Source organism: Ambystoma mexicanum, chromosome 7p (genome assembly GCF_040938575.1).
Source record: "Ambystoma mexicanum isolate Mex_15411 chromosome 7p, UKY_AmexF1_1, whole genome shotgun sequence".
NCBI lineage: Eukaryota > Metazoa > Chordata > Amphibia > Caudata > Ambystomatidae > Ambystoma > Ambystoma mexicanum.
Window position 1 is genome coordinate 588,692,529 of NC_090939.1, and position 1,153,433 is coordinate 589,845,961.

At 44.4% G+C, this 1,153,433-nt stretch overlaps 1 protein-coding gene across 1 annotated transcript; it reads left to right on the forward strand.

The window, feature by feature from the left end:
* Positions 1 to 90,144: 90,144 nt before the first annotated feature.
* LOC138525961 (gamma-aminobutyric acid receptor subunit gamma-3-like) lies at positions 90,145 to 895,670 on the forward strand. The gene is made up of 4 exons (XM_069636262.1): positions 90,145 to 91,244; positions 510,724 to 510,872; positions 755,889 to 755,956; positions 895,503 to 895,670. The coding sequence occupies exons 1-4, from the start codon at positions 91,189 to 91,191 to the stop codon at positions 895,668 to 895,670; spliced, it is 441 nt and encodes a 146-aa protein (XP_069492363.1). The 5' UTR covers positions 90,145 to 91,188.
* The last annotated feature ends 257,763 nt before the right edge of the window (positions 895,671 to 1,153,433 follow it).

Genomic DNA, 1,153,433 nt, shown 5'->3' on the forward strand with positions numbered 1-1,153,433 from the left:
CAGTTAATCTTGAGCCATATTTCAAGAACTGTTCCACACAGAAGCACTAGGTTCCTCTGATGTTATCTGTTGCACCATCCTGATCTTCACATAGCACCAAAATGTCTGGTTTGGTGCTTCTGGGCCATCAAGAACTTCAAAGAGGTACTATCGACCACTGCCACTGTGGTCCATTTCTGGGTCATAAGGACTAAATAGGACATTCTAATCCTTTTTGCATTCTCAAGAAATATCCTTTTTGAAAATGTTGATCTTTTAATTGCCTTTCCTCCCGCTGTATCATTACCCAGAGTGCTGCATTTGCTATATTTTCATATTTTGTGTTCTTTCGTCAGGATTCGGTTTTGTGTAGTGTTTTCTCGTTCATTATTATCATACATGGTGTGTTTAATTAAAGTATATATATATACAGGAGTGTGGCGAAACGCGTCAGGTAGCCTCCTCTTGCTACTGGGAAGCCGTCTTTTTTACTGCAAATAAATCTTTGAATTAAAGTTTGAAACCTTTTTAAAGCTAATTTTTTGCTATGCAGTGGTTTGCTTTCCTATTTACTGGACATTTTCGCCGAGCACTTGCTGCTGGACATTAATGGATTTCACTAATTGGAGGCAGTGCAGCTTCTAAAGGAACTCGACCTTGCGGTCCGTGTTTACTTTTCTACTATATATATATATATATATATATATATATATATATATATATATATATATATATATATTCAGTAAAAAAACTTTGTTAAAGGGATGTTATGGTTAAGTTGTGCTACCAAAAACCTATGAAATTCAGTGAAAAAACTTTGTTAAAGGAACGTTATGGTTCCAAGTAAAACCGAAAAACCCTTGAAATTATCCAGTTATGGTAAGCTAAGCAACCATAACTCGCGCCACCACCGTGCACTGCTAAGACTAACACCCAGGACATCAAAGATGGCATCACAAATGTCATTGATGACATCACTGATGACATCACATGTGCATTTATCTTTCATGAAAAGTCTGTACAGGGGTTTCTTATTGTAATGTTAATAAAAAAAGTGTCAAGGATCATTGGAATAAATATCAAGTGCTAATTCGTCCATCCAGTATACTAAGGTGCTCATGTAGAAACATAGGCATTGTGTGCAGCATACATGATGGAGGTGCAATATTCATAAACTTGCCATGTTGAATAGTGAAATGATAACTGTTTTCTTATTAGACGTTTGCATACTGTGAAACATGTGATAAGTAGATAATAAAACCCACTTACTACATAATTGCATTATTATAGACAAAACACAAAGAGACAACACCACATACAAATATGAGTATATACAAGGAAATTGAAGTAAGAAAAAAAACAGCAGTAGTAGCAAAAAGTGTTCATAACCTAACTGATTACCTTTATGCAGAGAAATGATTGCTCTGTTTCAAACCTGCTACTTACCCTATGTATATATATATATATATATATATATATATATATATATATATATATATATATATATATATATATATATATATATATCACATGATGTGCCTGGACTCTAAGGAAAGAAGTGTGAATACAAGATATGAAAATAGGAACATATACAGGGAAAGTACAGTAATAAAAAACAACAGAACTATCAGAAAGTGCTGACAACTCTACTGATTATTTCAATACACAGAAAGGATTGCTGTCTTTCAAGCTTGTGTCTTGGTATAAAATGGAATATACCAAGAGAAGATAAATAGGCTTCCAACATAATTACATCACAGACACTCCACAACTAAGACCAAGACCAGACCTACAGAGTACTCAGAACATATCTTACCTGAAATAGTAAGTGTACATCATTTTACTCATATCTTTATAAACTTTCTGTATTAGATTTAAAAAAAAAAGATTATATCTTTTTTTTTCTCACAGAAATGTCTAGTACTCTGGAATGGCTAGAGGAGCACTTCCCACATGACGAAATGTCCGAAAATAGTGAAGATAATGGTTCACACTTTACAATATAAACCATTTAATTGTTATTGTTTTATATATATTTAACATATATATTTCTTTTTGTACAGAGCATACCAAAATAGAAAATATGTCTGAAGAAACTGTTATGGAAAACACGCTTGACAGCTTAAAAGAAAACATGGATTTATTATTGAGCAATTTTAATAATTTGAAAACTTTTGTTGAGGATCATTTTAAAACAAAAACCTCATACCATTGCCCCACATGTACTTGTCCCCCCTCACCATATCCCAGTCAATTATCCCCAAACCCTCTCCATAATCCATAACGTTTTGATGAGACTTCCATCCCTTCTTCACCTGATACCAATCATGTTGAAACCCCTAATTCTCCTGTTTTTGTTTCTGTTTCTGCCTCACCTTCTCTGTCATAAATTATTAATATATGTGAAATAAAGTTACATTTTTATATTGTGTTGTAATTACTTCCCATTTTTTATTTTTTAAAAAACAATGTAGATGTCCGCGGACAGCGCGGGTGTTCTGAAATGTTCGTAATTAAACGAAAATGGAGGTGTCCTAAAGAACACTATACCTGTCCGTACTGTTCACTAGCAAGTTGAAACTGTTCTAAGAACACAAGCGTTGTCCTGAAATGTTCGTAATTAAACGAAAATGGAGGTGTCCTAAAGAACACTATACCTGTCTGTACTGTTCGCTAGCAAGTTCAAACTGTTCTAAGAACCCAATTGGTGTCCTGAAATGTTCGTAATTAAACGAAAATGGAGGTGTCCTAAAGAACACTATACCTGTCTGTAATGTTCGCTAGCAAGTTAAACTGTTCTAAGAACACAATTGATGTCCTGAAAAGTTCGTAATCAAACAAAAATAGAAGTGTCCTAAAGAACACCATATCTGTCCGTAGTGTTCGCTAGCAAGTTTAAACTGTCCTAGAACACACGCGATGTCCAGAAATGTTCGTTTGATGTGTGACACACTTTTAATTAATTCAGGACCCGAACACTGTCCGTAGAACATCAACGCGCATGCGCAAACCAATGTCCGTGCATTTGGTGTCCTGCGGACAGGAGCTTCCTTCGCGGACATGTTCGCGAAGGGATCATGTGACCGCGCCCATGTTGATCGTGTGTTCTGAATGCGGACACTGTTCGTGTCCCCGAACAATTTAAAAGTACATTTTCGAGAAATCCACAATATTTTTCCATAAAAACTCATCATGGCACAAGTCCCACATAGTAATCCTGAGTTTCTACATATCTTTTGAAACTTTTTGAACCCTTTTTTGTGTTCGATCTGTCCGCGGACAGCGCGCATGTCTGCAAACCGCGTACAAGCACCCCTATAAAAGACCACGCCCTAGAGCTTATTCTCATTGTGTTTCTGGCTATTCTTCAGAGCACAGCTATTTCTCCAGCAACTTGCTGATTACACCATCGAGATGGCATCCCTGGCTGCAGAACTGCCACCTGGTGCTGCACCTGCTTCAGCACCACCCCCACCCCCTCCACCACCACTACCTTCCCAAGGGCCTGAAGAGGGGAACAGGAGTGAGGATGCAGAGGAGGAAGAAGAGGATGACGAGAATGAGGTAGAGGAAATCCCTACTACCCACACTAGACGCGAGTCTTGGGTGTGGCGGTTATTTTCCATTTAGGGGAATTATCCTAAGGCTCGTGCGAACCGTGTTATCTGCAATGAGTGCAAAATGATACTCAGTTGCGGGAAGCACGGTTCGTACAGCTTTGGGACCATGACCATGAAGCGACACCTGAGGTCATTTCACTCTGGGGCTATTCGCAAGGTTGTACCTTGCGAAGAACGTAGTAGGTTGATTTCCTCTACTTCATCCTCTGTTTCTGATCCTGTCACCACACGGACCACCTCTGTGGGACAGCGTCTTCCTCAAGCTGCCTCACAGGCCATACAGAATTCTGATGACCCTTACCTTTCGAGGGTCACAGTTGTATGTATGTACTGTGACACAGTACTCTTCAGGGGGAGCGACTTCGGAGTGCTTTTGAGACTATCGTCTCAGAGCACGAGAAGACCTGCTCACTACCCAAATAAAACCCACTCTATATCGTCCTCTCTCAGCTCGCCCTTTCTTATTCCTGTGGTTGGTGTCCCCCCCTTTACCCTCCTTTCCCCTCCTCTCCTAGTGTGTCGTGTCTAAAAAACAAAACAAAAATACAAAAATTACAAAAATCAAAAAAAATAAGGTTCTTTTCAGAGCCACCTTTGACAGTTAAAAAATAGAAGTGAAGATAAATAAAGCAGGGCCCCTTGTATTTCTTAAAAGTCCGCAGACAGTTCGCGAACATTAAAAAAATGGGGGTGCTACCCTATTGTAACCATTGCATTTTTCTCTGGAAGGAAGTGGTGGCTCTGAAAAGAGCCTTTGGGAGGTGTTTGTATGTCAATAATTATAAATACTTAACATCTACTTCAAAATGGATGCTGTATTTCTAAAAAAGGTCGCAATGCATTTTGTACATTTCTCAGAAAAATCTGATTGCCAGCATAAGTAAGATGGACTCCATCTCTGCGAAAAATGTATGTACTACGAAACATAATATTTTCATTGTGAAAAGAGGACATGCCAAAATCTCTTAGAAAAGCACAAACAGCCTTATTAACATTGCGCCTTGCTTTTTCCATTTGTGGACCAAATGAAGAAGAACGAAGCCACATTTGTCTCTGCGCAATCCGTGAAATATTACTTGAGAATTAGGAAACATGTCCATGACTTTCCCAAGTCCTTCTTTCATAGCAAATTGCAAAGAAATTCCAGAAACATGTCCTAACCTGTTCCCTCGACAATGATGTACAATTATGTCTGGATGTTGCTTTGTTTCCAAAGTAGCACAGAGAGGTAGCAAGTTCAACCACTTCATTCCACGTACTCCATGCCAGTGTACTTCCACATGTGGAAATCCAAGATCTACAGCTACTCCACAGCTTTCTGCATGCACCTTCAACCAATGTATCCAAGAATCAACCAAAATCCAAACAATCTGTTTTCTGAAACACACAGCCACAGCTATCTGTTGTTCTCTCAGAAAAAGGAGTATCTGAGAAACTCTCTCCTGGCAAAACACACCCACTAAACTTTCCTGACCAATCCCTTTCAGTGCTCATTCTCATTTGCATGACTTCTGAACCCAAAAATCCCCGGATGTAACTCCCGATGTCCGCGAACTACCGCCATGTCCGCGGACATATCGTAACATGAACAGCCCTTCTACCATTTCCACTTCACTCTCTGTGCCATTCCCTCATTGGATGTAGCTAAGAAATCACATGACCATGCACCAATCACATTCAAGACCTCTACATCTAACTGCATCATCATAGATCAGCACTGCAAATGTACTGTGAATCTCTCTGAGTACAAGTGTCATATCGTTGGCAAGCACCATCTACAAGAAATACTGTACAAGTCTCCACAATTTCTACTTGCAGCTCCATGCATATCAATATGCATGAACACAAACTACCGGTATGCATATTTTCTGTACAGTACATGAACACATTTTCAAACTGACTTTTAGCTTGTGTAATCTGTAAAATGAATCTACTGTCTTTTTTCCAATTTCCTAAAATCAACTATCACTTATAAACCATTATACTATTTACTTTCTTTATACACACACTATCAAATCATGTTAAACTAACATTTTTTTAATGAAATTTATAGACTACATATATTCAAACAAAATTGCATGCATGCACACTCTATGTTCAAATCTCAAAAAATAATACTTATACAATTACATTTATTTATTTATTTATTTGATTACTTTAATTTAAGCATGACATTAAGGCACTATTACCTAGAACAGCTTAGTTACAGAAATAGTGGTATTCAGTGGTACATTATGAATTTCACAAGACATACTAAAGATATTTTGTTTGTTACAGTTACTCATTGCAATACAATTTGTTCATTAAGAACATATCATATGTATTGAACTGGTGCGACGTATCTTATGTGAATAAGATAGTTTTAATGGTTTTAAGGAAGGCGCTGAGGATTCCAATCAAAAAAATCAATATCTAAATTAAAAACAATGCTATATACAAACAAAATTACTAATTTGTTTCTTTTACAATTACAGTGAAGACCATTCTCCTGAAAAGAAGCAGCCGAATTTGAAGAACAAAGAAGAACTAAGAATTAAACTGTTCATTTTAGAAAAAAAGTAAGTAGAGTATCACCATAATATTTGAATTATTGCTCAAACATAAGGTAAAGTTAATTCATGCTATTTCTGTGCCTAAAAATAGAGATTGTGCACCATTCTGTCCAAAAATCCCCATGTCTTAAACAGCGATTTACAGCCAGAATGGTGCACAAATTCCTACTTTTGGACACACAAATTACCCAACTCAACCGCTAGAATTTTCATATTATAGAACAAACAACTGCTTTAATTGTATACATTAGATTTACTATGTGTACTTCTCCACACCACTAGCTTATTTTTTTCTGTCATCTGAACCTGAGTTTAGTAACATATTAATTGAAGAATACACATCCCTACTAGTTGTACTTCCCAATGCACAATCAGACACCATTACATACATCATCTTACTCAAACACTCATGAACACAGCACACATACATTGCAGAACACCCCAACCCATACCTTCTTTATTTTTTTCAACAGACCCTAAAGAATGCCTACCAAAAGTCAAATCCGTAGAAAGCAACACAGAAGTAGAGCAAATGAAAATAAAAGTGTCCAACATAAGCATCCATCTCTAGCAGAATTTGTAAAAAAAAGTTGAAACAAAACAGCTAATACAGTCATTTAGTGAAACACAAGAAGTTTCAAGTACAAAAACTTTCGTAGGAAATTAATCTTAGAAGCGTTGATAGATAGTGCAATTCTTCTCAAAAGAAAGTTATTTATTTTAGTGTTAAAATGGAACCACTAACAAAACTAATAACTAAATTACAAAAAAGACTTCTCAATAAACAAAATGTCAACAGAAAGAACTTCTTAAGTATCTGCGGAGGTGAATGGAGTCACACTACGAGCACAGAATCATACTTTAATGAAGAAGCGTACAAACAAAAGCAAACAAATACAAATGCCATACATAGCAGTGGCCGAGGTTATGAAAAAGTTAATAATACCATAATGGAATAAGAAGTACTCCTTACAAAAATATGCCCTGAAAACTTAGAATTACCCCTCCATTCAACTGAATCAGAACGTCTAGTGTACAAATGGCCATGCACGTCAACATGTAACATTCCCAAACAATTTTTCAAGTCTTTAAGCCAATTCCTCAATCAATATGTAAAAAGCAAAGACAAAATCAAAATTAAACTACTGCAAAATATGGATACCTGTCCAGTGCGCAAATACACAGGACTACAAGGACATTCATTGGCCTGCATTACAGGACCTACTTGTAAAACCACCTTCCATGATATCAAAAGAATATCAACACATCATTCAACTATAAGAAATCTAGTCTATAAACTGTACTATGCTAAAAGTCCTGCTTTAGCACTAGCAAATTTAAATAACATTCTTCTACACGGTACAGCGAAAGAACTACTTCAAGAAATTGACTATATCTAGAAAAAATATTTTGGAAGTGAAAGTCATTTACAGAATGAAATACCTTTAAACCAAATTAGCAACAATTCCACACATGGCAACCTTTTGCTAAACACATACAAAAAGAAATACTAAAATTTAAAAGTACATCAGCTGAAGTACCAAACCATGTATGTGTATGTTGCCGCAGAACTTTTTATAAAAGTAACACAAAAACTGTAGACCTATCATATAAAATAGAAGACAATGAAGATTCTAAATGGTTTGAATTAGCTCTCTACATTGTAGCAGAAAACAAATACGAAATAAGTGACCCCTTAATACTTTGCAGTTACTGCACTACAAAACTTGACAACAAACAAACTCCTTCACGTGCTATCACAAATAATATGGAATTATACCCACTACCAAAACCCCTACAACAACTTAATTTATATGAGGGCATCATAATTCAAACAGTACACCCACTTCAAGCAATAATACGCCTTCAACCAAAAACAGCAAAATTACCTCCCTCTGAATTGATAAAAGGCATTCGTGGAAAAGTAGTTTATTTACCATTAGATCTAAAAGAAAATGTGCATACTCTAGGAGTGCAACGTCCAATGCAGCAATCTTTAATTATCTTAGTAAATGGAGTACCTACAAAAGACAAAAAAATATGGCAACAGCTTGTAGATTTACATAAAGTTAGACAAGCCTTGCAATATTTTAAAGAGAATAATGAATATTACAAAGAAGTTAATATTGAAGAAAACTTGAAAGATACAACTGAAATAATTCAATAAACACAAGAAGCTGGTCAATTTGAGCTACTACATCCAGCTACAATATCAAATACCTTAGACCATTATACAATTCATCCTTTGCACTCTAATGACACCATAGAAGATGCACTGCAAACATACCAAAAGCATCAAACAAAAGGATTACCAATCAGCATATGGGAAAAAAGTATAGAAGCACGCGCTTTTCCTCTACTCTTTCCTACTGGCAAAGGAGGAAGGTATGATGATAGACCCATTCAAATATCAGCTTCAGAATACCGCTCATTACGGATGTATTCTGAAGATCCCAGATTTAGACAAAATGTGTAATACATATTCCACCTACTCTTTGAAAGTGAACTAGCAACTTATGTTACGGAGTTGCACACATATTAAAATCAGGATCAGACTTTCAAAATATGACAGCTACACAATTATTACAAAAAGTGCAACAAAAGGATGAGGTTTTACAATCAAATATTACAAATCTATTAGCAAATATGCGTGGTACTAAAGAGTACTGGTTTCGACGTCATGGTGATGTACGTTGTATGATCAGAAACCTTGGCCCACCCACTTGGTTTGTTACATTTAGGGGCCAATTCATAGAATTCGGCGCAAAAGTGGCGCACGCGGCTGGCGCACAGTGTGCGCGTGCGGTAGTCTGCGCCAGCCGCGTGCGCTGAAACACATTCAGGCGCAGAGCGTATTCATGGATTCCAACATCCACAACCAGCCGTGGCGCAGAGTGGCGCAGCGACCCTGCAGCAGCGTCAGTTACGCCCCCAAGAACGCCCCTCGCGCAGGGAAAAGCCATCAAAATCCCCAATCCAGCGCAAAGGGCAGCAGCAAACGCAGAGCGGGGAGCGTGTATTTCAGGGGTGTGCGGGTGTCCCCACACGCGATAGGCCTGGGTACGTGTATTACAGGGGTGCGCGAGAAAATCTACCCGCGATTGGCCTGGGTACGTGGATTTCTGGGGTGCGCGAGAAATTCTACACGCGATTGGCCTGGGTACGTGGATTACAGGGGTGCGCGAGAAATTCTACACGCGATTGGCCTGGGTACGTGTATTACAGGGGTGCGCGAGAAAATCTACACGCGATTGGCCTGGGTACGTGGATTTCAGGGGTGCGCGAGAAAATCTACACGCGATTGGCCTGGGTACGTGTAGTACAGGGGTGCGCGAGAAAATCTACACGCGATTGGCCTGGGTACGTGGATTTCAGGGGTGCGCGAGAAATTCTACACGCGATTGGCCTGGGTACGTGTATTACAGGGGTGCGCGAGAAAATCTACACGCGATTGGGCTGGGTACGTGGATTTCAGGGTACGCGAGAAATTCTACACGCGATTGGCCTGGGTACGTGGATTTCAGGGGTGCGCGAGAAATTCTACACGCGATTGGCCTGGGTACGTGGATTTCAGGGGTGCGCGAGAAATTCTACACGCGATTGGCCTGGGTACGTGGATTTCAGGGGTGCGCGAGAAAATCTACACGCGATTGGGCTGGGTACGTGGATTTCAGGGGTGCGCGAGAAATTCTACACGCGATTGGCCTGGGTACGTGGATTTCAGGGGTGCGCGAGAAATTCTACACGCGATTGGCCTGGGTACGTGTATTACAGGGGTGCGCGAGAAATCCTACACGCGATTGGGCCTGTGCGAGTGGGGCAGTGTATTACGTGGGTGTGCGGGAAGTTGAAGAGGTGAATTGCCAGTGTGGGTCCTCCCAGGTCTCCCCTCTACCCCCTCCACTACCTCTGCAGGCAGCCCACACCACAGGGGACTACCCTGCACCCCTGGTCATGTCCCGCAGGCAGCCCATCCACCATGGGCATGCCCCCCAGCCAAGCCACATGTCCCCTTGCACCCCCACCCCCCAGCACCGTGGGGCACCTGCCAGCAGGCCCCCAACCATGTCCCACTCATGTCCCCAAGCACCCCCACCCCCCAGTCACCAGGGGTAGCCTCCACCAGGCCCCCACCCATGTCTCCCACCACCCCCACCCCTCCAGTCACCATGGGGGAACATCCACAAGGCCCCCACCCATGTCTCACACCACCCCCACCCCTCCAGTCACCAGGGGCAGCCTCCACCAGGCCCCCCCATGTCTCCCACCACCCCCACCCCTCCAGTCACCAGGGGCAGCCTCCACCAGGCCCCCACCCATGTCTCCCACCACCCCCACCCCTCCAGTCACCAGGGGCAGCCTCCACCAGGCCCCCACCCATGTCTCCCACCACCCCCACCCCTCCAGTCACCAGGGGCAGCCTCCACCAGGCCCCCACCCATGTCTCCCACCACCCCCACCCCTCCAGTCACCAGGGGCAGCCTCCACCAGGCCCCCATCCATGTCTCCCACCACCCCCACCCCTCCAGTCACCAGGGGCAGCCTCCACAAGGCCCCCACCCATGTCTCCCACCACCCCCACCCCCCAGTCACCAGGGGCAGCCTCCACAAGGCCCCCACCCATGTCTCACACCACCCCCACCCCCCAGTCACCAGGGGCAGCCTCCACCAGGCCCCCACCCATGTCTCACACCACCCCCACCCCTCCAGTCACCAGGGGCAGCCTCCACCAGGCCCCCACCCATGTCTCCCACCACCCCCACCCCTCCAGTCACCAGGGGCAGCCTCCACCAGGCCCCCACCCATGTCTCCCACCACCCCCACCCCTCCAGTCACCAGGGGCAGCCTCCACCAGGCCCCCACCCATGTCTCCCACCACCCCCACCCCTCCAGTCACCAGGGGCAGCCTCCACCAGGCCCCCACCCATGTCTCCCACCGACCCCACCCCTCCAGTCACCAGGGGCAGCCTCCACAAGGCCCCCACCCATGTCTCCCACCGCCCCCACCACCCAGTCACCAGGGGCAGCCTCCAAAAGGCCCCCACCCATGTCTCCCACCGCCCCCACCCCTCCAGTCACCAGGGGCAGCCTCCACCAGGCCCCCACCCATGTCTCCCACCACCCACACCCCTCCAGTCACCAGGGGCAGCCTCCACCAGGCCCCCACCCATGTCTCCCACCACCCCCACCTCTCCAGTCACCAGGGGCAGCCTCCACAAGGCCCCCACCCATGTCTCCCACCATCCCCACCCCTCCAGTCACCAGGGGCAGCCTCCACAAGGCCCCCGCCCATGTCTCCCACCACCCCCACCCCTCCAGTCACCAGGGGCAGCCTCCACAAGGCCCCCGCCCATGTCTCCCACCACCCCCACCACCCAGTCACCAGGGGCAGCCTCCACAAGGCCCCCGCCCATGTCTCACACCACCCCCACCCCTCCAGTCACCAGGGGCAGCCTCCACCAGGCCCCCGCCCATGTCTCCCACCACCCCCACCCCTCCAGTCACCAGGGGCAGCCTCCACCAGGCTCCCACCCATGTCTCCCACCACCCCCACCCCTCCAGTCACCAGGGGCAGCCTCCACAAGGCCCCCACCCATGTCTCCCACCACCCCCACCACCCAGTCACCAGGGGCAGCCTCCACAAGGCCCCCAACCATGTCTCCCACCACCCCCACCCCTCCAGTCACCAGGGGCAGCCTCCACAAGGCCCCCACCCATGTCTCCCACCACCCAGTCACCAGGGGCAGCCTCCACAAGGCCCCCACCCAGGTCTCCCACCACCCCCACCCCTCCAGTCACCAGGGGCAGCCTCCACAAGGCCCCCACCCATGTCTCCCACCACCCCCACCCCTCCAGTCACCAGGGGCAGCCTCCACCAGGCCCCCACCCATGTCTCCCACCACCCCCACCCCTCCAGTCACCAGGGGCAGCCTCCACCAGGCCCCCACCCATGTCTCCCACCACCCCCACCCCTCCAGTCACCAGGGGCAGCCTCCACCAGGCCCCCACCCATGTCTCCCACCACCCCCACCCCTCCAGTCACCAGGGGCAGCCTCCACAAGGCCCCCACCCATGTCTCCCACCACCCCCACCACCCAGTCACCAGGGGCAGCCTCCACAAGGCCCCCACCCATGTCTCCCACCACCCCCACCACCCAGTCACCAGGGGCAGCCTCCACAAGGCCCCCACCCATGTCTCCCATCACCCCCCCCCTCCAGTCACCAGGGGCAGCCTCCACCAGGCCCCCAGCCATGTCTCCCACCACCCCCACCCCTCCAGTCAACAGGGGCAGCTTCCACAAGGCCCCCACCCATGTCTCCCACCACCCCCACCACCCAGTCACCAGGGGCAGCCTCCGCAAGGCCCCCACCCATGTCTCCCACCACCCCCACCCCTCCAGTCACCAGGGGCAGCCTCCGCAAGGCCCCCACCCATGTCTCCCACCACCCCCACCCCTCCAGTCACCAGGGGCAGCCTCCACCAGGCCCCCACCCATGTCTCCCACCACCCCCACCCCTCCAGTCACCAGGGGCAGCCTCCACCAGGCCCCCACCCATGTCTCCCACCACCCCCACCCCTCCAGTCACCAGGGGCAGCCTCCACAAGGCCCCCACCCATGTCTCCCACCACCCCCACCCCTCCAGTCACCAGGGGCAGCCTCCACAAGGCCCCCACCCATGTCTCCCACCACCCCCACCCCCAGTCACCAGGGGCAGCCTCCACAAGGCCCCCACCCATGTCTCACACCACCCCCACCCCTCCAGTCACCAGGGGCAGCCTCCACCAGGACCCCACCCATGTCTCCCACCACCCCCACCCCTCCAGTCACCAGGGGCAGCCTCCACCAGGCCCCCACCCATGTCTCCCACTACCCCCACCCCTCCAGTCACCAGGGGCAGCCTCCACAAGGCCCCCACCCATGTCTCCCACCACCCCCACCACCCAGTCACCAGGGGCAGCCTCCACAAGGCCCACACCCATGTCTCCCACCACCCCCACCCCTCCAGTCACCAGGGGCAGCCTCCACCAGGCCCCCACCCATGTCTCCCACCACCCCCACCCCCAGCAGGCCCCCACTCATGTCCCCTTGCACCCCCACCCCCCAGCAGGCCCCCACTCATGTCCCCTTGCACCCCCACCCCCCAGCACTGTGGGGCACCTGCCAACAGGCCCCCAACCATGTCCCCTTGCACCCCCACCCCCCAGCAGGCCCCCACTCATGTCACCTTGCACCCCCACCCCCCAGCAGGCCCCCACTCATGTCCCCTTGCACCCCCACCCCCCAGCACTGTGGGGCACCTGCCAGCAGGCCCCCAACCATGTCCCCTTGCACCCCCACCCCCCAGCAGGCCCCCACTCATGTCCCCTTGCACCCCCACCCCCCAGCAGGCCCCCACTCATGTCCCCCTGCACCCCCACCCCCCAGCACTGTGGGGCACCTGCCACCAGGCCCCCAACCATGTCTCCCAACACCCCCACCCCCCAGCAGGCCCCCACTCATGTCCCCTTGCACCCCCACCCCCTGCAGGCCCCCACTCATGTCCCCCTGCCCCCAGGTCCTGACGAAACGCAATCATGGCAGTAATGGGCAGCATACCCAGCACAAACACCCAGCCAAGGATTGCATCCACCCACATAGTAGATGCAATTACATGATACAACCCCAATGGCAAGTATGTAAATGAACACATGTCCGTCACACACACATACACAATGGGTGCAAGTGAATGTCAAAACCCATATCATGACATGCATGAAACCAATGAGAAAATACCACAAATGTAAGTAATAAATATATGTATTAAAGATGAAAATGAAGTAAAGAAATAAAACACACAACAATGGGGATGACAAAACAAATGGTCCATGTCCGAGAACTAATAGAAAAAATCAAAAAACAAAGGAATCCAAAAACTAATGTAGTCCAAAGCAAAATAATGGGGGGAAAAAATAAGGAAAAACCATTGCCTCATGGTGAACACAAATATAAATCCAACAAATGTTTTCCAAACATCAAACTATGTACAAGAATAACCCAGGGTCCATGAGCCCAACACCATAAATGAAACCTTCTACTACTAACTAATAAAATATATATATAACGAAAAGTGGTCATTGTCCGAGCGGTCCAAAAAAAACTTAAAAAATAAAGGAAACCTAACACTAACTAACTAAAGAACTATATACAATGGCAGCGGGCAAGTCCTGCGGCTCACTCTGTGATGTTGCCGGCCAGGGCATCATCGAACTCCATGTAGATGTCCCGGAGGCGGGACTCTGTCCTGGCCCCGAGGTCTCGCAGGGACAACCCCGTGTCCACCTCAAACTCCCTGCGAGCTTCCTCGAGGCACTCAGCCCGCCTCAACGCCCGACGCATGGAGAACTCCGCCCTGACCATGGTGAGCCGCTCCTCTTCCGCCCGCTGCCGCTCCGCACCTATCCGCTGGACCAACTGCTCCCACACGGAAGACACTGCCATCCCAGGGTTCTCCTGCCCTCCGGCCGATGCCTGCCCCTCTGATCTTGATGGCCCCGAGCCATGATGCCTCCCACGTCGAGCCTGCTGCTGCCTCCGACGCCACTGCCTCTGCCAGCACGACGGCATCCAGGCTGATGGAATCCACCGATGCCGTCGTGCACGTGCCCTGCCAGATGATGCCGGCACATCCTCCATCTGCAGGGGGACAGTTGCTGGTGTGTCCACCCCTGCTGGACCTTCGACTCCCGACTGTGGCAGGGATGGGGTCCCCACCGAGCTGGCTGCGTTGGTCGGGGCAGGTCCACAGGGGGCCCTGGTGGCATCTGGGCCGGAAGACGGCATGGAGCACGACTGGCGCATAGCCTCCACAGAGGAGGAGAGGGTCGCCAGAAGGCCACACACATGTAGGAAACCCCCGACCATGGCGGCTCCCAAATGGTTCACGTACGCACGGTGCTCTTCGTGATGATGTGCATGCTCCTCCCGGGAAGCATGCACCTCATCACGAATGCCAGCCGTGCGCAACGCGACACCAATCAGGACCCTCTCCACACGGCCAGGGGTCCCCTCGTCCGCAGGTAGAGGAGTGTCAGATGACATGGACATCTCCCCTACCTGCGGACGGGCCTGGGATGGGGCATCCCTGCTGGTGCATGGTGGTGCAGTCACAGTGTCAGGGACAGTGACATGCACAGGCACCTCCACGGCGACCTATGCTGCCTCCTGCCCCTGGCCCTGGACTGCACCACTTGCACCAGCGGGGATGCCCCCACCAGGCCCCATGTGTGGCTCAGTAGCGGCCTCCTCCCCCTCTGTGGAAACCACCAACCTGGATGTCTCCACGCCGTCTTCCGCCAGTGCAAGCCCCTGTGGGGGCTCACCCACCCCTTCCGCTGCAGCCGTGGCGGCATCCCCGCAGCTCTGCTCCACAGCGCCTTCTCCGCCCTCTTCTTCACTTGCCACTGTGTAGAGGGAGACATAGAACACAAGCATCAGGGTACTGTACAATGGTCCCCTAGACAGGAAGCAACAGTAGATGAGTGGCACTGTCATACATCACTTCCATCATGTCCCTCCACAACACATGGGTCAGTGCAGGCAAAACACATACAGTAACAGGCATGGCGCATGCCATGGACATTGGCATACATGACCAAGGGACTCATGATTCATGCAATGTTGGTTTTAAACTCACATGCATCATGGGTCTTGCCATCACATGCACACACCTCACCGTAGTTCCATCCATCTGGCCTCGTACACCACAGACGCAGTGGATACAAGGATGACAAGGCTGCATCAGTGAATCTGAACATTGTCACAGACATGTGTCATGCATCCATGGCAGTTACAAGTCACAGACACGCAGGTCAGACACACACACATGGACACCATACGTGTACATGGGACCAGCACCCATCCCTCACCCCCACCCATGTCCAGGAACAGAGACTGCCATGCTTCCATGTGTCCATTCCGCACAGAGCCCCCCATGTTGCAATAGAACACATGCACCAACCATCTGGCTCACACATCACTGTACTCACATGCCTGACCATGATGTCCCTGCACACACACATACGTACATGGCCTATGTCACACATACAGGCAGGTATCAGACAACCAGCACACTGCAACATGCCCTGTCTCACACAGTAATGCTTGGCCACTTACCGGCCAACTCCAGATGGGTCTGCCTCCGAAGGATCTGGGCGTGGAGCGCTGGGTCTACGCGTTCCAGGACCCTCATCTGGATGTCACTCAGGCGTGCCCGGCCCCCCTCCGCGAGGCGCCGGGCCTTATTGAGGGTCCTGGACCTCAAGTCCTCCCAGCGCTTCTTGATGTGCTTGATGTCGCGGGTTGCCACCCACTCCGCGTTGATGGCAACCACTACATCGTCCCAGATCCTCTCCCGTCCTTCCTTGTTGGCGCGTGGTCTTCCAAAGAGGGCATCATAATGCCCCAGGACATGCTCCACCAGGACACCAACTTCCTTCTCACTGAAGCTGGTGGCCCTCTGCCTCTCTGGCTGGGGGTCGCCACTGGTCTCAGATGGTGCTTGCCCCGACATGGCGACCCCCGAGGCAGGCGTGGGTGGGCAACTGGGTCCTGGGGCTGGGCTGTGGAGCGATGGTATCCCAGTCGGGAGTCTACTGTTCCAGCAGGGGTGGACACAGCAACTGGACCCCTGCAGATGGCTGATGTGCAGGCACCAAATGGCAGGGCACGGTGGCAGCAGGCAGGCAGGCAGGCAGGCAGGCAGCAGCAGATGGCACGTGGGAGGCTGCTCGGGGCACTGGGGGGCAGTGATTCAGCCTTCTGGGCAGGAGCGTGGTCTTCCGTGTGTATTCGCGTGGCCAGCTTGATACGGAGTGATTTGGCACGTCAAAAATCTGCACGTCAGCGTGTAATTCGAGGAAAGGCCCTTAGCGCGTAAGCGCGTCTGCACGCATACGCATTTTCATTGGACCAAAGGCCCTCAGCGCGTGAGCGCGTCTGTGACGTGTCGTGCGAGGGTGTATCCCTCATTGCACGTGATGACAGAACACACGTGGATTTCAACCAATCGCATGTGAAAGTTCACGGCACCCCGGAACACACGCACCCAGGCCAATCGCGTGTAGATTTTCTCGCGCACCCTTGAAATCCACGTACCCAGGCCAATCGTGTGTAGCATTTCTCGCGCACCCCTGTAATACACGTACCCAGGCCAATCGCATGTAGATTTTCTCGCGCACCCCTGTAATACACGTACCCAGGCCAATCGCGTGTGGAACTACCCGCGCACCCGGAAACACACGTACCCAGGCCAATCGCGTGTACGCTCGCTCCCCTCCGATCACACGCGATGACACCCGAATACGGGAAACACGTGCACGGCAAAAGACGTGCACAGGCGTCAACGAGTCCGCCCGCACGGAGCGCGGACAGCATAAAAGTGTGCGCAAACAACAAACGCGTATATACAGCGACGATGAATGCCCCATTTGTTGCTGCACTGATCGTGGGACACCGCAGGAGGAGGAGAATAGCCAGGGCACGCATTTTTCACCACGGACAAGCCTTTTTGGGATGCCTGACGACCAGGTCTACGGCAGGTATAGGTTTCCACCCCATATCATCCTAGACCTGGTCAGGGAGTGTGAAGATGACCTCACATCCCCCACCCTTTGCTCCCAAGCATTGAGCCCCTTGGAGAAGCTGCTCAATGTCTTGCATTTTTTGGCCACTGGGTCGTTTCAGCGGACCACTGCCATAGTGGGGGGGGTCTCACAGGCCACGCAGTCACGCTGCCTACACCAGGTACTGGCAATCATGACAGCGCGCCCCTCAGTCCGCAGGCACATATACATGCCCAGAACACCCGCAGAAAGGCAGGCCGTTGTCCTGGATTTTTTCAGGGTGGCACACTTCCCCAAAGTGCTCGGTGCCATAGATTGCACCCATGTGGCCCTACGTCCACCTAGGGCCACTGAGCACATCTACCGAAACCGCAAGCACTGGCATTCCATCAATGTACAGGTGGTATGCGATGCAAAGGGAATCATCACCTCTGTCTATGCAAACTACCCTGGCTCCACCCATGACAGTTTCATATACAGAATGTCCGCCCTGAGCCGGGCCCTGGAAGCTGGGCAGCATGGCGACACATGGCTCCTAGGTCAGTACAAATGTCCTAGGTCAGTACAAATGCCCTTGCACATGCATGCAAGTCACACACAGACAAACATCCCAACCCTAATAATCTCAATTATTATCGCCTCCCCAGGGGACTGCCTACCCTCTGAGCAACCACATGATGACGCCAATCCGGAACCCCACCACACCACCCCAGGTAAGATACAACGCCGCCCATATTGCAACCAGGGGCATAGTGGAGCGCACATTCGGAGTGCTCAAGTCACGTTTCCGCTCCCTTGACCGCTCTGGTGGGCAACTACTCTATGCACCACCAGTAGTGTGCAGGATCATTGTGGCAGCATGTGTCCTGCACAATGTTGCAACACGGCAGGGCGTCCCGGTGGACATGGTGGTGCCCCCACATCCCCAACCACAGGCACAGGCGCTGCCCATGGGAGGGGACAGGGCACGTGGCGAGGAAGCCCGGACCCAGCTTGTGGCCACATTTTTCACCTAAACTCCCACCCCTGCGGAGTGCACACAGGCCTGGCACATACCAGGTGACAATCGATAATGACAAAGTGACAGTCAACTGTCACAACCCTACCACCCTGAGATAGTTGCCATGGAAGTGCCACATCGTCTGCATCCCTAGCTACTTAAACACAAGCTATCCTGTGCAACCAAAATGCACACATATGACATGTGACATGACATGGGCCATACACAAGTATTCCAAGGCGAAATGAGGCGGGGGGGGGATAAGGGAACACAGAGAACGGTACTACTAGGCCAGGTGTCATTGAGATTGTGCAAGTGCAGGGGTAGGGGGAAGGGAAAAGGGGAAGGGTGGGGGGAGTCCAGTACAGGGGAAGTAGGCCAAAAGAATAATACATAGGTCGCCTGGTGGCAACTGCAAAGGTAAGTGCAGACAAGTGCTGGGAAGGGAGGGCTGTAGGGATAGAGAGACAGTACTGCAGTGCAGGGGTTGCCAGGGTGGCAGTGCAAGTGGACAGTGGCTGGGCCAGGGACCGAGGTTGGTGAGAGTGTCCCAGTAGCAGCTCCTGTGCAGTTCCAGTGAAGAATTCTGCAAGGGAGAGGCAGAGAGTAAGCAGAAGCAAAGAGGAAGGTCTTGAGGTGCTTCCAGAACTGGAGATGGTTCCCCTCAAGTTCAAGTCAGGCAGGAAGTCTGTTCCAGGGGGAGGGCCCTGCTGCGGAGAGAAACCTACCCCCAGCTAGTTGCTCGGAGAAGCGGATGACCTGGACATGCAAGGTGTGCATCACACACATCTGCAAAACAGGCCATGGCCATCACTGTCATGTCAGTCAAACCCTCCCAAACATCAACATGACATGGCAAGCAATACCCATACACTGACGCAGTAACAATAAGGTACACATTGCCATGTCCTAAATGTACAGTGGCATCGGACAATGATGCCTGACCCGGAATCAGATGAAATGACAGACCAACAAAATGTCCCACCCAAAATAAGTCGTTTCCAAATGCATTGCAACAGTCGTAGACGTAACATCACAATGAATGCCTGTCTATATGCACATTATGCATTGCAAAATCAACACTGCAGCTCATGTGTGCAGTGTCCCACTCCTGCATCACACTGCTCAGCGCACAGCACAGTGAACAGCCATTGCGTGTGATGCACACCCTGAGCATCACATATAAGTGACAGACTACATCAAACATCAAATTTGGCATGTACTGGAACCATAATCGGTCACAGAACATGTTCTGCCGGGACACAGTGGGCACCAGAAGGCAAACAGTGTACACGTGGATATGCAAGGGTGGGAGTACATGGAGTGCATCCGAGTGCAAGTGTGTGGCTCTGCAGGGACATGCACTCCACATATGCATGTGCACTCAAGTGACCATTAGTGTTCCCTACACATCACATGTGAACATCCACCATGTGTACACCCCAGCATGTCAAACCACAACTATCCCCTCGCACTTGAAAGGAAAACACAACACATGAACAGGCATTGATCAGCAGAACACAACATGTACATAGGACAACAACATTACAATGTCAGAGTTCCCATCACACTGCAGGGCAATGCAACTATCAACAACAACCCCTCCTCCCACGCAAATGACCATGACCCACTGAACACCTGCACCTGGGTCATGGAGCCTCCAACCCTCATTTCCACCTGGCCACAGGATCACCTTTACCCTTTGTGTCCATCTCCAACCTTGTGTGTAAAAAGATGCCTGAACCCTCAGAATCCACACTCATTTCCAAAATCACAAAATCCAAGGCATGAAAACGAACCCAAACACCCTCCAATAGATGACTTGACGTAGCAGTACCTCACAAACGCCAAGTACTACCACAATGATGCAACAACCAAGGTAGCACAGCAGAACAATGTCACGCCAGGATGTGAGACATGTGTGGTACATGACATAGGATGATGCACCATGAATGGATGTGTACTGTCACAGGTCCCCTGTACAGGAGCGGGAGTCTCATGAAACAACCACCCACACCATGTCCCGGGTGCCTGCAAGGTCAAACTCACACAGGCCCCTGAGATCATGGTGGGGAATGAGGTTCAGGGATATGCAGTCGGGACAGGTGTAGACACACTGGATGACTGGAATGAGTGGCAGGTGAGGGGAGGAGGAATGACACATGAAACTAGGGAATGCACGAAAATGTACAACCTGCATGAACACATACACAATCCAAACAAACTTGGACATCATTGTCATGGCCTTCTGTAGTCCAGGCTCAGGAGTGGTACGAACCAACCACCCCCTCTAGGGTTTTGCCGCCTGCAAGTTCGGGGCTTACACAGGCATCCGCAACCCCAGTGGGGAAAGAGGGTCAGGGAACGTTGCTTGGATAGGCACGGGAAGCAGGAACACCGGGTAGAGGGTACAGGTTTCATAATTGCATAGGATCACGGGTGATTAGGGAAAAAAACATACCAAATAGGACCACACATACATCCATGCATCAGTACACTCCCCAGCAAGCCTATGCAGGGCAGTTTGTAAGGAAAACAACAAGACACTTAGCTCTGGTTTTGAGTGCTGGCCTCCTGCCTGCGCACTCTCAGGGCCGGTTACAGGAGCACTCCAATGCTGCAAAGAGAGACACAGTCAACAACCTGTATGTGCCAATTACACGAAAACACAACACAAAACATGCCCCATAGCAACAAACTACTCTACAAACAGACAATCAGTGCTCGATGCTTCGTACCCATATATAACATCACCCCTGTGACGGGTCATACACAGTCAATGCAGTAAGTCAGGCGCTGGTGGGTGCGTGGCAAATGGAACACCAATGTGTCACAATTCACACAACATGCAATGTTCCCTGGGTAAGCAGACAGACCCATATGGCAAGCCATGACTACAGAGCAAGTTGCGTACCACCATGACCAAAACAAAGTTGGCAGTGCATTTATCATGAAGTACGTGGAATAGACATGCACTGCACCCAAGTATGTCCCTTGCTGTATGTCCCTGTGAGCTGCCCCTTTCCATGTCTCGGAAGGCTACATGGTTGATACAAGTGCCTCAATGAACCTTGGTGTACCACAGGGTATGTGCCACTGCCCCTGCATGTGTCCCAGACAACCCTACTATCAACAGCCATCAGTCCACAAACACACCTGAGCTGCATTGTGTGCTTCAACACCAATATTCGTCTAAGCTCACCCTCAGTGCTGTGACTAAGCCTGCATGTGCAACTCGCCTGGTGCAAGCTTTGCTGTGTCGTGGCCCCCCTGTGATGCTCACCTTGCCTGGAGTTCCTTGGAACATGTCAGCAGTTCTAGGATGTGGGTCTGCAATCACTGTGGCTCTGCTCGTGCACACATGTGCATGTGGGCACCAACAAACGGGTCAGGAATTCCGTCGTCCAATGGGCCATGTCTGCTGGCAAAGGTGCTCTGGTGCTTCATCCCCCTGCAGAAAGTGCATGAAACAAATGATTAATGCATCAAAGTGATCTGTGTGTGTCTCATCAGGCATCTCATTACTTGACCATGTCAGAGAGTCACATCACAAATCACACCATCAGTCCGTCTTTGACTTCCAAAGTGTGGAACACTATCTACAGCATGAATTGCAACAGGCACGTGTACAGGAAAGAAATGAGACATAATACACAATGCATAGCAATCAATGTCCACATTAATCATGACACACCCCATCTAGCAAAAGCTGAACAGTGGACAATTACACCTAAATCATCCCCACTAGGGGTGTCAACACAAGTCACAAAGCACCAGACATGCCACAGATATGACAGTCCAAAGCCCTTGTGTAAAATTCTGTAACACCGAACCATCCTTGCGAGCCCATGGATAAGGGAGGCAGGAGTGGCATATGTGAGTCAAGGAACCCAAGCAGCAAACACATACACAAGACAACCATGAAGGGCCCAGCTGGAACAGACAGTGGATGCCTTCAAAAACCACAAGGCACCGCACTGTCACATGAAAGCACAATAGACTACAAATTTTAAACTAACTCAACTATTAACTAATTACACTAACTATGGAAAACCTACATTACCTATTTAAACTAACTATCAAACAGAAACTTAACTAACTAAACTAAACGAAAAATCAAAAATCAAAAATGGGGAGGGGAGGCACCCAGGAGGGGGGAGGTACAGGGTGCTGCTCAACATCCACATGCGATGATGCTGAGCCAAAAAAAAATACCTCCATGGGCTCAACGCCTGCACAGCACGACCTATGTGGGAGATAGATGGTCGTCCGAGTCTGGCTCATCCCGGAAAGGAGGACGTGGCACAGTAGCCTGGCCACGCCTAGCCGCAGCTTGCCCCTCGTCGGCAGCAAGTCTGCCAGACAGGTGAGCCTGGTTCTGTGTGGCGATGTTACATAGGTCTGCATGCAGAACCTCACGTGATACACGTGCTTCCTCTTGCAAGGTAGCACGTGTAACACGGAGTTCCTCCTGCAAGGCCTGGCTGGACAACCGCTGCACCTCCCGGCAAGCCTGTAGCTCAGCCGAGATGGTGCGCTCAAGCTGTGCAAACCTCTCCTCTGCCTGCTGCCTCTGGGACATCATAAGGACACCCAGAGTGGATCTGAGGGAGGCATACTCCTCCCTCAGGGCATCCATGTGCGCCTCTGCGTGAGCAGCAATTGCTTGACGCAGAGATGACATTTCAGCCTGGCGTGCCCTGTCTGAGGCCGCCATGCCCAGCCTGAGCGAGCGGGCCGTGGACCGTGCCGCCTGCTGCTGGAGAAGCACCTGCCTAGCAGGGGGGAGCACAGATCGGGCCACACGCTCCATGCTGTCAGCGATGTTCTCCATTGCTGCCCCCTGCCGTTCGGAATTGGCAGTCATGTCTTGCTCCCACTCAGTATACAGCGGTTGCGCGCGGCGACCGCGTTGCCGGGCTTGACCCCTGCGGGACCCAAGGACCGGAGGTCCTCGCTGTGTTGGCACCGCCTGCGGCTGCACGACTACATGCCCCCGTCGACGTGATGTCCCAGGCACATCAGTGACTGGTGTGGAGGGTGACCCTGCGTCCCGATCCACCACGGGCGGAGGAACCAAGACTGTCTGATCCCTCAGTGCAGGTGTCGCAGACAGAGGAGTGTCCACATCAGAATCACTCACCCCTGACACATGGACTTGATGCTCATCCAACTCAACATGGACGTCAGAGTCGTCATCAAGGCTGGACTCATAGGCAGCCAGAGACAGGATGGACTGCAGCACTTGGGGGTTTTCGTGGCCTACCACCCCACGACCCCCACTAGTGCCGGGTTGATGTGGTGTTACCAACCCTGTGTCTGGCATGACAACACCATCCTCTGCATCCATTGCGTCATCACCTGAAAAATAGAGAGGAAAAGGTCACTACACATGTCAGAAGCACACAACACACACACACACCGACAGCAAAGGCATCCGGCAGACATGTGACACACAACATATGACCTGGCATGCATGCTGGGTCTACTTTGAATAGCTACTGTGATCAGACCTGTTGAAAGGTGGCAGTTTGCATGGAAGTGGGTCTATGCAGTGCTGAAAATGTGTACGCCACTCACTACCTACATATACAAGCACTCCATGGTGTGTGCCAGGAAATGTAAAGGCAGTGCAATGTCAAATTCAGACATCACGTGCATTGTATATTCAATGTGTACCATGTCTAGCAGCCAAGCACCCCTCCACCCCAGTACCAAAGCAGGGATGCCTAGCATGGTATCAAAAGGCTGCCCATACACCTGTGTATTGACAAGCAGTGTTGACTGGCATCAACAGCTTAATGTGATTCAAATTACAACACTGCAAATGATGCTGGGACAGTGGGCAGGACACATGATGGAAGATCCGGAGGCCAGCCACGTGTGAAGAAGACACGACAAGAGTTGGACAGAGTCATTGGCCATTGAACAGGCTGAGGCCTGTGAGCCACACAGATTGTCAGAGCCTAAACATGTGTGCAACGCAGGACTGAGCCACAGTTGACATGGGGAGGCCGATAATATGGCAGGCAATGTATGTAACCAAGGACTCATATTACAGTGATCATCCAGTCAAGGACACATAGGGGCATGCGTGCAATGCACATGGAGCATGAATGGGCACTCATGTCCCTGCGGGACATCTGACCCATGCACAGTACAAGTGGGATACCCTGCATCGAGTACTAAGGCTGTACCACACGGCATATGTCTGGCAGTTTCTAAGCTGGAAGTTAGCATCTACACAGGACACATGAACAAGAAACTACACATTGGCAAGAATGTAGCAGACCAGTGCAAAGGTGGAACTGGGGTGCAGAGTGGTGGAGGAGGGGCAAGGGAGCATGCCCACATGGAGTCCCACATGCAGGCAGAGGAGACATGCATGACAGTAGCATTGCATTACTTACACATCAGAACCATGTACACGTCACATGTAGCAGCAATCATGCACAACACATCCCACAAGTGAAACACACACGTCCTCAACAAGTACGCATCAACACTCACTGGACTGGGCATCAAAGTCCAGCATCTCTCCCACACCTTCGACCAATTCTAGTGGTATGAACTCCGCAACGAGAGCCTCATGCGGAGTGAGTTCTTCCTCCTCTGGTGCAGGCCCACCGCCAGTCACCAGAGTCAAGTTGTAAATTGAGGCACGCTTAGCATTAGTGCTGCGCTTGATGTCATTCCAGCGCTTTTTGCACTCCTGCGCCGTGCGCACCTCATGGCCGAATGAACTGACATGTTCCGCAACATGCTTCCAGTGGGTGTCACGTTGGGCAGCCGTAGTCTGACTATTGGCACCCACTAGCATGTCACGGCTGTGTCCCCGCACGTAGTCCACGAGGAAGTCCAGTTCCTGCTTACAGAAAGGCTTCTTCCTCGACGTGCAGGAGGTCGTGGCTGTGTGTGGGGTCCCAGCCTGTGCTGCAGGTGCAACCTTCCTCCTCTTGGACTGTGGCGCAGACCCTGGCTGGCTAATGCCGCCCTGACCAGTATGGCCAGTGGGTTCGGTGGATTGAGCCGAGGGAGTGGCAGGTGGAGGGATGACCAAAGGCCTGACTTGTGTCAGTGGCAGCTGGGTGCCCACTAATGGACCCTGCGCAGCAACATCAGCTGTGGCAGGGTCATTGACCGCAACGGTCCTGGTTGGCAGACTCACAACCGGGGTGCTGTTGGGTGCATCTGCCCCTGCACTTGCCAACACCCGGCTGTTCGGGGCAGCAGATGACATGACTGCCCCAGGGACACGTGTCTTGGTCTGAGCAGCCCGGCGTGCCCCTATGGTTTCCCCCCTGGCCTGTTGGAGATCTACCAAGGGCTCTTCAAGTGCCAACGCAGCCTGCGCTGGCAGACCCTGAGCCTGGGTAGCGGTGTCCACAGCTGCACCTGCAGCTACCGCTACCCTTGGGCCCGTGGCAGTCGATGGAACGGACTGCCGGGTCATACGGGTGCCAGTGCCAGATGCAGGAGCTGCATCCCCCGGAACCACAGTGGCATTGTGCTCAAGTGGCGCACCCCTGCCTCTTCCCCCTCTGTGGCTGCCCTGGACACCCTGGAGTCCCCCTACTCCCTGGTCACCACGGCCACATCCCCGACCACGCCCGCCACGAGGAGTACGCCCAGCTGAGGCGCCCCTCACCTTTGGTGGCCTCCCAACCATGGCACAGATGTAATAGTGCTGGCACAGATGGAGTGGTGCCAATGGGAGGTGTACAGCACAATTGACCTGGGCAATTGAGGTGAAGGGGGTGGGAAGCAAGATGTTAACAGCCCCCCTGCACCTGCAAGGTTGTATGTGACCCCGGTGATGTGGTGACGGGTCACGCAACGCTCAGGCACCCCAAAACTGCAGTAAAACCGTGCACGCAACCCTGCAGCCTACGTGCGTGGATTTAACCTCCCGCAGTACGCGGTGGCACCCAGTAACACGAATAACGCATACACGTGGGACACGCAGGCTACGATGACATCGAAAATGGGTGCAATACACAGGGGCACCCGCAGTGGGAAAAGGAGCGTTTGCGACTCACCGTCTGACTAGCGCGATGCAGAAAAACACGCGTAGCCAATACCCCCGCCAAAAGAAGAGATACGTCCTTGAGAGCTGTGAAGTAGATGGCGCGCGAAACAACTGGAAGCAGCAACACACGTCGGTCTCCACGGAAGGCACGTACAGCGAACTGCTGGGCCCGCTCACCTTTAACCCGTGCTGAGGGAAACGCACGCGCGCGTCACGTCACATGCGGACGTGCAGTTTTTCACGCTCGATTACGCGCATTACACGCGGACGTGCAGTTTTTCACGCGCGATTACGCGCATTACACGCGGACGTGCAGTTTTCCACACGCGATTAGCCTGGGTACGTGTGTTTCCGGGTGCGCGGGTAGTTCCACACGCGATTGGCCTGGGTACGTGTATTACAGGGGTGCGCGAGAAAATCTACACGCGATTGGCCTGGGTACGTGTGTTCCGGGGTGCCGTGAACTTTCACACGCGATTGGTTGAAATCCACGTGTGTTCTGTCATCACGTGCAATGAGGGATACACCCTCGCACGACACGTCACAGACGCGCTCACGCGCTGAGGGCCTTTGGTCCAATGAAAATGCGTATGCGTGCAGACGCGCTTACGCGCTAAGGGCCTTTCCTCGAATTACACGCTGACGTGCAGATTTTTCACGTGCCAAATCACTCCGTATCAAGCTGGCCACGCGAATACACACGGAAGACCATGCTCCTGCCCAGAAGGCCGAATCACTGCCCCCCAGTGCCCCGAGCAGCCTCCCACGTGCCATCTGCTGCTGCCTGCCTGCCTGCCTGCCTGCTGCCACCGTGCCCTGCCATTTGGTGCCTGCACATCAGCCATCTGCAGGGGTCCAGTTGCTGTGTCCACCCCTGCTGGAACAGTAGACTCCCGACTGGGATACCATCGCTCCACAGCCCAGCCCCAGGACCCAGTTGCCCACCCACGCCTACCTCGGGGGTCGCCATGTCAGGGCAAGCACCATCTGAGACCAGTGGCGACCCCCAGCCAGAGAGGCAGAGGGCCACCAGCTTCAGTGAGAAGGAAGTTGGTGTCCTGGTGGAGCATGTCCTGGGGCATTATGATGCCCTCTTCGGAAGACCACGCGCCAACAAGGAAGGACGGGAGAGGATCTGGGACGATGTAGTGGTTGCTATCAACGCGGAGGGGGTGGCAACCCGCGACATCAAGCACATCAAGAAGCGCTGGGAGGACTTGAGGTCCAGGACCCTCAATAAGGCCCGGCGCCTCGCGGAGGGGGGCCGGGCACGCCTGAGTGACATCCAGATGAGGGTCCTGGAACGCGTAGACCCAGCGCTCCACGCCCAGATCCTTCGGAGGCAGACCCATCTGGAGTTGGCCTGTAAGTGGCCAAGCATTACTGTGTGAGACAGGGCATGTTGCAGTGTGCTGGTTGTCTGATACCTGCCTGTATGTGTGACATAGGCCATGTACGTATGTGTGTGTGCAGGGACATCATGGTCAGGCATGCGAGTACAGTGATGTGTGAACCACATGGTTGGTGCATGTGTTCTATTGCAACATGGGGGGCTCTGTGCGGAATGGACACATGGAAGCATGGCAGTCTCTGTTCCTGGACATGGGTGGGGGTGAGGGATGGGTGCTGGTCCCATGTACACATATGGTGTCCATGTGTGTGTGTCTGACCTGCGTGTCTGTGACTTGTATCTGCCATGGATGCATGACACATGTCTGTGACAATGTTCAGATTCACTGATGCAGCCTAGTCATCCTTGTATCCACTGCGTCTGTGGTGTACGAGGCCAGATGGATGGAACTACTGTGAGGTGTGTGCATGTGATGGCAAGACCCATGATGCATGTGAGTTTAAAACCAACATTGCATGAATCATGGGTCCCTTGGTCATGTATGCCAATGTCCATGGCATGCGCCATGCCTGTTACTGTATGTGTTTTGCCTGCACTGACCCATGTGTTGTGGAGGGACATGATGGAAGTGATGTATGACAGTGCCACTCATCTACTGTTGCTTCCTGTCTAGGGGACCATTGTACAGTACCCTGATGCTTGTGTTCTATGTCTCCCTCTACACAGTGGCAAGTGAAGAAGAGGGCGGAGAAGGCGCTGTGGAGCAGAGCGGCGGGGATGCTGCCACGGCTGCAGCGGAAGGGGTGGGTGAGCCCCCACAGGGGCTTGCACCGGCGGAAGACGGCGTGGAGACATCCAGGTTGGTGGTTTCCACAGAGGGGGAGGAGGCCGCTACTGAGCCACACATGGGGCCTGGTGGGGGCATCCCCGCTGGTGCAAGTGGTGCAGTCCAGGGCCAGGGGCAGGAGGCAGCACAGGTCGCCGTGGAGGTGCCTGTGCATGTCACTGTCCCTGACACTGTGACTGCACCACCATGCACCAGCAGGGATGCCCCATCCCAGGCCCGTCCGCAGGTAGGGGAGATGTCCATGTCATCTGACACTCCTCTACCTGCAGACGAGGGGACCCCTGGCCGTGTGGAGAGGGTCCTGATTGGTGTGGCGTTGCGCACGGCTGGCATTCGTGATGAGGTGCATGCTTCCCGGGAGGAGCATGCACATCATCACGAAGAGCACCGTGCGTACGTGAACCATTTGGGAGCCGCCATGGTCGGGGGTTTCCTACATGTGTGTGGCCTTCTGGCGACCCTCTCCTCCTCTGTGGAGGCTATGCGCCAGTCGTGCTCCATGCCGTCTTCCGGCCCAGATGCCACCAGGGTCCCCTGTGGACCTGCCCCGACCAACGCAGCCAGCTCGGTGGGGACCCCATCCCTGCCACAGTCGGGAGTCGAAGGTCCAGCAGGGGTGGACACACCAGCAACTGTCCCCCTGCAGATGGAGGATGTGCCGGCATCATCTGGCAGGGCACGTGCACGACGGCATCGGTGGATTCCATCAGCCTGGATGCCGTCGTGCTGGCAGAGGCAGTGGCGTCGGAGGCAGCAGCAGGCTCGACGTGGGAGGCATCATGGCTCGGGGCCATCAAGATCAGAGGGGCAGGCATCGGCCGGAGGGCAGGAGAACCCTGGGATGGCAGTGTCTTCCGTGTGGGAGCAGTTGGTCCAGCGGATAGGTGCGGAGCGGCAGCGGGCGGAAGAGGAGCGGCTCACCATGGTCAGGGCGGAGTTCTCCATGCGTCGGGCGTTGAGGCGGGCTGAGTGCCTCGAGGAAGCTCGCAGGGAGTTTGAGGTGGACACGGGGTTGTCCCTGCGAGACCTCGGGGCCAGGACAGAGTCCCGCCTCCGGGACATCGACATGGAGTTCGATGATGCCCTGGCCGGCAACATCACAGAGTGAGCCGCAGGACTTGCCCGCTGCCATTGTATATAGTTCTTTAGTTAGTTAGTGTTAGGTTTCCTTTATTTTTTAAGTTTTGTTTGGACCGCTCGGACAATGGCCACTTTTCTGTATATATATTTTTTATTAGTTAGTAGTAGTAGGTTTCATTTATGGTGTTGGGCTCATGGACCCTGGGATATTCTTGTACATAGTTTGATGTTTGGAAAACATTTGTTGGATTTATATTTGTGTTCACCATGAGGCAATGGTTTTTCCTTATTTTTTCCCCCCATTATTTTGCTTTGGACTACATTAGTTTTTGGATTCCTTTGTTTTTTGATTTTTTCTATTAGTTCTCGGACATGGACCATTTGTTTTGTCATCCCCATTGTTGTGTGTTTTATTTCTTTACTTCATTTTCATCTTTAATACATATATTTATTACTTACATTTGTGGTATTTTCTCATTGGTTTCATGCATGTCATGATATGGGTTTTGACATTCACTTGCACCCATTGTGTATGTGTGTGTGACGGACATGTGTTCATTTACATACTTGCCATTGGGGTTGTATCATGTAATTGCATCTACTATGTGGGTGGATGCAATCCTTGGCTGGGTGTTTGTGCTGGGTATGCTGCCCATTACTGCCATGATTGCGTTTCGTCAGGACCTGGGGGCAGGGGGACATGAGTGGGGGCCTGCAGGGGGGTGGGGGTGCAAGGGGACATGAGTGGGGGCCTGCTGGCAGGTGCCCCACAGTGCTGGGGGGTGGGGGTGCAAGGGGACATGGTTGGGGGCCTGCTGAGGGGTGGGGGTGCAAGGGGACATGGTTGGGGGCCTGCTGGCAGGTGCCCCACAGTGCTGGGGGTTGGGGTGCAGGGGGACATGAGTGGGGGCCTGCTGGGGGGTGGGGGTGCAAGGGGACATGGTTGGGGGCCTGCTGGCAGGTGCCCCACAGTGCTGGGGGGTGGGGGTGCAGGGGGACATGAGTGGGGGCCTGCTGGGGGGTGGGGGTGCAAGGGGACATGGTTGGGGGCCTGCTGGCAGGTGCCCCACAGTGCTGGGGGGGTGGGGGTGCAAGGGGACATGAGTGGGACATGGTTGGGGGCCTGCTGGCAGGTGCCCCACAGTGCTGGGGGGTGGGGGTGCAAGGGGACATGAGTGGGGGCCTGCTGGGGGGTGGGGGTGCAAGGGGACATGAGTGGGACATGGTTGGGGGCCTGCTGGCAGGTGCCCCACAGTGCTGGGGGGTGGGGGTGCAAGGGGACATGAGTGGGGGCCTGCTGGGGGGTGGGGGTGCAAGGGGACATGAGTGGGGGCCTGCTGGGGGGTGGGGGTGGTGGGAGACATGCTTGGGGGCCTGGTGGAGGCTGCCCCTGGTGACTGGAGGGGTGGGGGTGGTGGGAGACATGGGTGGGGGCCTGGTGGAGGCTGCCCCTGGTGACTGGAGGGGTGGGGGTGGTGGGAGACATGGTTGGGGGCCTGCTGGCAGGTGCTCCACAGTGCTGGGTGGTGGGGGTGCATGGGGACATGAGTGGGGGCCTGTTGGGGGGTGGGGGTGCAAGGGGACATGGTTGGGGGCCTGCTGGCAGGTGCCCCACAGTGCTGGGGGTGGGGGTGCAGGGGGACATGAGTGGGGGCCTGGTGGAGGCTGCCCCTGGTGACTGGAGGGGTGGGGGTGGTGGGAGACATGGGTGGGGGCCTGGTGGAGGCTGCCCCTGGTGACTGGAGGGGTGGGGGTGGTGGGAGACATGGTTGGGGGCCTGGTGGAGGCTGCCCCTGGTGACTGGGTGGTGGGGGTGGTGGGAGACATGGGTGGGGGCCTTGTGGAGGCTGCCCCTGGTAACTGGAGGGGTGGGGGTGGTGGGAGACATGGGTGGGGGCCTGGTGGAGGCTGCCCCTGGTGACTGGAGGGGTGGGGGTGGTGTGAGACATGGGTGGGGGCCTTGTGGAGGCTGCCCCTGGTGACTGGGGGGTGGGGGTGGTGGGAGACTTGGGTGGGGGCCTTGTGGAGGCTGCCCCTGGTGACTGGAGGGGTGGGGGTGGTGGGAGACATGGGTGGGGGCCTGGTGGAGGCTGCCCCTGGTGACTGGGGGTGGGGGTGCAAGGGGACATGAGTGGGGGCCTGCTGGGGGGTGGGGGTGGTGGGAGACATGGTTGGGGGCCTGGTGGAGGCTGCCCCTGGTGACTGGAGGGGTGGGGATGGTGGGAGACATGGTTGGGGGCCTGGTGGAGGCTGCCCCTGGTGACTGGGTGGTGGGGGTGGTGGGAGACATGGGTGGGGGCCTTGTGGAGGCTGCCCCTGGTGACTGGAGGGGTGGGGGTGGTGGGAGACATGGGTGGGGGCCTGGTGGAGGCTGCCCCTGGTGACTGGAGGGGTGGGGGTGGTGTGAGACATGGGTGGGGGCCTTGTGGAGGCTGCCCCTGGTGACTGGGGGGTGGGGGTGGTGGGAGACATGGGTGGGGGCCTTGTGGAGGCTGCCCCTGGTGACTGGAGGGGTGGGGGTGGTGGGAGACATGGTTGGGGGCCTGCTGGGGGGTGGGGGTGCAAGGGGACATGGTTGGGGGCCTGCTGGGGGGTGTGGGTGCAAGGGGACATGGTTGGGGGCCTGCTGGCAGGTGCCCCACAGTGCTGGGGGGTGGGGGTGCAGGGGGACATGAGTGGGGGCCTGCTGCGGGGTGGGGGTGCAAGGGGACATGGTTGGGGGCCTGCTGGCAGGTGCCCCACAGTGCTGGGGGGTGGGGGTGCAGGGGGACATGAGTGGGGGCCTGCTGGGGGGTGGGAGTTCAAGGGGACATGGTTGGGGGCCTGCTGGCAGGTGCCCCACAGTGCTGGGGGGTGGGGGTGCAAGGGGACATGAGTGGGACATGGTTGGGGGCCTGCTGGCAGGTGCCCCACAGTGCTGGGGGGTGGGGGTGCAAGGGGACATGAGTGGGGGCCTGCTGGGGGGTGGGGGTGCAAGGGGACATGAGTGGGACATGGTTGGGGGCCTGCTGGCAGGTGCCCCACAGTGCTGGGGGGTGGGGGTGCAAGGGGACATGAGTGGGGGCCTGCTGGGGGGTGGGGGTGCAAGGGGACATGAGTGGGGGCCTGCTGGGGGGTGGGGGTGGTGGGAGACATGGTTGGGGGCCTGGTGGAGGCTGCCCCTGGTGACTGGAGGGGTGGGGGTGGTGGGAGACATGGGTGGGGGCCTGGTGGAGGCTGCCCCTGGTGACTGGAGGGTGGGGGTGGTGGGAGACATGGTTGGGGGCCTGCTGGCAGGTGCCCCACAGTGCTGGGGGGTGGGGGTGCAGGGGGACATGAGTGGGGGGCTGCTGGGGGGTGGGGGTGCAAGGGGACATGGTTGGGGGCCTGCTGGCAGGTGCCCCACAGTGCTGGGGGGTGGGGGTGCAGGGGGACAAGAGTGGGGGCCTGGTGGAGGCTGCCCCTGGTGACTGGAGGGGTGGGGGTGGTGGGAGACATGGGTTGGGGCCTGGTGGAGGCTGCCCCTGGTGACTGGAGGGGTGGGGGTGGTGGGAGACATGGTTGGGGGCCTGGTGGAGGCTGCCCCTGGTGACTGGGTGGTGGGGGTGGTGGGAAAAATGGGTGGGGGCCTTGTGGAGGCTGCCCCTGGTGACTGGAGGGGTGGGGGTGGTGGGAGACATGGGTGGGGGCCTGGTGGAGGCTGCCCCTGGTGACTGGAGGGATGGGGGTGGTGTGAGACATGGGTGGGGGCCTTGTGGAGGCTGCCCCTGGTGACTGGAGGGGTGGGGGTGGTGGGAGACATGGTTGGGGGCCTGCTGGCAGGTGCCCCACAGTGCTGGGGGGTGGGGGTGCAGGGGGACATGAGTGGGGGCCTGCTGGGGGGTGGGGGTGCAAGGGGACATGGTTGGGGGCCTGCTGGCAGGTGCCCCACAGTGCTGGGGGGTGGGGGTGCAGGGGGACATGAGTGGGGGCCTGGTGGAGGCTGCCCCTGGTGACTGGAGGGGTGGGGGTGGTGGGAGACATGGGTGGGGGCCTGGTGGAGGCTGCCCCTGGTGACTGGGGGGTGGGGGTGCAAGGGGACATGAGTGGGACATGGTTGGGGGCCTGCTGGCAGGTGCCCCACGGTGCTGGGGGGTGGGGGTGCAAGGGGACATGTGGCTTTGCTGGGGGGCATGCCCATGGTGGATGGGCTGCCTGCGGGACATGACCAGGGGTGCAGGGTAGTCCCCTGTGGTGTGGGCTGTCTGCAGAGGTCGTGGAGGGGGTAGAGGGGAGACCTGGGAGGACCCACACTGGCAATTCACCTCTTCAACTTCCCGCACACCCACGTAATACACTGCCCCACTCGCACAGGCCCAATCGCGTGTAGGATTTCTCGCGCACCCCTGTAAAACACGTACCCAGGCCAATCGCGTGTAGATTTTCTCGCGCACCCCTGAAATCCACGTACCCAGGCCAATCGCGTGTAGCATTTCTCGCGCACCCCTGAAATCCACGTACCCAGGCCAATCGCGTGTAGATTTTCTCACGCATCCCTGTAATACACGTACCCAGGCCAATCGCGTGTAGATTTTCTCGCGCACCCCTGAAATCCACGTACCCAGGCCAATCGCGTGTAGATTTTCTCGCGCACCCCTGAAATCCACGTACCCAGGCCAATCGCGTGTAGATTTTCTCGCGCACCCCTGTAATACACGTACCCAGGCCAATCGCGTGTAGAATTTCTCGCGCACCCCTGAAATCCACGTACCCCGCTCAATCGCGTATTTAACTTCCTGCGCGCCACTTTTTTGATGCGCTGGGACTCTACCGCCTGCCTTCGTGTGGCGGCCGTGTTTCAGCTTGTGCGTGTCTTTGGCTGTGCGTGGCTTTGCCCTATTCGATTCCATGAATACGTGTGGTTCGAGTGCGTGTGGGCGTTCCGTCTGCTTCCCTGCAGTACATCCCCAGTTACGCCCTTATTTTCGCATGTTGTTCCCCATTCCGCGCGTTACGCCCCATGTCCCGCCCACTTTCTGGTGTGTGCGCTGAGGTTGTGCGCTTTCACTGTGCGCGTCGCGCACGCCTTTCGCGATGTTGCAGTGACGTGTGCGCCATGAACGGGTTTGGCGCACATCCCGAGGAAGACACACGCAGGGACTTCCATGAATCGCACGCGTGCGCGTGCGCCTCTTTTTTTCCGCTTGCGCCTGCTTGCGCCTGCTTGCGCCGGCTTGCGCGTAGATTTTCGGCGCATGTTTGTTCCATGAATCGGCCCCTAAGTTGTGCAGAATATGCATGGCAAGATTTACATGATTTCCTACGCATATCAAATAAAAACAAAACAAACATAGATATACTAACACCAGGAGAACTTTGTTCTTTGAATCCTGTTAATGTTTCAAGATATTTTCACCATCGCTTCATTGCTATGCTACATTTTATTTGTAATAAAACTGTTCCTCCCCTTGGAGAAGTGCAACACTTCTTTTGGAGAAAAGAATACCAAGCCAGAGGAGCACCACATATCCACATGCTTTTATGGATTAAAGATGCTACTAAATTTGGTCAAGACAGTGATGCCACTGTTTTACAGTTTATTGAAAAATATGTCACTTGTGAAATTCCATCAGAATCCACAAATAGTGATCTTCATGCACAAATTTTACAATTTCAAAGACATAAATGTGGCAAATATTGTCGTCGCAAATACAAAAACAAAGGGAAATACTACACCAAATGCCGATTTGGTTTCCCTAGACCAGTTACAAATACAGGTCAAGTGAACAACCTCATGTCTTCAGTTAGACATAGTGTTAAAGGTAAGTCACCTAAAAATACATATTACATACAAAGAAAAGAAGAAGAAAAATATATCAATGATTATAAAGCAATCATTGCCCACTTATGGAATGCAAACATAGATGTGCAGTACATTGCAGACAATTCTACTGCATTTTCACGATCTGTCACAGCATACTTAACCAAAGCAGAAAAGACAGAGCTCCAAGACCTCTGGAATGACCTGTCATCAGATAAAACAGTGTCTCAGAAATTATACAGCTTGGGCATAAAAATGCTCTCCCATAGAGAATGTGGATCATATGAGGCAGCTGATCGTTTAACTGGTACTGCATTGTATGGTAAATAAGAAAATATAGTATAGCTAAGTCTTGGTCCAGCTAAATCTAGAAAAAAAGTTCTAAAAACATACGAAGTTATAGAAACAATAGCCAAACATGATCCCAACAGCCAAGACATTTTAAAAAACAATTTATTGGACACATACTACCCAAACAGAAGTAATACTTTGGAAACCATGTGTCTATACCACATAGCCCAAAACTACACATACAAAAATAATATGAAACCTGATGAAAAAAAAGATAAATACAGAGTGACAAACTGTGAAGGCAGCTTAGTTAAACTCACTAATCCAAATTTAATTAATCATATCAAATTGTCATTGAAGACTCCTCAACATAAAGAAATATATTACATGTCCCTGCTACAACTCTCTAAACCATGGAGAAAAGAAGAAGAAATACTAGAAAACTATGACTCATATGAAGATGCTTTCACAGCAAATGAAAGCACTATAACTGATGTAAACTTTACACAATACAAAACAATGTTGCACAATGAACAGCAACACGAAGAAGAACTCCAGGCCCAACTAGATAAAGACACTCCTGACAGTAGTCAACCTTCTGTAACAGGAAGCCAAGAACCACTTGGAGAACCACTAATAATAAATGAGGCAGAATTAGCTATGATAGAAGTAGAAAACACCATGTGTCAGTATGAAGATAAACAAGACTTAACTATACTACAATCAAAACTAAACGACGAACAACGTAGCATTTTTGAAGAAGTAACAAAACAAATTGCACATGGTGTACAACATGAAAATAAAGAATGCTCCTGCCAGAATTATAAACCTATACTACTGTACCTCAGTGGTGAAGCTGGTTCTGGCAAAACATTCCTAATCAAAATCATCAGTAAATTCCTTCAACAATTGACAAACAACAAACTGTCAGCTGTTGTGACTGCACCCACAGATTTAGCTGCCTACAACATAGGTGGTGTCACTTTAAACCGATTAGTACTATTGCCAGTAGAACACTAGAACAAATTAGACTATTACAAACTTTCTGAGAAGCTGCAATGGAACTACGCAGAGTATTGAAACAAATGAAAATGCTACTAATAGATGAAGTGAGCATGGTCTCCAACCTAATGTTGGCTTTCATTTACCTCAGATTACAAGAAGTACTCAAAACCAACTATGAAGAGCTCTTTGCAGGAAAACACATTATTGTTTTCGGAGATCTTCTTCAATTGACACCAGTAAAAGGTGAGCCTATTTTTAAAACATTAGGACACAAACTCTGCCGTAAAACTGTTGGCAGCATTGGAAATGTCAACCTTTGGCAACATTTCCCATACAGAGAATTAACAGAAAACATGCGGCAATCTGCAAATCTCACTAATGCCAACATCTTAAAAAGTATCAGAGTTGGTATACTCTCTAAAGAAGCAGAAACAATATTCAAAACCCGGCAAATGAATGCACTTTATGGCGATAATGCATGTGCTACAGATGTTATGGAACAATTATCCCACAAAAATGTCAATTGTATGGCCTTAATGCCAACTCTTGCAAGCTGTTTCAAATTCAATGAAATAATGTTAAGTAAAGAAATGCAACCAATAATGGAAATTAGCGCCGCAGACAAACTAGATGTACATGGTACGACACTACCTATGTGTGACCAAGCCACAACAAGACTAAATAGTTTAGAAAAATCAATCTGAAACACAGCAGGCTTAGAAAAGATATTAAAATTATCCTTAAATTGCAGAGTAATGCTTAAACGTAACCTTGACGTGTACCAAGGAATAGTTAATGGAGCAATGGGTACAGTTGTTGGCTTTCAAACATACCCACGTGACAACAAAATTCAGTTTGTCAATTTACTCTTTGACAAACTTTCAGAAGTTAAAAGGATAGGACGCTCAACAGCTCGATTCCTTCTCTTCAAAGACATGTATGTACGCAGAGAACAATTTTCTCTAACTCTTGCATACACAGTCATGATTCATAAATCACAAGGTGTTACCCTAGACAAAGCAATGATAGATATTGGTAACACAGTCTTTAAAGAAGGCATGAGCTACGTAGCACTATCACGCTTACATACACTTGATGGTCTATTTCTAATCAACTTTGATGCAAGTAAAATAAACGCTGATATTCCTTGCATTTTAGAATACAATAGACTTCGCTCACTATACACTCCCCATCTAAACACATATTCTGTTCCACAAAAAGTAAAACGTTATAAAAGAAAAATAAATCAAACAGAAAAGCAACAGGATGTCACTGCAAATCCTCCAAAGAGAGTAAAAGAAAGTTAATACTTAATCAAGTACCACAAGCAAAAAAAGAATCAATTAGGGAAAGTAAACCAGGTACTTCTTCAAAGAAGGAAGACAAACTCCAAAAAAAGCAGTCATATACATAACTACCTGGTCCATTTAAACTCACAAATATAGTTGGTGTAAGTTGCTATGCAAATGTAGCAATGAATATTCTATTTCAATTACCATCAATTGTTGACAACATTTACTCACACAATACAGACCCATTGTGTATGCAAATGTTAGTACTTCACAGAAATGCAGCAAACAATCCTGACAAGACGTATAGTGTTTATGGAATAAGACAACAATTGGACTACTGTGCTGGAATGGTGAAATTCACTATAAACTCACAGGAAGATCCACAAGAATTTCTATTGTACTTACTACAAGTACTGGAAAACAAAAACATACCTTTACATGAAATCTTCCAGATTTCATACATGTGGAAACATACATGCACTCTCTGCAACAATGTGACACAAGAAGAAATCCCCAATGAACGCTTCGTATATATATCAATACCTAATTGTGAATCCATTCCATTTCAGCAACTTGTACAAAATGCAAACAATGGTAGATTATGTTCTACCATTGTTTAGATAATCCACGTTAGTAATACAAACACATAGTAAATACGTAATACTAATGCTTCTACGTTACAATGCAGATGGTACCAAAAACAACTGCAAGCTGACTGGATTCACACATGGTCAAATATCACTTGGTAAGAAAACCTTCACAACAATAGGTAATTGGTATAATCTACCACGCAGGAGCCACAACCAATTCAGGGCAATTCAGGGCACTACACTGCATATATAAAAAATAAATGTGGATGGTTTGAATGTAATCATAGTACCATTACTCTAGAGCAGAGATTACCAACAAATCTTACAAACGCTTATTTAATGTTCTTAAAACCACATTTTGATAACTAAACTGTACTTAAACCTCAAGTAAACTTGTAGTAAAAAATATAAACTGTTAGAATATTCCAAAAGCTATCTAACTGCCCAGAGATTCTACAGCAATTAATCACATAAATGAATACCACTAAATTAGAGCAAAAAATACACAATTAGAATACGCCCGTTGGTATCTAACTGTCCCAAAATTTAACAATATCCAAACAGCTATATCAATACCACTAAAATATATCAAAAAATAGACAGTTAGAATACGCCAATTGGTATCTAACTGTCCCAAAATTTAACAATATCCAAACAAATAAATCAATACCACTAAAATATATTAAAAAAAAAGACAGTTAGAATAAGCCTACTGGTATCTAACTGCTCCAAAATTTCATAATATCCAAACAAATAAATAATATGTTACTGCTCCAAAAAAAATGCAACAACCCAATGTATAAAGCATTAGCCAGAAACAACAAATGAACACTGAAAACAAACAAACAAATAAACTGTAGCATAACAGAAAAAAGTTTTTTTTAATCCAACATCGATTTTTTTTTCCCACAGACCTGATGATTTTAGCAATGAACACAGAAACTGAGCAAATTGCACAGTATTCTGGTTTGTAATCTACTAAATATGAGGGTAAAAAAAAAACATGTTGATTATACAATGTAAAATGTTAAGCGGCTTCACTTCAACACTACAGCTAAGTCAATGTCTAGTCTGGGATGCTGAGGGAAACCCTTATTGATATATTTTTAGGTCCAGTTCATGTACTCTGAATGACAACCCTTATATAACACCCCTCTCTTAGAATCCCCCTGTCCCCACTGAGCCAAGAAGTAGGTTTGTTTTGCAAATTAAAAGGTTTATTTGAAAAATTAAACAATACATATATATATATCACACTTTTATAATAAATTCATATCTGATAGTACACTGAGACATATGATGTGGATCCACAATGGGTAATGTTACAGTGGTACACTTGATTACTTAGGAGTAATATAGAGGATGAGGTAGCTGAAAATGCTCTATGGTTTCAAGGAAATGCAAGGTGGAATAAAATGCAGTACAGCAAATAAACTTGATATGATTTCAACCAACAACAATGTAATCACTTTTTCTCTGGCAATTCACCCCCCCCCCCCTATGCAATGTAAGAAATGGAAGGAGATAGAAAGAGGAGCACACAGTTCTCAGGAATGCAATCAAATACAATACAAAATTCAGTTCCCCCCAGCAAGCTTAGAGAACAGGTATGCTTTTTAAAACACAGGCCCAAAATGCTTTTAAATGTGATGGCAATGGATGGGAAAATGTGCTAACTGATTTTAATTCCCTCTAGAGATTCAGGGTGAGTGAGAGATGCTTGTTGGTATTAGTTCAGGCTCACTTTAGCAATGCTCTATGAGTTATTACCAGGTTGCAAACGGATTTTTAACAAAGGAAAGAATGGAGCTGCTATTTTGACAAGTGGAGAAATTGAGCCAAAATCGCAAATCGCCGTAAATTTTGCGAGTGCGTGAATCGCGATTGCGGAAAAAGTATAGGGAGTAGGGAGTGGGTTCAAGGTTCGTTGGAAAGCCTAGAATCTAAAGGTAGATTTTTGGATTTAAAGTAAAACTCAAAATGACAGGTGACAGCTTGCAGCTTTAGAATGACAGATGACAGCTTGCAGCTTTAAAATGACAGTTGACGCGGTTTCTAGGAGGCTGTTCTAATTAGGTTAAAATAGGTTGGATTAGATTATTTTAACTAAGAGATTGGGTTCTGCACAGTTCTGGTGGATACTCACTCCTAATTTTGAAATGAATGGTCCTCGTCACGGATCTGGTCAACACGTCCAGCGGCGGTTCTCTCTGCTCGGCGAGTCAATCAGGCACTGGTTCTGCTCACAGCAATCTGGATCTCTGGTTCTGCTCACAGCGGTCTGGGTCTGGTCTGCGGTTCTGGCAAAAGTTCTTGGCAGAGAATTCAAACAGCTCGCCCGGCTGTTGAATAGTTTGGTTAGGTTTGCTGGATTCTGAAGGCCTGCTGAGAATACTTTTGCTTGCAGTGGGCCTTCTTGGTTCACATTTCTGGAGTCTCTGTTTAGCTTGGAAGTCTAAGTGTTGGATCTCTGGATGTGAAGTCGTCGGTCAGCACGCTCCGCAGCAAATGGAATTGAATGTCTCTACCTGTCCCAGCAGTCTCTTTTTATGTGTTTTGGAAGTAGGTGTGTGCGTGGCATAACTGAGCCTGCCCCTCTCTACTTGTCATTGGCCCAATTCTCCCCTCTCCCATGATTGGGGGAAGGAAATGGATTGTCATCATGGATGAGGTCCGTTTATGGGTCAGAGGATCCTCCCCTGGTCAATTTGCCCACAAATCTATATTTGATTCAAATACATATATCCCAGTTACACAATTTGTTGAAATTACATGTACACATTATATATTCCTTATGGTCCATGCTTGTCCGCCTCTGATCTTCCTGGGGGCTTGCATTCAAAAATGACAACATTTTGCGCTTTTTGACAGGTTTACCAATATCGGACATTTACCAAAAATTACACACATGTGCGCAAGGAGTATGGACATTAATTGATGAAGTGTCAGATTTTTAACATGCAGACATTTGGAGTGAGACCCTATTTTCTGCTAGCAACCCCCCAGAATATACCACAGGGTCCTAACGCCTCTTAAAACGTGCACAGAAAAATCACAAGAATAATGATATTACTTATATAATTTTGACCAGTCCGCACTCTGAGTTATCTATCTTTTTAACTTATGCCCTGGTCAAAAAGGGGTGTGGCTTCCCACATCACATGGTGGAAGAACTGGTTTATCCACTTCCCCCAAGCTCAGCTGGCTCTCACAGGCACTTCTCCTCCCACTTCTCCCAAGAGGATGCCACTTTATGGCCCCCCAATATAACATTTGCCTGAGTCCATTGTTCAGTTTCCTGCAGTCCCCAGGTAATTCAATCAGAGAGGTGTCACCTCCTTTTTGTGGGGGCAGCAGAATGCAGCCAGGCCTGGGAACACAGCTGTTGATCCAGTTTCAACTCCTGTCGGGGGTAGTTGTCAGGCAGAATCCAGTTTCATTAAGCCAGGTTTCAGCTAAATGTTACTTTTTGTTCCCAGTTTTCTACATTCAAATCAAACTGACAATTTTTTCTCATGCAGCTAGAATGCTGATTCTAAGTTCAAAACTATGACATTTCAACAGTTACAAACTATGTGACACTCAAAAGTAGGTCCCTCATTTAATTTAAACATTTCGATTTTAGTGGTTTTCAGTTCAGTTTAACTTAAGCTGCTGACCTCCACAGCTCAGCCAGTTTTCTTATGAAGATTGTTTTGGGCTCTTTTTCTTTCCAGATTTTATATGCACACAAAACTTCATTCTGCCTAATGTCTGCTGGTGTTCAGTGAGAGTTTTGAATATCCTGCAATGTTTGAAATAGGCATTTTGAGCTTGCAGTCAGAGAAACCAAGGTGATTTCAAAGGGCTTTTTAAGCTAACGGGCACTGCTGTTTTTCCTTTGGCACACATTCCACTCATGGCACCCCTGGCCCATCACACTCGCACTGGTGGGTGGAAGGTTAGGCGACCATTTTGGTGTGCACACAAACTGCGCGGTTCTCCTGGATTCTGGCGCACATGTGGGCTTTTTGGCCATTTTGGATTTTCTAAGCCCACAGCACCAAATGTTGCAGCTTAATGACTCAAACGTGGGTCAATACACCTGACAAAGCCCCCCACCTGACTGCACTTTGAATTTGAGTCGAGGGGGAGTCGGGTGCGAAGAATGTTTTGACCCACGCACTGGTATGTCCGCATCATCTTCTTCCAATTCCGCAAATGGCACAGTTCAGCATCTTTGCCTCCATCCGGTTGGATCGATCGGTTCTCCTCGCCGGTCCTGATGAGAATATTGGCCGGTACCCCGGGCCCCTTGGATCTTTGCACCCGGACTCCGGATCGTCCTCCTTGGCCAGTCTCCAGGTTTTCTTTCTCCTAGCACGACAAAGGAAAGCGGCAATAACTATTCATAGACATTTCTTCCCCACCATGGATATAGTGGGGTGGCATATACATTTTATAGTCAAAACATTTGCGTTCTTATTTTAACAAAAAACAAGATACAATTATAAGACATTTTTTTTTCCAAATCATAATATTTTAGAGACTATATGTGGGATATTTTAGGGTTTGGGATTGAATTACTCTGGAGCGGTCCCCTCTGGTATTGCAGAGGACTCCTCCAGTTGTTGCAGAGTGTGCCTGGGATGGCAACACTTTAGCTGATTTATATGGACCCACTTATCTTCCCCCTCTGCCAAACTGCCTTTGGGGATGCAGATCTTACAGGCAACAGGGGAGATCTTGTCTATAATTTCAAACGGTCCCTTCCATGTAGGCAAGAATTTTCGCTGTTTGGCCTGGTTCCTTTGGAAAATGTATAGATAGACCCGATCACCCACCTTATATTCCTTTCGGATAGTTTTTAAATCATAGTGGGTCTTCATGCTCTCGGCTGATTTTCTAGATTCCGCTGAGCATAGGCAAAAGCATGTTGAAGGTGTTTCCTTAAATTCTCCACATACTCATGAGTTGTGGAGGCATTTATCAGTGTCTGCTCTTGGGTCCTGTAGAGCAAATGCTGGGGAAGCACCATCTTGGGCCCCGTCATCAACTCAAATGGTGGCATTTTGGTTGCAGAAGAAGGGGTAGATCTGATGGCCATTAGGACCAGAGGTAGTCGGATATCCCAACTTGGTCCAGAATCTGCCACAAACTTTTTTAATGTGCTCACAATTGTCTGGTTGTAGCGTTCCACTGCACCAGAAGAAGCTGGCCTGTAAGCAATGTGTAGCTTCCTTTTCACCCCCAGTATCTCCCACATCTTTGTCATTACTTCACTGGTGAAGTGGCTACCTCTGTCTGACTCAATCCTTTGAGGTAGACCAAAACGGGAAAAGATGTGGTTAGTCATCAGGGCAGCTGCTGTTTATGCCTTGCAGTTTGGGGCCGGGAGACATTCAACCCACTTGGTAAACAAGCATGTAACGGTCAACATGTACTTGTTCCCTCTAGACGAGCGAATTACAGGGCCTACGAAGTCGATTTGCAAATCTGACCATGGCAGTGTCATCCCCCTCTTTTGGAGAGGCGCACGGTGTGTGAGGGATGCTGGCTGAAATTGTGCACACACAAGACACCCCTTCAAGTATTGGTCGAGGTCCTGCCCCATGTGTGGCCAGTATGCAACCTCTCTTAAGATTTCCAGTGTTGTGTGAAACCCCCTATGACCGGCGGTGGCCGCATCATGGGCGTGACTTAACATCAGGCTTCGGAATGAGGTAGGGACCACCCACTGATTATGGCCAGCTTGGGATTTCCTTACCAACAAACCATCTTGGATTCGGAACCTTTTTGGACATTTCATCAACACTCTTAGGTCCTCTTTCCCAATGTAATCGGTATCCGTCAGGGGAAAGTTCTCAGGGTACTCAATGTGTTGGTAAAACTTACCAATTATTGGATCCCCCTTCTGAGCTGTAATCAAATCAGCATCAGGGCTCTCCTTACTCCATTGTGCAGTTGAAAGATCATTGTTAGCATTGGTCTGGGACCTAGTGATGGCAGTGACCTGGATTTCCCCCAACAGGGACTCTGTTTCAATTAGATCCCCTTGGATGGCCCCGGTTTTGGCCAGCTGATCAGCTAAGTCATTTCCAGTTTTGTCTGGTCCCTCTACTTTGGAACGACCCTTGATCTTTTTCCAGTAGATGGTCATCCCATTCGATGTGACCAGATCATCAATATTTTGGATTAACTTCCCATGTTTCAAGGGTTTGTTATTAGCACATAACATGCCTCTGGTTTTCCAATTAACCAGGTGCTCCACGAACCCGTTCCGTACATAATCCGAATCTGTGATTTTGACCAGTTCGTGGAGTTGATGTTGGACAGCAGTGAGTATGGCCTAATGCACAGCCATCAATTCTGCCACCTGACTACTTCGGGGACCAATTTTGTATCCAGCGGAGGGTTCTGGGGACTCATTCACCCATGCATTCCCTACGCCGGCCACCAGTTCTTTCTCCCCTTTGTTGTCAACATGGTACGAGCATCCATCCACATAGACAGTGGGCATTCCCTCACACTTGTCTTCTTCAAAGACTTTGTGTGGGGAATTAAGGTATGCCTCCATGTTGTCCTTGATTTTTAGACTTTCGTCCTCAAGACAGTTTTCTCTGGCACAATCATGCAAGTCAGCCAGAACTTGCGCGAGGGGACTCTTCTTGTTTTGGCCATATCTGACCTCCACAGGAAAGCCTTGCATTGACAGAATCCAGGAAGTAATTCGGGAATTACTCACATTTCCGGCCCGGATCCTGTCACTTTGGAGATATTGCAGAGGCTGGTGTGGAGTCTCCACTGTGATGTGTTCCCCCTGGATGAACGGGCGGTAATTCTTCAATGCCCACACCATTGCCAGGAGTGCCTTCTCACAATCGTTTCATTTTTCCTCCACAGAGGATAAAGTTTTGCTCGCATAGGAGATTACTTTATTGACCTTGTCATGCTTTTGGTATAATACTGCCGTCAAGCACGTATTAGAGAACCCTGTCTCCAGGAAGAACTCCTTGTTTCTGACAGGGTAAGCTAGGCAAGGCGCTTGTGAGAGGCTTCTCTTGAGTTGTCTTAGTGCCTCGGATTGTTCTGGACCCCATTCCCACTTGACCCCCCCCTTCAAGAGATGAATGAGGGGTCTGGTGATCTCTACGTAGCCCTCAATGAACTTTCTGCTGTAATTAGTCAGTACAAGGAGGCTCCTTAGTTCCCGCAGAGTGGTGGGGTCTTTCAGTTTCTGAAGTGCTTCCACTTTCTTTTCCTGGGGACAGAGACCCTGAGGAATAATCTCATGCCCTAAGAAATTAACACGGGTTCTACACCACTGTGCTTTCTGAAAGGAACGTTTTGCTCCGGCGGCCCTCAACTGTGTCAGAACATAACGGATCTCCGCTATGTGTTCCTCCACAGATGAACTTTTGATGAGGACATCATCTACATAAGCCAGGTTACCCCTCGCACCCAGGTCGGTCATGGCCTTATGTAAGAAAATGTTGAATTCATTGCCGGAGTTGAGGTATCCAAAGGGAGTCCGGGTCCAGGTGTACTGCTGGCACCCAAAGGTAAAAGCCAGTTTGTATTGGTCCTCCCTACTGACAGGCACGGTCCAGTATCCATTGGTCAGGTCTATTGCAGTGAATACTTGTGACCCTTGAATCTGGGCCAGCCCTTGGTCAATGTATGGCAGAGGCCATCGGGAAGTATGGACCCGTTTGTTGAGCTCCCTAAGGTCGGCGCAGAGTCTCCACTGGCCGTTTGGCTTCAATATTCCCAGCACCGGATTATTGAAGGTGCTGTGTACTGGACGGATTATTCCCCGGGACTCAAGGTTCTTAATTATTTCAGTAATGGACTCCATGGATGCGAGAGGCAAACGATATTGCTCCACAAACACTGGAGTCATTCCAGGGTCCGTGGGAATTGTTGTGGTGTGGATGTCGGTGCGACCACAGTCATATGAGTCTACCGCAAAGAGATCTTGGAAATCCAAGAAAACTTGTTTCAACTTTTGCTTCTGTTCCAGAGTCACGCAGGCATCAGCTAGGCTGACCCTCTCTTTCACCATCTGCCTGAAGCCTGGAAAGACTTCTGGTTTGGCTATCTCAGCGGCCTCCTCCAGCTGGGTGGAGAAGTCCCTGGTCAGAGTGATGATTTGGACTGGAGGCTTCATGTGGGAAAGGCAATCCTCATGGACCTGGAAAATCACCTCATCCCTCCTGAAGTCACAAGTCACATCTTCCTTACCATAAGGGCAAGAAGTGTACACCAGGAAGTTCCCCCCATGCCGGGTGAAAATCCGGTCTGGTGTTGCATTGTCCTCACTGTCACTGTCAAAACAGTCCTTGGGGATCGGTCCTAACAGTTCATTTCCTAAATCAATGGAGAAATGTCGGTCATCAACCGCCATTCCAATAATGGTGCCTGCGGCTAGAGTAATACTCTTTAAGTCGCTGTTATCCACCTCTATTGGAATGGTGTCATGTTATGTTGACTAATGGTGTTGGGTTTACCCCCAACCATTGCTGTTGGAGAGAAGCATTTAGATGTATATAAGCATCAGGGTTTTTCAATTTTTGTCCTCTTTTAACTTTCACTTTCAGGGAGAATTGTCAGGTCCTTTCTGGGATGGTGACTCCTCTTTGATCTGAATTTCAACTGCATAAGGTAGCAATTGAGCTGACCTAAATGCTTTTTCTGGATCATCAAAGCCCATGGGATTATCCGCTAATCGGGACCAAGCTTTGAAGTTTATTAGGTCCAAACTAATGGCAAAGCGATTGAGAATGTCACTGCCTAAGTAAAAGACGGCAGGGACGTCTCGCACGACCCAACAATTATGGACTATGCTCTTGTTGCCAATGGAGATTTTGAGCATACACCTGCTTGGCAGGAGATGTTTTGAATTGGGTGCTTCCAGGTTCATTTCCCATTTGTCTATCAGTTTGAATGTGGGAATGGCTGGATCTTTTGGGAGTTGGCGAAACATGGCTTCGCTGATGAAGCTCTTACTGTTGTTCACACACACTCGGGCGAGAACAGAGTCCTTCCCCTCATTTAACTGAACAGGGATGAACAACTGATCTCCAATTTGCTGAATATCAGCCAGGCTCTGAGCTGATTTCACATCTTTCTGGACTATAGGAGTGGGAGTGTCTGATTGTGGATTGGTAAAGAATTTCAGAGTGTTTCCTTCCAGTGTGGAATACCACCTTAAACTGGAGGGAAGGTTGATTTTCAGAAATAGAGAGGACCCCCCCCAACACCAGTCTGTTGTCCTACTGCTATTACTGTCACATCTGGAATTTGGTTGTTCTGGAAGTGAAATTCTACTTGGTCAGATTTTTGTTCAACCATGTGGCAGGTGCCATTTAAACTAACATGGTTGACACTCTGTTTTAATTTTATTGGTTGGCTAGTCTGGCTCCAGAGGACCTTGTTTATGCAATTTATTAGGGGTGACAACCTTCTCAGGAGGTCATTCCCTAGTAAACAAGGGGTGCCCTCTGGAGTCAATACTATGACCGGGTGTTTCAACCTGTGACGCCCAATTTTAATGTCCAAATCTGCCATCCCCTCGACGGGAATTTCCTTCCCGTCAAAGTTCTGGAGTTGTCCAGGAAGAGAGGTGAGAGGAATACGATAATTCTCTCCCCTTCCTAAATTCAGTTCATCAAAGGCCCTTCTGGACAGAAGGGTAGCTTGAGATCAAGTGTCCACCAGCACTGAAATTGTACCCTGCCCCTGTACTTCTACCGGGGCATAATATCTTCCCCCCTTCTTCTCAAGGGGGCACAGATAATGCACATTTTTGGACAACTGGTGGGCCAACTTTCTGGTTTTGGGCATTGCTAGCGAAGAGATTTGGGCAGAATTCTGTGAAGAGCCTGGGGAATCTGAAAGAAAAAGTTGGCAACTGGAAATGGTTTCGGGTTCTGGGCCGCCCCCCCTTTTTGGAGGCAGTCATCAGGATGGGTTTGAACCAGGGGATTTCGGTATTTTGGGTTCTGGGATGAGATGATGGGCGGCGGTAGCTCAGTCTCCATATCTCCCCAGTCTGGATTGGAATCCCTTGGGACCCATTTTTTTTTGGGAGGAGTTCCCCATCTCTAAAGGAGAAGATCCTTTTCCCAGGATCCTCTGAGGATTCCTCTCCCTCAACCTGGAAGATCTGTACCTCCTCCACAAACTGGGCCTGTTTGGGTACTTTGTTTCTCCTACCCCCCCCTCTGCTCCTTGGGAGGCAGGTATTCAGGGGCAGGAGATTTTGTTTCCGGTTCCTGGTTTTCCAGGGGCTGTTTACAAGTTGGGAAGGAAGCTTCCTCCAAGGCTTTACACCCCCCTTCCCTTTGTGCCTCCTCCCTGGGAACCGATGGGTTATCGGGGTGCTGCTCCCGTCATTGTTCTGGAGCACCAGGTCCAGAGTTTGGGGAATTCTGCAGTGGCATGCTCATTTGAGGGTTCTGTTGAGCCCTCAGTATGTGACCCAGATCTCGTGCCATATTTTGGACCTGGCGCTCAAGTTGTGAAACCCGCTCATGCTGATACCGGGCTCTATTTTCTCACCTGGGCTGATCCCGGGAAGGGTAGCTATCCCTTCTCTGATAATACCCCGGATTGGGAAGATTTGGGTACCCCTCCACCCTTGGCCTCCTCTCTCTCGGATTAGGTTGTCTGGGCTCAGGGAATTGGGGAAAGAAGGATGGATGATTTTGGGGCTGGAAATTGGGTGGATACCTGGGGAAAAAGTTCTGCCCAGGATTTAGTGAATTTATGCCCTCCTGGGGGATGTTAGGAGGGAAGTTCCCTGGGTTAGTTGCTTGGCTGGATCCCCCCCCCCTTGGGCTGGAGGAGTCCACACAGAACCCAGGATGGGTCGGTTTCCCTTGTGGTGGGGACTTACATAATCAGGGGAGCGAGGGACCCCATTTGTGGGACTACCTCCTCGACTCCCTGTCTGTGACTGGCCCGAGGGCCTTCTGGGCTGTGAATTATTTGGCGCAGGCAGGTTTTTAGGCCCCCCCATCTCCAAATCTAAAACGGGGGTAACCTTTACCTCTGCCACCTTGGGAGCAGCAGGGGTGCTGGTTGGTTTGGGGCTTTTCTGCGCATTACTTTTGTTTTCTATGGGCTTCTGCACCTCATAGATCCGGGTGCCTTGCTCAATGACCCAGTCTAGTGACCTCTTCTCGTGAAAATCTCTCACTAGCTGGGTCATGATGTATTTGGGCAAGGCATGGAAAAAGTATTAACAAACTCTTTGCTGTCTGTGCGCACCCTTTTTGTAGTCTGTGCAAAAGCACGCTTTAACTCCTGCACAAATTCTTGTGAGGCCTGATCCTCCCCACATTGCAAATTGTAGGCTGCCTTGCGAGCCTCTTGAGGATTCCTGTGCACAGGAAAATGTTTCAAGATGGCCTCCCTGTATGTGGACCACCTTGAATGGTTTTGATCCTCCAGCCCCGCAAAGAAAATGGAGTATTCTGATGAGAAGGTCCACTTTACATATTGAATACAGCTTTGGCTGTCCTTCAAATGGAAAGTCTCCATCATTTGCTCATATAGCTCCAAGTGTTCCCAAACAGAATACTTGGCGTTCTTATGATAAGGCGTGATGACACTCCTTATTGCTTTTATTTGTTTCAATGGGTCCTTAAGCAAGGCCCTTTTTGCCTTATTGGCCTTTTTGGTTCGGGTAACCATGGTCCATTCATCCTCCGACTCAGAAGCGCTGCTCCCAGAGGTGCCCGTCTGATCTTCAAGGTTTTCCCGGATTCTGCGAGCCTGGGAATGGCTGGCAGAATGTGGGGACCTGGTCTCCTGTGTCCTGTAATGATGTATCCCTTTCCTGACTAAGAGCCTGCATCTGTGCCGCCAGGTCGTCCCTTTGCCTTTGGAAGGCATCAGCTTTCTGGCGCTCCTGATCAAACTCTGCCTGGGTATCCAGGTCCTTCAGAATCAATTTATTGCTTTCCTCTTTTTCCCTATCTAGGTGGCTTTGCAGGGTGACTACCTGCTCATCACATGCCCTATTGAAGTCTAACTGTTGCTCCAGCTTTTTCTGGCTCTGCAGTAGGGAGTCCAAACCTTCTTGGTACTCCATCTGCAAGGCCATAAATCTGGTATCCTGGTCAGCCTTTTCCTGTTGCAGCACATCCATATCCTCCTTTATTTTAGTGATGTACTGTCTGCTGTCCTTTTCTGACTCCTGGCTCCTGAGCAGCCTGTGCTCAGAAGAGTCCAGATCAGATTGGGCCTTCTCTAACGCCATCTGTTGCCTATTTGCCAGATCTTGGCCTTCAGCACATTTGTCCTGCATGGCTCCCATATATAGGTACAAATATGCCGCTATCCTGGCAATCTTATTATGTTCATCTTTGGCTTTAGGGGCCATATATAGTTCACTCAGGGCCACATGTAGGGAACCCTGATCTCTCCATCTATCTGACCCTGTTTCAGTGACCTGTTGCGCGATTGCCTGCAACCAGACCGTTTGGTCCTGATGAGTCCACTCACTTCTCACAAATAGTTTATGTAAGAAGTGCTCTCTGGCTATTTTGATGTCTACCAGTGTCGTCATTCTGGAATTTGAGTTCCGTCCTGACTTACAGAAGTTTGTATTTTATTTTTGCAAAACAGACCATTTCCTTAGAGCGAAAGAAAGAAAAATTAAATAATATATATATATCACACTTTTATAATAAATTAATATCTGATAGTACACTGAGACATATGATGTGTATCCACAATGGGTAATGTTACAGTGGTACACTTGATTACTTAGGAGTAGTATAGAGGATGAGGTAGCTGAAAATGCTTTATGGTTTTAAGGAAAAGCAAGGTGGAATAAAATGCAGTACAGCAAATAAACTTGATATGATTTCAACCAACAACAATGTAATCACTTTTTCTCTGGCAATTGCGTAAATCGCGATTGCTGAAGAAGTATAGGGAGTAGGGTGTGGGTTCTAGGTTTGTTGGAAAGCTTAGAATCACAGCTTTAAAATTAAAGTTAAATTTCGTTCCTAGCCCAAACGGTTCCAGAGAAACGGACGATTTAATAAAGGTAGATTTTCAGATTTAAAGTAAAACTCAAAATGACAGGTGACAGCTTGCAGCTTTAGAATGACAGATGACAGCTCGCAGCTTTAAAATGACAGGTGACACGGTTTCTATGAGGCTGTTCTAATTAGGTTAAAATAGTTTGGATTAGATTATTTTAACTAAGAGATTGGGTTCTGCACAGTTTTGGCGGATACTCACTCCTAATTTTGAAATGAATGGTCCTCGTCACGGATCTGGTCAACATGTCCAGCGGCGTTTCTCTCTGCTCGGCGGGTCAATCAGGCACCGGTTCTGCTCACAGCGATCCGGATCTCTGGTTCTGCTCACAGCGGTCTGGGTCTGGTCTGCGGTTCTGACAAAAGTTCTTGGCAGAGAATTCAAACAGCTCGCCCGGCTGTTGAATAGTTTGGTTAGGTTTGCTGGATTCTGAAGGCCTGCTGAGAATACTTTTGCTTGCAGTGGGCCTTCTTGGTTCAAATTTCTGGAGTCTCTGTTTAGCTTGGAAATCTAAGTGTTGGATCTCTGGATGTGAAGTCGTCGGTCAGCACGCTCCGCAGCAAATGGAATTGAATGTCTCTACCTGTCCCAGAAGTCTCTTTTTATGTGTTTTGGAAGTCGGTGTGTGCATGGCATAACTGAGCCTGCCCCTCTCTACTTGTCATTGGCCCAATTCTCCCCTCTCCCATTATTGGCGGAAGGAAATGGATTGTCATCATGATGAGGTCTGTTTATGGGTCAGAGGATCCTCCCCTGGTCAATTTGCCCACAAATCTATATTTGATTCAAATACATATTTCCCAGATACACAATATGTTGAAATTACATGTACACATTACATATTCCTTATGGTCCATGCTTATCCTCCTCTGATCTTCCTGGGGGCTTGCATTCAAAAATGACAACATTTTGCGCTTTTTGACTGATTTACCAATATCGGACATTTACCAAAAATTACACACATGTGCGCAAGGAGTATGGACATTAATTGATGAAGTGTCAGATTTTTAACATGCAGACATTTGGAGTGAGGCCCTATTTTCCGCTAGCAACCCCCCAGAATACACCACAGGGTCCTAACGCCTCTTAAAACGTGCACAGAAAAACCACAAGAATAATGATATTACTTATATAATTTTGACCAGTCCGCACTATGAGTTATCTATCTTTTTAACTTATGCCCTGGTCAAAAAGGGGTGTGGCTTCCCACATCACATGGTGGAAGAACTGGTTTATCCACTTCCCCCAAGCTCAGCTGGCTCTCACAGGCACTTCTCCTCCCACTTCTCCCAAGAGGAAGCCACTTTACGGCCCCCCCCCCCAATATAACATTTGCCTGAGTCCATTGTTCAGTTTCCTACAGTCCCCAGGTAATTCAATCAGAGAGGTGTCACCTCCTTTTTGTGGGGGCAGCAGAATGCAGCCAGGCCTGGAAACACAGCTGTTGATCCAGTTTCAACTCCTGTCGGGGGTAGTTGTCAGGCAGAATCCAGTTTCATTAAGCCAGGTTTCAGCTAAATGTCACTTTTTGTTCCCAGTTTTCTACATTCAAATCAAACTGACAATTTTTACACATGCAGCTAGAATGCTGATCCTAAGTTCAAAACTATGACATTTCAACAGTTACAAACTATGTGACACTCAAAAGTAGGTCCCTTATTTAATTTAAACATTTCGATTTTAGTGGTTTTCAGTTCAGTTTAACTTAAGCTGCTGACCTCCACAGCTCAGCCAGTTTTGTTATGAACATTGTTTTGGGCTCTTTTTCTTTCCAGATTTTGTATGCACACAAAACATCATTCTGCCAAATGTCTGCTGGTGTTCAGTGAGATTTTTGAATATCCTGCAATGTTTGAAATAGGCATTTTGAGCTTGCATTCAGAGAAACCAAGGTGATTTCAAAGGGCTTTTTAAGCTAACGTGCACTGCTGTTTTTCCTTTGGCACACATTTCACTCATGGCACCCCTGGCCCATCACGCTCGCACTGGTGGGTGGAAGGTTAGGTAACCATTTTGGTGTGCGCACAAACTGCGCGGTTCTCCTGGATTCTGGCGCACATGTGGGCTTTTTGGCCATCTTGGATTTTCTAAACCCACAGCACCAAATGTTGCAGCTTAATGACTCAAACGTGGGTCAATACACCTGACAAAAAAGTAATTACAAAATACTAATACTAACATGCTATTTTCTTTTATCACAGAAATTAACAAGAAATACATGTACTCCAGTTACTAAACCAAACAGTAAGTATATTATAGACACTATGCCCTGGCCACAACCATCGCAGCATGTCACACCCATAGTATCTTATAACTTTGTTCCTTATAAATTTGTTTTTGACCCAAAGTTATAAGCAACTATACATGTGATATGCTGCAGTGGTTGTGACCAGGGCATAGAGTGTTGGGTGCATGGCCAAATGGCCATGCACCCAACACTCTATGCCCTGGCCACAACCACCGCAGCATATCACACTCATAGAGTAAAACATTTCAACTATGGCCTATGGAAACTTTTAATGTCCGCGGACATTACCAGTGTTCTTAGAACACTTTCAATTTGCCAGCGAACAATACGGACAGCGTCTTCAGAACACCCCCTACGAACATTTCAGGACAACGCAAGAGTTCTTAGAACACTTTCAACTTGCCATCGAACAATACGGACAGGGTCCTCAAGACACCCCCTACGAACATTTCAGAATAACGTGTGTGTTCTTAGAACACACCCCCATTTTGTTTATGTGCGAACATTTCAGGACAACGCGAGAGTTCTTAGAACACTTTCAACTTGACAACTAACAATACGCACAGCGTCCTCAGAACACCCCCATTTTGTTTATTTGTGAACATTTCAGGACACCCCAAGTGTTCTTAGAACACTTTCAAGTTGCCATCAAACAATACGGACAGCGTCTTCAGGACACCCCCTGCGAACATTTCAGGACACCACGAGAGTTCTTAGAACACTTTCAACTCGACAACGAACAATACGGACAGCGTCCTCAGGACACCCCCTACAAACATTTCAGGACAACGCGTGTGTTCTTAGAACACACCCCCATTTTGTTTATTTGCGAACATTTCAGGACACCGAGACAGTTCTTAGAACCCTTTCAACTTGCCATCGAACAATACGGACAGTGTCTTCAGGACAACCCCTCCGAACATTTCAGGACAACGCGTGAGTTCTTAGAACACACCCCCATTTTGTTTATTTACGAACATTTCAGAACACAGAGACAGTTCTTAGAACACTTTCAACTTGCCATCGAACAATACGGACAGAGTCTTCAGGATACCCCCTACGAACATTTCAGGACACCGCGAGAGTTCTTAGAACACTCCAGGACAACACGCGTGTTCTTAGAACACACCCCCATTTTGTTTATGTGCGAACATTTCAGGACAACGCGAGAGTTCTTAGAACACTTCCAACTTGACAACGAACAATACGGACAGCGTCCTCAGAACACCCCCATTTTGTTTATTTGCGAACATTTCAGGACACCCCGAGTGTTCTTAAAACACTTTCAGCTTGCCATCGAAGAATATGGACAGCGTCTTCAGGACACCCCCTGCGAACATTTCAGGACACCGAGAAAGTTCTTAGAACACTTTCAACTTGCCATCAAACAATACGGACAGCGTCTTCAGGACACCCCCTACGAACATTTCAGGACAACGCGAGAGTTCTTAGAACACTTTCAACTTGACAACGAACAATACGGACAGCGCCATCAGAACACCCCCATTTTGTTTATTTCCGAACATTTCAGGACACCCCGAGTGTTCTTAGAACACATGCAACTTGCCACAGAACAATATGGACAGCATCCCCAGAACACCCCCATTTTGTTTATTTGTAAACATTTCAGGACATCGCAAGTGTTCTTAGAACAGTTTCAGCTTGCTTGCGAACAAAACGGACACATATTGAGTCCACAGAACACCCCCCATTCAGTTTATTTAGAACATTTCAGAACACCCGTGATGTCCGCAGACAAATCGAACACAAAAAGAATGTCTACCACATAAAAGCACAACATTTAATCTATCTCATACCCTCCCATCCTCCCCAAACACTTCTACACACCAACACACTATAATAAATACACATTTTGAACAAACTTTCACTGCGCTGTCCGCGGACGTCCGCAAATCCAAGATGGCGGGCCCTATCGAAAATCTGACGCGCTTCACGCGTAACACCGTCCAATCAGCGAACACGCCATATGTCCGCGGACATGACGTAATCCACTCGGCCAATCGGGACACTGTCCGCGGAGCGAACAGGGAAGTGTGTCCGCAGACCGAACACAGATATCACTAATTTTTTTACCTACTTTTTGGTCATTTAAAAAAAACTACTGGACGGATTTTCACCAAATTTGCAAAAGTACGCTTTCGGGACCAAGCCGTTGCTCCTGGTCCAAATTTGGTGAAAATCCGTCCAGCGGTTTGGGCTGTAGGCACGAGCAAAATTTATTTCCCATTCAGTCTATGGGAAAAAAAGAAATTTTGTTACCCTCCCTATAACTTTCCCCCCCCCTGCACGAATCCTCACCAAACTTTGCAAATAAATTCAGAGTGGGCCATATACTTTTTTTGAAAAGTTTGGTGTGGATTCGTCCAGGGGGAGCGAAGTTATAAGCCGCCCAGAAAGTGCTCTTCCTATGGAAACACCAATTTAACCATAACTACATGGCCACTACTGTGGCCATGTAATATATATATATTTATATATATATATATATATATATATATATGTTGTATAGAACCTTTATTGAACATTACGTTCATTTTAGACTGTTATGATTTGCTGTTTGGGTCGCTAGTGAAACACATTCATACCCCCCTTGGGGATGTAGACTTCCCTTGCCCCACATTACCAACAAATTTGAAGGAGGTATGTCTCTTAACTGAGCCTGTTTTACCCTTATGATTGTGTTGGCTCTTGGGTTGTTGATGTGCGAGGGCTGAGTAGTTGTTTTAGCCTCTACTCACCCTTGTGCTCCTGCAGGGCAGAAGCCAATTTGTCATAATATCTAACAGAGAGCAAGTAGATCACCACATTTTTTCACACAAAAATTACTGTAGTTCAGATAATAATTTAAACCATCACTTCAATTTGCATAAATAGCACCCTCTAATTCATGCGACGTTCTAGGGCTGCAATGACGAATTCTTTCTTCGAAGAAGCCTGATTCTAAGCCCCAGTTTTTTTGACCAATCAAACTTGGTTAATCTCATGTTTATAATTTTTTTACATACAATTGGCATCCTATATAAATAATTCTCTAGGAATATCTGTGCATTGGGGAAATGCCATTCGCAGATCTTTACAACAACACTGCCAGTCAGACCTTACTTTCGAGTAGAGGAAACATTATCTCCAGAAATAAGAAATACAGATGTTTCAGCAAATTTATCCTCACACCCAGGTTTTTGAGGCTGTCCACATGAGTGTATATTTATGGGTGTTGGGAAAAATTAAATAAACTCTAAACCCAGTTTGCATTTTGCACTTAGTGACTTAATCATTAACAAAGCATCCTAATAACATTTGTCAAATATAAAAACATTTTGAGGCTGTTATGTGCCAACAAATATGGCTGCCTGATGTGAGTGCTCCATAACCTACAACATCCTGCCACTGATATCCTGCGGAGTGGGGCTCACATTGAAGCGAGCAAACACAGGATTGCGACCGCTACCCCACCAGGCACCTTTGGTGTAAATTTGGGTGGAAACCAAGCCTTCTAGAACCTGTTGCGAGCCTTGTGGTGGAGGACAGCGGAAAATACAGCCCGTGCTCCGCGTGCCAAAACTGCCCGTTCCCTGCAGGCCAGATTGGTCCGCTGGCTGAGGTCAACACAAGAAGCCGATACCAAGAGGAGCTAGGATCGAGTTGAAGGGAGCCTCCCGACAGCAAACTGGTGGCCAGAGGAGGAGAGTTTTTATCAGACACAGGAACCCACTGGTGAAGAGAACGTGACCTCACCAAACATTTCTTGAGGCTCTGCCATCCTGTGAGCTGACACTGCCTGGTACGAGGCATGCCACACTTGGTGGGTTGCTGGTGGTGGCAACCAGTGGGAAATCCCAGCACCCGGGGCCTGCAGTGAGGCCGAGTCGAAGCGGGCCGCAGACAATCCTTAACGTGCTTGGCACGCCAAAACCAGCCCGAACCCCGACCCTGCACTAACTGGCGACGTGGGGTGCCGTGGATGGCCGACATCACGGCAGGCCATGGAGCGACCCAGTAAATCCATCCGGAAAGTGCCATGCGGAGCAGCGGAGGGTGAGGCTGCACTGTGGGCATGTCCCCACCGGATAAGGTATGTGAGTTTGCCAATATACAGGAGGGACCCCGTGTGCACCGGAAGTAGCAACGGCCATCTTATGAACTGTCCCAGAGCCCCAGTATATACAACGGGGCAACTGCCCAACACTGCACCTTGCCTCGCATCAATCTCCCCGCTGGGGCTGAATCAATGGCTGACCTCTCCTCGGGGCACTCGGCAGTATGCACCGCCACATGCTATCCCGACTCCCAGAAGGCATAAAATGGTAGCCTCCACCCCAGGCATATAGGGTTGCAACAGAATTTGAACAACGCGGCTCTTTTGTCCTGGCCGGACCGTGAGTACCTCTGGGGAGCTGGAGATCCTCATTGGAGAACCAGTACTGCAAATGGTGTTGGAAAGACCCAGAACCCCACACTACTGCACAGGTTAACAGCGCTTGAGCAGACTATGCCCTGAACTAGACAACTGCCCCAAGCTGGTGCCTGACCAAGTCTTAGGGGCCAACACATTTAAACAAACTGTTCAAGCTAACAGGCAGTTGCCCGGCTCACAAAGAGCAGTTAGCTGATACATCAACACACCAGTACGGGAGCAGCATTCTCCAAAACAAGATAAACAGGGCAACAGTCTTGGGCTGCAACAGGCGGGTCTCGGTGTAAGGTGATTAAAAGCCCTGGTAGACATGGGCTAAGTAGCAGTACTTAGAAGATCTCCCTTGAGCAAATACTTAGTTAAGTTACCCAGTGCAGCCCAATGCCCAGGCGGGAACCAGTCTGTTGTCCCAGGACCTCAACTCTGCACCTACTTACCTAACCCACCATAATTGCCACAATAAGAATCAACCGAGGGCAATCACACCACTGAGCCACATGTAGTACACCGTCCACTCAACGCTGGCATGACGAGGGGCACCAGGGACAATAAGGAAGGTCAGATGGATGCCTACACCAGGTCGAACAGCAACAACGTATCCCAGGGCTCCAGACACTCTCCCCCAGCTATCACCCAACCGCACACAGAACCAAGCATGGAGCCGTACATGTCTGCACTGCAGGCAGGATTTGTGGCCATCAACAACAAATTGGATGAAATTAGAAATACCATAGCCTCCATCAGGTCTGACATGCAAAAGGTGAATGCTAGGGTCTCAGAGGCAGAGGAAAGGATGAGCACCCTGGAGGATACATCGACTACACATGGTAAAACAAAAGAAGAGAGTCAAAAAAACCTAAAGGCAATTCGGGACAAGTGTGCAGATCTCGAAACCAGGTCCAGTCGCAATAATATCAGAGTTGTAGGGATGGCGGAAAGAACCATAAATGTATCAATGGAGCAATTTCTTGAGGAAGTCCTTTGTTCACTGTTTCCGGAAGCACAGTTCTCACAAGAATTTCTAGTAGAGAGGGCACATGGATCACTCGCTCCACCTCCCAAACCAGGGCATCCCCCACGCACGATAATAGCCCACCTGCTCAACTACTGGTGCCGTGATCTGATCCTTCGCCTATCACGAGAGAAAGGTTCCCTGTCCTTCGATTCCAACCGGGTACATATCTACCTGGATTTTTCCAGTGGAGTCCAAGCAGCCAGACAGACATTTGACCAGGTTAAAAAAGCCCTCAGGGAAAGGAAAATACTGTACGCGATGCTGTTTCCTTCAAAACTTTGACTACAGCATGTGGGCAGAGCCCACTTTTTTGAAGTGCCCGGATAGGCCTTGTCCTATATCGAGCAACACACCCCTGTAGCCCTGAATATTAGATGACAAATTAAAGCCAAGGTGCAGGGCCCACTGCCCAAAAACAAGTAAAACTCCTGCACCATAGCTGATTGGCGACGCACCCACTCCACTTAACTTGAGGTTATGACTCACATGAGCGGCAAGTTCTAAGGCTTTCATTAGTGGCCACAAATAGCCGCCCACTGAGTCAGACTGTTATGTTCACTGATGGTAATACATCATCCAGTTGGAGGGATGGTGAGGATGGGAAGGGTGGGGGTCAAGAGGGTTACGTTACAAGGGAAAAAGCTGACGTTTGTTTCAAGAAAGACACTCACAGGATCGACAACAGGCACAGCACCATGATACCTTTCAATAGCATATGGCGACAACAGGTTCGACGGAGAGAGTGAATCTCCTATCATGGAATTTATGAGGATTTGCAAGCCCTATAAAGGCCATGAACATTTTGGCATATGCTAGACGTCACAGGATTGACATCCTATACCTGCAGGAAACACACACAATGGCTAGGGTTGTGGAAGCCTTCGCCCATGACTGGGGTCCCCTGAGAATCAGCATAAAATACTCCTAGCTGTTCAGAGGGGTACTAACCATCATACACCGATGCACGGGTTTCCTTGCAATTAACAAAATCAACAATAGCCACTGAAGGGAGATTTGTGATCATATGGGGCACACTACAGAATCAGGATGTTTCCTAGTGAATACATATGGCCCTAACATCGACACCCCAGAGTTTTACCTGCACGTCATGTCACAAATATCACCCCAGGGAGAAGCCAGGATTACATGGGGAGGAGACTTTAATACAAAACTAGACCACCACAAAGACAGACCGCCCAGACACCCTAGACACCACTCCAAAGCTGCCAGGACAATAATCCAGGGCATGTCTGAGATACCACTGACAGATGTGTGAAGAGAACTACATCAGGCATTGAGGTATTAACATTCCATTCAACAGTGCACTCCTCCAGCTCATGGATAGACTATCTCACCAGAACTCACCCCACAGGTGAACAGATGGTCCATCCTCCCACGTATAAATTTCGGACCATTCACTGATGCAAGTGGAAATATACATGGTCATCATGCAAAAATGCAACGGACATGGTGTATGCCACCATCCCTGCTGCGAGATGAAACAATTATAGAACCACTGAGAGTAGAGATCAACAAATTCTTTGATATCAACGTGGGCTCGGTAGCCTTGCATGCCACAGTCTTGGAAGCATTTACAGGCTGGACAAGAGGACACCTATTATCCAAAACACTAGGCACATTAAAAACCATCAGAAGCAATCTAAACCAGTTGGAAGCCACCCTCCAATCATTGGAAAACGCACATGCACAAGCACCAAGCATCGAGACCCTTGAGCCACTGCCGGAACAGCTGGAGAGATTTAGAAACTTGTCAGAACATGAAATAAAATACATTTTGCAACCAACCACAGCCAGACAATATGGGGAGGGCTACAAAGCCGGGAAGATGTTGGCGAATCTGATAAAGTCGGAACAGTGATTCAAACCGATTACGTCCATCAATGTGGCAGATGGGTCAGTCCACACAATGGCGGACAAGATCAATGAAGTCTTCCTAGACATCTACTGCGAGCTGTACAAGTACACAGACCAAATGACGACACAAGAACTTGACTAATACATGTCCTCTATTCCACTTCCCATGCTAGAACAGAGGGACAGGGAAATCCTTGATACCCCCTTTACGCTGGTGGAAATTTGTAATGAAATTAAAGATCTGACGGCTGGTAAAACCCCAGACCCAGACGTCCTTCCAGTAGACTTTTACAAATGCTACTCAGTTGAGCTGGCCCACAAAATACTAGAGCTATGGGAAGAAGCCCTATCGTCCGGCATGCTCCCAGAATCCATGAGTGTAGCCACCATAACCATACCATCCTACATAAACCTCACATCGCCCCACAAAATCCCAAATCACATCGCCCCTTCTCATTAATCAATACGGCCACCAAAATAAATGCCAAGGTCACAGAATAATAGGCCTCTCCCCCACATGAACTAAGTAATGCATCCTGACCAATCATGGTTCATTCCTACTAAACCCACATCCTTAAATCTGCACAAAGACAATTCGCAATTATAGCGCAATTAGATCCTGACGCTGAGGCAGTGCGGTTACGCTTGATGCTGAAAAAGCATTTGACTCAGTGTCCTGGGGATATATGTACTGAACCGTATGGGGTTTGGCCCACACTTCCAAAGCTTTATCCGGCTTTTGTACAAAGATCCCACAGCTAAAATTCAGACTAATCATACCCTGTCCCCCGCCTTCACCCTACAGAGAGGCACACATCAGGGATGCCCCCTATCTCTCCTAATTTTTTCCCTCACGATAGAGGGTTTGGCAGCACACCTACACCACAAGCACTCAAACCGGGGCATTCATATCCGAGGTCCCCCCCCAGCTCATTTCGCTTTACGCAGATGACACCTTATTATACCTACTGAATCTAGAAATTAACCTATCACCGGTCATGCAAGACATTGCAGAGTTTGCCAAATTCTCGGGGCTACAAAATCAATCCAGCTAAATCAGAGATAATCCCTCTGACACCAAGTGCCACAAGGCCGGTTGCCATGACACAGTTCTGCTGGTCACCTAACTCAGCCCGCTACCTGGGGATAATCATAGCAACCGATTGTCACACCGTTTCGCCGTTGGCAACTACGGCGTCATTGGTCCCTGTGTGGGGTTCTGTTTCCAGGAGAAACGGGGAAAACAAGAAGAACCTGTGTCAATGGTCTAGTCATTGCAAGTTGTCATCAAGATCACGTGACTGATCATCTGACCCCTTTTAAGGAATCCGGAACTCTGTTCCGATGCGTCGCTACTACTATTAGTGGTGCTCCGTAAATTCGCTCGCGAATAGAAACTACCCAAGTCCAACTGCTTTCTCTAATTTCTGTCCTGTATTAACGTTCCCTTGTTTTGCTCCTTTCCCTTCCCTTTCTTCCAGCAGCCTCGAGAACTCCCTCGTCCCGACTAGCCGAGGCGATCGCTCTGCTCTCTGTATAGGGCAACCCGTCCGCCTTGCGGAAGTAAGTGCATTCCTAGGTTAGAACAGGTTCTCCCTTCTTCCTTCTATTCGGACTTACCATTCTTCCCTTTTCAGTCACATTCCTCTGTGTTGGACTCTTCCCCTGTAAACGGCCGGAGAAGTTACATTCCCAAGGTTGTCATGTTTCCAGACCCGACGTTAGTATCAGACTTGATACCTGCATTTCATGTACTATCTCCTCAGTCTCCTTTCTCCCACTCACCTGTGCCTCTCATAATATAGATCTCCTGTTCACGCTGCTACCTAAGGAACGAGGGACCCCAAGTTCCACCATTTCCGAAGCAAGTGATCATCCTCAGCAAGACGAAGGATTCCTGTCATCCAGGGTTTTTTTCCCCAGAGGGTTTCCCTGGGATTCGTGTTCTCCCCTACCAATTCTTATTATTTGGTACAGGGGGGAGCAGGAGTTTCGGGGGGATCCTTCCGACGACCGTTGCAGCTCCAGTCCATTGACACCCGAACAGGTTAGTGTTTTTCCACTATGGAATTCAATTTGAGATTTCCTAGGCTTCTGGCTGGCATTTCCTAACGCAGTATTTACTCTATGGGTTACACCGATAGAGATGCGCATTATAATGCCAACTATGGTCCCTACATTTCAAAGCTGGAGACCAAACTTACACTATGGAACCAACTACCCATTTCCATTTATGGCTGCATCGCCCTCCTTAAGATGGTAGTGGTACCCAAATTACGTTACCTATTTAGTAATATCCCCATATGGCCGAGCAAAGCATTTATTCGAGAAACTGCAACGATTGGCATCCAACTTTGTATGCAGTAGGGGAATGGTCAGACAGAGTTGGGCCAAACTAAGTGAGAGTATTTGATACAGGGAGACTAGCCGCACCAGACTTCTTCCTGTATTACTATGCGGCACAAGGTAACTATGCTAAATATAGGTTCCAGGGCACGGAAGCGTATGCCCATATACAAGGGGAGAAACAAGCATTTGCCCCCGTCGACATCCGATCCATGATATTCGCTACAAAGCGGTAGTTTGGCCGGTCTGGACCCAGTGTCCTGCACTACACTGGCATGGGCGGCACTGTACCACAGAGTAGGCTGCCCACATCCTCATTGGGCCCCCAACCCACTATGGCACTACACAGACATTTCTCCCACAAAACAAAAGAAATGGGACCCCGGAAAATACCTGAAACTCGGGGACCTTTTCCCTGACAGGGAATTCTTAAAACTGGATGAAGGTTATAGAAGATTTGGTCAGGGGCTCACTGTCACCCTGCAACACCATCGACTAAAGGCAGCACTACAACACAATTGGCCATCATTCCCCACAGAGCCACCACCCCACCCATTCATTTAGACATAATGGATCAAGATGGTTTCAAAAGAACCGTATTCAAGATATATTGAACTGTCCAATCCCAAACCCCCTCCCAGAACACAATGAAATCCAAATGGGAAAGGGATCTGGAAATAGTAATCGATGACACACAATGGGCCAGATACTGTCAATATACCAAATCCATATCACTAAACGCCAATTTACGACTAGTCCAATACAAAATATTAAACCATTTGCACATCACTGCGGGAAAAATCGCCAAATTTGACTGGTCTGTCCAATCCCTGTGCCCCAAATGCAGACTCCCAGAAGGCCAATGTACTGGGAATGCCCACCTAAGAAACAATTCTGGGATGAAGTGGCCTCCCACCTCAGCACCATACTTGAGATCCAAATACCGGCTACATCTCTAAAATATCTCCTGGGTGACATTGGAAAAGCCCCATCAAGTCACAAAGGCTTTTCTCAGTTGCAACTGCAGTTACCAAACGCAGCATTCTCAGACACTGGAAGGCGAGGACCGCCCCCTCAATACAAGCATGGTTTTGGGACCTGATCGATACATACGAATGGGAAGACAGCTACGCAAGAGGCATCACACCTACGTGCCGTCCTAAAGACATCTGGGCCCCCCTCAAGCGTTACCTGAGATCTGTCACCCAAGATGCTGAAACTACGGGGTAGCCAGTGATCCCAGAGCCAATCCACATTTTTCATCATGCTTTTGAAACTATTGCCTGTTATACTGTCACATGTAATGAACTGAACCACTCAATTATTGTTGTTAATGCAAAGTACCTGTCAGAGGAAAAATAAAGTTAACAAAATATATTTAAATATTGTGTTATTCTTATGTTCTAAAAATGCTCATTGGTTTAATGCAAAGCAGAAAGGAATCCTCAATGATGATATGTGTACCCTTGCTCTTTCTCATAGGGGTATGAAAGATGAGTACATTAAATGAGAAGTACTATGTTTAAGCTATTTTATCCTGACATACCAGTATTGTGGCTCCCTAAATAATTATTTATGTTTCATAGTTATAAACACTTCAATGTTAGGGTGCGTGTTGTGAATCCTTAAATTAACACCAATCAGATATGTAGTATGTACTTGTTGATTCAAGCACTCATAACTTTATAGCTATCTTTGTTACATATATAGGTCAGTGTTCATTCCTGTATGCTCAAAATGCCCTTTGATCTTATGCAAATCATTCAGGAGCCCTCACTGGTGCTTTTTGTCCCGTCCCCTTCCAAATAGGGGTAGTTCAAAAGAGTGCATTGGGAGTGTACCAGAAAATCCATCTTGAAATGACACTTTATGTTTCTATTCTAAGTGTTGATTCCATGTTTTACTCATGAAGATACGTGTATCAGTCTTATTATGAATACAATATATATAAGGAAGTGATTGTTACATTGTTACTATCAATACACAGATTCCTTTTATAATAGTTTCATTTAGTTCCATTTATCACATTTATAAAAACACTTCTGCCAAAGCACAGTACAAGTCACAAAAGGTACAATCAAACAGGTTTACTTACATTGACGATAAGATTTTTTACAAATAAAATAATAATAACGATAACACGGACAAAGGGACGGAGCAATGCAGAAATTTAAAAGCAATGGGTAAGAAAGTTTGGAAGCAAGTCTAACAAACCACCAGAAATGGGATTCTGCACAAGGAGAGCGAGGAACAGCCAAGACAAACTGACATGCAGAGCAAAGACAACATGAGAGAGAATATAAAGAGATACTTGAGGAAAGTGGGGTAAAACTATTAACTTATTTAAAGAGATACTTGAGGAAAGTGGGGTAAAACTATTAACTTATTTATACAGTATGCAGAGAAAATGACAAATAATGCAACAATACCCACTCAATCTTACTCCTCCTTTGAATGTCCCGTCTGCAATCTCTCCATCTCTTCTACCCTCACGCTACCATCTACCCACCTTCCGTTCTGAGTTGGCTGACCTCACCTCCTCTCTGCTGACCTCTTCCTCCTTCCTCTAAGCTATTCCTCCTTGGAGACTTCAATATCCATCTGGATTCTCCTGATGTGGCCACTTTACTCGTTCGCAACCTCTGCGACTTGCTCTCACTCACCATTCCTCCCTCAGTCCCCACCCACACTTCCGGGCACACCTAGGATGCTCTCATCACAGCTCATATCTCCCACTACAACCCTCTCACTACTACTCTCTCCTGGTCTGAGCATGCTCTCCTCTCCTCCCGCCTGGAGCTCTGGGACTCCCCGGCTAAACATCAGCCCACACTGCCAGTCTCTTTCTCCGTCATTCGACCAATGAAGGGAGTGTCAGTAGTTGCTTTTGTCACCTCCTTCACCCCCAATCTTATTCACCCTAATACTGACTCAGCTCTTGCTAACCTTAATTTCTCCATAACCAACACCCTTGACATCCTTGCCCCTGTCATGGGGATGCGCATAAAGCCTGCTTCCAAATGCAATTGTTGGTATGACTCTGACTTAGCCTCATTTTGATGCAAGTGCCAATTTACAGAAAGGAAGTGTCTGGCTTCTAGCACATTCTCTGACAAACTGATCTGTTGCCTGCTCCAAAGGCAATATAGACTCTCTAACCGCTCCAATAAATGGGCCCACATCCAATCCTGCATCTCTGGGGCCACAAACAACACAGCTGAACTTTCAAAATCTGCAAGGAACTTGCCAATCCTACTGCAATCTCTTCCCTCTCAGGCCCTCTGCACGGCGTTGGCCACCCATTTGGTAAACCCAACACAGGACATCCTGTCCTCTCTCTCCTCTATTCCCCCCTGCATGCATGCAGGCCTTCCACAGTCTTCTCTCTTGCTCCCCTCTATTCTCCTCTTTCCTACCCATAACACCATATGAGGTCACCAAGACAGTCTTCTCTATGAAAGGCTCCTTTCAACATGTGCTTCCCTGCTCCTCTAGAACTATCAAGGGCAACATTGCATCTCTCACCTCCTCCTTTGCTGAGTTTTGCAACCACTCTTTTGCTGCTGGCACTTTCCCTTCACCTCTCAAGCACTCCTTTGTGGACCCACTCCTAAAGAATCTGTCTGCGGACACTTCCTGCACAGCTAACTACAGCCCTATCTACACCACCACCTTCTTGGGCAATCTCCTGGAAAGGTTGACTATCTCCCAACTACTCCAACACACTGAATCTGTTAGCTGCCTTCACGACCATTAGTCTTGCTTCAGAGGAGCCAGATTCACAGAAGCTGCTCTCCTGAACACCTGCTTTCAAACCTCAACTCCATCTCTCAGTCCACCCTTATTCTCCTTTATCTGTCCTCTGCCTTTGACATGGTCAATCATTCCACCCTCATAAATTGTCTCTGTGATACCCTGAGCATCACGGACCGGACACTGGATTGGTTAACCTCTTTCCTGCCAAGCTCAATTGAGACCCTTTCTCTCCTCTACCTTACTACCGACTTGCGACATCCCTCTGGGCTCTATCTTCTCGCTGTGGCTTTTCAACATTTACCTTGCCCCTTTTGCTCATTTGATCTCCACCTTCTCTTCTCATTTTCAGTGTAATGCTGACGACACACAGCTCTCCATTAAGCTACCCAGCTCTTCCTCCTCTCCTTCCTCTCTCATTGACGACCGTCTGTCTGCTATTCAGGCATCGTGTGCTGCTAATAATCTCTGTCTTAACTCTAGTAAGACTGAGATCCTTCTCATTGGGACTCCTACAACGTCCTTCCCTCCAATACTCTGGCCGTACTGAACCCCAGGACCTGGGGCCCTTTAAGACGAGGTAGCATTACTTAGAGATGGATGGGGATGCAGAACTTACTGAAACATCAATAATCAGACTGACTCAGGAAGTTGGCAAAACACTGTACTGTTTTATTAACAATTATCTAAAACAGGGAGTTACAACGGACATCAACAGAGTTCTGCTCGATTTCTCTCAAAACATCACATGAAAAAACAGCATTCTTATACTACAAATTCGTCACTACTGACTTCATCCTTCGTGGCAAACTAAGAAAACCTACTAAGGGATGTGATAGGCTTAAAAGGAACATCTAGGTATACGTTCCGTATTGACGGTAGTTGTGATTGGGTATCTAAGATCAGGTGGACAACTAAGCCCACCCCAACTGCAAGTCATACTCTGTGTCATACTAATATATAACACTGTTGTCTTTACAAACTATAGGGCTTCTTAATACGTGGCCTCTATAATTGGTTGACACGTTTGTTCCCTTCTGGAATATTCCACTTGCTATCAGCACACGACTGGGAATCCAGGTGCTGGTGGATTTGGCCTGGTCATGCCTCCCACCCAATTAGCCCTCATCCATCATCACTCCTGTGGTCTGCCATTCAATTAAGGCTTTGAACTTGGCCTTCTAGAGGCTCACTGTGCATGAGAATAAAAGGGAGCATGGCATGGTCTTATCTTCTGGTTTTGGTGTAGCTCAACCCACAATCTATTTCCATCTGACCATGTGACTGGATACCACATTTTCAAGCTCTTCATTGCATAAAATACTATTAAATGATGAACTCTTCGCACCTTCTATGTTTTTCCATAACACCTCAACAGGAGTTTGCTTCTTTCTCAGGTTCATGTAGCTTCGTGACAGCTAACTAGGCTCACGGTGGCCCCGACTCTTGATGCTGGGCCAGCCAGTCTTTCTTGAATTCTCCTTCGCCATCAGCTGTTTTCAACTGCGCCACACTTCAAGCCCTTTCCATTCACGGGGTTAAAGTTTGCTAAAGTGCATTGTGGAACATCCAGAATCTATACAGCACTATGTAAATACCTTGATGCATCGCCACAATCTTTACTACCTAGCCAGCATCAGGATTACTTTGTCTACTTGTGCTACAGCATCTGTACTATTGTAAAATGACTTTGCACTTTCTTCAGTGTTTCTTCGGATGAGCAATCTTCATTTCAATCCTCAACTTCGGTGCTTCATCCTTAGATCCATAGAATGTTTTTATTCCTTCTTCATTTGTGTCTTTGCTGGGTGCATCAATTCTGCTTCATATGACGTCACCAGTCTTCTTTCCCATTCATTTTCACACTTCTTCCAGGACTTTTTCCATAAAACCATTATTTCTTTGTGAATGCAAATAGGGTGTTCTCAATGGACCCCTGTCTCAGGGATTATTTGCGGCATAGGTATCCTCACTGGTACTGCACATATTGCAATTTCTGGTTCCCAACATATTGGAAACTTGGGGGAAGAGCTTCTGGTAGGGGTATTTGGCTCTTCCTCTACAGTACTACTTGGGTCCACACCCCTCTCCCTAGTGTGAGGCAAAAAAACATGGGTGTCATTTTCGACTCCTCTCTCTCCTTCTCTCCTCATATCCCTGTCCTTGCCAAGAAGTCCCACTATTAGCTTTACCGCCTCAGAGGCATTTCCCTTTGCTCACTCTCCCCCAGAAACTCAATGTCTCCAGAGCTCTGGTTCTCCCAAGGCTTCATTACTGCAACTGCCTCTTCCTTAATCTGCCTCTTTCCTCACTCTGCTCTCTTCAACTAATCCAGAATAGGACTACAAGACTTATCCCTGGCCTAAAGACCATGGACTGCATCTCTTCAGCCCTAAAACCTCTCCACTGGCTGGCAGTGGTTGCAAGGATCAAATTTAAACTCTAATGTTTCATGTAAGGATTGCATATGACTGTGCTTCATATTTGTGTTTTGTACTTTTATGGATTATGGTATCTGAATACAATTTGATTACTTCCTACTACCAAATTCAAGACACTCTGCATCATCGACAAGGATTTCTGGGCCCTGGTACTATCATACATTGAACTCTCTCTCCCTAAATACCTCAAAGCTAGAGTCATTTGGTCCTCTAGCTCCAACTCTCTGCAGATTAGGCGTTTCGCCAAGCAGAGAATGGGGGTTCCTGCCTGCCCCTCTCCATCTTGAGCTGGATCTCCTTAAGTTCCAGAAGCTTCTCAAGACCTTCCTTTTCTTCTCCTCCTTCCCTCTCGCCATCCCTGCTAGTCGCCCCTGCCACCATGATTGGATGCTTATGTCCCTTTTGAATCGCTCTGGGTTAAGGCCCTCCTTCATCAGCACTTGCCCTCGGACACCCTTCCCAGACTAGTATTCCGAGTCTGGTGCTCCGCTGCCTTTGAACTAGTGACCCCTTCCCCTTATCCCCCTGGCACTTGCCCTCCTAGGCACCCCTTAGCACTTGTCCAACCCCTTGGCCCCCTCCCTCCAACACTCCCCTCTCCTTCATACTCTCCCTATCCCATCCCTTTTTCCTGACCTGCCCCCTTCCCTTGCACTTTTCGATAATGCACTTGCATGATCCGAATGCCACAAGGCCTAGTAGGACCGTAACTGTTGTTTTCTCCCCTGCTGCCCCCATCTTTTTTGTCTTGTGGCACCTGGAAACACTTTCCGCTGTATATGTGCTAAGCAAATGTTCAATACATAAAATAAATAAAATAAGCCAATTAAGGGAGGCAAGAGAAGAAGATGTAACAGATCTTGGTCAAAAGAGAATTAGAAAACACATAGAGGAATTAAACATAATATTAGAACCACAACGGTATATGCTGGGATGGCAAAAATAAGTGCAGAACAACTGTCACATTGTGAAACAATAAGGGTAGAAATAAGGAGTTGAATAGCCTGAAATGTAGGAAAATATCTTATTTCAGCAATATTGTACAGAAAAGAAATGAAGCTATGTATACCATACATGCGATGTGATGAAAGAAAGAGTGGGGTTAAAGATAACCACTAGATTTCAAGCACTCCAGACAATGGAAGGCATGAAGGAGAAATGAAAACCAAAGCAGGAGAAGAAAAAGAAGAAGGTGCAGAAGCAGGGGAAATAGAGGATTTCAGTTTTTAGATGGATAAAGATATAACGAGTGTGTCCATGTCTGGATAGCAAAATGACAGGGTGAAGGTGTAGAATGAAGTGAGTCAGTAGAAGAAGAAAAAGAGAAACACATTGAGTCATCTGCATCAGAATGACAGGACAAATAAAATGAGAAAATAATATCAGACATGGGTGCTGAAAAGAGAAAAGTGGCGGAACAAGTATTGAGCTTTGAGGAACAGCACACCGGTGAGAATAGGAAGAAGAAGATGGACCAGCCCAAGATATCAAATAAGTTCAGCTAGAGAGATCAGAAGAAAATCAATGAATAACAGCTCGACAAATCCCCAATGAGGGAGGAGAGGACACAAGAATATAGTAATTCACTGTGTCAAGAGCAGCTGAAAGATTTGATAGTACTAGTAAAGATGATTGCTTAGTGTGGCATGTAGAAAGGAGAGTGTTAGCAATGTGTAAAAGAGAACTTTCAGGAGAATGAAGAAGATACAATCCTGATTCAATAATAGTATGAAGAGAATATGAATCAAGAAAAAACAACAGTAGTGAAAAGACCACCCATTTCAAAATGTTGTGCAGAAATTAGAAAGGTAAGTGTGGTGAACCAGAAGAAGGACTCTGATTAAGATGTGCCTTGTTAAATTGGATGTTTATTTTTTTTTAACAAACTTAAAAGCATATCTAGCCCTACTGCTATGATGGAAGTTCCCTGCCTAACAAACTAAAAGTACATGAGCCCAGCAATGTTTAAAAGGAATAGCCCTTCGTCCAAATGCAATTTTCTTACTGGCCCTACGACTGGGGAAAACATTTTTGAAAAAGGCGGCCGGAGCAATAGCCTCTGCCCTTGGCTTCTGCCAGGCCCAATTACTTAGATCACTTTTCGATAGGTTTGAAATGCGTTTCTGTTTCTCGTAACACGGTTCACAACCTACCTGCAGGTTCTGTATGCCAAATCTTACTTCCATACGGTTCTCTCTTTCCAGGAAGAAAAGATACAATTCCACCATTTTTGACTTGGTTCTTGACAATGTTCATGTTGCGTACTTTAGGATTGGAACCCTCCACTTTCTCTCTCTTGCATGTTCGGATCATTATATTTCATGGCTCTTGGGCATCCCAAAGCCCTCTGGCCCACTAATAGGCTTGCTTTGGATAGCCTTTTGTAGGTTGTCTGCCAGCTTGGGTCTATCTGGCTCCTGAAACCCTTGTGATTTCCACAGCCTCGACTATTAATGTCCCTCGGTTTCTCAGGGCTCTCCAAAGCCCTCTGGTTCTCTGATATGCTTGCTTCAACTCCAGTTAGGTGGGGCGTCTGCCCACTCAGGTTTCCCACTCTCCCGTAACTCTTGTGGCTTTCGCAACCTCGAATAACACTGCTCACTCATCTCAATGGCGTTAACTCTTCTGGAGCATTTGCCTCCTTTCCGTTGCGCAGCTTGGCAGGTGATGCAATTCTCGTGCAGTGCTCAGAGATCCAGTCTCTTTTTGGCAGTCTGGTCTAGGCATCAGCTAATGGGCCCTAGGCCAACCACGTCTTCCATGTGGTTGTGTCACCAGGTGAGATGATCTCTTAACAGTCTCTGTCTTTCTCAATCTTGGCTTTCTCGTCAGTCAGGATGCCAGCCTGGATGCGGTGTCTTGCAAGTGGCTCATTTGCTCCCCACCCCACCATTGTCTCTGTGGTGTAGCAGGACAACGACGCCCGCTACAGGACGTCTTCTCATCAGAGACTCTCCTCTGCATAGGGGTCTCTCTCCTCCATTCAAAGGTCCTCATCTTTTTTATGCATGTCATCTCAAACAAAAGGGGTGTGTCATTCTTCTTTGACTGTGGTATTTAGGTGGAATCCAGTATTACCTGAAGCCAAAGAAATTGAAGAAATGTCGCTAATCAGTGAATCCAAAACAGGGTTAACAACTGTCTTTCAGATTCCCATATAGACAGATAGTGTTTTCTGGACAGGGAGTTCCTTACTGGAATGGAAGTCTTTTTTCCCAAAAGGGGAGTCACTCTCAGTGAGGACCTACTTACCCAGACACCTATTGAGGGTCTTGCTGAGCGGCTCAGCTCCCTAGCCTCAAAGGGAGTGGTTCCCCTCTGGAGAGAAGGGACTAATAGTCCAGATTCGATACAAGAGGCAGAACAAAAATAAAAGGATGGAATGATTTAAAGAGGGCTTCTATAGTATAGGAGAGCGTTTAGAAATAAGATCAGAAAGCATATACAGTTGGAATAAGAGTAAATGGGAGAGGATAAGTGGGTCCTGCATTAGCCTGGATGTGCTATACAAATGAATACATGTTGGTGTCTGATAATATTAAGAATGAAGATAGATAGGAAGGAGAACATAAGGAAGATGTCCTTTCAATAGAATTAGAGAAAGGTGGAAAATGTGCAGAAGGCCTCTATCTTATTTGGGAAATAAGTAGTAACTCAGAAGCAGAGTAGAAAAAGGAGGAGGTTCGAAATGGTTTTGGATCAGTAGTTGATTAATAATGTGAAACAAGCAGCGTGATTGAAGAGAGAGTCAAGATAAAATTAGCATAGTGCTGCTTTTAGCTAGAAAGAGAGATGGATCAAATGAAGTGAGGGGAGAAAAGAGAACCAAAATCTGCAGAGCACTATGATTTCTTCACGTCCGGCATGTCAAAGAATGGTAAAAAGAAGATGAAGAGCTGGGGTAAGCCAAGGTTCAGGGGACTTGAGAGAAGGAGAAAAGGGCACAAAGGGGTATAGAGAAAGCAATGTTGTGCCAATAGTTTAGAAAATGTAGAAGCAGCTAAATCAGCGTTAAAGGTTGCAAACATGGAGAGAGAGAGAAGGATAAGTTGCAGAAAAGGTAGTGAGAAAGGTAGAAGAAGTAAAATATGAAAGATTGCTATGATGTATTGATAGAAGAAGAATAGGAATGGATCATAGAATTTTCAGAGAGAGGAGAAAAAGGAAAACAAAATGAAGACATTTATCAGTAGGGACGATAGGACATACATTATCTATCTATCTATCTATCTATCTATCTATCTATCTATCTATCTATCTATCTATCTATCTACCTATCTATGCTCTTGTATTGCGCCACTAACCCTGAGGCCTCAGGGCGCACACAGGAGAGAAAGAAACAGACAACGAAGAACATAGAGTATAACAAAGGACAACAGGAATGGTAGGAACAAGACGGACTCTACCAAAATCAGGAGTCATGGGATGTTATGAAGCAGACACAATAAGAGTAGTGTCAATTGCAAAAGGGTAAGGGGCCTTATCCATGGCCTAGATCAAACAAGAACGTTTTCAGTTGTTTCTTGAAGACAATTACTGAACTGATATTGGCCAGATGTTTTGGCATAGAGTTCCACAGGGTGGGTGCCCAGGAATTGAAACTGGCTCCTCCAAACCTCTTCAGCGTAAACATGGGTTGGAACAAAGAAATGTTGCTGCTGGATCGTAATAAACGACCATCAGGTTTCTTTTTTAACTTGGTCTTGAGGTATGATGGGGACTTGCCATGCAAGCCCTTGTACACGATTGACAGCCCCTTGTGGTGCAGTCGTTGTTGGACGGGCAGCCAGTGCAGGCTGCGTCTTGCTATGGGAGAAATATTAAGGAATGTGAAAATGATATCAAGAGGAAGAAATCAAGATCAGAACCTGAAGAATGAGAATGAAAACCTGGAATTAATAGCTTCCTTTGCCACGAAAGCTCAAAATGTTGCCTCTCAAAATAAATGTCCTTCCTTCTTGGAAATGACTACACTCAAATTAAAAACCAAGTATCTGCTTCTCCTGTGATCACAGAGGCAACATTTAATTTTGCATTCAGGCCATTGATCAGTTGGTGTTGTTGCTTAATCTGGCTATTTGTTACAGTACGCACAAATACTACAATCAATACAAATAGAAAATAACAAATGTAGTTGTAGAAATTGCAGGTGCAGTCTCTGGTCACTTACAAGGTCAGTCATAATCCCAACACATTCTTCAGAGCATAAGCAAAGACCCTTTAACTCACCCGGTACAGACAGTGACTCACATATGATGTTCCCGGAGGACACACAAATGACAATTTATGCCTCCAGATACCAGACTGGTGCCCACTTCCGGAAATACCTCTGTCACTGCTAATCTCATTCTGCATTTAACTATAAAAATACACCTCGTAACCTTCCAGATAGCTGTTTTTCCATATGGTCATGCTGCTTTCCCAAGGCAGAGGTCTCTGCAAAGCTACACCTCACAACGTGACTAAATAGTGAGAGACAGAGACATGACGTGAGTCATAGAGTGGGAGTGCTAGATTGCTATATGATATCCCAGTACTTCTATTCTATTGTAAAACAGGAAGAAGCAGCTCCATATTGGGCACAGAGGACTCACACATATTACAAGAGTTCACTTTGTTATCATCTTGCTAACCTTAATATTGCCAAATTCATGAATATGTCTCCCCAGAGAGATATTGATACCTTTTCAAAAGCCAACCCATCCTTGCCAAGACAAAGTTGATCTGTAAGAACAAATGATGGTATTAAGTGCCCTTGCGGCTGAGTTTGGAGGGGAATGTGCATGTTTTCACATGCCACTGTGGTAAGAGTAAATATTCACAACAGCTGACCTTACGATGATGTACCAGAAATTCAACAGTTGTCCCATCGAACAGACAGGAACCCCCATTTCAAGATTGGTTGCAGCCATTCGGATACGTTTCGATAACCAAAAGGCTTAACCCCAGAAGTAGCTTAATAGGGTTTAAGCATGTGGTGAAGGAAGAAAGGCCTAATTCTGCTGTTTGCTCTTCTGTGGACAGTGGACTCTTGATATGAGCTGGCACCTCCAATGTTGGATACAAACAGAAGCCAAGATAAATAAATATTTCCACCTCCCCAATGGGATCTTTTTCAATATGTATGCTAAGACAAACTTGTTATGCTTCCTCATTTTTATTTTTTTACAACGTCATTTTGAAAGATTTTGTTTCGTTAATTTCCAATCTATAGGCATTGACCATCAGAGAAGCCCATCCTGTGTGCAAGGACGGTGAGCAATGTTTGATGGACAACCATGTTGAATGCAGCCAAGATATCCAGGTGGACTAGAAGGTACCAGTCCCCTTTTTATTATAAATACATTGAAGGGTGTTATCGATCACCAAGATGATATTTTTTTCCGTGCTGTATTTGAGGCATTTATGATTTTTTCAAATAGTTGATTAGAAACTACATTCTTCATGACTTAGGAGGATAGCTCGAGGGCAAGGTGCTCGCCTTGGAAGCAAGAGGACAGGAGCACCACAGGTCTGATATCCAGTCAGCGCTTAGAAACCTCAGGGTATTAAGAACATTATTATATCATGACTTTGCTGATAAACGGGAGGCCATTTATGTGGCAAATCATGGTGTCCCTGGACAGATTCTGTGAGATTTTGTTTGAGGTTACTACTCCTCCACGTAAAAGGTGCTGGATCCTAGCCAAACATGTTTTTTTCTAGTAGCACAAATTACGTTAAAATAAACCACATTATATAAGTACACTCTGAAAATGCCTTCCTTTACACACATTAGCCTGTGTACAGAGGCTTGCCTACTAGTTTATCCATATTTTACTATGTGCAGATACAACTTGAAATTCGTGTGTGGAGTTATCACATAGCAAATTCAACATCACAACCCAACTTCTACTTGGTTCAGGCTCAACTAAACCCACACCCAAATACAAATGCAAATACTGCAACCATAAATGGACACCTCCTGATGGTTTATGCTCGGGTGCCACATCTTATGGTTAGGTACAACCTTACTGGACAGGAAATAGATGTAATGTCATCATAGTGTGGTCTATAGTCCTCATATGGTCAGCCACAACAAGCTATTAGCATTTGCAGATTTGCATGCCAGGTTCAGCCACATCAGCTGCATACTCATATGTTCAAGTGGGGACTCAAATACCAAGTGCAGCTTTATATACTGGGTGCAGCAAAACATGAGCAGATACAGCCTTGATATGTCCAGACATAGACTCACCTAAGCATATTTTGACATCATATACTTTTGGTGTAGCCCCCTGTTCCAGCCTTAAGTGCCTTGGTACTGCTACCATATACCAAGTTCATATATTCAAAGCTAGTCACTGTTTGACCAAACAGCCTATTTTTCCAATCAATGCTATTATATGCCTTGTGCGGTCCCTGTGGTGAGTGGTATGCCTCTCACTACAGTCCATTAATCCCTCAGCACCCAACTCAGAATCAAATTACACAGTGCAGAAAAGTGAACGAAAATCCTACCTTTTTGAAAACACAAAGCAGAATAATGCAGCACAGAAACAGGAGAGATCATCTGAGATTGTGTTTTAGCAAGATTCCCAGGGTGCATGCAAATAAATACAGGTAGTGGGAGATGCTGGGGGCAGGGAAAGAGTGCAAGTAATGTGAATGTGATGTGGGCCCACCTGGCACAGTTCTTAAACACTGGCTTTGAGACTGTGCCTAATAAGGCTTTTTTATTTGCCATAACAAGGTTTACATGACATTCACTGTATTGTCGATAGTCAAAAGAAGGAAAAATGGGTGGGCACTACGTAGTTACTTTAAGGTAATCAATATTCAATATGCTATTTGGTCCTGTCGCCAGATTCCTCCCCGTTGCCAGGGGTGGTGAAGATATAATGATATAATGTTGACCGGATTAGTATTGCTGGTCTGCTGGAAGGACCTATGTGGGAAACCCACTGCATTATCTTAAAAATATCCGTGAGTTATCAAAGTATGTTGAAAAAAGTTCTTGGATTCGATGAAGTAAAATATATATGTATTTATTGTTGATACATCATCTTTGTAAGGCCGTTTGCAACTATTTTACTGTCCAATGCATTTCGGTCTATCCTAGACCTTCTTCAGGGACTGATAACAATAAAGAAAACAATAGAGAATGGTAAATAACTAAAATATTCATAAGTCTGATCATTCCAAATTATATGCATTTTATCTTGTGTATTTTCACTTTAATGCCATAACGTTTTATATACTTTTGCTTTAAAACCATGACATTATACAATATGAATAAATGTACCTGTACCATGTTGCTTAATAACTTGAGCCTTGTTTATGTTTAACTTTATTTTTGGATATATTCCAATTCCTGCTCCACCTGAGCGTTCTTGTCTGGGTTTTGCTGGTGTGAAACCTCTCAAAGTCTTCCTGTGTGTTCTGGCAATCTAAGTTGTAACAAATGTTAATATAAGGTCTAAAGGGGAATAGCTATTAAATGGATGTTAAGTCAATATTCTAACTATTAGAGCTTTGCCTCCCCGTGAGGGGATTCTTACCTGTGATTGGGCAGTATTGCAGCCACAGGGCACCTCGCTCGCATAGATACGCGTTGCTGGTAGCCCCAGCTGTTTATGTATTGAAAAAATGGCGCCGGCACGTACCGCGGTGATGTCATCAACGTGATGACATCATCGCGTGCCGGCGGCCATTTTGAAGTGGTGTTCATTTTTGCTGCGGTGTTCGTGTATTTTTGGTAATGTGTAACCTTTGTAATAATACCAAACTCATAATTCTGAGCACACCATTCGTATTTCTCAGACAATAAGTGCCCATATTACGTGGGCCAAACTACTCGCAAAGCAAAAGTGGGATGGAACGAACATCGATCCAATATCCGGACAGGCAATATGAAATGGCCTGTATCGAGACATTTCAAGGAAGCTCAACACCAAATGGCACAGATGAAATTCCAAATCCTTGACGTACTGGATGTTACCCGTGGCACTAATGTGGACATTAACAGACTGTTAAATCAGAAAGAAACTTATTGGATTGAAAAGCTCAACTCTATGCAGCCAGGTAGTCTCAATGAAGAGTGTAATTTTGCATGTTTTCTTTAATCTCTATTGTATTATTTCATGAGTTTAAAAAGCTTAAACCAAAGAGGAAAAAAAAATGTTGGTAAGTATTTGTGAAACGACTTACCATATGAATAATAGGTCGATGTTTATGAAAGAAATGCACTTAGAGTGTATTATGAGGTCCATCAGTACACAATGGAGCGTTCAACATGTCTTCATTATCTAATATGTACATTATGTAATTTTCAATGAGAGTTGTTTCATTTGTGTATGTACCTTTAACTAACAATATGAACAAGTGAAGTATCTTAGCAGAACCACCTTAGTATAAAAGATTGTATTATAATATATACAGGTTTTGTTGAACAACACGTTTTATTGAACATGAGTCATATAAGGTTGACCCAGTGTATGGGCACTTATTGTCTGAGAAATACGAATGGTGTGCTCAGAATTATGAATTATAATTTCATGTCAATGAGATAGTTTACCTCACTGAGTTTTTCCAGCATACAGTAAGGCCCAGTCAACTTGTCCTGAAGGGCACTGGGTTTGACAGGCTGCACAATCCACAGCCACTGGCCTGGAGAATAGACTGTTGCACGGTTCCATAAATCAGGGTTTGTGTCGGCAGTGCAAAGTCACTTTTCAGCAGTACAAATTCACTTTGAACCAGGTAAATATTCCATGAATTGGTCCCACTGTCTCTAGAGCTCTGGTTCTCTCCAGGCTGGTCTTTGCAACATGTATTCAAATAGGTACAAAGATTCCTATTTACACATACCACATCTTACTCCACCAATAGGAATATTGATACATATCATAAAAGAAGGATAAGATGGTAAACTTTCTCTACTTGCACCCCTCTCTCTCCCCCATCAATTAGAAACCTCTGAAAGATTACCCGGGCATTACAAGTCTTGACAACATAGACTGCGTGCAACATTACATTTTCAAAAAAACATTTTCTTGTTTTATTCAAAATATTTAAATTAAAACATAAAATACTACCCTCACCTAACACAGTGTAAATACTACCACTAAAACCTGCAAAATCTAAAAGCTAAGGTTCAAATTAAACACGTACCCAAGACACAAACAAAATCACATATCACAATACACAGAAAAAACCTAAATATGTCAATAAAACAACATATAATCCCAACATGTTTCTGTTCTTCAAAGCCCCTTTCGGGCGAACATGCTTCAGGGGAAACTTTAAAACATCCACTATTCTTCTCAACACCATGTTGAATGGGTAGTTTCAGGCAAACAGCCTTAATATGGTGAACCTTCAAAGTATGTCTGTAAATGACCGATAAGCTAATCTTTCTTCATTGAAAAACCAAAACTCTTCAACAGGCGTCCCAATCTGCCGAGATATCGTCACACCTTCACACAGGTGAAGAAACCCACAACGTGGGGCACAGGGAGGAACTCCCTTGTTAAGGCAACCGGATCCAGTCCCCAGGTGACTACAAAACTGACGCTGTGGCAATCTCTAATTTCAAAACAGCATACTTCTCGCTAATAACTCGCGATGTTTGGACCTGATATGATATGCTATGATATGATATGATTTGATATGATATATGATATGATACAATATGGCATTTATAACACGGCTGTACACAAGTGTTTCTAGGCACAACAAGGCAGGAGGAGGAACAGAGGGAGGACAAAACAACGATCTTACTAGGCCTTGTGTCCTTCAGACCACACAAGTGCGGGGAAGTGGAAGGGGAGAAGTGCTGAGGGGGGGTGAAGTGCAGGTAACACAAAAGTGCCGCCGGCGGGTGGCTCAGTGCAGGTAAATCAGATGTGCAGCCAATGGCTGGCTCATAAGTGCAGAGAGAAGGGACTGTAGAGTTGCAGATACAGACCCTTAAGTGCTGGTGAGGCTCAGAGGCAGTCCAAGGGCATCTGGACATGCAGGAGCCAAGGCCCGAGTTCAGTGGGTGGCCAGGTGACCAGTGCATGTAGCAGTCGGGACATCAGCAGGGGAGAGGAAGAGAGAAAGTGGAAGTGAAGAGGAAGGTCGTGAGTTGCTACCAGAATCGGAGGTGGTTCTGCTCAAGTTTGAGAGAGGCAGGGAGCCTATTGCAGAGGATGGTGCCAGCTGAAGATAGAGATCTGCCCCCAACAATGTGCTTGGAAAAGTGACTGACCCTCATAGAGTTGGAGGTGGATGAGCGGAAAGCTCGAGAAGGGAGATGTTTAGGAAGAGAGAGTTGGAGGTAGTGTGGTCCCAGTCCCCAGAAAGCACTGTGGACGATGCAGAGAGTCTTGAACCTGTTCCTTGCTGCCACTGGTAGCTAATGAAGAGATTTCAGAGCTGCAGAGATATGAGTCCTGGGCTTGAGGCCAAGGACAAGTCTTGCAAACCTGTTCTGGATATGTTGTAGAGGACGGAGAGTAGAGGCAGGAAGATTTAGAAAGAGGCTGTTTCAGTAGTCCAGCCTTCTGAGGACCAGAACTGTGGAAACAGTGAGTTTCTGGGGGAAAGTGAGGAAAGAAAGAATACCTCTGAGGAGGTGCAGCTGATAGTTTGACTTCTTAAAGAGGTCAGAGATGTGAGGAGAGAAGGAAAGGGTGGAGTCGAGGATGGCCCCAAGGTTCTTTGCCTCACAGGTAGGAAGTGGGCCCAGAGTGGGCAGCCAGAGAGAGAGGGAAGAAAGAAGGGAGATGCTGTTCCTGTGGGATACTTTTACCCATTCCGATATGCCCCACTGCATCACTTTACAAAAGGGGAAAGAAACAGCCAAAAATGTATGCGCTAACCCCTGTGCACGCAAAAATCTGCAAAACTGTGTGTGGGTCACAATCACAAAAGACTGCACATCCTGCCACACACAGTCAAAGTGGAGGGGGTGAAAAACAGAATTCTCACTGCAGGAGCATGCCAGTGGGTGCTGTTACATTTAACATGAAGCAAGGCAGCAGAATTGGGCTAAAACCCGAAAATGCCTTTTAAAATACAGCTCTGCAACTTTCAAAGTGCTGTTTTGGCTCTAGATCCATTTATTTTCCAGTGAATCATTGAAATTAAAAGGGTAACAGATCATCCAGGTGGCTCAGAGGAGCGAGGCCTCATTGACTGATAGCAGCTAAGAAATGTATCTCCAGCCCAGCAACATTTCTTTTCAGTTTCACAGGAAAAATGCTGCTAAAAATGGCTACATGTAACAATTTCAGCTGTGCAGAGAGAACTCCAAGCAAAGGCTGGATACATACATACAGACTGGAAACAAATCCCAGCACTTAAGGGAAGAAATGGTGTTGAATAAAATGTGTGTGCTGCAGAGGAAACTCTGATGTAAACTGTGTCATTGATATGTTTTAATGAAAGATGTAGGTAACTTAAAGTAACCCAGTTTGGAGTTAACTATTTAATTCTGATCTGACACCTATAGCCTGGGAATGGTTGACACTCCGCTGCTAGCAGGAAGGCTTAATTGCTTTGGGGAAGTTTTCACATACTCAGAACAAAGAACTCATTAGACATTCGTCTGTGGCCCAGCCAGACACAATGACAGCCTTGAACACTCATCCCTTCAGGGAAGGGGCAGGACACTTCCCTCTGGACCCCACCCTGATCAAAGGAATTTGACAGCTGTTGCCAGTTGAAAGAAGTAAATAAAATACCTGCTAAAGGACATTTGTTGTTTAAATGCCTATTTGTAATTAAGCTTTGAAAACCTTTGACTTTGCCACATGAAGGATGCCAAATCTAAAAGTTGGTAGTTGTAAATTTAATTGTACGCTCTTTTTTGAAGACGTGAGTGAACCCTGTACTCCATAAGGAACAAATGTTACACAGAAATACTAATTGTGCCAAGACTATTGACGCTGCAAATATAATATTGTATACCGTGTTCTAGGAGTGATTGCACAGATATGTACTGAATTAGGAACTGTTAGGCCAAACCGTTATGATTAGAATTGACAAAATTCCACAGAACGACAAAGCCAGCTCTAACTGAGATGGGAGTTAGAGGTAAATGTAACCCACAAAATATGTCATGCATGTGTCCGATTTTATTGGAGGGCATAATTATAGAAATGTGTATTTGTGGGAAAATTAAATTGTGGTCCAAATCATTGTGGGAGTTCCCAAGTCATATCATAAAATATGGCAGATCTTTCTGACTTCCAACCAGAAAAAGGCAAGTGCCTCTAGCCTATCACAGCCTTGGGGGTGGGGATTGTAATTCTGCCCCTACCATAAATTTAGTGATGTCACTTGGCATGATAAATAAGGGAGCTTCACCACACACACACACAGATTCCTGACTCCATCCTGATTTCCGCGTGACGCTCTGTTCCAGAATTCTTCATCTTGTTCCTGTTCCAGATTTCTTTACCAAGCCAAGGCCTCAGCATTTGCTGAACTCTTTTCAGCTAGGCCCAAATCCTGAACCATCCCAAAAAAACTTCAGGGAAATAATTCTGATCCAGTTTGGCTTGCTACAATTTGTGCGTGCCTGATGAAACTCGCCATCCCGCTAATCTACAGTGTCCAGTGGCCAGAAGGGCCAATCCAATCCAATCTGAGGTGCAGTCCAATTGACCACAACCACCCTGCTGACCATCCTGCCAAAAGTGCCCTGCTGCCTGTAGACCCGATCCGTTATGACCAGAACCTGACGGCCCAATCTTAATTTACAGTGGACTGTAAGTATAAACAGGAATCAAAGTAACTCATAGAATATTTGCCTTGTCCTACCCCAATCTCAACCTATCCCATCTTTAACTGAAGAACCTACACTAGTGTCAGAACCATTCTTGCAACCCTGTTTGTAATCCCTAGTGTTTGCGCTTATTTTTTCTCATTGGTTTTACAAGACAAATAAGCCATTAGTGATTTGGATTAAATAAAGTAATTCCCATAACGGAAAACAGAGCATCTACCACGTGAAGGGTTACAATCGACTGTGCATAACTGTGGAGATTCACGGGTGGCATTCTTCTTTTTCTTAGTCATTAATATAGTTTAAATAAAACCAATCTGTCACTTAAAACCAAATTTCTGCTTTTCTCTGTTCTATTTTTTCTTCAAAAACACCTCTCATTCAAACTGGCATAACTTCTTGAATGTTATAGCTAGAGACTTAATTTCAATTCTGAGTTAAACCTACGACCTGTAGCTACATCCACAACCAAACACCGCATCATGAAACAGTGTATTTGACATGTTTTTATTAAAAATTGCATAGTAAAATTTAGGCGGGAATTCGCAATTTTGCAAAGGTTTTACATTTGTGTTTTCCCTTTCAAAGTGTTTCTTAACTCCCATTCTGATTTAAAGTGTGTACTGTTGCTCATATTGTAGCTTATGTTTGTTAGGAACTTTTTTGTATTGCTCCCATAGGAATGTATATCAATTTAAGGATTTTTGCACACTTTTCATTGTTTCACAAAACCATTTTCAACGGTCATTTAAAAGTGTACATTTCCAAAAGTGTTTTTCTCTCTTGTTTGGGGAAGGAAGATTATATTCAAACTCTGTACACTGTTCTTTCATTCCTGAATACCTGCTGCTTACTTACATCTGTGTAGAATTGCTCATTTATGAATTAAAAACTTTTCAGGGGGAAATCTTAACCTAAGCACTATCTTTTCACAAATCAAAACTGTTCTTTTTCCTGTGTTTTCTATTCTGTATTGCTATAAGTGAATTCAATTGCCTTATTTACTTTCTGAATTGTTTTGTCACCACATTGGTGATTGCTGACCCATATATTAATTTGTGTTTGATTTGAATTTTAAATAATAAATACATATGTACCTTTACCAACCAGCCTGATTCCTGGTCCAGTGTGACCTGGGGGGTATTTTGAGAAGGGTGTGATATGAGTGGTATATCACTCAGAAATTGAACCTATAGACACACTAAATAAATATTTAATGTGTGCATTACATGCTAGGCGAGACCCGGTTGTATTGCCTGATTGAAATCCTTAACATTCCGATGAAGAGGACCTCAGTATTACTGGCATTAAAGCAGAGATCATTGGTGGCACACCATTCCTAAATTGCGGCCAGACAGTCTGGAATTATAGAAGGAGAAGAGGCAGCCAAGGGGAGCCTGAAAGAGCATCTTCCTCAATCTTCCCAACTCTACTTTTCACCCTCTTCAACTAATCTAGAAATGTATCCTTGGCCTCAGGCCCAGGGACCACATCTCTCCAGCTCTTTTACCTCTCCACTGACTCCCGGTGACTGTGAGGATCAAATTCAAGACCATCTGCAACATCCACAAGGCTTTCTGGGGACAAGATCCTCACTATACCCAACTCTCTCTTCATGAATAGTACCATCCACTCAGCTATCTCCAACTCTCTATGTGTCAAACCATTCTCCAAGCAGAGAGCGGGTGGTAGATCTCTCTCCTCACCAAGTGCCTCTCTCTGGAATTGCCTCCCTGCCACTCTCAGACTTGAGCCGGACTACCTGAAGTTCCAGAAGCTGCTCACGACCTTCCTTTTCTCCTCTTCTTTCTCTCCCTCTCCCTCTCCCCTGCTAATCATATTTGTCTGTTCACCCTGAATGGTTGCATGGTGCTCTTAGAGTCACACAGGGTACCATGCCCACCACCCTCAACCAGTCACCCTGCACTGCCTTCTGGCCTTCCCGGCACTCCCAGTCTGGGACTGCACCCGTGTTGTCCTTTACTGTCCCTGCACTTACTCAGAGCCCTGCTGCACTAACTGTTCTTCCCCTTTACCCCTTCCCTGCACTTGCCCCACATCCTCTTCCCTGCAATTCTCATTTGCACTTGCACAATCTGAATGTTAAAATCTAGTAAGATTGTTTGTCTTGTCACCCCTCTGTTCCCCTCCCATCTTATGGTGCCTAGAAGCAATTGTGTATAGGCGCAATATAAATACCAAATCATCTCATATCATAGGTATACGAGAACTAATATGGCAGAACTCTTCCCTCAGCAGAAAGAGCTCTGGACTCACTCCGTTGTGCTACAAGTTCCTTCCCATCTTCCTGTCTGCGGTGATGAAAGAGTCTTTCTGGGGAATGGGCCTCCCTGTGTGGTTCCTGATTAAAGCAGCAGATCTCCCTTGAAGATGCTGAGAGGCCAGATACTCTGGCTTCTGCAAATGCAATTCTTGAACCTATGAATGAGGTCCCCCTAGTGGGGGTAGCCTACTGCCACAATCGGCCCAGACATGTCAATTCACTGTCATTGATAATGAGGGCGAGAGCTGGCTTCAGTATGATGCAGTTAAATTACCTCTGACAAACTGGCCTGCGGCCTGCTCCAAAGGCAATACCGGCTCTCTGTTCGTACTAAGAAGAGAGCTCACATCCAAGCCTGCGTCTCTGCGACATCCAACAACACGGCTGAACTCTTTAAAATCTGCAAGAAACTGGCCCATTCTGCCACACTCTCTACCTCTCCTGTCCCTTCCCAGGCCCTCTGCACGGCACTGGCTTCTCATTTCATCTCTAAAACTCAGGACATCCTGTCCTCTCTCTCTCTCCCTCTCCCCCTTCTCCTTCTATTCCCTGCTCTTCCTCTGCCCCTTCTTCGACCACCTCTCCTCCCTCTTTCTCTGTCTTTCCCTGTTCCCCCCAGATGAGGTTCTAGACAAGTCTGATCTATGAAAGTCTCATCAAAAAAGGTTCACACCGTTCCTCCAGAACCATCAAGGACCATATTGACTCCCTGGCTTCTGCCCTGACTGATTTCTGCAACCACTCCTTCTCCGCTGGAGTCTTCCCCTCCCCCCTGAAGCACTCCCTTGTGCACCCTCTTCTTAGGAAACCCTCTGAGGACCCTTCCTGCCCAGTTAACTATCGCCCAATCTCCATCACTCCTTTCCTGGGCAAACTCCTGGAAAAGCTGTCCATCTCCGATCTTAATCTTCACACTGACTCTGTTGGTTGTCTCCATGACCATCAGTCTGGCTTCAGAGCTGCCAATAGCACAGAAACTGCTCTCCTGAACATCCGTGACGACCTGCTCTTCAACCTTGATTCCAACATCCCCTGGGTCCTCATCTTACTTGATCATTCTTCTGCCTTTGACACAGTCAACCATGCCATCCTGCTCAACCGTCTCTGTGATAACCTGGGGATCACTGATCAGGCCCTGGCGTGGCTGACTTCTTTTTTCTCCGATCGACCCTCCCAGGTTCAACTCGGGTCATTCCTCTCCTCCATCTCTATCTCTTCCTGTGGTGTTCCCCAGGGGTCTAACCTCTCTCCCTGGCTGTTCAACCAATACCTGGCACTTCATGCAACTGCATTGCCATGCTCTGCCACAACTTCCAATGATATGCGGATGACACTCGGCTCATTTTCAGGCTACCCTCAGCCACCTCTTCTCCCTCTCTCATCTCTGACTATCTGACCACCATCCAGGAGTGGTGTGCCACCAATGATCCCTGCCTTAATGCCAGCAATACCGAGATTCTCCTCATCGGCACAGCCTCCTTTCCTGTCACTCTCTGGCCGGCCTCTCTTTGCCCTCTCCCTGCTCCCACCTGTGAGGCTAAAAACCTTGGGGTCATCTTCGACTCCACACGCTCCTTCTCCCCTCACCTGATGTCTCTAAGAAGTCACACTACCAGCTGCACCTCCTCAGAGGTATTTTTCCTTTCCTCTCCTTCCCCCAGAAGCTCACTGTCTCCTTAGCCCTGGTTCTCTCTAGGCTGGACTATTGCAACAGCCTCTTTCTAAATATGCCTACTTCCACTCTCCGCCCTCTGCAACTCATCCAAAACCGGACTGCAAGACTTGTCTATGGCCTCAAGCCCAGGGATCGTATCTCTCCGGGACGGAAATCTCTGCACTGGCTCCCAGTGGCTGCGAGGATTAAGTTCAAAACCATCTGCATTGTCCACAAGGCCTTCTGGGGCCTCAATACCTTTAACTCTCTCTTCCTAAATATGTTCCTTCTCGAGCTCTTCGCTCATCCGCCTCCAATTCCCTCAGGGTCAGTCGCTTCTCCAAGCAACAAGTTAATGGTAGATCACTTTCTTTGGCTGGGGCCTCCATCTGGAACAGCCTCCCTGCCCCCCTGAAACTTGAGGAGAACCATCTCTGGTTCCGGAAGCACCTCAAAACCTTTCTCTTTGCTTCTGCTTTTTCTCCTCTGCTCCACTGCTGATTTCCTGGCTAATACTGGAACTGCACTGGTTTACCTGACCACCCTCTGATCTCGGGCCCAGGTCCCCTCCTTTGCCAGTCGCTCACCTGCACTGCCCTCCTGGCAACCCCTGAACTTGGGGACTGTTTTCTGTATCCCTACAGTCCCACTACCAGCACTTGACACCTGATGCCTCCACTTCCTTTACCCTTGCACTTGCCACCTGCTGGCCTTACCTTTCTATTGTTATTTATTCTATTATCCCATGTACTGCACTGTCCCTTCCCCCTTAACCCCCGACACTTCCCCCCTCCCCTTCCATGCACTTGCATGATCTAAATGACATCTGGCCTAGTAGGATTGTTGTCGATCTTCCATCTGTTCCCCCTCCCTTTCCTCGTCATGCCTTGAAACACTTGTGTATAGGTGCGTTATAAATGCCATGTCATATCATATTATATCATATGAAAGGTTGTTGGGTTTCCTGCCTCCTCTGTTATCCTCTGCAGTCAGACCCCATGTGAGCCTGGTTGATGTACTCCATGTTGGTATGTTAATCGCTGCCACCCTCTGCACTGCAAAGAGCAAGGCAGTTCCATGGAGTCTTTGTCAGTTAATCAGGCTGACCATGTCAGGGGGAAGCTTGTCCTCCCCTCCTTGAGATGACATTATGCCCTCTTCTGATGTCACATTCCAACTAAATCTGATAGTGTCGGACTGTGACTGTAGGGTGTGGCTATACCAGAGTACATAGGTCTATACGTTTGTTGTGATGTGAGCATAGGAAAATGTGTGTGGATTAGGCCCACACCTTTTCGTGAGGTAGGTCTACCATCATCCATTTATTTAAACATTTCAAAAAAGCCCAGGCAACCCAACACCCACCAATGCGGATGGTTGAATTCCTCACAATGGGTGTTCCCACTGCTTGTAATATCCTGGTAATACAGGTATATCAGGTTGCGGGAAAGGTAATACCGTTTACCAGTATCCCGCCGGAATTACCGGTGGGCTACCGGCACACATGTAATGAAGCACTAGATCATGTTAATCCTTTTTTGCAACCTCAAGAAATATCCTTTTTGAACAGTGTGGTCTTTTAGTTGCCTTTTCTCCCCCTGCCTCATTACCCAGAGTGCTGCATCGTTTCTATCTTTGCATGTTCTGTGCTTTTCCCCAGGGGTGGATTTAGTGTGGTGTTTTTTACTTAGTTCGTAAGTGTTTATACTTTTATAGAACATTGATTGGACATTCCCTTATTTTGAACTGTAATGCTTCGCTGTTTGGGCTGCTACTGAACCACATTCACATCCCTTCTGACAGTACAGCCTTAGCTTGGCCGACGTAACCACAAAACGCGAAGGAGGTATATCTCTTAGCTCTGCCTGTTTTACCTTTATGACTGTGTTGGCTCAGGCTTGAGAGCGCGCGTCATCCTCTACTCACACGTGTACTCCTGCAGAGTCAGTTCATCACACATACTTTACTTGGCATATTAATTCAAGATAAAGAGAATTCGTGAATGTTTAGTCGTAGAGAATTCCGCACCGTTGCGTCAAATTTCAAGCAATTGTGTCTGTGCCCTTGCCGGTCCCACTTCTGCGTTTTTAGTGTTGTTTTCTCAAAGGAGGACAATTTGATGGAAGCCCCACCAATAATTGCTAGCACCCATCTCGCATGCCCCCTGCTTCTCGCTTCCCATAACATAGCATTGATCATTCACATGTAAGAGGCAAAGGGGAGCGTGTATGGAACAGTCCAAAGTTCACCAATGAGTCAACGGATGTGAGTCGTCCAAAGATGCGGTGAACTTGAAAGAGAGCTTCCGCGGCGCTAGAGGTCCAGGCAGCCTTGAGAAGGCCACAGGGAGCCGGGCACGAGGCTGGGCACCAAATGCTGAACTGTGACTTGCAGCAATCGCAGTAGCAGCTACCGAAGGCTGGCCCAACACCAAATGCCAACTTACACAAGAAGCTGCTGAAGCGGGACCTCTGCCCTAAATGTAAACCTGCGGCGTGGCACCGGCTCAGCTGGCAGCGGCACGTCTCTGAGTCTTGGCACAGTTGCCTGCGAAACTCTCCCTGAAGCACAGGCACTAGGCGCGGGCGGCTATGACCCCGCGGCTGGACGGGCACCCAATCGCTGCAGCAACAAAATCTGGACCCCGATCTGCACGCGGCCCTGGCAAGGACACGCTGCTCCCGTGCCGCCACCATCGGAGGACCCTGAGCTAGTGCGCAGCGCGCAGGGAGCGCAGAAGGACGGGGCGCGCGTTCTGGAGCCGGCCCTCGCTCTTGCGCCTCCCTCCGCTCCTCCTGGCAGCCGCGCGGAGGAGCCCGGCTCTCCCCAGGTGCTAGGAAGATGACGGATCCGGCGCGCTGCAAGCGCACAGGTTGCCGCTGAGCGAGCTGCGGTGCCAGGAAGGGGGACCGACCGTGCCTGCGCCTCTGGCGGAAGCGCTGAGAGTGGGACACGGGGCTGCTGCTGCCGAAGGGCTCCAGCTGAGGCACGGATGCGCCGCGGATCTCCCGCCACAGCGCGACCGATGGCTTCCCGCGGGCCGGGGGGGCTCCCTAACCCCAGCGGGGGAGAGCGGCAGGGACAGCCCCTGTGTCCAATCAATTGACGGCGAGTTAGCGAAAGTAAGGGAGACACCTGCGCGACTCTGGATAGCCGCTGCTGCGCGCTTCGGCTGGGGCAAGAGCGCCTGCTTCGGATGCTGAAAAGCAGGGCTTTTACCGCACATCGGAACTGGGATTACAAGGACGGCAAAGGGGGATTTCCGACATTTCTGCCTGGTTTCGTTGGCACTGCCCGCCCTCCAACTGCTTTCCTCCGCTCCAATCATGTCAGCAAAGCTCCAGGTGGCCTGCTTCTTCTTACTGTCAGTCCTCAAAGCCTGGTAAGTCTTTCCAAAACCTGTAGGCGCCGCGTGCGACCCTCTCTGCTGGGTGTGTGGGGTTCACTCGTGCGCGCACGCACTGTCATTTCCGCGCACACGGAACACAGGTGCGCGTTTTCTTTCGTCTGCTTGCTATTATGATGAGCAACCGATGGCGCGGTATATGGTGTGTTCGTGTCATACCACCGTGTCTCTGGAGGCTATCTGACCCCGCCGGCTCCGGGCTCTCCGGCCGCTCGGTTCAGCTTCTCGGCGGCAAGGCGTGCCCAGGGTGCCCTGCTTGTGCCCCGCGGCGCATGGTGAATGGCTTGTGTATGGGTTTATCTTCCTGGTGCATTTGAAGAAAAAGACAGGTGTCCATCACGTCCTTTATTGCTCTGTGTCTCTGTTAATCAAAATAATTCACATTGTTGTTTTATATAGCTCCTCTTGCTGGAGTCTATGTGCATCTAGGAGCTAGTCGGGTTTACTTCGATCTACGGGGCAGATCACCCTAAATGGCTCAACTTGGCGTACCCCTTCATCCCTCGCGAAGGTTCCCATCTCGAATTATGGTGCTGGCTTCCCCAGTTAAGGAACTATTTACTCGCAGGAGTGATGCCATCGTACCCCCGCCCCCCTCTCCCCCTTCACCTCAAATATCTTAGTAGTTATTGGTAAAATGCGAGGAGGCCTCAGCGACGCGTTAGTCAACTTATGTGAAATTGTCTTCATAAGGCACAGCTGTGCAAGGGGCCCGGAAAGCAGCTTGGCCGATGTACGTGGCAACCTTTATTGCCCGTTTCTGAATGTCGGGCTGTGCTGTCATTTAATTGCCAATCCTTCTCGGCCGGTGGCTATTAAACCCACGCGTCTGCCCTGTGGACCACACTGTATCATTTGGAAGAATTGGGGGCTTGCGGAGCAGGACAATGTGGCGAAACTGCCCCGTGGAGTGTAACCCCTGGTGCCGTAAAACGCGGAAACTCCCCCCTCCCGCATGCGCCCGTGCCACACACACAACAAGTGTACATGGGCGCCTGGAGCCCATGCCAACGGCAGCGTTGTGCGGTACACACCCGATTAACGCAACTGATATGGCATATCACAAGGCAAAACATTCGACATCCCTTGTGTGTCTTCTTCTGTGTGTCCGTCTCCCCTGCTACACGTCTCCTCGACTTCGCCCCCCCCCCTCGCGCCACCTTATAAATTAACTGTTGCGGATCTGTGCCGTTCACAATCACCACGCATCTCCCGCGAGAACCCGGCTGCACTGCATGCCAACACCAAGCGCCGCCGTGCACCACAGCGGCGTCCGCCCTTATCACCTCGTGCCGAAGGGGATACGCACACACGTGTTGTAAACACACACAATGATACATTCGCAATAACGAGAGGGTGGGGGGCGAACATTTATCTCGGACAGATCCGCGATTTAACAGGGGAAGATCGACAGCAACAGTGCAACGTGAATGGGCGCCTTTTATCCGGTGGTGTAGCTTGTCTGGAATAACGGCAACTCACAGGCAGCACCTGTTGGTGACCCCCACACACGCAAAGGGTGAAATGACGCAGGGACACCAAGATCCTCCGCAGGTGCGCCGGTTCTTAGTCGTGCCGCGCTGCTCTTCGGGGCGTGCACGCCGTGCAGGCGCACACTTAGCAGGTGCGCATGAGTTACAGGTCACAGTCGGTAACGCCGGCTTAGAATGCTCTGGCAGGGACTAACGCCGGAGCACCGTGGGGCCAGGGAAGCCGGAGAGGGGCCCGTGCCACGAGCGAGCTGGACTGCAATGCCACCAGGGCCCCGTGGGGTGATGCGTTATACCGAGCATGTAGACCTCCGGGGGCTGTGCAATTAATAGCCGAAATCAGCCGCGCCCACGGGTCGTTTAGCACCCGCTCAGAGTAGCCGCGGATGCATCTGTTGTGACCCTCGCGACTGTCTGTTACAGGATCTGAATATCAACTTTCATCTCGGGACAGATTGGCCTATTTGTTAAGATCGGACCTCTCCGCCCCCCCCCCCCCCGTTTTCCAAATGGAACTCTGCTTGTTTGCAGGACCGACCAGGCCAACGCACGAGCTTGCTTCGGCAACTCTTCCAAACACTGGACTTGAGAACCCCCCCCCCCCGAAATCTGCGTATTGAAATCTATTTCGGCAAACCTTGTTTCCTATATGTTGTAATAAATGGTGCGCACCTTTTACTCTGTAACACCCTTAAGACACAGGAATCGCCCTATCAGAGAACACATCTGAGTTCAGTTCAGGCTTCAGTCATTTGGATGGCCCTGTAGGCTATAAGCACGGGAATTATTTGTATCTGGGCTTCGCACTCTTTGCTGTACCTAGAATTGGAGAGGTGGTAGGCCTGGCAGCAGGGGTTTCAATATGGACATGGGCTAGCCTTTAGGGACGGATGCGGCTTGGATGTCCCGACCAGTGCGAGTCGACGATTACTTGACTATGCCATGTCTGGGGGTGATGTCACTTGGCAGAAATAAATACACTTGGCATGTCTTCACGACACGGTGAACGGCGCCGAGGAAGGGGGTATGTTTTCACTGCAACACTTTTGCAGGACAGTTTTAGACCCGCACCCCCTCTGTATTGTTTTCCGCCCATCGCGCTGGTAACCATCGCACGCAGGACGCATTTAATTTACAATTTCCGGTCTGACGCAACCTGTCGATTATTAGGACTCCTCACCAACAGGTTTCGGATGTAATCCCACAGGGGTGAACGGGGTCCTTCTCTATTTGGGTCTCAGAAGAACTAGCGGATATTATACAAGTACCTGTCACTTTTGAGGGGGGGGGGCAAGACATTAGGCTGTTTTTTGCGAGCACCGACAGTTATGGGCATTTCAGAACGGCTGCACTGTGGCCAGAGCAGTGCTTTGAGTGGCATGAGAAATTGAGGGGACTCTTACAATGGGGTGTAAGGAGTTCATCTTAATGGAGAGGCAGCTGTTTTGGGCAAAACATAACATTTTCATGGGAGGAGTGAGTATAGGCAACCCACCCGTGAGAAGAAATCGTTTATTAGTATGGTTAATATGTTGCAACAAAGCAAACATGTGCGTTATTTCCGCGACCAGGGCCGGCCCTAGAGATGGGTACTCTGCGCCGTCATCAATGTTCCAGGGCCCTGTGCTCACAGGGCCACACAGGCAGCCTCTGCATATTTTGCATTCTGGACGGGTGGAGCTGCTTACAGGCACGAGACGCGTTACCCCGCCTTTACTTTGCAAGGATGCGCTGTCCCCACCAAGTACCCCCACCCCTCCATCTCTCCAGCAGCCCGGCAGGAGCTGGACAACAAGTCCCTCTGCAGTCTGACAACACCTTGCTGCCTAACGCTCTCTTTGTTACCGCCGAACATACCAGCGACTGCTCATTTGAGTAACGATTGTTTTCCACAAGAAGTCAAGGGCCCGATTTACAAATATGTTTGAACATGGCCAAGTCCCTCTGAAAACACGTGTGTTACTCGGGTCTCAAGTTTCAATGCATATATGATAAGAGCTGCAAAAGGCACATTTGCATTCTCAAAGCACACAGTTCAGCGACCCACATCTAGGCCTTCTTTCAAGACAATTAACATATCTCACACAAAAAACGTTTATAATGTTTCCCTTATTTTCTTTCATGTGTGCTGGTCTAACATACCAAAACGTTTTATTTATTGTTTTTATTTATTTTTACAAGCCATACTTTTCTCTATGAAGCATGCTTGTATCAAACAATGAACACACATCCAGGCAACCATGTCACACAATGACTTTTTTTTGTGAATTTTTAAGTAAACTTGCAACACCCATAATCCTAGACTGACAGAGATTTGCATTCTGGGATTTGTAGTCTTCCATTCACAATGAAGGGACATCTAATGATGCAATCAGACTCTTCGCTCAACATGTTTCTATACCTTTTGCATTTTTTTCTATATACTTCATTAGGAATTGCGTACTTTTCAAGTCATGCCTATATAACTGAGTATTTCTGAGAGCCAGGCATGAGGGCTCTGGAGGGAAAGGCGGGGAGGGAAAGTGAGTAGCAATGATCTGATAGGGGAGTCCAAGTGAGGGTCTGGCCCTGAGGCTGGAGAAATTGTTTTCCGTGGCCCCGACCCAGTGCTGACTTTATTACCATTTGAAGACCTGTGAAATTGCCAACTCAAGCTCTCCTTTGAGCGCAGTGTAAGGCCATCCCGCTGAAGAGGCACCTGCCCTGCCGGCCCCAGGCCCAGTCTCTGCCATAACATCCTTTCATCCTGCGGTCTCAGCAGGAGATGCGTGTTGGGTGTGTAGCATTCCTTCTGTTTCCAATATAATGAAAGCACTGCTTAGACAGGCATTTCTTTTGACAGTCAAAGCAATAATCCGCATCTGCAGCTTCTGAATGAAAAGCATGTTGTTATTTTTAGCAGTATGGCTCAATAGAAACAGAATATTAATAAAAGCAATCAATACATCACCGCAAAAATAAGTTTGTACTTCAGTTAGCAAAACACAATCACTTTTTATGTGCACAGCATCGCAAAGTCAGAAGGTGTTTTCAGACCAAATTTGCAAGCTCCCCGTTTGCAGACTGGGCTCATATCCCGGCTCCACCCCTAAACCAAATTGTGTGATCGCAGGCAACTCATTTGAATCATTTTGCCCTATCTGACAAAATGAGAAGTGGATAGAAGTGACTACGACCATACTGTCTGCTACTCCAAAAAAGCCAGGGGTGGACTGGCCTATAGGGCACGCTCTGGAGATTTCCCGGTAGGCCTTTGCACCCTGGGCCTCTTTTGTGTGGTATATCCAAATGTTCTCACAGGAAGAGTGTTGGGCTTGCTGAAAATGTGTAATGTGGGGCCACTTTATTTCCCACGAATTATTTCCAGGGCCTATTTTGGTTCCCTGTCCACCCCTGAAAAAAGCCTTAAGCATGATATTGCCCCACTTGTGAATACCAGCCACCGCTCGTATATCCAACATAATGTTATTTACCTCGTAGCTATTTTCTAGCAACGTCATTTAATGTAACTTTCCATGATCCCCTTGAGTACTGAAGACCCATTTTGTGATTGCCGATGTCACTACATTCCCACACATGTTCTCCTGGCCAGGGCTCTCCAGATCCCAGGGCCAGTAATGTTCACGATGCACAGGCCATAATAATTGGCTTTGTCAGTGCAACACCACAGTTTACTAAACCACGAGTGAGAGCTTTTTAGAATACCAGGCACTCTGAGGTAAATCATTTCATGTGACCCATCATTTTGGAAGAAAAGTCACACTGGCATTACTTGATTTGTCAAGGATCACAGACTGCTGTTAAGTGGCAAAGCCAGGATTTGAGCTCTGTCTTCACTTTAGGCACTTGACAATACATCTCCTAAGCTCTGTTTGGTTCAGCTATGTGTTAACATTTTATCTGCCAGGGCAAATATATGTGTGCAACAACTACTCCACCGAAGGGTCATCCAACTAACAATTCCAATGGCCCACTAAATGCTGTGTCTTCAAACTCTAGTCTACGTTTTAAATGTTCTGCTGATACCACAGAGGTGTCCTGGCTCTTCCTAGGAAACCCAATCCCTCGAAACAGATGGTCAAAGGCAGAGTTCACCAAGCACAGGCTGGGAACAGTCCACCAGATGACCTATGCCCCGTCATGCCATCCAACCTAGAAACAGGCCTTGCTGGGAGGAGTGAAGGGTTGGTCTGCAAGAAACAGTGGATGTGTATGTGCCGTGCCTCACACTATGCTTTTGCTAATCCTCCGATAGCATGGGAGCTGGATGTGCATGCATATGCCGGGATCAGGGGCCACACAAATATCTGCAGGCATCTGATTGAATCCCTTTAGATCTGACTCTGCCTTTCATTCCTTCAAGGTCGAAAACATGAGTAACATTGAAAGATGAGAGCGTCTATTGACAGCTCAGCTTGTGCCCAATAGACGTCATTATTAACAATGGGCAGCAAGTGTCACTGAGTTAGCATCATTGTTGAAACACAGCCAGGACTGTCTGGCGTGCACAGCAGCATTAGCGACAGGGGGATTGCCAGATAACTGTACCAACATGTCCCGGATTACCTGACTTTCAGCGTCAGCTCTGCAGCACAACACCGGGCCTGGGAGACAGTGGCAGGCACATTGGTTCAGCTGGGGTCAGATCATAGTTGGTATGGCTCAGATAAAACCAACATTTTGGAGACGAAGACCCCAATTCATGGAATTTTGAGATCGGTGCAAAGTGACTTTGCACTGCCAACAAATACCCTGATTTACTTAGGGCCCGATTCATGGAATTTTTGCACAGTTCGAAGTGTCTTGGCATTGCTGAAAAGTGACTTTGCACTGCCGACACAAACCCTGATTGATGGAACTGTGCAAAGTGTATTTTTGCAGTGCACTGCAAAAATACACTTTGCACAGTTCCATGAATCAGGGTTTGTGTCGGCAGTGCAAAGTCACTTTTCACCAATGACAAGTCACTTTTAATCGTGCAAAAACTCCATGAATTGAGCCTAAAGTGTATTTTTGCAGTGCAAAGTGACTTTATGCCACTTTTGCACCAGTGCAAAGTCACTTTATTTATTTATTTATTATTTTTATTTATTTATGTGTAATGCGCCCAACAGACCGCAGGCATCGGGGCACAGACATTTACACGAAGGCCAACATAAGCACAGGACAAAAGACGACAGAAATACACTTAGCACTGCTCTGTGAATCAGGGTGTTTGTTGGCAGTGCAAAGTGACTTTGCACCACACTTAAAGTTCCACGAATTAGGTCCCTATGCTGTAAAAGATCTGGGGGATTTAAGTGGGGATTTAGGGCAGACACTTGTTTGCAGAAGAGTTCATTTTAATACAATGGCGTTCATTTTGCCACATTAACTAAATCTTAATTATCAATGTGTTAATTGTGCCAACAAACATGTATATGGAACAATACATCTCAGGATGTATAGCATTTGCCTAAGATCACAAGGCTGCACTCAAGTGGGTGGGCTACTACTGATTGCTTCTCCCTCACACACCCCTGGAAGCCTTCACAACATTAACACACGGCCCTACCTAGCCAAGGCAAAGTGTTCAGTAGCTGGTGATTATTTCTCTAAAGGGTTATACATATTTCCCATTAAAGAGTGCAAGTGACTAGAGTACCAGCCAATCAAGGGCTGTCCATGGAGGAGGTAGGGGCTTCTCCTGAGAACATTTTAAACATGCTCGAAATTGTACATTTTATGCACGACTTTTTGAGAACAATTAGATAGGAAGTTATACAGTTTATACTCAGTTATATAGGCTGTTAGGGAGAATTCTCCAGAATGGCTAATTTCCCTTACCTACTTAGTCCCTTAGCAGCTGTGCTGCATTTCTAGGATTTATTTTTTTCACCTGGTAAGAGTGTGAGCCTTTTTTCCCACTCTTACATATGTTGTGCTGCATGTGTTTAACATTTGCTTGTGTTCATAGACTGTGGAGCCTAACATAGTCCACAGTCATCATCGTTTTACTGTGTGTTACACAGCACCTTCAGTGCAGTGACACAGGGGTGTCTTTTTGACTCCCCAACTCCTACTCCATTTTCTGGGGCTGACTACTGTCTCCCAGAACTTGTAAAGTTGCCATTTACTTGATTAGTCTCTTTTAAAACTCAGAGCCAGTACAAACTATCTTAAATAGAGTTCTGGAAAGGGTTAATACTTATCCCTTTTTGTCTGTTTCTCTTGGAGCATTGTTTCCCTCTCTTTTCATTAAATTTGGTGGCAGTGGTAACTACCCTATTTTTCCTACCGTGGTTATCTTAAATAGCCCTGGTATTGTTTTAGGCTATCTTGGTAGCCTTGAACTTAAACCCCCTAGACTATGTACGTTTTTATATGGTTCTGGCTAGGTTTATTCGCCATTTCTTTTTGTAAAGGTCTTTCTCGTGTTTTACTCTGCACGCCAAACAAGGCTTGGTTCCTTTGTTCACCGTCCTTTTGCGGGCTTCTACACAGAAGCCCTCCTTAGGTGCCTGTATGTCTGGGGTGGGGGCAGGATGTGAGGGAGGGGTTTAGGACTCCCTGCACAGGGTTTCCTTGGAGACCCATGTCGCACACTGATCTGATTGGCTGTGGTGACTGTCCCGGCGGGACAGCCACCCTGCTGTGTAATTGACAACCAGGCTGTGTGAATGGGGCAAAACTGCATAAAAAGCAGTTCTCTGGGGCTGGAAAGGCAGAGTCACCACTGGAATGTGCGAACCGGAGAGGAGCTGACAGAAGAGGACCCCTCCCATGACTGAACCGCCCAGTGAAGCCCTGCTGCAGGTCCAAATCTTCATACTCCAACGACAGGGAAGCTCTGCAAGGAATCTTCTGCCCTTGAGCTGGTGGGAACAACCAGTTCACCAAACTGCTCGCCACGCCTCCCTTCTCTGGTCGAATCTGCTGTACAGAGCTACAGTGAACCGGATAGCCAGGAGGAACTGACCCTGCTTGCGTTTTAAGGAGCACATCTTTTATTTGTTGCTTGGCTCTGCTGCTGGTTTCTTCCCTGGGTAGTGCAGGACCCTCCAGTCTTCCTACTTCATGCCAGTCTGACAGTCGCTTTAGGAACCGTGAGACTGCAGGACCTACCAGGAACATTCACCTCAGCTACACCCTTCTTGTCCATTTAAGGTACTGTTCAAATCCGGTTGTTCGTTTCGTCCAGCCGCGGTGAAAGCATGTGAAACCTTTTCCCTATCGGAGGGCTTTTCCTCCTCCATTCTTTAAGCTAACTTTTCTGCTGACCAACTTCGTCCTGAAATCTTGGCAAAGAATTAACTGTGAACTACCCTGAACTGTGTGATCTTGAGCAAAGACTTTGGTCCCTTGACTTTGGGCCAGGCCCCTTGAATTTGATTTTCACACTGTACTTCCTTTTTTCTAGATTGCCCTGCTTACTTACTTGTTGTAACTGCTCATTTCTTGTCTAACTTTGTTTTTCCCTACTGTGGGATGTATTGACCCACTCTGCTATACTATGCGGATCACTCTGCTATCTAAGGTGCGAGAAACAGTAAAATGGTGGCAAAACCCTTGTGCGTGCCAAAACCTCTAAAACCATGTTTTTCAACACACAAAAAGATGGCTGCAGAACCTGCCACCCATGGTGCATGTGTGGTGGAACAGAGCACACACTGCAGAAAAAGTGCCAGTGGGTTCCATGACAAGTAAACATAGATTGCAGAGGAAGAAACAGCGCTTTGCAAGTGAAACTCCCAAATTTGCCTGTAAATGACATGTATTTTGCTGCTGAAACTTCAAAATGCCTGTACATAACACTTTCCAACACTCAAAATCTTGCTTGGCACTAAAATCAGGTAATCTAATGAAGCACTGTGAATTTACAAGGTCCTGAAATGTTCAGAGCAATACACCTTCTCAGCAAAACTGGATTGCCTGTGAATGACAATTCCTGTCAAAAATCTGTGTGCAGCCACACAGGGCTACCTGTGAGTGACAGCTCCTGTCAAATGGGCTTTCCTGATTAAACTTGAAAGTTGTCTAAAACTAAAGATCTGTTGGATTAGCTAATAAAAAAGGACTGTTGCTGAAAGGAACTTGGATCTCAGTTGTTTTGATCCCACAGGTTTAAATCTAAGAATGTAATTTATCTATGTCATCGGATGTAACCAGTTTGTTTTATGCTGGATTTCCAGTCAAGAAATTAAGAATTAACTTAGGCTGGCTGGGCCTGCAAGAGGTTGAAAAACAGCTTTCCACCCAAGGGCAGGGTGTTGATCTCAGCAGATGCTCACTGACACATGATAATTGTGGGGTAGGCCAGACTTTTGTCTGCTACCAAGGACTGAACAATGGCAGATTCTCCAGGCGAGGAAATGGACATGTGAAGAAGTCGTAAACTAGGCATGCAGAAGGAAATCCCAAAGGTGGGGGCTGCTCCTTGAAAGAAATCCAAAAGGTGGGGGCTGCTCCTTGCCTCCAGAGACAGACAAAACGCTGACCATTTGCTGCTAAGAATATGTAATGAACATTTTATAGAGACTCATAACTCGCTATCAGAAGTGGTGAAAAATATAAAAAGGCAGATGTGTTGATCTAATTTTTGGCCCTACATTTCAAAACGTGGTGGAACTGTGTAGCATATTCTGAACTGGAATGGCAATATATGTGGTTTTATGGGAGCCGTATTTATGCTAGAATTGTTAACCTTTGCACACACATTCCTATGGTAAACATGCACATTTGTGGAAATTTGGAGAAAGTTTGGAAAATGTTTTCATGACGAAATGGACAAAATGCTGCCAAAAGGCGAAACAAGGTCTCACAGATGTGGGATTTAGATGAACAGATAATCCATAAAATATGTAATCCTTGTATGCGATTTTCGTTGAGGTTACAAATTTATAAATATGTATTTAGGACAAAATTTGATTTTGATACTACTGGCTAGGGGAGGTTTCTAAGGATTATAAACACCAAACCATAAACGTGACATCATCTGGCTTTGATCCAATCAATCAGGTGCAAGGCAGAGATGAGGCTCTGATCCAAACCCAGTTCACAGGGGCAAGTTTAGTTAAGCCGGCCCATACACACATGTTTGTGATGTCATTTGAAAGGATAAATAGTGACATCTGAAAGCACATAGGGACTCTCTCTTCTGATTCCAGCGAAGCACTTTGTTCCAGCATTCAACATCCAGCCTTTAACATCATTCCGGATCCAGATGCCAATGACCAGGCCAAGCAGTAGCTGTACCATTTTCAGTTAAGACTCAATCCTCAATTAATCCTCAACTAATCCTTACAACCCAGTGGAGCTCTGTGGTGTGAGGAAGCATTCTGAAACTATCTGGCTGGCTACCTTAATGCTTGCCTGATGAGCTTGCCAGCTCGCTGATCTGAAATATCCAGAAACAAGAAGGGCAGAACCCGTGCAGTTCTGGTGACCAGCCTAGCTGTTCCTAGCTGATGTGCTGTCCTTCCCTGATAGACCCGATCCACTGACCAGAATCTTGTTGGGCCAAAAATCTTGGATTGCAAGTATTAACAAGACGCTAGAGAACTATTGCATACCTTGCCTTATCTTGTTCCACCCTAATCTCTGAACTATCCTTACTTTCATAAACAGTAACAGTGCAAAAATCTTGAGTGCTATCCTACCCTGTCTGTTTGCTAAAGCGTCATTTCCATAGTCATTTTTATTTGTGTAACTCTGATCCAAAAATCCCACTTTGAGTGTTTGGCCTGGTTCCGCCGGGAAGGTGCTGGGGATCTGTTACTGAAGTCATGAATCAGTCTCAGAGCTTACTTCATCCAAACCTGGTTGTCTAGCCTGCATGCTCTTGCCTTCAGTAAAAGCATAATCCATATTTTCTGGTTTTAAACTGAAGTTCCTGTCCAAATTTGTGTCTTCATTTTCGAAAAAACACCTCCCACTAAAACCTTCATAACTCCCTCGGTTTTAAAGATAGAAACGAAATTTCAACTCTCACCGATACCTAACATAATTAGCTACACCCACAACTGTGTATTTGACCTATTTTCATTAAATCATAAATCGCATAGTAAAAGTTTGCTGCAAATTTACATTTTGCAAAAGTTATACACATGTGAATTGTCTTTAAATTATTTCCCACTTTGCCTTTGAGATTCCAATTGTTTTCTTTTGATTAAATCATTTCTTTTGATTGCTTGCATCTGTTCAAAGCAGCTACCATAGACATTTATAATAATTTAAGCATTTTTGAACACTTTTAGGGCCTGATTCACAGAAGCGTTTTATAATGGGGCAATCCCATAGGAAAATGTTCTGTGAATCAGGCCCTTAGTGTTTTTGCTCAGCCAGTTTCAAAGCCATTCTACAGTTGAAAAGTAAAATCCGTTTTCCCTTGTGTTTAAGAGGGGAAGGTGGGAGTGACATTCTGTTTGGTCTGTATTATTCCTGAGTACCTGCTCTCTCCTCACATCTTGCCTATTGGTGGGTTGAGGGGTGTTGCAGGGGGAACCTCTAACGACAGTGCTATCTGTTCCAAACAAACCCAAACATATTCTTCTCTTTGCTGCATTCGTTTGTGTTCATTACCTGATTCCCAGTGCATTAAAGATATCATTCATTGTTCCTGTCACCCCATTGGTGATTGTTGTTACCTATTAAAAATATATTGTGATTTTAAATTCTTAATTCATAAATAAATATTTGCTGTTGCAAACTAGGCTGATTCCTGGTTCAGTGTGACCGGGGGCGGGGAGATTTGGACAAGGGTGTGATATGAGTAGTATATCATTCAGAATATTAAACTTATAGACAAAAATAAATAAGGGTTTCATTTGCGCACTACATACTAGCCAAGACGTGGGTGTGTGCCTGATTGAAATTCCTTACACTCCCTTTTAAATTGCTGGAGTTCCATTTTGCTCACATTTCATTTTGAGCCTAACTTGTCCAGAACCTATTGGGTACGGTGTAGTGTATTAAGAGTGTGATTTTTCAACTACTTTACTTTAGTGAAATGTTTTACAACTGTTGTGTAAATAAATGTATATTCTTGTACTCAGAAACCTTGAGTCAGTGTTTGTTTGAATCATAGTAATTGCTGTACTTTGTGTAACTATTGATACTGTTCACTTACTCTTGAGATAAGTCTGGCTGCTCAGCCATCGCTAACACTTTACTGTGTAGTACAGGCTTGTACCAAAGGTGAATTTGTACTTTCACTTGTAGTCCTAATTGTGTGCGGTGTTCCAAAGGGGTACTGCATATAATTCTGCCTAAAATAGGCTCCTGTACATTTCCACGATGCTGTTACTAGATGTCAGCATTGTCACTGTACAACATACTTCATGATACACAATAATACAAACAGCGCATAATCTTTATAAGGACGCATTTTAGCGATCTGAATTAGTACTCACTATCAGTGGAGTATACCTAAAAGGAATGATGCCAGAAGATGTGGTTTGGGGAAGTGTGAAATGTGCATAAATAACAAGTAGTCTGAATTATTTAATGAATGTCAATTTTCTCTAAACTGGGCAGGCAAAGCATATTCTCTTTGGGAATTTGGTGCGGAGGTGGGAATCAAAAGCCATATTCACTCAAAATGTCACGTGGAGATGTGAATTATACAAATACATAAAAACCTTTAGATTGACTTATCATTTACCAACTTCTTAAATGCACCTCCCCTACCCCCCCCCCCCTCGTTGTGGCCATTTCATATTCATTATTGCATATACTTAATGCTCCTAAGGCCTATTAGTTTAGTGGCAAACAGCTGACTTCATTGGTAAAGTACCAAGTCTTGGGGATCAACAAGTCTCACACTACCACTATTCTTTACATAATGTGCCGGGTGACTTTTACATGTTGCATAACCTCTTGTATATGTTCATGTTGCATGACTTATCTGTACACTGGTCTCCTTTGCCTGCCTGTTAGGAAAGCATCCTTTATATGTTGTATTTTCACTTACATCGTGCATTTGGCATATGGTAGTGGACTTGATTTTACACGGTGGTTAAAGGATGGGAATTCATCAGCGTCACCACTCCCACAGTTCACATCAGTGAATATGCCTTTATGTAAAATAAATAATCTCAAGGCTCTTGTAGAGTTGTTTCTGCTTTCTTCCATGTTCCCTTCCCTATTCCCTTTCTCCCAATGCAGTTCCCCACACTCACCTTTTTACATGACCTATTCTGGCTCAGTCCCTTCTCACAGCTGTCTTGGCATTCCCTGATCCTTGGCTACCTGTTATTTGTAGCAGGTGCCTATAACGGATCCATCACAATTGTGGCCTCCAAACTCCAAGGGCTTAATGAGCATATCTCATGGCCACCACAACACTTGCATCAACTATTGTTCGTATTTCTAACATTGTACCACAACACACCATCATTGGGAAAAGTTTGGTACCATGAGTTTTCTTATTTTGCCACTTTCTAAATCAGCATTCAGTCCGATCCACTGCCTACAATCACACACATACCCACTCCTACTTCTAGAACCATATTCCATATAACACAAAATACATATGCAGTCCCCACAATGTATTCCAGCATGTTGCCACTGTACAAAGACATTTTAATGCTGGTTGTGAAATTATATACATCAGTATGCTACTGTAAGAACACTCATGTTTGCTGTGCCCAAACATGTCTGTTTTGCCATTATAAGAACACATTCATGTTGGCTGTGCTAAATAACTCCAGAATTGCCCCTATAAAAGAAAATTCCATGCATATAATGCTAAGATATAATAACATTAATTTTGTTCTTATACAACACTTCATGCCAGATTCTTCCCACTTATAAGTGCTGTAATACGAGTTGTCATTATTACCCCATTTTATGACCCTCAGTATTTAAATCTCAGAGGGATGAAATGCTCAGTTTGGCCCTGTCAAAGAATGTGAACTTACGAAGTGAAAGCTAGTCCAATGTCAAAGACAAGAGCATGCGGGTATTTCCACACCAAGAATACAAGCAGCATGTTGTCTGTGCTAAAATGATCGCAGTATTGTCACTTTAAGAACACACGCATGCTGTCCCTGTCAATCTACCATCTATTTTCACTTTAACAAACACACTTGTGGCGACTCTGCCTAGTAATGACAGTAAAAGAGCATACTCATGGTGGCCATGCCTAACAATGCTAGTATTGCTAAAATACGTACATACTTATGATGGTTATGCAGAAAAATGCCAGTATTGCCAGTTTAAGAATAGACTTATGGTGGTAGGGCCTGACAATGTCAGTATTGCCACAATAGCTACACATGAGTTTTGCCTGTGCCTAATAAAATTCGTTTTTTAATTTATTTTATTTTAATGAGCATTTGTAAGGTGCTTCAGAATTGTGTTTCAAAGCACCACACGGCTAACACCCTGATTCATGGAATTATTTGCGCTAAAAACGCACATTTGCTCACCATTCTGCCCGAAAATCCCTGTTTGAGGTATGTGGATTTTCGGGAAGTATGGCGCAGAAATGTGCATTTTACGCACAAAAAATTCCATGAATCAGGTTGCATATGGGAAGGGAACAGGGGAAATAATAATAGTGGCAAAAATAAACAGTAATATATATACAGTTCTGGTCCTACTAGACCTTTTGTCATTCGGCCATGCACGTGCATTGAAGAGAAGTGCAGGGGAGGGGGATACAAAGGGGAGCATAGGAGTGGACAAGTACTGGAGGAGATCACAGGAGGGAAGTGCTAAGGGGAACCAGGAGGAGAGCCTCAGGCTAAGTGCTAGTACAGGCAACTCTCAAGGGTGGTATGCGGCACTGCCAGGCAGCGACCCACAAGGCAGTGCAGTGGGGGGTGAGGGGTGCTGAAATTGACTGGGAGGAAGGGCCTGAGATCCTGTGAGGTTCACAAGGATCAGTCCACTGGTCACAGCGACAGTGGGGTGATTAGCAAGGGAGGGAAATAGGTAAAGAAGCAGAGTTGTGAGCAGTTTCCGGAACGTAAAGCGGTTAGTCTCAAATCTGAGAGGAGCAAGGAGGCTGTTCCAAAGGGAGGCACCAGCCAAGGAGAGGGACCTACACCCCACTCTTTGCTTGGAGAAGCGTTTGACAGTCAAAGAGTTGGCATTAGAGGAGCGTAGGGCTCTAGCAGGAGAGTATTTAGGGAGGGAAATTTGTAGATAGCCTGGTCCCAGGCTCCAGAAGGCCCTGTGGATGATTCAGAGTTTCTTGAATTTGATCCTTGCAGCCAACCGGAGCCAGTGGAAAGATTTTAGGGCTGCAGAGATACAGTCTCTGGGTTTGAGGCCAATGATAAGTCTTGCAGCCCTATTCTGGATTAGCTGGAGGGGGCAAAGGGAGGAGAGAGGAAGATTGAAAATGAGGCTTTTGTAGTAGTCCAGCCTGGAGAGGATCAGAACGCTGGATACATTGAGCTTCTGGCGGAAGGTGATAAAAGGAAGAATGTCTCTGAGGGGCTGGATCTGGAAGTGTAGCAAGCTTCCTTGGCGGGAAGTGCGAGAGAGTCTCTGAACCAAACCAAGGGCAAGGCCGTTTCGTGCAATACTTTCCTCAGCTTTGGGCCATCCGCCTTAAAGGACGATAAGAAGCCCAGTGACGAAGCTAGGAGGAATTGTTGTCTCAGTACTTGTTGAAGCACTGTTGGAGGCGTCTTGGATGGCGTTAGCAACTGCAGTGTAACAACAGTCAGCGGTGCAGTCAGCTGCAGCTCCAGGGGCTCGACTGGCTTGAAAATGTAATTTTAAGCAGACGTGGGTAGATGCTTGTCAATGCACTTCTCCTAGCTTCTTCGCTGGGGTCATGCCATCCTTTAAGGTGGATGGCCCAAAGCTGAGAACAGTGTTGCAGGCAGCTGCCTTGCCCTTGGTTTGGTTCAGAGACTCTCTGGCACTTCCCATCTAGGAAGCTAGCTGCAGAGCCAAGCAGGGCACACTGTGTGCTGGCTGAGTACCAGTTCTGGATTTTGCTGGAGGGTCCTCTGGATTCGGTATCTCCCTTTGTTCCCCAGGAGATGTTTAGGGGAGGGATATTGCTTCCCTCTTGAAGGTCCTGGCCTCCCTTCACTGGTGGAAGATGTAAGGCAGACAGTACCTTCAGCCAGGATCCAATGCTGAGTTCTTATTTCTCCTTCTGGTGAAGCTTTCAGATGATCTACCCAAAAGAGGGGCTAAACCCTCTTTTAAAACCAAATGGGCCACAGTGATTGGTGTAGGCTAAGCCTACGTCACTGAACATATCCTGGGTCCCCACCAACAATCTCCTGTGTGCATGAGGTCATAACCAGAGTGATTTGAAAGGAAAAGGGTAAAGGGGTGAAAACATGTAATACTGAGTTCCACCCATCTTCCTGTCTGTTGTGGATCAACAGGTCTCTCTGGTTAATTGAGCTCTCTGTGGTTCCTGATTAAAGCAACACGTCTCCCTTGAAGCAGCAGCGTGACCAGCATTTCTGCATTCTTTAAAACACATTCTTGTACCTTTAGAATGGGGTCCCCCTGTGGGGATGACTACTGTAAACAGCTGTCCCAGACATGACATTTCACTGCCCTTGATACTTAGATTGTTGAGGTTTCCTGTTAACCTCTGCAGACAGACCCCACACACGTGGGCCTGTTTGAAGTACACTTGATTTCTATGTTAATGATGTTAATTGCTGACACCATCTGTAGAGGTAAACAAATGGACAGGGTGATCCATGGAGCGTTTGTTAGTTAATTAGGATGACCATGGAAGAGGGAAGGTTTTGCCCTCCCCCTTCTGAGATGGCATGGTGTAATCCTGGCTGTCATATGGCAACTAAATATGACAGGGGGACTGCACCTGTAGGCTGTGTTCACTCAGAGTACATGGTCTATGTGGATGTCATGCAGTGAGCACAGGAAAATATGTGTGGATTAGCCCCACATATTTTCCAGAGGCTGATCTACCATCCTTCAATTTCTTTTAAAATTACCAAAAAAAACAGGTGAGCGCACGCCCATTTTGTGGATGGTCGAATTCCTCACAGGCGGCAGCTGAATATTTTTAGTGAAGGGGCCTTAAAATATCCCATTAACTCGCATGTGCAACTGAGAGTAGCAAGGGAGCCTTAGAGAGGTAGGGGAGCTCATGAGCTTCTCACCTGAAAACATGTTTTAATGCTGTGTTGAAATGATGTATTTTACAGCAAACTGATTAAGAAAAATTGGTGTAAAAGACACAATTTATATTTGGTTCTCTAGGATAATACATTAACAAATCTAGTATATGCCATGTCACCAATACTACATAGGAGTAGTTTACAAGATTTTCATGATGTCAGTATCCACAACTTATGCCAGCATTGTCATTGTAAGTAGCTTTAATGCAGGTGTGCCCATAGCATGGGCCAGCATTGACACTGTACACCACTTCATGAAGCTCCAGCCACAAAGTAGAGGCCACAATCTATTCAACTTTGGTGAGTTTAACTCACTTTCAGAAGTTCAGGCTACAATCTATGCCAGAACTGTCAGTGCAAAACACTTTAATTAAGCTGTAGCCACAATCTATACCAGCATGCTCACAAACTGGAGGATGAAAGATGCAAAATCATAGATTACAAACATGGTCAGTCAAATTGAATACATCTGAGGATCAACAGACATCCTTACAAAGAGTGACTAAGATTCACAAAACAAAATACCACTTCATTAAAATGTATTTCACAACATCAAATTCAACTCATGGTGCTCTGGAAAATATAGGTCTGACAGAAAAGTGTGCAGCAAAGGCATAACCTCCTAGAACTGAACTACAGAATATCATTTATCCCCAGGACAATTTGAGGAAAGCAATCTGCACGAAAAGGAGGTAGAGTTTAGTTTTGTGATCATGGGCAAACAGTGTATTACTTTTAGAGCGTGTGTTCCAAGGTGAGGCAATCAATCAGCTCTTGCAGACAAAGGAATGTATTGTAATACACCCTTTGGTCTTGGGCAAACAGCTGTAATGGCTGGTAAACTTAGCAATTGTAAAAACTAGCTAAAATGTACTGTACTGAGCAAGTGAGCAAGCATAATGACAAGCCTGTGCCTCTCCAGTGGGTTTTAGAGCAGAGCGGGAAAATCTCACCACAAGACATTGAGGACCAAAACATGGGTCCACATAATTCATTATAAAGCTGGAGTTTCCAACAAAATAGGCCAAATGTAACATTCTTTTTTTCAATGTGACAAATATTTTGTACCATACAAGTACTACTTCTCCTCTGGCTCTGTGTGCCCTTCTGGGAAAAGTGTACACAATAAACCAATTTCCAAGGCAAATAAAACTAGATTTAAATGTTGTGGGCCTCATCACGAGTTGGGCAGTAGCCCTTAAATGCAGGGGTAATGGGGTAACTGCAATATTTAAGGTTCTGACCAATCATGAGTATGGCGTGTTTATCCCCAGCTCAGCGCTGGAGGTAAACACGCCAGAAAAATGCAGATTTTCGGCGCAATTACTGCGTGGTGATACCGCCTGCAGTAATTGCGCCGAAAATTCCCTATTGGGTCCAATGGACCGAATGGAGAATGGTGAATAACGTTTACCATCCAACCCGTTATCCAGCGGTAATATCGCCGGATGAGTGGGCAGTAACGCAAATAAAGTTAGGCAGTATCCCATATGGGATACCGCTCAACCTCGTGATGAGGCCCTGTGCCAAGAGATAAACTGCCCATCATTTTTTCTCTTCAAACGAAAAGGCCATCATGTTTGCAGTATGGTGCAATAAGAACCGTCAACATGCTGCTATACAATTGCAGAGCACTGTTCCCATATCACAAGAGGCTGCCCTGCTGTGCCAAGGTGCTTCACTCAGTATCACTCAGATATGTCGGGATAATGCTAATAGCATCTAGGTGCTACTCATGTATCTTAGGATGGTGTGCATATTCAGATTCAATATGCCAACCAGTGGGTATGCTTGTGCATTTCCGTGTACAGCCCAAACAAAACAAGGGAGTCGCTCAAAAAAGGCCCTAATGCTGCCCATTGTCACAGCCTGTTTGTCATACTGATTGAATGACTAGGCCATGATTGCTCAAATATGCCTGGGCTGGTAAAATGTAACAGAGGTGCCACTTACTGTGATGGGGTTGGAGGAGGGCACAGATTGCTCCCAGACTTCACAGATCTTTATGGGTGAAACATTAACCAGTATATAAAGCCTTTACTTATTCTGCAGATTGTCATGACTCACAGCTGCCCGAGTTCACATAGACACAACGTTCAGATCAGAGACTGTAAAGTTACCACAATCAGTGGTCGCAGTTTACACAAAGAAGTAGTGAAACTATGTTCCCTGCTGGCCTGCCCCTGCTCGCCACAAACCCCATCGGCACGCCCCCTCCCACGTGCAATCCAAATCCCCAAACACACACATGCTATTCAAGGGAATGTTCAGTGAAGTGCACTGAGGAGCAAGTTTCAACTTCTTCCTACACTTTTATTTTAAAACTAAACCATATTGGAACAGTTTCTTTTTCAAATGAAAGTTTCGGAACAGCACATTTTATTTTTAAAAGTAGGGGAACACTGCTCTCAACCTCTCCCGCCCACTTCAACCACTGTTCACAATGTAACACTGGTACTGTTCGTCTGAGCCTCATACAGCAGAGCTATCTCTCTGGTTGCACATATTGTATATGCTCAGGCATTTGAGGCAGAAGAGCTGTCCCCCAGCCAAAACATGCTCAGGCAGCAGAGCAATGCCACAGGTTACACAGATTTTGCTGGCTCAGGCGTTAAACTGTAGAGTATGCCATGCGTTTAACATATTAAAAGTACCCGGTGCGCCGATGCTACGGGAAACACTGAATGTGGATCGGTTCAATGGCAAGCCTTACCACAGTGTAATCTCTTTTACGCATTGGTGTGCATCTTGTGCCGGGTCTCCTACCTTGCTCACTCGCCGTCATCCACCGCCATTTGCTGCCAAGAACCCACATAACCTACAAGGCCGGCCCAATGCGCTGAAGCTTCCAAAATTGCCTGTGCTCAGTCCCGAACGTGATCCAGCCCTTTTCTCACATAGTCCGCTTACATAAATATATCACGGCCTCTAGCTACATTATCTCCCAATTCAGTACTACAGATCAACTTGGCCCAAAATGGCACCCTGTTGATCCATAGTAATGAAGCAGTATGCACGTTCTAGTCTTTCCAGACCTGACACATACTGCAGCGGCTGCCTTTCCAACGGCACATACAAATGCAGAATAAAATAAAAAACAACACCATTAGTATTGCTGGGCTTTAAACCCCGGAATACTAATGGCAATAAGCCTCTCACCGGCGGGCCATTACCTCCTGATGTATGGACCCCAGGGGCATTTCCATAGGCAGTAATGGCCCGCCGGCGATGGGTTTATTGCCAAATGAATGCACAGGTCTCAAATAGCAGTTATCTCGTGTTACGCAGATTATGCAGTCTTATTACACCAGAGCTATGTCTACAAGGCATTCTGATATTAGAGGCTGAGTTTGCTGTATTCTGGTACACTTCTATGGGAGCCTCCGGCTACAGAAAGTAAAGTTTTAAGCACGTTACACTGTACGTACAGACCAACATCCCTGCAGCACCCTAGCATTCTTCCCTCACCCTGCAAGTCCTGTGGCTAGCAGTTTCACACGAGAAGTGTGCAGGATGAGAGGGCTTAACAGATTGGCAGCAATCATTGATGAACACCCTTCCTCAGGCAGCCCCCTCTGCCAACAGCATATCACAGGAGTGCGGAACTGTGCACACTAGCACAACTACTTGTGAATTGAAATGGACAAGTTCGGGCATTTTAACATAAGTGTTTGAGCAGCAGAATCAACCTGGAAAGACACGCGTTTTGATCTGTGTATCCACTCTGAAGAAGACCACTTTCTAAACTATTGAAATGGACGGAGCAGAAGCTTTTAAAAACCCTCTACAACTTCTCAAATATGTAAGCTTGTTATATTTTCAAACTGCAGCCTAACAGATATGTGTCTGCACAAGTTTCTTTCATGCTACTGTGCAACCCCATGAAAACAAACACGTTGAACAAAGCTCCTATGCTTGGCACTGTGTTATGCTGTTATATCACGTCATATTAGCAGAACCAGTAGGGTAGCACACAACTCCAGTCCCAGCCAAAGGATCTTACCTGCTGCTCGGGTCCTGTTGCTTACTTTCTGTTTTTCCACCCCCTACTCCTGGGCGCCAGATTTTACACTTCCTTCCTTTGATCGCTCCCCAGTCGACCCTTTTCCAACTGTTCAGAGCTAATTCAGCAGCCACCAACATGGTATTTCAGTGGGAGCTCTAATTAACACACATGTGTTTCTGGCTCCAATGCTGCATCATTCAAGATTTCTGCTCAAATAAGTTATGCTACTCACTTAGCCAAAGCATGATAATTTATTTATTTATTTGTTCATTTGTAAAGTGCACCTAACCCAAAGGTATCTGGACGCATTCCTTGATAATTACAGCATTGTTACAGTAGGTTCATTACACTAGAAGCATTACAGAAGTGAGCAACTTAACCTATCTGCGCCGGTCTAACGAAGTTACATTATTTTCTTTTCCAAAGCATTGCTTTGATTTAGCGAGTAACGCAATTTCCAAAGACAGTATTTACAAATCCATAACTTTGTCCTCATCAGGTGCCCACCCCGCCCCCCTCAATGATTGGGCTGCGGGGTCCCTGCTACGCCAGTGTGTACTATATGGACTCGAAACCAGTTTATTTTCAGAAGACTGACTTTGGACAATTAGAAGGGAGAATTTGGCCGAAGACTCAGAACTTGCCTAACTGCATCACTGTAGTGTTCATAAGGCATGAACTTGGGTTATTGTCAATGTATACCATGATCCTCTGGAAAGCCATGTCCCTTTATAGAAAAATAATCATGAGGAATGGAAACACTTTGGCCCTGGTTCATAAAATGTTTAGCGCAGTGCAAAGTGACTTTGGACAACAAACACCCTGATTCACAGAGTGGGGCAAAGTGTATTTTTGTAGTGCAGAGTCACTTTGCACTGCAAAAGGACTGCACTAAACTGGTATAATTCACGTTGCAAAGAGTACTTTTGCAGTCCAAAGTGACTGTGCATTGCAAAAATACACTTTGCACCGCTCTGTGAATCAGGGTGTTTGTTGGCAGTGCATAGTCACTTTGCCTCGCAAAAGCACTCTTTGCACCGCACTAAACAGGTCTAATTCACAATGCAAATAGTGCATATACACTTTGCACCACTCTGTGAATCAGGGTGTTTCTTGGCAGTGCATAGTCACTTTGCCTCGCAAAAGCACTCTTTGCACCGCACTAAACAGGTCTAATTCACAGTGCAAATAGTGCATATACACTTTGCACCACTCTGTGAATCAGGGTGTTTGTTGGCAGTGCATAGTCACTTTGCCTCGCAAAAGCACTCTTTGCACCGCACTAAACAGGTCTAATTCACAGTGCAAATAGTGCTTATACACTTTGCACCACTCTGTGAATCAGGGTGTTTGTTGGCAGTGCATAGTCACTTTGCCCTGCAAAAGCACTCTTTGCACCACAATAAACGGGTCTAATTCACAGTGCAAATAGTGCTTATACACTTTGCACCACTCTGTGAATCAGAGTGTTTGTTGGCAGTGCATATTCACTTTGCCTCGCAAAAGCATTCTTTGCACCACACTAAACAGGTCTAAATCACAGTGCAAATAGTGCATATACACTTTGCACCACTCTGTGAATCAGGGTGTTTGTTGGCAGTGCATAGTCACTTTGCCTCGCAAAAGCACTCTTTGCACCGCACTAAACAGGTCTAATTCACAGTGCAAATAGTGCTTATACACTTTGCACCACTCTGTGAATCAGGGTGTTTGTTGGCAGTGCACAGTCACTTTGCTCTGCAAAAGCACTCTTTGCACCGCACTAAACAGGTCTAATTCACAGTGCAAATAGTCCTTATACACTTTGCACCACTCTGTGAATCAGGGTGTTTGTTGCCAGTGCAAAGTCACTTTGCACCGCGCTTGATATTCCATGAATCAGGCCCTTGCCTCATGTGCTACATACTCTGATTGGCATGAGTAACCTGGGCTGTTGAAGCAGTTTTAAGTGTAAATGTATTAATACGCTGGTTAGGTTCAATATAATTAATGAGTTCCTTGTCGCTAACCCAGAGGAACTTAAAGAGAAAATGTATGAAAATGATTGGATCAAAGAATGTCTATCTAGGGGTTCTTATAAACTGTTTCATGACATCAGGATGGAGAATAAGAGCATGGGCTCTGCTCCCCTGTTGGTGAGCCAATGCCCCGATGGTCGCCTCTTAAGAACTCTCCTTAGACTCGGGTTTAATTTACAAGTGTTCATAACAAGTGCAGATTTGGTCACCAATCAGTGGAATCACTGAAGCACATTTGTATCCAATGCCCCGAGGTGCAGGTTCTAAGAATAAAGGCCTTCCTAAAGTGCCTTCATGACGCTGCTTATATTAAGGGGGGTGCCTTTTGGTACAGGATTTTCTGTGGTCAGCGGCTGGCCCACTTCACTTTTAATGGCTGTGTCCTTTTTAAAAACTTCAAGTTAATTGACGAATTTTAATAATTGTACTGTGTTTTATATTGACTGTGTGTTTGTCTGTATCTATGCTGGTTATTTTTAATTTGGCTGAATACCTCAATGATATCTTTTTGAAGTGAAGTGAATAGTTACTTATATAGGTTTATGAGGTATTTTTAATGTGGAAACGTGTTCATTGAATGTCTTTATTGTAACTTTGCAGTTTTGTATTTTTTTCTTTTGTATAAAGTTTTTATAAACTAATCAATAAAAAAAAATATACTAATACTATAATAAGCTAATTTGCTTGCATTGAGGTTCCAAACTTGGCAGGGTTGCCATACAACATCTGCCAGCACAGACTGAAAACCCCTGATAACCTCCCACTTCTCTTTCGCAACTTTGCCCTCTCACTCATCTCCACTGACATTTACCTCCCATCTCAAGCCCTGGCCCAGCACCCCCACACACAGACACACACACATTCAAACGCAATCTTTTTATTTTAAAGTTACCCGTTGCCTGCTCGGCTCCTGCCCACCACAGAACACCACACCACATCTACAGCTCCCTCCCAAAGCAGGTTCAGGAAGAGCCCATTTCTTTCTGGTATGCAGTAGGAAGGGTGCTGAGGTGTATGTGAACACGTCATCCTGCGTTCTGTGTGTGTACCGGTAGCCTAAAGCCAATGCCCATTGGAGTCCTCTATTACAGGGATTCCTAGGAGTGGGTTCCCCATTAAAGTGGCATGCAGTACCCCATTGAACACGCCCAGTGGGCATTGCAAGGCCGAGGAAGCAGCATGCCCCAGCATTAAAGAACCACTTGAATATGTGCAGGCTGTGGTAATCCCTGGACTGGCCCACTGCAGACACACCACTGGCTGAGCCCAATCCAACATCCGTCCCATTTAACTGGGACTACCCTGCGCTGCCTGGCTACGATATCATTGGCAGCAGGGAAGCACCCTGGTTTCCATTATGTATCAGCCACCCCTGGCGACGAGGAACTAAAACGAAATATAACGTGCACTTTTTGATTTAGTTGTGCACTGACGTGACTTTCACCACCTCGTGCCCCAAGATTTGCATTACTGGGGCCAGGGCTCGGCCAAGATTCAAATTGGTTTGCTTTGGTGGCAAAAGCTTCAAAGTCCAAGCTCCACTTCTTTGGAACTCTCTTCCTGCTTCCATACTCCTTATGGACAACTATGCTTCCTTTAAAAAGGCCATTAAGACTCATCTCTTCAATCCCAGCCCTGATTAAGTTCTCTGCTCCCTGGTTAACTGATCTGATCTTAATTGCTTGTCTGTACGTCTCGTTTAGTTTTATGTGTGCCCTGAGACCTACGGGCATGTGGGCGCGGTACAAACATTTAAATAAATAAATAACGAGTGGCTGTATGCACACTTTTGGGATCTCATTTCAAACCAGAATGGGCCTCAAAAATATAAAACTAGGAAAACAACAGAATATCATTACACGATTGTCCCTTTGCATTGATTTATAATGATCAAATTCTTCCAGATCAAAAAAGGGATCATTAAAAATCAAGTCAACAGGGCACAAGGAAAACTTTGCAAGGATCTAATTGTAAGTGTAATGCATTGCACGAGTAACCGAGTGGACGGATTACCCCAAGTGATGCAATTGGCATACGAGTAATTGCATTTTCAAGTGAAGTTCCTGGTATCTGTACCTCAAACAGGAAGACTGCTATCGTAGTCACAAACAACCCTCCCACTCATATTGCACTACACGATAACGAGGCACAGTCTGGTGGTGATGAGGAGGGAAGCCACTCCCATTGGTAGGTTCATGGAGATCAAGCACAGGTGGATGCTTGTCCACACACAAGAGAGGAGGCAAAGGGTGTGGTGAACTGATCAAAAGAAAGGCACACTTTGCAGGTACACCATTCTGTGTATCTGATTAAGTAATTCATGAACAAAACACTTTATTCAATTTGTGTGATTTGTTTATTTATATAGTGCGTACGCCTAAACGCTGTACACAGAACATATTTACATACATCATACCTATGTTGGAAAATGGTGGCTGGCGCCAATAAGTAAGTTGACAAAAGGATTGAAAAATATATCTTCAGTTTCTAAGTTACAGATCTGTTTTCAATCACAATCGGAATAAATACAATTTTGTGAAAACAGATCTGTAACTTAGAAACTGAAGATATATTTTTCAATCCTTTTGTCAACTTACTTATTGGCAGTGCGCGAGTCACCATTTTCCAACCTAATTGGATTTCATTACAATATCAAGGCCCCGTTTGGGTGGGTTTTGTAGAAGGGTGAACGCTGCATGCCATCACTCCAACTTCTCTAAAGGTGGCTAACTAAGCGCACAGGAATACTTGTCGAGCCCTCTAGCCAAATAACTCTATCATACCAACCAAGGTTGGTATTCATTTATGGTCCTTGGAAGGATGAAAGACTGAGTTGGCCTTGCCGGGATTTTCAATCTGCAGATCACCCATAGATCGCAGCAACGAGCGCTCAACACGCTGAGTTATTTTACGAGCCTGCCATTGGAATTGGGAAGGCAGTAGTGGAGGGAAAGTGGTTATCCATAGTGAATGTTTTTCATGGAAATCTGAGCAAGCGCGCATGTCAGCTTGGATCTAGACCGCTGGCCCCCACTGCCGCATACAAGCATTGCTTCTTGACTGTGGTTGCGTTCACATTTTTTGTTTTGCTGCCAGGGGCGCTGTGGCCTCTAAGGCCGGCCGTGTGTTACATATAATGATTCTGTGCATAGGGGCACACAACTTCACAGAGGTCGATTGATGTGTTCCCTCCCTCACGTAGAACTCATCTTAACTTATGATGCATCACTCTGTGGTGACCAACGCCTGCAGCAAAGCGTTTCCCTTTCCAGCACCCAAAGCAGACAATGCGCACACTGGAATGACAGAAATTAAGGGCCTGATTCATGTTTTTTTGCACGGTTCGAAGTGACTTTGCACTGCTGAAAAGTGACTTTCCTCTGCCGACACAAACCTTGATTCAGGAAACTGGGCAAAGTGTATTTTTGCAGTGCAAAGCCGGTGCAAATTCCATTTTGTACTGCAAACATGACTTTGCACTAACTTTCCTCTGCAAACATATACTTTGCACGTTTCCATGACTCGGGGTTTGTGTCGGCAGTGCAAAGTCACTTTTCAGCAGTGCAAAGTCACTTCGAACCTTGCCAAAAAATCCATGAATAGGGCCAAGTATAGATTCGTTTTTATGCAGACATAATGATGGTGTCTGCTGTGTCTCTAACATATTCGTTCTTTCCAATGCATTTCGAATAGAATTTCAAAATGCATAAGCATCCCTTGCTTGAGGAACCTCATTACTATTGTGAATGTTTGAGAGCTATGAGACCTTGCTGCTATCATACGAAGTGGAAACTTTACATATATTCTCATCAAGGCATTTACCATATTTCTTTATCTACAGTCATCATTTGTAATTGTTATTGTGCAGTGTTTGAGTGCATACACTCTCCTTGGAATGGTACTGCCCCACTCATCTATCAGAGTTATTTTGCATCTCACATCACACAGAATTCTTGTTGCCTTTTTTGAGAAAACCAAAAAAACAAACAAACATGTAAGCCAAAGCTGTGTTTGGGAAAAAAGCAAGTTAGAAGAAATAATCAGCAGTACAAAAACTGCATGCCTCCACCAATTCCTATTTAATGATAAAGTGCTTCAACTGGGCTCTTGTTGGTTCTCTGCCCTTTTTATTTGCACCACGGATATTAGACTATCAGAAAGTGCTTCAACTGGGCTCTTGTTGTTTCCCTGCCTTGTATATTTGCACCACAGATATCAGGCCATGAGAAAGTGCTCGAACTGGACTCTTGCTGTTCCCCTGCCCTCTTTGTTTGTACAAAGGATATCAGGCTATGTGAAAGTGCTTCAACAGGGCTCTCGTTGTTTATCTGCCCTCTATGCACCACAGATATCGGGCCATGAGAAAGGGCGTCAACTGGGCTCTTGTTGTTTCCCTGCCCTTTTTATTTGCACCACAGATATCAAGCCATGAGAAAGTGCTCAAACTGGACCCTTGTTGTTCCCCTGCCCTCTTTATTTGCACCACGGATATCAGACTATGAGAAAGTGCTTCAACTGGACTCTTGATGTTCCCCTGCCCTCTATATGTATGCCACATATATCGGGCTGTGAGAAAGTGCTGCAACTGGGCTCTTGTTGTTTCCCTGCCCTCTGTGTTTGTGCAAAGGATATCAGGCTATGTGAAAGTGCTTCAACAGGGCTCTCGTTGTTTACCTGCCCTCTATGCACCACAGATATCGGGCCATGAGAAAGGGCGTCAACTGGGCTCTTGTTGTTTCCCTGCCTTTGATGTGTGCGCCAAAGATATTGCGGTATGAGAAAGTGCTTCAACTGGGCTCTTGTTGATTCCCTGCCCTCTATGTGTGTGCCTAAAATATTAGGCTGTGAGAAAGTGCTTCAGCTGAGCTCTTGATATCAGGCTGTGAGAAAATGCTTTAACTGGGCTCTTGTACTTTCCTTGCCCTTATGTGTGCGCCAGCGATGCCGGGCTCTTCTAAGTATTTTGCTTTATTTATTTTCAAGATGCCCAGCAAAGCAAGCTCTTCAGAAAGACCAATACAAGTGTATATGTGGATTAATCAGTCTCTGATTCTGCCTCGTGGCCTGCATATTTGAAACTTCAAAAAGGGGACTGACATGCAAATCATGGGTCAGCGGGGAGCTCAGTGGAGGTAGAGATAGGAACTTCCCAGAACAGCACGTTGATTCTTTCATTTGGAGTGTATTTTCTGTGGTTATGACAAGGAAGTTAAAAATACACTGGGCCTCTCACCTGGCGCCATTTTGTGTTGCTCCAAAGGAGTGCCGATAATGAATTAAGTGCAGAGTGCGATGGAAACATGGTTTAGGATTTCTGCGAGCTGTTCTCTATGTTTGAGGATATCTCTGAAAGTAGAAGGGCAAGACTACATGCATGCTTAATATGCTCGACCCGAAATCCGACAGCACCAAAGATGGTGGCACTAATGACCTCTCAGGCGAACCAACACTTTTTGTTGGAACATTGACCCGCCATTGAGGAACTTGCATGAGTTGATGAACTGTCCCACAAACCATGAACATAATGCAAAATAGTCACACAGTAAAGAAAACATGGGGCACAGACAAACATAGTGCATTTGTATTAGTAGAAACCCACACGGAACCAAGTATTGGGGATGGAACTGGGAGCGAGCAGGAAAAAATATCAATGATAATCTATTGTGTATTATGCATTCATCCCTATAAAAGGTTTATTCAAATGCCCTATTAACGTCTGAGATTGCTAAAAATCTTAAAGAAATTTGAGTACCAGGGGCATTTTTTAAATAATCTAAATTGAATGCAGGGTTCCACCAGCATTTAGTGCTCAGGTGTTGTAAGTGAAATTTTAAAGGTTCCCAAGTTGCAGTGGAAAAGGATAGACCGTGGACACGCCATCTCAGGGGAAGGGGGGCCCCGGGGGGAACGCGAAGCGTTTCCCCCGGGGAGTTTTTGGCGCTGCACACGGCCAGCGAGTGGCCGTGGGGGCAGAGCGCCTCCCGGGGGGTATTTAAGGGCTCAGGGAAGGTTTGGGAGGCAGTCGACGGTTAGGACTTGATGATTGTATCAGCCCTGTCGCCCGCTCCCGAGCCTTCCCTGAAGCTAGCTGGGCCTTTGGTGCAGAATAGAGTAGGTGAGGAGGGTTAGTTAGTATTTTGGGGGTGGCGCAGGCAGTTAGGAGTTATTTAGAAGTTAAAAAAAAAAAATAAAACTTTGTTTTGGCGAATTTCGCTCAGTGGGGAGTAGCGTAAATAAGCTACCCACCCTCCGTACCTGAGCTACCGCTGGAGTCCGTGCACGGTGGGGCGGCGGGATCGTGGGGGCGGGTTTGTTTTCAGTTGCGCAGTCTTCGGTTTTCTGGGGAACGGGGTCTTGTTGAGGGAGAGGGGATTTTCTCCTCTTCAGGCCCATTTAGGGCTTCTTCCTCCGTCGCGCGGGTGGGGGAGGAGTGCAGGCCTGGCGGGGGCTGCACATCAGGTGTTTCTGTTGGGGAGCCGCGGACACTTTCCATTTCTCTCTCCCCACGGCGCCGGGTTTTCCCTGCCCGGATCCTCTTGGTTGCGGGGGTGTGTTTAGCAGAGCCCAGGCTGCCCTGTCTTGTGGGGAATATACGGCGCAGTGACAGCCTCCTGTCAGAGGGGGCAGGGCAGGCGCCTTAAAGGGGCCGCGCAGTATTTGCTGGACTGCCAGTAGTGCGGTGCAGCTAGTGGGCCACCAGGGGGCAGGGTGGGCGGTGCTATAGTGGGCTGTTACCTGTTTTGGAGGGTTTTGTTTAAAATAAAAAAAAAAAAAGGTAAAAGTTTAAGGGAATTAGGTGTGATTAGCAGCAGCAGTAGCTGGGGGCTCCTGGGTGGTGGGCATTTAGCAGGGGAAGACGGAGAGGTAGGAGACGGGGGGTTTTCTTTGGGAGAGGGGTATTTTTTAGGTGGGGGGGCAAATAAAAAAAAAAAAAAAAGAGAAATTTCTATTTTGGGGTTATTTAACCCCTTTGTGTTATTAGGGTTATAGAGCATTTTCTGCTGGTTTTTTCCCTCGTCTAGTAGTAATTTTCCACGGGTAGGTAACGGCTCTGGGGCATATTGAGCTAGTGAGCGGCAGGGTGAAGTTTGAGTGCGCTCTCTGAGTAGTGGTGCACGATGGTGGGCCAAGGGGTTAGCAAGAAGGGGCTGGTCGATGCTAGGGCTCTTAGGGAGGCCCTGGAAATCATCAGCAGGGCATCGAAGGCCCAGTTGGAGGGGGCGGTGGGGGAGGTCACGGGTGAGGGGGAGATAAGGGGCGGTAGACCGCAGCGTAGAGCGGCAGCTGATGGGGCGCTTGGGCAGTGTTGGCTTGCACCCCTACGGCGGGGAGGGGGGAGGTTTGGGAATCCAGGGGCAGGAAAATGAGGAGGGAGATAGACAGAAGGGCGGACGAGGGAGTAAGGATGTCGGGTGGGCAGCCAGGGAGGGAGGAAGGGAATAATAGCCCGAGGGAAGAGGGGAATGCTCAAGAGGGAGGGGCTCAAGGGAATGACAGGGGGGGCAGTGATGGGGCACAAAAGGGGGTGTCAAGGCAGAGGGGAAGAGGGGGTAAATACCTGCAGAAGAGTGCAGGGGGGAGAAGGAGGGAGAGGTCCCCTTCAATTGAGGAGGGTAGGGTGGGGCGCGGAACGGTCCCCCTGGGTAGGAGGACTGAGGGCGGAGGGCGCTGCGCAGCCCCCGCTGTTCAGGTGGAGGTTGAGGGTTTCAGTACGGCCCTTCCTCGGTCAACGCGAGGAGAGCCTAGAGGGCGCAGCACAGCCCCTAGCAATGAGGATTACAGGGTGGAGGTCGGAACGCCTCGCCCGAGAGAAGAGGACCAGGCAGGGGTTCCCACAACCCCGCCGAGAAGACGTCAAAGGAGTGGCGGGGCGGACGCCCCGGGCTCGCAAGAAGATCATCAACTCATCTCGGGCATGAGCGCGCATCCACAATGGTATTTAAGGGGTGATGAAGTTGGTTGGGAGGAATATGTGGGGCAATGGGAATTGGAAGATTACAGGGCGGAAAGGGAAAGGGGGGAGGAGAGGGGAAGTCCAAGGTGGGATAGGGAAAGGGAAGTGCAGGGTGGTTGGGTGAAAGGGGTCAAGGGAACTATTGGCTGGGTGAGTGTGCTGACATGTTTTGTCCCCGCAGTAGGAGCCCTCTAAGAATGGAGAGGAGGAGCACCGGTGTGGACGGCAGGCCGCAGGTGGCAGGTGTGGAAAGAGGTGAGCGGGAAAGGGAATGGTCATCTGCATGGCAGAGAGGGGTTACAAATAGGTGGACAGGGGAGGAACGGGCTGGTTTTCAAGGTGTAAGGAAGGAAGTTGGTGTGCAGGCCATTGGAGCCGAGGGGGTTGAAAAGAGCATTTGCTCGGTGGAGGTCCAAACGGACAAGGTGGTGGAGCCATTGGTGCTCGAAGTGCAAGCCGGAAAAGATAAGGAGTGTGAAGTGAAAAGAAAGGAGAGAAAATGGCCATACATGGGGATAACAAAACCATTGGGGGCGCACTTGATGGCAGCGACCAGGGAGAAGATTCAGGCAGGGGAATTTGTGGATGTCTTTAAATTGCTCCATAGGGAAGTGAGAGCAAATGAGGGGTCTAAGGAGGAAGAGAGGGAACTGGCTTCACGCCCAAGGGTCCCGGTGACTATTGAGAATTGGACGTCGGCGTTTATCATTTATGCCAGTGTGTACTGTGAAAAATTCCCGGAGCGTTGCTTGGCCCTGCTTAAATATATGGACGTAATTAGGAAGGCTTTCACGAGTTTTGGGGGTTTTGCCTGGGTACGCTATGATGAGGAATTCAGAGCGAGAATGGCGGAGGACAGTCAGGCGGTCTGGGGGGAGATAGACATGGATCTTTGGCTGCAATGGATGGCTCCAACGAGGCCTGCCCCGACATTGCACACAGCAAGTGGGCTGCCTGTGCCTTACCGGCCCTTTCTTGGTCGCCCCGCCCATGAGGGGGCGGGGAGAGGAGGCGGAGGACAGCCCTCGACTGCATGTTGGGCGTTCAATAAAGAAGGCTGCACGAGGTGGATGTGCAAATTTAAACACGAGTGCAGCAGGTGTGCGGGTCGGCAACCGGTTACAGATTGTTTTCAGGCAGGGGACAGTGGGTCAGGGCAAGGAGCGGGGCAAGGAAGTGGGGGGGAAGGACCGCATGCCAGGTAAATTGGGGTGTGCTGGTAGGTCGGGCTCAGTTTAACGTAAAAGGAGGGGGGGCACAAGGTTTGATGAAAGGTTTTTGGGGGCGACTTAAAGGGGGTAGGAGAAGGGTGAGGAGGAAGAAGCGTAGGTAGAGGAGGGCCGCAGGGGGGATGTAACTGTGGAAATTGTTAAGGGGTGGTGGCCGTCGTTTGGGGGGCATGGACGACGGTGGCGAAGCCCTCACTCTTGCCGCACGACAAGGTGAGTAAGCTTCAGGCTGAATGGACGGAGGTGCACGGAGATGCGTGAGCGCCTCTGGTGCAGCAAGGGGAAGTGATGAGCTGGGTCTGCATGGACGGGGGTCCACTAGGGCCCCTGGTGCAGCTGGGGGAAAGAAGTGGAGCAACGAAGCAAGGTGCTGGAAGAGGAATTTATGTGGAATGGACTGCATGGACGGGGGCACAGGTTTGGCCCCTGGTGCAGCGGTGGAGAGGAGTAAGGCAGAAAAGGGGCCTGCATGGACGGGGGTGCACTAGGGCCCCTGGTGCAGGTGGGAAACAGGTGGTAATGGACGCAAGGATCTTGAAAATTAGTTATAAGAAAGGGACTGCATGGACGGGGGTGCAGGTTTGGCCCCTGGTGCAGTGGCGAGATGAGCAATAAAGTAAAGGGCCTGCATGGACGGGGTTGCACGTGGGCCCCCGGTGCAGGAGGGGGCAACGCAGGGCCAATACTGATAAGGTGATGGAAGGTGGGGGGGGGCGAGGGGGAGCAGGGGGTAATAGTTTAGAGGAAAAAGGGGGTCTAAGTGGGTTTAGGTGTATTGTTTAAAGGTTAGGTGAAAGGGGCGAAATATAGGGGGACGGTAGGAGAAGACCGGAGAGGGTTAAGGAGATGGCCAGAAAGGATAGGGTACTGAGGAGGTGTTACTAGGGGTGTGGGAAAGGTTAGGAGGTTGGGAACTCATTCATTTAGGAGGGGTGCAGCATCTGAAAGTAGCAGGCTGGGCTATTAAGAGGCGTAGGTGAAAAGGTTGGGACGCTGGGAGTAAGGGAAATACAAAGGGTATGTCAGGGACCGGGGCAAACGGAATGTCTTTATAGAATTTTTTCAGTAGGTAGCAGGAGTGTTGAATTTATTAGGATGTTGGTGCTTTGTAAGTGATTTTGTAATTTATTTTTCAGATGCTGCTAGGAGGTCTGGTCAGATGTCAAAAATCTGGTTTTTGGGACATTCTAGGGTTAAGTGGGCGGGGAAAGAAGTTGGGGAAAGGGTTGTGGGCAGGCAACTGGGGTGCAACTATAAAGATGTTGTGGTAAGATGTCCGGGTTTGGGGGGCTGGGATGTGATTAGTGGTTTCCTATGTTGGCTGGGGTGAGGGAAAGCTATGGGCCCCCAGATGGGGGGATTAGTCTTTCTGGGGAAAATGATCTGGTAAGGGATACGGGTGTGGCTCTTCGTAGGTTCGGGGCTGGGAGACTGGGTAAATAGTTTGGGGTAGAAAAGTTTGGGGGGGTGGGGCAGAAAGAACTCCTCGGGGGAGGGTTTTTCTGGTGCCGGGGGCATGGCCCCTTTTGATGTGGGGGGAGGGAAGCACAATGGGGGAATGGCACGGGAAAGGATGGGGTGGCGCTGTTTGCACAAGCAGGTCACCCCGGGGGAACAGGTATTGAGCCTGGAGGGTCATGGCCCCTGGGAGAAAGCGGGACGCCTGGAAAAGGGGCAAGGAGAAGGTAGGATCCAAGGGATCATTAGGGAGGAATTGGGTTATTTAATTATTTAATTGTTGGGGGAAAATGAAAATGAAAATGTTTAATTTATTTAATTGGTTGTTAAAATATTTCTTTAGTTTGTTAGGCCATGGAGCCAGTTAAGCGTTTGAGTGTAAGGTTTGGCCTGTCACATTAAAGCCACCTTTTCCACTTTTAAATGAGTCTGGGTTTTTGTGCAGTAAGCCAAAAAGTAAACACTGCCTGCAAACACGCTTTGCAGGCAGTTTTTACTAACGTTGTCTGCCCGCATAGAAATCTGATGCAGAAGTACAATGACACGCGCTGACAAGATGGAGAAGGAACACACACAGCAGAGAGCTTATCGCCAATCCCTGCCCCTCCTCTGCCTAACCACTGCTCAAAAATAGGGCAGCAAGGTAAATCAAGGAGTCACAGCATTACACCTTGCTTTCACACCCTGATTTACCATCCTGCCCCGTTTAAATAGAGGGCGTGAGTTTATGTATTGGTCTGTTTTGTGTGACTTGGATGAGGTGTCGGACCGGGACATTTGAGCAGAATGATTAGGGCTAGGGTAAAAAGAGGGCCCACTGAGAAAAGTAACATAACTTTGGAAATAGTCGTTTTTTGTAGCTGGTATAACACAAGTGGGAGCAGGTCACAGGTGAGATCTGAAGAGGTTTCCACTATCAGATTGTCTAAATGGATTGTAGATATTTTAAAGAGGCAAAAAAGCCACTTGCATTAAAACCACAGTTGAAGTCCAAGGGGCCTCATTATGAGTGTGGCGGTCTGGAATATGGGTGCCGGTCGCACCGTACCGGCACCCATTTCTGGACCACCACGCTACAACCATATGGGCTGGGGCCGTTACATCCAGTAGGTCAGACCTGCCGGGCGCGACGACACCTGCCCGCAGGATTTTCACAGAAGCACTGTTAGCAACGGTGCTGGTGCTTCCGTCTCTGTCTCTCCACTCCCATGGAGTCAGGACTCCATGGGAATGGGGATTCACATTTGCCGGGGCCAGACCACCAGATCCGCCGGGACTTGTAATGTCCCGGTGGCACCGAGAAGTCAGGCGCCAGTAAAGTATTGCAAGTCCAGCAGCAACCCGCCGGAAGCACTGTCAGCGTTACCGCCAGACTCAAAATGAGTAATAATAATGAATCCGAAGTATATAATTTACATCAATAAAGCCTCAGGAATCCTCTTCTATAAACATTCTCCAGTTCTATGGTGGATCTATATTGTTATGATGAAGTGGGAAGCTAATCAAGAAATTGTTCAATCCTGCAAAATAGTTCCCATTACTATGTGCATCCATGCTAGTTGAACATCTCCAGGTATACCACAACCTAAAACAAGTGGCACATGCTTTTAATACCTACACAAGTAAAAATTGTTGGCTTTGCCAATGCCTGTTTTTGTAATCGGACTTCTGTGAAGCCAAGGGTTGACCAAGGAAGAATGTTGCATAAAATGAGCAAGGCCATACACTCTGTAAGGGAAAGGGCACATACACCCATGCCCATCACAGCAATGTGTTTTTCACCACATAATGTGTGTTGCAAAAAAGAAAGCCAGCATGCATATTCTGTGAGCACTGTCCCGCTCCATCATACGCCACACAATGACAGTGGAGCAGTGTTATTGCGTGGCAGTAGGAACGCTCTATACTTGCTTGGAAGTCACAGTGCCCTTTACATGGGAGGGTGTTTTGCAGGATTGCTCCGCTCTTAAATTTCCTTTAAACAGGCCTACGTCACCCAATTGGCAGGGAATTGTAGACCCCCATGCAGAGGGATGCGATTCTAAATGTCCCTGAGCACGCCATCGCCCTTAGGCATGTACCTTCTATACTACCCTCGGGTAGGACTACTGACAGTAGGAGGAATTATTCCCTAGGTACACGCACTGCCATGAGCTTAGGGTAGTGACGATTATGTGGCTTGATGACCCTCTCTATCCAAAACGTGATGGTTATCGAAGAGGTACATGAATGTATTTGCATAGGACGGAGCCATGGCTGAGCCCATCCACTAGCCTGATGCACGCTGTATCTAAAGTAGTTATTAAACCAGATACTCTGCCGGAGTTCAGTGATGAAGTACTCACTGGCTCTTCCAAGCTCGGAGTCCAGAAGTAACCACTCTACAGTCTTGCTCCCTTCATTGTGAGGAATGGATGCGTATAAACTACATGCAGTACAACCCACTGTGTTTTCTTATCGGTTAGTGTTTTGGCTGATGAATGGGCATTGGCAGCAGTGGAGTTGAGTTATTCAGACTTGGGACATATTTTCAAAGTTCTGGATTTCGGGTTTTGTACTCGGCAGATACAGCTATCGTGTGTGAATTTATGGATTTACAGGGTGAGCATAATTATTCCTGAATAATCGCCAGATTCGGTTCAGACTAGGCGACAGTTGTCTTTAAAAAAATGCATTTCTGTGTTTTTCTTTACATTTACCGAAGCAGTTGAACTATTTGGGGTCCAGTTACTGCAATAAGGGGTTTAGGACCTGACTGGAAGATCCCGTGAAGGTATGCTTGGTGATTGGTTGTCTGTAGACAAGGACCTGGGATCCTATGTGAGTGCTGCTTTACAATGCTTTGAGTTTTTCTGGATAGGTGACACTGCAGCTTTTTATTATATTACTTTGGATACATTCTTTTTTACTTTTGAGCTATGTGACTTTCTTGCAATTAATTGGGTGGATGGCCCTTTTTACCACTTTCCTGCGATTTCATATTCGGTTATCATTTCTTCCCTACAGGGGTGTTTGTTTTTTGATGAACGCACTGATGACACTGTTTTGTCTATTCAAGGGGAGCGATGCCTATTCACTTTCTGTATGGGATGTACACTGATGCCATCTCTATTTGGTATTTCTTATTGTTTGCATAGGTTTCACTGTGTGCACATTGGGAAATTGTTCACCCTTGATTGTGGACATTGGCCAATTGGGTCGCATTTGGCTCCAACTATTGGATAACATGATATTTTTTCTGTGTGCAGATTAGTTTGTTCCATTGGAAAGCATTTTCTTCCTTATTATTAATTGAATTATTAGCCATTGTAATAGGGTGACCAGACGTCCCGGCTCTCCCGGGACAGTCCGGGGAAATCGCCCTCCGTCTCGGGGTCCTGATAGTTTTTTTATTTTGCAAACCCCATCCGGCGTTTGCAATGGTGGGTGCCGACGGTCACTGTTTGTGCCGGGAACCGATTTCGAAAATCCCGAAATCGGGTCCCGGTGCAACTCTAGTTGCGCGAATGGGGGCGTGAAAAGCATTTTACGCCCCCATTTCCTCCCCCTTCCCATCCCCGGCCACTTTCCTCCAATGAGAGGGGTGTGCATGTAGGCACACCCCCTCCGAGCCCCCGCAACAGGCCATAGACATAGAAGTAGGACTGTATTTTTTATTTATTTATGTTAGTCCTACTTTTATGTCTATGGCCTGTCCGGGTTTTTTGTGTGAAAAATCTGGTCACCCTACATTGTAATTACAGCTTTTCTCCTGAAGAAGGGGGTTTTCCCCCGAAATACATTGGGCTCTGTTCTGCATATGTAAAAGAAGCGTGTACACTTCCTGAAGACTACAGTGTGAATTATTCTACTTTGTCTCTGTTTAACTGGCATCTGTAATTTGCTAGATAATTATTGGCTGTATTTACAGCGCAAAGAGGTGCACAGGACAGGGGAGTCCTAACATTAGGACAATTTTTACTGTAGTGTCAACAAACAATTCCAGGGTCCCATCTATGCCAGCACTCTCAGAGCAGTGGGAGTGGCATTGACCACATTTGACAAGACCAGGGCTTTAGGTGGGACTGGGCTAGCTGGGCTCTACTTTTGTTATTTAATAATGGCACCAATCACCACCAGGCACCCCTTTAACTAAAGAGATGGAGGGATCATCACACTCTTTCCCAGGACCTTTGGTGAGAGGGGATGATCCCTGCATCTCTTTATTTAAAGGGATGCTTGGCTGCGGTCAGGGTCCCAATTAACAGCCCGATTCATGGAAAAAGGCACGTTTACCCCGCAAAACCTGTGTGCTGAAAAATAATTTGCATTGCGTAAAAAAAGAAAATCTGCATGCTGTGCGTATTCACAGAATTTCCCAAGCAAAAAAACCCTATGCACAAGGAACAGCTGGAACACCCACGACACACCCCCACGCAAACCACACAACAACCTTAGTGCCTACCTCTGCCCAACCATCCAGCACCCCGGAGAAACTGCGTGCGATCACTCCCTAACTTGTGTGCATCCCGAAAGTTACAAGTGCCTCCTAACTTGTACGTTACAATCATCACCTTGCAAATTACAAGCTACGCGCATCACCTCGTAATTTACAATTTACAAGCATCACCTTGTAACTTGTAAATTACGAGGTGATGCTCGTAACTTGGGTGTGCCCTGGTGATTGTAACCATATGATAGGCATTTTGCACGCTCATTGTTTCCTATGGACCTTTGAATGTTACGCCTGCTATCATGTGGTGTACGGGTCCTGGAATTTGCATGTGCTTTTTCGCGGCCCGATGTTCCGAGTTCAAATCCATGAATACAGTTATATTTGTGCGGCTATGGGCGTGCAATCGCTTGGGCATGTACCATCCCTCAACACGTCCACATTTTCACAAGTTCTTCCTCATTCTACATGTTCTGCCCATTATTTTGGTCGATGTGTAGGCCCAGCCCACACTCTGCATGGTGTATCGCGCAAGGCGCTCGTCGACTTGCAGAGACGTGCCGAGCCTGCGCAAACTCCACACAAGTCCCAGGAAAGTCCTGCGCAGTTGGTTCCATGAATCGACAAACAGGGATTTGTGTGCAGAATGGCACACAAATTCTCAATTTTCCACCCAAACATTTCCATGAATCGCCCCCTTAGTAACAACAAAGAGGCCGTAGGTGGCCTTTACCTAAGCCACATACCACCCCACTAGGCCATGCAGACTTTTCTGTGCCCCCTTTGATTTTTCATACCAATTAAAGAACTTGGCATCGCTTCATGCATCCCGCCATCGAGGGAGGCTGAGAATTCTGTTAAGGGGCTTGTCACTATCTGCAACTCTAGTAAGGGACATGCCAACATCTGCACACAGTCACAGAGTGCCGTGTTCACCCACCTCACTCACAATGTCTGCTTCACATTCCTCCATGTCTGCATATGGGAACAAGCATTTCTTTGTCAAATATTGTGTATGGACAATGGCTGGGCTTGGCTCTTCTGGTGTGTGTGTTAGCACAGACACACCGGCCTGTGCATCCTCTTTGATAATAGGGCAAGGTGCACTTGCCTGTGTTGTTCCAAGCTTTGCACGCCTGCTCACTTTATGTAAGATCCCCCTGAAGTGGGGTGAGCATTATGAGAGAGTCTCTGATTTAAAAGAGACCTCATTTATGCAGTGCAGCATTTCCTTACCTTCACATTAAACATGCACAGGCTTCTGACCTGAGATCAAATTTAAGGGCTGCAGAAGGCCTCCTTTCAATACCGAAGCCATGAGCATGATTGCATTGCAATCCTCGTGGCCTTGTCTACTGATAATGCAATAATTATAATGTAGCTCTGTACAGCAAATAGCTCAACACAGACAGAACGTTCATTTATTTTCCTTTCATCTTTTTTATTATTATAACTGCGAGGTTTTAAGCATTTGTTTATTTGTGAATTTTCCTTTAAATTGTACTAAACACATAATGTCAGTGAACCCAGTGGCATGAGTGGCCGTGCCATCGGTAATATTTCAAGACTTCTAGATGTACGGTAGAATAATTTACTTGAACACGTAGGCCTCAAGCTAGTCAGAGCATGCACAACATGGCGGATTCCATATCACAGAGCACCATGTTAACAGAGCACCAGTTCTAGTTTAGTAGGCCACCCATGCCACACCACGTGATCGTTCAGCCAATCATTGAGTGCTGCTCTGTGAGTGGCGAATTTTCATTTCACGCTGCCGGCTTCTGTGTTGCCTCCTTTCGTTTTGGTGAGCCATATTGCCCTTGTCTCCCGCTCCGAAGCAGGTGACCTGTTGATGATCAGGCTTTCCCTTACCACCCATCTCCTCCGTCCACCACCCTGCAACACACTTTGCTATTTACCCCATCTTGCCCAAAACACCTGTGCCAAAATGGTGCATGTACAGACTCCTCTTGATGGGGCGAGGCCTCGTCCACAGAGCAGCATGTGCTGTGCACTGCATCACGAACGCACACCGAGGACATGGAATGAAGCGCCACTTCTCATTCATAGCTGCACCAAGGAAGGAGATTTAAGAGACTGTAAAGCCTAGTAGTTGACAGGTCACTATAGTAGCACAGTTGTCCAGTGGCTGCATTGTTAGTGTGACAATAAGGCGTTTCTAGATGGCTGCATAATTCTCTCCCATAAGCAAGTTGCAAGCTGTACTGTGGTTCGAACAGAAACATCAGTGCTGACCCAATTGTTAGAAAAGGAGGGAGTGAATATTGTCCTTAACGAACCTGGTTAAGGGAAAACATCCTTGCAACGGGCCTCAGACCTTTTTTTCCTTTTTGTTTGTTTTTTTGTTTCCTTTTCTCTGTCTCCTAGTTCAAGCATCATCAGATGTAAGGAAGTGCTTGAGTGCTCTGACAATAGCAAGCACACGCGTGAGCACAATTCCATATACACAAAACAACAGTAGCAATGGGAGGCCGTGTAGATCAAGTGACAAAGACAGGCCAGGACCTAAATCCACAAAGGTATTTTGCAAGCTAAAAATCAATCAAATCAACAAGCAAGCATTCTGCTGGATCAATGCTTGTGTCCACCTTTCACACCCTGTTAGTTCTTCCCTTTCACTCCTCAGCGATTTAAATCTTAGGGGTACAACGCAGGTGTGGATTTGTAAAGACGAGGTCCATTTTCGGCTGATAAACCAATAATGTTAAGAGGTGCTGTGGGGACGATAAGCCATAATAAACACGAGATCAGGAAATCAAATCTGTCAAAGAAATAAAAATACTTAGAAGCATAACATCTAGTTAGTACAATACATTGAACTTTTCTAAAACACCCTCAGGAGGCTAAATTAATTAAAACTTGCAGAACTTAATTATTCTAAGACAAATGAATTGTGAGGAGACCAGAGGCTGAAGATCAAATCAATTGAAGTTCAGCAGGTGAAATTAATTAACTTTGCATGGCGTGATTAAGCTAAAACATATCTGGCGGAGGAAATATGTTCAGCGCTGGAATCTAGGAATGAAAATCCATCATCAGAATTGATTGGACTATTAATCAGGAGACAATTTAGAAAGGATGTGCCTTGTAAAACGAAGTGCATTGTTTTGACACAAGAAGGGACACTGTCTTCCTGCCCATATGACATGATTGTGAGTTGATGACATAATGATTAATCTCATTCAAGGCAGAAACGTGGACAACTCTGTTGGCTTTCCCCTGAATGGTATCCATCATCTTGACATGGTTCTGCGTTGTAACACGTTAGCAGTGAGTCATAGCTAGGTGACTGGACTAGCCTCTACGATGAAGGCCTACAGGTTTTCAGTGTTCATATCCTGGTGTCCAAAGCTGTCCTTTACTCCAAGCCCAGGGATCGTATCTCTCCGTTGGCACCCGATGGCTGCAAGGATCAAGTTCAAGACCATCTGCATTGTCCACAAAGATTTGTGGGGCCGGCGCCTGCACTACATTCAACTCTCTCTTCCTAAACACCACCCTTCTCGAGACCTTTGCTCAGTGACCACCCACTCTCTGACGGTCAGATGCTTCTCCAGGCAGAGAGTGGGTGGTAGATCTCTCTCCTATGCATGTGCCTCCATCTGGAATGGCCTCCCTGACTCTCTCAAACTTGAGCCGGACCACCTGAGGTTCCGGAAGCAGCTCTAGACCTTCCTTTTTGCTTTTGTTTTCTCTCTATCTCTCTCGTGCTGACTTACCTGTCTGCTGCGGTGACTAGTTGCCTGGCTACCCTCAGAATATCAATGGGCACCAGGCGCGTCCACTAAGAGTAGCCTTTGCACTGCCTCCAGGCCTACCGTGCATTTGGGGCTGTATCTGTAACCCTACAATCCCCTGCCTCCTTGCACTTACCCAGAGCTGCACTGCCCTAGCTGCACTTACGTAGCGCAATACTGCCCTGATTGCACTTCCCCTTCTCTCCCTGACACTTCCCCTCTCGCCCCTGCAATTGCACAATCTGAATGACACAATGCCTAGTAAGATTATTTGTTTTGTCCTCCCGCTTTCTTCTCTACATTTTCTTGTTGCACCTAAACACTTGTGTACAGGCACATTATAAATGACTCATCATATCATATCATGATGTACAGGAGGCTTCTTGTCCTCGCCAATTTGATTGAAGTTTACACAATGATGGCTACTGTTTTTGACTGAATCCAACCTCTTGAAGTCATTCAAGTGACCTCCTCAAAGAGCATATGTAGAGTTCAGCTAGTCTGGATGGTTCTGGCATACAGGGAATGTGTCAGTGAAGTATTTGGGTGACGTTAGGCCTCAAAGCAGGATGTCGAACCCACTATTGGATTCTTCTTCCCAAATCCCTCAATTGGATGTTGTGCCTGGGCCCAGAATATACATATACATCACATCCTGGGTGGTGCACATTTCGCGGCTCCCCACTGTGGTGGTACTGCTTAAGCACATGATCCTTTATGGGTGCATGCACTGACCCCAGCGAAGGGCATCTGCTTCGTATATAGAACATCCCCATACAAAATAGATTGTGTTCCACTGTGAATGAGTGCTGCTGGAACCTTGACAGCATGCTAACAATTAAACAAGTGTCCACAAGGCCCTGTTGTGTAATAGTGATCCACATTCTCTGTACTACCTACAGCAAAGGGTTTATAGTCATTTTTTCGAATACAAAAATGTCGAAAGTCATTTTTTCGAAAAAATAATGTTGAAAAAAAAAAGACACATTTTTTTTAATTACGTTTTTTATTCGATCGAAATGGGGGGGTTCTCCCCAAACCCCATTTTTGTATTTATTTTTTTGTTTTACCCATTTTTTTTTATTCCCGGACCCCAAAGAAATATATAATTAAAAAAAAAGAAATTGACTTTTTTTTTTTTCGACATTATTTTTTCAACATTATTGATATTCGACATTTTCTTTTCGAAAAAATGACCGACCACCACAGCAAAGTTCTAAAACCAGCAACTCTACCGATGTTTTAGGGTATGACTCCCTTGTTTCCTACCATTGACTATGCTAGCTAGGGCTGATTGGAGATGTAGTCCAAAACATGTGCAGGGCCAAAAGTTGCAGGTTTCTGCCACACAGCCTTAACTGCAGTTTTCGTGCTAGGCCTGGCACTTGGAGTTTGGTTAGAAAGGGGCTTCTAAAGGACATGTCAAAAATGCAACAATAAAGGCCCATCACCACCAGATCCTTTATTATATTGCATTGCATCATCTGGACAAACACTGATTGCACCCAGCCCAGGCCTATATGACATCCCATAACATGACAAACCACTACATACTGCACCACCACACAAATAATCTGTGAGACTGCCAATCAACAAACCTGAAAAATGTGTGAGTTATTGTTCTAGCTTGTTAAAATTGTTCCCTGGTATTCAGTAACAAAACCATACATTTAGATCGTTATGGCACTTTCTCCCTCTGTTAACTTCTACCCAAGCCTGCCTTCTTGCCCCCAACGCTCACTCACTATGAGGTGACTATTGTAACAGTTTATTGAGGGGCCACTGTCAACACAGGGAGTTTCTTCCCTCCCCAATCTAGGTGTCACACAATAAACGGTTTCATGTCAATTCTTTATTTAGCTCTATTTCTGATGAATATCATACATACCCCTTGGATCCCTCTCCCTGAGCTACCAATGAGCCAAGAACCAGGACGGTGTACAGGAAATATATGTGTATTTATTTGGATGATAGGTAATAGACACTCACAATAAAATGTCAGATACCACTTTATTTGTGGTACAACAGAATAAACATCTCTCTACATAAATAACTCACACAATCTGGTTGGGAAAACTCAAATCACCATATTTTGCTTCATACAAATATCAAAACAAATGTTCATCAATACAGGTACCTAATAAAATTCACTTTTCATTTGCAAGTCTACAATTTCGGTTTTGTGGTACTTAAATGTTAGCAGTAAATAAACACAGGGTGATTTACCAGTGGGATTTTCAGACCCCTACCTTGGTGTGTGTTGGGGCAAATTGGACAGGAAAACTATAATGATTTTAGAATTTTGGATTTCAGACCCCCTCCACTTAAAGCCCTGTTTTTGGGAAGGTGGATAGTATACATTGGGATGATTTGAGAATTTTGGGTTTCAGACCTCCCACCTCTTAGAGGCCTGCGTTGGGGAAGCTGACAGTTTAGGGATTTTTTTTCTCTCATTTAGGTACAAAGACACCCCTATTCCTAACAGAAATTGGGGTTAACAGGCAAAACAGGATTACCCAATCATATTATGGTCTACAGTTCCTGAATTTTATTGTGTTCTATTAAGGGGAATTAATTAAATAATATGTTTAGTTAAATAGTCTAAGGAGCTACACTGTGTTTGCCCCCCACCCACTATAAAGGGAAATGATTTAAGGCCAACAGATTCCCCCACCTTTTGGTTGCAAAGGGTTTAATTGTTCTTACATAGACGACCTCTGTTTAACGTTCAGCAGAGCCAGCTGCAAGTCAGGACCCTCTGGAAGGACAGGGCAGGGGTCTAGTCATTCCACTTTCAAGGATGGCCCGCAGCTCTCCACAATAGGACCCAGTCAGCTTTTAATGCTTCCCAACAAAAGACAGCTGCACCCAGATGCAATCTCAGCCAAATCTCCTTTTGGTGTTTCCATCTGACTATCATATGCTAAGTTTTAGCAGCTCTCTTGATGGTAGTTTCACCAGCTATTTACTTTTCCATTGGTGCATACACTGTATATACTGGTGATGACACCATCAAGTTTCCAACATTGGCCAGTTCTCTACAAGAGTTCTCGCAACAAGGATTGGAGGGTTACCCTTATCTCACCTCCAAATCTAGCCTCTCTCTATGGATTGATTTAAGAGTCTGGAACAGATATATGGCAACTTCAAGTTTGAAATCACCTTTTGTTTTTATTTCAGTTTTTTGACAAAACTTAGTTTTGTAGCAAAACTTCATAATTTGCTAGTAACCACCATAATATACAAATATTCACCATCAGTTACTCATGGGTAATTTAACAAAATGACAGCCATTTTCGTATCATGTTGCATGGCTGTGTGTCAAATTTCCACTGTTTATACAAAAAGCATAACCATTATGAACATGTAATTTAGTCTCAAAATACCTAATTTTACCCCCCACCAGTTTGACAACCCTTACATCCGGGACATGTTCATAGCAGCCAGGAACACTTTTTAGCTCACCATTACAATTCCCTAAGTCCCAGGTGGATGCATTTTATTTCAACACACTTTTCTAGAAATTACCTAAGAAATGCCACATCATTCAAGGAAGTATAACTTATGGGTGCTGAAAAAAGTGCCCAAGTGATAATTGGCATTTTAAATTAGCAAAGAGATCTTTAGGTTATGCAAATTTGAGCACTCATGTCCCCAGCACCTTTTGTTTCTATGGGCTAGCCTGTGATGAGAAATTCTTTTTTAAATAGTTTCTTTGTGGTTTGAAGTTGGTAGCTGCCAGTCGTAAACACTTGGGAGGCCTTGGCAACACAGGGATTCCCCCTCCCCACATTCCAGTCATGCAACAGCTAGATCAATTTGCTCTGCATGGAACTGAGGTTTCAGAGACATCAAGTATAGGAAAAGTCTGTTTTCAACACCTCTTTGCAGCCACACTTTATTGCAGTTTTAAACAGCTGGAATGCCAGCAAGGCTTTCAGTTGGGGTATCCCCTGTGAAGTATGTCACACAGCAAGCAAAAGGGTCTGCCTCAGGACTTCAGGAGCGTTTTCATTGAAACACAGTGGGCTTTTCTTTTCAAATGTTTGCCAGTGTTTTGCATGTGAAGCATAATATACATTACTTTTTGTCAACATGCACCATGTCTTTTCCATGACATTTTTATGTTAGCAGGGGTACATTTTTCCCATGTCTTGCTTTATACTGCAAACAGAAATGTAAAGCTGTTTTGGTGTCAGTGTTTAAAAATTCTGTTTTTCATGTGAAAGGTACATTTGGATTTCTTTTGCCACTGTGGATTAAATAGGCTGCTTTTCCCTTTGCAATGGCAGGCAAGCCTTTTCACATAGTGCATCCTTGTGTTATGTGCAGTAACCCCCAATGTCTGGTTTCGGTGTGAAGGTTTTTCTTTCTTTGATGAAAGCTGGCAGGCCATGCTTACCGTGGCCCTTCAGTTTTTTTATTTGGAAGCTTTGATTAATCCTCACACTATCACTCACTATGAAGTGACTATCTGTATGCTGTAAATGCATGCCACTTGCTATAAAAACAGACGAAATAAATATAATTTACACACGTCACCCATGTGATAGCAGTTCCAAACCTGTACAACCATACATTTGTCAGTATGGCAAGGACACTCCATTGGCAACAATCATGTGCCCCATCAAGTGGCTATCTATGGTGCATCAAGACACCTACCACACCTGTCTCTCACAACATCCTACAAAATGTCACAATAAACACCAGATTGAAATTCTGATCATCTAACATGTATCTGGTCACCAGTCCACCAGAAAGCCAGCTCAATAGAGTGAGCCTCCTTCCCATGATAAAATCTTTGTAGCTCTACCCCTGAAGCTTGTATATTTTGGGTCAGATTATCCAAGTTGCGCCAACATGGTGTTTTTGAAAGGAATTACTTGCAAAGTTGTCAATGCGTTCAAAACAAAGTTTTATTCAAATATTCTTCAATTAAAAGATTCATGACTTTTTGGTGTAAACTTGCATTGTAGAAATTGCTATGTTGTTGTTCCTTTATACATAAAGTCTTGTGTTGTCATGGTGTAGAAAGGGAATCTTTTTTGAGAAAATAAATCTCTTTTTTAAGAAAAAAACACTTTTTGAGAAAAACCACAATGCGGATGCAAAATGAGCCTTTGGACAATCGTATCCAATTCAATTCCAGACATAATGCACTTATATCTGCAATGAAGAGAACCGATTGTCAAGCAATTGAAGAGCCACACGCCTGCCCAAATTAGCAGGATAAAACATTCATGAAAATGTATGATTAACCATCCTGATGAACCACTGAGAATCAAGTGGGGAAACATGTGTCGAGGCTTTTCTCAAAAATTGTTTTTTCTCAAGAAAAGAGATTTATTTCGAAAAATAGTCCTTTTCCACACCATGCCAACACAAGACTTTATTTATAAAGGAACAACAACATAGCAATTTGTACAATGTAAGTTTACAACAAAAAGTGATGAATCTATCAATTGAAGAATATTTTATTAAAACTTTATGTTTTATAGATTTATGCTGCAGTGAAGATGTTTAAACCAGGTCCGATAGCGGGCGCACTACTTAGTCATGGGCACATTCGGCACTGGCAAGCTGCCAAATGGTAACTAAAGGATTGACTGCCTGCCCCGAGTGCTACATTGTGGGGAGGTAGAGCACACCACAGTGTGCATGCTGAAAGCAATTCAGAAAAACATGTCATTTTACCTTCATTGCAACCCAAGCTCTACCAGTTTCGTTGAAAGCCTGGTCTGCTTCTGAGGAAAGGACCTCCACCCATTAGGAGGACACATTCAACTTCAAAAACACTGAGGGATTAATGTAATTGGAAGTTCCCCATTATGTGATTTTTAACAGAGCACACAAGTTGACAAATTGTGATGTCGGCAAAGGGAATAGTTGGAGAATTCGTTCTGCATAGAATGAACAACTTTCAGAATTCTGAATTGCCTGTGATCCTAAATGAAACAAAAGTGGACACATTACAATATCAACTAAAAGGTTTAATGATGGAGAATAATGATGGAGAAGTCAATCCCGCAAAATCGAAAAATCTTCAAGTACTCCTCACCAGAAAGTTCTGTGACATAACACTGTACAATCCAAGGATAATCACAACATCTAATAGATGGGAAGATTGTTAACATGATGTCAGATGTAGACTTACCATATACCATGATTCATATTAAAATGTACCAGTAACAGAAGAGAAGAGCAATACGTAATTTGATCAAAATAAAAATTAACCTCAAATACAAAAAGGGGCCAATTCATATCTTAGGCTACTAGTGACTAACACTAAAATGCAGGTTCCAAACATCAGAGATTTTTAAATACGGGTGCCGACCGGTTGTGCACAAGATTAGACCTGGTCACATGGGACTGAGTAGGGAACTCTAAAAGAAACTGGAGTAATTTTGCAAAGACAAGATTATCAAACCCATCAAGAAGTCTGAGTGGCTAGCATTCATAGCGCTAATTAAAAAAAAGAACTAACAACTGTGCCGACCCTCTACCCACGATCAACAACCTGCCTCCATTTTTACTTCCTGGTATCTGTCATAAGATGCTATCAAACAGATTTGTGTGAACAATAAATACCACCTTAACTCATTTGTGATGCCTTTGGGGGCATATAGGTACTGGCATGTTGTGACAAATTGCCATTTGGTAAGGTTGTAGGAGCCCTGACTTTTTGATTTTTTATTAAATTAATACAATTATGTGGGTTATTCCATTTCTGAAAGGAAAGTCTGCTGACCAGATTCCCCTTTCATAAGCTCCATGCCAAAATCATAGTTTGTACCTGTGTCCTGCTGCATCAGTACCCTTATTTGCATTGCCTACTCTGCTAGTGGCACAGAACAGGGTCAGAGGTCACAGTAGCCCCTTTGACAGCTGTAGAGACAGCCAAGTCTCTGCAGCGCAGGGACTGCATTCAAGATATGCTCTCTGTTCTAAAACCCTACAATTATGGGTCTACCTCCTGGTGACTGAATAATCTTTAAATACAAGTAGGGTTTCCTGTTTTCAATGTTTATTTTGTTTGACTTCAGTGGTATTTTTCAAGTGTTTTCATTTCCAGAGTCTGTGTTTTTCAGTGTTTTCCCGGTTGCCCTTTTCAAAAAATCACAGACAACTGTTTTTTTCCAGTGTAAATGCACACATAATAATGTATTGTTTCATTGCATGCATACGAAGGGTAATATCTCTCAGAGCAAGATGCTATGAACACTTTCCAGCATATACATATGAATGGGCATCATTACACGGATGCCGGTAAAATACCGGCACCGCCTTGGTGGAAAGGGGAATTACCGCCCTATTCCAAGGTTGGCGGGGCGGTAATTCCCCCTTCCACCATTGCCCTTCCCCATTCCCATTTTTGCCCCATTCCTCAACCCGCAAAGGGACCTCGTAGTAAGGCGGTAAGGATTTACCGGTACCGGTAACATACCGGTACCGGTAAACCCTTACCGCCATCCGTGTAATGAGGGCCTGTTAATCCTGTAATATCTAACATTTCAACAAGTCAAAATTATTGTAGTAAATCATGCAATACTTTGTCAGGGACTCTTTGACCATCTTTGCCCTTTCTTTTCTTCCCATGAAGACTTTCATTTGTGAAAATGACCTTTCCACATTGTGGAGACTTCTAATTTAACAGATAAGACATAGGGGGTCATTCCGAGTTTGTAGGTAAGTAACTGTCCTTACCGGCATGGCGCAAATAGCGTTTCCGGGTAGTCAAGAGCCTGCTAATAGAGGGCTATTATGACTTCGCAGGAACGAGCTTTGCGCCATGCCGGCAAGGGCATTACCGCCATGCTGTTAAAGGCACGAAAAATGCCCTTAGCGGCATCATGCATAGCGCCGATTGCACTACCGGCATGAACCAATGCGGCATTAGCGGCCACCGCTAATAGTGGTCACTGCTATTAGCGGTGACCGCTAATAACGGTCACCGTAAATAAGCAGAACCGGAAGTAGCGTCATCGCACAGGAACAGGAAGGAGCACGGGAGCCATCTTTAAAAACACAATCCATTGCCATACTCAGCACGCAGGACCTGTGGGACACTGCTGTTCGTGGAAAGTCATCCTCCAACACACCACAATGCCAAAGGCTATTAAGAAGGGTGCCTCCTGCCAACGCAAGGAGCGCTTCAATGAAGACAAGTTGGAGATGCTAGCTGGGACCCTGCAGGACCCTGCAGGAACATGCTGACATCGTGCATAAAGAAGAAGGCCATCATTCACAAAAAATAGATCTGGACACTTGTGGCACAGAAAGTGTGCGCAGTCGGGAACACCCCACGCACCATAAAAGACTGCAGGAAGCAGTGGGACGACTTGCGGCTGCGAGTATGGAACACACTCTCTGACAACAGGAGCCAGGCAATGGCAACAGGCGGAGGAGCCAGCTTCCCCATCAAGCTGTCCCGATGGGAGGACATCTGTGCCAGCCTGATTGGCATTGAGGGCATAGAAGATGTCCGAGATATGGAGTGTGGCGCCACAACATCGGCGGATGGAGGTGAGTGTCCTAAGAAAACACTGTAATCCAGAGTCTGATGAAAGTCAACCAATATGTCTGTCCAAAGAAGCAAGCCATGGCCCAACACACACACTCCAAGCAAAGTTGTCGGACGCATCACAGACACATGCAGATGCCTGCAGCAAGGCAATGCCGTATCTGACACATACCACACAAAATGTAAGTGCCATAAGTCACACTGCATGCAGGCCCCAACAAATATGCATGTCACATACCATAGGTCTTGCCCAACATGAGTGACCCCGACATATGCCTGCATCACCCACCCATGTATCAAACAACGTGATCATCCAAACTCAAATGCCTATTAGCCCCGATTGTGTGGGTGATCAATTGTACAAATGTATGTATGATGCCTATCAAAACATCACTCATGCCGTCCCTCTCTTCGACCCCCACAGGCTCAGACCATGACAGCGATGCCCAGGACTCAACCCCACAGCAAACCACACCCCGGAAGAGGGCCTGAGATGAGGCCAACCGGCCTTCAATCTCGAAGGGCCAACCAAAGGCCACCATTGAAAACACCTCAGGTTGCCAGGGCACCGGTGCTGCCAAGGGCCCTTGAGGCGAAAGCGCCAACACCTGTTGCACAGCCACAGGAAACAGCTGAGGCTCCACACTCGGCAGAGTCCAGTCTGGCTGGGGAGGTGGCAGCCACAGCAGCCCAAGCTGAGGAGGAGGCACAGGAAGAGGTATGGGTGCCCGTGGAGGACAGTTCCTCAGAACTGCCCTGCACGCCCAGTCCACTGCCATCTCCCCAAATCACATCTCTTGAGTCAGACCACGGCACCACCCCGGAGCAGTCTGGGGGGGAGTTAATTTAAGGGGTCATTAGTCCCATAGTGGAGAGCAGTGAGGCTGAGCATGACACCCAGGCACCGTTCACCCCCACAGGTGCGCCCGCAGGGCCGCAGCATTCTGAGCAGCTGACTGCCCTTGTGCGGCAGTTTGTGGAGGACAACGCCCAGGCAAGGCAGGAGTGGCGTGAGAACATCGCCTCTCTAGGCAAGACAATCACAGACAGCACCGCCTCCATGGGCAAGATATTTGCGGAGAATACTAGCCGCCTGTGCGAGGAGGTGTCCGCCCTGCGGCAGGTACTCAGCCGCATAGCTGATGCCATGGGGTCACAACGTCAGGCAAACCAATTTTAGCAGGCAGCCACACCATCCTCAACAAGCTCGACCCAGACCAGCCCACTCCGCCGGTCGTCGCGCACCCTGAGCCGGCCAGACATAGCACCACCAGGTCCAGGGAGTGCTAAAAAATAGTCTGGCCAGCCTGATGAAGGCATTAGAGACTTGTTGGGACATGTGTGGGGGAGTTGTGGGGGGAGGGGGAAGGGGTGAGGGTGTGTGGGGGAGTTGTGGGGGGAGGGGGATGGGGGTGAGGGTTCCATTGTTAATTTCAATACACCCGTTGTGTCAAAAGCAAGACCCGACTGGATATTCATCATTGCGCATGTGTCATTTATTCATATACAGTGCATAGTGTGCATGTACCCTCACACCCAGTGCCCTCTGTCAAATTATCATGTCACCCTCTGCAGCCATGTGTGTCAGTAATATTGTGCAATGACTGACTGACCCACAGCACGTCCCTCCTTTGCATCGGCACCGCAATGATGTGCAGCCACTTCTTCTTCCCCTTCATCATCACCAGGTGGTTGCAGTTCAATGTCAGGGGGCAGGGGCACGTTGTGTCGGATACACATGCCGCCAGATTATTGTTGGCCACATGCACATGTCCCTGGTTGTATGCACACCATTTTTATGCCCTCAATGTGTCCTGTGCCATGGAATAATGATGTGGGTTGCATCTTCAAGTTGATACACGGTGTGCTCTGGCGTCTTGTTGCTCATGCATTGTGTACGCATACAGCTGTGTCCATTTAGTGATGTGTAGCATTCTGTGGGATTTTCTGATGGGCAGCGTTGGCAGTAGGCTCTGCAATGTTAGGCATTCTCCACTGATTTCTCCCATGGTGACATGCAGCATTCCTGTGGTTGATCCAGGATATCAGGCACAACAATGTGTGATGATCTTGCTGGCATCGCATACCATCTGCACCTTGTTGGAGTGGTATTGCTTGCGATTGCGGTAAACCACCTCCATGGCACGTGGGCCCACCAACTCCATGTGGGTGCAGTCAAGGGCACCAATACAATTTGGCATGCCTGCCAGTGCATGGAGGCCACCTTTTGTTTCATGATTCTCCTGGGGATTCAGTGGTAGTTATATATATTCCGTTGTGTGCTTGAGGAGGGCATCCAGCACTTGCTTCAGGATGCAAGTGAATAAGGGTGGTGATATGCCATGCATGTGCACCACTATGTGCTGGTAGGTGGCTGTGGAAAGGAAGTGGAGCACTGACACTACCTTCAGTAGAGGGGGGATGGCGGTGCATATTTCAATGAGGCTGACAATCGTGTATCATGTCCACGATGGTGTTAAGGGTGTCTCGGTGCAGACGGTACAGGGTGTGGTTCTGCTCCGGGCTTGGGTTGGAAAGACTGGCTCTGATGTTTGGGATTGGGGGCTGCATGTGTGGTTATGCTGGCTGCACTGGTGGGGCATGCTGGGCCTGTCTCACCCTCCTTCTCCTGCTGCGTCTCCTCTGTGGTGCCTGCTTTTGCTGTTGGTGCAGTTGCTGGTATTGCAATGCAAGCATGTCTTCCAGCTGAAGTATTGATGCTACTATTGGATTTATCTTGGTGTGGAAAGGGGTGTGGTGTGTGGGTGTGCTCCTTTTGTACAGGCTCAGACTCCATTGCCTCCACCTGTGCTGATGGTGTGCACCTGTGGCAGTTGGGAACACTGCACATGGCATTTTACGGTTGGTCCATGATGCCGGTATTTACGGCATGCCGGTATCCACTTTTAGCGCCTTCATGATGCCGGTATTTGCATGTCCGCTTGACTTGTGATGTCCTCCAGTTTACGGCATGCCGCTTTTGCCGGTATGAAGGGCTGCGTGCCCGCGCCCATGGCGCTATTAGCACCACCGTTATTTACGGTGCCGCTAATAGCGGGTTGGCTGGTCGGAATAGCCCAGAGCAGTAAGCAATGCCGTAATCCTTTACCGGCATCGTTTTTCCCTTACATCCAACCTCGGAATGACCCCCATAGTATGATAAAAGGATTTGCCCGGCAACACTCACATTGGTGATATAAGGATTATTTTGACTGTCAAAAGAAATAAACTCCAAACAGATTGGAGATGGCGAGCAGGCCAAAACTGTTTGCCAAGTTCAGGAATATAAGGGGAGACTATAGCAGAATATTACAAAGGCAACTCAGCAGGTTATGTGATTTTTGCTGAGCTGTTATATGTTTATACCTTCCTGTAAATCATATGGCTTGTTTCCTATTCCTGCTGCAACATGTGCTTTAAAATGTGTTGTTTTGACTGGGAATGAAAATGGGTCTCTCGCTTCCCTCTTTGTGGGAACCTTTGCCCCCACAGCGAAAATCCAAAGCTGGCACACATGAATAGTGAACATATCTTAAAGTGAAATATACACATGTGGTTAAATTGACCTTTCCCTTACAAAAAAGTGTGCAAGACAAAAGAGCATTGGGGTTTAAAATAAGGTAATGAACAGCAGAAAAATAACCTGAGAGAGGAAATGTTTTAATAAATATGCTGTCAAAGTATAAAAGGTGCTCACCTTTTAAACCCAGCATTCTGCAGTGAAATATATCCTGGAAAATAAAATCCCAATACGAGCCAAGTGCTTTTGATCTTGTGGGTAAGGATCTGCACTGGAGATATTCCAACCTGGGTAAAATCCTGGTTGCCAAATACTCGAGCAAGCCTGCCAACCGCTAAAAAAACATAGGGGTTGTGTCTGCCATCTGAAAAAAGTAACGCTGTTCACCCACTTGTATCCTCTACTTATGCTCTGAAGAGCAGTCCCAATCAGGGAAAAATAAATGCAGTAGGGTCCAGGATTGCAACCTCTCTTGCTACATCCATTTACAAAGAAAACAATATAACATTGAATGTGTAGTGTGTCACGATATATTAGGCGGTCACTCTCAACTCGGGAAGTTAATTTCCCCGCAAGCAAGGTGGCGCGCACCCAAAGCGCTTATACAGATTCAACTTTAGTGAGGCCTCCAACCCGTCTCGCACCACCCGAACAAATACCCTCTGTACCACCAATGAGCTGGGAACCAGGCCAGTTATAGTAAGAATATATATTTATTCAATGTTTGACAAAGAAGAAGAGCAACCACAACTTCAATCACCAATGCTATGGCACTACACAATATCACAAATTCAAATGTCTAGCACCAATTAACTAACATAGATTTAAAGGACTTTCCAGTTGCTATAAAACACAGGTAAAATATTGAAGTTTGCAGTCACAATTTACATCAGCTTTCTCTCAAATTAACCAATAGGAAAAAATACAAAACACACAATGATTGCTTAGTTTGGCACAATGCTCCCCTCTCCCAGAAACCCCCACCCTTCAGGCATCAATTAGAAATGACCCCTCTGATCTGAATGCAAGGTACACGGAGTGGGAGCACAATGGAAAACCGTTCTGGGCTTTTTATTTAGGTAAAATGCAATGTTTTGGAATTCTGATCTGGGATGCAAAGGACTAAATGGGGAATTTCGTTTTGCGCAACTCCTAGAATGAAAATGCAAGGCTTTAGGATTCTGGTTTGGACTGAAAGGGAAAATTCATTTTGCACAATTTCTTTTCAAAGGGAATGCAAGGTGTTGGGATTTTTGTTTTTCAGACTATAGTACATTCAATTGTCCAGCAGGGTTACCCAATTCCATTTCAGACTAGAATCATTTACAATGCACTGGGATAATCCTTTGACAATTTCGGATTTTGACAAAAACATCACCCCATGATAAATGACCCTATTGGAATTCATTAAATTATTTTTTTAATTAATTGTGCTAAGGGTATACACACTATAACCCCCATCCTGCTAATGGAGAGCACCCACCAATGCAAAGGTAATGGTTAAACAGATTCCAACACAATTCAATATAACTGGATAGAGTGTTCATCGATAGGGAATTCATTCAGTTAACCTTTTAGTTCAATATGGACTGGGTCTACCCAGTTTTGCCCCTTTACCCACTAAGGGAAAGGTATTAAGGCAGGTAGCTCCCCACACAATGGATAGCTTTGGGATATATCTACTTGCATGCAAGATCTCTGTTCTTAGCTCAGATGCCCCGTGAGATTCTTGCACCCTCTCTCAGGAAGACAGCTCATACCTCAAGCCTCTATCCACCAGCACGGTCTCTCCACCCACAGGCCTCACTCAGTTAGGGCTCCCAGATTTCCAAGCAAAGTTGCATGGTCTCCTTCTCTCCCTCCGTCTAGGTTGACCTTGGTTTTGCTTTGTTCCCCTGGCAAAGTGGTGCCCCGATGAATTAAGCAGTTTTCCTGGTCTCTTTCCCTAGGGGTTTTCTTGCAAGTCCCCCCATAGATTGGAAGTTGCCAAGCTATAGTGCTGATGGCACTGCATTATTATCAAAATTCCCATGCTACGGATTAGCCAGCTCTCTCCCTCTCCCTTCCCCAATACACCCACTGCCTGATAATAGGACAAGGAGTTGGGGGTATGAATGATGCAGACTGAGGGAGGAGAACGATTCATCATCCCAAAATGACAACTGGGTTTAACTTCTTCAGTGTCCTTAATATCTAACAATATGGCAGCTATCCTAATTCTTCAGATAATTGCCGACAAGTATATATTTATGAGTTCTATATTTTATGGTGAGTCAAAAAATATTAATCATATCTCGGCATGCCCTTCCTGGGAGGAGATACTGTTTTTATCAGTTTACCCCTGAGTTGAAATAGTCACAAATCTGCCCCTTCCTGATTCAAACCTTACTTCCATAACATCATTCCACCAACTTTCTATTCCCTCAGAATTATAGAAATGCTGGAATGCTAATTGTCTTCATAACTGAAGTTTTATTCATCAATCAAAATTCATTTTTACATGGTACCAAAGGGCTTTTTAGCCCCTTGAATATGAGACCGGGATGAACTCACTGGGATGTACAATGTACTTTCTATTCAAGAAAATGTTTTCAATGTTACTCAATGGCAGGCATCCCATGTGTCCCTCAGTTTTACATCAGCCCCTACACATGCTTAGGTTGCATTTCTCCATCGTCACCTGACCTTAACATCTGCCTATCAGCAATCTGTTTCATACACAATGTTAGATCATCAATTAGTGTCTCTGAAGTCATTTCTTGAGGTCGAGCTAGCCATGAAAAGGTCATTTCTGTTGGCCACTAATGCAGTTAATGGGGAACCTGACCTTAAAGGTCATTTCCGCTGGCTGTGTTATCTGCAAATCCCACAATTCTGATCTAATTCTCAATATATTCTTTGTATTTATAAATAAAAACTAGGCTGCTTCTCCTGGGAGGGCCAGCCAAAGGTCTTGAGTTCAAATTTTCAAAGGCACAAACCTTTCAGTTCAGTGGGGAAAACACCAGCTGCATTCATACTTCAGAAAATACAGCTTTAAATTGACAAGATGTGATTAAATGTAACATTTTAGCATTATATTTGGGCATGTGGTTTAAAATATAATCTTTCTTTTTTTACTATATTAGAACAGAGGTAGATCCATTAGTAATCTTATTCACACAGATAGGCCCTAGTTCACATAGGAAACCAGTGTTCACTTCTACAAAAACAAAATAGACCTTTCTCTTTACATGCTGTCATTTTATATGATGGACATTAAGTCTATTTATTCCTGATGAATGCAATCTGTCACTTCCGACACAAAGAGAGGGGGAGTTGTCTAGAAAGCAGTAATGGAGAGACTAAATACTTAAATAGAACCAAGGAAGGTCCATACTGCTGAAAATTCAATTGGAAAGGTACTTAAATGGTAAGTTATTCGGTTTGTGTACCAGCAAGGTATCACTGAATTATAGGCTACTGTAAACTCAAAAAGCAATCGAGGTAGTTTCCAGTTAAAAAACATTAAACATGTTTATTTTGCAAGAAAGTATTGCACAAGGTGCATAAGTAATTAGAGAAGTATTTCATATATATATATATATATATATATATATATATATATATATATATATATAGTATTTTATCTAATGGTATGCTCAAATGAAGAATACACATGAAAAGAGGCACAAAAGCAATAATCATAATTCAAAAATTGTGAAAAACAAACAAGAAATTAGTAAAACTGATTGCTGACCACAACTTAAGCCAACACTCTCCATTTTGACTTGGATTCAGCCATAAAGTTTTAAGGTTGACAAATTCCTTTAACTGACAGGTCTGCCTACGTGTATGTGTAAAAAAAAAAAGGTCATGAAAACTGAAACTCAAACAGACATCTTAAACAAGTTTCGGCAAAAGAGCCACCTGTCTGGCACGTAATTCCATAGACATGATTAGGGTTTTCTTCCTCAGGGCGAAATAGAACACAACAACTGGACCCTGTGGGGAAGCAGACATAGATAGAAATGTGTGATGAAAAAGAGAGAGTCTACCAGGATTGCTCAGATGAACAGTTAAAAGCCAAGGGGCACAAAAATTACCTAATGCAGGAGACTGTGGATGAGTAGAAATAACCAGGCGCTGTACTGGCCAAGGACCGGTGCAAAGCGTCTTGGTAAATGGGCCCGGGGTGACCCTCAAAAGTGCAGCATTATCGAGAGAGGGGAATGCGTAAGGAAAAACACTCTCTAAAAAAAGGAACATTCAAAGAATAAATATTTGATAGCTGTTGTTTCAGGAAATGGTTTATCAAGGAGAAATTGCTGTAGAGTAGAACAGCTACCTGTGAGTCATAGTCGCTTGAAAGATGTGGTGTGTTGGTCTAACATATTTCAACGTGTTCGGGAAAGGATCTGGTGTTCACAGGATTTAACAGAAAAGTGAAAAATCTGCAAATAGTTGGAAACGTGTAAGAGTGCTAACACTGAATGTTTGAAGCACTAATATACTTATTAAAACAGTGTTCAGTGGCTCATAACGAGCACTTACCTTGGAAAATGATTTTGGGAGCGGCTGGTGATCTGAGCTGTTGCCTGGAACAAAAGTCTGCAGAGTCTTGTCTTTTGGGAACACGAAGTCAAAGGAGTCCAATGAAGGCTGATTCTGGAGTGCAAAAGACGGAAAAGAAAAACGCACGATTGAAGGTTTAGTGGAATAATGGAGTGTGGAGCAGACAGAAGGCTGTGGGTCTCCTTACCGCCAGCTCACGAGTAACTGGAGCGATCTATCCCGCCGTGCTGCTCAGAAGAGAATGCAGACAGATTGAATGCAGACAAACGCATAGCTGAGTGAAAGAGAGGCGGTGACTGAAAGGCGCCTCCTATTGGGCCACGTCACTAAGCAGCCACGATAGGTTGACGTGTGACGTGCCTCCTCTTGTTGCAAAACAGATTGGTTAAAGGAATTTGTCAACCTTAAAACTTTATGGCTGAATCCAAGTCAAAATGGAGAGTGGTGGCTTAAGTTGTGGTCAGCAATCAGTTTTACTAATTTCCTGTTTGTTTTTCACAATTTTTGAATTATGATTATTGCTTTTGTGCCTCTTTTCATGTGTATTCTTCATTTGAGCATACCCTTATATAAAATACAAAATATAAATATAAGAAATACTTCTCTAATTACTTATGCACCTTGTGTTTATAATACTTTCTTGCAAAATAAACATGTTTAATGTTTTTTAACTGGAGACTACCTCGATTGCTTTTTGAGTTTACAGTAGCCTATAATTCAGTGATACCTTGCTGGTACATGAACCGAATAACTTATCATTTAAGTACCTTTGCAATTGAATTTTCAGCAGTATGGACCGTCCTTGGTTCTGTTTATGCAATCCGTCACTTGACTTCATTTCCTAAACATCAGGCATCATTCCTCCTTGGTATGTTTCACAGGCCTCTCCTTTCAAAGTATATTTTCACATGTGTACTGCTGGAGTTTTGAATCTGTCAAAAGGTGCCTTTTCCCAGTTTACATGAAATCAGCATCTGCAGCACCAAAGGTTATTACCCAATTATTGGGCAAATCCATCAGTTTTAAGCTCTCAGGTAGATTCCCCTTCACTTGTTCACCTGTTCTTTTTAGTTGATTTGACTAGGCCCATTTATTTCCATTTCACTAGGCTTCATGTTGAAAATCACTGTTTTGTACAGGCTTTCATATTTCAATGGAACTCCCCATTAGCCAGCTTCACTCTCACCACATGGGCCTAGCATGGCCTCTCCATCTTTGTCACTCTGGGGCTGCCTTTTAACCCTACAAGTCCCCCCCAGGGTCTTTCACTCGGTTAATCCATAAAAAAGAGCAAGGGAGAGTGGGATTTTAGTCTTCACTTTGCTTTGGCTTATTCCATGAATTCCTTCATTGGAGCCCGTACATTCTTTTCCAGCCCTGAGGGAGTGGCACTCTGGTCTGCACACCACTCTTTTCAGATGTTGGGATTTGGTCCTGGAACCCCTCCCTTTTTGGAACCTCCTAAACCCAGGAATGTAAGTAGTTATTAAGTCTGCAGAGAGTAAAAGAGAGGTTACATATATTATACAGTACTTCTTTCCCCAGTAAATAGGTATACAATTTGGAAAACAACACAATATAACATAACACATTGACATTTATTTCCCTTACATGAACATTTCTACACTTATTATTATTATTATTATTATTATTATTATTATCATTATTATTATTATTATTATTATATTATTATTGTTATTTTCATTATTATTATTATTATTTTTGTTGATTTTATACGTTCTTTGTGAGTATACATTCCTTTACTCCCTGTAATTGTGCAATATTCTCCATCCATGTTTCTGTTTTTTCCTTTCATTCTTTAGATAGTTGCCATGCTCTACCCTCACTGGGCTCTTCAATCAGTTGTACAGTCTGTCTGGGGTGACAGCTCTTCAACTGATTGATATGAACCCATTACTCTTTCGTATGTTCTCCTTTAGGGATGCAGATTTTATAGGCGACAGGTGAGATTTTATTGACAATTTCAAAGGCACCGCACCAAGAGGGGAGGAAATTTTGCTCCTTGGTCTGGTTCCTTTGGAAAGTGTACAGGTAGACCCTGTCTTCAACCTCATATTCCTTATTGTTGGTTTCTAAATTGTAGTAGGCTTTCATTCCTTCTGACTACTTTTCTAAATTTCTCTGAGCGTAAGCAAAAGCGTGCTTAAGGTGTTTTAGTAAATTCTAGATGTACTTATGGGTAGTGAACAAATTGATCCATGTCTGCTCTTGAGTTCTGTAGATCAGATGCTGAGGTAGCACAATGTTCTGTCCCGTTATGAGCGCAAATGGAGACATTTTGGTGGCAGAAGATGGCGTGGACCTAATGGCCATCAGGACAAGCGGTAATCGGATGTCCCAACTAGGTCCAGAGTCTGCCACAAACTTCTTCAAGATGACCAATATTGTTTTATTGTACCTCTTAACGCTCTCGCTCAAGGCTGGCTGGTAGGCAATGTGGAGATTTCTCTTTACCCTCAGTATCTCCCACATCTTGTTCATCACCTCACTGGTAAGATGACTTCCTCACTCCAACTCAATCCTTTCGGGTGGGCTGAAATGAGAGAAGATGTGATTGATCTTTAGTGTGGCAGCTGTCACCGTCTTACAATTCAGGGTCAGAAGACAGTCTCCCCACTTGGTACATAAGCATGTTATGGGCAACATGTGCTTGTTTCCTCTAGTGGAGCGAATCAATGGCCCAATGAAATCGACTTGCAAATCCGACCATGGCAGTGTCATTCCCCTTTTCTGTAAGGGAGCTGTGTGTGTGAGAGAACTCGGCTGAAACTGAGCACACACTAGGCACTCCTTTAGGTAGATTTTGAACTCCTGGCCCATGTTTGGCCAATATGCGACCTCGCACCCGATTACTAATGTTGTATGAAACCTCCCTATGACTGGATATGGCCGCGTCATGAGTAAGACTTTACAACAGGCTTCATAATGAGATAGGTCCTCCCACTGGTCACATCCAGATATGGATCTCTGTACCAACAATCCATCTTGGATTCGGAACATTTTGGAGAACTTCATCAACACCTGGGGATCCTCCTTCCTAGTATACTTAAATTCTGTCCAAGGAAAATTCACAGCGTCTTCAATATGCTGATAAAATTTCCAGTGATATAATATGATAAGATATGATATGGCATTTGTAACAAGTCTATACACAATAGATGGTCATCTCATTAGAGGTTACCAGATCGTCAATTCATTGTATTAATTTCCCATTCTTGAGCAGTTTATTGTTTGCACACAGTATGCCTTGAATTTTTGAGTTAATCACGTCTTCCACAAACCCATTGCTGACATATTCAAAGTCAGTGATTATGACCAGTTGTTTGAGTTGGTGGCATATTGCAGTGAGGGTGGCTTGATATATTGTGATCAACTTTGCCACTGGACTACTTTGGGGACCTATTCTGTACCCAGCAGATGGATCTGGGGCATCATTCACCCAGGTATTCCCAATGCCAATCACTAGTTCCTTTTCCCCATGATTATCAACATGGTAGGAGCATCCATCCACATAAACTATGGGTATCCCCTGACACGCATCTTCTTCATAGACTTTGTGCAGGGAAGTAAGGTATGCCTCCAAATTGTCGTTGGTCCTTAGACGTTCATCCTCAAGACAGTTTTCTTGAGCACAGTCATGCAAGTCAGCCTCTTCGTGTTTTGGCCATATCTGACCTCTGCAGGAAAGCCTTGCATGGACAGAATCCAGGAATTAATTCTCAATTTCCACACATTCTCTGTTCGGATTTGGTCACTCTGGAGATATTGCAAGGGTTGGTGAGGAGTTTCCACTATGATGTGCTATCCCCTGGATAAACTGGCAGTAATTTTCCAGTGCCCACACCATTGCCAGGTGTGTCTTTTTGCAATCATTGAATTTTTCCTCCACAGAGGACAAAGTCTTGCTCGCTTATGAGATTACTTTGTTGTCCTTGTCGTGCTTTAGGTATAATATTGCTGTTAAGCAAGTATCTGAGTACCATGTCTCCAAGAAGAACTCCTAGATCTTTATGTAGTAAGCCAAACAAGGGGCTTGGGAAAGGCTTCTCTTTAGTTGTTTTACTGTTTCGAATTGTTCCGGACCCCACTCCCACTTGGCCCCCGCTTTAATAAATGAACCAAGGGTCGAATGACCTCTGCGTAGTCTTCAATTAACTTTCTACTATAATTAGTGAGTCCAAGAAGGCTTCTTAGTTCTCACAGAGTAGTAGGGCTTTTCAATTTCAATAATGTTTCCACCTTTTTCACCTGGGGACAGAGACGCTCAGGGGTGATTTAGTTCCCTAACAAGTTCATGTGTGTCTTACACGAACGTGCCTTCTGAAAGTTTTTCCTCCACAGTTGAGCTCTTGATTAAGACATCATCTACATAGGCCAGGTTTCCCCTTTTGATCAAATCGGGCGTGACCTTATGTAGGAAGATGTTTAATTTGTTGCCAGGGTTTATGTATCCAAAGGGGGTTCTAGTCCATGTTTATTGCTGCCCCCCGAAGGTAAAGGTAAGCTTGTACTATTCTTCCCTAATCATGGGTACTGTCCAGTATCGTTGGTCAGGCCAATGGCGGTGTACACCTATAACCTTGGATCTGGGCCAGTCCCTGATCGATGTTGGGAATGGGCCATCTTGACACGTGGAGCTGTTTAGTTAACTACCTTAAGTCTGTGCAAAGTCTCCATTGGCTATTGGGTTTGAATATACCCAATACTGGGTTGCCCAATACAGAGGAAACCCATGATGCACTTACCGAAGCCAGGGTATTGACGGTGTGATCAACCGTCTACTCCTGGGATAAGTAATCAGTGAGACAAAGGTAGGTCTAGAGAGAACAGATGCCCGGTAGGGGTACCAAACAGGAAACAAAGTTATCAGTAATGGGAGGGCAGTTGATGGTATACGATTGTGGGGGGTGGGGCAACTTGCTTAGATGGTCCACCAGTGTATACTTCCTCTCAGGAAGATACTGCTGTCAGACCCTCCAGTTTGCCTCTGCCCATATCTCATAGGCTTTGTTTGCCAGAGTTTTGCAGTGTGACCCCCGCCCTTGTGACATTAGGTAACATTTGGTGATTTAATTCTCTGTCCAAACCAATTAGGTTTGATGCTGTAACTGATGGGGAAATGTATGAGTGCCCTTTGAATAGTATTTGAGTTGTTCACATTTTGAGGAATGACAACGCCTCTCCCCCAGGATCATCTCATCCGAGCTATCTGTGACCCTAGTCTGCAAAATCAGCAATTTTGAGCAGCAACTAAGTCAAGAAGCAGTAAACTGCCTTGAAGTCCATCACAGTCCTGAAATCTCCTAATTGTTTCTGGACTAAGAACATGGGTGAATATATTCACAGTCCGAACTCTTGATCAGGGGTTAGATAGATTGTTATTTTTTAACCATTATTTCTGAGATTACACCAAGCAGTCAGTGATACAACCCAGTGTTTCCGTTGGTCTAGCAGTTTGAGAAGAGGAAACCATGGGTGACACAGCCACACTGGACTCTCACAAGAATGCCTGGTGTCTGGATGGGTTGCACCTGAATGATGCTCAGATTTTTCACATTGGAAAAAGGGGCCACACACATTATATGGCTTGGCCATTCCTAATGATCAGTACCCCCCTGCATTTGTTTGAAGGCAAACAGACTTTCAAAAACCTGTTTTACTGCCCTTCCACATGTCTTGTGTCAACATGTACTGAACAGGCAGAATTTTGTGTGTTGAGTCTGAGTTGTGGTGGAAGAAGATTGTCATACGCTGGTGCCCCCGACTATGACCACTACCATGAAGGTGCCCCTTTCCCTTGAATCCCTGAGATGTGTAACCCGAACACTGATTTTTATTGAGAGATCCTCCATTTGTGGACAACATCATTTTCCACCATGGAATGGATGATGGAGGAGAAGTTTCTTCTGTGTGGCCTGAAACTCACAGGTCCTCATTCATGAGGGTGAGTGGCCAGTGCAGATCCTAGTGATTCTGCAAATGCACTGAGTCAATCAATAGTGATGTTGGGCAGCCACCAGCGCTGTAGTTGGTTGCTCATTATAAGTGCAGCGGGATCCCCTCCATTTGGATCATATCAGAAACATGCTTGACATCTTTCACTGTGGTCTGTGCCATATTGGTGGACTCTGTTCTCAAAGTGTAATTGTAGGCGGTATGAACCTTTTGAAGGCTACCTCAATGTTTTCTGGCAGTGACATATTTTGGTGTCCTCCAAGAGAACTGCAGTTTGGACTACCAAATTACAGGGCAGAAAGTCCACTTTAGGAACTTGTAGAGGTAACATTTAAAAACACAGCACGGGGTAGTGTATAGCCACCCAACAGGGCAGGACCGATCCAATGCTATCAAGAGGAGCATCTAAACTGCCTTTTACATGAGAATACCCTCCTGTTCACTGTAAATCTGATGATAAAATAGGTACAGCCCTTTTGGAACCAGAGTGGCAGGATCTAGGAAGTGAGGTACTTCCCTGACGTGTCGTAAGGATTGCTCCAGTTGGTCTGCTTGGTACTATCGTACTTACGTTTGTGAGGTTTCTGGAGCCTCAGCTGCAGCTCGTTTCTGAAGTGCAGCTTGGGCCTACACTGGTGTTTCTTGCTAATTAGAAGTTGATGGTGTCTCACATGCATTCATTCTCTTGAATTTGTCTACTTTCATTGTTATTATTGCTGGTTGTGGAGGAGGGTTTATGGCTAGGGGAGGGGGAGGAGTATGAATTCAGTATCAGATTTTACTTCTGAAACCAAACTAAGACCCTCATTCGATCGTGACAAAAAACACAAACAGATAAACATGATAAAAAAAAAATTAAGAGAATGCTTTTTCAAATGGAACAATAATAATTTACACAGTGGTCTCATAAATTGTGCCTAAACATACCAACTAAGCATTTCGCATAGGTTATATCAATCGTTAATGTAAGATTTGGCACTCGTGGACAATTCTAGTTTCAGCGCTAAAGACCAATGAAGGGAGGTCAGACCTCCTTGAGGACCAGCTGCGTAGGGAGGCACATCTCCCATGCAAACAATGCATATGAACAAACAAAGCGATGAAACAATCACCCCCTAAAAGAACATATCTACTGATGTATATTAATAATCATATTGCAAAAATGATTTATTTGCCATAACATCTCTTTTAATGTGGCAATCAAATGACAAATCAGTGGCCCCTCCATTTATGGTAATTTAGAGGCATATGGAGCAGGAGAACTAATGGGCCTCATTACAAGTATGGCAGTAACTCTGCTATTTTCCTGTGGCATTACCACCAAACTCCTTTCCTGTTAACACCACTTGATTCCACAATTCTGTTACAGGAAAATGAGTGGGCTAATATTGGTGTAATTCCCCATTTTTTTTGTCCATCAGACTCGGTCACACAATTGGTGAATTTATCACAGGCAGAAATGGTATCTCTCAATATCCAAACATACAGAGAAGAAGACATTTCACAATATGTAACCCAGGGCTTACTCTCAGATTCACCACTGGGGTATCTAATTAAAATGAGAAATCCTCCTTTAATGCGATTTATAGTATACCTCAGACTGACCATCCTGTCTGCAATGGAGTTTGTTGGAGCTTAGAAGGGCATACCACTGGCGCATGGACTCTGCCACATGTGCGGGTGCAGCCTAGAAACTGTTAGACACATCCTGACGGGATGCTCTGCAATGACAGTAGAATACAGCCGAGCATATTAACAGTTTTTAGATTTTGACTTGGATCAGTTTTGGTCGGCAATATATGGTGACAGAAACTAGTTATTACAGCTGTGGCATATTATATCTGGGAAAGGTTTCTGAAACAGATTAATGTATGGTCATTGTGATGATGTGACAGTATATGTGTGATCTTACTTTTGTAATGTTTGGCATGACGTTTAATTGTTGCAAATTTGATGTTTTAATTACCGTATGTGGTTTTAATGTATGTCTGTTTATATAGTGAAAAGACTTGCAAGTCAAGCCTCAAACACTTAAATAAAAAATAAAAAAAAAGTAAATAAAAAGTAATTTCACCTGTGGAAAATCCACCAGTGTTGGCATTGAATTGGAGGTTTTAACTCCAGCAGGAACATTCTCCACTTCAAGGCCAAACCTACAATTGTGTGGCAGGGTAAAAGTGGCCATAATTCAGTTACCACTAAAAGAAGTGAAAGTAACATAATTACTGCCACATTTCTTGCCATACTGCTGCACTCATGATGAGGCCAAATGTCTGTAAAAACATCACAATAAAAATGATACCTTGTGAAGCAAATCCACTATGTCATAGGGTTCAAAAGATCATTTATGAAACTCGTGTTTTAGTTTGGCTGAGAAACCAAGGGTAGGGGCTGAAAAGGTGACACAAATATATATATATATATATATATAGGTTGAAAACCCTGCACCAAGGACCAAGGTCCAGGAAAGACGGAAGGCACTCCAGGAAACAGTCTTGCTTGCAATAGTCACAGCAAAACACTGAGGCAGGAAACCAGGTAATGTCAGCCAAAAATCAATACTTTAATACATAAAATGTCCAGGACGGGAGTAACAGACACGAAAAACAACCCGTTTCGCGGTGACAGACCGCTTGTTCATATTTTTTAGCTTTAGTGTTTGCCTCTCACCATCTGTGGAATTGAGAATACGGAAACAGTGAAGTTCACCAAACGCTATCACCCCCCCCCCCCCCACCCAGGCTACATTTTTATTACAATTGTAAAGAAAGACCAACCAAGCTCTCCCTGAAGCCTCATAGTAAACGGAAAGCGAGAAGTGATTGCACTGGTTCAAAACATTTTTGGGAGACTTCTGGGGCTCTGCCCCAGCTAGCTCTGGCCCACTTAAACACCTGGAATCATAGCTTAGCTGAAGTTCTGAGTTGTGTCTGAAAGTCAAACTGCATATTCCATATTCAGTATTTCTAAGACATATGGGAATCAAATTCTACAATTAGTATTTATTAGCGGGCTGAGCAGGAACACATTTTACCTACCATGCAGGTTGTTATATATGGTGCATCCATGTTATGCATTCTTTGCGTGGCTAACTGGTTTCATGTTTGCAGAGTGTACCTGTCTTTAAGAGAGAAAGGGATCAATTGTACAGTTTCACAGTCAATACGTGTTACGTACAGTCTCCAGGTAGACATAAGTGTATATTTATGTGAAAGTAGAAATAGGACTTAAGGCAATCAAAATCGGCCTTGGTGACAGGAAAAATGGCAATCGAATAACCAACTGCCCGTACACTCACAGTGAACAAAAGGAGTCACATTTAAGTGGTTAGCTGAACAGCTGAGATGATGCTTGATTGTGGTCTCGTAGTCATATGCATTGTGATTGAACTGCAAATGCCTGCCAGCGTTCATGTTTGCTGGGATAATGGTCGCATTCAATGTGTTGTGGAAACACAGCCTGTCTTCCAATGCTTGATGATCCAATTTCAACGTGGTTTGTTCAACAAGTTCTATTACAGCATAATCATATAACAGACCATGAGCGGAGAGCCCAACAGCACCCACTGCCTGAAGAGAGGAAACATTCACTGGTCAAACCATTTAAAATGATCACAGTAAGGGTAAGTGTTGGAGTTACTCTGTGCCCTTCAATCGGAACTGCTGTCTGCTGCCTAGCTAGAACTGCAGGGACTCCGGTGTAATGTGACACTAGCAACACTGGGTTGCCTAGCAAAACCGGGCCCACAATCACGTGGAATATGGCCATAACTTCCTGCTCCTCCGCACTGGCCCTGTTCGCGTGCAGCCTTTTGGAACGTTTGCAGACAATCAACCAAGCAGGGAAGTCCAAAGGAGGGAGTCTTCGACTCCTTCGACTTCTTCATTCATGTTTAATCCCATTGAGAGCACGCAGGTAGGTACAGTCATGATACTTCACCCTCTACTAATTAACTTTCACCACGGTGCATGGCCTCCAGGTGCTGTCTTCTCACTGATAATACTGGCAACTGGGCAAGCATCTCCTAGTACTTTCGTGTCAGCCTGCACAGCAATGCTATGTGTAAGTCTTGCAGTTACCAAAGAGGAACGCACACAATAACAGTTAAATGCTAATGAGAGCCCAGAGTCACCTGCGTAGTTGGGCCCCTTGTCCCCGTACCTGCAATAACACACAGAGACAGGTCTGCTCGCTATGGAGTCCCGGCTGCAACTGGTGGCACAAGCTCCCTTTATTTCACAGCGCATGAACGGCCTTGTTACGGCACACGCATGTGCACATTACTTCGTAACATCTCTCCTTTTTCATAAAAAACAAAACAAACTCAAACAGTGAGATAACCAGAGAAATGTCAACGTGACACACACAGTGCTAGTCATTACACACAACTTGGATGAGGCCCGGCTTGGGCCGTTAACATCCCCTCTGGGCTGTTAGGTCGTTGGGTCCAGAATATAGTCCTTGAAAAGGGCCGGGCATCGTCGACCTTCCTGGCGGGGATATAGACCTTCCTCTCTGCTCACCTCCCGAGACGGCTCCACTGGTACTGGGTCCCCGGGTTCTCTTCCAGCCCAGGTGCCGTGTTGAGGGCCCAAGTGGACACCCCACTGCCACGAGGTTCGTCAGGGTTGTCTCTGATGTCAACCTTCTTGAAGAAGCAAGAGTTTCTCTTAACTGTTTCACTCCAGTCTGACACCGTCACCATGGAGCCTTTGATGTGGGTGACTGGTGTCCCCTACTTCGATGTTCACCAGCCTGTCACATTCATTGCGCTCCCTTCTTGCCAACAGGGTCTCCTGGTTATCGATGACCCCAGGGGTTCGACCTCCCACCTCTGGCAGTAGGCCACGTGGGCACCAGCTGAACAAGGCTTCAGCTGGAGCCACTCCTGTGGACTGGTTGGGTGTGGCTCAATATTAACAGAGGAACTGGTATAGATTTCTCTGCAGTTCCCCGGCTTGACCTTGGGTGATCCGAAACACCTTGTTGAGGGTCCACATGAAATGTTCCAACTCCCCGTTGGCCCACGGCCACCCAGGGGTGACATTGCGGTGGGTGATGTTGCATTCCTCCATAAATGCTGCAAACTGGCGGCCCTGGAATGGGGGACCATTGTCAGAACATAGTTCTTGCAGAAACACATGGGTGGTGAAGATTTTCTCCAGCGCCTGAATGTTGTGATCGCTGGATGTCGACTCGACCAGTTCCACCTCCGGGTAGCGGGACCACTGATCCATGATGAAAAGGAAGTGCATGCCCCTCCCGGTGGACCCAAAGTCTGCATGCACCGTCCCCCAGGGCTGGTCGCTTCTGTCCATCGACTCGATGCAGGGCTCCCTGGACACTGGAGCGGCTGCTTGACACCAGACACGGTTCATCCACCCTTCTTTCCAGGTCCGGGAACCAGACTTTGGCTTGTCAATCTTCAAATATATCTCAGGGGGGTGGTGCACTGTGTTACTGCAAAATTGCTATGCTATGGGACACACAAACAAACCAAACACTTAGAATGACATGAACATGAGATAACATAGACATGAAAGAAAACACACAAGTCGGTCTCAGATCCAACAATAAGACACTTTATTCATGCATCACACTGCATGATAAAAACACTATTAGCAAAACAAATTTGCAACCCTTACCATGGGCCTAATTACTGCAACACTACCAGCTCTTCTGGCTGTGCTATGCAAGCAGCCTAATACCATTACCCAGTCCTGCTGAGTCTAAATACAGCCTAATAGCAACAATGCTGCCTAATAATGCTAACAACAACATGCAGCAAGCTATTTGTCAGCAAGATCCATTGTCTGCCTTCCCCTTTCATCCCACACATTGGCACTCTCTAATGAGACAATCCCTGCATTATGATCTCCCCTTCTGTCAGCCCAAAACCACTGCGAGTGTCTTAACAAAACAGCTTTCTAATCAGTAGGCCTCAATCAACAATACTCCCCTCTGGATGTGAACTTCTCCCAGGCAGCCTCACTGCTCTCCCTGAATGTGTATCATCTCTGCTAGGCAGGCAGGACTGCTCCCAGCAAGATTCGAAACTGTGGCTCTTTCTCTCTACCTCAGCCAGGCCGCTCTGCTCCGTCCTTGTCCCCCACCGATCTGGTCATCTATCGGGCTGGTCTCTCATGCTGCTCCCCTGCAACTGCTCTCAAACTCTGCTCTCCCACAATCGCTCTGCACCCCCAACTGTTCTAATGACTGCTGCAAAACTCTATCTGCTCCAAACTCAATCTGCATCTCCATCTCCCGACTGCATCTACTGACTGCAAAGGTCTCACCAGTGGATATACTGTGCGATGACGTAAAGCATCACTTAGGTTACATGTCATAATACTGCATATTTCTACTAGCTAAGCATTCTCTAAAAGCAAGCGCCATGATGTCTGGTGGCGCCTGCATCTCTCTAATTTCACTGTGACATTCAAAGATCAGGATGGAACTGGCAAGTATATTGTGTCTTCTGCTTAATGCAGGAACTGTCTCTTACCGAAAAATCATAACATTTCTCCTCTGTCGAAGCTTAAGGCCTTCTACCGAAAACCTGTGCAAAGCATTCCTTCCATATCCCTCCCACCTTTCTGCTGTCTGCCCAGACAAACCAAGGCCTGCTAAGCCAGACCGTCTCATTCCCTTCTCCTCTGGCAAAAGCCACGGTCTCTCTGTCTGCCTCTGTTTACATTCTTAAACTTACAGTGTACCATAAACAGAGCTTCTCAATGTGTCTCAGAATGGCTCAGAGAGCCAGTTTAATTTCTCTAGCGCCTAGCAGCATTTTTTCAAGCACAAGCACTAGAAATGGATCAGTGTACATTCTAAATGCATACACATGCGTGTCTCTAATGCAAACATGGAAACATCATATCTAAGCAAATCCTTCATATGATAAGGCCTATTTCTCTGGCAAAATGCATGGTCAAATGTGGTTTTCAATGTGGCATAGCAATGCAGATACATGGATGAAATGTGGATCTGAAATTATACTTATGATAACTACTAACAGGGTAGCATATAATCTGGATTTACAGCTTGGTCTTGGCCGTGCCCTTGTGGCCCCTATGAGCGAGGCCCACTAACATCCGCGAAACCACAATCTGCCTTCCCCTCAATAGTTGACCTTCTTCGGATGCCGATAGTTCGTGACACACCCGCTACAGCACGTGCAGGTCACACTGTGCCTCCGTTCCTTTTCGGGACAGGTCCGCGAGGACCCTCTTCCAGTCCCCACTGTCTATGGCGGACTGAACCAGCTGGAAACACTCATCGGCTCGCGAGCCTTCTGCCACCGCCGCCAGTGTCAGCGCAATGGGTATGGCTGCCTCAACCACTTGCCGAACCACCTTGGCACAGTCCCCTTCTGACGGTCCTGTCTGTGCATCGCTGCCCCCTGGATGGCGGGAAAGATAGTCTGCTGGCTTGTTCATGCCCGGCCTGTACTGCAGCTTCACCCCATATTCCATGTGGGTCCGCATCCACCTCTCAATCCTCGGAAGCGGTTTGGATGACGCCACTGTCATGATGGGAATTAGGGGCTTGTGGTCCGTGGCAACCGAAACAGGCTTTCCCAGTATGTACAACCGAAAATGCTTGCAGCCCCACAAAATGGACAGTGCTTCTCTATCTATCTGGGAGTATGTTTCTCAGTATCTGTGAGAGCTTTGCTGGCATAGGCTATGGGTTGCATCTGCCCTTGAGGGTCCGGCTGAAGCAGGACCGCCCCCAGTCCCACCGGGCTGGCATCCACAACCAGCTCTGATTCCTTCTTGGGGTCAAAGAATGCCATCGTTTTCTCCCCAGTTAGTGCCGCTTTGATGGTGTGGAATGCCCTCTGCTCTTCCACTGTCCACGTCCAGGCAACGTCCTTCTTGGTGAAGGCCATGAGGGGCTCAGAGAGGGAGGCAAGGTTCTTGATGAACCTCCTGCAGTAGTTAACCATCCCCAGAAAACTGTGCACCTTTGACGGAGTGTCTGGGGCCCTAGCCTCCTGAATGTCCTTAACCTTTTGTGGGTCAGGTGATATCCGTTCAGCGTGAAAAATGAACCCAAATAATTCAATACTCTTCTTCAAGAATTTTCATTTCTCACAATGCAAGGTTAGTCCGAGGTCGTGAATCCTATCCAACGCTTTCTCCAGCCTGGCCAAATGCTCTCTTTCTGTGGAGGCATATACTAAGATGTCATCACTCAGGTTGATCACCCCAGCCAGTCCAGCCAAGGCACCCCTGATCACATTTTGAAATACTTCTGCAGCTGAAGAGATTCCAAAACTCAGCCTCTTGTATTGATACAGGCGTTTGTGGGTGGTAAAGGTGGTAATATACCGGGAGTCTGTATGGAGTTCGAGCTGGTGGTAGCTTGAGCGCAGGTCTATCTTTGAGAACACCTTGGCACCCTGCAGCTTACCCACCACATGGTTCAGCGTTGGCGTCAGGTGTCACTCCCTTTTGATGGCCAGGTTAGGCAACCTGTTATCCATGCAGATGCGCACGGCCACAGGCTGTTTGGGCTTAGTTGCTACCACTATGGGAGACACCCACAGGGTAGGGCCTTCCACCCTCTCAATGATGTCCAGGTCAATGAGATTCTGAATCTCTTGTTCCACCTGCGCCCTTAGATGAAAAGGAATGCGTCAGTGTTTGAGCGCCGTCAGCCTCACGGATTCATTGATGTGCAGGTGTATTGGTTCTCCTTTTTAGCTTGCCTACATCCTCAAATAGTCAAGCAAACCACTCGGTTAGGCCATGGATGTCCGATTGGTAAACGGATAGCGCAAAGTGCACTATATTCAGGGCTTCTGACGCTGTGCAGCTCAGCAGAGTTTGGATGACGTCAGTCATGAAGAACTTGGCCTTGGTGGATTGAATGGCATGCCTGACTGATGTTGTGAAAACCCCTCAGAGGGGAAGTTGATGATCTCCCACAAATGAGTATATTTTGGCTTTGGACTCGGCCAACACTGGCGGTCTTGGCAGTGCCTCATAGTGCCGCAAGGCCATCACACACACTGACGTGCCCATGTCTATGAGGACCGGGGTAAGAGTCTCACAAATTTCGACCTCACACATGGGCTGTCGGTGCTTCTTTGCAATGGCATCAATGTTCGAGATGAAAAAAACCTCTTCTTCTTCTTCCGCCTTTTCCGCAATGTCCAGCTCTTTGAGATCTTGCACAACAGCGGCCATGCTCTTCTGTTTGCGCAGGCCCCCACTGGTCATGCTACTTTGGCCCCTCGAGACAGCCACTGGGTTTTCCGCCCGGCACATTCTGGCAAAATGGCCGGCGATGCTGTATCGTTCACACACCCTTGTCTTTGCGGGGCAGTCGCAGGAAAGTGGGAGATCATAACCATACTTATGACATTGTTGGGGCACATCGCTCTTCTGCAGCGGCTTGAATTTCTTTTGAGTCCACCTTGGTCGCTGTGGCACAGAGTTTGCATTGTGCCCAACGGCAGATGCCTCCTCACTTCTTTCGGGCTTGACCGCTGCATCCATTCTAGAGCCACGACTGTCCGCCAGATCATATGGTCTCCCCATATGCAAAATCTGAGTCAGAGTGAGCCCTGGCTCATGGGACACTTGGCATTGCAGTTTGCCTGAACTGCAAACTTGAATTAGCTGATTTCTAACCATGACTTCCTCATTCTCCCACTGGAACGTGCTTGCCAGGTGTCGCAGTCTCCCGCATAAACTGTCCAATGACTCCTCCTCATGCTGCTTCTCCCCATACATCACAAAGCGGTCAAAGTCCTGGTTGGCCAGGGGAAGAAAGTATTCTTTGAGGGCCTCTTCGGCAGCCTGGTACGTGACAGCCGGAGGTTTTAGCGATTTGTATATCCGATGGACCTCGAAACTGGCAGCATTACAGTAGGGTGGCTACTTTTGCATCGTCCTCCGTCCCACCGGTGGCCCTCAAATACATCTCCAACTTCTTAACCCACAGGAGCCACTTGGGGCCAAGCTTCGATGAAGGTCCAGACATTTCAAATTCCGGCATGGGTGCCAGCGTGCCTTGTTGTCAAGGCATAGGTATTACAGGGGGCTGCGCCCCAGGAGCAGGCAGTGCTACCATTCCTTGACCATCATTGTTATCGTTCATGGCTGCAGACCACACAGGCTACTCTCATGCTTCCAGAGGCTGCAAGTCAGCTCCAGCAACGTAGTTGTCCTTCAACGGGATGCTCCATGGCAATGGCGCCAGAATAATTCACCGCCGATGAGGTCATTGAGCCATCACAGACTTGCATGCAGGTCTCCAACAGAGTTGGGCAAGGATGGGAACAATGTTCATGCCCTGATGTAGCACCAGAAAGACAGCTAAACTTCAGCCTCCCAACTGCTAGTCCAGGCTCAAAACACTCAGAAATGTCCACCCCACAGCAGGATGTTCTCAAAGATGGCTGTATAAGTGGACCAAAAACACCACAAATTGTCCAAAATGGTATAAAACCGTGACTTGAAACAGAGCCAGTAGACAATAATAGATGTGAGTGCTCCAAAAATTGCAAAACACTCAGCAGTTTCCACTCCACAGCAGGATGTTCTTGAAGATGGCTGTAGAAGTGGACAACCACAGCAAAATTGGCCAAAATATTTCAAAATTGTGAATATAAACACAGCCATTGGTAAATAAAAGCTGTGAGGGTTCCAAAAATTGAAATGTTTGGCACACGAGCACCCTGCGAGGGGCTGCTATTTTCCAGCACACAAAATGGCGGCCGCACATGCACCGCGCGGCTGACATGTCTAGTGAGCGCCGAGAAAATGTTACGGAATCGAATGATCGATCCCGAGATTTTCTCCCCACTCAGGCGTGTCCTCGTTGCCAGTGTTAAATGCTAATGAGAGCCCCGGGTCACCTCGGCTTGAAGACAGGTGGAGAAACAAGTATTGGTAAGAAAGAACCTGGTTCTTATAGATTACAAGAAAAGTGATACAACAAAAATTAAATAAACATACGAAAATGCCTAAGGCAAAAGCAAGATCTCTCTTCTATATCGGTGTTGTATGGAGATCTCTCACATCACAAAGGCAAGCACTGTGATCAGGAAGGCAGGCTGCCTGGGTGATGTAGCCTTACATGCTGGGAAGTTATTTGTTCAATCACTATAGGGGTGCCAAACATATTCTTCTGTGTAGGAGCATCAGAATCCATACAAGTGATTGAAAGCCTATTAGAAGTGAATAGATTAATTGCAAAGATCAAGAGATATGATCTCCCAATCACAAGGCAGCAGCCAGATTTGGGGTCATTTCAGGTTGGGTGGTAATGGAAAAATAGGTGCTATTTGGCAAATACAGCTGTTTATACCATCAGGCCAATTCAGGGTTGTTTAAATATCGTGGTGGTATGCCATGGGAATACAGCCAGTGTTATTTTATCTGCCCTCATGGGTGGAGGTAACATTTAATTTTAAATAAAAATCAAAACGTGTACTGTACAGAAGCCAAGCTCATGTGCTTCCGTTCAATAGAATTTTTTTTTTAAAATCATTTTTTTTTGGTTACCATGCCAGAAATACCACTAATACCGCCGATGGTAAACTCTGAATTGGTTGTTTTTTTCAAAATAACATTGGCAGGGGTAGTAATTTACTTTAACAGTATTTCATAAAATAATCTGTCCAGCTTTGGAGGACACCCTAAATGCGAGCAGTGGAATTTTTTTAATTCAGCAGAATATTGTATAAAATACAAAAGTGTTACTCTGTTTTATCAGCTTTATGTTATATTATCGACATTTGTATAGCACAGATCTGGGATCTCATGGCTTGCAGACTGAAAAAAGATACAAATCTCGGAGACCCACAGTTCCAAACCTATTTCAATGATTTTCTATACTGAAAAGGTGTTTAAAGGGTGTAAACAATGGGAACAGATACATAAAAGGGGACTAGAAAAAGGGAGGAGTGAAAAGGGGGAAGGTGTAAGGCTGAGGTCAAAGAGGGATGAGCAGCTGGCGCCCCAATTAATAAAAACATAAAAGTTGTCAATATTTCAGATTTTTTGTGGAGTAGCAAAAAAAGGCAATTCACACTTCGGACATTCACCCCTTGCAGTCCATTCTAAAAGCTAGTAGTGCCTGACTGAGTTGTCCATCTTCCAATAGTCCATGGACTAGAAACGTATATTATTATTTGTCTACAATACGGATTGGGTAAATACACAGAGCTTTTGGAAAGGTGTTAGGCGGTAACAAATACCCCCATGGCAATAGCACTGATTAGATTTCTACACTCTATCAATTTAATGATGTTAAAATAAATATGGAACCAGAATGATGGAATTGTTTGACATCTAATATCCCTGAATCCTGATTACTCAATTTTAAACATAGAGTTTAAGTGTGCTTCTGTTGCCATTATATAAGGAACATCATTTAAAAAAATGTAATAACGTTTTATTGTGGAACGCTCTCACAACGCGACAAATGTTGTTGAATGTATTTTTTAAACTGACGAATATGTATTTTGCAATTAATGTATAATGTGCAATTTGTATGGAAAGTTTCTTTGTAAACTAAGATATTTATTGGGGGCCCAATTCATGGAAGTGTGCGCATAGATCCTGCAAAGCCTACGTGCTGAGAACGAACCTGCGTGGCTCGTCATGCATACAAAAATCTGTGCGCCACACGTGTTTATGGAATAGTCCATGCAAAGTAACCTCATGTGCAAGTCGTGGCCGGAACACCCATGACATGCGCACACGTAGTGACATTCCAGCCATGGAAACAAACCTTTGCACACTCCTTGTGCGTCTAGCAATGCACTGTGGAAAAACAGCCTGCATACCCCTCAACCAGGCAAGCACCCCGGTGGGGGTGTGTAGGGTCCCCCATAACTATTACCAGCACCCCTTCCACCTGCATACCTCATATCGTAAAAATCATATTTATTCAGTACACAGGCATGTGAACCCTCATAAACGGTTCCTGCACCACGCTACACTGCTTACAAGCACCCCCAAGTGTGATCAGAAACCTGACTGCATGCACGCACCCGTATTTGTAGCACCCAATCTTACCTCTTTTGGTAGATTCCTATGTGCAATTGTCTGTACACCTGTCTTCGGATGGTGGATAGTTCAAGTGCATTGCCTGGCCATTTCCTTGATGAAAGGTTACGCAGACCAATCCATGAATACACTCGATTATATCCATTTGTGGGCGTGCGACGGACTGCCAGTGGGCTGACCCTTGTAACGTACACATTTTCCATTGTTCTTCCTCATTTTGAGTGTTTCACCCCCAACTCCGGTATACGCACAGGCCACGCTTGCAGAGTTGTAGCGAAAGCTTGGTCCCGTAAATGTGATTTTGTAAATTGGTAAATCTGTCCAGTAGTTTTTTTTAAAACGACCAAAAGGGAGGTAAAAAAAAAATAGTGATATCTGGGTTCGGTCCGCAGTCCCATTTCCCCATTTGGTCCTTGCACGGGTCTCCGATTGGCCCATATGACAACATGATGTCTGCGGACATCGGATGCACCCGCTGATTGAATGGTGGAAAGCGTGAGGTGCGTCATATTTTTGGAAATGCCCACCATGTTGGATTTATGTTGGATTCACAGACAGCCGCTTTGTCTGCAAACATCGCAGTGAAAACATGTTAAAAAACACATTTCACTTTTCAAACTATGGAACAATGTCTGGGGAGGTGAGGGGTGTTGAGGATGAGATGGGATATGGCCTCTTAAAGCCAAAAAAATGGGTGGCTCTTCATCTTGGATGTCCGTGAACAGTTCAGATGTCAGGGGCAGTCCTGTGATGTTCGGCAACATCTCAGATGTTAGGGACATCTATGCCTATTTCTGCACTACAGGGTTGGTGAAAAGCAGTTTGTGGATGGCTTATAACGTTGGCACCACTTAATGAAACTGCATGAAATTCTGGAATTGTATTCTAGAGCTGACTCCGAATGGATCTGCAAAGATTGGTGATGTTTTGTCTACAGGGAACACAATTAGAGGGGGGATCACAACATTTTAAAGGCTTATACATGTGGTGCCATTTGACAAATTTGCACAAACGTTTGCAAAATGATTTTAGAACAGGATAGGAATCTTTTTGCAAATTTTGGTGGGATTTTGTCAAGAGGGGGCACACTTAGAGAGGGGGGTCTCAACATTTTTAGATGGCTTATAACTTTGTTGCCATTTGAAGAATGTGGACACAAGTTTTCAGGAATATTATAGACCCAGCCTTGAATGGTTGTGCTAAATCTGAATGGATATTGTCAAGTTGGGGCTAAGTTATATGACTATTTTATGTACGTACATTTTAACACTTAACACAAAAAAATCATGCACAGATTTGCAGCAAACCTGTGTAAGGAGCATTGGCAAGGACCTAAAAGCATGGTTTTGCAAATGTATCTGGGTTTTATTTTTGGAAAAGTGTCATAATGTAGGTACAAAAGATAGTGAAATAGCTTTGGTGACAGAGGTATATGGCCATGGCAGTGGCCAGATTCAATCTCGCTACTGGCCATGACCACGAGGGACCAGCAATGGGGTAAAGTGGGCTTGGCCACCAGGGACCAACTATGTGGTAAAGTTTTTCGAAATTGGGATAGGTTTGAATGGGAAAACAATATCTGCTGGTCAGTAGAGGTTGAAGTGCTGGATGGGAATGCAGCAAATATGCATAAGGAGGGTCAGCAAGAACTTCAAAGGATAGTTTTGCAAATTTGTCCTGTGTTTTATTTTTTTGAAGTGTGAAAATGTAAGTACACAACATAGAGATATAACATTGGTGTCTGGGCAATGGGCCTGCCCGTCAGCAAGGATAAATGTGTATTGTAATTTGCTTATTGGGGCATGCAGCATGGCCACAGCGGTAGGTCTGAATGGGAAAAATATTGTGCTTGCGGCTACAAGTGGTGGACTTGATTACAAAAAATGTGCACAACGAGCATTAGCAAGGACCTGAAAGCATGTTTTTGGAAATATGTGTTGTGTTTTATTTTTCCAAAGTGTAAAAATGTAAGTAGAAAAACTAGTGATATACATTTGGTGTCTGGATAGTGGGCTTGATTCTCGGCAAACACAAATGGGTACTCTGATTTGCTTATTGGGGAATGCAGCATAGCTGAAGCCCATGCCCCATGGATTTGGAGATTGGTCGTGGCTGCAAGACATGAGCACTGGCCATTGGTTACATTATAAGGGTATAGTTGACACTGAGCTAGGATGCAGGGTAGGTGCAATGAATAATAGGGGTGGTTTGGTTCGGCTGGGGTCATGGTGGTGCCTTATGCCATAGGCAATTGAGCAATAATTTGCATCGCCAGCATGCGCTGCTAATAATGACAGACATAAGTATGTGTTGCAAAAAATATGTTTCTTAAAGCAGGTGTATAGTTCTTTCATATATATGAAAAGAAGAATTATTAATAACTTATTCACAGTGATGTAACATCATGAAACATTTTCTCTTATAAAATCTATGAAAACGACAGTAACAAATGGGTGGCTTTTCAACTCTGATATCCGCGAACAGTCCAGATGTCTGGAGCAGTGCTGTGATGTTCTTGAACATCTCAGATGTTTAGTTCTGGGACCTTTTCTGTTCTCTTACTGGCAATAAAATCTCAGATCTCCTCTCATTATCTCACACTCAACATTGCTAAAACTAACCGACTCTTCTTTCCTTCTATAACTATTCTTGCCCCTCTGCCTCCAGCATCCATAATATTTCCATCATCTAACCTCCGATTGCATCAACTGCTCGTAATTTGGGACTTCACTTTGACTCTGCTCTATCTTTCAAACATCACATTTCAATTCCTTCTCGTGCCTGTCGCTTTCACTTATTCAATGTTCGTAAAGTTTTCTCTTTCCTAACTTTCAATGCTACTAAAATAGTGATATCTTCTTTAATTTTTTCACGTCTCTTCTATTCTTCCACTACGCTCTTTGGTCTTCTGGTTTCTCATCTTGTTCCCCTGAAATTTGTCTTCAGTGCCTCTATTAATGTACTTTTTTGTTTGATTCCACATGATTCTATTTCCCCTGCTCTGCTCACTCTTGATTGGCCTCCTTTCCAGGTTCAATTTAAATTCAATTTCTTATGTCTTGTCTTGAAATCACTCTATGGTCTTGCCCCGGATTATCTATCCTTGCTTGTTTCATTCTGTACCCATTCTTGTTCTCTTTGTTGTGGCTCTCAATTTCGTTGTGTTGTGCCAGCTCCTCCTTGTGCCCAGTCACGTTTCCGTACATTCTCTCTTCTCCTTCTCTGCATTGGAATGCTCTTCCTCTTTCACTACAGTCTACCTCTGTCTATTCTTTGTTTTGTATATTGCTGAAAATCCATCTTATCCAGCAGGGTTGAACTTGGCTTTTCATGTAATTCCTCCCGCAATTGTACTGTTTTTATTTTTTCTTATGTAAACCGCTTTGGATTAAGGCGCTATATAAATCATAAATAAATACAAAAATACATATACAAAAAACATTGTTAAAGGGTTGTTACAGTAAAGATGCATCCCACTCTTGGGACTCCTCTGCTCCAGTAGTTAGCCAGTGGCGTCCCACCTTGGCATCCCTTGGCACTTTCCTGCTGGGTTCTCATGAGAATTTGCCCAGCCGTATCACCCCATTTATTTATTTATTTATTTATTTATTTATTTATTTGTATTGATTACTTGCAAACCTTACAAAATCATATAAAGTCATATCAAACATTAAACAACAAACATTTCTTGTATCACATTTCATAGTCATCTCAGCTCACATCATACCATATCACACTTAATAAACATGATCATACAAACAAAAAATGTACATGATAGCAATAAAAATGAAAAATGATTGTTACTTACCTAAGTGTCAATACTACAAAATAAAATTCATTCCTAATATCTATGCGTAAAATCCATAAATAAAACCTTAAAGCATCAAATTAATAGGTAATTTCATTTAATTTAATTTACCATTTTCCGTTGGCTCAAAATGAAGAGAGCAATACAGTACAGCACAGGACATCTTCTCAATTATGAGTGCACATGATATTCAAAGTCTTTGATATATCACTGCATATCTTATATAATGCTATGTGGACATATTGTAGATCAGTATTCAGAAAAAGCTCCAAAATACATCACCTTTTATGGCATCATAACTACCCACAAACCCAGCCAAGAATTCTCATGTATGTTGTTCTCATCTTAGGACATAAAGTTAGAACATGTCTTGGTGAGTCAATATTCGACGGCAGCTTACAAACACGAAAACTTCTCTGTTCCAGAGGAATGTTAGTATAAACACCTTGTAAAGCAAGAACTGGTAGTTGGTTTACTCACAGTTTCATCATAAATGTACGAACAGACGGGCATGGACATTTCAAGAGGTAGTGTTGTGTTTTGAGGTATTGGTGGCATATGTTCTATATATATTTGAAATGATGGAGTGTCTGTAGATTCAAATAATTGATAATCCAGTCCCACTGTTGAAGTTTACATTTAAAAATAGCCTTTCATACTTCATACTTTGTACCTGGTGAGAAATCAGAAATCCAGTTCATGTCCAAACAAAAATCTTTATTGAGTTTCACAAAATTATTGAATGATCTCAGATCATGATTGGTACCCGTAAATTGTAACAATGAGCATTGAGGGAAACTGCAAGATTTAATATAGAAGCAACCCCTATGTATTAATGCCTGACTCTTCAGAGAAACCAGTCCTAATTCGAGGTGTAAGTAGGCCATTGAAGTGGATGGAGACAAGTTCAGCAACTTTCTCCAGAAGGCACCTTCCACCACATTAAGCCATGTACAACCTTTCAAGGCTAATCCTTCAAGGCCATACACTATGACAGGTGTAAAGCTTTGTTTATATAGCTTAGGGATACCTTCAACCAGGTATCCTGCTGTCTAGTTTGCAAATTTGCCAATCAGACAGGTAAGCTATCTTGCCTTCCTTTTCTTACTCCCCACAATGGTCTTATACGCATCAGCCATCAACTCAACTCCTAGGTAGGGGTACCTGTCTACATACTCAAATCTTTGAGATCTAATCTGTAAATTAACTCTGGTTAGCTTACTTCCCGATACTACCATGATTTTGGTCTTATTCATGTTGATTTCCAGATCATTCTGTTCTGAAAACTCGATTAGGGCCTTACATTTATTTTTAGCTCCCCTTATTGTGCGATCTAATAGAACAAGATCATCAGCATAAAGCAGGCTCACTATGTGTCTGGAACCTAGCTTAACTGAGCATCCGTCAACAGCCAACAACTTTGTTGGGAGATCAGCCAAATATAGATTAAACAGAAGAGCAGCCAGGATGCAACCCTGTCTAACCCTCTGTTCACATCAATAGGGACAGTTATCATACCAGAACTGTCGTGTTGCACCTGAATGCTGATGTTGGTTTATAGATGGATAATGACTGACAATAACAATTAAGGGCAACCCCATGAGCGCAGCTTCGTACATAGGAAGATTGACCGAGTCAAAAGCGGTGCTAAAGTCCACCCAAATTATGTACAGAGCAGGGTCCCCTTTTTTCAGCTTTGTGGATCAATGTGTCTAACAACCTGATGTTAAGAGTGCTCGCAGATCCACGTCGAAAACATCGGTTTGGGTGTAATGCAAGATATTATTTTCTTCCACCCATAACTGGAGTGCTTGTAGTACAAAGGTGGTGAACAATTTACCAACAACATCCAAAAAGGATAAAACTCTGCAATTTGCCCGGTTTACTCTATTGCCCATTTTGTATATAGGTAGGAGGATAGCCATGCGCCATGTAGTAGGGACATTTTTTACACAGCACACTTTACTAGATAAGACATACAACGCCTTAGCGCATGCCTCCGGGTCAGACTTAAGTACAGCATTGGACAGACTGTTAGGTCTGGGTGCTCGGGAGCCTTTCATGTTTACAATAGCCATATATATTTTGCTAACACAAGGAGATAATAGCCAACATCCCTCATAATTATTTTCAACAGCTGACACTTCAATAGACGCAAATTTAGGCAGAATTTATTCTTTCCAACTATACTCCGGTATAGGGTTCACCATACTACATCGAGAATCCCCCTTGGCCTTAGGATCTAGTGTTCCCACTACACAGTACCGAGAACATCAATTGGCACTGTCCATTAGGGACAGAGTGACGCTTCCTTCATAGCCAACTTCTATGCTCTTTTTTTATTCTCCCAATTTTTGCTTCATAGTGGCAATTAGAAACTTATTTTATTTGTGTTTTTCTAATTTGATGCTGCATAGGGTGCTTAGTGTCCCTTGGAAGCAAGGCGGCATGGAGCAACAGAAGTTTTATGCTGGGTCCGCGCTTAGAAACCTCTGGGTATTAAGCGTGTTGTAAATAACCTATCATATCATGTCATATCGTACTTCTATATCAAAGGAATTTTTATGTGTACCGTCTGTAATGGCAAGTTGGTAGTGGCCTACCTTTCCTGTGTCATGATCTAGTATTTCCAAACATCCATTAATGTGTTCAACATTCCAATACTCCCACAAATTAACTTCCTCTAGGATGAGAGCATTAATATATTTAGTGGCCTTACTGAGATTTGTAGGTGTCCAGCATATTCTGTTACCCCTATGATTTACTTCAAGGTCAATAGGGGCAGTTTAGTTTGCATATTCAAAGTTAGGATCAGCATATTATGGTAAATAAAGTCATTATCTCGGGATTCTAACTCTTTCAGAGCAGTAGTTGGTACCAGAGAAATAATCTAAAGTGGATGGACTAGCACCTATGGACCATGTACACTGACCAGAGCTGTCTCCTGCAGTAAAACCATTGTACATCAGGAACCCCAACTCCCTAAGCGTATCAAAACACATCTTGCCTTATTGATTCCCTCTGGATTTTTCCATAATACTCTTAGGTTTAACACTTCCATAACTAGGTACATTATTGTAGTCTTTGCATGCTGCATTAAGGTCACCTCCTATCAATGCAAATTCATGATTATTAGTAATCAACGAAGTTGAAAGGATTGCATCAATTGTCTCAAAAAGGACATCTAGGGGGTCTACTTCAGGGGAAACATATATATTAATAAGCAATATTGGGAACAAACTACCTTCAACATTCACTGATAGTTCTATTGCAAGAATGTTATCACTACTAGCAATTGCGTGCAAGTTGGCCATAGGGACAGTGTGTCTCACTCCTACGGTCAAACCACCAATGGGGCGGCATCGATCATCTTTAGTCACAAGTTGTTGGACCAGTGTGTACCCCTCAATATGTATTTTAGTACAAAGCCAAGTTTCTTGTAACAAAAGGATGTCATTCTCAGCAAGTGAGGGGAGCGATCATTTTGGATCAAGAAAATTAGAAAACCCCCTTGTTTTCCAAATCGCAATCTTTAAGGGTTATTTTGCCTCAACCAGCTGATGAACAATAAACTTCCTAAACCCATCCCATCCAGTAGCATCATCAAAGACATCCTTATTAACTGTAGTTGCCACCTTACCCGCCATCTCTACCTTACATGATAGAGTAGCCACCGAGGGAGTTTTGACTACTAGGGGTATGTGGACATGTGAAGGACATTCAACAACATATCCTATGTTCCCAATAGATGTCTGATGGGTACAGATAAAAGAGGTCACCTCAGCAGTAGAGCAATGCAGATGATCATAATGACCACCATTAACTTTCACAGGGTTCCACAAAGCTAAAGTCTGCAGAAGACAATATGCACATAAAATGTCAGAGGGCCCTTATACAAAGTGAAGGTTTTTAATTCCCTCACTTTGGAGGGTATGGGTGGGCAGATTCAGGATGCTCAGATGGCCGCAACAACACAGCATCGTTTTAACACATATCTCCAGGGGACAAAAGGTCATGCTCGGCCAATATACATGTCAATTCTTCAGGTACTAAACAGGTTGAGGTGCAGATAATAACAACATCATAAAATGTAATCTGTGAGTCATCGACCAGCAGTCATCTAGTCAGAGTGCCAGGGGCACTCTGTCCCTTTGTCCATTTCTTTTTAGTACGCAGCTCGTTTTTTACTAACAACGTTTGCTCAAGTAGTATAGACATAGAATTAAGAGGAACAGCAGGCTTGATTTGTGTGGGCATAGCTAGCTTTCTATGCGTAGGATGTTTGCACATTCTAGCACGTTTTGACAGCCGCCTCTCTTTACGGGATTTATAGATATACAATTCTGCAACATCATCCTCACACGTGTCCAACACTAAAGGACTCAACCTTATGTCACATTCAATACATTCAGGGGCAGGGGCAATAGGGACCACTAAGTCATCTCAGGCTAAACCTTTTAGGCAAAGATGTTCACATTATGATTTTAAGTTTAATTCTTCAAGAATATCTCCTTGTGCTTTCACTTCTTCGAGAATGACGCCTCAGTTTCAGCAAGATCTTGACAGGAAATTGTAAAACACCTTCAGACGTATTTACATTGTTACTTGAGGCAGAGTCATGACTATTATGAAACCCAATCGAGAGGCTTTCTGCAACACCCATGGTATCTCTCATGGTACTTGGACATAGGTTGGGTGACTTTGACAAATGTTGTTGTGAGACCTGTGCATCATGAATATTCGCTTCCGTCTCTTAAGCCACGTTTTCAGCCTGAGTCGCAGGGCTCTTTAGGGTGTCAGCTAGAATAAGGTTATTCCCATGAAAATCAGCTTTTGTGACAGGATTGAAGCCTGCTGGTTTAACCTGCACATTAGGAACAGGCCCGGCACACCTAGCTACAGTGCCAGACAACATATAGCACATTGCCAGAAGTGAATTGTTATCTATGTCTCCATAGTCTGTGTTAGATACTTAGAAAGGCAATGTAGGTACAGCAGCTGTTTCTTGGGACTCCCCACAATTCACACATGCACTTGACGGTTGGCAAAAAGCAGTAATTTTCCCATCTTCAGACACATAATTCTGGGCATTTCGACAACTTGCTGCGACAGAGCGTGTCCGCTCGATTTCCAGACTTATTCCCACCCCCACTTTTCCGGGGCAATTTTCACACAATTTGCCATTCCAGGATTTCTGGCGCTTGGTTTTCATTGGGACTTTACTTGGCATATTTCAAGAATGGATTCATTTAAAAAATCAGAGTATAATACTATTTCGCCATGCTATCAGAAAAATGTGAAAAAGCCTCCTTTATAACTGCAGAATCTCTAGAAGAATCCCTACTTCATCACTTTGCTTTAGCACCACCCAACAGTACCTAGGCAAGCAATATACACAGTGTGGGGGGCTATGGACAACCAACCGTAGAACACACTCCAAACCCATCTGTGATTCAAGCAACTGGGAATTGTAGGGTATTTTGTGGAGATTTGGGGCCTGACGGTATTTTATTACCGCCGAAAAATAACTTAGCAATAATCACTCTTTGTATTCAGATTTGGCCATGTGCAACAATAATACAATGGACATGCATTATTTCAGCACCCAGACCTGCTTATTTGGTATACGTGGTTGGTGGTATTTTGGTGAGCATAATTCCATTGTTTTATTTGTGGCCCCAATGTCCAGAATCCCTTATCTTCGCTTAGATTTTTCGTGTGATCACTAGAGAGACCTCAGACCTGCATTCTAGGGATACCACAATTTCCAGTGATAGTGTTGGTGCGCCACCATGGGCAAACTCACTGACTTATTTACGACAGAGAGCTATATGTGGTAGTCTTGTGGTAATTTCCACTACCTTATATACGGTAGGGAGCTATGTTCAGAGAGTCTCTCTTCCCGTTGGCTCATGTACCTCCAACAAGTTATGCTACAGTTACTCACAATTATTCATACTGATTCTGACATACACACATCTGTCTTAAAATGACCATTGCACTGTTTAAAAATCTCCCCACATCATTGGCATTGTAATGGTAAATAGAAAATAAACCACCCGTCTGTTTTCAAATATTTTCTGTATTATAAAAGTTGCATTTAGACATGATCTGATTCTTTACAGCAATAAAATGGAACAATCAAAGCATTTTCTATGACACCCTGCAATTATAGTGGCGGAGAACAGAACTTAAATTGCAACATTAGCACTTGATTAAGACACGCACGGGACTTTCATTTTTCTACACTGACTGCATATTTCCGTGCACACACACAGCTCCCCCAGTTAGGTAATTACCTTATCTGTTCAGAGGCTTCTCTCTGTGAATGTGGCTCTCTTGGATTAATTCCAGCAAAAAGGAACGCTTGCCTTCTCAAGCCGGGGTCATTGCCTGGAATTCTCAGCTTTTTCAGATAGGACTGCCTCAGCCAGTGGACAGGTTTTTCTTTCTGCTCTCCCCAATGTCGACTGCAGCAGGACACCGGAATTTGCATTCAGTCAGGACCCCACAGCCAGGTCTTCTCCCCAGTAGTGCAGAAAGATGTCTCTCTGTCTTTTTCCCTGCTACTGCCCACTAAAACTTTCCTCTCAGCCCTCTTTATGACGTGTCCCAATGAAATCCATCATCTCTCATCCTCCTACTCTTCAACAATAGCTTCGCTTATACATTTGCAATTGTTGCAAATCTGACTTCCTCCTTCCTGCCGTTACTGTGCACAACAACACGGATAATCAGGCAGAGAAGAGAAGAAAAAAAAATCTGCACACTCATTTAACTGGTTTTCAGAGTATGCCTAATTCTGCAGTAGAGAACACATTTTATTAGTGGGTTATATTAAAATAAGGTTTTATTAGTCAGGTTAATGGTTAATAGGTTAGCTGTTAATTTTCAAATGTGTCTCTAGCAATATAGGCATTTCAGGTGAAAAATAGTGTGCATTTTTAAATGAACACGTGTGCTTTTAACTGCAAAAATAGATTTGCATCTTATATGTTAAAATCGTTTTTTACTGAATAGTCTGTCTTTCCTTGTTAATCTGCTAACCCATATAGCAATGCACCGCACCCTTGTGGTGGTGGTGCTGCAAAAAAAAATTGTGCTACTTGTGCAGTATTGCTGTACTGTGTACTGTAACACGCCAAATATCCTTACATATACCCTCCTTTTTTTTTTAGAACTTGGCTATAATCCAAGCCAATTCCTAAAAACAACTTGTTCTTTCTTTTTCTCTTAAAATGCATGTGTATTGGGATATCTTTCTCTTCCTGACGTAGTCAGTAAAATCAGTAACATTTTCATTTTTACTGATAGCACAATCAACCATCCACCCATGATTAGCACCAGGATAGCCAAACCCACTATTGAGCGTTCCCCCCAGGTTCCCCAATTAAATCTTTCCACTTCGATTATGCCCAGATTACTAATTGTAATATTGTTTTTTCGCAAATTCATTTTCATAACATGTCTTTCTTTATGATTCAATAAATATTCCACATCTGGATCTATTGGAAAAGTATCCCTTTGAAAAAAATCGATATTTTCCACTTGGCTTTCCCAAACATCATTTGTTACATGGAACAATGTTAATCCCCCAATTGACACAATTGCATCCTTTGGAACCTGTAAATAAAAAACATTATATTTTACCTGTTTAACCACGTATGTTCCATGGTTTAAATGTACTACCGTCATGTTCTTTAAACAGGTGCTGACCAACCATTTACCTCTGACCATCTTAGCCTGTGCCATTTCTTCACTCCCCATATTACTAATAATCACTTCACATCCCTCTGATATACTTGGGTCAGATTTCAATCCACAAATAGCATCTGTGGCATCAGGAACAAACGGTTTACCTGGACACATATAATTTTGTTCTTTAAATGTTACACATGTTTCCAGGTTTGGTATTAAATAAACTTCAGGTTCCCATGACTGAAATGCCACCACTTCTGGAGTCTTAATCTTAATGAATTTGTCCTCTTGCCAAAATCCCACGTTGTGTACCCACTTCGTTTGATAAATAAGTTCAGGGGCTACAAATGGGATGCATAGCAAAAATCCGATCTCTAGTCTTTCCAAGTCCACATATAACGGCATTGCATTCCCCATTTCGAATGCAATTTTTATCTGTATAAGGTCAATTTCCCTCCTGGTCAATCTTTCTATCATTTGACGAATGATATCCTGCGAAACAAAATACAAGGGAATATGTCCTTGAATCAATTGTGAAACTGCAGTTTGAACTTCTCTCATATAATTCGTTAATAGTCTATCAACAGGACTCATTATGTTCAATATTTCATTTAAAGTTCTGTCATGCTTAAGTATTATTTTAGTCGCCCGTTGCATCACATCCGCTTGTTCATTTAGAATGATTGCAGTTTCATTTATGAATCTTACTTGTTCATCCAGTCCCCCTCTAATTCCATCTAATGTCTTTTGTATTATTTCTAGGTCAATACTCAGTTGTTGTGCTTTAGTACTCAGTGTTCCTACCGAAATAGAATTGGCTGTTGATATTGTAGTACCTATTATTGCTCCAATTATAGACATTACCATTGATATCGCGAGCATCACCGCACCTCTCTTTCCTCTCTTCTTCTTAATGTCTGCTGAATTCACGAATGTTTTTTCCAATTGCATTAATATATCTCTTATTGACTGCTTAGTGTCCTCTTTTCTTATTTCCAGCCACTCTTTAGTCTGTTCAATCTTAATTCCGGTATTGTTCAAGTGTTTTTCAATCAAAATCTCAGGATTTAATGGAATGTATATATTTTGGAAAATCATCCTTCTATCACTCATGATGAATCCTGGTGCCTCTTCCACCGCGATACCAGATGCTGGTCCAGGTTCAATGACAACCTGTGCTTCTGAATTCTTGAAGATCCCTCCAAATATCATCATCGTTAAACATGTCATCGGTATCATCTTCAATGCTGATCGCTTTGTAGCCTTGGTCTTCACCCCTCTTTGGGGCTTTCCCGGAATCCGTCCTCGCGGGCTCCAGGACTCCATCGTCTCCCGTGGCCTCTGGTCCCAGAACCTCCGACCAAATAATGTTAATTGTCTAAATCAAAATAGAAAATAAACAGATTAAGTACATAGCACAATACTAACTTCATCCTTTTGCCAAAAATAAAACATGCTTGGTAAAAATACTTCGTTTTTTTTTTTTTCTTTTTTCTGAAATTAAACACAAGTTAAAAGAAAACAAACACATATAAAACAGCATTCAATATTTAATACACTTTCTCTCTGCACACCAACCACGAGCTTCCGTTATATGTGCATTTATTTATTTATTTATTTATTTATTTATTTATTTATTTATATTATATTATATATTTTCACATATATTACAGTGTTTATGTGCCATCATAACAATCAACTTTTTTTTAACTTCTTTGTCACTGCCTCCTGATCACACCCATTTATTTTCTCAAGGGACTCTATCCGTTTCCACATGCTCAAGCTGCCTGATCTCATGTCTGGGATGGCATGGTTTGATTTGATTTACATGGACAAACTGCTCTATTGCTGTTTCACCTTCATTTTTCAAAATTTTATACACTACAGGAGAGACTTTATCTATAATTCGAAATGGCCCCTGCCAGGCTGCCAGAAATTTAGAATTTTTCTGTTTACTTTTTCCAAAATGAAACTTGTACACCTGATCCCCTACATTGTATTCCTTTACTGATGTCTTTTTGTCATAATATGACTTATCACTGTCAGCAGCTCTTTCCAGATTTCTCTGCACAAAAGCAAATGCATGTTGCAAATGCCTCCTCAGTTCATCAATATATTCATGAACTGTGGATGCACTCACTAGAGTTTGCTCATGTGTTCTGTATAGTAGGTGTTGTGGTAACACCATTTTCCTACCTGTTAAGACCTCATGGGGGCTAACACCTGTTGCTTTGGCAGGAGTCGACCTGATTGCCATCAAAACCAATGGTAAACGCAAATCCCAGCTGGAACCTGCTTCTGCCACAAATTTCTTTAAAATATCCACAACAGACCTATTGCTTCTTTCAACTGTACCTGAAGACGCCGCCCGATATGCGATATGTAGTTTCCTTTTCACACCTAGTATTTGCCATACCTTACTCATTAGAGTACTTGTGAAATGACTTCCTCTGTCTGACTCAATTCTTTGTGGCAACCCAAACCTTGAGAACACATGGTTCACCAGCAATGTGGCTGCTGTTTGCGCACTACAATCTGGTGCGGGAATGCACTCAATCCACTTTGACATCAAACATACCACACTCAAAATATGGCGGTGTCCCCTGCTTGACCTTTTTAAAGGACCTACATAGTCTATTTGCAAATCTGACCATGGGAGAGTTAGGCCTCTTTTCATCAATGGTGCTCTATGCATTGGTGAAGCAGGTTTAAATTGGGCGCATACTAGACATCCTCTAGTATATAATTCCACATCTTGGGACATATGTGGCCAGTAAGCATAATCTTTTAGTATTTCTAATGTCTTTTGTGAACCTCTATGGCCTGCAGTTATGGCATCATGTGCATGGTGTAGCATTAGTCCTCTGAATGAAAGGGGTACTACCCACTGTATTTGTCCTGTTATGGACTCTCTAATCATGAGCCCATCCTGTAATCTAATTCGTGTTTTGTTCTTTAATAACACCCTCAACTCTTCTTTTCCCATACAATCATTTTCTGTTAAAGGATTTTGTTCAGGATCTATCAAATGATTATAATAGATTCCCAAAATTTGATCATTCTTTTGTGCCTCAATCAAATCTTGGTCTGGCGTGTCATGACTCCACTGCACCACCGGTTGATCTACCTCCTTTGGTGCTTTAGAACGTGTGACTGCATCAATTTGTATTTCACCCATTAAATAATCAATAGGTAGCAATTCTCCCATCACAGCCCCAATCTTAGCCAGATGGTCTGCCTTATCATTTCCCTCCTTATCCTCTCCTGGTGTTTTTAAATGCCCACGAATTTTTCTCCAGTATATTGTTAAATTATTTTCTGACACCAATTTGTCTATGGCTTGTATCATTTTTCCATGTTTAAGTGGCTTTTTGTTGTATGTAATCATGACTCTTGCTTTCCAACCAGGCAAATACTCCACAAAGCTATTCCGTGCATAGTCAGAATCAGTCACCAGGACAATTTCACTGAACTTTTTATCAACTGCAGTAGCAATTGCTTTATAGATGGCTGCCAATTCCGCCACCTGACTGCTCCTATCTCCAATCCTCATCCCTATACTAGGAACGCCTTCACATTTCAACCAGACATTTCCTATTCCTGCCACTAATTGTTTATTACTGTCATTTTCAATGTGAAAAGCACAACCATCCACATATACAGTTGGCAAATCCTTGCATGTTTTTTCATCAAAAGCTTTGTGTGGTGATTGTTCAAATTCCTGTAAACTAGCTTCCACATCCATTTCATTTGTTATTTGTTCAGCTGCACAGTCATGTAAGTCAGCTAACCCTTGAGCAATTGGGCTCTTTTTATTTTGTCCATATCTTACTTCTACGGGAAAACCTTGTAATGCCAGTGTCCATGAAGTGATTCTGGATTGCGCTAGATTGCCTGATCTAATTCTTTTACTCTCTAAAAATTGCAAAGGTTGATGATTTGTTTCAATAATCACCTTTTCTCCCTGAACAATGGGGCGGAAATGTTGTAGCGCCCACACAGTGGTTAATAGGGCCTTTTCGCATTCATTAAATTTCATTTCAACTTGGGAAAATGCCTTACTTGCATATGCAATGGTTTTGTGATTCAAATCGTGTTTTTGTGATAACACTGCTGACATACAATGTTCAGAAAAGCCTATTTCTATAAAGAAATCCCTGTCCTTTATGGTGTATGCTAAACATGGTGCCTTTACAAGACATTCCTTCAATCTAGCCACTGCATCAGACTGCTCTCTTTCCCATCTCCAGGGAGTATTTAGTTTAAGCAGTTTAGTCAATGGTTGAGTGATTTCTGCATAATTCTCAATGAACTTTCTGTTATAGCCTGTCATCCCTAATAAACTTTTTACTCCTTTCACATTTTTAGGATCTTTTAATCTTTGTATGGCCTCTATTTTCTTCCTTTGTGGATTTAGCCCATGTTCAGTCACTTCATGCCCTAGAAAGTTCACTTTTTTCTTGCACCATTGTGCTTTTTGCAAAGATACTTTGGCGCCTGCTTTCTGCAATTGGCCAAGCACATGTCTTATTTCATCAAAATGGCTTTTAAGGTTTTCATTTTTTATCAAGACATCATCCACATAAACTATTGTTCCTCTTTCCGCTGCATCTGGCATGGCCTTTTTCTCAAAAATATGCCAAATTCACTCCCACTATTGATGTACCCGAACGGAGCTCTAAGCCAGGCATATTGAGTCCTGTCAAATGTAAAGGAAAATAGGTGTTGTATCTCCTCTGCCAATGGCACACACCAATATCCAGATGTGAGATCTAACGTGGTAAATACATTTGAACCATGTATCTGAGCTAGGCCCTGATCAATGAATGGTAGTGGCCATCTAGATACTGGTACTCTTTTATTTAACTCTCTTAAGTCTGCACACAGCCGCCATTGACCATTTGGCTTTAACACACCTAAAATAGGCGTATTGGATGTGCTATGAATGGGCCTAATTATTCCCCGTGATTCCAAATTTTTAATAATCTCTGCCAATGATTCTAAACATGCCAGCGGTAGTCTATACTGGCGTACAAACACTGGATTTCTGCTACAACCTTCTGGTAGTGTGGCCACATGTAAATCAGTTAAACCACAATCATAAGCATCTTTTGCAAATACATCCTTAAACTCCATAAATATTTCCCTCAGATTGCGTCGATCCTCATCGCTGTCACATGCATCCGCTAAGGAGATCTGCTCTTCTACCATTCTGGAAAATTCTGGAAACTCTTCTGGTAAAGGAATCTCAGCGCTTTCCTCTAACTGTGTGGCTGTGTCTTTTTGTAGAGCTGCCACTTTCAAATATTTTGGCAGATCAGCTTCCACTTCAATGGGCTGATTTCCTGTTTCATTTTCATTTAAATTAAATATTATGCAATCCTCTTGATGGCAGCACACTGTCTCATTTGAATCATAAGGATACACAGAATGAATTTTAAATATTCCTTTGGGCTGAGAGTCCAGGTGTTCTGGCAACTCGCCCTTGGCATCTACATATTTTTCAGGAATATTCCCAATCACCATGTTATTTAAATCTGCCGTATAATGTGATTTTTGTATGGCCATTCCTAATGGGGAGTTTTCCTCTAAATGAATATCCTGACAACCTTTATTATTTACCATGATTTTTACAGATCCCTCACCAATGTCTACCAATGGAATGTATTCATAATCCAGGCCTTGCTGTTTTATGGATTCATTCAGGCATACAAATGCATCAGAGCCTTTCATCTGCTGCCCATTTTTGCATTTCAGTGTTATTGCAAACTGTTTTGTAAATGCAGGAACAATAGTATTTTTCCTCATCTGTAATTCGACTGCATAAGGAACTAGTTGTGCACAATGATAAGCCCTTCTTTTGTCTTCAAATTCAGGCGCCGGCCCACCTAGGCGTGACCATATTTTTTGATTAAGGAAATCTAACACCATACACATTCTGTGCATGATGTCATTGCCCATGTAAAATTCATTTTGTGCTCCACTCACTATCCATACATTATGGTAAATTGTTTTCTGCCCAATGCTAATTTTAAGCATGCATCTGCCTGTAATTCGGTTTTCAAAGTCTGGACTGTCCAACCCAGAAACATATTGGTTTTTAATCCTAAATTTCGGGATTTCTTCCCTCTCCATAATTTTTTGCAACAATTTCTCATTAATGAAACTCCTTTCATGTTCAAGCGCTAAAGTGGCTTTTATTGTTTTAAGATAATCATTTATACCAACGTGAACCCATGGTTGCTCATCTTCCATGTGTATCTCTGCCAGAGTGGTAATGTGTTTTTCTGAATCTGTTTTAGGAACAATATTCTGTTTGCATGTATTCTCTTTTAAGTAAAAACGTAATGTGTGCTCATCTATAGCAGTCTGCCAATCTTTCCTTGGGTCCAAGTATATTTGTACAGGTAGTTTTTCATTGTCGCTCTGATCTTTGTCTTGACACATTAATATAACAGTGACACTAGGTATGCAGCTATTCTGGAGATATACCTCCACAGCATCATTTGTTTTGGCAACGGTGTGACATTCTTTTATATTGCTGTTTTGTGATTTTAGTTTCTTAGGCCTCAATGGTTTTTTGGTTAAGGACCACAGCACTCCATTCACCCCATCTATGAGAGGAGACAATCTTTTCAGGCAATCTGTCCCCATCAGAAATGGAATTTCACAAATAGATGTGATCAATACCTCTTGTTTCATTCTGTGCTTTCCTATTTTTATATCAACCTCAGTTACACCTATGATGGGCACCTCCTCCCCATTAAAGTTATGCACTGGGCCTTGATTTGCCTTCACTGTGATCTGACTCTGTGGAGGCCTCCCTTCATTGATACTCTTTACCAGCTCCTTGGACATAATTGTGGCCTGTGCGCCAGTGTCAATCATAGCAAAGGTGTGGCATTTTTCTTCTACAGTGATGGGTGCATAATATCTGTCCTCAACTTCCTCTAATACACATAAGAAATGTGAATTCTTACTGATTTCAGGGCTCACCTTTCTCACGTCTTTTTCACTTTTGGCTAAGCACATTGGTAAATGAAAAGACATTTTTCCCTCCTTTTTACCCATTTCTGTGCGAGATATTTTATTCATTTCTCCATGTTCAGAGGTTTTTTGGAGTGTGGCCACCGTTCGCCCATCCATCTGGGTAACATCAGAGACCACATTACAACCTTCCAACTGAACATGTGTAACAACATCATTCAGCAATTTGTCATTTTTTAATTCTGTGCATTTGTGATCATTTAGTGTAATACCAGCCCTTTCAGCCTCTTCAAAAATATGTGGCTCAAAGAATTTTTCAGGTGATTGACTTGTACCCTCCTTGTGAGTATTTCCTTTTTCTGTCTGTGTTTGGTCATTGTTTTGCTTGCCCAGGGAAGGAGCTATGGCATCCCCACTTACTCCCTGTTCACTGGTATTCCCCATGCATGAGTCATTTTTCTTAAATCTGTCCCTTTGTTCTTTTGGAATTCCTAATGTTTCTTTTTCATTTGTGCAAATCTTTACTGTTTTATTTAGCTCTAAGTTAAACCGTACCTCTTTTTTAGAAGTATTTACACTTTCCATCACAATTTCATTTACTGGTACTTTCATTTTTAATCCATTAGTCATCTCAGAGTCGTTATGCAAAGTTATATCAGAGCAATCTGTCATTTTGGCACTGCAGTTATCATGAGTACTTAGTCACTTTTCGGAAGCCCCCCGGTCATTGCTATGGCCATCAGCCCCCTCTTTGGAAGGTTGTTTTTGCGCTGTATAGAGCTTTCCTATTTGCTCAGCTAACATTTTCACTTGGGCCTCAAGGCATTGGAACCTTTCCACCTCTCTAGGATCCTCTTTCTGTGGCCTAGGTCGATATTGGTTGTTTTCCCCCTGATTGGATCTATTCTGATACCTCTCAGGTGATTGATACCGGTTGGGATGGTTTCTGAACTCTTGATTCATTTGTGGAGGGGAGCGGGTTGCACCCATCCTTTGATTATAGTCCCCTGGTGGGGAATCATTGTACTGGCGTGGACTGTAGTTCACGTTTTGCCTCATGTCCTGTCTCTCAGATTGTGGGTACTGGCCCCTATGTTGATTTCCATTATCAGTAAATCGATCCACATATCGGGGCCTATCCTGATTACCATATATCATGGTGCTGGGATCAAATCTGCTCTGTGTCCCCAATGACTGGTAGGGACCATCATTTCTTTGATCTTGATTTTGTCTCTGGTTATTGTTCATACCTGCCATATCAGACCGGTATCTTACCCGGGGTCTATCTCCTAAATATCTAGGGCTGATGTAGCTCTCTCTATTACTAGGATCATGTGATTGGAACATTGGTACAGGAAATGGCGATCTTTGTTGATTACCCCTTTGTTCAGGTGTCACATTATTTTTACCTTGGCTTTGAGCAGACTCAAGGGACATTTTGGCTGACCTGATTTCCATTACTGTGGCTGAGGGTTCTTTAGATTTAGGCCTAGTATCTTTCATTTTATCACTTTCTCTACCCTGACAATAGAGTACCTCATATAGCTTGGTGCTTTGATGTACAATCCATTCAAGGGACTTGTCACGGTCAAATTCACGGACCAATTGGGATATGATGTCTTTCTGTAGCCCATAGAAGTATGCAGTTTTAAACTCATTGGAATTTGAGTCAAAAGATACATCAAAGCGAGAGAATGCTCTTTTTAAGTCTTGTAAAAATTGGCGAGGTGATGTATTAGGTCCAGCAGTAATAGTGTACGCGACTTTCTTTGCCTCCTGCAATGACTGAAAAGGAGAAAAATGACGCCTAATTTCTTTTTCAAACTCCAGCCATGTCATATTCTGCTGTTCATTTAATCCCCTTATGATGCTAGCCGTCGGGGCATCTAAAGTTAAATGAAAATATTGTCTGTACTGTTCCTTAGGTATCTGGAGCGCTTTAAAAATGTCATGCACCGCTTCTAAGTGATCCTCAATGCAGCATTCACCTCCCTTTTTAAATGGTTTGATCAGGGCTTTAATGGATTTCATTATTTTTATGGGGCTACTTGTTGCAATGCATGGAATTGCACTATTTTGTGATTCAATCCTGTTTTCAGGTGTATGAGATTGGTGGCTGCCCCCAATGGGAGTATCAAATCCCCCAAGGGCGCTGCAACCAAGTTCAGTCACCGGCCCAGTCACTGGGGCACTAGCTCTTTGGGCAGAGCTAGAATTCACCTCCACTCCATTGAATGTGGTACCCTGCCGCCTCTCCTGGGACCTGGGAATGCACATTTGCTGTTCTAAGTCCTTACACTTTTTAAGGAGTCTGTTGGCTTCATCATGCAAATAATTATTTTCATCACTCATTTTATTAATTGCCTCCTGCATATCGCACATTTGCATTTGGCATTCATTGAACTCTTTATTTCTCTTGTCTCTTTCTTGGATCATTTTAATCATTTCTTGTTCTGCACTCTGGAGATCACCTTCTTTTTCGCAATGTTCTTTTTGTAAAATCTGCATTTCTGAAACAACCTCATCTTTATCCTGCCTAATGTGATCCACTAAGGCTTTTAAGTGTGTCAATTCTTGCTCACTATCTTCAAATTGTTTCTTGCTTTTGGATAACTGAGTATCAAAGTCTCTGCATTTTAATTGCATGTCTTTTTGGCATACATCCAATTCTGCTCTCAACATTTCCTGATTTTTACTTGCCCCATCTAATTCAGTCTTTAACCTGTTAATTAGCTGAGTATCATTCTCTTGCATTCGCAGGGACTTGTTTAAAATAAACCATATTTTGCCGCATAGCCGTATTAAACAGTCTTTCTCTGCACTTTTATCGGCTGCATTCAATAATCTTGTAAGGCAGACCTGAATTATGCTGCCTTCTGCAAAAATATTGTCTAGTTTTTCTTTCTGCACCTCACCCTGAATGCGGTTACTCCATTCTAAGGTACTGTTCGAAGACCAATTCCCATGTGCAAATAACTTTGCCTCTAAATATTGCACTAGATCTGAGAATGTGGTTTCCCTTTGTGACATTCTGAAATTCGTTTTTAGTGGCACACTGCTATTATAAAATGGGTTCCCTTTAATGTGCAAATGGCAGTGTGAGACACACTTGCCACGCCCAGTAGGTACTCTGTGATCACTTTCCCGGCCTGCAACGCACCATAAATATGTAGGGTATTTTGTGGAGATTTGGGGCCTGACGGTATTTTATTACCGCCGAAAAATAACTTAGCAATAATCACTCTTTGTATTCAGATTTGGCCATGTGCAACAATAATACAATGGACATGCATTATTTCAGCACCCAGACCTGCTTATTTGGTATACGTGGTTGGTGGTATTTTGGTGAGCATAATTCCATTGTTTTATTTGTGGCCCCAATGTCCAGAATCCCTTATCTTCGCTTAGATTTTTCGTGTGATCACTAGAGAGACCTCAGACCTGCATTCTAGGGATACCACAATTTCCAGTGATAGTGTTGGTGCGCCACCATGGGCAAACTCACTGACTTATTTACGACAGAGAGCTATATGTGGTAGTCTTGTGGTAATTTCCACTACCTTATATACGGTAGGGAGCTATGTTCAGAGAGTCTCTCTTCCCGTTGGCTCATGTACCTCCAACAAGTTATGCTACAGTTACTCACAATTATTCATACTGATTCTGACATACACACATCTGTCTTAAAATGACCATTGCACTGTTTAAAAATCTCCCCACATCATTGGCATTGTAATGGTAAATAGAAAATAAACCACCCGTCTGTTTTCAAATATTTTCTGTATTATAAAAGTTGCATTTAGACATGATCTCATTCTTTACAGCAATAAAATGGAACAATCAAAGCATTTTCTATGACACCCTGCAATTATAGTGGCGGAGAACAGAACTTAAATTGCAACATTAGCACTTGATTAAGACACGCACGGGACTTTCATTTTTCTACACTGACTGCATATTTCCGTGCACACACACAGCTCCCCCAGTTAGGTAATTACCTTATCTGTTCAGAGGCTTCTCTCTGTGAATGTGGCTCTCTTGGATTAATTCCAGCAAAAAGGAACGCTTGCCTTCTCAAGCCGGGGTCATTGCCTGGAATTCTCAGCTTTTTCAGATAGGACTGCCTCAGCCAGTGGACAGGTTTTTCTTTCTGCTCTCCCCAATGTCGACTGCAGCAGGACACCGGAATTTGCATTCAGTCAGGACCCCACAGCCAGGTCTTCTCCCCAGTAGTGCAGAAAGATGTCTCTCTGTCTTTTTCCCTGCTACTGCCCACTAAAACTTTCCTCTCAGCCCTCTTTATGACGTGTCCCAATGAAATCCATCATCTCTCATCCTCCTACTCTTCAACAATAGCTTCGCTTATACATTTGCAATTGTTGCAAATCTGACTTCCTCCTTCCTGCCGTTACTGTGCACAACAACACGGATAATCAGGCAGAGAAGAGAAGAAAAAAAAATCTGCACACTCATTTAACTGGTTTTCAGAGTATGCCTAATTCTGCAGTAGAGAACACATTTTATTAGTGGGTTATATTAAAATAAGGTTTTATTAGTCAGGTTAATGGTTAATAGGTTAGCTGTTAATTTTCAAATGTGTCTCTAGCAATATAGGCATTTCAGGTGAAAAATAGTGTGCATTTTTAAATGAACACGTGTGCTTTTAACTGCAAAAATAGATTTGCATCTTATATGTTAAAATCGTTTTTTACTGAATAGTCTGTCTTTCCTTGTTAATCTGCTAACCCATATAGCAATGCACCGCACCCTTGTGGTGGTGGTGCTGCAAAAAAAAATTGTGCTACTTGTGCAGTATTGCTGTACTGTGTACTGTAACACGCCAAATATCCTTACAGAATAAAGGAGGAAGGGCTATAGACTTTACTCTAGCACTTGCACTTCTAATTCTCCCAAATGTCAAGCTGAAATGCAGGCAGAGGAGATGGAATCCAGTAGCAGCATTCAGTAAAAGAGAAGGAGATGCCTCATGCGGTCAGACATCCATTAACATCCCTCTACTAACCGAGATGTTATAAGTGGAGTCAAACGTGCCAGCAGCAGAAGCCGACCTAAAAAAGCTGTTGCATTGGCGCTGGCGTTATTGAGTCTTGCAAACTTGTATAGCTCCTTGTATCTATGCACTTCCCTCACTTCCCAAAACATATGTGCATTTATAGGAGCACTGTGTACAATTTATTTGTATAAGTAAGGGAAATGCAGGTGCAAAAGATTTTTAGAAGATTGTTAAGTGGCAGTTGGTGTGTGGAAGCTTATTATATTGATAAGGTTATAGGTACAGTTTTTGCAAGTGATTGGTGAATGGATGTGTGACTGTTTGAAAGCAGGCATTGAGGAAGTGTTACAAATATAAAATTAAAAAGGTTAGAAGGGCTGCCCTGTGTGATGGTGTGCACATGGCATCCGGGTCTTTTAATGGTCTGGAAAGGGGACTGTGGAGACTGCGGATAGTTGTAAAGGTCCATTGATTAAGGTTCTTATTGTATGCTAGAGTAAAGTATTTGGGACAGAAAATTGTTTTTGGCCTCCTATATTTTTCTCTAGTATACAATTTTCCACTATTCCCATTAGCATAACACAAAATGCTAATGGAAATGATGGAGAATCTTATTGAGTATATCTACTTTACTGAGAAATGTAAAGTAGACGGAGTCTATACGGTTATTTTTTTTCCTCTATTTTTTAACTGTGAAAGATGGTTCAAAAAGGTACCTTTTTGTTGGTGTTTTTGGATTTGTTTTATTTTTTTGCAGGAGAGTTCAGAAAGTAAGGTGGGGAGGGAAATGAGGGAAGAGGCACCAACCACAAATATGGAGGGGCAGGTGGACAGGGGAAGATGTTGCGTGTGTGTTACATCTAAGGTAGGGGGCAGTGTTTCTCATGCTCTTTGATTGCAGCTGTAAAGCACTTCAAAATTGCCCTCCCTGCAGAGTGGTGTGTTGCAGTATATACAGAGTACTGTTGTCTTAGACAAATATGGATCAACAGCCTCTTTTATAAGTTGCAAAGTAGCTGGTGGGATTTTGTGTCCCACAGAGGAAAGCAGTGTGGTTACAGTTTGAGGAAGATGAGGTGGAGGACGACAGCCTACTACTTGCTCAGAAAGGAACAGCCTTTCTGAGAGCATTGCAGTGGTTGGATTTGGTGTGGCGGAGCATGGAGGTGGTCCCATAGAAGTACGATTCCGGTAGTCTGCGACTGTTGCACTCAGTGCATTTCACTTTGGTACCTTCACCCTTTGATACATTCCCAACAGTGGTAAAGAACTGCCACACCTATGATTCTCTCCTGGTGCTAGATATAGCCACTTAGTCCTCTTCATTGTCTTTTGAAGTACTGTGCTTTTTCTGTTGTTTAGGTCCTCCAGCTCGGGGTGGTAGTGACACTTGGGAATGAGGGATAGCAATAGCTGATGCCATTTTAAAAATAACTTATAGTTTTGTTAATATTCTTCCAAGTATGTGCTGTCTGCTAGATGTCTGCTAGATGGTTAAAGGAAAATTAGTAAGAATAGGTGTGGGAGATGTGCAAGGGTACGCTTTGAGCTTCAAAGTTCCTAGGTCAGCTGGAAACGCAGTTCTGAACTGTTTACGAAGCACAAACCTGTTTGGGATGTGCAGGCGCGTTCACACGTTCTTCATGCTGCATGTGACCGTGTGGTCACCAAACACTGTTCTTTAAGTCTACGATGATGTCAGAGTTCCGCGAACACCAGCAAACACGGAAACAGTGGAAAAAGTTGCAAAAAGTGTTTATAAGTGTTACCAAATGATGCTAGAATGTGGGGAATGGCAGTGTTTTAAGGTGAAACTGTAAACTGGACAAAAATGTTGGTATATTGGGGTAAGTATGATATTAATAAACTGTAGAAAACTGGAGAGCACTGGTAAAAAACCCATGAAATTCACTGAAAAAACTTTATTAAAGGGACATTTTGGTTAAGTTGCACTAATAAAAACCGATGAAATTCACTGAAAAAATGTTGTTAAAGGAACGCTATGGTTAAGTTTAATTAATAAAAACCTATGTCATTCACTGAAAAAACTTTGTTAAAGGGACATTATGGTGATGTTGCACTAATAAAAACCTATGAAATTCAATGGAAAAACTTTGTAAAAGTGACGTCATTGTTAAGTTGCACGAATAAAACCCTATGGAAAAACCCAGAAATGTGCCCGTTAAGGTAAGCTAAGCAACCATAACTTGCACCACCAACGTGCACTGCTAATACTAACACCCAGGACATCAAAGATGATATCACATATGTCATTGATGACATCACTGATGATATCACAGATGAAATTAATTTTGATGAAAAGTCCCTATTAGAGGTTGTGTTTATAATGTTAGTAACAACATGTCAGGGGTGATCGGCAGACCTATCATGAACTACTTAATGTATTAAAGTATGTAGTCATCTAAACACAACATTATATTGGAGTGCTGTTATTAATACAGCAACCTAATTGTACATATAGATAGGCAATAGCAGCAGCATGCACCACAGAAGTACAACATTTTTAATCTGGTAATTTTGGATAGTAAAATAATGAATGCTAATTTATCAGAGTTTTGAGTAATGTTAAACATGGAATCAATAGCTAATAATTCAAGATGTACTACATACTTGTGCTAGTACAAACAATGATATGATATGATAGGTTCTTTATAACTCACTTAATACCCAGAGGTTTCTAAGCGCGCACCCGGGTATCAAACCCTTGTTGCTCCATGTGGTCTTGCTTCCAAGGCTAGCATGTTGCCCCTGAGTCATCCTCTTGACCCATACTATTCATATGAAGACCCACAATGCATACAAATCTGAGGCACATATAGGGAAAATAAAGTAAGGAAGAAAGAAACAACATCACCAGAAAATGTCAATAACATTTAAGTTCATTATTGTGTATAAAATTAATTGTGTGTTTGAGGCCTGCTTATTTCCCCATATATGTGCACAATCGGCCTCATTACGACCCAGGCGGAGGACCATGGTGCTATTAGCACAATGGTCCATGCCGGTGTCCGCCATGGCGGAATGGAGAATTACCACCCCATTCCGAGGTTGGTGGGGCGGTAATTCCCCATGCCGCCATGGCCCTTCCCCATTCCCATTTTTTGCCCCATAGGGCTCAATGGGAATGGGGAAGGCGCTAATAACGGTACCGCAAATTGCGGTACCGTTATTAGCACCAAAGTCCCTTTGCAGGTCCCTACTTTAACGGCTGGAAAAACCAGCCGTTAAGGTTGGGTCCCGCAAAGGGACCTCGTAATCAGACGTTAGGGGTTTAACGGCACTGACACCTTTTACGGTGCCATTAAACCCTTAATGCTAGGGTTGTAATGAGGCCCAATGAGCTGAGACCAAACCCTAATTAAAGTACCTTAACAACATAGCAAAAGGGTAACTTCTACATATATATCACCTTTTGTATTTTAAAATTCTCACTGTCAGTGGATAAAAACAACTGAACTAGATATGTCAGTGAAAAAAAAACAAGTGGCCCAGGTATGTGATGTCATCAGTGATGTCATCAATGACATTTGTGATGTCATCTTTAATGTCCTGGTTGTTAGTATTAGCAGTGCACATTGGTGGTGTGAGTGATGGTTGCTTAGCTTACCATAACTGGAGAATTTCAGAGGTTTTTTGGTTTTACTTGTAACTAAAACGACCCTTTAACAATGTTTTTTCAGTGAATATACATATATATATATATATATATTACATGGCCACGGTAGTGGCCATGTAGTTATGGTTAAGTTGCTGTTTCCATAGGAAGAGCACTTTTTGGGCGGCTTATAACTTCGCTCTCCCTGGACGGATCCTCACCAAACTCTGCAAAAAAAGTATTTGGGTCACTCTGAATTGTTTTGCAAAGTTTGGTGAGGATTCGTGCAGGTGGGGCAAAGTTATAGGTGGAGTCCCAAAACATTTTTTTTCCCATAGACTGAATGGGAATTTTTTTTTGCTCGCGTCTACAGCCCAAACCGCTGGACGGATTTTCACCAAATTTGGACCAGGAGCAGCGGCAGTGAAAATCCGTCCAGTATTTTTTTTAAAAATGACCAAAAAGTAGGTAAAAAAAAATTAGTGATATCTGTGTTCGGTCCGCGGACAGACTTCCTTGTTCGCTCCGTGGACAGTGTCCTGATTGGCCAATCGGCTTGCGTGATGTTCGCGGACATGCAACGTGTTCGCTGATTGGACGGCGTGAAGCGTGAAGCGCTTCAGATTTTCGGTAGCGCCTGCCATCTTGGATTCGGCGTCGTCCGCGGACAGCGCTGTGAAACTTTGTTCAAAATTTGTATTTAGTAGAGTGTGTTGGTGTGTAGGAGTGTTTGGGGAGGGTGGGAGTGTTTGAGATAGGATGAAAGTTGTGTTTTTTATGTGTTAGACGTTCTTTTTGTGTTCGATTTGTCTGCGGACATCATGGGTGTTCTGAAATGTTCTAAATAAACTGAATGGGGGGTGTTCTGAGGACTCAATATGTGTCCGTTTTGTTCGCAAGCAAACTGAAACTGTTCTAAGAACACTCGCAGTGTCCTGAAATGTTCGCAAATAAACAAAATGGGGGTGTCCTGAGGACGCTGTCCGTATTGTTCGTTTTCAAGTTGAATATGTTCTAAGAACACTCGCAGTGTCCTGAAATGTTCGCAAATAAACAAGATGGTGGTGTTCTGAAGACGCTTCTAAGAACACTTGCGGTGTCCGGGAATGTTCGTAGGGGGTGTCCTGAGGACGCTGTCCGTATTGTTCTCTGTCAAGTTGAATGTGTTCTAAGAACACTCGCGGTATCCTGAAATGTTCGCAAATAAACAAAATGGGGGTGTTCTGAAGACGTTTCTAAGAACACTCCTGGTGTCCTGGAATGTTCGTAGGGGGTGTCCTGAAGGCGTAGTCCGCATTGTTCGCTGGCAAGTTGAATGTGTTCTAAGAACACTTGCAGTGTCCTGAAATGTTCGCAAATAAACAAAATGGGGGTGTCCTGAGGACGCTGTCCGTATTGTTCTCTGTCAAGTTGAATGTGTTTTTAGAACACTCATGATGTCCTGAAATGTTCGCAAATAAACAAAATGGGGGTGTTCTGAGGACACTGTCCGTATTGTTCGTTGTCAAGTTGAATGTGTTCTAAGAACAATCGCGGTGTCCTGAAATGTTCGCAAATAAACAAGATGGTGGTGTTCTGAAGACGCTTCTAAGAACACTCGCGGTGTCTGGGGAATGTTCGTAGGGGGTGTCCTGAGGACGCTGTCCGTATTGTTCTCTGTCAAGTTGAATGTGTTCTTAGAACACTCATGGTGTCCTGAAATGTTCGCAAATAAACGAAATGGGGGTGTTCTGAGGACACTGTCCGTATTGTTCGTTGTCAAGTTGAATGTGTTCTAAGAACACTCGCGGTGTCGTGAAATGTTCGCAAATAAACAAAATGGGGGTATTCTGATGACGTTTCTAAGAACACTGGCGGTGTCCTGGAATGTTCGTAGGGGGTGTCCTGAAGGCGTAGTCCGTATTTTTCGCTGGCAAGTTGAATGTGTTCTAAGAACACTCGCAGTGTTCTGAAATGTTCGCAAATAAACAAAATGGGGGTGTCCTGAGGACACTGTCCGTATTGTTCGTTGTCAAGTTGAAAGTGTTCTAAGAACACTCATAATGTCCGCGGACATTAAGGGGGTAATTCATAGAATTCAGCGCACAAGTGGCGCACGCGGCTGGCGCACAGTGTGCGCGTGCGAATCTCTGCGCCAGCCGCGTGCGCCAAAACCCATTTCCGCGCACAGCGTATTCATGGATTCCAGCCACCAAAACCAGCCGTGGCGCATAGTGGCGCAGCGACCTTGCAGCAGCGCCAGTTACGCCCCCAAGAACACCTTCCGCGCAGGGAAAAGCCATCAAAATCCCCAATCCAGCGCAAAGGGCTGCGCTAACCCTGTACCAGCACGGCAAGCGGGCTACGTGTATTCCAGGGGTGCACGTGAAGTCACTCACGCGATCGAGCCTGGGGGAGCGTGCTACGTGTATTTCAGGGGTTCGCGTGAACTTATTCACGCGATCGGGCCTGGGGGAGCGGGCTACGTGTATTTCAGGGGTTCGCGTGAACTTCTTCACGCGATCGGGCCTGGGGGAGCGGGCTACGTGTATTTCAGGGGTTCGCGTGAACTTATTCACGCGATCGGGCCTGGGGGAGCGGGCTACGTGTATTTCAGGGGTTCGCGTGAACTTTTTCACGCGATCGGGCCTGGGGGAGCGGGCTACGTGTATTTCAGGGGTTCGCGTGAACTTATTCACGCGATCGGGCCTGGGGGAGCGGGCTACGTGTATTTCAGGGGTTCGCGTGATCTTTTTCACGCGATCGGGCCTGGGGGAGCGGGCTACGTGTATTTCAGGGGTTCGCGTGAACTTTTTCACGCGATCGGGCCTGGGGGAGCGTGCTACGTGTATTTCAGGGGTTCGCGTGAAGTTCCACACGCGAATAGCCTGGGCGCGTGTATTTCAGGGGTTCGCGTGAAGTTCCACACGCGAATAGCCTGGGCGCGTGTATTTCAGGGGTGCGCGTGAAGTTCCACACGCGAATAGCCTGGGCGCGTGTATTTCAGGGGTGCGCGAGAAATTCTACACGCGATTGGCCTGGGTACGTGGATTTCAGGGGTGCGCGAGAAAATCTACACGCGATTGGCCTGGGTACGTGGATTTCAGGGGTGCACGAGAAAATCTACACGCGATTGGCCTGGGTACATGGATTTCAGGGGTGCGCGAGAAAATCTACACGCGATTGGCCTGGGTACGTGGATTTCAGGGGTGCGCGAGAAAATCTACACGCGATTGGCCTGGGTACGTGTGTTTCCGGGTGCGCGGGTAGTTCCACACGCGATTGGGCTGGGTAGGTGTATTACAGGGGTGCGCGAGAAAATCTACACGCGATTGGCCTGGGTACGTGTGTTCCGGGGTGCCGTGAACTTTCACACGCGATTGGTTGAAATCCACGTGTGTTCTGTCATCACGTGCAAAGAGGGATACACCCTCGCACGACACGTCACAGACGCGCTCACGCGCTGAGGGCCTTTGGTCCTATGAAAATGCATATGCGTGCAGACGCGCTTACGCGCTAAGGGCCTTTCCTCGAATTACACGCTGACGTGCAGATTTTTCACGTGCCAAATCACTCCGTATCAAGCTGGCCACGCAAATACACACGGAAGACCACGCTCCTGCCCAGAAGGCCGAATCACTGCCCCCCAGTGCCCCGAGCAGCCTCCCACGTGCCATCTGCTGCTGCCTGCCTGCCTGCCTGCCTGCCTGCCTGCCTGCCTGCCTGCTGCCACCGTGCCCTGCCATTTGGTGCCTGCACATCAGCCATCTGCAGGGGTCCAGTTGCTGTGTCCACCCCTGCTGGAACAGTAGACTCCCGACTGGGATACCATCGCTCCACAGCCCAGCCCCAGGACCCAGTTGCTCACCCACGCCTGCCTCGGGGGTCGCCATGTCGGGGCAAGCACCATCTGAGACCAGTGGCGACCCCCAGCCAGAGAGGCAGAGGGCCACCAGCTTCAGTGAGAAGGAAGTTGGTGTCCTGGTGGAGCATGTCCTGGGGCATTATGATGCCCTCTTCGGAAGACCACGCGCCAACAAGGAAGGACGGGAGAGGATCTGGGACGATGTAGTGGTTGCCATCAACGCGGAGGGGGTGGCAACCCGCGACATCAAGCACATCAAGAAGCGCTGGGAGGACTTGAGGTCCAGGACCCTCAATAAGGCCCGGCGCCTCGCGGAGGGGGGCCGGGCACGCCTGAGTGACATCCAGATGAGGGTCCTGGAACGCGTAGTCCCAGCGCTCCACGCCCAGATCCTTCGGAGGCAGACCCATCTGGAGATGGCCGGTAAGTGGCCAAGCATTACTGTGTGAGACAGGGCATGTTGCAGTGTGCTGGTTGTCTGATACCTGCCTGTATGTGTGACATAGGCCATGTACGTATGTGTGTGTGCAGGGACATCATGGTCAGGCATGTGAGTACAGTGATGTGTTCTATTGCAACATGGGGGGCTCTGTGCGGAATGGACACATGGAAGCATGGCAGTCTCTGTTCCTGGACATGGGTGGGGGTGAGGGATGGGTGCTGGTCCCATGTACACGTATGATGTCCAGGTGTGTGTGTCTGACCTGCGTGTCTGTGACTTGTAACTGCCATGGATGCATGACACATGTCTGTGACAATGTTCAGATTCACTGATGCAGCCTAGTCATCCTTGTATCCACTGCGTCTGTGGTGTACGAGGCCAGATGGATGGAACTACGGTGAGGTGTGTGCATGTGATGGCAAGACCCATGATGCATGTGAGTTTAAAACCAGCATTGCATGAATCATGAGTCCCTTGGTCATGTATGCCAATGTGCATGGCATGCGCCATGCCTGTTACTGTATGTGTTTTGCCTGCACTGACCCATGTGTTGTGGAGGGACATGATGGAAGTGATGTATGACAGTGCCACTCATCTGCTGTTGCTTCCTGTCTAGGGGACCATTGTACAGTACCCTGATGCTTGTGTTCTATGTCTCCCTCTACACAGTGGCAAGTGAAGAAGAGGGCGGAGAAGGCGCTGTGGAGCAGAGCGGCGGGGATGCCGCCACGGCTGCAGCGGAAGGGGTGGGTGAGCCCCCACAGGGGCTTGCACCGGCGGAAGACGGCGTGGAGACATCCAGGTTGGTGGTTTCCACAGAGGGGGAGGAGGCCGCTACTGAGCCACACATGGGGCCTGGTGGGGGCATCCCCGCTGGTGCAAGTGGTGCAGTCCAGGGCCAGGGGCAGGAGGCAACACAGGTCGCCGTGGAGGTGCCTGTGCATGTCACTGTCCCTGACACTGTGACTGCACCACCATGCACCAGCAGGGATGCCCCATCCCAGGCCCGTCCGCAGGTAGGGGAGATGACCATGTCATCTGACACTCCTCTACCTGCGGACGGGGGGACCCCTGGCCGTGTGGAGAGGGTCCTGATTGGTGTCGCGTTGCGCACGGCTGGCATTCGTGATGAGGTGCATGCTTCCCGGGAGGAGCATGCACATCATCACGAAGAGCACCGTACGTACGTGAACCATTTGGGAGCCGCCATGGTCGGGGGTTTCCTACATGTGTGTGGCCTTCTGGCGACCCTCTCCTCCTCTGTGGGGGCTATGCGCCAGTCGTGCTCCATGCCGTCTTCCGGCCCAGATGCCACCAGGGCCCCCTGTGGACCTGCCCCGACCAACGCAGCCAGCTCGGTGGGGACCCCATCCCTGCCACAGTCGGGAGTCGAAGGTCCAGCAGGGGTGGACACACCAGCAACTGTCCCCCTGCAGATGGAGGATGTGCCGGCATCATCTGGCAGGGCACGTGCACGACGGCATCGGTGGATTCCATCAGCCTGGATGCCGTCGTGCTGGCAGAGGCAGTGGCGTCGGAGGCAGCAGCAGGCTCGACGTGGGAGGCATCATGGCTCGGGGCCATCAAGATCAGAGGGGCAGGCATCGGCCGGAGGGCAGGAGAACCCTGGGATGGCAGTGTCTTCCGTGTGGGAGCAGTTGGTCCAGGGGATAGGTGCGGAGCGGCAGCGGGCGGAAGAGGAGCGGCTCACCATGGTCAGGGCGGAGTTCTCCATGCGTCGGGCGTTGAGGCGGGCTGAGTGCCTCGAGGAAGCTCGCAGGGAGTTTGAGGTGGACACGGGGTTGTCCCTGCGAGACCTCGGGGCCAGGACAGAGTCCCGCCTCCGGGACATCGACATGGAGTTCGATGATGCCCTGGCCGGCAACATCACAGAGTGAGCCGCAGGACTTGCCCGCTGCCATTGTATATAGTTCTTGAGTTAGTTAGTGTTAGGTTTCCTTTATTTTTTAAATTTTTTTTGGACCGCTCGGACAATGGCCACTTTTCTGTATATATACTTTTTTATTAGTTAGTAGTAGTAGGTTTCATTTATGGTGTTGGGCTCATGGACCCTGGGATCTTCTTGTACATAGTTTGATGTTTTGAAAACATTTGTTGGATTTATATTTGTGTTCACCATGAGGCAATGGTTTTTCCTTATTTTTCCCCCCCATTATTTTGCTTTGGACTACATTTGTTTTTGGATTCCTTTGTTTTTTGATTTTTTCTATTAGTTCTCGGACATGGACCATTTGTTTTGTCATCCCCATTGTTGTGTGTTTTTTTTCTTTACTTCATTTTCATCTTTAATACATATATTTATTACTTACATTTGTGGTATTTTCTCATTGGTTTCATGCATGTAATGATATGGGTTTTGACATTCACTTGCACCCATTGTGTATGTGTGTGTGACGGACATGTGTTCATTTACATACTTGCCATTGGGGTTGTATCATGTAATAGCATCTACTATGTGGGTGGATGCAATCCTTGGCTGGGTGTTTGTGCTGGGTATGCTGCCATTTACTGCCATGATTGCGTTTCGTCAGGACCTGGGGGCAGGGGGACATGAGTGGGACATGGTTGGGGGCCTGCTGGCAGGTGCCCCACAGTGCTGGGGGGTGGGGGTGCAAGGGGACATGAGTGGGGGCCTGCTGGGGGTTGGGGGTGCAAGGGGACATGGGTGGGGGCCTTGTGGAGGCTGCCCCTGGTGACTGGAGGGGTGGGGGTGGTGGGAGACATGGGTGGGGGCCTGGTGGAGGCTGCCCCTGGTGACTGGAGGGGTGGGGGTGGTGGGAGACATGGGTGGGGGCCTTGTGGAGGCTGCCCCTGGTGACTGGGTGGTGGGGGTGGTGGGAGACATGGGTGGGGGCCTTGTGGAGGCTGCCCCTGGTGACTGGGTGGTGGGGGTGGTGGGAGACATGGGTGGGGGCCTTGTGGAGGCTGCCCCTGGTGACTGGGTGGTGGGGGTGGTGGGAGACATGGGTGGGGGCCTTGTGGAGGCTGCCCCTGGTGACCGGAGGGGTGGGGGTGGTGGGAGACATGGGTGGGGGCCTGGTGGAGGCTACCCCTGGTGACTGGGTGGTGGGGGTGGTGGGAGACATGGGTGGGGGCCTTGTGGAGGCTGCCCCTGGTGACTGGAGGGGTGGGGGTGGTGGGAGACATGGGTGGGGGCCTGGTGGAGGCTGCCCCTGGTGACTGGAGGGGTGGGGTGGTGTGAGACATGGGTGGGGGCCTTGTGGAGGCTGCCCCTGGTGACTGGGGGGTGGGGGTGCAAGGGGACATGAGTGGGACATGGTTGGGGGCCTGCTGGCAGGTGCCCCACGGTGCTGGGGGGTGGGGGTGCAAGGGGACATGTGGCTTGGCTGGGGGGCATGCCCATGGTGGATGGGCTGCCTGCGGGACATGACCAGGGGTGCAGGGTAGTCCCCTGTGGTGTGGGCTGCCTGCAGAGGTCGTGGAGGGGGTAGAGGGGAGACCTGGGAGGACCCACACTGGCAATTCACCTCTTCAACTTCCCGCACACCCACGTAATACACTGCCCCACTCGCACAGGCCCAATCGCGTGTAGGATTTCTCGCGCACCCCTGTAATACACGTACCCAGGCCAATCGCGTGTAGATTTTCTCGCGCACCCCTGTAATACACGTACCCAGGCCAATCGCGTGTAGCTTTTCTCGCGCACCCCTGTAATCCACGTACCCAGGCCAATCGCGTGTAGATTTTCTCGCGCACCCCTGAAATCCACGTACCCAGGCCAATTGCGTGTAGCATTTCTCGCGCACCCCTGTAATACACGTACCCAGGCCAATCGCGTGTAGATTTTCTCGCGCACCCCTGTAATACACGTACCCAGGCCAATCGCGTGTAGCATTTCTCGTGCACCCCTGAAATCCACGTACCCAGGCCAATCGCGTGTAGATTTTCTCGCGCACCCCTGAAATCCACGTACCCAGGCCAATCGCGTGTAGATTTTCTCGCGCACCCCTGTAATACACGTACCCAGGACAATCGCGTGTAGCATTTCTCGCGCACCCCTGAAATCCACGTACCAAGGCCAATCGCGTGTAGATTTTCTCGCGCACCCCTGAAATCCACGTACCCAGGCCAATCGCGTGTAGATTTTCTCGCGCACCCCTGTAATACACGTACCCAGGCCAATCGCGTGTAGAATTTCTCGCGCACCCCTGAAATCCACGTACCCCGCTCAATCGCGTATTTAACTTCCCGCGCACCACTTTTTTGATGCGCTGGGACTCTACCGCCTGCCTTCGTGTGGCGGCCGTGTTTCAGCTTGTGCGTGTCTTTGGCTGTGCGTGGCTTTGCCCTATTCGATTCCATGAATACGTGTGGTTCGAGTGCGTGTGGGCGTTCCGTCTGCTTCCCTGCAGTACATCCCCAGTTACGCCCTTATTTTCGCGTGTTGTTCCCCATTCCGCGCGTTACGCCCCATGTCCCGCCCACTTTCTGGTGTGTGCGCTGAGGTTGTGCGCTTTCACTGTGCGCGTCGCGCACGCCTTTCGCGATGTTGCAGTGACTTGTGCGCCATGCACCGGTTTAGCGCACATCCCGCGGTGAACACGCGCAGGGACTTCCATGAATCGCACGCGTGCGCGTGCGCCTGTTTTTTTCCGCTTGCGCATGCTTGCGCATGCTTGCGCGAAGATTTTCGGCGCACGTTTGTTCCATGAATCGGCCCCTAAAAGTTTCCATAGACCATAGTTGAAATGTTTGACTCTATGGATGTGTTATGCTGCGATGGTTGTTGCCAGGGCATAGAGTCTTGGGTGCATGGCCATTATTTTCATGTTTTACACCATGTGCAATTTGTTTTATTACTTCTTGAAAAATGCTACTTTGCTCATTGTTTAGTTTTGATTGTAGTATAGTTAAGTCTTCCTTATCTTCATACTGACACATGGTGTTTTCTACTTCTATCATAGCTAATTCTGCCTCATTTATTATTAGTGGTTCTCCCAGTGGTTCTTGGCTTCCTGTTACAGAAGGTTGACTACTGTCAGGAGTGTCCTTATCTAGTTGGGCTTGGAGTTCTTCTTCGTGTTGCTGTTCATTGTGCAACATTGTTTTGTATTGTGTACAGTTTACATCAGTTATAGTGCTTTTATTTGCTTTGAAAGCATCCTCATATGAGTCATAGTTATCTAGTAATTGTTCTTCTTTTCTCCATGGTTTGAAGAGTTGTAGCAGGGACATGTAATATACTTCTTTATGTTGAGGAGTCTTTAATGACAATTTGATATGATTAATTGAATTTGGTTTAGTGAGTTTAACTAAGCTGCCTTCACAGTTTGTTACTCTATATTTACCTTTATTTTCATCAGGTTTCATATTAAATTTGTATGTGTAGTTTTGGGCTATGTGGTATAGACACATGTTTTCCAAAGTATTACTTCTGTTTGGGTAGTATGTGTCCAATAAATTGTTTTTTAAAATGTCCTGGCTGTTGGGATCATGTTTGGCTATTGTTTCTATATCTTCATATGATTTTAGAACTCTTTTTCTAGATTTAGCTGGACCAAGACTTAGCCATACTATATTTTCAGATTTACCATACAATGCAGTACTAGTTAAACGATCAGCTGCTTCATATGATCCACATTCTCTATGGGTGAGCATTTTTATGCCCAAGCTGTATAATTTCTGAGATACTGTTTTATCTGATGACAGGTCATTCCAGAGGTCTTGGAGCTCTGTCTTTTCTGCTTTAGTTAAGTATGCTGTGACATATCGTGCAACTGCAGTAGAATTGTCTGCAATGTACTGCACATTTATGTTTGCATTCCATAAGTGGGCAATGTTTGCATTATAATCATTGATATATTTTTCTTCTTCTTTTCTTTTTATGTTATATGTATTTTTAGGTGACTTACCTTTAACACTATGTCTAACTGAAGACATGAGGTTGTTCACTTGACCTGCATTTGTAACTGGTATAGGGAAACCAAATCGGCATTTGGTGTAGTATTTCCCTTTGTTTTTGTATTTGTGACGACAATATTTTCCACATTTGTGTCTTTGAAATTGTAAAATTTGTGCATGAAGATCACTATTTGTGGCTTCTGATGGAATTTCACAAGTGACATATTTTTCAATAAACTGTAAAACAGTGGCATCACTGTCTTGACCAAATTTAGGAGCATCTTTAATCCATAAAAGCATGTGGATATGTGGTGCTCCTCTGGCTTGGTATTCTTTTCTCCAAAAGAAGTGTTGCACTTCGCCAAGGGGAGGAACAGTTTTATTACAAATAAAATGTAGCATAGCAATGAAGCGATGGTGAAAATATCTTGAAACATTAACAGGATCCAAAGAACAAAGTTCTCCAGGTGTTAGTATATCTATGTTTGTTTTGTTTTTATTTGATATGCGTAGGAAATCATGTAAATCTTGCCATGCATATTCTGCACAACTTAATGTAACAAACCAAGTGGGTGGGCCAAGGTTTCTGATCATACAACGTACATCTCCATGACGTCGAAACCAGTACTCTTTAGTACCACGCATATTTGCTAATAGATTTGTAATATTTGATTATAAAACCTCATCCTTTTTTTGCACTTTTTCTAATAATTGTGTAGCTGTCATATTTTGAAAGTGTGATCCTGATTTTAATAAGTGTGCAACTCTGTAACATAAAGTTGCTAGTTCACTTTCAAAGAGTAGGTGGAATATGTATTCCACATTTTGTCTAAATCTGGTATCTTCAGAATACATCCGTAATGAGGGGTATTCTGAAGCTGATATTTGAATAGGTCTATCATCATACCTTCCTCCTTTGCCAGTAGGAAAGCGTAGAGGAGAAGCACATGCTTGTATACTTTTTTCCCATATGCTGATTGGCGATCCTTTTGTTTGACGCATTTGGTACGTTTCCAGTGCATCTTCTACGATGTCATTACAGTGCAAAGGATGAATTGTATAATGGTCTAAAGTATTTGATATTGTAGCAGGATCTAGTAGCTCAAATTGACCAGCTTCTTGTGTTTCTTGAATTATTTCAGTTGTATCTTTCAAGTTTTCTTCAATATTAATTTCTTAGTGATATTCATTATTCTCTTTAAGATATTGGAAGGCTTGTCTAACTTTATATAAATCTACCAGATGTTGCCATATTTTTTTGTCTTTTGTAGGTACTCCATTTACTAAGATAATTAAAGATTGGTGCATTGGACGTTGCACTCCTAGAGTATGCACATTTTCTTTTAGATCTAATGGTAAATAAACTACTTTTCCACAAATGCCTTTTACCAATTCAGAAGGAGGTAATTTTGCTGTTTTTGGTTGACAGCGTATTATTGCTTGAAATGGGTGTACTGTTTGAATTATGATGCTCTCATATAAATTAAGTTGTTGTCAGGGTTTTGGTACTGGGCATAATTCCAAATTATTTGTGATAGCACGTGAAGGAGTTTGGTTGTTGTCAAGTTTTGTAGTGCAGTAACTGCAAAGTATTAAGGGCTCAGTTATTTCGTATTTGTTTTCTACTACAAGGTAGAGAGCTAATTCATACCATTTAGAATCTTCATTGTCTTCTATTTTGTATGATAGGTCTACAGTGTTTGTGTTACTTTTATAAAATGTTCTACGGCAACATACACATACATGGTTTGGTACTTCAGCTGATGTACTTTTAAATTTTAGTATTTCTTTTTTGTATGTGTTTAGCAAAAAGTTGCCATGTGTAGAATTGTTGCTTAATTGGTTTAAAGCTATTTAATTCTGTAAATGGCTTTCACTTCCAAAGTATTTTTTCTGGATATAGTGAATTTCTTCAAGTAGGTCTTTTGCTGTACCATGTAGAAGGATGTTATTTAACTTTGCTAGTGCTAAAGCAGGACTTTTAGCATAGTACAGTTTATAGACTAGATTTCTTATAGTTGAATGATGTGTTGATATCCTTTTGATATCATGGAAAGTGTTTTTACAAGTAGGTCCTGTAATGCAGGCCAACGATTGTCCTTGTAGTCCTGTGTACTTGCGCACTGGACAGGTATCTAAATTTTGCAGTAATTTAATTTTGATTTTGTCTTTGCTTTTTACATACTTATTGAGGAATTGGCATAAAGATTTGAAACATTGTTTGGGAATTTTACACATTGACGTACATGTCCATTTGTACACTAAACTTTCTGATTCAGTTGAATGGAGGGCTAACTCTAAGTTTTCAGGGCATATTTTTGTAAGGAGTACTTCTTGTTCCATTATGGTAATATTCACTTTTTCATAACCTCGACCACTGATATGTATGGCAATTGTATTTGTTTGCTTTTGTTTGTACGCTTCTTCATTAAAATATGGTTCTGTGCTCGTAGTGTGATTCCATTCACCCCCGCAGATACTTAAGAAGTTCTTTCTGTTGACATTTCGCTTATTGAGAAGTCTTTTTTGTAATTTAGTTATTAGTTTTGTTAGTGGTTTCATTTTGTTTAACAGTAAAATAAATAACTTTCTTTTCAGAAGAATTGCACTTTCCATCAACGATTCTAAGATTAATTTCCTACGATAGGTTTTAAGCATTGAACCTGATTTCTCTCCTGTTTTTATAAGATTTTGAAGGACCTTGTGACGGTACATTTTGGCTAAAATACTTTTCTTGGTAAGCTTACTTTGCACTATATTAAAATTTGAAGAAGTAGTTTTATCTGTAGTGATAGCTGATTTTCTATTAATTGTTTTTTGGTTTGTTTTACATTTTGATAGAGTAGGCAAAGTTTTTGTACTTGAAACTTCTTGTGTTTCACTAAATGACTGTAGTAGCTGTTTTGTTTCAACTTTTTTAACAAATTCTGCTAGAGATGAATGCTTATGTCGGACATTTTTATTTTCATTTGCTCTACTTTTGCGTTGCTTTCTACGGACTTGACTTTTGGTAGGCATTCTTTAGGGTTTGTTGAAAAAAATAAAGAAGATATGGGTTGGGGTGTTCTGGAATGTATGTGTGCTGTGTGCATGAGTGTTTGAGTAAGATGATAAAGATGTATGTAATGGTGTGTGATTGTGCATTGGGAACTACAACTAGTAGGGATAGGTATTCTTGAATTTATGTGTTACTAAACTGGGGTTCAGATGACAAAAAAAAGTAAGCTAGTGGTGTGGAAAAGTACAAATAGTAAATCTAATGTATACAATAAAACAGTTGTTTGTTCTATAATATGAAAATTGTAGCATTTTAGTTGGGTAATTTGTGTGTCCAAAAATAGAAATTTGTGGGCCATTCTGGCTGTAAATCGCTGTTTAAGACATGGTGATTTTTGGACAAAATGGTACACAATCTCTATTTTTAGGCACCAAAATAGCTTGTATTAATGTTATAGTATGTTTGATTAATAATACAAATATTATGGTGATATTCTACTTACTTTTCTTAAATTAACAGGTAACTTCTTAGTTCTTCTTTGTTCTTCGAATTCGGCTGCTTCTTTTCAGTAGACTGGTCTTCACTGCAATTATAAAAGCTTCAAATTAGTAACTTTGTTTGTATATAGCGCTGTTTTTAATTTAGATATTGATTTTTTTAATTGAAATCCTCAGTGCCTTCTTTAAAACCATTAAACTAATTTATTTACATAAGATACATTGCATCAGTTCATTACATATGATATGTTCTTAATGAACAAATTGTATTGAATGACTAACTGTAGCAAAAAAATATGTTTACTATGTTTTGTGAAATTTATAATATACGAGTGAATACTACTATTTCTGTAAGTAAGCTGTTCTAGGTAATAGCGCCTCAATGTCATGTCTAAATTAAAGTAATTAAGTAAATAAATAAATAAAAACAAAAAATATGAAATTGTATAAGTATTTTTTTAAAGATTTAAACATAGATTGTGCTTGCATGCAATTTTGTTTGAATATATGTAGTCGATATATTTCATTTAAAAAATGTTAGTTTAACATGATTTGAGTGTGTGTGTATAAAGAAAGTAAATAGTATAAAGGTTTATAAGTGATAGTTGATTTTAGGATATTGAAAAAAATACTGTAAATTCATTTTACAGATTACACAAGCTAAAAGTATGTTTGAAAATGTGTTCATCTACTGTACAGAAAATATGCATACCTGAAGTTTGTATTCATGCATGTGGATATGCATGGAGCTGCAAGTAGAAATCTTGGAGACTTGTACAGTATTTCTGGTAGATGGTGCTTGCCAATGATATGATACTTGTACCCATAGAGATTCACAGTACATTTGCAGTGCTGATCTATGATGATGCAGTTAGATCTAGAGGTCTTGAATGTGATTGGTGCATGGTCATGTGATTTGTTAGCTACATCCAAAGAGGGAATGGCAGAGAGAGTGAAGTGGAAATGGTAGAAGGGCTGTTCCTATTACGATATGTCCGCGGACATGGCGGTAGTTCGCGGACATCGGGAGTTACATCCGAGGATTTTTGGGTTCAGAAGTCATGCAAATGAGAATAAGCACTGAAAGGGATTGGTCAGGAAAGTTTAGTGGGTGTGTTGTACCAGGAGAGAGTTTTTCAGATACTCTTTTTGCTGAGAGAACAAAAGATAGCTATGGCTGTGTGTTTCAGAAAACAGATTGTTTGGATTTTGGGAGATTCGTGGATACATTGGTTGAAGGTGCATGCAGAAATCTGTGGAGTAGCTGTAGATCTTGGATTCCCACATGTGGAAGTACACTGGCATGAAGTGGTTGGACTTGCTACCTCTCTGTGCTACTTTGGAGACAGAGCAACATCCAGACATAATTGTAATTCATTGTGGAGGGAACAGTTTAGGACATGTGACTGGAATTTTATTGCAATTTGCTATGTAAGAAGGACTTGGGAAGGTTATGGACATGTTTCCTAATTCTCAAGTGATATTTTCACGGATTGCGCAGAGACAAATGTGGCTTCGTTCTTCTTCATTTAGTCCACAAATGAAAAAAGCAAGGCACAATGTTAATAAGGCTGTTTGTGCCTTTCTAAGAGATTTTGGCATGTCCTCTTTTTACAATGAAAATATTATGTTTCGTAGTACATACATTTTTCGCAGAGATGGAGTCCATCTTAATTATGCTGGCAATCAGATTTTTCTGAGAAATGTACAAAATGCATTGCAACCTTTTTTGGAATTGCAACAATTATTTTGAAGTAGGTGTTAAGCATTTATAATTTTTGACTTACAAACACCACCCAAAGGCTCTTTTCATAGCCACCACTTCTTCCCAGAGAAAATTGCAATGTTTGTGATGGGGTAGCAACCCAATTTTTTAAATGTTCGCGAACTGTCCGCGGACTTCTAAAAAATACAAAGGGCCCTGCTTCATTTATTTTCAATTCTATTTTTTAACTGTGAAAAGCGGCTCTGAAAAGAGCCTTATTTTTTTTTTTATTTTTGATATTTTGTATTTTTTTTTGTTTTTTTATACACGGCACACTAGGAGAGGAGGGGAAAGGAAGGTAAAGGGGGGGACACCAACAACAGGGATAAGAAAGGGTGAGCTGAGAGAGGAAGATGGAGAGTGGGTTTTATTTGGGTAGTGAGCAGATCTTCTCCTGCTCTGAGACGATAGTCTCAAAAGAACTACGAAGTCGCTCCACCCTGCAGAGTACTGTGTCACAGTACATTCATACAACTGTGACCCTCGAAAGGTAAGGTTCATCAGCATTCTGTATGGCCTGTGAGGCAGCTTGAGCAAGACGCTGTCCCACAGAGGTGGTCCTTGTGGTGACAGGATCAGAAACAGAGGATGAAGTAGAGGAAATCAACCTGCTACGTTCTTCGCAAGGTACAACCCTGCGAATAGCCCCAGAGTGAAATGACCTCAGGTGTCGCTTCATAGTAGTGGTCCCAAAGCTGTACTTACCGTGCTTCCCACGACTGAGTATCATTTTGCACTCATTGCAGGTAACACGGTTTGCACGAGCCTTAGGAACATTACCATGAATGGTAAATAACCGCCACACCCAAGACTCACGCCTAGTGCGGGTAGTAGGGTTTTCCTCTACCTCATTCTCATCATCCTCTTCTTCCTCCTCCGCATCCTAACTCCTGTTCCCCTCTTCAGGCCCTTGGGGAGGTGGTGGTGGTGGAGGGGGTGGGGGTGGTGCTGAAGCAGGTGCAGCACCAGGTGACAGTTCTGCAGCCAGGGATGCCATCTCGATGGTGTAATTAGCAAGTTGCTGGAGAAGTAGCTGTGCTCTGAAGAATAGCCAGAAACACAATGAGAATAAGCTCTAGGGCGTGGTCTTTTATAGGGGTGCTTGTGCGCGGTTCGCGGACATGCGCGCTGTCCACGGACAGATCGAACACAAAAAAAAGTTTGAATAGTTTCAAAAGGTATGTAGAAATTCAGGATTACTATGTGGGACTTGTGCCATGGTGAGATTTTATTGAAAAATATGGATTAATTGAAAATGTACTTTTAATTTGTTCGGGGACCCAAACAGTGTCCTCATTCAGAACACGTGATCAGCATGGGCGCGGTCATATGATCCGTTCGCAAACAAGTCCGCGAAGGAAGCGCATGTCCGCAGGACACCAAATGCACGGAGATTGGTTAGCTCATGTGCGTTGATGTTCTACGGACACTGTTTGGGTCCTGAACTAATTAAAATTGCGTCACACGTGAAACGAACATTTCAGGACAATGCGTGTGTTCTTAGAACAGTTTAAATTTGCTAGCGAACAGTAAGGACAGATATACTGTTCTTCAAGAAACGTTAAATTTCGTTTATGTACGAACATTTCAGGACACCAATTGTGTTCTTAGAACATTTTCAAGTTGCTAGCGAACAGTACGGACAGGTATAGTGTTCTTTAAGACACCTCCATTTTCATTTAATTATGAACAATTCAGGACACCGCGTGTGTTCTAAGAACAGTTTCATCTTGCTAGCGAACAGTACGAACAGGTATAGTGTTCTTCAGGACACCTCCATTTTTATTTATTTACGAACATTTCAGGACACCGCCTGTGTTCTTAGAACAGTTTCAACTTGGTAGTGCACAGTACGGACAGGTATAGTGTTCTTCAGAACACCTCCATTTTTGTTTATTTACGAACATTTTAGAACACCTGCACTGTCCGCGGACACCTACATTGTTTTTTTTAAAAAAAATGAAACTTTTTACAATACAATATAAAATGTAAACTTTATTTAACATATATTAATAATTTATGACAGAAGGTGAGGCAGAAACAGAAACAAAAACAGGAGAATTAGGGGTTTCATTATGATTGTTATTAGGTGAATAAGGGATGGAAGTCTCATCAAAAGGTTTGGGTTATGGAGAGGTTTTGGGGATAATTGACTGGGATATGGTGAGGGGGGACAAGTACATGTGGGGCAATGGTATGATGTTTTTGTTTTAAAATGATCTTCAACAAAAGTTTTCAAATTATTAAAATTGGTCAACAATAAATCAATTTTTTCTTTTATGCTGTCAAGTGTGTTTTCCATAACAGCTTTTTCAGAGGTAGTTTCTATTTTGTTATGCTCTGTACAAAAAATATATATATAGGTTAAATGTATACAAAATAATAATAATTAAATGGTTTATATTATAAAGTGTTTACCATTAGTTTCACTATCTTGTGACATTTCTTCATGTGGGGAATGTTCCTCTAGCCATTCCAGAGTACTAGACATTTCTGTGAGAGAAAAAAAAAAAGATAAGATATTTTTTTATCTAATACAGAAAGTTTATAAATATATGAATAAAATTAAGTACACTTACTATTTCAGGTAAGATATGTCCTATGTACTCAGTGGGTCTGCTCTTGTTCTCAGTTCTGTTGTGTTTGTGAGGTAATTATGTTGGAAGCCAATTTATTTTCTTGTGGTATATTCCATTTTAGAACATAGTGCATTTAAATGAATGGTTAGTGTGTTGTATATATGGGTTACATTTCTTATGTAATAGTACATATAATGTGTTTGTGTGCTTTTTTTGAATTTGTTAAATGTTCCTATGTTATGATATAACAATCAAACATACCCCCCCCAGAGTTTTTTAGGTAGTGGTACTGTTCTTCGAACATGTCCGCGAACATTAAATGATGTCATGCCCGCGCCGCTGGCACACGCATCGGCAACCATCATGGACTACTTGGTACTCATTTATCCTCCTAATACTCCTTGAAGAACTCCTTTTCACGCCTTGGTCTTTTATTTCCATTTGCTCAACTTTGGTTCTTTCTTATTGTATTCAATTAACTACATTTACCATAATGCACCTGGCTACAGTCCTCAATTCCTGGCTATTCTCATTCATCGCTATTGGGACCACAATCCCCAGAAGCCCTAGCGGCCAGTGCTGCTTCCACCTGCTCAGGACCAGAGAGGGAGGAGGCAGATTGTCATCAGGTGTGCTGCCCCAGGTGCTGTCAATTAGCCTGCCTCAGGACAGGGCAGGGCTGTATACAAGCAGCTGCCTGCAGGAGCACAGTGTCTTGCATCTTGAGATCTCCCCACTCCTGTTTGCCTTGACCCGCTACTTTGTATGCTGTTCCTGTTGCTGCATTATCCTGTTTTGATCCAGTGCCCTTTCCGGGCTCCCTGCCTTGCAGCCGATCACGCTCCGCTGCCTTCTACCTACAGCCCTTGTCCTCTGGGCTTCCTGCCTTGCAGCCTACTACAGTCCTCTGCAGCCCTCTACAGCCAGCAGCCCTGCTCCTCTGGGCTCACTCCTTGCTGCCCTGCTCTTCTGGGCCCCTTGCCTTGCAGCCTGCCTCACTCTGGCTGCCTGCAGTCCTTGTCCTCTGGGCTCCCTGCCCTACAGCCTGCCTCACTCCGGCTGCCTACAGTCCGTGTCCTCTGGGCTCCCTGCCCTACAGCCTGCAACCCTCTGCTGTCTCCAAGCCCTTGTCCTCTGGGCTTCCTGCCCTGCAGCCTGCCTCACTCCTGCTGCCTACAGTCCTTGTCCTCTGGGCTCCCTGCCCTACAGCCCGCAACCCTCTGCTGTCTCCAAGCCCTTGTGCTCTGGGCTCCCTACCTTGCAGCCTGCTCCCTCCGCTGCCTACAGCCCGTGTCCTCTGGACTCCCTGCTTTGCGGCTTGCTATACTCCTCTGCAGTACAGCCTGTTTTAACTTAGCCCCCTACAGCCCTGCTCCCCTGGGCTCCCTACCTCGCGGCCCTATTCTTTTGGGCTCTCTGTCTGTCGCCTCCTACTAATCTCTCTCTGTCCTGTTCTTCTGGACTCCCTGCCTTGCAGCCTACTACAGTCCTCCGCAGTCCACTACAGTTTGCCTGCATCTAGTCCCACTCTTGACTGCAGACCTGCTTCCTACTTTGCAGCCCTTCTGTTTTCCTGACTGCTGCTCCCTTGTTCTCTTCCTTGAGTCCTCTGTACTCCACCTTATGTTATCTACTTCAGTCTAACTGCCTTTCCTTCATTTCCTTCTGCTAGATTGCTCATTGACTTCCTTTTCGCTGGATATATCTGTTCTTGTCTTCTCATGTGTCTTATGTAATCCCTTTGTACAGAGCTTGCCTGTTGATTTCCGGCAGGCAACCTCTGCCCCTTCCCTTGTCGCGTTTTCAGTGTTACAGACACCCACTGCTGTTGTTCCCAGCCATGAGCATACAGCGTGGGCCTCTGTTATACCAATCTGTGCAGAAGGCTGGAGTTTCCTAAGGTTCGTGGAACACTCTTTCCCATTTCAGCATACACCCCAAGAGGGAATCCAGTTTGTTTGTACCTTTGTATCTTTTGGCCCTTTTAGCTCACATCTACAGTTTCCTACTCTTCTTTCTTGTTTAACTCCCTGCTGTGTGTGCTTATCTGCTACCTTACTTCGGCACAGCCACCCAAAATCTACCTGGGTACCCTGTGCCACTCTTGACAGAGTCCCAGTCCTGACAAATGAGTTCGCGGACATCAAGTACAGTAGAGGAGATTCAGTCAGTTCCATATGATATGTATATAAAGTGAAAGTCATTATTGTTAAGTTGCACTACTAAAAACCTACAAAATTCAATGAAAAAACTTTGTTAAAGGGACGTTATGGTTAAGTTGCGCTACTAAAAACCTATGAAATTCAGTGACAAAACGTTTTTAAAGGGACGTTATGGTTAAGTTGCTCTACTAAAAACCTATGAAATTCAGTGAAAAAACTTTGTCAAAGGGACGTTATGGTTCCAAGTAAAACCGAAAACCCTTGAAATTCACCAGTTATGGTAAGCTAAGCAACCATAACTCGCGCCACCACCGTGCACTGCTAAGACTAACATCCAGGACATCAAAGATGACATCACAAATGTCATTGATGACATCACTGATGACATCACATGTCTGGCTCACTCTTTTCTTTTGCTGACATATCTAGGCCACATGGTTTTCTTCAGTAACAGTCAGAAACTAAAAATTTTATTTTATTTGTAGACGTATCCTTCAAGTAGGTTCTTACAGTAATTCCCTTAGAGTCCAGTCACATCATATGAAACATATACATACGGGAAGACACAAGCTTGAAAGAGAGCAATCCTTTTTGTGCATAAAGATAATCAATAGACTTATCAGCACTTTCTGATAGTTCTGTTGTTTTTTTATGGCTGTACTTTCCCTGTATATGGTCATATTTGTATACATTGTACTCACACTACTTTCCTTAGGGTCCAATCACATCAAGTGATACATATACCTAGGGTAAATAGCAGCTTTGAAACAGAGCAATAATTTATTTGCATGAAAATAATCAGTTAAATTACAAATTGTTTCTGCTACTACTTGTGCTTTTTTGCTAACTTCACTTTCCCTGTATATACCCATATTGGTATGTGTTCTTGTGTGTTTGTGTTTTGTCTATAGTAATGCAATTATGTAATACATGTGTTTTATTAGCTACTTATTACATATTTCACAGTACACAAAAATCTATTAAGAAAACAATTATCATTTCATTATTCAACATATTAACATTACGAATATTATACCTTCATCTTGTACACTACACACAATGTTATGTTTCTCTATGAGTAGCTTAGTATACTAGATAGAACCCCATAATAGAATGCTATTTATAACAATGCATCGGTCAATGCACTAATTAGGGTATGATATTTATTGCAATGATCCTTGACACTTTTTTCGCAACATTATAATAAGAATCCCTTGTACACATATTTCATGAAAAGTACATACACATGTGATGTCATCAGTGATGTCATCAATGACATTTGTGATGTCATCTTTGATGTCCTGGGTGTTATTCTTAGCAGTGCACGGTGGTGGCGCGAGTTATGGTTGCTTAGCTTACCATAACTGGCGAATTTCAAGGGGTTTTCGGTTTTACTTGGAACCATAACGTCCCTTTGACAAAGTTTTTTCACCGAATATATATATATATATATCAAAAAGAAAGGAGGAGCGGATGAATCACACTCCCGCGGGCCAGAGGCAAATTCCAAACTCCAAAGTCAATAATGAAAAAACCCACCATGTAAGTAGTACAAAGGGGGTATTTTATTAAATAAACAAAAACGAAGCTGTGCAAAAAAAGAAATGCACAGGGGGCAGCAAAATACAGACAGACAGAGGCAGGACGCCATGGGGCACGACCTGCAAACAACGCGTTTCACACTCGACTGAGCGCTTGATCACGTAAGGGAGAGGAGGGAGGACAAGCATACATATCCCGCATGGAGAACGGTCCTTCCACTCTGTTAGTTGGCTCAGTAAGGACCAGACAATGCAGTGATAACACTGGTGGCCATGATGGAATGGACTAGGAAGCATGTAAATAAATGTGGACCAAATAAATTACAAAAAGCCATGTACATGGATGCATAGTGCAATAATGCTGGTGCCGATAAATGACAATACGGCAAAAGCAAGAAAAGTAAAGCCGTCTGATATACAATACATCAAATATATGTCAAAATGACAAAAGCACATGGCACATGCACAATCAGCAATAATAATGAGCACAAAGGCACCGCATGGGGAAAATGGTCCTCAAATTGAAATTAGATCATACATGCGATTAAATGATAAAATGACAGATATTAGGAAAATAGTCAAATACACAGACAATACAATGTTAAAGTATTAAAACCAAACAGTAGTAGGCAGTAAATAAAATGACCAACAAGAGGTGTGCATACAGGTGACATAAATGTTAAAATCCCATACCAGAACAGACAGCGGTGGTGGTTGGCAGGCTGTTAAAACCTTGAGTAAGACAATGACTAAAGTGCTAGTGCAGGAGTGGAGAAAAAAGAAAAACATACATTTTCTTTTTCCTCACCACCAATAGAAGTGAGATATAATGATATCTCACAATAACAAGTCACATGGTAAAAAGCCAAAACCAAACCGGACCAAACGGCATAGTAATTATGCGTGGTCCTGTATGATGTAGGGCACAACCCTACCGAATTAGAAGCACATAGGGTTTAAAAAAACAATATGTAAGAGCACCCCTCAATATAAAATGTACAACAATGTTATTCCACCATGGATGCCAATTGCGGCTGCTAATAAGTGAACTGGTCAGTCGTATAGTCATGAATAGGGGCAGAATATTTAAACACATATGAATATGGACAGTTCGGGCATAAAGTGCATAGGTAGCAAATAGCTAAGAGGATAAATCTCCATGCTAAAGTGCAAGTGCAAAAAGAAAGATTGAACAGTCCGGGCAGTCAAAAACAACAATGGCAATTGAGCAGAGCATATGTACAAAAAAAGGGCCCAGAGGAAAAACCCTCAAATCAAAAATGAAATTCATGAACTCAAATAAATAGGACCAACCACCTATACGCAGAAAGACAGAAATAAAACAGAGAGGAAAGGACCAAGAAAAAAAATTCCTCTTAGGGTGTACAAGACGGAGCACTCCCCACAGATTGCAAAAGTGAGCAGCCAGTTGTAGGCAAAAATAAAGAGTCTAAATGGATAAGATAAAACTGATCAAATCCGGGGCTAAAAAAAAGTCCTGCAGGAACAACAGTGAAGATTCATAACAGCATAATCATGGAAGAAAAGAGGAGAGGCAAAGAAGAGCAAAATAAAGAAGAATACACAATAAAGAGAGAAATTAGGTCCCCAAAAAAGTATATAACTCCTCATCCACATTGTGACCCTTAGGTGACTTGGTGTCAAAGTACAAAATGAATCTTGTCTCAAGTTGTCTGAGTTTTAGGACACAATCCCCGCCTCTGGGATGTATGGTTACATGTGCCACTGCAAAGAAGGTTAACAAGTTAAAGTAATTCCCATGTTCCTGTTTAAAGTGTTTGGCCATTGGGTATGCCGGGTCCGAGTTCTTAATGGCTCTAAAATGTTGCAGAATACAGAGCTTGAGTTTGCAAGTTGTACTCCCAATGTACCATCTCATGCATGGGCAAGACAGGACATACACCACAAAAGTAGTGTCGCAATTTATAGAATATTTGATCTTAAAAGGAATTGCGGTTACTGGACGTACGAATGACTTCAACACAGTGGCATGTGCGCAGGCTTTACATTTCATGCATTTGGAAAATCCCATAGAGGAGACGGGTAGCCAGGTCATACTAGGTACATTCTTTTCGACGGGGGGCAAAAAACTGGACACCAATTTATCTTTTAGCGATGGCACACATTTAAAGGTCATAGTAGGACGTTTGGACAGTACAGAACTGAGATCATTGTCTAGAGTTAAGACACACCATTTATTTTCAACGATTTTACATATGTCATTGGAGGCAGTGTCAAAAGAGATGATCAATCTAGGGTCATCATTGGTACTAGATTTGACAAGTTTATTATCGTACAAGAGTTTGTCTCTAGACATGCCACGTGCCTTGGTGTATGCCATCTCAATAGTTCTTTTGTCATATCCTTGTTTCTGAAATGCAGCCGCCGCCAAAGCACAATGATGGTCAAACCAGACAATGTTCGTACAGTTCCATCGAAAACGGATACATTCACCGTAGGGAATTGATTTTTTGCATGCTGGAGGATGGCAACTATTGGCATGGAGGGGTAGGCCAGTATTGGAAGGTTTTTTGTGTAATGCCGTGTGAATGCCAGTGCTGTCCAGCATAACAATGACATCCAAATAAACAAACTCGGAGCGGCTATGACATTCAGTGAAGGTGAGATTAACCTTGTTAGTGTTGATGTCCTTAACAAAAGATAGCCAGTCATTCTCCATGCCCTTCCAAATAATAAACACATTATCTATGTACCGCCACCAAGAAACAATTTGTGTCGGAAAACAAGATGAGAGTAAATCAGACAAAAAGTGGCCTCCCACCACCCCATCGTAAGGTTGGCATAAGTAGGGGCGAATGTGCTGCCCATACCAGTCCCCCTAACTTGGCGAAAGAAAGACCCCTCAAACAAAAAAACATTGTGTTCAAGACAGAAAAGAAGCATCTCCAAAATTATAGAACTGTGTCCAAGATAGTTAAGAGAACGAGTGTCCAAATAATATTTGCATGCATTAATACCAACAGTGTGTTCAATAGAGGTATAGAGAGAGACCACATCCAGTGTGGCCAAAATCAAACTTTCTTCCCAAGGTATGTTAGTCACGTGTTGTAAGAAATCCTTAGTATCCCTAAGGTAGGATTGCAATACCAATACAAACGGTAAGAGGGTTTCATCAATGAATTGTGCCAGATGTTCTAATAAAGAGCCACATAAAGTGACAATAGGTCTGCCACGGGGATGTCTAAGTGATTTGTGAGTTTTAGGAAGAAAATAAATGGTGGGAACAGTATGACATGCAGGGATGAGGAATTTAATCATATCATCCTCTAATAGATCTTCACTCGCCCACTTGGTACAGAGAACAGTAAGTTCAGTTCTTATTTCAGCAAAAGGGTCTTTAGGAAGTTTGGTATAGCACAAACGGTCGTACAGTTGCCGATTGGCTTCAGCCACATACTTAATTCTGTCTTGTATGACAATATTTGAACCTTTGTCAGCAGGTTTAATGACAATACTGGAAAGCTGTTGTAATTCACCAATGGCCAAAAACTGAGCACAGGAGAGGTTCTACTTATTGGACCTGGTTCTTTGCCGTAGTTTTATCAGATCACTGACACAGAGATCGTAAAATGCCTCAATGCAGCCCCCCACCGGGAACTGTGGATTAAATCTAGATTTGCTCTTCAATTTAGTACATGTATCCCAATTAGGGTTAATATCGAAGTCAAATAGGTCAAAGTTGGCCACATCAAAATTGTCATCATCAAGGCAAGTTAGATCTATAAGGGAAGGCATATCTGTGATAAGTAGATCAGTACCACCGGTACGTTGTGTTGAGCGCTTGACAGGTGTGGGATTAGCAACAAAAAACTCTTTTAGCTTAATTTTGCGCAGGAACTTATCCAGGTCAATACGTGTTTGTACATAATCAAAGTTCATGGTGGGACAAAAGTTTAGACCAAGAGACAAAAGCGATTTCTGTGATGCGATGAGGACGTGGGACGATAAATTAATTATTTGGCAACACTTCATGGTATCCGTTGTTAATTTTTGATCCCAGAGCGCATTGATCTGCCCTGTATATATATATTATAAAGTGGCAACCATCGCCCTATAGTTAAGGTGAGCTGGACTCCCATAGGAACTTCAATAGATTCTATTGTTAATAACTTTTGACAAGTGTGGCGTATTTGGCTGAAACCTTTAAGTTGGTTAGGGATGCGTAGGCCACTCCAGTTTCATAAAGATTTGTTTTAAAAATTAAAAAGTTATTAAGGAGAAAAAAGAAAGAAAAAAATAAACAAAAAAAGTTTCAGCCTGCTGCCCATCAATTTTCCCAAATACAAACAAGGTCAACTTTTGCCGGGCCGCACAATCCAAACCGCTGGACGGATTTGGACCAACACTGAACAACTCGGGCATGAAGCATTTAAAAGAGGCCTTTTTGTCATTTGAGGTTATTTCATGAAGTCGTTTTTTAGTTTTTTAGTTTTTTAAATATTTGACAGAGAAGGGAGTGACCCCATCTCAAATATAGATAGCAATATCTTGGTAAATTGCCACAACAGTTTTCTTTTAAAATGAAACAGCCGCAATCTTTTTTTTTTTCTCAATGCGAGAGATAGCCAACACTATAACCTGGGATATTGGAAAATGAGAAATAGGGAAAAAGCTATTTACTAGTAAAAATAAAACATGCAAATGCCCTTAGTCTAGAGGTGGGGTTGGCTAGAGGGCACCAAGTGAAATTTGGGGCTTGGAGCGGGGTGTGAGGACTGAGTTTGCAACAAAAAGCTTTTCTGTAACCTCAGCTATATCCTCGAATAGCCAACATCTCAAAGCAAACTGCGTCACAGAAACAGCATGTGCTGTGGGGGAATAGGGGGAGGGCAGGGGGGTGAGAAGGCCATTTGGTGAGTTGGTGATCTGGCACAGATGATGGGGACCTTGGTGGGGGTATCAGGGGCAAGAAAGCATTTTTTTCCAGACATTTTTCTAATATTTGGGACTATAAAAACCTCAGATCTGTAGTCCATACATACAATGACTACAGATAGCCAAGGTTATCTGTAGTTCTTTATCCACGGCTATAGAAAAAGATGTTTTCTTTAACGGAAATGATATTTTTACAGTTCCAGTGATTACAGGGTTGACAAAACCCTTGCCATGGCTGGTGATAGAATATGCATCTGGGACTTTTAGGAATTTTGTCAGAGAACTACTACATAATCTTGTGATATTTTCTTATGGTGGTATAGTGGCATTGCATTATTCTGATGATGCCCTCTATTATGTGACAAGACTTTCCTCTGGTACCTGTATTCTATTTGGGTTCAACTCTATATACAGACTTCTGAACCTAATACACTTGAAAAGTTAACAGAGCTAACTGTCTCTCCAGAAGCTTATTTACGAGGCTGGACTACTGTCTTTGACAGATCTGCTCAGCTGTAAGCATGCACAGCCAAAGCACTGCACTCACACAATCAGTCTATCTATAAAACCCATACTAAAACAACCCGAGCACCAGGAAGAATGTATCAAGATACGCTGTAACTTTTAAATTGTGCATTTATAAATGAATTTACAGATTGTAAAACAGCAACATTGAATAGCAATACAACTACTCATGGGGATGTAATTCATTAATAATAAGCAGCAAGAGAGAAATGTCAACATGAGTTCAGTTCAATGACACAATCTGAGTTTCACCCACTTTGACCTTTGGTTATGAATATTTGGCAAGAACCACGCTTAGTACAAATATGCAATTTCTCCAAATAACATTTCAAAGATGCTGAATTCTTTTACATAAAAAGACAACTTCCCTGGCTGTCTCAGAATACATTCGCACAGGTGTGCCTCACTTATCACAGATATACTCACATTAAATATAAGCAAGGTTTCTGTGCTGTTATCATGGGGGATCCCTTTGAACTGGATTATCAGCATGCAGGAGTAGCACCGATTCTGCAAAGCCCAACCACCCACAAAGGCCGCAGCTTCCTGGAAACTCTTGCCTCTCTGCACTGCACGATCCCAGCCAGTCACTCGCTCATCTCTTGGCAGAACTCCCCACACCCCTTCTGTCTCCTGAATTTATATGCTATCCCTGTCAATCTCACCAAAACCTGCCTTTTTCCTGACGTATATACATCATCCGAGCTGGTTTCTCTGGAAGCATAGCTTTATGAAAAGATGTGTAACAATCATTTCCTCTGGTACAATCGTGCTTTCACCAGAGTGCATATTTTCCTTCACAGTTTGTGCAATGAAATCACAGCCAGCAAACTGCACGTTTAAACTCCAATGCAAAATAGCACATTCATTTTGACATGTCATCTGAAGCATTTTGTACTGCTTTGTTAAAGATTAATGGGAAGAGGTATTAGTTGGTTAGTTTGGGTTAATATATAGTGCAAACTGGACAGATGACCTATCCACCCTGAAGTGGATCATTTTAAAATGTGCTTTCTACAAGAATGTGCCCTTCCATTTGTAATGTAAGCAACTAGTGTAGGCCAGCTATTTGTTGTCTGTATTCTGTTTACTGCCTCCTCTGAATATAATGTCATGGCCCACTTACTGCCCCTCACCTACAGTATCCCTACCTCTAGAGCATCTCTCCTACTCTCTCCTACATCTTCCTTATTTGTCTCCTGCTTGGAATGCCTGGGGTATCACTGCAGGAGAAACAAACAATCTGCAAAATGTGTACACTGCAGGACATTTTTCTTTTCCCATCAGAATCAGAATCAACATCCTCATTTTAATGTTGAGGACAATCAGCCATTCCACGATCAAAATGATTGGAATCACCAGAATCACCAAACCTCTTTCTTCCCAGGCCCCCCAACTAAACGTATTTCCTTCCATCAAACCCAGGCTGCTCACAGTGATATTATCTTTTTCTAAATTCACCCTAATGGTATGCACATTTTAATGATTCAATAAAAATTCTACCTCTGGATCAATGGGGAATGCATTTTTCTGGTGGAACTCAATATTCTCCACCTTCTTTCCCATAGACTAATCATCAACATGAAACAAAGTCAATCCCCCTATTGACACCACTGTATCCTTTGGAACAGATATGTAGAACACACTATGTTTCAATTGCTTCACAATAAAGCACCCTTGGTTAAGATGAGTGACCATATCATTTTTCATAAAGTTGCTCACCAACCATTTATCCTTAATTAATTTAGCTTGGGCTAGTTCCTCAATCCCGGGATTACTAATGACCACTTCACATCCCCAGATATGCTAGGATCTGGTTTCAACCCAAAAATAGCATCTGCCGCATCAGGAACAAATGCTTGAATCTTACACAGGTATCCAAATTTGGAATCAGATAACATCAGGTTCCCAGGATTGAAACGCTATCATCTCTGGGGTTTTGATTTTAATACATTTATCATCCTGCCAAAACCCCACGTTGTGCAGCAATTTGGTATGGTATATTAATCCGGGAGCAATGTATGGGATGATTAACAAGAATCCTATTTCCAATCTTTCCATATTAATATATAGAGGCATGGCACTCCCCACCTCAGAAGCAACCTTCACCTGCACCATTTCCACTTCCCTTTGTGTGAGCCGTGCTAACATTTGATGGATGACATTGGATGAGACAAAGTACAAAGGTATATGCCCTTGAATTAATTGAGGACCTCATATGCTGTGGCATCCACCAGGGGTCCAGCGCTCCACAGATCCGGCTCTGCCGGGGCAAGGAAATAGTCATATAAAGTAAAAAAAAAAAGAAATTAAGAATCTAGCACAACACAATTTTCTATCCCTCTTCTGCTGCTGCAATGTCTGAAAATACAATTGAGTAGTCATAATGGTGGCTCCACGAATATTAATTTGCCACTCTGGGACACATGAAAAACAATTTATCTTTATATAATTCAAAACATACATCCCACATCATGTAACCAAAATAATTTAAAAAATGCACACCTCCTCATGTTAAATCTCTTCATACCAGAACCCCTTAGTATTTCCCATTAATTTCACTGAAAGACAGGTGTGTCTATCTTGATTCCCCTGTTAGCTCAATGTTTACGCTGCACTCCTTATTTTCATTCAACTAGCCTCAATTTGCTCCATCCTTCTCACCTCATGTTTCAGGTGGAAAGGCTTTATTTGATTTATATGGACAAACTGTTTCACTGCCACTTCACACTCCTTTTTAATTATTATGTACACAACAGGGGACACCTTGTGTATTATTCTAAATGGTCCTTGCCACGCTGCAACCAACCTAGAGTTGTTATGCTTACTCTTCCCAAAGTTAAATTTGTAGATCTGATCCCCCACCTTGTATTCCCTTATAGATGTCTTCCTATCATACTATGTTTTTGCACTATCAGGAGCCCTCTCCAGATTCTGCTGCACAAATGCATGTTGTAAGTGCTTCCTCAACTCTTCCACATATTCGTGAATTGTGGAGGCATTTACAAGTGTTTGCTCATGAGTCCTGTAAAATAAATGTTGTGGCAACACCATCTTCCTCCTTGTCAGTATTTCATGAGGACTGAGGTTTGTTGATTTAGCGGGGGTCGATCTAATGGCCATCAATACTAAAGGCAGCTGAAGATCCCAACTAGAACCTGCCTCAGCCACACATTTCTTTAATATGTCCACAATAGACCTATTGTTCCTTTCCTTTCCACCCCACCTAAAGAAGAACCCTGATATGAGATGTGTAATTTCCTTTTCACACCCAATATTTGCCAAACTTTGGTTATCAAAGCACTAGTGAAATGACTTCCCCGGTACGACTCTATCCTTTGGGGTAACCAAAATCTTGAAAAAATATGATTTACCAGTAGCGTGGCTGCTATTTATGAACTGCAATCTGGTGCGGGAATGCATCCCACCCACTTGGACATTTTATTTCCCCTGGCTGATCTCTTTACAGGCCCAACATAGTCGATTTGCAAATCAGACTATGGGAGGGTCACACCTCTTTTCATTAATGGAGCTCTATGCGAAGGTGAAACAGGCTGAAATTGTGCACATAATAGACACCCTCTGTTGTATAGTTGAACATCTTGTGGACATATGTGGGCAATAGACACAATCTTTTAAAATGTCTTTTAGAATGGCTTTTTTTCCATTCTGCAAAAGCAGCTGTTCTCGGACCATACCGAACGTTTGGAAGTGACGTTTGGACCACAGCACTGCGAGTCAGCACGGACTCTTGCTGTGTGATTTTCGTTCCCTGGAGGGGGCGGAGCCAACTGGTGGACACGTGACTCATCACCTGACCAGAAGTTCCTTTAAAACGCGCCCATATTCACCCTTGCGGCGTTAAGCCCGGCAGTGACAAGGCCGCTAACTGTGCTGTTGTGCGGCTGTTTGGTGCTGAGGCGTAAGTGCTGGATTCGGTAAAAATCGAGTCTGTCAGAGAAGATCCTAATTAACTCAATACGGACTGCTGTCATTTAGTAAGTCTGTCTTTGGACTCATGGAATTAGTGTAATAAGTCATTTAAGGAATTCTGGTTTTAGCGCATTTGCGCCTGTTTCTGAAATTATTATTTGGTTGTAGTTTTTTTTTGTATATATCAGTAATTACAGGTGGCAGGATTATGCAGGCAAGATTTCCTACGTTGACAATGGGGATGCCTCCAGTTATGCATCTTGGATGTCATAAGGGTCCTCTTAATTCCTTGTTATCTAAACCCAAACATCATGAAAATAATAAAATCGTCCCTTTTCGCTGTTCCACTCCGGTCAGTGCCCGCAGTCGGAACAGCACGAAAGCTGGTCCTAGAAGGCTGCCATTACCGGACATTAGGGTTTTCTGTAAAGACAAACATGCAATCTCTGCTCCTATTGATATGAGAGCTTCTGCCATTTCACAAGTGTGCTCTACTCCTGGTCCTGACTTAAAGGGTGTGCTTTGCCCGCCTTCTTCAAAAAAAGTGACCTCCATAGATGGTGTTCACTCAGTGCACACCAGTATCACACCTTGTGAAAACTCCTCATCTCGAGTATCCTTATCCGATAGTATGATACTTCATAACTTACCACTGACAGCTCCCGTTGGAGCAAAGGCTGATATGCCTACTTGTGTGACCAATGATGCTGTAGTGGTTACTCTAGACATGGATCCCTCGAGCCTCTCTCAACAATTGCTACCCGAGAGAGCCATGTTGAACTTGTCACAGTCTCCTGTTATGTTCTCTGATCATAATTCCGAGTGTTCGGAAATTGAAGACTCATATCATGCACCGACTCCACGTCGAATTCTTATGCCTGCAGTGGCAACTGGTAAAGTGGAGGCGATAGTGGATCCGGGAAACTTGGTGGCACTTACACTATCGGCAATGCATGTCTCCCTTCAATCCTTGTCTAGACTCTTTGATTCAGTAATCTCAAAGATGGGTGATCATTCGTGTAAATTGGATCAAATTCTAACATGGCAGGAGAATGTTTCCATGCATTTTCAGCAAAAGGAAAAAAACTCATCCTTTGCTTCAACTGACACTAGTGATAAGCCGGTTGTCACTAAAGTATCTTTAGGTTCTCAAACTTCTTTTGAAGCATTTTCAGGACCCGGGGTAAACAATGGTGCCACGTCTGTGGCAAATTTACCTATATCGTCAGCAGTGCCTTGTATTGCAGGTATTATTGTGGATTCCATGGTTCAGGCAAATTTGAGTCCAGCTAATCCAATGGTCTCCAAACCCTGTACCAGTGCTAAAGGTGACCCAAGTGTGCCTTATACCATCTTTACCCCTAAAATACTCATGACTGGTGCAAAATCGATTCAGACTCCCCAATGTAAAAAATCCAAAAACCTTCCAGCCGTTAAGAAAAATGGTACAGCCCAAACAAAGAGCTTTCTCCGCCGTGTCGCACTACCTAAAAAAAATGCACTCATTGCATCATCGGCAGTTGCAAAAAAATACCATCAAATGGCCTTGATACGCACTCCCGTTTCCACTCTACAAGAACTCAATACTATACCTGCGTACGCCCCACTTGATGCATTGGCTGAACTAGCAGAAGACATGGACTGTCAAGCAAAGACTGCCACTTCCATGCCTACATCTATGCCTAGAGCTGATGATGCCTCAAGTGGTCTAGCTGCGAGCCTGCCTTTGGATTTCCATCGACAGGAGATTCGTCGTGCTGTTGATGCATATATGTCTGGCCAGATTGGTATGGCAAAAAAAATCGCCACTCAATCTGAGGCTCTGTCATCTAAGAATCACTTAAGTGCAATCAATCCATCCTTACCTAATACTGGTGTGAGTTTAACTAAAGTAGTTACCCCCACATTATGCCCACTGGTACCAGGTGCAAAATCGATGGCGCAAACTGATCTACAGGGTACGACTAGTGCTGAAGGACGGTCACTCCTGGCTGAAATTGCCCCCGAACTTTTTGAATTGTTACAGCTGCTTGCCAAAAAGAGTCTAAGTCCAGGGTAGTGCCTGCAATGGCTCTAAGAAACAGAGGCTCAGAGCCTGTGGCCTATAAACCTGCAACCAAGCCTATGGCCAAGCGTCCTGCTAATTTTAGTTTATTGCTCAGTTGTAGGCCACACCCGAGTCCTCAATACGTCCTAAATCGTAACTCTATTCTGAGCATTTTTTCTGATGTGCCATCTCTAGAAGATATTAGCTCGTATGACTTGGCTTTGGTTGACTTTTGTAACATTTCGAAAACGAATGTTGTGCGAATTTGGATGGACTCACGTATCGTCCAGAACGCTATTTGGGTGGCACAAAAACAATTGCATGATCTAGGATTTGAGGTATCATTGGAAGCTACTGACCTAGGTGCTCCAAATCAGCAGCAATTAGTTCCCCATGTCAACCACAAAAATCCTGCTTATGAGCCGCAAGGTGAAAAACTTTGTCAGTTTCCCTTAAATCAGCATTAGCTAGGTCAAGCTGCTGAGCTACGTAATTTTTCTATTATCAGTTGGAATACGAGGGGTCATTCTAAGCTCGTGAATAATGATCTTAGTTCTCTAGCTAACTACAAGCTAGTTTTACTTCAGGAAACTTGGTTGACTACTGATCCCATTTGGGATGCTCATGATGTGATCTCTCTAGCGGCCAATAAAGGTTTGAGTGGCAGACCATGTGGTGGGCTCCTAACTGCAATACAGGCAGATAATAACGCTAGTATTTATTCGTGGGCCTCACCTAATGCCTTTATTCAAATGACAAGACTTAAATTATCCACAACATTATATGCCATTATTAACCTTTATTGGAATCCAGCGGGGATTACGGTTGAATGCTTCTTGAAGGCCTTACATGATATGTTAATCGTAATCGGTTCAAAAACTTTTTATTGCAGGAGACTTTAATTTGGATTGCATTAATTCAACTAAACAAAGCAATTCCATTCGTATAAAACAATGGGAACAATTTAGTAAACATCATAACCTCACAAGGCTGAACGGAGCTTTCTATTACGACATCCCTCCATCTTCAACATGGTCCCGGGGCGCTTCAGCATCTATTATTGACTATATGTATACGAATGTGTCCCTGTTCCATGATGTTGTGGATTTCAAAATTGTGCATTCGGAGCTGAGTGACCATAAACAACTTACAGCTGTCTGGCAGTATAGTAGCAGTTGCAATATGCATAGAGACAGAATGTTGCAAAGTCAATTTTGTGTGAACAATGCTGGTAATAGACTGCGATGGACTGAGAAGTCAGTTGAGGCCTTTCATTTTTACTTGATACAGGCAGTCGCTGCTACATCCCTTACTGCTGACTCCCCAAATGTCTGCTACTCTGATATGCTACAAGTGTTTCGGTCCCAAGTCCCTAGTTTCTCATCAAAACATTCTATCTGTGCTCAATTTTCGCACGTCTTTGACTTAGAAATTAGAGATTACAAGCGTCTGTTCAGACAACAGAAGAGAAATGCATTGAATCTTCCAGCTAATATCCGTCATAAACATCTCTCCAATCTTAAAACAAAGTATAGAAATTGGGTGAAGGCAAGGCGTGCAAAACTTTATCACACTGATAGTCAGCTACTTTTGGCTGCTCTCCAAGGTAAGAATATCTCTAAAACCTGGTCTTATCTTAATCAAGTGACCTCGGGCTTCCAAACAATAATTCAAGCAAATGAAGTGCCAGAGCATGCCTGGATTGCGTATTTTTCTAATCTTTATAAATTACCTGTTAAGGATGTATGTCTAGATAGCTCTCATTCTTTTCCTAGATTTCATCTAGATTTTGATCTGGAAGATATTCTTTTATATATCAAGAAAGCGAGCAATTCAGGCGCATGCGGTCCAGATGGCTTGTCCAACAAGATGTTCAAAGCCTATCCACAAGTGTGGAGTCGTATTTTGTTTACCATCTTTAATCTGATCTTGAAGTCTCAAAAATTACCGTCGTCCTGGACTCATTCTATCATTGTCCCTATTTATAAGAAAGGAGATAGGAAAGAGCCGTGCAGTTATCGACCTATTGCACTTCTAGATGCGCCAGGAAAAATCTTTTCTTGACTGATTTTAAGAGACTTCAAAAAATGGATTTCGCAGGTTCAACTTAATGACCCATTTCAATCAGGCTTTGTGACTGGCTTAGGTACCATCCCTAACATCATTACGCTACAAATGCTCCTTTCTGATTACGCAGCCCAAAGGCAGACTTTGTATCTAGCCTTTGTTGACTTCCAGGTTGCGTTTGACTCAATTGATCGATCACTTCTACAGCATAAGTTGATTAAGCATAATTGTCCTTCCTCTCTATTATCTTTAATCAATCTACTACACTCCAATACTACCATGCAGGTTCGACTTAATTTGAGTGGTGATTTGACTTCAACATTTCGAACATTTAGAGGGCTAAAACAAGGTTGCATTTTGGCGTCATCCATTTTTAACTTTTTCATTTACGACTTGGGTGTAACTTTGAGTCAAATTGTGAGTGACTCACCTCAATTAGGCCGGCATAATGTTCCTTATTTATTCTATGCCGATGACTTGATTCTTTTCTCAAAAACCCATACAGGTCTGCAGAAACTTTTGCATAGCCTTGAATTATATGTAGACACGAACCATTTGACAATTAATACTAAGAAAACCCAAATAATGGTTTGTAAGAGGCATGAAAAGTGTAAAGTTAAATCTTTTTGTTGGCGATTACACAATGTTCCATTAGAACAGGTAGCCAACTATAAGTATTTGGGCACCTATATAGTGGATACCTTACCAAGTATTGACCCTGACATAGAGATCCTGGGCAAATTACGGTCCTTAATTGCGCAAGCAAAGATACTTATGGCCAAATTTGGCAAATTCACGTGTAAACATGTTCTCACCTTCTTTCTTCAGAAGGTGACGCCAATCTTGACCTATGGGTCTGAGGCTCGTAGTCCTAAATCTGTGGAGTGGTGGGATAGAATTGAATCCTTGTTCTGGAAACAAGTACTACATCTGCCCGCTTGCACACCTTTACCATTGATTCGATTTGAATTGGGATCTCTTTCAATGTTTTCATTTGTAATTTGGAAATATTGTGCCTTTTTCCGTAAATGTCTATTGTCCTTAGAGCGATCAGACATTTTGGGAAAGGTGGCCTGTCATCTTTTAGAACAAAATCAGGCCTTTTCAAAACAATGGTGTGCTTTTACTATGAACGCAATGTCTGATGCCTCAGTTGATTTGGAGCTACTTTTGAACAATGAAGCTCGTGCCAAAATGAAAGTTCAGCAACACGATTGGATTCTGACCCAAAATAAATGCCTCAACTACAAGGATTTTGATAGAGCGCTATTTGGGCACAAGCAATGTAGAACAATGTCTGACTATTTGGCCAAATTTCCTTGCTCAAAGACTCGTCAGAAGTTTCTCCGTTTTCGGTTGAACCTTTGGCCGACATTAGATGTTCAGGCACGAAGAAATCAAATTATGCAATCAGAAAATGTATGTCGCTTTTGTAAGGTTATTGACAAAAGAGAAACGCTGGAGCATTGTTTAGTGTTTTGTACAAACTTAGCCACTATTCGACAAAAATGCTTTGGAAACTTCTTTGAAGACCAAAATGCACATATTAATAAGAACCTATGGCATTGTATCTTTTCAGCAACTGCCCTAAGGACCAAAATAGCAATTGTGCGATTTTTGGATGAAATATTTAGCGTACACCCATAGTTAGCGTAATTGTGAGGCACTAAATTCTGAATTTTAACTGTAGTGAATGAACAAACTGTAAATCTTTTATGAATTGTAGTGTTTTGATATTGTGATACTTTTTGATATTTGAAAGGTTGATTTTATTAACCATATAAATAAAATAAAAAAATAAAAAAAATAAAAATGTCCAAAGTTTTTTTTTGAACACTTTTGTCCTGCAGCTACTGCATCATGTGCATGATGTAACATCAGTCCCAGAAATGACAAAGGCACCCCCCATTGGATTTGACCTGCTACAGATTCTCTAATCATCAATCCATCTTGTAACCTAATTCTCTTTTTGTTCTTTAATAGTACCCCCAACTCTTATTTCCCTTTACAATCATTTTCAGGCAGAGATGTAGTTCTGCATCTATTAAGTGATCATAGAATATGGCCGTAATTGGGTCTTCTTTTTCTGCTTTGATCAGGTCCTGATCTATGGTATCATGAATCCATTACACTACAGGCTATTCAACTGCTTTTGGAGATTTTGAGTGTGTGATCACATCTACCTGCATTTCACCAAGTAGGTTTTCAATGGGAAACAACTCTCCCATTACAGCTCAAATTTTGGCTAACTAATCTGCTTTGTCATTCCCCTCTTTGTCCTCATGTGGCACTTTTAAATGGCCTCATATTTGTCTCCAGTATATTATTAAATCATTTTCTGACACAAGTTTGTCTGTGGATTGGATCATCTTGCCATGTTTAAGGTTTTTTTGTTGTTATACGTGAGCATACCTTTCGCTTTCCAGCCAGGTAAATATTCCACAAAATAGTTCTGCGCATAATCAGAATCAGTCAATAAAACTATCTTTTTGAATTTATTTTCAACTGCGGAAGCAATTGCCTTGCAAATGGCAGCTAACTCTGCTACTTGGCTACTCCTAGCTCCAATCCTCATACTTACTCTTGGAATGTTGTCAAATTTAAACCAGATATTTCCTATTCCTCCTACAAGTTCTTTTCCCGTTTGATTTTCCACATGATATGCACAACCATCTACATACACTTTTGGTAAATCCCTACATGTATCCTCATTAAAAGCTTTATGGGAAGATTGTTCAAATTCATTCAAAGTGGATTCTAGTTCTGCTTCATCATGTATACATTTAGCTGTGCAATCATGCAGATCCACCAGCCGTTGGGCAACTGGGCTCTTTTTATTCAGTCAATTTTTTACTTCAACAAGGAACCCCTGTAATGCCCACGTCCAGGAAGTAATTCTGGACAGTGCCAAATTGCCTGACCTAATTCTTTTACTTTGCATAAACTGTAGTGGTTGGTGATGTGTTTCAATAATTACTCTTTCCCCTTGAATGATGATATGGAAATGCTGCAATTCCCAGACAGTGGTTAGGAGTGCTTTTTCATATTCACTGAATTTAATTTCAACCTGAGATAATGCCTTGCTCGCATAAGCAATAGTTTTGTTATTTAAATCATGCCACTGAGATAATACAGCTGACATACACTGATCAGTGAACCCTATTTCTCCAAAGAAATCCTGGTTCTTTATGGGATACGCCAAACATGGTGCCTTCATGAGGCATTCTTTTAGCCTAGACACCGCTTCGCACTGCTCCTTTTCCCACTTCCAGGGCATACCCTGCTTTAGTAATCTGGTTAAAGGTTGTGTAACTTCTGCATAATTTTCAACACATTTCCTGTTGTATCCTGTCATCCCTAATAAACTCTTCAATCCTTTCAAGTTAGTAGGATCTTTCAACTTCTGTATTGCCTCCACCTTTTTCTTTTGTGGATTTAACCCATTCTCAGGCACCTCGTGACCTAAGAAGTTCACTTTCTTTTTACACTATTGTCCTTTCTGCAAAGATACTTTGGCTCCGCCTTCCGTAACTAACCATGTACATGTCTAATCTCATTAAAATTAATTTTAAGATTCTCATTTTTAATTAGTGCATCATCTACATAAACTATTGTCCCCCTCTCTGCTTCATATGGGAGCGCCTTCCTCAAAAATATTCCAAATTCACTCCCACTATGGACATACCCGAAAGGTGTTCGGGACCATGCATATTGGAATTTGTCAAGAGAACATTCAAACAAATGTTGTATGTCTTCAGCCAGTGGCACACACCAGTATCCAGCTGTAAGATCTAATGTGGTAAATACCTTTGGCCTGTGTACCTATGCAAGACCCTGATCAATAAATGCGAGTGGCCACCTGGAAACAGGCACTCTCTTGTTTAAATCTCATAGGTCTGCAAACCAACGCCATTGACCATTAGGTTTCAACACACCCAAAATAGGAGTATTTGATGTGCTATGAATGGGCCTAATAATCCCTCTAGACTCCAGATTCTTGATTATCTCAGCTAATGATTCCAAACACGCCAGGGGCAACGGATATTCATGCACAAATACCTGTTCCCTACCATGTCCCTCTGACAATGTGGCAACATGCAGATCAGTTAGGCCGCAGTCATACGCATTTTTGGCAAAAACTTCTTTAAACTCCAGAAATATTTTTCTCAACTGATCTCTCTCATCTTCATGTGTGCATGCATCTGCAGCCTGAACCTGCTATTCTACCATCTCTATGCAGCGTTGATACCTTCAAATATTTTGGAATATCGACTTTTTCTGTTTGATTTTTGTTTAAATCAAATAAGATGGAATTATCTTGATGATAGCATACTGTCTCACTTGATTCATAAGGATACACAGACTGAATTTTGAATATTCCTTTAGGTTGAGAATCCAAAAACTCTGGCTACTCACCATGCACATCTGCATATCTTTCAGGGATATTCCCAATTACTGAATTATTGAAATGTGCAGTATAATGAGATGTTTGTTTTGCCATTCCTAATGATGAATTCTCTTCTAAATGAATATCCTGGCAGCCTTTATTGTCCACCAGGATTTTAATGGGTCCATTCCCAATCTCTACCAATGGCGTATAGTCACATTCTAGCCCTTGCTGCCTCATGCATTCATTTAGGCACACAAATGCATCAGAACCCCTTATCGGTTGCCCCTTTCTGTGGTTTAGCGTTATTGTAACTTGCCTGGTAAATGCAGGAATGGTAACTTCCTTTTTCACCTGTAATTCAATTGCATGTGGTACCATCTGTGCACAATGATAAGCTTGTCTTTTATCTTCAAATTCAGGTGCAGGACCCCCCCCAATCTGGACCACACTTTGTGAATAAGGAAGTCTATCACCATACACATCCTGTGCATGATGTCATTTCCCAAAAAAAAGTTATTTAGTGCCCCACTCACTATCCACACGTTGTGACAGACAGTTTTCGAGCCAATGGTGATTTTTAACATGCATCTTCCTATCACTCTTTTCCCTGAGTCCGGATCATCCAACCCAAAAATGTTTTGGTTTTTTATTCTGAATTTCGGGATCTCCTCTCTGTCAATTATCCACTGGAGCATATTCTCATTAATGAAACTGTTTTCCTGATCAAGTGCTAAAGTGGCTTCTATCATTTCAGAATGACCATTTACACGGATAGGGATCCATGGCTGCCCATCTCCCATTTTGTATTACAGAGAGAGTTAAAATGTGTTTTTCTGTGTTCATCTCTGGATCGACAGGTGGCTTGCATTTTTCTTCTTTTAAATAAAAACGCAATGTGTTTTCATCTATTTTTGTTTGCCAGTTTTTCTTAGGGTCCAAATACATCTCTAGAGATTGCTTCTCTTCCTCCTCACATTTCACCCTAACACATTACAATAACAGTGACACTAGGGGCCTCATTACACGGACGGCGGTGGACCAAGGTGCTATTGGTAAAATACCGGCACCGCCTTGTTGGAAAGGGGAATTACCGCCCTATTCCAAGGTTGGTGGGGCGGTAATTCCCCCTTCCCCCATTGACCTTCCCCATTCCCATTTTTGCCCCATAGGGCATAATGGGAATGGGGAAGGTGCTAATTACGGCACCGCAAATTGCGGTACCGTAATTAGCTCCCTGTTCCCTTTGCGGGTTGGTTTTTAACACCTGCAAAAAGCAGGCGTTAAATTCTCCAACCCGCAAAGGGACCTCCTACTAAGGCAGTAAGGGTTAATGGTCACCGGTACCATTAACAGTGACCGTTAACCCTTACCACCGTCCGTGTAAGGATACACTTCCACCACATCATCTGACTTAGGAACTGTATGGCTTTCTTTTATCCTGTTGTTCTGTGACCTCACCTTTTTAGGTCTCAATGGCTTTTTGGCTAGGGACCATAAGATGTACTCCATCAATAAGGGGCCACAACCTCTTCAGGCAATCTATCCCCATGCGTATTTCACTGATGGATGTAATCAATACTTCCTGCCTCATCCAGTGTTTCCCTTTTTTCATGTCAACCTCAGTGATACGTTCAATAGGTATCTCCTACCATTAAAAATGTGTACTGGGCCTTCATTTTGTCTCACTTTGTTATGATTTTGTGGGGATCTACATTCATTGATACTTTTCACCAACTCTTTGGACATAATTGTGGCCTGTGCACCCGTGTCAATCATTGCAAATCCATTGCATTTATCTTGTACAATGATAGGAGCATACTACCTGTCCTCAACTTCTTCCAGCACACAAAAAAAGTTTGAATTTCTGCTGATTTCAGGACTCACCTTTCTCAGTCCCTTTTCACTTTTTTCCAAAGACATGGGCAAGTGAAATGACATTTTTCCCTCTTTTCTGTCCATTTCATTTTGGGAAACTTTGTGTTATTTCCCATGTTCAGAACTCATTTGGAGTGTAGCCACTGTCCGTCCCTCTGACCTGGGACCATCAGTGTTTACACTGCAGTTTTTTGACTGAACATTCTCACAAATGTTACGTGGTAGCTTGTCAATTTCTGGCTCAGAACCCCTATTTGCATGTCGCATAGTATCTGTCTTTTCTGTCTCTTGAAATATGTGGGGCTCAAAATACTCCTCAGGTGACTGGCCTGCACCCTCCTTTTTAGCAATCACGTTTCCTGTCTGGACTTCATCAGTATTCTGACTATCAAGGGAGGACATTTTAACAACTAATCCTACCTCTTCATTAAGTGTTTTATCTTCACATAAAATGTCCTTTTTAAATCTGTCTCTCTGTATTTTTAGGATATTCATGTTCATTTTTTTCTTTTGGCTTTTCATCTGTACATACATTAATAGTCTGGTTCAACTCTAAATTGAACCACACTCCCTTTTTATGTGTGTGAGTACCACTTGTTTCACTTTCACTGGTGGGCATTTTCATTATTGAATCATCAAGCAATTTCAGACCGTTACACAAAACTGGTTCATTGGATTTTGTATTTTCATCATTGTAAGGTTTAATAAATAGTCACTTGTCAGAATGCACAAGATCACTCCTATGACATCCTACACCTTCACTTGGCTGTTGTTTTTTGACTGCACAGAGTTTTCCTATTTGTTCAGACAACATTTTAACTTGAGCCTTCAGACAGTGAAATCTGTCCATGTCCCTGATCTCCTTACTTTGCAGCCTAGGCCAATATTGGTTAAATTCACCCTTATTAGACCTTTTTTGGTACCTCTCAGGAGATTGATATCTATTTGAGGTAATTCTGAACTCTTGCTTCATAGGAGGTTGAGAACGCGGTGTGAACATTTTTTGATTGTGGTCGATTGTTGGTGGTGACTGATTACATTGGCGGGGTACATAATTCATATTTTGTCTTTCATTTGGTGGCAACTGTCCCCTATGCTGATTTCCATTTTTAATTAACATATCCACATACCGGGGTCTTTCTTGATGGCCATATACCATGGTATTAGGGTCAAATCAGCTCTGTGTCCCCAGTGTCTGGTATGGCCAATTGTTCCTTTGATTTTGCTTGTTATTCATCCCTGACATATTGGAGCGAAATCCTACCCTAGGGTTGTCTCCTAAATATCTAGGACTAAAGTGATTCTCTCTATTGCTCGAGTCATGTGATTGAAATGCAGGGTTTTGGGGTGGCGTCCTCTGTAGCAGCGTCCCCCTCTGATCAGGTATTATATTATTCCCTGCCTGAGTTCAGACTGATTCAAGTGGCAGTTTTGCAGATTTTATCTCCATTACCATTGATGTGTAATCTTTCGATTTTACTTCCCTTGTCTTAGATCCTTCCTCTCTTTGACAATAGGTTACCTCATACAGTTTAGTCCCCTGCTCAACAATCAACTCTAAGGATTTTTTTTGGTAAAATTCACAAATCCACTGTGATATAATGTCTTTGTGAAGACCACACAAGTATGCAGCTTAAATTCTGTAGAATTGGGGCTAAAGGATACATCAAAACGGGAAAAGGCTCTTTTTAATTCCTGGAGAAATTGGCTAGGCAACATATCTGGCTTTGCTGTCATGGTATATGTTGCTTTCTTAGCGTCTTGCATCGATTGGTAAGGTGACAAATGATGCCTAACCTCCCTCTCAAAATCAACCCACAAAAGGTTTTCTTGTTCATTAGGGCCTTAAATGACACTAGCAGTTGCAGAATCAAGTGTTAGGTGAAGGTATTGCCTATACTATTCCCTGGGCATCTGAAGAGCTATAAATATTTCATGTACTGTTTCTAAATGGTCTTGTATACAAGAATTGCCTCCCTTTTTGAATGGTTTAATCACAGTTTTGATGAATTTCATTATTTTGATGGGGCTACTTGGTGCAATATTTGGGGGTACATTATTTGGTCGCTTATTTCTTTTCTCAGATGGGCAGGATTGATAATAACCACCGGTGAGTGAATCAAACCCCCCAAATGGGCTACAATCAGGCCTAGCCATTGGTACGTTGTTCCCTCAAGCAGAGCTGGGGCTAATCTCAATTCCATTAAACATAGTGCCTTGCTGTTTTTTCTTGAGATTTAAAACTAAATACTTGCTATTCCAAATCTTTGAACCTTTTATGAAGTCGTTCTGCCTCCTGACAAAGGTTAGAGTTCTCATCACTAATCCTATTAATCACGGCTTGCATTTCATTTATTTGCATTTGGCACTGATTAAATTATCTGTCCTTCTTGTCATTTTCTTCTAACATTTTACTCATTTCTATCTCTATAGCATGAAATACGTTCTTTCTCTCCATGGTATTCATTTGAAGTGTTTACATCTCCAAAAGGGTGTCATCCTTGTCTTGCCTGATTGCGTGTATGACCCCTTTCACCTGCATTAGTTCCTGCTCACTCTCCTCAAACTGCCTTTTTTCTGAGACAGCTGTTTGTCCAACTTGCTGCTTTTAGACTACATCTCAGTATTAGATGACTCTCATTCCAATTTTAAACACTTTACCTGCTCACTTGCTGCCTCCAAACAGATATGTAATTTACTAATCACTTCAGAATCATTCTCCTGCAGTCTTAAAGACCAATTTAAGAGAAACCAAAGCTTTGAACATAACCTTTTTATGCAATCTTTCTCTGGATTTTTGTCTGAAGCCCTGAAAAGTCTTAATAGGCAGACCTGTAAAATGCTGCCCTCTTCAAAAATGTCATGCAAATACTCTTTTGGACCCCCGATCTTGCCATAAGACAGCATTTTCTGATGACCACACCCCATGGGCAAATAGCTTTGCCTCCAGGTAGTTCACCAGCTCAGAAGAATTTGCTTCAAATTGGCACATATTAACACTGCACGCAGCACCACACTATCACCTCACAGAATTAGTTCCCTTTTAAGTGCACCAAATGGCTGTGCTGAACACACTTGCCACGCCCAGTAACTGCTTTAAAGTTTGTTCCCACAGGCCAACACACCAAAATATGTGTCATGGCCATTGGCCTGGAACCCCAGATCCCGCACCATCAGGGAAGGTGAGCATGGGGTAACACTACCTTTTATTGTCCCTTGGGGACAATACAGCATGGAGGGCCCAGCTGGACTCAGTCCTGGCACCTTTGGTGCCAGGCCCATGATTAAATGTGCACTAGCACATTTTTATTTGGTGGAAGTACTTTGTTATCCCTGCAGGGGCCTCCACGTGCATTTGGTCGGTCGTGGCTGCTTGGTAGAGTCAGACTGCACTTGTAAGCATCCCTTACATGAGTGGCAGGGTGGGGCCGGTGAGTCAAGGCTAATTGGTGTGCCCAGAGCTAGGCTACATAAGCCTGTTCAGCCCTCATGCACGTGTTTCACGTTATTCTGCTATTGCAGTGTAACGCTCACCGCAGCCTAAGCGCCTCTTACCTTGTTTCCAGCTACAGCCTGAGTGCATCCTACCTTATTTCCAGCTACAGCCTGAGCGCATCTTACATTGCTACCAGATACTAGCCTGAGCGCATCTTAACGTGTTTCCAGCTACCAGCTGCAGCACTTACCATGGAATCTGTTTTATTCGGCATGCATCATTGTTGACTCTGGCATTCATCATCCATCTCCAGACCTCTGGAAAGCAGCGCTCCAGCCCGACGTCGTGACACCAAGAGCAATTCATCTGAAAACAGTGCCTGCAAGAGAAAAAGCGAAAGACAAGCTTAGAATTTGGTAAGACATTACATTTAAGGTCGCTCTTTGACAAATCCTCACGCTTAACCTTAAACTAACACCCACCTTCTGTCAGAGCATCGTGGACTCCATTTTCCTCCCATTTGACCTCACTTCATGCACCACAACTACTGCTCGGCCGCATATCATCTGTTGGGAGAAAGCGAAGGAAAGACATTATTAAAAGATACGGACTATAATCAAGAACCAACATCACAATATTTTAAAAGCCATAAGACAATTACCTTCAGGAGTGGTTCAGACACAGCTGGACTGGGCTGCCACGCACATGGGCCAGTGAAGGAACTCGGTCCATCAAAAGTGCCCCTGCATTGAGAAGCAGGACAGAGAGCTCGTCATCATCAATCAACAGGTGAGACTATATGGGTTGGCGCAGGCTCATCACATTCTGGGAAGCAGGGTTCGAGAGAGACAGCAGTCATATAGCTGCATTCTCACAATCTCTCATATCCATGCAGGAGCAGTGTCAACAATCAATGCAGCCCACAGCATATGAGCAAGGGAAGAGGCCTGACAAGGGGAATCCACTTCAGGGAGGGCTGCAGCCATGCCCCAACGTCCCCGCAGAGACCAGGTGAGCGTAACAATATGTTAGGGATTTGGTCAGAGAGCTATTACATAATCTTGTGATATTTTCTTATGGTGGTATAGTGGTGTTGCATTATTCTGAAGATGCCCTCTATGATGTGACAAGACTTCCCTCTGATACCTGCATTCTATTTGGGTTCAACTCTAAATACAGACCTCTGGACCTAACACACTTGAAAGGTTGACAGAGCTAACTCTCCAGCAACATGTTTACAAGGCTGGTCTACTGTCTTTGACAGATCTACTTAGCTGTAAACATGCACATCCGAAACACCACACTCAAACAATCTGTCTATCTTTAAAACCCACAGTAAAACAAATGACGCAACCCGACCGCCATGAAGAATGTATCAAGACATGCAGTAACTATTAAAATGTGCTTTTATAAATGAATTTACTGATTGTAAAACAGCCACATTGAATAGCGATACAAATACTCATGGGAATGTAATTCATTAAAAATAAGCAGCAAGAAAGAAATATCAACATGAGCTCAGCTCAATGACACAATCTGAGTTTCACCCACTTCGACCTTGGGTTATGATTACTTGGCAAGAACCACGCTTAGTACAAAGATGCAATTCCTCCAACTAGCATTTTAAAGGTGCTGAATTCTTTTACATGAAAATGAAACTTCCATGGCTGTCTCAGAATACATTTGCACAGGTGTGCCTCACTTATCACAGATATACTCACATTAAATATGAGCGAGGTTTCTGCGCTGTTATCATGGGAGTCCCCTCTGAACTGGATTATCATCACACAGGAATATCACAGATTCTGCAAAGCCCAGCCACCCACGAAGGCCTCAGCTTCCTGGAAACTCTTGCCTCTCTTCACTGCATGATCCCAGCCAGTCACTCGCTCATCTGTCTGCAGAACTCCCCATACCTCTTCTGTCTCCTGAATTCATATGCTATCCCTGTAAATCTCACTGAAACCTGCCTTTTTCCTGACATATATACATCATCCAAGCTGGTTTCTCTGGAAGCATAGCTTTATGAAAAAATGTGTAACAATCAATTCCTCTGGTACAATAGCACTTTCACCAGAGTGCATTTTTTCCTTCACAGTTTGTGCAATGAAATTACAGTCAGCAAACTGCTTGCACATTTAAACTCCACTGCAAAATAGCACATTACTTTTGACAGGTCATCTGAAGCATTTTGCACTGCTTTGTTAAAGATTAATGGGAAGAGGTGTTAGTTGATTAGTTTGGGTTAATATTAAGTGCAAACTGGACAGATGATCTATCCACCCTGAAGTGGATCATTTTATAACATGCTTGCTACAAGAATGTCCAATTCGATTTGTAAAGTAAGCAACTAGTCTAGTCCAGCTTTTTGTTGTCTGTATTCGGTTTACTGCCTTCTCTGAATATAATGTCATGGCCCACTTACTGCCCCTCATCTACAGTATCCCTACCGCATCTCTCCTACTATCTCCTATAGGAATCCCTTCCATGCAGTAACTGAGACTGACCCAGTTTAGCTTCAAAGAAAGATATCAGCTTGAACCCTCAGGCCATGTTGCCTAATAAATGAGCATAAGTTAAAAGATCCCTTAGAGCAAAATGGCCTGAGGGGGCAGACACCTCCTTGTTTTGAAGCTAAGCAGGGTCGCTCCTGATTACTTCATGGATGGGAGACAGTCCACAGTCCCGTATGCTGTGTGTTTTCTTAGTTTTAAATATCCCATAACAGACTAAGAAAACACACAGCATCCGCATAATTGTCTTGTAAACATGCTAATGTCAGTCCTTGAAAGTATTTCACTTAGAGACCATTTTTATGGCTTTTACTGAATTGCATTCTGGTATTTGTAGTTTCCCAGTCAAGAAGGGAAGAATAATGCCACAATTGCACACTTTTGTTTAACATAGGGCCTCGTTACAAGGCTGGCAGTAGACGTGCCCTTATTGAGGGCACGGCTGCCGCAGGTAATGATTTTTTTACCAGGCCCATGGAATGGACAATTACTGGGTCATGCCGACCTTGGCAGACCCGGTAATTACCCATTCCATGGACCCAGTAAAAGTTGATCCCCATTCCTATTTGAGCCCCATAAGGCTCAAATGGGAATGGAAGGGAGCTAACAAGGGGCCCGTTAATAACGGGCCCCTTGTTAGCTCCCTGGTCTCCTTGCGGGACCCTGAAAGGACGTCTGGTCTGACCAAGATCTCTGGTCTGACCAGACGTCCTTTCCGAGTCCCGCGAGGGAACCTCATAATAGGGCAGAGTGGTTTTGCCATTACCGGTGCCGTTAACCCATTCCACCCACCTCATAATGGGCCCATAGTTTGATAAGGTTTTATATATTTGAGTGAAAATATGGTAAGTTTACTTTTCAAGTTGTCTTTATGAAGCAGAGTATTGTTGAAGGCCAGACATATGGGTTAGGAGGTGAAATGATGACAGGGCAAGTAAGCCATGAGTATTTGCCTATCATGTGGCAAGAGAGTTTGCAATCCTGGACACTGGTGCAGTTATTTTCCCATGATGGTGGCTGCTTTTCACAGCACAGGTAAAGGACACATGGGTGGACAGTATACATTTTTTTCAGAGGGCGGACACAAACCCTTGCGGTTTTTTGAAGTTGGAATACTTGCTCACGTATTTCGCTACCAGCATTTTCACTCAGGTTGTCATGTTGCCAGTGCAGATAGTTACCCACAAGACAAAAAACATTTGTTTCATATTGGGGTTTTGTCTTCCAGAGACAATTTCACAACAGATTGCTGAGTTTAAAAGGTGAGCACTTTTAATACTTTGCCCGCATATTTATTGGAACATTTCCTCTCTCATGTTACTTTTCTGGTGTCCATTATTTTTTTTTAAGTCCAATGCTATTTTGTTTCACATGCTTTCTTCTATGTGGAAGGTCAATTGAACTACATTTGTTTTTTTCAATTTAAGATATATGTTCACTTACTGTATATTCATGGGTGTCAGTTTTCATTTTCGCTATGGGGCAAGAGTAACTGTACATATGTTATTCTTGCAGCCAGTCATTTTTCCCCCATTTCTGTCCTGCTTAAATGCTGTTAGTTTGGGTCATGCAATGCGTCCGAACTGTCACCAAGAGGCCTGCCATAAAACAAGAGGCTTGTAGCACGCTGCTTAACCAAACTGTCTGATCCATGGCAAATAATTTTATCTCACTGCGCATTGTCTAAAACTCAAAGCCTGCAATCTTTGATACATAACAATACCACTGTCAAAAAAGGTCAAAATCAGTTTGTGATTAATGAACATCTTTGAGTGAATGGTTGCAAGTGTTTTAAAATATACAGTGGCCATGCTCACCGGCCATGGCCAGATGCCATGGCTAGTGGTCTTGTAGTGTTCTAAAATTAATGAAATAACAAGATCCTTGAAATTCAAGGAACACAATGTAGTGATGTCAGCAGTGATGATTATTGTGATCATAGGCTGTGCAACAGGGGGTTTGAAGTTGAGGTTGCTGTAACTTAATTTCAGGGGTTTTGTTGCTTTAAGTTCTCACCTTAACATCCCTGCACCTAATGTTTTTTCCTTGATTTTCAAAGGTTTTGTTACAATCTATTGCTCACCTTAACGTCCTTCAACTAACGTGTTTTCCTTAATTATATATATATATATATGTATATATATATATATATATATATATATATATATATATATATATATATATATATATATATACACATTATGGTGGTGTATCCTAAATTGGGTATGACGGTGTGGTGCAGATGATCATCAAGGGACCATGGGCCACATCAGTGCGCAGAGCTGCTGAAGCATATGCCTGCACTTAACATAACTGAATGTTTGTTACAGCAACAGACCCCTTGGAAAGCAACCATTGTCTCTATGTGTGATTGCAATGGTGCTTGAGCGCAGAGTGTAGAATGATGGAAAATATCAGGTTAAATGTGTGATGGCCCGCCACATTCCAGTGACCATTAAGCTGCATACTTTATTCCTGAACATAGTCTGTGCACATGTAACTGTAAGTGACTTCAATCCAGCATTCCAACTAAGTCAATGCCTAGTCTAGGATGCCCAATGGAAATCCTTATTTATATATTTTTTACGTCAAAGTTCTTTAAATCTGGATGATGAACCCTTATATAACACCCCTCTCTTTGAATCTCCCCGACCTCACTGAGCCTAGAAGTAGGTTTGTTTTGTAAATTAAAAGGTTTATTTGAAGAATTGAACAATATATACATTACACTTTTATGAATAGAATAATATCTGAATAGCACACTTATGAATATAAACAGTGATCAGTAAGGGTAATATTACAATATCAACAATCTCTTTACTCACTTAGGAGTAGGAGTAGGAAGGATAAGGTAGCAGAGAATACTTGATATGGATTCAAGGAAATGCAATAATAGGAAAGAATGCAACACAGAAATAAAACTTGATATGAATTCAATTAAAAGACAATATGATCACTCTTTCCCCCTGTTATTACTCACTCCCCCCACTATGCAATATGAAGAGATGGAAATGAGGGCACACAGGTTTCAGGAATATTAATCAACAATGCAGTTCAATCCCAGTTCCCCCAGCAAGCTTAGAGAAAACAGGTATGATTTTAAAACAGGCAAAAATACTTTTGAATGTGATTGCAATGAAAGGGAAAATATGCTAAAATGATTTTAATTCACTAAAGGAGATTCAGGATAAGTGAGAGTTACTTTGGATTGGTTCAGGTCAACACTAGCAATGATTCATGAATGAGTATCAGATTGAAAACGAATTTAAGCAGCAGAAAACAAGAAACAGCTATTTTGACTTGTGGTGAAATGGAGCTAAATTGCAATTCACGGCAATTTGCGGCAACTTTTCTGCGTCTGGGAAAAACTATAAGGAATTGGGTTGGCTCAGTTCTAAGACGTGCGGTTCAAAAGTTACAGAGGTTTTTGTGGAGGTAGATTTTTCAGAAACAAGGTCAAGATTTCAAAAATGACAGATGCGCTTTAAAGATTAGAAACAAAGATGTTTTAACACTAAAGAGTCTATGGAGCCGCAAACTACACGACAGCCCAGCCACCTATCCAGAGGCGCCTCCGGATGGTTTCTGTCTGAACGAGAGGATTGCCTTTCTCTTGAAAATATATATTAGCGCCAAGTTGATTATCACTACAATTATCAAGGATTATGTGGAGGAGAGAAGAATTTAGGATAGACAACAGAGGTTCTGTAATGCAGTTCTGGACATATTGAAATGGACGGAATAGTATTACTCTAAAGTAAGAGATTGGTTATGTACAGTTCTAAACTAGATACTCACTTCTATGGCTTTGGAATGGAGTAGGCCCCATCAAAGATCTGGTCAAGGGTTTGGCTGGAATTCTCTCGCCACCGGACAGGTTCTGGTCTCAACACTGCACTGCGGTCTGCGCGGTCTCTTGGACTGGATCTGACGGGTTCTGAATACAGCTCTGCTTTCTGGGTCTGGATCTTGGTTCTAGCACAGGGTTCCTGGCTAGAATAGCAAAACAGCACAGCCTGGCTGTTGAATGTGAGAGCCCCTTGGAAGTTTAGGGGTTAGAATCAGGTTGCAAAAGATTGTGAAGGCCTGCTGAGAAGGGTTCAGCTTTTGGGTTAGGCCTCTCTGCTTCAAAGTTCGAGAGTTGGTCCTAGAGCTTGGTTTCTGGATCTATGTCTGGAGTTTTGTCTGGAGTCTGGATCTTCTTGCAGGGTGCTTCGCCAAGAAATCAGTTGAGTAGTGGAAAAGTGTGTGTCGTCTCTGTCCTCAGCAGTCCCTATTTATGTATTTCCAAAGTGGGTGGGGAGGTTCATTCTCTATGCCCAACCCTCTAAGGATCTGATAGGTCAGGGAATTTCCTATCCCCTGATTGGAGAAAGGATCAGCGTGTCATCCTGTGTCATGTTTATGGCTTAGGGAAAAAAACTCCCCTTTTCTCTGTACAGTATATCTTATTTTTCATAAAACACATATTTACAATATACACAACTTGTTAATACTACATAAATTACATGACAGATTACCTAAGGTACATTTCTGTTCAACTCTCATCTTCTGAAGAGCTGTGGTTCAGAAATGACCACTTTTTCGCGCTTTTGGTGGGTTTCTCAATATTATTTCTGCACCAGTTTTTAGACATGCATGCACCCCCCATCTGGGCACATTTCTGTAATTTGTCAGGTTGCTGGCATAAACACAGTAGCTACAATATGAATAATTCCGGGGTTTGATCTCAGAACATCGCACGGAGTCCAGATTAGTCTTCAACTGTGAGCACATTTTTCATTTTAACAATCTCAAAGTTTCACATTTTTGTCAGTTCGGTACACTATTTTATAAGCATTTTTCTAAAACATACATTTGCTGTGCTTTCTGAATCCACACAATGGTTTGTCTCCGCCTCCAAGGTCTGGGCTGACTCAGAGGTCACATGTCTCTCCTTCCTGCCAGTAGTTTGTTGTCAGTCACACCCGAATTAGCATTTTCTATTCAGCCCAAGGATTCCTTTGTCTGCACCGAGAGCAACAGGCCAGGGTGCCCCTCCTAGTTCCTAGTCACAACAGCCTGTCAATCTCTTAGCAAAGGGCAGGGGGATGTCTCCTTTGTCCAAGGAGAAGGTGTGGAATTCATTTGAACGCAGTGTGGGAAACTTTAACTCTTAACCCAATGTCTAAACATTGTCTTTTCTTATAATATAACTCACATTTTTAACACATACATTAAACAATTTCTTGCTTCAAGCCTTTTCAGAATATGGTTTTAAATTGTATCCACCTCTTAGGCTTCTGATAGCAAGTCTTTCTTTGGTATAGTTTGAGTTCCATGTTCAACTTTACCCAAAATGGTTTTAAAACACTGGCTTCTGGTAGAGGTGAGTAACGGTATTACACCCATTTTTGACAGATTTCTTCCAGCAAGCAATCGTCAAAAGTATACTTTGTTCAGATATAGATACACTTCTGTGGACCTTATATTTATGTAGATTTCAGAAGGAGAATGATGTTGACCACCCAACAAGGAGGTTGGATCTTTATGGGTGGTTTGTAAGCCATGATTTCTACAAATTTGACACCAAATAAAAACAGATTCTTGAAACCAGCTCTGTTTCTTTTGCCATGATTTTGCTCTGCGCACTTTCTGGTGATTTCTGGCGAGCAGCATGCTTTCCGGCGGCCATTATGATCTTTCTGCTGCCATCAATGCACAGTGATGCTGCAGGGCTTGGATTAGTGGGTTAAGACATCCCACATAACATAGGTAAATGCTTGTCACAGCAGATATGCTTGACATTCTCATTAGTAGATATTTATAGGTCTATTCTCGCACCGCAACATACTCGTAACTAAAGACAGGTACAATATTGTAAGTTGCAGGGAATGTGCTAAGTTCATTTATTTGAAGATTTTAGACCTTAATAGTAATCAGCCCTTTTCCTCCTCTGCTGGTTTTACGTACAAACAAACCCTTGGGCTTCCACAGATAAAATGGTACTGTAAAGAAGGGAAAATCCAGGAATACATGAGGACAAAAGGTACTGCAACACTGTGATTTTCTTTTAGTGTCCAGTTTAAAGGGTTTTCCTCGTGGCAACTAAAAGAAGTTCCCGCAAGCACAACCTCAAGAAGTCTGGTACAAACACATGGTGCATAATTGTAGCACTTTTGCTGAATTATGCTACTAGTGACCCATACAAGATCCAGAGAACGCATAATAGGTTATGACGCTCCGATAAAGAGCTCCACAATTACTTACAATGTGTTAGTCTCTGCCTGGTTATGAATATTGATACAGCGGTTGATGGTTATATGCGTTGGTTCAGTGCGGACCGATTTCCATTTGTAGACGTTTCACAATGACATAGATCTTCATTCGGCTCTATATATCGGTATACTCTATTAAAATTATGTCATGTCTTTGCTTCTATTGAAAAAGCGATGTGAACAATGAGTAAGCACCAGTCTTGTATTTCAATTAGTTGTTGATATGTTGCTTTTTGTAAGGGCTACCCTCAGCTCTAGTGCTCATTGACAACATGTGCACGTTTTCCACCTCCAGCTTTAATTGGAGAGTGAACATGTTAAAATGTTTCACATACAACTTGACTTCTGATTGGTGTAGCCCCTCTGGTTATCATGGGGTGAGCTGCTTTGGTCATTGGTGGCCAATAGAATTGTGAGGTGTGAACAGCATGGCAAGATAAATAATTATTTTGCATCCTTTCCCATGAGAGCTAAAAGGTTTGTACCAACTGACCGTTCTCAACCTTCTGACTGCTGAACTGGCAGTCAATGTTGTGACTTCTTGTTAGAAACATGATTCCCTTCTATTTTCTTTCTCATGTTGTGTTCTACATGACTTCTTGACCTCTTGCTCTGATACCATGTCCACAACTATAATGTGTGTGCAATGAATGTGTGGGTGCTCGTAGTTTGTATATCTAAATGCGGCTGTACTTTAGTAAGTTCCTGGATACTCTACTTGTTATATTCCTACATTACTTGATGTATCTATTGGTTTCAACAACCTTAATTAACTACCTCTGTATGTTCCTGGTAAGAAGTGCTTATGCCACCTAATGTGTTTGCTTGACTCTTACGTTAATGTTTTCCTACAGGAGGTAGGGTGTGTCTGCTGTCTGAGTGACTTTGGGCCTCATTACGAGGAGGGCGGTAAGGGGTTAACGGCGCTGGTAAAGGTGCTGGAGCCGATAACCCCTTACCACCCTACTACGAGGTCCCGCAAGCAGCCCAGCATGTAAACAATGGGCCTGTTATTAATGGGCCCGTTGTTAGCATGCTCCCCATCCCCATTGATTGCTATGGGGGCTCGAATGGGAATGGGGATGTACCAGTTCCAGGTTCCTTGAATGAGGAATTACCGGGCCCTCCAAGGTTGGAATGGCCCGGTAATTCCTCATTTAAGGAACCCGGACCCGGTACCCGGTAAGGGGGTAGCCATGCCGCCAATAGCGGCATGGCTACCTCCTAACTCGTGATTAACCCCTTTGTCTTTAACAGCCCTTACCTTGATGAGGATCTACAAACCGCAGCAATTGGCTATACTTTCAATTGTCGATTGTTGTCTTACAAAGAGGAAAGACATGTTTAGTTGCCAAACCTGCTACAAAAGTGTTAGCAGAGTGCATATTGGAGTGAACCTTCCTGCTCACACCACATTCATGTGTGCTTGATTTTCTAGAAAAAAAGCTATTCTAAATTGAGGAATGGCCTTCTTTGAAATTAAGTGAGAATCTCTATGATATTAAACAAGCAGGCTTGAATTGTTAAAGTTAATCTCATGATTATGTTGGAAGGGCAACTGTCCCTTTTAAACTGATGGACAGTGCTGAAGTAAAGATATAACCATACGTTATTAAAATAGTTACTTGTTTGAATTCTCACTGCTACTTTCCTCCACTATCCTCCTTCAGTCTACTGTCATCATCCTTCATTCTTTATGACATACTTTGGATGTCAGCTGGCATTTTATTCCTTTCTAACCCATCCCTCGCACCTCGCTTCCATGTTCCACAAACTATGCTTCTTCTCTTCAGATTTGCAGTTTTCTAACAGTATTGGGGTAAGTCCCTTCACTCAAAGAATTCTACTAGAGTATCTGCGTTCATCAATATCCCTGGTCATCAATATCCCTGGTCATTCCCTCTATCTGTTTTTTCTGTTTCCGTGTTTCTTCCTGTTCCAAATGTTAATTGCTTACAATCCTGCACCACTCCTTTTTGTACTCCAGCTTCTCCCTCTCTTCCACATCATTATGGCATAGATTGTTGCACATAATCTAGTGGACTCTTAACTCTCATTTGAATTGTGTACTTTGGTATTGTATTGTTTTTTCTATACCCTAAAGGTCTACTGCTTTCATTTTTTTAAATGGACATACCCTACTTGTTTGTTACCTCTTCTGTGAATTGGTGTATCTACCATTGCAGTGATCCGATGGTCTTTGAGCCCTGTACCACACTTTATAAAACGATGCAATAAATGCATAAATACATAGTATTTTGAGATGGATAGAACATGTGCTTTATTGTCACTGTAGGTCATTTTTCAAATCCTCTGAGGTCAAATGTCGGTGCTAAAGAGAGGCCTAAAGACAGTTATGCCTATATTAACACCTTTATTTATGCGAGCACGTATGGGGCACGTAACAGGAGTTACATTTTTGTATCCCTTTTCCCATCTGCCTCCAAAAACCACTTGGTCTTATGCCAGCATGACATTTACATGCTGGTGTAAAATCGCTGCATTCCTATGGAATACACCTGCTTTTTACACCAGGAAATGTTGGGCAGATTCTGTAGGAGCCCCTATTAAACACTGCCTGCCATGCATAAATGGCAGGCAGTGTTTGCTCAGTTTGCACTGCATAGTGCAAAAGGAAGGCATACAGGTGATTCTGGCAGAATTGTACACCCCCATTTTGCACTTTGCAGTTCAAAAGATGAAAATTGCATGGAGTGGACCTGTTTTCATGTAATTATAAATGTGACGGATCCCATCCATGAAATGTACAGATCGGATGAAAATACGCTTCAGGGTCTTCAACAAGTCATACACAGGAGCACGTTCAACTTTAGATCACACAATTCCTTCTCTGCAAAAGCTATGAAGGCTGAAAGCACATAACAGAAGTCAGCCAGAGACTCAATGTGACTTCATCAGTGTGACAGTTACATTTCTCAGTGGGATACACCTTTTTCACACATCTTTAATGTCCCTCATGACCGGGTGTGCTCCTGAGTCTTGGCTTAACAAAGTCTTTCATATTCAAGCAGTGGATGGACTTTTTTACAGGAGTAATTCTGAGAAATTCACATGCCACTTTATTCACAAAGGTAACCTGCACATATCAAGGGGGCTGTATGCCAGCTAACATGTTGTGCTATCCAACCCCCGCGCATACATTAATGTCTTGACACTAATGTATATTTGACCCCCAGAACCCACAAGGGTACTGGGAGCACATTTAACAATGATTGGTCCTTAAAGCGATTGTCATTTTGAAATGCTATAAAAAGAAGAAAAAGAAACATTTCAATGCCTGTATCCCTGTTTAGAAATTCAAGTGGGGCAGCCCCGGTTGTAAACCTGCAGCATGGCCGGAAGGATTCAGCTTTGAGCTTGGCCAAGCTACCAAAGAGAGAGCTAAGTGTACCTTACAGAACCTTTGACTCATATTACTCAACCACGGTACTAAAAATGTGTGTGTTATAAAAACCTGTGCTTGCCTAATAAAGCCTTGGTCTTCTCTTATATCGCATTTGGCTAATAGCTTTCTCAAATTGACTCTATGGGCCTCATTACAAGTATGATGGTCCAGAAACAAGTCCACTATAAATAACACAATCCCACCAGTATTAGGGGTGGTCCCTCAATCAACCCCTCAGATCACTACACGTAATGCATAGGCAAGTTTTTTTGAAAAATGTATTTATTTTTCTTTATTTAATTAGAAACATTAAAATGATTATTAAATAGATCAGAACTACTAAGGTGACATGCGAAATAAACCACAAATACGTAAAACAGTATCGTGAGCATGGCGCCTTAAACCAGGTAGTTTCGATGGAAAACACATCTAGCTGGATTACAGATGATGTCCATCTTCGTCAGGACGTAGCATTCCCATATAAACATTCATGAAGATTCATCTGTGTCTTGAAATTACCTACACAAATGTTATAAATTAAAAAGAGACACTAAAAATGTATGTTCTCCAAACAGTGAAATAAAGAAAAAGAAACGAGAAAATAGTAATGCTAACATCAAAGCAGCCTTTCATATAGGCCGCACAATCATTCATACATAATGACCATAAAAACAAGTGATCTGAGGATCCCGATGAAGTACCCGGTCCCCAACACTGGGTTGGGGCGTGTATAGTGGCTAGTAGGGGAGAAAATCTAATTACCATGATCTCAGACCCTTTGGGGGTGGGCCCAGACGCCTGACAAAAAAGTCCAGGAAATAGCGATCCGGCCACACCAAAACAAATCACAATTGAATTAGATCTGAAAAAAATGAGAGGAAAGAAGGCCACAAATTGGTCATAAATTTCTCTGGTTAACAGATTCGAGCAAGATACAAGCAGCCAAAGAGAAAACCAGAAGTAGAAAAATAGATAAATGTAACTCTAATGAAATAAACATACAACAACAAAAATTCATATGTATAAAAAAGAGGAGCCCAAGTATGGGACTGCCCATATGTAAAAGATAAATTGAAAGAAATTGAGAATTAAAGTGAAAGAAACAAATAAGTGATGCAGTGGTATCCATAAAAATAAATATAGGAAGATCCTGCACCCAAAGAAGAAGGATAAAACCAACATCATAGTTGTCATTATGCTCACCATTGATCAAGCCCAGATCTGTCAATCAAGAACCATCAACAGATGGTTCCTTAATGTGTAGAACGACCTCAAATACATGTACAGAATCGGATGTCGAAAGGTTCCCCAGAAAGGTGAATCTCCAAATGTCATTAAAGGATAAGCGAAGTCTGTGGGGCAATAGAACGTACAACAAACTAGTAAGACATCTGTAATATCCCATACATAGAATGCCACACTGCGCTATATGGAATCAAGACATGAAGCGTAATCTGAAAGTTCGTGAAAAAACTGAACTTACATCAGTCCAAACAGGATCTGTGTGTCTGTTGTATACTACAAGGCAGTACTACAAGGTCCCAACATATAGGTAAATCTATATAGATCTTTGACAATGAGAAATAAAGCAAAGCCAAAAGCGTGAGCGATTCCGCCTAGCTACCCGTTCAAAGTTACTTACCTCAGCGGCAAAGGCCATAGACACCAAACCAGGAAGTCGGTAACCAAACTTCCTGTGTTGGCATTTGTCCGGGGTTAAATACGTCCATGGGCGTATCAGGACTGACGTCTACAACGTCTCTAGTGCACGTGACTATTGGCACAGAAAGGCACGTATAATATCGGGCCGCGTACCGTGCAATGGAAGGGAGCCGGATGGATGTAACCACGCCCCCTGAAGGTGTACTGGCGGCCCAGCGTTACCCGTTCCACGGCCCAAGTGTATTGGGCGCGCCTGAAGATACCCCCCGCCCGACAGCACGCAAGTAATCGCGCCGCAAGGCCAAGGAGCCAATAGAGATCATTCCCGTGACTAACCACATGGTTCAATATTGTAGTACTATATTGTATATTACATATTGTATATTACATACTATACTGTACTATACTGTACAGTAAGTACACTATACACACTATACACTTTATTCTGTACATTAGTACACTATATACATAATACACAGTATACTATAATATAAAAATGCAATATTGTGCTATTTATCGTTCTTTTATATTATATACCGTATTGTAGCACTATACTTGTCCTACCTCGTTGAGGGTGATTACTAAAAAGGGGGACATTAAGCGAAATGATATAGAAACTGACCTTCCCAAGGCTGTGTCTCATTGCAAAATTGCTTATATGTTGGCAATGCCTGCAGTAGGTTTGGCTACTGGCGTGGAACTTGAGTTTCCCCCAAGCAATATAGTATCAAAGGCACAACAGAACCCTTAATGGCTCGGATACAACATCTAACCAAGCTTTACATTAGGCAATTGCATAATTCATCTGGTCAACTGCACAGCAAGGACTGGGCTAAGGTAAATACATGATCAGTGAATTGTTCTCCAGAGACAATTATCCAGGATCATAATGACTTGAAATGTGTACACTGGACCATTGCTGTGGCGAACAGTAGGACTAATAATAACTGTTCCCTAGCCTATTTTAGACAGATTATTGTGATTATATTTGCAGGAGATATGGCCACTGATGACATAGCTACGCAGTGTTTTTGCATTCACCATTATTCTCACATACACCTACTGTGTCACTTTTCAGGTGTGATGCTGATTTTGATAAATCTCAAAGCAGACTTGACTAATACACGTTATATTGACATTTCAAGTAGCCTAAAGAGGTGATGCCTGGGAGGTTTAGAATGTATCTTAACCTTTGGCATTGTTCTTGGCCACTCTCCAGGCCATTGTTCTTCACCTACCAAACCATTACAAATGGGGAAAGACCATTCTCAAATCAGACTTGGTCACATCCATTTTGCACAAGACCACAAGCGTCCCCAAACAAACATGTTTCGGCCTTGTTGGGCTTCATCGGAGAGGAGTAGCTTGGGTCTCCAGGCCCAGCAGGCACAGGACCCACGTCGGGCATACACGTCCCACTCAGTTGAGATAGCGATCTGGCTGCGTACTGAGTAAAAGATGGCTAGGGTTTCTTTTTCATTATTAATGGTAACTGGAATATTATATGTATGTCAACTGTTTTGGCTAAAATATAGGGAGGTTCCCTTATTCCCTTTTCTTTTTTCTGGTATTTCTTCAAGTAGGTGTCAGGTATCAATCGTGGAAGGTTGTACCAGACCAATTTCCATCACTTCTTCTTGTATATGTGTAGAACATTGCCTAGAGCTAGGACCAGGATTACCATACAAGAAGCTTATCAGAGGATCCAAATGAAATCAGATATTTTGTTTTGTTGATTGAGAAGAGAGAAGGAGGGTAGGCATTCTGGGCCAGATTCCGCTCTTAAATTCCATTCAAAAACATTAATGGCTCTGGGCAGGTTTGGGGAACTTTGGCCTTAAGTGGAATCAATGGTGATTCCTTCCTTCTAGGTTCTGGGTTCTCCCTATGAGGTACAGAATAATTCAAATGTGTCAGGATCTGCCAATTGGGTTCCGGTCTTGGTGTTGGAACAGGAGAGGAGAATCCAGGCAGGTGAATGCCCCCCGCCCCATACTGCAATCCTCCAAGTGATATAACTGAGGAAGCACAGGACTCAGTGAAAGAACTGAAGTTGAACCAGAAGGTTTCTGCAGAATGTGAGAACAGAGAAAAAGGGGACTAGATCAGGTACAGTAGATAGTGAACCCCCTAGTTCCCATACACATACCTGACTCTCCATGGAGGAATCAAGGAAAGGCAAACAAGACAAGATGCAGGCCAGGTATAGTAATCCAGGGACAAAGTACGAGGTAAGTAGTTCCAAGGGAGAAGTCAAGGCAATCCAAAAAGCAATCCAGGAGTCAGTGTTGTAGGTAAGCAGTTGCAAAGGAAAAGGCAAGGCAATCCAAATGGCAATACGTGGGTTGAAGTACCAGACACACAGTTTAAAGGAGAAGGCAAGACAATCCAAAAGGCAATCCAGTGGTCAGTGTTCCAGGTAAGCAGTTCCAAGGAGCGATAAAAAACAGAGACACAAGAAAGCAACACAGCTGTCAGTGCTTCTTGGGAAGCAAGGCAGTCTGGAATCTGATGCTCTTTATATCCAGATTTGCGTCCAACATGTGCATGCCTGCACGTGACATGGTATGTCAGTGTGCACCCTGCAAGGCCTGACGGGAGACATAGTCCACTGGCTGCTGTCCTGGCAGAGCCACCACAGCAATTGCCATTGCTGGTGCAGCATACAGCCAGGATTCCATATCCAGTGGCAGGTCATGAGAAAATGGTACTGTTTCTGGTGGATAGCTTGTCACCTAAAGCTGTCCTAATAGCTTGCTGTAAAGATGGTGGAGATAGTTGCCTTACAGGCTGCTAAATATAGGGAATTAGGAACAAAACAAACAGTTCTAATGTTAATCGTTTGAAAGTCTGCTAAATGTTCTTTGTCCCTAATCACTTCTTGACAAAATCTTCTATTCTATAGGCTAGTTCTCCTCGTGGTGACTGTGAATTTTAATTGGGTCTCTTTCATTTTCCTTCTGAAACACTCATCATTATGCCCGGTTCTCTCAAGTAGTGCCTTTTTGAACAGATTTGGAGTTTGAACCATCTTGATTTACCATTAGGTAGGTGACCTACAGATTTCCATGTAGTAACATCCCACATAGCATGCCTTCAATGCTTGAGTCCACAGCCAGGATTCAGCAAATCACTCAGTTAGTTAGAAAGGCTGACTAATTCTCCCCTTCACAGTATGGTTGTAATAATGTGGGTGGTAAATAAGACCCCCAATTCCTGCTAAAAGCACTATTCAGTACGCTTAAGGATTCTACATGACTTCTGTCTGCAGCTGCTTGAATTGCTATGATTTTAGTAAGAATGCTCTCTTAAATGAGCGGATTCATTGCGTTTGTAATTGGTCAAGTTTTGTAGCTCCCCTGTTGCTTCCTTTTGCGGTTTGCAAAGTCTGACACTTTAAAGAATAGATTACCCTCCTTGACCCCGGACTTCAAACACTGACATTACAAGCCCCTTTTATAATGCTGGCCCTGTGACTGTCTCTCCAAATTGTGTAACAATATATTAGGAGACCACGCTTAACATAGGGAGTCCCTTGCCCCCACTTAAGAGAGCCCACACCACACCATTGATTGGGATTCAACACGTCCTATCTATGACTCATATGGAGCCACGTAGACCCTAGCCCTGTGCTAACAATGAGCCAAGAACCAGGCAGGTGTATGCACAGAATGTATATTTATTTATCATTTATGTTCAATAGATCTTTACTGGTAACACATGTCACCTTCTCTGTGACACCAAACAAAGTCAACCATAAACAATAAACAGGTAAATACTGAGCAATAACATGTACAGCTGTGTGACCCTCCTCATATACCATTTCTTCCTGTCTGTGCCCTAATGCAATAGTTTTGAACTATAGGTGGTGTAATAGACTGAACTAAAAAGAAGAAACACACCAAAAAAAAAATGATGGAGTGCAAAATGCTAACTGGTTCAACCCACAGTTTCAATTGTGGTTTGAGTATATTCCTTACAGGAAGACAGCCTTATCGTCAAGGGCAAAGAAGAAAACAAAGGACAGTGAGCTGTTGGGTGCCTACTGCTCCCTTCCTAGAGTGATTATGCCACTTTGTAAGCTTTCCTACCAGACTTCTAATCCCACCTATTCACTCAGAATATGCAACCAATACAAATCCGGGTGGGTGGGATTAAGAGCCGATCTCAGAGGACTACAGAGTTGAAAACAGTGGACATTATTCAGTGCCCTCCTTTGAGACAAATGCTTTAGAGGACATTTAATATGGAGAGTTACATTTTTCACTTCTGGTATATTGCAATCTGGTCTGTGTTGTCCTGTTTGGTGTTCTGCACGTGGCTACTTATTCCAATTAGCACATAATTCTCCAGTAAGGTAGTGTGCATTCAGGTGTTTTCAGTGGGTGAAGAGAAGTCATTCTGGCATTTGGGAGATACACTGCTCCAGCCTACACGCAAGCTTGATTCATATCCTACATGCAAGCTTCACAAACATATCTGCTTTGCCATGCATAATGATCGAATTATCTTTTCATTTGCAATATACCAGTCTATCATCTCTCTCCCCATACCAAAACCTACTCTTACCCCCACTCTCTACTTCATGTAACCTTTAAAAAGGTCTTGCCTCCTGAGCACTATATGAATAATTGCTCCACATAAGCAGTTTAAATGTCCAAATCATTAATAATACATGTGCGGTTGTATCTCGCAAACGAGGTTAATTCTGGCATTTGATGACTATACCTACACATATAAATAGCACCTGGGCCAGGTTTCCACTTAAGGCAGTCAGATGTTATATCACTGTGCACAGTTAACCCCACTTACCCAGGTCCTGTTACATAAACCATTCAGCAGCACAGTATGTGGCATCAGTGCGAGTGTTGTACTCCTTCTCCAGTTCATATGAAAGATGTGGATGAGCATATACGTCTTTATATGACATATAATGGTATGTGATGGCTGCTGGATATATGAGGGTGCAAATGGCATCTAGTAGCGTCAGATTGTCAGTATTTCTTTTTACGTGTACACTTGGACAGTTATATGTACACATGCTTAAATTAATTAACAAATAGCATATTAGATGTGCATAATGAAAGTAAGCAATAGGCGTGTGTGTGTGTCTTTGTGCAGACCAAGATAACATTCCAAACATGTGTATCCAGGCCAGGAAGGGACAGGCCAGCTGTGGTTCCCTGCATTTGTCCATCTCTATTCAGACAGGGACACAATGAGTCTCTGCCATCTTTCAATTTTGAACTAGTTTACAACTGGAAAACTATATCCAGGCCAACATACATTTGAAAGTCACACAAAGGTAATCACAGCCCGGTGGGCCTTACTGTCCCACAATATTGCATTCAATATGCAAAGAATTAGAGCCGCTCGGATTCAAATAATGTATTTTCAGAGGGGAGTAGAAAGGATTACATCACCTCTACATTGGATTTACTGGTTGGGCCATTCAACTGAAGACCATCTGGGGCATGCAGGAATGACGCCATGAAACAGCAGGCCTCCTTTCCCAATCACGTGGGTGTTGGAAACAAAGGAGTGTATGGGTATTTGGAGCAGGAGTCTGCAAAATCTGGCTCTGCTGACGTTTTGGACTACAGCTCCCATCAGCCACAGCCAGCATAGTTAATGGTGAGGGAACATGGAAGCCGTAGCTCAAAGGGTCTGGGGAGCCGCAGACTGCAGGCACCTGAATTTGAGTGTTTCTCATCCTTTCATTTCCTGAGAGGGTAAGGAAATACAGTTGTTTGATTGCCTTCCAACGAAGTCCAGATGCTCACCGGACCTGCGTGTCGTGTGCCTAGCGCACTGCAGATGTGTCTTCTGTTTTAAATACGAAGCTATTATTATAGGCTTTGGGTCAGACTTTTATTGTGTTGCTATTTTGTCAAAGTAAGAAAAAGAACAGCACTTCAAGATTCATATCCTAATTCTAACGTTTTTGCTGGACTCTATGTTACGAGATTTTTAATCATGCACAGTACAATGCAAAACCAAATTACTCTTTTAAAAATATTGTGTATATAATTCAGTGCCTGTGGTACATGCAAACCAGCATCATGTGTCAAACTTAGGGGTCAGAAATGTTTGTCTCACCAGATTGTTTAGATTACAATTCCAACTAGATCACAGAAGAGGCAAAATCTAGCAAGACAGCATTGGTCGATTCACACAGTCTATGCAACACTGTGGAGCTGAAGTATTGTGCCAGGGTCCACTCTGGAGAGACGTCTGTGTGCACATGAACACAGGGATTCATTAGAAGGTTTTATGTCTTCATGTGGAGTAATAGCCAGATACATCAACTCTATTTGTTGGTCTGCGTGCTTTGGCTATGATCTTTAAAGAAGAATAAATACATACATTGCAAAGGGACTCATGTTGTCACTGAATAGCATTTTCTAGAGTGGTGCGGTGCTCAGGAAGACTGGGATGTGACAAGTGGTCCACCTTTATGAACTCTCAAAACATGTTGACATCCGATACATAATTGTCATACCTAATTGTGTTATTTGATAGGACCCAAAAATAGATTGTGAGGAATTCACACCCCAGTGAAAGGATGAAGGTTTGTGATGAGATGGAAACCTCCCCATTCTTATATATGAAGGAGCTGAGCCCCAGGAGGTTAGATAGGTCCAGCCAGAACCCAATATGCATTCCAGTGAGCAGATTGTTCACGATTGCTTGGACTAACCGTCCCCACAGAAATGCATTTTTCTCCTTAGAGCCTAAGGATCTGTCTTTGCCTGATTACTTGGTTGGGAACTACAAGCCTCAGCATGCCCTAGAATAGCTATATTATATCAATGCTGAAGATGTGCAATGTCAATAAATTCTAAAGCCTAAAACTGACTTAATACCAGAGGCTTTGAATACGGAGAACAGTTATTGTAAAGAGGGCTCTCATCATGTCCCTTTTATACAGTGGAATACAGGCAGAGAGGCAAACCATGGGAGTGCATGGAATGTCGAGCGTGGTAGGTCATTTCTCCACAAGAATACTGAGAATACACTGCACCTTACAAGCGCAGTGCAGACAGCTCACAGATTGCCAAAACATCAAGTCCTACTCATCCTGGGAGCTACAAGGACCATGGAACCCCACAGGTCTGCTTCGGCTTACATATTCCACTCCAAAATGATGCACATGGCTTGTCCCTCATTTAAAGATTTGGTGCCGGACATTAAACAAACTCTATTGGAATCAAAATCTTACCAGTCCCTAAAGAGAAGACTGAGCAGTATTCATATTACACTTCAAATGAAAAATCACAAAATGTCAAATCAATCCAAAAACATGAAACAATCCACTGAAGGAAAGAACCAATTATGGGGTTTAATCTCATCCCCAACAGATCTAGGCATATACCTTACTCCAAAATGCATTGTTCTTAGGACTAGGCCCACTGGTGAATTAAAACCCTCCCTTAATACTTCAATACTGTTTGTTAAATGTGCCTAGCAAATATAAATACAGGTATTTCTGCAGTTCACACAAGAAACATTGTGACATGGCATGATTTGTTCCAGAGCAGCGCATAAGAAATGTAGAATAGCCGAATATCTGGACATTGTTTTGGCTGTTAATACATACAAAAAATCTCGTCTACATTGGTGACATTTCTAAATCTAAGCATAGGTACCATGGTCCAACTTCAAATAAGTTTGTACTTCAGACAAAAAATGAAGCATGCATCAGTGTATAGACTTCAGATGAACAAAATGGACAAGTATAATCACAAAGAATATTATGAACCCATACACCAATATGAATATTAATAAGAAGACAATTTCATGTTAAAAGTTCCTGGCTTAAAAAGCGTGTCTATTTGAGATAGGTTTGTACGCAGTTGGAAGAGGTTATTATGCCATGCAGTACATCATCAGGTTTGGCAATTTTATAAAGTTCTATGTCCAATAGATTTGCTGTAATAAAGCTCATTTTACTGTTAGTACTAATGTGAGTGCAACTTTTCACAGCTCCTGGGGAATATATGTAAGGCATGGAATTGAATAGCATCTTTCACTATTCAAGACCTGCAGAAAACATGTTTGGGTAAGTGTGGCCCTAGGGTTAGTCCATAAACCAACAGAAGCAATGTAGGATTGATTTTCCACTGACCATCTAGATATTGCATGACTAGTTTATTCTAAATTGCCTACATGGGAACAGATGGAGGGTACCCCACTGGACTTCTGGAAAAGCTATTTTTATCTCTTTGTAGCATTTCTGACATAGTGAATCCCTAAATGCCCGATCCATATAGTGCCACAGATATTTCAATTTTTACCACGCACAATCTGGACATGATGATGCTTAGAAAACATTCCCCCAAAAGCTTTGGGTATCCTTAGTGCCTGTTTCTGTGCGTATTTCTACCCTGTTAAATTTCAAGTAAACCTTGCACCAAGTTAATCCTCAAATGAAACTTTCTCAATCACATATCCTTTAATTGTAAACTGAAAAGTGATATGTCTTTTCTGGTGGCAACAATCAATACCAACTATTTTTTAGAATTACATTTCAAATCGAGAGAATTCATAAAATCAGTATACAATGTAAATAATTTTTAAATCACCCAGAGCGCCAACCCAGCAAAACTGTATCATCTGCATAAGCAAGATTCAGAACAGAATCAATATTCTGGCATGACTCTCAACTGGATCCACATGAGTCAGGTGTAGTTGGATCAGTAAGAAAAACATTCTTTCACATTCTGGGACTTGTAGTTTAATAGTAAAATGCAAAACTACAACTGTGAGAATTCAAAGAATAATGACAGGCTTCATGGGCTACATCCACATGGAATTTGCCAAGCTGAGAGCTCTAATCATGATGCTTAACATTTTGCTCCTGCTTATATATCAGAGATGACAATTATAGAATGTAAAAACACATGCTGATGGTTTCAGAACAACCCCAATAATCAATTTTGATTCAGACAACTACATTCTGCCCGGTGTACCTTAGAAATAAAGGGAGTTATGCCTTTTGGGTCAGTTTGACACCTTGCCAGATTATCCCTGCAAGAGATTCCCAGCTAATTGTTTCCCTATTAATACTCATTCTACTTCACTTGAGACTTTGGTGAACCCAGCCCTTCCGACCTGACTGCAGTCTGGGCTCTACTCAGCAGCAGCCCCCACCTTCCTTGCAGCTGACAGGATCCCAGGAAACGGCACTGCTCAGAATTTTGTTGCGCTGCCAGCTACCCAGATATTGACAGCCCAAAGTCGGCTCCCTGCAAGTTTCAAAGCAGTTTAAGGCCCCAGTCTTGTGCTCGTCCCAAGAACAGCACACAGAATGAACCAGCTCAGTTTTCTCACTCGATGTTAACAGAGGTGGCAGAAGATTATTCACTCCCTCCAAAGCCCTCAGAGTTCTTGTTCTGATAAGCCCATGATCTCTTTAAAAATTCAGCAACCAACAGCCCCAGACCTTGCTAGAAATTGGAGTTCATTAAAGTTCAGCACTGTTTTTAAAGTGTCAGAAAGCCAAAGACCAGCCACAGACTCTGCCACAGCCCAAAGAAGGAACAGCCCAAAAGAATACCTCCTTCCAGCTGACAGCCCATTATAAACCCTTCTCCAGAACTATCCCTTTCTCCTATATCACATGTAGAAACTGAACTTTTTTCCCCACGTATCTGATGAAGTTAGCTGTTACCTGCTTCAAACCTCAGCCCCTTTCTTGGTCAATCCTAACTTCAATACATGGCAGAGTCTTTCACTAATCCCCAAATAAAACATCTTCAATCACTTATCCTTTAGTTGTAAACTGAAAAGTGATATGTCTTTTCTGATGGCAACAATCAATACCAATTGTTTTTTAGAATACATTTTCAAATCTAGTGAATTAATAAAATCAGTATACAATGTAATTCGTTTTTGAAATCACCATGAGCACCAATCCAGCAAAACTATCATTGGCATCAAAAGGGAGTCAATATTCTGGCATGTCTCTCAACTGGATCCATGTGAGTAAGGAGTGGATGGGTCAGTCCTGTTTTTTCTTTTGCATTCTGGGACTTATGGTTCTGGAATTATAATGGTACAATTCAAAACTACAACTATTTATTTATTTATTTATTAGCATTTATAAAGTGCGAAACAGCCCTAATGCATTATGGCGCTGTTAGAGAGGTACTTGCTGGTTGCAAGGAGTACAACCTAAGGTTACAAAGAATGCATAGAAACTTAATTACATGGTGTAGTGATAGAAGGAGTGAGGGGGGACAAACAGGGTGGAGAGGCAGGAGGCTGGGAGAGAGGGGAAGCTGCTGAGACTATCTGAAAAGACTGGTTTTGAGGGTTTTGCGGAAGGTGGACAAAGATGGTTCTGCTCTGAATGTGTTGTGTAGGGCATTCCTGAGTGTAGGTGCAATATAGGGAAAACCTATGCCTCCCGCATCAGCTCTTTTGATGCGGGGAACTCTGAGTTGGTTATTTCTTTTTGGGCATGTAGAGATGTCTCTAGTAATGGTGTCTGATAGGTATCAAGGGGCCGAGAGACTGATGCATTTGTGCATAAGGGTGAGGGTCTTGAAATGGACTCAATCCTTGACAGGGAACCAATTGGTGGCACGCCTAGCCTGTGTGATGTGGTCTCTTCTGAGGGTAGTGAGGGCTGCGCGTAGTATATTGTTTTGTACTATTTGCAGTTTGTGTAGATTTTTTTCTGAGGTGCCTGCAAGGAGAGCATTACAGTAGTCCAATTTCGCTCCTATAGTGGCATGGGCGATGGTAAGGCAGTTTTGGGTGGTTAAGAAAGTTTTTATGGCATTTATGAGTTTAGTGGTGTGGGCAGAGGCAGAGGCGATGGCGCTGACCTGTCGCGTGATAGTGAGGGTCGAGTCTAGGTAGACTCCAAGAGTTTTTACTGAGGTGGAGACAGGTATGCTAGTGTTGTCGATGGTAAAGTTGTCATATTTTTGGTTAAGTTTAGGCAGTATTTCCTTGGGACCTAGGAGGATGATCTTGGTTTTGTCTCCATTCAAGCAGAGAGCATTGGCTGCCATCCAAGTTTGGATGGCAGTGTAAATTTGAAGGAGGGCTGTTGCGTCTTGGTCGTAGGAGCCAGTGAGAGAGAGGAGTACTTGTGTATCGTCGACAAAGTTTGTGTAAGCTATGCCGAGCGAATCAAGTTTATCGAAAAGAGGCTTCGTAAATTGGTTGTTTGTTTGTTTATTTATTTATTTGGTAATACATGTGTAGAGGGTAGTTGCAGTACATGATCCTTATGGCACTCCGCAGTGGATGGTGGTGGGAACTATGAGAACTCAATGAATAAAAACAGGACTTCATGGGCTGCATCCACATGGCATTTGCCTAGCTGAGAGCTGTAATCCAAATGCTTTAAGATTTGCTCCTGCTATATCAGAGAAGACAATTACAGAATGCAGAAACACATGCTGGTGGTGCCCCTTACATCTGACTTAGGGAAAATTGAGGTCTCTGAGCATGGCTTAGAATCTATACAAGACTGCAGAAACTGTCCTTTCACAGGGATGCGATATTCATTAATTTATTTCTTTTTATCACGTTTCATATTGCGTTCTGCGACTACAGAGTCCTATAATGATAATTTGAAAAGTATATCTGCAAATACCAGACTTAAAAACTGACACTTTCACTGCGACAATTGGACATATTTATCCCAATTCTAGAAAGTTCCTGCATAAATCAATAGAGAAAGCAAATACATCTGTAAGACTCCACTTGAAATCAAATACCTATAAACTTACACTGCTTAACTCATTTTTATAAAACGTAGACATAACTAGTGGTTAGTTCTAACTTGCTACACTTTGAAGATAGACATGTTTGCTGCATTTTGAAATAGAAAAACATATGCACTTTTCATTTATACATTTACTATTTCTGAAGGTTAACTTAGATAAGCCAAATAGATTTGCTTACCAAGCTATTAAAATTAAACTACCTTACTGCATCATCAGGTTTCATAGCATGCAATCACCACCGCTGCTCTTTGGAACTTCTTTCCTTCATCTATTCAGATCATCTGTGTTTTTAAAACGCTTTGAAAACATTTCTGTTTAGTCCCTGCACTTGGGGTGGGTGCTCACTCTATGTTTTCTTTACTCTGCTCTTCTTGTTATCTGTTGTCAGGCTCTCCTCCTGAGAGCGTTAAGCGGCAGGATACAGTTGCGCTTCACAAATTCCATATCATAAAATGAGGAATTCTGGCATTTAAACAAGAATACATGATGACTGTTCTCCTGCTAAAGGGCTGTTTTCTATCTCAGAGTTCTCCGAACTGGTGAACAGAGGCCTTGATGTAATCCTGACAGGTTGTTCTAATTACACATTTATGACAGAACCAGACAATCAATATAGGATATTATTTAAAAAAAAGTGTTGCTGTGGAAAGCAAACTGTTAAATAATAAATATAAGGCAGCCCGTTAGATTTTGAAATGAGTTATATCTTTCTAAGCAGCATACTGTACATTCCCTTAGTTATGATTTGCTTGTTTGAACCTGTGCTGAGGGTTTATTATATCTGTTGGTGCAATTTACAGGAGCAGATCTCTCATGAGTTCCTATGTCAGGTGTGAGTTGCTTGTAAAGGACTGTTTTTATTTGCATTCTGGTACTTTCACTTTTGCTTATCCTATTATATGCAATTGACTAAAAAAAGAATAGCAGCTCTGGGTGAGATACACATTTTTAAAATGAGACAACTTGAGAGCCTTCCTGATTTTTGTTCCCCTTTCAATCCAACATCGATCCTGCACGTACCACTTACTAGATAAAAAAAATTAGTACTTGTGCATTTACTAGAATCTAAGTACACAATAACTACATATTAAAGAGATCAAAAGGAACCAGAAGTAATTATATATGTCTTGCTAGGTTCCATGTCATTTCATCGCCGGATGTTTTTTCGCAGGTTTTTTTTACTGCAGATTTTTTTATGAAAAAGCTCATCGCTTTTTTTTTATGGGGGGGTTACCCCCAATTTCCCATCCCCTTTAATGTTTTATATATTCCAGAACACCCACAGCCAATTTATATATCTTTTAAACCCCCCCATAAAATTCGATGAGTTTTTTCACCCAAAAATTTGCAGTAAAAAACCCTGGAAAAAAAAATCCCACGATGAAAGGACGTCATAGCGTCTCGCTATGGCATCGAAATACATAATTTCTGGACAACAAAATGAAATTGGCTTACTGCACAGGGAAGCAAAATTGCTTTTTTTTAAAGAAATGCAGATGTGGGCATTGAGATCTCTGAATACTTCTTGCCTTGATTCAAATTTGGCTGCCAGCCTTGAAAATACAATATCAGCTTTTAATACCATTTTAGAAGGCACACTCCTGCAAAACAAACTGGATTCCAAAGAGGGCAGATCCTCAAGCACTTTCACAAAAACGAGAATAAGGCACACTCACTCTTAACTGCTTTGATAAGGAATCTAAGGGACAAATGCTAGAGAGCAGTAATGAAGTACACTGTTGAAGGTGGGCAGCTCAAATTTAGCAAATATTTGATGAGCTGACAGCACTGGGTAGGATTTTCCTTGATCTATTTCATCCTAATTCTGGAAAACTAATGGGACTGTCTGGTATTCAATATCACATTGTCATGAAAGTTCTGAGCTGTATTTATTTTCTTTCTTTATTTATTAAACATTTGTATGGTGCCTATACAGCATAAAGTGTTTCCAGGTGCCACAAGACAAAAAGATGCGTGGGGGGAGAGGAGAAATGCAGCAATAACAGTCCTACTAGGCCTTGTGACATTCATATCATGCAAGTGCAGTAAAAAGTGCAGGGGATAGGGGGAAGTCAGGGGGTAGGGATGGGATAGGGGAAAGGTGGAGGAGGGAGAGGAGCTTGAGGGAACAGCCCAGGGCTGGGTAAGTGCTAAAAGGTGCCAGGGAGGACAAGTGCCAGGGGGAAAGCCAGGAGATAGGGACAAGTGTGAGGACAAGGGTGGGTACGGTCTCAGAAGACTAGTCATGGAAGGGTACCTCAGGGCAAGTGCTGGTAGGATGGCGAAGACTGGACGAAGGAGGGCCTGACCCCAGTAAGACTCATAAGGGACACACAGACAACCAGTCACAGCATTAGGGGGAGACTAGCCGGGGAAGGAGCGAGGGAAGGAGGAGGCAAAAAGGAAGGTCGTGAGAAGCTTCCATAACTTAAGGAGATCCAGCCAAGTCAGAGGGGGCAGGGAGGCCATTCCAAAGGGAAGATCCTGATGAAGAGAGAGATCCACCCCCCCATTCCCTGCTTGGAGAAATGACTGATATGCAGAGAGTTGGAGCTAGAGGACCAACAGACACTAGCAGGGAGGTATTTAGGAAGAGAGATATGGATGTATCGAGGACCAAGGCACCAGAAAGCCTTGTGGATTATGCAAAGGGTCTTAAATGTGATCCTTGTGACCACCGTGAGCCAGAAATTGTAGGCTGGAGAAATCTGGTCTCTGGACTTGAGGCCATGGATACGTCTTGTGGTCCTATTCTGGTTTAGTTGAAGAGAGCAAAGGGAGGAGAGAGGGAGATTGAGGGCAAGGCTGTTACAGTTAAGGATAAGGGGAAGAAAGGGGAAATGCCTATAGGGAGATGAAGCTGTTAGAGGGCCTTCTTGGCAAGGTCCGCAATGTGAGGAGAGAAGGAGATGGAGGAGTCCAAGACGACACCCATGTTTTTAGCCTCACACAGGGGTCAGGGGAGGGGGCCCATGGAGGGCAGCCAGAGTGTAGGAGGGGATAGGAGTCCCAATGAGAAAGAGATCATTAGCAGCACACCATGCCCGAATAGCAGTCAGACAGTCGGGAATGAGAGAGGAAGGAGAAGAGGAAAGGAAGGAAACTTAAAGGAGAGGTGTGTGTCATCAGCATAACACTGGAAGTGAGGGGAGAAGGAGGAGATCAAATGGGCCTAGGGGGCAAGGTAAATGTTGAAAAGCTACATCGGGAGGATAGAGCCCTGATGGAAACCACAAGTCACGAGTGAGGTAGATGAGAAAAAAAGACCCAGTTGCACTTGAGAAGGCCAATTTCAGAGGAAAGAGGTCAACCAGTCCAGTCCCCTGTCCATAATACCCAAGGTATCACAGAGCCAATTTATGAGGATGGAATGATTGACCGTGTCAAGGAGGATAAGGGCAGAGGGAGTGCTGGAATCAAGGTTAGAGAGCAAGTCATCACAGGTATTTAGGACAACAGTTTCCGCACCTCTGGATGCTCTGAAGCCAGACTGGTGGTCATGGAGTCAGCCGACTGATTAGATGTGATGCAATAGTTGAGAGATGACCAACTTCTCAAGGAGTTTACCCAAGAGGGTGGTAGTTAGCCAGACAGGAAGGCTCCACAGATGGCATTTTTATCAGGAGGTGCACAAGGGCGTACTTGAGGAGTAAAGGGAAGGAGACAGTGGCAAATGAGTGGTTACATAACTCAGCCAAGGAGGGAGGGAGAGAGGCAATATTGTCCTTGATAGTTCTAGAGAAGCTGCGTTGCACCTGTTTGGAGGAGACCATCATAGAGCAGACTGTCTTGGTAAGTTTCAGAGTTTCTAGCGCATGTTGTGCTGAAAAGCGTGATTTCCTGCTGAATTACTTTACAGAGACTGACATTGAGCACAGAGGCTGGGTGTAATGCTGAAAAGTACATATTCTACTTCTAGCTCTTCCTTTAGACAAGTAAAGGGCACTTTAATAATGGGTGATCCATTATTGAAGAAACAGATTCTGGTTGTAGGACTTGGAGAGTTGTATTCATGTTGGGCACACCGGATTATATATATTATTGCTAAAACCTTTGGGAGAAATTAACATGAATGTAATGTCTCAACTGCAGTACCCTCTGCTAACCATGGACACCAACCCTGAATACCTGCCTACTTATAGGAGAATTATCTCTGCCTTCTTTATCAGACTTAACCACATGGCTACATATCCTATAATGCACCTGGCTCAGACGGGACAATATTTAACCACAGAGGAAACTGTGAATCTTTCACTCCTACTTATAAGTTGACCCACCCAGCTAAACACTCAGTTTACCAATGCTTGAGGAACAGTGGGAAAGTTTAGGCTCATGGATGGTCCGGTCTCACAGTAGCAGACTCTTTTAAAAAAGACAGGAAGAGATGGCCCACTACTGGGGAGGAATGTGGTTGGCTTTTTCATTCAGCTGTTGAGAGAGACCGATGAATGGGTCATCCATGAAAAAAACTGGTATATCCACATACTCCTGTCTGTTTTTGATAGTTTAGTACCAAACTAAACATCAGAATTAAGCACTATTCTAAAGGAGAACATTTATATGTTACTGCTCTTGTTTGGTAGTCTCTGGAAGCCACCATATGGAAATCTGCACTGCAAAATACAATGGGGAGAATGTTATTACTGTTTCAGTTTCCCACACTTTACACAGTCCCAACCTTTTCATTCGATTCTGGAATACTCAGTCAGTAATAAACTTTATATGCACATTGACATGATTTGTCCAAGAGCAGCACATAAGAAATTCATAAGAGTCTAATATCTGGATATTGTATTGGCCATTAATAAATATGCAAACTCTGGTCTACACTGGTGGCAATTCTAAATCTAAGTATAGGTACTATAGTCCAACTACAAAAAATAAAGCATGCATCAGTGTATCGACTTCAGATGGACAAAAGGGACAAGCACACTCATAAAGAATATTAACTGCCCATACACCAATCAATAAATTAATATGAAGACAATTTAAACACATTTTCATAATAAAATGTGGCTGGCTTAGAAATCGGGTCTATTTAAGATAACGCAGTTGGAAGACACTACTGTGTCATGAACTACATCATCAGTGCTAATGTGAGTGCCAACCTTTGACAGTTCCAGGGGAACATATTTAAGGCATGGAATTGAATAGAAACTTTCACTATTCAAGACCTACAAAACATATTTTGGGTAAGTGTGGCCAAAGGGTTAGTCCTGTTAAATATATTCCCTGTCACTTTCCTTTTTCCATAATTTTTACCACAGGCTAGGCTAGACACCAGTTGGCTTTGTACTGCACCAGACACACACCATGATCATAAAAGGTGTGGATTTTACATTGGACATTGGACAGGCTGCACAATAAAACCAGACACAATAATAGCCACCACAGTTTTCACCTTTCTGCACTTAGGCATTTTTATGTTCAGTCATCAGTGAGAAATGTACATGTAAAAATACTGAAACAGCAGTGAGCATAAAAACCTTGGAAACAAACATTGGCAATGAACACATGAAAAGAAAAGGAAAACATTTTGAACTTTTGTTCAACACAGCCCTTAGTCCCCAGCTAGTACTTTTCCATTTTCATTTATCCCTTTACCTTTAGTTAATAATTGTTTTAATAATTGTTCTGTTATAATGTGATTACTACCAGAGACTAGTTTCTAAGCACGAGACAGGGATTTGAACCTGTGTTGCTATGCATTGTCTTGCTTCCAAGACAAACACGTTGTACCTGAGCTATCCTCCCAGCCCCCTAGCCAAGGTCCGATTAATATGGGATTAGATGTATGGACTCTCCTGTATAGCAGAACCACCCCAATAACCAATTCATGCTACTACCTTTATCCCTGGGTACCTTAGAATAAAGTGAGTTATGCCTTTTGGTTCAGTTTAACACCTTGCCAGATTATCCCTGCAAGAGATTCCCAGCTAATTTCATCCCTATTAATATCTACTCTACGTCACTTGAAACTTTGGTGAACCCAGCCCTTCTGGCCTCTCTGTAGTCTGGGCTCCACTCTGCAGCTGCCCCCACCTTCTTTGCAGTTGACAGGATACTATGACACAGTGCTGCTCAGAACTTTGTTGGACTGCCAGCTACCCAGATATTGTCAGCTCAAAGACGGCTCACAGCAAGTTTCAAGTCAGTTTTAAGGCCTGCGTCTTTCGGTCGTGCTCAAAACAGCACACCGAAGGAACCAGCCTGGTTTTCTCACTCGATGTAAACAGGTGTGGTAGAAGCTCATTGCCTTCCTCCAAAGCACCCAGTGTTCTTTTTCTGATAAGCCGCTAATCTCTTTTACAATTCATCAACCAACAGCCCAATGCTTTGATAGAAATCATAGTTCGTTAAAGCTCAGCACAGATTTAAAATTTTAATATTTAAATTAAAAATGTTCAGCAAGCCAGAGACCAGTAACAGACTCTGTCACAGCCCAATGAAGGAACAGCCCCCCAAAAAAACCTCCTTCCAGCTGACAGCCCATTATAAACCCTTGGTGGACACTCATTATACACACTTGATGGAAGCTACACCATTAGGGATGGCAATGCAAGAATCATTCTACACTGCAGATTTAAACAATTGTGTTTTTGGGAATATTTGTGAAAGTTATGTAACTTCCCAGGGTGAACTGCCTGAGTCTTTAGAATCTAAACCAAAGAGGATCTTCAGAATTCAGTCAGTCTACCCTTATGAACCAAAAGATGTGATTTGTCATCATCAGAATGATTGCATCATATTTCAGGTGGATGGAAATGAGACAGAGGAAAACAAGCAAATTGAGGTGGAGGCTGATATACCAAGGCAAAGAGATACTACCACACAGTTAGAAGAAAGCACAGAAATTCTTACTTTAGACTATTTCTCTGAATTTTCTGAAAATGGTAGAGGAATAAATCCAGGCTGCAGATGCATGCACAAATAAAGAGGACAAAGACCAATTAAGAAAAATATTAATAGAATTCAGGGAGGTATTTGCTAAGGATGCATATGATTGTGGGTGTACTCACCTGCATATTGCGACACTGCTAGAAGGCTATGGTAGTGAAGCTGTGTTTGAGTGACAGTATAGGTTGCACTTGGCCAGTTTAGAGACTTTGGCAGACATAAGTAAGAACTTGGAGTCCACAAGAATAATTAGACCCATTCAAAGTAGATTAAACACACCTATATTAGGTGTGTTGAAGCCCAATGGTCAATGGTGGTTGTGTGCAGACTTAAGAGAACTCAATAGGAAGGTACCAGTGTCAAGGTGGCCCCTCCCATTAATCAACCAAGGCCTTGCACACATCCAAGGGTCAAAGATGTTTACTACCTTAGATATAATAGCAGGTTATTGGTGTGTACCTTTATTAAAGAGTGCAGTAGCACCTGGAGTGTATCAATTGCTGAATGGGAATACCACAATAACTGATTTCAGGCCCAAATAACCAGACAGACTCAAAGCATATGGCAGAGTTATACTTTATCATCAATTCAATAAAGTTGGGAAATCTGGAAAGCATAACAAATTACAGATCACACACTCTTGAATACTTTCAGCTACATAAAGGCTTTACACCTCAATATATGTCAGCTTTGACCTCATCTTATGTGGAAAATAGTAAAAACCTATCAGTTGGAGGGATAGGTTAAGGGAACAAATATACCAATAGCTTATTTAGGTGTTAGTAACATCATTGGTGCCTGTGAATCATGATATTGCCACACTTACTGTGCCTGTGAATGCCAATCCTAATACTGCCGCACTTGTTGTGCCTGTGAATGCTAACCCTGGTACTGCCACACCTGCTATGCTGGTAAATCGTGATATGGACACACTTGTTGTGCCTGTGAATGCCAATCCTGACACTGCCTCACTTGCTATACATCATGACTTTACCACACTTGCTGTGCCTGTGAATCTTTATACTGCCATACCTGTTTTGCCTGTGAACGCTTACCCTGATACTGCCACATTTGCCATGCTAGTGGATCCTGATAATGTCACACTTGTTGTGCCTGTAAATGCTAGTCCTGATACTTCCATACTTGTTGTCCCCATGTTACAGCCCATTGTTGCTACCAGTGTGCACGTAATTTCCAATAATGATACTGCCATACTACGTACCCCTAGCATATCCACAGTAGCCATTGAATCCAGAACCCCCTCTTCATTCACCCCTCCTCCCCAATCCTGGCACATCCTACCCCCCTACTCAGCTATGCCCTCATCAATGCCCTCTCTCTCCCAGCTCATGCCTTGGACATTCATGACCTAATCACCAGTTATTACCTTTATCTATTGATAATTAGTGAAACCTGGCTAAACAAAGTGTCTGGCACAGCCCTTGCCCTTGCCACCCCATCCGTTTACACTATCTTTAGGCAAGACCGCCCACTCCAGAAAAGTGGAGGGGTAGCCTTCATGGCCAAAGAGACTATTCTGATTAGAAGGATGGAAGGGGATCTAGGCTATAAAATGACTATCTTCTTAATGTCAACTCCTCCCCTAACTATACCATTGCCCTCCATGTTGTCTATCGACCACCAAGGCCTGTCTCAGACTTTCAAGAAGCCCTTATCCATACCCTTTCTAACAACCTAAAAACATCCACCAAATCCATCCCCTTGGGAGATCTCAACTCAGGCCTTAACGACCCTAATGACTCACAAGCAGCCTCCATTAATAAAGCCTTATCTATCCTAGGGTTCAGACAGGCCATTACAGAGCCTGCTCACATCAAAGGATGCAGCGTTGACTGGGTTGCCCACCATAACAGCACTCTCACTGTCACAGACATCTCCCCCATTCCATGGTCTGATCATCACTTCATTAGATTTGATCTCAACATTACTAAGGGGTCCCCCAAGCTAGAGACTCCCCTCCCACCGGCACTCACCAGAAGCTCTCGCCAGCACACTATGGAAAAACTCACATCATACCTCCTGGTGTCTGCCCTTCAGGCCAACTTCTCCAACAACCCGGAAACCCTTGCTATTGCTTTCAAAGCCATTGGGCCTCATTACGACCTAGGCGGAGGACAATGGTGCTATTAGCACCATGGTCCATGCCGGTGTCCGCCATGGCGGAATGGGGAATTACCACCACATTCCAAGGTTGGCGGGGCGGTAATTCCCCATGCCGCCATGGCCCTTCCCCATTCCCATTTTTGCCCCATAGGGCTCAATGGGAATGGGGAAAGCGCTAAGTACGGTGCCGCAAATTGCGGCACCGTACTTAGCACCAAGGTCCCTTTGCGGGTCCCTACTTTAACGGCTGGTAAAACCAGCCGTTAAGGTCGGGTCCCGCAAAGGGACCTCGTAATTAGGCGCTAATAGGTTAACGGCGCCGCAGCCTTTTATGGCGCCGTTAACCCATTAGCGCCTGGGTCGTAATGAGGCCCATTATCTCCCAAGCGGTTGAAGCAATAGACCCACTCACCCTAGGGAAAGCTAAGCGTACTAAGCACACAAATGCTTGGTTCTCCCAAGAGCTTCTAGAGCAGAGGTCTTCAAACTGTGGGGCGCGCCCCCCCAGGAGGGAGCAGCCACATCCCAGGGGGGGTGCCAGAGCCCAGCATGAAATGTTTAAAAAAAAAACGTTTTTTTTTTTTTAGATTGGAGGAAATGGGAAGGGGCAGCTAACATAGTCAGACTGGGCCATAAAACGGTCTTAGGCACCAATGAAAAAATGGCCAGCAGTTGCAAATGGATATTCAGTGTTTATTCACAGACTGTTTGAATAGTACCCAAGGGGTTGTTTTTTGTTGAAATGTAAACAAATGGTGATATTTAAAGAATATTTATTTAGCAACAATGGTCAAAACTACTAGCTGCATAGTGAAGTAACTCCTGAAACTGGCCCACATTGGCCAAAAAAGTGGCCGATTTTTACGGGCCTACACTGGAAGTTTGCATTTTTGGTACGGTCATCTCCCTATTGCCCTATAGGCCAGTCCAAGCCTGCCGGCTCATCCATAATGGGTGAGAGGGCGTCCACCCACTGGACACCTCACCCATTATGGAGGAGCCGAGGAGCCAACCCAGTGAAACACTGAGCACTCCCTCAGCTGCTTTTTCCAGCTGATGGAGTGCTACTGGGCTGGCTGAACTGTCAAAGGGAAACTCTGTTTGCCTTTGACAGTGTATTTCCCCAGCCGCACATGATCACTGAGCCATGCCACGCTAGGGGTGTTTTGATTCGCCAGCCTTACAAAGCTCATTGGAAATGCTGGCTGGGGCACTGCATGTATGTATGTGCAAGGGGGTGCTCCTGTGCCTCCTCACACATACGGGCAGAGCAACCTGGAGCAGGGCATTTTAGCAACCAGGCGACGTACGTTTATGGCGATTTATTTTTTATTTAAATGTGTATGGATGTGTGTATGCTTGTGTTATGGGACTGTGGTGGGAGCAGGATGGGCGGCAGCACTGGGATAGTGGTGGGAGAAGGGTGGGGAGAGCCCAAGGTCTGTACTGGGAGTAGGGTGCGGTGACGGCACGCAAATGTTCATTGCGATTTCTACATACTGTCCATCTGGCACTTTTGGGGGGGGGCGGTGTGCCCAAACTTTGCTCAGGGGGGACCCAGGCCAAAAAAGTTTGAAGACCACTGTTCTAGAGTTACGTTGAAGGTAAAGGGCTCTCGTATTGGAAAACTAACCCTAATGACTCCTCCAAACTAGGTTTTAAGACTATCTCCAAAGAATATAAAGCCGCCATAATCAAAGCAAAAGCCACCTCGTTCAACACGAAGATTGCAAATGCTAAATCAGGGACCAAAGACAATTTTTCCATCTTTAGAGAGTTGCAAACACCCACCACCCCTCCGCCGACCCTCCATAAAGACGAAGACGGGTGTAATAGTATCCAATCTGCTATGCTGGACAAACTCAACACTCTTCAAAATAAAATCTTTGCCCATCAACAGGCACTCAGCCATCAAATAGCTAACCTCCATAGTAGCACTCAGAGTGACTTACCCCCCTTCACCTTCAAGGAAATGAGCAAACAAGAAGTCATCGCCCTCCTCAAATCCATCAAACCATCCTATTTCAAAAGGAACGCCTGCCTAGCTAAACTTATCAAAGATTGTGCACCCAACCTTACCCTCTTCCTTACAGCCTTCATCAATGCCTCCTTCACAACAGGCCATGTCCCGACTGGCCTTAAGGAAGCATGGGTATGCCCTCTCCTTAAGTAAACCCACTTGTGACCCAACTGTCCCATGGAACTACAGACCTATCACCACAGTCCCGTTTCTATTAAAAATCCTTGACAAGGCAGCTTATCTGCAAGTCCAAAAATTCCTTGAGGCTAACAACCTTCTTGGCTTCTGGCAGTCAGGTTTCTGTCATGGACACGGGCCTGAAACTTGCACTTTTAGATTTCAAAAAACCGAATGGACGATTTCAGAGGCGTGGGCAAACCAGCTCTCCTTTTGCTTCTCGACCTGTCCGCAGCTTTTGACTTGCTGGACAACAATATTCTCTGCCACCATCTCTCTTCCGCTGCCAACTTCTCCCCTGCGGCCGTAACTTGGATAACCTCATTTCTCCAGGAAAGGGCCATGAAAGTCTTCTTTGACTCTGCCTGTGCCCTCCCGAGTGACATAAAATGTGGAGTCTCACAGGGCTCTTGCATCTCACTGACCGTTTTCAACTTGTTCACAAGGCCACTGTATTTTGGACACACTTGGCATCACATATACCGATTATGCTGATGACACGCAGGTCCTCATCCCCTCACCGGAGACTATGAGTCTGACATGAAAACCCTTAACTCCATCTACTCCACCATCCGAACTTGGAAGGCAGAAAACTGGTTGTGTCTCAACAGTGAAAAACCCAAACTTCTGTTAATTGGATCACCTGCAACCTTGAAAAAACTGGACAGTCGATACAGCTCCTTCAAGATTGTCAACATATCAATCTCTATGTCTCAAGCTGTGAATACATTGGGTGTCTACTTAGACTCTAACCTCACAATGAGCAGGCAGCTCAATGCCATTACATCTTCAGAAGCGTATCATTCTAAACTGCTCAATGCAGCTAGACCTTATCTGTCAGAACAGAATTGTCTCAATATAGCGAGAGCAATAATTGGGTCTCGGTTGGACTATTGCAATTCCCTCCTAGCAGGGACGTACGCTAAAAACAAAAATTCTGTCCAAAATACTGCTCTCAGTGCCATTGCTGGCATCTCCACGAGGGACCATATTTCAGAGACCAGGATGAAGGTTCACTGGTTCCCCATCAAACAGCGGATAGTCTATAAAACTCTTGTCCTTACGCACACATGCGTCCATAACACAGCCCTCCTGTGCCTTTCTCAAAGAATAGCCAAACCTATCACAGCCAGACCCACAAGAACGACTTACACCAACTGAATCGTCATTCCTAAGACCCAGAGGATTCACGCAGGAGTTGCTAGTTTCCCTGTCATAGCCGCGGCCCATTGGAACACGCTACCACCTTACATTAGAAGTATTGAGTCGCATTTAGCCTTCCGGAAAGCAATAAAAACAATGCTTTTTGTATGAACTGAGCCCTATTGGTCCCATGGATTCCACCTAGGCTGCATTTTTCCACTTTCTATGTGATGTAATCTCCATCGCTACTGTTTGATATAATAACCTGTAATCACCTATGTATTTAACCTTCTAAAATTGCGCTACACGCTCACTGTAACCAGGAGCAAAGTAATCTTACTGTAACTAAGACACTCTCCTGCAACAGCGCCCCGATGTCCATGGGCTGTTAGTGTGGTTTACAAATCCAAAAAATAAAATAACATAAATAAAATGGCAGTCCCGTATCAAAGAGGCATGCCTGGAACAACTTCTAACTATGTATAATACAGATAATAGTAGAATAAAAGCAGTGGATTGGCTTCTGCAACAATGTATAGTCCATCATCACAAATGCCATCCTAATTGGTTAGCACCCTCTTCCAATCTTGGACATTTGGCCTGTTAGCAGCACGTAGGCAAAATGAAACCCAGGTGTGGAGAACAACGTCGGACAACTGCCCACTTACCCAATTAGTTTACCATCTCTCATCAGGTAGGCCCTAAGCCAAGGCATCTTCTTTGTAGTTGACCTTGCTGACTGTTCTCTTCCTCTGTATTTTAAAGGGAGTGACGGTACATTGCTATCTTCGTCTGGAGCATTATGAATAAGCATTGCTTTCTAGTCTTGCACCATGTGTGAGGAGACCATGGCCCCCATTACGACTCCGGCGTTAACCAATGGCACTAATAGCGCCTTGGTTAACGCCGGTAACTTACCGATTCCACCAATGGTAAATGGGGAATTACCACCCCATTCCAAGGTTGGCGGGGCGGTAATTCCCCATTTACCATTGGCCCTTCCCCATTCCCATTTTTACCACATAGGGCTCAATGGGACTGGTGAAGGCGGTAATTACGGTACTGCAAATTGCGGTACCATAATTACCTCAAAAGTCCCTTTGCGGGTCCCTACTTTAACGGCTGGTCCAGACCAGCCGTCAAGGTCGGGCGCCGCAAAGGGACCTCATAATCAGGCATTAAGGGTTTAACGGCGCCGACACCTTTTATGGCGCCGTTGACCCCTTAACGCCAGGGTCGTAATGAGGGCCCATGATTTGTCCATTCTGTCCTCCTTTTTAGTGCTATTGAGTCAATTTTATTGGGTGCACTTACTCTCTTTGGCCTCTGGAGACTTGATTGCTACATCTTGTACATGCTTTCTGCATCTTTTATTGTCCAATACTTGGCATTCACAGATGTTTACTACTTTGCTTAATCTAAGATAAATATGTCCTATGTACATGGCTTATAATCTTCGACTCCTTTTGTAACTTATAGTTGCTTCTTGCTGCGGGATCCTTGCTTCTAAGCCAAACAAATATTCTTTGTTCTTGCACACATTTGTATTCCAGTGCCTGTCAGCTCTGCAGCCCTGGTCTCTCTCCTTGGGGATTTTAGCTTACTATTATACATAGTCGACGTCCATTTTGTCATCATGGCTGCTTTACCTGTGTTATATTTTCTACTGCAGCAAGCGTCTACATATCTTACCTACCTTGCGTTTCTGCATATATACATGTACTCTACTGCATCTCTTCTCACTTATCTTCTCAGTGTATATGATTTATTCGTATGCACATGTTCGTTTACTTTGTAACATCAGTCACATCTTCATTCTTTAAGTACTTGTATATCATTTCAGTGCGCCATCATATCTTCTCCTCATGACATCACTTTAGACCTGTCAGACTTTACTTATACTTCTTCTATGTCCCTTGGTGTCTGCATGCTTCCTTCTACCACTTCAATTTGAGTGTACATTCGCTACGGTTGACTGAGCGCATTACGTCTTTCATATCTCTGATGCAGTATTGTGATGATACCAGGTGTCATGCACAGTGCTTTCTTGCTGTTCTTCCAATATGATGGAGGTGAGGGGGTGGGCTCCATGAGTGGCATGTACATCTGCTTCTCTAAAAAGGATATACAAAACCTATTTAGCTTCACCTTGCAAGGGACCCAGTACACCTGGAATCATATTCCTTGTGGCTTAATCAATAGTGAAAGTGAGTTTGGAATCTTTCCGAACAAAGCACTCACAAATTCAGCCAAAAGGGTAACTGTGGTTTATGTGGATGATATCCTGATTAAAAATGTTGATATAAAAATCTATTTCAGTGAAATTAGACATGTACTCAGCCAATTGCAAAAGACTGGGGCAAAAGTATCATTGCAGAGGGCGCAGTGGTTCAGAAAAAGGGTACATTTCTTTGGACATAAAGTTGCAGGGTAGGGATTGAACCCACAAAGGCAAAAGGTTGAAGCCATCCAAAAGTTAAAAGATTCCACAAATTTAAAGTGCTTAAGCAGCTTGTTAGGGATGACAAGTTACAATAGAAAATCCATTGCCGAATACACAGAAATCACACAACCATTGACTAAATTACTGAAACAGGGAGTGCACTGGACATTTGGACAGGAACAATGTGAGGTGGTAGCCACATTGAAATATTGTCTAATAAAGGCCCCATGTTTGGCTTATCCAAACAAGAATCAAGATTGCTTTCTAGAGATAGGGTTCACAGACTTATGCATGTCAGCAGTCTTGTAGCAAAGCATTATTCGTATCACAATACCATTGCAGAAGTGACATATGGGCAGAATAAAAAAGGTCCAGCAGCTCAAGGGCTGGCAGCCTTGCATGACTATGCAGCTGTAGATGCTATAAATGGTGCAGAATTAAAAACACATTTGACTGAATTTGAACAATCACCACCCAAGTTCTTTGATGAAGAAGAGTGTAGAAATATGCCAACTGTATATGTGGATTAATGTGCATACCACGTGGGTGGTGAACCTGAAAAAGAATTACTGGCAGGCAGGAGGGCATCCCATTGGTGAGCAGTAGATAGGTCCGAGGAGTAGTCAGGTGGCAGAATTGGCTGTGATTTACAAAGCAATATCCACAGTGGTACAAAACAAATGAAAATAAATGGAAATATTTAATAAATATGCTTATTGGACACATAAGTCCCAAGATGTGTAGTTGTATAACCAAGGGTGTTTGCTGTGTGTGCCAGTTCCAGTCCTCCTGCCAAACACATAGAGCACCATTGATGAAGAGGGTTTGACAATTCCTTGTTCAGATTTGCAAATAGATTTCATTGGTCCAGTACAAAGGTCATCACAGGGAAACAAACATATGCTAACTGTTACTTGTCTGATGTCAAAGGGGTTGGAATGCATACTGCTCCTGACTGTAGTGGTGCACAGACAGCAACTACATTGTTAGTGAACCAGCTATCTTCTAGGTTTGGTTTGCCTCAGATAATATAATCAGACCAAGCATGACATTTTACCAGAGCAGTAATTACCAAGATGTTGCAGATTCTGGGAGTAAAAAGGAAGCTACATCTCTCCTGTTGGCAATCTTCTAGTGGTGGAGTAAAATGGTGCAATTGATCAATAATTGACATTCTAAAAATGTTTGTAGCTGAAGCAGGGTCTAGTTGGGATTTAAAACTCCCTTTGGCATTGATGACAATTATGGAGACACCATCAAAGTCTACAAATGTCAGTCCAAATGAAATTATCACAGGGAGGAAGGTGGAATTTCTCAAACATTTGTTGTGCAGAACCAATAAACAGATCTTGGTTAATGCTTCCACAATTCATGAGTAGGTGGAAGAGTTGAGATAGCATTTGCAGTATGCATTTCCATTTGCACAGCACAATCTGGAAAGGGCAGCTGAGGTTGCCAAATCATACAATGATAGAAAATCATATGTTAGGGAGTATGAAATAGGTGATGAGGTGTATAAATTCAACTTCACGAAAGGCAAGAGTAGGAATGTCAAATGTATGGCATCATGGTATGGCCCACTCAAAATTGTAAACACGGTTTTGCATATAGTGTATAGAATAATGATAAAGGAAGGGGATCTGGCTGTGGAACAGTTATCCAAGTGAAGTAAATAAAGCAAATAAAATAATTACACCCGGACCATGAAATAAAGAGGATGGACCAAGCTGAAGAAACTAGTAGGGAGTGAGAGGTGTAATAGTCACATTAGCAATGAGGTAAGTCAGTAAGGTAAGTAGCTCATGGAAGGAGTAAAAGGGGTAATTAGAGCAGGTAAGTAGGTGAAATTGGTGTGGTGTGTCTGAAGGAATGAATGAGAAGTAAGGATTCATACTAATATCAAAAAAGTATATAAAACATTTAAGGTTTGTGCTAGGGAGTTGGAAACAAAAGGGGAAATCCTAAAGGAAAATGGAATATTGCTTAGTACTCAAAGGCTCTATCATGTGATGAAGTTTGGATTGACCCAAGAAAGGATCTGGAGTTTGAAGGAGGTAACAGCTGACATCATCAGATAAGTGGGGAAAAAAGTTCAAATTCCATACATGATATAGGAGAAATCGATGTTTCTGGAGAAGGGTTTATCGACATTTTGGGTTTGGAATTCACCTGCCTCTTGTACTATGCCTGTCAATTATTTCCTCTTGGAAAATCTGTGGCTCAAATTATTCATCTGGGAATGCACCTGCAAGTGTACTTCGGGAAGTTTCCATCTCTGTGGAGATATGAACACGATTAGAATGATCAGGTAATGAAAGTCGATCACCTGTCTTTATACTTTTTCTAATTTCACCTATCAATTAACTCAGTTTTGTTTCATTTATTTCTTATGTATTTAATGGGCCATTAACCATGCAATGGTCCACTTGCTCACTGGCTATTGACTGTTCATCCTTTTCATGTGCCATGTTCTTTTTAGATCGTCTTTTAACCTATTGCTGTTTGGGTCATCCTGCATATTTTCCTTTCTTTTTCCTGATCTTCACACACCTGAATGGAGCCAATAGTTTGTTTTTTACTATGGATTAAACCACACTTCTTTCTTGTGTGTGTTTCTATTTCCTATGTCATCATAGTTTGGTTTTATGAATTTTATATCACTATGCAGCTCAGTGTGTTTGGTCAATGGTGGATCACTCGTGCCTTTAGTGCAAGAAGTCTGCCTGATTAGTCATTTGTTAATGCCCTTTGCAATGCCAGTCTTATGTTCTGCATGATCACTTTGCCATTGCTTTTGCCCCATGCACAGCCTTCCTATTTGATCAGCTAACATTTTCACTTGTGCTTCTAAGCATTGGAATCTTTCCTGATCCCCAAAATCATCGATCTGTGCTTTAGGCCAGTACTGGTTGGATTCATATTAGTTTGTCCGATTTTGGTTTGTTTCAGGAGACTGACTCCTGTTAGTGTTTCCCCTGAACTCCTGGGACAGTGGAGGTGGGGAGAGTGGTGCTGTCTTCTGTCTATTATCTCCTTGTGAGGAGGCCTGAACATAGGAGGTAGGGCTGTATGGCACAATATGTCTCTCATTTGAATAATACTACTGCCTTTGTTGATTTCCATTTTCAATGCCTCTGTCTACACATGTCTGGACTGTTTGATTGCCATATATCATTGCAGCAGGGTTAAATTTACTCTGTGATCCCAAGGCCTGGTATGGCGCGTTATGTAGTTGACTTTGGGTGTTATTAAATCCTGCCATATCACACTGAAACGCCACTCTTGGTGATTTGCCAAGTTACCAGGGACTGATGTAAGTGTCCCTTTGACAAGGATCTTGACTAGGATCTGTAGATTGGAACACAGTTGAGTGGGGTGCTGCCTTTCCCTGCATGGCCACATCCTTCTGATTCTGAAGTGTATCATTTCTTGTCTGAGCTGTTTCTAATGCATGTTTTCCCTGATCTGATTTCTAAAACCACAGGGACTATCTCTATGTCATTCTGCTCCCACTCCTTGCTTCTATTCTAATTTTATGGCATTACATCTTATATCTTTGTGGATTGATCTTAGATCCAATGCAAACATTTGTCACTATTAAATTGATGGCTAACTAAGCCACAATTTATTTTTGTAATCCATGAAAGAACCGGCTTTTGAATTCTACATCACATCTCAATTCACATATTGGCCTCATTACGAGTTTGCCGGTACAGGAACTACAGTACCGGTAAGCTTGCCGGTACTGTAGTTCCCTGACCGGAAAACTATGAGTCATGGTCACGGGTGCCTTTCTGCCTGCCAATTCTGACCTGGCGGCCAGATCATCACCCGCGAGCACAGCATGTCGTTAATAACGGTGCCGGTTTATCTGTCCTCCCCATTTCCATTGAGCATTATGGGGCTCAAATGGGAATGGGGAGTGAAGAGTACCGGCACACAGCAATGGGGACGGACCGGGTCCGCCGGAGTCAGAATGCCCCCGTACTTCCCCATTGCTGGGTGCCGTTAATATTACGAGTTTGGCGGCAGGCGTGCTGTTTTTACTGGCATGGCTACCGCCAAACTTGTAATGAGGCCCATATCTCCAAAATGCTTTTCTCAATGTTTGTAAGAAGTGTCTTGAAGAATTATCAGGCCCTGCCAATAAACTACGGGCTACCCTTCCTGCTGATAATCATCCCACACCAGATTCTCTGGCTCATTAACACTACGCATGAACTGGGTCAATTGTCAAGTGAAAATATTGAACAAATTGTTATTTCAGAATGTTAAAAGTGCTATTTATTTCAAAAACACATTCCAAATGTTCCTCAGTTGTCACATTTGAATATTTTATGAAAGGTTTAACTAAACTCTTTAGCGATTTCATAATTTTAAGTGTATTGAAATGAGCTTTGTCTCAACTAATTTCTCTCTGTTCAGTAGAAGAGGGCACAGCTTGATTCTCCCTTTCCTACAATGGAACTTGGCCAGTCCCGTAAGTATGCTTCAGTTGGCAGAGTTCCCAGACTGTAACTTGGCACAGCCTCAGTGACAGCCATGCTTTGCAGCTCATTGTGCTTTGAGCACAGCACTTGATATCTGAAATCTAAATTCTGCCATTTTATCTCCCTAAATTGGGCATATAAGTCTTGGACCAATTTATAAAACATGGAACTCTCCTTTCTGAGCGTGATTATTACATAATTTATTTCCGTGACCTGCTCTTTATAGTCAGCACTAGTTTTCAGTCTTTTATAATCTTCCTACATCAAACAAAATAATTTGCTTTCCAATGATTGTATATCCTAGCATATTGACTATTGTATCTGTGCAGTAATTGTATCTATGACAAAGCGACATCTCTGTCTGTCCGGATCCCTTCTCATACCCCTTTTGAATTACTAATCTCCCAAAGCATCTCGTCCATCTTTTTCTCCTTACATTTTATCTCAATCTGCAAAGCTTCAAAACGCTGTAGACTTTTTGTCTGTGACAGCTGAGTTGACAGTTCCTCACACTTAGCTTGCAACCGTGAAATACCACACCCTCATCCTCTATTTGAATCAGCTTTTCACGTATCTCTGTCAGTTCACTTTGTAACTCTGCAATGACCTCATCATTTTTCTTTTTCATATTAATTATCTATGGAGAATGAACCATGTTTAGCACCTACATGGACAATGCAATCCTGCTCTGTCTTTCTGTCACCAGAGTCAAAAAGCCTAGAAAAACAGGAATGTAAAACTGTGCCTTCCTTAAACAGCTAATCTGCAGGCTCCTTAGCAATTTCTGATAACAACCGTTCTCTCCAGACACTAATAGACTCTGACATCCAGGAAGCCAGAGCAAAGAATTTAGCTTCAGCATAGTCCCACAATTCTGTCACCTTAACTTTTGCCATATCTGCTTGCATACTGCACTGTGAGCTAACACTATTTAATGCGCAGCACTATTCATCAAAACAATTCAAAGTGTGCCCAGCACAGCACACTATGGCAGTTATAAGGTGCCACACCTAAGTAATGCACCTAGCCAAAGCTATTCCCGGCCCACTCACCAAATTTGTCATATATATTCCTTGCCACTTTCCTTTTTCCACAATTTTTACCACAGGTTAGGCTAGACACCAGTGGGCCTTGTACTGGGCAAGACGCAACCATGTCCTGCAAAATTACTCATTATGCATTGGACAGGCTGTACAACAAAGCCAGGCACAATAATAGTCACTTCATCATTTGAAATTTCTGCACTTAGGCATTTTAATGCTCATACATCAGAGGAAAATCCAAATGTAGAAAATCAAACAATCTCAAAACTGATACAGTGGTGGGCATAGAAACCTTGGAAACAAATGCTGGCAATGGACACATGAACAGAAAAGGAAAACACGTTGTTCGACACAGCCCTGAACCCCCAGCTAGTACTTTGACTATGAAATCAAATGCATTATAGATACAGCTTCAGTTTTCATTTACCCCTTGCCCTTTAGCGAAGGTCGTATTAGTATCGGATTAGATTGATGGACTCTCCTGCATACCAGAACAACCCCAATAGCTGATTTATCCATGGGCACCTTAGAAATAAAGGGAGGTATGCCTTTTGGGTCAGTTTGACAACTTGACAGATTATCCCTGCAAGCGATTCCAAGTGAATGTTGTCCCTATTAATATTCACTCTACTTCACGTGAGACTTTGGTTTACCCAGCCTTATGGCCTGTCTGCAGTGCAGTTGGGGCTGCACTCAGCAGCTGACACCACCTTCCTTACAGCTGACAGGATCCCAGGACATCGCACAGCTTGGAACTTTCTCGCGCTGCCAGCTACCCAGATATTCTCAGCTCAAAGACGGCTCCCATCAAGTTTCAATCCAGTTTCAAGGCTTCAGTCTTTTGATCATGCTCGGATAAGCATACTGAATTAACCAGATCACTTTTCTCACTCTAGCAGCGCAGACCCTGAGGTTCAATTCTTTCTCACTCAATGTAAACAGAGGTGGCAGAGCTCAACGCCTCCCTCCAAAGTTCTCAGAATTATTTTACTGATAAGCCCCTGATCTTTTTCAAAATGTGGCAACTGACAGCCCCAGGCCTTGCCAGAAGTCGGATTTTGTTAAAGCTCAGCGCAGTTTTGATTGTTTCAGCAAACAAAGCCACAGACTACGTCACAGCCCAAAGCACGAACACCCCAATCAAAAACCCTCTTCAGCTGACATCCCATCATAAACCCTCCACCAGAGCCATCTCTTTCTCCTATATCACACATGTATTCAGAACATATTTACCCACGTATCTGATGATCTCAGCTGTTACCTCCTTCAAGCTCCAGTCCTTTCTTGTGTCAATCCTAACTTCAACACAAGACAGAGCCTTTGAGAATCATCCAGACCTTTCTGCACCCATCTAATTTCCAGCCCAACACTAAGTGACTTTTGGACAGCATTTGGCACATTCCCCGATAATGTAACCTGCTCCTTCCTTCCTCTTTTCGGCTCAGAACAATGAGGATTTATCCTCAAGGCTCCTTCTCTGCAGCCTCACAGCACAAGCTCTGAATCTCGCCTGCAAATGCAATTTTCAGTCTGTACTTTCTTCTCTGAAATTGGCAAACCACAGCCAGTCATGCGCCTTCCACAATGTTAGTATGTTAAGGACTTTAGCCCCCGAATCTACCCCTACATCAGCTGTTTGGTTCAAAATCACCCCCATTTCAGTTCCTAATGCTACAATCACCCCCTTGTTAGTGATCCATGTTGGTAATTCATGTTAGTGACCCATGTATTGCACTACATAGCACATAGCATGTGCTGCACGTATTGTTTAGCACATAGCTCCTTACAGTCCATAAACAAACAGAAGCAACGCAGGAATGGTTTTCCACTGATTTTGTAGATATTGCCTTCCTAGTTCAACCTTAATTGTTTACATGGGAACAGATGGAGCGTGCCTCTCTTTGGAGCATTTCTCCACTTGCTCAATCCATATAGTGCTGCAGATATTACCATTTTTACAACCCACAATCTGGACATGATGATGCTTAGAAAACATCAACATCCCCCCAACATCTTGGCATATCATTAGTGCCTGTCTCTCAGTGTGTTTCTGCCCTGTTAAATTTCAAGGAAACCTTGCACAGAATCAAAAATGAAATGAAACTTTCTCAAGCACTTATACTTTAGTTTCGAACTGAAAAGTGATATGTCTTTTACGATGGCAACAATCAAAACAAATTATTTTTTTAGAATTAATTTTCAAATCTAGAGAATTCAAAAAATCAGTATAAGATGTAATTAATATTTGAAGTCACTTACAGCTCCAACCCAGCAAAGCTCATCTGAATACGCAAGCAACAGAACAGAGTCAATATTTTAGCATGCCTCTCGACTGGATCCATGTGAGTCAGGTGTAGTTGAGTGAGTCCTGTTTTTTCTTTCACTTTCTGGCACTTGCAGTTCTGCTTTTATAATGGTAAAATGCAAACCTACAACTATAAGAACTCAAAGAATGAAAATAGGACTTCATGGCCTACAGCCACATAGCATTTGCCTAGCTGACAGCTCTAATCCTGATGCTTAAAGTGTTGCTCCTGGTTATAGAGATGACAATTAGAGAGTGCAGACACACATGTTTTTGGAGCCCCTTGCAGCTTACAAGGGGAAATGGAGATCTCTGAGCTTGGCTTAGAATCTATACAAAACTGCAGAAATTGTCCTTTCATGGGGATGAGTCATTCATTCAGTTGTTTCTTTTTATCACACATCATATTGCGTTCTGCGACCACAGAGTCCTATAATGATTATTTGAAAAGTTAATCTGCAAATACCAGACTTAAAAACTGACACCTTCACTGCGACAACTTGACATAATTACCCTTCTGGAAGGTTCCTGCATAAATCAATAGAGAACGCAAATACAGCTGTAAGACTCCACCTGAAATAAAATACATATACATTCAGTTCACTGAACTCATTTGTATAAAACCTAGAAATAACTAGCGTTTAGTTCTAACTTGCTACACTTTAAAGAAAGAAGAGTTTGCTACTTTTTGAAATAGAAATGCATATGCACATTTTATTATTACTTGTACTATTTGTGAAGGATAACTTAGATAAGTCAAATGGATTTGCTTATCAAGCTATTGAAATGTAGCAACTTGCCTGTGTCGTCAGGCTACATAGCATGCAATCGCCGCCGCTGCTCTTTGGCACTTCCTTCCTTTGTCTATACATTGCTGATCATCTGTGTTTTCAAATTTTTTTAAAACGTTTCTGTTAAATCCCTGAACTTTGGGTGGGTGCTCACTCTTTGCTCTTCTTGTTATCGGTTGTCAGGCTCTCCTCTTGAGAGCCTGTCGTGACAAGATATCTTTTGGTCGCTGTTGCGCTTTACAAATTCCATAACATAACATGCAGAATTGTGACATTTAAAGAAGAAAGAATAATGACTGTTCTCCTGCTAACGGGATGTTTTCTATCTCAAAGGAATCCAAACTGGTGAATAGAGGCCTTGATGTAATGCTGCAGGTTGTTCTAATGAGGAAATCAAGACAGAACCAGACAAGGACATTATGTACACACAAAAGAAAAAATGTTGTCTTGCGGAAAGCAAACTGTTAAATAATAAATATAAGACAGCGAGTTAGATATTGAAATGAGTCACATCTTTCTAAGCAGCATTCTGTTCATTCTTTTAGCCATGATTCGCCTCTTAGGATCTGTGCTCAGGGTTTATTCTATCTTTTGGTGCAATTTGCAGGAGTAGATCTCTCAAGAGGTCCTATGTCAGGTGTGAGTTGCTTGTAAAGGACTGCTTTTATTTATTTGAGTTCTGGTACTTTACACGTTTGCTTATCCGATTATATGCAATGGACTAACAAAAGAATATCAGTTGTGGGTGAAATACACATATTTAAAGTGACACAAGTTACGAGCCTTCCTGATTGTTGTTCCCCTTTCAACCTAACATCAATCCTGCACGTACCACTTACTAGATTAACAATTCGATTTTTAATTTCCAGCATTGTCATATCTGATCAGTTGTCATGTGAGTCTCCTGCAAGTACTGGTCTTGCATTTACCATAATCTAAGTACACAATGAATAAGTATGCAAGAGATCATAAGGAACCAGAGGCATTATATAGGGATCGCTATGGCATCGAAATACACCATTTCTGGACAGCAAAAATGAAACTGGCTTACTGCACTTGTGAGCAAAATTGCTTTTGTGTATCTGTTAGCCTTGAGATCTCAGACTACTTCTTGCCTTGATACAAATGTAGCTTACAGCCTTGAAAATATGATATCAGCTTTTAAAACCATTTTAGTAGGCACACTCCTGAACAAAACTGACTTCCAAAGAGAGCAGACCCTCAAGCACTTTCTCAAAACCGAGAATAAGGCACACTCAATCTTAACTGCTTTGGTGAGTAATTTAAGGCACAGGTAACTGATGGAAAACAGTGAAGAATCACACTGTTGCAGGTGGGCAGCTCTATTTGAGCAGATATTTGATAGGGTGAGAGCATGGGGCATGATGTTCCTGGATCTATTTCATCCTAGGTCTGGAAACCTCTGGACATGCATCATCAGTCTCCATGATTCTCACTAGCTCAGAAGGAGGCCTAATGGGACTGCCTGGCAGAGGCGTCGCTAAAGTGGGACTGAGGGGGCTATAGCCCCGGGTATTTTACAGACCTAGCAACACCCCTGCTGCATCACATTGTCATGAAGGTTCTGAGCTGTATTTTCCAATTCCAAGCCTTGTTGTGAATCAGCTTCAGGGTTTCTAGGTGATGCTATGCTGAAAAGTGTGATTTCCTGCTTAATGACTTTAAGGAGACTGACATTGAGCACAGAGACTGGATGTAATGCTGACAAGTATAGATGCACGTTCTAGCTCTTGCTTTAGTCAAGTAAAGTGCACTCTGGGGTGATCCATTACTGAAGATACGCATTCTGGCTCTAGGACTTGGAGAGTTGTATTCATGTTGGGCCCGCCAGATTATACAAATTATTGATACAAGTTTTGGGGAGATATTAACATGAATTTGAAGCCTCAACAGCAGAACTATTGCACCCTCTAATAACCAAGGACACCGACCCTCAATACCTACCTACTTATACCAAGTGAAGTTAATTTTCTGATCAATTCCAAATTTGATAGCTCTTAACACTCCATGATTTCACTGTCACAAGAACAGTGTTAAGAAGAACATCACTAAATATACCACTCTTGATCTTAATAACTCGCATTAATTATTCAAATTCTGCATTGTCTTCCTGTGAATTTCATCGACTGCCACATGGTGTACATTTTCGGTGGTGTTTATGGGCAGTGTCTATATGCAACGCAGTTTTAGCCTTTTTAAGGTTCAATATATATATTGTTTTGCCTAATTCATATGAGTCCATGCTGTGCTGGTTGAACTCCTTGAAGGATATGATCTAAGTATGAATCTCTCATCCAGGTGTGGCTTTGATTTCACTCAGGCCAAAGGCTTTCTTTGTTATGGTCTTTACTTAACTATATGGTTTCATATGTGTACTTTTATTTGTGAATGTATCATGCTGTATATTCAATGGGTATATAATGTGTATATTAATAGCAACACTTCATCAGGCTACCTATGATACTTTCAAAGTAAAACAAACTAGTATTGTAATCAGAGTAAGCACCATAAAAAGTAGGTATATATCCCAATGGCCTTATGTCTAATCAAGTCTCATATATACATTCATGATTTGTCTTTTGTATGTTTGTTGAATTAAGAAAGGAAACGATACAGTTTTGCAAGTTATCACTCACATCTGTGCTACTCTCCAGTGCTGTGTGAATGCCCCAAAATTAACCTGGAAATATTTGTTAGCCACGATGGGATAGTCTTAAGTGCCTGTGAGGTGCATGAGTGGCCTACCCTAGCTCGCAGGGTTTTCACTGGTGACCATTCACTGACCTGCAAAGGTTTCTGAATGCTTTTCCAATAAGTTCCCAGGATATTGAAGTAGTACATTGGGCCTCATTACAACCCCGGTGGTAGACGTGCCGGTAAAAACGGCACAGCTGCTGCCGGAGTCGTGTCTTTTTCTGGGGCCTGGTAATTCCCCAAAGCCAGGCGCCGGAAAAAGGAACTCCCCATTCCCATTTAGTCATGTGGGATGTTTTTACCCATGAATCCGAGCCCTACCACAAAAACTGTGGAGTACTGGCATTGAAAACATCATGATGGCCAGAGCTTCCCAGAAAATGCCCAGGGAAATGCATGAAGAATAGGCTGCCACCCATTTTTGCCGATGTTATGGGCACAGAAGGGCACTGCCTACAACCACCATTGGACTACCCACACAGTAGCCTGAAACCATTGGGAATGGCAATGCTGATTGCCAAAAGCAACCTAGAACTGTGGGGAATTAATTTTCTTAAATCTCCAAAATGGTTGCATTACCAGTAGTCACCACTATCAGAAAGCCGGCGTTTTAAAACCACCAGACTTTTGTGTAAAACTGAATAAATGAACCCAAAGCAGGCCAAATAAAGACTTACTAAGAGGTGGATACAATGTAAAGTTATATGCTGAAGTGACTTGAATGTTCATAACAAGACTGGCTGAGCTCTGCAGGTCTGCAGCAGCCTAACTGAAACTGGATTTAAAACTACCAAAAATCGAAAATGTTTAAATTAACTGAGTGACCTACTTTTGAGTGTCACATAGTTTGTCACTCTTGAAATGTCATAGTTTTGAACTTAGAATCAGCATTCTAGCTGCATATGTAAAAATTGTCTTGACTTAAACTGGGGAACAAAAAGTGACATTTTATCTGAAACCTGGCATAATGAAACTGAATTCTGCCCACCAGCTACCCCCAACAGGAGTTGAGACTTGCACAACAGCTGTGTTCCCAGGCCTACCTGCCTTTTGCTGTTCCCACCAAAAGGGATATGACACTTCTCTGATTGAATTACCTGGGCTCTGCAGGAAATTGAACAAAGCCCTGTCCTGACTCAGGCAAATGTTTTATTATGGGGGTCGTAAAAGTGGCTTCCTCCTGGAAGGAAAGGGGAGGAGCACTGCCTGTGAGAGCAAGCTGGCTTGGCAGAACTGGAAAAACCAGAAATTCAACCTTGTGCTGGGGGAAACCACACCCCTTTGGGGCCAGAACATAAATCTAAAAAGATGGATCATTCATAGAGCGGACTTGTGAAAATTTCATAAGTGATATCATTATTCTTGTGATTTTTCTGTGCACATTTGAAGACGTGGTAGGACCCGCTGGTATGTTCAGGGGGGTTTTAGTGGAAAAGAGGATATTACTCTAAATGTATGTATGTTAAAAATCTGACACTCCACCACCTAATGCCCACACACCATGGGCACATCTGTGTAAATGCGGGGAAAAATCCAATATTGGTAACCCGACTAAAAAGTGAAATATGTTGCCATTTTTTAACCCAAGCTCCTAGGAAGAGCAGATTTGGGACAGAGACTACCTCATGTGATAGGTAATTTGTACATACAATGACAAACCACTATGTATTTGAGAAATGTGCATTTTGAATCAAATATAGATTTGTGGGCAAACTGACCAGGGGAGGATCCTCTGACCCATAAAACCTACAGCATCACTCTGACTCACAGTTCCTTCCCCAATCATGGGAGAGGGGAGAATTGGGCCAATGACAAGTTGAAAGAGGGGCTTGCTAGTGATGCTGCACACACACCCACTTTCAAAACACAAAAAAGCAGACAGTCAGGACAGATAGAGACATTCAATTCCATTTGCTGCGGAGCATGCTGATCGACGACTTCACATTCAGAGATCCAGACTTCAAATCTATCAATCTCCAGAACCTGTAGCAGTACCTAGAAAGCAGAGCAGTATCCAGAATCCAGAGAGGCTAGACCAGCAGAGCAGAGCTGACCCAGACCGCTGTTAGCAGAACCAGAGAGCTGACCCAGATCACTGTGAAGAGACCCAGACCAGACCGGAGTCCAGTCCGAAAACATGTCCAGATCCGTGGCGAGGCCTATTTCTAAATATATTGTGAGTACCTAGCAGAACTGTGCAGAACCAATCTCTTAGTTAAAATAATATAATTAAATCTATTTTAATCTAACCAGAACTGCCTCCTAACTGTCACCTGTCATTTGCAAAGCTGTCACCTGTCATTTTCTATCTGCAAGCTGTGACCTGTCGCTTTGAACTTTTAAAATTTCAAATCCGAAAAACTACCTTTATTTAATCGTCCGTATCTCTGGAACCGTTTAACTTTCCTCTGAAAGCTTAGAATCTCACCTTTTCAACGAGCTTAGAACCGACTTGCTACTCCTCATACTTCTGCTGTAATCACGATTCTCGCACTCGCGAATTTTACCGTGATTTGCAATTTGGTTAAAAATCCAGCCACGTGTGAAAACAGCAGCTTCATTGCTTTCCTTGCTAAAAATTTGTTTGCCTCTTAAGAACCATCCCTGAATCATTGCTAGAGTGAGCCTGGACTAATATTAACTAGATACCACTCACCCTGAACCTCTAGAGGGAATTAAAAGCATTTTAGCATATTTTTCACTTCATTGCCAGCACATATAAAAGCATTTTGGGCCTGTGTTTCAAACTTCTGTAGTCTAAGCTTGCTGGGGTGAACTGAATTACATTTGATTAAATTTCTGAGAACTGTGTGCTTTGCTTCCATTTCCTTGCATTGCATAAAGGGGGGAGTGGGTTGCCAGAGAAAAGTGATTACATTGTTTTGTTGAAATCATATCAAGTTATTTTCTGTACTGCATTTCATTCCACATTGCATCCATTTGAAACCATAAAAGTGTTGTTGCTATCTTATCCATCCTATAACCACTGATCATTGATTATAAAGAAGTGTGCTAGTGCCGGACTATCCATTATTGATTACTGCTCAGATTAAGTGTGATATTCAATTATTAATTTATTATAAAGTGTGATATATATATATATATATATATATATATTGTTTAAATTATCAAATAAACCTTTTAAACTTGCAAAACAGAACTACTTCTTGGCTCAGTGGGGTCAGGGGGATTCCAAGAGAGGGGTGTTATATAGGGGTAGTCATCCAGAACGCATGAATTGGACGTAAAGATATATCAATAAGGGTTTCCATTCAGTATCCCAGACTAGGCATTGACTTAGATGTAGTGTTGAATTGAATCCTCTTATAAATTGGGGGCTCGTCCGGGATATTCTGGTTTTAGATTTACCATTTGTGCAGATTAATACAGCGTGCCTGCTGACCAGATACACATATCCGGTCGGATCACCACGCTGTGTTACGCTGTAAAGCACTCCTCAAAGGAACGCTCCAAGGAAAAGGTCTGTTTTGCAAAAATAAAATACAAACTTCTGTAAGTCAGGACAGAGACCAATCTCTAGAATGACGACCTTGGTAGATATGAAAATAGCCAGAGAAAACTTCTTACATAAGCTATTTGTGAAACGGTCTGGTTGCAGGCAATCGCGCAACAGGTCACTGAAACAGGGTCAGATAAATGGGGAGATCAGGGTCCCCTACATGTGGCCCTGAGCGAACTATACATGGCCCCGAAGGCCAAGGATGAGCACCACAAGATTCCCAGGGTAGCGGCATATTTATATTTACATATGGGAGCCATGCAGGACAAATGTGCTGAAGGCCAAGATCTGGCGAGTAGGCAACTGCTGGCACTACAGAAGGTCCAATCTGACCTGGTCTCTTCTGAGCAGAGGCTGCAGGGGAGCCAGGAGTCAGAAAATGATAGTAGGCAGTATATCATTAAAATAAAAGAGGACATGGATATACTGCAACAGGAAAAGACAGACCAGGATACCAGAATTCTGGCTTTGCAGAAGGAACGCCAAGACAGTTTGGACTCCCTACTGCAGAGCCAGAAAAAGCTGGAGCAACAGATCAATTTCAACAGGGCATGCACAGAGCAGGTAGCCACCCTGCAAATCGAACTAGACAGAGAGAAAGAGGAGAGCAATAAACTGATCCTGAAAGACCTGGATACCCAGGCAGAGTTTGATCAGGAGCGCCAGAAAGCTGGTGCCTTCCAAAGGCAAAGGGACGACCTGGCGTCACAAATTCAAGCTCTTGGTCAGGAAAGGGACACCTTAGGCCAGGAAGTCTGCCACTTAAGAAGAAAAATGGAAGAAAATCACCTGGCCCACCAGGGACTGGGTGACCTCCAAAAAGAAAACCAGGACTTGCTAGAGCACACCAGGAGGGTGGAGGAGGCTCTGGCAAGACAGGAGCAGGCCAATAGGGACACAGCTCAGGAGGTAACCCTCCTGCAGCAAAGATTGGCCCAGTGCTCCAGGACCAATCAAGAAACGCAGAGAGAGAATGAGGCTCTCTGCCAGCACAACGATAGGTTCCAACAACAGGTAGCGATGCAGGAGAGACTGATAGAGTCTAGTAAGGCCTTAACTGAGGAACTGAAGGCGCAGGCTCTTGCATTGCAACAGGGAGCAGGGGCGGATAGAGACCAGGTTCGCTGGGAAAGGGAAACTCCTGAGCATAACCTCAGGAGCCCTAGTACCAGAGGCCTTTATCTCTCTCAGTCCCTGGACTCTGCCACCCCCATGTCCCCTGGCGCGCATGAGCACCGGGCCACAGGGATGGCAGATTACTATCCAGCCAGAAGCATGGGGCTCATAGGCCAGTACCTCCCAGGAATGGATGGGCGGGCATCCGGGTATGGGCACCCAAGCACAGTGAAATTTAGTGGGGAACCCCAGGAGAATAGGCCCATTAAGGGCATCCTGAAAACTTCTGCCCAGTTAGGTCAGTGGGGGGGGTACCCATCAAATCCTGGCAGCAAAGAGGAATATGAAGACTCCTCTGAACGGCGCAGGACACAGGAGACCAGGTCCCCACATTCTGCCAGCCATTCCCAGGCTCGCAGAATCCGGGAAAACCTGGAAGATCAGACAGGAACCTCTGGGAGCAATGCCTCTGAGTCAGAGGATGAATGGACCAGGGTTACCCGAACCAAAAAGGCCAATAAGGCAAAAAGGGCCTTGCTTAAAGGATAGTTCCGGGACTTTTTTTTTATTGTCCCTACGGGTCGGCCATGTGCTTGTAAGCATAAATCGGTAGATCGTAGGAAACTTTCCTATGGACCTTACCCGACTTTTCGCCCATTATCGCACTCGAAATCAGCCTCCATTTTGTGATAATCCTATCATTTCGCCCCATCGACCTGGCTCACCTGCCTTTGCGGCACTAAATCAAATCCCCCGCCCCTGAAACAGAATTTATCAAAACATTCATATTCCCCGCCTCTATCCGTGACGTGACTGAGCTGCGTAGGCAAACGCGCCCAGGCGTCTTCTACGCGACTCCACACAGACCCCGGAAATCAACACAGATCAGCTCACAATACAGCGCACCACAATTCGGAATATGAAACTGTACTTTGAAATCAAACCGCAAGATTGTAAATGTGGTAAAGTACATTTATTTGACATCAAATGTTTAGAGAATATTCAGCGATTTGCATTTTTATTTGCTCATGTTCCAAAAAGTTCGTATTGAGGAACGCGATGGTCCTTTGCTGTACACAGGGTCTTAGAGCATCTCACAATACAGCGCCACAATTCGGAATGTGAAACCGTGGTTTAAAAGCAAACGGCAAGATTGTACATTTGGCAAAGTACATTTATTGGACATCAAATGTTTAGAGAATATTCAGCGATTTGCATTTTTCTTTGCTCTCGATCCAAATTAGTTCGTCTTGAGGGAAGCGATGTTCGTGTGCAGTACAAAGGGTGTTGGTTTACGATAAAAATAAGCTCTTCGGTCGCACTGATAATCGCATGGCTGTTCCAACAACGAGGCACTAGGCCACCACAACGGTAGGTATGTTGCATCTAACCGTTAGTACCGCGTAAGGGCATACTTGTACTTGTCGATCGTCCCATAAAATGGTCAGGGTGGTAACGTTGTTCACGCGGAGAAGCAACTGGCGGCTGTAGAAGCCGTCCGCCGGTGTCTGGTACTCGTGACACAGACAGTAGTGAATGATGTACCTAAAAACATAAAAAATGAAATTAGTCTCACCATCAGATCCTTATTAAAATCATAGCGAGGACAGCGCTACTGGGTGTACACAAGTGTTTAAAGGCGTGGCGAGGCAGGGAGGGGGGGGGAGTGGAGTACAAGGTAAGTAGCATAAAATAATAAATAAATAGGGCCAGCTGGTGGCAAGTGCAAGGTAAGTGCAGAACAAGTGCTGGGAAGGGGGGGTTGTAGGATACTGAGACAGTCCCCCAGTGCAGGGGTTGACAGGGAGGCAGTGCAGGTGGAGAGTGGAAGGGCCCAGGACCGAGGTCGCAGACAGTGGACCAGTTGTAGCAGGGGAGAGGGAGAGAGAAAGCAGAAGCAAAGAGGAAGGTTTTGAGGTGCTTCAGTAAAAGCAGATGTTTCTCCTCAAGATAGTGCGCGGTAGAAAACAATATGCCACATAGAACGAACAAGTACAACTGAACCCGTCTTTAAAGCCACTGTATAGTAATGAAATTGCGGTATAAACTCATCAAAAGTTACTTACATTATATTTGCATTTTCCATTGTGTCTCTGTGTAGGGCAGACCCGAAACACCACTCCTTCTTTGCCGACGTTACTTCTTCTAATGAACGTGGCTCATCGTTTCGTTTCTGAAATTTTATTCATTATCTTTTCTTAGTCTTTCAGGATGGTCCCGGCCTGTCAAGGTCAAATCACAATAGAACCTTATACTGGGTCGTGGGCCGTTCCGCCACCCGAGCAAAACATCAAAGCAGCTGACCTTCACTTTGAGCGAGCACACATTTCTAGTTAGCTGCAGTTAGTGTAAGGGCATCTTGTCTGCGTGCCTTTTTTTTTATTGTCCCTATGGGTCGGCCATGTGTTTGTAATACGGAAACATTCTATAATTTTTGTAAAAATGATTTATATTACTGTTTGGTTTAATTTAATGCGCAAATGAACAAGGTTCGAGAGACACATTGCATTTACACTGAGCAATCACTTTTATTTACACAATACATAGCTACACATATGCAATGGGCCTGCAACATGAGGAGACTCGAGAGAACAGACAATCAAATTACAATCATTTAAACCGTGATGTGTATTTCTCAATGAGCTCTGCTTTAGGTGGACATGGAACAGAGGCAATGTTGGGTGGCAATGCAGTTGTCCCCTGCATAGGTTCGTTCACCACTCCATGTATGTGCCTATCGAGGACATCTACGATAAGTCTCTCAATAAACTCATATTGCATATCCTCAAACACTGGTTTGATCACCCATTGTTTACTTCTTTTAGTGAAGGCCTTATTGTAGCGAAGCGTCCCTAAAGTTCCGGTCGTCCTACTTTGTTGACGGCCAACATTATGGTTATGTGCCAAGACCGCTAGAAGAGTCCGATTTATCATGCCTTCCATGCCAAAATGCAATCTTTTGGGCCTGTACTTTAGGCACATATTGTGGAACACCTCCAAATCTCCTGTGTGGCAGAATTCTGTGAGTCCCCTCAAATCTCTTGTTATAGTTTTATCAAATACAATCTTTTCAATGGCCTTGTGAGTGGGTGATGAAGGAATCAACCACTTCTTCTTCCGTGCCTCCTCTGTGGACAAATGGCCATGTTCACATTTGTGGAAATGCTCATTTGTCGACCATCGATGTACGTTGCTACAGTGCAACATTACTGACCGCCATTTTTCCAGTAGAATTTCCAACGACCCTTCACATGTTTTTGAGCTCCACCAAAGATGGTTGCTGATTGACTTGGACCACTGTGAAATACCTTGCATATCTTTTTTTTTTCCTGCAGCCGACAATTTTTTATTGATTGTTTTTGCAAGATGCCATACGTCAAATTGGTGATTTATATTTTTGTACTCTTCTCTCATTGTCTTGGCAATTGAAACGTGTCTGTCCGTGGCTATCAGGTCGATCACCATTCCCCGCGATTGTAGTTCTTGCAATGATGCTACAAAGCCAACTTTCTCCATGGCCACTGAGGATGTACTTTGTGACACCTGCACGACCACCGAACTCACAATTTTCTTACTTTCCATGTCCTGAAAGTGGTAGGTGCAGTACTTGGCTGAAAATCCTGGGCTGTCGCACTGTCCATCACCGGCTAGCCTGAAGCGTTTGCCCGCGAATGTACTTTCCATTGACATTTTTTCCATTCTCCAAGCTTCGCTGATGGCTGGAAATAGATAATCGGTTTGGTATTTGTAGAACTGACTTTTCGCAATGAAATGGATTCCCACAAACTGAAAGAAATACTGTAACTTTTTAAAACTTGAACCACTAAAAAGTGCGGCCGCTGCACAAAGTAGATTGCCTGCTGGCAGTTGCCCCAGCATGGGTTGTGCAGACCATGCGAACGGATGATATTGTGTACAGGTGGCATGTATTTTAAGGTTAGTGCCTCGAATTGCACGAGTCACATTAATCAATGGCTCCCCACATACTTCCCCACCAACCCAATGCCCACATTTCATCATCATAATAATATCCATCAAACAGCTATCGAATACAATGAATTTGGCCTCTTTCCTTATACTGTCACTCTGCATCCCAGCTGGTTCGGCCTGTAACATTGAGGACATGTCACTCGCATGAAAGGTACAATCTCTGATATCGTCTTCCGCTATGCTGAGTGATATTGATGGTGTTTCATTGTCGTCCACTTCATTCTCTTCCATTGCAACATCTGTTCCTTGTCCGGAGATGGGAGAAAAAAATCAATGTCTTCAACTTTCGCGCGCTCTTATTTTTTGCGGGTGTGGATTCTGTGAATTGATCTCCGACTGCATCCAAACTACCAGGAGGACATTCACTATCAATGGCTGGTGGTGGTATAGCTCCGTTGTCAATCACTTCATATTCTTCCCATTGGCACGATGCATCTCCAGTCTCAAGTCCCTGCCAAAAGGTTTGACAAGCAACATCTCTCGTTCGCTTCACTGTCTGTGTAGATCTAGTTCTTACACCCACTCGCAACTAGAGGACAGATTAGAAAAGGGATGTTCAGTTTAAACACAACTTACAGTATTGAACTATTGACAGTGAAAGACAACATAATATAGTGAACAGGACACTAACCTTCTTTTGCTTTCTTTTCTTTGAAACTTTCTTGCCTCGAACTTCAACATCTGGACGCTGTTGCTCCGACTCGTGTGTGCATGTCTCCACTTCCTCTCGCGCTGCAACGACTATATTTTCATGATAAGCACATCCATCACTCACTGAGGCTCCATCGACTCCCTGAAACATAGAACTTTCATTAGTATGTATAATAATATTGAAAACACAAAATGTACTTGGGGACCAATACCCATACGTACATCTCAATAGCAAAACACGAATGAACGCATTGTGTAGAACATTCAAACGACAATAGTTCACGCATTGTTGATCTAGTTAGATTGAACTGTCAAGATCCATACCTCGGGCTCCGCATAGACTTCCATTGATGATATTATTGAAGATGACGCTTCAGCAACTCCCTGAAACACAGTAATTGCATTAGTATGGTTTTCTATTTTGTTTAAAAGAACATAAACTTTCTGCAGGCGTCAACGGCTCATCTAAATAGACCTGCACAAATGATCAGTTGTCTAAAATAAATAATGGATATCTAAATATGATTCGATTTGCTCCATCGTTGGAAGTCGTTGGAAGTGTCACCACCCAGAGATCTGCATCAACTACTAGGGGTGATGTTCTTGTTGAAGAAGCTCCGTCAGCTCCCTGAAACATAGTACTTGCGTTAATAAAGAAGGAAGTATAGCGGATGTAATCACGTCATTTGATCTCGCATGATTGATCTGTCAGTATCCATACCTCGAAATGCATAAGAACATCAAGGGACGCTGTAACTGCGGTGCACACTTCTGCAAGCTGTTGCGCCGACCCGTAACTGCATGCTCCCCCTTCTTCTTGGACTAATGCTCCATCGACTCCCTGAAACATAGGACTTTCATTAGTAATGAACACAATATTGAAAAAAGAAGACACATAGGAGGGCGACGACAGAAGGACATACCAATGGCTAAAAACGAAAGAAACATTGTGTGTAACAATCACACTACAAGAATGCAAGATCTGATGATCTCCATCGATGGAACTGTCCGGAAACGTACCTCGAGCATCTGAGTGACATCTACGGTTGTCGTCAATGCGTTGGACTCCTCAGCATCTCCCTGAAAGACAGTACTTGCATTATTTTGGATAACAATAATTATAACTGAAAACAAAGACTAGAGGACGAGTACTGTGGTGTACCATTAGGTAAAATAATTACACGATCAATTAAAACTATTGATTTACATGCCTAAAACAAGTCAGTGTCAGAATAGCTAAGTAAGATTACCCGATAGGCGCTTGAAGTGGCTGATGACTGCAATAACGACACGGATGGAGAATCTTCCGCCTTCATATTGAGTGGATACATAAATGGGGAAATTATTGTTAGCTAATGCTACACACTACCGCAATGCCGAGAGATAAATACGTAAACTTGACTCACCAGTGGAGCGATGTGGACGAATAGAGTGGGAATAGCGGTTGAGAGCAATTTTCGCCTCGCTCGCGGTGTTTTCTTCTTTATTAGCAATGATGTGGAGTACATGTCTGGGCTAAAGTGCCTGCTGCAGATGCGGTATCGATCACCCCTCTTGTCCGCAAAGACTTCTAGGACTCTACTTTCTAGCTCAGAGGCTGGATATCCGCAATATCGGACCCATTCTCTTATCTGATCTATTGTCTTAGGGAAAACATGCATTATAGTACCTTCAGATTTGTTATGGGTCTTCGAAGGGCAACCGCCAATGGAACAGGCAGGCATTATGGAAAGTTCTGAAAAGTAAAGATCAACAATTCTCTATGAATACCAATGTGTTAAAACATTAAATGACACATAAAAGGTTCAATGCAAGGTCCGTTTTGGTTCTTGGAACTATACACGTTATTCACATGCGGATAAGTATTTCAATAACTTTCAAAAAATAGAAAAAGTAATTTGACTAAACTCAGAACATGTGACTAGTTCCTTGCATGTACTGTCGTGAACGAAAAGAAAACATGGATGCAATTTGATGACTACTAGCAAATAGATATAAATTAAAAAATTGGACGCAAAATGATTATGGTACATGGACTTACCTTGACGAACAAACAGTTAGATGCAGGGATCAGAGTAGTTTCTTGTCGTAGAACAGGGAGCAGTTCACAGGTTGCAAACTGACGAGTTTGCTCAAAGTGGTCACGGAAGTTCACAGAGACGAAGAGCAGATAACCAGCACCTTCACGGGTTGACTAGCAAAGCGCAAAGAAGTTCTCATTAGAAATATGAAGTGGGTTATAAAGAATTCGAAACAGGGGTGTGTTTGTGAATGAATGACGTGTATATGTCGTGGCATTATGCGGATTGCAGGGGGGCGTCCAGCGTGAGGGGGGATGCTTGGCAGGAGACACGGGGTCTGGAGGTAGACATGGGAACAACAACCCATGCTCTATAGACCACTTTGAAGTGTACATGGTCTTTGGCACCTCTTGGCCTTTATCGCTCCCTGACAGCTCCACTTGCCAGCAGCGCAAGTACCCTGGTGCGAACTGCCTTTGATAGGGCGGGGGGGGTGGATCGGGGCGGTGGTCGTGCAGACAAGACACAGGAAGACTCGTGAATGGAGACACACTTATGTGGATTGCAGGGGGGCGTCCAGCGTGAGGGGGGATGCTTGGCAGGAGACACGGGGTCTGGAGGTAGACATGGGAACAACAACCCATGCTCTATAGACCACTTTGAAGTGTACATGGTCTTTGGCACCTCTTGGCCTTTATCGCTCCCTGACAGCTCCACTTGCCAGCAGCGCAAGTACCCTGGTGCGAACTGCCTTTGATAGGGCGGGGGGTGGATCGGGGCGGTGGTCGTGCAGACAAGACACAGGAAGACTCGTGAATGGAGACACACTTATGTGGATTGCAGGGGGGCGTCCAGCGTGAGGGGGGATGCTTGGCAGGAGACACGGGGTCTGGAGGTAGACATGGGAAGAACAACCCATGCTCTATAGACCACTTTGAAGTGTACATGGTCTTTGGCACCTCTTGGCCTTTATCGCTCCCTGACAGCTCCACTTGCCAGCAGCGCAAGTACCCTGGTGCGAACTGCCTTTGATAGGGCGGGGGGTGGATCGGGGCGGTGGTCGTGCAGACAAGACCCGTTTGCCGCAGGGCCTCACCAAGGAGAGGCCATCTAACTGAATGTAAGAGGATGGCTGCAGGATCTACTACATGGAAGGCAGGGGGGTGAGTTTATAAATACCTCACCCTCCCAGGAGAATATACACTAGATTCATTTAAAAAATCAAAACAACCATTGTTAAAATATATGTTGGGCTTTATTTTAGATTTTAATTAAACATAAATAATAAACATTACACATTGTAAAGTTGAGGTTGCAGCACATCGAGGGAAAATCTGCGGTATTGTCCACTGTCACTGGGGAAATGTTGTCTAATGGCAAGTACCGCACAGGCAGGTATTACTCTCCGAACGCGGTGTCCGAGCCTCCCGTGAAGCCACCAAGTGAAGCAACGATAGGCCACCAGCCTGTACCACCTGTGAAAAAAAAAGATGCAAACTGTATTAAACTGACCAAACTTTCTTATCAATGTCGATTCAGGTAACACATGTCATTTTTCTTAGAAAAAAATTATATCTAGAAAATGCACTATATGGAACCAATTTACATGCGTTCGAATGATATGTAAATGTAATTTTATATGTGGGAGACGACCATGAAATAGTGGTGGCATCACTGACATCACAAACAGAGTATACTTACTCGTTACTCGGATTACGCGGACGAACAGTGCCACGAAGTTCGTGCATAAGCACCATCATCATCCTCAACACTGTCCGTGAGAGGCAGGCTTCCCTGAACTCTGGCAGCTCGGTGATGCATTGCGGACTTTGCTCGCCTTCCTGCAGACTTTGCTCGCTTTCCGAAATGTAGGCCAAGCACCCGGAATTTTCACGGCAGCAGCAGTTCTCCTCCTCAGTTGGCATTAGCTCGCACCGATTGCACTTGCACCAGGTGGAGACGCCGTCCATGCGACATGGTCCAGGCTCTTCATCCGTTGACTGGTCCTCCCAACTGCCGTCCGAATCCCCATCGTTTTCGCGTGCTTGCCTTTCCAGTAGTTCCTCCTCGGTGTACTCGGGCTCGTACATATACGGCATTATTGTGGCCATTGTGCGGTAAAGATAGTAAAATAATTTACAGAGATGGTACAGGTGTTCACACGGGCTACAAGCGGCGAAGGTAGCTGACCAGAGCACTGAAACGAGTCACAGAATACTCAAAGTAACACAGAGAGAGGAATGGAATCGAAAATCTGCTGCTGTATGTTGTGAAACGGTCTGTTTATACTTATTGGGGAAAGAGGCGTCCTGCCATTTCCATGGCAACACGTCAATAGCTGAGGCGCAGCGATTGTTGACACGAGACGTGCTTGAAATGGGCAGTACGCGTCTGCTGATGTCAGGCTCAGGGGCGGGGGATTTGATTTAGTGCCGCAAAGGCAGGTGAGCCAGGTCGATGGGGCGAAATGATAGGATTATCACAAAATGGAGGCTGATTTCGAGTGCGATAATGGGCGAAAAGTCGGGTAAGGTCCATAGGAAAGTTTCCTACGATCTACCGATTTATGCTTACAAGCACATGGCCGACCCGTAGGGACAATAAAAAAAAAAAAGTCCCGGAACTATCGGACCCATTGAAGCAAATAAAGGCAATAAGGAGTCTTATCACGCCTTATCATAAGAGCGCCAAGTATTCCGTATGGGAACACTTGGAGCTCTATGAGCAAATGATGGAGACTTTCCATTTGAAGGACAGCGGTAGCTGCATCCAGTACGTCAAATGGACATTCTCACCAGAATACTCCAGTTTCTTTGCGGGGCTGGAGGACCAAAATCATTTGAGATGGTCCATCTATAAGGCAGCCATCTTGAAACAATTTTCTGTTCACAGAAATCCTCAAGAGGCTCGCAAGGCAGCCTACAATTTGCAATGTGGGGAGGATCAGGCCCCACAAGAATTCGTGCAAGAACTGAAACGTGCCTTTGCGCAGACCACCAGAAGGGTGCGCACAGACAGCAGAGAATTTGTTAATACTTTTTTCCATGCCTTGCCCAAATACATAATGACCCAGCTTGTGAGAGATTTTCATGAGAAAAGATCTTTAGAATGGGTCATTGAACAAGCCACCCGCATCTACGAGGTGCAGAAACCGGTGGAAAACAAAAACCAGCCCAAAAACGCCAAAACCAACAGCACTCCTGCTGCTGCCAACGTGGCAGAGGTAAAGGTTGCCCCCGTTTTGGATTTGGAGATGGGGGGGCCTAAAAACCTACCTGCACCTAATAATGCTAGGCCCAGAAGGTCCTCGGGCCAGTCACAGACAGGGAGCCAAGGAGGCAGCCCCACAAATGGGGTCCCTCGCTCTCCTGATTATGTAAGTCCCCGTTACAAGGGAAATCGACCCATCCTGGGTTATGTGTGGACTCCTCCAGCCCAAGGGGGGGGATCCAGCCAATCACCTAACCCAGGGAACTTCCCTCCTAACTTCCCACCGGAGGGCAGAAATTCTCCAAATCCTGGGCAGAACTTTTTCCCCAGGTATCCACCCCACTTCCAGCCCCAAAATCATCCATCCTTCTTTCCCCAATTCCCTGAGCCCAGACAACCTAATCCGGGAGAGGGGAGGCCAAGGGTGGAGGGGTACCAAAATCTTCCCAACCCGGGGTACTACCAGAGAAGGGATAGCTACCCTTCCCGGGATCAGCCCAGGGGAGAAAATAGAGCCCCGTATCAGCCTGAGCGGGTTTCCCAGTTAGAGCGCCAGGTCCGAAATATGGCACGGGATCTGGATCACATACTGAGGGCTCAACAGAACCCTCAGATGAGCGTGCCACCGCAGAATGCCCCAAACTCTGGACCTGGTACTCCAGAACAATGACGGGGGCAGCACCCCGATAACACACCGGTTCCTAGGGAGGAGGCACAAGGTAAAGGGGGGTGTAAAGCCTTGGAGGAAGCTTCCTTCCCAACTTGTAAACAGCCCCTGGAAAACCAGGAACCGGAAACAAAATCTCCTGCCCCTGAAAGCCTGCCTCCCAAGGAGCAGAGGGGGGATAGGAGAAACAAAGGACCCAAACAGATCCACTTTGTGGAGTAGGTACAGGTCTTCCAATTTGAGGGAGAGGGATCCTCAGAGGGTCCTGGGGAAAGGACCTTCTCCTTCAGAGATGGGGGAACTCCTCCCAAGGAAAAATGGGTCCCAAGGGATGCCAATTCAGACTGGGGAGATATGGAGACTGAGCTACCGCCGCCCATCATCTCATCCCAGAACCCACAATACCAAAATCCCCTGGTTCAAACCCATCCTGATGACTGCCTCCAAAAAGGGGGGGCGGCCCAGAACCGGAACCCGGGGAACCCACAATGGCTCTGATCTCCAGTTGCCAACTTTTTCTTTCAGATTCCCAAGGCTTCCACAGAATTCTGCCCACATTTCTTCTCTTGCAATGTCCAAAACCAGAAAGTTAGCCCAGTAGTTGTCCAAAAATGTGCATTATCTGTGCCCCCTTGAGGAGAAGGAGGGAACATATTATGCCCCGGTACAAGTACAGGGGCAGGGTACGATTTCAGCGCTGGTGGACACGGGATCTCAAGCTACCCTTCTGTCCAGAAGGGCCTTTGATGAACTGAATGCAGGAAGGGGAGGGGAATTACCAAATTCCTCTCACCTCACTTCCTGGACAACTCCAGAACTTTGACGGGAAGGAAATTCCCATCGAGGGGACGGCAGATTTGGACATTAAAATTGGGCGACACAAGTTGAAACACCCGGTCATAGTTGTGACTCCAGAGGGCACCCCTTGTTTACTAGGGAATGACCTCCTGAGATGGTTGTCACCCCTAATAGATTGCGTAAACAAGGTCCTCTGGACCCAGACTAGCCGACCCATAAAATTAAAACAGAGTGTCAACCATGTTAGTTTAAACGGCACATGCCACATGGTTGAACAAAAATCTGACCAAGTAGAATTCCACTTCCAGAATAACCAAATTCCAGACGTGACAGTAATAGCAGTAGGACAACAGACTGGTAATGGGGGGTCCTCTCTATTTCTGAAAATCAACCTTCCTTCCAGTCTAAAGTGGTATTCCACGCTGGAAGGAAACACTCTGAAATTCTATACTAATCCACAATCAGAAACTCCTCCTCCTATAGTCCAGAAAGATGTGAAATCAGCTCAGAGCCTGGCTGATACTCAGCAAATTGGAGAGCAGTTGTTCATCCCTGTTCAGTTAAATGATGTGAAGGACTCTGTTCTCGCTCGAGTGTGTGTGAACAACGGTAAGAGCTTCATCAGCGAAGCCATGTTCCGCCAACTCCCAAAAGATCCAGCCATTCCCAGATTCAAACTGATAGACAAATGGGAAATGGACCTGGAAGCACCCAATTCCAAACATCTCCTGCCAAGCAGGTGTATGCTCAAAATCTCCATTGGCAACAAGAGCATAGTCCACAATTGTTGGGTCGTGCGAGACGTCACTACCGCTTTTTACTTAGGCAGTGACATTCTCAATCGCTTTGCCATTAGTTTGGACCTAATAAACTTCAAAGCTTGGTCCCGATTAGCGGATAATCCCATGGGCTTTGATGATCCAGAAAAAGCATTTAGGTCAGCTCAATTGCTACCTTATGCAGTTGAAATTCAGATCAAAGAGGAAGTCACCATTCCAGAAAGGACCCGACAATTCTCCCTGGAAGTGAAAGCTAAAAGAGGACAACATTTGAAAAACCCTGATGCTTACATACATCTAAACGCTTCTCTCCAACAGCAAGGGTTGGGGGTAAACCCAACTCCATTAGTCAACATAGAACATGACACCATTCTAATAGAGTTGGATAACAGCGACTTGAAGAGTATTACTCTAGCCGCAGGCACCATTATTGGAATGGCGGTTGATGACCAACATTTTTCCATTGATTTAGGTAATGAACTGTTAGGACCAATCCCCAAGGACTGTTTTGACAGTGACAGTGAGGACAATATAAAACCAGACAGGATTTTTACCCGGCATGGGGGGAACTTCCTGGTGTACACTTCCTGCCCCTATGGTAAGGAAGATGTGACTTGTGACTTCAGGAGGGATGAGGTGATTTTCCAGGTCCATGAGGGTTGCCTTTCCCACCTGAATCCTCCAGTCCAAATCAGCACTCTGACCAGGGACTTCTCCACCCAGCTGGAGGAGGCCGCTGAGATAGCCAAACCAGAAGTCTTTCCAGGCTTCAGGCAGATGGTGGAAGAGAGAGCCAACCTAGCTGATGCCTGTGTGACTCTGGAACAAAAGCAAAAGTTGAAACAAGTTTTCTTGGATTTCCAAGATCTCTTTGCGGTAGACTCATATGACTGTGGCCGCACCGACATCCACACAACAACAATCCCCACGGACCCTGGCATGACTCCAGTGTTTGTGAAGCAATATTGTTTGCCTCTCGCATCCATGGAGTCCCTTACTGAAATAATTAAGAACCTTGAGTCCCGGGGAATAATCCGTCCAGTTCACAGCACCTTCAATAATCCGGTGCTGGGAATATTAAATCCAAACGGCCAGTGGAGACTCTGCGCTGACCTTAAGGAGCTCAACAAACGGGTCCATACTTCCCGATGGCCTCTGCCCTACATTGACCAAGGGCTGGCCCAGATCCAGGGGTCACAGGTATTCACAGCAATAGACCTGACCAATGGATACTGGACCGTGCCTGTCAGTAGGGAGGACCAATACAAGCTGGCTTTTACCTTTGAGGGCCAGCAGTACTCATGGACCCGGACTCCCTTTGGATACCTCAACTCCGGCAATGAATTCAACATTTTCCTACACAAGGCCATGCCCGACCTGGGTGCAAGGGTTAACCTGGCTTATGTAGATGATGTCCTCATCAAAAGTTCATCTGTGAAGGAACACATAGCGGAGATCCGTTATGTTCTGACGCAGTTGAGGGCCGCCGGAGCAAAACTTTCCTTTCAGAAAGCACAGTGGTGTAGAACCCGTGTTAATTTCTTGGGGCATGAGATTACTCCTCAGGGTCTCTGTCCCCAGGAAAAGAAGGTGGAAGCACTCCAAAAACTGAAAGACCCCACAACTCTGCGGGAACTAAGGAGCCTCCTGGGACTGACTAATTACAGCAGAAAGTTCATTGAGGGCTACGCAGAGATCACCAGACCCCTGATTCATCTCCTGAAGGGGGGGGTCAAGTGGGAATGGGGTCCAGAACAAGCCGAGGCGGTAAAACAACTCAAAAGAAGCCTCTCACAAGCGCCTTGCCTAGCTTACCCTGTCAGGAACAAGGAGTTCTTCCTGGAGTCGGGGTTCTCTAATACGTGCTTGACAGCAGTATTATACCAAAAGCATGACAAGGTCAATAAAGTAATCTCCTATGCGAGCAAAACTTTATCCTCTGTGGAGGAAAAATTCAACGATTGTGAGAAGGCACCCCTGGCAACGGTGTGGGCATTGAAGAATTACCGCCCGTTTATCCATGGGGAACACATCATAGTGGAGACTCCACACCAGCCTCTGCAATATCTCCCAAGTGACAGAATCCGGGCCGGAAATGTGAATAATTCCCGAATTACTTCCTGGATTCTGACAATGCAAGGCTTTCCTGTGGAGGTCAGAAATTGGCCAAAACAAGAAGAGTCCCCTCGCGCAAGGTCTGGCTGACTTGCATGATTGTGCCAGAGAAAACTGTCTCGAGGATGAAAGTCTAAAGATCAAGGACAACACAGAGGCATACCTTAATTCCCCACACAAAGTCTTTGAAGAAGACAAGTGTGAGGGAATGCCCACTGTCTATGTGGATGGATGCTCTTACCATGTTGACAACGACGGGGAGAAAGAACTGGTGGCTGGCGTAGGGAATGCATGGGTGAAGGAGTTTCCAGAACCCTCCGCTGGATACAAAATTGGTCCCCGAAGTAGTCAGGTGGCAGAATTGATGACTGTGCATCAAGCCATCCTCACTGCTGTCCAACATCAACTCCACGAACTGGTCATAATCACAGATTCTGATTATGTACGGAACGGGTTCGTGGAGCACCTGGTTAATTGGAAAACCAGAGGCATGTTATGTGCTAACAACAAACCCTTGAAACATGGGAAGTTGATCCAAAACATTGACGATCTGGTCACCTCGAATGAGATGACCATCTATTGGAAAAAGATCAAGGGTCATTCCAAAGTAGAGGGACCAGACAAAACTGGAAATGACTTAGCTGATCGGCTGGCCAAAACCGGGGCCATCCAAGGTGATCTAATTGAGATTGAGTCCCTGTTGGGGGAAATCCAGGTCACTGCTATCAGTGCTAGCAGTATCCAGAATCCAGAGATGCTAGACCAGCAGGGCAGAGCTGACCCAGACCGCTGTTAGCAGAACCAGCGAGCTGACCCAGATCACTGTGAAGAGACCCAGACCAGACCGGAGTCCAGTCCGAAAACCTGACCAGATCCGTGGCAAGGCCTATTTCTAAATATATTGTGAGTACCTAGCAGAACTGTGCAGAACCAATCTCTTAGTTGAAATAATATAATTCAATCTATTTTAACCTAACCAGAACTGCCTCCTAACTGTCACCTGTCATTTGCAAAGCTGTCACCTGTCATTTTCTATCTGCAAGCTGTAACCTGTCGCTTTGAACTTTTAAAATTTCAAATCCGAAAAACGACCTTTATTTAATCGTCCGTATCTCTAGAACCGTTTAGGCTAGGAACTTGGTTTAACTTTCCTCTGAAAGCTTAGAAGCGACTTGCTACTCCTCATACTTCTGCCGTAATCACGATTCTCGTACTCGCGAATTTTACCGCGATTTGCAATTTGGTTAAAAATCCAGCCACGTGTGAAAACAGCAGCTTCATTGCTTTCCTTGCTAAAAATTCGTTTGCCTCTTAAGAACCATCCCTGAATCATTGCTAGAGTGAGCCTGGACTAATATTAACTAGATACCACTCACCCTGAACCTCTAGAGGGAATTAAAAGCATTTTAGCATATTTTTCACTTCATTGCCAGCACATATAAAAGCATTTTGGGCCTGTGTTTCAAACTTCTGTAGTCTAAGCTTGCTGGGGTGAACTGAATTACATTTGATTGCATTTCTGAGAACTGTGTGCTTTCCTTCCATTTCCTTGCATTGCATAAAGGGGGGAGTGGATTGCCAGAGAATAGTGATTACATTGTTTTGTTGAAATCATATCAAGTTATTTTCTGTACTGCATTTCATTCCACATTGCATCCATTTGAAACCATAAAAGTATTGTTGCTATCTTATCCATCCTATAACCACTCATCATTGATTGTAAAGAAGTGTGCTAGTGCCGGACTATCCATTATTGATTACTGCTCAGATTAAGTGTGATATTCAATTATTAATTTATTATAAAGTGTGATATATATATATATATATATATTGTTTAAATTATCAAATAAACCTTTTAAACTTGCAATACAGAACTACTTCTTGGCTCAGTGGGGTCAGGGGGATTCCAAGAGAGGGGTGTTATATAGGGGTAGTCATCCAGAACGCATGAACTGGACGTAAAGATATATCAATAAGGGTTTCCATTCAGTATCCCAGACTAGGCATTGACTTAGCTGTAGTGTTGAATTGAATCCTCTTACAGTCACATAGGACTAAATGGGAATGGGGAGGATGGTAGCACCGGCACCAGTAGTATAGTGGTGCCAATACTACCCTCAAAGTCTGCGAGCGGGTGCCGTTCTGCCCGCAGGTCAGCCCTGGCAGGCGAGACGGCAGCCGCCCACAGAACTCGGAGTGTGCCGGTCTGGTAACAACAGTGCCGGTAGTTTACCGGCACAGCACCGTTGTTACCACGACTAGCACACTAATAATGAGGCCCATTGATCCACCTGAAATGTGGATGCTTCGAGATACTCACCAAACTAGATCTTCTGGGCCGATTTGCTCTTACCCTGCAGGAACAATGAGAAATTTCACAACTAATTTCACAGGTGCCTGGTTTGACACATTCACCGGATCCTTATCTGTCGCCACACATGATGGATGTGGATAAGTGGGCAACCGCATACATGCATTGATGGGTGTGTAAACTGAGGATGTTAATGTTTTGTGCACACTTAGCCACATTCATGAAACATTTTGAGGAGTTCTTGCACCACAGGGCTCTGCAATGACAGTAGTCATTGTAAAAGCATCTGGTGCCATCCACGCCATAGATTTGCAGTGATGGTGCTTGCACAAGAAAAACAATACAATCTCTGCAAATCACTCCGTTCTGGGACCAAAAGCCATGTGCAAGAATCCAGCGCCAGCTCAGGAAATACCCAGCGGCATTCTGGTGAGGATAGGAATGGACTAGATGTTAAAAATTGGGGAAAACCGTTAGACCTTATATTTCTTTTTTTTTCTTTTTTCTTTTTTTTTTCTTTTTTTTTCTTTTTTTTTCTTTTTTCTCCAGACCTTATATTTCTGAGTGTTACCACCTCTTTTAAAACATGTTATGTACATGTATTTTTTAATATTGTATTCTATACATGCGCAATTTATGACTGATCTAGAGGATTCTAGTAGAAGACTATGATCTGCTCCTTTAAAGACTGATAATATAAAGAAAACACTGATGGGAAATATCCCCAGTGTCATTGAACCAGAGGATGAAGCCTCCATACACACCGACCCCCCCTCAGTATGTCCGGAGGGTGCTGTAGTCTCCAAGTTTCAGGTATGCCCAGAGCTCAGTTTAGAAAAGCGAAAGCCACTCCTTAGATTTGGCATCTCTCTTGTCATGTAATCCGGTTCCACAAAATGATACATGCTATTACTACAGTTGCAACGTATGAAGAAGAGTTAAGAAGCTGTCGACCCCGGGTCGGTTCACAGGCACTATGCCCGCAGTCACCGCCCACAGCAATAGAGCAAAAACGTTATTTCACTTCTGAAACATCGAATCAGACATCAAGTAGGCGACTCCCTGATGATTTAAAGCTCAGCTTTGTGTAAACACTTGCGCACACTTTGCTTCCACTGGCTGGGGGAGGGCTTCTTGTAGGGTATTTCCTTAAAGCTGTATCACCATTTAACACAGGAGAGCAGAGCAGAAACGTTCAGTCTGCAGTACTAGCCAAACAAGTAAATATCACACTCCAAACACGTGCGCACACTTCGCTTCCGCTTCGATGGGGGAGGGCTTCTTGTAGGGTATTTCCTTAAAGCTGTATCACCATAAAACACAGGAAAGCAGAGCAGAAACTTTCATAGTCTGCAGTACGAGCCAAAAAAGTAAAGTCACACTCCAAACACGTGCGCACTCTTCGCTCTATATGACCTTTGTAAGCATCATTTGTTTGACAACGTCCGAATTAGATATACCAAATCTCTCCTTAAGTCATCAACCTCAATACAACTACCGTACACAATGTGCATTCTCCAGTTATTAGGCATACACGGTTTATAATATTGGTTCCCAAAAAATTCCAGGAATATTTGGGTACATATTGAAAGTATTCGTGAACATCACCATATCCCTCGCTACTGCTACCACAGAGAATAATGGCAACAAGTAGACACCTATCTTTGACATTTGATTTAAAGGTAATCAAATGGATATGTCTTAATGATTCCAAAACAGTCTGAAGGTCCCCTTTCCTTCTGATATAATGTGAAAAGCAGCCATACAAATACAGATCGCATGCAAAGCCATTGTGTAAACTGCAGGCTACAGGAAAACAATTCGCAACATGAAGTGTGGAAAGAATTCTTGAAGGCAATTCTTTTCTGTTTTGACTCCTTCCTTTTAAATTTCATGGCACAATGATAAAAATAGCACCAAATGTGCATGTGATCACTTAGGGACAAACTTAACAGGCAACTTCTGTGCAGTTTACAACATTTTAGGAAATGGCCTCTATTGTCGTCTTTCAGCAATGTATTTTCCCCAAACTAAAGCAAATTGGGATGGATCAAAATTTTTATCGATGGCATTTATATACTGCATTGTATCGGGCAAAGGTCCTTTGTCACGTGAGTTGCAGTTTGAATGTAGGGCTCATGCAGAATTGTTATTGTACAAATCCAGGGTATTACAGTAAAACATTTCTCAAATTATCGACAAAGATCAATACAGGCAATGCTAACACTGAATGGAACAGAATTACACACACATATCTTTATGGTTAGATTAAGCATCCTTCTAAATTTGAAAAGGACTCTCTCATATTCTTTCTCAAGTGTGTTCTAAAATAACTACTGCCTAGGTCCTATAGAGAGATGGTATGCCTGTAGTGTTTGGGGCCTAAACGGCTGAAGTACTATTGCATGGGGAATCTACCACTGTGTTCCTGCATCAGCAGCATGTAAAGCTACATATTCTTCTATTATTTTACTCTGGGAAGTGACCCGAACAATGATCATTTTGAAATCACGTGATCATTTTACACTGACAACTTTCATATAGTGTTTTGTAACACTATACATATCCCTAGTTGCAGTTACCCCATTCGAACAATATTCATTCACAGTGCTGATTCTAAAATAAGGCAACCTCAGGTACTAGCCTAAAGGGCCTATGAGGGGTTTTATACTGGTTCTACCATTATTGAGTTAGGTTCCAATATAAGGGAGAGTGGGGGAGGGAACATTATAACTAACCCGAAGATGCAAACATCGCTTCACTGGTCTTGAAACTTTATTTGCACCAGGGAAAGGGCGCTCAGCCAATCAAGTGGTTGCAAAAGCACACAAGAATACACAACCCCTGCCTGCTCTTCCAGCTGTCCGAGGCCCTTCCCCAGGTTGTGCTTTTTTTCTTTTTTTTATAATGTGGGGAGGCTCTCTTCTCCTTCCCCACACCCCAACTTGCTTGCGGGACCAGGGCCTTGTGCTCCAGTCCCCGATGCTCCTCTCATCTGGCTGCCACCATCGAAATAGAAAAGGGAGTAGGTCCCTTTTTGGATGACAGCGGCCATTTTGAAACATGGTTTTAATGGTTGCCGTCATCTGAAAAAAAGGCCCTAGTACCTTTTCCATTTCAATGGTGGCAGCTATTTATTTCACATTTTTCTTTTCTCCAATGGGAGATGGGCTCACACCGAGCTGATCTCCCGTCGGATGAAAAAAAAACTAAAAACACTATCTGCAGCCCGGTAAATCCTGTTGTGCAAATAGCTTCACACCCTGGCAGGGGGCATACATGGGCTTTAATGGCCCACAGCCTGAGTTGAGGTCCTTGCTTTGCCCGGGCCTACCAAAGCTCAGCCTGGCGGGCCATTAAAGCCCATGTATGCCCCCCACCAGGGCTTGAAAGCTATATTCAACATTGGAAGGATAAACCAAGAAGTCAACCCATGGGTATTCAGTCCTATGAACTGCAAGATGCACACAGAGACATATAAGTCATTGAAATCAGTTTCTGACTATAGGGTTGTCTAAAACCCAATCTTTGGCTATGTTAGGTGTCAAAAACAACAGTATTTTTTGATGTTTTCCTTTGAGTACAGATTGTACTTGTGTCATGGGCATAGCAGCACCATGGTCATGATGAGGGGCATGAATCACCAAGTGCCATGCAGTAACATGATTGGCTGACAGCAATCAGCAAGCCCATAGGGCTGTATGGCTTTGATGTTAGTGTCGTGTTAGTAGGCTAAGCAGAAATGTACAGAGCCAGCATGGTATTCTTAAAGGTTGGAGAATGTTTTGTTAGGAAATTCCTTATTAATGTAACCAATTCAATGTATCTTGTTGGTTCTCTGTATGACTCTCAGTGTTTAAAACCCTATATAAATCCCCAGAATTCTTCGTTACTGTACAGCTGTACAGCTGTTTGGTTTCCCTCATTGGACTTTTTGTTTCCAAAATGAGTATTGAAACACTGTGCCTGTATAAAGGAGAGGTAAGAGCCCTTATTGAAGCCTGTAAGGGATTTTTGAGTCTGGGCCGCATCTGAAGGTTTCTGTCTCTCTCTGGGCTGCGTGAAAGCTATTCAAAGTGGCAGCAGGGAATACTCAATGGGGAGAAATTGGGAACATTTGATTGGAAAGGGGACAACAATGTAACACAATGTAAGAGAAAACAAAGGAAAGCAAATGAACAGACGAGAGGGAATGGACAGAAGGAATCTGAGGGCAGAGAACAAAGGTGGGAGGGAGACAAAAGGGTGATGCCAAGGTTGCTTGGAAAATACTCAAACATGAAAGAATGTAACTGAAAAGAAGCGGGCACTGGAGAAAAACTTGACTTTTAACTATATGGGGTGTTTTTTGGATGTGTATTGCAAATGTGTTAGAATGGAACCCCAATGTTATATCCCTGTTAGAGACCTCTAGCAAATAAAGTAAATAAAAAGAAGAGAGAAGCAGAATACAGAGAATCAATAGGAAAACATCATGTTTGATGATGTGCAGATTTCAGAAACAGTACAGTTCTAATAGGGTCTAAAGCTTTACAATACATAATGAAATGTTCAGAATGTACATGTTCATTTGTCATTTTCATTTTTTAATTTGGGAGCAATAATCTCTATAATTTCCACTAATTCCAAACTGGCTTTCACAATCCAGTTTCTCCGCCTGAAACTGATTTTGCAAAAAGAATGGTTTCTGATTTAGGTATTCCAGAGATAATATTTTCTGAGATAGCACATACAAGTTCTTCCACCAATCCGAAAGTCTAGCCTTTCTTCTAAATCCTTACATTGTGATCGCTCTCATTGACTCTCAATTCAATCTCTTTTAAGAACTGCTCATTAGTCTCTCTGAATGTACTCAATTCCAAATTGTTATCTTGACTAATTACAATTTTTAACGGTTCATTGATGGAGTCTTTTTGTTATGAATGCCACGTGCCGCACATGTCAATTACGTTGGACCTTACTGCCAAAAACCACAACTCCAAGGAGCTTCTGCACCTGGTGTGCCGCATCCTGATGTATGTAGGCATGTACGCTCGGTCACGGGACGTGGTACCACCAGGAGCGCCGGATTACTCTCTGCACACCATAAAAGTCAGCATGAGCAAGTATCTGGTGCTTCACAGCTGACCTGAAATGCTGTCGTGCTGTTGCAGCTCCTCATTTTCCTTTAAGTATTATTTGGTGACCTTGACACGGCTTGACCATTCTTGGATTACTGCTCTGGATTAGTTTGCTTGGATACTGTTATGAACTTGGCATTGCTTGATCATTCTTTGGATTACTGTTTGGATTTTTCTGCCTGGATGAACTGCACTTCTGTGTTTGTGGATTGAGACATTGGGTTTGGTATTGAGGCATTGGGTTTTTTGTTCTTTTGATTTTTGTCCTTACCCTTCTCTTGTTGAGGTGTTCTGAGATTTTTCTTACTACTTTGAAACTGGGAATACAGGATATTTTCTGGATTGTTGTTAGTGTTTGGTGTCTCGTCACGTCCCATATGCAACCCTCGTGCCATTCGGGACAGTTCTGTTTCCTAGCCCTTATTCCTATTGCATTCTTAGATACCTGCCTGCCCCCTTTCTGATATTCAAGTCCACTGCTCTTCCAAATCTCGACTGGAACATTACCAGGTATGTAAGGGTATACTGCAGGGTTACTGGGTCAATATTATTGGATACATACTAATCGTGTCTTTTGTATCCTTTCAGCTCCTGTAAGGAGGTGCCTTGCATATTTCTTTTGGCCTTTTTCTCAATGATCCTTTCGGGGGTTGAATAAGAAACCTCGATGAGGCTATTGAGTTGAAGGAAGTTGTCAACCTGCCGGAGAGACCCTTTTAAAGTCAGTAAGCCATTAATTACACTTTTTCAGCATTCTTGATTTTCAAGTGCCAACTGCCCCTCCTAATTTTAATAATAACATCAAGGGCCACGTCACCTAATTTGCATTGTAATAATTCAAAATAAATAAACTCCAATCTTAGCCTTCTAATTTGCTTAATCTGTTCCCAGTTCAGAAGTTAAGATTTCTAAGCCATGTGCAATTGCTGGCACTAACAATTGGTTATAAAAAGTGATTATAGGTCACATAGGAATATCTCTCATGTCTCCTGTCCAAACCCCTAAAGATAGCACTCCTGAAAGCACACTTTTCGACTTGTTTATGCTGTGTCTCTAAATCACTGGCTGGTGTGCTGACTTCCATGGCCAAATATTTGAACTCAGGTACTTCCTCTAAGGGGGACATACCTAATTTTCAATCAAATGTTTGCCTTTTTTTCCTGACTAGCAGAAAGAATTATGCTATTCTACTAGTGAATCCAAAAGGATGTGGGCCTCTCTCAGTGTGATTGAATAATACAAGATAATCTGCATATGAATTATATGAAGTATTAGTTTTGCTTAACTTTGGAGGATCTGATATAACATTTGCTAAGGCAGTTTCCGTATCAGCTTTGTGCAGAAAAAAAAGGAAAGGAGCTCAAATACGTCCATGCTCCAGACGTTTGTTTATTCCAACTGCAACATTTCCTTCTCATGCCTTCCTGAGCATCTTGTCTCCCCCCCTTATCCCAACTATAAGCACCACCTTTGTTCCTTCCTACCAGTGCTGCATGGTCTATCATGCTCCCCCTTTGTCTCTCTGACAGGCAAAGTACTTGGACACCATAACTTGTGGCAAGAGGCCTGTGCAAATGCAAGATTACATAACAGATACTATGATAAAGTAGACTTTTTAGCGAAATCTATTTTTTTAACCAGGGTATTCTCACACAATTGACTAACCAGATATATCAGATTTGAGCCAAACCCCCAACTCATCATCTTTCTCAACAACCTCGACAAACTGTGTAGATCTAGAGAAAACATCAATAAATGCGGCAAAAAGCAGTGGGCTTTCTTTATTCATGGCATCTTTAGTTAGGCAGCTGCTTATCTATATATTTGGTATGGTGAAACAATTTTGTTGAAAGCTTATTTGTTCTTTGCCAGGACCTTATTTTCCACTGCCCAGTTTTTAAAATTTTGTAGTAGAATGTTGGCAAAGTTTTGCTTGTTGCCTGAAATTGTGCTATTACCATGTAATCACATGCATTCTGTCTATTGCCTCTTTGAATCACTTCCCCTTATGAGCTAGGAATCATTCCTGTCTCAGCAATACTTTTTTTTACAAGTTTTTCTAAAAACTTTTCCGGTTACTCAGGTTGCCTACAAACTGCAAATGTTGGCTAATCCATCTGGACCACGTGCATGTGAATTCTTTGTTTTCAATCATATAAAGAATGACTTCATAGTTGAAGGTTTCATGTACCCCCTCTTTTTCTTTATTATACCACTTTATGTGCAGAGAAAGACTTTGGCCACTTGTTAGACCAGTTTTAGAATCGAACAAAATCCAAGTTTTGACACCTTTTATTGGACTTACTGAAAATATGCAGAGATGGTAGTTTCGTTAGCTTTTGAGGCCCAAGAGACTTCTTCATCGAATGGTGGTCATACCATAAATTAGCAACATAGAAAATTAGACACAGAGCTGGACATAGATTTTACATAGAAAGACAAAAAAGTGAAGGGTGTCTACCACTTCAAACTCAATTGGCTGAAAGAAGCAGTATGCAAGGAATTCAGTCCTGCATGGGCCCTTTATCTAAAGGCTCATTAAAATAGAAAGAAACAGACACATACTAAAAAACTGAGAAGCAGTTCTGATTTCTCATGAATAACATTTCAACTATAGCCAGGTTATTCACCCACTATTTTGGATGTAATGCAGCGATTGTCTAAACACGGACGACATGTCTAATAAGTGGAACCCAGTATGATTTAAACAATTACGCTACAGTTGAAAAATTGCAAAATGTTTCAAATGCACACAGTTTGAGACAGAAAAGACATACATTTGACGCCTTCCCTGCACAGTCCATGGTTGTTCACATGTACAGTGGTCCTAAATTTACAATATTTCACCCAGTGTCACGTTTTTCCAAATACAATGCATAGCCATCTTCCTGGAAGCCACAGCTAAATAATTGGTTCCAGCGATTGTAATGTCTAAGAAAAGCCCCCTGCACCAGAGTGTTGGGACTAGACACTGGATATATGAGGTTTTATTGGCGTTTATTGGCCTAATTACATTTTGCTGAATTTCTTTTACAGTTTGTGCTGGGATTTTGTTACAGCAAAAGGGAGGGGAATCCACCAGCACCCCATCACCTACCCCCTAACTTCCCCTTCTATTTACCTAACCCAAACCCACCATTTATCTATTTTGAAGTGAGAAAAGCGGTAAACATGTGGCAAAATGTAATTGTAGGATTTTAAAGTTTTAAAATAAATGACAGATGGTGCTATCAGTTTTGCACTGGCATGATTTTAAATTAAGGGATGCTAGTTTTTAGAAAATACATGGGCCTCATTCCGAGTATGGCGGTAAGGGATAGCGGCCACCGCTAACGAGAGCGGTGGCGGTAATCCCTTACCGCCATACTCCGAGTTCCCTTAGCGCCATGGTGCTTTTAACACCTGCTTTTAGCAGGCGTTAAATACCATGGCGCTAAGGGACCTTGATGTTAATTACGCCACCGTAATTTACGGTGGCGTAATTGACGCCTTCCCCACTCCCATTATGCCCTATGGGGCAAGAATGGGAATGGGGAAGGGTAAATGGGGATTGGGGAATTACCGCCCCGCCAACCTTGGAATGGGGCGGTAATTCCGCCAACCACCAAGGCGCTGCCGGTCCGGGTACGGCGTCAACCAAGGCGTTAATAGCGCCATTGGTTAGCGCCGTACTCGGAATGAGGCCCCATGTGTTTTTTCGTTTTGTTAAGCCTGAAATTCCATTTGTTTTTTAAAGTAATTGTGAAGAACCTTGAAAGTTGTTGGAGATGGGCTTGCAATTCACTTTTATCTTTAAAAGTGAACCAGGTATTCTCATCTCCGGGATGCTATAACTAATTATACAAATCCCTTTACTCATATATATGAAACAGTGGTATTAAATAATAGCAAACAACAATCTATTTGGATAAAACTATCCACCTATCCATCACCACTCTCAAAATAAAGATTTCGATTATGTTCTATCATCTGGGAGGAGCCGTTAAAGTCATAGTTCGGTCACCAGCGCTTTCCCGCCATCGAAGCACCAGTGAAGCACAGTTGCCACAGTGGAGGCTGTGAATGGAGGGCATGCCCTTTAACCTGCTCAAGCAGTATGTATGGGAGGAGCCGTGAAGTTCAAAAATCAGTCCTCAGCACCTTTGTGCCAGCAAAGCACCATGTAATGACAGTTACTAGGGTTGTATGAGAGAGAGGCTGAAGCTCAGACGTAAATTGCTTCTGTTTATCGCCTGTATTTTACAGTGGCAGATTGCAACGATTCTCTCTCTCTTTCTCTCTCTCTCTCTCTCTCTTTCTCTCTCTCTCACCTGCAACATCCCTAGACCTCCTGCAATGGGACTAAAATCATAAGTAGCAGGGAGTGTTTACTTGTTGAATTGGAGATCAGGCGGGGGCTCTTTTATTGCCATCTGCTCCCTTTGGCAACAATATGGCATAACATACTACCCTATATTTACCATTACCTGAATGTAGACGGTGGAGCCAGGTGGGGCTGCATAATAGATTTTGGTTCCCACTGCTACCTTTACCTTGGTCAATAATAGAGCATGCATTCCTATGCTGCAGTTACCATTGTTGTAGGTGGTGGTGAACTGGTCTACAATTCCTTTGTGGTGTCCCCTAGTGTGTAAGAACTGGGATCTTCAACTTCCCTTATGTGTAAAATGTGTTCTATAATTTGTATTTTCACAAAGCAAAACCTCATCTATAATATTTAGTCTAATGATTTTCAAAGGGGAGCTTTTGAGACGGCCTTAAACCCGTCAAAAATTACTGAATTTGAACGTACTTACCGTAAACGTTGTCAACTTTGCCCCTAGAGTAGTTAAGGATTTGTTTTTGTTTTTTTTACTTTGGTGCTGCCTTATAATTACATGGTATATGCTATTATATGTATAATACTTTTCTTCTCTTGACTGTTAATCTAAAGCAGGTTTCTGCAACCTTTGACTTACCAGATGTTTTGGACTACAACTCCCAATCAGACCTAAACCGCATAGTCCATAACCTACCTACCCACACACAGGGTAACTCTTTGGTTCTCTTATTCATCTCCATCTCTCGCTCTGCCACTAACACTACTGTCGCACCATCAATATCTGATCATCAGTTATTTCCACCACCATCTCATTTTCACCCTCTGACTTTTCCTCACCTCTTGTTTCACCTATTACTAAAAGGAAATGTAAACCTTCCTGCTTCCCCCTTTCTCCCTGACCTAAAGTTCTCACTCTCCTCCTTCACACCCGATACCTCTTCCACCAACACTGCTGAGCTTATGGCTCTTGGAACATGCATCTGTGATGGGATCCATAACACCAGAATATTTCTGAGTCCAAATAACCGACAAACTCAAGAAGATGGCAGGTTACTGTTTTATTAACAATTCTTTAAAACAGGGAGGTTACAACGAACATCAACAGACGGACACTCAGTCTCTCAATGATTTCTACAAAAAATACAATGCATATACTTCGTTATGTGTCAGAGTGACGTCATACTATGTGGCAATAATGAAACAACTATAAAGGGTCAGGATTGGTTAAGGGAGACATCTAGATATACAATCATATAGGAGCTAGGAATGTTATTGGCTGTCTGATATCAGGTGGACAATTTATGCCTGCCTCTTTATGAGTGCCATTTAAGAAAAACTAGTTAGACCATTTCTCATTGGTGTCTCAAGCTATTAGGTCCTTGGTTATACAGACTAATGCAATTGGCTGACATGCTTCTGCCAAGACCCAAGTGCAGGGAGATAGGACATGAAGTTACCTCACTACCCAATAAGCCCAACATCTCTCATCAACCATGCCTTCTGTCTTGAAATTGTCTTTGTACTTGGCCTTGCAGAGTATTCTTGTCCTGGGAATGCACAGGAGTGAGGGTACTCGCTATTGTATCTGGAACTCCAAGTTCAAACTCTATTTTCATCCTTGACGCACATGACAAGAGACCACAATTTGCTTCATTCTGCAGCTTTTAAATGCTTTACATTAATAAAAACTTGGCATCCTTTGTGTTCTTTCTTCCACCTTAACATGAGAGAATTCATCCTCCGCCCACTCGTTCTTCTTCAGAGTAGATAGCTGACCTTGATTTCTAGGATCTTGACTTCAGGCCAGACAGCATCTCCACGCAGCTGCAGCAACCTGTTATTCTACTGCGACACAGTTTTTCATTCCTTTTTTAGGGGTTTTGGCTTATTTATTTCATGATACTAATGTCCAGTTTCTATACAATGGCGGCTTTGCCTGCATTCTATTCAATAATTATATCTAGCCTCTATGATGACTTGATCTATTTTGCATTTCAGTGTCTGTCTATTCTTCAGGATTCTGATTTCTGCAGAGTTTTTTATCGTGTAATCTTCTTCCTTTACACCATAAGGTTCATGTGATTCTTTACTTTATCTTTTCTCCTCTAGGATCCATACATCATCTTCATTCAGTATCTCGGGACATTGTGAACACATTCTTGTGACATCATCAGTCTATCTTCTTCGTTCATTCTCATATTTCTTCAGGGTATCTCTTCCTGCAGGCTGTCATCACCTCGTGGGTACATTCAATACGGTTGCCTCAATGGATATCTCCTTCCAAATACTTACTGCGATATTGGTACGATAGCTGATGTCAGTGGAGGCACGGTCTCATGTCTCCAATACAAAGGAGGTAGGGGGCGGGATCTCCCGCAGATGTATACATGTGCTCCTCTACATAGCCTTCTCCAGCTTCCAGTCCCTACGATATGACTCATTCTCCTCTCACTTCCTACTGCTTACTTTCACCCCTAATTCCCAGTATCCTCAAACATGGGTCACCACATTCATATGCTCTCTCCACACAGACATTTGTTAGCTGCTTCACAAATGGAGGCGTACCCACTCACAAGGGGACCTGCAACTCTACTCTCTGCCCTGAACTCTCTAAGGTCCATTCTTGATAGAGAAAAAAGGGAATTCGACCTAACCCTCATTGACTCATACTCCAACCATCCTCGCCAGCTACAGGGCACCTTAAACTCACTCCTCACTCCCCCTAAGTCTATGACTACCAACTCCACTCTAACAGCTACTGACCTAACTGAATACTTTGCTGCAAAAACGATCAAAATTCAATACTTTCTCGTGACCCTACTCACACTTCCTCCTGCTCTCATGAATGTGTCCAATTCCATCACCTCTGCTAGGCACTCACATCTATCCTCTATCCCAATTCTCCTTGAGCTGTATGCTGCCTTTGACACTTTCAATCACTCTGATCTCCTTAATACAGTCTTTCTTCTTGGGATTCACAATTAAGTCCTTGCCTGGATTGAATCCTACCCTGGACCTCACCAATTCTCTGCCTGCTGGAGCAACAACACCTCTCAACTCCCTCCTCTAACTGTTGGTGTTACACAAGGCTCTGTCTTGGGTCCTCTCCTTTTTACACTCTACACTTCTGCTCTTGGGGCACCAATCTTCTTTTTTGGGTTCTCTTACCAACTCTTTGTGGATGACACCCACATCTTCCCTTGTCCTGAACGTTCCTCTGATCTCTCCATCAACATTTCCCTCTCTGCAATTAAATATTGGATGGCTTCCCACTCTCTGATGTTAAACTCTACCAAAACAGAGGTACTCTTCTTCGCTGCCAAAGGTTCTCTATCGTCTGTTCCTCTGCCTATCGAGTTCCCACCTGAAACTCTCCACTACTCTTCTTCAGCTAGAAACTTCAGCTCCATCTATGACCCTTCTCATACCTTCACTACTTTCATCTCTAAAACTGGAACAGCAGTCGCCTCAACCTCCGAAATATTAGGAAATTCAGGAACCTCCTTCCTTTCAAAACCACCAAGCATCTCTTAACCACTATTGTCTACTGTAAACTGGACTAATATGCCAGTATCCTCTTTGGTCTCCCCAACTATGCTTTCTGTCCTCTCAACAAGATCATTAACTACATTTACAGGATTCTCTTTGAACTCCCTCACTTCACACCTACTTCCTCATACCGTCACCAGGCTGGATGGCCGATGATGCAAAATAGGGCCAGATTTACATTTCTTGTCCTGGTTCACAAATCTATCCACAGTAAGGCACCACTTTACCTATCCTCCTTTATCCAAATCTATAGGCCTTCTCATAATCTTTGCTATGCCTCCTTGACTACCCTTGTGGCTCCTCTCCCTCCCTGTGCTTCCTCTTGCTTCCGCTCTTTCTCTCTGCTTGCTCCAGCTGTACGGAATTCTCTTCCCCCGGACATTTGAGAAACAGTCCACACAGATTTGTTCAAAAGCAAACTAAAAGCCTACATCCTCACCTCTGAGTTACCCTCTGTACATACCTCTAATTTTCCCGCTAGCTTACATTTCTCCAGCATGGGGTCTGGTATGGATTCACATGCTCATGAATATTCCCCATCGTCAGGCTGGGAATCCTCGGTAAAGAAAAAATCAGTATCGGTTTCGTTTCTGATCTGTCTTTCTTAGCAGTAACCAATCACTGGTCTCTGGGTCATACTGCCCCCAGCCAATGACTGCCCTCTCCCTAAGCCCCGCCCCTGGCAGCCATCCTCAGATTTTTACTGCACGTTCAAGTGTTGGGAGTCCTTGTGCTATAGCACTCGAGCTTTTACTGCGTTTTGCGCTTTTTCAAAGAGATTTATCTCATTTTTTTGGTTAATCGAGCCTCAGGCTCCACCGTTTCCACTTCTGATCAACGGTACCCGTTTCGGATTTTTCTACGCCCCTCAAGGGTGAGGTTTTTGTCGAGCTACGCTTCTTGGAGGATTCCAGATGTTTTCTGAGGCCTACCTCCCAGACGACAAGAACTTAGCCCAGGAGAAGGGAAGCTCGACTCCCGGCAAACTGTTCAGGATCTGCCCTGGATGCAACCTACAGAATGTGTTCAAGGAGGACGAGCATTCGAAATGCCTTTACTGCCTCCACGAGGACAAAATGCGCATGGAGAAGGACTGTGCGTTTTGCAGGAACATGTCGGATCGGAATATAAGGGATTGTCAGATCCGTCTCTCCAACTGGCTGGAAGGCAAGAGCCTAGCAGGTGAGAAGAAGAAGAAGTCCTGTGAGGGCGCCTTGGCTACGGGGGCCCAACAGAAGGCAAAGCACTGCGAGTCTGCGGGCACAGGGAGCACCGAATGGTTGGGCTCCTCGGCTGCCAGGCAGGGCGCACCTTCACCGACACCATCAACCACGAGCCAACGCTTTGGCTCCGGAAGAGAAAATCCGAGAACCCGGCTAAGCTTGTGGAGAGGCCCCGGTCGATCTCGAAGGAACCGGCCGAAGGGGAGCGAGGTGGTGGCCCTCCCCCTAAGGTGAAGGCCTCAAGCACACCCAAGGTGGTGAAGGCCTTGATCCCGGCCAAGGCCTCGATTGAGGGAGTCGCAGCGGCCCTGGCGAAGCCTGTGGAGGCTACCCCAGTGGAAGTGACCTCGGGGCCCACAGTTTCCCTGCCTCCGCGGAGGGAATCCTCTTTTAAGCCCATCGAGAAGACCCCTGTGAAGACCCTGGTGGAAATAAGGGGGGGGCGGTAGCCGTTACGGACACGGACACATCCTCTGACCCAACAAGAATTTGGAAGAGGCCCGGTCCCACGGGAGGAATCCCGACGAGGGGGACGACGAGAGAGAGGGTGGCGACGACGAGGTTCCCGTGGAGGAGGAGAAACCGTCGCACCCGTCACTCCCGTTGCAGCCTGAGCTGCAGGACAACTCGGCAGCCATTTTGACGGCAATCCAAGCCTAATGCACGGAGATAAGGACGAGACTGCCCCTATCCCCGACGGAGGACCCAGCTTAACCGGGTCTGTCGGGAGGCCCTCCAAACAAGAGGAGGAGAATTCATCCAGCGCCTTTTCAGCCCTCACAGCCTTCTCAGCCTTTGTCGCCTTCCCCGGTCCCGAGGGATGACACGGGAACAGACACGGCCATGACGGGGACGGATGACGACGGCGGTGATGACGGGACTGACCTCCCGTCTCCGATTCCTCGGGCGTCCCCGCCCGACAAAATTGGCTCCTTCCACGCCATGATTGCCAGGACGTCCGAGCTTTTTCAACTCTGCCCCGAAGAGAAGAAGAAGGAAGGCTTCCTCTACCAACGGCGCGAGGCCAAGAGGAAGACGGTCCTCGCAGTGCTGTTGCTGGATGACATCTGGGACGAGGGACTTGCCCTCCTGACGAACCCCTCCACAACGCCTGCCAAGAGGCACCGGTGCGAGAAGAAGTACCGGGTCCCCGACGCCGCCCCGTTGTGCCTTAGGGCACAGCCGACCCCGGATTCGGTCATCTCAGCAGTGGCCAAGAAGAAAGCGGGGGGACATCGGCTTCAACTTCAACTTCCCCGCCGGACGGCGAAGGAAAGAAACTGGATGCCATGGGATGACGAGTCATCTATTCGGTGGTGACGACGATTAAGGCTGCCAACGCCCTAGCAATTGTGGCCCGCTACGACAGGGAGTTGTGGTACAAGATTGCTCCCCTGTTGGACTTCCTCCTGGACGACAAGAGGGCAGAGGCACTGGCGATCCTGCAGGAAGGTGAGTTGGCATCGGACCATGCCATAACGGTGGCCACAGACATTGCCGACACCAGTCTCCGCCAGTTGGACAACAGTGTTTGCCTTCGACGGCGGGGGTGGCTCAAGGTGACAGACTTCCGCCAAGACGTACAGGCAAAAGATTTGGACATGCCCTTCGACGGGAACAATCTGTTTGGGAAGACAGTGGATGAGTCACTCCAGGCTATCAAAACCGACACGGAGACGGCTCAGGTTCTGGGAGTTCTGCAGCAATGATGGCCGCCCTTTTGGAACTCTGGAGGCAAGCAAGGTGCCTCCAAACGATTTGGCGACGGCTCCTCGACGTACCGTCAGGTAGCTCGTTCCTCGTCGCAAGAAGCTTACAGGGGACGAGGCAAGTCAGGTGGATCCCGCCGTCATCGCCAGGGAGGTTAATGCGGCAAGGCCGCGTCCAAGCAAGACTGAACCGGCCGTTGCGTCGGGCCCCAACCGAAGCACCCCGGTGGGAGGCCAGCTGACGAAGTTCGCCAGCGTGTGGGAGTCCATCTCCACCGACCGTTGGGTGCCCTGGCCCACGGGCACACTCTGGAATTTCTAAAGAAGTGCCCCCAAATTCCTCCCATGGCCAGGAAGGAAAACCACGTCCCTCAACTGTTGTTAGAGGTAAGGGCGATGCTCAAGAAAGGGGCCATCAAGCTCGTCCCAAAGAGGCTCCGGGGCTCCGGAGTATACTCAAGATACTTCCTGATCAGAAAGAAGACAGGAGGATGGCGTCCCATCCTGGACCTGCGTCGACTAAACAGATACATCAAGTATCAGAAGTTCTGGATGGTCACCCTCCAGCACGTGCTGGGCCAGCTGGAGGAGGGCGACTTCCTATCATCTTTGGATTTGGAGGATGCGTACTTTCACATCAAAGGACACCGAAAGTTTCTCAGGTTTGTGGTCCAAGGACGGCACTACCAGTTCAAGGCCCTCCCATTCGGATTGAAGTCGGTGCCCTGGGTATTCACCAAGTTTCTAGCGCCAGTGGCGGCGCGGCTACGCCAGCAGGGGATCCACGTCTACCCCTACCTGGACGATTGGCTCATCTGAGCAAGAGCAAGGGAACTTGCCGTCGATCACACAGCGAAGACTGTCCGGCTGCTCACGGACCTGGGATTCTCCATCAACTTCCCCAAATCCCACCTGGTTCCGTCGCAGGTCGCACTGTTTCCGGGAGCCAGGCTCGATACAGTGGCGTGATTGGCCTCGCCGTCGGAGGAAAGGACGAAGGCCATCCCGGGCAAGGTACAGCGTCTGCTGGCCACGGAGGTGGCCAGGCTGAGGTCCATCAAGTCCCTCCTTGGGATGATGTCTTCATGAATCTACCTGGTGCGCCTGTGCAGGCTCCGGATGCGCCATGTACAGGAGTTCCTCGACGCCCATTGGATGCAAGCGATGGGCAGCTTCGAGGACAAGATCTCGCTCAACAAGGTATTCCGCCAAGCAATTCGGTGGTGGGGCACCCGCGCGCATCTCGTGGCTGGCACGGACTTTCAGACCTCAGCACACCAGGTGACGGTGATGACGGATGCCTCCCTGGAAGGTTGGGGAGCACACACCCGAGATATTCACGCGAGAGGCCTCTCGCTCCCAGAGGAGAAGACACTCCACATCAACATACTGGAGCTCCGAGCAGTGTGCTAGGCCCTCAGGTCGTTTCTCCCGTCCCTCAAGGGCAAGGTGGTGAGGATCTTCACCGACAACACCACCAGGATGTTCTACATCCGGAAGCAGGGAGGAACAAGATCCCCAGCCCTGTCCAAGGAAGCCCAGGATCTGTGGTACTGGGCCATTGCCCAGGGGATGTTTCTGGTACCCTTTCATCTGGCAGGGATAAAAAACACCATAGCCTACTCGTTCAGCAGGGAGCTGCGCTCGTGCCACGAGTGGGAACTGCATCAGGATCAAGTGGATCGACTCTTTCAAAGATGGTGCAAACCCCAGATTGACCTGTTCGCGACGGCTACGAACTCCAAGTGGCAGAGGTTTGCCAGCAGGTTTCCCCAGCCGAGGAGCATGGCCGATGCTTTCTCGTTCCCCTGCGACAGCCTGTTCCTGTATGCGTTCCCTCCACTGCTGTTGTTGCTGCGACTTGTCAACCAGCTCAAGAGGTCCCGGTGCAGGATGATCCTCGTTGCACCGGCGTGGCCAAGGCAGATCTGGTTCCCAGACCTTCTGGATTTGTCAGCGTCCCCACCAGTCAAACTGTCGAAGGACGCAGATCTTCTCCCCAGAGAAGGGGGCGCCAGCCTTCATCACGACCCGGAGTCGCTGAACTTGCAGGCCTGGCTCCTGCAGCACTAGAGTTTGGAGGGTACGATATCCCGGCGGACTGCAAGGAGGTCCTTGCAAAGGCCAGGGCATCCTCAACTCTCAAGTGCTACGGACACAAGTAGAAGAGGTTCTCTGTATGGTGCCGTGCACAGAAGATTAACCCTCTACGGATTACTGCCCCTCAAGTGCTATCGTACTTATTGTCGCTGGCCAAAGCTGGACTAGCTCATGCCTCCATCAAGATACATCTGGCAGTGATTTCCTGATACACCAGAATTACAGGACTGTCATCCCTGTGGTCTCATCGCCTGGTGAAGGAGTTTATGAAAGGACTGTTCCGATCGTTCCCACCGGTGAAGGCTCCAGCCCAGGCATGGGAGCTCAACATGGTGCTGACCAGGCTCATGGGGCCGTCATTCGAGCCTTTGCATTTTGCTCCATTGAAGTTCCTGCCGTGGAAGACAGCGTTCCTTGTGGCCATCACCTCCGCACGACGCGTGGGAGAGATTCAGGCCCTATCCTGCAAGCCTCCATACTTGACTTTTCACGATATGAGGGTAGTGCTGAGGATGCACCCCTCCTTCATGCCCAAGGTTCCGTTGGACTTCCATCTGAACGAGCCCTTGGTGTTACCAGTTTTCTTCCCGTCGCCTCAGTCACCGGCCGAGAGGACTTTGCACTCGCTGGATGTAGCTAGAGCGCTGAAGTTCTACGTGGACCACACAAAGAGTTTTCGGAAGACGTCACAGCTGTTTGAACTTTGGACCTGTGAACCAAGGGAAGGCTATCTCGAAGGCTTCCATTTCCAGATGGCTCTCTGGCTGCATCATGCACTGTCACCGGTTGGCAAAAAGACGTTGCCAGGCCGTCCAAGAGCCCATTCGACCAGAGCGATCGCTGCTACCACAGCGTTCTTGTCTGGTGTGTCCCTGCTGGACATCTGCAGGGCTGCTAAGTGGAGGTCGATGCACACCATCACAAGATTCTACTGCATCGACTGGGATTCCAGGGAGGAGTCCAGAGTTGGCCAAGCAGTGCTGCGCAACCTGTTCGCCTGAAGGTGGGCCTGGTGAGGAGGTAAGAGTTGCTTAATGTTGAGTTTATGTGATGCTTAATATTGAACCTTTGCCACCTCCCGTGGTTGTGCATGTGTGTACTGCTATGTATTCTTATATTCATGAGCATGTGAATCCATGCCAGACCCCATGCTGGAGAAGGAACAAGTTACTTACCTGTAACTGTTGTTCTCCAGCATGGGTATGGCATGGATTCACATGCAAACCCTCCCTCCTACCCCTCTGCGGCTCTTCACTTGGTCATACTGCCAGTTTACATGCTACCAAATCTGAGGATGGCTGCCAGGGGCGGGGCTTAGGGAGAGGGCAGTCATTGGCTCGGGGCAGTATGACCCAGAGACCAGTGATTGGTTACTACTAGGAAAGACAGATCAGAAACGAAACTGATACTGATTTTTTCTTTACCAAGGATTCCCAGCCTGACGATGGGGAATATTCATGAGCATGTGAATGAATGCCAGACCAATGATGGAGAACAACAGTTAAAGGTAAGTAACTTGTTCCTTTTCCCTCACCTCCAACCTGCCTCTCTCTCCATTCTAGCACTTCTCTCATCATGATCATGTCCAGAGAACAGCTGGCTGAACCAACTACCTGAATTTACAAATGTCCAATATTGGTTGTCCTTACTCTATGTATGTGCACTTATGTATTGTCCCCAGCGACTGTTCCATTTACTCCCCTCCACAACCTGGTCAGAATGTCCCTTAAACTCACCCCATTGTAAGAAGCTTGTGGCTTCCCGTCAGATCTTATTTCTTAACTATTGTAGGTTCTTTTGTGATCAAAAGAGCATTGTTCCTCCTGTACATAAATACATAAATAAATAAATACATAGTTCACACATCTGGAAAGGCAAAGGTTGCGGACCCCGGATCTAAAGTGAGGTGGTTGAATCCTATTCATCAAAATTCTGTGTGGATATATATGGTAATAATGGTATTTTTAGAAGCGGTTTAATTTGATGAAACCTGTTTTTGTACTTTTGTGTGGAACTATATTACCTTTACCTTTATTTGAGCTATATTTTGTACCAAGCCAATCTCCTCCAGAGTCTAAGTCTTATGTCTTTGCCACTCTACCCCTGAGAGTTTGTTTAGACTTTAGTGGCAATCTTGTCGGACAAATAAGTTGGCTTCTTAGAACCTCTAAACAGAGTAGGTTCTAAAAACGCTCTTAATAGTCACTCAGTCAGGCAAATTGACAGTGAACTTGAATCTGCATTGAACATCCAGACACAACCTCCTACAATGCAGAGAGAGCGGATACCAGAAAGAATACTCTTGGTGGTCACTTATCATTCAGTAATAACAAGGCTGAATAGGATCTACAACCAATATTCAGCAGAGTTGATGAACTTTGAGACATTTTTGAGAGGACTTCCTTAAACGCATACAAGCAAATGAGAAATATTACCTGTCCCTGTCCAGAAGTCCCTGACCAGAAGTGCATTTCCACTAGACCAAGAACAAATATGAACTAGAAAATATTCATGCATTGAACCTGGAATAACCTGCTAACAAATATCTGACGAGTCTGCCATAACAACCCAAAGTAACAAAATATTACAGATACAAGGGACATATGACTGCAGAATACACAATGATGTATGTTTCATCCGATTCAAGAAATGTCTGCAAGGGAAGTATGTGTGAACAATTTAATCAACATAGACACAACATCTTAAACCATAATACAGAAATTCTGGCGTGCCACCATTACACAAAGGATGGACACAAATTGCAGGAACTATCAGTGTTGGTCTTTAAAGGTGTTCTCTCCAATAACACACACAAAAGAACACCATAGCTCAAGTACTTTAAGATGCTAAACTCAAACGCAAAGGTCTGAAATTCTGTTTAGGATTCATGGCATGCAATGCCAAACTTTGAGCCCAGGGCTATCATTACTATCACACCAACAGCTCTAGAAGTGAACCGAGAATACCCCCTCCCAACAACGTATGTGGGGCACTGCAAACGAGACACTGATAAGGGAAATCATGTGTCCCTATGCTCAGATTGTTGACACCCATTATCGAGAATTGGGTACCATTGTATGCAATCCAGTAATTCAATATCAAGAGACACACTGGGGTTATTATAATGGACATTCGGAATATGTTTTGTAATGGTCACATTGTATGTAGCCAGTAAGTTTATGGGACTGTATTGAATTCACTGTATGGTCCTGGCACTGCAACAAGGCTGCAGAACACATGCTTTGCCCTGGCTTTATTCCTTAGCATGCACAATGTTGCAAGGAGCTATTTGTAAGTGGGATTTGACAGACACTGCAGGTGATTGTATCAGTGTGTCAGCCATGAAGTTGCAGCTGTAGGTTCTGATTAGCAGAACTGAAGGTTGACTGCAACAATGACATTTTAAACATGACTGTCAACATCTTTAGACTCTCTGGTGGGTGAAATTAAAGCAACATGTTGTGATTTCAAATTGTGTGTTTTAATCCCTCATTTTAATGTGTTTCTAGGGTATGTAGTTGTCCCTTTGCTGAATTTTTTCTGTTGTATCAAACAGGTTGAAGTAGCTTTCCTATTGGGGTTGGCATAGATTACCTTGCCAATGGCAGCATCACTTTATATTGACGAAGGTTTTCCTATCAATACTATTTTCGCAATCATAAGATTCATTTGTCTTGTAGTCATGTTTATGCTTCAGACCAAATCAAACTTACATACAGAACATGTTTAAGAGCAAAGCCCTTTCTATCATTCCAAGTTTAAATCCCATGGATATGGCTTGCTTCTGAGTGTTACCAAAAGGGGTTTAGCTAACTTGGAGCGAAATGTTCTGTGTGTGAAATGTTGATGTACATTGTCTTCAGAGCAAATCTAGGCCTACGGTTTATGAGGGTTCATGGTTCTATGAATCTTAAACATGTACAATACACTCAATGTTCAAGCTTCTATTTAAATGTGCCAGTCACACAGGTACTAGCAGTGTCTTCTCTACTGGCAGGCTTAACAATATCCTCCCAGTTACCATCAGAAAACTTAAAGAAACACATGTCTATTGTCTCATTTATTCCTAATGGCTTCAATGTTGATAGACTCCTTATCAAAGGCACATCTTGTTGTATCAGACAGGGTGTCACCAGCCTCTCATCTCAATTGGTTCATGGTGTGGCCCTGTGGTGTGAAGTGTCAGGCAACTGAAGGTGTCTTGTTAAGATTGCTGACGTCTGACTGACCCATCAGTAGCAATACAACCCAACATTTATTCTTCGGGTTCAAAATGTAGTGAGCTATGCTCTTGTCGTTTCCATTACTGCAACATGGGGAGCGTGTAAATATAAGCTTTGCAAACAGTGAGAACTATGACTATTGTTTCCAACGTGCTTGTATATGTTGCACATGTTCAATGAAGTCTCAAGTGTCCTTGAAGTGATTTTTTTGGCAATTGTCTGATAAAGGCTTTAAAAAAGTATCAGTAGATAAATGGACAGCTAGTCAAATGTGCTCTCGTTGTACGCCAACATGTGTCTGTTTTAGGGCGACTGGATTATGTATGGTTCTCTGTTAGACATTATAGGATGGGAGCCATCAGGTGTTTAATCAGCAGGAACTCAAATGTTGTCGATCTACCAGGTTCTAAGAGCTATTTCCCAATCAGGGAGTGCACTTCAGTTGTTGAAATATGAACCAATGCATAATAAATACCAATATCATGTCCTTGTCTACTGTTTTCTTCTCTTGTGATTTCTTCATCAGCCTCTAATGACGCTGAAGACTTCCATTCTCAATTTGAAATGTGTTTTTCCTCCATTGTTCACTACCCCTAATATTGCGTTTGCAGACTTCCTGTGACACCAGATTCAAAAACACATTGGAGTGGGGGTGGAGGGGTGTTGTTTGGTTTGAAGTTGCTTCACATTGGTTCATCTGAAATGGGACCTTGTTGCTGTGCAAAAAAAGTATTAATTGAAGTTAATGCCATTTTCGAAATGTTCTAATTCTGTTGTGAACAGTTTGTTTATCTGTATTAGGGTGAAACATTGACCTTTGTTGAATGACATACAGGTTAAACACATATTTACCAGGTATAGTTATCTCGACATTTATTTCGGACATGATCATGTCTTTACTGAGCTTCCTGTGCCATCCACATTTCTTTTTGGTCAACTCCCCCAAAAATGTGCCTTTGCCAGTTCTGCTGTGCAACTGCCTGAATGGGGGATTTCCATGTAACTGTTTAAGATGATAGTTTCAGGCTCAGGTGCAGATCTTATGGTACTGCTGTCAGTGGATGAAATTGATGAAAACACTCAAGTTTAATTAAAACTTTGTCGGTATTGAACGTAATTTAAATAACTGACATTTCTTTTAAGAGGTAACAATTACAGAATCAAAAGAAAGAAAATGATCAATGACTAATTTTCACACGTGGTGAGAAACGTTGACTGACACTGTGGAAATCAGAGAAGGGACCCACACAAAGACAAAATGAGAACAGGAGAAGGCATGACACAAAAAGATGGGTTGATTAGATTAAGACACAGGGGGCCTCATTACAAGTTTGGAGGTAGCCATGCCTGTAATACATCATAAGTACAAAGTTGGTATAAATATTCATGGATGCTTCTGCCAACATTACCTAAATATTTATGGTTGTTGCCATTTTCTCACTATCAATTTCAGTTTAATGATACAACACTAGATAACGTTGTGTGGATCTGGTGTTTATATCTAGATGCCTACATAGTATCACATTTTCCGTGTTTCAGATATACAGTTCCTGACTTTTTTTCTGTAGAAGCTGACCAAACAGAGTTCACAGGGAAGGTAGTGTTCCATTCTGCCAATTCGTCTGCATTGCAAAAAGGCAACCGGCAGTCTCTGTAGCTGTGCGCTCCTGCTTTCATCTTCCTTCCAAGGACAATGGTTTAGTTGGCCACAAGTGTGTTAGGATTTTCGCAAGTGCATGAAAACATATGGAGAAAAAAGCAGCACCGCTCCAGCAGTCCCTCATGAACTTGATTGGCAAATGTGTGGGTTTTCACGATTGGCAGATGGTGCAGTTTGTTCTGGTGGGGTCACAGGCTCACATGGGCTACAACTCCACTTCTCAAAGAAAGAATTCTGGAATAACATTTTGGTATAGGTGTGCATTGAAATAATGGTGTTCCCTCTTTACATTTGGCTGTGTGCTAATTATAAATGAAGATGTTCTCACTATTGAATCATGTGCATAGTCAATGTGACGTGGGTAAACACACTTTCTGAGGTAGTGAACTTTCAGTGTGCATCTCCAGGGTCTTCTTCACGTGAAACCAAGAAGGGGGCTACCATGTTGTTGCAGTCATAGACATCATTTTTATGAACCCTAATATGGGGGCTGAGGTGCTCTGGTCTCATTGTAAAGGAATAGTCTGCACCAAAGCAATACAACTGCCAGTGTGCATGTGAGCAGTTGCCATCTGGCAACGGTGCAAAGTCCTGCCTTTTTTTGATTTGTATTAGCAAATAGAACAATGAGTTTAATTTCCTCTCCAAAAGGGGTAATCTGCCAACAATATTCCCTGTTTCCATCGGTTCCATGCCAAAGGCATAATGCAATCGTGCCCTGTAACATCAGCAGACTGATCCACGGCTCCTGCTCTACTCGAGGCACAGAGCAGTGTCAAAGGTCATAAGATACCCACTTGACAGCAGCAGAAACAGCCACGTCTGTGTGGAGCAGAGGCAGCATTTAAGATATGCCCCACTGTACTCAAAACTATGATGGTCATAACTCACCCATGCTGGTGGCAGGGTAAATAAAAGCGCATGGTGCTATTTATGATCACGACCACCACATTCCAATTGATAACGCACATGTCAGCTCCTGTGAGTCAGCTCCTAGGTGGAAGGTGATGTGTATTCTGGACAACTAGCCGTAACATGCCTAGGGGCAGGACAAGAACCTGGGGGGACAGGCCTCCTCTTGGATCTCTTTGTGAAGGCAGGTAACACCCTCCGCCTGAGACAGCTGCACAGCAGGCAGCTGTCCTCGGGCCGGCCATCAAGGGAGCACAACCTTTCAAAAGGAGTAGCCTCACACCAGGGTGCTGTATGTAGAAAGGCCTTTGTTCTTAGTGAGAAGGGAAGATGGCAAGATCATGATAGGCAGGAGGGCTCCATTCAAGGGAAGGAGGCTTCCACCATCTAGATGTTCACTGCCCCTCTCTCTCTTTAAAGCCCCCTCCACTTCCTCTGGATCACTTTGGATGTGACATCAGAAGGGCAATAGTACCAGATCAGCCAAAGCTCCCTGTTCACCGAACCGGTCACTCTGTGTTCACCACACCTCGAATAAGAGGGACGTTGCCAGGGCTGGTTGCTGTGCTCCTCCAACAGCCAAACATTTTCTTGCACCTTTGACCAGCTCGACATAGCATCATGTCCGAGCCATAGCTTGTCAACTGGTAGGCCACAAGCGATTGCTCAATGCCGAGACCAAAACCAAATAACTGGAGAGTCACTCGCCAATTCTAACCATGGGTTACTACCACAACTCACGCCAGCTAGCCCTTCAACTGCAGCTTCATTGATCATACATCGAGGCACTCAAGAACATGACTTCTACTACCACCGCCCAATGACTCAAACCGATAGCGCGGCACTCATTGACCTTTTCCAGCGGCTAAAGTCTGACTCGGCCTGGCCAACCGTGAATCATTCCCCGGTACTGCCCTGTTCTGCATCCTTGAAGAGTCACCATTCTACCACACAGAGCACCCACATTCACCCATAAATGATGACTGCTTGCTACCAGGGCCTCCACGATCCTACATGTCCAAACTGAGAATCACCAAACAGTGTCATCATTCGACTCCGGTTTTGACTATGCCTGCCGACCAAGAAGTGAATCCAGGTACTTTGGTCTCTGAACTGCCCCCTCGGTCCACTTCGACTCTAGAGACTGGTTAAGTCACAATCACTCCTGTTTTCTACAAGATATCCTTACCTATCAGTACTGGAAGTACGCTCACAGTGCTTCTTTCTCCCGTCTGTCACATCTTCTCTGTTGTTTCTTTGAAGGGTGGGGGGGGTTTGTACGTGGTTTCTATTTGTTCTACGGGCAGATGGTGGATTAGATTAAAGTGTTTATATTATTTTAGAACCTTGGTTGGATATTCCCTTCATTTTGGACTGTGATATTGTGTTGTTTGAGTCACTACTGGTTCCCCTTCACCCCTCTCTTAAGAGCATAGTCTTCCCTTGGCCCACGTTACCACAAAAGGCAAAGCAGGTTTATATCTTAATGTTAATTGTTTTACCTTTATGATTGTGTTGTGTTTTGGTTTGTAGAAGTTGGAGGGCTGAGTGGGCCATTGTACCCCGACTCACACTTGTACTCCTGCAAGCCAGAATGCAATTCGTCACAGTGCATCATAAGCCATGCTGACTGTAATCGCACAAGCACATCTCCTACACACACTGAAAGACTTGCATGTTTACTCTCTTCTCTGCTGCACCTTCTCATGCTTGTATTTTGCTAAAAGGGAGCCTGGCAGATGTATGTGAATATAATGGCATTCAGGATCTTTGAATTTGTTTTTAATCTGGTTGCAAGTGTTCGGTAAAATTGCGTCAATGCCCTGTCTTTGCCTGCACATGTGCCTCATGGGTACCAAAAGGCAATTCACGTAAAACAACACAGGATTGTTGCTGGAACTGAAAATCATCACTAAAGGGATTTAGATACATGTGCTGAAAAACATGTTTTCATTCCCCTTTTAACTCATGTCTGTCATTCTGTGCTTTTGGGCTTGCACTGTACATGTATAACATGGGTGATATTACAGAAACTTTGCACAGGTACAAGTACAATTAGCACTAGGGCAATCTGTGACCTAGTCCTAGTCCTTTGTCTGAGTGCAATACATTGCTGAAATAATAGTATTGGTCTCATCACGAGTTGGGTGGTGCAGTTAAAATGCAGTGGTAAGAGTGTTACTGCCACTTTACCGCGCCATCCAACTTTGAATTCGCGTGGAAAGTTGGAGGATTTACTTCCATCTTTGAGCTGGAGGTAAATCTGCTGACTTTCCGCCCATTTTCTGTGCAATTAGCGCAGTGGAATTTAGAGGTGCAGTAATTACGCTGGAAATACCCCATTGAGTCCAACGGACTCAAAATAATGGGGACTTACACTACCACTGCCACTTGTAATCCAGCAGTAATACCGCTGAACCAAGTGGCAGTAACAGTAATTGCATTGGGTGGTATTCCAGCAGATTTACGACCAGGATACATGTTAGGGAGATTTCTCACACAACTGCTAAATTCCCTCTCCATTAGAGCCCTCCAGCTCTTTTGCTATATTTTGGGCTTTGCACTTTTAATTTTCAATGTGTTTTATTTTTTGTGTTCATGGATATGGGGTCTCACCAACTCCATAGGCATTATCTTTTTACTGTGTGTCACACAGCACCTTTAGTGCAGTGACACAAGGTTGTCTTTTCAGACTTCCCACCTTAAACTAGATTTTCTGGGACTGACTACAGTCTCCCAGAACATGTAAAGTTGCCATTGACTTTATTAGTCTTTTTAATTTTACAGACCCAGCACACACTATCCTACAATAGAGTGCTGGAGGGGTTAATACTTATCCCCTTTTGTCTGATTTTCACGTAACATTTTTATGTTACCCTTTCTCTAAGATTCTACGGCAGACTATGAAAATAGTCTTTGGTAGCATTAGAGGCTATGGCAGTAGCCTCAAACTAAACCTGGTAATTTTATTTTAATTTGGTTCCGGTCGGATTTATTCGCCATTTCTTTTTGTAAAGGTATTTCTCGTGTTTTACTCTGCACACCAAACCAGGTTTGGTTCCTTTGTTGGAGACCCAAGTCACACTCTAGTTTGATTGGCTAGGTGGCTGTCCTACCAGGACAGACACCCTGCTGTGTGATTGACAGCCAGGCTGTGTGAATGTGTGAATGGGGGATTTGGTGCATAAAACGCCAGTCTCTGGAACTGGAAGGCAGAGTCACCACTGGGTTGAGAGAACCGAAGAGAAGTTGAAGGAAGACGACTGCTGCAACTATTGGACATCCCGGTGAAGCCCTGCTGCAGGTCAGAATCGGCCAAAACATCGATGACAGAGAAAATCTGCAAGGAATCTTCTTCCCTTGAGCTTGGTGGGACCAACCAGCTCGCCTAACACCAAATTCCGGCTCCCTCTCCTTGTCGAATTTGCTGTGCATCGCTGCAGTTAACCGGATAGCCAGTGGGAACGGGACCTGTTTGGGTTTTAAGGAGCGTACCTTTTATTCAATGTTTTGCTCCACTGCTGGCCTCTTCCCTGGGCAGTGCAGGACCCTCCAGACATCCCCCTTCTCATCACCACGACTGAAGCTTCAAGAACCGTGAGCCTGCAGGAACTGCCAGGAACTGCCAGGAAGAACTGCCTCAGCTACAGCATTCTTCTCCATTTAAGCTACTGTGCAAATCCGGTCGTTCGTTCCGTCTGACCGCAGTGGAAGTGCTTGAAATCTTTCGCCTCTCTGAAGGCTTGTCCTTCTCTTCTCCTTTGAATAACTTTTCCTCCGACCAACTTCGTTTTGAACTCTTGGCAAATACTTAACAGTGAACTACTCTGAACTGTGTGGTGCTCTGCGAAGACTCTGAACCATTAACATTGGCCCAGGCCTATTGACTTAAATCCTAGTTGTAGCAGCCTTTTCTAGATTGCCCACCCTATAACTTGTTGGTGTTGTTGATTTTGAATCACCTTGTCTTTTCTCCCTTTTAAATTGCTGAAGTGCCATTTTGCTCACACTTCATTTTGAGCCTAACTTGTCCAGAATTGATTGGGGGTTGTTGTAGTATATTAAGATTGTGACTTTCTGCTGCTTTATGATAGGAACTGTTTTATAACTGATGGTGTAAATACATTTATATTCTTTTACTCAGAAACCTTAAATCAGTGTTTGTTTGAACCATAGTAATTGTTGTCCTTTGTGCAACCTCTTGTACTGCTCACTTTACTCTTGAGCTAAGTCTGGCTGCTCAGCCATCGCTAGCTCTTTACTGTGTAGTACAGGCTTGTACCAAAGGTGAAATTGTACTTACACTTGTGGTCTTAATTGTGTGTGGTGTTCCCAAAGGGTACTGCATATGATTCTGCCTAACAATACCACCCAACTCATGATGACTTTTACACAAAATGTCTACCCTAGTGCTAATTGCACTTGCAATGATGCAAAGTGGATGGACTTTGACCCATATTATGTTCAGGTTTGCGTTCTAGAGAAGGATTTGTGGTCTGTGGCCAAGTGTTATCTTGAATGTCACTTTCCACCTGCACCGAGGGAGGTGCTCTTTTAAAGAAGGAAAACATATAATTTCAGAGCATTTGCTTGGAAAAACATCACATGTCTGTACTTTCCTACCATATACCAAAATGGAGTTCTTGAGAACCACTTTTTAAAAATGTGCATAATTCTATATATTCTAATGTATATTTTATTAATTAAATTTGTGAATGTTCGTATGCAATTTTTATGATAATAGATTTTAAAGGATTGGTAATCTGATATCATTATTAGTGACAATGTTATTTAATAAATGATTGTGTTTGAGAAATGTCGAATTAATTTGACTATATCGCAATAAAAAACAATTAAAAAAAACAATGCATTGATGCGTTGTCAGTTGTTTCTCTGGCTATTATACTAGTGCACAGTTCCCATTTTAAATATCAAATCTGATTTTATTTTTTATGAAGGATTCCCTTTCATTGTGCCTTCCATACGTTTCCAGTGGTATAGTTTTATGCTCATTAAATTTGGATTGAAAAGGGTAACAAAACATATATTTTTTAAAACAGAGAGGGCCGAGTGATACTTCCAGATACCACATCATAAAAAAGGTAGGATAGCTATTAGAATCCCTTGTCGAAGGGACCCATTCTTATGGGAATAGACAATTTCACACTGTATCTGATATGCTCTATGATAATGAATGCATTGCCCTGCTATGCGATATGTAGTCTTGCATGCTTACTAAGGAGGCTTGAAGAAACATTGATAAGGACAAAGAGATGACAAAAATGCATGTGCCTATAACAGCATTCAGTATAATCTGCAAATTAATTATTGATGCTATATATTTTGCTTTTAGTCAGCGAATTGGAAATAGACATTGATATGGAACATCATGTGGCAGTAGAGTGCTTCTTAAGCAACTACAGTAATAGGCCTGATGAATATGTAAGCACCACCTATGCCCCTACTCAAGTACCAATTCCTGCCCCTCCTCATCATCATTACTGTACAGGTGTGAAACTATACCTGCTGAGGCAGCCCTGCCACCCCATGTGTCTAGGGGTGAGAGTTGAGACAACAAAAGGCAGATTCCAAAAAAACAATACTTTAGACAGTCAATGTACATGCCTCTGCCATAAGGAATTAGGTAGGTTGTGCGACACTATTAGGGATTAGAGTTAGACAGCAGAAAGCACAAGTAGTGTGTTGTATATAGCATAGAAGCAATGGGGATTCCGGAATACCAAGAAAGGGACTCAATACAATGATAGGGCAAATTGAATTATAGGCAGGTTAGATGCAGCAGACAGGGACAGGGAAACCAACGTATGGCAGATGCACAAGGTGAATGTAACTTGAACAGACATTAATGTAGATCGCTGACACGTAGGCGAGAAGCACAAAAGTATTGCCATTTTCTTAGCACAGAGACTGCAGCAGGCCTATGAGTTAGCAAGGCCTCAGATGAGATGCTGAATTCATAAAAACACATTTATTTTTAGAAGCTTTGAAGCTGCTCAGAAAGAAGTTTATAGCAAGCGGCAATGTGAGATGCATGGAAGGGATTAATGAATGTGCAGATTGCAGGGACGAGACATTTCCCAGGACGAGAATCAGTATATTCCCAAGTTAATTAAGTTACAATAAGAGCACAAACAGCCATTGATGTCCAGATGCATGAGATCAGCATGCCAAAACAATCTATAGCGGGTAAATGAAGGGTGGCTCAAGTGGTCACAAAGAATACAACATGTACGTTAGAATTAGCTAAAATCCCAGTAAGTAGGAAGCAATTAATGCTCCAACATCATCCCCTAACACGTAATCAAGACATGAGGATCACTGGCAATTCATTATGAGCCAAGTACAGATAAGAGACCTGCAGAACTCCCTAGCTCACACACCAACATGAGAAGATATACAAGGCCAAATTCAAAGGAACAGATAGACCACATGGCCTGGGAATGGTGGGGGGTACTTTTAATTGGAATTAGTTTAGACCATGGACTTGTCTCTCGCCTTACCCTATGTATCTCCCCTATTTTGACAAATTATCTAAGTTTACAAGGTTGGTGAGTAAAGTGACAATCAACAGAAATCCCTCCTACCACACCGCCCATGATGAATAACGTCAGCCAATTAGTGGTCAATATAATGATGTAAACTATTATATATGATGGGTTGGGCTTAGAAGGAGCCATCAGAGATGTTTAAGCTGATGAGGAAATTAACACTTATGTATTCTATATATATCTTAAGATATCAACAAATCCTAACCACTTATATGTTTTGTAACTGATATTGTATTATGACGTCATTGCCTACATATTTTTTTTACAAACTCTGCTCACACTCATTGTAATGTTGAGAGCTGCTTGTATGCTGTCCTGGCTGAGATTCTGTGTTTTGAGTACTCCATTATTGAGTATTGATTTTACTAAAGGCCTCATCACATGTCTGGCGGTATCGCAGCAATAATAGCGCCCGTATACCACCAGCACAAATAGCGTTACTGCTACTCGGTCTGGCAAATATGCGCCAGATCCCGAGTAGCAGTAAGGCGGTAAGTTCTCATTCCCCATTAGGTCCATTGGACCCAATGGGGTTGGGGGCGTATTAGTGCCGGCACAATTAGGGCAGTGCTAAAAGTGCTGAAAAAAGGGCGGAAAGGTGGATTTTCACCTCCAGTAAAAAGCTGTAGGTAAAACTCCAAACTTTCTACCCAACTTATAATAGGGCCAGCCCTTAAATGCGGTGCTAATAGCATTACTGCAGCATTCAAGGGCTACCGCCCAACCTGTGATGAGGCCCACATTTTTCTAAGATAAGCAGTGATATGATATGATATGATATGTTTTTTGTATCATGCTCATACACATGTGTTTCAGAGCATGACAAGGCAAGGGAGGATGAAACAGTGATCTTACTAGGCCCCGTGACATTGAGAACGCCCAAGTGCAGGGGAGAGGAAACGGGGAGAAGTGCGAAGGAGAGGGGAGAGGTGAAAAGTTCTGAGCATGGGATACAAACAACAACTAGTGGTAATGCAGCCAGCAAGGTAGCAAGAGCGAGGTTTAAGGTGCAGACAGGGGCGTGTCTGAAAAGTGCAGGTAAGGAGACTGTAGGGTTACAGATACAGACCAAAGTCTGGGGGTTGCCAGGAGACAGTGCGGTTCAGTGTCTGTGTGTGCAGGGACCTGGGCCTGAAATCACAGGGTGGCTAGGTGCAAGGAGCCAAAGCAGACAGTTCAGCAGGGAAGAGGAAGAGAAGGCAGAAGCAAAGAGGAAGGTCTTGGGGTACTTTCGGAACTGGAGATGGTTCGCCTCAAGTTTCAGAGTGGCAGCGAGGCTGTTACAGAGGGAGGCCCCAGCCGAGGAAAGAGATCTACCCCCAACTCGTTGCTTGGAGAAGCGACTGATCCTGACGGAGTTGGAGGTGGAGGAGCGAAGAGCACGAGTAGGAAGGTATTTCGGAGGGAGAGTTGAAGGTATTTTTGACCCAGGTCCCAGACAGCTTTTTGGACAATGCAGAGGCTCTTGATTCTAACCATTGCAGCCCCTGGGAGCCAATTAAGAGATTTCAGGTCTGGAGAGACGATCCCAGGGCTTGAGGCCAAGGATAAATCTCACAGTCCTGCTCTGGATGAGTTGCAGAGGGCAGAGAGTAGAAGCATGCACATTTAGAAAGAGGCTGTGGCAGTAGTCTAGCTTAGAGAGAACCAGAGCTCTAGAGACAGTAACCTTCTGGGGGAAGGAGAGGAAAGGAAGAATACCTCTGAGGAGGTGCAGTTGGAGGTTTGATTTCTTAGAGACATCAGAGATGTGAAGAGAGAAGGAGAGTGTGGAGTCAAAAATAACCCTGAGGTTCTTAACCGTACAGGTGGGAGCAGGAAGAGGGCCAAGGGGAGGCCGGCCAGAGAGTGGCAGGAAAGGAGGGTGCAGGTGTGCCAATGAGGAGAATCTCCGTCTTACTGGCATTAAGACAGAGATCATTGGAGGCACACCACTCCTGGATAGCAGACAGTCAGAGATGATGGAGGGAGAAGAGGTGTCAGAGGGAAGCCTGAAATTCAGCTGAGTTTCATCCGCTTAGCACTGAAAGTTGGAGCAGAGAGTGGGAATGCGGTGGGCAAGGGGTGCCAGGTATTGTTTGAAAGGCCAGGGAGAGAGGTTAGACCCCTGGAGAACACCGCAAGTTGAGAGTGAAACAGAGGAAAGGAAGTACCCAAGTGTGTCCTGGGAGGGTCGATAAGAGAGGAAAGAGGTCAGCCAGGCCAGGGCCTGATCGGTGATAGCCAGGTTATCATGGAGACGGTTGAGGAGGAAGGCATGGTTGACTGTGTCAAAGGCAGTGGAGAGATCGAGTAGGATGAGCACAGAAGAGATGTTTGAGTCAAGGTTGGAGAGCAGGTCTTCATGGATGTCCTGGAGAGCAGTTTCTGTGCTTCTGGCAGCTCTGAAGCCAGACTGATGTCCATGGAGACAACCAATAGAGTCAGTGTGAAAATTAAGCTAGGAAATGGCCAGCTTTTCCAGGACTTTGCCCAGGAAAGGAGTGATAGAAATCAAGCGATAGTTAGCCAGGCAAGAGGGGTCGGCTGTGGGTTTTTTGAGAAGAGGGTACATAAGAGAGTGCTTCATGGGAGAGGGAAGGCTCCAGAGGTAAAGGAATTTTTACAGAAGTTGGCCAGATCTGGAGCAAGGGTGTCAATGTGGTCCTTGATGGTTTTAGACGAACAGGGAGGAACCTGTTTTGGCAAAGCTTTCATAGATCAGACTTATCTGGAAAATTTGTTGGGGGAGAATAGAGGAAAAGATGAGAAGGAGGAAGGATAGAAGGCTGCATGGAGGGCAGAAATATCAGCGAGGGAAGGGGGAGGAGGAGGAGAGGATGAGAGGGTGGACATGATGTCCAGGGTTTTAGAGATGAATTGAGAGGCCAGAGTCGCAAAGGGCCTGGGAGGCGTCAGGAGAGGTAGAGGCTGCAGCAGGGCTGGCCAGCTCCTTGCAGATTCTAAAGAATTCAGCCAAGTTGTCAGATGCGCAAAGATGCAGGCTTGGATACGGGCTCTATTCTTATAATGGACAAGGAACAGGTATTGCCTTTGGAGCAGGCGGCAAGCTAGTTTGTCAGAGGATTCACAAGAAGCCTGCCATTTCCTCTCAGCCCCCCTACACTTGCATTTAAGGGTAATTATGTCAGAGTCATACCAAGAGCTGCACTTGGCTTTGGGCTTCAAGCGGATCCTCATGACAGCGGCAAGAACATCAAGAGTATCAGAGATAGAGGAGTAGAGCTTAGAAAGGGCTGTGTCAGGATGTGAGTCAGGAGGTGGTGGAGGAGGAGAGTGGTAGTGAAGGCCTCAACTGACACACGCATCATGGGTCAGATGACCGAGAGGGTAGGTGGAAGCATTGGAATTGGCTTAGCATGAGGGGCAGCGAGGGAGAGATGGGAGCAAAGTAGAGAGTGTTCACTCCAGGAGAGGGGAGTGGTCACAGGATAGAGAGGGGGAGGTCTGATGAGATCAGAGCAACCAGAGTATGCCCTGCAGAATGAGTCTGGCCAGAAGGGAGAATAGAAAGAGACAGAGAGTCACAGAGGACACAAAAGAGTCCAGATGAGGGACAGGAAGTATTCAGATGGATGTTGAAGTCTCCAAGAAGGAGGAGTTGAATGGTCGAGGACAGGAGAGAGGAGGAGAGGTCCGCTCACTCAGAGAGAAAGGAGGAGATCTGATCAGGTGTCCGATAGATAGTAGCCACAGTAAGAGAGTGGCCAGGAAAGAGAGAAAGCATGCAGACAAGGCATTCAAAAGAGGAGGAGGCCTGAAAAGGAATGACAGAGGCAGGAATCCACTCAGGGAAGATCGAGGCTACCCCACCTCTGGAATGGTTGGATCTAGACACAGAGATGATCTTGTAGCCATCAGGGAGGAGAGTGTCAAAACTTGTGACAATGCTGGCCATGAAACATGTCTCAGTGAGACCGAGGACATCGAGTCAAGTTCTTCCAGGAGGCGGCAGATGTTAGAGGAGTGTTTGACAGCTGAGCAAGAATTGAGAGTGGCAATATGGAGAAGGTTGCCACCCTTGGAGGATTTTTGGGGAAGGATACAAATCAGAGATATGCCCTGCAGAGGTGTAGAAGGAGCCCGCGGGCGGGCAGAAGAGGAAGCTGGAGAGTGCAAGGTAGCCAAGGAGGAGGCATAGAGGGAGGCAAGGAAGCTTAAGAAGAGACAGACGGGACAGCAGGAGAAGAAAGGAAATTGATGAGGTGTGGGAAGCGTCTGTTAAAGAGGAGAAGGTTGGCCTGAGGACCTTGGACCATGATGGTGCCATTACGGTAGACACTAATAATTACCTTGGAGGAGTGTAAGGGGTCCAGGAGTGCCTCCCAATGTGTGCCACCATTAATGGGTGAGGAAGAGAAAGGAGAGAGCACAGAGACCATATGAGGAGTCCAAAGGTCTGGTGATGGAACGACAAATAGGATGTCAGCGAGGGTCTGTCTAGAGGAAGTGCTGGAGTAAGTGTCAGCAATAGGGAGACCAGGGTTAGAGGCCAGGATATCCTTTTTGAACTTCTTCTTGCCAGACGTAGTGAGAAGGGTAGGATAGTCAATGGAGAAACAGTTAGAAAAAATGGGAGGGACAGAGAATGCCATAGGTGTTGTGGAGGAGGGGGAAGAAAGGAGAGGGTAGCGGAAGGGGGTAGACAGGATGGGGAAAAAGCAGGGAGCAAAGGGTAGCACTGGTTAGTCACTGGGCACAGCTAAATTCAAAACAGCAGCAAATGGTACAAACAGCTAAATCCAAGATAGCAGCAATGTTACTAACAGCTAAATCCAAGAAATCAGAACATCTTACTGACAGCTAAATGCAAGATAGCTGCAAATGTTACTAACACATACATTCAAGATAGCAGCAATATTACTAACAGCTAAATTCAAGATAGCAGCAATGGTACTAACAGCTAAATCCAAGAAAGCAGCAAAGGTTACTAACAGCTAAATTCAAGATAGCAGCAATGTTACTAACAGCTAAATCTAAGATAACAGCAATGTTACTAACATCAAAATCCAAGAAACCAGCCAATGTTACTAACAGCTAAGTTCAAAATAGCAGCAATGTTACTAACAGATACATTCAGGATAGCAGCAATGTTACTAACAGCTAAATTCAATATAGCAGCAATGTTATTAACAGTTAAATCCAAGATACCTGTAATGTTACTAACAGCTAAATCCTGGAAAACAGCTGTGTTACTAACAGCTAAATTCAAGATAGCAGCAATGTTACTAACAGCTAAATCCAAGATAGCAGCAGATGTTACTAAACACAGTCCAGTCACAAGCCATAAGCGTGGAGAAAAGGGTGAGATGGGGTGAAGGTGGAAAAAGTCACTGGTGTAGAATGATGATATAGGGGTGAGTAACCCATGGTTGCAGGGGTGATAGGGTCAAGGGGCATAAGAAGGGTCCAGGGTGACCTCACCTACCGAACCGGGAGCAGACAGGGAGCAGACAGTGCCCTTAGAGGCAGGCCTTTGGGAGCCTGCTGGTCCCCATTAGGCCAATTAGGTAGTTCAGAGGCCAATCGGAATCCAGTAGGTGGGAGGGTAGGGTGAACAAGCCTCCACCTAGCTCACTCTGTACACAATGGCCATGGTTGAAAGACCACAAGGTCAGGATCGAAAAGGCCACAAACAGGAAAAAAGCCTTTTAAATAGGGACGCTGCACCCACAAAGAAGCAAAGGGCGAGCACAATGCAGTGTGGAAGTCACAGCGGATGTAACAGCAAAGAATGCAGATTAACGGTAACTTTTGTGGATCATGAAACAGTGCTTGAAATGGGTTGGCCTTCCAGACCCTCAGTACCTGTAAGTCTTATTTTTGAAAAAAATAGTATCTGCATTTGTCAAGGACAAAAAGACAGTACTGGTACTCAACTACATGGCAAGTTGAAAATGAAAACATTTCATTTACCTGGATCGCAATGAAGGACTAAGCTCCTACAGACTTTGCCATTGAAAGCTGCACTATCTCCCTCTACTATCCACCACCTGCAGTGTCCATAATGTCTCCTTCGGAACACACTCTGCATACCAAAAGGAGGGATAAACATGCAGCCCCAGAACGTCCAGCACACCAAGTGAGGAAGACCATTTCACTAACTGGGCTTTCTTTACCCATTAATCAAAGGGGCCCTTGAGAGTTTTCATGTGGCACACAGATTGATTTGGAAAGCCTGGGCAATTACATTTTTTGTTTAACAGTTTTCTTCATTTTTAGCACTGCGTTGTTTTATGGTTACGTTGTTTGTTGATATTTAGGTCACTGAATAGAAGAATTTGTGATATGTCTAAAATGAGCATGGAGAATCAGCAGTAGCAGTTATTGGGAATGTGACCGGGTTAAGGACTAGACAATGGCAGCGATGCTCACAAACTATGGGATGCTGTTTTCCGTTAAACAATACATGTAACTAGTGATGAATGAACAATACCATTACTGGCCGGAACTGGTTTTGTATGAAAATGTTTACATGCAAATTGTTTGCATGAAAATTCAGTACCAATTATGATCACCCAAAAAACACACAGTTATTGTTTTTTTCTGAACTGAAGCTACCAACAGCACATCAAAGCTCTCTTGCACTTTACCCTCTCAACTCTGTTAACTAACCCATCCCAACCCCCTAACTTTCAGAGCCGCCAGGATGCCAGGACTATATGAAAATGGCAGCCGTGCACGGTGTAAATCACAATGAAAGAGAGCAATAATTAAAGCTTTGAAGCTTTGTTGACTTCTATGCACAAAATGCATAAGAATGGACTTGACGTTTGTGTGAAAGAATTCCAAATTCACTGTTAAGCTAGAGTGTGTGATCCTTTGAAAATAATTGAATTTCACTGTGCATTCATTACCTGCAAATATTGGGAAGCCTGCCATCTTTTGTACATCATGATACAGGTGTCAGAGCAGGACAAAACCAGACTGCAATTGATTGAGCGTCTTTAAGAGATGGTTGCATTAGACTGACAGAATAAAATGTAAAGTTAATGGCCTTCATTGTTTGGTGGTTGCCCACCGGTAAAACTGGCGGGATACTGCCAAATGGAATTATAGTTACTGGCACTTGGTCTGCCAGATTTACCGGCAGATTACAAGTGCCGCTAAGGATAGTTACTCCTCATTCCACGCAGTCCTATTGGGCTCCATGGGGGATGTAGCCGGTATTACAGGCACCATTAATACTCGTGCCACTAATACTGGCTATTTTTGCTTGCTGAGGGTACGGGGGTGGCAGAATTACATTCAGCTCTTGGCTGGAGGTAATTCCAGCCACCCCACCAACAAACTTGGAGTTTGCCGGTGTGGAAATGTGCCAGTAAACAGCCAGCAAACTCCTAATGAGGCCCAATGACTTAACCGTAAACCATTATACTGGGATTTTCGTTGGAATCACTGATATGTTCCAGAGGTCAGGCTCAGAAAAAATACAGATGTACAGAGACAGTTGAAGAGGGTGTGAAAAAACAACTGAAGTAGGATCATGGGGAGAGAGACACATAGCAATGGACACAGAGAATGATATAAAAAGAGCAAAACACACAGAGAAAACAAATGGAGAACTGTAAAAATCAAGTGTGGAAGGAACAATGTGAGATGTACTGTAATGGGGTCAATGAACTGAGTCCGGGCACACTTAAAGTCCAGATTGGTGAGTACCTGCACTTCTTATTTCCATTATAAAGGACTGCAGATAAGGGGAAAGGACTGAGGCCTGCCATAGCATGCCAGACTCTTCTTCTCATTCACCACCCCTATTGCTCTGCCCCTCAAACACCATGACCAGGCGAGAGCTTAACATTGACCCAGTTTCGGCCACCCAATACACTCTGCATCCCAAATGGAATCATACCCTCCCAGGACATGGCAGATCCCTTCGCTGAAGCCATCTCAGTAATCTGCACACTTACCTTGGTTTCACCAGTTGCTGCCTTGCTGGGGAGCTCACTTGAATAAGCCATAGTTCTCAAGGACCTAGAACGCTCATTAATCATCTTTCTCTGGAAAACCTTTACTAGATCGATCTCAGTCAACAGCTATCTCCTCGCTGCTGGCTTTCCCTGAAACTCCAACATCCTTGATGAGGTCACCATAATCCAATTCAGCATCTCAATATTAATGTATGACCGGCTCCCAGCACACCCGTGGGTGCTGATAGTGCATTTCACAGTAATGGGACTTTAAATGCTTGAGGGATACCAATGGAAGTGGGGCAATAGTGGCTAATCATTCTGCTATACCACCTAAAAAAAAACCTTTTTCAAATAGGTGCAAGAGAACGTGTTTGATTTCTGTGCATTTTAAAGGACATCATATTTATGAATTCGGGATGTGCTTTTAAATGCATAGAAATGCGCCCTATATCAAGCCTGGAAAAGCTTTTTTTGGTGCAAGTGATGGGAGGGGATAGACCTGCACATCCCATTATTTGTGCCCAGAAAAATGGTTTAAGAATTGGGTCATATGAGTTCTGAGCCCTGCCCCCCTATTTATTCAGAAGAAAAATCCCTATGAAGACAACTCATGCCGGGTGCTGTTCTCAAATTCAACACTTGGGTGCGGGCAGTGACCACATGCTTCCATACCGAGCAAAGCTGCTCTAATGCACCTGCACTTCATTCCTCCTGCACTTGGTAGGCACGCTGGTCAACTCCACTTGATGATAGCATTGTCCTCTGTGTATGGCTGCTAGCAAATTAGTCAAGAAATTGCCAAAATTCCACAATGCAGCCGACAGGCTCCTATCCACCCTTAAAAAAAGTGCTCACGTATATACACCCTGAACAAGACACAGCAGTGGACACACCTAGAGGAAGCAGAAATTGAGCTAGCGTGTGCATTATTAACTAGAACATGTTAATTTTTCTTTTTTATGATGCGCTAACACATAATAACAGCGAGTGGTTTCTAAGCGCAGGATCAGGATTCAAACCTGTGTTGCCTTCTTTATCTTGCATCCAAGACAAACATGGTGCCCTGAGCTATCCTTACTCCGGCAAATTAAATACTGTGTTTTAAAGTAGGCATGAAGCAGAACCCACAGAAGAGAGTTGGATATCCATATAGAGCAAGAATGGCAACGGAATGAAAACAGCAGTGTCCCTTGCAAATATACAATACCTCTTTCTGTGGTGATGACATGAAGAAATATCTCGATGCCTGTCTGACTGCAGCTACTTCCGTATGCCAGACAGCTACAACATGTAGTTTATTTGTGAATGCTTGAACCTTATTTGAACTAGGTAAGCAATGCATTGATGGTGTTGTTGGTCTTAATGTGTGAATGTAGCTTCTTTATAGTGCCATTAGCTATGTTTGTGTTGATGATGATTTTGTAGGGAGTTTTTGCAATTTCCACAGAACCTCCTTTGATTTATCATGCTAATGAACAAGGGGGGTCATTACGAGTATGGCGGTAGGGGCTTAACGGCATTGTTAAGGATGGCGGTGCCGTTAAGCCCCTACCTCTATATTCCGAGGTCCCTTAGCGGGTCCCAGCAGGAACGGCTGGTCTGACCAGCTGTTCTTTGCAGGACCCGTTGAGGGACATTGGAGCTAATAACGGGGCCGCAATTTGCAGGCCCGTTATTAGCGCCTTCCCCATTCCCATTGAGCCCTATGGGGGCTCGAATGGGGAATGGTTTACTGAATGGGGACTTACCGGGTCTGCAAAGGTCGGAATGTCCCGGTAAATCCCCATTCAGTGACACCGGACCCGGACCCGTGTTTGGAGGTAGCCATGGCGCTCTTAGCGCCATGGCTACCTCCAAACTCGTAAGGACCCCCAAGGTCTCTTTGTGTGTCCCAAACACTAAGGGCCTCATTACGACCCAGGCGGTAAGTTACCGCCTGGGTCGTACCTTTACCACCATGGCGTAAACTATGTTTACGCCATGGTGGTTGGCGGACTTACCGCCCCATTCCGAGGTTGGCGGGGCGGTAAGTCCCCAATCCCCATTTACCCTTCCCCATTCCCATTTTTGCCCCATAGGGCATAATGGGAGTGGGGAAGGCGTTAATTACGCCACCGTAAATTACGGTGGCGTAATTAACATCAAGGTCGCTTAGTGCCATGGATTTTAACACCTGCTAAATAGGTGCAAGAGAACGTGTTTGATTTCTGTGAATTTTAAAGGACATCATATTTATGAATTCGGGATGTGCTTTTAAATGCATAGAAATGCGCCCTATATCAAGCCTGGAAAAGCTTTTTTTGGTGCAAGTGATGGGAGGGGATAGACCTGCACATCCCATTATTTGTGCCCAGAAAAATGGTTTAAGAATTGGGTCATATGAGTTCTGAGCCCTGCCCCCCTATTTATTCAGAAGAAAAATCCCTATGAAGACAACTCATGCCGGGTGCTGTTCTCAAATTCAACACTTGGGTGCGGGCAGTGACCACATGCTTCCATACCGAGCAAAGCTGCTCTAATGCACCTGCACTTCATTCCTCCTGCACTTGGTAGGCACACTGGTCAACTCCACTTGATGATAGCATTGTCCTCTGTGTATGGCTGCTAGCAAATTAGTCAAGAAATTGCCAAAATTCCACAATGCAGCCGACAGGCTCCTATCCACCCTTAAAAAAAGTGCTCACGTATATACACCCTGAACAAGACACAGCAGTGGACACACCTAGAGGAAGCAGAAATTGAGCTAGCGTGTGCATTATTAACTAGAACATGTTAATTTTTCTTTTTTATGACGCGCTAACACATAATAACAGCGAGTGGTTTCTAAGCGCAGGATCAGGATTCAAACCTGTGTTGCCTTCTTTATCTTGCATCCAAGACAAACATGGTGCCCTGAGCTATCCTTACTCCGGCAAATTAAATACTGTGTTTTAAAGTAGGCATGAAGCAGAACCCACAGAAGAGAGTTGGATATCCATATAGAGCAAGAATGGCAACGGAATGAAAACATCAGTGTCCCTTGCAAATATACAGTACCTCTTTCTGTGGTGATGACATGAAGAAATATCTCGATGCCTGTCTGACTGCAGCTACTTCCGTATGCCAGACAGCTACAACATGTAGTTTATTTGTGAATGCTTGAACCTTATTTGAACTAGGTAAGCAATGCATTGATGGTGTTGTTGGTCTTAATGTGTGAATGTAGCTTCTTTATAGTGCCATTAGCTATGCTTGTGTTGATGATGATTTTGTAGGGAGTTTTTGCAATTTCCACAGAACCTCCTTTGATTTATCATGCTAATGAACAAGGGGGGTCATTACGAGTATGGCGGTAGGGGCTTAACGGCACTGTTAAGGATGGCGGTGCCGTTAAGCCCCTACCTCTATATTCCGAGGTCCCTTAGCGGGTCCCAGCAGGAACGGCTGGTCTGACCAGCTGTTCTTTGCAGGACCCGTTGAGGGACATTGGAGCTAATAACGGGCCCGCAATTTGCAGGCCCGTTATTAGCGCCTTCCCCATTCCCATTGAGCCCTATGGGGGCTCGAATGGGGAATGGTTTACTGAATGGGGACTTACCGGGTCTGCAAAGGTCGGAATGTCCCGGTAAATCCCCATTCAGTGACACCGGACCCGGACCCGTGTTTGGAGGTAGCCATGGCGCTCTTAGCGCCATGGCTACCTCCAAACTCGTAAGGACCCCCAAGGTCTCTTTGTGTGTCCCAAACACTAAGGGCCTCATTACGACCCAGGCGGTAAGTTACCGCCTGGGTCGTACCTTTACCACCATGGGGTAAACTACGTTTACGCCATGGTGGTTGGCGGACTTACCGCCCCATTCCGAGGTTGGCGGGGCGGTAAGTCCCCAATCCCCATTTACCCTTCCCCATTCCCATTTTTGCCCCATAGGGCATAATGGGAGTGGGGAAGGCGTTAATTACGCCACCGTAAATTACGGTGGCGTAATTAACATCAAGGTCCCTTAGTGCCATGATTTTAACACCTGCTAAAAGCAGGTGTTAAAACCTCCATGGCGCTAAAGGACCTCGGAATCAGGCGGTAAGGGTCGGCGCTGTTTACGCCGCCGTAAACCCCTTACCGCCTGAGTCGTAATGAGGCCCTAAGTACATTTAATTCTACTCCCTACATCTTTTTTCTTTTGGTGAAGGTTTCTGCAAGGTGTCTGAATGTCTTTTGACTTATCCAAAGCTTGTACCTCTACCATGTTAACAATTGCAACATATAAGTTCCTTTCATGTTGAACTTTGGTAATTGCTGCAGTTTGTTATGCTGATCCTTTGTGGTGCAGATGGAACCGACTGCATCACATTAAAGAGTGATTGTAAGACAGTAGAGAATTCATGATGTAAATGCACTTGATACTGTGATCAGCATATAACAAGTAATGACAATGATGTCTTATTTCGAAAGCGCTTTACATAGAACATGTTTACATACAATATCACGCAACAGAAGTTGGTACTCATTTATCAACCATAAGAAGGATAAACGGCTGAGTTGGCCATGCCGGGATTTGAAACTGCAACCTGCCCATCACACACAGGTCAGAGCAGCGAGCACTAAACCTGCTGATCTATCTTATCGAGCAGTGGGACAAATAGTGATCTGTCTGCTCTTAAAATTGTAGCATTACCAGCCACTTGTATTTCTGTTTTTCATGGTGACTGAACACAGATTTTGCATATTCTTCTTATTTCAATCCCATAGATTAATTGTGCTAGTTTCAGAGATTGGTCCCTATGTTTTGGACTCATCATACAATTTAATGCCAAGAGCACTGAGCAATGCTCTCACTAAACTGCTTTGGCTGCAATGTGTTGACAAGTTGAGGTCCATTATATGAACATGGATTTCCAATATATTAAAGTTCAATAAGCAATTTGTTTAATGCAATATTCTTCCTGTTTCCTTCTACTTAAGAGTCATAATGATGTTTGTGTGATGCGATTTGCTCTGTTAACTCTGTCACGCCCGATATCTGTACAGATATATGGTCAAGTATTAAGCTGTTAGAACATAGCATGCACATGTTTGTCGGTGTTCTGTTATGCCTACTGACCTCCAGTAACCTTCAATATTTGTGTTGATGTGCAAGTGTTTCATCATCTCCAAGACCACAGAATGGAATGTTAGTTATCCTCACAGCTCCGTTTTGGTTTTCAACCACTTCACCTATTGCAGTATTTATTTTCAAATACCAATTTCTGCAAAAAAGTATGCCATTATCATCGAGTAGTAATACAGGTTTAATCAAAGAATCACTGAATTAATTCTTCCACTGACAAAATGTGTGCATTGCACTCATAAGAAGCACACACTGGGTCAAATAGTAACCTAACACTCCATATCAATGGACATAGTCCACCAAAGAGAGCAGTATTTTCACACAGAGGAGCCAGTGTGTAGTGCTCTGGTAGTGTTCTAAAATGTACAGTGGGACCAGACAAAGGCCATGGCTAGTGATCTGCTACTGTTCTAAAATGGACAGCGGCCCGGCCAAAGGCTGGCCCCACTGGCCATGTCCAAAGGCCATGACTAGTGGTCTGGCAGTTTTCTAAAATATACAATGGCCACGGACGAAGGCAGTGAATAGTGGTCTGGTAGTGTTCTAAAATAAAGAGTGCCGATGGCTAGTGGTGTGGTAAACACAATGGTATAACACACCCTTGGAAATTCAAGGAAAACACTTTAGGTGCAGGGTTGTTAAGGTAAGAACTCAATGCAACAAAACCCCAATTTAGCGTAAGCCACCTTAACTTTGTACCCCCTGTTGCGCAGCCTATAACGACAATGATGACATCACAAATTACTTCACTGATAACTTCACTGATGCCATCACTGGTTACATCACTAATACAATCATGCATGACTTATTTATTTATTTATCATGCGCCAAAGCCTGCAGGCATCAGGGTGCACATTCACACAAAAGACATCACAAACAGGACATATGGAATACCAAAAACATAGTCTACTCGAATTCACTGTAATGTAATGGAATATAATAACATTTATAAAGTGCAAACTATGGCCCAAGGGCATGTAGGCAGTAGGAACAACATACGATAAAAGATTACTCTACAAACCAAAGAGTTGAAGACAGAACTAAAAAAAGATATTTTTTCAGGGCTTTCCAAAAGCCCAAATGATCATGTTCTCTTCAAAATCAGGGAACTGTCAGACTGCACTGATAACAGCACTGGTGGCATCACTGATGACATCAATGATGCCATCACTAATAACATCATATATGACAACGATGATTATTTAACTTATGGCATAAGACATAAGGTCACTCTAGTTTCTTGCACATATTTAGACCATCCTTACATTTCTACATATGTGATTTGTACATTTCCGAATAGTTCATAACATTGTGAGAAATAGTCACCAGCTACACAAACATCATACCACTACTTGTGAAGGGTTCATTTGTAGTAGTTTGGTAAAAGATAATATATGAATTATAAGAATGAAGGAGTTAATGGAGTCCCACTGCCCCCAGAAGTCGTATCCTACCATGTAGGGTGAGATTAAAGGGAGTAAAAGAGTTAAATGGCAATAGACAACAAACTGAGTCCCAAAGCAGGGACAGAAGCAGGGTGCAGTGGCATCATGGAGAGAAGCATAGAATCCAGCAAAGAGACAGCACTGGAAGTCCAAGGACCGGGTCTGCGATTGAAGACTATCCATAAACTAGAAGAAAACTGTGTCCATGTGCAGAGGTTCTACTCTGGTGATGCCATCATTGATGTCGTCAGTGAAGTCATCTGTGATTTCATCATTGTGGTCACATGCTGCACAACAGGGGCGTGAAGTTAAGGTGACTTTAGTTGAATTCCATGTTTTTTGTGCATTAAATTCTTACCTTAACCTCTCTACAACTAAAGTGTTTTTCCTTTATAGAACCTAGATTGGACATTCCATTATTTTGGACAGTTGTACAATTGCTGATTTGGATGCTACTATCTCGAATGCACACCCATCTTTAAAGTATAGCTGGCTTTTGGTCCACAGTGCCACAACAAGTGAAGGAATTATGGACCTGATTCATGGAAGTGTTTTATAATGGTGTAATGCCATAAGAAAATGTTCTGTGAATCAGGCCCTAAATCTCTTATATGAGCCTGTTTCACCATTATGATTGGGATCAGTGTTGATTTGAAGAAGTGTGTGGCTTAGTAGGTGGTTTAGTCTCTACTTATCCTTACACTGCTGTGGAGCAGTAGTCATTACCTACAAGCTATCAAACATTCTTCTTCGACCATTTTCAAACAGGATAACTCTTCTTCTGCTATTGCTTTTATCACCTTTGTCCTTCACATTAAAACCTGTGAATTCCCTCTTCTCCAGTGCTCCTCTGCTAGGATGGTTTTTGTAGTAATTAAGCAGTCTGATACGGAGCCTTCAGATTCGAATGTATCTTGGCACTTGATTCTGCGCGTGAAAGCACAGCATCATAAACTAATTTCAAAGAAATGCTTAGTGATTGGTTCTTGAAGACAGGAATGCTGATTACTACTTCATTTTCAATACGTGTTTTCAGGGATTTTCTCTATAGCATATCTCCCATTTTAACATCTTTTGAGAAACAGATTTCCATTTAGTCTTGCTCAGCATCGGCTTTTGTGGCAACCTTGCCTTCCAGAAGGGGGTCTAAAAAAACAAGTCAATGATGTGTACCTGACTTGTAATTCTGGCACATAAGGTGGTGTTTTGGGAGGTTTTCCTTCACTTTACAAGACAGGCCTCATTACGTGTTTGGAGGTATTTCAGAGGAAAATTCTCTGAAAAACCACCAAACGGATTTACCGTTTGTCGGGGGGAAATTCTGCCGTGGTCGGCTGGGCTGTCCGCGGACCTCCGGGCAGGGAGGCCCCAACTCCTCCCGCGTATCACAAAAATGAGTATGAGGCACACACAAGAAGCAAGGTGGTTCTGCTGTTTATTATACAAACGGCAGGGATGGGTCAAGGATCCTACGCGTCCGTCCTGACACACACACAATCGTGGGGCTCGCAGGCCCTTTTTACCTTGGTATGACGCGCTACTTGCGTCACCTCGAAAAGTTAGCAAAAAACCTATCTCCACTCTGGATTGGTTACTTGAGTGGTAGGGTTAGTATAGCATACATATAGAGAAGGGTATTAGTGGCTGAGGGTCAGTCAGGTGGTATACCTGGGTTGTCCCTGCAATTAGATACATGAGAATTGTTACATGAAGACCCCTGAGGATTGGGGAATGTTAATGGCGTCAGTGATAAGAGCCCCATGTTCTGATTGGTGCGCTCGCGAGCCTCCCAGCCTGGGACCATCGCCGTTCCCAGCTCGCGGTGTACCTGTCATTTGCAACAATGTTTCACTATGGGTACGTGTAGACAATGCGAGGATTTATTCATAGGCTGGAAGGCCGACTACTCCCACTGTCGCAGATGTCCATTGAGTCTTTTATTTGTATCTGCCTGTGTCTTGTAAGGCGGGATCCAGGCGCCTCCGTTCTCCTAGCCTTGGCATCCTTTCAGGTTTGGCTTGGTCACGTGAGGCGGATTCTGCACAATTAATATTGTTTTTCCCACTGTGTGCCTTGTTTAATTTGCAGGTGCGACCTTGACGTTGGTGTGAGGCGTGCGAGATTGCAACATTGTGGCTTGGCTGTCTGCTTTTCGCCGAGCTCATTCTGCAGGATCAGCAACCGGACTCTTGTTCCTTTTAATGTTCATGGAAACTCTTGCTTGCGGCCTACTTGAATCAGGTGCATAAATGGAGCCGTTGAGTGCACAGGCGCTTTAGGTTATAGGGTTTATGTGAAGCGTAAGCAAGCCATTTAGATAAGTTCAGCGTGCATCTTGCGTTTCTGCATCTTAAAAGCCTATGTGAAAAATAATAAAGATGTACGTCCGTGGATGTGTTCGTCACCTACGTCATATCGTTGAGTATATTCTTCGTGTAGGTTGGTGTAGGAAGTTCCAGTGTGCATGGTCGTACAGGTGTGACCGTTGGCTAGGTCGTCATGGCATCTCTAACGATGTGTTGGTTTAGTCGAGTTGATCCATGTTGCAGGTGTCGGCCTGGGTAGGGCGAGCTGCTGGGCAGTTAGGGCAGGTAGGTGGGCACATCCGTAGGTTCCTGTACCAAGGTATTTGGTCGTCTGGTAGATGGGCAAACTCATCTCGTGGCGGGTGCCTAGGCCGTGATCTTCTAGGCCAAGCGCGAGAGGGGATTGGTGGGAGCCTGTTGTTCCATTCTCCCACTTCAGTCCCCCCTCTGGTCGACTTGTCGACCACAAACATATCCTTTTCTTTATCTCCTCTTACTCTCCATATTTTAGTTATTCCTCCCAAATGTCCATAGTGGTTAACATGGTCCTCAAATGACCAATACATGTATTCACAGGTTCCTCCAGGAGTGCAGTATACCCATTTCCCTATGTAGCTCCTTGGGTTTTCGAGCTTCACAGATGGTGGGTCCAGGTGGTTGGTGGTGATCTGATTGCGCAACCTCTCTCTCTCTTGTATTATCATTCCTGTGTGTTGGGCGTCATCTGCTGGCATCAAGGGGTGCATACCGGCCATTTCAATCATTTCGTCTGTGGTGCGTGCCTTCCGGGCTTTCCAAAATCTTATTATGATCAGTGTAGCTCCAGCCAAAATAGTACATCCAACTATAACCTTCAGTCCATCTGACAGCCATGATGGCAACCATGACCATAATATTGAAAACCAGCTTCCATCCTTTGTTACACCTTTACTTTCATCCATCATTTTAGAGTGCATCTGGGCCAATTGTGAAACTGCTTCTGTCAGTGTACCGTTGTCAGCATCATTGGCAGGGATGAATGTACAGCATGATTGTCCTATCTTTGTGCAAATTCCTCCTTCCATTGCTGTGAGGAGGTCCAGTACATATCTGTTCTGAAGTGCCACCATCCTCACTGCGCGCAGTTCCTCTTTTATTGCGTTGAATCCATTCACTGTAGAATTGATGGTCATCATTAGTTCCCATCTAGTTATCTGGAGCCATTTTGCAATTGCGTAAGCCTGTAATCCCGGATGTATTATTGAGGAGAAGAACATTGCTGCTCTGCTAAATAGTCTGTGTTCTGGCGGAATTGAGGTGAGTGCTGTTTCTGATCTACCCCATAGGTAATTTCCTGTCAGAGGTTCTCCTTGTCTTTTCTTTCTATTCAGGACAGTATTATTGCTGTTGGTTTTGTTCTCTGGCCCCTTCTGAGGTTGTACAGATCTCTTCTTCCTCTCGTTCCCTTCATCCATTTTGGGGAAGTTGGCCATATTCACGTGTTTCTGGGGTACCACTAGTGATGGTACATTAACGTGCACTATTGTGCATATACCATTCCACAGGGGGGGCAGCGTGTGGTATGCCTTTTCTCCGCAGGCCCAGTAATGGTCCATTATCACTGCTGTTCCTGCTCCCCCCTCAGGTAGCTCCATCACGCTTGCACAGTTGGTGTTATATCCTACGTCCACCTCTCCTTTATGTTGGTAGCATACCTTAGGCGCAGTTAGCGGCAGTATTATTATTGGGTCTTCATCCTTCTTTATCCACGTGAGCATGGGTACGTACTTGATCCAAGTCGTCCAACATCTGTGGTTGTGTCCATCGATAGTTGAAATGGTTTCTTTTGTTATCATGTTGCTGCCAACCACTCCTATCTCCCATTTGTTGTCCAAGTACACCTTCCCTGTTATCGTCACCAGTGGCCTCTCCCAACATCCTGTTTTACCAGGAACTTCAGTGGCATACCAATCACATGGTAGGTACTGTAGTGTTACCTTCTTTGTTTCTCCTTTTTCAGGACCACTTGTCATGTATCTGAAGGCTTCAGTATGTAAACTTTTCTTGTGGTAACTTAAATAAGTCTTGAGGAAGTTGTTTTCATATGGATATGTGTCTCGTGTTTTCCATACCAATTGCACCCCTGTCCCTTGAAATCTTCCTTTCGTTTGGAACAGTGCCAGGTATATTATGCATCGTGCTGTCTTTTCATCTATTTCTGTAGCAACGAATGTTCGAGAAGCGCTCATGGCATATGGAATTAATGAGCAAACGTAGCAGCTGTCTTCTGTTGTCTGCTTACCTATTTGGGTCATGTGTTGATACCACATGTTGTTTGAGATGTGTGCTGAATCTTGTATGTAGTTGTCAATACCTTTATTATCTGAGTATGTGCTGCGTTTAACTCTATTTTCTTTGTGTGGGATTATACTAATACCACCTGACGTAACACCTGTTGCAGCTGCGGGTGGGGGTATATTAGGTTTGGGTACAGCAACAATATTCATAGCATAGCTGTACTGCCATACAGTGGCAGCCAAGAACCCGGTGATCATCAAAATCCCTATCAATTTTATTACAAATGCTAATTTCACCGGCATTTTGCTCTTACCTTGCTGCAGTCCGGCAGCTTATTCTTGCAATGTTAAAGTTGCCCGCCTGAAAATTCTCAATATGCTTGTTATTAAGGTCAGTGGTTGTTTTAAGCCCTCCCTATCAGATAGTCATTCAGTGCCCAGGCGAAGAGCTGTTCCCACGCCACTCTAAGTGATCTATCTCTTAGGGCAGGCAAGTATGGGTGGAGGTGGGGCATTGAATATTCTATGGCCAAGAGGAATGCTGTGTAGTAGACACGTACCCTCCTTTTGTTCAGGTACGTTGGCCTTCTTACTTCATATACAAATTGGTGTGACAATTCTTCTGGGTAGTTATCATCTGAGAGTACCATCTACTCCTAGGCGGTGAATTTGTTAGTTATCTACTTTCTTAACAGTACAATAATACGCAGTACCTGCATGTGCGAGAGAAAAGAAAAAGAGAACATTCAAGTGTTTACGTGTGTATATGTGCAAAACAATGTCCTTCAGTTTGGTCGTTACTGCAGTGGGTAGCGGGTCAATGGGCAGAGGGTTTGGGGCTTAGCTGGCGGAAGTCTCTTTACTCTTTGATCGTGTGACCATGGGGTGGGTGGGTCCAATAGTTGTCTCTGGGGGATCTGGAGGTGGGGGTTGACAGGGTATGGGGACACTTAAGCCGTCAGCAATGGCAGAAGTCTCTTCCTCCGTTGGTGACGCTGTTGTTGTTCTTCCGATGGCCCTGTCGGTGGCGCTGGGGTGGGTCTGGAGTTTGTAGATCTTTACGTCATGTAGGTGATTCCAGGCACGTTTGTCCTGTAGCTTTACTGCTCTCGTTGATATCTCCTCTACCAGATGGGGGCGAGTGAAGCGTGGGTTGTTCCACTTCCTGTTGAAATTGCGCAGTAGCACGTGGTCACCTTTAGCAATTTTACACAGTCTTTCCTTTCCCAATTCTTTATCTGCGTCTTCTTGTTGATCACTGTTAGACCCGCCCCGTGTGCGCTCGAGCTGTTGAGACACAAACACTACACTAGTAATCAAAGAAGACACATATTGGTACATTTCATCACCAAAAACAGTGGCAGTACTATCGTGGTCTGTGAATGCTCTTGATGTTGGTGTCAGAGGAAGGCGCATTTGACGTCCGGTAACCACCTCGTGAGGGGTGAGGTGGTGGTCGGAACCTGGTCTATTCCTTAGCTCAGATAGGGCTAGCGGAAGGCAATACAACCAACTCTTTTTTGTTGTTTGCTGTATTTTTGCAATTGCCTCTTTTAGTAGGCCGTTCAGGCGTTCGCATACTCCGTTGGCCTGTGGGTGGTATGCACATGCAAATTTATGCTTTATGCTCAATAAGGACGTGATGTGCTGGAACATTTCGTTTGCGAAATGTGGGCCATTATCTGACCGCAGTACCTCGCACACCCCCCACCTGGGGAAGACCTCCCTCACTAGGAATTTAGCTGCTCTGAATGCATCTGGGTGTGAACATGGCCCTGCTTCAATCCACCTCGAAAATGGGCATACTACTACAATCATATACCTGTTTCCTTGACATACGTTGATCATATCAATATAGTCAATATGGAGATGTCGGAAGGGTCCCTCTGGCCAGGGTATAGTACCTTTTATCACCTTCAGAGTGTGACCGGCCGTAAACTGTTGACATGTGAGACAGTTACTTATAAAATGTGACACATGAGAATTTAACTCGGGGCAAAACCAGTCTTCCCTAATTCGTGCTGCAATTACTTCCTTGCCTGTATGGGCTGGGTGGTGTAGTTGGCTCAGGGCGGTATTCAATAGTGCCAGTGGTATTACAATTTTTCCAGTGTAACCCTGGCGCCATAGTGCGTCAGTTGGTGACATTGTGCATCCTCTTTTTACCCATATTTCTTTTTCTGCCATTGGTGCAGCCGCTTATAGCTCCATTATCTGTGTGGCTGGGAGATGGGTGTACCCTTCTCTTATCAACATCTCCTTAGCCATTCCCCTCCCTCTCCCTCTGTCTGACTCTGGGGGGTTCCATATCTCACCAAAGTATGCAGCATACTTCGCATGTGCGTCTGCCGCTGCATTCCCTCTTGAGACATGATCTTCTCCATTGGTGTGTGCGGTACACTTGACCAAGGCTAATTCCTGGGGATTGTTTATTACTTCAATTAGTTCCGCCAATAAAAGAGCATGTTGCACTGGAGTGCCGTCAGCTCTTCTAAACCCTCTTCTTCTCCATTTTGACAGCCCTGAGTGGACAGTGGACTTAACATATGCGCTGTCAGAATATATGGTCGTTTATTAAAGCTTTCCTTCAACGCCAAGATCAGAGCAATTAGCTCTGCCGCTTGAGCAGAGTAATGCTGTGGTAATTGCACACATTTCATTGCCACACACACCGGTACCTCCATCATTTTCACCACCGCTGCCCCAGTCCTCCTTATCCCATCTATTTGGTCAATTGTTGATGACCCATCAATGAACAGGAGCTCACCTCCCTCTAGTGCATTTTCTTCAACTTTTCTAGCACATGAGTACATTTCAGTGGTTTGCGTACAATCGTGTGCATAATCTCCTTCCTCAATTACTTCTGCTAAAAACCTTGCAGGGTTGACCGTGCTACATCTAACAATTGATAGTTCAGCTCTAGATAAGATGATCTCATAACCTGATGCCCTCTGCGTGGTTAGGGTGGACTTGGGTTTATTCAATATTGCAAATAGTGCATGTTCCACAAATAGTGTGGTTGGGCACCCCATGGTGATTGCTGACGCTTTTTCTACCGCAAAAGCAGCTGCGACGAGACCTTGTTCGTAAGGGAAATGACCCAACATTACAGGATCTAAGTGGCCACTGTAAAACGCTACTGGTTTGTAGCCCATGCTTGTTTTTTGAGCCAACACTGCTTTCATTACTGCTGAGTCGCAATGTGAAAGTATGAAAAATTGTCGCTCATAATCTGGGGTGGCCAGTACTGGAGCAGTTGATATCGCATCTTTCAGTTCATCAAAAGCCTCTTTCATTTCCATTGTCCACCCCAACTGTTTCTCCCCTTTGTTAGCTTCTTTTAACCCCTCAAGCAGGGGTCCTATGTATGAGCTGTAATCAAATACCCATGCTCTACAGTAGTTGCATAGACCTAGGAACTGCTGCAGTTCCCTCACTGTTTGTGGCAATGGCGTTTTTGAAATGGCCTGTGCTCTTTGTGGTGCAATCTTTCTTCCATGTTGGGATATGAGCTGACCAATGTAAAGTACCTGTTCCTGACAGTACTGTAACTTTTCCATGTCTACCTTGTAACCTTTTTCAGCCAATATTGTCAGCATCTTTAATGAGTCCTCTCTGCATCTTTTTTCGTTTGTGCTGCAAATTATTATGTCGTCTACATACTGTAACACTGTGCTTCCTACTTCAATGTTACCCAAATCCATCTGTATTACTCTGTTGAATATTGAGGGTGACTCGCAGTATCCTTGTGGCAATCTAGTGTGTTTCCACTTTGTGTTTCTGTACGTGAAGCTTGTCAAATCTTGTGAGTCTGGGTGCAATGGTATTGAGAAAAAAGCATTTTTAAGGTCGATCACTGTAAATCGTGATGCTTCTGCTGGAATGCCACACAATATTGTGGCCGGGTTTGCTGCTATGGGGTACTCTGCTTCCACTATGTTGTTCAAGGGCCTGAGGTCCTGTATGAAGCGCCAAGATCCCCCTTTAGCCTTGCGCACTGGGTATACAGCTGTGTTACATGGTGATTCTGATGGGACCAGTATGCCATTATTTATGAGGGCCATTATGGTTTCATATATGCCCTCATCTGCCTCTTTTGATAGTGGGTACTGTTTTACTCTGGGGAGTATTGCACCTTTTTTCAATTTTATCCTTACACCCCCTATACTTTTTATACATCCTACGTCATAGGGGCTAGTAGTCCATAGCGATGTGGGTACCTTTGTCATATCGTCCTCAAAGAAAGGAACTGGGGTGGATGCGGGTGCCTCAAGTGCCATTGCAATTTTTTGTGCCACTTGTTTATACGCCACTCTTAGCCATATCTCCACACTCATCATAAACACCATTTCACCTTCCTCCTTTTCTTCTGAGAAGAGCTCCACGTCTGACACCTGGGTGAGTCTACATCCCTCTGCTAGTGCTATTACTGATCTCCATGCTCTTCCTTCGCTGTCTTGGGCATGCACTGCAATGTAATCAGCTGTTGCTATGATGCTCTCTATGTTCACTGAAATCACCTTTCCTTCTGGTTCATTGGCTGGAGTTTCTGATCTGAACAAATAGGCTGCTGGCCTCCTCCAGATCTTTCCTTCTATCCCTGGCATCCAGGCAATTGCCATGTCTGTCCCGTACTGGAATAGTTCACCATCAACTGGCTCAGCCCTAATCGCTGTCTGTCCGCAGTATGCTTGCATGATTTGTCGTGCTGTGAGCATGTTGATCCCTGCAGTAGAGCAAATTATGCCATTTTCCGTAAAGGAGATCGTCATATTCAACCTGTTCATGATGTCTCTCCCCAGTATATTTACTGGTGAGGCCCTATAATATAAAAGTGGGACTGACATGTCATAATCCCCTATTGATAAGGGAACGTTATCAGTAAAGGGAACCAACCCCCTAGCCCCAGAGAATCCTTGGGTGTTCATGGCTTCGCCTGAGATCTTAAACTTACCTTCCCTTATGCAAGACCGGGTCGCCCCGGTATCAACAAGGAATGATAACTTTTTGTAACCTATCGTTACCTCTATGCGTGGTTCCTCCGCACTATTAGGGGTTACTGACAGGATGGGACACACCGAGGCTGTCTGTGGGCTGTCCTATTGAGGGTACAACGATTGACCGTTTCCTGTGTAGGGGTTGTGTCCTAGTACTGTCACCCTACCCAGTTGTGTTTGTTGTGCTTGGGGTTGTTGTATTGTCGCTACCTGTTGTTGTGGCATTGAGAATGCCTGTGGCTGTTGTTGTGTTACTAGTTGTTGCTGGTCATTTCCCTGTTGCAACGTCTGCTGTTGCTGTATCCCCTGCTGTTCCTGTGTGGGCCTTAGTTGTCCCTGCTCGCCCCATGATGGTGTTCCTGGTCTTACTCTACACGTGCGTGACATGTGCCCTACTAATCCACAAATCCAACACAGTGGTGGTTCCCTACTCTGACATGGAAAGCTTCCTGTGTTGTCCTGGTATACTGGTTGACCGGTGGGGTATGAATTTCTAAGTCCTCCCACCTGTTGTTGTGTGTTATATCCGTATCCTCTCCCTCTCATTATTCCTCCTCTTCCCCTATTGTAATTATAATACCCAGCTCCTGGCATTGAGTATCCTCCTCCCAGGTTGGTCGTGTATGGTTGGAGTGGCGGCATCTGTTGTGTTATAGTCTGGGAGGGTTGTATTTGGGAGGGGTCTTGTGCAGCCACTAATTGTGTGGGGCTTTGGGTCATTGTTGCAGGTGTAGTTATTAGTGCCCCTTCCATTGTGTATTTAGTAAGTTTTTTCTGTACAAGTTTAGCCTCTTCCGTTTTCCTGTCCTCTTCCTTTTGTTTCATTTTACCTTGCCATGTCCTACAATGATGTACTATTGTCAGTTGTATTTCTGGCCATGCTTTTGCTTCCATTCCCACCACTTTCTTCAGTTGTTTCTGAACTCCTTCTGGGAGCCCTTGTACCAGTATATGATAGAATATTGCTGGTGTTTTGTCCCATTGTTCTCTAGTTTCCATGCGCCACTTCTCTTGAATTTCCTGGATATAATCAACAGGATCTTCGTTCTCACACATCTTGCGTGAGGTAATTGCTCCTATGTCTGATGTGTCTGGGTACTGTACCCTTAATGCCTGCCATAATGCATGTCTGCAGTTTGCGAATGGTGCCCCATCGTGTGATGTGTTGGTTATTGTTACCCCAGTGAATCCCGCTCTTTTCCAAATGTCATCCGCTGCATCCCCTAATATGGATATTAGAAGGCCCTTTACATCCCCCACTGCCAGTTTCTGTCCTGCGGTGTGTTTTTCCATTTCATATATCCATTTACCTGCACCTCCACTTAATGATGGGAGCCTCCACTTTATATTTTCTTTGTCTACATGCTTCCAAGGGACGTATTGTGGTCTCACCCCTCCCCTCTCCAGAAGTGGCATTAAGTTGTGTCTCGTTATCTCCCTTGGGTTCCATAAAATTGAGTCCCCACACCCCTCCTCTTCTTCCCTCTCTCTTATATCATCGATTCCGTCCGTAGTTCCCCTGCTCGTAACTCTTTCTTCTCCATCTTTCCCCCTTCTTTCATCATCTCCTGTATTTAATGTGGGCGTGTGTATTCGTCCTTCCTGCCTACGTCTAGGGAGGTCTCTAAGCCTACCTACATAAGGTGTCATTTCGTTTGTGAAAGGCGCGAGTTTAGTTGTACGTAGTGAGCGTGGGGTGGTTGACTGAGGGTAGGATGGTGAGGGTGTGGCTTCATGTATCTGTCTTTTCGCTATCCCTCGCTCTTCCTCCTCACTTTTCTCCAGTTCATCCTTTCTCATACATATCCATGGTGAGTCTGTATTGGTCCAAGTGGTGTATAGTTTATCTAGGCTTTCCCTGTCACTATTTCTTCCTTCCTTCTCCATTCCTTCTTCTTCCTCACTACAAAAGTCATCTGTATGTGGCTGCCCCCACTCTGTCTTTCTCCCCTTGATAGTTACTGTTTTTAAGTCTATTAGGTCTGTCTCTCCCCTTTCTCCTTTACCACCCGCTCCCCTTTGTGCTGATGTTGTTGCTACTTCTGTATCTCTATATACATACCTTCTTTCTTCAATCTCTCCTCTCCTATCTTCTCTTTCCCCTCCATTTCTCTCCTCCATCTCTCTACCAATTTCCTCCCTTTTCCTTTTTAATTCCTCCATTACTTCACTACTCATCTTTCCCAATACTCTTTCATCCTCTTCCTTCCTTTCCCGTCTCACCCTCGCCCGTTCTAATATACTCTCTATCACCCTCCCTTCTTTATATTTCCTGGTCGTTTCTGATAGTAATCTCTTCTTCCACATTCCCATTTCTTTTTCTTTCTCTTCTTCTTCCTTTTTCCTCTCTCGTAGTACTGCTCTTGATACCCTTTCTGCTGCTGCTTTTACCCTTTCGGCTTCTCTCCTTTGCTCCTCATTTCGTTCCCTTATTCTTTCCAACTCGTTCCTACCTTCTTTCCTTTCCCTTGCTCTCTCTCTTTCCTCCCTCTCGAGCTGTTTGATTAGTTCATTCTGCTCATTCCTTAGCTCTGCTAGCCGTTCCTCCAAAACCTCTTCCTTTTGTCTTATCAGCTCTTCTCCCCTTATTTCACTCTCCCTGGTATTATCCTCGTCCATCTTCCTCACTACCTCCCTCTCTTCTCCTGTTAATGTACCTCGTAATTTTAATAGTATCTGTGCAGCTACCCACTCGTCATGTCCTATTTCCTCAGTTTGCTCTTCTCCAGTCCTCCCCTCCCCCTCTGGCATCTTCCTATAGGCTGATCCCGTCGTACTAGTCCGCTCCCCTCCCTTGTGTACACCTGTCACTGCATATGGTGGCGGGCTGTATGTCGGGTTCGAGTACCCCTCAGCCGCCCTTAGTTGTTCTCTTCCTATTTCTCCTAGTTCTCTTAAAGGGTACAACCCCCCTCCCTCTGTTTTCACTACCTTTGCTAGGGTTATATCGTCGCTCTGTTCTTTTTTTAGTTCATTTTCTTTTGGGTTGTTATTCTTTTCTCCTCCCTCTTGTCCGTTCCTCGTGTTCTTTGGGCCTTCACTCTCCTTCTCCCCATTCTCTCCTTCCTCCTTAATCTCTTTTTCTTCCGGTGTTTCCCCCACAGTGAACATTCCTTTGGTCCTGGTCGGGACCCTTGGAACATCCGCCATAAGTTAAACACCTCCACATGGTGTGTCAACTTCTTCCCCTTGTATGTATTATGCAGATGGTTTAATAGTGAATGTTGGGTATATGAATCGAAGCTACCATTAGGCGGCCATGGTGTTGTCATTTTGTTGTCCGTCCCCTGTGTCCATTCAATGCTATACTTTATCAATTTCTCCCGATGGGGTGACAGTGTTTTGCATATGTGCTGTAGTGGGGTAGTGAGGGTGTTCCCCCACCCTCCCGATCCTGCTCCGTGTGACATAGCAGCGCTCCACTTGCTATCCTTCCCCTATTTGGTAGCTGTTATTTTACTAACACCTACAATACACAACCTTTTACCTTTACCTGGCCCCGTAAGTTTGGGGACTTGCGATAGTCTGCTAAGGAAAATTATTAAAATATAGTATTTACATTTGTATATTCTTTTCTTTCTTGTCTTCCTTTGCAGAACACCCTTACGGCCCCCTGCGGCCGAGGCGCACGTATCCCCCTACGGCTGCGTACCCCTTGTGACGTTCTTATACAGTCGTCCTATTTTTATTTGCTCCTCCTCCCTCTTCTGTACTTGCCCGTTTTGCCTTTTCCCCGATCAACTTGTTACCGTTTATCTCCGTTTCCACTCCCTTACCACAACTCTCTTCCCCACCACCCTCCGAAAGAGAGATGCCTTGTGCTCGGGATATCCTATGAAAGCCCTACTGGTGACGTCACCGATCTCTTCAAACTATTAGCCAGTTCTTAATACACTTGCACTCTACCCCCGTTAACCCCACAGCTGTCTTCCTGTCACGCCTGGAACAAGGTAATCAACAATATATAATCGGACTGCGCACGCTGCGTCGCCTCGCGTGTGATACGCCCCTCGACAGGAGGGCTTAACCAGCCAATTATCTTCCATATTGGGCAACCAACTAGCTACCGCCTACAGGGAAACGTCATCTACCTATCGAGTTTCTTGCTCGATCAATAGGGATCCTCATCTACTCATTGATCAATAATCACCAAATCCTAGGAAACCGCACACACACACACCCGTACACGTAGTCGCGACCTAGGCCAATCAGTGTCTACGAGCGGCCGCACGTGATGTTTTCGTGCTCCGCCCCCCTCTTTCGCGTAGCGTAGCCGACTGCTCTCGCACTCGTTCGGCTACTATTCATTTCATAGCCAACACTAAATTGTCAAACCTTCGCCGCGCACCTGTGCAACACCTCCCACCTCCCGTATTTAATTCCTCCCCCCTCCCTCACAATTTCACATTGCTTGTTGTGCGTGGCATGCTCACCAAGTTCTCTTGATGCGGGGCCGCTCGACTGCGTGCACCCCTCCAAGCGGCTCGCCACCTCCCCTAGTCTGGACCACCTCTGGACACTCGCCAACCGCGGGCGGGATACTTCTCAACCGGCTCCCGAAGGCCAATATCCGGATTGCGCTGTCCGGTATTCTCGCAGTTCCGCGATGGTCCTGTAGTCCTCAGAAGGGGGCAGCGGCAGAGGGGGCCGCGACACCGGGCCTCCTCGCAACGGGAGCACCTGGAAAAAATAAAAATAAAAAGCAAATCTTAAACAGATCTCAGCAGTGCCTCCAACTTGTCGGGGGGAAATTCTGCCGGGGTCGGCTGGGCCGTCCGCGGACCTCCGGGCAGGGAGGCCCCAACTCCTCCCGCGTATCACAAAAATGAGTATGAGGCACACACAAGAAGCAAGGTGGTTCTGCTGTTTATTATACAAACGGCAGGGATGGGTCAAGGATCGTACGCGTCCGTCCTGACACACACACAATCGTGGGGCTCGCAGGCCCTTTTTACCTTGGTATGACGCGCTACTTGCGTCACCTCGAAAAGTTAGCAAAAAACCTATCTCCACTCTGGATTGGTTACTTGAGTGGTAGGGTTAGTATAGCATACATATAGAGAAGGGTATTAGTGGCTGAGGGTCAGTCAGGTGGTATACCTGGGTTGTCCCTGCAATTAGATACATGAGAATTGTTACATGAAGACCCCTGAGGATTGGTCAATGTTAATGGCGTCAGTGATAAGAGCCCCATGTTCTGATTGGTGCGCTCGCGAGCCTCCCAGCCTGGGACCATCGCCGTTCCCAGCTCGCGGTGTACCTGTCATTTGCAACAATGTTTCACTATGGGTACGTGTAGACAATGCGAGGATTTATTCATAGGCTGGAAGGCTGACTACTCCCACTGTCGCAGATGTCCATTGAGTCTTTTATTTGTATCTGCCTGTGTCTTGTAACGCGGGATCCAGGCGCCTCCGTTCTCCTAGCCTTGGCATCCTTTCAAGTTTGGCTTGGTCACGTGAGGCGGGACTGTGTTTGAGGCCGGATTCTGCACAATTAATATTGTTTTTCCCACAGTGTGCCTTGTTTAATTTGCAGGTGCGACCTTGACGTTGGTGTGCGGCGTGCGAGATTGCAACATTGTGGCTTGGCTGTCTGCTTTTCGCCGAGCTCATTCTGCAGGATCAGCAACCGGACTCTTGTTCCTTTTAATGTTAATGGAAACTCTTGCTTGCGGCCTACTTGAATCAGGTGCATAAATGGAGCCGTTGAGTGCACAGGCGCTTTAGGTTATAGGGTTTATGTGAAGCGTAAGCAAGCCATTTAGATAAGTTCATCGTGCGTCTTGCATTTCTGCATCTTAAAATCCTATGTGAAAAATAATAAAGATGCACGTCCGTGGATGTGTTCGTCACCTACGTCATAGCGTTGAGTATATTCTTCGTGTAGGTTGGTGTAGGAGTGTCCAGTGTGCATGGTCGTACAGGTGTGACCGTTGGCTAGGTCGTCATGGCATCTCTAACGATGTGTTGGTTTAGTCGAGTTGATCCATGTTGCAGGTGTCAGCCTGGGTAGGGCGAGCTGCTGGGCAGGTAGGGCAGGTAGGTGGGCACATCCGTAGGTTCCTGTACCAAGGTATTTGGTCGTCTGGTAGATGGGCAAACTCATCTCGTGGCGGGTGCCTAGGCCGTGATCCTCTAGGCCAAGCGCGAGAGGGGGTTGGTGGGAGCCTGTTGTTCCATTCTCCCACTTCACGTTACTGCCATTTGGTCAGGCAGAATTTCCGCCTGATTACAAGTGGTGGTAGTGGCGTAAATACCCAATTATTTTGGGTCCATTGGACCAAATGAGGCTTCTTTAGCGGAATTACTGGTAATTCCGCAAATTCTGCAATATTTTGGCATTGAGTGGCAAGATTTATCTCCAGCATTTTGGTGGAGGTAAATCTTCCACTCAAAGCCAAAACTCATAATTTGGCATAGTGGTAAAATTGGAGATAACTCAGTAACCTCCAATTTTACTACTTACCGCCATACTCGTAATGAGGCCTGACGATAACGTGGCAGTAGATCCACAGAAATACCAGCAAACTCAGTTAACTTTACAGCCATTCACTCCAGTGGCATTCCCACAGGACTAAGAGTGCAGGTAAGGTGGTGTAAATCCAATTTTTTGGAGCCCATAACTCCACAGGGATTTTTTGTGGATTTACTAAGAGCGGCATTACCGAATAGGAAAGCTACTGAGTTTTGGAGGTAAAGTGGAGCATATTCCTTGAGGAAAATGCTGGTGGTACATTATCAGCTTTACCTCCAAAAGTGTAATACGGCAATGGGGTATTGCACCGGTAAAGTGTGAGTAACAGAATTATGACACGTTAGCATCATTTTTACCATACCACTGTACTTTTTATGAAGCCCATAGCTTACTTTTTCTGGGTAGAATTCTTTCTGATATTCTATGCATTATGCATGAGAATCTGTTTGATTGATACACCTATGCAAGTTCAGTTTCCATTGGCAAATTTTACTCAACTGAACACCATCATAAATCTTCTGACCTTCATCTTTAACACAAACAATGTGTAATTGATGCCTTTTAGGTTCAGGGCTATCACCAAAGAAGCATTTTTCTTTTTTTTTTGCTATTTCAGTATTCCTTGAAATATTGGAGAAAAAAATGCTGAATGTGCATTAAGTGCACATTTGATATTGACGAACATTCCGAATCCTATAATGCCGATGAAGGGGAGCGGAGGTTGCAGGGTTGTCCCCCACTCCTGTTTTTTTACATTATAGGTTCGGGAATTGAGGGGGTGTCCCCCGCTTCCATTACACGGAAAGAGGGGGACAATTGTCAGTTGATTGAACTTACTTGCAGGAAATCCATTTTTTTTTTTTTAAAAAAAAACCAAGGCATGTCAGAACGATTCCCTAGTCCCGATCTCGCGAGATTATATGCAGGATTTCGTGCATCCCAAAAAACTACACTGATCGACAACGAAAAAATAAATATACAAGCTTCATACTCCCTGTCTTTTACCTTCTCTGGTTTTGTTTGTAAAAGTATTAATACATGCGTGTTTCAACGTGCGCTTCACTTTCCGTGCTTTTTTGTGTAAACGTTATCCGCCCAAGGTCCACCCGATGCCGAAAACAGAAAGTTGATATTTTTGCAATGCAAATCTTTCATGTTCGCCGTACAATGCCGCGTTGTGCTCAGCTTCATTATTTCGACATAGAACCGGTATTTCATACCAGTACTTTGGGATCATGTACACTACAGGGAAGCGTCTTCCCTGCTCACTGAGTTCTCACCAGTCTCCATGTCCTGCCACTTTTTTTTGCATACGGCATGCAGTCTATCAAGGTTACCTTTGTGTGCCACCTAGCTTTACATTGTTTTATTTCTTCTACTTTTACATTTTCAAAATGGTGTGCAAATGTTGTATTATCATTGTTTTAGCACACATTTCAAATTCTTGCAGCATCATGTACATTTCCAGTAGATAATGAAGCTTATTTTAATCAGGGACTTAATGTTAATGACAGAGGTAAAACATTGCATGTGGCTTTTACGCCTTCCATGAACCCCCTGTCCCCTTTTCAACCATTTGTATAGGACAGAACGCAACTTGCATTTCTGCCACCTCCCTGCCTCTCCACCATACAAATGCCCCAGCATTTGACCCGGCATGGATTTTCGTGCTGGCAAAAATGCTAGGGATCCCTATGGAGCCTGTTGGCTTTATGTGACAGCATAAACCAGGAAGACTCCATAGGGATCCCTATGGAGCCTGTTGGCTTTATGTGACAGCATAAAGCAGGAAGACTCCATAGGGACCCATTGTCCAATGAATCACTCACAGTCCCTTTTGTCCTGCAAAATTGCAGCCTGTCAGTAAAATGACCCAAATTTGGCAGCGGGGAGCCTCCTACATGTATGTCTACACACAATTCAATATTCCCATAGTTCTATTCAAGGCTGCCTGCCGCATACATCAAGCTTTCCTTGGTCTGGGATCTGAGTATCTGCAGGCCAAGTTTCACCAATCTGTCCCAGGATGGGTCCTGTGTTCTGCAGAGGCCTGCCTTCGGGAAGTCTCTAGGGTCAGGCTCCGTCGGATTGGGGGTTGTGCCTTTTTTCGGTGGTGGATGCCGTTCTTTGGTGGAACTCTCCATCTCGCGCCATGCATTCCTTTCTCAACCATCTGGCATCACGCTGTTCTCTAAAAACGTATCTATTATAAATCAATTTTTTTCTTCATGTCTTGCAGTAGGGTAGCACCATCATACCCATGATCATAACATGTGCTTTATAAGCTAAATTAACATGGTACCCAGTCAATTTACCAAAAGCATTTCAGAGTGGTACATTTCATTGTGAACAATAACACCAAAAAACACCCAACATATTAAATAAATATATAAAGGGTAGTGCGGCAAGGGATTGAAATGGGTCGGAATTGGGGTTGGGGTGCGGTATAAGGATAAAAAAACAGGGGAATTGGGGGGACCACAAACATTTAAAATAAAAGTTCATTCTGTGTTTTTCTGTATTTTTGTCACAATGAAATGTACCACTCTGAATTTTCCATCTGTAAAATCACATACATATATAAAATCACATATAACCAAATAACATAACATAATGGTTCCCCACCCAAAGTATGCCCTAGATAAAAATGAACTCCTATGTGTTTGAACTAAAGTCTCCTTTTGTTTACACTGACACACTAAACACAAGTGAAAGTCTACAACACTCACGTGGTTGTGTTTGGAAGATGATGGTTCATCTGCCTGCATTACACCTTCCATAACTTCAGGCAATACATGGAACAGATAATAAACATTCATCTTTGAAAAATATGAAGAACTGAACATATTACACCTGTGCTCTAATTGCATATCTGTATTACAAAACATGGATACATATGAGACAAATTGATTTCAAAATAAATGTTGTTAGGAATACTGTTTCAGACCTGAACATACGTTTAAAATTAGACCGTAGAAATTAAAATGTGTATATTAATAATAGAGCTATTTTAGGAAATGTAAGACTTTCTGTACTTTGTTGGCAGCCATCTTACATCATCAATACACCATGCATCACAAAGTGTCACCGTGAAAATAAGTCATGCATAGATAGAATCTCCCGACAAAAGAACAAGTCCCTCTCAACATGTCCCCATTGAAACTGCCACTAAGGGCCTCATTACACGGTAGGCAGTAAACCATGGTGCTATTAGCACCATGGTTGCCGCCGGTACCATACCGGTACCACCATGGAGGAAAGGGGAATTACCACCCCATTCCAAGGTTGGCGGGGCAGTAATTCCCCCTTTCTCCATGGCCCTTCCCCATTCCCATTTTTACCCCATAGGGCATAATGGGAATGGGGAAGGAGCTAATTACGATACCGCAAATTGCGGTACCGTAATTAACACCAAGGTCCCTTTGCGGGTCCCAACTTTAACGGCTGGTCTATACCAGCCGTTAAGGTCGGGTCCCGCAAAGGGACCTCGTAGTAAGGCAGTAAGGGTTAACCGTCACCGGTACCCTTACCGGTGACGGTTAACCCTTACCGCCTTCCGTGTAATGAGGCCCTAAGTATGTGTTTTTTTTCAGTATTTCATCCTGCACTCGTTTTTTGAATTGAATTGAATTGATATTTTATTTATATTGCACTCACACACAGGTGTTTCAGAGCGTGACAAGGCAAGGAAGGGGAACAGGGGAGAACCAAAAAAAATAAATAATAAAAACAACGATCTTACAATGCCCAGTGACATTGAGAACACGTGTATGGGAGAGAGGGAGGGGAAAAGTGCATGAAAGGGGGGAGAAGTGGAAAGTGTGGAGCAAAGGAGAAACTGAATAAATATTAATAAAATAAATAAATAAGAGGCAACAATGGTAGTGCAGCTAGAAAGTGGCAAGTGCTAGGTTTAAGGCAGCAGAAAGGGTAAGTCTGATAAGTGCAGAAAGAACAAAGGGGGAATGTATGGGTACAGATACAGACCCTAGTGCAAGGGGTGGCCCGTGCAGGAGGGTGGCAGGGTATGCAGGTACCTGGGTCTGGAGTACAGAGGGTGGCCAGGTGCACAGTGCCAAGAGAGAAAAAATCAGCAGGAAAGAGGGGGAGCAAAGGCAGAAGCAAAGAGGATGGCCACTGGTTCATTCTACTCTTGGGATATAGACATTGAACCCCACCTTCCCAAGATAATTGTTGCCTTTTACAGAGGGGGGATCTTATGAGGGACTGGCCGAGGAACAACCTGGAGTAGCTGCAGCCATGCTTTGCAGATAAACGAGAAACTTCCCACAAACCTATTTGAATAATTGAAAGAATACCACAGAAGTGCCCTGTTATTCTGTTTTTTCAAATAAAAAAATATAATAATCTCTATGAACATGCTAATCATATTGTTAAAATCTACAATATTTTTACTGAGTGTTTAAATACTCATTAGGTGTTTTTCCATAAGCAATCATTATATAATTGCGCTGCTGATATCACTATTATATCTTGTAATTGCTCAGGGACTAGTAATTACACAGGTATACCTTTGCAATTGAGAACAATTAAAGAAGAAGTGTTATGATGGGACAAGATCTTGAAGAATCTCTGCACGCAGAGGCCCTGAGTCTTAATTTGGCGCAGTGAATGTGCTAAAGAGCACGATTCACTGCGCCAAATCAGGACACCCAGGCTCCGCCACTATTCTGAAGTGGGCCTGGGAGACCTCGTAGTGCACAACAGTGCACAGTCAGCATTGCGCCTGTTTATTTGCAGAATGGCCGCAATAGTGAAATCCCAGTAGTATTTTTGTAAAATAACAACATATTCGTTATTTTACAGAACTGCTGCTGAGAACATGGGTGTTAATGAACACTTTCATATACCCCAAGGTAAGCAGCTTCAACGCTGCAGGATACAACATTGAAGCTGCTTACTTTGGTGTATATGATAGTGTTCATATACACCCGTGTGGTGCATATGAACACTTTCATATACACCAAAGTAAGTAGCTTCAACGTTGCAGGATGCATGAAAGCTGCGTACTTTGGTGTATATGAAAGTGTTCATATACACTGCATATGAACACTTTCATATACACCAAAGTAAGTAGCTTTAACGTTGCAGGCTGCATGAAAGCTGCGTACTTTGGTGTATATGAAAGTGTTCATATACACCCTGCACTGCAACAAGGCTTCTTGGGGCAATCCTCCACAGTACTGGCATTGAAATGTGACTGTAATGGTACTTTAGCGCACATTTAAAAGTGGAGGAGTGCCACAAGAATAGCTGTCTTAAGTGGCAGGTTACAAATGTGGCGGTTGCTAGGTTGGTTTCCCACCCATCCTAGCAACTGCACATATATTCCGAAAGTGGCCCATTCATACTGACTTCGGAAGAATGTGCCACCTTCAGAATATGTTTTACGTACCGAAAAGGACGTTAACGCTTTTAACAACCTTTTCGGTACCTAAGACCCATTTGAGAATCGGGCCCAGAGTGTCAGGTGCATCTGTGTGTGCACAGACTGCTAGTGGCAAAACCCAGCTTCTTAAAGGGTCTTTTTTAACTTGATGTAGGGGCTGGATATGGACACAATGCGCCTGCAGCCACCCCACTGAATGAGTGGCTGTCACTAATATATGTATTTGTTGTGGTAAGCCACATAGTTGGAGGGCTGGTATCAGGCCTCCACTTTCATGATAGTAACAACCACATTCATAGTGACACCTCAAAGTGCCTGTCAATGTAAAATTATTTTTTACCTTCCAAGCTCGGTTTGGGTGCTTAGGAGGGAAACATGACTATAAACAATCATGTCAGCATTAAAATGCTTATTTTTACAGGGGAATGATGTTGGCATTATATAGAACCCTGCCAGCATTGGTATTTCCCTCGCACCTGCAATCTAAGCAGGGAATACAGGTGCAGGGCAGGAAAGAGGTGCATGACTAGGGCACTTCAAAGCACATTCCTACTAAAAATCTAGATGCACAAATATGATCAAGATGTGCACATATGCCTGCCACCCCGCCCCCGGAACCGCGGCCATGACTCACAAACGTATTACCAGGAGTAAGTGTGACTTACCCGTGATTTACACCTGCAGAGGACTACTTAGATTTACAAAAGAAGTTACTCTGAGTAACTCTGAATTACGCCTGACTCAATCTTGGAGTCCACAACTGCAAAGCGGTGAGTCACATGCAATTGTGAAAGTCATTTCTCGAAATCAGGGCAATGCACTCTGCATCTATGTGCAATTCTGCATGTGTGCATTAAACAAGAAGATGCAAAGAACAGTTTTGAGAATGTGGCCCCAGATCTTTTTTGCTCATGAGATGATTTTGTGGCATATTATACAGGCAAGCGCCTTATATCTGCCTACCATACTCGAAATATCTTCTCAATTAGTACTTTAATACTAATGTGGTTCTTATATGACACTTCAGGTCAGATTCCTCTAGCTCCTAGGCAATGCCACAGGATTTGAGCATGAGGGGTGCATACTACCCTCATGTTAGAGACTAGCACTTAACTTGTGAGCTATCCACTCAGATGTCTCCTTCACAATCATTGCTGTCAAAGTGGGTCAGACGTCTCAGTTTTCTGTCTTGCCTCTGAATACCTGTGCATGTTTACCGTTTTGTTGCCCCAGGGTAGATGCGAACACCCGTTTTTATGTTGGGAGGATAAAAGCCCATGTATATGCATGTTATGAGCTGGCCGGGTGAGAGGGCTGCTTACAGGGCGGGTCACACCCGTAAAAAGTGTGTAAGTTGAGAGGTATGTTACGTCCAGTGCCAGTTAGGTTCCATTTGATAATGTCGCCTGGAAAAAGTCGACAGGTAGGTGTCTTTTTTTTCCTGACCACTAAAATACTTTCGCCAAATATTCTAGGAGGGTATAATTTTATGTCATTATCCCTCATTACGACCCAGGCGGTAAGGGGTTTACGGCAGCGTAAACAGCGCCGACCCTTACCGCCTGAGTACGAGGTCCCTTAGCGCCATGGAGCTTTTAACACCTGCTTTTAGCAGGTGTTAAAATCCATGGCGCTAAGGGACCATGGAGTTAATTACGCCACCGTAATTTACGGTGGCGTAATTAACGCTTTCCCCACTCCCATTATGCCCTATGGGGCAAAAATGGGAATGGGGAAGGGTAAATGGGGATTGGGGACTTACCGCCCCGCCGACCTCGGAATGGGGCGGTAAGTCCGCCTACCACCATGGCGTAAACGCAGTTTACGCCATGGTGGTAAAGTCACGGCCCAGGCGGTAACTTACCGCCTGGGTCGTAATGAGGCCCATTGTAAAGAAGGGAGGGGGTATCTGTACTTCTGACCCTATATGGTAGGGTAAATGCGCAGAACAATTCCCAGCCAGGCTTAAGCTTTCAGGAGGTGATTCAGGAAGGTTCTTAAGTACAGTGTTTCCCCAAAGCCCCCCACAAAGAAATGTCCACACGCTATGTTAGGCGATAACACAGCGTCTTTATATAAAATAAGGTTTGCTGCCTATACCAACAGTATACCTATAAATAATAACACTGTACAATGAAAGACTTATTCAAAGAATGGTAAATATATACAGTCTATATGGTACCACACACTACTTTAATTAAGTAAGAACCTGCACGAACTACAGACAGTTTTAAATGGCAGCTGAATTGTTAAATAAGGTTTAACCAACATAGAATCAGAAAGAAAGGCAGGTTAGTTATGAACAGTGGCAGAATGTTTCTTTTAGACTGGACAAGTATTCTGAGTGTAATAGAAAGGTTAGGGAGTAACTTATGTTGTTTTTTACAGCCCAGTCCAATATTGTGCAATAAATAACGTGCTTTCTTTTAAAAGGTTCCACCACCCCAAAGTACCTGAGAGGCCACAGGAGAACATGATCCAGGACAACTCTGGGGCCCCTGGACGACTCCAGAGGCTAGAAGATGCTCTTCCTCGTCACAGTACCTTTGTTGCCTTGACAGAGGTTGTCAGCTTTACTCGGCATTCCATCTGAGGATGGACCCCCTTTGGAGGAAGGAGCCACTGGGAAGCTGAGTCCAAGAATAAAAAGGAATCAAAGTCTTTCAGAATGGAATCAGTTTGGCTCTTCGCGGTGCTCTCCTTTGGTCGACGATTTCTCTGACTGTAGAAGTCCTGTGAAGAAGAAACTTGTTGTGGTCTCCTTAAAGGCTGAAGATGAAGATAAGACCCCTGGAACCCTTCAGTGACTTTTGGCGGTGAAAGTTGCATAGGTCAATTTTGGTTTCGGGTTTTGGAATATCACGGTTTTCCAACTTTTAATTCTTTGGTTCTGCAGTCACAGCACAGAACTCTGGGTGGCTTTCTGGTGACCTGGACTTTACCTCTGGAGTAGACCTTGGACTCTCACCAAGTCTGAACCCTCTGGATGACTTCAATAGCTTCTAGGTGAGGGAAATAAACTGGCAGACCTTCCATGACAATCAACGAATCTGGGCGCTCTCTGGTGGGAAGAAGTGGTCAGTGGTGGCTGCAGGGATGTCCTTTCAAATGTTCTTAGGCAGTTAGGAACTTTCGCAGCTCCGGGTGTTCAGAAGCACTATGCCAGGGTACCCCCTCATCTGGCCGATAGACAGCAATGGCTTCCAGTGGTCACGAAACACACCTCCTGACCCTGGGCTACATCAATGGACATCTCTAGCTCGAGATATCCAGCACTCCTCTTTTGGATACTTTGATGAAGAGTAGCAGCTTTGCGTGATGGTTCCCCGTAGCCAGGGGAGAGGTCTCCTTTGCATGTCCTCTATGGATCGGTCCTTGGGAGACACAATAGCTTTCGTATTGTTGAAGAAATGCAGCAGCAGACTTCTCTTTTAGCTGGGCTTCAAGGAGCAGCTTGTTCTTGCTAAGCTTCAACTTCAGATACTGAACACATTGGCAAGTGAAAGGTCTCCACATCTACACATTTGTCCCCTATTCATTCTGCCTGAGCCAGGCTCAGTCAGCCAATCACACAGTAGGGCATTCATGCAGGCAGGCAGCCAATCAGGCTCACAGGCATTCAGGCCATTCACTCCACCCGGACATTCCTAACAAAAGATGTGGATTGGTGCAAGTACCCAACCTTTCAGCACACTAAACTGCATTCATGTCAGTTTCAGGCATTCATTGTGTCACACACACAGAAACCAGACACCCACACAGATATTGTGAGTTCACTTCAAACTCCATTCACCCTGGTCCCACCCCTAGGGTGTACCCATGACACACAACACCTGGGACGGCTCCAGTCAGTCTGACAGGAGGCAGAATCAGAGCCATTTATGGTATTTCCATCCAATAGCCAATCGGGGGGAAAGGGAACAACAGAGACTTATATGGTGTTTCCACTCAGCAGACATTCAGGAGGAAGGGACAGAGTCAAAGCTTCCCAGGACGTTGCCTTCTGTCTGGAATCCACTGATTTCTATGGCAGAGACTGGGTATCCCAAAATGGAGAATACTCAGAGACAGTGCCAAGTCAGCACGTAGCTGCCACCAGCCAATACCCTGCTCTGTGGGCAACACACAGGTGTCCAAAAACACACATAAGGGGTACAAGGATGTACCCCCACCCTTGGGTACCACAAGGGTATCCCATGGGCGATGTTCACCAAAAGATAAGAATGAAGAGCTGCACTGCCAGAGGTCCAGGCTGGAAGCAAACATAGAGAAAACACACACACAGAAGTGGTAGGGCAAGGACAGGAGGACCTGTCCCTCCATACGGCATTGCCAGCATCACAATTATAAACTCCAATCCTGGAATATTTGGGAAAGTGTTTGCATTTATTTGGAAACTTTCACCTCATTGCGACGAATTCCCAGGCCACATTATCACTGGACACTGCCAGTTATGGGTATTTGCAAAGAATAAAATCAGTCGGTTGGGTCTGTAGGTCTGTAGGAGGCACACAGTTCCCTTGCTTGCTTTTATCATATGCTCTAACATCAAAAAGTCATCTCTTGATAATGCTTCTCTTCTCTACTTAGGGGAACCATAAGCTCTGTCTCTCGTGCTACCAGGGACTGTGATATGTACATCAATTGTACCTGGATATCTGTCCACCATGATCCAGTGATTCTGGAGCCTTATCTGGTGTAATGAAGCCTGATTGCTTGATTTATTGCTCGGCTTTATATGAAGAGAGAAGAGGTTCGCCTTCAGTGAGGCAAATCTGAAGATTGATGGGCAATGTAGCATCTGTCAGTCTCTGGGCCTAATTGGGTGTGATAAGAGGCACAGTTAACTACAGGGCTTCTTGGAGTGCCTGGGGTTATGCAGTCCCTCCTGCAATTATTGCTCCTAATCATTCTCATTTAAGGGGTGGAGGCAAACACTGGACAGGGGGCCCGGCTAAATGCCACCTTGCCCACATGCTAAAGACTGCTGTTGCTGCGACCAGCTCATTGCATGGACACGAATACACAAGACAAACACTTCCCCAAATTTCTTTCAAGCGTAAAACGCTTCAAAATATTTTTATTTATTTCCAGAATTGAAGCAGCAGTCATTGTGATAGTGTGAGGAGCACACTTTCCCGCACAGCCTTGATTTTCTTTGCATTCCAGTGTCTATATTTCTGTGATAAACTTGCATTCTGGGCTTGTTCACTGCAACCAGAATTCTATGTATTTCTCTTAACAGGACTAAATGGTGTCAATTGTTCATGGATTGGTAATCAAAGACGAGCCCCCTGAAAGCTGCCCACTCCTAAAACAGGATGGCACATGGAAGAATTCCTTCAGCATTGTCTGTTCTGACACATGCAGCCAAGTGATGTCTGCTCTTGCTTGCTGATCGAGTTGAATAATGCCACGCAGAAAAAACGTGTCCTAATGTAAATCATTAATCCAACTATGCATGTAACTAAGCTAATGTAACATTCAGAATTATGATAACGGCCCAATTCTAATTTTAACTATTATTACACATTTTTCACTATGAAGGTTGGCTGTTTCCCTAGCACATGCTAAGACAGTCCCCTGCCTTGATTTATCTGGATGAGGATTGTGTTTATGGCACCACGAGAAACCTCAAGGAGGCCTGTTGAGCAATGGGAATTCTTCGTATTATTTGGAAGTGGTCACATCAGAATTCTAAATTACCGGAGCAAACACCCCACAAATTCTCTGCCTAACTTCCTGTGACAGGCCTGACAATAGCCATTGATTCTAATGATATGCGGTGCACATTGGTGTAGTAGAAATCAACAGATACAGTAAAGATAGCCAGGTTCTCCAACCGCCAACGCCTTTCCAAGTGCTTAGTAGACAAAAAAATCAATAGAATTACTTAATTTCCCTTTTGCTCACAGTGTAGCCTTATAGACTGAGGGATGGGTCGTTACAGTGCGATAATGACCCACCACCAAGTTATGGCCCAGGGCGAAGCCGAATGCCATAAGTTGGGAAAGTATCCTTATTGATGCAATAATGACCGCCCCACCTGCCCGCTCAGTGTGTTAAATAGCATGTTGGAGCAAAAACATGTCCTGGCAGAGAGAGAGAGAGAGAGTGTCTTGTTTAAACACAATCTTCCCTGGAAATTGCATTGTTGTTTCCCTGCCTGCTTCTAAATGCAGACTGGTGAGAAAGGAGTCAATATCAATAGTAATTGACTGCACTCTAAACATTCTGATTGGCTGAGAGGAGGTCAGTAACGATTTCCATGTGCTAATTAGATTTCTTTCACCACAGGAGGTCTGAGATTAGCTATTTTTGAGGTATAACCTGAGCAAAATGTACCACATAATGTGGGTGCCCCACTCTGAGCCATGCTGAGGGCCCCCCTTCTAGCTCAGCAACAAAACACGGGCTGCACTACATTTGGGGCATGCCTGCACCACCATGCATGTACAATGTGCATGATGATCATGCTCCTGGAAGGAAACACTGCACTAGGCGGAAGATGTAAGTGTGTGTTTTAATCTAACCTTTCATCTTTCACCTACCTTAGAAACAAGGGGGTTAAGCCTGACTCCTGAGTCCTGACACCCAAATGTACTGGCCAACTCTGTGTGTGGCCAGTAATATTGGGCCCAGTTATGATATCATAAGAAAACATGTTCATGCTGGCACTGCCAGTAACCCTATGTATGAGCATTCTCTTTTTGGCTTTACCCTTAATGACAGTAAAACTCTCCTGCCACAAGAAGAAAACATGTTAATTATGCTGCACAAATTACTTGCCCAACTTCCACACCACCAGTTAAGAATACTCATGTTGACTTTGCCCTCAATGCCAGTAAAACGTGTAATGCTACAGTAAGGAGCCATTTGCTTGTTTGGAGATGTAAGAACACATTATGTTGACCTTGCCCCTTATGTGAGTAATAAATGCCATGCTAAAGAAAGAAGATGTCCAGTCTGCCTGCCCTATTGTGCTATAAACTACCGCCCCTCCTCCATGTAATAACATAATTGTTTGCATTGCCCAATAATACCAGTATAATATGTAAGAAAACATCAATGATACAATGCCCCTTGCCTGGGCTCCAGCCTTGCATGCACACATTTATACCCATTCACTCACCAGCTGCTCACTCATTGGCAGCTGAAGATTAAGTTAACTGGAGGGGAGTAAACATTTCCCACAAATATGCCAGAGCATGTGAGCATAGCGAGGGAGTCCAACCCAACCAAAAGTCAGTTCTGGGTGGGGAAGGGTCCCTCTGTCCTGAGAAATACATGTAAATACTTGGTTGAAACGGCGTGTTACATAGCAGACCTACTGTGGAAAACTGCTTAAAAAGCCATAAAAATGTGCAATTGGTTTATGTTCTGGTGAGGTGTTTCCTCACTCCCTCTCTCTAAAAACCCGAACACTCATTACATTTAGAGATTGAAGTGTAATATAAATCGTTGGTACACCATATCACTCGTTCTTTTAATTTTCACAGAGTGCACCTTTAGTTCAAAGGTTCAAGAAGTGCGTCCTTGACTCTTTTTCTTTTGAAAAAAATATTTTTCAAATATGTCAAGCACTGCCAGTTTTCCAAGTCACAGCTAAGCAGACAGACACACAGGGTCCATGGCTCTGCAGCTCGTTAGGGTGCTCAGGCTGCAAACATATTTATTTTACCACTGGCATAGCCTTTCACATGCATGATGGAACATTTACAACTGAAAGACACCACAAAGCACCATTTACCTGAGATAGTTAAAGTGAGCAGCACAAAGCGCCTATTTAAAGATTTGTCTTGACATGCCAAAAATATTAAATTGTCACTAATTGAATGTTTTCAACCTCATGAATAACAACGTGCTGGAAGTTTGTGACAATTAATCTTATATTTTCCGACACAAATCAGCATCATACCATCTTCATATTGAAATGATCAAAGAATTTCTTCTTTGTGCTCTGTAAAATAATGTGTTTCTTTTTAATGATACATATTATCAACAACTGATTGGCATTGCAATGGGAGCCAGTTTTGCTCCTTCTGTAGCGAATATATTCATGCACCAATTTGAAGAACAATATGTGTTTCATGATAATGTCTTTTCACCGTCAATATATCTTTGGAAAAGATATATTGATGACGTTTTTATGATTTGGACTGGCAATGTGGCTGAACTAAATGAATTTGTCAAATTTTTAAATGCCAATAATTGGGGTTTGCAATTCGTACATCATGTTTCAAATGATTCTGTGGATTTTCTTGACCTGAACATTTCTAAGTCCCCTATGGGTTTTATTACTAAAACTTTCCGTAAACCTACCTCGGTCAATGCAGTTTTACATTCATCTAGTTCTCACATACGCTCTGTTATTAACAACATTCCGAAAGGTGAATATATTAGAGCCAAACGCAATTGCTCTCTGGATGCTGATTTTGATGCGGAAAAACTGTTTATTCGCGATCAATTTGTACAACGGGGTTATCAACCAAACCTTCTTACTAAGGTTGAACGCGAAGTGTCCAGTATGAAGAGGGCTGATTTACTTAAACCTAAAACTAGAACGAACTCAGCTAATACGCGCTTTAATAAAATTAGGCTGATCACTAGATACACCAGTGATAGTAATGAGGTGTATGCTATACTAAAACGTCATTGGCACTTACTCCATTTAGACAAGGATCTCACCAAATTATTGGAACCTAATCCATCGATAGTTTTTAGTAGAGCTCCTACTCTTAAAAATCTTCTATGCCCCTCTTTCATGGCACCAGCACCTACTGTTAGAACATGGTTAGAACTGGGTCGTGCGAATGGGTTTCACAAATGTGGGAGTTGCAACATGTGTTCACATGTATTTGAATCTGAGGCATTTGATTTTGGTACAACAGGTAAACATGTTATCAATTCATTCATTAATTGTAACACAAAATTTGTGGTGTATTGCATTATATGTGTCTGTGGCTTATTTTATGTCGGGAGCACTATTAGGCCACTCAAAATGCGTATTCGGGAGCATTTGGCTTCTTTGCACAAACAGGATGCCAAATATCCACTGGCATCACATTGGCAGACTTTACATCAACTCGATGACTTCAAGGCTTTGAAATTTATTGGGCTGTCTCAAATACGTCCATTAAAAAGAGGGGGCAATATGGAACTTAGACTTAGACAATTAGAGGCTAGACTTATTTGTAAACACAGATTAGTAAATTTTGGACTTAATTCCGATCATGAATTTCATGTGTTCTTATGATTTAATTTTATATTTAGAGTTGGTTTGGTGTCATTGATACTTAGGTAGCTACACCTGAACTACCGTGCTTCATATTATTTAATTTCGGTTCTGAATACCTAATTGTTTGTATATTTTCTTGATGTATTAATGGATGTGTGCGGCTGAATACACAACCTGTGATAACATATTCTTATACATTACCAAGATTAATCTTTTCATCATCAGCTTAACAAGTGCGCTCTATGTATTGCTCACCTTTAATTTTATTTTCGACTAAATTATGATGCTCAGGTGTATAGCACCGATAGATTGTGTGCTTTATACATAACTTGGCCTTATTGATCTAATCAATAACCGGCTCTTTCCCTCACCTAACATGGCCGCCGCGGTATGCCTTGTGCTGTTGCTGCCTATGCGATCTATTTCTCTTTTTAACTACTACGAGATGCATTGCGCGCGCGCACTCTCTCTTTGTACATTGTTGTTGCCGGAAGGCTGGTAAGAAACTTTTGTGCTCTTTCGATATGATCCCTATGTTGTAATTAATTAATTTTATTTAACTAAGAGCCGGTTTCCTCTCTTTTTCTTTTGGTAAATTGTCCAATTTAATATTGGTATTGGATACGTGACTCGTCCGGAATTGGTTGGTTGGTGTTATCTACGCGCAACTTTTCCTTTTTGGCTGTGGACTTTTTGCAGTAATTAATTAATGGTTATTGCAACCGCAAGTAATATTAAGGTAATTATACCTAAATTTTATATCTACTGTGGGATAATTGTTGGCGGTTGAATGCACATGACATTAGATAATCCTTGTTAATTTATCTTTTTTGCCGTATAGTTTCCTTTGGACAAGGTTCAACGGTAATTATCTAGTCAGTCGTCCTTGAGTTGATTTACAAATTATGTTATCTATGGTTGATTTTCCACCGCACACACCTAATCTCTTATTATCTTATTATGTTATGTTTCTTTTTCTTCTTTTTTTGGGTTTGTAATCGGATGGATCATCTGCTTAAACGGTAAATGTTGTATGTAAAATGACTTATATTATACTATGTTCCTTTTAATTTAATGCCATGATGTCCTGATTTCTTCTGGCCATCTCCCTTGCTACCCCTTGATGTTTGCCCAATTGACATGATGTATATCACTAATGAATGGGTTACTGGTTGTATAATTGTTACTATGCACAGCCTTTGAAAAAGAGCTTTGCTCGAAACACGTGTCAGGCTGTGGAATGGAATTAAAAACATAATTCAATTATTATTGTATTATTGTCAATTGGCGCAGTTCACTGCTTATATCTAATTTACTTCTTATCGAGGGTCCTTGGTCCGGGTTCCCTCACACTCTCATGTTGAACGCTGCCTTTTTAAACTTCTAACTCTTGTGCAGTTGCGCTGGTCGTTCACATAGGCCTTTGGACCATCTTGTTTACTGACAATTAATCTGCATAGCTATCTTTGTTTATCACACACATTATTTTATTACATGTCTTAAATCACTGAAAGTAGAGTGGGGTTAACTAGATTTTTCAGGTTGCCATTATCTTGCATTCTGGGACTAATATAGTTTACAATTCAGGATGTGAAAATGAAAGCCACAATGATATTTTATTTTTGGCTTAACATGTTGCTATCAGGATTTACATTTTGTTATGTGGCTTTAATATGCAATTTGTGGTGTTTGTTTGTAAGTAAACTCTATAAAACATTATTACGTACACCTTGAAATCCAACTATTTGAGCCAAAGCTGTGATCCTGGCACTCTCCCACCCCAACCGCTCCATTTGGCTGCCCATCCCACTCCCTCCTTTTTGGAGGCAGCCTGAGTACTTGTTCTTTCACTTACACCACCAGTTCAGTTACACGCATGCACAGAGCCAGCATACACTCACTCACATACATTGCATAATTCACGGCTTACATGCACACATACATACATACATTCAAACATCCATCATACACATGAAAACACCCTCGCTCGAATGCTACACGCAGGCACTCAGATACACTTCAAAAAAAGCATTTTCTTTTCTTACCTGCTGCTGCCGTGAGGGACTCTCTTCTCTCGGCAGGCATCTGGCTGAGCTCCCTGAGCACCACCATGCTGACAGGAACAAGGAAGCAGGGAGAGCCCCCCTACTTCCTTGTTCTTGCCATGCGCAGAGGGGGCACCTTCATTGCAATGAAACGTTCGGGTTGCACCGCGGAACAGTACTTCATCCCGTGTTGCAACTAGAGCTTTTCTTTCTGAAAGAAATCATTTCCTTCAGAATTTGAGCTCCGACTTCTGAACAAGACTATTTCTTTCAGAAGATTTTGGTGGCTGGAACTGCATGGCAGGGTTCCCGCATAGCAGGGGCTGCAGGAGCCCCCGCTATGCCAGTGCTAATGGTTTGGAACACTGCACCAACATTTTCTGGAGGTCTCATGTCAATTTCTTGGATTCCTTTTTCTTCTGGAACTTTTACCACACGAATCAGTGACACATCAAAGTACAAACAATCATCTACTTAAGAGCTTTGAGAGCTGACTAAGAGCACCCTGTGGAGCCCACTCTGGGTCACTGTGACCCCCATAACAGATGCAATACTACTTCACAACAAAGAAAGCACTGGGCCAAAAAAGGTTGAAGGCAGTTGGGTAGGAGATCCTAAGTAGAACTGGGCACGTGCCTCAGCTAGACTATTGGAGCAGCATATAGTAAAAGACCAGTCAAGTTGAGCCTGGGAAACCACTTTTCTTCTTGCAGGAGGTTGCAGGGTATCAGGACACCTAAACTTTCTATCAAATGGATGTCAGAGGTGATGTCCTTTGAGTGTATCATTTTTTGCCTTTGATGGTTCCTTATTTTTAAAGCTGCATGAAACCATCATATTTACACTTTGAAATTCTTCAATTCATCATCATTGAGGAATTGCTTGACATTATGGGTCAGTAACATACTTTTGACTTACTGCACAAAAACCCAGGCTCGTTTAGAGTGGAAAAGGTTGCTTTTATGTGACAGGTCAAAGCTTACAAATAACTGCTTACCTGGCTTCCGGGCCTTACAAACTAACAAACTATTTTAAACAAATCAATTAACAATTAACACTTTCATTTCCCCAACAATTAAATAATTAAATAAATAAATCCACTTCCTCCCTAAACATCACTTGGTCCCTACCGTCTCCTTACCACTTCTCAAGGTGTCCCGTTTTTTCTCTGGGGCCATGCCCCCGCCAACCAGACAACTTCCCAGGCCCATAACAAACTCCCCTCTACACCAAGCTCCTCTTTCCTATGACCTGCAGCCAGTCTGACCTGCCACATCAGCAACAGATACACATCACAACTTCAAAACTAGTGCCCCAACTTGTCACACAAAACTACCGAAACAATACAACCTGGAACAGGGACTCAAAACCCCAGGAATATTTAAAAGAAAATTAACCCCTAAGAAACCAATTTAAAAAGGGGGCACCCCCCACAGAAAATTAAAACAAGGTACCTGGAACAACCCAAAAAAGGGGGTGGGCGGGCGGGTCAATCTAAAGTCCCCAACCGTCGCCTGCTTCCCGAACCTTCTCTGACCCTTAAATACCCCAAGGGGTGACGCTCTACGAGCAGGCCACTTCGCTGGCCTGTGCAGCGTCAAAATAACCCCAGGGGAAACGCTTTGCGTTCCCCCCGGTGCCCCTTTTTTGACTTACTGCACAAAAACCCAGACTCGTTTAGAGTGGAAAAGGTTGCTTTAATGTGACAGGTCAAAGCTTACAAATAACCGCTTACCTGGCTTCTGGGCCTTACAAACTAACAAACTATTTTAAACAAATCAATTAACAATTAACACTTTCATTTCCCCAACAATTAAATAATTAAATAAATAAATCCACTTCCTCCCTAAACATCACTTGGTCCCTACCGTCTCCTTACCACTTCTCAAGGTGTCCCGTTTTTTCTCTGGGGCCATGCCCCCGCCAACCAGACAACTTCCCAGGCCCATAACAAACTCCCCTCTACACCAAGCTCCTCTTTCCTATGACCTGCAGCCAGTCTGACCTGCCACATCAGCAACAGATACACATCACAACTTCAAAACTAGTGCCCCAACTTGTCACACAAAACTACCGAAACAATACAACCTGGAACAGGGACTCAAAACCCCAGGAATATTTAAAAGAAAATTAACCCCTAAGAAACCAATTTAAAAAGGGGGCACCCCCCACAGAAAATTAAAACAAGGTACCTGGAACAACCCAAAAAAGGGGGTGGGCGGGCGGGTCAATCTAAAGTCCCCAACCGTCGCCTGCTTCCCGAACCTTCTCTGACCCTTAAATACCCCAAGGGGTGACGCTCTACGAGCAGGCCACTTCGCTGGCCTGTGCAGCGTCAAAATAACCCCAGGGGAAACGCTTTGCGTTCCCCCCGGTGCCCCTTTTTTGACTTACTGCACAAAAACCCAGACTCGTTTAGAGTGGAAAAGGTTGCTTTAATGTGACAGGTCAAAGCTTACAAATAACCGCTTACCTGGCTTCTGGGCCTTACAAACTAACAAACTATTTTAAACAAATCAATTAACAATTAACACTTTCATTTCCCCAACAATTAAATAATTAAATAAATAAATCCACTTCCTCCCTAAACATCACTTGGTCCCTACCGTCTCCTTACCACTTCTCAAGGTGTCCCGTTTTTTCTCTGGGGCCATGCCCCCGCCAACCAGACAACTTCCCAGGCCCATAACAAACTCCCCCTCTACACCAAGCTCCTCTTTCCTATGACCTGCAGCCAGTCTGACCTGCCACATCAGCAACAGATACACATCACAACTTCAAAACTAGTGCCCCAACCTGTCAGACAAAACTACCGAAACAATACAACCTGGAACAGGGACTCAAAACCCCAGGAATATTTAAAAGAAAATTAACCCCTAAGAAACCAATTTAAAAAGGGGGCACCCCCCACAGAAAATTAAAACCAGGTACCTCGAACAACCCAAAAAAGGGGGTGGGCGGGCGGGTCAATCTAAAGTCCCCAACCGTCGCCTGCTTCCCGAACCTTCTCTGACCCTTAAATACCCCAAGGGGTGACGCTCTACGAGCAGGCCACTTCGCTGGCCTGTGCAGCGTCAAAATAACCCCAGGGGAAACGCTTTGCGTTCCCCCCGGTGCCCCCTTTTTGACTTACTGCACAAAAACCCAGACTCGTTTAGAGTGGAAAAGGTCGCTTTAATGTGACAGGTCAAAGCTTGCAAATAACCGCTCACCTGGCTTCCTGGCCTTACAAACTAACAAACTATTTTAAACAAACCAATTAACAATTAACACTTTCATTTCCCCAACAATCAAATAATTAAATAAATAAATAAATCCACTTCCTCCCTAAACATCCCTTGGTCCCTACCGTCTCCTTACCACTTCTCAAGGTGTCCTGTTTTTTTCCCTGGGGCCATGCCCCTCCAGGCTCAATACCTGTACACCCGGGGTAGCCCGTTTGTGCAAACAGCACCACCCCCATCCTTTCCCGCGCCATTCCCCCATTGTGCTTCCCTCCCCCCACATCTAAAGGGGCCATGCCCCCGCCAACAGAAAAAACCCTCCCCTGAGGTGTTCTTTCTGCCGCACCCCCCCATTCCTTTCTACTCCCAACTCTGTAACATATCTCCCACCATCCAGATTAATTCCGACAGATAATAAATATTACCAATCACTGACAAATGGACACCATCCTCTCTAAATATCATGAATCCTTCATAACTATGTCTATGTGGTCCAAAACCTGTACCACTGTCGAGACACAAAATGTTACCATCTTTCTGTTATTCCCTTCCGAGCCCGCTCTATCGCTCCTTCACTTCTCGTCCCACTCCAAACTCTCTGCGGCAACAACTTAGTTCCAACTACAGATGCCTTAGGCCACATTTCTCAGACCTATAACAAATCCCTTTTCATTTTTCTAAGAAGAGCCACCCCAGTATCTCTTACCAGGTCATTTTCCCCAGCATGAATAATCACCCCCTCTGGAGACCCATGGCGTTCCCTCAACCCAGCCAACAAAGGGAGTAACTGATCCCAGCGAAACCCCCCTAGACCTGCCCATTTTACCAAAACATCTTTATAGCTGCAACCCAATTGCCTGCCAAAAACCCTTTCCTCAGCTTCTTTCCCCGCCCACTTAACAATAGAATGTCCCACAATCCAAATTTAAGACATCTGCCCCGGCCTCCGAGCAGCATCTGAAAAAGTAATTACAAAATCACTTACAAATCAACAACATCCTACTAAATGCAACACTCCTGCTGACTTCTGAAAAGTATTTTCAAACATCCCATTTGCCCAAGTCCCTGACATACCCTTTGTATCTCCCTGACTTCCAGTGCCCCAAACCTTTCACCTTCTCCTCTGAATAGCCCAGCCTGCTACCTTCAGATGCTGCACCCATATTAAATGAATGAGTTCCAAACTCCTAACCTTTCCCACACCACTAGTAACACCTTCCTCATGAACCTATCCTTCCTGGCCATCTCCTTATCCCTCTACGGAAACACCCCCGGTCCTCTCCTACCTGTCCCCCTTTATTTTGCACCTTTCACACCTATCCTTTAAACAATACACCTAATCCCACATAGACCCCCTTTCTCGTCTATCCTATTACCCTCATGCTCACCCTTGCCCCCCACCATCCGTCACCTTCCTCCTATGGCCCTGTGTTGCGCACCCTGCACCGGGGGCCCACGTGCACCCCCGTCCACGCAGGCCTTTTTCTTTACTACTCCTCTTCGTCACTGCACCAGGGGCCAAAATTTGCGCCCCGTCCATGCAGTCCATTCCATATAACTTAATCTTCCAGCTCCTTGCGTCCATTACCCCATATTTCCCACCTGCACCAGGGACCCTAGTGCACCCCCGTCCATGCAGGCCCCTTTTCTTCTTTACACCTTTCCACCGCTGCACCAGGAGCCAAACCTGCACCCCGTCTATGCAGTCCAATCCATATAACATACTCTTCGAGCACCTTGCTTTGTTACTCCATTTCCCCCCCAGCTGCACCAGGGGCCGTAGGGCACCCCCGTCCATGCAGTCCCATCTCATCACTTCGCCCTGCTGCACCAGAGGTGCTTCCGCATTCCCGTCCATGCAGTCTCTTCCTTCACCCCAGCTGCATCAAAGCTCCAAAGAGCCAAGTTCCTCCTGATATGTGCATACTCAATTCCCGCCCTATCCTGTGCCCTATCTCCTGCGAACCAGGGTTACTACCGCATGCTCGAAGTTGCGATATCTTCTTAACCTCCGTCAGGCTCTCTGTATTTACTCTGTGCCGCCGTCCCCTTACAGCTTACTCACCTTGTCGTGCGGCAAGCGTGAGGGCTTCGCCACCGTCATCCATGCCCTCCAAACGACGGCCACCACCCCTTAACATTTTCCCAGTTACCTCCTCCCTGCGGCCCTCCCCCGCCCTACCTAAGCGACTTCCTCCTCGCCCCTCTCCTACCACCTTGGGATCGCCCCCAAAACCTCTCATCAAACCTTGTGCCCCCCTCTCCTTTTCGATAAATTGAGCCCGACCTACAAGAACATCCCAATTTAACTGGAATGCGGTCCTTCCCCCCACCTCCTTGCCCCGTTCCTCACCCTGTCCTACTGTCCCCTGCCTGAAAACAATATGTAACCGGATGCCGACCCGCACACCTGCTGCCCTCGTGTTTAAATTTGCACATCAACCTCGTGCAGCCTTCTTTATTGAAAGCCCAACTTGCTGCCGAGGGCCGACCCCTGCCTCCTACCCCCGCCCCGATGGGGTGCATGTCACTACTGCCGCGAGAGCCCCATCTGCCGCTGCTCTACACTGCGGCCTACCCCCTCCCCCGTGACATCGGCCACTGCCCCTTCCAGTTGTATCTTAGATGCCCTGCTAATAATTTCAAAGGCCTCCCTCAGAACCATGGCATCCACCACACCCTTCTTACTGGCTCCCTGACCCACCATGGCCCTGTGTTGTGCACCCTGCACTGGGGCCCACGTGCACCCCCGTCCTGCAGGCCCTTTTCTTTATTACTCCTCTTCGCCACTGCACCAGGGGCCAAAACTTGCACCCCCGTCCATGCAGTCCATTCCATATAACTTAACCTTCCAGCTCCTTACGTCCATTACCCCATATTTCCCACCTGCACCAGGCACCCTAGTGCACCCCCGACCATGCAGGCCCCTTTTCTTCTTTACTCGTTTCGACCACTGCACCAGGAGCCAAACCTGCACCCCCGTCTATTAAGTCCAATCCATATAACTTACTCTTCCATCACCTTGCTTTGTTACTCCATTTTTCCCCCCAGCTGCACCAGCGGCCCTAGGGCACCCCTGTCCATGCAGTCCCATATCATCACTGCCCCCTGCTGCACCAGAGCTGCTTCCGCATTCCGTCCATGCAGTCCCTTCTCTTCCTTCACCCCATCGGCACCTTCAATGAAGACCTTAACGCCATATTAGCTAGCAATCTTAAAAGTTCATCTCAAGTCCTTACCTTGGGGGACTTTAACATAGGATATAACGACCCAACAGACCTAACATCTAGCACCATAGTCGCCACTCTGGCTGAACTAGACTTTGTGCAAAGAAGCATGGTACCCACCCACTCGAAAGGTAGAATACTTGATTGGGTAGCCGACCACAATTGCCTAGCGAACATCACCAATATCTCACCACTAATCTGGACGGACCATCACCTAGTTTCATTCTGGTTATCCACTGACAGACCAACACCACCGCCCATCACAACTGCCCCCCCTTCACCAGAAACAAGAAGAACATTACACCAGAAAGACTCATCCCAAACTTATTCCCAAAACTTGATACACTATTGGACAACTTGGATCCAGAAATCCTAGTTGAAGAATATAACAAGGCAATGGCTACAGCACTGGACCTCATCGCCCCACTTAAACTCAGACCGAGTAAACCGAAAACGCACCTTAACAAATGGTACACACCATTCCTCAAAAACGTAAGGCAACAAAAGAGAAACAGCGAAGCTACCTGGAAAAAGGTTCCTTCAGCTGCAAACAAACTCAAACTATCCAAAATAACCGCACTCTATAAAAAAGAAATGTATATGGCCAAACGAAACTCCTTTGACTCTCGCATATCCTCAGCTAAATCCAACATGAAAGAACTCTTCTCTATTCTTAAAGATGTCGAAACCCCTATACTACCCCCTGATACTTGCACCAAAGATAAAAATTGGTGCTCAGAAATACAAAATGCCCTGGCCAACAAGATCAAGACCCTTCAAAACAAAATCTCCAGTAAAAGAGCTGCCTTAAAAGACACGCTCCCATCGAAAAGTCTGGATAAGTGTATGACCACAGATCCCCCCCGCTTCAAGTTCGCCAAAGTCAACACTCTTGAAGTGGAAAAAATCATCCTGTCTTTGAAACCCTCCAACTGCCAGGGAGACCTATGTCCAGCTCAGCTTATCAAAGATGCCGTCCGTGATCTGTCACCTTTCATCACTAAACTGATCAATGCCTCATTTACCACTGGCTCTATCCCCACTAATCTGAAACAATCCTGGGTACTGCCTTTACTAAAAGAAAACACCCTTGATCCAGCCATACCTACAAATTACTGACCCATAACCACCGTTCCTTTCTTACTAAAAATCCTAGACAAGGTTGCCTATGTACAGATACAGCAGCACCTAGAAGAACACCACCTCTTAGGATCCAGACAATCAGGGTTCCGCCCGCAACACGGGACCGAAACTGCCCTCATTGATTTGAAAGCTCAAATTGATACACTCAGGGATAAAGGGCAAGTTGCCCTACTCCTCCTCCTCGACCTATCTGCAGCCTTCGACTTGGTCGACCACTCTGTCCTATGCTCTCACCTCCACACAGCAGCACACTTCTCCTCTGAGGCATCACATGGATTACCTCCTTTCTTAAAGGAAGAACTATGAGGGTCTTCTCTCCCCCTGCAGCAGCAGACCCGATACCCATTACCTGCGGTGTCCCACAAGGCTCCTGTGTCTCCCCGACACTTTACAACATATTTACCAAGCCCCTCCTCGATGATTTGGATCATCTCGGTATCACCTACACAAACTACGCAGATGATACCCAGATCCTCCTTCCGCTTTCAGGAGATTATGAAAAGGATTTGGCCTTGCTAAATAGGGTGTACACCATCATCCAGGCATGGATGGCCACTCATTGACTATGCCTGGATGATGAGAAAACGGAACTTATTATTTTGGGTACTACGCCCAGCCTAAAGAAACTTAGCCCGGCCTACAACTCATTCATGATAGATGGGAACGATATTAAAGTTGAACATGAGGTCAAAACTCTGGGATTCTACCTGGATTCCAACCTCTCCTTCAAAAGACAACTGAGCTCCCTGGCATCATCATCGGCTTACACTTGCAAATTGATCCGCTCAGCCAAACCATTTCTCTCAGACACGAGCTGCGTTACACTCGCTAGAGCTCTTATACTTTCCCGCCTTGACTACTGTAACGCCCTATACCTTGGAACCTCCAAGGCTACTACCAACAAGTTACAAACCCTCCAAAATAATGCCCTGAGAGCAGCCTTAGGCATCCCCAGAAGAGAACACATCTCAGGATTCAGCCAACAGAACAACTGGCTTTCGACCAGAAACAAAATACTCTTAAAAACAGCATCACTTATCCATAAATCTCTCAACAATGCAGCCCCGATTTACCTGACTAACAGATTCAATAGACAAGTCTCCTTGAGACCCCTTAGAACTGCGTACAAAGACTGCCTCACCGTCCCACACTTTAAACTTGCTACCATAGGAGGTAACAGCTTCCCGGTAAAAGCAGCCAAACTATGGAACTCCTTACCTCCCAACTTGAGAGTTGACATGCCCTACCTGCTCTTCCGCGCCAAGGTAACATCATGGTTGAAACTGAACCACCAAGATAGCTACATGTTATGGCTTCCGTTATGCTATCCGCACACCGTGTAACCTTGTGTGCCCACCCTTGTAATTTTGTTGTTACTGCTTACATTGTCTACCCTCCCTATTATGCTTATATATACTTCCTACTGCCATTGTGTACCTCTAAACCTGTAACTAAGCTTCGCATATTCTTATAAACTGCTCCGCCCTGATGCCCTTGGGCATAACTGCGCATTATAAATAAAGAAACAAACAAACAAACAAACAAAGCTCCAATGAGCCAAGATCCTCCTGATATGTGCATACTCAATTCCCGCCCTATCCTGTGCCCTGTCTCCTGCGAACCAGGGTTACTACCGCACGCTCGAAGTTGCGATATCTTCTTAACCTCCGTCAGTCTCTCCGTATTTACTCTGTGCCGCCGTCCCCTTACAGCTTACTTACCTTGTCGTGCAGCAAGCGTGAGGGCTTCGCCACCATCATCCATGCCCTCCAAACGACGGCCACTACCCCTTAAAATGTTCCCAGTTACTTCCCCCCTGCGGCCCTCCCCACCCTACCTAAGCGTCTTCTTCCTCACCCCTCTCCTAACACCTTGGGATCGCCCCCAAAACCTCTCATCAAACGTTGTGCCCCCCTCTCCTTTTCGACAAATTGAGCCCGACCTACAAGAACATCCCAATTTAACTGCCATGCGGTTGTTCCCCCCACCTCCTTGCCCCATTCCTCACCCTGTCCTACTGTCCCCTGCCTGAAAACAATATGTAACCGGATGCCGACCCGCACACCTGCTGCCCTCGTGTTTAAATTTGCACATCAACCTTGTGCAGCCTTCTTTATTGAAAGCCCAACATGCTGCCGAGGGCTGACCCCTGCCTCCTACCCCCGCCCTTCTGGGGCGGGGCGACCATGAAAGGGCCGGTAAGGCACGGGTAAGCTGCTTGCCGTGTGCAACGTTGGAGCTGGCCTCGTCGGCGCCATCCATTGCAACCAGAGATCCATATCTATCTCCCCCCAATCCGCCTGACTGTCCTCCGCCAACCTTGCTCTGAACTCCTCATCATAACGCACCTAAGTGAAGCCCCTAAAACTTGTAAATGCCTTCCTAATCACATCCATGTATTTTAGGCGGGCCACACATCGCTCAGGAAATTTCTCGCAATAAACACTGGCGTAAATAATAAACACCAACGTCCAGTTTTCAATTGTCACCGGTACTCTTGGGCGCGATGCCAACTCTCTCTCCTCTTCCTTAGAACCCTCCTTTGCTCTCACTTCCCTATGAAGCAGTTTAAACACGTCCACAAATTCCCCAGACTGAATTGCCATCAAGTGCGCCCCAAAGGTTTCGTGATACCCTTGTAAGGTAGCTTTTTCTCCTTTCCCTTCACTTCAACTTCTTTCTCCTTTGAAACCTGTACCTCGAGCGCCAATGGCTCAACCACTTTGTCCGTTTGTACCTCCACTGAGCAATTTCCCTTGTCACTCACCATGGCTCCAATAGCCTGTACACCAATCACTCTCCTTGCCCCTTGCAGACAAAACCCTTAATTTCCTGCCCCCATTCTCATATCCCCCTCTGCCATGCCGTTGACCAGTCCCTTTCCCACTCACCTCTTTCCGTCCTGCCATCGCCTGTCTGTGGTCTGACCTCCACTCCAATGCTAATCATCTCTTTTCTTACTGGGCTCCTACTGCGGGGACAAAACATGTCAGCAGTCTCACCCAGCCAATTGTTCCCCCGACCTCTTGCCCCCCAAACCCTTTGCTCCCGTATTTCCCAATCCAACATAAAACCCCTCCTCTCATTCCCCCTCCTCCCTAATGCCCTAGAACCTTCATCCTCCCACTGCCCTACATATTCCTCAATACCAACTTCATCATCCCTGAAATACCGTTGCTGATGCGAGCTCATGCTTGGCTTTAGTAGCTCCTCTTCTTGAGAGCCCGGGGCATCCGCCCCGCCACTCCTTTGTCATCTTCTCAGTGGGGCTGCGGAATCCCCTTCCTGGTCCTCTTCTCTCGGGCAAGGTGTGCTCTCCTCCATCCTGTGGTCTTCGTCGCTAGGGCCGTGCTGCGCCCTCTAGAATGTCCTTGCAGAGACAGAGGTGGGGCCGTTCCTAAACCCGCTCCAACCTCATCCTTAATAAAAGCAGGGGCCGTGCAGCGCCGTCCACCTGACCTCCTTTTAGCCGGGGGGCCGTTCCGCGCCCCTCCCTAACCTCGCTAATTGATTGGGACCTTTCTCTCCTTCTCCCACATGCACTCTTCCGCAGGTATTTTCCCCCTTTTCCCTTCTGGCCTGATGCCCCACATTGCACCCCGTCACCCCCACCATCCTGGCCCCCTTGTCTTACCCCTTTTTGGACACTCCTGACATCCCCCACCTCCTCCTGGACATTATGCACCCCCACCCTATCTCCATCCCCACCCACACACATTTCTCCCCTGGATGCTCTGTTGTCAATCTCCCTCCTCAACTCTCTTCCTGCCTCTGGACTCCCAGACTTCCCTACTACAAAGCCGATGGGGTGCACGCCACTACTGCCGCGAGAGCCCCATCTGCCGCTGCTCTACGCTGCAGCCTACCCCCAACTATCTCCCCTTCTCTCGTGACCTCGGCCACCGGCCCTTCCAGTTGTATCTTAGATGCCCTGCTAATAATTTCAAGGGCCTCCCTCAGAGCCATGGCATCCACCACACCCTTCTTACTGGCTCCCTGACCCACCATGATGCACTGAAATACTATGGCAGTGCACTAATATATGTCCCGTGTATAATCATTACTGAAAAAATGCTCCTGAGCCAGAAACTACCCGGGGGGAACTAAAATAAGATTAAACGCACTAAAGACATGGGAAACACCCAACAATATAGCCCTGAAAGGAGAAATAAACACCTAGTACCTACTAATAAGATTTAATGAAAATTCTTTAACATATTATTAGGAAATGTTTTTTTTTTTTGTATTGCCCTACCAGATGAACCCTACTAGACACCCCAATAGACGCACACAATATCCAATATATAAAACACACTTCTTTCACAAAAAGGGGGAGGCCAGAAAGACAAAAACCACACTGCAACAAGCTACGCTGTGAAAACAATGAGCTACTCAAATATATACTGCAAATAACAGTGTGGTGCCTTTAAGAGATCTGCGCTGCCAACTGTGCCGAGTGCACGCTATCACGCTGAAAAGCTGCGAGCAGGCCCACGCCCCAGAAGCTAAATGCAACCGGACGGGAATGGAGCTGCACAGGGCGGCTTCACCATTTATTAGCAACAACCTTTTACCCAGAGAGAGGAGGACAAACGGCCCCTTCCTTACGAGGCGCTAACTAAGAACAGCTGTAGCTGGACACCGCGGAACCGCCGACACCTCTCTAACCACAGCTACCCTGACAAAATGAAATGACTGGCGAATAAAGGCACACCCGCCACAGAGATCCCACCCTCCATATAAAATGAAGCGGGAAAACCTGTCGAACCTAGAGCACCTGCAGTAAGTGGAGGTCCCTTATTTACGGTACCTCCGTATAAACTTTTCTTGTATTTTAATTTTTTTTTTTGTTGGCAGAGGCATATAGCAAACACGTACATCAGAGTGAGCAATACATTCAAACCATACATGAATCAAGTGGTAATAAAACAATAATGGAACAGCAGGTGGGAAGTAGAAGCTTCAAAGTATATCAAGATGGTTCAATGCATCAATGTGAGGTTTGGGAGGATTCCTCCCCTGCGGAGGTCTCCTCTAGGCCATCGAGGTAACTGTTTAAAGCAGTCCAAATATTCTTGGGGCGGGATCATGCTGGGATCATATTAAACTCTTCCTCACAGTTGCGGGACCAGGTAAGTAGGTTTAGCCATTTCTGGAATGAGGGGGGAGAGGGGCTCTTCCAGTTCTGTAAAATACATATTTTAATATCTAACGCTAACTGCCTAAACAATTAAACTTATCCTAACCCTATCCTCACCTCACAAATAAACCCTTACCAGGCCCAAAACCAGGGAAGGCTCGGGAGCAGGCGACAGGACTTCTCAATCTAAAGTGCCCAACCGTCGCCTGCTTCCCGAACCTTCCCTGACCCTTAAATACCCCAAAGGGTGACGCTCTACACTCAGGCCACCTCACTGGCCTATGCAGCGTCAAAATAACCCCGGGGGGAAATGCTTTGCGTCCCCCCCCCCCGGTACCACGCTTCAGCACATGATAATGGATAACTTGAATCATGCAATACAGAGACTGTATGGGAGGGCAAAAGGGGCACTTGCCCCCATGCCTGCACCTTGGAGGGGGGTCCCAGAAGGCAGCCTGATTAAAAGAAGTCTGTTCCCATTAGTCACCAAAATGAAATGTCATGTGTCTGCATTTTTTATGGCATGCTGTTGAGGCGCTAATCCTATTGCCTGTCTGTTGTTGACAAGGACATTCTGCTCTGATCTTTTCATCCTGTAATGCTTTCTATGTTCACTGTGGTACACATATTTTGTTCAGAACAACACCTGTAGCATTCCCACCTTTCTGTGGTGATTATATTGATAATGTGCAAAAGCCAAAGTTGAAATTGATATTAATACATATGAGGGTTGTGATCGTTCAGAGGATAGCTCAGTGGTTTAAGCACTCATTTCAGAGAGCTGCTTTCACATGGAACATTACAATACCAAATTCCAGCAAGGCAGACTCTGCCTTTCAAATGTAGGAAGTTGATAAGCCTGCATGTATGTGTACTTTGATTTTTAACACAAAAGCTGTTATCATCACCAATGTACCTGCATCAGACTGCAGTTGCTATAGAAACAGTATTATGGGGAAGGTCTAGAAATTGATTTGTTCAAATAGGGATTTGCAAAACCTAGACAGGCATCTCTAATGACAAAACTAAAGTGTTAGTCCAGAGATGCGATTATGTATCCAAATTCCCGACTGTGGAGCCAAAGCGGTAATGCTTGGATCCTGGCTTTGCCAGAAGCTGATACTGTGATTCTGGGCAAACATGATGTCACCGACAGTACTGTGCTGTCTTCTATGAAAAGGTTTATCTTCTAACATACTGGTGGCCTTGTTTAGCCAATTACCTGATCTTTCCAATTATGTAAGCCATTTTAGTGGGAGGTGTCTTAGATAAGAGAGCAGACCAGATATTGCAGGCTTCTGGCAAGCATATTTTAAAGTCAAAGGGCACGTTAAATACCATTGCACAAGCCTATTTTTGATGTGCAATTAAAGGTTTAAAATACAAAAAAAACATACATGAAGTCTTTTAGGATCAAAACAAATAGTATGCTGGTACTTCTATACTTCCCTTGATGATGGAGTCAATGAAGCTAGAATTATTGCAATTTTGCATACTTTGTTTAAAAAAATGTCTGTTGGGTTATGTGATTTGCATATTTTCCAAGTCAGTTCTGTAAAATGGGATTTTTTTAGTTCAGGGTAAGAACTAGAAAAGAAAGTGGTAAAGTGCAGAAATTGCAGAGTGGGTGCTAATCCCAGCTTCTCCTCCTCTTAACCTTATTGTAATCCTGGGCATCTAATGTAATCATGTAATGCTTCACCTGTCAAAATTGACAGTCCCTAAACCTTTCAAAATGGTTAGCCTTTCAGAGTGATTTTGTTCTCAGGGTATGATCATTAAAAAAGACTCAGTCATAGTTTCACTGTCTATGTATAGTGTTGCTTCCTCTATAATAATAGTGAGCAAACTGAGCATTGATATATTGTAACTTGTTTATTTGCTCTGGAATGGCAACACTACTTGAAAACCATGTCCCTCTTCTAACCTCGGTCTGTCTGGATACGACACCTTCCTAGTATCTTCAAACAGATTTCTGCTCTCTATGGTATGCGTAGCTTGCTCCTTTCTTCTTCCTTCCCATGGTTGCCTGTGTCCATGCTTGAGCACTTTAGCATTCTGTGAGGCAGCTATTCTGAGTTGTCTGCCTATTCTCGATTATGTGCACCTTTGTCACACGATCTGTGGCCTGCAATCATACTATGGGCCTCATCACGAGTTGGGAATTCCTCATTTGCCATTGGGCCCAATGGGGAAAATTCCATTAAGGTGGGTCAAGTTTTCCCATTAGCAAACGCCTCAGCCAAGGCCTCCACACAAATAGTCACATTTAGCCCCTTCTCCTTTCTTAGGTTCTCCCAGTACCAGATTGCTCTGCTCATGAGAGCACCAGACTGGACATATCCTATGGTCCGCATCTCTTCAGTATAGTGAGGACAGACCCATCTACGGCCATTCCTCGAGGTACGGTACAGAGTCTCTTCCGTCCAGCCCCCCACTCCCCGACCCCTTTCTTTATCTTCACAATAGCACAGCGTATGCAGTCTAGAAGTACCCACACTTATGTCATTACAGATTTACGCAGAACAACATCGAATGAAGTACATTTTCACAGATTAGTTGAGTCGACAGTTGAGTACTTGGATGATCCACCCAGAGGGACAGATGTAAACTGTAAGTTATCAGGATTCAGACATTGGTCAGTACAAGGTAGTTACGAGCCAGATAGATACTATGGAATAAGTAAATGTCCATTTCTATTTTTCCACACTGAGGCCATATGCGGTCCTGAAGAAGGCAGAGACTTAATACAAACTGCTGAAACTTCGAACCAGCCGGGTGGCAGATAGAGCAATAGTTGCACACATTTTGTCACCATCGACGTAGACCCTGAATTCACAGGAGACGTAGGAGTAGTAGTTACAGGCCCGACAGGATTCTTAGGCAATCCTGAAATCCTTCAGCACACACACCTTATATTGCGCTGATTACGTTTGAGCACGTCTTCCCTTTAGACAGAGACATGTATCTAGGTTGGTAGGATGCCGATTTTTACTGTTTTTCATTATTATTTATTTACTATTAACATTTTTTTCTTAAGGAAAATGACTATGCGTAATGAATGAGGTATTATGTGTAAATAAAAATAGAACAAATACAACGCAATATGCTATAAATGAACAGAGCATATTGGAGCATTACTGCCTTGAAAGTATATATTGCATCCAATGCCAGTGCATGATTTGCATCATGGATTTCGTCATAGGTTTGTAAGGAACACCTTTTGTGTTATATTACCACAGGTCTGAGCCATTCAGCAGTAGGATGTGAAGGGGAAATGTAAGAGGGTGTGTGTAGTCCGGTAGACATGACATCCATATTTTCAGGTACCATTATGCAGTGCGCTATGCTCAACAGGGTAAATGTGCCCAACCATTTGCAAAATGCTTTTTTATTTGCAGGTACTGCTGAGCATGACCCGAGTCACACACATTCCCCTCCTCACCATCATCTTAAATGCTGCCTCTTGCATGACATGTACAGGACGGTGATGCTTTCAAGAAGCTACAATAATGCCACTTCCTTCTAATGATGTGCTCTATGTTTATGAAGCGTGGCAGGTGTCCACCCTTTGTGTTCAGCAAGAACGACCTGATCGTTCTATCATTTTCGACCACACACAATCGGAGGTCGCAGGTGCCTATTCCCCATCCAAACAGTCATGGTGTCCAAGGAGGACGTCATGCCTCAAATGGAAGAGCTGCCAAACAGCCCAAGAGAGTGGTGCAAAGATTGTGCTGAAGCATTGGCAACAGGCCTCCAGTATGCCAGGAATGTTTTGATCAAGTCACTGCGCCTTTAGCTTAGATGGGGACTAAATAATTAGGGACAGAAAGAAAAAAGTCCAGCCCATGTTGGGGTACCAACATTGCTGACCCCCTCTTACTTTGGTAGGACAGACATGACTTTGGGCCATTGAGGGAATGGGTCTCTAGATTTCGTTGACATCATGATTGCATTGTGATGGTGAAGCCATGAGGGTACATGATATTGTCAAATGCAGGAGTCCTATATGGGTGAGGTGGAGAACATGTTCAATTCATTACATGGTTGACATATGTAGTTTGATCGACATGTCACACTGACTGAGGAAGTGGTATAGCAGGCTAGGGCAGGGCTATCAAGGTCCCATCAACAGATCAGGGACATAATGGCCCAGAATTGGCAGACAATGAGAACAAAAGAATGGTCAAGTCCTGTCTCTTGTCAGTAAAGAGAAAACGTATGTGTCTGTGTTGAAAGATGTGAGGAACGTATTGCATGAATGGCATCCCCCACCCAACACTGATGCCCAGTTGCATATGACATCTTGTAAGTAGAGAATAAGAGCTAACAATGTGTAGCCGGAAAGTATAGCACTCATTGTGTCAAACATGTTAGGGACATCGCAGTCATCAACAAGAAAAATAGACTTTGAAAGCAGCACTGCGAGGCGCCGGGCTGTGCAGGAAAAAAATAAATACACCATTAGCACCCATGTAGGGAACTACTCAGGTACTAATGCCAATATGCCTATCCGCTGCATGCCGATCCTTTCGGTAAATGTATGGCCACCCTTGTTCAGAGGCCCTTAAATTAGGCAGCAGACCGTTACCTACGGGGTTGGCTCGCCGCCTTTGGGCATATCACCTCACTATGCATCTGCACTGGTACACATAGGTATAGATGTGCCCGTAGAAGTGCCAGCCACGGACTAGCCATGGGAGTCATCAGGGCTCACACTTTTCCATGTAGTCATGTTGTGGAAAATAGGTGCACATGGCTAAATGGTGACCTGTGACCTGTGCAATTATCCAGTTTCATAATAGCATAGAACAGTGATAAATGTAATTTCTCCTGGCATGGCATGTGGGGTTCTCTTTTTGGATCTGATGTGGGCCTCTTTCATGTGCTTATGGTTTTAAAGAAGGCTCTTAATGAGCCATTGGGCCTCATTACGACCCTGGCGGTAAGGGGTTTACGCCAGCGTTAGCTGCGCCGACCCCTTACCGCCAATTACGAGGTCCCCTAGCGCCATGGTGCTTTTAACACTTGCTTTTAGCAGGTGTTAAAATCCATGGCGCTAAGGTACCATGGAGTTAATTACGCCACCGTAATTTACGGTGGCGTAATTAACGCCTTCCCCACTCCCATTATGCCCTATGGGGCAAAAATGGGAATGGGGAAGGGTAAATGGGGATTGGGGACTTACCGCCCCGCCAAGGTCGGAATGGGGCGGTAAGTCCGCCAACCACCATGGCGTAAACATAGTTTACGCCATGGTGGTAAAGTCACGGCCCAGGCGGTAACTTACCGCCTGGGTCGTAATGAGGCCCATTATCTTTGTATGCTTTGACGGACAGTGTAGCAGGCCAGTATTCTGACTCTCAGGGCCTGTGTGCCCTCCTTTTTGGATAATGTCCAATCCTGCCTCTACAACCTCGGCCTCTTGTCTATCTGCAAAGCTTGTGACACTGACTGTTCTGAGAGTCAGTATGGTGGCACCACATCCTCAGTTGTTAGTGGAAGTATGAGGCGCGTCAATTTACCACTGAACAAGGTGAACAGGGATAACAGTTGAGTGTAGGAAAATGGACATGGTCAATGCTACTTCTTAATGTCCCTCATGTATTTCAGTTAATATTAAGCTTTTTGTGTGTTCTGCATTTTCCTTCTGTTAATCCAAGATCTGAATTGTTTAATCAACTAAGCAGTATATTTCCTTTTATGGCAGCATTGGTTAATTTATGTATTTTTCTCTGTTAAAGGATGTGTTATTTTGATTTCCAATGTGTTGTGTTCATTGAGTAAATTCTGTGTTGGTATCTGCATACTAGGTGTTTGTGTCTCAGATTGTTCACTTGTTAAACATGATATGAGCTTGCAGAAAGAGTTGTCCCCTGGTTATCTTGCTTAGGTAGTTCAAGGAATGGTTCTAACACAGTGGTACTTGCGATACAATTCTCGCTTTTATTCGTACTGGTGCTTAGTTGCTTCATCATTCAGTTGGTTATGCATTTGGTACATATTAGGGATAACTGTGTCCCTGGTTTGTCAGCGGACACTTGTTTCGACCTGTGGGTCTTTATCAAGGCTATTGTGTACAGTCTGTAGCCCCCTGTGGGGTCCTTGTCCGTGCTGATGGGTAGCTGTCCTGTTGAGACAGTGGCTCCTGTTGGCCCTGTTGGGCTGCTTGAAGTTCGCGTGCAGTCTGAGAGGCAGCGCCACAGTTTCAGTCAGTATCCAAGATGATCTAGCAAATAAACAAATATGTTGAGGCTATTAGCAGGCTGTTATGTTAGCTTTGCAAAGACACTTGTGCCTGCATTCTCTATGCATACGTAAACAAACTGCATTGGCTGATGTCTGGATTAGTATATCTGCTGATTTAGTTCTAAAACATTCTCGTCTTCTCTTCATTTTTATTGTGAGCTGCACATCATGTGTCTACCTTGTTTGTGTTTACATTGTCAAATATTTCCTTCTCAAGTGAGTTTCATTCATGCCAGATCTTTGTTATGCAATAGTGTTGTCCGTTCACATTGAGTTATTTTACTTTAATATTGCACAATACCATTCTGGCTGCATGTTATCAATGAGGCCAATGACTGATAGCATGCAATCCCGGTATCTAGTCTGTGGATTGTTGCTTCACCTCTATGGTTAGGTGGTCCTTATCTTTTTAGAGGATTTGTCATTAGTAGAGATAGTTATTAATTACCATATTTTGCATACCACCTGTTTTCCAACTTCATGTCTGTTTCAGTGATTCTTCCCTTATTGAGTTTGATTTCAATTATATGGTTCCTGTGTCATTAATCAGGGTTGTTTTAGTTAAATTAATCTCTGGGCTTTACCCACTCTGTGAGTTCCCAGCAATTCTCCCATTTTATGTGTACACATTTTGCCCAAATTAATACACCATTTCTCTCTTTGCCATGTTAAGCATACTCTGGTTATCGAGACTAGCTTTGTTCCATTCATTGGATTTTGGGTCATTCTGCCATTACGGATGACTTGGTTGTATTTCCGCACTATATGCCTCTTTTGCTGCAGCGCGCTGACATCTGGCCCTCTCCACTTGAGGTGCTGATGTGTAAACGTGGGTGAGTACCCCGGATAGGCTATCCCTCCTCCTCAATCGACCTTCCACCTCCTCTTTTGCTTCTTACATCATGGAGTTGTTATTCCTGTCTGTTGATAAACCTACTTATGGGTGCACCCATTTTGCCTGGTTCCTATAAGAACAAATGCTCTTCCATTAATCCTGATTATGCTTATTTATTCCAATGTCTCTACACAGTGGTCGCCCCCGAAACCAGGATTTTGTCACTAGGGTCTGAATTATGTCCGTGCTTCATTTTCCTACTGTGTCCCTATGCAAGAGACACACCCTCCTCCCCTGTAACCAGCATAATGTTTTGCTGGGGAACAATGCTGTGATTAGGCCATGGTCAGTTGTCCAGTCATTGCTTAGTGATGCCTTCTTATTCTTCCTCCTCTTCCACTGTCTTTGTCGATTGCTCTTCTGCATTAATGAACCCTTTCACTGCCTTTTGGATGTAACGATTAAAGACCCAACAGTAAACGGTTAAATAAACACCATAGACATTTCTTATTTCCCTTTGCCTACGTACCTGATCACATGGCCAAATATTATTTACTCTTTTCCGTAATCTCCCCAAAGAACTCTTTGGTTATATATACTGTATTTCTTTTATGAAGTGTCAGGCATTTTAAAAGACATCAAGTACATCAAAACTGAACTCTCCATAACAAACATAAAAACCTTAGAATTCATCCATAACAAAAATCATCAATATTTATCAACTCAACCAATACATGTGCATAAGTAATCAGTGTAGAGGAGAAGTACAATTAAAATACAATTAAAACATGCTCATAAATTATTGCATTAAAAATAATTTATAAAATAAGGCTTCACAGTACAGACTGTCCCAAAACCAACAACGGATGTGACTATAAAAGTTGTACGTTCAGCCAAACAGTTCTTCCAAAAATCAAGTCCCCAGTTGAAATAATGATGTCGGCCCACCAAACATTTCTGAAAGAAACAGAACCTTTCCCTTTCTAACAATGGACAAAAAATCAAATGTCTAAGATTTTCCAAAGGGCTCCTTGGGCCACAAAAACAATAGAACAAATTGTCACTAGAAATGTTTTACCGCTGATGAAGCACCTCTTTTGTCAAAAACAGGTTTCATTTAAACTTCAGAAAATATCCCCTGTAGTGGTGATTTGGATGTCTCAAAAGGTAAGGAGCAACTTCAGCTAATTCTTTGTGATCCTCAATTAAGTGCAACAAGGAATTATAGGAATGGAAATCGTCAATATAGCCAGACCAATCATGTCTATACAATATTTTTTTACACGCCCTGGGTTCTGAATCAGATCATTTTAAGACAAATCTATTTTATACAGGACTTCTGAACAACCATTCTCCAAATCCGTTAGATACGGGATGTTCATTGTAGTCCTAATTTGACTCAAATCACAAAATAATCAGTCATTTGGAGGGTCAAGAATCTTTCTGTAAAAAAGATAGAAGTCTCCATTGTGCCTTGTCTTTCAGGGAATTCAGAACGCTGTTGACAAATGGATTAAAAGATTCAACAGTACAAATGCTAGCAATCCAGTCTTCAGCCACTAATTTGCACCATTCTTCAAAAACCGTGTTGGCCTCAGAACTTTAGGCAGATTGCAGAAAACACGATTACAAGAGCCCCTAAAATCAATTCCCTGCGGACAACCCCCTAGGAATTCGTCCTATGTCAAGTCAATATCTATGCTCAACAGACAATGATCACTAAGAATTGTTTCGGTGATTAACAAGGGGGAGCATTTCTCTGTTGGCCCTTCATCCATGAATATATAATCTATAGTGGAGCACGCAGATCCACTATGGCACATATAGTGGCTTCCAGGGGCAGCAGGATTAACCCAATTTAATATGTTCAAACACGCCTTCCAAAACAACAAGCCAACAAGCTAACTCCATCCTATGCCATACCTATCTTCTTTAACAGGAGGATGTCTCTTGTTGGTTTAGTCCAGACTAACACTCAGACATGGCATATTTAAATCACTCACATACTTAACAAAACCCTTTGGGTATAATTATCGCCAGACATTTATTCCGGAAGCAACAGTCTTTAACATTTCATCTGCAGGACATATCCCCCTTGCCAATATACATTCAACAAAAACAAATTCTCCACCTTTTCTCTCAATGTCAATTGGACGTGGACACACAAAATGCCTTTAGTCTGAATGTCCGAGGAAATTATTCTCATGCCTGACTCAATTTTTAGGTGGATTAAGAGACCACCTATAGGACAACCCAAACCCTGAGAAACAGCCAGCTGCAAAATTGAGGCAGACATACATACACACACAATCATTATAATTAATCCAAAGTTATTTCAATCAATTCCGTAATTACTTGATAAAACATACACAGGCCCTCATTAGGACCCTGGCGGTAAGGGGTTTACGCTAGCGTTAGCTGCGCCGACCCCTTACCGCCAATTCCGAGTTCCCAGAGCGCCATGGTCATTTTTCCGCCCGCTTTTTGCGGGCGTAAAAATCCATGGCGCTATGGGACCTCGGTGTTAATTACGCCACCGTAGTGTACGGTGGCGTAATTAACACCTTCCCCACTCCCATTGAGCCCTATGGGGCCGAAATGGGAATGGGGAAGGGTAAATGGGTCAATGGGGACTTACCGCCCCGCCGACCTCGGAATGGGGCGGTAAGTCCGCCATCCGCCATGGCGTAAAGGGACTTTGCGCCATGGCGGAAAAGTCCGCCGATGGCGGAATAAATCCGCCAGGGTCGTAATGAGGGCCACAGTCTTAAAACAGTCATTAAAACTTTAAACGAATATTTATATATATATTTTTTTTTCTATTCATCTTTCAACATTTCATCATCTGTACATTTTAGAGATTTTCTTTCAAACATGTTTTGTAATATGGAGCCATATTTGATACATAGTGATATGTACTGAAGCAGAGTAGGTGTTAAGATAGTATGTTCAGAATTCCTGATGTAAAATGACTTCATACCTATGAACCAGATGCCTGGGATAAATCTTATGCAATGGACCCAGCCCTGGACATTCTGTAAAGATATGTTTAACCCTTTCTTTATTCCCAGGGATATTACAATATCTACAGTCCTCTTCCGGTTTCAGCCGTGCACCTGTTCAGCACATATGTTATAAATGCAATCTGCCACAATGGGAGAAACAACCGAAACAAGGGCCCAATTAGTAGGGCGATACACAGTTGGACGCTCATGTCTTTCAATGTCCTCTGATGTAATAATGCGTAAATCAGGTATGAAGTGTAAAAGTTCAAGAAGCCAGGGTTGATTTAAAAAAGGGCTGGCCGCTGTATGATTGGTCTCTATTGCTTTGCCATGTTTAGAACCAATGTGTCTGTAGATGGAACAGGATTAACATGCAAAGAATCTGCTCATGCTAACCATTTGTACCTACTATGGGCCTCATTACGACCCAGGCGGTAAGTTACCGCCTGGGCCGTGACTTTACCACCATGGCGTAAACTACGTTTACGCCATGGTGGTTGGCGGACTTACCGCCCCATTCCGACCTAGGCGGGGCGGTAAGTCCCCAATCCCCATTTACCCTTCCCCATTCCCATTTTTGCCCCATAGGGCATAATGGGAGTGGGGAAGGCGTTAATTACGCCACCGTAAATTACGGTGGCGTAATTAACTCCATGGTCCCTTAGCGCCATGGATTTTAACACCCGCTAAAAGCAGGTGTTAAAAGCACCATGGCGCTAGGGGACCTCGTAATTGGCGGTAAGGGGTCGGCGCAGCTAACGCTGGCGTTAACCCCTTACCGCCAGGGTCGTAATGAGGCCCTATGACTTGTCACTTCCTCCCTCGAGGAAGATGTAGACAGAGGATTAGCAGGATAATTCGATTGTCTATTCGGAGCAGCCGATTGAGCTGATGAGATCTGTGAGTCGCTCGATGGTCCCAAAATAGCACTAGACAACGAGTGTACATTATCAGCAATATTTTGCGATGATGCCAATGATTATTAAAATTGTCATTGACAGAAGTTGAGTCAGTTTGAGCCAGGGAGGTGGGAGATGTAGAGGTGACACTAGCTACAACACAGTGATATGGTTGTGTAAATAATCCACCAGCAGACTCCGAAGCTGTACCATTAAGCAAAATACTGTATTCAGTCGGAGTCATTGTAGAAGCCATTTTTATGTTGCCTAAGACGGACGGGAGAATCCATCTGTGCAGCTGGCCCTGTAATAGCACCTATCTGGTGGACCCATCACTCAAGTCATGGGAGATAATATACTGACCAGAAGTAGATGGAATTACATTGGGAGCAAAATTATTCTGAGCAGCTGTTATTGAAGGTTAATTTAAAAACTCGACAGGTTTATTATGCCGACTCACTTGAATGAGTTGCTGTTGCTATTTCAGCTTCTTTTTAACTGTTTTAGCAGATGTATTAAGAAGTGACTGTTCAATAGTTAAAGCTTCAAGAGCATGCTCCTCTGTGCCTGCCATGCCCTTCACAGAGTCCTATTGTAGGACCACTACTTCTAAAGGTAAGGAGTTATTGACGTTAATAAAAACACTGCCGGCCAGCTGGCACAGTAGTAGTCATGGGGTCTGGAATAGGGATTGTGTCACCTTTTGGCACAGATGACTGTAATAGGGGAGCAGTTGTCATATCTGGAGCTATTCTAGTCGTTCTGCAAGAAGCAGAGCTGGAGTCAATACGATGTTTACCGCCAAAGCAAGTATACGTTTCACTTCAGACTCGTCCTCCGCCAGTTTCGCACAGACAAGAAATAAAGCATCAATATTTGAAATAATGTTGTTTGCTATGGAGGACAAATGAGGCATTTCAGTATTAGACCCTGAGAAAGAGTTATTACTTTAGGTAGTGACCTCCTCTATACTTTCACTTTTGAAAAATGAATACTCCAAGGCTGAGACTAGCGTCTCAAGATGTTTGTAGAAAGATTGGAGTCTATAATGTTATTATAGCTTGTGTTGATCGGCCCCAGAGAATTACACTGTACATTTAGACATAAATTAATAAGTGAGCCATTGTTTTCAGTTGAAGGAAAACAGTGAGGGGCTCTTGCAATCTGTTTGCTATTATTTCCATTATGAGGAGGACCATCACTTATGAGTTTCCCCTGACAAGTTTCTTTGGTCTGCAGAGACTGCACCTTTTTGTTAAGATAGCCAGTAATATTCAATTGTGAGGCAGTTGAGGTTCTAGTTTTGTCCATTTTGCTTTTTTTATACGAGGAATATATTAGGGGCCATGAGCGCCTCGCGTTGGACTGTGGGCATGTTTTACTGAAAGAGAGTCAATACTATGAAGGCCATACCTGCTTATTATTTTTACGGAAGCCATGAGGGATTTAGGCAGGTTGCAGAATAGCGTGTCAGTGTAGGCTGCATGGAGGCAGCTCCTCGACCGTGTGCATGTGGGTGGGGAAAGCAAATGCAGGCCTTCAATAGCAAGCTCTATGATTGTAAATTAGTCCACACCCAACAACACAAGTAGGGTTCAACTCACCGTACTTGTTTAAGTGAGATTAATATAACATAGACTCATTACAGTGCGCCAAGCTCAAAGAGTCCACATCTATCTCAAAATCACTGTACATCATTATCTTTGAGAGTGCAATACACAACTTTATATGAGCACAGTAACACATTGCACACTATTACGTGCTATGAAAGTTCACTGCCAGTACTGGCTCACCTCCTTGCCAAAAGACCCAATGTCTGTGCCACGCCGCAGGGAAATTTGAATTACAATTTCAATTTCTGTGTTCCAATTCTAGGAGTAACTCCACCACCCAGACTCAATGGCACAGTGAACTCATGGAGGGGGGTTCCAACCCCAGACACACTGGCTCGCTGGCTCACTGTACTCACGGAGCTGGGTCTGATCAGGAGGTTCGGGGGACTTGCTTTGCTCCGCTCTGATGAAATAAGAAACAGAGCTCTCCTTGAAGTTTCAGATCTCACGGCTCTCAATGCAATCCTAGCTCTGCAGTTAGAGGAGAGGACCTTGCAATATCCTACCAAAATGAGCTCTCACTTATCAAGCCGCACCGGACAAGGGTTCATAGATGCACACTGGCTGCTTCCGACAATATACCTAGAAACACCCCTGCATCAGGCATTTTATTGGCCGTCTATCTGATTTTTCTCACTCGTTTATGGCATATAAAGAAAGGGATTATTGTATGGGTCTGTCTTTGTATTTGGTGTGTCCTGCCATTAATGTGTAGGCTGCCTGTATTTCTATTGGTGCCTCGACTCTCTGCCTCTGTATGTTGGTCAGCCAATGTTCCCCGAAAGCTATTGCATCTTTCCTTCTTCTTTTCTGTGGTATTCTTTCCAACCTTACATAGTGTCCACCTTGTGTGTGTTACAGTTATACATGTTACTTCTTCAGTGGGTCTAGTTGCTATTTTTAGTTGGTGTAGGGCTGAAACTTCCTGCACCACTCCCATCCTCCTTTTCTATTGTGTCTAATTTGCATGTATGACCTCGGGCGCCATCACTCATAATTTGTTTCTGTTTCTCTGCTTCGTTTTTCGGATAGCTTTCTTTATTGGCTTTGTTAAAGACTAACACTCAGACATAATTCTCTTGCAGCCAGCTATACTGTCAACACATACTTCTTGTGTGAGAAAGGGATACATCAGTCGGATCTGAGATTGAATTCATTTATTCACTCATCTCCATAGTCAAAAAAGGAACATCTCACACTTACCATGCATGCATCATGGGTTTATACACTGAATATGGATGGTGCAATCATTTATGCTAATCTGTACCTTTATATTTTAATACATTTTAATTGGCCTTTCTACGAAGAGGTCAAACTACCATTTACTCTTCATTGGACAAAAACACTTCCTGTTTAGGATGACTTGCTATTTCCCAATTTTCCCTCGATGAGCAATTTTAAAAACTTGAAAATGGCAATTCTGAAACACATGAATCCTTGTGCAAATTAGCAAATCTAGGTAGCTTCCCAAATGTTACCTGTGCAATATGTTGCAATTCTTACACTGAATCAAAACAAGGTTCTCATAATTATGTATTTGTTCCAGATTTATTTAGCTCACAATGTTCAGGACATAGCTAAGCTGCCTGGCGTTCTAGTAGCTAATTTGTGAAGGCTGTTGTGCCGTGTTTCACTTGCAAAACAGCACTGTGAAAATTCTGTATATTCTCTCATTTGATGCTAAATCACCTCATACTGGCTTCTGTTCAAATACACCCCCATTTCTGCACACAACACTTCATTTCTGTGTTCTCCGTTTTTTTTTCTAAACATCAGATAGATCACTTTTGTCCACCTGCTCTGGCCTGCAATCCTCAAAACCGCACCCACCAACCCCCACTTACCTTTACTGTGGTGCACTTTTGTGTTTACCGTTGACATCCTTGTACCTCTGTGGCATCAGTTCCTCCCATTTACGTGGGGTGGTGCTGACACTGCAAGATCCTTTTTGTCAATGTTATCCACCACTTACCATAATGGTAAGCGGGGACACCCCCGCAAGCCCTGACTCCTGTTACTGCATCCAAGGAGAGTGGGGGACACCCCTACAACCCACGCTCTGCTTGGACGCAGTCATGGATGTCGGGATTTTTGTACCACACTCAGGAGAAGTGTTAGTAATGTTGCCACATCGTGGTGACATTTTGGTATGATTCCCTTTATAGCCCCTTAAGTGCTAATGTTGGATATGTTTGTCCCAAATTTCAATAAGGAGACATTGTAGGCTCTGCCCAATTTTGCAGTTGTGAAGCATTTTGTTCCATTGAGTGGTAGGCCAGCTTGCGCTACTGTTGCCCAGGTGTACATCATCTAATGCTAGATCTTCTTTTGTATAAAACCCACAAATGGCTGTGTGCACTAACCCTTCAAATTACATTTGATTTTAGTCAATTTTAGCTAGAAACTCTATACTGAGAGGCACTGAATTGTGGAACCATTTTTGGCATATATATGTGAAAACTCTTGTCTTGCCCAAGAAGCTAGTTTTAACCCCTAAAACTATGTTTTTGCAAGAAGGCAAAATGTACACTGTATCACCCACATAGTGATAAATGGTTATAATGAGTATTTTTTTAAGATGTACAACAGCACATTGTGTTCATTGCATATGAACCCTAGATTAAATAATATGTCTTTGATATATTGGTGCTGTAATTGGATATATAAGACTGTAATATTTATTTAATTCAATAAGAGATCAGTGGATGATGTAGGCCGAGTTTTGCTGATTGTTTTTGGTTTAGGTTTAGAAGCAAAACTGATCATCTTTTTGATTATTTGGGATCATTTAGGAATGGATGCTAATGACTTCACTTGACAAGAAAACATTTGGCCAATTCGTTGCATTTCTTCCCAATAAATAGGTTTGAAAGCATGATATATTGTTTTGGCATTCTCCATGTCATGTATTAGAAAAATGGATCAGAAAGTTCAAAATAATTATTTATCCCAACACTCATTATCAAATTTTTAAAATAATTCAAATGAGACTTGAAGGTCATACCAGTCCATTTTAGAAGGGGGAATAGAGTGTCTCAGTCCCACACAAAGCTTTCTCTATTAATGATCTGAAAATAAATGTTATGGTCATGGGTACCCAGAGGCCCAACAACCTAAAATGATGGTGGGTCCAATAGCCCTGGGGGTAGCACCTTTATATGACACTTTAAGTTATTGTTTTGCAGCCTCGGATGCCTGAACTTCCCACATTTACAAACATTATAATAGAATGAAGCCAGTGGCAGGGAGAAAGTGTAGGTTTAATCAAAGGTCAGCGCCCATTTTATGAAAGCACTGATAGATGCCTGTAAAGTAAAAGCAGTTGTGGATATAGCTTATGGCATGACATTTGGTGACATGGATATGTGGGTCCAAAGGTAGTAGAGCCAAATAAGTTCCATGAAGCTCTATTCCTGCTCCTTGCCAGTACACTTACAATCCTGCTTCATGAGGAGATGGGGCTAAGGAATATTAACGCTAAGGCTGTGCTTTGACCAACACATCTTTCCCCTGGAAATGGGTTAAACTAAGCCACCCCGATTGTAAGTAACTGCTCTCCTGAAAATCCATGAAGACCTGCTCTCAAACTTTGAAACTAAGCATCCTTCTGTCCTCATCCTCCTCAATCTCTCTTCTGCTTTTGATACTGTCAACCATGCCATCCTGCTCAACCAGCTCTGTGATAACTTGGGTATCACTGATCTGGCCCTGGCCTGGCTGACCTCCTTTATCTCTGACTGAACCTCCCAGGTTCAACTTGAGTCCTTCCACTCCTCTATCTCTCTCTCTACCTTTGGTGTTCCCCAGGGGTCTAATCTTGTTCAGCCAATACCTGGCACCTCTCGCCCACTGCATGGCTGCTCTCTGCTCCAACTTTCAGTGCTATGCGGATGACACTCAGCCGCCTCTTCTCCCTCTCTCATCCCGGATTGTCTGTCTGCAATCCAGGAGTGCTGTGCCACCAGTGAGCTTTGCCTTGATGCCAGTAAGGTAGAGATACTCCTCATCTGCTCACCAGCACCTTTATTTCCTGCCACTCTCTGGCAGCCCACTTTGGGCCCTCTTCATACTCCTACCAGTGAAGAACCTTGGGGTCATTTTCGAATCCACACTCTCCTTATCTCCTCACATCTCTGACATATCTAAGAAGTCAAACAACCAGCTGGACCTCCTCAGAGGTATTGTTCCTTTCCACACTTTCCCCCAGTTGCTCACTGTGTCCAGAGCTCTGGTTCTCTCTAGGCTGGACTACTGCAAGAGCCTCTGTCTAAATCTACCTGCCTCTACTATCAGTCCTCCACAACTCATCCAGAACAGAACTGCAAGACTTGTCCTTAGCCTCAAGCCCAGGGATCATATCTGTCCAGCACTGACATCTCTTCATTGGCTCCCAATGGTGGGAAGGATCCAGTTCAAGACCGTCTGTATTGTGCACCAGACTTTCTGGTGCCCGTGATCGAAATACTTCCAACTCTCTTTACTGAAATATCTCCTACTCAAGCTCTTTGCTCCTCCACCTCCAACTCCTTGAGGGTCTGTTGCTTCTCCAAGCAACGAGTTGAGGGCAGATCTCTTTCTTCAGCTAGTGCCTCCCTCTGGAACAGCCTTCCTGCCTCTCTGAAACGTGAGCAGAACCATCTCTGGTTCTGGAATCACCTCAAGACCTTCCTCTTTGCTTCAGCCTTTACTCTTCCTCTCCCCTGCTGATCTCCTTTCTGATACATGCATGGCTGCACTACTTGTTGTTTCCTGATTCCTTGTCCTGCACTTGTCTATCCTCCCACCCACGACCCCTGCACTTCTCCCCTCGCCGCTCCCCTGCACTTGTTAAGCAGAATCACCTGCAGTACCCTTTGGGAACACTACAGGCAATTAGGACTACACATATAAGCACAATTTCACCTTTGGTACAAGCCTGTACTACACAGAAAATTGGTAACGATGGCTGAGCATCCAGACTTATCTCAAGGGTTTAAGCGAGCAGTAGAACAAGTTACACAAAGGTCCAACTAATACAGTGATTCAAGTAAACACTTACTCAAGGTTTCTTGGAAAAAGAATATACATGTATTTACTCAGTCAGTTAGAAAACATTACACTATCATAAACAGCTCAATATCACACACTAATAAACCACAAAAATACAACCGGTAAGTAAATGAACAAGTTTAGCTCCAAATGGAGTGGGAGTAAAATGGTACTTCAGATACTTAATAAAGGGGTAAAAAGACAAGTTTATAAGAATAGGCAGCCCAAATACGTTCATAGGCAGGGCAAAGGGTTTCAGTTAAGTACAACCAGCAATTCTTCTCAATAGGCCTGGGCCAAAGTCAAAGGTTCAGATTCTTTTGTATAGGATAGCACAGTTCTAGTAAGTAACGGTAAAGTCTTTGCCACGGACATTAGAAGAATTTGGCTAGGCGAAAGGTTTGACAAATGTTAAGGGAAGGACAAGCCTTCGTAGTTAAGGAAAGTTTCATGCACTTTCTCAATGTTTGAAAAGATTTCTGGACCGCATTTGCACAGTACCTTGTCTATGAAAAAAGCTGGAGCTGAGGCAGTTGTTCCTGGCAGTTCGAGCAGATCTTGCTGTTCCTGAGCTTCAGTCATGGGGACAAGAAGGAGGACATCGAGAGGTTCAAAGCTGTAGCAAGATGTTGGTTTAAGGTGTGAGTGCCTTAAAGTCACAAGCTGGTTTCCTTCCCTCTGGCTATCTGGTTTTCAACAATAAAAATTCGACCAGATGTGGACACTGTCCAGGTTGTTTGCGAGTTGGTTGTTCCCACCAAACTCAAGTGAAGAAGTTAACCTTGAAGTGCTTCTCTATCAATGGAGTTTCAGGCAATTTGGACCTGCAACAGGGCTTCACCGGTCGGCCAGAATTTGCAGCAGTGCTCTTCCTTCAGATCATCTTCGGTTCTTTTGTTCCAGTGGTCGACTCTGTTTTCCAAATCCCAGACACCTGCTTTTAAACAGTTTTCCCCCATTCATTCCAGCCTGGCTGTCACTTACACAGCAGCATGGCTGTCCTTGCCGGACAGCCAGCCGGCCAATCACGCCAGAGTGCATTCAGGTCTCCTAGGAGACTAAGTACAGGGAGTTTCGGGCACCTCCCTCACATCCTTTTCACTCCAGGCACTCAGGCGTCAGAGGAGGGCTTCAGCACTGAAGCCTGCCAAAGGCCAACAAACAAATGCACCAAACCTGCTTTGGCGTGCAGAGACAAACACAAGAAGGACCTTTCCTAAAAGAAATGGCAAAAAAGATGACCGCAGTCGGTTTTTACAGATAGGTCTTGGGCACCATATTGAAAAACATGGTTGACCCGATTTTTAGCTACCGTTGTTAGCGGTCGGGAAAAATCATGGTAGTTTGATCTAAACCACTCCCTCCAGCCATTTAAAGTAGGAAAGGGTAACATTTTACTGTTACATGAGTGTTTTGACTCAGGGGAAGCTAAGCAACCCCTCCAGCACTCTATAGGAAGATAGGGTGTGCTGGGTCAGTAAATTTAAAGAGAATAGTAAAGTCACTTTAACTTTACATGCTCTGGGAGACGGTAGTCAGTCTCAGAGAAGGTATTTAAACCTTGGGAAATCTGAAAGACAACCCTGTGCCACTGCACTGAGGGTGATGGCTGACACACAGGCAAAGATGATTCCTGTGGAGTTGTTTTAAAACTCCATAACCAAAGAACACAAAAGTAAAACACATACACAAAATGAATGGAAGAGTGGGAAAAAAAGGCTCACACTCTTCCCAGGTAGACAAACCAAATCCTAGAAATCCACCAAAGTTGCTGGGGGTCTCAAGAGGTAAGGGAAATTAGCACATATTGAGAATTCTGCCTAACAGAGCGATCTGAATGTCACTAGGCCTAGTAAGATCGTTGTTTTTGTCCTTCCTCTGTTTCCCCTCCCTTGCCTTGTCATGCCTTGAAACACTTGTGTATAGGCTCATTATAAATGCCATTTCATGTCATATCGGAAAGTTTAGGACATTAATTTAATTGAATATTGAGGTTACCCTGCTCTCAGCATGTTGGTGATTTTCCTTGTTGGGGTCCAGGTCAACCACCTATGGGAAAGGCCTGATTCATAACATGCCTGGATGTATAGACGGTTAAAGATGTCTATTGGGAATATGAGGAATACTGGCTTTTGTCTTGGAATTCTTTTGATACTGGATTAAACCCTATTTTGGTTTAAAAACTGTAACATTATTGGAGTCTTATCTGGATCAGATGGCAAATCCAAAAATTAGGTTGTTGTATGTCTGAAATCAGGTTTGTACTTGCTTGTGCCAAGGTGTCTTGCAAGTAGAAACACTCATTTGGAACTATATCAACCCTCCTCGCAGGCAGGCAAAGAGCTTTCAGTCACTTGCATAATCTTCTGGCTGTTCTCCTGCCTACTTCTTCCCTCCCTAAGCACCGTGATACCCATGTGCCCGCTAGCACAAAACAAGTTGCCAGTCCACCAATCAATCACACAATATTGGCATATACAGTTTGAACCTGTGCAAATCAGCAGTGTGTGGGTTTGCTGGATGTCGAAAGATACGGAGTGCACATTTCCTATTCTCAGAGGGCTGTACTCCTGTGCGATTGCCGCCTGTGCCCTGTGCACTATGTCTGGTCTCCTGTGTCACAGCCAAGCTGCAGGGGGATTTGCAAAACAATCAGAGATCTTTACTGAACGCAATGTGCTTTGCCATGCCCAGAATAAAAACCCTACGGTGCTGTATGAGAATTGATATTCCCTTTTTGCTGTTCCACCCCTGAATGATAGCTAGACTTGCACAATGATTAATTGAAATCATAAGACTGCAAGTACCCTACATCAAATCAATAAAGATTCTCGTATTGTCCTCTTTTCCGAGGACATCTTAATGATAATTGTGTCATGTGTCACTGTCAACATCTTCATTTATCAGCCTTAGGAAGTCATCAAAATCCAGGGTACAAATGCCAGCACTGGTACTGTTTTCATTACCATTTCCACAGAGCTTGAATGTAGCTGGAATGCCGCTCTTCCTGCGCGTTTATAAGCATGATTTTGTTACTTCTGGTGATACTGTGTTACCATCACCGCCACAAAAGGTGGCCTCATGCATAGTTATACATTCGAAGATGTCCCACTTTAGGGAAGTCATATTCAGTCAGCTCTGGTGTGTGTCATCAAATTGGGATCACACAAGCTCTGAAAATGTGCATACAATAGAGTATAGAAGATTAGCACACCACAGATATATGGGTGAGTAAAATAAGCCTGCGTGCATCACCTCTAAAAGGTTAGCATACAAAAGCCACAACACCAACACACAATGCCCCTGGTTTAGTGCCATCTTATGGTCTATTGAACTTCGAAATGTAAATCATCCCTTTCCTCACTCACATACACACTCACTCAATCACTCACTCATTCACTCTTTCCATTAGAATGAATCATAACACATGTCTGCTATGGTTGAAAAGCAGCAGTCTGTTGTGAGGGAATGAATGAGTGAGCGAGTGGGATCAGTAGAGCACTCTAAAGAACACAGATGGTTAGGTTATATTGATAATGATAATGATGATGATGTGTTATTTATCTAGCGCCTTAATCCAAAGCACCTTAATCCAAAACGCTTTACAAAGCACATATTTACATACAATATCACCCAACCGAAATTGACACTCTCAAAGAGAGATGGAGTGGAGACTCTGCCGTTTTGGGTGCCAAACCAAATACAAAGCTCATCCTGAGTGGATCAATCGGCACTACATATTACACGAATCTGAACATTTCCGGGGTCAGTATCAATGTAAACAAGTTCTTCAGTAACACAGGGCAGAGCCCCAGAGATATTGGTGTACAAGAGAAAGGATTTTAAAGGTGACCCTGCCTTTCACCTTCAGCCTTTGGAGCGAACATTTCACGGCCGGGCATGCATGTGGGGCTTGAGCCCAGCTGCTAGATGGACAGCAGCACTCTCAAAGGATAGACAAGGTTGCAATACTCCAGATGGGAGTTCAGAAAAGCACCTACCGCTATAGTAAAATCTCTGACCAAGAGGTTGGCTGATATTTGTCTGATTAATTTAAAGTTGGGAGTACCAACATGTTTTTACATGTACTACATAAACATTTTGCTACATGGGTAGTACAGCTCAGTGGCAACGCGCTTGTCGTCGAAGCAAGACAACGCAGAGCAACACAGGTTTGAATCCTGGTCCGTGCTTAGAAACCTCTTCGGTATTATGTGTGTTATAAACAAAATAGAAAATTATAATAATTTTAAATTGGGACTCCACTGACATTTTGGAGTTGATTAATACTCCCAGGCTACATGCATTATTCGAACAAATACATATATACCTGGATCAGAGCAGGAAGCTGGATAGAAGGAGCAAATACGTTGATTTTAGAAGGGGGAAAAGTAACTGGGTTTCTGATTTTTCTTCATTTAACTGGAACCAGTTCATCCTCATCCATGCTCTGCGGTCAGTGGATTCTTTGACTTTTATAATGAGTTTAGAGTGTTAGCTTAAGAGTGGTATGCAGTGTTCAAGTGTTGGAAGAGGGGAACAAAGTGTCTGATATAAAGGCTAAAAATTGAAGGGAGATAGTGGAATCTTGCAGGACACCACACATGATCTTTGAGGGCACAAGGCAGAAGGATACGAAGATGATCTGTTGGGATCACTCCTTAAGAAATGAAAAGATCCAGTTTATATGGGCTGTGGCAAAAAAACAGTAGAGTATTTCAACCAAGATTCCCTGCCCAAGGGTATCTAATTCAGCTGGTAAGTCAAGAAAACATGGTGGACAAGTAGCTTTCCCCACCACATATGCCTATTTTGATGTGCTTTTATAATTTGATTGTAGCACTCGGGGAGGTGGGTGGATCTCCATGACTTTAACATCCCACCAGCATTCTGTGAGGAGATGCTGGAATCACAGTTCTCTTTTGGGTTTATGGCAGGCTGCACATTTTCATATTGACATATTGTGGCACCCATAGTAATTTACAGGGTGGCATGAACAGTATGCCTGTCCCATATTTCCATGCGACCCTCCACTTCAATAAACACTGCATTGATAAATAACTGACAGACAGTACAGTACCTTCAAAGCACGGTATTTGCACTTGCAACGGCAATGGGAAGTTTTGAGGTGACATATATATCACTGATATCTCGTGTATGTGATATGTAATGCAAGATAAAATGGTCTTCTATATAGCAGCCTTATGCCATATTTATTAACCTGATTGCTTGGATCTGTCTGAAAAAATGGAGCGGGTCTTCATAGGGTAGCGGGAGAGGCACATGTAAAACCGGTGTTTAGAAGTACACAAGCCCCGAGTGCTGTTCGAATAGGTTCAGTTCAGCATAGACACTTTTGAGTATGTTCTCCTAAGGGAAGAGACCAATGTCTGATAGACTACAATGTTCTGGGCCTGATACTCTGCTGATGTCAGGAAGTGTGATAGGGCAAAGCAGAGCGTTGTCGAAGGCTGATTGATACTCATGTGGCAATATCTATGCCTGCAGTAGCCGAATGTGGATGATTTGTGAGTGTAGTGCAAGGTAGTAAGGTATTTTGGGCCTCATCAGGTGTTGGGCGCAGCAGCAAAAATGAGGCGGTATTGCTATTTCTGCCACATTACCACTCCACCCAATCCCAAGTTTGGGCGAAAAGCTGGAGATATACCTCCAGCTTTGAGTTGGAGGTACATTTCCAGTTTTCCACACATTTTTGGCACAATTACTGCCAGCGGTAATAGTGCCTAAAAGCCCTATAGAGTCCAACAGACTCTAAATTGGGAATTACAGCACCACCACAACCCGGGATTTGGTGCAAATTGCACTGGACCAAGTTGTGGTAACGCTAATTGCGTTGGCAGTATCCTGGCACAAGTACTGCACAGGTACCGCCAAGGGCCTGATGAGACACTTTATTAGTATGCAGTGAGGGCCAATCAGATTGTTTCAAATGATCTGATTGGCCCTCGCCGGGTTATTACCTGCCTGACAAGGCTCCGTTTACCGCCGTGGGCCCTGGGTTCCTTCCGCGAGTGGCCGCCATGTAAAGAGAGTAGGGATTACATGTAGTCCATTCTCTGCTTTCCATGGCAGAAATGTTCTTTTAAAAAAAAAAAAAAATTCAATGGCCACCCTGGAAAAGAAGAAGGGACTACATGTAGTCCTTCTCCCTTTTCCGTGGCTGCCTTTTATTCATTTATTTCTTCCTTTTTTCAGTTGCAAAACGCTGACACCGTCTCACAACTGGAAAAAAGTCTATTAGTGCTACAGTCTTATGGGCGGGAGTCCAAATAGCAATAAGCCCCGATCGGGGGGGGGGGGGCATTACCACTTCAGGTGATGCCCCGGGCCTTTGTTAAGGCCTTCGCTTCACTCGGGCTTGTAACTATGGGCCCTGAGGCATTACCTGAAGCAGTAATTCTGTCCCTGCTCGGGGCTTATTGCTTAAGTGGGGCATGAGTTAGTTGAATAAAACCGAGGAGAGGCAACACATCAGGGGTAAAAGAGTTTGGGCCAAAGAAAATGTGGGCTGCCATCCACTAGTGGGATAGTTCGTGTCATTGAAAAATATAATGAGGACAGTCTGCTGGAAATTTTATGGCAGAATTTGCTTAAATCCTTATTGGTTCTGTGGAATCTGAATCGAGTGGCTTCATACTACAATTGCCTTTGTTAGCAGGTTGGCTGTCGATGTCTGGTGATTTCCTATCTATAATATGCATATGTTATATGAATAAATGATATGTTGTCAAATATACAAATTATAATTATACATTAAAATGGCTTTGTGCATGACGTGTAAGTGATATAACCTGATGCGAAAACTCAAATGTAGAATTTATATGTGGCTTGTGTGAAAGCAGCAAATGTCAGTGAAATATTCTGTCAAGAACTATGATGTAATTGTGGTGTGTTGTGCCTGAAACAGGTACAGCAGAAATCTACTCCCTTTTTTCCCCTCATCACTCCAAGGACTGTAAGAACTAGATGGCCATCTGCTGTTACTGAAGCGCTGAATTGCAGAAATAGAGAACAATACCCAACATTGTATCTTCTGTAGGACATAACATTTTGGTTTGTATTCCATGAGTAGCTTGCCCACAATACATAGTGATCAACATCCCCTGAATAACTGTATAGTTAGCGCTAATATCCATGATGGCCTCTTTTTGTAAATCTCAATCCATTCAGAAGCAGTGAGTGAGTAAACTCACGCCTTTAAGTGAGACTTTGGGCCTGATTCAAGGAATAGTTAGCACGGTGCAAAGTACAAACACCCTGAGTCACAGAGCGGTGCAAAGTGAATGTTTGCAGTGCAAAGTGACTTTGCACCAGTGAAAAGTCAATGCAAAGTCACTTTACACTGCAAAAATATATGTTGCACCGCTCTGTGAATCAGGGTGTTTGTTGGCAGTGCAAAGTCACTTTGCACAGCAGTAAAACGTCCATAAATCAAGCCTTTTGTTGGTTATATACCTAGCAGATGATCTAAAACTAGTGCACAGTCCTTTGGTCATTAGAAAAGGAGATGTTATATCGCAAAAACAGAACTGCAACCGTTTTTGCTGGGATCATGCCACTCGTGTTCTTTATTGATGTGTGGCTGACCATCATGACTTTCAATTTTTGGTTGCACTTAGAGAAGAACAGCAAAGAAAATTACCATGGTGGAAGACCTTTATACCAGCGGACACGTCTTTAAAATGTTGGTTGGTCCTGTTAACTGCTTTGCAAGGTATGCCTGAGAGGGAGGCGTTTAGAAACTGCATTTGGTGAGCAGGTGCAAGTGGATCTAGGTCACTTGGCCTAAACCCAACACCCACCTTCTTAGCCCTACCTCTTCCTTTCTGCTCTTAACTCTTAGACCAGTGGTCTTCAAACTTTTTTGGCCAGGGCCCCCCTGAGCAAAATTTGGGCAGGTCGGGACCCCCCAGAAATGCCAAATGGACAGTATATATTGCGCGCCGTCACCTGCTCCCATCACAGTCGCTGGGCTCCCTCATCCCACTCCTACCCAGTCGCTGGTCTTTCCCCACCCCATCACACACCCTGGGCTCTCCCCACTCTGCTCCCACCACTATCCCATGGTTCCCGCCCATTGTGCTCCCACCATAATCCCTGGGTTCCCCCATCCCGTTCCCAACAGTCTGAGGGCAAGTGGCGGCTGGTGATTTTTTTTTTTTTTTTTTTTAAGAGGAGGGCATAACTATTTCTGCCAAAAATGCAATACCGACCGAGCATAGTGAGGGAGCTCGAACCAATAAGGGGAGGTTAGGGGGGGTTTCCCCCTGTGAATTTTTTTAAATAATGGGTTAAAATGTTGCATTGTAGAGCATACTTTGAACAGAAAATGGGTAAATAGCCAAACAGTTTGCAATTGGCGCTGGGAGTCCAGGGGGCAGGCATTGATATTGATATTTATATTTTATTTCTATCGCGCTCGTACACAAGTGTTTCAGAGCACAAGGCAAGGGAGGGGAACAGAGGAGAAGAAAACAGCCATCTTACTAGGCCCAGTAACATTGAGAACGCACAAGTGCGAGGGGGAGGGGAAAAGTGCATTGAAGGGGGGAGAAGTGGAAAGTGCGAAGCAGAGGAGAAACAGATAAATAACAATAAATAAATAAATAATAAAGGCAACAAACAGTGGTAGTGCAGCCAGCAATTTGCAAGTGCTACGTTTAAGGCAGCAGACATGGTAGGTCTGAGAAGTGCAGGAAGAAAGATGGTTCTCCTCAAGTTTTAGAGTGGCAGGGCGCTGTTCCAGAGGGAGGCCCCAGCCGAAGACAGCGATCTACCCCCAGCTTGTTTCTTTGATAAACGACTGACCCTGAGGGAGTTGGAGGTAGAGGAGTGAAGAGCTCGAGAGGGGAGGTATTTGCGGAGGGATAGCTGAAGGTATTTTAGACCCAGGCCCCAGAAAGCCTTGTGGACAATGCAGAGGGTTTTGAATGATAGATGTCCAGTAAAAAGATACCATCGGTGTCCACTGGGCCCCACTGGTCCTAACGCAATCAACATGATTATGTGTGTATGCAAGGCGCTGCACATTCATACTGCAATAACTCTATCATTCACATGAGCATCCTTCACCATACACTCACTCATAACATAAGCATACACGCATCCATACACATGTTTAAATAAAAACAATGAAAATAAGCGTACCTTCTGCATTGGCCTGCGTGTGGGTGCTGAAACGGCCTGCTCTGGCTGCTCTGTCCGTATGTGCAAGGAGGCGCAGGAGCTCCCCCTCAGACATACAGACATGCAGTGCCCCAGCCAGCATTTCCAATGAGCTATGCAATGCTGGCGAAGCAAAACGCCCCAACACTTGCATGGCTCAGTGAGCATGTGCGGCTGGGGAACTAAACTAAACTGTCAAAGGGAAACTGTTTCCCTTTGACAGTTCAGCCAGCCCAGGAGCACTCCATTAGCTAGATAAAACAGTTGAGGGAGTGCTCACTGTTTCACTGGGCTGGCTCCTTAGCTCCTCCATAATGGGTGAGGGGCCACTGGGTGGGCGCCCCCTCGCCATTATGGATGAGCCGCCAGGCTCGGACAGGCCTATAGGGCAATGCCTGTATCAAAAATGTAAAATGCTAGTGTGGGCCAGTCAAAATGGGCCACCATTTTGGCCAATGTGGACCAGTTTGATGAGTTACTTAACTATGCAGTTAGTAATGTTGACCGTTGTTGCTGAATATATCACAATTTACTTACATTTTAACACAAAGCACCCCCTTGGGTACTATTGAAACAGTGGGCTTCATTAGAACTCTGGCGGTAGCTGTGCTGGTAAAACCGGCACGGCTGCCGCTGGAGTTGCATCCGCGTCCGGCACCCGCGAATGGGCAATTACCAGGTCATGCCGAGTTAGGCGGACATAATTGACCTTTCGTGGGTGCCGGTACCGGTAGATCCCCATTCCCATTGAGCCCTATAGGGCTCAATGGGAATGGGGGGCTCGGATGCACCGGCAACGTTCGTAACGGTGTCGGTGCAGCCAACGAACTGTGCTCGCGGGTGCCGCACGGCCTACCAGGTCAGACCTGGTGGGCTGGCAGGCACACGCAAGCACAACTCTTACTATGGCGGTACGGTAGCAACGGTGCCAGTAGCTTACCGGCACCGTTGTTACCATACAGCCATAGTTGTAATGATGCCCAGTCTGTGACTAAAGGAATGAATATCCATTTACAACTGTGGGTCACTTTTTCATTGTTGCCTGAGACAGTTTCATGCTTCAGCCCGACCATGTGAGCCACCCCTATCATTTCTACGAATCTAAAAAAAAGAATTTTTTTTTTTTTTTTTTTAAATTCATGATGAGATCTCAGGGCCCCCCAGGGATGCACCCGCGGACCCCTAGGGGGTCGCGACCCACAGTTTGAATACCGCTGTCTTAGACCAAGAGGGTCTCTCGCCCGGGTATCCAAAATGAAGGGCAGATGAAGAAAAGGGCCATTCCTGTTTGGACCTGTTGAGAATAGGAGGAACAAGGGACCAAACCACTGCTTAGACAGCAGGTAAACATGCGCCGACATGTATTTCTCCCTCCTTCATCACAGGCCAATGCCACTATCACAAGCCAATGCCAACAGCAACAACATTGTCCCTCCTCTAAGACATGGACTCGGCAATGCAGCAACCTAACCCACATCACCCTCAAGCCCATCAACATTCCCTCACTGCCCATAATATAGAGGTCGATGCTCGCCAACATCCGCTTAGTTATCACCTATGCAGCAGACATTGCTGACCTCATCACTACACATGACATTGATGCCATCTACATCTCCGAGAACTGGCTGACACCCACCTCCAACCACATCTTAGACGTCCTTGTCCCCGACGGCTACAGCATCCAACACAGAGACCAGCCGAAGAAGACACTCGGAGGCCTCTCAGTCAACACAAGACCTTGTAGCCCTGCACCAGAATTGATGTGGACAACATTGGCTCCTTCATACTCCTCTCCAGCCACTTCCTGCTCTTCCTGATGGACATAGTAGCCAGTCATCTCATATACAGACCACCCAAACCCAACACCGCCTTTATCAGAGACTTTACAAACCTGGCCACCACTATGTCCCTCATACATGGAAACAACATCGACCTAGGCGACTTCACCCTCCCTGGCAACAAGGCCAGCAAACCGATGAAGGCAGCTCTCCTCAGCCTTCTTGAAATCCTTAGCCTCACACAGCACACAAAACACAGAACACACAAGGCAGGTAACATCCTAAACTTAATCATCACTGCACTGTCTTCCCTCCACTACAGCTCCCTCCCCTGCTTGACTGGTCTGACCACCTAGCCGTGCCTTTCAACATCCTGCACACCACCCCAGACATGCACTCCCAGCAGAAACCCAGGAGACAAACCTTCAGATGCTTCAAATATTTCCGAGTTGAAGCCCTCACAGAAGACCTTGCCAAACCTAAAGCGTACATGGACCATACCCCCCAACAGTACTGCAACTGTCTACTGGAAGCACTCCACGCCACCGTCTCAGTCTCCATCGACTGACACATGCCTCTTAAACCATACACCAGCAAACCGAACCCATCAGCACTCTGGTACATGCAAGAACTCAACCTCATCAAAAGATGCATCAGGAAACAAGGAAAAACATGGCACAGCTCCAGGTTTGCATCCGACCTGGCACTCCTCAAGGAGCAATGAGCAACTTGTCAACAACCAATCAACACGGCCAAGGCCTCCTACTATCAGAATACCATAGCAGAAGCCGATAACAAAAGCAGAGCCCTCTTCAAAGCAATCAAGCAGTGCATCAACCTGCTAGTCAACCCTGCCATACCTCATTGCATCAAAAAATCCACCGCCATCAACACAATATTCTTCGATAAAATCGCCAGCACATAAACACCAGCTCCACATCCAATGACCTACCTCACGTCCCACCACGCGAAATCGCCACACTCTGGACAACATTCAAGACACTCTGAACAGAGGACCTGTTAGAAACCCTGGCTGTCCTCAAAGTCACATCGTATACAGACGACATCCTCCCAGCATCCATCCTCAAGGCCCTCCAAGCAGAAGCTCGCCTTCGCTACCTGGAGATCCTCAACAACTCCCTAACTCAACTCACCTTCCAATCAACCTTAAAAACAGGACAAATCCTCCCTCTACTAAAGAAACCCATTCTGGTTACCAACAACCTAGGTAACTATCACCCCATCACCCATTTTCCCCTCCTAGGTAAGATCATCAAGAAAGCGGTAGCCACACAAATGCAGCAATACATGAACACCAGCAACCTCCTCCAAACCCACCTATCAGGATTTAGACTCAGATGCAGCACAGAGACAGCAACCATACTGGTGGTCGACGACACCCTCAACATCTTTGACGACGGCCACCCCTGCCACCTGGTTCTACTCTTGTCTGCTTTGGATACAGTAGACCACCTGGTGCTCACGGACATCCTAAATCAGTGCACAGGGCTCAGCAACATTGTCCTAAACTGGTTAAAGTCATACCTCGCCAACTGCAAGCAGTTGTTCAGATGGACTCCTCTAGATTGCCAATGCTACCCATCACCTGTGGAGTGCCTCAGGGTTCCATCCTCTCCCCACTGATCGTCAATCTATACATGGAGCCGTTTAGAGCCCTCCTAGATACACAACATCCACATCCACCAATACGCCAATGACACATAGTTATACCTCTAGATCAACTCCATCAAGGATATCCATAAGATCAAGTTTTGGATGTCCAGTGCATATTTGAAGCTCAATCTCTCCAAAACCGAATTCCTACTCCTCACCACAACGGAACAACCAGACACACAGACCTGGCTATCACCCATGAACCTTGAGGGCTACACATTCAAACTCACCTCCTGCGCCAAGTCACTTGGGTTCCACATCGATAAACACCTCTTTTTCAAGAGACACATAGCTATGGAAACTCTGACAGCTTGGCATTAGCTCTCCCTCCTGTGGAAAATCAAGTATTTCCTCCCTCCGGACATGTTTAGATCCACCGTTCAAGCACTGGGCCCATCCCACCTGGATGGGTCCAATGCACTCCTGGATGGCCTCACGTCATCCTCCCTTTTTCCCCTCAGCAGTATCCTACATGTGGCAGCATGCTTCAGAAAGGGGCTACACAGATACAGCCACCTCACCCCGGCCCTCATCGACCTTCACTGACTCCCACTGCACTCATGAATCACCTTCAAGTCTTGCAGCATCATCTATAAGGCATTCGCCCTAAAGTCACACAGCTACCTCATGAAGTGACACAGCATATCCTGTGCACAACTCACCACGAGAAGCCAGGGCACATGCAGACTTGAAATCCACTGCTGCAAAAAGGAAAGGACCAGAAAACAAGCCTTCTCTACCTATGCCCCAAGACTGTGAAATCTCCTCACCCATCAGCATCAGACTTGCCTTCACGCTCCTAGATTTCAGAAAAGAACTAAAGACATACCTCTTCAAGGAGTATCTCCTCCTAAACACCTAGGCTATTATGTCACCCCTTGCACCACTTAACTCACTAGGCGCCATCCACCCCTCTCCTCCCCACCTTCCGGTACAGTTGTATGCTTCCTCTGTGCCCCCCGTATCCTACCCCCTGCTGTATATCTGTTTTATTGTTACCTCTGAAATGCGCTCCATCATGCATCTCTAATCTTGTACACCTCTGTAAAGCACTCTGTTATGTATCTGTATTGTTCTCTACCTCTGTAAAAGGTTCTATGTTACAAAACAGAATACGAAAAGCTTGAGTAAGAAATTTGCAAAGCCCACTTGTTCACATTTTGTGAATCGCGCTTTTTGTATTTTGGTTTTTTGTCCCCTGCTTTCCTTTCAATGTAAGAGGGGGACACCCCCGCAACCCTGAAGCCCATAATGCCGAACTAGGGGAGTGGAGGACACCCCCACAATCCCTGCTCACCTAGTTCAGCATTTTGGAATTCAGCATTTTGTATCATGCCGAATGCGCTATAAAAAATCATTCAGCATGATATTTTGGGTATTTTGGGGTCAACCCCTGTAAAACGCTCTGTTGCTTCTCGAATGCTAGGTCTGCATTCAATAAATACCATAATAATAATCCAAATAATAAAGACTCATTGATCATATTGAGATGGTGTTTGTCAGCAAAGGCATGAATGACTTTCTGCTTTCTTGGCTGTGTTCTAGGGTGGAGTGAAAGGGCAGCAGGTTCAGGAATCAAGATATATTATGGCTGGAAAGAAAGAGGTAACACTGGCACGCCCTATCCTTTTGTTGAATAAGTGTTAAGGATTTTCTATTAGATTTCTACATTTTGACAGGTGACAGCATCAGTTCCTCATTGTAGAGTGGATCTACTGCTTTTAGGAGGGTGGAAATATAAGTGAAGTACATAGGCAGCTCTAGTTTGAGTGAGCTTGGCATATCCAGTTGCCCACAAGTCTTCGTCCAATCAGAAACGGTCTTTAGCCCTGTCAGTGTCAATTATTCATCAGAGCGACTGTTTTATTCGGTTACCCTCCAACCTGGGAATATGACTTACTCAAGATGAAGAAACACCTCCATACACATCGAGAAGTCTCCCGGCGGAGGCAAGCAATAGTGCAGTCATCATCAGCGAGGACATAGTTCTCGTCCATCTCATGGTGGTGATGACCTCTACAAGCCCTACACACAATGTTCTCCTGCCAGCCGGGTTCGTCGGAAACAGAATACATCAGGGCCTGCCCTTTAAAGATGAGGAATTTACACACAACCGTAGATCAAGCGGTGCAAAATCTAAACATAGCACCTCCCGAAGAAAAATGTCACTTTATAGCAGATGCAGAAGTGACCTTTTTCTTTGCATAACGGTGCCCTCACCAAGACTTTCCCACTATTTCTAGGGAAACGAATGAATATGATATCCAGTCTAGAACGTCAGCACCTGGTTACCACTCGGAAATCTAATTACACAACCCAGATTTCAAAATGATATTAGCGTGAACTCCAGGACTACTGAGGGTATCCGACATGACAGGGGTCATGATGGCACCTGTGTGTCATTCAAATGCTACCGTTGTTGTCAATGCCTTGTATTCTTTAAATCAAGGGCCATCTCATGGAAAATGTGCATTAGTGTAAGTGCAGTTTATACTGGGACAAACCTTATTTTTTCAATGCATTTTCGCACCGGGACAAAGACTACTGGGACAAAGACCAACATTGCTCTATTGAAAACATGTAGCGAAACAATATGCTGTTTGTACTAGAGCATGTTCTGCCCTCTCTAGTTCTAATTGCATGTGCACTCGTGCAAGGTTTCTTTAACACCCCACAAAGTGTTTCTTTTAACAGTGTTTCTTTTATAGCAAAGCTGACAGCATTCATGAAATACAATAATGACATATGCATTATGTTTAACTATTAGAAGCAGATCAAATAGTCTGTATTACTAAAGCCAAGAGGATACATAATTGAAATCACATTGCTGGAAAGTGTGTGGTGTATTTGCTTCTCCTTGACTCCATCCACATTTTTCTGTGAGACCTCTGGTGAAGCAGGATGACGATGGCCAGGGTTTGGTCAAAGTGAGGGAAGGGGAAGGGTTCTACAGTTGGAAAAGATAGGGTTTTGGGGGCTACCACTTGGGACAGGGAGGCAGGGGTGGACTGGCCTATCAGGAACTCTGGAGATTTCCCAGTAGGCCTCTGCACCCTGGGCCTCTTTTGTGTGTTAATATATTTTATTTCCACATGTTCTCATAGGAAAAGGGTTGTGCCACTTTGAACATTATTTCCTGGGCCTCTTTTGGTTCCCAGTCCACCCCTGCAGAGAGGGCCACTGTCTGGATGCACAGGTGAGGTTCTCTGGATGTGGGTGCCTGCACAAGCCCACAGAACATGCTTCATCTTGTAATAGTTAAGGCCAATGTAACACAACGTATTTCAGCAAAATGTATTGACTTCGGAATCTAATCAGGTAACTTCTTTTTCTCTCAAATTCAAAAATGTTTAAACCAAATCACAACATCGGAACGTAGGTTGATTCACAAAAATATCACAACTATAATGTTCTTTTAATCCTGCGTTTGCACTGATAATGTAAGTCTTCTAATCTCAGAAGAACAAACCTTCATTGTATTTATGTTGTGGTATGTTAAGTTATGCTATATTATTTTATCCTGTGCAGCATTTCTTAAAGTGAACATCTCCGTGAACCTCCTGTAACAGGTGGCTGTCTAGTAAGAAGAGGGTCTGTGGGTCTCTACAGTGAGGGTTCTGTGGAAGAGAGCAACTCTTGTGATCTTGCCCGGCACTCCCGAACATGTAGCAAGTGCCTCAATGTCATTTGAGAGTTGTCAGAGGTAGTTATAGATCAGCAAGGAATATCAAGGCTTAGTACCACGAAAAATGGAATCTGCCAGCCACGAAGTCAAAGTTATGAATATAACTTTATTCTGTACAGACTAAAATATCAAAACAGGTAGCTATCTGGCTCCCAAGTGCCTCACAGTGTGTACCAGTAGACACTGTGAGGGGAGTGAGTACTGGTCATCACAAGACATGCAGTATTTATACACAGTCCTTGTCATAGCCCAGCCTTTCTCCAAACTAATAAGTTACAAATTTGGGTTCCCGCCCAGTTCACATACCAAAAATAACAATATTAGTATACACTTTCGACATGTTGTCCTATCCTTGAAGATTCAATGGTGATGTTGGTTCTCCAGTTTAGGTTGATCTAGTTTCAAGAAACACATTCAATAGCTTATTGCTAAGGCACATAGTTTTAGTTTGTCTACCATTCAGTTCTGATATTTGTATATGGCTGATGCTATTGATTCAGACAACACTTTGAATTGAAGTTCACTGTGGCTCCAAAGTTCCTTAAACATACTGGAAAACTTTGTTGTATTCAGCTGTATAGATCTTTCCTCATTTTTTCAGCTTTATGATAATTCCTGTTCCAAGAGATGCACAAAGGACTACTTCCAAACATTCACAGCAGTAGTTACTTTGCATTGTATGTCACTGTTTGAGGGAGGATGAGTCTGAAGACATAGATAACACTATGAACGAGAGTTCATTCTGATTACAAGGTCTCTTTGCACAGAACAGATAGTCTGTCTTCGCAGCTCTAATGTTGACATAGAATCAACCAAAAGCCTAGCTAGCCCCCAGTCCCGACAGTTCCAACATTAGCGTAGCCCCGGGTCTTTTCCAGACCTAGCAACACCCCTGAGTGCGACCCTGGAGATAATGACTTCAAAGATCTGTGCACAGGCGGGAGGGAGGGGTCATTTATATACAGAGGATAGGGCTGTCACTTAAAGGTTGCCATTTTAAACTTAATTTTATGTGTGTGTGTATTTGTGTCTGTGTGCGCAGGCACATGTGCAAGGTAATACGCATACGTATAATTCCATACTTGCCAATATGGCCCATTCCAATCTGTCGGTGTTTTTCAAGTCCTGTTTTTTTTTTCTTTGCATTCTGGGACTTATAGTTCCACTTTACCCAATATAACTCTCGGACTATAAGTCCAAGAATGCAAAGAAAAAACCAGGACTGGATAATCACCTACAAATTGGAATGGGTCATGATGGCAACTTTGCAATTCTGTCAATGGTTATGCTATGTCAGTTTTTTTTTTCAAAATGCATTCTTTGTTTGCTGATGCATCCACGTTTTCTCCAGACCTCTAGGTTTCGAAGGGCAGCTGACTGTTTGAACAACTTAGCATTCATTTCAATGGCAGAAGTGAACTGTAATGACACACACGTTTCTTTGCATCACTAAGATTGTATACACGCTTCTGGACTTAAACTACCAACTGCGGTGCTGCACATAAGATGGCAGTATTTGGGCATTTGAAATTGCACTTGCTATGTGATGTCAGTGCCTAAAATGATGAATCCAAAACTGAGCTTCGGACGGCAGAACTTGTATCCATAATATGATACTTTGCATAAGATATTTACAACAGACTCCTAAGGCTTTGCCTGGCATAAGACAGTACTTCAAGGGACGTCATTTCACCAAAATGCCAGGGGTAGCAGAAGTGACATCACATGACCTTTGGCCTCTGATGAGATCACAGGAAGTGATGTCATGTGACCCCACCCCAAAGTGATTTCACGGAAAGCGATGGAACACGACCTTTCACCCCTTGACTAAACAGGACGTGGCATCACATAGCATGGTTCCTAAGTACACTATGAAACATATGGATACGATATCACTATAATGTGATGTACATTTCGTACAAGAATGGATCGCCATATGTATCGTTAGGATCAGTGTGTATGGAGCCATATTACCAAATTACTGTGCATGCAAGCAGACGTCCATGGCCAAATGATAATGATGTGTTATTATACAGCACTTACGCGTAAGTGCTTTATAGAGAAAAAATATACACCCAATATCACCCAACCTGTGCTGGTACTCATTTATCGACCTAAGAAGTTTGAAAGGCTGAGTTGAGGTGTTTAAGAACAGACGAAACCAGTGACTCACCCCTGAAGTGTGCCTTAAATAAATATTTAAAGAGTCTAGCAATTATTGTATAGAATTCCAGAAAGACACATTATTTGGTATTCCTATTCTTTCTTATTTAGGGTCAGTGATGAAAGTATTAGACTTGTGGCACCCCTGTTCTTTTTTTTAGGATGCTTGAACAAGAAAGCCAGCCACTTCAGAAGTAAAGAGCCACATGATGCTGGCCACAGCCTAGAAGCTTACATTACAAAAAAAAAGAAAAAAGAAAAAAACTTTTTTTCCCTTTTTTTTAGGGGTAGCAAGGGAGACCTCAGAGGTCGCAGTTGCGACCTCTGGCGAGCCCTAAATGACATCCCTGAGTACTTCCACATTTTATTTTGAATCTGACATATGATAGCAGTAACTTGATATACACGGCTGTACCATCTATAACTGAATAATGAGGATTTACTTTGGATAAGATGAGAGCATTTAGCCATTTGAGTCTTCATTTGACATGATATGGTAGAACGCGAGCAGCTGAGGCTGTATGTTGCATGTGATGGCTATACTTGCGTTATGAGGCTTGGCAGTAAAAGTCCATGGCAAACTGTACTGGCATAAGGCACCAGTGCCCATGGCCTTTGATGTCTCTGATGTGGTCATGCCAGACAAATGATTGAATCCAGCGCCCCTCCCTCCTCCTCCCCGCCCCTAAAACCTCAAAGCATCAACCGTAACGGAATAAAGGTACTAATTCAAATTACCTTTTGTCTGCCCTAAAAACCTTTTTATTGTATTCATTTGATAAAAATCACAATTTTTGTTTACATTAATTAAGTCCCTTCATGAAATGCCATTGGCAACAAACGTCATGTTACATGACTCTCTGAGATGTTGGCCATCGACAGGTCCTGTGGAGCCACTTCTTCGGATGGCATCGGGTTCATAATGTCACCTTTCCTCCCTCTGGAACTTTGTTGAACGTATGACGCTGAGGAAGTGTGGTCAAGTGTTCAGCTTCAGAAGAAATATGTTATGAGAGTGATATGAGAGATGGACTTGACTGCTGGAGGATGGGATTTTAAACGTGCAGTGTGTTAAACTGAGAAAAAATGTAGATTAGCAGCGCGTGGGGTCTGGTAGGTCTGGAATAGTCCCATACATCGGGCCTCATTCCGCGATTGGAGGTAGTCATGGTGTAATTTGCACCATGACTGACTCCAATAACGGGTCCGGCACCGATATGGTTCAATGGGGACTTACCGGTGTAGTCTGAACTTTGCGGGACCGGTAAGTCCCCATTGAAAAAGCCATTCTCCATTCCCATTTGAGCCCCCACAGGGCTCAATGGGAATGGGGAAGGCGCTAATAACGGTACCGCAAATTGCGGTACCGTTATTGGCTCTGAATTGCCTTAACGGGTCCCGTCCTTAAAGGATGGACCCGCTAAGGGATTACCGGCACATGCAACATGTAGGCTTGAATTGTCCCATTTGTGTTAATGATGTAACCACCAACAGAATTATGCTGCATCAATAATAGGCTTTAGTAATGTGTAGGGCCTTCCCCTCTGTGGCACTTCATGTAGTGGCTTGTGCTAGTTGGTGTTAACTTTCAGGAATGCGTGTATGTGCATGTTGTGTGTAGGGGGCACCTGATTTCAACAGGGATGTTTTTATTTGAAATGCCCCAATGTCCTTTTTTTGAATATTGTTTTGAGAGTTCCTCTAAAAACTCTGCAACATCTAGTGTGCAGATTTTTACTGCACCAGGTGGGTATCCTTTGGTGAAGCTGTTAGAATGTTACATGTAGTCTGCCTGGTGTTGTTTACAGATCTGTTTTGTGGAATGGTGGAGTTGTGTGTTCTTTGTGAGGTAGTGAGATGTAAGCACTACCTAAAGCATGCTTTGTACTGGTGATGTGGGCAGTGTTGGCTATGGGTCCAGTTAATATAGTTGGACAGGGCTTTAATTGGTGGTTGCATGATACCTTTGGGCAAAGCTCTCCCCATTGCACTTGGCAATCACTTGTTGAGTGAGTGGCAGTGTTTGGGAGAAGGGTGAGTTAGGCAAGTTGGGTATTTTGCGCCCATCGACTACATAAAGGGTTAAATCACCATGTGAGTGGGATGTGAGTGGGTGATGGCAAAGATGGGGTCACTGAATGGGGGAAGTCAATGATGGGTGAACAGAAGACATGAGCTTGAGGTTTTCCTGCAAATGACCTGTGCAAATGTAGACACTTTTATTTATATCAGGTGTGGTAGGGTACTTTCATGGAGGGCACCAGGAAGATGATTGGGTTTGAGCTGGACTCAATTTGTTCTTTTAAGGGGCCTTCGATGACTGAGACCGAGTTACAATTTTTCATATGCAGGTTATTGGGTTGCAGGGAACAGTTATGGGGAACCCTGTGCAGGGTCCCTAAGATGCAGGTCTGCTCGTGGGGGGTCCCACAAACTGTTTGAAGGGTGAGTGTATTCGCAGTAAGGCTCCGGCACCGTTCATACCGTCCTGCTGCATTAGGTGTCTGCTCGCGGGTTCCTGACAGCCCGCCAGGTCTTACGGCACCCGTGAGCAGAACTTGTGGTTGCACCAGCACCATTATGCAACCATGCTCCCCACCCCTATTCTGCCCTAATGGGGATCGGGAGCCCGGCAATACCGCCACCCACGAATGGGCAATTACCGGCCCATTCATCTTGTAATGGGACGGTTATTGCCCAATGGCGGGTGGCAGGGCCGGTAGCGAGCATGGCGGTAGCCGTACCTGCCATACAGGCACGACTACTGCCATGCTCGTAATGAGGCCCAATGTTATAGAGGCAGAAAGTATCCCTGTGAAGTGATATGTGCATTCTCACATATCACAATGAAGGATGGAGTCCCCCTGCACTGATATCCATAGGGACTGATCAGAGTCTTCAAAACAAATGAGCAAAGCCACCTGGCTGTACCAAAGTCAGGCCAGGTTAAAAAGAAAACAGAAAACAGTTGGAGGGCTCCTTAGATTTCTCTGGAGGAAAAGCAGCAATAAGAAAATCTTCCCTAACAGTCATGCTAAGTTCCTTGAGTTGACCTCCCCAGCTACTACGGTATAGTTCTGGTTGGAAAGAGGGAAAACCCGTCAAGCATCTCTACATATTCCGCTGCAGCAGCAAGTGTGTGCTGCTGTCATCAGCTAGCTTATTCAAGATGGGGCATAGAACCTCTCAGTTGATGTTTTTAAATGGATGGATGCATTGTGCGATTTAAGTCAGCTGTATTTGTCTGCTCCCTGTGGGGTCTGAAGCTAATGTAGTTGGGCGCTGCTGGGTGGGCAATTACAGATTTTGGGTGGGCCTTACCTGCTTAGGCCTTACCCTGTGTACGCCTCAGTGGAGCCTCACAGTCCATCCACTTGTTCTTTTAGCAAACTACGATGAAGCAGGATACAGAGGGTCAGGAGTTTGTAAAAGTTAGGGAAGAGTGGGTGCTCTATGGCTGGGAAAGATAAGGGTTTAGGGGCTAGTTTTGGGGACTGCGAGGGCCACTCGAGGGTGGCTGTCTGGATGCACAGAGGGTGCTTTCTGGATTTGTGTAACTACCTGGTCCAGAAAAAAGAAAGAGCTTCATCCATGACGAGGTGGCTATTGCTGGTGGGCAGGTTTGCTCTGGTGTAAGAGCCCAAAATGTCCCCTACTTTTGAAGTGTACGTTCACCTCTGTCATTAACCCTTACATTGAGTGCAGGGCAATAACACTGTTACTGCCTGCCATTGCACATTGTAACAGATTGTCGCGTACCGCCTTAGCCTATGGCAGAGCAAATTCAATCTGGCGGAATCTTTTCACCTCAAGAGTTCTTCACGTGACACATGATGAAAATGTATCAACAACAGTCTGTGGAACTGTGCTCTGCTGGAAATACAGCAGGCATGCACCATATGGTGACATGTAATCTTATAATTAAACATTTGTATTATGCAATACACAGTCATGGTTTTGTAGGTGCTCTCACATAGCGGGCGCTTTGCTTGGAAGCAGTGAAGCACTGCATCAAGGTGAGTACCCTTTTTGAAAGACTATTTATTTGCAGTTTCCTAGGATGAGGGGAGCCAAGCACAGATGTAGTCACTTAATAATCCTTGGAACTTGTTCCTCTAATACATCTTTATTGTAGTACCCGAATATACATTCCCTATTCAGCTCGTATGTGACTTCTTTGATCTTTCAAGGGATTCTTTTTAATACATTTTTGTATGTTATAACATCTTATTCGTCTGGACTGTAAGTACTTTGGGCCTCAGTGCCAGTTAGGCAGTAAGTGGTAACATTGGCGATAAGTGAGTTACTGCCAATTTTACCACCACGCCAAATTATGAGTTTTGGTTTTGAGTGGAGGATTTACCTCCATCATAACCCTGGAGGTAAATCTTTCAACTCAACAACAAAATATCGTCAGCATTGGCGGAATTACTGCGGCGGTAATTCCACAGTGGTAATTCTGCAAAAAAAAGCCCCATTGGGTCCTATGAACCCATATTAATGGGGAATTACACTGCCACCACCACTTATTATCATGCGGAAATTCAACCTGACCTAGTGGCGGTAACAGTAATTCGTCAGGGCAATTTTTGGGAGGATTTACCTCAGAATTTGCTCCTCACTCGTAATTAGGACCTTTATCTCTTTACTGTAAGAGATGAAATCAAATATTTTAAAACTCAGTATTTTTCACTTTTAATTCCCACCTTTTCACCTCGGTTTTTCAGATTGAGCAACACTGATGTCAAAGTCCAATGAGGTTCATATCTTCACATGCACAGGGGAAGGGTATCAACATAAGACAGAAAGCCATACAGGCAACATCACTAACTTCTGGCCCAAAAGCCTTCTCCAAACAAATTGCATTGACATTTCTGATGAAAGCACGGTTGCAAAGTACCACTACTGGTACAGCTTCCATTTCAGTGAAGCCAACATGCTTTTCGATAGCCTGCAAATGCAATTTCAAGCCAGCTCCCTCCTTATGTAGTGGACTGAGTAGACTTTTCTTTGCTCTTACAGACTCCACGGGACATAAATTGCAGCATATTCGGAAAGCTGTATGTAGCACAAGGATTGCTGGATCAAACCGAGGTGGTCCATATAAAACAAAATAATGCTTAGAGAGAAATACTTATGAGCAATACGACCACATGCACAGACTTTGCAACATCTTCATCTTGCAAAGACCTGACTGAGAGCACATTGCCGATTCTATTAAGATACACCAAAAACCGATGGGATTTTTCCCTGACTGGTGACTCCTTCAAGGCTCTGCTTTTTCCCTGAAAGAATAGTCTGAGAGTAAAGGCAGCATTGTTAAATGGCCCTTGCCTTTTGCTTAGAGCACTGGCTGTGCCTTCCACTGCTCCAGTCTTGAATCATATCTCACTATGTATGTATGTATGTATGTATGTATGTATGTATGTATGTATGTATTTATTTGCATAGATACAGGGAAACAACAATTATTTGCCACAAGAAAACATACAAAAAGTAACATAGCAAATAAACGTGAGGCAGAGAGCCTCTTATAATGGAGAAGGTTTGTGTAGCATTATGACTGGGTTTGAGTAAGGGTATATTGGATATATGCAAGGAACAATATAGTGGACTAATTTAGGAGATATACATGTCAGCGGGTAAGCCGTACAGCCAGCTAAGCATGAGCTGGGACCTCAAACTATTAGGTGCTAGTCTGGTGGGGAAAAGTGAGGTAAGAGTCCAGCTAGCAGTGAGGGAAGGTGTAAGTAGTGAGGCTGGAGAGGTGACTCAAGAGAATAGTTCAGAAGTGAGGAGTTGGGCTTTCAAGATGCTTTTGAAGACATGATGTGGACCGTGTTTCAAATTGCAGAGAGGAGTGAAAGAGGGGAAGTGAGAGGAACCAGTGGGTGGATGAGGTGCCACAAATGTGTTGGAGGAGGAAGAGTGAACGCTAAAAGATGGCTTGTAGCGGTTGATAGATATGGCAGATTTGTGTGCTAGAAGGAAAACTTTGATTTTGGCCCTGTTTTGCATAGTTATACCACCCAGCCTGCTGGAGATGAGAAGAAGCAGGGTGAAGTGACAACGTTCAAAGAGAGTACTTGTAAGTTTATAATCTTGTCAAGAGGACAGAATTAATAGTTTGGAAGACCAAAGGGCATACTGGCACAGTATCCCAGTTTAGAGAAGCCAAGAGTGGTTAGGAGATGTTTGGCAGTATTGAAGGGAAGGAGGTGCCTGATATTGAGGAGGTTGAGGTGCTTTGCAGTTTTAGAGATGCAGGCATATAATGTGTGTGAGGGGTCGTAGATGACCCCAATGGTTTCTAGATGAAGAGGTGTATGGAAGAGTGTAACGTGGGAGCTGGATAGGTAGAGGAGGAATAAGAGAGAGGATTTGGCAAGAAAGAAAAGCAACTCTTTTTTCAACACGAGTGATAGGCCATCCAGTAGTTAAGGTTATATGTTATTTTGGTGAGTTTTACTGAGGAGAAAAATACTGAAAAAATACCAAAAATATATTGTTTTTTAATTTGGGGGGTCACCATCCCCCAAGCTGTCAGGTGTCTTGAACCACGTTTGAATTATTATGCTACAACATTTGGTTCTGTGGGCTTAGAAAATCCAAGATGGCCGAAAAGCCCACATTTGCGCCAGAATCAAGGAAAACCGCACAGTTTTTGTGCACACCAAAATGGTCGCCTGACCTGCCACCCACCAGTGCGAGCGTGATGGGCCAGAAGCGCCATGAGTGAAACGTGGTGCCAAAGGAAAAACAGCAGTGCCTGTTAGCTCAAAAAGCACTTTGAAATCACCTTTGTTTCTCTGAATGCAAGCTCAAAATGCCTGTTTGAAACATTGCAAGATATTCAAAAATCTTACTGAACACCAGCAGACGTCTGGTAGAATAAAGTCTTGTGTGCATACCAAATCTGGAAAGATGAAGAGCCTAAAATGATGTTCATAACAAAACTGGCTGAGCTGTGGATGTCAGCAGCTTAAGTGAAATGGGATTTAAAGCCACTAAAATAGAAATGTTTAAAATAAATGAGTGACCTACTTTTGAGTGTCACATAGGTTGCAACTGCTTAAATGTCATGGTTTTGAACTTAGAATCAGCGTTCTAGCTGCTTGTGTCAAAATTGTAAGTTTGATTTGAATGAAGAAAAATGGGAACAAAAGTGACCTTTGGCTGAAGCCTGGCTGAAAGGGACTGAATTCTGCCCGGCAACTACCCCCGACAGGAGTTGAAACTTGCCCAGCAACTGCATTCACAGGCCTTGCCTGCCTTCTGCTGCCCCACCAAAAGGAGATTACACCGCTCTGATTGAATCAGGGGAGGGGTACCTGGGACTGCAGTGAAACAGAACAATGAACTTCCCTTTGCTCCAAGCAATTGCTAAATCAGGGGGTCATAAATGGCTTCCTCTTGGAAGGAAATGGGAGGGGCGCTGCCTTTGTGAGCCAGCTGAGCTTGGAGGAAGTGGACAAACCAGAAATTCCCCCATGTGCTTTGGGAAACCACACCCCTCTGGGCCAGAGCATAATTTTAGAAGGATGGATAATTCATAGTACATAATTGTCAAAATTATATCAATAATATCATTATTCCTGTGATTTTTCTGTGCACATTTTAAGAGGTGTTAGGACTCTGTGGTATGTTCTGGGGGGTAGTGGCAGAAAATAGGGCATTACTCCAAATGTCTGTATGTTAAAAATCTGACACTTTATCATCTGATGCCCATATTCCTTGCGCACATTTGTGTAAATCCTGGAAAAGTTTAGAGATTGTGTTCTGGATGAAAAGGGCAGAATTCTGTCAGAAGTGAACACAACATCTTACAAAGACAGGGATCGGATGGTTTGGCGCTACAGAAAATATGTTAACTGGACATATAATATTAGAAAAATTGTACATAGATAAATATGCATTTAAGTCAAAAATAGATTTGTGTGCAAAGTGACAAGGGGAGTGTTCTTTCTGTATGCCATAAAAATGATGTCTCATGACACGGGATCACTCACAATTCAGTTCCCCAGTCGGGCGACAGAGAATCCTATAGCCTATCAGGATCCTCAGAGGGTTGGGCATAGAAAGTCAGCCTTCCCACCCATTTTCAAAAGACATAAAAAGAACCACTGAAAGCCAGATAGGGACTGCTCTTTCCACTTTCTTGCGAAGCACTTTGCCGGACCAGACAATATCCAGAAGGACCATATCCAGAACTTAGACTCCAGATAGATTCCAGAACTTTGAAGCAGAAGGCCTACTGCAAGCTAAAAGTATTCTCAGCTGGCCTTACAATTTTGCAAACTGATTTACCCCAGACTTCCAAAGGGCATATCAGAATAAAACAGCCGGGCTGTGCTGTTTGATTCTAGCCAAGAACTTTTCCAGAACCAGACCCAGAGAGCAGTGCTGTATCCTGAGACCAGACCAGACCGCTGTGTAGTGCCAAGAACTTTTGCCAGAACCATAGATCCAGACCAGCAGAGCAAAGCTGACCCAGATAGCTGTGACTTCAGAACCACCCGCTAGAAGTCCAGTATAAACCTGTTGACCAGATCTTGATGACCTATTTCAAATTTATAGTGTGAGTATCCAGCCAGAACTGTGCAGAACCAATCTCTTAGTCTAAAATAATCTCATCCCATCCACTTCAACCTATTTAGAACTGCATAGAAATCCTGTGTCCCTTCTGTGATTTCAAACCTGTGAAAGTGTAATTTGGCATTTGAATCTTACTTTATTTTGGAGAATCTACCTCCACTAAATCATCCGTATCTTTTGAACCGCGTGTCCTAGCAGCGAGATTTAACTTTCAATTTAAAGCTAAGAATCTAAGCCTTCCTACAAGCCTAACTCCTTATAGTTTTTCCGTAATCGCGATCAACGCACTCAGAAAAAGTGCCGCGAATTGCAACTAGTTCAATTTCATCACTGGTAAAAAAAATAGCTGCTTCTTGCTTTCCATTGCTAAAATTCGTTTTTAACCTGATAATCATTCCTGAATAATTGCTAGTGTTGACCTGAACTAATTCAAAGTAGCTGTCACATACCCTGAATCTCCTCTAGGGAATTAAAATCATTTTTATCATATTTTGCACTTCATTGCAAATCACATATAAAAGTATTTTTGACTGTTTAAAAGCATACCGGTTGCTCTAAGCTTGCTAGGGGGGAACTGGAAACTAGAATTTGTATTGCATTTGATTATATTCCTGAAAATTGTGTGCTCTCTTTCTATCTCTTTATATTGCATAGGGGGGGGGAGTGAATTGTCAAATGAAAAAGTGATCATATTATCTCTTGTTGAAACCATATCATTTAATTTCTGTGCAGCATTCTTTCCATCATTGCTTTCCTTGAAACCATAAAAGTATTCTCTGCTGCCTTATCATTTCTATACCAACTCCTAAGTAATTCAAAAAGTGTGCTAGTGTAATATTATCCATTGTTGATCACTGTCATATTCATAAGTGTGCTATCAAATATTAATTTATTTATAAAAGTGTGATATATATCTTGTTTAATTTTTCAATAAATCTTTTAATTTGCAAAACGACCCTACTTCTTGGCTCAGTGAGGACAGGGGGATTCAAAGAGAGGGGCGTTATACAAGGGTTTATCATCCAGATCTATGAACTTGTCATAAAATTATATAAATAAGGGCTTCCCTTGGGCATCCCAGACTAGGCATTGACTTAGTTGGAGCGCTGAATTGAAGTCACTTAACAAAGCCCTCCATCTTCTGACCCTTTTCTCCCCATCCCCACCCATTTTAACCCCTTACCGCATTACCATATGTATATTTATTTAAAGCTTTCTGTTTTCTTTTGGTATTTCTTACTTCGGTAAAACATACCACTCTGAATGTACTTAGCTAAAATGACTGGATACTGTATTTAATAGCAGAGAGTAGACAGCATTTTGGCAGATAGGTCAGTGGAGAGTTTGTGAAGGGGAAACACATTTGGGTATCATCTACAAAGAGTTGGTACCAGAACCCAAAGCAGGAGATGAGTGCCCAAAGAGCAAAAGTGCACAGAGTGAACAGATAGGGACTCAAGACAGATCCTTGTGGAACACTAACAATAAGAGGAGTGAGTAGAGAGGTTTTTATGTTCCAGGAAACAGAGAATTGATGAGTTGCCAGGTAAGATTCGTTCCAGGCAAGTGCTTCATCACAAATCCCAATCCGAAGGAGAGTATTGAGGAGATCAGAACGATCAGTGGTATCAAAGGCAGCAGATATGTCGAGGAGAATTAGGATAAAGGATATGTTGGAATATTTTCTACAGGCAATAAAGTTGTAGACATTCATGAGAGCAGTTTCAGAGGAGTGGCTGGCAGGAGTGGAAACCAGCTTAGAGGTGGTCACAAAGGTCTGTGTGATGAAACAACTTCTGGGATACCAGTCATCCAGGGATGAATATTAGTTTCTAAACCATCAATCAGCCCCACACCTCTAACTCACCAGAAGGGACCCGAACAGATTGCAATAAGAAGCAAATTATAAACCTCTTTGTCCAATTTTGGTAGTGTGAATGGAACAGCAGGCTTATCTCTGAAAGGTCATGGATCATTGATTAGTTGACACACAGCAAAAATGCAATTATTACCCAATGATAAAAGGGACTGTCCAGTCAAAGTTGTATCAAAGATATTTACTTTATTCATATCACAACAGAGAGTTCCAGCAATACTACAAAATATGACCCCCCCAGTAAAGGAATGCAGAGGACAGACAGTTTCAAAGAAGGAAAAGTGATGCACTCTGGATACTGATAGGATGGTAGTTGGTATGATAAATAACCACAACAGTTTAAGGTATCTTGGATACAGCAAAATGGGAGAAATGGGTCTTAAAATGTCTCTAGGGGCCTTCTGGGAATTACCAGGGGATAGAACCACATTGTAGCGTTGGTTGTACATGTTCTTGGTGCTCGACTGGGTCGAGTCAACTTCAGGGCACATGGCAGGCTTCTGTGAGAGAGTTCAAGATGATAGTCAGCTGAGGGTATCAGGAGGCAGGACGGTTAGGTGAAGGAAGCTGGACAAACGGCTGCAGGCTGGCCTACATGGCGGCTCTGAGTCAGGAATCATTGTCTCAGTGCTGAACGGTGGTTCTGAAGTACTGGTCAAGATGTCTTTAAGTGACTGTGACTTGAAAACGTTCAGTGTTGAAGTCGGCTGCAGCTCAAGGAGCTTGACCGGCTCAAAAATGTCCTTTATGGCAGATATCGCTAGATGCTCATCGAGGCACTTCTCCCAGCTTCTTCAATGGGCTCATGTCATCCATTAAGGCAGATGGCCCACAGCTGTGGAGTGTGTTGCAGGCAGCTGCCCTGTCCCTGGTTGTAGGTTCAGAGATCTTCTGGCACTTCCTATCCAGGAAGCTTGCTGCAGAGCCTAGAAAGGTATGCTGTGTTCTGACTAGGTATCAGTTCTGGAGTGGTGGGAGGGTGCTCTGAGTTTTGTATCTCACTCTGTTCCTTGGCAGATGTTTAGGGGAGGGAGCTTGCTTCCCTCTTTGCAAATCCTGGCATTCCTTCACTGGCAGAAGATGTAAGGCAGACTGTACGCTCGGCCAGGGTCCAAGGATGAATTCTACTTTCTTCTTCTGGTGAAGCCTACAGGATTGGTTCATTAAGGTATGCTTAGCCTACACCAATCACTATAGCTCACTTGGCTTTAAAAGAGGGCTAGATAACCCCGTAAATAGACACTGAATGTTTCTTGCAGGTCCCCTGAACTCTGCAGTCAGCATCGGACAGCGGGAAAGAGCTGTGCCTATGGTGGTGTTGCTGCGAGGTTGATGATGTTCTCTTCCTAGTTAAAACCCCATAATAAGAGTTATTCATCTATTTAGCTGTTTCCTGGGCGAATCATAACCTCAATTAGCTTTGATGGGGTACCAAAACATTTTAGGATGCACATGTTTTCCATTTGATTGCTAAAACGTTTTTCTTTTCATGGTTGAAATAATTTGTTTTTTTAACACTTTAATATTTCAAAGATTTTTAATGAGTGCAGTCATAACATTTCAATTATCAGATATCATTAAATGTCCTTACTTTTAATCAAAAGCTTCAACTGCTCTGTTAATTTCAAATTAAATCTATTTTTACTTTGTTTTCAGAACTGCTATTTCTTGTCCTAGTAATGTGTTCACTTTCCTTACTAGCAATATATGAATTACACCATTAATTATACAGTTCTCCTCATTATGTCCACTTACAATGCCAAGTCTGTCATTGCAGTCTCAAGTTGAACTTAAGGACACCCGGATGCTGGCTGTCCTATTTGCAATAGTGCTATATCACTCAGGAACTACCTGCAAAAGTCATTTGCCTTCATAAACAGTACACATTGGTAATTTGGCATCTACAGCAAATGCCGAACAGGATGAGTATGTTTAATGGAGCCAAAAAAAAAAAAGCTCTGCCATGAATGTCAGACTCTGGATGTGAACACCACTCCTATGTTGCTTTGCCGAAATCCATCTGAATGCTGATTTTGGTTCTTTGAAATCATCTCTACAATTATAAGCAACACGGTTACCTTCCACTTTTCTCTAGTGATATTTGAGCTGAATGATCAGACTGTTTTACTCTCGAGGTGCAGATGTCCATTTGTCTACTTATCTGTCTGGCAATCTGCCAGAAGATGATTGACTCATCTTCGATGATATGCCAAGAGGGGATACCTGAAATCCAAGTTTACTGAAAACAGAAGCGTTTTTTGAAGTCTGACCAATGAGGACTTGATTGTACACTGTTTTGGTGTAGGATAAGGTACTTTTGTACGAACTCTGAATATGAACCTACATGTATTTACCCTCATCTTGCAACCTTGCACTTTTTTAAACTTTAGTAGTACTCTTCTTTGCTATTTAGGGCACTGCTTTCATCAAATAAATGATAGTGGGTGTGGGTGATGGAATACACACTGCAGGGGTATTAAGAAAATGGAGTCACTCAAATGATTAAAACATGTTAAATCTGTGGAAGGACATTATTATATGTATATATTATGGAGTTACAGGGCCTCATTACACGGTAGGCGGTGTGCCATGGCCCTATTAGCGCCATGGCTCATGCCGGTAAAATACCAGCAACGCCTTGGTGGAAAGGGGATTTACTGCTCCATTCCAAGCTTGGAGGGGTGGTAAATCCCCCTTCCACCATTGCCCTTCCCCTTCCCATTTCTGCCCCATAGGGCTCTATGGGAATGGGGAAGGCGCTAATTACGGCACCGCAATTTTGCGGTGCCGTAATTAGCTACGAGGTCCCTTTGCGGGTTGGATTTTAACGCCTGCAAAAAGCAGGCGTTAAATCCCCCAACCCGCAAAGGGACTTCGTAGTAAGGCGGTAAGGATTTACCGGTACCGGTATTTTACCGGTACCGGTAAATCCTTACCGCCATCCGTGTAATGAGGCCCACAGTCGGGAGTTTATAGTTAAGGTTACACTACACATTAAATCATGCATTGAAAAAAAGATCTTCCTCTTTGATCTTTGTTCTTGTTGTGAAAAATTGACTTCTGTCCTGCAGGAGTACAAGGATGATTAGAGGCTAAAGTGCCCACTCATTCCTCACACTTCTACAAACCTACAGCCAACACAACCATAGAGGTAAAACAGGAACATTTAAGAGATATACCTCTTTTGCCTTTTGTGGCCGAGGGGAGGCTATGCTTTCAAGCATGTTGTGAATGTGGTTTAATAGGAACCTAAAGATCGAAGTATACAGTCCAAAATATAGTCATGTCCAATCAAAGTTCTACACAAATATATACTTTAATTGAACACCGCATGTACAATAATACCTAACTAGAAAACACTGTAAAAACCCACCCCTTGCAGAAGGAACACAGACTATGCAAATGTAGAATAGATGCAGCACTATGGGTAATGAGACAGGGGAGAAAAGGCAATAAAATACCACCATGTTCAAAGGATATGTTCTTGAATTGCAAAAAGGGATTCAAATGACCTATTCAGTTTCTAGGGCCCATAGTTGAACTGGCATCGTTCAAAAGATTTCTTCAGTTCTAGGATGTGTCAGTCACAATGGTCCAGCAGCAAGGTGGCATTGAGTTGGGGGTCAAACGGCAAATAGCTGTGTTCTCGAAGTGCTTACTTGAGGCAAGTTGATTGGGGCTAACCAGGTTCTGTTGGCAGTCAAGGTTTGACCAGGATGCACATACAAGTAGGTGCAATGCGTAGGCTCATAAATCGCTGTTGGGGACACCACGGTTGGGTAGATTGACTTACAGGAATGGGGGATGAAGAAGCTGGTGCTATGAATGGTCTCTCAAACAATTCAAGGTAGCGCTACTTCATTGGTTTGATCCGAGGCAAAAATGCCCTTTGGTTGCCGTGGTGTGCTGGAAAACAGAGATGAACAGCACATGGAATTTTGGAGCACAATGAACTCCAAAGGCAACTTCAAAGATTCCTGAAAGTTTATTCAACAAGAAACATGGTTGAATCACGGCTTACAGCTGGTCGGCATCGGAAATACAGGGATCCTTGCTCTTTGGGATGTCAGTAGCTGTGAGTTCCACTCCAGGGTTCACAAGGCAAGGTTAGTCCTGTTTGCGGGCTCCCAAATATGGAGGAGGCTGGTACACCCATTCAGGGGTCCTGTAACATGGTGGGCTCCGAGGCAACCGAGAGCCTGGCAGAGATGCAGTCATAGTCCAGCAACATAGTTAACCCCCAATGGTCCTTGGGGATGGTTAGGAGACAGAGCTTGCCTCTGCCTTGAAATACTTCCCTTCACAACTGGATAACTCAAAGAAGTGGTTTGAGAATGCTTCCTTTCAAGGTGAGTGCCCACAGGTGATTGGACTAAAACTAGCCTGCTTTAGGGGTCCAATCCCTGCTCGTGAAATCAGTTGACTTTGCCCTCCTGAGATCACAGGGGGCAGGAAAAAGAGAGATGGGCAGAGCGAAACACGATTGCAGAATCTTCCCTAAACTATACAGAATTCTCCATGGTTACACTAACCTCATCCTGTTCCTTTCTCAAAATAATCCAAAGCCTTTAGAAATGCAGCACCCTAGTGTGAGGACCATCCCTTTTTGACTGGGTGTGCCCTTTTATTCCCATTCCCAGGCCAGCTTAATCTGGAGTGGCTGTCGCTGGGGAGAGGGTGCGCTTAAAAAGGTAACCCTTGAGTAAACTCCCATGCCAGCTGACCAGCACTAAACACATCCTGTTCTGGCAAGGAGGAATATTCAAAAAAAGAAGAAGAAAAAAAAAAGTCGGTGACCATGTTTTCTCCAAATAAAATTATGCAAACAAATGCATTAAATGTTTTGTTAAGCAGCACCATACATGGGAACGATTCCATGGATTATTATCAAAAAAGGCACCTAGCAATTATGGGCAAGCTGAACTGTAAGGGCCTGATTCGCAGAATGTTAAGCACAGTGAACATTAATTTTGCACTGCTGCAAATTCACATTGCACCACGCTAAAAATTCCATGAATCAGGCCCCAAGTCTTCTTAGTGTCCTCTGTCTTTTGGTTACAGCCCATTTATGAAAAGTCCATCTTTGAGACATAAGAAGAACTATGGTTGGGACTTATCAGGCCTCACGCCAATGTTTGGAAGCTTTTGCACACCCTATGCACAACTGAGCAGACTCAGTCCTATTGAATGTTTGTGGCAGGCACACTACAAACAGAAGGCATTGACCCTCCCAAAAACAAGATATACTTCCCCTCTTCAGTTGTGTGTAGAGTAAGGGCCACACATTGTCAACATGTTCCCAATGTCGCACTGAGGTAACTGCAAAAATGGGATTACTGTGTACGGGCAGCATACAACTAATGGTTGCAAGCTGCCATCATGCACTTGGTGTCAGCCTGAGCACCCTGCAGAGCCGCCATCAAGCACTTGGTGGCAGTCTGAACATCCTGCGAGCTGCCATCATGCACTTGGTGACAGCCTGAGCATATTGCAAATCGCCATCATGCATTTGGTGTCAGCCTGAGCATCCTGCGAGTCCCCATCATGCCCTTAGTGTCAGTCCGAACACTCTGAATGCCATCATGCACTTGGTATCAGCCTGAGCATCCTGCTAACTGCCATAATGCACTTGGTGGTAGCCTGAGCATCTTGTGAGCTGATATCATGCACTTGGTGTCAGCCTGAGCATCCTGCAAGCTGGCATCATGCAATTGGTGTCAGTCCGAGCACCTTGCGAGCCGCCATCATGCACTTGGTATCAGCCTGAGCATCCTGCAAACTGCTATCATGCACTTGGTGTCAGCATGAGCCATCATGCACTTGGTGGAAGCCTGAGCATTCTGCGAGCTGTCCTCAGGCACTTGGTGTCAGCATGAGAATCCAGCGAGCCGCCATCATGCCTTTGGTGTGAGCCTGAGCACTCTGCGAGCCGCCATCATGCACTTGGTGTCAGCCTGAGCATCCTGCGAACTGCCATCATGCACTTGATAGTAGCCCAAGCATCCTGTGAGCTGCTGTCATGCACTTGGTGTCAGCCTGAGCCATCATGCACTTGGTGGTAGCCTGAGCATCCTGTGAGCTGCTATCATGCACTTGGTGTCAGCCTGAGCATCCTGCGAGCCCCCATCATGCCCTTAGTGTCAGTCCGCACACCCTGTGAGCTGCCATCATGCACTTGGTATCAGCCTGAGCATTCTGCTAACTGCCATCATGCACTTGGTGGTAGCCTGAGAATCCTGTGAGCTGCTATCATGCACTTGGTGTCAGCCTGAGCATCCTGCAAGCTGGCATCATGCACTTGGTGTCAGCATGAGCCATCATGCACTTGGTGGAAGCCTGAGCATTCTGCGAGCTGTCCTCAGGCACTTGGTGTCAGCCTGAGCATCCAGCGAGCCGCCATCATGCCTTTGGTGTCAGCCTGAGCACTCTGCGGGCCGCCATCATGCACTTGGTGTCAGCCTGAGCATCCTGCGAACAGCCATCATGCACTTGATAGTAGCCTAACCATCCTGTGAGCTGCTATCATGCACTTGGTGTCAGCCTGAGCCATCATGTACTTGGTGGTAGCCTGAGCATCCTGTGAGCTGCTATCATGCACTTGGTTTCAGCCTGATTATCCATCGAGTCGCCATCATGCCTTTGGTGTCAGCCTGAGCATCCTGCGAACCGCCATCATGCCTTTAGTGTCAGCCTGAGCATCCTGCGAACCGCCATCATGCCTTTAGTGTCAGCCTGAGCATCCTGCGAACTGCCATCATGCCTTTGGTGTCAGCCTGAGCATCCTGCGAACTGCCATCATGTACTTGCTGTCAGATTGTGCAGATGCATCTGCTGTGATTGCTGCATGCGCATTGCACATTTATGTGCAAGAGAAATCTCAAACGTTATCATCATTTTATACATGAAAATGAAACTAATTATCAGGAAAGGAAACCTTTGTCTGGGGTAATACGTTTGCCTTTACTTTCCAGTGGGTATATGAAGTATGGTATTACCCTCGAAGGGTTCGTGTCTGTACGAAAAGCTGCCAGCAGCAAATAATAATGTAAACATATTGTGCCTCTTAAATACACTTAATGCCAACATATCTGAAACTGTTGTGCAAATCATTTAACATCAGATTCATCTGCAAGCGTATCCGGTCCCTGTGGGTCTAAACATATTTTGTATTGCGTGGTCGCGTTTCTAAAGGCAGCCTTTTGTGTTGGCCCCCACACACACCTTGGGGATTTGATTCCAAGAAGCAATGCTAGCAAGCTGTGAGACATGTTATTTCTGTTCCTGCATATGGAGATTTGTAACAGCGTTTCGTGAGCAACCAGTATATGTAGCTTTGTAATCCTTGTAGGCACTACGGAGAGATGACGCATTCCACCCCAACGTAGGTGACATAAAATGCATTAGACTGAGTAATCATATGGATGGCTACGGTCAATTTGCAACCGCTTTTTCTCGCGTGTTGCAAGGCTGGATCATAGGATGTCATTAATTCATGCATTGAACATCCGTTCACCAGACCTACCAAGACCATCCATGTATTTGGCTTTCCTGGGATAAAGTAATTTGCCATTTTATCAATGCACATATTTAAACATTCAATGGTTGCACTATGATATATATGTGTGTGCGTTTTATTTGTATTGTTTGACAAAATGTCTGCTGCCATGCAGGAGTACAAGGGTGAGAAGTAGATAAACAGCCTACTTGGCCCTCACACTGCAACAAACCAACAGTGATCCCAGTCATAAAGACAGAACACGTACGGACAAGAGTTATGCCTCCTTTGCCCTTTATGGTACTGTGGGCCGAGGGCAGGGTATATTCTATAGAGAGGTGCGCATGTGAGATGGTAGCAACCCAAACATACACAGTACAACAATAAAAAAAGGAATGATCATTAAAACTTCTGTAAATATAAACTTCTATTAAATACACCAGTATGCCATAAAAACTCTACTGGACAATACTAATCAGAACCAGCCGCTGCATAGTAAGACAGAATGTAAGAATGACACTACTCTGGACAGCATGGAGGAAAAGGCAGTACATCAATACAATGTTGCCAAAAAGTATATGTCTTTGGTGGAAAAAAGGGTGGGGTATCAGTCTATAGGGCACCAAAAGTGGCCTTCCAAAGGATGGGGTCTCCCAAAAGTACTTTGATCAGTGCTTCATCATTCAACAGCATCATGCCAGGCTTCCTAACACTGTGTCAGTGGATTAAACCAGGCTTAACTCTTAACTGCAGCATGTCGTGGTGATCCAGACGATGTCCAGGCATTGAGTTGGGTTTGAGATGAAGCTCTCAGCTGTTTCAAGAAGCCTTTGATGGATGCAGGCTGATGATGCTAGCAGGGTCAGTTTGACATTCAAGCTTGGGTTTCAGACGAAGATGTTGGTTGTTTGTGGCACTGGTCGTGACATGGCAGTTTGAATTTCAACAACAGCGACAAGCTTCTTGTTTGAGCTGGGGCAATCCATGCACTCAGTTTGTACGGTGCAGCAGCACATTAGTTTTAGGAGCAGCAACATCAATTCAAATATGTTCAAAGATATGCCAAAGGTAGCAACATGATTCCCAGTGGTTTGAAGATGTTTGAACGTGGTAAACAATGGTTGATGTGGTTTGATGATGTAGAATGCAAGAGACCAGTTGCTTTGTTTCTTTGGTTGCTGTGAGTCGCAATCCAGGGTTCAGGGACAAGATGAGCAAGATAAGTTTTTGTTCCCCCAACCACAGAGAGGCTGACTCACACCTGCAAGAGTTGTGCACCAGTGTTGCCGGCTTGTGAAGGATTGTGGAAAGGTCAGCTCTACTAAAAAAAGGCTGAAATTAAATTCTTCTTGAAGTCCAGGAATGAATCAAAGAAAGAGAGGGGACTCCCCTTCCTCATAAAGGCAACAAGTCACAGCGAATCGGTTTAAAGCATTGCCTCTCATTGCTAATCAGAGCTCACAGGATTAACTCTGATATCAAGCAAATCAGATGTGGCTTTGAATAATTATGTTAACCATCAGCCACCATAACTAAACCTAGGTATGACTTATATTTCCAGATTATCCTGCCACCAGGCAAAGGGTTATCATAGTTACGACGGTTTTAGATCAGAGGTGTAGCTTTAAATGCAACATCTGTCTACAGTGAATTTCTTGTCAGCTGCAGCTGTCAGACAGGGCACCTGTGATGATCTTCGAAAATGCTCTGTGCCACTGGAGAGCAGGAGCTTCAGATCAGGAGACACTTGCAACAGGGCACAGCTGTGCATTATGATTTTGGCATGAAGGTTAAAGAAGTGGGAGCGGTCTGGTTGGCAGACCCACCCTTTCTGAGAGAGATTAGCCACTTCATTTTATTACCTAGATAAATAAAAATGTAAATGTTTGTTTGTTCAAAATCTTAAGTTTCCGAAAGTTCTTCACTGATTGCTTTGAAATTTTGACACAACATTGCATTCGAATAAGCACGTGTTTTTATATGCCTATTATACATAGATGTCATACCTGTGACAGGTAAAAACATACTTTTTCTGAAAAACAGCGCCATCTGTTGGACGTAAAAGCAACACACGCTATACTAAGGGGGTAATTCATAGAATTCTACGCACAAGTGGCGCACGCGGCTGGCGCACAGTGTGCGCGTGCGAATCCCTGCACCAGCCGCGTGCGCAAGAATCCATTTCCGCGCACAGCGTATTCATGGATTCCACCCACCAAAACCAGCCGTGGCGCACAGTGGCGCAGCGACCCTGCAGCAGCGCCAGTTACGCCCCCAAGAACGCCTCTCGTGCAGGGAAAAGCCATCAATATACCCAATCCAGCGCAAAGGGCTGCGCTAACCCTGTACCAGCACAGCAAGCGGGCTACGTGTATCACTGGGGTGCACGGGAAGTACCTCACGCGATTGGCCCCGTGCGAGCAGGGTACGCATATTTCAGGGGTGCGCGGGAATTTCCACACGCGATTGGGCCCGTGCGAGCACGGTACGTGTATCTCAGGGGTGCGCGGGAAGTTCCACACGCGATTCCATCAGGATACGTGTATTTCGGGGTGCGCGTGAAGTTCCACACGCGATTCCATCAGGGTACGTGTATTTCGGGGTGCGCGTGAATTTCCACACGCGATATCAGCAGGGTACGTGTATTACAGGGTGCAGGGGAAGTTACACACGCGATTCCAGCAGGGTACGTGTATTTCAGGGGTGCGCGGGAATTTCCACACGCGATTGGGCCCGTGCGAGCAGGGTACGCGTATCTCAGGGGTGCGCGGGAAGTTCCACATGCGATTCCTTCAGGGTACGTGTATTTCGGGGTGCGCGTGAAGTTCCACACGCGATTCCATCAGGGTACGTGTATTTCGGGGTGCGCGTGAAGTTCCACACGCGATATCAGCAGGGTACGTGTATTCCAGGGATGCGCGGGAAGTACCACACGCGATTCCATCAGGGTACGTGTATTTCAGGGTGCAGGTAGAGTTAGACACGCGATTTCATCATGGTACGTGTATTTCAGGGGTGCGTGGGAATTTTCACACGCGATTGGGCCCGTGCGAGCAGGGTACGCATATCTCAGGGGTGCGCGGGAAGTTCCACACGCGATTCCATCAGGGTACGTGTATTTCGGGGTGCACATGAAGTTCCACACGCGATATCAGCAGGGTACGTGTATTTCAGGGTGCAGGGGAAGTTACACACGCGATTCCAGCAGGGTACGTGTATTTCAGGGGTGCGCGGGAATTTCCACACGCGATTGGGCCCGTGCGAGCAGGGTACGCGTATCTCAGGGGTGCGCGGGAAGTTCCACACGCGATTCCATCAGGGTACGTGTATTTCAGGGTGCAGGGGAAGTTGCACACGCGATTTCAGCAGGGTACGTGTATTCCAGGGGTGCGCGGGAAGTTCCACACGCGATTCCATCAGGGTACGTGTATTTCAGGGTGCAGGGGAAGTTCCACACGCAATTTCAGCAGGGTACGTGTATTCCAGGGGTGCGCGGGAAATTCCACACGCGATTCCATCAGGGTACGTGTATTTCAGGGTGCAGGGGAAGTTCCACACGCGATTTCAGCAGGGTACGTGTATTCCAGGGGTGCGCGGGAAGTTCCACATGTGATTCCATCAGGGTACGTGTATTTCAGGGTGCAGGGGAAGTTCCACACGCGATTTCAGCAGGGTACGTGTATTTCAGGGGTGCGCGTGAAGTTACACACGCGATATCAGAAGGGTACGTGTATTTCAGGCTGCAGGGGAAGTTCCACACGCGATTTCAGCAGGGTACGTGTATTCCAGGGGTGCGCGGGAAGATCCACACGCGATTCCATCAGGGTACGTGTATTTCAGGGTGCAGGGGAAGTTCCAGATGCAATTTCAGTAGGGTACGTGTATTTCGGGGTGCGGGGGAAGTTCGACACGTGATTCCATCAGGGTACATGTATTACAGGGGTGCGCGGGGAGCACCACACGTGAATTGCACGTGTGGGCCCTCCCAGGTGTTCCCTCTACACCCTCCACAGCACCTGCAGGTGGCTCACACCACAGGGGCCTACCCTCCACATGTCCTGCAGGCACCCCATCCACCATGGCCATGCCCCCCAGCCAACCCACATGTCAACTTGCACTACTGCCCACCAACGCATGTCCCCCTGCACCCACAGCCACCAGGGGCACCAACCACCAGGCCCCCACCCATGTCTCCCACCACCCCCACCCCCCCAGTCACCAGGGGCAGCCTCCACCAGGCCCCCACCCATGTCTCCCACCACCCCCACCCCGCAGCCTACCAGGGGCAGCCTCCACCAGGCCCCCACCCATGTCTCCCAGCACCCACACCCCCCAGCAGTTCAGGGGCACCCACCACCAGGCCCCCACCCATGTCTCCAAGCACCCCCACCCCCCAGCCACCAGGGGCAGCCTCCACCAGGCCCCCACCCATGTCTATCAGCACCCCCACCCCCAGCACTGTGGGGCACCTGCCAGCAGGCCCCCACCCATGTGCAACTCATGTACCCCTGCACCCCCACCCCCCAGCACTGTGGGGCACCTGCCAGCAGGCCCCACCCATGTCTCCCACCACCCCAACCCCCCAGCAGTGCAGGGGCAGCCTCCACCAGGCCAGGCCCCCACTCATGTCTCCAATCACCCCACCCCCCAGCCACCAGGGGCAGCCTCCACCAGGCCCCCACCCATGTCTTCCAGCACCCCCACCCCCCAGCACTGTGGGGCACCTGCCAGCAGGCCCCCACCCATGTCCAACTCATGTTCCCCACCCCCCCACCCCCCAGCACTGTGGGGCACCTGCCAGCAGGCCCCCACCCATGTCCAACTCATGTTCCCCACCCCCCCACCCCTCAGCACTGTGGGGCACCTGCCAGCAGGCCCCCACCCATGTCCAACTCATGTTCCCCACCCCCCCACCCCCCAGCACTGTGGGGCACCTGCCAGCAGGCCCCCACCCATGTCTCCCACCACCCCCACCCCCCCAGTCACCAGGGGAAGCCTCCACCAGGCCCCCACTCATGTCCCCCTGCACCCAGATCCTCACAATCCCCAATCATGTGCGTTATGGTCAGCCTCCACAGCCAAAAGGCCCTACCAAGTAACCCATTCATCCACATGGAAATGGAAATTACATGTTACACCCCCAATGCTCATAAAGCAAATTAACCCATGTCCGTCACACACAATGGTTGCAAATGAATGGGAAAACACCCAACATGACATGCATGAAACCAATGAGATGATACCACACAGTGAAGTATGAAAACAAAATTGTATTAAAAAAAAATTGAATGCAAATGAAATGAAAAAAACTACAATGGCAATGAAAAAAAGATAAGCTGCATGTCCGCCCAAAAAAATCAAAACTACAAATCCAAATCCAAAAAAAAGTTGTTCAAAGTCACATTAAAAATAAAATCAATCCAATGAAGAACTATGTACAAAACATCCAAGGGTCCATGAGCCCAACTGAACAAAGGAAACCTACAAAAAACCCTAACTAAAATGCAACTATATACAAAAAGTGGAGCTGTGTCCGTCGACTCCAAATCATAAGAAGAAACAAATGAAACCTAAAACTAAAGAACTATATACAAAGGCGGCGGGGAAGTCCAGCGGCTCACTCTGTGGTGTTCTGGGCCAGGGCATCATCAAACTCCTCGTCTATGTCCCGGAGGCGGTCCTGTTCCATGGCCCGAGGGTCCGCAGGGACAATGCCATCTGCTCCTCCAACCCCCTGCGGATTGCCTCGAGGCACTCGGCCCGCCTCAGGGCCCTCCGCATGGAGTTCTCCGCCCTGACTATTGTGAGCCGCGCATCTTCCGCCCGCCGCCGCTCCGCACCTATATGCTGGCCCAACCGCTGCCACACGGAAGACACTTCCCGTCCTGGGTCCTCCTGCCCTCCGGCCGATGCCTGCCCCTCCGATGTTGATGGCCCCGAGCCATGATGCCTCCCACGTTGACTCCGCTGCTGCCTCCGACGCCACTGCCTCTGCCAGCACGACAGCATCCAGGCTGATGGAATCCACCGACGCCGTCATGCACGTGCCCTGCCTGATGATGCCGGCACATCCTCCATCTGCTGGGGTACAGTTGCTGTGGTGTCCACCCCTGCTGGACCTCTGACTCCCGACTGTGGCAGGGATGGGATCCCCACCGAGCTGGCTGCATTGGTCAGGGCAGGTCCACAGGGGGCCCTGGTGGCATCTGGGCCGGAAGACGGCAAGGAGAACGACTGGCGTATAGTCTCCACAGAGGAGGAGAGGGCCGCCAGATTGGCCGACACATGCAGGAAACCCCCGAACATGGACGATCCCAATTGGGCCACGTCGGCACGGTGCTCTTCGTGATGACGTGCGTGCTCCTCCTGGGAAGCACGCACGACATGACGAATCACAGCCGTGCACATCGCGACCCCAATCAGGACCTTCTCCATACGGCCAGGGGTCCCCTCGTCCGCAGGTGGAGGGGAGTCAGATGACATGGACATCCCCTCTACCCGCGGATGGGCCTGTGACGGGGCATCCCTGCTGGTGCATGGTGGTGCACCCACAGGGTCAGGGACAGCGACATGCACAGGCCCCTCCACGGTGACCTGTGCTGCCTCCTGCCCCTGCCCCTGGACTGCACCACTTGCACCAGCAGGGATGCCCCCACCAGGCCCCATGTGCGCCTCAGTGGCGGCCTCCTCCTCCTCTGTGGAAACCACCAACCTGGATGGCTCCTCACCGTCTTCCGCCGTAGCAGGCCCCTGTGGGGGCTCACCCTCCACTTCCGCTGCAGCCGTGGGGGCATCCCCGCCGCCTTGCTCCACAGCGCCGTCTCTGCCCTCTTCTTCACTAGCTGCTGCGTAGAGGGAGACATAGAACACAAGCATCAGGGTACTGTACAATGGTCCCCTAGACAGGAAGCAATAGCAGATGAGTGCCACTGTCAAAGTACACTTCCATCATGTCCCTCCACAACACATGTGTCAGTCCAGGCAAAACACACACAGTGACAGTCATGGTGCATGCAATGGACATTTCCATACATGTCCAATGGACTCTCGAAACATACAATGTAATGGAACTCACAAGCATCATGGTTCATGCCTATCACATGCACACACTTCACCTCAGTCACATCCATCTGGCCCCGTACACCCCAACCACAGTGGATACAAGGATGACTAGGCTGCATCAGTGAATCTGTACATTGTCACAGACATGTGTCATGCATCCATGGCATCCACAAGTCACAGACACGCAGGTCAGGCACACAGACATGGACACCATATATGTACCTGGCATCAGCACCCATCCCTCACCCCCACCCATGTCCCGGAACAGAGACTGCCATGCTCTCATGTGTACAATCTGCATAGGGCTCCCCATGTCGCATTTAAACACATGCAACAACCCTGCTCTTCACACATTACTGGTCGCACATGCATTACCATGATGTCCCTGCACACATACATGCATACATGGCCTATGTCACACATACAGGCAAGTATCAGACAACCAGCACACTGCAACATGCCCTGTCTCACACAGCAATGCTTGGCCACTTACCGCTCAACTCCAGACGGGTCTCCCTCTCAAGGACCTGGGCATGGAGCGCTGGGTGTACGCGTTCCAGGACCCCCATCTGGATGGAACTCATGCGGCCCCGGCCCCCCTCCACGAGGCGCCGGGCCTTCATGAGGGTCCTGGACCTCATGTCTTCCCAGCGCTTCTTGACCTTCTGGATGGTGCGGGTTGCCACCCCCTCCGCGTTGATGGCAACCACACAGTCGGCCCAGATCCTCTCCCGTCCTTCCTTGTTGGCGCGGGACGATCCGAAGAGGGCATCATACTGCCCCAGGACTTGCTCCACCAGGACACCAACTTCGGTGGCAGTGAAGCTGGTGCCCCTCTGCCCCTCTGGCCGGGGGTTGCCACTGGTGCCAGATGTGGATGTGCCCGACATGGCAACCCCAGGGGCAGGAGTGGGTGGGCAACTGGGTCCTGGGGCTGGGCTGTGGAGCGATGTTATCTGAGTCGGGAGTCTTCTGTTCCAGCAGGGGTGGACACAGCAACTGGACCCCTGCAGATGGCTGATGTGCAGGCACCAAATGGCAGGGCACGGTGGCAGCAGGCAGGCAGGCAGGCAGCAGCAGATGGCACGTGGGAGGCTGCTCGGGGCACTGGGGGGCAGTAATTTGGCCTTCTGGGCAGGAGCGTGGTCTTCTGTGTGTTTTCGCATGGCCAGCTTGATACGGAGTGATTTGGCACGTGAAAATCCTGCACGTCAGCGTGAAAATCGAGGAAAGGCCCTTAGCGCGTAAGCGCGTCAGCACGCGTACGCGATTTCATTGGACCAAAGGCGTTTTGCGCACGGGCGTTGCCCTGGCAGGGCTTGGAGATCCCGCGTGCCTTTACACTGTTCTGTACGTGCTTTTCGTGCGGTGCGTGTGTTTTCCATCCATTGGGGTTTACACACTATTACTTCACAGCGGGTGTTGGCTACGCGTTCTTCTACACGCAAGGCAGACGGTGAGTGGTACCCCGCTCCCCCAGGCCCGATCGCGTGAGAAACTTCACGCAAACCCCTGAAATACATGTAGCCCGCTCCCCCAGGCCCGATCGCGTGAGAAACTTCACGCGAACCCCTGATGTACACGTAGCCCGATCGCGTGAGAAACTTCACGCGAACCCCTGATGTACACGTAGCCCGCTCCCCCAGGCCCGATCGCGTGAGAAACTTCACGCGAACCCCTGATGTACACGTAGCCCGCTCCCCCAGGCCCGATCGCGTGAAAAAGTTCACGCGAACCCCTGAAATACACGTAGCCCGCTCCCCCAGGCCCGATCGCGTGAAAAAGTTCACGCGAACCCCTGAAATACACGTAGCCCGCTCCCCCAGGCCCGATCGCGTGAAAAAGTTCACGCGAACCCCTGAAATACACGTAGCCCGCTCCCCCAGGCCCGATTGCGTGAAAATGTTCACGCGAACCCCTGAAATACACATAGCCCGCTCCCCCAGGCCAGATCGCGTGTGTGACTTCCCGCGAACCCCTGGAATACACGTAGCCCGCTCAATCGCGTGTGTAACTTCCCGCACAACCCCGAAATACACGTGCCCCGCTCGCACAATTGCTGTATGTTGCCACTTTTGTAATGCGCAGGGACGCTACCGCCTGCCTTCGTGTGGCGGACGTGTATCGGCTTGTGCGTGTCTTTCGCTGTGCGTGGCTTTGCCCTATTCGATTCCATGAATACGTGTGGTTCGGGTGCGTGTGGGTGTTCCGTCTGCTTCCCTGCAGTACATCCCCAGTTACGCCCTTGTTTTCGCAAGTTGTTCCCCATTCCGCCCGTTACGCCCCGTGTTCCGCCCACTTTCTAGTGTATGCGCCGAGGTAGTGCGCTTTCACTGTGCGCGTCGCGCACATCTTTCGGGATGTTGCAGTGACGTGTGCGCCATGCACGGGTTTGGCGCACATCCCGAGGTAAACACGCGCAGGGACTTCCATGAATCGCACGCGTGCGCGTGCGCCTGTTTTTTTCCGCTTGCGCCTGCTTGCGCGAAGATTTTCGGCGCACGTTTGTTCCATGAATCGGCCCCTAAATATTTAACGATTCCATTTCAATGTTTCTGTGGTTCAAATCGTGCCGAGTTAGCAGTAGAGTGACGGGCTGCCAAATTTCAGGATGCACGATGCGAGCACAGCGATCGCGTTCTGCAGCTTCAGATCTGCTTCGTTCTCAACGGAATGAACGTGACAGGCAAAGAGTGGCTGAAAGACGTCAACGAGACATAGCAAATCAGTGTCACACACAAATCTGTGCTCAGAAAATCATGCAATGACAATCTCCTTGCATTCCGGTACAACCCAGCTGATGATTATACTTTGAGCCGGCATGTTCTCATAGGCACCATGACTGAAGGGTGTCCTTATTGCAAGGCTCTGAAATTTAATGTAGAAACGAAAAGAATATGTTGCGCCGTTGGGAAAATTAAACTACCTCAACTTGGAGAACCGCCAGAGCCATTTTGAAATTAAACATATTAGAAACATGCGCTTTTTCTTTTCTTTCTTTTCCATTTAACCAGCAACGCGTGGCCGGGGACAGCTAGTTATGAATGAAAAATTCTATTGAAAGGAAACATCTTTGAAAAAGGTAGTACCAAATATATGCCTTCTGCTTGACGTTGCATTGCTAACTTTTGCTCTGGCTTCATTTAACGCAGTAAATACGATTGACAAAATATCTGAATTTTGATAATGTGTTTTGGTTAATTGTTTTGCCGATTTCCTTCCCCGCTGAATCTTCTGTGTATGTCATGTCCTGTTTCCCATTTCCGCACTGCATACTGTCTCACCAGCCCTTCCTTTCCCACTTAAGCACAACCCCGCCATTTCACTTTTCCTTAACTAACCTGATTTTCTTTTGCCCTCCTCTCCTTTTAAGGACCATTCTCGTCTTTGTTTTTGTTGGTTATAACATCTGTTCCCCTTTTCTGTTTTGTTTTTGTGATGTCATCTTTGGTGTCCTGTGTGTTAGTCTCAGCATTGCACGGTGGTGGCACGAGTTATGGTTGCTTAGCTTACCATAACTGGTGAATTTCTAAAGTTTTTTGGTTTTACTTATAACCGTAGCGTCCCTTCAACAGTTTTTATTAGTGCAACTTAACCATAATTTCTCTTTAACAAAGTTTTTTCATTGAATTTCGTAGGTTTTTATTAGTGCAACTTAACCATAACAGGAAGAGGACCAAGAAGAGAGATAGAGGAAGTGCCTACCTCTAGCAACCAGAGAGAATCATGGGTGTGGCAGTTTTTACCACGGTTGGAAATGTACCAAAGGCTAAAGCTACAAAAGTGAAATGCACTGATTGCAACTTTGTACTCAGTCGCGGACTACTTGGACATTCCTCCTACGGGACCACCTCCATTCGCCACCACACGAAATCCATAACCCCAATCAGAAATAGTGTTCCTTTCTTAGCAAGTAGTAGGCTGTCTTCCTCCACATCATCTTCCTCAACTAATACTATAACAACACAGCCTACTTCTGAGGGACACAACATTCCACCAGCTACCTTGCAAACAATAAAAGAGGCTGTTGATCCATATCTTTGGAAGACAACAGTCCTCTGTATATACTGCAAGACACCAATCTGCAGGGGGAAGCAATTATCAAGTGCTTTTGAAACTGTAATCAAGGAGCATGAGACATACTGTCCACTACCTTAGGAGTAACACATGTGCAACATCTTCCCCTGTCCACCCGCCCGTCCATATTAGTGCTTGGTGCCTCTTCACTCATTTCCCTCCTCACCTTACGTTCTAACCTATCCTGCAAACATTTTTTTTTAAAACAACAAAAGAAAGGTTCCTTTAGGAACCACCTTTCACAGTTAAAAAATAGAACTACAAGAAAATCTTATAGACTCCATCTACTTTACATGTCTCAGTAAAGTACATAGATTCAATACGTTTTCCAACATTTCTATCAGCATTTTGTGTTATGCTAATGGGATTAATGTGACGTTCATCCCCCGTTCCATGTACTGGAAAGGGGGATAACAGCCCGGCAGCCCAAGTTATCGGCCCAAGCGAAGTGTGTCTGTGTGCGCCCTGATGCCTGTAGGCTTCGGCGCATTATAAATAAATAATGAGGGCTCCAGACCATTATCCTCCATTGCAGTCCCTGCACAGAGGGATAAAGGCCATTAGCACCCCTGGTTCCCAAAGAGAGAACCCGGGGTGCTAAAAAAAATAGATTTTCCCGGTGTAGGAAGGAAAATCCTTTTCCAAGATGGCCACCATAGAAAAGGAAGGTGGGGCTCCGTACAGAGCCCCTCTTCCTTTTCCATAGCAGCCTGCAGAAGGCGAAGACATAATCCTATGACCATGTTACCACAAGCACATTTTTTTCCCTTTAAAACCTATCCCACTTTCGAATAACTTTACCACGTAGCTGGTCCCAGGTGGACATCGCCACTTTAACCCCATTTTTCATCCCTCACGGTCATGGCCAGTAGCCAGATTGTCTGGGTCATGACCTTATACCATGAACCAGACAATCTGGCCAATGCCCATGGCCACAGCCTAAATCTCAGTCACCAAAGGTATATCACAATTGTTTGTACCTACATTATGACACTTGTCAAACAATAAAACACAGGCACATTTGCAAAACCATGCTTTAAGATCCTTGCCAATGCTCCTTACATGAGTTTGCTTGAAATGCGCCCATGTTTTATTTTTCCAAAAGTGTCAAAATGTATGTACATACAATTATCATATAACTTAGCCTCTACATGACAAAATCCATTCAGTCTTTACACATTGAAGGTTGGGTCTATAATAATTTTCTGAAAACTTTTGTCCACATTCGTCAAACGACAAAGAAGGTTTAAGCCATCTAAAAATGTTGCGACCCACCCTCTAATTGAGTTCCCTCTCAAGAAAATCCCACCAACCATTACAAAAACATGTATATCTAGATTTATAATCGTTTTGCAAATGTTTGTGCACATTCATCAAATGGCACCACATTTATTAGCATCTACAATATTTTGGGACCACCCTCTAAATGTGTTCACTCTTGACAAAACAGCTCCACGCTTTCCAAAACCATTCAGAATCAAGTCTAGAATACAATTTCAAAATTTCATGCAGTTTCATTGAGTGGTGCCAAAGTTATAAGCCATCAAAGAACTGCTTTTCACCAACCCTGCAATGCAGAAATAGGCACAGATGTCCCCAAACATCTGAAGTGTCACCGAACAACACAGCACTGCCCTCCAAACATCCGGACTGTTTGCGTACTTTCGGTTTGAAAAACACCTGTTTTCTGGCTTCTTGTGGCCATATCCCATCACATCATCATCACTCCTCACCTCCCCGGATTAGTTTGATAAGTTTGACAAGTGCAATGTTGTGTTTTTTAAGATTTGTTTCTACAGTGCTGTCCGCGAACACCGGCGGATATCTGCGAATCCAAAATGGCATGAGTTTCCAAAAATCTGATGCACTTCACACATTTTACCATCCAATCAGCCGAGTGCCCAATATCCGCGGCCCTCACGTCACTCTCTGGACCAATCGAGACCTGTGCACGGACTGAACAGGGAAATGGGACCGCAAACTGAGCCAGATATCACTATTGTTTTAGCTTACTTTTTTGTCATTATAAAAAGAACTACTGGACGGATTTTTACCAAATTTACAAAAGCACGCTTTTGGGATGAAGCCACCGCTCCTGCCGCAAATTTGGTGAAAATCTGTCCAGTGGTTTGGGCTGCAGGCATGAGCAATTTTTAGGGACAAGCAATTTTTTGGGACCCTCCTATAACTTTGCCCCCCACCCTTGACGAAACCTCACCATTCAGAGCGGGCCATATAACTTTTTTGCAAAGTTTGGCGCAAATTCATCCAGGGGGAGCAAAGTTATAAGCTGCGAAAAAATGCTGTTCCTATGAGTTGAGCAACTTAACCATAAATATACAGCCGCTACCGCAGGCCGTGTAATATAGTTGTTCTTACGCAACAGAAGCACTTGTAAGAGTCTGTGCATGGGCAATTCCCTCACACCGTGAGTATCACCAAAGCATGCGGCCACAGAAAGGGCATCATAAAACCTGCTGTTTGTGTCACACCTATCCCTGACACAGGTCTTAGATGATTAGACATTTTAAGTAGAGTGAGTTATTAATGTGTTTTTTCCCATCTAAGTAAGGCCACGCCTTCTTCTACAGCTGTCTAGTGGCATGTAAATTGCTCAAAGTATTAGAGGAAGCGCTCCTTCCAGGGGTATAGTTTTCAATGTTTGCAATATTACACAGCACTTTTGTAAAATGACCCAGACTCTTTAAAATGTTTTAGGGAATGTGGTAAATATTTATAATGTTCATAGGCTTCCATGATATGTACATTATTTGGACTGTGCAGGCTGGGATGATCATGATCATGACACTGATGAATGTCACACAGAAATTAGTGAATTGTCTTTATTTCAATTCATTGTTTTGGACATCAATGATTATATGTGATCTCGTAATCATTTTGCGTGTGGGCACTAACCAATGGTACCTATCAAACTTTGCCTGTCTCTTTCCTGACTTAACACCACTTTGTCTGTGTGCACAACATAATTTTGTAACTAGCGCCCTGATACTTATGGGTTTGGTGCAGTTTATAAATGCATAAAATAAAATAAATAAATAAATAAATACACATTGCAAAGGAATACATCCATTGCCACTGCCTGCTTGTTTATCACACCCTTCTGCCCCTCAGTGCTTTATTCTAGAGTCATTCCATTCTTCACTCTAGTTCCCTTGTTTTTTTTTTATTCTGTTCATTCTCTTGCACCCATAGCGGCTCATGCTTCCTCATCTGTCTTTTATTTATTAATGTATTAACTAGTGCAAAAACCTGAGTACACGGGCTAGGGTTGTGTTGGATGGAGGTTTCCCATAATTGTTTTTGATACATTTCCTTTGAGTGGCTTAAGGAAATTAATTTCTGTTCATATGTTTTTTTTTTATTTGATTTTTTTTAGTGTATGTATTCGTGGTTGAAAATCGGCATTGATAAAGAATAAAAAACACTCTGGCATGTGCCAACATGCTAGAACTGAAAAGTCTGACATTCTTTAGCCCTAAAAGGTTGCAATGGTCATCCAATGGGGTTCGAGGGAATTAAACCTATAATGTGCAATACAAGCCTGCGTTCCCGAATAGCATCTACTGCTACCTCACGCTGCTCCTCATGTAAAATCTTTTCTGGATCGATTTGACACCATCTCCAGCCACCTTTCTTCTGTCTCCATCTTGACCATCTCTACATTGTCCTTCCAAAATTTCCTTGACATTCTCTAGTTCAGCAATTTTCAAGCTTCTTGATGTAAATACCCCCTTGAGAATCATGTTTTGAAGTCACCTTGCCTAGTCTTTGAAGTTCCTGGGAAATGTCCTGGGGTAGGGGAGCAGGCATCACATCTCACCAGCAACATCAAAGTTGGCAGATGGGAGTAGGTCGCCTGCCAAGAGGCCAACTGGCCAACCTGTAGAGGAGCAGCAAAATGCCTCTACAGGAAGTCCTGCCCCTATTCTGCCTATGTTTTGTAAACCAGAAATTACGACATGCGGATCGCCAGTAATAGTACCTACACAACATAGAGCCTTTGAGATAAAGTATCCACTGAGAAAACCCTACATGATGTATCCCCAAAGAAATGCCGGTCTCCTGAGGGAGATCCCCGAAAAAGAGTGAAGATGTGAAAAGGAGAGGCTGGTGACGTCACAAGAGATGAGAGTTACTCACTGAGAAGGATGAGAAAGGAAGATAATGCACAGACAATATAGAATCTGATGACGAAGTAAACAATCAAGAAGACTTTCATGTGTGAAATGAAGATTGCATCTGTGAAGAAGCACTGTAGAAAGTCATTTTATAACTGTACAGATGCCGTAACTCAAGTAGGCTAAGTAATCATAAGGCTGGCTATACATGGTGAATAGATTGCAGGTGGTGCCGCCAATATATATATATATATATCACACAGCCACAGTAGTGTAGTTAAGTTAGTTATGGTTAAGTTGCTAATCCCATAGGAAGAGCACTTTTTGGGTGGCTTATAACTTCACTCTCGCTGGACGAATCCTCACCAAACTTGCATAAAATGTATATGGCCCACTCTGAATTCTTTTGCAAGGTTTGGTCCAGGGGGGGCAAAGTTATAGGGGGGGTCCCAAAATCTATTTTTTTCACACAGACTGAATGGGGAAAAAACTTTGCTCACGCCTACAGCCCAAACCGCTGGATGGATTTTCACCAAATTTCTGTCAGGCGCGGCGGCTTGATCCTGAAAGCGTGCTTTTTGGTGAAAATCCATCCAGTAGTTTTTTTTTAAAAAAGACCAAAAAGTAGGTCACAAAAAATTAGTCATATCTATGTCCACTTTGCGGATAGGACACTGATTGGCTAATCTGCTTGCGTCATGTCCGCGGACATGCAACGTCTTCGCTGATTGGCGGGAATGAAGCGTGAGGTGCGTCGTATTGTTTTGATGTGCTCGTCATCTAGGATCCGTGGACATCCGCGGACAGTGCGGCGACGAACGGGGGAGAAATACAACTTTGGCAGTGTGTTGGTGTCTAAGAGTGCTTGGGAGGATGGGGGAATAAGAGATGGGTCAAATGCTGTATTTGTTTTGGTGGCAGGCACCCCTGATGTGTTCGTCATGTCCGTGGTCACCGCGGCTGTCCGCGGACATAAAAAATGCAATGCAGTAGCCCAGCCAGTTAAGATGTTTGATTCTATGAGTGTGATCTATGGGTGTGATATGCTGCGGTAGTTGTGGCCAGGGTCTAGAGTCTTGGGTGCATGGCCGAAGGCCGTAGCTTTATCGAGATACTTCACTTTCCATGGCACAACCTACGAAAACTGTGAAATCTATGACTTTGGCCGAATTCCACCTCTGTCCAGTAACCCCTGGTCCAACCGCTCCAATTTGTGCTGCGCATGCGCCACCCGCTGTATTTAGCCCATTGTATCAGCGCTTTATTTCCTTCCTGCCCGTAATCACATAGTGAAATTATGTATGTTACCTTGTATCTAGTAATTTTCTTCAGCACTACCGGCCCGATCGTTTGATTGCTCCCCCCACGGCAGTACTGAGAGCCTTTAGCACTCTCTGCCTGATGTGACTTGGTTTTAGCCTCACTTGATAGACGTGACCTTTTGCTGCTATGTTTGCTACATCGGAACTACTGGAAACTTCTTTCCTACATGTACACCCACCACCTGTAATCTATTGTCAACTACCCAGCTTAACCGCCCTCGATCTCCTTATGTTGTGCACCCTATCCGTGCTTTTTGCTCAGCATTGACTTCCGAACAGTGCCCATTCCATCCATCATTCCAACCGACATGTTGCCCCTGCTACCACTATACTTTGCACAACCACCCACCTATTTGGTCCTGTTTGCAATGCGGATTACCATGCCTATTGTCTAGATGATTTCATTTGCTCCATTGTGCCCCTATTTTGTCTGCAATGACCCTCGCTGTTATGCTCTGATCCTCATACTATGCCTCCTTGCTGCCATTGCGACTGCTTCTAGCCTACTGCTCCCCTGACAATGCATTAGCGCTGCCTCTACCTTTAGCCCTTTGCATCGTCGATACTACATCTAGCCTCTGCCACTGTATTTGCCCTTTGTGCCTGATACTGCATCTAGCCTCTGCCACTGTATTCGCCCTTGTTCCTGATACTGCATCTAGCCTCTGCCACTGTATTTGCCCTTGTGCCTGATACTGCATCTAGCCTCTGCCACTGTATTTGCCCTTTGTGCCTGATACTGCATCTAGCCTCTGCCACTGTATTCGCCCTTGTTCCTGATACTGCATCTAGCCTCTGGCACTGTATTTGGCCTTTGTGCCTGATACTGCATCTAGCCTCTGCCACTGTATTCGCCCTTGTTCCTGATACTGCATCTAGCCTCTGCCACTGTATTTGCCCTTTGTGTCTGATACTGCATCTAGCCTCTGCCACTGTATTTGCCCTTTGTGTCTGATACTGCATCTAGCTTCTGCCACTGTATTTGCCCTTTGTGCCTGATACTGCATCTAGCCTCTGCCACTGTATTTGCCCTTTGTTGCCTGATACTGCATCTAGCTCTGCCACTGTATTTGCCATTGTGCCTGATACTGCATATAGCCTCTGTCACTGTATTTGCCCTTGTGCCTGATACTGCATATAGCCTCTGCCACTGTATTTGCCTTTTGTGCCTGATACTGCATCTAGCCTCTGCCACTGTATTAGCCCTTGTGCCTGATACTGCATATAGCTGCTGCCACTGTATTTGCCACTGTATTTGCCCTTTGCGCTTGATACTGCATCTAGCCTCTTCCACTGTATTTGTTCTTTGTGCTTGATACTACATTTAGCATTTGACACTGTGTTCACCCTTTGTGCCTGATACTGCATTTAGCCTACGGGCACAGAGTGTTAAATGTTGCTAACCCTATGCTCATCCTGCATACTGCATTGGTCTCACCGGTTGCAGCCCACCCACTGGCCATCACGGTATATTAGATTGTCTGCTTTATTTTCTAGTCTTGTTTCTATAAATAAAAGTTTATAAGTGAGTAACCTAGGCCAACCTATGCTGCGAGAAACACAAAGCCCCGACCTAGTACATTAGTACTAGCTTAGGTGCAGCTGTCAGACTGCTCAGACTGCTAACCCAAAACCAACAACAGCTATGACAACCTGGACTATGCTCATCATGTTTCCCTTCTGCCTGGTACCGCTCGACCTACCCTGCACAGGATTGCACTTCCTCTCCAACCCTAACGGTCTTAGCAGGCCAGTATGTCCAAGACACCATTCTATCCCATGTCCCACCCCATTCCTACCCAACATAAACCCATTCCAGCCCACCCTCACTGTGTCTCACTCCACGGCAGACACTTGCGGTATCCAAAAAGCAATGCGTGTCACTATCCCCCACATTCCTACTCCAAAGATCAATACCATCAGGAATTCCTATCCCTGCATAGGCACAATGAGACACGACCACCTCAGATCCAGGACACACACCACCTCGATTCCTCCTAGCATAGGCTGAAGCAGGCTCAAGCAAAACTAAACCCAAACCAGCCACTCGCATCACACACACAACAGTATCTCCCGACCAGTTCACTCCCCCTTCTAATGCCTCCTCCCCCGTACACTCAACAGAAAACCACATCAAGCTACCACCGAAACAAGCAAAGGCGCACTCATCAACACTAGATCATTAGTCGCCCATGCCCTAGACATAGCCGACATCATCTCTCTCAACGATCTAGACTTCATAGCTATTACCGAGACCTGGCTCCACCTAGCCTCAGGCCCCTCCCTAGCGCTAGCCACCCCAAATGACTACACCATATACTGCGCAGACTGACAAACAACTAAAGGCAGCGGGGTGGCCATTATTGCAAGAAGATCCCTTAACATAAGACACATACAAAACCAATCACTCCCATCTGCTGAACTACTCACCATCAAACTATCCACAACTAACACAAGCACAATCACCACCCATCTTATCTACACGCCACCGGGCCCCATATCCTCATTCAACGATGATAAAGCTCTCCTGCTCTCTAACAACACCAAACCCAATTCACGGTTACTTATTTTAGGTGACTTCAACCTGCGGTACGATGGCGAGAAAGATGACAAAGCAAGCACAGTCGCTAATACTATCTCAGAATTAGGACCACCCACCACATCTCTCAACCCACACACAATAAAGGCTGCATCCTCGACTGGATAGCAGACCTCAACTGCAACACCACAATCCTCTCCAACACACCTTGTGTCTGGACTGACCATCACCTCATCACTTTCACCATCAACAAAGACAAACAAACACCTGCGTCCCATCCCAACACTCCATCCACACTCACAAGAAACAGCAAAAATATCACAGTCGAGAAACTCATCCCCCTACTCCAACGCATCATGAACTTCACACCTACCATTACCAACCCCGTCAGAATTAGTATACCTCTATAACACAACCATTCTCAAAGCCATAAATACTGTAGCACCACTCAAATGATGGAAAGCCAAACCAATCATGCATCTCAACTCCTGGTTCACCCCTGAACTAAAAACTCTCTGCAAAAACAAAAGACAAGCTGAATCAGCATGGAAACAGTCTCCTTCCGAAAATAATAAAACCTCCTACTCCCTAGCCTCCAATATCTACAAGTCAGCAATAATCCAAAAAAAAAAATGTACAACGAGAAAATTTGTAATGCCAAATCCAACACCATAGAGCTCTTTAACATCTTGAGAGACCTTGAGTCCCCATTTCCCATCCCAGACACATGCACCAAGGACATCTCTTGGTGTACCAACCTACAAGAAGCATTCCTTGGCAAAATTGCTATGTTACAAGCCAAAATTGAGTCAAAGAAAGACAGTCTCACATTTGCAGACAATCCCACCTCGCCCACCCACACCTCACAAATGAATGATGACAACCTATTCAAATTTTCCACCATTACTACCAAAGAGGTTGAAGACATAATTAACTCTCTGAAACCTTCCAAATGCCAAGGTGACATCTGCCCTGCTCCAGTTATCAAAGACGCGGCCAAACATCTTGCCCCTTTCATCACATCTCTTATAAACTCATCCTTCACATCCAGCATATTACCTAACAACCTAAAGGATTCCTGGGTTTTACCTCTACTCAAGAAACCCACGCTAGACCCCAGTTTCCCCACGAATTACAGACCTATTACTTCTGTGCCCTTCCTTCTAAAAATCCTTGACAGAGCTGCCTACCTGCAGATCCCGAACCACCTTGAGAAAAATAACTTGCTAGGACTAAGACAATCAGGCTTCTGCCCCAAACACGGCACAGAGACAGTTTTGATCGATCTAAAGACACAAATGGACAACCTCAAAGACAACAGCACACTAGCCCTTCTTCTCCTCGACCTGTCGGCCGCCTTTGACTTGGTAAATCATGATATTCTCTGCAAACATCTAGCCTCAGCAGCTAAATTCTCCAACAAGGCCAATGCCTGGATTCAGTCCTTTCTGAATAATAAATCCATGAGGGTCTTTGCTACCACAGCCTCTGCTGAACCAGCCCCCGTTACATGTGGCATCCCCCAGGGCTCCTGTGTTTCCCCCACACTATACAATGTGTTTACGAAACCTCTCTTTGACATACTGGACCATTTGGGTGTCATCTACACGAATTACGCAGAAGACACTCAAATACTCATCCCACTAACAGGCAATTATTCCACCAACAACACAGTACTCAACAACATTTATTACATTATGCAAGAATGGATGGCCAGGCATGGCCTCTGCCTCAACAACGACAAGACCGAGCTTCTTCTCCTAGGCTCACAATCCAGACTCAATAAACTCGACAAACATTATCAGACATTCACCCTTGACAGCAACAACATTTCTGTCTCCAACAGCGTCAAAACTCTTGGGATTTATCTTGACTCCTCCCTCACAATGACAGGACAAATCAACGCCATCTCATCCGCCAGCGCTTACACATGTAAGCTCATCAATGCCAGTTGATCTTACCTCTCGACCTCCAACTGCACTACCTTAGCCCGAGCACTAGTATTCTCTAAAGTCGACTATTGCAACGCTCTCTACCTGGGTACCAGCCAAAAGAATATCAACAAGCTTCAGGTTATCCAAAATAACACTCTAAGAGCAGCTATGAACATTCTCAAACATGAGCACATCTCTAACGCCAGACGCTCCTGTCAATGGCTATCTATACCCCAGATAATCGAATATAAAACACATAAATGCTTATCCAACCAAGCACCTAGATACCTTTCGGACAACTTCACACACCACACCCCTCTCGCCCAACTAGATCAACCCAATCACATTACTTAAATATCCCAAAATGTAAGCTCCAAAAAGCAGGCGGCACAAGCTTTCCTGTGCTTGCCGCTAAAGTCTGGAACTCACTACCAGCCGATCTCAGATCTGAACCATCCTTTCACCGATTCAGACACAGTGCCAAAACTTGGCTACTGGCCAAAGAAGCCTAAAACGCCAACTTATTATCACACAAATGTACATACTGCCTATATAATCTGCACAACTACAAACCTTGTAAATACGTTATAATGTGTATACTATCAGTAACTGTTCTAAAATGTCTATATTACCTGTAATGCTTATCTACTGACCATGGTTGTAATATTTTGGCTACGTGGTAACCATGCCAAGCTCCTGGATGCCACAGAGCCAGACAGCGCTATATAAATAATAAACTAAACTAAACTAATTAATTAAGTTTTGTTTGGTAAGTTTCACTAAGCTGCCTTCACAATTTGTCACCCTGTATCTACCTTTATTTTCATCAGGTTTTATAATATTTTTGTATGTGAAGTTTTGGGCTATGTGGTGTAGGCACATGGTTTCCAAAGTGGTACTCCTCTTTGGGTAATATGTGTCTAGTAAATTGTTTTTCAAAATGTCTTGGCTTTTGGGATCATGTGTTCCTATGTCATCGTATGATTTGAGAACTCTTTTTCTAGATTTAGCAGGACCAAGACTTAGCCATACTATATTTTCAGATTTTCCATACAAAGCAGTACCAGTTAAACGATCTGCAGCTTCATAGCAGCCACATTCTCTATGTGAGAGCATTTTTATGCCTAAGCTGTACAATTTCTGAGACAGTGTTTTGTCCGATGATAGGTCATTCCAGCGACCTTGAAGCTCTGTTTTTTCAGCTTTGGTTAAGCAGGTTGTAACATATCGTGCAACTGCAGTGGAATTGTCTGTAATGTACTGCACATCTATGTTTGCATTCCATAAGAGGGCAATGATTGCATTGTAATCATTGATATAGTTTGCTTCTTCTGTTCTTTTTATTTAATATGTGTTCTTAGGTGATTTACCTTTAACACTATGTCTAACTGAAGACATGAAGTTGTTCACTTCACATGTTTCTGTAACTGGTCTAGGAAAACCAAAGCGGCATTTGGTGTAGTATTTCCCTTTGTTTTTGTATTTGCGACAACAATATTTCCCACATTTGTGTCTTTGAAATTGTACAATTTGTGCATGAAGATCACTATTTGTTGGTTCTGATGGAATTTCACAAGTGACATATTTTTCGATAAACTGTAAAACAGTGGTATCACTGTCTTGACCAAATTTAGGAGCATCTTTAATCCATAAAGGCATGAGGATATGTGGTGCTCCTCTGGCTTGGTATTCTTTTCTCCAAAAGAAGTGTTGCACTTCTCAGAGGAGAGGAACAGTTTTATTATAAATAAAGTGTAGCATAGCAATGAAGCGATGATGGAAATATCTTGAAACATTAACAGGATCTAGAGAGCAAAGTTCTCCAGGTGTTAGTGTATCTATGTTTGTTTTGTTTTTGTTTGATATGAGTAGGAAATCATGTAAATCTTCCTATGCATATGCTGCACAACTTAATGTAACAAACCAAGTGGGTTTCTCATCATACAAAGTACATCTCTGTGATGTCGGAACCAGTACTCTTTAGTACCACGAATGTCTGCTAACAGATTTGTAATGCTTGATTGTAAAACCTCATCTTTTTCTTGCACTTTTTGTAGTAATTGCATAGCTGACATATTTTGAAAGTGGGTACCTGATTTCAATGTGTGTGCAACTCTGTAACATAGAGTTGCTAGTTTACTTTCAAAGAGTAGGTGGAATATGTATTCCACATTTTGTCTAAATCTGCGATTTTCAGAATACATTCATAACGAGCGGTATTCTGATGCTGTTATCTAAATGGGTCCATCATCGTACCTTCCTCCTTTCCCAGTAAGAAAAGAGTAGGGCACATGCTTCTATACTTTTTTCCCATATGCTGATGGTGATCCTTTGGTTTGTCGCATTTGGTACGTTTCTAGTGTATCATCTATGGTGTCATTAGAGTGTAATGGATGAATTGTATTATGGTCTAAAATATTGGATACTGTAGCAGGATCTAGAAGTTCAAAATGGCCAGTTTTTGGTGACTCTTGAATTATTTCAGTGGTTTCCCTCAAGTTTTCTTCAATATTAATTTCTTTGTAGTATTCATTATTGTGTTTTAGATATTGCAAGGCTTGTCTAACTTTATGTAAGTCTATGAGTTGTTGCCACGCTATTTTGTCTTTTGTAGGTACACCATTTACTAAGACAATTAAAGATTGCTCTATTGGACGTTTCACTCGTAGAGTGTGTACATTTTCTTTCAGGTCTAATGGTAAATAAACTACTTTGCCACAAATGCCTTTCACTCATTCTGAGGGAGGTAATTTTGCTGTTTTTGGTTGAAGGCGTATTATTTCTTGAAATGGGTGCACTGTTTGAATTATGATGCTCTCATATAAATTGAGTTGTTGCAGGGCTTTTGGTAGTGAGAATAATTCCAAGTTATTTTTGATAGACCGTGAAGGAGTTTGGTTGTTGTCAAGTTTTGTAGTGCAGTAACTGCAAAGTATTAAGGGGTAAGTTATTTTATATTTGTTTTCTGCTATAAGGTAGAGAGCTAATTCAAACCATTTGGAATCTTCATTGTCTTCTATTTTGTATGTTACGTCTACAGTTTTTGTGTTACTTTTATAAAAAGTTCTGCAGCAACACACACACACATGGTTTGTTACTTCAGCGGATGCACTTTTAAATTTGAGTATTTCTTTTTTGTATGTGTGTAGTCGAAAGGTGCCATCTGTACAATTGTTGCTAGTCTGTTGTAAAGCTATTGCATTTTGTAAGTGGCTTTCACATCCAAAATATTTTCTCTGGATATGCTCCATTTATTCGAGTAGGTATTTAGATGTACCATATAGAAGATTGTTATTTAAATTGGCTAGTTCTAAAGCAGGACTTTTAGCATAGTACAGTTTATAGACTAGATTTCTTATAGTTGAATGATGTGTTGATATCATTATGATATGATGGAAGGTGCTTTTGCAAATAGGTCCTGAAATGCAGGCTAATGAATGTCCTTGTAGTCATGTGTATTTGCGCACTGGACAGGTATCCATATTTTGTAGTAGTTTCATTTTGATTTTGTCTTTGCCTTTCACATACTGATTGAGGAACTGGCGTAAAGATTTGAAAGATTTTTTGGTAATGTTACACTTTGACGTGCATGGCCATTTGTATACTGGACGTTCTGGTTCAGTCGAATGGAGAGGTGATACTGAGTTTTCTGGGAATATTTTTGTAAGCAGTATTTCTTGTTGCATTATGGTATTATTAAGTTTTTCATACCCTTGCCCACTGCTATGTATGGCAATTGCGTTTGTTTGCTTTTGTTTGTATGCTTCTTCATTGAAATATGGTTTTGTGCTCGTGGTGTGACTCCATTCACCTCCACAGATATTTAAGAATTTATTTTTGTTGACATTCTGTTTATTGAGAAGTCTTTTTTTGTAATTTAGTAGTTAGTTTTGTTAGTGGTTTCATTCTGTTTAACACTAAAATACATAACTTCCTTTTAAGAAGGATTGCACTGTCTATCAAAGCTTCTAAGATTAATTTTCTACGGTAGGTTTTAGATTCATGGGTAGAATGGTGCACAAATCTCAGTTTCTTGGTGCACAAATTCCATGAATCAACCCCACAGTGTGTTTGAGTAACAGTAAGAATATTATGGTAGTATTGTACTTACACGTTTTGTGTGGAATGAGCAGGTTTCTTCTGAGGTGTTTTTTGTACTTCAAATGCTGCTACTTTTCAGGAGAGTGGTCTTCACTGCAATTGTAAAAGAAAGAAGTTAGTAATTGTGTGTGTTTATAGCACTGATGTTAATTTAGATGTTGATTTGTATGTTCTTGTAGTAGTATTCTTATTTGATATCCGAACATAGTGTGTGCATGCAGTTTCCTTTGACTATGTGAAGCCTTTATATGTTACCTACAATATGTTGGTTCAACATGCTTTGTAAATGAGTAGATTACTTAGTGTATGAAACTCACTTGATTTCTTAAGGCTCTGTTATTGAATGTTAGGAGAAAGAAGAAATAATGGTATACTTATTTTGCAATTTTTATAAGGTAATTGGCTGAAACTGTATAGAAAAGCATGGAATCTATGCATTTGTGAAGGTGTGGGTAATAAAGCAGAAGGATGTGATTTACAGGCTGTAAGTGATTTCAACCCGGGACTCCACCTAAGTCAATGCCTAGTGTGTGATGCACAGTTGGAACCCTTAATTATGTATTTTTATAGGAATTATTTCAAACAGGTCAAATGCTTTTGAATGTGGTTTGTAATGAATGAGAAAAACACCAAAAATGGATTTAATCACTAAATTGGATTCAAACCTAGTGGAAGCTGCTTTGGATAGTTCCAGGTAAACAAGAGAAATGAGGATTGAATAACTAGCAGATTGAAAACTGAATTCTGAGGTCCAATACAAAGAATAGCTTTTTAACATGTGATGAAATTGAGCCAAATGCGAATTTGCTGCAAATTTTTCAGCGCGTGAGAAATGCAATCACAGAAAAACTACAAGGAGTTGGAATGTTTTAGGTTTGTTTGAAAGCTGAGGATATTAGCTTCAATATATTTGACACTTAAATTTCGTTTCTAGCATGTACGGTATGGACGTTATGAAGGGTTTAGTAGAGGTCGATTTTTCTCAAAAAGAGTCAAGAATTTTAAATGAAAGTGCGCTTTTGAATTACAAACAAGAATTTTCTGTACACTAGGGAGGCTATGAAGATGCAAGATACCCAACGGACAGCCACCAGAACGGCGGCACCTCTGCTCTGACTTTTGCCCGCCAAGACACTTGTCTTTCTTCAGCAAATATATTAGTGCAAAGATGAATTCATCACTACAATTAACAAAGGACTATATGGATGAGGGAAAGATTCCGAAAAACAAGAAAGAGATTCTACAATGCAATTCTGGATATGATAGAAGGGGTTGGATAGGATTACTTAAGGATAATATTTTGGCTATGGACACTTCTATGCTAGATACAACTATGGTTTGGACTAGGCCTGTCAAAGATCTGGTCAAAGGATTTGGACTGGAATCTGCTAGCCCACCGGACAGGATTCAGGTACCCGGTTCTGCACTCAGCACGGCACTCTGGTCTCTGCACGGCCTCTGAAGTGGATCTGACGGGTTGGTTCTGGGTTATAGATATCAGGTTACAGCTCTGCTCTACTGGTTTGGATCTCTGGGTTCTGGCAAGAGTTCTTGGCAAGAAGCAGAAACAGCACAGCCAGGCTGTTCAATTTTTGGTGTGCCTCTTGGAAGTCTGGGGTTAAAATCAGGTTTCAAGATTTAAAGGCCAGCTGAGAAGGGTTCAGCTTTGGAATTGGGCCTTCTGCTTTCAGAGTTCTGGAGTCTTGGATTTGGGTTCTCCTGCAGAGTGCTTCGCTGACAATCATTTGATGGGTGAATGTGTGTGTCCCTAGGTCCTAAGCAGTCTCTAATTATGCATTTCCCAAAGGGGTGGGTAGGCTGAATTATACTAAGCACACCCTCTAAGATTCCTATTGGTTAAAGTATTTCCCCTCTCCTGATTTGAGAAGGAAATCTAGTGTCATAGTGATGCTGTATTTTACATCCCAGGGAGTACCTCCCCCTGGTTTCTGTAAAGTAAATCTATTTTCCACATAAATCATATTTACAATATCACCAACTTGCTAATAATACATATTCACATTACAGATTTAGTAGGGCACGTATCCGTCCGAGTTCCATTTTAGTGAGAGCTTTGGTTCAAAATTGACAGTTTTTTGCGCTTTTGGTTGGGTACCCAGTGTCAGATCTGTCCACATGTTTCTCCCTACATGCGCATGACATCTGTGCATAATCCTGTAAACCTTCATATTCCTAGCATTATCACAATTGCTACAACATCCAAATTTTGGTAGTCCTGTCTCTGAACGTCCAGAATAGTTTCAAACGGTGAGCAGCCTTTTCATATTAACAACCTCTAATTTACAAATGTTTCCACATTTTTTACAGTTTTCTATGAGTCATTTTCAAAAAGATATTTTCATGTAATCTAAGATACACACATCTGTTTGGGCCCGCCCCTAGAGTTTGATTGGCCCAGAGCAGTCCAGGGCTCTCTTCCAGCTGGCAGTTGGTTTCTGTTGACATCTGAATTTGCATTTCCTTTCAGTCCAGGAAGCCTATTGTCTCTCTCCCAGAGAAGCAGAGCAACACCCCCTCTTCCTTTCATTAGCATTTAAATGATAGTTCCTGGGCAGAGAGCAAAAGGAAGGCACCCATTGTTGGACAAACTGTGGAATGTGCCTTTGAAGTCCAGTGTGGCTGGCCTCAGTTCACTGTAAAACACTTTGTTCAAACGTGTCTTTTGCTAAACTAAATCTTACATTTTCAACAAATATACCCACAAATCTCTTCATTCTAGTGTTTTTAATGAAATTGAATTGTAGCAACCTATATTGCTTTTGATGGCAAGTCTCTCTTCTTTTCCACAATTTGATTTTAAGACACAAGTTTTAAACTGCCAGTATAAGTAAATGGCAGCTTTGACACAGGCAGGCTGCGGTATTGCGCCCATATTCTGACATATTGTTCCAGGCAAGCACCTTTTTGAATGGGGATATTTTTGTGATGAAATGCGCTTCTCCTGACAGTGGATTCTTTAAATAAAGTGATGTTTAACACCCATCAATGATTTTTGATCTGTCCTGATGTTTGGGAACCATGATTTTGCACTTTCAGCAGCCAAGGAAAACGGATTTTAAAGCCCTTCTGGGTTTTCCTGGCAATGCAGCCTGCCTTTTCAAGTAGTTTCATTTCACTCTGCGGGCAGCCCAATGACAGGTTTTGGCAGTGTGGTCTCCTGTTTTACCACTGACACAGGCAAACTGGATTAGTGGCCTATTTTTCAGGTTTCCCTGTGCACTTCTCAGAAATGGTTAGCGCACATAAGGCTTTTCGGCGTCCATTCTGTTGTTTCAATGATAGTGTCTACCTGTGTGAGTGTATGCTGATGCATGACCTTATCCTGACTGTGTGTAATTTTATAATACACTACTAAGTGCTTTTCTACAATTATACTGTTATTATTCCCATCTTCTAATATTATAATTTTTTTAGATAGCTGTGTGTGCAAAAACAAATTAGATAGCAGACAGGTTTGGAAGTGACATTTGAGTATAGCAGATGGGAAAAATGACTTTAAGTTCATTTTATGGGTTATACAGGTTAAGTGGCAGTTACTCTGTTTATAAGCATTCATAAGAGTTGAACATGTGCTGTGCAGAAAATACGCATACCTGTAGTTTGTATTCATGCAGGTGGATATGCATGCAGCTGTAAGTAGAAATCTTGGAGACTTGTACAGTAGTTTTTGTAGTAGGTGCTTTCCAATGATATGAGACGTGTCCTTGGAGTGATCAACAGTACATTTGAAGTGCTGAACTCTGATGATGGAGTTAGATGTAGAGGTCTTGGATGTGATTGGTCGATGGTTGTGTGACTGCTTAGCTTTATCCAATGAGGGAATGGAACAAAGAGTGAAGTGGAAAGGGTAGAAGGGCTTTCTAAGAGTTACGTAGTCCACAGACACCACAGCTGTACGTGGACAGGGCGTGCCACATCTGGCGTTTCTAGCAAATCCAGCATGGAAAGGGGACTGTAGGGATCAGCCAAACAGATGTTGAGGTTGTGGATTTGTGTTGAAAGAGACTGTGTGTAGTGAAGATGGCGGAGGTGGAGAAAGTCAGGGTGTTGGTGCTTGGAGATATGTTTGTGCATGGTTTACAGCAGTATTCTCAATGAAGGCATGTGGCAAACAATTTTGATGTTAAAGGAGTGGAAGTGGTGTGAGATATGGGCAGGAAGAACAGTCCCCATGTGGTAGTTTTGCACTATGGTGCTTTCCATTTGGGCTATGTCAGTGCCCCTACTTTGTTGGCAGATTTGGAACACTTGGTTCAAGCAGTAATGAACATCCTTTCAAATGCCAAAGTAATTTTTGCTGGATTAGTACCTAGAGCAATATTGGACAATAGTTCTGTTTGTTGTCCTCAGCAAAACATTGCTAGGTGTGCAATCAATTGAGGCATATGTGCTTTCATGCTTAGAGCTGGTATGTTCTTCACTAATAATGGGAATATTGATTTCATTAATGCTGTTTATTTTAAAGAAGATGGCATTTACTTATCTTTTATGGGAAATGCCATTCTGTTTTGGAATGTAAGGGTTGCTATGAAGAAGGTTATGTGGAGATTTTAGGAGTAAAGTAAGAAAAAAAAAGAAAAAAAATACTAAACAACAGATGTCTGTCAAGCATCTGCAAACCCCCTCCCCCAAAAACGTCTCTTTTCAGAGCCAACCTCAAAGGGGTAATGGGGCACAATATTTAGATTTACATCACTACGCTGAGATTTTCGATATGTCCGCGGACATGGTGGTAGTCCACGGACAGCGTGTATTACATATGGGGATTTTGGGGTGGAGAGGCATGCAAATGAGAATGAGCAGAGCAAGGGATTGGTCAGTAAAGTGTACTGGGTGTGTTGTGTAAGGAGAGAGTTTGTCAGAAAGTCTTTTTCCTGAGAGAAGAACAGATAGATATGGCTGTGTGTTTCAGAAAACAGATTATATGGATTTTGGGAGAATCATGGATACATTGGTTGGAGTGCATGAAGAACGCTGTGGAGTAGCTGCAGATCTTGGATTCCCTCATGTGGAAGTGCACTGGCATGGAGTGCGTGGAATGAAGTAGCTGGACTTGGTACCTCTCTGTGCTAGTTTGGAGACACAGCATCATCCAGACATAATTATAATTCATTGTGGAGGGAACAGTTTAGGACATGTGTCTGGAATTTCTTTGCAATTTATAATGAAAGAAGCACTTGGGAAGGTCATGAACATGTTTCCAAATTCCCAAGTAATTTTATCTCGTATTGGGCAGAGACAAATGTGGCTGCGTTCTTCTTCATTTGGTCCACAAATGGAGAAAGTGAGGTGCAATGCCAATAAGGCTGTTTGTGCTTTTCAAAGAGATGTTGGCATGTCCTCTTTTCTCAATGAAAATATTATGTTTCGTAGCACATACATTTTTCTCAGAGATGGAGTCCATCTTACTTATGCTGACAAATAGATTTTTCTGAGAAATGTACAAAATGCATTGAAACCTTTTTTGGAATTACAGCCATCCATTTTGCAGTAGGTGATGACCATTTCAAGTTTTTCAAACACAAAATAACACCACCAAAAGGCTCTTTTCAGAGCCACCACTTCCTCCCAGAGAGAGGTGCAATGGTTTTGATAGGGCAGCACCCCATGTCCGTGGACTTCTAAAAATGCACATTGCCCTGCTCCATTTATTTGCCACTTCTATTTTTAAACTGTGAAAGGCGGTTCTGAAAAGAGCCTTTTATTTGGGGGGATTTTTGTTGTTTTATATATATATTTTTTTTTACACACGGCACACTAGGAGAGGAGGGGAAAGGAGGGTAAGGAAGGGACACCAACCACGGGGATAAGAAAGGGCAGGTGGAGAGAGGAAGATGTAGGGTGGGCCTTATTTAGGTAGGTAGCAGACCTTCTGGTGCTCCTTGACCGCAGTCTCGAAAGCACTTTGAATATTCTCCCCCCTGCAGAGTACTGCGTCACAGTACATACACAATATTGTGACCCTCGAAAGGTAAGGGTCAACAGCAATGTGAATGACCTGTGAGGCAGCTGGAGGGATGCGCTGTCCCACAGGTGTGTCTCTTGTGGTGACAGGTGCGGAAACAGAGGATGTGGTAGAGGAACTCAACCTTCTATGTTGATCACAAGGTACAACCTTGCGAATGGCCTCACCGTGGAACGACCTTTGGTGTCGCTTCATGGATGTCGTACCAAAGCTGTACGAACCAGGCCTCCCACGACTCAGCACCATTTTGCACTGGCTGCAGGTGATCTTGTTCACACGTGATTTTGGTACGTCACCATGAATGGTAAACAACCGCCACACCCAAGACTCATGGCGAGTGCTGGTAATACTTCCACTACCTCATCCTCGTCATCCTCTTCATCCTCCTCCTCTACATCCTCACGCCTGTTCCCCTCTGCAGACCCATGAGGAGTTGGTGTTGGTGGAGGGGTTGGGGGTGGTGCTGAGGCAGATGTAGCAACAGCAGCCAAGGATGCCATCAGGGTTGATGAGAAAATCTCAGTAAGAGCAGCAAAGGCAGCAAAAGTCATTCTGCAATAGCCAGAAGCACAATGAAGATGAGCTCTGGAGTGTGGCCTTTTATAGGAGTGCTGGTGCATGCTCTGCAGACAGCCGCGCTGTCCACGGACAGATCAAACACCCCAAAAAGGCTCAAAAAGTTCCAAAAAGTATGTAGAAAGCCAGGGTCATTGTCTGGAACATGCGCAATGGTGATTTCTTACTGTAAAATACTTTGGATTGTCTGAAAAAGTATGTTTAAAATGTTCGGGGACCCGGACAGTGTCCACAAATCAGGACACATGCTCAGTGTGGGTGTGGTCACATGATGATGTCGCGAACACGTCCGCCAAGGGAACGGGTGTCCGCAGGACACCAAATGCACAGGAACGGTCGTGCGCGTGCATGCAGGTGTTCTACGGACAGTGTTTGGGTCCTCAAACTAATTAAAAGTGCGAGACAAGTGAGATGGACAGTTACGGACAGGCGCGATGTTCGTAGGACTTATGGGTGTGGTGCGCATGTGCATAGATGTTCTACAGACAGTATGGACTGGTATAGTCGGTTAATTGTGAACATTCCGGACACCAGGTGTGTTCTAAGAACAGTTCCATGTTGCTTGCACACAGTACGGACAGGTGTAGTGTCTGTAGGACACCTCCATTTTGGTTAATTACGGACATTCCCGACACCAAACGTGTTCTAAGAACAGTTCCATCCTGCTTGCGGATAGTACGGACAGGTATAGTGTCCTTAGGACACCTCGAATTTGGTTAATTGCAAACATTCCGGACACCTGGTGTGTTCGAAGAACAGTTCCATCTTGCTTGTGAACAGTACGGACAGGCATAGTGTCCTTAGTACACCTTCGATTTGGTTAATTACGGACATCCCGGACACCAAATGTGTTCTAAGAACAGTTCCCTCTTGCTTGCGGATAGTATGGACAGGTATGGCATCCTTAGGACACCTCCATTTTGGTTTATTGCGGACATTCCGGACACCTGGTGTGTTCTAAGAACAGTTCCATCTTGCTTGCAGACAGTACGGAGAGGTATAGTGTCCTTAGGACACCTCCATTTTGGTTAATTACGGACATCACGGACACCGAATGTGTTCTAAGAACAGTTCCCTCTTGCTTGCGGATAGTACGGACAGGTATAGCATCCTTGGACACCTCCATTTTGGTTAATTGCTGACATTCCGGGCACCTGGTGTGTTCGTGTCCTAAGAACAGTTCCATCTTGCTTGCGGACAGTACAGACAGGTATAGTGTCCTCAGGACACCTCCATTGTGGTTAATTACGGACATCACAGAGTCCCATAGAGCATAGGGGCTTCCCACCAGACTGCATCAAAAAACCAGTTAACAGAGATGGACATTACAGCATAGTGTGGCCATAGGCTGTCTCACACTATTATCTTGGGAATTTTGTTTTAAATTGCTTGTTTATCACACCCTTCTGCCCCTCAGTGCTTTATTCTAGAGTCATTCCATTCTTCTCTCTAGTTTTCCTGTTTTTCTCTTTTTTTTATTCCGTTCATTCTCTTGCACCTGTACTGGCTCATTCTTCCTCATCTGTCTTTTATTAATTAATGTATTAACTAGGGCAACAACCTGAGTACACAGGTTAAAGTTGTGTTGGGTGGAAGGCTCCCTTAATTATTTTTGTAAAATTTCCGTTGATTGGCTCAATGAAATTAATTTATGTTTCTATGTTTAAAAATAAAATAGTGTATGCAACTTGAAGTATGCTGTTAAAGTGGTATCCCTGTCTTGGGCCTTTTCTGCAACTAATTGTATGCTATCATTGATGGATTTGTTGAAATAATTCTCCACATGCTTTTTCTTTATTTGTTACATGTTTGTCTTGTGGGTACCCTGTACATTGTAATTCTATTGTTGTGTTTTGGAAAACATATGCATATGATTATGAATTAAACTTGGTGGAAATATTTATATATTCATGACTTGATCCCTAAAGGATATTTATGTGTTGATGATTGCTATAATCAGACAAAACCCTGATGAAGGACACGCAGTACGAAATGCATTGGCCACATATGCGCATTTGCTAAAGAGAAGGTTTTTTGATAAATGACAATTTTACTTTGAATTAATTGAAGAAAAATTGTGCTAATTTATTACCAAAAGGATTGAAGGAATAAAACTAACCCTGAGTGGGTAAGAGGTTGTGCGGCCCATACTGAGAGCTAATAAGCCTTGGTCTTTTTTCTCACATACATTTATTGTGCCTGACACGGTGGCACACATTGGTGGTCTGCACCAAACGTTAAAGAAAAATGTTTTGTTTGAACTACAAGTAATATTTGAGATTAACAAATCAAACAGAAAAGCGGTGCCCACTCAGTGATTAATCAGAGAAGCTGTAAATCTTGGTCATTTACAAACTTGTTCCTCCAGAGCTACAATAGGTTTTTTAGTTCTTTCAGAATTTTAAACAACTCTCTAGTGTAAGAACTAATGTTGGGAACATGTTCATCATGGTAATCCTTTTTCACTTGAATGATAGTTTTTTTGTGCTGAATAATGGCTTGTTTATATGCATCTTTGCTTGCTGCCATATGCGTCTTCTGCCAATGTCTATAGGCCTTGTTTTAGTAGCCCTCAGCACTCATAATTCCTGGTTAAACCATGCCTCAGCAGGGAACCCGTGCTATTAAGTTTACACAATCTCATTGGGGTAATAGTATCAATTGTAGCAGTTAGGCATTGAGAATAAAGATAGCAAAGGCATTGGTCAGGGTCTGAGAGGGTAAGTTCAACAAGGGAACTAGAAAAGGTGCGATTACCATAGATGTTATTTTACATATGCTGCGTTTTGCCAACAGTACTCTAGAGGGATAAGTACAGGGCTGTAGTTCCGGAACCAGAATGGCAAAGTATACAAAAAAGGGATCTGACCATGCACATATCCTGATCTCAGGCTTGTCTAACAATATACCAACTGAGCATAACCAATAAAGGATATGGCCATCTTTATGAGTAGGGTCCTGAGCAACTTGCTCAAATCCTAGGCCATCTAGTACCTGATTGGTCAAGAACACTAAGCAATCCTGAAGGTAATTGAGTAACGGGCTAAAATCTCCCAGAATAATACACTTAGTGGCTGGTTTAAAAAAAGAAAAAAGATTAAAGAAGAACCAACAACTGTTCTTCAAAGAGATGCAAAGCATGAGGTGGCGTGTGTAGCAAAATAAAATTGTCATGCAGGGTTTAACCAGATATTTAACGGCAAGCACTACAACCCCTACTGGTTCTTCCAAATCTATTTGGTGGGGTTTCAATTGAGATCTAAAGATAATGGCTACTCTGCCTCCTTTGCTGCCAGACTGATTTTTGCATACAATATAGTACTCCTTTGGGCACACCAGTGCTAAATCTGGGCCTGAAGTTTCAGAGAGCCACCTCTCTGTAAAAAGGCGATATAAAAAATTCCATCTGTAGTAGGATCTGCCACTTCAATTGCGTGTCTCGGCTGTGAGTGAGTGTTAAGATACACACATTTCAGAATTTGCTGTGATGCCAAGGAACAGGAATCATCTTGAGGACCGTTACTCACATAATATTCCTTTTTTCTTCAGCACTATTAACAGCTTTTTCAGAAGCAGCGCAAACTGAGATATTGTAATTGTAATGGGTTATTTATAACACGCTCAATACCGAGAGGATTCTAAGCCAGAACCTGGGATCGAACTTGTGTTGCTCTGCGTTGTCTTGCTTTCAAGACGAGCGCATTGCCTCTGAGCTATCCTACTGAGACAAGACCCCCGTGTTTATCTGAAAAGACATGGGCACGGGGCTAGCAGACATACATTGTATAAGAGGAAGCCTGTGTTTGCTTGATCCAGAATCTGCAATAGCAAACAATGCATCATCAGTAGCCTCCATATTAGTAATGTTGCTAAGCAATTCAAACGTGGACAGCATAGGATTATTAACAGTGAGTTCATTTGCATTTAACATTCTAACATTGCTTTCTGCAGAATGTAACAATGACATATCCAAATATTTCACCAAGAAACGTTTATGTCATGTGCTCCGAGAGGTGATCAGCTGTTCCGTAATCACAAACAGTATGAAGATGCAAAGTTATAGGTAAGGAAATATAAGATATACAAGAAAAGCCCAACGTACTTGGCAGAACACAGCACACACCAGCTGCCGCCTAGATGACGCACCGGGGCTGATGCATTGATGGCCAATTAAGTATCAGGTCAAACTACAGAAATTATGCAGCACTGTCATGTACTGTTGTGGGCTGACGCTTGGTACTTGTGATGCAGTCATGGAGATAAAGGTGTTGCGCTAGGTTGTCCACGGTTTCTAGAACTAACAGGCTTGTGGCTAAGAAATAGCCAGAAAGACCGCCCAATCTCCTCTCACATGAAATAAACCCATAGAGAATCCCACACATTCTCCCTGAACCACAAGATGATGCCTTGGTGAGATGTGGTACAGGAATAGTGCAAGCACTGAAACACGGGGCAGTGAGCTGTCTAGCGGTCTGAGAATGGCAAAGACCAGAAACAGCAGAAGGCAAAACCTGAGGGATAATCAAGGAAAGGCAGAGCGAGGAAGCAACAGAGAAGGCACAGAGAAGCAAAGCCATGGAGACAGGAAGGAGGCAAGGGAACAGAACTCCAGAAGGAGACAGAGAAAAGAAGAAGCAAAAAAGGAGTAAAGCATAACCTGAGAAGTTGAGAAGCGAGGAGCATTGTGAAGAGAAGGGCGCAATGTCCTCTCTGGGCCTCTGACACCCCTGGACCGAGGGCCAAAGGCTGGACACCAAGCAGGGAGGCAGACAGCAGACACTGAGGCTGGATTTCAAAGACATCTTTTATTGCTTCTCAGGATAACATGAATCAAAACAGCAGACAACATAACACCAGCAACACTGAGCTATCTCTTTAACATTAGTTCCTTTTATACAGTTTTGCACCTGCAGTAATTTTACTTTATTATGCAATACACACTGATTGTCTCTTTATAATTAAAGACAAGCCCTTTCTAGACCAGGATTGGTAGTCTGGACTGCCATACATCAGGTCCCTATGTCATAACTATGCATGTAAACCAATTACATTTGCATGAGATGCTCTTGACCTTTAATATGAATCATTTGATGCCTTGAGAAACAACATCCTTGACATCATCCCCGAGGTAATTTTGGCAGGTGATAGCATGCTTTCTTTCCAAGAAATCTAAATATGGGCATCAGCTGCATGGACTGCTCATGAATGTTGCTTATTTGTACAGCTGTCTGTTCGAATTGCAACCTTCCTTGAACACTACCTGGCTGCCCCCAGCTCATCAATGACAAAATTGCTGCCAGGAAATTTGAACCAAATGTTGCAGACATGTCCTCCTTCAATGAACCTTTACTGACCTGCTATGAGAACATGATTTAATTATATAATCATGACTGTGAAATGCGACAGTTTTGTATTCTCATCAACCATCTTAGAATCTGCCTGACCTTGTCTCGGCCAAAATGGCAGAGCAATCTGTTTTTAATAAGAACTAATATACTGTTCATTTTTTAGCCTACATTTTTGGTATCTATGATAAATGGGTGTTACCTCTGATGCCCTCCGCTGCGTAAGGCAGTATGACCCTAAAATATATATGTCGCTCTTATATGTACTTTTTGACCTACAAGGCACTACATTTCTGATTTTCGCATCACTAAAACTATTGATCATCCTGGCAAGCTATCTGCATTCAGTTTGTGGGGGGTCTAGCACCTTCTCTACATTCCCCCCTCAGGTCTGTATTAGACACCTATTCAATACATACCACTACACCCGATGTCCACCCTCCTCCATATTCAGTGTACCTATACATCTCAGTCCTAATCACCCTCCCCTGTGAGGTGCTTTTTTTCAATAAGGGAAGTATCCTAAAAACATTTCTACAAAGTCAGTACTAACATATTATATTCTCATAGTCTAAACATGTACGTATCCCTAAAGAACACTTTTGTTGGATTTTATCTGAGTCCCACCTCTATTACCCAGTTCATTTTATACTAACTATATACTTCAGATGATTACAGCCAGTATGAGAATTGAGAGAAAAATATTTTTGGGAGGAATCCCACCAGCCAATTTGTATAAACATTTAATATGTGATTTTACTGCACACCTTTTCCTAACTCCCATGCCACAATATTTCCTGGTTCCCCATTTTCTTCCCCATGGATATTTTCCAATGTTCATTTTCATTTCTTTGGTGCATCTTCCACTGACATGTCTTCCACCCAATTCGTCTCGGTTAAGCATCGTTCATGTCCACAGACCTTCTTCCTGATCTGGTCATTTTGTATTTTTGGCATTTGGGCTGCCTTGCACCAAGTCTCCCAGGCCCTTTTTAACCCAAGGCCAGTCCTTTTGCATTTTAGTGTCTCTTTCATCACAGAGCACTCAAACTCTTAGTTATTGTTCCATAGTTCAAAAGTCTATACAAGGGGGAATTTTAGCAAGGGAACACAAGGATGGGGAGTTTTTTTCAGAAAAATGTTTGCCGAAATGTCTGTACACGGGCATCTGTCTGGGTCTCTTGATCATTTCTCTCTGCTCATAGGGTCAGATGCCGTCAATCTCTTGATGTATATAGGTCTCTCCTGTCTACCTGTAATAGAAAACTAAATGAGTTTTCTTTGAAAAATAAATATGTCTTTATCATCCATGCTTTCTTCTCAAACCCCAACCCTTACAAAAATCCTTCTGTGGCTCTTTCAAACATTCCTGCCTCCTAAACAATCTCCAACATAATTATTTTGGTTTCCAAAATAACATAACAACTGCTTCTCCCCTTCTCCGCATACATTTTTTGCCTTTTCTCAATTTCATGCTGCCTGGTGCCGGGACTGGGTTTATATGTAATAAAAAACATTCACCTGTGTCTAACATTGCCCTTATTTTTTCATGGGCTCTCCTTTCATATCAAAAACTGTATGTCCTTTAGAGGACACATTTTTCCCTTAAGTCGGCATTCTTAGAGCAGGGAATCAAAAAATAACAAACAACAAACAAACAACATGCCAAATTCAGAAAAACATTTAAAAAAGGAGTCTTCTTCCATTGTATCTCTCCTTCTGTCTTTTTGGTGCATCCGTAGCTGAGGAAGATCATGTTGGTGTGCCTTCTTGATTTCTGTAGAAAACCAAAATGGAGGCAAAAGTGATTTGGAGACTGGCAAGGGAGTCAGGGTTCTCCCTAACATAAGCCCTTGCTACCTTCTGCTAACAAAAAGAGGTGTACTAAGATCATCTCTTGATCCGTCCAGTCCATCTAACCATAGGCTTGTTCCTTTTGGGTCTTTGGTGCGCATTTTTTTAAATATTTTATTAACATATCACTAAGGCCTGTAGTTGGCTTCTTCCTGCATAGCCGAATGTTCTTCTTTATGTCTTTGGAAGTCTTCACTTTGTTCACGTAGGACCGCGGTCACCTCCTTTCTCTGTGCGTTGATCCTATTAAGACATAATAAACACAGTTCGATGCACGCTGCTTATCGCTTAATGTTTGCCGCTCACTGGTCGCCCTACACTAATCTAGCCTAACATTGTAATTTGGAATTCAGCACTGTTCCTACTAAGTGCCTACACATGTTGACATAAGGCACACATTTGTTTGCCTATTCTAAACATTTCCCTAAATGTTCTGCCATATCTACCCTTTTGGCATCTTGCCAATTGTCAGAATTTTAAAAAGGTTACTCCACCTTTTATTTGATGTCTTCCTTGTCCTGCGCTGTCAGAGGAGGCCATGATTGTATCTATGTGATATTATATGCTCACACCTGTGTGCACCTATCTTGGGACAACACTACACAATTGAAAACACTGTATCCCTTACTGCCTTTTTTTCTGTACTCACCGGGGTCCTATTACTGCTAATAATGATGAAGAATGTGTCCACACACTGCTGTGTGAACCAGTATTCACCTCCTTCTTCACTCCCTATTCACTAATACTTACCTTTATCGTAGCATAATGTCTCTTTCCTTGCTAAGGCTATATAGACATTCCTCTCATGTTCAAGAAAGGTGGTCAATGATCTTCATCTATAAAATATAAACCAACACCATTATATACATTCAAATACTATTGTTTTAATTACTCTTATATGCTCTTTGAATCAGTTCTATAATAACTTCTATTGTATAATTAAATCAATCTTGGTCAACCATACCCCTTTGGTCCTTCATTAATCTCATCGTCTTTTTTATTGAAATACACAACATTTTTCAGTTATGGCCAATAATCCTCAAGGGTGCTCTTTATTTGTCCAAATCTGAATTCTTTAATTATTTATGTTTCTTGCTGCTTTAATATCCAATCACTCATTCATCCAATCATTTATTCATTCATTCATGGTTTTATTTTTCTATTTATTTATTTGTATTGGGCTCCTTGATTTTTTCATCAAACTTTCCATTTCTCGGGTTTCCTCTCCCTGTGCTGTTTAAGGTCAATTATTTATTTTCATCTTCCCTTTATTCATTTTATTGGACCCATGCCATGAGAACCCGTAGTCCATAGGTCACTTGGAATTCTCTCCAAGCCTTCCTGAAATTATGCTAAAGACTGCTACATTATTGTCATATGCTATATAATTTCTCCCTTTTCTCTTTTTCAGTGTTTGATGCTCCTAGAGAAACATCACTTCATCCTTTGTTAAGCCCTATCTAGATATGTCCTCATCAGTCACGTCAATCAACCTAGACCCTTCCATGAGAACCATTACTGTCCTCCATGGTCCGCCCTTATTGTCCATTCCCTTGAACATTGCCATTTTCTTTTGCACCATGGCTGCTTATAATGTCATGGGGGTTATCTATCCCCCCTCTTTATCCATAGGTATCCGTTGTCAGAAACTAAATTAATCAAATATTCTCTCCACTTTTCTCCACTAGGTCACATAGCCATGTATAACACTATACTGACCTCAGTAAACAGAAACCTCTGGTTTTACCAGAAACACCTCACAGAGCCACTTGCCCTTTACAAACCAATATGAATTAATCTGTGCTCACATGGTTCATTCCAAAAGTGGAACACACTATCCATTGATCCACTAAACAAAATCATCACTCTAAGCTTTGTCATCCAATCCCTTCTCAAAGCATTAACAAGTGCCTGTCACAACTATTACAAAAATCTGATACAACACAATCTTCTTCAGAGACTGATAATTCATCAATAAACAAGAAAACTCAATTAATAGCTTCAAAAGAACCCTCAATCTTCTGGAACTTACCAACATTCAACACCTTTTCATCTTTGCTCATGAATGTGCAATCTCAGGGTCTACAAATAGACCAAAGATATTTCCTCCCCCAGTCATATCAATTCTTGACATCTTTTGAGGCCGAGCATCATTTAATAATTGTGAACATCAAAACAGCCTGTGAACTGTCCTACTGTGGGTGCATGCAGACCCCTGTTCCTGTGAAAAGATTTTTTCTTAACATAAAGGCACCTTCTATCAGGGATGTCACTATCTATTCTGTGTTCACACATCACTAAATCTGCATGAGGCTCACTACAAACCCCTGCAGTGAATCTGTTTCGTGATTTTTCTAGCATGCTGTACCTGTTGCACTCTCAGTGCTCATGTCTGATGCAATGTAGATCATGGGCAAACCCTTCTTTAACTTGTGAGCTATATATTAGGGGCATGCTGTCCCCCTCTTACTAAAAGATCGCCTTTTAGGTCAATCTGGCCATGCCAGGGGCTCTGGTGTCTTCGGTTTATGTAGGTCCAGATCTGACTGTCTCACTTTTTGGTCTGTCTAAGAACACCCCTCGCGACCACATGCACTAGCACCCTGCTCCCCTTGAAAGGATTCCCCTTCTTGTTCTGACATATCTTGTCCGCAACTAGTGTGGTTATCACCTTTCTAGTCTCTGTTTAAAGTCAGCCTGTCCAAAGACAAGGCTCTATGCTCAAGGCTGATTAGGCCCCCTGAGATTTGTTAATCCTACATCCTGAAACCTGCCTTGGTTATTTTTTTTTTTAAATGCTCTTCCTCCATCGGGCTTTCTCTTATTTTGTAGCATTAATTAATTCCTTCATTGGCCCATCTGGTACTAATTATTTACTTATCGTGAATCATTGCTTATGATTGCCATATTCCCAACGTTCCTTCACTTGTCAGCACTGCCCTTCCTATGGCATAAATTTGAATACTTTCTCTTTGAACTGGCTTGGCTTCTGCAAGCTTTTTTTTATTTTTCTCCGCTTCCAACAGCCTGAAAAAAATGGCTGGTAGTCACTGTTCTTTTCTCATGACCTTGCTTTCCACCCCCACTTGCTTCCCAAGTGCCTCCATGTTTACTTCAAACAGTCTCTGCTATAAACTGTGGTGAAATATAATTACTGTTTTCACTCTCGCTTTTCATACTGCAAGAATCTACGGGCTCCTAAATATAAATACGCAAATCGCTATCCTTTGAATTTCTTCAAAAAGGACCAACTATCATAGATTCTGTGTCATCTAGCATTCTAGAAGTAAAACAAAAAGCAGTGTGTGTGTGTGTGTGTGTGTGTGTGTGTGTGCTTGTGTGAGTGTGTGTGTGTGTGTGTGCTTGTGTGGGTGTGTGTGTGTGTGTGTGTGTGGATACAAGCTTACCGGCACTGTTGTTTCCGGACCAGCATACTACGGGTTTGCCTGCCAGAGCCGCTGTGCCTGACAGGGCAGACCCTGCCGGACACAGCGGCCATGGTAGGCAAACCGTCACAGAAGCACCGGCACCGTTACTAACGGTGCCGGTGCTTCTGTGGTCCCCACTCCCATGGAATCCTATAGGACTCCATAGGAAAGGGGATGAACAGGATTACCTGCGCCTGACTTTGCGGCCGCCAGGGTTGTAATACCCTAGTGTTACCGTGAAGTTACACGGCAGACCCTGCCGGACACAGCGGCCATGGTAGGCAAACCTTCAAGGAAGCACCGGCACCGTTATTAACAGTGCCAGTGCTTCTGTGGTCCCCACTCCCATGGAATCCTATAGGACTCCATGGGAAAGGGGATGAACAGGATTACCTGCGCCTGACTTTGCGGCCGCCAGGATTGTAATACCCCAGTGTTACCGTGAAGTCAGGCGTCGATAATTCTTTACGGGTCCAGCAGCAACCTGCCAGTATCATCAGCAGGGTTACCGTCAGAGCCGTAATGAGGCCCACTGTCTCTGTGGGGGCTTGAGTATAGTCCTAATCACACACCACCTCTATGGGGATCTTAACATCATTGTAATCACACAACATCTCTGTGGGGACCTCAACATGATTGCAAGTACACACTGTCTATGTGGGGTCCGTTTCATGATTCTGTGGAAAATCTAACTTTTCCATAATCAAACATGACCCCTATAGGAAAGTTAACTCCACTCTAATTATACACATTCCAAAAGAAGAAAGCAACATAATTTCCATTAAACCATTTCTAAAGAACAGATATGAGTTAGCAGGGAAGATGATTCCTGTGAAAGAATGAAATCTGAATTTGAATTATTTATTCCTTTTTGGCCATAGTGTGTCAGCCTGGGTCAATCAAGTCATCTCCTGTGTTGCAGTTATCTTTTCTGGAAAATTTTGAGTGTTTAAAATAGTGTTTAATGCCAGAAACTAAGTTCCTTTTTATGTTTCGCATACAAATTAATCATCTTGTGGGAAATGTCAAACCCTCAAAATACGTCTGTTGTGATAGCCATAATGCAGGCAGATATTCGCATGTATAAATAAAATTGTATAATGTATATTGAGTACTATAAAGTAAGCATTTTTCCATTTTCTTATGGTGCAATCCATCCTAAATAAGAATAATAAAGTAAGTCCCCACAAAGATGGTAACACGCGTCCAGGTCCCCGCAAAGATGGTACCGGACACGCGATTAAAAATAAGCATTTTTGCAAATATGAAGTTGGATCCTGTATTATGAAATTTTTCTGAACATAGTTCTGCTATTAGCCCATTTCTAATACATTGGGAAGGGCTAGTCCCCACAAGGCTGGTTTCCACACATAGTCCCCACAAGGTAGGTAAAACGTGTGTGTGTGTGTGTGTGTGTGTATACATGTGTGCATGAGTGTGTGTGTTTTTAAATGCATTGTTTATATAGTTCATTGATCGCTTATACTTCCATAAAATGTGTACCTGCATGCATGTCATAATAGAGAGTCTAACCTTAACCATCTGTATTTATTTCTCCAATAATTGTGCCAAGCGTCCTTGTGAGTACCTCAGCTTAGTTGCACTTTTTTTGTACGTTTCTATTTAAACATCTTTACAAAATTCTTTAAACAATGTCTTTTACTCGTTGTGCATGTGCTTTTAGCTTCACCCTGTTCCATCTTTGCTCACTGCTTCTTTAAACTAAATACAAAAAAAACATTTTTTACATGCATTTAAAACATGTTTTCAAAAAGATGTTTTGTTTTATCTATCCTTGACATCCCCCATAGATATTCACTGTGCCTAGTTTTAAAACAACCACTAATACACTGGCCTGCTTTTTAATGCAATTTGCACACAAAACTACATTTTAAATCTCTGTGACACTTGTGACCCTGCACACATTTACATTCAATTTTTCTCTAAATGCCTCCATACTTTACAGACATGATGTACAGTGAGGGAAACATATTTTTTTCTGTTTTGCACCTCTCTATGGTACTCCAAATATTTTAGTTCAAATTATTTAAATTTGCATGCATTGCACCTCATACTCCCTTCTCCGATGCTATCCCTCTATTCCCAACTCCCAGCATTTTCATCTTACTAGTTACTTAAACCACCCTCCTGTGTTTTCAATTGGCAATCTGTCTTTCATCCTTTTTTCATACCGCGCCGAAGACTATTTTAACAATGGAATAAATGCTTCATTCCCTTCTCAATAAGGGACGGCTATTTGCCACACATGAAATCAACAATTTAGTGGCACCTCTTAATGTGTGCTCACACATAAAACTTCCATCATTATTTCTTCAAATGACTAGCAAGCCTCCCTACAATGAGAAACAGCTTATGCAATCCTTAAACAATGTCTCCCTGGTGCACACTCATATAAAACTGGGCATCACCTCTAGCACAAAGCAAATGGGGGTCATTCCGACCCTGGCAGTAAGGGGTTAACGGCACCAGTAAAGGTGCCGGAGCCGTCAACCCCTTACTGCCTCATTACGAGTTCTGCTCCCGGGACCCGCTAAGGGCACCTGGTTTTACCAGGCGGCCTTAGCGGGTCCCGGGAGCAGTCTAGCATGCTAACAACGGTCCCGTTATTAACGGGCCCACTGTTAGCATGCTCCCCATCCCCATTGAGCCCTATGGGGCTTGAATGGAAATGGGGATGTACAGGGTCTGGATTCCTTGAATGAGGAATTACCGGGCCATCCACGGTCGGAATGGCCTGGTAATTCCTCATTCAAGGAACCTAGACATGGTACCTGGTAAGGGGGTAGCCATGCCGCTAATAGCGGCATGGTTACCTCCTACCTCGTAATGGCCCCCAATGTATTTTCAGCAAGGTTTAACTATACATCACTTTTCTAACATAAAAATAAATATTTCAAAATATGCATCTTGCTTGGTTAGGTGACTAGGGTTTATGTCGCATTGCAACATATCAAACTAAAACCAGCGCTTTTCCTCAGATTCTGATTTTTAACAACCATACATTAATGTCCTGGACAAAAAATGCTGTTTTCTCAACATGAATACTAAGTACTTCTGCACAAGCTTCCTTAGTTGCATTAACTGAAATAACTATTCATCCCTACGTCTTTCTTGTGCAACAGCCTTGCATTCTTTTGAAATCCTAAATAACTCCTTGTTAGCTCTGCCAAATAATCTCTCATTCCTTTGAACAAACACTGTAACTGTTTTCAGTGGCATGCTGACATAATCTACTGCATGTCCCTGCACTGGCTGGCTACCAATGCTACCTACATTACTTCAAGAAAATATCTCTATTTCTGCAAAGATTTTCTTTCTAGACATATACTGCATCTCATTAATTCCACTCTTCTAAGAAAGACAGGAATGTGAACGCAGGTTTGTTTCATCTTGATCTACAACTCGCTAAATTTTTTTCTCTGTAACTGCGTAGAAGGCTTGCTTTAAAGCCACACTAACATTTTATTTTCCATTTCTGTCATACGTTATGTCTGCTTCGTTTGTGTGAAAGAAAGTGCAGATTTCTGTCATTGAACATTTTCTAAGTTTCTAAAGATGTTAATTATACCAATACAAGAGATTAACCTTGTTGCTCCCAGCGTCTATCTGCTACAGAGGTTCGAAATGACTGCACACGTTTAAAACATGATTACATTTTCTCCCAAACCATACTTTCTGTGCTCTTTGTTGCTGTAAAGCGGAATGCAAATGTCTATTGTTCAACATTCCTTGACTAGCCAAGAATGTGTACTATGTAGGAACACATGTATCTACCACGGTCTGGCTGCTACAAGGGTTCAAAAGGGACAACATTTTCTGGCTATTTACTCATTATTTGGCCTAATATTTATTTTTATCCCAATTTAAAACATGCACATGAGTGTATTTTCATCACTAGGTTACTCCTACCTATTGTTCCTTCATTTATTCCTCACTTTATTTTTGGGATTTGCGCTAATTTATTTCCTTAAATAAATAATGTATTTTCTTAGCCTGTTCTAATTATTTACACCTGACTTTTACTCCTCTATACATAAAAATACATAAAATACATACATATAAATTGGCCGACCCACAAATAGCTTCTCTAACACTCATCGCTACTTGTCTCTGTGTTAACTCTCCTAGTGGCTTCATTGCCCCTAAATAATACTCATTATGGGGAGTTTAAACAGTTTGCTTAAACAAAATCTATTGTGTTTGTCACCTAAGTATCTTTTTGGATTTTAAAACAGTTTCTCCTACAGGTAGCTTGACATAGGTTCTCTGGACTAACCTAACTGTGATGCTCCTCATCTCACAGTCTCACATCATTAATTAATTATTTAATTAAACACTAAGACAACCCTCCCATTACTCTTCTGAAATGAATACAATTTACCCCTAAAGAAATGCACATTTTTATTTTCTTCCTCCATACCACCTCCCTACCTCAGCCTCTCATATACATAACCCAATCTATAGGTGTCAAAGTGCCCTTCCATGCTGTCAGTTCTAGCAGCCCCTTTGAAAGAATAAAAGAAATATTGAGGCTTAATACCACCAAAAATTAAATATGCCAGTCACAAGTTCAAAAGTACATGTACAGTTTATTGGTCAGATAGCTATCTGGCTCCCAACACCTCGCAGTGTGTACCAGCAGACACTGTGAAGGGAGAGAGTGCTGGACATCTCAAAAACATCAGTTTTTATATATTTTCTCATAATCCTGGACACATTCACTAGGGTTTGTAGCCAGTTCACATAACTAATACAGGTTTACACAACTATATATTGTTCAATGTTTTCCTCTAACACTAGACATGTTTTTTTGCACATACAATACAATGGTAAAAATCTTTGCTTTAGTTGGTCATGTTGGTTTTTCGTTTGTTCTCGAGCTTAAAGTTAATCCAGTTTCAAGGAACGTACACACAGATTTCTGCAAAGGCACACAGTTTCAGCGATTCAACATTTTGTTCTACTGTTTGAACAAGGATGACGCTATTGATACAGACAACATGTAAATTACTGTTCATTTCATCTCTAGTTTAGCTCCAAGGTTTCTTAGTGCAGGACAAACAATCCACATTCAGCAGCCTTAACATGTTTATCTACGTTGACACAGAATGTGATTAGGCCAATGTTCATTTCTAGGCGGTATTATGTGAAATATACTTTAACACCCTCCCAGCACGATGTGTGGGCATACAGCAGCTTACTCCACCCTCCATCCTTACCAGGTCTCATCCCCTAGTCCTGTCAGCATGTACATATGTCTGGATTCATGACCCTGGAAAGTCAAGGTCCCCTTTGTGGTCAGCCATGTGAAGAGAATGACCTAATGCCTTCTCTGGTCCTCTGACACCCCTAGTGGCAAAGGCTGGACACCAAGCAGGGAGGCAGACAGCAGACACTCAGGCTGGATTTCAGCAATCAAAACAGCAGACATCATAACACCAGCAACACTGAGCTCTCTCTTTAACATCAGTTCCTTTTATACAGTTTTACAGCTAAGGTAATTTTACTTGATTACGCAATGCACACGGATTGGCTCTTTATATTCGTAGGTCATAATTATGCATGCAAACTAATTCAATGTGTGTGAGATGCTCTTGACCTTTAATATGAATCCTTTGATACCTTGAGAAAGAACATCCTTGACATCATGCTCAAGGTAACTCAATACAATTGTTGCTTATTTGAACAGCAGTCTGTTCTAATTGCAACATTCCTTGAACACTACTTGGCTGCCCTCAGATCATCAATGAGAAAATTGCTGCCAGAAAGTTTGAAGCAAATGTTCCAGACATTTCCTAATTCAATGAACCTTTAATGACCTGCTATGGGAGAATGATTTAATTATATCATCATGACTTTGTGAAATTCAAACATTTTGTATTCTCAACAACCATCTTAGAATCTTCCTGACCTTGTCTCAGCCAAAATAGCTGACCAATCTGTTTTTAATCAGAACTCATTTACTGCTCAATTTTCAGCCTAGATTTTTGGTATCTATGATAAATGTGTGCTACCTGTGATGCCCTCTGTTGCGTAAAGCATTCTGCCCTAAAAAATATATGTTGCTTTATATGTGCTTTTTGGCCTGCATGGCACTACGTTTCTGGTTTTTCCAACACTAAAACTATCAATCAGCCTGACAAGCAATCTGAATGAAGTTTGAGGGGGGGAGTGGTCTAGCACCTTTAGCACCTTCTCTACAATGGGCTCAACACAACCTAAACAGGTTGAACACTGGACCAAGATGTCCCGTTGTTGGTGGTCAAGCAACCTCACCAGTGGTAGAATGCACAAGTGTGGAATAGGGCCAGGGGTCTCCACGCATGTGTACTTGAATGAAGATGGCTGCGTCCAGTCACCGAGTCTGGCATTGGCTGCGCAACAGAGACCATTTGTGCATGTTGACACTGCTCCTGTAGCCTCAGCACTGACGTGGATACAATCTCCACCTGCACAATCTCCACCTGCCCAGTACAAGTCAGGGGCAATTCAGGCCATGATATTCGTATGTTGTGTGTGACGGGTGCATGGCAAGCACACACCAGCGGGTACCTAGATGACACCCTTCTTCTCCTCCTCCTCCTTCACACTTTCTCCTGTTCCCATAACTTCCAACTTGCACTCTCTTCTTTCTCATCCTCTCAAAGCCTGTATTTTCATTCTCTGTGTTACACTGGTACATTCTGTCTCTCCTTGCTTCCTCCTGACATGCGTATCTCTTTTTCTGTTCTGTCCTTTACCTCATGTTGTTTCTCCTCCCTATCCCCAGCATTATGTCTCTTGTCTCTTTACCATTCTGTCTCATATTGTCTTTTTTGTGCCTACTTCTCTATTCTGTCTCTTGGCCCTCTTCAACCCTCAATCCATCATTTGGCTATCTATCACTCTTAATCCGTCTCTATTCTTTCTCTCCCTCTTGTTGTCTGTCTTTATTCTCCTTCCCCTTCTTTCTTTTTTCCCCTTTAGTTCTTTAGTTTATGTTCTCACACATTCTGCCTGTTTCTTCTTTTAGTATTTCCTCTGTAGCTCTTACACCCTGTTTCACCTCTCCTTTTTATCATTCATAATGTCCTCCTCTCTCAGTTGTGTGTCTTTTTTCACCACTGCTGTGACCTTTCTCCTCATCATGTCTCTCTCTGCATTTCCTTCTTATATTGTGTCCACCCTCCTCTCCTTTTCTGATAGTCTCCCCCTTCATTCTCACTTGCGCTGTGTCTCTCCCTCTTCTCACCCCCGTTTCATCCCATTCTGTCTTTTCTTCACCATTTTAGTTCCTCCTTCACATTCTTTCTCGTCTTTTCTGCTCTACCTCATCCTCTTCTCTATGTCTGTGATCTTGTACCATCATTTCTTCCTCTTTTCCACTTTCTTCTCCTACCCTCCCCCAATCTTGGGGCTCTCTCCCGTCCCACTCTTTCACATCCACACATATTTTCCTCCTTTTCTCACAACATTCCTCTGAAGGCTGGCGACTGCACGCATTCCTTTGCTTGCCCCTCTCTCCCATCTCAGAACATGCTCTGACACCCCTGGGCCACAAGGTGCACTCTACACTCACTCTTACTTGCTGAGCAGCTGTTAATTGTCCTCAGGCTGTGGGATTCGTGGCCAACTAGGAATGTCTCTGATTTCCACCATGGGCACACCGTACGGTTTGAAGAATACTGTTTTAGTGAGTTTTTTGCCATCCCATGTGATGCTTCACCAAATGCATATAAAACACTGCAGCCATAGTCCTTTCTCTATGTTGCTGACCTTACAGCGTACTCCTCTCTCTGGCTTCCTGATAGCCTTTGCTTTTTTACATAGTTTTGTCTACGTTAATAGGTGTGGTTGACAAATAATAACCCACAGCATGGCCTATCCTAACTGGTAAAGTCACTGAAAGAACTTTGTTGGGGGCTCATGATGTGCATGGGTGGCAGGCTGTTACTGTCTGGAATGGCCTGCTCTGTGTGTGAGTTTTCACCAACAGTACTTAGGCTAGCTTTACTTTTTCTGTGTGTTCAACCTTGATGGGTCTTAGACTGGAGCTTTGCATTATTTGCCAGATGCGCAAAATATTCAAATTGAAAAAATCCAGTCAAAAACGAACACTGATAGATAATCTAAACAGCCAACAGCTGATGTGTTTGTGTGTGATGGACAGATTCTTTGGCCAATGACATTTATGTATTTCACTGTTTCAATTGGTTCTCTTTTATACAAGTAGGATTTTACAGCATATGTTCAGATGAGATTAGGAGAATTGCTACTGCTACTGCCATTGTCAGTCTATCGTGTTTGCTCCATTCCTTTTGCTCTCTGCAATGGGATAGTAGGTGATGATAGTTGTGGATGCAAGACACGTGTCTGTCAGTGGGAAGTTGGTTACTTGGAAAAAGGCAAAACTTTAATTGTCTGGTCAATTTGTAGAATTTCTTGAATCAACATTGATATGCATGTGGCCAGTAAATGCTTCGAACAGAAATCTCATTGGTTATATCCACGCATAGCATCATATCAGACCTCAATCTGGCCTCAGCCCTTTTTCAGCTTCATCAATGTTCAAGTAGCCCTTGATAGACATCCCGAAATCCATGCTTTTTGTGGATTTAGCAAGCATAATAATAATCGTTGTATTGATCGTTACTTGTTACAAAATATATACCTAAACAATGATATACGTTTTCTTATTTGCAGCTCAAGAAAGATCGAAGATGATGAATATGAAGATTTAACAATTAACCAAAAATGGGTATTGGCTCCAAAAACCCAAGACACTGATGCAACTTTAATATTAAACAAGCTACTGAGGGAATATGACAAGAAGCTGCGGCCAGACATTGGAAGTGAGTCCTTCTATGTACTATTGGCAAACCTCCCTCAGTGATGGTGGAACCGGACAGTGCAGTGCAGGTCACATGTTCAAGTTGTCTTGTTGAAACCAGAGTCTAAATATTATTTATGATGCATTAATTTATATCGATCCTAACATATACTCAGTCTCAAGCTATACATTTCTTATTTAAATAAAGTAATTGCATTGTAATTGGTTATTTATACATACCCAGAGGTTTCTAAGCGTGGACTAAGGGATTGAACCTGTGTTGCTTTGCATCATCTTGCTTCCAAGGCGAGTGCATTGCCCCTGAGCTATCCTTAGGGCCATACACCCCATATATAGAAAAGGGCTGTTGGGATTCTTATATTCCGTTTTAGGGCTCCCTGGTCAGACCTGTGCACGATTAAGTTCCAATAAGTTTGTACGTGTATTTCAAAATCTATATATGCGCACATGTTCAACGTGCAATACATTGCAATTAACAATAATTGGATATTTTGTTAACTATTATGAAAATGCAGGACATCGTTGTGTTCTTTGCTCTGTCGACACAAACAAACAAATAGTATTTTTTTTCATTCCAAGGACGCTTTTTTAAGGTATACAAACATTTCAAATACAACAGATAGGTAGGTCTATTCAATAGTAAATGCACTACCATCAGGAAAACAGTACAAATTATATAGATTATTCATAATAAGCTGACAATATCGATGCACTTAAGTAAAAAGTATCCCTGTCCACCTACTATTATGAGAGCAAAACCCAACACATAGTACAATCCATCGATTGGAAAAGTAGGATGACACACATTGATAAGGTTATACACAAAAGCTGTTTTGCCTTCAAAGATTGATGGTATCAGTCTGGAAATGATGGCATTCTGAAATGCAGACTTGTATAGATGACGTTTCACATTTTCCTGCCAGTATACTGGTTTTGGTAATTTCACATTTAATTGACCATTGAATGATTGATTGTAGTGACCAATGATCGTAGAGGGCCCTTACACAAATCCCAAAGGACATTGAAACACAAAAGATGTCTTCATATTCTATTGCTGCATATTCTAGTATGTATTTGTATTTGTATTTGTATTTATTTATTTATATTGCGCACCTAACCCGGGGGTAGCAAGGTGCAGAGACATCAAGAGGATTGCGAAGCTTGTTACATACAGAAGGATGAAGTTCAGCTGAGGTTACATTACTGGAGCATCAAAGACAATGAAAGCCGGTGAGGCATAAGTTACAAAAAGAATATACAGATACAAAATGCAGGTTATATCCTGAATTGTATCTACGCAGATCAGTTGAGCACCAATGTGTACAAGTTTACAGTCATAGTAGTGTGGTGCAGCAGGCAGGTGTTATATATCATGGTCCTTGAGCCACTGAATGGTCTTTGATCTGAATTGGCGGTAAGGGAGGTCTTCCCTGCAAGTAGGAGGTAGGGAATTCCAAAATTGTGCTGCTTTTACAGGAAAGCTATTCCCTCCCGACATTGTACGTTTAAATCTGGGCACATGGAGGAGATTGGAGTTAACCAATCTAGTGGGGCGGGAAGAAGCTGGTCTGGTGAATTTAGTTATAAGGTATTGAGGGCTGCTTGGCGGAGGCATTTGTGAGTCAAAGAGACACATTTGAGGAAGATTTTGTCTTTCATAGATAGCTAATTGACAGATCTTCTAGTCTCAGAAATGTAGGCTTTCTTGGGATGCTAAGGGCCGCTCTTAAGGCGTTATTCTGTAGGATTTGTATTTTTTTTGTGATATATTTGTTGCAACCTACATATAGCGCATTGCAATAGTCCAGTTTGGACAGGATCAGCGCCCTGGCTAGGGTGATACAATTAGAAGGTGAGAGGAATGGTTTGGCTGCTCTGATAAGTTTGCAAGTGTAGGATGTGGTGGACGCCATAGCATTAACTTGCTTTTTGAAGGTGAGAGTGGAATCTAAGTAGAAACCAAGGGTTTTGACTTCCTCGGCTACAGTGATCTTATTATTATCAATTAGGAGAGAGGAGTAGTTTAGGTCTAGTTTGTTGAGGTTATGTGAGGACCCTAGAATGAGGAGTTCTGTTTTGTCATCATTCAGGCATAGACCATGTAAGGCCATCCATGCCTGGATGATGAGGTAGTCTTTATTGACGAAGGCCAAATCCTTGTCATAATCCCTCGTCAACGGATGAGGATCTGGGTATCATCGGCATAGTTAGTGTAGGTGATAACCAGACCATCTAGATCATCAAAAAGGGGCTTCGTGAAAATATTGTACAGGGTCGGGGAGATGCAAGATCCCTGGGGTACACCACAGGTGATAGGCGATGGGTCGGCTGCTGCTAATGGGGAGAAGACTCTCATCATGCGGTTGTTTAGAAAGGATTGGATCCAGCCGGTTGCCTCTTGAGAGAAATGGGCTGCTTTTTGTAGGTGGTTGCATAGGATCTCATGGTCAACCAGGTCGAAAGCGGCTGAGAGATCAAGGAGTAGCAATATTGCAGTCTTACCCTCATCTCTCAGCTCATCTATTTGTGCCTTGAGATCTATGAGTGCGGTTTCAGTGCTGTGTAGAGGACTGAAGCCTGATTGTCGGACTCCAAGGAGATGGAAGTGTTCAAGGTAATGTTGGATTTGTTGATTTGCTATTTTATCGAGGATTTTAAGTAAGAACTGTACTGTAGTGATGGGGCGATAGTTAATAGGAGTAGCGGGGTCTAGATTAGGTTTTTTGAGAAGGGGGAGGACCCAGGATTGTTTCAGGTTGTTAGGTACGGTGCCTGATGTGAATGACACATTTATTAGTTTGGTAATAAATGGTGCGAGATCACAAGCCGCATCCTTTATCAATTGTGCAGGGCATAGGTCTCCATTGCAATTCGAGGGTTTGAGGGTAAGAATGACGTTTTCAACCTCTTTAGTAGATACTTTATCGAAGTTAAAGTGGGGATTGGGCGGCACAGGGGTGTGCGACCGAGTGGGGTGTGTCGTTTTAGGGATCAGGATATTAGATTTAGTGGAAGCGATAAGGGAGTCTTTTTTAATGCTTATCTTCGTCTTGAGAGTGGTGATTTTGTTAGCTAAAGTGTTTTGAATACCCGTGCACCAGTTCTTGTCCTTGAGGCATAAGTCGGGTGCTTGGATAGGTGATTCAACCTCTTTTAGTATTGTGAAGAGCTCTCTAGTGTTGGATTTCGCTTGCGAAATTCGAGTACTGTAGGACATTTGTTTGGCCAGGATAATTTCTTTTTTATATTGGGCGGCTAGTACACTCAGGTTTTTCTTATTGATTTCTGAGGGATGTGATCTCCAGGTTTTTTCACAGCGTCGCTTTTCCTGTCTGAGGGCTTTAAGGTGAGGAGAGAACCAAGTGTTGATATGCTTTCGAGGTTTGCTCTTTCTCAATTTCAGGGGAGCTATGTCATCAAGGGATGAAAGCATGACTTTGTTATATAGGTCTACCATCATAAAGGGATCTGTGTGATCCGGAATGGCATTCAGAGTCGGTAAAATCAGCGGGAGCAGGTTTTCAGGGGTGATGTGTTTTTTGTTTCTGGTCTGGACAGCTGGAGCTATACTGTCTGTTTGCACTGGTGTCGCCTCTAGAGTGAACAAGATTAGGTAGTGGTCTGTCCAAGGATGCGGAAGTATAGATGAGACCAGGACTGGGCAGTTATGCCCAACTAACCAGTCCATAGTTCTACCTTTAGTATGGGTGGGCTCTGTGATCTTCTGGGTGAATCCTAGTTCCTCTAGGGTATTATTAATTAATGTGGCATTAGCATCTGAGGGGTCACTAAGACCAAGGTTAAAATCTCCTAATAGGATGCTGTGTGAGGAGTTCTTAAGGTTATTTGATAGGATGTTTGTAAGGTCTTCTTCAAATGAACCTAGAGGGCCGGGTGATCGGTAAATGAGATGAATGGAAATGGACTGTGTATTAGCTAGGGTAAGCTTAGCGATTAGGGATTCGCATCATCCTGTGTTGGAGGGTGGCAAGAGTATCAGTGAAAGTTTAGTTTTGGCTCTAATGGCAAGACCTCCGCCTCGAGAGGTAGTATGATCGAGTCTTAGTAGGGTGTAGTCATCTGGTATGGCTAACATGATTGCGGGACCTGCTGCTGGATGGAGCCACGATTCAGTGATCGCTAAGAAATCAGGATCTTCATTAACTAGTAGGTCAGCAATGTCTGTTGCATGGGCTACCATAGAGCGGGCATTTATAAGTGTGCCCTTGGTCCCAGGTTGTGCTGGTTTCAAAGGTAGTGGCAAGCTTTTGGGAGTTCCATTCTTGGCGCGGATAGGCTCACGGAAGAATCTACTGTTCAATTGAAGAGGATGCTGAGAGAGGTTGCTAGTATTAGCCTTACTGTGGGATGTTTTGAGTAACGGGTCATAAAACCTAGGGAGTCTGGCCCGTAATTTGAGGTTCCTCTGAAGAACAGTGCAGGGTGAGGTGATCATATCGGTTAGTTTGAGGGGATTGGGGGTTGACTCAATTTTAGCACTAGGGCCTGAGACACAGCAGTTCAAATGCATAAATAAAAACACACCTAGATTCAATTTTAGTAGTAGGGCCTGTGACACAGCAGTTCAAATGTATATATTATAAAATCACCTGGGTGCAATGGTAGCACAGTTGCACATATAGAGGCGCAGGCCAAACAGAACAATGCAGTGCAGCACACAATGCTGGCATAGGACAGTGTCAAGTGGCAGCCTTGGACCGTGGGCAGAGCGAGACCTTAGAGTGCCCAGTGGGTTGCCTAGTAGATTAGCACGCGTGTAGCGTTTAACGGCTCATATCATTATTGACTCAGTTTGCGCAGCATACATGAGATAAGGGTATAAGGTCGTCCAAACAGTTTATGGAGGGTTTAAAGTCTATGTTGTCGGTAGTTGCTATTGGGCCGCGTTAGGTGTAGGGAGGGCAGCTGGGGGATCGCCTCTGTGCGTGTGAGCCTAACGGAGTTACATGATAGGCTAAACGCAATATAGGCACTGTACTGGTCTTATATAGCTCTAAACCAACTCTGAAGCAGCTGAACTCTGTACGACAATGTGATATAGTAATAAGTCATACAACATAATTAAAAAGGCTACGCTGAGGGTTACAAGTAAGTGATATAGGTTAGATAAGGAAAGGAGTGCCCACTTGGGTCCAGAAGGTTCTGCCTCCTGTCCCAGCATCTAGTTATGATGCCTTGAAAAAGCACGCAGACACCATGGAGATGTATATGGATTCTGGCCACCATGTGTACACATGGTGGACATCATTGCCGCTACTTTTCTGGTCGGTATGGAAAAAAGGAACAGAAAACTGGGATCATCTGGATTCCAGTGCTTTAATAATGTCACCACCAGAAACGTATCCATATTTCCTGCAGAGGGCTGGAAATGCCTATTTTCTGGGGTGGTAACACCATACTTAAAATGTGTATGTCACCTGTTTGTGGTCTACTGTAAGCCATGCTGTGGTGGCTCCTTCTCGGGCACCCAGGCTCAGGCATTAGGTTGAATAGATTTAGGGAGAGATTGCTCCTTCATATTAGGAAATTTGACTAGCTGGGTATATTCAGAAGGCAACACGACGTTGGCACATTCCTCAATGATATGGCCATTCCGGACATGTCCTTTTAGACATTCGTTTCTCAATTATATTAGACAACACCTGCTGGATATCATCAACGGAAATAATGTGGTTTACAAAAAATGGGGCCCCACCACTATTCTTTTATTCAAAAAATGGAAATTGCACAGAGCTGAATGGGGACTAGAAAATGGACCACCCCCAATGTTTCATTGTGTATCATCACTCAGCAAGTTATTTTGATCTCACAAACCTACTTAAATGTGGGAAGAATTAATATAGTCTACTTTGTAATCTCGTTTTAAAAATGAAAGAATTGTAGGGCAGATGGCCATCAATATAGTGATCAGGGAGCTGGCACAAGTCTTCAAAAAGGTGATACAAGGTCCTTTCATCGCCAGTTGTTATTTTGATGGGTTTTTTAACAAATATTTTTCAATGAAAAACTCATCAAAATATATAGGTGGTGTTGGGAAACTACATATAAGGGTTCGGGGGTCAGGAATAGTTAAAAACAATCGGTTACCAAAACATCCATTTTGGATGAGTTTTTGCTGAGTTTTTTTCGTTAAAAAATATTTGTTAAAGAACCCATGGAAATATCGACTGTTAGACAGGGCATTTTGGACACTAGTGCACCATTGTTTGTTCTTTACGCATGTATCTGGGATTAAGACAGGTGTTTCCAATTCTTTAATGATGGTGAATAATGATTTAGTACTTGACTTGGCTGGTGTTATTCGCTGGTTGTAGGACTCTTGTTTGGCAGCTATGATTTCTTTGTTGTCTTTTTTGTAGGTGGATGTTATTTTATTGAGTATCAACTTGTTGTCTGTAGGAGATTGTCTCCAGGCTTGTTCCTTTTTGTGTTTCTCAAGTCTAAGGGCTTTAAGGTTTAAGGTGCGAGGAGAACCAGGAGTTCAGGTGTTTTTTCAACTTACATTTTCTAAGTTTTAACGGTGCAATAGAGTCAAGGGATGAGCTCATGATTTGGTTGTAGCCTTCTACACTATTCTGGTGATAGGGCTTGTGGCTTTGAGGGCAAAGGAGATGAGATGGTGGTCAGACCAAGGTTGAGGGGAGTTAGCTGAGACGGATGCCACACAGTTTTGGTTTGCTACCCAGTCGCGGGTTCTCCCTTTGTTGTGGGTAGGGGTGAACACTCTTTGGGTAAAGCCTGATTCTGACATTGTATTGTTGATGAGGGTAGCCTGGTGGTCTTTGGGGTCTTTAAGGACTAGGTTGAAGTCCCCTAGTAGGAGGCACTGAGAGGTGTTTTTTAGATTATTGGTAAGGATGGTAGTGAGGTCTTCCTCGAAAGGACCAGGAGGTCTGTAGAGTAAGTGAATGGTTATGGTTTGGGAGTTAGCGGTAGGCAGCTTAGCTGTGAGTGATTCACAGGATGGGAGGTGGTTCGAGGAGTTTAGTCTAATGTTGAGGCGTGTTTTGGCAATTATAGTCAGGCCACCACCTCTAGATTCTGTTCTGTCCGCACGGATGATGGTGTAGTCGTCAGGAATGGCTAGCGAAAGGGCTCGACCTGCGGCTACATGGAGCCAGGACTCGGTAATGGCTATGAAGTCTAGATCTTCTGCTAGAATGAGGTATGCTAGGTCTGTGACATGGGCTACTATAGAGCGCGCATTGATTAGGGTGCCTCTTATGGGCGAGACAGTGCTTTTGGTGTTAGTGGAATTAGAGTCTATGTTATGCACATTATGCTTGGTCGTGGTGTTAGTTGGGTTATGCTTGGGTCTTTCCAGCGGAGAGTTGGTGAGAGTAGTCGTATGCGTAGTTAGGGAATGGTTAGTCAGTCTAGACTGGGTGGCGTCTCTAGCTCGGGCTTGTATAATTTAGGAAGTCTAGCGTGTAGACTGGTATTTCTTGCAGGGTGGCTACATGGTTTGGATGAGTAGGGCAGAGTGGTTATGAGGTGTGGCATATTGGAAGGTATTGGAATGGTGCCTATGTGGGCCACGCTAGGGGTAAACCTTAGTACGGTGGAGGAATTGATAAGGTGGAGAATGACTTGTTCTCCACCTCTTTTTCTTGTTGGAAATAGGTATTTCAGTCTTGAAAAGGGGCCAAGATACTTCTGAGCATTAAGAATTAACAAATTGGTGTTCCCGAAGATTGTAGACCCGTCTCCCTAATTGATGCTGCTCCCAAGCTGCATGGGAAGGTGACACCTAAAAGGGCAGCTGATTGGCTGGACAGTCTAGAATTCATCTGCCAGATGCAAGCTGATTTTAGGGACCAGTAACTATGGTTCACCCTTATTGTTAACATGAAACATGCTGAACTGATGACGGAGGCTTTCTATGGCCCCTTTACTAATGTAAGAGATGCACCCATTTTGGGAAGCTGAGCCAAATGTTACGAGGGATAATTATTAATAAAGTTATGAACTTATGTTTATGCCTATTTTTTCCTTACATCAAAACTGATTTTTCTTTTACTACTATTGATTGCGTATCTGTGTATGCAAAGAAATATCTTTGGTATTAGGTAATAATGTCCCCATACATAATGTCAACGGGAAAAGCCATTGGCAACATTATATATGGTAACATTATGTATGGGGACGGGTTGCGGGATTTCCCCTGCTCCTCTTGTAAAAAATAAAAAAAAAACAATAAATCAATGTAATAATGTCTCTGCAAAAACGGCAACTGTTTTGTTAGGAGCCATTTTTTTGGGGACATTACATTATTACATGGAACCATATCTTTAATACCAAATCACTTCAGTAACAATATCAGTAGACCTTATCACTGCAGGTCCAACTGATGATCATCTGGAAATGCCTGAATGCATTGGGCACATCTCTTCAGCAGATGGGTTTATTAGCAGATACATCCTTATATGAAGAAGCTGCTGTGTGCATGGAGATGGTGCTGGGACAACAAATATAGAACAGTAACACTTGTAAGGTTTGCGTTTCTGTTGTGCGGCACATTTGTTTGTGGGGATTCAATACAGGTCTGGCTGAGCAATGGGTAGCCCCAGGCTGCAATTCATAGTAATACACAATCCCCTTTGCTTGGGCAGAAGGGAAGGACTGATTGATACATGGAAGAGGATATTGTAATCAATAGCGCTGTTAAGCAAGGCAATCTTCACTTTCTACTGTTGACAGTGTTGCCACACATTCACCATGAGCAAGAATGTGAATTTTCACAAAGCACAATATAGAATCTTATGTGAAAGAAGGTGCAGAACCACAATAGCCCCACCAGAGTTATCCTCCCATATATCCTCTTTAAATGTATGATCGCCTATTGGGACCCTGTGAATCTCCTTTCAATAAATCTCAACAGCTCTGATTCAATGCCCCCTATTTCAATACTAGAATGTAGCTCCTGAGTATGCTACTGTTGCAATGTGTACATGAAATAGCAAGCATCGCCGAAGACAAATAAAGACATCAGCCATAGGCGTTCTCCTTGAAGAGGCAGGGATGGTCCTTACATACTCTAGGCACTCTACATTGGAGGGTCCCTCCGCAGCTTAAATCTGCTTTTTCGAAGCCCAGTGCTATCCGTTTCAAATTAGAATGTGCTTTGCTAATCTGGGGATCTCAAAACAAATATGACCTAAAAATGCACATCTGTTTGCTAATGCAGAAGGCATGGGGCGCATCCCATTCTCTTACACACTACCTTAGGAACACTAACTAGTTGGAGAGAAGCCTGGATCTGATGACTTCCTTCCTGTAGGTTGGTGGGGTTCCTATTGCCCTCTTCCTTGCTCCTGAGTTTTATGGCACATTTGCATCCCTGCGGACGTCTGAGAACCTCTACAGAGCACACAAAAAAGGACAAGGATTGGAAGTCTAAACCTAAATGATTTGGCAAGAAATTCAAAAGCACCAACTTGCAAGATGTTATTATTTGTATCTACTATCTATAATGTCCCCTCACCTCTTACACAGGGTGAAGGGCATCTAGAAATCCCTTTCTAGGAACCATTACCGTAACCATGAAATGTAGTTTTGATAGATGGGAACCAACATTAGACGTTAATCCAGCTCAAGCTACCTAAAAATACTCATGACATTTCTAAGTGTTCAGGGATAATCAAATGTGTAATTAAAAGCACTCAATGAATACTGACCCTTCCATCCCATGCTCCCCACCAGTACATTTTAAGATTGCCTTTCAAGTTTTACTGAGTGAAAAACTCTTGCCACTGGATATGGATTCAACCAGAATGTTCCCCCTTGTCTTGCAACTGGTCATGCACATCTCTACAGATATTTTAGAGCATCTGGTTCTGACATCTTATCTAATGGTCCAACATTTTCCCTGCTCCTTCCAATTATTCGCCAACTTCTATGCAAAGGAAGCATGCTTTGAGATTACTAGAAAACTGCTTCAGAAGTCAACGAGAATTAGATCAAACATACTTAAAGAAAAACAGTTATAAAGTTAATATGCTTTTCTTAACAGGATTTTCCTCTTATATCGTTTACATATCTTTTGACTGATTCTGATTTTGTTTGTGGCTTTCTTGGTATCCAGTAACACTAGAGAATACAATTACAGAGAATGCTATAACAGACAAGCAAAAACATAGGAAAAACCATCAAACTTTAAAAAAAAAATAGATATGAGGCACTGTAAGGGGGTAAAACGGGTGGGCATGGGGTTTTGGTTGGTTTAAGCACATAGAGAAATGAGGGTCTTGGGGGTTCAGGGGAGGTGACCCCCGAAAAAAGACACAACATGTTGATGTTTTTTCACTGTTATTGTTTTCGCTGAAAAAGCATTCTCTGTTATGTATTCTCTGTAATAACACAGAACCATCTTTCTTTTCTGTTCTCATGTACTGGCGGTAGCCCCAACACCCTACTTTCAGAGAGAAAGCCTTTGTCCTCTCATTGTCAATACTCTCAAAACCAGCTTTGAAAACAAATTGATTCTGTGCAGCTCACCATCAAGATAACCCATGAATACATTTGCTAATGATATACTGCTAATGATTAATGCTGAACATGGTCTGATCTCTTCCCCTAAGTGAGCTGAGCACTGAAGTCAAGCAATGTAAAAATAGTGTGAGGTGTTCTAAAATTATTCTTGGAGGTATAAGAAATTTTGAGTGGAAACGATGAGGGCGTGTTCAACAGTTTGTATGTTTGGGTTGCAATTTTTTTATAGGTAGGGAACTTAAAGTCCCAGGAGAACAACATAAAACATCATCGTGTTTACTTAACAATGCGCGGGATCTCAAAGTGTAGTACAAAATGTAGTGAGAATTCCATGTGGGCCCCAAATGAACCCGCAGAGTCAATGCCAGCCGCCTTCTGCACAGTCTGCTCCCTTGTTAACAGTTGGATCATGCAAACCTCAGTTCACACTGAAACCCGGCACATTCATGTTTCCTAGTGAAGGAAATAAGAACAGGACGTGTGGCGGAGCAAGAAGTCTTAAAACCACTTTCCGTGTGGAAGCAGAATTGTTCGGTATCCTGTTGATCGCGTCTTTGTTTCCTTTGTGAGAGCCTCACATACAGGGGCTTGATGGCGCTTTGCCGGATTACTGAATCTCCAGGGTCAGCTTGACCTTACGGTTTCCGCGTTCTAATCACATTTCTATCTTGCAGCTCTTAGGTGATAACTGCATATGGAGGGCTTGAAGTTCTCAGTAGGTTTTAGCGTTTATGGAAATATTTCAACATTTCTCATATGGAGGGCAGGACGCTCTCATCAGGTTTTGACAAATATTTGAACACTTTCGTATCAATCAGGGGTGTTTCTGTTTTCCTTCCTACTTTGCCATGCATTGAATTGTGTGTTTGCTTAATGAGCTGTGTTAGTTGGTTGTCTGTTTAACTTTCCTTGTGGTGGCTCAGCGAGGTACATATACATCCATCCAACTGGATAATATGAAAGGAGTATAACTAGGATACGCAAGCATGTTTTTAATCTTCTTTTAAACAGATTTTCTATTAAAGATTTGCAGTAATTACAGAGTGGGTTTTCTAGAAAGTCGAACATATAAAAGGTAGTTTGCTGCTTGATCATCTTATTCAGTTTAAACATGTTATTTCAGTACCTCTTTCTATTACCTATACTCACGGAAACTTGAATGGCTTAAAATACATGTGTTTAAGGGTTGCCCCTTCAAGTGTCCCACGTGTAAACCCATCTAAGAGTGCTCATTACGTTTAAATAGGAAAGGAAATGTGTAGCAGGTATACACATGTTCACTCCTCTGCTTTCTGCTCTTCTTCGCTGCCGCCATAGCTCAAGGGCACATTGATTAAGGATGTTATTCCATTTCACTTCTTTGCAAAAATAGTTCTATTGACATGCTTACAATCATGAAAGCAGTTTGTAAAAAAATAAAATAATAATAACTCTGTACTGAACAGTCATACAGCATAACAACAATAATTTTATTGACTCAATAGATCAAAATAAACACATTTAAAAGAAAGGAAAAAATGAAAGCAGCTTCAAATGAACCAGCCAGCAATACATAATACATCAGGTCGTGACTTGTATGTCGAAACACATTTACCTAATTACTGACACTGCAGTAAGGACTTTTGCAATAAGAAGCTATGGTTCTTGTTGTTTATTTTATTTCTCGAACGCCTACTCCTAAGCGCTTTGCAATAAATTAATGTAATGGTACAATTTAAGAAATGAGGATAACATACAACTTAGGAAAGAAAAGACTGAGAAAGAACAAAGTAGGCCAAACAGACAAAAAATGCAACAGTGTTTCAGAATCACAGAATAGTGAAAGTCCACAAACCTGCAGGTTGCAGGACAAAAAAAAGCCATCACACCCCTCAATATGCAAAACAGAGCATTGGTGGGAGGCAAAGTCTAAACATGTTTTGAAAATTCACAATGCACAGTGCTCTTAAAATACAACCTTCCGAAACGCACAAGGTGCGATGGAATGGGAGTGCATATCTCCAGCAAAATCCTAAAAAGATGTTGAAACCATCTCCTACACCTCTGCTCATAACACCACCCACACTGCGAACGATCTTCAAAGGCCATCACCGTACTCATCTCCAATCATCAAACAGTCTGATGCTCACACTGCATGAAAGGTGAAGCAGCACACGGTCGGGTCAAGTTGAGTGCCCCAATTCCAGACAGCCACAGGAGACCGGGCATGATGGCAAGGAACCCAGGGACCGCCCTAAACGGCTGGAGCCCCAAGGCAACCTCCCATTGCCGGGCTGCAGAAATATTTGGCACAGAGCCAAGGTCCCTGGCAGCTGATGACAGGCAGTGCTGGTCCCCCTAACTGTGGCTACATATTCTATGGGCCATCTGAGCCAACAATCCAAAAGGGTGATCCAAGAACATGGACTAGACAATAGAAAGGACGTGCAGCAGTCATGGACTTCCATGGACACTCAATAAAGATATTTAAGTAGTTTCCAAATTAAATACAATCCCGATCCTACAAATCACAATATATGAGTGTCTACCGTTAAATATTAACAGGCCGATTCATGGAATAAATGTGCGCCGAAAATCCCGGCGCAGAGGGGCCAATACGTGCGCTGCGCCGAAAATTAGCGAAAAGCGCAGGGAAACCAGCGCACGTCGATTCATGGAAGTCCGTGTGCAAGAAAAGCAGAGGACGTGCGCTGAAAAAGCGCGCGGCGCAGGCCGGCGCACAGGTCAACCAACGTTGTGCGCCACGGCCACTGCGCTATCACTCCGAGCGCAGCGCACAGCTCTAAAGTAGGCGGAACACAGGACGGGACACCCGGAATGGGGAATAAAATGGGGCACAACACTCGGAATGGGGAAGAATGTGGGCGGCACGGGGAAAGTTTAGGAGGCAAGTGCGCGGAACGCCCACACGCTCACATACAACACGTATTCATGGAATAGAATAGGCCAAAAAAGCGCACGCTCAAAGCAGCGCACAGGCACAAACAGGCACAAACACGACCGCCACAAGAAAGCAGGCGGTAGCGTCTCTGCGCCTGCAAGAAATGTGCGCTAAAAGGTGCGCCAACAAATAGCACCTATATACAGACATGATCAATGTCCAATACTGTGGCCCCCCAGGACAAATGACGTACAAAGGGGTACCCACAAACACAGACACGCGCTGAGAGAAAAAATAAACGTGTGCGTGTATACCGGGGTGCGCGGGAAGTTGCACACGCGATATGGCCGGGTACGTGGATTTCAGGGGTGCGCGGGAAGTTCCACACGCGATTAGTCAGGGTACGTGGATTGCAGGGGTGCGCGGGAAGTTGCACACGCGATATGTCCGGGTACGTGGATTTCAGGGGTGCGCGGGAAGTTCCACACGCGATTAGTCAGGGTACGTGGATTGCAGGGGTGCGCGGGAAGTTCCACACGCGATATGGCCGGGTACGTGGATTTCAGGGGTGCGCGGGAAGTTCCACACGCGATTAGTCAGGGTACGTGGATTGCAGGGGTGCGCGGGAAGTTCCACACGCGATATGGCCGGGTACGTGGATTTCAGGGGTGCGCGGGAAGTTCCACACGCGATATGGCCGGCTACGTGGATTTCAGGGGTGCGCGGGAAGTTCCACACGCGATATGGCCGGCTACGTGGATTTCAGGGGTGCGCGGGAAGTTCCACACGCGATATGGCAGGGTACGTGGATTTCAGGGGTGCGCGGGAAGTTCCACACGCGATATGGCCGGCTACGTGGATTTCAGGGGTGCGCGGGAAGTTCCACACGCGATATGGCCGGCTACGTGGATTTCAGGGGTGCGCGGGAAGTTCCACACGCGATATGGCCGGCTACGTGGATTTCAGGGGTGCACGGGAAGTTCCACACGCGATATGGCAGGGTACGTGGATTTCAGGGGTGCGCGGGAAGTTCCACACGCGATATGGCCGGCTACGTGGATTTCAGGGGTGCGCGGGAAGTTCCACACGCGATATGGCAGGGTACGTGGATTTCAGGGGTGCGCGGGAAGTTCCACACGCGATATGGCCGGCTACGTGGATTTCAGGGGTGCGCGGGAAGTTGCACACGCGATATGTCCGGGTACGTGGATTTCAGGGGTGCGCGGGAAGTTCCACACGCGATTAGTCAGGGTACGTGGATTGCAGGGGTGCGCGGGAAGTTCCACACGCGATATGGCCGGGTACGTGTATTTCAGGGGTGCGCGGGAAGTTCCACACGCGATTAGTCAGGGTACGTGGATTGCAGGGGTGCGCGGGAAGTTCCACACGCGATATGGCCGGGTATGTGGATTTCAGGGGTGCGCGGGAAGTTCCACACGCGATATGGCCGGCTACGTGGATTTCAGGGGTGCGCGGGAAGTTGCACACGCGATATGGCCGGGTACGTGGATTTCAGGGGTGCGCGGGAAGTTCCACACGCGATTAGTCAGGGTACGTGGATTGCAGGGGTGCGCGGGAAGTTGCACACGCGATATGTCCGGGTACGTGGATTTCAGGGGTGCGCAGGAAGTTCCACACGCGATTAGTCAGGGTACGTGGATTGCAGGGGTGCGCGGGAAGTTCCACACGCGATATGGCCGGGTACGTGGATTTCAGGGGTGCGCGGGAAGTTCCACACGCGATTAGTCAGGGTACGTGGATTGCAGGGGTGCGCGGGAAGTTCCACACGCGATATGGCCGGGTACGTGGATTTCAGGGGTGCGCGGGAAGTTCCACACGCGATATGGCCGGCTACGTGGATTTCAGGGGTGCGCGGGAAGTTCCACACGCGATATGGCCAGCTACGTGGATTTCAGGGGTGCGTGGGAAGTTCCACACGCGATATGGCAGGGTACGTGGATTTCAGGGGTGCGCGTGAAGTTCCACACGCGATATGGCCGGCTACGTGGATTTCAGGGGTGCGCGGGAAGTTCCACACGCGATATGGCCGGCTACGTGGATTTCAGGGGTGCGCGGGAAGTTCCACACGCGATATGGCCGGCTACGTGGATTTCAGGGGTGCGCGGGAAGTTCCACACGCGATATGGCAGGGTACGTGGATTTCAGGGGTGCGCGGGAAGTTCCACACGCGATATGGCCGGCTACGTGGATTTCAGGGGTGCGCGGGAAGTTCCACACGCGATATGGCAGGGTACGTGGATTTCAGGGGTGCGCGGGAAGTTCCACACGCGATATTGCCGGCTACGTGGATTTCAGGGGTGCGCGGGAAGTTGCACACGCGATATGTCCGGGTACGTGGATTTCAGGGGTGCGCGGGAAGTTCCACACGCGATTAGTCAGGGTACGTGGATTGCAGGGGTGCGCGGGAAGTTCCACACGCGATATGGCCGGGTACGTGGATTTCAGGGGTGCGCGGGAAGTTCCACACGCGATTAGTCTGGGTACGTGGATTGCAGGGGTGCGCGGGAAGTTCCACACGCGATATGGCCGGGTACGTGGATTTCAGGGGTGCGCGGGAAGTTCCACACGCGATATGGCCGGCTACGTGGATTTCAGGGGTGCGCGGGAAGTTGCACACGCGATATGTCCGGGTACGTGGATTTCAGGGGTGCGCGGGAAGTTCCACACGCGATTAGTCAGGGTACGTGGATTGCAGGGGTGCGCGGGAAGTTCCACACGCGATATGGCCGGGTACGTGGATTTCAGGGGTGCGCGGGAAGTTCCACACGCGATATGGCCGGCTACGTGGATTTCAGGGGTGCGCGGGAAGTTCCACACGCGATATGGCCGGCTACGTGGATTTCAGGGGTGCGCGGGAAGTTCCACACGCGATATGGCAGGGTACGTGGATTTCAGGGGTGCCCGGGAAGTTCCACACGCGATATGGCCGGCTACGTGGATTTCAGGGGTGCGCGGGAAGTTCCACACGCGATTAGTCAGGGTACGTGGATTGCAGGGGTGCGCGGGAAGTTCCACACGCGATATGGCCGGGTACGTGCATTTCAGGGGTGCGCGGGAAGTTCCACACGCGATATGGCCGGCTACGTGGATTTCAGGGGTGCGCGGGAAGTTCCACACGCGATATGGCCGGCTACGTGGATTTCAGGGGTGCGCGGGAAGTTCCACACGCGATATGGCAGGGTACGTGGATTTCAGGGGTGCGCGGGAAGTTCCACACGCGATATGGCCGGCTACGTGGATTTCAGGGGTGCGCGGGAAGTTCCACACGCGATATGGCCGGGTACGTGGATTTCAGGGGTGCGCGGGAAGTTCCACACGCGAATTGGCTGTGTGCTCCCAGGCATTACCTGTACACCCTCCACGGCCCCTGCAGGCAGCACACACCACAGGGAACTACCCTGCACACCTGCTCATGTCTCCCACCACCCCCACCCCCCATCCACCAGGGACACCCTCCACCAGGCCCCCACCCATGTCTCCCACCACCCCCACCCCCAGCACTGTGGGGAACCTGCCAGCAGGCCCCCACCCATGTCCAACCCATGTCTCCCACCACCCCCACCCCCCATCCACCAGGGACACCCTCCACCAGGCCCCCACCCATGTCTCCCACCACCCCCACCCCCCATCCACCAGGGACACCCTCCACCAGGCCCCCACCCATGTCTCCCACCACCCCCACCCCCAGCACTGTGGGGAACCTGTCAGCAGGCCCCCACCCATGTCCAACCCATGTCTCCCACCACCCCCACCCCCCATCCACCAGGGACACCCTCCACCAGGCCCCCACACATGTCACCCCCCACCCCCCAGGGACACCCTCCACCAGGCCCCCACCCATGTCTCCCACCACCCCCACCCCCCATCCACCAGGGACACCCTCCACCAGGCCCCCACCCATGTCTCCCACCACCCCCACCCCCCACCCCCCAGGGACACCCTCCACCAGGCCCCCACCCATGTCTCCCACCACCCCCACCCCCCACCCCCCAGGGACACCCTCCACCAGGCCCCCACCCATGTCTCCCACCACCCCCACCCCCCATCCACCAGGGACACCCTCCACCAGGCCCCCACCCATGTCTCCCACCACCCCCACCCCCCACCCCCCAGGGACACCCTCCACCAGGCCCCCACCCATGTCTCCCACCACCCCCACCCCCCATCCACCAGGGACACCCTCCACCAGGCCCCCACCCATGTCTCCCACCACCCCCAGCACTGTGGGGAACCTGCCAGCAGGCCCCCACCCATGTCCCCCTGGCCCCAGGTCCTGACGATACACAATCATGGCAGTAATGGCCAGCATACCCAGCACAAACACCCAGGCAAGGATTGCATGCACCCACATAGTGAATGCAATCACATGACACAACCCCAAAGGCAAGTATGCAAAAGAACACATGTCCGTCACACACACATACACAATGGGTGCAAGTGAATGTCAAAACCCATATCATGACATGTAAGAAACCAAAGAGAAAATAACACAAGTGTAAGATAATATAAAAATGTATTAAAAACAAAAATTAAGTAAACCAATAAAACATACAACTATGTGGCAAAGTAAATAAAAGGTCCATGTCCGAGAACAAAAATGATAAACCAAAAAACAAAGGATTAAAAAAACAATAGAATTTGTCCAAAGCAAAACCATGTAGTAGGAAATCAAAGAAAAACCATTACGGCATGGTGTAAACAATAAGAAAATAAAAAAATGTATCTCCCAAAAAATAACAATATATACAGGAATGTTCCAGGGTCCATGAGCCCAACACCACAAATGAAACCTAATACTAACTAATAAAAAAAATATGTACGAAAAAGTGGCCATTGTCCGAGCGGTCCAAAATAATAAAAATAAATAAAGGAAACCTAGCACTAACTAACTAAAAAACTATATACAAAGGCAGCGGGCTAGTCCTGAGGCTCACTTGGTGATGCTGGCCAGGGCATCCTCGAACTCCATGTCAATGTCCTGGAGGCGGGACTCTGTCCTGGCCCCGAGGTCTCGCAGGGACAACCCCATGTGCTCACCAAAATCCCTGCGAGCCTCCTCGAGGCACTCAGCCCGCCTCAATGCCCGACGCATGGAGATCTCCGCCCTGGCCATGGCGAGCCGCTCCTCTTCCGCCCGCTGCCGCTCCGCACCTATCCGCTGGCCAAACTTCTCCCACACGGAACACACCGCCATGCCAGGGTTGCCCTGCCCTCCGGCCGATGCCTGCCCCTCTGATCTTGATGGCCCTGAGCCATGATGCCTCCCACGTCGAGCCCGCTGCTGCCTCCGACGCCACTGCCTCTGCCAGCACGACGGCATCCAGGCTGATGGTAACCACCGACGCCGTCGTGCACGTGCCCTGCCCGATGATGCCGGCACATCTTCCATCTGCTGGGGTCCACTTGCTGTGTTGTCCACCCCTGCTGGACCTCCGACTCCCAACTGTGGCAGGGATGGGATCCCCACCGAGCTGGCTGCATTGATCGGGGCAGGTCCACAGGGGGCCATGGTGGCATCTGGGCCGGAAGACGGCAAGGAGAACGACCGGTGGATAGCCTGCACAGAGGAGGAGAGGGCCGTCAGATTGGCCAACACATGCAGGAACCCCCCGAACATGGCCGATCCCAATTGGGCCACGTCGGCACGGTGCACTTCGTGATGACGTGCGTGCTCCTCCCGGGAAGCACGCACGGCATCACGAATCACAGCCGTGCGCATCGCGACCCCAATCAGGACCTGCTCCACGCGTCCAGGGGTTCCCACGGCCGCAGGTGGAGGGGAGTCAGTTGACATGGACATCCCCTCTACCTGCGGACGGGCCTGGGACGGGGCATCCCTGCTGGTGCATGGTGGTGCACTCACAGGGTCAGGGACAGCGACATGCACAGGCACCTCCACGGTGACCTGTGCTGCCTCCTGCCCCTGGCCCTGGACTGCACCACTTGCACCAGCAGGGATGCTCCCACCAGGCCCCATGTGTGCACCAGTGTCGGCCTCCTCCTCCTCTGTGCAAACCACCAACCTGGATGGCTCCTCACCGTCTTCCGCCGTAGCAGGCCCCTGTGGGGGCTCACCCACCCCTTCCGCTGCAGCCGTGGGGGCATCCCCGCCGCCTTGCTCCACAGCGCCGTCTCCGCCCTCTTCTTCACTAGCCGCTGCGTAGAGGGAGACAAAGGACACAAGCATCAGGCTACTGTAAAATGGTCCCCTAGACAGGAAGCAATAGCAGATGAGCACCCCTGTCAAAGTACACTTCCATCATGTCCCTCCACAACACATGGGTCAGTCCAGGCAAAACACACACAGTAACAGGCATGGTGCATGCCATGCACATTTCCATGCATGTCCAATTGACTCTTGAAACATTCAATGATATGTAACTCACATGCATCATGGCTCATGCATATCACATGCACACACTTCACCTCAGTTACATCCATCTGGCCCCAAACACTACGAACACAGGCGAAACAAGGGTAAGTTGGGTGCGTCACTGAATCTGTGCATTGTCACACACATGTGTCATGCATCCATGGCATGCACAAGTCACAGACACGCAGGTCAGGCACACAGACATGGCTACCATATATGTACCTGGCATCAGCACCCATCCTTCACCCCCATCCATGTCCAGGTACAGAGACTGGCATGCTCTCATGTCCTAAATCTGCATAGGGCTCCCCATGCCGCATTTCAACACATGCAACAACCATGTGGGTCACACATCACTGGTCGCACATGCATTACCATGATGTCCCTGCACACATACATGCATACATGGCCCATGGCACACATACAGGCAAGTATCATAGAACCAGCACACCGCAACATGCCCTGTCTCACACAGTAATGCTTGCACACTTACCGCTCAACTCCAGACGGGCCTCCCTCTCAAGGACCTGGGCGTGGAGCGCTGGGCGTACGCGTTCCAGGACCCTCTTCTGGATGGAACTCATGCGGCCCCGGCCCCCCTCCACGAGGCGCCGGGCCTTCACAAGGGTCCTGGACCTCAAGTCCTCCCAGCGCTTCTTGATCTTCTGGACGTTGCGGGTTGCCACCCCCTCCGCGTTGATGGCAACCACACAGTCGGCCCAGATCCTCTCCCGTCCTTCCTTGCTGGCGCGGGACGATCCAAAGAGGGCATCATACTGCCCCAGGACATGCTCCACCAGGACACCAACTTCGGTGGCAGTGAAGCTGGTGCCCCTCTGCCCCTCTGGCCTGGGGTTGCCACTGGTGCCAGATGTGGAAGTGCCCGACATGGCAACCCCAGAGGCAGGTGTGGGTGGGCAACTGGGTCCTGGGGCTGGGCTGTGGAGCAATGTAATCCCAGTTGGGAGTCTTCAGTTCCAGCAGGGGTGGACACAGCAACTGGACCCCTGCAGATGGCTGATGTGCAGGCACCAAATGGCAGGGCAAGGTGGCAGCAGGCAGGCAGGCAGGCAGCAGCAGATAGCACGTGGGAGGCTGCTCAGGGCACTGGGGGGGCAGTAACTCGGCCTTCTGGGCAGGAGCGTGGTGTTCCGTGTGTTTTCGGGTGGCCAGCTTGATACGGAGTGATTTGGCACGTGAAATTCCTGCACGTCAGCGTGAAATCCGAGGAAAGGCCCTTAGCGCGTAAGTGCGTCAGCACGCATACGTGATTCTATTGGACCAGAGTCCCTCACCGCGTAAGCGCGTCTGACGTGATCCGCATGGGCGTTCCCCACTCAGCACGTGATGACGGAGCACACGTGGAAATACTGCACGTCAGAGTGTCATCGCGTGTAATTGGCCAAAAGTGCGCGTACACGCGATTGGCCTATGTACGTGTATTACATCGCGTGTAATTGGCCAAAAGTGCGCGTACACGCGATTGGCCTATGTACGTGTATTTCATCGCGTGTAATTGGCCGAAAGTGCGCGTACACGCCATTGGCCTATGTACGTGTATTTCAGGGGTGCGCGGGCACTTACACACACAAGTACGTCAGCGCACCTGTATGCCTGCTGCGTGGGAATTTCCACACGCTATTGGAGTGGGAACTAGATTCCAGGGGTGCGAGGGTCACACGCTCGCCTAGAACACGCGCAAGTCATTAATTTGCGCACTTATCAATAAACAAGCCAGATGCCAGGATGAACATACCGTTCCTAGCAGCAGTGGCAGTGGGCTACCAAAGGAGGAGGAGGAGGAGAGTCAGGGCCAGAATATTCACACCCAGAACCAGCCTATTCGGGATGCCTGATGACCAGGTGTATGGGAGGTACAGGTTTCCAGCACACATCATACTGGACCTGGTCAGTGAGTGGGAGGATGACCTCACATCACCCACCCTGTGCTCCCAAGCACTCAGCCCCCTGCAGAAGGTCCTGAATGTACTGCACTTCTTGGCCACTGGATCCTTTCAGCGGACAAGTGCCATAGTGGGTGGTGTGTCACAAACCACGCAGTCACGCTGCCTACACCAGGTCTTGAACATCATCACTGCACGGCCATCAGTCCGCAGGCACATATATCTCCCCAGGACTCATGCAGGAAGGCGGACGTGCATCCAGGAATTCTATGGTGTGGCTCAATTCCCCAAAGTACTTGGTGCAATTGACTGCACACATGTGGCTCTACGTCCACCCAGGGCAACAGAGCACATCTATAGAAACCGCAAGCACTGGCATTCCATCAACGTGCAAGTTGTATGCAATGCCAAGGGAATAATCACATCAGTATATGCCAACTATCCCGGGTCCACCCACGACAGCTTCATCTACAGAATGTCTACCCTATGCCGGGACCTAGAGGCTGGCCAGCATGGAGATACATGGCTGCTTGGTGAGCATGAATGCCACTGCACATGCATGCATGTCAGATACTGGGTCATGACACAACACCACTAATGATACCCATCACCACCTCCGCAGGGGACAGTGCCTACCCTATCAGCCCCCACATGATGACCCCAATCCGGAACCCCACCACGCCACCCGAGCTAAGGTACAACACAGCCCACATTGCAACACGGGGCATAGTGGAGCGCACATTCGGAGTGCTGAAGTCACGCTTTCGCTCCCTTGACCGTTCTGGCGGGCAGCTGTTATATGCTCCCCGAATAGTGTGCAGGATCATAGTGGCAGCATGTGTCCTGCACAACGTTGCAACACGCCGGGGCCTGCCCGTGGACATGGTGGTGCCCCCACATCCACAACCACATGCACGCCCGCTGCGCATGGGAGGGGAAAGGGCACGGGGGGAGGCAGCCCGTACGCAACTGGTGGCCAACTTCTTCACCTAGGAATCACAGTGCTGGCTAGTGCACGCTGCTCTGGCACATACCATCTGACAATCAATGATGACACTACCTGACAATGTCACAAAATTACTTGACATTAAACTGTCAGATACACATCAGCCTGAGATTGTTAACATGGAAGTGTCACTATGTGTGCACCCCTACCTACACATACACCAGCAATGCATCACAACGAAAAGACACAACTCCATCAATCAAATATGCATTGCCACAGGCGATTCACTACATGACAACATTGCCATGTCACCCATTCCCTTCACAGTCCCGCCACTGAGGACACCATGTCATGGTATGTGAGAGCAAACAAACTGGCCATCACAACATGACACCGGTGTCACAAATAGCAGTGCCCCAAATGGTACATAGCCGCACTTGAACAGCTAACCGCGCTGGAGCCACTACTACACACCTGTGTAAGAGTAATTTCAATCAAATTACACACCAACCCACCCTGTAGCCCACCCAAACAAGACACAATGCATGTAATCAATGGTAGTCTCATTACCTGATTCTGCTGGTATGTCCTCACCGTCCAGATGTACAGTGATGGCGCCACGCAAAAGTGTCAGTGCACATCTACCGACATGTAGTCTGACTCCAGAGAGTATGCCCGTGTGAAGAACTGTGTGAAATACCTGCAAAACATGAGCAACATATGTAAGTAGAGGCACATATCAAACCATCATGCATAGTTAGGTGCAACAACAATGTACACTATGAATGTCTACACAATATTGACTATGGACTGGCCAACAGCTCATGGGAGTCCAATGTCACCGTGTAATTTGCTGTCACTTGGGCACACCCTTTGCAAGCCCATGGAAACGGAAGCAGGAGGGGTGTGGATGTCTGCTACCCAAGCATCGAAACCAAACTCAGGACAAGCCTGCATGTGCCCAGCCACAATACAGTGTATGCCCAGGTACCCACACAAGGCAACACTCTTGGAAAAGAAAAAAAAATATTGAGAAAAAATGGCCATGAAAGGGCCGGCGGGGGGGGGGGGGCACCTATGAGGTCCGAGGACAGGATGCACGCCACAATCCACCTGTGTGGATCATGGGAAACTAAAACACCCCATAGGCTCGTGGCCCACACGGCTACTCTGTTGTGGGAGATGAGTCGCTATCGCTCTGGCCAGACCCTGCAGCTGACTCAGGAGGTGGGGGAGCTGCCTCAGAAGATGGTGTGACAATGGGAGGCAGCCCACGCAAAGCACGAGTTTGCTCCTCCATGGCTGCAAGCAGGCGGGTCTGGTAGTTCTGGTTCTGGGTTGTAATCATGCGGAGGTCCCCATGCAGTAACTTTCGGGATGACCTGACCTCCGCACGAGTTGCCTGCATCTCGGCCGAGAGCGTCCGTGTCAGACGCTCCAGCTGCTCCTCTGTCCTTCTATGGGATGAAGCCTCAAGCTCTAACAGGGTCGACCTGAGGTGATGGAATTCTTCCCTCAGGCCTTCCCTGTGGCGCTGGGACTCCATGGAAAGTGATTCCCGCAGAGTCGCCAGTGCCGCCCGCCTGTCCATGTTGGACGCCAACATATCCTCCCTGTGTGCCTGGCAGATGGACTCTGTAGCCTGCTCCAGTCGGTCCATCAGCCTTTCTGGGGGGACAATGGAAGTGGCCACCCTATCCATGGCCTGTGCAATCATCTCGGATGATGCGGCCTGTTGGTTGGCCATACCGTAGATGGATTGCTCCCAAGCGGTATTGCCAGGTGGCATACCGCCACCACATTGACGGGCACCACACCTGCCTGGGGCAAGGCGGACTGCGCCTTGCTGTGCCGGCAAGGCCTCAGGCTGCAGGACTGCATTCCCTCTCTGATCTGCAGCCCCAGGAACAGGATCAGAGATTGTGTGGTGTGGCCCTGCATCCGTAACCACCGGAGGCTGAGCTGCCGACACTGACATCCCCATTGAGGGCAATGGCCCGGCTGCAGGTGGGTCGGACAGAGGAGATTCTCTCCCAAGAACACTCACCTGCGACTGCACATAGGTGTCATCCTCCGAGTCTACACCTGAATACTGCTCGGGGGAGGAACCCCCAGAGACACCCCTCGACAGCACGACCTGCAGCACTTGTGGGTTTTCACCCACAAACACACCACGTCCCTCACTTGTGGAAGGTCGGCCCGGGTTGCCCTCCTGGGACGGCTCAACCACCACATCCCCAGCATCAACAAGTGCTTCGTCCCCTGCAAAGACATGAAAGAGAAAAATGGAAACAGGCATTAGCACCATGGCATGCAACAAGGGCTGATGAACAACAGAGGCAGTAGTTCTACGACACATGTCCCACATGACTGGGAGACCTCCTATGCATTCACCAACACTGGGTCTGTAGGGGAGGCTCAGGGCATACAATGTACAGATTGGAGAGCAACGCCTGCTCACCATGCTGCCTAGCACTGCCATCACACATTGGCCGGTGATTGCCATGTCAAAGGCACATGCCATCACACACATGGCATGTGACATAGCCACCAAGTGAAGAGGGAGAGGAGGGCAACTTTTTTGGATTTCAACCACTCTGGTCCTGACATTGCATCATCACATCAATAAGTTAACATGTTGTACATGGATCTGCTAGTCCAAATTGGCCACGATGCACAGTGCCTTGTCTACATCAACAAAATGCAGTAAACAATGAGATTCCACCTCCCCATCACCTGTAAAGGAATCATATAGCATTCGTGAAGCACCGGTCCAGAAATGTATGAAGGTACAGCGGAGCACTGAGGGGTGGTGGGGCAGAAGGGGATGCCAGTCAACAATCCTACTGGTGCTGGTGTCATTCATGTCACGCAAGTGCAGGGGTGGGTGGCACAATGAAGTGCAAGGGGAAGTGGCGGCTGGAAGTGCTGTACAAGGTAAGTAGGACTTAACGTCAAGGGCAGATGGTGTTAGGCGCAGACAAGTGCTGGGGGGGTGGCCTATAGGGGTACAGAGACAATCATGCAGTGCTGTGGGCTCGGAGGGGACAGGGGAGGTACACACTGCATCTGGCTCGGCAAGGTCCTTGCAGATTTCTATGTGTCCTGCAGAGTTGTCACATGCCGCAGATATGTGCCCTTGGATTGGGGATCTCATCTTGGTGAAAAGGGTGAGGCGCTATTGCCTTTGGAGCATGTGGCAGGCCAGTTTGCCAGAGGATGAGCATGATGCAGGACATTCCCTCTCTGCCACCCGGCACCTGTGGTCTGGGTTCACAAGATCCGAGTCATGCCAGGACTCTGCATTGGCATGGGGCTTCAGACAGGTGGTCATGACCGTGGCAAAGACATCCAGTGTACCTGACATAGAGTGGAGCATGGAGTGGGCCCTGTCAGGATGGGAGTGAGCCTAAGGGGGAGCTGGATGGGGGGGAGATCTTGGCAGCATGAGCCTCGACTGACACACACTTCATGGGTTGGAATACCAAGAAGGTGTGTGACAGTGGTGAGGGTGGATTTGCCTGTGGGGTGGTGAGGGTGAGCTGGGAGGAGAGGAGAATGTGATCACTCCAGGAGAGAGGAGTGCAGAGATGGACGGAGAGGGGGAAGTCAGATGAGATCAGAGCATCAAGAGTGTGCCCTGCAGAATGAGTAGGGACAGACGGGAGTCTAGAGGGTGAGAGGGAGTTGCTGAGGTCACAGAAAGGTCACGTGGGGGGGTCAACAAGCATGCAGGTGGATGCGTACAGCACCAAGGAAGAGGATTTCTGTGTCTGGGGACATGAGTGAGGAGGAGAGGTGAGGACACTCAGAAAGGAAGTAGTACATTTGACCAGTTTTCCAAGACACAGTACGCACAGTTTGTGAATGTCAAGGTGTGGTAGAGAGAGACGTCACACAAGCCATTCCAGAGTGGAGTAGGTCTAAGTAGGACTGACAGTGGCAGGAATACCCTCAGGGAAGCCAAGGGCACACCCCCCCTGCACAGTAGTGGCGGGCCAGGGAGAGGGTCTCCTGAACATCAGGTAGGAGTGTGTGAAGGATGCAGACAGAGCTGGCCGTCAGACATGTTTCCATGAGACCAAGGATGTCAAGGTGCATAACCTCATGTAAGTGACAGATATCGGAGGAATGCCTGATGCAGCCGCAGTGAAAGGAGTGTAATTGTGGAGGAGGTTGACAGCCTTGGAGGACTTACGGGGAGTGCTAGAGATCAGAGGTGCAGCATGTGTAGGAGTTGGAGTGGGAGGCGGAGAAGGATCATGGGAGGGTGCAGGGAGGCAGTGCAGGATTGATGAGGAGAGAGGAGGGGGGACAGCAGGAGAGGAAAGGCAGTTGATGAGATGTGGGTAGCATTTCTCAAGGAGTATGAGGTTGGCCTAAGGGCCTTGGACTGAGATGCTCCCATTACCATGCACATCAATTGTGGCCTCTGAGGATTGGAAGGATGCCAGGAGTACACCCCAACGGGTCCCACCATTGATGGTGGAAGAGGAGCAAGGAGAGAGGACAGGGACCATGTGAAGGGTCTATGGGACAGGCAAAGGCATGTATGAGCAGATGTCAGTGAGAGTTAGCTTTGAGTAGGCTCAGATGCACTTGTCAGCAATTGGGTGGGTCGCATTGGAGGGCAGGGTGCCCTCATTTGACTGTTAGCAAGCAGGTGTCGTGAGTAGGGCACGATGGTCTGAACTGTAGAAGTCAGGGAAGATAGACCATGAAGAGCAGCATGGAGTGTGAGGGAATGGGGCTCGAAACCAGACGGTACCAAAGCACACAGGTAGGAAGTGGATGTCAAGGCAACATCCACAGTATGACAGCATGTTGGTTGGCATTTATATACAGAGGACGCATTAGCATGTGGTATCATTGCATGTCAGGCATGTGAAGATGAAACTTGATTGGCTGGGGGAAAGTATAGGAATGGTATGTAAGACATCAGATGAATAGACAGGGGAGTATGAGCAACAATGTAGTGACAAAATGACAATTCAAGGGCAACTTCCATGGTGTAGGGCCATCTGTGCACTGTTGCCAGTTGGGATAGTGCTGTGGGCAGATGGTGTTGCACTGAACATACTGGATGAGGCACATGGGTGCCACTATCAACTCTGCCACACACCCCCTTGACAGGCACCCAACATGAATGCTTCACACACACACCATGCACATGGATAATACACACATGCATGTGCACTCACCGGATGATGCCTCGTAATCAGGGAGATCTCCCACACCTTGGAGTTGTCCCTCGGTGACGTAGGATCCAGCTACGGACTCGTGTGGTGTGAGTTCTATTTCCTGTGCTGGGGACCCACCTCCAGTCACCAAGGTTGCGGCATGACTTGAGGCCAGCTTATCCTTTGCCCTGCGCTTAAGGTCATTCCAGCGCTTCTGGCAATCACTAGCTGTGCGCCTCACTACTCCAAGGGCACTTATTCTGTCAGCAATGGTCTGCCAGTGTGCCTGGCGTCTGGCATGTGTGGTCTTGGACCCTGCAACGATGACCATTTCCCTATCATGATCTGACACATACTGAACAAGTGCATTCAGTTCGGCGTCTGTGAAGCTTGGCTTCCTTGATGGGCCGGACTGTGCAGCCGTGCCTGGGGCATCAGCCTGTGCCGGACGTGCACTCTTCCTCTTGCGCTTGGAAGGGGGTGGGGATCCAGAGTGTCCTACGCCGCTGTGGACACTAGGGGCAGGAGCCGTGGTGGACTCAGTACTGGGTGTGTGGGATTGCACACTCAGCATGGGAGTGGGTGCAGGCATTGGGGGTAGTGGGATGGGGTCAGGCCTGATCTGAGGTGCATGAACTAGGACCGACACAGTCTTGGCAGGGTGTATGAGAGGTGGGGTGGATGGAGCCACACCCTGGCTACGGGGGCCAGCAGATGACCTATCTGGCATAGATGCGCGTGCCCTGATGACACCAATGTGCACCGGTGCACGTGCAGTGGACCTGCTGACCTGGATGTCAGCGATGGGATCACCCTCGGACAGGTCTGGTGCCACAATGGGCTGGTCCGACAAGGGCTGATCAGGGTTGGTATCAGCCACATGACCCTCAACTGGGGGGGGGGGCATGGGTGTCCCTGACTGGTCCTCCAGACTGGGGGGGACAGGGGCACCCTGCAAGTCACAACCACGTCCCCTAGTGGATCCTCCACGGCCACCACGTGTGGCTCGGCCACCTTTGCCACCCTTACGGCTTGCACGCCTCCCAACCATGGCACTGATGTTATTGTGCGTATGGGAGTCGGTGTGCACAATTGTCCTGGGCAATTGGGTGTCAAAGGGGTTGGGTACCAGATGGTATTCGTACCCTAGTGCAGTGGCAAGGCTATATGACACCCCTGGGGAAAGATGACGGGTCACGCAACGCACAGGCACCCCAGAAAAGTTAAGGAACGTGCACAATACCCCTCCTAGACCACGTGTGCTGATGGAAAACCCTGCACTACGCTGTGGCATCCAGTAACACAATGAACGTATGCGTGTCACACGCAGCCTAGAATGACCTCTGAAGGGGTAGGCTACACACGGGGCAAGCACAGAAGTTAGATACGTGCGTGACTCACCGTCTGCCAGGTAAAAGAGCGTGAAAAATGAGCGCGTTTGGTTGGCAACACCCCCGCCAAAAGAAGATGTGTACGCTGTCTGAGGAGACAGGACAACAGTAGAAGGGGACACTGTTTGAGGGAACAGGCCCAGGTAAACCAGTACAAGAGGAAAAAGAGAAAAAGCTGTCAGAGGTAACAGGGAGTACGAACTGGAAACGCCGTGAAGTAAATCGCGTGTGAAACGACAAGAAGTACAGAATTCACCCACTCGCTCTCCACGAAAAGCACGTACAGGGAAATGGTGTTCTACACTACCTTATATACAGGCCCACACGTACAGCGTCACTTACGGCGTGTACGTGCTTGGCCCATGTTCACCAATCACACGCTTTGTCACTTCTGCGTGTGGATCCTTTTTCACCAATCACACGCTTTGACACTCCTGCGTGTAGCTCACTTTTCACCAATCACACGCTTTGTCACTCCTGCGTGTAGATCCATTTTCACCAATCACACGCTTTGTCACTCCTGCGTGTAGATCCATTTTCACCAATCACACGCTTTGACACTGCCCGTGCAGGTAACTATAGACGCACATATGCTGGTGACGGGTTTTCGCGCGATTCGCTGAGTGTGGGGTTTTCACGTGCAAAATCACTCCCTATCAGGCTGTCCACGCGTTCAAACACGAAAGACCACGCTCCTGGCCAGGAGGCCAAATTACAGTCCCCCAGAGCCCTGAGCACGCTCCCACCTGCCATCTGCTGCTGCCTGACTGCCTGCTGGCCACGTGCCCCACAGTGCTGGTGGGTGGGGGTGGTGGGAGACATGGGTGGGGGCCTGGTGGAGGGTGCCCTTGGTGGATGGGGGGTGGGGGTGGTGGGAGACATGGGTGGGGGCCTGCTGGCAGGTGCCCCTGCACTGCTGGGGGGTGGGGGTGGTGGGAGACATGGGTGGGGGCCTGGTGGAGGGTGCCCCTGGTGGATGGGGGTGCAGGGGGACATGATCAGGTGTGCAGGGTAGTCCCCTGTTTTGTGGGCTGCCTGCAGGGGCCGTGGAGGGTGTACAGGGTACACCTGTGAGGGCCCACCCAGCCTATTCGCGTGTGATAATTCCCACGCACCCCTGTAATACACGTACCCTGGCCAATCGCGTGTTGAACTTCCCGCTACCCCTGTAATACACGCACCCTGGCTGTTCGCGTGTGATAATTCCCGCGTACCCCTGTGATACACGTTCCCTGGCCTATCGCGTGTTCTACTTCACGCGTACCCCTGTAATACACGTTCCCTGGCCAATCGCGTGTTGAACTTCCCGCTACCCCTGTAATACACGCACCCTGGCTGTTCGCGTGTGATGATTCCCGCGTACCCCTGTAATACACGTTCCCTGGCCTATCGCGTGTTCTACTTCACGCGTACCCCTGTAATACACGTACCCTGGCCAATCGCGTGTTGAACTTCCCGCTACCCCTGTAATACACGCACCCTGGCTGTTCGCGTGTGATAATTCCCGCGTACCCCTGTAATACACGTTCCCTGGCCTATCGCGTGTTCTACTTCACGCGTACCCCTGTAATACACGTTCCCTGGCCTATCGCGTGTTCTACTTCACGCGTACCCCTGTAATACGCGTTCCCTGGCTGTTCGCGTGTGATAATTCCCGCGTACCCCTGTAATTCACGTTCCCTGCCTAGTCGCGTGTAGAACTTCCCGCGTACTCCTGATTTGAAGATTGCCCGCTTTGCTTTCCTTGTTTGCCTGCCCTGTGAAGTGGTCCAGGGTTAGCGCAGCCCTTAGCGATGATTTAGCGATTTTGATGGCTTTTCCTTGCGCGAGGGCGTTCTTGGGGGCGTTACTGGCGCTGCTGCAGGCTCGCTGCGATTCTCTGCACCACGGCTGGTTTGGGAGCATGAAATCCATGAATACGCTGTGCGCGGAAATCAGTTTTAGCGCACGTGCCTGGCGCAGACTATCGCAGGCGCACGCTGTGCGCCAGCCGCGTGCGCTACTTGTGCGCTGGATTCTATGAATTACCCTGTAAATGTATAGCACCTTGGCGATAGTGCTATATAAAAAATACATCATAATTTTATGGGCAGCGGTTTCATGCCTTTTGTGGCCTGTTTATGTGACATAAAACGTCCTATAAATAAACAACATCTACAAGTAATGGCCGGATTAGTTGCTGGTCATTGTCACGTCTCCGAGGGACACGATTCTTACCAGCCCTAAATATAGAAGGTGCATTTTCATAGAAGAGCACTTATGTATCCCAACCACCTTACTCAGGTGAGGTAACTAAAAAATGAACTGCCCTAGAAACAATATCATGGGATCCTCACTCAAAAAAGTATACTGCACGTGAACCAAGTAGCCTGGTAACCAACCATCTCAGTGAACAACGTTTAGCCCGTGGTGTGGACTGTGTCTTTTTCAGCTTATATCTCGAGGTATTGAATTCCGTTGTGTTTTGTTTGCTATTGATGATCTGTAACGAATATTAGAGGGTGTTACATGAATGCAAGGATTGGGATGAGGAAGATGCAAAAATAGTCAATTTACTTCCAGGTAATCTCATTTAGTGGGGGAACTAAACATCCTTATTAAATACCCTACCCGACCCCTTGCTGGCCTTCTGAACAGTGGGTCTGGATCCAAATAGGCTGCTGCTTCTGGTCAAGTGACCACTTAATTTGCTTCATTTGGAACCATAAGAGAGAGGATGTTTCTAAAAAAAGAATTATATTCTTAGGTGGTCAAAAGGGTGCTGAATCGCTTCATTTATTTAAGGACTGTGAGATGAAAGATGGACGGCGTAAAGAAAATTCCTTGGTTTATAACAAACATGTTCAATTTAGATGGTAAAGTAAAAAGGGTGACATTTTTGTTTCTGAAGTTAGATAATGCATCCATCTGATACATTCTAACATGATCTCGTCTTGATCGTCTCGGCCTTTGACCTGTGCACCTGAACTGGTGAGTGTGAATCCTTTGTGCCGCTCTGAGGGCCTTTTGTGTAACTCTTCTGTATTTTGAACACCCTCCCCGCACCCACGTAGCCTGATTCCCCTCCCAACCCTTGCATTACCCATTTCCTGGTGCCTTTCCTCCCTCCCGCCTCCCGACCCACCCACCCACCCTGATTGATTACTTGGATCGTGTTCCCTGGGTCTAGCGACCCGCTAGAAGTGTGCTGCCGAGGCGCCTTTGACCGGTGCGCCTGAACTGGTGAGTGTGAATCCTTTGTGCCGCTCTGAGGGCCTTTTGTGTAACCCTTCTGTATTCTGAACACCCTCCCCGCACCCACGTAGCCTGATTCCCCTCCCAACCCTCGCATTACCCATTTCCTGGTGCCTTTCCTCCCTCCCGCCTCCCGACCCGCCCACCCGCCCTGATTGGTTACTTGGATCGTGTTCCCAAGCCATCAGGGACCCTCCCAGGGCAGCCATCTGCCCGGCAGCCCCCACCGGCTAAGGACCCCGAGGGAAAGGACGGCTCCAACAAGACGGATCCAAGGCGTATCTGCAGGTCTCCGCAGGAGAAGCAAGAAGCCGCCAACAAGTAAGTGTGGCAAGGGCAGGGACAGAAGCAATTACTTCTCACCATACTACCCTACCACTCTACCTTCAACACTTCAACATTTAGAATTGTTCCCAATAGCCTTGCTGTGAAAATTGCATTTAGAAGTCTGCCCAATAGCAACTCTGTGAAGGTTGCATTTAGAATTGTTCCCAATAGCCTCTCTGTGAAAGCATTTAGAAGTGTGCCCAATAGCCCCTCTGTGAAAGTTGCATTTAGAAGTGTGCCCAATAGCCTCTCTGTGGAAGTTGCACTTAGAAGTCTGCCCAATAGCCGCTCTGTGAAAGCATTTAGAATTGTTCCCAATAGCCTCTCTGTGAATTTAGAAGTGTGCCCAATAGCCTCTCTGTGAAAGTTGCATTGAGAATTGTTCCAATAGCCTCTCTGCTAATTTAGAAGTGTGCCCAATAGCCTCTCTGTGAAAGTTGCATTTAGAAATGCTCCTTATAACCTCTCTGCGAATCTAGAAGTGTGCCCAATAGTCTCTCTGTGAAAGTTACATTTAGAAATGTGCCCAATAGCCTCTCTGCTAATTTAGAAGTGTGCCCAATAGCCTCTCTGTGAAAGTTGCATTTAGAATTGTTCCCAATAGCCTCTCTGCGAATCTAGAAGTGTGCCCAATAGCCTCTCTGTGAAAGTTGCATTTAGAAGTTGCGCCCAATAGTCTCTCTGAGAAAAGGTGAATTTAGAAATGGCCCCATTTGCATTTAGAAGTTGTGCCCAATAATCTCTCTGAGAAAAGTTGAATTTAGAAGTGTCCCCAATTGCATTAGAAGTGTGCCCAACTGCATTTAGAAGTGTCGCCAATTGCAATTAGAAGTTGTGCCCAATAGTCTCTCTGAGAAAAGTTGAATCTAGAAGTGTCCCCAATTGCATTTAGAAGTGTGCCCAACTGCATTTAGAAGTGTACCCAATTGCATTTAGAAGTTGTGACCAATAACCTCTCTGAGAAAGTTGCATTTAGATTTGTGCCCAATTATATTTAGAAATATCCCCAATTGCATTCAGAAGTTGTGCCCAATAGTCTCTCTGAGAAAAGTTGCATTTAGAAGTGTGCCCAATTGCATTTAGAAGTGTACCCAATCGCATTTAGAAGTTGTGCCCCATAGCCTCTCTGAGAAAAGTTGCATTTAGAAGTTTGTGCCCAATAGTCTCTCTGAGAAAAGTTGCATTTAGAAGTTGTGCCCAACAGCCTCTCTGAGAAAAGTTGCATTTAGAAATTGTGCCCAATAGCCTCTCTGTGAAAGTTGCATTGAGAATTTTTCCCAATCGCCTCTCTGCTAATTTAGAAGTGTGCCCAATAGCCTCTCTGTGAAAGTTGCATTTAGAAATGCTCCCAATAACCTCTCTGCGAATCTAGAAGTGTGCCCAATAGCCTCTCTGTGAAAGTTGCATTTAGAAACATGCCCAATAGCCTCTATGCTAATTTAGAAGTGTGCCCAATAGCCTCTCTGTGAAAGTTGCATTTAGAATTGTTCCCAATAGCCTCTCTGCAAATCAAGAAGTGTGCCCAATAGCCTCTCTGTGAAAGTTGCATTTAGAAGTTGCGCTCATAAGTCTCTCCGAGAAAAGGTGAATTTAGAAATGGCCCCATTTGCATTTAGAAGTTGTGCCCAATAATCTCTCTGAGAAAAGTTGAATTTAGAAGTGTCCCCAATTGCTTTAGAAGTGTGCCCAACTGCATTTAGTAGTCTCCCCAATTGCATTTAGAAGTTGTGCCCAATAGTCTCTCTGAGAAAAGTTGAATTTAGAAGTGTCCCCAATTGCATTAGAAGTGTGCCCACCTGCATTTAGAAGTGTCCCCAATTGCATTTAGAAGTTGTGCCCAATAGTCTCTCTGAGAAAAGTTGAATCTAGAAGTGTCCCCAATTTCATTTAGAAGTGTGCCCAATTGCATTTAGAAGTGTACCCAATCGCATTTAGAAGTTGTGCCCAATAGCCTCTCTGAGAAAAGTTGCATTTAGAAGTTTGTGCCCAATAGTCTCTCTGAGAAAAGTTGCATTTAGAAGTTGTGCCCAACAGCCTCTCTGAGAAAAGTTGCATTTAGAAATTGTGCCCAATAGCCTCTCTGTGAAAGTTGCATTGAGAATTTTTCCCAATCGCCTCTCTGCTAATTTAGAAGTGTGCCCAATAGCCTCTCTGTGAAAGTTGCATTTAGAATTGCTCCCAATAACCTCTCTGCGAATCTAGAAGTGTGCCCAATAGCCTCTCTGTGAAAGTTGCATTTAGAAACGTGCCCAATAGCCTCTATGCTAATTTAGAAGTGTGCCCAATAGCCTCTCTGTGAAAGTTGCATTTAGAATTGTTCCCAATAGCCTCTCTGCAAATCTAGAAGTGTGCCCAATAGCCTCTCTGTGAAAGTTGCATTTAGAAGTTGCGCTCAATAGTCTCTCCGAGAAAAGGTGAATTTAGAAATGGCCCCATTTGCATTTAGAAGTTGTGCCCAATAATCTCTATGAGAAAAGTTGAATTTAGAAGTGTCTCCAATTGCTTTAGAAGTGTGCCCAACTGCATTTAGTAGTCTCCCCAATTGCATTTAGAAGTTGTGCCCAATAGTCTCTCTGAGAAAAGTTGAATCTAGAAGTGTCCCCAATTGCATTTAGAAGTGTGCCCAACTGCATTTAGAAGTGTACCCAATTGCATTTAGAAGTTGTGACCAATAGCCTCTCTGAGAAAGTTGCATTTAGAAGTGTGCCCAATTACATTTAGAAATATCCCCAATTGCATTCAGAAGTTGTGCCCAATAGTCTCTCTGAGAAAAGTTGCATTTAGAAGTGTGCCCAATTGCATTTAGAAGTGTACCCAATCGCATTTAGAAGTTGTGCCCAATAGCCTCTCTGAGAAAAGTTGCATTTAGAAGTTTGTGCCCAATAGTCTCTCTGAGAAAAGTTGCATTTAGAAGTTGTGCCCAACAGCCTCTCTGAGAAAAGTTGCATTTAGAAATTGTGTCCAATAGCCTCTCTGTGAAAGTTGCATTGAGAATTTTTCCCAATCGCCTCTCTGCTAATTTAGAAGTGTGCCCAATAGCCTCCCTGTGAAAGTTGCATTTAGAAATGCTCCCAATAACCTCTCTGCGAATCTAGAAGTGTGCCCAATAGCCTCTCTGTGAAAGTTGCATTTAGAAACGTGCCCAATAGCCTCTATGCTAATTTAGAAGTGTGCCCAATAGCCTCTCTGTGAAAGTTGCATTTAGAATTGTTCCCAATAGCCTCTCTGCAAATCTAGAAGTGTGCCCAATAGCCTCTCTGTGAAAGTTGCATTTAGAAGTTGCGCTCAATAGTCTCTCCGAGAAAAGGTGAATTTAGAAATGGCCCCATTTGCATTTAGAAGTTGTGCCCAATAATCTCTATGAGAAAAGTTGAATTTAGAAGTGTCCCCAATTGCTTTAGAAGTGTGCCCAACTGCATTTAGTAGTCTCCCCAATTGCATTTAGAAGTTGTGCCCAATAGTCTCTCTGAGAAAAGTTGAATCTAGAAGTGTCCCCAATTGCATTTAGAAGTGTGCCCAACTGCATTTAGAAGTGTACCCAATTGCATTTAGAAGTTGTGACCAATAGCCTCTCTGAGAAAGTTGCATTTAGAAGTGTGCCCAATTACATTTAGAAATATCCCCAATTGCATTCAGAAGTTGTGCCCAATAGTCTCTCTGAGAAAAGTTGCATTTAGAAGTGTGCCCAATTGCATTTAGAAGTGTACCCAATCGCATTTAGAAGTTGTGCCCAACAGCCTCTCTGAGAAAAGTTGCATTTAGAAATTGTGCCCAATAGCCTCTCTGTGAAAGTTGCATTGAGAATTTTTCCCAATCGCCTCTCTGCTAATTTAGAAGTGTGCCCAATAGCCTCTCTGTGAAAGTTGCATTTAGAAATGCTCCCAATAACCTCTCTGCGAATCTAGAAGTGTGCCCAATAGCCTCTCTGTGAAAGTTGCATTTGGAAACATGCCCAATAGCCTCTATGCTAATTTAGAAGTGTGCCCAATAGCCTCTCTGTGAAAGTTGCATTTAGAATTGTTCCCAATAGCCTCTCTGCAAATCAAGAAGTGTGCCCAATAGCCTCTCTGTGAAAGTTGCATTTAGAAGTTGCGCTCAATAGTCTCTCCGAGAAAAGGTGAATTTAGAAATGGCCCCATTTGCATTTAGAAGTTGTGCCCAATAATCTCTCTGGGAAAAGTTGAATTTAGAAGTGTCCCCAATTGCTTTAGAAGTGTGCCCAACTGCTTTTAGTAGTCTCCCCAATTGCATTTAGAAGTTGTGCCCAATAGTCTCTCTGAGAAAGGTTGAATTTAGAAGTGTCCCCAATTGCATTAGAAGTGTGCCCACCTGCATTTAGAAGTGTCCCCAATTGCATTTAGAAGTTGTGCCCAATAGTCTCTCTGAGAAAAGTTGAATCTAGAAGTGTCCCCAATTTCATTTAGAAGTGTGCCCAATTGCATTTAGAAGTGTACCCAATCGCATTTAGAAGTTGTGCCCAATAGCCTCTCTGAGAAAAGTTGCATTTAGAAGTTTGTGCCCAATAGTCTCTCTGAGAAAAGTTGCATTTAGAAGTTGTGCCCAACAGCCTCTCTGAGAAAAGTTGCATTTAGAAATTGTGCCCAATAGCCTCTCTGTGAAAGTTGCATTGAGAATTTTTCCCAATCGCCTCTCTGCTAATTTAGAAGTGTGCCCAATAGCCTCTCTGTGAAAGTTGCATTTAGAAATGCTCCCAATAACCTCTCTGCGAATCTAGAAGTGTGCCCAATAGCCTCTCTGTGAAAGTTGCATTTAGAAACGTGCCCAATAGCCTCTATGCTAATTTAGAAGTGTGCCCAATAGCCTCTCTGTGAAAGTTGCATTTAGAATTGTTCCCAATAGCCTCTCTGCAAATCTAGAAGTGTGCCCAATAGCCTCTCTGTGAAAGTTGCATTTAGAAGTTGCGCTCAATAGTCTCTCCGAGAAAAGGTGAATTTAGAAATGGCCCCATTTGCATTTAGAAGTTGTGCCCAATAATCTCTATGAGAAAAGTTGAATTTAGAAGTGTCTCCAATTGCTTTAGAAGTGTGCCCAACTGCATTTAGTAGTCTCCCCAATTGCATTTAGAAGTTGTGCCCAATAGTCTCTCTGAGAAAAAATGAATCTAGAAGTGTCCCCAATTGCAATTAGAAGTGTGCCCAACTGCATTTAGAAGTGTACCCAATTGCATTTAGAAGTTGTGACCAATAGCCTCTCTGAGAAAGTTGCATTTAGAAGTGTGCCCAATTACATTTAGAAATATCCCCAATTGCATTCAGAAGTTGTGCCCAATAGTCTCTCTGAGAAAAGTTGCATTTAGAAGTGTGCCCAATTGCATTTAGAAGTGTACCCAATCGCATTTGGAAGTTGTACCCAATAGCCTCTCTGAGAAAAGTTTCATTTAGAATTTTGTGCCCAATAGTCTCTCTGAGAAAAGTTGCATTTAGAAGTTGTGCCCAACAGCCTCTCTGAGAAAAGTTGCATTTAGAAATTGTGTCCAATAGCCTCTCTGTGAAAGTTGCATTGAGAATTTTTCCCAATCGCCTCTCTGCTAATTTAGAAGTGTGCCCAATAGCCTCTCTGTGAAAGTTGCATTTAGAAATGCTCCCAATAACCTCTCTGCGAATCTAGAAGTGTGCCCAATAGCCTCTCTGTGAAAGTTGCATTTAGAAACGTGCCCAATAGCCTCTATGCTAATTTAGAAGTGTGCCCAATAGCCTCTCTGTGAAAGTTGCATTTAGAATTGTTCCCAATAGCCTCTCTGCAAATCTAGAAGTGTGCCCAATAGCCTCTCTGTGAAAGTTGCATTTAGAAGTTGCGCTCAATAGTCTCTCCGAGAAAAGGTGAATTTAGAAATGGCCCCATTTGCATTTAGAAGTTGTGCCCAATAATCTCTATGAGAAAAGTTGAATTTAGAAGTGTCCCCAATTGCTTTAGAAGTGTGCCCAACTGCATTTAGAAGTCTCCCCAATTGCATTTAGAAGTTGTGCCCAATAGTCTCTCTGAGAAAAGTTGAATCTAGAAGTGTGCCCAACTGCATTTAGAAGTGTACCCAATTGCATTTAGAAGTTGTGACCAATAGCCTCTCTGAGAAAGTTGCATTTAGAAGTGTGCCCAATTACATTTAGAAATATCCCCAATTGCATTCAGAAGTTGTGCCCAATAGTCTCTCTGAGAAAAGTTGCATTTAGAAGTGTGCCCAATTGCATTTAGAAGTGTACCCAATTGCATTTAGAAGTTGTGCCCAATAGCCTCTCTGAGAAAAGTTGCATTTAGAAGTTTGTGCCCAATAGTCTCTCTGAGAAAAGTTGCATTTAGAAGTTGTGCCCAACAGCCTCTCTGAGAAAAGTTGCATTTAGAAATTGTGCCCAATAGCCTCTCTGTGAAAGTTGCATTGAGAATTTTTCCCAATCGCCTCTCTCCTAATTTAGAAGTGTGCCCAATAGCCTCTCTGTGAAAGTTGCATTTAGAAATGCTCCCAATAACCTCTCTGCGAATCTAGAAGTGTGCCCAATAGCCTCTCTGTGAAAGTTGCATTTAGAAACGTGCCCAATAGCCTCTATGCTAATTTAGAAGTGTGCCCAATAGCCTCTCTCTGAAAGTTGCATTTAGAATTGTTCCCAATAGCCTCTCTGCAAATCTAGAAGTGTGCCCAATAGCCTCTCTGTGAAAGTTGCATGTAGAAGTTGCGCTCAATAGTCTCTCCGAGAAAAGGTGAATTTAGAAATGGCCCCATTTGCATTTAGAAGTTGTGCCCAATAATCTCTCTGAGAAAAGTTGAATTTAGAAGTGTCCCCAATTGCTTTAGAAGTGTGCCCAACTGCATTTAGTAGTCTCCCCAATTGCATTTAGAAGTTGTGCCCAATAGTCTCTCTGAGAAAAGTTGAATCTAGAAGTGTCCCCAATTGCATTTAGAAGTGTGCCCAACTGCATTTAGAAGTGTACCCAATTGCATTTAGAAGTTGTGACCAATAGCCTCTCTGAGAAAAGTTGCATTTAGAAGTGTGCCCAATTGCATTTAGAAGTGTACACAATCGCATTTAGAAGTTGTGCCCAATAGCCTCTCTAAGAAAAGTTGCATTTAGAAGTTTGTGTCCAATAGTCTCTCTGAGAAAAGTTGCATTTAGAAGTTGTGCCCAACAGCCTCTCTGAGAAAAGTTGCATTTAGAAATTGTGCCCAATAGCCTCTCTGAGAAAAGATGCATTTAGAAGTTGTGCCCAATAGTCTCTCTGAGAAAAGCTGAATTTAGAAATATCCCCAATTGCATTCAGAAGTTGTGCCCAATAGTCTCTCTGAGAAAAGTTGCATTTAGAAATGTGCCCAATTGCATTTAGAAGTGTACCCAATCACATTTAGAAGTTGTGCCCAATAGCCTCTCTGAGAAAAATTGCATTCAGAAGTGTGCCCAATTGCATTTAGAAGTGTACCCAACCACATTTAGAAGTTGTGCCCAACAGCCTCTCCAAGAAAAGCTGCATCTAGAAGTGTGCCCAATTGCATTTAGAAGTGTACCCAATCACATTTAGAAGTTGTGCCCAATAGCATCTATGAGGAAAGTTGCAGTTAGAAGTGTGCCCAATTGCATTTAGAAGTGTACCCAATTGCATTTAGAAGTTGTGCCCAATAGCCTCTCTGAGAAAAGTTGCAGTTAGAAGTGTGCCCAATTGCATTTAGAAGAGTACCCAATTGCATTTAGAAGTTGTGCCCAATAGTCTATCTGAGGAAAGTTGAATTTAGAACTGTCCCCAATTGCATTCAGAAGTTGTGCCCAATAGTCTCTCTGAGAAAAGTTGCATTTAGAAATGTGCCCAATTGCATTTAGAAGTGTACCCAATCACATTTAGAAGTTGTGCCCAATAGCCTCTCTGAGAAAAATTGCATTTAGAAGTTGTGCCCAATAGTCTCTCTGAGAAAAGCTGAATTTAGAAATATCCCCAATTGCATTCAGAAGTTGTGCCCAATAGTCTCTCTGAGAAAAGTTGCATTTAGAAATGTGCCCAATTGCATTTAGAAGTGTACCCAATCACATTTAGAAGTTGTGCCCAATAGCCTCTCTGAGAAAAATTGCATTCAGAAGTGTGCCCAATTGCATTTAGAAGTGTACCCAACCACATTTAGAAGTTGTGCCCAGCAGCCTCTCCAAGAAAAGCTGCATCTAGAAGTGTGCCCAATTGCATTTAGAAGTGTACCCAATCACATTTAGAAGTTGTGCCCAATAGCATCTATGAGGAAAGTTGCAGTTAGAAGTGTGCCCAATTGCATTTAGAAGTGTACCCAATTGCATTTAGAAGTTGTGCCCAATAGCCTCTCTGAGAAAAGTTGCAGTTAGAAGTGTGCCCAATTGCATTTAGAAGAGTACCCAATTGCATTTAGAAGTTGTGCCCAATAGTCTATCTGAGGAAAGTTGAATTTAGAACTGTCCCCAATTGCATTTAGAAGTTGTGACCAATAGCCTCTCTGAAGAAAGTTGCATTTAGAAATGTGCCCAATTGCATTTAGAAGTGTACCCAATAGCACTTAGAAGTTCTGCCCAATAGCCTCTCTGTGAATTTAGAAGTGCGCCCAATAGCCGTTTATGGAAAGTTGAATTTGAAGTGTGCCCAATAACCACTCTGTGAATTTAGAAGTGTCCCCAATAGCCCCTCATTGAAAGCTGAATTTAGAAGCATGCCCAATAGCCGCTCATTGAAAATTGAATTTAGAAGTATGCCCAATAGCCTCTCAAAGCTGTATTTAGAAGTGTGCCCAATAGCCTCCTGTGAAAATTGTATTTAGAAGCGTACCCAATAGCCGCTCATGGAAAGTTGAATTTAGAAGTGTGCCCAATAGCCTCTCTGTGAAAGTTGAATTTAGATGTGTGCCCAACAGCCTCTCTGTGAAAATTGTATTTAGAAGCGTACCCAATAGCCTCTCTGTGAAAGCTGTATTTAGAAGTATGCCCAATAGCCTCCTGTGAAAATTGTATTTACCCAATAGCTTCTAGGTGGAAGTTGAATCTAGAAGTGTTCCCAATAGCCTCTCTGTGAAAGCTGAATTTAGAAACGCATTTAGAAGTCGAATTTAGAAGTGTACCCAATAGCATCTCTGTGAAAGTTGAATCGAAAAGTGTTCCCAACAGCTTTTATGTGAAAGTTGAATTTAGAAGTGCATTTAGAAGTTGAATTTAGAAGTATGCCCAATTGCCTCTCTGCGAAAGTTGAATTTAGAAGTGCATTTAGAAGTTGAATTTAGAAGTGTGCCCAATAGCCTCTCTGTGAAAAGTGCATTTAGAAGTGTGCCCAATAGCCTCGCTGTGAAAAGTGCATTTAGAAGTGCACCCAATAGCCTCTCTGAAAGTTGAATTTAGAAGTGTACCCAATAGTCTCTCTGTGGAAAGTCCATTCAGAAGTGTGCCCAATAGCCTCTCTGTGAAAGTTGAATTTAGAAGTGCATTTAGAAGCTGAATCCAAAAGTGTGCCCAATAGTCTCTCTGTGAAAAGTTGAATTTAGAAGTGTGCCCAATAGCCTCGCTGTGAAAGTTGAACTTAGAAGTGTGCCCAATAGCCTCTCTGTGAAAAGTTGAATTTAGTAATGTGCCCAATAGCCTCTCAGTGAAAGTAGAATTTAGAAGTGCATTTAGAAGTTGCATTTAGAAGTGTGCCCAACAGCCTCTCTGTGAAAGTTGAATTTAGAAGTGCATTTAGAAGTTGAATTTAGAAGTGTGCCCAATAGCCTCGCTGTGTAAAGTGCATTTAGAAGTGAGCCCAATAGCCTCTCTGTGAAAGTTGAATTTAGAAGTGCATTTAGAAGTTGAATTTAGAAGTTTGCCCAATAGCCTCTCTATGGAAAGTGCAGTTAGAAGTGTACCCAATAGCCGCTCTGTGATAAGGGCATTTAAAAGTATGCCCAATAGCTTCTCTGTGAAAGCTGAATTTAGAAGTGCATTTAGAAGTTGAATTAAAGTGTGCCCAATAGCCTCTCTATGAAATGTTTAATTTAGAAGTGTACCCAATAGCCTCTCTGTGAAAAGTCCACTTAGAAGTGTGCCCAATAGCATCTCTGTGAAAGTCCATTTAGAAGTGTGCCCAATAGCCTCTCTGTGAAAAGTCCATTTAGAAGTGTGCCCAATAGCCTCTCTGTGTGGAAGGGATGAGTGTGCGGAAGGGATGAATGCGTGGAAGGGATGAGTGCGTGGAGGGGATGAGTACGTGGAAGGGATGAGTGCGTAGAGGGGATGACTATGTGGAAGGGATGACTGCGTGGAAGGGATGAATACGTGGAAGGGATGACTGCGTGGAAGGGATGAGTACATGGAAGGGATGAGTGCGTGGAGGGGATGAGTGCGTGGAGGGTATTAGGGCGTGGAGGGGATGAGTGCGTAGAGGGGATGAGTGCGTAGAGGGGGTGAGTGTGTAGAGGGGGTGAGTGTGTAGAGGGGGTGAGTGCATAGAGAGGGTGAGTGCCTAGAGGGGGTGAGTGCGTAGAGGGGGTGAGTGAGCAGAGGGGGTGAGTGAGCAGAGGGGGTGAATGCATAGTGCGTGTGAGGACATAAAACGGACGAGTGCGTAGAGCGGGTGAGTGAGCAAAACAGATGAATGCATGAGGCGTGACATACATAGTATGGTTTGGAATGCAGGGAACGTTTTGAAAGAGCATATAACCCATAATACTATGAATGCATAGAGCGTTTGAGGACATAAAACAGACGAGTGCGTAGAGCGGGTGAGTGAGCAAAACAGATGAATGCATGATGCGTGACGTACATAGTATGGTTTGGAATGCAGGGAACGTTTGAAAGAGCATATAACCCATCATATCTCACCACCATGCTTACTCTCTTCTCTACACCACCACTCAAGAAGATCACAGAGATATTATGACACCATTCGGTATAACTGTTCTCATAGCAACATCCGCCGCTCACTCCACATCATTCTAAGTAAACACTGCTGGTTACACCCCCCCCAGCCAAGCGTTCTCCTCAGGCCTGACGCAGCCACATTCGGTCTGGATAAATCCTGCCAGAACGAACACATACTACTGATCTCTCAACCACCACACCTACCGCTAAAAAGCAGCTATTACATGAATACCGCACCAGCTGCACACATACCCGGTGCTCACAGGCACCTTGACTCTCTCTACTGACCTGAACTTCGGTTCCCAACGGCGTTCAACCTACCAGCGCCTTCAGACCATACCAATGGTATATAAGGCGCTATATAAATGCAAAATAACATAACATAACATACCATAACATACGAATGCCCACTGCAAGCTGAAGTGGCCATTTCCATTCTCTCATTGAAGAAACAAGATGGCCAACAACTGTGAATTTTCAGGAACATTATTTGCCTTTGGGCCCCCAGTGCTCTTACCATTCTTCTGCACTGTTCCACATTTTTTTTCTAGAAAAAGAAATCGGTAGGTTACAATAAATAACATCACCATCTATGCTTAAGGATTTCACGTTTGCCACATTCACAAAATATTGCTGTTCCCTGTGTTCAAGTCACATGCACGTGGATACACATGTAGTGATTGCCCTCCCCCACACCCCCCCGCACCCTTCAGCCACATGTTTCTTTTGACTGTTTGATTAGGGTGACCAGACGTCTGGATTTTCCCGGGACAGTCCGGGGAAATCACCCGACGTCCCCGGGTCCCTGGAGTTTTTTTTAATTTTATAAACCCTGTCGGGGGTTTCGCCTACGGTCCTTTTTTTGCCAGGACCCGATTTTGAAATTCCGAAATCGGGTCCCGGCGCAACTTTTCTTGTGCGAATGGGGGCGTGAAATGCTTTTCACACCCCCATTTCCTCCCTTTCCCCTCCCCACCTCTCTCCTCCAATGAGAAGAGTGTGCCTGTTAGCACACCTCCTCCCGGGACCCCCCCACTCCCCAACAACAGCCCAGTGACATAAAAGTAGGACTAAAATTGTATGTGTATTTACTTTAGTCCTACTTCTATTTCCATGGCCCGTCACGTTTTTGTTTGTTTAATCTGGTCACCCTATGTTTGATAGGACGCCAGAATTGCATTTCACTCATTATCTATTGTGCAAGAACAGAAGTCCTCATCAGTGGTACACAAATAATCCCTGAAATACAGTGGAAGCAGATGTTTTATAATCAAACAATCCACCATCCTACGATTGACTTCCACAGTAGACGTTTCTTTCGCTAAGATACGTACACTTCCCGGAATAGGTGAACACAAGGAGCACGGCCTCTCCAGCCAATCAAGAGGCAAGAATCCTCTGTGTGCTCTGACTGGCTGAAATTTCATCCACACAAAGTGCACGAGACATTACAGCCTCCCAATTTGCCAAAATAGGTGAACACCTAGCATCACACACAGCTAACGGTGGGCTCCCACTCTGGTGGATTTCACCAGATGGAAGTCTTGGCTTGTTTTCCTTCATGTGTGAATCCAGCCAGGGTGGACAAACAAAAATATCAGGCGTTCAATAACTTGTTGCACACCCACACCATCTGAAGACCCCAATGATCCAGCTACTGACCTCGTTCCAGTGTGTCTTGACAGCGGGACAATAGCATGAGACTCACGCAGCACACTTCTTTCTGAAGCCATCCAAGGTCAATTCCTGGCGTTTTTCTATTTTATAAAAGGCACTATGTAACCATGTCAGGAATAGGGGTGTCACGGTATTAGTTTTATGACGGTATGATAACCTTCTTGCCAAATGACGGTATATCATGGTTATCGCGGTATAGCAGGTGATGTTAACTAATCTTAACAAATATTTTCTAAAAGGTCATAAATTGGCAGATTTATCATCACAAACAAAATCAGGCACCCAGGGCCAGAATTTGGCTTTTCAACATACTTTCCACTGAAATGCCACCCCTTGCTTCCACCAAACACACGTGTGGAGAGGAGGAGGGGGGGGGCCTGCTGCGACTAGCAAAGCAAACTGAATAGTTTTTCTTAAGTGGTCATTTAGGCTTTTAGCTCCCCCAATGGCTACTGGTGAAGATGAACATGTTGCCATCTTGATAACCTGCATGCCACAGATCAATGGAGTCTGATGGTAGTATTTGCTTGTGCGCACACACACACACACACACACACACACACACACTTTACGTTACAGCCTTTAGTTTACTTGCGGGCCAAAAGGTGTTCAGTAATCACGGACATGTTACCCTTTGGTATGGCAGCAGGGAATACCCACAGAGATGAGTACATTTTACAGTGTAACTTATTATATGCAAATTCAATGATAGAACCAGGGAAATCCCCCATTGTCATATGTTTAGCAAACATTACACATTATAAATATATAAACCCCAAAGCCGCCATCCCAAAGTAAACCCTTTTCCTTCTTAGCACTGTATTTATTCTTGCTATTGCTAACTTATTGATTTTATGTCAGGCACGTGTGATTTATGGAATGGCATTAAAAACTGCTCCAACTGTAACTACTTGGCAGATGGCACATCCAACAGTGCAAGACCAAGACTGTGCAGCACTTGCTTACTGCAGCCTTTCCAAATCAGATTGAAAAGCACACTTAACGGTATAAACGGTATACCGGTATAAACAATGTTAATGGTTATTATTATTCAATTAAGTGGTCCACGGTATCTTTAACGGTATACCGTTATACCGTTACATCCCTAGTCAGGAAGTATGGCTTTTTAGAAACCGTAAGAAATGGGTTAGTGCGCGTTGCAATCTAACTGCAAAGGTAGCCTTTGAAATCCAATAAAGGAAGACAATGGATACAAAATACCCACTTTTAAGGTAATTGACCCTTATGGGGCTTTGGAAAGAATAACATGACAGGATAATTGGTATGCAAATGTCTATATTAACCCAGTGTCTCCTACACTACAGACTATTATTGCTTTTCCGAACTTCCATTTACTGACTTGTGCAACTGCTTTGTTTTTAGCCAGACGACGCATATGCTGTGGTAAAATGATGGTAAACCGCTGTGTAAACCAGCCAGTTATAAAAAAAATATGTGTAATTGTTTAATATGTTGATAATCACGTTAAGGGTGGGCATTTATAGATTGGTAATGGCCTGTCTTTCTGAAGTAATGGGCTACGTGAAGAAATACCCCTGTGAGAAAGGGGATTGTATATAATTCACTAACGAGGGCTCATGGGTAATTTGCATTACACCAAAGAGCATTTTAGGAACATAATAATAAACAGGTAGCTTTATATTTGACAAACATATCTGTTGTAAAAAAAAATATATATATTTGAATCACTGAGTACCTAATAAACAATGGGACTAATACTCATTTCTTTAAAAACATGTTTTTTTTTAAATGACCAACTTTCAAATATTTGTAACAAGGAATCATAATCCTAATTTGGACAGTCTCAGAATTTGGATGTAAATGTAAAACGTCTGCAACTTCATTCACTCCATTGTAGTTTTATTTTGCTCGTGTTTGCTAAGCATGCCCCGATGTTCTAAGGACAAGGCTCTCAAAACGATGCTGCTCTTACCATACACAATAACAGGGACACCAGGTATGTAGTTGGCTGCAGCCTTGAGAAATGTCTGTCTTGGATTGATACAACTAGGCATAAAATAGCACTGCTCTGTAAGTCAAGGAAACCATTTTGTGCCCACAATTTATTACTAATGTTTCTGTGAACTGGAGTTGAAGTTCCAGCGATGGTTACTAGGTAGCACTGTGGTATCTATGACTTGGCTCAAATGGATTATTCTACTATTGTAATATATATAGTGGTGGGGTTTACGCACTATAGTTAAGGTCTGTACCTAGTTCCATAGGAGACCCAAAAATTGAATTGCTAATAACTTTTGACTTGCAGGATGGATTTGGAAGATATTTTGCAAACAAAAACAGGAAGATCGGTAGGGCTTAGTATCACATGTTTTCAGCCCTTTACCTTTCCTGTTGCAAATAACTCTAGTTATGACATCCACATGCAGTAGATTTTTGGTGGGGATACCAGGATTGGTTCATTAAGGTTGTCATAGCCTACACCCAGTCAATGTGGCCCATTTGGCCTTAAAAAAGTGCTGAGTCCCTCTTTTGGCAGATCATCTGAAAGCATCACAAGAAGCAGAATGAAGAACTAATCCTTCGGCCCTGGCTGAAGGTACAGTCTGCCTTACATCTTTCGCCAGTGAAGGAAGGCCAGGATTTCCAACGCAGGAAGCACAATCCCGCCCCTAAACATTTTAGAGGCAACAGGGGGAGATCCAGAAATCAGAGGACCCTTCTAGCCTTTCCAGAATTGGTACCAAGCCAGCAAGCAGCATGCCCTGCTAGGCTCTGCAGCATGCTTCTTGGATAGGGAGTGCCAGAAGGTCTCTGATCCAACAACAGAGGACAAGGTTGCTGCCGACAACACACTGCTCAGCTGTGGGCCATCTGCCTTAAAGGATATGATATGATATGGCATTCATAATGCGCCTATACACAAGTGTTTCAAGATGTGACAAGGCAAGGGAGGGGGGAACAAAAGGGAAGGCAGAGACAACGATCTTACTAAGCCAGGTGACATTGCGATTGCGCAAGTGCAGGCAAGGGGAAGGGGAAAAGTGCAAGGGGAAAGGGAAGGGGGCAGTACAGTACATGGGAGCACACAGTAAAAACAAGAAAATTGCAGGCAACTGGTGGCAAGTGCAAGGGTAAGTGCAGACATCAAGTGTCCAAGTGCTGGTAGTGGGGACTGTAGGGGCACAGAAACAGACCCCAAGTGCAAGGGATGCCAGGGGGGCAGTGCAGTTGTGCAACTTGTGGCGAGGGGCCTGGGTCTGAGATCAGAGAGTAGCCAGGTGACCAGTGCAGTTTCAGTTTCAGCCAGGAGTTTTAGCAGGGGAGAGGAAGGGCAAAAGCAGAAGCAAAGAGGAAGGTCTTGAGGTGCTTCCGGAACCAGAGATGGTTCTCCTCAATTTCAGAGAGGTCGGGAGGCTCTTCCAGAGGGAGGCCCTGGCCGAAGAAAGAGATCTACCACCAACTCATTGCTTGGAGAAGCGACTGACCCTGAGGGAGTTGGAGGCAGAGAAGCGAAGAGATCGAGAAGGAAGATATTTTCAAAGAGAGTTGAAGGTATTGAGGCCCCAGAAGGCCTTGTGGACAATGCACAGGGTTTTGATCTCAATCCTCACAGCCACTGGTAGCCAGTGCAGAGATTTCAGTACTGGAGAGATACGATCCCTGGTCTTGAGGCCAAGGACAAGTCTTGCAGTCCTGTTTTGGATGAGTTGCAGAGGGTGCAGAGTAGAAGCAGGCAGATTTAGCCTAGAGAGAACCAGATCTCTGGAGACAGTGAGCTTCTGGGAGAAGGAGAGGAAAGGAAGAATGCCCGTGAGGCGGTGCAGTTGGTAGTGTGATTTCTTAGAGACGTCACAGATGTGAGGAGAGAAGGAGAGTGTGGAGTTGAAGATGACCCAAGGTTTTTAGCCTCACAGGTGTGAGCAGGAAGAGGGCCAAGAGAGGTCAGCCAGAGAGTGACAGGAAAGGAGGGAGCAGGTCTGCAGATGAGGAGAATCTCAGTCTTACTGGCATTAAGGAAGAGATCTTTGGCGGCACACCACTTCTGGATAGCAGACAGACAGTCAGAGAAGAGGTGGCAGAAGGGAGCCTGAACATGAGCTGAGTGTCATCCGCACAGCACTGAAAGTTGGGGCAGAGAACAGCAATGTGGTGGGCAAGAAATGCCAGGTATTAGTTGAACAGCCAGGGAGAGAGGTTTGACCCCTGGGGAACACCATAGGTAGAGAGAGAGATAGAGGAGAGGAAGGACCCTAGTTGGACCTGGAGCATCAATCGGAGAGGGAAGAGGTCAGCCAAGCCAAAGCCTGATCGGTGATACCCAGGTCATCACGGAAATGGTTGAGCAGGATGGCATGGTTGACTGTGTCAAAGGCAGAGATCAAGTAAGATGAGGACACAGGGGGTTTTAGAATTGAATGATACAAGACCATTGAAGAAGCTGGAAGAAGTGCCTCGACAAGCATCTATCAGGCTCTGCCTTAAAAGACATTTTTCGAGTAAGTCGAGTTCCTCTAGCTCTAACTGACTGCAATGCTGACCATTGTCAAGCCACAATCACTTATAGACATCCCTGATGTCTTTGCCAGTGTTTCAGAACTGCTAATCAGCACTGACACAAGGATTCCTGACCCTGATCTGCTGAATAGACCAGCCTGCAGCTGTTAGTCCAGCTTCACTCGCCGAACCATCTTGGCTTCTGATACCCGCTGCTGATGCACATCTTGTACTCTGTCAGAGAAGTCTGCGAAGTGCCCTGAAGTGGACTCGACCCTGTCGAGCACCAAGAACACCTATAGCACAAGGTACAGTGTGCTTCTGTCCTCTTGGTCCTTCCCAGAAGGCCTTGAGAGACTAATTAAGACACATTGCTCCCTTTGTGCTGAAGCCTAGTAACCTTAAACTGTTGTGGTTTTTAACCATACCCACTACCCTCATGTCAGTATCCAGAGTGCATCACTTTTCCTTATTTGAAACTGTCAGTCCTCGGCATTCCTTTATAGGGTGGGTTGCATTTCATAGTGTTGCTAGAAATGTCTGTTGTAAAATAAATAAAGTAGTTATATTTGATAAATCCTTGACTGGACAGTCCCTTTTATCATTGGGTAATAATTGTATTTTCGCTTTGTTACAACTAATGATCCACAACCTTTCGAGATAAGCCTGCCATTACGAGGAGGTATATAACTGGCTTATTATTGCAATATTTATGTATCCCTTCTGGTGTATCAGAGTTGTGGGGCTGAATGATGATTTAGAAACCAGTATTCACCCCTGGACCACTGGTTCCTTGAAATTTGATTTGTCACACCCTTCTCCCAAAAACATATCTCCTAAGGTGCTTTGCAGCAGAGAGGTTGATAGGCTTTACAGAAAAGAAAAAGCAACCATATTTTCCAAATATTTAATTGCTAATAACTTTTGACTTTTCTGGATGGATTTGGATGACATTTTCCAATTAAAATGTTTGTTAAGGTCCACCTGAACTGCACATTTTGTGAACTACACATTATAAAATGAAACAGGTATTAAGAAAACAATGCACCACAGTTTTCAGCCCATTCTTTTTCCATTAGAGAAAAAGTGCAATTCATGAACAGCCGTAGTGCGAAAACCTCTGGGCAGATTTGGAACAAATGAGAAACAACTTGGGCAGAAAGCATTGACTTAATTTCTTTGATTGACTTGGGGTAAACCCATCCATCAGTTTTTCAAATATTTGACAGAAGAGGGTGAAACCTGCTCCTTAAAAACGATATATCTGGCTTGGTGCTTTGCAGCAGTGAGGCTGAGCGAGGCTAATAACATTTGAATTGCTGGACTGATTTGGATGACATTTTCCAAACACAAAGGTTGTCAAGAGTCCCCCCAATGTGGAGATTTTGAGAACAATGTCTTTAAAAATCATTAAAACACAGTTTTCAAAAGAGACAAGGAGAGAGCCAGGCAGATGGACGATTATGAAAATAGGGAGAGAAGGAACAATCTAAGATTTTTTGGGATTCCGGAGACGGAGGGGGAGACAGAAAGAGACTTGACCCGAGTTGTGAGAGACATGATTACCCTTCTATTTGTGGAGGAGATGACCACAGAACCAACATTCGACCGTGTGCACAGAGCAGGAGGTAAGGCGGGGAGTCCCCGGTCTGTCCTTGCCTGGTTTCACTACTACAAGGAAAAGGCCAAGGTCCTGGATGAAGCGAGGAAGGCGGGGGTGATAACCTACAACAACGCTCAGATCACCATTTTCCAAGACCTCTCAGCTTACACCCTGGGAAAGCGCAGAATATGCCGCCCCCTAATGCAGCTACTCAAGGAGAAGGGGGTGCGCTACAGGTGGGGGTATCCTTTCTCCCTGACTTTCGAATATATGGGCCAACGGACAATGCTGGTTACCGAAGAGGATATAAGAGGGGCAATACGGGATTATGTGGTGGATCCCATCCATCGGAGGGGCCAATCGGCCCAGAAGCAATGGACAGGGGGGGCCCAAGTCAGTCGGGCGCCAGGAGAAGGAGAACCGCCCCGCGGAAATACAAAAAACTGAATACTCCACCTCTGGCACAGGAAGGAGAGCATGTGGACTCGGAGGGCTGACGGCGGGGGAATCCCGACTAGCTGAGGGGCAGGACTGGAGATTTATGATGTCCCAGCGAGGACAGTCTCCCGCTGAATAGCAAGTATAGTGTGGGCACCTGACGGGACGAAGCCGGGGGGGAAAGAGGGGCTCAAGGAGATGAGCATTGTACTGTGTGCCTGGCCAAGGGGGACAGGCTGGTGGTCCGGCCAAATGCCAGCAATGGCGGAACTAACTGGCTGGATGCCGGGTAAGGGGGAGGGGGGAAGTTCCAAGTTGGTTGGGGTTGGGTCTTTAGGGAGAGGGGAGGGGGCATTGGGGGTCAGTTTTAGGGCCCCCCAGGAGGGCGTAAGGTGGTATCCAAGTAATCAAAATGTGGGACTAAAGAAGCAAGATGGGAGATTTGACAGGATGTGGGTGACCGAACGGGAGAGTTGCACAGACTATGGCTGATGGTCTGCCGGCCCTAGGGGTGGGTACCCTGAATGTGCGAGGTCTGAACACACCCACAAAGAGATCCCTATTTAGTAGAGAGTTCAGAAGGGCCAAAGTAGACCTGCTTTTCCTACAGGAGACACACTGGGCTTGGGGGAAGGAACCCAAGATGAGGGGAGGAGGAATAGGCAAGATGCTCTGTGCATTGCACAGATCTAAGAAGAGGGGAGTGGCTATCTTACTAGCGAGGGGCATAGGCTTTGAGCAGGAGGCAACACTGAGGGACCACGAAGGCCGCTACTTGCTGGTGAGGGGTTCCCTACAAGGCACCCCCTTAACTCTTGCAGTCGTATATGGCCCCAACGAGGGTCAAGCTCAGTTCTGGGAGGAAGTAAGGGACAGGCTTAAACTCTTTGTGCGAGGCAAGGTAGTGGTGGGGGGAGACTTTAATATGGTTCTAGACCCGTTCTCTGATAGAAAGCGCATGGGCCCTCCAATCATTAGGCCTGCGGACGAGGCCATGGAGTGCAACTTCCAGAGGGTTAACGCAGAGCTGGGCCTGGTAGACACAATCCCCCCCAGGCCTGATGCCCCCTCGTACACATATTACTCGCCCATACACACCTCATTCTCTAGAATCGATTATATCGTGGTGGACAAGACACTTCGCCCATACACCTCGGGCTATAGAATTGACTCGGTCCCGTGGACGGACCACGATATGGCCCGGATTACTGTTGCAGGGGGTTGGCAAACAGAGCGCAGAGGACGTTGGAAATGTAATGACGCCCTACTGAAAGACGAGGTCCTCTCGAAGGAAGTGCTAGATGCCACAACAGAGTTCTTTGAGCTGAATGATAATGGGGAGGTGGGCATACACACACTGTGGGACGCCTTCAAGGCGACCCTGCAAGGGGTTCTCATCAAAATAGGGGCCCAGAAGAAAAGGGAGAGGGAGGTCCGGGAGAAGACCCTAAGGGAAAAGATAGCCCAACTCCAACCATGTAGCGCTCCAGATCAGCCGCTCGAGCGCGAACGGGTCACTGCCCTGGAGGACTATAGAATCCAACTGAGGGACCTCCTCCTGCACAAAACGGAGAGAAACCTCCAGATGGTGAAACAAAAATATTACAACAAGGGGGATAAGGCAGACAGCATCCTAGCCTGGAAGTTGAGGGAGGTCCAACGTAGCAGAATGGTGAAGGCGGTGAAAGACGCTCAGGGTACAATAGGTTACGACTCTCCCCATATAGGGGAGGCCTTCCGCCATTATTATGAAAATTTGTACACTTCAGCATATGATGAGGGAGATACTCTAATAGAGGACTTCCTGGGTTCCATTCAAGTTCTGGACCTTACGAGAGAGATGTCGGAGGGGTTGGAGGGCCCGGTCACCGAGGAGGAGATAGACAAGGTAATTAGCGGGATGAAGGTGGGGACCTCCCCGGGGGAGGACGGTTTTACTGTGTACTTCTACAAGAGGTTCCACTCCACCCTGGCTCTGCACCTAGCGAGGGTTTTCAATTCTGTGCAGGAGGGGGGCATTCTCCCCGAATCCATGATGGGGGCCATTATAACAGTGCTGCCCAAGGAGGGTAAGGACCCCGCGGAGTGCTCCTCCTACCGCCCGATATTGTTATTTAATACGGATGTGAAAATCTTGGCCAAGGTGGTGGGGAGGCGATTGGAGGGGATAATGCTGAGGCTGGTCCACGGGGACCAAGTAGGCTTTATAAGAGGGAGGCAGGGGTCGGACAATATCCGCAAAACGATAGACCTGTTCCACTTTGTGCAGGCATCGGAATTGGATGCATGTGTCCTCTCCCTAGACTCAGAAAAAGCTTTCGACAGGGTCGAGTGGAGATACATGGAGCTCCTTCTCCAAGAAATGGGCTTCAGGTCGCACATTAGGAGCTGGGTATCCGCACTCTATAGGGCCCCCACGGCAAGGGTCCAAGTGAACGGGGTGTTGTCCAGGTCCTTCCCTCTCTCATGGGGGACCAGGCAGAGCTTCCCCCTCTTCCCTTTGATATACGTCCTCACGATGGAACCACTAGCCATAGCGATCAGGGCAAATCCGGGTATCAGGGGGATCAGCAGAGGCAAAATGGAATTCAAACTATCCCTATTCGCAGATGATATTTTGGCCTATATGGTGAGTCCAGGAACCTTGCTACCCCCCTTCTTATCCCTGGTGGCCACGTTTGGCTGCTTCTCCGGGCTAAAAATCAACACAACAAAATCAGTCCTGCTCCCAATGAAAGAACGAGACCCCGAGTTAGACCCGTTGGATAGGCTTGAAGGGATTGCAGTGGGAAAGGCCTCAATACGATACCTGGGAGTCCTGCTAACCAGGGACCTGTCTAAACTAGCCCCCACCAACTATGACTCGATAATGGCAGGAATCACATCAGACCTGCAGAGATGGGGCAAGATGATCCTGTTGTGGTATGGCCGGATGACAGCGGTCAAGATGAATGTCTTACCAAGGCTTCTGTACCTGTGCACAGCGCTCCCCACCATTGTCCCTGAGCAGACCTTCAGGGACCTACAGCACACAGTCCGAGAATTCATATGTCTGGGGAAGACCCTGAGGACGGGGAGGGCGACTCTGACACTGCTGAGGGAGGAGGGGGGGTTCGGGCTTCCTGATTTCCACCTTTACTTCCGAGCTGCTCAGCTGAGGGTCCTTTTAGAACACACGAAAGAAGGGATGAGGACGTACTGGTCATACCTAGAGGACATGGACGCTCACCCCCTGAGGGTTAGAGATCTCCTGTGGGCCCCGCGCAAATCTATCCCGGGAAAATTAAGAGCCCACCCGACCCTGGGAGTTCTCTGGGAAATCTGGAAGGAGGGCCCACAGACAGCTTATCTCACTTCATGGCCGTCCCCGATGTCCTCCCTTTGGGGTCTTCCCCTCAACCTGGGCAATAGAGGGTTCCGGAACTCGCAGATTTGGTCAGACTTGGGGATGGAATGGGCAGGGCAGATGTCCAGGGAGGGAGAATTCATAGCCTATGACGATCTGAGAGGCACTCTTGGCCAAGGGTCCCTTACCATTTTTGAATACCTCCGTCTCAAAGGCATATTGTGTGACCAAGCATGGGGCCAGAATTTGAGGAGGCAGTTGACTCCCTTTGAAAAGTTTCTAGATATGGCGACCTCGAGAAAGGGCGCAGTATCGAGCATATACAAAATTTTAAACACCATTAACCTCCGCGGGAGACTTAGTTTCTGCTCTTTTTGGGATGATTTGGCAGGGGAAGTCATTTCGGAAGACACCTGGGCAAGGATTTTCAAAATCGCCTTCCATGGGAATTTATTCACCGCTGACATGGAGCATAATTTCAAGATACTACAGGGGTGGATTAGGGACCCAGTGAGACTGTCCAAAATGTTCCTGGGCGTATCTCCAATGTGCCCGAGGGGGTGTGGCCAGAAGGGATCCAGGAAACATATGTGGTGGCTTTGTCCAAAAGTCCAGGACTTCTGGGGAAGGGTTCGAGCCTGGATTGCAGAGGTTTCAGATGAGCCCCTTCCCCAGGATCCTTTGTCAATGCTGTTGGGTCTTCCCCCGGAGGACATGGAAATACACAGATATCCAAGAATGATGGAGACAATGTTGTGGGCGGGGAGGGTGGCCCTGGCTCAGAAGTGGAAGAGCCTGGAAACCCCCTCCAAGGAGGAATGGTTGAAAAAGGTTAAGAACATGTTCTTGATGGACAAACTCACAGCAACGGTGAACAACGATTTGGGCTCTTTCCTGGCAAACTGGAGTGGAGTGCAGCAGTCCTGGGGATGGGACGTCCACTGAGGCAGAATACTCCCCCATGCTCGGGGAGAGGGGGATCGGAGCTAAGTGGGTCCTGTACTGAATGCCCGCGACCCGGGGGACGAGAACCTTCACTCAGCCGGCAATAAATTGGTCACCTACACATCATCTCCTAAGCGCAGGATTCGAAGAGAGCAATTAATATCTCACAAGACTGAAGTTTTTTGCAGGATTGGGGGGTGGGCAAGTGTTGGGGAGGGGGGTAGAGGGACGGGGCGGGACAAGGGGTTGAACGGGCCAGTCAATTGCATTACATGTATTATTGTTCTTTTTTTGCCCGTCATGTTACAATAAGAAAATGCTAATAAAACCAAAGTTAAAAAAAAGACAGTTTTCAGCCTACTCTCAATATTTTTCCACAGAGAAAAAATGCAGCATTTGAACAGCCACAGCACAAAAACTGCTTGGCAATTTTAGCTGAAATATGACTCAATTTGGGCATTTTGGACATTGACTTAATATCCTTCACAGGTTAGGGGTAAATCCATACAGTCATTTTTAAAATATTCAATAGAAAATGAGAGCCCCCCTGCTCCTTAAAACCTTAAAATATATCGGCCTTGGTGCTTTTCATTTTCAGAAATGACATTCGCCATTTCTTATTTGCTCAGTGTAAGTGATTGTTACTATATTACTGGAAGAAACCACACATGAAACTCTATTTGAAGGAGGGAAATGCATTCAATCAAACTTTGGAATTAACTAACCACAACCTTACAGAGTCTAATAACATTCTTGACTTCAGAAAGAGATTCAAAACTCTTCTATTTATGCAGTCACTCCTAGGGAAACACTGACCCTCATTACGGGGTTGCCGGTAAAGCCTGCGGTAGGTGGTGGGTTATGGGCAACTCCCATAGCACTGTCTCCTCCACCTTACTTCCAGGTGCCACCGGGATATTATGGCATTTGGCAGAAGTTGTAAATCCCAATTTCCAATTCCAGTCTTTCCCACCCTTGTATACCAATTTTCTTAAAATCATCTTACATTGTTAAATCTTTCTACCTCTCTGTCGGTTTGGGGGTGGTAAACTGAGGTTCTTACGGTAGAAATATGGAGCAATTCCTTGACTTCAACCATGAGTTTACTCATAAAATTCGATCCCTAATCCATTAGATTTTCATTGGGGAAACCAACTGTGAAAAAATATGGCAATAGATGTTTTACAACGTGTTAGGTTGTGTTGCCCCGCATGGGGATGCCTCTGGATATCGGGTAGTATAATCAATGATTACAAGGACATATTTGTTACCCAGTCTAGAGGTTTCCAATGATTCAATCATTTCCATCCCAATTCAGGGGAAAGGGACTTCTATTTTTGGTAAAGGGTTCAGAGGTGCAGGCAAGGGAATATGTACACTGGTTTTCTGACATATTTTACAGGTCTGAATGAAGTTCTTTATATCAGCATGGATACCTGGCCAGTAAAACTTCCCACTGATGTTTGCCTCGGTCTTACACTGGTTTAAGTGTCCCCTTGTCAAATGAGAATGAGTAATATCTAGCACGATCTTCCGATGGGTTTTGGGGATTACTAACTGAGTTTTACTTAGGCTTTCTCTGTTGGTTTCCTTTCTATACAGTAATCCTTGTCATAGGAAGAAAAAGGGACTTCCTTTCTCTAACCCTTCCCCTTCTGGAATCACCTGCAAGAAAGCCTATGTGAGTGCTGGATCATTTTGCTGGATTCTAGAATGGGAAGAATGGTAGGTTGTCATTCCCTCTTTGCCTGAGTGGTATATGGTTCATCAGCTTCTCCACAGCCTAAGGTACCTCTCTCAGTTTCTCTGGTGCACTCTCTATAAAAGGGGGAAATAGAGCCCTTCCCCACAATGTACTTCAAATGGAGTTTTGCCATGGTTCTGTAGGAGAACCTTTATATCTCCCCGGAAGTCTGGATATCTGAGGCCTGCTAAGACATCCAGAATGAACTTCCAGGCCAGGACAGATTTTGGAGCCAATCTTATATAACACCCAGGACAAAGTCTTTGGAAAATATTTCCCCTTCTCCCTGGATGGATAGTAGCTTCTTTGCTGCTACAGATGTCAAAGCCTGAGGATTCTTTCATGTTGATAGAGGGCTCTGAGGCTCTATGACTAAGCATCTGGAATGTTAGGGTTCCCCAATATGTCTCAATTGAGTTGCATCCCACAGCTGACACCATATATAAGGAAGACAGACACAAGTAATTACAGTTCAAGGGTGTTTAATGAAGTTCAATTGGGTTTTAAAAATGCCTATCTAATCCTAAATCTAAAAATGGGAGCAAGCTACGACCATCAAATAATAATAATGCACTCCTAGTTGAATCTTTCAACATTAAAGGGAATATACTACTAAACCTATTGTGAATACTTACTTTTAAATACTAATAGTGTGGGAAAGGTTTTCAGCATGGGACAAGGCAGCACACTCGAGGTTAGCACACTCTCTGTCTTCTCTAGCACGAGGATGCAGTTCAAAACCTCAACATCAGCACTTCTTTGCCAAAGTCTCTTTGCAATTCAAAGTCTCTTGTTTCAGAGGGCCTTATGCAACATGACAAGCATTAAAGTTCCTTTTGCCTTAGTATTTCACATGAAGAACTTCTTGGATGATTTCATGTTCAGCCTGGGCCCCCCTCCACCATGCTGAGACAACTTTGACACAACATCTTCAATTGGTCTCGCTCTGCCGGGGTCGGACCAAATATTTCACATATACAACTTCTCGTGTGATTTACTGTTCACCCTGGGTCACCCTCTGCCAGGCTTAAACCCATTTTAAAACAAAATCTTCAATTGGTCTCCCTCGACCAGGCTTGAACCAAGTATCTCTACTTCACCAAAACCGAAGACTTTTGACTGTGCACAGGATGTTACTTGACCCATCGCAGGACCACTTCGATTCATGATTTCTTGTCCTCTTATTAACATAACCTTTTTCTCTGGATACCTTTCAGAGACCTTCGGTTGAGCATCCACGCAGTGCCGGACCACTCTGTTAAAGGTATTATATCTTGCTTTTAAAACTAAATCCCTCATCATCAGTTCAACTTTACTTTGATATCGTATAACACGTATTTTAACAATTCCAACAATTTCCAGCGCTCACCATACAATGTTGCTGCTTGCAACATTGGCTTCAACACACACCAGTCTTGAATCAGTCTCCCAAACTCAACGGCTGTGTTGTTTTCACTGATGCTGCTTCGTTCTTGGAGCCAAGGACAGTACTACAATGGCTGGTGATTCTCCCCATCTTGATTATTGATGCCGGAGGGCCCTGGGTATCTACGACACACAATGCAGGATTCTTCAGCCTGCTTTCCTGGTCATACGCTTTCTATTCTCAAGATCTCTGGAAAGTAACAGTTCCTTGTCGAAAAGGTCAAGGGAACTTCCCTCCTGCGATCCCCTTCTGTTTTGCTGTGTTTCTTCTCTCATTCAGCTGCCGTCTCGATACTGCTGTTTCCTCATGTTCTTTGCCTTGCTCATAGTGTGCTCTTGTGCTCCACCTTTTATCCATGTGGGCAAGTTTAATGGAAATCAGGTGTGTGTATTGGTCAGTAATTGCCTGACCCTTGAATTGGGACACCTCAGGTATATGGTTCAGGTTTTAGTCTGTTTTCTCTCATAGCAGGCTCTCTGTGTAAAAGTGTTCCGGTTGTAAAAGTGGGGGGAGGGATAGAGTTCCGAAATATCCTACATGGAATAAAGCAGAGAGTAGGAAGCAGGAGGAGAAAAAGTTAGTTCAGAAAAAACTGTCTAAAATAGCCATAGAGCGAGCAGTATTGGAGAGTAATGAAGGTGGAGATACACAGGAGATGCAATCAGTGCAAGAGAATAACGTGTATCCCACAGATCAGAATGGGTACAATATTTGGCCAGGAGGAAGAGGGAACAGGCCTAGATGAGGAGGGTGTGAGGGATTCCAAAATCCTCAAGGAGGCGCAGGATTTAATGGCACACAGCAGCAACAATGTTGAAATTGTGGAAGAATAGGACACAAAGCCAGAACATGTAGAAGCAGAGGAGGAATGCAGCGAAATTGACAAGCACAAAGAGGGGGCATGAGCTATGTTCTGCAAAATAATACAGAACCACAAGGGTATTATACCAAAGATCATAAGCAGGCTCTGACATATTCGCTGAAACCACAGCATATGCTGAAAGTGCAATTACAAATGCAATCACCACAAGGGCAATCACAGCAAGGACGCATAAGAGCACAGGAGGTACAAACTCAGTAAGCACAGACAAAGCCGTCTATGGTACCACAACAGATTATAACTAAGTAGCCCAGCAAGCACCTGCACCAAAATCAGGCAGTGTGGACATGTAGGAGGAAATCCTTTCCCAGGTACCGGCATTAATTCATATCCACAATAGGAGAGCCCACAGAGAGACCTGCTGTGTTCAGTACTATCTGTGGCACCAGACCCCCAAGAGGAACCAATGGTCAAGGTGGCGATAGTAGGCAAGACATTTTCCTTTCTTGTAGACACTGGAGCAACTTGTTCCTGTGTCTGTGAGGGAAACTATCCAATGTCAGGTACTGCCATTAATGTGCAGAGATTCTCTGGTGTGTTGAGTTTAGCTCCTTTTACAGACGAATTACCAGTCTCTATAGGAGAACATCACATGCCAATGCCATCATTATAAATTAGGCAGGTGGCAGTTAACATATTAGGTCATGACTTGATGATGAAACCTAACATGACAATGGGCCTCATTACGACCCTGGCGCTAAGTGGTTAGCGGCGCTGTAAAAGGCTGTGGCGCCATTAACCCCTTAGCACCTAATTACGAGGTCCCTTTGCGGCTCCTGACCTTAATGGCTGGTCTGGACCAGCCGTTAAATTAGGGACCCGCAAAGGGACCTTGAAGGTAATTACGGTACCGCAATTACCGCCTTCCCCATTGCCATTGAGCTCTATGGGGCAAAAATGGGAATGGGGAAGGGCCAATGGTGCATGGGGAATTACCGCCCCACCAACCTTGGAATGGGGTGGTAATTCCCCATTGCACCATGGCAGACTCGTTACAATACCGGCAGCAACGATGGTGCTAATAACGCCATTGGTTACCGCCGGTGTTGTAATGAGGGCCAATAACTTTTAGTGATGAATGAATAGTGTGTTTCACCCAAGGGATACATTATATATATGTGAGAGGGTTTATATTGGCTTTTAAAGGCCAGAAAGCCTTACGAGGAGTTCCTTTAGACAAAGAAGTATTTGTGTATGGAGTGACTGTTTTATTATCATGGTTGCCCAGATTGATATGTAAACTATTAATACCTGATAAGTTTTAGTTTAGAGCAGAAATCCCTATGGATGATGAAGAAGGGCAGATTATTTCCTTAGGGTAAGAAGCAGCAGTGGTCAGAGAGGAAAGGGTGGTTCTTCATGGGACAGATGATAAGGGAAGAGGATGGAGAACAGTGATAGGGATACAGGTGATAGATTTGACAGATGGGAAGTTGTTTAAGAATGAGTACTCAGATGATGAATTAGTATTTTTCATGAGTCTCCCTTATTGGATTAAAGTAGAGAATAGATAAATACCGCAGAGAATGATGCTGGTAAAAAATAAACTGTTATTTTAACAGGCATATTTGGAGGCGTGCCAGACATTTCCATATGACGTGGGTCTATTAAAAGCAGTAGGAACAACTAAAATCAAGCTTAAACCAGGAGACCTTTTTCCACGTGCAAAGAAATCCCCAATGTCCAGAGAAGTTGATGAAGGTATACATGAGACCATTTGCACTTTAACAAAGCAAGGAAAATTGGTCCAATCTGATTCTCCATGTAACACACCGGTGTACCCAGTGATAAAATCAACAGGGGGGTCATGGAGATATATACAGGACATTCACCCCTAAATAATATAGTGTGAGTTTCCTTTAGTTCCAAATTCTGTGACAATATTGTGCAACATCCCACCAAATATTTTACAGTCAGATTTAAAAAAAAACAAGTTATTTTCATTTGTCCTTCATGAAGACTCACAGGACATGACTTTCTTTTCGTATAGAAATATTTGCCTGAAACATACTTGTTTGCCACACGGGTATTGTGAGTCTACTTCAATCTTTAACTGGGTCCTTCAGATGGACTTAGGCAGAGATCAGCTTGAAAACTCAACAGTCAAATATGTGGATGGCACTTTGGTGTGTAGTGAGACAGAAGAAAGATGCAGAGAAGATTCAGTTAAGCTTATGACTAAAACCTCTGAATGACTAAAATCTGAGAGAAAGTATATGAAGTAGACAAAGATGAGTTACAAAACTGCCGGCAAGAGGTCTTGTACATAGGACCGTTAATTTCTCATGATTAGAGAAAAGTGACATGTGAGAGAGCAGAGGCTGGTATGAATACTTCCTGGGGTTTCAATTACAGTACATGTACTCAACCACTTTTAAAAGGGCTTAAAGAACCACAGTTGGGCAAGAGCAAAATAACAGATGAAATGACTTAAGGATTTGAAGAATTAAAAAAGGTAATAAGTACAGCTCCCGTGTACGGAATTCCAGATTATCATTCAAATTGAGAAGTCATGACAGCAGTCCTTACACAGAAAAAGACATTAAGACATAATCCATTATCTTATTATTGTGGGATTTTAGATTGTGATCATTCTTTAGCTGCTGCTGCATTCACAATTTAAAAAGCTTCAAGTATAACACTGGGGTGTTCAGTAACACTATTTGCAGAACATGCATTATTTGTGATTTTGGAGAACCTAAAAGTACATTGACCACACAGAGAGCATCAGCATATGAGGTACGTATATCACATCCTATGAAAATTGTCAAATGTAAGACAGTGATCCCAGCAACATTTGTAGCAGAACCAGTAGGGGAGGATGATTATGTACATGATTGCACAACTTATATCAAATGTTATGATAAAATTCCCCAAATAAGAGAAAATGCTATCGGGTGGGGGAAGTTCTTTTTATTGATGGTTCTTCAAAAATTGACCAAATGACTGGAAAAGGCATACTGGATCAGTGGTAGTGAAGATGAAACAAGAGAGTGAAATTGAGGTAGTGACAAGCGCGAGATTGACTTTGCATTTTTCAGCACAGGCGGCAGAATGTTTGGCACTTATCTCTGCTCTTCAGAGATTCGAAGATGAAGAATTGACAGTGTATTCTGACTCCACCTATGTGGCGTCTACCATACACGCTGGTCTATCACGCTGGAAAAGGAGGGGCTTTGTCTGTGCAGACGGTCTTCTAGTGTAACATACTGCACTATTGGATAAAGTTACTGGAGCACTAGCACGCCCATTGACACTAGCAGTTGTAAAATGTGCAATAGAAGATGCAATTTCCCTCAGAAACAAAGCTGCAGACTTAAAAGCCAAAAAGGCAGCCGAAAAGGATTTATGGGAAAGACGGGGTGTTCTTTGTCCCCCACTGAGGTTTTTTTGGAGACAGGATACCACTGGAATGACAGTTATGCCTCTACCATTATTGAGGGTAGAGATGGGACAGGTCCACTAACCTTGCATGTGACTCGAGACAGTCTTGCGGCTATATTTGCAGAAGTGTGGTTCTTGACAAATCTGTTAGAACATGTGGCACAGTTTATTGTAACTTGCATCATGTGCCAGAAATGTACTGCAGGGCACAATTTGCGAACAGTGAGAGGAGCAATTCCCAGACCCGATGGCCCATTTCAGGACCTACATATAGTTTATGTGGACATGCTGCAGACATGCAATGCCTACAGATATATGCTGTTTGTGGTATGTCCTTTTTCTAGATGGATAGAGGCAGGTCAATGCACCAGCCCTGATGCCATGTGCGCTGCCAGGCTCCTTGAGCATGATGTGTTCCAAAATGTTGGGGTGTGTGCGTACCTTTGCAGTCTGACATAGGGCTGCATTTTGTAAATGAACTGTTTGAACAAATAGTTATTCTATTAGGCGTTAAGCATAGGTTTTCTTCCACATATCACCCCCAGGCAAATGGCATCTGTGAATGATGAAATGGATTACTGAAGGAGAGGATGGCAAAGATAAAATTGACTTGAAAGACGGGGTGGCTACACTGCCTACCCATTGCCTTAAACGCCCTAAGAAACCAGCTTGGCTCTGATCACCATCTAACTCCTCATGAATTGGTGACTGGACGCCGTATGATAAACACTCTTGCTCCTCCAACTAGGTTATGAAAATGATGCCCATAGTATAGCAAAGGTTCTAGGTGATGAGATGCAAGATTACGTAACAACAATGGCTGCAAATGTTTCTTTCATGTCTCAACAAGTCAAAAAATGAAGTGAGATGTCAAAATGAAGCGACAACGATGATAAACCAATTGAAGCAGAAGATTTGTTAAAACAACCCAGACTGTACCCAGGGGAACAGGTGCTGGTACGTATGTGTGTACGCACTTGGAGTACTCCCCACTTCGAAGGACCATATAAGGTGGAAGAAGTTACCCCCACAGCTGCCACGTTAAGATGAGGTAGAGCTTGGCTGCATATGCACAACATCACACCATATAAAGGAGAAATTCTGACCTGTCCTGCAAATACCCACTGTGAAGCAAGAGAAGAAGTTCCTCACATGCAGAATCATTCCATGGTCAAGAGCAAAGATAAGGAAAATGAAGAGCACAGCACCACTTTGAACTGAGGATTAATATCTTTCAACATTGGATAAGATATGAATACACTTGCATGTATCCTGCAACCTTATTTTTAGATATGTTAAAGGAAAAATGCTTTGAATTAGCAGAGCTGGAAAGAAGAGAAGCACATTTCATTTTTATGTTACCCATTGTGTGTTGTTTTTACATACATATTATTCACGTATCCTGCTTTAGTAAGAAGACACGTACATATCATGACATTTATTGGCAATCCCAAAAACACTTACATCATTTTCAGAATAATCATAGCAATCATCTTGCAATTCTTAATATAAGGTGATTACAGAGATTTACAGAATTAAATTTTAAAAGTCTAAGCAAACATGAGGAGGTTTCACAATATAAGAGGTTCATTGCCATTAAAGAAAATTGATGAAATTCATAGTGTAATAATTATGATATCAATCTTTGTTATGATTTATGTTATCCTCCTGATGTTTATGACATTTAGACAAGTTATAAGCAATGATACAGACATGGACAGGGGAACAATGAAACAGTTATTACTGACCCTGATGAAAGCAGGAACTGTATTGTTTATAATATTACTAGGCATCCATTTCAATTTAAAAGGGATGTTGGGGAAGACCGTGAAGACATAAATACATAGCTTGATAATTCGGCTCATTTAAAAAATAACCTATGATAACAGCAAACGAATTAGGTGGGAGATAGAATGTCAGATGAGGGCTGCTTTGTCTGTTCCTTAATACTATATGGAAAGAATGAAGCAGGACATGTCTTGCCAAAGAGACGCCTACACATGATGCAATATGTCTCAGTCATCTAGCAGAGTGCACAACCAGAAGGGCATTCAAAGGGAATTTGGAAACTTTATGACAGCGACCAAGAGGAACATTTTCATATGAATATACTTATCTGAAGACAAAAGGATGGAAAGTGGAATGGGTGGACAAGCAAAAAATGTATGTATCCATCCCAGATTGGAGAACAAATAAAAACTGTTGAGATGAAGAGAATGGACTGCTCAGATATGACTGGAAGAGCAGGAGAACCTGAATGCTGGGAGAGATCTCTGCTATTGGTGTATGGATGGGTTACCACCAGTAATATATGGGAAGATGGACTATTATCTTGTCCTGCACACTCATTAAAGCAAGAACAAGTAAGCAGAGTGCAAATGGTGAATGCAGATGCCAAGAATCACAGGTCAAGTATTCCAAGTTACTAACATGGGTCGGCAATGAAGCAGGATCATTAAAGAATGCAACAACATGCTTCAAGAATGGAGGCTCATTTCTGGTTGGAGAGAACAAAGGCTCTGGACAAATACTCAAGGTCCCAGGAATGATTGGAGGAACTGACATACAGATGGACTTATATTTTGCCTGTGGATCCAGAGCGTATATGCAGTTGCGTAAGAATTGGGGAGGAATATGCTCTATTGTAATGATACATGTTCCAGCATTAGTGAGTCCTCAAAGCGATCTCAACATTGTTGGATTACCAAAGATGAATGAACATCAGAGAACTAAGAGGTCGCTCAACTTCCGCCGGCTGAAGAGGGAGAATCATTTCTCATCAAAATCAATAAAGGCCTATTAAGACATTCCAGATGATCATACATTGTTTAGCAAAATGGCAATGATAATCACATGTATAATCCAGACTGCAGTGAATGCTAAATGGCTGCAGATTACCAGATGGAAGCTGCTGCAGACAATTAATGCAACAATTAAATGATTCAATGCGATCAGAGAAGAGTTGAGAGGCTGATGACTCTCCATAGCAGGTATGTCCTGGACTAATTACAGCAGTGGAACAAGGTGATTGTGCCAAGGTTGTGCCTTTTTGCTGTACATTCATGCCATCCCATGATGGAGATAATGGGACACTGACAGAAGCAATAACTATGCTGACAACCATGCATACAAAGGTAAAGTTGAACTGCTGATGAATGATTGAAATTTAAAAGCAAGACACAATACCTTTGACAGAGTGGTCTAGCACAGTGTTTGTGCTCATCCCAAGGTCTCTGTAAGGTATACAGAGAAAAAGGTTATATCAAGAAGAGAACGAGTAATTGTGAATCAAAGTAGTCCCGCAATTGGTCAAGTAAAATCACCCGCACAGTTGAAAGTCTTCGATTTTGATGAAGTAGAGAAATTTGATCCGAGCTCGGTGGAGGGAGAACAATTGAATATGTTGTGTTAAAGTGGGTCTGAGCCCAGCATAGGGGGCCACAGGGTGAACAGTAAATCACCCAAGAAGTTGTGTATGTGAAATCCTACGAAGAAGGAACTTTTATGTTTGTCGTGTTGCATAAAGCCTTCTGAAAGAACAGACTTTGATTGGCAAAGAGACTTTGGCAATGAAGGCCCTAATGTTGAGGATTTGAGCTGCATCCTCATGCTAGAGAAACCAGAGAGTGTGCTAAACGCGTGTGTGCCACCTTGTCCCAAGCTGAAATCACGGGGATGGGAATCCAGCGGTTTGAATATCCTGACATATCACTTCTTGAACACTTTCCTTTTGTATTACATTGTTTCTTATACTATTTGTATTTAGAAGTAAGGATTGGCAATAGGTTTATTAGTATAGGCCCTTTTATTTTGACAGACTCGGCTAGGACAGCATTATTATGATTTGATGGCCGTATCTTGCTCTCATATTTAGATTTAAAATATTAGATAGGCATTTTTCAAACCCAATTAAAGTTCAATAAACACCCTTGAACTGTGATCACTTGTGTCTGCCTGTTTGATATCATGCCTTCCTTACATTTTTGACTGGCTTGGGCAGCCCCGATACAAAATATGATAAAATAATGCCACTATTTTATCCAACGTTTCACGTGTCTTAATGCACCATTTCTCTTGAATGTCTTTAATATGAATGGCAGGGTCTTCATCCTCCCCCATTTTCCTAGTCATTATCGCACACATATCTGATGCATCGGGGTATTCTGCTCTATATCTGTTCTGCAATTACTAAATGGGGCTTATTCGTGTTTTGTGCAGTCACACCTCCATTCCGTGCTCACTTCCAAATGTCATCAGCTTTCTCCCCTATAATGGTTGCTAGCAAGCCTTTTATGTCACCTATAGCTAACGTCATTCTTTAATTCATAAATCCATTTTCCCGCACTGGAAGTTGCATTTGGTCATTTACATCTTAAATTTTCTTTATGCATCTGTGGCCATGGTATATATTGCGGTCGTGCTCCCCCTTTCTCTAATAATGGGAACTGCGAAAATCCTGGTCCACAATCATACCTGCCTACCATCCTTTTTTTCCATGTGGGGCTAATCTCGACGGCTTGTCCTGGTAGTGGCCTTAGTCTCCTTACATAAGGTGGGAATACATGCCCTGCATTATGCAATTGTACTTGTGATCGATTAGCATATAGTGTTGATTCTGGTGTTCTCTCCTTGGGGTCCTCTGAATTTTCCAATTTTACCCTGTTTTCTTTGCTTGATTCTTTTGAAAATCTGCATGCACTCTCCCTTCGTGCGCTCTCATTGTCTTCCCTTTATTCGTCTGACATTTTTATGCCCCAGCTTCTATGGCTATTATCCTTTTCTGCTTCATCAAGATCTATTCCACCTAAAGACAGCGTTCTATGCTCATCTGTTATGGTGTCATCTGACCTCCCTACAGTTTCCCTTGATAGAGATGTTTTTATATTCTCTTGGGTTATGTATCCTTCTTTATCCCTCATTTGCCTATATAAATTCCCAATTATTTGCCCTACGTCTTCTGAATAACACTCTTCAGCCTATGATGGTATTCCTGGTATTCCTTGCAACTCACTGCAGGGTTGTTGTGACTCTCTCACTTCCTCAAATAGTTCTTGTGCTTAGATAGGCACTATGCTTCTATGACATAGATACTCTCTCTCATCATCTTTTAGCCCTGTACTTCTGTTCATGTCTTCTTCTCCTCATCTTCCTCAATTCATCTTCCTCTCGTCTTCTTTTCAACCTATGTGCTTTCAATCTTTGCACTTCTTCCTCCTCTCATCTCTTCTCTTCTAGTCTCTCCTTTTCTTTCCTTGCCTCATACCTTCTTCATTCTTCCCTTTGCTTGCATTCTCTTTCTTTCTTTCTTTCTTTCTTTCTTTCTTTCTTTCTTTCTTTCTTTCTTTCTTTCTTTCTTTCTTTCTTTCTTTCTTTCTTTCTTTCTTTTCTTTCTTTCTTTCTTTCTTTCTTTCTTTCTTTCTTTCTTCTTTCTTTCTTTCTTTCTTTCTCTGCTCTCTCCTCTTTCTTTTCTTTATTTTCTCACTCCTCTCTCTATTCTTTCATGAACCCCATCAATGCCCTTATCGTCCAGCTTGAGTAATATTTGTCCTCTCATCCATTCATTCATTCTGTACTATTGTTCCACATCCAAGCCCGTATCTCTGCAGCATCTAAAAACTCGGCCAAACTATTTAAAATCTGCAAGGAGCTGACCAATCCTGCTGTAGTCTCTACCTCTCCTGTCGCCTCCCTGGCCGTCTGTTCGGCCCTTGCCTCTCACTTCATCTCTAAATCCCAGGACATCCTGTCCACTCTCTCGTCCCCTCCCCCTCTCTTCCCCTCTCCTTCTGTAAACTCTGGGCCTTCTACAGCCACCCCCACACCCACTTTTTCGTCCTTTCCTCTCTTTTCCTCTGACAAAGTCTTTAGACAAGTCCGATCTATGAAAGTCTTGTCAAAACAGGTTCTTCCCATTTCCTCCAAAACCATCAAGGACCACATAGACACGCTTGCTCCTGCTCTGGCTGATTTCTACAACCACTCCTTTGCCTCTGTAGCCTCCCCCTCCCCTCTGAAGCACACTCTTATGCACCCTCTTCTAAAGAAACACACAGCTGACCCTTCTTCCCTCGCTAACTATCGCCCAATCTCCATCACTTCTTTTCAGGGCAAACTTCTGGAAAAGCTAGCCATCTCACAGCTTAACCTTCACTATGACTCTGTTGATCTCTGCCTGAATGCTAGCAAGACAGAGATCCTCCTTATCGGCAAACCTGCATCCTCCTTTCCTGTCACTCTTTGTCCAACCTCCCTTGGCCCTCCTCCTACCCCTACTTGTGATGATAAGAACCTCAGGGTCATCTTTGACTCCACGCTTTCCTTCTCTGCCCACATCTGAAAAGTTTCAAAAAAATCAAACTTCCTACTGCACCTCCTCAGAGGTAGTGTACCTTTCCTCTCCTTCCCCCAGAAGCTCCCTGTATCTCGTTCCCTGGTTCTCTCTAGGTTGAACTATTGCAACAGCCTCTTTCTAAATCTACTTGCTTCTACTCTACGCCCTTTGCAACTGATCCAAAACAGGATTGCAAGACTTGTCCTATGCCTCAAGCCCTGAGATTGTATCTCGCCATCCCTGAAATCTCTCCATTGGCTCCCAGTGGCTGCAAGGATTAACCTCAATACCCTCTGCATTGTCCACAAGGCTTTCTGGGGCCTGGGCCCAAAAAACCTTCCCTCCAGAGCCCTTTTCTCCTCCTCCTCTAACTCCCTCATGGTCAGTGGTTTTTCTAAGAAACTAGTTGGGGTAGATCTCTGTCTTCGCTTGGAGCCTCCCTCTGCAACAGCCTTCCTCCCTCTCTTAAACTTGAGGAGAACCACCTCTGGTTCCGGAATCACCTCAAGACCTTCCTCTTTGCTTCTGCCTTCTCTGCTCATCTCCCCTGCTTATCTGTTCTGTCTCGGCATCATGCACCTGGTCACCCTCTGATTTTTCGGGGCCAGGTACCTACTCACCCTGCCACCCACCCGCACTTCCTCCTGGCCATGCCTTGCACTCTGGTCTGTATATGTAACCCTACAGTCCCTCCCACCGGCTTTTTCTGCACTTATCTGGCACACCCTGTCTGCTGCTGTATACCTAGCACTTGCCGCTTATGGCTGCACTACCACTGTTTGTTGCTTTTTTAAAAATGTATTTATTTATTTATTTATTTCATGCATTTTCTCCTTGCTCAGCACTTTTCCTCCTTCCCTGTAACGCTCACCTGGTATCCACGGGGACGTCACTCAGCCTGTTCTGACCTCTTACGAACTCAAATCCTTCCCTGGAGTCTACTCGACTGGAGACTGGGCCTTGTTTTCTTGGAAAGTGTGCTCTCCATCCTGCTTTCAGCGCAGGGGCACGTTGATTGATGCGGGCTCGTTGCTGCCTAGTTACTTCACTGGCAAGAGTCTGACAGGTAAGTATAATGAGTCTTTTGAACAGTTCTCCAACTTCGTTCCTTTCCTTCCTTAGATGATGGCCGGCGTCCGGGAATGGCGACGTGCTGCTGAGATGAGTAGGGCTGAAGGTGAGTGAGAGCACAATGCGCGATGCGACCCTTTCGTATTTGTATTGAACTGAGTTATTTTTCTGTGTTTTTTAGGTGCCGCGACATTTTCAGTGTGGATGCCGGTTATGAAGAAGAAATGCAGTGAGTAAGCGATGTATGCGGCGCCTCTAGATGTTTCCACGCTAACCTGGAGTGTCTTTTCCCTCTTGCAGATGGATGAGAAGTTCCGGAGACAGAGTTCCCCCAGAGCGGCTGGGATTCAGGTAAGCGTTTGAAGCTCGTACAGTCTTTAAAAATAAGTGAAGATTTGCTGAATGCTTACTAATGCCTTTTTTCTGTTCTTTTCCCTTTTCCTTAGGAAGCGGCGTGCCGGTATGGGAACGACACTGCCGAAGATGCCCGCAGAACAGAAGAAGCGATGAATGATGGGCAGAAGGGCCGCAAGGTAAGGCTGTTCCTAACGGTGTTCTTGTTCTTGTAGGAGCTGAGCGCAGAAGAAAGATGCAGGCCTACTGGAGGCCGATCCGAACACAGTGAGTGTCACGCTGCAGGTGTAGAAAACACAAAGCATGTTTCTCAGCCCGGGCGTGGCTTAAATAGTCTCTGGGTATCCCAGGTGTCTCTGGGCTGAACCACACCCAAAAGACTAGACTGCACATGCAGTTCTGGGAACCGAAATATGTGGGGGCATCCATCTTGTCCCCATCAATGCACTACAAGTCCAATCCCCAATGTTATCCTATGGGAGTGAGTGAGTCTGGTGCCACAAGCGCCAAGTCTGACTCCAAGTGGGTCTTTGGAGGGATGGAGAGGCCCTTGAGGGCCATGTAGGTGATTGTGGCCTGGCTCCAGCCTGACATCTTGGAGGGCTGGGGACATGAGGGGCAGGAATCATGCCATTCCCCCTGCACTTTCTCCTCCTCCTCTCCCATGCGCTTGCACATTCTCAATGTCACTGGGCCTAGTAAGATCATTGTTTTTGTTCTCCCTTGTTCCCCTCCCTTGCCTTGTCACACTACAAATACAAAATATCAATATCAATATCAATTGGTATTCCCTTAGCATTGTCTTTTATTTATTTTTGCTTCCTTCCTATTAACTCTTTCTCCATTTGTCTATTTTGTCTATCCTTTCTTTCATCACACTGTTTACTTTCATCGCATGTCGAGATATATTTGCATTCTCTACTTTTGCTATCATCTGTGTTATCCTCACTATTATAAGCAAGGGGACCCATATGTCGGTTTAACGTACCCTGCCGCTGCTTTCAATTCCTTTAAAGGCTAAAATCCCTTCTCTGTATTTATGCTCTTATTTCCAGGAAAGGAAAGGGGAGCCAAAGGCGTTACATCCTCCCATTTATGCTGATTAAGCATCCACTCCTCAGCTAGATATTCTTTCTCACTCTGATACATTTTCCACAACTCTAGAACAGCCAATCGTTTCTGTAACTTATTTCCCTTATATATAGCATGCACATATGTTGTTATATGGTGCAATATTGTTTTTGACAATTAACACTCTTGAGGCCATGGCATGATTGTCTCATTAGTCATGCCTCAAACCCACTCCAAATTATATTTCATTATATTAGCTGTGTATCTTGGTAATGTTCTGCATAAGTATTGAAGAGGGGTGTCCTCATAATGACAGTCTGCCTCGACTGTCAATACTTACCTGACCTTGTATTCTTTTCTTTATTTTATCCTATATACCACGCTGATCAATTTGAGCGGGCACCATCAATTGCTGCTTATTTATCCAAAAAAACAACTATGTATATATTTGCATGCATTTTAACCACTTTTAAATTCTATGTAACAATGTTCTTTTTGTTCCTTCATTTACACTTTCTATCAACCTTTAGTATCTCGTCGTTTTACCATTGATATTTTAAGAGTCTCTTTATTTATTTATTAGTTTCCATTGATTTTTAACCTTCTGATTGAGGTTAATCTCTTGATTAAATCTAATAATCACCTTTAAATGTTTTACTTTCATTTTATATTTATTAGTTTAAACACTACAAAAGCTTTATACTGATAAATGTATAACCCCACACATGTGCACTTTTTAAAATGTTTCAGCCTACGCCTTCCTTTACTATCTTTAGTAAATGTATCTCATCTAGTTTTTGCTCCATTTTGGAGCTTGATACACACTCTTCTTGTTGGCCTTGCCTCAGGAATCCTTAACACCCCTATATGGAGTCTTTTTAGTGCGTAACCTTCAGTCCCCTTGGAACCAGGAATCAAGGTGTCTATTTCTCTTTGTTATAATCCCCCAAAATCCTGTTACTTTATATATATATATCAAAACAAAAAGAGAGGAAAGGGGAACCGCACTCTCCGAGGACAGAATAAAGGTGCACAAATAAGCAAAAAATAGAGCAGCTCACAACAAAGGAATGGTCATCAGTTAAATTTAATGGGTAATACAAAAATAAGTTAAAAACACGGCCGGAAAGGCAGCAGCAAGAACAGAGACAGGACGCCTAGAGGCACGACCCTCACACAACGCGTTTCACGCTCAACTGAGTGCTTGATAACGTAAAGGAAAGAAGGACCAGAGCACTCTCATAGCTGAAAAGTGTAGTCCTATTGCTATGTCAATGAAACTGTGAACGTGCCCGGAGGGATGGAAATAGTGGCAGCCATGTTTGAACGGAGGGCAGGAATGGCCAACAAACAGAGCAAAGGTATGTACCAATGTAAAGGGACCGAAAATAGGATGGTCTGATACAGTGCAAAGTGCACAGCAGGGACAAAAAAAACATGGGAATGGTAAGGGACCCGAAATAATGAGGTCGGTACCACAGGTCCACACCAGGCACACCCACAGTTCCACTATGAATCAAATATAGTTTACAAGTTCAACCAGTAAAACCCTCATAATCATAATCTGGTATAAATGAAGAAAGTGCATCGATTGCAAGGATAAAAAATACATAAATGACAATAGATAAAAACATAAGGTGACCATTTCCCAACCCCTCATGCAAGTGACTAGAAGCTGGTCATGAATATGACAATGTAGCCCAGGCAATGGTTGAGGTAAAGTGCAAGTGCAGACAAGAAATAGCAACAAAGAAATGTGCAAATGAGCATTAACATGATAGCAGCATCTATGTGTGCAAAGTTGCAAAATACAGCAGTGGCTCCGAAGGAGCATCGCAACATCAATATGTGCAGATAGGGAAAGCTAAAAATAGCAGCATAAACATGTGCAAATAGGCATAACATGATAGCAGCATCGATGTGTGCAAAATTGCAAAATACAGCACTGGTTCCAAGGGAGCATCGCAACTTCAATATGTGCAAAAATGCAAAGCTGGAATGGCAGCATAAACATGTGCAAAGTTGCAAAGTACATTCTAAACCATCAAATTCTTAAAATCCATGCACAGTAGTTAGAAATAACACAAGCCATGATACTGATACACGCTGGGGGAAGATAGAATGCAAATAAAGAGAGAAATGGCTTCCTCTAACTGACCAAGTATGCAAAAAAAAAATTTTTTTTTAAATAAAAATTAACAGAACCAGAAAGCAGCAGGGGAGCAAACTAAGAATAAGAGAGCAAAGGACTACAGAGACATAATCAAAAAGAATAATTATATAAAGAGAGGCTCATTTCCCACAAAATCGTGACTGCAGCAGCATGGAATTTAGACAAAATAAGTCTAAAAAGGAAAGAAAGGAAGAGACAATATCACTGATAAATTAAAGTGAAAAATAGAATTAGTCCAAACAGGCCAAGGATATAATAATTGGAGATGGAAACCCAGAGGAAACAGCTGAGCCAGAGGAAACTCAAGAAGTGTCAGAGAAAAAGAAGGCAACAGTAATGTATGTAAGTCCAACTTAGGTGCCCAGAAACGTATACAGCTCCTCATCTAGATTGTGCCCATTGGTATTACCATTGATATTTTAAGAGTCTCTTTATTTATTTATTAGTTTCCTTTGATTTTTATCCTTCTGATTGAGGTTAATCTCTTGATTAAATCTAATAATCACCTTTAAATTTTTTACTTTAATTTTATATTTACACATGTTTAGCTCCAATAAAAGGTTATAAATCCAACAAAAGGGTCTTCATGAATAATATTCGCAGTTCCAGCAAATAACTCTCCTTCCCAGGTTTCTCTTCTGTCCAATGAAAGAAAATAAGAAAGTTCCAACAAAGAATAACCTCCTCCTGGTGCATTCACAGTTCCAGGGAACAACTCCCTTGGCAGATTCATTTTTCTATGCAAAACAATTCACAATCTCAAAGGAATAACTCTTCCTTGTTTTTCTTTTCTACTACCTGAAGTTTGGGTGCAGGTCCGAGACTTGCAGTTTACCTGGACTACTCCCCTGCCAGATGTTTCTGTCACTTTAAGAAACAACTCACAATTTCAAGGGCATGGGTCCTCCTTGGGATTTCACTGTTGTTCATCACACACCTTTTCACTTTGTTTGGTGTAGTGTACTGCCAGTTCTTGAATACTGTCTTTCAAAAACTTGATAAAGTTGTTCATACATGTAAGCTTTCCTGGTGCACTCTCCTGCCAGGTCTTGTATAACACGTTTCAATCACTTGCTGTACAGTCTCTTTCATTTGCTTTACTTTTCCTGGTACACTCTTCTGCAAGGACTAACATTTAGTTTTCTCTCTTCTACCCAAAAATAAATATTTGCCCATGGTTGGCTTCTTACTGTCATAAAGATTGTTTCCACATTCGTATATTTCCTCCTTTCAAATATAGGTCCAGTGACATGTTCATGGTATCGTTCAAAATCACTTTAAAGCATTCACATGTTTCATTGAGCGTTCTTTCTGTTACTTTCATGGAGAGGCATGCATTCTCAGGCACCCCAGTAAACTGTTTCTCTTCCCTGGGATTACATCCCTCATGCCTCTGTGTTGCTTCTCTGGGCTCCCGGCTGGCTCAGCGTGCATCATATTAGCCACTGTAGCTTTGCCCTGTTTGGATTCCCTCTGCGTGACTCCTATTGCCTCTCCAAAACAGGAGGTGGGTCCTCTGCCTTTCGACTTTCGCTAAGGTTTCTCTTTACCTGGCCATAGCTTGCTGTCTGGTCTTCTCGTGGCTCCATTCATTTTACGTGGGTGTCTCTCATGCTGCTGTCAGTTGTCTGGAATTTAAACTTTGTGGCAAAGTAGCTTTCAAAGACTAGACCACTTAATTAGCTTTTTCGGCTCCAGTCATCTTTATGGCTATGTTCATCTTTCTCATCTCAGTGGTAGTTACAATGTGATGATGAGGAAGCTGACAATGAATCTCACTGGGAGTAATCAGTACTGATCTCTGCCTCTTCCTTGTCTCAGTTATAAACACATCACTCCCTGTTGGATATTGGGGACTGTATGAAGCAGCCATAACAGGGGCTTGAGGCAGAGGGTTACAATATACCATTAAGACATGAGGAAAAGAAGGAGTATCCCTGAAAGGAAAAGGGGGATTTGTGTCTACTTCCAAGTATTTCTCGTCATGCCCCTGAGGGTCGCCACCCCTCATGCAGTCCTCCATCATATAGCCGCCCACAGGGCCAGGATCAGGTAGCGGCTGCCGTCCCTTGGCCACATGGGAAGAAGTCACCCCAGGGAAAGAAGTGATGACATTGCTTGATCACACCTTTTCTGCTTGTCAGACATCCTTCCAAAGCTTAATGGATGGCCTGTTAAGAGAGCTAGATCTCAGGATCCTGGACTATGAGCAAGAATTCATCATGCATACAGAAGTCTTCACATTTCAAATGGTGCAGTGCCAGCACATCAAAACTGATGGGGTAGAACAATCTGGTGTATACGTTAGTAGGCCCTTGACAAAGAAAGACCACAGCTGGGCCACAAATTAGAATGTTTTTGCTGTGGTGTGTGTGGTATGCATGCTGCACACCCTACAGTTTTGGGTCACACTTCTCTTCCAGTCAGACCACAGACCTCTTAGGTGGCTTAAGTCCATGCAGAGAGGGAATCTCAAGTTATTGGTTGGGTCATATGATTGCAGGATTAGGACATAGACTTCCAACACAAACCTGGGTCAAAACACTCGAGTGCAGATGGCCTCAGTAGGTATTCTCACCAGGAGAATCCACACTATTAAACGGGTGAGTCTCAACCATTTTGGTTAGGGGGCATGTGATGGATTGGCATATGGCAAGGTTCTAGAAGTGCTGACATTTTTGATTTTTCTTTAAAGATAAAATGATGCAGCTAATTCTCTCTCAGAGCGGGGGGCAACTCACCAGTGCCTCCTCTCTATAAAACTCCATGGCAAACACATAATACCCACCTATGCCTGATATGCATCCCCTGCTCTCCCATGGCATAGAACAGATCAGAGCACAGTTGCCCTCCTAACATCTGCAGTGACAGCCCAAGTCAATACAGCAAAGGGGCTGCATTTAAGGTATGCACCTCTGTCCCAAAACACCATCATTGTGAGTTTACTGTTCTGGTGGCGCGTTAAACTTTAAGAATAAGCCATGCTTCAGGATGAGTATGGTGGATGTTATTTGTCATAATTATTGTAGGCAAATCCAATTGATATCACAAATGTGGCAGCCCTGTGAACAAGCTCAGATGTGTAAAGGTTATGAGCATACCCCCAGGCCAGCCCGCCCTAGCTGCTGCCAGAAAGACTATAGCCTTGGGGGTTGCCTCTTCTTGTTTCTTTAGGAGGGCAGGTAACACCTGCCCCAGAGAGACAATCACTCAGCAGAAAGCCTTGGGAACAGGAGTCAAAAGGAACAACCATTTATAAAAGCAGTATTCTCATACCATGTTGCTGCTTACCAAAAGGACCTGTCATTCTATTGTGAAGGGATGGGGTTAGTGTTGACAGTGGGAGCTCCTTACAGCTCGAGGAAGATTCCAACATTTTTTTCTCTCTCCCTCTATCTTTTCTTCCAGCCCTCCCCTCTTCCTGTAGCAAAAAACACTTTGGGTGTGATGTCAAGAGGCAAGGTCCACTTGATCCATGTACAGGAATTTGACTGCTAATGCAAGCTATCTTTATCTTTTATCTATATTTATAAGCTATATTTGCAAGCTATATTTGCAAGCTATCTTTATCTTTTATCTATATTTATAAGCTATATTTGCAAGCTATATTTATCTTTTTCCCATCATATCTCTCATCTCTCGTGCCTGTCACTTCCACCTCTTTAATATTCGCAAAGTCCGCCCCTCTCTCACTTTCCATGCTACAAAACTTTTAATCTCCTCCCTTATCTTCTCTCGCCTCTTCTACTGCTCCTCCTTACTCTTTGGACTTCCTACTTCTCATCTCGCCCCCCTTAAATCTATCTACCACTCTGCCGTCCGTACCCTCTGTCTCCTCTCCTCCTGTGACTCCATCTCTGCTTCCCTTTCCTCCCTTGGCTGGCTTTCCTTTCACTCCCAACTTAAATTTAATTTTCTCTGCCTAGTCTTTAAATCTCTCCACAGACTTGCTCCCCCTTATATCTCCTCCCTCCTCTCTTTCTACACTCCCTGCTGCTCCCTTCGCTCTGCTGACCACTTCCTTCTCACTGTTACTCTATCCCCTTGTACCCCATCCCGTTTCCGCTCCTACCAACTCCTAGCCCTCCTGCACTGGAACTCCTTACCTCTCTCACTCCGCTCTATTTCTACCTTTTCCTTATTCCGCACATCCCTTAAATCTCTCCTTGTCTATTCACCACCATGAAACCCCTCCCCCTTCTTGCCCCCCTTCCCCCTTGCCTCATCACTTTGATCATCTCCCTCCCTTCACCCCTCCCCCATTCTCACCCTTTACCTCATCCGTTTCCCTCCTCCTCCTCTTCCCCACCCCTCCCTCTCCTTCTCAGTTCTACTACACTAATCTCCTCTTCCCTTCAGTTTAATTGCTCTACTTACTGTTTTGTTGGTCTGATACACAATTGTAAATTGCTTCTACTGTTACTGTTATAATGATAATTTTTTTATGTATCCTGTTGTTAAAATGTGCAGTGCTTTGGTGTAAAGCGCTATATAAACTAAATAAATACAAAATACAAATCAATCTTTAGTCCAATCGCCTGTGGGCATTTGCCTTTAACAGAAGGGACCTCCAACACCTTCTCAGATTCACTTTATAAAAAACACATGAGAAAGAATCCTTTGAAACCTTGTTCAAAGTGTTGGCTTTTCAGAGCCCTTGAAGTGAAGACAGTTTCCAAGGCAGGTGCAAGCTCTGTTCACTCTACACTCCCAGTGTACATTGGGAGTAACTCTTGCTGCTGCAACAAGATCTGCATCTCTGCCAGCCCAATATCTGCCGAAGGATCTCATCATGGTGAAGGACTCCTGGCTGTGTGCGCTAGCCTCCCTGCAAGACTGAACTTGTCCCTGAGACCCGAATGGAGCTCAAAGCATCCCAAGAACCAAGAAAGCCAGCATACCTGCTTTTCATTACATTTAACTGGTTCAACAGATTTCAAACCAGGTTCAACACATCTCAAACTCAAGGACTTTGGCACTCAATCAAACCTTCGAACCCTTGTGCTTGCAATCTCGAAGCAGCTCAAATCAACTGCTCATCACCGGACCCAACTTGAACTGCTGGAGTGCCACACAGTGATGTGAAACAGCCATTACTGAACAGCTTGACCCTGTATGATCTTGAACTGCCACCTCGCAAAACTGCACATCAGAGCAAAATAATCACTGTTTGAAACCATTGCTGTTCTTCGCCTCGAACCTCTGGACCATCTTGCATCGATGATACCTAGCAGTTACCACATCTCTCATCATCTCTCACCAGCTCAACTTTAAAAAGGTTGTGGTAAGTGCTTCAGCTTGCATTGCTGAATGCTGCCTTCAAACCGCTCTGAAGTATGCATCAGACCCGGTTCAATGCCCACTTGCTGTTTGGGCCAAAGAAAAGCACTGTACCTGGAACTGAACTCAATCCGCTTGCACTACTGCTCTAAGCCTTGTTCGGCACTGTTGAGCCACCAAGAAGGAACTATATATCCATAACTGCTGCTTTGTCCATTTTGGGCTTTGGATACTGGTGAGGTCACTTGTGCACTCTTTTACCTAAAGACATTATACTTTTCAAAGAACATTGTGATAGTTGAATTCCCTTTCACCACTGTATTCATGCCCAGAGTGCTGCATTCTCTCTATCACGCTATTTCATCTGCTCCAATTTTTCAACAGGTCTGGCATTTATTAACGTTTGTTTGTTTAGTTTTCTTGAAGATGGAGTTTTTAATTAAAGTTTATATATTTTTATAGCACCTTCAATGATGATTTCCTTTATTTTGGACTGTGATACTGTGTTGTTTGGTTCACTGCTGGTTCACCATCACACCTGTCTTAAAAGCAAAGCCTCCCCTTGGCCTATATTACCACAAAAGGATATATATCTCTTAACTGCATGTTTTACCTTTATAATTGCGATGATCACTGTTGGTTTATAGACATGTGAGGCCTGAGTACGTGATTTTACTGCTACTCACCCGTGTACTCATGCAGACCTGAAGTAATTTTGTCAAAGGAGGTATGATGGGTGTTTCGGATGCTGTAGTGCATGGATGACTTCTCTGGTGTCTTTGCCCTGCTAGTCCTCCATGCACACTGTTAGAAATGTAGTCACTGTGAGTGACAGCTCAGGAAATGTTGTATGATGGATGATGTGTGAATGATCTGTGACTGTTGATTTGGCCTATGTTGAGTGTGGATGGGCTAGTAGCTGTTATCTCTACAGCAGCAGTAACTGGTGGCTGTACCTAACCACAATAAAGCTACACGTTTTTTAAAAAAATACCTGGATCTGCAGCCTCTGTACCAGCCGTGTCACCTTTTTCTTCTTTACATCCTAGTTACTGGTAGTAATTCTGACTTACTCTTGACCTACTCCTGGAGAGGGACAATTTGATTCACAAACGAGTTACCAAGTTTAAATATGGCAATCTCGTAAATTATTAATAGGTGTTGCATAGAGAAACATGTGTTGGTAGAAATGTGATACATTTGACTATCATTTCCTATTGGTCTTACTCTACGTCCATGAAAAAATAATATCTAGAGATTTGATATCACTTTGGGACATTTTTCCAGGAAGGTTTCACAATCTCTTTTAGATTCTGGCCAAGCCACCAACTCTCATTTTTCTCCTGCCATAGTTTTGTGTGGGTAAACAAATGCTGTGACACGACATCTCATCACATACATCTGTCCCTTATGGAACAGAAGAATGTAATAGTGACAGCCAAAACTGTCTGACTCTACTTAGGCAATTTACTTAATAACATATACCTCTGTCCTAGCAGATATGCCCAGTGGAATGGCTTGATGTAGATTTGTCTAGACCGGTTGAGCTGCAGATGGCAACCTCTCTTTTTTTCCACTCCATTCTCTTTTGCTTGAGCAGTTAACCATAATCTGGATGCCTTCTTAAAGCTGACAGCACAATTACAATGTGATGCTCACTGCACCAGCGGATTATTGTCTGTGGGATCACCTCAAAATTGTCTCAATGAACTGCCAACTTCTGTAAAAATAAAAAAAAGAAAATGCCGGCTGACACGTCATGTGCATGCAGTCTTCTGCCACAACCTGTCAGGGAGGCGCGATTTGCTCTTTGAGAACGCTCTGCAGAACATGCATACCTAGTGTGGTTCGAATTAAAAGGCCATGCACGCACATTGACCAGTAATCAGGCATACACTACACTGTACATTCAGCAAGGCAGAGCGTATATCTAGCAGGCTCAAACATGTCAATGGAACTGAACTGTGCAGGATAATGGATCGGTATAATCATTGCATATTTTACTATTTTACGCTACAATAAATACAGTAACCGAATCATAATATCTGGATACATCTCGCAGAGGTGCAATCGTTGTCGTTGATGGGGGTAATGGGCCTAATGCCTAGGACCCATTTCAACCATTTTATTTTCATTCACATTTTTACAATGCTCGGGTGCACATTGCACCTACCTTGTGCTTGGAACAAATTTGCCCTTGCAAAACAGCGGAAGCAAAACTGCCTTAGCAAGAATGGATTTTAACAAAATTCATCATTAGTAATATTTGGGTTGGTTTATTTTTAATTATATGCTTTTGAAAACAACAATTTCAGAACTAAGAAACCACGAAATGATAAGAAAAAAACTATAAAGGCTCAAAATAATGAAATAAAACAACCCCCTTAGCCACAAAATGCTACACATCTGCTGCTCCTCACCTCCATGAAAAAAGCAGCACTGGAATGTAGCGGCGCGCCTGGAACATGTGGAGGTGAAATCCAGGAATCCTGGAACATCCAGTGTTGTCAAGTCCACTGAAAAACATGCATGGTCAGCACTCTGGCTATCTGCAATGAGTTCTAAAAGCAACCTTCATTGATAATGTATGGTGTGGGTGCTAACAGAGAGTTGATACGTTTCGTCCAGTTTTCAGAACTTTTTCAGAGAACAGAGGGAACCCCCACCCCCCTCTTTCTGACTTTTGACAAAGCTCCTGAATTACACAGAAAGGGAGCAAAGTGCATCACTTCTCCCCATCTCCATCATAAGGAGAAGGTATTTCATCCCTGTTTACGATACGCACACATATATATATATATATATATATATATATATATATATATATATATATATATATATATATATATATATATATATATATGGACAGAATATTTGCTCACATTTAATTGGAAAATGGAAAAACTCTAAATCACTATATCAAATATAATGTTAGTACATCCATAATACATGATAAAGGATGTACTACAGCGTGTACCGCCAGGTGTATAAGGCATCACTGATGTATGTTTATATATTCACATTAGTTATACAGCTCACAGCATTTGCTTTGAGTTATATTTCTGTAGCTACATCTCCTGCTCCTTTGAGTGCCAGCAGCATCTTAGTTCTCCAATTCTTAACTGATTCACAGAGCGTTTCCCTATGGGATTGCTCCATTATAACATGCTTCTGTGAATCAGGCCCATAGTCATTGCCATTCCTCTGCGCCCCTTTGTGAAGTCATCCTGGAGGCTGTGCAAAGCTCCAATGCTCAGAGGACATTGCCCACGATTCAAATGCACCTATTATTTCCTTACACAAATACATGTAGGCACAAGTCTTCAGAGCTTCCTCTCAGTATGCATTGCGTTTAGTGCCAACGACGAGTATGCTCGTCCTTTTTGCATAGACTTCAATATTAGCCTTGCACTTAATTAATGATTTAAAAGGTGGTACTTGGACTGACGTCAAAGAAGGATATCTCTCCTGGATGTGGGGTGTGGGGTGGCAGTGTCTATGTGGGGTGGTCCTTTGTTATTATCCACAGTTTGCCTTTTGAGGTGGTAAGAGCAGTTGTACGACCAGTAGTAGTGCAGAAGTTTTATGTGAGGAGGGGGGTTGGTTCGTTTACAGGTGGAGTAACTCTCAGGAATTATGAGATATTTGTAACCTTAAGAAACATGATAATACAAATGAACTTCAAAAAATATATGATTAAAAGTAACCAGTGGCATACTCTGATTCTCGAAAAGCAGAAGTGTGTACAGCGTGCATTTTAAAACTATAGATGCTTTTTATTGAGATTAATGTCATCTGTTTGAAACACACAGATACCGTCATTGGTATTGAAACAACTCTGTATGCCGATGTATAAGATTTTCATACATTATTAAACATAAAGTCAGCAATTTCCAAAGTTGGGCACTATTCTCTTGCGCCGAAAACAACTTTTCTCTTCCCTGCGTGCCAAGGATTATCTGTGTGCTATGTATATTCCTGGAATTCTGACTGCAAAGTAACCCTATGCGCAAGTGGTGGCTGGAATGCCCATGATACGCCCCCACGCTAAGCAAATCCATCCACATATACCAACCTTTGCGCCCACCGCACCCGCAAAGTCATACAGCCCAGCAATACCGCGGGCCATCCCTCCGCGATCAAGGTAGCACCCTGGTGACACTGCGTATGGTCTCCCATAACTCCTAACTTGAACAGAAAAAAATGCATTACATGTCACATAACTCAAGTTGGCCCCCGGTAAATCTATGTGCGAACCCCCGTAAATGACAGCTGAACCCTGCTAGTCTGCATACATGCACCCCTAACTTGAACCAGCACCACAGCTACGTACCATAAACCTTAAATTGCTACATGATCCCTACCTCTGCGCGTTGAATCGTATACACACAGGGCTCTCCACCTCCTATCATGTGGCAGTGAGTCCACAAGGTTTGAATGTAACTTTTCCTGATGTAAGGTTGTGTGTTCAGTTCCATGAATTCGGTTTAGTCTGTGCTTGACTTGGCGTGCGATTACACTACATGGACCGTCCCTCAACACGCCCATGGTCTTCCTCATTTTGTTGGGTAAATGGGGAATATGCATGTCCCGCTCCTTATTTTATTTCTCTGCGTAGGCCCGTCACACACTCTGCATGGAGTGTTGCAAAGCGCTCGACTGCCTGCATAGCCGTGACAAGGTCCCAGATAGGCACGCAAAGTCTGTTCCATGAAAGGGGTTTTGCCCGCTGAACAGTGCGCAAAGTCACTATGCAGCATGCAAAACATTCAATGTATCAGGCACTTTATATATTACAACGAAGCTTTGATAGAGACGAGTGACATACATTTAGGGATGGTTAGCAAAGGTTTGCACAAGAGCAAATGCGATGAACAGATATTCACGTGCTACCTTATACCAGATTCACAAAACTTAAACTGGAGTAAATTGGGAGATATTGGCAACATCTGTGAGTTGCCCTTGATCAAATCTTTGTAAATCATATTTTCATTTATGTTTCCCAAAGATGATACAGCTGTCTCAAAATGAGCTCTTGTTTTAGCCTTTGATTATCTTCTATAGGATTGTAAGGATATTTGGCGTGTTACAGCACAGAGCACAGCACTACTGCACAGGTAGCAATTTTTTTTTTTGATGCAGCACCACCACATGGGTGTGGTGCATTGCTATATGTGTTGCCAGAGTAACATGGACATATAAGTAAAGACAGGCTATTCAGTCAAAAACGATTTTTACATATAAGATGCAAATCTATTTTTACAGTTAAAAGCACACGTGCACATTCAAAAATGCACACTATTTTTCACCTGAAATGCCTATGGTGCAAGAGACACATTTGAAAATTAATAACTAACCTTATTAATAACTAACCTGACTAATAAAACTGCATTTAACATAACCCACTGATAAAAATGTGTCTCCACTGCAGAATTAGGCCTACTCTGAAAGTGAACATTTTTTTTTCTCTGCTGCTCTGTCCACATAACTACAGGAAGCAAAGAGCTCGAAGGAACAGGAAATCAGTTGGTTACAAATTTTTACTGTAGAAATGAGCCATTGTGTAGTGAGGGAGGAGATGACATGATTGATTCTGATTGGAGCAGCGTCATAGCAAGTATCATGCTAGAGGATGTGATTAGAGTTTTGCTGGGGAAGCTTGAGGAGAGGGGGAGGACAATCGAGATCTTGCAGAGCTGGGAGAAGGACCTGTTTCCTGGCTGAAGCATTCCTGCTGCAAAAGCTGAGAATTCCAGACAATAACCCCGGTTTGAGAACGACAGACGCTTGTTTTCACTGGGGTTAATCTTCAAGGGAGCCAAATTCAGAAAGAGAATAGCCGGAGAAAACTCATGCTGAACAGATAAGGTAATTACAGAAGTGTGGGAGCTGTGCGAAAGTGTGCGAAACTGTTCAGTCAGTGTATTCGAGGGAGTCCCAGTCCCTTATCAGCATATGCAATGTTACCAATTGAATATATTCTCGCAGTTCTCTGTTCATTTTATCACAAATAATGTTGTACCATTTGATTTATTTCTGTAAAAAAGGGTTAAACTGTGTTTAAAGGAAATTTCTATAATACAAAAATATCTGAAAACAGATAGCTAGTGTGTATTATTTCTCTCTTTCATTTTGCATGGGAAAAGGTTTAAACGTGGGTAGATTTTTAAACAGTGTAATTGTCATTTTAAAACAGATGTGTGCATGATTATATTCAGTATGGACAGTTGTGAGTGACTGTTTGTAGCATAGCTTGTTGGAGGTACATGAGCCAACGGGAAGAGAGACCCTCTGGACATAGTTCCATACCGTATATAAGGTAGTGGAAATTACCACAAAAATACCACAATAGCCCATGGTGGCACACAACACTAACACTGAAAATGTGGTATCCCTAAAATGTAGGCCTGAGGTCTCTCTAGTGATCAAGAACAATCTAGATAAAAAACAAGGGATGTTGGATATTGGGGCCACAAATAAACCAACCACGCAAATTATCGCGCACATTATCTAAATAGGTCTGAATTCTGAAATAATGCAATGTATTATTGTTATGTGTGATCCAATATGAATACAGAGAGTGATTATTGCTAAAGGTATTTTGGCGGTAAGAAAATACCGCAAAGCCCCAAATATCCACAAAATACCCAACATATTTATGGTGCGTTGCAGGCCGGGAAAGTGATCATAGAGTACCTACTGGGCGTGGCAAGCGTGTCTCACAATGCCATTTGCACATTAAAGGGAACCCATTTTATAATAGCAGTGTGCCACTAAAAACGAATTTCAGAATGTCACAAAGGGAAACCACATTTTCAGACCTAGTGCAATATTTAGAGGCAAAGTTGTTTGCACATGGGACGTGGTCGTCGAACGGCACCTTAGAATGGCGTGACCGCATTCAGGGTGAGGTGCAGAAAGAAAAACTAGACAATATTTTTGCAGAAGGCAGCATAATTCAGGTATGCCTTACAAGATTATTGAATGCAGCCGATAAAAGTGCAGAGAAAGACTGTTTAATACGGCTATGCGGCAAAATATGGTTTATTTTGAATAAGTGCCTGCGAATGCAGGAGAATGATACCCAGCTAATTAACAGGTTAAAGACTGAATTAGATGGAGCAAGTAAAAATCAGGAAATGTTAAGAGCAGAATTGGATGTATGCCAAAAAGACATGCAATTAAAATGCAGAGACTTTGATGCTCAGTTATCCAAAAGCAAGAAACAATTTGAGGATAGTGAGCAAGAATTGGTACACTTAAAAGCCTTAGTGGACCACATTAGACAGGATAAAGATGAGGATGTTTCAGAAATGCACATTTTACAAAAAGAACATTGTGAAAAAGAATGTGATCTTCAGAGTGCAGAACAAGAAATGATTAAAATGATTCAAGAAAGAGACAAGAGAAATAAAGAGCTCAATGAATGCCAAATGCAAATGTGCGACATGCAGGAGGTGATTAATAAGATGAGTGATGAAAACAACTATTTGCAAAATGAAGCAAACATACTCCTTAAAAAGTGTAAGGACTTAGAACAGCAAATGTGCATTCCCAGGTCCCAGGAGAGGCGGCAGGGTACCACATTCAATGGAGTGGAGGTGAATTCTAGCTCTGCCCAAAGAGCTAGTGCTCCAGTGACTGGGCCGGTGACTGAACTTGGTTGCAGCGCCCTTGGGGGATTTGATACTCCCATTGGGGGCAGCCACCAATCTCATACACCTGAAAACAGGATTGAATCACAAAATAGTGCAATTCCATGCATTGCAACAAGTAGCCCCATAAAAATAATGAAATCCATTAAAGCCCTGATCAAACCATTTAAAAAGGGAGGTGAATGCTGCATTGAGGATCACTTAGAAGCGGTGCATGGCATTTTTAAAGCACTCCAGATACCTAAGGAACAGTACAGACAATATTTTCATTTATCTTTAGATGCCCCGACGGCCAGCATCATAAGGGGATTAAATGAACAGCAGAATATGACCTGGTTGGAGTTTGAAAAAGAAATTAGGCGTCATTTTTCTCCTTTTCAGTCATTGCAGGAGGCAAAGAAAGTCGCTTACACAATTACTGCTGGACCTATTACATCCCCTCGCCAATTTTTACAAGACTTAAAAAGAGCATTTTCTCGCTTTGATGTATCTTTTGACTCAAATTCCAATGAGTTTAAAACTGCATACTTCTATGGGCTACAGAATGACATCATATCCCAATTGGTTCGTGAATTTGACCGTGACAAGTCCCTTGAATGGATTGTACATCAAAGCACAAAACTATATGAGGTACTCTATTGTCAGGGTAGAGAAAGTGATAAAATGAAAGATACTAGACCTAAATCTAAAGAACCCTCAGCCACAGTAATAGAAATAAGGTCAGCCAAAATGTCCCTTGAGTCTGCTCAAAGCCAAGGTAAAAATAATGTGACACCTGAACAAAGGGGTAATCAACAAAGATCGCCATTTCCTGTACCAATGTTCCAATCACATGATCCTAGTAATAGAGAGAGCTACATCAGCCCTAGGTATTTAGGGGACAGACCCCGGGTAGGATATCGGCCTGATATGGCAGGTATGAACAATAACCAGAGACAAAATCAAGATCAAAGAAATGATGATCCCTACCAGTCATTGGGGACACAGAGCAGATTTGATCCCAACACCATGATATATGGTAATCAGGATAGACCCCGATATGTGGATCTATTTACTGATAATGGAAATCAACATAGGGGCCAGTACCCACAATCTGAGAGACAGGACATGAGGCAAAACGTGAACTACAATCCACGTCAGTACAATGATTCCCCACCAGGGGACTATAATCAAAGGATGGGTGCAACCCGCTCCCCTCCACAAATGAATCAAGAGTTCGGAAACCATCCCAACCGACATCAATCACCTGAGAGGTATCAGAATAGATCCAATCAGGGGGAAAACAACCAATATCGACCTAGGCCACAGAAAGAGGATCCTAGAGAGATGGAAAGGTCCCAGTGCCTTGAGGCCCAAGTGAAAATGTTAGCTGAGCAAATAGGAAAGCTTTATACAGCGCAAAAACCACCTTCCAAAGAGGGGGCTGATGGCCATAGCAATGACCGAGGGGCTTCCGAAAAGTGACTAAGTACTCATGATAACTGCAGTGCCAAAATGACAGATTGCTCTGATATAATTTTGCATAACGACTCTGAGATGCCTAATGGATTAAAAATGAAAGTGCCAGTAAATGAACTTGTGTCAGAAAGTGCAAATACTTCTAAAAAAGAGGTACGGTTTAACCTAGAGCTAAATAAAACAGTAAAGATTTGTACAAATGAAAAAGAAACATTAGGAATTCCAAAAGAACAAAGGGACAGATTTAAGAAAAATGACTCATGCATGGGGAATACCAGTGAACAGGGAGTAAGTGGGGATGCTATAGCTCCTTCCCTGGGCAAGCAAAACAATGACCAAACACAGACAGAAAAAGGAAACACTCAAAAGGAGGGTACAAGTCAATCACCTGAAGAATTCTTTGAGCCACATATTTTTGAAGAGGCTGAAAGGGCTGGTATCACACTAAATGATCACAAATGCACAGAATTAAAAAATGACAAATTGCTGAATGATGTTGTTACACATGTTCAGTTGGAAGGTTGTAATGTGGTGTCTGATGTTACCCAGATGGATGGGCGAACAGTGGCCACACTCCAAAAAACCTCTGATCATGGAGAAATGAATAAAGTCTCTTGCGCAGAAATGGGTAAAAAGGAGGGAAAAATGTCTTTCCATTTACCAATGTGTTTAGCCAAAAGTGAAAAAGACCTGAGAAAGGTGAGCCCTGAAATCAGTAAGAATTCACACTTCTTATGTGTATTAGAGGAAGTTGAGGACAGATATTATGCACCCATCACTGTAGAAGAAAAATGCCACACCTTTGCTATGATTGACTCTGGCGCACAGGCCACAATTATGTCCAAGGAGCTGGTAAAGAGTATCAATGAAGGGAGACCCCCACAGAGTCAGATCACAGTGAAGGAAAATCAAGGCCCAGTGCATAACTTTAATGGGGAGGAGGTGCCCATCATAGGTGTAACTGAGGTTGACACAAAAATAGGAAAGCACAGAATGAAACAAGAGGTATTGATCACATCTATTTGTGAAATTCCATTTCTGATGGGGACAGATTGCCTGAAAAGATTGTCTCCTCTCATAGATGGGGTGAATGGAGTGCTGTGGTCCTTAACCAAAAAACCATTGAGGCCTAAGAAACTAAAATCACAAAACAGCAATATAAATGAATGTCACACCGTTGCCAAAACAAATGATGCCGTGGAGGTATATCTCCAGAATAGCTGCATACCTAGTGTCACTGTTATATTAATGTGTCAAGACAAAATGCAGAGCGACAATGAAAAACTACCTGTACAAATATACTTGGACCCAAGGAAAAATTGGCAGACTGCCATAGATGAGCACCCATTACGTTTTTATTTAAAAGAGAAAACATGCAAACAGAATATTGCTCCTAAAACAGATTCAGAAAAACACATTACCACTCTGGCAGAAATACACGTGGAAGATGAGCAACCATGGGTTCATGTTGGTATAAATGACTATTTTAAAACAATAAAAGCCACTTTAGCACTTGGACATGAAAGGAGTTTCATTAATGAGAAATTGTTGCAAAAAATAATGGAGAGGGAAGAAATCCCGAAATTTAGGATTAAAAACCAATATGTTTCTGGGTTGGACAGTCCAGACTTTGAAAACCGAATTGCAGGCAGATGCATGCTTAAAATTAGCATTGGGCAGAAAACAATTTACCATAATGTATGGATAGTGAGTGGAGCACAAAATGAATTTTACATGGGCAATGACATCATGCACAGAATGTGTATGGTGTTAGATTTCCTTAATCAAAAAATATGGTCACGCCTAGGTGATCCGGCACCTGAATTTGAAGACAAAAGAAGGGCTTATCATTGTGCACAACTGGTTCCTTATGCAATCGAATTACAAATGAGGAAAGATACTATTATTCCTGCATTTACAAAACAGTTTGCAATAACACTGAAATGCAAAAATGGACAGCAGATGAAAGGCTCTGATGCATTTGTATGCCTGAATGAATCCATAAAACAGCAAGGCCTGTATTATGAATACATTCCATTGGTAGACATTGGTGAAGGATCTGTAAAAATTATGGTAAATAATAAAGGTTGTCAGGATATTCATTTAGAGGAAAACTCCCCATTAGGAATGGCCATACAAAAATCACATTATACGGCAGATTTAAATAACATGGTGATTGGAAATATCCCTGAAAAGTATGTAGATGCCAAGGGTGAGTTGACAGAACACCTGGACTCTCAGCCCAAAGGAATATTAAAAATTCATTCTGTGTATCCTTATGATTCAAATGAGACAGTGTGCTGCCATCAAGAGGATTGCATAATATTTAATTTAAATGAAAATGAAACAGAAAATCAGCCCATTGAAGTGGAAGCTGATATGCCAAAATATTTAAATGTGGCAGCTTTACAAAAAGACACAGCCACACAGTTAGAGGAAAGCGCCGAGATTCCCTTACCAGAAGATTTTCCAGAATTTTCCAAAATGGTAGAAGAGCAGATCTCCTTAGCGGATGCGTGTGAAAGCAATGAGGATAGGGACAATCTGAGGGAGATATTTATGGAGTTTAAGGATGTATTTGCAAAAGATGCTTATGATTGTGGTTTAACTGATTTACATGTGGCCACACTACCAGAAGGGTGTAGCAGAAATCCAGTGTTTGTACGCCAGTATAGACTACCGCTGGCATGTTTAGAATCATTGGCAGAGATTATTAAAAATTTGGAATCGCGGGGAATCATCAGGCCCATTCATAGCACATCCAATACACCTATTTTAGGTGTGTTAAAGCCAAATGGTCAATGGCGGCTATGTGCAGACTTGAGAGAGTTAAATAAAAGAGTACCAGTATCTAGATGGCCACTGCCATTCATTGATCAGGGCCTAGCTCAGGTACATGGTTCAAATGTATTTACCACATTAGATCTCACCTCTGGATATTGGTGCGTGCCATTGGCAGAGGAGATACAACATTTATTTTCCTTTACATTTGACAGGACTCAATATGCCTGGCTTAGAGCTCCGTTCGGGTACATCAATAGTGGGAGTGAATTTGGCATATTTTTGAGAAAGGCCATGCCGGATGCAGCGGAAAGAGGAACAATAGTTTATGTGGACGATGTCCTGATAAAAAATGAAAGCCTGAAAAGCCATTTTGATGAAATAAGACATGTACTTGGCCAATTGCAGAAAGCAGGCGCCAAAGTATCTTTGCAAAAAGCACAATGGTGCAAGAAAAAAGTGAACTTTCTAGGGCATGAAGTGAATGAACATGGGCTAAATCCACAAAAGAAGAAAATAGAGGCCATACAAAGGTTAAAAGATCCTAAAAATGTGAAAGGAGTAAAAAGTTTATTAGGGATGACAGGCTATAACAGAGAGTTCATTGAAAATTATGCAGAAATCACTCAACCATTGACTAAACTGCTTAAACTGAATAAGGCATTTTCCCAAGTTGAAATGAAATTTAATGAATGTGAAAAGTCCCTATTAACCACTGTGTGGGCGCTACAACATTTCCGCCCCATTGTTCAGGGAGAGAAGGTGATTATTGAAACAAATCATCAATCTTTGCAATTTTTAGAGAGTAAAAGAATTAGATCAGGTAATCTAGCGCAGTCCAGAATCACTTCATGGACGCTGGCATTACAAGGTTTTCCCGTAGAAGTGAGATATGGACAAAATAAAAAGAACCCAATTGCTCAAGGCTTAGCTGACTTACATGACTGCGCAGCTGAACAAATACCAAATGAAATGGAAGTGGAAACTAGTTTGCAGGAATTTGAACAATCACCACACAAAGCTTTTGATGAAAAAACATGCAAGCATTTGCCAACTGTATATGTGGATGGTTGTGCTTTTCACATTGAAAATGACAGTAATAAACAATTAGTGGCAGGAATAGGAAATGTCTGGTTGAAATGTGAAGGCGCCCCCAGTATAGGGATGAGGATTGGAGATAGGAGCAGTCAGGTTGCGGAATTGGCAGCCATTTATAAAGCAATTGCTACTGCAGTTGATAAAAAGTTCAGTGGAATTGTCCTGGTGACTGATTCTGACTATGCACGGAATAGCTTTGTGGAGTATTTGCCTGGTTGGAAAGCAAGAGGCATGGTTACATACAACAAAAAGCCACTTAAACATGGAAAAATGATACAAGCCATAGACAAATTGGTGTCAGAGAATAATTTAACAATATACTGGAGAAAAATTTGTGGGCATTTAAAAACACCAGGCGAGGATAAGGAGGGAAATGATAAGGCAGACCACCTGGCTAAGATTGGGGCTGTGATGGGAGAATTGCTACCTATTGATTATTTAATGGGTGAAATACAAATTGATGCAGTGACACGTTCTAAAGCACCAAAGGAGGTAGATCAACCAGTGGTGCAGTGGAGTCATGACACACCAGACCAAGATTTGATTGAGGCACAAAAGAATGATCGAATTTTGGGAATCTATTATAATCATCTGATAGATCCTGAACAAAATTCTTTAACAGAAAATGATTGTATGGGAAAAGAAGAGTTGAGGGTGCTATTAAAGAACAAAACACGAATTAGATTACAGGATGGACTCATGATTTGAGAGTCCATAACAGGACAAATACAGTGGGTAGTACCCCTTTCATTCAGAGGGCTAATGCTACACCATGCACATGATGCCATAACTGCAGGCCATAGAGGTTCACAAAAAACATTAGAAATACTAAAAGATTATGCTTACTGGCCACATATGTCCCAAGATGTGGAATTATATACTAGAGGATGTCTAGTATGCGCCCAATTTAAACCTGCTTCACCAATGCATAGAGCACCATTGATGAAAAGAGGCCTAACTCTCCCATGGTCAGATTTGCAAATAGACTATGTAGGTCCTTTAAAAAGGTCGAGCAGGGGAAACCGTTATATTTTAAGTGTGGTATGTTTGATGTCGAAGTGGATTGCATGCATTCCTGCACCAGATTGTAGTGCGCAAACAGCAGCCACATTGCTGGTGAACCATGTGTTCTCAAGGTTTGGGTTGCCACAAAGAATTGAGTCAGACAGAGGAAGTCATTTCACAAGTACTCTAATGAGTAAGGTATGGCAAATACTAGGTGTGAAAAGGAAACTACATATCACATATCGGGCAGCGTCTTCAGGTACAGTTGAAAGAAGCAATAGGTCTGTTGTGGATATTTTAAAGAAATTTGTGGCAGAAGCAGGTTCCAGCTGGGGTTTACGTTTACCGTTGGTTTTGATGGCAATCAGATCAACTCCTGCCAAAGCAAAAGGTGTTAGCCCCCATGAGGTCTTGACAGGTAGGAAAATGGTGTTACCACAACACCTACTATACAGAACACATGAGCAGACACTTGTGAGTGCATCCACAATTCATGAATATATTGATGAACTGAGGAGGCATTTGCAACATGCATTTTCTTTTGTGCAGAGAAATCTGGAAAGTGCTGTTGACAGTGCAAAGTCTTATTATGACAAAAAGACATCAGTAAAGGAATACAGTGTAGGGGATCAGGTGTACAAGTTTCATTTTGGAAAAAGTAAACAGAAAAATTCTAAATTTCTAGCAGCCTGGCAGGGGCCATTTCGAATTATAGATAAGGTCTCTCCTGTAGTTTATAAAATTTTGAAAAATGAAGGTGAAACGGCAATAGAGCAGTTCGTCCATGTAAATCAAATCAAACCATGCCATCCCAGACATGAGATCAGGCAGCTTGAGCATGTAGAAACAGATAAAGTCCCTTGAACACAAAAAGAGAAAATAAATGGGTACAATCAGGAGGCAGTGACAAAGAAGTTAAAAAGTTGATTGTTATAATGGCACATAAACACTGTAATATATGTAAAAAAAATATAATATAAAATAAATAAATAAATAAATATATATAATGGAAGCTCATGGTTGGTGTGCAGAGAGAACATGTATTAAATATTGAATGCTGTTTTATATGTGCTTGTTTTCTTTTTAACTTGTGTTTAATTTCAGAAGAAAACAAAAAAAAAAAAAAAACGAAATGTTTTTACCAAGCATGTTTTATTTTTGGAAAAAGGGTGAAGTTAGTATTGTGCTATGTACTTAATTTGTTTCTTTTCTATTTGATTTAGAAAATTAACATTATTTGGTCGGAGGTTCCGAGATCAGAGCCCACGGGAGACGATGGAGTCCCGGAGCCCACGTGGACGGATTCCGGGAAAGCCCCAAAGAGGGGTGAAGACCAAGGCTGCAAAGCGATCAGCATTGAAGATGATACCGATGATATGGTTAATGATGATGATATTTGGAGAGATCTTCAAGAATTCAGAAGCACAGGTTGTCATTGAACCTGGACCAGCATCTGGTATCGCGGTGGAAGAGGCACCAGGATTCATCATGAGTGATAGAAGGATGATTTTCCAAAATATATACATACCATTGAATCCTGAGATTTTGATTGAAAAACATTTGAACAATACCGGAATTAAGATTGAACAGACTAAAGAGTGGCTGGAAATAAGAAAAGAGGACACTAAGCAGTCAATAAGAGATATATTAATGCAGTTGGAAAAAACATTAGTGAATTCAGCAGACATTAAGAAGAGGAGAGGAAAGAGAGGTGCGGTGATGCTCGCTATATCATTGGTAATGTCTATAGTTGGAGCCATAATAGGTACCACAATATCAACAGCCAATTCTATTTTGGTAGGAACACTGAGTACTAAAGCGCAACAACTGAGTATTGACCTAGAAATAATACAAAAAACATTAGATAGAATTAGAGGGGGACTGGATGAACAAGTAAGATTCATAAATGAAACTGCAATCATTCTAAATGAACAAGCGGATGTAATGCAGCGGGCGACTAAAATAATACTTAAGCATGACAGAACTTTAAATGAAATATTGAACATAATGAGTCCTGTTGATAGACTATTAACGAATTATATGAGAGAAGTTCAAACTGCAGTTTCACAATTGATTCAAGGACAAATCCCCTTGTATTTTGTTTCGCAGGATATTATTCGTCAAATGATAGAAAGATTGACCAGGAGGGAAATTGATATAATACAGGTAAAAATTGCATTCGAAATGGGTAATGCAATGCCGTTATATGTGGACTTGGAAAGAGTAGAGATCGGATTTTTGCTATGCATCCCATATGTAGCCCCTGAACTTATTTATCAAACAAAGTGGGTACACAATGTGGGATTTTGGCAAGAGAACAAATTTATTAAGATTAAGACTCCAGAAGTGGTGGCATTTCAGTCATGGGAACCTGAAGTTTATTTAATACCAAACCTGGAAACATGTGTCAAATTTAAAGAACAAAATTATATGTGTCCAGGTAAACCATTTGTTCCTGATGCCACAGATGCTATTTGTGGTTTGAAATCTGACCAAAGTATATCAGAAGGATGTGAAGTGATTATTAGCAATATGGGGAGTGAAGAAATGGCACAGGCTAAGATGGTCAGAGGTAAATGGTTGGTCAGCACCTGTTTAAAGAACATGACGGTAGTACATTTAAACCATGGAACATACGTGGTTAAACAGGTGAAATATAATGTTTTTTATTTACAAGTTCCAAAGGATACAATTGTGTCAATTGGGGGGTTAACATTGTTTCATGTAACAAATGATGTTTGGGAAAGCCAAGTGGAAAATATCGATTTTTTTCAAAGGGATACTTTTCCAATAGATCCGGATGTGGAATATTTATTGAATCACAAAGAAAGACATGTTATAAAAATAAATTTGAGAAAAAACAATATTACAATTAGTAATCTGGGGATAATAGAAGTGGAAAGATTTAATTGGGGAACCTGGGGGGAACGCTCAATAGTGGGTTTGGCTGTCCTGGTGCTAATCATGGGTGGATGGTTGATTGTGCTATCAGTAAAAATGAAAATGTTACTGATTTTAGTAGCTACGTCAGGAAGAGAAAGATATCCCAATACACATGCATTTTAAAAGAAAAAAAGAACAAGTTGTTTTTAGGACTTGGCTTGGATCGTAGCCAAGTTCTAAAAACAAAAGGAGGGTATGTAAGGATATTTGGCGTGTTACAGCACAGAGTACAGCACTACTGCACAGGTAGCAATTTTTTTTTTTGATGCTGCACCACCACATGGGTGTGGTGCATTGCTATATGTGTTGCCAGAGTAACATGGACACATAAGTAAAGACAGGCTATACAGTCAAAAACGATTTTTACATATAAGATGCAAATCTATTTTTACAGTTAAAAGCACACGTGCACATTCAAAAATGCACACTATTTTTCACCTGAAATGCCTATGGTGCAAGAGACACATTTGAAAATTAATAACTAACCTTATTAATAACTAACCTGACTAATAAAACTGCATTTAACATAACCCACTAATAAAAATGTGTCTCCACTGCAGAATTAGGCCTACTCTGAAAGTGAACTTTTAAACGCACATTCATTTTTTTTTTCTCTGCTGCTCTGTCCACATAACTACAGGAAGCAAAGAGCTCGAAGGAACAGGAAATCAGTTGGTTACAAATTTTTACTGTAGAAATGAGCCATTGTGTAGTGAGGGAGGAGATGACATGATTGATTCTGATTGGAGCAGCGTCATAGCAAGTATCATGCTAGAGGCTGTGATTAGAGTTTTGCTGGGGAAGCTTGAGGAGAGGGGGAGGACAATCGAGATCTTGCAGAGCTGGGAGAAGGACCTGTTTCCTGGCTGAAGCATTCCTTCTGCAAAAGCTGAGAATTCCAGGCAATAACCCCGGTTTGAGAACGACAGACGCTTGTTTTCACTGGGGTTAATCTTCAAGGGAGCCAAATTCAGAAAGAGAATAGCCGGAGAAAACTCATGCTGAACAGATAAGGTAATTACAGAAGTGTGGGAGCTGTGCGAAAGTGTGCGAAACTGTTCAGTCAGTGTATTCGAGGGAGTCCCAGTCCCTTATCAGCATATGTAATGTTACCAATTGAATATATTCTCGCAGTTCTCTGTTAATTTTTATCACAAATAATGTTGTACCATTTCATTTATTTCTGTAAAAAAGGGTTAAACTGTGTTTAAAGGAAATTTCTATAATACAAAAATATCTGAAAACAGATAGCTAGTGTGTATTATTTCTCTCTTTCATTTTGCATGGGAAAAGGTTTAAACGTGGGTAGATTTTTAAACAGTGCAATTGTCATTTTAAAACAGATGTGTGCATGATTATATTCAGTATGGACAGTTGTGAGTGGCTGTTTGTAGCATAGCTTGTTGGAGGTACATGAGCCAACGGGAAGAGAGACTCTCTGGACATAGTTCCATACCGTATATAAGGTAGTGGAAATTACCACAAAAATACCACAATAGCCCATGGTGGCACACAACACTAACACTGAAAATGTGGTATCCCTAAAATGTAGGCCTGAGGTCTCTCTAGTGATCAAGAACAATCTAGATAAAAAACAAGGGATGTTGGATATTGGGGCCACAAATAAACCAAGCATGCAAATTATCGCGCACATTATCTAAATAGGTCTGAATTCTGAAATAATGCAATGTATTATTGTTATGTGTGATCCAATATGAATACAGAGAGTGATTATTGCTAAAGGTATTTTGGCGGTAAGAAAATACCGCAAAGCCCCAAATATCCACAAAATACCCAACAGGATGCAGTGATGCTCACGATCTTCACATCATTTGGTCTTGTGTCATGTCATGTGCATGCAGGGCGATTTTGTCCCATGGGATTTGTGAGTGGTCATTGAGTTGATGGCGATAAGTTTTGACAGCTCATCAAAACTTAAGGTGAGAACGACATCTATTGGTGTTCCATACGGGATGTCTCTGTAGTCTTGAAGCACTTGACACAGTCCTTGAGCCAATGATTTGTATGTGGCCGCAGATTTACATAGTTTTTTATGTTGCCAATAAACCTAACTACCCATCCATCTGCTTGAGGCCAGATGGGAGTGACTTCTGCATGTCGAATCAGAGATTATTTGCAAATGAGCTAAACTTAAAGCAGTTGAAAGGGGGATCACTGTCTGATTTTAAGACTCAGGGTATTCCATAAACTGAAAATATTTTTGCCAGCACTGGTATAATGGATAATGCAGTGGTGGATGGAAGTCCTTGGACTTTATAACTTGAGTAATCCTCAACCACTATTAGAATGTTTTGCCATGTGGACGGAGGTCAGCGAAAGACAACCGCAACTTCTTAGCATACACCATAGTGTAATGGTGACATATGGAGCAGTTCTGGCTACCTGAGGCCATACATATATTGACACATGAAACATAATTTGAGACATGATTTACGCCTGGTGTTTGATGACCGATGGAAGTAGCATGTCCCCAACTTTGAGTGAACATGAAGGACATTTCCAGCACCAGTGGGAATGAGTTTTTTGCTGTGGTTGGCATTGTTCTACAGATGACAAACAGGCTTAGCTTTCTAGATGACGACATTGATGTATTGTTCTGCAACATATGGTTTGCCTTCAGAGTTGACAAGTGGGTTTGACGAGAAGAATTCTGCAAGTTGTAGTTCCTTTCCATCCTGTGGATGGTTTTGAATTTGTACTCTTGAAACTGTAGGTCCCATCTTACAATTCTAGAGGGCATTTTTCCATAAATGGTAACAAGGGCCTTATGGTGGTTAACAACCATGAATGCTTTTCCATAGTCATATCTTATCTTATCTTAGGTATACTTGTAAAGCACATCCTTCACCCGAAGGCATCATGGCGCTACACTGAAGAGATGAGGGCCAACATACGGCGAGTACCAATTTCGGTTGGGTGAAATTATATGTAAATATGTACTCTGTAAAGAGCTTTGGATTAAGGCGCTATATAAATAACACATCATTACCATTATCATTACTAAAAGAGAAAGGTTTTCAGAGCCCATCGAAAAGGAAGGTAGGCCTCAATATCACACAGACAAAAAGGAAGAGCATTCCATGACCTTGCTGCTGCCACTGAAAAGGACCGGCCCCTACCTGAGACAGTCTGACCCTTGGGGGCTAGACAGTTTTCAGGGAGTCGGAAAGAAGATGCCTGGCGGGCTTATAAGGACAGAAATTCAATTGAAGGTATTCCGCCCCCTTTTTGCAAAAGGCTTCGTAGAACAAACACAGCGGCTTAAAATGAATGTGTTGTTCAACAGGAAGCCAATGAAGCTGGTGCAAAAACAGTGTCATATGAGTGCCAAATGGAAGACGGAGAACTGCTTTAGCTGCCATATTCTGCAACGACTACAGATGATGGAGCAGATGACGTGAGAGAGCCAAGTACAACCATTACAGTAGTCACTGTTGCTGATTACCAAAGATTAAACGACCGGAGCATGGTATTTATGAGGAATACAAGGGAGGACTTTCCGTAAGATCTGGAGTTTAAAATGGGCCTTCTGGCAGGTGGTGGAGACCTGTTCTGCTAGGGATAAAGAGAAGGAAATGTTCATCCCCAGATCCTTCACTGATGAAATCTTAAGAGGCAAGGGACCAAGGCTCACAGGCCAAAAGTCACCGGTCCAGAACAAAGAGTGGGTAGCTGTACCCACCAGCAAGACCTTAGTGTTCTACCCATTCAAGTTTGGCCAGTTCAGAGCCATCCAGTCACAAACTGCCTGCAAGCAGCTCCTCAAACAGCCTGCCATTTCAGACTGAGTAAGATCGAGAAGCACAATAATTTGCGTGTCGGCGGCGTAAGAATAGCACAAAAACCCAAACGCATGGATAATAGCAAGTAGAGCCTGAATGTACTATTGAATAGAGTGGGGGACAGTGAGGAGCCCTGAGGGACTCCACACCACAAAGGAACACGAGGAGAGTAGAATGGTGACAGGGAGACAGATTGTGAACGTCCCTCCAAAAAGGAGGAGAACCAGGCCAGCACTTGAACAGAAGGGCTGGTGGAAGACAGACAGGCGACCAGGGTGAGCTTGGCATAGTGAAACAAATGGTGATTCAAATAGGACCAGACTTTGGACAGCCTTTAATTTTCACCCTGAGAGTACAGCAGTTCAGTGTCAGTCAGTGTGTGGCTTGCATACAATATCGATTTTATTTGAGTATCCTCAACATCTTTACATTGTGCCAGCAGTGCACCTAGTCCCATGAATCCTGTATCATTGATCAGTTCAGTGCATTGGTCGGAGCTTTAGTAGGCCATACATTTAGCTAATGGATAATACTGTGTGATCAAGACATATTCGCAACCTTGCCTTGTGAGTTCCAACAACGGGGCACTTATAGATGCAAAATCATGAACGTCATATAATAGCTAGCAATTGCTAGGAAGGCTCTCAGTGATAACAGTTGAGTGAACGGAGGTGTGATGTGAGAGCTTTTAGGGTCTGGTGTCATGCCATTGCTGGAGAGAATGTGTCCATAGATCTTCAATGTGGGCCTGTTAAGTTCACACGCATCCATGGTTAGTATTAGATATGCATTCTCAAGTGCCATCCATACATTTAACAGTGTGTGATCATGTGCCTCCTTATAACACCAGGATTTCAGTGCAATTAGTTAAAGTGTCTGATTACCTTTCTCACTTCTCGGCGAAAAACTTTGGCAGCTGACGAGTTCCCAAATTCAACTTTTTGCATCTGAGAAGGTTGTGTGTGATGAAAGTCGTGATCAACTGAGATGCAAAGTCGAGCTCCATTTTATTACATAACTTTTGGCAAATACAGTTTGGAGAACACAGTGGCCACATTGAGTTGATGTATCATGCTGTTGATTCTAGATGTCACATGCCTTTCTCTCTGCATGTACTGAGTTAGCAGTCACACATGCAAATTATGTCTTCACCTCCTTCGCTTAGGTAATATGATTATGGGGGAGATCCATAGCATGCAACAAATGACTGACACCATGATGTCTTTTTGTAGGAGCAACTGAAGTTTGTCTTTGACCTGAATTCCACATTCTGAAGTACAACTCACTAGTTACACACGGCATGGATTCTGTCATGTGCAACTTGATACATCATCCACATAGTTTATCTAAACCTTGGAACAACGTTTGGAAACCTTTGGGATCTATGAAGATTTGTCTGTCTTTTTTTGACGAATGGAAAATTTGTCAAAGTTAGTTTTGCCGATGTTTCTGCTTTTTTAAGCCCCCCCCCTTTTATACCTACACCATATATCCCACCCATACTTACCATCTTTTGTGGTAAAAAGTGTTCCAAAAACTTGGCAAAAAAAATCATCAAAAATGTAATTCGGCAAAGGTGTGTAATACCAACATGTGTCCAATATATCTGTGATACCCCCACATTTGTAAATCATGAAGAGGTATATCACAGGTCTCTTGCTAATGTGCATGGTAGTCTTGAAATGGGGGTAGACTGTGGAGCACATCCTCTCTTCACCCCTGTGCCCAGTATAACAGGGACTGCAGTAGCTGCCCTGTAGTTATGGTTAAGTTGCTCAACTCATAGAAAGACATTTCTTTGGGCTGCTTAAAACTTTGCCCCCCTGGATGAATCGTCCCTAAACTCTGCAAATCCTCATGTACACAATGGAAACATGTTTTTGCTCGCACCTACAGCCCAAATTTCTGGATGTATTTTCACCAAATTTGAGCCAGGAGCGGCGGCTATGTCCCAAACGCATGCTTTTGTACATTTGGTGTAAATATGCCCAGTAGTTTTAAAAATAATTACCAAAAAGTAGGTACAAAAACATTACAGATGCAACATGCTCGCCTTGGAAGCAAAACAACACAGACACACACAGGTTCGATCCCCGGCTCCGCGCTTAGAAACCTCTGAGTATTAAGCGCGTTATAAATAACCGATCATATTATATCATATCATATTATACAGATATCTCGGTCCAGTCCGTGGACTCACTTCCTGAATCAGGGTCCGCGGACACCTCTGGACCAATCAAAGAGCATTGTAATATTCACAGACATTTTTCGTGCTCGCTGATTGGTCAGTTATAAACAGGCATATCAAAATGTTTGAAACGGACGCCATGTTGGATTTGCGAACAACGGCCCTAGTCCACGGACATCACAGTAAAAACATATTAAAAACACAACATTGTACTTGTCAAACAAATTAAACTATCTCTGGGGAGGTGAGAGGTGATGAGGATGTGATGTGGCCATAAAAAGCCAAAAATCGGGTGTTTGTTCTTCTATGAAGTCGGCGACTATCTCAGATGTTCGGCGATATCCATGAATATTTCTGCATTACAGGGTCGGTGAAAAGCAGTTATTGAATGGCTTATAACTTTGACGCCACTCAATGAAACTGTATGGAATTCTGAAGTGTCATTAAAGACCTATCCCCAAATGGTTATGCAAAGTTTACTGCTGTTTCACCAAGAGGGGGAACATTTGCGGGGGTTCCCCACATATTTGAAAGGCTTATACATTTTGTGGCTTTTGACAAATGTGCACAAAAGTTTGCAGAAAAGGTTTTAGACTCAGATTTGAATGGTTTTGCAAAGTGTGGTGGCATATTGTTAAGAGTGGGCAATATTAGAAGAGTCTCAACATTTTTAGATGGCTTATAACTTTGTTGTCGTTTAACGAATCTGCACAGACATTTTCAGAAAGATCATAGACCCAACTATGAATGTTTATGCAAAGTTTGAATGGATTTTGTGAAATAAGGGTTAAGTTATATGATATATGTACATATATTTTGACACTTTTTCAAAAAATAACATGGACGGATTTGCAGCAAACACATGCAAGTAGCATTCACAACGACCCAAAAGAATGGTTTTGCAAATGCGTCCGTGTTTTCTTTTTTGAAGAGTGTCATAATGTAGGTACAAGAAACAGTGATATACCTTTGGTGACCGAGGTATAGCCTGTGGCCATGGACAGTGGCCAGATTGTCTGGGTCATGGCCATGACCCAGACATTGTGGCTACTGCCCATTACCACAAGGGGCCGGAAATGTGGTAAAAGTGGGCATGGCCACCAGGGACCGGCTTTGTGGTAAAGTTTTTCAAAATTGGTATAGGTTTTAATGGGAATAAAAATCTGCTCATGGCTACAGCCCAAAGTGCTGCACAGGATTGCAGCAAACATTGGCAAGGAGCATCAGCAAGGACCTGAAACCATGTATTTTCAAATAATCTGTCCTGTGTTTTATTTTTTCTAAAGTGTCAAAATGTTAGTACAAAAAATTGTGATATAACTTTGCTGTCTGGGCAGAAGCCTGGTCCTCAGCAAGGGCAAATATGAACTCTGAATTGCTTATTGGGGCATGCACCATGGCTGAAGCACTAGGTTTGAATGGGGAATAATATTCTGCTTGCGGCTACAGTCTGAAGTGCTGGACTGGATTACAACAAACCTGCGCGAGGAGCATCAGCAAGGACCTGAAAGCATGCTTTTGCAAATCTGAAATCTGTCCTGTGTTTTACTTTTTTGAAAATGTCAAAATGTAAATACAAAAAATAGTGCTATAACTTTGCTGGCCTGGCAGTGAGCCGGGCCTCTACAAAGATAAATGTCTACTCTGATTTGCGTATTGCGGAATGCTGCATTGCCGAAGACCATGCCCCATGGATCGTGGCTGCATGCCATGAGGACTGGCCATTGGTCACATTATGAGGCCATAGTGGACACTGAACTAGGATGCAGGGTAGGTGCAGTGGATAATGGTGGTGGTTTGGTGGGGCTAGGGTCATGGTCGAGCCTCATGTCCTAAGCAATTCAACCATGACTTGCATCCCCAGCATGCACTTCTAATAACGACACACAGGAGTATGTGTTGCAAAAAATATGTTTCTTAAAGGAGGTTTACATTTGTTTGACATATATTAAAAGAGGAATTATAAATAACTTATATACAGTGATGTAACATTATGAAACATTTTCATTCATAAAAACCTATGAAATTCACAGAAACAATGTTGTTAAAGGGACGTTATAATTAAGTTGCATTAAAATAAAAACTATGAAATTCAGTGAAAAAACTTTGTTAAAGGGATGTTCTGGTTACAGGTAAAACCGAAAAATCCCCAGAAGTTCGCCAGTTTTGGTATGCTCAGCAACCATAACTCGTGCCACCAATGTGCACTACTAAGATTAACACCCAGGACATCAATAATTACATCACAAATGTCATTGATGACATCACATATGAAATTAATTTTGATGAAAAGTCCCTACAAGGGGCTGAGTTTATAATATTGGTAACAAGATTTCAGGGGTGTTCAGGAGACCTATGATGAACTAATTAATGCATGAAAGAATGTACTCATCCAAACAAAACATTATATTGGAGTGTTGTTAATACTGGAACCCAATCATACATACATATAGGCAATGGCTGCAGCTTGCACTATAGCAGTACAATATTCTTAATCTGGTAATTTTGGATGGTAAAATAATGAATTGACCTTATCAGAGTTTTGAGTAATGTTAAACACGAAATACATATCTAATAATTCAATGCTTACTACATACGTGTATTAGTACAAACAATGCATATGAAGACCCACAATGCATACACATCAGAGGCTTATACAGAGAAACTAAAGTAAGGAAGAAAGAAACAACATCACCAGAAAATGTCAATAACGTTAAAGTTCATCATCATGTATACACATCAATTGTGTGTTTGAGGCCTGCCTATTGCTCCCTATATCTGCACCATGAGCTGAGACCAAACCATAAGGACAGTACTTTAAGAACATACAAGAAGGTTAACATCTAGATATATAGCACGTTTTCAATTTTCATATTTGGACTATCAGTGAACAAAACCACCTATCAAAAACAAGTAGCCCAGATATGTGATGTCATCACTGATGTTGTCAGGTGTCTTGACCCACGTTTGAATCATTATGCTACAACATTTGGTGCTGTGGGCTCAGAAAATCCAAGATGGCTGAAAAGCCCACATTTGCACCAAAATCCAGGAAAACCGCGCAGTTTTGCGCACACCAAAATGGTCGCCTGACCTGCCACCCACCAGTGCGAGCGTGATGGGCCAGAAGCGCCATGAGTGAAACGTGGTGTCAAAAAAAAAACAGCAGTGCCTGTTTGCTCAAAAAGCGCCTTGAAATCACTTTTGTTTCTCTGAATGCAAGCTCAAGATGCCTATTCCCAACATTGCAAGATATTGAAAAATCTCACTGAACACCAGCAGACATTTGGCAGAATGTAGTCTTGTGTGCATACACAATCTGGAAAGATGAAGAGCCTAAAATAATGTTCATAACACAACTGGCTGAGCGGTGGATGTCAGCAGCTTAAGTGAAATTGGACTTAAAGCCACTAAAATCGAAATGTTTAAAATAAATGAGTGATTTACTTTGGAGTGTCACATAGGTTGCAACTGTTTAAATGTCATCGTTTTGAACTTAGAATCAGCATTATAGCTGCATGTGTGAAAATTGTAAGTTTGATTTGCATGAAAAAAAACTGGAACAAAAGTGACATTGGGCTGAAGCCTGGCTTGTAGAGATTGAATTCTGCCCGGCAACTACCCCCGACAGGAGTTGAAACGTGCCCAGCAACTGCATTCACAGGCCTGGCTGCCTTCTGCTGTTCCCACCAAAAGGAGATTACACCTCTCCGATTGAATTAGGGGTGGGGTACCTGGGGCTGCAGGAATCAGAATAATGAGCTTTCCTTGGCTCAGGCAAATTTTAAATTAGGGTGGTCGTAAATGGCTTCCTCTTGGAAGAAACTGGGAGGAGCAATGCTTCTGGAAGCCACCTGAGCTGGATGCAGGGACGGACAGAAATCCCCCATGTGCTTTGGAACCTAGACCACACCCATCTGGGCCAGAACATAATTTTAAAAAGATGGATAATTCATAGTACGAAATTGTCAAAATTATATAATAATATCATTTATTCTTGTGATTTTTCTGTTCACATTTTAAGAGGTGTTAGGACTCTGTGGTATGCTCTGGGGGTAGTAGCGGAAAATAAGGTATTACTCCAAATGTCTGTATGTTAAAAATCTGACACTTTATCATCTGATGCCCATATTCCTTGTGCACATGTGTGTAAATTCTGGAAAGGTTTAGAGGTTGTGTTCTGGATGAAAAGGGCAGAATTCTGTCAGAAGTGGACACGACATCTTACAAAGACAGGGATGGGATGATTTGGTGCTACAGAAAATATGGTAACTGGACATATAATATTAGAAAAATTGTACATAGATAAATATGTATTTGGATCAAAAATAGATTTGTGTGCAAATTGACAAGGGGAGGATCCTCTGACCCATAAACCTACCTCATCACGATGGCACTTCATTTTCTTCCCCAATCAGAGGACGCAGATTCTCTCACCTATCAGGATCCTCAGAGTGTTGGGCATAGAAAGTCAGCCTTCCCACCCACTTTCAAAAGACATAAAAAGAGCCACTAAGACCCAGGAAGGGACATTCACTTTTCCATTTCAAACTGATTTCTTGCAAAGCATTTTGCCGGACCAGACAATATCCAGAAGACTTCAGATCCAGAACTTAGACTCCAGACTCCAGAACTTTAAGCAGAGGGGCCTGAACTACAAGCTGAATCCTTTTCAGCAGGCCTCAAAATCTTTTGGAACCTGGCTCTTCAACAGCCGGGCTGTGCTGTTTGATTCTGGCTAGAACCCTATGCCAGAACCCAGAAAGCAGTGCTGTATCCAGACCAGACCGCTGTGCAGTGCCAAGAACTATTGCCAGAACCAGAGATCCAGACCAGCAGAGCAGAGCTGACCCAGATTGCTGTGAGCAGAACCGGTACCAGAGACCATCCGTGGCGAGAGAACCACAGCTAAAACTGTTGACCAGAACCGTGATGGAGGCCCATTCCTTCGAAGACTAGGAGTGAGTATCCCGAAAACTGTTCCAGAACCAATCTCTTAGTCTAAAATAATCTGATTCAAAACATTTTAACCTGTCCAGAACTGCATCATAGAAATCGTGTCCATTCTCTGACTTTAAACCTGTGAAAGTGTCATTTGCCATTCTGAATCACTACTTTATTTCTGAAAATCAAGCTCTACTCCTTATAGTTCTTCCGTAATCGCGCTTGACGCACTCGGAAAAAGTGCAGCGATTTGCAACTAGCTCATTTCACCACCTGTCAAAAATCGCTGTGTTTTGCTTTGCATTGCTGAAATCCGTTTTCAACCTAATAATCCCTCATGATTCACCGATAGTGTTGACCTGAACTAATTCAAAGTAGCTGCCACCTACCCTGAATCGCCTATAGGGAATTAAAATCATTTTTAGCATATTTTCACTTCTTTGCAAATCACATTTAAGTATTTTGCCTGTGTTTTAAAATCATCCCTATGTTCTAAGCTTGCCAGGGGGGAACTGAATTATATTGCATTGATTGTATTCCTGAAAATTGTGTGCTCTCCTTGCATCTTTTTATATTACATAGGGGGGGAGTAAATTGCCACAAAAGAAAAATTGATTATATTCTCTCTTGTTGAAACCATATCCGTTTATTTCTGTGCTGCATTCTTTCCATCATTGTTTTTCCTTGAAAGCATAAAAGCATTCTCAGCTACCTTACCCTTTCTATCCCAACTCCTAAGTGATTACAAAAGTGTGCTAGTGTAATATTATCCATTGTTGATCACTGTCATATTCATAAGTGTGCGATCAAATATTAAATTGTTATAAAAGTGATATATATATATATATATATATATATATATATATATATATATATATATATATTGTTCAATTTTCAAATAAATCTGTTAATTTGCAAAACAAATAGTTTTACAAAGGTAGCGGGCGCCCCTCTCTCGCAAGAACGGACATGATAACCTGTTCAGTGGTTATTAACCACTTGAGAGTTCGCAGCCACTGCTTTTACTCACTGTGCCTTTCACAGATGGGAAATATCCATTTGCATATCAGTCTTTGTCCTGCCCAGGGGCAGTCCAGCACCGAAATACAATGGCAACTCCAATCTGAACGAGAGTACCACCAGCAACCCCATACACGTGTTTCACCCTTGTAGGGGATCATCAGTGAGGTGAAGCTGATGCCTCTCTAAGCACAGTGAGAGGGAGACCACGTCTGGTTGCCCCCAGGAGACCTAGGGTTACCAATCCCAGGTTCCTTAACAAATAGTTTTACAAAGGTAGCGGGCGCCCCTCTCTCGCAGGAACAGACATGATAACCTGTTCAGTGGTTATTAACCACTTGAGAGTTTGCAGCCACTGCTTTTACTCACTGTGCCTTTCACAGATGGGAAATATCCATTTGCATATCAGTCTTTGTCCTGCCCAGGGGCAGTCCAGCACCGAAATACAATGGCAACTCCAATCTGAACGAGAGTACCACCAGCAACCCCATACACGTGTTTCACCCTTGTTGGGGATCATCAGTGAGGTGAAGCTGATGCCTCTCTAAGCACAGTGAGAGGGAGACCACGTCTGGTTGCCCCCAGGAGACCTAGGGTTACCAATCCCAGGTTCCTTAACAAATAGTTTTACAAAGGTAGCGGGCGCCCCTCTCTCGCAAGAACAGACATGATAACCTGTTCAGTGGTTATTAACCACTTGAGAGTTCGCAGCCACTGCTTTTACTCACTGTGCCTTTCACAGATGGGAAATATCCATTTGCATATCAGTCTTTGTCCTGCCCAGGGGCAGTCCAATCTGAACGAGAGTACCACCAGCAACCCCATAAACGTGTTTCACCCTTGTTGGGGATCATCAGTGGGGGCAACCAGACGTGGTCTCCCTCTCACTGTGCTTAGAGAGGCATCAGCTTCACCTCACTGATGATCCCCAACAAGGGTGAAACACGTGTATGGGGTTGCTGGTGGTACTCTCGTTCAGGTTGGAATTGCCATTGCATTTCGGTGCTGGACTGCCCCTGGGCAGGACAAAGACTGATATGCAAATGGATATTTCCCATCTGTGAAAGGCACAGTGAGTAAAAGCAGTGGCTGCGAACTCTCAAGTGGTTAATAACCACTGAACAGGTTATCAGGCCTTGTTCTGTCGAGAGAGGGGCGCCCGCTACCTTTGCAAACTAAATTTCAAGGAACCTGGGATTGGTAACCCTGGGTCTCCTGGGGGCAACCAGACGTGGTCTCCCTCTCACTGTGCTTAGAGAGGCATCAGCTTCACCTCACTGATGATACCCAACAAGGGTGAAACACGTGTATGGGGTTGCTGGTGGTACTCTCGTTCAGGTTGGAATTGCCATTGCATTTCGGTGCTGGACTGCCCCTGGGCAGGACAAAGACTGATATGCAAATGGATATTTCCCATCTGTGAAAGGCACAGTGAGTAAAAGCAGTGGCTGCGAACTCTCAAGTGGTTAATAACCACTGAACAGGTTATCAGGCCTTGTTCTGTCGAGAGAGGGGCGCCCGCTACCTTTGCAAACTAAATTTCAAGGAACCTGGGATTGGTAACCCTGGGTCTCCTGGGGGCAACCAGACGTGGTCTCCCTCTCACTGTGCTTAGAGAGGCATCAGCTTCACCTCACTGATGATCCCCAACAAGGGTGAAACACGTGTATGGGGTTGCTGGTGGTACTCTCGTTCAGGTTGGAATTGCCATTGCATTTCGGTGCTGGACTGCCCCTGGGCAGGACAAAGACTGATATGCAAATGGATATTTCCCATCTGTGAAAGGCACAGTGAGTAAAAGCAGTGGCTGCGAACTCTCAAGTGGTTAATAACCACTGAACAGGTTATCAGGCCTTGTTCTGTCGAGAGAGGGGCGCCCGCTACCTTTGCAAACTAAATTTCAAGGAACCTGGGATTGGTAACCCTGGGTCTCCTGGGGGCAACCAGACGTGGTCTCCCTCTCACTGTGCTTAGAGAGGCATCAGCTTCACCTCACTGATGATCCCCAACAAGGGTGAAACACGTGTATGGGGTTGCTGGTGGTACTCTCGTTCAGGTTGGAATTGCCATTGCATGTCGGTGCTGGACTGCCCCTGGGCAGGACAAAGACTGATATGCAAATGGATATTTCCCATCTGTGAAAGGCACAGTGAGTAAAAGCAGTGGCTGCGAACTCTCAAGTGGTTAATAACCACTGAACAGGTTATCAGGCCTTGTTCTGTCGAGAGAGGGGCGCCCGCTACCTTTGCAAACTAATTTGCAAAACAAACCTACTTCTTGGCTCAGTGAGGTCAGGGGGATTCAAAGAGAGGGGCGTTATATAAGGGTTTATCATCCAGATTATAACTTGTCATAAAAATATATAAATAAGGGCTTCCCTTGGGCATCCCAGACTCGGCATTGACTTAGTTGGAGTGCTGAATTGAAGTCCCTTAACAATGTCATCAGTGACATTTGCAAAGTCATCTTTTATGTCCTGGTTGTTAGTCTTAGCAGTGCACGGTGGTGGTGTGAGTTATCTTTGCTTAGCTTACAATAACTGGTGAATTTCTGTGGGGTTTCGGTTTTACTTGTAACCATAACGTCCCTTTAACAAAGTTTTTATTTGAATATACGTATATAATCTTAATTTGTGGTCATTGTTTTGAATGTTTGCTTTGTCTTCCTTTTCACGTCAGAAGCCTGGATACCCCATCTGGGTATATGTCAGTTAGGACTGGCTTTAATGAAGGTCTTTGAAGTAGTTTGAAGTAGGTGGCTTCTCCTTTGACATTCTTGGTGGGACTTGCCTCAATGAGGAAATCCATATCCTGTTGACTTGCGTTGTGACACCAGTTTGTAATCATCGGCATGGCTTTATCCAGCACAGAAACGTAGCCACTGGATGATTGCTCTTTTGAGGAATTCAAAGTTTCCATCTGTGAGTCATGCATGTACACATTTGGTGTGGTCTGGCGTCTATGTATTTTGGGGTACTCAGTTTGGCTGCTACGATACTGCCTTGCCGGTTGTCATAGCCTGATGTCTGGTGATCTAGGTTGGTGGACCTGCACACAGACTGCAAATGTTCAACTGTTCTACACCCACACCATCCGTGAGCCAGTGCTGGACAGTCCTTGAGATGTGGGTGAGCACTGCAATGCAAGCAGTTTCTTTCTCTTGGTTTGTTTCAGTGACGTTCTGAGCCTGTTTTGCCCAGCATATCATGGTGTTCATGTTTGATGTTCGTCCGTTCCGTGAGTTCTGCTTGAAGTTGGCCCTGATGATAATCTCACCATAGCCAGTATCTCAACTTTTGAACATCGATTTCAGAGTAGTTTCCTTGTGAACGCTGGTGATGCTCACCTCACTATCACTTGTCACTTGATTTCACCATTGTATGAGCATTGGTGGAAATCACAGTGTTTAATGTGTGTTTTTAGCCTAATGGCAACACCGTCCACTGTTTCTCCTTTCTTCTGAGTTGTGCAGTGCAATAGGCATCTTTCATCATCTCTCTTTTTCTTGAAGTAAAATATGCTGACAGGCTCCATTTTAATGTGCCCTGAGCGTTAGTTTCATAGTCATCAAATTCAGATGCAATGTTGTAGACGTCAAGGGCAATGGAGTGTGGCAGGAGGCCTTATTTTCAATCTTCATCTCTGAGCCCCAAGGATATTATAAGAATGTCAATGTCTCTCATCCAGCGTGGCCCGCGTGTCCTAGTTTGCTGGTTTCACTGATGTCAAGATGCAATGGTAATTGAAAGGAGAGAGCCGTGAGCATGAGTGGCCCTCAGTCGCCTTGTCAACAGGAGGTGCCACACATGACATGTTCTGTAGTGTACATGAGACGCCCGGTGATTGTGACAGACCAGCTGGGTCGTGCCTGCAGGGTGCTTTGTAAGAAACGGTCTGTTTCACGTTATGCAGAGCCCCAGTGTATTTATTTTGCAGGCTTCATGTGAGCCCCGGATTGTATGCGTTTTATGTGTGTTTCACACTGGTGTTGTGGAGGCACTCTTTGATGCTAATTATCAATGAGCTCTGTGCCCTTGGATCATTGTTATTTCTCTTGCCAATCTTTAGTGAGCAGCAACCGGAAGTCCCATCCAGTCATCACCAGTGTCAAGCTTAGCCAAGTAAGACACCGTTATTAAAATGAAGCTTCTTTTGTATTCACGCAGTACACACGTCTCTTACGCCTGCCACGTGATGTGCTCTGCCGCCCACTCCCATGTCCAGCGTATCCTTCCTCCCACTCCTAGTACCTAAAAGGCCCGGGCAATGTCCTAAAATTACCATTAGTAGTGACGCCACAACAGTCTGCTGATTCATTCTTTGATTGTCTGAATGTTTAATACTGTTGGGCCTGGACTGAGCCCGTGAAAGGAGGACAGACACACCGAGTGGAAGGTAACTCTTTCTTTATTCAAATACATACATGGACTGACTTGCTTCTGTCCCTTCCCCCTTTATAACGTCCCTGCTCCCGTGACGTGTTCCCACGTGGTACGGGCTTGACCTCTTAAAGGGGACGCGGTCCCTGTAGCGGTGTTGGACCGTAACATCACCCCCGGACAAAATGTCTTTGCGTCCGGCTCAACATTCCTCGACTAATCGCGCGGGCTTCTTTATGGCCCGCTGTGGTCGAGCGCTGGTACCTTCATGAGGATCTTCTTCTGGTCTCTCCGTTCTCTTGGTCCGTGGCCGGGGGAAGAACTGAGGAGGCGTCCACAACGTGTCTCGCGCATCCACCGACGACATCTCAGGATCTGTGGGTTGAGGTTCTTCAAGGCTGGTCGTTGGTGCCAGCTTGAACTTTGAGCAGTTCCTTGTCGTCTCTCTTTCTTCGTTTCCAGCGGTCACCATTGTTCCTTTCACAGCAGTGACTTGGAGCGTTTGAGGAGAGAATCGGGAGTCACTCTTTCTCGCCATTGGCTGTTGGACTAAGACTTCATCTCCTACTTGGAAGTCCTTCTGTTGAGCTCTCCGCCTTTCATTGGTTTGGGTGCAAGCTCGTTCTTTTCTCTGTGTGTCTCTCTCTATGAGTTGCATGTCGGGGTCCGGTCTGTTCATCGGGTGCTGAATGATCCTCGTGCGAACTTGGTATTTTACCATCAGTTCCGCTGGCGTCTTGTTTGTCGCTTCATGCGGCGTGTTCCTGTAGTCTCGGAGCATTCTGCACAGAGCTTGGTGGAGATCCACGTTTTCCAGCTTTGCTCTTTGTACTGTCTTTTTAATCGATGACATGAACCGCTCTGCCATTCCATTTGCTTGAGGCCAGAGGGGCGTTATTTTCTGGTGCTTAAACCCCAAATGTTTCGCCAACTTCGAGAAGTCATGACTACAGAAGGGGGGTCCATTATCAGATTTGATCATGTCCGGTATACCCCACTCGCTCACTACTTCATCGAAGATTGCCGCTACGTGTGCAAATGCTGTGGATGGTGATCTTTTGACGATGGGGAATCGTGAGTGTTCATCGATGAATAGAAGTAAATATTCTCCTGTTTCGAGGGGCCCGTAGAAATCTACTGCGAGCTTTTCCCATGGGCGCTCTGGGATATGTGTTATTTGTAGGGGTGCAGGTGCCTCTTCTCTGGCTGTGCATTGGCAGGCCATGCAATTTCTCACCCACCGGTCGACTAAGGCGTCGAGATAGGGAAACCATACGTGTCGTCGCAGTTGGCGCTTGGTGTTGTCTGCGCCCCTGTGGCCTTCATGTGCCGTCCTGATGATTTCAGATCTCAGGGCCGATGGGACTATTATTCTGCACCCTCTGAGAAGTATGGCGCCGTCGTGTACTGCTAGCTCTGAGTGGATCCTTGCAATCCTTTCTACTTCGTCTTGATTTGCTCCTGGGTGTGACGATAGTGCTCTCTTGTAGTCTTTCCATTTGTTGTGTTCAGTGAGTTCAATCGCCAGTGCCATGGATGGGTCTGCTGCTGTTGCGAGCGCTACCGTCTCGAGTGACATCGCCGGAGGTAGTGCGTTGTTAGTGACGTAGTTTATATATTCTATATCACCTTGTCTTGGCGTTGACGTCCCAGAGGGGTGTCTCGACAGATAGTCAGCTGGATTATGCTCACCCCCCGGTCGGTGAATGATGTGATAATCATACTCTTGTAGCCGGATGCCCCACCGTTCTATCCTGGGGGGCATTTTTGTCCTTGGGTTTCCGAACAGCGACAGGAGGGCCTGGTGATCTGTGATGAGGGTGAACCGTTTCCCGATGACGAAGTTATGAAAGTGTTCACATGCCCATACTGCGGCCAGACTTTCTTTTTCCGCCTGGGAATATGCTGCCTCAGGGGGCGCGAGTGCTCTGCTGGCATACGCCACGATGTGGCGCGGGTGAGCGTCCTTGCCATTGGTCTGGGCAAGAATGGCCCCGAGACCTACCGGGCTCGCGTCGACCACGATTTCTGTGTGCCATTCTGGGTCGAAATAGGCCAGTTTCCGTGCCTCGGCCAAGGACAATTTTATGGAATCAAATGCTTCCTGGCACTCGGCGGTCCAGGCGAAGATCATGTCCTTTTGGAGCAACTTCCGGAGGGGTTCCGTGATGGTGGCGTAGTGGGGGATATAGCGGGCGCAGTATCCGGCCATGCCCAGGAACGAGCGGACGTCGGCAATCTGTTTTGGAGCTTGCAGATCAAAGATGGTGGCCACTTTGTCGGGGTCCGGCGTCATCCCGTCAGCCGAGAAGATGTGACCGAAGAACTTTAACTTGCTTTTGCTGAATCTGCATTTCTCCACATTCAACGTGAGGCCTGCATCCTGAATGGCTTTGCACGTGGCTCGAAGGGCGGTGTCGTGCTCTTCTCGGGTGCGGCCAAACACTAGAATGTCATCGCTGTAGTTCAACGTGCCCTTGATTGGGCGTATGATCTGTCTGATTGTTTCGTGAAAAATTTCCGCCGCCGATGAAATGCCGAAGTTTAGGCGTCTGTATCTGAATAGGCCATCATGGGTGGCAAACGTGGTGATTCCTCTGGATTCTGGGTGAAGTACCATTTGGTGGTAGCCTTGGTTCAAATCCAATTTCGAGAAGAGGGTGGACTTATTCAGTTGCACTATCATATCTTCGATGCGTGGCCCTGGGTGTCTTTCGCGCTGAATTGCTGTATTGGCCACGCGCATGTCAACGCAGAGTCTCAGGCGCCCGCCTTCTTTAGGTACTATGACCAGTGGGGATACCCACGGGGTCGGGCCCGTGGCTGGTTCAATTATGCCATCGGTCAGGAGTTGGTTGAGTTCTGCTGACACTGCCTCCTGCAGATGGAAGCCGACCCTTCTCGGGTGTTGAGGGACCGGTCGAATCGTGGGATCAATGTGGAGTTTCACCGGCGGACCTTTCAGTTGGCCCAGACCCTTGCAGATGAGAGGAAATTCTTTTTGGATGGCAGCACTCGACATCATTTCAGGTTTGGTGAGTGCCGAGGAGAGAAACAGTATTGAGTCCCTCGTTTCTGATGCCGGGTCGGTCGAGCGTATTCTGTCCCTTTCGCCGACATGTATGTCAATGAGTCCTAGGCATGACGCCGTCCTGTAGCTAAGTAGGCATCTGCCTTTGGTGGGGCTGCGAATGACATGTATGTCTGTCGTCGTGGACTGGTTGTCACGTATGAGCCGGCGGCTGAAAAATCCAATCGACTGCAGGGGGTTTGCAGCGCCCCATTGGTAGATCTTGGAGGCCGAAGGTGTCAGGGGTGGTCTATTGGTGATCTGGTTGAACTCTTTTTCGCCCATTATGTTGACGGTGGCTCCCGAGTCTACAAGGAAACAGAACTGCTGGCCTGCTATGTCGACGGGTATTTTGGGAGCTTCACGTGCCTCGCTTTCGTCCATGATGAGATTCACGTATTCGTCGTGTGCATTCAGGTGAAATTGATCCAGTTCCTGTGGATACCCTTGTGAGTCCCCTTCATACTGTGAGAGATGATCCGGAGGTCCGTCGTACTCATCTCTGATGTGGGATACTTGCTCTTCGCCTTCATGCTCTTGCCCGTCGTCCACGGGATATGCTTCTTCGACTACTCTAACGTATCTCCGTGGGTTTTGGGCGTATGTGCGTGGTTGGTACGTCTGGAATGGGGGGTTCCTGACGGGCGCTTTGAATTGTGCGGCGATGGGGAACTTTTGCGTCGGAAACGGTCTGCCTTCTCTACAGACCGACTGGAAGTGTCCTTCCCTGCCACAGTTGCCACATCTCTGTGATATGGCGGGGCAGGCTCCTGCATGTGGGAAGGCCATGCCGCAGCGGTAACATTGGCGTTGTGTCCTCGGCGTCATGGCGTAGTTGGGATTGGCGCCTTTGTCCCCTTGTCTGGTGTGTATCGCTGCAACAATTTCTGCTCTCTCCTGTCTCGTCGACGCTGTGTTCGAGATTTGGGTTGCCTGCTTCTCCACTCTCTCTAGAATTCTGGCCATCTGGCTCACCTCTTCTATGGAGATAGGCTTTTTCAGAAGTTGCTTTTTTAGGGTTTGAGACAGACATCCTTCGATGACCCTCAGCCGGATGGCTTCGTCAAGGGAGAAGGTTTCGAATTGACAATAGGCCCCTTTTATGCGTAGTCGGGTAATGAATTCGTCGACGGTTTCATCAACTCGCTGTGTGCACAGGTTGAATATGTAACGTTCATAGTCCCTGTTCGGTTCAATGACCAACCTCTTGTTTATGGCCGCAATCAGTGCCGGAAAGTCAGCTTGCTCTGCGGGAGGAATGGTCTTGGTGAGGACTTTTATGTCGTTGCCCGCCAGATTTAGGAACATACTCCGCAGCCGAGGGGACTTGTCTTCCCCCGCTGCATCAATGAACGTGTTAAAGTCCTCTAGCCACTCAACCCACCGTGGGCCTTTGTCAGCCTGTGGCATCATCGAAAATGGGGGCGGCATGCGCCAAGCCGTCGTTGCTGTGCCGCTTGTAGGGGCGTTCGGCGGCTGTTGGGCCTGAGGCCGCTGGGCTTGCGGCGAGCTCATTTCGTGGTTGTAGGGCGCGGTCTGCGCGGCGCGGGTGCGTATTGGGCAAACCCACCTTTAAAGTCTCGCGGGCCTCGTACAGCACTCCTGCTCGGAGAGGGCGGAGGGCGGGCTCTGGATGATGTTCGGCGCCGTCTCGTGGCTGCTCGCGGTGTGGAATGTGCTGGGAGGCGTAGGCCTGGTAGCTCGCTGGAAAATCGAGCCGGTCGATGTGTAGAGGAGGAGTCGGGCCTGGGATCAGGCGCTTGCTGGACAGCGTGGCCGGATGGCCCGCTGAAAATCAAGTCGCGGACGTGCGATCGATGTGTACAGGAGGAGTCGGGCCTGGGATCAGGCACGTGCGCTGGGCCGGAAGGTGCCTGCGGCGCTGGATTAGAGCAGGAACGATGAGCCAAGGAGGAGGAGTCGGTGGTCTGGTAAGTCGCCTCGTCGCCAGATGTTGGGCCTGGACTGAGCCCGTGAAAGGAGGACAGACACACCGAGTGGAAGGTAACTCTTTCTTTATTCAAATACATACATGGACTGACTTGCTTCTGTCCCTTCCCCCTTTATAACGTCCCTGCTCCCGTGACGTGTTCCCACGTGGTACGGGCTTGACCTCTTAAAGGGGACGCGGTCCCTGTAGCGGTGTTGGACCGTAACAAATACCTCATGTTTGTGGAATTCAATATCATATCCACTGGAGAAAAGTTGAAGTACTGCAATTACATTTTGATATGCCTCTTTGTTCGTCTACCCTTTGCCAATGGAGTACACTTGATCTCAAACAATGCTTTGAAAGTTGTTCGTGCACAACGTCTAAGGTTCATAGTTGTCAGTGCTTTTCTTCATGCAGAATTTTGTTCAGGTTATTCCCAATGTATATGCTTGTTTTTATTTTATTTGGGAATTATTAAAAGCAATCCCTTACTCGAAGGCAGCAGAGTGTTGTACACAAATTAATGAAGTAAACAATGATGCGAGTTCAAGAATAAGGAATACAGTACAAATGAATACAAATAAAATCCTGAACTAAAATGGAAACATGATGCAATAACAAGTATATTCACTCATGACATGATCAAATGTGAAAAGCAGGTCTAAATATCTATATATTTTTAAATGTCCAAATCTCCACCAATGAAGAGCACAGATGTAGAGCAACAAGGAAGCCATGTCACAGTCACAGTGCTGTGGCAGAGACTGCTTGATCTTCTTAATGACCAATCTTCTGATATTGTTTCCTCATGTTGCCACAAGATGGACCACAGCAGTGGCATTCAAACCTTTTCATACCGAGCCTCCGCTTGATTAAAAATATGATTTCTGCCCCACTTAGTGGTTGGCCCAAAACATGTCCCGGAAGGTCGTTGGGGGGCAGGGTCTTAAAAAAGAGGATGAAGGTGACTACTTTTAATAGAAAATATTAGCAGTGGAAAATCTGTGCATTTTTTATATTAGGAACAGTCCTCTTATTCTCTTTCTGAAAAGAATATGCCACCCTGGCCATCATTTGGGGCCCTTTAGGGAGGCCACCCCCCCAGTTTGAAGGCCACTGCTCTACAGAGAATATCAATTTCTCCACAAGGTATACTTTCATAGCCAACTCAAGTTCCTTGAAGGTCATTCATCCTAATGTGTACTTAATATGGAAATCCAAAGGTAACCAGAGAGGTTTAAATATATCAGGAGTAATATTGCCAAATGTACAAAACACCCAACAACATCCAGATTTAAGAAGAGCAAATAAGAAGCAGGAAGACCACAAAGGTTACCATCACCACAGTCCAATTTCAAAATAGTCAATGTCTGAACCCCTCCATGGAACCTGGTCACAGTATATATTTCTGTATTCATTTCAGGAAAATTATCTGGAATAACAGACATAACCTGATTTTAGATGTGGGATGGAAAATGAGAGATGAGTCGAAAATAAAATGCAGTGAACAAACTGAGGAAAAAGGAGCAGGATATAGTTCTCGCTGACAGAGTGAAGAGATCCAATGTCAAACATTTGACACTGAAAAAGAAGTTGTGTGAATAAATAGAAATGCTGGCGAAGAAGGATATTATGAAGATAATGAGCAAACATCCAGTCTTCTATTGCCTGGAGGGAAACATCCAGACAGGGAATCTCCTCTGTGGACAACACTTTCAGATAAGATTTGTTGGCATCTGTGCACTAGGGGGTGGAGATGCCGGTCATTGAACAAGATCTCCTAATGTTTCAATGTAGACGGTAACTGACATGGGTGAGAAAATGTATGCCGGGGTAACAGCAAACAGCATAGGTATTGAGCAAGATCCTGAAGGTCCTACCTTTACAAGTTGTGAGGAACCCTCCAAAAATCATATAAACCATTTCAAGATCTGACCAACATTCCCTCTGGGGAAGGATGGAATTTCAACTCGAACCCCATGGTCGACAGCCTCAAATGCAGCTAAGAGATTGAGAAGAAATAAGAAACATGCAGCACATCTAGACAACACTGCAACATGTCATCTAACACCCACATTTAGTTATATTTGAGGCCATATCTGGGCCGGACATAAGTTTGATAGATCTTAATTAAAGTGTGTGTTGAAATGACATTTTTCAAATGCCAGACAACATGTTCCTCATGTCACTCCCCAGATAAAGGCAAGGCCATGATTGGGCCTTGGTTGGCATGGTCTCTGTAAATCATTGGTAAATGCACTTGCCAGGAAGGATACCTTGATAGGCATCAAAGGAGCAACATTGGCTGGACATTTTGTATGCCATAAAAGCTTGGCTGATGATTTGGTCAAATAATCAGAATTAGCGTCATTATGTCAACATAATAGAAAGTGAGTTTCTTAGAAGAAGGCAATTTTGGTGTGAAAAAGGAAAGCATTCTTCCCATAGCGGGACCCAATGCCCAGATGGCATGACCGACAGAGGTGAATTCTTGAGTCTGCCATCAACTGCAAAATTTTTATTATCTATTTTCAATGCAAAAAAAGTGTTAGGAAAGATTTCGTAATTGTAGGTAATTTTCCTTCCATGTGGCAACCCCTAAACTTTTTGCTGTTGTTTTTCACCTTGTTCTTGACTTTGCCAGAGAAGTGCAGCCTTCTGCCGCACTCCTCTGGGCTTTCGCTCCTTCTTACGGGGAAACTGACATGCCCTTAAGACAGTCAGTACCGGGGAACGCTGTTTCCCGTAGTTTCTTCTATCATGTTGCGGCTTTAGTGCAACATGACCCAAGAGGGCACTGTAAGCGAAGTTACAGCTCTCTTGGGTCTCTAGCCTTCTACAGGCCCTAGATACTCGTTTAGGAATGTATTTGATCGGTGCAAGTCATTCAGGGACTGGAATGGTGGCAGCGATCGTTTTTGTGTATTTTGAGCTCCTTTTGGCGTTCTAAGCGCGTTTCTCGCGCTGAACCCAAAAGGGTGGCCTGGCTCCCAAAATGGCCAGACCACGAGGCTCCTTTGTCCTGTCCACTGACCGTCTTGCTCCCTTCACCTTCCCCAGGTCGAGCGACCCGGGGCCTTCCTTATTTGGGCATGTACTTTCCCGCGAAACGTGGTTGCTTTCGCGGGCTTCTACATGTCTTTTGTGTGCCTCCAGGGTGTGGGCTGGGATGTCTGGTCCCAATACACATCCTGGGTGCCAGAGAGTCTAGGGTGGTGTGAATGCCTGGGACCACCGTGGTCCATGATTGGTCCACGTATGGTGTGTGTGTTGATGAGCGGATCTCCCATTGGCTCCCCTCCGTTTTGGCGCGAAGGGAACCGTGGATAAGAGGGGGCTGGAAACACCACTACCATGTCGATCTCCTGAGTTCTCACGAACGAAGGAATACAGGAGCCAAGTATCCTGCAACCAAGAGGCTGGACCGAGGAATCGCTGGTGACCCGCTGAAGGACTCCTCCTTTGCACTGCTGTCGTCCTTTGAAACCCTTTCCTCCTTTGATCGAACCAGAAGGCCTGTACTGGTGCTTCGACCTTTGGAATAGCAGGAACAGCTATTCCCAGCGACTTCATCATCTCCTGCCAGTAAGCCTTCGGAAGAGTCTCTGGGCCATCCAGTTGACTGACCAGCTTACAAGGGAGTCCTGCTCTGTAACCGCCGCCAGGTTGTGTTGTATTTCGAGTCCTGGTCACTCTCACACGCTTCGTACACTTGGCGTTCCCAAGTCTGAAGTGAGTAGTGTACATTTGGCTCGGATACACACGGCCGCTCCGCTGCCCTACTGTGGTGACAAAACTGTGCAGGTTTCTTCGATTCGGACGTCTTTTTTCTCTACACGACGACGAGGCATTCCCGGCTCTTCTGAACCTGCCAGCTGCTGAAACGAACGTGGAGAAGCCTGGGTCTGCTTGCATCGGGGACCGGTGAGTAGAATAGCTAGGATCTGGTCGCCCTCCTGCAGTAGCCCATTGCTTTTCCCCGCTGTGTAAAAACAGCACCCTTGTGTCCGTACTCGCGCTCTGCTTCTGCTCGCTGTGGAGGCTGCGCTTGAGTCGCGGAACCTGTTCTTCTTCTGTTGTGCACTAACCCGAACTGCCTGACCTCCTCCGAAGAGCTTCTCCTTTTGCCCGTTGGCACCAGCGTGTGCAGGTACTTTGAGCACAAGGCTCCACTCTTCGCAGGGCTCGGACTTCCATCTAGTTAGGTGCCTCTGAAGGCGAACTGAGTCTAAAGCATTATCGCACTGCCTGTTTTCCTTCCCTTGCAGGTGGACTACACATTTCGTGCCTCTAATGCTTGAGACTGTCGTATTTGTATATATATTGTGTTGATATGGTATGTGTTGGCTTAATACTGTGATATTGTGATTTTCTCGCTACGGTCATTATTTTAAAGGCCTTAAAATAAATGTGTATATATTTTTGATATAACAACTGTTTGGAGTAGTTTGTAAGCGCTCTTGCTTTGTGTGCTCATTGCGGGCTTTCAGTCACCCTCACCCCTCTTGAGACCTAGTCTTGACCGCCGCGATCGCTACCTTGATTGGTATGGCTCGTCCAGAGGTTACCCTGTTCCAAGTAATTAGGTTTGCCTTCTGAACTTCTGCGCCACCAGGACAGAGTTCAGAAATCCGTCTTAACAAATTGGTGTACAGCGGTGGGATACGACTGAAGGTATCCAGTGTTGCGCTCGAACTAAGGCATTCCAGGTTATTCCAACCAGTACACGTAGTGAATTGTTGTAGTATAACTTTAAAAAGGGCATAGTCCTATCAAACAGTATGGAAACAAGTACCTTGTCAACTTTAAATGCTTCTAAATCAGAAACACTAAAAAAGATGTGTGCGGAGAGAGGTGTTTCCTCTCAAGGCACGAAATTGGAAATGATCCAAAGAATCGTGGCGTGGCAAGAAGCGCAGCTTGACGCTATAACTTCTGAGGACAGTGCGGAAGGTGGTGGGGCTGCTCTCACTGGTAGAACCGCCGGTTCTGCCGCCGCACTGTTCCACCGCGACCACGAGGACAGGGAGGACGAGATGTCTAATGTTTCCTCTGCCAGTGCTGATGGGGAGGCTGTGCTTGAATTCAAGAAGCAAGAGCTGCGGTTTAGGCAGCAGGAGCTTGAATTCAGCATAGCCAAACTAAAAATCGAACAGGCAGAAAAACAAAAAGACAGGGATCACCAGTTGGAACTGGCCAAGCTTCAGGTTGCAAATGGGTCCAAGGGTCCTGGACATGGGTCTGGGGCTTCCTCTCATCCACAGTTTCCGAAAGATCTGCTCAGTGTGTATGAAGAAAGGAATGACATTATGGACTGGCTGAATGCGTTTGAGTATGCATGCGAAGTTCAACAAGTTGACAATGCTGATAAGATTTCATGGTTACTCAGTAGACTGCCCCATTCTGGCTGTAGTGCCATTATGGAAATGTCGAAGGCTGAGCGAGCTGATTTCGCAATGTTAAAGCAAACTCTCATTTTAAAGTTTGGGAAGACTCCGGCCCAATATTTGAAACGTTTCAGAGAGTATAAGAAAAAGGAAGGTGGTACTTGGGTATCTTATGTCACTGAATCCTTGAAAAACTTAACTGGCTGGGTCGAAGGTTATAAGGTTTCTACCTTCGAAGGCATGATAAATCTTGTCATGCTGGAACACATTTTTGCTTCTTCTTCCCCAGAGCTTAAGCAGCATTTGGCCGATTCAAAGGAGATAGATCCTAAGAAGCTGGCCATTGCAGCAGACTTATGGGTGTCACATCGAGTGTCCCATAAGGACAAAACTCATCCTGGTAAGCAGGAGGAAGGGAAAAAGTCCAAAGATATGGAGGGTGGAGAATCTGCTAAATCTTCTTCCCATAAGGGCCACAAAAAGAAAAATAAGGGTAAGACACAAGAGAACTCACAGGGTAGTGGAGGTCCGCCTCCGAAACAGAACTTTGGTTACAATAAGCCTCCCTATGTAAACAGACCCAATGGATCTTGTTTTTCTTGTGGAGCAACTGACCATGTGAAGGGGGATCCCCGTTGTAAGGTTAGACCTTTGGGGGTCCACTCCGCTAATCTGGCCTTCTCCTCCTACGAGGAAGAAGAGATTACAGGAGCATCCTTCTCCTCAGACTCATTTCCCAGCGGGATAGAGGCTGAGGTAGTTTTAGTGTCCCTGGGTTCCTGGGAGCCTAAAGTCGCAGAGGCTTATGCTAGGATTCCGGATAATACCAAGCACTACTTTAAAGACAGTGTGCTGATCAATGGAGTGGATACTCCAGCTCATAGGGATAGTGGGTGCAGTCGCACTGTAGTGGATTCTACCTTGGTAGACTCAGAGGAAGTTGCCAGAGCTACTCTGATGCCCACTAAGTTGGCTGACGGCCCTCTCCGTATGTTTCCAGTAATACCTGTTTATCTTACTTTAAATGGTACAGCAGTCAGGATTCCAGTGAGCATTCAGAGAAACGTCCCGGGAAAGGTCTTGTTAGGTAATGATCTCAGAGCTTTAGGGCTCGTAGGAGACACTGCCAAAAGACCCTACACACGGTCTCAAGCACGGGCAGCATTGGCCAAGTCCAATATGCCGCCCCAGCCGAAGGGGATACCCAAGGCGAAAGGAGTCGACAAGTCACGACGAGTGAAAGTGAATATTCCCCCGAGCTCGCCTACCACTGCGGTGGAGGAAGTTGGTCAATCGCCCGGGCCTGACGAGGAGGTGGCGATGCCTGAAGTATTCGACCCCAACGATCATCCTGAACTAAAAGACTTGTTAGTTGAAGGAGGTCCTGATAGGGACGAATTCAGTAAAGGCCAACGTGAGTGCCCATCTCTGGAAGGCCTAAGGAGACAGGCCTGCTCCCAGCTTGAGGGTGAACCTCCTGGGACGCATAGGATTTATTGGGAAGGTGGACTCCTGTATAGTGAGCCCACAGAGTCAACAGAAGAAGACCATAGGAGGTTGGTGGTTCCCCTTGCTGTTAGGCCCTTCCTCCTGCAGTTGGCGCATGAAGTTCCCCTTGCTGGTCACCTTGGTATGAAGAGGACCAAGCAAAGGTTATCCATGCACTTCTACTGGCCCACGATGGGGGTGCAAGTAGAAAGTCACTGCAGGAGTTGTGCCTCCTGCCAGTTGTCTGGTAAGGTTGGCGCAACAATCCAAGCTCCGTTGGTACCGCTCCCAGTTGTGGGGGTACCATTTGAAAGGGTAGGGATCGACATCGTTGGTCCCCTTGACCCGCAAACATCCTCGGGCAATAGGTTTATCCTGGTGCTGGTCGACCATGCAACCAGATATCCTGAGGCCATCCCATTGAAAACTGTAACTGCCAAGTCAGTTGCAAAAGCTTTACTCGGCATATTTACTAGGGTTGGCTTCCCTAAAGAAGTTGTGTCAGATCGTGGCAGCAACTTTATGTCGAAGTATATGCAGGCTATGTGGAAAGAATGTGGGGTCACCTACAAGTTCTCTTCTGCATACCACCCCCAGACCAATGGTCTGGTGGAACGTTTCAACAGAACGTTAAAGAGCATGATTGGGGCTCTGGAGGAACCTCAGAGAAGAAAATGATCTTCTGTTACCATGCTTACTGTTTGCCTACAGAGAGGTACCACAGGAGGGTGTTGGCTTCAGCCCCTTCGAACTTCTGTTCGGTCATCCCGTACGGGGACCCTTAGCCATCGTCAAAGAGGGATGGGAGATGCCCACTCCCCCTGTTACTACCAACGTAGTTGATTATGTGCTAGGGCTCAGAAAACGGATGGTACTTCTGATGGGCTTGGCTAGTGATAAATTGAAGGCAGGACAAGTGCTGGTGAAACATTGGTACGACCAGAAAGCTTCCCTCATCAACTTTACACCTGGTCAGCAAGTCCTGATCATGAATCCCATACGGCCTCGAGCTTTACAGGACAAATGGTCAGGCCCTTACACAGTGGTGGAGTCCCTGGGTGAGGTTAACTATTTAGTGGACCTTGGAAGGCCTGGACAGGCTCCAAAAGTGTTTCACGTGAATAGGCTGAAGGCTTTCGTCCCAAGAGTCGAAATCGCAGCACTGCTACTGGCTTCAGACGTTGAGGAAGAGGAGTCTGAACCTCTCCCCGACCTGTTCCAAAGCGGTCCTTCAGATAGCTCCTTTGAGGGTGTCCGAGTGGCCCCTCACCTGACTTCTGATCAGCAGGCTGAGGTGAAAAGTTTGCTTAGGCAGTTTTCCCCCCTGTTTTCACAGTCGCCTGGTTTGACACCTTTGTGCAAACATAACATTGACACAGGAGACAGTGTACCTACCAAAAGTAGGGGATACAGGATGTCAGACAAAGTACGGTCTTATATTAAGACCGAGGTCAACAAGATGTTAGACCTTGGGGTGATTGAACCCTCTAGTAGTCCTTGGTCCAGCCCAGTGGTGCTGGTTCCAAAAGCAGGCACTTCTGAATTGAGGTTCTGCGTGGATTACAGGGCTCTGAATGCTGTCACCAAGACAGATGCACACCCCTTGCCTCGAACATATGAGCTGGTGGATACTTTGGGTGCCTCCAAGTACCTCAGCACGTTTGACCTCAATGCTGGCTATTGGCAAATAGCTTTAGCAGAACATGCCAGGGAGAAGACAGCATTTTCTACTCCAGATGGCCTTTACCAATTCCGGGTAATGCCGTTCGGGTTGAAGAATGCACCTGCCACTTTCCAGAGGCTTGTGAATCATGTGTTGAATGGGTTGGATGAATTCTGTCTTGCATATCTGGACGATATAGCAGTTTTCAGTGCCACCTGGGAAGACCATGTGAAACACCTCGGGATTGTGCTCCAGGCTCTTCAGAAAGCCCACTTGACCATAAAGGCTAGTAAATGCCAGATTGGACAAGGCTCAGTGGTTTACCTTGGACATGAAGTAGGTGGAGGGAGGATACAGCCTCTACCCAGTAAAGTACAAGCAGTACAAGACTGGCCTACACCCACTACGCAAACCCAAGTGAGAGCCTTCTTAGGACTCACGGGGTATTACCGCAATTTTGTGACAGACTATGGCACCATAGCTGCTCCTCTGACTGCCCTCACAACTCCGAAGAAACCCATGAAGGGAACTTGGACCGACGAGTGTGAGAAGGCCTTCAATGGCTTAAAAGACTCCTTGTGCCAGGCCCCTGTCCTTAGGGCCCCTGATTATCAAAGACCTTTTATCGTGCAGACGGACGCCTCTGACACTGGGATAGGAGCTGTACTATCACAAGTAGATGAGAAGGGTAAGGAACACCCTATCGGTTTTATTAGTCGCCAGCTTAAGGACAGAGAGCTCATATGGTCCACGGTAGAGAAAGAATGTTTCTCTGTTGTGTGGGCCCTAAGGAAGCTGAGGCCCTACCTCTATGGGACCCACTTCACTGTGCAGACTGACCATAAGCCGTTAAAGTGGCTAATGAACATGAAGGGGGAGAATCCAAAGTTGCTTAGGTGGTCCATAAGTCTACAAGGCTTCGACTTCACTATTGAGCATAGGCCAGGTGTCCAACATAGCAATGCTGATGGGTTGTCCAGAATGTTTAACCGACCTGAACAAGAGACTCATCCAGGGGTGGATTAGTTCCCCCTGTCCATAGTCTGGGAGGGGCGAGTGTTAGGAAAGATTTCGTAATTGTAGGTAATTTTCCTTCCTTGTGGCAACCCCTAAACTTTTTGCTGTTGTTTTTCACCTTGTTCTTGACTTTGCCAGAGAAGTGCAGCCTTCTGCCGCACTCCTCTGGGCTTTCGCTCCTTCTTACGGGGAAACTGACATGCCCTTAAGACAGTCAGTACCGGGGAACGCTGTTTCCCGTAGTTTCTTCTATCATGTTGCGGCTTTAGTGCAACATGACACAAGAGGGCACTGTAAGCTAAGTTACAGCTCTCTTGGGTCTCTAGCCTTCTACAGGCCCTAGATACTCATTTAGGAATGTATTTGATCGGTACAAGTCATTCAGGGACTGGAATGGTGGCAGCGATCGTTTTTGTGTATTTTGAGCTCCTTTTGGCGTTCTAAGCGCGTTTCTCGCGCTGAACCCAAAATGGTGGCCTGGCTCCCAAAATGGCCAGACCACGAGGCTCCTTTGTCCTGTCCACTGACCGTCTTGCTCCCTTCACCTTCCCCAGGTCGAGCGACCCGGGGCCTTCCTTATTTGGGCATGTACTTTCCCGCGAAACGTGGTTGCTTTCGTGGGCTTCTACATGTCTTTTGTGTGCCTCCAGGGTGTGGGCTGGGATGTCTGGTCCCAATACACATCCTGGGTGCCAGAGAGTCTAGGGTGGCGTGAATGCCTCGGACCACCGTGGTCTGTGATTGGTCCACGTATGGTGTGTGTGTTGATGAGCGGATCTCCCATTGGCTCCCCTCCGTTTTGGCGCGAAGGGAACCGTGGATAAGAGGGGGCTGGAAACACCGCTACCATGTCGATCTCCTGAGTTCTCACGAACGAAGGAATACAGGAGCCAAGTATCCTGCAACCAAGAGGCTGGACTGAGGAATCGCTGGTGACCCGCTGAAGTAATCCTCCTTTGCACTGCTGTCGTCCTTTGAAACCCTTTCCTCCTTTGATCGAACCAGAAGGCCTGTACTGGTGCTTCGACCTTTGGAATAGCAGGAACAGCTATTCCCGGCGACTTCATCATCTCCTGCCAGTAAGCCTTCGGAAGCGTCTCTGGGCCATCCAATTGACTGACCAGCTTACAAGGGAGTCCTGCTCTGTAACCACCGCCAGGTTGTGTTGTATTTCGAGTCCTGGTCACTCTCACACGCTTCGTACACTTGGCGTTCCCAAGTCTGAAGTGAGTAGTGTACATTTGGCTCGGATACACATGGCCGCTCCGTTGCCCTGCTGTGGTGACAAAACTGTGCAGGTTTCTTCGATTCGGACGTCTTTTTTCTCTACACGACGACGAGGCATTCCCGGCTCTTCTGAACCTGCCAGCTGCTGAAACGAACGTGGAGAAGCCTGGGTCTGCTTGCATCGGGGACCGGTGAGTAGAATAGCTAGGATCTGGTCGCCCTCCTGCAGTAGCCCATTGCTTTTCCCCGCTGTGTAAAAACAGCACCCTTGTGTCCGTACTCGCGCTCTGCTTCTGCTCGCTGTGGAGGCTGCGCTTGAGTCACAGAACCTGTTCTTCTTCTGTTGTGCACTAACCCGAACTGCCTGACTTCCTCCGAAGAGCTTCTCCTTTTGCCCATTGGCACCAGCGTGTGCAGGTACTTTGAGCACAAGGCTCCACTCTTTGCAGGGCTCGGACTTCCATCTAGTTAGGTGCCTCTGAAGGCGAACTGAGTCTAAAGCATTATCGCACTGCCTGTTTTCCTTCCCTTGCAGGTGGACTATACATTTCGTGCCTCTAATGCTTGAGACTGTCGTATTTGTATATATATTGTGTTGATATGGTATGTGTTGGCTTAATACTGTGATATTGTGATTTTCTCGCTACGGTCATTATTTTAAAGGCCTTAAAATAAATGTGTATATATTTTTGATATAACAACTGTTTGGAGTAGTTTGTAAGTGCTCTTGCTTTGTGTGCTCATTGCGGGCTTTCAGTCACCCTCACCCCTCTTGAGACCTAGTCTTGACCGCCGCGATCGCTACCTTGATTGGTCTGGCTCGTCCAGAGGTTACCCTGTTCCAAGTAATTAGGTTGGCCTTCTGAACTTCTGCGCCACCAGGACAGAGTTCAGAAATCCGTCTTAACAAAAAGGCATGTCGATATTTCTACCACAGAAACAGTGTATAAAAGGCCTTTTGACTGCAACCACATATTGGAGACAGTACCCCCCAGTAGCCAGCTCTGTCACTTATAGGGCAGCACCATTTCAACACAGCTTTTTCCACCCAAGATAAATAAAGCTATATTTATAATAGCGATGCCTCATAAAGCAACAACACAATTCTGACACAAAAACTATTCTTTTGAGCGAACTGGACACACACAATGTATTGCTGAGTGGCTTAGAACAGGAGGGATGGCTACTCGGTGTACACATTGCTTATAAAATGAAAAGCTCTCTGGGATTATTTATAGAATTTTATTTTGAAATCATGAAGCTTTAACTTCCTGAATTTTAGATCTATAAATCATTTGGAGGATTTCAAAATGTTTTTAATAGTCCCATCCGTGGCAGTGGACCATTACCACTCACCTGTTCTAATGTTCATTGTTTGGACCCAGGCCCCTACAAACCCAGAGTGCAGAGGATTGGAAATTTAACTTTTAACAGATTGTGATTTGAGGGGAGCAATGTCATCAAGAATGTGTGTTGAGGTCTCATGGAAACTAATAGCTTGTTCAATTGCTCCATGTTATATTGTGAATACTTGGAAACGGACAAAAGCTTATTCGTCAACACAGTGGGTAATATTTTCTTGAAGGAGTGACCCTGATCCTTTCTATCTATTGGTTAGAGTGGTACAGCTTTCCCATCATCTTGAACTTCAAAGGAAGTCAAAATCTTGAAATTAGACTTGTATCTGTATTTATATGCTCTTCCACTGGTGGCAGTAGAATATTTTATGTGGTGTTGGCGTAAATGGTGAGACCGTCCCCTAGCCCTAAATTAGGCTTTCTTGGCGCTCACTCCCAAACAATGTTTAAAATAAGAAACAGGTGAAATACTAGAATAATTCAGATGCCCAGTAACAGACAGCACACCTGAAATTTCATCCCAGAAACTCATGTATTAGCCCACTTGAAAATCGCAAACCTGAAAGAAGCACAGAATGGTTCCATGTGTTAATATCCCCGCAAAAATATCCCCATTCAAAAATATTTTTGCAGAGATACTAAGCCATGAAACCTGTGGGGGACCCCCCCCCCCCAACACCATATTTTTTGAAGGGAGCGGGAGACACCCCCGCCACCCCAATCCCATTAACCCCATAAATTATCCCCACCAATAATATCGCCTATGGCCTTACCCCAAGACCATATATATGGCGATATTATTGGTGGAGATAATATTACCTGATACCCACAGGATGAAAAGAATCAATTATATTTGCCCTATGCCCCTATAGCCTGCCATAATGACACTTCCAGTATGTGAAAGATGGCAATCATAGATCCTAAACCAGTAGAAATAACACCATTATTCCTGGACATGTAATACATATTATTGTTGCTGACCTGCTTAATTAAATACAATTAGAATTGCCCAATCATACAGTTCAATGCAATCAGACGTTGATGTAAGGGGGCTGCCACCACCTGCCAGGTTATTTCCAACATATGTCTGAGTGCTGCTGAAATATTCTATGGTGCTGTCATGAATTTCAGGTTATTTCTCATATACTTCAATGCTTCTGCTAATAATGGGTACTCAATGTGCAAGCCCGCCTGTGGGGATGCTCAAATAAACAATTGTACTCTCAGATATGCAGGAGTTCAGCGTAAGCATTACCTTGCCAATTTCCATTTTGCCAAAAACACACGGCTTGCCCATTGCAATGGTTCCATTATAGTTTTGCCCCATCTTGGAACTTTGCTATGCCCGTATTTATATTGGACCCAAAGAAATGGAATGATAGTAAAAACCAAATGCTAAAAGAGGATTTTGCTTAGCGCATTTTCAAGCAGACACAAACAATGACATGAGCAAATTGCAATGGCAGTTTCAACAAAGTCATGACAGCCTTGCCATAGCCATGAACATTTTAAAGCTGAACCTTTCATTGCTTCCACGAAATTGTGATGCAAAACTTAACAATACCCTGGCAGTGTTGCCCCAGGTAAACACACTGACGATCTGGTTTCTACATTGCCAATGCTATCCTTACCAATATGATCCTGTTGTGGCATTAGCAGAGTGCACCGCCAAGTTGGCACCTAGAGTGTATATAAAATATCGTTTTTACGTTTACTCCCGTCTGACATTTCCAACAATGTTTGGACACAGAAGCAGTTTTGAGATCAAGCACATCACCATTTCAGGAGAAGCTGAGGACGTCACCTGGGTTGCCACGCCACACCCCCACCTGCTAGAGAGCAGCGGGATGCTAAATAAAGCAACCAGCTGGCGGTACATTCTGGTGAAGAAGCACTGATGCCTGAAGGAGGAGGAGCTCCTGTGCACCTTCTGCAATAAAGTTCTACGACTGGGGCTGTCAAATGCCCCATCCCAGAACTTGGGCACATCGGTGCTCATCCAACATCGCTATCTGTGCACTGGGACCACAAGCGGCAGACCATACTACCAGTGCCACACCCCACTGCTCCCCCTCAACATAATCGACTGCCCCCATGTCACCCCATGGACATCCACTCAAGCTGCAGTATCTTCATCCAGCAGGGCGATGACAGCTGTAAAACCAGCGACCCATCTTGCTGCCATTCACCCGTCAATAAATCTAAACTACTGCATGGTCATGTGCATCATTAGCCAGAACAAGAAAGAAATGGGAGATCCCACCTTAGATGAGTGTACAGTGGCTTTATCAAAACATCAGCCCACCTGCCGCTGGAAGGCTTATTTCTCATTTTAAGTGGCATTTTTTCCCCCTATTTAAGAAAAAAACACACACAAATTACAAAAACAGAAACACACACATTTAAAAAATAACCAAACTACAAAAAAGATCCCTTTATTAACCTCTTGCTACTGTTCCATCCATAATGTTCTCTCCATTCAAATTCCACCCTCCTCCTTACACCCCAAATGGTTCTTTTTAGAGCCACCCTCCCAGTTATAAAAATAGAAAAAAAACACAGACTGTATCAATGGATCAATAACCCTTATATTATCCATTTTATACAGCTATGCCAAAAAGGGCAATTTTGTGGTAATTTTTCGTGACAACTGTGGTTGTAGTAAAATGTACCAATATGATTTGTAACCACGGTTATTGGACAAACATTTAAAAATGTGCCTTTTCAATGTTTAGGCACATTATTTTCACCTCACCCTCTGCACACCCAAAAACACCATACCTCCTTCATTATTATGCTCCCTACAGTCCCTCTGTATCGACTGTATGTTTCGTGTGACACACTTACGTTTCGCATATTTAACGTTATGGGCATATAGCTGCAGTTATAAACGAGACTATGGTCATGGTTAGTGAAACATTTCTTCATAGCAAACTTTTAATTTCCTGCATCAAAGTCTCTGCAGTTTTACATGCTTGCCTCTTTACCCCTCCCGACCTCTAGTCTGATGTTATTTCATGCTTTTCCCTCCTCCAAGTGGCATTTTGTACACTTTCCATTTTTGGGTAGCTGCAGCTATTTCCTGTTACAGCCGCAGAACTCTCTCACAATGAACACAAAATAAACTGCAAATGTTATTTTCTGAAAACTTTTTCTCCTGCAAAGCACCATGGGAGATATCTATATTTTTGGGAGAAGGGACACCCCCTTCTCTGTAAAATCTTGTAAAAAATAATACACGCCATAAACCCCTTACCCCCTGAAAATGGAGTGAATGCTTCGTGCCCAAGTGGTTTCATACCTGGTTCAATTACATCCAGAGGTTTTCGCTGTGCTCTCCGGCAAAAAATGCCCTTTTTTCACTATGGGAAAATTAATGGGGACTAGGATGAAAGTGTGTTCTTAAAAAAAAAATAACTTTTTCATTTGTTAACAGATCATTCCCAAAATGTCCAGCCTTGGGGTGGGGTGCGGGAGGAGGGTCTGTGCGTACATTTTCGTCTGCAGAATCCCACCCAAATCTGTCATACGAGTCAAAGGTTATTATCAAATAATGTTTCGGGTTCCCTATGGTACTCAGTTGTCACCGTAACTATATTGTGACAACCTGTGCACTGTAATATCTCTGCCTATATCTGTATTACACGGCCTGCGGTAGCAGCCATGTAGCTATGGTTAAGTTGCATAACTCATTGAAAGAGCACTTTTTGAGCAGCTTTGTTCAGGGGGGGGGTAAGTTATAGGGGGTCTCAAAACTTTTGAAAGCCTCATAGACATAAAGGAAAAAAAGGAGCAGCGTATTGGTCCCAAAAGTGCGCGTTTGCAAATTTGATATAAATCCATCCGGTAATAAATGACCAAAAAGTAGATTTAAAAAAAGAGCGATATCTGGGTCCTGTCCTCTGACCCATTTCCTGATTCGTAGTTGACACCCATGGACCAATCAGGGGATGGCTTGGCGTCCGTGGACATCAAAGACACACGCTGATTGTATGTTCAAAAACCTGAGGTGCATCATACTTTTTTAAACAGTCACCATATTGGATCCACGGACCATCCCCTTTGTCCGATGACAGCACAGTGAGAAAAAAGTCTGGAATGTACATGTGGGGTTATTTTGTGGACAAAAGAGGGCCTGGAAAGTGTGAGGGGAGTAGAACAAGATGATATGGAGCTGTTTTTATAGGCAATAAAGTGCTTTGCAGGTGCCGCTGAATCTGTGGTCCATTTTACTGTTGACGGTCATCACTTGGAGGGGAATGGGTGACTCTTATTATTTGAAGATGTGTTGTACGTACATGTTATATGGTTTAATTCTATTGAGGTGGTTGTGGACAGTGGCCAGATTCTTGGACCAAACATGCTGTATTAAAGCTAGGCCCTGGAAAGAATTTTGTGAAATCAAAATGGTTTGAGCCCTGTGCACCACAGCGCGGCCCCCCACCCTTGGAGAGTTTCACTTGTCCCTGCGGCCGCAGCTCCCTGGCAGATCCGCTGAGAGCCCGTTCCCACGAACAGACAGACATGAGCTAGCGCGAGATGCAAACACTGTAACATTCACCTTCCGCAGTGTATCACTGTTCTCAGTATGACCCGGCCAGCAGGGCCGGGGTGGAAAAGAACTGTAAAATGGTCCCCCGACAAAAGCAGAGCCCCCGAATACTAATGAGAAAACTACCTGTGATGAAACTCTTCTCTCCATGACCTTTTTGACTAAAACACGTAACCTCCATGAACATGGCAGAATGTGTGTTTATATGGCATTCTGGTTGAAGTACCCACATCCCTGTAGCTATGAGCAAAGGGTAAAAGTGTCCCAGGGTTTTCATGTTATATGTTTCGCCGAGAAGAATGCACCCCAAGGTCCCATGCCATAACTGAACTAATGCTGCTAGAGTGCAAAGGAAGACAAATTCAACCCCATGGGGAGATCATGTAAATGGTGCACGAAAAGGCACAATATGTATGTATAAGCTCACCATGTGTCACTGCCATCTGTCTGTTTGGCCAGTTGTTCCTGCGTGCTCCACCAACCTTACTACTACCTCGCTTACCGTGCATGTATAGAAATGTAACAAAATGTTGTGGTTGCTAAATACTTAACATATAGGTAACGCATTTGTAATGGCCATGTAAAAGGCGCTAACAATGTAGAAAACATAAGCTTTGAAAAGACTCAATGAATATTGTATATTATATGAATGTTTATGCCTCTTCCACTTAATCTGCAATGCACGAGGAAAAAACCATTGTGGGCATATCCAAGGCCATTCCCCCTTAGGGCAGAAAGCCAAGAAAGATGTTCATCACTGACACTGGTCATGGCTGGCACAACAACACCACCCGGATGAACCCAGCTGACCTGCCCGGCCCGGCCCACATGGGTAACCAGTGACGTCCACCAACCACGGCAAACCACATCACAGCTGTACCTATAGTTAGTCATTGCCACCCAATCCCCACGGACTTGTGCCCCCTATAGTGTGTAGGTTCTTATGACGCATTTTGTAAATATATAGGCCTGTCTTTGCTATTGTCAGACAGAGCGCTCTCGGAGTTTGCAGAGTCCTTTGCATGCCCTATTTTGACTTATAAACTCCCATTAAGCTCACCCGCACTTTGTCTTAGCCTTATTCCCATCTTGGGAGAGTTCATTATTGTCTCTCATTGTGGGGAGGATCGTGCTATCTGGGGACGCTCGCCTTCAGTGGTGACCCCGACAGCGTGATAATTATTTTTCCTTAACATACATATCCCTACCGTCCCCTTTGGCACGAAAATCTCTGGTCGAAAAGGGATACGCACGGTGCGCCGGCTCCGGAAGGCTGCCCACCAACGGCAACCGGTACGCTCAGTAGTGCGCACTCAACAGAGAGAGGGTACGGGATCCCGGTTGAAAAATCCCCTTTGAGTACCGCTCGCCGGAGCCGGGGCTGACCGTTGAGCGTACGGCAACACTGTCTGGACGGACCCAGTTCGGAGACTCTCGGTTCAAGATGAGCCTGCCAGATGGAAAGCAGAGACCTGTGCTGCTCGGCTTCACCTCCCCCAATTCGGCTGGAGCCGCTTCAAACATTCACATTCCCCCGCAGCTCCCAGGGCCGCGGCCAGCCACCTGAATTATTTACAACCCAGCAGTAAACCCCGGCCATAAATGCAGGCCCGAAGGCGCCCTTTCTTAGGCTCCACGACCCACCAGCTCACCCCAGGTTAATGATCCCTGTAAAATTAGGACACCCAATATTATAGCAACACTGTAGGAACACATTCATAATGACTTCTAACGAGACATGATAACTTGGACAGCTCGTCCCTTGCCCTGAGACCCAACCTCGCGACCTATGATACCTGGTCAACAGGACGATGGTAACCATGTATTGATGTATCAACAAAAGACCACACTCTAGGTGCATTCCTCCTGTGTTGCATTAACCTGTAGAATAACCTATTAGAAGATTTACCGGGGAGGATAATATTGCAATGTTGAATGAATGCGGTGTGTGTGGCCTTAGGGCAGAAAGCGAAGAAAGACGTACATCTCTGACACTGGTCATGGCTGGCACAACAACACCACCCGGATGAACCCAGCTGACCTGCCCGGCCCGGCCCACATGGGTAACCAGTGACGTCCACCAACCACGGCAAACCACATCACAGCTGTACCTATAGTTAGTCGTCGCCACCCAATCCCCACGGACTTGTGCCCCCTATAGTGTGTAGGTTCTTATGACGCATTTTGTAAATATATACGCCTGTCTTTGCTATTGTCAGACAGAGTGCTCTCGGAGTTTGCAGAGTCCTTTGCATGCCCTATTTTGACTTATAAACTCCCATTAAGCTCACCCGCACTTTGTCTTAGCCTTATTCCCATCTTGGGAGAGTTCATTATTGTCTCTCATTGTGGGGAGGATCGTTCTATCTGGGGACGCTCGCCTTCAGTGGTGACCCCGACAGCGTGATAATTATTTTTCCTTAACATACATATCCCTACCGTCCCCTTTGGCACGAAAATCTCTGGTCGAAAAGGGATACGCACTGTGCTCCGGCTCCGGAAGGCTGCCCACCAACGGCAACAGGTACACTCAGAAGTGCGCACTCAACAGAGAGAGGGTACGGGATCCCGGTTGAAAAATCCCCTTTGAGTACCGCTCGCCGGAGCCGGGGCTAACCGTTGAGCGTACGGCAACACGGACCCAGTTCGGAGACTCTCGGTTGAAGACGGGCACATGAGTATTAAGTGCGAGCGACCATAAAGGGAGCAGGGGAGGAAAACAGGACAGGGAACGAGGTTGTTTGAAAGGGGACACTTTGGGACTACTAAGAACCACTCTAGGCTTTCTTTACTTTTTCTTTGCATATGGCCATTATGACCAAGAGGTGAAAAGAGATAAAGAGACGGGAACCTAGCTCCGCGAGGGGGTAGAAGGCGGCGCCGCATAGTGCTATCTTGACTAGTACTGGGAATATATGAAGAAGTGAAAATAAGATGAAGGTATCTGGTAAAAGGGAGACACAGTGAATACATTAATGACTGCTATTCTTTCTATTCTTCTCTCTGGGTTTATGGGGAAAAAACAGGGTTAGTACAAAAAAAAAAGGGATAATCTAAGTAGAAAAGACGAGTTTATATCAAAACCACAAGACAAATTCATATCAGATTAAGAAAGAAAGGGACAGCTAGCAAGGGAGGAAAGGGATTACAAATTGAGCTGTGAATAGAGTGTTGCCTATGGGTGTGTACGCATCATATGTGCCAGAACATATTTGTTATGATAAATGTGTAAAAGTGGTCATAAGTGCATAATTATGGTGTGCTCATGGTAAGTGCGACCAGAAGAAATTTTACAAGGAAGAGCGTAATGCAGTAGAGTGACTGGTTTTTTTGGATAAATTTGCTGAAGATATTGGTGGTGTACGAAGGGTGGTTTGCTTTTGTATGTGCCCCCTAAAAGTATACAGAATAAAGGCTGTGCGCAGCCATTCTTATATTGTTCAGGTGGCGGAAACACACGCAGGTCCCCACACGCAGTGATACACAAATACTTAGATATATCTGGTGATACATCAATATAAAGATATATATATAGATATACATCCGTATCAAGCAACCACGAACTATGGGGGCAGAAACACCATTAGCCCATATTTGTAAGAATCTACCTGGGTATGCTGAACGCATTAAGAAATATCACGATCAGTGGATTACAGAGCTAAAGGTGGAAGGGTTACCCCAAATATGGCCAGAAGGGGGATCGTTTGACAAGAGTGTCCTAGATATGGTAGCTACATGCATTTATTTAAAATGCAAGGGGAAGCAGTTACATAATAGGAGAGCAATATTAGACCTATGGAGATTGTTTGAAGACGTACCCCCACCCAAGAAAAGGGAGTTAGGTACTGATCTGCCATCTACCACTGACAATCCCTTGCTGATACCAAAAGACGACAAGGTGTTGCCAGAAGGGGAGTCACCAGTAGAAGTAACTAGGTTGTACCCAATATTAAATAAGCCAGTGCCCACAGAAGGATACAGTGACCCGACATATGTACCCCCAACAACAGTAACTACGACTCGAGGGCCAACAGCACCCCCACCGTATGAGAGTCATAGAGAGCGCGACCAGGTAAGTACATCAATAGTGAACATAGAGAAACTAACAGAAGACCTAGATTCCAGGCTCTCTGTAGCAAAAGACGAGCTCTCGAGGATAAAAAGCATATGTGAACAGACTGCGACTAATGCTGCTAGGTCAGAGCTCACATCAAGAGCACAGAGTCATGATAAAACAATTAAGGAAGGGTGGAAGAAGGGGGAGATATTGTTTAGGATACAAGAAGAACCGACCTGAATAATTGAACTGGAGGAGAGGGAGGAGCGTACTGACGATGAGATAAGAACCACAGGAGGTAGAGAGGAGCTATTGTGTGATATAGAAGAGGATTTAGAGGAGAGTGAAAGATTAAGCCTGGCAATGGGAGGAGGAAGTGAGGGGGTGGATGGCGCATGTTCAGGGAGAACTGTGGAAGAAGAGTGGACAGGACGACTAAGGAATAGGTTGGGGACAATGGCGCCACTAGGAAAGAACGGAATGAAGGTGAGTACAGAAAAGACAACGAAGGGGAAGTTACAACTCCCACTAATAAACAGGGGAGGAGGGAGGCCGAATTGCATACCCTGGGCTCAGATGGACAAGGCCAATCTGTTAAAGCTATTACCACCGCTATCAGGAGGGGATAGCAAGTGGATATATGCATTTGAGAAACACACAGCCGGGCTACCACTAGCAATAGGTGATGTGAAAAGTCTGCTAGTATCAGCAGTCGGGGATCAAGCTGACAGAGTATGGGTAAAGGCTGGCTTCCCGGGAGTAACGCTAGACTGCGATCGCCATGATGGTGCCTCTTTTAACACAGTACGTGCAAGGGTGTGGGATGCATTAAGAGAGACATTCCCAGACACCCCAGATTTGCAGTCAGTCATGCAATGTACAATGAATGATGGGGAAGATGCTATGGATTACATTTTCCGGGTCCAGGAGATGTGGAGAGCGGAAACGGGCACGCCCTGGTATCAATCAACATCGTTATTTTACTTTATAATAAAGAGAGGGCTCCCTAAAGAGGTACAAAAGGCACTTGACAAAATTGCAGGTATTGAAGCAAAAGGGTGGCCCGAAATACAGAGCATAATAGTTCACCACTGTAAACGAATAAAGGAGAGGGAAAAGGAGATAGCGCAAAAAAGATTGGCAGACGAGGCAAAGTTAGTACAAACAAAACTGGTGAAGGTCGCTGCAGCAGTAGCCGCACTCCCACACAACAGGGAGGGAGAAGAGGAGGAGGAGGGGCTGGTAGTAATACAGGGGAGGATGGCAACGAATTGGGCAGGAGCAGGGCAACGACAGTGGAACGAGCAGGAGCAGAGTGGAGGTCCGCAGTGGCAAGATTGGGCCCCTCGAGGGGGATGAGGTGGGCACAGGGGTCGCAGAGGGGGTGGACAAGGGTACGGGGGAAACAGAGGAAATGGATGGCAAGGTCCCAGAGGTGCGCAGGGAAGCTGTTGGAACTGCGGGAGGTGGGGGCACTTTTCCAGAGAGTGCATGAATAGATCAAACAATGGATTTCCGGAGATAGAACACTATGGCAACCCTCACCTGGGAAGCCCATATGGCCTTCCAATGGGACAACATCAGAGGGAACAAGAAGAGGGGTACCTAGAGCAAAGGCAAGCGCATCATTACAGAACACAGAATCACCCACAAAACAACGATACTATGCACTACACACCAGGCAACCCTTTCGCAACAAATGCCAATGGAGCGCCAGCCCCAGCCCCCTATAGTGGTGTGTCAGTAGTTTCAGGAAGCGTCTTCAGCCAGCGGGGGACAACGCAACAACCAGCATCGGACAGCCCACAAAGAACACTTGCGTGTCCCGTTCTATCTACCACCTACGATGCAGCGGAGGAACCATTGGTAGGGGCGCAGATAGGAGACAAGCAGTTCATATTCATGGTGTATTCGGGAGCCGAGAAATCATGTATCCGTGAGGGCCGGTTTCCGTTATCTAACCGGAAGTTAGAGACGCAGGGGTTCTCTGGGGCTGTAATTGAAGTTCCTTACACAGAAGATGTGGATGTGACAGTGGGGGGTAAAACGGTAAAGACACCCTTACTGTGTTATGAACAATCGCCAATAAACCTGCTCGAAAGGGACGTTCTTAGCAAGCTTAACATGACAATATAATTTACAGAAAGAGGGATAGTGTGCTCAACCCCAGGAATATGCCCATTACACGTAATGCTAGTGGTGCAGGCTCGGGCAACAGCACCGGAAATACGCGGCATGCCAGTAGACGAAAGAATGTTCATCGAAGGTTTAAAAACATTGGCCCAAGTAGTTCCCGAGCTAAAAAAGTTAGAGTGGACCCGCAGAATTTATCTTCCGCCCAATAGTACGCCCAGACATAGCACCAGGGTCAGTGGTATCCTTAGACCTGCATGCTGTACAGGTATCAGGAAAAAGGATTGCAGTAATTGGGATGGACATAGACGGGTGTGAATGGCGCACTGTACTGTGAATCAATGCTGATATTGCCCTACGAGACTTATCTGATGAGGATCTCTTTTCTGATGCGGAGAGTGATGGCGAGATAATAATGGAAATAGCAATGCCCTGTGACATTTTGATTCAGACAAGACAAGTACCCGTCCAATTGATGGCAGTGGTGGGAACGCCACCGTCCTTTTTTGATGATGACATGCGACTGGTGCCAAACAATTTGTGGACAACAGGCCCCCATGATGTAGGTTTGTTGCATGGAGTGACACCAGTGGTAATAAAACTCAAACAAGGGGCAATTGTGCCCCGAGTGAAACAATACCCATTGTCCTGCGAAGCTGAGGAAGGGATAAAAGAGACAATAAAGGCATTGCTAGCACAGGGGATAATAGTGCCCTCAAACTCCCCATGTAACACCTGTATCTACCCGATCAAAAAAGCAAAGGGAGGGGCTTGGAGGATGATCCAAGATTTACACCCCTTAAATGACGTCATACAAAAAGAATTCCCTTTGGTCCCGAATGCTGCATCCATACTGTGCAGCATCCCAAAAACGGCATCACATTTCACAGTGGTTGATTTGAAAAATGCATTCTTCTCCATCCCCTTGGCAGAAGAAAGCAGATACCTGATAGCATTCACATTAGGGGGGAAGAGATACGAGCATTGCAGGCTATCTCAGGGGTACTGTGAAAGTCCAAGCATATTCAACCGCATACTACACGAAGACCTGGGTAATTTATCAGTTGAAAGCACGATCATTCAGTACGTAGACGATTTGCTCGTCTGCGCACAGAGTGAAGAGACGTGCAGAAGAGACTCAGTAACACTCTTGACGCTGCTGGCGAATAAAGGGTACAAGGTGGACAAGGGGAAGCTACAATACAGTCAGTCAGAAGTGCTGTACCTGGGACAGCTGATATCAAAAGACGGGAAAAGAATAATACCTGACAGAGTAGAAGCAATAAGGTCAGTGAGAGAACCGACCACAGTGAAGGAGATGCAGAAATTCTTGGGAATGTGTAACTATTGTAGAGCATGGATACTAGATTATGCAGCCTACACCAGGCCATTACTGCAAGCACTCAAAGAGGCCCAGCAAGAGAACAGGAAAATAGAGTGGTCAACAGAAATGAGTGACTCGTTTGGGTCACTAAAAGAGCTGATCTCGAGTGCTCCAGTACTCGCCAATCCTGATTATGAGCTCAAATTTTACCTGTTCTCACATTGCAAGGGAACTCTTATGACAGCTGTACTGACACAAAATACTTCCCTAGGACACAAACCATTGGCTTAATATAGTGGCACATTAGATGCAGTGATGCAAGGCCACTTCGCATGCGAGCAGTCTCTCGCCGCCGCCGCGTTCGCCATTGAGAAAAGTGCCACAATAGTAATGGGGTGCCCTGTCACGTTGTTTGTGGAACACTCATTATTTGCAATACTTGAAAGATGAAAAAGCACACTGACCACACAGCGAGCAACTGGCTATGAGATAATATTGTCCAGCGCCAATATTTACGTGGTAAGGTGCAGGATAGTAAACCTGGCAACATTCATCACAGAACCATGCACACTAGAGGACATGCAAGAACACAATTGTGCAACATGCACAGGAGAAATGGGGGAGGGCACGGTGGTGTGTGAAAATGCCCTGAGCGAGGGAGAGGTGTACTTTGTGGATGGGTCAGCGTCGATTGACATGGACACAGGAGAGAAACATGTGGGACTAGCAGTAGTGAGGCTAGAAGAAGGTGAGTATGAAGTTCTAGTACAGTATCACCTTCCGTCCCATTTCTCAGCCCAAGCAGCAGAACTTATCGCCCTAATAGAAGCATTACATGCAGCTAAAGGATGTGCAGTAACAATATATACAGATTCAGCCTACATGACGACAACAGTACACGGAGGTCTAGCACGGTGGGGGCGGAGAGGGTTTCGAAGGGCAGACGGGACCCCAGTGCAACATGCTGAACTACTGAAGGAATTGATTGAGGCCCTAAAAGATCCAACAGTGGTATCAATAGTGAAGTGCCAAGCACATACGTCCAACACCGACATTGTATCTTTGGGGAATGCGGCAGCAGATGCTGCTGCCAAGGAGGCTTCGTATTTTGAAAGACATGGAACAGGCGACTACCTATTGCAGCACAAAACGAATGAAGAGCTTCCAGAAGGATACAATGCCATGCCCATATCACAAATACTAGAGCTGCAGGAAGGGGCCAGTTGTGATGAAAAGATGGTGTGGGAAAAAAGGGGGTGCAGCCAATCGGCAACAGAATTATTGTGGCGCCAAAATAACTCAGGAAAAGTAGTAATGCCCATCAAACTGTTAGAGATAGCATTTCAGCAATTACACTTTCCAGCGCATAATACTAAACAACACATTGCAGCAGAAATACAGGAAGACTGGTTCGTACCATGTCTCCAGGAACACATATCTAGATTGACAATGGAGTGCGCAACGTGCCAAATATATAACTCTGGGATGACGCTACGGACAGTGAGGGGGACAATTCCAAAACCAACAGGGCCCTTCAGAGAACGTCACGTTGATTATGCAGACAGGGGGGAGAGGTGTAATGGGGCACGCTACATGATAGTGGTTGTATGTCCATTTTCCAGGTGAGTGGAAGCGGGTCCATGTGCGCGACCAAATGCTAAGAGTGCTGCAAAGTTCCTGGTAAGGGAAGTATTCCCGCGCTGGGGAATTTGCGATGTAATTCGCTCAGACAACGGCACTCATTTTGTGAACGAGCTCTTCAAAGAAGTGACCGCGTTATTGGAAATAAAGCATAAACTATGCTTATCATCCTCAAAGTAATGGCGTTGTCGAAAAGATGAACAGTCTGTTAAAAGGGAGATTGTCTAAATTGTGTTTTTCGTTGAAGAAAAACTGGATCTACTGCTTACCCCTTGCACTGTTTGAGCTGAGGAATCAGCCGAGCAAGGATCACCATCTGTCCCCGCACGAAATTTTGACAGGGAGAATGATGCACACCGCACATTCCCCACTACGCCAACACTCAGATGCACACAGAAGCGCCACCATATTGGGAGATGAATTCACAGAATAGCTAAAGAAGCTAACTAGGGCAGCGCGTGCAATCTCAAGGCAGCTCTCACGACCATTCACAAAAGAAGAAGGGAACACAACGATGTCCCTTACGGAACCTGAAACACAGGTACAATTAGTGCCAGGAGAGTTAATTTATATCCGGAGCTTTGTGCGCCGGTGGAATGCTCCAAGGTTCCATGGGCCGTACGAAGTGGTATTTTGTACACCTACAGCTGCAAAAGTAAAGGGGCTCAGATACTGGATACATTTGACAGATGTGCGAAAGGCATATAATAGTGTACAGGAAGAGGTGGATGGGGAGGCACAGACAACAGCAAACAAAAGTAATGAAAATGATGAGTGAACGTGAACAAATGAATAGAGGAATGTAACTGATAGATAAAACTGTTAACGAACGAATTCTATTACAGGTTATTGATCGAGATGAATGAAAAAAAAAAAGAAATATGTTTAAATGAAAATAACGGTGTCAAAAATATATATTGTCTGCTCCCTTCTCTGTGCATTCCACCCCCCCCCCCCCACCACCTTACCCATCTCCCTTTTATGACCTCCTGGTACATACAGTGCCAACAAAAATGTTAACATGCACGAACTTATGGGACTTTTATATCTCAAACAGGAACTACCATGGCAACAAACGGGCAGCCTGCAACAAATAGATTGGTTAGATATAGAGAAATTTTAGCTGAAAGATGTAGATATTCGTATGAGTGTGGGTTGTCTGTATGCATTACATTATTTTTTACAATACTGTTTGGCTTGGTTACTTATTGGTTTATAGCGTTCATCTCTATCGAGATGAACGAGGGGGGAGGGAATAACGGGATTAATGTAACAAATCAAACCACAACTGTAAATACTAAAGAAGGTGATTTTTTGGTGTGGGACGGATCTAAACTTGTATGGGGATATTACACGACACCGTCCAATGTTGCTACCTTGCCAAATGAAAGACTGCGGGAAAAAATTGCGAAACAGCACAACTTCCCCATCAAAAGCATCTAATTACAATGCCCACAGTTTGAATGATCGCAACCCTTCTGTTATATCATGGCTGTACAACACCCCCACCAGCGTGCCCACCCCCACAACAGAAAACACACTGCTTGATAGTATAAAGAAAGAGAATGAAGAGATGACAGTGAGATACAAAACATTATACAATGAATGGGGAAAGGGGGGCGGAGGGGAGAAAGGGGGGCCTACACTGTTCCTCGCCCATGAAGCTGGAAGATATCTTAGAAATACTAGGAGGAAAAGGGAGGTGGGAAGGAGAAAATACGATGGCCCTCATTACGACCCTGGCGGAGATCGCGGTGCAATATGCACCATGGAGCACGGCGGAAAGCTGCCGATACCGCCATGGGGCTTGGCGGATTTACCGCCCCATGCCGACCTTGGCGGGGTGGTAAATCCCCATTCCCCATTTTACCCTTCCCCATTCCCATTTTTGCCCCATAGGGTATAATGGGAGTGGGGAAGGCGTTAATTACGCCACCGTAAAATACGGTGGCGTAATTAACAACAAGGTCCCATAGCGCCATGGATTTCTCCGCCTGGAAAAACCAGGCGGAAAACGGCTCCATGGCGCTACGGGAACTCGTAGTAGGGCGGACGGGTCCGCCGCGATTACCGCTGGCGTAAACCCACTCCGCCAGGGTCGTAATGAGGGCCGATGAGTATTACGGGTTGGGACTAGACAAGATGGAAGACCCACGACACCCCCACCAGACAAATAAATGGTATGCAGACATGAGCGCTATGTCTGCTCCCTCATTCCCCATGCTTCAGGTACACCCAAAGTATTGCTGCCAAAAGAGTTGCCTATTGTGGATGCCCAATGTCTCCTTCATCTAACGTTGTGCAGAATTAAGAACACCTTCCAGGCACACAAGGTAACTTTTAAAATGCTGCAGAATGAGAAGACCTGTTATCCGAAAGCGGAAGGAGTGATATGTTTGGAAGAACCATTCTTTATAATACAAGGGACATTATTTTCGGAAAATAAGTGGAAAATGAAGACATAATGTGCAAAGCTGAAGCGCTGCGAGGTGTGGCACCAGAGAAACTGCAGTGGATAGAGAAAACATGCACACCAGTATGGAAGGAGCACATCTCAAAATTGACTTGGGTGACGGCCATTGAAAAGCCCTTCAAGATACAGAAAGAAAAACTATGAACTGTGTTTCAAGGGAGACGGGAAAGCTATCATGGGGGTAAACAAAAATTGCAACAAGACCCTCACCATTCCGAATATGAGTAAAGGAACAGCGGCCCTCATGGACACTTATTGGGTATGTGGCAACCAGGAATACCTGCACCTCCCACAATCCTGGAGTGGCAGCTGCTCATTGGCCACCCTACATTCCGTACTAATGGTGATACCGGAAAGCCACATTGATGGGAGCAAGAAAATGCGAGAGACCCCTCAGCAGAATGAGGCCCAGCCAACTGCAGAGTCACAAGTATATGTCCTGTCCTCCGGTAATAAGGGGGAGATGCTGTTACGTAACAGACGATCATCGAACTACATATCAAAAGCATCATCAGAGCTACTGGCATAGATCCCGGACAGATATCGATTATTCAGCTCTGCAGAGACTTTCTTTGCCTCACTCATCCCTAGCATCCAGGCACGAGCAAATGCAAAATGGCTCCAAATTACACGCTGGGAGCTGATCCAGCTGGCGAACAACACTGAAGAAGGATTTAACGTAATAAAAGTGGAACTGCAAGCACTGCGACTAATGACCATGCAAAATAGGTATGTCTTGGACCTGTTAACAGCGATGGACGGAGGTGTTTGCCGAAAAATTGGAAGTGCCTCCTGCACTTTCGTACCTTCCGAAGACGCAGATAATGGTTCCTTATCACACGTGATCGAAGCCGTACATAACCTAGGAGAAAGAATGAAAATGGAAGGTGGAGCAGAAGCCAGCACATGGTTCGACAACATCTTCTCCTGGGTCCCATCATGGCTGGGAATGACTGTTAAATTTTTGATGCCGACAGTAGTTTTCCTCCTTTTTATTTTTTGTGTGTGCCAGGTGGGCCTTCGATGTTGTGCAAACGCAGTACCAAACGGTGCAATGATGATGGTGACAATGGGCAACGCTTGCGGTACGATACAACATATGCAGGAAGTAGAGGTACAAACAGGAACAGAAAACACACCAAGATTCCAGATGGTGCCCATGTACCACAGCGGAGATGTAGTAGACAGGCTGTGGCACACTACAATTAAAGAGCCCCGTGTACTTGAATGGTATGAGGAGGTGTGGGTGGATTTGGATGAGGATGAAGGTTGTATATATCTGACCTTCACCCCGGACGAGTATGCTAGAAGGGGAGAAAGCCTGTGAGGAGTGTGTAGGGCATGGATGCCCATAAAAGGCACCCCTGCATGGGATGAGGCTGTAGCAGAAGAAGAAGAACGCAAGAGGTTGAGGGAGTTACAGTATTCGTTACTTAAGTAAGGAAAGGGGGGAAATGTATGGGAGGATTGGTCCAAGAGACCCCCCTCCCCTGCAGCCTCTCCCCCTTGTGAAGTCCATGGTTCGTCTAGGGTTCCCCCTGCCACCAGGGCCCAGGTGGCGGGTGGACCACTGTCTGAAGACATTGACCAAACATGCTGTATTAAAGCTAGGCCCTGGAAACCATTTTGTGAAATCAAAATGGTTTGAGCCCTGTGCACCACAGCGCGGCCCCCCACCCTTGGAGAGTCTCACTTGTCCCTGCGGCCACAGCTCCCTGGCAAATCCGCTGAGAGCCCGTTCTCACGAACAGACGGACATGAGCTAGCGCGAGATGCAAACACTGTAACATTCACCTTCCGCAGTGTATCACTGTTCTCAGTATGACCCGGCCAGCAGGGCCGGGGTGGAAAAGAACAGTAAAATGGTCCCCCAACAAAAGCAGAGCCCCCGAATACTAATGAGCAAACTACCTGTGATGAAACTCTTCTCTCCATGACCTTTTTGACTAAAACACGTAACCTCCATGAAGATGGCAGAATGTGTGTTTATATGGCATTCTGGTTGAAGTACCCACATCCCTGTAGCTATGCGCAAATGGTAAAAGTGTCCCGGGGTTTTCATGTTATATGTTTCGCCGAGAAGAATGCACCCCAAGGTCCTATACCATAACTGAACTAATGCTGCTAGAGTGCAAACGAAGACAAATTCAACCCCATGGGGAGATCATGTAAACGGTGCACGAAAAGGCACAATATGTATGTCTAAGCTCACCATGTGTCACTGCCATCTGTCTCATTGGCCAGTTGTTCCTGCGTGCTCTACCAACCTTACTACTACCTTGCTTATCGTGCATGTATAGAAATGTAACAAAATGTTGTGGTTGCTAAATACTTAACATATAGGTAACGCATTTGAAATGGCCATGTAAAAGGCACTAACAATGTAGAAAACATAAGCTTTGAAAAGACTCAATGAATATTGTATATTATATGAATGTGTATGCCTCTTCCACTTAATGGGCAACGCACGAGGAAAATACCATTGTGGGCATATCCAAGGCCATTCCCCCTTCCTCCCCATTGAAGCCTGCCAGACGGAAAGCAGAGGCCTGTGCTGCTCGGCTTCACCTCCCCCAATTCGGCTGGAGCCGCTTCAAACATTCACGTTCCCCCGCAGCTCCCAGGGCCGCGGCCAGCCACCTGAATTATTTACAACCCAGCAGTAAACCCTGGCCATAAATGCAGGCCCGAAGGCGCCCTTTCTTAGGCTCCACGACCCACCAGCTCACCCCAGGTTAATGGCCGCAGTAAAATTAGGACACCCAATATTGTAGCAACACTGTAGCAACACATTCATAATGACTTCTAACGAGACATGATAACTTGGACAGCTCGTCCCTTGCCCTGAGACCCAACCTCGCGACCTATGATACCCGGTCAACAGGACGATGGTAACCATGTATTGATGTATCACCAAAAGACCCCACTCTAGGTGCATTCCTCCTGTGTTGCATTAACCTGTAGAATAACCTATTGGAAGATTTACCGGGGAGGATAATATTGCAATGTTGAATGAATGCGGTGTGCGTGGCCTTAGGGCAGAAAGCCAAGAAAGACGTTCATCACTGACACTGGTCACGGCTGGCACAACAACACCACCCGGATGAGCCCAGCTGACCTGCCCGGCCCACATGGGTAACCAGTGACGTCCACCAACCACGGCAAACCACATCACAGCTGTACCTATAGTTAGTCGTCACCACCCAATCCCCACAAACTTCTGCCCCCTATAGTGTGTAGGTTCTTATGACGCATTTTGTAAATATATACGCCTGTCTTTGCTATTGTCAGACAGAGCGCTCTCAGAGTTTACAGAGTCCTTTGAATGCCCTATTTTGACTTATAAACTCCCATTAAGTTCACCCGCACTTTGTCTTAGCCTTATTCCCATCTTGGGAGAGTTCATTATTGTCTCTCATTGTGGGGAGGATCGTGCTATCGGGGGACGCTCGCCTTCAGGGGTATGGCCATAGTCAATGCCCACAATAATCTGTCCACTGGCCACACACACTATACTAATATGTGTATAATAATTATAGGTAGTGTAGAGGGAGTACAGAGTATTTGTAAAATGGTAGAATTATATAATTGATGTGTATATGGTATTTATGATAGTAGTGCAATTGAGGATAGTGCTTATGGAATCTGCAGTCATTTCTTTGTGAAGAAAACAAATAGAATCATACTGAGTATGGTAACTTAGTTGCACGTGGAATTATAGCTGGAATTGCTGGTTCTTTTTCTGTGAAAAAAATAGTATAATTTGTTAAACAAGATAGTTCAAAACCGGTACATTCTATGTTTGGTACAGCATAGGTGTGTTGTACACTGTTCTTGTATTAACATGAAATAATCATTGGGTCATTGTGAGAAAAAATTCCATAGTGGATTAAAGAAAAACAAATGTATTTATATGTAGTTTGGGGCATTTACATAGTTTTAAAGAATATACATTTTACAGAATGCATTTGTGTGGTATTATGGATGTATTATGAGTGTAAGTGTGATAAGGCATTTGTTTGAAGCGTGTTGTAATTCAGGGTATGTTTAAAGTAGTTAGATACCCGTTGGTGTTTCTAACTATATTGGACTTTACAAGAAGTTTTACAGTAACAATAACTGTGATGGCATATTGGAAGTGTATTACAGTGAAAGGTATTTTTAAAGTAGTTAGATACCCGTTGGCGTATTCTAACTGTCTTGGATTTTACCAGTACTATTGTATTATTATGAATGTATTTAGATACCAGTTGACATATTCTAACTGTGTAATTTACTATACTTCAGTGAGTATATTTCGGTTGAAGGAATATTAAATAGGCATTTGTAAGATTTGCTGGTAACCTTAGTTTTGGAGTAACGGAAGTGCTGTTACATTCAAACCAACCACTTTGCAATGTAGTGGCCAGAAGTGGTTATGGCACCAGTGTGGTAGATTATGCCTTCTGTTGGGAAGGTTTTCTTGCCAATAGATGCTTGGCCGTGTGTACAGTTAGTAAGCTTACAGTTATTTTTGGTAACATCTGCATTGTACCTTAGAAGCATTAGTATGACACGTTGGCCATGTGAGTTTATGTGAATGCTGGAATGATAGTCTGAATTGCAAAAAAGGCATAATATCCCATGATTTGCATTCTACAGAAGCTGGTGAATTAGAATGGATTCATAATTTGCTATGTATACACAAACAAATTGTTCATTAAGGATGTGCTCTTTTGAAACATGGTTGCAGAGAGTGCATGTACGTTTCCGTGTGTATGAAATCTGGAAGATTTCATTTGTAGGGATGTTTTTGATTTCTAGTATTTGTAGTAAGTACATTAGGAATTCTTGTGGATCATTCTGTTTGTTTATCGTAAATTTTACCATTCCTGTACAGTAGCCCAATTTGTGCTTATTCTTGAGACACTGTAAGTGCTGTCAGGATTATTTGTGGCATTTCTATGAAGGATGAGTATTCTGCAAACACAACTTGTCTGAGCCGTTTAAGTAAATGTTGTGAAAAATGTGTGGCAATTGGAAGAGAAGGTTGATTGCTAAATTTGCATAGCAATATACTCCAGTTGTGTTCTTACATTTGAATGGACCAGAGGGTTGTGCCTCTGTATCCTATGATGGGCCTGCATTTGATTTTTGAGAAGAGACATTTGTCTTTTTGTCTTCTGATGTACGTGCAATTATTTTTGGATTAGAGCGTTTTGTAGTTGTATTATTTGATGTAGCAGCAGCTCTTCTTTGTTTTTTAGTGGCATTGCAGGGAGATATGCTGTAGGTCCTGTTACTATTAGTTTTCTTTTTAAATATTTTTTTCTGTTTTGAGGTACAGGCTACATATCTAGATGGGGGTGTAATGTGCACGTAGCATGTTGTATTCTAGGATGTTCTCCCTAGGATGCAAGTAATGTCTGCATTTACTTTGTTTGCATCAAAGTTAACTAGGAATAGACCATTGAGTGTACAGGGATGTGAAAGTGCTGCGTAAATCATACCTTCTTTGAAGACTGTGCTGGCAATATCAATGAAGTCATGATCTAGAGCTAGACCTTGTGATTTGTTAATAATGACAGCATATGTAAGGGATAGAGAGAATTATTCGCTTGGTACGTACATGTCTTTGAAAAGAAGGAAACTTGCTATTGCGAGACCTATTTTTTTACTTAAGTTTGTCAAAGTGGATGTTGACAAACTGAATGTTGTTGTCATATGGATATGTTTGGGAGCCAACAACTGTACCAATTGTTCCATTGACTAAACCCTATTTAGGTTATGTTTTAGAATTACTCTGCATTTTAGACACAGAGTTAATACCTTTTCTAATCCAGCTGTGTTGGAGATACATTTATCTAAACTATGTATTTGTACTGTTGTTTGTTGACACATAGGGAGTGTCATGCTGTGCACTTCTAATTTGTTTGTGGAGTTGATATGCATTATGGGTTGCATTTCCCTTTTCAACCTTGTATCATTGAATTAACTATAGCTTGCAAGTGTTGGCATTAAGGACATGCCTTTTATATTTTGTTCAGTTAATTGTTCTATGGCATCAGCGACATATGTGTTTTGACCATGTAGATCATGGATTATTCTAATTTTTAAGATGGACTTTGCATATTTAGGAAGCAGACCCATTCTAAGGCTTTCTAAATGTTGGCATAGGTGAGATCTGCAGACTGATGCATGATTTGAGTTAGCTCTCTGTAGCAAAAATGTTGGCAGAGATTTACATTTCAAAAGCTGCTGAGAGTGTTAGGCATTGTTTGTGTCCTAATGGTTTGAAAATAGCTTGACCTTTTACTGGTGTTAACTGTACAAGATCTCTGAAAACAATAACATATTTCCCTCCAAACAGTTCTGTGTAGTCATTTTTTAGGACTTCTTGCATTCTCATATGAATTAAAGCCAACATGAGGTGGGAAGCCATGCTTACTTCATCTATCAAGAGCACTTTCATTTGTTTCAGAATTTGGTGTACTTCAGTAGCAGCTTCTAACGATGACCTTTAGTATTCTAATTTGTGTTGGCGTTCTACTGTGAGGAACAGTAGTCAGTGTAAAGTTACACCTCCTATGTTGTAGGCAGCTAGACCTGTGCTGGCTGATACAACACCTGAAAGGTTGGTGTTTGTTAATTCTTGTAGACATTTGCTGATTATTTTATTTAAGAACATTTTTCCAGAGCCAGCTTCACCACTTACATAAGGGAGTTTTTGTTTCATGTTTAAAACCATGTTACATTTTTTCAGTGGCATCTAGATAAATGGTGCGTTGTTCATCATTTAGTTGTGATATGAGCACTGATATGTCTCTTTCAGATTGTTTAGATTGATATATGGTATTTCCTACCTCAGTCATAGATAAGTCTGCTTTTTTTAAAATGAGAGGTTCTCTAATTCTTGGCTTTCTGTAAGAGAAGGTTGACTGCCTTCAGGAGTGTCTTTATCTAGTGGAGGGGTGGTTTTATTGTAGATGAAGTGCAGCATGCCAATGAAGTGATGATGTAAGTACTTTGATACATTGACAGGGTCAACAGAACAGAGTTCCCATGGTGTTTTTAAATGTATTCCCTCTTTATTTTGGTTTGCAGTGCGTAGGAAGTAATTTAAGTCATCACAGTTCAAGACCCTCTGCATCGTTCACATGGCTTTCTGGGACTGGGGTCTGCACTAAATCCAACTCTCTCTTCCAAAATACCTACCTTCTCAAGCCCTTCGCTCAGCTACCTCCACGTCCTTGTGGGTCAGACGATTCTCTAGGCAGAGAGTAGGAGATAGATCTCTCTCCTCTAGAGGTGCCTCCCTCTGGAGTGTCCTCCCTTCGACTTTCAAACTTGAGCCAGCCAACCTGAAGTTCCAGAGCTGCTCAAGATATTCCTCTTCTCTTCTGCTTTTTCTCTTTCTCTCCCCTGCTGACTGACCTGTCTGCTACCTGTCTGCTTCACTGACTTGTTGCTTGGCTACCCCCTGAGTCGCACCCAATTCCAGGCTCCTCCATGATCAGTCTTCCCTGCACTGCCTTTGGGCCTACCACACATGTATGTATTGTAACTGTATCCTCTACAGCCCCCTGCCTCCTTGCACTTATCCAGAGCTGTGCTGCACTGGATGAGCTGCACTGTGTCAGATGTCCTGGCTGCACCGCCCTGGCTTCACTCACTCAAAGCAATGCTTCCCTGATTTCACTTTCCCATTCCCTCTTCCTGGCACGTCCCCCTCTCCCTTCCCCCTGCACTTTACAATGTCTCATTTACACAACCTGAATTTCACACGACCTATCAACATCATTTGTCCTGTCCTCATTCTGTCTTCCCCCCTTGTCTTATTGTGCCTAGAAACACTTGTGTACATTCACGTTATAAATGACATATCATATATCATCTGTATTCTGCACAACTTAAAGTAACACACCATGTGGGTGGGCATAGGTTTTTTAGCATACAACATACATCAGGGAGACGTTGGAACCAGTATTGTTTTGCACAACACATTTTTGCAAAGAGATTTGTGATACATGACTGCAAAACGTCATCTTTGTCTTTTATTTTTTTTAAGTAGTTGGGTAGCGAACATGTTTAAAGCCTTTTTTTAATATGTATGCAAATCCATAACATAGAGTTGCTAGTTCACTTTCAAACAGGAGGTGTAAAATGTATTATTCATTTTCTCTGAATCTCGGGTCTTCAGGATACATACGTAAAGAGAAATATTCTGATTTACTAATTTGTTTAGATCTTTCATCATATCTTCCTCTTTTTCTTGTAAGAAAGAGTAGAGGAAAATAACGTGCTTCTACACTTTTGTTCAATATGTTCATTGGGGAACTATCGGCTTGATGCTTTTTCAATATGTTTCTAATGCATCTTCTATGGTATCTATGGTGTCTTTGGAGTGTAGTGGGTGAATTGTGCACTGGTCTAAAATGTTGGCTGCAGTAAAAGGATTTACACATTCAAATTGGCCAGCTTGTGGTGAATCTTGAATTATTTGTGTGGTTTTCTTTCAAGTTCTCCTCTATGTTTATATCTTTGTAGTATTCATTCTTTTCTTTGAGATATTGTAGGGCAGGCCTAACTTTGTTTAAGTCCACTAGTTGTTGCCAAATTATTTTGTCTTTTGTTGGTACACCATTAATTAGTACAATCAATGATTGATCTATTGGCTGTTCTACTCCTAGAGTATCTTCATTTTCTTTAAGATCTAATGGCAAAGATACTATTTTGCCACAAATCCCTTTTAGTAACTCAAGGAAGTTTGGCTGTATTCGTCTGAAGGCATATTATAGCTTAAAATCAGTGCTCTTTTTGGATTCTAACGCTCACAAACAAGTTAAGTTGTTGGAGAGCTTTTGGAAGTGGGAAGTTTTCTAAGTTATTCGTGATAGTACATGATGGCATGTTGTTATGGGCAAGCATTGTATTGCAGTATGTGATAAATATTGAGGGGTAATTATTTTGTATTTAGTTTCTGCTGTTAGATATGAATCTAATTGGAACCATTAGGATTCCTCAATATCCTCTATTTTGTAGGTCATATCTACTATTTTTGTGCTCTTTTATAAAATGTTCTGCAACAACAGACATATACTTTTTCTGGTATTTCAGCACATGTGTTTTGAAACTTAGCTGATTCTTTTTTGTATGCGTTTGTAAGGTGGTTTGTGTTTTTGAGGTTTTCACTAATGTTTTCTAAAGTTATTGAGTTTTTCTAAGTCAACTTCAGTTCCAGAATATTTACTTTGGATGTCCTCTATTTCTTGAAGGAGTTGTTTGGCTGTTCCATGTAGGAGAATGTTATTTAAATGTTTAATTTCTAGAGCAGGACTATTTGCATAGTACAGTCTGTGCACAAGATTTCGTATAGAGGAATGGTGTGTTGCTAACATTTTGATCTCGTGGAAGGTGCTTTTCAAAGCATCTCCTGAAGTGCAGGCTAATGAATCCCCTTGCAGTCCAGTGTGGATGCGTACTCCTATGGGCAACTGTCCTCTCTTTTATCTCCTGGCTCTCGATATGGTGTACACAGGAAGTAGGGTCAGATGCGTCAAATGCCTCACTTCACAAGTCCTGCCACCTATTGTGCATCAACAGAGGACTTTGGGGAACTGGATTTACCTCCCTGAGTGTAAACTATTACTGCACCAGGCCTGAAAATCGCTGGCATCTCAAGGCTTACTATTTGCAGGCCTGAGGAGCATGTCCTTGTGATTGCAGGCAGACAGAGATTTCAAACCCCAATGTGTCGCTGGGCAAGCATTCTGAAGCTTCAGACATGGACCAATGTGCATGCAATTTGACAGCTGGAAATGTAAAATGGCAAAGTATCCCAACCAATAAGTTCAGTGTAGGTAATTTTTCCACTTTTGGTTCAAAAACCTGGACTGCAAGAGACAAGGCATGCCAGTGCTTGAAACCCTGAAACTCACGAAAGTCCAAAATTGTGAATAGACAAATTCCTGTCTATGGATTTAAGGGGTGCTCCTGATATTATGTGCTGAGAGCTCCTAGACCTTGGTGACTTTGTGGTTATGCTTCAACCTGGTGATTAAGCCTCTTAGCAGGAATTGTATGGTTTTCACTGAAGAACTCTATTTTGAACTGTATATAAAGCACATGCGAGAATTCCAGCCATTGAACATATCACGATAAACCTCTGCTTGTATCATCATTTTGGACAATGTAATTCTGTGTTTGCATGTATCAGGAACTAACCCTTTCCAGTTCTGAGACCTTGGCCTTGATTGCTCTAACACCAGCAAATGAATTATGCCTCTTTCACGACCAATAACCAACATCTACATTAGAGTGTGTAGAAAATCTAGACATCATTCTTTTTCTTTCAACTGCTTTTGGAATATGTTTTGGGCCAGTTTATGGGTCGCCCTATTAAAGGGTATAATTAGGAAAATACAAGTTTGCAGTTATGGTGTGACAGAGAATTCCAGCAAAATAAGGGAATTGCAGAGCCAAACTAAGCTGGCTGTTCAGGAACATATTGATATAAATGGTCTACTGCACGTAATGCATATACAAACAGCTTAACAATGTCTCATGCAAAAGAAGAAAGTGGAGAATAAAAGTCAAGCATATCACACTATGTTGGACTCCTTGATGGTGAAGGATAGCTGTAGGCTATGGCTTTTGGTTGCCCAACGGATCAGCTAGCAGGTCACCAATTAGTAAAACTGTGGTGTATGAGGGGAAAATGGGAAAAATACCTGAATAATCTTTATGAAAATCACTCTCTTTTACCCAGAAAAGCTGGTCATTCAGTGGTTGCCAAGTAGCCTGTGAGATAACAAGTCAATGTGTTTGCTAAAGATAGAAGAGATAGGATCAAATTCTCATGCCCAATGATCACCGATGTTTTGTTGCATAAGTTAGGCCCAGTGAAGATTGTTCCAGTATCTTTGTCTGTTGTTTTTCGAGTAATGTAGGAATCATGAAGATCTGCTATCTTAAAAGGGTGCAGGCATGTTTACTCTTCATAAAAAGGGCAATATATATCAATTTTACTCATACCATCTGATTGCATTACTGGATGTGGCACATGCATTTTTCTAGAAACCTCCTTGCCTTGGTTAGTTCAAGTAATAGGATGATTAACTTGCACTGATTCCCAACTGGCAGGTGTGTTTTTAGGGAATAATGGCAGAGGACACATGCCACATCTGCGTCCAAACTGCAGGAAGTATGCAAACAGAATCAGGTAATGTTGTCTGTTGTGTAGATGTAGACGCAGGATTGATCAGAGTGAATAAGCAACTTTATGGTGAAGCTGGAACATATGGCTTTAAATAGAAGAAATGCAGAAGAATACATGTGATACAGTAAGGTTTGGCAGATAAGACAATTGCATACGAAACAAACAAATGGAAACGCTATTGGGCTGCTTCCATTTAATATGTATTTCGTCAGCTTGTCTTTTTTAATGCATTTTCATTGTCTTCAGTATGTGCTTATCCTCCAGCTCGTTTTATATGGATGTTTCTTTAGTCTTGAATATGGTCACCTGTGGAATTTTAATGAACTGTTAGAATGTTGGCTGCAATAAATTATCTCTAATGAGATTCTGTAAATTTAACAGTTGGTAGCACAAGGTGACTTCAGAAGTATTTTAGTAATTTGGGTTTGTTTGTAACTGTAACTGCCTTAAAAGTTCCTATAATATGTTTAATTACCAAATGTCCTTAGACCCATTGGTATTCATGTAGTCATGTGTCAATATTGTTAATTTATATGTACAGAAGATGTTTATTGTATTATTGATCGCAATATTTAATACTGATAGTTAAATTGGATTAATATTGACATACTGTATTGTAAATGATATATTAAACTGGAATGTGTTGCCTTGAATTGTAAGATTCCTTGATTGTTTGTTTGTTTATTAAATTTATAAGGTGCACCAGACCCAGGTGTAGCAGGGCGCAGCAAGGATATGCAAAGCTTACAAGGTTCCAAAGTGTACAGGCAATATACAAATATTCACATTACACTAGAAGATAATACAACATACAATATACAAATCAGGTTTCGCAGAAAGGCAGAGTTATTTAAATCTTCGTATGTAGGGATATACAAAGTTTACAATCAATCAGCAAGCCGTCCTGATGTGCCAGGGTTTCACAGGAGACTAATTCTCAGTCAGATTGAGGTGAGTGATGAGGTTCTTTCTGAAGCAGATCCACTCTCAACTGATGAGACAGGGAGTTCCAAAGTTTAGCAGCCTTCACAGGGAAGCTATTGCCGCCAATTTTAGAGGATTTGAATCTGGGTACTACCAGACAATTAGTGTTGATGGTTCTAGTGGCTCTACTGGAGGTTCTTCTAGCTATTCTGTCAATAAGGTAGCTCGGTGCGACATTGTGTAGAGCTTTATGTGTCAGGGAGGCGATTTTTAATTGTATTTTGTTGTGGCTAGATAACCATTTGTGATGACGTCTGATTGCAGAGATGTGGACTCTTTTGTTGGAGTTTTTGGATAATGGTTTTATTGGCACTGCTGTAAAGGGCGTTGCAATAATCTAGACTTGAAGAATTAATGCTCTAGCCAGTATGAGGCAACTGTCATTAGAGAGGAAGGGCCTACCAGCTCTAATCAGCTTACATGTGTAAGCTGTGGTAGAGGCCAGACAATTTAGTTGTTTATTGAAGGACATTGTTGCGTCAAGGTAGAAACCAAGTGTTCTTACCTCTTTGGAGACAATGGTGTTGTTACCTTCAATGATGAAAGAAGCATATTCATGACCTAGTTTGGAAATGTTGGAGGGGGAGCCGAGGATTATCAACTCTGTCTTGTCATCATTCAGGCATAGGCCGTGAGTGGCCATCCATGCCTGAATGATGAGATAGATTCTATTCACCAATGCCAAGTCCTTGCCATGATCCCCAGAAAGAAGGAGGAGAATCTGAGTGTCATCTGCGTAATTAGTGTAGGTGACACCCAGACTGTCCAAATCATCGAACAGTGGCTTGGTGAATATGTTGTAGAGAGTGGGGGACACACAGGAGCCCTGAGGGACCCCGCACAAGATGGGGGTGGGATCAGCAGCTGCAGAGGGTGAGAATACTCAGCTAGTTCTGTCACTCAAGAATGACTCTATCCACTTACCAGCGCTTATGGAGAAATGGTCTGGTGTCTCAAGGTGCCTACAGAGGACATTATGATCTACCAGGTCGAATGCAGCTGAGAGATCCAGTAGCAACAATAATGCTGTTTTCCCTTGGTCTCTCAACTCATCGATCTGAGTCTTCAGATCTATCAGGGCAGTTTGCGTCCCGTGTAATGGTCGGAATCCTGATTGTCGGACCCCTAGGAGTTTGTACTGTTCGAGGTGTTTTAGGATTTGTAAGTATGCAATTTTATCTAAGATTTTAAGTAAAAATGGTACCGTTGTGATAGGGCAGTAGTTGGTCGCGATAAGAGGGTCTAAGGTTTGCTTCTTGAGAAGCAGGGGCACCCATGATTGTTTGAGATTGGCTGGGACTGTGCCGGAGGCAAAGGAGGCATTAATCAGTTTGGATATGAAGGGTGAGAGGTCTCTCTCGGCCTCTTTTATGATGTGGGCTGGACATATATCTCCTTTGCAATTAGACGGTTTGAGGGAAAGGATATTTTTTCTGCTTCAAGGATCGTTGTTTTAGTGAAGCAGATTGTAGTGTTTAGATCAGAGATATTTGCATTTGGTAGAGGGTAGTGAGTTGGTTTGGGTATGTTCAGAGAGTCTTTCTTGTTTTTTATTTTAGTTTGGAGAGTGTTCATTTTGTTGTTTAGTGCTAGTTGTATCTCTGAGCAGCAATTCTTATCTTTAATGCAAATATCGGGTGGAGAGATAGGGGACTCTAGTTCTTTTAGGATTGTGAATACTTCTTTCATACTTGAGTTAGTGTTGGCTATACATTTCTTGTAGGAGTTTCTTTTTGCCTGGCAGATTTCTTTTTTGTAATGTGAAGCAGTGGACGCTAGCTTCTTTTTGTTCTCATGGGAGGGGCAAAGGCGCCAGTCAGTTTCACATTTTCTTTTTAATAGTCGCAGGTCCTTTAATTGTGGGGTGAACCACTTATTAAGGTGTAGTTTAGCTTTACTGGCTCTCAATTTGAGAGGGGCGACTTTGTCCAAAGTGGAGAGCATGATCTTGTTATACTCTTGCACCAGTGTACTTGGGTCCAGGCTGTCTGACAGACAATTTAGGGTGGGTAGAATATTAGGGATCACACTATCCACTGTTATTTTCTTTTTTAACCTGGTTGGACATGTTGGCGCTACTTGGGGAGCTATGGGTCTCTGTTTGGTAGTGGAGAGTGTCAAGGACACAAGGGAATGGTCGGTCCAGGATAGGGGAGAGATAGAAGTAATATTAGCTATGCAGTTTTGATCGGCTACTCAGTCCAAGGTTCTACCCTTGATATGGGTGGGAGCGCTCACCTTTTGGGTTAATCCTAAGGCGTTGAGGGAGTTTACTATTTGCAAGGCCTGATTGTCTGAAGGAGCATTCAGGCCTAAATTAAAATCACCAAGCAACAGTGCTTGGGAGGAGGGTTTGATTGGCTGTTATGTTTATAAGACATTTTAATTTGTATTTATTTGAGGAAACATGTTTTTGGTACCATTGTAATTGATATTGTTTTTTTAAAATGTTATTACAACTTTAAGGTTTTGACCAAAAAAAGGCAAAATATATAAACAGTAAAACATCCTAAAATGCTTTATGTAATAAACATGCCTAAAGAATGGAGCTACGTCTAGAGCAGTAGTAGCAGCATGCTAACAGAGACAGAATTCTTCCAAACTTTTAGGAAGGTTTAGCAGGGAGTTGGTTGGCCAAAACGCAGGTGCTCTTATACAAGAGCAATGCTCACCACAGTGGCATTATCTACCACTCCTATAGCTCATCTGCATGGGACATTACTCACAAGAAACTACTTAGCATCCCTGGTGTCCACTACTAGACTGTGGAACAGACAGCACTGCCTCGTGTGATTGACAATATTCCCCAAAATAATTCTAACTGTGTGTTGCACCTCCATACAAGTAGAGTACATTTGGCTCTACGTACTGTGTATAAAGTCTACCTAAAACCTATGGAGCAGACTGCAACTACTATTAGATGAGCAAACTTAATATGACCACCAACAAAGATGCCAGCGGTATCCTTTTGCTATTTGATGGAGTCACTCATACAATCCAAGGGATCTGGGGCTATATTCCGAGTGGTCAGTACATTTCAGTTGGAATAACTATTTTCTTTCTTAATGCCCAAATGGTTTCCAAGGAAGTGGATGACCTGAAGAGTCAGAAAAACACACTGTCAGACACTGTTGCCAAGATGAGGTTATTGACTAGTTTGTTGCAGGGGATTGCGCCATGTATCTGACATCTAACTAATAATATTTTACAGTTGAAATGTAGGTGGTTAGGTAGTGTGTGCTTATCCTTGGTTTTAAACGAATCACACATCCAAAGATACCATTGTGCCATGTGTATTTATTAACAAAGTGCAAATATCTTGCATATTTATAGAGGTGCCAACACTATCCAATTGGGGCACATTCTCATGTTTCTCCCAGCTGTCAAACGGGAAATTATATCGTGCCTCCTATTGTAATGAATATATGTATATTGGCCTACACCAAGCTGCTTATAAGCCACTTGCGAAGAAATCCGTGTTACAAAGTCCTGACCTTAGAATCAATGTAAGCCGCCATTTTAGGTCAATCCACCATTTTAGGTTCTCTCTGTAAAGTCATCCTGTGAGTTAAAATGGTGACAATGTCATTCCGAAATACAACATGGCCGTCTTGACCTCTGTGTGCAATTAATATGTAACTTGCCTGCAGGCCACTTGTTGGGGTCGTGAACTGAGACCTTGTCCTTCCCTGACCTGTGTGTAAAGGATTACTCATGCCAATGAAACTAATCTGCGAGCATATGTTAAGAACATTGTATCCAAATACTGAACTGAGAACTTTTGTATGTTTGAGAAGACCTTTATGAGGAATCCTAAAATATACTGTTACCGTGTAGACTTGTTGGCAAATGTATTAAAGGCAAAACCCTATGCATATGGATGTGTGAACTCGGCTTGAACCCTAGATCAGTAATGTATTAGAGGAATATTAACCCGCAGTAGGGTTGGACATCATGTTCGCAAACGTATTTAAAGTGGGACTATTATAATGTACAGTCCCACTCACTGAGCACACCGAACCACACTGGAGTTTGTTGTGTTGTACTGAGGGCCGATAGCTATCCATTACTTTTGTCCTTTGAAACTGTTCAGTATAAAATAAAATATCTTTGTATGTTCCTTTGCAACCTGTGTTCGGTGTATTTCCTTTTGGGGTACTCAGCCTCGAAATCTTCACTTTGTTTTCACACAGCCATGGGCTTCATCTAGGCAGAAACCCTCTCATTCAACATTTTTCTAAGATCTTTCGATTCTCATTCAAAGGACAAAAATATAATCTATTTGTTTCACAGCAATACATTCATCAATCTTTTTGATGAATGTATTGCTGTGAAATCAATGCATGATATATTTGTCATTTGAATGAGAATAGAAAGGTTTTTTGGCATTGCTATGACAATTTTGAATGAGGAGGATGAAAAGGTTCTTTATGCCATGAAAAGCATGAGCCCTTCCAGGCGTTTGAAGACGATATCTCATCTCATTGAAGGAACACATATTTATTTTATTTGTTAGGACACAAGTATTCATAAGAAAAACCTTGTTGAGATTGAGAGATCATTTATTTTCAGAACAATAGAAGATTTTAAGTTAAATGATAAAATGCCAAAACTGACGTTGCAGGCTCCCAAAAAGGCTTAAGTGTTCACAGAAAAGGATAAAACTGAAAAAGGATAAAACTGAGAAAAATAAAATTACTATAGGAAACATGAATTGAATTGATATTTCATTTGTATCGCGCTCATATGCAAGTGTTTCAGAGCGCAACGAGGCAAGGGAGGGGAACAAGGGAGAACAAAATCAATGATCTGACGAGGCCCAGCACATAGAGAACGCACAAGTGCATGGGAGAGGGAAACGGGAAAGTGCATGGGCTAAAATAAAAATAAGTAAATAAAACATGAATAAATACATAACAAACAAAAAAAAACAACAAACAATGGCAGTGCGGCCAGCAAGTGGCAAGTGCTAGGAATAAGGTAGGGTTTGTCTGATGAGTGCAGAAAAAGACAAGTGGGGGGACTGTAGGGTTACAGACACAGACCCCAGTGAAAAGGAGTTGCCAGGAGGCAGTGCTGGTGGGTGGCAGGATGAGCAGGTACCCGGGCCCTAAAGTTATAGGGAGACCAGGTGCGCGATGCTGAGACAGAACAGATCAACAGGGGAGAGGAGGAGAGAAAGCAGAAGCAAAGGGGAAGGTCTTGAGGTACTTCCAGAACTGGGGGTGGTTCTCCTCAAGTTGCAGAGTGGTAGGGAGGCTGTTCCAGAGGGAGGTCCCAGCAGAAGACAGATATCTACCCCCAGCTCGATTCTTTGAAACAAGACTGACCCTGAGGGAGTTAGAGCTGGAGGAGTGAAGGGCTCAGGAGGGAAGGTATTTACAGAGGGGCAGCTGAAAGTATTTTGGACCCAGACCCCTGAATGCCTTGTGGACAATGCAAAGGGTTTTGAATTTAATCCTTGCAGCCGCTGGAAGCCAGTGGAGAGAGAATTCAGGGCTGGAGAGACACGATCCGAGGGCTTGATGCCAAGGACAAGTCTCGCAGTCCTGTTCTGGATAGGTTGCAAAGGGTGGAGAGTAGAAATAGGTATAGTTACAAAGAGGCTGTTGCAATAATCCAACCTAGAGAGAACCAGGGCTCAAGAGACAGTGAGCTTCAGGGAGAGGAGAGGAAAGGCAGAATACCCCTGAGGATGTGCAGTAGGAAGTTTAACTTTTTAGACTTTGGAGATGTGGGCAGAGAAGGAGAGTGTGGAATCAAAGATGACACCAAGGTTCTTGGCCTCGCAGGATTGGGTAGGAGGAGGGCCAAGGGAGGCCGGCCGGCAAGAGAGTGATAGGAAAGGAAGGTGAAAGGAAGCCGATGAGGAGGATCTCTGTCTTGTTGGCATTCAGGCAGAGATAGTTGGCGGCTCTCCAATCCTGAATGGCAGATAGGCAATCCGATATGAGAGAAGGAGAAGAGTTGGCCGAGAGAAGCCTGAAAATGAGTTGAGTGTCATTAGCATAGCACTTAAAATTGAAGCAGAACATGGCAATGCAATAGGCGAGAGTTGTCAGGTATTGGTCAAAAAGGCAGGGTGAGAGGTTACACCCCTGCAAAATACCGCAAGTAGAAAGGGAGATAGATGAAAGGAAGGACCCAAGTTGGACCTGGGAGGGTTGATAAGAGAGGAAATAATTCAGCCAGAGCCTGATCAGTGATACCCTGGTTGTCACAGAGACAGTTGAGCAGGATGGTAAGGTTGACCGTGTTGAATGCAGAAGAGAGATCGAGTAGGATGAGGATCAAGTTTGGAGAGCAGATCTTCAAGGATGTTTAGGAGAGCAGATTCTGTGGTTCTGGAAGCTCTAAAGCAAGACTGATGGTCATGGAGACAACCAGCAGAATCAGAGTGAAGGTTAAGCTGAGAGATGGCCAGCTTTTCCAGGAGTTTGCCCAGAAAAGTAGTGATGGAGATTGGGCGTTGGTTGGCCTGCGAAGAAGGGTCAGCAGTGGGTTTCTTGAGAAGAGGGTGCACTTCAGAGTTCTTCAGAGGGGAGGGGAAGGTTCCTGGGGTGAAGACTTAGTTGCAGAAATCAGCCAGGGCAGGAGCGAGGGTGTCAATGTGGTCCCTGATAAAACATGTGCTGTTTTACTTTTACTTGTGTCATGCATCATTTTCGGCATGCATCATTGAAAGGATGTTGAACTGGCTTGTCTGGGTATGCATGGAAAAAACATAGGTTTTTATTCTTCTTGCTGCTGATTGATCCTTGTCACAGACCTCATTTGGACTCTTCTCATCTCTTCTTCACCATTGTGCTCAATGTTTGCAGGCAGGGGCAGAGCGGTCTCTCCCGTAACGTTTAACGTCGCTGAGATGCAGCCAGACATGCCTTTCTTGTACTTTGACTGTATTCTGTGTAACCACCTCCACTATGAACGGTCACTCAAAACCTCACTTGGGCCACCATCTGGTAAATCTCCTGGAAACAGTACTTGTGGTTTCAATATAGCATCCTGACCAACTTGTCTATTTGCTTCCACAGTCTTCTTTAACTCCCTGCCACATTCGTACTTGTCGAGATATCCATCTAAGATATTCTGTCATAGCTGTCAAATAATCATGCATTACACTGCCTAACACAGTAGCAGCATTCGCTGCATCAGTTTGAGCTTCAGTGGGAGGAGCAAGGGGTTTGTGCATTTGGCATCCTGTCACCAGCTCATGTGGAGTCAGGTGACTTTCAGAGCCAGGCTGATTGCCTAATGCAAATAAGCTAAAGGAAGGCAATGGAGCCACATTTCTTTCAGCATCTCTTTTAGTTTGGTAATTTGCTCCTTTAGGAGGCCTTTGAGCCACTCTCAAATGTTGTTTGCTTGTGGCTGGTAATCAGACGAGAATGTATACTTTATACCCAACATGATAGGGATGTGCTCAAATACATAATTTTCAAAATGAGGTCCATTGTCAGAAATCGGAGCACTTCTTACATTGCCCACCTTATAATTACCTCACGTATGAGGAACTGTGCAGTACATGTAGTATCTTGTTGTGTGCATGGACCTACTTTGATCCATTGGGAAAAGGAACATACAACTACTAGCATGTACCTCAGCCATACAAACTTGGATATGTACATAGTCGATATGCAAATGCAAAAATGGTCTAATAGGATGGGGTATTGCAATTCTCACTGTTTGCAGAGTATGTCCAGCAGTAAATCTCTTCTATGTTAAACAGTTTGCAACAACATCAGCAACAGTTCTGCCCAATTTGGGATAAATCCCTCATCCGAAATCAGCACTGCAAGACACTCAATCAATGTGTGTGCTGGGTAATGAAATTGGTCTAGTGCTACTGCAAGCAGCCCTAGAGGCATGACTGCTTTTCCGGTGCTTTACTGCTGCCACATTGCATCTATGGGGACAATGAGCACTCCCTTATTTCCCATAACTCCTGCTCTTCTGGTAGAGCCTTTTTCCTGTAGTTCAGTAATTTGGGCTATGGGCAGTGTATTGAAATCCTTTTTCATCACAATGCTGCATGCATGTGTGCATTTCTTCAGTGCAGTAGCAATGTTAGATATTTCGGGAACATATTCTGCTCTTTTTGCTTCAAGTCAGCAGCTTTGTTGCCATGAGAAATCAAGTCTGCACCTCTAGTGTGCACTAAACTTCACCTTGGTGAATGCCGATGGGAGATGGAGTGCATCTGTGAGCCTGTCCAATAGTGGTGGATGCTGCACTGATTGCTGTTTGTATGTAGAAAACCGCATATCTTCCAATGTGTCAGAGTGCATTGTTGCAGCCTCTTCTTCATGTGCTTTGAGTGCCAAAATCAGCGCTACCAATTCTGTGCTTGTGCTCAGAAATGCGCTGGCAATCTTGCACTTGTCATGGTCTCAAAGCTGTCATTTGCTTTTGCTTTCACTACTGCTCTCCCACTGTGCTTTTTACCAGTGCTCTGGTCTATTGACAATGTGCCACCAATTAAGAAAATGAGCCCCATTCCAAGGGCATTTTCTTTGACATCTGGTAATTCATCATAATATATAGTGTACTTAGTGCAATCACGCATGTTATCTCCTGTCTTTACTGGTTCTGCTATAAATCTTGCTGGATTTACCACTCAGCACCTGGCAATTTTGATCGATGGGTTGGTTATAATTACTTCATAACTGGAGGGTCTATGTGTGGTCAATGTGCCTTTGGGATTTTCAAGTATGCAAAAAGGGCATGCTCAATATAAAATGTAACTGTGCATCCAATGGTTATACTGGCAGATTTCACAATCGCAATGGATGCAACTGCCAATGCTTGTTCACATGAGTAATGGCCTCTCATTATGGTATCTAAAATCCCACTGTAGAACCCTTAATGTGTTTGTCCTCTGCTAGTTTTTTGCATGCAAATAGCCGTCATCACCACTCCATTCGAATGGGAGAGTACAATAATTATTTGTTGCAATCAGGGATCCCTAACAAAGGAACTGTGCTAATCGCTGGCTTCAATTCATCAAAGGCATCTATCATCTATCCTGTTCAGGCTATATCACTGTTGTCTTGCTGTGCCTCTTTCAGTCCTTTTAAAATTGCCTTCACATATGCGCTGTAGTGAAAAACCCTTCAATAAAAAAAATGCCTAGAAATTGCTGTAACCCTTTCACTGTCTCTGGTTTGGGTGTCTTCACTGTTGCTTCTGCTCTTCAGGTGTCTACTTCCTTCCTTTTGATATTATCTGGTGAATATATCATACTTCTTGCTGGCAATATTTTATTTTCTCTTTGTAAATTTGTACGCTTTCTCGGCCAGTACTGTCATCACCTTTACTGTGTCTCTCCGGTACTCTTCCTCCATGTTGCAGCACACTAAAATGTAATCTACATTTTGAATTACTGTGATGTCAAGTTGTACATTTCCCAAGTCCATCTGCAACACTCGCTTAAAGACCGAGTGGGATTCAGAATTACCCTGGCTATTTTTTTGTTTAAACCTGCAGTAAGTGAACAAAGTCAAATACTGGGATTCTTCATGCAAGAGGATGGAAAGGAACGCATCATTTAAATCAATCACTGTAAAATATTTAGCTTTCAATGGGATATTACATAATATTGTTGGTGGGTTTGGAACTAATGGAAACTCTCAACAATATTGTTCAGGTGCCTGAGGCTTGAATAAATCTCCACAACCCTCCTGTCATTTTTTTCACTGCGCACACAGCCATGTTACATGGGAATTCTGAAGGCACTATTATCCTGTGTCACACTAAGCAAAGACAAGTGTCAAACATAGCCATGCATAGCCATACATAGCCTTGTCAGCTTCTATTGATAGGGATATTGTGTTACTTGAGGTAAAATAACTCCCTGATTCAATTTAATTTTGACTACCCCACTCCTTCAATAGACCAACATCATATGGACTGCTGGTTCACAACACATTTGGTACATTTGCCAAATCTTCCTGGAGAACGAAAGGTCATTGTTTGTATTATTGACATTATCTGTCGTATCTCCCTTTTTTCAATTTTTAACTGATATGCAAGACTTATATTAAACATCACTTTGTCATCTGTGTCGTCATCTGTAAACAAACTTCCATCTGTTGGGTTAGTCCGTTTCTGGCCTTCCTCAATACCTATCACTGTCCTCCAGTTTACCCCTTCCTTATCAACCCTGTGTAAAATGAATGTGTCTTTCCTCACTATTGCTGCTTCTAACTCAATTGTAATTGTCTGCCCTTCTTCCATGTCCATGGGTAATTCTGGCAAAAACAAAAACTCTGTGGGCAACCGCAGTAGTCTGTCCTGTACATCCTGCATTTTTGGAAGACATGCTAACAATATGTGTAACCCGTAAAGGAATACTTCTGGGTGCAATGGGACTCCTCTTTGTGCTTCCTGACCATAGAATGCTGTTATGAATTTGAGTGCATTCATGTAGTGAATCCTTGCCGCACAACATATTATCCCCTGGTCAGTACATTAGATTGTCATGGTTAAATTGCTCATCAAATCTCTCCCTGATATGTTAACTGGTGTCTCGTAGGAATATAATAATGGCATGGTCATGGGTTTTCCTACGTTAATAGGTAAAGTGTATGTAAAAGGAACCGTAACTGTTGTCTGAGAACATCCGTGTGCATTCATGGCAATGCCTGACATTGGGAACCTTCACTCTTTAACACAAGACTGAGTCACCCCCATATCTACTACAAAGGAAAATACTTTTTCACCTATGGTCACTCTGAATCCTGGTTCCTCTTGTGCGCCTGGTGTAATTGATAGGATGAACACATCAAGCCTTTTTGTAGGCTGTCATATTGTGGATATATATTAAGTCCTATGCCGGTGAAATAGTCCCCTCCCACTACTGCCACAACCCCTATTTTAGGTGTAGGTGCCTGTAGCAATATGTTCACGTTTCATGGTACCACTGCATTCAGTTGGGCTAGTGCCTGTATCTGCATCGATGCTTGCTGTGTTTGCATCAGTGATTGTTATGTTTGGGGTGGCATCCCCTGTTGCATCAGTTGTATTAATGGCACTTGTGCCTGATAATGCATGTGACTTTGAGCATAATATTCAGGTGGCTCTGCACTGTATGTTGGGGGTATGCTTTCCCCTCTCTTGGATCTACTGCTTGCCAGTTATGTTGCGTCCCTCCACTGTTCCTGCATACTTGTAAAATGTATCCCTTCTTCCCACATATCAAACATTGCTGTATCTGTTCCCAAAATATAGGGAAGCTTGACATCCAAACTCTCTGCCTCTGGTTGCAAACCCTCGCCCTCATGGAAAATAATGTTACTCTCCCCTTCCTGCAAAGTTCCTGTTCACTGCTGGCTGTACCTGCTGTGTCCTTTTTGCAGTGAAACCTTTCCCTCCACTTGTCAATAACTTCCAGTGTGAATTTTGTCAATTTCTTCTGAACAAACTTTGCTTCGTCAATCTTCCTGTCCTTAACTTTCTTTTTGTCTTTCTCTTGTTTTAACCGACAATGGTGAACAATTGTCAGTTATAATTCTGCACCCATGGCTCTGCTTCCATTCCTACTACCTTCCTCAATTGCCTTTGTACTTTCTCACAAAGTCTGTGACATAAAATGTGATACAATATAGTTATGTTTTTGTCCCATGGTTCTCTAGTTTCTAAACACCATTTTTCTTGGATATCCTGCATATAGGCCATCAGATATTTGTCCGCTCTCAATTTATGAGCCATAATTATGCTAATTTCTGATGAGTCTGGGTACTGAACCCTAAGTGCTCTCCATAAATCGGCTTGACAAATATTAAAAGGTGCTCTGTCATGCAAGTGATCTGTGCTGTCATCCCAGAATATCTTGCCCCCTTCCAGATATCATCGAATTCCTCCCCTAATATGGCAGTAAGCAGGCTTCTTATGTCCCCTCCTGCTAAGGCCATTCCAGCTGTCATTCTCTATAGTTCAAAGAGCCATTTGCCCACCCCTGATGTAAGCAATGGCAATTTACAAATTAATAATTTGTGTCCATTTGTGGCCAGAGGATATGCTTCAGTAGACCTCCACCTTTGTCTAATAAAGGGAACTGTGTAAATCTAGCATCCTGTCCGAGTGTAGCTGAACCCTTTGTCAATGTCCCAATGTCTGTCATACTTATTCTCTTCTATCCTGGTATATTCCTCAGTCTATTCACTTATGGTATTCTCTCTTCTAAACTGTTTCATAACGTTTCCGTGCATCTGAGATATTCAACGGGCTCTGGCCTCCTCAATGGTTCTTCCAAATATAACTACACTATCTCTTTCCCTACACCCAGGTTTGTAGAAGGGGCCGGTGTGGCCTCCTCCTCTCCACTTTACTGTCTCTCTTTAACTTCTAACATAATGTCATCATTGTCATCCCCTTCTTCATCTTCTCTGTCTGTAAAATCTAATCTCCTAAGGGGACTCATTCCATACGTTCTGTTCCGCTGATCCCCTCCTCCAATACATTCTTTCCCCCATTTTGCGGATACCCTCCACTACACCATCTCTCCTGCCCCTATAAAGATTGCCAATACTCCTTTGTATTGCCCCTTCCTCTCCTTCATCTGGAAGAGTATGTTTTTAAGTATCCAATCCACTTCTTTGCAGTATCTCTCTAAGCTCCTCTCTCTTTCTCTCTGTTCTTGTTTCCTGTCTCTCTCTCTCTCTCTCTCTCTCTCTCTGTCTGGGAGCATACGTCTATTCATAATGTCATCAACTTCTTTTCGTCACCTTTCCCTGCTTCTTTCCATATCATGTTGTCACTTTCTTTCCCTCTCTTCCTCCTTTTGCCTTTCTCTTTCCCTTTCTGCATCTCTTTGTTTCTTCCTTTCTTTTTCTTCTCATGTCTTCTCCCTATCTCTGCCTCTCAATTCTTTTCTGTCTCTCATTCTTCTTCATTCCTTCACTCTCTCCACTCTTCTGTGATCTTTCTCTCTCCTCCTGTTCCTTTTTCTCTTCTTTATCCTGCCTTTCTTTAAATTCCCTACCCCTTTCCTTTTGTTTCAAATTATCCATTTCCTTTCCATCTAATTTAAGCATTATCGGTCTGCCTAACCATTCCTTCCGTACGATTTCCATCTCATCCTTGTTGCCCTGCTTCCCTCTATCTCTCTGGAGTTCTTCCTCAGATTCTATCAGTGTTGCCGGTAAATCACAGTGCTCTTCATATTCTACATTTGTAGACAGTGTTTTTTGCTTACTTATTTTTTCTCCTCTTATAATGTCTGTACTACTGTATGCGAGGGGCGCATATGTGGGATTAGTGTAGCCCGCTGCTGCTTTGAATGCGCGTAATGAATATAATCCCTGTACATCTGAAGACGGATCACTGCTCTGGGGAGGAGGAGGTTCCACAGGGACTGTGTCCCTTTCGTCATGCTGATAAAGCATCCATTCTTTTGTGAGTTTCTCCTTGATTCACCCCCTCCCCCCATATATTTCCACAGTTCCAGAATGGCCAATCGATTGTGCAGCTGTTTTCCCTTATATGTGTTGCAGCATTGACTTCAAATGAGTGCCTTCCATTGACCATGGCATATGCATTTTGCCTGCAGTGTCCCACACCTGCTGCATTTCGTACTTAAGGGTTTTGTGCTTGTACCTGGGTAATACATTGCATAGGTGAATAATGGGAGTGTGTCCCATGGTAATACCTCACAGTTTAACTCACTGATACCGCATTTTATTTAAATTCTTACTCACCCTCTTTTACCTCCCTTTCATGCCCTTGCCCAATAATACTTCTCTTCTCTTGCACAAATTTTTTTGCACTGAAGTTGCTAGGTTCTTCTTAGGGCAACTGAAGCATAACAAACCTTCACCAATGTGTTTGCACTGAAGATGATTGGTTTTTAGTAGGCCACTGTAACCAGACCCTTCCTTTAGCATAGTTTTTTCAGTAAAGGGGATAGGTTTGTACTAGTGCAACATAACCTTAACGCCACTTTAACAATGTTTCTTGTTAGTGAATTTCATAGGTTTTTAGTAGGGCACTGTAACCGTAACGTTGTTTTAGCATAGTGTTTTCTGTAAAGATGATACCTGTTTGGTACTGCAAAGGAACCATAACGCCTCATTAACAATGGTTTGTCACTGATTCTTTGGTTGCCCTCAAGATGAACGTGTGGAAAGGTCAAATTCTCTGGTGTATGTATCCATTTGTACTACCCCTTCCTTTTCCTAAAAGTGTTGGTGTATTTTAGCAATTACAGATGTACATGGTAAGTGTTGGTGAGTGTTTCAGTGGTTTCTCTTTTTGTGTTAACATTGCATGTTGAATCTGTGCTTCACGGTACTGGCCAAGATGACTGCAGGTGAGCAACATGGACATTTCCTAGGGAGACTGCGCCTGGCCCGCCTATGCGCAATCACACTGCAAGTATTCATAGGACTCCTTTAGTGGCCGCACGGCCGCATCTTCTACTGCACTTTTAAATAGTTGTGGGAACAGATGTGTATCTGTTGTACAGCTATACGAATGTGTAGGGCATCCTCTGTGTGCTGGTAACACCGCCCCTGTCGCCAGCTCTACAGATTCATACATTAGGCTACCACATTTGAAGTACTCCTGCCGACTACGTGGGTGGCTCTGCAAACCTACCAATGTATGGCTGCAGCACTCCTGGCTGTATGAGGCTGACTGGTAAACAAGGAACAGCAACCTGCAGTGTAACATGGGCATGTTAAATGTTGCATTAATTTGATTGATGTGCTGCTTGCCTTTCTGACCCGTGAAACAAACACACCGTCTCTGCTGTGAGCACTGTGACGGAAAGTGTCAAGAGGTCGCTTGTGGGTCGTACAGTTGAAGAAAACATGTAACTGCAGGTGTGACAGTTTGTAGTAAGTCTGCAAAATGGCAAAGCTGCTGCAACTTGGTCACGCACATACTAGTGCATGTAAAGGCAAGTAAGCAAACAGCAGAATGTTCAGAGCGCAAACAATGTCAGTGGTGGTTAGAAAAGTACTGTAGCCGCATGGGTCGTACTGAATAATTATCTTCCTGCTCCACGTAATGAAAATGTATTTTGCGATGTTATAAACATTCTACTATTCCAGAATGTATGCATGAAGTGTTTGTACTGCATGTGACGACAACTGAAATGGAAGCACAAGGGACCAGTGGGCAGTCTACCGCCCTTCCAACAATGCAGTAGGGTAATTTCATGTACAGCATTTTCCACATGTGGTGCAGTCAACAACAGGGGCAATCCTGTAGGGCAGCAGAGCTCTAAAACATCCTTGCAGACCGCTTGCCGCGCTACAGACCCTTACCGAGCAGAGGGCATTATATTGTGCATGTTTTACAATATGCTACTCTACAGAGAGAAGGTACTTAGAAGTGCGTGGGAAGGGTCCGCCCGGGAGCATGACAATGACTGGCGCCTATGTAGGTGAGGGCCACCCAATATTTCCATCTCTCGGCACGTCCCCTATGGTAAGCATGCAGGTGCTGCCCCTTCTGTACTGGGCCTTGCCTGCTGTTCCTTCTGTGGTATGTGTTAGAAGTCCAAAATAAAGGGAAATTAAGTCGGAAAGGAAAAAAGGGAACTAAGGGAAGCTCCTTTCAGAGATGAACAATGGTATTGCCAATGGACAGTTGCAGGACGGGGCGCACCGTATATGCTCCACACAATGTGTGCAAAATCAAGGGAGGAGTGCCACAGTGCAAAACACTGTAGTGGAATTGGATGAAAAAGGGGTTTGCTGTAGAAAGAGGTTTCTTTACGTGTTGCAGATCATTTTGACAAGTTTACGTGCACAACACTTACTACAAAAATGTGTCCACAACTTCCAAGAAGGACAGCAAGGCAATATGGATGGGGTGTGCAGAAATTGGGTTGGCAGGAAAAGTAAGATGAACGTTATTGGTGGGGAAAACTGTTTGTGCTGTGAAACGTCATATTCCTATGTGTGAAGAACGCCATTGGCACATGTTGTAGAAAGGCACAAACAGACTTCTTCGTAATGTACCGCGCTCTCTCCATTTGCGGACCAAATTGAAAATTACGCAGCCACATCGGTGTCTGTGTAATGTGATAGAAAGTTATGCAGGAGATCGGAAACAGACACATGACCTGTTTAAGTGCCTCCTTCATCGGAAACGGCACTGAAACTTGTGTAACATGCTGTGCAATTTTCCCAATAAAATGAACAACAATAATGTTGGCATGAATGCGCATCACCAAAATGTCACTCAGACAAACCGAAATCAGTCACTTCATTGTAGGTACTCCATAGCACTACACATCCACATGTTAGAATCCAAAATGAGCAGCCACTGCGCAGTGTTTTCCATTCACTTTCAATGAATGTCTTTCAAACTCTCCCAAAACCTGCACGCTGTGGCTCATGACACACACAGCCATAACCGCACCCTCTGCATTTCTGTCGACAAATACACGTGTACCATAGTATGTGCGTACACACAACACCCAGAAACCATAATGACCAATCCTGTAACCTCTACAGATCCATTTCTATGGCCATCATCTGCAGAAGTGGCATATGTAACACGTGCCACCCTGCAACTATCGCAATGTCCGTGGACTTTTTGTGCTGTGGATGCACAGGATTGGGGGAATAACTTTCAACCGGGGTAGGGGACATTGTTACTTGTGGCGGCTCTGAAAACAGCCTTTTTTGTTTTTTTAAAAATGTGCTTCCATAGAAACACCTTTTATTGGTTTTTATAAGTGTTTTTGTGTTTTGTACATCAGCTCACATTCATACAATAGGGTCTTCAGTGCAGCCTATAGCTTGTGAAACAAAACGTCATTGCCACTGGTTGACAAAGACATGCCGTTTGCTTTGAAAAGGTTTATATATGGAGAACCAATGTTCTCATTATCACAGGAGAACATCCCAGCAGCACTCAATAAGTCACACATGCTTCTGTTGATGAGACCCCTTCCAACCTCTGACTGGTGACAGGAATCATTGAAATAGTCCCATACTATTCTCAGTGGTATACATGAGAAAAGCACATTGGCAGTGGGAAAAATACTCTTCACTGCTTTCATCACCTTCTTCAGTTGATGGTGCACATGGGAACAAGCCATGTAACCCAACTGAAATGCTCCATAGTGCACAACCACACCATGTACGCTAGCTGAAGTGGCTACTCGTTGACATACTGCATGCAAAGCACTGAAACTGCACACATCACCACAGCACCACAAAGCCTACACTCCCTCCAAATTGAAATTGCCATGAAAGCCTTCTTCGACGGCACACTGGAACAGATATTCCACAAAGGCATCACCGACTATCAAGACGTCTCGCCATCTCTGCCTGCCACCCTCACTACACAGAGTCATGAAAAAAAATATTGCCTCCTTTTCATGTGGCACACACCCTGAGAACCTGATTGGACAGTCCAATTTCCATTGGCTAGCATGGTGAGAAGCGCAGAATGTCGCACATGCACTTTCCCCAATTACCGTGAGGTATGCACCCCAGTAAAGCAGGAGGAGTCCTTCTTCATATAGCTGCCCTTTCCTGTGATGCACACCGTGAGCACGGGATTGGACAATCCCCACACTCTCCTTTCCAAGTCCGCCATCTTCAAAATCCCTGTATGTGGCTTTTGTGCTGCGTGTGGCCATGGGGGAATAACCTGCAACCGGGGAAGGGGGAGTTCTTTGTAAGGGGCGGCTCAGAAATGTTTTTATTTTTTAGATGCTTCTAGAGAAACACCTTATTTCAGTTTTTTTTAATTTTGTTTTTTCTTGTGCTCACATTGTTACAGTAAACTCTTCACTGCATCTTGTAGATGGGCAAACAAAACAGCATTACCAATGGGCTACAACAAAACATCATTTGCTTGGAAAAATTCTGCATTTCCACAACTAATGATATGATATGATATGATGTGATATGGCATTTATAACACACCCATACACAAGTGTTTCAGGGTGCGGAAATGAGGTAATTGTTGCAGAAGAACATCCCACCAGCGGCCAAAAAAGTAGACATGCTTCTGGTGATGAGACACCTTCCTGCATCTAGCTCGGAACAACATCCAGGAGCATTCTCCCATACTTTTTGTGGTGTTATGGATGAGAAAAGCACCTTTGCAGTGGGAAAAAAGCCCCTTCACTACATTTAGCAACCTCTTCAGTTGACTGAACAAACCTGAACAAGACAAGTAACCCATATGCATGCCACCGTAGTGAATGATGATAACATCAACAGAAGTTAAAGTGTCCAGCCCTCTGCAAAGTGCATGCATGTCAGCAAAACTGAGGTCATAGACAGCGCTCCACAATGCGTCCACTCCTTCCAAAATAAAATTGCCATCAAATTGTCTTTCCAGGGCATACTTGTGCAGATCTATAACAAAAGCATCACCCAAAGTCAACACAATGTGTTTCGCCATGTCAGCCAGCCTCACTATGCAGTGTAATGTACAACAGTATGACCGCCCCTTCCTGTGAACCACACCCACAGTACCTGATTGGATAATCCCCAAAGTCCCATATCCATTGGCCAGCAGGGTGAGAAGCGCAGATTGTGGCAGGTGTGTTTCCCAAAGTACTGCTAGGGCCCCACCCCAGTAAAGGAGCAACAGTCCTTCTTCCCTTTCCTCTACCTATTGTCCACCACTACCTCATTGGGTACAGGCAAACAAGCACACACGATTCCACCAATGACATCCAAGACGTTAGCACCTAACATTGGGCCTCATTACACGGTAGGCGGTAAGGGTTTACCGGTTCCGGTAAGGGCACCGGTACTGGTAAACCCTTACCGCCTTACTACGAGTTCCCATTGCGGGACCCGACCTTAACGGCTGGTTTTACCAGCCATTAAAGTAGGGTGCCACAAAGGGACCTTGGTGCTAATTACGGTACCGCAAAATGCAATTTGCAATTTGCGGTACCGTAATTAGCACCTTCCCCATTCCCATTATGCCCTCTGGGGGCAAAAATGGGAATGGGGAAGTGCCTTGGTGAATGGGGAATTACCGCCCCTGCTCACCTTGGAGTAGGGCAGTAATTCCACCATCCACCAAGGCAGACATGGTAAAATACCGGCGGCAACCATGGCGCTAATAGCGCCATAGTTACCGCCTACCGTGTAATGAGGCCCATTGTCTGTTATGCACAACACTTCATAGGTACCATTACAAATTCAGCCTGCTAGTGGCCTGTCACTGGACAGCACGTCCAGAAGAAAGTTCAGTAAAAAAATGCAAGATTTGTGCATCCACATTCATCCACATAAGCACCTGCCACCACAAAATGGAGGTATGAAAACTTTTTCTGCATTATGTTTACAACTGTGTCATAAGTTCCTCTACCACTGAGCAACCATTACGTTCTTTAAAAGCATACTGTTTTTTTTCCATCCCCTACCATCAAGTGGCACTTGAGTGATATGTGCTTGAAACGTTTTCATTTACCCATATCATACATTGCAATATCGAAACAGGAACTCTCTGCTTTCCTTCCTACAAAATGTTTTCCCCACTAACCCACCTCCTACATAAATCGTAGAAATATGCCACCAAAAGCAGCATTGCAGGTATCGTACCAACCCGAAAGCAACTTTCCAAAAGATCACTGTCTGCACAGTTGTGCTTCTGTCTAGGCTGCACTATTGCAACAAAATAAAAAAAAATCTGTCTGCTTCTACTCTCCGCCCTCTGGAGCACATTCAGAAGAGGAGTTTGCGCCTTGGGATGGTATCTCTCCTGCACTGAAATGTCTCCAATAGCGCCCAGTGGCTGCGAGGAATAAAGTGAAAAGACTCTGGATTATGCTGAAGGCCTTCTGGGCCCTGGGACCTCAATACCTTCAACTCTGACTTCCTATATACATCTGTGCACTAGTTCTTCCCTCATCCTTCTCCAACTCCCTCAGGGTCAGTTGCTTCTGCAAGAAATTAGTTGGTGGTTTTTCACCTGGGGCCTCCCCCTGCAACAGCTTTGCTGCCTCCCTGAAACTTGAGGAGAACCATTGCCGGTTCTGGAAGCACCTCAAAGCCTTTCTCTTAGTGTCTGCTGGTTCTGCTCCTCTCCCCGGCTGACTGCCTGGCATAAACAGAATCTGCACTGGTAACCTGGCGACTCTGTGATGTTGGGCCCATGTCACCTCCTCCGTCAGGCGAACCCCTGCACTGCCTTTCTAGCAAATTCTGCACTTGGGGACTGTTTTCTGTATCCCTAACATTCCCTCCTCTACCTAATGTGTGTACTTATCCGTGCACTTGTCACAATTGGACAGTATTTTTACTTACTGTCATTTGTTCTTCTTCCCATGTACTGTACCTTCCCCTCCCTCCACCCATGCACTTGGGCGATGTAAGTCACAGCTGGCTTACTAGGGTTGTTGTCTCTGTCTCCCCTCTGACCCCCTCCCTTGTTTTGTTGCGCTTTGCTAAACTTGTGATTAGGTGCATTACGAATGCCATAGCATCCAATTCCACATCATATGATATCATACAGACAAACCATTCATAACAGTAGGATGCCTGCCAGTTAGGGTGTACACTTCAATGTTTTCTTTTGTTTTCCGTAGTACCCCACCCATTTGACACTTAAAAAAAAATATCGCTCAAAAGCAGCACTGCATGTATGTTACGAACTTCAAACATGTACATACAGTTCATGAATACACCCAGGATGCCTGTCCCTTACCTTGCACACTTCCACCATAGCCTTCCGCTCTTCTTTGTAGAAAGACACCTTCTGCCATAGTGTTTGAGTACACACCAGAACCACAAACCTTATACAGCAGTGTCTCTCGCTCCACAGTTTCATTTCCATGGCTCCCATCCTGACAACGGCAGGATGTGGCACGTGTAATCATGAAAGTACAGCATAATCCACAGAGTTTTCATGCTAGGGAGGGAGGAGGGGGGTGTAAAACAGGGTAGGGGTTTGGGTCTGTAATACTGTCTCAGAAAAGATATTATTATTTTTTTGTCCTGTTTTTGTTATGTACCTGGTTGCATACAATTTTTATTTTCATCTCTTTCGATGAGTTTCTGTTTGCTTCTCCTCCTGACATTTCTACAGACTGATTGTCAATGCTTCTCTTACATTTCTCCAAGATTCTCTGCAACGCTTCATGCAGAGTGGCAAACAAAACAGCATTGCCAATGGAGGTAAAGAAAAATTACATTTCCTTGTAACCACTGCAAACCTTGCTTGTTAATTCTGCCATAGTCGATGCAGAACATCCCAGCACTGCATATAAAGTCACACATGCTTGTGTTTATGAAAATCCTCTCGACCTCTGACTCTGGACAAATTACACTGGTATGGTCCCATGCACCTCTTGGTGGTATGGATGAGAAAATCAGCTTGGCAGTGGGAAAAATCTGCATCACTGCTGTCATTATCTTCTATGGTGACGGAGCAAATGTGAGCACAACATGTACCCCAAATGTGGTGCTCCATAACACATGACCGCAACACCCACAGTACCGACAGAGGCCACACATGTACAAAGGAGAACCCTGGCACAAAAACCTCACTCATAGACTGTGCCCCACTCCAATCCTTCCAATTGAAAGTTAGTATCAATGCCTCTTTCCACGGCATACCTGTGCAGATCTTCCACAAAGGTATCCCCCACGATCAGCACTCTGCATCTTTCCATCTCTGCCAACCTCAATGCCTCGAGGTTTTGGGAAAGATATCACCGTCCCTTCCTGTGAACCACACCCTTGACACCAGATTGGATAATCCCCACAGTTCCATTTTACAAAGGGACCATGCTCAGAAGGGCAGAATGTAAAACGAGCGCCTTCCCAGCTACAGCGAGGGCACACCCCAGTAAAGCAGAGGCACGCCTTCTTCCGTTCCCAGTATTGTATTTGTAACACTCCCGCATTCGGTAGTATTAAATAGTCACACATGCATGTAGCATTCACAGCCAAGATTTTTTCAGACGTACATTTCAGTTCTTTGCAACAAAAGTACTGGTCGGATTTCCACCAAACACACAAAAGCACACTTGCTGACCCAAGCCCCTGCCGCAAATTTGGTGAATATCCGTCAAGCTGTTCGGCCTGTAGTTTTTCCCCATTCAGTCATTGAAAAAAAAAACATTTTTGGGATCCCCCTATAACTTCCCTCCCCCCTGCATGAAACCTCACCCAACGTGGTGAAAAAAAATCAGAGCCGGACATATATTTGTTTTGCAAAGTTTAGTGAGGATTTACCAAGGGGGAGCAAAGTTATAAGCCACCGAAAAAGTGGTCTTCCTATGGGTTTAGCAACTTAACCATAAATACATGGACGGATCGATACACAACATCAAATGTTAACCCCCTATTTCTGTAACTGGTTTCATTAGAATTCCATCAAAAGTGCTGAACATTAGCCAGATTAAAAGAATGCACTCTTGAAATATATTTTGGATGGATAACCCTCCTTCAGTTAGTTGCTACAGTACAGTAATAGCACTTTCCAGGCATTTTAGCAAGCAGGTTCTCAATCAAACATACATGTGGCATCTTTTAAACAGGCAACTGTGTCAAATGAAGGAATCACATTTTTGATTTGCATTCTTCTGTGTGCATTAATTGTTTCAAAACTCAATGAAATTAATACAAACTTCAAAAATAAAAAAGAACAATTCACACCTGTTAGTGAGAGGTTTTCCCGAGTTTCACTACAGAGTCAATGAACAAAAACCTGAGAGTAATATTTAGAATGCACGAAATCAGCATTTTTAATGTTAGCTACATTACTGAACAATCACTTGAATTCAATAGCAGAGGCTCCACGACACCTTTCAATGACATAGTTCATATATGAATCATCACCGCGCTTGGGGTAAAGAAACTGCCTGTATTCATAAGCAGGCTTTCTGTTCAAGAAACACTGAAAGCCAGGAGTCATACAGAGCCACACAGCTGAGAAATGGAAATAACGATTTCACATATCTCACATCTGATACTTCACCGAAAAAGTCAATTTCTAACTCTTATGAAATCCATTAGTGAGACATAAATAGAATGAACACAACAGGTCAGTGTGATAATCAAGCTGCATTCCAGATATAGAGCTCGTGTCAATTCCATGCACTTTGCAAATCTAAATGACTATAACAGGCTGTATGGCATGTTTTGTTTTGATGTGGGCCAGCACTGCTGGCACAACTTCAGTACACAGAGGGTGGGCACGTCTCAAAACCACAGTCATTGGTGGACAAACGCTGCTGAGAGTGACTTGCTGCATTTCATGTGTCACTGATACAATTGTTTGGCCAGCAGCACATTTCACAGGTCATATTTGGTGCATAGAAATGTACACCTGACCGCGAGAGTACTCCCCAACACACCCATCCCCACACAAAGCACCCCAACACTCCCCCAGCACTCCAAGCATGGCTCAAATATGTTTTCCATTTGTCAGCAAAGAATGGCTGGAAATAGCAAAAGGTTTGACGTGCAACAATGCCATGTGTGAGCTTGCTTAGGCCCAGTTGAGCAGTGGGAATGCGTTATAGGGCTATAACTGGGTTGGCATTAGGTTGCCTTTATTCACAGGCCCCTAATTAGGTATCCCTGGGTGACCTCAAACCTTTCCTGATCAGTCCCTAAAGAGGTGCCAATTAGTTGGGTTGTACACCATGCGAATTTCTTGTGGTTTGAGTTTTGCCCAAACTAGTTCACCCACTCTTACAAATGATGTAGGTGTATATATCTGAGAACATCATACACCGCTCTTCTTGCTCGTACCATTATTTATGGGTGGCAGTAGATGTTTTTAGGATACCAAGGAGCCAACACCTTAAAATGGCACGAAAAGTGCCACACACACATGAAATTCATGCAGAGAACTTTGAACAGTGTTATTGTGCAATAAGAAGACAACTGGGTCATGAAGCAGCTAAAACGAAGAATACAACTTGTCCAAGCTGGAAGTGTAGAGCTTAGTGCGCAATGACATGAATACAGTGCCCAGTTATACCTACTTGCTTATTAAGAACACAGGAACATGTTGCCGTGCTTTGCTTTTTAGCTTTCGCTCTGTTTTGTGCTTTCCCCCCAAGAGAGTTGGTTACTGGTGCTCCCGTGCAGTTCTCCCGTATGCTTTGCGTGTTCGTGCAATCTTTCATTGTGTCACCGTGTCCCCGGCCTCGGTGTTGGAGTGGTACTTGCTTTATTGTATCACTGCACTGCTTTCATGCCTGGTGAACCCATTAATAGCAGAATACATGACTAAACAAATAACAGTGGATCTCCTGGTGTGTGTTTCTAGGAATTCTACTTCAGTAATTAAGCCTCTGGGGAATTTACACTCAGTAAGAGCAGCCTAAATTCTGCATAAATAGTTTGTGAGAGGTCTCCTGCAAAGGCCATCATCACACGTGGCTCGTCCCCAGTGATATGAGCTCTTTTGGGTTCAATTTACATTCTTATACCAAAAATAGTTAAGCGGGAATCACCTGATAAAATATATGCACATGACCTGATTCATTCTAACAACGTAACTTCTACCCTCATCACTGCGATCCTCTCCCACCAAGTAAGGTGAAGAATGAGACATGTCTTTTTTTTGGCATAAAAAGCCTGCAGATTAATTTCCACAACATAATAAATTCAAAATACAGCACATCATTTTGTGAAAACAGTTCAGAAGGTGCAGCGACTGCTCCGTGTCCAAAACCTGCTTCCCCCTTTTCCCAACAAAGTCCACATTTAAGCGCAACTCCCCCAACCCTTTGTGTCTGAGCCCCGCCTGCCCTTGCAGGTGTTCCTGGGCTGGTAGAGTGCCGTTTATTCGGGGGAAGCTGAGCCCTCATTGCTATCATCAGACGCCCCCACCGCTTAGGCCCCCAAGAGACACTGGTCCCAAGAAGAGGGAAGACCCTTCCAGCTTTCCCATGGCTCATTCGGAGTTTGTCTCTTGTCACTAGTCGCCAAAACACTGCCACACCAAAGGTGTGTTACCGCCCACTGCTGCTCCCCCCTTTCCTACTTCATAATTCCAGTGGCTTTGTGCACAACTCCAGTAAAACATCCATGCCCAATGCTGACAAATGCACTCCGTATTTGGCATAGTCTACCGGGGACTACAAACCTTTATTTTTCCCCTGCTGCATAGTTTTCAGCGCCCCTCCATTCTTGCTTTGGAACGATCCTGGACCACCGGATCTAGGTTTCCCCCAACTGTGAGGTCAACTTGTTTGTCATACTTCACCCTCAATATGTTCCACTCCGCTTTTTATTAGGCCAAAACTCCCCAACCAATTTATCCTTGCACTGCCTGCCCTTGAAGGAGTTACCATGCTGACGGAGCGCTGTTCCTGACGGGTGAAGCTGAGCTTTATTCCTTTGTTAGAATTTCAAAAAACAATTTTGTCTTCCTTCCCCCTTGCATCAGTCCTCATTTTTTTATCAGGCTAAACTCGCCCCCCACAAGAATCCTTGTTCTGACGGCCCCTGTCTGAAGTCTTGTGCTGCCTGAGTGCTTATTTCCGACGTGGGAAGCTGAACTTTTAATTCCTTTAGTAAGGCTCCCTTTCGGTGTTGGGCTTTCAAAGGGAGGCTCTCCACTTCTATTCTTACTTGTCATGTATGCCCAATCTCCCCCACCCTAATCCTCTGCGTATTGCTTGCACTTGCAGGAGTTTTACCAGGCTGAGGGAGTGCCGTTCAAGACCCGGAAAATCTGAGCTTTTCCTTGTTTCCTTTAGGCCTTCCTCTGCCATCTGTCTGGCACTTATGTAGTGTCTTACTAAAACCTATACTGCTACCTACCAGATGCACCACCACTGCTACTTGTTTATCGACTCCGGGAGGATGAAAGGCTGAGTTGGCCTTGCCGACCTGTTCATCTAAAACCCCACTCTCAATGCTAATGATTAATACCTTGCTTAACACCTTATTTTAGAGAATGATGCCTTTCCCACTTTACCTTGCATCTTTGGTAATGCCTGACACGTGGACCCAGTCTTAACTTCAGAAATCTCACTATCCCCTGGATCAGCCACCACTTTAAAAGAATCCTGTTTGTCTTTAGTTGAAAGTTGGTAATATTACCACTGCTTTCTTAATCTTGTACTGACGATGCTACTTAACCCACACAGCCTGATGAGATTATTTCTACTCATGTTTCCTTTGCTCCCAACTTAACCTCCATCGATTGAAACTTATCCAACCTTTTGTTTCATACCCATGGCGTTATATTGTTCCAATTTAACCGAACTCTGTGCACAATCAATAGTACGTTGAGTTATTTCCCACTAAATTGAAATCTGGCCTTTGTGAGAGTTAACTTTTCCCAGAGTCCTCTGTGCTTCAGAGCCCCTTCCAGATCCACACTGTTAGTGAGAACTGGCGTACTTCACCCAAGTTTACACCCCAACACGTTCCCCTGTCAGTGGAGCACTTACACAATAATATCCGCAAACTCTGTTTTAATCTCCTACTGACCGCCTCTGTCCCCGTAAAGAAACAACTGACCCCTAGCGGCGTCTGATGTTGCACAGCTGCCCCTAACAGCGTCCAATGTCTAATCTGGGGTCTGAGGCCAGCGCATCACCCTGCGGAGCACCTTAGTCCTCGTTTACCACTCATTTAAAGGCATACCTCTTCCTGTTACGCTGCATTAGCAATACTAAGCGTACAGACCCTCATCGAACCTTCATAGTGACTCAGCTATGAGCAACTACCCCATTACTTCCCCAACCTAAATACCTTCCTTTAACAGCTGACTAAAGCAACACACCCATTTAGAGCGAATGACATAATGTACCAGCCCCTAATGCCTTCTTCTGCATCCCAGCGCATCTCCTTAGCCATTTCCCAAAGGACGAAGAATCCAACCAGCTATTTAAAAAATTGCTGAAAATTTGGTTATTCAACCAATTCTAAATCACCGAGACTGCATACCCTCTACCCACCCCTGCTGCTAAGACCTTACATCCCTAGGCTCTTTCTCTTCCCGTCCCTCCTGCATGTCTCCTCCTCTCACCTTATGCTGATAACGGCTAAGAATTGTATTTTTGAATTCTCTGTAACTGTTAAGAACTGTAATTTTTGAATTGTCTGCAACTACGCTGTGATACCTCAGGGTCTGGGCATATAACACACGAAATAACTGAATAATAAATAAATAATAAAAATCCCTGTCGTACATTTGGAGCACCCTAGCCCACGTCTACCAATCCTTTCGTAGCAAGAAGTTCAGGGGACCGCAGCTCTTCTTCCAGCGAGGGGAAACAAATGACTGGTGCCAAACCCAAAGAGGCTAAACATAATTAAAACCCATTTGCCCACAACGGTTCTCCTCCATCTCCGTAAAGACCCAGCTGCCACCTAGCAGCGGGCCGCATTGAAAACCGGGGTCTGCCGCCGTGTGACCTTCAGGGGCATCACACTGCCACACCAGAAAAGTGCGGGATAATAACCGAGGAGCCCACTTACACCTTCCATAACCTAACCCTAGCATGAATATAAAGCTCATTCTTGTCCCAGGCCCGGTATTAATTACCCCATAGCTCCTTCCGCAGCACACAACAAACAACCGCCAACCGCCAGTGTGCCGCAGGTATATAACCATGTGGTTACTTGCAAGAAGCCTTTAACACCTGGAAAGCAAATCTGAAAAACAAGGCTGTAGCCTTTGTATGTTTAAAGAACAATGCATTTAACCTAACGCTCTCACCAGGGGGAGCAAAATGCATCTTCCAGCCATCGATCTGGCACATAGGTCTTTATTTAGCCATTCTTTTGCACCGTCCTTCCTCCGCTACAGTGCCTGAACCATACATAGTGCAGGTACTCACAATGAACGTTCGAGGTTGACTCAGGGCTCTGGCCCACTGCCCAATTACTTCCCCCAGCATCAGCTACTTCCCTGTACGAACTGACTCTTAAACTCTTGCAACCAAGGCTGCGTTAATACGTTGCACTATATCCACAATGCAAGAACCGATCAACCTGGCCCATACCTCTTCCCGCTACTGTGCACTAACCATGTGCCTCTAGGAAGAACTTGTAGCTGCGAAATATCGGCCTGCAGTACGGCCCTCTGTCAGCTCCACGCCACCTCGGCTGCATTTAAACGCTCATTCCTGCCTAGTAGGCACTGTACGTGCTGGGTGATTACCCTAAACATGTTAACGCGGTGGGCAAAGAAATCTGCTTTCCCGCAATTCCGCTGTAGCTGCAAGGAAATGGAAGTGCAGCTGCCCCCCTCCTTTGAGTAAAAGCGTACGCCTTGAAACACTTATGCATAGGCACATTGTAAATGCCATATCCTATCAAAATGCGTGGAAAATTCACCCAACCCAGTCATGGGAACGAGTTGTTATGAAAGGGTCTTATGAAAGAAACACATGCTAATCCACGGTACAATGCGTTTGTGAAAGGCCAGTTACTTAACTGCCGTGTGCGTCCCCCTTTCTCCTTGCGCAGAAAACCAAATAGTACAACGGTCTGTGAATAAATTAATCGCATCAAAATATGGAAGGAAAACGTGTTGCGCAGAAGCCATGAATGAGCCTACTCCTAATTTACAGTCCATTCATAAATGAAGCCTACTGCAGGGTCCCGAACCCAACGGTCGCAGCCTTGCCGGTAAATCCCTGCTCTGGAAATGGTACATAATATGCTGAGAAACGTGCGGCGCAGATGCAATGACCACATACTCCTAATTTACTCTTGCTCCTGTGGCACGGAACCCGCCAAACGACCCTGAGCATACAAATGCATAATGGATGTACAGCCATAAACCAGCAAGTTACATCACAATAGAAAAGTGTGCCTTGAGACACTTGTGTATAGGCGCGTTATAAATGCCATATTGTATCATAACATGCGGCGCGAACATAAAAATCGACCTAATCATAAAGCCACTTGGCTTGTCAATTCCCTGCACATTGTTGCTCTGTGCATGGAAAACACACCCCAAAGCAAATGCATTATTTGTGTGCGCATCGCGCCATGATGTAGAACGTGATGTCAGTGGTTCCCCGAACGGCTAGCACCGGGGCAAGTTCACAACTCGCTGAGAGCAAGCTGCATTGTCTGGCTGCCTCTCCCTCGTGCCAGGACGGATGATATAACCAGATGGATGTACGTCGGAACATTCAGCAATTGCAAATGGCCGCATACCTTGCATTTACCACTTTATCACCCTTGTGGCGCACCGCACGTGGCATGGATGCCCACCCATGGAGCATCCAATATTGCCACACAACCTCCTTCATTGTACCGGCACCTTACAACTGATTCTATAAAACTAAACATTCATCCTCACCCGTATTATTGCTCTAAAGGGGTGCACCTTCCTCGAACGGAACTACCTAACCCAGGATGCAACAGCGAACTGGCCAGCATGCGCCTGATCAAGGTCCCCCCGCCCTAGCTGAAACCTCATTAATTCCATTCTACTACATCTGTCCAGACCGATACGCGCAACAAAGCCTGCTATGGTCTTCACTGTGCAGAAATACAATACCAACGTGACACTTAAACGGCATAAATTCGTAATCACCCCGCATGATGACTGCTCCGTCCTAATTAGACATTTTCGTGAACTTACTTTTTTAATACATTGCATTTGTAAATTACTAACCCACGACTGCATGGCGTTCACCTGAACCCCCGCGGGAACCTCAATGCCTTGCCACCCGTGAAGTTCTCTAAATACCGCCTTCTACACTTTACAGCAAACACTTCTATCCTTAAGACAGCCTTGCACAACGGATCACATTGAAACGCGTCTCCGAGACTGCTTCCTAATTCTCGATGGGACCATATATGAGGAAAGAAAGCCACGGATTCAAGCATACCTTGACCGTCCCGAAATAAAAATGTTGCACAATGCGGGCAAAGAAATATGCCGGATGTACCTCCCAAATCATTGTTGGTGCATTAAAATGAACAACACCATTCATTGTTTCCGACATCACCACATCCCAGTTCCCTGGAGTGCATAGCAGTACGTCACTGCAGATGCCGCCCTTTATGCACGCATCCTTAATTTCACACGTCCGCCACCCCACCTCCCCCGTGAAATTAATCTGCCTGAACCACAACACCTCCCTGCCCAGGATATTTACCTCCTTCCTTGATAAAGCTGTGCAACCTACCATTCCTTCTACCCCGAACTGGGCAACACCTTCTCTGGAACTTCCCGCACCGGACCTCTTCCTTCACTGGACAACACGAACCTCCTCGCCTGGTCACAGCAACACGAACAATAGCAGGAGCAGGAAACAAATGAAAATCTGGTTCTCAGGTGCGGCGGGCGCCCTTCTATTTGGGGCTGGGTGCTCCTGCAGCAGGACGGCCGCCGGCTTATATGGCACTGGTCACGCCACCTTCCTTTGTTGCCCTTCACGGGCTTTCCTTGCGCCTTGGCGCACTTTGCCACAACCCCCCCTTACCCAGGGGGGAGGGAAGAGGAGGACCCAGCCCACGTTATCGGGGTGCCTCCTCCATTTTTCTCCGTCGTCACCTTCACACTTGCCAGTGGACTTAGTGCTACTTTCTGTGTGCTTGCTTTTTTTAAACTGTATAATCTGAAGGCAAATGGAAGCTCTTTGATGCTTACTAATGAATATTTTAATTCATGAATACAAGTATTTACTTTCGTTCTGTGTGCACAAAGCATACATATGTATATTAATAGTTGTTTTTAATAATACCATAGAAACAATTGCAATTAAAATGTAGTTTCCAAATCTCCTATACAATGATTCCTGAAACCTCTATACCTCTGAAATCAATCCATAACCACGAATGTTCATCAATGAACACATAGGGCCTGATTTACAAAAGTGATTTTCAATGAGTAAATCTGCCATAAACAGTAATAACTTTAAACAAGGCCTATTTTGTGTTCTATTTGAGACTTTTGGCTCAGGAGTATGACTTTGGGAATGTGGGGGAGCATGAGGGGTTGACAGTTGAAGTGGAGATTGAAGTAGAAGTGGTGAAGAGTGCTGGTACTTTTGTGGAACTTCAAATCAAGTTAGAAAACTTAACTGTAGCGCCCATCTCTGAAAAGTGGCGATGAGCAGCGTGACGTAGGGGAGAGGCAATATGGCAGAGACAGCACTCATACCCCGGGCCCGCAGTGTATTTTTGGCTGGAGGACTTTGAACAAGGAAGGAGTGTCCTCAACAGCAAGCAACCAGAGTAGAGTTGGTACCCTAGACTGCGCAGAATGAATAAGAAAGTCGTTGAGTGAGATGCTAACATTCAAATAAAGACAACGGCCATATTGAAGGAAGACTAGAGCGCAATCAATTAACCTTCCAACTGGGAAGGTCGGCAGCCATCTTGGAAACAATTCAATCAGTTTAGTAAAAGTACTTTGGAAATAAACACTACAAAGTAAAAATAAAACTGTATATAAGATAAAATATTTGCAACATTAGGAAGGGAGGTTGCTAATCGTCCAGTTTAGTACAACTGCTTTGGATAAACACACCGCAAGATTAAAAGGAAATATTATACAAGGTCAAACAAAATATTTTCAAAAGTAACTCAGGTGGCTGCATCAAGTATGACACTCCCGTCATAATTTTTTTCAGAACTTGGCACACCTCCAATTTTGAGCAAATGATGGATCAAATTCTTTGATATGCACTTAATTGACAATGGCCCTCATTACGACCCTGGCGGAAATCGAAAAACGATAGCGGAAATGTAATACCGCCATCGAATACCGCTCGGTGCGATTATGACCCGACACCGTAGTGAACGCCAACGCTAACTGCACCAAGTACGCGCACGCGCGCCATGCAAAACCGTAATTACCACCATGGCGCAACGGTACGCGAATTCTGACCCCAGCGGACATTTACTTAACGCCATCAAGCATGGCGGAAAGTACCATTCCGTCATGGTGATAATTACGGCATCGTGAACCAACCGTAAATGGCCCTACTGAGTGCCTGTACACCACTCCCTGCCCACATTGCACAACTCCTCGTAGGTGCAATGAAGTTACACAATGCAACCAGTGAAATGTACAAGTCACCCATGCATGCCAACGAACAAATGAATGTAGGGGCTCCAAGTGCCTTGTGAGTGGCCATCCATATTTGGCATGTCACCATTGCCGTACTGATGCAGCACAGGCATGTGAAGGTTCAAGTACAGCAATATGAACTGAAATATGAGACAAAACAACAACAGGCCCCCATCGCTTGACACCAGTGTAAGGCAACATTCAAAGCAGTATCCTGAGGGAGACTGCACCAGCCCTGTACTCTTGCCAGTAAACAAACCAACTATCAGCATAAGCATGTACCACACAAGTTGGCAGAGTGACTGAGCAGCCAGGCTCATCTCAAGAGGGGCCAATGGGAGCTGCAGGGCACAGATGGCACGAATACAGAAGCTATCCCAATGGACATGACCTCAGTCTCCCTCCAAGAAACGCACGCAAACACAGGCACCTGTGACCAGCCATTTTCTGATAATCACATCATTCCACCAATCCACCTGGCTGACCGGCATCTGTTACACAAAAGCTAATCCTCCGCCCCTGAGCATGACATCATCAAAACAGTCATAATGGCAGCCCCTATCCCTGACCTTACTGGGCTTCGTAGGCAAACGCGGCCAGTACAGTACCACGCAACCATACTCAGAAGCTGGAACCCAATGCAGATCTACTCACAATACATCGCTCCACAAATAGGAATATGCTACATTACTTGCAAAAAATAACGCTACACGGTTAATATCAGAATAAAATTTTAATGCACATCAAATTCACCAAGCCCATACAGCTATTAGGTCATAAACCCCAAAATATTTTCATTACTGTGGGCTGCATCCGCAATAAATGACCAGCTTCTCCTTGTGTGACGCCCTGTTCCTTCATGGTACACAGGGGCTACATTCACGTTCAAAAAGGCAACATGGAAGCGCCTAGAACCGCAGGGCCGTCCCATTAGGTAGGCACTAGTCCAGCTGAAAGGTTGATATGTTGCTCCTAGCCACTAGTACTGCGTAAGGGCATGTGGCCCATTGGCGATCGTCCAATAAGATCGTAATGGTGCTCCACTGATTAACTCGAAGCAGCAGGTGTCGGGAGTAAAAGCCATCTGCAGGAGTGGCATACAGATGGCAGCGGCAAAAGGGGAGGAGATACCTGTCACCCAAATGAAATGAAAAAGAATAGTATGGGCATCAGAACTTCATTTGTATTACTCACTTCAATGATCACACTAAATCTACAGCCATATGCATGCTAGCCCACTCAAAAGGATTTTTCCACCCAAAAATCACTTGCCAATCATAACAATATAAATCGAGGTGAAAACCCTATTACAAACGAGTGTTTGTGTGCATGCGTCTGTTAAAACAGAATCCATTAGATGGGATTAGTAACGTGCATAGACACAAGTGTTGGAAGGCGCGTCGAGACAGGGAGGGTTCAACAAGGGCAGATAGACGATGGTCCCACTATGGCAGCTCTGCATCACATAGCGCAGGGGAAGGGGATAGATTCCAAAAAGCCATGTACATGGCAAACTCTCAATTAAATCATCTGTCCATGCATCCATACATCATTCCCTCATCCTGGTATAAAAACGCCTGATTATTTACTCACATAACATTTGAAATTTCCATTGAGTCTGTGTGTAATGCAGTCTGCAAAATCCACTGTGCTCCAGGCCGGAATTCTAGTGTTGTGAAGTAACATGTATTTGGGAACGTCCTGCCTTATCGTCCACTACGCTATTGCGCATCCCATACTATTCATATCAATCATTGCATTCTCGCCATGGCCCCTGTCCCAAGGACATTAAACAATTGAACGTTATATTTGCAGTCAGACCTGTGGGCGTCTCCTCGCCGCTAGCTGAAAACCGAAAGCGCTGTCCTTCGAATTCCTCATTTGCAACATCACGTCGAACAGGCATCTGTGACCGCTTGAAATCACAAATTCATCCATGTAGTGTGGCAGTGTGTGAAAATGGCAACTGGCTTCACTCACAAATGGGACGCCCCGCCCGTCGGTGAACCTCGGTACAGTGCTCGCCCAAAGGGGATTGCAGCTGGCACAGGTGGAATGAATCACCACAGGTGGAGGCTATACAGCCTGAAAACACATAAATTGCACACCCAACCCCCTCCCACAACCACACCCACTCCAAAATGCTACCGGCAGGACTAGCGATGTTGGCCCTGGGGGACCTGATAGCACTGCAAGTACTCCAACTTTAAGAAGAAGACGAACACCAACTACTACAACATCCGGCCGCACAGAGGAGACGCAGGAGGAGGAGGAGGGCAAGGCAGGGCCAGCAAGGGCCACCAGCACAGCCACTACCACCACGCAGGCAGCCCGCAATCCCACGCCTCCGAGCTCATCCGTTCAACCTCACTGCTGAGCAGATCCACACCCTCTACCGTTTGGACAGGGACACCATAACCGCCATTGTGGACATGACACACGCTGACCTTGTCAGCATGATAGATAGCCCAACCGCCATCCCACCCCTACTGAAGGTGGTGTCTGTACTCCACTTCCTGGCCACAGGCACCTACCAGCACACAGTCGGACAGTTGCTTGGCATTTCACAGCCACTGTTCTCACGGACACTATTGCAAGTGCTCGATGCCCTCCTGAAGCACGCAGACGACTACATCTCTTTACCACGCTCGGAGCAGGAGATTACAAACACAAAAGTGGGATTCCATGCACTTGCCGGCATACCGGGTTGCATTGGTGCCATCGACTGCACCCATGTGGAATTGGTTGTCCCACATGCCATGGAGGTCCAGTACCGCAACCGGAAACAATATCATTCTCTTAATGTACAAATGGTGTGTGACTCCAACAGGATCTTTACACATTGTTGTGCCCGATTTCCTGGATCAACCCATGATTCTATGGTCTTGAGGAACTCTACAATACCACGCTACATGGAGCGACATGCAGGGAACAGATCCTGGCTACTCGGTGAGTCTCATTTCATGCATGATAATGTGGGGTATGTGATGCGGCAATGACCTGGCAGGAAGGGGGGGGTGCGTACATAGCAATGTCATTCCACAAACATCCTTTATTGTCCACATACAGGTGATGCCGGGTATCCACTGAAGAGATGGCTCCTTACACCACTCCAGAACCCACAGAACCAGCATGAGGAGGACTACAACCATGCCCACTCACGTACCCGTGTAGTCATAGAACAAGCATTCGGCCTACTGAAGGCTCGTTTCCGCTGCCTCAGCAGGTCTGGCGGGGCACTCCTGTACCGCCATGAGAAGGTTCCAAAGATAGTCATGGCATGTGTCATGCTACACAACATTTGCGTACGTAGAAATGTGCCCATGCCCCCTGACGCAGAACTGCAAGCACCTGAAGATGGTCATGATGAGGCTGGGGATGTGGCAGCACATCAAGGAGTCCGCGAGGCACAGGAGGCCCGTGAAATTCGTCAGAATATCATGGATTCATGCTTCTAGCACTCACGCCTGGTGGCTGATACATGGACACGGGACTTGTGGCACTGTGTGTGTCTGGAACATGCACAATGTGGACTGTACGCCTATAAAGGCCTCGTACACAAAGATCAATGTCCACACATCTCATTGGATGATTATGTAATGTTTATAGCATATGTGAAATTATATTACACACCCCATCGACCCGCCACCCAAGTAAGCCCAACACCCCCTCTCCACCCTCCTACCTCCCCCCCGAACACCAGTGTCCAAAGATGCTCATTGTCAGTGGGCAGACGCTATTGCAAGCCCCCTCTCCGGGTATCAGGGGCACCCCTGCCTGTGGAGCGCAGGTTCCTCCCAGATGTACGTTGGGGGCTGCCCTGGACGGAACTTGCAACGGATGATGTCTCGGCCTGCTCACGTCCATGCATGTCCCTAAGGGTTTGTGAGAGCTCAGTGAGCACACGGCGCACAGCGGCAAGTTCACCACATACGTCTTTGGACGTCGCATGCAGTTCCCCCCTCAGGCTCTCGGTGCTTCTCTCCATTTGTACCCTTAGTGTCTCTGTACTTCGCTCCATTTGTGCCCTAAGTGTCTCAGTAGATGTTTCTATGGCTGCCTTAGAACCCCCACATTCATCAGCATGCTCCTTGAGGAGCGTGGCCAGTTGCTGCTGTTGCACGATCACCTGGTCGAGGGACTGTTGCCTCTGCTGGGCCATGCCCATTTGCGGTGGTGTCACAGAGGGGCTGATCACCTCATGTTGCCTTGCCACAGGGCTTGTGGGGGATGGCCAGTCGTCGTCTTGTGGGTGCCCCTGCGTGGTATCCTCATGGTGTACGGGATGAAACAAACAGGGGGATTGAGACAGGTCATGGATGGGTCCTACATCGACAGCACCGTTGTCTGTGTCGGAGCATGCTGGCATTAATGCAGTGTCACCTATGGTGCTGCTGCCATCAGAAGCAGTGCCTTCTGTGGCATCCATTGGGGGGACCTGTGGTGCTGCTGGTGTGGGCATTCTGGCTGCTGGGGTGCCTGTTGAAGTCCCCTCCTGTGTGCTGCCACTTGATTTGTGCTGCTGCCATGTCTTGATCCGTGCAGCTGAGGTGGAGGGTCTTTGGCCGTTGGTCTTGGCCCTCTTTGGAGGTGTGCTGGTAGGGGTGTCCTGAAGCTCGTCGTTTGAATCGGACCCTGTGGTGGAGTAAAGGAGGGCGAGCGTTATTTATGGGTCTGTGGAAATTGGAATGGCAATGTATCACATGCATTGGGGTGGTACCTGAGGGTGATTTGGGTCAGGGCCTTGGAGGTGGTTTCATTTTTGTGTGGATTGAGGATGCAGTTGTTTTGCAGCCTGCAGTTAGGGTGTGCATGCTGCACGTGTAGAGGGTGTTTTTAGGATTTTTGATTATTAATGTATTTAATGTGAGTTTTGAAGTGCGCTATCAGGCCAATGTATGTGGACGTTCTCCTGGACATGTGCTTCTGTTGCACTATGTGGACACATGGTACTTCACATGATTGGACATTGTGGATTTAGCATTGTTTTATTTGGCCCGCCTACCTGATTCTTCGGATGTCTGCACTCCTTTCTCCATCCCTCCGACTCCCTCTATACTCTCCATTCCAATGGTGGAGGCACAGATTTCTTCCCAGGGGGTCAACTTGATGGGTGATTCCGATCCTCCCCCGGTAGCTGTGGCAATGTTACGGTTGGCTGATACTATGCTCCGTACGCGTATCCGCAAGTCGTCCCATTGCTTTCTGCATTGCTGTGGGTTGCGGGGTGCGGTCCCCACCGCACTTACCCGCTGTGCCACCAGGGCCCATATGGCCTTCTTGTTCGCAAGTGCCGTCCTGGTCATTTGCGTCGAGAAGACGACGGCAGCATTCTCCTGGAGGGTCTCTGTGAGCACGGTGAGTTCCTCATGGGAGAAGTGGACCTGCCGCTTGCGGTCGCACGCTTTTTTAGCAACTTTTCCCATTTTGATTGTTTTAACTAGGGTGGCTAACGGGTTGGGATGTGTCTCAGGGTCGGATTTTTGATGGTTGTGTTGGGATTCTGATTTTATAGGTGTACGGCGTGCTGTTTCCCGTTCCGCCCCCATGTTTTTACTTCCGTTTCCGTATATTTACGGTCACCGTATTTTGCGATTACCGCTCATTACGGTGACCGTTATGATGGGTGGCGGAATTGCACCTAGGGCGCCGTACGACGGCGGTGAGGGGCGTTTTGGGGACATTTCCGCCATCGCGGACTTTGCACTTCCGCCATGGCGTAATGCTCGTGCCCGATGGGTCAGAATTAGCCGCACTTTACTCCATCGTGCAATGGCGGAAACGCTATTTACGCTATGGCGGTCAGGTCAGTTACTTTCCGCCAGGGTCGTAATGAGGGCCAACGTAGGAGAAAGATTCATGGCCACAAGATACCGGCAATATTGCAATGCAAATTAGGTGCAGAAGGCCATAGCATACATGATGGTCTACTGGAGTTGGAAGATGAGGAAGCAGGACATATGGTTGAATTCACTAGTCCTTTAACAAAATTACAAAAACATTTTGGATCTCAAACGAATACAGTCTTTCAAAGACATAATGGGTTTGATTTATGGAATTATCTGAATAGGGACCTTGCGTGCCATTGCGTGCCATTCAGTGCACAAAATCTGTTTCGTCAATACATGGAATCGGATTTGCAGGCCTTTTCACAACCTTGGAGGGAATCTACGCTTGTCTGTCACGTCTCTGCGTGCAGTCAAGCGCCTTGCGCGAGCCTCCATGCAAAGTTTGGCCCGGGCCTGTTCAGAGTCTTAAATAAGGGGTTGAACATGCATATTGCCATTCTCCACGCAGAATGAGGAAGAACAAGGCATTACATGGGCATGTTGAGGGACGGCCTGCGTGAGGAAATCGCACTCCCAGCACCATGCAAAACCAAGCATATTCATGGATCTGACTGTGCAATATCACATCAGGGTATTCAGCACGCAAAGCTCCCGATCAAACCGCCACGTGAAAGCAGGTGCAAGGCCCCAATCGCATAGTAATCACTGCGCAAAGGTGACGTCTGATCAGGAATTTGTGGTTATGTGGATGCAGTTAGGGTGCCGATTGCAGTTAGGGGTGCATGTATGCAGAGTAGAGGGGTGCTGACAAGGTTTGTGGGGGTTTGCAAGCAGATTTACCAGTGACTGACTACAGTTACGAAAAATGGTATGCTTAATGACGTGGTGCTGTGAATAGTTACAAGGGGTCTCATGCAGTGTCACCGGGGTGCTGCCTTGGTTGGAGTGTTTGCATGCAGTATTGCCGGGGTGCATTACTTTGCGGACGAGCAGGGCGAACAGGCTGGTGTACATGGCTGGATTTGCTTTGCATAGGGGTACGTTGTGGGCATTCCGGCCACTACTTGCGCATAGGGTTACTTTGCAGACAAAATTCCATTCCATTTTTGGCATGAGGGACGTTGCGTGACATATGCGCACCTTCCATAAATCGGGCCTAAGATCTTTCAAAAAGTGATGAAATGGAATTAACCTGTAGAAAACTGCATAGCAGCCCTCTGGAGCCTGAGTCATGAGTGTGAATTCCGTGAGTTAACTGCATCCCTACTTAGAGATCACCCAGGCAGATGCACAAACAACTCTAAAGTTAAAGAAAGTCTGTTGACCAAAGAGTCAATGGCGGAAGAGGTGGTGGCCACAGCATGAAGTATAGCTCAAGCAACTACAGATATAAAGCATTTGAACAACGACAAGGGAGTGAAATTAGACCTTTAGGCAAATGAAGAAATAAACAAAGCAGCAACCAACATTGCAAGCAAGGCAAACGAGGTTGCTCATTCTGGCAAGTGTTTCTAATGTCGCAGCTTTGAGCATTATGCCAACAATCAGATTGTTGCAGATTGGAGTACGATATGCCTCAGATGCAAGAAATAGGGGCATTTTGCTAGGCATTCTAGAGAAGCAGGAAATGGAGTGACAAGTGACAGAACTGTCCAGTCAATTGAGGAGCAAAATAAATACCACAATTATAATAGCCATCATGTGTTTGAAGTAACAGCTTTGCAGAATAACGAGGGATCCTCAGAGCTGTTTACGAAATAAATGAAGGAATTGCGTATGAAAGTTGACAATGGATCACCAAAGGGATGAAATTTCACCAAAATGCTAGGGGTAGCAGAAGTGATATCACGCACCTCTTGGCCTCTCATGACACACAGGAAGTGCTGTCATTTGACCCCCACCCACATGTGACATCATGGGAAGTGATGGCACACAACCTTTCAACCTTTGACAAAACAGGAAGTGGCATCCCATAGCATTGCTCCTCAGCACACTAAGAAAAATATGGCTACAGTATCACTGTAATATGATTTACATTTCATACAAGAATGAATCACCATGTATAGAATTAATATCAATGTGTATTGTACCATATTACCAAATTACTGCGAATGTAAGCAGACGTCCAACACAACAATCTGGACTATTGTACATCACTTGGGCAGAACTGTAAACAGACAGAGCATCTCGAAGAGACCTAAACCCCAAAGTACAGACATGACATCCAGTGTCTTCCAAGTCTCTGGCCACGGACTGGAAGCAGCAACTGAGCAACACAAGTCCAACCAGTAGACAATCAAAGTCATGCTTTTACACTTGGACAATACACATGATGTGCTTGTAAATAGTGCATGTTGAGCCACTACACAGCAACCCACTCCCGCCAGTGACTCAGAGCCTTAATATCCCCCAACCATTTTCACCATGGGCACCCCATCATCCACTGTGAGTTGCTAAGGGCCCTCCATAAACAGCATTAAAAGTCTGGCACCCACTCCCACCATCAACACCTTACACCTCCACCAACTTAAGTCTCGATCATTCTCCAACACATCAACCTCAAACAAACTAGCAAATTAAGTCTCCAGTGCTCTGCTTCAACATCCCAACTGTGTGAGTCTCAATTACCCTCCTCAAACATCATATATCTGCATTCAATGCATTTAAACTCTCGTACTACACATTATGTCTCAAAACTCTCTCCCAACATCTGTAAGTCACTAGTACAACATCTTAACTCTCCAGCACCAGCATCCATAACATTGAGCCTCAAGCACACACCTTAATCGCAGAGCTGTGCTAGTGGTTATAAATAATTTGAAACCTTCCAGCCATCACCTTACTGCTTTGCTTTTTTGGTAACTAACACACAGTTATTTGTGTTAGATGGGAAATAGAGGAACACAGTAATTGCAGTTTTTTCATTTTTTATAAAGTGTACATAGCAGCAGCAGTTCCACGACATTACCCCTAGAAAAGGCCTATTTTATTATTTTATTTGGTCCTAAATATGTTGCTTGAGGCCACTCTACTCCAGCTACTAACCAATGTAACAGGAACTGAACCCATCTTGCACTGTATCCTCTTGTTCCCAAAGCAAGTTGTGCCTCTGAGCTATCCTTCCAAATATATATATATGTTTTTGCTTGAAGAAGCAACAGGCGCAGGGCAACCTCATGTAAATTAATTATCTCACCTTGCGTCTATCTACAGTCCGCCTGTGATGCAGGTCTGGATGATCTGTGTCAGGTCACACAATGCCCAGGCAGCATTGGAGGCAGAAGCTACTGGGGCACACCCATCTCATCACAGGCCCGAAGCTCACTTGATGTGCAAAGCAGGCAACGATAAACACTGATGAGATGTGCGTTCATGCAGTGATGTCACTGAGTACTGCAGGCTGCTCCCACCTATTCCCATCTGCTTAACCTAGCCCCCATACCCTTCCTGGTCTACAGTACTGGGTAAGAGCTGCATAGACAGTCCTGCCTCTGAACCTAGCCATTCTAGCATTCTTAACTAATAGATTGCCAACCTGTTAGTGATAGCGGCTTTATGGTTTTCCCTGCATTCCTGCTACTTAACCAGCTAACGAGATCCAGATTTCAGGTGCAAAAGCTCTGACACATTTAGTTGCATTTACAACTGCCCTTTTCAGGTGAACACAGATATCTGTTCTTGGCACTGCTTCTTTGTCCAGTGGCCCAGGGGTCACAAGGACAGTCCTGGGGCATCAGAGGAGGAGCCAAGGGTAGTTTGTGCTACCCCTGGCAACCCTCAAATGACGTTCCTCAATCACCATAGACAATCATATTGCAAGAGACATAAGATGGTATTAGAGCAGAAACATAATGGAGCTCACACCACCAGACATAAATAAATATTTTTGCATACAGTGAAGTTTAGATAGATTTTATATGTAAGTTCCAAGACACCATATCATTCAAGGACAACATTTGTGATGCATGAATTTACATGGCTAAGAAGGGTTCATCCCTGCTAGGATGGGAAGAACAGAAAACATTCTGGATTCATATTGATGCATGTGCATATCTGAAGTAACAGATAACTGGACAGAACAATTCCTGGGAGTAATTTCCGGATGGATTGGGAGAACTGAAGGAGTTTGAACATCGTAGTAAGTTAAGAGAGAGAGCAGGGTCAGTCATTCACAATGTATGACCAGTTCCACCCATCCTGAGGGAGAGGTTGGAAAAAGAATTGGATAAGATGTCGAAGAGAGGGGTTATTCAAGAAATCCAAGGCGCAGATTGGTTGGCACCAGTTGTGTTAGTATCGAAGGGAAATGGCAAAATCAGGGTGCACATTGACTTAAGGGACCTCAATAGGAACATATGGGTAGACAGACATCCACTGCCAAACAAAATGGAAACATTAGCTACTTTCGACACAGCAAACATGTTTAGAGTCATAGATTTATCGTCTGTCTACCATCTGGTAAGATTAACAAAGCAATGTCAACACCTCACATTGTGCATTTTTTCATTGCTTGCTGTTAGAAAAAGCCTCAGCGGCTGCAGCCTTTCAAAAAAATCATGGAAACATTTTTAGAAATAGTTATAGACATGGTGGTGTTCCAGGATATTTTAGTTAATGCTAGAGCCGCAGAAGAGCACAATAGTACAGCCTGAGACTTTTTGAGGGGGTTAATGCGGTTGGGGCTCATGATTCAAAGGAGTAAGTGCAAGTTGGGTGTCTCTGAAGTAGATTATGTAGGGCATAATTTAACTGCAGGGGGTATTAAACCACAGAAAAGTTTAGCGAAAGCAATCAAAATGGTTCTGGCAACGACATACAAAGAACACATGGGGTCATTCTGGGCCTACTGTAATATGACCACAGATTTGTAAAGGATTTTGCAATTAAAACTTCACCCCTCAGTGGCTTTCTGAAGAAGTGGGTACAATTTAAATGGTCATACATATTTCATAAGAAATGCAAGTGCCTTAACAAGTACATTGTCAAAGCCCCTGCTTAAGGGAATTTCTGTTTGAGTCGCCACATAATCGTTACAGTTCATGCCAGAGGTTTAGGACTTGGAGCAACTTTGACACACAATTTGAAAGCAGTGGGAGAATGTCTAGTGGCGTTTGCATCTGAGCCACTAAGGGGGGCCAAAGATGACTCAATTATTAAGAGAGAACCATTGACTGTGTACTGGGCTATTCTTCATTTCATGTTCTAGCTATGGGGTGCCAGATTTGTGGTGAAATCAGACCATAAACCCTTCTGCTTGTATTTTCTAGCAAGTAATGGTAAAATGTATCTCCTAAAATATCAATATAGATGTTAGGGTTACAGTCATATAATGTGGAAGTGGTATATTTACCAGGTATAGAAAATGCTACTTATCAAGGTGACACAACACCAAGGCAGAGGAAGGGGGAGTTGTAGGGGAGAGTGAGGTAGTGGATGCAGAAGTAGGTCTTCCTCCTGTTTCTGAGTAAAGGCAGACCCAGGCAGAAAAGGGAAGATGAGAATTTGAAGTGTGCTGAAGAGTGAACCCTTAGTGGATGGCATGAGAAAATCAGTACTTAAAGAGAATTGGGGAGTTTGGTGTGAAGTCAAAGACGATTAACACATTATGGAAGTTAAACTGAGAAGGAATAATGAAATTATACACCCGACTTTACTCAGAGAATCCATTGTTCAGTCAGCCCATGAGGGCCATTTAGGATTCAATACCATCAAAAGGCGATTAATGCAATTATTCTGGTGGCTATGTATGAATCTTATGGTCAACAGAGTGGTAAGAACACTGTTAGAGTGTGCATCTAGTCATACATCTTAGAGCACTAATGAAACACCCCTCCTGCCTGTAGCTATCTCACCCCCAGGAGCCATGGGTCAAAGTGGCAGTAGATATATTAGGTGCAGTACAATGGTTAGGATATGGTGTCAAACTCATATTTGTGTTAGTGGATTACCACACAAGTGTCTAGCCTGGTGAGCTGTAAGCGAAGTCATCATAGGTGTAATTATTGTTTATTTGGAACAAGTTTTTTAGAGAAGTTTTTCTCCATGAAATAATGACAGACAATGGAGTCCAGTTTGGTTTTTAGAAAGGCTATCAATTAAGCACACCAAAACCTCTCTGTATCACCCCGTGCCGATGGGCTTAGACAAAGAGCTAGTTGTCTCATAAGAAGAAGACTTCAGTTGGCAATGAAGGGTAGTTTAACATGGAAAGAAGTTATAAGACAGATTTTCTGGGCATATTGTATCATGCCACATTCAGTGACAGGTGTTTCACCGTTTGCCTATTTGAAAGGACGAGAGCCAGGCATCTCCTTGTGTCCTAGCTGTATGGGGCTAGCAAAGTCCACGGTTCATTGTAGGAACAGAATTGCATTAGCAATAAAGCTCGTCCAGGCTATTTATAAAGAACAATCTGATAAATAACACAAGGTCTAGCCACAGTAGTTGAAGGGGTGTGGGGATGAAAATGCCACGCTGAGAAGTTCTTGGGACCAAAGAAAATAAGTGTTGTGAGTGAAGGAGTTGTAATTATTTAAGACGGGAAGTGTGATCTAAGGGACAACCAGTTAAGTGTGCCACCAATGAGCAAGTAGCAGAGGCAAGTGTGGGGGCAACGTCTCAGGAAGTTAAGAAAAGGGGGAAACATTAGGCCTGGATGCCAAGATGATGCCAAGAGTTCAAGATGATTGAAGGATTTTCTTTGTAATTAGAGTGATGCTTGATTGCTAGACAGTTAGAATCTGAAGGTCCTGCCTCAATCACAACAGCAGGAAGTGTTGTATACTTGTACTTAATTCAATTGTGCTTAGTTTGTTCTCATTGCAAGGTGGGGGAACAGCTTTGGTACAGTTACTGTTTTCTTGTATGTTGGAAGGGTGATGTGTTGAGTTCTACTGTAGTCTTCCGGGTCAGGTCTTGTATTCAGCGAATGTGGGTGTGTGTGTGAGGGTTTGACTGTTAAAATGCAGATTGAAGTGGGGGTGGTGAAGGGTGTCCCTGCAGTGTCCGTCTAAGAACAGCCTATCAAACAGACACAAAAGGCAACAATTAACATAATTCAAACCAGCCCTGGAGAAATAAGTGGAACAGGGATTACATGCACCCACCCCATAGTTTGCATGGACCTTTACAGTTTAACAAGGGGGGGTCCTGGGAGTCCCTCTACCAGACATTAGTCCTGGTTACGAGAGACTTACCCAGAGTATTTAGCTCACCATCTTTCACAGAGGAGAAATATCCCAAACATATCAGTCTTTGTCCTGCCCTGGGGCAGTCCATCACCAAAATGCTAGGCACTTCTCCTCTGAACAAGAGTACCAACAGCATCCCCAGACACGTGTTTCGGTCTGGTTGGACCTCATCAGTAGGGAGGAGCTGTGCCTCTCTAAGAATAGTGAGCAAGGGGTCCACGTCTGGATTCCCCTAGTAATTTAGGGTGAGACCCAAATTTACTTAAATATGCAAATTAACAAGGAGCTGTGCTTCTCTAAGAATAGTGAGCAAGGTGTCCACGTCTGGAGTCTCTCGTAACCAGGACCAATGTCTGGCAGAGGGACTCCCAGGACCCCCCTTGTCAATTTGGACCTTTACAGTGCATTAGAATCTTCACAATGGTATACTCTTTCAGACTCCTCAATGTATTGCATAAACACAGGTATATTTTAATACCTCTAGTGTATAATGATTGAATAGACAGCTCCTGATTTATCAGGGCTACCTTCTCTTAAACACTAGAACATTCTCCAAAATGATGCTTAAGCCTTTACCAGGAAAATATCAACAGCATGTACTTCCACATTAAAGGTTATGTCGGATACCACCTTACTCTCTACGGCTGCTTCTAGGGAGCATCAGAACAGCGCCCATTCTTACAAAATTCCCAAGAGCTACAGCAAGCAACTGCATTTTGAGTCTCGGGAGGATAGCTCAGGGGCAACGTGCTGGCCTTGAAGGTAAGACAACACAGAACAACACAGGTTCAATCCCCGGGTCTTCGCTTAGACATCTCTGGGTATTAAGTGTGTTATAAATAACCTATCATATCATGACCTGTTTTGTTACTGCAACAGTCACCATGAAATCTATTTATCAAAGAACACTCCCAGGTATGTGCATTCCCCCAGTGGTACTGTACACCCAACTTGCACACTACTTGTTTTATTCATATTTGTAAACGTAATGCCGTAGAAATTAGTGTTATCATCCTTCAGTTGTCATCCTCCAGTCTGCTCTTATTGCAGTAGTTTTCAAGTGCAAACGTTCCTCCTCTGGGTCACTATAGGAGACTGACCTCAGATGATGATGTCATCCGCATGGGCCGGTGCTTGAATGCATGCCTTGCAGAGTCTAGATGTGAAGGGCGCTGACTCTTCTAGGGATACCGTGTTGTCGGGGAGAAGCTGGATCCCCCCCCACCCCCAGGGCAGTGGGGGGCCAGCAGCCATATCCTCACCAGCTATGGGAGGCCCCAACACCTCCCATATGGCCCCCAGAAATGCAACAGAGTTCCAAGCAGGCAGCAACATGTTTCAAACTGCTTTATTTCTAAGCACAGAAAAGAGAAAAAAGCCAAAGAAAAGCATCGTGAGTTCAGGCGCCGTCTCCCCCGGGGCTGTCTTGCAAGTAAGTTTTATAATCACACTGCAGGCTGACCTCACAGAATTGGATCAGCTCCCAGAAACCTATCTCCTCCTGTTATTGGCTGCAGAGTGGTGGGTTACATATGTAGCCCTTATAGAGAGCCTGATAATTGGATATTAACCTCCTGCGTCAGTGGGTTGATTTAGCTGTGCCAGCCCCCATTACCTAATTCTAATCTTGTTGCAATGTGACTTTGTTCCCATAACTTTTTAGCTGAACAAGCAGTTCGCACCTGGCTTTGGCTTGTTACAAGTTATGTTTCAATGTTGTGCGTGTCCTTGAGAAAATGTCTTTCTTTCCCAGAAAGAAAAAAAAACACACTGGGTTGCCGTGGTTTATTCGCATTTGTGGATAATTAAAAAATGTCTGTCTGCAGAAAGCAATTTTATCTTGAATTTGCGGCCTTGGCAGGTCGGACTTCTTTTGCGAGGAATGTTGATAAGGCTCCCGCAGCCAGTGTTCAGTGTTCAGTGAGTGAAATGAACTTAGCTGTAATTTTCCTGAAACATAGCTTTACACTGTGCATTTAGACCATGTTAGTTCATATAGGCATTTGCAAGCCTTTAAACAGGGATTTTTGTGTTTGTAGGTTCTGATATTGCAGCATTGATTCTAATGTAGCATAGAAGTTGCACTGTTGGTGAAGTGGGTGTGTTTCAGCATATTTGTCACCCATGGGTGCGCTGGGGTGCTTGGGGTGCGGGGGCATGGATTTGGTCTCCATTTTCCCTCTTCAGTCCCCCCTCTGGTCGACTTTTGTCGACCACACCACCAAGCAACATTCACCTCCTTCCGGTCTGCATATCTTTGCCAATTCCTTGAAGTGTCCATAATTTTCTGCATTGTTGTTGATCAACAGTACATATAGGAGTGTTCTCCTTCTGTGTTCCACCACACTCACTTCCCTTCGTACTTCCTCTGATCACAGGGAGTGGCCACCTTTATTACTGCTGGAACCATGTTGCGCACCGCTATCTTAGTCCGGCTCTTCCTTTCACCATGTCTCTTATTTGCATTCCGATAACTTCTTCTGTTGTTCTCTTGCAATGTATCTCTATCTTGCACAATGGTGCTGTGCTCGGTACTCGTCCTTCCGTTATCACCTTCAAGCAACCAGGCAGTCATGATGTCATCCATTACCATGCAAGCACTAGCTAGTTCTTTGCTTTCTCCTTTCAGATGCATTTTTTGCTGATCATTCTTTGGTATGCTGGTACTTCACCCACTCATCCTTCTGTCTCGCTCGAGAAGTAATTCCCCCCTCTTTTTACTTCTCTGTCTGTTTCTCTTCTTCCGTTGTTTTCCATCTTTGTTAATGTGTCACTCTTCACATCTTCCTTGGTCATCACCAACAAGGGCATGCTGATGCGCACCAATGAACACTCTCCTCCCCAATTCAGTGGTAGTTTCTCTTGACCTTTGGATGCATGTGGTCAATAGTAGTCCATAAGCAGTGATGTTCCTGCTCTCATCTCGCAACTTCTCTCAACCTTCTTGCATCCAGCATTATTGTCCACTTCTTGTCACTGTTGTGCTGGTAACATAACGTTGGTACCTTAACAGTATACGTCCTTCTTCAGTGACCATCTTTGCTCTTTTCTCTCACTCTGTTAGGCACTTATCATATTTTTGTCTCTTATTATTTTATTTGTTCTTCTCTCCTTTTGTTTTTCTTTCTTCTTTTATTATTTATTTATTTTTTTTTTTCAATCTCAATGTTGCTGTTTTCCCTTGCAATCTTCTTCGCACCTTGTCATACATGGGCGTCGTGCTCTGCTGTAGTAATTTCTGTTGTAATCAATTCTCTTCCGGCATATGTTAAAGAACAGTCAGGACAGCTCTCTCCAGTGGTGTCCCTACCAATTTTGTACATGTGTGCATGTTGTTGGTCACTTCTGATATGTGTGTTATGCGTATGTTTTACTCCCCTTGTGTCTGCCCTTAACTCTCTTTACTTTAGCAGCAGCTTTTCCTTACCCACTGACGCCGTAACTCTTCCTGCTTAGGTAAGGGAATGTTAGCAGGGGATACAGCGGTAATGCTCATTATTACAAATAATTTTCAAAGTACCACCCCCATAATTTCGTTCATCATTAATAGTCCCATCGTGAAGGTAAAAGTCCTTATTTGCGTGCCCATAACCACTTACGCTGCTGGGTCCTTGCAGCTGATGAGATGATAAAGTTGCCCGCCTGAAAATCGCAAGAAAAGCGTTAATACGTTAGTACATGTTAGTAACATCAAGCTCCGCGAACTAAACAATCACTAAGGGCAAAATCAAACCTCCCCCTGGACATTTCGTGTTTTCAAAATTTCTCAATATGGGTAGGGAAAATCTTGGGCTGTTTATTCAATGGAAGCAAGGAAATATACTTCAGGGAAACATGCTCTAAGGGGTCTGAGGTTCTTGATAGGGTGGGCAATTGAGTGGGGAATGCTTCACAATGTTTTACTCAGTGGACCTCACAGTTTCTAATGGAAGATAACATTAAGGAAATTTCCTACACATTTCTAACAGCATACATACGCAACAACCTGCATGTGCGGGGAAAAGAGAAGAAACAAAACCGTGTTATAGCTGAAGGTGCAAAAAATGTAATATGAAACTCAATTAAACTTTAGAAATGCGTGTGTCAGTCCCTATTCTAGTTGCTAGTGTGCGTTGGACCATGGGATGGCCATGTTTCCCTAACTCGGGAGAGTTCGTGCTATTTTGCAGTTCATGAAAATCTCTTGCGTTGGCCCTGTTGATCGTTGCTCCCTCGTTGCCAGGGTGGCCACCGCTTTGTAGGGCTTGACGCCTTACACTTCTGACAAAGTCTGTCAGGAGGGGAAAATGTCCCACTGTAGTCCATAGCCATTGGGTGTTGGTTGTCCGTTGTCTTCAGGCCTGCCCTGGGTCCTTTGTATCTGGCGAGAAATGAAATGGAAGCGCTTGAGACCTGAGAATTTACATATTCTTCATTTTCTTGACCTAACCTCTCTGCACTACTCTCACACTATTCAGTGTCCTAGTGGGAGGAGCCAATGGTACACCTATGCACCATCCTGTCACCACCTGGTGGCGTTCAATGGCGGTCTGACTGTAAATTATTACACAATTCGGAATGTACCCAGAAAATTGGTAGGCACTTAATTTATGTGAAGATACTCATTACACACTTGGATCATATATATGCAATTTGGGTGCTAGTGTACAAATGGGCCTTTGGATCTTTATATTTACTGTGCTTTTGTTGTAAGTTATTTATAGTGCGTGCCTTTGTCCCGTGGGGCATCAGGCACTGACAAGCTAAATAGGGAAACATCAGGGTGGTAAATTTGTCATATAGGGTGGCTATGTTTCTAAATTAAGTGCACCATGTTACTTAGTTAAGATAATCGCAGGGTTTTTAAAACTTTTTTTTTTTCTATGGCTCCTCTCACACTTCTCAGGGCGTGCCTCGCAGTGAACTGCAGGCACTTTAAGCTGGTACTAATGAAATCCGCTACCAATTTACTCCCATTCTCTCTATCCCACCCCATGTCCACTTTTTAAAGCCTACCTACTCTGTTAATTACTCATTTAGTCTAGTATTTTATTACTCCACTACTGTAATTACTGTTACATTTAAACAATATATATTTCTAATTACTGTTACATTTAAACAATATAAATTTCTAATTACTGTTACATTTAAACAATATAAATTTCTCCCCCCAATATCTGCTTTCAAATTTTAATACAACCATTATGCTCCAGTTCGTGCAGCAATGACCTCTTTCCCTATGTGTGTTGGCTAATGCATTTGTGCCAGTGTTATTTTCAAAAGCGCTAGTGGCAGTACCACTTGCACTGTTATTTTGTCGCCAAATTAATTCTGTTGGGAACATGGATCATCCACCCTTTACCCCTATTTCTCTCCTCCTGTGGTGAACTGTCAATGAAATGTAGTCCTCCCCCCTCAAGTGCACCTTCTTCCACCTTGTGTGTCATTTAATTGTTCTGTGTTAATCGTGTATTCATGAGCCCAGTCTCCTCACTGAAAGATGTGTGCTCAAAATGTAGCTAAATGTACTCTCTTGTGATGCGCTATCATTATGCACCCCCCTCTGTACCGTGCACCCCCATTATTCTTAAACAATCTTCCTTACTTTCAACATGTGTATGCCTGGTGTTTAACAAGTTATGGATTTCTCTGTTAATAAGGTGGTCATATCCACATTGCTCATGATGTCACAAATGTCTCTTCCCTAATGCATGGCCTAGTCGCCCCACTGTCACCCAGAAAAGGAAATGTTTTGATACCTATCACCACCCCTATGCAATTGTCCTCTGCATTATTGAGTGTGCGTGAGTGTGTGTGTCGGCGCGCGTCTCGCCCGCTCTGTCGGTGAAGCGGAGCATGAGTGTGTGTGGCAGAGTGAGTCAAATCAAGTTTGTCTTGGGCTGTCCTATTAGCGGTATAATGTCAATCTATGTCCTTTGAAAGATTTGTTCCCCATCAGGAAGACCCCACCCAGTCATGTAACCGGTACCATTGCTATTGTGTCAGTGTTCTGTATGGGTGCTGGCTGCTGTGCAGTGCCCCTGTGTTGTTATTCTAGTCAGTCCTGGGGTAGTGGTGCTGTCATTTGTTGTGTCTGTACATGTAGTGGTGACAGTACCTGCATTGGTGCTTGTGGTGTCTGCTGAAATGATCCCATCCTGCCCCATGTATCCTCCCCACATGGGCGGTGCATATTGTGGTGATTGTTGACACTGCTATTGTGATTCTTGTGCGTGTGTGTTGAAGCTGTTTTTAACTGCCCCTCCCATCGCATGCTTGAATGATTTATTTTGTGCCTACTTGTCCTCATCTGCCTTTCTCTGCCCCTGTGTCATCAAATATTACACTCCCGGAGGTTCAGAAGGGTGAGTCCCCTCTTCCCTCTGCTCGTGTTTGTTCAACATCAGCTGACCCCTCGCATTTTCCTTTTCCTTCGTGCACACAGTTCAACTGTAGCCATGTGCTTTTAAAGCTATTCCCGTGTAAGTGCTGTGTATGTGTGTCCTTAGCGATTGCTGCACGCTTCTGGAGAAGCCGCCTATGAGCAGCCATGGTCTTTTTAATTTACCTTCAGTACTTTTGAATCTTTGCACACTATGTTTTACTGACTTATTTCAGCATGGAAGCTGTGTGCTACACAACAAGTGAAGGGGAGTCATTTCTGTATTGTGTGATACATTTTACCTCTATTCAATTCGAAAATTTCGATAGTCCGCTGTTCAGGGAGCAAAAGTTAGAAGATAATTGAACATTTTTTCAACTTCTGTGAGCCTTCTTTGCTCCGCACCTTAGCCAGTGCACTCCACGTGCAATCCATCTTCACCAAACCATTGCCTTCTCCGGCACACCCCCACAATCTTGCGCATGTGTCTTCCACACACCGCCTCTTGGTCACCTATTCTCCAAATCCAAAACCACACCACTATCTCCTCACCATCAAAACTTTGTGTCCTTATGCATCAATCTGAAGGTGACGTCACCAAACTAAAAACACAATGCAAATGAAAAGACAAATGTGCATACACAGAACAATAACCCATTTCTCCCAACCCCACAAAAATCCCAAAATAAAACCCCACAATCCCCACAGCTGTCTTCCTGTCTCAACTGGAACAAGGTAAACCACAATAAACTCTTATAATTGGACTGCACACACTGCGTCGCCTAGTGCATGATACGCTCCTCACCAGGGGACCTTAACCAGCCAACTATCTTCCGCACTCGGGAACAATCTAGCTACCTCCTGCGGGAAAACATCATCCACTCACTGAACTAAAACGCTCAATTAGCAGGGAACCTCATCTACTCATTGATCTATAACGTCAATTCATAGGAAATCCAGACCCCGTACATGAAATCACCATCCAGACCAATCAGCGCGGCACTCCTGTTCTAGACCAATCAGCGCGGCACTCCTGTTCTATGTGTAGGGAGTCACTACCCCACCCAATATGCTCAAAAACACAAGAAGGGACCACTGCCACCACCCCAGTCCCAACTACAATTCACGTGCCGATCACTACCAATGCGCTGAATTTTGCGACAATGTACAATCACCCACCACCCAATTTACAATCCCTCCCTGAAAACAAAAAAAACAAAAAAAAAAAAAAAAAAACAAAAAAAAAAAAAAACATTTCTACTTTAAACATTTCCCCCCCTCAGAGCCCATGTTGCTGGTTTACTTACATTTTCCTATGCTGCACTGGCAGTTGCACCACTGCTGGACACTCCCTCAATGCGCTTCACCGGACCCCTTCTCCTGCAGGGCTCTCACCTGCCCTCAAGCGGGGTATTTCCAAGTGGCCCCCGAAGCCTTTAGCCGGTTACGCGTTTTTCCGGTGGTCTTCAGGTGCAGGCGAGGGTCTCACAGCTTCCTTGAGTCGGCGGCAGGGAGCTCAGTCCATCGCAGAGCTTGCGCAGGCAGAGCTCAATTACCCATGTTACAATGAGCAATGAGCCTCACAGAGGGCACCAACTTGTCGGGGAGAAGCTGGATCCCCCCCCACCCCCAGGGCAGTGGGGGGCCAGCAGCCATATCCTCACCAGCTATGGGAGGCCCCAACACCTCCCATATGGCCCCCAGAAATGCAACAGAGTTCCAAGCAGGCAGCAACATGTTTCAAACTGCTTTATTTCTAAGCACAGAAAAGAGAAAAAAGCCAAAGAAAAGCATGGTGAGTTCAGGCGCCGTCTCCCCCGGGGCTGTCTTGCAAGTAAGTTTTATAATCACACTGCAGGCTGACCTCACAGAATTGGATCAGCTCCCAGAAACCTATCTCCTCCTGTTATTGGCTGCAGAGTGGTGGGTTACATATGTAGCCCTTATAGAGAGCCTGATAATTGGATATTAACCTCCTGCGTCAGTGGGTTGATTTAGCTGTGCCAGCCCCCATTACCTAATTCTAATCTTGTTGCAATGTGACTTTGTTCCCATAACTTTTTAGCTGAACAAGCAGTTCGCACCTGGCTTTGGCTTGTTACAAGTTATGTTTCAATGTTGTGCGTGTCCTTGAGAAAATGTCTTTCTTTCCCAGAAAGAAAAAAAAACACACTGGGTTGCCGTGGTTTATTCGCATTTGTGGATAATTAAAAAATGTCTGTCTGCAGAAAGCAATTTTATCTTGAATTTGCGGCCTTGGCAGGTCGGACTTCTTTTGCGAGGAATGTTGATAAGGCTCCCGCAGCCAGTGTTCAGTGTTCAGTGAGTGAAATGAACTTAGCTGTAATTTTCCTGAAACATAGCTTTACACTGTGCATTTAGACCATGTTAGTTCATATAGGCATTTGCAAGCCTTTAAACAGGGATTTTTGTGTTTGTAGGTTCTGATATTGCAGCATTGATTCTAATGTAGCATAGAAGTTGCACTGTTGGTGAAGTGGGTGTGTTTCAGCATATTTGTCACCCATGGGTGCGCTGGGGTGCTTGGGGTGCGGGGGCATGGATTTGGTCTCCATTTTCCCTCTTCAGTGTACAATATACAAAAAATGTAACAAGTTAAACAAGATACACACGTTAAACAACATAATCAAGTTGTTTTCAAAATGTGTCAGTTTTTCAAACTGCCTTTCCTTGGTATCTTGTTTCTGAAAGAGGCTGCTGGAACCAGACTTGCTAGGACCCATGTATCTTACTATAATGCTTGTATCAATTTTAATATGTGCCCACAATTCGCAACTCAACTAATTTAGACAACAGCCTTGCATGGTCAAAAGTAGTGGCAAAGTCTAAAACAGCACATATAATTAGTGGTCCTGATTAGCCCCACTCTACTGTGAACACTGCTACACAATTGCAGGTTGTAGTCATTACTTTTCCCCAATCTAGTTGTGGCCCGTGTGCAATGATAGTCCTATTATTATTGGCCTACTCATACATATGTTATGGACTCTAAAGCCTGTTTGGCTGGCAAAGCTAGCAATGCAATTAAAGGGTACCTGTTGTGACCGGTTCACTTCCCTTTTCTTACATACAGGAAACAGAATACATCCCTGCCAGGAGGGAGCAACAATTCCAGGTCTATATATGTTCTTAACGATAGGATGTAATATACCAGCTCGGCATATTGGGGAGGATTTCAGGACTTGAGTTGAGAGACCAGCAGGACCAATTGCTCTAAAATCCTTTAATGTGCAAATCGTGCGTTCACTTTTATGCAACATGAAAACCAGTATTTCATGCACACAGACACACACACGCAGACACACACAGAGTTCGCGCTCCAGTTCAGAGTTCGCCAATGTAAACTTGCAATGTACGTACCTTCTCACCCATTCTACTCCTTACTTTCTCATAATCGTGCTCGCAGAAGACTTTACATCAGTGTTTCACGACCTTCTAATTCATTTTTTCCAATATTTGGATATGGGAGGTAAATGGGCAAAAGCAGAAGTAAGGTAAACATCTGAAAAGCAAATGCTATTTGAGTAGAGAAGCCCCAAACCTGTATTAGGACATCCATTTTTGTAGCGAAAATATCACCTCTAAGCCATTTCTGTTATTTAGGTGCAACTCTTAGCAATAACAGGCGTTGGCATACCCATATGCAAACCTATGCTAATTACATGACACAAATTAATGAGCAGTATAGGTTTGGAGGCGTGTAGGTTTTTCTATGGGCCGCGTGATTTCAATAAATAAAGCCATGTATCTGGCAATGGGCACTTACGATGCAGGAATCTGGGGTTAGTCCAATCCACATCAAACTCAGCTAAAACAAGCTCCTTTTCTCTGCTCTGCATATGCATATCAACCCTAGGGCATGTTGAAATGTGAGTTTCTCAATACTCATGAAGATCAGGCTAAAAGGACAGTACATTATTACTTAGCTCTCCAAAGATGTACCGGGCATGAGGACTATTTAGCCTGTGTAACAAATCCCAGACCGAGGGCACTGCTTATGCAATGTGTTTTTTTTTTTTTTAAATGTTATAGTTTAATTTTTTTTAACTTTTTCATTTGTCTCCAGTTTTCCAAGGTTTCTTTTTAACTCGTAAGAACTGAAGTGAGTGGGCACCACTTAATGATAAATCCACGTCTCTCTGGTAATCAAAATTGTAAACAAAAGGAGACTTTTTCAAACAATTTGTAAAAGGAGCTGGCTGCGACGAGTTTGGAGACACCCAAACTCAAAATACACGTAAAGCAAAAGACCAGGTAAAATACAATGTGATTACTGCAAGCAAAAGAGACCTGTTATTGTAAATGTTAATATCCGTGGTTGAGAGTAATTAGAGGGGTGTGGAAAGTCTTACCGTGCTAGCCACGGGAGCGGAGAAGTTCTCCCGTTGCCGGCATGAACAGAACTGCGGCTGTTGCATCGAAGCGTTGCTAAGGCAACACTTCCTATAAACGACATGTGACCGCATCGCGGCCCGAATGGGCGCGCGTTCAGAAGCTATTGCTGCAATCAAGCTCACTGGCACGGTAAAACTTTCCACACCCCTCTAATTACTCTCAACCACGGATATATCCGTTTACAATAATGGGTCTCTTTTGCTTGCAGTAATCACATTGTAGGCTGTCTTTCTGCACTGATTTCCGTCAGGCAGGTACTTTTGATCACCACATGGCCTCCATTTCGCCACACTCTGCATACAACTTATAAATCACAGGTAACCTGTCTTTTCTCCATTTTATTCAACCAATGGACATCTAAATTTAACAGTAACTCCCTAGTTTTCTTTTGTTTGTTTTTTCCTTCCTTACTTTACTCAACCACTTCCACAACCGAATGGTATGTTCTCAACCTTACTATGTTGTTGTATGACACCAATTGTGTACGTATTTGAACTGTTTTTTCATTTGTGAAATTGAAAGCATTATTTTTAGACTGGCCCTGATGAAAGAAATCTATTTCCGAAATGCATTGGCAATTTTGGTCTGATTGATATAATGGATTGTGGCAAATTCTTCCTCACTAAGAAAATATTAATGACTTCTCATTTTTGAGATTATTTTTGATAAAAATTGTTTTGAAAAACAGCAAACATCTTTTCATTTTTTTGTCTTCCCTAAACTTGAAGTATTTTTTACTACCCAGTCGAACTGACAGTAACTTTGACTAACCACACACCCAGTCTGGGTATTATAGAGAGCGGCTACATGACTTGGTATTTTATCTGGTCTTTTTCTTTTTAACTCATTACAGGTTTGCCAAGACTTAAAATTTCTTGTAGAAATTGGCATATTGTGAGGATTAGTTTTTGCGATCTGCCATTAAGCATCTCCATCCATCTCTCTTCTGTCTCCATCGTCTATTTTCCGATTTTGTAGTAGCTGCCGAATCTGGATCTTTGTTCTGAGCGATCATTGCATTCCATTAGTAGGTGGAAGAGCGTTTCAGACTTTTGAGTGTCTGAACAGAAGCGGCAAAAAGGTTCTGTTGGAGCAATTTGTCTGGTTTTGACTAGATAGAAACGTGTTGGTATTGTGTTCATTCGGAATTTCAGGTATATTACTTGCATTTTGGCGTCGGGAAAGATGGTCTGGTAGGCTGGTAATTCGTTAATGGATCTGATGTCTATCTCGCATTGTAAGCTGAGGGTGTATTTTGCTTGTTCCTCGAGAGTTTTTATCCAGTCATTTTTCATTATTTTGATTTTTGCATGTTGAGGGCGCAGCGTGAGCATTTCATTTGAAATTTCTTCTGTTTTCATAAATTGCTCCAGATTGTCTTTCCACTTAGCGAGGATTGTGTTATTCATTGCTCCGTCGTGGAACTTCAAGATTTGAATTACCGGTGTTTTCTCGTCGGTGAGGAGCTTGCGGTATAGGTCTAGTTGTTTCCATAAGATAATTGAGCTGATGGACTGTACCCCTACTTCGTGTCTAATCCTGGGCATAGGGAAAGGAGATGGCAGCTGCAGGATCTTACGCCAGAAGAAGGCTTCTAGTTTTTTCCAGCCATAGTCTGTTGCGTTTATCATGGCTTCTGTTCCATAAACTATTGTTGGAATCACCTTTTGTTTATAGTATGTAGTTATGGGTTTGAATGAGTATTTGCCAAATTTGCACTGGATCACACATCCTTGTCTTGCCAGAGATTGGATCCTTTGTTCTAATTTCAGAGTCCACTCTTTTTCGGATTTGGATTGATTTATATGGATTCCCAGGTATTTGAATGTTGTTACTTCTTCAAGCTGGTTGTCATTTAGATAGATTTTTAGTTGTTTTCCATTGTTATTGATCGATCTGGTCAGTTGCATGATTTTCGTCTTTTTTGTATTGATGGTGAGTTTGTTGAGGTTCATGTAGAGGCTTAGTTGACTGAGACTGTTTTGTAGGCCTGAAGGGGTCTTGTCCAAGAGGATAATATCATCCGCATATGTCATGATTTTTACCGGTATTGAGTTGATCTTTGGGGGGTTGAGGGCATCGGAATGTAGATGAGTCTCATGTCTGCAGTAAAGAGATTGTACAGTCTAGCTGCTAGAGGGCATCCTTGTTTTAATCCGTTTTCAGCTTTTATTTTCGGTGTTGTATGGCCTTCTCGTGAGAGTCTTATTGTTACAGAGGTGTTTGAATGAAGTTGTCTGATTGGCCCCATGATGTCATTAGGGCAGTTCCATTTTTCAAGTTTGTTCCAAAGTTTTTGCCGAGTTATCCCATCAAAGGCCATGTGAAGGTTTATGAAGGCTGCGCACATTTTTGTTTTGTTGTGGATTGCTTCGTGTTTTATCAGATTTAGCAGTAGTAAGTTGATATTTGTCCCGACGTTCGGGGTGAAGCCAGTTTGTCTTATTGCAAAACGCTGTGTTTCGGTTCTCCACGGAGTGAGTTTTTTTAGAAGAATCGATGCAAATAACTTTCCTAAGGGATCCAGTAGTGCAATTGGATGGAAATTTGTCAGATCATCTCTCGAACCTTGTTTGTGAATGGGTACAATGGTTGCGGTTTTCCATGACGTAGGTATCCAGTTGAGCTTGTTTATGAGTGTCATGATGTTCCTCATGAGATTGGCCCATGAATGCGGATCTTTCTTTATCATTGCGTTCGATGACCTGTCAGGGGCTGGAGCATGGGATATATTGAGTTTTTGTATCATCTCAAAAATGTCTTGGTAGTTGCAGGATACTGTCCACTTTATGTTCTGTGTTTGTGAGTTTTTTTCGGTTTCTGATGGCTGATCTTCGTATATTTTTGTGTAGTGTTCAATCCATCTCTGTTCTGTCACATTTCTTGTCAGTTTTTGTTGGTGTGCTGCATTGTTGTTCAAGAGATTCCATAGGTCTCGGAGATTGTGTGTTTTATAAGTTTCTAGGATTACTTCTGCATCTGCTTGTAGTAGCATCATGCGAAGCATTTTAATCCAATTCTTGTAGTTTTGTTTGGCCGCTTTTATTTTAATGAACGATTCTTTGTCTTTTCTTTTCGTCAATTGCCGCACAGTGTTTCTTAGTGCCCTTTTCCTTTCGGCAAGCTCCTTGTTGTAGGAGTGTTGATGAGTCTGTGAGGTTTGCTGCTTGGTTGGTTTGTAGTGGGGTTGAAGTAGCCATTGGTAGTTTAATTTCTGGTCGTCAGGTAGAGTGGTTTGCATAAATTGGCTTGGTGGTAGGTTTGTTGCTTGTTGAGCTATGCAGAGTTTTTTCCCAGCTGTACAGACTTCTAGCGGATTAGGACGATTGGGCTGAGGTCGGCGCAGCATGTCTTGTCCATGTACGACATGTTGGTTATGGTCACTCTTCGTTGTTGTGATTATATTTGTTGTTTCTACTGCAGCTCTCAGTTCTTTCGATAGGTAGATGTAGTCGATTATGGTGGATGACTTGCCTTGGGACCCGGTGGGAAGGGGCTTGCTTGTTTCATCCGTAGGGTAGTCAATAAGTAGTAAGTTACGGATGGTGATTTCTTTAGTCCATTTTTTTGCACGGATTGTTAGTTTTTCATTAGGAATGGGTTGTCTGTCTTTTTGCCATAAATGGAGGTTTAAATCTCCGGATAAGATGAATTTGTTTCTTGCATATTTGAGAATGAGGTTGTCGATTGTTGAAAAGACACCGTCCAAGAAAGCTTCGTTGTTGATTGCAGCTGGATTCCAGTACAAGTTCATTATTGAAATGTTTCTTTCATGCTTGAGTGTCGATAAGTCAGAGTCTGGGCCTCCCTTTGTTTTTATATTTATAACTGTGTTTTGTATCCACGGGTTGATGTTTGTAGTGTGCAGTATTGACCATGTAGGGTCGATCTTGATTAGCATTAATAGACCTGATGAGGGTCTTCCTTTGGTTCTTAATGGGGCTGGTTGAGGAAGGTTAGGAAGCCGTCACAACTTGGGGTATTGGAAAGCCAAGTTTCTTTAAAAGAGATGATCTGATAAGAGTCGAATTCGAGTGATGGGTCATTAAACAAGTGGGAATTTCCCTGTGTATTCCATGAGCACAGGGTCCAAGTGTTTGTTGTGTCGATTGATGGTCATGAGACGTTGCTCAGCTCTGTGGTGTCTGAGTAGTTTAGACTGTCTTCCGATGCATACTGAAGTCTGATCGGACGATCGTGGCTATAGCTCGTCCTTGTTTCATCCCGGTTGAGTATACTGTCTTCTGGGGTACTGTTGTCTGACTTGGCGATCGTCGTTGTTGTTGATTGCGTCAGTATGCTCAGTTTTGGAATTATGGCCCGCGGTCTTCTTGGAGTGGCCGGACACAGTTGGAAGGTTGTTTGAGCTATTATGTCTCTCCTTTTGCTGGTTCCTGGGATGCTCTTGTCTGTGATTTGATGTAAAGGTGTTTCTAGGGTTTTCCTTTGTGGTGATTTCTTCGTACTTTGTTTTGATATCAGACGTGCAGCTAAAACCCAGCTTGTGTAGCGCATCTCTTGATATTAAGATTTGATCCATGATGGGGGCGTGGCTTGGAGCCGACGCGATGCAGTCGCTCCTCTAAAGCCACCCGTGGACTGCCGGCTGCTATAGCTAAAATGGGGCACTAACAGCTCAAAGATGAAAGCTGGGAGAGGGAGCACTATGTCCGTACTCGTCGCTTGAATCCCGGTCGCCCCCTCTGTCGCTCGGTGAATCCAAGATGGCGGGCGCAAGTATGATGGCGTGCGCAGTCAGGAGTTGGAGGCGATCCTCCCGTAGCACTCGAGCCGGAGGGGACGGATGAGCATCTGGATATCCAGACAAGAAGCGGGGACTGTTTCCATCGGCCAGTGAGGGCGGCCCGGCCCCCCCTGGAACCTGCGAGAAGCCCCGCATGCACTGGCCCCGTTTTGTGCACCCTCTCTCTCTTCCTCCTGGGGCGCCCCGGCCCACGCCGCCTTACAGCTACACATCCAGTGGACGGAGATCTACGCGGGCTCCGTTAGTGGCCCACCTGGGTGCCCGGTGGGGCCTACCTTCCGGCCTATGGACATATGCAACGGCCCTTGAAGCGACTCAATTCCCTGGAGCGGTGATGGGAGACCCTCCCCCCAACGGTTGGTGGCGGGGGCCCTCAGCAGGAGCCCCTTGAGAGATATAAGGTAGGCCTAGCCCGCATGCTTTTCTCCCCGAGCCCTTCCTGGGGCACCCCGGCCCACGGCCCGGCTGCCCGCGGATAAGGCCTACATCCCGCACGGGCAGCGCTTCTTAGCCTCTGGGGGCCCGCTACATCGCTCCCGGTGGCCACCGACCCGCCACTGACAACCAGCGCGATGACCAAGCAATAAAAGACCACCAAGTCTTCAGACATAGCAACTCTGTTGACAGCTTCCGACAAAGCTAAAAAATAAGATTCCTGCCCGTCTATCTCACGGGAATCCCTAGATAACAAGGGACCTTTGGCGACCAAAGAAGATATACGTGAATTAATGGCGGATATCAAATCAGAATTCCGCTCTTGTATGGCGGAACTCACAACTAAACTGGAAAGCACAAATAAAAAAGTCTCGGAGGTTGAACAAAGAGTGGGAGTTGTTGAGGATCATATCCAAGATCATGCCTCCGCGCTAACTGAGGTCCAACGCTCAATCGGACTATTGCAGGACAAGTACGACATCCTGGAATACAAGCAAGAGGACCTAAAAAATAGGGCCCGACGCAACAACCTCCGCATTCGGGGGGTTCCCACTTCGATCCCAGACAAGGGGTTGGCTGAACATGTGGGCCTCTTTTTCCAATCTCTCCTCCCTGACCTCGAAGATTCACAGCTTCTCCTAGATCGCACCCACAGGCTGAACCCCCGACGCGGCGTGGAATCGGATGGCCCCCCCCCGACGTCATCACTAGGGTGCACTTCTTTACCACGAAGGAAGCCATCTCGGCGATAAGCCGCTGCAAAGACAAAATTACATTCCAAGGGACCTTCCTCCAGATCTTTCAGGACCTTTCTCCTCTTACTCTTCAAAAGAGGCGAGCCCTTCGCCCTCTAACCATCCTTCTTCAGGCTCAAAAAATCAGATGGCTCTTTTCCACAGCTTTGCAATTTTCCTACAAGGGCTCGCTCAGGAAAATTAGCCACCTGGAAGATGCTACCGACATCCTGCGCCCAGATGCTTCCAAACCCTCGTCTTTCCTGCCCTCCGAAGCAACGGCTGACTCAAACCGGGTGGCCTCCCCTAATCTCACACAAGATTCTTGGTCGAAGGTCCCCAGATTCCGGAAGAGGAAATAGCCGGATGCGACCCTATGATGGAGCTTCCACCTCGACCCCGGCTTGCAGCCCTGCACCATGCTCCGATCAGCACCCTCAGGAACACAGATAAGCTTCATTCTTAATGCAGCAGGCATTATTCCACGGTCCATGCCAGGTTCCAAGGCACAGTCCAACTATGAGTCCTTGGAACAAACCACTAAGATTACCTATAAGGTTAGCCATGTTGGCTACACACTGTTCTATGGCCCCATTGGCCAAGGGAGGCATTAGACCCGCAAAAGGTCAGCCACCCTCAGTTAAAACTCGGCCCTCCCGTTGGCGGCCCGAGAAAAAACCCCACAGGCAGGTTGGGGAATGGCCATGCACTCCGCAACATGATGGCTGATCCCTCTACATCTCCCCCTCTCCCCCAGGACTCGTCAACCTCCCCGGAACTGGTCCCAGAACATCTAACTCTGAGGTTCGTCTGCCTGGATGTCAAGGGACTAAATTCACCTGCCAAAAGCATGTCCATCCTACAGAAGCTTCAGAACGACGGTGCTGCAGTTGCTATGCTACAAGAAACCCATCTGCTGCCGGCAGACGATAGCCGCCTGCGCTCCCGAAACTTTCCGAAGCAACTTTTCACATCTGGGAACTCCAAGAGGGGTGGCACAGCTATCCTATTTGGGAGGGGACTGAACCCTCAAATTCTAGACTCTATAAGCTGCCCGGAGGGGCGGTACATGGCAGTGAAATGCCTACTACTGGGACAACTCTATTCTATAATTTCTGTATATGCACCCAACTCAGGCCAGGCGCTGTTTTATGAATCCCTGAGTACAACTCTCTCCCCGTATCTGGAAGGCTAGATAGTGATTGGAGGGGACTTCAATGGGGTCCCGGAGCCCACGAAAGACAAGTCATTTTCTTCTGTAGGTGTTGAAGGGCTGGTGCCGGAACCGGCACCGGGAGTGTGGAGCACGCATACAGAAATCTCGGTAGTAAATTCATCTTACAGACTGTAATACGGCCCATCAGCGATATCTCTTGTGCCGCCCAGCGTCTCAAATCTGCCTCCAAGTTAGTAAATAAGGGGGGAAAATTAGCCCAATAGGTCTCGCTTAGGTTGGCCGGGATCTGAACTCCCAAGTAGCTAATTCCTTTGGTCGTCCGAAATGCTGCAGTTTATTTGGAGGGGGAAAAAGCCCAGGATCCCTAAATCCACAATGCTAGGCAACGCGAAAGTGGGTTGACATCTGGTCCCGGGCTCACACCTCCTCATCATGCATCACAAATAGAGAGTGCGCCTACAAGACCCTCCTCCGGTGGTACTACCCTCCCTTAAGACTTCACCACATGAACTCCACACTCAACCCTCAATGCTGGAGGAAATGCGGCCAAATAGGCTCCTTCTTCCACATGTGGTGGTCCTGCCCCAAGGCTCAAGCCTTTTGGAATTAATGCCTAGCGATGATAGCGGACATCACTCAGGTGCGACTGCCCTTGGCCCCCGAACCTATCCTCCTTGGAGCACCGATCCCCGGGATCTACCCAAGGTCTGGTCCCAAGGACAAACTATTATCGCAATGCCTACTTGCGGGCAGGAACGTGATATCCCGCACCTGGAAAATGACGGAAGGCCCTCTCATGCCTTTCTGGTGGATGAAAGTCTGGGACATCCTGATCGCCGAGAAGGTGACGGCTGCCGGGGCAGGCACTTTACATCGCTTTCGCAACATCTGGGGTCCGGCATTGGATTTTGACCAAAGTTTCCTGGCCCTGACTTTCAAGCCCCAACTGGCCACGAGAACTATTCAGGATGGAGATCCCCTGCGAGGACGTGAAGACGGAACTTGAGACCGAAGGGTGGGGTGGAAGGAGCATCAAATGGTATTACTGTATGCTACATGTCGCAAGTGATTAAGCTTTGTATTGCCATAACCTGCCTGTTTAAAATAAACACGTTTAAAAAAAAAAGATTTGATCCATGATTGATTTATTGTGTAGTTTTAGCAATATTTTGTCATTAGAATTTTCGTCTACAAAGATGACTAAGTCAATGTCTCTGGAGCGTAGCTGGGTCAGATTTGGGATTGCTTGAAAGAGAATTAAGATGTTCGCTCTGTTTAGAACTAGTTTGGTAGGCCTGGTGATGATATTTTCTATTTGCACAGTGTAGCTCTCTTTTGACTGAAATGGGTTCAGGAATATTGGTTGAGATGGGTCTGTATGTTCTCTCAGGTTTTGTGACCCAAAATTATCTTGTGTTGGACGAGTTGGGGAGTAGCTGGTTTCGGTGCTATTCCTTGTTTCATTGGCGAGTGAGGTTGAGGAGATTTCATCATATGTTAACTGTTTGCTTGGAGCGTAGGTTAGGTTGGTCATTGATCTGTCTGAGATTTCTTCGTACAAGATCGTGTAGCTGACAGAGTAGTTTGGTTGATATTCGTTGATGACTATTAGACTTCAGTCATTTAATTGTATTTTCGTTTTCGTTTTTTCTTGTGTAGGTGGGTCATCATGCGTTGTTAGGATAAGTAGGTCGTCTGTTTCCGGGATTTGCTCTTTATGTGTTATCGCAGTTGCAGCTACTGGTTTTTTGCTTAGATTTTGTGCTGATAGGTCCGGTTGTTTCCTTGTGGACTTCTTAGGTTGAATTTTAGGTGTTTTTTCTGTGGTCGGATTTTTAGATGTTTTTTCTGGGACCAGCTTTGGTATTGACAAGTTTCGGAGGAATGCTCATGAGCCTGTTTGCTTTTGTGTTTGCTTAGTAGGTTTCCTTGTTGGTTCTTTATCAGTTTTCTTTGTTGGACCCAAGATCCCGAAGGTATCATTGCTGATCGTGTTTCTAGGGTCGTTTATCGGTATTGTTTTCTCTTTGCACGCATTTGGTGGGTTTCTTGTTTGGGTCGGTGAAGAGGTTGAAGGTTTACTTGGTGTAAATCTATGTTGATCAAGGTTCAGTTTTTCCGGTATCATGCACGGCGGTATGTTTTCTTTTGATGTGTTCTGAGGTATGGGCACTTGTTGTTGGTGGTTTCTGAGTAGAACCATGAGTTCTTTGGTAAATTGGATGTTTTCTTCTTTATCACCTCGTGCTATCTCGAATAGTCTTTGTTGCCAAGTGCGAGACTGTTCTGCTTCAGAATTTAAACGCTTTCCAATTGTGTTTATGAAGTCTTCTATATGTATTTGCTTGGTGTGGATCATTGCCAGGAGAGTGGCTTGATCTCGTATATTGTCTTTTATTGCTTCATGAAGTTTGAGAAAAGGTACCATGGATTGGGATACAACTGCCAGCTGCATGTTCTGTAGTTCCAACATAGATGTTGGAAGTCTCTGGTTTTGATTGTCGCCGTTCGAAGAAAAGTGTTTTCCTGTATCGCCAGATATTGGGTTGGGTAGTTTGTATCATTTCCTTGCGCTGGCGTATGAAAGGATTCTTCGACGTCATACTTAAATTGGGTTGTTTTTTGTTCCTTTTTTATTTTGAGATGCAAAAGGTGTGATGATTCTCTGTGTAGGCTTTGTTTTTCGTGGAATTCGCAGTGCTGTTGGTTAGAATTTTTTGGTAGTGGCGTCGAAGTGCAGGATGGAACTTCCAAGTAGGTTGGCTCGTCGAAGATTTCTTTCCTTCTTTCTGCACTGTTCATGATGGATTCTATTTCGGTGATGTCTAAGGATAGGCGAGCTGCTTTACCTGTCGCTGTGTTCAGGGGGTGGTTGAGAGGTTATTTTAGTAATTTTTGAGCAGTATGAGTTTGTAGCCACTGTAGTTTTGCCAGTTTCGCTTTTTCTTTTTTAGTCATCCCTGCCGTCGACATTCCCGTGGTTTTCGTACGGCTTCCTCATTGTCGGTTTGGTACTGGGTAGTCGCTGATGTTTCAGCTGATGGGAGATTTGGTGTTATGTTTGGTCGTATGTCTCGAAGTGGATCATTAGCAGCGGCCGTTGCTGGATTGGGCTGGATTTTTGCGAGGGTTGGTTCTGCAGTTATCTCGCGCTGTTGTTTGTGTTTTTTATTTCGTATTGCATTTCTGATTGTTTATTAGCTTGGACGATCCCGTTTTCTTCTATGTGAGCTTTGGGGGTAGATTGGTTGGATTGGTAATTTTTCCCTATTATTGGCTGATTTTCAGTTTGATCCCAGGTGGTTGGGATTTGTAAGTCTTGGGTGCTTTGTTTCTCTTGGTTTGTTTGAATCGGGTCTTTGGTTTGTCCGCATTCTGTTTGTGGTGAGGGTTCGCTTAGACTTTCTGAAGAAGTCTGTTCCAATTCTTCAGGCTGTTTGTCTGTTTCGTTCTCTAGGATTTGTGGTTCTGAGTTGTTTTGGATTGGTCCATTTTCGGTGAGATGTTTGTTTATGTTATTCTTTTGGAATGCTTGTTCCATTGTTGTTTGTGAAGGGTCTGCATGAAGCTTTCCTCTAAGCCTTGTATTTGGCAGCATGTTTTTTTTTTTTTGCATTGTGGCAGACAGATGAGTTGCTGTCGTCTCTAGGGCTTTTGCCAGTTTTAGTGTTGGGAAAGTCCCAATTTGCATCTCAGGATGGGTGAGTCTCTTAGTGCGGCACTAGAAGGGTTGTTGCTGGTCAAGGTTTTCTTGTTCCAGCACCCGGGACAGGATCAAAGGGGTGTAGGCCCCCGCAGTCTCCTTTATTCTGGTAGGTTCGGGATAGGGTGAGCACTTTAGTTGGTACAGTGCAACACAGGGTGCTGGTCATGATCAAAGGGGATGAGGCCCCTGGAGTTTCTTGTGTTATGTGAGCTTCAGATCTTCTTGGTGCAGCACCTAAGACAGGATCAAAGGGGTGTAGACCCCCACAGTCTCCTGTATTCCGGTACGTTTGAGATCGGGTGAGCACTTTAGTTGGTACAGTGCAACTCAGGGTGCTGGGCAGGATCAAAGGGGATGAGGCCCCTGCAGTTTCTTGTGTTGTGTGAGCTTCAGATTTTCTTAGTGCAACACCTAGGACAGGTTCAAAGCGGAGCAAGCCCCTGCAGTCTCCTGTGTTCCGGTTGTTTCGGGTGGTTTCTGTAGACTGTATGATGCAGCACAGAGACCTGGACAGGATCAAAGGGGAGAGAGCCCCTGCAGTCTCCTGTGATTTGCTTGTTTCGTTGTTGTTATGATGGACTTTCAATGGTAATGTTTCTATTTGTACAGGATGGGGTAGCGCTAAGTGCTGTGCAGGATCAAAGGGGAGAAGGCCACTGCAGTCTCCTGTCTTTTCTAAGTTTCTGGAGTTCTTAGTTCGGCACCCCAGGAAGGTCTCCTGTGTTGTTGAAGTTTATGATGTTGTTGCAGCAAGAAGGTCTCCTGTGCTGTTATTATTTACAGTGTTCTTGCGGCAAAGGGGGCACTCGATTCAGAGCAGGGAGGAAATAGCCTCCTGTGGTGCCTTGTCTTGTGAAAAACTTGCGATTTTCTTGTTGTGGCGCAAGGAGGGTGGCAAGCTGCAGGATCGAGGGAGAGGAAGTGCCAGCAGTCTCTTGCTTGAGTTGAAAAGTCGCTGTTTCTTTTGTTGTGAGGCGAGTTTCCTTATGCAACACCTTGAATTTGAGAAAGGTGGGTTTTTGGGTAAGATGTACTGACAAAAATCCTTTATTGTGCGGAAATTTTGTTTTTTTTCTACTTGAGAAAGGTTTTCTTGGAACAAGATGCAGCGCAGTTTCGGTGAGCGCAGAGCAGCGTTTGGAAGTGGGATCTCAAGCTGGGGAATGTCAATGAGCTGCCACTAGGTGGAGTCCACCGTCTCGCGTGTGTGGGATGACAGGGTGTAACTTTCTGAAGGTTCTGGTAGAGAGCTGGTATGCTGGTAGGCACGTATCCAGAAGAGCTCGGTGGAGGCCGGCCGCCGCAAGCCAATCAAGGAGGACATCGCGTGGGGCTTGTGGGCGTCGGTCGTGCAGCAGCGAGGCACACAGCGACAAGGACCTCTCACTACGGTAAGGGCTGGAGGGCAGGCGCAGGTTTCCTGTGGGAGCGAAGGAAATCCGACAAAGGCTTGCAAGAAAGGAAATTCATCGCTGCTTACATCGGGGTCTGGGAGCGCTGGGAAGGAGGTAGTGAAATACAGCAGGGCAGGCTTTGTGGATCAATGAGTTGAGTTAGTTTCTGGGTGAGGAGGGGCACGGTGGGTGGCGAGGCTGTGGACGGTCAGGCAGGAGGGGGGAGGTGTTGTCATTCACCGCAGAGCAGGGGTTCGGATGATAAGTTGCTCAGAAGCAGTCGTCGGGGGTTTCTCTATACGGAAATCTCTTGTTCTTCTTTTTGGGAATAAAGCGGAGCGGTGCCACGGAGCCTGCAGAGCCTAAAGACAAAAAGACTCTGCAGCAGACTCCGTGGCCGCTCAGCGGCTTCCTGGGTATTTTGTTGGAATTGGCAAAAATAAAAAGAGGACTGGTAAGGTCTTCTGAGTAACTGGAGCAAACTGGAGCAAAAAAGCAAATATAGTCCTGCTCTGACACTGACAAAAAGACTCTGCAGCAGACTCTGCGGCCGCTCTGCGGCTTCCTGGGTATTTTGTTGGAATTGGCAAAAATAAAAAGAGGACTGGTAAGGTCTTCTGAGTAACTGGAGCAAACTGGAACAAAAAAGCAAATAGAGTCCTGCTCTGACACTGACAAAAAGACTCTGCAGGAGACTCAGTGTGTGGTTTTAACTTGCTTCTTGTGGTGTCTATTACTTGGACATGGGAGTCAATACACATCTAGAGGGAACATTTCCCTGTGATAGTTTCATCCTGGAAACCCTGATGCATTGTATATTGTTCTTCAAGTCTTATGATAACCTATGGAAAAAGTCCCTCCCCTAGAAATATTCAATGCTTTTTCTCATCCGAGTAGCACACCACATTTTTCATATACCATCATATTGAAGCAAATGTATATTTTAGGAAACTGAATACATGTGCTTGCTCACGTTCTTTGATGGGCATGCTGATCAAAGAAACAACTCCAGCACTTTTTAGAATGATTGATTAGCAATCATTAGTACCCGGCACAGCGTGAAAAATAAAAAAAGCCTCTTACATATGTGTCCTTTTTTGAGCCTTACCTGCTGGTAATCCCGCTCACAGCGCACTGCATCCCTCACACTGGTCCTCACCTTTCTTCTGTGTTTCTTCAGGCTGCTATAGAAAGGGAGAAGGGACTACACGTAATCCTGTCTCCCTGTTCCATGACGTGCATTTTATTTTGTTCACCATTTATTTACATGTCAGTCAATGGCTGCCATGGACTGGGAGAAGTGACTACCTGTATTCCCTCCTCCCTTTCCATGGTGGGCATTATCTTTGTTTACTATGGCCGCCACAGAAAAAGAAAATGGACTATGTTTTTCTGTCCATGGCCACCATTTTTTAAAAAGTTTTGTTTCCCTGCTACGGAACGTGACGCATCTCGCAGCCGGAAAAAAACCCACCATTTGTGTCATAGTCTAATGGGCTGGGGTACTAATGGCAATTAGCCCCTCGACTGCGGGCCATTACTGCATACGGTAATGCCCCCGGTGCCTTTGTTACTATGGGCCCGGATGGCATTACCTTATGTGGTAATGGCTCACAGTCTCTGGGTTTATTGCTTAATTATTGGATTATTAACACAGACTATACTACACTAATTCGTTTGTTTATGATTAATGTATTGCCAAGAAGTTAGGCGATATATGATATCTATTTATATATGCAAAATATAACATTGTTGAATGTATAATATTAAATTTCATGATAGTACTCGAACACAGATATCTCATTTGCTCTGCTCTTCCTACTACACGTATTTTAAACGTCATACATGTTATGTCCAGCACTGCTGGCAGGATTCCAAGTTTGCACAATTAAGGTTGGTGTCCTTCATGATTACACGCACAACATATTGCTGACTTTTATGAATTTTTTCGATGTATGTGTTCAGTCCAAAGTGTTCTAATTATTTATTCCGTTGCCAGAGATGAACAAAATCCTATATTGCTCCTTCAACCATTTAATAACTTTAAGCTTATCCTGGGGAAATAGAAAGTGACCTTTCTTAATATGTCTAAAGAGAGTTCATCTTTGAAAACATGAATTTCATTTGCTTAATAAGGTCAGCATCCTAGCATACCTTTGGGCGTTTGCAGATAGTCTTTTCCAGAGACCTCAAGTGGGAAATGTGTTTACCAATGATGTCTAAGACTAGTGTTTTTTGACCCACTACATGCAATTCACCATTCTCAGGGCCTTTCATCCACTAATCTAACGTTTAAATCAGGTCATCATCCAGCAATGCCTGTGCAGCTAAGGCGATTGTTCTTGTCCAGTCTCTCTTGCTCCGGGATTACTACTATTTCAGTAGGGAGTCCCTGAGTGCTGGCTACATACACAGCATTGTATGCCATAATCCTAAAGTCAGATAAATATCATTAATGATCAATGCCATATTTCGTGACTAGTAAGTAAATCTAAATGGAACATCACCTGACACAGAGATATTACACGTTTCGAGTCACTCTACCATCTAAAAGCACCCTTAGATTTTCTTTATTATTCCAAATTACAGCTTCATGTATATTTCTCCTCATCATAATTAGGGGCTTAGTTATTTTCATCTGCTATAATATTTGGGCGCCAGGGGACAGATTACAGATTATTTGAACCAGTGCAAGTGCAGTTGTGCATGGTATTGGCACCAGGGTAACGTTTTTTCCGAGTGCAAAAACCATTTGTCCTTATTAGAAAACATCTGCACTTTTACATGTTCAATGGTGTATGATAGTAGCACTAGGGTAATGTTTGGACTCAGGCACAAAACTGTTTTTTCAATCTATTTTTGCACCATTGCAACATTTGCTATGTGCATTAGTGGACGTTTGCCCTGGTGCAAGAACGCATTGGAGGTATATGTCGCTTCCACTAGGACACATTGTGCCCTAGTGCTAATACTGTGAACAAAATGCACTTGCACCAGTGCAAGGTTTCTGTAATCTGGCCCCAGCATTCAAATATCCAACTAGTATTATTTTTCCATTGATAGAGTTAGCACCAACTTATATCAAATCATTATTAAGCTTTATCATAAATTGTTCATTTGAAATTGAGTGGTGAGAAAATCTATTCACTATCGATGACATCACTGTTCACCAAAGCTTCAGCTAACCCTACAATGAATCGCTAAAGAGAATGTTTGAACTTCAGAGATAACTACTGCTAGTCCTATGTTATGCTTAGGCCTTTTCCTCTCGGCCATTGAGCAAAACGTATCATACACATTTATGTTCACAGGTTTACAATTCCTTGATCTCCTAGAGTAACAATATATCACACTCATCATAATTCTGCTGGAGAAGTAATCTCTTACAACCCACAATATTCCGAGAGACCAAAGTGTTGCTGGTCATCTCAATACCATTATAAGGGATTTTCAATCAATTTAGGCTGTAAAACAATTGATAGCCATAATGAAAACCTACCTACTCATTCAGATTCTTTAAACTATACACTATCTCTGTGCACCATTACACCATCTGCTCCTTCTTTTTCCCACTTTATTGCACTCAATATACATACAGCACTATGTGATTACCCATTAAAATGTATAATCACCATTACTTTATTTGCACAGATCACTAGAAGCAGTCTCCCTCAATATTCCTCTCCCCTACTTTAAGCCATTTGGGGGCCAAAGTCTTACCTTAAACTTTAACAACCTCACTGGAGCAAATTGTTTGATCTCCTCACTCAAACATCAATCCCAGATGTTCCTAAAAATACACATGTGGCAGAATCTCCATACAAGAAATGAGGACAATAGCAATACATCAGAATCCAGCTCATTTCTTTCCATGGAATCATGAGAAATAGTTGCCAAACCAATATCCACTGAGTAGATTAGGGTCAGCTAAGAAACAGTTTGTAAAACCCTCACAATTCATTAATGGTTCAGCAGCAAGTCTGGTTCTTTACAGAAGAGCAAAATGTAATATTAATCAAAGATCAAAATGGAGCTTCATGATCTGAGCTGCTATTAAGTTAATTGAGATGATGGATACTAGGATCTTATCTATCTCCTCTCCTGTACTGGGGTCTTATCTGCCTTAACTCCATAACCACCTTCCTTTAAGGAAATGGTAAAACACTCTCTTGACAATGTATATCAGACACATCCCAGGTGTGGAAGACCATATTCTGTCCTTTAACATTCAGTTATGTTATCCTCTGATCCTTTACCTTATCCCAAAGTCATCGTATATCCCATCCACAATAGTGGGCCCTCTATGGGCCCTTTACATTAGACTGACACACCACTTTCTTTTCCTGCTTTTCATCATTTTTTTTGCCCTACCTACCAATTAGAAATTAGAAGCCCTCATCATTAATAATAAATAGTCTAGTTGAGAAGATCATGACATTATTTCCATAACACAGAATTCTATCTTTGATTTCACGTGTTAATTCACTTACCTCAATTTACTATCCAGAAAGCTTTTTCATATTCCTTTTCTTGTCAATCTGTTTTATTCTTTTTATTGTTACCAAATTCCATTTTAGGGTGGGGGATTTGAAATGCCCCATCTGTATGTTAATTCACCATCTGCTTCTTATGCCTTAACCAGTCTTTACAAACCCTAAACAAATTGATTGCAATACGTCATACTTCTGAAGTGTCCAGTATATTATCAAAGTTGTGCACGTAAGCTGGCACTTCGATATGGGTTTGAGCTGGAAGTGGTAGAAAAGACTTGACAGTTGTGCCATAAATCCTGCTTCCAAAGCATGCATATTTAACTTTCTGTGACTGTGGGGGTTTGAAAAGTGGTATCTGTTGACAGAAGACTTGGTACTGGCGACCCCCCATGCTCAAATCAGCAAAATAATAAATTAGAAAAGGGAACCCGACTACCAGATATCAGCAGGAGTAGGATGGACAAACACAACCAAAGAGCATCCACTGCACAAAGTAATACAGAACGGCAATGCTAAATACAACATGAACCAAGAAGTGGCCATAACTATCTATGTTGAAACATGTCTTCTCTGTCTGGTCTCAGATGAGTGTCCTTGTGACAAAATAACTTTTGCCCAAGAGTACAAGGATGAGTAGTGACTAAACTGCTACACAAACCCACTGCTGTGGAAAGAACACACAATATGTGAAATAAAGATGCAATACTTTCAACCCCATTTCCAGCCAAAGGCCACAACAACACCAATCAGGAAGAAATCACATCATCCAAGCAACACCATGGACAATATCAAAGTGAACAACCGCTAATGGACTAGGTGATCAGGTGACAAGAGTGCGTGTCAGCCCTTGTGGTTTTTGGAAGGTCACTACCAGCAGCCATCTTGGATTGGTGACAACACGTCCAGTGACTATCTTAGATTGGTGACATCACTTCCTGTGGCCATCTTGGATAAGTGACTTCACTTCATGTGGCCATCTTGGATCAACCCCATCTCCAGCCCAAGGCCACCAGAGGATCATCTGGGAACACCAATCAGGAACAAATCACCTCATCCCAGCAACGCCAGGGACAATATCCAAGAGACCAATCACTGATGCACTAATTAATCAGGTAACACGAGTATGTTTCATCCTTTCTTGTTTTTGGCTTCATGTTCTGTCTGGAAGTTTACTGCTAGTGGCCATCTTGGATTGGTGACATCACTTCCAGTGACCATCTTGGATTGGTGACATCACTTCTTGTCGTCATCTTGGATCATTGACATCACTTCCTATGACCATCTTGGATCAGCCCCATCTTCAGCCGAGCAACAGCAGGGACAATATAAAAGAAACCAACCACTGATGGACTAGGTAGTCAGGTGACACAAGCATTTGCCATTCCTTCTGAACTTCCAAGGGGCGTCCGTTGAGGGGGGGGGGTCCCAATGAAGAGCGATACAGTGAAGGGTAAAGACCAGCCATTGACCAGCCTCTTTGCCTCTTAGCCTATGAGCCCTTGAGTTTGCCTTTCTCCCTTTTGCACATGTGAGTATCCCATGCTTCCTATTTACTGTACTGCCTCTCCATATTATGCCACATATTTCATTCCTGCTCCTTCTGCAGATTCTCCTACTCACCTCTTCTTGAGCTTTCTCCAATCATGCTACAACTTCCTCCTTTCCTTTTTCTATTACAGAACTCCAATTCGAAACTAAACTCCTACTACTCCATCTCTAATCCACCTCCTTCCAACAAACAAAGCTGACAAGCTAACCATACCTCCTTTAACACCTATCCTCCCTTCATTTTTTCCCTCTGAGACTCAACTTCTCTACTCTTCGTTACTTCCTCAACTGAACATTGCACTCTGGAATGCTCATTCCGTATGCAACAAGCTTCCTTTATCACTGAATACTTCCACTCCAGCTCTCCTCCCCTAGATATTATTGCTATCACTGAAACCATAATTTCTCCATCTGACACTGCTACTCTGGCCGCCCTACACAACTCCAAACCCTCCTTCATTCACTCTCCTCGACCGTCTGGCAGAGGTGGAGGTATTGGACACCTACTCTCTTCTTGTTTCAATGCCTTACAATTAGCCAATGCTATATCCTCTCTTGCCTCTTTTGAATTTGCCATCTCTACTATAGCTCTTCCTCATTTGCTTCAAATCATCTTCATCTATCACTCTCCTGGTCCGATGATCTTGGGCAACTCCTTGATTCTCTATCCATGAAACATCACCTCATTCTCTTAGGAGACTTTAACCTTGCCTCTCCAACCACTTCTCAAAAATATGAGCTTCAGTCTTTTCTTAGTGACCACACTCTCCAATCTTTATAAATAAGCTACCTACTCACACAGGGGGTAACTCTTTGGATCTCTTATTCATCTCCACCTCTCTCTCAGCCAGCCACTAATACTACTGTTACACTATCCATATCTGATATATCCATAAATTATTATTATTATTATTATCTCTCAATATTTTCCACCACCATTTCCTTTCCATCCTCTGACATATCCTCACCACTTGCTTCACCTATTACTAAAAGGAAATGTAAACCTTCTGCCATTCCCCCATGTCTCTCTGACCCACAGTTCTTGCTCTCTTTCTTCACACCCAATGTCTCTTCCACCAACACTGCCTTGTCCAGACTGCAATCAGTACTATATGACTCCTTCTCCTCTCACTTCCCACTGCTTATGTTCACCCCTAGGTCTCAGCATCCTCAGTCATGGGTCACACCATTCATACACTCTCCTGCACAGACACGTGACAGCTGCTGCACAAACTGAGGCATACCCACTAGCTTGAGGTCCTGAAACTACCTCTCAGCCTTGAACTCTCAAGTCCATTCTTGATGGAGCAAAAAGGGAATTGTACCTAACCTTTATTGATTCTCACATCAACAATCCTTGCTGGCTACAGGGTACCCTAAACTCATTCCTCAGTCCTCCTAGGTCTATGAATATCAACTCCACTCTCAAAGCTAATGACACAGCTGCATACTTTGCTGCAAAAGTTTCCAAAATTAGAGACTCTCTTCTGACCTTCCTCGCACTGCCTCCTCCTACATTTTACACTCCCTCTACTCTACCATCATCCTCTGCCTCTATCTCTTTAGTCACAGTAATACTTACAAAGAGCTTTCTCTACTAATGAATGATAACCCCCCTTCTGCCCCATTATACCCTCTTGCTCATGTGCTAATCAAGCCTATTGCCCCTTTAGTGGCCTCTCACCTCGCTGAACTATTAAACTTGTACTTCGACTACACTTGCTTTCCCTCTGTTTTCAAAACAGGCATGGTCATCTCTCTCCTAAAAAAGCAAAGGGCTAACCGTAAGCTACCAGCTAACTTTCACCATATGTCTTTCCTTCTGCACTACTCTAAAGTGCTTAAAAGTCTTGTGTTCAACCACGATACCAATTTTTTATACATCCAAAATCTTCAAGACCCCCTAAAAGCAGGTCTCTGCTCCTGTCACTCCACATAAACTGCTCTTATGATTGTATCCAACTTCATTCCCTCTACTAATCACTCCAACCTCTCTATCCTAATTCTCCATGACATCTCTGATGCCTTTGAATTTTAAAATAAAAGTATATGTTGGGGTTGGTTAAGAGATTAAAAGGGGAGTGTAAAAAGGCAGTAGAAATGGGTGGTTTGGGGGGACCCCCCAAATTAAAAAAAAAATATTTAAAATTTGACTTTTTACACTATTTAGGTGTCGTTTTTTAAGTATGTTGTTATTTTGGGTGTTGTAAAGACATGGAACCACTTTGACACTGTCGCTCTCTCAGATCCCCTTAATACTTTATTTCTTCTTGGGATTCACGATCATGCCCTTGTCTGGATTGAATCTTACCTTGCACCTTGCCAATCCAATTCTCTGTCTCCTGGAGCAAAAACACCTCTTAATTCACTCCCCTAAAGGTTGGTGTTCCACAAGGCTCTGTCTCTGGTCTGCTCCTCTTTACACTCTACAGCTTTACACTTTGGGCACTAATCTCCTCCTTTGATTTCCCATATCAACTATTTGCAGACGACATCCAAAACTTGTTCTCTTTTCCCAAACTCTGCTCTGATCTCTATCAATATTTCCAATGTCTCTCTGCCATTAAATATTGAATGGCTTCTTACACTCTGATGTTAAACTCTACCAAAACAGAGGTGTTCTTCTTCTCTGCCAGAATCTCCCTCTCACCTCTTCCTCTGCCAATTCAGATCCCACCGGACCCTTTTACCCTTTTCCCTACTCTTCTTCAGAAAAAGTACACACAGATTTGTTCAAAACCAGAATAAAGCCCACCTTCTCACCTCTGGGTTACCCTCTTAACCTAACTCTCATCTGCCTACTATCTAACATGTTTGCCTCACTTCTAACCTGCCTCTTTCCCTCGCTTCCTCTGACTACACCCATCATGGTCACATCCTAAGAACAGCTGGACATACTGCCTACCTGCACTTAAAAGAGATCAATTAAAAATTTAAAATATTCTGCATAATGAAACAGGGATGAAAGGCAATCAAATGCCACTATGTTCCTAAATGTATATGTTCGTTTATGAAAAAAGGATTGCAGGAGAACTAACCAGTATATACCATCTAAAGATGGACAAGGGTGCCAATTAGCAGTCAATAATACCTATCTGCCATTCTTGGTAGTTCGATAGTGTCAAACCAGGATTCTTGGCACTGAGTGAGTGGTTTCAACCAGTCTTAAATGAAGCAGTTATGTTGCTCTTGACAGTGAGCAAGTGTTGAGCAAGGGTCGAGCTGAAGTTCATTCTGGGTAAAAGCAGCATTTGAAGAGGTGTGGATCATGTGGTCCACCAGGGTTGGTTCGGCGGCTGACAGATCAATGAACAGAGAAGATGCTATCGACTGGAAGTGCAGTGTGTGAGAGGCAGTTCAATGCAGTGTTCAATGAGTGTTTTCAGATGAGAACACCAGAGTCAGTTTGATCATCTACTTCATCGGCTATGAAGATGATGGCAATTTGAAGGGCAACGCCATTGGGGCTATCACAGTGAAGAGGCTCGTGTTCAAGCTGGGGCAGCAATGTGCTCTACTTTCATGGAGTTGCAGCAAACTGGTTTGAAAGGGTCCTGTCTGTTCAAATGTGATTAACTGATCGAAACATGTCTGAGAGCATTTTCATAGTGAAAAACATGAATCCTGGCTGATCTAGATCTGAGGATGCTGTGAGTCCCAATACAAAGGGTAAGGGATGACACAGGTCCTTGTTTTCATTCTTCCAAACACTTAGAGGCTGGCAAACACCTGCCGGAGTCCTTCAACTCCATGAGGTCCTGGGTACCGGTGTGGCTAGCAGAGAGGCAGGTCATGCTCCAGCAGCAGATCACCCACCATTTTTCTTGGGGTTGTCAGGGAGCAGAGCTTTCCTCTGTCTGTGGAACACCTGCCTTCACCTCATAATTCAAAGACTTTGGAAAGAATTGCTCTCACAGAATTACCCAACAAAATGGTCTTGAAGTCTTGAAGTTCAAAGATGATTCAAGGTGATTCAAAGCCGTGGGTGAAAGACCCCTCTTTTTTAGGCACAAGTCCAGGGGTGATTGGACAAAAGCAAGCCTGCTTTGCAGGGTCCAATCTCTGTCCGTGAGACGAGAGATCTTTGATTTTCTAAATCATACCCAAAGAGATTTTTGCTAAATGAAGGGAAGGAGACAGGAAGGAAGGAGAAGTATAGCGAGAAACATGATGGTGGAACCCTTACCATTTTGCGTTGTTCTTTCCATCACCACAATAACCCTGCACCCTTCTCTGTCCAAAAGCATCAAAGGTTCTTTAGTAAGCTCACCCTGGTGTGAGGCTAGTCCTTTGTGAGGGTGTGCCATTTGATTTCTGTTTCCCAGGCCAGCTGCTGCTGAGGAGCTGTCTTGCTAGAGAGAGGTGATACCAGATCTCACAATGGATCGAAGGAGAGGCATAGTCTTTCAGTGAAGATTAGTCATGCATCATATTTGGATAGAATTGTGAAGAATAGCCATGCGTCACATTTAGGTAGAATTGTGAAGATTAGCCATGTGTCACATTAGAGTTGTGAAGATTAGCCATGCGTCACATATACATAGAATTATGAAGATTAGCCATGAGTCACATTTAGATAGAATTGTGAAGATTAGCAACCGAGAAAAACTTTGAGAGTACCCAATGTACAACCCCCCCCCACTCCTGATCCCCTCCTACACATGCCCCTTGTACTAAAAATGCCCATGGGCTAGTCAAACTACACACAAACCTGCACCCAACTTAACTCATACTCACAACAATAGTCCGAGGCACTGGACCATACCCCTGCAGACACGCCAGTGTGCACAACTATAACCTTAAACTCCAGCCAATGTACACATAAAACATACAAACACACTCCCAACATAACATGCATTCACATACAACAAACAACCCAGGCACTGGGCATAACCCTTATGAATACACAAGCCAGTGCGCTCAACCACAACCTTAAATACCAGCCAATTCACACATAAAACACACAAACACACAACCAACAATACAGACATGCACATACAACAAACAACCCAGGCATTGGGCCTCACCCTTACAGATACAACAAGTCAGTGCACACAAACAACCCACCTGCAACCCAAAGCGCACAAACGCCAGTTTCCCTCTAGCACTTATATTGAAACAATATGATTTGGTTCAGATCTGTCTGTCATTGTCTAACAGACAACGCCAATAAGTATTGACATACCCGACAAGAAACATGAAGGACCTTAGCTTAATAGCCCCAGACCCAAAAGAGAGATACCATCCCCTGAGTCGCACTGGCAGCTTATCAGGAACAGGGTTCCTCTCGAATCCGCACAGACACTCAAACACAACAATATGCTAACTTTTTCTTCTGTTCCAACAAACAATAGAATGCAGCTATACCCCTCAATTTATTTGGCCTAGCCGCACACATACTTGTACACTTCCATGATCACCTCAACTGTCTTTAGAACGCAGCTATACCCCATGAAAAATGGCCTAGCTGCAAACATAATCCCAGTGAAAAACTCCTCCGCCGCGTGATTGCAGCTATTCAAGTCCAATTGGCCTTGCTGCACACATTCTACTGATCTCACACAATCACTGAACCATGCCTAGCACTATAATTCTTCTACACACCACATAATCCACCCTGGCTGCACACATATCGAGTGCACCCAAGCACTTTTTACTACACTACTCTCTCCACTGACCTGGACTACAGCCCCTGAGGGCGTTCAACCTACAGCACTTTGGAATCATACCAATGGTAAAAGGCGCTATAAAATGCCAATAACATAACATAAGATAACTGTGTCTTATCCAGCTGGATGGCAAGTCCAGAGTGTCTAAGCAGAATACACACCATGCGTCGACAGCTGACCTTGGTTCACAATGTTGACACATTTATGGTATAAACCCGATGTCACTTTTTATAATGATGTAAATTACTATTCAGCATACAATAAACTCAAGTATGGCTTTATGTTTAAATATTAATATGCCACCATAATAGCAATTTGGTTTTGCATAAGAGGTGCAGACTTTAAAGGCATACTCTGTACTGAAGTGATAAGGCTGTCACAGCAGCTGTTCAAATGACACCTGTGACCTCTGAACTAGCTCTGTGCCAATGGAGAGCAGGCACTACATACCAGGAGAATGATGCAGCACGACACGTCTATGACTGTGTTTTTGGCATTAAGCTAATTAAAGGGAGATCTGGGTAGCTGATAACCTTTTCTGAGATGGAATTATCCGCATCATTTTAATAATTAATACACATTTTAAAAAGTCAGGGTTTCTACACACTTGCCAGATGGGAATTCCTCACAGTTCAGAATCTATCCAGTATCTTCCATGACCTGTGCAAGTCCCTTTGTATCCATCGGCACCTAGTTCTCAGCATATGCGGACACGGAGGTGTGGTAGTCTGGCAAAGGGAAGACTCAACCTTGACACTAACAATGGGATGTTACACAAGCCAGCTTGTCATCCCATACCGTGGCTTTTTTCAACAACTGGTTTGACACATGTTGCTGTATTTTGCTTTCCCACATCCGTAGCGAAGAAGATTGAGCAAAATCTAAAACGTAAAAAGAAAGTTAACCCAATGAAGGAACATCTCTTCACTCAGCCAGACCACTGCCACCTTTTCCACACTTCAGGGGATCGTCCCCAGCTGTCAACTGTAAAGAACAATCTACATACATAGACCCAGGAAAAAAAAAACATTCCTGTAAACAGATGCTGTGAGCATTTTACTGGGCTCACCATTCTTTCCATCTACAGAAACTTCTATAACAGCTGCCTGTGAATCGATTGTGAGTAGTTCTAGATATTTCTGATCAAAAGAAGTTAATTGTAGATGAGTTTAAATTTTAGCTTCCAAAATAGTGATGGACAACATACTATACCCTCAATTGCTCAAAAGCCTGGGTCAGTCCAAGTACTTCCGTATTAATATAATGAAACACATTATCGTGCCTAATTCAAGTGACACAGGTTTAATCTTATCCGCCAACGTTTCAATCACGGTGATAGATATCCTGAGTATGAAGCGGCAAAACAGGACCTTTTTCATGATGGCATGACAGTGGTTCACTAGGTGTACTTTGAGCATGGTTTACTTTTCAGAACCATGATTATAACTTGTTTGACTAGTATGAAGCCACAGTACAATTAGTGGAAACAACGGTAAGGGAACAGCCACCTAAAACATTACCGAGTATAAAGGAAAAAGGCCCACAGCCAGCCAAATGAAATACCTTAAATCATTTACATCGCTCAAATCTAATTCCCATCATGTCCTACTACATCCAGGAAAAGTGTATATATACCTGCTATCTAACAATAGGGGAAGGCCATAGTACTAAAAAAACAATGTACACCAATAACACTCCCACAATTAAATGCCCACAGTCACCAGATAGAGATCTGAATGCCAATTGCAAAACAAACCTTACTTTTACAGAGTCTGCGTTACTACAGGATGTACAGTGGGCTTTTAACAGACACTTAACAGGTACAAAAATTGGTCCTTTGGACAGATTATTGCTAGATCTCGGGGTTTATGTGACACGTTGATTTCTGTCATGCTGGACACAACGATGAGTAGAGAATAAAGTTCCTGCTCAGCCCTTCCACTTTGACAAAACAAGATTGAACTCAATCAAAAAGGTAAAACGGGCACAGTTAAGAGATATACCTCTTTTGCCTTGTGTAGTAATGTGGGCCAAGCGAAGACTCTACTCTGAAGAGGGATGTGAATGTGATTCAGTAGCAACCTTAACAGTCAGATACAGCTGTCCAAAATAAAGTGACTATCCAATCAAGTTTCTATAAACATGCATACTTTAATTAAACACGCCATCCTAAAGAGAAAAAGCATTACACAAAGCTCACCCCTGAGGAAAGAACACAGAATATGCAAAGATAGCATGATGCAGCACTCTTGGTAGTGAATCCGGGGTGAAAGGCAAGCAATAACCATGATGTTCTTTAAGAGGATATGTTCCTCTGTGCAAACAGGGATAAAAGTGACATAACCAGTCTCTACGACTGAATGTTTGAACAAGGTGGCAGATATTAGTCCATAATACCTTTCTGTGATTCTTGGCAGTTCAACAATGTTGAACCAGGCTTCTTGATGCTGGGCGAGCCAATCGAGCCACGTGCCGGTACACAAATTCATGTAAGCCTTTGCGGTGGGCGGACATTGAGCTTGTTTGAAACGGTGGCTTGGAGCAGTTTGAGTGCAGCTTTTGAGTGATGCAGCTTGGATGGATCGCCAAGGACGGTTCGAAGATTGGGTCTGATTCAAGATGTGGACTGCTGCTTAAGGTCAGAGCATGACACAGCAGTGGATCGAGTCAAGGTGCAGGTATGGTTAGAAACTTTGATCCTGATGATCAGAGATGGTTCAAGTCATTTGGTATCCAGCCAAACGACTTAGTCTGGTTGATGCATGATGCAATGTTATCAGCGGTTCTAGACAAGCTTCCGGCAATGAGCAGTTGGTTTGTACCAAACAGGTCACAGACTCAGCTAGAGATGTAACAATGCCTACCTGAAGTTTGCTGTGGTTCGAAGAGGTGCTTGAGGGGGTGTGGATCGTAAGGGCCACCAGGGTCCATTTGACAGTCGATTAGTCGGCAAAGATGATGGTGATTCGAAGCGCAGTTATAGATGGGCTGCTCAATGCAGGGTTCAAAGTTCTTGGTTTATTGAGGCCCCCAGGGTATGTTTGGCTGTTGATAAAGATTTGCAACAAAGATGCTAGTTGTTCTAACAGCGGTTCGAACAATGCAGGTGCCATGATGAGCTTCTTATTCGAGTCAGGGAAATGAAGCACTTGAAGGTATGATGTGACAGCAAACTGGTTGCAGGATACGAACCAGCAGTTTGATGATCAGGCGAGTGCCAAAAGCAGCACCAGAGGTTCATGCAGGCTCTCCCATGAATCACAGTTTGAAGTGCTTCAATGGTGAAAGCACAGGAATCCTGACTGCCTTGACTCTCAGGTTGATGTGAGTCCTTATACAGGGACTCAAACATAAGTTTAGTCCTTTTTCTCCGGCTCCCACTTGGCAGAGGTTGGCATACACCTGGTGGGGTCCTTCAGCAGAGTTAGGTCCGGGGTATCATTGTGGCTAGCAGTGAGCCAGGTCTTTCTCTAGCAGCAGGTCACCCTCAATGTGCCCTGGGAATGGTTAGGGAGCAGAGCTTGTCTCTGCCGTGGACACCCTTTCTTCACCTCTGGTGGAGGGCTTTGGAAAGGTCAACTCTTACAACAGTGGTCCAAAGACTTCTTCCTTCTGTGGTTGTTTCTAAGCGAATCCAGAAATAAATTGAGAGATCACTTATTTTAAAAACAAGAGTTCACATGTGATTGGACTAAAGCATGCCAGCCTAAGGCAGGGTTCAATCCCTGTTCTTGACACACGTGGTCTTTGCCTTCTAACTTCACATCCAAAGTACTTGTGTGCTTGAGAAAGGGGAGAGGCAGGAAGGAATGATAAGCATAGTGAGGAACAGGATAGTGAAGTCTCCCTCCCACTGTGTCGATCTCCCTGTCTTCACTTCCCCCCACCTCTTGTCACTAGCAACAAAGGCCTGTTTGATATGCAACACCATAGTATGAGACTAGTCCTTTTGGGGTAGGTGTGCCCTTGGTTATCTGTTTTCCAGGTGAGCTCCTTCTAGGAGGCTGGCTCACAGGAGAGGGTCTTACCAGCCCTCACAAAGAATCAAAGAGGGTCTTCCTCCAGGCCTACAGTCTTTCTGGGAACAGCAGAGACAGCCTGGCTGTGAGGAATACATTTAACCCTTTCACAGCTGATCCGGGCTCACAGTGCTGACACACATGTAATAGTCAATTGATGTGGCTTGGATAATTATGAGAGATAATAAGCACTACAGCTCAAACTAACCTATGGCTTATTTTATAAGTTTAATATGCCAGTGGGATAGCAACTCTCATAGTTATGTAATTTCTTTACCAGGGGTGCATGTCTTAAGTGCAGAGCCTGTGCTGAAGTGCCCTGGCTGTCACAGGAGCTGTCAATTGGGCACAAGTGAGCCCTGGACCTGCTCAATGGAGGGCAGGTGCTGCAGCTGAGGAAATTGATCCAGCAGCAGAGCAGAGGTGTACATTATGCATTTTACATGGAGCTTATGAAAGGGAGACCTCATTAGCAGATTTCCCTTCCTGAGATAGAGTTACCGGTATCAGTTTATTGATTAATAAATAAAAAAACAAACAAGCCATGGCTTCTAGACCCTGGCCAGATGGCAATCTTTCAAAGTTATAGTTTCAAACCCCACATCACTCCTTCTAGTCCAGAAGTACCACACTACCCAACAACACCCAGCACATATTAGAAATAAGGATTGGGACTGGCACAGGAACTGAGGCCTCACTTTCTTCTTTGCGGCTCTTCTTGCACACTGTACTGTGTAGTAATGTGTTTGGAGGCTCGTGTAGCATAATTGTGAGATTTTGCATGGTGCAGTAAAACCTCAAGCGCTCACACGTGGAACATATTAGCAGTTGCTCTTTGTGTTCACCATCCAAAATCATGTTTGTGGAGTATAAACACAAAGTGGACAAAACACAACAATTACTTTGAATGCTAATGTGTGTAATGTAAGTACTTGAAAAGTTTAATATCTGGAAAAACGTGAGAGCTTAAGTGTGGATTTTCAGAACATGGCTTTGAAGAGAAGAGAAGAGAAGCCAAAATTGTATTACATTTTCAAGCGATACCTTTCATAAAACCAACTAAGTAAAACCTTGTAAGTGAAAGAGAGTACACCAAAAGACAAGGGTTATCATTTGGGGACCCACAGTCATGTTGGTCTCTTCCCTGGTCCATTGTTGTTACAACCTATTGTCCATTAATTTTAGTGGATCACCAATGTTCTACCACACTACCGACTGTCTTTAGATTTACATCATCTCATTCTAAGTCTGTTCTCAAGAAAACTTACTTCCATCATTGCTCCAGACTCCAAATCAATACTTGTATGTGCATTATACTTGGAAGATCAAGTCCATTGGTTTATGGATTTTATGTCCTATATATGGATTTATACTGGACTTCCTTATGTTCTGCGTATATGTAGAAAAGTGCCTTCGCATGAAAAGGTCTGGATGAAAAAAAGAACATATGAAAGGAAAATAGCTTGATTCTAACACATGTTACAATGATTAGGTTGTACGATTATTGGTCTTTTGCACAGCAATTACTAAGGTATATAGAATGCGCCTCTGTTCTAATTCACTTGCATTAAAATGCATCATACTGCTCCACCGCACATGGTGTGACTGGCATACTTGATTGATGAGTTTCTTTGCTAATAATATCAAATTTGAAGTGTCTTTGTTTCAAGATTATGAAAACATGTTAGTGCATTTCTTAAAAATGATAACCCAAAAAGATTGTGTTTTAGAAAAAAAATGTGTATGATAACAGTGTTTATCTCTGCAGTGATTTTATGTGTGGCTGTGGCGATCAAGTGCAGCAGCAAGGTTATTATTGAGCCCAGATTTCAAAGGGAATTATATGTGCCATTATATTTTATATTGGATGCTTTTTTTTTTCAACGTTCTCTACAACAACAATCATTAACGTGCATCTTATGTCATGTTATGTTATGTTACTTTGCATTTATATAGCGCCTTATGTATCATTGGTATGATCTCAAAGTACTGGTAGGTTGAACGCCCTCGGGAACTGTAGTACAACTCAGTAGAGAGAGAGAGAGTGACGTAAAGTGCATGGGTGCACCGGATATGTGTGCAGCTGGTGTGGTTGTTGAATGATAGCTGCTTCTTAGCGGTAGGTGTGGTGCTGAGGAAATCAGTTGGATGTGTTAAGTCTGGAGGGTGGACACCCAGATTGAGTTCTGGCTGTGTTAGGCCTGAGGAGATGCCTAAACTAGCTGGAGTGTGCTCAGCTAGCTGTCTTTTATTAGAATGATGGGTGGCTGAGGGGTCATGGTAGTATGAGAACAGCTATACCGAATGTGTCATAGGATCGCTGTGTTCTAGTTGAATGATGGTGTATAGGAGTGAGTAAGCGTAGTAGTGTGATATGGTGGTAATCAGTAAAGTGGATGCAACCAGGCATACCCAAAGATATTGGGAATACGTTCTAGATTCTACTTTAACACAGTAACACTTTTAGGTATACTTTTAAGTTCAATTTTAACACAGTGAGGCTAATTAGGGCACACTCAATGATGTTGGGAGAACCTTCTCGATTCAATTTTAACACAGTAACGCTACTAGGTATACTTTCTGTATTCAACACTAGCACAATGACGCTATTAGGGCATGCTCAATGATGTTGGAAATGTCATCTAGCCATACAAACAAGCCATAGCTCTTGAGTCTATCAAACAGTGAAAACAATTCAATACTATAAATAAGATTCTTTCATACAAAAATGTGCATAATGTGATATCTTACGACATAGTTTAAAAATGTCTTTCTCTCTTTTTTTCCCCAGCAAAGCCTACCGTTATCGATGTCGACATATACGTAAATAGCATTGGGCCAGTGTCATCCATAAATATGGTACGTGACTGCTGATTATTACTTAAGATTCGAGCACCAACAGTTATTTTCCCAAACTGATGAATGCTGCAGGAATTGTTTCTGGGATTTGATTGGCTTTGTGGGGTTCTTTCGTTGGGTTGTTATCAGCTTTTTGATTTGATTTGTGCTCGGTTGACACCAGGATGGTGGTCTTTCATATCTGCGCTGGCAAATATAGCATAGTGACTACATGTGCTTTTTGATGTACCATCCTGGGTACATTTGGTGTAATTTTCCTGACGAGTTGCAGGGTGGCAAATGTTATCGATATTGGTTTTTATATTGGCTATCATCTATGCAACACAGCCTGTTTTTGGGCAAAAACCCAGAATTTAAAGAGACAACTCCAAAGTTATCACGGTCTGCCATTTTTGTTTTGATGCCTGAGTTTCAAATACACTGCAATACTGTGCAAACGCTTCTTTGTATTGTGTTAATGATATGAACCAATCAAGAATCTAGGGAGTAATGCTTAATGTCATGAATAACATCTGGAATATATTGATCAATGAGTAGAAGGTGTGCATATCATTCTTTACTCTGACATTTGGTGAAATGTAGACTTGTACCTGGACTCAGTGATGAAAAGATGTTCAGCAAAAGAAAAAAAAAATGTGTGCTAACCGTGCAATGGTATACATTTGTCAATGAAATGTTGTTGTTTGTTTGGTGGGTGGTGCACCAATGAAATCCATGATCTTCGATTTATGGATGAGAATGTTGATGAATTGCAAGCATGGTCCTGATTTTCATCATTATCATTGTATGTTGGAATGTGCATTGTCAGACTATTTCCAGTTTATTCTCACTTTATAAAACAAATAAAGTAATCTGTAGCTGACCTAACGATGAAAGCTAATGCTTCCAAAAAGCATGCCATACCTATTAGAAGCAGGTGCTTTTCTTGAAGCAATACACATCATGTTATGTGTATACATACCGAGGATGATTCTGAGAGTTGTTAATAGGTTCTTTATAAAAAAAGTAATGGCTTTGCAATGGGCTGTAGCTTCTCTCCCAGTGTTATTAATGCAACGTTTCTTAGGACTTTCTTGTGTGAATGAATGCCCAGTTGATTCAGTTTTTGTTTTTATTTTCAATGTTAACTAATTTCAAGACCTAAATGCATACTTTGGAAACGTTATTTCTACTGAAGTTGTAAATTGAATGTTTTGTTGTTGTTGCTTGGGCCATACAGTTTTTGTACTTCCTGCAAACAACGAATGTGTTGTTACTTCTCAAGGAAACTCAAACCCTATCGTACGTTGTCCAACATTGAGAACACATTGGGAGGTAACATGCTTAAACAAATGCCTTAGTTCATATGTCATCTTGGGTGCTTGTCTGAGAGAAAGACCCTTTTATAGAGACACGTTTTTCCTGTGGCTGCTGCGGGCATGTACATTAAGTCCCGGCGCACCACCCTCAAGTGAAATGTCAACTACAAGGAAGGGTTTAGAGAGTAATGCTCTTTCGTCTGACGTGCTCTGATTGGACGACTTGTGTCACACATCATTTTTCATGTTTTTCACCATTGAAATGCTTCTTCGATTATATCGTCTTCATCACATCGAATTAATGTACATTATGTACTCAGGTTCTGGAAGACTGACATTATTCTGACACTCATGTGTTTGCCTAAATCGTCTCGCCGTCTTCTAATCACAGAATTATGTTAAAATCATCGACACTTTTTGTGCAAAACACATTGGGCCTCATTATGAGTTTGGTGCTGTGGAAAAAAGTGGAGGTAATTCAGTTACTTCCACTTTTTCTGCACCGCCAAATTATACGTTTGGGAGGATTTACCATGGGTGGAATTACTGAGTGTTAAATCTGATGTGTTTTGCAGGAAAAGTGGAGGATGTATCTGCAGCATGATGCTGGAGGTGCATCTTCCACTTTTCCTCCAAAAACTGGAGGAATTACATCTAGGTAATTCCACCAGTAGCAATACGTCCAAAATAATCACTCAACTAAGCAATTCTTTGAGAAATTAATAAAGACAGTGAAGATACTGTACACAGCATATTTATGCCATGTGGAAAAGAATTGGCCCTGGCCCTCTGCCATCTTCAAGGGCCCATGGTGGCTCGGCGCTTACGGATCTATGTGTGGTGTATAACCCATACAGCCTATTATGATGTGGGACCGTCCTTCATCTCTGGAAGAATTGTCAACCAGGCCATAGAATCTGTTCTGCTGGGTAGGGACTGTGCCTCATCCCAGAGTACAAATACAAGAAACTGGGCCCACATTCCTAAGTACAGGCAGCCTCACTCTAAGAGCACCATCCACAGTTTCAGACGTGCAGTGGATCATCTGACCTCGAAGCCTAGTAGCAGCAGCACTAGCAATGCATCGATTGTTACTGCCTACACAAACAAACAAACACAATCTTAGGGCCTGATTTACAAATAGTTTTTAATGGGATTTTCCCATTGAAAAACAGGTCTTTGTATTTTAATTGTGGAAATGTTTCCAAATGATTCCATTCGACAAACTTATTTTAGATATCTCAATTCTTCCACATGTAATGCACATGTTGGTGTGATGTGCAATGCCTTTATTCTTTTTCGCCCAGCTGTGAGCTATCCACTTACCCAGGTGGATAGCTGATGGGTAAAGCTCCCGTCTGTGACATGAGGCCCAGCCTACACTTAGTAAGCTTGAATCCTGCGGCATGGCGACTTTGCCTCTCATCCTTTCATGTTCGATAAATCAAATACCGTAAAATGAGGTAATAATTATGCTTGGTATTGCAGCACTTTGAACTGGAAGGAATGGTTATATGTGATTTTACAGATGGTAAAATCAGAGTGGAAAATTTCAGAGTGGTCAAAATACAAAAAAAAAATACCCCAAAAAATACCGAATGTCTGCCGCAAAGCTCCCTGTTTTTCTATCCTTTTAACCCCACCCCAACCCCATCTCACCCATCCCTTACCCCACTACCATATATATATATATATATATATATATATATATATATATATATATATATATATATATATATATATATATATATATATATATATATATATATATATATATATTAATTACATTTTCCGGGTATTTTGGCATTCACTAAAACTTACCACTCTGTTTTATTTTCATTAAAATGGCTGGGTACCGAAGGAATCTGTCAGGATGTACTGTATAAGAACACCAGTTATTATCTTGAGTCTTATAGGTGTAGCCAGCACATTCTAAGAGGAGTGAAATGAACACATGGGTTGTTTTTTGGTACAGATGCATGAAAACAAAGAGTTATTATCGCTTGTGCTCTTTCCATGCAAGATCTCATCCACATGTTGGAAAGTTCCCCTACAGATTTTCTTTTGACTTATCTTTAAAACGTTTCTTGGCGCTTTTTACTATTAGGAAGTTAGTGCAAGTGGTAAGCTTGAATCCTGCGGCATGGCGACTTTGCCTACCATCCTTTCATGTTCGATAAATCAAATACTGGAAAACAAGGTAATAATTATACTTGGTATTACAGCACTTTGAAGTCGAAGGAGTGGTTATATGTGATTATGTGATTTTACTGAAGGCAAAAACAGAGTGGAACATTTCAGAGTGGTCAAAATAACGAAGAAATACCGAATTGTTTTTTTATTTTTTATTTGGGGGGTCAGCCCCCAAGCACCCTGTTTCTCTCTACCCTTTTAACCCCAAACAACCCCATCTCACCCACATTAACCCCTTACCACACTACTATATATATATATATATATATATATATATATATATATATATATATATATAATTAGCATTTTCTGGGTATTTTGACTTGCGGTTAAACTTACCACTCTGTTTTATTTTCATTAAAATGGCTGGGTACCGAAGGAATCTGCCAGGATGTACTGTATAAGAACATTGGTTATGAGTATCCTGAGTCCTGTAGGTGTACCCAGCACATTCTAGGAGGAGTGAAATAAACACATGGGTTGTTTTTGGTACAGATGCATGAAAGCAAAGGCCCTCATTCTGAGTTTGGCGCAAAGGGATACCGGGCACCGTTAAGGACATCGGTGCCGGGAATCCCTTTGCGCCCTATTCCGAGGTCCCTTAGCGGGTCCCTTCCTTAACGCCTGGTTTTTGCGGTACCGTTATTAGCACCTTCCCCCTTCCCATTGAGCCCTATGGGGGCTCAAATGGAATGGGGAATGGCTTTTTCAATGGGGATTTACCGGTCCCGCAAAGGTCGGAGTAGACCGGTAAATCCCCATTGAACCAGGGCGGACTCGGTACCGGTATTGGAGGTAGTCATGGCACAAATAGTGCCATGACTACCTCCAAACTCGGAATGAGGGCCAAAGAGTTATCGCTTGTGTTCTTCCTTTGCAAGATCCCATCCAGATGTTGGAATGTTCCCCCACAGATTTTCTTTTGACTTAGCTTTAAAACGTTTCTTGGCGCTTTTTACTATGGGAAGTTATTGCAATGTAAAGATAGGAATCCAGTCCGTTATTGTGCGTGATATGAAGGGTCTGGTTAAAGGGCGATCAGTAATGTTTAAAGAGGATGGAAGATAGGGTCAACGTTAAGTTGCGGTAAACATCAAAGTAATACACATGACGTATTTGACTTCATGATCTGGTGGCATTGGCTATCCAGCAAATGATGGACCTGGTGACATTCAGCACATGCTTTAGTGGCTAGGAGTAATGGGTGGGAAAACTGCATGTAGTACTCCTATGGAATTACTGTATGACATAAACACTGCCAGTCTCATAATTTGGTGGATAGTAAAATCAAGCAGTATTTACAAATATTGTCAGCATACCCAGTTTGAGAGCCAATAGGTGAGCCTAGATTCTGTTTTTCATAAATTTAACTTCGCTATCAATCAGAATGGCTCATTTCCAATTTCTAAACTTGGATGATCAGAACATTTGCTCAACTATGAGCACATGGAAGCGTGCATTCTCAAGATGTGCTTTGATCAAATAATGAAACTGTGTATGCTATCAGGAAGCAAACATGTGACACAATGCCCTTATTGAGAACTAACGAGTGGATGCATTTCTTACATTCGAGTTAAAGCATGATTAGCAATGAATGGCCAACTCCTTTGCTTTTGCCTTGCACAATACCGAATGAGCCGCCATTTACATTCTGATGGAGACTGTTTGCAAAGCTTGAACTGTCATAACCAAGTCACGACAGATGCCTCCGAGCCCCTACCAGTTTTTGAAAATGTACTAAGGAGTGCAACAGTGCACTGTTCATTTTCACTGAGATGCTCATTCCTGCATCTGCTACTGGGGAAACAGGCATTGACATTGTCACTGGATCGGGCTTTTGTGTAGGCATTATACAGGCATTGCTAATGAGAGGCATCCATCCACCTCCACACGACGGGGTCAGTGGACTCTAGGATGTTGTGAACCTATCTATGTGTGTCATTTTTTCACAATGCAGGACTCTGGAGAGCAGAGACGTTGTGCCCCTCTCTGGGTGCCTTCAGCACAGGCAGGGAGTGGCCTTCATGCTCTTGCCTGCACTTTCAGCCGTCCATGCCTACTTGATCATTTTACTCTGCGCTGCTTTGCATACAGAAGGCTAGGCCCACATTGTGGTTTGGTATGTAGTACAGTGATGTACCTCAGTACACTTATACACAACACATTAAACATATTCTAAAATGGACTGTGGCCACTTCCCATACGTAATACAGTTCTGACGCATGTAGCAGTGTTAGTATATTTACAGCAGTCTCTTTAAGCAACAACATTTCAGCTGTCAGAAAGGCATGTTTTCAGCCAGCATCTAGTTGCTATGACTAAACAATATCTAAGAGCACATGTCAAGGACCTTATGAAGGTCACTATGGGTCCGATTCATAGAAAAAGTGCAAATTCCCTGCAAAGCACTGCATAAAAACTAGTTTGAGCCTAACTGCACGCAAAAGCATGTTTTGCGCGTTCTGCCTATTCGTGGAATTTTAATTGCAAAGTAACCCTAGGCACAAGTAGTGCCCGCAACACCCACAACACGCCCCCACGCAAAGAAAAAACAATGACATATACCGACATATGCACCTACCTTATCTTCACCATCAAGCACCCCGGCAATACTGTGGGCCATCCCACCACAACCAAGGCAGCACCCCAGCAACACTACGTACGAGCCTGTAACCCAAAACTGCACAACGACAACGTGTGGACCATTTTGCGTAACGCAAGGCAGCAGTCAGTAAATCTGCCTGCGAACCTCTTTAATTCAAAGGTGCAACACGCTAATCTGCATTCGATCACCCCTAACTCCAAGCAGCATGTCAAATATGTGACATCACCCCTAAATTGCCATGTAAACCTTCCTTTTGCACATTTGATCATATGCCTGCTATAATGTGGCGTTGAGTCCACAAGGTTTGCCTGCAGCTTTTCTCGACGTGAAGTTGCGTGTTGGATTCCCTGAATTCGGTTAGGTTTGTGCTTGACTGAGCATGTGATTTTACTGGGTGGCCCATCCCTCCAATTGTCCACGTTCTTCCTAATTTTGCCTGGGAGAATGGGGAATATGCATGCTCCGCCCCCTATTTATTGTGCTGCGTATGCCCATCCCGCACTTTGCGTGGAGTGTTGCATAAAGTGCTCAACTGCATGCAATACCATGACGGACAATGAAATATATGCAAAGTCTGTTCCATGAATCGCTGAAATGAGTTTTGCGTGCTGAAATGTGCACAGTCACTTCTCAGCATGCAATAAAATCTGTAAATCTGGCCGGTCATCTTTTATGATGCTCACATAATACATTGTTTTACTGCAGCTTCCCAAAATAAAGCTCAGTTTAAAAATGCCAATTAAGCAGTGTGTCTGATTTAACAATGTGGATTGTGTGCTGGTTTGCTAAGAATTGTTCAGCGAAAAGCTCCTTCCAGCTCTTGAGAGCAATGCACATGGAGGCCAACAAGGTACTCTCTATGGGTGTAACAACACAGAAAAAGTAATTTCATTGGACAGGAAAAACACAGAATGGCAGGGTACCACTCTGTGAAGAAGGACTCTAGGAACCTCAAGGAACCAGGTTCATACCGGCTGAGAAGCCGCAAGTGCAGATATCCATCAAGGCCAGTGTGAAGCAAGACCTGTTCAGCCTGAGTGGCAGACTAAAAATACAATGCAGAGAGAAATTGACAAATGTAATAAATATAGTTATGCTCTTCACTGTTTACAAAGATTGTCCGAATGTAATTTAAGTTAGTTTGGCATGCACGAAAAATATTAAGTAATTTTGGCAAAACACGTTAAATAATTGTTCAAAAAAGTAGGGGCGCAACGCGCACTCCAATTCCTGGCCAATACATTACCTGAACAAGTGTCCACAAACAATCACAGGGTTAAATTCAATTATGGTGATGGATGCAGAGAATTGTCATTGTCATTCCTGTCTCCCTTTGTATTGATTGAAAGAAAAGTAATTGACATTGGTTTGTCGATACACTTCTATTTTTGACACTTTATTTTCACATGTGCTCGGTCCAGCCCCCTTTTTTCTTGATTGGGGCAGAACAAGTGATGGCTGTTGCATATGTACTGCTAGGGATTTTGTGATATTCATCTTGAATTTGCAATAATCGCTGCATATCAACAATGTATGAATTGTTACAAGTATTCTTCACCCTCAATTGTTTTTGTTTTTATCTCTGTGGTAAGAAACATGAGTTATTTCTACAGAACAAATTACACTATTTCATAAGGTGGAATCTTGAGGGTCAGGTGCACTAGTTAATAGTTAATTATACAAGATGATCAACACACACTATTTGAAAATCTGCTCCTGTAGTAAAGCCTTGAGTAAGAACTCAGCGAACGCCTGTTCATGTGGGTCTGGCTCTCACTGGACATTCTGGTCATGATGCTTGTTCGGGTTGGTCTGGTCTTCACTGGACTATCTGATCATGTTGCCTGCTCGGGTAGGTCTGGCTCTCACTGGACATTCTGATCATGATGCCTGCTCGGGTTGGTCTGGCTCTCGCTGGACATTTCTGAATCTTGACACCTGCTCGGGTTGGTCTGGCTCTCACTGGACATTCTGATCATGACACCTGTTTGGGTTGGTCTGGCTTTCAATGAACATTCTGATCATGACGTCTGCTCGGGTTGGTTTGCCTCTCAATGGACATTCTGATCATGACACCTGTTGGTCTAGCTTTCACTGGACATTTCGATCATGACGCCTGCTCCAGTTGGTCTGGCTCTCACTGGACATTCTGATCATGACGCCTGCTCGGGTAGGGCTGGCTCTCACTGGACATTCTGATCATGACGCCTGTTGGGGTGGGTCTGGCTCTCACTGGACATTCTGATCATGACGCCGGTTCGGGTGGGTCTGGCTCTCACTGGACATTCTGATCATGAAACCTGCTCGGATTGGTCTGGCTCTCACTGGACATTCTGATCACTTTCGTTGCAAATATTTGGTGAATCCAGAAGGATATTTCTAATGCGTGCATACTAACAGAAAACATCTATATTGGCAGCCACTTTTGTTGCTATAGTGTCCGTCTGCAGTTTATCAGCTGGGTTATTAATCTTACAACAGTGCTGGTAGTTGGGCAGGATTTTTCCAGAGCTGGCAAAAAAGACCTCCCTGCATCCATGTGTGCCCTTCAAGTATTTCAGTGTTTTCAATTTGCTTTAGTCGCCAACGCGGGAGTGGAACCCACATCATCAGGACCGAGGTTGAGAGACTTGCCCAATAGACCACTTGAACATCTGGTCAGGGTACTTGTGAATATGATTTTAGGGCTGTACTCTGCAAAAAAATATTTCCTTACACCACTGCATGTGTGAAAGGTGTGCACCTCTTACACTTTGCTTGCAACATTATAGGACACGCTGCTTCTATCTTGGGTAATTTTGCAGGCGTTATGCATTAAATCCTCTCCAGAAATGCAATTGTTTATTATTGGGCGGCCTGAGCTCCACCAAACCAACACCCGTGGTATCCCACAGTTAGTAATTTCCAGTGTTTTCTTTTGTAATTGGTTATTTATAACACACTTAATACCCAGAGGTTCCTAAGCGCAGACACAGGGATCGAACCTGTGTTGCTCTGCTTCGTCCTGCTTCCAAGGCGAGCGTTCTGCTTCCAAGCCTGTGTTGCTCTGCTTCGTCCTGCTTCCAAGGCGAGCGTTCTGCTTCCAAGGTGAGCATGTTGCCCCTGAGCTATCCTCTCGATACTACTTCCCAGAGAGCTGCAAATGTGAAGAACTATATAGTGCAGATTCTTAGAAAAAAAATAAGAAAAAAAGACAGTAATTACCGATTTATTCCAAATCGTGACAGGCAGGCATTAAAAGTTGTCAGTCTACCCACATGACTGGACTCAACATGCTGATGTTTGCGTTGAAACCAGTCCGCTGCACTTTAGATAGTTGTAGCACTCTCTCTCCTATGTTTTACAGACCAGCTTTGACAAACGCACTTTCTGATTCGATTCAATTTTAACATAATGTATTCTGTATAAAAATAAATAAAGAAAGAAACATGAAAATCTCACACTCAATAATAAAACAACACCCAATAATGCAATAACATTTGGCGGAATCAAGAGGGTGTCATCGGAATATTGATTAAATAATTAAATAATAGAGGGAGCGATCCATATTTATTAGCGTTCCCTTTGCGATTTAGTTCCTCACCTCCTCATCACTAAAGAAAGAGCACAGAACAATCCCAAAGCTCAATGAATAACAAGCACCTGCAGTAGCATACCAAGAATATTTCAACCTCAGCTGAGGGGCAGAGGCCTGATACAAAAGAGGAGCAAAAGCCCCTGCCAGGTCATTAAGTTAATGAAGAAAAAAAAAGGCAAGTCGGGCCAGATTACAGAAACGTTGCACTGGTGAAAGTGCAAGATTGCACGGTATTAGCACTAGGGCAAAGTTTGCCCTATTAGTAAAAACACTTGGAAATATTAGAAAACTATGGCACACTGACAAGACATGAAACTTATATATTACAATTGCATCTAAAGGACCTTCTGGCGTATATCTGGGTCCTAGTGTGCTTTGCTACTAGACAGTAATCTTTATGGGCAGCAGTATTAAGAGAATGAGGGCCTGATTTACAAAGCCAACAACACTTTGTAAATCAGTCCCTTGGGTCTTAATCTAGTGGAACCAGTGAATCCCGGTGAAGCTCCCATGGACAGGTCACAGAGTTCCTGCATTCGGCAGCGAAAGGAACGGGCAGCTGGGATCTGCTTGGTCTCCCCATCTTTCACCGCAGTGTGCAATGAATCTTGAAGGATCTTCAGTTTGCACGCACGTGCATAGCTGGTGATGATCTTTGGCATCTGTCAATGCAAGTTTGATTTATTTCAACAGACTGCGCATACTTTTTGCTGGTTCATGAAGAATGGGCAATGTCTGTTGAAATGAAGCCTCTGTGCAGGGATTGATTAATCTAGCAGGTGATCAGGAGTTCCCTAAAGATTCTTGATCCTTGCAAAGAACCTCTGGAGCAGAGGTTCCATTCAGCATTCCAGTTCCATGGGCACACTTGTTCGCATACTCGGGAGATAGCTCAGGGGCAACGCGCTTGCCTTGGAAACAGGACGACAAGGAGCACCCCAGGTTCGATTCCTGGGTCGCGCTTAGAAACCTCTGGGTATTAAGCACGTTATAAATAACATACCATATCCTCAACTGAATGTTCCCAACAATAGGCTGTTGTCTTCCATTAATAGCAGCAATGCAGCATATCAGTTGACACCCCTATTGCAGGTAAACACTAGAAAGGTTAAACTAAGCTACAGCACTGATCTAGACTATTTCTGATAAAAACTTTCAGGGTAACATACAAGACCTGACAACAGCTTGATATCCTAGCTACTTAAAAAATGTCACAATCAGAGATATTTGATTGGCTGTCTAAGAGATCTTGCTCGAAATTGAGCTTTTACATTGTCTACAAGGTTTATTAGCACCACAGAAAACGATTGAAAAGCCCTCTCCAAAGGAAGGTGACATTAGAAGAGTCAGATATAGATGGGTGTTGAAGCGTCTCCTGGGGTAGAAATATGGCTCCAAACGTGTTCACGTTGTATGGTGTTCTCTTGCCACTCGGTACACCATTTTAAGAGAATGGGCCTCATTACGACCCTGGCGCTAAGTGGTTAATGGCTACTGGTCTGGACCAGCCATTAAAGTAGGGACCCGCAAAGGGACCTCGCAGGCAATTACGGTACCGCAATTTGCGATACCGTAATTGCCACCTTCCCCATTCCCATTGAGCCCTATGGGGCAAAAATGGGAATGGGGAAGGGCCATGGGGAAATGGGGAAATACCGCCCCGCCAACCTTGGAATGGGGCGGTATATCCCCATTTCACCATGGCGGACTCGTTACAACACCGGCACCAACCATGGTGCTAATAGCACAATGGTTTAGCGCCAGTGTTGTAATGAGGGCAAAACTCTCCTTCAGTTGTAGAAATCATCTTCCGTTATGGAAAAGTTCTACTACTTCTTATTCTACATTTCCTAAGACACCTATTTCTTAGGGAAACACTCCCTCTTGCTGATTCACAAGCAAGGCCCCTCACAGAAAATGTGCATTTTTGTTTGTTTATACATTACAAAATCTGATATTTCTCCTTCGCCTATCTCCCTTAGATGGATTTTAAAAAATCATGCAAAATCATACATTTTCTCCGGGGATCATCCACATAAGGATCTTAGACATACATATAGTTTAACTACAAGGGTTTCGGCCTCCATCTGCTCATACAATATGGCGTTCATGCCCTGGCGGTGGGGGGGGCATGGCCGGTAGTGGTCATCCAGCCCAAGCAATGGAAGACCTGAGAGAAGCCAGAACCTCGATGATGGCTGTGGGCCGTTACTGGCCATGTCCGTCCCCCCACCAGTGCCTGAAAGCCATTAACACTACAGGGTTCATCCGGGGTGCGAATGACTTTCATTTTTAATTCAGACATTGGCAACAGTAAGCGACTCGAAACTCTGATGGAAAAAAAAAAGAAACCTAGATGCACTCCACCATAGGGCAATGTCCCTTTTCCATTGCTATGGTGGTGGCCGGATTGGGAAGTGTTCCAGACCAGAGCATGAAGCTCTGGTCCTGCAGGTAAGTGGGAAGGGACGGGGTGGGGTAGAGGTTTGGGTTTGGGTTGGGAGGGGTGGAAGGAGGAGGCAAAAGGGAAAGGCTACCTGTTGCGTCCGCACATACAAATAAATATGGCGCCACCTGTGAAGGGCCTCAGGTGGCTGGAACAGCAGGCAGAAATGTATATTCTTGCCCGCTGCTCCAGCCACCTGATTACCTAATGGCCCTTTCCCTGGTGTGAATAAGTGATATATTATTTTTATGTAAAGTGCGATATAGTCCATAAGCCAAGCCGTGCCTTGAAGGATAGAGCAGAGCATACATGCATCCTTCTTGGCTGAGATATCCAGTTTGGCTCCTGGTATCTTTGATACAGATGGTGCTCTTTTTTGACACATCCTACTGTAAAAGTAGCATTTGTTTTCTGATTCTTACCATAGAAGTATGCAAATGAAGAAGGCAGAGATACAATTCACTCACCATGGTGGCCCTGAGCTAAAAGGTACAATACTTTTATATTATTAAAGAGAGGGTGTGTGTTTCTGGGCAATCAAGCAAACACAACCAACAATCATGTTCCTTTATGGTAGCATACCTTGGGCCCTGTCATATTATGTGTCCCTTAGATAACCTGAAGTAGATGCACATTGTTCTTACAAAAGGGTCTGTGTAACCCTCCTGTAATACTGCATGGAAACCTGCCAATATTGCAGGTGCCACTAAACAAGGGGGGATTCCCTCATCTGCATGAGGTCATGTCCCATAAACATGATGTCATTCCTATTACACATGCCTTGTTAAAATATTCATAGAAGTTGTACATCAGAGCATACATATCGTATTTTATAAGGTAACTAATAGTAGTCCTTTTTCATGTTTGAGTAATATTTTGATTGCATTCTTATTTGCATGAAACTGAAGCCAACACTTGTTTCGACTGACAGTCTTCCTCAAGGCTTAATCAGGGGCAGATGGGAAAGATGGGAAAGATTGTTAAACATTCAGTGAACAAGTGTAATCCATGACCAATTAAAAACATATAGTAACTTGGTGAATCACACCAATCCAAATTATCAAATGGCACATTTAGAAGCATGAACCGGTGCAGGTTAAAATCCAACTGTTAATATAGCCCTATAGAACAAGGGAGGGACCATTATCATAGGATAATGACCTGCCACCAAGTTATGGGCCGAGGCGAAGCAGAGGGCCATAAGTTGGGCAATGGTTTATATCGCAAGTGATAATTACCGCTCCCGAGGTTGATAAGGCTGTTAGCAAATATTGGTAGTAGAGCTACATGTTTTGGAGTTTTGGTGATACAAAAGAATGACTTTAACAACGAGTAGAGCCAATAGACAAACTATGTTGATTTAGCTTTCTTTTTAGTGTACTATATTGGATTTTGAAGGGAAGGGGGGATAAAAAATCCCCCCAGAGAGGAAGTATTTTATTGAATGAAAGCTTGTCTGAAATTGCTTTGTTGTTTCCCTGTCTGCTTTTGAAGACATAATGTTAACAATGCAGTCAATGCCAGTAGTTATTGATTGCACTCGGAACACTCTGAACACTCTGATTGGTTTAGAGGAGGTCAGCAATTATCTCCATTTTCTAATATAGCCTTATAGACTGAGGGGGGAGGTACCTGTTGCAGGATTACTGAGCTGTCACCAAGTTATGATGCTCATAAGTTTGGAAAGGGTCATTATCCCAAGCGATAATTACTCCTCCAAATTTCTGTAAGTCTATTAGTGCAAACTGGTAGAAACAATACATGTCTTGGAGATTGTGTGCTGATGTAAAAACTTAAGTTTAATAATGAGAAAGTAATCATTTGTGATGTAATCTTTGATGTACAGGGTGGTGGTCTTAGAATGGGGCGGTGGTGCGAGTTATGGTTGCATAGATTTCTTTGGTTTTGCGTTTTTAGCTTGCAACCATAATGTCCCCTTAACAAAGTTTCTTTCAATGAATTTCGGAGGTTTCTATTAGTGCAATTTAACTATAACTTCCCTTTAACAAAGTTGTTTCAGTGAATTTCCTAGGTTTTTTATTAGTGCAACTTCACCATAATGTCCCTTGAACAAAGATGTTCATTGAATTTAATTGTTTTTTTTTATTGGTGAGCATGTTTCATGGTGTTACAGCCCTGTATATAAGTTACTAATAATTCCTCATTAACATACATGGAAGGACTGTAAACCTCTGTTAACAAGCATATCTTTTGCAGTGCATACTGGGGTGTGTCATTTACAGCAGCCCATACTGGCTCAACCATGATCTTGGCCCTATCAAACCACACTAGTTATCCACTGAATCTAGCCTGAATGATGGAACAGTGTCCACTGTACTACCAACATGTCATCAATGGCCAGTGTTCACAGCTTACAGCCACGGCCAATGTTCACAACCCATAGAGCATGTGCTTTGGCCATACTGCAGGCCCGAATTAGCAAAATAGACATTCTCTTTGCCGCGGGACAGGCCCACTTTCCAGGTACCAAATTCATATCAACATTTTTTGTACTTAAGTTTTGACAATTTGGAAAAAATCAAAAAACGCAGGGCAGAATTGCTAAATCATGCTTTTAGGTCCTTGATGGTGCTCCTTTCGCAAGTTTGCTGTAAATCTGTCCAGCACTTCGGGCTTCATCCACAAGCAATACTTTCTTTTCCCATTCAAGCCTATCGTGATTTTGAACCTTTTACCACATAGCTGGTCCCTGGTCACCATGCCCACTTTAAACGCATTGCCAGTGCCTGGTGACCATGCGCTGGAAAGTCTGGCCACTGGCTATGGCCACAGGCTATGCCTTAGTCACCAAAGTTATATGTCTATTTTTTCTACCTACATTTTGACACTTTTCAAGAAATAAAACACAGGGCAGATTTGCAAAAGCATGCTTTGAAGGACCATGCCAATTTTCCTCATTCAAGCTTGTTGTAAATCCGTACAGCACTTTGTGCTGTAGCTGCTAACAGAACTATTTTTCCCATTCAAGTTTCTCCCAATTTTGAAAATGTTGCGACTCCCTACAATTTAGCCCCCACTTAATAAACTCTCTTCAAACTTTGCACATCTATAATTGTTTTGCAAACCTGAAAACCTGGTGCAGAATTGTCAAATTGCATCAATGTAATAAGCCATCTAAAAATGTTGGGATTGTGCTTGAATTTTGCCTCCTCTCTTCAAAATCCCAACAGACTTTTTTAAAACATTCAAAGTTGTGTCTAGAATCTTTTTTGCAAATTTGTATGCAGGTTTGTCAAACAGCACCAAAGTTCTAGGCCATCCAAACATTTTGGGACCCCACCTCAATTTTGCCCCCTCTTGGTGAAACAAAAGCAAGCTTTGCAAAAACATTCAAAGTTGGGTCTACAACTTGATTGCAGAATTTCGTTTTTATTTTCATGGAATGGCGCCAAAGTTATAAGCCATCGCAAACTTCTCTTTACCCTCCCTGCAATGCAGAAATATGCATGGATGTCCTCGAACATTCGTCAAGTTCACAAACATCACAACAATGTCCCTGAACATCTGAGATGTTTGCGGACAATGGAGAAAAAAAAACACCTTATTCTTTGCTTTTTCTGAACATATCCCATCTCATCCTCATTACCCATCAGCTACCCAGAGATTGTTTCATTTGTTCGACAAGTGCAATGTTCTGTTTTTGAGTATGTGTTTACAGCAGTGTCTGCGGAATACGGGCACAGTTCGCAAATCCAAATAGCATGTGTTTCAAAGGTTTTGACACACCTCACACATTTTATTTACCAATCAGAGGCGCATACGATGTCCACGAATGTTACATGACTCCCTGACCGGCTTAGAGTCATCTGCGGACACTGAATCAGGAAGTAAGTCCATATACCGGAAGGAGATCTCACACATTTCTTTTACCTACATTTTAGGCATAGGTTTGGTGTAAATCCATCCAGCGGTTTGGGCTGGAGCCACAAGCAAACTTTGTATCCATTCATGTCTATATGGATTTCAGAAGCTTCGGGATGCCCACCTATAACTTTGGCCCCTTGATGAAATTGCTCGCAACTTCAAAAGTAGTTTGCAGTTGACTGTATACTTTTTGTCCAAAGTTGCAAGACGATTTGTGAAAAGGTGCCAAAGTTATAAGCCACCAAAAATTCTCTTTATGTGGGTTGAGCAACTTCACCATAACTACAGGGTCGCTCACCACAGACCCTGTAATATAAAAGGAAATATGTACCAAACACAGTGTGCATTAGGTATTTAGTGATTCAGTCATACAATTCACACAAACATATATGACCGATATAAAGCTCTGTGGTCATTCTTATATTCCCAAAATGCTTCTTAACATGCAAAACAGCCAGACCTCATTGGTTTTATAGGTGCCACTCCCCATTGTCACTGGAATTCTTTTTAATCAAAACACACATACAATGTGTTAAGCAATAATGTGCATGTTCAAATATACATGACATGTTCCCACAGGTGGCCACTAAAAAATGATGTTCAGAGAGAGAGAGAGAGAGAGAGAGAGAGAGAGAGAGAGAGAGAGAGAGAGAGAGAAAGGTAAAGAAGCAAGGTCAGTTTAAACAGGTGAATGGCATCACTGTTCGGTTTATCATGTGTCTTTGATGACATTCAAATGCATGCTCAGTACTACTGGAAGAACACAACTGCAAAGTAGCACAATGCATGAAAGTTACATTTATAAGTAACCTTTACATGAATTACATTTTAAACACAAGGTATGACTTATACTGTGAAACAGTACCTCCAACAACAGCAGGAACTCGATATCTGTAACCCACAAATCGTAAAATGTGCCCATGTCCAACCAACTCTAAGGAGTTAGTAAACATTTTAAATTATCACAAATACATGCTGTCAAGACCCATCAGCTAAACCACACCCACCAAGGTAATGTTGTGCTGCAACACAGTACCCATTACACAGTTTCACTCTTCAGAGTTTGGGTATTTTGGACAATATCACAAATAGCTTCATTTGTTATAAAATCTCCCTGCACTGCATGGATGCAAAGAATATTTTTGCCTCCCATCGATGAATGTTCACCCTTATCCATTACTCCACCTTGAGAATGCTTAGCCAATGGTTCCAAGAAGCTTCTCCAACTGTCATTACTTCACACAGGTGTTTATGCCCAGACAGTGTTTACAAATTTCACTTGTGATTTTGCCATCTGCTAATGGCGTTCCAGACCAAGGAATTGGAGGTACATGGGCTGCAGCAGGTGGTAACTTGCCTCGTCTCCATATTCCCCCTGCTAACACCAGAGCGGTAACTATGAGTTTTTGAGGGTTTTTTAATCAACATTTTTAAGATGCACCTTTAGAGTCTGCATTTACCATTTGACAAGACCACGTGTAGAAATGTAGGTCAGTTGCCTGAAACATTCATATTACTGACCAGTCTAGGTAATTTTTAAGGGGTGGCATCAGGCAAGAAACTAGGTATTAACATTGAAACCAACATTCCTCCTTCCAACTCTCCCTCACTTGTGTCCAATTGGCACACAGTTTATGTTCTGACCACTTCAATAAAAGATTGTTCTCTGATCTCACCCAAAGTAGGCAAATGGCCTCAACAGCTACCTGTAGTGTACCCAACTGTAGAACACATTACCTTCTCCAAATCCTTGGCAGCAGGGATCTGAAAACACTCTTCCAACTAAGAGAACATAGATGATAACAGGGTTGAATGGATAGCGTGCAAACAACAACTTTGTAATCCCCTCAGTCTTAAAAATATCTTTATATTGTTATGGAGGCAAATTGGGACAACGTGGTGGTGAAGGGGTAGAGTTTGCCAATGGCGGACAGTATGTTGCAATGGTAGAATCTGTTGAAGGTGTAGAGTCTGGGACCCTGATTCATGGATTATTTGAACAAAAAAAACGGGATTTGTGCGCCATTCTGCTAGTAAATCCCTGTTTAACAAATGGGGATTTGCGGGCAGAATGGCGCACAAATCCCATTGTTTTCGGCGCAAATAATGCATGAATCAGGGCCTGGAAGTGGTGGAGTAAAGCTTGGACAGGGGCACGTGCACTTAGTTGGACCTACGGTAGCAGAAAGACTTGGTACGCCACCAGATTTACCCTCTGGACCTTCTTCTACAGTTCAAGTCGAGCAATGACTCATGCACAATTAAGCAACTAGATTCCTCATCAGAAGAAAATGGCCGCCTGCATTTCTTTTCTTCATCATGTCTTTATTTCCTCCCCACGGACTGTGCGATAGTGCAGGTGCAACTGACAAGAAACTATGTCTACCATTCCGGATGCACCCCGTCCCATAACAAGGCAGCCTCTTTCTTTGTGGCTGCTTTTGAATCATAGGGTACTATATTTATTTATGGTTAAGAGTAGAACAGGTGCACATTTAGAGGACCTATACGAGACTTGAGCTCATTCCATTTTTATTTTAATGATTTATTTTAGCTAACATCAGTATAGATCTCCCTAGGGTTACGTTGAGACTGTTTAAATACACGGACCATTTACAAGTGCAGAGAAAAAAGAAGTTCCCCTCTATACCAAGGAAAAGCAAAGCAAAATACAAATTCTCCGTTTTTCTCCGTTTTCTGTATTTTGGTCTATGTTCTCTTTAGTTGCTCCGTTTGGCACCATGCTCCACATTTAGTGGTATTGGGCATGTATTTTAGAGTATCCTTTTGAAACGCTGGGTTGTTTTGACATGTATCTCTCCACGTGTTAAACAAGCTCTTTGTTTGATCATAGGAAAGTAATTGTTTCCAACATAGTCATTTCTGATGCCTACGGGCTCCGGCGCAAAATAAGCAAATAACCATATGCACAAACATTGTGGGCAGCTTTATGATTTTTATACACATTTCAAATCTCCTATTTAATCTTCCTGCTATTTCCATCTGGATCAATTACCGATCCAATCATGTTGTTCATCTCACACACACACACACTAGTGAGTTGGAAACATATTTAGGAATCTAAGTGATAGGTTCAGCAAACCAAAGTACACTTATTTGAACGTATAGTCATTGGTATTACCTTCAAGCATTCAAACAACAAAAAAGTGCACATTTGGCAGTCTTTTAAATGTGTTCTCAATTTCTGAAAGTTTATGAAGTAAGTTTTATATCAATTTTTGTCCCAAGTCTACTGAAGTATTGACTTTTAGATGTCCTGCTATTACAGTTGTACCACACATTTGTAATGCAAAACCACACCAGAAATCTGCCTTATTTAGATTTGAGAAATAGTCCAAAAGGCGCCAATTGTTTGCAGCATGTTAGCACACTTTTAATACCCATTCATTTGAAACACTTTTCCTGGGATATTTCTAGACAGGATTATGACGTGTGCATATTCTACATACGTGTTCTCCAACAATTAGAGGCTGGGCATGTGCCCCATACCACTAATGGCATTGGCCCTCGGTTCAGCAAAAGTGGCAACATGCATACGCTATACTCGCCTGCCACATGATCTGCTTATTTTATAACATTATAACATTACTGCACATATCTGGTATTAATGCATATTTGAATCATATCCCTCCTGTCAGTGCCTTGCGATGTCCCCAGAAGAAGTCGTATTACCTGACAGAGGCTGGGGCAGGTTTTGCAGCATCAAATATTACTTATATCTTACGTAGGTCGTCAGAGAGAGGGGGTTTATTTAAACTAGCAAATGGAATGACATAGTGTATAAAAGCCTGAGGAAGCCCGAGTCACGGGTGGAAAGGGTGGCGGTTTTGTTGCTAACTGCGGGTATCATGTATGTACTTGCCATGGTTTTAATCAGCAGACCCAAGGGGAAGATGTTTGGTCTGTTTATATTTCTGAATTCTTAAATTAGCAGCTTTTGCTGTGCTTTTTGTAACCCTTTCCCATGTGTGCACGGTCTGTTTTTCTGGTGCTTCAAGCTATGTCACAGCCTTTCATTAGATCTGGACATCCCATATATATATATATATTTATGATATAATTAATATCAAGTACTTAGCTTTCCACTCCCCCCACGCTAGCCCTTCCCCCGTCAACACTCCCTTCCCTCCCCACACCCCTACTCTTATTGCTGTCCTTCTTCAGCAGTGATGCCACCACCAGTGCCTCTCTGCTTCCCGGGCTGCCATGGAAATTGAAGAAGGGCTCTGGATCGAGCCCCACCTTCTATTCCATGGAGGTCATCTTAAGTATGTTTTTGTTTGAATGAAAGGGATGCCGTACGAGCAGTGCCAATAGCTCAAACACAATCGTAGATCTCCGCACCACGGATTAAGAACCTGGGGCACTATTAGCAATAACACCCGATCTGGCCCACTGGATCGGTTGTTATTGCTTAATTACATCTCAGTGACCCTTCATAGCTCCCTTCTGCTCACCCCGTGATGCACTGAATCATGCCACCATCATCCTGTTCAGCTCTTCGTCCTCATTTCAGTTATATATACAATATTTTGCCGTTATATTATTTCACTTTCAGACAACATGTTCACGTTCTTCGTGGAGCTTAAACAGCTTCTGTGTAATTGCAACAGTTTTCCTCCTCTTGCACATTAGTTTAAAACTGTAATGTTCCTGTAATGGATAACAAAAAAAGTGCATTGCCGAGAAATAGCAATTATCTCTTTCAAGCAAAAGGTGATGATCAGGTCTTTGAGTCTAGCACGGTCAACCTGTATAAGTCTTCACCGGCAGCAGATGGCCACTTGCTGTGTAATAAAGCCTCGTCATTGATGTATTTCTCACTTAGTAACTGTATGCAAAAGATCATAGTCTTTGTAGTCACCTCTTCGACCTTATGCCATTTCATTTCGTGCTTTCAAGCCATCTTTCTATCTGTCACTTGGCCTTGTTAGTTTATTGATTTACACCTGCTGCCGATCTGAGATAATGCATCCTAATTCCTAATTTACATAGAGGCTGGTAACATTTTACTTCAAACCCATTTGTCTCATTAATCCACGCTAGATGTCTCCTTTCTCTCAAGCTCTCACACTATTAAAGAGCTTGCAGGATACATTGCCGTTTCATGGGTCACTTCAAACCGACTGCCAACTGTTTCATGTGGCAACTCTTTCATGCCCCTGATAGCTACCACTACTGTTCACAGTTCACAGTAGGCAAGGCTTCTTTGGAACTGCACACCTCTAAACTGAAGATTTCACCGTTGCTGCTGGCAAGTCACTTTCTACACAAAGGGCCTCATCACGAGTCTGGCGGTAACCCTTAAATGTGGCGGTAGTGCTATTACTGCTGCATTTAAGGGTCCACCAGATCAAAATTGCCGATTGGGAAGTACGCCGGCAGTAATAGCGTGAATTTTACCCATTGGGCCCAATGGGGAATGAGGAATTCCCGAATGGGCCCAATGGGGAATGGGAAATAACCCTTCCGCCAAACCCGTGATCTGCCGCTAATAGCGCCGGGGGTTTGGCGGTAGAGCTATTAGCGCCGGCGCTAATAGCGCCAGCATTACAGCCCAACTAGTGATGAGGCCCTTAGTGTGTTGCAAAGCTTCAACGTTTAATATGCAGTGCATACTCTGTGGATTTGCACTTATTTGCAAAATAAAACACACTTTATTCATGGTTACAGAAATCCCAGATTGTTAATGCTCATATTTAATTAGACCTGAGAAAGATTCTGCTGGGAGTTATATTCTCACATATATGTATGCATAATAGGCATGCTGAAACCTAGGCCAAAAATGTTCCAGTGTGCATGGCTTTCTTCTTCACTCAGCATGACACCAGAAGGCCTGGGGCAAATAGTTTATATTTTTTTTATTGTTTTCATTTCACAAATACCAAATAGTGAATTACGTTGCAAAACCGGAAAAAGTGCTCTGTGGAGAGGTTTTTTTTTTTTTTTTTTTACGGTGCACTCATACTAGCAGATCAACTCTTTTTCTAATGAATCGATTTATATCAGTTAAGACTTCTATTCTGTACTGAGAACATTGATTATTTGTTGTAATGAAACGTTTCGTTAATTAAAAATATTGGATTAATTAAACATATGAACAACTGAGATTGGCAGGGGGGACAGCGAGGTCCCCCCAGCGCAAGGACCTATTAAACTTAATATGGTGTGAAAAAGCGCTGCAGGTGAGTGCTGGTGGCGGGACTTGCCAAGTCTTCCGCCAGGTAAGTAAAGCAAGAAACAGTTTTTTGCAAACACTCTGCGCACAAACATGTAAATAAAACCCTGTTGGTATATTGATTTTAATCAGCACTGTAGTAGCCTGACAAGTGTTTCAAGCACTTTCTCTTCAACTGAGGCTGCAATGAAGTTTTCTTAGGTTTGAACACCATGAATATGGTAAGCAGATGTGGTAAGAGTATCGTGGGCTCCACTGTCTTATGCAGTTGCAACAACAAATTAACTAGGCGTTTCCGCGTTGGTGCAGGGCTTAATTAAACAAATGGATTTGTGTTTTATGTAACAATACCTCCCATTTAGTGACCAAACGTGTTTAAAAAAAAATAATAAAACACTTCCTTTTTAAAGGTCAGTTAATTTAACCATTAACCATGGTAACCAGGGTTGTACTGGGAACCAAAAAAGTCACCTGGAAATAATGTTCAAAGTGCCCCCATATGACACATATTCTGCAAGCCCAATTCTTTTCCTATGAGGAAATGTGGAAACAAAATAGGTTACCACACAAAAGAGGCCCAGAGTGCAGAGGCCTACCGGGAAATCCCCTGAGTTCCCTATAGGCCAGTCCACCCCGATGGTAACAATTTAAGGTAAAAAGCAAACCCACCCTAACTGACTTGCATTTGGACAAATTAAATATGTCCTTAAGTAGTCCACCATATGTTCCTTCTGGACCACTTCACATAGCTGAAATCAGACACAACCTTCAACACATTAATTTCAGGAAACTCCTATACATTAATTTCAGGAAAGACAAAGAAAATGCACAAAACAAACAACTAATATTTAAATCATAATGTAGTGAACAAACACAAATATCTGTGTGCATGATATTTCATGCAGTGCAATGATATTCAAATAAGGTTTTAGGAACACAGTGTTATAATTCTACTAAATATATCAGTGTCCAAACAGTGTTTCCAGGGCCTGGCCTTTTACTTGGAACAATCTTGCTTCTAAGCTGGAACTTTGTATTTGCCTTTTGTGATTGGTCCATGTTGTTTCACTTTGATGTGTATGGTGGGATAGTGTACAGAGGGGATTGATACATGAGCTCTGATAGACACTTCATTAACAAAACAAAAGGTTCCCTGAAACCTCACAGGGAGCAGGGTAATCATAAATCCACAATGTTGGCATGGTTCTAGGGACTCCTCAGATGTCCAACTCTACGTGGCCAATCTTCAAAACTCCTCCTCTGCTCTCGACTTGGCCAAACGTGACTTCTATCTTTCTCATTTTGTCTCATTCCTCTCAATCTATGTGCCTCCAAAAATCTCTCAGCTCAATTTTCTCATCTTCTAAACCCTCCTCCATCTCCTCTGCTCTTTCTGCTAATGATCTAGCTCTCTACTTTGCTTAGGAAATCTTAAATATTCATAATACCCTAGCAAATTACCTTCTATCCCCCCACAGGCTCACTTTTCCCCACCACTTCTACCCTCCTCTCCTGTGACAAGGTCTTCCTTTGCATTCATTAACCCTGATGAGATGAATGACCTTAAATTCAGGGCTAATCCTTCATGTGCGCTATACTCAAACATAATGACAGTCATAGCTCCCAGTAATGGATTATATCTTACTTCCTGCTTCACATCCTCTCTTGACGGTGCTACATTTACATCATCCTACAAGTCGGCTACTTTCATCCATATCCTCATGGAACCTGGCCTAAATCCTACCTCTCCTGCCAGCTTTTGCCCTGTCTCTCTTCTACCTCACGATTGCAAAATGCTATATAGCATGTAGTGTTCAACAAACTCAGTGAGTTCCTTGACACACACAACCTGCGGGTTCCTCTTGAATTTGGCTTCCATCTTCGGCTTTGACTGATTCATCTCTCCTCAATGTGAGCAAATTGACCTCTTCTGCTCATCATGATAACCATTCATTTATTTGTATTCTTCTCAACCTCTGCTACCATCAACCATTCTAGCCTTCTCTCAACACTATGGGCCTCATTACATGGATGGCGGTGGACCAAGGTGCTATTAGCACCTTGGTCCATGCCCGTAAAATACCGGCACCGCCTTGGTGGAAAGGAGAATTACCGCCCTATTCCAAGGTTGGTGGGGCGGTAATTCCCCCTCCCCCCATTGCCCTTCCCCATTCCCATTTTTGCCCCATAGGGCATAATGGGAATGGGGAAGGTGCTAATTACGGCACTGCAAATTGCGGTACCGTAATTAGCTCCCTGGTCCCTTTGCGGGTTGGTTTTTAACGCCTGCAAAAAGCAGGCGTTAAATTCTCCAACCCGCAAAGGGACCTCGTAGTAAGGCGGTAAGGGTTTACTGGTACCGGTAAAATACCAGTACCGGTAATCCCTTACCGCCTACCGTGTAATGAGGCCCTCTCTCTCCTAGGCATGAGGAAAATGGCCCACCCTTGGTTTGGTTCAGATCTTGTACCCAGACACTTCCAGGTGTCCTGGAACAGTCTTAACTCCCCATGCATCCCCCTCACTGTTGTTCCCCAAGGGGTCAAGGGGCAGCCCTGGGTCCACTTCTCTTCACAATCTATAGCTACGCATTTGGTACCTTGATCTCCTCCAATGGCTTCTCCTATTAACTCTTAACTGATGACACTCAGATTTTTTTTTTTTTTACTTTCCCTCATTATCTGATGAGCTGCCTTGAACAATTATCTGTCTCTCTGCCAACAAATACTGGATGGCATCTCAGTCCCTCATGCTCAACTCCGCTAAGACTGAGGTTCTGTACTTCCCACCCAAACAGTCTATCTCTTCCTCTCCCCTTTTCTATTCTTCTTTCATGACTACCATCCCTACTCTGCTTCTGCTCACTACCTTGTTGTCATCTTCAATCCATCTTACTCTTCATCTCCAAACGTACTACTGCGGCCAGACTTAATCTCCTCAATTCCTGAAAAATAAAACATCTTCTTTCCTTCAACGTTACTATGTGCCTCATCTCCTCTTTAGCACTCTCTCTATCTGACTACTGTGCAGGTCTGCTCTATAGCCTTCCCAACTATGCTTTTTCATCTCTCGACAAAGTCCTCATCTTTGCTGTCTGTACACTCTTCAACCTTCCTCGCTTCAATGCCATCTCCCCACCCCATAATCAGATAGGCTGGTTATCTATGCAACAGAGGGCAAAGTATAAACTCATTCTCATCATATTGAAAACTAAACACTGACTTGTCCCACTGTACCTATCGGCCCATCTCACTCCTTACTCTCTACTATCATCCTCGGCTCACCACCTTGCCACATCTTGGGTTCCCTCTCATTTCTGCTCTCTTTCTCTCCTCACTCCCTTACTCCTGAATGCTTCTTCTCCCTCTCCACACTACTCCCATGTGATCTCTAGTTAATTCCCACCTCAGTGCTGTCTTCCTTTTCTGAAGAACCACTCACATAGCATTCTGCACCATCATGTCTCCCTCTTCTTCACCCTGTCCCATAACTTGCTCCTCATCCCTAGTTCCTGTTTCTACCACCACTGCATCATCTGACTTATATTCTCTGACCCATTGTTGAGGGCATTGGTTCTCCACTCTGTAAATGATAGGTTATTTATAACACACTTGATACCCAGAGGTTTCTGAGTACAGACCCAGGGATCAAACCTGTGTTGCTGCGTGTCATCTTGCTTCCAAGGCGAGCACATTTCCCCTGAGCTATCCTCTCAAGACAATCAATGTTAAAAAGTTGTGTACGCATGTTTGTGTCAATAATCTTTATTAAATGAATAAATTAAGCCAATTGCTTCCTGTACACAACCATTCAAAACATTTTTTGAGAAAATGTAGATGTTTTGAAAAATTGCACTGTTGCAATATGCTTGCGCTTTGTCAATGAAGTGTCTTTAAAATAATATATGCTACTTTTGGGAAGTGATTAAAATGACCGACTGAAAGGATGTCATATGGCCAGGTACTTTCTGCACCCATACGAAAATCAAAAGCAGGCGCCCATGAATATACGCACAGTATTGCTTAGCTTCAAAGTGAGGAAGCGGCCTGCCCCTCTGGCCATGTTGCTCTAAGTGGTCTTATAACTTGCCTGTGTTTGTTAGGCACCATTGCCTGAGAGTGCCTGCCTTTTCCTCATTTTGAAGCTAAGCAGGGTCAGTCCTGGTTACTGCCTGGATTGGAGACCTGGGTCACCAGCCATTTTTCAACCTCAATGTCACTGTAGCTGTACACATGTACATTTTTTATTATGTATACAATATTGCAGTCTTTGAGAAATCCAATGTTTTTAGTTAATGCCCTGCGCGATTAAATTATTTACCAAGGATCACACACTTTGCTTAAGCAGCGTGGTACCCTCCTTTTATGGCCAGTATCTTGGTGACTGTTGTGAAACATTGCATGACTCCAACTACCCACATTTAAGCAGCACAGAAAATGATAATTGCATGAATAACATATGCCCAGGTACTTTTGCCCCATAGCAAAAATCAAAACCTGCCACCCATGAATATACGCACAGTAAGAGGCTACATATTTTTAAGTCTTCTTAGAAGAAAGTGTGCAAGGCAAAATAGCATTGGACATTTAAAAAAATGAATGAACACCAGAAAAATAACCCCAGAGAGGACATCTTTCAAAAAATATGCTAGCAAAGTATAAAAGGTGCTCACCTTTTAAACCAAGCAATATGTAGTGAAATATTCCATGGAAAACAAAATTCCAATATGAAACAAGTGCTTGTGGTCTTGTGGGGTGAGTGGAGCTGCTATTGAAGGCTCCATTCCACATTCTGTTGGTTTCGCAGTGAGTGGTTTTAAGGACATTTGAGTTATCCTATCTTAATGATCTCAAGGTGGGATTTACTACTAAGAGGAAACCTTCTCAAGCTTCAAAAAAGTGCTAAAAACCTGGCTATTTAATCAGTACTAACATAGCAAATGGCGCTTAGAAGTTGTAAATAAGAATTGCAGCAGTTTTACTGTCTGCCTTCTGTAAATTGTATGTATCCTGTATCACTGTCTTTGTAAATATTACATATCCCGTAAAACTGTCTTTATTTTTGTAATGGTCTTCAACTAAAATGCCTTCATCAAGCTGTCTGTAACCTCGCCGTGGCACCTAAGGGTTTGGGCGTGTAACAAATGCAATAAATAAATAAATAAATAAATAAAATCCATTAAATAGAATGGCATATGCCCTACAATGCATTTCTGGGCAATTAATAGCAGCCTAAAGCGTACTCTGGCTTGTACAGGGAGCCATTGCAGGCTCCATCTTGCATTTGAGACATGGTCTTCGCGATTCAGTCTTTTCACTACTCTCACCACCCTATTCTGTATTACCTGAAGGCGATGGAGATAGGTTTGGGTGATGCCAGCTAAGAGACAACACCTGTAGTCTATCTTGGACCCTATGATTGCTCTTGCTAACTTTTCAGAGTTTTCTTCAGAAGTTAGTGGGCGAAGATGATGCAGCAGTTTGATGTAATAGGAGGAAGTAGAAACTATGCTTCTAATTTGAGCCTTCATGTTTAGGGTTTTATCCAGAATGACACCCAAAGTCTTAACATTATTTAAGACCTTGATGCTGCATTGATATATGTTGACTGGAGTACATCGGATCAAGTTTAGCCAATTTGGCCTCAGTACCAACAATCAGGAGCTCTGCCTTTGCACTGTTCAGGGCCAATCCATTAGTGACCAACTGTACAAAGAGAAACAAAATATCGAGGCTGAGTACCCCAAAAGGAAATACACCAAACACAGGTTTCAAAGGAACATACAAAGTACTTTTATTCTCTATCAAATACAATTACAAAACAGTGCAAAGTCAAATAGCTATCGGCCCTCAGTACAACACAACAAACTCCAGCGTGGTTCAGTGTGTTCAGTGAGACACTGTACATTAGAATGCATTCACTTTTTATGCATTTTGTGAGTGCTATGGCCAACCCCTCTTCAGGTTAATATTCTACTTTATACATCACCAATTCTAGGGTTTGTTGCCGAGTCTCAAATAACCGCATCTAACTGGTTTGTTCTTTATTTACGTGTAACAATAAGCGTATGCATTAACTGTGTATTCTAAGTTTCGTATTGCAGGTCTTCTTAAACATTATAGTAAAACAGATGTTCTTTGTCTAATGTGTAAATACATTATCATAATATATTATCATAATATATACTCGTGGATTGGTTTCATTGCGCGAGTAATCCTTTTACACATAGGTCAATGTAGGACGAGGCCTTAGTTCATGACCTCAACAAGTAGTCTGCAGGCAGATTACACATTAGCGATGTACAGAGGTCAAGACGGCCATGTTGTATTCTGCAATGACATCGTCCACCATTTTAGCTCACAGGGTGACTTTTCCACATAAATCCTAAAATGGTGGTTTGACCTAAAATGGCAGCCCTCATGGATTAAAGGTCAGGGCCTTGTAACACAGATCTCGCAAGTGGCGTAGGCCAACATTAATATATTTATTACAATAGGAGGCACAATATACTTTTTATTCCGACAAACCCTCCTTTTGGCCTATGCCAAGTGCTAAAAAACTATTTTGGGTCTCCTTACGAATAACTCCATGCATCAGTATCCATGTACCCTGAATCACTATCTGAAATATCTATAGGCATTAGGTCTTTTACTAATATATCTTTTAACACATATTCTTTGGAAGTTTTATCCGAGGCATACACCTCATGTCCTATCGAATTTATCGCTTGTGCACAACATCCTCCTAGCATCGAACACATACCAGGCAGACACTGAATGCAGCAACAAATGAACAACGGAACTCCTAAAATAGTTAATAAAACTGAAAGTACCTTCCAACCCCAAGATCGCAAGATCGCAAGAATTCCCAGAACCAAGCGCTTAGATCCCAGTTTCCCTCGGGAACATGCATTTCAGAACCAAGGACGTGCAGATTTTGTATTGCCTTAAAGATAGTTGGGGAGGAATCTGGTACGAAAACACAGCAAGCGGACCCCACTAATTTGCATATTCCACCATGCTCAGCTAGAATGACATCTAATGCCATTCGATTTTGGAGTGCTACTAATCTTATTGCTTTCTGCTGTAATGTCATATTATAGAATATATCTCTGGTCCGGTTGATGCTTCTCTCCAGTACTCTCGCTAGTCTCCTGATAGCTTCTGAATTCGCTATCTGCCCCCAAAATGGCACAACTGATTTTGCTATGTCTCCTAATACTTGTGCCGGGGTATCATCATTCTCATCCCACCGTGGACGAGCCTTCGAAACTTGGGCAACCATGGAAACGCTATATTACTGCAAACAAAATAGACAGGTTCGCCTACATACAAAGGTCTATCTTACCCAGTCAAATTTGCAACGTTGGCACAACCTTTAAAATTTCCCATTAACCGCGTGCCATTCCTCTGTATGCAAAAAGAAACTGAATCAGGGCTATGGTTAACAGTGTAGGAAGGAGGCATGGCATCCTTATTGCCTATCGGAGCCATTTTAAAGGAAATTAAAGATTGAAAAAGACGAGACAGTCTATCAGAAGGCCTAATAGAAGCAGCATTCAGTCTACTCCTATTTGCAAAAAGAGAGCATCCCAGGGGAGTCAAAACACGTTTCTCAAAACTATTCAAATTGGTGCCATCAAAGTTCCCTGAGACGCTATCATTCCATTGGCCAAAGAACAGTGCTCTAAGAGAAGCATAGCAAGCAGTTGTTAATGGTAAAGGATGAATATACCAACCTAGCCCCTTTTCCCCGTGTTGCGGTAAATGTGAACAGACCCAACAATTGGATCTATTAAAAATGGCATGCGTAGCGTTCATTATAAGTAACAGAGTGTGCTGGGAATCTCGAGGGGACAAAGTATGCGAATGCACAAAAGGTGTATGAACAGTGGGTACATTTACAGTCGGTAGCGAAAACTCTAAAGGGTAAGCTTCTTCTAAATACCAAAGGCATACAACAGTGCTTATTATAAAACCAAATATTATTACAAAAATACAGCAGTACGTTTTCGGGGCCCAGGCATTTTTTCCATTGTCCCGGTTGGTCACCCCCTTATTTATAAGTCCAATACGAGCGGCGGCGGTAGCAGGCATTGCAGTCTTCAAAACAGAAACCCCAATGTTCGTTGCTGGCGACCTCTCGGTCGTGCGATTTCTGTGTCCTTCCAAAACCCTAGCCAACAGAATCCCCTTTCTCAAATCTGGGCAAAAGTAAACCCTCGATGATTCTTTTCCTTCCTTGAAAGCACAGTCGAACCGTGCCATATGTCTATTTTCTTGGACGCAAGTGATATCTGGTTTTTCCTGGTACTTATTGATCCGGAAGCAATGTGTCGTCACTTCCCGTTGGAAGCAACGTATCCAGGACAAACGAAGGGTCTGCGTTTGAAACAGCCGTTCCCGGGTGCAAAATTGGTGGAGAGTGTGGAAACAAAATGGCAGCTTCCCCAAGCCTCTCGGGCCTAGAGATATTCTCCGACACACTCTCGGTGCTGTTTACTGCTCTAGGATCGTTGGTTGTAGTATCAGCAAGGGGTTCTGCTTCTTCTGTAATGTGTGGCACAGGGTGAGGAAGTTTCTTGATGTGTGACGCGTGGATCCATTTCTTTCGGCCAGCTACCCGCACCGCTGTTTAAGTGACCAACAAGACCTGGAATGGCCCACGCCAGCGAGGCGCGAGGCGGGAAGTGCGCTCAAATGACTTAGTGAGCACCCAGCTTCCAGGTTGTATGCTGTGGCCCGGGCCTTCGTACCGCACAGGTAAGGCCTCTCGTACCTGGTGGTAAATCAAATACAGGTTTTTAGTCAAGTGGCTACAATAATCTGAAAGTAATACATTTTCAATATCTCTTAACTTTCGACATTTTTGGCAAATTCCAGATATTGGCAGGTCTCCCCATTACCACCTTAAATGGAGAGAGCCCAGTCTTAGTTTGAGGGGTTGTCCGCATGGCTAGTAACATGATCGGTAAGGCGTCCAGCCATTTTAGTATGGTGCCGGCACAAGTCTTAGCGAGTTTGTTCTTGTTGATGCCGTTGTGTCTACTAGTCCGGCGCTCTGAGGATGTCTGGCTGAATGGAACCGTTTGTCAATTTGTAAAACTGTACATATCTGTCGGATTACAGCGGCAACAAAATATGGACCATTGTCCGACCAGATAACTCTCTGCAAACCGAACTGGGGAAAATACTCCTTTAACATAGTTTTCGCAGTGGGCATAGCTGTGGCATCTTTAACAGGGAAAGCCTCAACCCACTTACTAAAGGCACAAATGACTACCAATACATATTTTAAATTATTGCATTGCTCCATTTCAATGAAATCAAAGTGAATTACTTCAAATGGGACAGAGGGTGGCCCAAAACTTTGTTGCTGTCCCCTTTCCCACATAATGTTTTAGGCAAATCATACAATTCTGGACATAGTGCTGAGCAATTTTTGAAATGTTGTCATTTACCCACACTCTTTCTAACATTTTCGTCATTTGTTGAGCACACACATGCGTAGGACCGTGTGCCATTACAACCATCATAAGCACGTACACATCGGGGGGTAACCATTTCCCATCGACCGTGTCCACCCAACACCCATCGTCATTAAGTTTTCCCAAGCCCTCAGCCCACTTCTTGGTTTCTTCTACTGTGGCATCGGCTTGGATATCCCGTACAGACCCCACATCCTTATTCATCACATTTGCATTTTCAGTCTCCCTAGAAACATATATCTCCGTAAAGAGATCAGTGGCAGTTTGTCTAGCTATTTGATCAGCGAAAGCATTCCATTTTCCAATGTTATCTACAATCTTGCGATGTGCTGCACATTTTACAACTGCTAACTGAGTAGGGAGCGAAAGTGCTGAGAGAAGTTGCACTATTAGGGTGCCATGTTGGATCTTGGTGCCATGCAAGGTTAGGAATCCTCTTTCCAACCAAAGTCTCCCAAAGTTGTGAACCACCCCAAAGGCATACTGACTATCAGTATATATATTCACTGCAAGCCCTTCGGAAAGTTCACAAGCTCGGGTTAAGGCTATAATCTCTGCAGCCTGCGCAGAATTATGCGTAACTTTCTTAGTTTCCACAATCGTGCTCAAGGTAGTGATTGCATAAGCGGCTGTGGATGTACCATCCGGAAGTTTAAAACAGGAGCCGTCACAAAACAACTCTCCTTGCGGATTATCCAAAGGGGTATCTTTCAAATCAATCCTGCCCTTTGTTTCTTGCATGTTCATATACAAACAATCATGTGAGTCTTCATCGCCGCAAGTAATATCTTGCGGGAAAGGTAGGAGTTCAGCCGGATTGAGAACACAACACCTCTTAATTTGAATGTGAGGGGCAAACAAGATCAATTTGTATCTCGTCAACCGTGCGGAAGTGAGGTGTTGCGTTTGAGTTTGGTTCAATAGAACATCTACAGAGTGAGGCACCATCAGGAGGATAGCTTAACGGCAACGTGCACGCCTTGGAAGCAAGACGACACGAAGCAACACAGGTTCGATCCCTGGGTCCACGCTTAGAAACCTCTGGGTGTTTAAGCACATTATAAATACGCAACTAAGGGTACCAAAAACAATTATGCAACTAGAAAAACAAACAATTCCTGTAACAGCGCCTCGATGCCCGCGGGATGTGTGAGCTCTTCAAAAATGCAAATAAATAAATCAGGGTCAAATCATGGCCTAGGACCATTCCCTCACTCTGCTTTACAGACGCAGCAGCAGCAGCGACAGCGCGCAAACATCTTGGCAAAGGGCATGCTACAGGGTCAAGGGCGGAAGAATAGTAACCTCACGGCCTATTCTTCCCTCCATGCTCCTGTGTTAATCCAGCCAAAGCACATCCATCACGTTCATGCACAAACAATACGAAGGCCTTTTCATAGTTTGGTGTGCCCAAAACTGGTGCAGAGCATAGTGCAGTCTTAAGCAAGTCAACCGATTGCTGGTGTTCCGAAGTCCATGGCAACGGTGAAGAAATGCCCTTCTTTGTCAAGGCCAACATCGGTTTTATCACTAATGAGAAATGTGGGATCCACAACCTACAGTAAGAAGCCATGCCTATCAAGGCCCTAACTTCCTTCTGCGTATTTGGGACAGACATGCCAGAAATGTGTTTTATTCTTTCAGGTGTCAATCTTCTTCCCTCCTTTGACAGGAGATAGCCTAAATAGGCGACTTCCTGGCAACAATATTGAAATTTCTTAAGCGAAGCTTTGTGACCATGCTTAGCTAGATGAATAAGTAGTAACACAGTGCCCTCCTTACAGGCACTCTCAGAGTCTGCAGCCAGAAGCAAATCGTCAACATACTGAAGCAAAGTACAGGTAGAGGGCAATTCAAGGGTATCAAGTTGCTATTTCAAAGCCCTAATATAAATACTAGGACTCTCTGTGTACCCTTGAGGTGCACGAGTAAATGTAAACGAGTGTCCCCCTAAGGTGAACGCAAACAAATATCTACTATCCTTGTGTATAGGAATACTAAAGAACGCATTCTTTAGGTCCACAACACTAAAGTAAGTAGCTGTAGCTGGAATCATGGTTAGGATCGTCGTCACATTAGGCACAATTGGAAACTGCGGTGCCACAACTTTATTAATGGCACGTAAATCAATTATAAACCGAAATGGAATTACATTATCGCCTTTCTTGTACACTGGTAAAATCGGACTATTCACAAACTTCCTGAGATTTCTTCAATCACACCACGGTGCACAAAATCGGAAACAATACATTTCAAAGCTTGCTCGCCCTCAACCGAAATCTTATCCTGAGGAATGCCTGGCAGCTCAATTGCATGTTTCAAAACTATCTTTACAGGCTCAATCTGCAAAACACCGACATCATTGTCGTCAACAGCCAATAAGCTCTCTGGTACATCAATGAATTCTGGAGGCAAAGGTCTAGTCAGAAATTGCGAGGCGGAAGATTGCTGCGGTGAAATTGACAAGCGTACTCCATCAGAAGAACAATAAATCACTGCATTTGATTCTTTTAACAAGTTCAATCCCAGCAAGTTTTCCCCGCAATCCGAGATCAATAGAAAAGGACACTGGTCCGTAAAAGGACCCAAAGAAATAGGTACTGGTATAGAGACCGGACAAATAACTGGAGTACCGGAAAACCATACAGAAACATTGGTTTGCCCTGACAGTGGAACGTTTGGAACCCGTGAACCATCAATGGAACACTTCTGCGCTCCAGTGTTAATCAAAAACGGATGTTTCCTATCTCCCACTATCATTTCAACGTAGGGACCTTTCTGATTGACGGGAATAGGTGTAGGTTCCAAACCCTGCTTCGGGCAATCCTAACGAAACAGAATATTGTCAAAAGGAAGCTCTTCAGATAAATATGCAGCGGAAGGATGATCGAATATGTTCCTAGTATCCACACTCAGAGTCTCATTGTCCTGTGAAAAAGGCTGTTGAGGGTCCTGTGTAAACTGACCTCTACCAGGGCCCCCTATGCCCGGGCGACTTCTAGATCGCCTACCCATATTATTATTCGACCTCTGTTGAAGGGGGGGGCATTGTGCTCACCAATGACCCTCTCGTCAACAATAAGCACATTGATTAATATTCACAGGACCCAAGGGCACATTCCCCTGTGGGACATACTGACCTCTAACCTGATAGTTACCCCCTCTGGGGCCTCTAACAATTTGCTGCAATAGCACCTTTGTTTTTAAATCACCTTTCCGTTTTTCAATCCTATCTTTTTCATTGTTGACACGATTCTCATAATACTGAGCCATATGCAGTACTTCTGATTGCGATTTCGCCTGCCAAGCGCTCTCAGAGGACATAATCTGTGACTGGATGTCAGGCAGCAATCCACGTACAAATTTGTCCACAAATAACCTTTTCCCAGACTCTGTGCCTAAGTCTTGTCCACTGAAATCTGAAAATACCTGTTTGAACCGATTAAAGAACTCGGTAGCACCCTCAGACTTTCCTTGGACACAGGCCGTAAGCTTGTCCCATATAATTCTTTTTTCGGGAATTATGGTTTTTAATTTAGCAATGATTCTATCAGGCAAGGTTAATATCACCTGTTGTGGTCTTTCACCAGCTGGCCTTTCCCCATCAGATCTAGTTAAATTTGCCCATGTATCTCCCAACCCGGGTACATCGTCATTAGTTCTAACTTGTTTGCACAAATCTACAGGCAGGAGTACTGGAAACAACAAATCAATGTAACCCAAGGTGAACACTGAGGATTGAAAAATGGATTCCATCTCTTTATAGAACTCTGTCGGATTTTTCTAATATCAGGAATGGACTGTCTAATGGTGTTCACTTCCTGTCGTGAAAACGGGACATGAACAAACTGTGATTCATAATGTGTGGGAATGTCCACAGCGGCTATGCCTCGTGCAGCATCGGCCGCAACCTCAACCTTCGGGACAAATGTCGGAGGAACCTCTCTCATAGGCAACTGAGATGTAGGCAACTCCGAACTCTTACTAAGCAACAGAGCCAAATCGAGCGCTAAAGCAGTCGAAGAAGTGTCAAACGAAAAAGCTCTCTTATAAATATTCAATAACTCTGTGGGACAACTAATCTCCCTCTTTACACATTCATCTTGCAGGTACTCTACCATTACCTGTATCACTTTTCTCTGCATTTCCAACGTATATTGACTATATGTGTCAATTTCCTCAACTGGAGTTATGGATATGTCTGAAATCCATCTAATCGCATCTTTCTTACAAATTCGCATTTGCTCCGACATCTGTTTATGACACGGAAGGTACCGTTTCTGTACATACATACTTTCCTCTTCATCATCCTCATTCTGTATACTTTCTAACTCCTTTCTATATTCAAATAACCTTTCGACGTGCTCATTTACCTTCTCCACAGTATCTCTGGAGAGTGCTAAAGTATTTAGATCCCTTAACTTTTGCGGAACATCCGTATTATTTAATCTTCCCCACATTATACATAACAGAATCCCCAAACCTTCAATAAAAACGTTTTTCTCAGGAAAATTATCCGTATTAGAAAGTGTGGAAAAAACACTAGCCTGGTCATCCTTCTCCATACAATGATTAGCCCACGTTTCTTCTCCGGTGGAACAGCACTGCAAGTGACAATCTTCGAGCCTGCACCATGATCGATTACAAGCGGCCCAAGACCACTTGGAAGAGAGGGGATAGGCAAATTCGATGGAGGAGCTATAACTGGTGCGACAGGAAGAGGCGGAGGAGCAGGTAGAAGGACAACAGTCAAAGGAACAGGAACAACAGGTTGAGCCGGAAGAGTAGGAATAACAGCAGGAAAAGGTACAGCAGCAGGAAAAGGGACATACGGAGGTGGCGCAGAGGCACCAGACCTTCGTGCGTATAATATTTTCTCAAGAAACTCATCAGAATCTTGAAGATCTTTGGAAGGATAGATTTTCTAGATACCAAATGAGAAAGCCCTTTCAATGTTTTTAGCCGACTCAGACTGTTTATCCTGATCATATAATGATGCTTTTTCAGCAACCGTCTTATGACGGCACGCATGTTTTTCTCTACTCTTAAGCTGTTGTAACGCTTCTTTTTTCCAATTCTGTAAAACATCAAATGCTGCAGGTCTAGCCTTTTTCTTTAACAATACTGACTCCAAATATTCAATGCGAGGGATCTCGAAACTACCATTGATTGGCCACTGAAGTTTGGAGGCATGTCTGGTTTGTCTGTGCTAAATATCATTAAATACTATACTTCCAATGCCATGCTTACAGTACATAGTACATGCTGGCGTCCCCTCCTGTGGTGCCGGAAGGCTAAATTCCAAAGATTGTCTATCACTGCGGAATAATGCCCTAAAGCAGGTAGACAATTTCCCAGGCATATCTCAAATTCTCGGTGTTACCTGGTCAATAATTGTGTCTGCAGATACAATGCGCCAAAATTCAAATTGCCAGGGTTAAATTAAGAATCAGGTCACGACTCACCTGGTCAAACCTAAGGAGGACCGATCGGTACTTCTAAGAATCTTACCTAACTAATCTTACCTCGTGTATGGTGATTTCGGCAAATCTGCCCGCCTCGATAAGTGGATCCTCGTCAAGATGCCGTCTCAGACCACAGGCTAGTCGTCCAGGGATTGGATCGTGCAGCGCTGCTGAGGTGTCGCGTCTCATCCAGCGGCCCTTACTTTTGTACACCGTCCGATCCCGGTCCGATAGCAAGTGTCAACCTTCAACAATCCGGCATCAATCTTGAGGGTCCCTATTCGGGCACCAACTGTGAAAAGAGAAACAAAATATCGAGGCTGAGTACCCCAAAAGGAAATTCACCAAACACAGGTTTCAAAGGAACATACAAAGTACTTTTATTCTCTATTGAATACAATTACAAAACAGTGCAAAGTCAAATAGCTATCGGCCCTCAGTACAACACAACAAACTCCAGCGTGGTTCAGTGTGTTCAGTGAGGGACTGTACATTAGAATGCATTCGCTTTTTATACATTTTGTGAGTGCTATGGCCAACCCCTCTTCAGGTTAATATTCTACTTTATACATCACCAATTCCAGGGTTCGTTGCCGAGTCTCAAATAACCGCAACTAACTGTTTTGTTCTTTATTACGTGTAACAATAAGCGTATGCATTAACTGTGTATTCTAAGTTTCGTATTGCAGGTCTTCTTAAACATTATAGTAAAACAGATGTTTTTTGTCTAATGTGTAAATACATTGGGCCTCATCACGACTTCGGCCGTAACCCTTAAATCCGGCAGTAGCGCTATTACCGCCGGATTTAAGGGTCCGCCGAATCAGGGCTTCAGCGGATTTCAACCCAGCTCTGAGCTGGGGTGAAATCCGCCGAAAATTCGCGCTCATACCGCCGGAGGGATATCCGCTGGCGGTATGAGCGTGAAATTTCCCCATTGAGCCCAATGGGGAATGGGGCATTCCTGAATGGGCTCAATGGGGAATGGGGACTTCCAAGTCTGCCAAACTCGTGATCCCGCGCTATTAGCGCCGGGGTCTATGGCGGTCGCGCTAATAGCCCCCGTGCTAATAGCGCCGGCCCTACCGCCCAAGTCGTGATGAGGCCCATTATCATAATATATACTTGTGGATTGGTTTTATTGCGCGAGTATTCCTTTTACACATAGGTCAATGTAGGACAAGGCCTTAGTTCATGACCTCCACAAGTAGCCTGCAGGCAGATTACACATTAGCGATGTAAATAAGGTCAAGACGGCCATGTTGTATCGTCCACCATTTTAGCTCACAGGGTGACTTTTCCACATAAATCCTAAAATGGCGGTTTGACCTAAAATGCAGCCTACATGGATTAAAGGTCAGGACCTTGCAACACAGATCTCGCAAGTGACTTCCGAGCAGCTTGGCGTAGGCCAATATTAATATATTTATTACAATAGGAGGCACGATATACTTTTTATTCCGACACATCCACCTTTGTATAGCAAGATAGACTTTATTGATGTACAGTTCGTCAACCTCATGGGATCCTGTAATGGGGATAACACAGTGTGTGTCATCTGGGTAATTTGAGAAAAGGATCCCCTCTTGTACCAGCATGTGGAACAAGGGGACCATAAATATGTTGTAAAGGCATAGTGACATGCACGCTCCCTGCGGGACCCCATAGAGCAGACGCATAGGTTCAGTTTTGGCTGACTCACTTGCCACCCTCAAAAATCTGTTGCTCAGGAATGATGAGACCCAATGTATGGCTTCGGATGAGAAATGTGCGATATCCCTTAACCTGGTGGATAGGATGGAATGATCCACAAAGATTGTGTTCAAATGCAAATATTTCAAACAGAAATCCATCTGAGCCTGGGCCCTTGTGGGCTGATGTAAGTGTGATCAGATAAGAGCATAGGCCCTATCTCTTGTTGCTGGTGTGCACACTAAGAGCTCAGGGATGGAGGCATCATAAAACATGATGCAAGAGAACTGAATGGGGAAAGATGTCTTCTGCAAAAAGGCTTTTCCCCATGAAGTGGAACTGGCTGCATTTTTGCAGAAAACATCCTTCCCCATTCTGCCCGGTCTCACGCCATGCTTTAAAATGGCAGCATCCCTGATCTCTTAATGCTCACACCACCAACAGTTGCCAGGGTCCTATGTTGTCTTATCTGATCACCACCCTCAACCCCACACTCATGCCTGGAGCCACCTGTACCATTCCACATGCAGTGCAGATTTGCTTTTTCATTTCACTGCAGGTCAACACTGAGAAGACATGCTCTGCTCATTGCCCTCCATAATCTCCCCGTTTCTTTGCAATGGGTGTATGCAGTGCATGAACATATGTGAATGGCTGGACTGTGGAGATAGGCAGAACGTGTACAGTGGTCTAAAAGGATATTTGTCAAGATGAAGTACCAATTCTGCCCTTGATTTTTGTGTACATATGTATATATAAAAAAGAAAAATATTAATTTCATCAGTAACCTGGTTTGAAAAAGACACAAACCTTTCTACCCCAAATGTGAAAGTGTGAAAGTAGAATAGCATAGCCATTCCAGCTATTTAAAACAACTGACAATCCACATTGCCACCCAGTAGCTATTCCTTGGAGTTCACCTCCATTCTGAGGCTCTGAGATATAACTGTTGGTAGACAAATCTACTGAAAAGCATGCGTTTTTAATTTAAAAAAAATAAATTTGTGTAACACTTTAAGACATTGAAAGAGGAGAGAATGTAATGTTCAATTGGAATTGTTTTTTCTTTTGAGTAGAGCTTATCACATTTTTAGACTCCGAATTGTTTGCTAAATATGTCAGTGAGTTAGGAATAGGAGTCATGCCAGTGGAAGTGTTCCCACTCCCCGCCCCTCACATCTTAAGTTAGTAATAGTATTTGTACATCTGTGCATGTATTCCACTTCTTAAAATGGGGGCTACATCCCTTTCATTTCTCATAGTGCTTTGTTTGACCGCTACTGGGAGGTACTGCTATGAGGGGCAGCTGCATGTTCACAATGCATTCCTGACCCTGAGTGCCATGGCTATGAAACTGACCAAATATCCGGCAGGCCAATCGCCATGAGTACAAATGCTCCGCTTGCACAGCCTAGTACATACTAATGGGAATGACGAGCTCTGTACATTAGCAACAGGAGTGTTTTCAAAGGGCCCGGTTGTGTGTTGCACAATATGTGTGTATGTTGTAAGTGGAACAAATTCAAAGGGATTGGGTGTGGAATTTAGTTTACAGGACCAGTTGTCATGCTTCCTAACGGTATGTGATGGGAGAACTGGGGCGTAATGGCCACTCCTGTGGTGCAGGGGGCCTCCACTTTTAGAAACCAACATATTGCCCAGAGTCCTGTCTAAGTCTCTGGGCAGTAATTATCTGAGGGATTTCCCACCACTTTTGCAGGAGTCTCATTCATTTTGTGTTTAGCTGCTGTGTGAGTAATGTGGTAAATCACTGTCTATTGCCCAGGTATTTAATACTGTATCATGTCCCTTTACACCGAAAAGGAGCCAATTCTCTACTAGGTTACTGACTTACTCCTGACTTGCTAGGAGTAAGTCAGGAGTAAGTCAACATAACTCCCAGTGAATTATTTTGTCCGACGTATTGCTCTCTCTAGCAGTAAGAGAAGATTAAATCGGAATGAGGCGCAGTTATTTCATTGTGTATCGTCCCCGCAGTATGTGCCATGAATCACTACGGTTTGGTCTGATGAGAAGCTGTTAAAACTGCGGGAGGGCGTCTTGAAATGTTTGACTGTATAATGCGAGATCAAATATTCCAGAAAACATTGCATTCATTTTCCAAGGGAAAAATCAAACTTCCTCATGAATGCAAGCTTCCCTTTACATCTCCACATTTAAGTTCATTGAAAAAAAAGAGCCCTGATGGAACATGCTCAGTGCAAGCAGCGAATTTAAATTGAACTCTGAACAATTGCCGGATCTCACGCTAGGAAGATGAACACGTCTACAAGAGAAGCCTCTTTTTTCATCTGTTTTTCAAGATGACCTTGCCATTCTCTTTGAAATGTGCTTCCTCGTCTGCTACAGCGCAAGAGGTGCAGCTGAAAAAGTGGCGAGGCAGAGAGCTTGTCATGGAACTGTTAGCTGTTCCCTGTGTGAGGGTGAGACAATAGCAGGAGAAGTGAAAATGAGGTAACGCGCAGGCGACATGGATGATACAGCGGTTAATGGTAATGTGCGGCAGGTGAGAGCGGCAAGTTGTTCGGCCAGATCATTGGGAATTGAAATGCAATGCAAGGAATACTGCTGGATGCAAATGCAGGGAAAGAACTAAAGTACGCAGAAAGATAGTAACCTCTGGATAAAACCCCAAAAAGAACTATTGACATTAGAGAGTGGTAGAAGTGTACTGAAAAAAGTAGTGGAACAGTGGTGTTGGCAGGGGAAAGGGTCGGCGGAAGCATAGTGCAACATGTGACAAGGTGTTGGGGCCAGGGCATTGCAATAGTCTATGTGACTAGTAACTAAGGCTCCTATTACAACTTTACACTTGCACAGGGTCATGAACGGACAAGTCCTCTGTATAGATTGGTGAATATGGTCGTAAAAAGTAGAGGAATGGTACACAGAAAAAAATAAAAGCAGTGGAACACCGCTCACGACCTTTCCCACTCACTTCGATCGCTGACATTAGTAATATATACCAGGAAGGAGTGCAGGCATTGCTTGATAACACTTCCAAATTGGAAAGTGTGTTGGTAAGTAGGTAGAAGGCACTTCAACATTGAGAACAACTGATGCCCAGGATGCATGGTTAATTATTTATTATGTTATTATTTGGGCTGCCAAAAACATTTCAAACATTTGCACCTATTTAAAATCCTAGGAAATTGAATGAAGGATCACACTTGCAGGAGACAACGTCTAAGCTTACATAATCCAATGTTTATTCTTAGATCTTCAAAGTCATTTCAGTTCCTGGTTCTAGTGCTTCCTGCACCTCTGCGCTGATGCACCTTGCCCCCACACTGCCCTTTCTCCAACTCAGAACCATTTAGCACCTGCCGTACAATACCTCACAACACCGGGCCACATATCACCAGTGCCCACATCTCTGCTTTGGCTCGCAACTAAACAAAAAGTGACCTTAAAATGTCTGTGCTTCACACACTTAAGGCCTAATCCATGGAACTATTAGCGCGGTGCAAAGTGACTTTGCACTGCTAACAAACACCCTGATTCAGAGCGTGGTGCAATGTGTATTTTGCAGTGCAAAGTTACTTTACACCAGTGCAGTGAAAACAAGCCACTGCAAAAAAAACACTTTGCACCGTTCTGTGAATCAGGGTGTTGTTGGCTGTGCACTTTACCCCATGCTACAAGTTCCATGAATTAGGCCCTTACTGTTTAATGGGCATCGCATACTGTACTTGTCGATAGGAACACCTTACACCCCAGCCAAAATGAAGCAAGAAATCAAGGCATGGAATTGAACCACTGGTTGGCCTTGGCCAGATGTATGACATGAGCTGCCACAAGAACTGCCACTGCAGGAGGACTACTTAAAGTTCAGAAAAACAATAACATTAGGCTTGTCAAAAGTACCTTGTCTGCTATGTGAATGGATACACAACTCCAGGTAACTGTATATCTTTTCACAAAACAACCTGACTTATTGGATGTTGGGTGTGGACCAGATGAACAGGAAGCCATAATTTTGAGGTACAATACCTGATACAGCCTGGAATTTCTGCCTTGCTGCCACCATCCACACCCAATATTTCTCACCCCATCTCCATGACCAGACATTCTGAATTTGCCCCTGCCAATTCACTGTTTTCTCTCACTTGGTGCTTGGCTATCCAGATGCCTCCTCTTCAGGAACATACCCCAGCCTTGGGCCTTATGTTCATTTATCGACGGTTATGGTCATTTTTTCCGATGGGTTTTTTGACGATTTTTCTTCTCGAAACCCCAAAACCCATTCCCTCATTAATTTAATACATTTCCATACCCCCACCTCTTAGATACCCTTTCCCACGCCCCCCCAATGTTGTTCAGTGATTTTGGTAAAAAAATATAAAAAAAATGACTGTTTCCGTACCCATCCTTGACATCGGGGTGGCAGGCTTAGTGCGGTCTGCTGTTTCCTTGTTGCGTGTCTTATCTCTCCCCGCTGCACTAGCATGATGAACGGGCCCTCAGCTCATTGCCCCACCAAAGTGATACGCAACACAACACGCTTCGGCACATTCCTCCTATTTTCTTCCATACTGCACGCCAAAGTAAACCAATGGAAAGACAAGTATTAAGGTACTTGTGATGCACACACCATGCTGGAAAACCAAATGGGGCACGGTATAACACAGTTTTCCAGACAAACCGGTCAAGTATTGTGAAGACGAGCACATATGAAGGCACTGTCATGTCAAAGAGAGGTTGCGACTATTCAGCGAGGGAGATAGTTTGGAGCGGATTACGGTACAGAAGAGTGAGGTTGCAATGAGGTCAGGTAAGAGAAGAGTTTATTTTCCTTCCTGATATGGGGATGGGTAATGGAAACTCTGCTTTTGTGGGGTTACCGCAAAGGTCTTCACAGGTGGTCAGGTTGTGGACGCATCTGAAGGCCAATAGAGGGAGTTCTGCAGTTCAGTATTAAATTGGATTGACTTCGTTTTAGTAGAATTTCATTTTAGTCAATTTGTGGGCACCCAAGAGGACACAGAGATGTTTCATAAAGATGGCATGAGACGTACACGCAAAAAAAGTACTTCATGCGTCACTGAGCAGATTCTTTTAGTATAGTTTAGAAAATAAAATACAAACACAATTATGTGTTCCCTGATTTAAATTCTGAATGCGAAGAACAGGCTGTATGCACTACTTCTATAATTAAAATGTCAATCGACTGCAGTCACATTTTATATAGATTCATGTCCCGGGAGGATAGCTCAGTGGCAACGTGCTCGCTTTTGAAGCAAAACGACACGAAGCAACACAGGTTCGGGTCCGCGCTTAGAAACCTCTGGGTATTTAAGTGCGTTATAAATATGCAACTAAGACAAAAACAATTACACAACTAAAAAAACAAACAATTCCTGTAACAGCGCCTTGATGCCCGTGGGCAGTGTGAGCGCTTTAAAAAAAAAAATGCAAATTCAGTTTATTCAAAAAATAATCCTGTTAAAATGACGACTAAAATGATACAGATGCACTATTGCCTGTATAAGTAAGCACCATGGCAGGTATAGGGTGCTGGATTTGTGGTCATCATGGTTCAAAGTGCACTCTTTTTGATTGATTTACTGTTGTAGAGCAGGGGATACTACAACAAGAAGAGAGCAGTGGGCGAACAGCACCTGTAACAGTAAAGTCAATTACTACTATTTCTTTATTATTCAATCAATCTGCACATGTGCACCGAAGTAGTATTCACCTGTGATTTCCATGAATTAATAGGATCAAAGAAGAATGGATTCCAAAACGATAACATATTTTAGTGTTCAAATATTTGTACTCCTTTGTAAAGTAGCCCCATTGGCAGTGTGATTTACTGTTGTAATCCCTAAAACATAAATTGTCACTGCGAGGCTCTACTGTAAATAAGTATATATATATATATATATATATGTATATATATATACTTATATACTTATGTGTATATATATATATATATATATATATATATATATATATATATATATATATATATGTATATATATATATAAATATATATATATATATATATATATATATATATATATATATTATATATATATACATACATACATATATCAGACATGATATGTGTGAACATCTCCTCTTCCAACTATGGAAGTTGTCCATGCCAGGATTACATCATGGACCAGCATTTTGCCGATGGCATTTCATAACTAATTTGACAAAATGTCTGACAGCAATCGCTGTCTAACTGGCCCCTTAGAACTGTATCTACACCTGTATAAACTGCAGTGGGCCACCTGTCACATTGTCACCATATGAGTTTTTCTCCTCTTTAGCTTTTAACGTGGATGCCTTTAAAGTTAGCAGATTTGCAAAGGGCCCTTTTGTTGTAGCTTGTGACAGAAACTATCATTCCATGATGGATCCCAATACCTGTTGATGAGGTCAAAGTCTTTGTTTATTCTGATGCTTTAGCTATCAATACCACACATGCTTGAGATGATATCTCTGATATTCTGATATTTGGATAAAGCAAACATCAGTGGGGAAAGGAGGGCATCCTTGCTGGGTGCCCCATATTTTTGCAAAGCATCTGTGACATTGCCCATTGATGCACACACCAGGCTATTTGTAAATACATAACACAAATAGACATTATAAAGCCCTCTCCAAAATGGAGCCTCATGGCCATGGCTCAGAGAAACTGCCATCAGACATTATTAAATGCCCTTTTTGCGATCCAATGGCGTTATTGATAGATGTCTCTCCAGAGGTTGTTCAAAGTATATTAGTTTAATAGCTCTGTTCCCCTGATAAACAGAAAATATCCCAGGGACATCACCATACTTCCTGCATTGAAGGTAGATGTGCTTGTAAAAACGTTTTTAGCCTGTGCCTACTTCCTGCATTGAAGGTAGCTGTGCTTGTAAAAACGTTTTTAGCATGTGCCTACTTCCTGCATTAAAGGTAGATGTGCTTGTGAAATCGTGTTTAGCCTTAGCCTGTGTCTCCTTCCTGCATTTAAGGTAGCTGTGCTTGTAAACTCGTTTTTAGCCTGTGCCTCCTTCCTGCATTGAAGGTAGCTATGCTTGAAAATTGCTTTTAGCTTGTACCTCCTTCCTGCATTGAAAGTCCCTGTTTGTTTGAAAATCATTGTCCTCAGTGCCCCCCTTTTACCTTCTGTCCCCCAACCCCTGTGTTTTGCCTGAGCAACCCACCTCCCCAAACCCCCCAGGCCCCTCCATGTGGTATGATATTGTTTATTTATATAGCGCCTAAACACAGGCAAGTGTTTTAAAGCACCCAAGGAGAGTGGGAACACAGGGAAAAAACAATAGTCGCTCAGAGCCCTTGAAAATCTGAGACATTAATAATCTGCACAGGCAGAGTAAGTGCACAAAATACATTTAACAGTTTGGGATATAGCAAATTGGCCTGACAGCGATTCTGCAATTTTAACAGTACAATTAGGGGTGAAGACAGGGGAGAAACAGAAAGACGACCTTCTGGCGTGGTGCGTACAGATCGTGCAAGTGCACAGAGGGTCACAGGGAAGGGCGAATCAAGTGCAACCAGTTGGTTGAGACTGGGGTAAGTGCAGAGAGAGCCACTCTCTTGGGTTCATTTCTCAGTGCATTGAGTGTGGATTGTGTGTAAGGCCCTGAGGCAAGTGTGACAGAGGACTGGTGGGGGTGCCGAGGACGAGTGAGACTCTGAGGTACACCAGGTGGCCAGCCAGCATGCTGTAAAGAATAGGAGAGTGAGAGAGGGAAAGGACAGACAACTAGTTTAGCAGGGTAGTGGGAGAAAGAAGAAAGAGGAAAAGAGGAAGGTCTTGAGTTTCTGGAATTCCAGGAGATCAGTCTCAAGACGTAGAGCGGCAGGGAGGCTATTCCAGAGGGAGGCACCTGCTGAGGATAAGGATCTACCACCAAATCTCTGCTTGGAGAACCAGCTCACTTGCAGAAGGTTGGAGGTAGATTAGCGGTGATGGGGGCTTGTGAGGGACAGTATTTAGGTAGGCTCTCTCAGCACTTACTCCAGTTTCTGATTGAATGGGTGCACTTGGACTCCACCCCCACACTTGTTCTCCCTCTCTAACCCCTCTCCCCTCTCTGGTACCGTCTGTGCACTTGCACAATCTGAACACACCATGCCTTGAAGATCGTCTATCTTCCCTGTATCCCTTCCTTGCATGGTGGCACCTCAATGCATTGGAAAAACTGCAGAATCGCCATCAGACCTATTTGCTGTTATCTACACTGTTAATTATATTATATGCACTTACTCTGCCTGGCAGATTTGTATCATTCAGAAATTCAAGGACTCTGAATAACTGTTGTTTTTCCCTTGTTTCCTTCCCTTCTTGAGCACTTTGAAACATTTGCCTTGTGTATATGTGCTTTACAAATAAACATTACCATAGCATACCATACTGATAGCGAGATAGGAGGTAACCTGTAACATGAGGTATGAAAACATTTGCAAATGTGCTCTGGCACCTTGAAGCGTCTCTTGCGCTAGATGATATTACCAATACAAATCTCAGACCAAATAACTGGACAGACTCAACGAGTATGGCAAAATACTACTTTATTCTCAATTCAATAAAGCAGGGAAAACTGGCAGACATCAGACTGATGCTCTCACACTCAACCACAAACTTGATTTTACAGAGGTTGTATACCCCAATATGCATCATCTATGACATCACACAACATCGCAAACTGTAAAACCTATTGAAGGGAGGGATTAGTTAGGAGAACGTATGTACCAATGGTGTACTTCGGGGTCAATACTTAATTGGCTGCAAATTATCTGTAAGGCGCGCCTCCAACAACCTCTAAATATGTATAATACTGCTTACAGTAGAGAAAATAAATTGCAGAAGATTGGTTAATGCAACATTGTATTGCAGGTTAACCCTTAGACCCACTGATTGGTTGGCATTTGGCATTCTCACCCAAACTTCAACCTTCAGCTTGTTAACATCACAGGAGCGAAACAAAACTCAGGTGCATGAGTCACGTCAGATTACTCTCCACGTTCCTAATTGATTCATCATCTCTCATCAGTCCGGCAATAAGCCAAAGTTTCTCATCTGTAGTTGACCTTGTATCCTGCTCTCTGTTCTGGGACACTTAAGGGAGTGTAAGTACATCACTATCTTCATTCAAAGCTTAATGAACAGCCCTTTAATTATACTGAGTGTTCTTGCTCCTCTTGGCCTATAGAGACTTGCTCACTCCATCTCGTATAGACTTTATACACTTGTAATTGACCAATACTTGGCTCTTGCCTATGGTTGCTTTTTCTTTAATCTAAGGAAAATATGTCTATGTTCATGGCTTTTCCGTCTGTCTCCCCTTGTGCCTTGCAATTATTCCTTAAAATAGCGTCCTTGATCCTTGGCCAGCATAGACTCCTCTTTATTTTGCACACAAAACTGTTTCTCCAACACCTCCTGACTCTGCAACCCTGGTCTGTCTCGGAGGTAGCTGGATTGAATCTTAACACAAGCTGCCATCCATCTTCCCATTATGGCCGTCCAAGCCACATTATATTTTCATCCGTAGCAAGCTTCTTTGTGTCTCATCTATTTTGCGTTACTGCGTATCTACACTGATTGGTTAGCAAGTTCCTTTGTCTTCTTTGCATATATGATTACTTTATCATTTTGTATGTATTTCTCTTGTTGCTTCAATTACATCCTCACTCTTAAGTATTGTAATATCGTTTCAGTATGTCTTTGTGTATCTGCTTCAATACTCTGCCCTCATCAGATTTCACTCAGCGCTCCATGATGTCCAATGGTGTGTGCTGACAGTCTTCCACTCTGTCAGTGCAAGGGTACATTTGGTATGGGTGTCTGAGTGCATATCTTCTCTCATACACTCAATGCAGTATAGGGACACACATGGGGTTGCATAAGAGGCTCTTCTCCTGCTGTCAAATATGATGGCAGTGAAGGGATGCAAGCTAGGGAAAATACATCCACCTGCTCCTCTACATTCCTGCCTCTGTTTGAGGCCTGGACCATATTTTCCTCTTCAATTTCCTTCATCTTCTCTTCATACTGAAGTTTCTTTGGAATCCATATCTTTGTCACCCCCCTCAGGTGACCTGAAATCTTTATATGTTCATCTACACTCCAAGTCATATGACAGCAATCTCCTGATAGTGGACAGAACATCCAGTGTGCTACATAAGTTTATGATCCTTAGGTTAATAGAACTCCGTTCCTGGAGGTACCAGAGTGCCATTCTTTATATTCTCAAGGGTACTTTCCTCATTTTTCATTTCCTCATCAGTTCAATCATCTATATAAATCATTATCTACATCCCAATAGCTTTCTTTGCTGTCTTCTGTCACTGTCCCAAGATGATCCTTATGAAACAAAATCCTAGCAATACCAACCCTACTATTGCTCCAAGTGTTTTGTAGGAATTCAACAGCCAGGTTGGGATCCACAACAATAGAAATGAAAACCACTCATTTCCTTCTGTCTCATCAGTTTCATCACCCATCTTCGTATGCAGGGTTGTCATCATAGTTATTGCTTCTGTGGGATTCCAATTTCTCCATCATGAATGTACAGCAAGAAGGCCCGACCTTGGTGCACACATTTCCTTACATTGCTGTAAGGACATACTTGTTCTGTAGCGTCACCAGCCTGATGGCTCTCAATTCTTCTCTAATTGCCTTAAATCTTTTTATTGTTACATTGATCATCTGTAACAGCTCCCATCTTGTAATCTGCAGCCACTTTGCATTTACTGCAGTCTGGAGTACTGGCATGAATATAGGCATCATTATTATTGCTGTCTTGCTGAACAGTTTATGCTCATCTGGAATATCTTTATAGGACCTTATTGATTTTGATGAAAAATAGTTCTCTCACTTCAGCCGGTCAAGGCTGAGTGACCTTTTTCTCCTCTGGTGGTCATTCATTTTTGTAAATCCATCAATATTGAGCTTACTTTGAGGATTCACTAATGCTGGATCATCTATTACGACAATAGCAAATGCTCCTCCCAATTTCTAGGCAACTGCATGTAAGCTCTGAATCCACAGGCCCAATATTGGTCTGTCAATACTGAGGTTGTTCCATTAATTCATGAGACCCTGATTATCTGCCCACATATTTTGTTTTCTCCAACCAGAATCATTATTCATATTCTTGAAGCATGTTGTTGCATTCTTTAGTGATATTATAGATACTGTTCCTGCTTCATTGTTGACCCATGTTAGTAACTAGCTCTTGTATTTTAAAACATTATCTCTTCTCTTTGACCTATCTAACACATGTCCAGGATAACAGCAAGTCTATTTATTCGTTAGCTAATTTGAAAGATATTGGTCCTCAATTTAAAGTATTTCTGTGCTCTTCTGTGCTCTTCCATGTGTCTATCTTTGCTCTTTGCCATCAAACAAGTCTACATGCATGGAAAGTCTCCTCTTGCTTCACCGTCGGTGGTTCTCCTTTTCATGGTTTGATGTTGTGCAAATGCAGCCAGAATCGCCTTCCTTTTAATTAGGGTAGCTGTGAGGCTGACTTCTACCACCTCGTAAGTTCCTTCAAAATGGGGCGTACTCTAAGTGTGTACAAACATTTGTACCAGCAGCTAGTCCCCTGGATATAGACTGGGTTGCTTTAATAAATCTTCTGAATCAATGGGTTGACTGTCAGTGTTGCTTCTCTTTGACCCCTCCCTCTGGTGCTTGACCTGTTGAGATATGAAAGAAACACTTGCTGTCATTGTTGCTATGTAATCTTGCATCTAGTCATCTAGTGCCTTTGCTACACTATGGGCATCCGGTTTTTAACCTAGTTGGAGGAGCAAGGGGGATTCTCATGTGGCATCCAGTTACCAACTCATGAGAAGTTAGATTATGATCTGAGCCAGGTGAATTTCTTAGGGCATATAAGGTAAGGGATATGGAATATAGCCATCCCTTCTTTAAAGTAATTTTTATTTTTGCAATCCTTTCTTTTAACAATCCATTTGAACTCTCACATATGCCATTTCCCTGGGGATTGTATTCTTAGGATAACCTATGTTTAATGCTAATAGAAGAACTATTAGTTCAAATGATTCATTTACAAAATGGTTCCATTGTCAGGCAACAAAACCGTGCATACACCACATATTGGAAACACATCACACATAAGGAGCTTGGCAGTGCATGTGGAACCAGGGTGCGTGCATGGACCTGCCTTGATCCACTTAGAAAAAGGATATACCACGCCCAACATATATCTTAGCCATTGCATGTCTGCAGCATATCTAAATAATCTACATGTAGGTGCTGAAATGAGCCATTCGGTCTAGGGATTGCTCATCTCACTGTTTGTAAAGTGTGACCTGCAGTATATTTCTGGCACACAAAGCAATTTACAATAAACTGTACCACATGCTCTAGCAAATTCTGCATTTGTAGTAGAAAGAATCTTGAATCGTATGCACAGGGTATTGAAGCTGCTGTAGCGCTACCCTCAATAATGCTAGAGGGATAACTGGCTTTCCAGTGCTATCCTGCCTCCATCCCATTTCCTTCATAAATCCTGCTCTTCTTGTGGCGCTCAACCTTGTATATCAATTAACTGGACATTAGACAGCACCCTAAAGTCCTCTATTTACAAATATGCACCGTCCTGTCATCTGTTTAACACCTTTTATTTGAAAATTAGAAAAAATGTTTGGAAATAGGCTCCCTTTTGGCTTTTAAGTCCATGGCTTCATTTCAGAAAACATTACATCTTCTCTTTTAGAAGGTGCTGTGCCTTTTATGACTGTAAGGTTCAATGGGAGCCCTAGTGCTTCAATGCGCTTACTCAATAGGGCCACGTGTTGCATGTTGCAGCGTGGCAAACATGCATGTACAGTTGACGTCGCATAGCAGAGTCAGAGTACCATCACCATCCTCATCTTCAAAACTTTGAAGCACAGTGATAAGCACATCTAATTCTGCAGCCTGTACCGAGTAATGTGAAGGCACTCTCGCACTTATCAATACCCCAAATTCATCATCTCGTTGCAGCTATCCTACTGCTGATCCAGTATGCCATTCACCATTTGTTTGGTCAATTTTTGAAGAACCGCCAATAAAGAGAACTTCCCCCCTCCCGATAGCATTTTCTCTAGCTTGGGGAATATCATCATAGTGTTCAGTATATGTTGTGTAATCATGTGCATAATCATCCTCCCCCACTGGCTCTGCTATGAATGTTGCTGGGTTCACTGTCTTGCATCCAACAATTTTAATCACAGGCTTTGAAATAATGACCTCATATGCTGAGACTCTTTGTGTGGTTAACATACTTTTGGGTTTCTGTAAAAATTGCAAATGAGTGTTCCACAAATAATGTTACTGAACACCCCATTGTTATACATGGAGATTTTGGAATTGCGAATGTAGCCACAGCTAAAGTTTCCTCACAAGGGTAATTCCCTTTCGTAACTGGATCAAAACGCCACTTTAGTAAGCCAATGGTTTATGTCCATGCCCAAATGTTGTTTCTGTGTGGGGACTGCTGTTATGACTTCTCTATTTGAATTAGAAAATAAGGAACATTAATCATGATAATGTGGCATTCCTAATGCAGGATCTGTGCTGATTGCTTTTTTCACTTCTTCAAATACTTCACTCATCTCATCTGACCATATTATTTTACTCTTGCCTATCTCTGATTCTTTAAGTCATTTTAAAAGTGGTCAAAGATATGTACTGTCATCAAAAACCCATGCCCTATAATAGTTGGCCTAAAAATGTTTGCATTTGGCTCATGGTTTTGGGTTCTGAAGCATTCATAATTGCTTCTGTCACTTTGTTTCCTTCATCAGAAATCAACTGTCCTATATACAAGACCTCTTCCTGACCGTATTGTAACTTTTATTTGTCCACCTTATACCGTTTCTCTGAGACTATATTCATAAGCTTAACTGTATCTTCTCCGCATCTTTGTTCTGTCTCACTGCCACCAAAATATCATCAATGTATTTAATTATTGCACTTTCGAGCAGAACATTACCTAGGTCCATCTGGAGGAATTTATTAAAGATTGTAGGGGACCCACAGTAACCTTTGGCAAATAAGTATGTTTTAGGCATATATTTCTATATGAAATCTTGTGAGTCTTCATGAAGGGAATTTAAAAGAATGTATACTTTAAATATATATCTGCAAAATGTTGGGCCTTATATAGAATGTTACACAATATTGTCGCAAGATTGGAACTAAAGGAAACTCAACTTTGACTATATTGTTTAGGGGTGAAGACATTGTTTGAATCTCCACGACCACCCCGTCATTTTTTTCACTTCGTACCCAGCTGTATTACATGAAGAATCAGATGGCACCAACATTCCTTGGTCATTAAAGCAGAACTGGTCTCAAATATACCTCCATCTGCCTCTCTAGACATTGGGTATTGCCTTGCTCTTGGCACAAGGGCTCCCAGTTTAAGATTGATTTGAACTGCTCCTACTCCTTCCATTAGATCCACATCATTTGGACTTGTAGTCGACAAAATATTTGGCACTTTCTCTAAATCTTCCTGATGAAATTATGGTTTATTTATTACCAGCACCATTCTCTGCGGTATTTCTCTATTCTCTACTTTAATCCAATAAGTGAGACTTATGAAAAATAGTAATATCTCATCTGAATACTCATCCTTAAACAGCTACTCATCTGTCCAAACCGTCAAACTGTATCCTTCACTGAGGTCTATCACTATTTTCCATCCTTGTATCATCTGCCCCATGGAGAACCCTCCCTTTCCTCTCTGTCCACTGCTGCTTTTACTCCAAGGAGATAATCTGCCCTTCTTCATCATCCATTGGGATTTCTGGTCTAAACAAAAACGCATCTATTCTTCTTAAAAGTTTTCCTATCAGACTGAGTAACCATGATAATAAAACAGTCACTCCATACAAAAATGCTTCTGAATCTAAGTGAACTCCTTTTAGTGCTTTCTGGCCTGTGAAGTCTAATATAAACTCACATTCATATAATGTATCCCTGGGGTGAAACACACAATTCCTTCATCAGTCAAAGATATTTTCATGTTAAGTTTCATCATCAAGTCACACCCTAATATGGTAACTGCCGCCTGTCTAGAATATATTAATAGCATTGACATATCGTGTTCTCCTATAGAGTTTGGTAATTTGCCTGTAAAAGGATCCAAACTCATTGCTCCAGAGAATCTCTGCACATTCATGGCAATGCCTGACATTGGATATGATCCCTCACAAACACAGGAACCGGTTTCTCCAGTGTCTACAAGGAATTAAATTGTCTTGACTCCTATCATCACCTTGGTTCTTCTTCGGGGCCTGGTGTCACAGAAAGTACTGAACACATCAGGTCTCTCTGTGGGCTATCCTATTATGATATGATATGATATTTTATTTGTATCGCACTCGTACACACGTGTTTCAGAGCGCGACTAGGCAAGGGAGGGGAACAAGGGAGAACACAACACAACAACGATCTTACTAGGCCCAGTGACATTGAGAACACGCAAGTGCATGAGAAAGGGAAAAAGTGCATGGAAGGGGGAGAGTGGAAAGTGCAGAGCAGAGGAGAGCAGAATAAATAATAATAAATCAAAATAAATAGAACATTGAGGCAATAAACAGTTGTAGTGCAGCCAGCAAGTGGCAAGTGCTGTGTTTAAGGCAGCAGACAGGGTAAGTCTGATAAGTGCAGAAAAAGAAGAAAAAATGGAGGGGGCTGTATGGGTACAAATACAGTCCCCATGGCAAGGGGTGGCCGCAAGGCAGTGAAGGAGGGTGGCAGGGTGAGCAGGTACCTGGGCCCAGATGACAGAGGGTGGCCAGGTGCACAGTGCCAAGAGAGAGCAGATCAGCCGGGAGAGGAGGAGCAAAGCAAAAAGCAAAGAGGAAGGTCTTGAGGTGCTTCCGTAACCGGAGATGGTTCTCCTCAAATTTTAGAGTGTCAGGGAGGCTGTTCCAGAGGGAGGCCCAGTCGAAGATAGAGATCTACCCCCAGCATGTTTCTTTGAAAAACGATTGACCCAGAGGGAGTTAGAGGTAGAGGAGCAAAGAGCTCAAGAGAAAAGGTATTTGCGGAGGGATAGCTGAAGGTATTTTGGACCCAGGCCCCAGAAAGCCTTGTGGACAATGAAGAGGGTTTTGAATGTAATCCTTGCATCCAATGGGAGCCAATGGAGTGATTTCAGAGCAGGAGAGATACAATCCCAGGGCTTGAGGCCAAGGACAAGTCTCGCAGTCCTGTTCTGGATAAGTTGCAGAGGACGGAGAGTAGAGGCAGGTAGATTTAGAAAAAGGCTGTTACAATATTCCAACCTAGGGAGAACCAGAGCTTGGCAGACAGTGTACTTCCGAGGGAAAGAGAGGAAAGGCAGGGTACCTCTGAGGAGGTGCAATAGAAAGTTTTACTTTTTAGAGACTTCAAAGATATGGGCAGAGAAGGAAAGTGTGGAGTCAAAGATGACCCCGAGGTTCTTAGCCTCACGGGTAGGGCTAGGAGGAGGGCCAAGGGAGGCCTAACAGAGAGTGAGGGAAAAGGATGGAGATGGTGTGCCGATGAGGAGGATCTCTGTCTTGCTGGCATTCAGACAAAGGTCATTTGCAGCATATCTTGAATGGCTGTTAGGTAGTCAGAGATGAGAGAGGGCGAGGAGGTAGCTGAGGGCAGCCAGACAGTGAGTTGAGTGTCATCAGCGTAGCACAGGAATTTTTGAGCAGAAAATGGCAATGCAGTGGCCGAGAGTTGCCAGGTATTGGTTGAAGAGCCAGGGTGAGAGGTTAGACCCGTGGGGAACCCCACAGGTGGAGAGGAAGATAGATGATAGGAAGGACCCCCGTTGGACCTTCGAGGGACGATCAGAGAGGAAAGAGTGGATATTGTGGACATAAATTCCTCCCTGTACCTGTGAAAAGATTTCTTCCTACCACTGTCACTCTCCCTAATTTGGGTGCAGGTGATTCGATTCCTGGGCTCCTCTATTTATAATCCATTGTGGTATCATGGCTTATTGTCTCTGCGCTTGCTGAGTTTGTATTTGTTGTTTTTGCTAAGGTACTTGCTGAGGTTTCCCTTGTGGTGATTGCATTTGCTTTAGTGCTTGCTGTGTTTGCTGTGTTTGCTGTGGTTGCGACACACCTGTCTGAGCACTACGTGTGATCTTGGATGTAATACTCCTGTGGTTCTGTATTATATTGCTTAACATAGCCCATCTACATGTTCTGGCTATCTGTCCTGTTCTCCTTCAATTCTGACATTATTGTTGCTGTCTACCATTAAATCCTCCTTCTACTTTGAGGGTTTTGAAATCCACTTAATCCTCCTCAACTAGGTCCATTCCCTCTTCCCCTTGGCCAAAAACTGTACGTGCCCTGATCTGTGGGATACCCTATTTTATTTTGCTACACTGGTCGCATCTCATATGTCACCTCACCTACATTACTTGTCAGTACTGCTTGCTCTATGGCTAGTTTTGATATATTTTTCTGAACTAACTTCTCCTCCTCCTGCTTCCTACTCTCGACTTTCTTCTTATTCTTCTCCAGTAACAATGAGCATAGCTGCCCATGGTTTCTCTTCCATTCTCACCTGTTTCTTCATTTGCTGTTGCACTGGCTTGGGCAGTCCCTGACACAACATGGGGTAAAATTATGCCACCATGTTATCCCACGGTTCCCTTGTTTCAAGATACTATCGCTCTTAAATGTCTTGAATTAAGGTGACATGGTGTTCATCCACCCCCATTTTCCTAGTGATAATCTCACCCATATCTGATGTATCGGGATATTGTACTTTCAGTGCCCACCATACATTATTAAATGGTGATCCATCATGCGTCGTGTTTTGTGCATTCACACTTTTGTATCCTGATAACTTTCAAATGTTGTCAGCTCTCTCCCCTAGAATGGCTGCTAACACGCCTTTTATGTCACCTAAGGCTATGTCATTCCTGATGTCATTCTCTCTAGCTCATGAATCAATTTTACTGCACATGAAGTTAAACTCAGTAATTTACATTTTAAATTATCTTTATCCATTTGTGGCTGCAGAATATATTGTGGCCGATCTCCCCCTTTCTATAATAATGAAAATTGTGAAAATCCTGGTCCATAATCATACATACCTGCCTACACTTCTTGTTTTCCAGGCAGGGCTAGTGTCGCCCGCGTGTCTCCATCCTGGTAGTGCACTTAATCTACTTGCATAAGGGGAGGATACCTCCCCTGCGAGATCATACCTGTGGTTGCTCAGTGTACAGTGTCAATTCTGGTGTTCATTCTTTGGGGTCATCTAGATCTGACCATGTTTACCTGTTTTTCTACACTCAATTCTTTTGAAAATCTGCCTGTGCTCTTCCTTTGCTCTCTCTTGTATACTTCCCTTTACTTGTGTGACATCATTATGCCCCAACTTGTATGACTATTATCCTTTTACACATCATCAAGATCTAATCTGCTTAACGACAGCGTTCTATGCTTGTTTGTTATGACATCATCTGACCTTCCTCTCATTTCCCTCGTTAGAGATCCTTCTATATTCTCTTGGGTTTCATACCCTTCCTTATCCTTCATGTGCCTATATAAATCCCTAATTCTTCATCGACCTTCCCCATCTCTCTGAAAACATATTCCTCTCGCTTTCTTTGCAACCTATGTAGTTTCATTCTTTTTGCTTCTGTCGCCTCTTATTTCTTCTCTTCTAACCTCTCCTTTTCTTTCCTTGCCTCATACCTTCTTCGTTCTTCTCTTTGCTTGCTTTCTCTTTCCTTCTCTTCTTTGTATTCTCTTGTCTTCCTTTTCTTTCTTTACTCGCTCTTGTTTTTATTCTCTTTCTCAAACCCCATCAATGCCCTTATCATTCAGCTTATGTAATAGTTGTCCTCCCATCTATTCATTCTGTACTATTGTTACTCCCTTTGTTTCTTTATGTTTCCTTACCTCTTCCTCTATCTCCATATGTCTATCTTGCCTATCCTCCCTCTCATCACACCATTTACTTTCATTGTGTTTCAAGATAGATTTACGTTCTCTGCTTTTCCTCTCTTCCATATTGTCCTCACTGTTAAAAGCAGGGCGCTCTTATGTTGGATTAATGTACCCCATTGCTGCTTTTATTCCGTGTACGGGATAACATTGATTCTCCTCTGTATCTATGCACTCATTTTCAGAAGGGGAAAGGACAGACAAAGACGTTACACCTTCTCCTTTTTGTTGACTAAGCATCCACTCCCTCTCTGCTGGATCTTTATTCTCACTCTGATACATCTTCCATAGCTCTAAAACAGCCAACCTTTTCTGTAACTTATTTCCCTCATATGTAGCATGGAAATACATTGTCATATGTTGCAATACTGTTTTTGACAACAAACTCTCTTAAGGTCATGGCATGAGTGTCTTATTGGTCATGTCTTTAACCCACTCTGAATGATGCCTCCTTATCTTAGCTGTATATCTTGGCAATGTCCTGCATAAGTGTGGAAGAGGAGTGACAAGTCGATCTTGAATGTCTATACTTACCCAACCATTTATTTTTTTCTTTATTTGATCAAATATACCACACTGCTCAATTTGAGCAGGCACCATCAATTGCCCTCTTATTATCCAAAAATCCAAATATTTTTTAAACACTTTTAAAATCTATGCAACAATATTCTTTTCATTTCTTCGTTTACACTTTCCATCAATTTTTAGTATCGCATTGTTTTATCATTGATATTTTAAGAATCTCGTCTTTATGTATTAATTAATTTCCTTAAATTTCTATTCTCCTGATTGACATCAATCTTTTGATTAAACATCAAAATAATCATTTGCATTTTTTACTATAATTTTATATCTATTAGTCTACACACAACACAGTAGTTAGACTGACATATTATAACCCAAAACATATGTGCTTTTTAATTAATCTAATTGTTTACTCCATCTTGGAGTTTGATACACACTCATCTTTTTGGACTTGCTCAGTAATCCTTAACACCCCTATTTGGAGTATTTTTAGTGCGTACCCTTATGCCCCTCTTGTAACCACGAATCGAGGTATCTGTTTCTTTTCGTTATAATCCTGTTACTTTTATACATATTATTTACAACACACACCCTACTTTTGCCACTTTCAATGTTGTACTTACATTTGTGGCTCAACTTAAGTCCCTTGGCATCGACTCTTACCTAACTAACCATTTTGCATTCCATCCACGGGCACGCCTGCAGAGACTGGAGAGAAATTTCATCAATGGGGGACCTGTCAACTGGATCTTCTTACACTGGTTTTCGTATGCACTGTTCTCCACAGGAAGCTCTACAGTCTTCTGGCGAATGGCGGATGAAGTCGCACGTCCAGAGGTCTGGATCTGGGCTTAGGTAGATTAGACCTGAACCATCCACACTACTACCAGAAATTGACCTTGAAGGTCTCTTGTGCTAGATGGGATTACCAATAAATATCTTAGACCAAATAAACTGACAGACTCAAATAATATGGCAAAATACTTCTTTATTCTCATGATGTCATCCTGTGTGGCAAAATGTAAAACCTATTGAAGGGAGGGATTGGTTAGGAGAAAATATGTACCTATGGTAGAAATAGGGGCTAATTTATCATTGGTTGCATCTTATCTGTAAGGCAATTCACAAACTACCTTTAAATGTGTATAATACTGATTATAGCAGATAAAATGGCAGTAACTTGTTCTATGCAACATTGTTCATCAGGTTACCCCACATACCCTCTGTTTGGTTACCATTCTCACCCAAACTTGGACCTTCGGCTCGTTAGCAGCACATGAGCGAAACGAAACCCAGGTGTGCTTGAGACACGTCAGATTACCCCCCACTTTCTTAATTAATTCATCATCTCTCATCAGTCTGGCCATACGCCAAAGTTTCCCATCTGTAGTTGACCTTGTAGCCTGCTCTCTGTTCTGGGACATTTAAGGGACTGTAAGCACATCACCATCTTCCTCTGAAGCTTAATGAATTGCCCTTGTTCTGACTTCTGAATGTGAAGAGACTGCAAATGTGTCCATTTCACCTCTTATTTACTACTATTTGATTTAATTATACTGAGTGTTCTTGCTCCTCTTGGCCTCTAGAGACTTGCTCACTCCATCTTGTATAGACTTTTTGCATGTTTAATTGTCTAATACTTGGCTCTTGCAGATGTTTTCTTCTTTTTAATCTAAAATAAATATGTCTTACCTATATGGCATTTCCACCCACCACCCGCGTGCCTTGCAATTATTCCTTAAAATAGCATCCTTGATCGTAGGCCAACATAGACTCATCTTTATTTTGCACATGAAACTATTTCTCTAACATCTCCTGACTCTGCAACCCTGGTCTGTCTTTGAGGTAGCTTGATTGAATCTTACCACAAGCTGGGATCCATCTTCTCATTATGGCCTTCCTACCCATCTTATATAGCAAGCTTCCAGATGACTCATTTGTCTTGTGTTACTGCATATTTACACTTATTGGCCAGCAAGTTACTTTATCATTTCATACATATTTCTCTTGTTGCTTCAGTTACATTGTCACTCTTAAGAATGTTCATATTGTTTTAGTATGTCTTTGTATATCTGCTTAATGACATCACTCTGCCCTCATCAGATTTCACGCTCCATGATGTCCAAAGGTGCATGCTGACATCTTTCCTCTCTTTCAGTGTGAGGGTACATTCGTATGGTTGTTTGAGTGCATAGCATCTCTCGTACATTCAATGCGGTATTGTGACAACGCCAGGGATCCCATATAAGGCTCTTCATCTGCATACATGTTAGCGTGTACATTATACAGGGATTTTGGTTAATTAAAAGAAAATTCTGTTCTCAGATTTTATTATAGCCCTGATGCAACAAGTCAGGGGCCTTAGTGTCCATTTTACCCTTACCTCTCAGCCTCTTGATTTCAAGAGCAAATATTGCATTCTTCAATTCAACTATCATGAATGTAACATCTCTCTGACTAAACATAGTGCTTGGAAGACAGAGAAAATCAAGCAAGGTCAAAAACGGATGGACATCATTGACAATTTTGACATCCTCACATTGATATAGTTGCACAAACAATTGCAAAAACATCAAAATTCGCCATTCTTGCTCCTAATAATCCATTAACTCTTACTATATGCTTTGGTGCTCTTAAAATTGACAAGCCTGGAAAATGGAATTCATGTCATGGCCTTCAGTTTTTCCTTTTGAACTGCTCTAAAATGTTATTTGAACTAGACATTATCCCCTCAGTCACAACGGCAGCATGCATATCTTGTCAACAAAAATAAATATTCAATTTCACAATCTTTTCGTCGAGCTGTTGACTGCATAATGATATTGCTGGTAACACATTCACTGGCCAATGTTTTAACGTTCATCATTACAAAAGAAGCTGAAACAATGTTGATTTTCAAAAGCCCTCACTTTCTCTACCCATTAAAGAGGTAAAACCTAAATCCGAGAATGATACTCAGTAAAAAGTCAATCTCTGCAGGTCAGGTCAGATTTCCCATCATTCAGTCAAATTAGTAACAGCGGGAGAATGGCAAGAGCACCGAAAATTAGATCAATCCGTGAATATTATTAGTGCAGGCACGAGAGCAAACGTTTTTTTCTCACAAATTCCAGTGCAGTGCTCTCAAAGCATCTTGAAGTTTACAAACACTGCTGGCCCTCATTCCAAGGTGGCCGGTAAGGGATACCGGGCAATGGTAAGGAGACCGGTGCCGGTAATCCCTTGCAGCCCTACTACAAGGTCCCTTAGCAGGTCGCACCATTAATGGCTGCTCTGACCAGCCGTTGTGGACGGGACCCGTTAAGGGACCAGGGCGCAAATAATGGGCTCGCAAGTCACGAGCCCGTTGTTAGCGCCCTCCCCATTCCCATTGAGCACTGTGGGGCTCAAATGGGAATGGGGAATGGCATTTTCGGTCCCGCAAAGGTCGGACTACACCGGTAAGTCCCATTGAACTATACCGGTGCTGGACCCGTTATTGGTGGCAGTCATGGCGCAAATGGTGCCATGACTACCACCAACCTCGGAATGAGGGCCACTGACTGTAAATGAGCCAACCACTCTTTGCCTGAGCCAAAGTAGTACTTGCTACCGCCATTGTCAGCTCAAGGGTTAAACAATCCTGCAGGAAAACCGTCAGCTATCCTAAGGCCACCTGAACTTGCCAGTCTTTCTTTAACTGCATATTGTCAACTAATAAAACTTGTTGGACTTCCCCAAATATGGTGCATGGGCTCCTGCCAATCTCCAAATGAGATTTGTGAAGATTTGCAGGCACTCGTGGATATTTTTTCCAGCCTTTAAATGCTTGAATATAGCATTAACACCACGTTCCAAAGGCTGGAACGGGGGTAACAGCCCAGTACCTCAAGTTTGCTCGGCCGCATAACAAGGGCACCAGCACGCTACACCCGTGCCAGTCCTTGGAAAGGGCTGCTAATGCAATTAGCACCCTGGGTTAGCAAAGCAGTAACCCGGGGGGTTAAAAAAAAGTATTTTCATTCAAAGAATGGGATGCAATCGGCCTCCCTTTCATTGAATGAAAATACTGTGCCAAGATGAGCGCCGTGGTCATGGAAGGCAGGGCTACATACATTGCCCCTCTTCCATTTCTATGGTGGCCGCAAACCGAGACAGAGGGAAGCAGGAGGCACCACAGCCACAATCAGGTAAATGCGGCTGTGGAGGGGGGTTGGAATGAATGTAAAAAAATCAAATAAGGGGAAGCGTCAGTAGAAGATGGCTGCCAGTGGGGGAGGCAGCCTGCGGGTTCCATGAGACGTGGACTGAGATCGCCAGTTTCTTCCTACGATCCGCAGAACCTGATTGGCTGCGCCCCCTCCATGGGTGCTAATCTCGCTTATGAACCATACATCCTTAGGAAAGGGAAGTTCATGAGAGGTTCAGGCAGGAGGGAGCTGATGCAGGAGAAAAACACACGCTGATTACTTAAAAGGCATCAGAAAGGGAGAGAAAGTATAAGGGAAAGAGAGGGGGTGATTGAGAATAAGTTGGGGAGTTACCAAGAATACATTGAGGCCTGTGTATCTTTGAAGGTTATCCAAGTAAGATAGCACATTAAACTCTGCAGTAAGATATCGCAGTGGATCAATGCCAAGACCTGTTCCTAACCCACAGGCACCGTGTTTGCATCTGGGGAAGAAGGACTCAGCCTATCATCCTTCTCAAGTTGATGAAGTGTGTAAAGTTGAAGTAGGGAATGGTAAGATTGCATGCCAGACCATCAGAGTAATTTTCATGCCAGGAATGAGGGGGTCTGCTTTTCATCTTCCGCAGGTCAACACTTAGTGCAATATAAAGGTTTATAATATTACAATATAGGACATTAATTAGAGATGTGTGCCACAGAGGACCCCATAGGGCTGGGCACTAGTCAGGAAAGCATTAGTCGTGCATGACGCTTCCTCCGGCGGAGCTTGCTTTCATGACGACTACTGTGGGTGCAGGTGAATGACCCCAGAAAGGCCAGTACGTTTGAGGCAGTGAATTATATATCAAGCAACAGTGGTGTAGACTGATGTTCTTTAAAGGAATACCATTTAGTCAGTTGTGTGTTGTACCTGAGAAAACAAACTCTTTTTATTTTAAATGTATTTTTCAATACAGGTGTGGGACAAGGCAATAACAATTTCCATCCATAAACATCAGTTATACATCCTGCAGCACTTCCATTAGTTTTCAGAAATGTGCTCTATAATATCAACACAACTTCACCACCCAACCAGGAACACTGTCACTCCCGCTTCTCTGTTCATATTTAAACTATTTACATATATCTAAATGAACAGGCCAATGGGTGCAGGGATTAGCATACATGCCACCTACACTAATGTGTGTAAGGGGGCTGGCAGCCGCATCTTTCTTGCTGCAGCATAGTGCCATGTGTCTTGCCGCACACACCGTCTGCTAGTCTTTAATTATAATCACATCTAAACAGTGTCTTTATTGATGGACTATGACTGTAGTTCAAACTCTACACTTATGATTTTGAAAACGTATTCACTTGTTGATGCTGATGGCACCAGCGTGCAGGTAGAAACCCCAATGCATTAGAACCATCCGCAGACACAAGAGGAAGACAGATCCGTGGCTTAATGGACCTTCTGCAGAAATGCATTAGCTGCCTGTGGAGCACAGGTTTGAATGAGGCAGGGGACACTCAACCCCACTGATAAAGAGTACAATTCAGGTTCACAAAACCAAGACAGAATGAATACCTATAGTATTTTTCTCTATTGGATTTCACATGCAGTTCACCTGTGTCAAACATGACACTTTCAAGAGAAATGTTGAAAATACAAAACAAAACAAAATGCTCAAAATCCTGGAGAAAAAAAGAAAAAAAAAACATCAGAAAATGCTGTCGAATATTTTATGCAGAAAGCTTTAGAAAAGGATTTCTCCTTTCCCCTCAACAGCTTTGTTGAGGGAGTTCCTGCCTAATTATAGTCATTTTGTATAATAGTCTGTCAAAGGACGAGGCTTCGACATGCAGCCCTTCTGCTCGCGCAGCACTTGCCTAAGACATTGAAATGTTTTCCTTCACGCCCTTTTTGTCAACTCCCCATAAGCTAATTAGCCATGTTCCTGGCTATCAAGCAATTAAAAGCTGTTCTTATCTGCTCACTGCAACTCCAGCGAGCGTGCAGACGAATACCGAAATCTGCGAAACGACCCAGGCCCTCGTTATCAACATTCATATTCAAATGCACAAACAGCGCCTTGGTCATTGGCGCTTGTGAAGATTACTTTTCATAAGCACTGAAAAAAATTGGGGAAAGGACACGCACCATTTGCACAATCTCAATTGGTGTTTGTGCTACCACAAAACCTCTGTTGTGAAAACATAAAAATTGATATGAGGCTGGGAAGCCCAAAGGAAACACACCAACACAGGTTACAAAGGACATACAAGTGCTTTATTTAAAAGCTACAACAGTTACCAAAAGTCAATTGACAAACGGATAGCTATTCGGCTCTCAGAGTAACGTAACGAACTTCAACGAGGGTTCGATGCATTAGTAGAGAGCCCGTACATTGGAATACTTGGGCTTTTATATCCTTTATCCAGCCCTTGGCCAACCCCCTAGCGGGTTAACCGTTCTTAGGACCAGGCCTAGGGTTCCTTGCCAGGTCAATCCTATAATGTAAGCATTCTGATCAGTTCCGCTGATACAGTTGTTCATTTACACATAGGTCAGTGATAGGACAAGGTCTTAGTTCGCGACCCCGACAAGTGGCCTGCAGGCATATTAATTATTCGTGTGTGCGGAGGTCACAACGGCCAGAATCTCACTCAGAATGTCATTCGGCCTCCATTTTGATATTCAGGGTGACTTCCACTTTACAAGAGAACCTAAAATGGCGGCTACATCCAAGATGGCGACTTACATAACTTTTCGTTAAGGTCAAGACCTTGCCGCGGAGTCTATTCACATGATATTTTAGACAACTTGGCGTAGGCCAATACACATTCAAATACTGCTATAGGAGGCATAATATCATTTCATTTCCAACAGACCCTCCTTTTGGCCTATGCCAAGTGCTAATATCATTTCTAATACTTTTTCAAATAACTCCATGTATTGTCATTCACACATCCCAGATCATTGTCTGTAATATCTATAGCCATTAGGTCGTTCATCAGAACCTCTTGTAACACAAACTCTTTGGATGCTGTATCTGGGGCATATATTCCATGCCCTATTGTGCTCACTGCTTGGGCACAACATCCCCCTAGCATTCCACATATACTCGGAAGACATTGAAAACAGCAACAAAGGAATAGCAGGATCCCCAAAATAACCAGAAAAACAGAAAGCACCTTCCAACCCCAAGATCGTAAAGAATCCCAGAACCAGGTGCTAAGATTCCAATCTCCTACAGGGATATGTACTTCAGAACTAAGAGTATGCAAGTTCTGTATTGCTTTAAAAATTGTCGGCGAGGAATCTGGTACGAAAACACAGCAAGCGGACCCCACCAATTTGCATACTCCACCTCGTTCTGCCAAAATGACATCTAATGCCATCCGATTTTGGAGTGCTACCAATCGTATTGCTTTTTGTTCTAGTGTCATATTGTAGAGTATGTCCGTGGTCCGGTTGATCGTTCTCTCCAGTACCCTTGCTAATCCCCTAATGTTCACAGAGTTTGTTATTTGTCCCCAAAAGGGCACAACTGATTTTGCTATATCTCCCAATACTTGCCCAGGGGTATCTCCGTTCTTGTCCCGCCGTAGGCGAGCCTTAGAAACCTCCAATGTACTAGCTACTAATACCCCGGGTAACAGGATTCCTAAATAACAGGTTCCCTGCCAATCCTTGGGCAACCAGGGAAATGCTAAACTACCACAAACAAAATAAACAGGCCCCCCTGTTTTCTCCAGTCAAATTTACAATGTTCATACAACCTTCAAAATCTCACATTGGCCGAGTGCCATTTCTTTGTACACAAAAGGGGACCGACTCAGGGCTATGATTTATAGAGTAGGAAGGAGGCATGGCGTCCTTATTGCCTATCAGAGCCATTTTAAAGGGAATTAAAGTTTGAAAAGGAAGAGACAGTTTATCAGACGGCCTAATAGAAGCGACATTAGGTTTACTTCTATTTGCAAAAAGCGAGCATCCCAGGGGAGTTAATTCACGTTTCTCGAAATCATTCAAATTAGTTCCATCAAAGTTCCCTGAGATGCTATCATCCCAATGGCCAAAGAATAGTGCTCTAAGAGAGGCATAGCAAGCAGTTGTTAAAGGTAAAGGGTGAATATACCATCCTAGCCCCTTGTTCCCATTTTGCGGTAAATGACTGCAAATCCAACAATTACTCTTATTAAACATGGCATGCGTTGCATTCATTACTATCATTAGAGTGTTATTATGATACTTTTGTCTATGTTGGGAGTTTCTAGGGGACAGAGTTTGAAGGTGTACAGAGGGAGTCAAAGCAGTTGGTACAATCTCGGTTGGTAGTAGTGGTTTTAGAGGATACATTTCTTCAAAATACCAAAGTCCTACAGAAGTAGTTGCAAAAATAACAATTATCATTATCAAAACACAGCAGTACGTTTTCGGGGCCCAGGCACATTGTCCATTGTCCAAGTTGGTCACCCCCTTATTAACAAGTCCAGTGCGGGGAGCAGCAGTGGAGGTGGCAGGCATTGTAGTTCCTCAATCGACGACCCCAATGTTCGTTGCTGGCGACGCTACGGTCGCGCAATTTCTTAGTCCTTCCCAACCATAGCCAGCAGAATCCCTTTGTCTTCCTGTTGTTCAACAGAAACTTTCTTATACAAAAGAAAACTTTCAATCACTTCTCTTTCCCAAATGCACGGAAAGACCCGTGCCGTAGTTCTATTTTCTTCGTCGAAGGTTGTACCTGGTGATACCCAAGATTGTTTGATCCGAAAATAAGGTGTCGTCACTTCCTGAGGGAAGCGACGTATCGGAGGCGACGGAAGTCGCAGAGCTTGAAACAGTGTTTTCCGGAAGTGATTTTTCAAGAGAGTGCAGAGACGAAATGGACTGTTCCCCAAGCTCCACAGGCTCAGAGAAATTCTCCGACGCACTCACAGCACTGTTTGCTACTCCAAGATCAGAGACTGTAGCATCAACGAGGGATCTGCTTCTTCTGTAACGTGTGGCGTCGGGTGAGGAAGTTTCTTGACATGCGTCGCGTGGATCCAGTGTTTCTTCCCAGCCACCCGCACTGCTGTCCGAGTGACCAACAGCACCTGGTAGGGTCCATTCCAACGAGGAGCGAGACAGGAAGACCTTTCGTAGGCCTTCACTAGGACCCAACTTCCAGGCTGTATATCCTGTCCTGGGCCCGTGAACCGTACAGGTAAAGCTGAATGCACCTGGTGATAAATGAAATACAGGTTTTTAGTTAACTGGTTACAGTAGTCTACAAGCAATACATTTTCCACCTCTCTCAGGGCTTTAGGTTTTGGGAGGCCCCAAATGTTAGCAAGTCTCCCCATCACTACCTCAAATGGAGAAAGCCCAGTCTTAGTTTGAGGTGTGGTACGCATAGCCAATAATACAATAGGTAAGGCATCTGGCCATTTCAGTTTGGTATCGGCACATGTTTTTGCAAGCTTATTCTTTAAGATACCATTGTGTCTTTCCACCAACCCAGCACTTTGAGGATGTCTAGCTGAGTGAAATCGTTTCTCAATATGTAAAGCTCTGCATATCTGCAAAATTACTGCTGCAACAAAATGAGGACCATTGTCCGACCAAATTACCCTTGGAAGCCCAAATCGAGGAAAGAATTATTTTACCAAAATCTTTGCAGTGGTCATGGCGGTAGCATCTTTAATGGGGAAAGCCTCGACCCATTTACTGAAGGCACAAATAATTACAAGAACATATTTCAGATTGTTACACCGTTCCATCTCAATAAAATGAAAGTGAATGACCTCGAAGGGAACAGAAGGGGGCCCAAAGCCAAAGAGTTACTGTCCCCTTACCCACATTGTGCTGTAAGCAGATCATGCAATTTCGAACATGGTGTTTTGCAGTCTCCGGAATCTTATTATTCACCCAAACTTGTTCTAACATTTTCGTGATCTGTTGAGCACACACATGTGTAGGACCGTGTGCCATCGTAACCATTGCCAGTACATATGAATCAGGGAGCAACCATTTTCCTTCAGATGTATCCACCAAACACCCATCATCATCTAGTTTCCCCATTCCTTCGGCCCACCTTTTAGATTCTTCTACTGTAGCATCAGTTTGAATATCCCGCACAGACCCAATACCTTCTTCCATTACATAGGCATCTTTTGTTTCCCTTAGCGCATACATGTCTGCGCTAAGGTCTGTGGCCATTCGTCTGGCTATCAGGTCCGCAAAGGCGTTCCCTTTTCCCACATCATCTATGACCTTACGATGTGCTGCACATTTCATGATCGCTAACTGTCTAGGGAGCGAGAGTGCCGAGAGCAATTGCACTATCAAGGGGCCATGCTGAATCTTGGTCCCATGTGAGGTCAGGAACCCTCTTTCCGACCAGAGCCTCCCAAAGTTGTGAGCCACCCCAAAGGCGTACTGGCTATCAGTATATATATTTACTATACGCCCTTCGGAGAGTTCACAAGCTCGGGTCAATGCTTTAATCTCTGCGGCCTGCGCAGAGTTATGCGAAATTTTCTTAGTTTCAACAACTTTACTCAATGTAGTAACTGCGTAAGCAGCTGTAGATGTACCATCTGAAAGTTTGAAGCAGGAGCCATCACAAAACAGCTCCCCTTCTACATTGTCCAAAGGAGCATCTATAAGATCTATCCTGCCCTTCGTATCTTGTTCAGTGGTATACAGGCAGTCGTGTAATTCTTCGTCACCGCAAACAGTGTTTTGCAGGAAAGGTAAGAGTTCAGCCGGATTAAGAACACAACACCTCTTAATTTAAATGTGCGGGGCAAACAGAATTAATTCATACCTTGTTAACCGTGCAGAGGTGAGGTGTTGCGTTTGGGTTTTGTTCAATAGGATATCTACAGAGTGAAGTACCATCAAAATCAAATCATGGCCTAGGACCATTCCCTCACTCTGTTTTACAGATGCGGCAGCAGCAGCGACAGCTTGCAAACATCTTGGCAAAGCGCATGTGACAGGATCAAGGGCGGAGGAGTAGTAGCCGCACAGCCTATTCCTCCATCCGTGTTCCTGTGTTAACACAGCCAAAGCACATCCATCACATTCATGCACAAACAACACAAAGGCCTTGTTATAATTTGGAGTACCCAGAACCGGTGCAGAGCATAAAGCGGTTTTGAGAAGCTCAAATGATCGTTGATGTTCCAATTTCCATGGCAGTGGCAGAGAAATGCCCTTCTTCGTCAAAGCCACCATCGGTTTTTTCGCTAGCGAAAAGTTCGGGATCCACAACCTACAGTAAGAAGCCATATCTATTAAGGCTCTGATTTCCTTCTGTGTATGTGGAACAGACATGCCAGAAAGGTGTTTTATTCTTTCAGGTGTCAATCTTCTCCCCTCCTTTGACAGGAGGTAGCCTAAATAGGCGACCTCCTGACAACAATATTGAAATTTTTTTAGCGAAGCTTTATGACCATTTTTAGCTAGATGAACAAGCAACAGTACAGTGCCTTCTTTACAAGCACTTTCAGAGTCTGCAGCCAAAAGCTAATCATCAACATATTGAAGCAGTGTACAAGTAGGTGGCAATTCAAGGGTGTCGAGCTGCTCTTTCAAAGCTCTACTATAAATGCTTGGACTTTGAGTATACCCTTGAGGTGCCCTAGTAAATGTAAATGAGCGTCCCCCCAAGGTGAACGCAAACAAATATCTACTTTCCTTATGTATAGGGATGCTAAAGAAAGCGTTTTTTAAATCCGCAACGCTGAAGTGCTTAGCCGTAGCAGGGATCATTGTCAATATCGTCGTCACATCAGGCACGATTGGAAATTGTGGGGCGACAACTCTGTTAATAGCACGAAGATCAATTATGAACCGGTATGGGATTGCATTGTCGCCTTTCTTATATACAGGCAAGATCGGACTGTTACACAAACTACCAGTAATCTCCTCGATCACCCCACGATGCACAAAATCGGAAACAATGCATTTCAAAGCATGCTCGCCCTCAACTGATATTTTATACTGCGGAAAGCGTGGTAGTTTCACTCCATGTTTCAAAACTATTTTAACGGGCTCAATCTGTAGTACCCCGACATCATTGTCTTCAACCGCCCATAAACATTCCGGGACAATGTTAAACTCGGGAGGTAAAGGTCGAATCAGAAGCTGAGAATTAGGAAGTTGCTGTGGTGAAACCGCCAGCCGTACTCCATCAGAGGAACAATGAATTACTGCATTCAATTTCTTTAACAAATTCAACCCCAGCAAATTCTCTCCACAGTTTGAAGTCAGAAGAAAAGGGCAATGGTCCGTAAAGGGACCCAAAGAAACAGACACCGGTGAAGAAACCGGACAGACAATTGGTATGCCAGAAAACCCTACGGAAACATTTGTTTGCCCTGACAGTGGAATGTTTGGAACCCGAGAATGATCAATGGAGCACTTCTGTGCTCCAGTGTTTATCAAAAACTGGTGTTTCCTATTCCCTACTAATAATTCAATGTAGGGGCCTTTCTGATTAACGGGAATAGGTGAAGGTTACAAACCCTGCTTCGGGCAGTCCTAATGAAATAGAGTATCATCAGAAGGAAGTTCTTCAGAAAGGTAGGCAGCAGAAGGGTGATCAAATATGTTCCTCGAGTCCACACTCGAGGTCTGATTTTCCCGTGAAAAAGGTTGCTGAGGATCTTGCAAAAACTGACCTCTATCAGGGCCCCCTGCTCCAGGGCGGCCCCTAGGTCATCTACCCATACGCCCAAACGCACTGTTTGACCTTTGTCGAAGGACGGGGCACTGTGCTCACCAATGACCTTCCTGGCGGCAATAAGCACATTGATTAATATTCACAGAACCCAAAGGAGCATTTCCTTTTGGGAGATACTGACCTCTAGTCTGTGTCGTGCCTCCTCTGGGGTTTCTAACAATTTGTTGTAATAATACTTTGGTTTTCAAATCTCCTTTCCTCTTTTCTAATTTGTCCTTCTCATTATTAACACGGTTCTCATAATACTGTAAGAGGATTCAATTCAACACTACAGCTAAGTCAACACCTAGTCTAGAATACTGAATGAAAACCTTATTGATATATCTTTATGTCCAGTTCATGCGTTCTGGATGACTACCCCTGTATAACACCCCTCTCTTGGAATCCCCCTGACCCCACTGAGCCAAGAAGTAGTTCTGTTTTGCAAGTTTAAAAGGTTTATTTGATAATTTAAACAATAGATATATATATCACACTTTATAATAATTAATAATTGGATATCACACTTAATCTGAGCAGTAATCAATAATGGATAGTCTGGCACTAGCACACTTGTGAATAGGAACAGAAGAATAAGGTGGTAGAGAATACTTTATATAAGATTGCATTGTCGCCTTTCTTATATACAGGCAAGATCGGACTGTTACACAAACTACCAGTAATCTCCTCGATCACCCCACGATGCACAAAATCGGAAACAATGCATTTCAAAGCATGCTCGCCCTCAACTGATATTTTATACTGCGGAAAGCGTGGTAGTTTCACTCCATGTTTCAAAACTATTTTAACGGGCTCAATCTGTAGTACCCCGACATCATTGTCTTCAACCGCCCATAAACATTCCGGGACAATGTTAAACTCGGGAGGTAAAGGTCGAATCAGAAGCTGAGAATTAGGAAGTTGCTGTGGTGAAACCGCCAGCCGTACTCCATCAGAGGAACAATGAATTACTGCATTCAATTTCTTTAACAAATTCAACCCCAGCAAATTCTCTCCACAGTTTGAAGTCAGAAGAAAAGGGCAATGGTCCGTAAAGGGACCCAAAGAAACAGACACCGGTAAAGAAACCGGACAGACAATTGGTATGCCAGAAAACCCTACGGAAACATTTTGTTTGCCCTGACAGTGGAATGTTTGGAACCCGAGAATGATCAATGGAGCACTTCTGTGCTCCAGTGTTTATCAAAAACTGGTGTTTCCTATTCCCTACTAATAATTCAATGTAGGGGCCTTTCTGATTAACGGGAATAGGTGAAGGTTACAAACCCTGCTTCGGGCAGTCCTAATGAAATAGAGTATCATCAGAAGGAAGTTCTTCAGAAAGGTAGGCAGCAGAAGGGTGATCAAATATGTTCCTCGAGTCCACACTCGAGGTCTGATTTTCCCGTGAAAAAGGTTGCTGAGGATCTTGCAAAAACTGACCTCTATCAGGGCCCCCTGCTCCAGGGCGGCCCCTAGGTCGTCTACCCATACTCCCAAACGCACTGTTTGACCTTTGTCGAAGGACGGGGCACTGTGCTCACCAATGACCTTCCTGGCGGCAATAAGCACATTGATTAATATTCACAGAACCCAAAGGAGCATTTCCTTTTGGGAGATACTGACCTCTAGTCTGTGTCGTGCCTCCTCTGGGGTTTCTAACAATTTGTTGTAGTAATACTTTGGTTTTCAAATCTCCTTTCCTCTTTTCTAATTTGTCCTTCTCATTATTAACACGGTTCTCATAATACTGTAAGAGGATTCAATTCAACACTACAGCTAAGTCAACACCTAGTCTAGAATACTGAATGAAAACCCTTATTGATATATCTTTATGTCCAGTTCATGCGTTCTGGATGACTACCCCTGTATAACACCCCTCTCTTGGAATCCCCCTGACCCCACTGAGCCAAGAAGTAGTTCTGTTTTGCAAGTTTAAAAGGTTTATTTGATAATTTAAACAATAGATATATATATCACACTTTATAATAATTAATAATTGGATATCACACTTAATCTGAGCAGTAATCAATAATGGATAGTCTGGCACTAGCACACTTGTGAATAGGAACAGAAGAATAAGGTGGTAGAGAATACTTTATATAAGTTCAGATGGATGTAATGTTGAATGAAAATGCAATACAGAAAATACTCAATATGATTTCCACAAAACAATGTAATCACTTTCTTCTGGCAATCCCCCCCCCTTGATGCAATGCAAGGAAATGGAAGGAAAGCACACAGTTCTCAGAAATGCAATCAAATGTAATTCAGTTCACCCCAGCAAGCTTAGACTACAGAAGTTTGAAACACAGGCCCACAATGCTTTTATATGTGCTGGCAATGAAGTGAGGAATATGCTGAAAATGGTTTTAATTCACTTTAGGAGGTTCAGGGTGAGTGAAATATACTTGGGATGAGTTCAGGCTCACTTTAGCAAGGATCTAGGAGTAACTAGCAGGTTAAACGAATTTTTGGCAAATGAGAGCAAGAAAACTGCTGTTTTCACACGTGGAGAAATTCGCAAATCGCGGCAAATTCGTGAGTGCGTTTTTCGCGATTGCGGCAAAAGTGTATGGAATAGGAATGCGGTTCTAGGTTCGTTGAAAAGCCAAGATTCCCAGCTTTCAGAGGAAAGTTACTGCAAGTCTCTAAGACAAACGGTCACAGAGATATGAGCGATATGGTAAAGGTCGTTTTTAAGATTTGAAATTTTAAAGTTCAAAGTGACAAGTGACAGCTAGCAGCTAGAAAATGACAGGTGACAGCTTTTAGGCAGTTCTACTTAGATTAAAATAGATTGAATTATATTATTTTAACTAAGAGATTGGTTCTGCACAGTTCTGCTAGGTACTCACAATATATTTTTGAATTAGGCCTCGCCACGGATCTGGTCAGGTTTTGGACTGGACTCCGGTCTGGTCTGGGTCTCTTCACAGTGATGTGGGTCAGCTCTCTGGTTCTGCTAACAGCGGTCTGGGTCAGCTCTGCTCTGCTGGTCTAGCCTCTCTGGATTCTGGAGATTGATGGATTTGAAGTCTGGATCTCTGGATGTTGTATGGTCCGGCAGCATGCTCCGCAGCAAATGGAATTGAATGTCCCTATCTGTCCTGACTGTCTGCTTTTATGTGTTTTGAAAATGGGTGGAGAGGCTAGCTTCCTAGGCCCTACCCCTCTCCACTTGTCATTGGCCACTTCATTCTCTTCCCCTTGATTGGGGGAATGAAATGAAGTGTCATCATGATGAGGTCTGTTTATGGTACAGAGAACCCACCCCTGTCAAATTACACACAATCTATATTTTGACACAAAAGACATATTTGCACAGGTACACATTTGTTTAAAATTACATGCACCCATCACATATCACAGGAGGTATACCCTGTCCAAATCTGCTCTTCCTGAGAGCTTGCATTGAGAAATGGCAACATTTGCACTTTTTAACTGGTTTCGTAATATCGGACATTACCCCAAATATATACACATGTGCGCAAGGAGTATGGACATTACTTGATGAAGTGTCAGATTTTTAACATGCATACATTTTCAGTAATACCCTCTTAACTGCTAGCTTGCCCCCAGATCATGCCACCGGTTCTAAAAACCTCTTAAAATGTGGGCAGAAAAATCACAAGAATTATGGTATCATTTACATAATTATGACAACTCCGTACTATGAGTTATTCATCTTTTTCTAAAACCATATTCTGGCTACAGGGGTGTGTCTTTTCAGGTCACATGGTACAGAAACCAGTCTTTCCACTTTCTTCAAGCTCAGCCTCTGTCTCCAGTTTCTCCCCCTCCCAGTTTCTGCCAAGAGGAAGCCATTTTTATTACCCCTGTAATAAACCATCTGCCTGGGCCCTGGAAGGCCCATTGTTCAAGAGGAAGCCATTTATGGCCACTTCCATAAACCCTCTGCCTGGGTCCTATGTTTAGCCTCTAGCAGTCCCTTGGTAATCCAATCAGAGAAGTGTCATATCCCTTTTGGTGGGAGCAGCAAAAGGCAGGTAGGCCTGGGAACACAGCTGTTGTGCAAGTCTCAACTCCTGTCGGGGGTAGCTGGTGGGCAGAATTCAGTTCCTTAAGCCAACCCCCAGCTAATGTCACTTTTAGTTACCCAGTTTTCTGCATTCAAATAAAACTACCAATTTTTACATATGCAGCTAAAATGCTGATTCTAAGTTTAAACTATGACATTTAAACAATTGCAACCTATGTGACACTCAAAAGTAGGTCACTCATTTCTTTTAAACATTTAGATTTTTAGTGTCTTCCAGTCCAAATTTACTTAAACTGCTGAAATCCACAGCTCAACCAGTCTTGTTATAAACCTTCAAGTCACTTCAGAATATAACTTTACATTGGATCCACCTCTCAGTAAGTCTTTCTTTGGCATGCTTTGAGTTCATTTATTCAGTTTTACACAAAAAAAGAAAAAAAGTCTGGTGTTGTTTTAAAACGCCGGCTTTCTGATAGTGGTGAGTACTGGTAATGCAACCATTTTTGGGATTTAAGAAAATGAATTCCCCAAAATTCTAGGTTGCTTTTGGCAATCAGCATTGCCATTCCCAATGGTTTCAGACTATTGTGTGGGTAGTCCAATGGTGGTTTTAGGCAGTGCCCTTCTGTGCCCATAACATCGGCAAAAATGAGTGGCAGCCTATTCTTCTTGCATTTCCCTGTGCATTTTCTGGGAAGCTCTGGCCATCATGATGTTTTCCATGTCAGTACTGCACAGTTTTTGAGGTAGGGCTCGGATGCATGGGTAAAAACATCCCACAAGCCCCCCTCTTGCGATGGCCATTCTGTTTCAATGATGGAACTCGCAAGACCTGGGATGTTTCCTCATCTTCTTCCAATAGATGGCACAGTTCAGCATCTTTTTCTCCATCCGGTACTGATCGATCGGTTCTCCTCGCCGGTCCTGATGGGTATATTGGGCAGTACACTGGGCCCCTTGCGTCTCTGCTCCCGGTCTCCGGATCGTCCTCCTTGGCCCGTCTCCCGGTTTTCTTTCTCCTAGGACGACAAAGGAAGAGCGGCAATACCTATTCATAGACATTTTTCCCCCACCATTGATATAGTGGGGTGGCATATACATTTATAGTCAAAACATATGAACATGCACATTTCTTTTTCCCTTCAACAACAAAAACACCCACATTGAGAAACTCAGAATTTGATAGGCGATATGTAGGATATTTTAAGTTAGAACTGAATTAATCTGAGACAGCACCCTCTAGGATTCCAGAGGATTCCTCCAGTTGTTGCAGAGTGTGCCTGGGATGGCAACACTTCAACTGGTTAATGTGGACCCACTTGTCTTCCCCCTCTGCCAAACCGCCTTTGGGGATGCGGATCTTGTAGGCCACAGGGGAGATTTTGTCTATAATCTCAAAGGGTCCCTTCCATGTAGGCAAATATTTTCGCTGCTTGGCCTGGTTCCTTTGGAAATTGTATAGATAGACCCGGTCCCCCACCTGATATTCCTTCCTGGAAGTCTTCAGGTCATAGTGGGTCTTCATGCTATCAGCTGATCTTTCTAGATTCCGCTGAGCATAAGCAAAAGCATGTTGAAGGTGTTTCCTTAAATTCTCCACATACTCATGAGTTGTGGAGGCATTTATCAGTGTCTGCTCTTGGGTCCTGTAGAGCAAATGCTGAGGAAGCACCATCTTGCGCCCAGTCATCAACTCAAATGGTGACATTTTGGTTGCAAATGAAGGGGTAGATCTGATGGCCATTAGGACCAGAGGTAATCGGATATCCCAACTTGGCCCAGAATCTGCCACAAACTTTTTTAGTATGCTCACAATGGTTTGGTTATATCTCTCTACTGCCCCAGAAGAAGCTGGCCGGTAAGCAATATGCAACTTCCTTTTGACCCCCAGTATCTCCCACATCTTTGTCATTACTTCACTGGTGAAGTGGCTACCCCTGTCTGACTCAATCTTTTGAGGTAGACCGAAACGGGAAAAGATGTGGTTAATCATCAGGGCAGCTGCAGTTTCTGCCTTGCAATTTGGGGCTGGGAGACATTCCACCCACTTGGTAAACAAGCATGTCACAGTCAACATGTACTTATTCCCCCTAGCAGAGCGAATCACGGGGCCTACAAAGTCGATTTGTAAATCTGACCATGGCAGTGTCATCCCCCTCTTTTGGAGAGGCGCACGGTGCGTGAGGGATGATGGCTGAAATTGTGCACACACAAGACACCCCTTCAAGTATTGGTCGAGGTCCTGCCCCATGTGTGGCCAGTATGCAACCTCTCTTAAGATTTCCAATGTTGTGTGAAACCCCCTATGACCGGCGGTGGCCGCATCATGGGCGTGACTTAACATCAGGCTTCGGAAGGAGGTAGGAACCACCCACTGATCGTGGCCCGCTTTGGATTTCCTTACCAGCAAACCGTCTTGGATTCGGAACATTTTTGGACATTTCATCAACACTCTTAGGTCCTCCTTCCCAATGTAATCGGTATCCGTCAGGGGAAAGTTCTCAGGGTCCTCAAGGTGTTGGTAAAACTTACCAATAATTGGATCCCCCTTCTGAGCTGTAATCAAATCAGCATCAGGGGTCTCCTTACTCCATTGTGCAATTGAAAGGTCGTTGTGAGCATTTGTCTGGGACCTAGTGGATGCAGTGACCTGGATTTCCCCCAACAGGGACTCAATCTCAATTAGATCCCCTTGGATGGCCCCGGTTTTGGCCAGCTGATCAGCTAAGTCATTTCCAGTTTTGTCTGGTCCCTCTACTTTGGAATGACCCTTGATCTTTTTCCAATAGATGGTCATCTCATTCGAGGTGACTAGATCATCAATGTTTTGGATCAACTTCCCATGTTTCAAGGGTTTGTTATTAGCACATAACATGCCTCTGGTTTTCCAATTAACCAGGTGCTCCACGAACCCGTTCCGTACATAATCCGAATCTGTGATTATGACCAGTTCGTGGAGTTGATGCTGGACAGCAGTGAGGATGGCCTGATGCACAGCCATCAATTCTGCCACCTGACTACTTCGGGGACCAATTTTGTATCCAGCAGAGGGTCCTGGGGACTCATTCACCCATGCATTCCCTACGCCGGCCACCAGTTCTTTCTCCCCGTCGTTGCCAACATGGTAAGAGCATCCATCCACATAGACAGTGGGCATTCCCTCACACTTGTCCTCTTCAAAGACTTTGTGGGGGGAATTAAGGTATGCCTCCATGTTGTCCTTTATTTTTAGACTTTCGTCCTCGAGACAGTTTTCTCTGGCACAATCATGCAAGTCAGCCAGACCTTGCGCGAGGGGACTCTTCTTGTTTTGGCCATATCTGACCTCCACAGGAAAGCCTTGCATTGACAGAATCCAGGAAGTAATTCGGGAATTACTCACATTTCCGGCCCGGATTCTGTCACGTTGGAGATATTGCAGAGACTGGTGTGGAGTCTCCACTATGATGTGTTCCCCCTGGATAAACGGGCGGTAATTCTTCAATGCCCACACCGTTGCCAGGAGTGCCTTCTCACAATCGTTGAATTTTTCCTCCACAGAGGATAAAGTTTTGCTCGCATAGGAGATTACTTTATTGACCTTGTCATGCTTTTGGTATAATACTGCTGTCAAGCACGTATTAGAGAACCCCGTCTCCAGGAAGAACTCCTTGTTTCTGACAGGGTAAGCTAGGCAAGGCGCTTGTGAGAGGCTTCTTTTGAGTTGTTTTACTGCCTCGGCTTGCATTCCCACTTGACCCTCCCCTTCAGGAGATGAATCAGGGGTCTGGTGATCTCTGCGTAGCCCTCAATGAACTTTCTGCTGTAATTAGTCAGTCCAAGGAGGCTCCTTAGTTCCCGCGGAGTTGTGGGGTCTTTCAGTTTTTGAAGTGCTTCCACTTTCTTTTCCTGGGGACAGAGACCCTGAGGAGTAATCTCATGCCCCAAGAAATTAACACGGGTTCTACACCACTGTGCTTTCTGAAAGGAAAGTTTTTCTCCGGCGGCCCTCAACTGGGTCAGAACATAACGGATCTCCGCTATGTGTTCCTCCACAGATGAACTTTTGATGAGGACATCATCTACATAAGCCAGGTTACCCCTCGCACCCAAGTCGGGCATGGCCTTATGTAGGAAAATATTGAACTCATTACCGGAGTTAAGGTATCCGAAGGGAGTCCGGGTCCATGTATACTGCTGGCCCCCAAAGGTAAAAGCCAGCTTGTATTGGTCCTCCCTGCTGACAGGCACGGTCCAGTATCCATTGGTCAGGTCTATTGCAGTGAATACCTGTGACCCCTGAATCTGGGCCAGCCCTTGGTCAATGTAGGGAAGAGGCCATCGGGAAGTATGGACCCGTTTGTTGAGCTCCCTGAGGTCGGCGCAGAGTCTCCACTGGCCGTTTGGCTTTAATATTCCCAGCACCGGATTATTGAAGGTGCTGTGGATGGGACGGATTATTCCCCTGAACTCAAGGTTCTTAATTATTTCAGTAAGGGACTCCATTGATGCGAGAGGCAAGCGATATTGCTTCACAAACACTGGAGTCATGCCAGGGTCCGTGGGGATTGTTGTTGTGTGGATGTCAGTGCGACCACAGTCATATGAGTCTACCGCAAAGAGATCTTGGAAATCCAAGAAAACTTGTTTCAACTTTTGCTTTTGTTCCAGAGTCACACAGGCATCAGCTAGGTTGACTCTCTCTTCCACCATCTGCCTGAAGCCTGGAAAGACTTCTGGTTTGGCTATTTCAGCGGCCTCCTCCAGCTGGGTGGAGAGGTCCCTGGTCAGAGTGCTGATTTGGACTGGAGGCTTCAGGTGGGAAAGGCAGCCCTCATGGACCTGGAAAATCACCTCATCCCTCCTGAAGTCACAAGTCACATCTTCCTTATCATAAGGGCAAGAAGTGTACACCAGGAAGTTCCCCCCATGCCGGGTAAAAATCCTGTCTGGTGTTGTATTGTCATCACTGTCACTGTCAAAGCAGTCCTTGGGGATTGGCCCTAACAGTTCATTACCTAAATCTATGGAAAAATGTCGGTCATCAACCGCCATTCCAATAATGGTGCCTGCGGCTAGAGTAATACTCTTTAGGTCGCTGTTATCCACCTCTATTGGAATGGTGCCATGTTCTATGTTGACTATTGGAGTTGGGTTTACCCCCAACCCTTGCTGTTGGAGAGAAGCATTTAGATGTATGTAAGCATCAGGGTTTTGCAAATATTGTCCTCTTTTAGCTTTCACTTCCAGGGAGAATTGTCGGGTCCTTTCTGGGATGGTGACTTCCTCTTTGATCTGAATTTCAACTGCATAAGGTAGCAATTGAGCTGACCTAAATGCTTTTTCTGGATCATCAAAGTCCATGGGATTATACGCTAATCGGGACCAAGCTTTGAAGTTTATTAGGTCCAAACTAATGGCAAAGCGATTGAGAATGTCACTGCCTAAGTAAAAGGCGGCAGGGACGTCTCGTACGACCCAACAATTGTGGACTATGCTCTTGTTGCCAATGGAGATTTTGAGCATACACCTGCTTGGCAGGAGATGTTTGGAATTAGGTGCTTCCAGGTCTATTTCCCATATGTCTATCAGTTTGAATGTGGGAATGGCTGGATCTTTTTGGAGTTGGCGGAACATGGCTTCGCTGATGAAGCTCTTACCGTTGTTCACACACACTCGAGCGAGAACAGAGTCCTTTCCATCATTTAACTGAACAGGGATGAACAACTTCTCTCCAATTTGCTGAATATCAGCCAGGCTCTGAGCTGATTTCACATCTTTCTGGACTATAGGAGTGGGAGTTTCTGATTGTGGATTAGTATAGAATCTCAGAGTGTTTCCTTCCAGCGTGGAGTACCACTTTAAACTGGAAGGAAGGTTGATTTTCAGAAATAGAGAGGACCCTCCATCACCAGTCTGTTGTCCTACTGCTATTACTGTCACGTCAGGAATTTGGCTATTCTGGAAGATAAATTCTACTTGGTCAGATTTTTGTTCAACCATGTGGCAGGTTCCGTTTAAACTAACATGGTTGACACTCTGTTTTAATTTTATTGGTCGGCTAGTCTGGGTCCAGAGGACCTTGTTTACGCAATCTATTAAGGGTGACAACCTCCTAAGGAGGTCATTCCCCAGTAAACAAGGGTTGCCCTCTGGAGTCACTACTATGACCGGGTGTTTCACCTTGTGTCGCCCGATCTTAATGTCCAAGTCTGCAGTCCCCTCAACGGGAATTTCCTTCCCGTCAGAGTTCTGCAGTTGTCCAGGAAGAGAGGTGAGAGGAATTTGGTAATTCTCTCCCCTTCCTGCATTCAGTTCGTCAAAGGCCCTTCTGGACAGAAGGGTAGCTTGAGATCCAGTGTCCACCAGTGCTAAAATTGTACCCTGCCCCTGTACTTGTACCGGGGCATAGTATCTTCCCTCCTTCTCCTCAAGGGGGCACAGATAATGCACATTTTTGGACAACTGGTGGGCTAACTTTCTGGTTTTGGACATCGCTAGCGAAGAGATTTGGGCAGCCTTCTGTGGAGAGCCTTGGGAATCTGAAAGAAAAAGTTGGCAACTGGAGATCAGAGCCATTGTGGGTTCCCCTGGCTCCGGTTCCGGGCCGCCCCCCCCCTTTTGGGAGGCAGTCATCAGGATGGGTTTGAACCAGGGGATTTTTTTGCTGTTGGTTCTGGGATGAGATGGTGGGCGGCGGTAGCTCAGTCTCCACATCTCCCCAGTCTGGATTGGCATCCCTAGGGACCCATTTTTCTTTGGGAGGAGTTCCCCCCTCTCTGAAGGAGAAGATCCTTTTCCCAGGATCCTCTGAGGATCCCTCTCCCTCAAATTGGAAGATCTGTACCTCCTCCTCAAACTGAGTCTGTTTGGGTCTTTTGTTTCTCCTACCCCCCTCTGCTCCTTAGGAGGCAGACTTTCAGGGGCAAGAGATTTTGTTTCCGGTTCCTGGGTTTCCAGGGGCTGTTTACAAGTGAGGAAGGAAGCTTCCTCCAAGGCTTTACACCCCCCTTCCCTTTGTGCCTCCTCCCTGGGAACCGGTGAGCTATCGGGGTGCTGCCCCCGTCATTGTTCTGGGGCACCGGGTCCAGAGTTGGGTGCGTTCTGCACCGGCATGCCGATCTGAGGGTTCTGCTGAGCCCTCAGTATGTGACCCAGATCCCGTGCCATGTTTTGAACCTGGCGCTCTGACTGGGAAACCCGCTCAGGCTGATACGGGGCCCTGTTTTCTCCCCTGGGCTGATCCCGGGAAGGGTAGCTATCCCTTCTTTGGTAGTACCCCTGGTTTGGAAGATTTGGATACCCCTCCACCCTTGGCCTCCCCTCTCCCGGATTAGGTTGTCTGGGCTCAGGGAATTGGGGAAAGAAGGATGGATGAATTTGGGGCTGGAAATTGGGTGGATACCTGGGGAAAAAGTTCTGCCCAGGATTTGGAGAATTTCTGCCCTCCTGTGGGAAGTTGGGAGGGAAGTTCCCTGGGTTAGGTGCTTGGCTGGATCCCCCCCTTGGGCTGGAGGAGTCCACACATAACCCAGATGGGTCGATTTCCCTTGTAACGGGGGCTTACATAATCAGGAGAGCGAGGGACCCCATTTGTGGGGCTGCATCCTTGGATCCCTGTCTGTGACTGGCCCGAGGACCTTCTGGGCCTAGCATTATTAGGTGCAGGTAGGTTTTTAGGCCCCCCATCTCCAAATCCAAAACGGGGGTGACCTTTACCTCTGCCACCTTGGCAGCAGCAGGGGTGCTGTTGGTTTTGGGATTTTTCTGGGTATTGCTTTTATTTTCTATTGGCATCTGCACCTCGTAGATGCGAGTGGCTTGTTCAATGACCCAGTCTAAAGATCTTTTCTCGTGAAAATCCCTCACGAGCTGGGTCATTATGTATTTGGGCAAGGCATGGAAAAACGTATTAATAAATTCTCTGATATCCGTGCGCACCCTTCTGGTGGTCTGCGCAAATGCACGTTTCAGTTCTTGCACAAATTCTTGTGGGGCCTGATCCTCCCCACATTGCAAATTGTAGGCTGCCTTGCGAGCCTCTTGAGGATTTCTGTGAACAGAAAAATGTTTCAAGATGGCCGCCTTATAGGTGGACCATCTTAAATGATTTTGGTCCTCCAGCCCCACAAAGAAACTGGAGTATTCTGGGGAGAATGTCCATTTGACGTACTGGATGCAGCTACTGCTGTCCTTCAAATGGAAAGTCTCCATCATTTGCTCATAGAGCTCCAAGTGTTCCCATACGGAATACTTGGCGTTCTTATGATAAGGCGTGATGACGCTCCTGATTGCCTTAATCTGCTTTAAGGGGACCTTAAGCAAGGCCCTTTTTGTCTTATTGGACCTTTTGGTCCGGGTAACCCTGGTCCATTCATCTTCTGACTCAGAGGCACTGCTCCCAGAGGTTCCTGTCTGTTCTTCCAGGTTTTCCCGGATTCTGCGAGCCTGGGAATGGCTGGCAGAATGTGGGGACCTGGTCTCCTGTGTCCTGTACCGCTCAGAGGAGTCTTCAGATCCCTCCTTGCTGCCAGGATTTGATGGGTACCCCCCCCACTGACCTAACTGGGCAGAGGTTTTCAGGATGCCCTTAATGGGCCTACTCTCCTGGGGTTCCCCATCAAATTGCACTGTGCTTGGGTGCCCATACCTGGATGCCCGCCCCTCCATTCCTGGGTGGTACTGGCCTATGAGCCCCATGCTTCTGGCTGGATAGTAATCTGCCATCCCTGTGGCCCTGTGCTCATGTGCGCCAGGGGACATGGGGGTGGCAGAGTCCAGGGACTGAGAGATATAAAGGCCTCTGGTACTAGGGCTCCTGGGGTTATGCTCAGGAGTTTCTTTTTCCCAGCGAACCTCATCTCGATCCGCCCCTGCTCCCTGTTGCAATGCAAGAGCCTGCGCCTTCAGTTCCTCAGTTAAGGCCTTACTAGACTCTATCAGTCTCTCCTGCATCGCTACCTGTTGTTGGAGTCTATCATTGTGCTGGCAGAGAGCCTCATTCTCTCTCTGTGCCTCCTGATTGGTCCTGGAGCACTGGGCCAGTTTTTGCTGCAGGAGGGTTACCTCCTGAGCTGTGTCCCTATTGGCCTGCTCCTTTCTTGCCAGAGCATCCTCCACCTTCCTGGTGTGTTCTAAAAAGTTCTGGTGTTCTTTTTGGAGGTCACCCAGCCCCTGGAGGGCCAAGTGATTTTCTTCTGTTTTTCTTTTGAAATGGCAGACTTCCTGGCCTAAGGCGTCTCTTTCCTGACTAAGAGCCTGCATTTATGCCGCCAGGTCGTCCCTCTGCCTTTGAAAGGCACCAGCTTTCTGGCGTTCTTCATCAAACTCTGCCTGGGTATCCAGGTCTTTCAAAATTAGCTTGTTGCTCTCTGCCTTCACTCTATCTAGATGACTTTGCAGGGTGGCTACCTGCTCCGTGCATGCCCTGTTAATGTCTAATTGTTGCTCTAGCTTTTTCTGGCTCTGCAGTAGGGAGTCCAAACCTTCTTGGTACTCCTTCTGCAAGGCCAGAAATCTGGTATCCTGGTCAGCCTTTTCCTGTTGCAGGATGTCCATATCCCTCTTTATTTTAATGATGTGCTGTCTACTCTCATTTTCTGACTCCTGGCTCTCCTGCAGCCTCTGCTCAGAAGAGACCAGGTCAGATTGGACCTTCTCTAATGCCATCTGTCGCTTATTCGCCAGATCTTGGCTTTCAGTACATTTATCCTGCATGTCTCCCATATATAGGTACAGGTATGCCGCTATCCTAACCATCTTGTCTTGTTCATCCTTAGCTTTAGGAGCCATATATAGTTCACTCAGGGCCACATGTAGGGGACCCTGATCTCCCCATGTATCTGACCCTGTTTCAGTGACCTGTTGCGTGATGGCCTGCAACCAGACGATGTGGTCCTGGTGAGTCCACTCACCTCTCACAAATAACTTATGTAAGAAGTGCTCTCTGGCTATTTTCATGTCTACTAAGGTCATCATTCTAGAGATTGGTCTCTGTCCTGACTTACAGAAGCTTGTATTTTATTTTTGCAAAACAGACCTTTTCCTTAGAGCGTTCCTTTGAGGAGTGCTTTACAGCGTAACACAGCGTGTGATCCGACCGGATATGTGTATCTGGTCAGCTGGCACGCTGTATTAATCTGCACAAGTGATAGATCTAATCCAAACGTCCGGCACGAGCCCCCAATTTGTAAGAGGATTCAATTCAACACTACAGCTAAGTCAACACCTAGTCTAGAATACTGAATGAAAACCCTTTTTTATATATGTCTTTATGTCCAGTTCTGGATGACTACCCCTATATAACACCCCTCTCTTGGAATCCCCCTGACCCCACTGAGCCAAGAAGTAGTTCTGTTTTGCAAGTTTAAAAGGTTTATTTGATAATTTAAACAATAGATATATATATCACACTTTATAATAATTAATAATTGGATATCACACTTAATCTGAGCAGTAATCAATAATGGATAGTCTGGCACTAGCACACTTGTGAATAGGAATAGAAGAATAAGGTGGTAGAGAATATTTTATATAAGTTCAGATGGATGTAATGTTGAATGAAAATGCAATACAGAAAATACTCAATATGATTTCCACAAAACAATGTAATCACTTTCTTCTGGCAATCCCCTCCCCCCTTGATGCAATGCAATGAAAATGGAAGGAAAGCATACAGTTCTCAGAAATGCAATCAAATGTAATTCAGTTCACCCCAGCAAGCTTAGACTACAGAAGTTTGAAACACAGGCCCACAATGCTTTTATATGTGCTGGCAATGAAGTGAGGAATATGCTGAAAATGGTTTTAATTCACTTTAGGAGGTTCAGGGTGAGTGAAATATACTTGGGATGAGTTCAGGCTCACTTTAGCAAGGATCTAGGAGTAACTAGCAGGTTAAACGAATTTTTGGCAAATGAGAGCAAGAAAACTGCTGTTTTCACACGTGGAGAAATTCGCAAATCGCTGCAAATTCGTGAGTGCGTTTTTCGCGATTGCGGCAAAAGTGTATGGAATAGGAATGCGGTTCTAGGTTCGTTGAAAAGCCAAGATTCCCAGCTTTCAGAGGAAAGTTACTGCAAGTCTCTAAGACAAACGGTCACGGAGATATGAGCGATATGGTAAAGGTCGTTTTTCAGATTTGAAATTTTAAAGTTCAAAGTGACAAGTGACAGCTAGCAGCTAGAAAATGACAGGTGACAGCTTTTAGGCAGTTCTACTTAGATTAAAATAGATTGAATTATATTATTTTAACTAAGAGATTGGTTCTGCACAGTTCTGCTAGGTACTCACAATATATTTTTGAATTAGGCCTCGCCACGGACCTGGTCAGGTTTTGGACTGGACTCCGGTCTGGTCTGGGTCTCTTCACAGTGATCTGGGTCAGCTCTCTGGTTCTGCTAACAGCGGTCTGGGTCAGCTCTGCTCTGCTGGTCTAGCCTCTCTGGATTCTGGAGATTGATGGATTTGAAGTCTGGATCTCTGGATGTTGTATGGTCCGGCAGCATGCTCCGCAGCAAATGGAATTGAATGTCCCTATCGGTCCTGACAGTCTGCTTTTATGTGTTTTGAAAATGGGTGGAGAGGCTAGCTTCCTAGGCCCTATCCCTCTCCACTTGTCATTGGCCACTTCATTCTCTTCCCCTTTATTGGGGGAATGAAATGAAGTGTCATCATGATGAGGTCTGTTTATGGTACAGAGAACCCACCCCTGTCAAATTACACACAATCTATATTTCGACCCAAAAGACATATTTGCACAGGTACACATTTGTTTAAAATTACATGCACCCATCACATATCACAGGAGGTATACCCTGTCCAAATCTGCTCTTCCTGAGAGCTTGAATTGAGAAATGGCAACATTTGCACTTTTTAACTGGTTTCGTAATATCGGACATTACCCCAAATATATACACATGTGCGCAAGGAGTATGGGCATTACTTGATGAAGTGTCAGATTTTTAACATGCATACATTTTCAGTAATACCCTCTTAACTGCTAGCTTGCCCCCAGATCATGCCACCGGTTCTAAAAACCTCTTAAAATGTGGGCAGAAAAATCACAAGAATTATGGTATCATTTAAATAATTATGACAAGTCCGTACTATGAGTTATTCATCTTTTTCTAAAACCATATTCTGGCTACAGGGGTGTGTCTTTTCAGGTCACATGGTACAGAAACAGGTCTTTCCACTTTCTTCAAGCTCAGCCTCTGTCTCCAGTTTCTCCCCCTCCCAGTTTCTGCCAAGAGGAAGCCATTTTTATTACCCCTGCAATAAACCATCTGCCTGGGCCCTGGAAGGCCCATTGTTCAAGAGGAAGCCATTTATGGCCACTTCCATAAACCCTCTGCCTGGGTCCTATTTTTAGCCTCTAGCAGTCCCTTGGTAATCCAATCAGAGAAGTGTCATATCCCTTTTGGTGGGAGCAGCAAAAGGCAGGTAGGCCTGGGAACACAGCTGTTGTGCAAGTCTCAACTCCTGTCGGGGGTAGCTGGTGGGCAGAATTCAGTTCCTTAAGCCAACCCCCAGCTAATGTCACTTTTAGTTACCCAGTTTTCTGCATTCAAATAAAACTACCAATTTTTACATATGCAGCTAAAATGCTGATTCTAAGTTTAAACTATGACATTTAAACAATTGCAACCTATGTGACACTCAAAAGTAGGTCACTCATTTCTTTTAAACATTTAGATTTTTAGTGTCTTCCAGTCCAAATTTACTTAAACTGCTGAAATCCACAGCTCAGCTAGTCTTGTTATAAACCTTCAAGTCACTTCAGAATATAACTTTACATTGGATCCACCTCTCAGTAAGTCTTTCTTTGGCATGCTTTGGGTTCATTTATTCAGTTTTACACAAAAAAAGAAAAAAAGTCTGGTGTTGTTTTAAAACGCCGGCTTTCTGATAGTGGTGAGTACTGGTAATGAAACCATTTTTGGGATTTAAGAAAATGAATTCCCCAAAATTCTAGGTTGCTTTTGGCAATCAGCATTGCCATTCCCAATGGTTTCAAACTATTGTGTGGGTAGTCCAATGGTGGTTTTAGGCAGTGCCCTTCTGTGCCCATAACATCGGCAAAAATGAGTGGCAGCCTATTCTTCATTCATTTCCCTGTGCATTTTCTGGGAAGCTCTGGCCATCATAATGTTTTCCATGTCAGTACTGCACAGTTTTTGAGGTAGGGCTCGGATGCATGGGTAAAAACATCCCACAATACTGAGCCATGTGCAAAACCTCAGATTGAGATTTCGCCTGCCAAGCGCTCTCAGAGGACATAATCTGTGACTGGATGTCGGGCAACAATCCACATACAAATTTGTCCACAAACCACCTTTTCCCATACTCTGTACCCAAATCCTGCCCACTGAAGTCAAAAAATATCTGCTCGAATCTGTTAAAGAATTAGGTGGCGCCTTCAGTTTTCCCTTGAACACAGGCCGTAAGCTTGTCCCAAATAATTCTTTTCTCTGGAATTATAGTTTTTAATTTTGCGACAATTCTATCAGGCAAAGTAAGTATTACCTGTGGTGGTTTCTCACCTGCTGGTCTTTCCCCATCAATCCTAATCATATTAGCCCACGTATCTCCCAACCCCGGCACATCGTCTATTGTCTGAACCTGCTTCCATACATCTATGGGTAGGAGTACAGGGAATAGCAAGTCAATATCACTTAAGGGGAACACAGAGGACTGCAAGACGGACTCTATCTCTTTGTAAAACCCCGTCGGGTTTTTCCTGATATCGGGAACTGATTGTCTAATAGTGTTCACTTCCTGTCGTGAAAACGGGACATGAACGAATTGTGATACATAATGTGCAGGGATATCCACAGCGGGGGCACCAGTCCCAGCGTTGGTGGGAATCTCAGCTCTTGGGATAAAGGTCGGAGGATCCTCTCTCATAGGCAACTGAGATATAGGTACCTCCGGCCGCTTACTAAGCAACAGAGCCAGGTCGAGCGCTAAGGCAGCCGAAGAAGTGTCGGGCGAAAAAGCCCTTTTACAAATCTCCAACAATTCTATGGGGCAACTAACCTTCTTTCTTACACATTCTTCTTGCAGGTACTGTACCATTACCTGAATTACCTTTCTTTGCATTTCTACTGTATACTGACTATACGTGTCATGCACTTCATCTGGCGGAATCGATGAATCCGAGATGCATCGAATCGCATCTTTGGTACAAATTCGTACTTCCTCAGGTGCCGATATACGACACGGAAGGAACCGTTTCTGTAGATACATACTATCGTCTTCGTCATCCTCATCTCGTGACTTTTCAAAGTCCTTCCTGTACTCAAACAATTTTTTCAACATTACCATATACTTTCTGCTCTGTGTCCCTCGAAAGTGCCAAAGCATATAGATCTCTCACCCCTTGTGGAAGATCCGAATTTTGTAATCTACCCCACATCACACATAAATGAGTCCCCAAACCTTCGATAAAAACATTTTTCTCAGGAAAACTGTTCAAATTAGATAATGTGGAAAAAACATTAACTTGATCACCTTTCTCCATGCAGTGCTTAGCCCATGCAAACAATTCATGTTTCTTATCTGCAGAAACAGTATTACGAGTGACGATCTTTGATCCTGCACCTTGATCAACTTTAGTCAATACGGGGCCACTCGGGAGTGGAGGTGTAGGTAAATTTAATAAAGGTGCAACTATCGGTGCAGAAGGAAGGAGCGGTGCGATGGGTGGAGGAACAACAACTATGGGACTAGGAATAATAGGTTGTACAGGGGGAACAGGGATAACGGCAGGAACGACAGCAGGAATGGGCAGAGTGCACAAAATAGGAACATACGGAGGTGGCGCTGAGGCATCAGGCCTGCGTTCGTTTAACAATTTCTCTATAAATTCTTCAGAAACATGGAAATCTCTAGAGGGGTAAATTTTCTGGATTCCAAGTGAAAAGGCCCTATCCATATTTTTAACTGATTCTGAATGTTTCTCTTTATCATATAACAACGCCTTTTCGGCGTTTGTCTTATGACGGCGCACATGTTTGTCCCTACTTTTAAGCTGCTGTAACGCTTCTTTTTTCCAATTCTGTAAAACATCAAGGGCTGCAGGTCTAGCCTTCTTTTTTAGCAAGATTGATTCTAAGTATTCAATACGGGGATCTCAAAACTACCGTTGATTGGCCACTGAAATTCGGAGGCATGTCTGGTCTGTCTGTGCCAAATATCATTAAATACTATACTACCAATGCCATACTTACAGTACATAGTACATGCCGGCAACCCCTCCTGTGGTGCAGGGTGGCTAAATTCCAAGGATTGTCGATCGCTGCGGAACAGAGCCCTAAAGCAGCTAGACAATTTCCCAGGCATTTCACAAAGAATTGGTGTTACCTGGTCAATAAATGTGTCTGCAGATACAATACGCCAAATTCAAATTGTCAGGGTTAAATTAAGAGCCGGGTCACGACTGCACCTGACCAAACCTAAGGAGGACCGTACGGTTTATCAAAGAACTTACCTAACGAATTTTACCTTGTGTTTGGTGGTTTCGACAAATCTGCCCGCCTCAAAAATGGACCCTCGTCAAGATGCCGTGTCAGACCACACGACTATCGTCCAAGGATCGGATCGTGCAGCGCTGCCGAGGTATCGCGTCTCGATCGGTCGGGCCCACAGAATCACACCGTCCGATCCCGGTTCGATAATCTGCGTCAACCTTCAATGATCCGGCATCAATCTTGAGGGTCCCTATTCGGGCGCCAACTGTGAAAACAAAGAAATTGAAATGAGGCTGGGAAGCCCAAAGGAAACACACCAACACAGGTTACAAAGGACATACAAGTGCTTTATTTAAAAGCTACAACAGTTACCAAAAGTCAATTGACAAACGGATAGCTATTCGGCTCTCAGAGTAACGTAACGAACTTCAACGAGGGTTCGATGCATTAGTAGAGAGCCCGTACATTGGAATACTTGGGCTTTTATATCCTTTATCCAGCCCGTGGCCAACCCCCTCGCGGGTTAACCATTCTTGGGACCAGGCCTAGGGTTCCTTGCCAGGTCAATCCTATAATGTATGCATTCTGATCAGTTCCGCTGATACAGTTGTTCATTTACACATAGGTCAGTGATAGGACAAGGTCTTAGTTCGCGACCCCGACAAGTGGCCTGCAGGCATATTAATTATTCGTGTGTGCGGAGGTCACAACGGCCAGAATCTCACTCAGAATGTCATTCGGCCTCCATTTTGATGTTCAGGGTGACTTCCACTTTACAAGAGAACCTAAAATGGCGGCTACATCCAAGATGGCGACTTACATAACTTTTCGTTAAGGTCAAGACCTTGCCACGGAGTCTATTCACATGATATTTTAGACAACTTGGCGTAGGCCAATACACATTCAAATACTGCGATAGGAGGCATAATATCATTTCATTTCCAACACTGTGATGAGGGTCCGGACGCCGGCTGCCCTCACTTCCTAACTCATTACCCACTGACTTGTGAACCTGTTTCCCTCAGAAAGAGAACACTACCTAAAGGAGATCTATGCTAAGAAGACATAGCAGAAGTCCCTTTGGTAATTCTTGCAACATGAAGCGATTAGGCAAGACTACAAGAGTAAACGGCAAAGAGAGAATGGGCCTATCACAAGAAAAAATAGCAGAAGTCCCTTTGGTAATTCTTGCAACATGAAGAGATTAGGCAAAACTACAAGAGTAAAAGGCAAAGAGAGAATGGGCCTATCACAAGAGCAGGTTAGGCTTATCCACACTGAGCTATCCCTAATCAGCTATGCGGAGCAAAGAGACAGGCCCTGGAGAAAACCAACATTGTTTCATCTCCTGATGGAGTTTATTGCAAAGACCCTGGTCTGGGGTGTCTTTTATCCTTCAGTCTGGAGGACTCTCCTGGGGACAGGAGCAGAAACTGAGTTATGTTGCATCACTTTGGGCCCTTCATGAACCCTCTGATGGGACCTGCAGCACCTTAGGAGTATAGTTGCTCATCATTGACAGGAACTATACACATTCTTGGTGGAGATGCCACTCAAAGGGGATTTGCTGCAACCCAAACTCTGTTGTGTTCCTAGCACTGGTGGGGGTGAGTCCCTTTGTTTCTTCCATTAAGTCTCCAACAAAAAGGCTTTAGGTTGGCCTTTTTATATAGAGGCATTTACGTTTTATGGCGTAAAGACATTTCCCAAACTTTGCAAACCCCTTAATGGATCTTTTTAGCAGGATTGGGATCAAAGGCTATACCAGTCCATGATTGAACCCGTTTATAACCAGGTGAAGGCCTACTAAGCAACTTTACGTTAAGACTCTGAAGAATAAATTGAGGTTCTAACTTTACTTAAGCATGGGTAGTTTGTAAACATTGTTTGTGTGTTCAACAAACTCAGATTTCCGGCCAGGATAACCAGATGTGGCAGTGCAGAAGCGCATAATACACTGCAGATGAGTGAAACTGCAATGGTGGTATTTGATTTACTGCCTACCTTTAAAAATATGCTTGTGCGAATATGGTTTAGGTACCCCATTCATCACTTTTTGTGTAGCCCAATCAGTAACAATAACTTGCCATCCAAACATGTAATCAGGTAGAATTGTAAAAAATATCCATTATTAAAAAGCAGATGTTTTTACTGCTACTGCCATGGTTATTATGAGTCCCTTTGTGAAAACAAAGAAATTGATATGAGGCTGGGAAGCCCAAAGGAAACACATCAACACAGGTTACAAAGGACATACAAAGTGCTTTATTTAAAAGCTACAACAGTTACCAAAAAGTCAATTGACAAACGGATAGCTATTCGGCTCTCAGAGTAACGTAACGAACTTCAACGAAGGTTTGATGCATTAGTAGAGTGACCGTACATTGGAATATTTGTGCTTTTGTACTCTTTATCCAGCTCTGGCCAACCCCCTCGCGGGTAAACCATTCTTAAGACCAGGCCTAGGGTTCCTTGCCAGGTCAATTCCATAATGTATGCATTTTTGATCAGTTCCGCTGATACAGTTGTTCATTTACACATAGGTCAGGGATAGGACAAGGTCTCAGTTCGCGACCCCGACAAGTGGCCTGCAGGCATATTATTTATTCATGTGTGCGGAGGTCACAACGGCCAGAATCTCACTCAGAATGTCATTTGGCCTCCATTTTGATGTTCAGGGTGACTTCCATATTACAAGAGAACCTAAAATGGCGGCTAAATCCAAGATGGCGACTTACACAGTTTTCGTTAAGGTCAAGACCTTGCCGCGGAATCTAATTACACAATATTTTAGACAACTTGGCGTAGGGCAACACACATTCAAATACTGCGATAGGAGGCAAAATATTATTTCAATTCCAACAGACCCTCCTTTTGGCCTATGCCAAGTGCTAACATCATTTCTAATACTTTTGAAAATAACTCCATGTGTTGTCATCCATGGATCCCGAATCATTGTCTGTAATATCTATAGCCATTAGGTCGTTCATCAAAACCTCTTGTAACACGAATTCTTTCGATGCTGCATCTGGGGCATATATTGTATGCCCTATTGTGCTCACTGCTTGGGCACAACATCCCCCTAGCATTCCACATATACTCGGAAGACATTGAAAACAGCAACAAAGGAATAGCAGGATCCCCAAAATAAGCAGAATAACAGAAAGCACCTTCCAACCCCAAGATCGTAAGGAATCCCAGAACCAAGTGCTAAGATTCCATTCTCCTACAGAGATATGTACTTCAGAACTAAGAGTATGCAAGTTCTGTATTGCTTTAAAAATTGTTGGCGAGGAATCTGGTACGAAAACACAGCAAGCGGACCCCACTAATTTGCATACTCCACCTCGTTCTGCCAAAATGACATCTAATGCCATCCGATTTTGGAGTGCTACCAATCTTATTGCTTTTTGCTCTAAGGTCATATTGTAGAGTATGTAAGTGGTCCGGTTGATCGTTCTCTCCAGTACCCTTGCTAATCCCCTAATGTTCTCTGAGTTTGTTATTTGTCCCCAAAAGGGTACAACTGATTTCGCTATATCTCCCAATACTTGCCCAGGGGTATCTACGTTCTTGTCCCGCCTTGGGCGAGCTAAGAAACCTCCAATGTACCAGCTACAAATACCCCGGGTAATAATATTCCTAAATAACAGGTTCCCTGCCAATCCTTGGGCAACCAGGGAAATGCTAAACTACCACAAACAAAGTAAACAGGCCCCCCTACATACAGAGGCCTGTTTTCTCCAGTCAAATTTACAATGTTCTTACAACCTTCAAAATCTCCCATTGGCCGAGTGCCATTTCATTGTACACAAAAGGGAACAGAGTCAGGGCTATGATTTATAGAATAAGAAGGAGGTACAGCATCCTTATTGCCTATCGGAGCAATTTTAAAGGAAATTAGAGTTTGAAAAGGAAGAGATAGTTTATCAGACGGCCTAATAGAAGCGACATTAGGTTTACTTCTATTTGCAAAAAGCGAGCATCCCAGGGGAGTTAATTCACGTTTCTCGAAATCATTCAGATTAGTTCCATCAAAGTTCCCTGAGATGCTATCATTCCATCGGCCAAAGAATAGTGCTCTAAGAGAGGCATACCAAGCAGTCGTTAAAGGTAAAGGATGCATATACCATCCCAGTCCCTTGTTCCCATGTTGCGGTAAATGAGTACAAATCCAACAATTACTCCTATTAAAAATGGCATGAGTTGCATTCATTACTACCATTAGAGTGTTATTATAATTGCATGATACTTTTGTCTATGTTGGGAGTCTCTAGGGGACATAGTGTGAAGATGTCCAGAGGGAGTCAAAGCAGTTGGTACAATCTCGTCGGTAGTAAAGGTTTCAGAGGATAGATTTCTTCAAAATACCAAAGTCCTACAGCAGCAGTTGCAAAAATAACAATTATCATTATCAAAACACAGCAGTACATTTTCGGGGGCCCAGCCACATTGTTCATTGTCCAAGTTGGTCACCCCCTTATTCACAAGTCCAGTGCGGGGAGCAGCGGAGGTGGCAGGCATTGTAGTTCCTCAATCGACGACCCCAATGTTCGTTGCTGGCGACACTATGGTCGCGCGATTTCTTAGTCCTTCCCAACCCTAGCCAGCAGAATCCCTTTTTGTTCAACAGAACTTTCTTATACAAAAGAAAACTTCCAATCACTTCCTTTTCCCAGATGCACGAAAAACCCGTGCCGTAGTTTTATTTCCTTCGTCGAAGGTTGTACCTGGTGGTACCCAAAATTGTCTGATCCGGAAATAAGGTGTCGTCACTTCCTGAGGGAAGCGACGTATCGGAGGCGACGGAAGTCGCAGAGCTTGAAACAGTGTTTTCCGGAAGTGATTTTTCAAGAGAGTGCGGAGACGAAATGGACTGTTCCCCAAGCTCCTCGGGCTCAGAGAAATTCTCAGACGCACTCACAGCGCTGTTTGCTACTCCAAGTTCAGAGACAGTAGCATCAGCGAGGGGTTCTGCTTCTTCTGTAACGTGTGGCGTCGGGTGAGGAAGTTTCTTGACATGCGTCACGTGGATCCAGTGCTTCTTTCCAGCCACCCGCACTGCTGTCCTGGTGACCAGTAACACCTGGTAGGGTCCCCGACAGCGAGGCGCTAGACAGGAAGACCTCTCGTAGGCCTTCACTAGGACCCAACTTCCAGGCTGTATATCGTGTCCTGGGCCTCTGAACCGTACAGGTAAAACTGAGTGCCCCTGGTGATAAATGAAATACAGGTTTTTAGTTAACTGGTTACAGTAGTCTACAAGCAATACTTTTTCCACCTATCTCAGGGCTTTAGGTTTCGGGAGACCCCAAATGTTAGCAGGTCTCCCCATCACTACCTCAAATGGAGAAAGCCCGGTTTTAGTCTGAGGTGTGGTACGCATAGCTAATAATACAATAGGTAAGGCATCTGGCCATTTCAGTTTGGTATCAGCACATGTTTTTGCAAGCTTATTCTTTAAGATACCATTGTGTCTTTCCACCAACCCAGCACTTTGAGGATGTCTAGCTGAGTGAAATCGTTTTTCAATACATAAAGCTGTGCATATCTGCAAAATTACTGCTGCAATAAAGTGGGGACCATTATCCGACCAAATTACCCTCGGGAGCCCAAATCGAGGAAAGAATTCTTTTACCATAATCTTTGCAGTGGTCATGGCAGTAGCATCTTTAACGGGGAAAGCCTCGACCCATTTACTGAAGGCACAAATAATTACAAGAACATATTTCAGATTATTACATCGTTCCATCTCAATAAAATCAAAGTGAATGACCTCGAAGGGAACAGATGGGGGCCCAAAGCTTCCCCTTGGAGTTACTGTCCCCTTACCCACATTATGCTGTAAGCAGATCATACAGTTCTGGACATGCCTCTTCGCAGTCTCCAGAATCGTGTTATTCACCCAAACTTGTTCTAACATTTTCGTGATTTGCTGGGCACACACATGTGTAGGACCGTGTGCCATCGTAACCATTGCCAATGCATATGAATCAGGGAGCAACCATTTTCCTTCGGATGTATCCACCCAACACCCTTCATCATCCAATTTACCCATTCCTTCAGCCTACCTTTTAGATCCTTCTATTGTGGCATCAGTTTGAATATCTCGCACAGACCCAATACCTTCATCCATTATGTAAGCATCTCTCATTTCCCTCAAGGCATACATGTCCGTGCTAAGGTCTGTGGCCATTTGTCTGGCTATCAGTTCCGCAAAAGCGTTCCCTTTGCCCACATCATCTATGACCTTACGATGTGCTGCACATTTCATGATCGCTAACTGTTTAAGGAGCGAGAGTGCCAAGAGTAATTGCACTATCAAGGGGCCATGCTGGATCTTGGTCCCATGTGAGGTCAGGAACCCTCTTTCCGACCAGAGCCTTCCAAAGTTGTGAGCCACCCCAAATGCGTACTGACTATCAGTATATATATTTACTATACGCCCTTGGGAGAGTTCACAAGCTCGGGTCAACGCTATAATGTCTGCGGCCGGCGCGGAGTTATGCGAAATTCTCTTAGTTTCAACAACTTTGCTCAATGTAGTAACTGCATAAGCAGCTGTAGATCTACCATCCGAAAGTTTGATGCAGGAGCCATCGCAAAACAGCTCCCCTTCTGCATTATCCAAAGGAGTATCTATGAGATCTATCCTGCCCTTTGTTTCTTGTTCAGTGGTATACAGGCAGTCATGTAATTCTTCGTCACCGCAAACAGTGTTTTGCGGGAAAGGTAAGAGTTAAGCCGGATTAAGAACACAACACCTCTTAATTTGGATGTCAGGGACAAACAGAATTAATTCATACCTTGTTAACCGCGCAGAGGTGAGGTGTTGCATTTGGGTTTTGTTCAATAGAATATCAACAGAGTGAGGTACCATCAAAATCAAATCATGGCCTAGGACCATTCCCTCACTCTGTTTTACAGACGCGGCAGCAGCAGCGACAGCGCGCAAACATCTTGGCAAAGCGCATGCGACAGGATCAAGGGCGGAGGAGTAGTAACCGCACGGCCTATTCTTCCCTCCGTGTTCCTGTGTTAACACAGCCAAAGCACATCCATCACATTCATGCACAAATAACACAAAGGCCTTGTCATAATTTGGAGTACCCAGAACCGGTGCAGAGCATAATGCGGTTTTGAGAAGCTCAAATGATCGTTGATGTTCCGATTTCCATGGCGGTGGCAGAGAAATGCCCTTCTTCGTCAAAGCCAACATCGGTTTTATCACTAGCGAAAAGTTCGGGATCCACAACCTACAGTAAGAAGCCATACCTATTAAGGCTCTGACTTCCTTTTGTGTATTTGGAACAGACATGCCAGAAATGTGTTTTAGTCTTTCAGGTGTCAATCTTCTCCCCTCCTTTGACAGGAGGTAGCCTAAATAGGCGACCTCCTGACAACAATATTGAAATTTTTTAAGCAAAGCTTTATGACCATTTTTAGCTAAATGAACAAGCAACAGTACAGTGCCTTCTTTACAAGCACTCTCAGAGTCTGCAGCCAAAAGCAAATCATCAACATATTGAAGCAGCGTACAAGTAGGTGGCAATTCAAGGGTGTGAAGCTGCTCTTTCAAAGCTCTACTATAAATGCTAGGACTTTCAGTATACCCTTGAGGTGCCCTGGTAAATGTAAATGAGCGTACCCCCAAGGAGAACGCAAACAGATATCTACTTTCCTCATGTATAGGAATGCTAAAGAAAGCGTTTTTTAAATCCACAACGCTGAAGTGCGTAGCCGTAGCAGGGATCATTGTCAATATCGTCGTCACATCGGGCACAATTGGAAATTGTGGGGCGACCACTCTGTTAATAGCACGAAGATCAATTATGAACCAGTATGGAATTGCATTGTCGCCTTTCTTATATACAGGAAAGATCGGACTATTACACAAACTACCTGTAATCTCCTCGATCACCCCACGATGCACAAAATCGGAGACAATGCATTTCAAAGCACGTTCGCCCTCAACTGATATTTTATACTGCGGAATGCGTGGTAGTTTCACTCCATGTTTCAGAACTATTTTAACGGGCTCAATCTGTAATACCCCAACATCATTGACGTCTACCGCCCATAAACATTCCGGGACAATGCTAAACTCAGGAGGTAAAGGTCGAATCAAGAACTGAGAATTAGGAAGTTGCTGTGGTGAAACCGTCAGCCGTACTCCATCAGAAGAACAATGGATTACTGCGTTCAATTTCTTTAACAAATTCAACCCCAGCAAATTCTCTCCACAGTTTGAAGTGAGAAGAAAAGGGCAATGGTCTGTAAAGGGACCCAAAGAAACAGACACCGGTGCAGAAACCAAACAGACAGTTGGTATACCAGAAAACCCTACGGAAACATTGGTTTGCCCTGACAGTGGAATGTTTGGAACCCGAGAATGATCAATGGAGCACTTCTGCGCTCCAGTGTCTATCAAAAACTGGTGTTTCCTATTCACTACTAATAATTCAACGTAGGGGCCTTTCTGATTAATGGGAATAGGTGAAGGTTCCAAACCCTGCTTCGGGCAGTCCTAATGAAATAGAGTATCATCAGAAGGAAGTTCTTCAGAAAGGTAGGCAGCAGAAGGGTGATCAAATATGTTCCTCGAGTCCACACTCGAGGTCTGATTTTCCCGTGAAAAAGGTTGCTGAGGATCTTGCAAAAACTGACCTCTATCAGGGCCCCCTGCTCCAGGGTGGCCCCTAGGTCGTCTATCCATACTCCCAAACGCACTGTTTGACCTTTGTGGAAGGACGGGGCACTGTGCTCGCCAATGACCTTCCTGGTGGCAATAAGCACATTGATTAATATTCACAGAAAACAAAGGAGCATTTCCTTTTGGGAGATACTGACCTCTAGTCTGTGTCATGCCTCCTCTGGGGTTTCTAACAATTTGTTGTAATAATACTTTGGTTTTCAAATCTCCTTTCCTCTTTTCTAATTTGTCCTTCTCATTATTAACATGGTTCTCATAATACTGAGCCATGTGCAAAACCTCAGATTGAGATTTCGCCTGCCAAGCGCTCTCAGAGGACATAATCTGTGACTGGATGTAGGGCAACAATCCACGTACAAATTTGTCCACAAACAACCTTTTCCCAGACTCTGTACCCAAATCCTGTCCACTGAAGTCAGAAAATACCTGCTCGAATCTGTTAAAGAATTCGGTGGCGCCTTCAGTTTTCTCTTGAACACAGGCCGTAAGCTTGTCCCAAATAATTATTTTCTCTGGAATTATAGTTTTTAATTTTGCGACAATTCTATCAGGCAAAGTAAGTATTACCTGTGGCGGTTTCTCACCTGCTGGTCTTTCCCCATCAATCCTAATCATATTAGCCCACGTATCTCCCAACCCTGGCACATCGTCTATTGTCCGAACCTGCTTCCATACATCTATGGGTAGGAGTACAGGGAATAGCAAGTCAATATCACTTAAGGTGAACACAGAGGACTGCAAGAGGGACTCTATCTCTTTGTAAAACCGCGTCGGGTTTTTCCTGATATCGGGAACTGATTGTCTAATAGTGTTCACTTCCTGTCGTGAAAACGGGACGTGAACGAATTGTGATACATAATGTGCAGGGATATCCACAGCGGGGGCACCAGTCCCAGCATTGATGGGAATCTCAACTCTTGGGACAAAGGTCGGAGGATCCTCTCTCATAGGCAACTGAGATATAGGTACCTCCGGCCGCTTACTAAGCAACAGAGCCAGGTCGAGCGCTAAGGCAGCCGAAGAAGTGTCGGGCGAAAAAGCCCTTTTACAAATCCCCAACAATTCTATGGGGCAACTAACCTTCTTTCTTACACATTCTTCTTGCAGGTACTGTACCATTACCTGAATTACCTTTCTTTGCATTTCTACTGTATACTGACTATACGTGTCATGCACTTCATCTGGCGGAATCGATGAATCCGAGATCCATCGAATCGCATCTTTGGTACAAATTCGTACTTCCTCAGGTGCCGATCTACGACACGGAAGGAACCGTTTCTGTACATACATACTATCGTCTTCGTCATCCTCATCTCGTGACTTTTCAAAGTCCTTCCTGTACTCAAACAATTTTTTCAACATGACCATATACTTTCTGCTCTGTGTCCCTCGAAAGTGCCAAAGCATTTAGATCTCTCACCCCTTGTTAAAGATCCGAATTTTGTAATCAACCCCACATCACACATAAATGAGTCCCCAAACCTTCGATAAAAACATTTTTCTCAGGAAAACTGTTCAAATTAGATAATGTGGAAAAAACATTAACTTGATCACCTTTCTCCATACAGTGCTTAGCCCATGCAAACAATTCATGTTTCTTATCTGCAGAAACAGTATTACGAGTGACGATCTTTGATCCTGCACCTTGATCAACTTTAGTCAATACGGGACCACTCGGGAGCGGAGGTGCAGGTAAATTTAATAAAGGTGCAACTATCGGCGTAGAAGGAAGGGGCGGTGCGATAGGTGGAGGAACAACTAGAGGAATAGGAAAAATAGGTTGTACAGGGGGAGCAGGAATAACAGCAGGAACAACAGCAGGAATGGGCAGAGCGCCCAAGAAAGGATCATACGGAGGTGGCGCAGAGGCACCAGGCCTGCGTTCGTTTAACAATTTTTCAATAAATTCTTCGGAAACATGAAAATCTTTAGAGGGGTACATTTTCTGGATTCCAAGTGAAAAAGCCCTATCCATATTTTTAACTGATTCTGAATGTTTTTCTTTATCATATAACAACGCTTTTTCTGCATTTGTTTTATAATGCCGTGCATGTTTATCCCTACTTTTAAGCTGCTGTAACGCTTCTTTTTTCCAATTCTGTAAGACATCAAAGGCTCCAGGTCTAGCCTTCTTTTTTAGCAAGACTGATTCTAGGTATTCAATACGGGGGATCTCAAAACTGCCATTGATTGGCCACTGAAATTCGGAGGCATGTCTGGTCTGTCTGTGCCAAATATCATTAAATACTATACTACCAATGCCATACTTACAGTACATAGTACATGCCGGCGACCCCTCCTGTGGTGCCGGGCGGCTAAATTCCAAAGAATGTCGATCGCTGCGGAACAGAGCCCTAAAGCAGCTAGACAATTTCCCAGGCATTTCACAAAAAATTGGTGTTACCTGGTCAATAATTGTGTCTGCAGATACAATACGCCAAATTCAAATTGTCCGGGTTAAATTAAGAGCCGGGTCACAACTGCACCTGACCAAACCTAAGGAGGACCGTACGGTTTATCAAAGAACTTACCTAACGAATTTTACCTTGTGTTTGGTGGTTTCGACAAATCTGCCCGCCTCAAAAATGGACCCTCGTCAAGATGCCATGTCAGACCACACGACTATCGTCCAAGGATCGGATTGTGCAGCACTGCCGAGGTATCGCGTCTCGTTCGGTCGGGCCCGCAGAATCACACCGTCCGATCCCGGTTCGATAGTCTGCGTCAACCTTCAATGATCCGGCATCAATCTTGAGGGTCCCTGTTCGGGCGCCAACTGTGAAAACATAAAAATTGATATGAGGCTGGGAAGCCCAAAGGAAACACACCAACACAGGTTACAAAGGACATACAAGTGCTTTATTTAAAAGCTACAACAGTTACCAAAAGTCAATTGACAAACGGATAGCTATTTGGCTCTCAGAGTAACGTAACGAACTTCAACGAGGGTTCGATGCATTAGTAGAGAGCCCTACATTGGAATACTTGGGCTTTTATATCCTTTATCCAGCCCTTGGCCAACCCCCTCGCGGGTTAACCATTCTTGGGTCCAGGCCTAGGGTTCCTTGCCAGGTCAATCCTATAATGTATGCATTCTGATCAGTTCCGCTGATACAGTTGTTCATTTACACATAGGTCATTGATAGGACAAGGTCTTAGTTTGCGACCCCGACAAGTGGCCTGCTGGCATATTAATTATTCGTGTGTGCGGAGGTCACAACGGCCAGAATCTCACTAAGAATTTCATTCGGCCTCCATTTTGATGTTCAGGGTGACTTCCACTTTACAAGAGAACCTAAAATGGCGGCTACATCCAAGATGGCGATTTACATAACTTTTCGTTAAGGTCAAGACCTTGCCGCGGAGTCTATTCACATGATATTTTAGACAACTCGGCATAGGCCAATACACATTCAAATACTGCGATAGGAGGCATAATATCATTTCATTTCCAACACTGTGATGAGGGTCCGGACGCCGGCTGCCCTCACTTCCTAACTCATTACCCACTGACTTGTGAACCTGTTTCCCTCAGAAAGAGAACGCTACCTAAAGGAGATCTATGCTAAGAAGACATGGCAGAAGTCCCTTTGGTAATTCTTGCAACATGAAGTGATTAGGTAAGACTACAAGAGTAAAAGGCAAAGAGAGAATGGGCCTATCACAAGAAAAAATAGCAAAAGTCCCTTTGGTAATTCTTGCAACATGAAGAGATTAGGCAAATCTACAAGAGTAAAAGGCAAAGAGCAAGGTTAGGCTTATCCACACTGAGCTATCCTTAATCAGCTATGCGGAGCAAAGAGACAGGCCCAGAAGAAAACCAACATTGTTTCATCTCCTGATGGAGTTTATTGCAAAGACTCTGGTCTGGGGTGTCTTTTATCCTTCAGTCTGGAGGACTCTCCTGGGGGACAGGAGCAGAAACTGAGTTATGTTGCATCACTTTGGGCCCTTCATGAACCCTCTGATGGGACCTGCAGCACCTTAGGAGTATAGTTGCTCATCATTGACAGGAGCTATACACATTCTTGGTGGAGATGCCAATCAAAGGGGATTTGCTGCAACCCAAACTCTGTTGTGTTCCTAGCACTGGTGGGGGTGAGTCCCTTTGTTTCTTCCATTAAGTCTCCCACAAAAAGGTTTTAGGTTGGCCTTTTTATATAGAGGCATTTACGTTTTATGGCGTATAGACATTTCCCAAACTTTGCAAACCCCTTAAAGGATCTTTTTAGCAGGATTGGGATCAAAGGCTATACCAGTCCATGATTGAACCCGTTTATAACCAGGTGAAGGCCTACTAAGCAACTTTACGTTCAGACTCTGAAGAATAAATTGAGGATCTAACTTTACTTAAGCATGGGTAGTTTGTAAACATTGTTTGTGTGTTCCACAAACTCAGATTTCCGGCCAGGATAACCAGATGTGGCAGTGCAGAAGCGCATAATACACTGCAGATGAGTGAAACTGCAATGGTGGTATTTGATTTACTGCCTACCTTTAAAAATATGCTTGTGCGAATATGGTTTAGGTACCCCATTCATCACTCTTTGTGTAGCCCAATCAGTAACAATAACATGCCATCCAAACATGTAATCAGGTAGAATTTTAAAAAATAGCCATTATTAAAAAGCAGATGTTTTTACTGCTACTGCCATGGTTATTATGAGTCCCTTTGTGAAAACAAAGAAATTGATAAGAGGCTGGGAAGCCCAAAGGAAACACACCAACACAGGTTACAAAGGACATACAAAGTACTTTATTTAAAAGCTACAACAGTTACTAAAAAGTCAATTGACAAACGGATAGCTATTCGGCTCTCAGAGTAACATAACGAACTTCAACGAAGGTTTGATGCATTAGTAGAGAGACCGTACATTGGAATATTTGTGCTTTTATACTCTTTATCCAGCTTTGGCCAACGCCCTCGCGGGTAAACCATTCTTAAGACCAGGCCTAGGGTTCCTTGCCAGGTCAATCCCATAATGTATGCTTTTTTGATCAGTTCCGCTGATACAGTTGTTCATTTACACATAGGTCAGGGATAGGACAAGGTCTCAGTTCGCGACCCCGACAAGTGGCCTGCAGGCAGATATTTATTCATGTGTGCGGAGGTCACAAAGGCCAGAATCTCACTCAGAATGTAATTCGGCCTCCATTTTGATGTTCAGGGTGACTTCCATATTACAAGAGAACCTAAAATGGCGGCTAAATCCAAGATGGCGACTTACACAGTTTTCGTTAAGGTCAAGACCTTGCCGCGGAATCTATTTACACGATATTTTAGACAACTTGGCGTAGGCCAACACACATTCAAATACTGCAATAGGAGGCATGATATTATTTCAATTCCAACAGACCCTCCTTTTGGCCTATGCCAAGTGCTAACATCATTTCTAATACTTTTGAAAATAACTCCATATGTTGTCATCCATAGATCCCGAATCATTGTCTGTAATATCTATAGCCATTAGGTCGTTCATCAAAACCTCTTGTAACACGAATTCTTTAGATGCTGCATCTGGGGCATATATTTTATGCCCTATTGTGCTCACTGCTTGGGCACAACATCCCCCTAGCATTCCACATATACTCGGAAGACATTGAAAACAGCAACAAAGGAATAGCAGGATCCCCAAAATAACCAGAATAACAGAAAGCACCTTCCAACCCCAAGATCGTAAGGAATCCCAGAACCAAGTGCTAAGATTCCAATCTCCTACAGGGATATGTACTTCAGAACTAAGAGTATGCAAGTTCTGTATTGCTTTAAAAATTGTTGGCGAGGAATCTGGTACGAAAACACAGCAAGCGGACCCCACTAATTTGCATACTCCACCTCGTTCTGCCAAAATGACATCTAATGCCATCCGATTTTGGAGTGCTACCAATCTTATTGCTTTTTGCTCTAAGGTCATATTGTAGAGTATGTCCGTGGTCCGGTTGATCGTTCTCTCCAGTACCCTTGCTAGTCCCCTAATGTTCTCTGAGTTTGTTATTTGTCCCCAAAAGGGTACAACTGATTTCGCTATATCTCCCAATACTTGCCCAGGGGTATCTCCGTTCTTGTCCCGCATTGGGCGAGCCTTAGAAACCTCCAATGTACCAGCTACAAATACCCCGGGTAATAATATTCCTAAATAACAGGTTCCCTGCCAATCCTTGGGCAACCAGGGAAATGCTAAACTACCACAAACAAAGTAAACAGGCCCCCCTACATACAGAGGCCTGTTTTCTCCAGTCAAATTTACAATGTTCTTACAACCTTCAAAATCTCCCATTGGCCGAGTGCCATTTCATTGTACACAAAAAGGGACAGTGTCAGGGCTATGATTTATAGAATAAGAAGGAGGTATGGTGTCCTTATTGCCTATCGGAGCCATTTTAAAGGAAATTAGAGTTTGAAAAGGAAGAGATAGTTTATCAGACGGCCTAATAGAAGCAACATTAGGTTTACTTCTATTTGCAAAAAGCGAGCATCCCAGGGGAGTTAATTCAAGTTTCTCGAAATCATTCAGATTAGTTCCATCAAAATTCCCTTAGATGCTATAATTCCATCGGCCAAAGAATAGTGCTCTAAGAGAGGCATACCAAGCAGTCGTTAAAGGTAAAGGACGTATATACCATCCCAGTCCCTTGTTCCCATGTTGCGGTAAATGAGTACAAATCCAACAATTACTCCTATTAAAAATGGCATGAGTTGCATTCATTACTATCATTAGAGTGTTATTATGATACTTTTGTCTATGTTGGGAGTCTCTAGGGGACAGAGTGTGAAGGTGTCCAGAGGGAGTCAAAGCAGTTGGTAAAATCTCGGTCGGTAGTAAAGGTTTCAGAGGATAGATTTCTTCAAAATACCAAAGTCCTAAGCAGCAGTTGCAAAAATAACAATTATCATTATCAAAACACAGCAGTACGTTTTCGGGGGCCCAGGCACATTGTTCATTGTCCAAGTTGGTCACCCCCTTATTCACAAGTCCAGTGCGGGGAGCAGCAACGGAGGTAGCAGGCATTGTAGTTCCTCAATCGACGACCCCAATGTTCGTTGCTGGCGACGCTACGGTCGCGCGATTTCTTAGTCCTTCCCAACCCTAGCCAGCAGAATCCCTTTTTGTTCAACAGAACTTTCTTATACAAAAGAAAACTTCCAATCACTTCCTTTTCCCAGATGCACGAAAAACCTGTGCCGTAGTTTTATTTCCTTCGTCGAAGGTTTTACCTGGTGGTACCCAAAATTGTCTGATCCGGAAATAAGGTGTCATCACTTCCTGAGGGAAGCGACGTATCGGAGGCGACGGAAGTCGCAGAGCTCGAAACAGTGTTTTCCGGAAGTGATTTTTCAAGAGAGTGCGGAGACGAAATGGACTGTTTCCCAAGCTCCTCGGGCTCAGAGAAATTCTCCGACGCACTCACAGCGCTGTTTGCTACTCCAAGATCAGAGACTGTAGCATCAGCGAGGGGTTCTGCTTCCTCTGTAACGTGTGGCGTCGGGTGAGGAAGTTTCTTGACATGCGTCACGTGGATCCAGTGCTTCTTTCCAGCCACCCGCACTGCTGTCCTGGTGACCAGTAACACCTGGTAGGGTCCCCGCCAGCGAGGCGCGAGACAGGAAGACCTCTTGTAGGCCTTCACTAGGACCCAACTTCCAGGCTGTATATCGTGTCCTGGGCCCGTGAACTGTACAGGTAAAGCTGAGTGCACCTGGTGATAAATGAAATACAGGTTTTTAGTTAACTGGTTACAGTAGTCTACAAGCAATACTTTTTCCACCTCTCTCAGGGCTTTAGGTTTCGGGAGACCCCAAATGTTAGCAGGTCTCCCATCACTACCTCAAATGGAGAAAGCCCGGTTTTAGTCTGAGGTGTGGTACGCATAGCTAATAATACAATAGGTAAGGCATCTGGCCATTTCAGTTTGGTATCAGCACATGTTTTTGCAAGCTTATTCTTTAAGATACCATTGTGTCTTTCCACCAACCCAGCACTTTGAGGATGTCTAGCTGAGTGAAATCGTTTTTCAATACATAAAGCTGTGCATATCTGCAAAATTACTGCTGCAATAAAGTGGGGACCATTATCCGACCAAATTACCCTCGGGAGCCCAAATCGAGGAAAGAATTCTTTTACCATAATCTTTGTAGTGGTCATGGCGGTAGCATCTTTAACGGGGAAAGCCTCGACCCATTTACTGAAGGCACAAATAATTACAAGAGCATATTTCAGATTATTACATCGTTCCATCTCAATAAAATCAAAGTGAATGACCTCGAAGCGAACAGAAGGGGGCCCAAAGCTTCCCCTTGGAGTTACTGTCCCCTTACCCACATTGTGCTGTAAGCAGATCATACAGGTATGGACATGCCTCTTCGCAGTCTCCAGAATCTTGTTATTCACCCAAACTTGTTCTAACATTTTCGTGATTTGCTGGGCACACACATGTGTAGGACCGTGTGCCATCGTAACCATTGCCAATACATATGAATCAGGCAGCAACCATTTTCCTTTGGATGTATCCACCCAACACCCTTCATCATCCAATTTCCCCATTCCTTCAGCCCACCTTTTAGATCCTTCTATTGTGGCATCAGTTTGAATATCTCGCACAGACCCAATACCTTCATCCATTATGTAAGCATCTCTCATTTCCCTCAAGGCATACATGTCCGTGCTAAGGTCTGTGGCCATTTGTCTGGCTATCAGGTCTGCAAAAGTGTTCCCTTTGCCCACATCATCTATGACCTTACGATGTGCTGCACATTTCATGATCGCTAACTGTTTAGGGAGTGAGAGTGCCGAGAGTAATTGCACTATCAAGGGGCCATGCTGGATCTTGGTCCCATGTGAGGTCAGGAACCCTCTTTCCGAACAGAGCCTTCCAAAGTTGTGCGCCACCCCAAATGCGTACTGACTATCAGTATATATATTTACTATACGCCCTTAGGAGAGTTCACAAGCTCGGGTCAATGCTATAATCTCTGCGGCTGGCGCGGAGTTATGCGAAATTCTCTTAGTTTCAACAACTTTGCTCAATGTAGTAACTGCATAAGCAGCTGTAGATGTACCATCCGAAAGTTTGAAGCAGGATCCATCACAAAACAGCTCCCCTTCTGCATTATCCAAAGGAGTATCTATGAGATCTATCCTGCCCTTCGTTTCTTGCTCAGTGGTATACAGGCAGTCATGTAATTCTTCGTTACCGCAAACAGTGTTTTGCGGGAAAGGTAAGAGTTCAGCCGGATTAAGAACACAACACCTCTTAATTTGGATGTCAGGGGCAAACAGAATTAATTCATACCTTGTTACCCGCACAGAGGTGAGGTGTTGCATTTGGGTTTTGTTCAATAGAATATCAACAGAGCGAGGTACCATCAAAATCAAATCATGGCCTAGGACCATTCCCTCACTCTGTTTTACAGACGCGGCAGCATCAGCGACAGCGCGCAAACATCTTGGCAAAGCGCATGCAACAGGATCAAGGGCGGAGGAGTAGTAACCGCACGGCCTATTCTTCCCTCCGTGTTCCTGTGTTAACACAGCCAAAGCACATCCATCACATTCATGCACAAATAACACAAAGGCCTTGTCATAATTTGGAGTACCCAGAACCGGTGAGGAGCATAATGCGGTTTTGAGAAGCTCAAATGATCGTTGATGTTCCGATTTCCATGGCAGTGGCAGAGAAATGCCCTTCTTCGTCAAAGCCAACATCGGTTTTATCACTAGCGAAAAGTTCGGGATCCACAACCTACAGTAGGAAGCCATACCTATTAAGACTCTGACTTCCTTCTGTGTATTTGGAACAGACATGCCAGAAATGTGTTTTATTCTTTCAGGTGTCAATCTTCTCCCCTCCTTTGACAGGAGGTAGCCTAAATAGGCGACCTCCTGACAACAATATTGAAATTTTTTAAGCAAAGCTTTATGACCATTTTTAGCTAAATGAACAAGCAACAGTACAGTGCCTTCTTTACAAGCACTCTCAGAGTCTGCAGCCAAAAGCAAATCATCAACATATTGAAGCAGCGTACAAGTAGGTGGCAATTCAAGGGTGTTAAGCTGCTCTTTCAAAGCTCTACTATAAATGCTAGGACTTTCAGTATACCCTTGAGGTGCCCTGGTAAATGTAAATGAGCGTACCCCCAAGGAGAACGCAAACAGATATCTACTTTCCTCATGTATAGGAATGCTAAAGAAAGCGTTTTTTAAATCCACAACGCTGAAGTGCGTAGCCGTAGCAGGAATCATTGTCAATATCATCGTCACATCGGGCACAATTGGAAATTGTGGGGCGACCACTCTGTTAATAGCACGAAGATCAATTATGAACCAGTATGGAATTGCATTGTCACCTTTCTTATATACAGGCAAGATCGGACTATTACACAACACAAACTACCTGTAATCTCCTCGATCACCCCACGATGCACAAAATCGGAGACAATGCATTTCAAAGCACGTTCGCCCTTAACTGATATTTTGTACTGCGGAATGCGTGGTAGTTTCACTCCATGTTTCAGAACTATTTTAACGGGCTCAATCTGTAATACCCCGACATCATTGTCGTCTACCGCCCATAAACATTCCGGGACAATGCTAAACTCAGGAGGTAAAGGTCGAATCAAGAACTGAGAATTAGGAAGTTGCTGTGGTGAAACCGTCAGCCGTACTCCATCAGAAGAACAATGAATTACTGCGTTCAATTTCTTTAACAAATTCAACCCCAGCAAATTCTCTCCACAGTTTGAAGTGAGAAGAAAAGGGCAATGGTCCGTAAAGGGACCCAAAGAAACAGACACCGGTGCAGAAACAAGACAGACAGTTGGTATACCAGAAAACGCTACGGAAACATTGGTTTGCCCTGACAGTGGAATGTTTGGAACCCGAGAATGATCAATGGAGCACTTCTGCGCTCCAGTGTCTATCAAAAACTGGTGTTTCCTATTCCCTACTAATAATTCAACGTAGGGGCCTTTCTGATTAACGGGAATAGGTGAAGGTTCCAAACCCTGCTTCGGGCAATCCTAATGAAATTGAGTATCGTCGGAAGGAAGCTCTTCAGAAAGGTAGGCAGCAGAAGGGTGATCAAATATGTTCCTCGAGTCCACACTCGAGGTCTGATATTCCAGTGAAAAAGGTTGCTGAGGATCTTGTAAAAACTGACCTCTATCAGGGCCCCCTGCTCCAGGGCGGCCCCTAGGTCGTCTACCCATACCCCCAAATGCACTGTTTGACCTTTGGCGAAGGTCAGGGCACTGTGCTCGCCAATGACCTTCCTGACGGCAATAAACATATTGATTAATATTCACAGGACCCAAAGGAGCATTTCCTTTTGGGACATACTGACCTCTAGTCTGTGTTGTGCCTCCACTGGGGTTTCTAACAATTTGCTGTAATAATACTTTGGTTTTCAAATCTCCTTTCCTCTTTTCAATTTTGTCCTTCTCATTGTTAACACGGTTCTCATAATACTGAGCCATGTGCAAAACCTCAGATTGAGATTTTGCCTGCCAAGCGCTCTCAGAGGACATAATCTGTGACTGGATGTTAGGCAACAGTCCACGTACAAATTTGTCCACGAACAACCTTTTTCCAGACTCTGTACCTAAATCCTGTCCACTGAAGTCAGAAAATACCTGCTCGAATCTATTAAAAAATTCGGTGGCGTCTTCAGTATTTCCTTGGACACAGGCCGTAAGCTTGTACCAAATAATTCTTTTCTCTGGAATTATAGTTTTTAATTTTGCGACAATTCTATCAGGCAAAGTAAGTTTTACCTGTGGGGGTTTCTCACCAGCTGGTCTTTCCCCATCAATCCTAATCATATTAGCCCACGTATCTCCCAACCCTGGCACATCGTCTACTCTCCGAACCTGTTTCCATACATGTACGGGTAGGAGTACAGGAAATAGCAAGTCAATATCACTCAAGGTGAACACAGAAGACTGCAAGACGGACTCTATTTCTTTGTAAAACCCCGTCGGGTTTTTCCTGATATCGGGAACTGATTGTCTAATAGTGTTCACTTCCTGTCGTGAAAACGGGATGTGAACAAATTGTGATACATAATGTGCAGGGATATCCACAGCGGGGGCACCAGTCCCAGCGTTGGCGGGGATCTCAACTTTTGGGACAAAGGTCGGAGGAACCTCTCTCATAGGCAACTGAGATATGGGTACCTCCGGCCGCTTACTAAGCAATAGAGCCAGGTCGAGCGCTAAGGCAGCTGAAGAAGTATCGGGTGAAAAAGCCCTTTTACAAATCCCCAATAATTCTATGGGGCAACTAACCTTCTCTCTTACACATTCTTCTTGCAGGTACTGTACCATTACCTGAATTACCTTTCTTTGCATTTCTACTGTATACTGACTATATGTGTCATATACTTCATCTGGCGGAATCGATGAATCCGAGATCCATCGAACCGCATCTTTAGTGCAAATTCGTATTTCGTCAGGTGCCGATCTACGGCACGGAAGGAACCGTTTCTGTACATATATTCTATCGTCTTCGTCGTCCTCATCTCGTGACTTTTCAAAGTCTTTCCTAAACTCAAACAATTTTTCAACATGCCCGTATACTTTCTGTTCTGTGTCCCTCGAAAGTGCCAAAGCATTCAGATCTCTCACTCCTTGTGGAAGATCCGAATTTTGTAATCTACCCCACATCACACATAAATGAGTCCCCAAACCTTTGATAAAAACATTTTTCTCGGGAAAACTATTCAAATTAGATAATGTGGAAAAAACATTAACTTGATCACCTTTCTCCATACAATGCTTAGCCCATGCAAACAATTCCTGTTTCTTATCTGCAGAAACAGTATTACGAGTGACGATCTTCGATCCTGCACCTGGTTCAACTTCAGTCAATACGGGGCCACTCGGGAGCGGAGGTGTAGGTAAATTTAATAAAGGTGCAACTATCGGTGCAGAAGGAAGGAGCGGTGCGATGGGTGGAGGAACAACAACTATGGGACTAGGAATAATAGGTTGTACGGGGGAACAGGGATAATGGCAGGAACAACAGCAGGAATGGGCAGAGTGCACAAAATAGGAACATACGGAGGTGGCGCTGAGGCATCAGGCCTGCGTTCGTTTAACAATTTCTCTATAAATTCTTCAGAAACATGGAAATCTCTAAAGGGGTAAATTTTCTGGATTCCAATTGAAAAGGCCCTATCCATATTTTTAACTGATTCTGAATGTTTCTCTTTATCATATAACAAAACCTTTGCGGCGTTTGTCTTATGACGGCGTGCATGTTTGTCCCTACTTTTAAGCTGCTGTAACGCTTCTTTTTTCCAATTCTGTAAAACATCAAAGGCTGCAGGTCTAGCCTTCTTTTTTAGCAAGATTGATTCTAAGATTTCAATACGGGGGATCTCAAAACTACTGTTGATTGGCCACTGAAATTCGGAGGCATGTCTGGTCTGTCTGTGCCAAATATCATTAAATACTATACTACCAATGCCATACTTACAGTACATAGTACATGCCGGCGACCCCTCCTGTGGTGCAGGGCGGCTAAATTCCAAGGATTGTCGATCGCTGCGGAACAGAGCCCTAAAGCAGCTAGACAATTTCCCAGGCATTTCACAAAGAATTGGTGTTACCTGGTCAATAATTGTGTCTGCAGATACAATACGCCAAATTCAAATTGTCAGGGTTAAATTAAGAGCCGGGTCACGACTGCACCTGACCAAACCTAAGGAGGACCGTACGGTTTATCAAAGAACTTACCTAACGAATTTTACCTTGTGTTTGGTGGTTTCGACAAATCTGCCCGAATCAAAAATGGACCCTCGTCAAGATGCCGTGTCAGACCACACGACTATCGTCCAAGGATCGGATCGTGCAGCGCTGCCGAGGTATCGCGTCTCGATCGGTCGGGCCCGCAGAATCACACCGTCCGATCCCGGTTCGATAGTCTGCGTCAACCTTCAATGATCCGGCATCAATCTTGAGGGTCCCTATTCGGGCGCCAACTGTGAAAACAAAGAAATTGAAATGAGGCTGGAAAGCCCAAAGGAAACACACCAACACAGGTTACAAAGGACATACAAAGTGCTTTATTTAAAAGCTACAACAGTTACCAAAAAGTCAATTGAATAACGGATAGCTATTCGGCTCTCAGAGTAACGTAATGAACTTCAACGAAGGTTCGATGCATTAGTCGAGAGACCGTACATTGGAATATTTGTGCTTTTATACTCTTTATCCAGCTCTGGCCAACCCCCTCGCGGGTTAACCATTCTTAAGACCAGGCCTAGGTTTCCTTGCCAGGTCAATCCCATAATGTATGCATTTTTGATCAGTTCCGCTGATACAGTTGTTCATTTACACATAGGTCAGGGATAGGACAAGGTCTCAGTTTGCGACCCCGACAAGTGGCCTGCAGGCATATTATTTATTCATGTGTGCGGAGGTCACAACGGCCAGAATCTCACTCAGAATGTCATTCGGCCTCCATTTTGATGTTCAGGGTGACTTCCATATTACAAGAGAACCTAAAATGGCGGCTAAATCCAAGATGGCGACTTACACAGTTTTCGTTAAGGTCAAGACCTTGCCGCAGAATCTATTTACACAATATTTTAGACAACTTAGGCCAACACACATTCAAAATACTGCGATAGGAGGCATAATATTATTTCAATTCCAACACCTTAGTCCACTTTCCTTTTCATACATATAGGAACTTCTGATATTTGATTGAATATGACCAAATCCTGCACGCTCTTAGAATGCACTCTGCTTAATTCTACCAAATCTCAACCCTCGTCCTCTTAACACACAATACAAAATACACAAATGGTCAGGGTCTGTTTGGATAGACAACATTTTATTATCAAACTAAGGACCATGTTCACACTACTTGTTTATTCAAAAATGTCATATCGCTTTTATTATCTAAGCAGGTAGATCAGAGTCACTAAACTGATGTATTCACTTTTTGTTAAAGCATTTATAACAAACATTATTAAAAAGACACAGGAAAGAGACACAATATCTCAGTGGGTTCATCATTGTATTGCTTGTGTTAGAGATACATCATGCATCACCACTATCATCCACCTCATTGGATGTGTAGTTTTGTAGTTTCCTTAGAAATTATATTTCAAGGTATCTATCAATGCCTCAAGGCATTGTCAAAGGATGTCAACACAATGCGTTTCAGCCTCATAGAGTTACTTCTATTGAGCTTGTTTGACATTATGTGGCCTTCATCAGGACGGTAACATCATGACGTCTACAGTGAATCTACTCCTGTGTTCTTGCATTCTATAATGCAAATACAAATAAACACCCTCTCTCACTCTCTCCGGTGATTCTGTTTTTATGTATATACAACATATTTATATCTACTAACCAATATAGTGACAATTATTTAAACACATACTTGCCCTCTATTGTTGTCTCAGGTTTGTGTCAATCATAAGAGTCATGTTTTCCTATCGCGTGGCAGTAATATTATATGTTCGCCACATTCAATGAAGATTTTCACATAGGACTGCTTTCATTGTGAAAGGGCATTCTTTCAGGTTAGTCGAGAATACATTTCCTGAAAAGAAAGACAAAGGGCCTTTGTCAGCCTTCATCTATGGCCATGTTTTTTTATGTGAAATGGAGGCTAAATGCTTACCTAATTTAGTTGGGGAAAATGACTTGTCATCTGGTGTCGCCATAACATTTCACTGATTACTCTAGTATGTGTTCAACATTTGGATGTCATCAGATGGTGTGTATGAGATAAGGGCAGGGAACCCTCTTTTTTTATAAGGGGCCTTGGCTCCAGAGGGTTAGGTCAAAATTGTAAAAGGAGAATAGAGTCAAAAGATACCCTTGTCATTAACGCTCTGGTAGTCTTCTTTAATGAACAGTGGAGCTAAAGTAGCGTATGTTAGTTAGCTCTTCCAAGGAACACAAGGGAGTTAAATTGTTTAGAAACATAAAGGATATACAATTTATTGGTTTTTCAAAAACAAGTGTTTAAACCAGTGACATATGCCATCTTAGCCACAGAAGAGAGCATTGTATACAAATCTTAAGCGATTATGCATATAGGTGGATTAGTACAAATGAAGTGACTGTAGTTTCATGTGTTGCAAAAAATGAGGCAACACGTACACAATGTTGTGTTGCTACAAATGAGGCATTGTGTACGTGTTGCCTCATTTTTAAACACTTGTTTTTGAAAAACCAATAAATTGTATATCTTTTATGTTTGTAAACAATTTAACTCCCTCGTGTTCCATGGAAGAGCTAACTGACAGACGCTACTTTAGCTCCACTGTTCACTATAGAAGACTACCAGAGTGTTAATGACAAGGGTAGCTTTTGACTCTATTTTCCTTCTACAATTTTGTCATCAGATGGTGTAAGGCCACCGACTATAATTAGAACACAACCACAATAGCTGTGTATGTTGCTGCTCTATGATGAAGTGGTCATTAAGTGCTCAATTACCCAGTGAATACCACACATCCTTCCTACCACATAAGAGGATGCGAGGGTCCATTCTTTTTTTTTTCTAATCCCCTCGATCTTCAACCCTCCATCCCACAAGCCCAGTAGATACAGTCCACACAGAAATGTTCTCTCATCTGTCATACCTTTTCTGTTGAGAAAGACTAGTATATAATGTTATTCAAGAATTTCCCAATAAGCATGTACGCTCAAGAGGTCAATATGCGAAATGTCGGCTGCATCTGGCACTGCCTGATATGCAACTGACTCGCCCCATCCCTGTTGACCTAGAAGATCCAGCCTGCATGTTGGGAAATCTTCTGATTTCCAAACATCCTCCACTCCTAGCAATTTCACCAACAGATCATAGAACTTTGACTTTGTCCCATGCAGAGTCCTCACACCTATCTCTTCATCCTCCCTCTGGCAGACTGGCCCACAGGGGAACAAGAGAGATTTCCCAGCACGAAGTTCCTCAGAGACTTCCAAAGTGGGGGAACATCTGACTGCTTCATCGCTTCTCCTCTCCACCGCATGTTATGAATTCACACTTCTCTATAGGCATTTCCCAGAGAAGAAAACTATGCTCACATCTGACGACTCCTCACTGCTCCTTTTCTCCAATTCACAAACATATGTACCTTAGTCTTATATTGATTCTGAAACGCTTTCAGACAAGGTGGAATGTCATTCTGTTTCATAGTGTATACCCATATTTGGCTCTCTAAATTGTTACATTTTACTAAAATGAGAAGATACAGTATTTGGCGTGCAGCAGAATAGCAAGAAATTATTCAGATGGAGTCAAATAGGTATTTTTCACGAGGAATTCCACCAAATACATACTTGAAGCCGAATTCCGGTACACCCCAAGAAGTCAAGTTTCAAGTTCTGCATTTGGGTATATATTGTGATTACAGTAACTTAAAGGTCGCATTGAGAGTTTAGAGTTGCATTGTATAGTCCATATAAAATCTAATGTTCCCTCCCTTACACATACTTACATTCTATATGAATATGTACCAGAAGTGTTGTCTTCACATAGCATGAACCTAATTCATGGGTGGAGCCTTGACCAAAAATGTGCTTATTCTCTGCAGATCCCTCTATGTCATTATTCCTCAAAAGGAAATGGGTGAAAATAATGTTCTATCACAATAATGTGTTACTAACATTGCGCATTTTCCTTTATCTGCTCCTAACTGCACTGACATTTGTTTTGTGCCAAACTTCAAGCTTGAGATGATTCTACGAAAATAAATAGCCTATTTATAAAGAAAAAATGAAAATAAGTCAATTTAGCAACACGTGTTAATTCTTCTAGTGATAATGTAGACTGCAGTTTCATTTGGAATACTTTAAAGTATGGCGCCATCATTACATATTACGTGCAGTCATGTCAATTGCCAACAACAGTGGTAACATTTATTATATACATTTTTTTTTCGAGAAAACGAGAAAACACCTTATTAAATGGGTTATGGTCACCCTCACTGATACATACACCTCACACTAACTGTACAGCACATGTATAACTTAATTTCATAAGGCATTATATCAACACTTGTTCTCACATTCAGAAACCCACTTGTGCTTAAGTACTCTAATGCACACTGATTCACAGAAGGTTTTCCAATGGGATTGCACCATTATAAAACGCTCCTGTGAATCAGGCTCTAAAACTTCCAAAACGACGCAACATCTAAAAAAGAAAAGTACAACAAAAAATAGCATGTTTGTTGATGAACGCACCATGGCACAACTTATCCTGACAGTAAAAGGTGATAATGCACTCTTTTTTTTCCTGGAATGCAGAAAATTGACAATTTCCCTCCCACACTCAAAAATCAATACAACAAAATTGGGTTTCGCCAGGAGCGTACGATCAAATTAACAAACCACGTTAAGGAAATAGGCAATTGATTGGGAAATAAACTCATTTTCAAAGGTCTGTGTTACAATCACAATGCAAGTAACTGTGATGCAGCACTGTGCATGTTGAAATGCATGTCTTAATCGCACCTTGCCCCCCGACCACCACTACCCTCCGAAAAATGTTTTTTGAGTGACATGTGGGTCAAATGATTCCACAGATAAAACGATTAAAGGACCTGCCCCATAAGCAAGTGGATATGAGATGCTTTGCATCATTGTTCCCAAAAGCAATGCCATGGCATTTTGTATGTCTTCTTCGGTTTCCTAAAGCCCATCTTCAATCAAGGACATTTCTGCATAAATACCTTTACTGGTCCCATTGGCAAATCATTGTATCATTTTGGTTCACTGAGTCTTCAGTATCTCCAGTGAGGGACACCATCTGTTTTGCTTGACACTTTAATGTAGTACACATTCCTCTTTGAAATGCTTTAGGGTGCTAAACCTCTTTTAATATTACAATACAGAATACACCTGTAAAGAAATATATATATATATATAAGACGCTAAAGACCAATAATAAGGCACACATTTGGAGACTCCTTTAGAAAAACTCGAGACAAAGGTCATGTTTTTAAGGCTTTACTGGGTGCCATAGAGTAGTCATCTCACAATGTCAGAATATCATAGTGTCGCAAAATAATATAACAGTGTTGCAAACAGAAACAGGGTCGACATCTGATAGAATCAGAGGCTTTCAAACAGTGGGCTTTCCAACTTCCAAGCCCTTGCAGGTTACCTGAATAAATCAGTTGAGTCTAGGAAGCATGTTCACATCCAGGGATCTCAACACTTTGGCTCTCCAGATCTTTTGGACTAAAATGATCAGCCATTAGGCCACGTACCCAAAGCCTGATGCCAAAAGGTTGCGTCCCAAAGCCAACGTGCAGTACATTGGGTTTCCATGTACGCAGTCTTGAGATCGTCAGAGAAGGCTGCAAGTGCCACGGCAGGTAATTGGAATGGGCAGGTGGAAGGCTGGAAGCAAAGACATGCAGTGGGGAACACTGTGGCCAGGGCCCCAGAAAGGACCAGGATAAAGGGGAGAAAACACAAGACCAACCTTGTGGGGGACTGCATTCAGGGGCTGACTTTCGCAAAGTCGGTCTTTTGTATGGCGTTTGGACCCCCCCACGCACTAGCATGCATTGTCAATGGTGAGGATGCATTGGAGTCATAGGCCACAATATCTGCAGAGTTGTACGTTGAAGACATTTGTTGTAGAAGCATGAACCTCTTAGTTTGCCAAACAACATATTTTAATCGAAGTCCTGACACAAAGTTGGAGCAACTTAAGTAGTTTTATTTTGGGGTTCGATGATTGATATGGTCCCTGTGTAGCCCATAGGACATGGTAAGTAAGTCTCCCTGGGCTGATCCCACTGCGTGTGCGACTGATTTGTCAAGAAACACTGCATTTGATGAAGTAGAGTATCTCCCATGCTCATCGAAAGGCAACATCTATCAAGGTGCATCCCATGGTTGATCAGGTCAAAAGATGCAGAGAGTTCCAACAGCACTGTAAGACAGAGCCCTGATCTCCTTATGTCCAGCATGATGTACCATTCCTCAAGACCTCTCCAGTATGTGTCTCGATGCTGCAACGATGTTGGAAGCCAGGTTGACAAGGCGAGAAGAGATTGTGTATCAGTATAAAATTATTCAATTGTCTATTTTTTATTTATTTTCTTGAATTTATATAGAGCACAGCGGCCCTGGGGCATTGTGGCGCTGTTTGCTTAGTACAGGTTTACATAGAACTGCAATGCATACAAAATAATCATCAGTAGGGGATATGCGTGTTCTATGGTTACAGAAGAACAGCATATCAAGCCAGAGCGAGTGATACAGGTTACAGAAGAAGGCATACTTAGTTGAACAATTTGGTTTACTAGAGACCAGTAGTTCCAAAAATGGACCTTGAAAATGAAAAGAAACAAGAGGGAGGAAATAGGATAATCTGGGTTATTAGTGGACGTTTTTATCAATGTAGAAGGATGGAGTTGACCCGCATTTAAGCAGTGAAGTTATGTATTTTCTTTTGAGGATCTCATACCGTCCCTTCAATTGAATTGCTGACGTTTTCTGTCTGTGAATTTTTAAGGTTTTTGTTACAGAAGGTTAACCATAATTGAACTTTTTTATTTTGATGTTCTGTATCAAAGTGGCATGTTCTGGGGCATAGCCTTCAGTAAGCACCAGTGGAGAATCACCATCACTGGTCATCTCAAAGAGAGCCAAGGTGCCCATTGGACCTGGTCTGCTGTAATTCCCAGTGGACACTGCGGCTGGACTGTGGACTTTGTTCTTTCACGATGCACGTTAAAGCGATGCACATGGATATCTCTGGCTGGACACAGTGCCCATGGAATTGCCTCCAGCCATGCCCTGGTCTTCTAAAAGAGAGCCGATGTGCCCACTGGGCATGGCCCAAGTATTGTCTTTGGTCACACCACAGGCACCTCTTGAAACGACTCAATGCCCCACTGAGCAGTAAGCACTGTGCACGATCATGACCTTTTGCCATGCCCCATGCATAATGAACACACCCAAAGTGCCTCTCTCTTTGTGAATGTTAGGACTGTAGGTCCTGATCATTATCTGTTAAACCTATGGGGTAATCCCTCCTTTTCTGTGTTCTGAAGATATAGCCCCAAATCCGCCATTTTATTTTATTAACTAGGGGCAGATTCAACGACTCGTGGACACCCTCAAGTATGGCCATAAGGCAGCCATATGTCCTTTTTCATTTTCTTGCAGTAGGACTCCCAGAAACTAAGAGTGCATTTTCAAATTCAAGATGGTTGTTGGCTAAAAACTGATCAGTCCATCACTAACCGATCATAAATATTATCTTTCACTCAGCCAACCAATAGCTTTTTAATGCCGCACGGGTCCACGATCCTTTCAAACAGGCCCAAATCAAACAGTCATGTTCTGCAATAACTAAGACTACTTTTAGAAATGTGTGTCCCCTTTTTATTAATTTTGTTTTTTTATTATTAAAATACTCCACATTATCAACAGCCCAGGTAATGTCCACATGAGGGATGAGACAACATATTTGAATGCAGGTTTGGCGTCAATCCATCCACTTGTGTTTTTGCTGTAAGTGACAAATTAAACTTTTAAAGGCCACCCTTTAAGGTTCCTCCAGAGGAAGGAACGTCACACAACTTTCCAAAACCATGCAAAGTTGATTCTATATCACTGTTGAAAGGTTGTGTGCACATTCATTGAACAGTGCCAACGTTGTAGACATCTGAAAAGACTGCTACGCAGAGTACAACCCCACAACAACTATTGGTGACTTTGTTTTATATATATATATATATATATATACATATATATATATATATATATATATATATATATATATATATATATATATATAATTTTTTTCTGGGAATCATCTGGCTCCTGCAGAATGCATGATTGTCTTGTTTAACGCTCTTTGACTGCATATATGCTTGCAGTCCATTCGTTCTGAATTGCTTTTTTCATTAGAACCTGCACGTTTTGCTTTTGTGCTCTTATCGCTTTCTCCTTTCAGCTTCATTGTCCTCACCATTCTTTCTTATATCTGCTGTATGCTCCGCTGCTCTGCCAATGGGTTCCTTCAGTGTACAGTGTTCCGTAAAAAAAAATCTATTCTTTTCATGGCCAGCCTTTTCATGCACTGACGGACTCCTCAAAGCCTTGGTTTTATCTGCTTGGGAAACTGAATGAAAATGATCCTTGTGAAAACAGCATGGTCGTTTTAAATGTGATCTTTGCTTGTGTTACTTCTGTCTTAATATCGTCATACGGTAGTATAGACGCGTGACAGCGAATGTGCTGCCAGGAGACCTGTGACCTGCCTCTATGTAGGATGCAAGCACCTTGACAATGTGCACTTCTTAACAGAGAAAGGAAATGGAATAACAGAGATCCTGTTATAGTGCAGACACCGGCACACTACCCCTAGCTAAGAGGAGGGTTAGGTGCAACTCTTTCCATGAAAGCTTCCTGCTGATCATCTCTGCAGGCTGCTTTTGTAGCTAATATCAGAGTCTATCAGTCTTTCACAGGCAACAGATTCTGCGTCCGCAAATTCAAGAAACAATTTGAAAGTGTGACAACTAAGAGGCTGCAGGGATTAGTCATTGTGGAGAAAGCACCATTTCGGGTAGTGTGCTGTTTTGAAATTGTAAAGTGTGACATTTATACGTGTTAAATATCTGTGTTTTGTTCGATTACGAAATGTGTTCGAAACTAACTTTCGGTTTTGTCCCCCATGGACATTTCCGACAATCGGATCCCCTCCAGACCCTTACTTACCTTTGGGCGGCACACCTCTCTGGGTGGTGTCGCCTCTGCCATCTCTCTGCGACGCTGCTTCCCTTCACTTCCGTGCAGGGGAACCAGTACTGCAGGGTCCTTTAAAAAAAAAGAAAACATTATGTCAGAGGTCACGGGGGACACACACGCACCCCCGACGCGATTACAGTGAACAAGGATGCGGGGGTCACCCCTCCATTCCCCGCTCCCCTGGGTCACCGTAAACAAACAGAATGGTAGATGTATTTGACATTTTCAGCTGTACGTAATTTTCGTACAGCCGAAAATTCGAACACATCTACTATTCATAATTTTTTTTGCTGTTTTTTTAATGGATTCAGTTACATTTTATTGAAGTCGTTGCACTGTTTTAGGTTTCCGATAGAAAGTGGTGGAAGGGGAAAAAAGAAATGAGTGGTACTCTAAATGCAAAAAAGGAGAGCGGGATGTTGGCAGGGGTCGGGAAAGTGTTGGGGGATAGGGAGGGCGGGATAGAACAAGGCTTGATCTTTGGTTTGCAATCTTCAATGGTTCTTGTTGCAATGTGGCTAGACTAGACAGTGCCTGGAATAATAAAAACAAAAAAAAACGAATGGCCCTAGATTTGTCCCTGATAAAAATATCAAAACAATATATTCATAAATAGAAGTTTTTGATCCAATTGTGCATGAAAATTAAACAAGCAAGTATTGGAGTCGCCTCTTTTTAGAATATGTGTACTAGTGTGGTCTGTGAATCCTCATTTACACTATTACTAACATACTAGTCTATAGAGTGTAATTTGAAGCGCGTGCTATATATAGTAAAGGCTCTGGGGCACACTATCCTCACTCTTGCTCCCAATCTCACTGGGAAGTCTTTTTTTGAGGACATCTTCATAGAATTAAAACTGCATTCTCTTTTGGGCCTTTTGCAAAATGTGGATGTGTTAGATTAGCCCGTGGAATAACAAGTTCATCCTGGAACACACCTCTTATTTATAAAGGCATTCAGCCCCTTTTATACCGCCTGTGCCTCTTTTTTCACCCTATGGCCTGTCTTTGCACAGACCAGGCACCAGGGGAAAGCACAGCGTACATAGGTATCGTTTCAGACGCTGGTGATTTGCAGTTCACAAATTACCATCCTATACTTATTCACAGCAGGAGCCTTTCCATAGATTGTTAACATCTCCTTCCCTGTAAAACATAATTTGCAAGTGATGGATTCATTAATGTCTGACATCTCTAACTACACATCTATTGGTGTTGAGACTAGTATTCCACCCATGTTGGGTGTAGGGGTTCAAAGCAAGTCTCGTGGCCTCAATATGAGTTTGGCGGTATTAACACTGGCAATACATCCAACCTAAATTACTGTTACCACGTTAGCTAATGATGCAGTGATAGGAAGCATCCACACGAGTTAGAGTCCTGTGAAACCTGCAGTTATTATGCATTTTGGAGTCAAATTACTGTGTTACTGTGCATGTGGCAAGACTGCATGGATATATTGCACTCACTTGTATGGAAGTAATGACTGACACCAACATGCAGAGACTTGCATAGAGTTTCAGCAACATAACCTGTACAAATGCAAACTGTTTGCATTTAAAAGCTATTCAGAAGGATAGCTCAGGGGAAATGTGTTTGTGTTGGAAGTAAGACAACGCAGAGCATTACAGGTTTGAATCTGTTCATGTGCTTAGAGGCTGATCTCCAGCATGAAGCACAATGTAAGAGCTCCATTTATAATTATGATTATGATTTTTGTTTAAAAGGAAGAGAAGGGCCTACAGTAAACATCCATATGTTGCTACTCTACAAAAATAACATTAACGCGTAACCTCAGATTTTGGATCAGTGGCCCTCATTACAACTCTGGTGGTAGCCGTGTCATTAAAAATGCCACAGTTGCTGACGGAGTTGCATTTTCTCCGACACCTGTGAATGGGCAAGAACCGGATCATGGCGAGTTAGGCAGACCCGGTACTTGCCCATTTTCGGGTGCCGGAATCAAGGGCCTCCTTGGGTCTGAATGGGGATGGGGACGTCGGATGCATCGGCACAACTCTGCATGTGCCGGTGCATCTGATGTGCTCTGTTCGCGGGTGCCGTTACACCCGCCAGGAAAAACCTGGTGGGTGAAACGGTTCCCGCGAGCAGAACCCGTAGTAAGGTGGTCTGGGAAGTACAGTACCGGCCTGCTTACCGGTACCGTACTTCCCAGACCGACATGCTCGTAATGTGGGCCAGTGTGTCTTACCGTTTCCGAACATGGACTGGTGAATTAGTCGCTGTTTCAATTATAGAAAAAGAAAGAAAAACAGACATATTCATGGTCAAATGTTTCATGAAAGGCGCATACACCAGCATCTATGTGCTTCCACATCTAGAAAAGTGCGTAATCATGGAAAAATTGACACGTGTGTATCAATAGTACAATGGGAATCTCTAACGTGGAGTAATCCACATTTGATTTTTCTCCAATGAAACAAGTAAAAATAATCCCACAGTAGGGACGACACAGTGATCTTTGCCCACATTATTGAAAGAATGCATTCAGTGATACATTGACTCTGTTGCAGGAATATAGTCAGTAGTGAAATTAGGTATTACTTCAAGCTCTCTATAAAAAAATCTTATTTGTTTTTTGGTGTAGTGCACATGTTTTAGATAGTAGAGTTTGGGACATAATATTTTAGCTACATTCCACATTTTGTAAGCAGCAAAAGTGATGCTAGAGCCATTTTCCCAACTTTCAGCATCAGTGCAATTGTTATCTCATCTGGCCTGAGTAAGACATATATAAGAACTGAATTGATGTATGTAAGAAGTGTTGCCACCCAGATTTTATGATGTACACATTTTAGTTACATTACAGACTGGAAAAGAAGAGTCTATACTTAAATATCCCCTTTTGTTAATGTTGAATGTTAGGTATTGTACACAATGTATTGGTGACGGTGGCTAAGAGGGCACCTATTTACAGGCCGATTCATGTAATTCCTCCCAAAAGTGTCGCACGCGGCTGGCGCACAGCGTGCCCGTGCGAATGTCTGTGCCAGCCGCGTGCGATAAAACCAATTCCCGCGCACAGCGTATTCATGGATTCTCGCCTCCAAAAGCAGACGTGGCGCAGAGTGGCGCAGCGACCCTGCAGCAGCGCCAGTTATGCCCCCAAGAACGCCCTCGCGCAAGGAAAAGCCATCGAGATTGCAAAACCATCGCAAAGGGCTACGCCAATACTGTACCAGTTTACAGGACTGGCAAAAGCGGGGAACGCGTATTACGGGTGTCGGAAACACGCGTGCGCGAGAAGATTCACACGCGATCGGGCCAGGGGGAGCGTGTGCGTGTATTTCAGGGGTGCGCGAGAAGTCCTACACACGAATGGCCTGCGTGCGTGTATTCCAAGGGTGCGCGAGAAGTTCTACACGCGAATGGCCTGGGTGCGTGTATTCCAGGGGTGCGCGAGAAGTTCTACACGCGAATGGCCTGGGTGCGTGTATTTCAGGGGTGCGCGGGAAGTTCCACATGCGATTGCCCTGGGCGCGTGTATTTCAGGGGTGCGCAGGAAGTTCCACACGCGATTGGCCTGGGCGTGTGTATTTCAGGGGTGACCGGGAAGTTCCACACGCGATTGCCCTGGGCGAATGTATTTCAGGGGTGCGCGGGAAGTTCCACACGCGATTGGGCTGCGTGCATGTATTTCAGGGGTGTGCGGGAAGTTTCACACGCGATTGGGCTGCGTGCGTGTATTTCAGGGGTGCGCGGGAAGTTCTACACGCGAATGGCCTGGGTGAGTGTATTTCAGGGGTGCGCGGGAAGATCCACACGCGATTGCCCTGGGCGCGTGTATTTCAGGGGTGCGCGGGAAGTTTCACACGCGATTGGGCTGCGTGCGTGTATTTCAGGGGTGCGCGGGAAGTTCCACACGCGATTGCCCTGGGCGCGTGTATTACAGGGGCTCGCGGGTGGTTTCACACGCGATCGGGCCGGGGGAGCGTGTCCGTGTATTTCAGGGGTGCGCGAGAAGTTCCACACGCGATTGGCCTCAGCGCGTGTATTTCAGGGGTGCGCGGGAAGTTCCACACGCGAATGGCCTGGGTGCATGTATTTCAGGGGTGCGCGAGAAGTTCCACACGCGATTGGCCTGGGCGCGTGTATTACAGGGGCTCGCGGGTGGTTTCACACGCGATCGGGCCTGGGGGAGCGTGTGCATGTATTTCAGGGGTGCGCGAGAAGTTCCACACGCGATTGACCTGGGCGCGTGTATTTCAGGGGTGCGCGGGAAGTTCCACACGCGAATGGCCTGGGCGCGTGTATTTCAGAGTTGTGCGAGAAGTTCCACACGCGATCTGGCCTGGGGGAGCGTGTGCGTGTATACCAGGGGTGCGCGGAAAGTTTTACACGCGATTTCAGCAGGGTACGTGTATTTCAGGGGTGCCGGGGAGTCCTACATGTGATTTGCCAGTGTGGGTCCTCCCAGGTGTTCCCTGTACACCCTCCACGGCCCCTGCAGGCAGCCCACACCACAGGGGACTACCCTGCATCCCTGGTCATGTCCCGCAGGCAGCCCACCGAACATGGGCATGCCCCCTAGCAAAGGCACATGTCTCCTTGCACTAATGATCACCAACTCATGTCCCCCTGCACCCCCACCCCCAGAATTGCGGGGCACCTGCCAGCAGGCCCCCACCCATGTCCAACTCATGTTCCCCACCACCCCCACCCCCCAGCACTGTGGGGCACCTGCCAGCAGGCCCCCACCCATGTCCAACTCATGTTCCCCACCACCCCCACCCCCCAGCACTGTGAGGCACCTGCCAGCAGGCCCCCACCCATGTCCAACTCATGTTCCCCACCCCCCTACCCCCCAGCAGTGCAGGGGCACCCTCCACCCGGCCCTCGCCCATGTCCCATCCATGCCCCCCTGCACCTGGGTCCCAACAATCCCCAATCATGTCCGTAATGGCCATCCTCCCCTGCCAAAAGGCCCAACCAACTATCACATCCACCCACATATCAAAGGCAATTACATGTTACACACCAAATGTAAATAATGCAAATGAACACATGTCTGTCACACACAATGGCTGCAAGTGAATGTTAAAACACCCAACAAGACATGCATGAAAGCAATGAGATGATACGACACATTGAAGGATGAAAATAAAAATGTATTGAAAATCAACTTGAATGGAAATGAAATGAGAAAAACCGCAAAGCAAAACAACCCAAAGAAGATGAATGTCCATGAAAAAAATCCAAAAAATAAAAAAATCCATTGAAGAACTATTTACAAGATAATCCCGTGTCCATGAGCCCAACCAAATGAAACCTAACTATGACAACTAACTAAAAACTGAAATATATACAAAAATGTGGCGCATTGTCCAATCGCAACCAAATAAAAAAAAAAATTAAAGGAAACCTAACACTAACTATATAACTATATACAAAGGCAGCGGGCTAGTCCGACGGCTCACTGGTTGTTGTGATGGGCCAGGGCATCATCGAACTCCTGTTCAATGGCTTGGAGGCGGGCATGTTCCCTGGCCCCGAGGTCCCGCAGGGATAATGCAGTGTCCAGCTCTAACTCCCTGCGAAGACCCTTGAGGCACTCAGCCCGCCTCAGCGCCCTCCGCATGGAGTCCTCCGCCCTGACCTTTGTGAGCCGTTCCTCCTCTGCCCGCTGCCGCTCCGCACCTATCTGCTGGCACAACCGCTCCCACATGGAAGCCACTCTCATTCCAGGGTTCTCCTGCCCTTCGGCCGATGCCTGAACCCCTGATGTTGATGGCCCCGGGCCATGATGCCTCCCACGTTGAGCCTGGTGCTGCCTCCGACGCAACTGCCTGTGCCAGCACGACGGCATCCAGGCTGATGGAAACCACCGACGCCGTCGTGCACGTGTCCTGCCCGATGATGCGTCACATCCTCCATCTGCTGGGGTCCAGTTGCTGTGGTGTCCACCCCTGCTGGACCTCTGACTCCCGACTGTGGCAGGGATGGGATCCCCACCGAGCTGGTTGCATTGGTCAGGGCAGGTCCACAGGGGGCCCTGGTGGCATCTGGGCCGGAAGACGGCAAGGAGAACGACTGGCGTATAGTCTCCACAGAGGAGGAGAGGGCCGCCAGATTGGCCGACACATACAGGAAACCCCCGAACATGGACGATCCCAATTGGGCCACGTCGGCACGGTGCTCTTCGGATGACATGCGTGCTCCTCCTGGGAAGCACGCACGGCATCACGAATCACAGCTGTGCGCATCGCGACCCCAATCAGGACCTTCTCCATATGGCCAGGGGTCCCCTCGTCCGCAGGTGGAGGGGAGTCAGATGACATGAACATCCCCTCTACCTGCGGACGGGCCTGGGACGGGGCATCCCTGCTGGTGCATGGTGGTGCACCCACAGGGTCTGGGACAGCGACATGCACAGGCCCCTCCACGGTGACCTGTGCTGCCTCCTGCCCCTGCCCCTGGACTGCACCACTTGCACCAGCAGGGATGCCCCCACCAGGCCCCATGTGGGCCTCAGTGGCGGCCTCCTCCTCCTCTGTGGAAACCACCAACCTGGATGGCTCCTCACCGTCTACCGCCGTAGCAGGCCCCTGTGGGGGCTCACCCACCCCTTCCGCTGCAGCCGTGGGGGCATCCCCGCCGCCTTGCTCTACAGTGCCGTCTCCGCCCTCTTCTTCACTAGCCGCTGCGTAGAGGGAGACATAGAACACAAGCATCAGGGTACTGTACAGTGGTCCCCTAGACAGGAAGCAATAGCAGATGAGTGCCACTGTCAAAGTACACTTCCATCATGTCACTCCACAACACATGTGTCAGTCCAGGCAAAACACACACAGTGACAATCATGGTGCATGCCATGGACATTTCCATACATGTCCAATGGACTCTCGAAACATGCAATGTAATGGTACTCACATGCATCATGGGTCATGCCTATCACATGCACACACTTCACCTCAGTCACATCCATCTGGCACCGTACACCCCAATCACAGTGCATACAAGGATGACTAGGCTGCATCAGTGAATCTGTAAATTGTCACAGACATGTGTCATGCATCCATGGCATTCACAAGTCACAGACACGCAGGTCAGGCACACAGACATGGATACCATATATGTACCTGGCATCAGCACCCATCCCTCACCCCCACCCATGCCCAGGAACAGAGACTGCCATGCTCTCATGTGTGCAATCTGCATAGGGCTTCCCATGTCGCATTTAAACACATGCAACAACTGTGCGGTTCACACATTACTGGTCGCACATGCATTACCATGATGTCCCTGCACTCATACATGCGTACATGGCCTATGTCACACATGCAGGCAAGTATCACACAACCAGCACACTGCAACATGCCCTGTCTCACACAGCAATGCTTGGCCACTTACCGCTCAACTCCAGACGGGTCTCCCTCTCAAGGACCTGGGCGTGGAGCGCTGGGTGTACGCGTTCCAGGACCCTCATCTGGATGGAACTCATGCGGCCCGGCCCCCCTCCACGTGGCGCCGTGCCTTTATGAGGGTCCTGGACCTCAAGTCCTCCCAGCGCTTCTTGACCTTCTGGATGGTGCGGGTTGCCACCCCCTCCGCGTTGATGGCAACCACACAGTCGGCCCAGATCCTCTCCCGTCCTTCCTTGTTGGCGCGGGACGATCCGAAGAGGGCATCATACTGCCCCAGGACTTGCTCCACCAGGACACCAACTTCGGTGGCAGTGAAGCTGGTGCCCCTCTGCCCCTCTAGCCGGGGGTTGCCACTGGTGCCAGATTTTGATGTGCCCGACATGGAAACCCCAGGGGCAGGAGTGAGTGGGCAACTGGGTCCTGGGGCTGGGCTGTTGAGCGATGTTATCCGAGTCGGGAGTCTTCTGTTCCAGCAGGGGTGGACACAGCAACTGGACCCCTGCAGATGGCTGATGTGCAGGCACCAAATGGCAGGGCACGGTGGCAGCAGACAGGCAGGCAGGCAGGCAGCAGCAGATGGCACGTGGGAGGCTGCTCGGGGCACTGGGGGGCAGTGATTCGGCCTTCTGGGCAGGAGCGTGGTCTTCCGTGTGTTTTCGCGTGGCCAGCTTGATACGGAGTGATTTGGCACGTGAAAATCCTGCACGTCAGCGTGAAATTCGAGGAAAGGGCCTTAGCGCCTAAGCGTGTCAGCACGCGTACGCGATTTCATTGGACCAAAGGCCCTTACAGCGTAAGCGCGTCTGTGGCGTTTCGCGCACGGGCGTTGCCCTGGCAGGGCTTAGAGATCCTGCGTGCCTTTACACTGCTCTGTACGTGCTTTTCGTGCGGTGCGTGTGTTTACCATCCGTTGGGGTTCACACGCTATTACTTCACAGCGGGTGTTGGCTACGCGTTCTTCTACACGCAAGGCAGACGGTGAGTGGTACCCCGATCCCCCCCAGGCCCGATCGCGTGAAAGACTTCACGCGAACCCCTGGAATACACGTACCCCGCTCCCCAGGCCCGATCGCGTGTGAAAACACCCGCAAGCCCCTGAAATACCCGCACGTAGCCCAATCGCGTGTGGAACTTCACGCGCACCCCTGAAATACACGCACACGCTCCCCCAGGCCCGATCGCGTGTGTAAACACCCGCGAGCCCCTGGAATACACGTACCCCGCTCCCCCAGGCCCGATCGCGTGTAAAAACACCCGCAAGCCCCTGGAATACACGTACCCCGCTCCCCCAGGCATGATCGCATGTGAAAACACCCGTGAGCCCCTGAAATACACGCGCCCAGGCCAATCACGTGTGAAAAGCTTCTCGCGCACCCCTGAAATACACACGCCGAGGCCAATCGCGTGTGGAACTTCACGCACACCCCTGAAATACACGCACACGCTCCCCCAGGCCAGATCGCGTGTAAAACTTTGCACGCACCCCTGAAATACACGCACATGCTCCCCCAGGCCCGATCGCGTGTGTAAACACCCGCGAGCCCCTGGAATACATGTACCCCGCTCCCCCAGGCCCGATTGCGTGTAAAAACACCACCGAGCCCCTGGAATACACGTACCCCGCTCCCCCAGGCCCGATCGGGTGTGAAAACACCCGTGAGCCCCTGAAATACACGCGCCCAGGCCAATCGCATGTGAAAAGCTTCTCGCGCACCCCTGAAATACACGCGCCCAGGCCAATCGCATGTGGAACTTCACGTGCACCCCTGAAATACACGCACACGCTTCCCCAGGCCAGATCGCATGTAAAACTTCGCGCGCACCCCTGAAATACACGCACACGCTCCCCCAGGCCCGATCGCGTGTGTAAACACCCGCGAGCCCCTGGAATACACGTACCCCGCTCCCCCAGGCCCGATCACGTGTGAAAACACCCGCGAGCCCCTGAAATACACGCGCCCAGGCCAATCGCGTGTGAGAAACTTCTCACGCACCCCTGGAATACACGCGCCCAGGCCCGATCGCGTGTGGGCCTTCTCGCGCGTGTAGGACTTTGGCGCACATTTTTTTCCTGCGCAGGGACGCTACAGCCTGCTTTCGTGTGGCGGACATGTATGGGCCTGTGCGCATCTTTGGCCGTGCGCTGTTTTTCCCTATTCGAATCCATGAATACGTGTTGTAGGCGAGCGTGTGGGCGTTCTGCGCACTTGCCTCCTGTACTTCCCCCGTGACGCCCACATTTTCACGAGTTGTTCCCCATTCTGCGTGTGACGCCCAGTGTTACGCCTACTTTTGTTATGTGCGCCGCGCTATGTGCGAATTCGCTGTGGCCTTATCGCACGGCGTTCGATGACCTGTGCGCCAGCGTGCGCCGCGCATTTTTTCAGCGCACATCCCACATTTTGCGCGTGCACGGACTTCCATGAATAGATGTGCAATGTTTTCTGTGCGATAATCGCACTTGCACTGCGATAATCGCACTTGCACTGCGATTTTCGCTATTTCACTGCGAATCGCACGTTTTTGCACACGTGCGCCGTTTTTTCGGCCTGTGTATTTTGCCAAAAATGTAGATTACCTCGTTGTTAAATTGTGTGCATTTCAGCAACTGGATAAAATAGTAGTCAACTGTGAAAGCTTAACTGCGTTATAATTAGTCTCTGATGCCTCCTGCTTTCACCATTTGGGCAAAGTGACTGCACTGTCAAAACACACCCTGATTTCACAAAGCTGTGCAACGTGTAATTTTGCAGTGCAAAGTGGCCTTGCACTGACTTTGCACTGGAGCAAAGTCACTTTTCACTGCAAAAAAAAAAAAACACTTTGCACCACTCTGTGTATCAGGGTGTTTGTTGACAGTGCAAAGTCACTTTGCACCAGTGCAAACTGCAAAGTTAGTTTGCACCCCACTAGAAATTCCATGAATCAGGCCTTAATTCAGGCTGTCATGTTATAAATTCCAAAAGACTATTTCCAAATAATTTCTGCTGGATCAAGTTGCTCACAGATGGCTGCTGTGCATCTCCTCACTTTCTCTCACAAAGGTCTAGGCATGATATTATTTTATCAGATGAATTCCATTGTCAAAACTCATGTTTGTAGCTTGATTCAGTAGAAACCATGTCTTAAATGGTAGTTGGAAGTTTCACTAGCGTTAGCTACTGACAGCTGGCATAGTACCACTTGGGATGTCCCTCTCCTGAAGTTATCTCTGGATTCTTCTTGGATGGTAGCATGCACTTATGACTATTCTGGTTAAATATTTCCAAAATCATTTTTTATTGGTTTAAGTTGATGGTATATGTGTTTTGACCATCTTTGAAGTTCCAATACGAAAGCAAAAACTGTAGGCTTTGCCAATGATTGTTTAGTTTTTAATGCAGCCTTTTTCAAGGTGGTCAGTGTTTTATAGATTGCCAAGTGTCCAGATGCACAGAGACAGAGAAGCTGATATGCCTGTATCGTGCAGTTTGGTGGTAAATCCAGCTCCACTTTGCAAATGTGTATGCCTTCCCTTCAACAATTTAACACAATTATGAATTAAAACAAGACAACACTAAAAATATAATTATGTATTAAGCAAAGTTAATCAGCCCTACTTCCAAATATTTGTTATGCATTGGGTAGATATGTTTCACATACATTTGATGGTGTAACCTAGCTAATCAACACATCTGTCATGTATTTTTGTTACCTTTCAGAGACACCAGGGAATGTCCACACCCACCAAACGTTGCAGCTCACCATCATTGGTTTGATTTCTTGTGAAAGGGTTGTAAGGAGATTCATTCTCAGCCAAAATTATCTGCAGTCAGCCCTCTCTGCTAATAAATATATATTTGTGCAAGGAAGGGACATCTGGGAAGCCGGCTCAGAGTACATATGTTTTTTAATCACTGCTTCTTACAGCTGAAAAAGGAAATGACTCAACTTTGTACTACATACATCATAAGTTTATACATGGCAACAGATTACACAATGATTTTATGCTATTATGAACCTTATATTTCAATAGTTTGATTAGCCATTTTATTTAAAGGTCACACATCACTTGATTTTCATTGGACATAAATGCCTCCTGAAACACATGACTTTCTATGGTAATCAGCAAGAGTAGGGAGTTTCCCAAATTTCACGGAACCACCAGATATATGTTGCAACCCTAAAACTGCACAGAACAGTTTTAGCAAATGGTGCATTTAATTTCAAGATTTCTAGTACTTTTTGTTCACGACCATTTCACCCTGCTTATCTGCTTTTGACTGTAATCCAGTTTCGTTTTATGAGTCGCACCATTGCAAATCACATTTCCTGCTATTAAATGTTGCCAACTGATCTGCATCTGTCTTCAGCTGCTCTCAGTCAACCATGACTGTGTCTCTAGTATTTTTCTGGGGTATTCCCAGTTCTGTGTTTCAACTTGTAAATTCCTATAAGACTTAACGCCTTTATTAATTTGCAAGACAAACTAAGATAATGGACGCCTGCTGAGGTCACATTTCAGTTGTCATGGACCTACTTTACTGCATATATTTGAGTACTACCAATTTTCCAATGTCAAATGTCTATTGAGTGTGACTGGTCATGCTGGGGGTTTGGACAGAAGGCCAGCACTCCAAAGGACACATAAGGGCTCAGGCCACCAAGCACAACGATTGTGGGGTTTAGTACGGGAGGCAGAGAGGGAAAGAGGAGGAAAAGACAAAAGTCTTGAGGTGCTTGCGGAACTAGTGTTCCGGCTCAAGATAGAGAGAAAGGGGGAGGCTGTTCCAGAAGAGGGAGCCAGCTGAGGGAAGTAAACGTCATCCATTCACTGCTTAGAGAAGCGCTTGATAAGCAGAGAGTTGGAGCCAGAGGATCTGAGGGATCTGGAAGGAGAGTATTTGGAAAGAGCACAATGAAGATAGTGTGGGTTCTGGCCCCAGACAGCCTTATGGATGATGCAGAGGGATTTAAATTTGATTCTTGCAGCAACCAGAAGCTGATGGAGAGATGTTAGTGCTGGGGAGGCTTAAGGCCGAGGATAACTCTTGCAACCCTATTCTTGATTAACTGGAGGGGCAGAAGAGGAGAATAAGGAAGATTAAGGAAGAGGGTTCTACAATAGTCCAACCTGGAGAATGCCAGAGCTCTGGAGACATTAAGCTTCTGGGGAAAAGTGAGGAAAGGGAGGACATCTTTGAGGAGGTAGAGTTGGAAATGGGCATTCTTGGCAAGGACGAAGATTTGAGGAATGAAAGAGAGAGGGGAGTTAAAGATAACTCCCAGGTTTCTGGTTTCAGTGGAAGGAGAGGGTGCATAGCCCAAAGAGGGTGCCAGAGTGAAGGAAGAAAAGAGGTAACATGAGTCCCAATAGGAAGAATCTCAGTTTTGCTGGCATGGAGACAGAGATTACTGGAGGTGCACCAAGAATGGATATGCTGTAACATGGCATTAATAATACACCTGTACACAAGTGTTTCTAGGCGCAACAAGACAAGGAGGGGGAAACAAAGGGATGACAAAATAATGTTCGTACTAGCCCTTGTGTCATTCATATAGTGCAAGTGCAGGGAGGTGGGAGGGGAGAAGTGCAAGAGAGGTGTGGGGGAGTGGAGAAGTGCACAAGGGAGGGGAGAGGGAGAGGTGGAGATAACAGAGTGCAGCCAACAGGTGGCTAAGTGCCAGTAGTCAGAGGGTGCAACTAGCGGATGGCTAACAAGTGCAGAGAGTGGGTGGGTTGTAGGGTTGCAGATACAGACCACAAGTGTTAGGGGGCCAATAGAAAGTGCAGGGTGCAACTGGACAGGCAGGGACTTTGTCCAGAGTTCAGAGGTAGGCCAGGTAAACCAGGTGCAAGGAACAGATGTGACACCATCAGGGAAGAGGAAGAGAGAAAGCGTAAGCAAAAAGGAAGGTCTTGAGTTGCTTCTGGAACTGAAGATGGTTCTGCTCAAGCTTAAGAGTGGCAAGAAGGCTGATACAGAGGGAGGCACCAGCCGAAGAAAGAGATATGCCCCCTACTCTCTCCTTGGAAAATAAGCGGACCCTCAGAGAGTTGAATGTGGATGAGCGGAGGACTCGAGACGGGAGATACTTAGGAAGAGAGAATTGGAGGTAGTGCAGACCCTTTCCCCAGAAAGCCTTGTGGACAATGCAGAGGGTCTTAAACTTGATCCTTGCCGCTACTGGGAGCCAATGAAGAGATTTCTGTGCTGGAGAGATACGATTCCTGGGCTTGTGGCCAAGGACAAGTCTTGCAGTCCTATTCTGGATGAGTTGTAGAGGGCGGAAGATTTAGAAAGAGGCTGGTGCAGTAGTCAAGCCTTGAAAGCACCAGACTTCTGGAGACAGTGAGCTTATGGGGGAAGGAGAGGAAAGGAAGAACACCTCTGAGGAGGTGCATCTGGTAGTGTGACTTCTTAGAGACCCCAGAAATGTGAGGAGAGAAGTAACGTGTGGAGTCGAAGATGACCCTGAGGTTCTTAGCCTCACAGGTAGGAGAAAGGAATAGGACCCAGAGTGGGCGGCCAGAGAGTGAGAGGAAAGGAGGGAGCTGGTGTTCCGATGAGGATCCCCATCTTGCTGGCATTGAGGCATAGATCATTAGTGGCACACCACTCCTGAATTGCAGCCAGACATTCAGGAATGAAAGAAGGAGTAGAGGCGGCCGGGAGTAGCCTGAAAGAGAGCTGAGTGTCATCAGCATGACACTGAAAGTTGGCGCAGAGAACAGCTAGGCGGTGAGCGAGAGGAGCCAGGTATTGGTTGAAAAGCCAGGCACAGAGGTCAGACCCCTTGGGAACACCACAGGTAGAGAGAGCGATAGACTAGTGGAAAGATCCCAGTTCGACCTGGGAGGGTTGGTTAGTGACAAAGGAGGTCACAACCTGTTCAGTGATTGATGGCGGACAGGCAATCAGGAATGACAGAGGAAATCAAAAGAGACGCAGAAGGTTGGCTGTAGAAAAGTTGAGTGTCATCTGCATAACACTGGAAGTGCAGGGAGAATGTGGAGATACAGTGAGCTAGAGGAGTGAGATAGATGTTAAAGAGCCAAGGCGAAAGGATGGAGCCCTGGGGAACATCATGAGTAGAGATGGACGTGTGTGAGGTAAAAGAACCCAGGATAACCTGGCAAGGACGGTGAGTGAGGAAGGAGGTCAGCGAGTCCAGGGCCGATCTGAGATACCAAGGGTATCATGAAGGCGATTAAAATGAGGATGGAGTGGTTGACCATGTCAAAATCAGAGGAAATATCAATTAGAATGAGAACAATGGGTGAGCTGGAGTCATGAGATACATGCAATTCTTCATGGGTGTTCAGGAGAGCAATTTCAATGCCTATGGAGGCTAAGAATCCAGATTGATGGTTGTGCAGGCAGCCAACAAGCTCAGTATGCTCAGTCAGTTGAGGGAAAATCAACTTCTCCAGGAGACTCACAAGAAAGGGACTGATAGAGACAGGGCTGTAGTTAACCGGACACAAGGGATCAGCAGAAGGCTTTTTACAGAGGGGATGCACAATGGAGTGCTTGAGGGAAGAGGAGAAAGACCCAGTGGCAAGAGAATGATTACAGAAATCAGTGAGTGCATGGGCCAGGAGCCGATGTTAACCTTAATAGTTCTGGAAGAACAGGGGGAGACCTGTTTGGAAGAGACCTTCATAGAGACGACAACCCTAATGGCATTGTCCAATGTGATCGGATAGAAGGAAGAAAGAGTGGATGAGGGAGGAGGAGTGGCTGAGGGCAGTGGTCAAAGTGAGTGGGACTAGTCAGGAGCAGAGTTCCACTACTTTTATTTTTTACATTTTAATAGCAACCAATTTCACCATTCCGGAACGATTCTTTGTGAAGTTAAAGCACACTTCTCCACTTTACTACCCAATGGAAGTTACAGGTAAATTCTGTTTTAACTCCATATGCTGTCAATCAGCATGACTGCAACCCTTAAACAAATGTGTTGCACAGTGCTCCCGTCCTGCCTACAATGTCCACCACCTTGGTCACAGTTCCACCACTTTTTTGGTATGCTTCTACCACTGGCCGAGGGTGGTGCGGGGGGGGGAAATCTAAGGGAGTCCAGAGTTTTAGCAGTGAAGTGGGTGGCCAGTGCAGTGTAGATGGCCTGGGAGGGAAAAGTCGAGGTAGAGACTGCAGCAGGATTGGCTAGTTCCTTGCAGATTTTAAAGAGTTTAGCCATGTTGTTAGAAGCACAAGAGACGCAGGCTTAAAAGTGAGTCATCTTTTTGGAGCAAATGGAGAGACGATATTGCCGTTGGAGAAGGTGACAGGCCAGTTTATCAGAACATGTGCTTGAGTTCTGACAACTCCATTTAGCAGCCCTGCAATTGCATTTCAGGACTGCTAGTTCAGAATCGTAGTGTTATGCTTAGTGGGAGGTTTCAGATGGATCCTCATGACAGGAGCAAGAATATCGAGAGTATTAGTGATAGTGAGATGAAAGTTGTTGAGAGGAGAGTCACTAGTTGATTCGGTAGAGTGAGGAGGGGGAGATGAAAGTGGAGGCGAATGCAGCAACTGACACTTATTCATTGGACTGATGTCCGCAAACAAGGTTGGCAGAGCTGAGGGAGGTTCGGTCAGAGGGCCGAGTGGTCCCAGATGGGAGCAGAGGGTGGAGTTGTCAAAGCAGGAGAGCGGGGTGGAGAGAGGGGTAGAGGGCAAAAGATCAGTGTGGATGAAGGCATCAAGTGTGTGTCCAGCCGACTGGTATGATCAGAGGGGAGAATAGAGAGGGAGAGAGAGATGCAGAGGTCACGTAAGAGAGTGTAGGCCATGATTGAAGAATCAAGATGGATGTTGAAGTCCCCCAGTAGGAGGAGTTTAGAGGTGGCAGTCAGGAGAGAGGAGGAGAACCACGAGATATATGTTGCAAACTTAAAACTGGACAGAACAATTTCAGCAAATTACGCATTTACTTTCCAGACTTCTAATACATTCTGTTCAAGGCCAGCTCGCCCTGCTTTTCTGCTTTTAACTGTATTCCAGTTTTGTTTTATGAGTCTCACCTTTGAAAATCACATATTCTGCTATTAAATGTTGCCAAGTGAGCTGCACCTGTCTTCAGCTGCTCTCAGTCAACCTTGGCTGGGGGACAACTATTTGTCTGGGGTTTTCCGAACTCTGTGTTTCTGTGATTTCTAAAAACCTCTTAACTCCTATAAGACTAAACACCTTTATTAATTTGCAAGGCAAACTGTGGAGTCCATTGTAATATAATAGATATCTGTTGTGGTCACATTCTGTTGTCAGGGACCTACTTTCCTGCATATATTTGAGCACTACCAGTTTTCTGAAGTCTAATGTCTATTGAGTGTGAGTAACATTCTCCATGTCTAAACACAGTGTGGCCTAAAGTCTGTGTTATTCTATAATAAATACACGTTTACCTTGTCTCTTATGCAACTATATGATGCCACAGGTGGAATGACATCACTTATGTCATCCTTGGCTTCTACCCAGACACTCAAGTTGCACACAGCACCTTTTCTGTGCGTCCAGCACTTCCAAATCTTCATGGGGCTTTGAAGCCTGTAGCCAGCTGCAATACTATGGCTGTCTTTTGCTGACCTATATTCTACATCAGAACTCTATATTCTGTTTTAATTATGTTGTGAGCAATGTAAGAATATCTTTATATTTTATGTTGCCCTAAATAAGTGTGTCCAGTGTCACCTATTTCTAATGTACCTACCTATTATAAGAGCATTCTAACTACCTCAATGGACAATGCTCCTGATTTTCATAATGTTGACCGGGAGGGGTACAGACCCTAAATGCCATATGTATCTGTCTGTCATTAGAGAGAGATAGAGAGAGGGAGAGAGAGAGAGAAGGAGAGAGAGAGAGCGAAAGAGAGAGAGAGAGAGAGAGAGAGAGAGAGAGAGAGAGAGAGAGAGAGAGAGAGAGAGAGAGAGAGAGAGAGAGGATGCTCCTCTACAGGGCTGTTGATCCCAAGTATACCTGGCAAAATACAAAAAGTAATCATAGCAAGCTGTTAATGGAAATCATTCCTGATTCCCTTTTAGATGAGAAAGGAGCAGAAGCGAGAATACATAGCTCCAAAAGGCAGTGCAGTAAAAAGGTGGGTTAAACTAAACATCAGAATTTCATCTGCTTTATTCTTCCAAGTGAAATGTCACATGCAAGAAAGGGCGTATGCCATGAATAACGATCTGAGAAGTTGCCAGACCTAAGAAAAATATGCTAGCTTCCATATTGCAATAGCAGAAATGAATTAATATATCTAAAATAAAAGGATTCAACACAATTTCCCAGCTTCTGTGGGTGCACGCAGTAGTTTGTATTTGTTGCTTTATTCCATTTAATTGTTCTCCCTAGTTTGATGATTGTGAGGTTTGAATGTCCAGCAGGAGGTCCAGCATATGTATTGTCTTCAAATGAATGGGAGGGAGATTAATTATCTGCAGCCCCATGCCGCCTAGGCCTAAGGCTGGCCCTGATATCTAATTATAAATGAAAACTGTAGCAAGAATCATGCTCTATGAAAAAAATATTACCTGCCTTTTGAGGCCCTAACATCTTCCTGCATTAGTCGTACAATGTGGTGGTTGGAGATTCCTGGGGAACCGTTTGAGGGAATTTGTCCTACTAGTTCTCTTGTGTCTGTCATATTTTGAATCTGCATTGTGGTGATGATTATTGCAGCAGTTGAAGAGTTCCATCTTGAAACCTGATTGTGGGCAGGATGATTACTGCCAGAAAAAAGCCCAACCAACAGACACGCTCCACTGGCCACAGTGAAAATATGAAGAGTATCAACATGTTTGACCAGAGTCCCCAAATTTCATACTTGTTACAACACCATGCAGTAACGCCTCAAGATATCTATGCCTTGCATAAGGAACTGAGCATGTGCACAATGAAATTGCAGCTTGCCATATACCATTGTCAACCCCCTCAACCCCTTCTAAGTACTTGGTTTTAGCTGGAGTGTTGAGACAAGGCACAGTCTGCACTACTGCACAAGTTGCGCTGAAACCAGATTCTCCTTACATTACTAAATGGAGTGTTACCAAATGTGTGTGGTATATATGCACACTAGCAATAGTCCTTCATACCACAAAAGATTGTCAATGTTCATTTATATATAAATGATAGGTCCAAAAGAAAACTGCATTACGGATTTAGTCGCCTGCTCTTCGTAAGTCTCCTGAAAAACAGTTTCTTACCAACTGCTGATTTGAGCACTGGAGCCAGTGCATTAGTAACTCCATATATAAGAACAATCTTGCATTCTGACCATAGTCCTTGCACAGTTTACTTACCAAACTGCACAGATTAACACTGACAATGAAAGCTAATAATTTTTGACATGGATATCATTTCATTGGTTCAATATAGTTCTCGTTTTCTTCTCCGAATGCCCCCAACCTATAACCCTGTTTGTCAGATCATACATATTGATCAACAACACATTTACTCCTCATATTAACTCTTCACTGCATTGCATCTGACACTTTCTCTGAATGCGCCTTACTTGTTCCATGTCATCATTGATCTGCCATACCCAGCTATAATTTATTTTATCCAAGAATGATTCAACATTTAACCTCTTTAATCATTTAGGTAATCTTTAGTGCCTTGATATGATGGGTTGTAGAACCGATCCCTATTATGTTCAACGTGGATTTAAATTTTCATGCAATTTCTCCAACTTTTCACCCCTTCCTGATATCGAAGATTGCATTTGTATTTTGTGTTTGTCTTTGAGTTTTACATAGTGCAAACCAAGTTTGAGAGCACCAGAGTGCTGTACAAGAACGCAAGGATAGGAGGGAGGTTTACATTGGGTCTGCGATGGTTGTAGAACCGGAAGCCCAGTTACGCAACTCATGTCGAGGAATTCTATGAAGAGCTTGGTATTCAGTGCTTTCCTCAGCTGTAGGTGCATTGCAGGAGTCATGATTTCAACTGGGATGGTGTTCGAGTATGCCCGGGTTGGGCAGGAGACATACAGTTTCCTGGTATTTTCCCTGCAGGCTAGTTTATTTTCCACCCTCACATTGTGCTTTCTCCTAGAGGAACGTGTTTCACCTGAGGTGTTACCTTTCTCCGAAATCTAGCCATGCGTCCGGGTGGTGGTTAACATGTAGATGATACAGGTAATTTTTAAAAGGGTCATGTAAGGGTTTGAGAGCTACTGAAGATTGTGCAGAATGGCAGTGATATGGTTCAACACATTGGAACCAGTGATGACGCAGGTTGAGGCATGATGAACTGTTTGAGGTGCATTGGGTATATAGTACAGCAGAGAGCCTGGCAAGGAGGGCATTGCTCCAATAAATGTTTGACATCTTGAGAACCTGTACCATGTTCCAGAAGTCCTGGGATGGAGGAAGGGAATAAACCTGCAGAGAATTGCGATCTGGTGCTCCACGGTCTGGGCTTTCTCGTTGGACCGTTGAACCATTGCTGTCCAGGATGAGCCCAAGCGATTTGGCAGACGGGACAAGTTGGGTGATGAATCTCTTCAGGTGCATCTCATACAGCCATCCTTGAATGGTTTGCTGTTTTGAGGGGTGAATGAGGAGCACACATTCTGTTTTTGTCTGGTTGCATTTTACATTGGCATTTTTCATCCACTTTTGAATGGTGGCAAGTCATTTCCACAGGTGAGTGATGTCATTGTGTCATTGGAGCAGTCTACTTTAAGAATGTATGTATTGATGAACAGCAAAGTGTAATTTGAAAAATAAATTACCTCCAAAGAAGGCAATAACAGAGAGCTGAGGCAGTCCTAGAATAAGGTGTCTTTACTTAAGAGTATTGATTGATGTATAAACACCAGGTGGTGAAAGGGTAAGAGTGTGAACATATATCAGGGACTGGGGAATGGAGGACATAACAATATATTTACCTGTGACAATCATTACACATTTACCAATAACAGAGTGGTTCTGTGGAAATCATGCAGCATTGGATATGACACTCTTCACAACCTAAGCAGTAATTTATTTTTATCCCCAGTAGTGCATAAACACGTTTTAAAAACCGGTGTGTGAGATCTATGCTTGTTTTAACAGCAGACAAGGTAAGTAACAGGCAGACAATCAATGGTTCTACATCTTTTGGCAGAGGCAGTGGGTTGAGCCTCTGGAGTTAAGGATTTGCATGATCAATAAGCATGCATGTTTAATTCAGTTTAATCTGGGATATTGTAATAATTTCATTTTACGTTTTTACATAGGTAGGATAGCAGGAATGACTATCATGATTCAAGGTATGTTGTGGTGATGCGAAGAACCACGAGTAGCAGAGGCTAGTTTGTTCCACCCTTCAGATTTTCATTATACATCACTGTGGCCCTCATTACGACCCTGGCGGAAAGTGACTGACCGGACCGCAACAGCGTAAATAGCGTTTCCGCCATTGCACGAAGGAGCAAAGTGCGGGCCATTCCGACCCATCGGGCACGAGCACCACGGCATGGCGGAAGTGCAAAGTCCGCGATGGCGGAAATGACCCCAAAACGGCCCACACCGCCGCCGTACGGCGCCCTAGGTGCAATACCGCCACCCATCACAGCGGACACCGCAGAGTGCGCCTACCGGAAAGTACGGTGACCGGAAATATACGGAAACGGAAGTTAAAACATGGTCCCGGAACGGGAAACATCCCGCCGTACACCTATAAAACCACAAAAACCACACAACCACTAAAAACACTACCCCGAGACACACCCCAACCCGTCATCCACCCTAGCGAAACCAAGAAAAATGGGAAAAGTAGCGAAGAAAGCGTGCGACCGCAAGCGGCAGGTCCACTTCTCCCGTGAGGAACTCACCGTGCTAACAGAGACCCTCCAGGAGAATGCTGCCGTCGTCTTCTCCACGCAAATGACCAGGACGGCACTTGCGAACAAGAAGGCCATATGGGCTCTGGTGGCACAGCGGGTAAGCGCGGTGGGGACCGCACCCCGCAACCCACAGCAATGCAGAAAGCGGTGGGACGACCTGCGGATACGCGTCCGCAGCATACTCTCTGCCAACCGCAACATTGCCACAGCCACCGGGGGAGGTCCTGAATCACCCATCAAGTTGACCCCCTGGGAAGAAATCTGTGCCTCCACCATCGGAATGGAGAGCATAGAGGGAGTCGGAGGGATGGAGAAAGGAGTGCAGACATCAGAAGAATCAGGTAGGTGGGCCAGATAAAACAATGCTAAATCCACAATGTCCAATCATGTGAAGTACCATGTGTCCACATAGTGCAACAGAAACACATGTCCAGGAGAACGTCCACACACATCGCCCTGATAGCGCACTTTAAAACCACAATAAATACATAAATAATTAAAAACACCTAAAACACCCACCACACGTCCAGCAGGCACACCCTAACTGCAGGCTGCCAAACAACTGCACCCTCACCCCACACACAAATGAAAGCACCTCCAAGGCACCGACCCAAATCACCCTCATGTACCACCCCAATGCATGTGATACAATGCCATTTCAATACCCACAGACCCATTAATAACCCTCGCCCTCCTTTACTCCACCACAGGGTCCGATCCAAACGACGAGCATCAGACACCCCTACCAGCACACCTGCAAAGAGGGCCAAGACCAACGGCCAAAGACCCTTCACCTCAGCTGCACGCATCAAGACACGGCAGCAGCACAAATCAGGTGGCAGCCCAGAGGAGGGAACATCAACAGGCACCCCAGCAGCCAGCATGCCCACAACACCACCACCACAGGTCCCCCCAACGGATGCCACAGAAGGCACTGCCTCAGGTGGCAGCAGCACCATAGGTGACACCCCATTGATGGCAGCATGCTCCAACACAGAAGACGGGGATGTCGAAGTCAGATCCATCCATGACCTGTCCCATTCCCCCTGTCTGTCCCATCCCGTACAACATGAGGATACCACGCAGGGCCACCCACAAGACGACGACTGGCCATCCCCCCCAAGCCCTGTGGCAAGGCAACATGAGGTCAACAGCCCCTCTGTGACACCCCCGCAAATGGCCATGGCCCAGCAGAGGCAACAGTCCCTCGACCAGTTAATCGTGCAACAGCAGCAACTGGCCACGCTCCTCAAGGACCATGCCGATGAATGTGGGCGCACTAAGGCAGACATAGAAACATCAACTGAGACACTCAGGGCAGAAATGGAGAGAAGTACAGAGACACTAAGGGCACAAATGGAGAGTAGCACCGAGAGCCTGAGAGTCCAGATGGAGAGAAGCACCGAGAGCCTGAGGGGGGAACTGCATGCGACGTCCAAAGACGTATGTGCCGAACTTGCCGCAGTGCGCCGTGTGCTCACTGAGCTCTCACAAACCCTTAGGGACATGCATGGACGTGAGCAGGCAGACACATCATCCGTAGCAAGTTCCGTCCAGGGCAGCCCCCAACGTAGATCTGGGAGGAACCTGCGCTCCACAGGCAGGGGTGCCCCTGACACCCGCAGAGGGGGCTTGCAATAGCGACAGCCCACTGACAATGAGCATCTTTGGACACTGGTGTTCGGGGGGGAGGTAGGAGGGTGGAGGGGGTGTGTTGGGCTCACTTGGGTGGCGGGTCGATAGGGTGTTCAACATGATATCACATATGCCATAAACAGTGCACGATCAACCAATGAGATGTGTGGACAATGATCTTTGTGTACTAGGCCATCATAGGCGTACAGTCCATATTGTGCATGTACCAGACACACACAGTGCCACGAGTCCCGTGTCCATGTATCAGCCACCAGGCGTGAGTGCTAGAAGCATGCATCAATGAGATGCTGATGAATGTCACGGCCCTCCGGTGCCTCGCAGACTCCTTGAGGTGCTGCCACATCCCCACCCTCATCATGACCATCATCAGGTGCTTGCAGTTCTGCGTCAGGGGGCATGGGCACATTTCTACGTACGCACATGTTGTGGAGCATGACACATGCCATGACCATCTTTGCAACCTTCTCATGGCGGTACAGGAGTGCCCCGCCAGACCTGCTGAGGCAGCGGAAACGAGTCTTCAGTAGGCCGAATGCCTGTTCAATGACTACACGGGTACGTGAGTGGGCATGGTTGTAGTCCTCCTCATGCTGGTCCCGTGGGTTCCGGACTGGTGTGAGGAGCCATCTCTTCAGTGGATACCCAGCATCACCTGTATGTGGACGATAAACGTATGATGTGGAATGCCATTGCTACGTACGCACACCCCCCCCCCCTTCCTGCCAGTTCATTGCCGCATCACATACCCCACATCATCATGCATGAAATGAGACTCACCGAGTAGCCAGGATCTGTTCCCTGCGTGTCGCTCCATGTAGCGTGGTATAGTTGAGTTCCTCAAGACCATAGAATCATGGGTTGATCCAGGGAATCTGGCACAACAATGTGTAATGATCCTGTTGGAGTCACACACCATTTGTACATTCAGGGAATGAAATTGTTTTCGGTTGCGGTACTGGGCCTCCATGGCATGTGGGACGACCAATTCCACATGGGTGCAGTCGATGGCACCAATGCAACCCGGTATGCCGGCAAGTGCATGGAATCCCACTTTTGTGTTGGTAATTTCCTGCTCCGAGCGTGGTAGAGAGATGTAGTCGTCTGCGTGCTGCAGGAGGGCATCGAGCACTTGCAATAGTGTCCGTGAGAACAGTGGCTGAGAAATGCCATGCAACTGTCCGACTGTGTGCTGGTAGGTGCCTGTGGCCAGGAAGTGGAGTACAGACACCACCTTCAGTAGGGGTGGGATGGCGGTTGGGCTATCTATCATGCTGACAAGGTCAACGTGTGTCATGTCCACTATTGCGGCTATGGTGTCCCGGTCCAAACGGTAGAGGGTGTGGATCTGCTCATCAGTGAGGTTGAACGGATGTGCTCGGAGGCGTGGGATTGCGGGCTGTCTGCGTGGTGGTAGTGGCTGTGCTGGCGGCCCTTGCTGGCCCTGCCTTGCCCTCCTCCTCCTCCTGCGTCTCCTCCGTGCGGCCGGTTGTAGTTGGTGTCCGTCTTCTTCTTGGAGTTGGAGTACTTGCAGTGCTATCAGGTCCCCCAGGGCCAACATCGCGAGTCCTGCCGGTAGCATTTCGGAGTGGGTGTGGTTGTGGGAGGAGACTGGGTGTGCAATTTATGTGTTTTCAGGCTGTATGGCCTCCACCTGTGGTGATTCATTCCACCTGTGCAAGCTGCTCTCCCCTTTGGCCGAGCACGTCCCGCACACAACGCTGCAATTCGAGGAATGGCATCTTGCTATTGCAATCATGTATTTGTACCCGATGGCCGTGTAACATTTGTTGATATGTACATTCGGCTATGGTCCCATTGTTTCACATACAATCTTTGCAGTCGCGAACAGACTTGTGATGGGTCATTGGAACGTAGTACTCGAGTAACGGTGGGCCCTCATGCATCACTGTACCGAGTTGCACCGACGGGCGGGGCGTCCCATTAGTGGGCGATGGCAGTTGCCATTTTCACACACAGCCGCACTAGATGGATTAATTTGTGATTTCAAACGGCCACAGATGCCTTTTCGACGTGATGTTGCAAATGAGGAATTCGAAGGGCGGCGCTTTCGGTTTTCAGCTAGCGCCGGGGAGATGCCCACAGGTCTGACTGCAAATATAACGTTCTTTTGTTCGATATCCTTGAGACAGGGGCCATGGCGAGGAAGCAATTATTGATATGAATAGTTTGGGATGCGCAATAGTGACGTGGGCGATGAGGCCGGACGTTCCCAAATACATGTAACTTCACAACACTGGAATTACGGGCTGGGGCACTGTGGATTTTGCAGGCTGCATAACGCACAGACTCAATGGAAATTTCGAATGTTTTGTGAGTAAATATTCTGGCGTTTTTATAACAGGATGAGGGAATGATGAATGGATGCATGGGCAGGTGATTTGATACAGGGTTTGCCATGTACAGGGCTTCTTGGAATCTATCCGACTCCCCTGCGCTATGTGATGCAGGGCTGCCATAGTGGGACCATCGTCTATCTGGCCTTGTTGAGCCCTCCCTGTCTCGACGCGCCTTCAGACACTTGTGTCCATGCACGTTAACATTCCCATCTGATGGAATCTGTTTTGACAGACGCATGCACAGGTACACTCGTTTGTGATGGTGTTTACACCTCGATATAGATAGTTATGAGTCGCAAGTGGGTTCGGGGTGGTGATGATCCTTTCGAGTGGGCTAGCATGCATATGACTGTGGATTTAGTGTGATCATTGAAGTGAGTTGTTCGAATGTAGTTCTGATGGCCATTCTGTTCTTTTTCTTTTCTTTTGGTTGACAGGTATCTCCTCCCCTTTTGCCACTGCCATCTGTATGCCACTCCTGCAGATGGCGTTTACTCCCAACACCTGCTGCTTCGTGTTAATCAGTGGAGCAGCATTACGATCTTATGGGACGATCGCCAATGGGCCACATGCCCTTACGCAGTACTAGTGGCTCGGAGCAACATTTCGGCCTTTCAGCTGGACTAGTGCCTCCCCATTGGGACGGCCCTGCGGTTCTGTGCGCTTCCATGTTGCCTTTTCGTACGTGAATGTGGCTCTGTGTACCCTGATGGAACAGGGCGTCACACAAGTAGTAGCTGGTCATTCCTTGCGGATGCAGCCCACAATGGTGATATGTGTTTTGGAGTTCATGGACTAATGGCTGTATGGGCTTGGTGATTTAGTTGTGCATTAAATTTCTATTCTGATATGGGCCGTGTAGCGTTCTTCTTTGCGAGTGATGTGGCATATTCCTATTTGGGGAGCGATGTATTGTGAGGAGATCTGCATTGGGTTCCAGCTTCGGAGTTTAATCGCGTGGTACTGTGCTGGGCGCGTTTGCCTACGGAGCCCAGTGAGGTCAGGGATGGGGGCTGCCAATATGACTGTTTGAATGTTGTCATGCTCAGGGGCGGGGGATTGGGTTTTGTGTAACAGATGCCGGTCAGCCAGGTGGACTGGTGGAATGTTGTGATTTTCGGAATATTGCTGGTCACAGGTGCCTGTGTTTGCGTGCGTTTCTGGGGGGGGGACTGTGGTCATGTCCATTGGAATGGCTTCTGTATTCGTGCCATCTGTGCCCTGCAGCTCCCATTGGCCCCTCTTGTGATTCTTTTGTTCGTTGGCATGCATGGGTGACTTGTACATTTCACTGGTTGCATTGTGACTTCATTGCACCTACGGGGAGTTGTACTTTGTGGGCAGGGAGCGGTGTACAGGCACTCAGTGGGGCCGTTTACGGTTGATTCGCGATGCCGTACTTCTCACCATGGCGGATTGGTGCTTTCCGCCATGCTTGATGGCGTTAGGTACATGTCCGCTAGGGTCGGAATTCGCGTACCCTTGCGCCATGGTGGTATTTACGGTTTGGCATGGCGCGCGCGCGCGTACTTGGTGCAGTTAGCGTTGGCGTTCACTACGGTGTCGCTAATGGCTTCGTACTTTGCGGTGACGGGTCATAGTCGCACCGAGCGCTATTCGATGGCGGTATTGCATTTCCGCCATCGTTTTTCGGATTCCGCCAGGGTCGTAATGAGGGCCTGTGTCTTTAAAGTTTGCTGTACCTTCTGAATTTCTTTCTCTAGCTGTTGTTGTAAAATCATCAACATGGTTTACAACGGATGAGCAGTTTACAGTGTGTTTTTTCTGATGGTTAATAAGCATTGAATTTCTAGTAAATCTCCTCCCGTATTGAGTACATGCATATGGCTTCACCCCTGTATGCATTCTTTTCTGATTAATGAGAGCGATATTCAACATAAATGTTTTCCCACATTTGGTACATGCATAGGGTTTGTCTCCAGTGTGCGTTCTCTGATGGCAAGTAAGTGTTGAATTCTTGCGGAAGCGCTTTCCAAATTCACCACAAGCATATGGTTTCACCCCTGTATGTATCCTCTGATGATTGATAAGGGTGGAATTCAGCATGAAACACTTGTCACATTCACTACGAGTATACTGTTTCTCTCCAGTATGTGTTCTCTGATGATGAAAGAGTACAGAATTCCCATTGAAGCTCTTACCACATTCAGGGCATGTATATGGCTTTCCACCAGTGTGTGTTCTTTGATGGCGTATAAGTGTTAAAATTTCTACTGAATCTTCTCCTACAGTCACTGCATAGACACGGCGTTTCTTCTCTTTGAATCCGTTGATGGGCTTTAAGTAGGGAATTCTTGCTGAAGCTTTTGGAACATTCAATGCAGGTGTAAGTGTGCTTGATTCTGTGAGTCTTAGGTTTAGCTGAGTTCGGTGATTTACACATTCCTCTTTCAGAATCTGTGGGTTTATCATCCAAGCTTTCTTCAAAATGCATCTGCTTCTTGTCAATCCATTCTTCCTTTTTGCATGTTTTACCCACTTCTAAAGCAGGAGTGGTAGTTTCTTGGGCTTTTTTTGAAGATGTGTTTTCCATTGCCAATTGTTCAGTATGTTCTTGTGGTTTGCCATCCATGAATTGGCTATTGGGCACAAACTCACGTGAGGTATAGCTTTCAATTATTATATGCTGAGCTTCTGAAGGTCGCTTCTGCTCTTCAGAGAAATGGATTACGGAATCATCCATTGTTGGTGGTTCCTGATGCTGCCTGGAATCAGAACGTAAGAGTTTTGTAAAGGGTAGTGTCTAGTTCCCATCCGAGAAACGGACCATAGCAATGCTCCGCCTCCACTTAACAACTACTATAACAGGGTATGTTTATGTTTTTTGCAGTCAGACTCGGTCACTGAATTGGATTACCATTTCCACCTATGACTGCCACTATGCCTGTCAAAAACAAAAACTGTTCCAACAGCATGTTATTCTCTTGCAGGCAGAAGGAAACATTGGATTCCAATGTACTCTGCATGTTTTCAGTGCTTATTAAAAGCAATCAGGTTCCACAGAATCCAACATAAATGCCTCACACAAGCGTACTTCGCGGGAGGCAGTTACACTTCTTTGTTCTACAAAATGCAAAAAATGTGAGTCAAACCCTTGGCCTAGCACATATTTTGTGCCATTTGTAATGCAATTACAAAAAATGCACTGAGCAGACAAAAGTGCATGGAATTGCACACAGCTGCTGCTATCTTGCAAAGGTGTAAAAGCCCTAACTTCTTTGATTTTTATTTATAATAAAATGGTGTGGATAATCAAATCTCAGAAAGGATAGTTTGCTAACCGGACCACCCTTTCAGCAAACTTCATGCCAAAAGCATAGTGTACACCTGTGCCCTGGTGCATCAGTATCCTGATCCACTGCAACTGCTCTCCAGTGGTACAGAGCAGGTTCAGAGCTCACAGTTGGTCTTTAGGGAGTTGGAGTGACATCCTAGTGACATTTTAATCCTTAAACATTAGCTATACTAAGTGATCATGGTGAGGGTTCTTCAGCTACACACCATGCAGGAAACCAGGTACATTCATATATTTATTTGTGCTCAATTGTACAATATACCTCATAGTGTAGCATAGGAAAAACACTGCCCCATCCACACACCAGCTCAGGTCACTCTAACCATTCCCCTCACACATCGTCATTCAAACAACACCAACATTCCACATGACACCATCAAATTTCACTGACAGCCACCACACAGATAAGTAATGTACAACAAGAACATTACTGTACTTCTACCCCTTTCATTCATCAAACACACCATCAGAATGAACACACTAAACACATTACTACACATTTCCCCAGTTCACTCATCACAACATCACAACAATTGACACCACACGTGGCAAAACAAGCACACCAGTCCAACCTCACCTGCCAGTAAAACCACCAGTGAGAAACAGATGAAACCACATCTCAACACAACAAGTGAGAAACAGATGAAACAGCAGATGGAAAAAACCTCTCACCAGACAACCAGATCTATTCTGGCACAAAACAGCCGCATGAGCAGTACACCCACCATGGGAAAAACAAAACAATGGAATACAACACATTGGAAAACTGGGGAACCGGCACAGCACACACAGCTAACCAACCACTGCAATGTAGACAAACAATGCCGTCCACCGGGCCCAGGAGATAGCAGATGCCTAAGAGTGAAAAACTCTTAGGCACACTGTTCAATGGCACTGAACAAACCAAACACACACACCACTCACCATGACAGTGACTGGAATCAATATCCAAACTCATGACTGTAACCAACAGTCATACCTCCATCACACCACCACCACTGTAATTAACAGTGAAAACTCCTTGAACTCCAAAACACCACCACCACTGTAATCAACAGTGGAAACTTCTTCACACACCTGACTGCAACCAACAGTCAAACACTGGCTGTAACCAACAGCCTAAAACAACTCATGCAACCCCTCCAACACACCATCAACACTGTAATCAACAGTGAACACTCCTTGAACTCCAACACTCCACTACCATGCTATTCAATTATGAAAACTCCTCGACACACCCAACTGCAACCAACAGTCAAACCCTGGCTGTAACCAACAGCCTAAAACAACTCATATGACCTCCCCGACTGTAACCAACAGTAAACCCTGGCTGTAACCAACAGCCTAAAACTACTCACGCGACCACCCCCGACTGTAACCAGTGTCAGATCTCCCACTCATCTCCACAAGTGAAATCAGCCATTAAAACACACAGTGCCATACACACCACTAACAACACAAACAAATAGAGACCACACAAACATAATACAAACAACTTTAAAACCACCTTAAACATTTGCGTATAGCAAGGACAATGTCCACACAAACAGATGAGAACAAACACCCAACTCACATATCCAAAGTTGGTCCCCAAAAACACTAGTAAATTTAGTAAACATACTGCATTGAAAATAAACACAGTGTTCACAAGGTAAATACCCCAAAGCCACACGTCCAAGTTCCCCCTGGAAAAGAAACATCAGTTAATGAAACATCAGTTAAGCCATGAAAACATGAAACACTATACACTTGGCAAAATTAAAGAGCACCAAAGGAGTAACCAGGGGCCATAACATAAACACTCACCCAACACTTATAGGACCCAAACAACATAATCCCAGGACCAAACCACAATAGAACATAACCCAGAGTCCACAACACCGCCACCACAACAAGAAAATCAGCGACCTTACGCAGACTCCTAAACCAACTCAACTGCTCAGTCTTCAGAAAAATTAAGAGCCTTCAGCTGAATATGAAACCCCCATAAAGCTGGATCCAGTTCCCTCATACTGGTAGCAAGTCTGCCACACTCCACACACAACTCCTTGGAGGACTGCTCACTCACAGTGTGAAAGGGGCATCGATCCATGCCCAAAAGCACATTGGAGGGATGGCTCCTCTTTCGCTCTGGTTCATCAGCCAAAAAGACGTTGGAGGGACAACCCCTCTGTTGCTCTAATCGATGGCCACGATTGTCAAATTGAGGCCTCATGTCATCTGCCTCCTTCCATTCTGTCCCCTTACATTCCATGTTGGCAAACGTTCTGATGGCAGGGAATGAATCCTGATTGGAACGTACGGTGTGTTCCACTCCTCCAAGAGAACCCAGGCTGCCTACCATGGTAATGCTACATTCCGCCTGAGGGTGTTGCATCACTCCCTGAAAGCCTGGTGACTTCACCATAACTCTTTCAAGTGCAGACCAGGACATATCTCTGTTCCTATTGTATTCACAGCCAGAATTCATCCTATAACAGCCCAACAGCATCCTTGCAACTCTCCCCACTCTATGAATAGCACTACACCAGAATTCACACTGTTCCACTAGGCCCGGACTCTTCTCACCACCTGAGGGGCTGGAAATCATGACTCCTCCTCCCTTCTCAGCATGGCCTAACTTGCCAACCTAGACACCTGCCTATTTTGAAACTGGCACAATGCTGTTTGCCTGACTGCCCGGCCAAGGCTTGGTACTGCGCCATCTCGCCGTAGTAGTCACCTGCACCACTACGATTGCACCATCCATACTGAAGGCACAGTGCCGGTCCATGAAAACTGCCTCTATGTGGCAAGGATGCAGCTGGGTCATGTGGCCCCTGACTTACACTTGTACTGTCCGGTCACAGGACTCCAACAACTGTTTCCCCTCTGCCACCCAGCCACAGGACTCCTGTTCCACCCAGACACATGCACCTTGCTAGTCTCACTCTCCTCTCTGTTCTGAGAAATTTCAAACAGGAATCCTGTCCTAGTCTAGGGAGGACAGCTCAGGGACAACTCGCTCACCCTGGAAACAAGACGACAGCAACACATGTTTGATCCCCGGGTCGGCGCTGAGAAACCTCTGGGTGTTAAGCATGTTATAAATACCCAATTATGATTAGAAGCGGGTGGGAATGTTGTATACAGAGGGAGTTTAGCACAGTTCATTAAAGATTCCACCAACTTTTTCTCTCTGTAACTCAGCTTCCTTCCTGTCTCCTAAATTTCCTTTAGTACAAAGCACATTGGGTGTTATGCAAGTCACAAGGTCCACTTGTCACAAGGGCAGGCATTGAGCCCCTTAAAGAAGACTTGCTTTTGTCCAATCACCTATGGACTTTGCCTATAAAAGCAGAGGTTTAACCTTCTTTGATTCACTTTCGGACCTTCCAGGAATGAAGAAATAATGAATGTGTACTTATTTTCAGAGAGTTGGTCTTTCCAAAACACACAGCAATTAGGGTTAAGAAGGAGTGTTCTAAGGCAGAGGAAAGCTCTCCTACCTACCCACTCCCAGGGCACGTTTGGGGGTGACTCCTGCTGAGTACCAGGAACTGCCATTCCGTGCCAAACATTGCAAGACTGAAAGAGCAGTATTTGAGAGAACTCACCTTTTCTTAGAGCCCACACAGTGGATCTTACAGCATCTAGAGGGCCATATAAACCCTGCTCTACTGAATCAAACCAGTTTTACCCCCTTTGAGCTGTGTTCACTGTGCTTAAACTAGAGGAAACCATCAGTGTTGCTTTTAGCACTATTCTGATGTTTGACCCACTGCTACTTTGCATCCATCAAACCATCTCAATGCTGCATCGTGCCAAACTGAACATTTCACCTGTTTGGCTGAAATGACCAACTCAATGCTGAAGACAAAACCAAATCACCACCTATTCAAACCCTGCATTGGATCGCTACACTCACTTCATCGAACCAAAAGACCTTGATTTGAATTGCTAGAGCATAATGTCATTCGATGACCCAGACCAGCGGTTACCAACGTCTTGAACTGACTTGACCTGTAGAGCAACCCTTGTGAGCCATCTGAATTGCTCAACCCAAACATCATACTCATCTGGACCGACCTTCCACTTCGAACGAAATAGACACCAGCTCCCCCTTTAACCCAGTAAGACTCACCACACCCAAAACTGGTTGGCCCCCACTCGAAGTATGGTTTGATGCTTTTGAGCAACCAAACATTGGATTAAGGTCCCTTTTGCACCTTTTTCCTCTAAGAACCTATTTTTTTTAAATTCCTTTTTGCTGAAAACCTAGAATGTGACACCATTACATTCTGTATTTCTCTTTGTAAAGGATTCGAATCGGGCGTCACAAACCGGATCAGGACTCTTGCCCTTAGCCTAGGATGTAGCACTCAATCAGAATACGTTTTCTTTGTTTTCAATGGGCCTCATTACGACCCAGGCGGTAAGTTACCGCCTGGGCCGTGACTTTACCACCATGGCGTAAACTACGTTTACGCCATGGTGGTTGGCGGACTTACCGCCCCATTCCGACCTTGGCGGGCGGTAAGTCCCCAATACCCATTTACCCTTCCCCATTCCCATTTTTGCCCCATAGGAGCACTTTTTCAATTAGGAGAGATAGCACCTGAGTAAAGGTCTTCCCCTGCAATGGTCCCTGAAAGCCCAGTTAATCAGATTCTGGATGGAAAGAAGCAGCAGGGAGTCAGGGATTTGAGGCAGGAAACATAATCAAAATCGGACCTTCCCTCACAACCTAAGAGGCAAAAACCCCTTGCAATTGCATAAAATGACACTCGGAATTTGACAAATAATTAATTATATGTCTGGTTAAGCAATGAGATACATATTTTTTTATCACAGTATCAGGGATGATATATCACTAGCAACTACAAGACAAGGTATCAGCAAAGGGTATACAGTTTAAAAAGCAACTTAAAATGAAAACACAGTGCAGCCAAATTCACAGGTTGAAAAGTTGCAATTTACACTTTCTTGCAGTTTTAAATGTCTAAATATTTTTTTTTTAACAGGTGAATTATACAGAATCAGAATGCGGTCTTTAGGCTGGGTGATAGATGCACATCACAGGGACAATAAAGATGTGAACAAGTGACTATAGCTGAATAATTAGATGACATTTTCAAGGTGAAAGAAATTCGGTTTTGGTAAAATAAACGCAGTTCAGTTGAGACAATCGGTTTGGAAAGAAGAGATAAGTTTTACTTAAACTAGATTTAATGGCTAGAACAGAGGAACACCACCCGTGAATGTAAAAGTTATGCTGCAGTTGTAACCCTTCACACAGTGTACCCCTTTCCTTAGGGAAAATTAATGTATTTAATCAAAATGTTGCTAAGTAGTTAGAAGATGGGGTGAAGGAAAGGATGCCGCTAACACTAGGAAATCAGGGTCAGGATGCACAGCAAATTCTAACAGTCATAAAGAAGTTATCACGGTATGAATAGGATTACTTAGAAAATGGGACAAAGACAAAGGGTCTTGATGGGATAGGCTATGTTTTGCTTTAGGGTGGGGAAATACAAACAGCTCTGGAGTTTGGAGTTTGGGGCAGCCAACCGGGTTTCTGGGCTCAAGGCTCTGGTCACCGCACAGCAGACTCTCCTGGCAAAAGACAGCTTGGCAAGTCTGGTCACTGGATGACAAGGGTACAGCTGGCATGCAGGTAGTGGGCCAAACGCTGGTCTGGTCACAGAATGCTCCCAAAAGTGTACCACAGTTTTCCCTCATGTTATTGGGATTTTTTGGGGTTTCTGGATCAATGACCTTGCTGGAATAGGGTCAGCTATGCTTTGGCCTGGCAGTAGAGTCTGGAATCTTGCAAAGGTGGATCTGGAATGTCTGGATACGCAGGCGCTGGAAATTCAGGAGAGAGTGTGTCCTGTCCCAGTGAGCTCCCACACCTTATATAAAAGTGGATGACATCACCAGGTCTATTGTTGGGCTTAACTAAGCTAGACCTACCCCCAAGAACTGGATAGGTCAGCCTAAATTGGTCGCCTCCTCCAGGAGGGGACTCAGTTTGTGGGTTGTGTTTTATGAGGTGAATAGCCATCCCACAGTCCTATTTGCCAAAAATCAATCTTAACATAAATCCCACATTTGTACAGTTGTGGCATTTTGGCACATTACATAGGCAGATTACATATTTCACACAGAGCATGGCAGTCCAACGCTCCAGTTTGTAGGACTTTGTTTCGTCCATCTAATAGTTTTCATCATTTTCATTGAAATTACTTCACCTAAAATTCTATAACTTTATAAACGTGTATATATTATCATATAGCATGTGACTATTGAATTTCAAAGTGGCATCATATACACTTTCCTCAGAATATCCAATTCTCTGCACTTTCTGTCCACAATATGCCAGTAAAGGCTACCACATCTTCGTTAAAAGTCACAAAAATGATATTTAAACTGTTAAGCTTTTACATTCCTCCGAAGTCCTGTTGCAGAGATAAACATCTTAACAGTTTATTAATAAAATAGTCTTTTCAGACAGAGGGCCAGTATTATCTACCAAATAAGGGCATAGCTTACAAGGCTTCTCTGGAGTTGGCTTTGTAGCTCCCCAGTAGAGGTTTCAGTGAGGTATTACTTGAGTTTCTACATGTAGGCGTCCCAGAATCTATTGTGTCAACCTGGAGCACAGACAGAAGTCTGGTGAGCATGTGATATTCTGCCTTCTGGTCCATTCAAAGTTTCAAGGGGCATAATTAACACAGAGGTGTCGCTAAATCTACTGTGGCTTCTCTTGGGGGTAGGGCACTCCTTTTGTCAGCACCCAACTGTCCCTTGAGCCATGGCAGAAAAACCTGTTTGGGCTGATTTCCCAGGACAGCCAATATATTTATTTCATTATTTTCTTTGATTTTGTTCTGAATCAGAAGCAAACACATGTATGTCTCCCAGCAAAACCCCCTTTACATTGCTAGGCCAGGACAGGGCATTATTTGACATTCCACTTTTAAAACAAGTATTTTTCTTATTTGCAAAAGCATATTTTGACACATGGTGAAGTCTGCTGGGATGTCCCTTTCAAATTTGTTTTTTCTCTTCCATCTGAATTCCCAATATTGTTTTGCAGCCCTAGTCAATTTCTCTCACACAGCACTATGTTCAAGGCAAAGGTCCACTGAAATTGACCTATGCAAGAGAGCTAGGATTTGTTTTTAAGGGTTTATTTTGACATTTTGCAGCAAAAAATCAAGCGTTTTCCGGTGCGGCTTAAATTAAAGCTTCTGTTGATTTCGCAGATCTGGTCTGACACAGCCTGTCATTCAGGGATAATTCTCTCTTCTGCTGGAACACAATCTGAATATGGATGGGCATGGCAGGGTCTCACTGATAAAAGCAGTGTGATGTTAAACAGATGAAAAAAGTGTCAGGACATCATTGTTTTAAATGAAAAAGATTCCCTTTTCAATGGGAACGTTTTTATCAAGCAGCAGCGAAGCTCTGCTTTTCACTTCGCTTCTTTAGTGCACACAAGAAAACACACTGGCAGCCTTTCTCGGTGTGCTCCCAGTTCCAACTTGCCCACTAGGTGCTTGGCAAGACCGGGCAGCCATCATTTTGTAGCTGCAAAACGGAGCTTTGATGCAAGACAGGGGTGCTCAAAGGAGCCAGTGCAGCCATTTTGTTGTTAACCTCTGAAGTGCAGCTTGGTTATGGATGGAAATTCTGCTGAGTGAATCAATGTATCCCACATATGTCTCCTTTAACGGGGTGAGTTTTTTGAATATTTGTATAGTTATTTGTACATTGATGTGTTTAATTAAAGTATATATACTTTTATAAAACACTGACTGAACATTACCTTTAATTTGGACTCTTGTACTTTGCTGCTTGGGTCGCTACTGGATCAAATTCACACTGCTTTTGAGAGTATAGCCTTCCCTCGCCCATGTTACTTCAAAGGGTGATTGAGGTATAACTCTAAGCTGTGCCTGTTTCACCTTTATCATTGGGATCCCTGTTGGTGTGTAGATATGTGGGGGCTGAATAATTGGTATAACCACTACTCACCCATATACTTACGTAGAGAAGCATTTATTTCATTGTATCCCTCCATGCAATTTACACTTTCATAAAATTGATCCCCTATGATCTATGCAAATCCCCACTTTGATGGGGTATATTGCTATACTAAGAACACTTAGAAGGTTTCTTAAATATGTTGTTTCTTGGGAAGGAATCATTTCACGCTTTCTTCAATATGTTGTTTGTTGGGGAGGAAACATTTGATTGACATTGATAATGTATTGCAGTCAATATCACCAAGCTGATTTTAGGAGAACACAAAATAACTCAGCTTAGTACCCGGCGAGAGTCAAGCAGAATGCAACATGCATTCTGATTGGCTCTCACCGGGTCGATACCTGGCCGAGAATTCCTTGATTCTCGGCTGGGATTCCAGCCTCCTTGTCCACAGCGGGGCGTGGCACGCCCTCAGCCAATGAGGAGGCTCAAAAACAGGGTCATCCCCACTCCAAGCCTCCCCTCGGCTGAGGGGCTGCCTCACCCCGTCCCACCGGGGACTCAAGTACGTTTTTTTTTCTTCTTTCCCTCCCCTTTCCTCCCTCCTCCCCGCCCTCCCCACCCCACTTACCTTCTTGCTCCTTTGTCCCTGATGGGGGACGATGGCAGCCTCCAACAATGTGGAGACTCGGAGCAGCTGCTCCACGACTCCACATGGCTGGAGGCTTCCATCGTCGCCTGCCGGGGAAGCAGGTCGTTTTTTTTTATTTTTATATTATTTTTCCTCCCTCCCATTCGCCCTCCCAACCCCACTTACCTTCTTCCCCTTTTTTTTCGGGAGCGGACATGCTGGAAACAATTCTGTTTCCAGTGCGTCGGTTCCCAATGGCCACCATCGAAAGGGAAAACAGACTCTGTTTTCCCTTTCCCGGCATCCATTTTCTTGGTTGTTTTTTAATTTGTTTTGTCCCGCGTTTTGGGACAGACAATATACTTTTAGTGCCCCGTTCATGAAGATCTTGCGGGCCGGGTTACTAAAGGCAATATGACCCGAGCGGCTGGGGCATTACCGACTCAGGTTTTGCCCCAGGGCCTTCGCTAAGGCCCTCACTTCGCTTGGTCCTATAACTATGGGCCCCGGGGCATTACCTGAGTAAGTAATGCCCCTGTTGCTTGGGTCATATTGCTTAAATAACATTTATCTTGCTTGACACTGATTGTGTCTGTGGTATTGACCATGAGGACCATTCGTACAAATTAGACTCAGTTAACAGTTAACCAGCCCCAGGCTCAAAAACACATTCTTACCAATTATTTTATTCAAGCCCAAACATGTCTAATGTGTCCTTAATGTTGGCGCTGAGCTCTTGACCAGATCCCCATCTCCTGCTATGTAACTCCTTCAGTAATTGGACTCATCTGAATATCACACATTGCTCACGTGCACTGAGTGTACGGTTGATGCTTTTATTGAACTGCGTTTGCTGAATTTACTGTTATTTGCTTTTGACATGTGACAATTAAATGTGCAACTGTAATTGGACTCATCAGGTTCATTCAAACGTTTTCATATAAGGTTGTCCAGGTTTTCAGTAGGTCGTGATTTTTCTCGATTTAGAGCGGGTTCTGTTTTCTTTTCATGGTTGTTTCTCTTCAACCTTTTGTCGCAGTGTGACAGTTGCTGTTTGGCAGCCATTTTTAACAGCTGTGCATACAGAATAGGCAGCTGATAGGAAAATGACCCATTTCTTTTTGTAGTTTGAACATTAGCAATGAAGGTAGGTTTGTAACGCCCAGGGGTAGGCCAGTTAATACAGGAAGTTATCTTCAGCTTTAGAGATGCTCCTGTGCATGGAGTGGTCCATTCTGGGTTCATCTAGCTCAATTACTTTTCCTGTTGACCCTATATCATCTGGTGTCTGGTCAAGGTATTTTATTCTGCAGAAACAGAGAACATGTATGTCAACAGATGTTCACAGTAGCGCGTTACATCTATGCATCAGAGCCTTGCACAATGAAACAGTGTGATAAACAAGAGCAATTCGCCTCCAAGCCGTGATGAAATATTATGTGATTAGCTCCATTCGAGGTAAATGCAACGTTCTATCGGTTTATATCTAGTGTCCTTTCTTTATGTTTCTGCCAATGGTGATGTATCTTGTGACTAACATTCTGTTGGTATATTTTATATGCAGGGTCTTACGCCCTATGCCCCGGTACTCTGATTCACGAGATGTTGGCATGAATACGAATGCTGGGTGGTAAACCCAAGAATTGTTCTTGCAGCGCAGCCGATTGCCGCCAGACAGTGTCCATGTGTCAGACACTTAGATAAGCAGTGGCCGCTTGCACCCAAGAAGGTGGATGATTTGGGGTTGTGCTGATACGATGTGGCCTCGGGCATCCACTGCAATGGGCACTGGGGTGTTGCTAGGTCTGGAAAATATCTGGGGCTACGCTATTGTCGGGACTGGCTGTACTCGGGGCTAGCTAGCCATTTTGGTTGTAACCCCTGAGCTTCTATCCGAAGCTACAACCAAAAGACCTGGGGCTATAGCCCCCTGATCCCACCTAGCAATGCCTCTGGGCACTGGCAAGCACCTTTCGGATGGTAAGAGTTAAATGGCCAATTTACATTTACACTAAATTAGCATGGCTGTGAATGCAAAAGAGAATACAGGTAGGTTGCGAGCTTATAGGTGCGACGGACCCCAGCGCTATGGTTATATCCACTTGGGTGTTTAGTTGTATCCTGCAGGCCGGCACAAGGTTTACTTGGGAAATAACTCTGCAAATCTCAAAGGAGAAGTACAAGTGAGTGGGTGGGCAAACCTTGTTGTTGTGGCACTGGACTAAATGACCACCCTGATAGGGTTAATTGGCTAAGAAGGTCAGTACACCTTGTCTTCCTTAACAAGTTAATGTTCCATTTTGGATTCAAGTGATGGTTGCCCTAGCACGTATATTGCTAGTACATTTGAGAAGAGACAACACGTAGTCTTTATCAAGGCAGAGATGCAATTTGGTGCGACACCTTGGATAAGGAAGTGGTAGGCCTGAGTAGGGGATGCTGTGTAGCAACTGAAGTGCCGGGTTTCCTTGTATCTCTGCACAGCTACGTCAACCATCACTTGAATCAAAAATGAAACATTAGCCTGTTAACGAAAAAAAGGTGTACTGACTTATTACCAATCGAAAACAGATTAAAAGAAACAACTGAAAAATGGACCAGCCTTCACTGGTCCACTGTACACTATGGACCCAGTTGACAAAGGAATTCTCCTAAGTTAAATTGTTACGCAACTTGGAAACATGAATGGATTTTGCATTTGGGGTGTTTCTAAAAGGTTAGTGCTTGCGCAAATCACTGTATGCACGCACATTCCCTTGACTGCAAAAGCACCTTACAGATATGTACCTGGGAGGCTCTTCATACATTCAAGAGCATATCTCATATGCACAAACTAATGCTCAACCTCACTAAATGAGCCACCACTCATGCTTTCAAATGGGTAACATCCCTTACAGCCAATTGCTGCCTTCATGGCACAACTGCACAAATCAGAACTGTTTTCATCAGGTCCATAACATGCAACACCTACTGATATAAAGGGATTACCCCCAAAAGATTGGGGCAATGGGAAGGATGATAACGCTATGATTTCACACATGAGACTCTATTACAGAAGGTGTGCACTGGTGCACGAGCAATTAGCAGTAGGGCACACATGGCTCTGGTGCCAACACATGTTCTTTCAATGCAAAAGGGACATGCATATCCTAGCTCCTTCGTTGTGATGCAAAACTGCATTGAAAGAATAGCTTTGTTTTGCACTAGGCCAATTGTTCACCTACAGCTATTACACTTGCACATGTTCATTTTTTTATTTTTTTTAATGAAGATGTAATGAGCAGTTCGGAATATATAGCACAGGGATGTGAACACAGTATTAATGCATTATGTGTTAGTTGTGCTGAAAAAGAAAGTACTTGAGAAACTGTTATATTTGAATCTGTCGCAAAATCAGAGTGTTTTGTTTTGGCTGCAATTTTCTGAGCTGCGTTTCAAGAGAATATATTGTGAAGAACTTTAACAAAATGTGTTGCTGGGTATTATCATGTCAACGAATGTTGCGGCATGTGCCTTCCAAGTGTGGATGCATAATTACAAGCAGGATGCTGTAACTTTCTTGGAAATAACAAAATGTATCTTCATTATTATCACTGCACTGTGTTCCATAATCCTCTGGAGTGTGAAACGGTATTTATGTAAATACGTCTGATTATCTCTAAGCCATCTGGTTGGCTGGGCTGAAGATAGGAGCTCAAGCCAAGATAAAGCGAACGGGAAGCAGCGTTGATTAGCATGCAAAAGAGAAACAGAGAGGAAAGACACCCAGGGATTCCCATCATCTGACACCAGACCCCATTGAAATGCAAAAGAGTGGATTAAGGTGCATTGTCTAGCGGTTGCTCTTATCTGGAGCTCACCACAGAGACCTGTACCCACAGGACACAGAGAGCCCTGAGCATCCGTGTACTCATTGCCGTTCCCCGGTCACACTCTGAATCTCTGTGGTAGTACTTGTGACAACATGACTCCTGCTCTGCAGGCGTACCAGGGTGAGTAGTAGTGAAACCACTTACTCAGCCCCCACACTTCTACAAACCATCATGTATTCCAGGCATAAAGGTAGAGCAGACAAAGTTACAAATAATACCTCCTTCATCTTTAGTAGTAAAGAGGGCGGTGGGAAGGCTATACTCTCAGGAGGGGTGTGTATTTGACTCAATAGCAACCCAAACAGCAAAGTACAACAGTCCAACATAAAGGTGCTGTCCAATCAAGGTTCCATAAACCTATACACTTTACTAAAACACTTCATCTACAAGATTAACCAGATGGAAAAACACTGTAGAATCCCCACTGCTGTGGAAGAACAGAGTATGCAAAGAAAACGAGATGCAGCACTCTGAGCAGAATACGGTGCTGAAAGGCACTTTAACAACCACAATGTTCTTTAAAAAAGGATAAGTCTGAGAAGAAAAAGGTGCACAAGAGTCCTTACCAGTCTCTAGGCGCCAAAATGAACCAGGGGGGCAGTTATGGGTTAATAGTACCTTTTTGACGGTTTGGTAGCATCAGACCAGGCTTCGAGATGTTGTGCGAGTTAATTGAACCCCAATCGGGTGCATCAAGTTGTGTTGTTCCAAGTAGCAAACTTGAATTGATTCAGTTTGAATGTGGTTGCTCAAATGCAGGCTGGACTGCTCAGGAGGATCAGTTCAGAGATGAGGCAGTTTGAGACGTGTGCTAACCGCTGGGTAGTGTCCAGGCATGACAATGCAGCAGTTCGAGTCAAAGGTTGGAGATGGTTCAAAGCGGTGACACTGATGATCCTGTGTGCCGCTTGACAAAGAAGAAATTTGAATTCAAGCGGAGTCAAGTTTTTCGTTAAATGCTTGTTCGAATTAATGAGTGACACTTGAGTGCTCCGAGCTGGTTCGAGCAATGAGTGGTAGATTTGGACCTAGCAAATGACGGGTTCTGTGAGGACACAATGTGGTGTTAAGCTAGTTTGAAGTTTCAAGCACATCGGTTTGAAGGTTTGATTGAGTGCCAAAAGCAGCACCAGCAGGTCCTGAGTGGTGCATCTGTGAATGTTGGTGACTACGTAATATAGCACCAACTCTGTAGTTGCTGCAAAGATCAAAGTTTAACCTGCAGGTAAAATGTGCGATTTCAAGTACAAACTACCCATTTATTTTATCCTTTAGAAGTCAGTAAAATGAGTAAAGGTGAAGAGGGTAATTGTGGAATTTCATGGCAGACTTGCACCTGCAACCTTTGGACAGATAACTGATTTTAAAAAAAGATGTTCACACATGTGTAAGCCTCCCATTCCATTTTTTCTCACTAAAGGTCTTTCTGTTGTGTTTAAATTCTCTCATGTTTTGACCAATGTCACTGGTTCATTGTTTTTTAAATTGAACCATTTGATCCTAATTTGCCTCTAGTTTTAGTTTTCCCCAAACAGTCCTTGGGAGAGGAACATGAACGTGTCATCCTACCCCTGCGTTCATAGTGCAACATCGAATGTATTTAGATTTACATTATTTGTATACTGGATTTGATCTACGGATATTATTATAATGAATCATAATTGTACACCAATAAGTAATAAGTCAATATGAGTGTTTTCAGATGTTATTATTCTCTTGTGAAATAATGCATCATTGACTGTTATGAGTCTATATCATTTAACAACTGCTTTAGCTTAATACTTCGTCCAATGAGAGCAAACGTTTGTGTACAGTAGTGAAAGGGTGATGCATTCTTGTGTTTGGCTGGATGATGGGAGGGCTACTAGTTGGCTGAATAATGAAAGCTATTTAGAATAATTGCAGTGTATGCAAACTCTTCAAATGTGCTATATTCAGACATTTGTTATAGAGTGTAGTTTCAGCTTCCCCAAAGTAATTTGCTTTGGCCAAACTGGTATTTATTCAAGAAAGCCATCAAGTTAATTATTTTGTTGGAATGCTTGGACATTATAGTTGTGTTTTCAATTTCAAATCTATGACTTCAAATCCCAGAATTTCCAGAAACAAATGGGATTGAGTGTCTTTCTGAAGTATGAAACTGGGAGAGTTTTGGAAATTGTGGCTGCAGCTACACGAAAATGGTTTCAAGTGCCCATTGACGCACAGATTGTGGCTGCAGCTACACGAAAATGGTTTCAAGTGCCCATTGACGCACAGATTGTGGCTGCAGCTTTGTGAAAGCTATTTTCCATGATTGTACTGGAATAGATTGTGCTGGCTGCTTCATAAAAATGATTTACATTATTCATAGTACCAGAATATACTCTGCCCATCACTTCATGAAAGGGATTTAAAGAGACAATACTTGTATAGTCGATCCTAATTTTCAAGAACGTGATTTACAGTGGCCATACCATCATAGATTCTGACGACAGCTTCAAGGAAGGAATCTACAGTGACCAAACTGTCATACATTTGTGAAAGTGATTCATAAAGGTGAATTTCAGTAAAGATGCCAGTATAGATTGTGGCCACAACATCAAAGTGATTTAGACTGGGACTGCTGGCATATATCATGGGTGAAGCTTTCTTACATGATTTATAGTGACATATATCGTGGGTGCAGCTGCATGAAGGTGATTTACATGGCAATGCTGACATATGTTGTGGACAGAGGCACCATGAAAATGTTGTAAAATAATCCTGTGTTATTTTAGGTGACTTGACATCTACATTTTCATGTAATACCCTGTATAACCAATTGTAAATTGTATGTCATTTTACTCAATTGTTCTTTCTGCTGTAAAATGTAGAATTTAAGTACATTATACTTAAAAACTATTTTTGGGGAGAAAGTTATCTAGGGCTTCCTCACTAAGCTTGGCCACTGATGCTAATTCAATGGAGATGTTAATTCCCTCCAACAAAAATATGCACAAACTGCTACTGATCTTGAATTTTTTCAAATACCAGTGTACTTTCAAGAGCTGCCCCTGCACTAAAAGCTGTTTCATCAGCACCATGCACATAATAATGTTACTATCCATGTCCACTGGCAACTGGTATTTATGAGCACCACCTCTGTGTTCTTATGGTAAGTGAAAGCCCTCCTAGCCACACACAACATGAACACATTCACCAATACACTGACGAGACACCTCAGAAACGAATCCATTAAGGACATCCACAGTCCCGAAACCTGCTTCTCGCTGATCCAGTCTTGGATGTCAAGTGCATACATGGTTTACGGCTTTGTTAACAGGCACCATCTCACAAAAATCCTCTGGAAAAGTTATTTCACCTGATGCAGCAAAAATTTGGAAACTTTTGGAATGCTACCTGCCTTCACCTTCACCTCTCGGTCCATTAATAATAAGTTTTTTGTTTTTTTCCTGGTGAACATGGTTTACGACTTCATCGGCAGGCCAAAAAACCCAAAACAAATGTGTACTTTTGCTGAAATCTGGGGAAAAGGGTGAGGAGCCCAAATGTCATTTAGCCTGTAATGCCCGAAGGGTCCCAATAGGTAACTATGCAAAGTTTGGTGCAGATTGGTGAAATGGTGTGGAACTGTGTAAGGAACAACACTTTGCCAAGCCACACACTCACAAACAAATGTCAGCTTTTGGTGAAATCTAGGGAAAGGGGTGGAGTGTCCAAATGTCATGTAGCCACTACTGTCTGTAGTGTCCTAACAGGTAAGTATACACAATTTTATGCAGATTGGTGAACCAGTGTGTGATTGTATAAGGAACAACGCTTTGTCAAACCACAAACCCACCAACACATTTTGACTTGTGTTGAAATACGGGGAACTGGGTGGGTTTCAAATGCCATGTTTCCAGTATTGTCTGGTTGGTCCTAACAGATAAAAATGCAAAATGTAGTGCAGATTGGGGAAATAGTGTGGAATTGTATAAGGAACAACGCTATGCCAAGCCACAAACCTACAAATCCATAAATCCTGCCCAAACCCACTGAACATTTTTGACTTATATATATATATATATATATATATATATATTCTGCATATATATATATATATATATATATATATATATATATATATATATATATCACTGAAAAAACTTTGTTAAAGGGACGTTATGGTTAAATTGCGCTACTAAAAACCTATGAAATTCAGTGAAAAGACTTTGTTAAAGGGACGTTATGGTTCAAAGTAAAACCGAAAAACCCCTGAAATTCGGCAGTTATGGTAAGATAAGCAACCATAACTCGCGCCACCGTGCACTGCTAACACTAACACCCAGGACATCAAAGATGACATCACAAATGTCATTGATGACATCACTGATGACATCACATGGCTGGCTCTCCCTTTTTTTCCTTTACTGACATATCTAAGCCACATAGTTTTCTTCAGTAACAGTCAGCAAGTAAAAATTGAAAAGGTACTATATTTGTTAGGGTCAAGTCATATCATATGAAACATAAATATAGCGGAAGACACAGGCTTGAAAGAGAGCAATCCTTTCTGTGCATGAAGATAATCATTAGAGTTATGAGCACTTTCTCATAGTTTTATTTTCATTACTATACCTTCCCTGTATATGCTCATATTTGTATACTTTGTACTCACACTCCTTTACTTAGGGTTCACTGACATCCCTTTAACAAAGTTTTTTCACTGAATTTCATAGGTTTTTAGTAGCACAACTTAACCATAATATCCCTGACATGTAACATAGAACATACTAACCCCCTCGTAGTGATTTTCATGTCCGCGGACTACCGCCATGTCCGCGGACACATCGAAAATCTGAGCGTGGTGAATTTAAATTTAAATAGTGTGCCCCATTTCCCCTTTGAAGCTGGCTCTGAAAAGAGCCGTTTTTTTTTTACAGATGCTTGACAGACACCTGTTATTCTATATTTTTTTCTTGTTTTTTTCTTCTTACTTTACTCCTAAAATCTTCACATAACCTTCTCCAAAGCAACCCTTACATTCCAAAATAGAAATGCATTTCCGGTAAAAGATAAAGAAATGCCATCTTCTTTAAAATTAACAGCATTACTGGCATCAATATTCTCATTGTTACAGAAGAACATACCAGCTCTAAGCATGAAGGCACACATGCCTCGGTTGATGACACACCTAGCAATGTTTTGCTGAGGACAAAAAACTGAACTATTGTTCCATATTGCCCTAGGTAGTAATCCAGAAAAAATTACTTTCGCATTTGGAAGGATCTTCATTACGGCTTGAACCAAGCGTTCCAAATCAGCCAACAAAGTAGGGGCACTGACGTTGCCCAAATGGAAAGCACCATAGTGCAAAACTACCACATGCGGACTGTTCATCGTGGCCATATCCGCACAAACTTGTACAATTCCCTGTACATTGCAATCAGGCACAGTGCTCCACACCACCTCCACTGCTTTCACATCAAAGTTCTTTGCAACATGCCTGCATTCAGCGTACTGCTGTAAACCATGCACAAACATATCTCCGAGCACCAACACCCTGACTTTCTCCACTTCTGCCATCTTCACCACACACAGTCTCTTTCAACACAAATCCACAACCTCGACATCTGATTGGCTGATCCGTACAGTCTTCTTTCCATGTTGGATTTCCTGGAAAAACCCGGATGTACCACGCCCTGTCCACAAACAGCCGCGGTGTCCGCGGACGGCGTCCACTATGCTCTCTGTGCCATTCCCTCATTGCATACAGCTAAGCAATCACACAATACGAATAACATCCTCAGAACACCCCCATTTTGTGAATTTTCGAACATTTCAGGACAATTATCATTTCATTATTCAACATATTAACATTACAAATATTATACTTTTATCTTGTACTCTGCACACAATGCTATCTTTCTCCATTAGTAGCTCAGTATACTACATAGAATCCCATAATACAATGCTATTTATATCAATGCATCGTTCAAAGCACTAATAACGGTATGATATTTATTGCAATATCCTTCACACTTTTTTCAGAACATTATAATGAAAATCCCTAGTACACAAATTCCATGAAAAGTACATACATATTTGATGTCATCAGTGATTTCATCAATGACATTTGCAATGTCATCTTTGATGTCCTGGGTGTTAGTCTTAGCAGTGCATGGTGGTGGCGCGAGTTATTTTTCATAGCTTACCATAACTTGCTATTTTCAGGGGTCTTTCGGCTGTACTTAGAACCACAATGTCCTTTAAACAAACTTTTTTTAATATCACGCAAACAGTATACAAACATGGCGTGCAAAAACCAACTTCTACAGATGGCTTTACACAGAATGTTGCAAAGTAAGAATTTATGCTCGTTCACAGTGAAGGTCAGCTGCTTCCATTTTTTTCTCGGGCCCCGGAGAGGCTCACGAAGCAGACTATAAGGTTGTATTGTGTTTTGACCTTGACAGACAGAGATTGTGATGAAAGACTTCTCTTGAAGGAGTGTTGCTAAAACGTAAGAGAAGATAAAGATGAAATTTCTGAAACGAAACCACTTTTATATATTATATCACTATGCGAAAGATCGTTGGCACACGCGGAGTCGTATTTTGGGACTGCACCACTCGTAGACAATGGAAATTGCAATTGTACTGTAAGTAACCTTTTAGATTACTTTATACCAAATATAATTACAATAGCGTAGCATTAAAGACCGCTGAAGTTGAACTTTTTCGTTGAAAGTGGCATAATGTTTTCTACCGCACACTATCACCGCCGAATTGATTCCCTGTCATTTAGAGGGCTCTGAAAAAGGCAGATGACACAGGGTGGGTTAATAGAAATAATTTAACCGGTCTATAGGCGGTCAAGCGCTCTACTCGCTGTGCCACTTCACTGTAGCCTGTCAAGTGGCACAGCGAGTACAGCGCTCGCTTTGACATCCGTGCACAGCTTGCTAACGCAAGTTTGAATCCCGGCAAGGCGAAACTCAGCCTTTCATCCTTCCGTGGTCGATAAATGAGCACCACACACCGTGGTTAATAATAAGCACCGCTTACATACCTCACGGTTCTTAGCGCTATATGAATGGGAAAATATTATTATTTTATTATTAAAATACACTGTTGCACTATCTTCGATAGCAAATAGTTTCACGCCCTAATAAATAAAATGATGATTTTTAATGAAGATCGGGTGGTGAGACTAATTTATGTGTTTTAAAACAGGTACGTGGCCCCATTTTGTCTATGTCACGATTTACAGACTCCAGCGGATGGGGTCTTCAACTGCCAGGTGCAAGTCCAAATATGCAACTTCATGACCTTCACCATTTTATGGGACAATCGCCAAGGACCAATTTGCCCTTACGCAGTACTAGCGGCTACAAACAACAAACCAACCAATAGAGTGGTCTAATGGCTCGTTGTTGGAGTAACCTTCCGATTACCAGAGCGACCATTTACTGCTTTTATCATAAACCAACAGCCTATCTACCGCAAAGGAACAACGCGTGGCTCCAAATAAACTTTTCCTGATCGACAGCAGAGACAATAGCAAATCGCTGAATATTCACTAAACATTTCATGTGAAATAAATGTACTTTACCAAATGTACAATCCTGCTGTTTACTTTTAAACCACAGTTTCATATTCCGAATTGTGGTGCACTGAGTTGTAAGCTGATCTAACACTCTCTGTACCGCAAAGGAACATTGCGTGTCTCAACATGAACTTTTGAGGATCGACAACAAAGACAAATGCAAATTGCTGAATATTCTCTAAACATTTGATGTCAAATAAATGTACTTTACAACATTTACAATCTTGCTCTTTGCTTTTAAATCACAGTTTCATATTCCGAATTGTGGCGCGCTGTGTTGTGACATAATGTGTGTTGTCTTCCAGGTTCTGTGTAAAGTCGCGTAGTACTGGAGACGACTGGGTGCATTTCATTACGCACCCTGTAACATCACGGAGAGAGGCGGGGAATATGAATGCTTTGATAATATCAGGCTTAGGGGCGGGAGATATGATTTAGTGTCGCAAAAGCAAGTCAGCCAGGTCAATAGCGCCAGTCATAGGATTATCACATAATGTCGGCGCACACCAGCCGGATTTATCGTTTCTTTAGTGGACAAAAAGTCGGTTGACGCCCCTAGGAAATTGTACTATTAGCGAACAAAAGGAGTGCTCTTAAAACACTTTCACCCTGTCACTCTGACAACGAACAATACAAACAACGTTCTCAGAACACCCCCATTTTGTGTAATTGCAACCATTTCGGGACACTGCGTGTGTTCTTAGAACACATTCAACTAGCAGAGTACAATACGGACAGCGTCCTGAGGACACCCCCAGTTTGTGTATTTACGAACAATTAAGTACACCGCAAGTGTTCATAGCTTATTTTTACCTTCCTTGCGAACAAAAATGACACATACTCCGTCCTCTAAACACCCCACCATTTAGTTTATTTACAAAATGTCAGAACAGCCGTGTTCTCCGCGGACAAATCAAACGCAACAAAAAGGTCTAGCACATAAAAAAACAAAACATTGAACCTATCTCATACTCCCCCACCCTCCTCAAACACTCTTACACACCAACACACGGCACTAAATACAATTTTTTATACACGTTTCACTGCGCTTTACGCGGTCGACTGCAAATACAAGATGGCGGGCGCCACAGAAAATCTGACGCGCTCCACGCCCCTCACCGTCCAATCAGCAAACACGTTGCATGTCTGCGGACATGACGCAAGCCCATGGACCAATCGGGGTCCTGTCCGCTGAGCGAAAAGGGAAGTCCGTCCGCGAAGCGAACGCAGATATCACTAATTTTTTTGCCTTACATTTTGGTCATTTTTAAAAAAACTACTGGACAGATTTACACCAAATTTACAAAAGCACGCTTTTGGGACCAGGCCGCTGCTCCTGCCGCAAATTTGGTGTAAATCCGTCCAGCGGTTCGGGCTGTAGCCGTGCGCAAAGTTTTTTCCCATTCAGTCTATGGGAAAAAAAAGGTTTTGGGACCCCCCCTATAACTTTCCCCCCCTAGACGAATCCTCACCAAACTTTGCAAAAAAATTCAGAGTGACCCAACCACTTTTTTTGCAAAGTTTGGTGAGGATCCGTCCAGGGAGTGCGAAGTTATAAGCCGCCCAAAAAGTGCTCTTCCTATGGAAACAGCAACTTAACCAGAACTACATGGCCACTACCGTGGCCATGTAATATATATATATATATATATATATATATATATATATATATATATATATATATATATATATATATATATATATATGCAGAAACAAAGCCCTCATGTCCTGAGTAAGGGTTAAGTTGGTTTGCAGGTTCTGTAATTTTACCACTACAAACAGCACTACATGTAGGAGAATGGAATGTGATGGGAGCATAAAGCAGGAATCAATGATCATATCACTTTTGACATGGTCCAACTCAAAATGTATTTAATGTCTCACCTGGGTTGTACACATATGTGATAAGGTGATTTGCTGATAGTAATTGCTTGATGCAGTCTTGCCTTTTACTGTTAAGCATAATTTATATGCAAGTGGCACTCAACACAAACCATGAACCGTTCAAGTTAGTTATGGAAATCGACTCATGCTTACAATATATAAAAACAATAGTTTATTTTATAGTGAGGTAAGAATACCGTGTTCGAAAAGAAGAACACATGATATTGCGGCGATTATGTATTTTGTTATATACTTGTAAGCCTCCTCTTGAGAAAATAACAGTGTTCCTCCACAAGGGTGAACTTCACCTTGAGGAATAATTGGCCCACTTCCCATCGCATTTAAGGGCCAGAGCTTTGTGACCTGATGCTTGAACTTAATCAATGGCCAGAGCAAACCAAGAGGCTCTTTATCATCGCCCTACGTTGAACTGACGTTCCCAGGTGGATTCTTTTGATGGCTGAACATCTCTCAGCGCCCATCTCCAGTAGTCAGTGCTATTGAAATCGAGTGCATATAAAGATTCATCTAGTAAAGATCAACACGTCTACTGTGACATGCCTGCTGCGCCTCAGTCTTTTGAGAGCTCACCCGTGTCATGTACAGACCTGAAGCCACAACTGCTAAGCAGATACTCCTCAAAATATACAATCTGAGTTCAATATTAAAATAGGAAAATAGTTAACCTTGAACAGTCAATAACCATTGCCATAACCAATTATGGTTCATGTATTATATTGAGATGCTCAAAGACCATGTTTTTCTTTACTCGAAAAGAGACTTTGTTTATTAGGGTCATTTGCACATGTGGTTTAATGTAACACAATTAAAAGATGTTTGAAGTTGATGATCTCAAGAAAACGTTGCTTAAAGGATATGAGACCTTCTCAAAATGCATCCCTTGTTTATATAACAAGATTAAGCAAAGAATGCACATCCTTAACTAGGTAAGATGAATGAGAGAAAATAAATAAGAAGCTATATATATATATACATATGTATCTACAGAGTACACAATAATGCATTTCTGACAATGCTTCATGACCATAGTACAAATAAATGCACTTGAGAATCACCATAACAACTCCTGAGACCACAATATATTATGGCACCCTGTTCAAAGGTGCCAAAGAAAAGCAAATAGCAAAGGACAAACAATTGCTAAAAGGAGAAGATTGGGGATGACTAAAGTGAGGTTGCATTCCCAAACAAATCTGAATCCGACAGAATGATGAAAGAATATATTAGCATCCATTTGGAGTCCTAAGTGTTTGCTAGGATGGCAGGATGTGAACCATCACACGAGGATTTTGCCATCGTGGAACCCAGGGTCTTGGCCATGCTTTGTGATCAACCAGGTTGAAGGCAGCAGAGGGGTCAGGTAGGAGCAGTAGGCAGGGATCAAACGTATAGAGGCATTGGAGTCTGCATCAGTGACCTATGTGTGGCGATTTTCAGACCTGTATATGGGTCCACATCTGGAATGGTTTTCTCTAAGGAGGTTTTCTTTAGAGATCCTTTAATGGACCTGACTGATGATAACATTCTGAATGACTTTCCATGTGAAATGTAAGTGTGTAAATGGGTGACTTTTGGCCAGGTTTCCTGGTGAAAGAGCAGGCTTATTCAGGAATGTGAAACTCTAACTGGTATTCCTGTTTCTAGGTGTGGCTAACCAGAAGAAGGACTCATTTTATTTAGGAAATACCTATCAAGCCCTACCGCTATGGGACATTCTCTGATTAATTAAACTAACACGTATTTCTGTTTATTGACTGTGCATATAAGTATTAAACATGGTGCTCATACAATACTAACATAAGTAAAAGTGATTAATAAAATAGAATACAATATTTAAGAACAGGACACAATCTGATTTATAGTACAACATGTGTAAAATCATATTAAAACCATGTACAAAGATTTCAGCACCACAATATCTAAAATGAGTTTCTGACTGTTTAAAGTCCTTGCCCAAGGTGCATAAAAGAGAAATCTGCAAAACATGTTCACGCGCAATTCTTGAAGCATTTTGCAGTCAATCACAGTCAATCAGCAAATGCCTAAGAGATTCCATCACCACAGAGCAATATCTACATAATCTTTCACATTTTGCAACTTTTCCTCTTGCTCCCATGACTTCTCTAGTCAGTAAGTAAATTCAGTTTGAATTTAAACATATCATCTCTTCGCCTTCTTAATGGATGTTTCTGCAAATATTTAGGTAACATATTAAATGATCTGATTTAATATCTTAAATTACATAATAAATAATTAATTACCAATGCCCTAGTCTCAATCCAGTCCTATAAAAATATTTTTCCTTCACTTTTATAGGATTCTCTATTAAATCCTGCACTGTATCATCATTTAGAGTCAGGATTAAGACTGTTTCCAAGAGGACAAGACAGTACATCCATCATTAGTCAATTCAGTTTTCAAATTTACAAAGAAACAGTTAGATGGCGGAATAAGGACCTTCAGCAGCAATTGCAACATTTTCCAATTTGCCTGGACCTGGAAGGGCAGGAGCCCCATTTCAAGTCTTATAATTGGGATAGGGGGCCGCAGTGGCAAAGCTAAAACCTTTCTCCACAAGAGGTCCTCGAGCAAATCCCAGTTGGATGGCAGCCAGCCAGTTTCAGCCCTATACAGTAGGCAAGGAAATATTTGTGGATGTTAATATTTCAACAATGGTAGAACAGTTTACCTGAGTGTATTGATACATTCACACAACGGTGCCTTCACAACTCCAAATGAGAAGGAGCACATTGTTGATGTAAGAGGATTCAATTCAACACTACAGCTAAGTCAATGCCTAGTCTGGGATACTGAATGGAAACCCTTATTGATATATCTTTATGTCCAGTTCATGAGTTCTGGATGACTACCCCTATATAACACCCCTCTCTTGGAATCCCCCTGACCCCACTGAGCCAAGAAGTAGTTCTGTTTTGCAAGTTAAAATGTTTATTTGAGAATTTAAACAATATATATATATATATATATATCACACTTTATAATAAATTAATAATTGAATATCACACTTAATCTGAGCAGTAATCAATAATGGGTAGTCTGGCACTAGCACACTTCTTTATAATCAATGATGAGTGGTTATAGGATGGATAAGATAGCAACAATACTTTTATGGTTTCAAATGGATGCAAAGTGGAAAGAAATGCAGTACAGAGAAAAAAACTTGATAGGGTTTCAGCAAAAGACAATGTAATCACTTTCTTGGACAATTCACCCCCCCTTTTATGCAATGTAAGGAGATGAAGATGAAGATGACACAGTTCTTAGGAATGCAATCAAATGTAATTCAGTTCAATTCAGCAAGCTTAGACTACAGAAGTTTGAAACACAGGCAAAAGCAGCTATCTTTTTACAAGTAAAGAAATCTGGCCAAATCGCAAATCGTGGCAAAATTCGCGAGTGCGAGAATCGTGATTACGGCAAAAGTATAAGGAGTAGCTCTAAGCTTGTTGAAAAGCTGAGATTCTAAGCTTTCAGAGGAAAGTTAAACCAAGTTCCTAGCACAAACAGTTCCAGAGATACGGACGATTAAATAAAGGTAGTTTTTCGGATTTGAAATTTTAAAAGTTCAAAGCGACAGGTTACAGCTTGCAGCTAGAAAATGACAGGTGACAGCTTTGCAAATGACAGGTGACAGTTAGGAGGCAGTTCTGGTTAGATTTAAAATAGATTGAATTATATTATTTTAACTAAGAGATTGGTTCTGCACAGTTCTGCTAGGTACTCACAATATATTTCGAAATAGGCCTCCCCACGGATCTGGTCAGGTTTTGGACTGGACTCCGGTTCTGGTCTCGGCACTTCACAGTGATCTGGGTCAGCTCTCTGGTTCTGCTAACATTGGTCTGGGTCACTCTGGATCTCTGGTTCTGGATACTGCTCTGCTTTCGCTGGGTACAGCACTGCTTCTGGATCTTTCTGCACAGCTTTCTCTGGACCCAGCGCTGATCTGCACGGCTCCTGGATGCTGCTACCGCTGTTAGGTTTGCTGGATGCTGAGGCCTACTGAGAAGAGTTCTCAGTTTGTGGGTTTAGGCCCTTGCTTTGAGTTCTGAATCAAGTTCTTTGGAGTTTTAAAGTCTAAGTGTTGAATCTGGTATCTTCTGGATGTTGTGTGGTCCGGCAGCATGCTCCGCAGCAAATGGAATTGAATGTCCTCTCTAGCTTCCAGTGGCTCTTTTTATGTCTTTTGAAAGTGGGTGTGTGTGCAGCATTACTAGCCAGCCCCTCTCTCAACTGCCCATTGGTCAAGCTTTCCTTTCTCTCTTGATTGGGGAAAAGAAGTGGAGTGTCAGAGCGATGTCATTATATGGCCTGCAGAAAGGACACTCCCCTGTCAAATTGCACACAAATCTATATTTGATCAAAAAGACATATTTCATAGATACACAGTGGTTTGAAATTACATGCACCCATCACATATCACATGAGGTATACTCTGTTCAAAGTCTGATGTTTCTAAGAGCTTGCATTCAGAAACGGCAACATTTTGCGTTTTTTAACTGGTTTTGCAATATTGATTTTTCATTAAAAATTATACACATATACACGGCCTGTCCATACATACTCCAGTAAATTCCTATGTCTCTAGCTTAAACACAAAGTCTGTAGTATACATAAATAGCAGGGTTTTGCCCCAGAACATCACACAAATTGGAGTTTGGGCTTGAATCGAAGGTACATTTTTTAAATGAAGGCTCTCAAAGTTATACATTCCTGTCATTTGATTACAAAGAGTTATCAGTGTTTCTGTAAAATATATATTTTACTTTCAATTCAGTTCTCAGAGTGTTGGAGTCCGCCTCCAAGACTTGGGTGGGTCAGTGATCACATGTGTCTTCTGGCAGGCAGGCCTTTGTTGACAGGAAACAGTCAAAATCAACATATTCTATTCAAGTGCGAGAGCCTATTGTGTGGTCTCCAGGAGGCTCCCAGCCAGTCTGCCTTCTATCAATCAAGAGGTCATGTGAGATTCTAACTCCTGGTGTGAATCTCTGGAGGTGAGAGGTTTCCCAGCCTTTGGCCTGTTAATTAAATCAGATTGTCTTCTGGGAACAGCATGTGGTTAAGATTTTAATTAACTCCCAGCCTTTGATGTAAAGGCCCCTCCTGCAACTCCTGACATGCAGTTTCCCTGTCAGAGTTTAGACCGCTAGCGCCGCCCTCAGTCAAAAGCGGGTACTGCATGCAATTTTTTTTTGGATCAGTCTTGAATTCAAACATTTCAAACAAGAGATATTACATGGAAGTATATTGTCCAGGTTCAACAAATGGCATTGGTGTAGTTCTGCAGTAAAATAATTTTGTGCCCATAAATTAGCCATGTTTGACCTGAAGAAAACGAATTCCCACCAGTTATGGGTTGCTTTTGGCAATCAGCATTGCCCCTTTTACAATGGTTTTAGGCTCTGTGCCCTTCTGTGCTCACAACATAGGCAAAAATGGGTGGCAGCCTATTCTTCATGAATTTCCCTGTGCATTTTCTGCGAAGTTCTGGCCATCATGATGCTTTCCATGCCAGTACTGCACAGTTTTTGTGGTAGGGCTCGGATGCATGGGTAAAAACATCCCACATTGGAAGCCTTTTAATGAACTTTTAATACATATGGTATGCCTCCACATGATCACCTGCTTTTCAGAAGGCTCTAATATGCCCCTCAAGGATATTATGACTGTGACTCTGCAGTGTACAAGGAGGCTTTATCGACCCCAAGATACGGTTTGGCCTAGGCTCTCAGACTTCATTAAATGAAAGGAGCTTGTGAAATTACACGTTGGGAAATCATGTGTAGGGACACCACACAAAAACTTGGTTGTACACCATCAAGTTTTCATGAACATTGTTCTTAAACTGTCACACACTAGACCTTTTTGGTCACCAGTACTTGTTTTCTATCCTGAAGAAGTTCCCACAAAGTTCCTAATTGTTCAGAGGAACGAAACTTGCTGGGTCATACAACAACATTGGATCAAGTATTGTGATGGACACTGAGCAAAAATAATATGTAATTTAGGCATTGATGGGCATACATAGTTACCAGAGTTATATATCAATTAGGAACTTTGCACTGTGGAAAACAATTATTTTTTGTTATATAATATGTGTTTTTTAAATAATCTGTGTTGTGGGATATATTGACCCTCTCAGCTTTGCTTTACCCCATCAATTTGCTGCATTGGTGCAAGGAACAGTAAAATGGCTGCGTCGACTGTCCGCGCCATGATCTCAAAATTGCGTTTTTACAACAACCATAAAAGAAATTGCTGCAACACCCTCCCACACACATTTCAGGCGGGGTGGAACAGAGTACACGCTGCAGGAATGTGCCAGTGTGCTCTGCAACATTTAACATGGAATTGAGTAAATATGCAGCATTGCCTTGCTGAAAATCCCAAAATTCCTTTTCAGAATGAAACCTTTTTTTCACCCTTTAAAAATGCTGTTTTGAGGCTAAATCCATCCATTTACTATGAAACCTCTGTAATTGAAAAGGTCCTGCCATACTCATGAAAAGTCATTGTGCATTAGCAAAACTAGGCCTAGTTCCTGAATGCCACGCCCAGTCATCTTAGATCGGAAAGAAATCAACAAGGATCTTTATTTTTACTCACACAGGAAATTGCGTGTATTTCTCCACAATGTATCAAACACCAGCTGTCTTCAAAAGAACTTCAATTATCTGAGCATGGTCAGTTTCATATACCAGTGTTCAGATGAAATTCATGCTTCAAAGAAAAATGACTTTAGCTGCGAGGACATTGTGAAAAGCTGAGTGATCTGCCCAAAACTGAATTAAAGAAAGAAATGTCAGCTTGCACCATGTGTGAAAATAGGCTGCTGACAAAATAAGGAAAAACAAATGCCTATGTTTTAAAACTGTACACTGGTAAATAAAAGTTTTACTTGTCTTTAGAAATATAAAGGGGTTTGTTACTGGGGAGAATATTTCACATGTGTTATTCGATGTAACTGGCTTATTTAATTCTGGATTTAAGATCAAAAGTGAAAGATGTTAAACCCAGAGTGGCTTGAGTTACAAAGTTGAAAAACAGGTTCTGCCAACAGGGCTATCTCTCCCAGCAGATCCTGCCAACTAACTGATAATTATAGGGTGGAACAGACTTGCGTCTCTGTTGGAACCCAGGACAATGCAGTTCTCAGGGAAGGAAGCCGGTGGTGTGAAAGACCCTAAAACTTCAATCAGGCTAAAGGAACCCCCCTTTCTGCTTGGAAGGAAATGCCAGTTGGTGTCAGCTGGTGTCAGCTGGAAAGAGATAAAATGACAGACAGTGACTCCCATTTGTTCTAAGGACAATTTAAGGACGTTTAACTCAGCAACCAAAATTGGTAAAAATGTAGAATTTGTGGCCTTTAGTTTAAAACTTGGTAGAATGTGGTGCCACCAAGGGAACAGAAATGGTGATATATGTGGAATTACAAGAAAAGCATGCATTTTGCAAATGTAAAATGTTGTACATATCTTCCTTATCACAATCCCCACCCATGTATAAAGTTGCAGAATTCTGAGTAATATGAATCCCATTGAAAAGTGTGAAAACTGTCAGGGGAGGCGAAACCAAGCCTCATGGACTGGTGGTTTGGATTGAAATCTGAGGAAAAAAAAATGTATCCTCTGTATCTGATTTACTGAAAGGTTGCCATTGTGTAAATATGTGTTTGTGGCAAAATTAGATTTTAGTTCCAGTAACTCTGGGAGGTTTCTGGAAACTGTCAAAATCACCTCATAAACATGACATCATGTTTCTGAGATCCAACCGGCGAAGAGCTTGGCAGAGACTTCTACCCTTGTCCAATCCTATTGTTAGAGGTGTGTGTAGTAAAGCCTGCCCCTGTCATATACTGTGATGGTGTCACCTGGCATTATAAATAAGAGCCCCTGAAAACACACAACACACACTGATTCTGGACCTATTCCTGATTTCCTGCACAGCATCCTGTCCTGTTCCTGTCTTCGTCTTGCATTTATCCATCTAGACTCCAGATCCCAACCACAAGGTCAAAAACTTGCTGATCCTGCTTCATCTAGGCCTCAAATTCTAAAAATGCCAATAACCAAGGGAAGCTATGTTGTTTTGGGAAGCATCCTAAATTAACCTGGCTTGCTGCTCACTAAATGCATGCCTGCTGCAAACCTGCCATCCAGCTGATTCTTAGTATCCAGTTTCCTGAGGTGCTAGTCCAGTGCCAGTCCAGTGCCACACCAGTGCCAGTCTAGTGCCAATCCAGTGCCCTCTGGTGACCAAACTGCTCTGTCTTGCCAGGAGCATTGTCGCGAAGTGACCAGAACCCTGGAAGGTCCAATATCCTAAAATAAAGTGGACTGTAACTATCATCCGAACCCCATAGAAATCCATAGTCTACATAACCTGCCCTGTCTCTATCCCATCTCTAAGTCATCCTATACTTATCCTGATAACTTGTCATTTTGTAAAAATCATTCTTGCCACCCTGCCATTAATTTATTGTGATAGCGCCAACATCTTTAAAAATGTTGTCTTGTAAAATCCTAAGCTATTCCTCCTGTTTTGAGTGATCGGACTGGTTCCACCAGGGCAGGCACTGGGGAACTAGGGGTGATTCCGCGGATCAACCCTGGAACTTTCTGTGTCTCAATCTGGTAGTGTAGTCTGAATGCTCTCACGTAGAGTAAAACTGTTCATTGTCAAAACTGATTTATTTGCCTTTTCGCGCCTTCATTTTCTCACAGACACACCTTACTCTATCTAGCAAAACTCACTCAATTTTCCAGATAGAGACCTCATTCCACTGCCAGATTGTACCTAAGATCTATAGCTACACCCCCACACTCAAAATCACCCTTTTCTATAAAAAACTGTCTGGTTAATTTCAGGCGGGAATTGACATTTTTGAAAAGTTTTACACGTGTGATTTTGATTATAAATAATTGTAAAACTTCCATTAAATTTCGAATTGCATGTTTTTGCTCAATCTATTGCTTGTGATTGCTAGTATCTTTCCAGTGTTGCCCCATTAAAGAAATGTACTTATTTAAGGATTTTTGCACACATTCATTGGTTTGTTCAGCCATTTCCAAGTGTCATTTTAACATTGCAAGGGTTTCAAGTCTGTTTTCTCTCTTGTTTAAAGGAGGAAGGTTAAATTAGAATTTTGATTCCTATTCCTTTTTCCTGATTACCTGCTGCTTCTACATATCCATTCAGATCTGATTATTTGTGGGTTGAGGGAATTGTGCAGGGGGAAATCCTAACTTGAGTGCTATCTTTCCAAAAATCCCAAGTGTTTCTATTCTTTGGTGTTTTCTATCTGTGTTGCTAAAGGGTTGAATTAAGTGCATTGCCTACCTTCCCATTTGTTGTTGTCACCACATTGGTGGTTGCTACTCCATATTAAAAAATGTATGATTGATTGAATTTTAAATAAATAAAAAAAAATATCACGTTTACCAACCAGCCTGGTTCCTGGTCATTGTGACCCGCGGTGTTTGAAAAGGGGGTGTTATATGAGTGGTGTATCTCTCAAATATTGAACCTATATATAAAACAAAATAAGCATTTCAGTTGTGCACTGCATTCTCGGCTGAGACCAGTGTGTATCGCCTGATTGAAATCCTTAACAGTGTGTATAATTGTTGTATATTTGCACGTGTTTGCTCGTTTTAATGCTTTGTACTGTATTTGCACTTTTGGATCAGCTGTAAGGTGATAGGCACCGGACACTTTATGAAGTATTTGTGAGTTTCTGTGATGAATTGTTATAATGGTTTCAACGTGTTTGTTGCATGTATTAAAGATTTAATATTGTTCTAATAGATGAGATTGTGGCTCTGAAGTCTGGTTGAATTCTCCATGCACTTTATGTTCCCGTAGCTGTGGTTGAATCTAACATGTGGAATTTTCCCCATATCCTGCTATTGGTTAATACCAAACCTTAAGAGACACGGACCTCATTTTTTCTGTTTTTGATAACCGAGAAGTGGCCATATTTCTTATTTAGTAGTCCCAATTCCATAGTATTTGCACTTGCCAAGCTTCTCGTGATATTTAATTCTTTCAGTTTAGATTATTTAATTTGAACATTAACTCCAAGATATCTAAATCAGTAACTATCTCCAAACACGACTGATTCACAGCTCAAATACATTTTTTGGTTTACTCATTTGTTATTATTCATCATCAAAACTTTCAATTTACTTAGATTTAGTTACAAGTTTAAGTTACGAAAATATAAAGTATGGCTGTCAAACCAACTGGGGTCATATCGAAAAAGAACAATGTCATTGGCATATGCCAGATAATTTATATAGGTGTTACCCAATTTCAGAGGGATATTAGAGGATTTTTTCACGGTATCACCAAGGTGGCTTATATAAAGGTTAATCGGAAATGGCGCTAGAACACAACCACGGTGTAGCCCACAGTACGTGGACACCCATATTGTAGTATTCCCTCGCTGATCTAATTGTACTTTTATCTTTGTATCTGTATGTAAGGTGATCAGAATACTAAGTAATCTTTTAACACAGCCTAATGAATCTAGTTGTTGCCAAAGAATTGCTCCAATAATGTAGTCAACAGCTGCACAGCCTAATGCATCTAGTTATTGCCAAAGAATTGCTCTAATAATGTAGTCAAAAGCTTGCATAATGTCCAGAAAGACACAATATATTGGCCTCTTTTGCATATGGGCCTGGGTTTGGAGCAAATTAACAATAAAAACAAAAAGTACTGTGACAGTTCAGGCCTGTTGCAGGTTTTACAGGTGAAACTGTAACTAAGGATTCTCATCAAAGTCTGAAATTAAATAGTCCTGAGTCCAAATCTTAGAAGCTGACTGGTCCTACCACTTACAAAAAATAACTAAACAAGGAAGGCCAGAACAATGGCCTCTGACTTTGCCTTCTGTCTGGCCCAATCAAGTGGTTTTGTTTCCAGCAGGTTTACAAAGTTTGTCAATGTCTGCAACATGGTTCACAAGAATCTCCTTTAAAAAGCCTTAGAAGGTTTGTCAATGTATCAAAACACAGTTCACAAGGATCTCCTTTCATTGGTATAAGACATTTGTCAATGTCTCAAAACACAGTTCACAATCTCTCTGCAGGTTCTGTTTAGTAAATGTTAATATCTTCCATATGGTTTCATCTTCTTGAGGAAAATGAAGGTTTTTTTAGATACAATTTCTCCAAATTCAACCAGATGCTTGAAACCCTCCAGTTTAAATTTTTCTACAATTCTCTTTGTTAAATGTCATGATTTTCAGACTCTCAAAAGTCCTCTGGCCCTCTGACAGGCTTACTTTCTCTCAGTCTTGGTGGATCATCAGCCGGTTTGGGTTTTCTCAGTTGCCGCAACCTTGATGGCTCTCCCAGCCTTGAATATTACAGTTTGTTTGTAGTCCCAAATTATCTCTGGCTTTCTATTCACTTTGATGCAACTTGGTTTTGACTTTCGTGTTGACTTTCCCAGTTTTGACAGTCTCTTAGTTTCTCAGGAATCTGTAAAGCTCTCTGGCCCTTTTGTAGGCTTGTTTTCTCTATGCTTGGGTTGATCACTCTCCGTAATCTCTGTGGCTTCTACAGCCTCGACAGTCTCTTAGTTTCTCAGGGAACTCTGAAGCCCTATGGCCCTCTGATGGGCTTGCTTTCTCTCTACCCATCTTATCAGGCTCCCGTAACCTTGTCAGCTTTCCCAGCCTTGATTATCAATGTTCGTACCTCTCAATTGCATTCTCTCCACTTCCCTCCCCTTCTGTTGCTTGTCTGAACACTTCTTGTGAGGAGCTCAGGGATCTGGGCTTCGCTCTGCAGTCTGGTCTCGGCATAGCTTATCAGGCCCCAGGCCCACCATGGCTTCCTTGTGATCACGCCACCAGATGAGATGGTTGCTTTTCAATCTCCATCTCTTTCCCGACCTTGTCTTCCTGTTCGAACAGGACGCCAGCCTTCCAGCATCCGGCTAACCATTTGCTTACTCTCTGCGCCACCACTGGCTCCATGGTCTAGTGTGGCTCTCCCCCTCTAGGATGTCTTCTTGTCAGAGGCCCGCCTCTGCATAGGATGCTTCCTTCTCACTTATTCAAAGTTCCTCTTGATTTCATGTACGTCATTCAAAAAAGGGGGTGCGTCTTTCCTCTTTGACTGTGCAGTTCAGATGAGATCAACATTAATTGAATTCAAGGAGATGGAAGAAATGTCACTATTCAGTGAATCCAAAATAGTATCACAGATAAAAGGAGCATGTTGCTGTTCATTGACTGTGGAGTTCAGGTGAGGTCCAGAATTATCTAAAACTAAAGAGCTTGAAGAAATGTCACTGTTCAGTGGATTCAAAACAGAAGCATTCAAAACAGAAGTAACAACTGTCTTTCCGTTTTCCCATGTAGGCAGATAGCGTGCTCCAGACAGGTAGAAGCTTACCGGAATGGGAGTCTTTGTGCCAGAGAAGGGAATCACTGCCAGTGAGGTCCCACTTGTTCAAACCCCTAGGGATGGTTTGGCTGAGCTGGCTCCCCTCGCTAGCCTCAAATGGAGTGTCCCCTCCTAGGAGAGAAGGGACAAATATCCTGGATTTGTCAAATAGCGAACATGTCTTAAAAGAGTGAAGCACTGATGACATGTGGAAATGGTGTGAAACATGCACCTCTGATGTCTTTTAACATAGATATATATATAACATAGTAATTGTAAGTGGTGGCTTTGAGGGCCGTCAATGTGCTGGTCCAGTCAATGGCTTGGATCTTGATTTATCTTAGGCAGTTGTATGCAAACTTGTTTATGCTCATCTCCTTATAGTAAACTTATTGTTGCTTGGTCCCCAAAAATAGCATAGGTGCTTATGTTTTGTATTCAAAGCAGTCACTTTTCTCTCTTTTCAAGAAAAGTGCACCCCGCCTGGACATCTCCAAGACCCTTGGGTGGGACCCACAGTTTTAAGACCAAACATCTTAGGGCACTCACTGGTAGGACGAGTGGGGTGTCTGAGGTGAGGATCGAGCTAACTAATCTTGTCTTTATATCCATAAAAAATTAATTCATGGCAATGCACCAAACTACACATTGAAGGATTGTCTGTTCTAGTATATAATTGAAGCAGTACTTGATGGATTTAAATAGTGTTTTGGGCTTTGCCAATTATTTTGCTGGGTACTGAGTCAAGGCATTTAACGATGGTGTGATATTTTGCTAATGCGATTTCTACAAGATTGTTTCTTGCCCCTGCAGATGATGGTATTTTTGCCCTTTGGTAAATGGCTTATTTAGAGCTCACAAAAACTCAAACAACCATTTCACCATCAATATTAATCAGCTCTGTAGTATAGTCTAATGTCCTTGTGATTGGATCATTAGGGTATGGTAGTAAACATCATCAAAATCATGTTTGCCATAACATTTCAAGAAAAAAACATGTCTACCTGACAAGTGAGAGTAGACTAGGCCATTTCAGGTAACAATGCACAGGTTCCCCAGAACCACCAACGAGCATTCTCTGGAAGCTCACCGCTATACAGATTAGCCCAACTATTAAGGCCCGATTCAAGGATTATTTTGCATGGTTCAAAGTGACTTTTCACTGCTCAATGTTGACTTTTTAGCGGTACAACATGAACTTTGCCCTGACTCTGCACTTCAAAAAAACACTTTGCACAGTTCCATGAATCTGGGTTTGTGTCGGCAGCGTAAAGTCCCTTTGAACCGTGCAAGAAATGCCATGAATCAGGCCCTAAGAATGCAGACAACCACATATGCACATATGCATCTCACCCTCAGTGTGGTATAATCTGACATCTCTGTAATTGGAACATTGTGGTATGTTTAGCAAACAATATCAATGTTATGGTGGGTTTAGAAATGCATGAGAAAAACTCTTGTGCTTGAAATGGGAGAGTAGAATGGAACATTTCAGCTAACAGCTAACAAGCCACCCATGCCACAACACCACAAAGCATCCATCCCTGGAAATGCATATTTCGACCATAGGCTCTGAGTAATTCGTAGTGGGTGTGCAAAGTAGTTTAAACACATATATTTGACTTCAAAACGTGTTCTGTTAGAGCTGTGCTAGGTTATGCATAGGTTAATCAACCTACATGTTTCAGTCTCAATGGCATCATTGGTGTGCTATAATCTGACATCTTTGTGATTGGAGCATCAGAGTATCTTTATCAAACATCATCCAAGTATCTGTTATTATTTGAATAGCAAAAATACATAATTGTCAAAGTGGTAAAACGAGGCACTAGCATGAAATACATCAAGAGTGGTAAAACGAGGCACTAGCATGAAATACACGAGCAGTGGCGGCGTCACTGTTGCCACCAGAGGAATCAGCTAAGTTGGAGATGGTGTAGGGGAAGGAATGAGCGGGAATAGGAGGATGGAAGGCGGTAGAGGCTCAGCATATTTCCGGATGTTCTTGATCACCTTCAAACGATCAAGTGAATAACTAATTTTGTTATGGTATGTTTGAGAAAAAATATTATAGGAGTGGATTGGTGAAGTGATGCTTTACTTATCTAGTCCTTTGTCAAAGGGAAGACGAATGAAGGGGATGATACTGTATTACTAGACCACCTACTGTAATAGTCAGCACAAACACAGGAATTGAATCTTACTGTGACCCTTACTTACTTTTCTGTATCTGACTCAATGACCAATGGGAAGGTACAGCTAATTTAATAGAACCATTTCCACAGTTAAGGAACACATAATGTCCATGCTGATCAATTCAGAAAGGAGAATTTACGATATCTAAGAAATTAAGACTTGAAAAACAGGTCAAGTCTTTAGAATAATCAGAAAGACCCTTATAGCAATAAGGCATTAGAAATGCAAGACTGGACGCAAGCAACATTAGGCAAATCATGAAAAATAGTTTAAGCTACAAAGTCGAATGTAAGACAATGCTTGAGCAATGCCAGGAGGCTGGAGGTGGCATCGGGGGTCAGTGGATGTGGTGAGGGAGGAGGTGAGAAGTCAATGAGGGCCTGGCACTTGGCAAAGGCATAAAGAAATTCATTGGCTGCCATTAGCCACCCCCATGAGTACTGGGACTTGATACTGGGGCTTAATTAATCCATGGTTCCCAAAGGAATTCTCTTAACAGAAGCCTTCTACTTTGCAAAAGCTCATCAATTGGTGAGATATATGTCCTTCCTAAAAAAGTCTAACACTTTGGACTGTGTACACAAGCAATGCAAAGTATAGGGCAATGGACACCTGCATGTTGTTATGAATATTGAATCATGATTGGTCTAAAATCTTTCACATTAGCACAGAGCTCTAGCAGTGTTGCCTTACAGCTTTTTGTAGTGCTCAGAAGGACTCACACTGCTTCTTCAGGGGAGGGTGTCCTTGATGGAATGTTCCTCTGTACATTTTAGTTGACTTCCCAGTGTACAACGTCTTTATTGTTAAATGGGGAATGGACTATGCAGAAACTTCTCAGATTTTAAATTAACCACTCATGTATTCACTTTGCAAGGGACTTGAATCCGGGTCATTTTGAATCAAGGAGGAAGTGTGGAATTTTCTTCACGGGTGCTCACTCGCTTTCCCTAGGATAATAATATTGCCTCATTTTGTAGCAGAATATTTAACAGAGGAGTGCAATTGAGGGGGCTTCTAACTATTGTAGAGGTGAGGAGGATACTTGGGCTGCGTTTATCTTTTGTACTTTACACTCAACTTTCAACAAAAGAGGAGGAAAGGGGTGATGAGGAGCAGGATGTGGGGCACTCTCCTTACATGATTGGCAATGTCTTGTCTAAGAATTCCAGCTGCTAAAGCACCTAAATCCCCCTGCCTTACTGCTTCAGGAAATAGATACAATCATTTTAATAACGTAACCGTTACTCCTGCCTTCACGTGCTAATGGAAATTTGTGATAAGCTAGTATGAAAATCTTCAGATCAGCTGCACATTTTTGAAAGTTCAAACAACCCACTCCCCTGGAACAAGTGCCTTGGTGGTAACAGCCCAGCATGAGGCACTACTAAGGCAATAGCAGCTTGTAACAAGCTCATTGACCCTCGCTTGGTAATAATGTCCTTTCGTCCCTTGCTAATGTGTGTTCCATAGCACATGCAGCATACATGGATGCAGGGCTAGTCTGAGCAGGCTTGCTGACGGGAAAAGTTATAAGGCAATATAATATCTCTTAGGAGTCAAGGGCATTTCTACTGTAGGCTGTTTTGTAAAGAGCGACTGGTGAGTGCGGACACATTTCTTGCCTTAATTGTTAATTTAGTCATAACGATCAGAAGCTTAGTTTACCCTGTTGGATTATTTAACGACAGGTTTATCCCATGTGTACATAATAACTACGTTAATAAGGTGTAGTCTCATCTATGTATCTATAGTGAATATCACCCCATTCTCGATAGCCTTTTATTATTTGGGCAGAAGAAAAGCACGTGGGTGTGCAAGGTTTTAGTGAGAGATATTGCTTGGTATTATCAATGCACACGTGCAAGGTTTTAGTCAGAGATATTGCTTGGTATTATCAATGCACACGTGCAAGGTTTTAGTCAGAGATATTGCTTGGTATTATCAATGCACACGTGCAAGGTTTTAGTCAGAGATATTGCTTGGTATTATCAATGCACACGTGCAAGGTTTTAGTCAGAGATATTGCTTGGTATTATCAATGCACACGTGCAAGGTTTTAGTGAGAGATATTGCTTGGTATTATCAATGCACACGTGCAAGCTTTTAGTGAGAGATATTGCTTGGTATCATCAATGCACACTTGCAAGCTTTTAGTGAGAGATATTGCTCGGTATCATCAATGCACATGTGCAAGGTTTTAGTCAGAGATATTGCTCGGTATCATCAATGCACATGTGCAAGGTTTTAGTGAGAGATATTGCTCGGTATCATCAATGCACATGTGCAAGGTTTTAGTGAGAGATATTGCTCGGTATCATCAATGCACATGTGCAAGGTTTTAGTCAGAGATATTGCTCGGTATCATCAATGCACATGTGCAAGGTTTTAGTGAGAGATAATGCTTGGTATTATCAATGCACATGTGCAAGCTTTTAGTGAGAGATATTGCTCGGTATGCAAACGGAACATGCGGACAGTCAGAAGAATGCTAAGTGCAGGCGTCATGAACACAAGGCTTGCGGTTCTATTTTCTGCACATGACTTGGGTGACAAGCAAGAAAGATCACATAAAGGGCCTTTGTAGCAAGTCAGATGATAGCCGGGTCTCCTGTTGCAAAATACATATGTGACCCCACTGGCTATCACGTGATTCGGAGCTGATTGGGCCAGAGTGTCAGTCCTATATCACACCAGCCTCTCGGGTCAGCGCGATTGCAGTGGTCTTAAAACTGTGGGTCTTGCCCTCCAGGGCGTCTCGTAGGAATTGCAGAGGAGGTGGTGCACAACTCTTTAAAAAGGGAGTGTGGTGACTACTTTCAATAGAAAACATAAGTAGATATGGCATCTCTGGGGAGCACACAACACTATTTTTACTCGGGGGGGTCAGCATAAAAACGGTTTGAATAGCACTGGATTAGATCAAAGTCAACCACATGTCATGGCTTCCCCCGAAACAAAGGGTGGGGGATGACGAGCAGCAGACACCTGCAGGTCAATGCATCCTAACTTCAAGGTACAGTCTGCCCCTGCAGGTCAGTCCATGACTATATGAAAAATGCAAAAGGTACTGTCTTCTGTCCTTCAGATGCCAAGCACTAGTCAAGTATTTCAGGACTTTTACCCTTCATCAGAGACATAGTGAGGGCATATTGTTCTGGGAGGATAGCTCAGCGGCAAAGTGCTCGCTTTGGAAACAAGACACGCTTAGAAACCTTGCATTATAAATACGCAACTAAGACATATTCCTGTAACAGCTCCTCAATGCCCCGGGGCTGTGTGAGCGCTTTAAAAATGCAAATAACAATCGTTTCCTCGTAGGTGTTCCACAAAGTGCACTTTGGAAAGAGTCAGTCACATGACTAAATTAAAGCATAACGTTAACTGCCCAATAAATCAATTCCATCGGAATGCACTCATTATATCAGTGCCCCTTGTGTAGAATGAAGCGTTAATCATACAGCAATTTTCTTCGGGCTTGCATAAATTCGAAGCTCAATTTGTGAAACGGGTTTCGAGAACAGCGGATAATTGTAGCAACAATTTTCATGAGCCAAGATCATCCAATTTCATAGGCACCAGTGATTTAGGGTTTGTCAAATCGAACAAACGTCCGTCGTGGCCCTCTCGACCCCGGCTTTTTTGAAAGTGTCACTTGATTGCACCGTTTCAATAGACCATTTTTTTTCAAGAAAAAAAAACAGGTTGATACCTCCCATTGGCCTTTTCAAGAAGGCCCTCAAGCTGCGCAGCCCTACAGACACAGGCTCAGTCCACAGTATGGGGACCATGGCTTGGACAAAGAAGAGTAAATGCAAGATCACTGCAGTAGAAATGCGATCATGAGGGTGAGGGGGGTGGCTCAGGGCAACGCTTTTTTCTTGGAAGCAAAACAACGCAGCGCAACACAGGTTTGAATACCATCTCGTGCTTAGAAATAAATCTCTGGCGTGAAACGCTTTATAAAAGAACAATTATAATATAATTATAATGCAAACATTGCGCAGTCGCGTGTATCAGGTTAGGGGGAGATAACTGCGGGGTGCAATCTTGCAACCAAATCATTTCCATCAGGGAACAATCCCATGCGCCAATACAAGAGGCCTTTTATTTGTCTATATATATTTTAGACTACGATATGGCTTACTCCAGTCCATGGGAGAGTCAGGACAACTCGACTGAGCCTCACGTACTGAGGAAGGTCTGAGAAAGAAAAAGGATAAGATTGTATGTCCACAGAGACCGAAACACATGTCGTCGATTACACAAGTCGTTTGCAAATAAAAAAAAAAAAATGAATGACACTCTCAACAAGGACAGGGTCAGAGGAACGTGAAATACAATAATTAACTGTTAAGATCTGTGTATGAAGAGATTGTGACTACACATTGTTGAATTGGCCATTATGGTTTTATGTATGGAAGCATGAATGAAGGATTGAGAGTATTTGTTTGAATGCCGAGTTCTGAACAATTAGAGTATTGTTTTCTAATATGTTCATGTTTATATATAGATATATGCATTTTTTGGATTATTTGAATAACATTTTTTGTTTTGAATCAAAATAGTGAAGTGTGCCATCCCGATCCACTGGTCGACCTTTCTGTTTTGCTTTGTACTATACCTGAAGGACCAGGGTTCAGATTGCAGGTATCCCCTTTATTTAAAGACCGATTTATGGATGCAGGCAAGAAGAAGGGAGAATTGGAGACATAAATCAACATAACTCCCTGAATCCTGCTTCCTGCACATGCAGAAACACTTCTCATTTGATGCCTATGGAAATAATTAACCAGAGTGATGGAAAGAAGCACCTCTAAACTGATATGGGCACACATTCATATGGCTAACAGGTCCATTAATCCATGCAAATGTAAGGAAATAAAGCACCCAAGGTATTGCCTTGGCCATAGTGTGTATGCAGGCTTCGATTACTGCAATGATTAGGGCAATCTAGCGTGCAGCATACAACTCGTTGGTTGGCTCAGAACTGCTCCCATAACTGGTGGGTGTTCACAAAAATACAGGTATGGTTTTGGGACTCTTCTACCAGATACAAGAGTGACACATGTCAAAGTAAAAGAAGCAGTTCTCCAATTGGTGTGCTATATTCAGTGTTTGTGTGTTAATGTTTAATTGTGTGTTTGGGTGTTGCTCTGTGTGTGTGTGTGTATGTATGTATTAGATCACAAGGTGAGGCATTTACATTTATTTTTCTTAACACTACCCATACATAATATATGGAGTGCATGTTGTTTGTATATGCACTGTTACAGATTCAGGTATGGGAGACTTTCTTAGTAAGGGTTCCAATGCATAATTTAGATCAGAGGAAATGTGCACACATGTGGGACATAGCTCTTTGTGAATATTGTTCCAAGCTTTCATTTATAAAGACAAACCGATGTAAATGGTGAGTGGCATAATTTAGGCATTTTGAAAATGACCCTTATTATTCAACCCCAATGAGTTCAACTCATGAAGTACATAAGGATGACAGTCTGATTTGCAGATCCACCAAAATAAGGACATTGCATTAATTACATTTCTTTAAAGGTTGCATGCATAGTTCAGGGCCTCTGGTTTGAAAAATAAAAACAACGTATTGTAATAGATCTTAACCTGCTTTTGAATATGTGAGTCCCTCTTCTAGACTGCAGTACAGGCACTGGGCCTCATTACAAGATTACCGGTCCGGTAACAACGGTACCGGTAAGCTTGCCGGTACCACTGTTTCCGGAATGACAAACTACGAGTTCTGCTCTCGGGTGTCTTCCCACCCGTGAGGTCTGACCTGGCAGGCGTACCGGCACCCACGAGCAGACCATGCCGGATGCACCGGCACCATTCACAAATGGTGCTGGTACATCCGAGCTCCCCATTCCCATGGAGCCCTATTGGGCTCAAATGGGAATGAGGAGCATTTTTTCCTGCGTCCGGGAATGGGCAATTACCGAGTCCAGCGGGGCCGGCAATGCCCCGGTAATTGCCCATTCCCGGGTGCCGGTAAAATGTGCAAGTTCAGCTGCAGCCTGCCGGTTTTACCGGCAAGACTACCGCCGAACTTGCAATGAGGCCCACTGTGTTAATTGTGATTTGTTATCATAATTATGCATAGGATTTTCTTTGTATAGGGAGGTTTCTTGCATGAAAGTGCAAATGCAATCAAATGTATAGCTTGCAGTGAAGCATGTCTTTGCTAGAGGGAGATGTGAAACAATTGAAGCAAGTAAAACCGAGACACCCATCTACTAAGTGGATTAGCCCATTAAGAAATATGAATGGGGGCATTGTAACACCGAGATTGAATTTGCACAACATACAAATAAACAAGATGTCTTCTTCTAAAGAATTTAAAATAATCAATCTGAGATTACTTATCTAAAGTCACAAAATCTACAGACTTTGCATTATTTTGGAAATGCATAACTATTCAAGTCGATACTCTTAGCCAATGGTAGCTACTTCTGTGTCTCAGGTGCAACCCAAGTCACATACTAAAACATGTGTTTAAAGAGACAATGGTGAAGTAAGTGTTCTTATGATGAGCACAACAAAACGGGCATTAAGATGTCTATATCACTAGCAACCCATTGTATACTTATTACCACATTGTAGCCCTCTCTGGCTGAAGGCTTACATAGACTATTCAATGTGCTGCAGCAACATCCGGACATGTTACCCACTGTCCCTCAACCCTATAAAATACATGTTTACTACAGAAGTGGACTCCTATTTGGTGGAAAGGTGCTATTACAATTCTAATTTACAAAACAACATCTGAGTTATTACAGCATTGGCCCAACAGTGCATTAGATTCATTCAGTAATGTCTATGCTCTGCAATTGTTATACTGGATTCATCAGCGGTGCAATAATAACAGAGTGCCAGTTGAGCAAGCCACTATTGCATGAAATGATATGTATTCATGGAACGGTGTGTGCAACCTCTCATCGGAAAAATGGCAATGCAAATCCCTGATGATATCCGCCACCCGAAGCAAGGCGTACAGACACTTGTGCATAGGAATCACTGATCAAAGGAAGATTGGGTGTGAATTTAGGGGTGCGTGTATGCAGCCTTGGTTCTGATCTGACTTAGAGGTGAGTGTACGCAGTGTAACGGGGTGCAGGCACAGTTTACGGGGGTACGCATGCAGATTTTCTGAGTTTTACCTGAGTTATGATAAATTGTATGCATGTTGTTGGGGTGCCGGTAACAGTTATGGGGTTTGCTGCACAGGGTCCCCGAGATGCACGCCAGCTTGTGGAGGACCAAATGCACTGTTTAAAGGGTGCGTGTATTCATGCCCGGGGGAGCACGCAAAGGTAGCTGTTCTGGCTGTTTTTGCTTTGTGTGAGGGTATGTCCGGGGGCTCTGCGGCTGCAATTTGTGTATATGGTTACTTTTCACAGACAATTGCATGAAAACACAGAGCGTGCATGTTTCATTCTGCACACAGCCTCGCACAGTGTTGTTCTTGGTGCGCGGCCATTGCGGGCTAAATCCCACTTTTCCATGAATCGGGCCCCACATTTGCTGCACGTTTTAAAATCTGCGAGTGCATCAGCAAAACTTACAAAGAAATTCACGCAGGTTCTATATCATGGCAGCAACGCCATGCTTTCTGATTCAAAGCAAAGAGGATCACAACACTATCATAATCTTTTTTCCCATTCTTTAAACATAATCATTTGAAAATGAACATTCTTAAAAAACAGATCATACCATTTACCATACACTGTATACCATGCATTATGATTGAATATCATAGAAATGTTGAACTGCTATCAACATTTAGGTTTATGATTGGATCGATTTCTATATTGGAATGAACATTTGACGCTGCAGAGAATTGTTCTCAATTTTCTGGGATGGGGAGTAGCACCATTATTAATATCATGGCTCAAAATATATAAATACACAAAGCTTATGGCAGGGAACGGCCCTTGATTTTTTTTTAAGGGATTAATTGTATCTGGCAAAACATGTATTTATGCTGGTATGAACAGAAAACCAAATAGAGAACACTTTTCTGCAGTTCAAGCGGACAAGCCCATTGGCAGATATCCGATTAGTACCCGGACAGTTACGCCTAGACAATAAAGGAGACTCCAAGGCCGTCCAATCACATCTCACCATACAGAGGGCTGGATTGGGGTTTTTGTTGTACCAACTATATTGTATCCTGCGCCGCAAGGAGACAGAGCTTACTCTTTGTAGGAGGGATTGATCCCATAGACTGCTACTTTTTCGGACTAGAACCTAGATGAACCTGGATGAAATCAGATGAAATCAGTAATTGCTATAATTGGCCTTGATTTGAAAAAGACACTTGCAGTGTCGAAAAACGTTGAAACACGTGTTATCCGATAGGGTATTTTTTGTTGTTCATGAGTATTTGGGAATGTGCATATATCATGACTAAAAAATGAAAATTCTACATTATATTAGCTTTGCTGCGCAGTTTGTTGCTGTGTGAGGAACAATTTTACCTTTTCTGTTCCAAACACAGTATGCCATTTTATAAAGAGGAGGTAAACAAAACATATCGGGAATTGTCCTACGTCATGACATTTCCCTCTTTAGCTGTTTATCATAAAATCTATGTTTCAATCATGTGCAGGAGGAAAATACAGCAATTCCAAAATAAATGTACCTCACCCTGCATAAACTCAACACATGTGGCCAGTGTTATTTAAAACATGTCTAGGACTGCTGGAGAGGTATATAACATTTTCACTTATTCAGAATAACATCTCTTGAAGACAAAAAGAAAAAGCAGCTTGAATGGAAGCATAAACATGCAAGGGTGAATTAACAATTTGACCGATTTACACATGGCAGTGTATGTGGACAAAGTGGTTCTGATTTACAAAGATTTTTCAATGGGATTATTCCATATTCGGATAATGGTATGTTCCTAACACAACCCGTGCTTTTTAATAATGACAAAAGAAAAAAAGTAAAACAGTGCAAATAAAATGTCACATATCTGCTTGTTAATCGCAAACCCTCAAAATGAATTTTTATGGGTTTCTTAAGGTGTTTATCTTTTTTCGTTGCTAATCAGATTAATTTTACTGGCAAGTAATACACTTACAATTTACAGGGATTATTTTTGTCCATCTACAAAGTGGTGTTATCTGTTTACATTGGGACGTACTAAAGAAAGTTTGCACTGGTGCAGATGCCATTTTGCATAATATTAACTCTGGGGCAAAAACAATCCTAGTGCAAAAGAGTTATGTTCATAGTATATCTGTACCAGGATAATATTTCCAGACTGTTGTGAACATGAAACGTTATAGGCACATGGGAAAATCTTGCCCTGGGGCAAAAATGCATGGGGAAAATCTATTTATTGCAGTAGGCAATGCTTTTTTTAACTCTATTGTGAATGTCGTGCAAAAAAGCACTTTCAAGTGTGCAAAGTGCCTGCAATGTAATCCATTTGCCTAGGGGCAGGCACTTCCGTCAGGGTCCAATTCATGGAATGATTTGCAAGGATCAAAGTCAGTGCGAAGTCAGTGCATATTCATTTTTGCAGTATCGCATGGGCGTGACTTGCGCAGAGGGCTGGGAAGGGAAGGAACACCAAAAATGGGCAGTCCCTCGCACGCCCAAAATTGCACAGGAAATGGCCACGCAAGTCCTTCTTACGATCCGCCACCTGAAGGCACTCCTAAGTGCACTTGTGCGTAGGATTTGCAGCGTGGTGGTGGGGTGCATGTTGGATTTTGGGGTGCGTGTAAACAAGCAGGGTTCTGAACTTACTTAGGGGTGCGCGTAAGCAGTGTAGCGGGGTGCAGGAATGGTGTTTACACACAGATTTTCTGAGTTTAGACCTAGTTTTGCTTTTTGATACGTAGGTTGTCGGCGTGGCAGGAACAGTTACAGGGGACCCTTCATCGGGTCCCTAAAATGCAGGCCTGTTTGTGGGGGACCCTACAAACTGTTTGAAGGGTGTATTTATTTGCACCCAGGGGAGCGCGCTAAGCTGGCTGATTGCTGTTTATGCTTTGAGTGTGGGCATGTCAGGGGCGTTTCGGCCACGACTTGCGAATACGGTTACTTTGCGCGAAAAGTTCTATGAATACGCAAGGCACGCATGTTTTTATCTGCGTGCAGGCTCGTGCAGTACCTTGCAAGATTTCTGCACAAAAAATCCAATGAATCAGGACCTGTGTTCAATGTTTTATTCTTCCTTGCACCTGTTCTAATTTCTTTGGCACATCCTTTCTTTCTCAGAGGAAAGTTCTGAGTGGCTCACTATTTCCACTAATCACGTTTCCCTTCACATTAGGCACTTCAGCTCAACTTTAATAGCTGACAGCTGTCACAGGTTAATTTGTGCTGATAATTGTTTGAGATGCGAAGATCAACACATGCATCAGTTCCCTGCAGCTTTGTCAGTGCATTTGCTCATTTTTGCTAGAGAATGTGGTAAATCCAGGGTTGTGCAGGGACACACATTCAAATGAGCAGATAATTGAGACTCAAGTGTTCTTTCCCTCTCAGAAGTCCCGCTGGCTTCTGATCAATCACGCTCATCTTCATCCAGAATCACTCCAAAATTGATCAAAATTACAAGAGAACCCCCAAAGCGATTAGAATGTTTTGTTCTTCGCCCCAGTCCAATGCCTTGAGAGTCAGAGAAGGAGGTTAGGGCTGGAAGATAGACTCTGGTAGGACACACTGGCAGCACAGAATTGGTGTTCTGAATGGACCCAGCGAGGAGGAGTTTCCTTTCATAATGTTTCTCTTGTACTTAACAAAAAGCACGCAGCCTCTAACAGCCAGAACTTTAAAGTTGCTTAAAGCAGCAACAACGTGATGTTGTTTATTTGCTCACTAAAATCCCACCGAATGGCTGAGAACTTACCGGCAAAAGGAACATGGGTTTCCAAATGCACAGCGGTCCTCTGGGAAGACTGCGCTGACATGTTTTACTCTGTAATACATTTCCTCGAATTCAATTGCCTGGACATTAGCAACCTTATTTAACAGTGTGACAGTCATGGCAGTTCCATGACAGAACTTTGGACTGTTTCCAGCCTGCCCTCTTGAGTTTCTGATATTGGCTTTGTTTTATGAGGTACACACCAATAATCAGGGATATGCCAGGGGCCAGAATATGCCATTGCAATTCTCAAGGATAGATGCCGTGAACAAGTAATTAGGAGTCGGTGCGAACTTGTGTTGACTTAGATTGGAATTTCCTGCAGTAAACCCTTTCTCTAGCAAGGTTTCTTTAGCAAGCTGGGAATAATAGCAGTATCCCCATATAACAAACAGCACGTTTCCTAACAGAAAAAAACATCTTTTAGCAGTTTCTGCCCGTGTGGAAAAAAAGGACTGGGTTTTTTGTTTCTGAATCTCTGTTGATTAGTAAGAAGGACTAGAAGGAACTAAATAACGTTAGGTCCCTGGGGGATGAGGGCCTTTTCTGGGCTATACGAGCCGGTGTGGCTCTTAAAGTCTGCATAGCCCAGAAATGTGCTAATTAAGGAAGGCTTTGCAATTCCCCTGATCTTGCTGGCAGCATGGCTGTTAGCGCTGTGCTCCCTATCATCACACTGTCAGCATGGCTCTCCTCCTTGAGCGGGCTGCACCTGACACACACAGACCGCACTGATAGATACGGCCTGGGTAACTTAAGTTACCCTCTCTAGCTTAGCTGATTAAGCTGGAGGGGGAAGAGGCCCTTTGCCAGCACCGCTCACCTCCATGCCTGAGACACACCGGACAGACATAGTGGAAATCTTGTGCCCCTTCCCTCACTCCTTAACTTCTTGGTGGTGTTGAGCATCATCTGACTCCCAGTCTTTGCTTGCTGCACCTGGCATACTCGGCCTGGCTTTTTCTAAGCCTTGCCCCTCCCTCCTTGGAGTGGTTGCTGGGAACTAGCCATGTCCCAGCAACCCGTCTAGGCAGATTGCCATTGAAAAAAAAAAAGAAATGTAAGGGACATACTAGCATTATAGACCACGGCCATAGGCCATAACGTGAGGTATGGTCCCTGAGAACTCGTTAAACACCCTTGCTGCACTTGGGCCTTTAACTTGGTCTTCAGGTTATATAACTCCCAGTACAGCCCTTGGGCTAGGTCTATAAAGCGTAACTGTTGAAACACTTTTCACCCATCCCAAAAGGGTCAAACATTACTCTTATCTATCGATTGGGCTCAAACGGAGGCAAGACGCTCAGCTTCTAAATCACATACATTATCAAGAAGCTTGGTTAATTTTCCTAATCTGCTGCCTAATTACTTAAGGAAGAGTGCAAACCCTAAGCATAGGGACTTGATCTTACGTTTCAGGCTGAATGTGCTACACACTGTAGACTATGTCACAGAAAAGAAGAATACCTACAACACCTGTTAATGTTCTGTGGTAAACTAAAAAAAGTGAAAATATCTACAGAACATTTTGTCACTGATTTGTGTGGTCAGGATTCAGACCTATGGTGGGAAGCTCTATATGTAGAACTGAACAAAAGAACTGTCAGAGGTCTAGGCATGTACCTGGAAAGAATGCTAGTAAGACCAACAAACGCAGGAAGCAACGCTCCTACGGAATTGGAAATTGTCAGCACCTAACGTATGTAATGTAAAGAACATCATTGGGGGACAACTGTTTGGTGGAAAGGGTTTATGGATGGTATCCTTTAGACAGCTATTTATGGAGCCTTTATTGGTTCGGCTAGCTGGGAAGATGAACAAATGATGAACTGGAAGAGTAAAGCAAAAAAGTTTTGTATTCATTTAAACTGAAATGCTTAAATAAAAAAAATAATAAAGCGTAACTATGGAGCACAGAGGAATGAATATATGACTTAAGAGGAAACGGATACATTAAAATGTCTTTGGGCTGCAACCAGATGAGGTTTCTTCAAAGCAGCATGCTTGTGGTTGCACCATCAAGCATGACTAAACCATGAGAGATAATGTTTGTGAAATATTTTGAGAGGCAGTGGAATCAGAGTAACACTTCCTAAAATGGATACTTGAAGAGGAGCTGAGAAGATGTCGATACTGCTGATTTTCACCGATGGCATCAGAGGCAAAATCAGACAGAACCACTCTGATTCAGTATTGTTTCCTGGATCCAGTTGTGACTGAGACTAATGCATTGGAGCAACAACCAGTGTGTGAAACACTGGTTGCAACCCGCTCTTTAACTTAGGTTGATCTGCTACACTATGTTAATTTTGGACACAATTGTAAAGGCGTTCAGTAGGTCACCAACAACATTTAACTGGGTATCTATCAGAGAACACCATGGGATCGGGCAGGAACAGAACGTCTCAGATTGTGGGGATGGCTCAAACTTTCCACTACTCATTGAACGTTAGTGGTTTTTTGGTAGGAAATGGAGCTGGTAAAGGTGTGCAAGTTTATGGCAAGGAAGGTGGAAAGTGGTAGTGAAGGTTTTGGAACAGTGGGCAAGATAACCACATGTGATAATAAGGTTGCTGCCAGTGCATAATGGTGGTTGGGGCTTAGCCCCTCCCTTTGTACAATGACTATCAGTCATTCTCTCATGTAAAGCACACCTTTACGGGAGCGCAAGGCATGACAGAATTGTGTGCAACTGCTCGCAGGAACAGAACCCCTGCAGCACCAGGTCTGCAAGACCTCTCTCCATGCAGTCAGTTGATGGCAGAAGAGAGCATGGCTGCACATAGAAAACCATTGAGGGCATTTAGGTTATTTTCTCATGTCTTTCTATGGGTTGTGCTGGGCGATGGACACGGAGAGGGACGTGTGAATCGGTTTATCTTAATACTACTTGCTTCATGCTTCAGCACTGGCCTAAGAACAGGCATGAAGCTGAGAGTCCCGATACAGGACTCATTTTCAAAATGAGGTAACTTCAGAAAAAACAAACTGTGTGTGAATGTTGTGTGACTTTGTGAAAGTGATTGCATATGTGTGAGAATGTTTGTATGTGTGAATCTGAGAATGTGTGTTTGTGCACCTGTTGCCAGTGAATACATGGATTTAGTTTGCGAATAGAGTCAGTTTATTGCCCATAGAGGGGCAAGCTGGTGCGGTATGGAAAGATTTGAATGGTTGTGACACAATGTGATTTTCAACTTCCCAGATAAAGCAGCTCAACTATGGAACTCCCTCCCCCAATTCCTGAGGGCACACCAAACCTTTCTGAACTTCAAACATAACCCCACAAAATGGCTCAGAGTAAAAGAGCATTAATTCTCTCCAATAGACAGACCTTTCTTCCATGTACTACTGACTCCGACCTATTGTAATTAGTTACTATAAAGTGTATTTGTTGCTGTATTCTAGCTGTTAATTTATGTAATTATTGGGAGGATTACTCATATCACCTGTATATAGTTGTTACACAGACCTTTGACTATATGATATTTGTAAATGCTGTACATTTTGTACGTAACTTCTCATTCTTATATGTAACTATATGTGTAAAATACTGTATGACATCTATGTAACTGTGTAACCCTAAGCTGAAAGTATTCTTGTATCTTCTGCGCCCTGATACCCTTGGGTCTGGCGCGCATCACAAATAAAGAAAGAAACAAACAAACAACTAAATTAACAATACTGGCATTATTGCAGAATGGCAACATGAGCATTTGCTTACAGTGACATTATTGGAATTATTAGACAAAGACAATACCTGTGTGTACTTATAGTATCAGTATTGGCTCCATGTAATAATGTCCCCACAGAAATGTCACCTGGCAAAAAGGTTGCCCAAAATGGCTGTTTTTTGCAGGGAGTTTATTACATTTTTTTTTTTAATGTTTATAAAGCGCATGTCACTGACCCAGAGGCATTGTAGTGCTAACAGGATGTACAACATATTATCATAACAGTAGCAAGTGCTTTGTCAACTTAAATCTATCTAGATATTTGTATTGGGAATTGTGTGAATTTTACTAGCTTTCCAAAACAAGGAATTTCACTTTAGTATTTTGATCTCTTTGTGACCAAAGCAAACACTTTCCTATCATTGACAGGATCTGTTGATGAATCACACAGACAATCTCATACAGGTTGATTTACTGTGTGCAAAAGGGAATGCACAGAATGCAAGAATGATAGTGGAAACCAATGCACGCGCCCTACATTCTTCATCACATAGGAACAATTTAATTGCCAAAGATCCACTATGTTGTGGCATCTAATTGGCCAGGGGTCAAGATGCAGGTCAATGCTAATGCAACACTTAAAAGGGAACATGCAAACACGGCCCCTCCAACTAAAGGATGTGCTACTTTAATTTAAGCTGATGTGAGCAATTACACAAACACGATGTAGAAAAGAAAGAGAGGTTGTTATTGTCCAGTATTGTGGGTTTTAGACATCCAATAACAATGCACAGCACACAAACGGACAATGTGTATTCGTAATGGAAACGCTAACCAATGGCAGTTATTATACTTAACTCCAAGTCGTCACCAGTTGTTTCCTGGTTGCACTCCTCTACAGCAAGATGCACAACAGATGAATAGCTCAACAATCTCATTGAGAAATGTATCCAGGAAAGCCATGCTAGGCTGCACAAGTCTCAACTAAAACCATGTTCTTTCCTTCTATGCAAATTATGTCTAGAAACCACATTCTCTCTTCTGTATGAGGGTAAAGATGGGTAAATATGGTTCAACCATCTCCATCTTGAAAGGCGTCCTTTCTATCTGCTGTACTTGGGGCGCTTAACTTGATCCGGAATTCTTCCTCACCAGTAAGATGGTGCCTCCTCTGGCATCTCTGTGGCACGCTCATCCCTTTGGTTGCAATCTAATTGTCTTCTGTTGCCCAGTTGATTCCCTTGATCATTGGCATTAACTATTTCAGACAAAATCTATATCCTAAAAGTCATTAAATCCTTCTGCAGACACTGCCAGGATTCCCTATGTATGTTTACATCTAAGCAACCTATTAACCAGATCATGCAGTACTGATTTATAAAGCATTTTTCAATGGGATTTTCCCCACGAAAAAACGGGTTTGTAAATCAAGCCCGGCGGTATTTGTGTTTTGCCTTGAAAAAATTAGACTAAAACCTGATACTATATTGTTAAGTCCTGTGTTCAGGGAGGACGTAGGTGGTAACAGGCCACAATGCCTGTGGGTGGCAGGCACGCGTGGCCAACCGGAGCGCTAATAGTCGATTTTTTTAATGGGAAACCAGCAACTCCCATGTGCTGATTTCCATTACTAAAAAGACTTCAAAACAATATGGCCGGCATAGGAAATAGAGTGAGGTGATGTGTTTACTATTTCCTTGCCAATGGGGCCCGTTGCCGGGGCACAGAGCATTGAACTTAAGTGGAGCAGGGAATAAAGTGAGAGGGGTGGTTTTCTTGGAAGGGTTGGGGATGTGGGCATCCAGCATGGTGAGAGGGTGGGTGAATAGGGAGAGCGTGGCACTGGCTCTGCAACGTATTTTTAACTCTGGGAATGCAGGAATTTACTACGAGATTCGCCTCATGTTCATTATCTCCTGATTGCCTGGCATCGCTCCCCTGGTTGCTAATGAACTGGTAAACCAGCATCCTGTTGCCTTCCTTTTGGCATTTATTTTATTTTATTACACAAAACTGCATCAACAACCCGCATGTAACGGTGAATAAATGAGCAAAACAGAAAGGCTTTCAAAGATTTCCAAAAGCGAGGGTGATAACCCATCTTTCGCAGAATTAGAGGCAAGGTGTTGCATATTCGAGGTCCTGCTGTCGAGAATGTGTCATCACTGCAGGATTCCAATTGTGATGTAAGGGGGCTAGGCAGCCACTTCATGGTTGAACGTCATACATGCGAAGGCAGATGCCAGTGGATCTGCTGAGCCAAAAAACTGTGCTAGCTCATGAATATATTTGAAGTCCAGATACAAGACTTTTTCCAACACATTTGTATTTTATTAAGTGATTCCAGTGTTCTTAAATAGATTGGTAGCCCACAAAATGGAGGACCCCCCAAAACGTCTATATCAATGTCCCACATCACATGAATCGTTTGTATGGCACTTGGAGCCCTTCTGAATGTCCACACTACAAACTAGGGGGAAAACCACATTTTCTGTGTTATAGATATATAAAACAGTCCAGAAGTTCACCACCAACCTATATCCAAAAGATTCAGCAGGGTAAGAGAAAACGTAGAGCCCCACCCCCATCCGCCCTGTCCCTGCAAAGAATGTGCCTCTTCAGTACCTGCGACCCCACAAACCAGTTTCACCCAACATGTGGACCCCCCTCACCCTAATGATCCAGTACAAAATACATACAATGTCCTAGCCACAGCAGGAATTCCACTCTTGATAAAAACAGAGGACATCTAAGGTAGATCAACTGTCCAGTTCAACTCTCATCTGCTTGTGGTGCAGGTATTGTTTTGTGGAGTGCTTTTGCTTTCTCAGAGTCGCAAAATATATACTATTTTTCTTTCCACGTCACCCTGAATTTGGCCAGGAGTAAAATACCTGCTTTGACCCATCTGGTTAGTAAAGTCTTCTTCAAGTCTTTCATCACTTTCCTTCTCTTTTATGTCTCCTGCGCAAGGTCTGGGAAGATCAGAATCTGTTTTTGCAGGTATTCGAGGTTCTCTTTTTCCCTGACTGCTGTCAGGATTCGCTCACTATCTTCTGTGTCAGAAAGTTCAATAATAAGCATTGGACCAATTTCGGAGCTCCTCGATTTGTTATGCTTATGCTGCTTAATTCTGTAGCACTTCTCAATGCATATGGGATCCTCTTCTGTGTCAAGATCCAGCACCTGTGGGAGCCAGGTAGCCTCAAACACAATTGGGTCTTCACTTTCAGCACTGACCATGGCGGCAAAGCAGTCTAAATTGCTTTGCCCGATCAAGGTTTTCTAGATATTCTACCCTGGGGTCCTGGGACTGGGGACAACGCCGCAGGGCCTTCAGTTTGTTGCTGTATTGCTTCACTGCTGGGATAAATCGTATCCATTTCAGAGGTCTTCTGCTCCATGGTTGATGTCCAGGTTTCCAACTGCACCACCTTCTAATTCAGGTGTTCAAATGTGCCTTTGAGTATAGAAACAGTTTTAGCAGTGCGACACAGCACCAACATGAGGGTTTCCTGGGTTGGTGAGGAAGCCCGGGAGGTTTCTGCTGAGGTTGTCTGCTTACTTGTTTCACCCCGCAGTGCAAAGAAACCCCCATCAGGCTGTTGTCCTTTTTCTTTGCATTTTCCAGGCGCCATCAGGGGAGCCTACCAGACCCTAATATCTAGGCAAAACCAAGACCTTGCACCTTAAGAAAATGCCACTCTGCAGTTGTTTTCTCCCTTTGGCTTCAGCTAGCATGCTCTGTGTAATTTGCACCACAGGTTGCACTTTCCTTATTAAGTCCCTCTTTGTCCCCTCAATCCCCAACAGGCACCAGTCACTCTCTGCCCATAACCTCGTAGCGTAAAGACTGATGGCAGTAATGTCACTCCGTGGTATTGCTTGGTGATTCTCAAGCTCGTTGGCCCATTGTCACTGTTAGTGTGCCTCCTGACAACCCTGATGATCCTCCAAGTATGCCTGCAGGCAACAGCCCTATGTGTGCAGTTGAGCTCCCTTTATTGAGAATTGTAGTACTAACATTGCAGCTAAATTCTTCGTCTAAGGGGCTCCACATGCAAGGGTGTTGTTATTCCCCTCCAGGCACACTCCCACAGCCACAGAGAGCATGGGAGACACGCTCCGTACCTGAAGGCAACTGAGGGACCTAGTGTCCACTTCAGCCAGCAATTAAATTCCAGGCCCTCCCTGTGCTACGCCATTATCGCTGGGGGGCAGCAGCCTCTCATGCAGACTGCATGACTGCTGGCAACATGGTGAGACACCACCCCATGATGGGCATGCTCTGCGACATCAATGCACACCGCTTATCTGCGCGGCTCTGAACACTCCACCATTGCCGAACAGATCCCGATAGAAATTGGCCACCTGCTGCTCACCACTCTCTGCTTACCAGTGGCTACATCAGCATCCATGAGCAGCGGGCCAACACTGTCAGCTTTTCCCAAGGCATAGACGTCAGCACAGAAGGTCCTTTGCTGGCGGCCATTTTTATTTTTGCTCTCAAGTGCCCCGAGACACACGACCTTCATAGTAATTTGACAAAGAAACAGAAGCCATTGGGGTAAATGATGAGCAGGAGTACTATGATGTAATCGTTTTAAGTTAACAATAAGGGAAACTGTTAACTGCCCGATTCATGGAATTATTTGCATGAAAAACGCAGATTTGCGTGCCTTTCTGCCCGAAAATCCCCATACTCCAAACAGGGATTTTCGGGCAGAAAGGTGCGCAAATCTGCGTTTTCACGCAAATAATTCCATGAATCAGGCAGTAAACTTTTCACTTTATAATGACGAGACAATTGTACTTCAGAGATGCCAAAGTATAGCGAGGTGCAGTAATCCAATTTGGAATAAACGAGGGCACCCCTTGCACATGATAATAGTTCTTATAGATGAATGGACGTATTTTCTTGAGCAAACGAAGATTCGAATATGCAGGCCTGGTCAAGATTGGCTTGCCAGGAATCTCTCGTTTATGTTTGGAATTTAACATCCTAACCTCATCTTTGTAGGATTCAGCTGGAAGCCATACATGAGTATCAGAGCTCCACTTTGGATAGACACTTTGACAAGAGATTATAATCCTGGATAGGTTTATCAATGGGGATATATAATTGGGTGTTATCAGCACAGGAATAAATCATCAGTCCAAGTTGGTAAAAATATTGAAATGGTCTGATGCAAAAGTTGACAACATTTGGAATAGAAAGGGGACCCCCGTGATGCAGTGCACTCAATTTGCAGGAGCACAATTAAAATATTAGATGGTGTTTTGCTGGTTATATATTGTTTTTTTTTGTAGGTTGCCTTTTTCTTAAATTCGTATACTGGCATTATTATTTCATTTTGTTGTCTGTCTGTCTCTTTGTTATGTGCGCACTCTGAGGCCAACAGGCATGTGGTACGTTATATATAAAACATAATAATACATAATAATATGGTTTAATGTGCAGATACAGAGGAACACGTGATTTTTCAATCTCTTTTGTTGTGTTTTCTCCCTGGTGAAAAGGATGGAGACAGTGGAAAGATTGCCATTTTGTGACAATGTTATTTGCTTTCCGTAGACCAATCCTGGAGCACATGCAGCCCAAACAATACCTGCGGGACTGAATCCAATGTTTCACACTGCTAAGCAAATGCAGAGGAAACATTTGGGTCACATTTCAATCTCCCTGAGTGATAAAACCAGGGGTGGTGGGGGCATATAATAAACATGCTTTGCATGTGTTTGCATGTGTTTTTGCACTCCAGGAGATTTCAAAGATTTTGGGAGTCACGGTAGGGTCACAGAATAGATTGGCTGTGTCTCCCTCTCTCATCTTCTCTGCCTGCCAAAAGTAAATGCATATACATCCATGTGTTTTTTTCCCTTTGCGTTTAGAAGCACCCTGGGAACAAGTCTTATATCTTACATACACGTTGGCAGATAACCTTATGGCTGATAACCATACAAACTAAGTTGACTGAACGATTTCACTTCTACCAACCAGGGTAATTTTTTATACACCCTGGGAATATTTAGTCCACAGGAAAAATCCACTTCCTGGGAGGACTCTCTCATCAAATTGAGTTTATTGAAAACGACCTAAACTGCTTCCTGAAAAGTATATCATTCTTGGTATACTGTTGTACATATGATGAATGTTATGTTTTATTTTTCCGTTCTTGTTTTGATAACTGTTCTTTAATCTGTGCAAAAATGTCATTTGAACAACAATATGTATTTTTGAATAAATAAATTCACTGTTTGTACTCTTAGGTCATTTTTCTTTGGGTTTTTGCTCCTGTGACTTTCTTCGAAAGCACATATCCTGTACTAATATGGAGATTTAACTGAAATAATTGACAGAAATTAGCACTGTCTTTAGCGTGGGTACCTTTTTTGGTTCTTTGTTTTAAAAGCAAATGCATATACATCAGCATGATGTATGGCTCGTCAATGATACCTCTGTTTGCACTTTGGAGTACAGAAAATAAGGGCCCGATTCATGGATTTCTTTGCACGGTTCAAAGTGACTTTGCACTGCTGAAAAGTGACTTTGCCCTGCCGACACAAACCTGATTCATGGAACTGTGCAAAGTACATTTTTCCAGTGCAAAGGCCATGCAAAGTCAGTGCATAGTCATGTGTGCAGTACAAAATGACTTTGCTCAGACTTTGCACTGCAAAAATACACTTTGCACAGTTCCATGAATCTGGGTATGTGTCGGCAGTGCAAAGTCACATTTCAGCAGGGCAGAGTCACTTTGAACCAGGCAAAGAATTCCATGAATCGGCCCTAAATGTAAACTTGGAGCCGCCCAGATGTGCGTTCATGTATTGCACTTCGTGGTGCTGACAAAAAAAATCTCAGAGCTCGTAAGTGTTCACGTTGTTGTCCCTTCCATGCAATGTGTATCTAACTAAAGTGACCCCCTTTTAGTCTGATGGGTTGGATGATAAGAACCGAGTGAATTTGGAAATCGAACAGGGAATTAAAACAAAGCGACTAAGATGCAAATGTAAGCATATTGCAAGGAGTGAATTGCTGCAGACGTGAATGTGCCCTACAAATGTCTGTGCCCAATTCAGAGCAAGTAAGGCCCAGTGGGACTACAATGTTTAGGTCTAAGTGCCAGCACCTTTCCATAACAGTGGCTCATATTTCTTCTCCAGCTCTCTCCAGTCAACTAATTACACGTTGGCAACAGGGAGCTTTGTACATCGCATCACACTATTTCCTTGATTTATTTCCTCACTATATATAGATATCCGCGATACATTTCTCTGGCACTGTGTATTTAAAACAAATCCCCTGTCATCCAAGGGGGCTCCAGCTGGTCTATTTCCCCTTCAAGGAACGGCTTCTAGTCAGCTGTTCTGCTCTGTTCTGTTTGCATCTGTGCATCACATCCAAGTAATTATATTATCCATCATTCCACTCCTAAAAGTATTTTTAGGATATGAATGTTATGGCTCACTGTATTATGTACTTGGATTCAATATATGTAGCAAACCTAACTTGCAATAGGGATCACGGACATCCAACGTGTGATTGGCTTCTCGTAGCAAGTATTTAAAAAGCCAACCAAAAAAGAAATACATTTATTGGGAAACTACAAGTCTATTCAAAATGCATTGTCCTTAACGTGAATGAAGATTACAATGTGGGTCAATGCTCACGGTTAAAATTATAGAATTGCGTGATAATGGTTGGATCACTGAATATCATATGCCAGTGAAACGTGTAAACTCTGGATTCTCAATTTTCTGCAGTGCGTTAACATGGGACAGGATTGACCAAAAGTGCAGATGGCCTTGGAGCCTTGATGTTCTCAGAACGGCTGGGCCATGATCAAGCCGCAGGCCTTGTGGTCCATTAATAAAAGCAAAAATGTTCTCTTGAGTAGAAGAAGAAGCTGAGATTACAGGAAAAGAGATGCATTACCGATTTCCATACCAGAGACTAGATACACATTTTGAAATTAAAGCAGGAGTTAACGCACCGTGATTGTCATTGTCGCCTCAGCCCAACGTTCTGTGGGGTCTTTCAAAGCATGTGTCCCATTGGCGGAGGTGGGAATCTACGTCATGCTGCCTCATGCTTTTCTTTCATTGATTACTCTTACACCACATTACTCTTACACCACACATGGTTTTCTATAGCTGCTGATCAATAGTAAACAGCTAGCTGATATCATGTAGAACACTTTGGTGTGGGAGTAAATAACTTTTAATTTTTGGGGGGAAAAACAACTACATTTCATTATCAGCCACTGCCCTAGGAGAGACCTTCCAAAGTTTAAGTTCAAGATTCCCCTGCTTCTGGTTCTCACACTTTGTTACTGCAAAGTTTTCAAGTGTCAATTTACAGAAGACACGAGAACTGCAGCGGTACATGCACAGGTGTTTACACTGAGCGGGGGACCATTGGTCATCATTTGCTTGAATTTGGGTCATGCGTAGAATTCCTGGAAAACAAGGTATCAGCAGGTCAGAAGACTCCATATCTCACAAAGGCCTTATGCATCAACCCCATTTCCACTACTCCCAGGCCAATTATCATTTGGGGTCCCTTGAGTTGCACTTACCAGCGAGTTAAAGTAATCAAGCCAGGTGTGAGGAAGGAGTGGTTCTCACACTAGGAATATACTGAAAAAATGTGGCCTTATTCTGCATTTTAACATACATTTTTTTAAAGGCATTGGATAAAATAATCGGTATCCAGTGATTTTACCGAATAAATTACAGAGAATGCTTTTATGCAAAAAAGGTAGCAGGCGCCCCTCTCTAGAAAGAACATGACATGATAACCTGTTCTGTGGTTTTTTCACACTTTGAGAGTTTGCAGCCATCGCTTTTTGCTCACTGTACTTTTCACAAAGGAGGAATATCCATTTGCATATCAGTCTTTGTCCCGCCATCGCTTTTTACCAAAAACGTGAACAATTAAATAAAAATACCAACATTTGGTAAACATGTATGGGGGGATGAGGTAGAGGGTAAAATGGGCTGGGGTGGGGTTAGGCTTACAGAAAAAGTAGGGAGCTTTTCAGGGGGAATGCCCTAAACAAATAATCAGTATTTTTGTTGTTGTTTTGGGTTCGGTAAAACACCGTTCTCTGTAATGCAATTCGTTAAAATCACATAGATCAAAATAATCATGGAATATATAGGCAGTTCTGTAGTGGGCCTTTGATATTCTGGCACCTTAAGGATCAGTTTTGTCACAATAGACAGGACGATTTCTTTTTACCCTTGCTGGAAATCAATTGGTACTGCTCCAAAAGCTCAGCAACCAATTTAGCAAGGGGACAACTCAAGGGGTGTTAAAGAAATCCTGCACGAGGGTCATGAATTTTTTTTTTTTCTGAAATCTCCCTTTGAAATCTGAGCTTTTGCATTAGTTTACCATCCATCAAACTGTAATGAAAAAGAGCATGGCATTTGTGAGAACCCAATCTCACACCAGTTTCAAACAGGGGATTAAGTGACCCAAAATGTTCTGATTGTGACTGAATTGTTTATGAGGAGGGCGGGTGAAAACGGAGAAGGTCTGAGGAGCTAACAATCACACCCAGTGTCGCCTTGTGATTGGTGGGTAATCTGAGTCACTAGAAATTACCCTCGGCCAGTAGGACTGCACACTCTCATTACAAAATGCCCTGCATACATTTGATCACGTATTAGATGTATTTGCAGTTTGACCACCACAAATACAAGGTGGGACTCATTTACCATTTTGACAATGTTGTTTGCCTTTCCCAGCAATATTATTTGCCAGTGTCTAGCAGACATGATTCTATCTTCACTTCTAGATGCTAAGCTTGAAAAAGGCAGCACACCCCATATCAATATGACTGTGTGAGATCATGTGTGTTATTGGCTTTCTCAGTCTAGCTTCAGAAAAGTGCACATTGACAGCAGTCTCATTGAACATGAATGTGTCTAATTTTGTTTGATTAGTCCTGCTTGGAGCTGTGAATTTGGAAAGAAAATTAAGAAAATGATGGTGAGCTAAGGAGGAAAAGCCATCATGAATAAGCTGGAGTAATGGGTGCTAGAAGGAAGGTATTTAGGAAGAGAGAGTTGAATATAGTGAGAGCCCCAGCCCCAGAAAGTCTTGTGGAAGATGCAGAGGGTCTTGAAAGTGATTGTTGCAGTCACAGGTAGTCGTTGAAGGGATGAAATGTTTGGTGGTGTTGTTAGGGGCTGCAGAGATGCTCGTCTTAGAGAAGATGGAGAGTCTGTATTGCCTTTGGAGCAGGTGCAGGTGGCAGGCCAGTTTTTCAGTGGGTGCATCCAATGCACCCCACTTCCGCTCAGCTACTCTGCACTTGCGTTTCAGGGCGGCCAGATCAGAGTCGGACCAAGAGTTGCACTTGGTGGCAGTCTTCAGGCGGTTCCTTATGACAGGAGCAAGGTTATCCAGAGTGTTAGCGATGGAAGGGTGAAGGATGGAATGGGCTTTGTCGGAGAGGGAGTAGGTGGGGAGAGAAAGTGGAGGCAAAGGTGGCCACTGACACTCTCTTCATAGGTTGAATGACTGCAAAGGAAGGTGGCAGTGCTGGTGGAGCTTTGCCAAGGAGACAGGAAGCTTCATGTGAGAAGAAAGAAGGAAGTGGTCAGTGCAGGAGAGAGGAGTAGTAAGAGGATTAGAAAGGGGGATGTCTGAGGAGATCAGAACATCTAAGGTGTGTCCGGCTGAGTGTGTCGGACCAGAGTGTAGAATTAAGAGGGAAAGAGAGTCGCACAGGTTGTGGAAAGGCCCAGAGGAGGGGTCTTGGGAGTCCAGGTTGATTCCCAAGGAGGAGAAGCTGAAAGGTAGAGGAAAGGAGAGAGAAGGTGAGGTCGGCCCATTCAGCGAGGAAAAGGGTGACCTGGTCAGGTGGCCTCTAGATGGTGGCCAAGGTCAGAGAGAGGCTGGGAGAGATATAGAGATTGGAGACTAGCCATTCAATGGAGGAATAGATCTGAATAGGGATGATGGAGGCAGGGATCCACTCAAGAAAGATCAGGGCCACTCTGCCTCCGGGCCTGTTGAGCCTGGGCTTTTACAACATCTTGTAGTCTTCAGAGAGGAGTGTGTCAAAACTCATGACAGAGCTGCACTTGAGCCATCTCTCACTAAGAGCGAGAACATCCACGTCCAGGAGTTAAAGGACGGCAGATGTCAGCAGAGTGTTTGACAGCAGAGCGAGAGTTGAGAGTAGCCATATGGAGCAGGTTGCCACTTTTGAAAGACCTCAGGCGAGGGGAAGACGAGAGAGGAGTACCTATCTGAAGTGGCAGAGGGGCCAGAGAGATGGAAGGAGGAGGCAGAGGAACCAGAGAGGTGGTAGGAGGAGGTGGTGGAGGCTCCAGCAAGGAAGGATGTGACAAGGAAACCAGAGGGTTGGGGGCTGAATGTGGCAAGGGATCCAGAGGGCAGGTGGCTTGCTAGGGAGCCAGAGATGCAGTTGATGACAGGGAGGCCAAAGAGGTGGAGGACTGAGGTGGTTGAGGTGCCAGAGACGTAGTAGATGGCAACGGAGCTGGAGAGGTCAAAGAAAGAGGTGGCAGATGAGTCAGGGAAGTGGTAGAAGGAGTAGCAGGAGAAGAAAGGAAGTTGATGAGGTGAGGGAGGTGCCTATCAAATAGTAGGAGATTGGACTGAGGGCCCAGGACCATGAAATGGCCATTAATATAGACATTAATGATGATACTGGAGAACAGGAAGGAGGCCAAGAGTACCTCCCACCAGGTGCCATCATTAATGGGAGAAGAGGAAGAAGGAGATAGAAGTGTGACCATATGAAGTTTCCATAGGTTGGGAGAAGGAACGACAAAGAGGATGTCGGTGAAAGTTGGTCTGGAGGAAGCACTTACATGGGTGTCAGCGATGGGAATGCCTCAATTGGATTATTGGGTATCCTTGTTGAGCTTCGTCCTTCCATTCTCAGTGAGAGAAGTAGTATTGGAGACAGAGAAACAGTTAAAGACAATGGGGGAAATTGAGAGCACCATAGAGGGTATGAAAGAGGGCAGGGAAAGGGCAGGCGAGTAGAGGAGAAACGAAGGAAGCACTGCTCGAGCTACACCATGCAAGGTGCACAGGAGGGGATTGGGGAATGGGAGAGCAGAGGGATACAACAGGAAACAGCAGAGCACAGAAAGCTTTGAGTAAACAAGAGCAGCAAACAAACAGTGAGTAGAAACAGCAGAGGAAGCAATAAGGCTCAGCTCAGTCTAGATAGGAAAATACCTAGAGGACACCAGTAGTAACCAACAGAGTGAGAGTGAACATACAGAAAAAGAGAAAGGCCTTGTGGACACAACAGTAAGCCATGTGCAAGCCCATGCAGGAACACTCACCTAGAGGGGAAAATTGTAGGAGAAATACACAGAAACTGTAATAGAGGCCAAAACATTCACTTAGAAGGAAAACATGCAGAAATATGCAAGAGAATTGTTGAGAAACAGTTGCAGGGACAGAATAAACAGAGTACGACCACCCAGGAGTGGGGAAGCCTGATAGGTGCGTAGAGGCAGTAGAGAATGAGACATACGTTAAAATGGGATTAAGCGTGAGGTAGGGCAGTTTAGTGGGACACAGTAATGTCTGCGCGACCCTCCCGCACCTTTCTTACCTTGCTGGTCCATGGCTGCGCTGCATGCTAACACTCAGCATTCCGGCCCCTTCAGCGCCAAACACTTGTCGCACAATACCACGCCCTTGGCCTGCGTGAGCTTTGCCACAAAGGGTTCAATCCTCAACTCTTTAAGGTTCAGAAGCCTACATATTGATGGGCAGCATCTCCTGTGGTCCTGTGGTCCTGTGTCACACAACACCGAGCCATTGGCCTGCGTGGGCTTTTGCCAGGAGCTGGTGGGATAAGGGTTATAGAGGGACTCCACATGTAAAACGACATCAATTGTGGGAGACAGTAACCTATGAAATAAGTTGCAATGTAGACACCTTTAAAGTAAACCTGCTTTTCATTGAGTCTTGATTGGTCCAGAAATAGCTGCGCTTGTCAAATGATCGCTACACAGTGGTGTTGCATCCATTTCTAGCGGCTAGTAAGGCATGACTGAACAAGCTTCATATCTGCCTGGAACAGTATTTTGCTGCAACCTCTTGCTGACTGTGGCATGTCCTCTCAACTGCTCACTCACAATTGGTCCCACTTTGGTGGGCATGCAAAGACCTCTTAAGCAGCTTCCGTGGCATGTAGCGGTGTGAACGGGAAATGATCCAGAGAGTGTCTATCATCTTGGTGCTTAGACTGAAGGTACAGTACACTTGGCCACCAAGAGCAAACAATAAAATCCTTGTGTGCAGAGACGTTCATTTTACAAAAGCAATATACATCAAACAAAACAATGACATCGAGCTCACACAAAACATTGCAGCCTAGCTAAAGATTAAATACATTACAAAGTTGGAAACGTCAACCAACATGAATCCATTTACAACAAATGCATGTGTGATTATAATTCTCAGTCCAATGGGTGCCTGCAAATAAAGTTCCAATGGGTAGTACCAAATGGGTAAGGCGATAGTCAGGCACTGCCTAAATGGAGCCAATTCCAACAATCAAAAGACAATCAACTTTGCAATTTTAGAGGGACAACATCATGAGACAAGATACATTAAAGTCTAATTTAATCCAGTGTACATAGTGCATGGCAAATGACAGAAATGTCAACATAGTTCCTGTTACAGATCCTAAAACCCATCGAGAAGCTAACAGGATATGATTTGTGGGTTTCACGGGTTTAAAAACGTTTCCCATTTCCATTAAGATTTCAGTACAATAAAGTGTGGATTGGATTGGTAGATATTATATCAGAAAAGTAAGCGCAAATAGTTTTCTTGAGCTTTTCATTCATTTTGCTGGATGAAAAATCTGCATACAAAAGTATGTTGGAAATGTCCTCAACATACTCAGTGGCAATTCTGTTCTTCAGTAATACAACGCCAGATGTGTGTAAACATCACTTTAGACCACCCTCCCAATTTAACAACTGAGTCTGGTATGTAAACTAAAATGCATCAGAGAGCTCGAGATGAGTGTGGGAGAGAGAAATGCTGCTGGCAACCAAAGACCAGAAACACTAGTTTCCAAAAAGACAGTTATGTGCACAAGTTGTCTTTACTAAACAAAGGTGTTAGAATGAATCCAACATGCTAATTACCCCCGGATAAAAATATCCTAATTTCTCTGCTCATCCCAGAAATAAATATAACCCACACTATATCACATTGCTAATAAGAACTTCTTGTTGGATTTCTCCCACTTTTCTGTGCTGTAATATTAACAGCTGCTGTTACACAATTTCATGGTACTCTATTTATTGACGTCTGATGGGTCAAAGGCCTGTTCTCTTACTATCCAGGACAGACAGACTGCAGCCCGATGGCCAGTGGGAGCAGTCACGACTCAACACCTGCTGATATATTCATTATTAGTGATGCATTATTCATATGTGTTGACAACATTGATGAGCCATTGACAGGAAACTGAGAAGCTTGAGTATGGATGGGTGTCCCCCGGTCCGATACACTTACTCACATAAAGGCATGTCAGTGTATGCTCTTTGGCATTTGCTTTGCAGCAACACGTTATTAAGGGTTGGTATGTCCTTTCCTAGGATAGTATACATAATGTTCTGCAGCTCAGGTAATGCAACGTGAGTGCATGCTCTTTCACTGCACCAGCTGCAGACGTCTTTCCATGCACATTGGGCATTTCAGTAAACACATTGCTTTCGCATAGGAATTTGTTTTGGCACAGGAATTTGCCGGTCCCACTCAAGGGCAGTTGAACCGTGCCCCTTCAGAATGGAACATCACTGCTTCACAATTGTAAGCCCCTCCCCTGTCTGTCTGAGCACTGACTGCACTGCACGCCCCGAGCATAGGACCCAATCAACCAAGTCCAATCAGACTTGAGCATTTCCCTTCCATTTTTTTGGTCTTTCCTACCATTATCTAAGGGTCTCATTACAAAATTAGAAGATTTGTCCTAGTATCACCTCATGCAGAATTGTCTGTTACCACAAGCAATAGTCCTGGGACGCCACCTCATTCGGACAATGCCACTGTGGAACGGCAGTGACATGTGCCTATTTTACTGTAATACCATATTTATAGCAAATCATCAGGTACTCTATTTTTAGAGTATTCGAAACTGTAAATGAACACTCTCAAAAGTACAAATGAACAATTTCAAATAATGCCAAGAAGGGTCATTGTTCTCTGCTCTCTGCATTGCTGTGCAAAAACGATGAAAGTTTCCCTTTTGGGAATCCGCACACAATTTTCCCCCAATTTGAAGGAATCTTCTAGCGTATATCTTCAATTCAAGAAACTCAAAAATAATTATCTGTTTTCCTAAAAAAATGTGTTGACCATTGGGATATGTGACCTCACAATAAGGCAGAACTTACTATATGTATTCCTTGGGAATTGCACATAGTAAATATTTCATGACATACAATCTGGCATTCTGGAAAAACAGGCAGTATTTGAAATCCCTGCTGTGCCAAACTCTCACGTTAGCAGTGTGGGCGTGCTGCTTTAAAAAAAAAAAAGAAAAAAATGAAAGGCAGCAATGATATTGTTTGTATCTTCCTGGACTATCCGGCGAGTCCTTGCTTTGCCGCGGGTGTTGGCAGCAATGCTGGCCACTGTCTTTTGAAAGGTATTTGAAGTTTCACGTGTCTTGACCACCAAACCGATAATGAGGCCGTAAAAGTCATGTTTTCCACATTGTAAAAATTGTTAGTGTTGCTAATATTGGATTCGTTTGTGTCATGTTTTTCATTTGACTTAATTCTTATTTCATAGATCTTGACTTCGCCTATATTCTTTTTTAACTGTTTGGAATGTTGTAGCTAGTTGATGATACCTTGTGTTTGGCTCGCTACAAAAAAACAAGCAGGTTTCATTTCTGGAATTCACTTTCCTTTCTTTATGTTAGCATGCTCTGTTTTTGGTAACATATATGATCTAGCAAAGATATGCACTTTTTGTGGATGTGTGCTTGGCTTAAGGCTGCGAGAAGGGTTCGCCGCAGGAAGGTCCAAACACTGTGGTGGCAGATGAAGGTGGGTGCATGCTGATTTTAGATTTTTAGGTTCATAGCATCCATCTACGTCCAACATAATTCACAGATAAGAACAGCACAATCCTATCAAAGTCCAGCAACAGAAAAAAACACATATTGAAAAAAATGAGGTGAGGATGGTTGTTAAGTTGATTTTCAGAAATTACTCTAGTGAGGGGTTCTGATAAGCTAACTTTAAGGTCCAACCACATTCCACTGATCAAACTCTCAAAAGGAGAATGAGAGCAGCAACAGCGGTTGTGATGCAACATTTATCCGTTTCCAGTTAAGTGCAGGTCAAATGCTGTGACTCCAACCTTGATAATCTGATGGATGCATAGGAGAGGTTTGCACTGATTGGTTCCAACAGTACAGAGGAGGAAGACACCTGGTTCAGGTTTTCCCTGTAGACTTGAAGAAAGCAAACCAGTGTGAAGTGGTCGACTTTGCCAATGCTGATCACAGCAGCAGCCTTCCAGTTGGTCTCTGGTGGTCCTTCTGCTTGAGATGCTTGAATCGTGTGACCAGTGATCTTGAATGGCTGCTGGTCCTCTTCATTTATCCAGAATTCGGGCTGAGAGAGTGCCTCAGACCCCCGGTGGAAAGGACCTAAAGCATTCAAACAGGACGAGGGAATTAATTCCTGGCAAGCCAGTCAACTAAATCTGCTGATCAACAGGACATACCCTGGATGAAGTGTGTATTGGGACCAGACTATCCAGAGACCCAGTGTCAGCCACTTCACAACAAAATGTATGATCAGCAAGAGCTTTCCTGTGAAACAGTAATCAAAGGGCACACCCTAAACAAAGAGACTAGACTCAAACCAGGGCTTTGCATACCAAATAAATGTTGACGCTATGGGTCTGAGAAGGAGTCAAGACTATTGTAGTCAGAGATAGCTCAGCACAGTGGAGGATTACATCATGTTGTTTCTCTTTGTAAGTCTCCCTCCTGACGCTGTCACTTCCTTTAGCACAAATCACTATGGTTATGATCCAAGAAGGCAAAGACCACTGACACGAGGACAGGTGTTGTAACCCTGAAAGCAGGCATTCTTTTGTTCAATACCTGGCAACATTTACCTGTAAATGGAAGTCTCCCAACCCTTCTTAGATTCGTTCCTGGACTGCAATAAGAATTCATTTTGGACCTCTTTTGGAAGAGTTGATCTTTCCACAGCCATCTGCAAGTGAAATGAAGATTGAGTGTTCCAAGGGACAAGCAAGCTATGCTCCCTATCCACATCCTAGGAACAGTGGGGGTGACCAACTGCTGGAGCAAGTCCTGCCATCCTACAATATGCATTGGTGCCCAGGACATCACTGGAGGTCAAGGGCCCCTGCAGGTGTTTGTGAGCCCACACCAGAATGGAAGAACCAACAAAAGGACTAATTTTGTCCCTGAATCCCTCGATAGGGACTCAGAGCATCCTGGAAGACAAAACACCTGAGTCCATGTGTTTCAGTACCTCCAATGGATCAAACCACATTCAACACTTGTTCACCACATTTGAACCAACTGGACCCGTCTTTAGCACTCACTCAAACGCTTTGAACTGCTGTTGTTGCTGCCTGAACCAGCTGCCACACAATGACAGCTGAGCGCGCCATTGCCTTGGCTCAAACAAGAAGCGTGCGGCTGCAGAATTCTTTGAAATTCCATGTTTCGAAAAGCACCTCGAACCACCAGCACATTTGCCTCCGGCCCATGCTTGAGCGCCAAACTGACCCTGGTACTCTACGACCTGCGTCCTGCAAACACGGTATTGAATCACAATGAGCCCCATTTCATTAGCACCTTCTGATTTGAACCACTTGCTCAATGATAAGAAACCTGGTTCGACTGAGTCACAACACAAAGAACAAATTAAGGAACTTTCAGCTATCTCCTGGTTGTCGCTTAAAATTAATTAATATTTCAGGGAGCCTGCATTTCTCCGATCTTATTTAACCTCTATCGTAAACCGCTTAATGACATTCTATCAAAATTCCAAAATTATGCTGATGACACAGCAAGTTAGAAAGTCACCCCCAATCTAACCAAAGCAAAATCAAAGACATTTTTTTTAAAACATATTTTTATTGTTTTTTTTTTTTTACTTAAGAACAACAATATACAGTATACAAACGAACTTTCATACCTACAACAAAGGCATTGTGATTTGTTCCCATTTTCAGTTGCATCTATACAGCTCAGTACAAGTCAACAGTTGGACCATTTCCCTTCTGCGTATCCACCACATTGCAGACTCCCACCGTTCATTACTCATTTATTACGTAGTTTGTTCCCATTTCTGCCATATTTTATGGGCATTTTTGAAAGTATTTTGAGAAATGGAGGCATGGAAATGTGTTGGGTATAGATCATGCTTGTCAGCTCACCTCTAAGTTATACCAAAATAGTGGAATGCTATTAATAATTGAACCTAGGTGGGCACAAGATCAAACCTTCAAGAGCTGTCAAGACCCTTAGGGTCTTCCAGGCTTCTGAGCTTGCAATATCCACGCAGCTTTCCTATTTCCTGAGATTGGCCAATTTCAATTTGATAATGTTAACACAGTTAAGCCCTTTCTCATCGGAGCAACACTGCACAACTATTGCTATAGCTATTGTGGGAGCAAGATTAGATTATTGAAATGTCCTTTTTGCAGGAGCTGCAGAAAATAGGAAATCTTGTGATATTTGAAATATACAAAAGGGTTCCTATTTTAAAAATCTCACCTGAGAATTCAGTGGACTTTCTTCCATTACAAGAGAGTCAATCTCTGTTAAGGAGGCACCAGAGATCAGGTCAGAGCCCAATGTACCAGTCCTCATCGTAGATGAAACATTTGGAAGGTGACCTATTTCGGTGTGGAGTGTTGTGTCAATTAAGTAAAAATAATTTCCTTCACATTCTATAGTTTAACATGGGCTTACCTATTCAGCAGACAATTATGTCTGACGCTCAACGCCTGCAACCTACGCAAACTCTCCTTATAAGCTTATTTGATGTCACCGTTGATGCCACCTGTAATCAAAGTTGGATTATCCCACAGTTGGGCCATTTTCGAATATAGTGGAAGTTCCCTGTCTACTTTAAAACAGGGCATTGGGTTTAACAGGGCCCTTTTGTAGGGGTGGTCCACATGGTTACGCAATACTTCAGAATCATCAGATTGATGTTACGCACGATACGGCAATACCATGATTCCATGTAAGAGAATGGTGGGTCTACTAGTGGTTGTTAGTGGTTAGATTTCAGGAGAAGATTCAGCCTGGGAACAGGTCACTGTATTATGCTTCCTGCCCAGAGTTCAATGTTGCCAGAATGTATTGGGTTTTAAATAAATTTATAGATAGCCCAACTGCTTTCCCTCAAAGGTGCTGGAAAAGCCTTCACCACCCCACCTCTGCACGACAGAATAATAGTGCTTTGATGTCTAATCTTACCATCTTGCATAATCGTTTATTCATATTCCAAGTTAGTTGAAATAGGTTGCCTGATACTGTCAAATAGAGTTTAGGGGTCTTTGATAATGACAGGGCATGTATTTACAACAGATCCCTGGTGGTATCAAAAGCCAAGAGAGATTATGTTTTATTTGTACACTGGCCAGTGTTTTCGAAATTAATATGACATTGTAAGCAAACCATAAGATGCCCAATTTCACCCAAGATGTTGCATGTACTCGTGGCAGTATAATTTAGGAATAGGGAAAAAGTGGGGGACACAATCAATTACTGCCTGGCACCTTTAGTTACCAGAAATCCATTAGTCAACTCTCCACCTGTGTGCCACGTCATGCCAAAGCATAATTGTCCCATGAGGTTAGCTCAGGGGCAACACGCTTGCCTTGGAAGCAAGACGAGGTGAAACAACACAGGTTTGATCCACGGGTCCACGCTTATAAATCTCTGGGTATTAAGCGCGTTATAAATAACCATATATAATTATAATTGGTTGTGTTAAGACTCTTAATTGCAGTCAATAGTTCTGGAGGCGTGGATAGGTTTTTCAATAACTCCCATAAAATTGATGGAGTGAATATGTCAACAGTCTTCTTCAGATCAATGATGACCATTTATAACACTTGCTTGCCCACTAAAACATATATTTGCAATAGCAAGCTGAGCCTATAAACGTGATCAATGGTGCTCACATTTGTTCTCATATTCCAGGTTTTCAAATCTTGTAAAGAGTACTTTTCCATATCATCATCATCATCATGTTTATTTCTGATATGCATAAAAAACATCCATAGAAACAGTACAAAATACAAGAATACATACCAATTATAACACAGTAAAACATATGATCATGCAAACCTCATCAAAATTAGCTCCTAGAAAAATTCATAGATGACATTAATTAAATAGTGTGCATAACACTAATTTAGAGTGATATACGTAACAGTTGTTTCCTGAGAGAAAGTGCAATTTTCAAGTATGTGAGTAAGGACTAGCCCACACGTGGTGAGTCCACTCCCAACAGATAAAATAGGGCAGGCCAATATTGTGCAAAACCCAATTCCTGCATAGGCAGGGCCAAAGAATATCGGATGTGCCAGGTCCTCGTAAGGTGCTTCACACATCGGGCAAGATCGGTCTGCACCCGCCTGAACCATGTTGCCACCACAGCCCTTAGGTGGATGCAGTTAAACCTTGCCCTTATTACAAGAACACAATCCATTGGGAACTCTGCTCATAGAAGAGAGCGCTGGATGCCTGGGGACATAATTGTCATCAACCCATGGTTCTTTGGTATCAATATTGCTGTGCTTTCTCATTACATTCTCACAGACTCATATAGGCAAGCTGTCCATCGGTTTATCTCTATCTGAGAGAGTATACTACTGGGAGGCTACACATGTGAAGTGTTGATCCCCCTCAGCTGTTTCTTAATGTGAGACAGCCATGGGACCTTGCCTTCCATGTACTTACCTATCATGAGGATGATCAATACATGGGTAAGAGATGCATTATCATTACCCCATAACCTGAGCCAGTGTAGTGCTGACTGCAGGGAGACCAGATCCTCTGTTGGTGTACAACCCAATTCCACATGTACTCCGAAATTCGGAGCCGAGGCTGTCAGCCCCAGAAGTTCTTGAAGAATTGATTCACCTGGGTCTGAACAACATTAGCGTATGATACCCCCACAGTTCCATCCCAAACCTGGCAACAGAGGCTGCTTTACCCTTATACCGCTGCAGCAAAGGAACAATTGGATTAGCTCTGAACATAGACATGGCCCTGGAGACCCCACTCAGAGCCTGCTTGAACTGCAGATGCTGTTTGGTTACATGGGCCGTAGGGCCAACATTAGCAGAGAATCTGACCCCCAAGTAGTCAAAAGAATCGACCCCGAAAACAACACTGTTCCTACAGTGCATAGCCCTAAAATGATTCCTCTGCCTCCCCTTCAAACAAGCCATCACCGCCGACTTTGCTGCATTTACCACCAAGTCCAGGCCCTCCATAAAGTCGGTGTATTCCGAAATATACCTTGGCAAATACATGAATCAAGGTGATCGCTCTAAAGTTGATCCAATCACTTTTGTCACCCTTTTGAATTAATTAACATATCTAAATAGCTTGCATAGCATGTGGCTGCACCTTGTTTAATGATGCATAGTTGGCGGCAATTCTTAAGATGAACTAGAATGTAGGGAACGGTTTGAGGGGTAACAAAAACTGAATTGGCTTTTGTCTACCACTCCTTTAGGTTCAAATTCTAAATCATAGTTCCATGATAATACGGTCATTAACCTATGCAATCTGTGAATGGCGGTGTGAATAAAAGCACATTAAGCACATGAATGAATGTCGCTTAGGACAATATTAATATGACATTAACATACATTTAATGACAATGAACAATACAATTTCCCATGATGTTTTATAAACGTAAAGCAATCATGCGAGCTTGTGTAACTTCAAGTCATGTTGTGCACTGCAACAATAGCTTACACGTACTCAGGCACACAGTGGAGTACGTTTGCTAAAAATGTTGGGGAGGGCATGACATCTAAATGAAAGGGGCCCCTGCCAAATGAGTGGCACAAAATGGAGTGCCACAAACTTTGGGGGTGGGGGCAAACACCTGTGTCGCACATACAATTACGCGCATGCAGGCACACAATGTCACATCTGTACAAATGTACATATGAGTTATGCAAATGAAAAGTCGCATAGATATGATTTTATCTGCAGATGCACAACGAGGTATCTGTGCAACAAGATCAATGAGTGTAACTAGGTGTTCACCCAGATCTACTCCTTGGCCAGGCTTTTATGTGTAATGTTTCACAGAATACATGCATGATTTGAACTAACTTATTGCTCCTCCTAACCTCCTGCCTCACCATTCTCTGCCAACCTCTTCATCTCCTATCGACTTTACGTGTGGTCACTTGCTTGTATTGACCATGCAATGCCCACGCCTTGACAAAACACCATCAAGAGCAGGAATCATGTGTGGGCGCAGCTTGCTCTTTCACCCCTCACAAGCAACAAACGCAACTCAGCAGTATCTAGCACCCCTTGTGGGCACAGGCAAAACTAGTTTCTGTTATGTATAATTGCTACAAAACAGGTGAAGCACACTTAACCATTTAAGTATTGAGCCAGGAAACACAGTTTCACATGCTAGCTGTACAAGCCGAAGCTCACTGAAGTAACCAACACATGGTGAGATATTTAAACCAAGTACCCACATCGGCTAAATAGATTTTCTTTCAATGCATGTTTCCACTTGACACTAGTGCCAGGACTAGGACTAGTATTACCCTGCTGCAAATATACATTGGAGCAATACACTTTTTTATTTGAACAATGCTTGCACTAGTGCTAATTGTATTTTCACTGGTGCAAACTTTCTGTAATACCACCCCATACGTGTTCTTGTTACTACCACATATAGAGCTAGACGACAGACTGGGGCTGGCATCTGGACACGAAAATATTACTATTTAAGAGAAACACTTGTTCGGGGAAACAGGGAGTGCTGCTGATTTAATTGATTTAGAGATCCAACCATCTTTCAGAATAATCTAATGTGACTTTCAACACACCTTTTATGTATTCAAGCCCAATACGGAATTCTATAACCTGTTAGACCCAGGCAGGATTCATTATAACATCATAATGACCCCCACAACATATGACCCCTTGCAAACCCTGGTGGCATAGCTTTAGGATGGATCATTATCTCAAGTGATATTGATCCCTACCAAGGACTAAAAGGCTATTAGCACTGAACAGTATTATCAATATGTGTTTTGAGGGTTCGAAGAAAAAACTGTTTCATTGCAAGCTAAATAAGTACGCAAAACATGTGAGTGAAATACAAGTGGCTTAATTATGTAATATTTAAATAACAACCATAACTTTATAAAAGAAAAACATTTTGATTGTAAACCTTGTTCAATTGGAACCGTTTTAGCATGAGCTTGCCTTAGGTGTTATGTAAAAGTGAACAGATTCTCTATGAAAAAGTTAAAGTTGTGTTCCATATTTTGGCTTTCACTTTGGTGTGTTCAGCTGGATGTTGACTGTCACATTTAAGGAGTAGTGAAAAGTAGTGTCTTGAAGAAATAAATCTTGCTAGGAGATTACACTGCTATTTCTTGAAATCAGAGCCATGTTGTGTGTCGTTTGCCTGTCTGCGTCTAAAGCAGGAATGAGTGGGAACATTCTGATTGGCTGAGAGGAGGTCGGTACTGATCTTCATGTGTTACATGGTTATGTGTAAGGGAGTGCATTGATGTACAGCAAGGTATTTAGCATCTTTTGGGTTATGTAAACATTAACAGTGAGAAGAATGAAGACGCCATAACATGGTTCTGATGTCTATCATGAGGCAGATCATTTGGCTAAGAAAGAGAGGTCAAAGAAAAGGGGGAGAAATTCATCCAGCGGGTGGCTAGTAGCATGCGTACATTAAAAAAAGTGCATGCAGATAGAATAAGAATGGGTAGTTTGGTATGGATTGATTGAGAAATAACACATATTTGATGATAATAGAGAAACAGCTAGAACCTTATTCTCGGGCTCCTATGAAGTGACATGGTGAGTCAAATGGTCCTGCGTGAATGACATCTTTGATGATCTATATTTTTAACTTATAATACAGCCCACAATGTCCAAATCTTCGTTTCATGACTTATAACCAATTCCCTACTAATAAAGTACCGAATTTAAAACTTGTCTTGCGCCAAACAAATTTGCGACCAAAATAATGCACACATGCATCTCATTCACAAAATTGTGAACATGTCCGTTTGTGACTCAACACAATGAACAAATGTCTACCAGTGACTTGATGAGCGGCAGAGGAGTTTGCATCCAGACCAAACCATTTTTCATGCACAAACGGAGAGTGTCTGGGGTAGTGCCATAGTGCTGAACAATTCACAATAAAATAAAACTTGCTCCTGTTGCACTTTTGCCTTTTTTTCAACCGGTCATGTGTCAAGTTTGGAAAACGGAAACATCTAGAGCAACACGAATCACCTTTTCTGAAAATGTTTCATGGAAGTCGTTCACTTTCCCCAGTTTTACAACGTTTTCGAGAAAAAAAACATTATTTGTGTTCTCAATATTTTAAAGACGAGTCCCAGGACTTCAGGACTTGTTCTGCTGTTTGCTTGTGTATGGAAATCAAGTCAATTTGTAATGCAAAGTGCAGTAAGTGGAAACTGTTTGTACTGTCTTTGAAATTGTTTGCAAATAGCTATATATGCATGCATTATGCATAAGCACAATCATAACTCGCATCTACCACAGTATGCACCTGCAGATGGAATGCACTTTTAACCAGGCCCAACGTGTTATCATTGTAAATCTCAGGTGCCATTAGAATTCAACTTAAGGATTTAAACTTTAACCAACACAAATTAATGAAGGGCTGTTTTAGACTGCTAAAAGCATATGAGAGCAGAGAAAACATATAGCAACACGCACTCAACTGACTGAACTATGTAATACACATCTAGGAGATGTTTGTAGAGGTTATTAGTTCCAGACACAGGTGTCTATTGATGCCCCCAAAAACAGTCCAATAACGAAAATATTGAAGTGTTCCAAGTGCAAAAAAAAGCTTGATTCATTTTATTAAAGGTAGTGTTCGCCAGGAGTCAAAAATACAAAAAACCTCAATGAGCCCACATCAGGCAAAGGGTTATAAGGCGCAAACCCACAAGGTTTGCATTTTACAAAAAACAGTACATTTGACTTTTTTAACATAATGATTGGCTACGTCAATCAGAACCCTTTAGGTGCGTGTACATTGAAGTCTACCATTGGCTAATCCGTTGTCTAAAATCCCACCCAAGTTCAACCCCTCAACATGGTTTTCATTACACTAACATCAATTTCGCACAATCTGGTTGATTGGCACTCTTCATACTGACAACAATAAAAATACCTTTCTGCCATCGGATGGCACCTCTTAAGGTGGGCTTGAATGTTGCAACCATCCTAGCCAGTCCAATTATTATTTGATTTACTGTGGCAGTGCCAAGAACAAAAGAATACTCCCATCTCAATTCCCATGCCAAAGCACCATTTGTCCAGACAGTTTCCCTTACCGTGTGTAGCCTTATTAGCAACTGTTGTCTCAATACTCACTTCTGATGCAGGTGCATGTTTTTTAATTGGGTCATGGGTTGAATAACATCCTTTATGAGGAGCTTCTTGTCGGGGATAATTTCTACTATTTTACTGTATTTAACACATGGTGTAGTGGCAATACCTGGCAATAGGGGGCACTGTATATACAACTTAGTGTAAGTTCTATGGCAATATTTCTTCTCAGAGCACCATGCATCTGGCGATCAAAGCTTCGGCTTTTTTATTAAATTATAGTTTGCGTCAAAAATAATTGCTACATGTTTTACTCTTGTGTCAGCATTTATTCACTGCTCTGCCCGACACTATTTTGGTTTGCCTTCCACTGTGACCTTGGCTGTCTCGTACTTTCAGGCCAGCATGGGTTTTCATAAAATTGAACAAGTGTGAGAGGCAACTCTAAAATAACATGTTGTGCATCTTCTAATGAGGCCTTTTCTGCAAAACGGTGGAACACCTGCTCACTGCTATATCTATGATTGACGGATTATCAATCAGAGCAGGATCTACACTTCTGGGACACCTAGCCAATCGTGGTCTGTGATCTGTAAATAGAAGATTACCAGCAGACAGACCAGGGCATTACACATTGATCAACTTTAGGTGCAATTCAACCATTTACTATTTTATAGCACATGCACTCGACTGGTAATTCTTGCAGGATCTAAACATAGATCATTGCTCTGAGAGTGACCACGATTCTATGATATTGTCGATCTCTTATGCTGATAATCCCAATACTCAAATTGCACAGAAAGATCAAGGTCAGTATAAGCATATTAGCAGGTGGCCCCTAGAATGGGCAACACGATAGAGAAGCCTATTGCTACAAGGCAATAGTTGCATGCCTCTCCTCTATGGAGAACCAACATATTTACACGTATATAACAGCATTATTAATCATTGTAGATCTAACATGACTACTGCCTTTCGGCCAATTAATCAAACTATTCGACAGCCAGAGTGGTATAACAAGGATTGCAGAAACATGAAAAATGAGCTCTTGATAATAGCAAAGGGACTGAAGAGAAATAAAGCCGATCCGGGACGAGTAAGGATCCTCTATAAAATTGCACTGAAAAATGCCAAAGAAGTTTGGACGGGCAAACAATGGGAGCAACTGGAAGAGGCAGCCAAATAAACCATGTAAAATTGACTTTTTGAAGATAGTGTCCCCGGGCAATCGCCCACTCAAAGACAAATCGAGAGGGTTCCCTTCTTCCTCAACCTGGATTGATCATTTTTCAAGGCTGTTCAGCTTTGGGGGAGATGATATTGACAAGATCTTCTTATAATTAACCAACCTCCCTTTGAGTTTCAGGTCGATGAAGTAAAGCAAGCCCTGTTTTCAACCCCCTTCGGTAATGCCCCAAGCCCCAATCAGGTGGTGATGGTAATATTTAGGCAGGAACACCAAGTATGGGTCCCCTTGTTTAAAAACATTTTCAATGTGTTTGTGGCTAAAAACACATTTCCAGATAGCTGGAAGGAATCCATAATTATTCCAATCTTTAAAAAAGGAGTCACGCTGCACCCAAGCTGTTATCGGAAAATGTCCTTTATTGATGCCACTGCAAAATGGCTGAGCAGAGTGATCCATACACGTATAGTCAAATGGGTGAAAGAAAACAACATTTTGCCAGAGGAACAATACAGGTTTAGGGTAGGCATTGGCAGAGTGGAGCAGGTCCTGAAACTCAGCTTGATTCTGGACAAGTATGTCAAAGCGACTGTCCAGCGTACTTGGGTTTCTTGGACCTTAGTCAAGCATTTGACTGGCTAAACCGTTCAAAACTATGAAAATCTGCTCCAAACCTCGGGCCTGCCAGCACCTATATTGAACATATTAATTTCGCCACATACAGGTTCTGAAAGCGCCAGTGAGGTTGAACAACACAGGCAAATTATCTCCATCTTTTAACATCCAACGTGAAGTGAGGCAACAGTGCGTCCTGGTCCCAATATTGTTCAACCTTGATGCTTGCAGCATGGTGAAGAAATTAAACAAAGTCACAAAGGACACACCCAGAGTTGCCCAGAGAAACATCACTGTGTTGTCAAATGCTGACGACACAGTCTATTGGCAAGCACTCTGCTAGCAATACAGAAACCCATGAACACTTATGTAAAATATATGGGTTGCAGAGACCTGTCAGTAAACACTAGACAAACTCAAGCCATGTGTGTTGGCAGGCAGACTAAACATTTACCGACATTTAGGCATTTGGACACAAACTCAACTGGGTGCATGCATTTACCCACTTAGAAGTGACTTTTAACCGGAGGTCAAACTGGTCCGATCATATCTCTGAGACAACTCCAAAATATACCCAGGCATTTGGTGTGTTATAGAGATTTTGACTAGATATGGGTGAGTTAACCATTAATCCAACACTTAACATCTACCAGGCCATGCCCCTTGCATCATGAACCATTACATGCATTCATGGAGAAGAAGTGGTCTGTCCCCAAGTCAATCAATTTTCAGGTTAAAGAAAATAGATTATTTTGGAAAGCTTTAGGGGCCACAAATAGTATCTCAACCTACCTGCTCCATCAAGAATTGAGAGCTTGAAACCCCTGATATTCTACATTAGATTATGGTTGCAAACTGACACACGAGATCCTACAGGATCTGAAATCCTCAGATATCTGTTGGAATATTACTTGGCTGAACACACTGGAAAACGCATTTGTGAGTCTCGACTTGTCATCCTGGCTAGTGTTTCCAGAGCCATTGCCATATTGGTGTGGTGTGGCAAAAATATATGGAGCACAGAAGGGATTTGCATGACTATCTCACGATCAAAATCAGTCCATACTCAGGTACCAAGATTATGGCTGCAGTGGGTAAAATGCTGAGGATATATTTGCTGGTTCCATTGCAAACAAAAGAGGAGTGCTCTGCTCCATTTGATGTTGTTAGTCAGGGGCCATGACGGCAAGAATTGTATGGGCTCAGATTTGAAAATTCGATGCCCATGCAGTTTCATCCTATCCCAAGAGTTGGTTCATTTCATGCTTTTTGTCAATTTTTCTACCAGCCCAGGCTAAGATTTTTAATACCAATTCTAAGGAAGTCTTACTGTAGCACAACAAATATAGCAATTTGATAAATGTGGTGTGGCAAAAATATAGGGAGCACAGAAGGGATTTGCACGGCTGTCTCCAGATCAAAATGAGTCTGTACTCAGGTACCAAGATTATGGCTGCAGTGGGTAAAATGCTGAGTATATTTGCTGGTTCCATTGCAAACAAAACCGGAGTGTTCTACTCCGTTTGAAGTTGTTAGTCAGGGGCCATGATGGCAAGAATTGTATGAGCTCAGAATTGAATATTCGATACCCAGGCAATTTCATCCTTTGCCAAGAGTTGGTACATGTTATGCTTTTGGTACATTTTTCTACCAGCCCAGGCTAAGATTTTTAATACCAGTTCTAAGGAAGTTAAACTGTAGCACAACAAAATAAGCAATTTGATACATACTGTCACTGCCATCAAGGGAGGTTGCAGTGGCTGTGTCTATGTTTTTAGAGGATACATTACAGCTAACTCCGGACAATCTGCTTGAATGATTGTGGCTGAAATGTCTCAAAATGTATTTTATCACATTTTCTTAAATGTTACCATGTTTTGCAATATGAGGTATTTCCTTTAATGTGTATGGCCTTTGTATTTTATCTTTTATGAACTCCATGTGCTTTGAACTAAAGATTAAAAGATTAATTCTGTCTCTATGGTTCATCAGTATTACTGTTTCTTTGTGTATGTATCTCTTGGTAATCTTCTCAATGTATTCAGGAACCTATCCCTCAGTGATCCTAACAGTACAGTATATGCTGTTTGGGTGAAAATACAGCCCCAGAGTGACAGAGATTGAAAGGCCATGCTAGGCCCCTATTGCGAGAGAGAAGCTGGCTGATGTTGGGATCCATTGGAAAATGCAAGCCAGTTCCAAACTTTGACTTCCGACATAAGGCCTACAGAAGGAACAAAAATGGGCCTCCCTCAACTTTGTGAAAATGTAAAGGCCTACTTGTTGGAGAAGTGAACAATAATTTGTTGGAACTTGTAATTTGTTGTAAGTTCTATGTAACTGTTGCCTATGTTTGAAGAATACCAAAAGTTAACTCATATCTGTTTAAATATTGTATTGTAGTTATAAACAGCAGGAACAGATGCAATACACAAATGTCATGTTGAACACATATTTCTAATTTAAAATGCTATCCTATCAGCATTATGCATGTAACTGGCTGCTGCTGCTGCTTCCCCCACTGAACTGCTGCATATCTGGAACAGTGACCTCCAGACATTTGCGCTGATGCCCTCTAGGAGAAAAAGGGCTGATGTTCAGTTAAATGCTGAGAATTACAGAAAATTAGATCAGAATTGGGGAGGGGTTGATAAGCCGGCCAGCAGAAATTACCTTTAATGTCAGACCTCCCCATTAACTATGCATTTGTGGTCAACAAAAATGACTCAAACTCAAGAAATGGCCTACAGAGCCACTAATGGGTGTACAAACCCAGCAACAACAAACAAATAGGCACTGCTGATAAACAGATGTTCATGTCATGTGACAGAAGTGAAATGAAACTGAAGAAAATGTTGGAACTATGTTGAAATGGATGGGCACATGTGAAGCATTGGCTGATTAACACAGGAGTACATTTTCATTAATAAAAGAGCATTGTGGGTACCAGTGAGCTCATCCCAGGCTCATATTAAAGTGGATATGAAGCCTGTCGGTACCATGTAAATATGAATTATGAGTGATGTATACGATGTGAGATATGAAGAAAAATATAATTCCGGTCGTCTCATAATTCCAAGGAAATGGAAAGTGGTTGTGGTGCTAGAGAGGGAAATTAACGTTTAAATCTTGAAATGTCTGATTTTAACTATTTCAGCTCAGGAGCAACACGAAAAAAATTGTAGCTCCTCCCAGGAAGGGCGTGATGGAATAAGATTAGTATTTTCCAACTTGCCATAAAATATCAAACTCAAATATATATATATGTGCCTGAAGTTATCTGAAAGATTAGGGTAGCTGCCCTTTTGTGAGAGTTATGGGAAGACTACAAGTTAAACCCACTAGTCATTTTGGGATGATGAATCTTTCTTTTCCCTCAGCCTCAATCATCCACACCTCCCAACTCCTTGTCCTATCAGCAGGCAGTGGGCATATTGGGGGAGCGAGATGGAAAGAGCTAGACAATCCGTATCATGGGGATTATGATAATAATGGAGTGCCACCAGCACTATAAGAGATCCGTTTACAATTTGAGGGGGGCTTTTTGGCTTGACTTTTCCACACTATTCCTAGAGATAGTCTACTTATGGACTCTTGCATGGAACAACTAGCAGACTGTGAAACCTACAAGCTAACTGGGCTTGCCATTTGAGGAGCCAGAAGTGGACTGGGTTTCTGGGGACTATCCTAGAACAAAGCCTTCGAACAAATCTGTGCTGTCTTTAGGGGAGCCCTGCTATTTCCCTGAATGCCCCATAACCAAGGCCTTCCGTGTAAGTAGATTAATCCAAATGCCAACAAATATGTGGTGGAAATCTACTAGCCTTAATCTCCATCTCGCATAGCGGGTAGCAGGGTGGAACTGGGGAGACCCTTGGTACAGTTTATTAAAGATAACTCAGCTTACTTCCCCATAGAAAACCACCCTATACATTTAAATTGAATTGTGTTGGTAACTGTCTGCCTTAATCCTTTCCATTACATTGTGGGGAGGGGATGAAACTGTGTAGAGCCTTAGCATATATAATTAAAGCTAATTCAATTAATTCCCATATAGAAAGTCATTGGATGAGCGTTGTTAGAGTTTGAAACTAACACAGTTCATGTCCAGTGAGTTAGAGCCGCTATAGGCAATAAGTCCTTGGGTGCTAATTTTTCTGAGACCCTGACTTCTGCACAGAAGGGGGGTATCCACACTCCCAAAATAAGTAACCCTAAAACTCTGCCATTCAAGTAGAGTGTGCAAAATATTTTCTATTTATTCACTTCCATCCCAAATCAGAATCTCAAGGCCTTACATTTTATTGAAAAAAAAGCCCAAAATGATGTTTCCATTGAGTTCCTTTCCCAAACTTTTCCTTCCAAATAAAAATCCCCAAACTATTTTGTCATTGTGGTAATTTCCCAAAACCCTGCCTTTCTGATAAAAAGCCAACATTATTTTCCAACTGTATTCAAATTAAGAGGTCATATATAGCTGATGCCTGGGAGTGCAATGGTTTGCTGGGAGAAAAGCTCTTGATAACAGACTAAGCAATCACTGTGTGAGTTATATTGTTTTGTGGATTAATTTGCAAGAAATCTGATGTAAAGTCATAACTGCCCATCTCTAAATTTTACCTTTGTGTTGCAGTATCTGAAGGTCCATTAGAAATATATGTCAGTCAATTGGTGCAAGTAATTTGGAATTGCGATATTGTGTAGTGCCGCGGCATTGGTGGCTGTTGTCTTGGTGACAGTCCTATTATTCTTTGTCAAACCTTAAAAAAATATACATGGTGGTAAAGAGGGTATTTGCACGGTGGTACGGCATGGGTTGGAGGCCTTACTAAAGCTGAATATGCAAAGTACTTTGTTGTGCACCACCTGATTTGGGGGGAAAAGGAACACCCCGATTTGAGAGTGACCACCCAAAAATGGTGACAGCTGCAACCTAACTTTGTCAATGTGCACATCTACCTGTAGTGTTCTAACCTAATTTTATTATACTTGTGTTTATATTTGTTCTCCTATAACATAATAAAAGCATGTGTCCCTTATTCTACTTTTGTTAATCTGTTGATTTTATTTGAGCTTCTTATGAACAGTCTGGAACTATTCAAGGCCCAAAACCATTGCTTTAAATAGACTCCCTTATCTTATATTTACATTCACATTTTGTTGGTGTTGGAGGTGGTGCCTGATGTGATCTTTGCCCTATTAGCACCATCATATTCCCACCTCTGGGTAGTTCACTAACCAATACACCTTGATCTATAATTCTGTTGTGAGCATCCCTAGCTATCCATGCCCTACACTCTCCATTTAAGCACGCTCTGTGTGCTACATAGTCTTCTGGGGGCCATGTCATAGAAACAGCATTGTTCGTCTGCATCACAATCTACCAAGTGCTGGGTAGAATGTCCAGGGTCTTGGAGAGGTGTAGGTGCCAGGGGGGTCAATGGGTCTGTCTATTGCAACCATACATATTTCTTTCACCTTGTTCAATGGGTCAGTTTGTGTGTGAGCATGTATCGAGAGGACAGTGGCATCATAAACTCCTAAAGTGAGTGGCAACATTTACACTTTTAAATACCCTAGCACCACTTATAGGATGCAGAGGCTTACTAGTATGAGGATAGGAACCAGTACTTTAAACATATGAGTCTTCATCAACAACTGGATCACTCTCCTTCTCCACAGTAGTGTGCATCTGTTAAACTGATGTTCTGTGCATCATTTGCTGGAACGAATGCACAGCAGCTTATACCAATGTTTGCACAGGTGCCTCCTTCCATGGCGGTGAGGAGATCCAGAACATACCTGTTTTGGAGAGTGGTTAATCTAACAGCCCTAAGATCTTCTTTTATTTAATTCAGTCCTTTTACTATAGTGTTACCAAGCTGGAGCAGCTCCCATCTGATGATCAAACCCACTTTGCGTTAGCTGCTGCTTGGATTCCATGTGCTAAAAGTGATGCAAAGAAGACAGAGGCCTTGCTGAATAGCCAGCTCCTATTAGGAATTTTCCACCAAACTGTCAGTAGAGGATTGTGAAAAATATTTTTCTCTTTTACTCCTTTTCAATGTCAAAGAGCTGCTGTCTTTCATGTGATCATTCACATCAGGTAGGGAGGGGTGCTCAACAATGGAAACAATGGAAACAACATAGCGTTGTGGCACCACCAATGCAGGTGAATGAAGCATTGTTAACGTACTGGAGCTACTCCAATTATGTGGGAGCTGCATATTAGCCTGGGTGCTGCAGGAAAAATAAAGGTCCATGAGAGGTCCCCAGTCTAAAGGCTGGCATGCCATTGTTCATTTACTCCCAGTATTCATTTCCACTTTGATAGTTCCATTATATCTGAAACATAAAGTAGGGTTTATGAGACGTTTGATATGAATCATTCTTTTTTGCATTAATCCATTTGAATAGCATACATATTGCCTTCAATCAGTGACACATATATTCATTCAAGTGCTCAATTGTTTCCTTTGCCAATCCAACCATTGCCTATGCTCTGCATCCCGTTATCTCTTCTTCCCATTTTCCCATATGGGAGACATCCCTTATTATGTGCAGCTGTGGTCTATGTGTGCATCAAGGCAACACCTTTTCTTGTGCATCTGTTCATTTCTTTATACTTTATATACTTTTAGTACCAAATGTTACCCCCCCATGTGGACTCTCCCGTGTGTAATGGATTCCGATATGTTTTGATCCCAACCTATCTGCTATTTTCTTCATCTGTATAAAATCCTCAACAAATACTGATTTGTCATCCAATTTTACATATGCCCAATGTCCCTAGAATAACCCCCTCATCCTGCATAGGACAAGAGTAGCTAGGCAATTTGCTGTTTCACCTTTTATTTCCTGCAGTATAAACCGTCAGGGGCACCTGTGGCATGAGGGATGAGAGAGCACGCATGGGACATAGTATTTTATCTATCTCTTCCCACTGCTGGCTATACCACATATTATGTAATTCAATGGAAACCCCATCACTTGAAGCCCCCTTAAATATTTTAGTATCAAAGACCTCTTTCTTTTTTTCTGGTTGTTCTCTCAGTCTTGTCTTCAAAATGTTGTAAATGATTAGCCCCTTGTGGTGCCACTAACAATTTATCCATAAAAGAGGAAGAACAACAAAAAAAACAATAATAAATGCTATACAAAACACAGTTCCTATAACTTCTGTGATGTGGGAAAGAGCTTTCTGAGTCTCTCTTAATAAGTGGACGCATAGAGTGTGAAACAGTTATATTATCTCACAACACTTCCCTTTCGACGCCCTCATTGTCTACGTAAAAGGGAGGCGTTGTTCTTGTTTCACCTGACATCGGAAAGGTGGACCTATTATTAGCGGTCCTGCCAATTCACCAATGTTGGGGTTGCATATTCTACGATAAACGGTCCTACAAAGTGTGGATGATTCCACTTTCTTGCAAAATTTCTTATTAGAACTCGACCCCCCAGATACAACTGTGGTGGAGGTAGAAATGCTGATGCTTCTGGTGGTGGTTTGTTTTCACCCATAGTTGCAGCCAGTCATTATTGTCATGGTGTTATCTGGTTTGAAATTAACTTATGAGAATTGGTCATGGCCCTAAGATAGTTGTAAAACTCATCACCTAAGACTGTGCAACATTTTCAGCATGTAAACGTGTTAGTGGAGCATGCATTACTCTGCCAGTTACAATTTCATGCATCATAACAGAGCTTGGTTCATTCCACAGTGCAAAAAGGGCGACAGGCAAGCAGTTCCACCAGTTTTTGTTTAGGGTAACACATTTTTTCCCAAGCACTCTTTGAGCAAAACGTTCAGAGGCTCTAAAATGCCATTGGCTTGTGGGTGATAAACAGAACAGTTTGTGTGTTATGGCCAATAGAGATGATATCTCTTTCAAAAAATCATTGAAAACATGCTGGCCTTTATCTGATCCCCAAACTTCACATATACACCACTGGGGCAATACCTCACATATGATGGATTTTACATCACAGTGCGTACAAGGACCCGCTTCAAGCCAATGGGAAATTAGCAAACCACAACGATCATATAGCAAAATGTTTGCACCTGCTTCGCTTATCGCCATAGTGGATATGCAAATGACAAAATGGCCCAGAGGGGCAAAGCAATGTTACTTTCACTGTTTGTAGGGTGTGGCCTGCTGTATATTGTTTGCACACTTTACAATTGTGTCTGACACCATTCCCTTTAAATTTGGAATAATCAATTCATCTTTCAAATCTGCTGCTATGTATTCTTTTGATGTGTGCTTGGTAATGATTTTCTTCCAAATGAAGTATGTGGGTGACACAGTACACACTCTCTTAGCCCACAAGTTCTGCTCATCTTGGGGGGTACATCCTTGCAATTCGACTACCTACATTACAGGTAACGTGTTATAAGGTTCAGTTATCTGGACTTTTTGTCATTTTCCATTTGTGGATACAACTACTATTTCCAATAGTTCTTTCATGTATGATGCTTCTTTTGACATGGAGTCCACCATACTGTTACTGCATGCTTTTACATCAGTTCCATTAGTTTGGACAGCATATTTTGCCATTGCTACTGCTGCTGGGCCTGACAATGCTTTAATTAAGCTGGATAATAATTGAACATGTTGTATCGGCATGCCATCTGATTTAACCCTTTCCTTTTCCATCAGTACCATCCCGAATTTACCATGGAGGTGACGTATGCCAAATCGCTATACTTTGTTGCAGGGGTATCTGGATATATTTCTGATGCTAGAATCAAAGCTATTCATTCTGCCGCTTGCACATAAGAATGTCTTTGCAGTCTTTTTCGAGCAACTGTTTCAAATTCCCCATCTTGCAATTTTACCACTGCCACACCAGTATGCCTCGAACCAGTGTCCTGAACTACCGTCAATGACCCATCAATAAACAATATCGCTTCCTCCTAAAGTACATCATATTCAATATGTGGTAAATCATTATCATATCAGTGTACGTTGAACATTCATGTACATATTTTCTCGTTTCCCCTGTTCTTACACCAAAAGTAGCTGGGTTGACATTGCAGCTTCTTACTTTTTTTAATTGAGGAATTTGAAAAAATGACCTCGTAGTCTAAGGGAAGCTGTGTTGTGAGTGTGGATTTTGGTTTTTGCTAAATTGCAAACAGTCCATGCTCTACATTAAGAGTCACTAAGCAGATCATGGATATTGTTGCTATCTTCTCAATTGCAAAGGCAGCTGCTGCCAAAGCATGTTCACATGGGAAATGCCCCTGCATTACTGGATCTAAATGACCACTGTAAAATGCCAGAGGTTTGTGGTCCAACCTAGTTACCTAAGTGAGGACAGCCATAATCATGTAACTAATAGAATGGGAAAACAAGAACAACTCTTCTTTGTAATCTGTTGTTGCTAACACTGGGGCAGCACTAATTGCACTTATAGTAAATTAAATAGTGCAGTGATCTCTACTGTCCATTCAATTACTCTCCACTCTTTTTGTGCATCTTTCAATTCTTGTAAAAGGGACCTTGTGTATGAGGCATAATCAAATATCCAGGAATGTCATTTATTGCAAAGCCCTAGAAACAGTTGCCTTTGTTTTACTGTAGTTGGCTCTGTTATGTTGTTATTTGCTTCCACCTTCTCTGGTGACACTCGTCTTCCTTCTGATTATATTATTTGGCCCATATATACTACTTATTTTTGATGATATCGCATTTTTTCTTTATCTACTTTGTATTCCATTTCTGCTAATAGTGTCAGGAGCATCACTGATGAATCTTTCCTACATTCATCTTCTTTGGTGCTGCACACCAGGATGCCATACAACATATTTTATCACTTCAAATCTGTTTCTGTATATTTCCTAAATCCACTTGTAGCATTCTGCTACACATTCTGGGTGATTAACATTGCCCCTGTGTTAAACAGGTATGTTGAAGTCACTGGCCACAGTAAGTAAACACAGTTAAATTCTGCGAGTCTGGTTGCAATGGTATTTAATTATAGCGTTATTGAGATCTATCACTGTACAATATATTGCGCTTGTGGGCATATTGCATAGGATTGTTGCTGGATTTGGTACTATGGGAAATTCTGCTTCCACTATATTATTTAGAGGGTGTAGATCTTGCATACATCTCCAAGCTCTTCCATGTGCTTTTTTCAAAGGGTACACAGCCGTGTTGCATGGGGATTCTGAGAGCAATATGCTGCAATTGTATCATATATTCCTTCATATGCTTCTCTAGAGATTGGGTACTGTCTCACTTGAAGTAGTATAGCTCCTTGTATCAATTTTATAATTACTACCCCTACTCCTTAAAAAAAAAAAACTACAACTTGAGGGTCGCTAGTCCATAATTCTGTAGGTACTCTGTCCAAATGTACGTGAAAATAGGGTGAGATAATTTTTGTGAACAATACTTTCTGGGGGACTTCCCTATGCTGCGCTCTTAACTCATATGGCATACACACTTCTAACATTGCTACTCCATCCACGTTGCCATCTTGAAAATGTTGTTTGTCAGTCAAATCAGTCAACCTTGATGTTGAGTCAATCCCCAAAAGAGAGCACCATTCAATAACTTCCTCATCTACTCCATGTTATATTACTGCTGCCTCCTCTATCACCAATGCTTCTAAATGCACTGTGATACTTGTGCCATGTGCAATTTGTCTAGGAAGTGGTGGTCTGAATACAAATCCTGTAGATAAGCACAATACCCTATAATTTATTTGAGGCACCCATCCCAATATTATCTGTATTCCATAATGTAGCAAACAAGGTCTATTGTTGATCCTCGAAACACTTTGTGGCCACAAAATGGCTGTATTGCTGCCTTTGCTCATGCCTTGAGTGGAATACACTATTTTCTTTTTGGAAAATTAGATTGTCATGTTTAATTTGCTCATAATATCCCAACCCAATATGTTCACTGGCGTGTTTCATGAATATTACAAAGGTGCTTTGATGTATTGTGTTATGACTGTTCTAGATAAATCTTCTGTAAAGGGAACCATCATCATTGCCCAGAGGATCCCTGTTTGTCCATTATGATGTCCGATAAATGTAACCCTACTTTCTTAATACAAGATTTATATTGCTCCTGTGTCAGGCAGGTTTGAAAATGGCCTTTCTCTTATCTTCACTCAACCCATGGTTCCTGTTCTTGGTCTAGGGTTACTGATAGTATTGGGCATGTCAGAGTTGTCTGTGGGCTATCCTAGTGTGTATATTTACTGGTATTTGAAAGTGTTTGAAATTGTAAAGGGATTCCCTCCTCTATCACTTACTCTGCCAAAGTGTGGCAAAACACCTTGTGGCATCCAATTCCTGTTCTACTGCTGTGTATTATTCTGTGCTTGTTCTTGCAATAGATTGAGTGTGTCTCACTGCAATGGTACATCATGCTGAGTCATTCCAGAGTATTTCATTTGCTGGGGTTTTGTTCATGTTGTGATCCACGGGATGCACCATCTGTTGTTGCAGCTCTGTACTATGTGCATTTGGAATGGGATACTGATTTGGATCTGGTGCATTTGAAAAGGGGTACTGTTGTTGCTGCATTGTATTCTTTGCATTTGGAATGGGGTACTGTTGTGTCTGCATTCTATTATGTGCATTTGTAGCAGGATACTGTGCCAGCAGTTGCATTGGTTTGAAGTTGTTTTGCATTTAATATTGTGAAGGGCATTCACATGTGTTCTGTGCTGGTAATCCTCCTACTCCATAGGGACCTGCCCCTTTGCTTATACGTGATTGTGCATAATGTCCTATCCAACTGTGTTCTCCACATCCTCCAAACTCTCTGAATTTGGGCTCTGCTCTATCATCTCCACCATCAAATCTCCCAAAATAATTTCCAAATCCACCTCTAAATCCACTTTCAACTCCTCTTCTACCCTCTGAAATCCTCCTATTCTTCTTCCAGCCATATATCCTGCTGGTCCTGTTTGTGACCAATCCTGTCCAGAATGACCTTCCACACGGATCGTAATCAATGCTGCTTCCCTGGAAACCTTTGTTAATTTATTTTATACCAATGTTTTATACCAATGTTGCCTCAAACCTCTCTCTCTGTCCTCCTGTTTTCTTCTCCCTTTCTTCCCTCAATCTGCAAAAATGAACTATTATTGCATGTATTTCAGTCCATGGTATCATTTCTACACCAGCTGTTTTCCTCAACTTCGATTGGACATTAGTTGGAAAGCCCCTACTCAAAAAGTGCTACAATATTGGAATAATATTATCCCAATTTACCCTTGTCTCTAAATTCTATTCCTCTTGTAACCCCTGTATCTATTTTGTAGTGTCTTGTGCAAAATGGTGCTGAGTCATGGGAGCCCTGGTTCGTACAGCTTTGGTACGACAACCATGAAATGACACCTAAGGTTGTTCCACGGTGGGGCTATTTGCAAGGTTGTACCTTGTGATAAACGTAGTAGGTTGAGTTCCTCTACAACATCCTCAGTTTCCGCTCCTGCCACCACAACAGACACTCCTGTGGGACAGTGCATCCCTCCAGCTGCCTCACAGCCGTCCATGATGCTGTTGACCCTTACCTTTTCGAGGGTCACAATATTGTGTATGTACTGCGACACAGTACACAGTACTCTGCAAGGGGGAGAGTCTTCGGAGTGCTTTAGAGACTGCAGTCACGGAGCATGAGAAGGGGCCTCATTACGACCCAGGCAGAGGACCATGGAGCTATTAGCACCATGGTCCATGCCGGTGTCCGCCATGGTGGAATGGGGAATTACCACCCCATGCCGAGGTTGGTGGGGCGGTAATTCCCCATGCCGCCATGGCCCTTCCCCATTCCCATTTTTGCCCCAAAGGGCTCAATGGGAATGGGGAAGGCGCTAATAACGGTACCGCAAATTGTGGTACCGTCATTAGCACCAAAATCCCTTTGCGGGTCCCTACTTTAACGGCTAGAAAAACCAGCCGTTAAGGTCGGGTCCCGCAAAGGGACCTCGTAATTAGGCGTTAAGGGTTTAATGGCGCCGACACCTTTTACAGCGCCATTAAACGCTTAACGCCACGGTTGTAATGAGGCCCAAGGTCTGCTACCTACCTAAATAAGGCCCACCCTACATCTTCCTCACTCCAACTGCCCTTTCTTATCCCCGTGGTTGGTGTCCTTTCCTTACCCACCTTTCCCCTCCTTTCCTTTTGTGTCGTGTGAAAAAAACAAAAAATTATAAAACAACAAATCCCCCCCAAAAAAGGCTCTTTTCAGAGCCACCTTTCATTGTTTAAAAATAGAAGTGACAAATAAATAGTGCGGGGCCCTATGCATTTTTTTAGAAGTCTGCGGACAGTTCGCCGACATATAACATTTTGGGGTGCTGCCATATCAAAACCATTGCACTTTTCTCTGGGAGGAAGTGGTGGCTCTGAAAAGAGCCTTTTCGTGGTTTTTTTTGTGTTTGAAAAACTTAAAATGCTGAACACCTACTGCAAAATGTATTGCTGTAATTCCCAAAAAGGTTGCAATGCATTTTGTGCATTTCTCAGAAAAATCTGATTGCCAGCATAAGTAAGATGGACTCCATCTCTGCGTAAAATGTATGTGTTACGAAACATAATATTTTCATTGTTAAAACGGCACCAACAGCCTTATTGGCATTAAGCCTCACTTTCTCCATTTGTGGACCAAATGAAGAACAACGCAGCCACATTTGTCAATGCGCAATATGTGAAAAAAATACTTGAGAATTTGGAAACATGTCCATGACCTTCCCAAGCCCTTTTTTCATTGCAAATTGCAAATAAATTCCAGACACATGTCCTAAACTGTTCACTCCACAATGAATTATAATTATGTGGGAATCCAAGATCTACAGCTACTCCACAGCGTTCTGCATGAACCTCCAACCAATGTATCCATGAGTCACCCAGAATCCAGATAATCTGTTTTCTGAAACACACAGCCATAGCTATCTTTCTTCTCTCAGGAAAAATAGTTTCTGACAAACTCTATCCTTACACAACACACCCAATAAACTTTATTGACCAATCCCTTGCTCTACTCATTCTCATTTGCCGTCCTCTCCACCTTAAAATCCCTGTATGTAATACACAGTGTCCGCGGACTAACGCCATGTCTGCGGACATATTGAAAATCTGAGCGTGGTAAATTTAAATTTAAATAGTGTGCCCCATTTCCCCTTTGAGGTTGGCACTGAAAAGAGCTGTTTTGTTTTGGGATTTTTGCAAATGCTTGACAGACACCTGTTATTTTGTTTTTTTTCTTACTTTACTCCTAAATAAAATCTTCACATAACCTTCTCCAAAGCAACCCTTACATTCAAGAACAGCATGGCATTTCCTACAAAAAGATAAGGAAATGCCATCTTCTTTAAAATAAACAGCATTACTGGAATAAATATTCTCATGATTACAGAAGAACATACCAGCTCTAAGCATGAAAGTACACATGCCTTGGTTGATTTCACACCTAGCAATGTTTTGCTCTGGACAAAAAAACAGACCTATTGTCCCATATTGCCCTAGGTACTAATCCAGAAAAAATAAGTTTGGCATTTGAGAGAATGTTCATTACTGCTTCAACCAAGTGTTCCAAATCTGGCAACAAATAGGGGCACTGACATAGCCCAAATGGACAGCCCCACAGTGAAAAACTACCACATGGGGACTGTTTATCCTGCCCATATCGTCACACACTTGTACAATTCCCTGTGCATTGCAATCAGGCACAGTGCTCCACACCACCTCCACTCCTTTAACATCAAAATTGTTTGCCACATGCCTGCATTGAGCATATTGCTGTAAACCATGCACAAACATATCTCCATGCACCAACACCCTGACTTTCTCCACCTCTGCCAACTTCACTACACAAAGCCTCTTTCAACACAAATACACAACCTCAACACCTGATTGGGTAATCCCTACTGTCCCCTTTCCATGCTGGATTTGCTGGAAAACCCCGGAAGTGGCACGCCCTGTCCGAGGACCGCGTAACTCTTAGACAACCCTTCTACCCTTTCCACTTCACTCTCTGTGGCATTCCCTCATTGGATACAGCTAAGCAGTCACAACACCAACCACCAATCTCATCCAAGACCTCTACATCTAACTCCATCATCAGAGTTCAGCACTTCAAATGTACTGTTGATCACTCTGAGTACAAGTCTCATCTCATTTGAAAGCACATACTACAAAAACTACTGTACAAGTCTCCAAGATTTCTACTTGCAGCTGCATGCATATCCACATGCATGCATACAAACCACAGGCATGCATATTTTATGAAGAGTACATGTACAACTCTTATAAATGAATATAAACAGAGTAACTGTCACTCAATCTGTATAACCTATACAATTAACTTACTATTATTGTCCCATCTGCTATAATCAACGGTTACTTCCAAACCTGTCTGCTATCTAAATTCTTTTTTTACACACACAACTATCTAAACAATTACAATATTAAAAGATGGGAGAAATAACAGTATAATTGTAGAAAAACACTTAGTAGTGTATTATAAAATGAAACACAGCCAAGATAAGTTCATGCATCTTTATGCACTCACACAGATAGACACTATCATTGAAAAGCTCCCAGCTGAAATAACACCCCTGCCTGTAGCCCGCATACTTCTGCTTTATTACCCACACCTTCACAAACGCATACATTGTATGCTTTTTATACAGCTTCTGCCATTTACCTTACAAAAATGGCAAAACAGGTACATCATTATTTCTTCTATCTCCTAACATGCAATAACACAACCTTAAGAAACCAAGTGAGTTTCAAATACTTAGTATTCTACTCATTTGCAAAGCATGTTGAATTAACATATTGTAAGTAAAATATAAAGGCTACACATAGTCAAAGGAAACTGCATGCACACACTATGTTCAGTTATCAAACAACAATACTACTACAAAAACATAAAAATCAACGTCTAAATTAACATCAGTGCTATAAACATACACAATTACTAACTTATTTCTTTTACAATTGCAGTGAAGACCACTCTCCTGAAAAGCAACAGCATCTGAAGTACAACCAACAACTCAGAAGAAACCTGCTCATTCCAAACAATAAAGGTAAGTACAAAACTACCATAATATTTTTACTGTTACTGAAACACACTGTGGGGTTGATTCATGGAATTTGTGCACCGAAAAAGAGGGATATGTGCACCTTTCTGCCCACAAATCCCCATTTGTTAAACAGGGATTTGCAGGCAGATTGGAAAACAAATCCCTATTTTTCAGCCCCTAGAATGTTAGTATTGCAGAACAAAGAACTGTTTCGTTCTATACCGTTAGATTTAGTATTAGTGCTTCTCCTCACCACTAGTTTACTTTATACTGTCATCTGAACCCCAGTATAGTAACACACAAATACAAGAATAGCCTTCCCAACTGGTTGTAGTTGCCCAATGCACAATCACACACCACCACATACATCCTTACCATCATACTCAGACACTCCTGCACACAGCACACATACACTGTAGAACAGCTTAACCCATACCTTCTTTTTTTTCAACAGACCCCAAAGTATGCCTACCAAAAAGCAAGTCAGCAGAAAGCAACGCAAAAGTAGAGCAAATGAAAATAAAAGTGTCCAATATAAGCATCCATCTCTAGCAGAATTTGTACAAAAAGCTCAAACATAAGATCTAATAGAGTCATTAAGTGAAAAAACAAGCTTCCAGTACAAAAACTTTGCCTCCTATTTCAAAATGTAAAACAAAACAGAAAGTGTTTAACAAGAATTCAGCTACCACTACTTCTAACACTGCTCCTATAAATCTTGATGTAATGGCAAGTAACCATACCAAAAAAGTATTTTACAAAACATGTTCCACTACAGAGTCCTTCAGAATCTTATAAAAACAGGAGAGAAAAAATGCACAACCCTTAAAACCTACCATAGAAAATGAATCTTAGAAGCTCTCATAGACAGTGCAATCATTCTCAAAAGGAAGTTATTTATTTTAGTGTTAAACAGAATGAACTACTAACAAAACTAACTACCAAATTACAAAAAAGACTTCTCAATAAGCGGAATGTCAACAAAAATAACTTCTTAAATATCTGTGGAGGTGAATGGAGTCACACCACGAGAACCATATTTCAACGAAGAAGCGTACACACAAAAGCAAACAAACACAATTGCCATACATAGCAGCGGACGAGGGTATGAAAAACTTAGTAATACCAAATAATGGAACAAGAAGCGCTGCTCACAAAAATATCCCCAGAAAATTCAGTATGACCTCTCCATCAGACTGAACCAAAACATCCAGTGTACAAATGGCCGTGCATGTCAATGTGTAACATTGACAAAAAATCTTTCAAATCTTTACGCCAGTTCCTCAATCAATATGTAAAAGGCAAAGACAAATTCAAAATGAAACTTCTACAAAATATGGATACTTTTCCAGTGCGTAAACACACAGGACGACAAGGACATGCATTAGCCTGCATTTCAGGACCAAATTGCAAAAGCACCTTCCATCATATCAAAATGATATCAGCACATCAATCAACTATAAGAAATCTAGTCCATAAACTGTACTGTGCTAAAAGTCCAGCTTTAGCATTAGAAAATTTAAATAGCAATCTTCTACATGGTAGAGCCAAAGACCTACTCGAAGAAATAGAGCATATCCAGAGAAAATATTTTGGAAGTGAAAGCCACTTACAAAATGCAATAGCTTTACAACAGACTACGAACAATTCTACAAATGGCAACCTTCTACTACACACATACAAAAATGAAATAATAACATTTAAAAGTACATCCGCTGAAGTACCAAACCATGTGTGTGTGTGTGTGTGTGTGTGTGTGTGTGTGTGTGTGTGTGTGTGTGTGTTGCTGCTCAAATTTTTATAAAAGTAGCACAAAAAGTGTAGACATAACATACAAAATAGAAGAAAATGAAGATTCCAAAAGGTTTGAATTAGCTCTCTACCTTATAGCAGAAAACAAATATGAAATAAATGACCCCTTAATACTTTGCAGTTGCTGCACTGCAAAACTTGACAACAAACAAACTCCTTCATGTGCTATCAAAAATAACTTGGAATTATTCCCAATACCAAAACCCTTGCAACAACTCAATTTATATGAGAGCATCATAATTCAAACAGTGCATCCAGTTCAAGCAATAATACGCCTTCAACCAAAAACAGCAAAATTACCTCCCTCAGAATTAGTGAAAGGCATTCGTGGCAAAGTAGTTTATTTACCATTAGAAGTGAAAGAAAATGTACAAACTCTAGGAGTGCAACGTCTAATAGTGCAATATTTAATTGTCTTAGTAAATGGTTGTAACGCTCACCTGAAAACTCTGCAGGAACCTTCTGGAACTCCAACTGACTTCTACCTTCCTGGGAACTAGACACTGAATTTCTGTGAAGAAAATAACAATGTTCCCTTCCTTAGTTTTCTCTTGTAAAACAGAAGGTCAAAACTGGTAATATGGGAGCCAGCAAATATCTCACCGTGGTATTTAATTAGTTGAGCTCTCCATCCTGTTCTATACAGGGGCGCAAGTTCTGAAGATGGGACACTGGATAACAGTTTCTTTTGAAAGGGACTAAATGGCACTAAAACAATGACATAAACCTTATGCTATTTGAACCTAAAAGGGGGCAATAAGCTGAGGTGTAATGCAAGTGTAGAATTACAGAAAAAACTACCTCACCACACTACGAGACGGAAACAGGAAAACACCTTATCACTGAGCGTAATATGAACCTTAGTGTGACGAAAATTTCTGACTAGAAAATCAGCTTCCAAGACAAAACTCCACAGGAAAGGGCGCGAACCCGCTAAAAACAACGTAATATCCTGAAAATGCGTGAGGAATTCAAATAACATTCATACACAATTTCAATGTATCTGATAAGGCAACAACGCAACAAAAACGAAGCAAATGCATTTGCATATAATAGGTGTACTTGCGTGAGGGAAGACTGCTACGAACTGAGAGATGAGGAGACCGCTATGACAGGACTTCAACTATGGACTGTGACTGAGCCGGGAACGGCATCAACTGGAAAACACAGGAAGGGAGCTGATAACTAATTAAAGTTACTGAAGGAATGAATGGAATTTTCTGTGGACAAGGTATATTGAGCGGTGACAGGGAACGGAGGTACGCGGCGAGCGTTCAGTCTGAACTCAGACAAACGACGCGAAGCGTGAGCCTCCTGAGGGGCGGGGCTTAAATAGCTGGCACATGAAAACAACTAGACCCGCTAACTAACTGACCAGAGGCGCCACCTAGCGGCCATTAAAGAAACTCAACCAACCATTAATATGGGGAGTTAGAATCAATAACTAGCTAGGGCAAATAAATTCCCTATGAACCTGCAACTCTTAGGACAAGTATGGGAAAATAAACTAACCTGTGGTCATGACAATGGTGTACATACAAAAGACAAAAAAAAAATGGCAACAACTCGTAGACTTACATAAAGTTAGACAAGCCTTGCAATATCTAAAAGACAATAATGAATACTACAAATAAATTAATATTGAAGAAACCTGAGGGAGACCACTGAAATATTCAAGAGTCACCAGAAACTGGTAGATTTGAGCTTCTACATCCTGCTACAGTATCCAATATTTTAGACCATTATACAATTCATCCATTACACTCTAACGACACCATAGATGATGCACTAGAAACGTACCGAATGCAACAAACCAAAGGTTTACCAGTCAGCATATGGGAAAAAAGAACAGAAGCACATGCTCTTCTCTACTCTTTCCTACTGGGAAAGGAGGAAGGTATGATGATAGACCAACTCAGATATTAGCATCAGAATACCGCTCATTACGAATGTATTCTGAAGATCCCAGATTTACACAAAATGTGTAATACATATTCCCCATACACTTTGAAAGTGAACTAGCAACTCTATGCTACAGAGTTGCACACACATTGAAATCAGGTACCTATTTTCATAATATGTCAGCTACGCAATTACTACAAAAAATGCAAGAAAAAGATGAGGTTTTACAATCAAGCATTACAAATCTGTTAGCAGCATGCGTGGTACTAAAGAGTACTCGTTCCGATGTCATGGAGATGTACGTTGTATGATAAGAAACCTTGGCCCACCAACTTGGTTTGGTACATTAAGTTGTGCAGAATATACATGGGAAGATTTACATGATTTCCTACGCATATCAAACAAAAACAAAACAAACATAGATATACTAACACCTGGAGAACTTTGCTCTCTAGATCCTGTTAATGTTTCAAGATATGTCCATCATCGCTTCATTGCTATGCTACACTTTATTTGTAATAAAACTGTTCCTCCCCTCAGAGAAGTGCAATACTTCTTTTGGAGAAATGAATACCAAGCCAGAGCAGCACCACATATCCACATGCTTTTATGGATTAAAGATGCTTCTAAATTTGGTCAAGACAGTGATGCCACTGTTTTACAGTTTATCGAAAAATATGTCACTTGTGAAATTTCTTCAGAAGCAACAAATAGTGATCTTCATGAACAAATTTTACAATTTCAAAGGCACACATGTGGGAAATATTGTCGTCGCAAATAGAAAAACAAAGGGAAATACTACACCAAATGCTGCTTTGCTTTCCCTATACCAGTTACAGCAACAATTCAAGTAAGCAACTTCATGTCTTCAGGTAGACATAGTGTTAAAAGTAAATCACCTAAGAACACATATTGCATAAAACGAACAGAAGAAGCAAAATATATCAATAATTACAATGCAATCATTGCCTTCTTATGGAATGCAAACATAGATGTGCAGTACATTGCAGACAATTCCACTGAAGTTGCATGATATGTTACAGCCTACTTAACCAAATCAGAAAAAACAGAGCTTCAAGAGCTCTGGAATGGCCTATCATCGGACAAAACACTGTCTCAGAAATTGTACAGTTTAGGCATAAAAAATCTCTCTCATAGAGAATGTGGCTCCTTTGAAGCTGCAGACCGTTTAACCAGTACTGTTTTGTATGGAAAATCTGAAAAAATAATATGGCTAAGTCTTGGTCCTGCTAAATCTAGAAAAGGAGTTCTCAAATCATACGACGACATAGAAACAATAGCCAAAAATGATCGCAAAAGCCAAGACATTTTGAGAAACAATTTACTAGACATATACTACCCAAACAGGAGTACCACTTTGGAAACCATGTGTCTATACCACATAGCACAAAACTTCACATACGCAAATAATATAAAACCAGATGAAAACACAGGTAGATACAGAGTGACAAATTGTGAAGGCAGCTTAGTGAAACCTACCGAACAAAAATTCATTAATCAAATCAAATTGTCATTAAAAACTCCTCAACATAAAGAACTATATTACATGTCCCTGCTACAACTTTTTAAACCATGGAGCAAAGAAGAAGAGTTACTAGATATCTATGACTCCTATAAAGACGCTTTCAAAGCAAATGAAAGCACTATAAGTGATGTAAACTTTACACAGTACAAAGAAATGTTGCACAGTGAACAGCAACATGAAAAAGAACTCCAGACCCAACTAGATAAGGACACTCCCGACAGTAGTCAACTTTCTGTAACAGGAAGCCAAGAACCACTGGGACAGCCACTAATAGCAAATGAGGCAGAATTAGCTATGACAGAAGTAGAAAACACCATGGGGCCGATTCATGGAACAAACGTGCGCCGAAAATCCATGCGCAAGCAGGCGCAAGGGAGCGCAAGCGTGAGAAAAGCAGTTTCCCGCAAAAGCAAAAGCGCACATAGCGCGGCGCACACAACCAAAGTGGGCAGAACAGTGGGCGGAACACGCGGAATGGGGAACAACACGTGAAAAAGAAGGCGTAACTGGGGAAGTACTGCAGGGAACTACACGGAACGCCCACGCGAACAACCCGTATTCATGGATCCGAATACGGGAAACCCGCATACGGCAAAAGACGCGCACAGGCGTCAACGCGTCCGCCACACGAAGGCAGGCGGAAGCGTCCCCGCGCAAACAACAAACGCGTATATACAGCTACGATGAATGCCCCATTTGTCGCAGCACTGATCGTGGGACACCGCAGGAGGAGGAGAATAGCCAGGGCACGCATTTTCGCACCACGGACAAGCCTTTTTGGGATGCCTGACGACCAGGTCTATGGCAGGTATAGGTTTCCACCCCATATCATCCTAGACCTGGTGAGGGAGTGGGAAGATGACCTTACATCCCCCACCCTTTGCTCCCAAGCATTGAGCCCCTTGGAGAAGCTGCTCAATGTCCTGCATTTTTTGGCCACTGGGTCATTTCAGCGGACCACTGCCATAGTGGGGGGGGGGTCTCACAGGCCACGCAGTCACCCTGCCTACACCAGGTACTGGGAATCATGACAGCGCGCCCCTCAGTCCGCAGGCACATATACATGCCCAGAACACCCGCAGAAAGGCAGGCCGTTGTCCTGGATTTGTTCAGGGTGGCACACTTCCCCAAAGTGCTCGGTGCCATAGATTGCACCCATGTGGCCCTACGTCCACCTAGGGCCACTGAGCACATCTACCGAAACCGCAAGCACTGGCATTCCATCAATGTACAGGTGGTATGCGATGCAAAGGGAATCATCACCTCTGTCTATGCAAACTACCCTGGCTCCACCCATGACAGTTTCATATACAGAATGTCCGCCCTGAGCTGGGCCCTGGAAGCTGGGCAGCATGGCGACACATGGCTCCTAGGTCAGTACAAATGCCCTTGCACATGCATGCAAGTCACACACAGACAAATATCCAAACCCTAATAACCTCAACTATTATCACCTCCCCAGGGGACAGTGCCTACCCTCTGAGCAACCACATGATGACGCCAATCCGCTCTGGCGGGCAATTACTCTATGCACCACCAGTAGTGTGCAGGATCATTGTGGCAGCATGTGTCCTGCACAATGTTGCAACACAGCAGGGCGTCCCGGTGTACATGGTGGTGCCCCCACATCCCCAACCACAGGCACAGGTGCTGCCCGTGGGAGGGGACAGGGCACGTGGCGAGGAAGCCCTCACCCAGCTTGTGGCCACATGTTTCACCTAAACTCCCACCCCTGCGGAGTGCACACAGGCCTGGCACATACCAGGTGACAATCGATGATGACAAAGAGACAGTCAACTGTCACAACCCTACCACCCTGAGATAGTTGCCATGGAAGTGCCACATCGTCTGCATCCCTAGCTACTTAAACACAAGCTATCCCGTGTGACCAAAAGGCACACATATGACATGATATGGCCTATACACAAGTATTTCAAGGTGCGATGAGGCAGGGAGGGGGGAAAAAGGGAAGACAGACAACGGTACTACTAGGCCAGGTGTCATTTAGATTGTGCAAGTGCAGGGGTAGAGGGAAGGGAAAAGTGCAAGGGGAAGGGGGGGGAGTTCAGTACAGGGGAAGTAGACCAAAAAAAAATACATAGGTCGGCTGGTGGCAACTGCAAAGGTAAGTGCAGACAGGTGCTGGGAAGGGTGGGCTGTAGGGATAGAGAGACAGTACCGCAGTGCAGGGGTTGCCAGGGAGGCAGTGCAAGTGGAGAGTGGCTGGGCCAGGGACCGAGGTTGGTGAGAGTGGCCCAGTTGCAGCTCCAGTGCAGTTCCAGTGAAGAATTCCGCAAGGGAGAGGCAGAGAGAAAGCAGAAGCAAAGAGGAAGGTCTTGAGGTGCTTCCAGAACTGGAGATGGTCCCCCTCAAGTTCAAGTGAGGCAGGAAGGCTGTTCCAGAGGGAGGGCCCTGCCGCAGAGAGAGATCTACCCCCAGCTAGTTGCTCTGAGAAGCGGATGACCCTGACATGCAAGGTGTGCATCACACACACCTGCAAAACAGGCCATGGCCATCACTGTCATGTCACTCAAACCCTCCCAAACCACAACATGACATGGCAAGCAATACCCATACACCAACACTGTAACGATAAGGTACACATTGCCATGTCCTAAATGTACAGTGGCATCAGACAATGATGCCTGACCCGGAATCAGATGAAATGACAGACCAACAAAATCTCCCACCCAAAATAAGTCATTTCCAAATGCATTATAAGAGTTGTAGACGTAACATAACAATGAATGCTTGTTTACATGCACATTGTGCATTGCAAAATCAACACTGCAGCTCATGTGTGCTCTGTCCTACTCCTGCAACACACTGCTCAGCGCACAGCACAGTGAACAGCCATTGTGTGTGATTCACACCCTGAGCATCACATCTAAGTGACAGACCACATCAAACAGCAAATTAGGCATATACAGGATCCATAATCAGTCACAGAACATGTGCTGCAGGGACACAGTGGGCACCAGAAGGCAAACAGTGTACACGTGGATATGCAAGGGTGGGAGTACATGTAGTGCATCAGAGTGCAAGTGTGTGGTTCTGCAAGGACATGCACTTCAAATATGCATGTGCACTCAAGTGACCATTAGTGTTCTCTACACATCACATGTGGACATTCACCATGTGTACACCCCAGCATGTCAAACCACAACTATCCCCTCGCACATAAAAGGTAAACACAACACATGAACAGGCATTGATCAGCAGAACACAACATGTACATAGGATACCACCATTACAATGTCAGAGTTCCCATCACACTGCAGGGCAAGGCAACTATCAACAACAACCCCCCTTCCCTCACAAATGACCATGACCCACTGAACAACTGCACCTGGGTCATGGAGCCTTCAAACCTCAATTCCACCTGGCCACAGGACCACCTTTACCCTTCGTCACCATCTCCCACCTTGTGTGTAAAAAGGTGCACCCTCATAATCCACACTCATGTCCAAAATCACAAAATCCAAGCCAGAAAAATGAACCAGAACACCCTCCAGTAGATGACTTGACGTAGCAGTACCTCACAAAGGCCAAGTACTACCACAATGATGCAACAACCAAGGTAGCACAATAAAACAATGTCACAACAGGATGTGAAACATGTGTGGTACATGACATAGGATGATGCACCATGAACGGATGTGTACTGTCACAGGTCCCCTGTACAGGTGCGGGAGTGTCACGAAACAACCACCCCCACCATGTCCCGGGTGCCTGCAAGGTCAAACTCACACAGGCCCCTGAGACCCTGGTGGGGAAGGAGGTGCAGGGATATGCAGTCGGGACAGGTGTTGACACACTGGATGACTGGAATGAGTGGCAGGAGAGGGGAGGAGGAATGACACATGAAACTAGGGAATGCACGAAAATGTACTACCTGCATGAACACATACACAATCCAAACAAACTTGGACATCATTGTCATGGCCTTCTGTAGTCCAGGCTCAGGAGTGGTACAAACCAACCACCCCCTCTAGGGTTTTGGCGCCTGCAAGTTCGGGGCTTACACAGGCATCCGCAACCCCAGCGGGGAAAGAGGGTCAGGGACCGTTGCTTGGATATGTACGGGAAGCAGGAACACCGGGTAGAGGGTACAGGGTTCAAAATTGCATAGGATTACGGGTGATTAGGGAGAAAAAACATACCAAATTGAACCACACATACATCCATGCATTAGTACACTCCCCAGCAAGCCTATGCAGAGCAGTTTGAAAGAAAAACAAAAAGACACTTAGCTCTGATTTTGAGTGCTGGCCTCCTGCCTGCGCACTCTCAGGTCCGGTTAAAGGAGCACTGCAATGCTGCAAAGAGAGCCACAGTCAAAAAACTGTACGTGCCAATTACACAAAAACAGAACACCAAACATGCCCCATAGCAACAAACTACTTTACAAACAGACAATCTGGTGTAGATGCTTCGTACCCATATATAACATCACCCCTGTGACGGGTCATACACAGTCAATGCAGTAAGTCAGCCGCCGGTGGGTGTGTGGCAAATGGAACACCAATGTGTCACAATTCACACAACATGCAATGTTCCCTGGGTAAGCAGACAGACCCATATAGCAAGCCATGACTTCTGAGCAAGTTGCATACCACCATGACCGAAACAAAGTTGGCAGTGCATTTATCATAAAGTACATGGAAAAGACATGCACTGCACCCGAGTATGTCCCTTGCTGTATGTCCCTGTGAGCTCCCCCTTTCCATGTCTCGGAAGGCTACATGGTTGATACAATTGCCTCAATTGACCTTGGTGTACCGGAGGGTATGTGCCACTGCCCCTGCATGTGTCCCAGACAACCTTACTATCAACAGCCATCAGTCCACCAACACACCTGAGCTGCATTGTGTGCTTCAACACCAATATTCGTCTAAGCTCACCCTCAGTGCTGTGACTAAGACTGCATGTGCAACTCACCTGGTGCAAGCTTTGCTGTGTCGTGGCCCCCCTGTGCTGCTCACCTTGCCTGGAGTTCCTTGGAACATGTCAGCAGTTCGAGGATGTGGGTCTGCAACCCCTGTGCCTCTGCTTGTGCACACATGTGCATGTGGGCACCAACAAACGTGTCCAGAATTCCGTCGTCCAATGGGCCATGTCTGCTGGCAAAGGTGCTCTGGAGGCTCATCCCCCTACAGAAAGGGCATGAAACACATGATAAATGCTTCAAAGTCATCTGTGTGTGTCTCATCAGGCATCTCATTACTTGACCATGTCAGAGAGTCACATCACAAATGACACCATCAGTCCGTCTTTCACATCCAAAGTGTGGAACACTATCTACAGCATGAATTGCAACAAGCATGTGTACATTAAAGATATGAAACATACTACACAATGCATAGCAACTAATGTACACATTAATCATGACACATGCCATCTAGCAAAAGCTGTACAGTGGACAATAACACCAAAATCATCCCCATTAGGGGTGTCAACACAAGTCACACAGCAGCAGACATGCCACAGATATGACAGTCCAAAGCCCTTGTGTAAAATTCTGTAACACCGAACCATCCTTGCGAGCCCATGGATAAGGGAGGCAGGAGTGGCATAGGTGAGTCAAGGACCCCAAGCAGCAAACACATACACAAGACAAGCCTGAAGGGCCCAGCTGGAACAGACAGTGGATGCCTTCAAAAGCCACAAAGCACTGCACCGTCACATGAAAGCACAATAGATTAGCAATTTTAAACTAAATCAACTATTAACTAATTACACTAACAATGGAAAACCTACATTACCTAATTAAACTAACTATCAAACAGAAACTTAACTAACTAAACTAAAAGAAAAATCAAAAATGGCCACATACAACTCGGGGGGGGGGAGGCACCCGGGAGGGGGGAGGTACAGGGTGCTGCTCAACATCCACATGCGATGATGCTGAGTCAAAAAAAGAAACCTCCATGGGCTCAACGCCTGCACAGCCCGACCTATGTGGGAGATATATGGTCGTCCAAGTCTGGCTCATCCTGTAAAGGAGGACGTGGCACAGTAGCCCGGCCACGCCTAGCCGCAGCTTGCTGCTCATCGGCAGCAAGTCTGCCGGACGGTTGAGCCTGGTTCTGTGTGGCGATGTGATGTAGGTCTGCATGCAGAACCTCACGTGATACACGTGCTTCCTCTTGCAAGGTAGCACGTGTAACACGGAGTTCCTCCTGGAAGGCCTGGCTGGACAACCGCTGCACCTCCCGGCAAGCCTGTAGCTCAGCCGAGATGGTACACTCAAGCTGTGCAAACCTCTTCTCTGCCTGCTGCCTCTGGGACATCATAAGGGCACCCAGAGTGGATCTGAGGGAAGCATACTCCTCCCTCAGGGCATCCATGTGCGCCTCTGCGTGAGCAGCAATTGCTTGACGCAGAGACAACATTTCAGCCTGGCGTGCCCTGTCTGAGGCCGCCATGCCCAGCCTGAGCGAGCGGGCCGTGGACCGTGCCGCCTGCTGCTGGAGAAGCACCTGCCTAGCAGGGGGAAGCACAGATCGGGCCACACGCTCCATGCTCTCAGCAATGTTCTCCATTGCTGCCCCCTGCCGTTCGGAATTGGCAGTCATGTCTTGCTCCCACTCAGTATACTGCGGTTGTGCGCGGCGACCGCGTTGCCGGGCTTGACCCTTGCGGGACCCAAGGACCAGGGGTCCTCGCTGTGTTGGCACCGCCCGCGGCTGCACGACTACATGCCCCCGTCAACATGATGTCCCAGGCACATCAGTGACTGGTGTGGAGGGTGACCCTGCGTCCCGATCCACCACGGGCGGAGGAACCAAGACTGTCTGATCCCTCAGTGCAGGGGTCGCAGACAGAGGAGTGTCCACATCAGAATCACTCACCCCTGACACATGGACTTGATGCTCATCCAACTCAACATGGACGTCAGAGTCGTCATCAAGGCTGGACTCATAGGCAGCCAGAGACAAGATGGACTGCAGCACTTGGGGGTTTTCGTGGCCTACCACCCCACGGCCCCCACTAGTGCCGGGTTGATGTGGTGTTACCAACCCTGTGTCTGGCATGACAACACCATCCTCCGCCTCCATTGCGTCATCACCTGAAAAATAGAGAGAAAAAAGGTCACTCCACATGTCAGAAGCACACAACACACACACACACCGACAGCAAACGCATCCGGCAGACATGTGACACACAAATTCTGACATCACGTGCATTGTGCATTCAATGTGTACCATATCTAGAAGCCAAGCACCCCTCCACCCCAGTACCAAAGCAGGGATGCCTAGCATGGTATCAAAAGGCTGACCATGCACCTGTGTATTGACAGGCAGTGTTGACTGGCATCAACAGCTTAATGTGATTCAAGTGACAACACTGCAAATGATGCTGGGACAGTAGGCAGGACACATGATGAAAACTCTGGAGGCCGCCCACGTGTGAAGAAGACACAACAAGAGTTGGACAGAGTCATTGGCCATTGAACAGGCTGAGGCCTGTGAGCCACACAGATTGTCAGAGCCTAAACATGTGTGCAACGCAGGACTGAGCCACAGTTGACATGGGAAGGCTGATGAGATGGCAGGCAATGTATGTAACCAAGGACTTGTATTACAGTGATCATCCAGTCAAAGACACATAGGGGCATGCGTGCAATGCACATGGAGCATGAATGGGCACTCATGTCCCTGCGGGACATCTGACCCATACACACAGTACAAGTGAGATACCCTGCATCGAGTACTAAGGCTGTACCACACGGCATGTGTTTGGCAGATTCTACGCTGGAAGTTAGCATCTACACAGGACACATGAACAAGAAAGTACACATTGGCAAGATTGAAGCAGACCAGTGCAAAGGTGGAACTGGGGTGCAGAGTAGCAGAGGAGGGGCAAGGGAGCATGCCTACATGGAGTCCCACATGCAGGCAGAGGAGACATGCATGACAGAAGCATTGCATTACTTACACATCAGAACCATGTACACGTCACATGTAGCAGCAATCATGCACAACACATCCCACAAGTGAAACACACACGTCCTCAACAAACACGCATCAACACTCACTGGACTGCGCATCAAAGTCCAGCATCTCTCCCACTCCTTCGACCAATTCAGGTGGTATGAACTCCGCAACGAGAGCCTCATGCGGAGTGAGCTCTTCCTCCTCTGGTGCAGGCCCACCGCCAGTCACCAGAGTCAAGTTGTAATTAGAGGCACGCTTAGCCTTAGTGCTGCGCTTGATGTCATTCCAACGCTTTTTGCACTCTTGCGCCGTGCGCACCCCATGGGCGAATGAACTGACATGTTCCGCAACATGCTTCCAGTGGGTGTCACGTTGGGCAGCCGTAGTCTGACTATTGGCACCCACTAGCATGTCACGGCTGTGGCCCCGCACGTAGTCCACGAGGAAGTCCAGTTCCTGCTTACAGAAAGGCTTCTTCCTCGACGTGCAGGAGGTCGTGGCTGTGTGTGGGGTCCCAGCCTGTGCTGCAGGTGCAACCTTCCTCCTTTTGGACTGTGGCGCAGACCCTGGCTGGCTAATGCCGCCCTGACCAGTATGGCCAGTGGGTTTGGTGGATTGAGCCAAGGGAGTGGCAGGTGGAGGGATGACCAAAGGCCTGAATTGTATCAGTGGCAGCTGGGTGCCCACTAATGGACCCTGCGTAGCAACATCAGCTGTGGCAGGGTCATTGACCGCAACAGTCCTGGTTGGCAGACTCACAACCGGGGTGCTGTTGGGTGCAATTGCCCCTGCACTTGCCAACACCCGGCTTTTCGGGGCAGCAGATGACATGACTGCCCCAGGGACACGTGTCTTGGTCTGAGCAGCCCGGCCTTCCCCTATGGTTTCCCCCCTGGCCTGTTGGAGATCTACCAAGGGCTCTTCAAGTGCCAACGCAGCCTGCGCTGGCAGACCCTGAGTCTGGGTGGCGGTGTCCACAGCTGCACCTGCAGCTACCACTACCCTTGGGCCCGTGGCAGTCGATGGAACAGACTGCCGGGTCAAACGGGTGCCAGTGCCAGATGCAAGAGCTGCATCCCCCGGAACCACAGGGGGTGGTGGCATGACTGCACCGACACATGGCACAACATTGTGCTCAAGTGGCGCACCCCTGCCTCTTCCCCCTCTGTGGCCGCCCTGGACACCCTGGAGTCCCCCTACTCCCTGGTCACCACGGCCACGTCCCCGACCACGCCTGCCACGAGGAGGATGCCCAGCTGAGGCGCCCCTCACCTTTGGTGGCCTCCCAACCATGGCACTGATGTAGTAGTGCTGGCACAGAGGAAGTGGTGCCAATGGGAGGTGTACACCACAATTGACCTCGGCAATTGGGGTGAAGGGGTGGGAAGCAAGATGTTAACAGCCCCCCTGCACCTGCAAGGCTGTATGTTACCCCGGTGATGTGGTGACGGGTCACCGAACGCTCAGGCACCCCAAAACTGCAGTAAAACCGTGCACGCAACCCTGCAGCCTATGTGCGTGGATTCAACCTCCCGCAGTACGCGGTGGCACCTAGTAACACGAATAACGCGTACGCGTGGGACACGCAGGCTACTATGACATCGAAAATGGGTGCGATACACAGGGGCACCCGCAGTGGGAAAAAGAGCGTGTGCTACTCACCGTCTGAATAGCCCTGCCAAAAGAAGAAATACGTTCTTGATAGCTGTGAAGTTGTGATGGCACGCGAAACAACAGGAAGCAGCAACACACGTCGGTCTCCACGAAAGGCACGTACAGCGAACTGCTGGGCCTGCTCACCTTTAACCCGTGCTGAGGGAAACAAACGCGCGCGTCACGTCACTTACGCGCATGAACCCTTTCCTCGTATTACACGCGGACGTGCAGTTTTTCACGCGCGCTGAAATGCCCATGCACGCCTGTACGCGTCACGTCACAGGGGCGCTTGCGCTTCAGGGGCCTTCTGTCCAATGAAATTGCGTATGCGTGCAGACGCGCTTACGCGCTAAGGGCCTTTCCTCGAATTACACGCTGACGTGCCGAATTTTCACGTGCCAAATCACTCCGTATCAAGCTAGCCACGCGTAAGCACACGGAAGACCACGCTCCTGCCCAGAAGGCCGAACTACTGCCCCCAGAGCCCCGAGCACGCTCCCACCTGCCATCTGCTGCTGCCTGACTGCCTGCTGCCCACGTGCCCTGCCATTTGCTGCCTGCACATCAGCCAGGGGTGCTGTTGCTGTGACCACCCCTGCTGGAACCGAAGACTCCCGACTGGGATTCCATCGCTCCACAGCCCAGCCCCAGGACCCAGTTGCCCACCCACTCCTGCCTCTGGGGTTGTCATGTCGGGGCAAACACCATCTGAGACCACTGACAACCCCCGGCCAGAGAGGCAGAGGGGCACCAGCTTCAGTGCCACCGAAGTTGGTGTCCTGGTGGAGCAAGTCCTGGGGTAGTATGATGCCCTCTTCGGAAGTTCCCGTGCCGACAAGGAAGGACGGATTCAGATCTGGACTGACATCGTGACTGCCATCAACGCGGAGGGGGTGGCAGTCCGCGACTTCCAACATGTCAAGAAGCGCTGGGAGGACTTCAGGTCCAGGACTCTGAACAAGGCCCGGCGCCTCTTGAAGGCAGCGGATGCCAAGGGGCGCCAGGGCCACTTGTCGGAAGAACAGATGAGGGTCCTGGAACGCATATCCCCAGCGCTCCACGTCCAGGTCCTTGAGAGGCAGACCCATCTGGAGTCGAGCGGTAAGTGTACATGCATCCTGATTGTGAGCTGTGTGTGTGGTGATTTTTCAGTAGTGTGCAGGTTGCAGATCTGTTTGTATGGGGTCAAGTATGGGTGGGGGTGTACAGGGCCGTGGGGCTAACACATGCAAGGGCTGGAATGTGTGAGACATGGATGGTGCTTGTGTGTGTAGGCTTGCATGCCAAATGCAGTTGTGTGGGCACACATGTTTGGATGAATGTGTATGTAAGTAGACATGTCCGTGATGTCACGCATGTATGTTGTTTTCAGCTGCATGTATCAGCACTGTGTACATGTGCATCTGTGTGTATTTGACAAGGGTGCAACAGTGATGCAACATGTTTGCATGTGACAGCGGTATGTGGAAGCCTGATTGGCAGATGTGACATGGATGCCCATCTGAACACTGCAACACTTGGCAGAGGTGTACACATGCATGCAAGTGTAGTGGTGTGTGTACATGTGTGGTCCACTTCCTGTGTTGCATGTGATGTCTGGCTCACCTTTGCCTGCTCATGCTGTTGTATGTGTATGGATGGTGCTTGCAGTTGCAATATGGCTGTGGTATGGCTCATGTGTGCGAGTTGAAATGACATGTGTGTTGGGGATTGTGATGGCATGTCTGAGGTTTGCCAATGCCACTCATGTACAACTGTCATGTGTGTATGTGTTCATTGCACAGTTCCCTGATGCCTGTGTTTTATTTCTCCCTGTCTGCAGTGTCAACTGATGAAGAGGGCGGAGAAGGTGCTGTGGAGCACAGCGGCGGGGATCCCACCGCCAGCCGGAGATGCAAGGCCCGGCTCCCCTCCCATGTTATCATCTCGTCGGGGAGTGAGGAGTCCGGTGCCGCGTCCCAGGCCGCAGCTGCCGGGGGGAGGTCCAAGAGGCGGAGGTTGGAGTTGGACTCCTCGGCAGCAGAAGGGGCAGCTGGGACCCTACAGGGCCCAATGGGGGAAGATGGCACGAGTCATCCAGGTTGGTGGGGGGTTTGGTGGAGGAGGAGGCCGTGCAAGCAACAGAAACAGGGTCTGGAGGTGGGGATCCCACTGGTGCTAGTGGTGCAGTGCAGGACCAGGGACAGGAGGCAGCACAGGCCGCCGCGGAGGTGCCTGTGTGCAATCCTGTCCCTGATCCTGTCCCTGCATGATCTTGCACCAGCAGGGATGCCTATGTCCAGACCCGTTTTCAGGCAGGGGATGAGCTCACGACAACTGGCCTTCCTCTGCCTGCGGACGTGGCTATCCGGGTCCGGGTTGAGCCTGTTCTGACTGGTGTGGCGTTGCGTCAACGGGCCATGCAAGGTGACCTGCAGTCTTTTCATGAGGAGACTGCACGTCATCTCGAATGGCTCGTTGACCACGTCAGCCTGCTGGGACAGGTCACCCAGGCCGGATTCCTCCGTATGATGGGACTTGCTACGACCCCCTCCTCAACTGAACCCCCTACGCGCCAGTCGTCCTCTGTGCAATCTTCCCACCCATCAGTCACCTGGGTGCCCTGTGGAGCTGCCTCTGACGGTGCGGCCCGGCTGCTGGAGGAGGCATCCCTGCCATAGTCGGGAGTCGGAGGTCCAGCAGGGGTCTCCACATCAACGACTGCACCCCAGCCGGCGGAGGATGTGCAGGCAGCAGGAGGCAGTGCACGGGCAGAGGCACAGCAGCAGCAGCAACGTGGTGGGAGCCATGAAGGCTCGGGGCCTTCAAGATCAGAGGGGCAGGCATCGGCCGGAGGGCAGGAGGACCCAGGACAGAGAGTGTCTTCCGTGTGGCAGTGGTTGGGCCACGCCATAGATGCGGAGCGGCAGCGGGCAGAAGAGGCACGGCTCACAATGGTCAGGGCGGAGAACTCTCCATGAGGAGGACCCTGAGGCAGGCCGAGTGCCTCGGGGCAATCCGCAGGGGTTTGGAGGTGGACACGTCGACGGCCCTGCGGACCCTCGGGGCCATGGAGGAGGACCGCCTCCGGACATTGAGCAGGAGTTCGATGATGCCCTGGCCCGGGGCATCCAAAAGTGAGCCGTCGAACTAGCCCGCTGCCCTTGTAAATAGTTATGTAGGTAGTGTTAGGTTTCCTTTTTTTTTGGATTTATTTTGGACCTTTTGGACATTGGCCACATTTTTGTATATAGTTTATTTTATTAGTTAGTGTAGTTAGATAGGTTTCATTTCTTTTGTTGGGATAATGGACCCTGGCTTGTTCGTATGTACATAGTTCACTGTTGGATTGTATTTTTCTTTCACATTTTAACCATGGAGCAATGGCTTTCAATTTTATTTCCCATTGGATTTTGTTTTGTGGACAGTGACTTTGGACACCATTACTTTGGATTATGATTTTTGGTTTTGCTTTTTTTCACGGACATGTTTCTTTTCATTTTTGTACATTCCCATTTCTGTTTCTTTATTTTTGATTCTATTTATGTTTCCTTTAATACATATTTTTTTATTGAACTTCAATGTGTAGTATCTTATTGGTTTCATGCATATCATGATATGGGTTTTGAGATTCACTGATACCCATTGGGTGTATGTGAGGGAAATGTGTTTGTTTCGGAACTTGCAATTGGTGTTCTGTCATGTAATTGCCAATTATGAATGGGTGGATGCAATACTCGGGTGAGTGTTTTGCATTTGGAGGCTGACCATAGGGACCAGGGATCTAGATTGTGATGACATGTTGGCTGGGGAACATGAGTTGGACATTGGTGGGGGCCTGCTGGCAGGTGCCCCACAGTGCTGGGGGGTGGCGGGGTGGGAGACATGGGTGGGGGCCTGGTGGAGGGTGACCCTCCACTGCTGGAGGGTGGGGGGGTGGGAGACTGGGGGACGGGGGAAGAGGGAGACATGGGTGGGGGCCTGGATGAGGGTGCCCCTGCACTGCTGGGGGGTGGGGGTGGTGGGAGACATGGGTGGGGGCCTGGTGGAGGGTGACCCTGCACTGCTGGGGGGTGAGGGTGGTGGGAGACATGGGTGGGGGCCTGGTGGAGGGTGACCCTTCACTGTTGGGGGGTGGGGGTGGTGGGAGACATGGGTGGGGGCCTGGTGGAGGGTGACCCTGCACTGCTGGCGGGTGGGAGTGGTGGGGAACATGAGTTGGACATGGGTGGGGGCCTGCTGGCAGGTGCCCCACAGTGCTGGGGGGTGGGGGGTGGGAGACATGGGTGGGGGCCTGGTGGAGGGTGACCCTGCACTGCTGGAGGGTGGGGGGGTGGGAGACTGGGGGGTGGGGGAAGTGGGAGACATGGGTGGGGGCCTGGTGGAGGGTTCCCCTGCACTGCTGGGGGGTGGGGGTGGTGGGAGACATGGGTGGGGGCCTGGCGGAGGGTGACCCTGCACTGCTGGGGGGTGGGGGTGGTGGGAGACATGGGTGGGGGCCTGATGGAGGGTGACCCTGCACTGCTGGGGGGTGGGGGTGGTGGGAGACATGGGTGGGGGCCTGGTGGAGGGTGACCCTGCACTACTGGTGGGTGGGAGTGGTGGGGAACATGAGTTGGACATGGGTGGGGGCCTGCTGGCAGGTGCCCCACACTGCTGGGGGGTGGGGGGTGGGGGACATGTGTGGCGGCCTGCTGGCAGGTGCCCCACAGTGCTGGGGGGTTGGGGGGTGGGAGACATGGGTGGGGGCCTGATGGAGGGTGACCCTGCACTGCTGGGGGGTGGGGGTGGTGGGAGACATGGGTGGGGGCCTGGTGGCGGGTGACCCTGCACTGCTGGGGGGTGGGGGGGTGGATGACATGGGTGGGGGCCTGCTGGCAGGTGCCCCACAGTGCTGGGGGGTGGGGGTGGTGGGAGACATGGGTGGTGGCCTGCTGGCAGGTGCCCCACAGTGCTGGGGGGTGGGTGTGGGAGACATGGGTGGGGGCCTGGTGGAGGGTGACCCTGCACTGCTGGGGGGTGGGGGTGGTGGGGAACATGAGTTGGACATGGGTGGGGACCTGCTGGCAGGTGCCCCACAGTGCTGGGGGGTGGTGGGGAGACATGGGTGGGGGCCTGGTGGAGGGTGACCCTGCACTGCTGGGGGGTGGGAGGGGTGGGAGACATGGGTGGGGGCCTGCTGGCAGGTGCCCCACAGTGCTGGGGGGTGGGGGGGTGGGAGACATGGGTTGGGGCCTGGTGGAGGGTGACCCTGCACTGCTGGGGGGTGGGGGTGGTGGGAGACATGGGTGGGGGCCTGGTGGAGGGTGACCCTGCACTGCTGGAGGGTGGGGGTGGTGGGAGACATGGGTGGGGGCCTGGTGGAGGGTGACCCTGCACTGCTGGGGGGTGGGGGTGGTGGGGAACATGAGTTGGACATGGGTGGGGGCCTGCTGGCAGGTGCCCCACAGTGTCTTGGGGGGTGGGGTGGTGGGAGACATGGGTGGGGGCCTGGTGGAGGGTGACCCTGCACTGCTGGGGGGTGGGGGTGGTGGGAGACATGGGTGGGGGCCTGGTGGAGGGTGACCCTGCACTGCTGGGGGTTGGGGGGTGGGAGACATGGGTGGGGGCCTGGTGGAGGGTGACCCTGCACTGCTGGGGGGTGGGAGGGGTGGGAGACATGGGTGGGGGCCTGCTGGCAGGTGCCCCACAGTGCTGGGGGGTGGGGGGGTGGTAGACATGGGTTGGGGCCTGGTGGAGGGTGACCCTGCACTGCTGGGGGGTGGGGGTGGTGGGAGAAATGGGTGGGGGCCTGGTGGAGGGTGACCCTGCACTGCTGGGGGGTGGGGGTGGTGGGAGACATGGGTGGGGGCCTGGTGGAGGGTGACCCTGCACTGCTGGGGGGTGGGGGTGGTGGGGAACATGAGTTGGACATGGGTGGGGGCCTGCTGGCAGGTGCCCCACAGTGCTGGGGGATGGGGTGGTGGGAGACATGGGTGGGGGCCTGGTGGAGGGTGACCGTGCACTGCTGGGGGGTGGGGGTGGTGGGAGACATGGGTGGGGGCCTGGTGGAGGGTGACCCTGCACTGCTGGGGGTTGGGGGGTGGGAGACATGGGTGGGGGCCTGCTGGCAGGTGCCCCACAGTGCTGGGGCGTGGGGGTGGTGGGAGACATGGGTGGGGGCCTACTGGCAGGTGCCCCACAGTGCTGGGGGGTGGGAGACATGGGTGGGGGCCTGGTGGAGGGTGACATTGCACTGCTGGGGGGTGGGGGTGGTGGGGAACATGAGTTGGAAATGGGTGGGGGCCTGCTGGCAGGTGCCCCACAGTGCTGGGGGGTGGGGGTGGTGGGGAACATGAGTTGGACATGGGTGGGGGCCTGCTGGCAGGTGCCCCACAGTGCTGGGGGGTGGGGGGGAGACATGGGTGGGGGCCTGGTGGAGGGTGACCCTGCACTGCTGGGGGGTGGGGGGTGGGAGACATGGGTGGGGGCCTGGTGGAGGGTGACCCTGCACTGCTGGGGGGTGGGGGTGGTGGGAGACATGGGTGGGGGCCTGGTGGAGGGTGACCCTGCACTGCTGGGGGGTGTGGGGGTGGGAGACATGGGTGGGGGCCTGGTGGAGGGTGACCCTGCACTGCTGGGGGGTGGGGGTGGTGGGGAACATGAGTTGGGCATGGGTGGGGGCTTGCTGGCAGGTGCCCCACAGTGCTGGGGGGTGGGGGGGTGAGAGACATGGGTGGGGGCCTGGTGGAGGGTGACCCTGCACTGCTGGGGGGTGGAGGGGGTGGGAGACATGGGTGGGGGCCTGCTGGCAGGTACCCCACAGTGCTGGGGGGTGGGGGGTGGGAGACATGGGTGGGGGCCTGCTGGCAGGTGCCCCAAAATGCTGGGGGTGGGGGTGGTGGGAGACATGGGTGGGGGCCTGGTGGAGGGTGACCCTGCACTGCTGGGGGGTCGGGGGGTGGGAGACATGGGTGAGGGCCTGTTGGAGGGTGACCCTGCACTGCTGGGGGGTGGGGGTGGTGGGAGACATGGGTGGGGGCCTGGTGGAGGTTGACCCTGCACTGCTGGGGGGTGGGGGCGGTGGGAGGCATGGGTGGGGGCCTGCTGGCAGGTGCCCCACAGTGCTGGGGGGCGGGGGGGTGATAGACATGTGTGGGGGCCTGCTGGCAGGTGCCCCACAGTGCTGGGGGGTGGAAGGGGTGGGAGACATGGGTGGGGGCCTGTTGGAGGGTGACCCTGCACTGCTGGGGGGTGGGGGTGGTGGGAGACATGGGTGTGGGCCTGGTGGAGGGTGACCCTGCACTGCTGGGGGGTGGGGGGGTGGGACACATGGGTGGGGGCCTGCTGGCAGGTGCCCCACAGTGCTGGGGGGCGGGGGGGGGGTGGGAATCATGGGTGGGGGCCTGGTGGAGGGTGACCCTGCACTGCTGGGGGGTGGGGGTGGTGGGGAACATGAGTTGGACATGGGTGGGGGCCTGCTGGCAGGTGCCCCACATTGCTGGGGGGTCGGGGGGGTTGGAGACATGGGTGGGGGCCTGCTGGCAGGTGCCCCGCAGTGCTGGGGGGTGGGGGGTGGGATGACATGGCTGGGGGCCTGGTGGAGGGTGACCCTGCACTGCTGGGGGGTGGGGGTGGTGGGGAACATGAGTTGGACATGGGTGGGGGCCTGCTGGCAGGTGCCCCACAGTGCTGGGGTGTGGGGGGGTGGGAGAAATGGGTGGGGGCCTGCTGGCAGGTGCCCCCACAGTGCTGGGGGGTGGGGGGGTGGGAGACATGGGTGGGGGCCTGGTGGAGGGTGACCCTGCACTGCTGGGGGGTAGGGGTGGTGGGAGACATGGGTGGGGGCCTGGTGGAGGGTGACCCTGCACTGCTGGGGGGTGGGGGTGGTGGGGAACATGAGTTGGACATGGGTGGGGGCCTGCTGGCAGGTGCCCCACAGTGCTGGGGGGTGCGGGTGGTGGGAGACATGGGTGGGGGCCTGGTGGAGGGTGACCCTGCACTGCTGGGGGGTGGGGGTGGTTGGAGACATGGGTGGGGGCCTGGTGGAGGGTGACCCTGCACTGCTGGGGGGCCGGGGGGGGTGGCAGACATGGGTGGGGGCCTGGTGGCAGGTGCCCCACAGTGCTGGGGGGTGGGGGTGGTGGGGAACATGGGTGGGGGCCTGCTGGCAGGTGCCCCACAGTGCTGGGGGGTGGGGGGTGGGAGACATCGGTGGGGGCCTGGTGGAGGGTGACCCTGCACTGCTGGGGGGTGGGGGTGGTGGGGAACATGAGATGGACATGGGTGGGGCCTGCTGGCAGGTGCCCCACAGTGCTGGGGGGTGGGGGTGGTGGGAGACATAGGTGGGGGCCTGGTGGAGGGTGCCCCTGGTGACTGGGGATGCAGGGGGACATGCGTTGGTGGGCAGTAGTGCAAGTTGACATGTGGGTTGGCTGGTGGGCATGGCCATGGTGGATGGGGTGCCTGCAGGACATGTGCAGGGTAGGCCCCTGTGGAGTGAGCCACCTGCAGGGGCTGTGGAGGGTGTAGAGGGAACACCTGGGAGGACCCACACGTGCAATTCACGTGTGGTGCTCCCCGCACACCCCTGTAATACACGTACCCTGATGGAATCGCGTGTGGAACTTCCCGCGCACCCCTGGAATACATGTACCCTGATGATGTTGCGTGTGAAACTTCCCCCGCACCCCGAAATACACGTACCCTGATGAAATCGCGTGTGGAACTTCCCGCACACCCCTGTAATACACGTACCCTGATGGAATTGCGTGTGGAACTTCCCGCGCACCCCTGGAATACACGTACCCTGCTGATGTCGCATGTGAAACTTCCCCCGCACCCTGAAATACACGTACCCTGATGAAATCGCGTGTGGAACTTCCCGCGCACCCCTGAAATACACGTACCCTGCTGATGTCGCGTGTGAAACTTCCCCCGCACCCTGAAATACACGTACCCTGATGAATTTGCGTGTGGAACTTCCCGCGCACCCCTGAAATACACATACCCTGCTGGAATTGCGTGTGGAACTTCCCGCGCACCCCTGAAATACACGTACCCTGCGGAAATCGCGTGTGGAACTTCCCGCACACCCCTGGAATACACTTACCCTGCTGATGTCGCGTGTGAAACTTCCCCCGCACCCTGAAATACACGTACCCTGATGAAATCGCGTGTGGAACTTCCCCCGCACCCCTGAAATACACGTACCCTGCTGAAATTGCGTGTGGAACTTCCCGTGCACCCCTGGAATACACTTACCCTTCTGATGTCGCATGTGAAACTTCCCCCGCACCCCGAAATACACGTACCCTGATGAAATCGCATGTGGAACTTCCCGCGCACCCCTGAAATACACGTACCCTGCTGAAATTGCGTGTGGAACTTCCCGTGCACCCCTGAAATACACGTACCCTGCGGAAATCACGTGTGGAACTTCCCGCGCACCCCTGAAATACGCGTACCCTGCTCGCACAGGGCCAATCGCGTGAGGTACTTCCTGCGCACCCCAGTGATACACGTAGCCCGCTTGCCATGCTGGTACAGGGTTAGCTCAGCCCTTTGCGCTGGATTGGGGATTTTGATGGCTTTTCCCTGCGCGAGAGGCATTCTTGGGGGCGTAACTGGCGCTGCTGCAGGGTCGCTGCGCCACTGTGCGCCACGGCTGGTTTTGGTGGCTGGAATCCATGAATACGTGTGCGGAAATGGATTTTAGCGCACGCGGCTGGCGCAGGGATTCGCACGCGCACACTGTGCGCCAGCCGCGTGCGCCACTTGTGCGCTGAATTCTATGAATTACCACCATGGTGTCACTATGAAGAAGATACAGAAGACTTAACTGTATTGCAATCAAAACTGAACAATGAGCAGCATAGCATGTTCCAAGAAGTAACAAAAGAAATTGCACATGGTGTACAACATGAAAATAAAGAATGCACCTGCCAAAATTACAAACCTATACTACTATATGTCAGTGGTCAAGCTGGTGGTTCAGGCAAAACATTCTTAATCAAAATCATCAGCAAGTTCCTTCAACAATTGACAAACAACAAACTGTCAGTTGTTGTAACTGCCCCCAGAGGTTTAGCTGCCTACAACATAGGCGGTGTCACTTTACACCAATTACTACTCCTTCCAGTAGAACATGAAAACAAATTAGAATATTACAAACTTTCTACAGAAGCTGCAATGGAACTACGCAGACTGTTAAAACAAATGAAAATGCTACTAATAGATGAAGTGAGCATGGTCTCCAACCTAATGTTGCCTTTGATTCACATCAGATTACAAGAATTACTCAAAACAAACTATGAAGAGCTCTTTGGAGAAAAACACATTATTGTTCAATTGACACCAGTGAAAGGTGAACCTATTTTTAAAACCTTAGGACACAAACTCTGCTGTAAAACTGTTGGCAGCATAGGAAATGTCAACCTTTGGTAACATTTCCAATACAGAGAATTAACAGAAAACATGTGCCAGTTTGCAGACCTCACATACGCCAACATTTTAAAAAGTATTAGACTTGGTGTACTATCTCAAGAAGCACAAGCAATATTAAAAACTCAGCACACCCATGCACTCTATGGCCACTCATGTGCTACTAATGTCATGGAACAATTAGCACACAGAAATGTCAATTGTATATCCTTGATGCCAACTCTTGCAAGCAGTTCCAAATTCAATGAAACAATGTGTCAACAAGCCACAACAAGACTAAATACCTTAGAAAACGGTATCTCCAACACAGCTGGTTTGGAGAAAATATTAAAATTATCTTTAAACTGTAGAGTAAAGTTTAAACGTAACTTTGACGTGGAGGAAGGAGCGTGGAGCGTGGAGTAAGGACTAGTTAATGGAGCACTTGGTACAGTTGTTGGCTTTCAAACATATCCACATGACAACAACATTCAGTTTGTCAATATTGTCTTTGACAAACTATCAGAAGTAAAAACGATAGGACGCTCAACAGCTCGATTCCTTCTTTTCAAAGACATGTATGTACGGAGAGAACAATTTTCTCCAACTCTAGCATATGCAGTCACCATTCAAAAATCACAAGGTCTTACCCTAGATAAAGCATTGATAGATATTGGGAACACAGTCTTTAAAGAAGGCATGAGCTACGTAGCACTATCATGCTTACGCACACTTGACGGTCTATTTCTAATCAACTTTGATGCAAGTAAAGTAAATGCTGATATTCCTTGCATTTTAGAATACAATAGACTAGGTTCACTATACACTCCTCATCTAGAAACCTATCCTGTTGCACAAAAAGCAAAACGTTGTAAAAGAAAACTACTTCAAACAAAAATGCAACAGGATCTCACTGCAAATCCTCCAAAGAGAGTAAAAGAAGTTAATACTTCATCAATTACTACAACCAAAGAAGAATCTACTACTCAAAGTAACTCAGGTACTTCTTCAAAGAAGCAACACACAAAACGAAGAAATGACTTGGACACAGAACTATCTGGTCCATTCAAATTTTCAAATATAACTGGTGTAAATTGCTATGCAAATGTATCAATAAATATTCTATTCCATTTGCCACCAATTGTTGACAACATTTACTTACACAATACAGACCAATTGTGTTTGCACATGTTAGTCCTTCATAGAAGTGCAAGCAATAATACTGACAACACATACAGTGTTCATGGAATAAGACAAGAATTGGACTACTGTGCTGGAATGGTGAAATTCACTATAAACTCACAAGAAGATCCACAAGAATTTCTAATGTACTTACCACAAGTACTGGAAAACAAAAATATACCAATAAATGAAATCTACCAGAATTCATACATGTGGAAACATACATGCACTCTCTGCAACAATATGACACAGGAACTAAACACTAATGAACGCTTTGTGTATGTATCCATACCTAACTGTGAATCCATTCCATTTCAGCAACTTGTACAAAATGCAAACCATAGCAGATTATGTACCACCTGCAATTCAGATAATCGCTCCACCTTACAAATACAAAGACATAGTAAATACGTAATATTAATGCTTCTACGTTACAATGCAGATGGTACCAAAAACAACTGCAAGCTGACTGGATTCACACATGGTCAATTATCACTTGGTAAGAAAACCTTCACAACAATAGGTATAATCTACCACACAGGAGCCACAACCAATGCAGGTGACTACACTGCATATATAAAAAAGGAATTGTGTATGGTTCGAATCTAATGATAATACCATTAATCTAAAGCAGAGATTATCAGCAAATCTTATAACACTTATTTAATATTCTTAAAACCAAAATTTTATAACTAATCTGTACATAAACAATAATGAAACTTCAATTAGAAAACCATAAACAGTTAGAATACGCCAACAGTTATCTAACTGCTCCAAGATTCTGCAACAACCAAACAGATAAATCAATACCGCTAAATTATAAGAAGAAATAAATAATTAGTATATGCCAGCAGGTATCTAACTGCCCCAAACATCTACAACAATCCAACAGATAGATGAGTAACTTGAAATATAAATAAAAAACTATAACCAGTTACAATACGCCAACAGATATCTAACTGCCCTAAGATTCTGCAACAACCAAACAGATACATCAAGAAGAAATAAACAGTTAGAATAGTCCAACAGGTATCTAACGGCCCCAAAAATCTTCAACAACCCAACAGATAAATGAGCAACTTGAAAATATAAATGAAAAACTATAACCAGTTAGACTACGCCAACAGGTATCTAACAATCTGCAACAAGCCATCAGATACAACATTAGCCAGAAACAACAAACACTGAAAAGAAATAAAGAAATGTATTGTACCATAACAAAAAAGTTTTTTTTTTATCCAACATGGATTTTTTTTTCCCACAGACCCAATGATTTAAGAAACAAACACAGAAACTGAGCAAATTGCATAGTACACTGGTTTGTAAACTACTAAATATGAGGGTTGAAATAATGCAGAAATGCCTATTATTAACTACCTACAGTAATATGATCTTTTCTTTTTTCACAGAAATTGAAAAAGAATATCTGCTCCAGTTACCAAAGTCAAGAAAAAATATATCCAATCACAAAAAATCAAACAGTAACTATATTATAATTCAACTCACACATACTGCTCCATAACACAACCATTGAGCAAACATCTAACCATACACCACAATTCAAAATGTTTACTTCCATGGATATGTTATATTGCAGTGCTTGTTACCAAACTCTACAATCTTAATTACATGACATAGCCAAAACTTAACAAACTATACAAATCAAACAGTACACAAACTGTAGATTTGTGGATATTTGATGGATGTTTAATTCTATGGGTGTGTTGTCATGGGTTTTGACCCATGCTGAGTCAATAGACTGGGTAGATGTGGGGATGAGCTGTCGCCGCCCATTATTCTATCCCAGAACAAACTAAATCAATAGACTGGGTGGATGTGGGGATGAGCTATCGCCGCCCACATTCACGCCAGAATAGGAGAACTGCGCAGTTGGCACGAGACCACTCCAAAGATACAACCTTCTTGTGGGGAATTCATTTTCTTAATCCCAAAAATGGTTGCATTACCAGTACTCACCACTATCAGAAAGCCGGCGTTTTAAAACCACCAGACCTTTGTGTAAAACTGAACAAATGAAACAAAACCAGACCAAGGAAAGACTTGCTAAGAGGTGGATACAATGTAAAACTATATTCTGAAATGACTTGAAGGAAGTAATTATTTAATGTATAGGTAAAAATTGTCAGTTTGATTTGAATGTAGAAAACTGGGAACAAAAAGTGACATTTAGCTGAAACCTGGCTTAATGAAACTAAATTCTGCCTGACAACTACCCCCGACAGGAGTTGATACTTGATCAACAGCTGTGTTCCCAGGCCTGGCTGCCAGGCCTGGCTGCATCCTGAGGTCACATGGTCCTGTTGATTAGATTAGGGGTGGAGCAGCTGGGGACTACAGGTAGTTGAACAAAGGCCTGTCCTGGACTCAGGCAAATGTTATATTGGGGGGCCGTCAAGTGGCTTCCTCTTAGGGGAAACTGGGAGGGGCAGTGCCTCTGCTAGCAGCTGAGCTTGGGCGAAGTGGATAAACCAGTTATTTCACCCTGTGATGTGGGAAGCCACACCCCTTTTTGACCAGGGCATCATTTTAAAACGATAGATAACTCAAAGTGTGGACTTGTCAGAATTATATAAGTAATATCATTATTTTTGTGATTTTTCTGTGAACATTTTGAGAGGCGTTAGGACCCTGTGGTGTATTCTGGGGGGTTGCTAGCGGAAAATAGGGTCTCACTCCAAATGTCTGCATGTTAAAAATCTGACACTTCATCAACAATGTCCATACTCCTTGCGCACATGTGTGTAAATTTGGGTAAATGTCCGATATTGCAAAACCAGTTAAAAAGCGCAAAATGTTGTCATTTTTGAATGCAAGCCCCCAGGAAGATCAGAGGCGGACAAGCATGGACCATAAGGAATATATAATGTGCACATGTAATTTCAACAAATTGTATATCTGGGAAGGATGTATTTGAATCAAATATAGATTTGTGGGCAAACTGACCAGGGGAGGATCCTCTGACCCATAAAACCTACAGCATCACTCTGACTCACATTTCCTTCCCCCAATCATGGGAGAGGGGAGAATTGGGCCAATGACAAGTAGAGAGGGGCAGGCTTAGCTAGGCCCAGGCACACACCCATTTTCAAAACACATAAAAAGAGACTGCTGGGACAGGTAGAGTCATTCAAATCCAGTTGCTGCTGAGCGTTTTGCCGGACCACACAACATCCAGAAGATACCAGTTCCAGACTGACTCCAGCTACATACTCCAGAACCTAGAACTTATACTTTAGAACCTAAATCAGAGGCCTAAAACCACAAGCTGAGTTCTCTGCAGCAGGCCTCAAATCATTGCAAGCTACTCACAGCCGGGCGAGCTGCTTGAATCCCTTGCCAAGAACTTTTGCCAGGACCAGTGCCGAGATCCAGGAGCGGTGCAGAGACCACTGTATCCGGACAGACCAGACCAGAGATCCAGAGTGACCCAGACCGCTGTGAGCAGAACCAGAGAGCTGACCCAGATCACTATGAAGTGCCGAGACCAGAACCGGAGTCCAGTCCAAAACCTGACCAGATCCGTGGCGAGGCCTATTTCAAATTTATATTGTGAGTACCTAGCAGAACTGTGCAGAACCAATCTCTTAGTTAAAATAATCTAATCCAAACTATTTTAGCCTAAGTAGAACAGCCTCCTAGAAATCGTGTCATCTGTCATTTGTAAAGCTGCACAACTGTCACCTGTCAATTCTGAAGCTGCAAGCTGTCACCTGTCATTTTGAGTTTACTTTAAATCCGAAAAACTACCTTTATTTAATCGTCCGTATCTCTGGAACCGTTTGGAATAGGAACGACATTTAACTTTCCTCTGAAAGCTTAGAATCTCAGGACCAACTTGCTACTCCTTATACATTTGCCGTAATTACTATTCACGCACTCGCAAATTGTATCGCGATTTGCGCTTTGGTTAAAAATCCAGCCACCTGTAACCATCAGCAGTCATTTCTTTCCTTGCTAAAAGCATTTTCAGCATATTTCTCACTTCATTGCCACCACATTCAAAGCACTTGGGCCTGTTTTTTAAAACTCATACCGGTTTTCTCTAAGCTTGCTGGGGGGGAACTGAATTTCGTATTGAATTTGATTGCATTCCTGAGAACTGTGTGCTCCTCTTTCCATCTACTTCCATGTCTTACATTGCATAGGGGAGGGGGGTGAAATGCCAGAGAAAAAGTGATTATATTATCTTTTGCTAAAATCATCTCAAGTATTTCTGTACTGCATTTTATTCCTCATTGCTTTTCCCTTGAAATCATAAAAGTATTTTTGCTACTTGATCCATCCTATACTAACTCCTCATTGATTATAAAGAAGTGTGCTAGTGTCATATTACCCATTGTTGATTAACATCATATTTATAAGGGCGATATTGATTATTAATTTATTATAAAAGCGTGGTATCTATATTTTGTCTTATTTCTCAAATAAACCTTTTAAACTTGCAAAACAGAACTACTTCTTGGCTCAGTGAGGTCAGGGGGATTCTAAGAGAGGGGTGTTATATAGGGGTAGTCATCCAGAACTCATGAACTGGACATAAAGATATATCAATAAGGGTTTCCATTCAGTATCCCAGACGAGGCATTGACTTAGCTGTAGTGTTGAATTGAATCTTCTTACAAATTGGGGGCTCGTAGCCGGGGATTCCGGATTAGATCTCTCACTTGTGCAGATTAATACAGTGTGCTAACTGACAAGATACATACATCCGGTCGGATCACCACGCTGTTTTACGCTGTAAAGCACTCCTCAAAAGGACGCTCTAAGGGAAAGGTCTGTTTTGCAAAAATAAAATACAAACTTCTGTAAGTCAGGAAGGAACTCAAATTCCAGAATGACGACCTTGGTAGATATGAAAATAGCCACAGAGCACTTCTTACATAAGCTATTTGTGAGAGGCGAGTGGACTCATCAGGACCAAACGGTCTGGCTGCAGGCAATCGCGCAACAGGTCACTGAAACAGAGTCAAATAAATGGAGAGATCAGGGTCCATTATATGTGGCCCTGAGTGAATTATACATGGCTCCTAAAGTTAAAGATGAACATAACAAGATGGTTAGGATAGCGGCATATTTGCATCTATATATGGAAGCCATGCAGGACAAATGTGCTGAAGGCCAAGATCTGGCAAGTAGGCAACAGATGGCATTAGAAACGGCCCAATCTGACCTGGTCCCTTCTGAGCAGAGGCTGCAGAGGAGCCAGGAGTCAGAAAATGATAGTAGGCAGTATATCATTAAAATAAAAGAGGACATGGATAGACTGCAACAGGAAAAGACGGAACAGGATACCAGAATTCTGGCTTTGCAGAAGGAGCACCAAGACAGTCTGGACTCCTTACTGCAGAGCCAGAAAAAGCTGGAGCAACAGATCAATTTCAACAGGGCATGCACAGAGCAGGTAGCCACCCTGCAAATCCAACTAGACAGAGAGAAAGAGGAAAGCAATAAATTGATTTTGAAAGACCTGGATACCCAGGCAGAGTTTGATGAAGAACACCAGAAAGCTGGTGCCTTCCAAAGGCAAAGGGACGACCTGGCGGCACAGATGCAGACTCTTAGTCAGGAAAGGGATAACTTAGGCCAGGAAGGCTGCCACTTAAAAAGGAAAATGGAAGAAAATCACCTGGCCCTCCAGGGACTGGGTGACCTCCAAAAAGAACACCAGAACTTGTTAGAGCACACCAGGAGGGTGGAGGATGCTCTGGCAAGAAAGGAGCAGGCCAATAGGGACACAGCTCAGGAGGTAACCCTCCTGCAGCAGAGACTGGCCCAGTACTCCAGGACCAATCAGGAGGCACAGAGAGAAAATGAGGCTCTCTGTCAGCACAATGATAGGCTCCAGCAACAGGTAGCGATGCAGGATAGACTGATAGAGTCTAGTAAGGCCTTAACTGACGAACTGAAAGCGCAGGCTCTTGCATTGCAACAGGGAGCAGGGGCGGATAGAGACCAGGTTTGCTGGGAGAGGGAGACTCCTGAGCATAACCTCAGGAGCCCTAGTACCCGAGGCCTTCATGTCTCTCAGTCCCTGGACTCTGCCGACCCCATGTCCTCTGGCGCACATGAGCACCAGGCCACAGGGATGGCAGATTACTATCCAACCAGAAGTATGGGGCTCATAGGCCAGTACCTCCCAGGAATGGAGGGGCGGGCATCCGGGTATGGGCACCCAAGCACAATGCAATTTAGTGGGGAACCCCAGGAGAGTAGGCCCATTAAGGGCATCCTGAAAACTTCTGCCCAGTTAGGTCAGTGGGGGGAGAGGTACCCATCAAATCCTGGCAGCAAGGAGGAATCTGAAGACTCCTCTGAACGGTGCAGGACACAGGAGACCAAGTCCCCACATTCTGCCAGCCATTCCCAGGCTTGCAGAATCCGGGAAAACCTGGAAGGTCAGACAGGAACCTCTGGGAGCAGTGCCTCTGAGTCAGAGGATGAATGGACCAGGGTTACCCGAACCAAAAAGGCCAATAAGGCAAAAAGGGCCTTGCTTAAGGACCCATTGAAGCAAATAAAGGCAATAAGGAGTGTTATCACGCCTTATAATAAGAACGCCAAGTATTCTGTTTGGGAGCACTTAGAGCTGTTTGAGCAAATGATGGAGACTTTTCATTTGAAGGACAGCCAAAGCTGTATTCAATATGTAAAGTGGACCTTCTCACCAGAGTACTCCAGTTTCTTTGCAGGGCTGGAGGACCAAAATCATTCAAGGTGGTCCACATACAGGGCGGCCATCTTGAAACATTTTTCTGTGCACAGAAATCCCCAAGAGGCTCGCAAGGCAGCCTACAATTTGCAATGTGGGGAGGATCAGGCCCCACAAGAGTTTGTGCAAGAATTAAAGCGTGCTTTTGCGCAGACCACCAGAAGGGTGCGCACAGACAGCAAAGAGTTTTTCAATACATTTTTCCATGCTCTCCCTAAATATATAATGACCCAGCTCGTGAGAGATTTTCATGAGAAAAGATCTTTAGACTGGGTCATTGAACAGGCTACCCAGATCTATGAGGTGCAGAAGCATATTGAAAATAAAAATAACGCGCCGAAAAACCCCAAAACCAACAGCACCCCTGCTGCTGCCAAGGTGGCAGAGGTAAAGGTTGCCCCGTTTTAGATTTGGAGATGAGGGCCTAAAAACCTGCCTGCACCAAATAATTCACAGCCCAGAAGGCCCTCGGGCCAGTCACAGACAGGGAGTCGAGGAGGTAGTCCCACAAATGGGGTCCCCCGCTCCCCTGACTATGTAAGTCCCCACTATAAGGGAAACCGACCAATCCTGGGTTATGTGTGGACTCCTTCAGCCCAAGGGGGGGGATCCGGCCAAGCACCTAACCCAGGGAGCTTCCCTCCCAACTTCCCACAGGAGGGCAGAAATTCTCCAAATCCTGGGCAGAACTTTTTCCCCAGGTATCCACCCAATTTCCAGCCCCAAAATCATCCATCCTTCTTTCCCCAATTCCCTGAGCCCAGACAACCTAATCCGGGAGAGGGGAGGCCAAGGGTGGAGGGGTACCAAAATCTTCCCAACCAGGGGTACTACCAGAGAAGGGATAGCTACCCTTCCCGGGATCAGCCCAGGGGAGAAAATAGAGCCCCGTATCAGCCTGAGCGGGTTTCACAACTTGAGCGCCAGGACCAAAATATGGCACGAGATCTGGGTCACATACTGAGGGCTCAACAAAACCCTCAGATGAGCATGCCACCGCAGAATGCCCCAAACTCGGGACCTGGTGCTCCAGAACAATGACAGGGGCAGCACCCCGATAACCCACTGGTTCCCAGGGAGGAGGCACAAGGGGAAGGGGGGTGTAAAGCCTTGGAGGAAGCTTCCTTCCCAACTTGTAAACAGCCCCTGGAAAACCAGGAACCGGAAACAAAATCTCCTGCCCCTGAAATCCTGCCTCCCAAGGAGCAGAGGGGGGGTAGGAGAAACAAAGGACCCAAACAGACCCACTTTGTGGAGGAGGTACAGGTCTTCCAATATGAGGGAGAGGGATCCTCAGAAGATCCTGGGAAAAGGATCTTCTCCTTCAGAGATGGGGGAACTCCTCCCACAGAAAAATGGGTCCCAAGGGATTCCAATCCAGACTGGGGAGATATGGACACTGAGCTACCGCCGCCCATCTTCTCATCCCAGAACCCACAATACCGAAATCCCCTGGTTCAAACCCATCCTGTTGACTGCCTCCAAAAAGGGGGGGAGTCCCAGAACCGGAACCAGGCGAACCCACAATGGCTCTGATCTCCAGTTGCCAACTTTTTCTTTCAGATTCCCAAGACTCTCCACAGAATTCTGCCCAAATCTCTTCTCTAGCAATGTCCAAAACCAGAAAGTTAGCCCACCAGTTGTCCAAAAATGTGCATTATCTGTGCCCCCTTGAGGAGAAGGAGGGAAGATATTATGCCCCGGTACAAGTACAGGGGCAGGGTACAATTTTGGCACTGGAGGACACTGGATCCCAAGCTACCCTTCTGTCCAAAAGGGCCTTTGAGGAACTAAATGCAGGAAGGGGGGAGAATTACCGAATTCCTCTCACCTCTCTTCCTGGACAACTGCAGAACTTTGACAGGAAGGAAATTCCCGTTGAGGGGACTGCAGACTTGGACATTAAAATTGGGCGACACAAGGTGAAACACCCGGTCATAGTAGTGACTCCAGAGGGCACCCCTTGTTTACTAGGGAATGACCTCCTGAGAAGGTTGTCACCCCTAATAGATTGCGTAAACAGGGTCCTCTGGACCCAGACTAGCCGACCAATAAAATTAAAACAGAGTGTCAACCATGTTAGTTTAAACGGCACCTGCCACATGGTTGAACAAAAATCTTACCAAGTAGAATTTCACTTCCAGAACAACCAAATTCCAGACGTGACAGTAATAGCAGTAGGACAACAGACTGGTGATGGGGGGTCCTCTCTATTTCTGAAAATCAACCTTCCTTCCAGTTTAAGGTGCTATTCCACACTGGAAGGAAACACCCTGAAATTCTTTACTAATCCACAATCAGAAACTCCCACTCCTATAGTCCAGAAAGATGTGAAATCAGCTCAGAGCCTGGCTGATATTCAGCAAATTGGAGAGCAGTTGTTCATCCCTGTTCAGTTAAATGATGGGAAGGACTCTGTTCTCGCTCGAGTGTGTGTGAACAACGGTAAGAGCTTCATCAGCGAAGCCATGTTCCGCCAGCTCCCAAAAGATCCAGCCATTCCCACATTCAAACTGATAGACAAATGGGAAATGGACCTGGAAGCACCTAATTCCAAACATCTCCTGCCAAGCAGGTGTATGCTGAAAATCTCCATTGGCAACAAGAGCATAGTCCATAATTAGTGGGTCGTGCGAGACGTCACTGCCGCCTTTTACTTAGGCCGTGACATTCTCAATCGCTTTGCCATTAGTTTGGACCTAATAAACTTCAAAGCTTGGTCCCGATTAGCGGATAATCCCATGGGCTTTGATGATCCAGAAAAAGCATTTAGTTCAGCTCAATTGCTACCTTATGCAGTTGAAATTCAGATTAAAGAGGAAGTCACCATCCCAGAAAGGACTCGACAATTCTCCCTGGAAGTGAAAGTTAAAAGAGGAAAACATTTGAAAAACCCTGATGCTTACATACATCTAAACGCTTCTCTCCAACAGCAAGGGTTGGGGGTAAACTCAACTCCATTAGTCAACATAGAACATGACACCATTCTAATAGAGGTGGATAACAGCGACTTAAAGAGTATTACTCTAGCCGCAGACACCATTATTGGAATGGCGGTTGATGACCGACATTTTTCCATTGATTTAGGAAATGAACTGTTAGGACCAATCCCATCAAACTATTTTGACAGTGACAGTGATGACAATACAACACCAGACAGGATTTTTACCCGGCATGGGGGGAACTTCCTGGTGTACACTTCCTGCCCCTATGGTAAGGAAGATGTGACTTGTGACTTCAGGAGAGATGAGGTGATTTTCCAGGTCCATGAGGGTTGCCTTTCCCACCTGAGGCCTCCAGTCCAAATCAGCACTCTGACCAGGGACTTCTCCACCCAGCTGGAGGAGGCGGCTGAGATAGCCAAACCAGAAGTCTTTCCAGGCTTCAGGCAGATGGTGGAAGAGAGAGTCAACCTAGCTGATGCCTGTGTGACTCTGGAACAAAAGCAAAAGTTGAAACAAGTTTTCTTGGATTTCCAAGATCTCTTTGCGGTAGACTCATATGACTGTGGCCGCACCGACATCCACACAACAACAATCCCCACGGACCCTGGCATGACTCCAGTGTTTGTGAAGCAATATCGCTTGCCTCTCGCATCAATGGAGTCCCTTACTGAAATAATTAAGAACCAGGAGTCCCGGGGAATAATCCGTCCAGTTCACAGCACCTTCAATAACCCGGTGCTGGGAATATTGAAGCCAAACGGCCAGTGGAGACTCTGCGCCAACCTCAGGGAGCTCAACAAACGGGTCCATACTTCGCGATGGCCTCTGCCCTACATTGACCAAGGGCTGTCCCAGATCCAGGGGTCACAGGTATTCACTGCAATAGACCTGACCAATGGATTCTGGACTGTGCCTGTCAGTAGGGAGGAACAATACAAGCTGGCTTTTACCTTTGGGGGCTAGCAGTACACATGGACCCGGAATCCCTTCGGATACCTCAACTCCGGCAATGAATTCAACATTTTCCTACACAAGGCCATGCCCGACCTGGGTGCAAGGGGTAACCTGGCTTATGTAGATGATGTCCTCATCAAAAGTTCATCTGTGGAGGAACACATAGCAGAGATCCGTTATGTTCTGACCAAGTTGAGGGCCGCCGGAGCAAAACTTTCCTTTCAGAAAGCACAGTGGTGTAGAACCCATGTTAATTTCTTGGGGCATGAGATTACTCCTCAGGGTCTCTGTCCCCAGGAAAAGAAAGTGGAAGCACTTCAGAAACTGAAATACCCCACAACTCTGCGGGAACTAAGGAGCCTCCTTGGACTGAATAATTACAGCAGAAAGTTCATTGAGGGCTACGCAGAGATCACCAGACCCCTGATTCATCTCCTGAAGGGGGGGGTCAAGTGGGAATGGGGTCCAGAACAAGCCGAGGCAGTAAGACAACTCAAAAGAAGCCTCTCACAAGCGCCCTGCCTAGCTTACCCTGTCAGAAACAAGGAGTTCTTCCTGGAGACAGGGTTCTCTAATACGTGCTTGACGGCAGTATTATACCAAAAGCATGACAAGGTCAATAAAGTAATCTCCTATGCGAGCAAAACTTTATCCTCTGTGGAGGAAAAATTCAACGATTGTGAGAAGGCACTCCTGGCAACGGTGTGGGCATTGAAGAATTACCGCTCGTTTATCCAGGGGGAACACATCATAGTGCAGACTCCACACCAGCCTCTACAATATCTCCAAAGTGACAGAATCCGGGCCGGAAATGTGAGTAATTCTCGAATTACTTCCTGGATTCTGTCAATGCAAGGCTTTCCTGTGGAGGTCAGATATGGCCAAAACAAGAAGAGTCCCCTCGCGCAAGGTCTGGCTGACTTGCATGATTGTGCCGGAGAAAGCTGTCTCGAGGACGAAAGTCTAAAAATCAAGGACAACATGGAGGCATACCTTAATTCCCCACACAAAGTCTTTGAAGAAGACAAGTGTGACGGAATGCCCACTGTCTATGTGGATGGATGCTCTTACCATGTTGACAACGACGGGGAGAAAGAATTGGTGGCTGGCGTAGGGAATGCATGGGTGAAGGAGTTCCCAGAACCCTCCGCTGGATACAAAATTGGTCCCCGAAGAAATCAGGTGGCAGAATTGATGGCTGTGCATCAGGCCATCCTCACTGCTGTCCAGCATCAACTCCACAAACTGGTCATAATCACATATTCGGATTATGTACGGAACGGGTTCGTGGAGCACCTGGTCAACTGGATAACCAGAGGCATGTTATGCGCTAATAACAAACCCCTGAAACATGGGAAGTTAATCCAAAACATTGATGATCTGGTCACCTCGAATGGGATGACCATCTACTGGAAGAAGATCAAGGGTCATTCCAAAGTAGAGGGACCAGACAAAACTGGAAATGACTTAGCTGATCAGCTGGCCAAAACCGTGGCCATCCAAGGGGATCTAATCGAAATAGAGTCCCTGTTGGGGGAAATCCAGGTCACCGCTATCACTAGGTCCCAGACAAGTGCTCACAATGATCTTTCAACTGCACAATGGAGTAAGGAGACCCCTGATGCTGATTTAATTACAGCTCAGAAGGGGGATCCAATTATTGGTAAGTTTTACCAACACCTTGAGGACCCTGAGAACTTTCCCCTGACGGATACCGATTACATTGGGAAAGAGGACCTAAGAGTGTTGATGAAATGTCCAAAAATGTTCTGAATCCAAGACGGTTTGTTGGTAAGGAAATCCCAAGCTGGCCATGATCAGTGGGTGGTTCCTACCTCATTCCGAAGCCTGATGTTAAGTCATGCCCATGATACGGCCACCGCTGGTCATAGGGGGTTTCACACAACACTGGAAATCTTAAGAGAGGTTGCACACTGGCCACACATGGGCCAGGACCTCAACCAATATTTGAAGGGTTGTCTTGTGTGTGCACAATTTCAGCCAACATCCCTCACACACCGGGCACCTCTCCAAAAGAGGGGAATGACACTCCCATGGTCAGATTTGCAAATTGACTTTGTAGGCCCTGTGATTCGCTCTGCTAGGGGGAATAAGTACATGTTGACAGTGACATGCTTGTTTACCAAGTGGGTGGAATGTCTCCCAGCCCCAAAATGCAAGGCAGAAACTGCAGCTGCCCTGATGATTAACCACATCTTTTCCCGTTTTGGTCTACCTCAAAGGATTGAGTCAGACAGAGGTAGCCACTTCACCAGTGAAGTAATGACAAAGATGTGGGAGATACTGGGGGTTAAAAGGAAGCTACACATTGCTTACAGGCCAGCTTCTTCTGGTGCAGTGGAGAGATACAACCGAACCATTGCAAGCATATTAAAGAAGTTTGTGGCAGATTCTGGGCCAAGTTGGGATCTCCGATTACCTCTGGTCCTAATGGCCATCAGATCTACCCCTTCATCTGCAACCAAAATGTCACCATTTGAGTTGATGAACGGGCGCAAGATGGCGCTTCCCCAGCATTTGCTCTACAGGACCCAAGAGCAGACACTGATAAATGCCTCCACAACTCATGAGTATGTGGAGAATTTAAGGAAACACCTTCAACATGCTTTTGCCTATGCTCAGCGGAATCTAGAAAGATCAGCTGAGAGTATGAAGACCCACTATGACCTGGAAACTTCCAGGAAGGAATATCAGGTAGGGGACCGGGTCTATTTATACAACTTCCAAAGAAACCAGGCAAGACAGTGCACATTTTTGCCTACATGGAAGGGACCCTTTGAGATTATAGACAAGATCTCCCCTGTGGCCTACAAGATCCGCATCCCCAAAGGCGGTTTGGCAGAGGGGGAAGACAAGTGGGTCCACATAAACCAGTTGAAGTGTTGCCATCCCAGGCACACTTTGCAGCAACTGGAGGAGTCCTCTGCAATCCCAGAGGGTACCGCTCCAGAGTAATTCAATTCCAACCCTAAAATATCCTACATATAACCTATCAAATTCTGTGTTTCTCAAGTTTATGTGTTCCTGTCTCATAATTTAAAAAAATGTGCATGTTCATATCTGTTGAGTTCTAAAATATATATGCCACCACACTATATCAATGGTGGGGAGAAATGTCCATGAATAGGTATTGCCGCTCTTCCTTTGTCGTCCTAGGAGAAAGAAAACCTGGAGACTGGCCAAGGAGGACGATCCGGAGACCGGGAGCAGAGACCCGAGGGGCCCAGGGTACCACCCAATCCTCCCATCAGGACCAGCAAGGAGAACTGATTGATCGACTGGAGGGAGGAAAAGATGCTGAACTGTGCCACCTACAGGATTGGAAGAAGATAATGGGGACATACCAGCGCAAGGGCTCAAAACCTCCTTTGCACCCGACTTTCCCTCGACTTGAATCAAAGCGCAGTCGGGCGGGGGGATTTGTCATGGGTTTTGACCCATGTTGAGTCAATAGATTGGGTAGATGTGGGGATGAGCTGTCGCCGCCCATTATTCTATCCCAGAACAAACTAAATCAATAGACTGGGTGGATGTGGGGATGAGCTATCGCCGCCCACATTCACGCCAGAATACGAGAACTGCGCAGTTGGCACGAGACCACTCCAAAGATACAACCTTCTTGTGGGGAATTCATTTTCTTAATCCCAAAAATGGTTGCATTACCAGTACTCACCACTATCAGAAAGCCGGTGTTTTAAAACCACCAGACTTTTGTGTAAAACTGAACAAATGAAACAAAACCAGACCAAGGAAAGACTTGCTAAGAGGTGGATACAATGTAAAACTATATTCTGAAATGACTTGAAGGAAGTAATTATTTAATGTATAGGTAAAAATTGTCAGTTTGATTTGAATGTAGAAAACTGGGAACAAAAAGTGACATTTAGCTGAAACCTGGCTTAATGAAACTGAATTCTGCCTGACAACTACCCCCGACAGGAGTTGATACTTGATCAACAGCTGTGTTCCCAGGCCTGGCTGCCAGGCCTGGCTGCATCCTGAGGTTACATGGTCCTGTTGATTAGATTAGGGGTGGAGCAGCTGGGGACTACAGGGAGTTGAACAAAGGCCTGTCCTGGACTCAGGCAAATGTTATATTGGGGGGCCGTAAAGTGGATTCCTCTCAGGGGAAACTGGGAGGGGCAGTGCCTCTGCTAGCAGCTGAGCTTGGGGGAAGTGGATAAACCAGTTATTTCACCCTGTGATGTGGGAAGCCACACCCCTTTTTGACCAGGGCATAATTTTAAAAAGATAGATAACTCAAAGTGCAGACTTGTCAGAATTATATAAGTAATATCATTATTTTTGTGATTTTTCTGTGAACATTTTGAGATGCGTTAGGACCCTGTGGTGTATTCTGGGGGGTTGCTAGCGGAAAATAGGGTCTCACTTCAAATGTCTGCATGTTAAAAATCTGACACTTCATCAATTAATGTCCATACTCCTTGTGCACATGTGTGTAAATTTGGGTAAATGTCCGATATTGCAAAACCAGTTAAAAAGCGCAAAATGTTGTCATTTTTGAATGCAAGCCCCCAGGAAGATCAGAGGCGGACAAGCATGGACCATAAGGAATATATAATGTGCACATGTAATTTCAACAAATTGTATATCTGGGAAGGATGTATTTGAATCAAATATAGATTTGTGGGCAAACTGACCAGGGGAGGATCCTCTGACCCATAAAACCTCCAGCATCACTCTGACTCACATTTCCTTCCCCCAATTATGGGAGAGGGGAGAATTGGGCCAATGACAAGTAGAGAGGGGCAGGCTTAGCTAGGCCCAGGCACACACCCATTTTCAAAACACATAAAAAGAGACTGCTGGGACAGGTAGAGTCATTCAAATCCAGTTGCTGCGGAGCGTTTTGCCGGACCACACAACATCCAGAAGATACCAGTTCCAGACTGACTCCAGCTACATACTCCAGAACCTAGAACTTATACTTTAGAACCTAAATCAGAGGCCTAAAACCACAAGCTGAGTTCTCTGCAGCAGGCCTCAAATCATTGCAAGCTACTCACAGCCGGGCGAGCTGCTTGAATCCCTTGCCAAGAACTTTTGCCAGGAACAGTGCCGAGATCCAGGAGCCGTGCAGAGACCGCTGTATCTGGACAGACCAGACCAGAGATCCAGAGTGACCCAGACCGCTGTGAGCAGAACCAGAGAGCTGACCCAGATCACTGTGAAGTGCCGAGACCAGAACCGGAGTCCAGTCCAAAACCTGACCAGATCCGTGGCAAGGCCTATTTCAAATTTATATTGTGAGTACCTAGCAGAACTGTGCAGAACCAATCTCTTAGTTAAAATAATCTAATCCAAACTATTTTAACCTAAGTAGAACAGCCTCCTAGAAATCGTGTCATCTGTCATTTGTAAAGCTGCACAACTGTCACCTGTCAATTCTGAAGCTGCAAGCTGTCACCTGTCATTTTGAGTTTAGAACCGACTTGCTGACTCCTTATACTTTTGCCGTAATCACGATTCACGCACTCGCGAATTTTACCGCGATTTGCGATTTGGTTAAAAATCCAGCCACGTGTAACCATCAGCAGTCATTTCTTTCCTTGCTAAAAGCATTTTCAGCATATTTCTCACTTCATTGCCACCACATTCAAAGCACTTGGGCCTGTGTTTTAAAACTCATACCAGTTTTCTCTAAGCTTGCTGGGGGGGAACTGAATTTCGTATTGTATTTGATTGAATTCCTGAGAACTGTGTGCTCCTCTTTCCATCTATTTTCATGTCTTACATTGCATAGGGGAGGGGGGTGAATTGCCAGAAAAAAAGTGATTATATTATCTTTTGCTAAAATCATCTCAAGTATTTCTGTACTGCATTTTATTCCTCATTGCTTTTCCCTTGAAATCATAAACGTATTTTTGCTACTTGATCCATCCTATACTAACTCCTCATTGATTATAAAGAAGTGTGCTAGTGTCAGATTACCCATTGTTGATTAACATTATATTTATAAGGGCGATATCGATTATTAATTTATTATAAAAGCGTGGTATCTATATTTTGTCTTATTTCTCAAATAAACCTTTTAAACTTGCAAAACAGAACTACTTCTTGGCTCAGAGGGGTCAGGGGGATTCTAAGAGAGGGGTGTTATATAGGGATAGTCATCCAGAACTCATGAACTGGACATAAAGATATATCAATAAGGGTTTCCATTCAGTATCCCAGACTAGGCATTGACTTAGCTGTAGTGTTGAATTGAATCTTCTTACAGTGTTATGCTGCGGTGGTGGTGGCCAGGCCCTAGAGTCTTGGGTGCATGGCCGAAGGCGCCCTGGCCACCACCACCACAGCATAACACACCCATAGAATCAAATATTTTAACTAAACTATATGGGCATTTTTTATCTCTGCGGACTGCCGCAGTGACCGCGGACATGACAAACACATCAGGGGTGCCTGCCACCTAAACAAATACAGCATTTGACCCATCTCTTACTTCCCCACCCTCCCCAAGCACTCTTACACACTAACACACTCCCCAAAGTTGTATTTTTCCCCCGTTCATTGCAGCGCTGTCCGCAGATGTCTGTGGATCCAAGATGTCGGACGCATCAAAACAATATGCGTACCTTGCGCTTCTTACCAGCCAATCAGCGAACAAGTCGTATGTCCGCGGACATGATGCAAGCCGATTAGCCAATCGGTGTCCTTTCCGCGGAGTGAACAGGAAAATGTGTAGGGAAACCTACTTTTTGGTTGTTTTATAAAAAACTACTGGACGTATTTCAACCAAAAAGCATATTTTCGGGACCAAGCCACTGCTCCTGCCACACATTTGGTGAAAATCCGTCCTGCGGTTTGGGCTGTAGGCGTGAGCAAAGTTTTTTTCCCCATTCACTCTATGGGAAAAAAATACATTTTGAGTCCACCCCTATAACTTTGCCCCCCCGGACCAAACCTCACCAAATTATGCAAACAAATTCAGTGGGCCATATACTTTTATTGCAAAGTTTGGTGTGGATTTGTCCACAGGGAGCAAAGTTATAAGCCACTCAAAAAATTCTCTTCCAATGGGATTAGCAACTTAACCATAACTACACGTCCACTGCCGCAGTATCACAAGTCAAGAGGTACATACAATTTTAGACATTATTGCTTGGGCAGTATACCAGAATTAGTGCAATAGATATATATATTTTGAGGCTGAATCAAAATGATCTTAATTTAGAATTGACCCTTACAGGTAGTACAACACAGTTGGTATTTTTGGATATAGCTTTCATCATTATTGACAACAGTCTGTTTAGTAAAGTAACCAGATAGTCCACCTCTTTCAATAGTGCATTGCATAAAACAGTGCCCACGGTCTGTGGAACACTTGCATCCCATGCACACTCTGGAGGATTGAGGAAACAAACAACATTTCTTTGTGTGCTTGTATACCTGTATCAATTAGTTAATGAGAGTGGAGTGATCACTTTTATATTCATACTCCAATCATTCTATTGTAAGTTGTCCTAAATAATTTTTTCACAAGAGATTTCATTCATAAGTATGAATGTGATTTGGTCAAATTACATTATTCCATTCATATTGTCCATAGTGCATATATCAACCAAAAATAATACATTTCACATTCCAATCACAAAAGAGCTCGATGCGTTTTGGGATTGAAATCCCATCACCAGGAGCAAAATGTCATCTAATTTTCATATTCCATAATCCTTTTCGTAATTAATTCTGCAAGTCTGCTTAGTGGGGTGAGAGAAGACAGTAAACAAAGTGCTGATTAGCTATATTGTTCATATTATCAAATCTTAACATTAACTCTATCATTTGGGTCAAAAATAATTGCTACATATCTTACTCTTGTGTCATGGGAACAGCATCTCTGTGCCGCTCCATCAAATGCTTTCTTGGTTTTCCTTCCACTGTGACCTTGGCTGTCTCGTACTTTCAGGCGAGAATGCACTTTTCATAAAATTGAACAAATATGAGCACTATGGAGCGGCAGCTCCAAAATAGTATGTTTTGCTGCTTCTAATGAGGGCTTTCCTGCAAAACGACGAAACGTTTGCTTACTGCTACACCTATGGTTCATCTGTATTACTGTTTCTTCAGTGTATTCAGCAGCCGATCTTTCAGTGATTTTCTCAGTGTATGCTGCAGCCTAACACCCTCAGTGTGTCACATCTACCTCTACTGTTGCAACCTAATTCCATTCTAGTTGTGTTTATGTTTTTTCTCCTATAACATAATGAAAGCATGCATCGCTTAATCTACTTGTGGTAATGCGTTGCTTATATTTCCGCTTCTTAAGAGCAGTCTGGGAATGTACAAGGCCTAAAACCATTACTTTGAATGGGATCGCTTATCTTATATTTACGTGCACATTTTCGGTGGTAGGGGGCGGTGCCTGATATGATGATTGCCCTCTTTGCACCATCACAGGTTCAGCATCTAATCTCGACGGGAGGAAGGTCTTCATAAGTGAGATAAAAGCTGCTGCAAATGGGAGGTTGACTTGAGGCGGCAGAGGGGATTAGCAAGAAATAATAACTATATATCACATTTTAAATAGCACTTCATTCATGCCCGTCTTTTGGGCCCTAATGGATCAAGGGTGCATAAGGAGGTTTACGGGCTCATAATATCCCATGTTGCTACACATTTTTTAAAAAGAAGAACAAATTAACATGGAAGCTGAATAACATATGTTCAGCGTGCTGTGGCTCAACGTCCTTTCTCCAATTCAAAGAGGAATGCATGTCCAGCATGGCCAAAAGAAAGACTGCAGAGGTAGATTAGTGACAGAAGGCGGGCAGAGATTGTGGCGTGAAAAGAGTGAGATCCCCAAATTGGTGGGGAACAGCGAGTATGTAATTTGGGTGTTGCGTAGCCGAGTACCATCTACGCGGGTAATATCTAATTAAAGGAGAGATCAGAGCAGTACAGTAATTAATGAATTAATGTATCTTTGTCTTTAAGTGTAGGACTGGGATTTGAAGCTGTGTTGCACTGACTTTGCTTCCCAAGCACATCCCCATATGAAAGAAAGGTTAGAGGACAAACAGATGTAAACATTGGTCGGTTTTTGAAGGATTACGTTTTTGTCAGTTGTGAGCAAAGAGTTAATTGTGTTTCTCATTCTAGAACCATATGTGACATTTGTAAGCAAGTAGACTTACAAATGAGATTTTCTATGTCCAGTGAATAGCTGTAAAACTGACAGAAAGACACCTACATTTTGATCAATTTGTTTGCAGAATCATTCTTATCTTTAGTAAAATTATACAGAATTTCAGGTTTGGTTCGAATCGAATGAACAAAAAGGTCTGCTTTGTACATAGATCAACTGTATTTATCCAACCAATGGAGGAGTTGCCCTTTTGCCTCCTTCAATGACCTAAATGAGAGTGTGCTTTTTACATTATTTGCACCGGGTTGAGTTGCTTCCATTTATAGTGACCATGTAAACTGCGCAAAGCTACTATTTACATGGCCCGCCATAAACCCCCCCCCCCCCCCCTAGTTGAACGAGAAATTGACGGAATATGAATGCTGAATAAAATTACGGATTGTTTTCAATTCAACATATTTCTGTCTACGCTATGTTTGGCAGTCTCTACCTTTGTCCTCTTCTACACTTACCTGTGATGGGCACAGAACGTGGTCTCCTCCTGATTGTGCAAACATTTTTGATGAATGGATCATCAATCTTCTCCTGAAGAGGTTTCATGGCACCTTCTGTGGCATTATAAGTATCAGTGCACTGGTGAAAGAGTGTGCACTTTAAAATCACAGCTCACAGAAATCCCTTCCTGAGAGATGAGGCGTTTATCTCATAATACGTGTGCAACCACTTTGATTTTTCTCACATGTTATTTGTTCAATAATTAACTTTTCACCATATGATTAATGTATTTAGTTCCAACCACGTTAAGAATGAGGGATCCATGTAAAGGTTTAATTGCCACGACTTGTACATGTTTCAATCCACATTGGATTTTTATGTTTATGTTTATGTGTTTATATAGCGCCGCAGCCCTCAGGCATCAGGGCGCTTAACATGAAGACACGGACAACAGATACATGACGGGACAAGCAGGCCAAATATATGGAAGGTCCTGGGATACAAATGTATCTGAAAAGAGCTGTTTTCAACATCTTTCTAAAGTTGACATAATTTGGTTCTCGCCTAAGGTGAAGTGGGAGTTCATTCCATCTTAGGGTAGCTTTAACAGTAAAGGCCCGGCCCAATCTGTTTACTTTTTTTGCAGTTCCTGATTGAATTAAGCCTTTATTTCCAGGCCTTAGGCTCCTACCAGGAGTATATGGTCTGATTTGCTTTTTCAGATACTCCGGAGCTGTTCGATATAGGAAATGATGGACTAAGGTCATTGCCTTAAAGGTAATTCAGTCTTGAATCGATAACCAATGGAGGGCTTTCCTCTCTTGTGTAATATGATCCCTTTTAGTTTTACCAGTGGTAGTGCTGAATGCATTATTCGGGACAATTTGACATTGCTTAATGCATTTTGTGCTGGCTCCAATCATGAGCGAATTTCCATAGTCAAGTCTGGACAAAACAATGTCTCTGGCTAAGGTGTAACTATTTTGTTGATTCAGATTGGGTCTAATTCTATTTAGCAATGTTTGATGGTACCGGCAAGTTTGCTTCAAACGGACAACATGTGCATCTGCTCCCAAGGAGGCATGTAAGTAAACACCAAGGGTCTTTACTTTCTCTGATACCTTAACTGTGGTATTTTTGATTTTAAATGCGCTATAGGCTGGGTCAAGTTTGGATCTGGATTGAATGGAACCAAAGACCATGAGTTACGTTTTCCCTACATTGAGGCACATCCAAATGGACTTCATCCATGCCTCAATGGAGCTATAGATGGTGCTAAGCTTATCGTTGTCGGTAATATGACAGCATGTTAACTCCATAATTCGCTGCGTGTCGTCTGCAAAATTGGTGAAAAATATACCCATGTTGGTAAGGAGGGTGCAGAGACAACGCATATAGATATTAAAGAGAAGGGGGGAGATGCTAGCTCCTTAGGGTACACCATAGTCTACTGTTTGAGAGGCTGAAAAGTGTTCGCCCCATTGTATCTTGGAACTCCTATTGCCTAGAAACGAGGAGATTCAATCAATGGCCTCTTGCAAGCAGCTTCCTGCCTTAGCTAGGGCCTCTCAGAGCTTCTGATGATCCAACAAATCGAAGGCTGCCGAGAGGTCTAGTAAAATGAGTAATCCTGATTTGCTTCTATCCATTATCTCCAGCATTTTAGTCTGAAGGTCCAACAATGCTGATTCAGTTCCCTGCGCCTCTCTGAAGCCGGATTGTTGGACCTGCAGGAGGTTGTTTTGGTCAATATATTTTTGTACCTGTCCTGTGGCAACTTTGCCCAGGATATTTAACAGAAAGTTGCAGTTTGTGATAGGACGAAGATTTACTGGATCACGTTGTTCTAGACTAGGATTTCTTACTAAGGGAGTGACCGTTATCATTTTGATAGAAGTAGGCACTTTGTGATCTCTGAAAGAGGCATTCACCATATGACAAAGAAAAGGAGCAAACAGTTTGGCGTTGTCAAGAATCAGTTTAGGCGGGAGAATGTTTTCTGCACACAAAGTGCTTTTAGTTGCTGATAAGATTTTCATCATCTCTTCTACAGTAATTGGGGAGGAGTGGAATTTCGCCTTTTCAGAATGATCCGGTTCTGAAACAGTCAATGTTTATTAGTGCATGATGGACTATAATACATGATCTGATATTTTCCCTTGCCTTGCTATTTTATTGGAGAAGTCAGTTTGGACAATCTCACAGTCTCTTTGGGATGGTTGGAATGGGTTGCCGGTTTTTCAACTGATTTAAGGATTTGGAACAATTGCCTGTCGAATTAGAAGCCGAGGTGATCTGGTTGTTATAGTAGTTTTTTTTTTAGCTAGAGTTACCCTTTCTTTATACAATTGATCTAACTTTTTCCAGATTTACTTATTGACAATGGATTGATCTTTTTGCCATTTTCTTTCTGCTTTTCTTTTGTCTTTTTTGAGTTTACGGGTTTCCGTGTTGAACCAGTTCTGATGATTTCTGTTTGGTCTTGCTAGTTTCTGTTTGAATGGGGCATGTTGATCTAGTACTTCCGAAAAATGATTAGTAAAGATGGTAATTCGTTTCTCGCAGGGGTCATATTTGCTAGTGGCAATCATTATGTTTGAGACGCCAAGTGTGAGGATGACTGGTGTGATCTTTTTAAAGTTTCTACTTAACGTGGGTATAGGAGTTTGTTTAATTTCTTAATGGTGTCATGAGGTGTGAAACTTAATTCAATTATATTGTGATCAGTCCAAATGCAAGGGTAGGTCCCAAGAATAGGAGTGTTCACATTATTGGATGTAGCCCAGTCAAGCTGGTGTCCAGTGTTTGAAGTGGGTTCTGTATTAATTACCTGAAAGTCAATAGCATTGAGTTATTTCTCTAAGAAGTTAAAGTGATCTATAAATTGCAATTAAATTAATACTGCTATTATTGGTAGGTTTAATTTTTAACATAATCACTTCACAGCCTTTGCAGTGGATAGGGGAGGGATGGAGAGCTAGGTCTTGTTTGGCTGTTACAACCACTCCCCCTCCCTTGCCTTTCTCCCTGTTTTTACAATAAATATTGTATCCCTCCAGAACTCAACGTCCACCATGGGACCTATAGATTCCTGCAGCCATGTTTCCGTAAGGAACAATATGTCTAGTTTGTCAGTAGTAATGTAATCATCAATATCCTGTGCATGCTTATTTAGCTACCTCGTATTTAGGAGTCTTATCTTAATATCCGACAGTTTAGTGACAACGTCCTCTGCTTTGTTAGTGCTAGGGGTGGATAGAGCACAAGCATATGGTGTATCTAGTACAGTGTTAGTATAAATGATCTCTTTAGACTTCATAGGGTATGATATTTATGCTGTTCATAATAGGAGCGGTATAATTCTCCCTCGTGTTTTGACCTGGGAGGGATCCATGATCCTGTTTAATATCAATCACTTTTTGCTGAAGCGTGGATTCATGATATGGCTCCTTAAAGGATAAATAGGGTGGACGGACCTTATTGTCCGTGATCATATGTGTTAATAGAGCGGACCGTTCGAAAGATGCAGTCCTTTCAACCTCAATAAGCGCCAGGATATCTAATACGCCCATAATTTAGTGCCTGCTAGCTTACCTGTGCGTCCTGCTTGCGGACTGCTGCAGACTGCATCTAGCGTCCGCATCGGCCGGCTCTGTGCCGGGTTTCGGTCAAAATGGACTTTCCAAAACTACAATCCCAAGAGGGATTGTAGTTTCGGGGTTCTAAGAGTGTGTGCAGGGGCGTGAGGCACCGCTGATTCAACTCGCCCTTCTAATTCCTAAAACAGAAGAACGCTAACAAGTAGTTGAGATGCTAATGTCAACAAAGGGATTCACAAGTAAAAACCACAAGCAGAGGTGAATTTCGGGTTCATCAGATAAAGTTATAAAACTAATGTGACTGAAGCACATAGTATAAAATAACAATTTAAACAACAATTTCAAATTAGGGAATATATCTAAAAGATACCTGTTTGCAGTGTGCCTTTATATCACTGCTGCAGTCCGCGCCTCAGGTGGCTGCAAATCTTCACGTCACCAGACTACTTCCATATTCTACATTCAATAAATAACCTGTACTGAACATGTGCTTTATATTAGGAGACATTCGCCCACGCTGCAAATCTATATATGCAGCCTCTATTGTGCATACGCTCTGTTTTGTAAAAGAAATTAACTGTCAGTATAGAACACACTTGCCAACATTGCTTCCCCATAAAGTTGTGCAGCAATTTGTTTTATCTGTTGTCAATCGCCTACACTAAATGGAAAATATAATGAAACTCAGGCCAGTACATATATAACCGTAACTACTATATATAGAGGTTTCAGGTATAAGAAAAAACAATAGTAAACCTCGGTTGCGAAACTTTACTTGCTAAATCTGGCACTGCCGTGTATCCACGAAAGCCGTGTGTTGTTGTGCATTGTTAGTCCGTCACAGTTTTGTAACATTGATAATATCCGGTTGTCAAAGATGGACTGAAATGTGAATTTCTAGAGCTGTCTGAAAACCATGTTTGTGTCTTTCTAAATACAAGAAAGACTATGGGCCTGATTCGTGGAATTTTTAGTGTGGTGTAAAGTGACTTTGCACTGGCAACAACCACCCTGAATTACAAAGCGGTGCAAAGTGTATTTTTGCAGTGTAAAGTGACTTTGCACTGACTTTGTACTTGTGCAATGACACTTTGGACTGCAAAAATAGATTTTGCATCGATCTGTGAATCATGTTGTTTGTTGGCAGTGCAAAATCACTTTGCACTGAAAAAATACATTTTGCACCGCTCTGTGTTTGATGGCAGTGCCACGTTGTACTGCACTAAAAATGCCATAGACCAGGCCCTATGTGTATAACGTGATACTGTGTATATATATATATATATATATATATATCATTACTTCTTGGGTGTGGGGTTATGTGGATTGTACCTGGTGTCGATTGACCATTTCTATAATGTTGCATGAATGTTGACTGCACCTTTAATACAAGGTTAAGACAATATGGAAAAGATGTTCACAAAGTGTTATTCTGTGAATGTTAAATTGTGGTCTGTCACTAGATTGCAGTTATGTACACTCAAAGTACTGAAGTTGTGCATGCCTCTTTGCAGCCTACAATTTGTGATTTTCTTGTCTTTGAATTCATGTTCACAATTAAATACTGCATTACCTATTAATTCTTAATGGATTACATCTGTACTTTGTTCATTCTTTTAGGTGTCCATGACATTTTTTCTTTAATTTTGGTGGCCTTACTAAGCACAGCATCAGCCTCAGTTTATTCATTCTCACCAGTTTATAATGTGTATCTGCTATAATGGAATGTTCATTTTTTATTATAGAAAACAGCTTAAATGCCACTCTTCATTCATCCCGAGTGGGGACATAGATTGTAGATTGTGAATCCAAAATGACTCTCTTTGGGGTTGTTTGTTCTCCCGCTCTCCACCTCGTGGGTGTCTTGAGAGGACTTCAATGATGCGGAATTTCAGCTGCAACACTTGGTGTTGTTGTTCCAATAAAATGTCTAGCAACTGGGGATTTAGAGTATGTGTTCCGATACACGGTAGTCCTGATTATTTCTCCCATGTTATATGTCCACATTGGCATTTTAAAAAGTAGAATGTGAGTTTAGCGATGCAGGTTGCATAATGTCTTAGTAGAATTTTGTGAGGAATTGTTATTTGTGAAGTATGTGGATGCACTCGCTTTTGTATTTTTATTAAATAATACAAATATGCGTGTAACTCCATCTCTAAAAGGGAAATCTGCTAATCACATTTCCCTTTCATAAGCTCTTTGCTAAGGCATCATTTTTACTGGTGCCCTGCTGCATCCTAGTTTGAAGCACCTGATCCACCAGTGGTACAGAGCTCGTTCAGATGTGACAGGTGCATTCTTGGCAGCTGCAGTGACATCCAAGTCTCTTCGGTGCAGGGGCTGCATTTAGAATATGCACCCCTGTTCCAAAGACTGCTTAACTCTAAAGATCCTGTCCTAGTGGCACGAGACATTGTGAATATAAGCCATACCCGAGTAAGAGAATTGTATTGTATTCCTCCCAGAAAATGCCCACCCCTTTCCACTAACAGGACTACAGCCTTGGTGGATTATTTCTCTTTGTTCCTTTGTAAGGGTAGGTAACACCCTTTCCACAGGACAGCCAGTCCAAAGGACGCTGGCCTGAGAACGGAAACCAAGAGGTGCACCAATTCACAGAGATCCAGTCCTCACAGCAGGGGGCTGCAATTCTAAAGGCCTTTGCTCCTATTGAGAAGGAAGGGATGAGGGTACTGTACCCAGAGAGGGATGTGAACAGATTGCAGAAGGTTCTGCTATCTTGAGTCTCTCTGCCTCTCTTTCTCTTTTCTGTTCCTCTGAAGCAAAGCACTTTGGGTGTGACATCATAAGGGCAAAGTGCACACATTTTGAGAGCAGTGATTAGACCCATAATGCAGGCTAGCTTTAGTCCAATCAACTGTGGACTTTTGCCTACAAAAGTATAGGTGTCCCACCACTTCCTTGAATCATCTTGGGGACCATCTTGAAACACCTTTGAATCATCACTTGACATATTTAACTGGACCCTGTTGGGAGAGCAGTCATTTCCAAATTCCTCCAGTTGTGAGGTGGAGGCAGGGGTCCAAGGCAGAAGCATGCTCTGTCCCCTAACCATTACCAAGGACCATTTTGGTTGCACACTGCTACTGGACAATAAGCCTGCATCTCTGCCAGCCACCCTGTTGCCTAGAACCTCACCATGCTGAGGTCCCTATGGAAGGTGTGTGCCATCCTCCCTTGTATTTTGGAGCCCATGAAATGGACTCATATTGGCCCTTGACACTCTGGAGTGGGACTCACAGCACGTGGAAGTCAGAAAAGCCAAGATCCCTGTTGTCGATAATGACCCGTTTTGAGCCGTAATTCAAGTGTACCTTGATGCTAAGCAATCCAACATGACTCTTCGACTCTGCCCTTTGGTGTCTGTTGTTCTCTGAACTGCCATTCGCTGTTCAACCCCGTTCACCGCAACACCACGCCAACAAAAGCACATAATTTACTCAGCTCAAACTACGAAGTACCAATGCCTTGACTTGCTAAGTGAAAGTCTGAAATGCCAGCTTCTTGACGCGACCCTGGTGTTCCCTGAACCTCAACCTCCAAGCCTTTGCATCAAACTGACTTGTCTGTGCCTCTTGGTACCAGCTCAACTGCTGTCATTCCTCAACTGCGAACCAGACCTTGTGAACGCCCGATCTGCACAGCTCAAGTTGATGCTTCAAAACCGTAGCTCCCATTCTGTTAGTCCCCTCCTCGATGCCAGCTTGCAGTTGGACATGAATTCCAGAACCCGCGACCCGAGCTGTCAAACACCTAAGACATTTGCAGAAGGTATTATTTAATTATATCTGCCCCCCTGGTCCATCTTTGAGGCCTAGTGACTGGCTGGGTCATTTTAATCCCTTTTCACAACTTAAAGACATATATCTTTTTGAACATGATTGTCCTTTGAATGTCTGTGTCCCCTTATCTCATCACCCAGAGGGCTACATCTATTCTATCTGTGCGTAATCTGTAGTTCTTCTACAGGGCTGGGTTTTTACAATGTTTTCTAGTTAGTGAGTACAAAGTGTGTCTGCTTAAAGTATATATTTCTATTGAAACTTGATTGGACATTCCTTTATTTTGGGCTGCATGCTTTGCTGTGTGGGCTGTTGCTTAACAACATTCATACCCCTCTTAAAAATATAGCCTTCCCTCAGCTCATGTTACCACAAAAGGTGAATGATGTATATCTCTTAACTGTACTTGTGCATGTGACTGCGACAGTGCCTGTTTTTCCTGTATGCTTGCGTTGGTTCTTGGTTTGTAGAAGTGTGAGGGCTGAGTGGGCATTGTAGCCTCTACTCATCCTTGTACTCAGGGCAGAAGTCAATTTGTCCAAATTTGTTCCCGGTCTGAGGGTGACATATGATTGCTTCCTGTGATTACATCATTGCAATCCATGCATTTTAAACACAGAAATTCCCCAACTTTAGGTGGTTGACAATACAGTTGATTATATATATATATAGTGTGTTTGGTATTAGCACACACCAAGTACTCTCTGAAGTTTCTTTGTCTCTTGAGGACAATCCTATGTCGATCGAAGCATATACATGCCATGGCATTTAAACCTTGTATGGATTCCTCAATCTACAAGCAACTAAATACTTTAATTATATGGTGAAAATGTCATGTTTGATCAAATAAAGTGAGTGTATGAACCATGAGAAAAAACCCTCATTGCTTAAGAAATTATTTCTGTTGAGTTGTGATTTCAGGTATCACCACATAATTTCAAGGCCGAAAATGCTGACATTTAACTGTGCAGTTTTAAGCAATTATGTGTGAGGGGGTTGGTTAGGGTAATAAACAATGTATGGCAAGTATGTTAGGGTATGGGCGGTATCTCATCGCATATGATTGATTATAAATGTCAAAAAGACAAGAAAATCCGTATTTAGGTTTTCAGAATGCTTGGGGGAGATAATCACATAGATCCGTGATTTTATATGTATGATCTCTGATTAGGATTTACAATAAAGAGGCATAAAGAGTCAGAAGCAGTCTCTGCAGGTTGGACTCTCTACAGTTGGACTCTCTCCAGTTCCCTGAGTCTGTTCTTGCTCTCTATCAGAAGGAAGGAGGATACAAATACCTACTTACACCGCAGAGCGGCCGCGGAGTCAAAGCAGAGTCAGAAGCAGTCTCTGCAGGTTGGACTCTCTCCAGTTCCCTGAGTCTGTTCTTGCTCTCTATCAGAAGGAAGGAGGATACAAATACCTACTTACACCACGGAGCGGCCGCGGAGTCACAGCAGAGTCAGAAGCAGTCTCTGCAGGTTGGACTCTCTCCAGTTCCCTGAGTCTGTTCTTGCTCTCTATCAGAAGGAAGGAGGATACAAATACCTACTTACACCGCAGAGCGGCCGTGGAGTCACAGCCGAGTAAGAAGTAGTCTCTGCAGTCCCTGTAAGGACTGGCAGAGACATGGCATCAGCCCTTGACTTTCGGCAAAATTGCTGCCTAGACATTATCAACGAGGAAACTGAAGAGGAAAAAATGCACCTCAGAAGCTCGCGCCAACTCCAACTGCCCTCAAGCCTCTTGTTCACCTCAAAACACCCGGTCAAACTCAGACCGCAAGCTCTCCTTTCCACAAGTTCCACCCTGAGCAGGCTCTGCCCAAGCTTCATATCAAGCGGGGCTCAGCGCCCAAAAAAAGCGGCAGCAACTACGCAGAAATCCCCAAAGAAGGGGAAACAACACTGGGCTGAATCTCATACCCCCCTCAAGGAAACTACACACTTACAAAAACTCACAATCCAAAGGCCGAGCTACGAAGTTGAAGCTCCCAAAACAAACTTTTTCAAAAAATAAAGAAAACAACGCTGGAAAACTTTGGAAACGCTCGGAACACCCAGCCCGTGCCCAGTGTTGCAGGTATCCCAGTGCTGCCAGTTGGAGGACTGGCAGCGAGGGAAATACCTCCACAGGAGCCGGGGCATGGACAAGAAGCCGCAACCCAACTTATATCAAATTTAGAAAAAACAAACTGCTGCGTAATCCAGGAACTTCCATCTACCGTGAACATCCTCCCGGAGCAGAGGAGCCCACACTGCTCGGCAAGCCCCAGCACTTCTGCCCCGACTTAGGCTGAAAAGTCAGCAGCGCCTCCAGCATCGGTGGGCCCGCCAGGGAGCAGTGGCGAGGTGGCGCCCCAGTCAACCGTGGCGATTCGGACTCAGATACATGCGAGAAACCTTGAGGACGCTGGAGCCCCTCGCTCGCCCCGCCCGCTGAACGTTGCTACAGCCGGCTGTTCACACGCGAGCGAACCTGGCTCAAACACCGACTCGCGAGCTCCCCTGGTGGAGACCAGCTACACTGCAGAGCTGCACGCTGGAATAGCGTCTGCAGCCCAAAACTCAATCACCCCTCCGGATGCATCAGAGGAATGGGAATACATCTATGACCCCAAACCAAATTCCCAGATAAAGAAAAAGACCAGCGCCCAGACCCTCAACGGTGAGCTAAACAATTTTAAAAAACTACAAAAAAAAACTGGGCCAAAAAATACCAAAAGATCTGGTCAAACCAAGAAGGCACAACAAAGAGTGCCAGCGGGAGTCACCCCCAAAACAATGATCTGCAACTCTTTAAAAGAATTGTTTGCCCGACAAGGGAAAAGAAAGCACGAGGTGCTTACAGAACTTACAGACGACGAGATTCTTGAGGCCCTGACTGATTTACAGCCAGCCGTGAAAACACGAAAGACTGCTTCGATCCCTAAAGTCAGCAGGGCGCCCAACAACAACAACAGCAGTCTGATTACTGACATACAAGAAAGCCTACCTGAAAACTGTGCTTTTGAGCATTCGTCAATTGATCTGAAAACCACAAAGGGGCCGGCTGAACCCCCTCTCTTTTGGAGTCCTCACCTACACCTCAGCCCTCCCAAACTCCCCCAAGTAATGACCAGGAAGCCCCAGACATTGAACTGCCTCCTACTCCTGAAACTCAAATAGTCGATGAAAGCTCGGAGGCCGGACGCCAACGCAACCTAATAACATCTACGCCGGACCCCCCTGAAGTCTTTCATAAGTCTAAAGCTCCCATGCTTCTACACCCTAGAATATCCGCTGATGCAGAATGGCTGCTCTACGGCTCACAAAGACTTGCGAGAAGATCCTCTCTCCCACATTTTGCACGAGAATCCCGGAACATCGAACCACCAGCAGGAGCAGAGGGGCCCCCCAAGATTCTTCCTTTGTTATCCCAAGCAGAATCCAATCTGACCACTCTGCAGTGCCCAAAGAATCTCCCATAAAAAAACCTGACCTGACGACGATAATGTTGGCCATCATGATAGGTTTAACACCATTTGGGAAACTGTACAAATCTCTCAACGAGACACTAAAAGATCACACTACGCTAATTGCTATGATGCACACGAAGTTAATATTCAACAAGGGTTTCATCACTGCAAAAGAAAACAGCGCAAAAACAAACAAGGATTGCCCTAACTCTGAAATTCTTAGTCAAGAAATGGACAACACTGAAAAGGAGACATCCAAGTCAAAGAGTTCCTGCGCCCACACCTAAACCGATCTACAACAAGGACCAACTCAATTTGTATTCTCTGGAATTCAGGAAAAACCCGCCACCGAAAAAAACAGAAAATCCCTGGCGGGGCCAAAGAGTACCACTCACGAACGGAAATCAAATGATGAATCTTGCATCATCATCGATCAGCCAAATTCCTCATACACCACCTCAAAAAGTGCTCCTTCCGACAAACAAAAATACTTGGTATTCAATTACCAGAAAAGCACAAAGTTAAACCCTAGCGGAGTGTCCACCAACATAACACAAAAATCTCCAAGATCTATTGAAGACTTTCTGGCTGACAAAAGCTCAATGAACATTACTCTCCACTCTTCCCCAGAGACTCGAGACAAAAAAAAAAACAGGGGTATGCAAACCAAAATCGACATGCTCCTTTGAAAAGGAAAGTCAATCAAAAAAACGTAGATGTAATAGCTCGACAAGCACGACGCAAACCCCTTCTATTAGAGATCGCCCTCAGAAAGAAGTAACATGGCAGAAAAAAACAGAACAATTGTCCTTTAAATACAGAACCTCCAATGACAAACCCGAACCTCAAGGGCCAGACGAAACGAAAACACAAAAAGGCCAAGCCTATCAAGACCAAACCAAAGAAAAAAGACCACAAAACAAATTTCGGCCAGCCCACAGCCCCCTTCACAAGCCCCACAAAAGGATCATCCTAAAAATGGAACAATCAGAAGCAAATAAAGAAACTATAACCCTGAATACAGGTACTATCATGAAGATCTTGAAAAGCACTAATGACCTCAAACGATTAACTCTGAACGACATTAAGCTCGTGGAACCATACCACATTACTAAGAAAGCCAAAGCATACATTCACATAAAGGAGTCATTGAGATCAACTCTATCAAACACAGACTCTGAAATCCTCCTAAAACAAGGTTTCAACATTACTGGATACACAAAGTCAAAACGAGCCCCAGTAAAAACCCCACGAGAAAGGACGCCAGAAAATTGCCGGCCCAATGTTAGGCCGCAACATCACCACTGGCACTTTCAAGCAATGAAACATGACGCATTTTCAAGCAAATGCTCAAGGACAAAACCCACGATGACACCAAGAGCAGAAGAACTAAGGCGAAGCAACCCAACGCAGGCTGAAGATGAGACGCGAGGAACCATAACAGATCTGGAGAAAAAAAAAAAACCTTAACCAATCATGAGAATCCTCCACCGACTTCAGAAAAAACAAACAGCCAAATATCCTTTGGCCCAATCAAACAACTCTGGGCATGGCTGCCAAAACCCTCAATTCCCAAGACAAGCAAATAGCAGTTAGAAGTGAGGTCTACAAGATTTGAAACTCCGATTTACGCAAAAGAAGTAGCCTCACTGAAACTCGGATCATGGAACACCAGGGGTTTAAGACACCTTACAACTCAGGGAAAATCCAACTTCGGATAATATGACATCTTTGCACTCCAAGAAACTTGGCTAGCAGAAGCCCCAGCAATAGATGGATACTCACTTGAAATTGCACCAGCCAAAAGAGCAACGATAGGCAGCCCGTCTGCAGGACTGCTAATTGCAGTGAAAAGCAGTTCCGGCTTGAGATCACACAAAAAACGCTCATTCTCCCAAAGCCATCTTTCAATCCAAGTGGAATGGACAAGGAAAGATTCAACGAGTAAAAAGTCACTGAAATCATCAATGGTGCTAATAACGGTGTATTGGAACCCGAAAGCAACTACAGACAAAAGATTTCTAAGAACCATTGAAGCAGAGATCGACGACATCCAAGCCAACACGGAGGTCACGATGATCGCCATCTGTGGAGACTTAAATGCGTCCTGCCCCTTTACAAAAGAACCGTCTACCAACCCTAAAGAGGCACGTCGGGGGGACTCAAGAGGACAAAAATGGGTGAAACTGATGGACTCAAGACATATCTGTAACGCAGCCCAAAAGTCAATAAAGTTACAACAAATACCAACATGGGAAAGAGCCCACCAAAACACCACAATAGACTACATCTTCACCTCTGAAGCCCTGCTAAACCTCTTAACATCTTTTGACGTCACACGAGCTAAAGCAAGCGATCACAACATTGTGGAAATTACATGGCTGTCTGAAACCCCCCCAAAAACAAGAATGAAAACAATGGTGGAGGTGAACAATCAAGGAAACCGGTTAAGGATGATAAATGACCGAATCCTGGAACTTTCCGAGCTCTACAGCTAAAAATGTAGTGGCAAAGAAAACAACACAAGTTCACACACAATAGACTATCAACCACTTCTGATCCCATACCAAAGAGATCACCCAAAAAAAAACGTCACAGCTTCACAAGGACCACATCAGTACAACAAACTTTTGGTCATGAAACGAAGAGCCCTCAGAAAATTAAAACGGCAAGCACAAAATCAAACTCACAACTGACCAAGAAGCAATTCCAAGAGGAGGCCAAGAAATACACTGGCTGGCTAAAATTTCATTGAGCCACTTTATATCAGCAAGATGCCGAGCTGATGTTAAAAAAGGTAAATGGAAAAAACTCCTGCGACTTCTGGAGCCTCGTAAAGGGGGTAGGATTATCTTCAAACATAACAATAACCAATGCAGTGAGCGAAGAACGTTGGATAAAACACTTTTACACCCTTTTCAAGAAACCATTGACAAACTCGATCTACACTCATACCCAGAGTGTTATACCCTGGGAAGACTACTCAAACAAAGACGAGATTGAAAGAGCGATACAGAACCTAAAAACATCTAGAGCACCTGGCCCAGATGGGATAACAAATTCCGATCTGAAAACACATCAAGCCCTATGGGCTTCCTTCATTAGCATCGTTTTCAAGGAAATCAGCCGTTCAAAATCACTTCCCAGCTCCTGGTCCCGAGCAACGGTGATAGCAATCTTCAAGAAAGGCGAACGATCCAACCCATCAAACTACCGCCCGATTGCTCTACTGGATACAATAGGGAAAATCTACGGCTCTTGTCTACCCGCAAGCTTCCAACTGTGGGCAACACACTTGCCATGCAACGATCCACTTCAAGCAGGCTTCACTAAAAACGTTGGAACAACAACAAACATTATGCTCCTGAGTATGCTAAAAAACCTGGCAAGAGAAAAAGACAAAAATATCTATCTGGCCTTCGTGGATCTGACTCACACCTTCGACAAGATTGATCATGACCTCCTTTGGGCAAAGGTGAAAAGATGGAAATGCCCCAAGCAGATCCTCAAACCAATAATCGGTCTAAACTCAAAAACATCCATCAGAGTGAAGCTCAATCAGACAGGCACCCTGTCTGAAGAAATCACAACTGACAGAGGAGTGAAGCAGGGCTGCCCCCTGGCACCGGCCCTCTTCACAGCTTTTCTTGGAGATCTAAAAGATTCCAGCGACCCACTCAGAACCTTTCCACCAAACCTAGGAGGCACGGAAATCCCAAGGCTCCTATACGCCAACGACATTATCCTGATTGACCAGACATCGATCGGTCTTCAACGGCAGCTGGACAGTTTGAACACATACACAACTGAAAACAATCTGATAATCAACAAGGAAAAAAACAAAATCCTGGTTCTCAAGAAATCGACCAAATCAAACCGAAAACCAAATCAATGGACGAAAAATAGACCAGGTAACAGAATTCAAATACCTTGGGGCCATGATTGACACCTCTGCAAAAGAGATAAGCATGCAAACAAACCTCTGGGAAAAAAACTCGGAAACTATCTTCACAGGCCAAGGCCCTGGATAGAAAATTTGGCCGCTTTTCCCTGATGCCAGTAATAAAATATTACAAAGGAAAATTTGTTCCATCGATAACATACAGAGGAGAAGGCAAGCCAAACATCCCTACAAGCATTTGGCCACAACTGGAAGCGCATTTCTGGCGAGAATTACTACACCTACCGAAGTCAACATCCTTACCTGCAATTCGGAGGGAACTGGGCTTGCTGTCGCTGAAGGCCACTGTCGACTAGAACAAAATGGCCCTTTTCAGAAAAATCATCAAGTCAGACTCCGCTCCACAATACAAAATCCTAAAAGAAGAAACAACTGTGGGGAAGTGCAAAATGCTTTCAACTTGGGCTCTCAAACAGAAAGCTTGCCTGGAACAGATTGGATGCGATGAAGACGACCTAACTCGGAATCCAATACGTGTGAAGAGGAAACTAAACAAACTCGATTGGTTAGATACCCTGGAAAAGGCGGATGCCAACAAACTCCTAGCCCACCTACCTACGCAAATCAAAAAACTAAATGAAATTGACCAAGTTTTCACGTGCTTCCCAGACAAACGCAGAAGAAATAAGAGCCTTAAGAGGGCTATCAATAACTAACCAGTGCCACCTGTGTAAGAGCACCACCGAAATTGAAACAGTGAGACATCTCCTGATGACATGCCCCGAAACAGCCCAACTAAGGAAAGCATACCTAACCCCGCTGCTGGAATCCGCCGTACTGAGAGAGAAACAAAGTAAAGAAGAATTTACGACAAACTGCTCGTGATCAACAATTAGCAAACAAGCAGTTTGAACCTACAGACTGTCTTTGTAAAATCAATACATTTTGATAAAACACAAAGTAAAAAAAATAAATTTAAAAAATGAATAAATAAAGAGGCATAAAATGAACATTATATACATTGGTTTGAGCGATCGAACTCTACTTTTATTTGTCTGATTTGCACAGCCTTGTGCAAATGAGGGAATGACCATTGCAGCCAAAGTATTAAAACATCATTATGTTTTAATGGAAGGACATTGTCCTTTCGTGGGGAACACAGTTCTGGGACCATCTAGTGTGTGGGTTTTCATCAACACAGAGTCACAATCCTCCAAAGAATCGGCCGGGTGTGGTATCTGGTGTGGCACTTGGAACAGCAGCTGTACAGTAATAAGCTTAGCCCAGACTATGGTTGTGTATAAACAGACAGGTCAGGGGCACCAAATGTCTGTCAAAACATAACCAGGTGCAAGAGTAAATACAACTGAAAATGCAAAAACTCTCATTGATATGATATGGCATTTATAACGCGCCTATACACAAGTATACTGCACCCAACTGTGTATTTGGAAATCCTATGTCCTACTGTTCTCGCTCTCGTGAGAGCAAAGTGAGTAGCAGCTTCAATGTCTTTGACTAATCCATAACATGGTGTCTGTGCCTCCTTTGAATGCCACATCTGTTACTTTTACACCACTCCTATTTTACATAACCTTGGCCTCACCATCTGTTTGGAGTGATGCTGCTCTCTAATTAACATGCCACTACCCAGCCTAGCTCTCCACGGCTAGTAAGAGCTGCGATACACATCAGCAAGCCCTAGCCTGGCTGATGTCTTCCTAAGCATCCTCTAATAATAGCCTGTGAATTGATATTTAACCCCTTAAGTGCCAAAAATAAGTATGCTCGTCCCTTTTGCCTACAATTGCATAATAGCCTAGCAGTTCCTTCCTGGAATCGTCTCACCTTTATCTGGAATATCGATGGGAAACCCATAGTTCCGTAATGGTTTTATTGTGGGATTGCCTTGCATAGCTCTATCGATAAACTTACATATTTGGGCTGAATATTTGATATTTATTTTCTTCAAAGAAGAAATGCGGGTTGCTGGTGCAATGAGGGCCATCATTGTTTTACAGGTAAACGTGTTGAATGGCAACAGGATCCCCAGTAGTTCTTGTTTCCCCAAAGTGAATTGCTTAAATTGTGCACATGCACTCTTTTATGCTCCTGCCACCTCAGCGTGCAGCCCATTCTGTTCCTCTTTGTTTTTTGTTGTGCACCTCATGTTCCTTTTTTGTGTTATCTCCAGCCGCTCTATGTTTGCCTTTTTCTTGTCAATGCTGTCCCCCTGTTCTTTGTCTCCTGATGAAAGAGGAGAGTGCTTTTCATCGCAGCTCTTTCTTTCGTCTTTTGTTCTGCTCTTGTGCTCTTTCTGGTAGTCTTTATCTGGGCACCTACCTCTTAATTCCTATTTGCATCTGCGCTCCAATTAAAAATGTGCAGCTTAGCAGGCAGGAAAAGGGATTGTTTACTGCCACACAGCCAGCTTTTCTCTGCCAGTGTTGCAGCTGCGACTCCTGCTGCCTCAGTGCTTGAAGCCCGAATATCTTCCTTTCACGTCAATTCAAAGCATTGTTCTCGTCTGCTTCCTACAGGCAGACGTTAAAATGTCACACAAACCAGTAACGCCAGACAATATGTTTTTGCCCACACTTTACTAAGCCATATTCACCGCGCCAGAAGGGAGAGGTTTGGGGGGAGAGTGTTGGTTGACCAATGCTTTACCTGTGAATAAATAAATCGATTTTACGAGGGACCAGACACCGCCATGTCAACAGAATACACATTTTTCTGCCCTGTGTTTTCATTTTACAAATAATTGTATAAGGCGCTTGACTTCACTTTATTCTGCAGAAGTTAACAAAGTCTACAGGGCATGTTCAAGAAAATGAGTGGTAATGAGTGTCCAGTGTATTTCCTTAGCAGGATTTTTAAGCGCCTTCATCCAATAGGGCTTTTCCTAGTGGCAAGAGACTGCCTGGCTCAGCGAGTGGGAAGTGAACAGAAAAGGCCACATTTGCACATGGACGTCATTTCACCAAAATGCCAGTGGTAGCGGAAGTGACATCACGCGACCCTTGACCACTGATGACATCACAGGAAGTGATGTCATTTGTCCCCACCCTGATGTGGCATCACAGGAAGCGATGGAACACAACTTTTCACCACTTGACAAAACAGGAAGTGGCATCACATAGCATTGTTTCTAAGTAAACTACGAAAAATATGGTTACAATATCACTGTAAAATGATGTACATTTATACAAGAATGGATCACCATATGTATCATTCATATCAGCGTGTATAAGCCCATATTACCAAATTACTGTGAATGCAAGCAGACGTCCAAGGCCAAACGATAATGATGTGTTATTATATAGCACTTACGCTAAAGCGCTTCATATAGAACAAATATACATACAATATTACCCAACCTGTGTTGGTACACATTTATCAACCTCAACAGGATGAAAGACTGAGTTGACCTTGCCGGGAGTCAAACCTGCAACCTGCAGATTACGCACACATTTAAGCAGAGAGCGCTCAACCAAATGAGCTATCAGAAAACCAGCCACTCCAGAAACAAAGAGCCACATGCTGCTGGCCACAGCACAGGAGCCTCCATTTAATAAAAAATAAAAAATATATAAATAGTTGTTTTTACAATTTTTTTTAGGGGTAGCAAGGGACGCCACAGGGGTACTAAATGACGTCCCTACAATTGCATATGGGCATAGCCAATGCACATGCGCCTCTGCCTCTATGAAACTAATTAATGAGCTGGCACAGCAGATGCAAAAAAAATAACACACAAAAAAACAGGCCTGATTTATAAATATGGAAATACGGGCCTCAGGCTGCCAATGATATAAATGTTTAAATGTCCTCCTGTCCCTTTCCTTGGTTTCTGTTCCTATTCTTAGCCCTTCACCACCTGACGTATGCCATTCAATACAACAATTAACTTATTTAATGGCACATTGTCCTAGGACTGCCTCTACTCTCTTTTATCACCTACTTTATATGTCATTTATTTTTGAAATTATATCCTTTTCCTAACAGACATTTGGGCCTGATATTATCTAGTCTAAAACTGTATGGTTTTTACAAGATTTAGTCTCTGCCAAGGGATTTTTGCTTGCCAGCAAGTATTACATATTATGGCCCTACAACTACCAGAAAGCATTCGTTTGGTAACCAAAAGATCAGACAGCTACTTAGTAATATGAAGCAATCACATCACGATAAATAATGAATATAATGATATGGGGCTGCTTTGGAGTAAAGTCATTGTACTGCCAGTGTAATGTGGCGCTGGGGGGGGTAACGGCTTGGCAGTCCAAGTTAACAATCCGAGCGAAGCGAACGCCATTAAAGAGCGCTCTGGACCGTTACCCCCGTTCCAGCCCTTGGAATGGGGACTTAAGGCCACTAGCACCCCAGGATATCAAAGGGTAACTCGGGGTGTTAAATATTTTTTATTTTCCTTCGTTCAACAGGACGCGCACAGCATCCCGTTGAATGAAGGAAAATACTATTCCAAGATGGCCCCCATGGAAAGGGAAGCTTTCCATAGCGGTCTGCAGGAGCATAGAGGAAGGAGCAGCATCAGTGGGGCGTGCCACCACAGCATAAATTAGGTGAGTGGGGGGATGAGAAGGAAAAATAAATAAATAATGGGACAGAGAGTGGGATGGAACGTGGGCTTCCACTGGCAGATCAAGCCCGCGTTCCTAGCCAGCTGATTGGCAGCCTACCCACCACCCCCTCAGGGAGCTAATGTGCATTTCCGTGACATCTTGCCTCCCATTCCATTATGGCTGTGTGCATGACTATGTGGATGAATTTTGTGATATCAATTATGAGTGTGATGTCAGTGTGGAGTCTTCCACATCCAGGCTCCTACTTGGGTCAGTTAATACTTGTTACCTGCCTGGTATGAATGAGCCGGGCCTCCTATGCCGTCCATCATTTTGTGTACTTACTTATTTCAGGTAACCCGAAGCTTTGATCAAAGTAACTTACCTGAAGACCTACCTGAGTACTGCACGTGAATCTGTTTCTTTAAATTGATTAGTTGGTCTCATTTGAAGGACTGCATCCTAACCCATGTGCTGTGGTGGCAGGTGCAGCCAGCAGTAAGACTCACCCCTCACTTCCCTAAGGGCCACCCACCAACCAGGGAGACACGAAGAAAGGAGGCAGAGCTCAGTGTAATGCCCCGTTGAGATGGTCAAATGGTATAAGGGGTCCCTGTAGCTTGAAGAAGGGATCCCAGGCTTAATACGTGTGCCAGGGAACATTGTAGGGACAGCCTAAGTATGGGAGCCTGGGACTGACATTCAGAACCCTAGTGAGACCACCCTGAACATAAAGGGGAGTGCGGGAGGGGTGCAGGGGCTGACATCACCTTCCAGCAGTTTACAGCACCGCTGGCCACAGACTTTACCACTCACACTGTGTGCAGTAGGTAGAAGCAAGTGTTCCTACAGCGTTATGGAGAAGTAATCACCTGGAGAGGTTCATCATGTTGACAGTGCACAAGCCAGGAGTACTGCAGAGGCTTTGTAAGGGCCGGTAGGGGGCTCATTGAGGCCCATTTCCGATGCAGCAGACGTTGCGATGTAGCTAGTGTTGCAGCTCCGTTCCACTCCAACACTGCATCAATAGTGGTGATTTCACCATGCTATGACCTTTGGCACGCTACCGGAGTGAACGACTGTTATGCAGATGAAGCTGTGGCCTCTGCGTTCACTTTCATAGTTTAACACAAGATAGAGGAACTGTTTTGCCGGGAACCCATGCTGTGGGTTACTGTGCCAAGGGAAATGCGTTTCTGGTGGCAAGGCTCACTGTGGTGAGGCGAAGCAGTGGATATGGTGCAACCGGTGTAAGAAGCACCCAGATGCCTTTGGGCTTGGCTCGCTATATAAGCAACAGAAATAAATAAATAAGCAGTAGAATAGAGGATTCTGGTGGCAGTCATAATTAGAGCACGACTTGTGTTTTACAGTGCAAGATGCCAGGGGCACTGGATGTGAGACAAGAATGTACTCCACTGATGTTCAGATCAGAGTATGGGGAATTGAGAACGACTCAGTGAGGGATCATCGGATTCAGTCCTGAATGGTGCAAAGAGACATGGTTTGAGACCTGAGCCAGTGTGCACAACCTACGGGTCTAGGGAGCACCACCCGAATATAGAATGCTAGAAGAAATGGGACTGACTGTGCATGTTGTGTAAAGTTATTTACTAATTGAATTGGAACTCTTGTGTGTTATGAGATGCGTGTACTCTTTTGGAAATGCATTAGTAAAATACATTGGAGCATACTTCAATGTAGGCTATTGAATTAATATGTTGTATGAAGCACAAATACGCTTTTGCATATAGAATGTAGGATGTATCAATTAACACATTAGTATCATGGGCCTGCTCGTCAGTTGTCAGTAATCCTATAGGCATACGATATATAGGTATGTGTTTTACAAACTAACCCATGTTCTTGTTACAGGAATTGCAATTAGCAACAATGACTTGTAGGGCAAATGTTTAATGTTATACGAATCATAGTGCCTTAGAGATCAAGGGAGGGGTCGTTATTGTGGGATAATGACCCGCCACCAAGTTATGGCCTGGGGCACAGCAAATGGCCATAGGTTGGGGAGGAAAGTATCATTATCCCAAGCGATAATGACCTCTCCTAAGGTCTATAAGGCTATTAGCACATACTAGCTCTAGGAATACATGTTTGGGAGTTTTGATGGTGAAGTAAAAACGTTACTTTGATAGTGAGTAAAGTAAATAGACAAATAACAAGGCTGCCTTCATAAGTTATGCATTTTAATCACAATCACAAATGTAAACATGCAGTGAGTTTAACATGATTATGCATTAGGCGCCATGTACAAGTAAACCGTTTATTTCTAAGAAAGTGAAAGTACAGTCTCAGGTGTTATCTTTCTCTCTGGTGTGTTAAATAGGATTTTGCTGTAAAAAGGTCCACCCAGAAACGAAGGGTCTTGTTGAAAGAAACCTTGCATGTGCATTGCATTGTGGTCTACCTATCAATCCACATTTGAAGTTCCAATGTTCAAAATGCAGTCAATATCAGTAGTTATTAAGTGCGCTCTGAACATTCTGATTGGTTTAGAGGACATCAATAATGATCTCTGTGTGATAATAGTACTTATTGACTGCAAATTGGGTAAGATAGTATTGTACCGTAAGTTGAGAATTGCCAATATTTTTAGGTTAGTGGTTGTTTCAGTTGTTGTACATTTATAAAACAACAATTGTTCTACTAACATGCTCTCTCTAGCAGTAGAATGCAGGCATCATAACAAAGCAAAATGGGCTTTTAGCTGTAAACTCGAAATACTTTGGGTGTCTTTTTGTCAGTCAGGTAGAATGATAACCTGCGTTTGTAATAAGAGATACGGATTGCAATGGTGTTATTTCCTCCGCGACTCATGGATCGGTGTGCATTTACCATTTCAATCAGTGTGTATATTAGGTATTAATGAATGTGAGATGAAGTCGTTTAGTAGACTGTGAGGCATGATACATGCTGTGCCAATGCTGTTTTGTGAATCTGTGGCCCATCTACATACCACGATCAGGCTTGTAGCCCATGCTGTATGCCTGGTGGTTGGAAGTTACCTCCTGGCAATTCCTAGTGAGTTGTGCCTGATTTATGGATCGTGGTTACTTTTCTTATATATCTTTTTTGGCCCTGTTAGCCTCCATGTTTCCTGTCCTATGAGAAGCAGGGGGTCGTGCAATAGCTGTGTGTATTCGAGTTAGTGACCTGGTTGGGTTTGCATGAGTATATCTTGTTCTTTGTGCAAATGCTTCACTGAGTACTATGCCAGGAGTCTATGGGGCTAGCGCTGGCAGTGTGCTGGTGAAATCTCTGGTTACCTGTTGTCTGATTTGTAGCTATTCAATGCACATACAGACGTTATTTGTTCAAATGGGGCATGTCCCTTCCTTCTTTACAAACTTGGGGTCTCAGAATTCCTGAGGTGCCAAGATAAAATCTCTGTAACTTTGAGGTGATAGCTGTTGTGACAGTTGCTTTGGGGGGATTTTAGCAGTTCTCTGTCTTCCCAGTGTGCTGGGAATTTTCCTTTCTTTTACCAAGACAGGGTTTTAAGAATTCCCCAAGGTCAACGATAAGCAAACCCTAGCATAATACCTGCTGTGAGAGGTAGATGCTGTGCTTCTTTGGTGTTCTTTGTATTCCCTGTGTGTCAGACATGTTCCTTTCATTCACCAAGAGGGAGCCTCAGAATCCGCGAGGAGCCAAGATATGGCCCCTCCATCCTTTGAGAGGATGGCGGATGTAACGGGTCCAGGAGTGCATCTCCTCCATCTTAGTCCTTCCTTGTGTGCCAGTGTTTCAAGCTGATGCTCATTCCCGCCTCCCACCACCCATCTTCTGATTGAGTTTTCCTACTAGATGGGCATTTTTTAAAACATCAGCCTAAATATGACCGTTGTCCGATGCGTAGTACCCTAACTCCCTTTTTTATATGCCCAACCGCATGTCTAGGTGGATTTTTCTTGTGATGTCATTTATGAGTGTGATGAACACACGGATTGGTTCCTCGCTTCGGTTTCTATTGCTGTCAGCTCATGTTGGCTTACTTGTGCTGGTGGAGCCAGTGGGTCCTATCCCTTCCATTTTAATTCCCAGTTTTGGAAACAGATTCATAGCTCAGCAAAGGCACTGTAAGCAGGCGAGCTTCTCCTTTGAAGGTTCTCATGGCTGTTGATGATCTTCAAAGAAGAACAACACCCCTGGAGTCACAACGAGGGACACGCGAGATTGGCACTTATTGGGCATTTTTTGGTCTGTATAGTTCGGGCTTACTAACCAACCTGTGTAAGCAACTGTATATTCCTGTAGCTCAATGGGGCACAGTTTATCACTTGGCTATTATTACATGAAAGGATGCGACTAATCCCCGTCACCTTCCTCACTGCGTTTGCACATCAGCCAACTCCCTTACTTATCATTGGAGGGCTAACATCCTTTGCATAATGTTAGTAAACCAGTGATCGATGGTTTGAAGAGGGCTGTAGCATCCTGTGTGTGGGTATACTGTTCAATATACCTGGGTCCACTTGGGCCATACTAAGCACGATTTGCCCTACTAGTTAATTAGCTGGAGATATATTTAATACCACAAAATCCCATTTCAAATTATTATACTTTTTCTACCTGTATTGTTAGCAATGTACATTTTGCAAATGTTTCCCTTTTTGCACAAAGATGATCATGCAAGGAGAGAAAGCAAATGGGAGGCTTCCCTCTCTCTTGCACCCGTGAGAGCATGCGCACCGACACACAGCTAAGTTAAACACATAGCTACAGCGCCACCGAATATGACGCGCTGGGGATGTAGTGTGGCACAACTGCATGGGCTGTTCTCTTTTTACGCCTTGTGCCACATTCCCCCTGAGGTGATGTTCTGAGTTGTACTTTATAGAGACACTGTTTTTCAGCTGAAACGTCTGTTTCATCAACACATATTAGTGTTATTTTTATTTATTTAAAGTGCGTTGTGGGTGACTAGCATCCTTTTAGCACTGACATGTACACAAAAATAAATGTTTACATATTTTCATTTATATTGCCATATAGTAATACAATTCATCATAAAAAAGTGATTCATAAAATTGACCTCCTATCAGTGTTATGTTGGCTCTAGAATCGCCCTTGGATGTTTCTGACAGAGATATGTGACGTGGTGTCTAACATTTCACTGCGAGGAGTCTCCTTATCGTTTAACAGTGGTCTTCATGCCTGCACACGCATTCCTGGCACACTTTCCACACAGGTGCACACCACAGTAACAGAGCTGGTGACACAGGGAGTTGCAGTACGTGCTGGGGGGAGAGTGCAGCACAAGTGTGGAGCTCACTGATATGTCTTTTTCTTTTTAAACGTGTTTTACTGCACTCATTTGAGAACATATACAATAAGGGCCCCATTATGGTGAAGAGCTATGTGATAAATGCAATGTTTCTAGATATAAACCTTACCGTCTGCAAGATCAATGTTCTTCTGTTTTTACTTTACAAGCTCACTCACTGGCCGTTGACGTAAGAACTTACTCTTAGCAGAAATGTGGCAATGAGCCCTGTAGGGCTCAATGGGAATGGGGAGGGTGGTAGCACCGGTACAGTTAATAACGGTACCGGTGCTACCATCATGTTCTGCTCGCGGGTGCCAGTCCACCCGCCAGGTCAGACCGGGCGGGCAGATGTGCACCCGCGAGCAGGACTTGCAGTATGGCGGTGCGGTAGCAACGGTGCCAGTAGCTTACTGGCACCATTGTTACTGTACCGCCATGGCTGTAATAATACCCAATGTCTTTGCTTGAAGGTATTCAAACCAAGCCTTGACCCATAGCCTCCCTTAGCATGCCAGCGCTGCAAAAGGACAGGAGCTAGCTAGATGGAAGGTCTCCTAACATGGCATTGACTCTTGTGGCACTTCAGTATACTCCAAGACCCACACTGGTACCATAATTCGTCACTAAGTAGAGACAGGCTGTACACAAAGAGGACACGTCCAAGGAAAATGCGTAAGTTCCTTGATAGACCAGTGTTTGGTGCAAGTCATGCCTCAAGTTGAAAAAGGATATACAATATACAAAGGAGAAGCAGACAATCCCACAAAGATCAGGAAAGTCTGAATGCCTCAAAGAAAGACCAAGGTATTTTGCGTACTACTAAATGTCCCTTTTCTATTTCTTCAGAACGTAAAAAACATTGCATTGTAAATGAGACATGCAAATGTTTGATAATGGGGGTTACAGTATATATGTTTTCTACAGTGAGAACATTTTCAGACCCACTGAACAACCCTGAGCCTTTGAAAAACACATATTTCAAGATTAATTGACCCACATTTCAGTTTTCCTGATCCACCAAGAATCTTCGAAAGGCACAACCATTTTGTGGTTTTCACCTGCTTAGATCTTAATTCCACTCGCCCAACCAGCTCCATGCCCTTGAATTGATCCACCCTCCCAACAAGCCTTTATCAACTTCGCAATGACTGGCATTGATCGGCATTCAACATCATTTGCCTTGAACCTTTTTGGTCACTCTGTGTACTGTTCAAACTATAACACTTGTCCATGATATTTACATTTGGTATGTTTACTTTCTTTTGCATTGGTGATGCGACTGCCCCAACTCATCTCAGAGTTCATATCGGGTAACATCTTCGGGTAGGAATTACAGACCAAGTAATTGGTTAACACTGTTGAGTGACAAAATAACAGGGGCCAAACAATCTCCTGCAAACTCGTTTGTGGTGCAGAAGTACAGGAAGGCCTGGGGACAACACACAAAAAATAATGGCTGGTCAAGCATGTGTTCTTCCAATGTAGAATGAGGCCTTTTTGATGCTGCAAACACCTCGGAACCTAAAGGGTGGACCTTGCCTGACACTCCTGGATGCATAGAGTGTAGAATACAGTTTGCAGCTAGAAGTAACATTTACACCATGTAAGTAACCATGCACATCTCCTCTAAAACAGTGTCAAAAGGACTTATTGCTGAAGACCATCAAAATCCCTAGACGTAGAGCGAGCAATGTAGGGCAGGTAGGCCAGACCCGCACACCCTGCATTGTCCACAGTAAACATATTTAAACAGTGCATGGCTATGGTATCTTCTACTCGAGGCACACACTACTCTGTGGCTCCCCCTCTGCTGGCATTCCCCATATCAACAAACAAGAGACAGACTGGCAGCCTACTGTCACACACCTGTCTCATAAGCACACTGGCTGTCACAGCGAGGACAGCTCATGGGCAGATTGACGTGCGACGGGTGTTGCTAGGTCTCGAAAAGATGTGGGGCGGCTAATGTCGGGGCTGTCAGGACTAGTTAGCCTTTTGTATGTAGCCCCTGAACTTCTATCCAGGGCTACAACCCAAAGACCCGGGTCTATAGCCCCCTCAGCACCCGCCGCCCTCTGCAATGCCTCTGATGGGGCTATTACAGTCAGAACCATAGAAACACATTTGATTTCCCATGTACATTGCTATCACCCACCACAGAACATCCTGAGCCTCATCTCGATACTTAATTATTCACTACTGTGAGTATGCTTCAAACCAGAGTGGGACTAGATAACTGGGAAATACTGAGTGTCGAAAGCCTTTGCTGGATTTCATTACTGGTGTACTGGGACTGAAAACATCATCCAGCTCGGTTCACATCTCTGGCTCAGTCGTTTTCGTAATGTCCCAGTACCAGGAAACTGAAGGGTGAAGCGTTGTGAAGTAGCTCATGAGTTTCATTTCACAAAGGGAAATAGGGGGCACTCAAAGTGGCTCTTCAGAGCCATGATTGGGCAAGAGGATAGGGTTCAAACAGAGCAACACAGTCATAGGGAGCTGGTTTGAAGATAGAATTCAAGCCAGGGCACCATAATAATCAGGTAACACTTTCTTTCCATCTAAGGGAAACAGGAATCGTGCAAACCCACACCTTAAACGATGTAAGGGGCCAGTAGCCGGTGTCTCGTCAAAGTTTCGAAAACATAGTTTCGAAATACAATAGTTTCAAAAACAAAAGGATAAAAAAAAAAAAAATGTGTAATGCATTTTTTTAATATAATTTTTTTTTTGGGGTTTGTATGGTAAAATGATTGGTTTTTCTTTAAAAAAAACGGGTTTGGGGGAACCCCCCCCCAAAAAAACCCCCAAAAAAACATGCATTTGAAAAAATTGGTTTCGATCCTTTTGTGTCGAAACCTTTGTATTTTGACACTAGGACTGTCGAACAAATCACTATGAACCCCAGTAGCCACATAACCATATACATAAAAGAGCCTCCTGACCTGCAGCCTCAAATCTCTGTATGGCAGCTTGACAATGTGACTAGAAGTTTCCTGAGCATGTACAGTCAGAAGAACCTTATTCCATATACATTGAGGACCAGGACTTTAAATAGGTTGGCATGGCTCTACTTGCTAAATTCGGGAGGTTGGTTTGGGGCAGCAGCATATTTACTGGGAAGTAGCAGTACTCTGAAAAGGGGAGCATGAAAGGTTTATGGCAGGTAAGCGGTGGATAAAAAAGGTAACAAATGTCGATTATAAAGGCGGGTCGGGTGGCCTGTGCTCTAGTTCAGTTAAGGAAAACTGCACTTACATTGACATGATACACATGCATTCACACCCAGGAAAGGACCATCAGCCAATCAGGTGGCTAGAACAACGGCCCTTCCCCGGGTGGCACCTTTGTCTTTTAAATGTAATGAGGGGAGGCATCAGAGAGCCGCTCCCTATTGCCTTCGCACTCCCTCCCTCCCCACTAAACAATACAATGCCCTTCCCCTCCTCCTCCCTCCCTCCCCACTAAACAATACAATGCCCTTCCCCTCCTCCTCCCTCCCTACTTACCTGCTTGACCGGAGCCTTGTGCCTCAGTCCCAGCGTTCCTCCCATCTCGCAGACGCCATAGACATGGAAAGGGGACCTAGCTTCTTTTGCATATGGCAGCGGACATCTTGTATTTCTTCTTCTTTTTTTTCTTCCCTCAGGAGATTGGCTGCACAAGCAACCAATCTCCTGAGGGAAACAAAAAAACATTTGTACCCCAGATAAATCCTTGGGTACGACTAGCTTTCACGACCCCTGCGGGGAGCGGACACGATCAGTAATGGCACACAGCCAGAGCTCAGGTCCACACTTCGCTCGTGCCTACCTTAGCTGTTGCTGGTGGGCTATTACCGGCCATTTCTGTCCCCCGCCGGGGTTGTGAAAGCCATATTCACTACACAGAGAAAAACAGGACATGGAGTCGGAGGGTTTCAAATGTGTAATTGGATGCAATTAGTATTTCGGCCTTTTACCCTGTACATAACGTATGTGCCCAGTGCATAAATATCAAATGGGCCAGATTGTACATTCAGGAGCACTCTGGTGTGGCTAGGCACACACTGAAGTTGCAAGCACCTAGCCACATATGCACTGACACACGATGTGGAGAAGATGTAGAGGAGTAAACATGAATCGGTTTGTGCATTCGGTTACTGTCGTAATCAATTTCACCATCTTCTGTGATAAACAAAGGTACACCATATCACTGTAACTTGCTCTTTTACTGCACAATTTAAGGGAGCAAGATGGCACCCTGTTACAAGCGCATGTTCCATTACTTTGAAATATGTAAACGAGGGAGAGATTAGCATTTAAAGAGTCAGCTAAGACACCTTTCAAAATATGTGGCGGTCTTTGACTTATGGGAAAGAACACTAAGCTATGTGCAGCTCGTTTACGTGTTGCCTTTAGGCTTATACAGTTGAATGGCCGAGTGTGGTGCTGAGCGAGTACATTTGTGTAACTGATACACGTGGACGAGTGATTGCACTCTCTTAGAGTAAAGGGTCCAGTTGGTTATTTTACTCTTTTGCAAGGCATATTCACTTCACGCTTTTCTCCACTTGTCTGCCCAATCCTGTCAGGTTCAGAACTTGCATTTAGACAATGTATGTGTTCTGTGCTCTGTAGGTTCTGTTCTGTAGTCGCCAGGAGTGTCTTCCTTAAACCGTATCTTTCAAAGAGTGCCCAACAGTGTCATATGCACAATGGAAGGCACTCTGAGCGGGCTGGTTTCCATTTCGTGGGCTTATTTGAAAATGGCATGTCTGATTCTGGTTACCAACACTTTGAAATATGTAAACAAGGCACAAGGTTGAACCAAGGCATAGTAAGATCGTTTGTCTTGTCCTCCCTCTGTCTTCCCTCCCTTGTTTTGTTCGGCCTAGAAACACTTGTGTACATGCGCGTTATAAATGACTTATAATATCATATCATAACACTTGCATATTAAACTACACCTGGGAAATAATCAAGAGTAGATGTCGCCATAATTTACTCAAGAGACTCTTCCGGTGTCGCCCGTGGCAGGTCATCCCTGCTAGGGTGGGATATGTCAGTGGAGGTCTTATAATTTCATTGAAGGCGTTGATCTTTGTCTGGAGGGGCATGGACTTGGCCTTCAGGAGTGGGTACAGTGCTGCCATCTTTCCTTATGTCTTCTGCTGAGTATTCTCAATATGCCTTCTCCAGTTGAGTTTGCTGTCCAGGGTCATACCGAGGTAGCGGCTGCTGCTCTCCCACTTGATGGTCTTCCTCTTGAGGATTATGTGCGGGTGCTCCTTGATCTTCTTTCGGCAGGCCCATTCAAGCTTTATGGGCGGGCCCAGCCTTCCACCAGGAAGGCCCATTGTATACATTATTATGTGCAGTGGGGAGCTCTCTAGTGAGTCATCCCCACTGCACATGCTCAGTTCAGTTTGGTCTGAGCGGTGAGCAAAAGCTGTGTATGCCACCCTAAATAGAAGCCTGGGGGTTTTAAAATGAAAACGCCCAAAGTCACAGATTTCCATGGGCCTTGCCCCTGTCCCACCTGTCACACAGGCTGGGGTGGGGTCAGTAGCTTGCTGACTCCATCCGAGCTTGTGTAGAGATCAAATAGCGGTCAGCTCAAGAAATGACATCATAAGCATAAGGGGGGATCTTCCAAACTCTTTTTGGTGCTTTCTCAACACCTGGTGTTCCTGATCCCACCCACCCCCATGGGGTGAGGGAAGCACGTGCAGAAGCAAATCTCCAGAAACCAATGAAGCAGTGCTGCCAGTTTGGGAGCCCCGCCAACTCTTGTATCGGGACACATGGACAAAAAGGAGCATTGCATGATTAAACCGTAAACCATCCTGGTCTCCAACCCAGCCCTCCCTATCGCTGACACCTACACCAGTGCCTCCTCCAAGGAAACTCTCACCAACACCCTCTTTGTTGTGCCTTCACCTGATTTATGGACCCTTCATATGGTCTCTGTGCTCTCTCCTGTCTCCTCCCATTAATGGTGGCACCCGTTGGGAAGCCTTACTGGCCTCCTTCCATTCCTTTAAGTTCATCATTAATGTTTACTCTGATGGGACCGTCTTGGTTCAAGGCCCTCAGGCCAACTTTCATCTCTTTGATAGACACTTCCTGCACTTCATCAACTTCCTTTCTTCTCTGGCTGACCCCTCTCCCTTTTCCTTGGCTACCTTGCCTTCCCCCTCCCTCTGTTCCCCCTCCCAGGCTCCTTCAATATCTCTGCAGGGCGTACCTCTGACCTGTACCCCTCCCCGGAAGTCCTTCAACGATGACAACCTTCTCCACATTGCCACTCTTAACTCTCGCTCTGCTGTCAAACACTCCTCTGATATCTGCTGCCTTCTTGAAGAACTTGACCTCGATGTCCTCGGTCTCACCGAGACTTGGTTCACGGTTAGCTCTGTCACTAGGTTTGACACGCTCCTACTGGACGGCTCCAAGATCCTCTCTGCACCCAGGTCCAACTACTCTGGTGGTGGTGTAGCCCTGATCTTCCCCGAGTGGATTCCTGCCTCTGTCACTCCTACGCAGGCCTACTCCTCTTTTGAATGCCTCGTCTGCAGGCTCTCTCTCTCCCCTAGCGATTCCATTACTGTGGCTACTATCTATCGGCCACCTTGTCAGATCTCCTCCTTCCTATCTGAGTGGGCAGACCGCTCCTCCTCACTCCAGGCCTCTACCACTCAACTCCTCCTTCTTGGAGACTTCAACATCCACCTGGATACCTCCTGTCCTCCCTCCTGTCTCTTTCGCAACCTCTGTGATTCTCTCTCACTCACTATTCTCCCCTCTGGCCCGACTCACTCTGCAGGGCACACTCCGGATGTTCTGATCTCCTCAGACCTTCCCCTCTCTGTCCCTCTGTCCACTCCTCCCTCCTGGAGTGATCACTTTCTCCTATCCCCCCATCTCACCCTCCTTACCCCTCAGGCCAAGCCACCTCCATCACTGCAACCCACCTTCTCGGTCATCGGACCCATGAAGTGCGTGTCAGCTGAGGCTTTCGCTGCCACCTTATGACCCCTCCTCCCCCTTTGGCTGACTCTCACCCTGACACAGCCCTCTTCATGCTCCACTCTGCTATATCTGATACTCTTGATATCCGTGCCCCTGTCATGAGAATCCACCTGAAGCCCAAAGCCAAGTGTAACTCCTGGTACGACTCTGACCTCGTCACCCTAAAATGCAAGTGCAGGGTGGCCGAGAGGAAATGGCATGCTTCATGTACATCCTCTGACAAACTGGCCTGCCATCTGCTGCAAAGGCAATACCGCCTCTCTGTCCTCACCAAGAAGAGAGCTCATATCCAAGCCCGCGTCTCTGCATTATCATCTGACAACTCAGCTGAACTCTTTAAAATCTGCAAGGAGCTGGCCAATCCTGCCACAGTCTCTACCTCTCCTGTCCACCTCCAGGCCCTCTGCACAGCACTGGCTTTTCACTTCATCTCTAAAACTCAGGACATGCTGTCCTCGCTCTCTTCCTATCGCCTCCCTCCCCCTACATCTTGCTCTTCCTCTGGCTCTTCTGCAGCCACCTCCCTCCCTCCTTCTCTGCCTTTTCCCTTTTCTCTGCAGGCAAGTTTTCTAGACAAGTCCTATCTATGAAAGTCTCGTCAAAACAGGTTCACCCCTGCTCCTCCAAAACTATCAAGGACCACATCGACTCCCTGGCTCCTGTCCTGGCTGATTTCTGCAACCACTCCTTCGCCACTGGAGTCTTCGCATACCCCCTGAGGCACTCCCTTGTGCACTCTCTCCTTAATAAACCTGATGCCGACCCCTTCTGCCAGGCCATCTATCACCCAATCTCTATCACTTCCTTCCTGGGCAAACTCCTGGAGAAACTGGCCATCTCCCAGCTGAATCTCCACACTGAATCTGTTGCATGTCTTCATGACCATCAGTCTGGCTTCAGAGCTGGCAGAAGCATGGAAACTGCTCTCCTGAACATCCGTGAAGACCTGTTCTCCAACCTTGACTCTAACACCCTCTGCGCCCTCATTTTGCTTGATCTCTCCTCTGCCTTTGACACTGTTAACCTTGGAATCCTGCTCAACCGTCTTCGTGATAACCTGGGTTTCACTGGTCAGGCTCTGGCTTGGCTGACTTCTTTCCTCTCTGACCCACCGTTCCAGGATCAACTTGGGTCCTTCTACTCCTCTATCTTTTTCTCTACCTGTGGTGTCCCCCAAGGGTCTAACCTCTCTCCCTGGCTGTTCAAGCAATACCTGGCACTCATTTCTCACCGCATCGCCGCTCTCTGCCCCAACTTTCAGTGCTATGCGGATGATACCCAGCTCATTTTCAGGCTACCCCCGGCCTCCTCCTCTCCCTCCCTCATCTCTGACTGTCTGCTATCCAGGAGTGGTGTGCTGCCAATGACCTCTGCCTTAATGTTAGTATGACTGAGATTCTCCTCATCGGCACACCCGCCTCCTCCTTCACTGTAACTCTCTGGCCTGCCTCTCTTGGCCCTCTTCCTGTTCCCAACTGCAAGTCTAAAAACCTTGGGGTAATCTTTGACTCCACACTCTCGTTCTCTCCTCACATCTCTAACGTCTCTAATAAGTCACACTACCAGCTGAACCTCTTGAGAGGTATTCTTCCTTTACTCTCCTTCCCCAGAAGCTCACTGTCTCCAGAGCTCTGGTTCTCTCTAGGCTGGACTATTGCAACAGCCTCTTTCTAAATCTGCCTGCTTCTACTCTCTGCCCTCTGCAATTTATCGAGAACAGGACTGCAAGACTTGTCCTTGGCCTCAAGCCCAGGGATTGTATATCTCCAGGACTGAAATCTCTGCACTGGCTCAAAACCCTTTGCATTGTCCACAAGGCCTTCTGGGGCCTCAGTACCTTCAACTCTCTCTTCCTAAATTTCTTCCTTCCCGAGCTCTTCGCTCATCCACCTCCAACTCCCTCAGGGTCAGTCGCTTCTCCAAGCAACGAGTTGGAGGTAGATCTCTTTCCTCAGCTGGTGCCTCCCTCTGGAACAGCCTCGTTGCCTCCCTCAAACTTGAGGAGAACCATCTTCGGTTCCGGAAGCACCTCAAAACCTTTCTCTTTGCATCTGCTTTTTCCCCTCCACTCCTCTGCTGACCTCCTGGCTGTAACTGGAACTGCACTGGCTACTTGGAAACCGTCTGATCTCGGGACCAGATCCGTACCACGCCAGCGTCTCACACCTGCACTGCTCTCCTAGCAACCCCCGCACTTGGGGACTGTTTCTGTATCCCTACACTCCCCCTCCCTGTGACACCTGTTGTCTGCACTTATCCATGCACTTGCCAAATGCTGGCCGCTACTTACTTACTATTATCATCTTGCCATGTACTGCATTCTCCCTGCCCCCTTCCCACGCACTTGCACAATCTGAATAACACCTGGCCTAGTAGGATCGATGTCCGTCCTCCCTTTATTCCCCTCACTTGCATCGTCGCGCCTTGATAACACTTGTGGATAGGCGCGTTATAAATGCTATATCATATGATATGATATGGAGGTCCCTGGGCAGTAGAAATATCGGGCCCCTCTCGCAAATTATCTCCTATGTTTTTAATTTTCTACACTGCTTTGTTTGTATACGTTGTTGCGGGCCTCTAGAAGGATTGGGACCAATAGGCCGGTGCCTACTTGGCCTAATGGATAATCTGGCACTTATAGATGAAAAGGTCCTTAAACTGGAGTGAACATATTGGCAACTAATGTTGTCACCTGCATGATCCTCACACAGTTTCATGTACCCCTTTAAACAGCCCCACGCATGAGCTAGCACTCTTTGTTAAAAAAATAAATAAAAGACAGTACGCCACTGGCTCATGGTAACTAAGAAAATGACGTATTTGGCAGGCATAATCAGTTCAGCTGCTTTGCATGTACGGTGAGCTGAGTTGCTCATCTACAATCGTGTAACTCGGTCGCAGCAGAATGAAGGGTACAAAATGTGCGAAGGCAATTTATTTGAATTAATTATTATTATTATTATTATTATTGTTATTATTATTATTATTATTATTATAAGATTTATGGAGCGCCAAACTAAGGCTCAAAGGGATCTAGGCGCTGATTAAATTATATATCTCCGTGTCTCATAGATTGCATTACTGTTGCGGGTAATACAATAAACGAATAAGTGTTTCAATCAACACCAAATCGAAACATCAAAAACGACAATGCGCAATTGTAAGACTAGAATTAACAATTCCGGTGTTTCCTTCCGCACTTTCCAGTCATGAAGCCTCGGCATGAGGGCTGTTTTGAACGTTCAATCACACACAAGTGAGCCCTTCATAATGCAGAACAACGCACATCTGGCTAGCCGAAGATGAGAGATAGTGGGGGTATATAGCGCTGCCAAGGTCAGAATGTTCATGTATCTACGTTTGCGATCATGCACGTGCAGCGGTAGTTACAAAGGGTTGGAGCAGAGAGGTCCAAACGGTGCAAGCAGGTTGGCTATTATAGAAAATACACACATGAATGAAAGCTGCAGGGCCATCGAACCTACTTCTCTCTAAAGGTTCTGTGCGCTCCTGATTAATATCAGTCCTCTGTAGTATTTTAGACATCAGAAGATTAATAACTCTGCCCAAGAAAAACTGTGTGTCAGCTTCAGCAGCTGTGATTTGAGTTTAGGAAACGTATCTCCACACTCAGTTCAGTTTATTGCAGCCTCCTCTGACCAGGCTTCTGTATACTTCAAATCCCCTTTAATCATTAAGCGCAATGCAGATATGGTGACCAATTCATTTATTCTGCCTGAATGCAGTCCTGGGGCCAAATTAAAGCCATACAAGTCTTGCAGTTTTATCATTATAATTGGTTATTTACAAGATGCTTAATAACCAGAGGCTTCTAAGCGCATCAATCCTGTTTTGCTCTGCATCGTTTGGTTTTCAAGGTAAGTGTTTTGCCTCTAAGCTATCCTCCCGAGAGGTTGCTGTAAACTTTCTTCCGGCATTGCTTGTGTAAAACAACATTTACTGTGTTATTACTAGACACTACTGCGTTCTTTGTACAGAATAAATGTTATCAACATCCATTCATGCCTTCAGTTTAAAAAGTCAGTGGTAGGCAAGATCATCTTACATGCTTGTACACAATGAATGTTAAACAGTTTGTGCTTGCATTATCTGTACAAAACAAGTCTTAAGCAAATTAGTCCTGCACTTAGGTTTCTATTTAAAGAAAAAAAAATATATATAGGGATTCTTCGTAACTGCTGGATCCATATGCACGCAACTTACCTTAGTGCTTTTCGTAGCGGTGGTTGTGGACTGCCGGAAACCCTTCCCTCCCCCGAGAAAGGTCAGACCACACGTTCGTCAAGTGTTGGCAATAAAAGGCCGTAGGATTTTATTGTTACAGATATGGTTATGGAAACAATAACAATAATTGCATATCCTAATTATATCATACTTTTGGGCACGGGGTCCTGAGGTTACCCCCTCTGGCCCGTGCCGCCACAACCAGGATGGGTTACCGGCTGTCCAGGTTTCCCCCAAAAGTTGTTGCTTGCTTTATCCTAGCAGCCTTGTCTGTTTCGCTCAGTTTGGCTATTTCGTTGATCATGCCTGTTGCAGTACTTATAATGGCCCGGTATGGGGGAGCCTTCTGGCCCATACAATCTCTCTGTTTTATACTTCGATTCCCGACTTATGCTGCTTGGTTCCCCTGATTTGCAGTGTTTGCTTATAGGTCCAAACATTTTAAGTACTGCTAGCTTGGACCTTTGTGGCATTGGCCTGTTCATCTATTTTAAAACCTTATTGGTATTGGCCTGTTCATCTATTTTAAAACCTTATTGGTTTTTAATCTTTTTAGAAGCGTTGCCCCGGCTATTTTGCAGCATTGGCCTGTTTGTTTGTGCTGTTGTTGTCTGTCCACCTAGGGCGGATTTGTGAAACAGGGATAGGGGGACCCTAGGGGTAACTGGACATTGGAAACTGGAACATAACTCCCGCAACCAGGGCCCTATATCTTAAATGGATGGAGTAACTCCCCCCTGTGCCCCAGGGTTCGATAACCCTTTGTGGGATTCCCCAAGTTTTCTAAGGGACGGACCACCCCTGTTTTTCTTTGGTTAACAAAAGGTTGTTTTGTACCTGCCTTCAGGTTCCGTGCAACGTTGTAGCTCCCTGGCCCTCGCCCCGGGCATTTTTTGGCCTGTTATACTGAGCTGTGACTACTTTTGCCCACTGTTTATTAATTTTGATGAACCTGTTTCCAGGTTCCGTGCTACTTGCAGCACTGCGGCCCCGGCCCTCGGGCGTTGGCCTGTTGTGCTGTGTGTTGGTTATTCCCCACTGCCTATTAATTACATTGAACCTGTTTTCAGGTTCCGTGCTATTAGTAGCCCTCCGGCCCTGGCCCTTTGGCGTTGGCCAGTTGCGCTGTGTGGTGTTTATTCCCACTGCTTATTAATTTTGTTGAACCAGTTTTCAGGTTCCGTGCTCCTTGTAGCACTCTGGCCTCGGCCCTCGGGCGTCGGCCTGTTGTGTTTGTGTGGTGTTTAAGCCCCACAGTTATTAATTTTGTAGCACCCATTTTTTGGGTTCAGTGCTACTTGCAGTTTTCAGGCCCCAGCCCGGTTGTTGGCTTTTTTGTCTTCTTCTACTCCTTGCTCGTATTTTCTTCTGCATATTTTGCTGTCTTGTGGGCTGTGTCGCCCTATTCTCTGGCATCTTGATGTACTGTCTGCCTGACTTGTGATGTTTCCCATGTTTTAATGATCCTTTGCCCTTATTCTTTCGTATGTTCTGCCATCTCTTTGTTTTTCCTTCTCTCTTCTGTTCTGGGCACACATGCATTGAATGTTTTGTTTTTGTTATATATATGCGCTACTGCCCTCAGGCATCTGGGCGCTGCTTATTTGCCACGGTGTGTGGTGCTCATTTATTGACCTTGGAGGGATGAAAAAGCTGAGTTCTGCCCTGCCGGGGTTCTGCCCTAATGTCAAAGTGAGCACCCATACCTGCTGCGCTATCTGACCAGCTGTGCTGTTGGGGGAGGGTGTTGACTATGTTTTTGGAAATATGTCCCCTAGCTGTTCCCTTGCCTGACTTTGGCGGCCTGGGCTTGCTGGAGAAATCTTTTTAAGGATGTTGGCTGTGTCTGGTGAGGCCTGGACTAGGCCCCAGACCCACAGTCTAGTGTGGATTGTAAGCTGCAAGACGCTCTGCTTGCTGTGTTGCCTGACTGGTCGGTTGTCCGCCCTGTTTTAGCTATTTGTTTCAGTTCTTTAAACTGTTTGTGGGGCTGGCTCGCTAATTCGGCTGCTGTAAGGGTTTGACATTTGAGGCGGGTGGTGCTTGGCTTTGTGGACGGCAGTTGGGCTGTGTTTGCTACGTCCCGGACTGGGCTCTGGAACCACCCTCTAGTGCGGGTTGCAAACTGCAAAGCGCTCTAATTTCAGTGTTACAAGTTGGGTGCCCCTCGGTGGGTGTGCAGTGGGTCTTACTTACCTTGCCGTGGTAAATTTGGTGTCATCGCCCCTTCTTCACCTGGCTCCTTACCGCTGGCCACCGATGTCCTGCATGCTTCCATGCTCTTTTGCCGTATTGTCGTCTCTCCCTTCCGTGCCTGTGGTCTGGTTCTGCTGCACTACTCAGTAGTGTTGGTGCAACTGGGTCCCTGAGTACAGGTTTTCCTTAGTTGATCGTTGTTTTTGAACCCCGTTCAGGGTTCTGTGTTTATTCTGCGTATGCAAAAATATTTGGCAAGCTCCGTTTTCGATAGCTGTTTGTAGTTGGAGATCCCTTTCAACGGGTTGTCCTATTTCATGGCCTTTGCTTCGGTCTGATGCAGCTACACATTAGCTTGTGTGTTGGCTCCGCCAGGCTTTCAGCTGCATCAGTAGGCTCTGTCCGGGTGTGCAAAACTTGAGTGCTTATACTGGCTTTTGTACGGGTGATTTCCCATCAATTTGGAAATTCCAGGAACTGCCATGTTTGTGGTACTTTTGGCTTGTTGTGTGCTGTCCATGATTTACCCTTGTCTGTGGGTGCCATGTTCATAACCTTGATGTGCCCCATGTTGGGGTACTGGGTTGTAGATATAAGCCTGTCTCATGGCTGGTCACTCTGGTTTAATTGATGTGTTATTGGGCAAACCCCCAGCGCTTTTAGCTGAAGGTTGGGTTGCCGCTGCTGGTCATGCTTCCAGCTTTCTTAGTGGGGCGCACTGTACCAGATGTTGCCCCCTCTTGCAATGAAATGTGTGTGGTACTCTGTAATGGGGATTGTTGCTGTTGTTTTAAAACCTGCATAGAAACAGGGGAGACTGTTTTTTTCATGCCCGGTTGCCCCTCATCCGCCTGCTTCTGGGATGGTAAGGGCCACCGCTGATACTGAAAATATTTGCATTTATGTCCCGTGCCGTGTTTTGAAACTGTAACCACAGGTTCTGTCCTGATGTCCTGGAGAGTTCTACTGGCTGCGCTATCTGTTTGGAGATCGGAAGTTTGTTTGGCCCCTGGTTGGTAACTGATCTGTTGCACCCCGTCTCCAGGTGTTTAAGTATAAAAACTTCTTGTGGCTTGCTGCTTTACGTGGTGTGATGAGGCAGAGCATTTTTGTTCCAAACAAAAAATTGCCACTATGGTATGTGATGACAAAATCCCCTTGTGATGTCACATAGGCTTGCTGCGCGGCCTGGCGCAGTTTTGTATTTGTACCAATTGCTTTTTCCCCCGTGTTTCATAATGTGGTACTGCTTGTCTTGGTGTCTTGTGGGTAGCAAGCCCCTCACTCGTGCGTTCCTAAAGGGTTTCCTTGGGAGCCATTTGTCTTGTCTGTTTGTCGCATACAAAACAAAAACGTTTTATTTTTGTACTTTAGGCAGACCTGGGATTGGTGACCGTCTTGATGCAGTGAAACTGCTGTAAACTGCGCTTTGATTGTTACCCGTTTTGGGTAACTGCCTGGCGCAGTGCCCCGTACAAATCAACCGTTTGCCTTGAAAGGCTGTTGTTAAAATAGTATTTTGGACCTACAGTATTCGAACCTGTGACCATCACAGGTTACCTCAGATCTCTGATTTCAGCACATTAGTCCAATGCGCTCTCCTATCCGCTAAAATTATTTACTGTCAGAGGTTTGTATTGTGACACTTGCGATATTGCGGCATGGGTGTTCGTGCAAGTTCTGGATTCATACCTTACTTAAAAAAAACCTTGTCTGCCCCTGCCATGTGTATGACTAATATCTCTCTTGGTGTGGGACTCATGGGGTTGCCAGTATTAGTCTTTTGTTTATTTGAAATAGTATTGTATCCGTGTACGGTATATCGTATGAATTAACAGTTTGCCCTTGTCATGTGTATGTCTACTATCCCCATGGTGTGGGGCTCTTAGATTTGCCAGTATTTGTCTTTTGCTTTAGTAATTGCATTCTAACTATGTACCATATGTCATTGTGTCGGAAAAAAATGGGGGGGGCTGGTCATGCTTTGAACAGCGGTTTGTTTGAACAATGTTGTGTTCTAAACGAAAAAAAAACCTGTGTTTGTTGAACATAGCAATGTACGTGCTTCCACAATTGTTTTTTGTTCCTTTGAAAAAATTGCATTCTAAATCTGCTTGGTATATCTTAGCATCAGCAAAAATGGCCTAACCATGTTTGCCACCGTGGCTTGTTTAACAACGTTGTGCTTTGAGGGAGAAATCCCTTCACCTGATGCTGGCCTGTAATAATGTTCAGCTGCCTCACTTGCTGCTAGCAGGTGAGGTGATTTGGGTTTCTGTCATGGGATTATGGGTTCCTGCGGTTTTCGTTTTGAGGGCCGTTATTCTTTGCCTGTTTGATTAAAAGAATAGAAAATACTTTATTCCTTTTTGTATTTTCTGTAACTACACAGCTGTTTTTGCTGAAAAATGAACAATCAATTCACCAATTCGTTTGTTGGCCCATGCAAATGAAAATATATGCGAAAAATGATTATGTTGTTGCCCGTTTTGGATAACTGGCTGATGCTGTGCCTGTATCCTTCCAAATCTATGTTCTTTGCGGGCTGGCTGTTTAGAAGAATGATTTTACCTGCATTTCAATGCACATTAACTTGTAGTCTGGCAGATATAACTGTCAATTTGTATTCACCCCTTTGCTTTGCGCCATCCCCAAAAGGCTTGTTGCAGCATGACACGTGGGTATGAAAGTGCTTTGTTTTTTGCTCATTCGAATTTAAAAAACACCTCCTTGGAGGATCCAAACTCACAACCATGTGATCTCGGCCCCTGTTTGCTTCTCGTAACCCCTGCTTCCCCTAAAATGTAAAATCTTTCCATTTAAAAAAAAACGGTAGGTTAATTGGTGCCCTGTCAATTTTAACACAAAAAACAGGTGTTCCCGCACTCAAAACCATTAGGCCTGCCCTTTCCTTATCCGGCAGCCCCCCATGCTCCTGCTAAAACTTATACATTAGCTGCAGTTTACTTTGGAAAACTGATGCTTAAGCATTAAACCTGGTCGCGTTGTAGCGGACCATGATGCTTTGTGTTGACTTGCTTCCAATGAAGCAAAGTCAATGTCAATTTCACCCGCGACGTTCTAGCCTCCTCTGTGTTCCTGCTAAACTTTTTTATTAGCTGCTGCTTAAATAGCAGCTGCTTAAACATTCGACCCGGCCGCTTTGTAGCGGGCCTGTTGCTTTGTGTTGACTTGCCTCCAAAAGAGGCTAAGTCTAGTTCATTTGGCCGCCAATGCCTTGGGCAGAGCTCAGGGCTGAGTCCGCCCGGCGCCGCGGCTGACTTACTTGAAATAATGTAGCAATGTCGCCGCGGCGCCGTGTTTGGTTCTTCCACACTTCACTCCGGGGGCTCGCCGCAGCTTCCCGACTCCTTGGTCCTCAGCCTTGCGGCTCTGTTGTTCAGGGCACATCTGGGCCTCCTTAAAAGCTGCGGGGGAGTAGTTTATTCTACTTCCATGCCTCGGCGTGAAGCGCGGATGCCGGGGACTTCAATGAACAGGACAATGTTTATTGTAAAGAGAGTGACGCCGCGTGTACGGCGAACACGAATTTGAGCAAATACACGATGCTGAGTGCACAGCAAACGTGAGAAGCTACAGAGTTAAAATAAGAAAGAGAGTGGAGGACGCTGAGTGAACAGCGAACCTCCTGACTGTTTGGGTACCCGTTCAGGGTCCTCAAACAGTTTGTATTTTTCTGTGAGCTGTGCAGCTCTTATATAAGACCCAGGGGTAGCCCTGGGTCTTAGATGTGTAGCTGTGGGGGCTGGCCCAGTACCCAGACCAGCTGAGCCAACTCTCTGGCCCCCTGGGGGGGTAGGTCTTTGTACTCTTTCCTGCCTGCCGTTGGTCTCCTCTGGGTGATTGGCACCCTGTTGCTTTGTGGAAGGGTGAGGTGTTCACACCTCACCGTTCCTGCGCTTTGTAGTGGAGAAAGACTGCCTGTTTCTGTGTTGTGGGGGGAGAGGGGAGCAGGCTTGGGGGGAAGGCAGCTGCCCCTCTCCCCTGCTTGCCGGACCAGCAGTTACCCTGCCTCCCTTTGGGTGGCCCTGCAGCAGTGCCCATCATGAACGTCATGAACGTCATTTAGGGGACGCCAGAGGTTACAACTGCGACCTCTGAGGTCTCCCTTGCGCCCTCTGTGGTCTCCCTGTTTTTATTTTGTATTTTTGTAATGCAACCTCCTGGCCTGTGGCCAGCACCACGTGGCTCATTATTTCTGGAGTGGCTGGCTGTTTTGTTCAGGCCCCTTAAAAAAAAGAAGAAAAATAAGAACAGGAGTGCAACAAGACTAACACTTTCAGCACTGACCCTAAATAAGAAAGAATAGGAACAACAAATAATGTGTCTTTCTGGAATTCTATACAATAATTGCTAGACTCATTAAAGGTTTATTTAAGGCACACTTCAGGAGGTGAGTCTCTGATTTAGGGCCTCATCATGAGTCTAGCGATAACCCTTAAATGCGGCAGTAGCACTATTACCACCGCATTTAAGGGTCCGCCAGATAATGGCCTTGGCGGATTTCCCCCCAGCTCTGAGCTGGGGGAAATCTGCGGCAAATTTGCCGATTTTCTGCACCGTTACCACCGGGAAATACGCCGGCACTAATAGCACAAATTTTCCCCATTGGGCCCAATGGGGAATGAGGAATTCCCAAATGAGCCCAATGGGGAATGGGCACTAACCGTTCTGTCAAACCCGTGATACGAGGCTAAAAGCACCGGGGTTTGGTGGTACGGCTAATAGCGCCGGCATTACCGCCCAACTCGTGATGATGCCCTTAGTCTGTTCTTAAATGCCTCAACTCAGCCTTTCATCTGTGGTCGATAAATGAGTACCAACACAGGTTGGGTGAAATTGGGTGTATATTTTTTCTATATAAAGCGCTTAAGCATAAGTGCTATATAATAACACATCATTATCATTTGGTCATGGACGTCTGCTTGCATTGACAGTAATTTGGTAATATGGGCCTAAACACACTGATCTTAACGATACATATGGCGATCAATTTTTTGTAGTGTACAATGCTATGCTTTGCCACTTCCTGTTTTGTCAACGGGTGAAAGGTCGTGTTCCATCGCTTCCCGCGATATCACTTTGGGGAGGGATCAAATGACATCACTTCCTTCCACTTCATAAGGGGGTCATGTGATGTCACTTCCGCTACCTCTGGCATTTTGGTGAAATGACATCCATGTTCATCGTGCTTGTTAGTACTAGAGTATTTCCTGTTGTTATTCCATTTAATTGTAGTGATTCTGTGCATTTGTAATTCTTTGCCAGTTTGGAGATAGTCCGGCAAGGCAACCCCAATTGACCACTGCTGCTGTCCCCTTCTCTATAATGCAGTGCACCTAAGACCCTCAATTGTAGCCGTTTCAGTACCCCAGTCTCCATGCCTAGGGTCCCCGAAACATGATCCTCTCATGCTTCCTGCTACATTCCCAGTTTACAAAAAACTGCCAGATGATGGAGCTGGAGCAAAGGCCAGAGAAAATGGTGGGAGCGGGCAGGGAGGTAACATTTAAAATGGTGTGTGTTTAAGTTGCAGAGTTCTGCAACCATGCATGTGTGTTGGGCAAGATCAACATATTGTGGTAATTTAATTAGCTGCAGTGCTGCCATCCAATGTAGGCACCATCATTCTGAAAGTGTTTTATAGTTGTACATATGCCAGTAAGATATCTCAGTGAGATTGAATGCTCGCTGCTGCGATCTGTGTGATCAGTTCACATGTTCAAATCCATGGAAGGCCAACTCGGCCTTTCATCCTTCCGAGGTCAATAAACGAGTACATACTTATGTTGGGTGATGTTTTATGTAAATATGTTATGGCTTTGGCGTAAGCGCTATATAAATAATGCATCATATGTACAATTAACACACCATTATCATTACAGTGCCACTGATGACATATATTGAGGGGCGCACCAGCACCATGACAGTGTTTCTGTAATAATGATGACATGTAGTGTGAGCACACACACCATTAAAGCAGGTTTTGCAGGAGAATGATGGGTTTTGTTGTCATGACAGGCATGAAAGCATCATGGTGGCATTGCTGGCAGGTATAGTTGGACACAAACATTATGGACATGTGCTTTAAGGTGGCAGTGCTGGCATAATTTGTGGGCACAGGGGTCTTGAAAGTGTGCTTTACAGGGCAGCGCTGAAAAATATCAATGGACACAGGCCTTGTGAACTTGTATTTTAAACTCACATTACTGTCACACATTGTGTGTAGAAGCACAATGAACATGTGCTGCAAAATGCTCTGGTGTACTCTTGTTGATCAGGCATGCATAGGATGTCTCATGTTATCCTACAGAACAGATGATATATGGTGTTCTACCCAATGTTTCACAAAGAAAGTGCTGTAAAAAGTGAACGTTTCAACCAATTGCACACAGGTTTTCAGTGGGAATACCTCACACCCCCAGAAATTTCTCTCTATGTTGGTTTGGGCTCTCTCACTACAACGTGGGCAGCCATGTTTGGATTGTTTGACTTTTACTCGGAACATATTTAGGGGCGCCGAGCAACAGAGAATTGCCGTAATTGAGGCACAAACTAATGTTGGTATGAGCAATGTTAGCTGCATGTAGTTCTGACATGAAGGGTCTTATATTCCTTGCTATGTGTCGTAAATCATCAGCTGTCACTGCTTGCATTATCCACTATGCTTAGCAGCTGGAGCTGGAGAGAGCTTTGAGTTTAGTGTAAATTATGTTTCAGTCTGTCAGAACTACTGAAAGGAAAGAGAAGCAGGACACCACACACTAGGCTTTTCCCTTTTGTTAGGCAAGAATTGATGCAGTCACACTGTGTGAGACTACACAACACTGATCTGCTTGGTATTAGGTAACTCACATTTTGGTATAGGCCTGTACTATCACAAGTTGGTAGTGTAACTGAGCAGCCAGGCCTAGTACAAGAGGGGCAAATGCTAGCTGTAGAGCTGTACAAATGAAATCTGTTAATACAAGTAGCCAAGTAACACTTACACTCAAGTTTTCTGTTATAAGTAGTTATTCATTTAGTTAACATCCATTTTTAAATAACCATTCTTTAAAAAGGCAATTCGTGTAACAATGTAAATATACTTTAAAAGAATCAAAGGTCAGTGGACAATCTTTGGATATGCTTCTGACACAATTCCCACTCCCTGAGGTGACTTCAATTATAAGGACATTAACGGCATTTATATATCACACTGGTTATAATTTGCAGATTCTGAGGTTGCAGAAAGGAAAGGTTTAGGGAAGGAAAAAGGTTAAACAAGTTCTCACTATATGTGAGGACAACTGAATCTTCCAATGAAATCTAGATAAGCCTTTCCCAGCAGTAACAGTTTACACTAAGCTACCACCTATGAGGGACAAATAGTTTCAAACTCAATGGACTAGAAGAGGCTGCAGGGAGCCTTGACAGCCAAAGTCAATTGCAGCTCAGTATATGGATCTGAGGCAATTCTTAAATCAAAGTCTTGCACAAAGTTAGAGAGTTTGTAGAAAAATCACTTGTCGGATCAGAAGCTGTTAACCCTGTGAAAAGAGAGTGGGAATCAACTCTTAAGGTAAGCCACTGTAATTCACAACTGAAAACCACAGCTAAAAGACAGTGAGCTAAGTACCCAAGCCTAGATAGTATATCTGGTTTGAAGAAGAGTGGTCGAGCTGGATCTGTCTTGCAACAGTGGTGCAGACCCTGTTTTCCTGAGCCTCAGTCATGGGGACACGAATCTTTTTGGGTCAGCGGCACTTTGCGGTTTCAGCGCTTAGCAAACAACACCGTTGCGGATCTCGGATACCGGTTGGGCTCATTCACTCCTTGGGTCCTGCACTCTGGTAAGGGGACTCGGGATCTGGTTGTCCTGCTTCTAGGGGGTCCTTAGGAGACTACTCGAGCTTCTAGTCAGATTTGTTACCACTTCAGATGTTTCACTCAACTAGGGATACTCGACCCCTGGCATTGAGCTTCCAAAGCAATGGACGGGGCGATGGTCCAGTGGAGTTCATCTCGGGGCTTAGTTGGTCCCATTAACACAAGGGGAGAAGTCATTCCATTTGGAGCTTCTCTGTCGAGGTGGAGAAGGTGTTCAGCACTTCAGCAGGGCTTCACTGGGCAATTCACAGTTCCAGCAGGATGCAGCATACTTTGTTCACAGTTTCTTCGTCGGGTGTTTCTCCCAGTGGTCGACTCAGCCTGTAGTCCCAAAACCCTCGCCTTTTAAGGAGGTTTCTTCCATTCATGCACAGCCTAGGCTTTCAATCACACAGCAGGGTGGCTGTCCTGAAAGAACAGCCATCCAGCCAATCAGGACTGATTGCATTCAGGCATTCCTAGAGACAGAGGACAGGGGTGTTTCGGGAACCTCCCTCATATCTTGCCCTTCCAGACACACTGGAGCCAGAAGTGGGCTTCAGGGCTGAATCCTGCCAAAGGCAAGACAAACAAAGGGCTCAAATCTGTCTCAACACACAAAGTAAAACCCAAGAAAGACCTCACATACAGAAAATGGCGAAAGAAGAACACCAGGGCCATTTTGATGGAATGGTCACCCATGGGTGCTATAATGCAGCTAATTTTTCAGCCTATGGTAGAAAAGCACAATTGTAGGAACAATGAAATCACTGCCATCAGCGATTTAAAGTAGTGAGGGTAAAATAAAAATGTTACATGAGAATGCAGGATAAGGGGCTACTAGGTAACCCCCGAGCACTCCACATAAGATGGGTGTGCTGGACCATGTAAGAGGATTCAATTCAGCACTACAGCCAAGTCAACGCCTACTCTAGAATACTGAATGAAAACCCTTATTGATATATCTTTATGTCCAGTTCATGCGTTCTGGATGACTACCCCTATACAACACCCCTCCCTTGGAATCCCCCTGACCCCACTGAGCCAAGAAGTAGTTCTGTTTTGCAAGTCTAAAGGTTTATTTGATAACTTAAACAATATATATTATATATCACGCTTTATAATAAATTAATAATTGAATAGCACACTTAATCTGATATGATAAAGATTAACAACGGAGAATCTGGCACTAGCACACTTCTTGATAATCACTAAGGAGTTGACATGAAATGGATAAGATAGCAACAATACTTTTATGGTTTCAAATGGATGCAATGTGGAATGAAATGCAGTAAAGAAAATAACTTGATAGGATTTCAGCAAAAGACAATGTAATTACTTTCTTGGACAATTCACCCCCCCCCCTTTTATGCTATGCAAAGAAATGGAAGAAAGGCACACAGTTCTCAGAAATGCAATCAAATGTGATTCAGTTCACCCAGCAACTTAGACTACAGACGTTGAAAACACAGGCAAAATGCTTTTATATGTGCTGGCAATAAAGTGAAAAATATGCTAAAATGCTTTTAATTCCCTCTAGAGGTTCAGGGTGAGTGAAATCAAGTTAATATTAGCTCAGGCTCACTCTAGCAGTGATGCAGGGATAGTTTTTATGAGGCAAACGATTTTTTTCAGAGGAAAGCAAAAGCAGCTATCTTTTTGCAAGTGGAGAAATTTTCAAATCGCGGCAAAATTCGCGAATGCGCCGGGCGCTATTACAGAATAACTACAAGGGCTATCAATATCGTTTTGGGGTCCTAGGAAAGCCTAGGATCTCAGCTTCTAGATGAAAGTTACTGCAAGTCTCTAGCACAAACGGTCACGGAGATATGAGCGATTGAATAAAGGTCGTTTTTCAGATTGAAAAGTTAAAGTTCAAAAAGACAAGTGCAGCTTGCAACTAGAAAATGACAGGTGACAGCTTTACAAATGACAGGTGACAGTTAGGAGACAGTTCTACTTAGATTAAAATAGATTGAATTATATTATTTTAACTAGGAGATTGGTTCTGCACAGTTTTCTAGGTACTCACACTATATTCTTGAGTGAAATGGGCCTTGCCACGGATCTGGTCAGGTTTTAGACTGGACTCTGCACTTCACAGTGATCTGGGTCAGCTCTCTCTGGTTCTGCTAACAGGTCAGCTCTACTCTGCTGGTCTGGTCTGGGTCTCTGAAGGTTGATGGAGGTAAAGTATGGATTTTCCCGGCAGAGCTTCCAGCTGCAAATGGATTTGAAGGTCCCTATCTGTCCTGTCTCTCTGCTTTTATGTGTTTTTAAAATGGGTGTGTGTGAGCAGCATCACTAGCCAGCCCCTCTCCACTTATCATTGGCCAAGCTTTCATTTCTCCCCTGATTGGGGGAGCTAGGTTGTGTCAGAGTGATGTCATTTTACAGCCTGCAGAAAGTCCACTCCTCCTGTCAACTTGCACACAAATCTAGATTTGAACCAAATACATATTTGCAGAGGTACAAATTGTTTTAAAATCATATGCACCCATCATGCATTACAGGAGGTATACCCTGTTCAAACTCTGCTCTTCCTGGGAGCTTGCATTCAGAAATGGCAATATTTTGCACTTTTTAACTGATTTTGCAATTCCGGACATTACCCCAAATTTACACACATGTGCGCAAGGAGTATGGACATTAGTTGATGAAGTGTCAGATTTTTCACATGCACACATTTTGAGTAATATCCTCTTTTCCGCTAAAACTCCCCTGAACATGCCACCGGTTCTAAAAACCTCTTAAAATGTGGGCAGAAAAATCACAAGAATTATGGTGTCATTTAAATAATTTTCACAAGTCCGCTCTATGAGTTATTCATCTTTTTCTAAAACCATATTCTGGCTATAGAGGTGTGTCTTTTCATGTCACATGGTACAGAAACCAGTCTTTCCAGTTTCTGCCAAGCTCAGAGACCCTGCCCCTCCCAGCTTCTGCCAAGAGGAAGCTACATTTATGACGTCTACAATAAACCATCTGCCTGGGTCAGGACAGGGCTTTGTTCAGAGCTCCTGTATTCTGTGGGGCTCCCCTTAATTCAATTATCAGAGAGATGGCATATCCTTAGTGTGGCCAGCAAAAGGCAGATAGGCCTGGGAACACAGCTGTGACTCAAGTTTCACTCCTGATGGGGGTAGCTGCCAGGCAAAATTGGAATCTCTTTAAGCCAGTTTTCAGATAAAATGTCACTTCTGTTCCCCAGTTTTCTGCATTCAAATAAACTAAACATTTTTACATATGCAGCTAGAATGCTGATTCTAAGTTTAAAACTATGACATTTAAACAATTGCAACCTATGTGACATTCAAAGTAGGTCACTCATTCAATTTAAACATTTAGATTTTTTTAGTGTCTTTCAGTCCAAATTTACTTAAACTGCTGAAATCCACAGCTCAGCCAGTCTTGTTATAAACCTTCAAGTCACTTCAGAATCTAACTTTACGTTGGATCCACCTCTTAAAATGTCTTTCATTGGCATGTTTTTGGGTTCATTTATTCAGTTTTCTACAAAATCTGGTGGTTTTAATACGCCGGCTTTTGGATAGTGGTGAGTACTGGTACTGCACCCCTTTTTGGGATTTAAGAAAATGAATTCCCAACAGTTATGGGTTTGCTTTTGGCAATCAGCATTGCCATTCCCAATGGTTTCAGACTACTGTGTGGGTAGTCCACTGGTGGTTTTAGGCAGTGTCCTTCTGTGCCCATAACATCGGCAAAAATGAGTGGCAGCCTATTCTTCATGCATTTCCCTGTGCATTTTCTGGGAAGCTCTGGCCATCATGATGTTTTCATGCCAGTAATGCACAGCTTTGGTGGTAGGGCGTGGATGCATGGATAAAAACATCCCACAACCGACAAAGGCAAGTAAAGTCAATTTCACTTTACTATTCTTGGGAACTGTATTTCACACAAGAAAAGGTATTTAAACCTTCTTAGAAATCTAAAAGGATTTCTCGGTGACACTGCACTGAAGGTGCTGTGTCTCCCCATGCAAAAAGAAGATGCCTATGGAGTTTGTCAGACTCCAAAAACAGTAAAGACACAAGATCCAAATTGGGTCAAAACACATGAGACAGTGAAAAAAAGGCCTCACTTACTCCAGGGTTAACATTAAAATGTCCTAATTCCAGCAAAAGAGCTGGGGGTCTCTGGGAGTGAAAGGAATTAGCACAGACATGAGAATTATCCCTAACACTTTGCATAGAAACAGGCAAGTCTCTGACCCTTGGTTCACCCCTTGGTTCAGCTTTTAGGTGCTATGCATGTGCTGTTGCACATTTGCCAGCCCATCCTAAAGATTATTTTCCAGAAATGGGGTTAACCTCTGAAGCAGAGTATTCTGTATGATGACACTGAGCATCACGACAAGGCCTGAATGCACCTGTCTCCCTGGTAGCTGCTATTGGGTGCACATTCATGCCTCGAAACCCCAAGTCTATTAGATGGACTGATAGATGTCCCATCTGTGATCCAGTGAAATAGTGAACTGGTTTGAGGTCTGAATCTTGTGAGGCGATGCACATCCATACCAGCTCCCGAGCACCACAGAGGAGAAAACAATGAGGGTGGCAATGCCACATAACCCTCCAAGAAAAAAACAGCAGAATTTACTTTTAACAACATGTTTATTCAAGGTACTGTTTTAGCTAAACAGAAGATGGCTCTCTAGCACCTAGAAGTCAGCACTAATTATTCTAATCCCACATAGACCCTTGGGCAACGACCAGAATAAGTTCCCTTTTTGTGGTCAGTATAACAATTATCTTTGTACTGTTGAAAAGACTGCATGTCAACATCGCTTGGTTGCATCTAGACATGTGTAATTGACCTATATAATCCGATCCCATTCCTTTTTCTTGCCCATGGTGTTTTGCAGATGTTGATGACCGTGAAGCCACTGTGCATACATGCAGCAATACTGACCTAATGTTTTGTTTACTTTTTGCCCCGAATTCTTAATAATGTACAAGTGTATTCTGATGGTGTCAGTAAACTGTTCAGATGTGCCTGTGACAAGTGGAATTTAAACCAAAACCTCTGTTTTGATTTCAATGCCTCTACTCATTAGGATTATTTCATTTGTTGATACGGTCCTTCACAGATTCTTCTGTAAATTAAACTTAATCAAAAATGCATGGCCTTCGTACTTAAGGTCAATTGCACACACATGTTGCAACATTTGGTATTGAGACATACCTTATGAAACACAGAGTATCTGACTTGTTGGATTTGCATTGGGCTGGTTTCGCATACACCCCTCCCCCTAGTAAAGCTTTCTCCTCAAAGTGTAAAAGGGTGGCAGAAATGGTTCCTAAAATTGATTTCCTTCTACAGTGGCTAAAGGAGGTAGAAAGAGGAACATCAAGTTCTCTGCAACCTCTTCGAGGTGTTTGCTAATTGTCAGGATTTCCGGCGCTGCGGCCACTTCACTTTCTGAGCTAAACACAATGATAGACAACATCTTTTATAAAGTGGACCATCTCTCCTCTTCAAAGTGTATCATCACATTCTTAAACATATGTTTTTTATGACCTTTGGAAGAGAGCACCTAAAAAACCTAAAAGCAAAGGAACAATCCTTTGGGGAAAGTGAAGGCTCTCCTTTACTACTAGCGTGCTTCAAGGCAGATTGTAAAGGTATGATACCAATGGATCCTGAACTTCAGGAGGGAGTAGGTGGTTTTGACACCAGTCATGACAGGGGCAGGTAGAGACCATGAGCAAAGCAAAGCCATGCAGGTCATTACTGAGTTACTTTCAAGGGATTCTTCTGACTATTTCTGTTACATGTAACTGCACCCTGTATGTTATGATATGATATGATATTGCATTTGTAACGCGCCTATACACAGGTGTTTCAAGGCGCGACGAGGCAGGGAGGGGAGGAAACAAGGGGAGACAGACAACGATCCTACTAGGCGGTGACATTCAGATCGCGCAAGTGCAGGGGTGGGGGAGGGGGAAAAGTGCAAGGGGAAGGGGAGGGGGGGAAGTGTAGTACAAGGTAAGTGGCGTAAAGTAATAAATAAATAGGGCCAGCTGGTGGCAAGTGCAAGGTAAGTGCAGAACAAGTGCTGGAAAAGGGGGGGGGGCTGTAGGGATACAGAGACAGTCCCGCAGTGCAGAGGGGTTCCAGGGCATCAGTGCAAGTGGAGAGTGGCTGGGCCCAGGACCGAGGCCGTTAAGAGTGGTCCAGTTGCAGAATCAGTGCAGTTTCAGTGAAGAATATTAGCTGTTAAGTGTTGTATGGGTGAATTGATGCCATGTTTCTTACCACCAGTGGCACAGTTTTTTCCAGATGATAATGATTTGCCCAAGAGGATGGACATCCAACAGTAGAGTCACATCACACTCAGGGTGATGGTGAAAAGGCAATTGTGCGCATAGATGAATCGCCCTCCCTTGACATAAAAGGAGTTTTGTTTGAGATCAGAGATAGATATTAATGTTAAAAGAGGACCTCGCACTTCACAAGACGATTGATGCAATTGTCCCTGACATACAGAAGTTTAAGAATGAGGATACTTTTCCCTTAATTAGCAATTATACACTAGGGGCCCGATTCATGGAATTTTTTGCACGGTTCAAAGAGACTTTGCACTGCTGAAAAGAGACTTTGCACTGCTGAAAAGTGACTTTGCACTGCTGATACAAACCCTGATTCACGCAACTGTGCAAAGAGTATTTTTAAAGTGCAACGTCAGTGCAAAGTCGCTACAAAGTGATTTTTGTGGTACAAAATAACTTTGCACTGGATTTGCACTGCAAACATACACTTTGCACAGTTCCATCAATCAAGGGTTGTGTCAGCAGTGCAAGGTCACTTTTCAGCAGTGCAAAGTCTCCTTGTGCCATGCAACAATGTCCATGAATCGGGCCCTATGTGAACACTCAGAACAATCAAGCTGACCTGCACTGAAACAACAGATATGGCCAAAACCAACAAATAAGCAGCACCCAAGAACAGCGGGCATTATTTAAGTGAGTCAATAAACTGGTGAATAGGAGAACGGTGAATGCACAAACAAACCTGATGACAGTGTACATTGGCAGTTTATAAACCCACAAAAAGTAATATGTCATTTATGTTGTTCGGGGAATGCACCTGTGACAGGAAAGTAGCCAACATAAGGCCCTTGTGATAATCAAAGTTTCAGGATGGAAATAGGCTCTGCCTAAATGTTGAAATCTGCTTCAATTCGTTAATGTATTGCATGCGTGTGTCAATTCACAGTCCTGCTTTTTACTAGTGCTTCTTGACTTGTTATATAGCTAAAGTCATGAGAACGTGCATACCGTATTCATTGCAAAACCGTTCAGCCATTCTATTAGCAACGAAACAAAGACAACAACAGCAAAACTAACAACAGGTAACGGCCGTTCTTGAATGCATCCTTGACAGTACAAACATTCCTGCAAAGAGATTCTCAACAACATGTTGTGTCACAGGATTGTTCCTCAATGGCTCTCCTTACAGCTACCGAGCACACCTCCATCACTACTAATTAGACAGCTTATTATTCTTTTCAGTACCCAAATGCCTTTTCAGTCGTGCATGTGGCGTTCATGTGATCTGCATTGTAATTAATTTCAGCTGAAGTGTGGGGGCCTAGAAAATGCAGCATCAGCCGTGACCTCGATGTTAAAGCACTGTCTCCTAGGAACAAAGGGAAAGATGGTTAAGTACAGTGGAAAGCTTGAAAAGAAGTAGCCACCTGTTGTGATTCCCAACATCTCCGATTTCTAAAACTCCCCAGTCTATTAGGTCTGATTCAACAAGCAGCCGACATGTCCCATGATGCTACTATGACATAGAAAAGATACATCATTTGATGACGAAGAGCAAATTGCAAGTGGAAACTATCAGCACTTTGATACAATTCATCTCAAGAATAATTTAATAACTCATCTTTCTTTAAAAGAAAATGGGTTTTCTCGCGCAGAATGACTAGTCCCACATTCCGCCGATGTTTGAACTTCACAATCCCATGTATGCCCGTACGGCTAACCTGCCCAGTCTGTACCAACCATGGATAACATTTAGCACACTGGTAAGGGGTACTTCTCACCTGCATCCATCCACACCACCTGTCTCTGCGTCTGCCTTCACGCTATATGACTAACACACCCTGCCCTCCTTTCTTGCAGAGCCATCCACAGCAAGGCCAACATTATTGGCAGAAGGGCACTATATAACACCACTTCACAATACATTCATTACATGTGTACCATAAATAGCCCCCACAACATTAGGAAGTCCAGTGAAACAATGAAAAGCCCGTTCTTCCTTTATGTGGTCAGCTGCATTCGTAGTGAATGTCAACAATTGGCCAACACACTTCAGCTTTGCCAAAGCACCTGCTGCATTTTATTGGGGAAAAAAATAAAAAAAAACAGAGTGAAGAACTACTTCAAACATAGCAATTGTGCCCTGAAATGATTCAGTAGCAACCACATGTAGCCCTGTTAAAGACATCACCTTTGGTGGGACAGCTGCCTTCATGGTCCCTGGATCAGTTTGGAATATGTGCGGCAGAAACAGGGCAGTGTGTGTGTCTACACAATATGTTGTCCATAAAAATAAGATGGAGTCAGAGTGCCTTTTACTTACTCCTGCAATGTCACAAAGTGCACATTGAGAGCAATCATTGAGGTCTTTGGCTCCTTGCAAGAGCTCTTACAGTCATATCTTAGAGGATCCAGGTGCCGGGTCTTCGCAGTTACCCTACCCGCCGTGTGCTGGATTTTACTATGATCCATCACCACCCTCCAGCATCAACCCGCCGCTACAAGATCAAACTAGAAAAGAGACAAGAATGTTGGTCGCCCTGCGCCTAACTGCAGCATTGCTTCCATCATCACTGAATACAGGATTGGCATTCAAGCTGACAGAAAAAAACAAAAAATAAGAACACAAATGGAGAGCGGTTTCCGCTGGAATGGAGTTACATCTTCCCATTCTTGCCCTATATATATATATATATAAATGCATACAAGGATCAAATCTACAATATTATCAAATGATGAACATACTTTTACTGCTTTATTTTTATATATATATATATATATATATATAAATGCATACAAGGATCAAATCTACAATATTATCAAATGATGAACATACTTTTACTGCTTTATTTTTATATATATATATATTTGGTTATTTGTAATGCGTAGAGGTTGAACCTGTGTTGCGCTGGGTCGTCTTGCTTTCCAGGCGAACGTGTTGCCCCTGAGCTATTGGTGTTATAGTAGCGCACATGTAGAATGTGTACTGTTGGACATTGTGCATAGCTATCTTTAAACATTGCTGTGCTGATATAGTGTACCCTTTAGCGGTCCTCCTGCATCGTGTGGACAGAGCCTGACCAAAGGAGAATTTTGCGGGATCTCTGCATTGACTCACGCAGGCATTACAGCCAAACGCATGGATGAAGAGACAACACTTTGTGTAAAAGGGATGTATTTCATTTAAAATTAAGAAGGGTCTGGGAGCCCCTCTACGTAGAACAAACATGGGTCAAATACACTGTTGTATGGAATTGTTACCACTCAGAAGGGTTTACAACTGCGTTTTAGCTCACTGCATCCTTCATAGAGGAGAAATATCCAATTGCATGTCAGTCAAGTCCCACCCACAAGGGCAGTCCAGCACGAAATGCTCGGCAATTCTCCTCTGAACAAGAGTACCACCAGCAACCCCAAGTTCAGTCGGGCCTCAGCAGTTAGGTGAAACTGTGCCTCTCTTAGCACAGTGAGGAAGGGGTCCACGTCTGGATTACCCTGAGTTACTTAAGGTGACATTTCAAGTTTAACAAAATTAAGAATGGTATGTGAGCCCCTCTACTTTCATTCTAACACCAATGTAATAATAAACAGACTTTTAAAAAGTGCCCTTTACTGCAAACAGTGCTTACAAGCAATATCTGCAGCATGTATGCAAGTTTGCGTGTGGCTTCTTTGGCTGTCTTGCTCACCCTAAAAAGACAGATATCACCTCAGACCCTGTCATACAAGAACTTAATTTGTGCTTGGCACCTCAGACCTCTGCAGTCCTGAAATAGGTAGGAATTGATAGTTGAAGGACGCCATGCTTAGAACCTACAATGGATTTCAAGCCTTCACCTGCAGCGACTGCTTTTGTATTTATTTATTGTCATTTTTATTAAGTGTCAACTGCAAACGCACAGCATCGTAGCACTTCATGGTGAGGGGAAGGGGCAAGGAAAACGGATTGTTCATAAGCAATCAACATTCTGCACTAGTTAAGTGCAGAGAGCGAAAAATAAAGGGAAGCAAGTGCATAAACAAGTTTAAGGTAAAGGACACATTGCACAGTAGGAGCGTCGAGAGAAAAGGAAAGGACGTAAATGTATAAACTCTTATAGGATAATGGACGCATTAAACAGTAGGAGTATGTGAAGTGGACGTGAGTGGAGAAGGACGGAGCGTAATCCTTGATGTGCAGCTGGCATAGATATGAGCCTTGGTTGCTCACAACTGTCAAGTTAGCAGCAGGATCTAGATGCCAATTCAAGGCGCCTTAGGAAATAATCAAAGTTAAAAGAAAGGCCCCATTTACTCAACCTGGAACAATATATGGAGAAGGGTATTTCTTATATCAGTGTCCTTGAAGAGTCGGATAGATAGAAAAAATATATATTAGCGCTCTGGGAGTGTGTCTGGTCAATCAGGAAGTCAGGAACATGGGTGGAATCTGCCAGTAACTGCCTATATGCTCTCCCATCTTCTTGTGCCTCTGTCACTGGTATACCATCTTGTTTTTCCTCAGCCAGTGTCTCACCCCCCTCCTTGAGACACTCAAATGGCCGCACTGAGTCTCAAAAACACACCCAGAGTCCCACCAACTGGTCCCTGGCACTGACCCGTGCATCCGTCTCTGCTGCAGCCTCCCCCTAGCTGCCCAATGCACCCCCGAAACCTCATGTCAATTGGGGATAGTAATTCCCTTTGATATATCTTGTGGCAGCCATATTCGTTTATAGCGTTTTATGGGGAATTGGCACATGAGTAAGTCATGGCCACAATTCCCCTTGCTAAAAGAAAACATGAACACCCAGGGAAAGTGCCCTGTGGTACTAATACATATTAAACCCCCCATGTTCATGGGTGGCCAGAGCCAGTACCTTTCCAAAAAGCTTGTTTCTCTCGGGACAATCTTAGGCTTGGGCTGGAGGGCCGTTACCAGAGCTGTCTGCCCCACGCTGCAGGATTATTGCCATATTATAAGTGTTAAGGATATGACATTTGGATCAACGAGAAGATAAGTCCTCTCTCAACTCTAGAACATGGGTTTGCACTACCGTAAAAGGAAGCATGGCATTACTTACAGTTCAGCAACATAGCTGCTTTTGTTTACCTTGAATGGCTTAGACAATGCAGGTTTAGAAATGGAGCTGCTGAACCACCTTCCCATGGGAAGAGATGCAATACACAAAGCTGATTGTGTGTACACAGTATAGCAGATGGTCACTTAAGACTGAAAGAAAAAGACAAAATGGCTTTTGAGATTGATTTCAATGTGGTCATCAACGATACAAGATGAAGACGGATTCGTTATATGCTGAAGAGATAACCAGGACCTAACAGTGTTGATGACCAACTGAAATGAATAGATGTTTTACACTGGACTCCTAAAAAAGATGATGAGACTTCACCTTCCTCCCATAAACTCCTGCTGCTTGCGCGCTGCCGCCGAGAGAGGTTCTGCTCATCTCATCATCTATTGCCCATTAATTGTAAGATTATGGAACACTTGGGTTCTATCTGAAATGCATTGGGCATGTTTTCTATTCTCTTCTTTGTGAATACTATCTTCATGATTTGAATTCACTAATACACTCATTTTTGCATTCTATGACTATTGAGTCTTCTTGAATTGTCGATTTATATTGAATAGCATTTACTACAGTGCAGTTGTCACACTAATTTTTCTGGGCATGTGGCATTGGGGTCATAATCCTTCAATTATTTTGAGTCAAGGTACCTTCGACCAAATGCCCTGGTTCGGTCGCTGCAATGCTTCTGTGAGGAATTTCAACCATCAGCACAGGGAGAGTGCGCTCGACTGGGCTATTTGATTTTTTGTTTGTTTAAAAGAATGAATGATGGGAGATCAACCTCTGGAAAATATGTGGGGTCATTCCCGCACATATTTTCCACGCTCACCACACAGCAGAAAAATGATCATGTACTTACCAGCACTGCCCTCCCCTGTCATGTGTAGCTATTGATATTCATATTGGTATTTTATTTCTATTTTTTTATATTGATAAATATAAAAAAAAACCTGATAGCTGAAACCTGACAGCTGTGGGTCCATCTAAAACCTCTGGCCGTGGGAAGCCTGATTAGCACTACATGGCCCCATGGATTAGCATCTCCATTGTTACACCTTGCTGGTGGCGGCAAATACTGAAGAATGTTAATTAGCAGGCCTCAGGGAGGCATGGGTGCAGGAAATGACAATGGAGACCAGAACCTAACACCTCTTTGTAATGCAATGTGTCAACTTGATACTAACACTCCTCCTTGGTGTGAAAGGGCAGTGAATGTCCTGTCTGCAACCACTCCTTTCAGAGCAGGGAAGTATGTGAATTTTAGGAGGTAAAAGTCTGCCTGGAACATTCTACTTCAAAGGAGGCCCATATTGTGACCAAGCACCACATAGGGCTCAGTTAATTAGGGAGACACTTCGATGTAGAGCAGACAGAAAGATGGGTGGGACGTAGAAGTATACGTTGTCATCCTTCCCCTGTCTGTTGCCAAGCGCTCTGATTCTGACCTAAAGTATCACTAAAGATTTTTGGTGGGGAACCAGGATTGGTTCAGTAAGGTGGCCTTAGCCTGCACCAATCACAGGGGCCCATTTGGCATTAAAAGAGGGCTGAGCCCCTCACTGATCAGATCATCTGAAGACTTTGAAAGGAGTAAGAAGAAGGACTTATTTGGACCTGAGCTGAATGTACAGTCTACCTCTCTATTCTCAAAACGGTTCTGAGTCACAGAAAGGGATGAAACAGACCTTTTGCTCTGTGAGCATACACTTTTACATATAAAAAAAAAGTCCGATATTTCCATAGGTGTCATTTAACACTCTTCCCACAACAACAGTGGTATCAAATATCACAAAATGTTATTACAATTTCATATATTTCATAAAACAATCATAAAAATGATCATAGTACATAAAACATTATGTTTAAAAAACCACACAAGTATAAACACCATAAGTGAGTAATGTTTGCAGTTATTCCGTAAGGATCTTACACTGTGTGTACATCTCACACTCTGATTCCTATGCCACACTACTAATGGCCTATTTCCTATTGATGTAATGCAAACAACATTTTTGTTTGCATTACATCGATAGGAAATAGGCCATAGGCCATAGGCCATAACTGCAAACATTACTCACTTATGGTGTTTATACTTGTGTGGTTTTTTAAACGTAATGTTGTATGTACTATGATCATTTTTATGATTGTTTTATGAAATATATGGAATTGTAATAACATTTTGTGAAATGTGATACCACTGTTGTTGTGGGAAGAGCGTTGAATGACACCTATGGAAATATCGGACTTTCTTTTTATATGTAAAAGTGTACAGTCTACCTTACATCTTCCGCCAGTGAAGGAATGCCAGCAGGGATGCAAGATCCCTCCCCTAAACATTTCCCAGGGAACAGAGGGAGATACCGGAGCCAGATGACCGATCCAGCAGCTCCAGAACTGGTACCCAACCAGCACGCAGCGTGTCCTGCTAGGTTCTGACAGCAAGCTTCCTAGGTGGAAAGTGCCAGAGAGTCTCTGGACAAAGGACAAGGCCGTTGCCTGCTAACACCCACCTGAGATTTGGCCCATCCGCCTTGAAAGGACACGAGCTTTGGGAAGAAGCTATAAGGAGTGCCACACAAGCATCATACAGCGTGCATCTTTTTAAGGACAATATCGAGACAGTCAAGTCCTCGAACCGAATCCAGCTGCACTGCTGACTTTTACATGATATGATAATGTATTTATAACATGCCTATACACAAGTGTCGCAGTCACTAGAGCCGCCCGAGACACCTCGACCAACATTCACATCTGCCAACCAGCACAGAGACAGCCTGCAGACATCCTTCCAGCCTCGCTTGCCGAACTGCCTGCCGACTGGTACCCGCAGCTGTCTCCTGCCACTAACTCTGTCTCACGGTCTTCAAAGTGTCCTGGAACCGCCGCAACGCTGTTGAGCACCAAGAACTTATTCAGCACCAGGTACATTGTGGTTCTACCCCCCCTAGTCCTTCTTTAAAGGCCCCTAGAGACAGTCACAACCCCCTGCACCTTTGGTGTTGAAACAAATAACCTTTAACAGTAAGACTTATTGCGGTACCAACCACCCTCCTGTCAATATCCACAGTGCATCCCTTTCCTTTGTGAAACTGTCTGTCCTCTGTGCTCCTTTACAATGTGGGTTGTAATTGTAGTGTGCTAGAACTGACTGTTGTAGTAATAATAAAGTAGATATGTTTATACAACTTTGATTGGACAGTCCCTTTTATCATTGGTAACAATTGTATTTAAACTGTGTTGTAACTAACCAACAATCCACAACCTTGCAGAGAGAAGCTGGCCGTTCCGTCCACGTTACCAAAATTGGACAAGGAAGTCTTATAATTTACTTGTATTCCAATCTGTTTGGACCCTTTCTGGTGTACTAGAGGTGTAGGGTTGATTTATGGTTTAGAAACCGATATTCATCCCTGGACCACAGGTGCCCCGGAAGTTTATTTGTCACAGCTCCTCATAGATTGTGTGTAGTTAATCTACTAGATACTACCCATCTCACACTGTAGAAGCTTGTGCCCACTCACCCTTTTTGGTCATCCTTCATGGGATATTTGTTATGTGCCACTGGTGTACAGGGGATAGAGCCTGTATCCCACTCTAACACTGACACAGCTGCAGTATTTCCAGGGGTCATTGCTGGGACTGGGTGAGGTATGGTGCTTTTCTGATGGTTTACCCGTCACATCTTTTGACATCTTTCCAGGTTTGTGCATGGCACCACAGCAAATGGGAAAGCGTAGGAGTGTTTCACGAGATTGTCCTTACATTCCCTAAGCACACCATTTGTGCAGTGTTTAATTTTCCCCACAAGGGAATTGCATACATTATATTTTTCAGTTGCAATATTTTATTTTCCGCAACATCAAATTTCAGCTTTTTCTGTTCCTTTTTTAATGTTCTCACTGCTCATATAATTTTGTGTATCACCTTAAGTCACTCTGTTTGACTTTTGAATGACTCCGCTCTGTTCTTTGTCTCCTCGACAAAGACATAGCTTTTCATCATCAGCGCTCTTTCTTCCCCTTTGTTCTTCAGGTATAATCTTTCTGGAAATGCGTATCTGCCCACCTACCTTGTATTTCCAATTTGCATCCGCGCTCCAATTAAAAATGTGCAGTATAGCAGGAAGGAAAGGAAAAGTGTTTACTGCCACTCAGCTCGCATTTGTTTGACAGTGGTGCAGCTGTGACTCCCGCTGCCACAGTGTTTGCAGTCTGAACATCATCCTCTCAAAACATTGTCCAAATTTGCTTCCAAAATGTAGCTGTTAAAATGTCACTGGGAACAGGACAGTCATGCAATATTCTTTGCTCACTAGATGCAATTTTTGACTTAGGCCTGCTACGGAATCTGGAATGAAGTGGATGGCGGTGTTGGGGGGTTCAGATGGCAAGAAGGACATACATATCCACTGATTTGAAATTGCTCTAGTAAGGCGAAATAAATACATTTGTTGCAATGTGTCCATGTCAACTGGGCACCGCATTTCTTGAAGGATGATCAAGAAGGCTGGCCGTTTTACCGGAAAGGGGTAGGATCCAGGCAGCCATCACAGATCGCCGACATTGTCAGAAGGGGGCAGCCTCTTCCTTGCGATCCACACAGGCTGCCTCGGCAATGTCAGCAGAATGCAAGTCGTCGGACTGCAGTTGTGTGGGGGCGGGGGAACCCATTGAAATGTGGCTCTGACCCCACACTCTTCATCTGTTATATTGAACTATTCAGTGTTAGTTACCCTGTGGAACTTGGAAAATCCCCTGTACCTGGTCTATATCCGGGTTGTGTTTGCAGACAACCAAGACACATTGGTATGCAATGGTCCCAAGTGAAGCCACCGACCACCACAGAGGGGCTCACAGATGCATTCACCCTATTTAGGGTGGACAATATAAATCTCCCATGGCCCAGCAGTGTCACTTCAACCCCGCAGTTCTAAAGACTAACAGAAATGTGATTAGAGGGTGGCAATACTAAAGCACTACTGTTCCCAGAATTCCCAGAAAGTTTATCAAATGATGATGTCTTCTTGATGCATAGTCATCAGTTTGGAAGTTGTTCCAAGTGGTATAAATAGCACTGCCATGTCAATGGGCGTTTATATCTAGTGTAGTGCTTGCAGCACACATTCAGTGGTGTTCACGTGCGACCATTCGCTTTCGTGCGTCTGCATACTCATATTACATCAGCAAAGAGCCCCGTGGGTGGTTCCCTTAATGGGCCTGATCTACAGAAGCGTTTTGCACAATTCCACTGAACAGCGCTTTGTAAATCAGCCGCAATGTCTCTTACACAAGGGTGTTGACGAAGGACTTTTTTTTGTGTGCAAAGGACACAACTTAGTATTCAAAATGTCCTCCCGGGCAAAATGTTAATTTACGGAAATATTTGAAAATAGGAAACAACAGGAGGTGCTCTATGAACATCCGTAAATGTACACAATCACAGAACCGCAAACCAGTAAACTAAGGCAGTTCCACCATCCGGGTTTAATGAGCAGTATGTTATGTGTGTTTGTCTATGAATGCCAATATTGGTGTATAAGCGTTATTGTGCTGTTCCACTTTTTTGGGGTAGTTATTAAGTGCCAGCCTAACTTCTGTAAAGACCGAGTGTTGTACTGCTGTTGTAGATAACAGGCATCTCGTTGATGGTTACAGGAGGGGAACGCCCCCCCCCCTCCACCTCATCCCCACAACATAGCATCCATCATTGGAATACTCCCATTTAGCATTGCAGGCGGTACTTGCATTTACTGATAATTGGTAACATGAACAGATCTGAGAGGGGGTGCGATGGTGGAACAGTGGGGTGCCTGTAAAAGGTAATTGTAAGGATACTTTGTTGGTTTTGTCTGGGTTAGGGTGTCTCATAGGGTGATTTAGGAAGAGGGGAGTCTTCATCTTATTTTCGGAATAGCATGGGGTGACCACAATTGTGTTGTTGTATGTGAACGAGGTTCCACAATTTTGGCCAATAGATCAAGAATGTCCGATTCATATTTATTTATTTATTTATTTTGTGTAGTTGCACTATTCTTCCCAGGTCCTGACATCTAGTCATGTGGTGCCCGATAGAGATGGTGACTTTCCCTTCCAAAATGGTCATAGCGGCAGGTTTGCATATGATGCAGCTGGCTTTGAAGTAGACATGTCCTTGTATGTATAGCGAGCCGTTCAGAAGCCTGTGCTGTGATGATAAAGCAGTTTGAAAGGCCTGGAATGCCACATCTCCACAGCAACTTGCATATCACCACCCCGGCCAATGCATCCTAGCACCACCGGGAGCCAAGGCATCCATCTCGACACAAAGACCTCTATGTCCTTAACACCACCTAGAAACAGACCCACACACAGAGCCAGAGTACTTCAGATATGCACCCACATTACAACAGCAAAGTTATCTTGCATTCTCCCTTCTAACTCAACTCCCTCTCTTTTTCAGATCTGCAGCACGCCTGGAGACCATGCAAATGGCCGCCGTGTAGGTTATATATTTCAGTAAACTAGCAATACACAACATTTGATTTTGAAAGAGCAACCATAACTGCAGGACGTAATGTACTTGCCAGCAGTGCTTCCTTGTTTGAAAATTCCGACTGAGCAGGATAATGGGTCATGGTTTTTTTAAAATGTTTTTTTAGCTTTTGTGCATCTGTTCTACTAATATAAATATCATATAGAATTTGAAAACGGCACTTTGTGTAACTGTGTCTGTCATATTAGACGGGGTTAGGTATCCCTCGCGCTCAGAAATGTAAATGCTGTATTCATTGGTATGGCAGAATATAGAGCTACATTTGACACAGGCCTTCCCTAGCGCTGACTGATATGTTCTATTATATGGCACTAATTATCACAGTTTAGGTTTGGTTAATGGAGTCAGTACCGGTGCAAACACAGTGCAAGTGCATTTGGTTGGAGTTTATTCCATTGCACATTCACAAACGCAGTTTGCATGTGTTTATTGTACAGTTGTAGGTCAGAAGAAAGTGGACCTGTAGAACAGATGGAATTGTTTCCAGGAAAACCAATATGGCTTATTGCAGTGAAATTATATTTCAGATGTTTACCTTTGGCTGATTAGAAATATTGGACTTCACCTGCATTTGCCAGACAGTTATAAAAATAATGTAATTGTGTTTGCTTTAAGCATGATTATTTTTTCAACAAAGTTTTGGCTTCCAGTTGTGGTACTGTCAACGTATTTTATTTATTAATACATCTCATTTCTTCTTTCATGTTGAAGCATTTTGAGAAATTATTGTTGATGCCACGTTGAACAATTTCATACATTGTTTTGCTCGATTTATCAGTTAGCACAATTTGTATGATGTAATAAAATATATTTTAAGGCATTGTTCAAATCCTCATTGTTTTCGTCTTGTAAATGTCTAGCATATCCCATGCCCATTTTGATGCCGCTAAGACTCTTTGCATTTACTATGATATGACAATGTCATGTTGCTAGTTTGTAGTGTTAGAAGGGAATCTCAGTAGTATGTTCAAGGAGATGGATTCCCTACTTGCACTTGCAAAAGGAGGAGCTGATTAATCCAAAGATTATTTCAATGGATTGCCTTTCTCCCCTGCTTCCTCATTTTGATAGATATCCATCATCCAGCTCTGCTGCTCAGAAACCTTTTGCCAAGGGGCATAGTGGACCTCGACCTGGCCATCGATCGTCAATCCATCTTGCCTGGCTCTTGATCGTTGGCTCCATAATTGAAGTCAAGTGTCGTATATATAGCATGTCACTACGCCCAATGCTTCAGTTACTTTTTTTGCGCGTTTACACAATGCATCGGGAACATGACTTCGAGTTTTGTCAATGTTTTTAATTGCCATTTTCCTCATAAAACCTCAATGCAATGTCGTCTCACCGGATTTCGGGCTTCAAGCGATGCCGTGATTGTGAGGCCAAAATGTCCGTAACTGACCCCCACGACGTGTGTCTGTGGTCTCTAGGTGTTGGTGATGACACGTGGGCTTGCACGTCATGCTTGAAAATGCAGCCAAAATCCCCATGCGAGAGGGCAGGGAAACTGCCCTTGGGTACCGTCTGCAAAATCTCTGGTACAGTCGCTCGTCCAGGCTTCTGAGGCATAGACTAAGGATCCCACACTCGAGAAGGGAAAATAAAAATATTGCAAACAGAAGCGGCCCCATTCCAGGAGCCATTCCTCATCATCTTCCTTGCAGAAGAAGTGGCACGACCGTCATCAGTGCAAGTCCAGCTCATCGTTGGAACGAGGTAAGCCCTCGGCAGGGCCGACCACTCGGGAAGAGTGGAAAAGTTTTAAAACTTACATGCTTGAAATGTTAAGACAACAAGCTGCTGTAGGTGCGGCTCTGGCCCCCAACCAGCAAGCTTTGGCGGCAAATGCGGCGCTTGGTGCTCCCGACCACAAGCCAGCCACTGCGTTGGCACCGTCGACATCAAAAACGCCTTAGGGTGCCTCACCTACTAGGCATAATTCAGCGGAAGTCTGCAATGCCTAGGCATACGTTGTCCTTCGGTCATCTGAATGTCCCTCATTGCCAAAAGAACCATTGGCATCAAAAGCTGTCTTTGCTTAGACAACTATTCCGTCAGAGGACAGGCCATCGGTGCAGTCAGTGATGGTTCATTTGTAACGCTGTCAAGAGCGGGGTTCTTCACCTCGATGCATTCAATTTTCAGCACCGATGACCCCGATGTTCAAGTCGACCCCTGTTTACACGGGAGCCGGCATTGTCGATTATTTCGATGACCAGGCTGATTTCAGTTGCAGCAAAACCAGCCCTATATTCTTGCTAATGTCAAGTTCAGGGCTCTGGTTGATAGAGCTGTTGACACCACTGGGTTCAAGTTGTCAATCACACCTCTTCAAGAGTATGAGCTCACTGATAACTCGGGTGAGGGCCCCACAGTTGAGCATAACATGCCATTTAACCCAGCTATTGCGGACACTTTATCCTCCTTATGGCCGCACCCTTGCACTATTCCCCCTATATGCCAATTTCACAGGGAAGTATAGGCCGGACAGAGGAGACCCTTCTTTTCTCACCATACATCCTTCCCCAGAGGGGTTGGTTATACAGGCTGCAACTATTTCCACCAGACGAGCGCATCCACTTCCAACCTGCCTCCAGAAAGAAAGGGAAAGAAATCGGATGCTGTCATGATCTCTGCTTCCAAAAGGTCAGGGTTTTCCCAACTCCCTTGGAAGCAGATCCATAACCCAGGTTCCGAGTGCCAACCAGTCCCAATGGGGACCTTTTGGACCCAGTCCTGGCGCCAGTGGCACCAGGCTCATAAATATGCCCAGTCCCAGCGCTGGAACCGCCGGGCTCATAATGCTTGGGTGGACTTACCTGCAGCAGACCATGCTGCTTACTTGCCTGCCAGTTGAGCCTCTGATCCTCTTCTGTTTTGAACTACTTTTCCTGTTGGGTGGGGCTGGAGCCACTCCCTAGATTCTGAACACTGGAACTCTTCTGGAAGGCAGGAACTCTTTTCTTACCAGGAACTCTTTTCTTACTTAGGCGTGGCTGTGGAAGGAGACACCTAAGCACTACAGGAGGCTATTTAAACCACACCCGGTGGATGAATCTTGCTTTGCGTTATTCTGCATCCTCTGCAGCAGAACGCTCATCGTGTCTTCTGCATCTGATCCTGGGCCTAAGGAAAAAGGCTTACCATCCTGAATCCAGTCTTCAGCAACATCTATAAAGACAAGAAAGAACAGGTTAGCATTCCGGCATCTGAAAGGCAAAGGCTTACCTACTCTTCGTGCGCTCCGGAGGTCTTCACACTGCATTCCGGCATTTGAAAGACAAAAGCTTACCAACTCTTCGCACGCTCCGGAGGCCATCGGCGCTGCATCCCGCATCTGAAAGACAAAACAAGGTGCATTTAAAGACATTGGGGAACTTTAATACTCACGTGCCATTACTCCTTTCCACATCTAACCCAGTGGGTATCCCGGCACCCTGCAGCCGCTCCGAACTTATACCTGCAAAATAAAAAGACAGTTAGAGCGCATTGTGAAGCTGGCAACAAGCGCTTACTTACGTGCTTCCAGGCGCTTCTATTCATCACACGGGCTCCATCTTCAAGGCACTTCAGCCCGTCATCCGCCATCGCCGGAACCCTGCAAAACAAGAGACATCATTATTAAAGACTTTAAAGACATTTGAGTTACTCGGCACTTACCGTTCGTGCAGTAAACGACGGACAGCAGTCCTCTGAAGTCAAGAGGCCTGCGCTACCTATCCGGTGAAGAAACTGGTTACAGCACCCTGCCCCGAGGCAGATGGAGAGCTCGGCATTCACTTACCTAAGGTGAGAGCGTTAACCTGTGGGGGTCTACAGGAGAGGAGAAGAGGAAAGAGATAGGGACACCCCAATAACCCCAGTTCATTAACCCTGTATTTTCTATCTGCAGACATCTTACTCTGCACGTCAGGCATACAGGGCACAGAGGTCCAGCCCAAAGAGCCAACCGGGTGCTGCACATCACCTTTGAAGATACGGTAGTCGCCCAGTCAAGACCGGCGCCTCTGCGAGAATCAGGTGAGCGTTACAGAATGCAAAGCCTACCGCAAAACTCTCGCCCAGGTGCTATGGAAACCTCGGATACTGACCACCTAGCCCGGTTACTTGGGGAACTAAGGGCAGAAGTGCATGCAGCTCGTCAGGAAATGAACGCTCTAAGAAGGGAACTAATTATTTCCAAGGAGAGAACAGATGATCTTGCTAGAAAATTGCTACAGTCACAAGCCGGACAAACCCCGCTACCCGCATCAGGGGCAAATCTTCCTTCAACATCCTCTATGAATCCAGTGCAGATCAACCTACCTGGGAATGTACCTCTGGCTCCGCCCGAACGATTTTCTGGTGACCCAAAGAGGTTTGCGGTATTTATCAATCAGTGCCGGTTGCACTTCTTATGCCGGCCAGCAGCCTTTCCAACTGATCAAGCTAAAGTAGCTTTTGTACTTTCGTACCTTAGTGGCAATGCGGCAGACTGGTCGATCCCTCTAGTTAATCAAGATGATCCGGTTCTCCATGATTTTCAAGCCTTTCAGCTTAGTATGGAAAAACTGTTCGCAAGACATGCACAGGGGCAGGCCTTGGACAATGAGCTTCTTTCGTTGCGACAGGGTAATCAAGACCTTTTGGCTTATATTGCATCTTTCAATAGACTAATAGTGGAAACTCAATGGCCTGAGGACAAAAGGATTACGCTGTTTTATAGAGGTCTACGTGGAGAGCTCAAAGACGTTTTAGCCCAAGTAGTGAATCCCCCACAAGACTGTTCGGATTATATAGACTTGGTCGTTCAAATAGATCACAGACTGCAGAACAGGAAGGCCGATCGTTCCAAGTTTGATGCTCGAGTATTTTCCAAACCGCCAACTCCTTCCAAAAGAGTAGACTCCGGGGGACCCATGCAAATAGGGGGTCTGAAAGGTCCTCTAACACAAAGGGAGCGGGAAAGGAGAAAACAGTTGCAATTATGCCTATATTGCGGAAACTCAGGGCACTTTCTTCGAGACTGTCCGGTGAAACCTGCCAAGAAGGCAGTATGAGCTGCAGTTACCACAGTTACAAACTCTGAGCAGGGAAACGACCTCGCCGACAAGAATAGAGGTCCACTTGCCGAGCGTGAAAACCAGTTCCGTGACCTCGCATTTCGTGATACCTATGGCCCTCATTAGCCCTGATAATCCGGATCGATTACATGCAATTGAAGCTTACGTCGACAGCGGTGCCATCGGCAATTATGTGGATCATGAAATGGTTTTGAGGATGAATCTAACTCTTTGTCCCAAGGCTGTAAAGGACGTCATTACTACGGTGGATGGTACGGAGATAGCCTCCGGGCCAGTAACGCATACCACTCAAGAGGTGACGCTAGTAAGTCAAGATGGACACCATGAGAAGATCGTGTTCGATGTGATCAAGGCCCCTCAGTTCCAGATTATTCTAGGAATACCTTGGTTAGAGAAACACAATCCTCTGATCGATTGGCGAGCAAGAACGGTCCAGTTTCCAGAATGTGTCTCTACTTGTCACCCTCCACCTGGTGTTGCACTGGCAGCAATTTCTTCAGAGACTCCCCAGTTACCTCCCGAATACCTAGAATACCAAGATGTTTTCCGGAAGGAGCAGGCTAACTCTCTACCTCCTCATAGGTCTTATGACTGCCAGATAGACCTGATACCTGGATCTACTCCTCCTTGTAGTAGAATTTATGCCCTCACCGAGCCTGAGAACCTTCACCTTCGACAATACCTGGATCAATACCTGGCAAATGGGTTTATTCGTCCTTCCAAGTCCCCTGCCTCTTCAGCTTTGTTCTTCGTTCCAAAAAAGGAAGGAGACCTTAGAACTTGTATCGATTATCGCTCCCTGAACCAGATCACCGTTAAGAATAGATATCCGTTACCTTTGATCCCTGAACTCCTGGACCAAGTCAGAAAAGCATGCATATATACAAAGCTGGATCTTAGAGGAGCTTACCACTTGGTACGAGTAAAAGAGGGCGATGAATGGAAGACGGCCTTCCGCACCAAGTATGGGCTATTTGAATATCAGGTCATGCCCTTCGGACTTTGCAATGCCCCGGCCGCCTTTCAATATTTTATGAACGATGTCCTCAGAGAGCTCATAGATGTGTGTGTTGTTGTTTACATCGACGACATTCTCGTTTATTCTTCATCGGAATCTGAACATCGGAAACATGTGAAAATGGTCCTCGAAAGATTGCGTCAACACAAACTTTTCGCTAAGTTGGAAAAATGTGTTTTCAACGTGACTGAAGTTGAATTCTTGGGATTCATATTATCGCCTGGCGGAGTGCGTATGGATTCAAAGAAGGTCGATGCAGTTCTCAAATGGCCATCACCATCTTCCGTAAAAGGTGTGCAAAGCATGTTAGGCTTCGCTAACTTTTACCGCAGGTTTATTCCCGAGTTCTCTCGAATAGTCCAGCCCATCACTGCCTTGTTAAAGAAAAACAAACGTTTTGAATGGTCTACCGAGGCGGAACAAGCTTTCCAGGATTTGAAGACTAAATTTATCTCTGCACCAATCTTAAAACACCCTCGCCCGAACTCCCCTACATCGTGGAAACTGATGCTTCAAGCCTTGCCATGGGGGCAGTTCTATCACAAAAGGACCCGGTAACCAATCAGTTGCATCCCGTGGCATTTTGGTCCCGCAAATTCTCCCCTCCTGAAGTCAATTACACGATTACTGACAAGGAACTTCTGGCTATCAAGTCTGCCTTTAAGGCTTGGCGGCATTATCTGCTGGGGGCCCGACACACCGTTACTGTGATTACGGATCACCGAAACCTGCAATATTTGAAAACCGCAAAAGCCCAATCCTCTAGACAACTCCGTTGGGCATTATTCTTTGCCGAGTTTGACTTCATAATTACCTATCGACCTGGTACAAAGAACGGTAAAGCCGATGCCCTTTCTCGGATGGGAGTGGAAGAACACTTGATCAACCCTAAACCTGTACCAATCATTCCCGAACAAAGAATTCTGGGTGTAATCGCCACAGAATCCATAGAGGAAGTTAAGGATAAAGCCAGGCAACTTGTAACTCCAGCAGACATACAGAATTGGCATCTGCAGGGAAAGGACTTTGCAGTAAAGGACAACTTATTGTATTTCCAAGAACGATTATACCTACCCAGCACAGATTTACAGAAAAAAGTAATCTCTTGTTATCACGACTCTTTAATGGAAGGTCATCCCGGTATAGCCAAGACCTCAGAAAAGATCAAGCGCTACTTCTGGTGGCCGTCTTGGAAAAAAGATATCAGAGACTTTATAATGTCCTGTGGAGTATGCGCCCAAAACAAGAGTCAAAAGGAAAGACCAGCAGGCCTCTTACGCCCTATTGACATCCCACCTCGCCCTTGGCATACGCTTTCTATGGACTTCATCACCGATCTACCTCCATGCTCCGGATACAATACGATTCTAGTAATCGTGGACTTATTCTCCAAGATGGCGCATTTCATTCCGCTCAAAGGCTTGCCAACAGCAGCAACTTTGGCCCGAGAATTTCTCGAAAACATCGTCCGACTGCACGGTTTTCCTTCGGCTCTAATTTCGGATCGAGGTAGTCAATTTATTTCTCATTTTTGGCGAAGTTGCTGTCGGTCGGCTCAAATTGATGTGAGACTATCGACCAGTCACCACCCTCAGACCGACGGACAAACCGAGAGGACCAATCAAACTCTGGAACAGTATTTACGCTGCATGCTGCAACAAACTGAAAAAACTTGGAAAGATATCCTTTGGATAGCCGAGTATGCCTACAATAACTCTGTCCATTCGGGAACTGGGAAAACCCCGTTTTTTCTTTTGTACGGCAGTCACCCTCGAACCTCGGAGTTGGATCCCCTCCAAGATCTTGAAACACCAGCAGTAGACTACCTGCATTCTACAATCACCCAAGCCTTTAAGGAAGCTGTTTCTCACCTTCAAAGGGCTAAAGAACAATACAAGAAAGGAGCAGATCAACATCGGAAGGAAGCCCCTCACTATCAAGTAGGGGATCAAGTCTGGTTATCCACCAAATATCTATCTCTAAAATGGCCACGCACATTCAACCCAAGATACCTTGGTCCCTATTCCATCACTACCATAGTAAACCCAGTAGCGGTCAAGTTGGACTTGCCCCCGCACATGAAGATACATCCGGTCTTCCACGTCTCTCTATTAAAACCCGTGCAACCTCAAACCCGACTAACCAAATCTCCAAAACCTATCCTAGTTGATGGAGAACTCGAGTTTGAAGTCAAAAGCATTCTGGACTCCAAGATCTCCAAATCTAAACTATTCTACCTAATTGACTGGAAAGGCTACAGCCCCCAAGAGAGATCCTGGGAACCTGCTGAATATGTCCACGCTCCTCGCCTAATCAAAAGATTTCACCGAACATTTCCTGACAAGCCAAAACCCCCGGAGAAGCCCGGTTTGGGAGGGGCCTTGAGGGGGGGTACTGTCATGATCTCTGCTTCCAAAAGGTCAGGGTTTTCCCAACTCCCTTGGAAGCAGATCCATAACCCAGGTTCCGAGTGCCAACCAGTCCCAATGGGGACCTTTTGGACCCAGTCCTGGCGCCAGTGGCACCAGGCTCATAAATATGCCCAGTCCCAGCGCTGGAAGCGCCGGGCTCATAATGCTTGGGTGGACTTACCTGCAGCAGACCATGCTGCTTACTTGCCTGCCAGTTGAGCATCTGATCCTCTTCTGTTTGGAACTACTTTTCCTGTTGGGTGGGGCTGGAGCCACTCCCTAGATTCTGAACACTGGAACTCTTCTGGAAGGCAGGAACTCTTTTCTTACCAGGAACTCTTTTCTTACTTAGGCGTGGCTGTGGAAGGAGACACCTAAGCACTACAGGAGGCTATTTAAACCACACCCGGTGGATGAATCTTGCTTTGCGTTATTCTGCATCCTCTGCAGCAGAACGCTCATCGTGTCTTCTGCATCTGATCCTGGGCCTAAGGAAAAAGGCTTACCATCCTGAATCCAGTCTTCAGCAACATCTATAAAGACAAGAAAGAACAGGTTAGCATTCCGGCATCTGAAAGGCAAAGGCTTACCTACTCTTCGTGCGCTCCGGAGGTCTTCACACTGCATTCCGGCATTTGAAAGACAAAAGCTTACCAACTCTTCGCACGCTCCGGAGGCCGTCGGCGCTGCATCCCGCATCTGAAAGACAAAACAAGGTGCGTTTAAAGACATTGGGGAACTTTAATACTCACGTGCCATTACTCCTTTCCACATCTAACCCAGTGGGTATCCCGGCACCCTGCAGCCGCTCCGAACTTGTACCTGCAAAATAAAAAGACAGTTAGAGCGCATTGTGAAGCTGGCAACAAGCGCTTACTTACGTGCTTCCAGGCGCTTCTATTCATCACACGGGCTCCATCTTCAAGGCACTTCAGCCCGTCATCCGCCATCGCCGGAACCCTGCAAAACAAGAGACATCATTATTAAAGACTTTAAAGACATTTGAGTTACTCGGCACTGTAGACCCCCACAGGTGAGAGCGTTAACCTGTGGGGGTCTACAGGAGAGGAGAAGAGGAAAGAGATAGGGACACCCCAATAACCCCAGTTCATTAACCCCGTATTTTCTATCTGCAGACATCTTACTCTGCACGTCAGGCATACAGGGCACAGAGGTCCAGCCCAAAGAGCCAACCGGGTGCTGCACATCACCTTTGAAGATACGGTAGTCGCCCAGTCAAGACCGGCGCCTCTGCGAGAATCAGGTGAGCGTTACAGATGCATTGGCCAGAAAGAAATTGGATGCATCTTTGGCAGCTAAAAGTCGCAAACATAGCCTGTGAATTTGCAAAATACTCCTTCGGCTTGTGGAAAGCTGTGGAACATGCTGCTGAATACGTCCCTATGGGTGCCATGCGGGATGGATTTTTACAGCTGGTGGCGGATGGAAAGGAGGTAGCCAAGCAGTCATTTCAAAAGGGCCTAGATGTATTGGACTGCATTGTTCAGAACAGGCTGCTGGACATGCACTTTGAGGGAGACATGGTTTTCGGTCAGACGAATCCTTTGAAAAATATAAAGAAAGCAAGTTGGCTGCTAAATCACTGGGCCTAGTGGCGCAGCCAGCTGATCCTGCATTCAGCTTTGCCTCCAGAGCCAGAGGCTAGAGTTGTCACATACCCTATGACAGGAAGGCGCAGCTCCCACAAGCCAGGCAGGGACAGAGACCATTCTCGTGTCCCGAGGGGGCAGAGGGGCTTCTAGAAACCAACAAGCAGCAACAGTGGCAGGGTCACCTGTGCCCTCTAAGCGGCTGTGATTCCCCTCCCACGATGCACCGGTTGGTGGACTGTTGCCATGGCATTGGCCCCAATGCCAAGAGATAACCTCTGACGCCTGGGCCCTCGAGTTGATTTAGTGGGTTTATTGTTTGCCCTTTCTAAAAAGACCACCAGACAGACCCACCACATCCCCCAATCCAACCGGGACATGAGCTGCTGGAACAACTGAGAGCCCTGTTGTTAGAGGGTGCCGTGGAAGAGGTACCTCCCGAACAGAGAGGATCAGGCATGTATTCCCGGTATATCCTGGTACCCAAGAAGGGAGGAAGTCTCGCTCCCATCCTGGACCTCAGGGCTCTGAAGAAGTTCCTGAGGAAAGACAAATTCAGGATGGCGGTGTTGAGAGAAATTCTCCACGCTCTCGAATTTCAGGACTGACTGGTGTCAATGGACCTGCAGGACATTATTTTCATGTGCCAATACAACAAAAGCAAAGGAAGTTCCTAAAGTTCCTCATAGTGGACAAGTACTACCAGTTCATAGTGCTGCCCTTTGTGTTGACCTCCGCTCCAAGGGTTTTCACCAAGCTTATGGTGGTAGTGGCGGCTCACCTCAGGAGATCCGGGGTCCATGTATTCCCGTACCTGGATTACTGCCTGATCCAGGGTAAGTAGGCAGGGCAAGTCTTGTCTCATCTGGAAGACACCTGTCTGCCACTGCACAATCTGGGCCTCTCCCTCAGCTTGAAGAAGTCCCATTTGAAACCATTGTAGAAGCTCCAGTTCAAAGGAGCAGTCCTAGACACTGGGGAAGAGAAGGTTTTTCCTCCTGAAGAGGGAGTCAGCAACATAGCCCAGCTGGTGCATTTGTTTCAGAACCACAGCACCCTACCAGCGGCTTCTTTCATCTGCCTTTTGGGTCTCATGACCTCCTGTATTTTTCTAGTGCCAGAGGCCAGGCTTGCCATGAGATCCCTTCAGTGGTTACTGAGGGACCAGTGGTCTCAGTTTTTGGGAGCATTCACGGATCACCTCTCAGTGTCCAGCCAGGTAGACTGTGAAATAGGCTGATGGAACACATGCAGAAATGTCATGGTGGGAGAAGCCTTCTGGCCTCCTTTGACTCAGGCCCGAGTGGTCAGGGATGCATCTATGAAGGTTTGGGGCACCCACTGCGAGGATTTGCAGGTGAGCGGCCTCTGGTCTCCATCAGAAGCCAGGTGGCACATCACCAGGCTGGAGTTGCGGGCCATCAGATTAGCCCTAATGGCTTTTGCCTTATCCCTCAAAGGGAAGCATGTCCTCGTCCTGACAGACAACACAGTGGCCATGCACTACCTCAACAAGCAGGGTGGAATGCACTCCTGCCCCCTCTGCACAGAGGCAATACAGCTGTAGTTCTGGTTTTGGGAGAACCAAATCCAGGTAGTTCATGTGGCGGGGATGGAGAGCACCTTGGTGGATGCTCTTAGCAGGCCGAGCATGATCTCACATGAGTGGGAAGTGTGCCAGGAAGTCCTGGAGGAGATTTTCGCTCTCTGGGGTACCCCAGCAGTGGATTTGTTCACCACAGAGTAAAACAGGAGTGCAACCAGTTTTTCTCGAGGGAATTCCCAGCTAACTGTGCACTGGGGGACGTGTTTCTGGTGGATTGGACCTTTCCTCTCTACTACACCTTACCCCTGATTCCCATCATCCCTTGGGTACTCAGGAGGTTGAAGAGATTTCGAGCGACCAGGATCTTGATCGCCCCAGATTGGGTGAGGAGGACGTGGTACTCAGATCTCTTGGATTTGTCCATCTGTTTGCCTCACTGGTTGCCTCAGTGTCCTGATCTCCTTACCCAGAGTGCTTCCCCAACCCCAGATTCCCTCAAACTACATGAGAGCATGAGGTATGATGACTGGGACCTCTCAGAGGAGGTACTTGATGTGTTGCTGGCTGCACACAGACCTTCTACAAGAAGGAAAGCTTGGGCAACACGAGAATCAGAGGAGGGAGTGTTGTATATTAGACAAGTTGTTTGCCCTTTCTAAAAAGGCCCTTATCTCTCGAAAGAGGAAGAGCGGTTCCACTGCCTTAAACCCAAGAGAGTGTTAAGCTTCTATGTGGCTCGCACATCCGAGTTTCAGAAGTAAGGCAAGTTGTTTGCGGCCCACTCTGTGTCTCGAAAGGGTCTTGTCATAATCAGACAAACCCTGTCATGTTGGATTATTTTGTGCATATCTGAGTGTTAACAATCAGCAGGCAGGGAACTTCCATCAGACATCATGGCTCACTCAACCAGTTCTCTAAAACTGTTCTCTAAAACTAATAGTAGCCTTAGCAGCCATAAAACATATAAAACAACTTGTCTAATATACAACACTCCCTCCTCTGATTCTCGTGTTGCCCAAGCTTTCCTAATACATAGGGATAGATTCCAAGCAATGGCTGGTGAGGGTGCATTCAGTAGGTAGTAAAGAGCACGCCAGTACTGAGTGAAGCCCCTACCTACAAACCAGGGGATCACATACTTTTTCCTTAGGTAGCAATAGGCTGGACAAGAGAATAGCAAGTATGCTAGGTCTTCATGCCCAGATTGACACATAGGGCATTTAGCTCCAAATTCCCAGCACCATCTATTACTTAAAACCTCACCCAGCTCAATGCACCCAAAGCATACTCTTGTAATGGGTGCCCTTTGATACTTAAAGTTTGACCAGACAGGATATTCCTTGATTGTATTTGTCGAAATTCTCATCAATTCCCTGTTCGTTGGTTTCAACAATTTCTGCGTCTCTCTAGTATCGTTTACCCACTCCACAATGTTTTTGTTTAAAAAACGGCCCATGCTATTATCCAGCAATCCATGATTGGTAATCATACCACTGTTGGTCACACTCTGCAGCATTTTCTTGATGTTTACTAACCAGCCAATTTTATCAACATCATTTTACCCCAATAGTTCATTTATCATTTTCTGCGTGAGTACTGCCCTCAAATTAGCCCAAACACACAACAATAACATGCTTGGCTCCAAGACCAAAAGATCTTCAAGAAAGGTCAGGCCTATGTTATTGTTGTTATTGTTATTGTTATTTTGCACTTATATAGCGCCTTATATACCATTGGTATGGTCTGAAGGCGCTATGTCTTGATGTGATGCAAAATGTGGGGCTGGCACGGGTAAACCCAGAAGCGATTTCACAAAACAGTTTTCATCTTTTTGCAGTACACCATTATCCCCATACCCCCAAATCGCAGCACCATATTTGACCGCACCATAGTACGTGCATTATAGATCTTTTTTTATAATAAAAATGGTTGCTGCTTATGCTGTTTCATAAATCTGTAGATACCACTAACAGATTGTTTCATAACAGGAACCTGTTTCAGGATGTGTGCATTCCTATTGAAGTTCTCATTGAAGCGAACCCCAAGATAGTCAAATTGGTTCACTCTTGGGATCACTATCCCATCAAACATCATTTTTGGTAATCTGCACAACATTTTTTCCCCCAGGCATACCATTACAGCTGATTTGCTTGTATTAACATGCAGGTCCATATCTCTCATAAAAGCAGAGAATGTGTTGACTAGGATCTCCAATGCTCTTGGGGTCCATGCAATAAGAACTCTGTTGTCAACATAAATTAAGCCTGGGATTAACATATTACCCAGCCTAGGTAGGTTAGTATTGCACTCCAACAGTTTTCCAAGGGATTATTAATATACAGGGAGAAGAGCAGGGGTGCCCTGTCTAACCCCTGAATTAACTGAAAAACAAGATGTGCAATGGTCCTCGCTACCAGGTCGAATACCAGCCTCATTTTGCTTATGCAAGACATCCAAAATATCCAACATAACAGCTTGGCCTTTATATGACCTGAGCAAATGCAATAGTTTGTGCTTATTAACTTTATGGAAAGCAGTGCTCAGGTACATAAATGCAAGATACGTTGGTTCTTGTTTAATATGCATGGAATGGGCAATTATCGAGCTAAAATGTAGTTATTGCTCCATTTTCCCCAGTTTGGGCCTAAACCCCAATTGAATCGGGGGATAGACTATCATGGTTTGTAACCCACTCTTGCAGTTTGAATAGTAGACACTTCCCAAACATTTTGAAACTACCAATATCCCATCATTGCCAGGAGCATGACTACATTTTTGCACTTTGAATAGCTTTTAGCACCTCTTGGAACGCTAGACAGACTTCACCAGATTTAGCAAAGAAACAATCTCCACATTATTTTCTACTACTTGCACTTCATATACTTTACTAAAGTGGTCTACCCATATGTGCTTTTGGATACTCGACTTCATCCATGTTAATTGCTCTGTATATATGTGACAGCCATTTACCTCTTTCTAGAATCTTTGGGAATCGTTATTTTTACTTGCTAGCTTGAGCCTACCCCAGGCTTGATTATTCAACATTATCCTCTGTTTTCTAATATGCTGTTTATACTTGGCCCTAGCCCGCACAATCTCGCTCTTGGAAGTCTCTTGCTTTTTGAGTGGGCTTCATAAATTGACCTTGGCCATTCTACGATCTTTGTCAAACCATCCCACCTTGGGCCCTTTTCCGTTTAGGCAGATGTCTATCCACAAAGCCATCTCTAATGTTTCCCATCTGCTGCATAAAAGTTTGGACTATTACCTTTGGATTAATGGCAGGATTAGTAATGCCTGGAACAGAGCCATGTTATCCTTCATAATATTTGTCCCCAGTGGAGCTTTTGTTGAGTCATTCCATCCCTCCCTTTTTGTTAGTATTACCTTCACAAGCAATCTCTGCAATGTGGTCAATTTGATCACCTTTTGATTTTACACAGGCAATTCTATGTCTAGATCGAGAGTGTGGTGATCAGTATATAGCTCATCCCTAACATGAAAGTTCTTAACCAAATTCCACATATTGACAGATACGGGAAAATAGTCTGTACTTCTGAAGGTGATAGCACCAGGAATGTTCCCCCAAAATCTACCATTAGTTGATCTAAATCCTACTTCCATCATACAGTGCAAGAAATGGAGCCCAACACCACACATCCTAACATTCATCATTTGGGGCTCGGAACGCCCAATACCCTATTTTCTTCTTGGTTAAAAAGACCTTCTATCAGGCCATTACCCAGCTGCATATTAAAATCGCCACCGCACACAATCATTACGTCTTGGTTACTAATTCGTTCACAGAGTCTATTGATCACCTCTTTTATGGCTTCAATGGGTTTCAAAACATTTTTCTCTGAGGGACTATTGTAGATGGTAATAATGAACACCTGGGAGTCATCCAGTTGGATCAATTTAAGTACCTCCCTCTCGGCCCCTTTTATTGCCTTTACCTGATAAATCGAATAACCATCGATAACCAACTCCTCTTCTTCCCATATCTCTTGAAAGAGGATAATCATAGACCTATTCACTGTCTCTTTTATGCCAGTGTCAGATAGTTATCTTCGGGATCCCGCAATATTCCATGACAGTATCAACATTGTTTCTACACAATCATTTGTATTCACACACCCTAGCTGCCGGCCAGTAATGAATATTGGTACAGGGCTCCCTGTTAGTAACAAATTCAGTATCATAAATGTTTAACAGAGCAGCTCGTGTATCAGAGTCTACCAATACAACAGAATAAAAATATGATAGTAGTACCATTCTATATGAGGAAATTCTTAAAGTATAAGTCAAATTAGAACCTAATACATATGATGCCACTCGTAGAGTGTCAAAGGAAACTATAAAACAACCACCATCAATAGATTCAGTTAGTCCACCGATGCACCCTGCCCTTCTAGCCATTATTATTGGCCCATGCAGGCGCGTATTATCCATTGGCAAGCTTTATTCATCAATCCAGTTGTAGTTTAGTAGGATTCATTATATAATGGGTCAACCCCAACTATTATCCCCACCAATGGGGCAACCGCTGGTGGAAGGTTTAAGAGCACTTTGTCAGGTCGCTTCATTTGCCACCTTTCTGTTAGGTTAGTATTTCCCCAGTGATTGTGTGACCTTTTTTCCAAAATATGGCTTAGGTGTGTGTTCTCTCTTGTCAGCTAGGCTCTGATATACTCTTGAACACACTACCTTCTGTTCATTTGAGGATATCCTCTCAATGACTTTACTTTGGACAGAATCACTCTTTAAGCCCTCATTAACCATATTGCTCATGGCATCTCTACGCACCTGGGTTGATAGGCCCCCCATAATGTTTTCACACCACCGACATCGTTCTTTGTTTGTCTAGTCATATCATCCATAACATTTAAAAAAGGTGAATAATGTAGCTTTAAACTTTTTTTTTTTGATCCTATATCTGCTGCATGGAGTGTTTTACTATCGTACTAACAGCTATCAGACTAATATCCTGAGCAGATACATGACTTGCACCACGAGCTTCCATTGTATTACCATCAACCAGTTGTTCTACATTTAGAACTAGCCCCTTTGCTGACTCCAATAAAGTTTCTCCTTCTCTGGCCAGGCTTTGTATTGTTTTCTGGTTCAGAAGCACCATCACATTTTCCTGTTGTTCTGGACGTGCAGCCACTTCTATATAGTTAGATCAATCAATCTGAGCATTTCCAATGATTGCAACATGGACACTATCCAATACATCCACTGCACTAGAGATACCATCCTGTATACTGACTTCACTGCCAACAGTTTTTCTACCCATTAGTTAACCCGGAGAATCTATGTTGATAGGGACTACCTCTTGTCTATTGGGCAGGCACAATATGGTTTCCCTTAACTCTCTTTGCACATGCAGGATTTATTCATCACATTTCCCAGTTACATATTCCAGATCGCTGTCAAGTAGCGATTGGGACTGTAATCCCTTGTTACGGTTGGGCCCATTCTTTTTTGTTTTTTTACATTGGTTTCTCCCAGGCTCGAATTCACTTTCCTTTTCTCCATTTAATATAAGTGTTCTGATTCGTGGTTGATAACAACACGTTGTATAAACAATTATATGATAGATTAAGAAATACACACTATGTTATATCAAGAAAAGTCTCTAAAAAGGGAGCCTATAAAATGTCTCTAATAGGCCTCAGAAAAAAACCCAGAGTATCAAAATTATAGGGACACACACACAATACAATAAACACAATCACAGCTTGCAGAGCTAAAAAAAATAAAAATAAAGAAAACACTATGAAATGCCCTTGCTTCTACAGCACATACAATTAATACACAAACAACTATGTTAAAATATATTCAAATTCATCAAAATCTGTAAATTTTGTCAAAATCACTAAAATAACTAAAATAAGTTGACAACGCGAGGCCTTAGTTCATAGTCATTGTAAAGTCAGTGCCGAAAAGAGGTGCAGTGCCAAAAATGCAGTGCTGGAAAAACGTGCAATGGACAAGGTACGCCCAACTGGCTTGAGTGGCTGCCTGAGTCTGACTCCTCCCCCCTTTCCACCAAAGGTGTTAGTTGGATCCAATGTTAAAGTCAGGAAGACACCACAGAGCTCCTCAAAAAATTCCCACGGTCTCTGAGGAACGTTCAACCTTTACTACTAACCATGTTATAAAGTGCTTTTCCAATGCCAGTATCAGCTGTCAGATGTCAGGTTGTAGTACACAGTTATAGTTCTCTGCAAGCAGCTTTCTAATAAAGCACTATTTCTTGTCCACAAGGCAATACTGTTATCCACTACAGCTGCAGATGCGGGTACAAAGTCCCAACATCAGTCCACGGTCAAGTTCCCACGGGAACACAGAACACTCAACCTCAGTCTGCTACGCTCTGCTACAGAATGCTACTATGTAGGTGGACAATTTTCCTTCTGGTTTCCAAATGTATTGCAAGTGAAATTAGATTTGCAGGACTTGCAGGACACAAAGTAACTCATCTCGAACACACGGAACACTCAGCCACACTCCACCACGTCCGCTACAGAATGCTATTATGTAGGTGGGCCATTTTATTTCTGGTTTTCAAATGTATGGAGAGTGAAAAAAGACTTGCAGGACTTGCAGGACACAAAGTAACTTATCCCGAACACACAGAACACTTGACTGGAAAAAACGTTTACTTTGAAAACAGTTAAGAAGAAAAATACTTTTAAACAACACCTTTCAAATTCAGTGGAAAACCTCAGTTAAAGATATGTTGAGGTTCAGATTTAACGCAACAATTGAAATTTTGCAGACAATTCAGGGAAAGCCACCTTAACTAGACACCCCCTGTTGCACAGCGTATGACCACAATGATGACATCTGAGATTACTTCACTGATGACATCATAGATGACATCATTGATGATATCACTAATTGCATCATATATGACATCACATCAATGACATTTGGGATGTCATCTTTGATGTCCTGGGTGTTAGTCTTAGCAGTGCACTGTGATGGCACGAGTTATGGTTGCTTAGCTTACCATAATTGGTGAATTTCTGAAGTTTCTTCAGTTTTACAAGTAACCATAACGTCCCTCTAACAATGCTGTTCCATTAAATTTCATAGGTTTATATTAGGCAAATTAACCATAATGTTCCCTTAACTAGGTTTTTTCATTGACCAACAAAAAACACTCCAGGGACGACTCCCTGTTTCGCCTTCTCACTCACAGTGACTCTTCCTCTCTCTTCTCCATTTGAGAGTAAATGGCAAAAAACCTTGATGAGTTAAAATAAATACAAACTCATCATTTTCTAATATCAGAAAGCACCCGTGGGGTGACAGCAAAGAGACTCAGGTGAGTCAACCAACGTGCATCGTCATGAAGGTTGGTGGTATGTTAAGTTATTTTGTTTCATACTGTTCTGTGGTGATGTGTTGTTGTCCCTCTACCCTTTCTCATGTCCAAACCAATGTATTCCTATGTAGAAGATACCTAAAGCAGAGAGCCTTATTGGTCTAGTCTCTTGGCTGCCTATTTGTTAAATGCACTTCAATAGGTTTAACCTAAGTGATTTTAGTGTTATCTAATCTTGTTTCTCCCATATTCCTGGATGGGCTACAGATGCTTTATTGCAACTTTAAAATAATGCCTGATAACTAAGTACCATTTCTTTTTGCAGTGTTTCACTATTCTTTACACTAATATTACAATGGGGCGCAACCGTGCAGAGGTAACCCAATTTTTAGTATGGTCTTACATTTTCTTGTGATGTGTTTGATTCATCTGCAAAAATGGCTAGTCCACTGAGTTCAATGTACTTCGATTATGTATGCTTATAATAAATTAAAATTAATCTAAAGTGCCACCATGCATAAGCAGCATGGTAAAGCAGAATATTCTTTGAACCCTATATAAAGTTCATTGCTTCATCAGAATCAATATACACGTGTCTCAAGATAAATTACATTTAATCTCGAGTTGCATTGTGCATTGGCAACATTATTGAACAGCATGTTCTTGAATTCCCAAATACAGTGCATATTTGCAATAATAGCTATGTTAAAATTGATATACCCTTGTCTCAATGTTTGTCTTGATCAAGTGCAAGAATATGTTAGCAGCATCATATAGCTAAGGTGCAGTTGTGAATGTGCAGCATTCTTTACATTCAGTACAAGATTGTCATGGTTTAGGGACATGTTAAACAATGCATTCCATGGAAGACAATTTCTTGGAGCGTTTTCCATAATATGCTTTGGCCCATTTCTCACTTTTCTCATAACATGAGCAACTCAAAAAGAGATACCATTTAAAGGGCTTACAATTTTTTGTGTTGTGTCCTTATCTGCAAAATACACCAATTACCTTTAATAGTGTATTATTACATGTGTCTTATGTATGTTTTGTGCCATTGTCACCTGTAAGATTTTCTTAAGCATATAAAAGTATCTCTTATATCAATAGGTGAACCTGTCTGGGCTATCATTTCATACATATCTAAACACTTGTAAACCTAATCAACCTATTGTAATTCCTTTTGTAAATGTTCTAAGTTAACATCTGCTGGAGAGTCATAACATAGTGTGAACAATAGTCAGGAGTACACCAGAAAGAAATACATCTCTTCATCCATATTATGTCCATTTGGGGCTTTTGTATCCAAGTCCACAATAAATTGAGATTCCCACTGGAGTAATCTTCTCTCTCTATCCTCTCCTTGTGGATGATTGTCATTAGTGTTTATAACAAAATATCATAATGTAGATAGATCTCTGTGATGTACCTGTTGGTAATGCTTAGCCACGGTGTATGCGTAGACCTTATTGTAAATGGCACTAATGTGCTGTAAAATGCAGATTTTGGCCATATGGTTTGGACTCCCTACGTATCGCTTTTCATAACCACATTGTATGATGTTTATGGAGAACGGACTTTCACATGTGAAATGTTTTTTGATTGACACCATTTCCTTTGTCCGTTGGTTGACATATTGTTGAACATTCAGGCCATATATGCATGCTTTGCCCTTAATACATTAAAATGAAAACCCTGCAATAGGTCCCATAAGCCATTGCTTTGTAGTTTTAGTGCAATCTCTAAAGAAAAACGAGGATACCAATTTCGTTCGTTTGGATGGAGGTTAACAAAATGTCATTTGTACTCTCGCTTTCAAATGGGGTGCAATGTCTAAATCAGTTCTCGAAATGTTCCAATGAGCATCTAATATTTTTCAGACACTTCTCGCTTGCACATGATACATAGTGATGAATCTGAGTGCATTTTGTTTTTCTTTCCAGCGGCTGTTTGTGAAATGTAGAAGATCTTGCTAGTTTTTGACCTTCGCCTTTTAATATGCCCATTCTATTATTGGTTTTGTGTACCCATGTTCCTCAAATCTTTATGCTGTTAGTCTGGCATGTTTCTGGAACTCCGTGTCTGTAGAGCAATTCCTGCGAGTCCTAATCATTTCACCATATGGTATGCTGCTGATGAGAATTTTTGGATGGCAGGTACTTGCATGTAAAACTGAATTAGTACTTGTTCGTTTCATGTTTATGGTACTCTTGAGTTGTCTGTTTTCCACATAGATTTGTACATTAAAATAGATGATTTGTTTTTTATCATGGTGTTCCATAAACGTAACATTGTGTTTATTCTGGTTGAATGTTTCTACAAAAAAACTGCCATTCTTGGGCACTTCCATTATAAATTATAAATACATCATCTATTTAAAGATTCCAGGAAACTATTTTGTTTCCATACTCCTCAAATTCTTCACTCTGCAGCATTTCTTGTTCCATCATTGACATTGTCAAATGTGTGTGCATGTGGGTCAAATGTGCCCATTGCAGTCCTGCAAGTTTGTAGGAAGAACGTCCCATCAAACAGAAAAACATTCTGTTCAAGACAGAACATTAGCATCTCCACAAGCATTCTGGGGTGGTGTGTGCAACTGGCAGATTTGGTGGAAAGCCATGATTTGACAGCTTGGATTCCTTTTCTGTGTTCTATACTTGTCTACACTGAGAATACATCCAGTTTGGGAAGCAGATATGTATCTTCCTACAGGATGTTAATGACTTCGTAGAAAATCGATTTTGTCTTGTACATATGATGGCAGGGCTTGTACAAATGGTGACAGAAATCTGTCAATGAAGCATGAGGTTTTTTTCCCCAAAAGTGATCCTATGGATGCCAGTATGGGTCTACATGGTGAGCACGGAAATATCTAATTTTGGCACCAGATTTGCACAAGCTCTGATTTATTACAAAAATGACCGTCCATTAACCTCTCCAGTTTGCTGGCAGTTTTGCACTGATGATGGACAATTTGGCACTGTCATTTTCACATACTGACTGGTGCAAAATGTCTTCTTTATGTCCGTCAATCGAAATGTCATATTTTTTTTTTCCTACTGGGGCACCTTACAGAAACTTTGCACTGGTGCAAGTGCTATTAGTACCAGGTCACATATTGTTATAATGAAGAAACACATACATTCGTGCACTTCTCATTAGTCCAAGATATAGGTCGAACATTGCCCTGCTGCACAAATGCATTGACAACATATGTTTGATGCATTTGGCCAATTTTTGCCCTAGCACTAATTGCAGTTGCAATGGTTCAAAGCTTCTGTAATACCTCCGTTATGAATCTGTTTGACATGGAGGAGGTGTGTCTGCAAAAGTGGACTTGTACGGATACAAAAATATCAGTGGAACATTTTTGAGTGGTTTCGAGCTGTCCCTCCATGAGTGGGGGAAGTGGGAATGGATACAGGGGGAGGGGTGAGAATAAATAAAGTTTTACTGTTGTTAAACACCTTTCACTTGGAAATTACCGTGACTAACACTGTGACCCTAACATGTGTATGGTGTTACTATGAAACCTGTTGTAAAATCAATAAAAAAATGTGTTAACAAAAAAAAAAACATTATTGAACTGGGGCAAAATGTGCCCTGGTCATAAAACCATTCCATATTAGCACAAGGGTAAACTTTGCATTGGTGCAAAAAAGGGAATTGAAAGAAAATGTGTTTGCCCCAGTGCTAATTTTGTGCACAATTGCAACTAAACCTGTGCAAAATGTCTGCAATCTGGCGCTCTTTGGTTGGTTCAACTGTCTTTGCAAAACGACCCTGTATCAGAGCCATATGGTCTGGTACTGGTGCAATATATGTAACTGGTCCCAGCATTTGCAACTCCAAAGCAAAATGCATAGATGTTAAATTTGGGAAACTGCAATTTTGCACACTGACATTCAAAGGAGTCCCTGTGTACAGCGTGTGCTTCCACACCCAGTAATATATGAGCAGCAACATCTGACAAGCTGATTGCCTCACCTGGAGCTGCAGTTATTTCCCAGCGCCACCAAGCTTAATAAAACATTTGTGTATGTGGAGCTTTGGGTCATAACATATTCATTGCAATCAAACAACTGGATGCAAATGGCATCGGAAGGGAACGTCTCCATTAATCAACACGCCAGTTGCAGTCATTGCTCTGACACCCCCAGGCTTACTTAAACCTGGCATCCAGTCGGGTCCACATTGACTTTTTTGCCACAGATGACTGTGCTGTGATTACAGAGCAGCAATCCATCATCGCTCCTAAATCACTAGCCAGTTGCCTGTGTTCATTGTTTCTTCATTACGGCGCCATTTTGCGGCCCTGCTAATCATGGAAGGGCATGGACGCCGCTTCTATTTGCTGGGCAAGTCACGGCGCCTGGGAAGATCTGCGCTGCATGCTATCGGATATGCCATTTGCTCTGCCAACTGCTGCCCATAAACCGAGAATAAGATTAATTCCGTAATAAACATATTTACTACAGTAACTTTACACTGAAGTAGTTTTAACCAGAAGAAATAATAGCAACTAAGTACTTCTGAGAGTGTCCACTAAATGTTGTGTGTGTTAATTGGACCAACGTAATATTCCATCACATGGGCCCAGCAGAGCAGCAGGGGACCACTCCGGTGGTGATAGTGCGAGGTAACCATATCCTTTAACATTAACACTTTCTAATGCTCTACCACTTATTTAAACTCCTTTTTTTTGGGAAAAGCCCTCCTGAAAGCTGGCCAAGCTTGAGCTAATGCCTGAGGGGAGCAAAGAGTATTTAAGAAGATCAGTTGCAATGTGTTTTCTTGATTCTTTGCCCAGAGTGAGGTTGCATTTCTGTTTTGAACCCCTTTCAGGGATCGCTTACTTATTGCTGGCTCAAGATGGAAGAAGCTCATCACGTTTTCTTCAGATTTAATTTGTTCTTTGTTCTTGTCATAGTTAGGATTGGCTGAATGCATTTGGCACAATCTCTTTGAATTCTAATTACAAGTGTTCAGAATCTTGGAACAGACTGGGTTGTTTCACAATCACATTGCTTGATTTTCTCTACTACATACAAATGTGTTCCAATATATTTGTACAACCAAAAACATGTTTTGAATAATAATTCATAACCACTGTCTATCCCATTGTTTGTAGTAGTCTACATCATTAAAGAAGGGGACGAACCGATGCAAATTAGTGTAGGTCCTGCCACAAATGGGAGCAATCAATCCCAAAAAGCTCTCTGTACAGATACACGACACCACAGATAGGTTTCATCTTTGTTGGGCCTACATCAGTGAGGGTCAGTATGGTCACCGGGAGCAGCAACAAGAAAGCCCATGGCATATCCTCTTTAATTCATGGAGAAAACCAAAATCCATAAAGTGTTGTATGAAATATTCTGGACTATTATTAAATAATTGCATTGTTCAAGAATTCATTACTCCCTACCATTGTCTATGTCATTGCAGCGGTGGAGCAGCTGCATGCAAATCACCATAGGCTTTTCCAATAATAGGAGTGGTGCAGTCCAAACTGCAAAGCCATGTTCTTTCTGCAAGGAAAGACAAGCTACCACCGGAACGATTGGGCCTTTGTATGCCTCATGAGGGCAGTGGGGATGATTGGTTCTCAATGTCATAACCACTAGAATGGCTCTCGACAACCAACAATAGCAATGAACCATACCATTATTTAAACCCAATGCGGCATTCCAGATTGGGCCAACCATAGCGCAAATCAGTATGTGTCCTGCAACGAAGGGCACAGTCCAGCATTACTTCCCCTCTAATGTGGATCCTTTTCCTGCTGTGCCTATGGAATCAAGTTACACCCCCTGATGAGGCCCAACAAGACTGAAGTATGACTGGGGTTACTTGTATTGCCATGCAGAGGGAAAATAGCCATGTCATTTGGGATGGACCTCTCCCATTGGTAGCAGGACTATGACTGGTTTCAGCAGGGCCGATCTTTGCATCAGGCAATGCAGGCGGCTGCATGAGGTGCCAGCTGATGGAGGGGGGGAGTGGGGGCGCCCGAACGACTCCAATCATGCATCATTTATTTGTTATTGTACAAAAAAAGAGGTATGAAATCTCACTCTGAGCACTGCAGCAGTGACCAGTAGCACGAAAGGCCAGCCAAGGTGCTGCTGCATCTGTCAGCAGTGATGCGGGCCCTGATCTCTGCAAGCCCCAGACATTGATTTTATCTTAAAGGCAACATTTATTGCTTCTCAGACAGTTCCCAGGACTGGCCTGACTGCCTGTGCCTCCCGAGTCCTTAGCATATGCGCAGTGCAGAGTTCAGGTGGGGCTCCGGAAGATCAACGAGGACCAGGCAGCAGGCAAGCCCACCTACCACATGCAACTGAACTATCGAGCGCAAAGAAGATATCAGGCCGGGCACTCAAGAGGATCTGCACTCTGTAAATCCGCTCTGCGTTATAATTTAATATATGAAGTAATGCCATTGCCTTTGTGAGCCTGCATGCTGTCCCTATAAGAAACTGCAAGCGGCCCCTTTCTGAGACTGATAGGGGCTTTTCTTTTGCCAACACAATGTCCCTCTGAGCTAAGGAGCTGCCCGTCTTGAAATCTGATGTGATGTTGCCCAGATCACACATGTTGGTCAAGTGAGGGCGCCTGGCGCCAGGATATAGAGTGCCTAGATGCACAGTTGGTCAGTAATGTAAGGCTAGGTCACGTCTCCTTCAAAAGATTAACTGTATGTAAACCTTGGCTCAGCATTAAATTCCTCCTAGCCAGCCCTAGTTATTATAAAGCAAAATATCAATGCATATATATGTTTAGGCCTTTTACATGTAGATAAGAGAAACGCTGCCAGCTTGTGAAATGTTTTTGGAGGCTGTGCTCTGCCATGCCCCCAGCCCCAACACCCTTTGTTAATATTTAAAGGTACTCTGCTTTCCTTGTATGAACCACAGCCAAGAAGAGCCTGTGTAATTATAATGGAAGGGGCAGTGGTTAATTGAAGAGGACCTTCACCGAGCACCAAAAAAACATTCTGCTCACAGGACGTTTTATACATTGGAAATTAAAATCTCACAAAATGCTTTTAGCATTTCAAAAAATGCATTTGTACCTTGTGTCATGCCAAACTGCGTAAAATGTTTGCTGCTTTTAACCTGAAAAAACTCACAGAAGGGTCTGAAATGACTGTTTGGTGCATTGTGGCTTTTCAGTCCTATGGAAATAAACCATTGCTACCCATCACGCACAACCAAGGTCTATGGTCTATCCCCTTTGCAGGGAGCGCGGGGACACCTCATTGACACATTATCCTACCTGTAATATAAAAACTCACACTAACTAATGACCTTTCTTTATAGTCAGTGTCCTATTATACACTTATCAAAAGAACACAAAAAAGTGCAGTGATTTCGGTTTCAGATCGTTTGTAGCATGGAATGGAATTAAATGTGGCTTTTAAACATGTCTTGCCTGTTACTATTAGTTTAAGGTTAACAAATGATGTCAATCTCCACTGAAATACATGGGGCGGGTCTAGGTATTGTCAGGTGCTGTGCGGCAAAGGACATTCAGGTTGCCCTATTTTGCATATGTATTGACATCACAGAAAATTATCTTACAATGAGTGACCTAATTCTTTCATACTAGAGGCAACAGAGGAAGTCAGTCGCATTGCATGCAAGATGTCATCAGTAAACTAAGAACAACATAACTTTTTGATGTGTATTTATAAATTGCCACTAACAATGGGTGTTGCTAGGTCTGGAAAAGAACTGGGACTATGCTAATGTCGGGATTGTCGAGACTATGGGCTAGCTAGCCTTTTGATTGTAGCCCCTGAGCTTCTATCCGGGGCTAAAACCAAAAAACCCAGATCTATAGCCCCTTTACCCCCCACCCTTCTCCAGCAACGCCTGTGGCCACTGACATATACATGAAACAAAATACCATGAATAAGCCTTTTTTTGAATAGCGTACACAATACATGCCTACATATATATTCCGTTCAACAGATGCTAGTCCAGTCCTGGTTTAACTTCGCATTCTGGGACTTGTAATCCTGGTTTATCCCATTATAAATCCAGGACTACAAGTCCCAGATTGCAAAGTTAAAAGCAGGACTGGACTTGCATCTCCCTAATAGAATGGATAAAGTTGGCATGTATGGTACAGCATAAACGGAATAACTTCTAGGCTCTTCTAATGTTGGAAGATCAAATCCTGTGTCCAGGATCAAACACTTTGTGGGGAAACTGGCATTATGTAACTTTGACACTTAAGCACATATATGCTCATGTCTAATTGGTAGAAATATGTGGTTGTACCTGAATTTTAAGAATACTCTGTTTTATAGAAATTAATCGAAAAAGTGCAACACGACAAATCCCTGCATACATATTGCCCATCACAGTTGCATGTGGTGAGTGCAGCTTTTCCAAATTGAAGCTCATTAAAACGTACCTCCCATCAACAATGAACAATGAAAGCCTGACATAGCCGGCTGTTCTATCAATTGAAAATTACATTGGCCAGTCTCTGAATCAATCTGATGTCGGGCTTCCATTTAAAAGGGAAAAGTCAAGAAAAGTTACTTTTTGAAAACATAATACAGGTAACATTCTAAGATTGTGACCTATGATCTAATTTATGCATTTTGTATTGCATTTTTATCTAGTCATTTGAGTGCCATATTGACAGCATTTGTAACATGCAATTTTCGTTGTCATTTTTGGGGTTGGGGCACCAAGGATGCTTTCCGCCTGGGGTGGAATCTAGTCTAAGACCGGCCCTGGGTTTCAGCATGGTTGGTGCCTTGCAGTAATGGCATTGGCAGACATAAACATACAAGATGGAAGCAGCCAAGCATAAAGCCATTTGTTAGTTGCTATTTCAAAGTATTCCATTCTCAAACTTTTAATGTGCAATATATGTTTAAATATACAGTGCTGTAATTTTGTTCAACTGTAATGTAAAATGGTACCTTTTTAGAGACAATCTCACATAATCGAGGGTCAGGAAAATGGTATCACACAGTTGAACTAAGATTAAGGTACCAATTCCTTGTAGATGGTCTTTTGGCTATGTAAGCAAGATCCTTTCCTTCTCTTAGTTCAAATATCTAACTAAGACGGGATCTCATTGTTACCCCCCTTAATCTGCAAAGAAAAGGTGGACCAAATGATTGACATTGATTGTCTTGTTACTCTAGCATCAACAATTTGCCTTCCCTTTCAGATGGTGGGCCCCTGGAGGTGTCTGGAATCTCTGCTCCTAATACTCCCTCCTAGATGTTATTTCTTGGAATATAGTGGGATAAGGGGAAAAAGGGGCGACTTAGACTGGCAGAGGTTTTTAGACAAATTCAAGGTTGTATGTTTACAAGAAATGTGGCTGTTAAAACAAGAGGACAAAATATACCTCTTTGTCTATACCTGCCATAAAGGGCATGAGGGCTTGCCCCAGCAAGGGTCTGACCATGTGGATCAAACGCTATCTGAAAGGTACACTTTCTAGATTAAATTTGTCTTCCTCTGACATATTACCATTAAGTTGGTATATAGATGACACCATCAGAATGATCCTGGTAAATATCTACCTCCGACCATCGGAGCAAGAAATAGATTGTCTTATCTCCCATCTGGAATCTCCACAGTTTATAGTCAGCACTCTTTCCAACAAAAATGTGCATACAATTCCGGCAGTTTGTAGAACAATACACATTTGTATAGGAAGACGACGGTGAATACTCTGATGTTCCCCTGCCACACCGCAGTGAGAGTAACTAAGGGCTTTATATATTGAACTGACAATTCCATAGGGATATCCCTGCAAAACTTACTTTTTGTATATCCTTGAGACATATTTATTTTATACTAATGACCTTAGAAAGCTGGAAAATAGGACACAATTTCACAGTAATTTATCGCTTCGAAAGTGACCAAGACCCTCTACATCTATCTTTGAAGATCCCACAAGCACTAAATGTTTATACTGCAGATGTATCACCAGATATATTGTACTCTATTGTACTCTATTCTAACAGGAGGATTGTCCTCTGGAAGACTATTGGATGCAGGAATCCAATTCTCGGATTATACAGGTCTTTAATCCCCATATTTGAGAACATGTTAGAATCTCGTACAGAGGTCTCTCCTAAAATTACAAGGGACTCCATTAGTAATGCACTTCCTACGAAGCCAAGCTCATCAAATTAAAAAGATAATTTGTACAGTAGTGTTTTTCCAATAAAGAGTGCAAGTCCACAAACCATAGGTCATGTAGAGTCTTAAAATCAGAAGTGACAAGAGACCCTCTGTTAATCAAATCCCTAAGAATACAATATAAGACTCTGATTTAAGCAAAGAAAAAAAGACTTTGAACTTCAGAGATAGGAAGTGCTATTGGACACAACAAACTAAATTTATCATAGACCATTCTGGAAAACAGTGTCATCTAGACCCGCTGACAAACATACATTGGTAGATATACATATAGCTTTAGATCAATGGACAATCCATTTCAGAGGTATGTACAATCATTTGACAAATGGCTCCGAGACATTCAACTCTAGTGCTTTCTCTCATAGACTATCATCTCTGTTTCTCCTTACCATTACTACAAAGGAAGAAGAAAGGGCGGTTAACTTCTAAAAACAAAATGTTGCTCCTGTCTTAGATTCTATTCCTTCAGATCTTTTTTTTTTCACATATCAATATTTGGGTCCAAGGCCTCTTAAAATGTTACCTATCCAGAAGAAGAGCAATTGCAATTACCCCTTTAATTATTGCCCTATCTCATTGATAGATGTCATTGCAAAGATCTTTGGCAAAATCCGCTTGCAGAGATTGGAGGATTGGACTAATAGTAGCAATGTTCCTAGCCAACCTTCAAGCATGTTGGAGAGCAGGGGTCAGGAAACAGACCTTGTACCTAGTTTTTGTGGACCTTCGTACGGCCTTCAATTTGATCCCTACGGATGTTTTATGGTGTCATATGCGTGACCTAGCAGTACCACTAGATCTGCTTGTAGTTATTAGAAACCTTTATTCTAATAATTGTGCTCAAGACTGCTAGGGCTCAGGAGGGGAACTGACATTTTGGTTCACTGTAAACAGAGGTGGAAGGCATGGCTGCTTCCTCACACCTGCACTCTTCAACCTGTACATCAACAAGTTGTTGAACACTTTAGATAAGTTTCAGATTGACTGCCCTTTTTTAGGTGGAAGAAAAACTGGCCTGTTTTTTGTTTGCAGATGATACCGTTCTGACGAGCAAAACCTGCAGTGGCTTTGAATGTGCCTTAGAAGCTTTTGGGAGCAACTGTACCACAAGGGGACTCGAATTTAACTTTCACAAAACAACGTGCTGTGTTTGGTCCAGAAAGAAAATAAGCTCCCCCCGTACACCTTAAGAAATCTATCATTGAAAGAGTTGACCACTATGATGATTTGGGTGGGAGGTTGGATGACAGAGGTGCCTGGGAGAAACACACCAAAAAGGCTTAACTATCCTTTGTGAGATAAAGGGGCACAGAACACACTTGTTCTAAAATATTTGGTGGTAGGACAGTATCACAGCCTCTGGAGGTTCTGAGTGCTCATGCAAATCCATATGCCCTCTATGGAGCTGTAATATAGGGTTACTCTAATCTAATATGCTTAGATCCCATGGAAATTAAAACCCTGAAAAGGCTGCTCTCACTACTGAATAGTACTCCATCATTACCGCACCTCATTTGGAATTAAGGAAAAAGGACGTGGGCTATGATGACAAACTCAAACCTCTTTTGTATTGCCTAAAGCTTAGGGGGCTAGATTCATAGAAATCCATGCATATATCCTGCAAAGCCTGTGCGCTGGGAGCGACTCTGTGTGAGCCTGCGCACATCAGAAGAAATGCGCACCCAGTGTATTCATGGAATTGTTCCCGCAAAGTAAGACTATATGCAAGTGGCGGCTGGGATGCCCCTGACATGCCCCCACACAAAGCCAACACAGCCACATACACTCACACTTGCAGGATCCCAGGGCGCAAACACACACATCTTGTTGACAGTGCATGGGGTGCCCCCCAATCAAGCCTGCACCCCGACACCACTGTGCATGGTCCCCCATAACTTTAACCGGCACCCTCAGTACATGTGTTACAGTTTCCCAGAAATGCATTTATTTTTCCAATCAAACTGTGTCCGAACCCCCGTATACAGTCCCTGCAGCCCACTAGACTGTGCACGCGCAACCCTAAGTACGATCAAACCCCTGTCTGTATGGATGCACCCCTAAATCCGGCATGCAAACTCACCTCCAGAGCTGCGATTCCTCTGCACAAGTCCGTACGCCTGCTTCTCGGACATAGATTTCGAGGGCACTACATGGGCATTTCACAGGCGAGAGTTTGCCTGGTCACATCCATGAATACGCTTTGTCCAGCGCATTTGTGGGCGTAATATGGACTGCCTGTGGTTCGTCCTTCTTAACTCCCCCTTTCTGACTTGTTCTTCCTCATTTTGCATGTCCCACCCCCTACTGCGGCCCTTACGGCCAGTAAGTATGTGGAAGAGTCAGTCAAATGTTAAGCATTCACCATGTAGATTCAATATTACTTTACATAATGCCATGCAGACAAGTAGGATTGCAAGGTTTTAAGCTTTGTACCTGGGAAAACTCTCATAACAGATGCCTACAGTAAGAGGCTTTTGGCTGCATAGAGCACATAATTCCAAGACAAATGTATGCAAGGTTGCGCATCAACACATTATTTGTGCTGCAACAAAGCCACAAGCTTTGTAAAGATGGTGATTTGTCTATTTCTCAAAGTAATGCAACAAAAAAGTATGCATGCTCTGTGCATGTTTATATGCTTTACATATTGTGTATTTGGCACTAAGGGCCCGATTCATGGAATATATGCCTGGTTTAAAGTGAATTTGCACTGCTGAATAGTGACTTTGCACTGCCGACACAAAACCTGATCCATGGAACCGTGCATGCAAAGTGTATTTTTGCCCTGAAAAGACCAGGCAAAGTCATTTTTTACTGAAAAAATGACTATGCGCTGACTTTGCACTGAAATAAATACACTTTGCACGATTCCATTAATTAGGGTTTGTGCAAAGTCACTGTTCAGCAGTGCAAATTCACTTTGAACTGGGCAAATATTCCATGAATCGGGCCCAAAATAATTTTCTTCCTTTCTGCGGTTACACATATTTTCCCAGCTGCACACAAAAAAATAGTTGGATGTTTTCTGTATTAGAGAGAAAGCCATGTTCAAGCAAGCCATTAGTCATTTAAACACTTTGGGACTCATTACGACCCTGGCGGTACGGAGTGAACGGCGCCGTAAAAGGTGCCGGCGCCGTTCACTCCGTACCGCCGCATTACGAGTTCCCCTCGCGGGAGACGGTAAGCACGCCTGGGAAAAACAAGCGTGCTTACCGGGTCCCGCGAGGGGAAGAGAGAGCAAACAACGGGCCATCTCGTAATGGCCCATTGTTTGCTCCCTCTCCCATTCCCATTCAGCCCTATGGGGGCTGAAATGGGAATGGGGAAGGACCGTGTCCGGGTCCTTGGAGGGAGGAATTACCGGGCCTTCCGAACTCGGAATGGCCCGGTAAATCCTCATTCCGAGGACCCGGACCCCGACGCGATTTCGGCGGCAGCCATGCCGCCAATAGCGGCATGGTTACCGCCAAACTCGTAATGAGGGCCTTTTTTTGCTTTGATCCTCATTGGCAGAAAATTTCATTAACTTTATACTTTGTTAACTTTGAGGGTTTGCTGGCAGGAAAAGGGCTGATCTCCAATGTTCATAGTGACTTTTAATTAGCCTGAATTGTTATAAGCTTAACCCGAATCTATCACCCAAATCTATTAACGGTTTGGCCAAACCAAATTCACAAGAATGCAGCGAAAATTGAGGCGATTCATAATTTTGCAGAATCTTTTGGCATAGTGTTACGAAGGAAAATACCCCTCGTAGCACAACACGAATCTGTATATATTGATCTGGTCAGAAAATAATGGTTGCCTAGTGAACTTAACAACACACACATAGATCCTGACCTAAAGGAAGGACTGGTTTCAAAATGTAGCTTCATGCCCTGTGTGCACAATCTCTGTATCCTTGCTTTGTTTCCCACCGGCATTTATAAAAACATTCAACGGATTCAATTCCCACTCATTAAAATGAGGTGTAAGACATGTCTTCCTCCTACTAGGAACAGCCACATCATTTCCTGACCACACATGTGTACTTTCAGGCGCCTTATTGGTATTCATTGTACAGCCTCACAATTGATACAGACAAGTGAATGAAACCACAACCCAGGCAGTGTATGTAGGGCGTGGTGGTGGAGAAAATAAAACCATGGCTGCAGTGTAGCAAAATTAGGGTTGCCATGAGAGTTTTCCTGAAAATGCACTGCAATCAAAAGTCAAAGATTTTTCATGATCTTAGTAACATACAGAAGATGTATTATATGGTGGTATTTAATCTGCATCTAGGAGTTTACATGTTCTACTTTTTAAAAGAGGAGATCAAAAATATGTTGAAAATATGTTGGTACATGCCTGAGTTTATCTGAAGGAATGACAATGAAACCAAGAATCGAGTTATAGTAAGTTTCCCAAACTAGGCAATAAAATCTTAACACGTGTCTGCAAGGGTCATCATACACCCAAGCACTTGGTAACTGAGTTCAGTGGAAGTGAGGTTATTCTCCTAACAAATATAACAGGGCATGCAGTTATTTTATCCCTGTTTCTTGGATTGTCTGTTTGAAAGAAGCCAAGGGAGTGAGACCACGAGGGGTGGAGCTTTGCTGTCGCCCTGTCCATTCACAGAGTGCCAATTGCTTTTTGTCTCAAAATGTCTTTTTTATCCCTAAGATTCACTTGTCAGAGGAGTGTGCGCACTCAGAAGTCTTCCTTCGTATAAATGCCTCCTTTGTGCTTTCACATGTTTCTTAAAATATTTGACAACATTTTTGTTATCTGTACTTTTAGTAGAAGATTGCATGTTGATTGATTGCACTAATGTCACAGTGTTAAAATGCCACAACATGTCCTGGTGGTGGCGTAGTTCTGTTTCGTTTCCTGATTTTACTGGGCCATTGTTGTTACATGTCATACTGCCTCTAAACATACCTCATGACCAATCACAAAACGTGATTGTGCATTCCTCATTTTTTTGATCGAAGATTTACTGTGTGGGTATTGGTTATTGGCAATCACGCAGGGACGTCATTTGGGGGTCGTCAGGGGTCACAACTGTGACCCCTGAGGTCTCCCTTGCTACCCCTGTGGTACCCCTTTGTTTCCCTAAAAAAAGTTTTAAACATTCGTTTTTTTACTGTTTTTTTTTTTGTTGTAAGCTCCTGGGCTGTGGCCATCGCAATGTGGCTATTTGCTTCTGGAGAGGATGGCTTTCTTGCTCAAACCTCTTAAAAAACATGGGGTTCCAAAAGTGTAACACTTTGAGCAGCGCCCTTAAATAACAAAGAATAGGAATAACAAATAATGTGTCTTTCTGCAATTCGCTAGACTCATTAAAGGTTTGTGTCTGGCACACTTCAGGGGGTGAGTCACTGATTTAGTTTGTTCTTAAACACCTCAACTCAGCCTTTCATTCTTCTGAGGTCGCCAAATGAGTACCAACACAGGTTGGGTGATATTGTATGTATATTTGTTCTATATAAAGTGCTTAAGCATAAGTGCTATATAATAACATAGCATTATCATTTGGCCTTGGACATCTGCTTGCATTCACAGTCATTTGGTAATATGGGCCTATACACACTGATATTAACGATACATATGGTGATCCATTCTTGTATGAAATGTATATCACATTATAGTGATATCGTAACCATATTTTACTTAGGAACAATGCTATGTGATGCCACTTCCTGTTTTGTCAAGGGGTGAAAGGTTGTGTTCCATCGCTTTTCGTGATGTCACTTCGGGTGGGGTCAAATGACATCACTTCCTGTGTTGTCACCCGAGGTCAAAGGTCGTGTGATGTCACGTCCGCTACCCCTCGCATTTTGGTGAAATGACGTCCCTGTAATCACGCAAGGCTGGAGAACTTGACCAGAATGGGATTCTAATGTGTTTCACTGTCAGCAAGTTGGACACAATCAGTATATGACAAAATGCCAATGTAGTGATGAATGAAGTGGAAAAAGGCAGACCGTTAATGTGCACATTTCTGGAAAATGTATCTTAGGTTGCATGTCCATCATTCCTGCCGTCAATCCAGAGGTTATCAGAGTCATGGAGGAATGAGTATGATCCCAGAATGAGTAGGAAGTCAGTGGAAGATATGAATGAGCTGCAAATGTAGGACACGCCCCAGAAGGTCTGCAGATAATTGCTCTAATTAAACATGCATCGTCATTAGGAATGTGGCTTTAATGAGAGTGGCTGCTGTGCTGAACAGTACCATTTGTTTCCAGTTGTCAGCTTCTGCATAAGGAGTTTACAATACTGGTACAATAACTTGATTCTGAGAGCGCACCAGGCTTTAGTAACTCGTTGGATGATGTGGATTAATTGGGTGCAAACTTAGCAGCAAGAGGCATGTTGCAAAATATTATTAAGCATGTCACATACATGTTTCATCCCACTACCTCTGCATGAAGTCATACTCCTCATCAATCGCACACCTTGAGAATGCTTATCTTCAGATCTCTGGGCGTGAGCACATAATGCATGTGCTAGGACTTTACATTGGCTCCTGGTCTAGAGTTAAGTGTCCACTCCTTCTTACTATGGGGCCAGTCATTGTATTCCTTGTGTCACGCCTATAGATATACCCTCCCTCCCGCCAGATCTACTGAGGACGGATGTGTTGCCATGCCCCACATTAAGTAAACTAGTACAGCCGGTTTGCCCCTTTTCTGATGTAGCTACAAAGTTATTTGATGAACTGCCCAATCCTATTGAATCTACTGAAAATTACCTACAAGGCCATATATTCCAACCAGGTCAATCACTGCCACATATAGGGAGCATCAACCCCAAGAGACCTCTTTTGACAACAAGATTAAGACATAAATTACATGTGCTACCACATCTATGTATGTGTTTGTGAAATAAAGGCTGTAGATTAATGCAACTGTGAGTGTACTCATGTAAGTCATGTTGAATCTTGCCAGGAGATATCTGCAGTCTGAATGCAAGGGGTTGGTTTTTGTTTTGTCTAGATTAAGTCTGTGCGAATGTGTATGTGATGTAATGCTGAAAGATTATGGAATTGCCTCAGGCAGGACTCTAGTGTCCTTGCTTTAAAAAGGGGGGATTTTATAGAAAAGAGACACTGTTATAAAATTCATACAATAATGTACATCTTAAACTGCAAAACAACAAATAATGCTGTGTTAAACTTTTTTTTTTTTTTTTTAAACAAAACATGTTTAATTAAATGGTATGAGTATGCTAAAAACGCAGGAACACCCCACACTCTGGAACAGGGTATTATCACAGCACTGTACACTGAAGAATTATCCAGAGGACTGATTTAAATAAATCTGCATCAAAAATATTTATTTAACTTGATACAACAATGATGCATGATAATTAATTATGTGTAAATCATCACTAGTAACAGTTTAGGTTGCAGGTAAAATCACATTTAAAACAATGTAGATGACATTACTCATTTCTACAACAAACAACGTATTCATTCATTCAACACACGTCCTTATACACACATACTATATAATCGTATTTATTGTGATCGTATTTATTAGTGCTATTATCATGGTCCAGCCCAAATTATGACATCACATTTTACATTTGTTTAATATTATGCACTTTATTCTCGTTGTCATTTGAACAATTTTCAAAAAGAATGTGAAAACATCATTATATATGTATGTGTGCATGCGGGCGGGTGTTGAATGAATGAATGAATGAATGAGTTGTTTATTGTAGAAATGAGTAATGGCATCTACATTTTTTAAATGGGATTTTACCTGCAACCTAAACTGTTGTTACTAGTGATGATTTACACATGATTAATTGCCATGCATCATGTTTGTATCAAGTTAAACACATATTTGTTTATGCAGATTTACTTAATTCAGTCGTCTGGATAATTCTTCAGTGTACAGTAATTCAATGGTATAACACAAATGTGTTAAATTGATGAACACAGTATTATGAAAGCCAGGCTCTTACAGAAAGAAGAAAAGGAACATAGTGTATTCAACCATCTACACATATCCTCTGACACTAGCATGATCTAGAGATAACAGCTTATCTTTTATCTGATATTAGTCCTTCAGGGTTTGACGGGATACATTCTAGACTTACTCTTACTAGGATTTAGAAACATCTAGGACCATCAAGACCTCGTTTTTTTATAGATTTGATGAAGGTAGGTAATAACGTGTGAAGGTTTAACCATATTTGTAGAGTCCATAAGCATGCATCGTATTTTGTTAAAGGTATCTAAACAGTTGCCATTCAAGTTTTATTTTGTAAAAGTCACTGTTATGGCATGGATAACATATGACTTGTGATATCTTTAGTTGCAATGTATAAAATCTGAAATGCACCTTGTTTTTTTTTACTTTCACTAGTTGACAATATATGATATGCGCTTTCTATTTTATATTTAAACAATCTTTGTACACACACGCAGAGTTGGCTTTACAGGCTGTTTCACCGATGCCACTCTGTGTTATAACAAAGATGTCATTTCAGAATGACTCAATTTCCCAACTCTCAAAACCATCTTCATGTGGCGTCAACCTAACAGCTTTGGCAGACACAAATCGCCCCACCCCCAATGTCCCCCGGTTAGCAAATCATTCACTTTATCTTTATTTCTTGATATTAAAGCTTTGCTAAGTAGGATGTTCTTAGGAACTAGTCTCATACAATGTGAAGATACAAACAACTACCATTTTGTCCTAAACATTATACAATTAAAAAGGCTCAGCAAACTGCATAAACCTAATTCTCTATCAAAAATGGCCAGTCAATATCAGTGAGTCATGCTGGATATTTCTGTATGCATGTATTTAACTGTCGTTACTCAGAGGGACCGTTCGAAGAACTTTGGTCAATCCGTCTATGTGCGTCTAATGCAGTGTTTGAAGTAGGCCGAGCAGTTGAGAGCGGTGCTCCTCTATTTATTAAGTTTTACTGTTCCTATGCTTTTATTTTAAAAAGAAAGCGTTCCAGAAATAAAACTATAGGAAGAAGTTGAAACTTGCACATTCAATGCCCTGCAGGCTGCGTTCCCTTAAAGAGCAGGCGCATGTGTTTGAGGGTTTGTATTGCATATGCCAGTGTGGCAATGGGGTTTGTTGATGCAATAAAGGATGTATAAACTACACGTATGTAATACTGGAAAGTGTAATGAAAAGGATTATGTACAAACCCATGTTCTGCACATGCCAGAAATGTGTGCAGTGTTATTCTGACTTACTGGAAAGAGTACCACGTGGCCCAGTGCTGTAACATCCCACTAACAGACTCTCTAATACACAATAACATCCCAAAAAGGATGAATCAAAGGTTTGAGGTCAATATGTGGATGATTTAAAAGGCAATAACAGTGGTCATAGGCATAGTGCTGTGGAAGTAAAGGTCAAAGTGCAACTTCAGAGCTGGAAATTGTATGGAAGAAATGGATGGGAAAAGATGCATCCATTGAAAGGGTAATGTACAGACCAAGAATAATGATAAGAAGATCACATATATCTATACTGGCTATCCACAATCATATACAGAATAATCTGTAATATGCAAAGTGATGGCATGCAGAATCTTTAGGTTGTACATTCCCCACCAGTCTGACAACCCCATGATCCAACCACCATTTCTAGATGCTTAGATTTCCAGTATGCAACATGATTTCTAAATGTGTGTTTCTCGATTCTTCACCTTGGTCTCGTTTGTTCTTTCCTCCATATCATTTGCCAATAGCTTGATCTTTTTTTATGCAATGTAACTCATTTGTTATCCTTGAAAAATGGCTAAGCCTCTTTAAAGTCCTCATCAAAATGCTTCTTATATGGGAGCAGATACTTTTGAGAAAATATAATCTAGGACTATGATTTTAAAATGTGTACCTGAAGACTTGTGATCAGCACCATGTATGCACGAAATCCAGACATCCCAGATGGGAGATGCCATGTTCAAAGGGCACATTTTGACGGTTTATTTCAGAGAGAACTTGCTGTGTGTTGGAAAAGGTAACAACAAGTCTACTGTATCTAAAACACTTTTTGCATGTAAGGTCACATTTTGCAAGTCACTGGGTTGTGGTCCAAAGATACCATTGTTGTGATGTTTTACAGTGCAAGGATTAAGACCACTATCAAAGGAGATCTGGACAGGAAGCCCCTAGTTAAAGTGGTTTGAGGTAGTGTTTCCCTAACCATGGTAATAACAACTCTAGACTGAACTTCATAACCCCTCACTGATGTCTACTACGGATTGAAAGTTAAAGAGGAATCCCAACATCGACCATGTGTTTCTGAAGAGAGCATACACACATGAAGAGTCTTTAGAACAACAGTGCACGAGGTATGGAAAGGAAAACTCTTCATGGTTTGAAGTTTTAACTGAATAGAAAATTGATTGCAAAGTAAGAGTAAGTCACAGAAGTTAAGCCTCTAAAGGAAATCATTGTCATTTTGGGGACAGGTGAGTTTTACTTATGTTAGTGATTTTTAGTATAAGGTGAACTGGCATCATTATCACATTACACTAATACAACGAGCCACAATTACACTGTCAGCCATTTGCACAGCAGGAAGACAAGGCAGGCTATACCATTGAGCACCTCTATCACTTGCATTGCTGGTGTAATTGAGGTTTAAGAGAGACCAATACACTGATGGCTTTAACAGAGAGTATGGTTGACCTTGATCATATCTGTCAATTATTGAATAGACAAAAGATCTTTATAAGAAAAAATGAACAACTTCGTGTTACAGTTTTCTTAACATATTGTGTGATTTAAATTGCAAATCATAAAGGTGATAAGATTGGTGCATAATACCCACCAATTAAACATGTATCACAGCATTACTAGGAACAGGTTCACAGAATTGAGGGTGTGAAGTCTGCAGTTTAACCCTTTTCCCAAACACCTTCAGATACCCAAACAACTCAATTCACTGATCATTCACAGGCACCATACATTTCCATTCCTGTAATTGCATAAGTGCTATGGGAAATAGTTGAATGTGCAGGGAGTAGAGGGAGAAAAGGTCAATTTCTAAGATAAATTAGTTACTGCTGCCTTCATTTATTGGTCTCCTTGGAATTGAAATGTAACCTGTTAGAGACATTTTCAGAATAGTTGTGGCCATTTTAAGGTGTTTGGGTCATGTGATAGAGTTTACCAAATTAGTGGTTCTTATGAAGCAAGGAGATTATCTCCTGTTTCATTTTTCCTAGTGCAGTCTCCTTGAAAGCTCATTGAAGACTTGATCTTAGGTCTCGGGTTGGGAGGACAGCTCAGGGGCAGACTGATGCTCTGTAACACAGGTTTGAAACATGGCTGATGCTTAGATGCTGGAGTAGTCAAGCATAAAACCTGGTATACATGACCAATGATAATCATGGTGCCTTGAGTTGCATTGTGCTTTCAGCAGTCTGTAAGGCATGTTGGACCTTTCTGACAGTGCACTTTGTCAGACTGTCAGACCACCTTTTTGATTCTGTCATTTAATGACAGCCCACATAGGTTAGGTAGTCCTGGATGGATGTGGTCCCTAATTTGAGATGGAGAATTACTCTTTGTTCTGTGTGAGTTGCATCTGACCAATAGTTTTTGGGAAGGCCAAGTTACAGACCATTGCAATAATCACCTGGTTCGCATGAAGACTTAGATCAGCTCTTTTTTTATGGGTCATATGCAATAGTGGAAGGACCTTTTTCAGAAGAGGGATGTAATAGCAATAGTAGTCATTGCAGATTATGTTGTTTACATGTAGAATGCAGCAGAACTGTTTGTCAAATAGAAAACTACAGCTCACCTTCAAACAGTAACAAGGTGGGTAGAGGTTGCCAAATATTAGAATGTTTTTGCACTGTCTCTCATTAGACATACAAAGTGATAGGACATCCACATTTGGACATCCAACAATATAATGTTATTCCATTTGCTATATTGAATTGGGTGTTTGAAATGGATCTATATATTGTCTGCATAGTTTTAACACATTTGTGAATTTTTCAGCCATATCAGTGATGGGGTGCTTGTAGGCTCTGAACAGCCAAGCACATAATGCTGGGCAAAGCAAGACAGGACGCTTGTTCATAGCTGAGGAACATACCATCAAGGCCAATGGGATGGCCTTAACAGTTTATGTTGATGATAGGTTCTTAGGTATCAAATGCTGCGGGCATGTCTAAAACATTAGAATAGCATATTGATTGGAATCTAAAGGAATGATTATTGTTGTGCTTCCGAGGGGGCAGCATCTGGACCATTTATCATATTAGAGATGATACATCTCTGACTGGTCCTGTAGCTGGCAAGAAACTATTCTCTATCATAGTTTAAGCAGGAAAGAAAGGTATATTGGTTAGTTAAAGCGGGTGTCAACATTAACTTTCTTGTAGGAATTGGAGGGTGGTAGTTTTTTTTTCAAATTGACTGTGAACCAATCCTTTCCTTA

Bases quoted from the DNA above. Each gene is read 5' to 3' on its own strand.
- LOC138525961 (XM_069636262.1), top strand. From the start codon at position 91,189: ATGTCAGCAAAGCTCCAGGTGGCCTGCTTCTTCTTACTGTCAGTCCTC. The intron at 91,245-510,723 runs GTAAGTCTTTCC...TCTTATTTGCAG, and splicing joins CTGTCAGTCCTCAAAGCCTG to CTCAAGAAAGATCGAAGATG. The intron at 510,873-755,888 runs GTGAGTCCTTCT...TTTTTTCCCCAG, and splicing joins GCTGCGGCCAGACATTGGAA to CAAAGCCTACCGTTATCGAT.